Source organism: Pseudorca crassidens, chromosome 14 (genome assembly GCF_039906515.1).
Source record: "Pseudorca crassidens isolate mPseCra1 chromosome 14, mPseCra1.hap1, whole genome shotgun sequence".
Lineage (NCBI taxonomy): Eukaryota > Metazoa > Chordata > Mammalia > Artiodactyla > Delphinidae > Pseudorca > Pseudorca crassidens.
The window spans coordinates 10,466,778-11,587,956 of NC_090309.1; the positions used below are offsets into that span (position 1 = coordinate 10,466,778).

Consider the following 1,121,179-nt stretch of genomic DNA (forward strand, 5'->3'; position numbering starts at 1 on the left):
CCTGTGTAGCTGCCCTAGAAGCAGGGCCGGGTGGGCTGGGCCGGAAAACCCTCCATGGGCGCTTTCTGTGTAATTGCTGTTGGGACCTGTCACATGGTGGCCCGTTCCAGTGCGGACACCACGAAACCGACCAACTCCGGGCTTTTGACTGTACAAATGACTTCTACTTGGATGTGGTTACTCAGTAAATACTTAACTATGACCATCTCAGATAGCCACCAGGCAAGAACGTGAGAGATGAATGGTGGCTTTTCAAGCTATGGGGGCGATTAGGAAGTGAGCAGGGAATGAAGCCAGAGTTTTCTCTCCGGTGACTTCCCCTCCTGCCTCCCCCTCCCCTTCAGGAGCAGAAAAGAGTCAATACAAAACTGTAAGCCCTAGAATAGGCTAAGACAAGTCCCTTCCACATAATAATTTATTTCATTTCAAAATGGCATCGGGTCCACGCAGTTAAGGGGCTGAGCCCTGACTCAACGTTAGAGATTGAGGCCAAGCAGCTGGAACCCCAGCACAGGGACAGAAACGCCAGATGGCACGCCTACTTTTGAAAAACATTTACTTGGGAATCCAGCACCTCGATTGTACACTTCTCTGTGCCTTTTCTTTGAGAATGGCCCCGAAGTGCAAATGCATTTGCATGTCCTGGCCCCTGGGAGCCCTTCACTGCAGGAGGCTGGCTGGGTGGTTCCAGGCCCCTCCCAGCTGGACCACTCAGGGATGCATGGGAAACAGTAGGAACCCTGGGATGGGTCCTTTCCGGCCTCATCGGTGTCCCACGTGTGACAGGAGCCCAGAGGAGAATCCTGGCATGTAACGTCCTGCCGGCTTCCTTGATGGTCTTTTCTGAGGGACAGGGTGACTCCCAGTCCTTAGGGGGTGGGGTCCGGAGGCCTGACCCAGGCGTCCTGCAGCCCTGCAGTTCTCTGAGCAGAGCGGCCTGACTTACAGTTACAGAGAAGCGGGTTACACCCTTCCCTCCCTGACCCCTCCTCCCCTCCCCCAGGTCTTGCTGTGTAAAAATTTTCTAGAACCAATCGCTTATTTCCCCCACAAATCTACCCTCAAAGCTGATTTTACACAGATTTCCCTTGGCTCCCAAAGCTGGGGAGGAAAGGGGAGGGCATGTGAATGAGGGTCGGGCAGCGTGGGAGGGGGCAGTGGGTTTGGACCACTGCTGAGAAGCAGAGACAGGACCACGGGACAGGAACAAGGTCTATGGGTCTTCAGATCTGAAAGCGTTGACAGCACCATTTCGATTTTAAGAAAATTATGAAGGTTCCCATAGACCTGCTGTGGGGAATCTCGTTGCTGAGGCCCAAACAGGCCTGATGATGGTAGACCTGGAATTTTCAGTAGTGACGGCTTACAGATGTTAGTTTTCTAGAAGAGCGAGGTTCATTGTCAGATAATTCCAAGAGACAGTTACTTTCCCAGGCAAAACAAAACAAAACAAAACAAAACAACAAAGCCCTCCTCCCAGCTTTTTCATATTCATTACAATGAATTAAAATGTCCGAACAGATCTGCCCAGCATGCGATTTCATCACTCGTTCTGAAAAGATGGTCTGTTGATCCAGTGATGTCATCGTTGAGCTTCTGTTTATCACGCAGATGGCACATGTTGAAAACCTCTTTGGGGAGCTGATACTCCAGGCTTTAGAAGAGCATTTCCCATGCCGGCCCAGCTCCCTGCTTCTTCAGTGGTAATAGATGCTGAAGGCGTGGAGGATGTAGAGCAGGGAGGTGATGAAGGCAAATAACTGGAAGAGTCCGGGAGTTACTTCCTTAGGGATGCCCGCTCCCAGCCCACAGAGGCCCTTAGCTGCTGGGAGGCCCTTGTTCTGACCCTGCTTCATCCCCTCCCTGCCCCAGCCCTGCCTGGCTTAAGGGCGGCAACCACTGGCCAGCCTCTCCATCCTCCTTGAAACGCTCCATCCCCATGTTCCACTGTGACTGTGCAGCGTCCCTCTCATCTGCAGACGTGTGCTCCTCTACCTGGCCGTAAAGTGGGTCCATCTCCATCCCTGCCCTGGACACTCTCCCCCTCTTCTCTCTCTCTGTGTCTCTCTCTCTTGCTGTCTGGTTCTGGGCACTCTCCCCTCACCCACCTTCAGCCACTGTCTGTGCTCTGATGACAAGTTTCACTCACTGGTCCAGAAATCATGTCTGCGCACCCGCCTCTCAGCCCCTCAGAGCCTCAGAGGCCCCACGACCTCTCTGTGGTCCACACTGAACTCCTGGGATTTCCTCACAAGCTCAGTCGGCCCCAGGACCCTCATCTCATCCAGCTACCCAAGCCACAAACCTGTGATCCCTCCCACCCCTCCCTCCCCAGGGGTCCCTCCCCAACCCTCCACGTCCAAAGCCATCCCCAGAGTCGCCCAACTGCACTGCCTGAAGATGTCCTGGCCCAGCAGACGACTCCAGCCTCACTTCAACCCCCGTCCAATCACACTCTGTTCCATTCATTCATTCATCCAACAAATATCTTGCAAGCACCTGTTGTGCTTCAAGAGCAACTGTGGCAATAATGCTGAACAAAATTCAGAAATTCCTGTCCTCCTAGAGCTTACATTTTAGTGGCAGAAGCGGAAAATCAGCAAGATAAACCAGTAGAGTGGTATGGAAGGTGGGGCTAAGCGCGCAGGAGAAAACAAAGCAGGAAGGGGACAGGGAGGGGAACGGCCTCACCCAGAAGGAGGCCAAGGCGAGAGCGGGTCCATGGGCAGCAAGGAGACTGATGTGGCTGGAACAGCAGAGCAAGGGCGAGCAGCCGGGCTGCGGGGTGCGGTGGTGCCGGGCCAGGAACGGGAGGAAGCAGACAGGCCGGAAAGGCAGCCGAAGTCCCCTGAGGCCTCCCTCGTGGGTCACCTCATGGGTCACCTCATCCTTCTTACAGTGGGGTCAGCACCCTGCGCCACACCCCTTCCTCCTGCTGCCTGATCCCTGTGGGAGTCCCCGACTGACACAGGACCTTTCCGGTCACAGCGACAGGTGGGGGTGGACTGGGACCCAGCCTGGGTATTAGACCTTCCTGGGAAGGTGTAAGGAAGGTTAGGCGGCTCCAGAGGTGAAATTCCCCAGCTGTGAGCCAGCTGCCACGTGAGGGCGCCATCCCACCAAGAGAGGAAGGAGGCTGCCTCGCGGGGACTGGAAAGGCCGGGCCCTGCTGGCCTAGAGTCTCCGGTCCCAGTGGACCTAAAGTCCAGGGGTCCTGCTCGTCCCATGACTCGCCTGGACCACCTTGCCTCGGATTCCATCAGCCAATATGTTACCCTGTGCACGTCTGTCATTGAAATAAAAGGACACGGGAACTTGAGCCATGCTGAGGAATGCCGGCTCCGTTCCAGGAGCCATGGGAGTCACTGAGGAATTTTCAATAAGAGATGTGTATTTTGGAAAATTTACGTTTTGGAAAAGCATATTCTGAGGGTAGCGTAGTGGGTGTAAGGGGGCAAGAAAACCAAAGACGAGAGATGACACCTGAACTTGGGCTTGGTACCCTGCGAGCTTGGGCACACCTGATTGCGTGCGCATGTGTGTGCGTGCACACACAGACACAGACACACACACACACACACACCTCCTCCTATCCTGCAAGGCTCCTTCTGCCTGAGGGCTCAGGAACATCTGTTCTGCGGGAGACAGAATTAAGCCTCATGCATTTCCCTCCATGGTGGCAGCTGTCATGTTCTTGTCCAGCACTCACCGAGGCTGCAGTGTTTATGTAGTAGTTTTTCAGGTCCTGGGTCTCAGACACGATCGTGGCATGTACTTGTAAGACGGCGGCACTCATGTACAGGATGCCAGTGGTCCCGTGGTACAGGCTGTCCTGGAAAGATGGAGCAGAGGCCGTGGCCACAGTCACGTGGACACGCGAGCAGGTAACTCTTTCCTCTTTGACTACGTAGCTGGGAAGAGGGGGCAAAAGAGACTAGCTTGCTCCCGAAACTCCTGCTTTTTTCTTTTGCAGTGTTTCTAATGAAATTTCTATGTGGTGAACAATAGTGGATTAATATACTGCAATAATAATACCAGTATGGACATCCATTTATTGAGTGCTTCTTCCCAGCCAAGATCTAGGCTAAGCCTTTTCCCCATTTATCTCATTTAACCCTGTCAACTATGAGGTCGGTACCATTTATCGTTCGTGCCATTCTGAGGAAAGAGAAGTTCAAGGTTAAAGTCAGTGAATAAAAGCTGAGCCAGGATTTGAGCCCAGGCCACGTTAACACCAAGCCTGTGCTCCTAACCATTAGTGTTATGAAGACCTGCTGTGTGCTGTCCTAACAATATACACATGTGTCATTTCATCTTCACAGCTAATTTCATAAGGCTGCTACTATTAACATCTCCACTTTACAGATGAGAAAACTGAGGCTTAGCTGACACATGGCAGAGTCAGGCTAATCTGACTCTAGATTTCAATTTTTGAACCTCTATGCTAAACTCCCAGCAGAGTTTTCAATACCACTAGGATGTCATAGTTATCAATTCTGGGAGAAATGTCATAATAGGTAAATCGGCATTTTGCAGCCCCTAAAGAATATTCATCAGTAGATGAAAGAAAGCATTAAGAAAAAGTTGATGGGGTATGGTTGTCACAGAGGGACCACCAGTCACTGTGTGTGGTGTGACTTGAAGCCACTTATGAAGCGTTCTTGCCAGAAAGGTTTAACCCATCTTCGGTTTAGCCTTTAGATGCTAACTTCCAGCTTACAGAAAATTCAGGGACTAGACGAGCAAATCAAATCACACCAGGAAGAAGCAAACAAACCCAAAATGTGGGACCTTCTACAGGACACCTGACCACCCAGTTTCTTCAGCAAGTCCCCGTCAGGGAGAATCATTCTAGATTAAAGGTACCCAAGAACCATCACTACCAAGTGCGAGTGGGCGTGGTGAGGACCCCGATTCAAACAGGCTAACTGCAAAAAGATGTTTCAGTTACAATGGGGGAAACCTGAATGTGACCTGCGTCTTTGATGATACCGAGGAATTATTGTTAACTTTATGTAAGTGTGATAATATAAGAAAATTTGTGTATTTTTTGGAGGTATACTGACGTGTCTGGAATGGAATGACATGATGTTTGGTGTTTGCTTTAAAATTCTTCAGGGGGAAAAAATAAAGGCTAGGTGAAGCAAGTGTGATAAAATCTTGAAAATTCTGGAATCTGGGTTATGGTTACATGAGGTCCATAAAATAACCCTCCCTACTTTTTGTATATGTTTTGACTTGTTCAATATAGAAAAAATTTCAGTGGTTATCGAGATGATGGGATGAAAAAAATTTAACAACATAATATTAAACGAAAGACTCTACATCCAAGATTATTGGTTCAGTGCGATTTATACATTTTGCATAAAATTTGCCGGGAATATGGAAGAATGAATTGTGATAGGTGATTGTGGTAGGGTCTTGAGATTGGGGTGAGTCTTTTTCTATAGCCTTTCCTTCAATGCTGCTCCAATGATTTGACCATAAATTAAATCTAGAGGGAAAACGCTTCCAGATGCACTTGCTGCAGGAGCAGACAGGCCATGGATATTCCCTAATGAGGGAGGCAATGGGGGGAATACAGTGAAGGATGGACTCTGGCAGAGGGAAGCTTTCATTCCGACCTAATAGTAAACACATTCAAACAAAAAGTCGGGGTTCCCTAGGGCAGGGGTCCCCAGCCCCTGTTAGGAACCGGGCCTCACAGCAGGAGGTGAGGGGCGGGGGGGAGTGAGCAAAAATTCATCTGCCGCTCCCGATTGCTCCCCGCCGCTCCCCATTGCTCCCCACCGCTCCCCATCTCTCCCATTACCGCCTGAACCATTGCTCGTATCACCGCCTGAAGCACCCGCCCATTCCCACCCCGGTCCGTGGAAAAATTGACTTCCATAAAACCGGTCCCTGGTGCCAAAAAGGTTGGGGACCGCTGCCCTAGGGGCCCAGGCCAGGAAAGGTCTCTGGTTCTCCTTCCCGCCCAGAAGGCCTGTCGTCCTCACCACACCTAGGACGTTGGCCTGGGAGGAGCCTGAGGGCCTGGGTCGCTCTCACTTGTTCTTACCAGGATTTTCCAGGACTCGAATCTTTTGTAAAATCCGAACACATAAGACAAGAGGAACATCAGGGAGATGAGGAATGAGGTGAGTGAGACGTACATCACCCATCCTTGTAGCAGTGGGTTTGCTACCTGGGTGGCGGCCACCAGGATCCAGACCCAGCACCCAAATATCTGTAAGAGAAAACCACAGGAGAAGGGGCTTTATTGGCTGGTGTGGGGCACGTTTCCCTTTGCAGGTCACCTCTCTCCTCCTCTGGCTCTGGTTAAACGCTCTTCAGGTGGAGTTAGGTGGGATTCAAGAGGGAAATGGGGATGGAAGGCTGGCCCCTGAGTCAGAGTAAATTTTGTTAGGAGATACACCTGTTTAACACAGAAGTTTCCAATGGAAGGACTTGGCTGAAGTTGGGCTGTGGATGTGTCTTCTTGGCCCAAACAGTGTTGGCATATAGAGTTTTTGAAACATTTCTTCATAAGTTGCCAACATTTAAAACGGGATATTTCACACGAAAAATTCAGATTTCAGACATTTTCTTGAGAAATCCATAGTTCTGGCCACAGTGAACCCATTTCCCAGGCCAGAGTAGCCTGAAACCAGTTGGGACTGGCTCTTTAAAAAGGACCTGGAGTTCTCAGTGGATCACATCCCCAACCTTCCCAATCCCTATGCCATTGTGTGGCACATTCCCGGTTGCTCACTTGCACTGTGGAATACTATTCTCCTTCTGGCTCCCTTCATCCACCGACAGTCCCTGCCTGGCCCTGTGGACGTTTGGTTTGGAGCCTCCTGGGTATAGTATCTGACGCCCTGGAGTCAGTTACCAGTTGGGCAATACAGTTCCATTTAAATCACCTCTCAACTCTGTCTAGCCACTTATTATCCCTTTGGCGGAAAAGCCAAAATTTTTGCTGTTGCCTTGGGCTCTGCATTTGTTTGCTTTGGGGCTGGGCTTGCAGCCATGTCGGTGAGCCCAGGGAGGAACTAAATGTCCACCAGACAGCACATTCAGTTAGAGGCCTGGAGGACAAGGGTTTACAGGCACATGAATACCAAGGAATTTTGTTCTTGGTTTGTCTCCTCTCCTTCCTGACCCTCCTTAGAATGTCCTGGCGAGTCTCCTGGGTTCCCCCTTGTTACATCTGTGCTTTTAAGCACCACACGGGCTGGCGATCCCAGGAACCGAGTGCAGGGCATTTGTCTCTCTCTGCAGCCTTCAGCCCTGCATGCCCGCTTGGTGTCTCTACTTGGACATCTCTCTGCACTTGTATGACCCCTGAGAGCAAGTGCCTTATTACAATTTGCACCCTAGGCACCCCACTTGCCTCACCCCACTCCTGGCCCTCCCCCTCAAGCTTTTCAAGTCTAACAGGTACAAAATCTGAACTCATTGCCATTCCCCAATTCCTTCAAAACCCTCATCAGCACCTCCTGAGAATGATCCTTCTGAGGAAGAGAGTTATGGGATTGGGAACGAGTGTACAGTGGCCTCCAAAGATAATGATAATGTTCTATTTCTTTCACTTCATAGAAGGTACATAGGAGTATATCTTTTATTAAGTAATACAGTAATTCTGAAAAAGAAGAATTCGTTGGACTATGAGACCACTGGAGATTCGGAGTGATGGGAAACAGGGAGCCAAGGATGTCTCTTGGGTTTGTGGTTTGGAGGATTCACACTACTAGATTTAAAAAAATTTTTCTCTAAAGTTACAGCAGTCAAAATAGTTGTCAGTGCAGGTGACTCACATTTCTGTCCATCTCAGGAGAAAGCTCATCCCCTTCCCTAGTTCTATTGCCTTTCCACACAAATTTTATTTAAAATTTTTTTTACTTAAAACAATTTTTTTATTTTACTTTTTGGCTGTGTTGGGTCTTCTTTGCTGCTCACGGGCTTTCTCTAGTTGTGGCGAGTGGGGGCTACTCTTCGTTGCGGTGCGTGGGCTTCTCTTTGCCGTGGCTTCTCTTGTTGCGGAACATGAGCTCTAGGTATGCGGGCTTCATTAGTTGTGGCATGCGGGCTCAGTGGTTGTGGCTTGCGGGCTTAGTTGCTCCACGGCAAGTGGGATCTTCCTGGACCAGGGTTAGAAGCTGTGTCCCCTGCATTGGCAGGTGGATTCTTAACCACTGCACCACCAGGGAAGTCACTCACATAAATTTTAGAATCAGGTTGTCAATATCTACAATATGTATCTGATGGGATTTCGATTGTGTTAAATCTATAGATCAATTTGGGGAGACTTGAAATCTTTACTATGATGAGTCTTCCAGTCCATGAACATGGTATGCCTCTCCAATGATTGAGATGTTCTTTGACTTCTTTTATCAACGTTTTGTAGTTTTTAGCATACAGATACTGTACACATTTTCTTATAGTTACACGTAAGTATTTTATTTTGGGGGAGCTATTGTAAATAGTGTTGTTTTTTAAAATTTCCATTTCCCAGTTTTTCCTTGCTAGCAGATAGAAATATGATTGACTTTTTATTTGTCAATATTGTATCCTGCAACTTGCTAAACTCACGTATTACTTTAAGGAGGGTTTTGGTTTTTGAGGGGGAGGATGTTATTTGGTAGGTTCCTTGGGATTTTCTATGTGTCTCATTAGATTTTAATCTTTATGATTACTAATAATATTGATTCTATTTTCATGTTTCATGTATTTCTTCTTCTGTGAAATTTTTTATTGTTGTTTTTTAATTGGTTACATATTTCTTACAGGTGTGTCTTTTTTTAATTGATTCATAGGAATTCTTCCTAATAGTGTGGATCTCATTAACTATTATAAATATGGCAGATATATTCTGCCAGCATATGTCTCTCACATTTTTTTCTGTTTTGTTATACTTGTTCATTTGTTTTATTTTTTAGATTCCACATATAAATGAAATCATACAGTATTTGTCTTTCTCTGCCTTATTTCACTAAGAATAATACGTCCAGGTCCACCCATGTTGTCACAGATGACAATATTTTATTCCTTTTTATGGCTGAGTAATATTCCATTGTGTGTATATACCACATCTTCTTTATCCATTCATCTGTTGATGGACATTCAGGTTGCTTCCATATCTTGGCTGCTATAAATAGCACTGCTATGAACACTGAGGTGCATATATCTTCTTGATTAGTGTTTTTGCTTTCTTTGGATAAACACCCAGGAGTGGAATTGCTGGATCATATAGTAGTTCTATTTTTAATTATTTGAAGAACCTCCATATTGTTTTCCATAGTGGCTGCACCAATTTATGTCTCACATTTTATGATGTCTTTTGGTGAACTGAGTTCTTGATTTTAAAGTAATTGAATATGTTAATCTTTTCTTTTATAGACTGTGCTTTTTCAGTCAAGTTTAAGATCACCTTAAGAAATGAAGATATTCTTGCGTCTCAGATATTCTTCTGGGATCACTTTCTTTCTTCCTGCAATACAACTGTTAGTAGTTTCTTTAGGAAAGGTCAGATGGCAGCAGTCAGTTTGTCAGAAAACTGTCCTTATTTCCCCCCTGACAATTATTTCCTTAGAAGGTATTTTCCCACGGTGTTCTACATCTTTCCATAGTATTCCATTTTGCTCCAGCTTCATTGCTGCTGTGGAATCTGTCTTAGGTATATGGATGCTTTTAGAGTCTTCTTGCTGTCTCTGGTGTTCTGCAGTTTGTGCAATAATGGTACAGGGCGTTGAGGTGTTGCGTATCTTTTCATTAATATTGCTTGGTATTTATTTTATATTCAATATCTGATGATTCCATTGTCTTTGTCTTGGTAGCCTGATTCTCTAGTTTGTGGCTTCTGTTAACTTTCATTCCTGTTCACTTTTTCCCTCCCATGTTTATTGAAGTTTGATTGTGATCACAACTGTGGGTGTAGCTCAGTTCTGAATGATGCTCTTGGAGACTTTCTGGATAAACAACTCCACTTACTTTTGTCCAGCTCGGCTGAAAGATATGCAGCTTTCAGGTCCTGCTTTTCTGGGACTAGAGTTCTCATCTTACAAATAAACAGTAAGGTTCCCACTGCCATTGTCCTGGAGAGGAAAAGTACGTTTGAATTTGTGGAGAATTCTCAGGTTCTTCTGAAGAGAAAGGCACCAGGAGGAGAAGCCAGAATAGACCAGAGAGTTGACTACAAGTCACAGCTTCCTAGGCTCTTGTAGGGCTGGGCAACACCCCCGGAAGCCTGGCCCCCTCTGAAAGCACCAGCTCTGGGAGCACATCTCCCCAGACCTCAACAAACAATCTCCAAGTGAATTTTGAAAGTCCTAGGCTGGGCCTGGGACTGCCAGTGAGTGAGCCAGGGCTGCCCTGTCCTGAGGAGGGAGCGATGCAGGATGAGAGCCGCTGTCCCCAGGCTCTTGCCTGTTGATCCCAGTGACGGGGGCGCTGATGCTTCAGGGAGGTGCCAGGGCTTGGCTGGTGGGTACCTGCCAAGCACCTTCCCCACCAAGCCATGGGAAGTGCATAAAGATGCTGGCCCACCGCCGGTACCCGAACAATGCTGGTTATTAGTGGGAATAGCATTCGGGAGTTAGTGACTGCACCAGAACCTGTAAAATTTTAGTCTCACTTGAGACCTCCGAGGACAGAGAACGGTCTGTGCCATTCACCGCTGTATTCCTAGTTCCCAGCACAGGGCCTGGAACAAAGTAGGTGGGAAGGGTATCAAAGAGCATTCTTTCAACTGACTCAGTGATAAGCCCACCACCGCCTCACATTCACTAGGGGCTTTACAGTTTATAAAATGCACTCGCTCAGACGGCCTCATTTCTGTACAGCAATTCTCACTCCCTTGGGCTTTTCTAAGACCAGACAGCTGCCACTTGACACCTGCCGCCACTTACTGGCAGCTCACCTGTGCCAGGCCCGGGGGAGCGGGCGAGTGTGCCTCAGCCCCAGCCGGCCTGTCAGTGCTGGCAAAGGGGTCCCCGCCCAGCTCCTGCCATCAGAGGCCACCCTGGGCAGACACTGCTGCATGCACGCAGTCTACATGTCCCCACTTCATTCTCACCACGGTCTGTGAGGTGCTGCTGCCCTGCAGGGGACTGAGGTCTGAGGCCACGCAGGGCACAGGGTAGGGCGCCTGTGCTGTCTTGCCTCACAACCAGATTTCACACCCTAAAGGCAGGGCCTCTGAGCATTTGGGGATCTACTCAAATTGCACGGGAATCTTCTTGGCGTAAAGGTTGCATAATCCATAATCAACGTTACAAAGAGGAATGTGATTTACTTTTTATTTCCACACCCTCTACCTTCTGAACAGTTGAAGGGACCAGGGCCAAGGACAAACTCCAGGTGAACTGAAACCCGGTGGAGTTTGTTATCCTGTTTCTGTCTCAAGCAGCCTGGGTTGGATTCGTTACAAGGAAGGCAATTTCGAGTATTTGTCTTGACTTTTTTTTTTTAATTTATATTTAGCTTTCCAAATTTTCTTTGGCAACCTAAACTGCTGTCTCCTTTTAATCCTCATTTTATATTTCTCAAGAGCAGGAGATATTTTTAGATGTCTGGGGCTGGCCTTCAACTTGGAAGGATATTTTATTAGAGGCAGACATTTTGAGCAAGTGTATTTCAAATACAATTCTGGCAATTTCTTAAGCCTGTTCCTTAAGAACAAACACAGATTACTCATCTATGCATTTTCTTTCTTTTTGTTTTTGTGGTACGCGGGCCTCTCACTGTTGTGGCCTCTCCCGTTGCGGAGCACAGGCTCCGGACGCGCAGGCTCAGCAGCCATGGCTCACGGGCCCAGCCGCTCCGCGGCATGTGGGATCTTCCCGGACCGGGGCACGAACCCGCGTCCCCTGCATCGGCAGGCGGACTCTCAACCACTGTACCACCAGGGAAGCCCCATCTATGCATTTTCTAAAGGCTGAACCTAAACTGGAAAGGATCACTTAAGGGAGGACAGAGCTTAACAAGTTTATTAATTACTCATTCTTCTCTAGAACATGGAGAATAGCTCCCTCACGTTTAGAGAGCTGGTTAAAGAACTAGAGGATGAGAACTGGGGTAACAGCACCCAGATGGGAGTGATGGCTGATTCCAGGTCTAGGGTGAGAAGCTGGGCATGATACCTCATCACAGCAGATAGCAAAGGCTTCTGGGGTTAGGTCAGAAGGATTCAGAAGGCTCCTGCTGGCCAAAGATGGGACAATTTGACCTCTAAATAAATATAATAACTACTATGGGATTGGACTATATCAACCAAGTCGCAAGTCATGAGTTGAAAATGATACTCTTTAAAAAGCCCTACTTTGGTCACTTTTGGAGGATGCTTGTTATTTTGGAAGGCAGCTATGGTCACCACTATACCGCCAATAATTATTATTTTGAAAAATGCTTAACAAAGGAAAAGAACTAAGCCAAAAATATGGCATAAGGGTAAGGAGCTTCTAAAATACCTGGATTCCTGAGTCTTAACCCTCAGAGCAGCACCCTGAGTCTTGCTACTCCTGGAACCATCCGGGGACTTTGAGGAAGCCCCAAGGTCTGGATCCTGCCCCAGAGATTCTGATGGAACTAGTGAGGGAGGCTGCGTTGTTAAAAGATCCCCAGGTGATGCAGCCAGGACTGAGAACCCCCAAAGCCCCTCTCTGCTTCCAGGCTCATCCACTTCAGTTCATGAGACAGGAAGCATCAATGTTCCCAGATTCGAATCCTACCTCTGCCTATTGGGCAGGTTATTTAACTCATCCATGTGTCCATGTCCTGGTCCATCAAACAGAGGAGGTGGGGATGGCTTCTCTCTCCTGGTTTCCGTGAAAATTAGATGAGTTTCTCTGGGACAGGGTGAGTGTTGAGTAACCATTTGTGGCCATGTTATTAGCTATAATGAGATTGGAGGGAATCTTCCCTGAGAAAGACCCAGAAGTGGGAAACTCCAAGGTCAGCCTTCCTGAGGGATGGGAAGTTCACTTCTGTCAGAGCTGGAAGACCCATCAGTGGGGTGAGTGAGAACATTTAGCGGGCACAGACCCTTTTACGGAGTTGATGAAAGTTTTGGTCACCTAGAAAAATGTACCGATGTATGTGCACGATTTTTGTCTACAAATCTTGGGACTCACAGACCCTCAAAGCCCACCTGCAGCCCCCAGGTTGAAGTCAATTGCCATTGTCATCGCCAGGTTAAATAACGGTGCTGTCAGCCAATCTACTATTTTGACAATATTGATCAAGACATTAAATGCACATATGGTTCGACCCAGTAATTTCACTTTTTGGAATTTGTCCTATAAATAATGCACATGCACAAAATGATGAATGTATAAGGTTGTTTATTAAAGCCTTGCTGCAGAAATAGAGACACAGATGTAGAGAACAAACGTATGGACACCAAGGGGGGGAAAGTGATGTCGGGGGTGGTGGTGGTGGGATGAATTGGGAGATTGGGATTGGCATATGTATACACTAATATGTGTAAAATAGATAACTAATAAGAACCTGCTGTATAAAAAATAAATAAGATAAAATTTAAAAATTCAACCCCCCTCCCCCCAAAAAAGCCTCGCTGGCTACAGAAAGATAAAGAAACATCCCAAATGTTCATTCAGACGGGGCTAGTGAAAACAATTATGTCTGCACAATGGAACGTTCAGCAGCCTTCAAAAAGAATGAAAACTCTGTATACCCAAATGAAACAAACTCTAAGAGCTGTACAAGGCAGAGACCAGCGTGCCCAGTGTGCTATGATTTATATAGAAAAAGAAGAAAATGTATGTGTGTGCGCTTGTGTATTATGTGTGTTTGTTTGTAGGTGCACAGAATGTTTCTGGAATGAGACTCCATAAACCAATCAGTGCCCCGGCCTCCTGGGAGGAAAATTTCTTGGCGCAGGGACAGGGTTGGGAAGGTTTAAACTAATCCAAATCACCAACATATACACTGAAAAAGCAAGAAGAGAGACGCTGTGCTGGATGATGGATGCTCGTTTCAAAAGTCGAAAGATTTTGTAGCAATGTGGATGGACCTAGAGATCGTCACACTGAGTGAAGTAAGTCAGAGAAAGACAATTATCATATGATACCGCTTATATGTGGAATCTAAAAAATGAACTTATTTACAAAACAGAAACAGAGCCACAGATGTAGAAAACAAACTTACGGTTAGCAGGGGTGAAAGGGAGGAGAGGGATAAACTGGGAGATTGGGAGCGACATATACACACTACTGTATATAAAATAGATAACTAATAGGGACAGCACAGGGAACGCTACTCAATACGCTGTAATGACCTATATGGGAAAAGAATCTAAAAAAATTTTAAAAAAGAGTGTATATAGGTATATGTATAACTGATTCACTTTGCTGTACACCTGAAACTAACACAATATAGTAAATCAACTATACTCCAATAAAAATTAAAAAAAAAGATTTTGAATGGGAGAGACAAAAAGAGAATTGCCTTTTCTTTGGGGAGAATTGCCTTTTCTTTGATCTGTACACCTGGACAGAGCAGCAGAGAGCTGAGGGGCCTCCGAAGGGCCCATGCAGGGGCTGGGCTGCCACAGGGCAGCGAACTTCACACCCTGAGAGCTTCTGAAGACAGAGCTGCCCTAAGGATGACCCCATGTGAAGGGGGTAGGAGGAGCCAGAAGACACCTGGCTCAGGTCTGTACCTGGGCTCCTGGCTGCACCTGGCAGGTGTGGTCCAGGTGGGGCAGACCAGGTGCTGAGACCCGGGAGGAGATGCTGGCGATACTACAGGTGATACTACAGGTGGCAGGTTTTTCTGCATAACTGGGCGGTATTTCAGCCTGGCTGGTCCACTCACCACCAGCACTGCATTCCTTTTCTTACCACTTGCCTTAATCTTCATGAAGCGTTCACGGCCCCTCCTTCCCTTTCCTGGTACTCCGGTGAATGCAGACTGTACCACGAAGCCTCAGAAACTGCAGGCTGGGAGGAAAAGGCCTGACTCAAGACGGGGAGGCCCAGGAGGTCAGCAGTGCCAAGTGCACTGGGGGCTCCCACCCATTCCGATGGCCCGGGAGGAACGGGCTCCATGAAGTACAAGTTCTGGCCTTGTCCACGGTGGGAACCAGAACTCCCTGAGGGCTCCCTCTGATGCTGAGGTGTCTCGAGATGAAGAAAATGATTGTCCCTCACATTCAGGTGTCCATGGCCCACGTTGTGTGAGTCCAGGGTCTTTTGGCCATTGCTTACCCCCCTCCCCTTTAAAAAAACTGTGGTAAAATACACTGAACAAAATTTACCATTTAAACCATTTTTAATGTACAGTTCAGTGGCATTAAGTGCATTCACGTCATTGTGTAACCATCTCCACCATCCATCCATCTCCAGAATACTTTTCATCTGCCAAAGCTGACACCCTGCACCCATTCAACAATAACTTACTACTTCCCCCCTCCCCCAGCCCCTGGCAACCATCCTTCTTTCGTCCCTATAAATGTGTCTCCTCTAAGTACCTCATATGTGTGGAATCACAGAGTATTTGTTCTTTTGTGTCTGACTTATTTCACTCAGCGTATCGTCCTCAAGGTTCATCCCTGTTGTCAGAATTTCCTTCCTTTTTAAGGCTGAATAAGATTCCATTCTACCATGTACCTATTTTGTTATCCATTCATCCATCGATGGACACGTGGGCTGCTTCCACCTTTTGATTCTTGTGAGTAGTGCTACTGTGAACATGAACGTACAACTACCTGTTTGACGCACCTCCTTGAAACGGGAAAAATAAGAGGAGATGCATCCAGGGGCTGCACTTTGGACCCCATCGGGCAGTTCTGGTGCAAATGCCCGAGAGACACAGCTCCTTTGAACAGAGCACCCCCTGTTTGTGCAACTGTGGCCAGAGCATGCGTCCCTCGGGAGTTTGGTACCGTCCACTCAAAATGCCTTAACTCCAGGGCGATTTTAATGGCTTAAACGGCATGCCAGGAATTAGATCTGTTATTATTTTTCAACCCTAATATTTTAAATTGATTGTAAAAATAATGTTAACAGCAAAGGAATTTTTTAGTATGTTTCTTCCCAGGCCTAGTGCCGGTGTATACATATTCTTTATAAAGTTGTAAATCATAGTGAACATACATTTTGTATCCAACTTTTCATATTTTTCTATTTTGCTACGTGGCTCAATAATACAGTCGATTCTTGTCGTTCAAGGTAGTTCTGTAAAGTTGCCCTCAGCACTGGCAGATTTAGTTGTGAATCGTGAAGCATTGCTCCTGGGAAAATACAGAGCTAGGTTCCTGTGAGATTGTGGTCACAATATTTTCATCAACTGATCAACACATAACTTTGTTTTATGTGTGTTTCTGTTTAAAGACACCTTATTTTAATATATACTGTTGATCCATTAACACTGAGCTCTCAGCCAACAGCTCTATAACTATAAGCTTATCTAACACGTATTTTCTACATAAGGCAAATCACTGCCTTGTCAAACTTAGGAACACTGGAAATAAGTTCAGCAGAGGACTTGGGGCTATTTTAAATAGCAAAATCACCAACCAAAAGCACAAAAATATGCATGACATGGCACTAAACAGACCTGGGAAAGGACCTTGTTTACAGTATGAGCTGTGAGAAGGCAGCTATCAACCTCAGGTTTACCGTGTGTGTCTCAAATTTGTGACTTAAATGTTTTTCCACTCTGCACATGTCCTCAAATGACAGTGACAACACTGCAAGTATTGATTTGGGGGTTACACATACATTTTAGTAAGTGAATTTGCAAATGCAGAATCCATGAGTAATGAGGCCTGACTATACTTTCAATGCCACCATTACATTCCATCAAGTTGATAAAACTTCATTTACTCAATGAGGCCCCAGGGCAAGGAGGTTGGATGTTTCTAGCTTTTCCCTGTTATAGATGATGACACAGTAAATAACACTGCAGAGATAGTTGTCTTTTTAAAATTCTTTCTGTGGAGTAAATTGCCCAACTGGGCGTACTGGTGGGTGGCGTGGGGAGAGAGGGGATGCAGTGGGTGACTTTCCAACATGCGTTAGGTTCAATGCATCCCTTGGCTGGGACACATATGTGACTGCCCTGGCCAGTGAGATGCAAGCCTTCTGGGGACTCCTGGGAAGGGCTACTTCCTGCCTCAGCGATGAGACAGTTCCACTCTTACTCTGGCCATGGCTGTGTCTGGTATTAGGCCTGGAGCGATGATGAAAAAGAGGAGAGAGAGAAGGAAAGATGGATGCCACAACTGCACTGCCAAAGAACCAGCCCAGGCAGAGCCTGCCTAACTTCGGGCTTCCCGGGACGTGAGATTGTCTACTTCCCTTCTGCTGGAGCCGGTCTGAGCCAGCGACAGCTCTTGTCATAGCCCTGCTGAGGACGTGGGATGCGAGTCTGCACACACCACCCACACCCCTCACCCCCTCACTGGCTCCCCGTGACCTCCAGGCCACACTCGGCCACCACCCAGCAGGCTCTGCCTGTGCCAGTCTCCCTGAGGCCCCTGCAGTGACCCCAGCATCGGGCTTTCCAAATGCGGGCTGAGATCTCTTAGTGGGTGTTGAAGTCCATCTAGTCACCACCAGCATTAAGAGGTTAAGTAGACTAGCAGCAACGTGGATGGACCTAGAGATTATCATACTAAGTGAAGGAAGTCAGACAGAGAAAGACAAATACCATATGATATCACTTATATGTGGAATCTAAAAAATGATACAAATGAACTTACTACAAAACAGAAGCCGACTCACAGACACAGAAAGCAAACCTATGGTTACTAAAGGGTTTTCCCTTTAGTATGGTTACTAAAGGGTTTTCCCCCCTTAGGGGGGAGGGATAAATTAGGAGTTTGGGATTAACAGATACAACCTACTATATGTAAAACAGATAAACAACAAGGACCTATTGTCTCGCACAGGAAACTATATTCAATACTTGTAATGACCTACAATGGAAAAGAATCTGAAAAATATATATATACGTATAACTGAATCACTTCGTTGTATACCAGAGACTAACACAACGTTGTAAATCAACTATACTTCAATAAAAAGTAGCTTGTTTTGAAAAAAAAGTTAAGTAGACTAGAAGAAAAAATACAGTGCATTGTCCATAGAAAGGGAAATACCGTTTCCTGAATCTTTTGTTTCAGTTACACACACACGCACACATACACACACACACACACACACACGAAGTTGCCATGAAAATACATTTCTTCAGTGCATCACGGTCAGCTGTGGAAACCCCAGGTCTAGCCTGCCTCTGTCCCTCTCCACAGTCCCTCCCTGCACTGTGCCAGCGGGCGGACACTCAAAGCCCCGGCAGCTGCTGCAGCCGGAGCCCCATCCTGCGTCCTGGGGGGCCATGCTGAGGCCTGTGTGGGAAGCGTGAGCCATTGAGAGGGAGGGAGAGGGGACGGCGGGTTGTCAGACACGCGGGGGAGTCCTGGAACGTCCCCTATCTGCGGTGACGGCACTTAGCATAAAGGCACGGCGGCCTCCACAGCTCGGGGGGTGGGGCCCAGCCTCTTCCAGGCCGCACCCCGCCCCTCCGTGGGTCAGGCACCCCTCAGCAGTCCTCCCCTGGCTGCAGGCCTCCCTGCGGGCAGCGCAGGGCCCCCAGTGCCCACGTGGGTCCTCTTTAGCACCCACGAGGCCACTCCCATCTCCACATCTGGGGCCCCCAGCCTGTGAGGATCTCTGGGCTGGCAGGTCACCTCCTCGGACCCGGGAGGAAACCGGTTCTGAGAGGCGGAGCGACTTCCCCGTGGGGGCGTGGCCGGCCCGGGCTGCCATCCCGGACCCCCAGGCCACCCAGGCCACTGGCATTGCGTGGAAGCGCTACGCTCCATAATTCAACCCAGGACCCTTCCATACACCAGCCGCTCCGTCCTGACTCCCCGAGTGAGAATTTTCTCTCTGTGGCTTTAAGGTGAGCAGGAAGTTGCTGGCCCAGGCCCCTTGGCCTCCGCGTGAGGACCCGTCTTATTCGGTCCACCCCAGGAACAATGGTGCGGGCCAGCGCTCCGCCCCCGGCAGAAGTCATATCCGCACCCCTGGTACCCACAAGGGCTCGCAAGGCTGGGCTGGCCGCGCGCCAGGAAATCAGCCCCTGCCCTGGGGCGTGAGCCTGGGAGGGGCAGGATGCCGCTGGGAGGGGCTGGTGAGTCAGCGGCCGGGCCTCCTCTGCCTTCCTCCCCCCGCCCCCCCCATCGGCTTCCTCCCCCCGACATCGGCTTCCTCCCCCAGGACCGCGCCCGCCCATTCAGACACCCACCCCCACTGGACCCGCTTCTCATGGACTCAGCAGTCCAGGTTTACGATGTAACATAAACTAAGATTAAAAAAACCTTCTTATTCCTCTAAAGTCTAAAGGGCTTAAAAAAACAAACAAAAACCTAAGCATTTTAGGGGCAAATTTGTTTCCTTTTTAAAAAAAATTTGAGCACCTTAGAAAAGTTAGAAAATACAGAAAAGATATAAAGAAGCAGGATAAATACATCCCGCCCCCCCCAGTGGTCCCCATTTCCCAGGCCTCCCCCCTGGTCTCTCCCTCCTTGGCTCCCACTATGTTTATTAACCTTGGCTCCCTTCACATGTCCCCAGGAAGTCCCCAGATGAGCCCTGGAATTGGGCTCAGGGGAGGGCCCCACCTTCTCCTTCCCTCAGGAACCGCAGACATCCTGTGACTCGTGGCCATGTTCCTGCCCTTCACCAGGCACCGAGGACCCACTCACTCTAGTTCCAGTTGACTTGCTCAGCTTGCCCTTCCCCTGCTTGTCTAAGACCAGACCCTCGAGGGCAGGGACCAGACCAATTGTCACCTCCTCCAGGAAGCCTCTCCTGACTACTCCTCCCCAGTCCCTGAGCTCCTGGATGCAGGACTCTGACCTGTGGTCTTTGCGTCCCCGATGTGGGGCACGGAGCCTGGCATGAAGCAGGTGTGCAGCACGTGCTATTGATCCACTCAAGAGGCAGGTGGCAGCTTGCTGGACTCTCCCCTCTTGGCAGTGCAGTCTCATCTTCCTGGGCCTGATTCCCACACAGGTGGCAGTACCTGACGCCTTCTGGGCCAGCCACTGGCCCAGCCACGGACTGGCATTTCTGCCAGGAGCCGGGACCACATGGGGACAAACACCCATCTGTTTCATCCTCACGCATTTCCTACTCCATCACCTCCTGGGCCCTAGAAATTCTCTAGGTCGGGAGCATCTCCCCTGGGAAAGCAGCTGGGCTTCCCTGGAAAGATTTTCCAACCCCCTTCCTCCTCCCCCGGCACGTAGGAAGGACTGGGCGAGAACGTGCTGTCGGAGAGGACGGTGTTCAAATAAACACACACACTCCCACTCCCACCCAGCATCACGTGGGCAGAGAGAGGGGCCAGGTGTCAGGGGGTGGAAACTGAAGCAGTAAGCAGTGCAGGCGCAGAGAAGCAAACCTCAGAGAATCCCTCCAAGGGAAGGGGCTGGGGGGCAACGTATTTGAAATAGGTCAAAGGACTCTGGAGCCCCAAACCCGTGATGTCTGGCCCCCGCTGGGTGGGGAGTCCACGGAGGCCCGGCTTTGGGGCCTACCTGGTACCTTCTGGGTCCAACCTGAGGCTGGAGGTTGGGGGCAACTGTGGGACATGGGCACCGGCCGACTCTGCTACAACAGGGCTGGGCCGAGATGGGGAAGGTCTGACCAGGTGGCACCAGCTGAGGGGCAGGCTGGCTGGCAGGTAGGGAAGGAAGCTGGCTGGGGAGAGGGGAGAGGGGTCAAGTCCAGGGAACCGGCCGTGGGGCTCCTCCACCCCGCCCTACTCTGGCCTGCTTCCCTACTCCGCCACTTGCCCGCCTGGACGAGACTCTAGCAGCCTCTCCTGCCTCCCACGGGGAAAGTTCCCCAGGTGGAGAGCCCTTGGAAGGGCACTGGCAGAGGTGGAGCCTTCTTATCAGTGAGACTTCTTATCTGGGGCTCCCTCGGCCCAGCGGGACTCAGCGCGCTGGGCCCCTCCCTGGTTTCCTCTGCCCGGGGGCCCTGGTTATTCCCTTCAGGGCACCTGCCGGTTAAGAAAATTCCTCCTGGCAGCTGACCTTCCAGCAGCAGCCTTGGTGGCCTGTCTTGTCTGAACTGAGAAAGGCCACCAGCTCAGGGAAGGTTGCTTATGGTTTGGCTGAATGGTCGGGGGAAGCATAGGACCAGACGTCCAGACACAGGCAGAGGGGAGTGTGCAGATGTGGGGATGTGGGCTGTTAGTTAGTTCTGAGGGTCTCAGCTCAAGCCCATCCTGCCGTGGTCTGCTCCGCCATGCGGCTGGGGCCCTGCAAGCCACGTTTCCCGGTTCCCTTTGAAGCTGGATTCTTGCTAAGTTCTGGCACTGGGAGAACTTGGAGGGGACAGGAAAAGGAGACTTTCCCAGGTCCTGTCACCGTCACGCCAGCAACAGTTGGCTCCAACCCCAAGGTCCCTGTGCCCCTCCTCTGGGGCAACCACTGCCTCACTACAGCCCCACCGCACCCCCGCCAAAGCTGGGCTTCCTCTAGCGGCTGGAGGGTGCACGGTGCTCGCTTTGTGTACTTATCACCCTCGGGTGCTTCAGCATCTCCTTGCTGCTCCTTCAGCCTTTCAACAACTCCAGGAACAATTCCCTATGTCGAATGCCCTCTGTGGGCAGAACGCCCCGCGCCTTCCGTTCCCTCCTGCACTGAAAGACACCACTTATTGGTCTCCTTGGCTAGGCTCCGTCTGCCCCCATTAAGCATCAAACTCCCTGAGACGGGGCCATGTCTGTCTTCTTCCTCGTTATATTCCTGTGGTAGGCACAGGGTAGGGGCTCAATAAATATCTGTTGAGTGAATACATGGGATTTAAGTGGCGCTGACTTCTTTCCTTACAGCTTGATTTTATATGTTTGTTAACTTCTCAGACCTAGGAAGTCTTAGTCTGAACAAGCAAATATCTAATCCCTAATCCAAACTCTTTAAGAATGCCAAGCCCTCCCCCCGAGGGAGCTTGTCCTGACAACTTCTCTAGCTGCAGGAGCCTTTGACAGGTGAGGCTGTGCACCCCTGCTTTTCACCGTTTCCTATCTTGCGATGCTCTTCAACGCTCATGCATCACTCCTTTAAGACAGGGTCCAGGATTTACCACATCCCTCTTATTATTACCTTTTTATTCTTGTATGCCCCTGAAAGCAAAGCATGGGGCTAGAGCAATAGTAGAATCTCAGTAAATATTTCTTGTTTACAACTGGGATTTGCTCACAAGAGACCCACGCTTTCTAGTAAGAGGTCCAGACGACCACCAACAATAACATAGCATGGGCTCCCATTTCTAGAACCGTTGTTACTGAAACCCCAGAGCGGTCTTAGGAGATCTTTGCTGCTGCTGCCCCATTGTTGAGGCTCAGAGTGGTCAAGTAACCTGCCCAGGGTCTCACAGCCATTAGGCGGCAGAGCCAGGCTTACCCCTCCCAACTGACTCTATTTTACTGAACCTGAACAGCACAGGGGGAGGGGCGGGGGGCCTCCCAGGGTAAGGGCTGGGCCTGGGGCCAGGAAGCCAAAACGGGTCCAGGCAACTGGGGAGGTTGACATCCGACTCCTGTCCACACGGCGCCTCCCGTTCTTCTCAGGATACTTGCTCTTCCCAGCTCCACACTTTAATTTACCTTCCCTTTGCCCTGTCCTCCCGCCCTGTCGCAGCTTTCCTGGGGCCTCCTTGGGCATCACTGCGTTGGGTTGGGTCTCAGTGGTGCCCTGGCCATGGAGGCTGTTGGCCCCTGGTCCTGCAGGGGCTGGGCAAGGTCAGGGGCGTGGCCGGGGACCAGGTGTGCAATGAAGGGAAAGACAGACGCCACAAAGATGAAGTAAAGCTGGGGCAAATTGAGTTTACTTTTACTGCTTCTCAGAAGTATGGAGAATTGAAAAGGGAGCAGAGGGAAACAAGAGAAAGGATTTTTCCTTTTGGAAAACTCAACTTCTAAAGAAGTGTTATGACAAAGGGGTGTTACCTGCCCTAAACTAGGCCCAAGATGAGCCCTAATTCCCTCTCTCAGCCCCACACAGTTGACTGATGGTTCTGGGACTCAGTAAGCTCTCAAACAGGCTTTTACATATAAACAGAGTAGAAAAAGAAACAGGCTGAAATGAAGGGGAAGCTGGGGATCTGGATAAGATGTAAAGGTGAGCTTCCCCAGCGGGAAGGTTCTGGAATGAGCTTCTAGGGTGGTCAGAGTATTTCCTTCTGACCACTGTGTGGGCAAATTAAAAAGCTGAAAGAATCAAACACCAGAGTGTCCACACTGACTCTCCTTTGAACTGGCTGACTCTCTAGAAACCTTCTTAGCTGTTTCTTTGTCATGAGTCAAGTATCTGATTAATAAGTTCACTAGTGAAAAGGTTGAAAGTTAAAAGACTTCCTTGGACTCTTATTTACAGAACTGCCCCTCAGCTCTCATCACCAGGGCCAGCTGTGTGTCCACCTTTCATCTTGTAAAAAAGCTGATGAGTCAGCTCACAGCAGGCAGGTAATGGTCACGTGATCCCTGCCCCAGGCCGGCCACCCACACGCTGTTTGCTCTGAAGAGCCCGGCCGTGGGGCTGTGAGTCACCTGGTCCCCAGCCCGCGGGGCACTGGTACCAGCAGGCTCCCACACTCACTGAGGAAAGGAGGGAATAAACAATGTCTGCTCACTGAATGAAGGAGAAAATAAACGACATCTGTTCTCACCTTAAAATGCACTGATTCAAAGGCTCCTCACGCTTGGAGCTTACGTTTTGAAATTAACATTGTTTTCAGATGAGAAATCTGAATTCAACTGTAAACCAAACAAAATACAAACTTTAATGTTAAAATCTCCAAAGTCTTATCCGTTGCCGGTGGGAATGTAAAATGGCCCAGCCGCTCTGGAAAACAGTTTGTCTGTAGTGAAGCAGACACTTTATTATACAATCCAGCAATCACACTCACTCTGGCATTTCCCCAGAGACGTGAAAATTACATCCACCCAATAACCTATATGAGAAAAGAATCTAAAAAAGAATGAATAAATGTATATGCCATAACTACTGAAGCCGGCGCGCCTAGAGCCCATGCTCCACAACAAGAGAAGCCACCACAATGAGAAGCCCACGCGCCTCAACGAAGAGCAGCCCCCACTCACCGCAACCAGAGAAAGCCCGCGTGCAGCAGCAAAGACCCAATGCAGCCAAAAATAAAAATAAATTTATCGAAAAAAAAATTATAGGGATGGAATTAATAGTCTCCAGGGGTGAGAGAGTGAAGGAAGACAAGATGGGGTGACTATAAAACAGAAGGAGGAGGGGAGATCTTCATGATGATGGAATGGTTCTGTGTCTTGGTGGTAGGGGTTACGTAAATCTACACGTGTGAGAAAATGGCATGGAAGTAGAGACATAGCTTAAGAATGTCGGCTCCCTGGTGTCATATTGTAAGAGAGAGTTATTACAAAAGGTGTGACTAACAGGAAGAGGCTGGGGGAAGGGTGTGGGAGGCCTCTCGGAACTATCTTTGCAACTCCCTATCAATCTATAACTATGACAAAGGTTTGAAAATGTGCATTTTAATGTTAAAAACTCTAAAATAAAGCCACTTAGGCAAAGATCGTTAACAGCAGGCTGTGGGGAGCAGAGCTGGTAGGGAACACGCAGAGCCCCTGGTGTCTGGGCCATCCTAGTCTGTCATCATCATTGATACAAAAGAGCTGGCGGCTGTTGGCAGCGGGGGGCTGGCGTGAGGCCTCAGGGGAGCCCTCTGCTCTCCCTGTGTTTTGGGGCCCTCGTTTTATAAGAAGACCCTCTCTGTCTTAGGGAACAGTGGCTGGAGGAAGCTATGCCTGCAGTCACCCCTGATGTACACCCTGGCCGCCCCCATCATGGACCACATCTGAATCCGAGTTATAGATTTTGCTTTCTCTGCCCCTTTTTGCTGGCCTGAGCTCCCAGTTTGAGAATCTACTCTCTGGACTCATGGCCTTAGAAAAGCATACCCCTGTCCCTGATGCCTTAGGCCCCCCAGACTGAGAGTCTGGGACCCCCCAAGGCCTGGGGCTCTGTGGTCAGCCCCATGGGTGGCAGTAGGCAGCATACCCAGGTGGCCGGGGACAGAGGGGCTTCTGCTAGGCTTATCCAGCACTCTTCTCTCCAGCCCAGCACATCTCCTGCTCATGGGGATCAGAATCAACCACCAGGGAGTTCCCCTGTGGTCCAGTGGTTAAGACTCCGCGCTTCCACTTAAGGGGGTGCAGGTTCGATCCCTGGTTGGGGAAATAAGATACCTCAGGCCGCGCGACGCGTTTAAAAAAAATAATAATAATTAACCACCAACTGGACATTCTCCCGTCCTCTCCCATTTACCTTCCCATCCGCATCCCAGATATGATGCACACTTGGTCCTATACTCCCTGCTAGGAACGCTCATTTAAGGAGAAAGCAGGTGCAGAAGAGCATGTACCGAATAAACCCATTAAATATATACTCATATGTGTATAAATACGAATATATGCATACACATGGATTATAATTCTTTCTGTATTTTCTAAGTGTTCAGCAATGAACAAGGGTTACTTACGAATTAAAACTGAAGTTGTAATGAGGAAACATCAGACAAGGCCAAATGGAAGGACATTGTACAAAATAACTGATCAGTATTTTCAAAAGTCTCAAGACAAAGATGGAGGGAATCGGCCCAGATCAAAGTAGATGAAGGAGTTACGGCCACCAAATGACATGCAGAATTCTGAACTGGATCCTGGACCAGGAAAAGGACATTTGTGGGGAATTCAGCACAATCTGAACGAGGTTCATTAGAACAGTGGATAGCATGGTATCAATGTTAATTCCCTGATTTTGACCGTTGTACTATGTAAGATGTGGCCCTTAAGGGAAGCTGAGTAGAGAGTATATGGGAACACTGTTCTACTGTTACTAGCGTTGCTATAAATCTAAAATGATTTCAAAAGAAAAGGAAATGAACGATATGGAACCAGTGACATCATCCCACCCCCTGAGATACTCAAGGCCCCAGAGCCCAGCATAACAAAGCACTTTTCTTCCCCTCCGGGAATTCCGCTGCAGGAGCCCAGCGTCCTGGGGCTGCGGGCACCAGATGGCCCTTCTCACGACTGCCGGGTACTTTCCTGACTCCTGAAGCCCCATCCCTCCAGCCTCCTACCTGCCAGCCTCTCCTGGGGTCCAGGCCTTTCCCTCTCCTGCTCCCAGCCTGGAAATCCAGCCTGTCCTTTGAGGTCCAACTGCAAAGTCGCCTCCTCAGTGACAGGCCCGGACCCCTCTCCGAGGTGACAAGGTCGGATGGCCTCTCCTTGCTGGTGTCACAGCGCAGGACCTTCGCCCCCTCAAGCACCGTCTGACTGTAGCGAGGAAGTGCTTGCGGGCCTCTGTCCAGCAGACAGGGAACCTGGGAGGGCATGGGTCCTGTCGCCAGTGGCTGGTGTGACTGACATAGAGCATGTGCTCCATAAAAAGGGGAGGAGTCGACCCCGACCCTGGCCATTCTTGTGGCTGTTCCGAGGCGAGGGGCACACCTGGTCCAGAGAACTCACAGGAGCGCTGAGATGCCATCAGTCTGGCAGGATGCCCTGACTTGTATCCCCCTAGGGGCCAGGCCTGGCAGAAACCTGCTTCTTGGGTGGGGTTTCAGCTGGAGCCACCCAAACGTGGGGCCCACCCTGGCTGGCTTCCCTTTCTTTCTTTCTTTTTTTTTTTTTTTAAGGCAGTGCCACAGGGCATGCAGGATGTTAGTTCCCCAACCAGGGATCGAACCTGAGCCCCCTGCAGTGGAAGCGCGGAGTCCTAACCACTGGACCACCAGGGAATTCCCAGGCTTAGCTTTCATGTTGCCATCAATGGGCTCCCTTTAGCCAGTTTGCCAAAAGATCACTCAATCAGGCCAGCCTTCCAGGCAGATGACAGGGTGACAGGGCCGTCAGTTCCAACTGGAAGTTAGAACCACTTTCTGTCTTTTTCTCCCTGCCCGGGGCCAGCACTGCCAAACTCAGAGTTGGTAAGAAAATACCACCCACCAACTAGATATTTCAGAAGGTGCTCGAAAACCAAAAGAAACTTCTCTGCCCTAAATTGTTCACCAGACTTGTGATCCCCGTCAGTGAAAAGGACATGGTGACAGCCGGCTCGGAGTGGACTCGAATTCTGTTGAACACTCTGGACCCAGCAAGGATTGGGGCCCTGTTTCAGCTGCAGGGACCCGGAGAGGAAAGCAGTGACAGGTCGTGGAGAGCACCCAGGGCATCTCACACGACTGCTCTATGGCAGATCTTGTCATAAGCAACTTGCCACACAACTCCAAGTTCAAGGTTAGCTGACGTGACAATTAAGAAAATCTTGCAAGAGCTGCTCTCAGAAGGAAAGACAGAGTGCCCCCGTTGTGAACTTTAGAAAAGCACAAACAACAAGTAGTTGGAGAAAAGAAACCACATCATAAAAGTCCGTTCCCAACATCTTCCTGAGGACCCAGGATACTTGAGCAGTTCGCCCACACCTCCGATCACCAGGTCGCCTGCCCAGTTACCCCGGTGGGTTTCATTTGGGGAGCAGGTGACCCACCCATGCTGCAGAAGCCCAGAGGTGCTCAGGGAAGGATTAGGGGACACCCAGCCTGGAGCCGCATGGGGGAGACTGGAGGCCACGGCAGCTCTGGCCTTGGAGCCCCTTCCCCAGGGAGCTGCTTCCAGCTCCAGGCCGGCATCTCCCAGCCCCCACTTTACGAAGGTGGCCCCCACGGCCCCACTCACCAGCTCGGGCAAGAAGAAGGCGTAGGGGATGGTGAGGAACAGCGCGATCCTCGAGGGTACTTCGGGCTGGGTGTAGCTGGTGGGAGGTGGGTCGCGGGAGGCCATGCTCTCACCCACTGCCTGGCGCCCTGGCTCCACAGCCCGTGCCCGCAGCCCTTCAAATATCACCTCCTGCCCGACACACCCATCAGAGGACGTTGCCTGGAAGGAAAAAAAAAAAAAAAAAAAAAAACCGTTCCAGCCCAGCAGGTCCTTCCACTGGCTCCAGCCAAGAGAATCCTCAGTGAAATGCGGTTTGTGCATCAGACAGGCTTTCGCCCGGGCTGGGGCAGAGTCGCTAAGGAAGGAGAGCTGGAGCCTCTTCCTAGACTTTTCCTCCTAAGGAAGTTTTGAATCCCAGGCATGCTACTCCAGGGGAGGCCAGCTACAGCCACCACCCCAACCGGGTGCCCAGAATACAGGCTGAGCCGCTTGAATAACAAGGACCGTTTATTGAAGAGCTACTAGGAGCCAAGAAATCCGCAGTCAGCTCTGGTGCTCCCCACAGCCCGGCACGTGACCGGGTTGCCCCTTTTCCAAGTGAGGAGACCAAGAATCTGCCAGGTCAAGTCAAGGTCACAGCATGCCCTGCTCCTGCCTTCTCCACCTTGGGGGCCTCAAGCCGGAGGGCGAGGAGCCGCCCTCCCTTCCAGCTCCTGCCCGGTCCTGGGGACGTAGCACTTCCTTCTCTCTCTGCACTCTTGTCACCATCCTCCTCTCCTACTTTTCTCTCCCAGCGGAGGAGGCCTCCCTCTCTGGGAAGAATCCGCCCCAGTGGGTACCCCCTCCCTGCCCCAGCACCCCAGCCGGTGCTTCAGGAGCCAGGCTTGGGGCCAAGCGTTTCCTTCCTGCCTTCCGCCTGCCTACTGGCCGAGCTCCAGGGCTGTGACCTAGCGACCAAGTGGCTCCTTTCCCTCTAAAGAAAGGGCCTGGAGATGTGGGCCCTTTGCCTGTCCATCTGAGAATCTGCCACCCTGCAGGAAGGCCTGGTGCCCCAAAGTCTGCTGGGGATGCTGGGGTTTGGAGGTCCATTCTCCCTGCCCTCCGTGGCCTCAGCCCTGGAGTGGAGGGGATGTGGGAGGACTGCTCTGTGTGCTGGGGTCAGGAGATGTCCACCACAAGAGGCCAGTTCCTGAACAACCAGGGCCGGCCCTCCCGGGCACAGGTTGGGGTAGCAATCTGCTGGGCCTCTGCCTGGTTGGGAGAGAGCTGGGTGAGAGCCAGGGGACAGGGGAGTTTGGACAAATGAGCCCAAAGCAAAGTCACTGCAAAGAGAGGCAAAGGGCACATGGAGTAAACGTCAAGCCAGCCCGGTCATGCCCTCCTTCAGGCCTGGGGGGATCTAGCGGGGAAGTGAGGCCCTGATCCCACCTGCTTTCCAGCCCCACCTCATTTGCAGGATGAACCCAGCACAGCAGGCACTGCCCCAGGAATCCCACCTCTTGCCCCCTCTCCAGACTGTTGTAAATCAGCCGTGGCCACTCTCTTGGGCTGTAGGATACCCTGGACTCAGCCACCGACAACATGGCACATAGTCTGTGGGAACAGCTCAGGGAAAACAAGAAGGAAAATAACCTTTCTCGGACTGTGAAGTAGAGTTAATACCAGAACCTGGACAGGGCCTGGGCCACTTCTACCTTCTGAGACAATTCGTATGTTTAGAAGGGAAGATGTGACAAAACAAGGCTGTAAAAAATTTGGCATATTTTAAACATTTTACATGTAGCCAAGTCATGTTTTATTATATGCGATGAAGTATAGCACAATCTACTGAGGCTCTTCATAAGAAAGCTGTAGGATTCATAATGCACCACAGGCAATGGGATGCCGGGACGGACAGAAGTTTAGAGCTGTGAGAACATCTTCGCCTTCCAGTCCAGCTGATGCCTCGCTGGGGCTGTAGGTGTGAATGCACTGTGAGACAAGGCCAGAGCCTGGTGTGAGGCTGCGGGTCACATTTTCTCCTTTGTGTGTTGGGGCGAGTTAAATGAGATATAGTCTATTTGAAAACTTCCAGGACAGTTCTGGCTAACGGCAGACGCTTAACAAGTAGTTGTTCATCTAATTCTAATCCTGAAATCACTTCTCTTTGCTTCTCCTTTCCATAGTAAGACCAGCACCTCCTCTGTTAATATTTCCATCCTGATATTTTTTAAATTTTTATTTATTTTTGGCTGCGTTGGGTCTTCATTGCTGCACGCGGGCTTTCTCTAGTTGTGGCCAGCGGGGGCTACTCTTCATTGCGGTGTGCGGGCTTCTCACTGCAGTGGCTTCTCTTGTTGCAGAGCACGGGCTCTAGGCGTGTGGGCTTCAGTAGTTGCAGCACTCGGGCTCAGTAGTCGTGGCTCGCAGGCTCTAGAGTGCAGGCTCAGTCATTGTGGCGCACGGGCTTAGCTGCTCCGCGGCACGTAGGATCTCCCCAGACCAGGGATCGAACCTGTGTCCCCTGCATTCACAGGTGGATTCTTAACCACTGTGCCACCAGGGAAGTCCCTCCATTCTGATTTTAAAAAATCATTTCAAAATTGTTTTTGTTGATGTATAATATGCTTACAGAAAAAATGCACAAAACATACAGACCATGAAACCACCACCCAGAGCAAGAAATAGAACGTTGCCAGACGCCACCCAGTCATTTCGCCCTCCCTTCTCCCCAGATGTCTGCTCCCATGATGTCTAACCCTATCAGTCAGTTCTGCTTGATTCTGAATGAATTTCTGTGCGGCTGGCTTCTTTCGCCCAACATTATGCCTGGGAAACTCATCCACGTTGTTGTGTGCTGCTGTAGTTCACTCACTGCTGCACAGTATTCCATTGTATAAATATTCTACACTTTACTCATTCTATTGTTTATGAACATTTGGGTTATTTCAATTTGGGGTCTTAATTAGTAACACTGTTATGAAAATTCTAGAACATATCTTTCAGGGCATCTAGGTATGCATTTTTATTGGGAATATCTCAGGAATGGAATTGTGGGTCATGTGGTGTGCGTTTTTAGATAATGTCAAGCTATTTTTCAAAGTGGTTAAACCATTTATACTCCCACCAACAATGTATGCAAATACTGTTGCTTATAATTGATGTTTGCATGTTTATTATAATACACTTGGTGTTTGCGTGATATATATGTTCCCACTGTTTTACTTCTAACTTACCTATATCACTATATTTATAATGGGGTGTGTGTGGTTATGACAGAGTTGGGCCTTTGTTTTTAATCCGTTTTGCAATTTGCTGCTTTTTTTTTTTTTTTGTCTGTGCCACACAGCTTGTGGGATCTTAGTTCCCAGACCAGGGATTGAACCCTCGGCCATGGCAGTGAAAGTGCTGTGTCCTGACCACTGGACCACTAGAGAACTCCCAACAATTTGCTGCCTTTAATTGGTATTTTTAGACTATTTACATTTAATGTAATTATTGATATATTTGGATTTTGGTCTACTATTTCATTTTTTGTTTTTTATTTGTTTGCTCTGTGTTTCATTTCTTTCTTTCATCTTTTGGGCCTCCTTTTGGATTTTAAAAACATTTTTATTATTCCATCTTAATTCATCTATTGAGTTTTTTACCATGTCTCTTTGTATTATTTGTTTAGAAGTTGCTCTAGGATTTACAGTATACGTACTTAACTTTCCAGTCAACTCAAGAGTACTTTGCCACTTCGGATGGAGTGAAGAACATATAGGTCCCTTTACCCTCTTCTTTTCAGTTGTAGTTGTCATTCATGTTATAAATGCATACGTTGAAAACCCCATCAGACAATGTTATGTTTTTTGCTTTCAACCATCATACATATTTTAAAGAACTTACTTAAGAGAAAAAATTAATCTGTTTACCCAGATATTTACCATTTCTGTTGCTGTTCCTTCATTCTTGATGTTCCAAGCTTTCCTTTGGTATCATTTCCCTTCTGCCTGAAGAACTTCATTTAGCATTTCTTTCAGAGCAAGTCTGTTGACAATAGATTCCCTTAGTTTTCCTTCATCTGAGAATGTCTTAATTCCACCTTCGTTCCTATAGGGTATTGTTGCAGAATATAGAATTCTGGGTTGCCAGTTTTGTTTTTTCTTTCAGCACTTAAGAAATGTTTTGGCCTCTGGTTTTGATGAGAAATTCTCAGTAATTCAAACTGTTGTTCCCTCTGTTGAATGCATTGTTTTGCTTTGGTTGCTTTCAAGACTTTTTTTTTTTCTTCGTGTTTAGTTTTATAGTTTGATTCTGATATGGCTGTGCATGGCTTTCCCTGAGTTTTTTTTTGTTGTTCACTAAGTTTCTGGAATCTGTAACTTTTAAGTCTTTCATCAAATTTTTAAAGTTTTCAGCCATTATTTCTTCAAAAAAACTTTTTTTTCCTGTACTACACTATTTCTCCCCTCCTACTGAGACTCTGGTTACAAGAATGTTAGACCTTTTGGCATTGTCCCATGGGTTCTTAAGGATTTGTTTATTTTTTCAATCTATTTCCTTTCTATTGTTCAACTGGACAATTTGTATTGATCTATCTGTATTGATTTATGTTGACCTATTGAAGTATCTTTAAATTTACTGACTTTCCTATCATCTGCATACTGTTATGGAGTTCATCCAATTAATCTTTTTCATTTTGGTTATTGTATTTTTTGTTTCTAAAACTTCAATCTGGTTCTTTCTATATCATCTGTTTCTCTGACGAGACTATTCATTTCGAGGGGATTTGCCCTTACTTCTTAGAGCATGATTATAACAGCTGCTTTAATGTCTCAATTCCAACAACCATGTCATCTCAGACTTGTTGTCTCTTATTGTCCTTTCCTCTTTCCCCTTTGAGAGATTTTCCTGGGGCTTCAAATATCAAGTAATTGTGGATTTTACCTTGGACATTTTGAATATTATGTTATAGGATTATGGGTCTTCTTTAAATCCTATAGAAAATGTTGAATTTTTGTTTGCTTTAGCAGGTGACCAAACTGGCTAGATGCAGGCTGCAAGTAAGTTCCTGTCTACCTTCTCTGGTCTGAAACCACCTGAACAATGTCAGTTCAGTTTTTAAGGCTTTGCAGTGCTATTGAGATCTGTTTGGTGTGTGTGCTAGTCTTGGACCTAGGCTCATCTGGGACCGTGCTGCTCGTTCTAAAATCCTTTGGCATGCTCTTTAGGGGCAGCTAAGACATTCACACACTACTTTATGGGATCACTTTCTCTAGCTCCCTCCTCCCCATGATCCCCCCACACTTTCCAGTTCCCAGGTGATCCTGACCCCTCCACCCTCACCTTGGTCCCCTGGCTAAAAAGCCAGGGTTTTACTTTCCCTGCTGTACTGTGACAAAAAGCAACAAGATATATTTACACAGAGAAAGAGAAAGAAGGAAGGATTTCCCCCCATGCTCTTAGGACCACAGTTCCTTTGGTCAGAGAGAAGCGTGCCCTTCCTTAGAGTTTAGTCACTTGTCTGGCTGCCACTGCCATTGTCACCCCTACTGTCACTAGATTGCCTGGGGGCAGGAAAGAACGGAAAAAACTCCACAAATAAACAGGGGTTTTCTACACTCTCTCTGCCCTATATGGGCTCTCTTTCCCATTCCTAAGCCCAGAAATGGAGGGCTTTTTCGGAGACGTTTTTGGTCTGTATCCTGTACACAGTTCTAGGTTTCATGTTGTCTGAGCCCAGGCCTGAAGAATCTGGAGGGAAAAAATGGGAAACTCACCACCACTTTGGTAGTATTTTCAATTCTGGTTTGTTTCCCAAATAGTCCCACTTCTACTGATTTTTCAGAGTCCTCGGAAAGCTGTTTCACGCATCCTGTCCAGGGCTTTAGCTGCATTCAGTGGGGAGGAAAGGGTAGAATACCCATCACTATTTGACCAGAACCAAAACTCTACCAGCCTGGTTTGATTCTCTGTATAGCACTTATCACTACCTCGTATTTTTGTTTATTGACTCATTTGCATATTGTTTGTCTCCCGCCCCTGCCCTCCCTCGGATGTTGGCTTTGGAGGAGCAGTAACTCTGTTTGTATTGAATATTGCCTGGCACACAGTAAGCACTCAATAAATGTTTTCGAATGATTGAATCGACCCTCTCCGTCAGAAAGACTTTGGAGACAACTGCTTTTCTCTTTTTTTTTTTTTGTCTCTTCTTCCTCAAACTCTCTCCCCACCAATAAATTGCCTTATACATTTTTCATAAAAGATTTATTGGTTGCCTGACAGATAAGGGGCAGGCCAGGAGAAAGCCAGAGATGCTTGGAGAAGGGACAGCGTATCCATTCTTCCCACTGCACGTGTTAGAAGAACCCATCCCAACTGGCTCTAACAACCAAGGGAATTTATTACCTCAGGTAAGTGAGAAGTTGGGGGAATGTTGGCTTCAGGTGAGGCTTGATCCAGGGACTCAAACAATGCTACCAAGGACCTAAGACCCCCTGTTTGGTCAGCCCTGCCTGCCTGTCGCTGTCACTACCGTTGGCTTTGTTCTTAACCTCACTCGGTGCTACCCCCATGTACACACAGCTCTAGGCTTTCACTTCCCAGTAGTAAAATTGCTGCAATACACAGTGGCTCCACATCTCACATCTCCTGCTACACTGGGCAGGGAAGGAGAGGGCTCTAGAATAAATCTGGGGTTTGCTCTCTATTGGCCCATTCTTAATCCAATCACTGTGACCAGGGGAGTGGCATATCCTGATCTTCTTGAGCCAATCATAGCCCCTCCTGGAGCTGTGATGAAAGGGATCAAAGGGTGTGGTGTAGTGGCAGGGGCTCCTCCAGAAGGAGAAGGGGGGGTGGAGCTACCAGAAGTCTATGGATATTGGACAGCAAATGCACCAGATGTCCATGCACTTGCTTCCCCCTGTAGAAGGAGGAGCCCAGCCCTCCCCCTTCACCCTGCAGGGACACTCATGTCTCACTGGCTCTGGCCTGCTCATTCAGACACAGCTGGATTGCAGCTACTATCTCTACAAATCAATCTGCCTCCCAAATGGGGGAGTTAGAATGCACACAACCACAGCACCAGGCTTGGGAGGAGGCTGCGGTTAATGCTATTTGTGGCCGTTAGGAAGAACTGAGTCTGGTTCCCAGTGTCCTTGGGGTCTGGGCAGGCACAGAAGGCTTCAGGGTCAAAGGACAGCTGGCAGGAAAAAGGACGGACTCATGGGATAATGATTGGGTCATCTAGAGAGACCTCCCTGGAGAATGGCTCAGAAAGTCTGGAGCCTTTTTTGTTATCTCCCCAAAGTGGCCTCTTCGAAAGGGCGAAGTTCGGCAAAGTTAATCTTTGTTGGCAAAGTCAAATACAAATGAGCAGGTTAAGGTCCAGTCTGTCTCCAGAGCACGAGAAATGGACTACCCAAGGGCCATATTACCAAAGTCCCGAGTGAAAGCTGTTTTCCATCCGTGATTTCTGGTTTCCATTTTATACTCTGCCTGCACGCCTGCACGCCCTCATTCAGTGTCAGTCACTGAGACATAAATTCCGAGGCCTCCGTTTTCCTACACATCATGGCACAGCCCTTCACTCACCATTCATTTATCACTCCTCCCATCCCTCCCCGTCCATCTGTGATTACTCGATTACTGCCTTCATGTATCAGAATTTCCGCCAGCAAGTCTGGCTCTTGAAGGATCCACATGTTATTAAATCCACATATTCCTGAGTTTCAGACAGCGAATGGTGGGAGTTCAGAGAGTGAGGGATTCATCCAAAAACTGAGTGGAAGCCAGCTGGTCCCCAACGTGGGATGGCGGCGTCTGGGGAGAGAGAGCGCAGTAAGAAGGACCACCTGTGCTGATCGCTTACTCAGTGCCCGCTTCAGGGCTCTTAACCCTGCAGACATGGGATGGCTGGAATTTAAATATCACAGCAACAACGGAAAGACACAGCGAGAGGCCCTTCCAGCAGTCTGTGCCCTTCTTCATGGTTCTCATGTGTGATTACGTCCACATCGTGCACTGCAAGTCAGGACAGGGATCTCATCAGGGCTGCTCCCACCGGGTCCTCCAAGCCGAATGCTGTGCCTGGAGCATAGTAGGTGCTCAGCAAATACATAATGAATGAATGAACGAACGAATGGGCGATTATAAACCTCAGATGTACGGTGCCTTCAATCAGTAGGGATCTGTCTCAGATTCTCTGTTTTGAGGAAGCAGAACACAAAGCAGTTAGGTTCCAGCCAGCTCTGGTCACCTCCACGCCCAGAGAAAACCTCCCAGCTTGGAATGCTTCACACCAGAGGAAGTGACCAAGTCCACAGCAAAGGATGTCCTGTAACACTGTAAACTGACAAAGCCCTGGGCTGGCAGATGACACTTCCAGCGCCCTCCCTGGTCCCTGGAGGTTTCCCAGATGCTGCTGGGGTGGCAAGTTAAACCTGCTCCGTTTGTATGTGGTATCATGCATTTCAACCACTCCCTTGTGAGTTGTTCTGGCCTCAATCTTAGACCATAAAACCACTGGCGACTGAGGTGGTACCTGCTCCGTAGTACATGCCCCGTCTCCTGCCATCCAGACTGGCCCCCCAGGCCAGGGAATTGCAACATTTTCCGCCTCCAGCAGATCTGATGGATGTGATGCTCGATCCATTGTATGAGGCTGGAGGTGGAGGGAGCGGGCCAATCCCCCTGTCCTCCACAATGGTTCTTTTTTCTTTTTTTTTAAGATTTTTTCTTTTTTGATGTGGACCATTTTTAAAGTCTCTATTGAATTTGTTACAATATTGCTTCTGTTTTTTGCTTTGGTTTTCTGGCTGCGAGGCATGTGGGATCTTGGCTCCCCGAGCAGGGATCGAACCCGCACCCCCTGCACTGGAAGGTGGAGTCTTAACCACTGGACCGCCAGGGAAGGTCCCCCTGCCCCGACCTGTGATTCTGATGTGGGGACCCCCCCTCACAGGGAGGCACCCCATACTTGCTGCCGTCTTGCCGCTCCCCCGCTTCAGTTCTCGGTTAAGTCGGTGTGTTGCCAAGTCACGCTCCTTGACATGCGGACCCCCAAGGACTCATTTCCACGATGTTTTTGGCTCCTTGACAGCCTCTTCCTGTTTTGGAAGCTAAAAGGTGGCATTATAAAGCCAGAGAGGTTTCATTGTTTTGGAAAAAAAAGCCTCCACTGACTGAGGAGGGAACTTCAGCCTCTCGATGGCAGAGACACGCTCACCCCTGCGAACAGCCTCCTCCTTGCGGGCCAACTGCCTCCGCGCCTTCCTTTTGGGCCTGAGCATGACTGAAACTGTTTTCTCTCCTGTCTCAGTGTTTTGCTTATGTGTCAGAAACCCTGAAGTTGGCCGCATTGGTCAAGCACGACACATTTCAAATGAACACAAAAGACAGTCTGTGAAAACACCCTCTAAGGAAAGCTCCCTCGCTCCACGCCGTGCATTCACTGAAAGGAATTCACCAGCAATATTTTCTTTCACTCAGAATGCCCCACCTCTGGCTTGATGCTAAGAATAAGCTAAATGATTAGAAAAAGTAAAAGGTGGCAGTTAGGAATTAAAGAGTCTACAGAAAAATGACCTTCGCAACGGGGAGTGACATGGTTTCATGTTCTCTCAAAGCAGACAGTAGGGACCTAAGATGAGACAACTCTGACAGAACCGGGAAATCTCTGTACATACGCTCGCCACCTCCATTTACACAGGCGGGACCCCCTCTCCTGCAGCAGGAGCTGTGGAGGGCCATGGTCCCAGAGGGAGAGAGGCACTGCCCTGGGAAGGGGACAGGCAGCTCGTCATGATGGTTTCCCACACGTCACTGAGGGCGTGGGGTGGGGTCTGGGGGGGCGGTGGAGACGTAGTGAAATCTTTTCTCCGAGGCCATGTTCTCTCATGACAGCTGTGGCTGGAAGCCCTTTCCCATGTTAAGTTCGGAGATGAAGGCCCACGTTGGGTTTCGGTTAAGGGTTTAGCGGAAGCTGACTAAAGATGTAGCCCAGGAGTTTCATAATACAATGGGTCTCTAACAGTAAATGCCTCCTCTAAGGCAGCACGCTGTCCAGAAAAGTTCCTCAGTTGGTGCTCTGACAGTTTAGGTTAAACTCTAATTTGATCGTCTTTTTCTTCCAATAGCCTTCTCATGTTTTATTTTCACATGCAATTCTTAAATGTTTGCACTGATGAGGCGAGTGTCTTAGGTTGTAGATGATACATGGTGTCTCTACGAGGTACATTAGCTGTGCCACTTACTAGCTCTGACTTTAGGAAAATTATCGAATCTGCCTGGCCTGTTTCTTCAGCTGTAGTAATACAGGAAAACACCAGTGCTGGCCTCCTGTAGTAGCTGTGAGCGCTAACCTAGTAAATGAGAACTACGCAGCAGGCACTCAACAAACGCCAGCCGTACTGTTATCACTCACAGTGAAGGCTTGGGACAATTCACTGGCAGTCACAGGTTTATTTGAAATGCAACAAAATCTTTGTTCTTTGACACAGGGGTGGGGTAACTTAGTCCCCAAAGCCTGGAGGTGTTTTTTTGTTTTGTTTTATTTTCTTTTTAAGAGCACCAATTATATGGACTTGAAAAGGTAAAACTAGATTCTGTTTTTATATCTAATTAGAATAAACCACATTCAAATATTAGACTGAATTCAGTGATTAATAGCACAACTTTCTCAAATAGATTACTCTGATTTCCCCTACATTTCACAACACAAAGTTTATTAGCAAAATCATATATTTAATATATTCTGGGTCCTAGACTCTTATCAGATATGTCATTTGCAAATATCTTCTCCTAGTCTGTAGATTATATTTTCACTTCCTTGAATAGTCATAAATTTAGCTTTTGATAAAATCTTGCTTCCATATAAATCTATAGATACAGTTAACTTAAATTTGTTACTTGGTATTACATACAGAATGGACGGACAACAAGGTCCTACTGCATAGCAGAGGGAACTATATCCAATATCCTATGGTAAGCCATAATGGAAAAGAATATAAAAAAGAGTGTATATATATGTATAACTGAGTCACTTTGCTATACAGAAGAAATTAACACAACATTGTAAACCAACTATACTTCAATAAGAAAAGAAGAAACAGACTCACAGATTTAGAGAACAAATTAGTGGTTACCAGTGGGGAGGCAAGATAGGGGTAGGGGATTAAGAGGCACAACTATTAAGTATAAAATAAATAAGCTACAAGGATATATTGTACAGCACAGGGAATACAGCCAGTATTAATAACTTTAAATGGAGTATAATCTTTAAAAATTGTTAATCACTATATTGTACACCTGAAACTTTCATAATATGGTAAATCAACTATACTCAATAAAAAAGAAAAAGAAAAACAAAAGTTTGTTAGTTGGTTTTTGAAAAAAAATTCTTTAAATTTAGATATAATAGTATTTCTCATAAAAATTTACTTCATTGTATTAACACATATTCAAATTACCAGATAAATATTTCTTATAGAATGTGGCCTGAACAAAAAAGAATAAAGCCTAGGTTATGATGGGACAGTTACTTCTGGTTTTCTCACGTGATGCAGGTTGTCATGGAGGGTCTATCAGATTCAGCGGGAAGTGGAAGGTCAAGGGGCACCGCTGTCAGGCTGCGACCTTTCTTATCTCACCCAAGAAGTCATAGGTCTGCTCTGAAATGTCGAAAGGCTCATGGAGCCCCGCTGGCGACAGCAGAGCCTGGAGGGCGCCCTCGTTTTCTTGGCTTTGCTTGAGGAAGTCGGCGATGACCTTCCATCGCGCGGCCTCGGTCTCCTCCTCTGCCCACCTGAACGGAGGCAGGAGCGCAGAGTGGAGGAGGGGAAGCGCGCAGTCGTGGTAAACCAGGAGGAACACGGCCTTCTGGAGCTCCTTGTCTCTCTGCGAAAACACCGGCACCACCAGTGACTGTGAGTGGACCCAGCTCGTTACTCCTCAAGTGTTACACTGGACGAGCTCTGTTAACTAGAAGCCGTCTAGGGGGTGGGAGGGAGGTGCGTCAGTGTCTGGCAGCTCAGTCAGGACATGGACACAACAGGAGTCACCGCGGAGAGAGACAAGTGGTTCTCTCTGAGGGTCTGCAAGGGGCTCCTTGAGGCCAGAGTGCCCCCTGAGTGCCATGGACATTCCATCAAGCAGATGGGGTGCCAGAGTCTAATTCCGGGGACGAGGGTGCGGTTCCAGGTAAACGGAACTAAGACACGATGTGAAGTCAGCTGTATTGCTGAATGAGGCCAAGGTGATACGGGGGAAGGGTAGCAAGGGCTCTGCGTGAAATCCAGAGAAGGGAGCCCCAAGCAGTAGGAATGTGTTGTCAGCCCCGCCTCCCCTTAACAAGAGCTGGGCAACACCCACACGGGCAGCGGCCCGGCTCCCAGCCGGGGTGGGCATCACAGCCGGGGTGGCGGTCTCCACTGCGACGTGGCCCCCGCAGGCTACCGTGTGTGGAGAGGCAGCTCCTACAGGCCCGAGGCCCAGCACCTGTCCACTGCCAAGCTAGAAGGGCATTAAACCTGCCAGTTTTAGTCAAACAAAAACTCAAATAAGGATACCATATATACACTTTTTTTTTTTCAATTTTTAGTGTCTTTGTTCTCCCGTGATTCCTTGAGGATAATGAAAAGTTCAGATTAGTCGTCCTAAAACCATGGACCATGGGCCCCATGCAGCCCACTGCCATCTCTTTTTAGAAATAGTTTTACAGAAAACAGCCCTGCCCAGGTGTTTACATATTGCCTGAAGCTGCCTTGCGTTACAGTGGCAGAGCTGGGTGTTTGAGACAGACCACATGTGGCCTGCAAAGCCAAAAATATTTACTCTCCGGCCCGTTACCAGAAAAGTGTGTCAATCCCAGACTAGAGCAGTCAAGCCACTACTCACTGATCACCGCAAGTTCTGTAATGACCACACTCTCCGGCCACGTAAGCACAGCCACGCCTGCTTTCAATGTGTGCTACAGCTTATGCCAATTTTCTTCTTCCCTCTCCTTACCTGATACGGACTTTGAGAGCTAGGGGAATTTTTTTTTTTTTTTAAATGAGAGAAATTTGATCGCCAACTGGGACACTTTGGCTTAGAAAGTTCCCCTCAGTTCAATAAACTCAGTGATCTGAAATGACTGTCTCGATCAAGTGTTTCCTTTTACACTTGGAATCCATCACCCATACCCTTCTGGGAAGGTGTCTTTGCAACCGTAATAACACCGTTTAACTGTCAAGAGGGATTAGGACCATGGTTACTTCAGCTAAAAAAGAGGCATGATTAGGGTGTGCGGCAGACACGGAGCACAAAACGTGTGACGCTCGGGGTGCACAGTCACGTTACCTTCTCTGATCTTTTTAAGGTACTCTCTTTCTCAGCCCAGGAACTCTAAAAAGCAAACAGAAATATTATGTTAATCCGAGTATTCACAAGTCTTTGCCACACCTCTGCAACTTCACTCTGTCATTAAACTTACGGACAGGATTACAAACGCTGCACAGATCCTGCACGTGTAAGGAGTGAATCTCTAATTAGGTATCGAGTGCTAATGACCCAGAACCAGACTGACTAGGCGGGAGGCATCAGTGAACGATTCCTCAGAAGCCCGTGATGCTTACAAGTCAAAACTAATTTAAGAACAGAGAATCAGTGCAACGCTAACACATGCGTGCAAACTGCACCAACGCAGCACCTAAACAATAAAATACCATTACGCTTTCAAGGTAAGACAGTCATGAAAATAGACAATTCTGCCAAATACCATACTCCTCGACAATTCTGTTTGCCGAGATGAGGACAGGGGACAGGGAGAGGTAGAATGAAGTACAGCTTTGCAAGTAAATATTTCCAATCTGTGCACCAAGTTTCACAAAAGCTTCTTTAAAGAAATAAAAAACCCAGAGTTCAATTAACCCCACAGAAGTATGAATCAAAGACCTTCCAGGGCCCAGCATGGTGCCTTAGCCATAGCGGGCTCTCGTGAAATATCTGTTGAATGAATCAATGTATGTACGATTTGTATAACGAGTAAATATTAATATACTAATGCTTTATAGGGGAAGAAAGAGAAATTCTGCATTAGCTAACTATAGTGCCAGATGAGCTTGTCTGAAATTACAGATAAGCATATGCCAAGAACATTTTCTTACATCTTTTTGCTAAAACCTCATCATTGCTGTTGACACCCCCTCCCCAGCCAAACCAGCACGTGAAATCAGTTTCAAAGTCTAATAAAAACCTCTGTAGACGATGCTTCTCCTTCCAACTCCGCCAGGCTGTATGGCCTCCCTCCTTATCAAGAGGACTCACCTCCCAACACAGCTCCCCTCCCTCCTGCGCACGTGCTTTTCCACGTCTCTGTGCTGTCCGGGGTCCCTAAAGCAAAACCCTTCATGGATTGCCCACCACCTACCACACTCTTCACCCACAGGATGAGACTGAGATCGCCCTTGACCGTCTACAGACGACATCCGACAGGCCAGGCGGGGTCGTCTGCTCTCCTCAAGAGCACGCCCTCTTCCCTCCTGCCTCAGAGTGTTTGCTTGTGCTGACCCTCCCACCTGTGATGTCTTCTTCTCCCGTCCCAGTATGTCGAAACCCTGCTTGGCCCCCAGGCTTTCATTAGGTGCATCTCCCTGAGGACATCTTTAATGAAACAGGCTCCTGATCCTTACATGCTGCCTCCTTTAAATCTGCAAGGACCTGGATTACACATCCCCTACGGCACTTACGTTATCCGAGTATTTGCGTCGCAGGCCTAATACTTGTCGATTCTAATATTTAAGTTGAACTTTGTGAAACTGCCGTTTTTGAAGGCCAATAAATGGCTAAAGATTAGAGATTTCACATGGTTCAACCTAATATCCAGCTGCTTTTTCATACAACAGATAACATACTTCAAGTTAAAATAAAAATGATATGCAGGCCCTGATTCTCCCCTGAAAACTCAGTCAATTTATCTAACAAACCATTTTGGATTTTTGCTCTCAGGACACAATTGGTGGCCACCTTAAGTCAAGGAACAAACAATAGGGAGGAGATTGCAACGGGGTAGAAGGCAGGCACTCCGTCTGCTTACGGGGTCAGGGAAGGCAGCCCTGGGGAAGTCACCTCCATAGTAAGAAAGGACAGATGAGACCAAGTTAGCTGGACAACAGACAGGGATCGGGAGACATCATCCAAATAGGGAAGAAACGAACCCCACAGAAGCCTACAGCTGGTGTCAGAACTCATTGTGCAGTATGTCTAACCGCCTTTAGGACCCGCCAGGCTTCCATCATGATGCACACTACCCACCCTGAGCGCATCCATCAGGTCGGGCTGCTCCAGGAGCTTGGGGAAGGTGGCCAGCACTGGATTACTAATTAAATCTGAAATACAAAAGAATAGAAAGGATTTTCTATAAACTTCAGCCAATGTGTTTTATAGCAACAGACATAAAAACATGCATTCAGATTGAAATGACTGTGCCACGTGATTTGCTGATAACACATTCTACCCACGTTAACCTCTCGGAGGGCTGGAAGCTGCCCCCTCGGCCTCCATCTGCCCCTATATCCACACCCCGGGGAAGTCTGAAATGAGTCTGGTACCAAGTAGGTAAAGCTTTTAGGTGGGAGTAAAGTGGCTCTGAACAGAATAAGACTAGAACATTTTGTTCTTCTATGTTTTTTTTCCAACCTCTCTTTCCTCCTCATGAGTGTGGTGCGGTAAGAGAAATCTTCCAATTAGGAGGCGCCCACACTCTCAGGAGGCTGAGTGGGAACGAGGGGCACCAAGGGAAAGGAGGTGGAGGGCGGGCAGCTCCTGCCCAGCCTGGGGCCAACGGATGGTGCTGGATGACATCGGAAGGAATGAGGAGTTGGGGATTCTGACCACGTGCCTACATACTGTGCAGGAGAATACTGATACTTCACAATCAATAGTGGCACGTGGAGGGCTGTGCAAAGAGGCCCACCAGGAAGGACACTTCAGAAACGGCAAGGGCAATGACTTCTATAATCTTGTGTCCTCAGCAGAGAAAAATCCTCTCTCTAGGTCTCACTAAGTTTATTCTGATGCGCAGATTCAAATGAAGCCAACGATTCTGAGTAGGCTTCTCCCTACCTATAGGAAAACTAATAAGCCTTCTCCTCTTTAAGGAGTCGGGTCGTTCGTGAAGTTTTTCTGGAGTCGTTGAAACAAATTCAGAGGCAAGTGACGACTAAAAGGCTTAAACTGTCCTTCCTTTAGAATTACAATTATTCCTTGAGAAATGTTGGTGCTTCTCTGACTCTAGGTAGTTCCATTTCTACCTACCTATCCAGGTGGTGTGTCCCTGGGAGGGGACTCGTGTCTAACCATGAACTCCACTTGTCCATGAGAGCCGAGTCATCATGGGGCTCTCTCTCCCTCTCACTCGATTCTAGCCACACTGGCCTGCCTTCAATTTCAATCTCTCCAGTGCACTCCGGTTTTCTTGCCTTGGGTCTTCAGACACGCTGGTCCCTCTATCCAGAAAGGATCCACCCCCACCCATCTCCCCTGTATGTCTAACTCCTCTCTCAGGTCTTCTCTTAAATATTCCTTGCCCAGAGAAGCCTTCCCTCATCCTATGAATTAATTCAGGTCTTCCTAGGGTACGCTCTTGTTGTGTATTTCCCTTCAGAACACTTGAGGTTGAAAAGGATTATTCATATAATTTTGTGTTTGAAGTCTGTTGCTCCACGAGAGTAGGGATGATGGTGCCTGTCTCATTCATCACTGGGTCCTGGCACAATGCCTGGCATATACTAGGCACTCAATAAAGAATATCCAATAAAATTCAACTTTCTCTGGAGGTAATTCTTACAACACATGCATATCTCTGTGCAAGTTCAATCATGTGTGACAGCTCACTGATTTTTTTAAAATTACTTTTTAACATTTTACTTGGAAAAAGTTTCAAGCTGACAAAAAAGTTGCAAGAATAAAAATAGAAACGCTGAACACCTCTTACCTGGATTCACCAATTTTATTGATTTTTAAACTTCTTGCATTAAGAACCAGTTATTTTGGGTAATTTTGGTCTCTTTCCAAAAAAGATGATATACATATCAAACACGTAGTAAAAACATTATTGAAGACATTAAAGGAAAATATGATTATATCTGAAATTTAGGATCTCAAGTCCCCAGAATCTGAAGGTAAAAAGTGTATATCGTAAAGAACGGAACACGTCCGGAGCTCACACAGGAGGCACGCTGAGCACAGTGCTTCGCGTCTGAAGTAAGTGGTTGACACTGATGCTATTCTAAATATTTTATTCCAAATGTCACCTTCAGAAGCAGAAGATAAAGGCTGGCAGAGGTTACATTTACTCAAAGCATGATGCACTGTTGTACGTGAGGAAACTGCAAAGACTTCTCACCAGCACTGTGCATGCTCATCCTGTCTTTCAGGAGCACGTCACCAAGAATCTGGCGATAAAATATCAACAAATGAACGGAGCACATACTTCCAATTAATGTTTCCGGCAGTAGACTATAAAAGAAGAAAAAAAAATGTATTCATTAAACAATCCCCTATGACCCAACCTACGGTGTTTTTAAAATGTATACTTATTACTCGAATGAAGAGTTTCAAGTTTTGCTTCATTATTGAAAAAAATTTTTAATAAGTTTGAGGAAAACTTCCACTATAAGTTGACCTCGTTAAACTTCAGAAAACTTTTATTTTTACGTGTGTACTTTCAAGTTGCGACTCTGGGTTACCGTTCCTGGGTTTCCATGTTCGCATATACAGCCATGTTAAATGTCGAATAAAAAATAAAAGTCATCAATTATGTGCTTTAGAAAGAACGGGACTAGTCAGCTACAAGTTTTAACAAAGCCATGTTGCCACCTCACCCGATGTGACGAATGCAGAGGAAACGAGTTCAGACTGTTCCCAGTGCTGGGTGGAACACAGGAGGGTGTGGCAGATCAGACTGAATTCTGACTCTGCGGTGCTACCTCCTAGCTATGTGATTTGGGGTTAATTATTTATTCTCCTTGTGTTTCGGTTTCTTCATTTGCAGAACACAGATAGTCATAGCTGCATCTCAGGTTACTAACAGGATTACAATGAGGTAAATGTGGAATGCTTAATGCAATGCTTGGCACATACTGTAGCAAGGTCTCAAGGACAAGAAAATCTCAATATTGAAGTTACACTGATATCAGCTTAAAATGGACTGGAAGACCTTTAGGATGTTGTGTGTAATCCTCATGGTAACCACACACAAAAGATGCATAGAATATACACAAAAGGAAATCAAAATGTATCATTACCAAAAAAATCAATTAAAAACACAGGAAGGCAGGAAGAGAGGAAAGGAGGGACAAAAATACCCTTAAAACATACAGAAAACGAATAACAAAATGGCAATTAAGTCCTTCCCTATTAGTAATTATTTTACATGTAAATGGATTAAACTCCCCAACCCCAAAACACAGATTGGCAGAATGGATTAAAAAAACAGGATCCAACTATATTGTGTCTACAAGAGACCCACTCTAGATCTAAGGACATTCACAGGTTGAAAATGAAAGGATAGTTAAAGATATTCCATGCAAATAGTAAAGAAAAAGAGAGCAGGGATAGCTATACTAACATCAGACAAGACAGACCTTAAGCCAAAAAGCTGTTACTATGAAAGATATTATATAATGATAAAAGGGTCAATTCATCAAGAAGATATAACAGTTATAAACATATACAACAGACATCAGAGCTCCTAAATATATGAAGTAAACAGTGACAAAAGTGAAGAGAGAAATAGATCTACAATCATAGTAGCGGACTTCAATACCCCACTTTCAATAAGGGATAGAACAACCAGTCAGAAGATCAATAAGGAAAGAGAACTTGAACAACACTGCAGACCAACTGTAACTGGCTGACATATACAGAACACTCTGCCCAATAGCAGAATACGCATTTTTCTCAAGTGCACATGGGACATTCTCCAGGACATTCTCCTAACATACGTGGTCATACATTAGGCCACAAAACAAGTCTTAACAATTTAAAAGACAAATTATACAAGGTATATTTTCTTTTTTCCAAAGTACATTTTCTTTTCAACTTTTTTTTTTTTTTTTTGCGGTATGCGGGCCTCTCACCGTTGTGGCCTCTCCCGCTGCGGAGCACAGGCTCTGGACGCGCAGGCTCAGCGGCCACGGCTCACGGGCCCAGCCGCTCCGCGGCATGTGGGATCCCCCAGGACCGGGCACGAACCCGTGTCCCCTGCATCGGCAGGCAGACTCTCAACCACTGCGCCACCAGGGAAGCCCCCAAAGTACATTTTCTGATCACAATGGAATGAAACTAGGAATCAACAGCAGAAGGAAAACTGGAAAATTCACAAATATGTGGATATCAAACAACATACTTTTAAGCAACCAATGGCTCAAAGAAGAAATCACACGGGAAATCAGAAAATATCTTGAGACAAATAAAATGAAAATACAACACACCAAAACTTATGGGATGCGGTGAGAGCAGTGTTAAGAAGGAAAATTTATAGCTATAAATACTTACATTAAAAAAGAAGAAAGATTTCAAATCACCAACCTAACTTTACACCTTAAGGAGCTTGAAAAGAAAAACAAATGAAACCCGAAGGTAGCCGAAGAAAGGAAATAATAAAGATTAGAGCAGAAATGAACAAAATGGAGAATAGAAAACTACAGAGAAAACCAATGAAAGCAGAGCTGGTTCTTTGAAAAGACAAATAAAATCGACAAACCTTTAGCTGGATTGATTAAGAAAAAAAGAGACTCAAGTTACTAAAATCAGAAATGAAAGGAGACATTATTACTGATTTTACAAAAATTACAAAGGATTATAAAAGAGGACTATGAATAATTGTATGCCAACAAATTAGATAATCTAGATAAAACAGACATACTCCTAGAAACACACAACCTACCACGACTAAATAATAAATACAAAATCTGAACAGACTTATAACTAGAAAGGAGACTTAATGGTAATCAAAAACCTGCCAACAAAGAAAACCCCAGGACCAGATGGCTTCACTGATGAATTCTACCAAACATTTAAAGAAGAATTAATACCAAACCCTCTCAAACTCTTCTGAAACACTGAAATGAAAGAAATACTTCCAAACTCATTCTGTGAAGCCAGCATTATCCTGATACCAAAGCCAGACAAAGACACAACAAAAAAACTACTGACCAATATCCCTGATGAACACTGATGCAAAAACTCCTCAACAAAATACTAGCAAACATAATTCAACAGCACATTAAGTTTTATACACTATGACCAAGTAGGATTTATTCCTACAAGGCCAGGATGGTTCAAAATAAGAAAATCAATCGATGTAATACACTAGACTAACAGAATCAAGGAAAAAAAAAACACGTTATTTTCTTAGCTGATGCTGAAAGCATTTGATAAAATGCAACATATCTTCATAATAAAAACACCCAACAAACTAGGAATAGAAGAAAACTATCTCAACGTAATAATGGCTGTATGTGAAAATCCCATAGCTAACCTCATACTCAATGGAGAAGACTGGAGGCTTTCCCTCCAAGATCAAGATCAAAACAAGGATGTTCGTTTTCACCATTTTTATTCAACATATTACTGGAAGCCCTAGCCAGAGCAGTCAGGCAAGAAAAATGAATAAAAAGCATATAAGTTAGAAAAAAAAGAAGTAAAATTATCTCTGTTCACACACAACGTGATTTCAATATTGAAGTTACATTGATATGTGACGAATGCAGAGGAAACACACACACACACACACACACACACACACACACACACAAAACTGTTATAATAAACAAATGCAGCAAAGTTGCAGGATATAAAATCAACATACACAAATCAGTCATGTTTCTATATACTAACAATGAACAATTTGAAAAGGAAATTAAAACTTTAATTTCATTTAATAGCATATCTAATAGCATTGAAAGAAAGAAAATACTTGGATCATCAAAAAATCTAGAAACAATAAATGCTGGAGAGGGTGTGGAGAAAACGGAACACTCTTGCACTGCTGGTGGGAATGTGAATTGGTTCAGCCACTATGGAGAACAGTATGGAGGTTCCTTAAAAAACTACAAATAGAACTACCATATGACCCAGCAATCCCACTACTGGGCATATACCCTGAGAAAACCATAATTCAAAAAGAGTCATGTACCAAAATGTTCATTGCAGCTCTATTTACAATAGCCCGGAGATGGAAACAACCTAAGTGCCCGTCATCGGATGAATGGATAAAGAAGATGTGGCACATATATACAATGGAATATTACTCAGCCATAAAAAGAAACGAAATTGAGCTATTTGTAATGAGGTGGATAGACCTAGAGTCTGTCATACAGAGTGAAGTAAGTCAGAAAGAAAAAGACAAATACCGTATGCTAACACATATATATGGAATTTAAGAAAAAAAATGTCATGAAGAACCTAGGGGTAAAGCAGGAATAAAGACGCAGACCTCCTAGAGAACGGACTTGAGGTTATGGGGAGGGGGAAGGGTGAGCTGTGACAGGGCGAGAAAGAGTCATGGGCATATACACACTAACAAACGTAGTAAGGTAGATAGCTAGTGGGAAGCAGCCGCATGGCACAGGGATATTGGCTCGGTGCTTTGTGACAGCCTGGAGGGGTGGGATAGGGAGGGTGGGAGGGAGGGAGACGCAACAGGGATGACATATGGGAACATATGTTTATGTATGACTGATTCACTTTGTTATAAAGCAGAAACTAACACACCATTGTAAAGCAATTATACCCCAATAAAGATGTTAAAAAAAAAAAAAGTCAAAAAAAAAAAAAGAAAATACTTGGGAATAAAAAATAGAAATAAAATTTCAAATATTGAGATTTCAAAATATAATCTGGAAATACAAGTGAGTGCTTTAAAACCTGACACCTGGTGCACACTAAATACTTACTGAGAATATTGAGCACCAGAATTAACCTTAGCAGATGATCAAGAAAATGTCTTGAATCATTCTAAACACACATTTTCTGTGTTATTTTTAGAAATACATGAACTCTGTCACTAAGCATGAAGAATGAGCGTATAGGAAATCTCGAAAACCTTGCAAACAATGTCCTCTACCAAGAGGAAGATGTCTTTGGGCTAAGGGAAACCACCTAAAGTTAAAGGAGACTTTAACTTCAGAAAATAATCCTTCACTCTAACTTCTAGGATGAGAATTTTAGAAGGGAAAATTAATCACAGAGGTAACATCCAGGCTTCCAGCCTGCTGAAAGAGAGCAGAATGAACGTGACCCCAGGGATGGTACAGGAGTAATGAGTTCCTATGACTAGTTTCACAGAATTTAGATACGTATCCTTGACCACTCCCTAACCCTTGCATTCTAGAAATGCCCCAAAACACAAGATAGATTCTCTTACCACACTTATATTCATATAGAGCATTTCATGCACAGAGCCAGAAGTCACCCTTTTCCAGCCCCGCTAAAATTCTGATCGTGCATAGCCCTGACCTAGATTTCAGGTTGGCTGCAGGGGAACATTTAAGCTGCCTCGATGCCACCACATGCCTTCTCGGTGTTCATGCTGTGATTCCATGTTGTTCTACACCCCGCCCTCCGGTCTATGGGATATGTGGGCAGTGTTTCAGCAGCATGCCCAAACTCATGTCTCATGCTGAAAAACAGACATTAATTCTACGAAGGGAAGGGGTGGAACCTTCCTTCCATTCTCTCCTCCCCTTCTCTCCCAGATCGGCCTGCTCTGTCTGGCAGGCATCGCGGCCAGCCTGCAGTGGAGGCCTTCAGCGCCCACAGTGCCGGCACTCCTTTCCTTCTGGTACCTCCCCATAAAACGAAGCAACGCTGCTGGCTCTTTACCAGAGCTTCCTTTAGGGAAATCCTTTGATTTTCCCAAATCCAAGGTGACCAGGAAGCTCTGAGCTGAAGAAGTAAAGATATACTTCCTTCTGACCTCACAGACAGACCAACAGAAGGGCAATAAACATGATACTGGGCCCCCGGCAAGCAACACTATTACTTCATTTATTTTTAGCAATGATACAATGGAAGTAAAAGAGAAAAAAAGATGGCATACATCCAGAGAGCAAAGGAAAATAAACAAATTTGTAGCAAATTTATATACAGGCATGTAGCCTACTGCCACAGACCAGTATGTCTCGGTATTCAGAACCCGTGCTCTGGGAGTCTGGGTCTAAATTCAGGGCTTTCCCTCATCAGAGGCTTAAAAGCATGCATTTGGCCAAATCACACCAAGTTAAACCCCATCAAAAAAACAGCTCCCAAATCAGAAAGGCAAGTCTTGGTGAAACAGGAGGACCTATCTGCTCCCTCTTCCGTCTCAGCTGAGGGTCAACATGACCAGAGTTGTCTCCATAAAAGGAGACCCAGGGACAGGATTCTGGTGCTGTTTCTTTGGTCAAGGAGACGAGTCCACGTTGATTCATCGGATTTTCACAGGGCTCCTGACAGCCAAAGGAGACACACACGGAAGACTGCTGGCTGGTGAGAGGGCAGGATGAAGCCAACCAGCAAGGATACTGGGGAAACTGGGCACTAATGCAGATTATAACTGGGCTTCCCACCCTTGGCCCTGCCCGCAGTTTTGTAGGTCCCTTGGCATAACAAAAAGAGCCCCGTCCTTTCTCCTTCAAGCAGAGAAATCTGGCTAAACAAAGATGAAGGGTTTATTCATTTATTTTTATTTTTTTTAACGTCTTTATTGGAGTATAATTGCTGTACAATGGTGTGTTAGTTTCTGCTTTATAACAAAGTGAATCAGTTACACATATACATAAGATGAAGGGTGTTTTTGTTTTTGTTTTGTTTTTTCTTTTGCGGCACGTAGGATCCTAGTTCCCCAACCAGGGATTGAACTCGTGCCCCCTGCAGTTGAAGCGTGGAGTCTTAACCACTGGACCACCAGGGAAATCCCCAAATATGAAGTTCTTAAGCAAGGGAGAGTGGGGACAGAGGCGGGATGGGCGTTTGGAGGAGTGGAGGAGGAGGGCTGTTGGTAGCATCATCCGCCTTCTTTTCCCACTCACTGCAGGTGGCAGGTCAGGGAGAGGAGACTGAGAAGGGTCAGCCCCATCTCAGGCTCCACCTCCAGGGTGCACAGGCCTGATTCCAGCCTCTCATCCTGGACCCACAGCACAGCCCTCGCACCCCAGCCCATGGCCCAGCAGTAGGGCCCAAGGCCTCTGGCTTCACCATGCCCACGGTCTGCCCCTGGGAGAGCCTGCCTGAGGCCGGCGGGCCCTGAAGCCCACGCTGGACACCACCAGGAGAGCAGAGCGCATTTCTGCATCAGGCAAAGTGGAGCGGCAATTTCAAGACGGTGCTCAGGTCTCTCTCGGGGCTCTGGGAGGAGACAGGAGCGGACACCAAGACGAGGTGGGGGAGGCCAGGGACCGCAGAAGGCAGAGCAGAGCGCCCGACCACTTTTACACCAGCAGGAAGAGCTCTACTTGGAAATTATTTCACAAACATTTTTCGGGTGCCTACTGTATGCTGTAACCAACAAGGGCTCAGTTCCTGACGTCAGGGGATGAGGACCTGGGACCCTTCTTTGAGAACCCAGCATGCAGAAGAACGTTCATTGCTTTGGGGGAACGGGCCCGCCCATCTGACCGCCGCACACCCAAGTCAGATTTGATCTCTAGATTGTAAAGCGTATCTGCAAACTGATATTTGGGGCCAAAGAAACACTATTAAGAGCTGTGCTTGACAGACACGCTTGGGAGTGCTTCGGACTCTCGAAAGCTTATCAACAAGGGGGGTAGCGGGAGGCTGAAGACGTAGGAAGAATGAGGCCAGACAGGATTCTAGCTTTTCTTCTACAAAGACCGCTACTGTGCTTCTTCTATTAATCTTGAAAAATAAAAACTGTCCAAGGAAAGATTGGCCAAAAGAAGGGAATTTATAGGCTCTATGAACATCCAGGAAAAAAAAAAGCCAAGAGGATGAATACTACCCACGAACACATAATTAATGGTTATTGAAAGATTTAACTGTTAACACTATAATTATAATACACATTTCAGTACTAGAGATATTTAAACTGGGAGCATGATCTAGAATGAGAAAAGCAACCATTCACAGAGGTGGGCCAAGGTTCCCTGCTTCCTGATAATCCGCGAGCAGAGAGCAGGTCACTGTGGGACCAGTCAACTGCATCAGTCTCTGTTCCCGAGCCACGCTCCTCCCTCTGCCCCTCCTGTCCACTGCGTACTCTCCACATCTCCACGTCATCAACTGGCACCTCTTCCAAACCTTCAAAGCTTCTTTTGAATCCCCCGATCCTACCAGCTACATAGCACATCCTCATCTGAACAAATGTGATGACAGTGCCAGCCACCTGTCATTGTATTTACATTTATCTAGACATATGATAATAGTAATAGCTATAGCTGTTTATAATATAGCTATTACTATATAAGAGTAATAATTATAGCTGCTACTTATTGTGTGTTACTGGGTGCCACGTACTAGCTAAGTGTTTTATATATTTTCTTTTCCTTAAACCTCTTTAGTGCTTGATGGGGTTAATACTATTATGATGTCCATTTTAAAGACGTAGACCTTGAGACCCTGAGAAAGATGGTAAATGACTTGTCCAAGAGGTTACTGAGTTAGAGATGGATCGACCTGGGATTCTACCAGTGCAAAATCTCCCTGAAGAAAATGCAAATTAAAACCACCAACAGCTACCACTAATCATTTATTAAAATGGGCAAGGACTTCTCTGGTGGCACAGTGGTTAAGAATCTGCCTGCCAATGCAGGGGACACAGGTTTGATCCCTGGTCCAGGAAGCTCCCACATGCCGTGAAGCAACTAAGTCTGTGTGCCACAACTACGGAGCCTGTGCTCTAGAGCCCGCAAGCCACAACTACTGAAGGCCGTGTGCCACAACTACTGAGCCCAAGTGCTACAACTACTGAAGCCCGCGCCTAGAGCCCGTGCTCCGCAACAAGAGAAGCCACCGCAAGAAGCACATGCACCGCAACGAAGAGTAGCCCCTGCTTGCCGCAACTAGAGAAAGCCTGCGCGCAGCAACGAAGACCCAATGCAGCCAAAAATAAATAAATATATAAATAAATAAATAAAACGGGCAAAACAGAAAAAAATTGATCATATCAAATGTTGTCAAGAATACGGAGTAATTGGAACTCTCATATGTGGCTGGAGAGGGTGTAAAATGGCCTCTAGTCATACTGGAAACCAGTTTGGCAGTTTCTTATAAAGTTAAACAAACACCAGATGATCCAGTAATCCCACTCCTAAGTACCTACACCCACGAGAAAGGAAGACATGCCCACACACACAAAAACTCTTACGCAAATATATAGAGCAGCTTTATTCATAATTGCCCAAAGCCAGAAACAACCCAAGTATCTATCAACTAGTGAATAAATAAACACATTAGGGTATATCCACCAAATGGAATACCAATTAGAACAAAAAGGAAAAAACCACTAGCACAGGCAACAGCATGGGTGTATCTCAACTGCGTTACGCTAAATGAAAGAGGCCAGACTCAAAAGGCTATGTACTGTGTGAGTCCATTTGTAGGACATTCTGGAAAAGGCAAAACTGTTGGGAAAGAAAACAGAGGAGCAGTAGCCTGAGGCCGGAGCTGGAGAGTTGATTACAAAGGGGCATCAGTTCACTGTTTATAGTGATGGAAATATTCTCTATCTTGACCGTGTGGTAGTTATATGACTGTATATACTTGTCAAAACGCAAAGAACTTAAACTAAAAAGGGCAAATTTTACTGCGTGTAAATTATACCTCAACAAACTTGACATTAAAAAAAGTTCCCCAAAGTTCCCTGAGGGTAGGACTGTGGATGATAAGTCCCGTTGACTCAAAAGTTTCTATACTATTTCTGACCGCATCTATCATTTGTGCTAACTGGTAAACAGAAGAATAAGCTAATCTGAAATGTATTATTATTCCATTTCCCTACTGATCCTTGGCAGAAGAATTAGTGAGGAAAAAAAATAATTAACAGAAGGTGACCAAGCACGTGGAGAAGCCAGAAACAGAGATGGTCCACAAACGCTGAATGGGCCCAAGTTCACCAGACAGGTAACAGCAGGTACCAACCTTAGCATGTTCCTTGATCTTCTGTTCAAAGATCTCAGTTTTACTAGAAGCTGAGGCTGCCTTCTCACTGTCATCATCTGATGGAAAACACTACCATGTGCTTTAAAAAAATAAAAAATACATCTCAAAACTTTAAATGCTTAGGCAGTGAATATAATAAAATAGAGTATTTTATATACATTTTTTTATATATAAAAATAAGACAAAGTTTTTTTCAGCACCAGTGGGGCTGAATTGTATGAGAGGCAGCAGTCGCCCATACGCCCTAAATGGACTGATGAATATGATGTGCCCTAAGGACCTTCAGAATGCACCCAACCAGCCCACCCCTGGAGCTGCCACTACATCAGATACCGTGACAGCATCACTGCTGCCAGATGACAAAGAAAAAGGGAGTTTAAAAAGCACGTCTGACTCCAAGTAGAACCAGCTGCATCCCACATCCCAGCTCCTTCCTGTTCCAAGAAGGTGGGATTGGCATTGCTGGGGCGGCAGCAGTGCTGTGTGTCCTAAATCACGAAGCAAGGAGCGGGATGTCTGAGGACCTAGAGGGGAGTTTCAAACCCATCAGGCTCTGAGCTCCAAGAGGCAAGGGCCATATCTGCCTTACTCTCCATTTTCCCTTTACCTAGCACAGTGCCTGGTCAATGAACACATTAAAAGATGCTCAGTATTTTTGGAGGGCAACCTGGTATGTATACCACAATTTCAAATGTCTACACCCTTTGACCTAGCAATAGGCAGTCACTGAATTGGCCTATTCTATTAATTCTGTGGCCCAGTGTTCAACGAAAAGGAACCAGTACAGGGTGCTCATGCATCCTAATTTCCTACGTTAGAGTCTCAAATATGCTACCAAGAAAATAAGCACTTAGATAAAAATGATTAAGATTTTAACATCAAACGACATATTTTAAAAAATGTGAATTCACGTGAAAAGTGTTACGCTTATTATACTATAGGTATCTTCTCCGATGTATCTTCTGCTTGTTTAATCTTTAAGGAAAGAAAGCAACACAGAAGAGTGGTACCTCTTCTGGATACTGAAGGGTCCACTTCAACACCTTTTTCATAAGGGGTACCTCCATTCAAGAAGAGTTCATAAGTTCTACAAAAGAAAAATATACCATGATGGACACGTGTTACGGACATTGAGGAACAGTAGAGTCAGTAGTGGAACGTTTTTTAGCACAGACGCATTCACAGACATTTTATTTATGCCTCATTGGTAAATGAGAATGAAGGTTGTTGACACCTCCATGGGGTTATCATCTCAGTAAATAAAGTCTCTTTCTTAACTATGAACCACAGAAAACACATTTTTCTACATAAAAATGAGGAAGATTAATTAATGTCATTAAGGTCTTTTGACTTTAATGACTCGTGTTATTTAAATGCATTTTTCAAATGTTTCAAATCATCATTGGAAATAAAGCTATTATGAATTCATACTATTTTTAAAATATAAAAGTAACACGTAGATTGTTGTAAAAAGTTCAAATGGCATAGAAATGATAAACAAAACATGAAAAATCCCTCCCCCCTTCTTTCCCCCCTAGTTTGGTAGCCCCTTGTCCTATCTGTTTCAATACAAATGGAAACAAACATACATTTAAACAGTAAATCTTAAACTGACACACGTTTAAAGTTGCGTACTCCGTAAGTGTGGAAGCAGAAGGTAAGAGGCCTCCTTAATCCTGTGGCACCACCTCCCCAGTTCTGCTCGCCAGAGACAACCTCCGGGAACAGTTTACACACACGCACATGAACACAGCTCTTTGCGAACAGAAGTGGAGTCAGCACACACACGATTCTGCAACTTGCCGTTTTCATATAATAATATACATTGGAGATGTTTCTGTATCAATACATAGGCCTCCACCTCATTTAAAAAATAGCTATGACTTCACTTTAAGAAGGATTGGATAAACACACTTTCCCTCCCACTAAGCACAGTGAAAAACCCTGAACAGTATTAAAGACAAAAAACAAAAGCAGAAAAACAAAAACAACCCAAGCCTGGGCCTCTCCATCTACAGGCAGTGGCTGGGGAGGTTGGGCGTGATAGAGTGCCCCTCCCCCTCCCACTGGGGTAACATCAGAGGAGGGCTTTTACCTCCATCCAGTGGTAAGGAGGTCACGCCCACCCCTGCGGTATCAGTAAAGATGGAAGAGGGGTGCATCATCTGAATTAAACCTTTGGGCTTGGGAACTATTATGATCCCATTTTAAAGATGGGGGAAGTTGAGGCTTGCAGACAACCTGCTTACAGTTACATAGACAGAGCCCAGGCTACAGCCCTGAATTTTACATTCCAACTCTGGGATCTCCATCATCATCCTAGTGACTGCCCATCTGTATCTCTTCTGTGGGTTTCTTATCTTCCAGACTTAGATTTGTGTGTGTGTGCCCATTTTCAAATTTGGATTGGCCTCTTCTTAATTTCTGAAAGCTCTTTTTGTATTAGGGATAATAATCTCGTGACTGTTATGTATATATTGCAAATGCATTACAAATATTTGCTTTTGGTCTTAAATTTTAAATTTGTTTACAGTGGCTGCTGCTACAATTTCCATGTACAACCTACGGAAGAAAGGCAGAGTCACGGAGGACCTGGGGACCCCAGACTCAGCTTTCTCACTCTTCGGCGAGAATGAGGCTCTATTTCAGCACTGTGAAATGTACTAATGCCACAGGAATATTCTCAGCAGACAACCGGTGCAAATATCTTTTAAAACACCTTGGCTACATGTGCCATTTCTTCCCCGCTAGGATGAGATCATGTGTGCTGTTTTCATATACTACCTAAAAGAACATTAAAATCAACATTAAAAGCCCTCTCCACACAAGTTACTGAAATGTAAGTAACACACTCTGGAAACCTGAGGTATCTAGATTCTAAAAAAAATGAATTTCCACAAAATTACCCGTTTGGAAGGAATATATAAGCCAACTTACTTTGCTGGAATAGGAATTCCACTGGCATCAAAAAGTTTAAGAAACACCCAGCCACAACTTAATTCTCCTCTCTCACCAGTTGACTAGAAAATAAAAAAAAAGTGTATGAAACTTAATGTCTGAATCAGTCAAATCTATAAGCACATACCAAGTTCTTCTAAAAGGAATAAAACTAGTATTTGCCTTTAGAACTAAAAAATTCTTCACAAGAAAACAAAGTGAAACCCAGTGGAGTCCCATTTGACTTGCAGGCCAGATGGTAAAGGCAGGATATAAAATGAAAACCTCTTGTTAAATTGCTCCTGAAAAACCCCTAAAGCTGATGATATGACAACTGTTACTATTGCTTCTTGAGTGACATAAATACGCGGTGGGATGATTCCAGATCACCTCAATATACGTGAGCGCAGGAGGCTCTGTCTCAGTAAGAAATGGAATGAGCCAATTAAAGCATTCAAGGGTCCTTCTGCTCAGAACTTAACCCAATGTCAATTGTCAGAGGCGTCTGGGGTTCACCTGGGGGACCTGCTCCTGTCCTACCCACCTGCAGCAGACGGATGAATTTGCCTTAAAGAAATGAAAGGATGGTATTACACCATTAACATAATAAAACATATAATGGTATTACACCATTAACATAATACAAATCCCTGGGTTATCACGAGGCCCTACACACATACTACACCTATCTATGGAAATACATAATTATTACCACAGAGCCACACCCACTGATTCGATAGTCTACATGATGTAAATTAATCCAAGTTTCTGGTGTTCCCTTTATAAAAATTACCCCTCTGCCAGGTCCCTTCATTAGAACCCTCATTTACAAGGTTAGGGGCACTCTGACCCTCCAGGACAGAGCTAAAGCACAGTGCTGCAAGGCCGCTAGCATCTTTTATCACTTTCTGCAAGGTCTTATGTTTTTCCAATCTTCATTCTTTAAAAGCACTGGAGTTCGCTCAAGCTATAAACGTAAACAAGTACACTTATTTTAAACACTAATGGAAAAGTAGCATCATAAAAAAATTAGAATCACTGTCACTCTCATTCCTCAAGAGATTAAAATTCTGTTACACATAAAAACCTCGATTATTTTACCAAAGACAGACATAAGGGAAAACTTCCCCTTTGACACGTTAGAAAGCTGTATCTTTCAACTGACATACATTGCGAATATAAGAAATTCCAAGTTCAAATAATATTCCAAGATCTGGAGAAGAAGAATTGGACCTGATGAAACAGTCACCATCAAGCAAGCAGGGCAAGATGCCAGTAACCTGAAATGACAGCAAAAACGAAAATTACTAATAAACATGAAAAATGGTCGGAGGATAAACAATGAGGTCCTACTGATAGCACAGGGAACTACATTCAATATCCTGTCATAAACCATAATGGAAAAGACTATGAAAAAGAATGTATATATATGTGTAACTGAATCACTTTGCTGTACAGCAGACGTTAACATAACATTGTAAATCAACTACACTTCAATAAAATAAATTTTTTTAAAAATGGAGGGAAGGGACTTCCCTGGTGGCGCAGTGGTTGAGAGTCCGCCTGCCGATGCAGGGGACACGGGTTCGTGCCCCGGTCTGGGAGGATCCCACATGCAGCGGAGCAGCTGGGCCCGTGAGCCATGGCCGCTGAGCCTGCGCATCCAGAGCCTGTGCTCCGCAAGGGGAGAGGCCACAGCAGTGAGAGGCCCGCGTACCGCAAAAAAAAAAAAAAAAAAATGGAGGGAAGGTTCAGCTCTATTCATCTATAAATAGTTTATGCTGCTGCATCATAATAAAGGTCTTTTAAAGGAAACAAAAAGCAGATGGACTGGACTCATCTATACCAATGATTTGAAATTTTAAAATGTAATTTTTGTGTTGAAGAAAACTACCTTTACGTTCACTTACTCTATGCTTAGAGCAGAGGCTAATGTGAAACAAGCACTGTACCAAGGTCTTCAGAGGTATCACAAAAATAGTTTGATAAGATTTTTTTGGCGGGGGGCTGTGCCACACGGCATGCGGGATCCTAGTTCCCCGACCAGGGATCGAACCCGTGCCCCTTGCAGTGAAGGTGCAGAGTCCTAACCACTGGACTACCAGGAAATTCCCTGATAAGATATTTATATTTATATTAACCGCTGTCCTTTGGAAACAGAACTAAAATTGCAGACTGCACACACACTTGCTCAACTTTCCTCAGGCATGCCTTGGAAATTTTCCTTTCCTTCCCTTCTGCCCTTTCCATTCCCCCTCCCTAGACAACTACATCCCTCTTCCTTGCCTATAAAATCCTACCCATCCTTCAAAGCTTAGTTTCTCTTCTATAAAACCTGCCCTGAGCCTAAGGACTAGAATTAATTTCACCCTCCTCTGTGCTTCCACAGCACTTGGATCCCCACGTGCTGCCTGTGTGACATTACGTTCTGCCTACGTGACAGTTATCAAAAGCACCCACTCCTTAGAGCGACTCCAAGGATTAGATGAGAAAATGCACATCACGGCCTACCTCAGCGCCTGGCGCACAGTCAGAGCTCCATAAATAGAGGACATTGGTGTTTATGTGTCTTCTCTACTAACGTGTAAGCTCCCACAGTACCTAGGAAGAATGCCTCACACCTAAGGACGCTTAATTTCATTCAACAAAGCAACATACACATATTATTTATCCCTCCAAACAGTTCATCTTTATATCCAGGAAAGCCTTGGAAAATTCTACCCTAACCACTTCACATGCACAGAGACGCACTATCAGAACTGTGAAGTACTGTGTCAAAATGGAAGCAGTAGGGGGACTTCCCTGGCGGTCCAGTGGTAGGGCTCTGCGCTTTCACTGCAGAGGGCGCGGGTTTGATCCCTGGTTGGGGAACTAAGATTCCGCACTCTGCGCGGGGTGGCCAAAACATTAAAAAAAAAAATAAATAAAAGGAAATTAACACAAAAAAGAGTAGAACAATTATATTGTTACAATTTAAAAAAATGTAAGCAGTAGGATGCTTAGAAGATCAAACTGGACTTGTAGGAGTCGCGTGGTAGACAAGTGTGGACACACACAGCCCACAGGCGAGGTGGCCGGGCCTCCCCCACATGCTGTGTCCTCTCAGTGAACCTCTATCTTGCTGTAAGATCTTCTGATGCAATAGGAGAAGGTTAATGAAGCGTTCTCAGGGGCAGTGACATGAGGGAGTTAGTTGTGGGAGGGAAGTAATGAAACTCTGGAGGTAGAAAAAAAGTAAAGTAAATAGAACTATAGAAAATTAATGTTATTAAAAGAACATAAAGATATCTTCGTCTCCACTGGCATCTATGTGGCACTGACTCGGTGGTTTCAAGCCACTTAACCTCATTCCAGCCTTTGTTTGTCCCAGTCTTGACAGTCCCTGGGTGTACTGACCAGTTCCCTAGGCGTCACCCTTGATTTTTATCTGAAGAAAGCACAACTCTCACGAGCACAGTTGGAGACTGCATTTTTGAAAAACACTTCCTAAGTTTTCTCTTTCTGTTTTCATTTTTCATCAGAGGGAATTTTCTAGAATTAAACCTTGTGATCCATTGAATGAGATGATTCATAGGCATTGTAACTTTGGTGAGTCAGAAACATGAGTAATTGTTATCAAAGTCCTCAAAGAACGTTAATCTAAAGATTCAAATCTGGCCCCATATATTCTGTGTTAAATACAAATACATTATTTCAGGAATACACTTTGACAATCCTGCCTTAGAAATTAATCATATAATACTTATCAGGTAAAAGAAGTTCACGTTTCATTCCATTCTTCTTACTTCCATTCACAAGTAAGCAGGTTACTTACCTGGGGAGAAAAGGTCCATGTTTTGGGTTTCTTAGGTTGCCATGTGGCCCTGACTGTATGAATGTTGCTCAGAACCTGAAATGAGATTTTCCCATTTGAAATCATATTGTAGAAAGCTCTTTGAAACATTATCACTTCCAGGTCCCAAACAGTTAACAGTTGGGCAGAGGGAGAGGGGGATATTTCATTTCTTACTTTGTATAACTCTGTAATTCTTTTTTCTTTTTACATCAAGTATTATACATACATAACATTTAAAATGATTAACAAAAAAACAAGTGTTACAGCGCTTATAACACAACGGAAGAACTGATAAATGAATTCAGACTCAGATCTTTGCACTAGTGATAAACTGTATTACGTGAAATACTTAATATATGAGATAGATTAACCAGAAAATTCAGAGAAATTGTAGGTACGAACGACCTTTTAAGAAATATGACCCACAAGAGCATTTTATGTGCAATCCATTACCCTGCCATCAAGACAGACACTGCTCCCAGCTCAGATACACGGTTACAGTTTTCTTCAAGATCCCTAGGCCTATAAAGTATACTTTTCCTGGAATTTAATCTCTTATAAAATGCTATTGCAAGAAGTTAGTCCTATAATATATACAAATCAATAGAATACAAAAGGAGCAAAAACTGTAAAAAAAAAAAAAAAAGAGTTCAAATTCTATAAAGTTATGGCCAAAACTGACATTTTCCAGAAGAACAGATAATATACAATTTTTATTTTAGATAAAAATATTTTAGTATAGCATTTCTAAAACTAAGCTTTAAAAATAATTAGAAATCATCCTGAACGTGTCCTATGAGGTCAAATTCAATTCACTGCCCTCTGTGTTGCTATTGGCAAGCAACTAGGAGGATCTTATGGGCAGCTAAGTTGTTTTCCACAGAGAAAGTCTCCATTTCCTTCCACAACGAATATAAATGAATTTATTTAAACCCTTTCTAAAATGATATATATTCTCAGACTGGGCTCTTGGAGTACAAACTCCTTTTGATTACTATCTGGTGTCTAATCTAAGACTGCATTTTATTTATTCCAAGGTCCTTCTTGGTTTTTCAAGAAGTGTTGCCCACTTCTAATATCTAAGAAGTCCCTTGCAATCATTGAAATTGAGATCTCATGCTATCTCTGCTTTTATCTTCTCAACTTGGAGAATGCTGATTTTGATTGAGGAAAAACTTCCTCTGCTTGATAATTTTACATCCTTCTTGAGTTACTGACTCTGAGAGCTAAAAAGGACTTAGTCCAAACATCTCATTATACATTTGAGAAAACTGCCTCGAGAGAGGGTGAATGACTGGCTCAGGGCATAAGGATGAAATAATCAAGGGTTCAAAATTTTAGAGATTTTTCCACTTAGCAAACTGCATCAAGAATGCATAAGGGGGGCTTCCCTGGTGGTGCAGTGGTTGAGAGTCCGCCTGCTGATGCAGGGGACGCGGGTTCGTGCCCCAGTCCGGGAAGACCCCACATGCCGTGGAGCGGCTGGGCCCGTGAGCCATGGCCACTGGGCCTGCGTGTCTGGAGCCTGTGCTCCGCAATGGGAGAGGCCGCAACAGTGAGAGGCCCATGTACAGAAAAAAAAAAAAAAAGAATGCATAAGGGGGACTTCCCTGGTGGTCCAGTGGTTAAGACTCTGCGCTCCCAAGTCAGGGGGCCCGGGTTCAGTCCCTTGTCAGAGAACTAGATCCCGCATGCCACAACTAAATATTCCGCATGCTGAAACCAAAAGACCCCGCGTGCCGCAACGAAGATCCTGTGTGCCGCAACTAAGACCCGGAGCAGCCAAATAAATAAATAAATATTTAAAAAGCAAACAAACAAAAGAATGCATAAGGACTTCTGCTCAAGATGAATTTATGCTTCAACACAGCTGCTCTGCTCCAAACATAAAGCAGTGCCACTTAAAAAGACAGAGGAGGACCCAAAAGTGAGATGAATATTTCAGTGGCCCATAAACAGAAGAGAAAAACAAAGAATAGGGCGAGACTAAAACTGGGGGTCTCCTGGGCTCTGAGTCTAGAGTGGGACGTGGTGACAAGGAGCCGGATTTGTATGTTACAGAGGCTAATGGTACTCAACACATGATAGAGGAACAGAGACAGCCTTATTGCTTGAAGCCAGTAGGGTGGAAGAAAGATGGTGGCCAACCTTCCTCCTCATAGGAAGTAAAGAGCCTAAGCAGGAAGGACAAAGATGGAGCCATGACACCAGGATCAGAATCAAGTAAACAAGTGAACCTTTAAGTGAATCACTGATGTCCCTGACATCAGCTTAGATCAAGAACGCTAAACTTCACTGTAAGATCTGGTTTTGGACTGGAGTTTGGAGGTAGCAATCACAACACCATTAGATTGGTGGGGCTTGGCTGGGGGGGGAAGGGTAAAATATCTTCTGCATAAAATGTGCTTCTAAGGACACATGAAGAAATCAAATACTTACAATACAAGAAACAACCCAGAGCATAGATATTAACAAAATATGTCACTATACATAATTACATATTTACTGTTTTTTAAAAAACAGATTTGTTTGCATTAAAAAAAAAAACCCAAAAAACTTCTAGGCAACGATGACAAGATGGGCCAGTAGGTAGGTAAAGCATGTTAGTATCTTTGGTGTGTTAGGAGAAAGAAATACGGAGTTTAGATTTATGAGAATAATCTACAGCTAAGTAAGTAGGCTAAACATTTACATATTGCAAACTGAGAGGCTTCAATAGAACTAAGTGACAAGGCCATGGGTAGCTGTTATGTTTTTCTCTGCATGTTTCTATGTATTTGAAATAGTGACTAATTTAACAAATATTGCTAATTCCAGTAAAAGTCAGATTGTGGTATAAAATACATGTAAAAGGAAAAGAATAAACAAATTGGAAGATTGTAATGTTCTAAGATAAGAGTCTAAATGTGAGATTTACACTTGCGTTCTATTTCTTTTATTATTGGCAAAACTAATACAATTACTTGATGTATTATTTCTTACTGAGTTCTTAAGGGTTTTCAATCAATTTTTAAGGATGAAACATACAATGGTGGTTAATTATGAAATGTGTCAAATATTACCAAATATATATTAAATATATATAAATATACAAGTTAAAAGAAACTTACAGTGAACACCCATAAGCTTATCACCTAAATTCTGCCATCAATATTTTACTATACTTGCATTATCACATATATCTTCTGTCCATCCATCAATTCACCTAATTTTCTGATACACTGCAAACTTGCAGACATAAGTAAACTTTCCTCTAAAGACATTAGCATGCATATCATTAGCTAGAGTTCATCATTTGTTCACAGTTCTTTTTTTGATCGAAAATTTAACACAATGAAATTCAGTAACCTTAGTTTTTATCTTCTTGTAATGTCCACAATGGAGACAGGAAAGTGGGCTGACTAGGGGTCATAGGTCCTGAGGAATGACACAGTGAGTGCTGTCTCTGGAGGCCTAGAGAGGAGCCTGAACTTCCATTAGGGCCCCAAAGTAAGGAGGCACACCTACCCCCAGGGGGGTGGGCAGAGGCCAAGTGGGGAATCTGGACTTCCATTCTCACCTGGCAGTAATGGTGTCAGAGGCCTGCTAAAATAGAAGTTAAACTTATTAAGATCCAGAGACTCCCAACACTCAAAATGTCCAGGATACAATAAAAAAAAGAAACAAATCATTCATTATACCAAGTACCAGGAAAATCTCAACTTGAATGAGATTGGTATCAAAAGACACCAATACTGAGATGACACAGATATTGGAATTATCTGACAAGCATTTTAAAGCAGCCATCTAAAAATGTTTCAATAAACAACTATGGAGATGCTTAAAAGAAATTTAAAACGTAGAAAGAAATACAAAGTCTCAAGAAAGAAATAAGGAAATCTCAACAAAAAAATGAAAGATAAAGGAGACCCTAATGGAAATTCTAGAACTGGAAAATACAATCACCAAGATTAAAAACAGACACACACACATACCTACACGAGTCACTGAAGAGACTCAACCACAGAACAGAAAAGAGAGAAAAGAATCAGTGAACTTGAAGACAGGAAAACGGAAACTATGCAGTCTGAACAACTGAGATAGAATAGATGGGAAAAAATGATCAGGAGCCTCAGGAACCTGTGGGATTATAACAAAAGATCTAACTAACATTCATGTCATCGGAGTCCCAGAGGAGAGGGGAGTTTGGAGCTGGAAAAGTATTTGAGAAAATAATGGCTGAAAAATCCCCAAATTTGGCAAAAGATATAAACCTATGGTTTAAAAAGCTGAGAAAACCCTAAACAGGTTAAACCCAAGAAATCCATGACAAAGTACATAAACTTCTAAAAACTAAACACGATATCTTGAAAGCAGTGAGAGAGAAACACCACCTAGATTCACCTATAGGGAAAAACCAATTCTCATCAGACAGAGGCCAGAGGAAATGGAACAATATTTTTTGAGTGCTTAAAGAAAAGAACTGCCAACCTAGAATTGTATAGCTAGTGAAAATATCCTTCAGGAATAAAGGGGAAACAGGCATTCTCAGATAAAGAAAAACTACGAGAATTTGTAGCCTGCAGACCTACCCTAAAAAGAATGGTTAAAGGAAGTTCTCTAAATAGAAAAAACATGATAAATCTCTGAATATCAGGAAGGAAGAACAATGGAAAGAGTAAAAACAAGGGTAAATATGAGAGGTTTCTCTGAAGTTTTCTAAATTATGCTTGATGGTTGAAGGAAAATTCTAACACTGTGTGATGTGGTTCTCAATGTATGTAGAGGAGATATTTAAGACAATTAGAAAGCAGGGAGGGTAAAGAGGTTTAAAGGGAGGTAAGGGAGGTACATGTCACTTCAACTGGAATGTTGACACTAGCCAGCCGTGGGAAGTTATGTAGGTATAAAGTCATACCAAAACCCGTACAAAGAGATCCACTCAACAACACGGCAGACAATTCAGAATGGAGTTCTAAAAAATGTTCAGGTAACACATAGGAAGACAGAAAAAGATAAAACAGGGGAATGGAAAAGAGGGAACAAAGAGAATAAATAAAACAGCAGACTCAAGAGTTAAAGATGCCCCTCCAGGACCTGCCTGCTTTGGGATGCTTTTCAGAGCCCCGAGGGAGTTGCTTTTCATATATTACCCAGAATTTACAGTTCTCATCACTGGGCAAGTTATTTGGAGAGGAGCTTACTCAGTCATTATTGGAAGTAGTGTCTCGTTAACTAGTTCTAGTAATAATGCTTTTTATTTGTAATGTGGCTTAGGCTTATTAAAGAAGTATTCTTGGGCTTCCCTGGTGGCGCAGTGGTTGAGAGTCTGCCTGCCGATGCAGGGGACACGGGTTCGTGCCCCGGTCTGGGAGGATCCCACATGCCGCGGAGCGGCTGGGCCCGTGAGCCATGGCCGCTGAGCCTGTGCGTCCGGAGCCTGTGCTCCGCCAACGGGAGAGGCCACAACAGTGAGAGGCCCGCGTACCGCAAAAAAAAAAAAAAAAAAGTATTCTTAAGTAAATAGCATGAGTATGTAACTATTAAATATGTTCTCTAACTCCTCAACTTGGAAAATTTGGCAAAAATTTGTTTCATAAACTAATTTCTATTATTTTTATATAAAATAATTTCTACTATTTTGATATATTATTCAAAATAAAATTCTAATCTTTGTTTTATGTTGTCACGTATGAGAATAGCGAGAGGTACAGCAAAAAGTGTGGAACCAGATCTGGGAAAAAGAAGGCAATTCATCTTTTCTTGGTCACTGGCGACACCTACTGGCTCATTTTTGGCAGTGATCTTGTGCAGAGCATGTAGAAGGAAGGAAAGATCCTTATTTACCCCCAGTGCAGATGAAAGAAAGGCACTTTCCTCATGCTGCGAGTTAGAAGTACACTCAGCAGAAAGAAAGATATCTATCAGTGTTCTCTACCTCACTGCACGTCACCACCATCCACCCAGATGTGGAAATCAAAGACCTAGTGTCATGCTTGGCGTCCCACTCTCCCTCACCTGCCACATCCAACCCACCACCAACCAAAGTGTGTTGGGTTTTGCCTCCTAAATATCCCTCCGGCCACAGCTCTCATCTCCACTTCCCTAATCTAAGTTACCATCGTCATCTCTCATCTGGTCAACTTATGATGTTCCATGTATTGGTCTAAGTGCTTTACTTACATTAACTCATTTAGTCCTCACATCGACCCTAAGGGATGCACATGAGACAAGACAGCAAGGTCGAGTCGTTTGGTCAGCGTCCCACACCCAGTCGGCGGAGCCAGGGTTAATTCCAGGCAAAATGGCTCCAGATTTCGTTTTCTTGAGGCGACACTTGCTGCCCTTTGACCACCACACTGTGACATAGCCCCCAAGTGGTCTACTCAGATCCCTCTGACCCCCGCCCCCCTTCAATCCATCTCCAGAGAGGAGCCAGAAATCATCCCCAAACGTACGTCTAAGTCATGTCCTACCTCTAATGACTTTCCCCGCTTTTAGGGTAAAGACGAAACTCCCTACATCATGGCTTACAACATCTTACTCTGTACCTCCTGCTTCATCCCGTCCTACACTTCCTCTTGCTGCCCCCACTCAGCCCCCTGGCTCCCCTTCCCAAGTCCTTTCCTGCCAGGGCCCTGGCCTGTGCTGCTCCTTCAGCCAGGTACACAGTCCCCTTGTCCCCTTTTCTCTTCATCTCCTTACGGCCTGTTCACCCCTCAGATCTCAAGGCAAGCATCACCCCCTCAGGAGGTAGACTATGAAATTGAGATTTTTTTTAAACATCTTTATTGGAGTATAATTGCTTTACAATGGTTAGTTTCTGCTTTATAACAAAGTGAATCAGTTATACATATACATATGTTCCCATATCTCTTCCCTCTTGCATCTCCCTCCCTCCCACCCTCCCTATCCCACCCCTCCAGGCAGTCACAAAGCACCGAGCTGATCTCCCTGTGCTATGCGGCTGCTTCCCACTAGCTATCTATTTTACGTTTGGTAGTGTATATATGTCCATGCCACTCTCTCACTTTGTCACGGCTTACCCGTCCCCCTCCCCATAACAGAATTCTTTTCTGGTGCTACAAATTTCCCTCTAAGCAATGCTTTTGCTAACATCCCACAAATATTATGCTGCATTTTCATTTTTTTGCTCAGTTCAAAATATTTCCTAATTTCCCTTGAAATTTTCTTTTAACCCATTGATTCTTGAGAAATCTGTCGTTTAATTTCTAAGTATTTAAGGATTTTTCCAGTTATCTTTCTGTCTCTGATTTCTAATTCAATCACATGTGATCAAAGACCACACATTGTATGATTTCAATTCTTCTAAATCTGCTTGGACCATCTATTTTGCTGAATGTTCCATACGCACTAAAAAGAATGCGTACTTTCCTCTTTGGGGCTGAACTGTTGTACAAATGTTAATTACATCCAGTTTGTTCATGGTGTTATTCTGTTCTCTTATACTCTGACTAATTTTCTGTCTACTTGTTCTACAGTACTGTAGAGAGAAGTATTGAAGTCTCCAGTTATGATTGTGGCTTTGCCCGTTTCTCCTTTCAGTTTGGTCCATTTTTGCTGCCTGTATTTGGAAGCTCTGACGTTAGGTGTACGCACATTTAGGATTGTTACGTCTGCTTGGTGAACTGTCCATTTTATCATGTAATGTACCACTTTATTCCCGGTAATTTTCCTTCTTCTGAAGTATACTTTGTCTGATATTAATATGTTTTGAACGGTGTAGCTTTTTCCATCCTTCTACTTCTAACCTGCCTATATTATTATGTTTAAGGTGGTTTCTTAAGCATAGCCTATGGTTGGCTCTCTCTCATTCTGGTTTTAATTTGCATTTCCTGGATGACTTATTATATGTTGTGTATCTTTTTATAGGCCCATTGGTTTGCCATATTTTCTTTCTTTTTTTTTTTAAACATTTGTACTATACTTTTTAAAAAATTAATTAATTTTTGGCTGCACTGGGTCTTTGTTGCTGTGCGCGGGCTTTCTCTAGTTATGGCGAGCAGGAGCTACTCTCCGTTGCAGTGTGTGGGCTTCTCACTGCGGTGGCTTCTCTTGTTGCAGAGCACGGGCTCTAGGCACGCGGGCTTCAGTAGTTGTGGCGTGCAGGCTCAGTAGCTGTGGCTCGCGGGCTCTAGAGCGCAGGCTCAGTAGTTGTGGCACATGGGCTTAGTTGCTCCGACGCATGTGGGATCTTCCCGGACCAGGGCTTGAACCCATGTCCCCTGCATTGGCAGGCGGATTCTTAACCACTGCGCCACCAGGGAAGCCCCCATATTTTAAGTGCCTGTTCAAGTCTTTTGTCAATTAAAAAAACCTGAGTTATCTTTTTTATTTCTTGGATATCCTTGAATCGTTCCTGACCGTAGGGGAAAAGTATGCAATATTTCACATTAAGTGTGATGATGCTAGTAGCTTTGCTTTAGCTTTCTCTTGTTGCCCTTTACCAATTTGAAGTTCCCTTCTGTTCTTAGTTTGGTGAGAACTTTTTTAAAATCATAAGTGGGTGTTAAAATTTGTCAACTGCTTTTTCCGCATCTATTGAGATGATCAGGTGATTTCTGTTCTTCAGTTCTGTTAATATGGCAAATTACAATAATCTATTTTCAAATGTTAAATACTGGTTACACAGGTGTGTACATTTGAATTCCTGGAATAAACCCCAATTGGTCATGATATATTGTCCTTTTTTATACATGGCTAGATTCAATTTGCTAATATTTTGTTTAGGATTTTAGTTTATATATTCATGAGGAATACTGGTCTTGTAATTTTTCTTTTTTGTAATGTCTCGTCATATTTTGGTATCATGTTTTTCCTGGCCTCGTGAAATGAGATGGGAAGCATTTCCTCTTTATCTATTCTTTGGAAGTTTGTGTACTATTGGTATTATTTCTTCCTTAAATGTTTGGAGGAATCCACCAGTGAAACCATCTGGGTCTGGAGTTTTCTTTATTGGAAGATTTTTAATTACTGTTTCAATTTCTTTAACAGGGGTCATTCAAATTGTTCTATTTCTTCTTGTGTCAGTTTCATTAAGTTATGGTTTTCAAAGAATTTATCTGTTTATTGATGTTATCAAATTTACTGTCATAAAGTTGTTTACAACATCCCCTGCTTATCCCTTTAATGTGCGCAGGATCTGTGCTGAGGTCTCCATTTTCATGTCAGATGGTGATCATGTAACCAAGCAGGACCCTACGAGGCCTTCCCAGAAAAGAGCCCCACCCCTGTCCTCCACCTGCCTTTTGTCTGTAGAAAAACGTCAGTCAAAGCATAAATTTAATCAGAGAAGTGAAAAAATGCAGAAACAAAGGAAAACAGTCAAGCAAGACAAAATAGTAATACTTTAGCCATTAAACAAAGTCAGGGACCTTTAGTTCTTCCTCTAGGGCTATAGATAATATCCTGAGCCATGTCCTGTGAGCTGTTTTGCAGATACTGAAACCCCCTCCAGGTGGGAGAACTTAACTGTGTGCTGCCCACAAGCACGCAGACCCCAGACTGGTTGGAACCAGAAGGTTGATGATGTTGACTCCCAATTACCTCACCACCAGCCAATCAGAAGAATGTCTGTGAGCCGATCACGCTCTGCTCCTTGATCACTGTAACACTCTTCACTACCTGCTCCAGGGTGGAACACACAGTTCTGAGGGCATTAGCCTACTGTGGCCCCCTTTGCCTGGCAAAGCAATAAAGCTCTTCTTTTCTACTTCACCCAAAACTCTGTTTCCGTGTTTCTATCTGGCACCGGTGAACAGAGGCAGAGTTTCGGCAACAATCATTTGTTTTCTCTCTTTTAAAATTTCTTGATCAGTCTTACTAGGCACCTCTCAATTTTCTTAATCTTTTCAAAGAATAAACTTTGCCTTTTCTGACTTTCTCTTGTTTTCTACTTCATTAATTTCTACTCTTTATTATTTCCTCCATTCTACTTCCTTTGGGATTGACTCACTCTTCCTTTTCTAGGCTCTTGAGTTCGAGCTTAGATCACTGATTTAAAAATCTTTCTTCTCGTCTAGTGTATGCAATTAAAGTCACAAAGTTCCATCCAGGCACTGTTTCATCTGTATCTCATAAATCAATTAATTAAGAGTTATTCAAATTTTTTGGTACTGGGTAAAAAATATTCTCTTAGGAATCAGAGAGGCACAGAATGGAAAAGGACACAAGGCAACTTTGTCAGGTCATGGTAATGCTCCATATGTTGCCTGGGATGTTGGTTATACAGGTGTGTACACCTGTCAAAAATGCAATACTCTAACCTTCAAACCTGAACTGTATACAATACTAGAAGATAGGCATCAGTACCTTTTTGTAAGTGAAAAATCTAAGGCTCAGAGGCGTTAGCTGTGACGTATAAATATCACACGCTCAGCAACTGAAAGAGCCAGGAGTTAAGTCTGTGTCATCAGAACACATGTAGTTTGCACTCTACCACACATCATTTTATATAGATACTTATACACACACACACACACACACACACACACACACGGAGAGAGAGAGAGGTTGAGAGGGAGAAAGAGACAGACAGACCCTGTGCAGTACGCGGTTAATATGTGGCGTTAACATATGGTGGCAACCGGTTTAACTCTTCAGCAAGCTCACCTTATTGCCGTCAAACAGACAGAAGCGCACGTGTCTGCTCAGAACCTGGATGCTCACTCCTGGAAGAGGAATCATCTTACAGCTCCAGAGGGTCAGAATCAAGGAAACACGACTTGGTCTTGACTTAATCTGAGAGAAAAATTAGTTATGAGGAAGGTTTACTTTTATGACTTATAAGACAAATTCATTTTCAAAGCACCTTTTGTAAATGCTTAAGAAAATGCATATAGAATTAAAAAAGAACAAAAGAATAAATTTTGCACACAACATACACACACAAGAAAAGTTTCAATCGTCTGTTTAATTTAACCCAAAACTTCAGTTAAAATTTTCATAAATATTTATATTTAAAATATTTGCTTTGGGGACTTCCCTGGTGGTCCAGTGGTAAAGAATCCACCTTACAATGCAGGGGACGTGGGTTTGATCCCTGGTCAGGGAACTAAGATCCCACATGACGCAGGGCAACTAAGCCCGCGTGCCACAATTACTGAGCTTGCGCGCCTCAACAAGAGAGCTCGCGGGCCACAAACTACAGAGCCCACGCACTCTGGACCCTGCATGCCACAACTAGAGAAGAGAAAACCCGCACGCCACAACTGGAGAGAGGCCCCAGTGCTGCAACGAACCTCCCGCATGCCGCGACTAAGACCTGACACAGCCAAAAATAAATAAATAATAAATAAATCTTTTAAAAAATTTTGCATTTTTTTGTTAAATACACAGAAATTGTGATGGAAAGAACAGTCAGTACAATCAGGGAAAAAGAATGACCTGACCATGGAATCGACTGTATTCCAGGTTCGTTCTTACAGCTGCTTCTTACATAAGGCAGGTCCGCATAGAAGGTGGCCACAGCACAGTGGCCAGTGACACCTGGCGTTAATACTACCCAACTATAGCTCCTCCTTGTTTCAACTCCACGCATTTACCTAACACTATTCCCTGGCTTCTAATACAGATGTTTTGACAGAGAGAACGCACTGACCATTGGATGTAGTTATTCAGTTCTACTTCACAAGATAATTCAGAATGTCAATTAAAAAAAACTGGCATTCTAGTTTTTTTTTAATTTAAGAACATCTTCAATTCTTAACATTCTGCTTTATGGTCCTGGGCCTTTCCATTTAAATAACACATCACTGAAAAAAATCAGACAATGTTTAACAGTTTGTCACCTTTTCCATTAAAAAATGAGAGCTGACAATTGAGCTCTCTGTGTACAAGTTCACAAAATTAAATGCTATTTACTCAGTACTAGTATACTACACACACCAAATATAACATATTTGTAAACTTGCAACAGGAGATGTTTAATGCTAAAAAGATTCCAGGCATGCTCGGGTTGAGAAGGAAAAGAGTACGAAAATTCTGCACCACCCCTTCCCACAAAACCTGGCCACACTGGGTTCTCTTATTCTTCCCTGAGGCTCTGGGGGAGCAAGGGAGAAAAGGCAGAAGGTAAACAGGAAGGGGAGTGAGGGGCTCAAATGCAGTTTATATCTTCTAAGGAGGAGAATTGAATGTCAAGAGCATTTCCTACTTCAAATAAGGGGGATACCAGTAATCCTCCGCTCCAAGCTCCCCACAAAGTATAATCAGAAAGTACTGCCAAGTTCCTCATTCCTATTTAATTAAAATAATATTACTACTGCCACTAATAATAATGATACTGGCTAACATTTACTAAGTTATCATCATGTGTCAGGCACTGTTCTAAGCCCTTCACACATTCAGTGCAATTCTCATAATAACCCTATGTTGGAAGTATTACTACTATTTTTCCCTTTTTACAGATGAAAAAATTGAGGCAAAGAATGATGAAGATTGATACCTAGTATTATTTCCTTTGTAACAATGGGAGAAGAGAGCAGTGGAGAAGAGAAACAAGATAACGTCAAGGTAACAGACCCAAGTTCTGTCTCAGCCATGAAACTGTCACTAAGTGTTTCAAAATTACAATGCGGAGACAATTTTTTTTTTGTTTTTTTATAATGCATTAATCAATTTACGTTACCTGTATATTTGCAACCATGACAAAATCTGGAAAATTTATAATTTAACTGACAGTAACCATACTTACAGAGCCCGTTTTAGCATCCCACATTAGATCTTTGAAGGCCAGTTGTGAAGTAGTGAGCTCTGGTTGTAAGAAGTAACTTGCTCGAAATTGATTCCCTGCAAAAATAATTGTTCCTTTATTTTCTTACAAAGAACGAATGAAATTCAAAACCCCAAATTCATGATGTTATGGTACAAACTTAGGAAACAGACATCGAAAATGCCAAGCTGTTTACTAGAAACTTGCTTCCTAAGACAGACATACCAACAGAGATAAGAACAACAGCAGGAAATGTAAGGATAGAAGCACATGAGAGCTGATCTTAAAGTGGCTTTAGGAAAGATCTTAAAGACTTTTAGGCCAGTAACATGCCCCATGATGAAGATGATCCATTCAAATATTTTTGTAAAATGCAGAAACTCTGTGAACACTTTTTAGATATTTTAGAGAAAGTATATAATCATTAATTTTACTTCTTAACACAAAAGCATTTTAATACTGTTCTTCCATACTCGTGTCATGACGAATACCTATTACAAAATCATTTACTCACCCAAGAACTCATTTTTGAGTTCCTACTCTGCCAGGTGCTATGCTGGGAGCTGGAAACATAAACGTGAATCAGAGAAATATGGCCCCTGCCCTCATTAGCTTACACTTCAGTGGGGGAAACTGTTACAAAAAATAAGTAGACAAAAGACAAAATAATTATAAGCTGACTTAGACTTATACAGGGTGCTCAAGTGAATGGGAGTAGGAGGGCCTACATGGAAGGTGTCTCTGGGAATGTACCCTGAGACCCAAAGCATGAGAAGCGGGGAATTCCCTGGCGGTCCAGTGGTTAGGACTCCACAAGGGCCCGGGTATGACCTCGGGTCGGGGAACTAAGATCCCACAAGCTGCGCAGCACAGCCCAAAATAATAATAATAATAAATCGATAAATAAATAAATAAAAAGAGATTTATAATAAAAAACAAAAATAAAACAAAGCATGAGAAGGAGCTGGGTGTTCAGGGAGGGCTGAGAAGAGCCTCCCGACAGAGAAGCCTCAAAGCAGCCCTTCCACAGATGACTCAGCAGCTCAGGGTATACAGGGAAGCCTCACCACAACATTATTCCTCTTTAAAATGAGCTTATGAACAAATGTTGCCAAGTACAGGGCAATCCAAGAATGAGTAAGGAAACAGAAACAGCGAATAGGGAAAACTCTTTGGAAAAGTCTCACTGTGAGGAAAAGCAGAGAAAGGGAGGCTTCATCCAGAATGGGACAGGGTTGCGGGGAGCTGGTCCGTAAAGGTGGGAGGTTTTAGGTTTGCTAGGACTACTGATGAGGGAATCAGCCAGTGGGGCAGGGGAGAGCAGGCTGAAGATACAGGAAAAGGTTGATCAAAGAGTCGTGTTTTTGAAATAATGGAAGGGGGCTTGGCCTCTGATAGGATCAGGGCTCCTTCCTCCTTCACAAGCAAGATGAAGGAAAAGATGAGCGTCCAAGAGATGTGAGATGTTACAACTTTTTCAATGACTTGCTTTGGCTGTGCCAGAAAAATTAGATGTAAACCGTGACCGCTTAACTAAAAGTCTGTGGTGGCTGATGGACACCTGTTACCTTCCTCCAGAAGCTGGAAGAGGGTGGAAGGCCTGAACCCGGCAGGAATAGCTCCCATCGTGGTCAGTACGTCAACGGTGTTAATCTGCTGAAGAGAGTAAAACAAAAATTTGCTTGGTTTCATTCATGTTTCCTCACCTCTAGGATACTCTCTCTTTATCACTGTAGCAACTACAACCCCCAAAAGAAAAATACAAATGTACAGACTTTGGCGGAAGAATATAGCAATTTAACCCCCAATTCCTGAGAAGACGCCATTGCTGAATCCTGGCCTTTCCTGAGGACCTAAGCCCCATGCAGTGCCCAGGGGGCTGAGCTCTGTGCTCCAGACCTGCTGCTTCCTGCATGGCCCCCATCAAAACGGCCTGTCCTGCTCCACAAAGTACTGCCCTGTCACAGATGAGTTGATATCGTAAACTGATATGCACTGAAGAATTAATGGCTTCTTTGTACACTATATGTACGTACACACACTCACACACACACACGCATGCACACATGTGCATGTCCATGTAAGTGATAAGTAGGGTAAAAAAGGCAGAAAGAATATATTTACTAAATGGTTAGTGATGATTACTTATGGAAGGAGTGGATTTTCATTTTGTTATGCAACTTTTTAAATGATAGGATTATTGATAGTTTCTTACTTTTCTTTTTTCTTTTGGTTGCGCCCCATGGCCTGTCTTAGTTCCCCGACCAGGGATCAAACCCATGCCCCCTACATTGTCCATGCCCCCTACATTGCAAGTGTGGAGTCTCAACCACTGGACCACCAGGGAAGTCCGAAGTTTCTTACTTTTTTGAGCTTTTTGGAATTTTTTAATATTAACAAAATTTAACAACTGTCTTTACCCAAATGATAGAAAATTCAAGCAGAATCAATGAGAGACATTTCCAAGCCCTCATAGGCATAGGCTTACTAAACCAGAAATATGTTTTAATGCTCTGTGCATTCCATGCTCTGTATCCTGCTTAAGATCCAATGCTTTCATTTAAAGTTTCCATCCTGTTTTGAATCTGAACTCTTATCAGAGCTATTAGGTAACAAAACGAGACATCATTAATAAGACAGGAGATACCAACCTCTGAGATGGCTTTTCGGACAGCACTCCAATGAGAATCGGTTCTAGGGAGAAACGGTAGCTAGGTGAGTGTACAGAAAGTTTATGCCTATTCACTCAATTAGGGAAGTTCATTAATCAAAGAACAAAGTATATAATTGTAACTTCTGAAAACCTAAAGGAGTCTACCCGAAACTAAGCATAATATCATGTGCTAACAATAATCACCAAGTTCAAGTTGTAATGGTCTTACGCAAACAGTAATATGAAAAGCCCTGCTCCCAAACTATCAGCTGTTTCCATTTCAAGAAATTCTTGAATTATGTATAATAGTAAAAATAAACAAATAAAATGTTTCCTAAACCCACTTTGATGTCCCCTCACACCTTTTTACCTTTGTTTAACCTCTGTTCCTTCTGCCGTTTCATCCCCTACCTCTACATCTTCTTCACTGCCTTCTTCACTAGACTCCGGGCCTTCTTCTTTATTATAGGGCTGAAAAATGATTGAAATATGAAGTACTTTTTACCTAATGCAAAAATCAACCAATAAGCGTACTTTCAGAAAGGCTCAAGTGTAGATAGGGATTTAGTATATGATGGGCATATAAAAAATCAGTGGAAAAAGATTTCAATACATGGTTGATAATGTCACTATGTGAAAAAATTACAATGACAGAGGCAGAGAACAAGTTTAATAAAAATAAATGCCCGATGGGACTTATTCAAATGAAAAAAAAAAAGAAAAGACAAAAAAGCAAAAAGAACTATAGAAGTGTTAGAAGAAAATAATCTTTTTTTTGGCCACGCCACATGGCGTGTGGATCTTAGTTCCCAAACCAGGGATCAAACCTGCGCGCCCTGCAGTGAAAGTGTGGAGCCTTAACCACTGGACCTCCAGGGAAGTCCCCGAAGAAAATAATCTTGAGATTCGAAAGCCCTTTCCAGTCATGAAAGCAAAACCATGTAACTTTGATTTAACTACATAAAAAATAAAACAAGGCTGAAAGTCAACAAAGAAGATATCTGCCACAACTTTCTAAGGGTTGATATCCTTATCATCAAGATATGACAAAAACTCTTATAAATCAACACAATTTTCAAAAATCCCTTACAAAAATGAACTGAAAAGGCAATTTACAAAGAAGAAATAGAAATGGTCATAAAGCAAATGAAATCATGCTCAACCTCACTAGCAGTACAATAAATGCAAATAAAAAACAATAATGAGCCTTTTGGGTTTTTTTGGTCTATCACACTGGCAAAAAGATTGATGACAACCATCACTGGCAAATGTGTAGACAAAAAAGCACTCTCGGCTGCTGGAGATGGGAGTCCAAATAGGCATAACTTTCCTAAAAGGAAAAATGGCAAATTCAATCAAAATACAAAGGTGTAAACCCTTTGCACCAGCAATGAGCATTCAGGAATTTATTTAAGGGGAATAACCAGACAGTCTACAAGGTATATGTACAGACTGATCACAACACAGGGTCTTCTTTTCTAACAGAATCCCTGAATATAGCAATGAATCAGCTAGAAGACTACATTTTCCAAGCCCTCCTTGCAGGTAGGTGTTGTCAAGAAACTCAATTCTGGCCAAGGAGGTATAACTGGAAGTTTTTTGTGTAACTTCCAAGAAAGCTTTAAAAGACTGCAACTCATGCCTTTTGACTTCTTCTTTCCCTTTCCTCTTTCACTGCTTGGAATTGTTAATAACGAAAGATCTAGCAGCCAATCTAAGCTAAAGAGATAACAACCCTAGGAAGAGCTGCTCGCACCTACCCACAGGGTAAAATATTAGATAGGGCCCTACCATTCCTTGACTGCCCATCTCCACACTTCCTCCACACACAAGAGAAATATGCTTCTACCTTATTTAGGCCACTATTTTGGAGCTCTTCTGTAACTCATAGCGGAAGCTAATCTTACCTTCTTTGCAATGTCATTTATAGTTATTATAGGTTGGAAACCTAAATGTCCATCTAAATGAGACTGGAATACTATGCTACCATTGAAACAGACGACCCAGAACTGAGCTGGGCAATAGGGCAGGCACTCACCACCTGTGCCTAGTGACACTTGAAATGTGACCAGTCTAAACTGAGATGTGCTATTTAAGTGTAAAATACACACTAGAATTTGAAGACTTAGCATTAAAAAAAAAGAAAGGATTTTAAAATATTGATTATACGTTGAAATGAGACAATATGTTTGATATATTGGATAAAATAAATTATTAAAAATAATGTCACCGGGCTTCCCTGGTGGTGCAGTGGTTAAGAATCCGCCTGTCAATGCAGGCGACACAGGTTCGATCCCTGGTCCAGGAAGATCCCACATACCGCGGAGCAACTAAGCTCGTGTGCCACAACTACTGAGCCTGCGCTCTAGAGCCCGCAAGCCACAACTACTGAGCCCGTGTGCCACAACTACTGAAGCCTGTGTGCCTAGAGTCTGTGCTCCACAACAAGAGAAGCCACTGCAATGAGAAGCCCGCACACTGCAATGAAGAGTAGCCCCCACTCGCCACAACTATAGAAAGCCCGCACGCAGCAATGAAGACCCAACACAGCCAAAAATAAACAAATTAATTTTAAAAAATTAATAATGTCACCTGTTTCCCTTTACTTTTAAAAAATGTGTGTGGTATAATAAAAATACATATTTGGTCTTTATGCCAGTCCTTGGCACAGAGTTCCTAAAACTCCTAGAATTTCCTGAGTGACAGGAGTGTCTTTTGTTATTCATAACAAGGCCCTTTCAAACATACTTGAGTTTATGCTCATGAGGTCATGGCTTGGGGAGGGGTGGGTGCTTGTGGCCAGAGGAACCAGTGATTAGAAGGTGGAAACTTTTAGTGCCCCCCACCCCCTCACCTTCAGGGAGGGAAAAGGAGCTAGAGATTGAATTTAATCACTGACGGCCAATGATTCGATCAATCGTGTCTATGTAATGAAACCTCCCCAAAATCCCTAAAAGACAGGGTTTAGGGAGCTTCTGGGTTGGCCATCACTTGAAGTGCTGGCAGGGTGGTTCCAGGAGCACATGGAAGAACCAGGCCCCACTCCCTCCCTCTCCCAATACCTTGCCCTGTGCACCTCTTCCATTTGGCTGTTCCAGAACTATATCCTTTATAATGAACTGGGAAGCAAAAGTGAGGTGTTTCCTGAGATCTGTGGTCCCTCTAGCAAATTATTGAACCTGAGGAAAGGTGTGGGAACTTCCAAGTTTAGAGCCGGTCACACAGAAGCACAGCTAGCCCCGGGGACTTGTGACGGGCATCTGAAGTGGGACAGTCTTATGGGACTGAGCCCTTACCTTGTGGAGGTCTGTGCTAACTCCAGGAGCTAGTGTCAGAATTGAACTGAATTGTTGGATACCTGGTTGGTTTCAAAGAATCAGTGTGGAAAAACAACATGTATTTGGTGTCAGAAAAGAAACACACAGTTGCTGTTAGAAGTGGTGCGAAGAAAAACAAGACAGCTCAGTGTCGTTACTAGAAAATTTTAAATTACATTTGTGGTTTGCATTATATTTCTATTGGACAGCACTGATCTATATATATTGGCACAGAAAATGACCATGCTATATTATGAAATGTGAAAGAAATAGGCCATAAACATGCATATATAGTATGTCCACATCTTAGTAAAGGATCGTATATTTGTGGAAGTTAACACAAAGTTAACTGTGGTTTTGTTTCACAACAAATAATAAATACCTATTAATTTTTATGATCAACATTAATCCACAGAACATCTTCATTGTGGGATAACATGCTAGGGCTCAGCTACATAACAGCACTTCACAGGTCTCCAGAACTATAATACACAGTATCTTTCCCATGCTCTGTCCCTCTAAAATTGAGGCAAATTCTACATCTTAAGTCATTCACTAGTCAATTGATCAAAGACTACATCTTAGTGTTTTCTTATAAATGAAAAAATGTCTTGAAGAAGAAAAAGGAAAGAATAAACAAAAAAGACTAACCTCCAAGTACGTTCTGGGAATAAGACCTTTGTTTCCTTTGGCATTCTTAGCCATCCACCAACCATCAGGGTTTTTTTCAATTATAAGGAGAATTTCCCCTTTCTTAAAGAAAATAAAAGTAAAAATTTTTAAACTAAAATTTACCCCTAAATTCAGAATTATCAACATGAAAACTATTTTCAAAAACAGAAGAGCGTCTACTCTTTTTACCATTTTACTACCAGGTAACTTTGATAACAGAATTTCGCCTGACTACCGCTTGTAAATCTTAATTATCACTTATTTTATTTAAACAGATTGAGTCTTTGAAAAGTTAATATCAGGAATATCTAATCCAGGAATACAGGTAGAGTTTTCTTACTACGTTAGGTACGAAAATTTATCCTTCAGTTAGCTTCCAGTCTGTTTCGACTACCTTAAATGTAAGGTCTCCGACTTGCTGAGCCGTAAAATCTCCAATAGCAACGTATTCTCCACTTGCGGCCTCTTCATCTTCATCTTCTTCTTCTTCTTCTTCTTCTTCATCTTCTTCAGCAGAACTGTCATCGTCCTCTCCTTCAGTAAGCGCCCCAGTTCTGCAAAAAATAATTCTTTGACAAGGGTCACCTGAAATAACGTATAAGAACAGATCCAGATCGAGTACGGGTATAACTTCTACATATAGAACTGGCCTATATTTGGAAGTGGCAAATAAAGGGAATAAAGGGAAAGTGCAACTAAGTTTCTACCATCTAGCAAAGAATATGTGACCGAGGAACTGAGAGTGATGAGGAGTTAATATATCTGAGGAACGTATGTGACCTGGTGAAGCATGTGCTGGACTGGAGGCCAAGAGACTTGCACTGAAATCTTGGATTCATCCATTCAGCAGATGCTGCTTGAGCATTATTGTACAGTGATTAGAGCACGGGCTCTGAGTTTAAGTTCTGGTTCTATCTCCTTCTCACTGAGTGACCTTGGATAGGTTTCTTTTAATCTCCCCATTTCTCATTGGTAAAGTGGAGATAATAATAGAACCTGCCTCATAGGGTCATCATGAAGATGAGAGGAGTTACAAACTTGCAAAGTGTTTACAACGGTGTCTGCAGGCTTTCAATAAAAGTCGGTGATGATGATGATATATGTCAGGTTCCATGTCAGACACAGTAGATACAGAGAAAAACGAGACACAATTCCCTGTCCTCAAGGAGGACAATGAAACAATCTATCAGACGGATAAGTACTATGTAGTTCAACAGATACTGCACTAGAGGTAAACACGGGATACTAAGGAAGCACACGAGAGACACCTAACCTCGACTGCATGGGTGGAGATCAGAAAGCCTTAGAATTAGGTCTTGAGGGATGAGTTGGAATTAATCAGGTAAAAGGGGAGTAGAAAGGTAAGGAAGGGAGTGGAGAAAGGAGGCTCAAGCTCAGGGAACCTCAAGTAGCTCACGAGGGTAGGACGAGGCTTGGGAGAAATAAGCAAGAGATAAGACTGAAAAGAGGTGAGCAGAACGCAGCCCATGTGAGCTTTACCTCTAAAGGTGGTCCCTAAAAATGAAGGAAGGGAAAGGCACAATCTGATCTGCACTTCAGGAAGTTGATCAGGCTATCACATGGGCAAGAGATTGGAAGAAGGGCTAAAGGCAAAGATGGCTGTTAACAGTGAGACATGAAACAGTTTAAACTAAGAATTAGGGATGAAGAGAAAGGTGTTTGGGAAAGATACTGAGGAGGGAAGAGAGAGGAGCTAAAATACTAGCTTGGATAAGTCGTTAAGTCTCCCTGAGCTTTATTTATTCATTCAACATTCAGCATTTACTGGGCACCTACTGTGTGACAGACACTATGTGCTAGGGGTGTAACAATGAACAAAATAGAGGTCTTTGCTCTCCTAACGCTTACATTAGAGAAGCTTATCTTATCTTAAAATGGGATAACAGAGGCTTCCCTGGTGGCACAGTGGTTAAGAATCTTCCTGCCAATGCAGGGGACACGGGTTCGAGCCCAGGTCCGGGAAGATACCACATGCCGTGGAGCAACTAAGCCTGTGCTCTAGAGCCTGTGAGCCACAACTACTGAAGCCCGTGCACCTACAGCCGGTGCTCCACAACAAGAGAAGCCACCGCAACGAGAAACCCACGCACCACAACGAAGAGTAACCCCCACTTGCCACAACTAGAGAAAGCCCACACGCAGCAACGAAGACCCAATGCAGCCAAAATTAAATAAATGAAATAAATTTTTAAAAATAAAAAATAAAATGGGATAACAATACTTTGATGCAAATGGACACTGCTAACCATTAAAACTAGCCAAATAGACCCAAATGGCTCTTATTATGCTAATACAGTAAATTTCAATTAGTGATTTTTCAATGTCAAATTAACCTTGCATTCTAGAATAAATCCCACTTCGTCATGATGTACTGTCATTTCTATATGCCCTGGATTCTATTTGCTGACACTTCATATTGAGTTTGTGCATTCACTCATGAAGGCCTTGTATTTTTCTTATAATACTCTTATCAGGTTTTGATATTGAAGTTATCTAGCACTCATAAAATGATTTGGGAAATATTTCTTTTTCAATTCTCTAGAAAGATTTTATAATACTGGTATTATTTCTTACTTAAATGCAGAAATTTATCAGTGAAGCAACCTGAGAGTTTATTCTGTGGAAAGGTTTTAATTATATATTCAACTTCTTTAGTAGATATTTTGGTAGTATTATTAAGATTTTCTATTCATCTTGTGTAAATTGAGTACATTTTATTTTTCAAGCAACTTATTTTATCTAAATTTTCAAATTTATTGGCATAAAGATGTTCATAGTATCTTCATGGTACCTTTTTAATTTCTGTAGACTCTGTAGTGATTAGTTTTCTTCCCTGTTTTATTGTTGTTGTTTTCCTTCTCTTTCTCTTTTCTTAATCAGTCTTGCTTGGAATTTACCCATTTAATTAACTTTTCCAAAGAACCAACTTTGGGTTTATTGATTTTATCTACTGTATGTCTGTTTATTATTCACTGTCTTCTGCTCTTTATTATTTCCTTACTTCTATTTTTCTTGGGTTTAATTTGTTATTCTTCTTCTGGCTTCTTAGGTTGGAAACTTCAGTAATTAATTTTCAACTTTTCCAAACTATGCATTTGAAGTCATAAATTTCCCTCTAAACACTGCTTTAGCTGCAGCCCACAGTTGTATTTTATTATCATTCAAAATATTTCAAGATTTCCATTGTAATATTTTCTTTGACCTTTAGGTTACATAGAAGTATGTGACTTAATTTGCAACCATTTGGAGACTTTCATTTTTCTGTCATTTGAGTTTTTTTAAAAATTGATATATAATTGACATATACCATTGTATTAGTTTTAGATTGTCACTGAGTTTTAATGTAATTCCAAGTCATCAGACTATACACTACATGATTTCAATCCTTTGACATTTGTTGACAATTGCTTTATGGTCCATTATGATTCATTTTGGTTAATGTTATACACGCACTTGGAAGAGAGGTGTATTATCTAGTTGGATACAGCATTCTACAAATATATTTTTAATTAGGTAACAGTGGTTAAGGTTTGTGGATTATATAGCTCTCCTTCAGTGCTAACAATTTTTACTTTATACGTTGTAAAGCTATGTTATTAGGTGTCTACACATTAGGGACAATTTTTTCTATTGAATTGATGCTTTTACTATTATAAGATGTATTTATCTATTAAATTACTTTTGACTTTAAAGTCTTCTCTGACTGATACTACTATAGCTGTATCACCTTTGTTTTCGTCAGGGTTAACATGGAATACCTTTTTCTAATCGTTTACTTGCAACCTACCTATGCTGTTTTAAATGGCCATAAAGCACAAGAAGGTTGTGATGTGCCCTAATGGAGAAAATAAGTGTGTTAGATTTCTTCAGGCATGAATTATAGGGCTGTTAGCTGTGAGTTCAATGTTAATGAATCATAACATACACTAAATAAGGTATCTTTAAACAGAAACACACTTAAAACAAGGACATGTTTTACTCAGGTTTCAAAAAAAACTGTGACCAGAGCCTCACAGGAACCTAGCTGTGTATTTTCCCTGTAAGCCATGGTTTAGTATTCAGTATTTGCAGCAACTTTATGGAACATAACCACAGCAAATAATGAGAATTGACTATATATTATAAATTCTTAAATATATATTTTGCTTTACACAATCAAGTGTTCTCTAAAGACATTTAGAAAAGAAGAAATAGGCTTTTCTATTTACCCACATACTGGTGCTCTTCATTCCTTCTTGCAAATACAGGTTTCCTGTGGGATCATTTCCTTCTTGCCTAAAGGACTTCCTTTAGCAAATTTCTCAGCATTTGTTTGACAAATTTTCTCAGCTTTTGTTTGTCTGAAAATGTCTTTATTCTACTTTAATTTCTGAAAGACACTTGTGCTGTACACAGAATTCTGGGTTGATAGATTTTTTTTCTTTCAACCCTTTTATGATGTCACTGCATTATCTTCTGACCTGTATTTTTTCTAACAAGATGTCAACATTAACTTGAATTGTTGTTTGCCAGTACATATGTTTCTTTATTTCCCTGACTGCTTTTAAGATTTTCTATTATTTTTAGTTTTCAGCAGTTTAACTCTGATGCATCTATGTGTAGTTTTTCTTATATTTATTATTTGGGGTTGCCTGAGGTTCTTGGACCAGTGAATTGATAACTTTTTTAGATCTCAATTTAAAAACGTATTGAAATATTTCTTGTGCTCCATTCTCTCTCTCCTCTCCTTCTGGGACTTCAATTTACACATATGCTATAACTTATGACCATGTCCCAGATCTTTCTTACATTTTGTTCTGTTCTTTTCGTTCTTTTTTTCTTTTTGTGCATGAGTTTGAAAGTTTTTCATTGCTCAGTCTTTGGGTTCACTGATCTTTTCCTCTATTGTATCCAGTCTTGTGTTAAACCATCCAATTTTTTTTCTTTTCATATATTGTTTTTTAGTTTCAGAATTTCCATTTTTGTTGGTATTAGTTTCCATTTCTCTGCTTAAGATTCCTCTCTAATCAAGCAATCTGCCCATCTCTCTAACATATTGAAAATAGTTGTTTTATAGCTCATAAAACACTAATTCTCACATCTGGGTCATCTAGACTTCCAATGATTATTTTTTCTCTTTATTATAAGACATTTTCACCTTTTTGAAGTTATATATTGAACCAGATTTAGAAAGTCCTCAGCTGTTATTCCATCAGATATTATATTTTGCAGTTGTAGAATGTTCATTTGGTTATTTTCTACATTTGAGTTCTCTTAAAATATGCCATATTTTTTCCATTCCATCCATCTTTTCTTCTATTTTCTTCATCATATTAATCATATTATTCAGAAATCCTTGTCAGCTTACTCTACTATCTGGCTCAGATTTGGCTCTGCTTTTATTGACTTTCACTGCTTAATTATTATTTATTTCCCCCTTATTTTTTGCATTTCTAGTCATTTTTTAAAAATTACTAGACATTGTGGATAATACATTTAGAGACTTTGGATTATGTGGTCATCCTTTAAAGAGTGTTGAATTTTGTTCTGTTATACAGTTAAATGATCTTGTTCCTGTTAAGGTCTGATTTTAGGCTTTGTTGGAAAAGATTTACTTCAGTTTTTTTTTTTTTTTTTTTTTTTTTTTTTGCAGTACGTGGGCCCTCTCACTGCTGTAGCCTCTCCCGCTGTGGAGCACAGGCTCCGGACATGCAGGCTCAGCAGCCATGGCTCACGGGCCCAGCCGCTCCACGGCATGTGGGATCTTCCCAGACCGGGGCATGAACCCATGTCCCCTGCATCGGCAGGCGGATTCTCAACCACTGCGCCACCAGGGAAGCCCTACTTCAGTTTTGTCTGTATTCCAAGATCACAGTTCTTAATATTAGGGTGTTTTCCTTACTCCTAGGGCATAGGCCTTACGTGATCTCCAACTAAATGCCTGAAGCATTCACCAAGGTATCTTTACTCCAGCTAGGTACAAACTCAAATATTTTTCCAGGATTCTGTGGCCTCCAAAATCTTTTAAGCTTTCAGTCTCTCAGCAGGCGCTTTCTGCCAGGCCTTCTGGAATCATGCTGTGTAGCCCAGGAGTCCATTTAGATTTCTGCAGTTGTCTCTCTGCAACTCTCTTCTATCTCTCCACTCTCTCCACAAGTACCAGCAGCCTTAGCAAGTCCAGAATTTTATTTCTGCCTCCTCAGCCCGGTGAGACTGCAGCTCCCTGTTTGGGATTCCTGCACCACCGCCCATAAACTAACTCCAGGAAGAGGGTCTGGGTAAATGCAGGACTCAGCTCGTATCTCCCTGTATTAACGGTATCAACCCTGCTTGGTTGATGTTAAATGAGTTCAAACAGCCATTTTGTATATTTTGTCCAGATTTTACAGTGTTTATGGTAGGAAGGGAAAGTCCAATACCAGCCACTTTTGTCATTCTCAGTACTGGAAATCAATGGAAATTCTAGAATCCTTGCATCTATATTCTTCAGCATTTTTTCCCAGGATACAGTGTAAAAGTATGGGAACAGCATTTGAAGAGTCTAAATAGTTGACTTTTTCCTTTTTTCTTCCTATGAATTGGGTTTGTTTATACTATCAAGTTTTCTTTCCATTTTACAAAGGCTATTATTAACATCCACTCCAGCAGGAAAAGAATGCATGTTTCTGCTTCCAATTTTTAAAGAATATTTATAAAAGGAGTAAATAAATATGCAAATAGACAATCCAAATAATTTTCTTTTTACACATCAACACTGACATTAAAGGCATGATCCTTATTTTCTTTTTTTAAAAAATTTTTAATAAATTTATTTATTTTTGGCTATGTTGGGTCTTTGTTGCTGCGCGTAGGCTTTCTCTAGTTGTGGCAAGCGGGGGCTACTCTTCATTGCGGTGCGTGGGCTTCTCATTGCAGTGGCTTCTCTTGTTGCGGAGCATGGGCTCTAGGTGTGTGGGCTCAGTAGTTGTGGCTTGCAGGTTCTAGAGTGCAGGCTCAGTAGTTGTGGTGCATGGGCTCAGTTGCTCCACAGCATGTGGGATCTTCCCGGACCAGGGCTTGAACCTGTGTCCCCTGCATTGGCAGGCATATTCTTAACCACTGCGCCATGAGGGAAGCCCATGATCCTTCTTTTCTTTTTTTTTTTTTAAATATATTTATTTAATTTGTTTATTTTTGGCTGCACTGTGTCTTCGAGGCTGTGCATAGGCTTTTTCTAGTTGCAGTGAGCAGGGGCTACTCTTGGTTGCAGCGCGTGGGCTTCTCACTGTGGTGGCTTCTCTTGTTGCAGAGCACAGGCTCTAGGCACGCGGGCTCAGCAGTTGTGGCTCGTGGGCTCTAGAGCACAGGCTCAGTAGTTGTGGCACACGGGCTTAGTTGCTCCGCGGCACGTGGGACCTTCCCAGACCAGGGCTCGAACTCGTGTCCCCTGCATTGGCAGGCGGATTCTTTTTTTTTTTTTTTTGCAGTACGCAGGCCTCTCACTGTTCTGGCCTCTCCCATTGCGGAGCACAGGCTCCGGACGCGCAGGCTCAGTGGCCATGGCTCACGGGCCTAGCTGTTCTGCAGCATGTGGGATCTTCCCGGACCAGGGCACGAACCCGTGTCCCCTGCATCGGCAGGCGGACTCTCAACCACTGCGCCACCAGGGAAGCCCTGCAGGCGGATTCTTAACCACTGCACCACCAGGGAAGCCCGATCTTTATTTTCTAACATCTGTTTATTTAGCTCTTCCAATCTCTGTTTTGTTTCCCCAAGTAGCTTATAACTTACCTGAAAGCAGAGATTATGGCTTCTACTTCTTTACGTCTCTCATGGGATCTCACACTTTCTATTATACACAATAAATAAATGTTGACTAATTGTACTGTTACTGCCATTTGTTTTTATCTATATATGACTTTATTCTGAGTCAAACATTAAAACTGTTGGTGACATAATATCTGAAAGAAAGAAAGGAAGGAAGGGAGCATTACTCAGTGACATTTTCTCTACTTATGGACACAGCAAGTTCCTGCAGTTGGTGGGTAAGCTTATCCAAAAGATTGTGTTCCTCCTCTTTCTTCTGATTGTAACTCCCAACAGGGGCAGGTTCATCAGCCTATGAGAGAATATAAGTCTATTTTACTAAAAAAATAAAAATAAAAATTTCAGTTTCCGATTACATTTATGTTAAAAGTAAAAAACTCCAATAAGTGCTATAAGACAAAGCAAATATTGATACGAGACTATGCCTACCTTAGAGAAATAACTTTAAAAGAAATGTAGATTGTTATGTTGGAATGCAAACCAAATGACAAAATAAATGTATACCTCCTATTTTTTTGTTTTGTTTTCTTGCTTGGTATTGCAGTCCCTCTATAGTCAGTAAGGGACAGGTTCCAGACAGAGGACTGAGTCGAAAACACAAGTGCCAAGTCCAAGTTCTGCCACTTACCGGCAGTGAGACACTGGGAAAGCTGCTTCACCTTTGGAAGCCTCAGTTTCCTCATTTATGAAACAGGAATAGTTAGGTTTTCAAATTTAGGGTCAGTCTGCCTGCGGAATTACAGTTTTGTGTCACTGGAGAAATGCAGAAGAGACACTCAGTGACCCCTTGTCTCAGACGCAGTAAAGGAGATCCACATGCAGGCAGGCAGATGACTTTCAAATGCCTTCCACCCTAAATGCTCTGTGAATCTCTGGCCCGGACACCTAGCTGAAGCTCAGGCTCATATTAAAAGAGGAAATCCTGATGGGAACTGCCCAGAGTAAACTCTAGTTTGCCCTGTTTCTGCAGAGTCACCAATATCAGGGCTGCCATGTGATAGAAGAAGTTTCTCTACCACTTACCCTCAGGGCCAGATTATGTACTCTCCCCACAATGTAATTAAAATGAAAACAATTCTAAACTGTAAAACATAAAACTTACGCAATGCAAAAATAAAAATAGCTCCTTCCAGGTTTTTCCGAGTCCTCAATGCTGGGTGAGTTCATTAAAGCTGAACTTTTACCAGGATTTGGAGCCCTGCCTTTTCTGCTCCCAAGCACATTCAGTAAGCCCATCGGGCAGGTCAGCACTGACCGCAGTTACACTTCATAACTTATGTGAACCCAGGAACTTCCCCCTCTAATGAACTTCCACTTAACAAAATATTTGGGTAAAAACGGAATTTTTTTTAACATGATTAACCATAATACTTACTTTGCTTAATTTTTGAAGAGTATTTTTATTTTCATCTATTGCCTGTTTTAATTGGATACATCTAAATTTTAAAAAAGAAACAAAATATTGATTTTTTTAATTGTCAGAACGAAAAGCTATTTTATAAAATCATACATAAGTCTTTAAGCAGGTAAAGCAATTTCTTTTTTTTTTTTTAAAGCAAGCATCTGCCATTTTTTTGTTTTTTTAATTAATTAATTTATTTATTTATTTTTGGCTGTGTGGGGTCTTCGTTTCTGTGTGAGGGCTTTCTCTAGTTGTGGCGAGCGGGGGCCACTCTTCATCGCAGTGCACGGGCCTCTCACTGTCGCGGCCTCTCTTGTTGCGGAGCACAGGCTCCAGACGCGCAGGCTCAGTACTTGTGGCTCACGGGCCTAGTTGCTCTGCGGCATGTGGAATCTTCCCAGACCAGGGCTCGAACCCGTATCCCCTGCATTGGCAGGCAGATTCTCAACCACTGCGCCACCAGGGAAGCCCAGGTAAGGCAATTTCTATTGCATGAATGATGTTTAAAAATTCATATGTAAATGCCTTTCCATCCATTAGCTTGGGTGATGCTCATAGTCAAGATCTCAGGTATGAGGTATGATAACCAGAACGCAGAAAACTTCAGTGACTCTGGGCTTCAGTTTCCTATCTCTAAAATAAGGAAAGCACTGGACTTTAAAAATGCTTCTCCAGCTCTAAAATTCCATAAACCTAGGATGCAACCAAGACGACAAAACTAATAATGACAATAACAGCTAAAATTTACTTTTTGCATCACAAATACTGCTAAGCAGTTTACAAGCATCACCTCATTTGAGTCTCATAACAATCCTCACTCCAGTTGAAGAAAGTGAGGTTCTGAAAAGTGACCAGAGCTAGTCAGAGGGAGAGTAACCATGTGAAGGCAGAGTTTAGGATTCTACAGCTGGCCTCTCCCCCCAACAGCACACTCCCCTTGTGAACATGGCCCATCCATATGGGTACAGTGTTTTAGATATTTCATAGACAGCTCACATAATTTGGCTTAAGTCTTAGACACCCAAATTAGAAGTATGAAAACGACCGAGTTTGGGGTTAGTGGAGGCAAACTATTATATATAGAATGGATAAACAACAAGGTCCTACAGCATAGCACAGGGAACTATATTCAGTATCCTGAGATAAACCATAAAGGAAAAGAATATAAAGAAGAATGTATATATAGGTATAACTGAATCACTTTGCTGTACAGCAGAAATTAACACAACACTGTAACTCAACTGTACTTCAATTTAAAAAAAAGAGAAAAAAATGACTGAAAATGGGCTACAGCTAGTTATGAGTTTTCAAAAATCAAATGTTTTCTCCACCAATAACCTGAAAAAGTCATTATTTTTTATGCTGAGTTATTTTTTTTTCTTCCACAGACTGATAAAATGAAATAAGCAGTGAAAAGGGGGACAAAAATCCTTTGTGAAAGAGGCAGAAAAGACAAGTAGAAACATCAACCTGCAGCTGACCCTGCTAGTTATCTACCCCAAAGCCCTTCTGCCACCCTCCTCCATGCTGGCATGCTTGGCCTCCCACTGACACGCAAGTGATCAGCCTCCACTGAAGGCAGGGTGCGTGTATGGCCCAGCACTGGCCAATGATACATAAAAGAAATGTGTTGGGCAGTTCCTCCCATTTTATTCTCCCTGATGGAGCAGGTAAAGAACCATCATCCTTTCTGCTTTTAGGTAATGATGACTGGGGACTTTGTAATGGTATGCAGGGCTGTCACTGACAAGCTGAAGATGACTGAGCAAAATGACAGGAAGGGCTGGTCCTTTAGACCTGTAAACACAACAGTAGAAGAACCCATGGCAACTCTCTAGAATAATCAGCTTAGTCCCTCATTCTTAAAAAAAAAGATAATCCAAGGACCATTGGGCATAATGAAGAAAACTAGCAACATGGAAGATAAAATTTAAGACTAACCAAAAGTAAAAAAATCTGAGCCCAGAGGAACCAAAGACAACTCAGAGAACAGAAAAGAACTTTAAAAAAAAAAACAACTCCCAATCACGGAAGTATTAATGAGATAACCTAAAAACAGGAACGCAATGCTAGAAAACAGAAAAATTAAAGAACAAGGAAAAACACTTGTAAATTAACAATACAGCTGCTGAAATAAAACATCCACGGAAAAGTTAAAAGAAAAAGTTGGCTGCTCTCGCCTTCTGAGATGGCCCACACTCTGTGGAGTGTGTTTCTCTCTAAATAAATCCACTTCTTACCTATCACTTTGTCTCTCACTGAATTCTTTCTGCGATGAGACATCAAGAACCTGAGCTTCATTAAGTTCTGAGACCAGGTGTGTGATCTCAGTTAAAAGACCGTGGGTTAAAGTCCCAATCTGGGTTTTGGCTGGGTCTGAGACCCGGCCCATGGGTTCAAATCCCAATCTGAGTTGCACGGTTTCAGAAGGTTTGAGGAAAAGGAACACTGAGAAAGGCTTGTGCAAGGTCAGCATTGGCTAAGATAAGACTGAATTTAGGGACTTCTCTGGCAGTCCAGTGGTTAGGACTCTACACTTCTACTGCACGAAGCACAGGTTCGATCCCTGGTCAGGGAATTAAGATCCCGCAAGCCAAAAAAGAAAAAAAAAAGTGTCAAGAGAACTTTTCAGGCATAAACAAAAAAGCAAAGAAACAAAAACTAGTGGGGAGAGACCTAGAGGAAAATTCCAGGAGGTTCAATACCTGACTCAAAGGTGTTTCAAGAAGAAACAAACAGAAGTAAAAAAATTATCTTTTAGTAAAAGAAACTCTCCCAGAGCTCATGAGAGACAAGAGTTTTCAAACTGAAAAGACCCTTTGAGTGTTGAGAAGAATTAAAACAACACCTAAATACACCGTGACAAAATTTCAAAACACCAAGGCTGAGGAGAAAAGCCTCAAACAGAGATCAATTACAAAAGAATGACCATGAAACTTGTCAGCATCACTGGGTGTAAAGGAACCAGACAATGTCTTCAAAGGTTTAAGTAGAAAATTTTTTTACTCCATATCTACCCAATTATTAATCAAACATAAGGGCTGAATGTTTATTCCAGACATGAAAATATCAATGTGTATTTTAAAATGACTGTGAGGGGATTTTTTATACACAGAGAAGACTATTACTTGGGTATAAAAATAATTATTAGCTTATTAAAATAAAATTTAAAAATCTAGTTTTCCCTGGGACTTCAATTCAGCATATAACTCTTATTCTATTTTAAAATCTAGTAAAGCAAGTACAATTACCTTCCCTTTTTCTTTCATTATTGTTTGATTAATTCAACTTGAGCTAAATTCCTCAAATAATCAATCCTACTAATGAAGGTAGTTAATTAAATTCCCACATCTTAAAATTCATTTAAATTTTATTTTGCTTTTAAGCACTCTGCCTGACTTAAGTAAATTTTTTTCAAATGTTCTAATGAATCATTTAAACTAGCAGCACAAATCTCACATCCATTTGAATGTTATAAATTCTTTAAAGATCCAAAGCATACAGATTATTTTAATGATGTCCTAAACTTAATACAAAAGTAATAATAGTCTAATTTGATTTAGTTCATCATGTCTATGTAATTTTAAACTCTAGTTAATTTTAAACTCTCCCAAGGATTAAAAAGGAAATTCAAAACAAAACAAAAAACAATCATCCATCATGAGAACAGTTTTCCCATCTCAAGAGAGCTAAGGTCACCATCCCAAGCAAGGCAGAATTGCTAATAGACAGAGACTTCTGACAGGTCACAGGATCTGGGGCTACATAGGCCAAGGACTTACCACAATTTGACCTACGCCACTGATGTTCACTCTGAGCTGTTTTTATAGTTGCTGTCACAAGAAGAAGTCCATAACCTCAGGCTTAGGTTGTTTGCTCTTAGACCCAAATTATACCATGACATAATTCTTGCATTTGATTCAAACGGACCAAAGGCTGCAACTCCACTGAGACTGTAGTGAAGTTCCTTCTCTTGCTTAACTAAATTCTGCATTTTTTGGACAAGTTTCTAGAAACATACAGCCCACCAAAACGGAATCAAAAAGAGCTAGATAATTTGAACAGACCAATCACTAGAAGTAAAATAGAATCTATAATTTTAAAAACTCCCTGCAAACAAAAGTCCAGGACCAAATGGCTTCACTGGGGACTTCTACCAAGCATACAAAAAGAACTATACGGATCCTTCTCAAACTCTTCCAAAAGACTGAAGAGGAGGGAACACTCCCAAAGTCATTCTATGAAACCACCATCACCCTGATACCAAAATGAGACAAAGATAACAACAAAAAAGAAAATTACTGGCCAATATCTTTGATGAATATAGATACAGAAATTCTTAACAAAATATTAGCAAACCGAATCCAACAACACATAAAGAAGATCATACACCATGATCAAGTTGTCAGGGTCACACAGATGGTTCAACGTATGCAAAGCAATGTGATACACCACAACAACAAAAGAAAAGACAAAAACCACATGACCATCTCAATCGATGCAGAAAAAGCATTTTATAAAATTCAACATTCAATCATGATAAAAACTCTTACCAAGGAACTTCCCTGGTGGTGCAGTGGTTAAGAATCTACCTGCCAATGCAGGGGACATGGGCTCGATCCCTGGTCTAGGAAGATCCCACATGCTGTGGAGCAACTAAGCCCGTGCACCACAACTACTGAGCCTGAGCTCTAGAACCTGTGAGCCACCAACTACTGAGCCCATGAGCTGCAACGAGTGAGCCCACATGCCACAACTACTGAGCCTGTGTGCTGCAACTACTGAAGTCTGCGCGCCTAGAGCCCGTGCTCCACAACAGGAGAAGCCACCAAAATGAGAAGCCCACGCACTGCAACAAAGAGTAGCCCCCCCACTCACCGCAACTAGAGAACGCCCGCACGCAGTAACGAAGACCCAACGCAGCCAAAAGTAAATAATAAATAAATAAAATTTAAAAAAAACCTCTTACCAAAATGGGTAACATATGTTGAGGAAACATATGTTGAGGAAACATATCTCAACATAATAAAAGCTACTTATGACAAACCCACAGCCAACATAATACTCAATGGTGAAAAGCTGACAGCCTTCCCACTAAAATCTGGAACAAGACAAGGATGCCCACTCTCACCACTTCTATTCAACTAGTATTAGAAGTCCTAGCCACAACAATCAGACAAGAAAAAGAAATAAAACGTATCCAGATTGAAAGAGGTAAAATTGTCATTATATGCAGATGACATGATATTATATATAGAAAACGTTTAAAGACTCCACACAAAAACTACTAGAACTGATAAAGAAATTCAGCAAGGTAGCAGGATACGAGATTAACATACAGAAATCAGTTGCATTTCTTTACACTAATAATGAAATATCAGAAACGGAAAATGATAAAAAAATATATATATATCAGAAAGGAAAGTAAAAAAAATAAATCCTTTTTAAAATCACATCAAAAGGGACTCCCCTGGTAGTGCAGTGGTTAAGAATCCACCTGCCAATGCAGGGCACACGGGTTTGAGCCCTGGTCCTGGAAGATCCCACATGCCACAGAGCAACTAAACCCACGTGCCACAACTACTGGACCTGCGCTCTAGAGCCTGTGAGCCACAACTACTGAGCCCACATGCCACAACTACTGAAGCCCACGCGCCTAGAGCCCGAGTTCTGCAGCAAGAGAAGCCACCATGACGAGAAGCCTGTGTGTTGCAAAAAAGAGTAGCCCCCGCTCGCCACAACTAGAGAAAGCCCACACGCACCAACGAAGACCCAACAAGGAAGACCCAATGCAGCCAAAAATAAATAAATAAATTTATTAAAAAAAAATCACATCAAAAATATAATAAAATACTTAGGAATAAACCTGAGTAAGGAGGTGAAAGACTTATACTGAGAACTGTAAAACACTGATAAAGGAAACTGAAGATGATTCAAAGAAATAGAAAGAATTAATACTATTAATTGGACTGGAAGAATTAATATTGGATTAGATTGGAAGAATTAATATTATTAAAATGACCATACTACCCAAAGCAATCTACAGATTTAATGCAATTCCTATCAAATTACCCATGACGTTTTTCACAGAACTAGAACAAGTAAACCTAAAATGTATATGGAACCATAAAAGACCCAGAATTGCCAAAGCAATCCTGAGGAAAAAGAACAAAGCAGGAGGCTTAACCCTCCCAGGCTTCAGACAATACTACAAAGCTACAGTAATCAAAACAGCATGGTGCTGGCAAAAAAACAGACATATGGGTCAATGGAACAGAATAGACAGCCCAGAAATAAACCCACACACCTACGGTCAATTAATCTTCAATGAAGGAGGCAAGAATATACAATGGAGAAAAGACAGTCTCTTCAGCAAGTGGTATTGGGAAAGCTGGACAGCTGTGTGTAAATCAATGAAGTTAGAACATACACTCACAATGTACACAAAAATAAACTCAAAATGGCTTAAAGATTTAAATATAAGACATAGAACCACAAAACTCCTGGAAGAGAACATAGGCAAAACATTCTCTGACATAAATTGTAGCAATGTTTTCTTAGGTCAGTCTCCCAAGGCAATAGAAATAAAAGCAAAAATAAACAAATGGGGCCTAATCAAACTTACAAGCTTTTCCACAGAAAAGGAAACCATAAACAAAACAAAACGACAGCCTATGGACTGGGAGAAAATATTTGCAAATGATGCAACCAACAAGGGCTTAATTTCCAAAATATACATACAGCTCATACAACTCAGTAACAGAAAAACAAACAACCCAATCAAAAAATGGGCAGAAGACCTAAATAGACATTTTTCCAAAGATATACAGATGGCCAACAGGCACATGAAAAGATGTTCAAAATCACTAATTATTAGAGAAATGAAAATCAAAACTACAATGAGGTACCGCCTCACACTGGTCAGAATGGCCATTATTAAAAAGTCTACAAAAAAACAAATGCTGGAGAGGGTATGGAGAAAAGGGAACCCTCCTACACTGTTGGTGGGAATGTAAATTGGTGCAGCCACTATGGAAAACAGTATGGAGGTTCCTCAAAAAACTAAAAATAAAGCTGCCCTATGATCCAGCAATCCCACTCCTGGGCATATATCCAGACAAAACTCTAATTCAAAAAGATATGTGCATCCCTCTGTTCACAGCAGCACTATTTACAACGGCCAAGGCATGGAAGCAACCTAAATGTCCATCAACAGATGAATGGATACAGAAGATGTTATATATATATATATATGTATATATATATGTGTATACACACACACACACACACACACACACACACACACAGTGGAACACTACTCAGCCACAAAAAAGAATGAAATACTGCCATTTGCAGCAACATGGATGAACCTAGAGATTATCATATTAAGTAAGTCAGAAAAAGAAAGAAAAATACCATATGATAACACTTATATGTGGAATCTAAAATATGACACAAATGAACTTATTAATGAAACAGAAACTGACTCACAGCCATAGAGAACAGACTTTTGGTTGCCAAGGGAGGGGTGGGGGTGTGGGGGAGGGATGGATTGGGAGTTTAGGACTAGCAGATGCAAACTACTCTATATAGGATGGATAAACAACAAGGTCCTACTGCATAGCACAGGGAACTATATTCAATATCCTGTGATAAACCATAATGGAAAGAATATGAAAAAGAAGGATATATATATACGCACACATACACATATATACGTATAACTGAACCACTTTGCTGTACACCAGAAACTAACACAACATTGTAAGTCAACTATACTTGAATTTAATTAATTAATTAAATATATCTATAAATTCTGCATTTATCTTAAAACATTTTTATTGCCTTCCCACTTTAATGTCTTATAGCTAAGTAGTGTTAGACATATTAACTAACCACTGTGAACCTTAATTTTCTCATCTATATTAATGAGTACCTCAAAATGTTATTGTAAAAATTAATTAGAAAGTTTTTAGAGCATGGACCACACTGCTTCGTACATACAGAGTACAAAATAGATGTAAGCTGCCCCTTTTTAACGTTTGTAATTCTCTATTTAATCTTATCATTCCAACATTTAGACTAGGTAGACATAGATAATTGTAAGAAATATTGTAAAATACATTTTGGAAAATTTCATTCATTGTTACCTCAATATTATTTCCCATTATTATTTTGTCTTTTTAGAAATGTTATTAATTAAAAAAAGAAATAATTCCTCAATTTCTATGCTGTAAATACTGCTCACTGAAATGTAAGTACAGTCCCTACAAAGCTAACATAATTTCATATGCTTTACCTTTGGTAAATATCTCGTCTTTTACTGGCTTCTAGAGCTCCTTTCAATCGACTCTCAGAAAGCAAATCATCAACCTACAATAAATGGAGAATGTTTAAAATATCATATTGTTAAATACCATATAACCTTAGGAAATAAAATTTTAATTCTTTTTTCCCAATATTTTATAATGAATACTTTTAAATATACAATAAAGTTGAAAGAACTTTATAGTGAACATCCAAATACCCACCACCTAGATTCTACCATTAACATTTTACTATACTTTTATGACACATCTATTCATCAATTCATCTTATTTTTTATGTATTTCAAAGTAAACTACAATCATCAATATATTTCCCCTTAATACACCATGGGTATCACTAACTAGAGTTCAATCTTTGGTGTAAAATTTACATACAAATGAAATGCACAAATCTTAAGTATACATTTGCTGAGTTTTGGCAAATGCATACACCCTTGTAATCCAAACCCCTATCAACGTACAGAAAATTACCATTACTCCAGAAAGTATGTACTCATTTGTGTAATCATTTCACAAGAATGTTTTTGAGATACTTCCATATTGTTGTGTGTATCATTAGTTTATTCCTTCTTATTGCCGAGTAGTATTCATTATGTGAATAAACCATAAATTTTTTAATCCTCATTCTTATATCTTATATTGTGATTTAGTAATTTCCAAACACTATGTGTAACTTTGCCAACATACCCACAAAAGAGGCACATACATCTTTTGCATTCTATAGATACTGTGGAGAAGATAAAGTGGATGAAAAAAGAGACATAAAAATTCTCTACTCTTGCCATTTTGCATCTGTTATTTACAAAATTCACACACATGCTAACAGAGTCGGTCATCACAGGCATGACCCAGATGGGCTCTTGATCACTTATCCCATGGATACCAAGTTGGAAATCTGTTCCATTTTTTGCTTCAGGTGTCTTCCGTGGGGCCAGGGAAAAATGAGCTCACACTACCTACAGAGTCCTTCACAGACATACAGGGTATCAAAAGGCTCTGGAGCCAATTTGTCTCCGATTGAATAATCCTGGCAATAGTTTACTTTGTTACATCTTTGTAATAATTATAATTTTTTTAGTTTACTTCTACAACATTTCCTGGTTCTCTCAATGTCCCACTAAGTTTAAAATTAAATACAAAACCATATTAAGCATCTGGCCAAAGCTTAGCTTAAGCCAATGTCTCATCAAGTTTTATTTTTATTTCTACCAGAAGAGTATTCTATTTTGTTGTACCACTATAATTCCAATAGAGTCCATTAAGAAACATTTATCCATCCCATCTTTTGTACTTTTTAAGTGAAAGTCCAAAAGTGGATAAAATACGAGCATTCAGTACATCTCTTACCTGCCAAAGTTTATAAAATAATTCTATTTAGTGGAAACAATATTTGGTAATAGATCAAATGAAAAATAAAAAGTAAAATTAGCAAAGTAAAATAGGAATTTCAGAAAATAAATTAACAACACATTAATTACTACTTACTTTTTTCTTACAAAATTTTTTTTCTTGGCCATGACACGCGGCCTGTGGGATCCTAGTTCCCCGACCAGGGATTGAACCAGGGCCCTCAGCAGTGAAAGCATGGAGTCCCAACCACTGGACCACCAGGGAATTCCCTTTCTTAATTTTTTTTTTTTACGATTTTTTTTTAAACGTGGACCGTTTTTAAAGTCTTTATTGAATTTGTTACAATATTGCTTCTGTTTTTATGTTCTGTTTTTTGGCCACAAGGCATGTGGGATCTTAGCTCCCCGACCAGGGGTTGAACCCACACCCCCTGCACTGGAAGGCGAAGTCTTAACCAATGGACCACCAGGGAAGTTTCCCCACCCCAACCCAAAATTATGAAAATATCAAAAAGTATGAAGCGAAACATAATAGTCATTAGCATTCTGCCACATAGAGTTACCATCCTGGCATGTTTCCTTCCATCTTTTTTTCTATGTATATTACATATAAAATTTTAAAATTGAAATACTGTATATTCAATTTTATATTTTTTCAACTTGACATTTTATCACAAATATTTTCCCTAACATGTTAAAATCTCCTTAAAATTTTAATCTATTATATCCCAACATGTTATTTATCCATTCCCCTACTACTGATCGTTTAAGTTGCATCCAGCCTTTTGTATTATAAGTAATACTATGATGAATACCTCCATACCTCAACCTGTGTCTCAATTTTTTATTATTATGTATGGTAAATTCCTGGAAATGTAATTCCCAGCTTAGGAGCATGAATACTTGCTACATCTTATCAAACGGCTTTCCAGAAATGCTGTGCCTTATACCCTGCAGCAGTGTTAAGTGCCTGTTTCATCACAGCCTCCCCAATACCGGGTAATGTGATATTTTAAGTGTTTGTGATCTCTTACTTCCTTTGCAATTACTTGATTAACTTTTAAGTTAACTTTTCTCATATTTGTGTGTTACTAGTATTTCTCCTTTAGTTCAAGTCCTTTGTTCATTTGTCAGGTCTTATTTTTCTTATATATTAGGACTATTCCTTGACACCTATTTCGCTGGGATTCATGTGAAGCAAAAACACTCAATAGCTCCACTGGATGAAGGATAAAGGAAAGGAGGCATGGAGAGTGGAGGAGAGTGATGTTGGGCGCAGAGGTGGTTGGAATAATTATTGTTAAAAGTTTAGATTTGTAGGGCTTCCCTGGTGGCGCAGTGGTTGAGAGTCCGCCTGCCGATGCAGGGGATGGGCTCGTGCCCCGGTCCGGGAAGATCCCACATACCGCGGACCGGCTGGGCCCGTGAGCCATGGCCGCTGAGCCTGCGCGTCCGGAGCCTGTGCTCCGCAACGGGAGAGGCCACAACAGTGACAGGCCCGCGTACCAAAAAAAAAAAAAAAAAAGTTTAGATTTGGAGGTGAGATGGGTTAAGGGGAGCTGTTAGGTTGGAGATAGAGCCGTTAGGGTGAGATGCGGGGGAGAGCAGCACTTAGTCGATGGTCCCGATTTTCTAGCCTCCCCGGGGTTGGGTTGGGAGTGTGAAGGCTTAGAATCAGTTTGGTGCTGGGATCAGTTTGATGCTGGGGGTGAGGTAGGTTACAACTTGGAAACTGAAGTGGGTTGGGTTGGCTCCCAGGGTTAGGGTGCGCCCCAGAGCTCGCCCGCCACCAGAGCCCAGGTCCCCCAATGGACAGCCAGATGATACCTGCTGCTTCAGCTCCTGATTGCGACGCTGCAGTGACTGGAGGGGATCGCGCTGCCGCCTCGCCAGCATCTCCTTCGCCTCGGCGCGGAGCTCACGCCGGTCGTCAGGGAAACCAAGACGGCGGCACCGGAAGGTGACGCCATCACCGCGCGCCCGCCTCGCAGCCCGACTGCCTGGTGCGGGAAGAGTGTGGGGATGATTCTCCCTCGAGGAAGCCGCTCCGCCAGCCCGCAGGTCCTGAGCTCACTGCCCAGCTACTCACCTTTTTCTCGCCAGTCCGAAAAGATTGGGGTGGAGATGAGGGGGAATGCCCCGCGGCGTCCGAAACTACAAGTCCCATAATAACCCAGTACTACCACGACATTCCTCCTGGGGTACTGGGTGTTTTGGCAGTTGTTTTCTGACACCAGTTTTTCTAAACTAACCTTAAGATACAATTTAAGCATCTCAATGTCTTAAATTAACTGCAAGCATAGCTTTCCTATATGGCCTTAATGGGATACGTGGTTCTGGCGCATACTCTCACTTCAAAAAGGCAGTGTTAAATTCTTTGCCACTTGGGATACTGCTGAAGTATCACTTCATTGTAGTTTTGCACATGGTCCATCCTGAGTTCTGGGAGGATGGTGACTCTGTTCTACAGCAATTTTGTGAGCACCTAATTATGAGCTCCATTTTACATCTCTCAGGGAGGTTGTAATAACATTTCCCCAAGTGGGACTCAGTCCTATAAATCCAATTCCCAAACTCTTTCCACTACACCGAATAAGGATGACGACCTGAGCTCACTTTTCAAAAGATGAACCACACTGATGTGTTCTTCAGTACAACACACAAGGTAATTCCACAGGCCCAACTGCCACGTTATTTGCAATACCTTTTTCTTCAATAGAGAGAAGTGAAAAGCGCCCACCGCACTGAATTTTCAGGGTGAACTCACTCCCATGTAAGTAACATAACCCAGATTCGGATACAGAATGTGACCAGCACTCTAGTGGTCTTCCCCTCCTTCTAGTCCCTGCCCACCTCCACCCCCTACACCAAATGTAAACACTATCCCAATCTCTAACTGTAAAAATCTGTCTTGCCTCTTTTTTGAACTGAATAATGGAATCACGCAGTGTACTGGCATCTTGTCAGGCTTCTTTCATTCAACCTGTTTGTGCAATGAATCTATATCATCGCGTGGGTTGTAGTTTGTTCATTCTCATTGCTCTCTGATGTTTCATTGTATGACATACTCTAATATACTCATCCATTCTACTCTTTTTTGTATCTCATGTCTTTACTTTGAATTAATTTCTCCATCATGGCTCATGATACTTAAAAGTTCACTTAAACAGCCACAGTTTTTCCATTGAAAATCTAACAACAAATGAGGAAGTAGTAAGTACTATAAAGTATTTTTAGATGGATTAATAAATTGGTACTTCTAAGTGATCTTGTTAGAGGTAAGCAAAAAGAAAAAAACTATACTAAAGACAACCCATCATTTATGAAATCCTCATTTATTTTATATATGTCTATAAAATTTTTTTTAAAAAATCTACCTACTTTATAGGGATTTCCATATTTTAAATGGAAAAGTTACAGGGTCATGAAGATGGTAAAACTCTATATTGGTAAAAGTAAACAAAATAAACCCCCTACACATGTATATATGTATGAGGAAGGGTGCAAAAAAGGTTTATTACTCTTGTTCATCTCGGGTGGAAAGATGCTTTGATTTTATACATTTTTGTACACTATTCAGCATGAGCAGCATTTATTCCTTATGATTCCTGCATCAGTATCATCCACATCACCTGGGTGACTGTTAGAAATGCATATTCTCAGGCCTCACCACAGACCCACAGGATCAGCATCTAAACTTTAACAATACCCCAGTGTTTCACGTGCACCTTCAAGTTTGAGAAATACCGCTTAGGTATTCACCACGCCGTAAGGAGTGAGATGACTCAGCTAGCTGCCTTCTTTTTCATTAACTTACATTTCTTTTGACTTGTAATGCTCAGTATAGTCGCTTTAGCACTAATCACTGCTTCTGTTGTCATCCCTTGATGCCATTACGAAAATCAGAGTAACCTACAAGACCGTTTTGAAGTGAGGTAGCCGAAACCAAAGCAAACCATGGCCATTGCTTCTCCTGAGAACAAGCTATTTCATAAAACTCGTTATGATTTTCTTCCATCAGTGTGTTACAATGTATATCAACTCTGTGTTACAATGTATATCAACTTTGTACCGCTGTCTCACAGGAGATACTGAAAAAGAATTTAACAGCTTCCAGACTAGTGGTTAACATGGAAAATGTAACATCTCCATGTAAGCCAACAGTTTCAGGGAAAAAAACCAAACACATTTAAGTGGGGCAAGGGGTAGACAGCTAGAGGTGAAACAGTGAGAGGAAATGTCGGGGGGAATTGTCCACCACAGGGCTGGGAACACATGGGCACAGTGTAAAGAGGCAGTAGGCAGAAAACGAGGGGCAGACTGAGTGGTGTAGGGTGGCTGAAAACCGCGTAAGGACTAGACGGGCCTCGGGGGTGAACAGCACAGGCCCAGAGGAGCAGGATGACAGAACATTGGGGTGAGACAGGAGAGGGAGACGAGTGTGTCCGGGTGCTGCACATAAGTAATGGGAAAGGAGTCACATTGGAAAGACCAGGTCCACCAGGAACGTGGCACAAGAACAGGCCCATACGGGCAGAACTGGTCATAACCTAGATGCTTAACCAGGAACATACCAACAGTCTGGAGGCACCGTGGATGTGCCATAAGAAACCTACCTTGTCTCAAAGAGCCTCAACTCTTTGACCCTCAGTGATGAATGGTGACTCAGATACTTCAGCCACCTGCAGCCCAGACGGAATGGCGCTCTAAGAACCAACATTTCGGTCCTTAAGTACTGCATTCACAGAATGCAAATGAAGTTGGAAGTAATAAAGCATAACGGCCCTCCTAAAATGGAAGAAAAAAAAGCTCTCTGTGGAAACAACTTTCCCGAATTTTCTTATGTTAATATGGACCTGATCCTAAATTTACTGAGAAACAAAATGAATCTTTATAGGAATGAGCACGGGCAGTGTTCTAGAAAACACCTCTGGAAAATCAAAAATAACCTGGGACTTGGTCACTCTTGATTTTCAGACACAGTTATCCCTTGGTATCATCGGAGGATATCATCCTGGAACCCCAGGAGCTGCCACGGATACCAAAATCCAAGGCTGCTCAAGCGCCACAGTTGGCCCTTCCTATCCATGTTTCCGCAGGCACAGACTCAACCAGCCATGGATAGTAAGTGAACAGTGGGCCACTTACATATAGATTTATTGAAAACAATCTACATGTAAGTGAACCTGTGCAATTCAAACCCATGTTCAAGGGTCAACTGTAGTTGGGATTTATCACTAAGGTCTATTCAATGAGGTTTCTCCTTCACATGTATACTCCATAATGACACCAATGAAACTTTTGTCAGTAAAAACTTATACTTCATGCCTGGAGTATGTTGTCAGCCTCAGATGTGTAAAGGTCTTACATACATTACCCTTACCTCAGTTATTTTTACATAGCCATTTGCTTTCCAGAATAGGTCCAGCAAAACTGCTAACCAAAGGGAATCATAGTGGTTCCTAGACCAATTTTGCTTTGCAGTTGTACCAAGGAACCAGCATAGATTCTTTAGAAAACAAGATATCTGACCAAAGACAGTAATTATAAGTTTTGAGGATCAAATCTCTTAATTCAGTAAGCTGCATGGGAGGCAAGATACTCCTTTTCCTTTTAATAAAAGGTTCAAATATGTTTAATTTTTTTATTTTAAAAATAAAATTGATTCATAAAGTGCAAGGAGAAACTATTTCTGTCCAGTTCTCTATATCCATCTTCAACAAGCTGTTGGAAACAGAAAAGAGAAATAAAAATTAGGAATACATAATGGTTAACTTCAAATTATTCTATTGTTTAGTTAAACCATGAACAAGATCTGGTGTTACAGATAAGAAAACTGCGACCCTGTAAATTTGCAGAGCTCTGATGAAAAAGCCAGGACTCGACTCAAGGTTCCTGACTTTCAAGCCATTGCCAGCCTGCCAAGGACCTAAGAATTTAGACTGGAGATGACAAAACATGAATGCAAAGATGTACTATGGTGCTACCAAGGATATTTTAAAAAATAAATTGATGTGGGGAGGGGGGAAGGGGGTGGTAGGAACACCTCCACGGTCCTTTTTTTCATTTTCTATTCTTTCCAGTATTTTCCATTTTGAAGCTTAATGTTGCCAAGGTGCAACGACTTTGCACGCGGTTAAGACAGTCCCGTTAAACACACGCAGTGAACTACGATACCAAAATGTGAGTTATTAGGGAAAACAGAACTTCCTCCTCTTTCTGGTGCCTGGGGGGACAAGTCACCTCCTGTGGGCTCTCCAAAGACCCTCCTGTCCCAAGATATCCGGCCGTCCCCGAAGTCTCCCCATAAGGCGTCGCTGTAAGTACTGCTCACCGACTCCGGCAAGAGCCCGGCACTGCGAGCGGAGAGAGTGTGGCGAGCCTGGCTTCGGCTGGAGCCCCGCGCCGGAGAGGCGAGGTGGCCTCGACGTGGCCGCGCGGTGGCCGGCGGGGACCGACAGCGCGGGGATCTCAGGCCAGGTCCAGCTTCTTCTGCGTCGCCGCCAGCTTGTCTTGCAGCCTCTTCTTTCTCCAGTCCAGGTAGCGCCGCCGCAGCCGGTTTGCCTGCCAGCCCACGAGCACTCCGGAGGCGAAGGCCACCAGCACGGACAGCTGCAACGTCCTCTCGGACACCTCCGCCATCGCGGCTCCCAGGCTTGCAGCGCGGCCTACGGCGCGGCGGCCGGGTCAAAAGGCGCAGCGCGTTTCGGGGCGGGGCGCGGGCCGTGAGAGCCAGGCGCGGCTTGCCGCGCAGCTCTTGCAATTTAAAGATTCGTCGATCTCGCCTGCTGGTGAAGCCTTGCCCCGCCCTTGGATAGCCCCACAGTTACCTCCTCTGAACCCCTACCATACTTATTGTTTGGCATTCATCAGATGTTGCCTCGATTTATTATTATTAGCTAACTACGGTGGTGCGTCTTCCCAACCTTATGGTCAGCTCAACCTCTTTGTATTTTCTCTCAGCAGCAGAATGCGAGCCAAATATGTGACTTTAAATTTTCTGGGAACCCATTTAAAAAAATGCAAACAGATGAAATTATTGTTAATAACGTATTTTACTTAGCTTAATATACATAAAGGATGTTATCTTTTCAACATGTAATCAGAAAAGCTATTAATGAGATCTTTTATTCTTTTTTCATACTAAGACTTTGAAATCTGGTGTAGGTGTTATAATTAACAGCACATCTCAATTTGAACGCTAAATTTTCGGTGGAGAGACCTGATCAGTTTCTAGAATTCACAAAAGTTAGTTGAAAAATTAGATTCATGTACCCACATTGTTTCAAACACATGTAAAAATTTCTCCAATATCTGAGTTGAGTATCTTTTTTAAAATAAATATATTTATTTATTTATTTATGGCCGCTTTGGGTCTTCATTGCTGCGTGCGGGCTTTCTCTAGTGAGCAGGGGCTACTCTTTGTTGTGGTGTGTGAGCTTCTCATTTCAGTGGCTTCTCTTGTTGGGGAGCATGGGCTCTAGGCACGCGGGCTTCAATAGTTGTGGCACGCGGGCTCCAGAGCGCAGGCTCAGTAGTTGTGGCACATGGGCTTAGTTGCTCCACGGCATGTGGGATCTTCCTGGACCAGGGATCAAACCTGTGTCCCCTGCATTGGCAGGCGGATTCATAACCACTGTGTCACCAGGGAAGTCCGAGTATTGGTTTTTAAACTAAATTTTATTAAGTTGTTTTTAAAAATTCAGAAATCAGTTCTTCAGTCACACTAGTCACATAAGGGGCTAGTGGCTACCATATTGGACAGCAAGGTCTAGAGAGCCATTCTATTCCACAACTAACACTGGGTCAGAGTTGTGGGGATAGAGGGAAAACAAATTCTAATGATGAAATTCATTCTGGTGGACAGACCCTAAGGTAACCCCCAACAATTTCCACTCCTGAAGTTCATGTCTTAAGTCCTTCCCCTAGAGTATGGGCTGATCTGTGATTTGCTGGGAGGTCACTCCTTATGTGATATACCTTATGTGATATAAAACTTCTTAACAGACTGAAGACTCCCGTTGTGGGCTTGATGAAGTAAGCAAACATGTTGGAGAAGCTTATATAGTAAAGAAATACGGGTAGCCTCTAGGAACAGCAGCATGCCTCCAGCCAACAGCCAGCAAAAAGCCCTCAGTCCTACAACCACAAGGAAATTAACTTTGCCTGTAACATGAATAGGTTTGGAAGCAGATTCTTCCCCAGTGCAGCCTCCAGATGAGATTACAGCTTGGCTGATGCTTTGATTGTAGCCTTGTGAGACCCTAACAGGGGACCCATGTGCCTGGACCCCTAACCCATGGAAAGTTGAGATTATAACTGTGTGTTGTGGTAATTTGTTACACAGCAATAGAAAACAGATACAGACACGAAAGGGAGACCAGCACATGGAGCCTGAACTCTTTTAGAGCACGGGCCTGACCTAGCCTCTCTATAGATATCAGCAATTGGACTTTCATACTTGAGGTGAAACCTATCTTACTAGGGTGATGATAAAGACAGTATCGGGTCCAATGTGAATTCAAGTCTGCCATGCTTAATGATCATTTACTTAGCAAATATTTCTTGAATGTTGCAGTAGGTATTGGAAATATAGAGGTGAATACGGCACAATAGCTGCCCTCAGACAGCTTAGTGCAGAGTGAAAGAGATGGGAAAAAATAATTATGACACACTCTGATGAATTGGAATATACAGTTAAGTATGTAGCTTAGCCTTTAAGAAAGAAAAAAAAACCCTCAGAAACCTTCTCTTTCTTTCATATTCTGTTCAATCTATTCATCAATCCTGTAGGTTCTAGTGGAAGAACTCTTCACATATTGAGGTACAGGGAAGTCATTCTGGCTTATACGTGATGTGCCTTGAACTTTATGCTAACTAAAACAGCCTGTCTTATGGCCTGTCAAACATACATTATACATCTGCATTAACCATTAAAGAAATCGCCCACCATCTAGTAATACAAAGGGATAAGTAGCAACCCACTGCAGTTGCCCACCTAGAGTACCCCCTGAGGGAAATGCAGGAAAAAAAAAATGGATGGGTCATTCTGTGATTTGAATAGATGGTCCTTAGGTAGTTAAGATGCATACCTCAGAAAGAATTTCAATGACCCCAGATTTTTGCATCTTCTCTTACATAGAAAGGCACTAAAATCATTAAGTTGTGATATGTGTTCTTTGTGATTGGCAGTAATCTTTTACCAAGATGTATGCTTGACTACGTGTATTTCCTAGCCAAAAAAAAAATCATGTATATATACTCCTCCCCTACCCCTTCAGAGCAGTCTCTCAGAGCTACTGAGAGGCTGTTTCCCAGGCTATAGTCCTCAGTTTGACTCAAATAAAACTCTCTTCTATTCTTATTATAGATTGTTTATTGATTATTTGCATCAACATTTCTACTTTCAAAATATGACCAGAATTAAACTTCTTCTCACCTTACTGCTACCACTGCACCCAAGCTACCATCATCTCTTACCTGAGATACTGCAATAGCCCCTATCAGGTTTCTGTGCTTCCATATCTGTCCATGACATTCTATTCTCAATACAGCAGCCCGAGTGAGCCTTTGAAATCAGAAGGTGGACCATGCAATGCCTCTGCTCCAAATCTGCAGTGCCCAGAGCCCCTGCATGGTCAGCTCTCCTCTACCTCTTACATCTCACTGGCCTGCTCACTGTTTCATTTGTTTTTCGGCTCATTGTTTTTTTTCTTTAAGATTTTTTTTCGATGTGGACCATTTTTAAGGTCTTTATTGAACTTGTTACATTATTGCTTCTGTTTTATGTTTTTGGTTTTTTGGCCACGATGCTTTTGGGATCTTAGCTCCCCGACCAGAGATCGAACCAGCACCCCCTGCATTGGAAGGTGAAGTCTCAACCACTGGACTGCCAAGGAAGTCCCTGCTCATTGTTTTTTTAGCTCACAAGGTTCGGTGCTACCTATGAACATTTGCATGTGCAGTTCCCCTGGCTGGCATACTGTTCCCCCAGATACCTGCATGACTAACTCCTTCACCTCCTTTTTTGATTCTCCTCTCTGAGCTTCCGTGTCCTTAACTCTAAAGTGGGGATGGTAACCAATACCTGTTATGGGCCTAATCGTATCCCCCCCATACCAAATTCATGTGCTGAAGTCCTAACACCCCAGCACCTCAAAATGTGGCCCTATGTGGAGTTACGGTTTTCACAAATGTAATTAAGTTAAAATGAGGTCATTAGGGTGAATATTTGTCAAGCATCTGATACAGTGTCTGGAAAACAAAAGGTTTTCAATAAGTATTTGTTGAATGGAAATTTCTGGAAGTGGTGTGGAATGGTTTCCATCAATACCTTGCAAGTAACCACTGGTGTCCTTATAAGAAAGGGAAGGGAAGCTTGGACACGGACATGCACAGAGGGAAACCTATGTGAAGACACACGGAGAAGGGAAGCTTGGACACGGACATGCACAGAGGGAAACCTATGTGAAGACACACGGAGAAGAAGACATCCATCTACAAGCCAAAGGGAGAGGCCTCCGAAGAAACCAACCTGCCAACACCTTGAGCTTGAACTTCTAGCTTCCAGGACTGTGAGAAAACAGATTTCTGTTGTTTAAGCCCCTCAGTCTGTAGCACTTTGTTACGGCCACCCTAGCAAACCAATACAGTACCTCAAAGGGTTGTAATAGGGTGTGCTTTGTGTTAACTGGCCTCTAAAGGTTGTGCTTTCTAAATCGGATTCCTTCTCACCCTGTGGAGGTGTGTTGTCCCCACCAGCAGAGATGCTGCCAGGAACAGGCGTTTTCAGACATAAGGACCAGAGTTGTAATTTTTTCCATTACAGAAAATATTTTTTTCATGAAACAGACAAAATTGCTGATTAAATTCCATCCCACATCCCTGTTGATCTTACCATGTGTGAACACATAAAAGTAAGATAGAAATACAGTGAAAAATGACACCTTATAGAAAAGTATAAAATAAGAGGAAAAAGTCCCTCTCCCTTCATGTTTCTACCCCTTGTTGTTTCAGCTGTGTGCTCGAAGGTAAACGCTGATTAGTTTCCTGATTATGCTTCCAGGAAAATATTTTATTCATTTATCAGAAAATATAGGTATGTGCATCCTTTAAAAAATGTATACAAAAGATATCAAACTCCATGCAGGGTACTACCACCATGTACTATGTTGCAGATTTTTTCCCTGTCAGCCATACAGATCTACCACATTCTGTCTCCTGAATCCTATAATATAGCTCACATAATTCTCAGTGCAAAGGTTAGACAGTTCTAAGGATGGAAGTACCAAAAAGCAGCCTCTTCCCAAGGCCCTCAGAGACCTGGATACTTGCATCTCTCTGCTCCGCCGTCCTCAATCATCCTTACCCAAGGCTGGCTGCAAGATCGTTGCCAGTGGCCATTAGGAATACATGTTTTTTGGGTTTTTAAAAATTTACAATTATAGGAGAAGGGGAGGGGAGAGAGAAAAAGAAACCTTTCTTCTTAAGCCCATTGCTTCTTTTTAGTCAGGTTGAGCTACCTTAAGTCGCATACTCTCCTTGGTAACTGTTGCCAGGAAAACATCCCGTTTGGATTCGCCTAAACCAGGCAGAATTATCCTCTAGTGAGAGATGGGTGGAGGCCTGGCCTGATTCTGGGTTCCTGGGTAGGAAGGATGTAGATAGAAGGTCAAGGTCAGCAGCGTCTGCAGGGTGGGATGTAATCTCATTTGCACAGAGCTGCATACATGCGTGTTAAAGTGTGTGCAGGTAGAGAGATGTGGAGAAGGATGCTCACCTAAACTCACTGACCACGATCAGCTTTGATTAGTTGTTTCTACTCTTTACAATGCACACATTTACACTGTATCAAAGAAAAGCCATTTGAAAAGACCCCACTGTAAAACAACCATTCCGTAAGTCACGACTTTGGATAGAAATAGAATCATTGTCTTTTCTCAAGAACATGCAGAGAGCTTTAGGGCGATCCACACAATAAACAGTTATAAGAAGTAATTATTTCAGACACCGTGTAGACATGGGTCACTGGCTACAAGCTCGTATGGATTCTGCTTTTGGATTTCATTCACCTACCATGTGCCTGCTCCGTGCTAGGAGCTGGGGATTCAAAGATGAAGGTTTCCTGCCTCACCTCTGCCAGGTGCTTGTGGCCTAGTGGGGCAGGACAGCATATATAAATAGAGGAACTGAGGTACCATGTGGTTCTTTTCATGAAGAGCGTGGGACCACAGAGAGGAAGTGATCCACTGGCTGGGAGAAGTTGAGGAAGGGCCTCCCAGAGGGTGTGATGCTGGAATTGAGAGGGAACAACCAGAGGAGGTGGAGGGTGGCAAATGCAATGCCTGGTGTGTCTACTAAGGAACTGGGGCCACCTGACCTTCTCGTTGTAGGCCAGCCTCACTGCAAGAACTTGAATCTGGCATTGAAAGGCCAGTGTCCTGTATTCATTTTCTCTTGCAATGTAACCAAGTGCCACAAACTGAGGGGCTTAAACGAACATCCATTTAGCTCTGAGTCTATGCTCTGAGTCTCAAACCGCTGAAATAAAGGCACTGTGTTCTCTTCTGGAGGCTCTGGGAAGAATTCCCTTCCAGGCTCATTCAAATCGATGACAGATTCAGTTTGATAGCAGATTCAGTTCCTTGTAGTTCCCCTCGTCTTCAAGGCAGTAGCATTACCCACTAGGCACACTGAGTCCTTCCCCGAGTTTCATCTCTCACCACCCCTTCTGCCTTCCTCTTCTGCTTTTTTTTTAAATTTTTATTTATTTATTTATGGCTGTGTTGCGTCTTTGTTGCGTCTTTGTTTCTGTGCGAGGGCTTTCTCTAGTTGCGGCGAGCAGGGGCCTCTCACTGTCGCGGCCTCTCTTGTTGTGGAGCACAGGCTCCAGATACGCAGGCTCAGTAGTTGTGGCTCACGGGCCTAGTTGCTCCGCGGCATGTGGGATCTTCCCAGACCAGGGCACGAACCCGTGTCCCCGGCATTGGCAGACAGATTCGCAACCACTGCGCCACCAGGGAAAGCCTTCCTCTTCTGCTTTTAAGGGCTCATGTGATTTCACTGGGTCAATTTAGATCATCCAGGATAATCACTCTTTTGAGGTCAACTGATTAGTAACCTGAATTACAGCTGTAAAGTCTCTATAGAGGAATAAAGTAGCAGCTTCACAATCCCGGGGGTTGGGATGTGGAATTTTTTTTGGGGGGGGGCAGGGGAGATAATTCTGCCTGCCACAGTGCTGGACCTTGGCATCCAACAGAACAAAGCACAGGGTTCTAATGAACCCAGAGGGACACCATGCCTCCTGTTCGGTGACCAGGGCCAGTCCCTGCCCTGCCTGGCCTCTTCGTCCTCTGGGAGGTGTCAGTGAAGCTCGTTGGTACAGGAGCTGAGGACCACCTGCCCTCCAGGCCAAAGCCCATCTAAGAATTGGCTTGCAAGTATTTATTATCATTATTTTAAATTCATGACCAACATTAATAAAAATCAGGAACACCCTCATGAAAATCTAGATTTCTGCTTTCTTTCAAAAATTCAGCAGCTCTGTAACCCCAAGTTCCTGTCCAGGCTGGGACTGGGGGAAGGGAGGAGGGTTTGCAAGCCCCTCCCCGGAGGCATCTGCCCCAGGTGTCTTCTCTCTGGGTCCACACCCAGCTCTCCAGGGGGTTCTACTAGGACTGGGAGGAAACCATCATTTACTGGGCACCTGCCAGTGGCAGCCACTAAATGTATTAACTCATTTAATTCTCGAAACAACCCTGGGAGGAAGGTCTTGTTCCTATTCTATTGATACAGAAACCCGGGCTCAGTGACACGCCCGGGGCACACGGCTGGGACCCTTTGCCAGCTTGGCCTCTAACCCCCTTCGCCTCGGGCACCCCGGATCCGCGCCCCGCCCCCGACCCCGGCTGGACCAAGTCTCCGCCCCCGGCTCCAGCAAGAACCCGGAGGCCGGGCGGGAAGGGCCCAGAGCCCGAGACCCGCCGCGCCCGCCCCCAGTCCTCCGTCCGCGGGGCCCCACCGCGGTCACGTGAAGGGCCGAGCGGAGCGCGCCGAGCCCGGCCTGCTGCCGCCCGAGGGCAGAGTCCGCTGCCCGCGGCCCCGACTTTCCCCCATTCCCGCTCCGCGCGCCGCCGCCGCGATGCCCGGGGCCCACCGAGCCGCTGGGCTGCATCGCCCACACCCGTCCTCCCCCGAGGAGCCGCCGGCCCAGGAGGTAAGGGCGCCCCGAGGGCTGGTGGCCGCGCGCCGACGGCAGAGTACCCCGGCTCCGCGCCCACCGTCCCCGGGACTCCTGGGTGGAGAGCGACCCCGGGCCCAGCCAGCGCCGGCTGGGGGAACGAGGGCCCCGGGGCGGGGATGCGGGTGCGGAGCCCCTCCGCCCCCGGGCTTCCTCAGTTCTCTGGGTCCTCCCGGTCCTCTGGGCGCTCCGCGTGCGGGAAGCGCACCGCCGCTGGAGCGCAGAGGCGCCCTGCCCCAGGCCGCAACCCCGCACATTAGGGTCGTTACGGGAGCTGTCAAGCCTGCACCCAGAGGCCCGCCCGGAGCCGCCTCCCCCGGACGGGGGCCAAGCCGGAATCGGGGCCCGGGCTGCGTGTTGGGGGTCCTGTCCCCGTTTGGCGCGCCCCCGGGTCTGGGTGGCCCGTGCCCGCCGCACGGCGCTCCATGGCGGCAGGAAAACAAGCGAGGGTCTTGCTGCAGGGAAACGCCCGGGAAGAAGGCTGCAGGATGTGGCGCTGGGAGTGCTGATGCAGCGCTGGCCCTTCCGATCCCTGCGGGCCAAGCAGATGCGCTGCACAAGTCGCTCAGCTCTGCCTTCCCTCCGACAGCCTGAGCTTTGGAAGGCTTGGGGCTTTCAAGAGGCCTTCTTGGGTTGTTTCCTTTCGCTGGATAAGAACTCAGAGAGTGGAGAGGGAGGCAAGGCTCCAATGGAAAGAGCCTCGGCTCTGCTTCAGGAAATTTTAGCTGTGAATTGCAAGACGCTGAAAGCCTCTGGTTTCCCCCTCTGTAAAGTGGCGATGGTAAATCACTCCCATCTCGGAGGAGTCTCGAAGACCGTGTCCCTCAGGCCCAGGACACGGTGCCTGGCACACGTAGGCTTTTCACATGTGCTGCATTTCCTGTGGTTGTGCCAGTGGGTGGGAGCTGAAGGGTGTTTTAGCTGTCTTCCTCTTCTTGAGTGGCCCCTTCAGCTCTGGGCTGCTGTGCCAGTATGGCCCCTGCAGCCTGCTCAGGACGGTCCACAGGGCAGGTGGGGTGTAATATCCCTGCCCCGGTCATTGCTGCCTGGCCTGCTGGCATCCCCAAGGGACTTGGCCACTTCCAACAGGTGGGTTCTACCATGTCCCTTCCCTCAAGGGAACGAGCAGGGCAGAGCAGTTCAAGGAGAGGAGGGAAAGGATTCTTGGTCCCCAGCTCTGACCCAACCCAGGTCTTGCTCCCCTCATTCTGCAAAAGGGTGGAACTGACAGTGATCACCCATCTTCTATGGCAAGAAAATCTTTTTTAGCTTGAGACTGTCCATGTCTCTCTGTGTGTGTACTTAATGCTTCTTTCTCAAAATAAGAGAAGAATGTAAAAAACTAATAATTTGAGACCTCAAGAAATGCGAGGTCTGAAAACAGCCCAGAGTCCTGGCTGAGTCCTGTGTGAGGCGTTGGCTTAATGCATGCCTGCAAGGGCCAGCTATTTATGTCTCAGTATCTTTCAAAGACCTCCCCCAGGGGAGCAGGCGTAACAGGTGAAGAGCCTGGTACCAACAGGTACTTCTCAGCAGAACAGGGATAATTGGGTCATTAAACTGAAGCTCTGACCTTGGACCCTGGGTAGCCAGTATGACCGGGTTAACCTTTTTAAAAGTTAGTTTGGGGTCACTTCATAAGAAACTGCCTAGTCACCTGAAATGCATTTCCACCCTCTCCTTTAAAGCAGTTTTTTAAGAACCCTTTTCTGCCTGGAGTTTCTTTTGGCTGCTACTCAGATGGCCACCCATTCTGGTACTTTGACCAACACTTTCAGCTTTGAAAAAGAAATAATCCAATGCTAGTGATTCTTAGCCTTACTGTTGGTCAGCATTACCTGCTTTTAGAAATGTAGCTGCCCTGAGATTCTGATTTAATTGGTCTGGGTGTGGACCAGGCAACAGCAATTTTAAAGCTACCAAGGATTGAAAGTGCAGCCACGGCTGAGAGCCGGTGTCCTGTGCTGTTTCTTTGTGACTGTATGTGATCACCTCTTGATACTTCCTGTGCTTCTTTGTGAATGTTCCTGTGCTTCTTTTTGAATGTTCTTATTTTTAAACCTGTTCATCCAACTCTTAGATCACCCTGTTTTGGGGCTCTTGGGACTGTGTGATGCACATGGCCAAGATGTGTGAGTGCAGCTGTTGCAGACCATCTAGCCCCAGATGACCATAGAGACCAGCTAAGTCGGCCTGGACCAGAATGACTTCCCGGCTGACCCACAGAATTGGGGAAAATAATAAGCATTTGCTCAGGAGACTGAGTATCAGGGTGCATTGCAAAAACTTACTGCAAGACAAGCCAACATGGCCAGATGTTACGATCTTTTGAAGAGAAACCAGAAGTTCACATTTTTGTGTCTGCTCCAGTTTTTAAAAAATTTGACTCAGTAGCCAGCATCCAGAAAGCACTCTCTGGGCCAAAGAAAACACATGTTCAGGCTGCCCTTGGCCGGGAGGTTGTCGCTTTCTGCACAGAGGGACATGAGGTGCTTATACCCACACCGAGCGGCGCCCTATTTTCTCACCTTTCCTGCCTCAGCTGCCGTGCCCAGCTTACCCTCATCCACTTCTTTGTGTGGAATGCTCACCATATACTTCACAAGCTTCCCTTGGCCGTCTTCCCATATGGAAATGGAAGCTGCTGGTATGGGCAGCCCTCGTGGAGAGAGTGAAATTTGAGATGGGTCCCCGTGAATGGAAATGGAAAGGATGTTCCTGGTTTTAGGCGAGCAAGGGATCAGGTGTGGGAGTGGGATAGTCAGTCCACCAATCTGGGCCAGAGAAGGGGGTTCCTGCAGGGAAAGTGAGGGATCCAAGATAGAGGGGAGATTGTGAGGCCCCTAAGTGCTAAGCCAGGGGGTTGATTCCGTGGGCACCCCAGGCAAAGAGAAGTCTCCTGAAGCTTTTGAATGGGGGTGCATGGGAAAGCAATGACCTACTGTATTCTGGACATCAGAGTGCCCATAACCTATGGGAGGAAAGAGGGAGACAGAGACAGACAGACAGACAGACAGACAGAAGGTATAGTGCTTGTAATGACACAGGGAAAAACTGAGACAGGGAAGAATTTTTTTACTTGAAATTTATGGTAACTTCTCTTTACCTTATGTTAATTTTCTTCTATATCTAAGCAAGTCATATTGGCTTTTGCAAAGCACTTCTATCAACAACTTCAGTTTTGTCAAGGTTCCTGTTGCCTGATTTAAAGATATCTGGCGCTTACAGCTGTTTATTCCTACACTTCATTGCTGTCCGCCAGAGCTTCTGGAATCCATTTTTCCCTCCCTCTTAAATCCCTCTCACCCAGAGGGATTTAAGTTATTCACCTTCCTCAGACTGAAGGCATACAAAGTGGGGAGGGGGGGAGGAGAAAACACAAACATCTTAAATACGTTTTTAAGTCTTGGGGAGCGGAAAGGAAATGTCACGGCCCTGAGAAAAGGAGAGAAAGAAAATCAGGAGAAGTCAATTATTGTCAGGGTGCCAAGAAAATACAAAACCTATGGGAAGCAGTAGTAAAATGACCATATTTAGACCAGTGATGTTTCAATCTTGACTGCACTTTGGAAGCACCCGGGAACTTTAAAAATTCAATCCTGGGTCCCACCTCCCAGAGATTCTGATGCAACTGGTCTGGGCAACAGGATCTTTACAAGCAAAACGTCTGAAGGTGATTGTATTCTGCCTCAGAGGTGAGATCTACTGTCCAGGGGCTCAGCAGGGCCTCCCCTAGGGTGGGGCTGCTGTTTTGATGTACGAAGCCACTTATCAGCTGCATCTGGGGAAATGCCTGATATCTGGTCTTTGCCATTTTCATGGTAGACATGGGCAGTGGTTCTCATGTAAACTTGAAAAGTATGTGCAGTTTTGGAACGGCATGTCTCACATAAGCCACATTCTTGGGGTGGATGAAAAAAATTCATTTTATGGGAAGATACAAATGGCCTTAATACAAGTGAGAATGCTCATTTACCATAAGTTTGCCTGTTGAGAGTACTTCTTCCCAAGCAAAGATGGGTAGGAGACTTAGAAGTTGTACACAAATGGGATGGAGGGAGGGAAGACAAGAAGAACCAGAAGGTAGAGCAGATGAGATCTTAAAAGGAGACAGTCAGAAACATAATAGCAGTTAAGAATGGGAACACTTTGAAACGTTACTGTAAAGGTAAATTAGCTATTATGAAAGTGTCAGCGTATTTAAACATGACAGGCATAAGTTCAGCTGGCAAGGGGGCAATTGGATGGGGTGCCGTGGTGCTTGTAGATCCAATGCCGGGAGTCTGGGCGGGGTCTGAGGGAGGTAACCCCCAGGGCCCGGCTGGCTGAGGAATTGCTGGTGAGCGTGTTTTTCCTGTTCGTGTTTGTGGACAAACTGTTTTGCTGGGTCTGTTATACCCATCTTTGGGGGTAGATATTAGTACCATCATATTTTTTTCGCTTGTTCTTTTTGTTTTCTGGCCGCACTGTGCGGCTTATGGGATCTTAGTTCCCCGACCAGTGATTGAACCCGTGTGCCCTCGGCAGTGAAAGCAGGAGTCCTAACCACTGGACCGGCAGGGAATTCCCTCATCATCTTTTAAAATTGGGAACAGTAGTGCCTTTGAGACATTTTGCTTTAAATATTCCTTTTAAAAAACTTTGATATCAGAATTCTTTGCTGTCCCAGTATGAGCTTTTTGAGGCTTAATGAAACTTTCTTAAAATTAACATGTGTTCATTTAAAAAAAAAATCACCTCTTGCTGATGCTAGGCATTTTATACCTAAAATAGATTTCTAAGCATATCCTGGGGAACTCTGGTGTTCCTCAGTGTTCAAGATGTTCCATGGAAAAATAATTGATATTAGATTTTCTACTATATTTCTAATACATTTTTGCAAATATGTAAAAGAAAAGGTGTGATAAGTGTTTAACACATTTACATGATGCTTCTTCGGTTTTAATAAACTGCCCTTAAGAATTGCCCTGAGAATGAACATGAATCAGAGGGTGATGGGTTCTTACAGCAGTTAATTCACCTGTGGGGTTATTGTTCCACATCAGTTTTTAATCCAAACCGTAATCTTTTTTGGAGGGCGATTTTTAAAGCTTTATTAAGCTATAATTGATACGTACTAAACCACACATTTAAAGTCTATAGTTTGATGAGCCTTGGTGTATAAATACACTTGTGATATTAACACAACATTGGAGGTGATGAATGTATCCATCACACCCAAAAGTTTCTTCATGCCTCATCTCTCTGTCCCAAGTGCCCCATCCCCAGGCAACGGATCTGGTTTCTGGAACTATAGATTGGTTTGCATTTTCTAGAATTTTATATAGATAGACTCATATAGTAGGTACTCTTTTTGAGGGGGAGGGGTTGGCCTCTTTCACTCAGCACAATTATTTTGAGATTCATCCGTTTTGTTATGTTTATCAGTAATTCATTCCTTTTAATTCCTGAGTAATATTCCCTGGTACAGATATATCACATTTTGTTTATCCATTCACCTGTTTGTAGAGCATTATGGTCGTTTCCAGTATTTGGCTATTAAGCTGCTGTGAACATTTGTATACCAGTGCAACTTTGGAATGGCATGTCTAGCATAAGCCACATTCTTGGGCTGGATGTACAAGTCTTTATGTGGACGTATGCTTTCTTTCTCTTTGGTAAATACTTAGGAGTGGAATGGCCAAGAAAGCACCAAACTGTTTTCCAAAGTAAATGCACTGTTTTCCATCCCTACCAACAAGAGTTTTGGTTGCTCCACAACCTTGTCAACACTTGGTGTGGTCAGTATTTACTTTTAGCCATTCCAGTGGATATGTAGTAGTATCTCATTGTGGCTTAAATTTGCTTTTTCCTAATGACTAAAGATGTTGAGCACCTTTTCATGTGCTTATTTACTATCCTTATATCTTCTTTGGTGAAATGTCTATTAAAAAGACATAATAATGAATGTTTGTGTTTTTAATGCAATAGAACTTAGTTTTTAAAGTGTTGCAATATGAAATAAATTTAGGAAACACCGTTCTACTATGTGTACAAATATCTACTATGTGTGTTTGATATGGAAATTAAATATAAAATTTGGAATCTTTTGACCTCTCCGAATACTTCATGCATTTTCAAAATTAACTTTCTTGACCAGTGAGAGATTTCCATACCAGTCCAGGCAGGAAGATGTCCTCTATTTTGAGGAGGTAACTCCGGTAACCAGTTGGATAGTCAGGTTGTGTTTACTTCTGAAGTACATAAGGAGGTCTAAATAGCTAGTCTGTTTGTATGTATTCTTTATCTAATTTATATAGAATCAGAAGTGTGAGCCATCACCAGCGGGGCTCAGCTGTACGGGTCATGGACAAATTAAGCTAAATCTCAGGATACCCCTTTGGTTGATTGGATGTTATCAACCATTTAAAATCATATTAATGTTGGCGAAAAGTAGGAAAACATGTATATTCATGTGCTTTTTTTTTTTTTTTTTTTTTCCCGGTACGGGGGCCTCTCACTGTTGCGGCCTCTCCCGTTGCGGAGCACAGGCTCCGGACGCGCAGGCTCAGCGGCCATGGCTCACGGGCCCAGCCGCTCCACGGCATGTGGGATCCTCCCGCACCGGGGCACGAACCCGTGTCCCCTGCATCGGCAGGCGGACTCTCAACCACTGCGCCACCAGGGAAGCCATCATGTGCTATTTTGAGGCATATAAAATGCTTAACTTTGGGGTAGACAATTTGGTCGTACCTATCAAAATAGAAAATGACATACCTTCCACCCACAAGTTATACTCTATCCTACAGAAACACTCCTATGGTACAAAAGTACGTGTGTGTAATAAATATATATTAAAATATTCAATATAATTGTGTTCAAAATATATTGGAAAAGGGAAACTACCTAAAGGAAGAGGCATTTGTTAAAAAGGATGAGTTAGATCTATAAGTATTGTCATGAAAAAAAAGTCCAGAATATATTGAGTGAAAAAATAAGCTTTGTGTCATATGAAAACAATTTTATTCTTTTAAAATTACGTGTATGTATAGAATGAGGTCATACCTTGAGAAGGAGTTAAGTTCAAAAATTGTCAAGAAAGGCAATAATTTACTTGTCAAAATTAAATTTGAAAATCCCTCTAACCAACTATCAAGTAGCCTAAATATAATTTTATGTTTATATATGTGTGTGTGTGTATATATATATTCGTGTACATAACCCTATATATGTATGTATAAATACACCATTTAAGTACATGTATATATCCTGTTCAGTGCTTTCTTGTTCTCGTTTCCTCCTCTGAGAACCTACATTTAAATTCAGGAAAGGTAAGCATGCCGGTGCCTCAGCCCCACTGCAGGACTCTCATTGCTCAGGAAAACATCTGGAGGTGAACATACAGTACCATTAATGCTGGTTCCGTCTGGCGAGAGTGGGGACCAGGGGAGAGGTGAAGAGGAGTTTCCTTTTATACTCAATAAATACTTATCAACGAAAAAGTAAAGTATCCTTTCCGACTCTGACTGTTGTTCTCCCCTTACTTTCTCCCAATGAGGACCTTCTCCTGGCAGCTGCCTATGTTTCTGACGCTCAGTACAACAGAAACGTTCCATTTGAAACATCCCCTCAGGCTGTCAGGTAATTAAAGTGTTAAACTATCCCCTAGAATCACCTCTCCTTTAGCGCTTCATATGCTTGAAGTTGAACCCAAACTGAAGGCATTGTTTCCACAAATATTTTGAGAAGTATATAGGGTATGGCACACAGAGTTGGGTAAATCCTATCCTTTTTTTTTTTTTTAGTTCTAATGGCATGGTACCTCACAGGTAGGGAAGCATTCAACAGATATACTAAGAACAGATAAATGAGTAAATAACACCCAGGACAGGAGATAAAGCATCCAAATTAAAAACATGTCATCATGTTTCCCTCCTAGATATATTTGTCCACTTAGAGGTGCCTAAATGAAAAGAAGACTTGTCCTTTTCCTTTCTGTTGCCTTTTGACGCGACTTACGTGTTTGTTCTTTTCATGGGAATTCAGCTTTTTCTCCCTAACCCCCTAGGGGTTGAACTAAAACCAAAGATATGGCTCAAGATAAGAAAAAAAAAAATTCTTATCATCAGGACTGAGTGTCAGTGCCTGAAAGGCAGCAGTGAATACCTCACGCCTGGATGCTGGGGGACTGTCTTCCTGATGGGAAGAGACCCGTGTGACCACGAGATCTCTCCGAGTCCACCATGCCCTGATAGGCTGATGCCACGTAATAACAGGTCACTCTAATGAGGGTTTGTTCTGCATCAGTCCTCTAAAAGTACATCCTAGGGTCACCACCTCCCCACGGGGAGCGTGCTAATCCTAGCTTGAGACTGTTAAGAGAATGTGCTTTGAGATATGATAATATCCCTGATTTTTTCCGTTAGCATTTTATAGTGTGCGCTCAATTGAATGCTACCCCTCACTCTCTAGAATTGAAAGGAAAGGTGGCCCGAGAGGGGACTTTGTGTTTTACCTCCCACTACACTTCTTCTGATGGGATTTGGGGGTGCTGTTTAACTCCTGCTTGTTGTTTATAACCTTCTTTATTCTTCTCTGCTCCAGACTTTACCATTTCTATAACCACTGGACAATGCGGGCGGCCACCTACTTCTTCATTTGGGGGGACCTCGCTCTTGCCCTCTTTGAGGAACCGGCCCTGTTCCCCCTGCCTTTCTTGGTAAGCATTCAGCACAGAATGGCTAACCAGACTTTGTGAGAGATGAGTTGGGTCCCATGCCTCTTCCTTTTTTTTCCCCCTCAAATTTCAATAAGTATGGATTTGGTTTTATTTTTCTTGCTGGGGAGGGGGGGTTGGAAGAATTCTGCCTACTTTTCTTGCTGGGAGGGGTTGGAAGAATTCTGCCTACTCGCCGAGCTGATGCTTTCATCAGTAGGCATTGGCAAGGGAGTGGCAGTTTTTGGTCTTCTGTGCCTACTGGGACAAACTGGACAGACAAGTGATGTTTTAAAAGCGTATTTATCTAACGCCGGGTAGACAGTGTCATAATATAGTGTAATATATGACTTGTACTTGCCACATTTCCAGCTTTTTTCATAGTCATAAATCATTATTTATAGGTGCTTTTAAGTAATACATGAAATTACCCAGCTACTCCAGATGAGTCTAAGTAATAAATTGATGACCTGCTCACATTAATTCTTGACTCGACCCAGCTCTTGCCTCTCAGAGTAGTCGTGTCAGAGACTGTATGACTTGCAGAGCCTAAAATATTACTGTCTGGTCCTTTGACAGATAGAGTTCCTTGACCTCTTGCCTTGAAGAACAGCCTTTTATTATCTCCCATGATTCTGCAGGTGACTGGGCTCAACCGGGCAGATTTTCATGTTGGCTAGGGCGGTAGATGTCTGGCTGGCAGCTGGGAGCTCACCTGGCTGGAGCTGTGCTCCCCTCCACACGGCCACTCCGCATGGCCTGGGCTTCTCCCAGTGGGTGGGTGGGGTCCAAGAAAGAGCATCCCAGGGAGCAAGCACCGTCCACCTCCTCACACACCACACTTGCTGATGTCCCAAAGCCAGAGCCCATCACATGCCCGAGCCCTGAGTCAACAGGGGAGGACACCGCGCAAGGGGGTGAAAACCAGAAGCGTGGTTCATTGGGGGCTCAGGGTTGGTGGTCTTCCACACATCCGTCTGATGAAGATGTCCCGATTAATGAAGTCTCTGGGTAGAAGACGTTTAGCGCAGTGACTTTTGAAACAAACACCAAGTCTGCAGAAGCAGAACTGTGCCTTCACAAACCTGGACAGGGTCGGTCCCCCTACCCCCCTGCCCTCCCCATGGCGCTGGCCGGGGTGAGCGGTCCACAGGGTCTCTTCTCAGCCCATTGCCTCCCTCTGAGTCCTCACCTTTCTGTTTGTTATTGGTCACATGCAGCGTGGGCTTGGCTGCCTGAGTTCCAGAGTGTTCCTTCAGCCAGTATTTGTACTTCAAGCCTCTAAAATCCAATGTATTATGGTGGGGGGGGGGTGCTTTGGCCAGATTCAGCATTACCAAGAAAACCTTATCTTGAGCAAGGGTGTCCTGGGATTGCCCCAGGCCCTTTTGCAAGCCTGGCCTTGACAGGGAGTCTTTATAGCCCCTGAAAGGTGAATAGGCTGAGAGCTAGAAAGTTTGAAGGGGCTGCAGCCCATATCGGAGCCCAGGCCTCATGAGGGCTGGGTTGGGGATGGGGGAATTGTGCCACCTGCTGCTTTCAGGGCCCAGCCCCAGCCCCTTCCTCCTGTCCCTTAGGAAGTTCATTCCCTCCATCCTCAGCCCAGACCTTTCCATCTTCCTCACCTGAGCCAAACCGTCCCTTTCCCCATCTTGTCCTACTTTGCCATGCTCCTCTCCCCATGAATGGAGGAGAGTGCCCTTGTTCGGGAGGATGTACCGTCTCCTGGCAATCGCAGGCAAAGCATGGGCCGCACACACAGCCTGCAAATCTAGCTGCCTGCGGGGAGTTTGGAATTGATGCCCTGAAGCCCACGGAGGAGACGGTCAGGACTTTGCAGTGGGCCCAGGGGCCTCCGTTCTCTCCTCTAACCAACCAGATACAGGCAGTGGTACAGCAGTGGCAGCGATGTCTAAGGAACGACCTGGCGTTTCGAAACACATCTTTGGAGCGTTATTATTAGAGAAACTGAACTTCTAGGTGTCTATTCTGAGTATGAATGTGGGGAATTTGAGAGCATAGTGGATGCCCCTGCTTCTGCCATCCCTGACCGCCCCCCCTCATTTTCTGAGGAAATGCCTTCCGGGGGTCCTCTGCCTGCTGATTCAGACCCCACCCCAAGGAAGCCCTGGCAGCTGGGTCATGGGAGTTGTGGTTCAAGGGCAGGTTTCCTCTCAAGAAAAAGGAAGCATTCCAACCAGCAAGGAATTTTGCTGCAACTTGCAGTAAAATTAAGGGACGTTGCTAATTCTCACAGGGTGGTGTCAGGGGGGTCGGAGGTCAGAGTGGTAAGAGAGAATTAAGCCATGCCTCTGAGCGGCAGGGCGCTGGCTCCCTCTCTCTCTTCTGTCACAGGCTACCTCGATAGCAGAAGTACTCTGTCTGACTGCATTCTCTGGGAGACTTGTACACTTTGCGAAAGTCACTCCTCAGATGGTTTTCTGGAAGGATACGAAAAACATCTGCATCGTGGTAACCATAGTGGTGAGTGTTCATGAGTGCCTTTGAGAGTTTGTGGTCAGAGGTAGAAACTATGAAGAGAAAACTATGAAGAGAAACTCAGTAGGTTTGGGGTGGTTCAAGAAATAATGACGGGGCTTCCCTGGAGGTGCAGTGGTTAAGAATCTGCCTGCCAATGCAGGGGACACGGGTTCGAGCCCTGGTCTGGGAAGATCCCACATGCTGCGGAGCAACTAAGCCCGCGAGCCACAACTACTGAGCCTGCGTGCCACAACTACTGAAGCCCGCATGCCTAGAGCCCATGCTCTGCAACAAGAGAAGCCACCGCAGTGAGAAGCCCATGCACCGCAACGAAGAGTAGCCCCCACTTGCCGCATCTAGAGAAAGCTTGCGCACAGCAACAAAGACCCAATGCAGCCAAAAATAAATAAATTTTTTTAAAAAAGAAATAATGCCAATGTTTGTACAGCAAACACCATCAGCACAACTGCCAGCAGATCACAATGACTGAAGCACAAATTAGGCAAAATATGACAGTGTGACTATTTAACATATCAAGAGCACTTCCAAATTAAAGAAAAAAGAGACAGAAACTGCAATAAAAAATGTGCTCAAAATCGGTGAAAACATCTCATAAAAGAAGAAATAAATAATTGCATATATGAAAAAATGTTTTTTTTTTTTGCGGTACGCGGGCCTCTCACTGTTGTGGCCTCTCCCGTTGCGGAGCACAGGCTCCAGACGCGCAGGCTCAGCGGCCATGGCTCACGGGCCCAGCCGCCCCGCGGCATGTGGGATCTTCCTGGACCGGGGCACGAACCCGTGTCCCCTGCATCGGCAGGCGGACTCTCAACCACTGCGCCACCAGGGAAGCCCATGAAAAAATGTTTAACTTTAAGAACTACATATGAAAGCAGCAATAAAATACCATGTGTTTGCCTATAAAACAATGTTACCGAGATTGACAACAGAACCCGGCACACTCTACTCGAGGGAGGAATAAGCGGTCTTTCTGGAAGGCTGGTTGGCAGTTCTTTTCGAAAAGCCTTAGGTGTGCGTGTGCTTGCTCCCAGATTTCCAATCCTGGGACTTGGTCTTTAGGAAAAAAAGGATGTGTTCAAAGATTTAGCCACAAGATTGGTCATGGCTGAGTTGTTCATAGTATTGGAAAATTGGAAACAGCTGGATTTCCTGACAATAGGAAATAAATAAAACCTGGTACATCCACAGCTGTTAAAATGGCCTTAAATGCACCTGCGTGTCTCTTCTCCAGGAGACGTGCTTATGGTCCATTAAGCCACAAGAGCAGGTTACAGTACAGTTGGAGCACATCTTTGTTAAAAGAGGAAGGAGTGTTAGAGATCCATAGAAAAATCTAGAAGGACATATGCTAAGACGTTATGCCAAGTGAGGCAGGGGTAATGTGCTCTGAAATGCTGCTGCGATGAGAGAGGGTCCTGGGCAGTGATTAGCTGAGGGTACTTTATAATTAGCATCTCAGCACAGCAGGCAGCCTGCCCGAACCACAGTTCTTCCCAGTTAACCCCCCTCAGAGTCCTCGTCTCTGCTCTTTCTACTTGATGTTCTTTCCCTGGAGGGCCATCCATTCTCAGAGCTTCCACGAACAGTTGGTGGGTAGGGGTCCCCAGGCTGTAGCTGATACTGGTTTCCCCTCTGAGTTTCTTCACTCTGTGGCCACCTACTTGCTGTTTCCCCATCAGTGTTTCAACTAAAACTCAAAGGGACCAAACCCACCCTTTTCATCCCACAACTCCCGTAGCTGTTTTTCATTGGTCTGTGGTGCTTTATCTCCCATCACTCACTCCAAGTCCTTGTCAAGATTCCCTCCGTTCTCTCTCATCCCTGTCTTCCCCAAACCCCCTCAGGATGCCTCTTGCACCGTTTCCCCCTCTCCCCACTGGGACCATTGCCGTGGTCTGATGTGGCCGCACGTTCTCTCTCTGCTGCACGCCATTCTGTTCTCACGGTGTGGTCCAGAGCCCTGTCTCCCCTTTCAGGAACTGCCATACTCACCTCAACCTCAGATCCCTGATACATGCATTTGAGATGCCACTGCTGGGTTAATTCTCAGAAGCACACCTCAGATCACGACCCTCCCTTGCTCAAAAAAACTCTGTGAGCCCCACAGACTGTTGAGCCCTCCGACCCACCCATCCTGCAAACGTGCCTCACGTGGTCCCCTCCACTCCAGCCGCCGGAGCTGCCTGCTGCCCCGCATGCTCTTCCTCCGTGTGCAGTGTCTCTTGGGCCTAGAATGTCCACTGTGTTTTCTTGCCCTTTCTCTTTTTTTTTTTTCCGACTTCCCTTCACACGTCTGCTGAATGCCGAGAATACACAGAGTATCTGTCTGGTCTTATTTTTTAGAAATATCTTCACTTTCTATTATTAAAAAACCAGTGCAAGAACACTCAATCTGGGATGAGACCTGTGACCCCGGCTTGGGTTCAGTCCAGAAAACAGTGTTACCTGACACAGGAAGGTGGAGGATGAGATGGGTGGGAAAACTGTAAAAAAAAAAAAAAAGTGCGGGGAGAGGTTATTTTTGGAAGAAAGAGAAATCCAAACAATAAAGAGTATATAAAATAGAAAAAGGCACCCCTGCTCTTCGTCCGGGAGAGTGGGTACCTCTTTTGTGGCCCTTTTTGCTACATGGCCTCCTCCTAGGACAGGGTCGGAGGTCCTTCCGCACCTCCTAAGACGCCCAGCGTGCAGCCTAGAAGATGATGGGCTCACACGCGCTTTTCAAGCCCAAGTCCTAAGGCCGGTCAGCGTGCTCCCTGCTTCAGATCGTTCAGCGGCTTCCCATATCCCATCAGAAAAAAGCCCAAGTCCTCGTCGTGGCTGAAGCTCTGTGTCCCTCCCCACCCCCATGTCTCCTTCCTCCCTGTGCTGCTCGGTTGCCCCTCCCCCTACATCCTCAGCCCCTTGCCTCACCTAGGTTTTCCCCAGAGCAGGTCCCGCCACCTGCCAGAGAGCATACTTAACATCAATGCTGCTCTTTCCTGCTGGAGGACGCACCCCTCGAGGGCAGGCACCCTCTAGCTAGCTCTTCGCTCTCTCTCTGGAGCTAGAACAATACCCTGCACGTAAGAGGCGCTCCGTAAAGGTGTATGGAGTGAACTGCGTGAGGAGACACGGTTGCCCCGTCCAGATCTGTCCTGCATCTGTTACCAGGATGGGTCTCACTCCTTTGCCGCCATCACCCTTATTTGAAAGACTTTCTGGATTCCCCAGGCCCTGGGAATAAGACTTAGCTTTTTAGCCTGGCCCTCAAAGCCACCTGCCTTCGGTCTGGGGTCTGGTCACTTCCTGCTCTCCTCTGCCCCCACCCCCAGGACCCTCTGCTTCCCGAGAGTCCCTTTACTGTCTGCCTGCCATGGCTCTTGACTTCTCTGAGTTTTATCCTTTTAAAGTTTTTTCTTTGCTTTAAGATTATGTCAGGGACTGCCTTCTCCGGGAAGCCCCCTCAGATACCATAACCCTTGGTGATCTGTCCATCCATGCTGGCCTGGGACAGTCACCCTGGTTCCCTCCAGTGGGTATGCAGTGCAGCAGCCAACACCAGCATCTTTCTGTGTCTCTGTCCTTATTCTCCCCTGTGCTGGCTCTCTCTCGATCCTCTATGCCTTGACACCAAAGGGACTGAGCTAATACTTTTGATGACGGTAGATTATTCTTTTTTAACTTATATTTTTCTAAACTGCACTGGGTCCTTCTTCTTTTGCCTGTCCTCAGGATCACAAACTGACCTTAATAAGGAATGATAAAAATTTTCTGTAGTCTAGATATTTCTACCCCATTGCTAGGCTAGAAAACCTATCTCATATGCAGAATTGAAGAGAAGTTAAAATCAAGTACAGTATACTGTGGGTGCATGTAGGTAACCATGTGTGGGTAACTGCTGGGGCTCTGACGCCAGACTACCTGGGTTCCAGTCTCAGGTCTGCCCCCGCTATTGGCTGTGTGTCCGGGGCCACGTGATCTCCCTCACTGTGCTTCAAGCATTTCCATCCAGGAATGGTGCCCACTTTAGGGGTGTGGTGAGATAAACGGAATAATCTATGGAAAGCTTATTAGAGGACGTGGCACATAGTAAAGTCTCAAACGACAGCTGCTACTAACGGTCTATTATGAAACCAGATTATGCTGTTCATGAAACGTGCCTTTTTCCATGACGTATCGTGACCGTCCTTCTGGGTCAGTGAACATGCATCCACATGGTCACTTCCTCTGTCCTCTGGCAGCACCAACACCTCTGTCCCGTGTCTCTCACAGCTGACCTTGATTGATCTGATTATCTATGGGTCCCTGGAGGCTGTTAACATCCACGGAGTTCGATGGTCAAGGGCCTTGAGGCCAGTCTTCCTAATTAATTTCCCTGAAAGTCGTCAGGTAAGGATATGATTTAGGATACCAAAGGGCGTGGTTTTTTAAACTTATTTTTTACTGAAGTGTAGTTGAATTACAATGGTGTGTTAATTACTGCTGTACAGCAAAGCGACTCAGTTATACACACACACACACATATATATATATATATATATACATTCTTTTTCATATTATTTTCCGTTGTGGTTTATCCCAGGATACTGAATATAGTTCCTTGTGCTATACAGTAGGACCTTGTGGTTTATCCATTCTCGATATACCAGTTTGCATCTGCTAAGGGGGGGTGTGGTTTTTGTTTTTGCAGAAAATTAGCTGATTGCCTGTAAACGAAATGAAATGTTGTCTTCACAGATCCGAAGGGCTTTTCGAAGCATCCGGAACACTCTGCCTGATATCCTCTACGTCTTCCTCTTGTTCATCTTCAGCATGTTGATATTCTCCCTCATGGCCTTGAAGCTTTTCGGGGATAGGTGAGCAGGCTGCTCTGGAAGTTTCTGCCTGAGAATTCTCCCACGACTGAGTTCAGCCCGTTCGTGGCAGCATCGGTCACTAGATGCTATCTTCCTCGTTCAGGCACTCCAGGAGGGTTCTCGAAAGGGGAAAAGTGTGTCGGAAACTGCAGCTTCATTTATGTCTGTGGGTTCTTTTCACTCTGTGTTGCTGGTTCCTTTTTAGGGGTCTCAAAACAGTGGAAGGATCACCCTACTTCACCAACATCCTGGACATAGCATTTGAGCTCTACGTGCTGGTCACTACCGCAAACAGCCCCGATGTCATGTATGTGAGCCCCCAATTCATGTTCACGGGCATCTGTTACCGTAACAGAATTCACTTTCTTAAAAGCAGCTGTAAGAAAAAAAAAAACTGTTTTTCTGTTTATTCATATTCATTGTAAAATGTTTGTGTACTATTTTTTTTTCTATTTTTTTTTTTGGCCACACTGTGCAGCATGCAGGATCTTAGTTCCCTGCGGTTCCCTGACCAGGGATTGAACCCATGCCCCCTGCAGTGGAAGCACGGAGTCTTAACCACTGGACCGCCAGGGAAGTCCCTTGTAAAGTTTTTTTTTTTTTTGTGGTACGCGGGCCTCTCACTGTTGTGGCCTCTCCCGTTGTAGAGCACAGGCTCTGGACATGCAGGCTCAGTGGCCATGGCTCACGGGCCCAGCCGCTCCGCGGCATGTGGGATCCTCCCGGACCGGGGCACAAACCCACGTCCCCTGCATCGGCAGGCGGACTCCCAACCACTGTGCCACCAGGGAAGCCCCCCCCTTGTAAAGTTTTTGAAGAGTGCAAAGTGTTGGCACTAACGATAGCCTACCCACTCTATTGAAAACTAAATTTAGATGAATGTTTTAAAAAATGAAAGCAACAGGAGACATCTCTGGAGATACAACTTAAATATTTGAGCCCACTTTCTATTTTGGAATCTTCTTTGAGTCTTGAGTTGAAACGCCTAAGCCATTTTTGTAAAGGAATCATGGCTTGTTCTGCTAAGCATTGAGGTGGTTTTCTGGCTAAATGAAACAGGAAAGAAAATTCTCCACGCATGTGGACATTATTTAGGAGAAAAACATTACGTTTTTGTTCCCCCCAATGTCCTGTATATTATGGATTTGCCTTGTTCATGGAGGTAAGATTATTTACCAGTGCTACCCTGAGCAGGTAGCTCTTGGGGTTCTAGAGTGTAGATAGAATGCTAACTGCAAACGTCAACCCCATCTCCTCCCATACTGCACTGCGGGAGAGGGGCGGGCTTTCTGTTGTCTAGTTGTGTGTAGGATCATCACGTCAACTTGTTCTGGGTTCCTGCTCATTCTTGGGCCTGGCTCTGGCAAAAAGTGAGCAAGGTGAAGTTCCTGGCCCTCCTCGTGTTTTCTTGGATCTTCCCCTCAAACATTAGGCTGCCCCCCTCAACATCCCCTCCTGCACAAAATCGAGTTTCCATTAAAGGTGGAATGAGCACGCATCCCGATTTATGCCGTTTGTCCCGGCACCATTATTAACGGTACGCCTTTCATTCTCATTGTCCCAATGTGGACAGAAAATGATCTGCTCCCCAGCAAGGCAGTCTGGTGTCCCTGAAGAGCCTTGAGTATAACTCCAAGTGATAGTTCAGATTCTTTTTGTAATTCTGGGCAAGTGGCTCTCCTTCTGGGCTTTGATTTTCTCATTGTGAAGGAAGGGATGGGGGGATCTCCAAGGTCCTGCCTGCTTTGAAATTTGGCACCCCTCTAAGGCAATAAGAATTTCAGAAGGCAGTCTGGAGCGAGCTCTTTAGCACTGACGATGGTTATGGCTTTGAGGCCCCATAGCACAGTTTGGGGGAGAGTTAGAGTGAGAGAATGTTTTCCTGTGCCTCGAGCATGTGAATTGTCCATGTGGGATGTCACCTACGGTCAGCCTTCTATGCACTGTGGACCCAGGGCACGGGAAACCATGAAAGATAATTATTTCCTTCTAGGATGCCTGCCTATGAGTTCAATTGGTGGTATTCTCTGTACTTTATAACCTACATCATCATCAACACCTACATCTTCATGTCCGTCTTTCTGGCCGTTGTCTACAACAATTATAGGAAGCACTTAAAGGTAACATGCATGATCTGGGGGTCAGGGTGCCTGGCTGGGTGCAGTAGCAGGGAGGCTGGCAAATGCATTTGCTAAATATTTGAATGTGTCCATTACCTTTGGCTTTGGTGAATCTGAAGGCTCGTTTGGTGCCTTGCTGTCCTCTGCTGGGCCAGGCAGTTCTTTGCCAGTCTGCAATGGGTCTGACGGTGTGTCCCAGCCTCACGTGCAGGAGGAGGTCCTAGCTTTGCTCCTCCCTTTTATTTTTATTTTTAAAGTTTTTACTGGAGTATAGTTCATTTACAACTTTGTGTTACTTTCTGCTGTACAGCAAAGTGAATCAGTTATACATATACATATATCCACTCTTTTTTAGATTCTTTTCCCATATAGGTCATTATAGAGTATTGAGTAGAGTTCCCTGTGCTACACAGTAGGTCCTTATTAGTTATCTATTTTATATATAATGTGTGTATATGTCAATCCCAATCTCCCAATTTATCCCTTCCCCCCTTCCCCCCAGTAACCATAAGATTATTTCCTACATCTGTAACTTTATTTCTGTTTTATAAATAAGTTCATTTGTACCATTTTTTAACATTCCACATATAAGTGATATCATACAATATTTGTCCTGCTCTTTCTGACTTACTTCACTCAGTAGGACAATCTCTATGTCCATCCATGGTGCTGCAAATGGCATTATTTAGTTCTTTTTTATGACCGCGTAACATTCCATTGTATATATGGACCACATCTTCTTTATCCATTCTTCGTCACTCTTAATGCATCTAATAGTTCATGTCTCCTGGAAATGTTTTGTGTATCATTGGGGTTGGGGATATTCTCCAAGCTCCTTTCCTCACCTCTAACAGAAGCAAAAATACCTTAAAGCCAATAGTTTCTGCCCTGGTGCCTTCTTCTTTGATTAATGTCTGGAGAATTCCTGGAGGTGTTGCATGGGCAGAGGCTTCTGAGGGCTTGGGGCACAGCGTGTTTTATTTCTGGAATCTGCCAGGATACCTGGGTCATCTCACCTGCGGGCCCCACTGTCACCCACCTGAGCACGCCTCTCATTGGCTGTTTTCTAGGATTGTAAAACTAATTGCACAGAGATACATTTCATCCAAGGCTCATTTTCTTTAAGGGAAGACATAGCCTTTTGAGTTAGATCCTTTTGGTTCTGTTATGAATTTTTCTTTGCTTAGGGATGTTCCCACCAGGGGGCAAGTAGAAAGTCGGGGAGAACTTAAATGTTCGCAGCTAAGGAGAAGTGGGTGGTGGGCTGCGTCTGAGATTCGGCCAACCTCCCTTTGAAGGTGTCTGGCCTGTCCAGGCTCTGAGAAGTCTGTGCATTGTGGGTACCTCAGCTGCTCCCGACCCCAAGGCCAGGCCTCCCAGTAACCCTCCTCCTCTGACTCCCTCCTTCTGAGCAGGAAGAGGCATTCCCAGAGGGTCTGGTGCGCTGGACAGAACTGTGGCTCCCCCTCCCCCAAGAAGTGTTTCTTTTAGTTAACGCTTCTCGAAAATTAATCTTCTGCCACGTGGATCAGTCAGCAAGCGTATCTTAAATGTGTTTTTTGTGCCCAACACCAAAGTTCTGAGGAGTCAAAGGCGATGAAGACACAGCTGTACCATTAAGAATGTAAGGTCTGTAAATAACGAATGCTGGAGGGTGTGGAGAAAAGGGAGCCCGCCTACACTGCTGGTGGGAATGGAAACTGGTGCAGCCACTATGGAAAACAGTATGAAGGTTCCATAAAAAACTAAAAATAGAGTTACCATACGACCCGGCAATCCCTCTCCTGGGCATATACCCAGAGAAAACTCTAATTCAGGACACATGTACCCCATGATCATAGCAGCACTATTCACAATAGCCAAGACATGGAAGCAACCTAAATGCCCATCAACAGATGAATGGGTAAAGACGATGTGGTACATATGTACAATGGAATACCACTCAGCCATAAAAGAGAATGAAATAATGCCATTTTAGCAATGTGGATGGACCTAGAGATGATCATACTAAGTGAAGTAAGCCAGACAGAGAAAGACAAATATCACATGATATCACTTATATGTGGAATGTAAAATGTGATACAGGGCTTCCCTGGTGGCGCAGTGGTTGAGTGTCCACCTGCCAATGCAGGGGACACGGGCTCGTGCCCCGGTCCGGGAAGATCCCACATGCCGCGGGGCGGCTGGGCCAGTGAGCCATGGCCGCTGAGCCTGCGCGTCCGGAGCCTGTGCTCCGCAACGGGAGAGGCCACAACAGTGAGAGGCCCGCGTACCGCAAAAAAAAAAAAAAAAAAAAGTGATACAAACGAACTTACTTACAAAACAGAAACAGACTCTCAGACATAGAAAACAAACTTATGATTACTGAAGGGGAAAGGGGGACAGGGATCAATTAGGAGTTTGATATTAGCAGATACAAACTACTATATATAAAATAGATAAACGACAAGGTCCTACTGTATGGCACAGAGGACTTTATTAAATATCTTGTAATAAACTATGATGGAAAAGAATATATATATATATATATATATGTAAAACTGAATCACTTTGCTGTACACCTGAAACTAGCACAACATTGTAAGTCAACTCTACTTCAATTTAAAAAAAGAATTTAAGGTCTAGCCATGTAATCAGCTTAAAGGGAGCAGTAGGGGTGGGCATCGACGTGGCCGATTGTAACATGAGGGGGGTTCTCCTTGTCTGGAAGATTCCCTGTGCACAGTCAAGCCGGATGGCAGCTCCTGGCAAACCCTCACTGACCCTCCTGCCCTGGACCTCTTCCTTCTGACCACTTCTAGCCTGGTTTCACTTCCCTGCATTTCTTCCCCCTCTGCCCCTCTTTCTTGATTGACTTAATGGTAGATCTGTCTTCTCCCTCTCTTGCATCTCCCTCTCTCTCAGCAGCAAACCTGATTTCCTTCTTTTCTGGAATCTCCCTTCCTCCTGGGCAGCGTGGAGTTTGGACCTGTCTGCCTCCTGGTGCTCTGTTTCTCACCACACGGGTTATCCTTCCTGGGTTCCCTCATTTGCACTTGGTAAGCTGAGTTCTGTTTCTGCAGGTGGGGGTTAGCTACCCATCCCTGGAGCCGGGGAGGGATTTGGTACCTTGTGAATTAGCAGAACCATGGTGACTTCTCTTTGCAGTTTCCTCCTGTAGCGTGAATTCCTGAGTCACTCTTACAAGATAGGCTGTTGTAAACCCAGGAGCGGGGGCTTTGAGGACTTTTTGTCAAGCATGGTGAGGCCTTTACCCTTGGGTATCTCCTGCTCATCCAGAAAAATGCACATGGTCCCCAGGACACACTCAGATGAACTCTTCCATTGCCTTGAAATGTTTAAGGTGGAAAATCAAGACTTTCTTGAGTCTTCCTCTTAAAAAAACACACTTCTGTTTTTTCAAGAATGAGATTCGCACACTGGCATACCTGAAGCGTCACAAAATGATAGAGGCTTTCAACATTCTGAAAGTCAAGGTGGGCACAGAGTTTGTGGTGAAGGAGGCCCAGTGGAGGCAGCTGGCCAAGATCGTGGCGCCAGACATCAGCAGTTCCCACCTGGAGCTCCTTCTGAGGATCTCCGACGAGGGACAGAAGGGTTATGTGGGTAAGAAGCCTTGGCCGCTGAAATTCCTCTTCCCCGTGCATCAGAAAGTGGGGTGGGGGGGGCTCCTAAAAGTAATGGGATGTTTGTTCATTTTCTTAAGTTTGCAACTGAGAATGTACATTGGCATTCCCCGCTGGCAGTGTCATAGTGGAACTAGGTTCCTGACGCTGTGTTCCGACAGGGGTGTCGTGGTGTGTGTTGTCAGCACGTGAGGAGCCTTCCAGAAGCCCTTCACCTTGTAACACGGTCATTCCCCTCCCAGGATTCTGCTTTAGGGAGCTCATCTAAAATATGGAAAAGGGCTGTATAAATAAACGTCTAAATTGCGTTTAGCATTTGAGAAGTTGAAAGTCACCTAAATATTCATGTATTAGCGGTTGATAGTTATTATCAATAATGTTTCATATTGGTAGCATGCTTGCCACGCATGAGACACTGTCATGATTGTTGTGTGTATGTGATCTTCCCCAGACTCACTGAGCTGTAGGTCTTGTTATCCTCATCTGTCAATATGGAAACTGAGACTCAAAGAGATTTGGTCGGTTGCCCAGAGCCACACAGCTGCAGTGCGGTACAGGCCATCTGACTCCAAGGCCCCTGCTTTTTATCATTACTCTAAGCTGCCCCAAATTCTGAGGGTCACTTAACGGGAAATTTTGGTGACATTAAAAATGACTGTGAAGATGAGGTAACAGTGGGGAAAGACGTGAGATGACTAAAATACACCCCAAACTGTAGGGCACACACATTTCTCTAGTTTCAAGAAAAGTCTAGATGGAAACACACCCAAATGGAGTGGGAGGTCTGAAAGAATGTAAATTTACGTGAGACGAAGACTCTCAAACTAGTCCAGCAGAGCCGTGGGCTTTTTAGGACTCGGTGCCTGTGTGAGAAGAAGGAAATGACAGTGATTGTCTGGAACTTACATGAGTGTCCAGGGAAAAGAGAACTGTGTGGCAAGACACTGTTAAGTGGGTGATGCCAGCATCTTATAATGAGGGTTTTGGATCCAAGATGGACGTCAACAGGGTTTGACAGGTGCCTTCCATTGAGCTCTGGGCACGTCCCTTCAGCCACCCAGGATCCAGGCTTCAATGGCTCAGGATCCAGGCTTCTCAGACCCTGAAGAGATGGCTTTGGTGCCCCCGTTAGGGATTGGCGGTGATGCACTGTGAAATCCTCATGTCAGGGTTAGGGTTCTGCTAACGGTGGGGGAAAGGCGGCTGGGCAACCCTTGAGCACCATGCTTCCCAAGCTCTTTGGGAAGTGCAGTGAAGCTTTTAAATTGCTAGCCTGTCATGCAGCTGTACACTTGGGTAAAATACAACAAAAATGAATAACTACAAAAATAAAATAAAAAAAACATGTAAAACGCAAGTCTCAATTTTTCATTATTAGAGTCAACAGACATGAAATGATCCTGTCAATTGTTCTATAAGTTTCTAAATTTTCAGAGCTGATCTCATGGGGGTGAGTCGGGGAGCATGAGGACAGGACCAGCCGTGGCCCAGGGACCACACTCCTCCAGGGAGGAGCGCTGCTCTAGGACTTGGAGGAGAGGTCGGGACCTGGGCCCCCTTGGATCTCCCACTCCAAGAAGTGGTGTGGGATGGTGGCCCATGTCAGTCCAGGATTCCTAGACCTCAGCCCCTCTGTTTTTGAGAATTCTCTTTTGATCATTTAATACCTCTGCTGCTTCTAGAGAATTGAGACTCTGAAGATGTTGATGAAGCTTTAGGGCTTTGTAAACTCTCTGCGATTCCTCCTGTAGCGTGAATTCCTGGGTTGCTCTTACAAGATGAGCTGCTGCAAACCCAGGAGCAGGGGCTTTTAGGAGTCTTTGTTGGGCTTGGTGAGGGCTTCACACTTGGGTATCTCCTGCTCATCCAGAAAAGATACACGTGGTCCCCAGGACACACTCAGATAAACAGTGTTTCTTTGTTTATAAGGTCAGTCTAACTATTGACACTTGGGTGTCATGAAGAACAAACATATTAACACATGGGGACATAGGATCTTAATTTCTTTGGAAACTTCTTTGGTAATTTTCTTATGTCTTTAGGTAAATACAAGTTATTGACTATTTATCTCAATATGCATTAGGCCAATGCCCCGAACTCAATTAGTAATTTTAGAAAATATGTTTAAGAAATCATGGGTAGTTGATTCCCTGTTGACACCAAGGATTTGTCAGAGAAGCGTGAAACTCTGGACACTGTATCCATATAGTTTAAGCGAGTTACCCTATAGGGACTTTTGGTTTACAATATCATGTGATTTACACAAGCCAGTTGATAAAGATACGAGTTTTTAAATCACAACACAGTTTGAATCATGCCGCTTGGTTCCGGCCTATGTTAAGGTTTAAAGACACCTAAATGTTAGCTGAGATCATGATACCGATTGACCCATAAGATAAGGGGGAGGGATGTTTGAAGTTCCAACCTTTTTAGCGTCTTTAGAAAACAAAGTTTGCATGAACTAAAACTCTATATTTGCACTTTGTATTTACATTGGATAAAATCAGGAAGAAGATGCGAAGCCACATTTTAAACCCTAAATCACAAAACAATTTATTAGTTTTCCTTTCCTGGGAGCATTAAATACATTTGAATTCAAATTTTAAATTATTTTAATTTGATTTATAAAGTAATTTTAGAACATTTTAATTTTTGGTCAAAAGTCCTTAGATTTTAAGTGTGTAACCAGATCTTTGTGTCCTTTTTACCAAAAAAAAAAAAAAAAAAGAAAGCTTGTTTTTTCCCCCAATGGCCTTTTTACAACTACTGATTGCTGGTCTATTGTTAATTTGCATATCTTAAAAAAATTTTTTTAATTAGGTAGAGACACTAAGAACATTAAATGAAGTTAGAATTCCCTGGTTCCCATCTGATTTTTTTAAGAAATTAGAATATAGAAATACTGTTTAAATGAATATTTGGTTGTTTTACATATTTTATACTTGTGGGGGCCAGACTTTATAAACTGATTTGTGAGTTCAAGTTTTTATCTGGAAGACACCTGTGTCAAGGAGAAAATCATTTTAAGACCTAGTTTCTTTAGCATTTTAATACGTTTGTGCAAGCCGAGAGTCTGTCAGAGACTTTGTTAAAAGAAAAAAGGTGATCATTAAGCTCAAAATTCCTTTTTTCCTCCACTCTAGTGAGGCTTTTTGTTTGTTGTGTTTGTTTGGTTTATTTATTTTTTTTTAGGGGATAGCACATTTAAAGCATAAAGAATTTTTCCCTGATTTCTTACTCCGGGAGGACCTTTAAGTCTCCATTCAGAATTTAAGGAACGCATAGTGTTCACTTTAAAATAATTCATTTAACAATTCATTGAGAAATCGTTGCTTGTATCGGTTTGCTTGGACTGCCATAATGGCTGGACTGCCATAATGGCTGAGTGAGGTGGAAGGCAGGGAGTGAGGCAGCGGTGTCTGTGAACTAGCGAAGTCACATGCTTGGGTTGGCTGCCTTGGGCTGGCTCAGGGTCTGAGTGAGGACAAGCGGGAGGCTGTGCCACTCGCTGTCCCCTTGGCCTTGGGCCTTCATCCTTTGAGGCTTCATATCTTCACCTGTGAAACGCAGATCCAAGAGTCTGTGCTGGCTTTGTTTCACCCATTGAACCCTAGTGTCACAGCAGCCATGTATTTGGGGGTCCTTTTTTCATTGCAGACAAAATGAACTTTCTACGCTTGGCTGACCTCCTCAACATCCAGGTGGTCACCATCAACATCAAGAGACACCCGCTGGAAGCCTGGATGCCTCGGGTATACCAGTCGTCCCCAAGCCTCTTGGTTCAGAAGGTGGTTCGGCACAGGCAAGTGAGACGGGGCTGGTTTTCTCCCAAATTGCTTTGAAAATAGAGGAATCTGTTAATGCTGTCTGGACTGAATGTGTTTCATCACTGAAGCTATAAACCATTCCCCTGCTCACTGCTTCTGGTTTCTTGGGAAGGCATGGAAACGGTTCTGCTATGTTTAACCTTAGCCAGAGGACAGGTTTCTAGATTATGCTTCCTTCTTCGGTGTTTTTTTTTTTTTTTTTTTTTTAATGCTCAAGGGCCACAGACTGGCTGTGCTTTCTGAGCCAGGGAAGCTGACCACTCTCTGATTTCAGGAAGTTCCTGCCCCATCAGAGTCATTAGGAAGTTGATGTCAAATATGGCATTTTGTAAAGTATCTGGTAAGTAGACATGGGTTAGAGTTACTGGAATGACTGTTAAGAATGCCAGTTAGGGCTTCCCTGGTGGCACAGTTGTTGAGAGTCTGCCTGCCGATGCAGGGGACACGGGTTCGTGCCCCGGTCCGGGAAGATCCCACATGCCACGGAGCGGCTGGGCCCGTGAGCCATGGCCGCTGCAGCTGTGCGTCTGTAGCCTGTGCTCTGCAATGGGAGAGGCCACGGCGGTGAGGGACCCGTGTACCGCAAAAAAAAAAAAAAAAAAGAATGCCAATTAATTCTTTTATTCCCAAGTAGATGGACTCCAGAAGAGTCCTTTATCCTGGTTGGAAAGTTTATTTTTACTATGTGTGGCCTGGAACACCCCTATCAGCAGAGGCTCCCCTCTTGCCTTCTTTGAATTTAATGTTTCATAAAAGTGAATGGTTCACTTGGGAGATTGGGATTGACATGTATACACTGATGTGTATAAAATGGATGACTAATAAGAACCTGCTGAATAAAAAAATAAATAAAATAACATTCAAAAATTAAAAAAAAAAAGTGAATGGTATAGAAATCCTTGAAAGTAGCCCAGCCTATGATGTAGGTAAATATCCCTTTTAGCTCCCATATTGTATATTTACGAAGGCCCTTCATGTAGAGGCTCCTTTCCATTCATCTCAATATTGAACTACTGGTGTGTTTCACACAGTGGATGTTTGTGTAACCACATGTGGCATCCAGGGCTGAGACCTAGAGTCTGCAGCTTCCCCAGGACAATAGGGTAGGAGCCCCCGCTCCCCTGCTTCCCATGGCCACGCCCAGGGTTCACCCAGGATTCTCTGGAGCACAGAGCACAGATGCCTGTGAGGGGCAGCCTGCTCTGTAATTAAAAAGTTGAGTCAGAGCCCAACTGTCCTATTTTTTTCACCCCTTTTCACCCCAGACTTGGTGAGAAAGTGGGGCACGTCAGTCCCCTGGAAGACTTGTGTGCAATAGGAGTAAAGAGTTTTTCAGAAGCTTTCTGAGTTAAGGATGTTAATTTTCCAGGGTCAAGTAGTCAAGGTGTAATGGTCCTGGGCTAAGCCCTAAACCTTCTCCTTGCCCCCTGATTCTACCCAGCTTTTCATCTGATCCAGGTACTGTGCCCAAAAGGTGAACCTGGGAAAACTAGGCCTCTGTTCTTCCCCCTCACTCTGTCTTCATTTTCTCCTTGGTGGGAAAGGCTATACCAGTGTACCAGTGTCAGTGAGAGGCAGGTGAATTTCAGAGCCCTAACCATGGTGGAACCTTTCCTTCCATGTTGAGTGAGTATGTGTGTGTGTGTGTGTGTGTGTGTGTGTGTGTGTTGGTGGGATGGGGGGTGGCGAGTATCTCATATTCATCACACTGACAGGAAACAGAGTAGTTCCTGCAGGGCTCTGAACCTGCTTTTTTTTTTTTTTTTTAACTGAAATGTATGGTAACAGAATCTTCTTTTTTCCCTCCTGGCAGGATTTTTGTCTGGGTTTATGATGTCATCATTCTAATAAATGCCATATTCATTGCTTTGGATGAGAAAAACCCCTTAATTTCCTATGCAGAATGGCTTTTCCTTTCTCTCTATATTATTGAAATTCTCCTGAAATTGTACACGTACGAACCCAGAGCCTATTTTGGAAGGAAGCAGTTCTGGAACTGGTGAGTCTGTGTTTTGGGGAGGAGGCCGTGGGTGAAGAGAGGGGCTTTCTGTCACACTTTGGGGAATAACGTTGTGGAGTGTTTCAAGCTCCATCTGCCTAGTTTTGAGGCTTCTTTTTTTTTTTATAAATTTATTTATTTATTTTTGGCTGTGTTGGGTCTTCGTTGCTGCACGTGGGCTTTCTCTAGCTGTGGCGAGCGGGGGCTACTCTTCGTTGTGGTGCGCGGGCTTCTCATTGCAGTGGCTTCCCTTGTTGCGGAGCATGGGCTCTAGACATGCAGGCTTCAGTAGTTGTGGCACGTGGGCTCAGTAGTTGTGGTTCGTGAGCTCTAGAGCGCAGGCTCAGTAGTTGTGGCACACAGGCTCAGTTGCTCCGTGGCATGTGGAATCTTCCTGGACCAGGGCTCGAACCCATGTCCCCTGCATTGGCAGGCAGATTCTTAACCACTGCGCCACCAGGGAAGCCCGAGGCTTCTTATAATGAAGTCTTGAGGGCAGGGGAACATCTGGTTCTCAAAGCTGTCATTTAGGATGTCAGTTTGAATGACTGTGTAAAATTAGAATCACAGATCACGGCATCTTGGATCTGGAAAGGATCTTAGAATGTCGCACCCAATGAGACAATTCCTTCCATGGTTGCCCGGCCCGCTCCCTACTCTTGTTATTGGAAAACTTGGCCTGCGTGGCTGGACGATGAGGACCCTCAGCAAGCTCTTTCCCGGGCTGGATGTTTCTCCTGTGACCTTCTCTGCTCCAGGCTCTGTACCTCCCGGTCTTAAACCATCACCCACATGCTGCAAACCATCTTGAGTACCACTGAATGTCAGCCATCACGGGTAGTGCACAGCTCAGCAGGGTTGGATCTCTGTGGTCACTGCTCCCAGTGCCAAGAAACTCACTCAGGTGTGCGTGTGGCCAGCTGACCAGTGTTATCCAAGGCAGTGGCACCGTTGTGAGAAAAGTCACGGCATGATGAGTTTCCCCTTTAATTTAACAGTTGCAGGGAATTCCCTGACACTTCAGCAGTTAGGACTCTGTGCTTTCACTGTCAAGTGTGTGGGTTCAGTCCCTGGTAGGGGAACTAAGATCCCCCAAGCCGCATGGCATGGCCAGATAAATAAAAAAATAAAATAATAAAATAAATAAATAAATAATGTTGCAATGCATTTAGTAAGATGAATACCGAGAAAGATTACACTATGTATTCTGAAAATGTGTCAAAGTATTCTTGCAAGTATATAGTTATGTTGGAAGACAGAGTGATATGAATTCGCTGATTCCTACAAATTTCCTTCGATGGTTCATTGGAGCAGCCAGTAAATGATCAAACACAGTTATGCTGGAAGACAGAGTGATATGAATTCGCTGATTCCTACAAATTTCCTTCGATGGTTCATTGGAGCAGCCAGTAAATGATCAAACACAGTGTTTCTTGCTTTGTACCTGCTGTCCTAAAAATTATGGAAATCAATTTGACGGCTGGATCGTTGCTTTGCGTAAGAGATTGGATTCAGAGTTTTCTCAGGATTCACTGTATCCTGAGCTTGACAGGCCTTTCCCTTGACTCCTCACTGACGTTGCTTCTCCACCAAATCTTAGGTTTGATACGCTGATCATCATCGCAGCCCTGGTGGCCACTGTGGCCAACACCACCATTCAGTCAGGTCAGTGTCACCGGCTCTCAGCTTCCCCGCCTCCCAGGAGCGTGTGTTCAATCAGTAAACTTTGTAGAACATCCATGGTGTACCATTAGGGTGTTTGGGACGAGGCAGTGGGGACACAGGAGAATTAGTAAAACTATTCCGCTTTCTGGAGAGGGATGGTAGCTTTGTTTGTGTCTGGTTGTATGGTAGAGATTTCATTTGTAGGTATCACCACACCAAACACTCAGCTGGTCATCTCTCCAAACTGCCCTTGGTCTCAGGGCTCATCCTTGACCCTCTGCGCATGTTGGCCCCCAACCCAGGGTCCAGCTGTAGCAGGAGCTCTTCATCAGCCTCTGCCCACCACCCTCTCCTTTCTACCCTCCTCTGGCTCCTCTACCTGTGCCGCCACTGCCCTGCACACTCCTTCCTGTAGATGGCAGAGGGGATTATTAGAGATAGAGAAGCTTCTTAACATGACTATGAAATGAATGCTGGGGGGAGGGACGGCTTGCTGAAGTGCGTTCTGTAGAGCGGGATCCACAGTCAGTTCTTGATTATGGTCTGAAGTCTGTTCCTACACTCATGCTTCTTAGTTTTAGGGCTGGAGGGGATGCTCAGCTTGGTGCTGATTTGCCGGAGGAGTTACTGGTTGAAGGCAGTCCTCACTTCCTCATTGCTCAGAGCCATCACCCTGTTCTTGAAGTGAAGTGCATAGTCCCCCAGGACCCACAGAGTCTCAGACCTCACTGCATAAAAGGGACAAGCCAGAGGCGCTCCGAAACCGGAATGTTAGATGGTTGTGTTCTTTTTCCAGCGAGAAAATACAACAGTCAGCAGATACTGGATATTGTCTTGATTTTGAGAATACTCCGGCTCTTACGGATCATTGTCAGCATTCAGAGGTAAAGATGAAGCCATGGGAAACAGCTGCACCCGGGCAGTTCCCCATATTCGGGCTTGACAGAAACCACCCTGCCTGGGAATAGAAACACGCCCAGCTGTGAACCCAGGATATAACTTGTATAGAGGACCTGGGTTCTCTGGGGGCGGTGGGGAGGGGCAGGGAGCCCGAGAAGGTGGTGAAGAGCCCCGAAGTGCAGCTCTCTGAGGGCAGGGATTCTGTCCATCACTTTCAACCCTGCGACGTGGTCCCTCAACTGTGCCTGCAGCCTGGTGACTGGACAGTGGTCACAATGGCAGCTAATGCTAACGGAGTGTGCTAACCATTGTCTCGTTAAATCCCTCCAACGACCCTTGATGTAGGGGCTTTAATGATCTTTAGTTCCTGGGTGACGACAATGAAGCTCAGAGAGGTTAAGTAGTTCCCCCAGTGGTGCACAGCTAGAAAGAGGCAGAACTAGGATGCAAACCTAGGAGTCTGATCCCTAAACCTGGAAAAACCCACCCTGTTTTGGATAGGCCAGGTTCCTTTCAAGGAGTGTGTGGGGACTGCCATCTGAGGACTGGCCTGCCCCCCCGCAAAATAAGTAGGGGAGCAGGCCGGTCAGCTGAGTCTCCAGGTCAGCTTTAATACAGGCTGAATTTTTTTTTTTTTTTTTTTTGTACGCGGGCCTCTCACTGTTGTGGCCTCTCCCGTTGCGGAGCACAGGCTCCGGATGCGCAGGCTCAGCGGCCATGGCTCACGGGCCCAGCCGCTCCGCGGCATGTGGGATCTTCCCGGACCGGGGCACGAACCCGTGTCCCCTGCATCGGCAGGCGGACTCTCCACCACTGCGCCACCAGGGAAGCCCCAGGCTGAATTTTTGATGAAGAAAAAGGTTGGGGGAAGAAAGCAGACGAGGGTGGAAGGTTTTTCAGCCTCAATACCCACCTGTGTCCTACTAGTGAAACTCTCTGTGATTACCTTCCTTATGTTTTTAAAAACGGTCTTGCTTTGTTTTGCTTCAGGGGAAACTCAAGTGCACTCCCCCCTCAGTTCAGTAGATGGACTGATGCTGACAAAATTGTAAAGGCAGATTCCTGACAGCATTTACAGCACAGATTCAGGACTGGGGGGAGGGGCATGAAACCAAACATGCCAGTGTGGTGTCAGTTTTACTTACATCTTCCCTTTGCCTTGTGTCCGAAACTTTGTTTTATCCCAGATTCCGGGTGATCGTGACCACCTTAATTAACATCGGCCCCACGATGCTGACGTTTGGCGGTTTGGTCTTGGTGAGTGTTCTGTTCCTATTCTACGTGAAGCAAGCGATAAGATGTTCGTTCTTAGCAGGTCTCTGTGAGCCTTATTTTAAGTGAGGGAAAGAAAGGGAGATGAAGTCAATGAGATTCAAGGGGTTTCTAGGAGCCAGTTTTAGAAATATCACGTGTGTAGAAACATGGGGCATATAGCCGTCCAGGTACACTGGCTGCTGTAATAAACCCAACCTCAGTGGGTTAATCTCGTCAAAGTGTGTTTCTCACCCACGGTCCAGGGGGTATTCCTAGCCAGCAGGTGGGTCTCAGGGGTGTAGGCTCCTTCCAGAGCATGGCTCTGCCGCCCTGGCCTCAGATCCTTCTTTGTTCTGCTCAGAAGAAAGCCCACCTGCTCCTCCAGAAGCCCAGTGGTAAGAACGTAGCCACGCAAGGCTGTGAGGGGACTGGGCCCCCCACCCAGGAGTGATTCCGTGCTATGGAGGAGGAAGCTTGAATATCTGCTACAGGGTACTTATCTTCTATTCTGTTAAAGTGGTAAAACAAAACAAAACAAAACAATTCAATTAGCACAGAAGAATGAAGATGGACTGCAGGTCACGCATTCTCATCCACCGCATGCCTCTTTCCCAGAGGCAACCATGATTAAGAGTTTCTCGTCACGCTTCCTAAACATTTCCATCCATACAACAGGCATGTCATTTCCAGATGTATGTGTATCCAGTTTATTGTTGTGTCAAATGGGATCATCTGTACCAAACATGGCACAACTTCTTTCTATCCAACGTCTTCCCAATGTCTTTGTCACATGTCCTGGAGGACACATGCACCCATGTGAGTTCTGCTCTGATGCTAAGTGTCCCACTGAGGGAAGACTCCAGAACATGGCTGATCGCTGGCCGACCACTAGAGATTTCACTTCTTTGCCATCACAGATGATGGGGTGAAGCCCATCTTGTGTGTGTCTTTGCTTTCGTGAGTGTTTCTGTTGGGTACATTCCTAGCAGTGGAACTGCTAGGTCACAAGGTAAATGTGTCCACAGTTTGGATCAGTGGTGGCGAATTGCCTTCCAAAAGACGTGCTCCCTGTGTATTCCAAATGCCAGTGTGTGCGGCATCTGTTTCTCTGCACCCCTCACAGCTGGGTTTATTAAACATTTCCATACTCTCCAATCTGATGGGTGAGAAAATGGCACTGTGTCCCTTTGATGTGCATTTCTTTAGTTATTCCAGAGGCTGAGTGTGTTTTCCATGTTCTTTGGGCCACTTATGCTTATTTTTTTTATAAGCAGCTTAATTCATATCCTTGGTCCATTTTTCTATTAGTTGTATTTTTTTTATATGATTTGAAAGAGCGTTTTGCCGATCAGGGAAATAAGCCCTTGGTACGTTGTATACAGAGTAGTTATTTTTCCTCATCCGTCACTTGTTTGTTTTTGTTTTTCCGAAATAAAGGCTTTCTGTTGTATTTTTTCGGCTATCTGAAAGTTTAAATTAATTACATAGTCATACTTGTTGATGTTTTATTTTACAGTTTCTAGTTTTATATCATGCTTATAAGCCTTTTCTCTACTTGATTCTTTTTCTAGCTCCTTTATAGTTTGGTTTTTACATTTAACTCTTTGACACCTTTGGAATTTATTTTGATATAAGAAACGAGGTAAACGGGACTTCCCTGGCAGTCCAGTGGTTAAGACTCCATGCTTCCACTGTGGGGGGCACGGGTTTGATCCCTGGTCGGGGCACTAAGATCCTATATGCCGCGTGGCACAGCCAAAAAAATCCAAAAAAACAAAAAACAAAACAAATGAGGTAAAGATCCAAATTTATTATTTTTTCCCTAGAGGCCTAACTATTGATATTATTTACTGAGTATTTAACCCACTAACTTGCTCACAGCATCATTTTGTCTTTGTAAACGGGGACCACAGCAGAGGTCAAGGTGTGGTCCAGCTGGCCGTGCCCCTGTCCCTGAACAGCCCAGTTGCCAGTGGGCTGACCCATCCCACTCTGTTCCTGATGCTGCAGGAACTTGTGGCCGTGGGGAAAGCCATCCCCAGAATGAGGGTCACAGCGCTTTCTGCCGGCCGTTGTCGCAGGCTGACCCGTGTCTGCGTCCTCCTGCCTCCCCTCATCCCACCTGCCCACTCGTGCCCGGTGCCGCCCACCCTAGGTGGTCTACTACGTGTTTGCCATCATCGGGATGGAAGTGTTCCACGGCAAAGTCCACTTCTTTGACCCCAGTTCCACCAGTCCTGATGCCCTGGAGTGTGGGAACCCAGCCCTAAAAGACTCAGCGTTTGCCCGAGGCAGGTACTGCAGGAACAACTTCAATGACCTGGCTGCCTCTCTCATCCTGCTGACAGAGCTCACCGTGGTTAACCAGTGGCACGATATCCTTTCCGAGGAGGCGGGTGTGGCGGGGGATGCTGAGAGCACCTTCCGGGAGGATTGGGTCTCGGCTCCTTGAACGCTTGTTTCCTTAGCTTCCCACTCCTCGCAGATGGCTTTGCCCTCGTGACTCACCAGGCGTCAAAGCTGTATTTCATCGGCTTCCACGTCGTGGTCGTCATCCTCATTGTTAAGTGAGTTTGCTCCTGCCGGGTGGGCTGTTGCAGATCCCCCCTCTCAGATCTACAGCTGCTCACACCTCCCTCCTCCCTGGCTCCACCCTTGAGTACATTGTGGGTGGGTCCCATCTCCCCTGCTAGATGCTAAGGCACCAGAAGGGAGGCATCTTACTTTTGTTCACATCTGTGTTCTTCAGTGTCAGCCAGCCGTGCACGTCAGTATATAGTATACATCTCATAGCCTCGCCAATTGTTTGGGTCAGAAGGGCTCTGGGGTCCTGGCCGGTCTCCCTACCCTTCCCCGGTGGGATAAATCACCTTTAGAACGTCCTTGTGAATTGTGTCCACCCTTTGCTGAAATCTGCACAACTCCTGGGACTCATTAGAACCTATACGAGTCAATTTCCTTGTCGTCCAGCTCTGGTCCTCACCTGTCCTTGCACAGGTAGAATGGAAATGTGCTTACTAGTTAATTTTCTTCATTGGTTCCAGTTCTGTCCTGACTTCTCTTCCGCGGAGAACTCAGGCACCGTTTGAAAGCTGCTATGACATCTCACCATTCCAGAGGGCTTTCCTTCCTGCTTATCAATCTCTGATTCTAGCTCCCCTGTTCCTTGTGGGACCTGAATTTGAGTCCCTTTATGCCTCTTTTTCCCGCCCCCAGAGATGTGTTCTGGTTGTCGTATCCCTCTTAGAGCCCAGGGCCCACAATTCTTGGGGTGACAACCCAGCCCCGGGCCTTCCTTGTCACATCAGGGCTGCTTTGGCCACCATCCTGCTGATTTTGGCTCAAGAATGTCCCAGCAGAGGGAGGGGAGGGGAAGAACTGCTCAGGGCTGCTTGTCCTGCACCGTCTGAATGGAATATGTAGTGGGAACGAGAGAGGAATGCTTCTGAGTGATTCTTAGAGAGGTTTCCAGAATGCTGGGATAGGCCGAGGCAACGTGAAAAGCTGTAGGGGTTTTTCAGCTCTTCCCCCCAAAGCATGCGAGTATGGTGACAGCCCTGGGCTCCGTCAGCATCATGTTAAGTCAGAAGTGGTGAAGGAACTGGGATTCCCTACTCACAAGTGGCAGGTCAGTGTGCGTGTACGTCACGTGTATATACTGACAAAGTGTGATGCCTTGGGTCCGAGACAAAGACAGTTTATTCCTCACGGCAGAAGCTGCCGCCAGAGCAATACTTGGGGCAGCTCCCTGAGCCCTAATCCCCGCTGCACCGTGAGGTGAGGGCCAGTGGGATGGGCTGCATTGCAGGAGGGGAACCCCAAAATGAGGAAACCCCGGTCTGTGTAGCTGGGGAGACCTGCCCATCCTCCCCTCTGGAAAGAGAGAGCAAAAGAGAAAGACCTTATTTTTACTCTTGAACGTAAGCAAGTCTCCGGGGAGGGCAAAATGAAGTCTCTGCTACCCTAGTGGTCGCTGGGGAGGAGACAGTAAGTAACAGGAAGCTTTACTATGGTGGAGCATTTCTGGAGACACGCATATCGTGTGGACCAAAAAGTTCATTGGGGTTTTTCCATGTCACAGACCACCCGAGCGAACTTTTGGGCCAGCCCAGTATATCCCTAAATTGGCTGTCAGTGCCTTTGCTCAGAGGACCTAGACTGTGCATTAACACGAGATATTCATGGAGAATTGTCTACACCAATTATGTGGCCTAAGCTTCCCCTTAAAATAAACTGTATTTTCGAGCTCACTTTGGTAGCACATACACTAAAACTGTACAGAGAAGATTAATGGGGCCCTGTACAAGGATGACATGCAAATTGGTGAGGCATTCCATATTTTCGCAACATAGGGGGAGGAGATTAAGAGGTACAAACTGTTAGGTATAAAATAAGGTGCAAGGATGTATTGTACAGCACTGGGAATATAACCAATATTTTACAATAACTATAAATGGAGTAAACCTTTAAAAATTGTGAATCAGAACGCCCCCCTCTATTTTCTTCTTAATAGTCACTGTTTAAAAACGACGTAGAGGAAGAATGATTTTCCGAATGAAAGACAGTTGTGCCTGTTGCTTGAGAGACATTTTGTTGTTTCTTCCCCGTGTTGTGTTTTCTTTGCAAAGATGGGCGGCCTTTTTGTCTGGGCTTGAACACTCTTTGCTGCCATGATTTCCCATCACCTAGACCATGGCTGACTCGATGTAAAACCCTCTGCCTTTTACTTTTTCTCAGTATTTTCATAGCGTTCATCTTGGAAGCGTTTTTTGTGGCATATTCGTTAGAAAAAAGTGAAGTGGAAACTGCCATTGAGAAGAAGATTCAAGAGCTTGGAGTTGGGGTCCAAGAGTGAGTAGCATTTCCCGACGCGGCTCATGGACTTTGGAAGCAGGATGTTCATGGCGGGGTGGGTCCTGATCACATTTAACCCCCGAGACCCCGTGGCAGCCAGCCTGGTCCTGGGTGCCAGTTCTCAGGGACCCTCGCTGGCTACATGGGTGACATGGGGCCATGGCTGGGAGGACAGAGGGGAACTCAGCTGAGGGACCCGGCTGTGTTCACACCATCTCTTCCTCCCCGAAGGGAAGAAGTGCAGGATGGGAAGCTCATTGACAATGTGGACGCCAAGGACAGTGGCTTCAGTGGGGACGATGGAGACAACAAAAGGAAGGCCTTGAAAGGACTGTACTTTAGAATTGCATCAAAAAGTAAGTTTTAACCCAACTCGAAACTTCCTCCAATCCATCCTCCTCACAGCAGTCAGTGAGATGTTTCCAGGATGCAAATCCGACCTCCAGGGGCTTACCGTGTCTCAAGGGCGCCTGCCGTGGCCTCTAGGGGCCACATGCTTGGTTCCCTCAATACCTCAGCCCGTCTTCCTTCCCCCAGGAACCCCCACGCCTCTGCCCTTTAGCCCTGCTGTCCCTTTACTTCTTCGGCTCCCCTGCTCCATCCTGCCACAGGGCCTTTGAACATGCTGCTTTCTCCCCTTACTCTCACCTCACCTTGCAGAATCAAGGCTCTTCCTCCTGCAGATCTCTGCTCAGGCAGCACTTCCTCAGGGAAGCCCTCCAGGCTCCCCGAGAAGTCAGGTGCTCCTGTGCACCCCACCCCCACCCCCCAGCTCTCCTTCCCTGCCTTTCAGCACCTGTCAGCTGTACATTGATCACTATGTGACTGTCTGGTCACCATCTGTCTTCCCTGCAGACTCGAAGCTCTACATGTGCAGGGCCATGTCTTTTTTGTTCTCCATTGTGTTCCCAAGGGCCTCACCATGTGCCCAGGACATGTGGGCCTTAATAACTGTTTAAGTACTTTATTAATTCTCAGTGAATTAACGATTGACTGAGTAAACCCAAACCTGTCTGAATCTCAACTGGGCCTTTGATGGGGACACTGTATGGTACACTTAGACACAGCACAGCAGAGATGGTGTGTGTGTGTGTGTGTGTGTATGTGTGTGTGTGTGTGTATGTGGGCATGCCACCCCAGAGGCGGCCATCCTCCCCCATCCTTCAAGGAGGACCTTCTCCTTGGTCTCCAGAGCCTGCGGGGTCTGGGGAGCTCAGTGGGGTGGGCTCAGAGACCCTCCTTCAGGAAAGCCGAGCTCTGCTCCCCTCCGACCCACACGGGCAGGTCCCATGTGCCCCTCTCCTTCCTCCCAGAGTACAAGACCGTGGACGCTTTGCTGCAGCAGATGTTTGAGTCTGAAATAGCTCCAGAGGATGAAGGCCCTTCCTTGGAGGAGATTCTGAACTTCTCACCCAGTGACATACATCCCAAGAATCCCAGTTTTGAAAACAGTGCCTGACCCTGGGCCTGTAAGGGCCACAGGCATGCACAACTGGAAACCAAGATAAGCTGTCCTCACTGTTTGCAGATGCTACCTAGAGGTTACTTTCCCAGCCCAGGTTCTCTTCTGTGTTCTGATAAGACTGTGAATCGGCCTCCCCTGCCCTGAGTGGTCAGCTCTGTGTGCTCTCCTGAGGTCATGCTTAGGGCTGACCATGGAGGTGAGGAAAGGAAAATCTACAAGGAGACTGGAGAGCACTTACCATACAAGTGTTTGTACGTGTGTAAATCCTCTCAGTGGGTATGTAAAAGCTTTCATTTATTTTTATATGATATTTTGCTACTTTATTAAATGAATACTGTGCTACAGTGTTACATAAATGAATTTAAAATATCTTAATATGCTAAAGGAACATGTTCTAGGACAGTAGCTTTGGATGCAGTGTTTATTCGAAATGAAGACAAATATGAATGTGAAGATCAAATTCTGTCACAATTGCTTCTTTTTGGGGGGAGGCTCTCAAAGTTTCTTCTGTTTTATGTTTTGGTTTTTTGGCCGTGAGTCATGTGGGATCTTAGCTCCCCGAGCAGGGATCGAACCCACACCCCCTGCCTTGGAAGTGCGGAGTCTTAACCACTGGACCACCTGGGAAGTCCCTCAAAGTTTCTTTAATTAAATTACAAGTATAGCAAGATGTTGAGTAAGTGGCTCCCTGAGGTCACTTTCCCCAGCTGGAAATCTCTCAGTACAGCGACCTACTCCTGGGAAATTAAAGGGATTTATTTCATTTTATTCTATTTTATTGAAAACATTTCATTGTGGTAAAGTATACAACATAAAATTTACTACTGTAACTATTTCTAAGTGTACAATTCAGTAGTTTTATGTACAGTCACATTTTAGGTGCACTCAACAGACCTCCAGGGCTTTTCATCACCCCACATGAAGGTCTGTACCATTCAACAGTAACTCCCTAATCCCCCTTCCTTCCAGCTCCTGGCGGCCACCATTCTACTTTCTGTCTCTGTGAATTTGGCTACTCCTGATCACAACTGCATTGTGAGCAAGTGAGTCCTTTCCAGAGTTGTCAGGGTAGGTGGGACTCCTCCGTCTTCTGCACCTCATCGCAGGCCCTACCCTGAGCAGGGGAATCGGGGGTGGGAATCAAGGCTTCCTGACCTGAGGGCTCTGAGTGCAGTGAGGCCGTCACGTGTCATGTCATGTGTCACATGTCAGCGTGGCAACCGAACCTGGCCTGGGAGGGCCCTTTCCTTGGTCTGAGGGCGACCCCTGGTATCGGAGCAAAGCGAAAGCTTCAGGGCTGGGACTCTGGGGCCGGGCTGGTTGCATGCCTGACTCCCCACTGACCATGCCACCTCCGGGCTCTGCTTCCTCACCTGCAAACTCGGGGCAGGTAGCACCTCCCTCCCAAGATCCTGTGGACTGGGGCGGCGGGGGGGGGGGGGGGGGGGGGGGATGCTGACTGGGCTGTTCCAGATGGCGCTTCCTGGTTTGAAACCTGGAAGGCTGGTGTTTGGCGTCAGGGTTTGGGATTCCATTACCACCACGATTCCCAGGAGGTGGGAGCCTTGCTGACCCGTCTGATGGGATTTGTGGAGTCCTGCCATCCATCCAGACCTCTCTTATTTCTTTGTGTATTTAACATTTATCATTATATAAAGGATTAGGTTAAATATGCTGAGTGACAACTTAATGTTTTTAATTTGAAAATATGATGGGCATTTTTAAATTAGAAACCATGCGGTCATTGTAAAACATTCAATACAGAAATATAGTAAAAAGTCAAAAGTTGCTCTTTATTCTTCCTTCTCCTCACCCCTTCCCCTCTCATTCTTCCACTCACAACCTGACACCCCCTTTCCGGTGGGAACTGCTGAGTTTGTTCTTTTTCCTTCTGGAACTAAATGGATATCATGCATATTAATATATAATCATTTTTTTTATCATAAGTGGGATGTCATGACATTTATCATATATAGCTCAAGAACTTGCTTCTTTCACTTACTAGTAATTGTTTCATGTTGAGATATAGATATAGAGACAGATATAGACACACACACACACACACACACACTGCTGTCAAGTGTTCCATACCATTGATGTTTCTTGATATGGAAGAATTCACATATTCATGGACCTGTATGTTGTTCCACGTGTTCAGTGTTAAACGATAGTGGAGGAAACTTTGTTGTGTAATTTTTTCTCAAGTGTGAGCCCTTCAGTAGGAAAGTTTCGGGGTCAGATTCTTGGGGTCCGGTTACCACTGTCCTGCAACAGCCCCCGTGGCCACCAGGGGGAGCCAGCACCTCAGCCGCTGCACACAGTCCAGGGGAGGGGACAAGGGGCAGGAGTTGTGGCAGCATTGCCACTTTTCTCCAGGTCTTTCTTCTGCCTTTTAGGGGACTAGTCACCCCGACATTTTGGCCCATGGGCTCCCAGCTGGACACTTCATTCCTCAGTCTCCCTGGCAGGGGGATGGGGCAACATGATTGTGTCTGCCCCGTGGGCTGTGAGCCCATCTGGGGTCCACACCTCGCAGGTCTTGCCCGTGGGAACGATGTCCACCTCTGCTGGGATATGACAGCAATCAAAACATCCTGGAAGCCTTCTGTTGAGGACGGCAGGGTCGGGGCCAGTAAAGGATCGCCCATCCCAGACTGTAACGTGAGACCAAAATCACTTGTGTCTTCTCTAAGCTGCCCTGTGTGGGTTCTGTTACCGGAGCTTAGCCTGCCTGCAGCCTGACCAATCCAGAAATGGGTTCATCTGAACCATTCGGAATGGAACCAACGGGACAGATGGACTCAGTGGAGGGATGAGGTAAAAGGAGGACCAGGGACACTGACTCCTGGGACCAGTGGCAGGGAAGCAGCTTTGCAGGTGTGTTTGCATATCGTGCTGATGCCCATGCATCTTGGAGCATTATTTCTGATAGGCCCGGACCACACTTTTGGTGTCTCAGGTGCGTCTTATGAAAAAATACATTTTAGAACCATTGCCTTAGACACAGATATAATCCAGGGTGAGAAGCACTGGTAACAGGAGTCTCTGAGTCTCTGGAGTAACCAGCCTTGTTCTTAGCTGGGACTTAGCACGTGGAGCGGGGCTGCCGAGAATGAATGGGAAAGGCCTTGGCCGGAGTAGGTATTAAATCAGAACCTAGGCTGAATCTAGCTGGTGTTTGGGCACTTAGGATGAGCTGGGCCCTTGCTCAGCTCTGTCCCTGGGGAAACTCCATCTCCTTAGTGGGTGAGCTGGACGTTTCTTTGCCTTCCAACTCTGATGTCTGTGGCATCCGTCTCGGTGGCCCTGTAGATGCAGAGCTTATTTCCTTGTGCAGATGAACTGTGTGTTTTTGTGTATAATTTATAATGAAATGAAGATGATCACTGTAGTTTGTACCAGGAAATGGACCAAGAAACCCACCTACTTTCCTGAAGTGCTTAAAGCAACTTCTTTCATTTGGATGGAGCCTTCCTCCCTGGGGACAAGGCTGTTGCTTAGGAAATCTGACTGTGAAGTTTATGTAAGCGGAGCCCTTGGCATAGACTGGGCACCAGATGGGCAGCAGCAGTGCTGAGATGACGCTGGTCAGGTTGAAGTTGTTGGTGTGAATGGCATAGAAGGTATCTTGGGTGCGATAGGAGTTGAAGATCCAGTAACAGCAAACGGGCTGGCGGGGACGCAGGATATGTTGACAGGGGCTGGAAGCCGAGGCCAAGTGTCCTCTCTGCCCAAGACTGAAGGCACCCACAGCTGCCTTTCATGGATGGACACATTTCGTTATTAGTTTAGTAAAATAGCACCCTTATCTACTTTAGTCTTGTTTCCTTTGAAAACAGACATTTTCAAGAGGAAAAATTTTAAAATCCCACAAATCTGGCTTTATCAATGCTCACTTTTGACACTTTAAGAGTAAATTTAATGTTGGTTTGTCTGATGAGGTCTTGTCCCTGGATCAACTTCCTTCCAATTTCAGTGTATGTGTAATCAATCGCATAGGTTACATTCTTTATTTTCAAAATAAAGCATATTTGGAATCCCATTCTATTAATTTATCCTGCAGACACATTTGTATCTGCAGTCACTTTTTTGTAGCAATAAAATTGTGAAACTAATTGTCTCTAAATAGAGAATTGTTTAACTAAAATACGGTACATTCATATAGGGGAATGGCATATAGCTGGTCCAATACAGATGAAAAGAGGGGCAAGAAAACTGAAATAATGTTATGATTCACACTTGCAAAAAGAAATGAATGGATACTTCTTCAACGTGATTAAAAAAGGCTACCTCAGGCCAGCCTCATGAGCTTACTGGATAAACATGGGAGGAGCTCCTTCTAAAGCAGGAGACAGAGACGTCCAGCACCATCCCTGTTTAGCCCTCTTCTCATGGTCCTGGGCAATGGCGAAGGGAAGAGAAAAATCACCAGCGAAAAACTGCCAAAGATATAAAATAAGCGGCATTTTCATAGTGATGGTTATTTACTTGGAAACTTCAAAAGAATCAACTGAAAAGCTTTTTATATAAATCAGTAGTCTTCATATAGTCAAAGTACCAGCTAGAAAAAACAAGAAAAAGTGACATCTGATTTAAAACAACCAAAAGTTTAGTCTTAAGTATTTAAATCAGTACTAATATTAAAAACATTAGAAGACTCTTTTCTTATTCTCTCAATCGAAGATGGCATTTTAAGATGCAAAAGCCAAAAAAGCCTTTAAAAAACTTTATAAATCAGAGTACGAAACAAAATTAAAAATCTTCATGTCAACAGAAATCTTAAGAGACAGACGACCAATTGGGAGAAATACAAAGGGGTCCTACAACTTAAACTGAAAAAGAGCAATCCCAAGTGAGAAACTGACAAAGGATAGAGTTCACAGAAAAAGAAAAAAACACATAGCTCTTGAATATATGAATATATTTGGCCTAATTCAGAAGAGAATGCAAATGAAGACCACAAGGAAATACCATTTTGTCACCTGTCAGAGTGGCAAGGGTCAAAGAGCCTGACATGTCCTGTTGGTGGAGGTGTGGGGAACAGACTCTGATCCCTGCTGGTACAGCCCTACAGGGGGATTATCTGCAATACTGAGACAAAAATTTAAGTGCCCTTACCTTTGACCCAGCAATTTCGCTTCTAGGATTTTACACTACAAGTTATGGCTATATATCATACAACCAAATATTACACAGCCATCACAAGAATGAGACCATTCTATATGTACTTACATTCTCCACCATACATTAGGTGAAAAAAAGCAGAATTATGCTAGCTTTGTCAAAAAACATTATATATATATATATTCATGGAATAATTTTTGGAAAGGTCAGAAAACGTGGGCTGAGGTTGTCTCTGGAATGGGGAACCTGGTGGCTGGGAGTGAGGGTGGAAGCGGAAGCCAGTCACTGTGTCTTCTTGAACTGGGTGTCCCCTCACATTTGTCTTCATCACGTGCTAAGGAAAGAGGGAGGGATAGAGGAGGGAAGGTCAATTCAGGTTATAGGACCCTTCCAGCTTTAAGTCAATAAATGCTAAGTTGGCTGCTATAATTTCAGAGCTAATTAATGATGCATGGAGCTTACATGATTATTTTCAAGATCTGAGATATTCTTTTGAATCATGCTTTTAAAAAACAAAGCTTAAGATTTATACCTGCAATATGTCCCATGGATAGCAATGAAGAACAAGTACAATAAAGGACAGGCACATTCAATTCATAAAAACATTAAGTCTGCTAAATATATTTGGGGAATTTTTATTTTACACAAATATAAACCCCCAAATTTAGAAAAAAACAAACAAACCTGACTTGGCTCTTTTTTGGCTTAAAGTGAACAGGTCAGTGCTTAAAAAGTGCTTTTAGAGAATGTTCTCTTGCCGATTACTCTCATGAATGCTTGCATCCCAAGAGCTGCCCAGTCAGCCTGCTACGCAGGGATGTTACTGTGTTGTGTATTTTGTTGAAATATTTGTAACAACTATGTCCCAGGGATATACTTTGTGGGCTTTATTTTTAAGAAACATTTACATAAACAATAAATGTAGAAACATCAAGGTTCACAGTGAGCAGGCCAGCATTTACAAAGCGACTTTTAGGAAGTGTCCATATTTTATTTTCGAGAACGCTTATATTCTAAGAGCAGTACAATTAGCCTATTACGAAGGGTCTTAATCTTGTTTGTATAGTGTTCTTGAAATACTTTCTTCAGCTTCTGCCTTAACAAATCCAAAGATGGAAGATGATGACAATCTGGTATATTCAACATTATGTGAAAAAATTCATTCCACATATCCAGATGAGGAAGCCTGGAGAGACAAAGCATAAATGAAGGATAAAATGTAGCCTTCAGGGCTTCCCTGGTGGCTCAGTGGTTAAGAATCCACCTGCCAATGCAGGGGACACGGGTTCAAGCCCTGGTCTGGGAAGATCCCACATGCTGCAGAGCAACTCAGCCCATGCGCCACAACTACTGAGCCTGCGCTCTAGAGCCTGTGAGCCACAGCTACTGAAGCCTGTGGGCCTAGAGCCCAAGCTCCACAAAAAGAGAAGCCACCTCAATAAGAAGCCCACGCACTGCAACGAAGAGTAGCCCCTGCTTGCCGAAACTAGAGAAAGCCCGTGTGCAGCAACAAAGACCCAATGCAGCCAATAAATAAATAAATTAATTAATTATTTTTTTAAAAAGTAGCCTTCAGCGTGCAGGGCAATCCCACTCTTACATCTGACTTAACTCTAACCTCAACCCAACCTAATGCATCAAGAATGGATATGTTGGTGGGAATGTAAATTGATACAACCACCATGGAAAACAGTACGGAGGTTCCTTAAAAAACTAAAAATAGAACTACCATATGACCCAGCAATCCCACTACTGGGCATATACCCTGAGAAAACCATAATGCAAAAAGAGTCATGTACCACAGTGTTCATTGCAGAACTACTATTTACAATAGCCAGGACATGGAACCAACCTAAATGTCCATTGACAGATGAATGGATAAAGAAGATGTGGCACAATGGAATGAAGCAAATCAGAAAGAGAAAAACAAATACCATATGCTAACGCATATATATGGAATCTAAAAAAAAAAAAAAAAGGTACTGATGAACATAGTTGCAGGGCAGGAATAAAGATACAGACATAGAGAATGGACTTGAGGACATGGGATGGGAGGGGGAAGCTGGGGCGAAGTGAGAGTAGCATCAACATATATACACTACTAAATGTAAAACAGTTAGCTAGTGGGAAGCAGCCGCATAGCACAGGGAGATCGGCTCGGTGCTTTGCGATGACCTAGAGGGGTGGGATAGGGAGGGTGGAAGGGAGGCTCAAGAGGGAGGGGATATGGGGACATGTGTATGCATATGGCTGATTCGCTTTGTTGTACAACAGAAGCTAACACGGTATTGTGAAGCAAGTATACTCAAGTGAAGATCTATTAAAAAAATAATAATAAAATTTTAAAAATTCAAAAAAAAAAAGAATGGATATGTTGAATCTGTTATACATAGGAGAAACTGAAGATCCAATGAAATGTCTCCACACAACTTGTTACACAAAAGTTACAAATGGAGAAACAGAAGCACTTAAATAACTTGCTCACTGCACCCAGGGCCCAGGGTTATGCTATTTCACCCTACTTCTCAAGGCATGGGTCTTCTGTGGCAAAGATCCATTTTCCACCAGATGGAATCCAACATTCTACTGTATTTATTCTTTTCAGTGTAGCACCCATGCTAATACCAACCTTCTAAAAAGACCTTCGGGCTTCCAGACTCCCCCTTCATTTTTCACTTTCATGTAAGTGCCAAAAAGCATGCAGTACACTGTTGCAGCAACTCCAAAGTAATCAATCTATAAAGAAAATATGGGTATATATGACTAATACAATATTTTACACTTGAGTATATTCCCATGTCTAAGTTATGCAGCAAATATGATAAATCACAGGAAGTAAACAGTCCCAGGATTTCACTTCTAAAGAATTCTGGAAGTGTGCATTAACCCCACACTGACACGTCCTATGAATGCCCATCTAGGCTTTGCTGGAGGCTTCCACGGACGGCAGATCACCCGCCACCTCCCTAGGAAGAGTCTTGGGAAGCTCTGCTCTTCCTGAGCTACCGCATCCTTCGTTTTGTCATGCAGAGGCAAACACAACACTAAGCCGCTTGCAAGTCCTCTCAGCTCCTCCCCCCAGGACTGGCTGTGGACTTCGAACTGTGCTCCAAACCTCCTGAGGTGTGACGTGTCCACAACTGGAAACAACCCTGGAGCATCGTCTGAATCCAGGGCTAGAAGAAGACTAGATCAGCTCGAACTATCTAGATTCCCAAATTCTTTTTGAAATTATAGTGAGTGTCATACAGGGAAATGTTTTCAAATCTCTCACTCTAGTTCTCTACCTGGTAGTTCCAGGGCTTGTTACTGAGCATCTCAGTACACTGGAAACCAGATGTTTCACACTTTGCCGTAAATACGGTTCCTTTTGGAAAAAGTTTCATGTCTATACTCTGACCCAGGTCGATCAGTGCCAAGCCAGCAGATAAATCATCTTCTTCACTGTCCTGTTCCAAAAATCTATATTAAACACAAACAAGGGTCAGGCTGCGTGAGCACAGATAATAAAAGGCTGCTGGGGAAACGGTAAGAGAAGGACCTGTTAAAAGGGCAACTTGCCTGTTTCCGAGTATGAAATTGTCTGGCTTGATGTCTCCGTGGATGATTTCGCAGTCATGGACTTGTTCAATCATGCACAGCACTCTGATAGCAAAAGCGAGGACTAGAGCTTGAGGCATCACTTTTTCAGGGGTATTTTTATAGAGGTTAATGGCATTCTAGAAACAATGGAAAGTGGAATCCTGAGTTGGTTGCACAGGATTAATGAAATTTCAAGTCAAGAGCTTTGCCCCCACCCATCACTCCAATAAAAGCGCCAAGTCCAAAAGGTATGTGCAAGGCAAAAGCCAAAAATATACTTCAGTTCTTGTTTGTCATAAAAGCCATACACTTACTAGTAATGTCCCATAGCTATAGAGATCTCCTACTAACACACTGCCATTCTGGAACAGGTGGGCAGAATAGAATTTGATAAACATGTGTTGCATGCTTGGCTTTAGTCTCTCCATCAGCTGGGTCCCGATGTAGAATTCCCAGGGGTTGGCGGGCTTCTGGACCTGCAAATCAGGTATGTGACATTCATATCCAGCTCACATTCTGGAAAATGATAGCAAGAAAGCCACTTCATCCAAATGCAGGATGTGGGGTAGAAAGTGATGACAAGCTATGAATTGTTGCTGCAGCGTGGGAACTGCTGCAAGGTAATTTTAGTGGCGAGGCAATTCTGAGTCCTTGTGGGATAGTTTTGCTTCTTAAGTGCTGACAATAGACCTAAGTGAAACCACCACTATCTTTAAAAAAAAAAAAAAGGAGGCTGGCAAACTCTAGCCCTAAAATTCATTTTCTATATTGTACAGATCATTTACCTTCAAAACAAATTTCTGCTTATTTTTGCTATCGTTCACATCTCCGTGGGTAACTTCATAGACGTGGGCAAAAGCCCCTTCTCCAAGAAGGTGATCAACATAGACCAGCAAAGAACCTGAGGAGATAGTTAAGTCAAAATGAAAAAAAGGCTCAAAACATTAAAGGCTATCAAAATGAAGTATTTGTAAATTTTTCTTGGTGCTTGAATTGCTTTAATAAATAAAAATGGATATAGCTCCCTTAGGAAATGTTTTTCCAGTCTTACATGAAAGTTAAACAAATACCTGCCACAAAATACCCCCTTTATAACGAGGTGATGGAGGAGCCAGGGCAGCACTGCCGGGACCCAGGCCTGTCACTGAGCAGCAGGGCCTCGGGCAGCCATCCTCTCTTTACCAGTGCTGTCATATTTAAAGGGGGAGTACGTGTGCTGCCTACTTGGCAAGACTGTTGTGATGACAGAAAGAACAAGTGGACATCCTCTACAAAGTGCTAAACAAAGCTCTAACACGCCTTTGAGAAATGCAAGCGTTTTACATCAGAATAAAAAGGGCAGAGCGTAGTTGTACCGATATTTCTAACAGATACTTAAAAAATTTTTATTGCAGGAAACTTTCTATTTTAGAACAGTTTTTGATTTATAGAAAAGTTGAGAAGATAGTAGTTTCTGTATGTTCTGCATCCTGTTTCCCCTACTGCTAACTTTTACATAACCAAGTTACACTGGTAACAAACAAGAACCAAAACTGGTATGTTACTGTTAACTAAACTCCACACTTTATTCAGATTTCACTAGTTTTCCCCTAATGTTCTAGGACACATTCATCAAGTCTCCTCAGACTCTGCTAGGCTGTGACAGTTTCTAACTTTTTGTTCTGATGACCATGACAGCTCCAAGGAGCACTGTTCTGGTAAGTTGTAGAATGCCCCTCAGCTGGATTTGTCTTGATATTTTTCAGTTACACTGGGGTTATTGGATTTGGTAGAAAGATGACAGAGGTAAGGTTGTAACAGATTTTTAATTTTTTAAAAAAAGAATTCATGTGTTTAAAATCAAATATAAAAAAGTAGCTTTCTGGTTTCTAGCTGGCATGTAAGGAGTTTGGAAGTCGTCAGTCTACCCTCACAGTAAGAAAAAGCTGAACAAATTGAAAATCAACAACTCTTAGATCTGTTAGAGAACTGAGGTCACAGGGAAAACTGCTGCCCCCCAAACTGAGGAGACAGGTGAATACAGAGAATAGCAGAGCCCAGAAGCAGAAACTACCACTGAGGCCAGTACCGAAGCAGGGGTGGGGAGAGGAGGCACCACAGAAAGAACTGATGTCTCAGACCTTATTTAGGAACAAGTCTCTAGGGAAGCCCAAAGACAACAGGGGAGACAAATAAGGACACAAAGGGGAATTTCAGCCTTTGATACCTACAGCCACAGAAAATAGTAAACACTGCCTAAGTCCAAGCCAGATAAGCATAAACCTTACACTAAAGGGCTATTTATCTCAGTTCCTTTCAGCAGGATATCAGGACTGGCTTCTAACAAAAATTACAAGGCATAATAAAAGACAAAAAACACAGCTTGAAAAGACAGAGCAAGTATCAGAACCAGATACAGATATAGAAAAGATTTTGGAATTATAAGACCAGGAATAAAAAAAATATGATTAATATGCTAAGAGCTGTAATGAAAAAGGTAAACAAAATGCAAGAATACAAGAGTAATGTAAGAAGACAAATACAAACCCCGAGAAAGAATCAAAAGGAAACGCTAGAAATAAAAAAGGACTGTGACAAAATGAAGAATATCTTTGATGGGCTCATCAATAGGCTGTATGTGGCTGGAAAAAGAAACTGTGAGCTTGACAAATATGCCAACAGAAACTTCCAACACTGAAACGCAAAGAGAAAAATAAAATGAAAAAGAATGTTCAAGAACTATGGGACAACTACAAAAGGGGTAACAAATGTGTAATGGGACACTAGGATGAAGAAGAAAAAGAGAACAGAAGACATAGCTGGGGTAATGATGGCTGAGAAATTTCCAAAATCAATGACAGAAACCAAATCACAGATCTGGGAATTTCAGAGAACGCCAAGCAGGAAGAATACCAAAAAGCTACATCTAGGCATGTCACGTTCAAACTGCAGAAAATCAGACAGGGAGAAAATATTGAAAGAAACCAGAGGAATAAAACCACCTTACCTATAGAGGAGCAAGCATAAGAATCACACTGACTTCCCTTCAGAAACCATACAAGCAAGAAGAGAGTGGAGTAAGTGTTGAAAGAAGAAAAAAAAAAAGCCAAAAAAAAGAAACCATACAAGCAAGAAGACAGTGGAGTAAGTGTTGAAAGAAGAAAAAAAAAAAAGCCAAAAAACCACAAACCAAGAATTCTTCCCTTTCAAAAGTGAAGAAGAAATAAAGACTTCATTAGACAAACAAAAATTAAGGCAATCTGTCACCAGTAAACCTGCCTTGCAAGAAATGTTAAAAGAAGTTCTGGGGGGTGGGATGAATTGGGAGATTGGGATTGACATATATACACTATTGATACTATGCATAAAATAGATAACTAATGAGAACCTAACATATAGCACAGGGAATTCTACTCAATGCTCTGTGGTGACCTAAATGGGAAGGAAATCCAAAAGAGAGGGGATATATTGGGTTGGCCCAAAAGTTCATTCGTTCCGTAACATCGTATGGAAAATCCCAAACGAACTTTTTGGCCAACCCAATATGTATACGTATAGCTGATTCACTTTGCTGTACAGCAGAAACTAACACAACATTGTAAAGCAACTATACTCCAATAAAAATTAATAAAAGAGAAAAAAAGAAGTTCTTCAGAGGGAAGGAAGATGATACAGGTCAGAAACTCAGATCAGAAAAGTATAGGAAAAGGAATAAATGAAGATAAAGTAAAATCTTTTATTTATTTATTTTTTATTCTTAATTGATCTAACTGATAGCTGTTCAAAATAATAATAGCAACAATGTGTTCAGTAAGCACAGCCTGTGGGTAAGTGAAATGAGTGAGAGTAATGCCATAAGGGGGAAAAGGGAGGAATTGGTAACATTCTGTTATAAGGGACTTGTGCTATTTGTGAAGCAGTATAGTGTTATTGGAAGGTGGACATGGATTACTTGTAAATGTACATTGCAAGCTCTAGGGCAACCACTAAAAAAAGTAAAGAAAGAAGTGTAATTGATATGCTAAGAGAAGAGAGAAAATAGAATCACATAAATAATTAAAACCAGAGCAGGCAGAAAGAGAGTGAAAGACAAAAAAGGAAATGAAGAACAAGGGCAATAAATAGAAAACAGTAACAAATATAGTAGATATTAATCCAACTATATCACAATAGATAAAAATACAAGACCCAACTATATGTTGTCTACAAGAAACACACCCTAAATATAAAGACACAGAAAAAATAAAAGTAAAGGCATGGAGAAAGATATGTCACGCTAACATTAATCAACAGAAAGCTGGTGTAGCTATATTAATTTTACACAGAACAGACTTAGAGTAAGGAAAGTTATCAAGGATAAAGAAAGGCATTACATAATGATATAGGGCTCAGTTCTCCAAGACATAACAATCCTTAATGTGTATGAGCCTAAGAACAGAGCATCAAATAGGCAAAAATTGACAGACTTGCAAGGAGAATAAATCAATTCACTATTATAGTTGGAGATTTCTACATCCCTCAATTGACAGATCCAACAGGCAGAAAATCCTTAAGGGCATGGTTGAACCGAACAGCACCACCACCAATCAACTGGATCTAATAGACATTCATGAAATACTTAATTTAACAACAGTGGAATATACATTCTTTTCAAGCTTACATGGAACAGTAACCAAGAAAGACCACATTCTAGGCCATAAAACACAACTTCACCAAATTAAAAAAAAGAAAGAAAGAAATCATACAAAGTATGCACTCAGATCACAGTGGAATTAAGCTGGTAATCAATAACAGAAGGATAGCTGGTAAGTCCCCCAAAACTTGGAGATTAAATAACACACTTTGAAAACATAATTTATTGAAATTGTGAGATGTGGAAAATGCAGTATTAGAAATTTATAGCATTGAATGCATATGTTAGAAAAGAAGATCTAAAATCAATAATCTTAGTTTCCACCTTAGAAAACTGGAAAAAGAAGAGCAAATTAAATCCAAAGTAAGCAGAAGAAAAGGAAAAATAAGAATCAGAGTAGAAATCAACAAAATTTAAAACTGAAAATCAGTAGAGGAAATCAATGAAAACAAAAGTTGGTTCTGTGGGAAAAAAGGTTGGTTCTTTGAAAACATCAATGAAATTGATAAGCTTCTGCCAGGCCAACTAAGAAAAATTAGGGAGGACACATATTACTAATACCAGAAATGAAAGAGGGGTCATCACTACAGATCCTATGGACATTAAAAGGATAATAAAGGAATACTATGAACAGTTAGTTCTATGCCACATGTACCAAAAATGAATAAGTGGAATTTGAAATTAAAAACACAATACAATTTACATTAGCAACTCCCCCCCAATGAAATATTTAAGTATAAATGTAACAAAAAATGTACAAGGTCTACATGAGGAAAACTATAAAACTCTGATGAAACAAATTTAAAAATCTAAATATATGGAGAGATATTCTATATACACAGATAGGAAGACACAGCATTGTGAAGTTCTTCCAAACTTGATCTATAGATTCAATGCAATACCAAGCAAAATCCCACCAAGTCATTTTTGTGGATAATGACAAACTAATTCTAAAGTTTATATGGAAAGGCAAAAGAATCAGACAGCCAACACAGTATTGAAGGAGAACAAATTGGAGGACCGACACTACCCAACATCAAGACTTACTATAAAAGTTACCAAAATCAGGACAGTGTGGTATTGGTGAATAGGCGAATACATTAATGAAACAGAGGAGAGAGCCCAGCAATAGACCCAAACAAATATAGTCAATTGATCACTGACAAAAGACTAAAGGCTATTCAATGCAGGAAAGATAGTCTTTTCAACAAATGGTGATGGAACAACTGAACATCAACATGCAAAATGAATCTAGACACAGATCTTACACCTTTGACAGAAGTTAATTCAAAATGGTTCATAGATCTGAATATATAACACAAATCTACAAAATTCCTAGCAGATAACGTAGGAGAATATCTAGGTGACCTTGGGTTTGCTGATGACCTCTTGGATACAACACCCAAAGCATGATCCATGAAAGGAAAAAAGTGATAAACTGGACTTGTTTAAAATTGAAAACTACTCCGCAAAAAACACAGCTAATAGAATGAAAAGACAAGCCAGAGGCTGGGGGAAAATCTTTGTAAAACAACTGATAAAGGACCACTGTATAGCCAAAATATACAATGAACTCTTAATAAGAAAACAAACAACCTGATTGAAAAATGGGCAAACGATCTGAACATAAATCTCAGGAAAGAAGGTATTCAGATGGCAAATAAACATATGAAAAAATGTTCACCATCATACATAATTAAAGAATTGCAAATTAAAGACAATAGTGAAATACCACTGCACATCTACTAGAATGGCTAAAACCCCAAACACTGACAATACCACATGCTGACAAGAATGTGGAGCAACAGAATTCTCATTCATTGCTGTGGGAATTCAAAATGGTACAAACCCCGTTGGAAGACAGTTTGGCAGTTTCTTACAAAAGTAAACATAGCCTTAACTATATGATCCAGCAATCACACTCCTTAGTACTTACCCAAATGAACTGAAAACTTACGTCCACACAAAAACTGTACAGGAATGTTTACAGCAGCTTTATTCATCATTGCCAAAACTTGGAAGCAACCAAGATATCCTTCAATAGGTGAATGGATAAATAAACTATAGTACCTTCCCACAATGGAATACTCCTCAGAGATGAAAAAGAAAGAGCTATCAAGTCATGAAAAGACATGGAGGAAACTTAAATGCATATTGCTAAGCAAAAGAAGCCAATCTGAAAAGTCTATATACTGTAATGATTACAACTATGTGGGGACGGCAGTAGGAGATTAGTGGTTGCTAGGGTTTCAGGTAGAGGGAGGAAGGGATGAATAGATGAAGCGCAGGGGTTTAGGGCACTGAAACGGTTCTGTATGATACTGTAATGACAGATGCATGTCATTACACATCTGTCAAACCCCACAGAATGTACAACACAAAGAATGAATCCTAAGGTAAACTATGAACTGTAGTTAATAATAATGTATCAATATTGGCTCATCAACTTTAACAAATGTACCACACCGATGCAAGATGTTAATAATAGGGGAATCTCTGTGTGTGTGTGTGTGTGTGTAAAGTATATTATGAGAAGTCTTGCTCCCACTGTTATCCACATCTACCCTGTTTCCCCTTCCACTAACAATTAACCATTTTTATTAGTTTTGAGTACCCTTCAAGTGTTCTCTGGAAATACTATCAAATATGAATATATATTATCTTGCCCCTTTTTAAGAAATAAAAAGCAGCATATAACACTAGTCTGCCCTTTCACTTAGCAGCATGTTTTGGAGATCATTCCCTAGCTGCACAGAGTGAGCTGTAGTTTACTGTAGAGATGTCGCATAATTTATTTAAGCAGTCCCCTTAGATGCCTATGTTGTTTCCAATCTGTTGCTTTACACACACCTTACTTTGAATATATCCAAGTGTATCTGCAGGAAATTCTTAAAAGTGGATGTCTGGGTCTAAAAGTATATGCATTTTAAATTTTGATAGATATTGCCAAATTGCCCTTTATAAGTTATAGTCCCAACAGCAATCGAAATCCTACAGTCATGCCTTAACAAAATGTTCTCATCTTAATACTACAGATAAAACTTTTTACTGGAAGTGGGAGAGGGGGTGGAGGGGTAGGGGTGAGGGCGGTGCCAGGAGGAATAAACATCAACTTCCCACAGAGAAAAATAGAGTTTAAAGTTTTATTACCCATATGGTTCTTACCCAGTTGAAATTCAGTCTTGGGTTTGATGGCTGGAAGTTTACATTGCCATTCGTAAGTATTTGCATAGGAACTCACTGGTTTAGAAAGCCCGGATAAAAGTTTGACAATCAACTCATCATCCCAGGGATTCTCAACAGTGAAGTCTTAAAGGAACAGGAACAAAAAGGAAAAGGAATTCAGTATCCAAGACTTTTACCAAATAAATCATAGACAAAGCAAGTGGAGACATTCATTAAATAAGCTTTCAAAAGCCTTATCTTTAAAGAGCATTGATTCAACTAATAAAGAACCATTTTCAAAAGTCAAAATGGGTACTTCTGCACAGTTCATTATCTGTCATTTTAGATCTACAAACTTAAATCAATATTCAGTTGGGACAAAGGAAATTAACACCAAGGGCATCTATTCTAGATTTTGCCTTTAACACAATTATGGGTACATGTCTTAAAGGCAAACTTGGAGATTAGTTACTTCTAACACGATCATATATGTATTCTTTAAATTGCTTTCCACTTCTATTTATAAAACACGCTGCCTTTTAACACATACTACCTACGTGCAATTTGTCTGTATGAGATATACTTTGGGTCCACAAAGACACAAAGAGAAACCGTTTCTAAAGGGAAGAAAAAAGTTTCTGCCCAATTTAGAATGTTATAAAAAATTCTATTAGTGGCAGTTATCAAAGACTAATCCAACATGACTGATATTTACTAGTGCTAAGCAGATGCGGGACACTTTTCTGAGCCCTTGATGTTTACTAACTCACTTGGTCCTAACAGTAAGACCCTAAAGTAGGTACTGCCAACCCCTCCACTTTATAGAAAACAGGGCCACAGAGAATTGAAATAATCTTGGCCAAGATCACAAGACAGCCTAAGACAGAGAGCTAGGATTAGAATCTAGCTAGTCTATCTCCAGAGTCTGTGCTCTTGTCCACTGTTAAGATTGTTTCTGTGTAACCTTGGGGTGGGGGTGGGGTCCTTTAACCCTGAACCTGTTTACTTTTCTGTAAAATGGGGATAACAGTATTAGATTAAACTCCTGGCATAATGGGCCCTCCAATTCCAGTTCTCTTTTCCAACAGTAGTTATTTTGATACCTTTTAAAATTAAAACAAATTAATTAGTCCTTCAAGTATGTTACTGTTGTATGCTCGGTGACACAGCATGCAAGTTTGTCTGAACTTGCGTTCTACTCAGCGGCATTCAAGGCCCTGCTCTTTGAGCTTCTTTCATGGAACAGCTTTTAACAGGTTATTGTCCTTATTCAGGGAACAATTAAGAATGAGCATCTGTTCACACCTGGAGCGTCAATATTCCCAAGCAAGCCTGTCTGCATTGGTTCTGCCTGGAACCTGGCATTGGCGTCTGCTGGATCCTCTGCAGGGGCAAAGTCAGGGTCTGTGAGTTTACAGGCCTTGAGGCCCCACTCCGCCTCGCTGGTCAGCACAGCTGCAGCAGGTTGGCTCAGACGGAGCAAGGATGCTGAAGAGACATCTGTGGGGAACGCTGGTTCTGAGCTTTTCTCTTCAATCGGACTGGATGTGTTAAAGGGACAAGATAAACACACATGATTACAAGCTTTATTGGGTTTGAACACATAAAAATCCCACAAAACAGTTTCCTTTTCATTCTAGGAATGAGATTTCAAAACTGCTTCACAAAGAGTTTATTAAAGCATTTTCTTCATACAAACAAATATATGCAGATACACAGCTCGTACAATATGAATAGAAATAAAATAAAAAACGTGGTAATATATTAAATAGGTGAGGTGACACATTGGATATTCTTTAGTAGGAGATGTTGGTAGGAAAGGGTTTATTTTCTCAAGTTGTCTTCTAAGCATCACTACTGTAATAGGGACTGAGGATTTTATTCCAAAAATGGCTTCTTTTATAACACTGAAACAAACAGAAAATGTCAGCCATAGTCCAACAACCGAACACCAGTACATTTCTACACACGCACGTGCACACACACAGTCGATTCTCATTCCTCAAGGATTCCATACCTGTGAATTCACCTACATGAAAATATTTATTTGTTACCCCAAACAACACTCATGGTGCTTTTGCTGTCATCTCAAGACGTGCAGAACAATGAAAAATTTGAGTCACTCAACATTTATGTTCCCAGGTGAGGTCGAGCAAGGTGACGCTCTGCCTTCTCATTTCGGCTCATACTGTCAATGTCCTTTCACAGTATAGTTAGCGATGTGGGGTGTTTCTTTTTCTTGCATTTTTGTGCTTTTAGTTGGTGATTTAGCTGTTTAACTGTTCCCCAAGTGCAGTGCTCAAGTGCTGTCTGGCGTTCCTAAGTGCAAGAAGGCTGTGACGTGTCTTGTGGAGAAAATATGTGTTGCATAAGTTTTGTTCAGGCATGGGTTACAGTGCTGTTGGCCATGAGTTCAATGTTAATGAATCAATAGTATATATTAAATAAGTGTTTTTTTAATATAAATTTATTTATTTTATTTATTTCTTTTTGGCTGTATTGGTCTCGTTGCTGCACATGGGCTTTCTCTAGTTGCGGTGAGTGGGGGCTACTCTTCGTTTCGGTGCGCAGGCTTCTCACTGCGGTGGCTTCTCTTGTTGCGGAGCACGGGCTCTAGATGCATGGACTTCAGTAGTTGTGGCATGCAGGCTCAGTAGTTGTGGCTCGTGGGCTCAGTAGTTGTGGCTTGCGGACTCTAGATCGCAGGCTCAGTAGTTGTGGCGCACAGGCTTAGTTGCTCCGTGGCATGTGGGATCTTCCCAGACCAGGGCTTGAACCCGTGTCCCCTGCATTGGCAGGCAGATTTTTAACCACTGAGCCACAAGGGAAGCCCTAAATAAGTGTCTTTAAATAAAGTGTTGTGACCACAGGCCTGTAGGATCCTAACTGTGTATTTCCCCTAGAAGCAATGGGTCAGTATTTGCTAATTCAGTGTTTGCAGTGATTTTATAGAAAAGAACCAATGCAAATAACAAGTTTGGACTGTACATACGTCTCCACACACATATTCTCTCTGCACCTTTAGATCCACATATCTACAAACAGATGCACGAGTATATATTTTTATACAAATGAATTCATGCAACATCATGTTGCATTTTTTACTTCTTGACACAGGCATTTTCCTACCATGAATTTTTAAAATAATAAACTAATTTTGGAATTTAGATTTAAAGAAATGTCACAGAGATAAAAGAGAATTCCCATATGTTCCTCACCAATTTCCTCTAGTGTTACCACCTCACATTAAAGTGGCTCTCTTGTCAAAACCAATAAACCAACCTTTGTCATATTACTATTGACTAACCTCCAGACCTCGTTTGGATTTCGCCAGGTTTTCCACAAGGCCCCATGTTTGCTCCAGGATCCAATCGTGGACACCATGCTGCATTAGTTGTCAGCCTCCTTACTCTCTTCTCTGTGACACTTTCTTAGTCTTTCCTAGTTTCCTAAGACCTTGTCGGTTTTGAGGAGTACTGGCCAGCTATTTTGTAGACTGTCCCTCAATTTGGGTTTCTTTTTTTTTTTTTTTGTGGTACATGGGCCTCTCACTGCTGCGGCCTCTCCCGTTGCGGAGCATGGGCTCCGGACGCACAGGCCCAGCAGCCACGGCCCACAGGCCCAGCCGCTCCGCGGCATGCGGGATCCTCCCTGACCGGGGCACGAACCCACACCCCCTGCATCGGCAGGCGGACTCTCAACCACTGCGCCACGAGGGAAGCCCTGGGTTTCTCTTGTTTTCCTCCTGGCTAGACTATGAGTATTGGTTTGGGGAGAATATCACAGAGGTGACCCTTCTCCTCCCATGACATCACCATGTGTCATCACGGGTGACGTTAGCCTGATTATTTGGGAAAGGTGGTGTCTGCTGGGTTTCTCCACAGTTCTACTGTGGATTTTAATGCTGTACACCATTTAATCCAGTGGATGTGTGATGAAGTGTAACAATTCCCTTGTTCTTAGATATTGAACATATTTCCAATATTTTATATTACAACAAAACAGATGTGTTTCCAAACCCATGTACATTGCTACTAGGAAAGTGAGTGCCCAAATTATTGTGGGTGCATAAACGATGAATAAAATCCTTTTCCCTTCTCCACAAAACTGTGAATTTTGGTTAACTTTCTAGCTCTTCCCCTTCTCCACTGAAAACTTAAAAGGTAAGGTATCACTGTCATCAATGCTTATGATAAAAAATAGCTGTATCTAGACTGGGAGAATTATGAACATGTGCTGGGAATTCAGATTCGGGCTTCAGGTATAATGATTCTCGCAATGGGCCTGTCCCTGGCAGGGACTCTGGAAACTAAATCTATGGAGTGTTGCAAGAGCCACTGACTCCCTGGGAAGAAGGTTTCGAAGCTAAGGAAGCCTCTGTCCCTGGGTGTCTCCCCACATGAGCCTTGTTTCCTTGCAGCTTAACTGTCACATGCAGTCAAAGACAATAGTTTCTTGGACAGTATTACCCTGCTGGCAACAGTGATTTTTGTCCTATATACATCTAAATTAATCTTATGCCAAGTGTGGTTTATGGTAGTCTTATGAGTCAAAAGTTTAGCTGCACAAAGGAAGATTCCTGGTGGGCAGTAATAGACTATGCCCACTGAGTAAAATTTTAAATTAAAAGGCAAAATCTATTTAATTTGCATTAATTTTATTTCTAGTGAGTTAACCCTTTTCTACATGTTTATTCATTAATTTTTCTTTTGTAAGTTCTGCTCATGTCCTTTAATCCAATCATTTATTTACTGGGGTCTTAGTTCAAGAAGAGGTTTTTGATAATAAGAAGCAGTACAGCATAGTGGTGAGAGCGAGGATTCTGAAATCAGAGATAGGGGTTCAAATCCCAGGGCTGCAAAGTAGAAGCCGTATGGCTTTGGGTCCTTTATTTAGCCCTCTGGATCTGGTTTCCTCATCTATAATGCTGGAAAAGAAAAGTTCCTACAGTTAAAGTTATTATAAGGGTTAGTTAAAGGGTGCAGTACATGAAAAGCGTTAAGGGCTGTGCAGGAATATAATAAATACTCAAAAGATTGTAGCTACTTTTAGCGTCTATGACATTCACCAGACTATTCAAATATGGCAGAATTTTACTTCTGCAAAGCATTAGTGTATGTATGGCAAGTCTGCATTTTGCATCAGAACCTAAGAGGCTTAAACATTCTATCTTCTTCCTCTTAAAAGAAAGTTATTAGGACTTCCCTGGTGGTGCAGTGGTTAAGAATCTGCCTGCCAATTCAGGGTACACGCGTTTGATTCCTGGTCTGGGAAGATCTCACATGCCGTGGAGCAACTAAGCCCAAGCACCACAACTACTGAAGCCCCCTCGCCCTAGAGCCCACGCACCACAACTACTGAGCCCATGTGCTGCAACTACTGGAACCCGTGTGCTCCAACTACTGACACGCCTATAGCCTGTGCTCCGCAACAAGAGAAGCCACCGCAATAAGAAGGCCACACACCGCAACGAGGAGTAGCCCGTGCTCATCACAACTAGAGAAAGCCTGTGCGCAGCAACGAAGACCCAATACAGCCAAAAAGAAGAAAAAAAAAAAGAAAGTTATTGATTTTCTCAATTATAATGGGTATACAGAAGCAATTAGGTGTTTGCTCAGTTCTGCAATAGTCTTTATATGTCAGTCTTTGGCTGGCAAGAGCATCTGCAGTTCTGCTCCCCAAATCAGTGGAAGTCAGTCACAGGAACAGTTTCCCCAGGGATTCTCTGATACCCCAGCTGCTTCTCTCACTGCCCTGATGTACCAAGTGTCATTTTATTTATATGTACAGACAGTACCTTCTGACTTAAATCTCTGAGTTGATAAAAACTCTGGCAGCCCTTAAAGAAGGGCTGGAATGAGGTATTCCATTACAGCTTAAGAAGCAAGCTAGAATGAAAAGGGAGAGAGACAGGACCACGTGCACCCACACAATACCTGAACTTTCTCTCTTTCAAGGGTTCCATCTTGTTTCTTTCACAAGAATCCAAAGTCACATGGGTGTACTGTTCTGCTACCACATTTTCTGAAATATACAGAAAAGTAGAGATGGGCATTATACACACACATATGATTTTATATGGTTATAAAGTCCAGGATTCCTTTTTACACTGACTTTCATTATAATTTCAAAATAGTATTCCGTGGTAAAATGTACTATGTTTAAAAAATGGGGAAAAAAAAATCACTTAAAAAAATTCTACCGTTATATGTGAGCGTTTCAACCTTATACATCTAATCCATACAGTCCTTCAAAAGAAAAGAGCCCAGAGAGCAGGAGGTCCACCGCGGGAGGATGGCCAGACCACGGGAAGTTACGGGCGGCAGTGCGCACACCCTGTTTGAGGAGAAGCCGATGCCAAGGCCATGGAGCATAAAAGGCTGAAATGCTTGTGGAGGGCAGAGATTTTGGTGTCTTTCAGTCTAACTTGCCTTATTTAGTCAGCGTTTAGTTGACTGAACTGACTCAGAGGTTCACACCAGAAAGCAACCTGGCAATACTTACTATCACTCCCTTTAATTAAAAAAAGAAATCTATCTATGGAGAGACAAACTAGATAGGGCAGAAATACAGAGCATTACTTCTACCAAGTGATACTAATACAATATAGAGCCAACTATTACACTAGATTAAATTTTATCAGATACTGCTTCACTGAACAGGTGCTAACACTTTTTAGTACTAGAACATTAGCTTCTATTTATACAATCAAAGTGGCAAATACACTAAGAAAGGTCAATATTGACTTTATGAAAGACTCTTGACTGTTAAACAGATTAGGTTTTCCAAATTGAAACAACTTTAAATTTTTAGAATTAAAGTAGCAAGTCTGTGATAGCACTTGGCAAATGTCCAAGTTTCAACTAAATCCTCCTTTAAAATTCAGGAAAGAAATATATTTGGTTAGTACAGTAAGAAAAAATGTTTACTCCTTAGTTAAAAACTTTTAGGCCTATAGGCTCAGACTTCACATTACAATAAGCTTTCATCCAGGGGAATGAAATTCTTTTGCAGTTCTTTCCCTATTCCTTCAGTTAACAACTGCTATTAAAAAAAAAAAAAAACGCCAGCAGTGATAGTGTTTGGCTAGTAAATTAGCAGAAAAAGGTGAAGCAGTCCCAGGTCTCATAGCACAGGCACATTTCAGAGATATCGTGGGTTTGTATCCAGACCACTGCAATAAAGCGAACATCACGATAAAGCGAGTCACACAAATTTTTTGGTTTCCCAGTGCATATAGATGTTTTTTTGTTTTGTTTTGTTTTTTGCGGTACGTGGGCCTCTCACTGTTGTGGACTCTCCTGTTGCAGAGCACAGGCTCCGGACGCACAGGCTCAGCGGCCATGGCTTATGGGCCCAGCCGCTCTGCAGCATGTAGGATCTTCCCGGACCGGGGCACGAACCCGTGTCCCCTGCATCGGCAGGCTGACTCTCAACCACTGCACCACCAGGGAAGCCCAGAAATTGTTTACACTGTACTGAAGTCTTAAGTGTGCAATAGCATCATGTCTAAAAAAACAGTGTGCATACCTCAATTAAAAAAGTTAATTGCTAAAAATGCGAACCATCACCTGAGCCTTTAGGGAGTCAATCTTTTATGACTGGTGGAGGGTCTTGCCTCGATGTTGGTGGCTGCTGACTGATCAGGCTGGTGGCTGCTGAAGGCTGGGGTCATCGTGGCAGTTTCTTAAAATAAGACAACAGTGAAGTCTGCCACATCGATTGACTCTTCCTTTCATGAACGATTTCTCTGTAGCACGCAATGCTGTTTGACAGCATTTTACCCACGGTAGAACTTCTTTCAAAATTGGAGTCAATCCTCTCAAACTCTGCCGCTGCTTTATCAACTCAGTTTATGTAGTATTTTATATCTTTTGTTGTCATCTGCACCAGGAGTAGATTCCATCTCAGGAAACCACTTTCTTTGCTCATCCATGAGAAGCAACTCCTCGTCCATTAACTTTTTATCATGAAATTGCAGCAATTCAGGCACACCTTCTCTCCACTTCTAATTCTAGTTCTCTTGCTATTTCCACCACATCTGCAGTTACCTCCTCCACTGAAGTCTTGAACCCCTCAAAGTCATCCATGAGGGTTGGCATCAACTTCTTCCAAACTCCTGATAATGTTGATATTTTGACCTCTTCCTGTGAATCAGAAATGTTTTTAATGGCATCTAGAATGGTGAATCCTTTCCAGAAGGTTTTCAATTGACTGCCCAGATTCATCAGAGGAATCACTGTCTATGGCAGCTATAGCCTTATGAAATGTATTTCCTTTTTTTTTTTATTTAGGCTGCATCAGGTCTTCGTTGTGGCAGGCAGGATCTTTGCCGTGGCATATGGGCATCTCTCTAGTTGAGGCGCGCGGGCTTGGTTGCCCCACAGCACGTGGGATCTTAGTCCCCTGACCAGGGATCGAACCTGCGTCCCCTGCATTGGAAGGCGGATTCTTTACCACTGGACCACCAGGAAAGTCCCTGAAATGTATTTCTTAAATAATAAGACTTGAAAGTCTAAATTACTCCTTGATCCATGGGCTGCAGAATGGATGTTGTGTTAGCAGGCATGAAAATAATCTCATTGTACATCACCATCGGAGCTCTTGGATGACCAGGTCCATTGTCAATGAGCAGTACTATTTTGGAAGGAATCTTCTGAGCAGTATGCCTTAACAGTGGACTTAACATATTCAGTAAAGCATGTTGTAAACAGATTTGCTGCCATCTGGTTTTGCTGCTCCATTTATAGAGAATAGCCAGAATAGATGAAGCATAGCTCTTATAGGCCCTAGGACTTCTGGAATGGTAAACAGCATTGGCTTCAACTTAAAATCATCAGCTGCATTAGCCCCAACAGGAGAGTCAGCCTGTCCTTTGGAGCTTTAAAGCTAGACCTTGACTTCTCTTCTCTGGCTATGGAAGTCCTAGATGGCATCTTCTTCCAATATAAGGCTGTTTCATCTACATTGAAAACCTGCTGTTTAGTATAACCACCTTCATTAATGATCTTAGCTAGATCTTCTGGATAACTTGCTGCAGTTTCTGCATCAGCACTTGCTGCTTCACCTTGCACTTTTGATAAGGAGATGCCTTATTTCCTTAAACCTCACGAACCAACCTCTGCTACCTTCACACTTTTCTTCTGCAGCTTCCTGGCTCTGGCTTCAGGGGATGTTGTGGCTGCTTTGATCTTCTATCCAGGTCACTCAAACTTTCTCCGTATCAGCAATACGGCTGTTTTGCTCTCTTATCATTTATATGTTCACTGGAGTGGCACGTTTAATTTCCTTCAAGAACTTTTCCTTTGCATCCACATGGTGAAAGAGGCCTACCTTTTGGCCTAACTGGACTTTCGACATGCCTTCCTCACTAAGCTTAATCATTTCTAGCTTTGGGTTGGAAGTGAGAGACGTGCAACTCTTCCCTTCACTTGAACACTTAGAGGCCACTGTAGGGTTATTAACTGGCCTAAATTTCACTATTGTTGTGTCTCAGGGGAGAGGCCCGAGGAGAGTGAGGAAGACAGGGAATGACCAGCGGGTGGAGCAGTCAGGGAACACACACAACAACCATTGACTAAGTTCACCATCTGCCGTGGGTGAGGTTCGTGGCACCCCAAAACAGTCACAATAGTAACATCAAAGACCACTGACAACAGATCACCATAACAAATATAACAATAAGGAAAAGTTTGAAATATTGCGAGAATTACCAAAATGTGACTCAGACACAAAGTGAGTAAATGCTGCTGGAAAACTGGTGCCACTGGGCTGCTTGACACAGCGCTGCCACACACCGTCAATTTGTTAAAAAAAATCCAGTATCTGCGAAGTGCAATAAAGTGCAATAAACAAGGTATGCCTGTATTTATTTTGCAGGATTGTATTTAATAGGTAATAATTATCTGTATTCAATAACTGTGTCATTCATTAAGCTTCAGTTCATATGTATAAAGATCTTTGATATGAGAATGTTATGTCTGGGGAAAATAAGGACCATCTGTGAGTTTTATCAGATCACTAAAAAAATTTTTAAATATGATTTTCCGAGTATAGTACTTGGCTACATCTCTAAAGTAATAAAATTTGTAGATACATATCAAGGATTAAAATTTGCTGTTTGTTACTCTTACCAAATTAGAAAATAAAATGTTCATATTTTTAACATTCAAGTCTGTCTGTAGTGGCTATTTTGTTTGTTGTAAAACATGAAATAAAGCTATAATCCCATACAAATGGGTTGGACTTTGTATCTTTGCCTTTAAATGCTTCTATAGATTTTTCTCCCGTTCTACCTAAAATCTAAGTTATCAAACTTTTAAAATGCACATAGACTTTAGAAAGACATTATGCCAAAACCAAAAACCATATATGTAATAATACAGTGAATGGATTTTAAGTTTCCTCTTTATGATTTTCATATCTTCCAGAAGAAAACTATAATCGTAAAAGAACTGAAGTTGGCAGAAGACACTAAGATAGTGTAAGGCACACCTTTATCGTCTAGAGGGTGCACTGAATCCACTGGAAGCCTGTGGAAGGGCGTAGATGCCAGCTGTGCAGCAGACGTAAAGTCTCCCGGGCTCTTGGGACTGGGAGCCAGGGTTTTGTTGCAGCGGACACCCCACACGGTTGAATCATCCAAAAACTCGTCAGTGTGAGGTACTTCCTACAACGAAAGATGAACGGAAAAAAAGTAGCAATCTTCTTGTTTCATAGATGAAATTTAACACATTAATACTTTTTAAGATTCAAAAAAATGAGGAATTTTAATTTTTTCGAAGAAATGTATGTAACCCCTGGCTAACACAGAGCCAAGGACATCGTGGGTCTGTTCTTTTCCCCAGAACTGGGACACTTCATCTTTAACACACTCCAGCGGAGTTATATCACATGCAAGAGTCACGTTTTGTTTACCGATTTTTACTTTTTTTTTTTTTTTTAAAGATTTATCATTCATTTTATTATTTATTTTTTGTTGCATCAGGTCTTAGCTGCGGCGCACGGGATCTTCATTGTGGCACACAGGCTTCTCTCTAGTTGTGGCATGAGGGTTTTCTCTTCTCTAGTTGTGGCGCGCAGGCTCCAGGGCGCGTGCGCTCTGTAGTTTGCGGCACGCAGGCTGTCTAGTTGAGGCCCGCGAGCTCAGTTGCCCTACGGCATGTGGGATCTTAGTTCCCTGACCAGGGATCGAACCCGTGTCCCCTGCCTTGTAAGGCGGATTCTTTACCACTGGACCACCAGACAAGTCCCTACTTATTTTTTTTTTTTAATTTGAAAAGTCTAGATTTACAGAGGAATTACAAAGATAATACAGAGTTCCCATATAGCCTGTATTAAACTTCTTAGGTCTAGGAAAAATATATATGCCCCCAGTGGTTCCTCCTGTCTAAAGGGAAGGCTCTCAGGGCAAGGATCATTATCAAACTCATTTTTCAGTTTCTGTATCTATCTTAATGTGTGGTGCATAATAGATTTGCAAATAATTATAGAATAGTGTTCTATAAAACTTAATTTTCCACATAATATTTTATTTTTTCAGCACAGTTTTTTAAATACACCACCTCATTTGACTGGCACAAGCATCTGGTACAATGAAAAGAACAGGGTTGCGGGACCCATCTCACGGATGAAGCCGAGATTTACTTGCATTTGGTTTTGAAGTGAGCCTCCACGTCGAGCGTTCTCCAAAGGTCCTGGCTCCCGTGGGCTTATTTTTAGGCTGTGGTAATCTAAGGAAAGATTTGAAAAATTACAAACAGCAAAATATGCTAAGGAAATAAATTCTACCACTTAAGTTAGAGTGTTAAAAACATTCTCTCCTTTTCCTATTTAGTTAATATTTATACACATATTTCTTACTTTTACAGCAAAACTGAGTGCAGGTTGAATTAGCTTGACTATGTATATAAAAGTAGATCTACAGTTACTTAAGCGAGGGTGGAAAATACAGAACTTTCTATTGCACTGAGTTTTAAGTTTTTTTAAATTATTATTTTATTTTTATTTTTTTTGAGTTTTAAGTTTTAAGGACAAAAAAATAGTTAGGGCCGTGGCCAACAGAATGGCATGGATGCCATATGTTTTATTTCTTATTCCCAGTGCTTGGTCTAGCTACAGAACATGAACCTCTTCTACACCATGATACCTTTAGTTCACACCTCTCTTTCACGGTTTAAATTATTAATGGTGAAACTTCCTCGTGCTACCCTACTCTACCCTGATGGGGCTCAGCCTTAAAACAAATGTTCTCTGCAGTGTGACCCAATATAAGCCACTTCCTTTTCTACTTTATCAATCCTGCAAATATATACGGAACACGTATGGATACCTGTACTGGTGAAATCATTTACAGCGACTACAATTTCAAATATATAGGATCCCTTGGTTCTCTGATGATTTATAACCATACGGTTTCCTTTTGTAACAAATACTTTTGTTATGGAAGGACTACTTTCTTGTAACCCCCCGGAACTCTGCAGATCTGGAAAAGAACTTCAGCAGCAATCTCCCGGCCATGTGGTCAGAAGGTTCATCTGTGGCAGAGCTGGGGCTGGGGCCCAGGCCATTTGATCGGCAGGTCCTGTTCTCTCACCAGCTCACCACCTGGACTCCTGGAGGGATCTCCGCACTGTCCCTGTCACTATGGCAACATGCATCTCCCCCAGTGTTATCTTAACCAGATATTTCTTTACCCATAATTTTCTTTGTTTCCATCTTCGAACACAGGAAAAGCAGAGGACAGAGAAGAGATAATCTTATTGACTCCCCAAGCCCCAGAAGATGTTGCATTTTCTGCAAGGGTAAAAAATTGCAGTTAATTATTAAAATAGGCCAAAAACACTATCCTTTAGGTGCAACTTCAACTACAAATAAGAAAATGGAATAAGAGCTACAGAAAACAACTGATGTCAGTTTTTGAAATACTAGGCAACGAGGTAAGTCACTCTTCAGTGACATGAAGGGACTAACCATGGTCACAAGGGTTAGCACGCGAGCCGCCGATCTCGAGTTCCTGCCACACATAAAGCAGCGTTCGCCGTTCTCCTAACACACTGCTGTGCTCACTGACACTGAATAAAGCTCTCCATGTCTTTGCTTTCCTACAATGAGGAACTAAGCTCTTAGCTCTCTATATATCTTCATCGTGATCTCTCTCTGGCTTCCAGCACAAATCCTCTGACTCTAGACAAAGGTGGGCTAGTCCTGGCTCCCAACACTCCAGCCCGAACATTCCTCTGCTGGGCAAAGCTCAAGTATCCCTCAACTACTCAGCCCTTCCTGGCCATTCCTACCCATGCAGATTTTGTCCTTCTTTAGCACAATTTATTATTTTTTAAGAAACAAACCAAGTCTAGGGCACACACTGAGTACCTTGCCAAATAACGTTGTATTTTTTTATTTCACAAACTCCATGCCCTTATGTGACAAGCTAACCAAGGCCAGGACCACTTCTTGTATAATCCTTGCTATTTCTGTGGGCAACCACCCACTACGCTATCCACTTAGTAGCTATTAAACAATCTGTTATTACTTTGAAACTGGGCTTCAAATGCATCTTCATTTTGACCTAGAGATGGCCATTCATCTTTGTCATCAGAAACATCAGGAAGTGTAGGAGCCTGAAACATATTCATGATGAAACCTTAAAAGAATAGAAAGAATAATGGTAAACATGGCTGCAAAAGAGCTTTCATTAATTTGTCGTCAGATGCTACACATTCAAACAAAAGGCCTTACATACCTAATGCTTCTTTTGTGTGCACGGTGGGTGACGGCTGCACTTTGGATGGCGTTGCCTGAACCAGTCCCAGTGATGTGTTAGGAGTTGCGTGAAAAGAACTTGTGTTAACAACCTTCTGTGTTTCACACCCTATTAAAGAAATGGGGACAAAATGCAGCATCAGTAGAGAAATCAGAGTAGTTTAGAAGGCACAATTTAAGAAACTTATTATACTTATTATACATTTTTATTATTCTTGATAATCCTCACTAAGGACTTCCATTACTATAATGCTTCCATATCTTTCATTTTTCTCTTTATAATAGTCCCACGAGGTAGGTAAGGCAAGAAGTATCCGTTTACAGAAAAGGAAATAAAAGCTCAAAGAGATTAAGTGGCTTGATCTAAGATCATATCAAATTAGCAGACTGGTCATAAATAGCCCTCTTTGCTCCACTATACCCCAGAAGTAGTTAATAGTGACATTGTATATCTTAGGATTGGCTTTCCATCTCCCTCAGCCGGGCCCAAACCATGGCGTACACGGCCCTGCACAGCCTGAGCCTCTCGGCTCCCACCTCACCTTCCTCCTCCTCCCCTGCTCCCTGTGGCCACTGGCCGCTCTGCTGTGCTCCAAACAGTTCAGGGATATTCCTACCTGAGGGCTCTGCCCTTGCTGCTCCCTCCACCTGAACCAGGTTTCCAAGGGCTGCGTGGGACGCTTCCCCCCTCTACCCAGATATCACCTTCTTTGTGAGGGTCTTTCCCAGTTGCCCCTGAGATTTCAAGCCCTGCCCAACCCCCCCAGCCACACTTCCCCCCTCTTCGCGGGTGGGGATTTCTGTCCTTTCTGTTCGCGACTGCATCTCTCACTACCTAGAACAGTGCCTGGCTTCTACTAGTGCTCAGTCAGGTCCTGGTTAAATGTAGGTGTCACTGCTTTTTTCAAGTAGCTCTGCTCCCACTAAACTGTCATTGGAAAGGATGGCACAGTACGTGAAGGAGTGGGGGGAATGAAGACCCAATCCACGTGTCTTATTTTATTTATAAAACTTACTTTCATGCAAATACCTCTAACAAAGTAGTACCAAACGGAAGTATGACACTCCTAATTAAACTTTTAATCACCTTTCCGTCTTCACAACATGTTAAAGATGACTCTGGTTTTAGATTAAAATCTGCTGAGAAATTTAATAGGAAAGTTTTCACAAATCAAGTTTCCAAAGGATTCCAACTAAGATGTGACTGTCAAGTGAATTTCTACCTTTATTTGAAATGGTCTGGGGTTTAACTAACCCCTGCCTTCTAAGAACGGGAAAGCTGACACCCAGGTTCATTAAGGCCTGAAGCCTTCATGAACTGCAGCCACCAAACAGACCCTTGAGCGACCTGAACGAGTCTGGGCAAACAGCTTAGACAGCAATGTATTATATCAATAGTTAAACATTACCTTCTTTTATCTCTGCTCCACTTTGTGGCTTGAATTCATGAGTATTTTTATTCATACACCTGGAAGAGAAAACTCTTGAGACACAATAACTCTCAAGAAAGAACAGTAAAAAATGTCAGCAATGACGAGCCTGTTGTTAAAACACAGATGGGACTGCCTAGGTCTACAGTGTAAGTGAATAAGATGTTTTATGTTTTCTTTCATTTCCTTTCGAGGACAATAATTCTTACAGATAAAGGCCAGGTATTCACGTTTGCTTGACATAGTGATTCTGTACTTTAACACCCGATAATCATTCATACACGAGGTTCGAACGATCCCATTTACTACACAGGCTAAAGGGCTAACCCCCAGCTCCGGGCCTGCCGTCCGGCACCACTCTCCTGCGCTGTGATGTGGGGAAGCGCTGGCGCCTTCGCCACAGGGGCCACCTCTCTCGTGATGGGCAGGTAGCCACAGTGCATTGTCCTCTAGACTTCAGCAGTTATCAAGAGGGGAAAAAATGGTACGTGAGACACTTACATCACAGTTTATTTTAAGTGCAGTCGTGATAGTGGACCTCATCTGTCTATTTAACATTGCTTCCCTTAATGGACCCTGTGAGGGTATAAAGTAAAAAGTGCAAAGCACTTTTAATCTTACAAATCCCCATTAAACTGTCATAAAAATGTGAGTTTTATAGAGATACCAGAGAAAGGTGCCCTTTCTCTGTCGTGGTCAGCCGTCTAGGCCACTGAGAGAGTGAGGGGGGTACTTTCAGTCCCTTGCCTAGGCTAAGGTCAGGGTCAGTCTGAAAGGCTTCTGAATGATCTGAATGTTCATTAGGTCAAAGAGTTTCATAATTTTATAAGGTTCAGCTGGACACACTGAACTGTGTCTCCGGGGGCCTGTCATTGCTGCTGTTGTGACCATCTTATTGTTATGTAAATTAACTACTAAGAACTAATGAAGTCACAGCCCCACACAACAGTCCTCTTTTTACATACATGATTTGATACAGGACACAGGTCTGAATTATTGTCCTAATGTGGCTGAAAAAGCATGATCACTTTAAATCTTATTTCCAGGAGAAATCATTGGTAAAAGTTAACCTTGGACATTGAGGAGAACCAGTACTTAAGAACCATAATCTGTGCCAAGGGGTTTAGCCCAAGGGGAGGGTGTGAGTTACATTGTAGCTTTTATCTGTTCCAATAGATCAATAAAATTTTTATGTTGAAAAAAGAGAGAGCACCAAAGTGACTGAAGAGGAAAATATAAACAAGCGATGCGACAATAATTGTAATTTCTGTAATCTAGGAAAATCCCTCAAAATTGGAGAAAAAACCTCCACAGCACTGTATAGACATATTTTGGCATATTGTGTAGCAGATATTAATCCCAAACTGCTCCCGGTGGAAAGACAGAAGGAATATGAGAAGAATATACGTCAAGGAACTATCTGGATTGTAATGAACCCCTACATATGTTCAGTCAAAGCCAGTAAGCAAAGGCAATTTCAGTTTAACAGCTGTATATTCTTCAGTTACAAAAAGATTGTTAAGTTTCAGTGTATCGAAAACTTATAATTCAAGAGGGAAGTATGAAGTAAAACAAATACTCTAAAAGAAACAATAAGTGAGGCTGAAGAATTGGGGCTAATGTTTTGGTAACTTGTTTCTTCCACTACATGCCCATCTAAAAATTATTTTGAAAAACAAGACTCATCCGTCATTTACACATTGCTCTTGATATTGCAGGTCACGTAAAGAAGCCGTCAGACACCATTCATATCACTATCATCTCTAGGGCTACCTTTGGCTTACCTGGCATCTTTGCTGGCCACCGTAAACATGGCATCTGTCACTGGCTGGGCTGCCAAAGGAACCTGGGGAGCTACACTCTGGGTGACGGCTGGGGACACCAAAGCAGCGGTGACAGCATTTGCCATAAGTGGAACAACAGATGCCTCTTCGGGTGTCTCTCCTGCATTCTTTGAGGTCTGCTGATGGACAGCTGGAAGACTCGGAGCTCTCAGTTCCTGCGGGGAGCCTGTGTGTGGCCCCATACGTGCTGGGCTGACCTTTCATGGTAAGCAAACAAACAAAAACAAAGCCATGAGGTCCAGACTGCTAATTAGGTATTACAGCTTTTCAAAGAATGGCACCTGTCTTCTTCAGTAGATTCCTTTCCTCCTGAGCCAGCTCCTTACCCCTCCAGGTATTCTGAAATGAACAGTCAGCAACAAAGGTCACTCTATGCGGTGGATGCTTCCGTAGCTTCTTAACCACACACTCAACTGGCAGCTCATACTTCTAACCACTAAAATACCAGCCCCGGGGCTTCCTTGGTGGCACAGTGGTTAAGAATCCACATGCCAGTGCAGGGGATGCGGGTTTGAGCTGTGGTCCGGGAGGATCCCACATGCCGTGGAGCAACTAAGCCCACGTGCCACAACTACTGAAGCCTGCGCACCTAGAGCTCGCGTGCCACAACTACTGAAGCCTGCACAACTAGAGCCTATGCTCTGCAACAAGAGAAGTCACTGCAGTGAGAAGCCCACGAAGCCCTCGCACTGCAGCGAAGAGTAGCCCCCGCTTGCCGCAACTAGAGAAAGCACGGGCGCAGCACCAAAGACCCAGTGCAGCCAAAAATAAATAAATAAAATTTTAAAAAAATTTAAAAAAATTTTAAAAATAAAATAAAATAAAATACCAGCCCTGAGCATTCATTAGTATTTAAGAACTGGCACATTTCTCCTTACTTAATTTTGGGAAAAGACTAACAGTCAATGTTACCAAATGCTCATAATGGTGTTCCTGCTATTAAAATACCCTTAGTAACCATCTTCCCTTTAATGAGTAGGAAACACGAATATAAACTGCACTGACTGCCACAAAAGCATGGCGCACAGTGGGAAGGACACGGGCCCTTAACATGAAGTCTTTGCTTTTCTACTCACATGTACTTAGACTGTACATGTACACTCCTATGTTACCAAGTTAAAAGACAAAGAGCAGGATTTCCCTGGGGGTCCAGTAGTAAAGAATCTACCTTGCAAGCAGGGGATGTGGGTTCGATCCCTGGTCAGGGAACTAAGATCCCACATGCTGCGGGGCAACTAAGCCCGCGCCACAGCTACTGAGCTTCCACACCTCAACTAGAGCCCGCGTGCCACAAACTAGAGCCCAGGCGCCCTGGAGCTTGCGAGCCGCAACTAGAGAGGAGAAAAACCAGCACACCACAACTAGGGAGAAGCCCATGCGCCACAAGGAAAGATCCCGCGTGCCGCGACTAAGACCCAACGCAGCCCAAAATAAATAAAATAAATAATAAATAAATCTTAAAAACAAGAGTTAATTTCTCACCATAGAAAAGTATTCTCACAAATTGTTAAGAAAAGCACCAAGGGCTTCCCTGGTGGCGCAGTGGTTGAGAGTCCACCTGCCGATGCAGGGGATGCGGGTTCGTGCCCTAGTCCGGGAAGATCCCACATGCTGCGGAGCGGCTGGGCCCGTAAGCCATGGCTGCTGAGCCTGCGCTCCACAACGGGAGAGGCCACAACAGTGAGAGGCCCGCGTACCGCAAAAAAAAAAAAAAAAAAAGAAAAGCACCAAATATCTAGGGCAAGAATAGTTATTTCACAGACAAATGGACAAAATATAAAAAGTTTACTCTCACTAGTCATCAAAAAAGATAATTAAAAATGACCTATAACATTTTCTCACCTACCAAATTAGTAAAGATTAAAAATAAACATAATATTCATTTCTGAAGAAATACATTAAAAAAATAATAATCAGACTTTCTCCACCAGATATCAAAACATACAACAATGCTATAGTAAACACACAATATGGAATGATCAAGAAGAAACCTATTGACTAAAACAAAGAGACAGCTATTTTAGAAATGGATCTTATACCTTAAAAATTTAGTATGTGATAAGATATTTTAAAGCAATAGGGAAAGGCTGAGCTGGTAAATAAATGACTTAGGGACAAATGGAGATCCATTTGGCAAATATATCCTTATACCACTCATATACAGAAATAAGTGCATAAACAGGCTTCTGGTTAAAGACAGTGGCTTAAACACGTGCTTTATCACCCACGTCCTCCCGAAACCTCACCAAAATGACAGTAAAGGAATCCTAACACCTAAAACAGCAGCTGGAGGAGGCTGATCTCCAGAGAAGTTCAGAAATTTGAACACATCTCAGGATGGACGTGAAGGTGGAGCTGAAAACAGGAATGTGGCCACAGTAAGTCTGTAGAAAAAACGTCCTGAGACCCATTCTTGCAGGTGCGCGCTGGCTTCTCAACACAAACTAAAGAAATCATTATATTTGAATTTTCATTAAATAATAGTCATTGTACACCCCCCCAATCAGAAAAAGGATTATATATGCTAATAATTAAGTATATAAGTATGTGCCTACACACACGCACACGCGCACACGCGCGCGCGCACACACACACACACACACACACAAACACACTACACGTTCTGTCCTGTAACTTCCTTTCTCATTCTACATTTTGAAGATCTTTCTGGGTTGGTGCTGAGAAGCCCAGTGTTATTTTGATTCTTGGCTCTTTAAGTGTGACCTCTTCGTCACTGGAAGTGTGTTGGATTGCCTTTTCCCCCCATTGTTGGGGGGAAAATAATTCAGAAAGCTAGTAACTAAATTAACATCAGAATTAACTCTAAAAATAGAGCACACAGAGAACAAATAGAAACAGAAATCCCTGTACTGGGCACGGGAAGCATCGGCAAGGAGCACACACACCTCAGACCTCCCCTGGGAAGAGGGCAGGTTCTCATGTGATGTCTCCACCACTTGGTGCAACTTCTTATGAAGCTCATCCATTTTCTGTTTTAATAGTTGTTCTTCAAAAGCGTTTGCTTCTTTCCTTTTCATATAATGCCTGTCTTCATTAACTTTAGGAAAAAGAAAATATGGTTTGCATGTGAAATTTAAATTCAGGTCATCAGAGGAATCCATGCAAAATCAGTAAAAGGTTATTTTTAAGACGGCAAAGTTTTTACTAGTCTTTTCCATGTGTATTAGATTATGAGAACTGAAATATGTATTACTTTTCAGTTATAGTTTTTACCTTCCCGTAGCACAGTTATTTTTAAGTTCAGGGCATGTAAGTTATAAAAATTTACAAGATGAGCAACAAAAATATTTGGTAATAGCACGGTACGATACTAAGCACCGCTTGTAGAACAATCATGACTATGCAAACCATTTGAAAATGGAACCGTTTTTAAAAGATTTAAACCTCTAGGTGCTTTCTAAGAAGGAATGAGTAAAGTGCACCGAATGGTCAGTGTCTCAAGTACACTGCTCTTGGTCCCATTTCCAGTAACTGGTTAACATAACCACATCACGTACAAATCTAACCGTCCAGCTCAGACTTTAGCATCTGTGCAAGGCACAAAAGAGTCCTCCACGAGCGTCAACTGACTGTCCTCTCAGTTGTCAACCAAAAGAGAAATAATGAATGAACAAAAAGTGGCCTACAGAGTGGGCACAGCACAGATACTTAGATGGTGCAAAAGCCCTGAGTAGGACAGAGGTTCATTTTCCTGAGGTCCACATTGTCACAGCAAAGCCAGGTGCCAACACTGTGTTAACAAAGGGGGAACAAAGCTTGACCCACTGTACAGCACAGCCATGAATAACATGGCACTTTCATCAGAGGACTCCTGAATGTCTTATTTACAGTAGTTGCAGATCTTGAAAAATCTCAACTCCAGTTCCTAACCTAATCCTTTCACAGTCCAAATAACAGACCCAGAGGTTTAGAATAGCTAGATAAAGAAGTTCAAATCTGTACAGATATTTTTTGAAAAGTTAAAAATATCTACTTCGGGGCTTCCCTGGTGGCGCAGTGGTTGAAGCCCGCCTGCCGATGCAGGGGACGCGGGTTCGTGCCCTGGTCCGGGAGGATCCCACATGCCACGGAGTGGCTGGGCCCGTGAGCCATGGCCGCTGAGCCTGCGCGTCCGGAGCCTGTGCTCCGCAACGGGAGAGGCCACAACGGTGAGAGGCCCGCATACCGCAAAAAAAAAAAAAATCTACTTCACTGAAAGCTAAGGCAACACTGGTGTGGATATCTATCTCCTTTATTGCTGTTTCAACCCCGAGTTTTGCTGTCAAAAGACACCAATTTAGCCTTTGGACAAATGTGGTTGCTACACTAGTATTAAAGATTTTTAGGCTCCTGACAGAATGAGCTAGAGACATTTTTCGTGCAGATTCTTTCAGTATAGTCAATTATCTGCTAAAATGTAATTACTCAGAGATGAGAATTATATTAAGTGACCTAAGATAGCTCAGACTGTAAGACTGCAAGTACCCCATTGTTCATGCTTTCTCCGTTGATTGTATTTCTGGGCTCTCAGCTCTTCAAAGGAAAACTCTGACTCTCCACGAATAAGCTTCTCCTTGCAATACATGACAACCTGCTGCACATCAGCTTTGGCTGCCACAGGTGGGTGTGCAGAATATCCTGATTTAGAAATCATGATCACCCTTTGTTCCCTAAAATGGGGAAAATACATTATTTACAACAGTGTACTGAAGCAGCTCTTGAAGGAAACTAAGTAATAGATGAATGCACTGATTGTACTTGCATATTCGACTCTTTATCACAAGCTGAAGATGTTACTCCAGAAAGTTCTGAACCCTAGAAAGACAGAAAAGAAACACAAGCACTCACTTATATGGAAAGAATCTATCATCCAAATTACTTCACAAAACAATATGAAAACACTTGAGGGGGGTCTCTGAATCATCGAGTAGATTTGTATATGTTCTTTCAAGTTACAATTAACATCTGAAGCCTAGGTTTGCATTATTACTTTTATGATAACTTTTGCAACTAGAGTCCGATAAGAAAGCGATTTTAAAATATCTGCTTGGTAGTCAAGAAGGGCACTTACTTCCCTTTGATACATAGTCCAGGAGCTGAGCCACATCACCTACGTGTAATGAGTTTAACATTCCAAATAGCTACATTAAAAAAAAAAATCATTAAAATTTTCTTCTGGTACTATTCTATGTTGAGGAGTCTCTAATGCTAGCATTCATTCACTAGAAAAGTATTTACTGAACATCTCATACGTGTCATGTCCTGAGCTAGGTCCTGGGAAGTGACTGTAAACAAGACCCAACTCTGCTGCCTAGAAACTTACAGTCGGGACAACAGGAAGAAATGAGACTGGCAAACATGAGTAGGATGTAAGTTGGGATCATCTGAGTATCTGTCGAAGTTGGAAATTCATATTCTACATCAGGAATGTGCTACATTAATAAAACCTGCACATGTGTACTACGAACAGAGGCATTTCCATGGGATTTAGCGTAAAGGAGGTCCTTAGCAAACTTTGAAAGAGCAACAGTACCATGAAGAGGAAAGATGCTGGGAAGCAAGAAAAGAGCGTTTTCACATGCTAATAAGCCATCAGGGCAGAAGAGCCACCTTGCCCCACTGCAATGGCAGGGAAAGGTGAAGTTATTTATTGGTTGGTGGCAGAAATGGACAGACATCATCTGATGGCTTCTGTTGTTTCACTGAAATAGTATTTTTGCCAGTTCCTGAGGAAGGGGTTGGAGGTAGTCAGGTCCCAAGTTTGAGGAGAGTAAAAAGAAGTGTAAAATCATTATAATTTGGCATTAGAGAGTAGAATGGGAAACATAAGTGATATGTAAAACATAAAAAGTGAACTGGGAAATTGGAAGCATAATTGCCGGGGAGTAGTAAAGCCCTGGCTGAGGTTATAGTTCGAAGCCAGGAGTGTTTTAGGTGGGCTCAGGTGCCTCCACGTGGGTGTGACCCACGGTAGGGAATCCTGGGCCTGTGCAAAGGAGCCCCGCAGAACAAAGGAGGAGAGGCTGCTGGGAGGAGGCGAAGACAGGAGGTCGTGGAGCAGGGTTCCCTAGGTCAGACAATGCAGGAAGTTATGATCAGTGAGTTATTTTAAATTTAATATTTGAGGTGAGCCGTGGTGGATGATGACAGGCCCGGAAAGGTGCCACAGGCACAGGTGGCTGACATGGAGGTTAGAGTCTTGGGAGACAAGGTCAAAGAAATGAGATGCCCAAGGAAGGCAGTGGATGACCGTTCCGTACCCTTCCCAGTTCCCACACGAACTACAATCATTATTATTACCTGATTCTTAGAAATGCAGGCTGAGTTATTTCCTGGATTGGATTTTAATGTTACCAGTTGGTTTAAAATCTGAGCATTATTCAGAGGTTCTGAGGTTCTTGCTATGAGGGGAAAAAGATGAAATAAAAAGAAATAAGGGTAAAACCATATTAAATAAAATTATTACAAATACAATCCCTTGATCTTTCAATAAGTAGCATTAAAAAATAAACTCATTTACACTGTCTCAGAAAATGTAACTAAAATACTTTATAAATAAGAGAAATATGGTAGAGATAGCTTTCTAATCAATTCAAAATGCCCAAGAAAGTCCCTGAAAGACATGTAAACTCTAGTTATTTTAAACAATAGGAGAGTCAATGCTTAATGCTAGAATGTAATCTATTATTTCTAAAAAAAAAAAAAAAAAAACTACATTTCTTTAAAAGTTGCATTAAACACATTTGATTCAATTCAGAAAAGATTCACTTCAGAGTAGGTATTGTCCTCTATGTGGGGCAATTTTTATTTTTATTTTTAAAAAATCCTAAAAATACAATGAAATCACCAAGCTTGTGTGTGTGTGTGTGTGTGTGTGTGTGTGTGTGTGTGTGTGTGTTGGAGGGGGGTTTCTTTTAAAGTGCTATGACAGAGCCCCTGCTCTGCTATTTATCAGGCATTATTATTATCATAGCACCACCCCTGTTATCTAAGATAATACAATCAAGAAATAGTGGATGGATTTGTTTTTTAAGGAAAACAAAAAAAAAGGTAGTGACAATCAGACTAAATTACCAACGTCTTGGACATTTTAGAAAGCATTATTTACCTTGAGTTGGCAAATGGGTTTCAGTGAGGCGTGTCTGAAACAACCTAAAAGACAGCAATAAAGGCATCAGTATAGATTATAATTTACAGTTCAATATATATTATATTAAAGTGAAAACTAGGGACTTCCCTGGTGGTACAGTGGTTAAGAATCTGCCTACCAATGCAGGGGTCATGGGTTCGAACCCTGGTCTGAGAAGATCCCACATGCCACGGAGCAACTAAGCCCGTGCGCCACAACTACTGAGCCCACGTGCCACAACTACTGAAGCTCGTGCGCCTAGAGCCTGTGTTCCACAACAAGAGAAGCCACCGCAACGAAGAGTAGACCCTGCTCGCCGCAACTAGAGAAAGCCTGCGCACAGCAATGAAGACCCAAAGCAGCCAAAAATAAATAATTAATTAATTAAAACAAAAATAGTGAAAACTAAACATGATAGACAGCTTACTATAAGCTAGTAAAGACTGAGGTTAAGAGAGAATGTAAAGCTGAATTTTAGAGTTGCTTCAAAATTAAAAAAAAAAAATTCTGGGATTGTCTTCATACCCAATACACTTAATATTAGAAAAATTCCTCTTTTTGCCTCGTTTATATTAGTATTTCTTAAATTCATATAACAAACATACCCTCCTTCTGAGGGTATCAAGTATGTACATGTTACAACATGGGGTGTTTGAACTCTCTATTTTAGGCATTCTCTACATCTGGAACATATGAAAAGTATAATGGTTTGAAGAAAGATGTTAAAGTACAAAACTATTTTAAAAAGCAGATATATTACTGTTCATGCTGTGAGGACTTCTTAAACATGTCATTTCATGCATCTTTGCATGTTAATCAACCTATCAAGTAATATGCAACCTCCAAGCTCGACATTTTTGGGTGATATGAGGAGGGGTGCATAGTATGAAGAGACTGAGAGATGTACAACCAAATGCAGACAAATGCCCATGTTGTTTGACTCAATTCAAACAAACCAATGGTTTAAAAAAAAGGCAAAAAACAAAAACATTTTACATAATGAAGAATAGCTGAAAATTAGATGATATTAAGGAATTACTATTCATTTTGTTAGGTATGAAAATGATGTAAGGTTCTGTAAGAAATCACCTTTTTCAGATGTTTATGGAAGTGTTTAGGGTAAAATATTTTGCTGTTTTGGATCTGCTTTAAATCCTTCAGCACAGGGACTTCCCTGGTGGCGCAGTGGTTAGCAGGTGATGCAGGTTCGAGCCCTGGTCTGGGAAGATTCCACATGCCACGGAGCAACTAAGCCCATGCGCCACAACTACTGAGCCTGCACTCTAGAGCCTGTGTGCCTAGAGCCTGTGTTCCGCAACAAGAGAAGCCACCGCAATGAGAAGCCTGCACACAACAAATAGAAAGCCGGCATGCAGCAACAAAGACCCAACGCAGCCAAAAGTATATAAATAAATAAATTAATTAAAAAAAAATCCTTCAGCACAGCGTGATCAAATATTAATAATAATTAAAAGCAAGTGATAAGTAAATGCAGGTTCATTATATTAACTTTTCTTTTTTTAACGCATACTTGAAAATTCTCATAATAAAGTTTAAAAAGAGCATGCGCACTGGAGCAAAGTTGAAAACAATGAGTGTATTAAGAGCCAGCAAGGGGTGCAGAGAGACAACCTATCTCTATGCTGCTAGACAGAGAGCAGAAACCTATACCACCTTTTGAGAAGGGAATTTGGTTACATGTACCACAAGCCTGAACACTCTTCATACACCCTTTGACTCCACAGTTTCAATTCTGAGAATCTATCAGAAGGAACTACATAATAATAGGAAATACATTAGGAAATACTTTTATGATGAAGAAAAAAGACCTTGACACAGGGCTGCATATGTACATAAAAAACGCCTGCAATCCTATTACAAGTGCAGAAAAAAATGCGAATTAAAATTGATGGGTTTCTTCTGCTTCTTTAGTTTTCTGTATTAGGGTATATATAAATAACACCCTAAATGAGGTGTATTTAATCACTGAAAAAGTCAAAAATTGTGAAAAACAAAGTTATTCATTAAAATATTCATTATGTTGTTATTTATAAAAACCAAAATGTTGGAAACAACTTTAATGTTCCATTGGAGAACAATTAAATTATGACATAGCTCTGCGACAGACTTCACAACCACTTTATAAGTAGTATAAAAGTGCATAATTTCTTAAGAGCAGTATAAAGCTCAGTACATACAATCAGACATACAGTACGGTCTACTGTAAAAATACACAGACACTAAGGCACACACATAGGCATCGGAAAAGATATTGGAAGGAAGTGCACAAAAATGTTAACAGTAATATTTCTGGGCAGCTTTTCTACTATTCTATACATCCACGTTTTCCCCAATGAGAAGGATTTCCCTGTACAAACAGATAACAATAAAAATCTTTTAAGAGCAAACATTGCATTTCAAGGTAGGAGACACTGCGTGGAGTTTTATTTTCAAACTACCTGTACTGTTGCTGCAGCAGCTCTCTAGGTTCGGCCTCGTTCTGAATTCCTCTCCGAAAAACGGCACTGGCGTGCTGCCGCTCCCCCTGGCCTTCCAGATGCCCAGCCCAGGCTATGTACAGAGGAGCTGACAGGGTCCCAATCCCATGGTTGTACAGAAACTCAAAAAACTGAGCAAGGTCACTGTTGTACTCAGCCTGCAGAAATCCAAAGCAGACAGACATGAGAACGAAGGCACTGCCAGTCTCAGTGTGGCCGAGGCCAGCCAGCCCTCAGCGTTCGTCTTCCTGGAGGCTTCAGGATGTACTGTGCAGGGGAAGGCCTGTGTGGTCCTCTGATGGCAAGCCTCAAAGTTAAGCTCGTTCCTTTCCTTGACATTCAATGTCCCCAGACAACCCACATTATTTCCCAAGACAGCAGGTTCTGTAACGTAGTATATAAAGTTATACTTGCTCAAGCTCCACAGGCTTCCTCTAATCCTCATATTTGGAAACTTAGTGAACAAATCCCTGTTTACTTTATCTATTCCATTCATGATTTTATTACTAGAAATCACGCCCCCAAGCCTTTATTTCAAGATTGAAGAGACCCAGCCTAACCTGAGGCGGCCTTCTCCTTTTAGTACTAAATTTCATTTCTGAGAGTTAATATTTTCTTAATTATTCACAATGAATTTAATTTACTCCCAGGAACCCACTGGGAGTACCTGCTTATCTCCCCTTCCCCAAGCATGCTTCTCATCCAACGAACCTTCTTTTAATCTAATGGTTTCTACCTCGTGTTGTCACATTTCAGACTTGATACACAGAGAAGAAGGATTTTAAAATTAAATCACTGATTCCACAGTACAGAAGCCAAAAGGTTGTAAAATACGTGTCTCTGGCCATACAACTTAAAAAAAATTTATGAAACATAAGGTATCAGAATAAAAGACAGTCTAAAATGATCTTCAAATCTGGGGTAAAAAACAAAAGGACAACATGACTAGAGATGTGATTATACATCTGAAAGTATACTTACAAATTTTAAACAATAATTGATGAACCTTGGGTCATTGTGGTATCTCTTCTTATCTAAAAATTCCTTCATTAGATGCTCTAATAAAGTTGTCATGTATTCTTTATTCTCAGGAAAATTCTCTTCTACCCATCGTATGTAACTAGAAAAAATACGGATAACATTAATTTTTCAGGGCAGCACATATAGTTTGTTTACAGAAAAAATAAATGAACGAAATGCTAACCTTTCCCATTCACCAAGTGGGTCATCGCCCTTGTAGCTCTGCATATGGGCTTCAAACATTCTAGAGCAGAGAAAAATATGTACATGGGATTATTAGGAATACTTCCTAAAAGATATATTTTATATTTATCACTATACACCTTAAAATAGAAATCTTAAATATCAATTCAAATGCTATAATAAAAATGAAAACAGCATTCCCTCAGAAGTCAGAACACTCAGAAGCAGTCAGTGTTTCTTCAGAAGAAAGTAAGACGCAAGGTCCCTGAGGTAGCTCTATAAAGAAGCAGCTAAAAGAAGGTCCCCAGGTCTATCCCCAGGAGTCTCCTTCTCCTCTCACTGATTCCCGATGTCACCACCACCACCACGAGGGGCAGCACCCAGAAGTTTGCTGCCCTTCCTCCTAATGATGGGACCCAGGCATGGCACTGCCTCAGACCCCTCCCCTTGCTGCTCAGGAGCTTGGCTGGAAGACTTGAAGAGGGCTTGGGAAGGGTGCGCACAGCCCAGGGTCCCACCGATCAGGGCTTCCAGATCCAGTTTGCTTTCTGGGCCTCAGTGGAACACAACGTCCCTGAGGAAGAACACACAACGGCAATGCTCAGAAGTCAGTGGCTATGGCTCCCTGAGAACTCTGCTTGGCCCGACCTCCGTGTACCCAACCACAGCTTAAAAAAAACAACCAAGCACAGCAAAGTTCTCCAGGGGCCCCCAGGTGCTAGTGCGGTAAACAAACAAACAAACCAAAACTGTAAAGTATTGTCAGGGACATTAAGCACAGAGGAAAAAAGCCCTCAAAAGATGGGAGAAGGGGTAAGAATGTGACGGGACTTACTGTTTTTAGGTAGAGTGGTCAGGGAAAGAAAACCTGCCTCTCTGAGGGGGTGACATTTGGTCGGTGCCAGGGATCCAAGCAGCTATGTAAGTACGCGGAGCTAGGAGAAGGGTGGGGATGACAAGATCTAATTTGCATTTTAAAATGTGCATCTGTCTCTCCAAGTGAAGAAGCGGGTGGGGGATGAGAATAGAAGCCGGAAACCAGTTAGGAAGCTACTGCAGAGCCCCAGTGACAGGGTGGACCATGGTGGGAACATTGTGGAATTTGGGTGTTTTGGAGAAAGAAACAATGAGACTTGCTGATGGGATTGCACACTGGGTAAGAGACAGTCAAGCTAAGGAACACTCCTAGGTTTCTATCAGAGACGCTACATGACATTTGTTACATGACTTTTTTCGGGGGTAGGGAAAAAAGGGTTGAAAGTAATACTTTCTTCTAGCTCTTGTACCTCAAGATACAGATGAAATCAATGTTTCTTATGACTCAAAATCCATAAGCCACAAAAGAAAAGCTAGATGAAGTCAACTATATATAAATTAAAAGCTTCTATATGTCAAATAAAACAAAACACGAAGCAGGGTCAAAAGAGAAATGATAAACTGGGATAACCAAACAGAGCTTCTAGAAGTTGGGGGGAAAAAACCAAACCCAACCCAATTTAAGAAATGAACAAAAGGTATTCCACAGAAAAATACTCAACCTCTCTCATAAGAGAAATTCACCTCATTGAGATACAACTTCTTATCCACCAGATTGCAACAATGTGACAAGCGTAGAGGGGAAGCAAAGGAAACAGGCACTCTTACAATTTGCTTGCAGGTGGGAGTGTACACAGTCCCTGCCACCGCAATTGGTAATAAGATCTACCAAAATTCCACATGGATTTACTTTTGATCTAGCAAACCCACTTCTGGGAATCTAGAGGACAGATATATGCAAAATGTCACGTGTACAAGATTTTTCACTGCGGCACTATTTGTAATAGTAAAATATTGTCCACAACCCAAGTCTCCATCAACGGGGGACTTTTTAGATCAATTGTGGTGCATGAAATATCATGTAGTTGTAAAAAAGAAGGAGAAAAGAATCTATGGATTGATAGAGTGAAATCTCCAAGGATAGTGTTAAGCAAAAAAAGCAGTGTGTACACTCTGTTACATTTTACATGCAATAAAGGCAGGAATTGTACACACGTGTACATATATAGACATGTTCATATGTTATTATAATATAAATATTTATATTTGCAAAATAAATATAAAAATAAACTAGAAACATGGTTACATATGAGGGAGTGGGAGAGCAGTCAAGTATAGAGCGCAGTGAACAGTTTTCTAAATCTTTTTTTAACCATGTAAATGTAGTACTTATTTTTAAAAGCTAAAAAGTCAAAATAAGGTCGGAAATACCTGATTTCTTTTTTGAAATGGGGGAAAACGAGCCTCTAATATCGAAATCCTTTGCAGGCTGGGCTAAAGAAAAAGTCTTAAGGCAAACAAATTTTTGTTTTGACAGCACTTAACCACCTGAGTCTTCGGATCCCCAGAGAGTTAAGATTACCTTGGTGCTGATAAAACTAACCAGTTTTACTTCCTGTCGCATATGGTTTAAGTGTTTTAAATGCTTTTGAAACAGTCTGGATAAATCACCTAAGTCATACAAATAAAAAGCAAAGGCGTAGGAATTTTAAAAATTGTTAGCAGGTTGACATAAATGATGATAAACATAAGGGAACATTTTTCCCCTTAAAGTGCACGTTATTCAAAGACTTTTAAAAACTGTGGGATTAGGGGTTAAAGCAATTTTAAGTTCTCTCTCTTTCGCAGAATTTTAAAATGAGTGGTTTTGAAAGTTTCTCATGAAACCTAAAGGTAAGTTTTAGTTTTTTGTTGGGTTAGACGTTTTACTTCCACAGCGGCAATCTGCCCAGAGCGGATCCCTTACAAAGAATCAAGGAGCGCTGAGGGCCTCAGGAACCGTCCAAATCCCCCCAAACTGCCACTCCGGCCGCAGCTCGGCCTCAGGGCCCGGGTCTCGGCAGAGAGTCCCGGCTACACGGTGCTCGGTCCTTTCCCCGGCTCCCTAGTGGCTCACAGCCCAGCTGGGATGGGGTAGGGGTGGGTGGCGGGACGGTGGGAGGGGACAAACTCCGGAGCCAAGGAAAGGGGTTGGGAAGGGCAAAGGGAGGCAGGTCTGGGGTGGGGCGGGCCGGGGACCTGCAGACCACTAGGCCCGAACCCAGGTACCCAAGCCCCCTGGCTGCCGGCAGCTGGGGATCTCGCCCCCACCCCTCCCCTCCCACAGACCCACACTCACTGAAAAACATTTTCCGGGTTATCCATGGCTAGAGGACGCGAGCCAGCAGCAGCCCCACCTGCGCCGCCAGCGAGGAGCCGCCGCCGATTCGAATCTCCCGCGCAGCCGCAGTCGCCACGCCGAGCGTTTGCAAGGCGCCTGACCATTGGCCTCAGCTGCAGATGGGCTGGCCAATCGCCGGGGCCGTTGCCAGGAGCCCAAGCCCCGCCTCCATCCCGCGCGCCCGCCTCTCCTTTCACTTCCCGCAGCCATGTTGAACCGAAAGCTCGCGGGGTCTCGAGCGGGGGCTGGGATTCCGGGTACGGCGTGGTGAGGGCGCCTTAGGTTGGTTCAGGAGTAGGGAATGGGTTTTTTTTCCTTAGCTGTCCAAGCTGCAACTGGCTTACATGGTTTCACGGTTAAAGCATCATCCCAGGGAAGGTATCGTAGGAGAAAAAAAACTAACTTGAGGTTCCTGAGGTGGAAAAAATTGTGCCTCGGCCCTTGGGTCCGGAGAGTCGTGCCTCTTCCATCCTTTACTTAAGGAACTAAACCAGAATCATTATGTCTGGTTTATGGAAAAAAGAAAATTAATCCCGTTTGTAGAGTCGAGACTTGTTTGAGGTCGCAGAGTCCTGGGGGAAATGCCTGTCTCTGGCTTAAGAGGTAGGCAGGTGGGGTGAAAACGGAACCCCGCCGAGTGGCACACTTCCCGGTTTCCCGCAGTTTTCTGTTCCGCGTCCTTGCTGTAAGGAAAGAACCTAGATGCTGAAGCCTGTGAAATTTTGGTTCCAGACCCTAAAATGCTGTGGCAGAGAGCTAGGGAGTGAGTCATCGAAAGCCCAGGGAAGAGCTTAGTGGGTTTTAGCTTAGTGCCTATAAGGTGAGGGCACGTCGGTAGGCACTTCAGGGTTAGTTATGTAAATTATATTGATACATGGCAAATGAAAGCGATGGGTTGGTACCCTTCGAGACCTCCAGGCTTGATTTAACTGATCTGAAAGGCTGTGTGGACAGAGTAAATGAGGGCTCGAGGGACTGGGAGTTGTTCCTGCAGCCAACTGGTAATTAAAGAACGGGAGTTTGGATAGCGTATAGAATGGCGGCCGGAAAGTTTTCATCATCTTCCACGGAACTAGAAGCTCTGGAGACCGAGGACTTACGGATTCGAAAACCAAAAATGAAGAGACCTCTTTGTCACGGAGTCCAGATATCTAAGAAGACATATGTAATACGCTGATGCTTCCTACCTGAGAGTGAGTTGGAAAAACAGTCAGCCTAACCTTCTCTGCCCCTTGGTCTTTTAGTAACTTCCCATTCTACTTCTCAAGGTTCTTTCAAGAGCCACTTGACAATGCAAGTAACATATAAAGAGCTATTCTTGTGATTACCTTCCTTTTAGAGAAGCTGTGTGGATATTTTGCTCCCTTAGGGCCCTTAAGTTAAATTCCTTCTAAAAAAAAAATTAGCTGCTTTTGGAAATCCTGATGCTCTCTGAGTCCAGAATTTCTTTCAGGGCATTGACTAATTAATTTGGATCTACACAAGTATCCAGTTTGTGGGGTTGTTAACTCAGAGGGTGCTCACTCTGGGGTCTTTAGGCAAGTTTAGGTTCTGCTAACCATTGTAGGAATTAACACATTTTTAGGTCTTCAGCTTGTCTGATAGCACCTCAATCAGTCAACAATCAGGAAACGATGATGGGGCATCCACTGCTATTGGATTTATACCTAATTACAACCTTATCTTACTGAAACAGATCCTGTCCTTAAGCAACTAGTGGTATTATCTGGGAGATGGAGATACAGACATAGAAAATATTAATTGCTAAATTAATGTGTATTAAGTGCTAAATTAATACAAATGATTTAGCCTATCTGCTAGGGGAGTCCATAGGAGGGAGGGGACGTGGGGCCTGTCTGCTGTCTGTCAGAGAAAGCTTCATGGGGCAAGGGGGGCTTAACTTTTGACTTGGGCCTTAACAGGGGGTGCAGGGGGTGCTGGTGGATCTGGATTGAGGAGAGCCTGGGGAGGACATTCCTGATGTAAATCAGGGTTACTGAAGAAACTCACCCTTGAGGACTCCTGCTAATGAGCAGTGGAGATTCTTTTTGAAAGACTGGTTTAATAGTTTGATGTCTAATCTTAAATGTTAGATTAAGGAGTTTGCACTTGATCTTGATAGTAAACTGGGCCTTTTGGGAACAAATAGCACCGTGGTTATAGGACCTTACGGTAATTATACTTACCTCTACCCTGTTTTCCAGAAGCTGCAGAGATTGTCTGCCCTCCTTCCTTTCTACTGCTAGGAGCTGCTTTCCCACCAGGCTTGTTTGTAGAGTAGGGTAAAGTATTGTGGATGCCTCTTCCACACTGCCCCTTGAAAAGGTCACAATGATCCCCTATAAAGCCCTGATGCCAATCACTGTGGGTATATCTAGGAGTAACAGAAGTACTAGGGTTGTCAGCAGTTATTAGAATCTGATGTGTTTCTAGGAATAATTTCCTGGCTTACTCAATGCCTTCCCTTTGTCCTTAATTATGGACGCCCCTCTATGCCATTATTCTTATTCTGAGGGGCAACTACAATGACCCTCCCACACAATGGGTTCTTCGTAATGTCCCTATTAGGTTAATGGACCCTGTTCCCAATAAATCGGGATTTACTGGGGACAGGGGAAGGGAGGGGTGGGTAGCAGAGGCAGAGAACAGTAATTTGCAGACTTTAAACTGGTATTGGAGGCAGAGGGAATGGAAGAAGGTAACGTAGGGAATCAGATCTCAAGGAGGGAGAGTTCTCAGAACACAGTGATGTCTTCAGTATGTAAGGAAAAGAAAAGAAAGATGATTTCGTGGCCTAGAAGAATTGACAGAAACAGCCATTGAAGCTGGCAAGGCTGATGCTTGTTTTCAGATGAGTTGAGTTGGAGAGGTAACCAGGCGTTGGACCTTCCTCCTGGGCACCGTGGAAGGAAGGGAGAGACAGGCCAGGTTGAAAGGCTTCAGGAGCTTCTTATTGAGGGAAGTTTCATGTGCTGTTTCCTAAGCCTAGAATGATTGTTTTCTTCTAAGAGCTTCACATTACCTCTACATGTCAGGAATAAAGGAAGAACTTCCAAATAGTTTGATGAAGAAATAGTTTGATACTTTGATGAAGCAAATCTATAAACCCCCCAATGCTCGCAGTTTACATAAATCAATAGAAGCAGAAAATACCCAAAGGCTCGCAAATATGTTGCCCATTAAAAAAAAAATCACTAATTGGAAGCTTGTGCCACCGACAGCATTTCACATTTCATCTGCTGTGACTCTTATCTTCTTTAATCTTCTCCCTCTACGCTTTTTTCTCAGATTTGTGTTGAGAGTGTAGTGATTGCCATGGAATATCTGAAAATCTGTTAAATAATAATCGTTGCTTCAATGATCTAGCCCTCCCTTTAATTTTTGGCATTGCTGTTGCCTTAGTGAATCTGTTATCTTATCTTCCCAAACCCACCCCAGAACGTGAGGGGGGAGGCTTGTTTTGATCTGGGTGGGAGTAAATGGTCCACCTGTGTCTAAGTTTGCCTTTCCTGCTTCTGAGGCAGAAATGTGCAGTTGCAAGTCTCTCTTCCTTTAAAACTAATTTACTTTACCTGCTTGCTAATTTCAATATTAAATGTCCATTTCTGTCAAATGACTAATAGATTCTCTAAGTTATAGGAAGGCCAGTGAGTAAAGTATTTTTATTCATATTTGGGCTTTCAGTGACTTGTTATTCCAGCATCATAATTTCCAGACTTATTGGAGAAGGAAAACCAGGCCATGTCAGGGGACCTGAGCTCCAACCTTGACTTTCCCAAGAAGCAGATAATGGGCAAATGACTTAAACTCTTAATCTGGGTGTCAGTTTCCTGATCTGTAAAATGAAAAAAGAAATTTGCCTCCTTGTCTTCATAATGTTTCTCTGAATTCCACTCTCCTGTAGCCTCAGAAGGTTCTCCACTCAATTTCTTGGGTTGTCACATGATATCAAAGTTAGACCTCTGCTTAGAAAAGTGATTATTTTTCTCTAGGTACTGCCTGTTTGACAGATGCAAACAATCACAGATACACATATATCTTCCTTCCACTGGGAAATTTAAAAGAATTTAGAATAGCAGTATTAGATATGTTGCTGAAACATCATATAAGATTAGAGATTTATGGGCTTCCCTGGTGGCGCAGTGGTTGAGAGTCCGCCTGCCAATGCAGGAGACACGGGTTCGTGCTCCAGTCCGGGAAGATCCCACATGCCGCAGAGCGGCTGGGCCTATGAGCCATGGCCGCTGAGCCTGCGCATCTGGAGCCTGTGCTCTGCAACGGGAGAGGCTACAACAGTGAGAGGCCCGCGTACCGCAAAAAAAAAAAAAAAAAAAGATTAGGGATTTATAATTAAAATAGTTACAGAAAGCTGACAAGTGATTTAAGGGGTTATAAAGTATTGACATTAAGAATAAAGTTGATATGAAGAAAGGAAAAAATAAAGCCCATCTGAAATGTTTTTCATCTGAGAGTGATTGGTGACTTCAGAAGATGCCTGTGTGGTCAAAACCCAGAATATACTCTTGTATCATTGCAGCCTAGGAGAAAGAATGGGAATCCCAGCTTCCCGCCCCCATCAGCCTCCCCAAGAATCTTTAATAGAATGTTCAGTCCTGTGTACTAGGCTGGTATTTGTTTAAAGGACCTAAGTGATACCCAGATGTTATTTACATTTTGAGCCTGGTTCTAGAGACCAGAGACCATGTTCCTTTCTCTATCCTATTCTTCCCTTATTAGAGGCCTCTGAGGTCTTCATAAGCTTTGTCTTGCATCCTGATAAATGACTGCTCGTATTCTCTCCAAACTGGCCTACCTTAGCTCTGTGCATCTCTTCGGAATTCATCCCTCTTGTCAGCTACAGAGTTCTTTCTTCAGCTTCTGTACGCGAACGTTGATTGTATCCTTCCATTGCTGTGTAAGTTGTGCGGTCTTGGATTCTGGGGCAAGTCGTTCTCCTAAGACTTAGGAAACCAGATACAGCAAACTTTAGTCTTGGAATCAAAAGCATACATGAAACATATTACTTCCCTTCATCAAAGGCACTTTCCTAAATTTGTAGGACTCACTCCCCTTGATTTAGGCTTCTCCATCCCTAACTGAGTGGGATGACTTCTGTGATCAATGTCAGGGGCTTAGGGCTGTTCTCCAGTTTCCCTCTGTCCCCCAGCATCTATGATAGAGCTTGTCTTCCTTTTCTCTTCACAGCTGCTGTCACCCATTCCATCTCTCATGACTTACAAAATAAGATGGATGAGAACAGTCACTTCAGATCCCACCATTTTTCCTTTGGATCCCTGAGAAATGGAGGCTTTTGTTTATTTTAAAGTTTCCCCAAATGGATATGTTAAAAAACATTTTGTAGAGTTCAGAGATGTTGCCTGATCTGTATTTTCTGCCTTTTCCTTTACATGCTCTCATAAGTCTTTTCTTTCCTTTTTGCTGACTGATGGTGAATCAAACCTCATTCGTTTCCTCCACAAAAGAATCTTTTCATCTCTCTTGTTTTTAAATTTTTTTTCTGAATTTAATTTATTTTATTTTTGGCTGCACCACTTGGCTTGCAGGATCTTAGTTCCCTGACCAGGGATCGAACCTGTGCTCCCTGGAGAGGAAGCGTGGAGTCCTAACCCCTGGACTGCCAGGGAATTTCTTCCATCTCACTTTCAATAGAGAGATGACCTGTTAGGATGGACAACTATTGGATCATATAACAGGCCCCAGAACCAAAAGATTCTTAGACCAGACATACTGTTTTCTTATTTGAGAATTTATTTCAGAAGTGCTTACAGGGACTTCCCTGGTGGCACAGTGGTTAAGAATCCACCTGCCAATGCAGGGGACACGGGTTCAAGCCCTGATCCAGGAAGATCCCACATGCCGCGGAGCAACTAAGCCCGTGTGCCACAACTACTGCGCCTGTGCTCTAGAGCCTGCGAGCCACAACTACTGAAACGCATGCACCTAGAGCCTGTGCTCTGCAACAAGAGAAGCCACTGCAATGAGACGCCCGCGCACTGCAACAAAGAGTAACCCCTGCTCGCCACAATTAGAGAAAGCCTGTGCGCAGCAATGAAGACCCAATGCAGCCAAAAATAAATAAATAAATTAATTTAAAAAAAAAAAGTACTTACAATGGTTAACTCACATTTAGTTCTAAGTATAATAAATCACCCTTACTGGAAAAAATGAATAGTTGGAAAGTTTTACATTGAAAAGTAGAATGTTGGGCAAAACTGCTGTGTATTTGAAAAGATGTCTTCATTTCAAGGGTTGGAGTGAAGGGGACTTGAATTGCCTTGTAGGAATTAGGGTTATGAGTAGAGTAGGTATAGCCTACAGAAAAGTTTTGTTGCTAAAATACCACCCTGAGTTTAATTAGAAGAAAGTAGTTCTGGCTTCTTGGGGAAAATCACTGCTCAAAAAAGTGTGAGGCTTTTAGGAAAAACTACACCGTCATCAGGCCCTGGCCAGCTTTATCTTAAAGGTAGCAGTTTGGCCATATAGGCAGTGACAGCTGACCACACCTCTCTTGAGTGATGATGGACCAACCTTTCTCCTGGTTCTCATAGAAGGTGTTTTGTTTCCACCTCAACTGGGTGTGCTGCAGTTCAACTTTGACACTAGACACCTGGGAGTTAGTCAGAATCCACAGGTTTAAGGGCACGGTCCCCAACAAGATCATCCTTAGTTCAGACACCAGCCACAAGTTCCAGGGGTTCCCAGCTAGCCACACTTCTGATCCAATTTCAGGGGTTCCCACAATCCCGTCCAGGTTGACAATTTACTGTAATGACTCACAGAACTCAGGAAAGTGCTATGTGGATGATTACAGCTTTATTATAAAGGATACGCATAGGGCAAGGTCTGGGACTGTCCTCAATGTGGACCCTCTCTCCGTGGAGTCAGGGTGTGTTATTTCCCTGGCACGTCAGTGTGTTCATCAGTCAGGAATCTTCACTGAGCTTCAGTGTCCAGAGTTTTTACTGGCGTTTCATTATGTAAAAATGACTGATTAAATCATTGAGCACATGAGTGAACTCAGTCTCCGACCCTCCCTCCCCTTTCTTGATGTCAGGAGGTCTGACTGACGTTAGGACTCAAAGCCCCAACCTTTCTGCTGACCAGTCCCCATCCTGAGGTTATGTAGGGACCCACCAGGTGTCATCTCATTAGTATAACAAAGACACTTGATCACTTAAGAAATTACCAGTGTTTTTGAAGCTCTGTGCCAGGAACCCTGGTCAAAGACCAGACATTTCTTTTTCTTATACCGTGGAGGTGGTCTGCATCTCTGAGCATAAGCTCGAAATTTCATTAGCATTAATGCCTCTCTACCTTATAACATTATCTATGCCTTCAGGACAGCAGTCCTTTCCTCTTGTCAAGTTGCTAAGTCTTTAGTATTCTTGCTCAGATTGGATTGCTTCTGTCCCTTCAAAGAGCTGGACACTTCCCAATCTAGAGAAAAGAGCTAAAATCCAGTTTCAAACTTGTTTATTTAAAAACATCAACTTCCGGGATAGTCCTGACCAATGTCTGTGTAGCTGAGCACTAATATAATTCTTGTCTGTGTATCAAAGTCTGAATGAGGTCCTTTTGTTTGTCTTTTAGGAAACAAAGGAGTGATGTGAGGGTACCATGAGTTACCTGGAGCCTAGTTTACCAGATGCTTAGTCTAGGCATATATATGGTGTTAAAAAAAAAAAAATGAAGACAATTGAGGTGATACAAACAAACTTCATTTAATACTTCATGAAGCAGGTGGTCTCTGTTCTCAAGAGTCTAGAGAATTGTGAAGCAGGGGAGGAAGTGGCAAATTTTTGTAGAAAATGAACAAGGTAGAGAAAAATAAAAAATGAACAAAAGACAAGGAAAACATTCGAGTTACTTGGTGATCGGGGATTAGTCTCATGGATGGTGTAACTTCTGGGCAGATGGAATCCTTACAAGAACATGAAACTTTAAATATTAGGTTTTGGCTTGCTGATGTGATCGTGAATCAATATTAATTGGTTTGCTGAGGAAAGATCATTGTTAGGTTAAATAAAGATTTCAACAATAGTTAATTATCATATATATTACATGGGCATGCTTCATGTGTAGATGATTTCTTTTCCCCAGGGAATGACAAAAATTTCTAACTAACCCTAGGCAACTAGAGGCACAGTGGTGATAGCCTTCCACTCAGCAACGTTGGTTCTCTTTTCATTTATTTAGGTCTTTAATTTCTTTCAACCATGTTTTGTAGTTTTCAGTGTACAAGTCTTGTACCACCTTGATTAAATTTATTCCTAAGTGTTTTATTATTTTTGATGCTATTGTAAATGAAAAATAGTTTCTTAATTTCATTGCTTCTTTTTTTAAAAAATTATTTATTTCATTTATTTATTTTTGGCTGCGTTGGGTCTTCATTGCTGTGTGCGGGCTTTCTCTAGTTGTGGCGAGCGGGCGCTACTCTTCGTTGCAGTGCCTGCGCTTCTCATTGTGGTGGCTTCTCTTGTTGCGGAGCACAGGCTCTAGGTGTGTGGGCTTCAGTACTTGTGGCACATAGGTTCAGTAGTGTGGCTCTCAGGCTCTAGAACGCAGGTTTAGTAGTTGTGGCGGAAAGGCTTAGTTGCTCTGCAGCATGTGGGATCTTCCCGGACCAGAGCTCAAACCCATGTTCCCTGCATTAGCAGGTGGATTCTTAACCACTGCGCCACCAGGGAAGCCCTTAATTTCATTTCTTGATTGGTTATTGCTACTGTGTAGAAATACCACTGCTTTTTGTATGTTGATCTTGTATCTTGCAAATTTGCTAAATTATTTTATCAGTTCTAGTGGTTTTGTGGTGGATTCTTTTATATTTCCCATACATAAGATAATGTCTTCAAAAGTGCAGACTGCAAAAAGTGATAGTTTTACTTTTCTCTTTCCAATTTGGATGCCTTTTATTTCTTTTATTGTTTAATTGCTCTGGCTAGAACGGCGATGTCCATTGGTTGAGTGAGTGCCATGCACTAGGCACTGTGCCAAACCCTGTTATGTGACACAGTGACATTTGCTATTTGCCCCTCTAGTTTCCATTCTCTATATTCTGGCAATAATCTTCAAGTACTTTAGCAGAGAGAGCGACCCCTCTCCAATTCTCAGTCCCTAAGGTCTAACACACACACACACACATACACACACACACACCCCTCTGCTTCTTACCACAGGGAAGCACACTCCACCTGTCCCCTGCCCCCTCCCAGAGGAGATGACTGTGTCAGGTTTGTATAACAGGGTGTGAAAATTGGTCTGTAATTGTGGCAAGTGAGGGAGAAAGGTGAGCTCAGGAAGCCCAAGCCCAGTCAGGACAGGCTGCAGCTGAGTGCCTGTGTGTCTCATTGATCATATGTGTGTATGTGCGTGCTGTCCTAGTGTGTGCATGCCATATTTGACAGTTTGGATTTATGTGTTGGGAGGTGTTAGGTGGGAGGAATAAGGTCTCATAACCCACCTATGTACTTCCTCATCAATTACTTCAGTATGTGTAATTTCTGGATGTGGTGCCCTTGTACAGTGTACAACCTAAGCAACTGTATGTGGTAGCCTTGCCCTGTTTCCTTCTGGTCTTTGATTCTGCTGTCCCACTGCTGGGAACGTTCTCTTGCCCACTTTTTGTTTGGTTAAGTTCTTAGCTTTCATGTATCAGTGTCCCCAAGTTGGGATTGGGGGTTCAACCCTCATGCATTCATATACAGACTGGCTGCTACTCCATATAGGACAAAACACCCCAGAAATAGAAGTTAAACAAATTGTAAAGTCATACTGTTTCCAATTCAAATTTTTTCTGTTGTTGAGATCAGTCTTTTTTAAAATTAATTAATTAATTAATTAATTATTGTCTGCGTTGTGTCTTCGTTGCTGCGTGTGGGCTTTTCTCTAGTTGCGGTGAGCGGGGGCTACTCTTCGTTGCTTCGTTGCTATGCGCTTACTTCTCATTGTGGTGGCTTCTCTTGTTGTGGAGCACGGGCTCTAGGTGCACGGGCTTCAGTAGTTGTGGCACACGGGCTCAGTAGTTGTGGCTCGTGGGCTCTAGAGCACAGCCTCAGTAGTTGTGGTACATGGGCTTAGTTGCTCTGTGGCATGTGGGATCTTCCCAGACCAGGGCTTGAACCCGTGTCCCCTGCATTGGCAGGCGGATTCTTAACCACTGCGCCACCAGGGAAGTCCCTCCAATTCAAATTTAAGGTAAGGATTTAACTTAAGGATTTTGCCTTAATTTCTTTGATTTTGTATTTGTCACTTTTTTATGTTAATGATCTTGGATTCTAATGCCATTTATCTAGTTAATTATTTGTTTTATATTACAGCATACACAAAACAGTTTCAAACTAACACCAATATTACTACTACTACTAGGACTATTAAATGTAGTATAAAATTTCTCTATTTCTTTTTACCCTTCTTGTGCTATATTCCTAGTGGGCTGTTCAAAGTAATGAATTTAAAGTTAGTTGAATAGTTTTTCTCTTGTGATCATGTCAACTTGAAATAGAATTGAGAAAATTGGTTTCAGTTTGCATTTTTAGGGGCCACTTTATTTTCCCATTAGGTTTAATTTTTTAAAATTATTTAAAACATTTACCTAGCTCCAAAGTAAAAATTATAAAACAAGTTGTATTCAGAGAGTTTACCTTCCATCCTCATTCCCTCTCTCCTCTTATAGGTAATAATTTTCATTGGCTTTTTTTAAAATTAATTTTTATTGAAGTATAGTTGCTTTACATTGTTGCGTTAGTTTCTGCTGTTCGGCATGGACAGCTACATGTAAAAGAATGAAATTATAACACTCCCTAACACCATACACAAAAACAAATGGACTAAAGACCTAAATGTAAGGCCGGATACTATAAAACTCTCAGAGGAAAACATAGGCAAAACACTCTTTGACATAAATTGCAGCAAGATCTTTTTCAATTCCACTGCCTAGAGTAATGAAGATAAAAACAAAAATGAACAAATGGGACCTAATTAAACTTAAAAGCTTTTGCACAGCAAAGGAAACCATAAACAGAACGAAAAGATAACCCTCAGAATGGTAGAAAATATTTGCAAATGAAGCAACTGGCAAAGGATTAATCTCCAAAATATACAAACAGCTCATACAGTTCATTAGCTTTTGGTTTATCCTTGTTTCTTTTTGAAAACATAAGTAAATGTGCACACACACATACTCCTCCTGTTACACAAGAGGTAGCAGATTTTACACACCATTCTTCCCTTGCTTTTTAAACAGTTCGTCATGGAGATCCCTGCATGCAACATACAGAGATAATCCTTAGTGTGTCGTTGGTCCATGTTCACACTGGGCATTCCCAGCATGTGCCACTTGTGCCTGGTGGGGCTGAAGTGTGCCCGTTGGAGTCCATTTGTCAAAGACTCCATCCTGGGGAGAAAAGGAGGCAGGCACATCGGGGGTGATCCTGTAATGAAGCTGTAGCTGTTTGGAGGGGTGGGTATTCCTGAGGACAGCGTGGTGGCTGTTTCTGGAATCTTCCCCTTCCCTATCCCTGGACACCTGTCTAGCTCCTGGGATAAGAGAAGCAGTCAGCAAAGGCTGCTGAGTTTTCTCATTGCAAACTCTGCTGGAGGGCCCTGTTCACAAAGTGACATGATAATAAAGGGAGTTGTGTCTCCAGGCTCCCTTCCCCACATGCACCTTCTGGTCGCAGCCCAGGGCTCCACATGGAGTCAGGCTGTGTCCAGTGGGAGAGGCAGCGGAGCTGCTCATGATCACACGGGAGAAACCTCTCAGGGCGCGTAGCAGCGGTGGCAAGATGGGAAGGATGGGGCTTATCCAAGGGCTAAGTGACCACTGAGTGCGCCACTGAGCAGTAAAAGACAAACAAACCACCCTAAATTAATCTAATATGCAGCCAGTGTAGAAACCCCTTCTTTTCTAAGTTCATCTCTTATAATAACTTGTCCAACACAACCAATAGCAGCCAACATGCAGTGCTAACATTGTTTTTAGCATCTTCTTCTGAAGTGATAAGTTCATTAGGCTGTGTCATCTGTTGGTGACAGTGCTGTCAAATGTTTGCCACTTCATAACATGAACCTCCTTCCATCCAGCTTTGTTTAATATCGTCTTCACTGCCCTCTCCCTTCACTGCCCTCTCCCTTCACTGTCTCTAAGCCAGTTGCACATACTTTGGTGTTTTATTTCAGCATCAGAATTCTTCCAGGATCTTCTAGGATAGGTTAGGTTATGGTTGGGCAGCAAACAAAGCTCCAGCAAAATCTTAGTGACTTATAACTACAAAGGATTCTTTTCTCACTAAAGTTACATAGACTTGGAAGCTTACTTAGTAACTTATCTTTTTAGCTTTTAGGTCTCTGAATCGAAAGGTACCACATCCTGACTTGATGCAGAGACTACTGTGCACCCCCCAGGGGCCTTGGACTTGACATTGTGATAGTCTGGGACTTTGTTTGGTTGTCTCCTTTGGGGAGTAGAGAGTGTACATTGCCTATGTGACAGACAGTGAGTCAAATGTTTGGCAAGATTTCGTTTGTAGCCACAAGTGCTGCTCCCAGATTATTTGGGGTGTTGGCCTTCTGGGCATGTCCTGGATGGTACTTCCCTTCCTGCATAGAGTCAGGAGTGAACTGCTTTGGACAACGGATTGTGTGTGGAAGTTACACAGGTCCTTTCCAGCTGGAAGCTTGAAGAGCCTGTGTGGCCACATAGTGGCTGTTCTCTCAGCTGGGACCTGGAGAAAGAGGGCATGGGGCAGAGCCCCCAGGTGGCGTGGTGAGAATTAAAGTCTTATCTTTTTAAACCCTAAGGTTTGGGGTATTTGTGACCACAGTGTGTGTCGTTTTGAGGTTGTTTCTTACTACTATGCTATCCTGACTGATATAGAAGGAAATGCCCCTCTTCTGCTTGGCACAAAGTGGTGCTTGGAGTTGCAGCATCCATCTGATGACTGAGAGATAAAGATAACACACTGAGAAAGGATGCTGGAGACGAAAGATGGAAAGGGAACCTGGGTCCCTGGGGTAGAGCCACTGAGTTAGCCCTTGGGCTTTCCTACACCCAGCCTCCCTGTTATATGAGAAGCCAAAGTCCTTATTCATGGCCTCTGGTGGGTATTGTTACTTGCAGCTGCACAGGTGGTATGGTGGACAGAACAATGGCCCACCAAAGACGTCCATAGCCTAATCCCCAGAACCTGTTATGTTATCTCACCTGGGGAAGGGGATATTATTGATGTGATTAAATTACAGATATGGAAACAAGGAGATTATCCTGAATTATCTGGGTGGGCCCAATGTAATCACCAGAGTCCTTCTAAGAGGGAGGCAAGAAGGTCAAAATCAGCAGACCAGCAAGGAAGCAGAGGTGGTTGGGATGCACTTTGAAGATGGAGGAAGGGGCTGGGACCCTACAAATGCAGGCAACTTCTAGAAGCTGCAAAAGATGAGGAAAGGGATTTTCCTCCTGGAGTCTCCAGGAGGGGTCCCGCTCTGCCGACAGCTTGATTTTTAGTCCTGTAAGATCCATTTTAGACTTCTGACCTCCAGAACTTTAACAATAAATGTTTGTTACACAAGCCGTAGGAAACTGATACGAATGATGTCCATTAACCCAATGACAGCAGACAGCGACCCAACTGCCAGCTACACTACACCCCCAAGAGTCATCTCCCCAGCAGGGTGGTCTTTGGAAGCTAACATTTCCTTTATACTTAAAAGGAGAATCAGTAAAGTATATGAGACTTAGAGAGAGGAAAGGAATGAACATTGGTCACTTGTTAAAACAACAGAAGGAGGGTGCTGGGAGATGAGTTAGTGTTTGTTCATTGCCTTGTTCTGTTTGCATCTCCCAGCTACTCTGCAGGCCCGGGCCACCCCCAGATTACAGTAATATTAAAGTTCATTGGAATGCCCAGTTTGGGGGTGGCAAGGATTTGAGCTGAGCTGCAGCTGAGTTGGGACTGTAACAGGGAAGAGCCAAATCAGACTGCATGTTGGATCTGTTTCTTTTACTTTAACCTTTGCTTTCCCTGCTTTTGTTCACTAAAAGGATACTGTCTATACACAGTGGCCTGCCTCGGGGAAACCTGCCCCTCTGCCGGAACGTTAAACCAAAGTGCCTTTGTTCAGGGAAACATCTGGACCCTGTCCACCTGTGGCTGGTTACAAGAAAGCAGAAATTAACGCATCCCCTCCCTGAGGCTGGCCATTCCAGGTGATATTTGCAAAACTTACGCCTTTTTACTTCCTTGTCTCCTCCCCCTCTCTGTGCTATAAAAGAAACTGGCATCCAAACCCCCATAAGGTGGTTGTTTTGAGACTTTGCTATCTTTTCGGCCTGCTCTCGTTCATAGTAAAGTCATATTCCTTGCCTCAGCACCTCATCTTCCATTCATTGGCCTGACCCCAGAGAGCAGAGCGAGCTTGGACTCCGTAAGGAGACCAGAGCATGGCCTGGGGCATCTTGGGTCTCGGTGGCAGACAGGCTGGCACAGGAGGTCCTCTGAGTAAGATGTCACAGCTCTGAGCAACCAGGACCCCCGTGCCCACAGCGTACCCTGTGTCTACCTCACCAACTCCCCCTCTAGTGTTCTAATACTTCTTGTGGGCCAGCGACTGGAGGGACAGCTGAGCCGTGGGCATGGGCGGCAGAAACTAAAGCCCCAGGGCCAGGCAGTAGAGTTTGTTCCAGGGGAGACCTCTGTAAGAGCCCAGGTTCCCTGGCCTGTTCTTTCTTCACTTGGTGCCCAGGGAGTCGGTCGGGGGAGGGAGGGGACGAGCAGTTGAAGAGGGAGGAGACTGGGTGGCTGCGTGCAGATGAGAGGGCGTGCGCTTCTCGGCCCCAAATGCCAGCAGCTGGAGGAGGTGCGCAGGGAAGCGGCCCCGCGGACGCGCCAGAGGACGGGCGGCGCGATGGAACCGGCGCCGGACCTGGGGCTCGGGGACTCGTCCTTGCACCGCTATCCGGACTGTGCGTTCTGGAGCCTCAAGAACGAGCTGCGCTGGCTTCTGGGCGGTTGCCCGCTCTTCCGGCACAGGTACCGGCCTCGTCGCCACCCCGCCCCGTGCGTCCCGCCACCGGCCGCATCCCCTTGGTCCCCGCGCGTCCCTGCGGGCAGCGCCCTCCTGGTGCGCCCCGGGCGAGGGCGAACTGGGGGTGTGGGTGCTGTGCCCGAGAAGCAGGTCCCGCCTGACTTGGCAGATGATGGACTGCCCTCCCCAGTCCTGTGGGTGCAGCAGAGGTGGCGACTTCATCTGCCCCTGGAGGTGTCCTCCGCCCGCCGAGCTCCCTCCTACACCGGGAGTCGGGGTGCACGGGTGGGCCCCCACAGCGGCGGGCGGGGTGCTCGGCCGAGAGTGGTGGCTGGAAGGATCGGCCTTGCTTCTAAACTTGTTTCTTGACTCCCCGCCTCCGCGTGTCCCACCCCTGCAGGGAATAAGGGGCAGAAAACCCAGGATGAGGCGGGAGTGGAGCGCGCCCAGGGCCACTGTGCAACCCTGTCCGGACCAGGAGCGCGGAAACGGGGGCAGAACAGCGTCTCTCGGGTCGTGCCTGCCGGGAAGTGAGGGCATTTTCCCGGCACAGGGGTGGACTGGCTCTGCCCAGGGTGTATCTGGTCGTCAGCGTGGGGCAGGCTCCCGGGGGCCCCGCGGAGTCCAGGTGTGCAGAGGGGCGGCCTAAGAGCAGCTGGGGTGCTTGGGTTGTAAGGTGGGCTCAGGTCCACGAGGTCATTTGATGCCAGGACAGCCCTGAGAAGTGGGCAGAGGGCTTGGTGCAGCCTAAGTTTACAGAGGGAGAAAATAACCCAGGGACCGGCCAGTCAGGACCAGAACTCAACCCTTGTGGTCTCAATGGGGACTGTTTCTCCTGTGCTATGTTGGGCGGCTGACCCCATCTCAGACCGACTGATAAGCCCACTTTTAGACTCAGGCTTTGGAGTTTTAGTTTAAGAAAGCTCCAGTTAAGAACACCAGTATGTTCCGAAGGAAGATTAACTACTTAGCCCACGTTTAGTTTATGTCTGAAGGTTGAGCTGGGCTGAGAGGGAAGGAGATGCTTGGAGTAAAAGCAGCCTGTCCTTGGCCAGGAAGCTGCGGTTTCTGCCCTGCTCGTACCCAGTGGGGAGAGGGGAGCTTAGGGAAGGTGAAAGCTGACAGGTGTGAGATGGTGGGTGTGCCCTTGAGTGTCTCCCCACCTTCTTTTTCCTTCTCTCTCACACCTAGTTCTTTATGTCATGATTCTCAAAGCATTGTCCAGGGACTCCGGGCGGTACCCAGGACTCCCAGGAGCTTCACAAGTTAGAAATTATTTTAGTAATAATATGAAGCAGTTATTGGCCTTTTCATTCTCATTTTCTCACAAGTGTACAGTGGTAGTTCCCAGAGACTACATGATGTATAATTTTCCAACATGTCTGCAGAAGCAGACATGAGAATCCAGCAGTTTTAAGGCAGATATGAAAGAGAATTGTAAAAATGCAGAACAATGCTACTTTTCTAATTAGATTTTAATACTGTTATTTTCAAATGATTTAATAAATATTTGAACAATTTTTCTGTTATAATTTCTGAAATGATAAATACCAATAGATATTTGGGTCCCCCAATAATTTTTTTAAAGACAATTTTAAAGAGCAGTTTTAGGTTTACAACAGAATTGAGAGGGAGGTACAGAGATATCCCATATACCCCCTGTCCTCACACAGACATAGCCCCCCCCCTCCATTATTAACATCACTCACCAGAATGGTACTTGTTTTTTGTTTTTTTTGTGTTTTTTTGTTTGTGTGTGTGTGTGTATTTTTTTTTAACCAGAAATGAATCTATTGATTTATCATAATCACTGAGTCCACAGTTTACATTACAGTTCACTCTTGGTGGTGTACTTTCTGTGGGTTTGGACAAAAGTATAATGACATGTACCCATCGTTTGGTATCATATGGAGTATTTTCACTGCCTTAAAAATTCTCTGTGCTCTATTTTTCTCTCTCTACCACCCACCCCTGGCAACCACTGATCTTTTCACTGTTTCCATAGTTTTGCCTTTTCTACAATCATACAGTTGGAATCATATAGTATGTAGCCTTTTCAGATTGCCTTATTTCACTTACTGATATGTATTTAAGCTTCATCCATATCTTTTCATGGCCTGATAGCTCATTTCTTTTTCTTGCTGAATAGTATTCCATTGTCTGGATGAACCACAGTTTACTTATCCATTCATCTACTGAAGGCCATCTCGGTTGATTCCAAGTTTTGGCAATTGTGAATAAAACTGCTATAAACATCTATGTGCAGGTTTTTGTGTGGAGGCCTCAGTAATTTTTCAGAGGGCAAGGAGGTCCTACTGCTTTAAGTCATATTTAGTTCTGTCACACCCCTTTTCCTATCTTCCTCCATCTTTTCAGTTTCGTTCGTGGGCTGCCGTCTCTTTGTCTTTTCAGTTTAGGTAACTGCAGTTTAAATGATGGGAAAGAATGCTAATATCCAAACTACTGATTTGGGCCTTGTAGAAGGTTCTTTGCTGTGAATTAAACAGTCTGCTTAGGGACAGAGGGAAAGGCAGGCGGGGGCTGGAAAGCCGGCCGGCAGCTTATTGCCTGTGTGATTGTCATCAAGTGTGATTTTACCTTCCTGACCTTACATTTGCTGATTCAAAAGAATGGGGATAATATCTGTGCCGCTGGATTGTTGGGACACTTATAAACTGTTGAGTAGCTGTTCAGTATTGCTGGCTGTGGTGTGACACCAAAAAGGAAAAAAAAAAGGAGAAAAAAAGGTACAAATTACCCTAACAAAAACTTTTCCATTCTCGCCAGTTCTTGCTTATTGACCTCATAATTTCAGAGTTGAAATAAGAGGCTACATTTCATATTGTTTTTCCCCAGTGATTAAAGATTGTGCTATCTGCTTGAAAGTTCACGTTGTATCAGATTTGATCTTACGGGGGTTAGAAGACAGTGATCCTGATTTCTCGATGTTTTTTTTTAACATTCTGCTGCAGTAAAATGCTCCATGGGAGGCCAGAAATAAAGCTTCTCTAGCTCAGATTCACTGAGGCAAGGTGAGGCCTCCTGTGGCCGGTCTCTGCTCCCCAGGCCTTTGAAGTTCAAGTAGGTATGGGAGGGGGTGGGGTTCATTAGTGTGAGTGCTGTGTGTATAGTGGGAAGTTTGTACAGGGTCCGGCACTCCCAGGACATAAGAGCCCAGGAAACAGTTTGCTTCCAAAAAAAACAAAAACCTGGTTGTGCAGTTTTCTGTGCACATCATAGCTGCCCTCAGTGCAGGGATTCATCCACTAGTCCGCCTCCCCAGGTGTGGTGTGGGCACAGCCAAGGTCCCCCGTCTCTCCCCAAGACCAGCTTGCCAGGCCGAGTCCTTCTTGTCCCTACTCCGGTGGAGGGTCCCCCAGGCTCCGGGAATGCCCCGGCTGCTGAGGGTCACACCTGCCCTGTGGTGCATAGGACAGCATGTCCTTGACTGGGACCCCAGAGGATTCTGGGCCACTTGAGGCTCCTCCCTGGGGTTTGCAGGGAATATTTAAAAGCAACATCTGAAATGAGATAAGATTTTAAAATGTTTTTGAGTTTGTTTCTTGGCAGACCGGAGCTCTCTCCTGAGGGCCTGGGGGGCGAGTGGGTGTGCACAATGCAAGGCTTATAGGCCCCACCTGACCTTTCTGGGTCCCCCAGACCCCCTCACCACGCTTCCTCAGGGCTCCCCTCCCTGACCTGGCTGTGCTGGGCCTGCCTGTTTCCCCCTCCCCCTTGTTTCTCTTCACTGCCTTTTCTTTCCTTCCCTGGAGCAATGCACATTTCTCTTCCTTAACTTTTGCGAAGGTTTAGTTTTTCCCCTCAGTCTTCTATATACATGCAAGTATTTCATGAAAAACTTCTCATTGCAAAGAGTCAAATAATATGGAAAACGTGAAAGTTTCTTAAACTATCCCCTCCCCCAACCATTTTTTCTTTTTTGATTGTGGTGAAATACACAGAAAATAAAATTTACCATTTTAACCATTTTTAAGTGTGCAGTGGCATTAAGTACATTCACAGTGTTGTGCGACCATCATCCACGAACTTCGGCATCCTCACAGTTTGACACTCTACTCATTAAACACTAACTCCCTCGTCCTTCCTCCCCACAGCCCCTGGCAAGCATCATTCTACTTTCTGTCTCTACGAATCTCTACTGTAGTTACTTCACATAAGTGGAATCATCCAATATTTGTCCTTTGGAGTCTGGCTTTTGCACTTAGCAGAGTGTCCTGAAGGTTCGTCCATATTGTGACACATGACAGAATCTCCTTCCTTTTTAAGGCTGGATAACACTCCACTGCATGGATAGACCACATTTTGTTTACCCGTTCATTTGTTGATGGACTTTTGGTCCTCCGACCACTTTGAATACTTTAGTGTGTTGTAGGGTTTTTTTCTACTTTTTCTATTTTCCTATGAGTTCACATATACATGCGAACATTTTCTTATATAAACAAGATCATGCTATGTGTTTTGTCCTATAGCTTGCTCTTTTACAATTTAATTTTTATGTTCATGATATAATGTATGAACCTACTTAATACAAAAAATACTATGAGGTTTGGAGTGAGAAGCATCCACCCCTGTTCCACCCCCTTCATCCCTCATCCCCTTTCCTCACTGGCAAACACTTCCAAGTCTTTCATTGGATTCTTATGTTATTTACCTCTATTTCCTTAAAAGCATGCGTAAACAGCTACTTCTTGATTATTTAATGACTTACTCATATAAAAAATGAAGATTCCCACTAATGCCCACTTTCTTTCCTTATTCCCCCAAATCCGTGCATCCCCATTTTTACTTAAATCACTATCCAGTGTTCACATCGCTGTGACTACCTAAGTATTATTCTCAGCCATGCCCCTTAGCGTACCATATTTCATTTCCTTTCTTTCACAACTTCTGGTGTTCTCTTGGGCTAACAATTGCCCCTTTTATTCATTTGCTTAGTTTTGTATAAACTCATCACTCCCTGGCCTCCACACTTTTGGATACAACAGTTGCACTCCTCTCAATTTGGTCAAACCTGTCAGTTAACTGGCAGTTCTGTTCCTCCTGGCCCGCCACGGACACATCCATCCAGGAGGCCTCCTTCTGGGGCTTTAGTCTGGACTGGCTTTACCATCGTCTTCACCATTATCTTGGGAGTTTCCTTTGCATCTCCTCTATAGTCAAGTCACTGTTTCCCCAGGCCTTCTCTTTTTTGGTTACCCTTTGTGGAGGATTAGAGATGGCCATGAGTTCTTTAACACTGCTCCCATTGAGAGGTGTGCTTTGTGAACCCTCCCCTTGAATCTGGGTGGCTTATGACTGCTTTGACCCACAGGATATGGCTGAAGTGACAGTGTCCAGGCTCAGGCCTAAAGTGACCGGTACCTTCCACTTCCTGTCTCTTGAGGCCCCAAGCTTCCATGTGAAAAGTTCTACCAGCCTAAGGCTGCCACGCTGTGAGGAAGCCCGAGCTGGTCCATGTAGAGATACCCCATAGAGAGATGCTGACCATTCCCGACCGCTGCAGCCTCCAGCCATCTAAGTCATCTAAGCTGGGGCCCCAGACACTGAGAAGCAGAGACACGCCATCTCTACTTGATCCTGTGTGTCCAAATTCCTGTTAGAAAGAGTAGTGAGATATAATGATAATGAATTGTTGTTTTAAGCCACTGAGTTTTGGGGTACATTGTTACCATAGCCATAGATAACCAGGACAGTCTCTCATCTAATAGCTTCTTGAGAAAGGATACCAGAGAGTTAACTTTTTGAGATTTTTGAGATCTTCATGTCTGAAAATATTTACTATCAAAATCGGCTGAATATTTGTACAGGTGTAGAATTCTAGGCTGGAAGTAAAATTTCCCCCAGAATTTTAAAGACATTATGCCATTGCTTTCAAGTATCCAACATTGTTATTAATGAATCTGATCACTTCTGCACCCTGGCATTTTAATATATAAATATATGACTTGTTTTTCTTCCTCCCTCTCGGAAGTTTCTAGGACTTTCTTTTTAGCACTGGTTTCATGGAATTTCACCATGTTGTGGCTTGATGTGGGCCTCTTTTTCTTTCATTTCTTTCATTATGGAGGGCATACGATGGGCTCTTTGGAAACTCATGTTCTTCAACTATTTGCACCGCTCTCTTATCTGGACTCCTTTTGTTCACATGTTGGACCTCCTGGGCTTGTCTTCTAGTTTCCTAATCCTTTTCATCTCTTTACCTTTTCATTGTAATTCCTGGGAGATTTTCTCAACTTTATCTTCCAACTGTTCTTGAGTGATTTTAAATATCTACTATTGTATTTTTAATTTTCAAAAGTTCTTTGAGTTCTTTATTCCTTTTTTATAGCATCTGTTCTTGTTTTCTGGTTGCAAAGTCTCTTATTTCTTGGGAATAGTTGATGGTAATTTTTGAGATGTTTCCTTTTATGCTTTGTCTCTATTTCCTTTGAGTTCCTTTTTCTTTTCCCGTTTGTACTTTTGACCTCTGGCTTTTGTGTCGGAGGCTTTTGTTAAGTGTCTAGTCAGTCTTGGGTGTTTGTTCAAAATAGGAGTGAAGTGAGTAATATGAGCAAAATGCTGATTGTAATCAGGCAGGGTCCCTGGCCACAGGCTTTCTTGATCAGAGAGAACCAACCTTTCAGTGGCAGACCAGTATTAGTGTTTTGTTTTGGTCAGGGTTAATTTCTCCAGAGATGAATCTTTTAGTCCCTGAGGGATGGGTGCGTGGAGAATGAATGACAGGTCATAAGCCCAGGTGCCTGAAAGGATGGTGAGCAGGGATCCTCCATGTATGACTTTAGGCTCGTTAGAAAATGATGCTCCTCTTATGCGTGAAATCTAAAAAAGCTGTGAACTCATAAAAACAGAGTGTAATCGTGGTTACCAGGGGCTGGGTGGTAGGAAGAATAAGAGAGATGTTGTTTAAAGGTACAAACTTGCAACCAGTAGATAAAAAAGGCCTGGAGAGTTAAGGCATAGTATAGTGAATATAGAAAATAATATTGTATTATAAACATCAAACTTGCTAAAGAGAAGGCTTTTTTTTTTTTTTTTTTTTGCGGTACGTGGGCCTCTCACTGTTGTGGCCTCTCCCACTGCAGAGCACAGGCTCCGGACGCGCAGGCTTAGCGGCCATGGCCCACGGGTCTAGCCACTCCGCAGCATGTGAGACCTTCCCGGACTGGGGCACGAACCCGTGTCCCCTGCATCGGCAGGCAGACTCTCAACCACTGCGCCACCAGGGAAGCCCAAGGCTTTTTTTTTCTTACTGAAGTATCGTCGATTTACAATGTTGTGTTAGTTGCTGATGTACAGCAAAGTGATTCATATATATATACATGTACACATATATATATGAATATATATATTCTTTTTCATATTCTTTTCCATTATGGTTTATTACAAGACACTGAATAAGTTCCCTGTGCTATGCAGTAAGTCCTTGTTGTATATCTATTTGATATATAGAATTTTATATCTGCTAATCCCAAACTCCTAATTTATCCCTCCCCCACCCCTTTTAACCTTTGGTAACCATAAGTTTGTTTTGTATGTCTGTGAGTCTGTTTCTGTTTCATAAATAAGTTCATTTGTATTATTTTTTTAGATTCCACGTGTAAGTGATATATAATATTTGTCTTTCTCTGTCTGATTTACTTCACTTGGTATGTGATAATCTCTAGGTCCACCCATGTTCCTGCAAATGGCATTATTTCATTCTTTTTTATGGCTGAGTACTAGTCCGTTGTATATATGTACCATATCTTCTTTATCCATTCCTCTGTCAATTGACACTTAGGTTGCTTCTATGTCTCAGCTATTGTGAATAGTGCTGTTATGAACATTGATGTGCTGATTCCTTTTTTTTTACAAAGTTAGCATAAATTAAGCCAACAATATACTCTTTAGACATACCTGGATATATGAGAAACTCTATAAAATGAAAGTAAAGGAATGCTAAACCAAGATTCTAGAGGATTGGAGGGGGAGGGCAGAGAGATGGGAGGGGGACACATGGGTGTGGTTAGAAGTTACTGTCATTGTGCTAGTTCTCCAACTGGGTGAGTGTCTTTATCATGGATTTAAAATGATGACTTAGCCCGTGTTGCCTCCCAGTTATGGTTGTAAAAGGCAGAATTGTTTCCCGGTTGGACCAACAGTTGGAAGGAAAGAAAATAGTAAACTAACCAAGGGTCCCTCCACAGGATACTGGCAGAGAGAGAGACAGGAAGAGACTGAGAGGGACTGAGAGAAAGAGAGATCTAGAGAAAGGAACTAAAACCCCTGCTGGTAAAAGGCCAGGAGACTCAGTGGTCCCACTTCCCCTTCACAGGGCTGTCTGTGCAGTTGGTTGCACACTTTTTATATTTGATCTCTCGTTTGACTCTCAAAGGGGATAATGATGAAGTGTGAAAAGGGAATAGTTCTGGTGAAATACGTAGAGAAGAGAGGACAGAGACAGTGAAGAGGTGGGATCTGCAGGATTTGATCATTATAAATTCTGTTTACTAATTTAATGTGAGAAATTCCCTTAGAGAAGATTGTGATGTATCAATAAATACCTGGGTGATTATAAATGCTAGCTTTATTGTAACATTGGTTTGTAACTCCACGTTTTGTTTTCTACCTGCTTTAAGAGACCAATACAAAAAGACAGCGTGCGTTGGGAAGGATATAGACAAAGCGGAACCCTTGTACGCTGTGGTGGGAACACAAAATGGTGTAGCCACTATGGAAGACAGTATGGGAGTTCCTCATAAATTAAATATAGAGCTACCATGTACAGCACAGGGACTATAGCCAGTATTTTATAATAACTTTAAATGGAGTATAATCTATACAATTTTTTTTTTTTTTGTGGTACTCGGGCCTCTCACTGTTGTGGCCTCTTCTGTTGCGGAGCACAGGCTCTGGACGCGCAGGCTCAGCGGCCATGGCTCATGGGACCAGCCGCTCCGTGGCATGTGGGATCTTCCCGGACCGGGGCATGAACCCCTGTCCCCTGCATCGGCAGGCGGACTCTCAACCACTGCGCCACCAGGGAAGCCCCTAATCTATACAATTTTTGAATCACTATGTTGTATACCTGAAGCTAATACAATATTGTAACTCAGCTATACGTCAATTTAAAAAAATGATTGGGAAATAAATAAATAATAAAAAATTACGGCAAAGGGAGAAAAACCATAAGGAAGATACAAACCTAATATAGTAGTACTACTTAAGGCAAAATGTTTGGGTAATTACAGGTCAATGAAAACAACAATAATAACACCTAACATTTATCGGCTGGCCAAAATGTTTGTTCGGGTTTTTCTGTAACATCTTACGGAAAAACCCAAGCGAACTTGTTGGCCAACCCAATAGTAATTTCTTTTCTTCCTTGTTTGCCACAGTGTTAATGAAGTAAGCATTTGTCTTCACATGACGCCTCTTCCCAGAACTTCCTAGGTTTTCATTTGGGCACGTGACCCTCTCCCGTAGGTTGTATAATTCAGAGAAAGTAGACCAGTCACCTCATCAACCCCCCACCTTGACAAAGGGATTGACCCGTAACCCTGAGGAAGCCAGTGCTACTCCGGTTGGCACAGGAATAGTCCCGTGATCCAGTTTTGGCCAATGAAATAGGAAGGGAGGTTTCTGAGGGCTCCTGGGAAAGATGCTTCCTTGCTTATCTGAGAGATCTGCCGGATGGGCACGCCCTCTCATTTTGGATGCGGTGGAGTCTGGATGTGAGGCTGGCTAGGTGTGCAGCCATTTTGTCACCAAGAGGGAAGCGTGCCCTAGGAGGAAGTGACTCATAGAGGCAGGGCATGACTGAGCCAGGGAGTCAAACGTGCCCTGACCCCTGCCCCTTGTCCTGTCCCTGCAGTTCCGTGAAGTAGCAAGTTCCCTTTACTGTTCAGGCCACTGTGAGTTGGGTTTCAACCAAACTTTTGGTTTTCAACCAGAAGCACCCCAATTAGTTTGCTTTTATTTCACTTTTGTTTCACTTGCAGAGACAGAAACAGCTCACCTTGGCTTCAGGCACAGAGGCTGGAGTTCAGGTTGCTAGGGGGACACAGCCAGGAGTCCTCAGCTCTGCTCTCCTTACGTCCAGACAGACCCTGGCCACCTCGTGGCCTTTGGAGCTTTGGGTGCATGTCTCTCAGCTCAGCAGCCAGGCTGGAAGAGAGAGACTCTTCTTGGCTTCCAGCCTGGCCCAGGTCACCCTCATTGGCCCAGCTGGCCATTGCCATTGCTTTTCCTTGAAGTGGCCCCTGAGGCGGGTCACCAACCAGAACCGCGTGGGTGGGGGAGGGAGTGGGAGGCTGCTAAAGGCAAAAGGAGGTGATGTGGCCCAGAAGAGGGGAAATGCGTGCCAGACCGACAGAGCACTGGGCGCCCATCACTGGCTTCTTCCTGAGTCTCTGGGTCACTGCAGTGAGTGAAGGATGTCTCAGAAGAGCACCTGGGAAGCCAGGTCAGGCATTTCTGCCTTGAATGGGGGCACTTAAACACTGCCTGTTACGTTCCCTCCTCCTTCCTCTGGCCGTGACTTTGATCTGAAGCTGGGCAATAGCTTGGCTTTTTGGGCAGAGACTTGCTGATTGATTCCAAAAGGAAATGTTATGCATGCAAGGGACCAATGTCTGTGTAGACAGACTAGGGGTCATGGGTGCTCATTCCTCTCAGCCTTGGGAGGGACTGCAATTTCGGAGGAAATCAGGCCTATTTTCTAACGGAAGCCATTCTGACTGTGTCATGAGATCTCAGAACTGGCGCTGTTTTCGGGGTGCCGTTCCGCAGTCCTCTGCCCACTTCTCTCCCTGCCAGGGAGCTGAGATTCTCCTGTGACCTCCTGTTAGTGTGGATATGTTTTTGTTTTTATTTACTTCATTGCACCGAGCTTCGATAGCATCTCTTTTCTTTCTAAGTTCCCTTCTGTCCATCCTCTACCTTACAATCACATCCAGGCTACAACATTTATACCCTGTTCTCCCTCTGTGAATAAGGCTTTGCAGGTGGGTTGATTCCAGGAGCTGAGACTGGTTCTTACGTGGTTATGACCATGACAAAAAGTGACTGCAGGGCCCCTGATTACTTGCCCTTCTTCTCACAGGGACGGCTCTATGGACCCTGTGCAAACCTCTGTTTCTTTTGACACTATTTATGGACTTATTGTGGGAACTCAGACATCATGGGAGACCCTCAGACCCCCAGGGTCTCTCCCCATGCCCTCCTGGCAGCCGTGGGAGAGTGTTGACCTCCTCTTTGCCCTTCAGGGACTCCAGGCCTTGAAGTCCAGGTCATCATGGGCCCCTGAGGGAATCTCCATGGCCATCTTCCCATTTACCTGTAACTGGACAGGTAGGTGGACAGGTAGCTCTCAAGGTCTAGGAGGGAACCCTGGCTCCTGTGCATGTTAGACTCACCAAGGGTGCCTCCTACACAGCCAGTGAAAGGATTCGTTGTTGAAGATGATGGATTTGCCCTCTAGATCTTCTCCTGCAGAATTTGTGTACCATAATGTTCCCCCAAAGACATCCTTTGGGTTACCAAAGGTGTCACTACAATTGGAAACAGGTAGCCCCCTAAGCCAGCAGACTCCACCCTCCCGTGGTCGGAGCATGGTCTGAGGAGCCAGTTAAGGCCTGGTTGTACCTGTAGACTACAGGGCTGGGCATCCTCCAAGACCCTGAACTGTCAGCCGTAAACCCAGTACTGCTTTCTTAGCTAACCTCTCAGGTGCCACTCCCATCTCAGCACTCCCCACACGCACCCCAAAAAGTAACCCCCCTTGTTTGAAGCTTCAAGTCTCATTTCTAAACCACTCCCTGTCCTGGACGTTGAGATCCCCGTGGTGACCTGGACCAGTCAGGAGCTGCCCCCTCGGGCTGAGCTGATGCAGCATCGCCAGGATCCTGGGCAGGGGAGGAAGAGCCCCAGCAGTAGCTGCCGCGTGTACCTTTACCTAGTGAGAGACATGCCTGAGTTTGGTGACAGTTCGTGTTTTTGTCTCGGGAGATTGTATCTGCTCCTATCCCCCGCTCACTCGGCCCCATTTCCCCCTTCTCTTCCTTCCTGCTCACCCTTCCACCCCTTTCCTCCTGCCCTCCCCGCCCCACTGCCTCCCTCCCTCCCTCCTGGGACTTCCTCTCTCTGCCCACAGACACCCCACTCCTCAGCGGATCCTGCAGAGCGACTAGGTTCTCACTGCTCTGCCTTCTCTCGGGTCCTCCTGACGGAGCCAGGCAAGGGTAATTGCTAGACCAAAGGCTCTGCATTCCAGAAAACAACCAGGCCACCCCTGGGAGGTGGCACCCATCCAGCCACTTGAGGCCTAATGATGACATGTGCACTTTGTACGGGACCCGTCTTCCTCCTGCTCTGTCTTCCACGCTGGACTCCAAGCCCTTTGAAGGTAGGAGCCAGCCCGGCTTGTTTTGAATTTCCAGTGTTTAGCTGGTGTAGGCACTTAATGAACGCTCAAGGAAGGAAGGGGAGAAAAAGGATGGAGAGGGAAACTCCCTTCCCATGATCACTCGGTCACTCAGTGGAGGCCCAGGATGCAGGGGTGGGGTCTGGCACTGCCGCCTTCAGGGATTCCTGTGAGGTTTTTGTCTCTGGGGAGGGATCTTTCCTTCCCCTTCTTCCCTTTTCTCTCCGTCTTCAGAGCCTTTCTTCCTGAGAACTTTGTAGACTTTGCCCATCAGCCAAGATACCTCTCGCTAGTTGAGGGAATGTCACAGCTAGAATTAAACCTCAGCACTTAGAAACGACCCCCTTTGCATCTTCTCAGGCGCCTGCTGGCTCAGGGCCTGCAGCCTTTGACAGTTACCGCAAGATGACTCAACAGTTTCTCTTTCATTCACCGTCTACTCATCCAGGTTGTGCGTGGTGTTCTCAGGGTGGTGTCAAGGTTTGGAGCATCGGAGGTCGAGTTGTGATCGCAGTATTTGCTAGAAGGCAGATGGGCCCCTGTGCTCACTGCCTCTGGGGAGCCATGAATGCTTGTAGCGGGGTGCACCTCACCTTTTAATGGAGATGGAGCATTTTTGATTCTTGCTGATTTCAAAGAGAAGAGGGAGTTTATCTTGGGCTGAGCTGGACGTGTCTCCAGAAGGAAGTTACCAAAGAGACCAGGACCAAGGTACGGGTTATTGAAGCAGAGCCCTACTGGGAAACCAGGGTTGGTTTTCAAGTTCTTGTTGGTATTTTATTCCAGAACATCTGTGCTGCCAGGAGTCACATGGTGGTCAAAAGCTTAGGTGCCAAGGATGTTCCTTGTCATGAGGGCATTCGCATTGGTATCTGAAGATGTTCTTTCCCCTAGACCAAAACTCATTTTGACTTAGAGTTAGAGAAAAACACACACCACTGCTTTTTTTTTTTTTTTTAAAAGTCTATATTGAATTTGTTACAGTATTGCTTCTGTCTTATGTTTTAGTTTTTTGGCCACAAGGCATGTGGGATCTTAGCTCCCCGACCAGGGATCGGACCCGCACCCCTAGCATTGGAAGGCGAAGTCTTAACCACTGGATCACCAGGGAAGTCCCACACACAGCTGCTTTTTTTTAAAAAAATTAATTAATTTATTTTTTAGCGTCTTTATTGGAGTATAATTGCTTTACAGTGGTGTGTTAGTTTCTGCTTTATAACAAAGTGAATCAGCTATACATATACATATATCCCCATATCTCCTCCCTCTTGCATCTCCCTCCCACCCTCCCTATCCCACCCCTCTAGGTGGTCACAAAGCACCGAGCTGATCTCCCTGTGCGATGCGGCTGCTTCCCACTAGCTATCTATTTTACATTTGGTAGTGTATATATGTCCATGCCACTCTCTCACTTTGTCCCAGCTTACCCTTCCCCCTCCCCGTGTCCTCAAGTCCATTCTCTACGTCTGTGTCTTTATTCCTGTCCAGTGGTGTGTGTGTGTGTGTGTGTGTGTGTTTTAATACACAACGGCCTTTTTGATTTTGTTGTTGCCTTGCTTGTTGTCTCTTTTAAATTTTATTTATTTTATTTATTTTAACATCTCTCTTGGAGTATAATTGCTTTACAATGGTGTGTTAGTTTCTGCTTTGTTGTCTCTTTTTAAAATGGATTTTTTATTTTGGAATAATTTTCAATTTATAGAAAAGTTGCAGAGATAACAGAGTTTTCTCATCTCCCTCTCACCAAGTTTCCCCTGTTGTTAACGTCTTACAGAACCGCGGTACATTTGTCAAAACGAAGGCAGCGGCATCGGTACGTTGCTATGAATTAAACTCTAGACTTTACTTAGGTTTCCTCAGTTTTCCCCGAGATGGCCTCTTTCTCTTCCAGGACCCCATCCAGGACACCACGTGTTTCATTGTCACAGCTCCTTGGCCTCCTCTGGGCTGTGACAATTCCTTAGTCTTTCCTTGTTTTTCATGACCTTGACACTTTTGAAAAGTATTGGTCAGGTATTTTGCTGAATGTCCCTCAATTCAGGTCTGTCTGATGTTTTTCTCATGTTTAGGCTGAGGTTATGGGTTCTGGGGAAGTGTATGAGGGGAGATGCCCTTCTCGTCACATCATATCACATCACATCACATTATATTGTATCATATCATACCATCCCATTTATCCTATCACATCACATCACACCATATCATATCATATCATATATCATACCATATATCCTATCTTACCCTATCCTGTCCTGTCACGTCATGTCACATCATATCATTCCATGGCGTACATCCTGTCAACATGGCTCCGATTTTTTTCTTTTGCTGTAAAGTACAATGAAATACAAAACTATTAAGTGTACACTCAGAATTTTGGCAGAGGCATTCACCTATGTAACCCAAACCCCTATCAAAATAGAGAACGTTACTATCACCCCAGAAAGGTCCCTCATGCCCTTCCCAGGCCCTGCCCTTCCCCCCCCCAGAGGTAACCACTGTTCTGTTTTTGTTCCTACTGTGTTTTAGTTTTGTCTGTTTTAGAATTTAATACAAATGGAATTACATAATATGTTCACACAGCATATTTTTGGTGGTATATTAATTCAATTTAATCCCACACAGCGATGAAAATGCATGAAACACAGCTACAATAGACACTAAGATGAATCTTATTAGCCACGTTGAGTGAGAGAAGCCAGACTGAAAAGAATACATAGTGTCTAATACCATTTCTTTACTATTTAAAAGCAGTCAAAAATAATTTATGGAGTTACAAGTCAGGATGGCAGCTAGTATGGGCAGGAGGGAGGGAGTGATTGAGAGGGGGACCAAGGGGAGAGTCTGGTCGTGTAATGTGATTTCCCTGCACTTGGGTAGAGATTATACAGGTGTGTGTAACCTTCGTGATAATTCATTAGGCTATACTTTTATGATTCTTGCTTTGTTCTTGGTGTGTTACATATTATTAAAGTGTTTTAAAATAAGATACTAGTTCATGCCCATCAGTTGTTTGTGTGTATCACAGTGCCATGTGTACTTCTTATCTATTGATGTGTAGCAGATTACCTCAAAACTTAACAACCGGTTTCTGTGGGTCATGAGTTTCACAGCATCTTAGCTGGGCGGCTCTGGGTCTTTCATGAGGTTGTACATAAGATGTTGGTTGGGGCTTAAGTCATATAAAGGCTTGACTGGGGCTGGCAGACCCACCCCCAAGGAGCTGTACTCACATGGCTGTTGGCAGGAAGCCTCAGTGTTTCTCCCATGTGGACCTCTCCACGAAGCTGCTTGAGTGTCCTCACATCATGGCAGCTGGCCTCCTCCAGAGCAGGTGATCCCAGAGAGCCCAGTATAATGTTTTCTAACTTAATACATGCCATTTATGTGTATCAGTAGTACATTCCTTTTTATTGCTAAGTAGTATTCCATTTTATGACTAGACCGTAGTTTATTTATCTGCTCTGTTAGTGATGGATGCCCTGGCTGTTTCCAGTTTGGAGCTATCATTGATAAAGCTGGTATGAACATTCTTCTACAAGAATTTTTATGAACAGTTTGCTTTTCTTAGGTAAATACTAGGAGTGTCATTGTTAGGTCATAGAGTAGGTATATGTTTAGTGTTATGAGAAATTGACAGAACCTTTCCCCAAGGTGACTGTACTGTTTTACATTATCACAACAAAACATGAGAGTTTTAGTTGCTCCACATCCTTGTTAATATTTAGGTTTCTCATTAAAAACTTTTTTTTAGCCATTCAAGTGGGTGTGTAATGGTATCTCATTGTGATTTTAATTTGATTTTCCATGGTGACTTAATGACGCTGAGCGTTTTCTCTCATGCTTATCGGTCATTTTTATATTGGTCATTCTTTTGTGAAGTGTCTGTTCAAATCTTTTGGAGGACATCTATGTGTGTGTGTGTGTGTGTGTGTGTGTGTGTGTGTGTGTAGTTCACACGTATAGTTTTGTGTAACCAACCACCACCACAATCAGAATATAGCACTATTCCACCACCACAGAGAAACCTCCTGTGTTTCCCCTTTAGAGTCAGATTCTCCCCCTAACCCTAACTCCTGGCAGCCACTGATCTGTACTTCATTACTGTAATTTAGTCATGTTGAGAATGTTATCAAATTGGAATCCTATCATATGGAACTTTTTGAGATTGGCTTTTTTCCACTCAACACAATGCCTTGGAGATCCATCCCAGTTGTCATGTGTGTCAGTGGTTCATTCCTTTTTATTGCTGAGTAGTAACCTATTGTATGGATGTACCACAGTTTAATCTATGCCCCACTCAAGGGACATTTGGGTTGTTTCTAGTTTTTGGTGATTGCAAATAAAGTTGCTATAAACATTCATGTATAAGTGTTTGTGTAAACAAAGGGTTTCATTTCTCTTGGGTAAATACCCAGGAGTGGAATTGCTGAGTTATAAACATTAGTGTGTATTTAGCTTCATAGGACATTGTTAAACTCTTCCAGAGTGCCTGTACCATTTTTTAAATATTTCCCACCAGCAGTGAATGAGGGATCCAGTTGCTCTGCACCTTCTTAACACTTGGTATTGTCAGTATTTTTTATTTTCGCCTCTCTAGTAGGTATTTATGATTCGATTTTGAAACTTAGTGTCTTGTGGTTTGGTCCTAATTCCACGTGTGAAACTTCCCAGTAAGGCTTCGTCTTACTCACGCTGGATGCCCACACCCGTCACCTCTCCGAGGGAAGGTGAGATTCGTATCTTCTGCTTTAGTTCTTGCTGGTAGCATATCCTAGTTCAGAGGTTTTCAACCTTGTTCTTAGTAAAGGAACCATTTTTTCTCAAGCTAAATCCTACACAGACCACTGATAAGTCAGATGATGGTGGAGCTGCTGAGGGTAGAGCAGGGCCCGCTCTGTACCCCATACAGACACACCCCGGCAGCTGTGTCTCTTAATCTCGACACTAACGCCATCCACCCAGGACCTGCCAAGTCTCTTAATTCTATAGGGCCTCTCTCTGCCATTTGAGGCACAGAGATAATAATATTTGCCAAATCTTTATATCTTACAGACCCAAGAAACCAGAAAAGAGAAATTAAATCTGTTATTATAAAATACCCAAAACCGTTGTTGTTTATGATTTATACCGTATCGTTATACACATAGTATTTAAGGTGTCCCATTAAGATTGCTAAACGTGGGGGTTGGTATTTAAAGACAGAAAATGCACAAACAAATATGCATGTTGCATAGGAGTTGGGAGAGCTTGAGATGTTCCTGAAACCCTGCCTTTTCCATCGCAGAGATGGTTACCTTTTTGCTTGAAAAGTGTTAGGAATTTAAATATTCATATTATGATAAGCAGATGTTCAAGCTTTCAGGGAGACAGTTTCTAAAACTTCTTCATCCAGCTTTAATTTCTTTGTTAAATAGGAATGAATTCCTTGGGGGGGTGGCAGTTGGAATGAAGATCAAGCGCCATCTAGTGGTTATGTTTAAGTGTACAATTTAACACGTTTTAAAACATCTGTTTTTGGAATAGGTATTAGTTTAACACGGTTCAAAAGTCAGAAAGCATATAAAGGTACAGTGCTGTCCCCTCTCTGCCCAATTCCCCCCACCTCCACCCCACTCACACAAAAGCTAAACACTGTTATTAGTTTCTGGTTTTAAAAAAACAACATCTACCAAGCAAACATGTAGTCTTCTCCACCCCATTTTTTAAAAACATATAGAGCAGCAGTAAAAGGAATATATTCACTTGTTTGCACCTTGATTTTTTTCATTTAAAACATATCTTGGCAATTTTTCCATATTGCCATAGAAAGAAAATTTTCTTTTTGTGTAATATCCCATTGTATGGCTGTACCATATCTTACTGAATCACTTTTCTACTGATGGTGTTTTAGATGTTTGCAATGTTGCGCTGTTACAACACTACAGTGAGTAGCTTATGCCCATGGAACATTATGCTTACCCCTAATAGTGCATTTTGGGAGTTGGGGGTGGGGAATGTGAAAGACCTATAATTAAAATGTCTAACTTGTCCCTGTTGAGAAATTTCTTTAACGTAAGGAGGTTGGGTATTAATAGTTGAGAGCTGTTTAGTAGTAACCCAGTTTTCTTGAGGTATGTTTATTTTACTGGTTATAATAATTTCCCAGTTCCTCTGGCCAGTGTATATATTATCTGTGCATTAATAGTCCTCACCTGTTCTTGTCCTGTGTCCTATTTTTCTTTGTAGACTGACATAAACCGTTACTAAAATTTGACTCCAGTGAGATGCTTGGTATCTGTATGAGTAAGAAGCTTAGTTTAATGTGAAAGTAATGTGAAATTAATGTGAATTTGGGCCGCGCTGCGCAGCCTGTGGGATCTTAGTTCCCCGACCAGGGATGAACCGGTGCCTTCTGCAGTGGAAGCTCAGAGTCTTAACCACTGGACCGCCAGGGAATTCGCTCTGAATTTGGGATTTTAAAACAGATGAATAACAACCATTTAATCAAAACGTTAGTGGAATGGAAGTGTAAAGAGAGAACTATCAATAGTTACTTACGTTTTAGAATCTTGTCTGTAAAACACACCAAATGGCATTTCCATAGGCTTTGCTGTCTGGTCTTTTTAGTTTGATGTTTCTCTTGATCCACATTTTTCTTTTTTGATTACAAAATTTGTAATTGATGAATACTACAGTTTATATTAAAAAAGAGGATCCATACCTCATATTATTCTATAGCTTATATCTCCTCACATGTGTGAGGATGTCCAAAGGATAAGTTTCTAGAAGTGGAATTGCTGGGTCAAAAGGTAGGTTCCTTTGTAATTTTGATAGATATTGTTTAATTGTTGCACGTGCAGACTGTACCAATTTGTACCCTCCGTCCCTCAGGCTAGTGTGTGAGAGCATCAGCTCCTCACAACGTTGCCAACGTAGTGTGTTATCAGACTGTCTGGATTTCGTTCATGTAATAGGTGAAAATCAGTATTTCAGTGTAGTTTTAATTTGTGCTTCTCTTACTGCATATGAGAGCAGAGATTTAAAAATATATTTGTATCACTTGTATTTCTTATTCTGTGGCCCATGTGTTCAAATCATTTGCCCCCTTTTGGTCATTTTTTTTTTTTCAACTGAGGTTTAGTTGATTTACAATTTTATGTTAGTTTCAGGTGTCTAGCATAGTGATTCAGTATTTATATAGATCGTACTTCATTAAAAATTATTACAGAGTAATGGCTGTAATTTCCTGTGCTGTACAATATGTCCTTGTTGCATATCTCTTTTATGCACAGTAGTTTGTATCTCGTAATCCCATGCCCTTAGCTTGCTCCTCCCCCACCCTCTCTCCACTGGTAACAACTAGTTTGTTTTCTATGTTTGTGAGTCTCCTTCTGTTTTGCTAGATACCTTAGTTTGTTTTATTTTTTAGATTCCGCAAATAAGTGGTAGCATACAGTATTTGTCTTTCTCTGTCTGATTTATTTCTCTAAGCATAATATTCTCACCATGTTGCTGCAAATGGCAGAATTTCATCCTTTTTTATGGCTAATATTTCATCGTGTATATATACATACATATATATATAATATATATATATACATACCACATCTTCTTTATCCATTCATCTGTTGATGGACACTTGGGTTGCTTCCATATCTTGGCTATCGTAAATAGTGCTGCTATGAACATTAGGATGCGTGTATCTTTTCTTTTCTTTTTTTTTTTTTTTTAATTTATTTATTTTGGCTGCGTTGGGTCTTCATTGCTGTGCGCGGGCTTTCTCTAGTTGCGGCGAGTGGGCGCCACTCTTCGCTGCGGTGTGTGGGCCTCTCATTGTCGTGGCTTCTCCTGTTGTGGAGCACGGGCTCCAGGCGGGCAGGCCTCAGTAGCTGTGGCACGTGGGCTCAGCAGTTGTGGCTTGCAGGCTCTAGAGTTCAGTCTCAGTAGCTGTGGTGCACGGGCTCAGTTGCTCCACAGCATGTGGGATCCTCCCGGGCCAGGGCTCGAACCCGCGTCCCCTGCATTGGCAGGCAAACTCTCAACCACTGCGCCACCAGGGAAGCCCCATGTATCTTTTCAATTAGTGTTTTTTCCAGATATATACCCAGGAGTGAAATTCCTGGATCATATAGTAGTTCTATTTTTAGTTTTTTTGAGGAACCTCCATAATGTTTTCCATAGCGGCTGCACCAATTTACATTCCCACCAACAGTGTACAAGGGTTCTCTTTTCTCCACATCCTTGCCAACATTTGTTATTTGTGGTCTTTTTGATACTAGCCATTCTGACATGTGTGAGGTGATATCTCATTGTTGTTTTGATTTGCATTTCTCTAATAATCAGCGATGTTGAGCATCTTTTCATGTGCCTGTTGGCCATCTGTATTTCTTCTTTGGAAAAATGTCTATTAAGGTCTTTCTTCTGCCCACTTTAAATTGGGTCGTTTGTTTTTTTGATATTGAGTTGTATGAGTTGTTTATATATTTTGGATATTAACCCCTTGTTGGTCATATATTTGCAAATATTTTCTTCCATTCACTACATTGTCTTTTCGTTTTGTTGATGGTTTCCTTTGTTGTGCTTGCTGGTATGTTTTTAATGAATTATAGGAGCTCTGTAATTAGGGAGCTTCATCCCTTTGCAATGACATCAGTAACAAGTATTTTGTCCCTGTTTGTCATTTGCCTTTTGACTATTCTTAAGGTGTTTTTGTCATGCAGAAGTTTTTGTTATTATATAGTCACATTTATCAAATTTTTCTTTATGGCTTTTAAATATTATATCATATTAGAAAGTATTTTTTGCATTGAGATCATGAAAGAGTTCTTTATGTTTTATCTTAATACCTTGTGGTTTTGTTTTCCTCCATGTAAATCCTGATCAATTTGGAATTCATTCTAGTATATGGTGTGAGATAGGGATTCAACTTAATTTTTTCTTCCAGTTGACTACCCAATTAGAACATCTCAATGTTTTGGATTTGATATCCCAGCTTTCTCTGAAATATATTAACTTTCCATATGTATTTAATTCCGTTTCTCGACATTCTATTTTATTCCATTGGTCTATCTGCCTATTTTTGCACCGGCTGAATTACTGAGGCCTTATCACACAGATCATGGCTCCTCATTTTTAGAGTTTTTCTGGTTGTTTTTGCTTGTTTCCTTTCATATGTGAACTTCAAAATCCCTTATTGGTGTTTTTATTTAGATCATATTGACTGCATAAATTAACTTAGGGAGAATTGATTTCTTTGTGGCCTTTCTTCCTATTAAAACAAATGGTCCATGTTTCTATCTGTTCAGGTTTTTGCTTGTGTACTTTAGGAGTGTTTTAAAGTTTTCTTCAGGTAAGTTATGTACATATAAAAAGTTTATTCTTAAGTATATTTTTCTTTTGTTTTATTACTTTTGCAACTGGGATCTTTTCTTTCATGTACTTTCTAACTGATTGTTTATGTATCTATATGAAAGCCATTAACTTCTATTAATTGTGTATCCTGCCAACTCTTATTGTTTGTAGTAATTTTAGTTGTCTTGCGGGCTTCCAGGTTTATAGGACTATTGTATCAGTTACCTATAATGCAAAACTTAGCAGTTCAAAACAATAATTGATCAATATTATGGACCATGAGTTTGTGGGTGGCTGGGGGGGGTTCTTCTAGTCTTGTCTGGGCTCATTCATGAATCTGTAGTCAGCTGTAGGTTGAATAGGCAGCTCTTCTGATCTTGACTGGCTTCTTCCACATGTTTAGGGGTTGCCTGGAGGTAGGCTGGTCTGTGATGGCTTTGGCTGATACAGCTGAGCTCTTCGTACTTGTCTCTTACTTTATACACCCCACCCCACCCCACAGGCTAGTCCAGGCATGTTCTTAGATTATCTCAAGCATCTTCTCAGGGGGGATTTCAGAGGAGTAAGAGAGCAAGAAAATGCACAAATACTTTTTCGAGCCTTTGCGTCTCTCAAAGATACCAATATCTTAATGGCCAAAGCAAGTCACATGGCCAAGCTCAGACTCAAGGGTTGGGGAAGCAGACTCTGCCTCTTTATGAGAACTTCAGTGTCAAAGGACAGGGATCAAGGAGAGGTCAAGCAGAGGGGCCATCAATACAATCAACCTAACACATGCATCATCGATAAATAGTGAGAGTTTTACCCATTTCTTTCCAATTTCGATTTCTCTAAATTTTGTTCTCTTGTCTAATTGCATTGGCTGACTCCCCCAGTACAATGTTTAACAAAAACCTCTATGGTGGTTGTTTTCAAAGAGCCAGCTTTCGGATTTCTAACTGATTACTTTTCTGCTTTTCTTTTAATAATTTATTTTTTCTCCTTTCCTTTTGTTTAATTTGTTATTTTCTTCTCCTGATTTCTGTAGTCAGCTGCTGTAGCAGTTGCTGTTGATACCCCACCCTGATCCCTTTACCAGGCCTCTACACTCATCTCCTAGCTGCTATCAACATTGACTGGTATCAACTCACAGCAAAGCTCCTTGGAATTGTCCTTGCCCAATGGGAGCGACCTTCCCAGGAAATGCCTGAGGTTATGCTTTTTCCCTGGGAATGCCCACAGCTACTGACTGACAGAGTGGGAGAACTCTGTGGTGCCGCTTATACTCCAGAGCTCCCCACTCTGAGGCTAGATGTTAGCTGAGCCCACGTCTCTGCAAGCCCCCTGGCAGCCCATGCGATCTGAAAGCCTCCTGTCCCAACTGATGCTGGGAATCCTGCTGCACATCCGCACTGCCAGTTCTGATGGTCTGCTTCCCTGCCCACACTCCCAAAGGCAGTCTGTTGTTTGCCCAGCAACTTCAGACCCTTTTGCATCCTTCAGCTAAGGAGAACAGGCTTCTCTTGGAGTACTTTTTGTCTGTGTCTGCTGGAGATTCTGGGTTGGAAGATTCTGTAGCATCTTGTCCAGCATATGTACATGGGAGGCAATAAAGAAACCCAGAGAATTTGCTGGCATGGCATTCCTCAAATTCTGAGTTCCCCCAGGTGGTCTGCCTTCTTTTTTGTACTTTTCAGAGTCATCCTATGCTTGTTTATTGTGCAGTGTCTAGGGTTTTATAGTTGTAAGAGGGAGGATCTGGGAGGAATGGGGCTATTGCACCTTGGCAGGACTGGAAGTCCTCCATTATATAGTATTTCCACCAATACACATAAACAACCCAAAGAACATAGATAATAGTAAAATATAATAACATAATTAGGAACGGATGAGCTTGAGTATTACTTTTATTTTTAAAATAGAATTTATTTCAGTGCATCTTTCTATATATTAATTTTTTTTTTTTTTTTTTTTTGCGGTATGCGGGCCTCTCACTGTTGTGGCCTCTCCCGTTGCGGAGTACAGGCTCCGGACGCGCAGGCTTAGCGGCCATGGCTCACGGGCCCAGCCGCTCCGCGGCATGTGGGATCTTCCCAGACTGGGGCACGAACCCGTGTCCCCTGCACCGGCAGGCGGACTTTCAACCACTGCGCCACCAGGGAAGCCCTATATATTAATTTTTGATAATGGCTGTGTTTAAAAACTAGTTCACAAAAATTCTTTAACATTTAACAATTGTATCTCATGAGCTAATTTAAACTGGCTCTAACACACCACTGGTTTTATTTATTTATTTAATTTTATTTTATTTATTTTAAAGATTTAATTTATTTATTTTTGGCTGTGTTGGGTCTTTGTTGCTGCGTGCGGGCTTTCTCTAGTTGCGATGAGTGGGGGCTACTCTTCGTTGCAGTGCATGGGCTTCTCACTGTGGTGGCTTCTCTTGTTGCGGAGCATGGGCTCTAGGCGTGTGGGCTTCAGTAGTTGTGGCACGCAGGCTCAGTAGTTGTGGCTCACAGGCTCTAGAGTATAGGCTCAGTAATTGTGGCACACGGGCTTAGTTGCTCTGTGGCATGTGGGATCTTCCTGGACCAGGGCTCGAACCTGTGTTCCCTGCATTGGCAGGCGGATTCTTATCCAATGTACCACCAGGGAAGTCCCACACCACTGGTTTTATATAATATGTAGATAATATTTGGTCACAATTTTTATTTGCTACAGGATGACTTTTTTCCCCCTGATGAGCGTTTTTAGTTTTTTAATAGATTTGCTGCTCTTTGTAGGGTCATTGTTTCAATTCTATGCTCATTTCTGTTTATTACTTATAACTGAATGATGTGAGTGAAGCTGAATGATTTCTAGCCTGGATTTTCTAAGGGGTTTCAGGGTTGGGGAGCTGGGAAAAGCTTGGATAGTGATCCAGAGTGGGTCCTTTTCATCACATGGAAACTTTTTCCTTCCCCGCTGCCACTGAGATAGACCACTTCTCTCAAACGTGACCTGTGCATGGGATTCTTCATGTCACCCTGACCCTAAACCTATAGCTCAGAGACCAGCGGGCCTCCTGCTATCTGCTAGCTCACTGCCATTCCTATCCCGCTTTCCAGATAAGAGCTATAGGTTTTACGTCTCGGTGTACACATCTTCCATTTAGGAAGTGAATTTTTACTAGCATTTCCTGCGATCGGTCACCATTTGGCCGTTGTGCCGTGAGATCTCTTTCTGTGGTTCTTCTTTTCAGTTCCTCCTGCCAAAGCCTGCTTGACTCAGATGCTTTGGGCAGGCCTTACTTGTATGTTCAAATGTGGAGATTTTTCCAGTCTCCCATTTTATTGAAATTGGCATTTTAATTTTCTGTTCTCCTTAGGGAAAATACTGACTTCATGCAGTAATGTTTCTACTGAAATCCCCACCAGTGGTTCTGACTCAGAAAAAGAAAAAAGCAATAATGGGCCTGTCCTGTCTCAAGATTTTTTTGTTAGGGAGTTTCTGTGACCGTTTGGCCTTTTTTTTTTTTTTTTTTTGGTGGGGGGGTTATCTTTTACTTTCCCAAATGCACGGTGGGTCCTCTTGGATTTTTCAGTTACCTGCAGACTGGAGATGGAAGAGAGAAAGTCAAGATGGTTCTTGTTTGGTCTGGGGCAATTGGCCAGCAGGTATTTAGGGAAAATGTTTAAATGTGAGATGCTCTGCTGGTCCTCAGGGGCTACACAGGAGTTTAAGATGTGGACTCTGAATGCATGCAGTTTGTCTTCTGGGTGGAAATAAACTTGACATGAGGACAGTATGTGTAGTAAGCATGTCTTTGGGGGCATCCGTGGGGACGCTGCCTCCACAACCTGGTCGTGAAACCTGAGGACCCAAATACGTTTAAGTTCAACCACCATTGAATGGGGCCTCACATGGGCCAGGCCTTGTAGGGGTGCTGGGGCTGTAAAAATGGGTCTGACACAGTGCCTGCCCTTGAGAAGGAGGAGATGGGGTAACTAAGAGCGTGAATGGCAGTTACTGCTATTGAACACTTACCATACATATGCACGCCCTAGTCCAAGCATTTGAAATGACACTCCTCTGGGTTATTCGTGACTCTCATTCCCATCTTACAGATGGGAGGATGGAGCCACGGCAGGCCACTTGACGTTGGTCACGCAGTTGGTGGCAGTCAGCATCCAAACCTGAGTGCGGTTCCCCCAAACTCTGGCTGTGCTTTGTGTTTAAACACTTTAGGTGGCAGCATGGATCCTCCCCTCCTATGTCAGTCGAGGTTCGTTGAGAAACAGACACCGAGATGGGACTAGATGTGCAAGCGACTTACTGGGGGAACATCTAGAAGGGCCACAGGGAGGGAGCTGCAGGAGGTGGGGGAACCTTTGGAATGTGTGCAAGCAGGGCTGACACCATGAAATGAGGGAGAAGAAAGGGCCTGGCACCGTCACGAGACAGTCTGAGTGGGCTGCTGGTGTCTCTGGGAAAAAGTCTCCTGGTGGGCAGGAATGGCCGGAGTCTAGACCCTTGCCATGCTCATCACCTGCCGGGAGCAGCCTGAGGGCAGAGCAGCCTGGGGCCAGCGCCAAGGTTAATTCCAAGGAATGGCAGCTGCAGGTTGCTGGGAAATGCTGCTCCCACTGTGGGTTCTCTTGAAGGAAATTCTAGGTGACACTCCTGGGGCCACCACACAGGTCTCTCCCATCTGCCCCATCTTCCCATTCCAGACACCTGGGTAGAGGAGGAAACGTTAGAGTCTTGTTTTAAGGTCATTGTCAGGGAACCCTTCTTTCTTTCCTTCCATTTTGACCGCCCCCCACTGTCTGTGTCACACACATGGTGGCCTCCTTTGACGCATAGCATGGAACAAGAGCTATAGAGAGACCCAACAAAGATGTCTGTTCTGTCAGATCCCTGGGTCCAAAGGCTCCACTCATGGTCACCATCAGTCCAACGTCTTAACACCCATTTTGTATCCATTTGTCACAGGTATGATTTGAGTCTGGATGAAATGAGAGCTTTGACATTTCAGAGAGTGATGGTTACCATGGGTCTGCCTCTGATAAAAGGTACAATTCAGGATCAGGTAAGTTTCATTGTTATTTTGGTGTCCTGTGTGTGAGTGAAGGAGAAGGAGACAGAGAAAGAAAAATATTTTGTTTTGTTTTGTTTGCTTTTGTGACTTGTGGAAGGAAGCACATTAATTTTGCCCTGGGGGAAACAGACAATGTGGTCGGTATGGGGGAGTGGCTCCTTCACTCTCCTTTTCTGTCCCCTCCCTGTGTTAACCTAATTGATTCACTTTTCCCGAGCCCACAGGCCAGGTAGTAGGGGAATGAGCAGAGGTAATGAAATATTTGTTCGCAAAACAAATATAATTTGGGGTGTAAAACTCAAATATCTGAGGAACGTAGTGAACTAATTTTATGGATTTTTTAAGCATTTTAGACTTGTCCAAAATGGATGAGTCTTGTTTGCCTAAAAATTGCCGCTCTCAATGCAGTTAAATTATTTTAGTCAATTTAGCCTCATTAAAAGAAAGAAGGAAAGAAAGAATATGGGATGAGAGGATTCCTTTGTGATGCTAGCATTAGAAGCTCTATATTTTAGGCAAATTTAAGTCAATTCATGCAGCTTCATAGCTTCCTTAAACCTAACACTTTACACAGGAAAAAAATGCCCTCTGGTGAGATCCCTGGGGGAAGGCCCTGAACCGGGGATGAGCTTCAGTAGATGCTGAGGAGCTGAATGTATTCTGCCATGAGCCTGGCCCCCTTCCTGCCCAGTGTGGTCTGTGGAGGGAGAGGCTGAGGAGTGAGGGGTTGAGGTCTTTCCCATTCAGGAGACCACAGGGGCTCGTTTCTCTGTGGAGTGTGGATCAGAGCTGGTGGGGGCCTGAGTCCGTGTTTGAGACCAGATCACCACCCACCCACCCGCTTCGGTTGGCTGTCTGTCCTGAGGAGGCAGACACAGAACTCAGCATCTTCTCCTGAGGAAGAAATTACAGGCAGAGCTTTGGCACCTCACCTCCTGGTGAGGTCCAGCAGCCCCTCCAAGGTGACAAGGGCACAGCGTCACCTCGGAGAGCATGTGCAAGGAAATACCCCGAGAACAGGGTGAAGCATGCTGGCAAAGTCTGGAAAATCATTTCATACCAAGTAGAACATGCTGGCAAAGTGGATGTTCAAGCTAGTAAATTGCCTCTCAATGAAACATACATTTAGAGGTGAATGCAGCCATCCAAACAACTAACCAACCAACTAACCAAACAGCCAAACAGCCAACCAACCAACCAGCCAAACAGCCAACCAACCATCCAACCAGCCAGCCAACCAACCAACCAACCAAACAACCAACCAAACAGCCAAACAGCCAACCAACCAACCAACCAACAACCAAACAGCCAAACAGCCAACCAACCAACCAACCAGCCAGCCAACCAACCAACCAACCAAACAGCCAACCAACCAACCAACCAACCAAACAAACAAACAAACAGCCAAACAGCCAACCAACCAACCAACCAACCAACCAACCAAACAGCCAAACAGCCAAACAGCCAACCAACCAACCAACCAACCAGCCAACCAACCAAACAGCCAAACAGCCAACCAACCAAACAGGAGGGAGCCAGTGGGACTCAGGCTATTCCTGGCCAACTGTAGTGAGGACTGGGGACAATGGATAATGGATAATGACGTTCCCCACTCCATCCGTGACTGCTTACCCCCCAACCCTGTCCCCAGCCATCTTCTCTCTCATCCAACCAACCAACCAAACAAACAAACAAACAAATGAACAACCAAACAAACAACCGAACATAAAAACCCCAATCCCTCTTTGCTTTCAGCCACTTTCTCCATCAGAATCTGGCCTCCAAATGTGTCCGGTGTGGGGCTGGCAGGAAGGTGAGATTCCGACATGGGGGCCAGTCTCCTGCCCCCTTAATCAGCCCAACATGTCTAAGGCTTAAGTTAGTGTCAAAAATCAAGACCCGGACATGAGGGTTGATCCTTTAATGAGGTTTATCAGTTGCAGCCTGAGCCCCCCACGTCTGAAGGATTAGCCTGCATACTCTCGCTACTGATGAAGTGTGTTAAGCCCTGGATCCAATTATCTCCCTGTTTTCACGGCTCCCTCCGTGGTCGTCAGCAGCCTGGACAGCTCTGTCCTGTATGATGAGGTGTGATTCCTCTGGGAGGCACAGGATTGGCCCTGGACGATCCCTCCAGCTCATTTCTGTTAGTTATTTCAGCCTGTTTGGCGCTTCTCTCTGTGTGAATTTGCAAAAGCCAATGAACCTGAAGGAAATTAAACCAGTCAGTCATCGGTCACTGGGGCTGCAGGCTTATCTCATGGGGCGGGTGTCATAAGACTCAGCAGAACATCTGCATGTGAAGGCTCTCAAATTCTCCCCTGTGAACAGCTGGAGGAGCTGTCCACGTCCAGTAATTCTAGAAGTGTTGCATGATTCATCCCACCTCTTCATGAAAATATTGAGTCATGGACTGCCAGTTCAGAGAGCATTCCAGGTCCTTCCATCTTTCCCTGGCCCTCGTGTGTTGCTCTTAACTTTTGGGGATGATTGGATAAGCTCCCAGGCAGAGTGCAGCGTGTAACATGTGACGATGATGTCCTTGAGGACAAACGAGGAGCGAGCCTCATTCATCCCAGGGCTCGGTGGACAGCCCACAGGCTGAGAAAAAGCCATTAAAATGTTTCCACTCTGTCTTCTCCCTTCTGTCAACTGCAGTAGATTTGAGGTGTTTCAGTAATTTAAAAAGGAAAACAGTATCTCAGCCTGACTAGAGTGCGCGCAGATGCGCACGCGCGCACACACACACACACACACACACACACGCACACACACACACACACACTGTGAAAAATCTCATTGCACCTTTTCAACTCCTCCTGCACCTGTTTCCAGTGACATCACATTTGTGCCCCTCGGCCAACTCTCTCTCTCTCTGAGGATTCAGGACTGGGTCCTGCGTCGGGGGAGGTCTCTGACTTCTGGAATTTCCAGATGAGGAGACGGAGGACCCAGTTGGGACATCAGCTTTGTGGCAGTGCTCGGACTGGACCCCAGCCCCTCCCTTGGGTGCCTGGTCCTGTCTGTGTGGCACCCTCCTCAGAGACACCCTGGAAGCCAACAGAGGCTGACAGCCTGCACAAAAATCACCATAACCAGCGACAGCTGACACTTACTAAATACATGTCTTGTGTCAGTCACAGCTCTAAGAACTTTAAATGGATGATCTCATTTAATATTCCCGACATCCCTCATGGTATTCGTATTTTACAGATGAGCAAACTGAAGCTGAGTAATTGGTCAGAGGTCATACAACTAGTAAGCTGTATATATAACTAGTGGAGCATGGATTCAAAGCCAGGTGGATTGCTTCCTGAGCCCACTCAAATCTGGTGGGTCTCACCCCAGGGTGCACATTAGAACCGCCTGCGGAGCTTTCCAAACTCTTGCCATCCGGGCTTTTGGTCAGGCTCATCGGATCAGCATTTAAACCTTGCAGGTGATGCAGTGTGCATCCTGGCTTGAGTACTGACGCACTGTCCTTCTTTCCTGGTACCCTGTACTGTTTCTCCTGAATTGTTTCTAATTCTTCTGAATTGCTCCCGTTCAGCATTTCGTCCCTCCCAATCATGGTGCAGGGCTGACTCATAGGGATGCTCCATCCCAACATTTCCTTTTCTCAGGAGGGAGCCAGTGGGACTCAGGCTATTCCTGGCCAACTGTAGTGAGGACTGGGGACAATGGATAATGGATAATGACGTTCCCCACTCCATCCGTGACTGCTTACCCCCCAACCCTGTCCCCAGCCATCTTCTCTCTCATCCTGAGCTCCTCTCGTCCTCACCCCCATGATCCACGTGGGCCGTGGGCACGGTAGTATCATTACCGAAGCCAGTGGTTCTCGAAGTAGGATCTGAGGACCCGTGGGTGTACCCAAGATCCTTTCTGTTACTATCTGAAAAGTAGATGTCCAACTACCTGCGTGCACGACACCAGGTTTTCATCATCAACTTCGACCAAAACAACATGTGGCTACAGACTGAGTGCAGAAGCAGACATGAGAGGCCAGCTGTCTTTTATTAAGCCAGATGCTAAAACAATTTGTAAAAAGGCAAAACAATGCGATTCCTCTCATTGATTTAGTTTTTGGCTTGAAAATTGTGGCTATTTTTCATAAGAATTATGTCATTTACATTAACATGTAATAGGTTTATTACTGTTATTTTTAAATGAATAAACATTTAAAAAATTCTCAGCTTTAATTACTAGTACAGTAACTTGATAGATACAACCTGCATAAACTAAAGCTCTTTGGAATCCAAGATAATTTTTTTTTGCCATTTAAAAAAAATTAATTAATTTAGTTTTTGGCTGCGTTGGGTTTTCATTGCTGCGTGTGGGCTTTCTCTAGTTGCGGCGAGCTGGGACTACTCTTCTTTGCGGTGCACGGGCTTCTCATTGTGGTGGCTTCTCTTGTTGCGGAGCACGGGCTCTAGGTGTGTGGGCTTCAGTAGTTGTGCCTCATGGGCTCTAGAGCACAGGCTCAGTAGTTGTGGCGCATGGGCTTAGTTGCTCTGCAGCACGTGGGATCTTCCCGGACCAGGGCTCGAACCCGTGTCTCCTGCATTTGCAGGCAGATTCTTAACCACTGTGCCACCAAGTAAGTCCGGAATCCGAGATAATTAAAAAAATTTTTTTTTAATAAATAAATAAATTAATTAATTTTTGGCCACATTGGGTCTTTGTTGCTGTGCGCTGGCTTTCTCTAGTTGTGGCAAGCGGGGGCAACTCCTCGTTGCGGTGTGTGGGCTTCTCACTGCGGTGGCTTCTCCTGTTGTGGAGCACGGGCTCTAGGCACGCAGACTTCTGTAGTTGTGGCTCACGGGCTCTAGAGCGCAGGCTCAGTAGTTGTGGCGCTTGGGCTTAGTTGCTCCATGGCATGTGGGATCTTCCTGGACCAGGGATCGAACCCATGTCCCCTGCATTGGCAGGTGGATTCTTAAGTACTGTGCCACCAGGGAAGTACCCGAGATAATTTTTAAGAGTATAAAGGGGTCTAAAGCTTGAGGACTGCTGGTCTAAATCATCCACTGTTTTCTCAAACCACCCATCTCAGATCAGCTTGGAGGGGGATTGACAGCTTTATATTTATATTATATTTATTATTATCGCTTCTTGGCCTTTTGGCTAAGGTCAAGTGTATATTATATTTATTATACTGCAATTATTAAATTTCCATCAGAATTTAAGATAGTGTCAGTTTGGGATGGTTTGGGTTTTTGTATTTAGAGAAATACCGGGGTGGGGGGCGGTGATCAGATCTGGAATGGAAAAAGATTTGAAAGTCAGCTCCCCTTAGAAGGCAACAGGGCATGGGGAACGTTGTTGCTTTCCTCATGAACCCCTGAGAAAAGGAGCAGCCTTTCCCAGGAAGCAGTTACACTGAAGCCATTGGCATGTTGCAGAAAAGGAGCTGAGCAGGGGTTTCACCAAGAGACTGAAGTCCCATCCCAGGACTGGTTCCTGACTTTGAGCTCTTGGCTCCAACACCCTGGCCTTGGCTCTGCCCTTGGTCCTCTGGCTTCTGTTTGTACTGGGACCCAGGCTTTTCCTAGTGGGCTGGACAGGCTGCCCCTGCTCTGCCTTGTGTGCTGCTGCCTTTGGCAGGAGGCCCTGTCCCAGCTCTGGTTCCACGACTTGGACCCTGGCCACTTGGCCAGCGCTCTGGTCGGGTCAGTCCTGGCCCCGTGGGATGCTGTGGAGGATCTGAGCAGAGATGACAGGATAGAGGGAGGGCCTGTTTATAGAAGTTCCTCTGTGTAGATTGGCACCTGAACTGAGTTGTCATCCATGACAGCCACAGGGATTACTTGAAAGGGCGTGCCAGGGAGTGAGCTGGGACCTGCCTGGGGACTCCGGTGCAGCTGGAAGCCTGGTGCTATTTATTTACTGCACTGGAAACCATTCTGCATAATGGAAACTTCTCAGTTTAAGGCATAATTATTCTTCTTGCATTGAAATATTATGTTAAAAATAACAATAATGATTACTTGTTATCATTTGCCAGGTCCCTACTATGTGCCAGGCTAGGTGATTCATTCATTTGACAATTTTTTATTGAACACCTACTATGAGGTAGTTCAAGAGGCAGTGAACAAAGCAGGTAAAATAATACCTGCTTTATGGAGCTTACATTTTAGAGACGAGGCAGGCTACAAACTAATAAAGTACATTTATGTCAGGTGGTTGTCGATGCTGGCGATAAAAATCAAGCTTGGTAAATTGGGAAAGAAGAAGTAAACCGATCTGTGTTCACAGACGACATGATCTTATATGTAGAAAACCCTAAAGATTCCACCAAAAAAACTGTTAGAACTGATAAACAAATTCAGTAAAGTTGCAAGGTACATAATCCATCACTCTTTTCAATTAAAATCAATGTAAAATAATGCATTTTTCGTCAACAGCAAAGTAAGCTCACGCATCAGGCTGGTGATGTCAATACGATGCATTCATCATTACGTGTTGTCAGTACTGATAAATTATGTGATTACACTAATAATCAGAAACATTTTCAAGGCAGCTAGGAATTTGGGATGAAGCATGCTGCCAGACAAGAGGCATTAAGTTTAAGGCAAGAATTTGGAAAATCCAAAACTGTCAAAATACTGCAATAATGTTGTGACAGATGAAAAATGTCTTTGGACAGAGCCGTGGGAATGTCACCTTTCATCCTTCCTCTCTTGGGCTTTCCTGGAGTAGTCAAGGCCCCTGGGGAGGGCAGAAGTACAATGGCCACAGACAGCCTTTGTCACAGAATCCTCCCAGCACTCTGCTCAGGGATCCCACTCTGTGGTCCCAGGAGAGAATCAGCAGAGGATAAGGAACAGCAGCGAGTAAGAAGAGTCAGACGTGGGGGCCACAGTGAGAAGTCTGGATTTTTTGCCAAGGTAAATGGAGTCATTGGAGGGTTTTCTCAAGGGTGGGTGGGGAAGAAGAAGAAGACAAGCACAATGTAATGATTATTTTAAAAGTGTTATAGTTCCTTGATCAAAATTTATAAGTTGATTCAAAAACCATACATGGAAATGCAAAAGGCCTAGAATCATTAAAGCAATTCTAAAAAAGGGTGAATTTGGAGGACTCTCCCTATTTGATTTCAGGACATTAAAAAGCTACTCAAAAGAGTATGTGGTATTGGCATTAGGGTAGACACATAGATTAATGGGACAGAATGAAGAGTCCTGAAATAAATCCACACCCATATGTTCACTTGATTTTTGGACAGTGTTGCCAAGGCAATTCAATGGGAAAATGAAAGTCTTTTCAATAAATGGCGTTGGAACTACTGATAAAACTATAGAAAAAAATTTAACCTTGATCCTGACCTCACACTACACACACAAAAAATTTGAGCTGTATTATACACCTGAACACAAATTCCACAATTAACAACGTTTGTACAAGAACAAAGGAGAAGGCAGAGGTTTCTTAGAGAGGACCTCAAAATATTGAAAGTGCAAAAGAAAAAAAACTGATAAGATAATCTTTATCAAAATTAAAAACCATTGTTCATCAAAAGACATCATGAAAAGAATAAAAAGACAATCTACAGGACTTCCCTGGTGATTCAGTGGTTAAGAATCCACCTGCCAATGCAGGGGACATGGGTTCGAGCCCTGGTCCGGGAAGATCCCACATGCTGCAGGATAACTAAGCCCACACGCGACAAGTACTGAACCTGCGCTCTAGAGCCCATGAGCCACAACTACTGAGCCCGTGTGCCACAACTACTGAGCCCACGTGCCACAACTACTGAAGCCCGCACACCTTGAGCCCCTGCTCCGCAACAAGAGAAGCCACCGGAATGAGAAGGCCACGCACCGCAACGAAGAGTAGCCCCTGCTTGCCGCAACTAGAGAAAGCCTACGCGCAGCAACGAAGACCCAATTCAGCCAAAAAAAAAAGAAAAGGCAATCTACAAACTAGGAAAGAATATCTGCAATGCATATATCTGAAAAAAAGTTATGTCCAGATACAAAGTATTTGTACTTGGAACATATAAAGAATTCCTAGAGCTCAATGATTAAAAGACACACAACCCAAGTTAAAAAATTGGCAAAATCCTTGAAAGAGTCAGACGTAGGGGCCACAGTGAGAAGTTTGGATTTTTTGGACTTTATAAAAGAGTCCAGGGCTTCCCTGGTGGAGCAGTGGTTGAGAGTCCGCCTGCCGATGCAGGGGACACGGGTTCGTTCCCCGGCCCGGGAAGATCCCACACGCCATGGAGCGACTGGGCCCGTGAGCCATGGCCACTGAGCCTGCGAGTCCGGAGCCTGTGCTCCGCAACGGGAGAGACCACAACAGTGAGAGGCCCGCGTACCACAAAAAAAAAAAAAAAAAAAAAGAGTCCAAATGGCCAATAAGCATATAAAAATGTGCTCAGCATCTTAAGTCATTGGAGAAATGCACATTTAAACCATAATGAGGTGATATTACAATCCCTCGATAATAGCTAAAGATGGGAAAGTCTGACAATATTGTTGAGGATGTGGAGCAACTAGAATTCTCATATATCGTTGGTCAGAATGGAAAATGGTGCAGTCATTTTGCAAAAGTGTTTGACACTTCCTTACAATATTAAACATAAACCTACCCTTCAACCAGCAGTTGCATTCCTGGGGGTTTACAAAAGAGAAATGGAAACACATATCCACCAAAAGACTTGTGCATGAATGCTTGTATCAACTTGATTCGTAATAACCCCAAGGTGGAAACAACCCAGATGTCCCGCAGTCAGAGAAATGGACCAATTGTGGAGTACTCACAGATGGCAAACCACTCAGCCATACAAAAGAATGAGCTACAGATACAGAAAACCACACGAATGCCTTATCTGCCTGGAAGAAGACAGACGTGAAAGAGTACATACCATACGATTCCATTTATGTAAGTTCACGAACAAGCAAAGCTAGTGAATAGTGATGCAAAGAGAAGAGGGGTTGCCTGTGGGGGGCAGGGACTCTGGAAAGGAGCAAGAGGGCACTTTCTGGGGGGCACGGGAACGTTCCATGATCTTAATTGGTGTGATGGTTACATAGGTAGGTAATGGACCAGAACTCATGCATTTATGCTCTGTGCATTTCACTGTATGTAAATTTTACCTTAATAATGAATATTAGATCACCATGCCTGATGTTTGGGGCAGAGTGGAACAGGAGGCCAGCTGGGAGGTTGTTACAATAGTCCAGGTGCAAGATGATGGTGGGAGATGTTAGAAGTGGCCAGAATTGGGGTCTCTCTTTTTTTTTTTTTTGCAGTACGCGGGCCTCTCACTGTTGTGGCCTCTCCCGTTGCGGAGCACAGGCTCCGGACTCGCAGGCTCAGTGGCCATGGCTCACGGGCCCAGCCGCTCTGTGGCATGTGGGATCTTCCCGGACCGGGGCACGAACCTGTGTCCCCTGCATCGGCAGGCGGACTCTCAACCACTGCGCCACCAGAGAAGCCCTGGGATCTCTTTTGGAGGGAGGGTCAGGACTGGATAGCCCAGTAAGCAACAATCTTGTTTAGAGCATGACCCAGATGACTGAATCCTTGAAAATTTATTTATTCTATTTGTATATTTTTCTCTGATTCCTTCTCTTTCTAAAATAATTTAAGGCTCATTGTAAAAAAGGACATGTATTCAGTAAGACTGAGACGATGTAACTAAAATAGGGAAATTGAAACTAGAAGACAGAAGAAGCAAATATGCCAGTTTGGGGACTGATGTTAGAAAACTAAGATCAGGAACCTGTTTTTGCCCGGTCCTCTTGGTAGGGCTCCTAATGGGGCCCACTGATGGGTTATGAAGGGGACAGCAAGCGTCTTTAATATCAGAGGGAAGACAGCTCAGAGTATAGATACCCAAGCAGTGGTGAATCAAGTTGATTTTAGCTGAAGAAGAAGATTTGTCTTTTAGAGACTCTGTGGGCTTATAAAACCAAAAATATACATTTTTGTAAAATTTGATTTGTTAACAGAATATTACATCATGAAGGTCTGATACATCAAGTGCTCTACAAAGAAGTGGGGTTTATTTTCGGGAAAACTACCTTCCTTCTGTTTGAGACTGAATTTATTAAACAAAAATGTAAATGGCATGGGGTATAATTTAGGATAAAATACAAGTTTGAGTATATTCTCCATACATTTATGGAATCATTATCATTAAAAATTACTATAAACTAACAGTCTGATATGGGAATTGAGTTTGGCTTGAATGTATTAAATCTAAATGAAGGCAGCTACTGATACAGTAGAGATACTGCAGAAATGTATGCTGAAAAATACATTAATTATTGATTGATCATTATCAGTATGGGCAGTTCAGTATGCTGCCAATTGAATGTGAGGGGAACCTTGCCAACATTAGACATTTTTTAAGAACAGTTAGTGGATCGGAAATGAAAGAAGAACTGAAGAGAGAATTTACGTGTGGAAAAGATATTTAAAAATATATGCTAGTAAGGAAATCCATCAAATCAAGCCTCATCTTAGTTCTGGAACTTTTGCTCGATGTCTTGAGATGGACCAGCCCAAATGAATGCTTAAATCAACATCACAGCATTAATGGCAAACTCCTGCAGCATTGCCCATTGGATCTAATAGCAAAGATCGCGGTCCTGTGCAGAGACTCGGGAAGGAAAAGAACTGTCACGAACAATTTATAATGCTCCAGGATGGCTGCATTTGGGATTGGTTCTTTAGCAAGTGTGACTGCAATTTATTTCAAACTGGTGAGTAAAAATGACCACAGTTGGATACCACCAAAGACAAAGTCATTCTCCTGCCTCCACAGTGTAAATGGAGAGAATGAAATATGAAGAAAACCAAGACCGGTTGGAGATTCTGAGGGATTTACTTAGTCCTGATGGTTAAGGTTTGGCTCCAGCAGAGCAAGTGGTTTAAGGGAAGGAGGGGGTTGTTGGAATGAGGTGGGCTGGGGTGACTGTCAGCAAGGTTACCTGGGCACTGGGACGTGTTGGTGTCAGGTGCTCTCTTGTGACAAGGTTGGTGGTACAAAAGAGGGGTGGGCTGGCGATAAAGATTGGACCACCCAGGGTCCCGGGGCTCCCTCCAGCTTAACAATGAAGGGCACTGAGGGCTGGGGACAAGAGGTCCATGTGAAGAATATGAAGATCTGGTTTCTGGCCCTTTTTCTACCACTTACTAGGTGACCCTGGTTGGACAAGTCTTTTGACCTCCCTGAGCCTAGACTTTTCCATCTGTGACACGGGGTCAGCACTCCCTGCCCTGCTCAGCTCCTCCTGGAGGACTGTTGTGGGGATCTGCGGGACAGAGGGCCCAGGGGCCCTCCAAAAAAGCCCGCGAATATCCACTACAGTTGTTTTTTATTATTTGCTGGGAACGAACCCTCCCGTGTGAGCGGATACTGGAGCCAGGCAGTGGTACGTGCTCCAGCCTTGGAGGAGTATTTTAGGAAATAATCAATACAAGATGCACTGGGTTTGAGCCACGATAAGAGTCATAAATGTTGACAGTCTGCTGCTTGATAAAATTAATAATGCTTGAGAGAAACATTGTAAAAACCTATGGGAGGGAAAGCAGAGTGTGTCTGGGGAGAGAGTCTAAGCCAGTATGGAAACTGTCCTCCAAGGAAGGTCGGCCCCTCCTCCTGCTGGTGGGGAGGTTTACACGCACATACGCACACGTACACACAGGCATACACGCTCCACACACATATGCACTCGTGCACATGGGCAACAAGCACCAGCTTTGTTGGCTGCATCTCAGAAGAGACTGGTGAATGAGAAAGGCCAGCATTAATTCCAATAACAGATAATTGGAATTACCTTTGGAAGAAATGCCACCTGCCTCTGAAATTCTAAAATAAAACAGCGACAGTGTTCTTGCCCTGTCCCACTTCTCGCTGGTGGAGAAGAGCGTGCTTGTGTACCTTTGGGATTCGAGGCTGCTGTGCACAGCAAGGGAGAAGAGGGTAACAAAGGGGGACCGGACCTCATGGTTTTTAATCAAAGCCCTGAGATGCTCTGTGGTTAGAAAGGAAAGGGAAGAATACTGCTTTTCCTGTGTCCAGAATGTTCCCAAATCTTCCAAATCCTCTGTCTGGGAAGATTGTCCAAGACGTCAAGATTGTCACCTGGACTTGTGCCAGCTGCTTGCTGTTGGTGGGAGCGTCGGTGCAGAGATGCTGCAGGTCTGAGTTGCTGTGTAGAACCGTGGTAGTGGTGAGGGGGCCCAGGGACAAACTTGGTTAAGTCCACGTGAGGCCAAAGGGGAGTCTGCCAGGGGCTGGCCTCCATGCACATGCAGTCGACTTCCTGTCGTGTGAGAGTCTTTACTTCATCTGTGGTCAGAGACCAGACGACCCCATTAAAAAAGGATGCTCAGTACCATATATAAAAGAGATAAACAACAAGGTCCTACCGTACAGCACAGGGAACTTATTCAATATCTTGCAATAAACTATAATGGAAAAGAATCTGAAAAGAAAAAAAAATATATGTAAAACTGAATAACTTTGCTGTACACCTGAAACTAACACAATATTGTAAATCAACCAGACTTCAATAAAAGTTTTTTAAAAAAGGATGAAAACACTGGCTACTGTTCAGTAGAGTGGTGGAATTATTCTTAATTTAAAAATTGCTTTGGCTGTGTTGAATTTTTTATTCTAAAAGTAACATCTGTTTATTATTTTAAAAAATGTTAATTTAAACGGTCAGATAAAACCGTAAGGAAATCTTGACATTGGGTCTGTCATGTTTTCAGGCAGAGAAAACAACGAATTTTGTCAGTCGGAGCCTGGTCATAGGAGAAGTCCTCTCATAGCAGACATGGCCCCAGGAGTAAAGGTGAGAGACACTGGGCAGCCTGCCCTTCATGAACTGATGGGGTTTTTTTGTTTTGTTTTGGTTTTTTGTGGTACGCGGGCCTCTCACTGTTGTGGCCTCTCCCGTTGTGGAGCACAGGCTCCAGATGCACAGGCTCAGCGGCCATGGCTCACGGGCCCAGCCGCTCCGCGGCATGTGGGATCTTCCCGGACCGGGGCACGAACCCGTGTCCCCTGCATCGGCAGGTGGACCCTCAACCACTGCGCCACCAGGGAAGCCCAGTCGTGCCCATTTTCAACTGCATACAGCCCCTACCCTATTCCTGTCCTTCGGCAACCACTAGTCTATTCTCCATCTGCATGGTTTTGCCATTTCTAGAACGGTATATAAATGGAAGTTCATTAAGTTTTGACTACAGAAAGATATTCCTTTGGGTGAATGTGCCACAGCACTTGGAATTCTTAGACTTCTCCATTTTTGCTGATCAAATGGGTATAAAATGGCATCGCACTGTGGGCTTGCTTTGCATGTACCAGCTCACCAAGGATGGTAAACAGAATAGCTTGAAAGGTGTGACTGCCGTGGCCCCTTCCTGTGCCCTGAGCCTCCCAGCAGGCATGCGGCCCTGCATGTGCCCTCTTCTCCCTCCTTGGACACCACTGCATCACCAAATCAGTCCCCACCTGTAAATATCCAGTCCTGATGTCCCCAAAGGGGAGAAATTATAATTAGAAAATGATGAATGAATGATCAGACAAGAAAGCAAGTCAATCATTGATGAGTCCAAGATGGAAACTTTCTGTTCTGCAATGTAGACATTTAAAAATGGGTAGGAATTAAAAACGAAGAAATCTGTGAGCACCAGCTGGGGTGAGGGCGCCCACCATTAGGTCCTTTGGGGAAAACTGGCTTCCCTATGAATTCATCCAGACAGGGTCTCTTCCCTCTGGGATGGGTTGGCTGTGGCTTCCAGAGAGAAGAAAGTCAGCTGAGATGCAGCAAATAGATCCTCCTCTCAGAAATCCTAGAGGATCCTGGTTCAGACTCATGATCCTCCGTTGGTGCTTTTGCCATATGCCCACACCTGCCTTCTCTTTAGCAAGCCTCCGGTGGGCCATGACCATGGGGAAGTCTTCATAGGGTGTTGCAGCTCTCTGGGTGGGGAGCCCTCTCCTCTGCACCTCCAGGGTCTTGCACTGAGCCTGGTGCACAGAGTTGCATAGGGAATGTTTGAGCAAATGAGGGAGGGGCAGCTTGTAGTTTCAAGCAGGACTTAAGAAACATTTCAACCCATTGCAATATGTGGACCTTATTTAGATCCTGGTTCAAACAACAGACTGTAAAGAAAAACTAGACGTCAGTTGGGGAAATTTGAAATTGGATATTTGGCAGTATTAAAGAATTATTATTATATTTGAGGTGGAATAATGGTTGTAGGGTCATGCTTTTAAAAAGAGTCTTTAGGGCTTCCCTGGTGGTGCAGTGGTTAAGAATCCACCTGCCAATGCAAGGGACACGGGTTCAAGCCCTGGTCCAGGAAGATCCCACATGCCGCAGAGCAACTAAGCCCGTGAGTCACAACTACTGAGCCTGGGTGCCACAACTACTGAAGCCTGCGTGCCTACAGCCCGTGTTTTGCAACAAGAGAAGCCACTGCAATGAGAAGCCCGCGCACCGCAATGAAGAGTAGCCCCCGCTCTCTGCAACCAGAGGAAGCCCGGGCACAGCAACAAAGACCCAATGCAGCAAAAAATAAATAAATAAAATAAATTTTTTAAAAAAAGAGTCTTTATTTTTTACAGATGCATAGGAAATACTACGTATGGATGAAATGACAGGATGTCTGGGATACACTTCGAGATCATCTGGGGTATAGAATGGGAGAATGAATTGGGGGAAAGATTAATAAAATGGATCATGAGCTGGGCATCACTGAGTTTATGATACTCTTCTATTTTGTTTGAAATTTTCCACAATAAAAAGCTTTTTAAGAAAGTTTTACTCCTGAGTATCCTAGAAGGAAATTTGAATAGATTTAAAGGACTGGATCTTTAAAAATGCTTCTCTGATCACATCAATCTCAGCTGAAAACCCCTTCCTGTTAGCTTTAGAGAAACCCTCCAACCCTTGACATGTCTCACAGGTTCTCGTGGGGTATGGCCCTACACGCATGTCTCCAGACACCTTCTGTGCCACGTAGTCCTACCTGGGAGATCTGCTGTCTTGGCCTTCTTTCAGTCCTTTGTTTCCATATTTGGACCACTCATGCTATCATCCTAGAACGATCTTTTCCCCTCCTTCACCTGCCTGACACCTGCTCATTCTTCAAGTCCCAGTTCAAGTGTCCTTCCTTCAGGTAAACCTCCCTCAAGCCTGCAGTTTAAATCCCACGTACATGTTGTCATCTGTCTTTGTGCCTTGCAGTATTCTGTCATGGCATTTACCCATTTTTTTTCTTATGATCACGTTTTTTTTTGGAGGGGTTTAAGATTAATTTTTATTGGAGTATAGTTGCTTTACAATGTTGTGTTAGCTTCTATTGCACAGCAAAATGCAAGGATTCTGCAGTATATGCAAATCAAGCAATGTGATACACATGATACACAATTAACAAATTGAAGAATAAAAACCATATGATCATTTCAATAGAGGCAGAAAAAGCTTTCGGCAAAATTCAACACCCATTTATGATAAAAACTCTCCAGAAAGTGGGCATAGAGGGAACCTACCTCAACATAATAAAGGCCATACATATATGACAAACCCACAGCAAACATTATTCTCAATGGTGAAAAACTGAAAGCATTTGCTCTAAGATCAGGAACAAGACAAGGGTGTCCACTCTCCCTGCTATTATTGAACATAGTTTTGGAAGTCGTAGGCACGGCAGTCAGAGAAGAAAAAGAAATAAAAGGAATCCAAATTGGAAAAGAAGAAGTAAAACTGTCACTGTTTGCAGATGACATGATACTATACGTAGAGAATCCTAAAGATGCCACCATAAAGCTATTAGAGCTAATTAATGAATTTAGTAAAGTTGCAGGGTACAAAATTAATAAACAGAAATCTCTTGCACTGCTATACACTAACAATGAAAGATCAGAAAGAGAAATTAAGGAAACAATCCCATTTACCATTGCAACAAAAAGAATAAAATACCTAGGAATAAACCTACCTAAGGAGGCAAAAGACCTGTATGCAGAAAACTATAAGACACTGATGAAAGAAATCAGAGACGACACAAACAGATGGAGAGATATACCATGTTCTTGTATTGGAAGAATCAATATTGTGAAAACAACTATACTACCCAAAGCAATCTACATATTCAGTGCAATCCCTATCAAATTACCAATGGCATTTTTCACAGAACTAGAACAAAAAATTTTACAATTTGTATGGAAACACAAAATGACCCTGAATAGCCAAAGCAATCTTGAGAAAGAAAAATGGAGCTGGAGGAATCAGCCTCCCTGACTTCAGACTATACTACAAAGCTACAATGTTCAAGACAGTATGGTACTGGCACAAAAACAGAAATATAGATCAATGGAACAGGATAGAAAGCCTAGAGATAAACCCACGCACCTGTAGTCACCTAATCTGTGACAAAAGGAGCCCAGAATATACAATGGAGCAAAGACAGCCTCTTCAGTAAGTGGTGCTGGGAAAACTGGACAAGTACATGTAAAAGAATGAAATTAGAACACTCCCTAACACCATACACAAAAATAAACTCAAAATGGATTAAAGACCTAAATGTAAGGCCAGACACTATAAAATTCTTAGAAGAAAACATAGGCAGCACACTCTCTGATGTAAATCGCAGCAAGATCTTTTTTTAAAAAATTTATTTTTGGCTGCGTTGGGTCCTCGTTGCTTTGCGTGGGCTTTCTTTAGTTGCAGCAAGCGGGGGCTACTCTTTGTTGCGGTGTGCGGACTTCTCATTGCAGTGGCTTTTCTTGTTGTGGAGCACGGGCTCTAGGCACGTGGACTTCAGTAGTTGTGGAACGCAGGCTCAGTAGTTGTGGTGCGCCAGCTCTAGAGTGCATGCTCAGTAGTTGTGGCGCACGGGCTTAGTTGCTCCGTGGCATGTGGGATCTTCCCTGACCAGGGCTTGAACCTGTGTCCCTTGCATTGGCAGGCGGATTCTTAACCACTGCACCACCAGGGAAGCCTGCAAGATCTTTTTTGACCCACCTCCTAATGAAAATAAAAACAAAAATAAACAAATGGGACCTAATGAAACTTAAAAGCTTTTGCACAGGAAAGGAAATCATAAACAAGATGAAAAGACAACCCTCAGAACGGGAGAAAATATTTGCAAACGAAGGAACTGACAAAAGATTAATCTCTAAAATATACAAGCAGCTTATGCAGCTCAATATCAAAAAAAAAAAAACCCAATCAAAAAATGGTCAGAAGACCTAAATAGACATTTCTGCAAAGAAGACTTACAGATGGCCAACAAACACATGAAAAGATGCTCAACATCACTAATTATTAGAGAGATGCAAATCAAAACTACAATGAGGTATCACCTCACACGGGTCAGAATGGCCATCATCAAAAATCTACAAACAATAAATGCTGGAGAGGGTTTGGAGAAAAGGGAACCTTCTTACACTGTGGGTGGGAATGTAAATTGATATAGCTGCTATGGAAAATAGTGTGGAGGTTCCTTAAAAAACTATAAGTAGAGATACCATATGATACAGCAATCCCACTACTGGGCATATACCCAGAGAAAACTGTAATTCAAAAAGACACATGCACCCCAATATTCATAGCAGCACTATTTACAATAGCTAGGACATGGAAGCAGCCTAATGTCCATCAACAGAGGAATGGATGAAGAAGATATGGTACATATATACAGTGTACCCATTTTGGATTGATGTATTTATTCACAGGTCTGTTGTTTGTCTCTTAGCACCACTAGAGGGCAAACTCCTTGAAGACTGTCTCTGTCTACAGTCTTGGTATGTAGGAGGGGTCAGTACATGAATATTAAATGAATGCATAAAATCAAAACTCTATGGCAGTTACTGAAAAGGTTAAATTTAGAATTACCATATGATCCAGGAGTTCCACTCCTAGGTATATACCCCAAAGAATTAAAACAGGGACTCAAATAGATACCTGTATACCAACGTTCGTGGCAGCGTTATTCACAGTAGCTGATAGGTGGAAAGAAACAAGTGTCCGTCGACAAATGAATGGATAAACAAAATATTGTATATACAAGTGTCTGTCAACAAATGGATGGATAAACAAAATATCATGGATATTTTGGTACCAGGTACCATGGAATATTATTCAGCCATAAAAAGGCACGAAGTTCTGGTACATGTTACAACATGAGTCTTGAAAACATGATGCTAAGTGAAATAAACCAGACCCATAAGGACAAATACTGTATGATTCCACCTATGTGAAATTTTGAGAATAGGCAAATATATAGAGATAGAAAGTAAATTACAGGTTCCCAGAGGCTGGGGGAAGAGGAGAATTGGGGCAGTTATTGGTTAATGGGCACAGCTTGTTGGGGGGTGATGAAAAAGTTTTATAAGTAGTGGTGATGTTTGCACAACACTGTTAATGTAGTTCATACCGCTGAACCGTACGTGTAACAATGGCTAAAATGGCAAACTTTATAGGTATTGTTATAGGTATTGTATCACAATAAAAAAATCTTGGAACACTTAACAAAAATGATGATTCACCCCTTTTGCTTTCCCACACATCATTCATTGCAGGTGAATTTTTTTCTTGTGCTTGGACACCCTAGACAGTTAGCGGAATGTGTAGGTTGTGCCTCTGGTCCAGCCCAGGAGGCCGTGGCTGCCTTTCCTGTTGGTGCTGGAGGGAGACTTTCAGGGAGGGGACACAGTGCCTCAGGAGCAGGTTGGTGAGCCCTGGGTTGGTCACAACTTCCCCGGATCTCAGTGCCAGCCCAAGGCCCCTGCTGGCCTTCCTGGTCACCTGAGCTAGCCATCAACCTGAGCATCAATTCGTCAGCGTCATCTTCACCCCGCAGGCCGGGGCGCCTTCTCTCACCCGCCGGGTCCGTGTCATCCAGAGGCTCCAGGCATCCCTAAGTGCTTTGGACAAACACAGCTGAACTCACGCAGCCAAGTGCCGGCTGAGCCAGGGGCTGCTTGGAGAGTGACTCACAGTGAGGGGGTGGCAAAAGGACAGAGGTGCCAGGGAGACTTTCTCTCCTGAGGGCTTTGAATCCCCACTCTAGCTTGGGAGCCGGCCCAAGGTCTCCCGCCAAGCAGGCTGATGCAATCTGGACGGACTCTACAGCCCAAAGAAACATGACCTGCTTCCTTTTCTTCTTCCCCATGACGGCTAGCTTTTTGCCTTATATGAATCATCTCATTCTGTCTTAGTTTGCTTGGGCTGCCATGATAAAGTGCTACAGATCTGCTGGTTTAAACAACAGAAATGAGTTTTCTCACAGTTCTGGAGGCTGGGAAGTCCAAGATCTAGCTGTCAGCTGGTTCAGTTCCTGGTGAGGGCCCTCCTTCTGGCTTGTAGTCTGATCATCACCCACCGGCTCACCGTGGCGGCCACTTGCTGGGCACCTTTGGTCTGCCTGCTGGGCTGGGCTCCATGCCCCTTACAGGAGGCACCTGCTCAAAGTGTACATTGGGCCAAGGAGTCGTCTGCTTAGAGCCCTCCAGGGGCTCCCCCATTTGGTCAGATTCCCTGCTCTTCGGAGCATGTGGCTTTGACAACACACTGGTTAGCACGTGGGGGAAGAGGCCCACGTTTGGACAGACTGTGGGAGTCAGGGTCCCGCAGGCACTGCCTCGGTTAACTCCTGTAGTTTTCCACAAACCTCTGGGTTTCACTCACCCAGCCCGGTGCTCCTACTAATAGCATTTAGTGAATGGAGTCTTTCAAAAGGTCGCTGAAACACTCATTGTTTTCCCCTTTCCAAAGAGAAGGAAAAAAATGTCAAACCTAGGAAAACTATACTGTAAAGAACGTTTTAGCCACCAGCCAAAGAGATTTAAGGCTGGAAAATTCAACCTGTTTTAGTTTTAGAAAAATATTTTTCTTTAACTTGATTTCCAAGAGGGTTTAGGGGAAAAAAAATTTACCATCTGGATGGATTCCATTTTCCTGGGTTGGAATTAGTTATGCAATTTGCAGGGTCGGCAGTGATTCAGAAGAGCAGGGCTCTAAGAAATCAGGGCGTTAAGCATCTTCCGAGGATACTTGACGATTCTCCAAATGAAAAGCGCCTCCTATGTGAGATGTGATTAGTGAAGTTCGTCCGTCGCGATGTCAAAGCGTTTCACCGGGTCAAGTGGTTCAGTCTGAGTTGATGGGGCAGCCTTTCCGGAAGTTAGCGTCAGGCTGATGACACACGTGTAATGCAGGGACTGGTCCTCACCAGAGGCTGATGACAGTTGTCAGACAGGAGCATGTGAAGATGCCATTTCTGCCACTTCCCTGCAAGGTCTTCCTTGGGGGTCACTGTGTCCACTGGGGCTCATGCCATTGCAGTGATCCCAGAAAAAGGCACCTATTGGCTGCTATACTCGCAGGGTTCAGGGTGTAGCTGGCTTCAGGGGTGGGTGTGTGGGACCTGGTCTCTCTCATCTCTCGGTTTCACCTCACCTTCATCCCCACGTGTTGGCTTCCTTCACCAGCTCTCGTGATGGCAAGAGGAGCCCTGGCCTCCATACTTCCAGGTTCCGTTGCTTCCAAAAAGAGTTTCTCTTCACCAGTAGCTGACTCGTGTGTCCCAGCGGCAGCTCTGATCGAACCCATCCAGATCACAGGTCCATCCCGAAGCATCCCCGTTGGCCATGATGTTATGCAGATCGGCCAGCCCTGGGTCCTGGGTCCCAGGCTCATCCTAAAGCTGGGTTGGAGGTTGACATTAGCCACGAACCACTTGGACTGATTCTGGGAGAAGAGGGCTCCCCAGAGGGAAACTGGGGCTGTGTTTCTAGGAGTGGGGACATGCTGACCGGCAGGCACAGCAAATGTCTGTACACCTGAGCTCTTCCGTCTTTGCAGTCAGTCCCCTGCTTCCTTCAAACGGCCCTGCTCAAGCCACCCTTCCTCCTCTTCTGAATCCTCGCAGCAACCGTATGAAGGGCTGTTAGGTGTCAGGCAGCTTGGGTGTGAACCCCAGCCCTGCACGCTTTCTCAGCTGCAGCCGTGGGCAGGTCACTTTCCTCTCCTGAACCTCAGTGTCCCCATCTGTCACATGAGAGGGACGGTGTTTTCTTCCCAGGGGGGTCACGAGGGTCGGTGAGTATGTGGAGCCCAGAGTCTGGAAGGCGGGAGGGCTCAGGAAGTGGAGGCTCGTCGTTCAGTGCATTTGTCCGATGGGAAAACTATGTCCTTGTGTCATTGTCCAAGGCCCCACAGCCAGCTAGTAGCTGAGCTGGGATTTGAGCCCGGCCTGTCTCATCCCGAGCCAAGTGTCTGCTCGTTCTGCAGCCTGGCCTCTCCCGTCGACCTTCCTGTTTGGGGAGGGTTTCTCCCGGTACAGCTCACCTCTGCAGGCACCTGGGGTCGGTGCACAAACGCTGTTGCACATCTTCAGTGTACGAGGCACTAAGCTAGACCCTGAGCAGACAAGGCAGAACGAACATTCAGAGAAGTCATTTGATGGGGTGAACCGGGCAGCCCCTAGGATGGAGGATGGATGCTTTGTGCTGTAGGGGTGACCTCTCCGAGAGAGGAAACCGCGAGCTGTGTCTGCCCAGAGGAACTGGGGCTGGACAGGCAGCGAGGGGAAGGATGTGGATGCCTTGCCGCTTTAGTGGGGCCTATGGAAAGCTGGATGAGCTGATCGGTGTTCCTTGAATGGAGTTGGCCCAGTGGGTTTGGTCATCATTAAATTGTTGGCTCTTGCTGACAGTGGCCTGTAATCTCCTGGTTTCCAGTGTGGAATAATTTGCTGGCTATTTGCTGGTACCATCAGGAAGCTCGGAAGCCCAGCACGTGTAGCTAAATGGCTTCAGCCACTCCAGGCACGGCGCGCGCCTCCGTGGATGTCATCTATGGAGAGCCTTAAAAATTCACAGTAGTTGGGGGTGTGTGTGTGTGTGTGTGTGTGTTTGCAGAAAAAGAAAATAAAACAGAGAATTAGTGTCAGCCAGAACTTTGTTTGAAATGAGAATTTAAGACTACTTTTAAAAATTGCACTGAGTCTGTCATATTGCTATCACATTAGCTGTCACCAGACTGAATTTGTATAATTATCTCCAACTCACCACTCCCTTTCTCGCCAACATTCTTAATGATCTGAGAGGTAGGCAATTAGAGCAGCTGTCTGACTAGCTGATTCCCTTCTAACACCCGGTAAACTCCAGGAGCAGAAATACACGGGGATGTTTGCAATGACCGAGAGGGGCCACAGGAGCAACGTGAGAGGGATCCGGACAGAAGCCACCTTTGACCTCTCTGCACAGGTGAGCATTCTGCCCGGGGTTCTGGCGGTTCTGGGCAGCGGACCTGTACACAGCGGACCCTCCTTTCTCCCGAGTCCCCCTTCCCCCCTGCTGTGTGTGCTCTCAGGCGAGAGGGTGCTCAGATTCAGAAGAAACGGACATAGGCTCAGCCTTCCTGAGTCTAACACCAGCCAGCACTTAAAAAACACCTGCTGTGGGGCGGGCACTGCTCCAAGCCCATTATGTACACTCATTAACTTAATGCTTTGGAAAAACTGGGTGAGAACAGGACCTAATCCATTCTGTGGTCCTTCCTAACAGTAGCAGGTAAATGGGTGGAAGAGCGGTCTCTGTTGGCGTGTTCCGTCGCACCGTGTGTGATGTGTGTGGCAGGAGGGCACTGTGTGTGCTGGGGCCTCCTTCTGGGAGCCAGGTCCTCGGTGCTGGCATGATGCAATGTCTGTACCTGTGAGCTGCACACAAATCCACATGGCAACCGAAATAAAATTTCACAACACTGGGACTTCCCTGGTGGCGCAATGGTTAAGAATCTGCCTGCCAATGCAGGGGACACGGGATCGAGCCCTGGTCAGGGAAGATCCCACATGCCACGGAGTAACTAAGCCCGTGCACCACGACTACTGAGCCTGCGCTCTAGAGCCCACGAGCCACAACTACTGAGCCCATGTGCCACAACTACTGAAGCCTGCGTGCCTAGAGCCTGTGCTCCACAACAAGAGCAGCCACTGCAGTGAGAAGCCCGCGCACCACAACGAAGAGTAGTCCCCGCTCACCGCAACTAGAGAAAGCCCGCGTGTAGCAACAAAGACCTGATGCAGCCAAAAATAATAAATTAATTAATTAATTAAAAAAAACAACAACACTAAAATTTCACAAAACAACCTGACTTTATTATATGGGATGAACTCCAAAATGTAGGTAAGACCCTCTAACTTGACGTCTCTCCACAAATGGGTCACAGCAAAAACCCTGCTCTGTAAATCCCACCCCCGTCCCCATCTCTTTAGCTCCTACTCTCAACACCCTGGTGGGTGTTGCCTCATACATGTGCGTGTGGTGACTCAGTCTTCATTTTTTTTTTTTTTTTTTTTGCCCTACGCGGGCCTCTCACTGTTGTGGCCTCTCCCATTGCAGAGCACAGGCTCCGGACGCGCAGGCTCAGCGACCATGGCTCATGGGCCCAGCTGCTCCACGGCATGTGGGATCTTCCCGGACCGGGGCACGAACCCGTGTCCCCTGCATCGGCAGGCGGACCCTTAACCACTGTGCCACCAGGGAAGCCCTCAGTCTTCATTTTGGCTGAGGTTGTCCTTTGCTTTTTTGTTGTTGTTGTTTTTTTTTCTATTTTCTTCCCTCATTTTAAAAAAGTTTTTTTTGTTGTAGTATAGTTGCTTTACAATGTTGCATTAGTTTCTACTGTACAGCAAAGTGAATCAGCTATGCGTATACGTATACCCCCTCTTTTTTGGATTTCCTTCCCGTTTAAGTCACCACAGAGCATTGAGCCGAGTTCCCTGTGCTATACAGTAGGTTCTCATTAGTTATCTATTTTATACATAGTATCAATAGTGTATATATTTCAATTCCAATCTCCCAATTCATCCCACCTCCCCCCTTTCCCCTTGGTATCTATACACTTGTTCTCTATGTCTCTGTCTTGATTTCTGCTTTGTAAATAAGATCGCCTGTACCAGTTTTTTCAGATTCCACATATTTGGAATCTGGAGTTTTGTTCCCAGGATTTTTCTGACCCAAGAATGCTAGTTGGAGGTGGTCAGCACTTAGAGTGACAGATGCAGGTGAGGGTTTTTTTGGAGGATGTCCTGTCTTTCCTCTGTCCTGAAGCTAGTTCTTTACAGCAGCCAGTGATGTCCAAGGTCATAGTAAGAAGCAGAATAAGGACTGCCACTTTTTGAATGCTCCCTCTGTGCCAGGTCTGTGTCAGACTCTCTCTGTATAGTATAGTATACCACACTCCGTCACAACAACAATCCCATGAACGTGGTAATAGGCCACTTCTGTGCGTTGAGCACGTGTGTTAAGTGCCAGGCTAAGCACTCTGCATGCAACATTGTGTTAAATGTTCTATAATGTTATAGGAAGATATCCTTGTCCCCATTTTACAGATGGAGAAACTGAGACTCACAGAGGTTAGGAAACCGACTTATGGCTGTGCAGTTAACGAGAGAATCTCAGGTTCAAGGGGGATTGTCCTTAACAACTTAGCTTTCCTGATGGGACACTGACCAAACATCTTTGGGGTTTTGGCTGCCCCATTTTTTCTCCTGCAACCATGGTATTGAGGTCACCTTGCTGTCATCAAAGGGAAAAAAATCCCACTCACAATTCTTATTTATTTGTTTCTTCTTACAATTATTATTATTATCTTTTGCACAGAAATCATTTCCCTGTGTTAACAGCATAATGATGTAGCTACCTGCTGCGCTATAGCAGCTGCCACTCTCGGCAGGGGAGTTGCAAAGTTGAAATCGTAATGATGAGAAGATGCTGGTGAACGTGCTGCTTCCTGAGGGAGGGAAGAAGCCCATCGTAAGCTCAGGCCACTGAGGGTTGGCTTGGCAGGGAATGGCTTTCTCCTTCATTGGTTTCTGTGTTTCCCCCTTCATTTCCCTTTTTAAATGTTAGAGCATATCAAATGAGCCCTCTCTCCCTCCAGGGCAGTTTCAGTCTCTTACATTTTTTGGTTGGGCATTCCTGTGGGTTGGTTGTTTTATTTTTATTTTTGGATGATGGATTGAGTAGCGGCATGGAGAGTTTCAAGGTAAGAGAGAGTTTTATTTTTACAGTTTAGGCAAAATCGCAAAAATAAATGAGGCTAAGAGCTCTCTGGCCAAGGCCGTCTCTTTTAGTGCTTGCAGGACTGACCGTTTTGTTGGCCTTCAACAGTTAATTATAATAGGAACCGACACACATGGCGTGCATTATTTAGATCCAGCTTTTAAAAAAATTTTATGGGAGTATAGTTGATTTACAATGTTGTGCTAGTTTCAGGTGTACAGCAAAGTGAATCAGTTATACATATACGTATGTCCACTCTTTTTTTTTTTTAGATTCTTTTCCTATATAGGCCATTACAGAGTATTGCACAGGAGTTCCCTGTGCAATACGGCAGGTTCTTATTGGTTATCTATTTTATATATAGTAGTGTGTGTGGGACTGACATAGATCCAGCTTTAATGCCAGAGTTTTGGCTAAGGCAGGCTTTCCAAATCAAGTATTTTTGCCAGAAGTGACAAATTTCCCTTCCCAGAGTAGATCAGATGCTGATGGGAACAGATGGCCTTCTGTCCTCTCCCTGCCCCACCAGAGCTTTTCTGCCAGGCCAGCCTTTCTCTGCTACTTCCCTTCCCACCCTAAGGTGTTAGCATCCCCTTACCACATGAGTTTTGTTGTTTGTTCCTGCACCCACCAGAGTCACAATAACTCCTTTCTTTAAGAAGTCCTGGCTGGCCTGATAAGGGCAGCAGCCTCCAGAGACTTAAAAAGAGCTTGTCCATTTATGTTTCTGAAAAGCCCTCGCCTGTGTTAAAAGTTTCTCTGTGCACATATGTGTCAGGGAATGTTTCCTTGGGCTCCAAGACTGTATTTCTTGGCCAGAGGGAAAGTGCAGTCTGTATACTTAAAAATCTGAAATCTGAGATGATCTTTAGATGATCAATAGCTTGTCGGTTTGGTTCGGCCACATCTTCCATATTGTCAGCTTTGATTAAATTTGCTGCTCTGCCTTTTCACCATTCCACCCTCCCTCCCCGGCTCCCCACCCACCCGGGGCTCTCCGACCTGTCCCAGGTACCTGGTATCCAGAACTGGCAGTTACGGTCCATCTCTCCTTAACACGAGGTTGAAGGGTATCCCAGGTGGTAAGCAGAAGGAGGGAGGACCCAGAAGTGAATGGGGGCATTTCCATGGTGATCCTGTTCTAGCTCCTGGAGAGAAAGAAAAAGAAGGCAGAGTTTTGAGCAGAGTGAAAACAAAAAAATACATTTTTTCCCTCTGCTTATTCCTGACCAGTACTAACTTCGGACTGTTTTGAGCTGGAATCCTTGGTCATATCATGGAGACGAGCTAGATGGCATGTTCTAAGATTCTTTCCCTAATAAGATAGAGAATTGTTGACAAATGCTTTTTGGTTTAAGGGCTTATCCATATGAGCTTTTTTTGCGGTACCCGGGCCTCTCACTGCTGTGGCCTCTCCCGTGGCGGAGCAGAGGCTCCGGACGCGCAGGCTCAGCGGCCATGGCTCACGGGCCCAGCCGCTCCACGGCATGTGGGATCTTCCTGGACCGGGGCACAAACCCGTGTCCCCTGCATCGGCAGGCGGACTCTCAACCACTGCGCCACCAGGGAAGCCCCATATGAGCTTTTGAGGGAACCTTTCATTATTATATTCATTGATGAGGAAAATGGAGAGGCAGGTTCTGAAACAATCATCCCAAGGCTTAAATGAGGTATTTCTTTTTATAAAAATCAGAATTGTCTGGGCTGAAATTCTAATCAATGGTAGGAATGGGTCACGGTTGCCTAGTAGTCTTGTTTGCGTCCCGGTGTACACATTTAACCTTTGGTTAGTTAGTGGCCATTTAAACAACAGACCCATACCTTAAAGGCAAGAATGTTCAAGACCCAGGCAACAGTGGAGGTCATGAGGAACCAAGCGATTGGTCCAGAAGGGGCAATGCCCAGTAGACAAAATGAAATACATAGACATGGACTCATCTAACTAGGGGCCCTAGATCACTGGATGTTCCATCCTTTCTTGTCAATCTCGAAGGTGGAGTGTTTGGGGGCAGGGGGCGTGTGCAGAGCTGAATACATATCAGCAGGGCTTTTAGGGGTTTGGTGCTGATTATTTAGAAGTCAGAAACTCAGTGTGGAGTAGTCTAGAGAGAAAGAAGCACAATGAAGAAAGCCTTTATACATTAAAGCCATAGGCTCAGAGAAATAGTACACATGCCCGTGCAACATTACAAAGAAGAGAGACCCGGAAGAAGTGAATGGACAACTTTCATCCATCGAAAAGTGGCAACGTATTTTCCTGATTGGAATATTCATTGACAAAGCACTTTAATTTCCAGTCGTTTTCAGAGTTAAGGTGGAGGTGAACAGTGCACGCTGCAGTGATAGCATGGTGGTGTTGAGCTCACGAGGTTGAATTAGGCGACTCTGGGTCGTCTGCTCCTTTTCTGTGAAATCACCCGAGTGGGTACAGGTACACAGTATGGGTCTGCTTCATAGTGTTCATTGCACTGAACCCAGGAGTTGAAATGAGCCATAAGAAAGAAAACTCTGTTGCTTTGGTTTCTGTTTAGGAGTTTGTAATCGACACACCATGCGAAAATGCTGAGAAGATGTACATTGGAAACGCCATGTACGGGAATTATGCAGCAGTCTTTGCCCAGCTCATCATAAACGGAAGATCTCAAGGTTTGTTACCGACACAGAAACCTAGGCTATTTCCCTTTACTAGTACTATTCTCCCGTGAGTACTTTACACAGAAAACCCATCTCAGAGGGCTGTTTCTACCTTTAAAAAAATTCAGCACTAACATTAACATTATCTCCTAAATATACATGATGAGACGATTTATCATTACATTCAACATTAGACACTATAATAGGCAGTGCACAGTCATAGAACAAAATGAATTTCAAGATCAACATAATTGTACAGTGTCCCAGGAAATGAGCAAAGCTTTGATCATATCTTTAGAGACCTTAGTGTCTCTTCACCTTCCTTAGGGCCCCACTGTTTCATCGTTCCTGTCCGCGATGAAAATGGAAGCATGTACCCAGGAGTGACAGCTATTGATATGATGTATAAAGAAGGTGAGTCCCCAGGTGACCCCTCTCCCACCCTTCTTTGCACTTCCTGCCTGTTCCCTGCCCCACCCAGTGAGAATCTAACCTATCTCACGAAAGCAGTGAAGGCAGAGCAGACTCTGGTTTTGAAGCCTGGTTAGTCTTCTGTGTATGGCAGTTAGAGAAGGTTGCAGACTGCCATTTATGAACACGCATTGGTCCCATTTCTCCCAGCCTCTCGTGTTTACTAGTCCTGAGGCAACCCTGTCCCCAGCTGTTTCGTCTCCTCTCTCCTTCTTGGACTTGTGGGCCCTCAGAGGGCAGGTTGAGGTTCTCTCTTTCATGGCCCAGAGCCACCAGCCTCAGTGGGTCCTAAGGATTGCCTCTGTGGACTGGTTTGCTAGGGCTGTGGTACTCACACTGAGTGGCTTAAACAACAGGAATGTATCGACTCACAATTGTGGAGGCTACGAGCCCGAGGTCAAGGTGTCAAGGGAGTTTGTTCTGAGGGCTGGGATGGGGAGGGTATTCCCCAGACCTCTCTCCTTGGCTTGTACGTGGCCATCTTCATGTTCACATGGCATGCTCCCTGTGTACCTGTCTGTGTCCAATTTCCTCTTTTTTATAAGGACACCGGTCATTTGAATGAGGGCCCACAAATGCCCTCATTTTAACTTGATCGCCTCTGTACAGACCCTTTCTCCAAATAAGGTTACATTCACGGGTACTAGGGGTGAAGACTGCAACATATGAATCTTGGGGGAGACACAATGCAACCCAGAATGCTTGGTGAGAGCAGGCCATGCCTGTGGGCTCCACTGGTTATCCCCAGCCAAGTGAAGCCAAAAACGCAGGTGGGGGGAGAAGGGAAAAAAGAGAGAAGAAAGAGCAGAAGAGAAGGGGGAGGAGACGATCCTTTGGAGGATGGGGCTAAGCTCACCCTGGCCCCGTAGGGATACTGAGCACCGCGTGCCTGCAGGAATGGGCTGCAAGTGCTTTAGGTGACCGAGGCCCTGATCCCTTGAAAACACCTGGCGTGTCAAGCGCTGTTGAGGGTAGAGGGCTCACGCAGCCCTCGGGAAGGGCGCCAGGCATTCATGGCACTGGCAAACCCAGAGAGTCTGAGCTGGTCTCCTTGTAAGCTCGTAAGTACCACGGTGACCTTGTCCAGGGGTGATGTTCTAAATAAGACCTGCGCTAGAAAAAGATCTTTTCTCCCAGAGTAAGTCTCCCTAAGTGTGAGCTGAACAAAAAATAGACCCCAGATGCCGACAGGTGTCCTGAGGAAATGGGTCTGGCAGATTTCAAGAAACTTCTTGGGAGGCGGTCGCCCTACCCACCCACTGCTGTCTCTCTGGCCGCTTCCCAATGTCTTCTAGGCATTTGCTGTCACAAATTCACCCCGTGTTCTGGGGAGGAAGCACCGAGAAGGGGGAGGAATTTGAGTTCTGCGTCACTGGGGGGCGTAAGGGGCTTTCCTCCTCCTCTGTGTTCAGTCTGATGTTCTTTCAGTTGCCTAGAATTCTCCCTTTTCTAGTCACAGCAACTGCTCAGGTGGGAAGCTGTGTCCCCGCCAGACCCCACCCCCCAGCTGGCCTCAGAGCAGGTGGGCTGCACAGAGGGTCTAGCATTTTCTCCTCTATTCTTGGTAGGGAGGAGGGGGCTGGAGAAGCAGGTACCACTCTTCATGGAAACAAGCAAGCAGCATCCCCACCCCAAATAAGAAAGCAGCAACAATTCTGGAAGTGAGATAAAGGGCTTTGCGTTTTAGCAGCGACAGACCTGGGAAGTGGCCCGGACAGTATTTCTGATGCACATAAACTTGGCCCCCTACAGCTCCATTTCCCGTCTGCTCTCTCTAGGTCTGCATGGTGTTGATACCGGGATTCTGAGATTTGACAAGGTTCGGATACCAAGGGAGAAGCTGCTGGATAAGTGAGTAGTTGTCTCCTTAACTCGGACCTGCTGTGCGTGGGAGCCCTTTGCCCTCCTTCCCAGGCCTGGTTCCTGGGTCTCATGGGCTGTACATCCAGAGTGTCTTCTCATAACCTCTCCTACAATTTTACTGACAATTAATTGAGAAATGTAGATAAGCAAATAAAAAAAAATTAAAATTATCCCAAATGCTATCACCCAGACACAATGTTTGTTATACTTTCATATATAACACTTTAGACTTTTCTCTGTGAGGTTATATCTAATGAGAGAGAGAGATGTTTGATTTTCACTGAATGAGGTCCACTTAGAAATTCTATTTTTTATAACTTGTAATTTCTGTTTAACATTATATGTCCAGTGTTTCTGTGCAACAGTAAATACACATAGGCATTATCACTTTTATTTTTATTTATTTTATTTTTGGCTGTGTTAGGTCTTTGTTGCTGTGCACAGGCTTTCTCTAGTTAGGGCGAGTGGGGGCTACTCTTCATTGCGGTGCGCGGGCTTCTCATCGTGGTGGCTTTTCTTGTTGCGGAGCATGGGCTCTAGGCACGCAGGCTTCAGTAGTTGTGGCACACGGGCTCAGTAGTTGTGGCTCGCGGGCTCTAGAGTGCGGGCTCAGTAGTTGTGGTGCACGGGCTTTGTTGCTCCGCGGCATGCGGGATCTTCCCGGACCAGGGATAGAACCCATGACCCCTTCATTGGCAGGTGGATTCTTAAACACTGCGCCACCAGGAAGCCCCTATCATTTTTAATATTGCCATAATAGACTGTTAAATGATCTATAAGTTATGTATGAATCCCTTAGTGTTGGTATTTAGATTATTTCCTTAAAAAAATTTTTTTTTTGGTTATCATAAAATAATTGGTGTTATTGCCTCCTTTGTGGAAGACAGGAGATAAGGTACCATCCTTCTGCTTCAGAGGCTGTTCCAACCAGTACTGATTGGATAATATCAGAGGTGCTTAGTGTCATTTCCCAGCATCGCTCAGTGAGGTCAGATGGGTGAAAGAACGAGATGAAGTTTGCTTCTACAAGTGCATTCCAGGGATGGAGCCCCACGGTTCACTATGCTCTTTGCAGAGGCTAAGAAACACCAATTAACTTTACTTTTCTCGGCAGCATTTCATGTATCCAATAAAAATCCTGAACTACAGTGATATTTAAATTTGTGAAGAAGCAAGCCATCAGACTTGCTGCTTGCTTTCCTATAGATTTTCCTTTAACACTTCACTCCTTTTTACTTTTTATTTTTAATTAATTTTTATTGGAATATAGTTGATTTACAGCGTTGTGTTAGTTTCAGGTGTACAGCAAAGTGAATCAGTTATACATATACATATATCCACTCTTTTAGATTCTGTTCCCATATAGATCATTACAGAGTATTGAGTAGGGTTCTCTGCGCTATACAGTAGGTTTTTATTAGTTATCTACTTTATATATAGTAATGTGTATATGTCACTCCCAGTCTCCCAGTTTATCCCTCTCCTCCCTTTCACCCCTGATGACCGTAAGTTTGTTTTCTACATCTGTGACTCTATTTCTGTTTTGTAGATAGGTTCATTTGTATCATTTTTTAAGATTCCACATATAAGTGATATCATGTGTTATTTGTCTTTGTCTGACTTCACTTAGTATGGCAATCTCTAGGTCCATCCATGTTGCTGCAAATGGCATTATTTCGTTCTTTTTTTATGGCCGAGTAATATTCCATTGCATATATGTACCACATCTTCTTTATCCATTCCTCTGTTGATGGGCATTTAGGTTGCTTCCATGTCCTGGCTACTGTAAATAGTGCTGCAATGAACACTGGGGTAACTTTACTCCTTTTTACTGCCTGCAAGTTCTTGCCAGTAAATAAACGTCACAGATGCCAAAAGTTTAAGGAAGATATGGTGGAAACAAACTTAAAATGGACCAAATTCTGGTTGACATTTTTCCCTCTGGGAATTGGTAAGAAATGAAATGGAAACAACAAAAGCATCTTTGTAGTTGTCCTGGTGGGTGATGAAGGCCCCAGGCCTCCTCAGGAATGACCAGTGCCCATGCCAGCAAATCATAGGACCACCAGCCTTCCCCAGAGGTGCCTGTACCTCTCCTGGTGACTAATCAGCATCACTCCACTCCTGGAGATGGGGAGAGGGAAGGAAAGCCCAGATTTGGAGCTCTCCATTTTCCACCCATACTAACAGGATCTTAGTGGACTGGACAGTCCTCGGCCAGAACCTGGACCCACGGGCTTCGCATTCATCCAATGCACTAGGGATTAGAAAGTCAGACTCAACCAGAAAGAAGAATGATAGGGAGCTACACGGTCTGTAGAAAATATGAGAATATATAGAATATTCTTTGGTAAGCAAGATTTGATTTAAAAGCCATTCCATAGGTATTTAAGCTGCCCCCCAAATACTACAGCAGAGGCAACACACTTTGAGGGTGTTGGTTTATCATTTGATCAGAAAGGGGTCTGTAAGCAGATGTACAGATTCAATGAAATTCCTGTCAAAATCCCAGCTGCCTTTTTTTTTTTTGAAAAAACTGAGAAACTGGTTCTAAAATTCATATGGAAATGCAAGAGACTCAGACTACCCAAAACAATCTTGATAAAGGAGAACGAAGTAGGAGGACTCACATCGCTGATTTGAAAAATTACTACAAATCTACAGTTATCAAGATAGTGTGGAATTGACATAAGGCTAGATGTATGGACAATGGAATAGATAGAGGATCTAGAGATAAATCCTTGCACTTATGGTCAATTGATACTCAACAAGGGTGACAGGATAATTTAATGGGGAAAAATGGTCTTCTCAACAAATGGTGCTGGCACAACGGATATCATAAGCATGAAGTTAGACCTTTACCTCATATGATATACAAAAATTAACACAAGATGGATCACAGATCTAAATGGTAAGAGCTAAAAGTATAAAAAAAAGTATAAAAGAAAACATAGGTGCTGGGACTTCCCTGGTGGTCCAGTGGTTAAGACTCCACACTCCCAATGCAGGGGGCCCAGGTTCGATCCCTGGTCAGGGAACTAGATCTCTCATGCCTCAACTAAGAGTCCACACGCCGCAACTAAGACCCAGGCAGCCAAATAAATAAATATTAAAAAAAAGAAGACATAGGTATAAATCTTTGTGACCTTGTTTAGGCAGTGATTTCTTAGGTGTGACACCAAAAGCACAAGGAACCAAAGAAAAAATAGATAAATTGGACGTCATCAAAATTAAAAAACTTGTGCAGCAAAGGACACTATGAAGAAAGTGAAAAGACAATCCACAGAGTGGGAGAAAATATTTGCAAATCTTATATATCATAAGAACCTAGTATCCAGACTGTAAAAGGAACTATATTACAGCTCAACAGTAAGAAGACACATGACCCAATTAAAAATGGGCAAAAATATGAATAGACACTTATCCAAAGAAGATATTGAAATGGCTAATAAGCACATCAACATCACTGTCGTTAAGGAAATGCCAATGAAAACCACAGTGAAGTACCACTTTGCGCTCCCTTCATGGCTGTAGTAAAAGAAACAGATGATAACGAGTGTTGGTGAGGGTGAGGAGAAACTGGAGCCCTCATCCATTGCTGGGGGGGATGTAAACTGGTGTGGTCAACCTGGAGAAGAATTTGGCCATTCTTCAAAAGTTGAACGTCTTCATAGGACCTAGCAATTCTACTCCTCGGTCTTTACGAAGACGTTGTCTACAAGAGAATTGAAAATATATATCCACACAAAAACTTGTGTACAAATGTTCATAACAGTTATTCATAAGAGCCAAAAAAAGTGGAAACAGCACAAATATCCATCAACTGATGAATGGATAAACAACATAAGGTATATCCGTACAATGGAACATCATTTGGCCATAAAAAGAAATGAAGTACCGATACATGTTACAACATGCGTGAACCTTGAAAACAGTGTGTCAAGTGAAAGAAGCCAGACACAAAGGCCACACACTGTATGCTACTACTTATGAGAAATGTCCAGAAGAGACAAATCCATAGAGTTAGAAAGTAGATTAATGGTTGCCGGGCTCTGGAGGGTAGCGGGTATGGGACAGGACTGCTAATGGTATGGGGTTTCTTTTTGGGGTGATGAAATGCTTTGAAATTGGATAGTGGTCATGGTTGTACAACTTCGTGAATATACTAAAAACCGTTGAACTGTACACTTTAAAAAGGTGAAGTTTATGGTAAATGATTTGTATCTCAACAACAAAAAAGTAGATTAGGGGCTTCCCTGGTGGCGCAGTGGTTGAGCGTCCGCCTGCCGATGCAGGGGACGCGGGTTCGTGCCCCGGTCCGGGAAGATCCCACGTGCTGCAGAGCGGCTGGGCGCGTGAGCCATGGCCACTGAGCCTGCGCATCCGGAGCCTGTGCTCCGCAATGGGAGAGGCCACAACAGTGAGAGGCCCGCGTAACACACACACACACACACACACACACACACACACACACACACACACACACGCACACACACACACGCACACACACACACACACACACAAAACGTGGATTGATGTGCAGTCTTTACAGCCAGGCTCTGGTGTTGGTTTGATGATGGCAGTCCTCATGCCTCTCTTTGTCAGAGTCCACTGCTGAGTTGCAGGGTAGTAGTGGCGGGAAATCTGCTCTTACTTTCCATGAGTTGAGCCTTTCTCAGCATCTCCTGGGGAGGCACTTGTCCTGTTCCCCACACTGCTGCCTTGTGAGGGAGGATCCAGGATGGGGAACCCTGTGTGTGCTCGTGGGAGCCACCTGACCTCATTTCTAGGCACCATGTTCTTCTCTTACATGAACCCCATCTCTCTTTTCCACCTGCCTCTCCCCCACTGCAGGTTTGGTTCTGTGGCTCCAGATGGGCAGTACCACTCCCCCATTAAGGACAAGAGTGCAAGATTCAATGCCATGTTGGCGGTGCTGACCCCTTCGAGACTGGCTGTGACTTTCCAAGCTACAGGCTCTATGAAGGTAACTGACTCTGATGTTAATTTCCCTTGCTATTTATTCTCTGCCTGTCCCGGGGTGGGTAACAATGTCAGGAGTTGAGCTGCCTGAGCCACGGTTGGTGTAAGGTGGCCTGGGTTGCTGGTTAGATGCTAGCGAGTGCCAGTTGGCGCTGCACAGAGGACCTTTCTGCAGCCTTCTTACCATGGGGTCCCATCCCCCCGCATCCCAGATGTGTGCTGCTGACTACGCTGGGTGGAACATAGGTGTTGCGGCAACAGGGCCACTAAAGATGGTCCCGGGAGAACTGGTTGTTCAGAACAGACACATCTTCTGGAAAAGCAGCTAAGAGCTGACTCATGGGTAAGCCTGCGTGCCTTGGCTGAATTCACTGGGGGCACTGATGCTTGCACGGCTGTTGGCGTGTGACAGTCACCATCACAGGCAGGAGTTCATGAGGCCAGACCTCCAGAAGCCAACTCTGCCTCCCATTTCCTCCCGCCCCCTCCTCTGTCTTGGTTTGGAAAAAGCAGCCAGGAGAGAAGAGCTCTGGAAGGCTGCCTGCTCCTCGAGGCACTGCACTGTCTGTTCTCTGGTCCCTCCCCGTCTCTGTATCTCTTAAGCTCCACTGAGCTTGGGGAAGCTGGAAGGAGAATTAACGTACCCGTGAATATCCATCTGTGGCTTGAACCCAGATTCTCCATCAAGAAGGAATAAGTTTCATTCACCTGACTCCAGGCCTGACATCAGTGTGCAGCCACCTGAAAGGCAGGAAAATCCTTCCTTTCTCCCTTCTGCCGGGTCTGCACTGCTCACAGGAAGCCTGCCTGACCGAGCTCTCATGTGGTGCCCTTCCCGTCAGCGGGTGCAGCTGTGACCCTCAGTCCTGAGCCAGTGACCATCTGCCTGCCCGTGGGCGCTGCTTTATGTGCTTGTTTTCGGTGGCTCTGCAAAGTAAGTGGGGTGCGTATTCAGTTCTGAAGACCCAGGTCCACAGTGGCTCAGCAGGTCTCAGCTGAACCGGCTGAGTCAGTGAGGCCCCAGGAGAGCCTCAGGATGCAGGCCCAGGGGTGAGGCCAAGGTGCTGGCACAGCGGCAAAGGACGGAGGAAAATACTTCTTCCAAGTCTGTGATAGACACTGTTTCAGCCATTTTCCAGACTCCAGAAGGAGGCAAGAGGAGAGAAAGCAGACGAGCCGAGAATTGCACCGTAGAGAAGATGGGACAGAAATATGATCAGGGTTCTGTGAAGTGGGGACAGCCGTATCTGCACAATAGCCCCTCTGATCACAGCAGCCTCAGGGCCCCTCTGAGGAGAGTGCTGGTGAATATTAAAACCACATGCTGGTTCGTGGCTCTAAAGGTGCCGTAGAAACCCTGTGCTGTTACGTTTTGGAGTGGGTGATGTCGTGTGAAGGATGTCCACACTGCCAGGGACCGGTCCGCCCATTCAGGCCAGTGGTGGAGTCCTGGGGGGCAGGCATAGGGTGGTGTAGATAGGGCACGGAGGGGCCTTCTGGGAGAGACTTGATTTCTAAGTATCAGTAGATCTGGAGCAGTGGGGTGGGGAGAGAGGACACAGAGTGGCTGATTTTTAAAAGGCACCCCTTCTCCGTTTTCCTGAGCATTATCAAGGGGCCGGCCCCTGCCAAATCCGGAGTGTCTGGGGAAGCGGGCACATTTGGGTCAATTCCTCTTTGGGCATCTGACACACACATTTCGTTCCTGGCAATGTACAGGCCTTATCACGATCGTGGGCTCTGAAATCAGAGAACCCTGGGCTCAGACCTCAGCCTGGATGTGACCAGCCATGGGGGCGCGGGCAGATCAGTAGCCTTCTTTAAGCCTCAGTCTCTTCATTTGTAAAATGGGCCTTCTGATGATGGCGAGGCCTGGGCGAGGGTGTGGGTGCGTTGCTGGCACAGAGCGAGGGCCCCGTCGCTCAGAGCTGTTGCTGATGTGATGGCAGCTCCCGCTGCTGTTACTGGGGAGATAGGCGTTGGCTGTGGGAAAGGAGTAAATGGGCTTTCCCGTGAAACAAATGCCTGGAGTCCTGGCCTCCAGGCAGCCAGGCGATCTGAGACGTTTTGCAGAGGTGCTTGGTGTCCCTTGGATTCCTGAGTATCTGAAGCGAAACACAATGGGCATGAGTCGGCACCTGCCCTGTTTGGGAGGTGGGTTTGCCCGGTGACGGGGAGACCCCTCGCAGAGCTGGACGGGCCTCAGACCCATGTGGTCCAGATACGGCCGATGTGTCATCCCTCACGGACCCTGGCCGCTGTGATCTCATCGAGAGCATCTCTGGCGAGGATGATCTCACCAGCTTTTTGGCAGCTCCCTCCCCTCCTACAGCTTAAACACAGGACAGATGCTTTCTCAGCTGAAACCTGAGAAGGTCCTGCTTTTTCTGTGCTCGCTGATGAGTGGAAAACGGATCCCTTTCTCCAAAGGGCATTCCTCCTGTGTTAGAAAACTGTCGCCGTGGCTCCCCACGGTGACGTTTGCTCAAGGCCAGCACGCCTGGTCATTTTAAACTCTGCCCAGATGTGTTTTTTTCCCCCCATGGTTATCTCTCATTTTCATAGCGTTTCTCAATATCTTCAGATTTTTCTCTTAAAGTCTTGCTGTAATAGCCATGCTTTCCTTTGTGCCCCAAATGCCATGTCTGATTAAATGATTAGCAGAGACAAAAGGAAAAGGAAACTAAGACATTTGGCAGGAGCTGGGGGTGGGGTGGGGATGAGCATTGAGAGAACTCTGCAGCCGAAGTTGGGGTGGGGGGGTGCTGAGAAGCCTTTTCTGAAGGAGGAAGGAAGCTGGGGAGATTCACGGTGGGTTTGGAGGCAGAAGTAGAGGAAATGTGAAATGTACACGAGGTCTAGCCCAGAGTTTGGGGTCGATTTTGCATGGAAATAATATTCTAGCATAAGGCAAGCTGGTGCCCACTTTCAAAAGAGTCTCCCTAATCCTTTAAGTAGGTGTTACTCCGTAGCCGGGTCCCACCCTCAGGGTTTTGGATGCAGCAGCTCTGGGGCGCGGCCAGAGAATCTGCATTTCTACCCGGTGATGCTGAGGTTGCCGGTCCAGGACCGCCCTTGGAGAACCACTGCACAGAACAGAGGGATGCAGTTCTAAATTCCTGGCCCCATCCCAGCCACCCTGTCACCCTCTGTGGCCTCACAGTGCCTCCAGGATCAAGACACATTCTCTTCCAGTTTCCAGTGCCTTCCACGACCGACCTCTCACCCCGCCCACCTCGTGCTGCGGTGCAGCCTGGCGAACCCGTCCCCACCTTTCGCCTGGTTAGTTTCCCGGATGTTTCAGAGCTCCGGTAAATGTACCTCCTTCAGAAAGGTCACAGCCCGCAAGCGGTCCCTCTGTCATGTTCCAAGGCTCTGCACTCCCCTTGCAGCGTTTATTGTGGTTATAACCGACTCATGGTGTGATAGGTCTCCCCTGCAAGCCTAAAAGCTCCATGCTGCCAGGGGCCCTGCCGGCCTCGTTCGCTGCCGTGTATTCAGCCTCCCACACAATGCTGGGCACCGAGTAGGTGCACAGCAAATAGGACCTGAAAGAATGGATGAAGAATGAATCAGAATTCACATAGAAAGCACCTGGGTTAGTTCTTAGCGGAGATAAGTTCTCAGTATGTGTTCATTCTGTGCCTCCCCATCGCAACCCCTCAGCCTGTTGCCAGGGTGACCGGGACGGATGTTGTGGCATCTTCCTTCTAACTCTCTCTGGCTCTTCCGCCCAGAACAAGGTGTCTTCTTTCGTCCTTCCTGTTTGTCCTGTCCCAGGCACTGCCCTTTGTGTCTGCTTCGTATGTACGTGCCGGCTTACGGCGCCAGGAGGGGGCACTGTGTTGGCGCCCGTTTTGCAGTTAGGAATGAGGCCCTGGTGGTCAGGGAGTCACCCGGGGTGGGTGGGCACCTCGCACAGGGTGTCAGCGACACGCAGGGGCCATACTGCAGGGTCTGCGTGTTGAGTACAAGTCAGGAGTCCTGGACTGTCTCTCCAGTTCTGGATACAGGGATCGCTGAGACCACGCCCACCCTGCCGGCTGCTGGAAAGCACGGTTTCTGTGGAGGAAGCTACGGCTTCTCTCGTTTCTTTGAGTGAAATGATCAGCTGGCCCTTGTTTTCCTCGCCTGCTTTTGGCAGCTCTGCCGTGTGCTTGGTGAGGTCACAGTTAAAGCGGGGCCCAGATCCCCCCCGGGGTTGGGTGGTCGGCCAGGAGAGCCTGGGGGACTGCAGGCTGAGTCTTTGGGCCTCGCCGGCCAAGGGGACACCCTGCAGAGCACAGATGCTGGAGGCGTCAAGTGACTTTGTTCTGTCAGGATGAGGCCACCACTCCTAACCGCGGGCAGGGAGGAGACCCCACGGCCATGGCGCCCCCGCATGGGCTCAGGGTCTGCTGCCACTGGGGAGTAGTGGGCCTGGGCTTCACTTCAATTTCTCTGAGCTTTTAGTTTTCTCACTGCGTGAAATGAGGCAAAAAAAAAAAAAAAAAAAAAAAAAAAAAATCCATCTGATGGAAACATTGTGAAAATTCCATGAGTTAATTCATCTCTTCACCATCACCACCACCACCAAGACTGTTACAAGAAAATAATACTTATTGAGGTAAGCCATGCCTGTCATAAGTGCTTTACAGGTGTTAACTCATTTCTCCTCGCACAACTCTGAGAGGGTTCCATTGGTACCCTCACTTCACATATGAGGAAACTGAGTCAGAGGAGGTAAAGGAATTTGCCTGAGGTGGGCACTGACTATGCTTCCTTTGACTTTGGTGGTCCTTGTTACGGTAGTAGATGGTCCCGTGTTTGGAAGGATGGTCCCAGCATGTTGAGTAGATAAGATTGACATGTAGATACTATTAAAAGATGCTGTAGAGTTAAGGGGGAGCAGGGACAGCCCGACACAGCGCCTGAATACCTAGGAGCTGGAGGTGCTTGGTCACAGGTGTGAGCTACTGAGTTGGCTGAGTTACAGCTTTGGGTCATGGCAGGCCCCCAGCAGGCCGCTGAGTCCTTGGGTCAGGAAGAACCTCACCACAGGCATTAGCCAGGACTGCAGCTGCTGGGAGCCGTGCTTGTCCTTATCGCCTTGTCCCAGTGCCCAGCGCTGAGCCGAGGGAAGGGAAGATGCCCCGTGTAAAGTTGCTGAGTTGAGAGGAGTGGGGTTGGCACGCCTGGAAGCAGTTGGAATGTTGTGCCTGTTCTAGACTCCAGAGTGAGGCCACTGAGAACATGGACTCTGGAATCAGCCTCTCTGGATTTGCATCCTGCCTCTGCATGGCCTTGGCAGGTTATTGAACCATCTCTATACCTGTAAAAATCATAACAGCACCCCTTTGTAGAGCTGTTGTAAAGCCTGAGGGAATTAATACCTGTAAGGGGCTTATACAGTAAGTCCTCTACATATGAACGACTTCCGTTCTGAGACTGCGTTCATAAGTCCAATTTGTTCGTAAGTTCAACAGAGTGAGCCTACGTACCCAACTAATGCTGTAATAGGTTTTTAATACTTTTAACACAAATAATACATAAACAAACAAACACAAAAAATAAAACATTTAAAATTTTACAGCATAGTCCCTTGAAAAGTACAGTAGTCCAGTACAACAGCTGGCATACAGGGCTGGCATCGAGTGAACAGGCAAGAAGAGTTACTGACTGGAGGAAGGAGAGGAGGTGAGAGATGGTAGAGCTGAAGGCTCGTCAGCAACAGGAGACAGAGGACAAGCTGAAGTTTCATTCATGCCTGACGCTGATGGCACAGGTTCTACCCTCTTGAAAAAACGATCCAGTGATGTCTGGGTAGTAGCTCTTTTTTTCTTGTCATGGATGAATGACACTGACACCGTAGCACTGGATTGCATTCTGAACGGCTGCTGCAACCTTTGTGTACCATTTTAGGTTTGGGTCCTGTGCCTCAAAAACTAACAGTGCCTCCTCAAATAAAGAAAATCCTAGGACTTCCCTGGTGGTCCATTGGTTAAGAATCTGCCTGCCAATGCAGAGGACATGGGTTCGAGCCCTGGTCCGGGAAAATCCTACAGGCCGCGGAGCAACTAAGCCCATGTGCCACGGCTGCTGAGCCTGCGCTCTAGAGCCCACGAGCCACAACTGCTGAGCTCGTGCGCCACAGCTACTGAGGCCTGCTCTCCTAGAGTCCGTGCTCTGCAACAAGAGAAGCCACCACAATGAGAAGCCCGCGCACCGCAACAAAGAGTAGCCCCCGCTCGCCGCAACTAGACAGAGCCCGCGTACAGCAACGAAGATGCAACGCAGCCAAAAATTAAAAAATAAATAATAAAAATAAATTATTAGAAAATTTTTTTAAAAAAGAAAGAAAATCCCCTTGCCCTTTCCTGCATCGTGAATCTCTTCGGTTCTTCAGTTACTTCTTCCTCCACTTTTGTTTCCATCATTATTGCTTGGCGCTTCTTAGCAGTACCAGCTACGTCACTGCTGCTTTTACGCTTGCTTCCGGACATCCTGGGCTTGAAATAAAGATACTGTACTACTGCGCTCTACACAGTACTGTATAGTAAAGTACATAAAGGCACAACCACTTTTAGAGGATGCACGCATGTGACAATGTACGCCAGACACGTGAACTAACTTACGTGATCGGACATGTGAACGCACGTTCACATCTTTGAAAGTTTGCAACTTGAAGGTTCGTATGTAGGGGACTTACTGGCTAGGGCTTTAAATACTAAATCATCAGTACATGTAGGCTGTTATTATTGTTAAAAGGGACCTGGAAGCTTATACAATCAAGTTCAGGTATACTGATGATTAAAAATGACATCTGAGGTTGTGAGGATCACAAATAGGGTTTATAACACATGCTTACCCCGAGGTGGTAGTGGCTGCTCAGAGCTGAGGGTGGAGAATTAGGAGGCTGAGTCTGGATGGGGCTATGGTCGTGGTGAGAGCCACGTGGTGGGATGGGGAGCGGTGGGCTCCGTGCCGTCTGGCTGACCTCCTGGGGTTCAGTGAAGGACACGTGGTGTTGAGAGATGACTGGAGAGCCCAAATAACCAGCTTTGAGTCCTCAAAGGTTGCAGTGTTGAAGATGGTGGGCAGCTTTTCCTATCTCCTCGGGCTGAGGGGAGAGCAAAGGGAAGAAATTGGTTTCAGGTGGGACTCTTGGGCCTTGTGATAGACACACGGCCTTTTCCGATGGTGAGCATTGTTGGATGTGAATCAAGGGTCTGTGGAAGGTGCTAGAGCCCACATTTTCAAGAGAGTCTTGCCCCTCTGTTGATGGGGGTGTGGGGATATCATGTCCTCAAATGACCTTTCCAAGCAAGACCTTCTGATGGTGAGGGTTCATGGAGAACTAGAACAACAAAGAGGAGGAGGTTGGGGGCATCAGAGTATCCTTCTGAGTCAGAGGTGGCTCTTCAACCACAAGGGGTGAGGTGGTGCAGTCACTTGGGCCTGTGAGCATTGGGTGAACACAGGGCAGAGCAGGCCGTGTGTTCCTGCTGGTCTCTGGTCTTGCCTTGGGGCTTCCTCTTCACCCAGGTTCTGATGCATTCCCAGAGATATCCCTGACGTCTGTGTTCTCTTCCTGGTGTCTGATTCCTGTAGTGCCATGCTTGTGTGCCTTAGTCACAGGCTGGGGCTGGGGCTAGACAGCTTGTGTCAGAGTGTGACAGTCTATCTTCCCTGATGACCTTGAACCAGATGCTGTGACATTCCTCCCTGAGTTGAAGCTCAGTCAGTCCTCTTAAATTAATAACTTCAATTTCTGTGGCTACCACTATAAAACTACCAGATTTTTGTCTGTTTAATTCCTGCTAGGAGGTCACCTATTTTTATTTTCTTCTGGGATCATTTTTCTTCATCTCTTCTTCTTGTCACTTAGATTGATCTAATTTTTATCATTATTAGCAGAAAATTTACTTGGCAGGTATCATATCTTTTTATTCAGTCTCAGTACAGGGCCTAGTAGAGCACTAAATGTCATGGAAGTCTATCCTTCCTCCCTCCCTCCCTCCCTTCCTTCCTTCCCCCCTTCCTTCCTCCCTCCCTTCCTTCCTTCCTTCTATCCTCCCATGCATGCACTCATCCATCTACCTGTCCACCAACACGCTCGTACACCCACCTGTTCATTCATCAACCCATCCATCCATCCACTCATCCATCCATCCATCCATCCATCTACCCACCCATTCTACTACAAAGACTCTGAACACAGTGATGATCAGTTCCTCTATGATTTCGTAGTTAATGGGAGGTGTGGAATATTCTAGACAAAAGGCAGTCACTTACCTAATGGACACCATATTTTAGAAAAACTCCCCAGGCAGGAGTGTGTAAGGAGAGGCCAGAGGCAAACACCGTCCTCTAGATCCAGGCCCTCTTCTAGCAGTAGGCTCGAATAAGGAGCGTCTCTGTAGGGCCTTGTACACATGAGGGCTTCAGTGTGGGGACTGAATTGAATAGGTTTGGAAAGAAGTGGGCATACTCTAATACTGAGCATAGTGAGACCTCTGCCCCCTCAAACAATGTGGCATAATGGAGGGTGGAGAGAGGGGAGCAAATGGGTTCCCTAGAGTAATGTCTTGAAGGTGTACGGTTCTCACCAGTGTGTGTTTTATTGAAATTGGTGAGCCGAAGTTGCCATATATTTATTCTCTTGGCACTTTTGTGACATGGCCAGTCATCTCTTCATGCAGAGAGTGGTACTGGAGAGATGAAAACAGTGACTCATCCGTGTCAGTTGTATGTTTGTCCTTTTAGATGCATTGTGTGTGCTGTGAGGAAGTGGAGTCACACTGCTTATCTTCTTCTACTCAGGTTGGAGTTATTCCTTCTTTAGCATCCTCACACGCACTCACATACACACAGTGTGGGGAGCAGAGTAGCAGAACTTGCTCGAACGCCGGGGAAGTCCCACGGGATCAGGGCTTTGGCCTGGATGATCCTCAGAGGGATTGTCTGTAAAATACAGTCTCCAGAGTTTTCTGAGGTAGAAGCTTCCTGAGGCTGACCACCAGAGGGTGACAAATACCAGTAATGATCTGCAGATTATTTTTTCCTTTACATTTATTTACTTTTGTATGCAAGAATTGGCTGGGATTTTTTGGGTTCTCATTAGTTTAGCTTCTTACCAGCTATGAGTGTTGATTTTTACAATGTGGTCAACAAAAGGAGAACAGGGATGCATCAGCCTAATAATCGTCTGGCTCAAGACCAAAACTGTAAGCAGGATGTGGAGCTATCTTCTGTTTAATTTATTTTTTATTGAAGTATAGTCGATTGACAATGTTGTGTTAGTTTCAGGTGTACAGCAAAGCGATTCAGTTATATATATGTGTGTGTATATACACATATATGTGTAAATATATATATTTTGGAAGGCAACTTATAAGCAGTTCAGGGCTACTTGGAAATCTCTTGAGATTAACTTCCTACACCATTCCTTCTATCACTTATGCATATTTTGATTCTCCAAAAACTTCAAGTTTTATTTATTATTTTAAAATATTAACTATATATTCTTTTCCATAATGGTTTATTACAAGATTATTGAATATAGTTCAATATAGTTGAATATAGTTCCCTGGGCTATACCGTAGGATCTTGTTGTTTATCCATCCTATATATAATAGTTTGCATCTGCTAATCCCAAACTCCCAATCCACCCCCCTCCCACCCCACCTCCCCCATCCTCTTGGCAAGCACAAGTATGTTCTCTATGTCTGTGAGTCTGTTTTTGTTTTGTAAATAAGTTCATTTGTGTCATATTTTAGATTCCATGTGTAAGTGATATCATATGGTATTTGTCTTTCTCTTTCTGACTTACTTCACTTAGTATGATAATCTCTAGATCCATCCATGTTGCTGCAAATGGCATTATTTCATTCTTTTTTATGGCTGGGTAGTATTGCATTGTTTATATGTACCACATCTTCTTTTTCCATTCATCTGCGCATGGACATTTAGGTTGTTTCCATGTCTTGGCTATTGTGTATAGTGCTGCTGTGAACATTTGGGTGCATGTATCTTTTTGAATTATAATTTTGTCCGGATATACGCCCAATAGTGGGATTGCTGGATCATAAGGCAGTTGTATTTCTAGTTTTTTGAGGAACCTCCATACTGTTTTCCATAGTGCCGCACCAATTTACGTTCTCACCAACAGTGTAGGAGGGTTCCCTTTTGTCCATACCCTCTCCAGCATTTGTTATTTGTAGACTTTTTTTTTTTTTTTTTGCGGTACGCCGGCCTCTCACTGTTGTGGCCTCTCCCATTGCGGAGCACAGGCTCCGGACGCGCAGGCTCAGCGGCCACGGCTCACAGGCCCAGCTGCTCTGCGGCATGTGGGATCTTCCCGGACCGGGGCATGAACCCATGTCTCCTGCATCGGCAGGCGGACTCTCAACCACTGCGCCACCAGGGAAGCCCCTATTTGTAGACTTTTTAATGATGGCCATTCTGACTGGTGTGAAGTGATATCACATTGTATTATAGTTTTGATTTGCATTTCTCTAATAATTAGTGATGTTGAGCATCCTATTGGTCATCTGTATGTCTTCTTTGGAGAAATGTCTATTTAGGTCTTCTGCCCATATTTGATTGGGTTATTTACTTTTCTGTTATGGAGTTGTACGAGCTGTTTGTATGTTTTGGATATTAAGCCATTGTCAGTTGCATCATTTGCAAATATTTTCTCCCATTCTGTAGGTTGTCTTTTCATTTTGTTTATTGTTTACTTTGCTGTGCAAAAGGATGTGGAGTTATCTTGATGACTTTTCAGGATATAATTTGACTCACAAATGTCTTAAAAATAAGTTTGCAGTATCTTGGGTGGTTGTGAAAATGGTTAAATATTTTTTGTGGTGTTTCCATGGCAGTTGTTTACATTTTTAACAATTGAAACGTAGACATTTATTTCTTTTTAAAGATATATCTGCCTTTTTCCTCCACAGCCAAAGATCTAAAGATCCTGTACAACCATAGATAAGTAGCACATGACATGAATATTTGAAATGGGTATTTGAAAGAATTCCTGCTTTGAATTTGCTTCAATTCTGTAAGCTCGTGTGGAATGCTTTCCTTGCACAGGACACAGCAGGCGGTGAGCAGAGCTGACCTGGTGCAGGTCTGTGCTCTCCAGTGGCTCAGGTGTATCCAGGTAACTGAGCTACTACAGTACCTTCAGGGGCTCCATTGTGTGAGGAAGCCTCCAGGGATCTTGCTGGCAGGTGGTGGTGGAGGTTTGAGAATAACTCTTCATAAAGACAGGGTCGCAGGATTTTTATGGTGGATGGGACCACAGAGATCAGAGTCCAATGCACATCTTCTATGGAAACATTTCTAAATGAAGCCTCTGGGTCTCTCTGGCACAGAGACCTAGGAGTTGGCATCCGGCCCTTCCCTATGGAGCACAGTACCCAGGTCATGTTTGCAGGTGGACAGCCCGAGCACACACAGTGCTGTACGGCGTTCTGTGCTGCAGGAGAGAAAAGTCTGGGGCCTCTCTCCTGATTTGATGTGGTCCAGGAATGTTAGATGTTTGCGGCTGTGACAATGTTTCAAGGAACAGAGGTCCCTTCAACTAAGTCATCAGAGGCTGATTAAACCCTGTGGGAAACCCCAGCCTGCTCAAACCCTGGGTTGTGGCCGTGTTAGCTGTGAGGCAATGAGTGATGCTGTTGCCGGTGTGAACTGCTTCCAAGTTGTTCTGGGCCTGGGTCCTGCTTGGGAGGGGCTTGCCTTCCTCGGCTCCAGCAGCCTGCTCACCGAGGACAGGTAGAAAGTGTGCCCAGGCAGCAGCTGCGAGGAGCTTCACCTCTCCATGGAAGCCCTGTTGTCTGTCTGTGCCACCTGGAAGGTCAGACACGGATGATGGATGCGTGGATGGCTTGCTGTCCTTAGGAGATTTTCCACCTGAAACTTGATACTCCATGTAGCACAGGTGCTGGTACAGGTCACCGTCCCTTTTCCTCACTCCACGTTTCATTACTCCGTTCCGTCGTCCCAGCTGATGAATCCATCCAGTGCTTCCCTGTATGTGTTTGGAGCCTTTTATACGTAATCGCTCTTTTAATCGTCCCAGCAGCCCTATGAGATGGGTACTGTCATGATTCCCATTTTCCCAGTGGGAAAACTGAGGTATAGAAAGAGGTAACAGTGTGTCTAGAGTTTTCTGGACCTCCTGCTGCAACATTCTGGCACTGGAGTCTGGCCCTGACTCACACTGGGATGACTTAGTAATCCTCAAGCAAGAGGTTCTTTGAGTTCAGCGTAGACCCAACTTCTTGGCATTCCTGGACCTCTTTGGCTCGCAGTTTTATTTGCTTTGGTAAACCGAACCGAACCAAACCAAACCAAACCAAACATTTAAAATAATTTGTTGTCTACATTTAAAAACGTGGAGATTCCATCCAGACTGGGATTTGGCAGGTGCCGAATGGTTAGCCGATGGGCCAGAATCCAGGCTTCCTTCCCCACTGGGACCTGGGACCTGATTTTTTAAAATGGCACTGCCGTCTTTGCCTGATAGCCGTGTGTCACCGTGTGAGCATCTGTGTACTGGGAGTAGGAGAGGGGAGGGGAGACAGGCTGGCCCTTTACATTGAATGTCCTTTTATGGGAAAAAGGTCTGCTTACAATGAACATTCATTGAGTATGTTCAACTTTGAGCTCAGTCTAGTGGAATGATTTTTGAATACCTCTGCCTACCATGGTGAAATTTAATAAGCCAAAAAAATTCACACTTCCTTAGATAAATTTTAAAAAGTGAACTGGACCATTTAAATTTGCCTCCACAAACCCCTCATAAGTGCTAAGAAGAGAAGCAAAGCGATGGTTAGTGGAATATTTGTGAGTTGTAACTCTCTTATTTATCGACTCTAGGAATTTCTACATTTTTGCTATGGGAGATAAGAGTTTAGTTCACTTACACCACACCCCACCCCTGTCCCTCCTTTTAGTTTTTTTTACCCTCACAATTTTTGATTTTTACAATATTGTTTTTAATTCTCCCGAGGATTACCAAGGTGCCTATGAATCTTCTTAAGCTTCCGTTTCTTATCTGAACAACCCCATTTCTTGACTCCTTTAAAGCTGCTCCCTGCCTCTGTTAATTGGACCATTGACTTTTATATTGTCAAGGCTGATAGTTTAACTATAATCTAGCTTCTGGATTTTAGGTTACATTATTATGGCCAGGGCTATGAAGTACTCTTCACTGTAGAACTGTGTAGTATATGAGGACAGTGTTTTCTCTCTATAGGTCCAATGTCATGACACCTTTACAATTTGAAGAACACTATTCTTAGCATCAAGGTCAAATCACTTTTCTTACACTCTATAATTACTCAAAATCATGTCACATTTTTGTTTGCTTACTATTTAGATCATTGGATTTTTTGTGAGGTTTTTGGTTTCTCCTGGAGTTTCCAGTTGCCTTTCTTTTTTCTTGTTGGGAGCGGAAACATATGTCTTCATCCTTATTCCTCATATCATATCATCATATCAGTAATACTTTCCAGCTTTGTGCTCATTTTCCCTGTTGCATGGAATCTGACCACTTTTCTCCTGGAAGGTCTTATGGAGCTGATTTCTTATTTTAATCTGTTGTTTCTAAGCCTGATGTACAGCAATCATTTTCTAAATATTATTCTTTTTACTGGATTTCTAGGAGTAGGTCAACTTTTTCCTATATCCTACTGTCCTTTTGCTTGGTTTTCTTTGGGTTTTTTTGAGTATATCCTCAAGTAATTTCCTCTGGAAGGTGTATGCATGGTCATATTTTGATTCTTTGTGTGTATGCAATGGTCCATATTTTGCCCTCACATTTGATTGATAGTTTAGCTGAGACTTGCCAGTTGAAAATCTTTTTCGCTCAAATTTTCAAGGTGTTGCTTCATTGGCTTCTAGCATAAAGTTTGCTAGTGGAAAGTCATATATTTCCCTGGATGAGGCCAGCACTTTGTCTCTGGAAGTTGGTTGTCGTGGAAATTTCTGAAGAAAGGGTTTACATCTGTTTTTTTTTTTTTTTTTTTTTTTCATTTTTCCGGCATGGCACTTGATAGGCTCCTTCAATGTGAAAACTAATATCTCTTTTCATTCTGGGGAATTTTCTTCTACTAGTTCTTTGATAATTCAAACTATAATTATTTGGAGGTTACAATTGTTATCTTGATTGCCTCTTATTTGTTCCCTCAAATTTTTCAACAGAATTTTTTCTATGTTCTGGACATTTTCCTGATTACACCTCTTTATTTATACAATTATTGTTAATTTTCAAGAGCTCTTTCTCTTATCTATTCCTTTTCTATAGAGATACATTTTTTTAGATGCAAATGTTTCTGTAATCCTCTGTAGATATCAATTAGAGATTGTTTTTCAGAATTCTGCTCCCTGAATTATCTTTTTTTTTACAGCTTTATTGGAGTATAATTGCTTTACAATGGTGTGTTACTTTCTGCTTTATAACAAAGTGAATCAGTTATACATATACATATGTTACCATATCTCTTCCCTCTTGCATCTCCCTCCCTCTCACCCTCCCTATCCCACCCCTCTAAGTGGTCACAAAGCCCCAAGCTGATCTCCCTGTGCTATGTGGCTTCTTTCCACTAGCTATCTGTTTTACATTTGGTAGTGTATATATGTCCATGCCACTCTCTCACTTTGTCACAGCTTACCCTTCCCCCTCCCCATATCCTTAAGTCCATTCTCTAGTAGGTCTGTGTCTTTATTCCTGTCTTACCCCTAGGTTCTTTATGACATTTCTTTTCTTAAATTCCATATATATGTGTTAGCATACGGTATTTGTCTTTCTCTTTCTGACTTACTTCACTCTGTATGACAAACTCGAGGTCCATCCACCTCATTACAAATAGCTCAATTTCGTTTCTTTTTATGGCTGAGTAATATTCCATTGTATATATGTGCCACATCTTCTTTATCCATTCATCCGATGATGGACACTTAGGTTGTTTCCATCTCCTGGCTATTGTAAATAGAGCTGCAATAAACATTTTGGTACATGACTCTTTTTGACGTATGGTTTTCTCAGGGTATATGCCCAGTAGTGGGATTGCTGGGTCATATGGTAGTTCTATTTGTAGTTTCTTAAGGAACCTCCATACTGTTCTCCATAGTGGCTGTACCAATTCACATTCCCACCAGCAGTGCAAGAGTGTTCCTTTTCTCCACACCCTCTCCAGCATTTATTGTTTCTAGATTTTTTGATGATGACCATTCTGACTGATGATATCTCATTGTAGTTTTGATTTGCATTTCTCTAATGATTAATGATGTTGAGCATTCTTTCATGTGTTTGTTGGCAGTCTGTATATCTTCTTTGGAGAAATGTCTGTTTAGGTCTTCTGCCCATTTTTGGATTTTTTGTTATTGAGCTGCATGAGCTGCTTGTAAATTTTGGAGAGTAATCCTTTGTCAGTTGCTTCATTTGCAAATATTTTCTCCCATTCTGAGGGTTGTCTTTTGGTCTTGTTTATGGTTTCCTTTGCTGTGCAAACACTTTTAAGTTTCATTAGGTCCCATTTGTTTATTTTTGTTTTTATTTCCATTTCTCTAGGAGGTGGGTCAAAAAGGATCTTGCTGTGATTTATGGCATAGAGTGTTCTGCTTATGTTTTCCTCTAGAGTTTGATAGTTTCTGGCCTTAGATTTAGGTCTTTAATCCATTTTGAGCTTATTTTTGTGTATGGTGTTAGGGAGTGATCTAATCTCATACTTTTACATGTACCTGTCCCGTTTTCCCAGCACCACTTATTGAAGAGGCTGTCCTTTCTCCACTGTACACTCCTGCCTCCTTTATCAAAGATAAGGTGACCATATGTGTGTGGGTTTATCTCTGGGCTTTCTATCCTGTTCCATTGATCTATCTTTCTGTTTTTGTGCCAGTACCATACTGTCTTGATTACTGTAGCTTTGTAGTATAGTCTGAAGTCAGGGCGCCTGATTCCTCCAGCTCCGTTTTTCGTTCTCAAGATTGCTTTGGCTGTTTGGGGTCTTTTGTGTTTCCATACAAATTGCGAAATTTTTTGTTCTAGTTCTGTGAAAAATGCCAGTGGTAGTTTGATAGGGATTGCATTGAATCTGTAGATTGCTTTGGGTAGTAGAGTCATTTTCACAATGTTGATGCTTCCAATCCAAGAACATGGTATATCTCTCCATCTATTTGTATCATCTTTAATTTCTTTCATCAGTGTCTTATAATTTTCTGCATAGAGGTCTTTTGTTTCCTGAGATAGGTTTATTTCTAGATATTGTATTCTTTTTGTTGCAGTGGTAAATGGGAGTGTTTTCTTGATTTCATTTTCAGATTTTTCATCATTAGTGTATAGGAATGCCAGAGATTTCTGCATTAATTTTGTATCCTGCTACTTTACCAAATTCATTGATTAGCTCTAGTAGTTTTGTGATAGCATCTTTAGGATTCTCTATGTATAGTATCATGTCATCTGCAAACAGTGACAGCTTTACTTCTTCTTTTCCGATTTGGATTCCTTTTATTTCCTTTTCTTCTCTGATTGCTGTGGCTACAACTTCCAAAACTATGTTGAATAAGAGTGGTGAGAGTGGGCAACCTTGTCTTGTTCCTGATCTTAGTGGAAATGCTCTCAGGTTTTCACCATTGAGGACGATGTTGGCTGTGGGTTTGTCATATATGGCCTTTATTATGTTGAGGAAAGTTCCCTCTATGCCTACTTTCTGGAGGGTTTTTATCATAAATGGGTGTTGAACTTTGTCAAAAGCTTTCTCTGCATCTATTGAGACGATCATATGGTTTTTCTCCTTCAATTTGTTAATATGGTGTATCACATTGATAGATTTGCGTATATTGAAGAATCCTTGCATTCCTGGGATAAACCCCACTTGATCATGGTGTATGATCCTTTTAATGTTCTGCTGGATTCTGTTTGCTAGTATTTTGTTGAGGAGTTTTGCATCTATGTTCATCAGTGATATTGGCCTGTAGTTTTCTTTCTTTGTGACATCTTTGTCTGGTTTTGGTATCAGGGTGACGGTGGCCTCGTGGAATGAGTTTGAGAGTGTTCCTCCCTCTGCTATATTCTGGAAGAGTTTGAGAAGGATAGGTGTTAGCTCTTCTCTAAATGTTTGAAAGAATTCGCCTGTGAAGCCATCTGGTCCTGGGCTTTTGTTTGTTGGAAGATTTTTAATCACAGTTTCAATTGCAGTGCTTGTGATTGGTCTGTTCATATTTTCTATTTCTTCCTGATTCAGTCTTGGCATGTTGTGCATTTCTAAGAATTTGTCCATTTCTTCCAGGTTGTCCATTTTATTGGCATAGAGTTGCTTGTAGTAATCTCTCATGATCTTTTGTATTTCTGCAATGTCAGTTGTTACTTCTCCCTTTTCATTTCTAATTCTACTGATTTGAGTCTTCTCCCTTTTTTTCTTGATGAGTCTGGCTAATGGTTTATCAATTTTGTTTATCTTCTCAAAGAACCAGCTTTTAGTTTTACTAATCTTTGCTATTGTTTCCTTCATTTCTTTTTCATTTATTTCTGATCTGATCTTTATGATTTCTTTCCTTCTGCCAACTTAGGGTTTTTTTTTTTGTTCTTCTTTCTCTAATTGCTTTAAGTGCAAGTTTAGGTTGTTTATTCGAGATGTTTCCTGTTTATTAAGGTAGGATTGTATTGCTATAAACTTCCCTCTTAGAACTGCTTTTGCTGCATCCCATAGGTTTTGGGTCGTCGTGTCTCCATTGTCATTTGTTTCTAGGTATTTTTTTATTTCCTCTTTGATTTCTTCAGTGATCACTTCGTTATTAAGTAGTGTATTGTTTAGCCTCCATGTGTTTGTATTTTTACAGATCTTTTCCTGTAATTGATATCTAGTCTCATAGCTTGTGGTCAGAAAAGATACTTGATACAATTTCAGTTTTCTTAAATTTACCAAGGCTTGATTTGTGACCCAAGATATGATCTATCCTGGAGAATGTTCCATGAGCACTTGATAAAAATGTGTATTCTGTTGTTTTTGGATGGAATGTCCTATAAATATCAATTAAGTCCCTCTTGTTTAATGTATCATTTAAAGCTTGTGTTTCCTTATTTATTTTCATTTTGGTTGATCTGTCCATGGGTGAAAGTGGGGTGTTAAAGTCCCCTACTATGAATGTGTTACTGTCAATTTCCCCTTTTATGGCTGTTAGTATTTGCCTTATATATTGAGGTGCTGCTATGTTGGGTGCATAAATATTTACAATTGTTATATCTTCTTCTTGGATTGATCCCTTGATCATTATGTAGTGTCCTTCTTTGTCTCTTCTGATAGTCATTTTAAAGTCTGTTTTGTCTGATATGAGAATTGCTACTCTCGCTTTCTTTTGGTCTCCATTTGCATGGAACATCTTTTTCCATCCCCTCACTTTCAGTCTGTATGCGTCTCTAGGTCTGAAGTGGGTCTCTTGTAGACAGCATATATATGGGTCTTGTTTTTGTATCCATTCAGCCAGTCTGTGTCTTTTGGTGGGAGCATTTAATCCATTTACATTTCAGGTAATTATCGATATGTATGTTCCTATTCCCATTTTCTTAATTGTTTTGGGTTTGTTATTGTAGGTCTTTTCCTTCTCTTGTGTTTCTTGCCTAGAGAAGATCCTTTAGCATTTGTTGTGAACCTGGTTTGGTGGTGCTGAACTCTCTCAGCTTTTGCTTGTCTGTAAAGGTTTTAATTTCTCCATCTAATCTGAATGAGATCCTTGCTGGGTAGAGTAATCTTGGTTGCAGGTTTTTCCCCTTCATCACTTTAAATATGCCCTGCCACTCCGTCCTGGCTTGCAGAATTTCTGCTGAAAGATCAGCTGTTAACCTTATGGGGATTCCCTTGTGTGTTATTTGTTGTTTTTCCCTTGCTGCTTTTAATGTTTTTTCTTTGTATTTAATTTTTGACAGTTTGATTAATATGTGTCTTGGCGTGTTTCTCCTTGGATTTATCCTGTATGGGACTCTCTGTGCTTCCTGGTCTTGATTAACTATTTCCTTTCCTATATTAGGGAAGTTTTCAACTATAATCTCTTCAACTATTTTCTCAGTCCCTTTCCTTTTCTCTTCTTCTTCTGGGACTCCTATAATTCGAATGTTGGTGCGTTTAATGTTGTCCCAGAGGTCTCTGAGACTGTCCTGAGTTCTTTTCATTCTTTTTTCTTTATTCTGCTCTGCAGTAGTTATTTCCACTATTTTATCTTCCAGGTCACTTATCCATTCTTCTGCCTCAGTTATTCTGCTGCTGATACCTTCTAGAGTATTTTTAATTTCATTTACTGTGTGGTTCATCATTGTTTGTTTCATCTTTAGTTCTTCTAGGTCCTTGTTAAATGTTTCTTGCATTTTCTGTGTTCTATCTACAGGATTTTGGATCATCCTTACTATCATTATTCTGAATTCTTTTTCAGGTAGACTGCCTATTTCCTCTTCATTTGTTAGGTCTGGTGGGTTTTTATCTTGCTCCTTCATCTGCTGTGTGTTTTTCTGTCTTCTCATTTTGCTTATCTTACTGTGTTTGGGGTCTCCTTTTTGCAGGCTGCAAGTTTGTAGTTCCTGTTGTTTTTGGTGTCTGTCCCCAGTGGCTAAAGTTGGTTCAGTGGGTTGTGTAGGCTTCCTGGTGGAGGGGACTAGTGCCTTTGTTCTGGTGAATGAGGCTGGGTCTTGTCTTTCTGGTGGGCAGGTCCACGTCTGGTGGTGTGTTTTGGGGTGTCTGTGGACTTATTATGATTTTAGGCAGCCTCTCTGCTAATGGGTGGGGTTGTGTTCCTGTCTTGCTAGTTGTTTGGCATAGGGTGTCTAGCACTGTAGCTTGCTGGTCATTGAGTGAAGCTGGGTGTTGGCGTTGAGATGGAGATCTCTTGGAGATTTTTGCCATTTGATACTACGTGGAGGTGGGAGGTCTCTTGTGGACCAGTGTCCTGAAGTTGGCTCTCCCACCTCAGAGGCACAGCACTGACTCCTGAGTGTAGCATCAAGAGCCTTTCATCCACACGGCTCAGAATAAAAGGGAGGAAAAGGAAGGAAGGAAGGAAGGAAGGAAGGAAGGAAGGAAGGAAGGAAGGAAGGAAGGAAGGAAGGAAGGAAGGAAGGAAGGAAGGAAGGAAGGAAGGAAGGAAGGAAGGAAGGAAGGAAGGAAGGAAGGAAAGAAAAGAAAAGAAAGAAAATAAAAGAGAATAAAATAAAGTAAGGTAAAATAAAATAAAGTTATTAAAATAAAAAAATAATTATTAAGAAAAAAATTTTTTAAAAAAGTAAAAAAAAAAAACAAACCAAAGAACGGACGGATAGAACCCTAGGACAGATGATGGAAGCAAAGCTATACAGACAAAATCTCACACAGAAGCATACACATACACACTCACAGAAAGAGAAAAAGTGAGAAAAAAAAAATATCGTTGCCCCCAAAGTCCACCTCCTCAATTTGGGATCATTCGTTGTCTATTCATGTATTCCACAGATGCAGGTACATCAGGTTGATTGTGGAGATTTAATCCGCTGCTTCTGAGGCTGCTGGGGGAGATTTCCCTTTCTCTTCTTTGTTCTCACAGCTCCCAGGGGCTCAGTTTTGGATTTGGCCGCGTCTCTGCATGTAGGTCGCCTGAGGGCGTCTGTTCTTTGCTCAGACAGGACGGGGTTAAAGGAGCCGCTGATTCGGGGGCTCTGGCTCACTCAGGCCGGCGGGAGGGAGGGGCACGGAGTGCGGGTTGAGCCTGCAGCGGCAGAGGCCGGTGTGAAGTTGCACCAGCCTGAGGCGCGCCATGCGTTCTCCCGGGGAAGTTGTCCCTGGATCCCGGGACCCTGGCAGTGGCGGGCTGCACAGGCTCCCTGGAAGAGGGGTGTGGATAGTGACCTGTGCTTGCACACAGGCTTCTTGGTGGCGGCAGCAGCAGCCTTAGCGTCTCATGCCCGTCTCGGGGGTCTGCGCTGATAGCCGCGGCTCGCGCCCGTCTCTGGAGCTCCTTTAAGCAGCGCTCTTAATCCCCTCTCCTCGCGCACTAGGAAACGAAGAGGGAAGAAAACGTCTCTTGTCTCTTCGGCATCTCCAGACTTTTTCCGGACTCCCTCCCGGCCAGCTGTGGCGCACTAACCTCCTTCAGGCTGTGTTCACGTCGCCAACCCCAAGCCTTTCCCTGCGCTCTGACCGAAGCCCGAGCCTCAGCTCCCAGCCCCGCCCGCCCTGGCGGGTGATCAGACGATCCTCTCGGGCTGCTGAGTGCCGGTCGGCACCCATCCTCTGTGCGGGAATCTCTCCGCTTTGCCCTCCGCACCGCTGTGGCTGCGCTCTCCTCCGCGGCGCTGAAGCTTCCCCCCTCTGCCACCTGCAGTCTCCGCCCTCGAAGGGGCTTCTAGCGTGTGGAAACCTTTCCTCCTTCACGGCTCCGTCCCACTGGTGGAGGTCCCGGCCGTATTCTTTTGTCTTTGTTTATTCTATTTTCTTTTGCCCTACCCAGGTACGTGGGGAGTTTCTTGCCTTTTGGGAGGCCCGAGGTCTTCTGCCAGCGTTCAGTAGCTGTCCTCTAGGAGCTGTTCCACATGTAGATGTATTTCTGGTGTATCTGTGGGGAGGAAGGTGATCCCCACGTCTTACTCTTCCACCATCTTCCCCTACATCCCGGCCCTATCTTTTTTTTTAATTCAAGGGTTAGTTGGGGTCAGTTAGCAGGATAGAGAGGGTTTGGGGGGCAGAGGGACTGGAAACCAGCAATTACGATCAATGTGAGGTTACTACTATAAGGGAGTTATGACAGGACCAGACTAAGGACCACCAGGGTTAATTTAAGCTGTTCAGAGATGAGTCCCCACAAAGATCCTATACTGACTTTTGAAGGACAAGTAGAAATTGGTTGTCAAACAAAGCAAGGGAAGGACATTGCAGGTGGAGGGGAGACCATGTATGAAGGCAGAGAAGAGTGCACCAATGTAGCCCGTTATGGATGAGCAGAGGGCTTAACGTGGCCAGAGCTTCCGTGGGCTGCTTGGCCTTCATTTGGAGAGGCAGCTGGAGCAGAATAAGGTTCCTGACGAATGGGCATTTCCTGCCTGCCAGGCTGGCCCTGGGCAGGGTGACTGAGGGCTTCTTTAGAGCCACCTTTTTTGCTGCTCAGAAGACTCAGGGGCAAGTAGGTCTTGCCTGGGGGTCCCTGAACTTTCAGCCTGGTCATTGGGGATGTCAGCTTCCAGTGAGCAGGACCTGTATCTTTTTGGTCACTATTGTCCACTTTGGACTTAGAACTGGGCCTGGCACTTAGTTAAGAACTTGGGGAATGGATGGACGGATGAATATCGTGCTGAAGGGAAGCCTTCTTTGGTGGAGAATAAATCGGTCCAGATGACAGCTCTGTGGAGATCAGATGTGATACTTTAAATGCATTAAGGATACTGGGACCCTGATCTGAATCTTTAAAAAAATAAAAGCAAACATTCTCCATTTCTTATGCGTGTATCCAGACCTTTGTTTTATAACTTCGGAACCTGCCCCCACCAGGGTGTTTGTAGTCCAGGCATGCGTGTATACAGGCAGAGACTCCTTTGTTTCTGTTTCCTGAAAAGCTCACTTGCTCCCTGGCTCACCCTTGCAGATTGCTCATGGGTGAGCCTCATGGGTCTGACGACATTGCTGATGTGACTGGAGTGCTCTTCTGGGTGGATGACACACAGGTCCGGGGATGGTTTCCAAAGGCAGCCACGTAATAGGATTAAAGCTTCAGAGAGTAGCCCCCAAGCTGCAGAGGAGATGGGTTTAGGGGAATTCTTCCTGGGTGAGAGAAATTGATATCATACTCCAGCAATAGACCTGATTGCAGTTCCTCAAACAAGCCACACCTTGTCACCTCCCAGGATCACAAACCATTCCTCTGCCCTTGACCCTCCCAGGATCTCTCTTTCCCTTTCACTTCCTCTGTTCTGTCTCCAGGAAATCTTCCACCCTTGTGTCTGACCTTCCGGGCACAGAGCTCTCACGGCACCTGGTTTATTCCAGCCCAGGTGTTAACTTATGGCCCTCCTCCATCTGCCCTGTTAGACTTTTAGCTGCTCAGGACAGGGGCTTCACGCAGCACAAGGTGCTGCCCCGTTACGAGGCCCTCAGTAAACTGATTCAGCCCTGAGACCTCCCCCGTCCCTCACAGGCATCTTCATCCTATCGAGGTCCAGGAGCAGGGAGGGCCGCTGCCGCATGCTGAACGCCCACAGCAGGCCAGGCACGTGACGCTCCATGGGCATTTTCTTACCCCTTTGTCATGGCAGCTTTGCCATGATTCCTGTTTTACAGATGAGAAGACAGAGGCTGGGAGGTGAGGTAGCTTGGCAATGGCAAACAGCTTGGGTGGGGCAGTGCAGTGTTGTACCCACCCTGCCCGACAGGGGCCCCACTGAACTCTGGCCAAAGACCCTGTGTTTTGAGGCTACGCTGGAGAAGGAGTTCTGGACATGGGGCCTCCAAGGGCAGCATCTTAGGTTTCTGGCAACTTCCATGCCTCTTGCTTGGGTAACCTCTGACCTTTGAGCTGAGATGGCCCATGTGGCATTCTGAGCACTGGATCCTGTCTGTCCCCAGGGTTGTGGAGGCAGCGCTAGATGCGAACTTGATTTTTGTTCCCAGGGATATCATAGGTCAGGTAGTCAGAGCAATGGGCCTTGGCCCCAGAGTGACCCTGTGGTGTCCTATTTTCTTTATTAACTTTCATCTGGTGAGAATGTTGTAGTGAGTCAACTTATAAAAAATATTTGCATATCTCATTTCTTTGTCTAATTAGCGTCGTAAGAGCGATGCCCCAGTTTTCATGCCTGAATAAATAACTGTCACGGTGTGAGGCGCTGAGGGGCTGGTTCCCCTTTCTTGTGTTTGGCGTCTCACCAGGCTTAGTTTCAGTCCATGCTCCAGATGTTACTTTTAAAGGAACTCATCTTGTCAGTCAAATAAGACCTTCCACGGCCGCTCGGATTTAGACGACAGTTTTGTCAGTGTTTCAGCATGATTCTGAGCTTCAAATCACTAGAGATACTTAATATAAAAAGTGCACTCTCTGTCTATACACCATTTTTTTTAAAGGAATTCCTTTTATTTATTTATTTTATTTATTTTTTGCTGTGTTGGGTCTTCGTTTCTGTGCGAGGGCTTTCTCTAGTTGCGGCAAGCGGGGGCCACTCTCCATCGCGGTGCGTGGGCCTCTCACTATCGCGGCCTCTCTTGTTGCGGAGCACAGGCTCCAGACGCACAGCGTCAGTAGTTGTGGCTCACAGGCCTAGTTGCTCCGCGGCATGTGGGATCTTCCCAGACCAGGGCTCAAACCCGTGTCCCCTGCATTGGCAGGCATATTCTCAACCACTGCGCCACCAGGGAAGCCCTACTCCATTTTTAAGTTAAGTACAATTTTAAAAAAGGAGGGGCGGAGTTAGTTTAAGTATGGCCTTTCTTCTGACATAACCCCACCTTTACATACGACCTTACAAATCCTCTCCTTTACTCACTACAGATGGACTAAAGGCATGAGAAGATTGTGAGTTTTGGAGGACAGAGCATAGATATAAGTCCTTGCCCTTCAGTGGTTTTCAGTCCTGTTGGAAAAGCAGAGTGTAGACCTGAAAGGATCCTGCGCCAGTGTGGGTGCCCTGGGAACATGCCGTCACGTGACCAGTGAAGGCTGACGCGGCTGCCATGTCGAAGTTAGAACCCATCCTGACCTGGCCTGCTGGGTGCAGGAAGAGGGCATGCTCTGTTAAGAGCAGTGGGTAGTTCCACTCCATTCCTGGACCGTGTTGATTTCTGGGCTTCGTTTTTAAATAGAGACCCAGACAAATGGAGCCAGTTTGGAGATGATTCCCAGGACAGTGAGGGATGTGACGTGATGCCATGCTTGGAACTGCTGGAGCATCTGGGTGCTGAGCTGGGAAAAGAGCCTATCCTGGGGCAGAGAGGCATGTTTGCAACCTTCCAGGAGACTGGGGCTATTGCAGGCAGCTGGGAAGATGGTTTGGAACAGATGATGGAGCGCCTTGCTTGCCTTGCTAAAGATTCTGCAATTTATTCTGTTGGCAATGGGACGCTACTGATCATTTCCAAGGAAAGAAGCAATGAGATCTATTTTGGGGTTCACGGGACATCTTAGTTTGGAATGGAAAACACAGAGGAGGAACAGGTTTAGGGAGGGAGAAGTGAGTTTGCAGAACTGTCAGGCAGGCATGTGGAGGCTCTGGGAGTTGTTGGCTGAAGCTGGGGGAGTAGGTTCCCCTTGTGCAGGAAGAGGGAGCTCTCTGGGCAAAGCCTATATTTAAAGGACAAGCTAACGGGCATGATGGGGAATGCAAGAGATGGGTCAGAGAGGTGGGAGGAAAACCAGGTCATAGCTTCGTGGAAGCCAAGAGGAGAGAATTTCCAGAAAGCATGTATGGTCAGCAGTCGCCACCATTTGTTGAGTGATGCTGATTTGTTGAGTGCCAGACTTAGCACTTTTCATGCTAAGTGCTCTCCGTACGTCATTTCTTTTAATTCTTACAGGAGTTCCACAAGGGAGGCACCAAGATATTTTCCTTTAACATCTTTATTGGAGTATAATTGCTTTACATTGTTGTGTTAGTTTCTGCTGTATAACAAAGTGAATTAGCTATACGTATACATATATCCCCCTATCCCCTTGAGTCTCCCTTCCACCCTCCCTATCCCACCCCTCTAGGTGGTCACAAAGCACCGAGCTGATCTCCCTGTGCTATGCGGCTGCTTCCCACTAGCTATCTATTTTACGTTTGGTCGTGTATATACGTCAGTGAAGGGAGGCACCAAGATTGATACTCCGTAGATGAAGGATTTGGGACCAGTGTCAGGCTTCTTGGGAGACAGAATGTGAGGCAGTTTGGATTTGAGTTCCATGTCTGCCCTTATTAGCTGTGTGAACTTGTACAAATTAGTTGGATTCTCTTCTCTAAATGAAATATAATGGACCCGTCTCCTGAGGCTGTTGATGGGATGCCGTGAGCTATTGTCTTATTGTAAGTGAAGCCCTTCACTGGGTGCCCAGCATGCAGAAGCCCCTACACACACTTTAGCGTGGTCGTGGTTATTTCCCAGCATCACCCAGCTGGTAAGTGGCAGAGCTGAGATTTGAACCCAGGTCTGTGTGGGACTATAGCCGTGCCTTCAACCGAGGGAGGTGATATGGGACCAGAGTTTGAATGCTTGTGGGGTGGAGGAATGCTATCATAGGGGGCAGGAGTGACCTGAGCACGTCTGAGCTCATCCCAGAGGGGAAAGAGGAAGTAGAAAGGGGGAGGTTAATGCTGCCAGACAGAGGGAGGTTGATTGGTGGGAAGGTCACAGGGAGACTTATGACATGACATTAAAACACAGGTAGAGGGATGACCCTGAAACCAAAGCAGATGGTTTTTCCTCAGAGACAGGAGGGACAGTCTGAAGAGAGGGGGAGACAGAGGAATTTTCAAGCAGGGACAGAAGACGTTGAGAGCATTCTAACAAATGCTTTCTATTCTCTTAGGAATGCAGAGGTAGGTCAAGGTGTAAGGAAAGGGAGCAGGAATGGGGGTGGAAACTTTGGAGGAGAAGCCTCGGTCTCCAAAGCCATCAAAGGCGTGGGGAGGAGAGAGGCGAGGAAGAAGGGGGCCTGTGGAGACCGTGGAAGACCCAGTCCTGAGTAGTGTGCTGTGGTCCATCCTGTATTTATGGCAGGGCCTAGCAATGTGATGATTTAGTTTGTACCTGGGGCGGTGGTAGGGAAACGAAATGGTTGGGTCAGCCCAGAATTAGAAATTCACCAGTTGGATTGCAGAAGGACAAAGGAGAACAGTAAGATGACAGCTGCTGGGAAGGTGTGATTTAGGACAGCCCAGGAGATGTGGGTGGGACGAGGGAACCCTGTAGTCAGAGGGAAAATTTCCTTCCTTCCACTGTGGTTGAATACTCACAGTATGATTAGGAACTTCTAATGAATAACATATATGACCCTTTTCAGATTTCATTTCCCAACAAATATCAGGCATCTGTATGGAAAACTTTATGGCAGGAATGGCTGTCATACCTCATCAGCTGGATTTTACCCAAACTGTGACCCCAAGTGTAATCCATTAAAGCCGGGCTCTCAAAACCCCTGGTTTCACGGTCCTGTGCCCCAGCCCTAGGATCAGGCATTTCCACAAGGAGCCCTGGTTCCTTTCATTGAAGAATGGTTTTAGAAATCAAGATTTGGGTGCTAGGTGTTTTTGTTGCTATCGGAGTGTTGTCACTACTTCTAGGTCTTCTCAGTTGATGGAGGAAGGAAATACACGTTTATATACTAACGTGTGTATACACAGAGATCTGTAAATATGTATCCCTTTGTATCTATATGGAGCTAAAGTTCATACTGATGTCTCAACTGTAATTCCTTACCATATGGACCATTCTAGACTTCTCCCCTTGCTTGTCTATAACCTCCTGCTGCAACAGTGAGAAACTAGCTCCAGCTATCTGCCATCCATTTCCTTAACTGTTCAATTCCAGTATATGTGCACAGTGGCTCCGGAATTAACTCATAGCCCCATGGGAAACAACTGTGTCATCTACACTGCAGTACTATGTTCAGTTCGTTTTGCTTTTATTTTTACAGCCTACACTCAGCTCCAAAGTTACTTAGTTCAGTCCTTTTATCCCTTACCTCTGGCAGTGAGTTGGTTTCATACATTTGTGGTATTTATTAGATTCTTCTGTCAAATCTGCATTCCATTCTGGGATCCCCTCAACTTTTAAATGACTTTTTTTTTAAAAAAATTGCATACATTAAGTTTCACTCCTCATGCTGTAAAGTTCTACGGGTTTTGACAAATGTATAATTTCATGTATCTGATATTACAGTATCATACAGAATAGTTTCACGACCCCCAAATTATACCCTGTGCTTCACCTCTTCAGTTCTCTTCCCTCCCTAAACCTCTGGCTACCACTCATCTGTTTGCCAGCTCTGTGTTTTGCCCTTTCCAGAATGTCATATAAACAGAATCATATAGTATGTAGCTTTTTCAGACTGGCATCTTTCACTTAGCAATATGCATTTGGGATTCATCCATGTTTTTGCATGGCTTGATGACTCATTCCTTTTTATTGCTGAATAGTATTCTACTATATAAATGTACCATAGTTTATTTATCTAGTCACTCATTGAAGGACATTTTGTTTGCTTCCATTTCTTGATGATTATGGATAAAGCTGCTATGAATATTTGCATGCAGGTTTTTGTGTGGACATAAGTTTTCAGATTGTTTGGGCAAATACCTAGGAGTATTTTGGATTATATGGTAAGACTATATTTGGCTTTGTGAGAAACTGCCAGACTCTCTTCCAAAGGGGCTCTACCAATCTGCATTCTCACCAGCAATGAATGAGAGAGTTCTCATTACTCTGGATCCTTTCCAGCTATTGTCAGTATTTTGGATTTTAGCTATTCTAATAGGTGTATAGTGGTATCAAGTTGTTTCAATTTGCATTTCCCTGATGACATATGCCATTGGGCATCTTTGCATATCCTTATTTGACCTCTGTATATATTTTCTGGTGAAGTGTCTTTTCAGAATTTTTGTCCATTTTTTAAATTAAGTTGTTTTCTTTTCTTAATTTTTTTTTTTTTTTGGCTGTGTTGGGTCTTTGCTGCTGCACGCGGGCTTTTCTCTGGTTGTGGCGAGCGGGGGCTACTCTCTACTGTGGTGTGCGGGCTTCTCACTGTGGTGGCTTCTCTTGTTGCATAGCACAGGCTCTAGGCGAGCAGGCTTCAGTAGTTGTGGCACACGGTCTCAGTACTTGTAGCTCGCGGGCTCTAGAGCGCAGGCTCAGTAGTTGTGGAGCACGGGCTTAGTTGCTCCATGGCATGTGGGATCTTCCTGGACCAGGGCTCGAACCCATGCCCCCTGCATTGGCAGGCAGATTCTTAACCACTGCGCCATCAGGGAAGCCCTTCTTATTCTTAAGTTTTAAGAGTTCTTTGGATATTTTGGGTATCAGTCCTTTATCGGATATGTGTTTTGCAAAGATTTTCTCCCAATTTGTGGCTTTTCATTCTCTTAACAAAGTGTCTCTGACATAGACACTTTATAATTTTAACAAATTTCAATTTATTTATCTTTTCTTTCATGGATTGTGCTTTTGGTGGCTTATCTAAAACTCATCACAGACCCAAAGTAGCATAGATTTTCTCCTATGTTTTCTTCTAGTAGTTTTATGGTTTTGCATTTTACATTTAGGTTTGGAACCCATTTTAAGTTAATTCTGTTTAAGGTGTAGGGTCTGTGTGTAGGTCCCCCCCCCCTTTTTTTTGCATATGGACGTCCAGCTGTTCCAGCACCATTTGCCAAAAAGACTAACTTTTCTCAGTTGAATTGCCTTTGCAGCTTTGTTAAAACTCAGTTGACTATATTTTTGTGGGGCTATTTCTGGGTCTTCTATTTGAAACTGGATAGTGTGAGTCCTTCGAGTTTGTTCTTCTTCATTGTTGTTTTGGCTATTCTAAGTCCTTTGCCTTTTCATATAAATTTCAGAAGCAGTTTATCAATATCTATAAAGTAACTTGGTGGGAACGTGATTGGGATTGTGTTGGGATCCCAAGAACTGACATATTAATGATATTGAGTCTTCTAAATACATGAACATGAGTCTTCAAATACATATCCCTCCATTTATTTATATCTTCTTTTATGTTCATTTTTTACCTCTCTCGTTTGGATAATTTATATTGATCTATCTTTAAGCTCACTGACTTTTTCCTTTGGCATCTCCATTCTGCTATTAAGCCTGTTCAGTGAACTTTTATTTTCAGATATTGTATATTTCCAAAACTAAAAATTTCATTTATTTCTTATTTTTATCTTCTGTTTCTCTGCTGAGCCCTTATCTGATTACTTCAACATCTGGATCATTCTAGGGTAGGTATTTATTGATAGTCATTTCTCTTGTGAATAGGGCACATTTTCCTGGTTCTTCATAAATTGAGCAATTTTGGATTATATCCTGGATGTTGTGAATATTATGTTTTGAGGACTTTGAGTTATGCTGTAGTCTTCTGAAGAATGTTGATGGTTTATTTTAGCAGGCAATTAACCTGGTTAGACTCAAGGCCTGACCTTGAGCTTTCTCTGTGGGTTCAAGTCTATGTTCAGTTCTTCAAGCCTTTCATGCACTGCTTTGTCCCATGCATGCTGGTTTAGCAGTCAGCCTGAGATTCATCCAGAGTTCATGTACAAAGTCAGGAGAACTCCTTCTTCTACTCTTGCCTCTTTGGGCTCCTTCACACACTCCAGGGACCATAGTTGCCTTTGCTCCTTTTCCCAGTGCCTCTAGCCAGCAAGACAACAGGATTTTTCTCTCAGAGTTTTGCCTCCCTGCTGTTCTGCTCCTCCACTGTGGCCTGTTTTCAGGGCAAATCCCAGGAAAACAACAACCACGAAAAGCCAGGAAATTCACTCTGTGCCAGGGGCTACTTCAAATATTTTTTTAACTTAAAAAAAAAAAAAGGTATTTATTTGTTTATTTAGGCTGTGCTGGGTCTTAGTTGCGGCCTGCGGACTTCTTAGTTGCGGCCTGCGGACTTCTTAGTTGCGGCATGCGGACTTTTTAGTTGCGGCTTGCGGACTTCTTTAGCTGCGGCATGCATGTGGGATCTAGTTCCCCGACCAGGGGTCGAACTCGGGCTCCCTGCACTGGGAGCGTGGAGTCTTACCCACTGGACCACCGGGGAAGTCCCTACTTCAAATTTTTTTGACCCTCCTCTATAAGCTGTTTGCTTGTTTTTACTCCCCAGAATTCTCAGTAGTTGTTTTTGCACTTTGCTCAGAGTTTATAGCTGTTATCTATGGGAGGGTCAGTCTGGAGAGGGTTCACAAGGCCACATTAGAAGCGAATTTCTGCCTGCTGTTTTTCACCCAGCCCTACTTCTCAGAGATCTTTCCAAGTCAGTATATAGAAAAGTTCCTCCATCTTTTAAATCATGCGTGGTAGTCCACGATAGCCAGACCCCTCCTAGTGGACATTTATGCTGTTTCCAAAGTTTTGCTTTTAGAGACAGTGCTGCATCAAATGGCCTTATGCCCTCTATACGTGACTCTGAGGGTCTTGGTGGAGAAATGTCCAGGGTCTCCAGCCACAGTGGAGGTTTTTCTTAGAACCATAAAAAATATTCATTTCCTTCATTTTGGTGTGACATTTCCTTCCTTCTGTCGTTGACTGAAGGCCTGGGCCGTGGTTCTGGGCATAACCGGTGGCAGGAAGGTGTGAGGACTGGAGAGTGAGGAGTGCCGGATATTCCAGAAGACTTAGAGATTGCTCCAGAGCGCCGGGCTGAGAGGGGTTAGGGAAGTCTGATACCCAAGGACAGAGACAGCCCTGCAACTCCCACAATCCCCACAAAACTGGATGTGTTATTTAATTTCCCATTTCCAAATTGGTTGCTTATCAACAAAGAATGAAATGCATCTTTGGACAAAAATATAGTACATTAAAGGAAAGCTTTCTCTCTTAGAATCTCTCTCCTCCAATTACTCTTAAGCAAAGGCCAAGATGAACCTGGCAGAAGCATCACTGAGTATGTCTACCTTGGTCACACACCTTCAGCATCTCCCTGTTGTCTGCAGGCTCACGCTCCCAATGTTTAGCATTGTACTGAAGACACTTAATATGGCATGATGCTTGGGGCTGCAACAGCCGTTTTGTGATCATGAGGCAACAAGCACAAGGATGAGAAGCCAGTTGCTAAAAAATGGACCTCTATAGGACCTGGTCCCTAAAGACATTGTTGAGCAGCGAAACCAACATCAGCATTCACCCACCTTCAGATGACTTATTATAAAAAAATAAAATAAACTCTTATTTGTTTAAACTAAAAAAAAGACCCTCAATACTCCAGTCCCAATATCCCCAGGCGTTCAGCGATTTTCTAGCTGTGTGACCTTAGGCAAGGTAGCATACTCTCTGAATCTCCATCTCCCCATCCCCAAATGGGAATAGTCATGCTTCATTCTCAGCGATTTTATGAGGCTTAGATGGAGCGACATTTCTGCTGTGCTTGGCACCGTATTTGACCTGCAGAAAGTGCTTGGTGGATGCACCCAGAGGTGTATTATTGTCCAAACTTCCTGTCTGACTCAGAGTCCTTTCTGCTAAGCCATTACTGATGCTGAGGTCCCCACGTGATAGTCACCCTTGTTCTCATATCTGTGTGAATCCCTGAGGCCCAGCTCCAGCCCCAGCTCCTCTGTGAAGGTTTCACAGCAAGGTCACCCTCCCGGGAACTCCTGGAGTCTGGCACTTAACACAGTGGATAATGAAGCTATTTTCTTGGTTTATGTTGTACTCTCCGAGCTCAGGGATCATGCCCTGTGCCTCTTTATGACCTCCTCAGTGTCTTGCACACAATAGGCTTTTCATAAACATTGATGATGGAGCTGGAACCCTGTACCTCACTTGCATAAAATGGGCAGTTTCCACACAGAGAGAAATAAGCACAACTTTGTCATTGGTGGCCATTGCACCGTAGCACAAGAACATGGAGGCATCTGCGACGGCTGTTCTTCCGCCTGCTGAGTCAGGGAGGCAAATACAAATTTCGTGTAACTTAATGCCCACAGACAACTGCATAACCATGTTAAAGGAGAGCAATGAAGGAAATACAAAACCCATGATTTCAACAAATGTTCACTGAACTCCTGGATTCCCCGTGGACCAGGCATGGGATGGAAGATGAAAGCCCGCCCTCCGAGAGCTTGCAGGATGCTGGAAAGACGTCTGTACACAGACCGCAGCCTCGCACATGCTGGGCGAAGGAGCCGGAAGAGGGGCTGATGAAAGCCGGGCTGGGGCAGAGAAGCCTCCCAGGGGTCATGATGTTTGAGGGGGTTTGTAGGATGAATAGGATTTGGAAGGTGACTGAGGAGAGAAGAGCACTGTGGGGAATGGGGTGGGGTGGGATGGGAAAGGGAGTAGCATGCACTGCGTTTGGGAATCTGGGGCTGATTTGATGAGCCAGGTGGGAGTGAAAGGGGTGGGTGGTTGAAAAAGGGGCCACGAGGCAGGTGAGGTAGCTCTGTAGTCTCGGCTTCATCACACGGCCACTGGGGTCCCACAAGGGCGTTCCACAGGGCTCGGCAGTGTGATCAGCTCTGAGTTTCCAGCTGGAGAAAGGCAGCCCTGTAGCAAGCTCTTGCTGTGCTTCCTGGGAGGGGAGGTGACGCTCTCGAGGAGGTGGCAGTGGGGTTCACGGGGAGGGCTGGGGCCAGAGCAGCTCAGCTGGAGAGCATTGGCTGACCCCAGAGGGTGGCCGGGCCGGTGAGCTGAGGATGAGAGGAAGTCACCTGTGCTACCCTTTTCTGTGGTCGTAACGTCAGTGTGGAAATGCTTCTCGCTTACGTTCTGCCTTTTTCATATTACATCCTAAGCTTGAGTATTTTCCCATATGTCTGATACTGGTTAGATTTTCTGATTCAGTGACTGTGCCTTTTATGCCAGTACCACAGCTTTTTACCTGCTGAACTTTCCAAGCTCCAACCACACCTCACTTTGGAGTGTCAGCTCATTGTAGTCTAATTGGCATCCGCTTCGGGAGGTGGGTTTGTGTCTCTGGGTCTTTGTTGGTGGTGGTTAGTGCTGGTCCCACGCCTCACTGGTCGCCCTGGGCTGTGCTTGTCTCCCCTCAGCTGTGTTGCTTGACTTGACTACTCTTTGGGAAGTTGATTTTTCTCTTCCGAGGAAGGGAATGCACCTTAGAGAACTGTCCTGGAAATATGGAGAAAACTTAGCATGTTTATTCTGTCACCTGATGAGGCAGTGATGGCTCACAGCAGTGCTTGTAAACTAGAGAAGGTGTTTTGCTTCGTTTCTTCTCCGTATGCCAGTGACCACACAATCACACTTCGGTAGGGCTCTCTCTATCTGGTTGTGTCTTTCTCCCCCTCTGCTGGGTGTGTGTGCAGCATTTCAGTCACTGCCTCTATCAAATCCATCAATTTAGACAAATTCCCTCCCCTCCCAGCAAAGTCCGAAGTTAGCACCTTTAACACTGACCTAAAAATCCAGGTGATGAAATGGAACCTTTGTGAGAATCTACTGGGGTAGGGGTGAAAGACTTTATTACCAAGAGATGTGTCCTCATTCTTTTACTCCCTTTCTTGAATCTTTATTTCAAAATGTTGTCCTTTTTATTCCGTGTGAATTTGAGTGGCGGTGGAACACAGTTTAATAATATCTCCTTGCCAAAGCATCCATGTTTCAGGCTGACAAAAGACAGCACCTTAAGAGAAAAATTGCATTCAGCTATGCGTAAAGTACACGGTTCATAGCATTTTGCAAGGTAATTGTTTTCCATACTTTCCCTTATTAGATCGTTTAAAAATTACCAATTAGTACCTGCTTATGTTAAAATATTCACATTACACACTGGAGAAGAGTATAAAAGGGAGTGAAGATCCTTTCCCACCCAAACCCCTCCCATCCAAGAATCTGGTATTTAGTCTTCCAGACTTCCTTTCTAATAATTATATATATAACCATTCAATATCAGATATTCCCTCAACACATTATATGCACATTTAGATTGTACCTGCAATTTTTTTTTTTTTTGCTTAAAAGTATGTTGTGTCACTTTTCACATCAGATCTACTACAGTCTTTTGTAACACCTGTGATTGTGTTTTATGGAAAGCTTCATCTGAGCCTATGTTCTATACACCAGGACAGAGGGCTTGGTTTCTCATTCGTTTTGTGTATTTTTTAAAAAACTAGACAGCGGAGAAGAGAGGGGATAGTTTAAAGGAGGATAAGTGTTTTTTGTGTGTGTGTGTGTGGTACGCGGGCCTCTCACTGTTGTGGCCTCTCCCATTGCGGAGCACAGGCTCTGGATGCGCAGGCTCAGCGGCCATGGCTCACGGGCACAGCTGCTCTGCGGCATGTGGGATCTTCCTGGACCGGGGCACGAACCCGCGTCCCCTGCATCGGCAGGCGGACTCCCAACCACTGCGCCACCAGGGAAGCCCCAGGATAAGTGTTTTTAATAAGCATTTGACAGAATTCAACACCTTTTCATGATTAAAAAACCATCAGAAAAATAGGAAAAGAAGGGAACTTCCTCAATTTGATAAAGAACATCTACAACCCTCCCCCATAGCTAACATTATACATTATGGTGAATGACTGCATGCTTTCCTCCTAAAATTGGGAACAAGGCTAGGGTGCCTGCTTTCACTACCTTTACTCAACATAGTGCTGGACTTCCAGCTGGTGCAGTAAAGCAAGAAAAGAAAAGGCATTTGGATGAGAAAAGAAGAAACAAAACCGATCCTATCTGGAGATGATGCTTGTCTATACAGAAAGCCCAAGGAACCTACGAAAAATCTCCTAGAACCTGCTAAGTGAATTTAGCAGGTTGCAGCACACAAGATAAACATACACAAATAAATTGTATTTCTATATATTAACAACGAACATGTGGACACCAAAATAATTTACACTTGCTCAAAAAGAGAGAGAGGAGAAATTCGCAGAAGTAAATCTAACAAACATGTATAGGAACTGCATGCTGAAAATTATACAATGGTAATGAAAGGAATAAAAGAAGATCTAAATGAATGGAGACACATACCACATTTATGGATTGGGTGACTCCATATGGTAGTGATGCCAGTTTTCTTCAAAATTGATATATAGGTTTAATGCAATTTCTATCAAAATTCCAGCAAGATTTTTTTTTGTGTGAATATACACAAGGTTATTCTACAGTTTATATGGGAAGGCAAAGGAAGCAGAATAGCTAAAAAAATTTTAATTAATTAATTAACTAATTTATTTTTGGCTGTGGTGGGTCTTCGTTGCTGTGCGTGGGTTTTCTCTAGTTGCGGTGAGCGGGGGCTGCTCTTCGTTGCGGTGCGCGGCTTCTCATTGTGGTGGCTTCTCTTGTTGCGGAGCACGGGCTCTAGGTGCGCGGGCTTCAGTAGTTGCAGCACGTGGTCTCAGTAGTTGAGACCTCACTAGAGGTCCACCTCACTAGAGTAGACACCAAGGCATATCCCTTAAAGAAAGAATTGATCAGTTGGACTTCATCAAAACAAATAACTTTTGCTCTGTAAAGACCTTGTTACACAGATGAAAAGACAGGCTACAGACTGGGAGAAAATATTTGTAAACCACATATCTGACAAAGGACTAGTATATAGAATATAGAAAGAGTTCTCAAAACTCAACAGCGAAAAAACAACCAATCCAAATAGAAAATGGGCAAACATTTCACTGAGGAGAATCTACCGTTGGCAAATAAGCATGTGAAAAGATGTTCAACATCATTAAACACTTAGGAAAATGTAAATTAAAACCACAATGGCTATCAGAATAATACCTATCAGAATGGCACAAAATTAAAAAAAAAGTGATAACACCAAAAGCTAGTGAGGATGCAGAGAAACAGTGTCATTCATACATTTCTGGTGGGATTGTAAAACAGTACAGTCACTTTGGAGATCGGTTGGGCAGTTTCTTATAAAATTGCACATGGAACTACCGTATGACCCAGCAGTGGCATGCCTGGGCGTTTATCCCAGAGAAATGAAAACTTATGTTCATGCAGATACTTGCACATGAATGTTCATAGCAGCTTTACGTATAACAGTCCTAAACTGCAAATAGCCCAGATGTCCTTTAACAGATTCCTTGGCTGTGGTATTCCAGTATCATGGAATACTGCTAAGCAATGAAAAGGAATGAACTATTGGTACCTGCAGCCACTGGATCCATCTCCAGAGAATGATGCTGAATGAAAAGCTCTAATCCCCAAAGGTTACATACTGTAGGCTTCCATTTATATTACATTCTCGAAAAGGCAAAATCACAGGGCTGGAGAACAGACTGATGGTTGCCGGGGGCTAAACAGGGATAAGTGTGGGAGGAAAACGGATGCATTTATAAAAGGGCATCACAAGGTGACGGAAACGTTCTGTAGCTGGACTGTACTGATGTCAATACCCTCACTGATATTGCATGATAATTTTGCAAGATGTCACTGGGGATGACATCTTAGAGGAAACTGGGCAAAGGATACATGGGGCTTCTCTCCCATTATTCCTCTATATAATTTCAGATACCTGCATGTGAATCTATTAATACAATTATCTCATAATTAAGAGTTTACTTAAAAAGATATTGTCTCTTTTTCAACAGTGGATATATTGCACTCTTTTTTAAAATTATTTTTTAAATTCTTTTTACTGCGCTCTTTTTAACAGCTGCTGTCATGTTTTCTGCAGGGCCTCATTTTAGCCCATGTCCCATATACCTGGGAGGAAGGATTTTTGTTTGTCTGTTTACGTTTTTGTGAATTTCTTTCTGGTAGGAATTTGATTAGAGGAGAAAGTAGGTAAGAGCTAGAAGGAAGAAAACTGTTATTCTTTCTTTGAAACAGGTTCTTTAAAAGTATTCTTGTGTCTTATGTTAAAAAGGGATTTCCTTTCCTGGGCATTTTACTCTCGACTCCGATGAGGATCTGGGGCTCAGAGTGGGTCAACGAGCGGTTTTGGGGTCGCTAAGCTGCAGTGACAGGCTATGAACGGCCTTTCATTTTCTTGTATTTAACAGGCCAAAATCCACCATAGAAATGCCCTAAAATACCCTTGTTATTGACTGCATGTGAGGGTGTCACCCATTTGTCCCCTTCAGTCCGCATACATTTCCTTTTCTTCTCTTCAGCCTCTTCCTTCTCCCCCGGCCGACTCTGACTTACAATCAGGCTTTCACTTAAGTAGTATTTGCCACTGAAAGTTCCAGAGTTTTCTGGGTTAGTTGTTCTGTGATGTAGGCTGCACACAGAATCCATGTCCATCGTCACGCCGGTGCAAATTAGGTTTTCTACGAAAAGAGTGTGTGGTTTCTTCATATTATCGAATACCCAACCATTCATATCAAGAGAAGCCAAGAAACCAAAATCTACTGTTATTTTGTTGGAAACCTAAAACTTAAAAAAATACGGTCAGCTCCTCTGACACTCACAAGCTGTAAGTGAATTCGGTGAATACAAGCTGAATTCTCCCTGGAGTGAATTCAGTGGTTCATGAAGCTCTCTGGCAGCCCTGTTTATCCAGCTCTGGGTACCGGCCACACAAAGATGAGTAACCGGGACCTGATGTACGCCCATGAGTTCACTCTGCTGTGACACAGGTGGACAGACCACGGCCACTGAATGACAATGACAAGGATGATAGCTGGCCTCCTGGAGTCCTCACCACTGCTAGGCCCTGAGGGTGTCCAGCCCCCTGTCTTCTGGGGAGGGGCTGCAGTCACTGTTGTTTCTCTGCAGAGGATGGTACCGAGGTTGAGAGCAGGGCAGGGGGTGGTCCCTTGACCCATGGCTCATGGGGCTTGGTCCCTGGAAGATGCCTGGTAAAAGGGGGCCCAGGTGCTGTTGCTGGGGGTGGGGGGAACGGGCAGCAACTCAAGACTCACAGATGTTTTTAATTTGTGCGAATTGGGGGACAAAGCAAGTCCTTGTGAAAACTCATCTCCAAGCTTTCCAAGCAGAGCTGTTTAACTTTTACTCCAAAAAGATGGTGCCTGGCTCAGGTTCCCAGGAACAGCGGGGAGGGACAGCAGCATCACCGGCCTTATCTTTTCAGTTACTCGGGGCTTAGAGACTTGAAAACAACTTGTTTTCTTAGGTTGGTTAAACAACCACTGCCTAGGTTTCAGTGTTTGTTCAATGTTAATTTCCATTGATTTAGCAAGTTTTACATCGGGTTCTGAAAGTTTCAGATTTGAATTACTAGGTTTCTGACAAATCTGGAAAGAGTTTACACGTTATGCACATGCCCTTCTTTTCCTAAACTTAAGTGTGACTTTTTCTTTAGCTTTTCCAGTTTTTTTAAAAAAATTAAATTTTAAGGGCCCAAGGAAGGATAACATCACGAAATAAACTCAATAATGAGAAATATGTTGTTGTTTCTTCCTCCTGCCTTTCTTGCCGTCTCCTCCCTCTTTTTTTTTTTTTTTTTGTGGTACGCGGGCCTCTCACTGCTGTGGTCTCTCCCGTTGCGGAGCACAGGCTCTGGACGCGCAGGCTCAGCGGCCGTGGCTCACGGGCCCAGCCACTCCGCGGCATGTGGAATCCTCCCAGACCGGGGCACGAACCCGCGTCCCCTGCATTGGCAGGCGGACTCCCAACCACTGCGGCACCAGGGAAGCCCTCCTCCCTCTTTTGATGGGAATTAGCGAGAGAAGCGCAGTGTGGGGAGGGCAGGTCTGCAGCCTGTTGAGACTTGCCCTTGGCCTCCAGGAAGCCAGCCCTGTACTTGTTTGTGGACAGCACACAGTGGATCTCAGACGGGTGGGGACACCTCTCCCTGCTGAGTGGGTAATCACCTGTGAGCCTCATCTCCCCAGACATCACCCCAGGCCTACTAGCTGGCTGAGCTCACAGTGATGATAATCCCTGAAGTTGAGTGTGGGACATTGACATGACATTAAGAGGACATAAAATGCAAATAGTTTTATTATGAACTGTAACATCATCATCATCGTCGTCGTCACAGTTACTAAGAATTCACCTGTGCCAAGCCTTTTGCTAAGTTCCTTCCATACATCATCTCTTTCAGTGCTTCCTAAACTTGAACCCCGGAGGACTGGCTACCTGCCCCGCACTCCATTCCCCCACCAGAGTTTCCGATTCAGTAGGTCCGGGTCAGGGCCTCATCCCAGAAGTCTAAGTTAATCTGCCTAAAACAACCCCACGAAATAGGTAACGTGAGGAAACAGGCAAGAAAAAGTGGGAGACTGGACCACAAAGCTCATTGCGACTGACCATAAGCATTGGCTGGTCCAGCATAGTTAAGTTTTCAGAGGAAGTAGTGAGTGCCTAAGACAGCCCTAGACGGACGTCCACTGCTGAGGACTAGTGGGTCATGGCGTGTGTGGCAGGGTTTCAGAGTCACGCACGGAGGGGCAGGAAGTCTGGGGTGTTACCTGCAGGAAGACCAGCTCTGGAAGGTGCTGCTTGCGGGAGCACGGGGGCCCTGGCTCTTAGGAGGAGAGAACAGAGTTGGAAGGAGAGCCAGAGAACGGGTTAACAGGATGCGTTCGGTGGATCACTTTCTCCCTGCCTCCCGTCCGTGGACCAGCACACCGTGGCTCTGTTTGTGTGGGATTCTGTCCACGCCATGGCCTTCTTCTCCCCTTCACGCTCCTTTCCCATATTTTCCCAGAAAAGGGGAGGAAATCATTTAAAAAATACAGGAGGAAAATAAACAACAACCTTTCTCTGTGACTTTATTTTGTGATGTTATAAATCTTTGGACCCTTGAAAGTAAAAAAAAAAAAACAACTATAAAAAAATCACCACCGAAGTATAGGAAAGGGAGGGAAGAGTCACGCCTAACAGGAAGGCTTTCCCCAAATTTGTCACAAACTCATTAATTCAAGATTGGAAGCTTGGAGAACCCGAGCAGAGCCTTGGCAGCATGGAAAGGTGTAAAGCGAGGTTGCAGACCCGCGGCCCCCGGGCCAGATTCCACTGACGTGTTTTGTTTGGCTCCCGTAGTTCTTGAAAAATAGTCAAATCAGTTTCAAACATGGGAGTTTTCATAATAAAACCCCTGATGTCCAGCATTTTTTTTGAGGAGCGGGGAGCACCGGTGCCAGGGCTGTGGCTGGTTGGTGGCTGACCACGTGAAGGGGCATGGCTTCTGGTCACAGCCCCGGCCAGCAAAGCACCCCTGGTCTAGAAAGTTCTGGACTCACACTTGGAGCACCAGTCACCAGCTGGATGACTTGGAGGCTGGCACCTACTGGACTTTTCCTCCTCACCTGCCGCTGGCAGCCTTGTGTGTGTGACAGCACATCGTAAACACGAAGCACAGCAGATTCCCAGCCACACAGGGACCCTTGGGCCAGCGGGCCTCAGGGAAGGGGCGCTTGGTGACAGTCGGTGCACCTGTAAGGACGTTCCCTACTGCCTTCTAAGACAGTGCCAGCCACTTCTTTAAAGTTTTTTCAAAAGATGGATTTTAAAAATGTGTTTTCTAAAATTATGATTATTTTACAAGGTCTGCACAGTCCACGTGGTGCTTTATAGGGTGTATCCGGCTACAGCTGGCCCACTTCTGGGTGTTTTATGGCAAATTATTCTCAGATTACCCTTTAATGCAGGAAGGCCTGCCAGTTGTCTGAGCTCCCTGGGTCATATAGAAAACCCCTAGACTTGATACGAAACAGCTGCCTCGGTCAGCTGTTCCAAAAAAAGGAGCATTTTCAGGCCGAAGCAGCAGGAAAAAGGTTTTTTGTAGTTGGTGGAGACTTTGAAAAAAAAAAAAAGTTAAATTACTCTTTCCTGGCCATTAAAAGGTGATTGAATTTTGTTATTAACAAATTGTGGGAATCTTGAGAGAAGTACTCCGAATGGGAGTTTGTTAAGTGCTCTCTGGCAATACTTACAGTATGTCCCGGGGGGGTGTTCTCGATGGAGGGTGGCTGCACAAAACTCCGCTGACCTCCGTGTCCCCGGGCCTCAGCCCGGGCTGGGCCGGGGTCAGGGGGCCAACCCCCGGGCCTCCCTCCTCTCTCTCCCCAGGGCCCCTGCTGAGACCAGCAACAAAAGGGTCAATTGTCTGAGGCCCCCCTTTGTCTCAGAGGCTCTATGGGCCTCTTCAAATGCCAAAGTGTCCCTATGCACATGGGTGAATGCATATACACATGGCTGTAGGAATGTGTATCCGTATGTATATGTGCACATGTGCTGGTGCATGCGAGTATTGTATAAGCATGTGCGTGCACGTGTGCACCCAGGAACACGTGCTTATTTATATGTGCGCATGCATGCACGAATAGGAATGCATATGTACCTGTGCATGCATACATGGGTGTGGATGCGCCTCTGTAAGTGTGTGCATGCACACACGAGTGTGCACCTGTGTGCCTATGTGCACACACATACGAGTGAGTTGGGTGTGAACGTGCACACACAGGCAGTGGTGTGACTTGCTTGAAGAATTTCTTAGACGCTGATGCCTCTTCGCAGGGTGAGCGCTCACAGAGGCCTGGCTGGCCTCGTCCCTAGGGCCGAGGGAGAAAACATCTCTGGCCCATCTCTCAGCAGTTGGCCCAGTTACCTTGATGCGGCATTTGCTATGGGGCAGAAACCTCAGAGAAGTCTCTGCCTCCCCTGCCTTCTCTAGGGTCAGATAATAGGTAGGATGCAGGAGGAGGAACCATAAGGAGGCTCCCCACACAGCTCACTGGCCTCGTTTACCTGTTCCAATGTGGGGTTTCATGGCGAGGCCCGCAATAGCTTTCTACGCTGTTCCATTACCTTCTCAGGGCTGCCTAATCAGATCCAGTGCATTCCATGTGGCGTTTAAGCCAGGTTTCCAGAAGGACTGTACAATGACCCGTTCCCATCTGTCCCATCAGTGGGCTCCCACGTAGCTCTGGGGTCTCTGTACAGGTGCCAATCATCCTGTTCCCTAGCGCATCTCTGGAAACCTGCGGGATTCTGTGGCTGGTCTGTACCATCCCAAGGTTCACACTCTCTTCCTTAACAAAGGTGTCCTTTTAAAAATGACTGTAAAACATATTTGATTCAGAAGCCAAGAAAAGACTAATAAAAATGCTTAATTCAAATTTGCTTCTGTGAAGGATTTATCTCCCAGCCCCTTTTAACCAGCACAGCTGCAATGTAACAGTTTTTTCTGCTTTTTTTTCTTATTCTTGTCCTTCCCCAGACCCATTTCCCCTCCCTACTCCAGCAAGGGCTTATCTTTCAACTGTGGAAAGGCACCAGTTAAACAGTACTCCAAAGCTTATCAAAATATTCAGGCAGTAAAATTATCTTATAATTAGCCTAACTGTAAGCCAGAACTTTTTAACCCCAGGAAAGGTGAAGTTACCTGGCCTGTGAAATTGGTAAATTGCTCATTCTGACCTTTTTAGGCTGCAGTTTCTACTTTTATTTCATTCCCCCAATAATTTCCTCCTTTTTCTTTAAATTCTTGATGGTCCCTGAGGCATCTTCCTCTTCTGTTTGCTGAAGCCTCAGAGAAAATGTACTCCTGGCTGAGCTGAAATAGATAATTGAATGCATTCAGGCGAGGGGGATACGAAATCAACCTGTTATCTACTTCATGCCTTCACTTTTAGGTATGCTTTGGGTAAAATGAAGCCTTATCTCTCCATCGCTGATTCCATACTTCAGGTGCATGCAGTGGTGGCACCCAGCCGCATGATTCCGGAGCTATTCCCACACTAGCTGGGGGATTCTGCAGTATCCTGAGCAGGTTAGAAGAATTGGGCTTCCTTATCACAAAGATTTCTCCTAACTCTTCCTCCCCTTGTCTCTTGCTTACCCCATCGACCCTCCCACTACCCCAGGGACCCTCCTGTCATCTTGCAGCACCCAGGAGGGTGCCACAAAAGTCACCTCCCCACCCCCACTTCTATGGGAGCTGACATCAAGGGAATGGGCAGTGACGTGTTTGGGGGTGTTAAGGTGCTACTTAGGTGGACTTTTGGCCCAGAAATGATATTATAGATGATGCTTCGGTTTTTAACTGCAGTTGAGATTCTTAAACTAGTCATGCCACAATTCAGCCACAAGTGGGTTAGTGAGACTTACATAGGCATGATTAGGGCTGATCACTGTGTTTTACATGATGAAATACTTGCAAAGTTGCAAAAATTAAACTTAAAAACAACTAAAAATTAAATTTTGGAGTGTGACATTTTCATAGAGGGCTGTTGCCTATAAATAGTGGTAGTGATTATTTATAGAGTTTTTTCCCTATCCATCAGGCAGTATGCACACACGTGGGCATACACACAGGTACAAACACATAGATAGAAAAATTGTTTCATCCTTATGTTAATCTGGTGAGAACACAATTACTTTGCCCATTTTACAGTTGTGAACACTGAGGCTCTGAGAGGTTAAATCACTTGCTGACACCCATATGGTTAGCAGTTGAACGTGGCTGTCATGTAATCCACCACTGGCCTTGCGTTAACCAGCCGAGGCCCAGGCCATATGGTCCGACCTCTAGTTGTTCTTGAGAGGTTTCCCTGACACCCCTACAGGGTAAGGAGGAAATTGCAGTGTCACCTCGGGCTCTGCTTGTGGCCGTGCCCGGCAGTCGTGTACACTTTCTCTTGATGTCACGTGTATATCACAGGTGCGATTTCCTTGCAGTCCTCGGAGCTGCCTTGCTGGCCTTGAGCTGACAGGATCAGGGTGAAGTCTGTGCTGATCCCCTCAGGGAGGGTCTGGCCCAAGTGGTCAGTCCCCCTGGGGTGGAGGTAGTGAGAGGGTCGCTCCCAGGACCTGGGCGTGGCCATGCTCTCCTAATGCAAACCTCAGAATCAGATCCGCTCTGCAGTCCTATCTTTTCACGGTTTTGTCTCAGAGCTGAAAGAGCCCTGTTTTGCTCATGGAAAGAGTAGAATGGTGGTTGCCAGGGGCTGCAGGGTGGGGGTAAGTGGGGAGATGTTGGTCAAAGGGTAAAAACTTCCAGGGCTAAGAAGAATAAGTTCTAAGGGTCTAATGTACAGCATGGTGACTGTAGTTAACAATGCTGTGTTGCACAGTTGAAAGTGGCCAAGAGAGCAGATCTTAAGTGTTCTCACCAAAAAGAGAAATAAAAGGTAACTCTGTGAGGCGATGAATGTGTTAATTAATGTGCTAATGTGTGTTAACCATTTTGCAATGTATGTGTATATGTCATCACTTTAAATAGATACCCTTTTGTCAATTACACCTCAATAAAAAATAAACATTAAAGCATTTTTAAAAAGGCAAAAAAGAGCCTTTTGGAAGTCTTTCCTGATGAGAGACACCTTCTGTCTAATCCATGATGGAATATTGTACCCTGCTTAAGACCCTTTCAAAATACCATTATCCTTTTAAGAGTTAAGTTGAAACTAAAGATCGATCATTAAAACATGTTATTTAAAAAAAAAAGTGTTATTTAGGAAACATTAGCAGGAAGGTGTTTTAAGAAATGTTTAAAAAAAGTTGGCGCGTTACATCAGTTTTCTTGTGAATTCAGCATGTGCTTGATATTATTTAATATGTATTCCTCTCTCTTTTTAATTGCAGCTTGGGTTGACGATAGCCATTCGCTATAGCCACAGGTAAAGTTACATTTTTCTCTTTTAAGGAGTATCCTTACTGATTTATAGATTTTGGTTTGCTCCAGTCTACAAGTTTTTGAGCTTAATTTTGGTGGCTGCTCTATCTGTGATGTCAGTGTGATAGCAATTAGATGAAATTGTTCTAGTTGCTTGATTGGTGAGAGTTAATCACTCTTCGGAGGAATAAGATTTTTACGTAAAAGTTGTGGTAGGTAGCCCATTTCTTTTTTTAAAAAAATTTATCTATTATTTATTTTTGGCTGCGTTAGGTCTTCATTGCTGCGCGTGGGCTTTCTCTAGTTGCGGCGAGCAGGGGCTACTCTTCATTGTGGTGCATGGACTCCTCATCGTGGTGGCTTCTCTTGTTGTGGAGCACGGGCTCTAGGTGCATGGGCTTCAGTAGTTGTGGCACACAGGCTCAGTAGTTGTGGCGCACGGGCTTAGTTGCCCTGAGGCATGTGGGATCTTCCCAGACCAGGGCTCGAACCCATGTCCCCAGCATTGGCAGGTGGATTCTTAACCACTGCGCCAACAGGGGAGCCCTGCCCATTTCTTTTAAAGTCAAAAATGTAATGCTCTAGGGCAGGGACCCGACGTGATTTCTGGGAGTGGACTCTGTCCAAGGGTGAGAAGTGGAAACAGGGATGTCATGCATGAGAAATGAGGCCAGAAAGCCACACGAGGGATTGGCTTAGTGACTTTATTCAGAAAGCCAGCAGACTGTGAAGATGGACTAGTGTCCCAAAGATCCATTCAGACTTCTTTTATACTAAAAGGGGAGGGGGTGTGGCTGGTTGTTGCAGCCTTCTTGATGCTGGAATCCTTTGTTCTTGCAGCTGTCCTGTTGGTCAGGGCACAATGTTCCTATAAACCTCCAACAAGACAAATGTTATTCTCTGTTCTGCAACTTTTTATCTCTATGAATGGGAAAGTGTTATACCTTTAAAGGTCAGAGCCTTGAGAATGGGCTACCCTGTATATTCCAGGCTATAGGCAACATTCTTTTAGTGATTAACTTGTAGCAAGAGCCATAGAGTACAAAAAGGTTAAAGTAAAAGAAACAGATTCAGTATGGGGTCAGATTTGTTCTTCCCTATCACATCCCCATGGAGGTGGTGGGTGCACCACGAAGAAAGCACTTCGCTTGGATTGTAAACAACATTCCCCTTTGTTCCTCTTTCCCCAGAGCACCCGCCTCACTGAGGAAATGTGGCTGGTAGATAGAGGTTTATGAGGCTGAGTAGCAAGGTAGCCACCCTGAGCCATGACCCTAAGGGAGCTAAGGACAGGAGCTCTGTTGTGATGAAGGGAAAGAAGGATGTTCGGGTGGTAAACGAACGTCGATTTTAGAGAGGGCAGAGCTTTGGAGCTGCTCATCCTGTGGCCACATTTATGGATTCCGCCCCAGTTCCTATCTGCCTACTGTCACTGGACGACCATTTATCATGCCCGTGCAGTGTGTGGGTCAGGGGTCTGGAAAGGGCAGTGAAGATGGCTTGTCTCTGCTTCACAGGGTCTGGAGCCTGTGCTGGGGGACTCAAGGGCTGGGGGGCGAGTCATCTGAAGGCTCACTTGCTCTTGTGTCCGGTGGGTGAGGCTGGCTTGTGGCTGGGGGGGCAGTCTCTGTTCCTCTCCATGTGGGCTGTTTTGAGCTTCCTCACAGCATGGTGGTTGGCTTTCTCTGAGTGAGTGTCCTGGAAAGAGAGAACCACGTGGAAGCTGTCTCCGTTCTGTGGCCCAGCCTCACAGAGCATCACTTCCACCTTGTTCTACTGGTTGGCACAGTCGCAAGCCCCCACTTGTGTTCAGAGGGAGGGAGTAGAGACACCCGCCCCCCCCTCGGCCGAGGGAGTGTCGGTCACGTTGTAACAAGAACATGAGAGGTGGCAGAGCTTTGTTCGGCCATATTTAGAAATGCGCTCTGCCATGGAGCCCAGCTGAGTGTTGGAGTATTTATTTAGAGCACTTGTGGAAAGAAATTTAAGACTGTCCTTGCTGCAAGGCACTCACTAGTTGGGGGTACACAAGGGGTATGTCTGAAGAAGACAGGACAGATGCAGTTCTCATAGGAGGGGGTCAACCAATCAAAGGAGGCTTCTTAGAGGCAGCGGCCCTTAAACCATCCTCATTCCACCGAAGTGCGAGAGTGGGACGCAGGTCCAGTTGGCTCAGGGAGATGCCTGGGCAGGCTGAGAATACAGGTCCCTGAGAACACATAGCCTTTCAATGACTATTTGACATGTATTTGGAGGAGAGGCAGCGTATGGGGAGGCTGTGGAGGGGTGGGGTGGATCCTGGCTGCCTCAGCCTTCCTTCTGTAGCCCTAGGAGTTCAGTCACAACCCTAAACTTAGAACCCACTCCTCAAAACAAAGACCCTGCCCAGGCTGGATGGCAGGCAAGCAGAAAGGCTAGCAGTTGTCTGTCTACGGGAGCATCTGCCTTCTGGGTCCATGCTCCATCCAAGGAGCCTAACCCCACACTCCTCCTGGCCAGGCCACTGCTGTGCTCTCACGGGGGACGTCCTGGCAAAGGGAGCTGCCCCTGGGCTGTGTTTCCAGGGAAGTTTGCCTCCAGGCTGTCCTGTCTCCTGTCTTAGCTCTGGGCCGTCAGGTTCAGAGCAGGGAGTCATGGATATTTGCATAAATGCAGCAAAAAGCGAAGACAAATCTAAATAAGTTACAAAGGGAAGTAGTGAGGTGGGGGAGGAGGAAAGCGAAGGTATCTACTGAGCTTCCTTTGCCAGTGCCCAGTGCCTTCACCATATGCCTCAGGGGCTGAGGCCCCCGGAGTGAGCGGTGGCCCAGCGAAGCCTGTATTCACGAGAGGCTGCTACAGCATCCGTGTGCCCCTGCCAGGAGCCTGAAGTCTTTAGGAGCAGAGAGAATGATTAGAAAGTGACTGCTGTAACTCAGGGATGACCCGGAGACTTTGTTTTTCTTTTTTGGCTTGGCTGGGCCTCGAACAAAGTGTAAATGTCCAATTTCCACATCCGATGGACGCAAGCCAAGGTGGGGAGAGGTTGTGAGGAGCGTTTGACCTGTCCAGGTACCAACATCTTAAAATAACAGAGGCCTTATCAGAGGTTGTGTTTTTTTTGCTTTTTTTTTTTTTAAGATTTTTTTTTTTTTTGATGTGGACCATTTGTTAAAGTCTTTATTGACTTTGTTGCAATATTGCTTCTGTTTTATGTTTTTGGTTTTTTGGCCCCGAGGCATGTGGGACCTTAGCTCCCCGACCAGGGATCGAACCCGCACCCCCTGCATTGGAAGGTGAAGTCTTAACCACTGGACCGCCAGGGAAGTCCCCAGAGGTTGTGTTTTGCAAAAATTATTTCTGAAACAGGGGATTCTGAGTTAAAAATTCCAGGAAGCGCAACAGCAGCCGTCAAGTGTGGTGAGGAGGAATCTTCCAGTCTGCAGGAATGGGTGACACTTGATACGGTGTCACTGAGGAGACACTTGCAGGTCAGGGCCACACCACCTGCCCCTTGCCCCATGGCCTTTGCCCTGTCTCCGGGGTCAGCGGGCACAGGAGGAATCGGCCTTTCCTCTCAGACACCTGCAGGTCACCGTTTTGCCTGGTGGTGCCTCTTCTGTCCCTCCTGCTGCCTGGCCCTGTCACATACCTCTGTCCTCACATAGGAGGAGGAAGATGAAGGGGGTGGGTTTCTGGTTGTGTCCCCTATTTAAAAATCCTCCTAGCTTATTTAGATTAATTGAAACTTCCATCCTTTTGTCGATTGCTTTTTTTTGGTAAATTATACCTAACAGAAATTTACCATATTGTTTATTTATTTATTTGTTGGCATATACTTAATTTACAATGTTGTGTTAGTTTCAAGTGTACGGCAAATTGACTCAGTTATGTCGATACATATACATATATATTTATTTTCAGGTTCTTTTCCGTTATAGGTTATTACAAGATATTTAGTATATTTCCCTGTGCTACCCAGTAGGACCTTCTTTTCCTGTTTTATATATTGTAGTGTGTATATGTTAATCCCAAACTCCTAATTCATGTCCCCCCTCCCTCCTTTTGGTAACCATAAGTTTGTTTTCTATGTTCGTGAGTCTATTTCTGTTTTGTAAATGGGTTCATTTGTGTCATTTTTTTTAGATTAAAAGTGATCTAAAAAATAAAGTTTACCATTTTAACCCTTAAAAAAGGATTAGGGAGTGTACAGCTCTGTGGCATTAAGCACATTCACATTGTTGTGCAGACATCATCACCATCCATCTCCAGAACTTTTTCATCCTCCCAGACTGAAAGTCTGCACCCGCTGAACACTGACACCACCGTCCCAAGCCCCCAGCAACCACCATTCTACTTTCTGTTTCTGAATTTGACGACTCGAGGAACGTTATAGATGTGGAATCATATGGTATTTGTCCTTCTGTGGCTGGCTTATTTCACTTAGTAGAGTGTCCTCAGGGTTCGTTCATGTAGCATGTGACAGGATTCCCTTCCTTTTTAAAGGCTGTATACTGTTCCATTCCATACATAACTCTTTCTTTATCCATTCACCTGTCGATGGACATTTGGGTTGTTTCTGTCTTTTGGTTATTGTTAATAATGCTGCTGTGAACACGGGCATACAAATATCTCTTGGAAACTTTGCCTTCAATTCTTTTGGGTGGAATTGGTGGATCACATGGTAATTTTATTTGTAGACTTTTGAGGAGCTGCTGTACTATTTTCCTGTTGATTACTTTTTAAATGGGGTTGTATCTGTGTCTATATAGTTCTTAGTCACTTCAAAAGCTCACGGCCGGGCTTCCTTGGTGGTGCACTGGTTGAGAGTCCGCCTGCCGATGCAGGGGACATGGGTTCGTGCCCCGGTCCGGGAAGATCCCACATGCCACGGAGCGGCTGGGCCCATGAGCCATGGCCGCTGAGCCTGCGCTGCGCGACGGGAGAGACCACAACAGTGAGAGGCTCGCGTGCCGCAAAAAAAAAAAAAAAAGAAAAAAAGCTCACGGTTGCTATTGAGAAATGGTTTCCAATTCCCTTGTCACGTTTGCCCAGAGCCCAGATGCCGGGATTGGGGTTTTCCTGGGTCTTTCCTGTGTGGATAGGGATGTTTTTGGAAACACAGTTCGGGACTTTTGGTTCTAATCACCAGGTCTGTTTCCAGAATTATGACAGCAGGGCTGGGGCCAAGCGAGGTGGTGGAGAAACCCCAGCAGACTCCTTCAGTAGGTGGGGGTGAGATGAAGGGGAGCGAAGAGGCAAATGTGGTTCCAAGAGGCCAGTATTGGGAGGATGGGCTCACCTATGAAGAGGGACAGATTCGGTGGCCTTAAGGGACACAAGTGTGGGAGGAGGAGAAGGAGCCTATAAAATCTGATAACGCTGCTAGCAGGCAGCACCTCTCAGGCTGCTACAGACATGTGGGGCAGAGCTCTTGTGCGGCAAGAAAGGAGTTTACTGCTCGAAGGGTGCCCGGTTTTGTTTTTGTGCATCTGCGTTGGTGCCTCAGCTATCAAATTTCCCTTGTTACAGTGAACTACAGTGAACAGTGCTCAGAGTTAGGACCAGTCCCCGCCCCGACCCCTACCCCCCATCTCCTCACTAACACGTGCACACCCCAGCCATCCCCACTCCTGCCCCAGGCATGATGGTTCAGCCTCTAAATCCTGCTACACCTGTTACTCCAGACCTATGCGTGTGATACAGGAGTGCGTGCATGTCTCTGTGTGTGTGTGTGTGTGCGTGTGTGTGTGCGTGTGTGTGTGTGTGTGTGTGTGTGACGTGTTACACAGATGGGGGCTGAGGGGCCAGGAAGTGGAGAATGACGTAGTCATATTCCCAACGTATAGATGTACCAAGCAAGGAAGAGCATCTCCCGTGACGGACCACGTGTTTGGCAGCAAGTCCTGCACGCGTTTCATTTATTGTCGTGGCATTTTAATTTATTTTCGTAAAGTCAAGTCACTTTTCAGAGTGGAAAATTGTCTCTTGATGTTCATTCCCCACTGTTTGGCTTGAGGTTTTCGGGTGGAATCCACACGGTGGTGACGGCTGGGTAACCCCCAGAAGTGCCCTTTGCAGGTAACAGCTCTAGAGGCCCCACTACCCGCCCAGCGGGGAAATTGTTCCCCACTGTGTGGGTGTTTTGTTTTTTCTTTTTCTACAAGATTGAAAGAGAGTTTAGATGTTCTTCCTGCCTGTCACAGGGCAGCAGCCCGAGGAAGCCTGCTCCCTCCTGGTGGGAACCCCTGGGCCAGGATGAACCGGGCTCAGGAGGGATCGGCTCGGCTCTGGCGCTCATTCTCCGATACGGTGGAGACCTCGCACGCAACAACAGCAGGGAATTTTTGCATGTGGCACTTATGACCATATTTCAAGAAAGGCTCATGAAAGCAAGGTGTGAGAGCAGCAAAGTGGCCCCCGACAGAATTACTTTGCTCTGTTTTTTGTTTTTGTCGGTTGTCCTTTCCTAATAAATGAGGAAGGACGGATGGACCTAGAGACGATTGTACTAAGTGAAGTCAGTCAGACAGAGAAAGGCAAATACCATATGATATTTCACTTGTGTGTGGAATCTAAAATATGACACAGATGAACTTATTTACAAAGCAGAAATAGACTCACAGACATAGAGAACAGACTTGTGGTTACCAAAGGGAAAAGGGGGTGTGGGAGGAATAAATTAGGAGTTTGGGCTTAGCATATACAAACTACTATATATAAAACAGATAAACACACGGTCCTACTATATAGCACAGGGAGCTATATTCAATATCCTGTGATAAACCATAATGGAAAAGAACATGAAGACGAATATATATATATACACACAGGCGCACACACACACACACACACACACACACACACACACACACACACGAATCACTTTGCTGTGCACCAGAAACTAACACGACGTTGTAAATCAACTACACTTCAGTTTAAAAAAGTAAATGAGGAAGGAAGGGAAGTTTCCATTTGGCTTGTTATAGTTAAATGGAAAGCCGCAGAGTTTTGACTTTTAGATGAAGGCTAAAGGTAAATCATTCTCACAACTGATTTCTTTCTGTCAGTTTCTTGGATAGAATCAGTACCCTATTCAGGCCTGTGCTCTAAACCTAATATTGGAGCTACAGGTACCAATCCCCTGAAAGGTTTTGAGGTCCTCTGAGGGTTGGCAAGGGGAAGGGAGAATGGGGGAGCTTGCATGTGATTAGTCCAGGGAAGTGGGCGAGTTGATAGCTTGATCAGCCCTGAGCTGGACTAAGGTGGGTGTGGCCTTACACCGAAAAGGCAGACCCCCTGATTTTAGGTCATTCTGAGACTGCCTTCAGGTATTGGTTTCTGAACGAGCCCAAGAGGGCCCAGCAGGAAGTGAAGGGGTCGTGTACTTTTGTTTTCTGGTTTAGATTAGAAGCAGAGTTTGAAGTTCCTAGATGAAGCAGAATATTTATTGAATGGACAGGCTGCATCAATGAGCAAATGAAATTGTCATCTTAAGATACAAAGGGAGGAAAAGACAAGAAACGGCCATCAGGCCTATTGGACGTTGATTTCAAATACCTAGCGACTCCCATTTGGAGCTGGTTTGATCTTGTGGAGACAGCTGGTGGAGACTGTTGTTCTCCAAAGTCTGTAAAAATAAACAAAGATGCCATTCTGGCCTTTTTTCCCCTTCCAGGGAGTAGTTGTTTCTGTCACTGGGGTTCTCTGGCCGACTGTTCCATCTGTCTGTTTTTCAGACTTCACAATGAGGCTCCAACCAGATTTATACGCAGCGTTGCCAAGAAATTTATTCAACCCCAATGGTATAATCTTAAAAGCAAAGCCATCTTTTGGAAGGTTGTGCTTTTAGATAACCTTAATGCAAAAGTTTGCCCTCCAGAGAGCAGAATATGAATGTTCACAGGGTGTCTGAGTTAGATGCTCTTAGTGAGGACCTTGGGGGCCGAGGTTGTACAGCAGAGCTCGGCATGGGGCTATGGATGTGCCTGGTAAGTGGTAGATGCTTTTCAGGGTCCAGGGGACTAAAGGGTACATGGAAGTGCCTCTCCATCCCCTCCGCCACCCCTGTTTAAAAATTGAAGTATGGTTGATTTACAGTGTTGTGTTAGTTTCTTGTGTACAGCAAAATGACTGTACACCAGAATATATGTATATTCTTGTTCAGTTTCTTTTCCATTATAGGTTATTCTGAGACATTGAATATAGTTCCCTGTGGGATACAGTAGCTCCTTGTTGTTTATCTATTTTATATATAGTATTTTGTATCTGCTAATCCCCAACTCCTACCCCCTTTGCCCTCCCCCACCCCCTTTGCCCTTTGGTAACCATAAATTTGTTTTGTATGTCTGTGAGTCTGGTTCTGTTTTGTAAATAAGTTCATTTGTATCAGTGTTTTGGATTCCACATATAAGTGATATCATATGATATTTGTCCTTCTCTGTCTGATTTACTTCATTTGGTATGATAATGTTTAGATCCATCCATGTTGGTGCAAATGGCATTATTTCATTCTTTTTTATGATTAAGTAATATTCCATTGAGTATACACACCACATCTTCTTTATCCATCCGTCTGTCAGTGGACACATAGGTTGCTTCCATGTCTGGCCTATTGTAAATAGTGCTGCTATGAACATTGGCGTGCATGTATCTTTTCAAATTAGAGATTTTGTCTTTTCCGGGTATATGCCCAGGAGTGGGATTGTTGGATCATATGCTAAGTTTTAGTTTTTTGAGGAACCTCCATACTGTTTTCCATAGTGGCTGCACCAATTTACATTCCCACCAACAGTGCAGGAGGGTTCCCTTTTCTCCATACCCTCTCCAGCATTTATTATTTGTAGACTTTTCGTTGATGGCCATTCTGACTGGTGTGAGGTGATGATACCTTATTGTAGTTTTGATTTGCATTTCTCTACTAATCAGCGATGCTGAGCATCTTTTCATGTGCCTATTGGCCATCTGTATGTATTCTTGGAGAAATGTCTATTTAGGTCTTCTGCCCATTTTTTGATTTTTCATCCCCTTTTGATCTCTTGTCTGGTATCAAATTGGTGGCTTTTTTTTCTAGGGACCTTCTTGTCCAGGATCCTGGCCATTTCCCCAGTCAAGCCTGCTCATCACATACCTGTTGCCATCTCCACAAGATGGCCTCTAGGGATATCTTTTGCCTGCCACCAAGGGGATCTTTCTCAAACACAGATCTGCCCCTCCCACTCAGGAGTTTCCGTGGGCTTCCATATGTAGAGAACAGCGTTCTGACCCTTAGCATGGGCCTCCAGACCTCATGCCCAACCTCTGTCTCCTCCCATTTTGCAGCCCTGAGTTTCCTGCCTCCTTTACCCCTTGCTCTGGCATTTTCCTTTGAAGACTTAACTTTCCTCCTCTCTTCTGCATTAGTGTACTCCTACTCACCCTCCAGTGGCCCCTTAGATGTCACCTCCTTTTCAACAATTTATCCAGGAACCATATTCCTTTCTGTTGTAGGTCTCAGGGCTAATTTCCAGGTCTTTTCCTTTTTGTGTCTTTTCCTTTCTGTCTCAGGTAGCAGGTTGGAGAGGCAGACTGCCTTCTTATTCCCCCCAACATGTGCCCCTCCACATAAGAACATGTGAACTCCACAGCTCAGCCCTTCGAGCCAAGGCCATTTGGCAAAGCCATTCTGCATGGGTAGGTCTGGGAGGAACTGGTTGGTCTTCCTTTTATAATATCTCTGAAAGGTAACCACTCTTTTACTTTCAAAAAGATAAGGCACCCAACTCAAATTGATCTAGAGATTCAATACAAATCAAATGAAAATGTAGAAACATAAATGTTTTGTATAATGATAAGCTAATTCAAAAAATGACAAGATCATTCAAAAATTTATATATAAAGGCAAAAGAGCTAGAATAGCCAAAGCAGCTTTGAAAGGAGCAGAGTTGGAAGACTTACACCTCCTGACTTCAGAACGTACACTCTAAAACAATAGTAATCAAGATAGCATGGTATTGGTGAAAGACAGATATACCGGTCAGTGGAACAGAATAGCGTCTACGAGTAGACCCACACGTAAATGATCAATTGATTTTCAGCAAAAATGCCAAGGAAACCCATCAGAGAAAGGATAATCAAACCCCAAAGCCTCAACCCATCCCTTACAACATGTGTAACAATGAACAAAAATGGGTCATGGGCCTAAAGTAAAAGCAAAAAATTCCCGAAAACTTTATAGAATAAAACATCGCAGAAAATCTTTGTGACCTTGGGCCAGGCAAAGATTGCTTCAGACACAAAAAGCATAAAGTATAAAAGTTGGTAAAATGGATTTTATCAAAGTTAAAAACATCTGCTCTTTGAAAAACCACTGCTAAGAAACTAAAAGACAAAAAACAAACCAGAAGAAAATTATTTCAAAACACTTATCTGATAAAGGACTTGTATCCAGAATACATGTGGAACTCTCACAACCCTTTGACAGGAAAGCAATTGAATAAATGAGCAAAAATTCTTGAACTGATACGTGACCAAAGAAGAGCTACAGATGGCCCATCAGCCCATGAAGAGATGTGCAACATCATTAGTCGTTAAGGAAATGCAAATTAAGACCACAATGAGATACCATTACACACAGGTCAGAGTGGCTTAAAAAAAACCCCAATGAAACACAGCAATGAAACACAAAACTCACAAACACTGTTGATAGGAAGGTGCTAGGACATGGAGTAACCGGAACTCTCACCCCTTTTGCTGGTGGGAAGGCAAAATGGTGCGGCCACTTTGGAAAACTTCAGTAGTTTCTTGTAATTTTATTTTGATTGATTGATTGATTGATTGATTGATGGCTGTGTTGGGTCTTAGTTGCTGTGCGTGGGCTTTCTCTAGTTGTGGCAAGTGGGGGCTACTCTTCATTGTGGTGCACGGGTTTCTCATTGCGGTGGCTTCTCTTGTTGCGGAGCATGGGCTCTAGGCGCGCAGGCTTCAGTAGTTGTGGTGCGTGGGCTCAGTAGTTGTGGCTCACAGGCTCTAGAGTGCAGGCTTAGTAGTTGTGGCTCACGGGCTTAGTTACTCCCCAGCATGTGGGATCTTCCAGGACCAGGGCTTGAACACATGTCCCCTGCACTGGCAGGCAGATTCTTAACCACTGTGACACCAGGGAAGTCCGTTGCTTGTACTTTTAAGCATTACCTTACTGTACCCCACCCAGTGACTCGACTCCCAGATTGTACTTACCCAAGAGAAATGAAAACATTCACCCACGCCAGGACTTGTATGCAAATGTCCACAGCCACTCTATTCACGGTAGCCCCAGAAGGAAAATAACCTTTACTGTCCTGCACCTGGGAAGTTGGATAAACAGACCTCCACATCCCACATTTCACTGGCACATCTGCACAATGAAATATGCTCAGCAGTAAAAAGGCATCGTGCTGAGTGAACGAAGCCAGCCTCAGAAGCACATGCTGTATGATTCCATTTGTATGACATCCTGGAAAAGGGAGAGCCATAGGGAAGAAAACACGTCCGTGGTTGCCAGGGTTGGGGGTGGGTTGAGAAAGTGGCATGAGGGATTTTGGGGGGGCATGGTAGACTTATTCTAAATTTTGGTAGAACTGTAACACCTAGGAGGGGTGCATTTCACTGTAATTGAGTTATTCCTCAGTAAACATGACGTAAAGAGAGCTAAGGTCGGGGAGAGCCCGGGCCCCTCTGCACTGAGACCACCGAGTCTGAGGCCACGTGGACAGTCCTGTGTCCAGGTGCTTTGGGATACGATCTCAGGGCTTCTGCATACGGAATTAGGCTGTGTTTTGCGTGTCCAGTTCCCTAGTTTTGCTCACTCAGTCATCTTCAGTAAAGACAGTTGACACCTGTAACCTCGCACAGTTTAACTGGCTGATATCTTGAAGCCGGTTCACAGGTGTGGTCAGGACTGTTGTCACCCGTGGACTTCTTGGACCGAAAGGTGCTGGGTAGAGTGAGGCCCTTTCAGTGGATTGGTTCAGCAGGAGGCAATTGGATTTGACCTTATTCTTCACCCACAAGGCTGCTGCCAGGGAGGGAGTGCTGGAGGGGCTGCCAGCACCTGTTCTCCAGTCTGGGGTCCCCTGAGCCTGTAGGAAGCCGGGCTGGGCTGGGCTGGCCCCCCTCCGTGGGGAGAGCGGAGGCCCTGGTGCAGGTGCCCGAGGTCACGTTCCTAGAGGCACTGCTCATCTCATCCATCTGGAAAACTCATCGGTTGGCTGGCCTCTCTCTGGAGACCCGGGGAAGGGGGTGCAGCTGTTTCTAGCTCTCACCAGTGAGAAAGTAGTGAGAAAGCAGCTCTGTGTTCCGCCCTGGCCACCCAGGCGAGTGTGGCAGGTGTCACCCCAACTCCCACTCGGTTGGTTGCGCCGGGCAGGGGGCAGGGCACCGGGCACCCAGTGAACGGGGTGCCCTCTGCACAGAGAAACGAGCCTGCGCAGAGGGTCGGCGGGATCCTCAGCGTACTTAGACGAACAGCCTTTCTGCCATCTCAGGGCCACTGTGCAGGCCAGAGCTTATGGCAGTCCCACTGGATGAGGGGAGTGCAGGGTCCTCGGTGTATTCCCTGGACAGGTGCCGTATCACCCTGGTCCAGCAGATCACGTGACAGTGAGCATGCATCACCCATTTTATGGGAGGAGAGTTTGCCAAGGCCCTGCTAGTGTGTCCCTTAAGTGAGAGAGGACCCAGGGGTTCAGACTGATGCATTGGGGGGCCTGGACCACTGAAGGTTTCTCTGTGACTCGACCTGCAAGCTGGGCTGTAGGTTCTACGCGCCCTCGTCCTGAAGGGTGTTTCTCAAGTTTTAATGTACAGTTTTAATGTAATGGCAAGAGGTAATCCTGAGACAGTTATGCTAGCCACAGAAAGTTCTAGGTTTATCTCCTTTTAGTCAGCAAGGTGCCTTGTTTATAGGTAGTTGCTGCTTATGAATGACGTTTTGGCTTCCTCTGTGGCTCAAACTGCCTAGACATCAGGAACCTCCTGCAGACTCTGAATTACACAGAGGAACGGGCCTGTGGGGGACCTGGAGTTCCTCCTGAAGGGGGCAGCACGCATGCCATCCTCTGCGGGCCCATTGCAAGAGGAATTGTGCCGAGGCAGCTCTTTTTTGTTTTCCTGAGGTGTCTTATCGCTTAGATTATACTTCCTGCTTAGGTTGGTAGAGCGTCAATTGCCATGCAGAGAAGTGAATATGTAAGTCTACCCTCTGCGGTCTTCTATAAGGTAGACGTGACTGCTGTTCACAGCTGCTCGTCTGTTCCACAAGACAGTCTCCATCTCCTTGGAGCCCACGGTGGGTGGAGGTGGAGAGCGGGTGCTCAGAGGCACAGAAGGAGCTTTGTGTCCACATGTGTAGCTGTCCCCCGATGTCCGCAGCATCCCTGCTCCAGTGAGCAAGTTGGGTTACCATCGGTGCTGGCCTCGTGCTTTGAGGCACATCTTTTGGTTATTTATTTACACCCCAAGACCAGTGGTTTTAAACTGGGGTGATTTTGCCTCCCAGGGACAAATGGTGATATTTTTGGTTGTCCCAATAAAGGAGTGGGGTACTTCTGGCCTCTGTGGCAAGGGATGCAGCTGACCATCCCACAATGCATGGGACAGCCTCTCACCACAAAGAACTGTCCGGCCCCAAATGCGAATAGTTCCAAGATGGAGAAATCCTGCCCTAGACCGAGAGCTTCTCGAGGTCGGTGCAGTATTTATTCTTTCCATCTTCAGGGCTGGCAGGCATCGTGTGCTTAGTAGTGGAGACTGAATCAAATCTGTTATTAAGAGGCTCACATGCTGTGTTGGCTTTTGTGTTGACAAAATACTGTCTAATATTCCCTGAAAGTCTTTTTGCTCTCTTTTATCTCTTTGCTTTTTTGTTTACATGTAGAAATCAAATCAGCTTTCCAATGAATCGTACTCATGGGTGGGAGGGAACGTTAGCCTCATCCTAAATGGTAGATGACCTCGAATCCATTTATGGTTGTCTGTGCAACACTGTAGAAGCACACATCAACAGTTAGGCTCACTGTCGCCCTCGGAGCCAGCCCTCTGCCATTCCCAGTGTGGTTCTCATTGGAGATACACGGGAGGGTCCTGCCCTGCTAATAATCCACGGGGTGTGACAGGTAGCTGGAAGGTAATTGATTATTTTACCTCGACTGTCCTATTTCGAATATCCCTCTCTCCAACCTTCCCTCCTTTTTAAAATCTGAAAAAGAAAAAGAAATAAAATCCAGAACATTAAAAAAATCCAGTTGGATGTAGATTCATTTGTTTGTTCATTCAACCAGTAAATAAATACTGAGTATCTAGCATGACTAAATAAGGTGAAAGCACACCATATCTGCCTCTGGTGAGTCTGGTGCAAATACAGTACCATTAGGGTGAAAAAGGAAGTGTTTGAGGTACTGAGTGTGTGTGTGTGTGTGTGTGTGTGTGTGTGGTGGGTGGGTGTGGGCAGTAGGCCATGCCAGGCTCCATAAGGTGGGCTGGAGGCAACTTCTGGGGGAGGAAGAAGAGATTAGCAGGCAGAGGTGGGTGGAGGATATGATTAGTGCTGCTGATGCAACTTTCAGACTCCCTGCTGTCTGTAGGGATGGTCCAGGCAGAGGCTCACTGCATCCTCACGACCACACCATGTGGTCCTGGGGGGTCCCAACTCAAGCCCCAGACTCCAACAGAAGATGTGTTTCCCAAAGCCTCTGGGGGCTCCTGGGCATGATGCACGTGGCTCACAGCCTTGATCCAGCCCCAGCCCCCAGGGAGGGGTATTTGTTTGCTGGCCACTGGCAGGCGCTACCGTCCAGTGGGAGAGCAATTACATGATGACGTTTGGGCTGGAAGGGCAGGCCATGCTGATGGAAGATTTCCTCTTAGAATAAATCTACTTAAGTGAAAACTGAGTCAATTTATGGAAGTATGTTAAGGAGACTTCAGGTGGTGTGTTGATGTGACGGAAGCTGTTGAGGGCTGTCCATGAGTCAAGGGTCTGGAAAGCCCGCTCAACCCCAGGAGAGCGGTTGCTCTTCGTGAAGTAATGCAGGAGGGACCAGGATTTTCTGAGTTTTCATTTCATCCCTTGAGAAAGGGAGGGAGCAGTGGCCCCTGTCTGTCTGGTGCAGGGTTAAGAGTTCAAAGACCACTGCTCTGCTCAGCCGGTCCCCCTCCCTGCACACCCCACCTCCCATCTCTCACACTGATGCAGGACTTGGGGCCAGGAGTGGGGGGCTGGGGGGAGCTACCAACCTGTGCTCCAAGAAACTCTCTCCCAGTTGAGATAGTTGACTGACCACAAGGGGCCTGTTTGGTCTGAACTGAAACCTTTTAGGATCTTCTTTTTAATCACACGTCCTCTGTGATTAAAGTAGGTGGGGAAACAAAAAGAAACGTTAAGTGTTAGAGACAAGTTTGCTTAATAAAAGGGAAATTCTGTTGTTTCTTCTTTTATACTTGTTACTTTTCTTTGTATATCTGAAAGCAAGGGTAAAAGAAAACAGCAGTGATTCTCCCAGTTGCCAACAGTTAACCTTGACTGTAAAAAGTTTTTTTTTTTTTAACATCTTTATTGGAGTATAATTGCTTTACAATGGTATATTAGTTTCTGCTGTATAACAAAGTGAATCAGCTATACATATACATATATCCCCATATCCCCTCCCTCTTGCGTCTCCCTCCTACCCTCCCTACCCCACCCCTCTAGGTGGTCACAAAGCACCCAGCTGATCTCCCTGTGCTATGCGGCTGCTTCCCACTAGCTATCTATTTGACATTTGGTAGTGTACATATGTCCATGCCACCCTCTCACTTCGTCCCAGCTTACACTTCTCCCTCCCCGTGTCCTCAAGTCCATTCTCTATGTCTGCGTCTTTATTCCTATCCTGACCCTAGGTTCTTCAGAACCATTTTTTTCTTTTTTTTTTAGATTCCATATATGTGTGTTAGCATATGGTATTTGTTTTTCTCTTTCTGACTTACTTCACTCTGTATGACAGACTCTAGGTCCATCCACCTCACTACAAATAACTCAATTTTGTTTCTTTTTATGGCTAATATTCCACTGTATATATGTGCCACATCTTCTTTATCCATTCATGTGTTGATGAACACTTAGGTTGCTTCCATGTCCTGGCTATTGTAAATAGTGCTGCAATGAACGTTGTGGTACATGACTCTTTATGAATTATGGCTAAAAACAGTCTTGATGTGGATGAAATGGCAGCGTGCTGTGCTTTAGATGCTGCAGGCTTCCCCATTTAAGTCTCTTAGCCCCTAAGATGAGTATTACTGATTCAGTTTCATAGTGAAGGATGTTAATGCTCAGAGAGGTTGGGGAATTTGTCCAAGGCCACACAGCCACTTAATAAAGACCAGGCTCTTTTCAGTATATTAGGAGCCCCATTAACCTGGGCATAGCTGTAAATACAAATACCATTTGAGAAGATGCTCCAAACAAGTCAAAGAGCAACTTTATAGGAGAAGATACAAGATACACATGATTGATTGTCAAAGATATAAACTACAGTCATCCCTCTGTATCCGCAGAGGATTAGTTCCAGGACCCCCTTGGGATACTAAAATCCAAGGATGCTCAAGTCCTCTATGTAAAAACAGTGTTTGCATATAACCTATGCACACCTCCTGTATTCAATGTAAATGCTATGTAAATATCTCCCAGTGTGCACCAAATTCAAGTTTTGCTTTTTGGAACTTTCTGGAATTATTTTTTCAAATATTTTTGATCTGTGGTTGGTTGAATCCCCAATATGGAGCCTGCGGATTTGGAGGACGGAATGTGCTGTGAAATAAGAGCACCCTGTGTGCTAAGGAGATATACAATGTAAATCTCAACTCTTGCTTAGAATAACAACTGTACTGACTTTGCTAAGACTCAAATGATGTTGCTAAGACTATCTGATAATTCTCTCTGTGCATCAGTCTCATCTTCATCCATTCTTGCCTTGTTTCACTGAACAGTTATTTTGTATCAAGCAGGATGCCTTTAGCTATGAGTAACAGGAAACCCTGGCTGAACTGTTTTAAGTGGTAAGTGGGTTGTTTTCTCACTTAATGATTCCTGACGTCAGGCAGTTTCAGGGTGGTTATTTCAGTAGCTCGGTGACATCCTCAAGGACCAGTGTTGCTTTGATCTTCCCTCTCTGCAACCCTCAGCATATTGGTTTTGTCTTTGGCCGACTCCCTGATAGTCACAGAATGGCTGCTGAGGTTCTTGCGGTCACATGCACATACAACAGAATTTTGCAGAAGAATGTCTATATGTCACTTTGTAGCAGCATGGAAACATTTTACCCCCAGAGATCCTTCAAGAAACTTCCCCTCATCTCTCATTGGCCAGGTAAACCATCTGTCCATTCCTAAGGCCATCACTGAAAAGGGTAATTGGTTTAGTGAAGCATAGTGGCTCCATGGAGGAGGGTGGATTACATGAACATGATTGGGATTTATTACTAAGGAGGGAGAGAAGAGGAGTTGGACCAACAACTGGGAATGTTACTACATACCTAAAACGTATTTTTATTATGGCAGATTTCAAACACAAGGGATATAGCAATAGGGGATTCTCAATTACTCATCTGGTTTCTACAGTTATCAACATTTTGACAATTTTAGTTCATCTCTATCCTGCCCTTCCTCTCCTGCTGAAGTATTTTAAGAGGAATCCCAGGTATATCATTTTTTATGTGCTCTGTCTGTATACTGAATGCATTCTATATGCCTGGTCACTCAGCCAAAGAGAAAAGCTGTTTCAGGGACAAAGAGATTAGTGAAGACTGACCCGGGATTAACTACATTTTGCTAAAGAGAAAAGACTAAATTCTCTGAAACAAAGGAACATGCAGTATCCAGGGATCAGTGTTTTCTCCCAAGCTTTTGTTCTGGCTGCATCTGGAGTCCTTGGGATGTTAGGGAACAGGTGTCCTGGGAGGATGGGGGGTGGTTGGGGGAGGGGTCCTCCCTGCCCCCCTAGTCAGACATGGAAGGTGAGTGGAAGTTCAGCATCTCATTTGTCATTTCCACTCTCCGGCGGATGAGGTGAATGCTTTCTAAGAGTGGGTTTTGGTCTGATGACACCTGTTTCTTCATGTTAATAGATTTCTGGGGTGAGATAGAGCCGGGTGATGTCACCTGCAGGTGCGGGAGCCCGTGGTAGCGGTCTGCTGTTTGGTGTTTGTTTCCCTAGGCATTGCGAGCCGCATCTGTCCTCAGCTGTGAGGGCGTATTCACCAGCAGGCTAAAGCAAGAGATGTTTTTAACCAGAACAGAAAGTCAGATGTAACAAGTTGACTCTGGGCTGGGCTGTAGACACATGTACTTTACCTATGACTTTAGCTTATCTCATTTAGTTATGGAACAAAAGACACGTGGTTTTTTTTTTTTCTTTCAAATATCACCGTGGCAGTAAGAGTCTATTTCCATGTACCCTTTTCTGCATTTCTTGAGCCCACCTGTTCTATTACAGTTTTAAAAGACCCCTCTTCCTCCGTGTGTGTGAAACAGGAAGGCTGCCTTCTGATTTTCCTTTGGTTTGCAAACCTTGGCTCCTTTGACGAGAGCTCACATGCTTTATGCGGGGCGGTACTTTTGTATATAACATAAAAAGCAATTCACCATTTCTCTAAATCTGCTTCTCATTTCTGCAGGACAATTAAAGGTCAAGTTGCAAAGCTGAATCAGTTATAGCTCCGCGCTCAGGGTATACTCAACCTGAGCTGATTTTATCTACCTGGGTTTAGTAAAATGTTAGTGTTTGCACAGCGAGGTTAAAAGACAGAAATCTTTTGCATAACTATATTTGAAAAATCTAAAAAAAAAAAAAGAAAAAAGAAAGAGAGAGAGAATGGACTAATGACACGAGATGATGCCATTTGGCTCAGTATTTTGGTAGCCCGGATGGCTCTTGGAGCAGTTACAGTCTTCTTAGCGGAGCTTTCTAGAATGTGCATGTTGTGGTTGGGTGCCCTTTGCTTGGCATGCTGTGCATTTTGGTGCTATGTGAGAATCCATCTGACCCCAATACATTTCATTTGACACGCACAGCTGGGTTGCTGGAGCATGGTGCAGGCCATTAAAAAGAAGGCAAAAGAAAACACAGACAATCTATTCATCAGGACGCTGTGAAAGGGAGACTCACTGGGGTGGCCTCTGGCAGGAGTGCACCTGGGGGAAGGAGGGGGGGGAAAACCACTGGGTGCCCCGGAGCTGGAAATGCAGCTGCCACTGACCTCTGATGCGTCCCGTGGCCAAGGGCTTGGCCAAAGGTGAAACCTGATTGCCGTTCCAACTTGTGGAGTCTCAGTTTAGGGTGCTCTGCAAACAGGAGGGTTGGATGGCTGGACCGATTTCTTATTTGCTGGGGAGTGTATGCTCGCCAGGTGCTTCGCACCCAAGGGGAACACAGGCCAAGGTGTTTGCATCTGAGGGATGCACCTGACCCTTGGGACCACGCTAGGTCTCCCCAGGCACCCTCCATCTCACCAAAGACGGAAGAGAGGAGGCAGCTTCTGGAATCCTTGGGAAACCTTTCTTCAGCCGCAAGGATGTTCCAATAACCTCAACTCAGTTCACGCAACCTGCATAGCCCCCAACCCACTTTCGTCTTCTTGCTTCCTAGGTGTGATTTTGCATCTCTGGTTTTACACCTGTTCTTTTATCCACTACAGCAAGCTTTCCACTTGTGTGTGTATGTGTGAGATTGTCACCTGGAGAGCCATTTTGTAATCTTGTGTAAAGACCTTGGGCAGGTCCCTCATCACCTCCGCTGTGGTAGGAGGCTGGGGTGTCTTCCATCACCTTGGTCACTCAGGCCCTTTCAGAGTGGCCACTCTGAGCCTGAGTAAGATGTAACAGGTTGGCCTGGGCTGGGCTTAGACATGGCCTGCTGTCCCCAGCTGGTTCATGGTGTGTACTTAACTCAAGATCATGGATCTTGGTGCAGAAGGTAGAATGCTGGGCATACCTAAGAGCCTTCCTCTCTGGCTAGAGCTCCACACAGCTCTGCATTGTAGAGACCAGGAGCTTTGGAGAGACAAACAGACAGACAGACAGACTTGGGTTCAAGTCTGGCTCCTCCACTCCATAGCTGGGTGATTCTGTGCACAGCAAGCACTTCTCAGAGAGCCTGGTATAGAGTGCCTAGGAAGTGGCAGCCGGGCTTATCTGCGTCTTGGGGACAACATATAGCTGGTTGATTAAAATGTCCCACTTTAGCCACAGGTTCCCCTATTCTCCCAGGTGGGAGTGATTCTGGAAATGAGAATAGCTCTATTGAACCAAAGTCGACCGTAAATTCTAAAAGGGTTTCTAGAGGTAACACGGTGTTTTGTTTTGTTTTGGAAATGGGTTTGTTTCAATATCAAGTTGTGCAAAATGTTCATGCCTCCAAAAAACCAGGTTCCAGGCTCATAAGGCATTTTCAGAAACCGTCTGCTTTCCTTTTGGTTGCTTACAAAGCTCAGTGAAATTCTACAGTGTCTTAAGACAACAAACAAAAACAAAACCAGGAAACCTTCGTCTAGGGCTAAGGTCCTTGGCAAATACACATTGGCAAGACTGACTTAAAAACAACCACCACCAAAACCCAAACCTCTGAAAATGCGTGTGACTTCTTCCCGTTGGGACAGCAATTTAAGGCGTCCATTTGCTTAGCTGACCTCTGGGAAAGACCAGGATGAAACGCCTCCCTGGTTACTTTCGACGCTTTATTGATTCCCTGTCCCTCCTTCCCCCTTCCTTGCATACATTCTGGTACTTGACCTGGAACGGGGGAGACTCAAAATCTAACCCTGGTTACGTTATTAAATTGTAAACGTTGAAATTCGCACAGGGTAGTTGATAGGAATTTCAAAACAGGGGGAACTTCTGCTCTGACAAAGATGGAACAAAAGCTCTCTGTCTTTTGGAGGTCACTAATCCCGTGTTTGCACCTTATTGTCACTACGTAATGCCTGAAACACTTGGAATTATTTCCAATTAGTGGGTTTAAGTGGATCTTGCTCTCTGAGCCGTTGACCCCTCGGTGTTTGTTTAGCAGGATTTTCTCACCGGTCTTCACCTTGCTGCACATTGTTTGGCTGTCAGAGCGTCTCAACTGCTCCGGGTGACCCCTGCAGAAATGGCCGTGTCGTGAGACTCGGGAGCTGTTGTGAATTTTGTGATGACAGATGGCAGAGGCATAAAAGGCGCCTCCCCGGGCTTTGTGAGAGGGGATTTGGGTTCTCAGAATCATTTTCTTCTCTCTCTGTTCTGGAGGCACGTCCGGGATTGCTGGCAGAGCTGCGATGTGGCCCATTGAGAATGGCGAGGCCTTGGAGGCCGGAGAGCCCTTGTGTGTCACATACACCTGCTCGGGGACACACGCGTCCCTCCTGGGCTTTCCAGGCTGGCCTCAGCAGACCTGAAGGGCTTGGCCACTTGCTCTGTTGGAAGAGCAGGCTCTGCCCTGGAACCCTGGGGTTTCATTCGGACAGGACTTTCGCCTGATTTCTGGAGATGGGAGGGCCAGAATGATAGACAAGGAGGGCAAAAAGGGAGCCTCTTTGGTTCTGCTTCTGAAACGGGCATTTGAAACAGCTGCTTCCCCAGCTCTGGCTGAGACTTTGAGGCTGGGGCTAAGGTTTTCCCCAGATGCAGGGGGACGCCCAGAAAGAAGGAAGGACAAAGTTTTAAAATGAGTGCAAACTACAGAACCCTATGTGTGGCTCTCATGACTCACCCCTTGGCATTGACTCCAGCACCTGATGGAAGCGAGGTGCTTGCTCAGGGCCGAGTGGAACCCCCCAGGCTCCCAGGAAACAGTTGGCCCCTGTGGAGATGCTGTGGCCGGCTGCTGGCCAGCCTGGGAGGGCAAGGAGACCTCTGTTGCCAATACTGACGCATCAGGAGAAATTCTGGGTGTTCAGCTTCTTTGGAAAACTGGGTAGCCCAGCAGCACCCTGGCCCCTATCCCACATGGCAGCCACCAGCTGGAGCCTTGTAGCAGCGGCCATCCTCAGGGGACTCACGCTCACTAGCTGTTTTCTTTCTTTTTCTTCTTCCATCCAGCTAACTGTACTCATTACCGTGACTAACCCCAGTTGGCATTTGAGGTTGCAAATCTTTCATATGTTCTAATCCCTCCAGAGAATCTGAAATGTAAACATGTAACAAGAACCTTGAAAATCAATCCTCATAAAATAATCCGAGATGCAGAAATCAGTTCACGCCACAGAAAGGTTTCTCTCCATTGTTCAGGATTTATGAAACTGGAAACAACATCATAAGGGGAGCAGGTTGACTGAATTATGTTGCATTCCTATACTGGAATATTATATGGGCATGAAAGTAATGGTTAGGCAGAGTTTTTAATAACACGGAAGAATGCTCACAATATAATATTGGGTTAAAATAAAAAGCTACAAATCTACAGTAATCAAGACAGTATGGTACTGGCACAAAAACAGAAATATAGATCAATGGGACAGGATAGAAAGCCCAGAGATAAACCCATGCACATATGGTCACCTTATTTTTGATAAAGGAGGCAAGAACATACAATGGAGAAAAGATAGCCTCTTCAGTAAGCCTCTTCAAAAGACAGTCTTTCCCAAATAACTGGGAAAACTGGACAGCTACATGTAAAAGAATGAAATTAGAACACTCGTAACACCATACACAAAAAGAAACTCAAAATGGATTAAAGACGTCAGTGTAAGGCCAGACACTATCAAACTCTTAGAGGAAAACATAGGCAGAACACTCTATGACATAAATCACAGCAAGATCCTTTTTGACCCACCTCCTAGAGAAATGGAAATAAAAACAAAAATAAACAAATGGGACTAAATGAAACTTAAAAGCTTCTGCACAGCAAAGGAAACCATAAACAAGATGAAAAGACAACCCTCAGAATGGGAGAAAATATTTGCAAATGAAGCAACTGACAAAGGATTAATCTCCAAAATTTACAAGCAGCTCATGCAGCTCAATATCAAAAAAAACAAACAACCCAATCCAAAAATGGGCAGAATACCTTAATAGATATTTCTCCAAAGAAGATATACAGATTGCCAATAGACACATGAAAGGATGCTCAACATCACTAATCATTACAGAAATGCAAATCAAAACTACAATGAGGTATCACCTCACACCAGTCAGAATGGCCATCATCAAAAAATCTACAGACAATAAATGCTGGAGAGGGTGTGGAGAAAAGGCAACCCTCTTGCACTGTTGGTGGGAATGTAAATTGATACAGCCACTATGGAGAACAGTATGGACGTTCCTGAAAAAACTAAAAATAGAACTACCATACGACCCAGCAATCCCACTACTGGGCATATACGCTGAGAAAACCATAATTCAAAAAGAGTCACGTAACCAAAATGTTCATTGCAGCTCTACTTACAATAGCCAGTACATTGAAGCAACCTAAGTGTCTGTCGATACATGAATGGATAAAGAAGATGTGGCACATATATACAATGGAATATTATGCAGCCATAAAAGAAACGAAACTGAGTTATTTGTAGTGAGGTGGATGGACCTGTCTGTCATACAGAGTGAAGTAAGTCAGAAAGAGAAAAACAAATACCATATGCTAACACATATATATGGAATCTAAAAAAAAAAAATTGGTTCTGAAGAACCTAGGGCAGGACAAAAATAAAGACGCAGACATAGAGAATGGACTTGAGGACACGGGGAGGGGGAAGGATAAGCTGGGACAAAGTGAGAGAGTGACATGGACATATATACACTACCAAATGTAAAATAGATAGCTAGTGGGAAGCAGCCGCATAGCACAGGGAGATCAGCTTGGTGCTTTGTGTCCACCTAGAGGGGTGGCATAGGGAGGGTAGGAGGGAGACACAAGAGAGAGGAGATATGTGGATATATGTATATGTATAGCTGATTCACTTTGTTACACAGCAGAAACTGACACACCACCATAAAGCAATTACATTCCAATAGAGATGTTAAAAAAAATAAAATAAATGAAAAGCTTGACGGTGAGTTGTACGTGCAGTGCACTCTAGTTACCTTCCCAGAGGTTAAAGCTGTGTCGATATGCATCAAATGAGACTGGAGAGAAATTGGTCAAAATATGACAGTGCTTGCTTTTTGGCAATGAAATTATCAATGATTATTTCCTCTTGGTTTTTTTCTGGGCTTTCCACGTATTCTACACTGAATGTGCATTGGTTTTATATTCAGAACAAAACAATAAAAAACAGAGAAGAAACCGAGGCCTAGAAGATGAAGGGATTTTCTCTGAGCCTCCCAGCTCATTGGTGACAGGGCAGAACCAAAGCCCAAGGTTCCCGATTCTGAGACGGATGAGGACACTTGTCCCACGCGTGAGGATCAAGATGCCTGCGGCCGTGCGTCCAGCATGGATGGCCCCAGGGTTCTCACCCAGAAACCCTGCACCTTATGTGGGTGTGCTTGTCTGTATGCGGGGGGCAGATATACGTTTAGGTCTTTTGTTTTGCCTTCGATTTCACCGTAATGAGCAACCTTTAAGAACCAGACAGTTGTGCCCCTTGAGTAGAAATAAAAGCCAGTCTAGGTGTCATTCCATGCGATGCTAGCTTCACAACTTGTGTGACTTGTGGACGTATCTCTTTGGGGGCGCACCTAGCCTAGATCTTCTCCTGTTTCTGCTATTCCTCCCTCTTCTTCTACTTCTTCTCCACTAGGGAGGACGAGTCAGAAGAACTCAGATCCCTTCACTGGGCTGGGGAAGTGATGCTGCTCGTAGAGAAAGCCCCAGTACATCCCTTGACTCTGCACCAAAATGGCAGCCCTTTCACCAAGCACTTTGAGATCCAAAGAACCGCGTCCCCCTCCTGACTCCTGTCGCTAACTGCTTAGGTGACCTTGGTCAGATCTGTCCTTTCTCAGAGCATCTCCCGCAATGAGAATGGGAAGAATATTTTCTGTTGAATGACTTTCTCTAGGGCGTGCGGGAGAGGTCTGATGGGTGACAGGAAAGGTTTTCCCAGTTCCCACGGAGGAAGAGGAGGTATCACCAGAACCGAACCTTACAAGGGGGTCTTCAGCTCTCAAGGGCAGACTCACGTTTAACCAAGCTCACAGGGACCCAAAGCTGTTCATTATTCCCTAGCAAGAAATTCAGCTGTCCAGTGGTCCAAAAGACCAAAGGCAGATCCACTGGAACATTCCATCCCTGTTGACATGTCCTTGGGAGGTTAATTTCAGGCTTTCTGAGTTATGGGATATTCAGAAGTGCCCTTCAGCTGAGGGAATAGGAGGCTCTCTTCCCTATGTGGGAATAATCTTTTCAAGGGGGACAAATGCTTGATCCCCGTAGCTGGGACCATCTCCCAAGGAGAGAGCCCTGCCAATGTTTGCCTCTGGGATTTAACCGTTGCTGTATTTTCCAGGCTGAGTATCTCTCCCTTCCAGTGCGGCTCTGTGGAGTTCATCACACTTTCCCTGACTGTGATATAGCTTGGTTCTTGGTCCTGGGCCTGGAGGACAAGCTGGCTCACTGATCGGAGCTCTGGGCTTGGGTGGACTTTGCCAGTTTCATCCTGAGCAGCCCTGTGCCCAGGTTGCCGGGGCTGGTGTCTCACTGTAGCCTCGTGACCAGCAAGTGCTCTGATCAGGTACCTGGTTGTCCAGCAAGTGGGTGGATGTGCAGACGCGGACCCCGGGCAGTTGGGGCGTGCAAGGCCAGCTGTCTTCTCGCTCTGTTGACTCAGCGTTTTTTGTTTCTTAAAGATTTCTGTATGGTGGATGATTTCTGTTTTTCCCTGCCTCTGAAAAGACTCCTAAATTCAGGGCCCTCAGGAGAATTTCTGGTTGCTGGAAAAATTAATACAAACTGGAAATACAGGAATCAGCATCCCCAAACCTAAGTTTGCCTGTTGAAAAAACATAATTAATTGTACGTTTCCAGTTGTAAATGCTGAAGGAAGGAACGGGGCAGCTTTGCCTGGGTCCCTGTCCCCCAGCTGGCGTGGGGTCAGAGCAGGGTGGCACCGAGTGCAGGGTGGGGATCAGTCTGCCTCTCAGGTCCGCCTCTCAGACCCTTTCATTTTTACTTTACCTTAACTTTGCATTTCTAGATCGTTGAACTCTGGCCTGATTTCACATTCTGAAACTAAGCCTGTTTCTCAGTTCTGTGAAGAAAAGGATGTTTCAGAGGAGTGATGACTCACCTTTTATTTTGAGCCCAGTGAGAAGAATCCAATCTAAGAGGCACTGAAGGGATGAGCATTTGCTGTATTTCTGGATGATTATACCCATTTTAAAATGTATTTTTAAAGTGACACATGATGCACATTCTTAGAAAATTTAGAATCCACCTTGTGCCCTCCCACCCCATTCCAGGCCCCTTCCTCGAGGTCACCACTGTTAACAATTTGACGTGTATCTTTCCAGATGATTTGTATGCATTTACGTCTGTGTATGTGTAGAGAGAGAGAGAAACATATAGTGTGATTTATGTGTGTTTTTGCATATGTGATAGTACAATCTCTACATTGTTCTACAACTTGTTTTTTCCACAGAACAATATGTTCTGGAGATCATTCCAAATCATTAAATAAAGATCTCCCTTATTTTAAACTGCAGACACTTGCCCTGTGATAGATTTATTTAACTTGTCCCCCTCCCTCTTTATTTATTTATTTTTTTGGAAATAGAAAAGAGTTTTATTTGAGCCAAACTGAGGAGACACAGATGCAAGAAGCACTTGAGTAGTGTTCAGTGGAACTACAATATGGGGGAGGCTTACATAGACAAAAACTGAAAAGTTGCATAAATTGTTAAGAATTAGGATTGGAACTGGCAAGAAGTAAGGGTGCTTGTTAAGCAAGGATTGATTGGATAACCTGCCCCTTCTTGCTAGATAGAAAATGATTGTATTTTTCAGTGTATCTAAGTGAAACTCTGTTTCAGTGATAAAATCAGCCTTTTATCTTTTTTCCTCCCCAGAGTGGTAGGTACTATTTAAAAAAAGAAGAAGAAACTAAAGAAACAACGATCCACCAGGAGAGAAGGGGCAGCCAGGCTGTCTGTTGACAGGGCCCAGGGCTGCGTGTGAGGCCTGATTTGTGGTCAGCGGGCCGTGGGGCCTCGTGGCAGTGGTGTCATGTGGTGGTCATGGAGTGAGCCACGCATGGAGGGGGCTGCAAGGAGGGCTGGTCCGGGAGGTCCCTCAGCCGGGAGGCAGAGCTGGGGCTTGCCTGGGGTGGCTCGAGAAGAGGTGACAGTCTTTGAGTTGAGGTGGCCAGAGGTCTGTTTGCCTGTCTCTTTAATCACTCAGCATAAACTATGCCCCAAGCACATGCAGGGCGACTGGGGACCTGTGGTGCCTGAGATCGGGATTCCATCCTCTCATCTGGTCAGGGAGAAAGATGTGCACAGATGTGGTCCAGGAAGCGTTGCCTGAGGTGTCAGACATGGGTTGGTCTTGAACGGTGAGCACCGTAGAGGGAGATTCTAATTTAAACTTATTTTGGAAGCTTGATTTCTTATGGTTGCTCTCTCTGGCTTTGTCATTTTCCCTGATTCCTCCAGGGTCTGTCATTGGTGGCACTGGAGCTTTTTCTCTGGGGCTGGGGGCTCCGAGTCCTGCTTCAAGATTGGTTGATCCCCTTTCTACCCGCTGGGAAAAGAAGCCAGCCATCAACAGGAAAAGTAAAGGGTTGATTTCCTCTGACAAGAATGTTCTTCTTTATCGACCCAGTGACTTCTTGAAGGAATCTCACTTCTGTAGGTTTTCATGTCACAACTGGCTAACCTGGTCTTTGTTTTCCATCCTCTTCTCCAGCACACGTCTTAGTCATTTGTCTCACCATTGCTCCTGCTAGAATTTCTTACCAACACCGCATACAGGTAGAGCCGGTGTGTTTCCCAAGGTGGTCCCTCTGGAACGACCATCTAAGGACATGGAAGTGGCAGAGTGATGGTGGCAGCCAACATTCACTGAGCGCTCACCCTGGCCAGATGCTCACCCTAAGCACTTTCCCCATATCATTTATTTTTATCATTGCAGCCACTCTGGGGGTTGATACCACTTGCCCCACTTTGCAGTGGGGGTGACTGAGGCAACAGAGAGGACAGGCAACTTGGCTGAGGTCACACAGCTAAGGATGGTGAGCATTTCCTCCACTCAGTGCCTCCCACCCCTACCTTGGAGCCCACCAACACTGTGAATACTTGGCGTCTTGACTCTCATGGTGGGAAGTGGCTCTCTGGGAAGTGGCTGTGGGTGCCGGGTGCTGAAAACTCTGTAAATGCTGGTTGTTGGTGGTAGTGTTCAGGCCTGGGCTGGAACCACAGAGGCTTCCAGATTATGTGATGAAAGGTTCCAGGAAACCACATTTCTGCCTTCTGTCACCCCAGAGGTCTTGCTGAGTCAAGAGTGTTGTCTTTTGTTCAAGTGGGGGTCACTCGAGTGGACCACCATTTTTCAGCTCCCCACAATGGACTGGTGAAGGGGTAAGGGGTCGGCTTTTTTTTGTTTTGTTTTGTTTTGTTTTTTGCCGTACGCGGGCCTCTCACTGTTGTGGCCTCTCCCGTTGTGGAGCACAGGCTCCGGACGCGCAGGCTCAGCGGCCATGGCTCATGGGCCCAGCCGCTCCGCAGCACGTGGGATCTTCCCGGACCGGGGCACGAACCCGTGTCCCCTGCATCGGCAGGCAGACTCTCAACCACTGCGCTACCAGGGAAGCCCAGGGGTCGGCTTTGTGGCTCGGATGTTTCCAGATTCCCCTTCCAGAAGGGCCTGCCTCCCAGGGGCCCACCTCACCTGGGTCCATGGCTCACATCCCTTCCAGGTGGGCTGGGGTGTGTCTGCATGAATCTGGGTTACACTGGGGTCCATGTCGAGCAAGGCTCTGCTGTTGGCCCTGGGTAGGGGGAGCCTCCCCATCAGCCAGAAGCTTCAGTTTAAGTGGAAATCCTCCATCAAGAATAAAATTAAATGACTTTCTGGGGCTTCCCTGGTGGCGCAGTGGTTGGGGGGCACGTGCTTACCCATGTAATGGGCGTGCACTGGTCCCATAACATGGGTGGGAAGTCTCGCTTACTTGGCGCAAATGAAACAGCTTATTCTGTGCATATGGCTGATCGGTAGTGGGCTCCCTTCCTCTCACTGGCCTGGGGTGGCACTACATTCTGGGGCTGAAGTGGTGCTTAGGGAACAGGGCAGGGCCTGGCCCTTAATCTGCAGTGGCCACTGTCATCACTCTCTGAGGGGCCCTGGTTCTCACCATCGCCCAGCACTGGTCATCTGACCTGGGGGCGGGGTGGGGAGAGACCCTACAAGCCCTGTGCGGACCCTCCCCAGGCCACATTCATCGGTCACAGAGAGGCTGAGTGACCCGTGAGTAATTCAAGCCCAGGCTGTCTGTCTCCAGAGCCCACACCCCGAGCCACTGTGTGCTACCCACCCTCAGCTGCCACTGGTCCCTCTGTCCACCTGGCTGTGGGGCAGATGTGGCCCCTTGCTGTGTTAGCCCAGACTCTGCCAGCCCCGACCTGGCACCCCTCAGTCATCGGATGGCCCCAACTTTCTGATCTAAAGCCTGGCTGTGCCCCTTCAGGCAGGGGGCTTGTAGCAGGTGCACTGGTCTCATGGGCGCCTGCAGACAACTTGGTTCATTTCCTTCACAGCCAGTTTAAACCCACGGGGCCAGGCTCTTCTTGTGCCTGGGGGAAATCAGGGAAGTTCCCATGATTTTCTTCTGAGAAGAGGAAGACTGCAGAGCTGATTCTCCCCCATGGAATGTTCTCCTGAAGCATTCCTGCCATTTTCAAACGTTCAGTAGCCACATGGAGCTAGTGCCTACCTGTTGGACGACACGGAACATTTCTGTCTTTGCAGGAGGTTCTTTAGACAGTGCTACTGTAGTCAGCTATGCTCGGGCAGGCCCCGTGTAGCCCAGTCTCCCTGCTTTTTAAGGAAGCCTGAAATCTGATTTTTCTTTTAATGGAACCTCCCAATTCTTAACTACTGGAAACAAATCCAAATCTTAAACAATCAAGGTGTGGCAAGAACACAGGTGTGGACTGAGTTCCAGGGGTGGGGAGGACAGGGCATTAATCTGTGTTTTAACAAACCTTCCAGGTGGTTCTGATGCAGGTTAAAGTTTGAAAAACATCCTGAACCATTTACTTTGCCTCCAGTTATGCCAGGACCGGTCAAGAATAGAACCCAGGTCTTCCGATTTGCAGCCAACATCATCCTCATGGGCATGATCAAATCTTTAGGGATGTTCCACATCTGGGCACCTGGTGGCCAACCTTCCTTGCTGCTGGGCTCGAGGTGGCAGAGCAGGTACCTGCTGGTGGTCACCTGCCATTTATGGAAGACTCTGGAACTTTCCTAGATTTAGCGCTTTCTGCCTCCTCTGTAATCCCTGTTCAAAACCAGCTCCCTGTCTCAGAGCGTAGTGTTGCTCCTGGCCCCTAGGAAATACCGGGGAGGAGGACTCGTGTAGGGGACACCAGGTCTGCTTGTCACGTGACAGGTGAGGTTTTGGTTCAGATGAGGTCATGGTAGTGGGGGAAGGGCAAGAGAGAGGTCAGGCCAGCTCAGGAGGGACCTCAGACCCACCTCTAAATCATCCCAGAGCTGGAAAATCTGTTCAATGCCTTGTGGGATTCATTTCAGAGTGCCAGAATAATAACGACCTCATTGCATTTCCTCCCAGAATGTGAAATTAATGTCACTTACATGTTGGAGAACATTATATCAAGCTGTACTTCTGGTTAGAACTTCTTCAATGGACAGGATTTGATAGGAAACTTCATATTCCTAGAGTGAGATAGCACATGTTGGAAAGAACCCTTCTAGATGTTTGCCCAGCTACAGCAGCCCATTTGGAACCAGCTTTGTTTGGTGGTCTGGGGAAGGTCTCAGAGGTGTTGTAAAATGTTCTTGTTATAAAGGAACTATGAGGGGCTTCCCTGGTGATGCAGTGGTTGAGAGTCTGCCTGCCGATGCAGGGGACGCGGGTTCGTGCCCCGGTCCGGGAAGATCCCACATGCTGCGGAGCGGCTGGGCCCGTGAGCCATGGCTGCTGAGCCTGCACGTCCGGAGCCTGTGCTCCGCAGCGGGAGAGGCCACAACAGTGAGAGGCCCGCGTACCGCAAAAAAAAAGAATCCGCCTGCCAATGCAGGGGACATGGGTTTGAGCCCTGGTCCGGGAAGATCCCACGTGCCGCAGAGCAACTAAGCCTGTGCGCCACAACTACTGAACCCACAAGCCACAATTACTGAAGCCTGCGCACCTGGAGCCCGTGCTCTGCAACAAGAGAAGCCACCACAATGAGAAGCCTGCGCACTGCAACGAAGAGCAGCCCCCGCTCGCCGCAGCTAGAGAAGGCCCGTGTGCAGCAACGAAGACCCAACGCAGACAAATAAAATTAACGAAAAGTCATTGCAAAATAAATAAAATAAAGGTATTATGACACCGAATAGACCTCGCTGGCAGTCTGGCTTCTGGAGAGGCAGTAGGCAACAGCACAGCAAAATAAGCCCCTGGCCCAGCCCGGCGGAGGGGCAGACACCATGAAGCCTGCACGGTGGGGCACTGACAACTGAGAAAGTCATGACCGCCGTTCATCTCAGGGGACTGCAGGTTCGATTTCTCAAAACCTTGTTGTAGTCTCGCCACTTGGGAGTATGACTCAAGAGGAATCTCCCAGTTAACTGTGTGGAGGAGGACAACAGATTTTAGGTCATTTGTACTAAGATGAAGTCAAGTTCAAGGTCAAGATCATGGTTATTAAGATGGTCAAGAAAGGAAGCAGCCCCGTCTCCATGGGAGCCAGAAGCAGCAGTTCCACTTAACCTGGGCTCACAGACCAGGGCCCCACAGCCCACTGAGCCATCTCCCCTGACCCCAGCTTCGGGCACTGTTTTTGGAGACCAACATTCAAAGTGACCTGGGAGCGAGGGGACACTTCCCTTGGGTGCCTGCCTCCTGCCTGTTCTGGGGACACCTGTGCCCTCCTCTTTTCTCAGGTTCTGAACTCTCCCCCCCCCGCCACCCCGCAGGAGCTCGCTCTGCCTTTCCCCACCTTTCCTGCGCGTGGGCTGGTGTCCAGTTATTTGCTGCTGCATAACGAATCGCCCCAAAACTCAGGGCCTAAATCGGTAGCAATCATTACTGCTCGTGAAACGTGGGTGAGGAGTCTGGAAATGTTGTCGTCAGGGGTTACTCATGCAGCTGCATTCGTCTGGGAGTTTGACTGAGGCTTAGATTGGCCTTGAGTTATCCACACTGGACTTCCTGGCGGCTGGGCCCCGTCCAAGAGTCAGAGTGGAAGCTGCCAGGCCTCTGAAGGAATAGGCCTGGAATGGGTACAGCGCCCCTGACTCTGCATTCTTGGGGTCAGAGCAAGCCTGAGCCCTGCTCAGATTCAAGAGGAGGGGCAGTAGAGTGCCGTGGGATGGCACCTGGGCTGCCCCAGGTTAGACTGGGCCGGGGAGAGGTACCCAGCTCCTGGGCGTTGATGGAGGAAGGGAGGGTGGCGCCTGCAGGTTCCCAGGCCTGGAGGAGAGTGCTGTGTTGCTGCCACCCGCCCTGGGCTCCAGGAGGTTGCAGGGAGGGGCCTGGCTCCGTCTGCTTTAAGGCTCAGTCAGAGACCTGCAGTGCAGTTCCTTAGAACGGTCGTGACTGCTGTGATGTTTCCTTTAGCCTGGATGTTTCCTTTAGCCCCCGGGCTTGTGGATGTCATGGGAAGGGGACCGGAAGGAGGGGACTGATGGCTGGTCACGCCCCAAGCCTCCTGTAGAGTGTGACCTTGGCCCTTGCTCGAAATTCCGTGGAAATGTCACCAAAGAGTGGAGGGAGTGGAGGGGTGACACCAGGTTGCCCAAGCCCTGATCAAAATACATTTTACTTTTCTAGTGAAAATCCATCTAGCATTCTCTTTTGCTCTTTCTGTCTGCATTTGTTTTAACATAAAACAAAGGTTCTAAATTGCTTGCCATTTAGACTGCTTGCCAGTCCTGTTGGTACTCTAAGCAGATGTGCTCTTTCTCAGGTACACACCCAGTCACCGTCTCCCCCCACCCCGACTGCCTCAAGTCTCTGCGGAGAGTGACAAAGCTTAGGGACCTCTTGTCATGAAACTGTTCTGTCCCCATCAGGTCCCCTGGAGGTGGACTTCTCCCAGGGTCCTGTTGGTGGCCAGTGGGAGGGCCCTCAGATGGTGATGGGGGGTGGGCACCCCAGTTTGAGGCCAGGGAGTCCAGTGGCAGCAGAATTAGGAGGTCTGGCTGCAGCTTGGGGCCTGGGCCTGGGTTCACACTCGGCTCTGGGGGAACAGCGTTGCAGGTGCGGGTCCCCAGGATGCCAGGAGCCCCGCATTGCCGGACATTTATTGAGTCTGTTCTTACAAGATTCTCTCAGTCTTATTTACTTATGCCTCTCCACTCTGACAGAGGTCGTAGAATTGTCCTCATGTCTCCTTAGGGTACCTGGAGGGTGAGTAGGGGGCCAGGGTTTGACCCAGGTGCCCCCTCGACCACTGGCCCCACTGCCTCTCTCCAGAGCTGGCGAGCGGGGCTGGAGGAAGCTCTGAGCTCCTCTGCTCAGCCCTGGAGTGGCCCTGGCTCCTGCGGTGGGAGGGGGTGAAGGGGCGTCCACCTGGGTGGGAGCAGAGGGGCTTTGGCCTCGAAGCCCGAATCCACTGAAATGCGTTGTCTGCATCTGTCCAACAGGAGACAAATCCACTGGGAAAACAACTCAGCCTCCCAAGTTCTGAAATGTCCCTGAAGAAGGTCATGCAGCCCCTTTCTCTCACCAGCATTTGAGGCTGAGGACGGGGCATGGGGTGACCCAGTGGTGCTGGCATCCACCCCGGGGGCACCAGCGGTCCCCAGGGCCCCATCTGTGCTCTGACCACACTGTGTGGGCATCCTGAGGCCTGGAGCACTGTGCATCTGGGTGAGTGAGGCTTTGAGGCTGGGAGAAAAACCAAACTCCCCCAGAGCAAAAGGGGCAGGGGATGCCCACATGAGCAGGTGGGCAGGGCGCGCCTTGGGAAAGAGGGCAGCAGGGGGAGACCCCCCGAGGCCACCTGTGGGCTCTGAAGGCTAGCAGGAGGCGGCGGAAGCCACAGAAAGCTTCGGGGTGGCGGGGGGAGGGGCTGCCCCTCAGCAGGGGAGTGGGCACGACATTTGTGGGCTCCAGGCTGGTAAGCATTGGCAAGACGAGAAGCCGTCTGGTTCTGTGGTTGGTTTCATGCTTGTTGCAAAATGCACCTCCCCCGCCCCCCCCCAACTCTGGTCCCCCCAGGCGGGGCTGGGCTGTCGCTGGAGGGTGCAACAGGCAGCAGGAGGGGAATGGTCACTCTGGGCGGCAGAGTGAGCAACAAAGGGGAGTGAGAGACCCCAAGAGCCCGTCCCCTGCACTCCAGGACCGTGACCTTAAGCAAGTCCCTTACCATCCTCCTTAGGAAGTGAAGGGAGGCCCAGACGAACATTTCTGAAAGCGACTCTGTGGATCTCCCAGGTCAGCCTGGGGGAGGGGTGTTAAAGTAATAATAAAAATGCTAGTAAGTTATAGTTGCCACCTCCCTGTGGTGTTGTGAGCAGGTCACGGCTGACGGTGAAAGCCGCGGTGCTGAGTTCCTGGTGTTACGGAATTATTGATTTTATTCTTTGCACGAGTGTCTCCAGCCCCACCCTGGACCCCCTGCATCAGCCTCCCTGGGGGTGGGACCAGGAATCTGCCTTTATGAAACAGGTGCTTTGGGTCCCAGAGCTGTGAGCTGGGAGACGGCTGAGGTCTCTCCTGCGTTCTTTGCCGGTCTCGTCCCCTTGTCCTGCATTAGATCTTTCCCGGGAAGAAAACTGCCTTCATTATTTCATACATGGTGTAATCACGGCTCTAAGCCCAGGTATGGCCCCCAGCCTGCGGTTTGGCCTGAGTGCCTGACAGTGGCCTCCAAGCTGGGGTCGTGTCTGCACCCCGGTGACAAGAGAAGTAGGAACAGCTCTGCTTCCCACAAGGACACTTAGACTGACTTGGGAGGTGAGCTCAATTTCCTGGGGACAGAGAATGCTCTCCATGCATAAATGAACCAGTTGAACATGTCTCCTTTTAGAATATTTTCCTTGACTCTTTTCACGGCAAGGCCCCCAGAGAGCATGATTTCAGGTTTCTGTGAGTCACAACACACTTGTACTCTCTTTATTAATACAGTTTTGGGGAAAGAAGAACATAACTTTGAAAAACGGGTCACCACAAGCCACGAGACTATGACAACCTTGCTCTTTACACCTTTGACGTGTGAGATGCAGGGGAGGGGCGAGGCCCCAGGAGTCACCGACCCAGCAGGTGTGTGTGGTCCGGGTGGGTAGGTGATGGTGTGGTTTCTGGCTGTGTTTCCTACTTCTCTTCTCTGGGACCCCCTTTCCTCCCACCTCACTCCTATCCCTCCAAAGGGAAGCCTGTTTTTTATTTTTAGCAGCCCAGGTAGTATTGCATCCTGCAGTGGGCCCAGCTCTGCCAGCCCTGGTGGCCACACAGGGGGCCAGGCAGAGTTGCCCCTGATCCTGGTGCTGTGTGATATAGGGCAGGTTGTCTGACCTCTCTGAGCCTCGGATTCCTCATTGGTAAAATGCAGAGAGTAAACTCCACCTGCATGGTACCTAAATGAGACCTGTGAAAGATATTCTTGTCCTCTACGAGAGATGAGATGAGGCCACAGAGTGGGTGAGTGGCTGGCTTGAGGACATGCAGGGAAGAAACAGCAGAACTGTTTCTGGGGGTCCTCTGGCCCCAGAACCTGCATAAACCCACTCAGCTGTGTTTTGTAGAATGTGAGAAGTGCCTCTGCTTTCAAGGAGACTGCACTCATCTTTGTGTCCGTTCCTCTTCCCTCCATGGGACCTCGGGCGCTTTTACAGATGTCTCTCACAAAGTCCTAAGGGTGGGACACATCCTCTGTGATGGAAAGGGGCCACCTCCGAGGGCAGCTGAGGTGCTGGGCCTTCGGGCTGGGGCAGAAAGAGCTGGGGTGCTTCCTGCCAAGGCAGGGGACCCTCTGGGAGGGAGGGAGCAGGTGGGGCAGCGGCGGTCAGGTGCGGCCAGGAGCCGGACTCTGTCAGTTTCAGGGGGAGGCTCTACCGTGTACAGCTTCTCCCTTCAATCTGCCAAAGACCCCTGTGCTGTGGTTCATGGGCTGCCGGGGAGCTTTCCAGCGGGCCGAGGGGGCCTCCGCACCCAGGAGTTCAGGCTGAGCCCCAGGGGCCCCCAGTGCTGGTGGTGGCATCTGGTCTCACCATGCGGCATGCTGATGAGTTGAAGACGGTGGCACAAACAAGTCGGAATGAATGACAAGCCTCTAAAAGCATTTTTGGGTCCGTTCATTTGCCAAGCCCTGTTCTTGGTGCTGGGGCTACAGCAGTGAGCAAGACAGACGAAAATCCCTGCCTCGTGGAGCTGGTACTCTTGGAGGAAACAGAAAAAAGATAAATAAGAAAAATGTGAATTAAAATACTAATTGTGTATAGTGATAATTACGCTGAGACGAGAAGGCCGGAGTCATTCGGAAACTCTCAGCTTAGTGCCCCCCTTGGTACTCCCATGACAGGCACCTGCACCCCCTCTGAAAGCAGGGACCCCCCAGGCTGTGCCTGCAGTGACCCCCCCCCCGCCACTGTCTCCTACAGTACAGAACCCCCGGAGGCTCTCAATAGGTGACAGTTAAGTAAACGAAAGAAAAACCTATCGATCGGGTGGGTTTGGTTGTTTGTGGCAGAGGGATACTCCTGCCCTGGGCGTGGCTGTCTTGCTGTGCCTGCGTCTCCAAGACCACATAGGTGACCAGTACACAGAGGGTAAAACTGGCTGCTTAGGAACTACTCAAGGTTAGCCCTCAGCTGGCTTTTGCTTACCCTCCACTCTCCAGGGAGCTGGGCATCTCGCTGCCAGCTGCACCGGCCTCCTTAGCGGCTCTGGGATCACTAGCATCAGCCCACGCTTTTTTTTTTTTTTTTTTTTTTTAGCGGTACGCGGGCCTCTCGCTGCTGTGGCCTCTCCCGTTGCGGAGCACAGGCTCCGGACACGCAGGCTCAGCGGCCATGGCTCACGGGCCCAGCCGCCCCGCGGCATGTGGGATCTTCCCGGACCGGGGCACGAACCCGTGTCCCCTGCATCGGCAGGCGGACTCTCAACCACTGCGCCACCAGGATAGCCCCAGCCCACGCTTTTGCGGGGATTCACGTGCTGGCTTTTTAGATGTTTCTAGAGAGATCTATGACTTCTATTTTTCTGTTGGTCTAATAAGAAATCACACTTCTACAGGATCCGTGCAAATGGGTTTTTGTTTGGTTGCTCTTTGTTCAAATGCTGTAGATCTAGCTGAAAACAGACAGAACTTATCCCTTTGATCATAACCACTAAGTCGATGCAGCTCACAAACACATGGGATTTCCTTTTCCTACACGTAACTCCCCACAGCACTTGGGTCATGACAGACAGTAAAGGTTACCATGTTATCTCTCCTTGACAAAGGTCAGACCCTCTGCTGTCACTGATGCTGCACATTCCTTTGCTAAAACATTAGAGGCCAGAAAGGCCCACTGGGATTAGACTGGCCACTGGGACAGTGAAGACGGGACAGGAGGGATGCCTGTTGGTGTCTTACCCACTGGTGGCAATGACTTTGCTCCTGTCTTGTGTGATGCCTGTCTGGGGAGATTGCTGCTTCCCTCTGCTGCAGTAATCCTTCTTGAGCATGTCTTCCCTGCCCTTGATCTGGAGTTTGCTCCAAGCACTCCCAGGCACTCCAAGGTTGACTGTGGGAAAATCAGGAGGCTAGCCACACAGGAGCACTTTTTGGATTAATTCTCAAAATTTCAAACCAAAGCTCATTCTGAATGTCATCCATCTCTTATGTCAAAATTTAAAATAATCCTCATGCTTTCTGAAACTCACGAGTCTTTCGTGAGCTTCTGCTTTAAACAAAACAATAAAGGACCTAGGTTTTTATAAAGAATTTCAACTTGGATTCTCAAAAATGTTTACCAATAACCTTCTCTGTGCTTATCCTTCATGGCTAAGGGAGAGGAGAGCAGCAGAAATGACCGACATGCCTGTTTCACAGGTTGGGAAAATAAATATACGACAGAGGAAGTGTTTTCTTTCCAGTTACTTTCGAGTTCAAGGGTTGGTAGACTTTTCTGCAAAGGGCCAGATGGTTAATATTTTAGACTTTGAAGGCCATGTGGTCTCTGTCACAACTACTCAGCTCTGCTGTTGTAGATCAAGAGTAGTTGCAGATAATCCACCAATAAATGAGCACGGCTGGCTTCAATACAACACTGTTTATATAAACAGGCAGCCAGCCAGCCAGTCCCACCCTAGCGGGTGGCCAAATAAGAGCTAATACTCAGACCTTGTGAACCCTTCTTTATAGGTTGTGTGTTCTCTTTCGAAAACAAATTCTGTTTGGGTGCAGAGTAGACAAGAAACGGGGAGGGGGAAGGGTAAGCTGGGACGACGAAGTGAGAGAGTAGCATTGACATATATACACTACCAAGTGTAAAGTAGCTAGTGGGAAGCAGCCGCATGGCACAGGGAGATCAGCTCAGTGCTCTGTGACCACCTAGAGGGGTGGGATAGGGAGGGAGGGCGGGAGACGCAAGAGGGAGGGGATATGGGGATATATGAATACATATAGCTGATTCACTTTGTTATACAGCAGAAACTAACACACCATTGTAAAGCAATTATACTCCAATAAAAATGTTTAAAAAAAAAAGAAGAGAAACTTCAAGTAGCCCTTCCAGGAAATAGTGAGCATCTAGCGATGCTGGATGAAATGTAAAAAGCATCTCTCTTTTTTTTAAAAAAAAAAAGCTTCACTAAACTGACAGATAAAGTGAGATGAAGTGGTAAGGAACCTTCTCTCCAGGGAAATAGTGTAAATGGAAACTGACGGTGTCCTGGGGGTGTCTGCTAATCCCAGTTTTCCCAGGCTCTGTGCTTGGGGGATGGGATACAAAACCCAGGGCTGACACAAGATCAGGAGTTGGGTTGAGAATTGTGAATAAAGCTGGGACCCAGTAGGGTGACATTGTCAATGAAAAGTAAAACCAGGATAAAAGGTGGGAATGATAAGGACATTTCCTGTCTTGACCTTGAATATGATGGAGGGGCCAGAAAACCCAAATGGAGTCCAGGGATAGAGTTCCCATAACTGTAATCCTGATTTGCTTTAGGGTCATCTTAAATTGAGAATACCCCCCAGGCCCTGGAAACCAATCTGAAATCTTCTCTGGAGAAAACACATTAAACTTAGATTTCCAGAGCTAATGTTCAAAGGAACATGGACCCACAGTCTAAACTCATGTAGCACATGAGGAAATAAGCCATAATGAACTGGCTGGCCAAAGTGATAAACAATAGTGTCAGACCTGCAAAGACTGCAGATGTTACCAGGTGTGGAAAATGAAATATCTAAATAAACAAAAGAAGGTATGAAAACAATGACTGAGGAATAAGAGGTTAGCAGAAATGACCAAGAACACTAAAAATTAGCAAATAGAAACTCAAAAGATCAGTTAAATTGATTAGATACAATTAAAGAGAAAATTAGTAAATGAGAAGTTCTACCTGAAGATATTATACCTAATACATCACATGGAGACAAAGACATGGAAAATACATAAGCGGGATTAGGAAACATGTAGGAACAAGTGAGAAATTTACACTAACGTTTGAGTGGTACACCAGAAGTAGTCAATACAGAGAAGTGAGGGGAGGAAATAATAAAAGAAATATTGCTTAAAAGTGTTCCAGAATTGATGAAAGACACAGATTCTGAGTCAGAAGCACAACCTGAAGAGAGTGAATAAAAATAAATCCTCTAATTCTGTTGTATTGAGCTGAAGAGCAGGCTGCCGGGGAGGTGATAGATTCCCCACTAGAAAAGAACAGATGGACTGAAAGAGCCTTCATAACAGCAATGACTTAAGCCAGGAGACTATCCCAGGCCCTTACTCCTTATTTTTTTGTTTCCATGGATACTGTCTTTCTCCCTCCTGTGGAATGTAAGCTTCTTAAGGGCAGAAACTTCGGTTGTTCACTGCTGTATCCTCAGCTCTAGGAAGTACCTGGCACATAGAAGATTCTCCATAAAAACTGTTGATTGAATAAATGATGAAATGGTAACTCTACATCTTTTCTCCAATGAGGCAAAAGATGGAAAGACTTACATAAGAGCTTTGTATCTCAATTCTGACTGGTGTCAGAAAGTTTCTCTGCTCATGGATCCCTGCATTTTTGTTTCTTTGAGAAGAATGCCTCCTACCCCCGCAGGAGCCCCTTCCCTCTTTAGCTGGAGCTTGGTGTTGTCCTATCAGAGGAGTGAGGTCACACATCAACTCTGGCCTGCCTTATCCTTAACAGCATCCTGCTGTGGTCTTGAATAGGTCAAGAGGCCCATGAACCTTTTGCTATTAAAACTTTCAACTTGAGTCATATTCATTTAGTGTCCAAACTCTCAGACATACCCCAGCCTGTGGAAGCCTTCTGCTCTGGTGTCCTCCCTCTGCTCACAAGAAAGGCTGGGGGAATTACCCACTGCTGGTCCTTCTGAGGAAATGATGTAGATCATTCACAACTTGGAGCCACGTCTAAACAGGTTGAAAATCTCTGCCCTCACCTGCTGGAAATGCAAGGGCTTGTTCAAGGCAGCCCTTTGGAGCCCTACTGGCTATACATAAAGGATTGAGATGAACGTGATCTTGGTCATCATCCAACCAGGCGTTTGTAAAAGGTGTGTCCCAGAATGCTATCCTCTGCAAAAAATGGATTTGATGCCCAAGTAACTTAGGAAAACTCAGTAAGCAGGTTTCTTTACTGCAGTACTTCTCAAAACCATTAATTTGCTGTCCCATGTGTAGTAGGACTCTCTCGGGGAGGTGAATATAGTATGCAGTGTTTCCCAAACTTGTTCGACATCGGCCTTGTATTTGCTAAGGGTACTCAGGGTTGGTGCTCCTTTGTGACGCTTTGGGCATGGAGTTGGATTTAGAGACTTGTTATAAAAACAGTGATTTAGAATAACTGCTCTTAAGGTTTCTTTGCATAAGTCATTCGACTGTAGGGCTAGTTGTTTCTTAAGGACCCCCCAGCTTGCGATGGCAAAACTGTCTCATCGGCAGATAGCCAATAATCATCTTCCAATTCTCTAAACTGGTGGCCACATCTGGCTCACTGCCTGTTTTTAGAGATAAAGTTTTGCGGGATCACAGCTAAGCCCATTCGTTCAGCTGCTTTCTTACTATGGCGGAGCTGAGTAGTTGCAACAGAAACCATATGGCCAGCAAAGCGAAAAATACTGAGTAACTTGTCCTTACAAAAAATGGTCGCTGAACCCTGTTCTAGCTGTGACAGGTGGATCTCTCTAGGGTCAAAACCTAGATGGTCTAATGCCAGGTGTAGCCATCACACCAGAAGAGATTGCAGGGGCTTTCAGAGAAGAGCCGAGATTCTCTATTAGCAAGTGTGGACGGGCCCATGCTGGACCTGGTGAGGCGAAGCACTTGTGAGGAGGGGACCAGCAAATAGTGGTTCTGGGGGCCGGGAGTGAAATGAACACTTTCCTGTTCCCTGTGGTTGTCCTAAGTGCTATTTTGTGTTTAGGGATAAATAATATTTTCTGTTTGAATTTAATAGCCATTATTATTGTTATTTCAGTAGCCTCGTCATTCTCAATGTTTATCAAAATTGTTCATGCCAGGGCTTCCCTGGTGGCGCAGTGGTTGAGAGTCCGCCTGCCGATGCAGGGGACATGGGTTCGTGCCCCGGTCCGGGAAGATCCCACATGCCGACGAGCGGCTTGCCCGTGAGCCATGGCCACTGAGCCTGCGCGTCGGGAGCCTGTGCTCTGCAATGGGAGAGGCCACAACAGTGAGAGGCCCGTGTACCGCAGGGAAAAAAAAAAATTGTTCATGCCCACTCCCTTTGTACCAGAAACTTCTCTTCCGGAAATGTACTTAAAGATAGACTGTACCTTATGTAGAAGAGCAGAAACGAATATTTAGGGATAGTATTGCTTATCATAGAAACATACTGTAAATACTTCAGCATCTAACAGGGGAGATTGGTTAAATAAAAAGTAGTTAATCCATATAATGGAATACTATGTGATTGTTACAAAGAATGAGGAAGGAGGTGGGATGGTAATGTGATATACAAAGAACTCAGAGATATGTTATCAGGTAAAAGAAGCAAGGTACAGATTGGTAGGTACTGCATGATCTGATCTGTGTAAAGAAAAGGATGGATGGATATATACAAGTGCGTGTGCACACACAGCATCTGAAAGGGTATGTAAGAGCTTGTCACCAGCAGTTATTTATAGGGTGTGGGTAGGGGTGGAGAAGGAGAAGGTCCTTCTTTTTAATACCAATTTTAAAACCACGTGCATGTATTACTTTATTTTTTAATTTTTTATTATTAATTTTTATTGGAGTATAGTTGCTTTACAATGTTGTGTTAGTTTCTGCTGTACAGCAAAGTGAATCAGTTATACGTATACATATATCCTCTCTTTTTAAGATTTTCTTCCCCTTTCGGTCACCACAGATCACTGAGTAGAACCTACTGTACTACAGAGTAGGTTCTCGTTAGTTATCTATTTTATACATACATAGTAGTGTATATATGTCAATCCCAATCTCCCAATTCGTCCCTCCCACCCTTCCCCCCTTGGTAACCGTAAGTTTGTTCTCTACATCTGTGACTATTTCTGCTTTGCAAATAAGTTCATCTGTACCATTTTTCTAGATTCCCCATATAAGCGATATTATACGATATTTGTTTTTCTCTTTCTGACTTAACTTCCCTCTGTATGACAATCTCTAGGTCCACCCAGGTCTCTGCAAATACTAGAATTTTTTGCAATTTTTGGCTGCACTGAGCAAGCGTTTTCCCTGATGGCCCTGACCAGTGTATCACAGTGATCTTCCCCACAAGCCTGAATTTTCTCCTAAGATCCTTCTGCACGTTATGTTTCAGCCTCCGACTGGCGTTAGCGTTGCAGAAGAACTGAATACGTTGCCATCTCAGATTTCCACCCCCTATTCTGGGCCTGGAGTCATCCTCCCGAACTGCTGTTTGGCCTTCCGCTGGTTGACTGAGCCCCTACTGGTGAGGTCTGTTTCCTGAAAACTGGTTTGGGGCTAATGTTTCTTGTACTTGCTGTTGAAATCTGCCAGCCTCCATGCTGGCTTTTCCTAGGATGCATTCGTCCGGGTTCATCACTGCATTCCCCCCAGCAAACTTTTTTCAGTGTTTACTGACCCACGGTCCTGAGAATATCGTTGTTTTTCGAGAGGTGTGCAGAAGGCAGTTTAGGAAATGCTGGCACAGTGTGGATGGGTCCCGCTGTTGATGTTTCTGCAGGCAGATGGCCTGCCTCCACATCTTAAAGATGACCTGGGATGGGTGAACTTTGATCTGAAAGTGAAATTGTTGAATATGTTAGCATGTGCCCTATTTTCAGATCTTGTTGTGAGGAGTGGAAATTTGGCTTCTTTTAAAAAATACATCAAGATGCTTTTGTACGGGACCAGACGGCTGATATAAAACACAAGGCACTGAATCTCAGTTTCTCTGCATCCTTTGATCACGTTCCCACCTTTCAATGAGAACAGAGAGCAAAAAACCCAGCCCTGGGCCCCAGGCTTGCACCCACCGTGACACACAGCTGCAGGGTTAGCCAATTACTGGAGGTTGTTTCTAGTATTCCAGCTTTGGGAGCTTCATTTACTGTTACTTTAAAAGTCTGTGTTGCCTTTCTACTTTGGGCAAAAAGTCCAACATTCTTACTTTGGATAACATCCAAATTTTGCTCTTTCTTTTTCATAATGACATGCTTTGGTCGCTTGCTGGCTGACAGTGGAGGGCATCTATTTACCTCTCCTTATAGGTATACAAAATTCCCAATATTCGTTTAAAGAGAAAGACAATTATTTGATAATTTGAATAAATGAATATTTTAAATGATTCCAGAAAGACTTTACCTGCTGATAAATATTTAGTGTACCTATAATGAATAGACTGCATCTGTTTTCTCTCTTTTTCAGCCAGAGATTTTGGAGTCAACAAAGTCTCCAATATTTGCTTCCCCTCAAAGATGATAGCCTTAGGGTTGACCCAAACCCAATCCCCATCACCCTGGTCAGTGGCCACTGGCCCATGTGACCACAGAATCACCCCAGCAGAGGGCTTGAGTGGGAGGAGGTAAGGATCGAGTTCCAACATGGCCTCAAGCAAATGATTTCCCTTTGCTGGGATTGGGTTTCTCCTTCTAGAAATCTGGGTTTGCTGATACCTCTCTCGAAGATTATTTTGTGGATTAACTTCTGTAACCCATGTGGGTGCACCAAGCACTTGGAGCAGTTGCTCTGGAAATTCTCATTTCCTTTCTTTATCCCAAATGCGCTTACACGTAACAACCCAATAATAACCAGAATCTTCTTCACCTTCTCTCTTCCTTGCCCCCAAGAGAAAGTCAGTGGACCAAAGACTCATGGGGCCAAGATTCTCCCTCTTGACAGTCATGCTGCAAGTTGTTCTTGCGGACTCTTAATTTGTGCCAGCTTTGAATCTTCCACTTTCCCATTATCTTGGCTGACGATTATCTAAAGAAACAGGTACACCTGCAGGACAGGGAGGATGAAGAATATCTCACTGGGACTTGTCATTTCAGCGGTTCACTTAGGAGGAGGAACTTATAGATTCAAATTATAATAGAACTTAAAGGAAGTTCTCAGCGTCTGGGGGAAAACTGTGTCAGAAGGTGCTACTTAAACCTTATGAATAATGTACTAGTAAAAGGAAACTCATAGTTATGAGTCCAAACCCGTCTGTCTAGAGAGAAGTGCAGTGAAAACCAAAGGTGCCAGCCCAGGAGCTTTTGCCTGACAAGCTGGCTAATACTACAGCTAAATTTAGAATACTGTCCGCATGGAGTGGGTTTTGTCTTACATTTCAGAAGTCTTCTATCTTATCTTCAAAATGAATGTCTGGGGACATTTTAGTTACTATTCTGCACTCACCTCTGTAGAAGCTTTACACACGTGATGCACTCACCACTTGCCTGCACAGACTGCCTCTTGGATGTCCACACAGCTCTCATGAAATGCAGACAGTGCTTTGTGAGTAGCAGCATATTTCTGATTGTGTAGGATTGAAAATTCAAGAGCCCATGAAGCAGTAAAATTAACTGCCCCAACTGTTTTTTAAAACAGCTTTTTTGATATTGATTTTTCAATATGGTACTGTATTGAATTGTGGTAGAATTCAAATACCATAAATTTGCCCATTCAAAGTATACAATTCAATGCTTTTTTTGTATATTCACAGAGTTGTGCGTCCATCACCACAGTCTAATTTTACAAAATTTTTGTCAATCCCTAAAAGAAACCCTATACTCATTAGCAGTCACTTCCAATTACCCCTACCCCCAGCCCTAGGCAAGGACTCATCTACTATCTGTCTTTATAAATTTGCCTTTTCTGGCCATTTCATATCAATAAAATCACACAATATGTTGTCTTTGTCACTGACATCATTTAGCATAATGTTTTCCAGATTCATGCATGCTGTAGTATGTATCAGAATTCATTCCTTTTTATAGTCCAAATACTATTCCTTTGTGTGGCTATACCACAGTTTATTTATCCATTCATCAATTGATGGACATTGGGTTGCTTTCACCTTTTGGTTATTTTGAGTAATGCTCCTGTTAACAGTCATACACACACAAGTTTTTGTGAGGATGTATGTTTTAATGCCTTTACCTAGGAGTGGAAATGCTGGGTCCTATGGTAACTGTACGTTTAATATTTTGAGGAACTGCCAAAAAGTTTTCCAAAGTGGCTGTAGCATCATACATTCCCACCAGCAGTGTATAAGTGTTCCAGTTTCTCCACATCCTCGCCAACACTTGTTATTGTCTTTTTTATTATAGCCATCTAGTGAGTATGAAGTGCTATCTGCTTGGGGTTTTGATTTGCATTTCTCTAATGACTAATGATATGAGCATCTTTTTATATGATTACTGGCCATTTGTATATCTTCTTCTTTTTTTTAAAGATTTAATTTAATTTTTTATTTTTGGCTGCATTGGGTCTTTGTTGCTGTTCTCAGGATTTCTCTAGTTGTGGCGAGCAGGGGCTACTCTTCGTTGTGGTGCATGGGCTTCTCACTGTGGTGGCTTCTCTTGTTGTGGAGCATGGGCTCTAGGCACGCGGACTTCAGTAGTTGTGGCTCGCGGGCTCAGTAGTTGTGGCTCGCAGGCTCTAGAGGGCAGGCTCAGTGGTTGTGGTGCACGGGCTTAGTTGCTCCACGGCATGTGGGATCTTCCCAGACCAGGGCTTGAACCTGTTTCCCCTGCATTGGCAGGCGGATTCTTAACCATTGCGCCACTAGGGAAGTCCCCATTTGTATATCTTCTTTGAAGAAATGTCTATTCAGTTCTTTACCCATTTAAAATATTGAGTTATTCATCTTTTTTTTTTTAGTTTTTCATCTTTTACTAATGGGTTGCAAGACTTCTTTATATACTCTGGCTACAATTCCCTTATCAGATATATGTTCTGAAAATATTTTCTCCCATTTTTTGAGTTGTCTTTCCACTTTATTGATAATGCCCTTTGAAGCACAAAAGTTTTTAATTTTGATGAAGTCCAGATACTCTTGTTTCTCCTTTGTTGCTTTTGCTTTTGGTATCGTATCTAAGAAATCACTGACTAAAGCAAGGTCATGAAGATTTACTCCTATGCTTTCTTCTAAGAGTGTTATAGTTTTAGCTCCTAGATTTAGGTTTATGATTCATTTTCAGTTACTTTTTGTGTATAGTGTAAGAAAGGACTACAATTTCATTCTTTTGCATGTGGAGATCCCATTGTCCCAGTACTGTTCGTTGAAAAAAAACCCTATTCTTTCACCATTGATTTGTCTTGGCACCTTATTGAAAAACCAATGGACCACTAATGTAAGAATTTATTTCTGGACTTTCAATTTTTTCCATTGATCTCTATGTCCATTCTATGTCAGTACCACACCTAATTACTGTAGCTATGTGGTAAGTATTCAAATTGGGAAGTGTGAGTCCTATAACATTACTATTCTTTTTTGAGATTGTTTTGGCTATTCTGGGTCCCTTCTGTTTCCATGTGAATTTTAGGAAAATGTGTCAATTTCTGAAAAACTTGAATTTTGATGGGCATTTAATTGAATGTGTATATCAATTTGGGGAATATTGCCATCTTAATGATATTAAACCTTCCAAGTAATAAACATGGTATGTCTTCCCATTTGTTTATATCTTCAATTTCTTTTAACAGTATTTTACAGTTTTTAGCATACAAGTCTTAAGCTTATTTTGATAAATTTTTTCCTAAGTATTTTATTGATTTTGGTGCTATTATAAATGAAATTGTTCTCTTAATTTTATTTTTGGATTATTTATTGCTAGTGTATAGAAATATAATTAATTTTTGTATATTGATCTTGTATTCAGCAACAATTTTTGAATATTGATCTTGTATCCTTGTATCATGCTAAACTTGTTTATTAGTACTAACAGATTTTTAGTTGATTCCTTAGGATTTTCTATATACAAAATCATGGCATCTTCAAATAGATATAGCTTTACTTCTTCCTTTCCAATCTAGATATTGATACCTAAAGGACAATTATAAAATGTTCCTCTTTATATCTGATAACATTTTTAAAATCTATTTTCTGATATTAGTTTATCCACTCCAGCTCTTATGGTTGCTGTTTGCAGGATATATCTTTTTACCTCATTTTACCTTGAACTTATTTGTATTTTTGAATCTAAAGTGTATCTCTTATAGAGAGAATATTATTTTCTTTTAAATAAATTTATTTATTTATTTGGCTGCCTTGGGTTTTCGTTGCTGCATGTGGGCTTCCCTAGTTGCAGTGAGCGGGGGCTACTCTTCGTTGTGGCGCACGGGCTTCTCATTGTGGTGGCTTCTCTTATTGCGGAGCACGGGCTCTAGGTGCGTGGGCTTCAGCAGTTGTGGCATGCGGGCTTCAGTAGTTGTGGCTCGCAGGCTCTAGAGTGCAGGCTCAGTAGTGTGGCACATGGGCTTAGTTGCTCCGCAGCACGTGGGTTCTTCCCGGACCGAGGCTCAAACGCGTGTCCCCTGCATTGGCAGGTGGATTCTTAACCACTGCATCACCAGGGAAGTCCTGAAAGAATATTGTTGAATCTTGTTTTTTAAATCTGGTATGGCAATCTCTGCCTATTTATTGGATATTTAATCCATTCAGATTTAATAAAATTTAATAAACATTAAGCTTGTTGCTAAAAGAATTATAGAGCTACCAGCAACTCTTAGCTGCTCACCATTAAGGTCTCCACTGTTTGTCAAAACACTCACAGGCACGATCTTCTGCATGCTTTGTTCCAAAAACAGCTGGTTTCCTACAGAAAGCTGCAGCGATCTCTGTTCATATGGCCTGCCCCTTCCTGAGAAGAGTCTGTGTAATATTCAGAGCTGGGGGTGAGACAATGACTTGCTTCCCCTGATGTGACACCCCTGAAAGCAGGACTCTGGACAGGGATGGTAGCTCCTGGTTCTCCTAGCTTATCCTTCCTGGCATGAGACCTCCATCCTAGAAGCAAGCCGAGTCATGGATGCTCAGGATTCAGGATTCTTGACTTGTTGTGTCTGGAGTAGAGCTTCTGCCCTGTGAATGGGGACTGGATGGGGAAGGGAGCTGCAGTCCTCTAGGCTGTATCTGCCTTGAATAAAGCTTCTGTAATATGGAGCTGGGAGTGAAGGGGTGGAGGGAATGAGAGATGCCAGTGGCCTGCATGAAGCCGTAGCCCTAGACTGGGAGGTGGTGGGAGGGGGAGCCCCATCCTCTTGACTGCACTTGCCCAGAGTATAGCTCCCATCACACTGAGCTATTGGGAGGGGTGGGGGGCGGGAGATGAGGTTCAAATGATATTTAAGTTTAGATTTTTTTGAATAGATGTTTCTCCATTTGCTCAATGTCCTCAGGATAATTTCCTGAGACTTTAAGAGTTGTTTTAGAGATAATTTTCAGTGATTAAATGAAAAGCGTTTGGGTATCAGTACCATTGTATGCAGGTCAGCAAAAGTAGTGGGGTCCAGCTGGGGATGAAAATTGGATTTCCCTTTTGAGCAAAGCTCAGAAGTGTGCTGTTATCTCAGGTTCAGTCCTGATAGAGGTGGTACGGGGACCCTGGTCTCCTGATCACTGGCAGGTTCTCTGGTCCAGTCTCCACTAGCCTCCCCAAGCCTCTTTGAAATGCATTCACCCAGGCTGTCAGCTTGTGTTGCGTTCTTTGGTATCCCACGATTTGGGTAATTTTCCGTCTCCTAAGCTCGTACACAAAAACTCAAATGACCTTGTGGAAGTTTATTTCCAGGCAGTATCCCTACAAAGCAGATGAATTATTTTTGTCACAGGCGTAATAAATGGTTAATTTTGGAAATGTTTTCTGTAAAGCAAACAACTGCCAGGTTAGTTTCTTTTTAATTTTCAATTATGTGCAAGGATACATCAGTACAAAGAAATGAGACAGGCTTGTCGCGACCCAGATGAAGGATACATCAGTACAAAGAAATGAGACGGGCTTGTCACGACCCAGATGATGGCATTGCCCTTTGGGAATGCCCAGGAGAGGATTAGAGTTAGGTAACAGACTGGGCAGATAATTCTGGGCAAAGTGTGGCAGTGAAATCTGCGTAGTGAAGGACGAATGTCCGAAAATGAAGCCCTGGGAAACTGGCAGATGTGATAGGTCCCACGCAGGTCCATTTGTGACTGAGAAGAGCAAACTGATGGTGAGCTCTCTGGACAACTCCAGCTGAGAGAACTTTGCATTGCTGTGTTCTAGGCCTTGATGACAGATGTGGGCATCCAACACCTGACATCCAGATGCTGGATGTAAATGAGGCCCAGAAACTGGGTAGATAGAAACCCTTAGATGGAGGATGAAGTGGTTAGTTTTTTCTGGGAGGGGTAGTTATGACAATATAGACCCACTCAAAGAGATTTTTTTCCCTTAAATAAATATTCCTTGAAGGCACATATGCCAACAGAATAGCAAAGTTTGCTTTTACTTATTATTTCAGTTTTAGAATCAAAGATGAAAAAGGATGCCTGGAAAAAGCTGTGTTTAGGGAGGCTCAGGACTTGCATTAATTTCCTGGCAGATTAGAGAATAAAGTGGGAGAGAGGTTAAACCAAGGACTTGTCTGCCAAGTCAATTGGAAGAAGGAAGATCAAGGGAATTATCTGAAACCAGGGAATGGCTATTTTAAGCAGATAGGAACAAGAGTCTGTTCACCTTCATCGGTCCTTCTCCGGTCAGCCTAGTGGCACTTGCTGTAGTTAACTATGTTGGTATATTTATTTCATATCCCACTGGGGTAGACCTACATCTCTCACCTCTCCTTATCTCTAAAGTTAAAACAAACCACAGAATTACATAGATGAAGGAAAAAAGCGACATGTCCGTTTGTATAGTTTTAAAAACATTCCTCATAGGGAAAAAAGTCCCAAAGCAAAAGCGTTAAACTGATTATCCAAAAAATTTTAAATGTACATATTTCAAATGACACAGTAGAGAAATATCTAAGCAAGTATGACTAACAATGGTTCATTTTCCATAATACATAAAAAGCCTCTATAAATAAATAAGAAAAATAGTAACATCACAGTATATAAATAAATGAGCATATGATATGAGACAATTTTAAGAAGACTTATCCATGGCTTATAAACATGTAAACAAACTAACTAACTTATTACTAATCAAAGAAAGATGAGTTAAAGTGAGATAACTTTTTACTTTATTAAATTAGCAAAGACTTTTGAAAGGATAATACTCAGATCTGGTAGAAATGCATTAGGAAGAGCAAACGTATATACTAGGAGAAGGAATAAAATTGATATACTCTTTCTGGAAAGTGAGTTGGTGATGTGTATCAAGGGCTTTAAAAAAAGGTTTACATGTTTTTCATCCAGTATTATTTTCTCTAGAAATTTACCCTAAGGAAATACTCATTAAAATTGTGACTTCTAGAATATTTAATGACATCGAAATTGCATACAATGAAATTAGGTAAACAGAAAAGCAGGTTATAGAACTCTCCTCCATATGTTACTAATCGAATATATCCATGTATGTTGGAGATATTCATTATCCCTTGATTGTCACAAGCATACTTGTTCATTTTATTTTTTCTGACATTGAAGTGTCTGTAACTGGCACACATGTACCATGTAATTTTCCTTATTCGTGATAGATTATCATTAAATTGGTGGTACATATTTAAGAACTTTTTTAAAGCGTGGAACTATGACATAGAGTAATTATATATTAACGTTTATGCATGATTTTCTCTCTTTCTCCTTATCTCTATGTTTGTGGAAGCTAAATAAATCTAATATTATCAATCAGTTATCGCACTTCTGCCAGATGAACTTACTTAAAATTCAAATCGAAATATGTCATGTACTTCTGGGAAGCTGGAGTAGATGTACTTTTCCTTATTCCTTCCACTTAGAACAACTATAAAGTCTAAACATTACATATAAAGCGGACATAAAATGACTCTGAAAGGTGGAGGCAAGAAAGCAGACCAGCTAGGACCACCAGACCCAAGGGATGGCACGGTGGGGAGTTCCCTTGTTTTCTTGTTGACCCATATGTTCTAGGCTGGGTACTGGTGAAGGTGACAACCCAGAAACACCAGTAAGAAGGCAAAAAAAGAAGTCTGCTTTGTTTAGCCAAAGGACTAGGAAAAGACACTCAGCAAGACAGAAAACTTTTAGGCAGTACTGCTCTACTTTAGTCAAACACCACAGGAGGAGCTGTGTTCCCTCTTACCCATGCCAACAGAGGCCAGGTGGGAAGCCTGGACTTCTGCTCTGCCCACGCTATAACAAGCTGCACCAACTCTGCCACCACAGTGGTGTCAGAGAAGGCCAACCAGGGAGCTGGGACTTTCATCCATGCCAGAAGGAAATTCACACCACCCCCTGGGGTGTCAGTAGAGACCAGGTGGGGAGCCTGGACACCCACCTGTACCCAGTACCTCCTCCCACCTCCTGCTGTAGTGGTGTCAGAGGAGGCCCAGTGGAAAGTCAGAGCTTCCACTGCCATTCGACAATAATGATGCTGCATCCGCCACCATGTCAGTGGAGGCTACATGGGGAGCAGAATTCTCACCCCTACCCAGCAAGAGGAGGAACTCATGCCCATCACTGGGGTGTCAACACAGACCAAGTAGGGAACCTGGACTTCTCCCTCCACCTGTCAGTAATGACTCCTTTCATGTCAGAGAAATACAGAGGATTTAAATAAGATCCAGAGTCTCACAACATAACATGAAAATGTACCTGTTTCAGTAAAACATCACTTGTCATACCAAGAATCAGGAAGATTTCAAACTGAATGAGAAAACGTAGTCAATAGATACCAACACTGAAAGGACAGAGATGTTAGAATAACTTGAAAAATAGTTTAAAGCAACCCTCATAAAAAAATGCTTCAAAGAGCAATTACAGACACACTTGAAACATGAAAAAATAGAAAGTCTTGGCAAAGGATAGAAAGTCTAGGCAAAGAAATGAAAGATATAAAGGAAAGCCAAATGGACTTTTAGAACAGAAAAATACAATAACCTAAATAAAAAACTCAGTGGATGGTGTCAGCATCAGAATGGAGGGGAAAGAAAAAAGAATCAGGGAACTAGAAGAATAAAAAAGATAGAGAATATCAATAAAACAAAGAGCTGGTTCTTTGAAAAGATCAATAAAATTGACAGACATCTAGCAACATTGTCAAAGAAAAAACAAATTACTAATATCAGGAATGAAGCAAGGGATATTACTACAGACCCTGAAAACATCAAAAGGGTAATAAAAGAATACTAGGAACAACTCTGTAAACAGAAATCTGAAAACTTAGATGAAATGGGCCAATGCTTTCTAAAACAAATACTATAATTCAGCCCATATGTACGACAATTTGAATAACTCTATAACTATTAAGGAAATTGAATTAATTTAAAACCCCCTAAAAAAATCTTCAGGCCAAATGGTGTCGTTGGAGAATTCTGCGAAACATTTAAAGAATTAACAATAATTATATACAGCTCTTCTACAAAATAGAAGAGGATGGAACACTTCCCAAATTCATTTTATGAAGCTAGGAGCGTCCTGATTGCAAAGCCAAATAAAGACAATATAATAAAAGGAAATTACAGAACAATATTCCTCATAAAAGTAGACACAAAAATCCTTAGCAAAATATTAGGAAATAGAATTTAGCAATGTAAAAAGAATTATGCACCATGACCAAGTGGGGTTTATTCCAGGATGCAATGCTGGTTTAATATTCAAAAATCAATGTAGGGCTTCCCTGGTGTTGCAGTGGTTAAGAATCCTCTTGCCAATGCAGGGGACACAGGTTCGAGCCCTGTTCCGGGAAGATCCCACATGCTGCAGAGCAACTAAGCCCGTAAGCCACAACTACTGAGCCCACGTGCCACAACTCCTGAAGCCCGCATGCCTAGACCCGGTGCTCCACAACAAAGAAGGCACGGCAGTGAGAAGCCTGCACACCTCATTGAAGAGTAGCCCCCGCTCGCCGCAACTAGGGAAAGCCTGCGTGCAGCAACGAAGACCCAACACAGCCAAAAAAAAAAAAAAAAGCCAATATAATCCACCATATTAATAGGCTAAAGAAGAAGAATTACATAATCATAATCAATTGGTGCAGAAAAAGCATTTTAAAGATTCAACATACATTCTTGGTAAAAACTCCCATTTAAATAGGAATAATGAGAAATGTGCTCAACCTGTTAAGGAGCATCTACAAAATACGTACCGGCATGCCTTGCTTTAATGTGCTTTGCTTCATTGCACTTTGCAGATGTTGTAGTTTTTTTACAAATCGAATGTTTGTGTCAACCCTGTGTTAAGCAAGTCTACGGGCACCATTTCCCCAACAGTATTTGCTCACTTCGTGTCTCTGTGTCACATTTTGGCACTTCTCACAATATTTCAAGCGTTTTCATTATTATTATATTTGTGATAGTGATTGGTGACCTTTGATGTTACTACTACGATTCACTGAAGGTGCTGATGATGGTTGGCATTTTTTAGCAATAAAGTTTGTTTAAATTAAGGTATATACATTTTTAAAGACATAATACTATTGCACATAATAGACTACAGCGTAGTGTAAATTTAACTTTTATATACACTGGGAAACCAAAAAATTCACGTGATTTGCTTTATTTCAGTGGTCTAGATCTGAACCCACAAAATCCCAAGGTGTGCCTGTACAGTCAACATTATACTTAATGGAGAAAGACAATGCTTTCCCCCTAAGACTGAGAAGGCAAGGATATCTGCTCTTACCACTGTTGTTCAACATAGTGATCAAAGTTGTAGCTAGTACAGTAAAGAAAGGGAAAAGCATATAGATTAGTAAGAAAGTAATAAAAGTGTTTCTATATTCAGATGACTTGAATGTTTATATAGAAAATCCCCAAATATTTACAAAAGTCCTAGAACTAAGAACTGAGTTTCAGCATGGTCACCAGATACAAAATAAACATGCAGAAAGCAATTGTATTTTTATATACAATGAACACAAGGATACCAGAATTTAAAATATAAAATAATAACATTTACAACTGCTCATAAAAATTGAAATACTTAGGTGCAAATTTAACACTTATATGCTGAAAACTGCAAAACACTGATGAAAGAAACCAAAGATCTAAATAAATGGAAAGACCTACCGTGTTTATGGATTGAAAGACTCTGACGTTGTAGGCACCCTTACTTCTAAGGCTATGGATTGAGAGGGAAAGTGGATGCAGCAGCCCGCCCTTGAGCTACTCAGGCATGTCCCGCTGCCAAGAGCAGTCTAAAGCCAGCCTAAAGCGTTAAGAAATGGATGCCAGCCCTAAAGAGAACTTCATTACTTGGCTTTCATTCCCAGATGCCCAACCTCAGTGAAGGAGAACCCTGGAGAGTGTTGGGGCCTCAGTGTAGGTCTCCTTTCTCTCACTGTGGTCAGGCTTGTGTCTCCAGGATGATAGTAGGCTCTGGCTGGCTCTTTGGGCAGGCAGGATGCACATGGACCCTACACCAACCGTAGTACGGAGGGGAAAGAGGAGAGAAGGGCTGGCTTCCAAAGGGGTCAGCCCTCTTGCTTCCACACGCTAATGACCAAAGTGCTGGGGGCTTCTGCAATACTTCTGCAGTGGTGCTGTTGATAGAAGATCTCTCTCTCTGTATAGATGATTTTTAAAAGTATGAAAATAATTCAACAGTGAAATCATTAGGCCACCCCAGGGAGTTTCAGCTGCAATTTATAGCTCCATGTCTCCCGCCGTTGTAATTTTGTTTTGCATTCATTAGGATGTGAGTTTTTTAAAAGAAAAATCTCAAGGAATCACAGTTCTGACGACTAACATTAACCACCGTGTCACTCACAGATATTACTAAGGCTATAATTCTGAAAAGTAAATTAATCTCCCTTGTGTGGGAGCCATCTGAATAACATTCAGGTTCCTCTCTAGGGTAGGCTGATGGACTCTGGAAAGAATCTTCTGCTTCTATGGCAACATGATATGAAGGAAGGCTCTGCCTGCACCACCTTCCCTGGCTTTATTTTGTCCACCTTGTCCCTCCCTGGAATTGGGGAAGAAGAAAACTGGCTGGTGTTCTTGGGTACATAGAAAGGCAGGTGCTTTTCGAAAGCTTCATGTGCTTTCCAACACACACACACACACACACACACACACACACACACTTTTTTTCTAACATATTAGTTGACAGCTTGTTTTCTTTTCTGTCAGCAATTTCATTATCTTTAATGTTGAGTGGAAGAGACTTTCCTCTTCACCCTGAAAATCTTTTCACAACAGCTTTAGCGATGCAGAATAGATTAGTGCTTTGTCTGGGTGAAAGAAAGTGTTTCTTTTGGGAAATTTTTAAATGGCTTTCCTAGATCAAGGATGGATAGAATAGAGGGTGATCCTAGGAACTTGGGGTAACAGTAATGACTGTGGTGATGACACCTGCCATGCCTTGAACACCTACTGTGTGTCAGGCGTGGGCAGTGTCTCCCTTCGTCCCCTCTGTCTTCGTCAGCCCCGATTTAGGACTGAGGCACTCGAGGCTCAGTGAGTTTGTGTAACTTGCCCAGGAGAAAACGACAGGGGTCAGAGTCTGTATGCAAGCCAGGTTTGTCTGATCCAAAGCCTGGGATTTAACCACTTTGTCCTGCCTCCCCTCCCGTGCTGCCTGGGATGGAGTGATGTTGACTTGGCCCCAGGATGGCCTTCTGGGGGCAGCAGGAAGCTCCAGAATAGGATAAGAACAAACAGCGGAGAGGTAGCCAGGTTCTCTGTGTTTTATTGTGAAGGCGTTTGAGCCACAGTGTGTCAGGTCGGACCCCTCTTGCTGGTGTAACTGAACCCTCAGAGAAGAAGCTGGAGTTGGTCGACCTTCAGATCCAAGGTGACCCAGGACTGGCTCTCTACTGGTCCTTCACATGAGGTTGGCGTCCCTGTGGTTACAGCCCAGGGTTACGATGTTGGCCAGAAGTGGCCCACACAATAGAAATATGGAGACAGGGTCATAGGGATACTCTGCCTCCTGTTGTCTCTTTATCTGAAGGACTTCTGGAGTCTCTACTGGGGTCATCCATCCACTGATGGGAGGAAGTGGCCTGATCCCAACCTCTTACGGTTCTGTAGCCTGCTCCCCTTGGCACTGCTCTCCCAGTGCTAGTGGGTGGGGTAGACAGTCTTTGCAGCCTAGGGTAGCAGAATGTCAGTCCCCACCAGGCCGTGACTGGTCACGATTTTAGACCCATGAGTTTCCTGTTGGGGAAGGGCCTTTATGTTCCTGGTTTTGATTTGGTGTGACCTTTGAGAATGGGAAAAAAGTAACAGCAAAGGCTGTTTGTCTCTGCACTCTATGGCCAAGAAAACACGGGCTCTAGTGTCTGTGTTTGTGTGTTTGGGGTGGCGGTCCCTGCTCTTTCTATATACCTTTGGACACTGATACCAAAGCACCCTCATTTTTTCTGTATCTGAAATATTCTCATGTTTAAAAATTGTCATTTCCACTGACCCCATCACAACCATTGAGGTTCATCTGTTCTTTTCTGTGGTTGGATTGAAAGACTGCTAAGGGGTGGGAGAAAAAACGGGGTGTGGAAGGTGCAAAAGGTAATTGTTGGGATCTCTGCAGGATTGGAAGGGCACTTTGAGAACTCTTCCTTGGGACCATGTTGCATATTTAATCACAACCAAGGCTACTATTAAAGCAGCACTTATCTATAGACTACATACATACACTTCTCCCATCTCTCCTACAGATGGACTGAAAATTGCCCATTTGGGGAATGACACCTAAAACATGGTGGAGGTCACATGTGGAACCTGATGTTTAAGGCAGGATTGCTTTGTCAGAGCCCCAGGGCAAACTAGTAAATGTTCAACTTAAAAAAAAAAAAAAAAGTAGCTAAATTTGTGTGCAGCCCAGCCCCTTCTGTGATCCCAAACTTGACCCCAGCTTGGGTGGTTGGGACTGGGTTTGGTGAGGCTTGGGGCTGGGAGTCATGTGTCTATTCTACGCGTTACCGGATAATAAGTTGCCAGGTTTTTACATCCTGGCCGGCCAGCTGAGCCCAATCTGCTGGGTCCAACCCGTGCCATTAAAATATACTGCTTTGGGAACTCTTCTCAATACCCTGTAATGACCTATATGGGAAAAGAATCTAAAAAAGAGTGGATATATGTATATGTGTAACTGATACACTGCCGTACAGCAGAAACTAACGCAACACTGTAAGTCAACTCTAATAAAAATTTAAAAAAATATCCTGCTTCGTAACATATTTTCCCTCTGGGTTTCTTTGTCCAGGAACATCCCAAAGAAGGGGAGAATTAGGGACAGATGGGCTGTGGGCTCTCCGAGAGGCTGGGGGGTCTCTGTTGGGGCCAGTGAGAATGGGGCACAGTGGTCCACCTCTGGGGCACTCACGGGCTCCCTGAATCCTCTCTGTGGCTGAGTTATTAACGAGGGCAGGTGGCCACAGGGAGTGTGGCCAGGGCTGAGGAATCTGCTCAGCTTTTGTCCACAGAGGTCAGCCCTTTGACAGAGAAGGAGGAGAGTTCTGTCCTCTGGCAGCAGGGATGCCTGTGAACCAGCTTGAACCCCCAGAAATCTCAGGATTTAAGGATGGAGGCCCAGCCACAGAACTCTCTTCCTTCCACTTTGACTGGCTGTCATTCAGAGCAGGCTGATGCAATGATGCTGCAGAGCAAGAAACACGCAAAGCAATTATCTTTTTAGTAGGTCACTGGCCTCCTTTGGGAGAAGAGACCAGAGGGAGAGCTGGGGAGGCAGGCAGCCCGGCCTTCCCCAGAGGCTGCGTGTGCAGTAGCTGCGTGGGTGATTAATAGCTGTGTCACTTTCCATGAATGTTGTTTTAAGCGGCCGTGTTCAAAACTGAGTGGGAACAAAATAAAACAACCCCAAAATAAATGTTTCCTCCCGTCCTTATGAGTTGCTGGAATCCAGAAATAGCTTCTCAAATCTATCATTTTAAATGGCATCGTTCACAGCCCTCTCACAGGGATACTGTGATGAACACACATCACTTTCTCTTTTTAAAGACCATGAAAAATTTGAGCTCAGTGACTTTGGGGTTGTTTTCCGGCCCTGAAATAAAAATTATGTTTACAGAGAAAAATATAGCCTTTACATGGGTTTTTAAAGAAAAATAGTAACCCAGGGGAGGAAAAGGACAGGAAGAATATTGTGTCCATATAGATCATAAACTGGAACAGTAAAAACGTCTGGCAGGCGGTAATTGCCGGCCAGCTGCAGGGATTGTGGTCCTGTGAGTTGTGTTCAGGGCAGTGTGCCAAGATGCTGGCAACCAGAGGACTGGCCTGGACCATCCCAGCCCTCCGTGAAGTCGACTGGGGCCTGAGTGTGTAAATAAGAGGGTGACCTCCTCCGGCCAAGTTCTCTCAGAGCACAGTCTTGAGGCCGCCTCTCTCTGCTGCCTCTGTTGGAACCAGACTACTGGCTTGGGGATTGATGGTGGCAGTCTTAGGGATGACTCTGGCAGCATCTCTGGTCAGGAGAAGGGTCATTAGCCTTGAGTGTCATATTGATATTTTCCCCTGGAGAAGCCAGAGAGCACATTTCAAGGGTGAGAAGCCCATGAGAACCTCCTGGCTCAGTGCTTGGGAGACTATCAGTGTCTCGGGCCAGAGAAAGGGAGGGAAAGAGTGTGGGTGCTGCCTGCCTTCTGCCCACTCATTTGTTCCTTCCTTGAAAAAAGCCCAGTGGGTGGGCTGTTGGGCGTAAGGACAGGGTGGGTTCCTCATCTTAGTTGCTTAGTCGCTCCATCGCTGTCGTAAATGGCCGCTGGCTCCCACTCAGTACTCCAGTGTCTGCCAGTTGGGCTTTTATCAGAACATCTGTGAACAAGCGAACATTCCAAAGAGACGTGGAGGGCTGGGTGCTGGAGGAGTTGGGTGTGTTGCCGCTGGGAGGTGGCAGGACACTACATCTGTCACCTTGCTTTCAGTCTCTCCTGCCCACTCACACCTGGCCAGGCTGGGGCACCTGGAGACAGAACAGGCCTCCCCTCCGTGAGCTGTTAGTCTTGGCCCCAGGTGCTGTTTTAAAATCCTAGGTTGGAGCTTCCCTGGTGGCACAGTGCTTAAGAATACACCTGCCAATGCAGGGAACACGGGTTCGAGCCCTTGTCCGGGAAGATCCCACATGCCGCGGAGCAACGAAGCCCGTGCGCCACAACTATTGAGCCTGAGCTCCAGAGCCCGCGAGCCACAACTCCTGAAGCCCACGTGCCTAGAGCCCGTGCTGTGCAACAAGAGAAGCCACCGCAGTGAGAAGCCTGTGCACTGCAACAAAGAGTAGCCCCCGCTCGCCACAACTAGAGAAAGCCCGCACGCAGCAACGAAAACCCAATGCAGCCAAAAATAAATAAATAACCCCCAAAAAACCATAGGTTGTATTAATTGTTTAGGTATGGTGACAGGAGATGACACATCAGGAGCCCACTGCCACTGAAAACATAGCTTGTTACTTGCAGTTCCCAAGAGATGGAGGGATGCCATGCCCTGCAGGGCCACCTGGGGAGGCACCAGGGACAGTCAGGAGTCAGAGGGAGTGAGGCCAGGAGCTTTTACTGGGGGAAGGCATGGGTGAGGCAGGCTAAGCAGGCTAAGCAGGTTCAGGGTTTGTTTGGTTTAGGCTAGTTTGAATGATTCCAGCAGGTTTGGGGGCCCTGGGGGCTGTCCTAGTGGTCTGGCCAGGGGGAGATTAGGGCAGGGGAACAGTGGCCCAGAGTGAAAGAGCCCCTGAAGGAGGTGGTAGGGATGCGGGCTCTGGATTGGCTAGTTGGCAATGAAAGATGTAATCCTTTGCTCCCTCAAGGAATTGGCGAGTCCTGGAGGGGCAGTCCCTCCAGGGTCAGCAAGGGCCCAGATGGCAACGCATCAAAACATGTGGTTAATACAGGTGCACACGGCGCCAGCATGAAAGGGAAAAGTGCTCCCACGTGGGAGAGGTAACAGATGAAATGCTCGGGGCAGTCTGGGGAGAAGCAGCTGCCTGCTTTGATGGCTTTGGTTTGGTGTTTGAAGGGGTGAGTCCAGAGAGGGGAGGACGTCTCAATGGGAGGAGGGGGCTGAACCACCAAAGATATGACGTGGGGTAGTTAGGGGTGAGGTTGGCTGCAGGCAGAGTCCGCCTGGACAGACGCCCAGTATGGGAAGGCGTCTGCGGGGCTTAGCAGGAAGCAGTTAGGACCCTCAAGTAAGGCCAAAGCAGGTCTTGAATGCCAAGCTGAGGCATTTGGATTTTATTCTGTGTGAGCTGCCAGGGCTGTTTTGCCCTCAGGAATTCTCAGACTGAATTCACAGACCCCTACAGAATGACTCCGCTCGGCTGTGTATCATAATCACAGCACTTAATTAACAAATGAGGATGCTGATGTAAATTTATGCTGGATGAAAAATAGAAATCCACTGTGGCAGGGCTTGAAAATGCAGTTCCTCCCAGGCTTGCAGGTCATGTCGGCGAGCGGAGAGGGCTCTGGGGATCGTGGGGGGCGGCCATGCCCCCAGTGGAGGGGTTGACGGCCTCAGACCTCCAGGGAATCCCATCACGGGAATGGGGTCCAGCGTTGCCAGATCTTCTTTGTTTTCAAGAAAGCCTGGAAATGCAGATCCCTGTTGTGAAATCACTTGGTCGCTTGGCAACGTGTTAGCTAAACTCCGTCCTCCCTATCAGCACAGGGAAAGGCACTGAGAGGCCAGCTGTGTGGACCCTTGGTGGCCTCTTTCTGCTCTCCTGTCACCCCAATTGAATTGTGAGGCTCAGAGAGGAAACGGGATGATTTCAAGGTGTTCCTCCATTGGGGAACTGAGGCACGGCAGGTCAGGGGTCAGATCTGGCATCCCAAGACCTTCTGTGAGGTCGGAGCGAGCCACTCTGCGGTGCTTCATTGGTATTTCCTCGTTGCCAAAACTCATTAATTCTTTCATTCATTCAGTGACTATTGAGTGCCTGCTGAGTGCCGGCCAGGACCAACACTACACACACAAAATCAGAAAACGTGATGGGATACTGTCTCAAAGTATATTCTCGTTGTAATTATTTTTCAGCAAAACAAACCCTAAAAGGCGCTGTGATCAGTCCCTTATTTTGCTGTTGCCATGTGGGTGATGCTTCCTGCAATGATGCTCTGGCACCAAAGGAGGAAATACTGGTGACCGACAGGGTGGGATGAGGGGGTGATGGGAAGGAGGGACGCGCGAGGCTCTCCCTGCCCACGCCACCTGGGCTGTTTCCGTCCGTGTCCTGGGCTGTGAGCTTCAGGCTATGAGCTCCGTGGCCGGGCCTGAGCCTTCTTGACCTTGGGGGACGCCTGGCACCTCGGGTGATGCTGGCACCGAGCAGGCCCGCAGATGTCCCCCAGGGGAGTGAATCGCATGTGGCGATAGCTGGTTTCGGTGGAGAAGAGTTTAGCCACAACGACCATAGGAAAAGTTCCAGTAGAAACACAGCATTTCAAAATGCAAGTTAAGAGAGTGGGCACAAATGGAGTTTGTAGAATGACCTGATGTTATGGTGACACCATTATTGGGTCTGTGACTGTTTTATTGGTTTCACGATGATCCGGAAAAAGCTGAGAGGTTTTCCTACGGACTGTCAGGCTCCTTTGGCACTGTGCCCTGTTGTGGTTGGGATGGACGGAGGGCATGGGCAAAGGCAGGGTGGGGTCATGTTCCTCAGACAACTATCTGTGGGGTGGTTAGATGGCGTCTGGGGAAGCTATGCTCGTAGAAAACGAGCCTGCGCTCACAGTGTGCCTGTGTGCGCTTGTTATTAGGTCTGTCCTCACTGCCTCCCACCCTCATGAGATGGCCAGGTTGTGAATTCTAGATGCTTTATGAACTAAAAAGATCATGGTACCCTCCTTTTAATTACAAATAGGAAGAACATTAAAGCATGCAATTATGACCCAGAAAGTATGAAACAAAATTCTTAAAAATTTGCTGTTTCCCGTCTCTCGTTGAGTGATTGATGGGTATCCTCATTTCATTGGCGTCTGAAGCACAGGTTCGCCCTGCCTGTTGGATAACCTAGCACGATGTGCACCTGTGTGCGTACGTCTGCACATGTGTGCACGTGTGTGTGTGAAATGTGTCAGAAATTGACGTTAAGATCGGAGCTGTTCACAGAAGGGAGGCTGCCAAGCCCAGGATTGTAGAGCATCAGCCTGCATGGGGCAGGGGGGTGACCTAGACAGGCGGGGCTTGTGCTTTCTACAGCCGCAGGATTCTGTAGGATTAACCCACGGGTGATGCCTGGGAACAATTCCACCCCACTTTACAAGCTGCTCTGAGGAGGACCTCTGTTCACCCCTACGCAGCTGCATCAGAGCGAAAGGCAGTGCTGTCCACAGGGCACGGGGTTTAAGGAAGGATGTGGAGAACACCTTTTGCACGAGGAACTGCAGGGGAGGATTTAGGTGGGCTGAAAATAATGACCCACCTGTGAATCTGACAGAAGCACCAGGGTTGGCGTGGCCTCCTTGTTGAGACTGTCCTTTTGAAATATGTTCTAGGGTATCACTCCTGTCCTATTAATTATGTCAGGAACTTAGTAAAGCTGAATAATTAATGATCTCAGTGCACTAGGAACTATAAAATGCCACGTAAATGTTAAGGACTAAAAATTACTCTGTGTATTAAATAGATACCCTGCTTTAAAAATATTCCATGGTGGGAAGGTTAATTTCCAGAGCAGCTGAAAAGCTTTTTGTTGGACTATCTTCAGAAACTTTTGCCATCTTAAGTACATTTTAGGAGACTGAGGCATTCTGTATCTGAAGTATTTGAAAGACAAAGGGCTGTTTGGGATGATGTTGCCTATTGGATTTTGGTAAAGTTGCGTCTGCTTGATTCTCTCTAGCCAGAGGCAGTTTGGGCCCAAAGCCAAGGAAGAGGTCAAGATTATTGAGCACCAAACACAGACCCTGCGGCTGATGCCTCACCTGGCTACGGCCTTGGCCCTGTCCTTCACCAACAGGTGAGATGCCTCTGGGGGTTTGCCCTCTTGAGGTGAGTCTGCGGCTCTGGCATTAACAGGAGGCAGAAGAGAGAGGCAGGCAGGGGCTTCACTTCTTTTCTTTTGTAAAAACTTTTTTATTTTTTTAAAATTTACTTTTAACTCTGAACACGAAAGAGTCTGTAGTTAAAATCCAGTGCTCAGGTCAAACTTGCCATCTGAATCTTGGTAGTCCATATATCCTGATGATGGGGTCCATGAAGACTTTGGGATGACCCGAACTGACGCTTCTCCAGAGTGTCTAAAAGAAGCAGACTCAAACAGTTGAAATTTCTCTATCTCTGAAAACGGTTCTAATTTATAGTAATATTTTCAAAAATAGGTCAAGATGTGTACATATGGTGGCGGGCTATTGAATAAAAGAGCAGTAGGGGCTATCCTGGTGGCGCAGTGGTTGAGAGTCCGCCTGCCGATACAGGGGACATGGGTTCATGCCCCGGTCTGGGAAGATCCCTCGTGCCGTGGAGCAGCTGGGCCCGTGAGCCATGGCCGCTGAGCCTGCGCGTCCGGAGCTCTGCGACGGGAGAGGCCACAACAGTGAGAGGCCCGCGTACCGCAAAAAAAAAAAAAAAAAAGAGCAGTAATAATACTGTAAATTCACACGGAACTTCACATTTTACAGCTGGCTCTTCTTATCTTTGTCTCATAAGCCTAGACATTGCCTGGGCAGTTGTGGGTCATTACCACATGGTAAAGATCAGAAATTAGGAGATTTGCCTAAGATCACAGGGTCCAGGAGTGGGTGGACTGGGAATGTAACTCCAGACTTTGGACCCTTATCTGTGTTCTTTCCTCCCTGTGCAATCCTGCTTCTTGTGGGAACTACGAGAATTAATTTCTGAATAATTTAGAACTGGCGTGTGTGTGAAAATGACCGCGCCAACGGGTAAGCTGGTGCCAGGGTTTATGAAAAGAAGGTCATTGGAGAGATTCTGCCTCTAGTGTGCTGCTGGCTTGTGGGGCTGCTCAGTGCTGCTGGCCTGGCTGGGAGGAGCTTGGGCGGGCGCCCCTCTGCCCTTATGCGCTCAACACTGGGATACCGGGGTGTGTGAACGGTGAACCCTGCAGACTGAGCTTCGGTAGCAGCACTGAGATTGATCCAAGCCACCTGGAGGAAAATGTAAATCACTCACATCTGACATCTTCCTTAAAATATTCTTGAATGTCTTTTGAGGTTGAATTTGCATATTGTAAAATGCACAGATTTTATTGCTCAGTGAGTTTTGACAAACATATGCACTGGTGTGATGAACACTTAAACCGAATCTAACACATTTCCATCACTCCACAAGGTTCCCTCGTGCCCCTCTGCAAGTTGCCCCACTCACCACCACAGCAGAGACAACCACCTTTCTGATTCCTATCCCGATAGCTTTTTCTGCCTGTTCTTGACCTTCATATAAATGGAATCATACAGTATGTCTTTGTGGGTGTGTCCAGCTTATTTCGTTCAATGGAATGTCTTGATGTTCCTCAATGCTGTTGAGAGTTTAATTTTTATTGCTGAGTAGTAACATTCAGTGAATAAACCACATTTTTTTTTATCCATTTCTGTCACTGATGAACATTCAGGTTGTTTCCAGGCTTTTAGCTACTATGAATAAGCCACAGTGAATATTCTAACACAAGCTTTTCATTTTTCCTAGGGTAAATGCTTAGAGAGGACTTGCTGGGTGTTGGGTATGTGTATGTCTAACTTCATAAGAAACTACCTGTTCTTCAGGGAGGTAGGACCATTTTATGCTCTCTTGGGCAATATATGGGAGTTCCAATTGCTCTGCATCCTTGCCAGCCATTGTTATGATCAGGTTTTGTCTTGGTTTGTTTTAATTTTAGTTTATTTTGGTCTTTCTAATAGTTGAATTTTATTACCCTAATAACTAATGACATTGAGTGAGTATCTTTTCATGTGCTTATTTGCCATCTGTATATTTTCCTCACCCATTTTTTAAAAGTTATTTTTATTTATTTATTTATTGGCTGCATTGTGTCTTTGTTGCTGTGCGTGGGCTTTCTCTAGTTTCGGCGAGCAGGGGCTACTCTTCGTTGCGGTGCACGGGCTTCTCATTGTGGTGGCTTCTCTTGTTGTGGAGCACAGGCCCTAGGTGCACGGGCTTCAGTATTTGTGGTGTGCAGGCTCAGTAGTTGTGGCTTGCGGGCTCTAGAGCACAGGCTCAGTAGTTGTGGCGCACAGGCTTAGTTGCTCTGCAGCATGTGGGATCTTCCCGGACCAGGGCTCAAACCCGTGTCCCCTGCACTGGCAGGCGGATTCTTAACTACTGCGCCACCAGGGAAGTCCCACACCCATTTTTAAATTGGGGTATTTATTTTCTTATTGTTGAGTGTCAGAGTTCTTTTTATATTCTGGATAGATTCTTTGGCATCATATATGTGATTTGCAACTATTTTCTCCCAGTCTGTCACTTTGGCTTTTATTCTCTTAAAAGTGTCTTGATCAGAGCAATAGTTTTTAATTTTGATTTGATTGGATAGCTTTAAATTTTGATTTGTCTTGAAATTGGGTAATGTGAGTTCTTTTTCAGAATTGTTTTGACTCTTCTCATTCCTTTTTGCCTGTACTTATACGTGTTAGAATCATCTTGTAAATATCTACAGGAAAGATGGCTGGCATTTTGCTTGGGATTGTGTTGAACCTGTAGATCAAATTGGGGAGAACTGACTTCTTAATGTTGAGACTGCCAATTCATGAACACCGTGTATCTTTCCATTTTTAAAGGTCTTCTTAGATTTCTCGCCCCAGTGTTTTGTAATTTTCAACACACAGATTCTGCACATATTTTGTTATATTTATACCTAAGCATTTTACTTTTCTTTGGTGAAATTGTTTATTTCTAGTATATGGGAATAGTATTTACTTTAGTATATTGATCTGCAATCTTCTTTGTAGATTTTAATACATATAGGATTCTTCAAATTACCTATTTCTTCTTGAATGGATTTTTATTTACTTCATCTAATTTGTCAAACTTACGGCAATAGTGTTGGTTGTGGTATTCCTTTATCATCCTTTTAATGTCTGTGGAATCAGTAGTGATTTCATCTCTTTCATTCCTGATATTGTGTTCTCTCTCTCCCTCATCAGTTTGTATAGGTTTATCAATTACATTGCTTTTTCAAAAAAACAGATTTGACACAATTGATTTTCTCTACCGTTTTTCTGCTTTTAATTTTCTTGATATCTCCTCCAATGTTTGTTATTTCTATCCTTCTACTTGCTTTGCTTTAATTTCTTCTCACTCTCTCTTAAGGTGAGAGGTTAGGTTACTGCTTTGAGACCTTTCTTCTTGCCTAATCATTTAGTACTAAAATTTCTCTGTAAGCATTACTCTAGCTGCATCCCTCTGCTTTTGATACGTTGTATTTTCATTCAGTACAAAATAGTTCACAGTTTTCCTTGAGACTTCTGCTTTGACTGCTTTGGTTATTTGGAAGTACTGTCATGGTCCAAGAACATATTATGAAGGATTCTGTTCTTTCAAATTTAAGGCCCAGAAGACACACACACACACACACACACACACACACACACACACACACACACACACACACACACCTAACACATTCCACATTGCGAAGAATATATACTCTGTTATAGTTGGGACGATAGTTCTATAAATGCCAATTAGGTTGTGCTCTGCAGACTATATACATCCTTTCTGATTTTCTGCCTACTTGTTCCATCAATGGCTGAGAGGAAGGGGTTGGCATTTGCAGCTATAATTATAAATTGGTCCATTTCTTCTTTCAGTTTTATTAGTTTTTGTCTCAAGGATTTTGACGTTTTTTAGATGCGTATACCTGTAAGGATTATTATATTTTCTTGGACAATGATCCCTTTATCGTTATGTAATTTTTCTCTTAATCCCTGAAAATATTCCTTGTCCTGAAGTCTATTTTGTCATATTAATATAGCTACTCCAGGTTCCTTTTATTTAGTGTTTTCATGGTACGTCTTTTTCATACGTTCATTTTTAACCTGGCTATATATTTTTTTTTTTTTTTTTGCTGTACGCGGGCCTCTCACTGTTGTGGCCTCTCCCGTTGCAGAGCACAGGCTCCGCACGCGCAGGATCAGCGGCCATGGCTCATGGGCCCAGCCGCTCTGCGGCATGTGGGATCTTCCCGGACCGGGGCACGAACCCGTGTCCCCTGCATCGGCAGGCAGACTCTCAACCACTGCGCCACCAGGGAAGCCCTAACCTGGCTATATTTTTAAAGTGGGTTTCTTTGTAAAACAGAGGATAGTTAGGTCTTGATTTTTTTATCCAACTTGAAAATCTCTGACTTTTAGTGGGTGTGTTTACACCAATTGTATTTAAAGTGATTGTTGATATGTTTGGATTAAAATCCACACTGATAGCTGATTTTTATTTTTTCCATCTGTTTTTTTTGTTTCTTTTTCCTTTTTTTCTGCCTGCTCTTAGATTAAATGAATATTGTTTATTATTCCATGTTATCTCTTTGATTGACGTTATTTATACTACTTTTGGAAATATTTTCCTTGTTGACCCAGCGTTTACAGTATACATCTTTACTGAATTAGAGTCTGTGTTGAACTATTATACTGCTTCCCCTGTCGTGTGTGGACCTAAAACAGTATATTCCAAATTCCTCCCTTCCATCCCTTTTTCTGCTATTGTTGTCACATAATTTACTTTTAAATATGCTGCAAACACACAATATATTGCTACTGTTTTTCTTTTACATAGTTCTGTTTTAGAGCAATTAAAAATCAGTAAAATTGAATTTTATTTTACCTTTATTCAATTGCTAACACTGTTAATTTACTTGTATAGATCCAAATTTCTAATTGATACCATATTTGTTCTGCCCGAAGAACTTCTAACATTTCTTGTAGAATAGGTCTGCTAGCAGCGAATTCTCCCGATTGTTTTTTTTTTTTTTTTTGAGAAAGTCTTTATTTCTCCTTTCTTGAAAAAAGACATTACCAATATGTACAGAGTTCTGGGTTGATAGTTTATTTTTCTTTGAGCATCTTAATGATCTCACTCTATAGGCTTCTTGATTCCTTGATTCTCATGAGAAAACAGCCATCATTTTTCTGGCTGTTTCCCTATATTCCCCATATATGCCCACTTTAACTGCTTTTGAGATTTTCTCTTTTTCTTTGATGTTCAGAGTTTGATTATGTTGACCTAGGTGTGGTTTTGTGGTTTTGTGTGTCTGTGCTGTTTGGAGTTTGTGGAGCCTCTGGGATCTGTGGGTTGAAGTTTTTCATCAAATTTGGAAATACTTTGGCCATTATTTCTTTAAATATTTTTTCTGCCCCATTCTTTCTTTCCTTCCTATACAGATGTCAACCTGCTTCATACTGTCCTACATGTCACTGAAGTTATGTTCTTTGTTTTCTTTCTACTTCAATTTGGATAATGTCCATGGATCTGTCTTCAAGTTCTCTGTTTCTTTCGTACACAATGTCCAATCTACTAAAAAGGGCTGGTTCCTCCCTGGAATTCAGCTCATCAAGGCTCCCTGCAGCATTTGTTCTTTGGGAAAATACAATTTTTATTTTATCCACTTTCCTTCTTACTGTTATTAAGGGAACAAAAGTCTCTGGTGTCCTTTTATATCTTAACCCTGTGACACTTCTTTTAACCTCAACGATTCCATCTGAAGTTGTCACTAACTCTCTACAAAGTGTCCCTCACCCCATTATACCCCTTTTGCCTTCCCCTTCCAGCCTTGCTTCAACTAAGCCAGATATTTCTTGACACAGAGGCTGGTTTCCAGTGGTTCTCTGATGTGCTTTTTAAAAACTACAGACTCTGTGCACCCACTCCCATGATTTGAATTCACCTGGTCTAGGGAGCTTCCCAAGGAATCCAGAGTGTGTGTACTTAAGCTCTTTGGTGATTCTTATGAGCAGCCAGAGCTGAGAACCACAGGAGCTTTTTAGGGAGTTTCCTAGCGTGACCTGGAAATAAATTTTGCTAACAGTTAACAAGCAGCAGTATTAAATTAGCATGAACATGTATACTGGATCAAGGTAATCTGACAGTGAAACCTAAGAATGTTTTGCATGCATGCCAAAGGCAAAGAAAATTCTTCTTTGAATCTTTTGCCCTGTAGAACTTGTGACTATTATGAAGAGGCAAGGCTATCTATACATTCACTTCTTAATCCACTATTTACAAATCCATGACACGAGAAGTTACTAGACCACATAACAAAGAGGCACTATGTGTTCCTCATTTATAGTTTATATAGGTATAAAATACATATTTGTATATATGTATATGTAAGTTTATAGATATATACACTTATATACACCCATCTTTATATGTAACAAAAGTGTTATATGTATCAACATGTTTTTTTCCTTCAGCTCCATTGTTATTTTTTAGACTGATGTAAGCGTCATATACCTGGATTTTGTAAGAACTGTGTTGTCATTATTAATAAAAATTAAAGTTTCTCTTGATTTTAGGGAGATACTCCTCAAAGGCAGAGAAGTAGAGAAGTAGAGATCACCGTTCCAGGTTTAGGTTTCAAGGGAGAAGGAGAAGTAATAAATGGAAATTGACTAGTAAAAAATAAGAAATCACAGAGCCCTTACCGTGTGCCATGCATGGGTGAGACAGTGTTGAACAGGACACATCAGACATATGTCCTCACCGAGCTGTCAGTCTAATTGCCCCCGGGACCTTCCTGATTTCCTTCACCTTCACCTCCCTGGGCCTTCTGTGGTCTCTGACCGAGTTCAGTGTCCCCCTCGTGGCTCTGTTTTCTTCCCCTGTGCCTCCTCGGTGGCAGCAGGGCATTGACCCACTGAAAATCTGGTTAAAGGAATCCCCAGGACGAAGTGCCTCAGCTATGGGGGGAGGAGAGGTTGTCTGTGTTTTGAAACAGTGCCGGGAGAAGTTGGTGTTTCTGTGACAAAATCCAGCTCTCCTATTTCTCATTTACCATGCCTGTTGCCTCGCCTCCAAGTGGTGAAGCAATAGTTTAATGAAGTTGGTTGTTACATGACAAATGCTAAGTACCTCTCCCCCCTACACACCCCACTTTTAAAAAACTAAGGTTATCAAACCTTGGTTATAGGTCCCATCTCTCAATTCCCATGGACCTAATTCTGCCAATCAACTGGCTTCAGTTTCAGGGTCTGGGTAACTTGAGTTTTGATGGGTTAGATGTTTGTTCAATGCATTGGGTCCTGCTCAAGTGCAGAGAAACACTCGTGAGCATCCAGACCTTCAGGTGTATGTGGCTGGAGTGGGAAAAACAGGCCACTAGCCCGTCAGCGGCCCTGTCTCTCTTCCCATCTAATGTGACAAAAGCACAGATAGTCAGAGCTTCACGTCACAGTAACACACAGGTCACGGAAGTGAAATGGGACAGCTTCTTTCAGGGCACATCACATATATTCGTGTCTTCAGCAACCTTACGGCACCTTGCTAGTAGGGGTGCCAGGTAAAATACAGCCTCCCAGCTAACGCTGAGTTTCAGGTAGCCAACGCACACCTTTGTAGTCTAAGTATGTTCCCATGACTGCAACAGGGAGTGTGCCCTTAAGCTAAAGATTATGCATGGTTTATCTGAAATTCACATTTTACTGGGCGTGCTCTGTTTCTGTTTGTAGAGTCTGGCACTCCTGCTGGAGTTGGACGTGGTCCCTGCCACATGGAGCTTGTGCTGCCTTGTCTAGGGTTTGACAATAGCGGGGCAGCAAGTGGACCTGGTTCCTGACCCCCTTCCGTGCCCATCGCCTCCACAAGCCTGGAGACTGGGGGAGGGGGAAGGACCTGCTTGGCCCCTAGTGAGCCCCCTTCCCCCTACCCAACCCCCTACCCCGCCCCACTCATGTTCTCCTAGCCTTGACAAGGAGGGGACAGAACCGGCTGGCCTTTGGTGCCTGTTTGCTCTGGAAGAGGCGGGACCCATCTCCCCACTGCCTGCCGAGCTGCCGGGCAGAGCCAGCCCAGTGGGGAGGGGACTGTCTCAGCGGGAGCATCTGTGCCAGGTGACGGACGGCCACCTGAGGAGCCTGCCAGGGCTCTCCCCCTGCTCTCTTTCTCCAGAACTGCAGAGCTTTGCCCTCGTCCCCTCATCACACCACCTGTGTGTCAGGTCCCTCTCTGGGCCCTGAGGACTTGGCAGCCGACAGCAAGGTCACAGCCCTGCCTGGGTGGCCACGTGGCCAGGGAGGATTCCTGTTTTCCCTTTGGCTGTGGGTGCCCATCCTTGGGTCACTTATTAACCTCCGTGGGGCTGCTTCCCACCGCTGAGGCTCCAGTGTCGTGCGTGCATCCTGGTCCAGTGCCTTGCCTGTGGGCCCTGGCATCTGGGTCTTACTGGACCTACAAGCTGATGCCCTCTGTGTACTCACTCACAGACTGTGACCGTAATTAATGACTGTGGTGGGAATACATGTTTGATAACTGTTAGCTGCTGTCGGGCCATCACCCCCAAGACGCCTCAGACTTCCCACCCCCGTCCTGTCAGTTTCCGCATTCGGGTGATTTTTCCTCCCTACACTAAAAGCACTCAAAGCTCACCTTTCCTGGCATCGCGCCTGGACCCTCCCCAGCTCCCTCTCTTGCCTCCCTGCCCCGCACATCCAGCCTGCCCCTCATCAAATCTGTTCTCCGCAAGCACAAGGCCCGAGATGAGATCTGAATTCTCACCTGCCTGCTGGGACCCTCCTGCGGCTTCTGTGTTGGATGAAACTCACTCCCTCATGTGGCCTTGGGGCACCTTCCCCTGCCTGGCCCCTGCTGCCCCCAGCCACTCGTCGTGTCTTCTGTCCTCCACCCTGTGCTCAGCCTCACCCCTGCTTTGGCCTTTCTTATAGGCAGCCTCCACACCGCGCCCTGTCACTCACGCCTCACATCCTTGCCTCCCGTCACCTGGTAGCTCATTGTCATCCTTTGAGACACAGTTCAGCTTGTCATCTTCTCCAAGTCACCTTCTTCCCTGAGCTCCTCCTGGCATCAGGAGCCCTCTGTAAGCTTCTTGGAGCAGCATCCCAGGCTCCCTTTTTTTTTTTTTTTTTTTGCGGTACGCGGGCCTCTCACTGTTGTGGCCTCTCCCGTTGCGGAGCACAGGCTCCGGACGCGCAGGCTCAGCGGCCATGGCTCATGGGCCCAGCCGCCCCACCGCATGTGGGATCCTCCTGGACCGGGGCACGAACCCGCGTCCCCTGCATCGGCAGGCGGACTCTCAACCACTGCGCCACCAGGGAAGCCCCCGGGCTCCTGTTTTCATTTCACCATTACTCTTGGTTTGTGGTTATGAATTCTTCCAGCATAGAAATTGTGGATTCTTAATTTGGCATCTCCACGTGCTAAGAGTGCCTGGCTCTCTGCATGAGATACTTCAGCTCAACTGAATGAAATCACCTTGTGTGATTACATCACTCTTGGTGGAGCCCAGGGCTGGCTGGCCAGGGCGGTTGGTCACTGAAATCTCCGCTTGGAATCATCTAGTGGGATTTGCTACAAAAATGAACTTCCTAGCTTAGAAAGTGACCAACAACTTAAAAATAAATCAATATCTGTGGTGTGCCAGCCAAAAGGAGTATTTTGGGTTTGCCTCTCCTGTTATTTATTCCAGCCCAAATGGGCAGTTCAGTAGTCCAAGCTGGGTTCCAGGCCAGGAGGGGCCACAGCACCATCGTGCTGCTGTCTTTATATTGGATCCAGTCCTACTGTTTTTGCCCAACACCTGCAAGGATAAAATTAAGACAATAGCTAATACATATTCAATTGCATACCACATACCAGGCACTGTCCTAAGGTTTTTATGTGGAGTAACTCATTTAATGCCTCATGACAACTCAACAAATTTCTCTCTCTTTTTTTTTTTAATAACATCTTTATTGGAGTATAATTGCTTTACAATTGTGATGTCTCCATAGCACCTACGTAAAGTGGTGCCTGTCACAAAGTAAGATCTCACTGATATTTGTTGAATAAATGCATGGGTGGAATGATACTTCATAGTTTCAGAAATTCACCAAAGTCCTGTCCTTATCAAAAAATGGGGTTCAGAAAAAAAAATGGGGTTCAGGATAGTTAAGCCCCTTAGAGTTCCTTCACCAAATGAAGACTGTCTATAACTATATATCAAATACTACATATAGTATTTGATAGTATTTATAGTACTGTTTATGATACTACCAAACTGTGTTTTTAATATAGTCCTGAACTTATTGCCAAAATGTCTTGTTTGCTCTTTTTATGTAATACAGATTTTTGTAAATTGAATCCTGCCCTCTTGCTGACTTAACTGTTTTAGAGATACTTCATCTGCATTTCTAATGAGTCTTGCCTCGATGGTGGGTTCTGATTCTTCAAATGGACATAACCTATAAGGAAATATTTCACGTTTCTAGAAGCATTCACTTAAATAAACAGGTTTGGAAATGAAGAATGTTTTTGCCACAGTATCCCTATTTTCCAGTTTATCTCTGGGCCCCTCTGAGTTTCTTGCATCAGACTTTCTTAAGACATGTGCCTCTTGGACTCTTACACACCCTGAACACAGAAGGGTTTCTCAGAGCTCCTTGGCACGCAGACGTGAGAGCTTGATAGTGGATAAGCGCCACCGGGGGAACCGCTCTGTCTGGCAGATGGAGGCTCTTCCTCAGCAGGGCCCATGTCCTGCCAGTGTTAAGTAAAATCACAGGCCAGCATTGCAAAGAAATCTTACCAGATCTCTGCTAAGACAGTCTCATGATTCTTTTTTTTCTTAGCTGATTTATTTCTTCTTTACCACCCATTTTCACCCTGGGGAACATCGAGGGGAGTGTGTGTGTGTGTGTGTGTGTGTGTGTGTGTGTGTGTCTATGGTTAGGGAGGTCGGAGGGGAATCATATATACATTTTTTTAAATGACCAGGCCTGGGATTCTCTGAGCATCCTTGTATTGCAGCCGCAGCCCAGGGCATGGGTGACTATATTCTAGCATAGATTTAGAATGTTATTAACTTCCTCAGGGCACTGATATGCACATTACTTATCATGAAAAGAGAGTGGTATTTAGGGCTGGAGAACCCTAGGTTTGAATCCTAGCTCTTTCCTAACATAAGTGACACCTTGACTTAGGTATGCAACCTCAGTTGAACCTCAGTTTCCCCATCTGCAAAGTGGGGATATGACTTCCTATTTCATACAGTCGTTGTGAGGATCAAGTCAGATGATAAATGCAGAAGCTCTTTGCTTATAGTAGTTGCTTCATACGATTAGGTTTCTTTTCATCCGAGTGCGATTAAACACATGGTGGTTTCCACGTTTTGTCAATTTGCCCAGCTCAACGGCTTCAGTTCTGAGGTTGCATGGTCTTTTTTGTTTGCTGTAACGTGAGGCCCAATGCAACATCTTTTGCATGTGCAGGAATTATTGAGGAAACAAGGATGTTTAGACATTATAAGATTATTCTGTAGATGGAAGATGGTAAATACCTTGAGCCAAAATTGATCTTTGCCATTCAGAAAAGGAAAGACAAGCCACAGAACGGGAGGAAGTATTTGTAATATGTATATCTGACAATGGGGTATTATCCAGAATATGTAAAGAACACTAAAAATAAAATTCAACTAAAAATAAGATGGGTAAGCCGCTAGAACATGGGCAAAAGATTTGAATAGGTACTTAACAAAAGAAGATTGTATGGTCAGACAGTAGACACATGAAAAGATGTTCTTTGATCATTAGTTATCCAGGAAATGCAAATTCAAACCATGAGGATTACCATGACATATCCACTAGAATGACTAAAATTAAAAGGACTGCAAAGATGGCTTGTTGGCGGGCACGTGGAACAACTAGGACTCCCATACACTGCTGGTGGGAGTGTAAAATTGTACAACCACTTTGGAAAATTGTTTGCCAGTTTCTTAAAAAGTTAAAAATACCTGTTCCATATGACCCAGTCACTTCACTCCTACATATTTACTCAAGAGGAATGAAGACATATGTCTCCTCTAAGATTTTTACATGAATTTTCATAGCAGCTTTATTTGTAATAGCTCCAAACTGGAAACAACAAAAATGTTCAACAACAAGTGAATGCACAAATGAAATGTAATCTATGCATTGCATAGAATGGCATTCTAGTCAGCAATAAAAAGAAACAGCTACCAATACATTGCTCAGTATGGATGGATGAATCTCAAGACAATATGCTCATTGAAAGAAGCAAGACATAACATACACTGTATAATCCCATTTGCATAAAATGCAAACTAATCCATACTGACGAAGATTGATCAGTGGTTGTCTGAAGATGGGGGTGGAGGAAGGGATGGTTTGCAAAAAGGGATGAGGAATTTTCTGAAAATCGTTAGAAATATTCTGTAGCTGTTGGGAATAAATCAATCCTCAGTAATGTTGATAAGGAAAAAAAGATAAATTGTTAGTTTAAAGCAAAAATAGCAATAAAATTTATAACATGTAGAATATATTTTTGTCTCAACAGTGACATCATGGATGGCAGAATGAAAACGAATTATATATTGTTGTAAGGTTCTTATATTATCCTTGACGTGGTATAACAGTATGTGAGGGGAAAATGTGGTCAGTTAAAGATGCATGTTTTAGGCCACAGAAAAATTGCTGGAAAAAAATTAGTAACACAGTTTAAAATCCAGCAATGCAATACTAAAGATTATTCAATTAATCAAGGAGCACAGGGAAAAGAACATATGGGATAAATAGGGGAAAAATTGCAAGATAATAGTTTAAAACTCAATCGCATTAATAATTACACTGAGTGTAAATGATTTAAACACTCCTATTTTCAAATTGTTAGATATGATAAATTAAGACTGAACTAGATGCTGTCTACAAGAAACCCACTTAAAATTAAAGACAAAGAGGTTAAAAGTATGAGAATAAAAAATTTATACCTGCAAACATTAACCATAAAAGAGTTGGAGTGGCTATACTAATATTAGATAGACTTCAGAAGGAATATTACCAGAGATATAGAGGATCACTTCATAATGATAAAGCAGTCTACTCATCAAGAAGACGTAACAATCTAAATGTGTATGGATTCCACGAAATAGCATCAAAATACATGAAGCAAAAATGGAAAGTACTGAAAGGAAAAATTAACAAATCCTAAATTATAGTTACAGACATCAGTCCTTTTCTCTGAGAAATTGATATAATAAACAGACAGAAGACCAGTAATGATATAAATCATATGAACAACATTACTAACAAACTTGATGTAATGACATTTATTGAAAACTCTACCCAGCAAGAGCAGAATACACATTCTTTTTTTTTTTAACATCTTTATTGGAGTGTAATTGCTTTACAATGTCATGTTAGTTTCTGCTGTATAACAAAGTGAATCAGCTATATGTATACATATACCCCCATATCCCTTCCCTCTTGTGTCTCCCTCCCTCCCTCCCTATCCTGCCTCTCTAGGAGGTCACAAAGCACCGAGCTGATCTCCCTGTGCTATGCGGCTGCTTCCCACTATTTTCCATTTGGTAGTGTACATATGTCAATGCCACTCTCTCACTTTGTCTCAGCTTACCCTTCCCCCTCCCTGTGTCCTCAAGTTCATTCTCTACGTCTGCGTCTTTATTCTTGTCCTGCCCCTAGGTACTTCAGAAACTTTTTTTTTTTTAGATTCCATATATATGTGTTAGCATATGGTATTTGTTTTTCCCTTTCTGACTTACTTCACTCTGTATGACAGACTCTAGGTCCATCCACCTCATTACAAGTAGCTCAATTTTGTTTCTTTTTATGGCTGAGTAATATTCTATTGCATATATGTGCCACATCTTCTTTATCCATTCATCTGTCGATGGAAACTTAGGTTGCTTCCATGTCCTGGCTATTGTAAATAGAGCTGCAATGAACATTGTGGTACATGACTTTTTGAATTATGGTTTTCTCAGGGTATATGCCCAGTAGTGGGATTGCTGGGTCGTATGGTAGTTCTATTTTTAGTTTTTAAGAAACCTCCATACTGTTCTCCATAGTGGCTGTATCAATTTACATTCCCACCAACAGTGCAAGAGGGTTGCCTTTTCTCCACACCCTCTACAGCATTGATTGTTTCTAGATTTTTTGATGATGCCTATTCTGATTGGTGTCAGAATATCTCATTGTAGTTTTGATTTGTATTTCTCTAAAGATTAATGATGCTGAGTGTTCTTTCATGTGTTTGTTGGCAATCTGTATATCTTCTATGGAGAAATGTCTATTTAGGTCTTCTGCCCATTTTTGGATTGGGTTGTTTGTTTTTTTTTGATATTGAGCTGCATGAGCTGCTTGTAAATTTTGGAGATTAATCCTGTGTCAGTTGCTTCATTTGCAGATATTTTATCCCATTCTGAGCGTTGTCTTTTCGTCTTGTTTATGGTTTCCCTTGCTGTGCAAAAGCTTTTAAGTTTCATTAGATCCCATTTGTTTATTTTTGTTTTTATTTCCATTTCTCTAGGAGGTGGGTCAAAAAGGATCTTGCTGTGATTTATGTCATAGAGTGTTCTGCCTATGTTTTCTTCTAAGAGTTTGATAGTGTCTGGCCTTACATTGAGGTCTTTAATCCATTTTGAGTTTCTTTTTGTGTATGGTGTTAGGGAGTGTTCTAATTTCATTCTTTTACATGTAGCTGTCCAGCTTTTCCCAGCACCACTTATTGAAGAGGCTGTATTTTCTCCATTGTATATTCTTGCCTCCTTTATCAAAGATAAGGTGACGATATGTGCATGAGTTTATGTCTGGGCTTCCTATCCTGTTCCATTAATCTATATTTCTGTTTTCATGCTAGTACCATATTGTCTTGATTACTGTAGCTTTGTAGTATAGTCTGAAGTCAGAGAGCCTGATTCCTCCAGCTCCATTTTTCTTTCTCAAGATTGCTTTGGCTATTTGGGGTCTTTTGTGTTTCCATACAGATTGGGAATTTTTTTGTTCTAGTTCTCTGAAAAATGCCATTGGTAGTTTGATAGGGATTGCATTGAATCTGTAGATCACTTTGGGTAGTATAGTCATTTTCACAATGTTGATTCTTCCAATCCAAGAACACGATATATCTCTCCATCTGTTTGTATCATCTTTAATTTCTTTCATCAGTGTCTTATAATTTTCTGCATAGAGGACTTTTGTCTCTTTAGGTGGGTTTATTCCTAGATATTTTATTCTTTTTGCTGCAATGGAAATGGGAGTGTTTTCTTAATTTCACTTTCATATTTTTCATTTTCTTATTTATTTTCATTTTGGATGATCTGTCCATTGGTGAAAGTGTGGTGTTAAAGTTCCCTACTATGATTGTGTTACTGTCGATTTCCCTTTTTACGGCTGTTACTATTTGCCTTATGTATTGAGGTGCTCCTATGTTGGGTGCATAAATATTTACAATTGTTATGTCTTCTTCTTGGATTGATCCCTTGTTCATTATGTAGTGTCCTTCTTTGTCTCTTGTAATAGTCTTTATTTTAAAATCTATTTTGTCTGATATGAGAATTGCTACTCCAGCTTTCTTTTGATTTCCATTTGCTTGGAATATCTTTTTCCATCCCCTTACTTTCAGTCTGTATGTGTCCCTAGGTCTGAAGTGGGTCTCTTGTAGACAGCGTATATATGGGTCTTGTTATTGTATCCATTCAGCCAGTCTATGTCTTTTGGTTGGAGAATTTAATCCATTTACACTTAAGGTAATTATGGATATGTATGTTCCTATTACCATTTTCTTAATTGTTTTGGGTTTGTTATTGCAGGTCTTTTCCTTCTCTTGTGCTCCATGTCTAGAGAAGTTCCTTTAGCATTTGTTGTAAAGCTGGTTTGGTGGTGCTGAATTCTCTTGGCTTTTGCTTGTCTGTAAGGTTTTAATTTCTCTGTCAAATCTGAATGAGATTCTTTTTGAGTAGAGTAATCTTGGTTGTAGGTTTTGCCCCTTCATCTCTTTAAATATGTCCTGCCACTCCGTCCTGGCTTGCAGAGCTTCTGCTGAAAGATCAGCTGTTAACCTTATGGGGATTCCCTTGTGTGTTATTTGTTGTTTTTCCCTTGCTGCTTTTAATGTTTTTTCTTTGTATTTAATTTTTGATAGTTTGATTAATATGTGTCTTGGCGTGTTTCTCCTTGGATTTATCCTGTATGGGACTTTCTGTGCTTCCTGGTCTTGATTAACTATATCCTTTCCCATATTAGGGAAGTTTTCAACTATAATCTCTTCAAATGTTTTCTCAGTCCCTTTCTTTTTCTCTTCTTCTTCTGCGACCCTTATAATTCGAATCTTGGTGCGTTTAATGTTGTCCCAGAGGTCTCTGAGACTGTCCTCAGTTCTTTTCATTCTTTTTTCTTTATTCTGCTTTGCAGTTGTTATTTCCACTATTCTATCTTCCAGGTCACTTATCCGTTCTTTGGCCTCAGTTATTCTGCTATTGATCCCTTCTAGAGAATGTTTAAATTCATTTATTGTGTTGTTCATCACTGTTAGTTTGCTATTTAGTTCTTCTAGGTCCTTGTTAAACGTTTGTTTTATTTTCTCCATTCTATTTCCAAGATTTTGGATCATTTTTACTGTCATTATTCTGAATTCTTTTTCAGGTAGACTGCCTATTTCTTCTTCATTTGTTAGGTCTGGTGGGTTTTTACCTTGCTCCTTCATCTGCTGTGTGTTTTTCTGTCTTCTCATTTTGCTTATCTTACTGTGTTTGGGGTCTCCTTTTCGCAGGCTGCACGTTCATCGTTCCTATTGTTTTTGGTGTCTGCCCCCAGTGGCTAAGGTTGTTTCAGTGGGTTGTGTAGGCTTCCTGGTGGAGGGGCCTAGTGCCTGTGTTCTGGTGGATGAGGCTGGATCCTGTCTTTCTGGTGGGCAGGTACACGTCTGGTGGTGTGTTTTGGGGTGTCTGTGGCCTTAGTATGATTTTACGCAGCCTGTCTGCTAATGAGTGGGGTTGTGTTCCTGTCTTGCTAGTTGTTTGGCATAGGGTGTCCAGCACTGTAGCTTTCTGGTCGTTGAGTGGAGCTGGGTCTTGGCATTGAGATGGAGATCTGTGGGAGATTTTCGCCGTTTGATATTACGTGGAGCTGGGAGGTCTGTTGTGGACCAATGTCCTGAACTTGGCTCTCCCACCTCAGAGGCACAGCCCTGATGCCTGGCTGAAGCACCAAGAGCCTGTCATCCACACGGCTCAGAATAAAAGGCAGAAATAAAGAAATAAAGAACGAGAGAGAGAGACAGAGAGAGAGAGAGACAGAGAGAGACAAAGAAAGGAAGAAAAAATAAAAGTTGTTAAAATAATTATTTAAAAAATTTAAAAAGTAAAGAAAAAGAAAGAAAGGAGGAAAGAAGAGAGCAACCAAACCAAAAAACAAATCCTCCAATGGTAAGAAGTGCTAAAAACTATAGTATAAAAAAGAAGAAGTAAGAAAAACAGACTGATAGAACCATTGGACAAATGGTAAAAGCAAAACTATACAGAGAAAATCTCACACAGAAGCATACACATACACACTCACAAAAAGAGGAAAAGGGGAAAAATCATAAATCTTGCTCTCAAAGTCCACCTCCTCAATTTGGGATGATTTGTTGTCTATTCAGGTATTCCACAGATGCAGGTACATCAAGTTGATTGTGGAGCTTTAATCCGCTGCTTCTGAGGCTGCTGGGGGAGATTTCCCTTTCTCTTCTTTGTTCTCACAGCTCCCAGGGGCTCAGCTTTGGATTTGGACCCGCCTCTGCGTGTAGGTCGCTGGAGGGCGTCTGTTCTTCGCTCAGACAGGACGGGGTTAAAGGAGCCGCTGATTCGGGGGCTCTGGCTCAATCAGGCCGGGGGGAGGGAGGGGCACGGAGTGCGGGGCGGGCCTGCGGCGGCAGAGGCCAGAGGGACGTTGCACCAGCTTGAGGCGCGCCATGCGTTCTCCTGGGGAAGTTGTCCCTGGATCCCGGGACCCTGGCAGTGGCGGGCTGCACAGCCTCCCCGGAAGGGGGGTGTGGATAGTGACCTGTGCTCGCACACAGGCTTCTTGGTGGCGGCAGCAGCAGCCTTAGCGTCTCATGCCCGGCTCTGGGGTCCGCGCTGTTAGCCGCGGCTCACGCCCGTCTCTGGAGCTCCTTTAAGCAGCTCTCTTAATCCCCTCTCCTCGCGCACCAGCAAACAAAGAGGGAAGAAAAAGTCTCTTGCCTCTTCGGCAGCTCCAGACTTTTCCCCGACTCCCTCCTGGCTAGCCGTGGCGCACTAACCCCCTGCAGGCTGTGTTCACGCTGCCAACCCCAGTCCTCTCCCTGCGCTCCGACCAAAGCCCGAGCCTCAGCTCCCAGCCACCGCCCCGGCGGGTGAGCAGACAAGCTTCTCGGGCTGGTGAGTGCCGGTCGGCACCGATCCTCTGTGCGGGAGTCTCTCCGCTTTGCCCTCTGCACCCCTGTGTCTGCGCTGTCCTCCGCGGCCCCGAAGCTTTCCCCCTCCACCTCCCGCTGTCTCTGCCCGCGAAGGGGCTTCCTAGTGTGTGGAAACCTTTCCTCCTTCACAGCTCCCTCCCACTGGTGCAGGTCCCGACCCTATTCTTTGTCTCTGTTTTTTCTTTTGCCCTGCCCAGGTACGTGGGGAGTTTCTTGCCTTTTGGGAGGTCTGAGGTCTTCTGCCAGCGTTCTGTAGGTGTTCTGTACGAGTTGTTCCATGTGTAGATGTATTTATGATGTAGTTGTGGGGAGGAAGGTGATCTCCACGTCTTACTCCTCTGCCATCTTGAAGCTCCCCAAAATACACATTCTTTTGAAGTGCACATAGAACATTTATCAAGACAGACCGTGTGGATTTATAATGATTGAAATCATACAAAATATGTTCTCTGATTAGAATGAAATTAAATTAAGAATTAATAACAGAAAAATATCTGGAATAATCTTTACATATTAGGAAACTAAAGAACACACATAATTCATAGGTCAAAGAAGAAATCACAGGGAAATTAGAAAATATTTAGAATAAAATGAAAATGAAACACAACATATCAAAATTTGTGGTAAGCAACTAATGCAGTGCTCAGAGAAAAACGTATACCTTTAAATGCTTACATTAGAAAAGAAGAAAAGGCTAAAGCCGGTGGTGTAAATTTCTAGTTTAAGAAGCTAGAAAAAGAGGAACACGTTAAGCACAAAGAAAGTAGAGTGAATAATAAAAATGAGAGCAGAAATCAATGAAATAAGAAATGGTCAAAGAATGGAAAAAAAATAATTAAGCCCAAAACTGTTTTTTTCTTTCAATAAATAAAATTGAAAGATTTTTAGCTAGAATGATCCAGAAAAAGACACAAATTATCAGTATCTAGGATAAAAGAGAAGGCATCACTATAGGTCCTACAGACACTGAAAGGGTAAATAAAATTAAATATCATTGTTATTATTGTTGTTGATGTAATGTCAATGTAATGCCAATATATTTGACAACATATGAAATTGACAAATTTCTTGAAAGATACATAGTACCAAAAGTGGCACAGAAAGAAACAGAAAACCTGAATAGCTTTGTCTGGCATTACTGGTGAAACAACCAAATATGTAAGAAAAGAAAACATACTGATGTTATACAAACTCTTTCAGAAAAGAAAAGGGAAAATGAATTTTAGGAGCACCCCGAAACCAAAACCCAGACAAAGACATTATGAGAGCAATATCCCGTATGAGCACATGTGCTGGGGGCACTACTGCATCCATCACGGGTCTCTGATTGTCTCGCAGGTATGCCGGCATCCTTCTGGACGAGGACGTCTTCCGAGGTTAGGAGCTTGTTGGCAGTCGCCCGCTGCAGGTGCTGGTGGCAGGGCTGAAGGCCTATAGTACCTGGGAGAACATCGGCTACCTGCAGGACGGCCGAGAGTGCACCGGAGGCCTGGTGAGCCCCTGCGGGCCCCCAGTCCTGCAGGGTCTGCATGGTTACACGTGTGGGGGCTGACCATGTGGCCAGTGGGATTTGGAACCAGGTGGAATTCCCTCCTGCCCTTGTGACCCTGGATGCATTACTTAATTTTGTCACCTGTGCATGTCCACCTTCTTGGATGCTGTGAGGACTGATGCAGACCGTGCTTGTAAAATGCTTGGCCCGTGGAGGCCCGCGGTGGCCCGCGGTAAAGGTCATGAAACTTGGTGGTGGTGGTTGTTGAGAGTATAGGAAAGGGCCAGTGGGGGTCAGATGATCAAAGCTCTGCTCCAGTGTTTAAATCCCTTGGGGAGAAGGCAGGAGTGACCCCAGGGGTTTCTACCCTGGGAAGGAGGCAAATGGGGATATGCCAACCATTTAGAGAGTGTACAGAGTGTCCCCAGCCCAACCCTCAGACCATTTTGAGCAGTGAGGGGTGTGAGGTATGAGAAACCCCAATATGAATCTTTGCAGAGTCGAGGGGAGTCTGAGGACAGCTGGGATCTGTGCTCTATTCCTCTACAATCCTGAGAGTGGAGGCGCCTGCGTGATGCAGGGTGCCAGAGTCTCTGCATCCCTGTGGGAGCCCAGCACTGGTGAGAAAGGGGACCCAAGTGGGGTCTCTGAGGACAGAATGTGGGGGATGTGTGGTTGTGGACCTGTGACTGCGTGGCATTGCACGGCTGCAGACGTCAGCTCTGATGGCATCTGAGGTTCAGCCCCAGATGACAGTGCTGTGTGGGTGACCCCCAGGGACCATACCGCCTCATCGTCCTGTGGGCCAGAAGCAGGCCCTGCAGGAAGAGCAGGGAGGAGGGAGCCCCTCTTGGGCCTTGGGCCTGAATTCCATCTTGAACTTGACTGAGTATTTGCCTAACAACAGCAGCTCTGAGCCTGAAGGGGAGGCTGAAGAATTTTAGCCTCAGTGAGAAGGGGTCAAGAGCAAGTCCAGGGTGGTTGTAGAGAATAAAAGGGGAGGATGCGTTTCTGGAGAGCCCGGCCTCAGAGCATCAGAGTCGGGGTCCATGGAGGGGCGAGGAGGGGCTGGGCCTTCACCACCAGCAGAGCCCAAGGTTTCTCCCACATGAACGGTGAGGATGGGACTGGGAGCTTCCTGTGTCCTTTCATCTGAGAGTCACCGTGCTCACTTCTCTCACGGTGGCTGAGTAAGGATGTGCGCGTGGTGAAGGGGACCTTGGTTGGTCAGACGTGTGTACTGTGTCTGTGACGGTGGGGGACATGCTTGCTTTTCCAGTGGGAATGATGTCGGATCCGCCTGGAAAAGAAGGAGAATAGGGAATAAAGTGACAGCTGGCGCTGGGGCGCAGCTGGACCAGGAGTACAGGTCCTCTGAGGCAGCTGGGGGCGATGGCTTATAATGACCTTAAGTGACCTGACACGTGTGAGGCCCCTGCCAAGGGGCTGGTTTCCATCCATCCAGTGACCCTGCCCGCTCATGCCCTCCTTCGTTGCCACACACCGACCGGCAATACAGAAATGACCCCTTCACCCACCATACTATGGAAAAGAACCTGACTGTGGAGGGCTGCTCTTCCAGGCTGGATGCCAGGCCTGTTATCCCACCGGGCACTGCTGCCTCATGAGGCTTTGCTTCCCAGTAGCTCCTCAGCAGTGGATGCAGAGGGCCCTGATTTCCATTTCTGTTCCTTCCCTTCTCCTCTCCACCCCCATATGCACCCAACACCTAGCCCAAGGCTATTTGTAGAGACATAAATATTTGTTGAAAGGAAAGCATGAGCATCTTCTAATTGTTCTAAGTTATATTTACAAACACCGCATCTTGTGCAGGCAGGAGGTCTCCAGGAGTGAAGTATGAATGTCTGGGAGCTCCCGAGATGGTACTGAAAACCACCTCTTTCACGGCCCGTAGGCCTAAGTAGGTCTTGCTTCAAAAAAATGTATTTCAACAGACATTTACTGGGTTTGAAGCCAGCAACCCTGGGTGTGACCACAGGAAAGTTTTTCCCTTCACTGTGCCTCATTTTCCCCATATATAAAATGAGGATAAACTCTCCTTTGTAGTGGTTGTGAGGATTAAGGTATGCAAGATGATGAGCATAAAATGCTTCACATGTGAACCCAGGAAGCAGCAGCTGACATCTTTATGGTGTGCTTACCCTGGGGATTTGGAGAAAAAAAAAATACCACATGGTCTGTTTTGCTTGCCATCGTAAAGACGGATACAGAACCCAGACTGGTATGGCAGGTCCTATGCAGCAGCTGGGGCTGGGAGGACTCAGTGACATCTGGAGGGGGGCGGGGGGCAGTCGCTGAGCAGTGTCATTTTAGCAATTTAGAGGATGAACGAGAGGCTTTGAGATGGGGGTCTGAGGACCTGCTGGATAAAGGGATACCTGCACACAGGTGAAGGTGTGGGAGTGTGTGGCGCATCTAGGGACACTGGGACAGGCATGGGCTGGGTTCAGGTGAAGGTGCAAGGGAGGAATGGCAACTTTATTCAGAAAGCCAGCAGACCGAGAAGATGGTGGACTCGTGTCCCAAAGAACCATCTTACTTGAGTTAGAATTCAGGCTTCTTTTATACTAAAATGGGAGGGAGTGTGGTTAGTTGTTGCAAACTTCTTGGTGTCAGAATCCTTTGTTCTTGCAGCTGTCCTTGTAGGTCAGGTCACGAAGTTCCTGTAAACCTTCCACAAGACAAATGTTATTCTCTGTTCTGCAACTTCTTATCTCTTATTTGAATGGGAAAGTGTTATACCTTTAAAGGTCAGAGCCTTGCGAATGGGCTATCCTGTGTATTTTCAGGCTGTAAGCAACATTCTTAACTTGTAGCAAAAGCAATAGAATGCAAAGGTTAAAGTGAAAGAACAGATCCAATATGGAATCAGATTTGTTCTTCCCTATTGCAAAAGGGCAGGGACCAAGTCTTTGATCACCACAACCCTACTTCTGACTATAGTGGGGAGTATCAGTAAGCAGCTGTTGACTGACTAAACAGACTGAATGATAGACTGATAGACAGACTGATGTCCATCAGACAGATGGACTGATGGACAGATGGACTGACTAAATAAATGACTGCCCTGTGCCTCCATTTTTCTTTCTTACCCTTAGAAGTTAAGATTAATCCACAAAACTTGGCCCCTTTGGTCTTTCCTTGCTTTATTATTACTTTTTACCTTGAATATTTTATTTAAACATCTGACTCTATTGTTAAGTATTTGGAGACAAAGAACACGGACATTGCCTTGAGGCTACTCATATTCAGTAGCAGGCTCTAAAGCCTGTACAGACCCATTCTGATGGCTCATTTGTTGAGTAGTTTAGGAAACAGGGACTTGAGAAGAGGGCTGGGATGGAAAATCATTGTTTTCGTTTTTGCGGTACGCGGACCTCTCACTGTTGTGGCCTCTCCTGTTGCGGAGCACAGGCTCCGGACGCGCAGGCTCAGTGGCCATGGCTTACGGGCCCAGCTGCTCCACGGCATGTGGGATCTTCCCGGACCGGGGCACGAACCCGTGCCCCCTGCATCGGCAGGCGGACTCTCAACCACTGCGCCACCAGGGAAGCCCTGGGATGGAAAATCATTGTACCATTTATCAAGATATGACTAATCTGGCACCTAATTGTTGCCTCTACTTTAAACATACACCCTGTTTAAATCCCGTTTCCCTGGACTGCTAACTTTCATGTTTGTTACTATTGCCTGAAGTGAGCAATGTCTGTGGAAGGCAGCTTCTTTGCCGAGGAAAGCATATTTGAAATCACATTTCTTGTATTATTTTCACCAATTACAGAAGTGGTGCATATCCATCGTAGAAATTTTTGAAACTACAAAGACACAAAGAAGAAAGTAAATAAATCCCACAATTATACTTTCCCAGGGATGATTGCTATCATTTGCACTGTATTCGTTCTATGCACTGTGTACGTATGTGTTTAAAATTTTATAACCTCTCCTTTTCATCTATGAGTTGATATGGATACCCCTTCCGATCATTTCTTTGCAGTGAAGTTTTGACGGCTGGTACCATTTATCATGGAGATGCACCATACTTTATTCAGCTAATTCTTTAGTGTATGTCAAATTTTTCTTTATTACAAATGACACTATAGACAACATTTTAGTAGCAAACTTTTTTCCCACATACCTATGATTGTTCCCTTGAGATCAATTATTTAAATGATATTTGTATTGTCACCAAAGGTTCTACTAGTTCCCACTTCTGCCAGGAGGTGAACACAGAATCTTAATAGTTGCAGGACTACTGGCTTTCAAACTCTTTTGACCGTGACCCATAGAAAAGGGCACACTTTCAGTACCACCCGTATTTACACACCCATATACACAAAACTGGAAAGACAAGTTTTATGAAACAGTACTCATCTCACTGTTGTGATCTCGTGCTCTAGTATTTTCTTTTAATTTTATGTCATTTTAAGAAAAGCTAGTCATGATGCATTAAGCTGATTTCATCACCTGCTAGTGGGTCATAGACTGTAATTTTCACAACGCAGCCTGGACTCACAGATCAAAAAAGGACCTTGCTATATAGAGTTGAGAGCTGCATCTCAGCAGAGTGTGTCCACAGTGATAAAAAGAAGCTGGGCTTTCAGGGGAAAATATTTTCTAGCTCAGTCTGTGGGGTGGCTTCTGCTAAGACCCAAATCTGATAATTCCGTTTTCACCGGAACGCTACTAATTTGGCCCTTTAGGATTTAAGATTATGTATCTGTAAGTGGGAAAGAGATAAAGGCCTTTAAATATCTCCTAAGCATAGACACTAATAGAAAACGATCAGTTCTTGCTGGCTGCTGCCTCATCTTGGATCTGAGGGGAAAACTCATTGAACAGCAGCCTCCAGCGTTTGGACCGGGCGAGAGTTCACGATCCCAGCACTGCTGCTCTTAATCTGTTCCATGGAAACTTTTGGATTCTGAGAGTTTTTCTCTTCATAAATCAGTGTTTCCATAGCACTTGGTGGTCGATTTGAATAACATCATCACTCTGTGTCAGGAAGTCATGAGAAAGTCTTAGGTTGGCTGTTTCTACAAGAGCCTTGGCAATCGCTGCCTCCCCTGAATGTTGCAGAAGTAGCCCTTAGCAGTGAAGTGGATGTATACACAGAGTACAAACAGAAGGGAACTTTGGAATTGAACTATATTTCCGTCTTTTAACTCCTTTGTTTCCCAGCTTAAATTTTTTCTAACTCTCTCTACCTTTTCAGCGAAGTCGGTCACGTTTTGTGCATAAAGCCTGGGATCAATGAGATTTCATGCAAAACAAGAAAATTTTTTCCAAAATCAGATTCTCAGATGAACACTGGTTGGAACTTTCATAATTCATGTTCATGCAGTCACTCCGTTGCCTTAATGACTGTTGGTTAAGAGTCATTGTTAAGTGTTTCTAAGTTCTTTCTATGTGTGGAGCAGTGTACTAGGGACATATTCCCTGTCTTGAGGGCCAGGACATGTGAGGGGTGCACACTGTACACTGCATGCAGCTGGGAGGCCCCAAGGTTTCAGTCAAATGAGCATTAGTGGACTTTTGTTTCCGACAAAGTTGGAGTAACAGACAAGCAGATATGCCCTCCTGACTGAAACAACTTAAAAAATGGACAATATGTATGAACTAAACAGTTGGCAAGATGCTGGACGTCAGGCAGTGAGGGGCAGTGATCTCTGAGAGAGAGGAAATCAACCAGATGAGCCCTACAGTTGCCCCTGTTTACTGCCGTGCAGGTGTTCCCATGCCACGCCTCACGAGGGGAAACCAAGGCAGAGCTCATGGAGCTGAGAGTCCAGGGAGACCCACACATCTAGAATTCACAGGATAAAGAACCAGACAGAGAACTCAGAGACCTACAGCCAGTCCCCTGCGATCATTCCGTTGACACTGGCTATTGCATAAGTGTGAGGAAACCACTCGAGGCTGCGGAAAGAATCACCCAAAAGGACTAGAGGGAACAGGGACTTCCCTGGTGGCACAGTGGTTAAGAATCCACCTGCCAATGCAGGGGACATGGGTTCAAGCCCTGGTCCGGGAAGATCCCACATGCTGCGGAGCAACTAAGCCTGTGCACCACAACTACTGCGCACCAAAACTACTGAGCCCACGAGCCGCATCTACTGAAGCCTGGGTGCTCTAGGGCCCGTGCTCCACAAGAGAAGCCACAGCAATGAGAAGCTTGCACACTGCAAGAAAGAGTAGCCCCCTGCTCACTGCAACTAGAGAAAGCCCAAACAGCAACGAAGACCCAATGCAGCCAAAAATAAATAAATAAAATTTATTAAAAACAAAAAAGATTAGAGGGAACAGTATCCAGTGCTCACACGGGGCTGGGAATAGTACGTTTTCCCACCAGCCAGTCTGGAATACCTTAAGACTCACAAATGAGAAAAAAAGAAATGTTAGGTGTAAAAGACCAAAGGTAAGGATGACAGATTTCTCATTGGAATAAATGCAAGCAAGAAAACGTTGGAGCAACATTTTTAAAGTACTAAAAAGAAAAATAATCTAAAGCTCTATACTCAGCAAAATTATGTTTCCAAAAAAAAGAAGGCATAATAAAGACATTTTCAGACCTGCAAAAGTTGAGGGAATTTATCACCAACAGCCTTTTACTATAAGAAATATTAAAGGAAATTCTTCGTGCAGAAGGAAAATAATATTGGATAGAAGTATGGGTTTGCACAAAGGAATGAAAAGCGCCAAAAATATCAATAGTAACTAAATGTGTCAATATATAAAATTTTTTTAGTATTTAAATCTCTTTAAACAAAAATCATAACAACATAGTGTGAGGTGTATAACTTATGTAAAAGTAAAAATGTATGATAGTAAGAACAGCAAGGCCAGAAGGGGAGAAAAAGAAGTGTGCTATTGTAAGGTTCTTGTACTGTAAATGAAGTGCTGCAGTATCACCTACCTGGAAGTAGACTGTGATAAGTTGCAGATTTATACTATAAATCCTAAAACTTCTACTAAAATAATAAAACCAAAACTTGTAGCCAAGTAGCCCACCAAAGAGTTAAAATGGAATTATAACGGTACTAAGTTTATCCAAAAGAAGGCAGAAAAAGAGGAAATGTGGGAGAATAAAGAGATTGTTCAAATAGAAAACAAACCTCCAGATGGCAGATGTAAACCTAACCATATTAACAAACACTTTAAATGCAAATACCCCAATTAAAAGGCAGAGATGATCAGGATGGAGGTTGGCTGGCAGGTCCAGACCCTTCTTTTCCTCCCAGACCCTCTGAGGTGATTCCCTGCCACTGAGCCTGCGCTCTAGAGCCCGCGAGCTACAACTGCTGAGCCCACGTGCCACAACTACTGAAGCCCGCACATCTAGAGCCCATGAGGGAAGTGCGGCGAGATGTGGCTCAATGATCCCAAACCTCCTTAGTGAGTCAGGGAGGGGCTGGAACGGGAGCTGGCGGGGGCAGCGCGTGTTCCTGGTGCAGCCGTGTACCTTTCCCGTGCTTACACTTGGTCTGGTCTGCGTTGTGGCTTCTAACCTACGCGTGTAAGCGGAGAATCCACCGGCCTGGTTTGGACGTGTTGAAAACCCTTCACCTGCCTGGTGGGAACGTGGAGAACAGACTCTGCCGGCTCGGAGGAGTCACGTGACTCAGTTCCACTGCTTCTTTTGCTTCCCACCTTCTTCCTTTAAGGATTGATGGGGTCTGGACTTCCCTAGTGGCACAGTGGTTAAGAATCTGCCTGCCAATTCAGGGGACACGGGTTCGAGCCCTGGTTTGGGAAGATCCCACATGCCGCGAGCAACTAAGCCCATGCACCACAACTACTGAGCCCGTGCACCACAACTACTGAAGCCCGGGCACCTAGATCCCGTGCTCCGCAACAAGAGAATCCACGCAATGAGAACCCTGCACACCGCAACGAAGAGTAGCCCCTGCTCACCACAACTAGAGAAAACCGTGGGCAGCAATGAAGACCCAACACAGCCAAAAATAAATAAATTTTTTTTTTTTTAAAAAAAAAGGATTGATGGGGTCAACCAAATTTTCAGGCTGTTGATATTTAACTGAACTTGCACATGGCCTCTTTTCTCCACATCCAAGCAAACCCAGATTGAATTTCCTACAACCAGCTGAGTGAGGAGTGGGAAAGAGAACCCTGGATTCCATTTCTGATTCATGCCGGACCGTGTCATGGAGAGGGCATTCTGAGTGGTGCGGGGGCACCTCGTCATGGAAGGGGTGGAATCTCAAGGTCAGGACGCTGTGACCTTGGGCCTTACCCCTGGGAGTCTCAGTTTCCTTCTCTCTTAAAGCCTAGCGCATGGTAGGCGCTCAGTAAATACTTGACTCTCCTCTTCCTTCTTCCTGGATGTGATTCCAGTGAAGGGTCCCAACTCTCTCCCCTTCTCCTCTCCCCGTCCCCGACCCTGACACATTCTACCTGCCTGGGAGCTGCCTGCTTGGGGCTCTTCAGGGTGCAGCCTTGGACCCTGGAGGCAAGTCAGATTCTCAGCAAATCAGACTCCAAAGCATCAGCATCTGCAAAGACAGGCCCGGGGCCAGCACAGGCTGCATGGTCCCCACTGTGGGCCGCACCCGCAACCCCCGTAGAGCTGCAGCCACAGCTGCTGACCTTGGCCCTGCACAGCCAAATTCTTCACAGCGACCTTCTACAGTATCCCTTGGGCCTTGAGTGTTACCTGTACCTGGATGGCCTGGGGCTGTGCCGTCCAACACTGAAAGACGCCACCCCTGGGCTCACTGGGTCCTCAGAATCAGTCTCCACTACAGGACTTTAGGCCCCCCCTCCATTAGGGCCCCTCCGTGGGTGCCTTCTCATCTCCGTCCCCCGGCTGCTCCGTTTCTCCTCAGTGTATCCCCGAATGCCACATGGGAGAGCAGAACTGGCTGAAGCAGCGTAAAGAAATACGTGGACAAAATTGGAGCAAATAAAGTCTTAGAAGATATCTCTGACCCAGCATGATGATAAGGTTATCAGCAAACACACATCGACTGTTCCTTTCATGTCAGACACGGAGCTGCTGTTTGCTGTTTGGAGATATAATCCAGCTGGACAATGACAGAATCATTATATTTTAAAGATTGCACAAGAGAACACTGAAACAATTACAAGTGTTTATAAATTAAAGAAGAAAAAGTGGTGTGATGCTGACCCCGTGGTTATTCAGTAGACTTAGTCCCAAGACTGGATCCTCAGGGAGATGCACCACCACCTCGTTTATCTGGCAGCAGCCATTTCTTGGAACACAGCCAAGGCCTGAAATAAGCAAAACAGAACTCTGAGAATCCCAAAGAGATGACACGAAGTCCACGTGCTGAAGCTCAAGCCCTCACTCTACTCCTGAAGGAGCCTGTCCAGCCTCCGCTAGGAGCCTGCTTCTGCCAGTCGACTCTTACATGTGGTTCCTGGTTTCCTGCGGCGCCGCAGACTAGGAAGGATATATGGTCTCCAAATGCAGGCAGCTAAGAGTGCTGGCGACCAAACAAGAGCCAGAAGAGCTAGAAAAACGAGACTCAAAAATCCAAGAGCTCAGGGGGCCAGTTCCCAACCCCAAGGAGGACTTGAAGCTCTTCTAGAAGGCAAAGTGGGCTCCAGACAAGGTGGGCTAAGTGCAGGGAGGCAGGCAGGCAGGCAGGCACAAGAAGGACTGTCATGCGAGGGCCTCCCTCCATCCTGGATGCTGCAGACTTGCTACTCCCTGGAATACAATAGATAGTGAGTGTTTAAAGGCCCAGCTCTTCACAGCAACCCCTAGACATGTATCTCTCAAAGCAGGTCAGTAGGTCAGCCGAGCATGGCAGGCACCGTTTTGCTCCCCGTCCAATTTCATAAGGAGAAACAGAGCCAAGAAGAGCCCTGGCTGTGCCTGGGCCATGTGTAGCTAGTGGTGCTGGTGGAGGATTCTAAGTCTGAGGGTCATGGGTCCAGCTGGCTAGCAATGCATATGTGGGCAGGGTAGGGGGGAATTAAGGCATAACACCAAGTAACTGGGTAGCAGGGTAGAAAGGGTTCAGCTCATACTCGGAAAGGATCCAGGGCCTGATCTGGCAAACCTCCTAAGAAGGGACTGGCTGGGGCCCAAGTGTTGACCTCAATAGAAGGGCCGTCTTAGTGGTTACTGTAACAGCTTAATCAGCCAGACCCTTTGCTCAGCTCCAGCCTAATTTTTCTAGGGCACCAACGAGTCTCTGACCAACTCCCTCCCTTTCCATTTCATAGACCAAAGACCCCTTTCTCTGGACAGACTGAGAGCCTTCAAGAAGGATCCCAATTCTGGGGCTCCAGATTAAGTCCTAGGCTCTGCTCATCTCTGCTGTCCCTTTCTGATTGTAGGGATTTAGAAAGACAGCACAATAAAAAACACTTTATGATGGTTCGTTATTTCTCAATTTTGAAAGAATCTTGCTCCAAGATTAGAGGACTTGGCTCTAATTGTTCAAAAGGTTTCCACTCCTGACTCCCTGACATTCCTGAGTCCCTGCTAGGTAAAGTGCCAGGACCTGTGTAATTGTGGCCGCCTTTAATCCTCCAGCAGTCCTATGAGTGGGAATAACTGTCCACATGGGTGGAGGAATTAAGACCAGAGGTACATGCTATTTCTCCAGATCTAGTGAAAGTTGGGGACAGGGGTTCTAATTCAGTTTTTCTAAATCCTAGCCTTTTATCCCTAATTCTGGACCTTGCTTTTTTTCTGGGGGAGGGAGAGGATAACTTTGTTTCTGGGTCCCATGATAATCAATGTTCTACACTTAGCCCTCATTTAACCTTATCCACAATTTGTAAACAAGCCTCTGTGTTTTATTGTTAGCCTCTGGTCACTGGAAAAAAATCATCTCCTAGTGAGAACATCCACATGTCATATTTGTGAGTGTCTTATGTTCACAGGTCTGATCTTGTCAAGCAAATTAGAGTTGGAGGTAGCAGGTAGTAAAACTGACCCTCATCACTGATAAAGAAAAGACAGATTACTAAAATGACCCAAGGACGATCCATTTTATTGGCAGCATTCCTTTGAAGATCTCAGCCCAAACCTCTTAAGGGCGTAAAGAAGGCAATTATAAATTTTATATGCGATGGATAACATCCAGACATATGATGTGGATAGAGCTGGCATCCATCCTGGCCAATTTTGAATCTACTGTATCCTCATTTTGCCCTCCCTTGAGAGGGTTTGTAACTCCTCAGAAGGATTCACTCTATCACATCAAGGAAATATGAATGGGGAAAAAATGAAGCTTCACAAGTTGACCTCTGAATTTGTGATCATCTCAGTTAACATTCTTTTGGATGCAAGTAAGAGAGACCCATTACAAACTTGCTCAAGTAAGAAAGGAGAATATATCTTAAGAGAGAGAGAGATGTGTTCTGGAATCCAGGTCTCATGGGGACCAGGAGCTTGGAAGGAGTCTAGAGTAGAGGCAGTTCTGCTCTTGGTTTCTCCTTCCCTTGGGGGTATAGTCTCAGGCTTTGCTTTTCTGGTGTCTGTCCATTCTCCATGCTCCTCTGCATATGTGGCTGCCCTTTGGCTGTGGAGTTTATAATATCTCCATGCTAGCTACTCTCTGAGATGGTGTCTCATAGATTCAGTGCTGAATCCCTGGCTCAGCTGGAGTTGGTGTCCTTCCCAACTCAGACATGTTTGGTTAGGGAATGGGGTCACAGATCATGAACATGCCTGCTGATGCCCCACGTGTATGGGTGGTAAGACAGTTCTCAGATAGTAGCTGAGCAGATGTCTGTTACAGTACATACGATAGCTTTTGAAATATTTCCTAACTAATCCTTTCAGGCTGGTGTATAGAAATGGAGTTGAAGTTTTGTGGAGGGATCTTATATCTAACGACCTTGTTAAGCTGTCATAACAATTCTGATAATCTGTTTGTGGTTCTTTTGCGTTTCCTATGAGCATAATCATATTCCCTGTGAAAAGTGATAGCTTGTTTCTTCCTTTACAGTTACTGACATTCATTTCTTTGTCATATCATTGAAGTGGCCAGAGCTTCCCATGCAATGCAGTGGTTAAAGTGGTTGATAACGGGCACCTGTATTTTATTCTTGACTTTAATGGGCACGTGCATACTTTTTCACCATTAAGGCTGTTACTGGTGTGGCTATTCTGCTGATACTCTTTATCATGGTAAGGCAGGTATGTGTTACCCTTAGTTTATGAAGAGGCTTTTGTGTGTTTGTGTGTGTACTCGTGTTTTTCGTTTGGTTTTAAAATTATGAATGGATCTAAATTGTATGGAATTATTTACATTCCTTTATTTCACTGAGATAATCACACCTTCTCCTCCTTTAATCTGTTTATGTGGTGAATTTACAATAACATATTTTCTAATGTTTAATAAATCTTGGGTTTAGGAATAAATACAACTTAGTCATGGGGTGTGTGTGTGTGTGTGTGTGTGTGTGTGTGTGTTTAATTCACTGTTGATTCTGTCTGCTGATACTCATTTAGGATTTTTCCATCTGTGATCATGAGAGAGGCTGTCCTGTGTTATTCCTTCCTAGTTCTGCCCTTGTCTAATTTGGATATCAAAGTTATAACACCCCCATTAAATGACTTGGGGAGGGAGTGTTTCTTCTTTTTCTGTTCTCTCAAAGAGTTTGTATAAAATGGAATGATATGTTCCTTGCATATTTCATACAAATATCAGTAAAGCCATGTAGGTCTCATAGTTCCTTTCATAGACATTTAAAATGATTGGTTCTCTTTCTTTAGTGGTTGTCTTCTATTTCTTCTTGAGTCTGTTTTGGTAATTTATATTTGCCTACTAATTTGTCCATTTCTTCTTCTTTTTAAAGTTTATTGGCATAAAGTTCATAATACCCTTATCTTTTTATCTCTACAGTATCTGTAGTTATGCCCCCTTTGCCACTCCTAATATTGTTTGTTTTCCCCACCCCTTTATCTCTTGATCTGTTTTCTTTTTTTTTCAAATAATAAACTTTTGGTTCTGTTGTTCCTCTCCAGATTATATCTGGGATTTCCATTTCATTGCTTTTTGTCTTCGTTATTTATTTCCTCCTATTCTCTTTGTGTTTATTTGCTTTTTTGCTCTTGTTCTATTACCCTAACTTGCATGTTATCTCATTAATTTTTGCCATCTCTCCAATTCTATTATAAACATTTAAATATATAACTTTAGTTATATATTATAATTATATTAAATATTATAACTTTAATTATGTATTATAACTTTAATAACATTTAAATTTATAACTTTTTGGTAAATACTGCTTTGGCTGATCAACCATGATTTGATATGTAAAAGTTTCTGTTTATCAATTCTAAGCATATGTTAACATCCATCATGACTTATTTGACCCATGAATTAGCTGAGTATGTTTTTTTAAATTTCCTAATGTCTAGTATTTAAAAATAATAATAGCCAAACTTTGTTGCATTCTTACTACGTGTCAGGCACCAGTCTTCACATTTTACATTGCTTAACTTATATAATCTTCACAACAACCTTACAAAGTAGGGCTGTTATGACCCCAATATTACGTATGTGAAAAATGAGGCACAGAGAGTTTAAGCAATTTGCCCAAGATCACACAGATCCTGAGTTAACAGAACCAAGATTCAAACCCAGGCAGTTTGGCTACAAAGTATAACCACTGTACATACTGCCTTCTTTTTAGTGACTGTTCTTATTTTTGTTGTCATAATAAAAATAATTATTATGTTGGTATTTTTACTTAATTCCATTGTAGTCAGAGAAGATGGCCAGTGTGATACAGATTTTTTTGAAATTTATTGTCACGTACTTTGTGACCTAGAGCATGGACAGTTTCCATGTGAACTTCAAGATGCATTCTGTAATGAGCTGCAGGGTTTTAAATGTGACCAATAGATCAAGCTTATTAGTGGCATTATTCCAATATTCCCTGTTCTTATTGAAGTTTTAGTCTGTCTGATTTATCAGTTATCGAGTGGACTAAAATCTCCCACTGTTGATGGTAGATTTGTTGGTGTCTCCTTGTGTTTCTATCAATTTTGATCTCACTCTTTTCAAGTCGTGTTAGTAGATGTTTACAAATTTAGAACTGTTCTATGTTCCTAGTGTACTGAATCTTGGGTCCTCCTGTAGTGACTCTCTTTAGCTCTAGTAATGTCTTAAAATGTATTTTGTCCAATATTAGTATAAGAACAAAAGCTTCCATTTAGTTGGTATTTGTTAGATCCTTTTACATTAGCGTGTGTTAGCATGTTGCGTTTATGTTTCTTATCAATAACACTTACCTGGTTTTTATTTAATTTGTTCTGACAGCCTCATTTTTTAAAAAAATAAATTTATTTATTTATTTTATTTTTGGCTGAGTTGGGTCTTTGTTGCTGCACATGGGCTTTCTCTGGTTGCGGTGAGCAGGGCTACTCTTCGTTGTGGTGTGCAGGCTTCTCATTGTGGTGGCGTCTCTTGTTGCAGAGCATGGGCTCTAGGCACGTGGGCTTCAGTAGTTGTGACCTGCAGGCTCAGTAGTTGTGGCACGCAGGCTCTAGAGCGCAGGCTCAGTAGTTGGGGCGCACGGACTTAGTTGCTCCGTGGCATGTGGGATCTTCCTGGACCAGGGCTCGAACCCGTGTTTTCTGCACTGGCAAGCGGATTCTTAACCAGTGCGCCACCAGGAAAGTCCGACAACCTCATTTTTATCTGTGTAGTCTAAATATTTATTGTCATTGCTGATATATTTGTATTCATTTCTTCCATCTTATGCCTTGCTTTCTTTGGTTGTGTTTTATCTCTGCTTGTTTAGGCTTCGCACTTTCTTTCAGATTTATGGTTTTTTTCCTCTTTCCATTCTTCTCTCTTCCGCTTTTCATTCTATTATGTTCATTTTGTGGTAGCAGTTGGAGTATGTACATTTAACATACAAAGTCTAAAATTAATTATTATTTTTCCATTCTCCCGACAATATGAGAGCTTTGATTGCTTTCCCTAATCACTAGCTCCACCTTCTACAGTATTATTGTCCATTACTTTAGTCCTACGGTTTTTAATCCCACACATTAGCCATCATATTTATTATTATATAGAATCAGGGTTTCTCTAGAACTACCACATTTACCAATTTCTTTGCTCACAATTCCTTCTTGCATCTCTTCATTTTCCTTGTTCATGGAGTACTTTCTTCAGAAGAGTGTGGTTCTGTGGCAGTAAACCTAATTTTTCTTTGTCTGAATGTGTCTTTATTTCATCCTCAGTCTTGAAAGGCTAAGTACTGTTAAGGATAGAATTCATGGTTGACAGTTATTTTCTCTCAGCACTTAAAGTTTTTACTATTATTCTTGATTCCCTTGGTGCTGAGGAATCGGTAATTGTCATTTTTCTCTCTGCTCCTTTTAAGATACTTTATTTTATTTTTGGTGACCTATGGTTTCACTATAATGTATCTAGGTATGGTTTGTTTTTTATTTTTCCTATTTGGGGTCATTTGGGATTGCTAAATACATGGACTTGTGCCACTTGACAATTTTGAAAAATTTTAAGCCATTGTTATTCTGAAGACTCTCTCTTCATGTTCTTATTTTATCTCCTTCTTGGTGTAGTAGTCTAATATTAATATCTGTTACCTCTACAGTTTTGATTCTGTTGATTGTTATCTATCTCTTCTGATTGTCCTTTACTTTCCCTTGCTTTTTGTGATTTTTTTTTCTTGAGCCCATGAATTTTGGAACTTTGTCTTGGTAGTTCTTTCAGGCCAGAAAGGATCTGCATTTACCTCTGCCGGTTGCCTGGAGACTTCAGCTCACTTTGAACTAGCTCCTTGCTTGGAGCTTTCAGGGTGTCGTATGGATTCTGGCCCCAGAGCCATAGGAATGCAGACCATGGTAAAAATTCAGCAGAGATGTTTCTTCCCCTCCACTCACAGCCAGAGCTGAGACTAGCAAATTTCCTCAATATCTTCTTAAGTGAGGGATGGTGTTTTCTCACTTAACCCTTGGTAGGCATTGTTTTCCAGAGGACTACATTTATACACATGTCTTTATATAACTTCTTACCTGGCCTCAACACCTGCTCCCCATTTTGGACTCATGCTCTGAGTTTGGCCTCTGAGTATTTCTCTTTACCACTTTGATATACATCAAAATGATTTTTCAAAAATATCCTATCAAGCATATTTTCAATGGATTCTACTGGAGACTTAGTTTTTGTTAAAGACTATCTCATCTGCCATATTGCCAGTGACAGATGTCCCAAGCAAATCTGGCTTCCCCATCTCCATGCTACTTAAACTGTTTTGGGCCAGTCAGCGTTGATTCCCCGAGGCTCAGCCCAAAGGATCCCTCTGGGTCCTCACCTACCTGAGCTCCCAGGATCATTCATCGTGGTTGACCCCTCCCTCCTGGATGCACCCTTCTCCCAAGCTTTCAGGACACTATACTCTCAACTTTCTTTCTGCTTTTATGTCTTCTTAGTCTCCTCTGCCAGTTCTCCTCTGCCTGCCCTCAGAATGTTGGCATTTTCCGTAACATGAGCCTGGGTCCTCTCTTCCCTGTATAGTTATGCTCTTGATAATTCTGTCCCTTCCACTGGTTTTGAAGACTTACATAGTGAGGACTCTGTATCTCCATCCCAGACATCTTTTTGCATCTGCAGAATCTTGTATCTTGCCTTCATTTTGGCCAGGCCACTTGGATGTCTCTCCGATTCTCACATCTGACATTTACAGATATGAACGTTTGATCTTTCCACACAGACATACTCCTCTGCCAAGATGCTCCAACTCGGTAAATACCACACCATACACCTGCCATTCATGTGGCCTGGACGTTCTCTTTCTCATGCACGCACCCAACCCTGTTCAACCCCTTCTCCCTCTGACTCCAGGCCACCCAGGTCTCCCATCTTAACCAACTAGTCCAGCCCCTTCTTTCTCGCCTCCTGTGGGCTGTGATCACTCAGCAGCTAGAGCTGTCTTTTATTTATTTGGCTGCATTGGGTCTTCATTGCCGTGCATGGGCTTTTCTCTACTTGCGGCAAGCGGGGGCTACTCTTCGTTGCGGTGCGTGGGCTTCTCATTGCAGTGGCTTCTCTTGTTGCAGAGCACAGGCTCTAGGCACACGGGCTTTAGTATTTGCGGCACGCGGGCTCAGTAGTTGTGGCACGTGGGCTTTGTTGCTCTGTGGCATGTGGCATCTTCCCGGACCAGGGCTTGAACCTGTGTCCCCTGCATTGGCAGGCGGATTCTTAACCACTGCGCCATGAGGGAAGTCCTAGAACTGTCTTTTAAAATCACAAGTCATCTTACTCCAAAGATTAAAATTATCTTATGACTTTGCACCTTAACTAACATAAAATGAATCCCCCAAATGCCTTTTGAGGTCCCAAGTCACTTGATGCCTGTTTCCAACCTTACCTTTGGGCTGCTCTTCGGACTCGCCACCTCCAACCCAGCCTTCTTTCCAGTCCTGAACATTCTGTGCTCCTTCTTGGCCACAGTGTGTTTGCACACGCTGTTCTCTCATCTGGATCACGCTGTCTCCATTTCTCTTCTTTACGGTTCCAAGTTAAGCCCTGAAAACTTTCTCTGGCATCTGGATTAGAAGAGGTCTTTCTTGTTTATTCTTTCCTCATGGAGCTCAGATCTTGTCTTTTCTGCACTTACCACAGATGTTTAAATTACCTGTTTTTTTTTTTGTTTGTTTGTTTTTGCAGTACGCGGGCCTCTCACTGTTGTGGCCTCTCCCGTTATGGAGCACAGGCTCCAGACGTGCAGGCTCAGCGGCCATGGCTCACAGGCCCAGCCGCTCCACGGCATGTGGGATCTTCCCGGACCAGGGCACGAACCCGTGTCCCCTGCATCGGCAGGCGGACTCTCCACCACTGCGCCACCAGGGAAGCCCTAAATTACCTGTTTTATTTGTCTACCTGACCAATGCCCGTCTCTCTCCTGAGGACAGGACCGTGTCTGTGGTTCGCAGTGTGTGGCATAGCGCCTGCAACGCGAGACCCTCAGTGTACATTTGGTTATGGGACCCACGAAAGAATTCCCTCCCACCCACTCCCCCCAGTTCATAAGCCCTGAGAGTGCAGGGTCACCCCAAAACACACAGGACAGGGCGGGACAACTTGTCATCACCTCCATCAGAACATCCATCATCAGCTGGGCTCTCAGAAGACCCCACCCCGAATCACGGCTGTCACAGGAAAGGGTGCAGTGAGTCTCTCACACACCAACTGCCCATATATGTGGGGTTTTCCCCATTCAGGGTGGCAGAGAAACATCGGTGTAAAATTAATGCAACCCTAAGATCCAGTCCCTCCTGGCTGGTCTATTTTCCATTGACCCTCCTTTAACCAATAAGATAAGATTGATTTTGTCTTTTTCTTCTTCAAATTAACAAAATTTACCCTCAATTTGTTTGCGGGGGGCGGGGGGGGAAGAAAGCCTGTTTCTAATTTTTTCTGATACATTTATTAAACATAATCATATAGTAAAAAAAATCAGAGATGTTAAAAACAGCAGGAACATATTAAACTTTCAGTGTACAAAGTTTTGAATCATAAAATACGTTTCATGGGGCCCTCACTGAAATGGGACACAACCTTAATGACATTCACAATTACTTGCTAAGAGGCCCGATGTAACCCAGAAGGCAGGGCTAGAGTAACACATCTAACTAGTGTGCTCTTTCCTCCCAGATCCTGGCCTGCATGTCCCCCGAGGAAGCTGTTGGCTTGGGGAGCACGGAGTTTAGAGTTCCCTCTGTCTAGTCCACATTTCTTTTTTTTTTATTCAGAGTGAAGTAAGCTGATGGAAAATATTATTCACTTTTTGGGGGATGAAATCTCTTTCTTCCCTCACTCCCCTCTTTTTTCTCATCTCCCCAGCCCCCAACCTGAAATGTATAAGCAAAGGCCCCCACTCAGGAGTCCAAAGTGGAAGAGAAGAAAAATCATGGAAACAACCATTTCATTTTGTAATGAAAACCCAAGGTGCTAGGGAGTGCCTTGAGAGGATGGCTGAGAGAAGGATTTCCTAAGACTCCAAAGGATTTATTCACATTGGAGAAGCAGTTCACATTGATTTATCTCTGGTGGAGAGCAAGCAAGATTTGAGATAACACTGCACACACACAGACACACAGACACACTGCTCAGGCTGCCAAAACAAAGTACCTCAGGCAGAATGGCTTGAACAACAGAAATTTATTTTCTCACAATTCTGGAGGCTAGACGTCCGAATCAAGGCGTTGGCGGGTTGGTTTCTCCTGAGACCTCTCTGCTTGGCCTGTAGATGGCCGTCTTCTCTTCCATGTGTCCTCACACAGTCTTCCCTCTGTGTGCCTAATGCCCTCTTCTTACAAGGACAGCAGTCATTGTGGATTAGGACACACTCCAATGACTTCATTTAACCTTAATTACATTTTCACAGGTCTTGTCTCCAAATACAGTCACATCTGAGGTCCTGAAGGTTAGGACGTCAACATAAGAATTTGGGGGGACACAATTCAGCCCACAACACACACACACACACACACACACACACACACACACACACGCCACACTCATGCACACACTCTCTGTCATATCCCTATAGGCCTCCCCAGAGTAAATCTTTAGTTTTAACTTGAGATACACTGGAGGCCAAAGTTTCCGGCCTGCCATGGAGCGATTCCCCACATGACAGGCAGGGTGAGAACCCAGTCCTCTCCCCCATGAGGCTTCAACCACACATGCATCAGCAGCTCTCGGCGTGGACACAGGAGCCGAGAGCCATGTGTGATGCGCGGTCCTCCTGCCGAATGGGCCTCTTTGGCTCCCCAGTTAACGCTGAGACAATCGTGAGGCTGGAAACAGAATCCTAAGAGGGAGTGAGGGAGGCCTGTGGCTGGAAGATGGAGGGGTAGGAGGAGAGAACAGGAAGTACAGCCCTGGTCATTTTCCTAGAGTACTTCAGACTCTTCTAGAAAGCACCACGGAAGGAGCAGTTTCCTTGGCATCCTAGGCACTGAGGAGGCCCTCCTCCTCCTGGGCAGAAGCAGGTCTCACAGGTGTTGGCTCTGGGAGAGATGTGCTTCGGGAGGGAGACAGTGTGATGCTGATACTGTCGCGATGCCCTGAACCGTGGTTCCTGGCCTTCCCCTCGGCGCTGACGGGTCTTTTCCATCTATGGCAAGAAGAGACTGAGTGCGAATTCCTCATCTGGGATGGGCCTACCTGGGCCTTGGAGGCAGGCTCCAGGGAGGTGCCGGCTTGGAGGAGGCGAAGGCAGCAGCTTTGGCTCCAGGGAGGTGAGCGAGCGTTGACGGAGATGGCGGGGCCCTTGCCTGGACTTTTCTACTCTGAATCTGGGGCCACAGCCCCCGTGTGTGCCGTGAACCCAAGTACGGGGGCCACTGTCGCCAGAACTCGGCTCTTCTCCCGGCTCCGGGGACCCCGTCAGGTGTCAAGTCTGTGACGAAGTGCTGCCTCTCCTTCTGGGCTCACGTGGCCACTGCAGGGGGCCGCTCTCTGCTGTCATCTCGGGCACCTCCTCAGTGTCCCTCCAAGTGCCGAGTCATTGTCCCCTGTGTCCTTCCCCCTCCACCCACCCCCAGGACAGCTGCTTGTCGCTGGGCCAGAAGGCTCCTTTCTTCCCCCCAACCTGTAAGGTCAGGCGGGCTGCGGCAGGGCTGATTCGAGGGTCCCTGTACCCTCTGGGGGAGCTTGAGTCACCCCTTGTTTGAGCCCCACCAGGAGAGTCAGGGACACTGACCGTTCAGACGACACCACTCAGCATCCAGGCCGGGAAACTGAGGCAAAGTTTACGTTAACTGTTTTGCGGCCCTTCTTCTCGAAGCTGCAGCTGTGTTATCCTTAACTGTGTTCCATCGACTTTCAGCAACACCATACAGGAGGGCAGGCCCACGTATGAACGGATCTACCCTGTCTCAAAGTCAGCCTCATCCACCCCCAGAGGTTTGAGCCGGGGTCACCTGCGGCCTCGGGTAGCAGTTTCCCTGGGCCTCTGCTGCCCCCTGTCCCTGCCCCCCACCTCGTGCCAGCCCTGCTGCTACTTGATGCCCAGCTTGGACACTGAGATCCTGGCCCTTCTCTGCCCAGCCGTGGGCTCTGTGTCCTGTTCTGTCCCCATGGCCTTTGACCTTCGTGATCTCTATCAGAGTATGAGCAGCCTTGCCCCTCTGTCCACACAGGCTCCTGGGCTTTGCAGCTCCTGCCAGGATGGGGCTGGCAGAGGGATCCCGTATCTTTGTCTTCTGGTTTGTCTCTTCACCTCCCCGTCCACTTCCATGTCCCTCTGTCCAGACGCCTGTCTGCTTTATAGAGAAGAGCACAGGTGGGCAGCGGAGTTGGGTGGCTCGGGGTTCCAACCCCGTTTCACCACCTACCCACGTTATTTCCCCCAGTTGGTTGCAGATACTATATTGTGCCCGTATGGTGTGCCAGGTCTCATCTCCATGCTGGGGAAGCAGTGGTGAATGGGGCAAAGTCCGTGCCCTCACGGAGTGTACAGTCCGCAAGGGGCAAACAGGCAATAAATATATTTTTAAGGAGTAGATTCTAGCATTCCTGTTATATAATTATAATAGAATGAAAAGCTATGATGGAAAATAGATTGCAGTGAGGCGACAGGGAGTGATGGTGGAGGGTGAGGGAGCTGTTTCAGACAGAAGGACCAGAGACAGCCTCCCTGTGGTCCAGACGGGCGTGGGGCGAGGGAGACAGCCACCCGGCGATCTGGGGAGAGTGTTCCAGACAGAGGGATCAGTGTTGCAAAACCTCAGGGAAGGCTGGAGCGGAGTGGGAAAACCTCAGGGACCCACAGCTTCCTCATCCCTAAAACCAGGGTGCTGAGATGCTGTTGTGAAGGGTGGAAAAGATAGCTCCTGTGTAACACAGAACATAAAATCAGTCCTCAGCAATGGCCTTCACGGCTGTCCTTTCTCTCAGCTCATCCTGTGGTGCTGGTTTGTAAAGCCTTGTGAAGGTGCTGAGTGATGACCTGACATTGCAGGTGTCTCCGACCTCAGAACCCAGGACTGTCCCTCAATTCGCCACCCATACTTGCTGTGGGCAACTACGAGGTCAGCGTTCCTCCTCCTTCCCCAAATCCAGCCCTCTTACTTTCCTCTGGCTTCCTCCCCTGTTTCTGGCTTTCCTCACCCCCGACTCCCTCCTCAGTCTCCTCTGACTATTTCTCCTATGCTGTCATATCTCTCCTCCCTCTGGAACACTCCATGGCTCCCTTTGCCCAGATCTGCTCTGTTGATTTCTGGGGCTCTCCCCACCTGCATCCCTGCAACATCTACCTCCATCCTTTTGATCCCCCATTCCCGACCAGCATTTTTCTCGGGGTCTTTCTTTCTCAGGCATCCTTTTATTTCCCACATCATGAGATTATGGATGAATTTTTCTTCTCTTTTCCTTTTTTCTGGTGGGTTTGTTTTTTATAGCACTTATATATTGCTTTTAGGAATTCATTTTAAAAGTTCTTTTTTAATTAGAAAGTGTCACACACACACACACACACACACACACACACACACACACACACACACACAGCTTATACTCGTTTGTCCCCAAAGAGTTAGGGGCTCCACATTCAGAATTTAACTTCCTCAGGAAGATGAAAGCAAGTCCCCAGTCAGAAACTTCTCGACGTGGCGTGTCTTTCCCTAAACTGTCAGACACATTCATGCAGTACAAGGATGACCATGACTTTTTTGAACCTAATTAGTTTCTAAATGGGTCACCTCAGCTATGCCAAGGATTTAGACTTTTATGAGGATGGGCCTCTCCAGCCTGTTCTAAGGAAATTAGATCACAACTCTGCCCTTGGTAGTTTCAGGAGATTGGAGGCGATGTGTTGGCCTTGGCCACTGCCTCGCAAGCGGTTGGCCTTTCTGCTGCTTCATTTTTGTTGCCTGCAAGCTCTGTGAGGGCCGTGAGCCTTGATACCTGGGGTCTGACAGGGCCCTGGAGAGTCTGGAATCATCAGGATAACAGTCACACAGTTTTACTAAATTTTTAAATGAGGAGGGATGTTCAAAGCTGAGTTTCATCATCTAGAAGAGAAATAACTTATTTTCCACGTGAAGAACTAACACAGGAACATAAAGCATCTTTACTTTCACAGGATTCCAGTGCCTGTTCTGTGAGAGATGGTGGGATTCCAGTGCTGATTCTGCTGCTTTTTTTTTTTTAAACAACTTTATTGGAGTATAATTGCTTTACGATGGTGTGTTAGTTTCTGCTTTATAACAAAGTGAATCAGTTATACATATACATACATCTCCATATCTCTGCCCTCCTGTGTCTCCCTCCCTTGCACCCTCCCTATCCCACCCCTCTAGGTGGTTACAAAGCACCGAGCTGATCTCCCTGTGCTATGCGGCTGCTTCCCACTAGCTGTCTATTTTACATGTGGTAGTGTATATATGTCCATGCCACTCTGTCACTTTGTCCCAGCTTACCCATCCCCCTGCCGTGTCCTCAAGTCCATTCTCTACATCTGCATCTTTATTCCCGTCTTGCCCCTAGGGTCTACATGACCTTTTTTTTTTTTTTTCAGATTCCATATATATATGTGTTAGCATATGGTATTTGTTTTTCTCTTTCTGACTTACTTCTGTATGACAGACTCTAGGTCCATCCACCTCACTACAAATAACTCAATTTCGTTTCTTTTTATGGCTGCGTAATATTCCATTGCATATATGTGCCACATCTTCTTTATCCATTCATCTGTCGTGGACACTTAGGTTCCTTCCATGTCCTGGCTATTGTAAATAGAGCTGCAGTGAACATTGTGGTACATGACTTTTTGAATTATGGTTTTCTCAGGGTATATGCCCAGTAGTGGGATTGCTGGGTCATATGGTAGTTCTATCTTTAGTTTTTTAAGGAACCTCCATACTGTTCTCCATAGTGGTTGTATCAATTTACATTCCCACCAACGGTGCAACAGGGTTCCCTTTTTTCCACACCCTCTCCAGCATTTACTGTTGATTTTTTGATGATGGCCATTCTGACTGGTGTGAGATGATATCTCATTGTAGTTTTGATTTGCATTTCTCTAATGATTAATGATGTTGAGCATTCTTTCATGTGTTTGTTGGCAATCTGTATATCTTCTTGGGAGAAATGTCTATTTAGGTCTTCTGCCCATTTTTGGATTGGGTTGTTTTTTGATATTGAGCTGCATGAGCTGCTTGTAAATTTTGGAGATTAATCCTTTGTCAGTTGCTTCATTTGCAAATATTTTCTCCCATTCTGAGGGTTGTCTTTTCGTCTTGTTTATGGTTTCCTTTGCTGTGCAAAAGCTTTTAAGTTTCATTAGGTCCCATTTGTTTATTTTTATTTCCATTTCTCTAGGAGGTGGGTCAAAAAGGATCTTGCTGTGATTTATGTCATAGAGTGTTCTGCCTATGTTTTCTTCTAAGGGTTTGATAGTGTCTGGCCTTACATTTAGGTCTTTAATCCAATTTGAGTTTATTTTTGTGTATGGTGTTACAAGTGTTCTAATTTCATTCTTTTACATGTAGCTGTCCAGTTTTCCCAGCACCACTTATTGAAAGGCTGTCTTTTCTCCACTGTATATTCTTGCTTCCTTATCAAAGATAAGGTAACCATATGTGCGTGGAGTTATCTCTGGGCTTTCTATCCTGTTCCATTGATCTATCTTTCTGTTTTTGTGCCAGTACCATACTGTCTTGATTACTGTAGCTTTGTAGTATAGTCTGAAGTCAGGGAGCCTGATTCCTCCAGCTCCGTTTTTCTTTGTCAAGATTGCTTTGGCTATTCGGGGTCTTTTGTGTTTCCATACAAATTGTGAGATTTTTTATTCTAGTTCTGTGAAAAATGCCATTGGTAGTTTGATAGGAATTGCATTGAATCTGTAGATTGCGTTCTGTAGTATAGTCATTTTCACAATGTTGATTCTTCCAATCCAAGAACACGATATATCTCTCCATTTATTTGTATCATCTTTAATTTCTTTCATCAGTGTCTTATAATTATCTTCATACAGGTCTTTTGTCTCCTTAGGTAGGTTTATTCCTAGGTATTTTATTCTTTTTGTTGCAATGGTAAACGGGAGTGTTTTCTTGATTTCACTTTCAGATTTTTCATCATTAGTATATAGGAATGCCAGAGATTTCTGTGCATTAATTTTGTATCCTGCTACTTTACCGAATTCATCGATTAGCTCTAGTAGTTTTCTGATAGCATCTTTAGGATTCTCTGTGTATAGTATCATGTCATCTGCAAACCATGACAGCTTTACTTCTTCTTTTCCAATTTGGATTCCTTTTATTTCTTTTTCCTCTCCAATTGCTGTGGCTAAACCTTCCAAAACTATGTTGAATAATAGTGGTGAGAGTGGGCAACCTTGTCTTGTTCCTGATCTTAGTGGAAATGGTTTCAGTTTTTCACCATTGAGGACGATGTTGGCTGTGGGTTTGTCATATATGGTCTTTATTATGTTGAGGTAAGTTCCCTCTATGCCTACTTTCTGGAGGGTTTTTATCATAAATGGGTGTTGAATTTTGTCTAAAGCTTTCTCTGCATCTACTGAGATGATCATATGGTTTTTCTCCTTCAAGTTGTTAATATGGTGTATCACATTGATCGATTTGCATATATTGAAGAATCCTTGCCTTCCTGGGATAAACCCCACTTGATCATGGTGTATGATCCTTTTAATATGCTGTTGGATTCTGTTGGCTAGTATTATGTTGAGGAGCATTTGCATCTATGTTCATCAGTGATATTGGCCTGTAGTTTTCTTTCTCTGTGACATCTTTGTCTGGTTTTGGTATCAAGGTGACGGTGGCCTCGTAGAATGAGTTTGGGAGTGTTCCTCCCTCTGCTATATTTTGGAAGAGTTTGAGAAGAACAGGTGTTAGCTTGTCTCTAAATGTTTGATACAATTCGCATGTGAAGCCATCTGGTTGTGGGCTTTTGTTTGCTGGAAGATTTTTTTTTTTTTTTTTTTTTTGCTGGAAGATTTTTCATCACAGTCTCAATTTCAGTGCTTGTGATTGGTCTGTTCGTATTTTCTATTTCTTCCTGGTTCATTCTCAGAACGTTGTGCATTTCTAAGAATTTGTCCATTTCTTCCAGGGTGTCCATTTTATTGTCATAGAGTTGCTTGTAGTAATCTCTCTTGATCCTTTGTATTTCTGCAGTGTCAGTTGTTACTTCTTCTTTTTCATTTCTAATTGTATTGTTTTGAGTCTTCTCCCTTTTTTCTTGATGAGTCTGGCTAATGGTTTATCAATTTTGTTTATCTTCTCAAAGAACCAGCTTTTAGTTTTATTGATCTTTGCTATCATTTCCTTCATTTCTTTTTCATTTATTTCTGATCTGATCTTTATGATTTCTTTCCTTCTGCTAACTTTGGGGTATTTTGTTTTCTTTGTCTAACTGCCTTAGGTGTAAGGTTAGGTTGTTTATTTGAGATGTTTCTTGTTTCTTAAGGTAGGATTGTATTGCTATAAACTTCCCTCTTAGAACTGCTTTTGCTGCATCCCATAGGTTTTGGGTCGTCATGTTTTCATTGTCATTTGTTTCCAGGTATTTTTTGATTTCCTTTTTGATTTCTTCAGTGATCTCTTGGTTATTAAGTAGTGTATCGTTTAGCCTCCATGTGTTTTGGACTTTTGGCAGACTTTTTCCTGTAATTGATATCTAGTCTCATAGCATTGTGGTCTGAAAAGATACTTGGTACGATTTCAATTTTCTTAAATTTAAGAAGGCTTGATTTGTGACCCAAGATATGATCTGTCCTGGAGAATGTTCCATGAGCACTTGAGAAGAAAGTGCATTCTGTTGTTTTTGGATGGAATATCCTTTAAATATCAATTAAGTCCATCTTTTTTAATGTATCATTTAAAGCTTGTGTTTCCTTATCTATTTTCACTTTGGATGTCCTGTCCATTGGTGAAAGTGGGGTGTTAACGTCCCCTACTATGATTGTGTTACTGTCGATTTCCCCTTTTATGGCTGTTAGTATTTGCCTTATGTATTGAGTTGCTCCCATGTTGGGTGAATAAATATTTACAATTGTTACATTTTCTTCTTGGATCAATCCCTTGATCTTTACGTAGTGTCCTTCTTTGTCTCTTGTAATACTCTTTATTTTAAAATGTATTTTGTCTGATATCAGAATTGCTACTCCAGCTTTCTTTTGATTTCCATTTGCATGGAGTATCTTTTTCCATCTGTTCACTTTCAGTCTGTATGTGTCCCTAGGTCTGAAGTGGGTCTCTTGTAGACAGCGTATATACGGGTCTTGTTTTTGTATCCTTTCAGCCAGTCTGTGTCTTTTGGTTGGAGCATTGAATCCACTTACATATAAGGTAATATCAATATGTATGTTCCTATTACCATTTTCTTAATTGTTTTGGGTTTGTTATTGTAGGTCTTTTTCTTCTCTTGTGTTTCCTGCCTAGAGAAGTTCCTTTATCATTTGTTGTAAAGCTGGTTTGGTGGTGCTGAATTCTCTTGGCTTTTGCTTGTCTGTAAAGTTTTTAATTTCTCCGTCAAATCTGAATGAGATCCTTGCTGGGTAGAGTAATCTTGGTTGTAGGTTTTTCCCCTTCATCACTTTAAATATGTCCTGCCACTCCCTTCTGGCTTGCAGAGTTTCTCCTGAAAGATCAGCTGTTAACCTTATGGGGATTCCCTTGTGTGTTATTTGCTGTTTTTCCCTTGCTGCTTTTAATATTTTTTCTTTGTATTTAATTTTTGATAGTTTGATTAGTATGTGTCTTGGCATGTTTCTCCTTGGATTTATCCTGTATGGGACTCTCTGTGTTTCCTGGACTTGATTAACTATTTCCTTTCCCATATTAGGGAAGTTTTCAACTATAATCTCTTCAAATATTTTCTCAGGCCCTTTCTTTTTCTCTTCTTCTTCTGTGACCCCTATAATTCAAATGTTGGTGCATTTAATGTTGTCCCAGAGGTCTCTGAGACTGTCCTGAGTTCTTTTCATTCTTTTTTCGTTATTCTGCTCTGCAGTAGTTATTTCCATTATTTTATCTTCCAGGTCACTTATCCTTTCTTCTGCCTCAGTTATTCTGCTGTTGATCCCTTCTGGACAATTTTTAATTGCACTTATTGTGTTGTTCATCATTGTTTGTTAGCACTTTAGTTCTTCGAGGTCCTTGTTAAACTTTTCTTGTATTTTCTCCATTCTATTTCCAAGATTTTGGATCATCTTTACTATCATTATTCTGAATTCTTTTTCAAGTAGACTGCCTATTTCCTCTTCATTTGTTAGATCTGATGGGTTTTTACCTTGCCCCTTCATCTGCTGTGTGTTTCTCTGTCTTCTCATTTTGCGTATCTTACTGTGTTTGGGGTCTCGTTTTCGCAGGCTGCAGGTTTGTAGTTCCTATTGTTTTTGGTGTCTGCCCCCAGTGGCTAAGGTTGGTTTCGTGGGTTGTGTAGGCTTCGTGGTGGAAGGGACTAGTGCCTTTGTTCTGGTGGATGAGGCTGGGTCTTGTCTTTCTGGTGGCCAGGTCCACGTCTGGTGGTATGTTTGGGGTGTCTGTGACCTTATTATGATTTTAGGCAGCCTCTCTGCTAATGGGTGGGGTTGTGTTCCTGTCTTGCTAGTTGTTTGGCATAGGGTGTCCAGCACTGTAGCTTTCTGGTCGTTGAGTGGAGCTGGGTCTTGGCATTGAGATGGAGATCTGTGGGAGATTTTCGCCGTTTGATATTACGTGGAGCTGGGAGGTCTGTTGTGGACCAATGTCCTGAACTTGGCTCTCCCACCTCAGAGGCACAGCCCTGACGCCTGGCTGGAGCACCAAAAGCCTGTCATCAACACAGCTCAGAATAAAAGGCAGAAAGAAAGAAGAATATAAAACAAAATAAAATAAAGTTATTGAAATAAAAAATAATTATTAAAAAAATTTAAAGTTATAAAAAAAGAAAGAAGGAAAGAAGAGAGCAACCAAACCAAAAAACAAATCCACCAATGCTAACAAGCGCTGAAAACGATAGTTAAAAAAAGGAAGAAAAGAAAACGGACAGACAGAATTGTGAGACAAATGGTAAAAGCAAAACTATAGAGACAAAATCACACAGAAGCATACACATACACACTCACAAAAAGAGGAAAAGGGGAAAAATCATAAATCTTGCTCTCAAAGTCCACCTCCTCAATTTGGGATGATTGTTGTCTATTCAGGTATTCCACAGATGCAGGTACATCAAGTTGATTGTGGAGATTTAATCCGCTGCTCCTGAGGCTGCTGGGAGAGATTTTCCTTTCTCTTCTTTGTTCTCACAGCTCCCGGGGTTCAGCTTTGGATTTGGCCCCGCCTCTGCCTGTAGGTCGCCTGAGGGCGTCTGATTTTCGCTCAGACAGGACGGGGTTAAAGGAGCAGCTGTTTCGGGGACTCTGGCTCACTCAGGCCGGGGGGGAGGGAGGGGCACGGAGTGCGGGGCGAGCCTGCGGCGGCAGAGGCCAGCGTGACGTTGCACCAGCCTGAGGTGCACCGTGCGTTCTCCCAGGGAAGTTGTCCCTGGATCCCGGGATCCTGGCAGTGGCGGGCTGCACAGGCTCCCGGGAGGGGAGGTGTGGAGAGTGACCTGTGGTGGCACACAGGCTTCTTGGTGGCGGCAGCAGCAGCCTTAGCGTCTCATGCCCGTCTCTGGGGTCCGCGCTTTTAGCCGCGGCTCACGCCCGTCTCTGGAGCTCCTTTAAGCGGTGCTCTTAATCCCCTCTCCTCGCGCACCCCAAAACAATGGTCTCTTGCCTCTTCGGCAGCTCCAGACTTTCTCGGACTCCCTCCCGGCCAGCTGTGGCGCACTAACCCCTTCAGGCTGTGTTCACACCGCCAGTCCTCTCCCTGGGATCCAACTTCCGACCTTCGAAGCCCGAGCCTCAGCTCCCAGTCCCTCCGCGCCCGGGCTGGTGAGTGCCGGTCGGCACCGATCCTCTGTGCGGGAATCTCCCCGCTTTTCCCTCCGCACCCCTCTGGCTGCGCTCTCCTCTGCGGCGCCAAAGCTTTCCCCCTCCGCCTCCCGCAGTCTCCTCCCGCGAAGGGGCCTCCTAGTGTAGGAAACCTTTCCTCCTTCACGGCTCCCTCCCACTGGTGCAGGTCCCGACCCTATTCTTTGTCTCTGTTTTTTCTTTTTTCTTTTGCCCTACCCAGGTACGTGGGGAGTTTCTTGCCTTTTGGGAGGTCCGAGGTCTTCTGCCAGCGTTCAGTAGGTGTTCTGTAGGAGCTGTTCCACGTGTAGATGTATTTCTGATGTATTTGTGGGGAGGAAGGTGATCTCCACGTCTTACTTCTCCGCCATCTTGAAGCTCCTCCACTCTGCTGCTTTTTGAGTGAGCCACTGCTCGGGTTATTTTAAATCCCTGATGGCCTGGTTTCCAGGGCAGGGTGTGAACAGTTCAAAAATGTCAGAACAACAGAGAACCTGTTTTTCCCTCTCTTGCTGGAAGAGACCAGAGCAAAATGATCAAGGAAAAAGTACTTTATTTCTTCAGAATTATTATTTTGAGCCTTTAGCAGGTGTGCTTCTTATATAACAGCTTCTTCCCAAGTCTGAGATGGTAGGTCTCATGTTCATCTTTTCCGTACCAGAACTTGAGGGGTTATTCAAAAACATTCCAACGTAGCCCTTGAGCCTTGCTCTCTTCATCTGTAAAATGGGGTAACACCTACCTCACAGGGCTGTTGAGAGGAGGAAAAGGATTAAGCGAAATAATAAAACGAAGTCTGGGTCAAGCACCCAGCTCAGTATCTGGCTCGTGGCAGATACTCGATAAATGGTAGAATGCTGATGGTGAAAGTGAGTCAGCTACTCCCTTGCAGGGGAAACACTCTGGGGCCTGATCACAGTCAGAACCTGATCTCATGTGGTTTGCCCGGGAATGAGGGGATTTACCCTGTGGTTATGGTGGGGGAGGGGAGGCAAGGCTGAACTTCTCCAGGCTGGAAATGCCACCAATTTCTGTTTCCATAAATATAATCAGTTTACCTTTATGAAAGTTATGAAGGATTCCTGAGGGTTTGTGAAGATGCCTTTGCTTCTGTAAACTAACACCGTGCAGAGGGCCTGCCCGGACTGCCGTGATGCAGAGGCGGACCAGGGGAAGCAGCGGGGCATCAGAGGATGGCTCCGGGACAGGAAAGCAGGGATGCTCACAGGACTTCAGGCTCTGCAGGCAGTGGGAGCCCAGAGTGCCCACTTCTGTGACTCAAGTGGCCGTTTTCAGAAATGAAGCAGGTACCCCAAGGGTAATGGGTACCTTGAGGTTGGGGTATACGGGAGCACCGTGTGTGACCCTCCCTGACCCATGTGGCTTGAAAATTCCAACAGGGGCAGAATCTTGTCGTTCCTAGACAGAGCCAAAGTGCTAAGTGCACATACTCCTGGGAGAGATGATGCGACAGCCGCCTGTGATGTAACTTACATGGTAGGGCTGATTTGGAAGCAGATTCTGAGAGTGGGAAGGATTCTGAGAGTTAAGGGGGAGGACAATGGCCTGGAAGAAAGAGAGCACAGAGGCCTTGAGAGGGGGAAGGGCCTGTGGCCGAACGCGGGCAACTCTGCTCCCTCCACGTCTGGCCTGGGGCTGATCAGCTTTCTCTGGAGCAGCTGATTCTCCCAGTGTGTGTGCAGAAACACTTCACCACTTTGGAAAGGAGCAGCAGGCTACCGCCATTTAAATAAGGATTTCAGGAAGTGAGAAAAGAAAAAAAGTAAAAAACTAGGTGGAAGCTGGTGTGTGTATTTATGATGCAGAATATTTAATGACATGAAGAGGCAGAGTGGCAATTTAGGATTTTTTATGTTGTCTCCCAGGAATCATAGGTATATTTACTAATTAAAAAAGGGTTTGGGTGGGGGAGGCATCATTCTCCTGCATATTGTGGGGTATAATCACAAATACCTTGACATTTATTCAATTTCATAAGATTTGGAAGAGAAAGAGAAAAAATTAGCATAATTTGTTGAGATATTTTGGAAAAATGTGACATGATTGTTTTCAAATGTTTTTACTACCAACAAAGGCCATACCCTCAAATAATATTTATGGACCAAAAGCTCATGGGATGGGTCAAAATTCTTATAATGGCTATTCTGGGTAGGAGAAATAGAGTTTTCTTTTTTTCAATTGTGTGTATTTAATTTCAAAGAAACTGTTAGTCCTTTATAATGATGGGACTGCAAATTTAAAATCTGCTTTTCTTTTTTTTTTGCAATAGGGTTACATGATGGAAAACGGAAGCTCAGGCTTAAAACGTGACACAGATATGTTTGTAACTTTTGAAGGTGACAGTGTTGTAATGCTGCAGGTAAGATTCGGGAAATATTTATTCTTTTTAAACAGCATAATTTTCAAGATCAAGAGTTATCCAGAAATCTGAAATGCTTTATATGTTTTATCTTCGTCTGATGTCTTCACTTAATTGGCAGGTGTTTTTCCCTTAAGCACTTGATTTTTGCAGTAGTTGAATGGAAGGGGTATTAATTTATTTATTTCCTAGCTGATCTTTGATGCTGAACTATATCTTTTCTTGGCTTAAGAAAACTACTTCTTGTACATATGGAGTCATATAGATTCTACTGGGAAGGCTATTCCCAAAGAGTTTGTAAGGTCCAATTTAAAATACACAGAGTGAATGAAAATGAAAACATAACATATCAAAAAATGTTGGATGCAGATAAAGCAATGCTTAGAGGGAAATTTATAGCATTAAATGCTTACTTTAGAAAAGAGAATATGTCTCAAATCAAAAATTTTGTTCCCACCTCCAGAAAATAAAAAAGTGGAGCAAAATAAGCATAAACCAAGCATAAAAAAGAGACTAACAAAGAAAAGAGCACAAATCAATGAAACTGAAAAAGGTGAAAAATCCATGAAACAGAAAGCTGATTCTTTGAAAAGAATCAATAAAGTTGTTAACTCCCTAGCAAGAATGACAAAGACAAAAAATAGGAAGACTCAAATAACCAGTATTAGGAATGAAAAAAGATATATAACTAGATATCCTGCAGCCACTAAAATAATAATGAGGGAATACTAGAAAATAACTTTGCATTAATAAATTTGATGACTTAGAAGAAATTACCAATTCCTCAAAAACCACAAAGACCCAAATGCAGCCACTTGAAATAGACAATCTGTGTAGTCCTATAATAGAAAAGAAATTTAATGTTTAATAATAATACAAAGAAAGCTTCAGGTCTAGGTTTCATTGGAGAATTCCATCAAACATTTATAGAAGAGTTTTACAAAATCTCTTGCAGAAAATAGAAGAGAAGGAAACAATTCCCAACTCGGTTTCATACAGCTCGTATTACTCTGATGCCAAAAGCAGAGAATACAAAAAAGGGGAAGCTACATATCAAAAACTTGCATGACCTTAGATACAAAGATCCTCAATAAGATTTTAACAAATTAAATCTGGCAGTGTATAAAATGAATTATATACCATGAAGAAGTGGAATTCATTCCTGGTATACAAGGCAGCTTCAACATTCAAAAGTCAATCAATGTAATCCATCATATCAAGTGACTGAAAAAGAAAAAAAATCATATGATCATGTTGGTTTACACAGAAAAAGCATTTGACCAAATCCAACAATGGTTCTTGATAAAATCTCTCGGCAAACTAGGAATAGAGGGGAATTTCTGCAACTTGTGGATAAAAAAGTATCCACAAAAAACTGTAGCTAGCATCATGCTTAATGGTGAAACACTGAATGCTTTCCCCCTAAGATCAGATATAAGTCAAGGATGTCCACTGGTGCCACTGCTACTCAACATGGAGTTGGAAGTTATGGTGAGGGCAATCAGGCAAGAAAAAATAAATAAAATACATAGAGATTAAAAGGGAAAGAAACGAAAACTGTTCTTATTTGCAAATTACATCATTGTCTACATAGAGAATCCAAAGAATCTGCAGAAAAATTCTAGAACTAATAAGTGAGTTCAGCAAGACCACAGGATATAAGATCAGTACACAAAAATCAATCAGATTTCTATATACCATTAAGGAACATGTGGAAACTGAAATTAAACATATAACATCATTTACAATTGTTTCAAAGAAAACAAAATACATAGGTGTAAATCTAATAACTATGTATAGGATCTTTATGCTGGAAATTACAAAATGCTGTTGAAAGAAATCAAAGAAGTCCTAAGTGAATGGAGAGGCATACTAAATATATTCACAGATTGGATGACTCTGCACAGGAAAGATGTCCATTTTGCCAGAACTGATCTATCTATCTATATTTATATAATGAGATCATTATATAATTTATATAATGTAATAAAATCACAACAGAGTTTTATGTAGACATAGACGAACTTATTCTAAGACATCATCAAAATGGTGGAAGAGGCGTTTTCTGCCATCTTTCCCCCAAAGAACACCAGTTTTGACAATTATTCATGGATGAGAGTTCCTTTGTGAAAGTCCAGGAGTCCAGTGGAGAAGTTCCAGCACATTGTTGGAACAAACAAACAAACAAAAAATCTGAGATTGAACACATTGAAGAGGGCAAGAGGAACAGCTTCACTTTACCTGCGTTACTCCTCTCCCAGGGTGGCACAGCTAAAGGACAAAAAGACCTTCTTGGCTGGTGGTTTCTCCCATGGGGAAAATGAGAGCATGTGAGTGAACACCCAGCTTCCCCAGCTGTGCAGGACTCTGCTGTAGTAATCAAAACAGTATGGTACTGGCATTAGAGAAGACACATCGACCCATGGAACAGAATGCAGAGCCCAGAAATAAAGCCGTGCATATATGGTCAACTAATATTGGATAAGGGAGCCAAGAATATACTATGAGTAGAGTCGAGTGGGGACAGCTACTTAAGAACTGCCATTTACTGTGGGCTGGATTAAGAATTGCTTTTCTTCTGTCTCCCTCCCACCTAAACACTCCTTAAGAATATTCAGTAATCAGACATGGCACTAGTTCACACTCTCCATCTCAGGTGATAAGCCAAGTGTGTGAGGTTTTTCAGCAGTTTTCTCTTCAGGAGTATATTTCACACTCAAGCGTGTGCTTCGACGTTGCTTGACCCTGAAGTGGTGACTCAGTGCTTTATTTGCAAGCTCTAGCTTGTAGACACTATGGAAAGGTGGTTTAATGTAGTTATGGGAGTAGAGTCACAATCTCTAACTATGAAGCGAGTGGAAGCAGAGGAGAAACAGGGACAGCTTGCTTATTGTCACATAAATGGGAGCATGGGCAGTGGAAAAGAGGGACTCTGGACCATGGAGGGCAGGGATGCAGGGATGTTGGGCTGGAGGGAGGCTGAGCTGCCTGCTCAGGAGGACGTGTCATCACAAAGAGGCAGAGCACCCATGCAGTGAGAACCCATGCAGGGTTTTGAGGCCCAGGCTGAGGAAGGAAGCCAGGGATGGTCATTGTGGGGCTTCCCTAGTGGCACAGTGGTTAAGAATCTGCCTGCCAATGCAGGGGATACAGGTTCGAGCCCTGGTCCAGGAAGATCCTACATTGCAGTGGAGCAACTAAGCCCGTGCATCACAACTACTGAGCCTGCGCTCTAGATCCTGCGAGCCACAACTCCTGATGCCCACGCACCTAGAACCCGTGGTCCGCAACAAGAGAAGCCACTGCAATGAGAAGCCCGCACACTGCAATGAAGAGTAGCCCCCGCTTGCCGCAACTAGAGAAAGCCTGCACGCAGCAACGAAGACCCAACGCAGCCAAAAATAAATAAATTTAAAAAAATACCTTAAAAAACCAGATTGTGTAGGCCTTCTTTGGCCAGTTTTCCAGATAGACGTCTTCCAGACACATGCTGGAAAAATACTACCTCAAGCTATGATCAAAGCTTATCAAGAGATGGAAACACTGATTTTATAAGTGGTGTGGTTCAGGGGTCCCCAAGACCACCCCCAGGTTGGATAATTCTGTAGGAGAACTCACAGGATGCCACATATAGTCATACTCATGGTTAGGATTTATTGTAGCAAAAGGATAAAACACAAACTCGGCAAAGGGAAAAGGCACATGGGCAGAGTCCGAAGGAAACCAGGCATGAGATTCCAAGACTCCTCTCCCAGTGGAGTCACAGAGGACATGCTTAATTCTTCCAGCAGTGAATTGTGACAGTACATGTGAAACGCTGTTTACCGGGGAAGCTCATCACAGACTCAGCATCCAACGTTTTTACTGGAGGCTGGTCACATAGGGTACCCTCTGCCTAGCACATATTAGAATTCCAGATTTTCAAACAGAAAACAGGTGTTCAGCACAAACCGTATTGTTTGCACAAAGTGTTTAGGCACAGAGAGCCACCCTTGTCAGTCACAGAATGATGGGAACCCTCCCCAAATCCAGGTTCCCAGATGCCAGCCAAGGGCATCCTTGCAAGCACACCCTTCCAAGAATAGCAGTCTCAGGCCTTCTGTGTTAACTCTTCCGCAGTGGTGCTCTAAGATAAGGCAGATGCCCTTCTTGATTTTATTGCTAAGAAAATGAAAGATTAAAGGTGGTGGTGAGTGGGGAAGCATTCCCACAACTTCCAGAATTAGAAGGAGAGAAGATCCTTAGACACTGCACCATAGATAAGAGGATTAAAAACCAAGGGGATGACTTCTGGTTCGAGATCATGGCATGAACACCAACAAGGCAGCTCTTTCCTCTTCAATCCTTTTGAAATAACTAGAAGAAAGAATAGAGGGGAACACATCTGCAGGGGCATTGACAGTGGTGGAGGGGCCATCAGAAGACAAAGGAGTTTGATAAATTTCTGGAGAATGGGAAGCAGATGGGATGGAATTGATGGATGAGGTCAAGGGAACACTGATGGAAGTGGGAGTTGTTTCTTTTGGACGTCTCTGGAGAGATGCTGAGTCACAGGGACTGAGAGCAGGAGAGGGATTGGGGCAGAGAGCCAGGCATTCCTCTGAAGGCTTGTCTGATGGCAGGACAGCCATCCTCCCCACATCAGAGAACTTGACTACAGCAGTAGCATCTGCCACAACTCTGGAAACCTACAGCTTAGTCTCCTGGGGTGAGAGACTGAGATTTACTGGGGAAGGAGTGGGGGCAGCCTGCCTGCTTGTTGCCAGTTGACACAGCCTACCAGGAAACCTACAGTTGACATGCCCTGCTTTGTACCCAGAGCTTTCAGACTGCCTGGCATCCACCCAATGGTGGGGAAGGTGGTGCTAGCTACCCTCCACTGGTCAACCTGGCCTTCCACTTGAGTGTTGGAATCAGCCCTTGTTGGGGAGGCTATCCCTCTCTGGGCTGGATTCTGTTTTGATTCCACTTATCGAAGCAGAGATAGAAATTTCAGGAGACCAGGGAACAGAAACTGGTCAGTAATTTTCATAGTATTCTTCCATTACAGGGCTTTCAACCCTCTGCCTGAAGGTGGGATTCTTTAGCGATCCTGAAGATACTAGAGCTGCTGTCCCATAATTGAGGAGATGTGGACAGAGCAGGCACATGCTTCAGAGTTTCTGCAGGCTTTATATATTTCCCTTTGAGCAAGATAGAAGGTTTTCTGACCCTTTCATTATTTTCCTGGGGCAGAGGTTGTAGGCCCTTGGTGAAATTTAATTACACCTTCCACCAAATCCAATTACTGCCTACACCCATGAAATCCCATTATAACTTTCTTTTGCTTCATTAGAGGTACCCTAGGACAGGTCCCTTCTTAATCCACAGATTTCCTAAGGAATATCAGTCAGAGGCTTTGCATACATTGTTTATTACTCCAAGAGCATATATGCAAAAATGCAAATGACCTACAGCCTGACTTGCTTAAAAACCAAGCATGTATCTAGTTTCCTGTAAGAAAGCTGATTCCTTAGGGATTTCAGGCCCCTAGGGGTATTTTCCCAATGATACTCAGATATTTTGTTTTGTTTTTCTTATTATTTCCAACTTTTGAAAATTTCAAACAGAAATTTCAAGAGAAAATTGAAAGACTAGTGCAATAACACTTGAGCAAGTTTTCTACTTCCAAATGTTAGCATTTTGCTATATTTAAGTGGTCTCTTTCTTATTCTCTTTATACACATATTTGTGTGTGTGTGTGTAACCATTTGAAAGTTGCAGACATCAGACACTTCATCCCTAAAAACTTCGACATTCATTTTCTAAAATAAGGACATTTTCTTTCAAAAGCACGGTACTATCATCACACCTAAGCAAATGAACAATAATTCCATAATACAGGTTATCTAATTAGGATGATCAGAAACTTAAGGAAAAACCATAACACATGAAAGAAGGAGCAATATGAACAAATAGAATAAGTGGCACTGGGAGAAGCAAAAACCAATTAATATCCCTGGAGATGTGTGATGACCTTGCATCCATAAGACGAAAACACCCTGCCGTGACAATGAGCACTCAGAGAACCATAGTGCATTAAACCATCATAATCATAGTGCCAAGAACCATAGTAGATTCAAATTATATGTTTGCTTAATTTAAAAAAATCCAATATAGGGCTTCCCTGGTGGCGCAGTGGTTGAGAGTCCGCCTGCCGATGCAGGGGACACGGGTTCGTGCCCCGGTCTGGGAAGATCCCACATGCCGCGGAGCGGCTGGGCCCGTGAGCCATGGCCGCTGAGCCTGCGCATCCGGAGCCTGTGCTCCGCAACGGGAGAGGCCACAACAGTGAGAGGCCCACGTACGGCAAAAAAAAAAAAAAAAGAATCCAATATAAAGGCCAAAGGATAAATTTGAGAAAACTTCTTAGAAAGAAGATCAGCAAAACTAAGTGAAGGTAAGTAAAAGGGAAAGGCTGAGAAACATGGATGATCATGTCTAGGAAACTGATGACATTCCTGAAAGAGGGAGCAGAGAACACAGACAGGCAGACAAATCCAGAGAAATAAAAGAAGACAATTTCCCAGGTCTGAAAAGATTCACAAGTCTTGAAATTGGCAGGACCCACCAGAAAAGGTCAGAGCCTGAAAACAGCCTGGAGAATTTCAGATCACCAAGTAAGGACAAAGAGAGGGCCGCCAAACTTTAGACTGAGGAAACATCAGATTATTTACTAAGAAAAGAGAGTCAGATTGACCTCAGCCCTATTAGCGGCAGCGCTGAAGGCTGGGGCAGCGCCTCTCAACTCCGCTGCACCCATACGTTCCTAGGGACCTTGTTCACATTCAGATTCTGGGGTGGGTCCGCATTTCTGCTTTCTAGCAAGCTCCTCGGTGGTGTTGACGCTGCTGGTCTGTGGACCACACTTTGAGTGACCAGGTCTGAAATAAAATGGAACAATGCCTTTAGAATTCAGAAGAAAGTTACTTTGAACGTAAAATTTTATAGCTAGCTAAATTATTCATCACAGATGAGCCAGATTTACAGATATTCAAATGCTCAGGAAGTTTACCTTGCCATGCACTTTCTGAACAATATTACTTGTAGATGAACTGGAGAAAAGCATAAAAGGAATTAAGAATTAGACATCTATGCTTTCTGGAGCTAATCCAAGAGGAGTATGTATAAAGAAATACCTGCGTAGTAGTGGTGTAGCAGGCCCAGAACACAATTAGTCCAAATTAGAACAGGAAGTCAGAAGGAACACAAGAATGACTTTGAGAAGGAAATGATTTCGGGTCAACAAATAGAATGATTAAGAAGCAGGGAGGTCTTAGTGATGATGGAAAAGGCATATGGTTCTTCTTGAAACAAGGGGAGAAATAGTCCATTAAGACTCCAGGAAAAGTAAAGCTACTCAATAAAAAGTGTGTTCCAAATCGGAAGCAGACTAAAACATAACACAGGAATGTTTGACCTTGACCTTTGGAAGCTGCTGCTTCTAGGAGAACAAAAACTACTTCAGAATGGATATTTCTGGAGTGAGGTCCTGGAGGTAAGGGATTGGAAAGGAGACATTTACTTTTTATTTAAGACCATAATATGGCTTGAAGTTTTTAAAAATTTCCAAAAAATTGAAAAAATTTAAAAATCAAATTTATTTAAAACCATGAAAAGAAATAGTGCCTCCCTTAAATATAAAAAGTGAAGGAGGAGAGAGAAAGAAGAAAGAGTAACAAAGAAAGGGAGGGAGGCCTCTTCAAGAGAATAAAGGCCACACACACACACACACACACACACACACACACACACACGCACACCTTACTCTTCAGCCCTAATGTTCTCCCCACCCCCATCACTGGGGTGAATCCCAGATTCTTCTCCCAGATGAGCTGGACCTCAGGTATTACAATGGGGTTTGGGGACAGGTATGGTGTTGGGTGAGGACTGGACCTCAGGCTGCAGAACCTGGACACCCTCTGCTCCTGGAAAGAACCGCACAGTAAACCAGAAAGGACATTCTCACTGGGGCCCCAGCCTTCTGGCTGTAGGTGAACCCTAGTGGTCAGCAGGTGGAGATGTTGAGTTGCCAGAAAAAACACAGTGCCGATACTCCTGAAATCAGAGGTTGGGTCAACCCAACTGCAGGGCCTCGAGTATCAGTTCTAAAAGGCACTGAGGTCTGGCTGCAAGAGCAGGGGTACAAGGAGCAGCCGGTACGGGGGTGATCAGTCTGCAGATGACAACTCTGCTTTCCTGAGAGGCGAAACTGCTTTCCTCTTCTGAGGGCCTCTTGGAGAGAGAGAACAAGGGCGTGGGCTGAGGGTCTGCCTGACCCAGCAGAATCAGAGGCAAATAGTTCCAACTTACCTTCCCAGAGATCTACAGATGGGGAGTTACACGCAGAATCACCCCTGATGATGGCAGAAACAAAGAGAGGCGTGTGAAATCGGACCAGAGGTAGGCAGAGGCCAGCCTAGTGAAGGCCGCGAAGGCCATCGGTGGGGCAGCAAGAGCAGGCTTGGGACGGAGTCTCAGCCTAGAGGAAGGAGGTGCTGCCCAGGCCAGGGGGCTGCCATTGGAAATAGCGGGAGGGGGACAGCTCGAAGATCTGCTTGGGGATAGAATCGATACGAAGCATTTACAAAACGTGCTCGTTCATTTTGGGGAACTTGGAGGGACGTTTAGATGATGAACTCTTAGAAAAGCTGACCAAGGTAGTTTGAACAGACGTTTTCGTTTTCTCTTTCCAAATCCATTGACCCATAACAGAGCTGGCACTAATTCTTTCAAAACCAGATGTTCCAGCATCTAACTATTGAAAGTTCTCCTCAAGAGCTCCATGTGTGAGGTTTGGGAGAAAGAGAGCCTTCTGAACCTTTATCTGTACTTCTGTGCTCATCAAAGTGACTTCATTTTCTGCACGGAAATCAGTCTCTCTCCCTCCCTCTCTCTCTCTGTCTCCTTGTCTCCCTTCCTTCTTTCCTTCCTTCTTCCTTCTTTCCTTCCTTCTTCCTTCTTTCCTTCCTTCCTTCCCTCTTTCTTTCTTTCTTCTTTCTTTCCTTCCTTCCTTCCTTCCTTCTTTCTTTTCTTTCTTTCTTTCTTTCTTTCTTTCTTTCTTTCTTTCTTTCTTTCTTTCTTTCTTTTTTCTTCTTTCTTTCCTTCCTTCCTTCCTTCCTTCTTTCTTTCTTTCTTTCTTCTTTCTTTCCTTCCTTCCTTCTTTCTTTTTCTTTCTTTCTTTGTTTCTTTCTTTCTTTCCTTCTTTCTTCCTTCCTTCCTCCCTCCGTCCCTTCCTTCCTTCCTTCCTCTCTTTCTCTCTTTTTCTTTCCTTCTTACCTTGATGGGATATCCAGCATCTAAAAGAGGAAAATAACGTCCTTAGTGGAGGATCATGTCCAGTTGGCCTTTTCTGCAACCTCACTCCCTGGGTGACACCTGAGCTGCCCTAAGGTACCTTGAGTTGCCAGAAGTAGCTGTAATAAAAACACAGAACACGCAGTTACATTTGTGTCTGCCCATCCTCCTGGGACCCTCAGGGCCAGGTCCAGCTTCGTGGGGCAAAATCTGTGCAGTCGTATAGGACCTCGTGCTCAGAAGGGCCTGTGCTTGGTTTGCTGCTCTGCTCTCACCATCTTGAAATTCTTAATCATTTTTGAACAAGGGACCCTGCATTTTTGTTTTGCCCCAGGTCCCAAATTCCATAGCCGGTCCTGCCTAGGGCATGATTTGGGACCCCATTGCCACAATTACTGCCACTTTGAGTGACTCCATCTCCCTACGTGGTATAGACCTGAGTGCAGCCTCACTACCTGCCTTGTCCTGTTACAGAGCGGATGACATCTGCTGGCTTTTCCTTAGAGACCGTGTTTGCTATCCTAATTGACTCTAAGCGTTTCTGCCTTGGTACCAGATACTACTTGTTAGACTTTTAAATCCAAGTTTCACTGTAGCTGGCATAAATCAGTGAAATACTCAGCATGTAGAAATGCTAGTTGCTTCCTAGATGCCTTGAAAAGCCATTCGACCTAAATAGTAATTTTTATCGATGCTCCATAATCAGTGTTCCCTGATGCATAGGATATTCGTTACAAATGCATGTTTGTGGTGTCATTATTCTGCATACTTGCTCAGGCTCATGGCTTCCAAATGTTGCTGTAGATTAGCTTGATTCCTTCTGCAGATGGGATATTTTACAAAAGGCAAGAACATAGCTGTTCTAGCTGCTTAGTCCCCTGGAGTTCTCTTAAGAAAGGGGCTCCTGAGCAGGTGCAGCAGGACTCAATCCCTGGGAATTTATCAAGTAAATAGAAGAAGATAAAGAGTATTCACATGTTGAACAAGAGAACTGTGTGAAGAGCCACAAAAACACCACCACCACAGAAACAATCACCTGGAAAGAAAGAACCTCACAGGTTGTCTTAAGAAAATCTGGTGTAAGTTTTCAAAACACCAGACCTAGATAAGGATGTAATTACTTGTATTGAAAGGAAATATATTTTATTTTATAAAATAGGTTTATTTTACTACTGGGTTCATTTTTAAATAATGAAATCTCTGTTACAACTAAAACATTAAATGTATACAAATTTTACTGAATTTCCTAGTTTTGATCATCATTATTGCACGTGAGATATCACTTTTGGGGTAATCTGGGTGATGACTATACAAAACCCCTCTGTTCTATTTTAATTTTGCAACTTTTTGTGTATATAATTATTTTAAAATAGAAAGTTAAAATTATATATATTTAAATATAGTATATTATATATTTTATATAATGTTATATAATTTATATTTTAAATTTTATTATTTTTTATATAATTTATATATATGTTATAATGTACTCAGGAACACATACATGAGGTTAAAAAAGCACATCTTCATTGCACGCTCAGTTGAGAGGGTGACTGATCTATCTTTGCTTCCCCCTGGTCATTTATCAAATAAAGTACTGAATTTAGAGACTGTCCTGCCCAAACCCCATGGTAGCTGATAGCTTCAACCACTTAATTCTTCACCAAGGGGCATCAATAGCAGAAAATAAACTCATTTTTAAAAATCAGGTTTTCTTGTCTCATGACCTGGAAAAAGAGGAATGATTCTAAAAGCAAGGAGCAAAAAGTAAAGAGAAAGGAGCAAAGACCTAAACTGAGGAATCTGCTTTTGTGATATTAGCTAGGCCCCAGTGTGTCTATCTTTTAAGTTTAGCACCTAAACTGAGTTATTATGTTCTTCTAATTTTTTTTTTTTTTTTTTGCGGTATGCGGGCCTCTCACTGTCGTGGCCTCTCCAGTTGCGGAGCACAGGCTCCGGACGCGCAGGTTCAGAGGCCATGGCCCACGGGCCCAGCCGCTCCGTGGCATGTGGGATCTTCCTGGACCGGGGCACGAACCCGTGTCCCCTGCATCGGCAGGCGTACTCTCAACCACTGCGCCACCAGGGAAGCCCTGTGTTCTTCTAATTTTAAATCTAGCTAAAACGAGTTGATTTTCCCAATGTAAGTTGCTTAAATCAGAAAGGTGGACATAGAGACAAAAGTTAAAGGAAATTATTAAGGAATTGAAAAGATCAGATGAGATACTAAACATAGGAAGGAGATTTATTTATTTATTCACTTATTTAAGAAAGATTCCTCAGCTCCTGTCTCTGTGTTGCACACTGTTTGAGGGCACAAAGATAAACAAATTCCGACCTCCTGGTACTTGCCTTCCAGGCAGCAGAAGGACAAGAAACCAATAGCAAGTTGGAATGCTCTCTGTCCTCAAGTAGCAATAAATTCAATGTGGAAAAATAACGCAAGTAAAAGTATGAGGGGAGGGCTGGGAATCAGACCAATTTTTAATGCCGGGAATGTTTTTACTCTTGTAACAAAGGGTGATGGAGTTAGAGCCATCATAACTTTAACAGATGAACAAAAACAAAGGATGTGTTAATCCCAGTGATGTCGGTGAAACTGACCTTGATTGCTATATCATTTTAAGTTTAATTCTAGTCAAAGTTAATTTCTCCCATTTTCCCATTGCTAGTAGTGTTCGATTCTTACACTTACTATGTATAGCAGAAGCCACAATAAAGGTTAGGTCCTTCGACCCATAATACGGTGATCCTCAAGCTCATTGGACCTAATGCCCTCTTTTTCGTAGTAAATATTTTGTGACACCCCCTTGATTATCCTGAAATGAAGTCATGGGTAATATAACTTATCTAGACACATGATTTCAAGAATTCAAGACAATACTTCAAAGAAACAAAAGGAATGTGTAATAAGCATAGCAACATAGTAAGACTTAACAATGCCTCTATACATGGAGTTGCTGTAGCATCTCCAATGTAGACCAAAGTCCAGGCTATGGACCAATCATAACTGGGAACATCACACCAGCTTACATGTCACTGACCTAAAGCCAGTCCCATGGCTGCCTCGAATTCAAGGGGGCAGGGAAGTTTAATCTTCCACAGACCCAGGTTGGGGAGAATCTGAAAGCTTTAGTGTAAGAGTCAGGCTCTGGGCTATCGATTGGCTTCATGAGTGTGAGCGCATGGCATTCAACAGGACACTGGATGTGGCACAGTCCTCTGCTGGGTTAGAGTGTCCCATGCATTGCCTGGCTCTGCCCACCAATGCCAGTAAAGTCACCCAGGCAAATGTGCCGTGGCAAGTTTCCAGCATCCCTCTCATAGTCAGGGCGGCCCTCTTTAAGAACCATTGCATCAGTCAAGCTCATTGGATTTATCCTCAGGCAATAATCAAAAAGAGGACAGTGCTATTTGTCTGAATATATTGATACCAAGGATATTAATGACAGCACAGAATTGGAAACAACATAAATATCTAATTGAATGGAAATGTTTAATTAGGTATGATTTCTCCAAAGAATATTATACAGCCATTAAACAGATAAATAGAATCCAAAATTGTGAATTGAAAATATCATTTATGATATCCTATTGATTGAAAGCATTATAACATTTTATGTAATCTATATAAAAACATGAATTTATGTGAAATGAAGAAGGAAATATTCTAAAATTGGTACTCATATGAGAATGAATAAGCAACTTATGGCTGTGTAACAACCCCACCCCCAAAGTTAGTGCCTTATAACGACACGCAATTGTTAGTTCATCGTTTGTAGGTTGGCAGTTTGGGCTGAGCTCTCGTGATGTGATTCCTCTGCTGGCCTCTCCAGGGCTCACTCCTGCCTGGCAGTCCGCTGGAGGCTCGGCGGGGCAAGCTGGCCCAAGGTGGCCTCACTGACGTGCCTAGCAGTTGCTGCTCACCGTCACCTGGGCCTCTCTCTACAGCAGCCTAGCCCTGGACATCTTCTTTTAACAAACCTGGACAAACATGCAGTGTTTTAGGCCCACGTTCTAACTTTAAAGCTGTGAGGAAAGCAATTGATGGAGACTGTTTTACTGTACATTTCCGTATGATTCCCCAAAGGCCTAATCAACCGTAGAATATCAGAGGCAAAAAACAAAACAGACCAGCCACCCATCTGGTCCAGGGAAGGCAAGTAGGTTTTATCTGAAGTGTCACCTAAAATGGTTGGTCTTGGGACCACATTAAAGGCTGATGCCTCAAAGGGAAAAGAGAGCAGTTAGCTAGTTAAGCTGGCCATGGGGAATGGAGGGAGAGTGGTGAGTAAGGGCCACACACCTGCTGTGGGGAAGTAGAGGCCTCATGAAGGATGAGTCTTGTCTTTGGGTCCTTCCAAAGGGTTTGCTAGAAGTAGCTGGACCTTACCTTGCTGCAGCAGTTAAAGACACTCTGTCATTTATTGCGTTTTTGACAAATGGCTGACAAGTGATAAACTCTATGTGCAGGTTGTGGTTCAGGAACTGCTGGCTCAGTACACCAAGCAGTATGAAGAAAGACCCATCTCTAGCCTGCTCCAAAACTGGACGGAATCAGGGGGTGACAAGCTGAGAACCAGGTATGTGACCATTCAGGCTGCCAACATCGTTGACCCGGTGTCTTATTCTTGAGCCCGAGTATACAGGGCCTTGTCATGGCACAACTCACTCCTGTTTAAATTTTAAATATTGATGTAGAAGAGAGAATCAACAAGAACCTACTGTATAGCATAGGGAACTCTACTCACTACGCTGTAATAGCCTATATGGGAAAAGAATCTGAAAAAGCATAGATATATGTATGTGTATAGCTAAACCACTTTGCTGTACACCTGAAACTAACACAATGTTGTAAATCAACTATACTCCAATATAAAATTTAAAAAATATTGATATGTGGAAAAAATAAATGAATATCTTCAGTACTCATGCACTCACAAACCAACTTAAGAACCAGAACATTGCTAATTCTGTTCTTCCTACACCTGTTCCTTCTTTTTGGCATGTTCACTGTTCCAAGGACTTTACAGGTTTTAATCCTAAACACCCCATGAGGTAGGTTATTATTTCCATTTCACAGATGAGGAAACAGGCACAGAGGTTAAGTGTTTTGCCCAAGGTTACATGCCACTAGGTGACAGAGCTAGGATTTGAACCCAGATAGTCTGGCTTCAGGATCTGTGCTTTGGGTTGTTTTCATTGATTTTTTCGTATTGTCTTTAAACTTGGTAAATAAGGCATAATGTGTGTGGTATTCTATAGCTTCCTGTTTTCAGGTTCATCCAAGTGGTTATGTGTGGTTGAAGAGCTTCTGTCTGTGCTCATAATATTTCATCATGTGTCTGTGCCACAAGTTGCTCATCCATTTTAATCTCCAGTATCAGTGGATATTTGGGTTGTCTTTTTGACATTTTGAACACGCTCTCATGAAAAATCTTGTATATGTTTTCTGGGGAACGTGGGCAAGAATTTCTACAGGGCTTTCAAATTTAGTTGCTGTGACTCAGAGAAATACGTTCTCCATCACCATGGACACCCACACACCCATAGAGTCTCCTGCCCTCCCTCCCCACCACAGACACAAGTGAAACAAACATTTCATGAAACAATGCTCATCCTATTACTCATAATGCTCTCTGATATTTTTAATTTTGTTTTTTAAAAATACTGATCTCAATCCTTTAAACTGATTTCATGAGCCATTTTAGCCATTTGCAATCTATTGATTGAAAAACACTCCTCAGTAGCATATATGACCCAGGAGTGAAAGTGCTGTGTTGTGGGTGTGCCAGTGTTCAACTTTACTACATCATGTCAAATTATTTTTCAGTGATTGTACAAATTTATATCCCCGCCAGCAGCATGTGTCTTATGGAGCTAACACTTGGTATTATCAGACTTAATTTTTGTCGATATAACATAAGAAAAAGATCTCTCACTGTGCTTTAAAATTGCATTTTCATATTACTCTTACAACCGAGTATGCTTTCGCACGTCTATTTGCCATTTGTATTTCTTCCTATGTGAAATGCCTGTCATGCCTTTTGCCAATTTTTCTTTCTTTTTTTTTTTTTTTTGGTCTTAGTCTTATTGACTTTTAGATGTTACAGTTCTCTTCTCCAAGTTTGTGGCTTGTCTTATATTTTCTTTATGGTGTTTTTTGATTAACAAAAATTCTTAAATTACAATTGAGTTTATCAATCTTTTCCATATCTTGTCTTTGATGTCATGAAATATACACTTTTTAAAGTTTGAGAGTTTGAGAGTTTCACCTTTCACATTTAACTCTTGAATCCATTAGAAACTTTTGTCTGTGGTGTGAGGGAGGGATTTAATTTCATTTTTTTTTTCTCCTGTAGAGATTGTCAGTTGTTCCAGCCCCATATACTGAATTGTCTGTCTTTCCCAAGTGATGTGGAATGTCCCCTCTGACATTTATTAAACTTTTATATATGCAGGAGTCCATTTGGGGGCTATTTGGGTCCTAGACTGTTTGTATATTCTTAATTCAACAATACACCATCTCAATTCCACTAGGTTTATAATAGTATAATAGTATTATATGGTACTTATTATATATAATATTATTATATTATTACCTTTAAAATATAATTCAGAATTGTTGGCTATTCTGGGTCTTTTGCATGTCCACATAAGTTTTAGAGTTAAGTTTGTCAAGTTCCTCCAAAAAAAAAAAAGAACTTGCATACACCAAAAGGACAAATTTTGTATAGTTGCCCTTATATAAGGTATCTAGAGTAGCCAAGTTCATAGAGACAAAGTAGAATAGTGGTTACCAGGGGCTAGGAGGAGGAAGAAATGGGAGTTAGTGTTCGCTGGGTACAGAATTTCAGTTTGGGAAGGTGAAAAAATTTTGGAGATGCATATTGGTGATGGTTGCATGATCAAGTGAATGTACTTAATGCCACTGAACTGTACTCTTAAAAATGGTTAAGGTAGTAGATTTTATGCTATGTTTATTTTACCACAATTTTTAAAAATCTACTGGAATTTTCTTTGAAAGTGTATTAAATGTGAAGATTTGCAGAAAAATTGACACGCTTATAAAAGCGAACTTCCTCTCAGAAATGTTAATCTCCCAAGTGTCTCCCAGAGTTTGAAAATTTCTTTCAAACATAGTATAACGTTAGACAGATTTATTACTAGGTACACTAGAATTTTGTTGTTGTAAAAAGAATATTTTTAAAATTCTGGGTTTTGTTGTTGCTGATTTATTATACGCGCAGTTGAATTTTGTACAATATATAAACCTGACCGTAAAAAAATGTCTTTTAAATGTGACTATAGATTCTTTGAGGTAGACAGTCCTACTATCTGCAGATAATGAATTTTTCTTTCTTCCTTTCCAGTTATTCTTTTTTGTGAGAAAGTATTTTGTCCCTGGTTTTAAAAAGAATTAATTTAATATTTCACTATTAAGAATGACATTTGCGGGCTTCCCTGGTGGCGCAGTGGTTGAGAATCCGCCTGCAGATGCAGGTGACATGGGTTCGTGCCTTCGTCCGGGAGGATCCCACATGCTGCAGAGCGGCTGGGCCCGGCCGCGCGTCCGGAACCTGTGCTCCACAACGGGAGGGGCCACAACAGTGAGAGGCCCGCGTACCGCAAAAAAAAAAAAAAAAAAAAAATGACATTTGCTAAAGTTTTTTGATAGACACACTTTACTTCCTAAAGAAGCTCCTTTTACTGTTATTTTTAACATATTCTTCTTATTAGTAGATGAATTTTACTGCAAATGATTTTTATCTATTCTGATATTTCTTCTTTAATCAGTTAATATGGTAAATAACCCCTGCATGCTTGAGAAACTCTCAATTGTGTTTATTGATTTATGTTCATAAATGTGCTGCCTCCTTTGTGCTACTTTTGAGGAGTTTATTGTGCTTCTTCCTTTTGTGCATTTTGAAAATTATTATTTTTATTTGGAGGGAGACTTTGGTCTTCATAACCCAAATGTATTGAACTAATTTCCAAGGAAACTATTCATTAAAAAGTATAATCTTACAATCCTAATAAAAGACATGGAAAACACAATATATATAATATGGGACATTTCATATCTGTTGGCATGAAGTGAAATTTTAAAAACCTGCGTTCTGTCCTCCTCCCCTTTTTTTTTTAAACTACTGCTCAGGTTCCTGTTTATTCAAACTGTAGTCTATCTTAAAGCTGGAAACATCAGATCCCATATCCTAGGACTGTTTCACTTAAGTCTTGCTCGGTTTGGGGGTGTTTTTTTTTTAAGTTTTTATTTTATACAGTTTCCCTTGGTTTTGTCTCAGTTTGTCCTTGCACGCTCTAAAACGTCAGTGAATCTTTTTAATATTTCTAGCCCTGAATGGGCATTTTGTGGTGCTGATAGCTTTCCCCGAAATTTATTAGCTGGAAAATTTCCAACATATAAGGAGTTGAAAGAACAGTACAATTCCCATCAGAATCAGTTCCATCCATTCAGGAATCGTGTTCCCTAGCTAGCTACAAATCATCTGCCCCTCCATTTCTCTTCCAGATAGCGGAGCAGGGCTTGTTTCCATCATTTCGAAAGCAAAACAGACTCTCGCCGATATGCAAATCTATATTTCTAGCAAGTCTTCCAAGATAGACTTGAGATGTGCCAAAGGCAGTATTCCAATTGTAAATATTTGGGAAGTTCCAGTCCATTTATTTTGTCTCTGTTATTAACGTCCAAAACAGTGCACTTCTCTCTCCCACACATCCCGGTTTTACTGATTCAGTCTGGCTGTGTTTATCTCCTTAAGTCCCCAAACCTTACTTACTCTCATTTTTATGTATATTAAGAAAAGCCTTTGTCATCCAACACGTTTCCACACACACAGTGTATGGGGCACTTCTCTAGGTGTTAACAATACAGCAGTAAGTGTGGGTTCTCAGCCTTCATGGAGCTTACATGAAAGTAGAGCCATTGGATGGCAGTCTTATTGACAACTCACAAGAGAAGTACCTATGAGCAGGTGGGGACAGGAGGAAAGAAGGGGTGAGAACTTCCTGGTGCCCTGAAATCCCTCCAGGTAGGCGGCCATTTGTATGGACCCCCAGAGGCTAGCCTTCATCTGAACAGTGGGGGGAGTCAGTCATGGTACTGGAAAGGTTCCATGAGACTAGGTGAGGAGGCCAGGGCTTGGCTCTGATTGGGGCTGTACTTGGTTCTGCCCTTTCTTGTCCCAATGAGTGCTGCCTCTCCCCCTCTCCTAAGGGGTTGACACTGGAGCCCTCACGGATCTCATCAGCCTGTGGATCCCCAGGAGACTGTGGAGGCTGAGGAAAGGCAAGCTTCTGTGCTGTACTTGAATGCTGTGCCATTTACATTATGAACATTTTCAGACACTCAAGGAAATTGAAATAATTGTAGGGAACATTCATATACTCACCATAGAGAGTCAACTCTTAACCTGTGGCTGTGATTACTGTATCACATATGTACCCCTGTACCAACCCCTCAACCCATCCTTCAATTCATCTTTTCTTTTGCTGGTGCACTTCAAAGTAAACAGCAGACATCAGTATACTTCTAAATAATAAATAATTTGGTATGAGCATCATTAACTAGAGTTCAATATTTGGTTACAGGTTTTTCTACTTATGTAGAATTTACCTACAATGAAAGACACAAATCTTCTTTTTATAACATCTTTATTGGAGTATAACTGCTTTACAATGGTGTGCTGGTTTCTGCTTTATAACAAAGTGAGTCAGCTATACATATACATATATCCCCATATCTCCTCCCTCTTGCTTCTCCCTCCCACCCTCCCTATCCCACCCCTCTAGGTGGTGACAAAGCACTGAACTGATCTCCCTGTGCTATGCGGCTGCTTCCCTCTATCTGTTTTACATTTGGTAGTGTATATATGTCCATGCCACTATCTCACTTCATCCCAGCTTACCCTTCCCCCTCCCCATGTCCTCAACTCCATTCTCTACATCTGCATCTATATTCCTGTCCTGCCCCTAGTTTCTTCAGAACCTTTTTTTTTTAAATATTCCATATATATATATATGTGTGTGTGTATATATATATATGTATGTTAGCATACGGTATTTGTTTTTCTCTTTCTGACCTACTTCACTCTGTATGACAGACTCTAGGTCCATCCACTTCACTACAAATAACTCAATATCATTTCTTTTTATGACTGAGTAATATTCCATTGTATATATGTGCCAATATTCTTTATCCATTCATCTGTCAATGTACACTTAGGTTGCTTCCATGTCCTGGCTATTGTAAATAGAGCTGCAGTGAACATTGTGGTACATGACTCTTTTTGAATTATGGTTTTCTCAGGATATATGCCCAGGAGTGGGACTGCTGGATCGTATGGTAGTTCTATTTTTAGTTTTTTAAGGAACCTCCATGCTGTTCTCCATAGCGGCTGTATCAATTTACATTCCCCCCAACAGTGCAAGAGGGTTCCCTTTTCTCCAAACCCTCTCCAGCATTTGTTCTGTATAGATTTTTTGATCATGGCCATTCTGACTGGTGTGAGGTGATACCTCATTGTAGTTTTGATTTGCGTTTCTCTAATGATTAGTGATGTTGAGCATCCTTTCATGTGTCTATTGGCAATCTGTATATCTTCTTTGGAGAAATATCTATTAAGGTATTCTGCCCATTTTTGGATTGGGTTGTTTGTTTTTTTTGATATTGAGCTGCTTGTAAATTTTGGAGATTAATCCTTTGTCAGTTGCTTCATTTGCAAATATTTTCTCCCATTCTGAGGGTTGTCTTTTCGTCTTGTTTATGGTTTCCTTTGCTGTGAAAAAGCTTTCAGTTTCATTAGGTCCCATTTCTTTATTTCTGGTTTTATTTCCATTTCTCTAGGTGGTGGGTCAAAAAGGATCTTTCTGTGATTTATGTCAGAGTGTTCTGCCTATGTTTTCTTCTAAGAGTTTGATAGTGTCTGGCCTTACATTTAGGTCTTTAATCCATTTTGAGTTTATTTTTGTGTATGGTGTTAGGGAGTGTTCTAATTTCATTCTTTTACATGTAGCTGTCCAGTTTTCCCAGCACACTTATTGAAGAGGCTGTCTTTTCTCCATTGTATATTCTTGCCTCCTTTATCAAAGATAAGGTGACCATATGTGCGTGGATTTATCTCTGGGTTTTCTATCCTGTTCCACTGATCTATATGTCTGTTTTTGTGCCAGTACCATACTGTCTTGAATACTGTAGCTTTGTAGTATAGTCTGAAGTACAGGAGCCTGATTGCTCCAGCTCCATTTTTCTTTCTCAATATTGCTTTGGCTATTTGGGGTCTTTTGTGTTGCCATACAAATTGTGAGATATTTTGTTATAGTTCTGTGAAAAATGCCATTGGTAGTTTGATAGGAATTACATTGAATCTGTAGATCGCTTTGGGTAGTATAGTCATTTTCACAATGTTGATTCTTCCAATCCAAGAACATGGTATATCTCTCCATCTGTTTGTATTATCTTTAATTTCTTTCATCAGTGTCTTATAGATTTCTGCATACAGGTCTTTTGTCTCCTTAGGTAGGTTTATTCCTAGGTATTTTATTCTTTTTGCTGCAATGGTAAATGAGAGTGTTTCCCTAATTTCTCTTTCATATTTTTCATCATTAGCATATAGGATTGCAAGAGATTTCTGTGCATTAATTTTGTATCTTGCTAAGTTACCAAATTCATTGATTAGCTGTAGTGGTTTCCTGGTAACATCTTTAGGATTCTGTATGTATAGTATCATGTCATCTGCAAACAGTGACAGCTTTACTTCTTCTTTTCTGATTTGGATTCCTTTTATTTCTTTTTCTTCTCTGATTGCTGTGGCTAAAACTTCCAAAACTATGTTGAATAATAGTGGTGAGAGTGGGCAACCTTGTCTTGTTCCTGATTTTAGTGGAAATGGTTTCAGTTTTTCACCATTGAGAACAATGTTGGCTGTGAATTTGTCATATATGGTCTTTATTATGTTGAGGTAAGTTCCTTCTATGCCTACTTTCTGGAGGGTTTTTATCATAAATGGTGTTGAATTTTGTCTAAAGCTTTCTCTGCATCTACTGAGATGATCATATGGTTTTTCTCCTTCAATTTGTTAATATGGTGTATCACATTGATCGATTTGCATATATTGAAGAATCCTTGCCTTCCTGGGGTAAACCCCACTTGATCATGGTGTATGATCCTTTTAATGTGCTGTTGGATTCTGTTTGCTGGTATTTTGTTGAGGAGCATTTGCATCTATGTTCATCAGTGATATTGGCCTGTAGTTTTCTTTCTTTGTGACATCTTTGTCTGGTTTTGGTATTAGGGTGACAGTGGCCTCATAGAATGAGTTTGGGAGTGTTCCTTCTTCTGCTATATTTTGGAAGACTTTGAGAAGGATAGGTGTTAGCTCGTCTCTAAATGTTTGATAGAATTCACCTGTGAAGCCATCTGGTCCTGGGGTTTTGTTTGTTGGAAGATTTTTCATCACAGTCTCAATTTCAGTGCTTGTGATTGCCCTGTTTATATTTCTTATTTCTTCCTGGTTCAGTTTTGGAAGGTCGTGCTTTTCTAAGAATTTGTCCATTTCTTCCAGGGTGTCCATTTTATTGGCATGTAGTTGCTTGTAGTAATCTCTCATGATCCTTTGTATTTCTGCAGTGTCTGTTGTTGCTTCTCCTTTTTCATTTCTAATTCTATTTATTTGAGTCTTCTCCCTTTTTTTTCTTGATGAGTCTGGCTAGTGGTTTATCAATTTTGTTTAATTTCTCAAAGAACGAGCTTTTAGTTTAATTGATCTTTGCTCTCATTTCCTTCATTTCTTTTTCATTTATTTCTGATCTGATCTTTATGATTTCTTTCCTTCTGCTAACTTTGGGGTATTTTTGTTCTTTCTCTAATTGCTTTAGGTGTAAATTTCGGTTATTTGAGATTTTTCTTGTTTCTTGAGGTAGTATTGTATTGCCATAAACTTCCCTCTTAGAACTGCTTTTGCTGCATTCCATAGGTTTTGGGTTGTCATGTTTTCATTGTCATTTGTGTCTAGGTATTTTTTGGTTTCCTCTCATTTCTTTAGTGATCTCTTGGTTATTAAGTAGTATATTGTTTAGCCTCCAGGTGTGTGTATTTTTTACAGATTTCGTCGTGTAATTGACATCTAGTCTCATAGTGTTGTGGTCGGAGAAGATACTTGATATGATTGCAATTTTCTTAAATTTAAGAAGGCTTGATTTGTGACCCAAGATATGATCTATCCTGGAGAATGTTCCATGAGCAGTTGAGAAGAAAGTGTATTCTGTTGTTTTTGGATGGAATGTCCTATAACTGTCAGTTAAGTCCATCTTGTTTAATGTATCATTTAAAGCTAGTGTTTCCTTGTTTAATTCATTTTGGATGATCTGTCCATTGGTGAAAGTGGGGTGTTAACGTCTCCTATTCTTCTTGTGTTACTGTAAATTTCCCCTTTTATGGCTGTTAGCATTTACCTTGTGTTTTGAGGTGCTCCTATGTTGGGTGCATAAATATTTACAATTGTTATATCTTCTTGGATTGATCCCTTGATCATTATGGAGTGTCCTTCTTTGTCTCTTGTAATAGTGTTTATTTTAAAGTCTATTTTGTCTAATATGAGAACTGCTACTCCAGCTTTCTTTTGATTTCCAGTTGCATGGAATATCTTTTTCCATCCCCTCACTTTCAGTCTGTATGTGTCTCTAGGTCTGAAGTGGGTCTCTTGTAGACAGCATATATACGGGTCTTGTTTTTGTAGCCACTCAGCCATTTTGTGTCTTTTGGTTGGAGCATTAATTCATTTACATTTAAGGTAGTTATCAATATGTATGTCCCTATTACCATTTTCTTAATTGTATTGGGTTTGTTATTGTAGGTCTTTTCCTTCTGTCTTGTTTCCTGCCTAGAGAAGTTCCTTTAGCATTTGTTGTAAAGTTGGTTTTGTGGTGCTTAATTCTCTTAGCTTTTGCTTGTCTGTAAAGGTTCTAATTTTGCCTTTGAATCTGAATGAGATCCTTGCTGGGTAGAGTAATCTTGGTTGTAGTTTCTTCCCTTTCATCACTTTAAATATGTCCTGCCACTCCCTTCTGGCTTGCAGAGTTTCTGCTGAAAGATCAGCTGTTAACCTTATGGGGATTCCCTTGTATGTTATTTGCTGTTTTTCCCTTGCTGCTTTTAATATTTTTTCTTTGTATTTAATTTTTGACAGTTTGATTAATATGTGTCTTGACGTGTTTCTCCTGGATTTATCCTGTATGGGACTCTCTGTACTTCCTGGATTTGACTGACTGTTTCTTTTCCCATGTTAGGGAAGTTTTCAACAATAATCTCTTCAAATATTTTCTCAGACCCTTTCTTTTTCTCTTCTTCTTCTGTGACCCCTATAATTCAAATGTTGGTGCATTTACTGTTGTCCCAGAGGTCTCTGAGATTGTCCTCAATTCTTTTTTCTTTATTCTGCTCTGCAGTAGTTATTTCCACTATTTTATCTTCCAGGTCACTTATCCATTCTTCTGCCTCAGTTATTCTGCTATTGATTCCTTCTAGAGAATTTTTAATTACATGTATTGTGTTGTTCATCATTGTTTGTTTGCTCTTTAGTTCTTCGAGGTCCTTGTTAAACGTTTCTTGTCTTTTCTCCATTCTATTTACAAGATTTTGGATCATCTTCACTGTCATTACTCTGAATTCTTTTTCAGGTAGACTGCCTATTTGCTCTTCATTTGTTTGATATGATGGGTTTTTGTTTTTGTTTGTTTTTTTTTGCGGTACGCGGGCCTCTCACTGTTGTGGCCTCTCCCGTTGTGAAGCACAGGCTCCGGACACGCAGGCTCAGCGGCCATGGCTCATGGGCCCAGCTGCTCCACGGCACGTGGGATCTTCCCGGACCGGGACATGAACCCATGTCCCCTGCATCGGCAGGTGGACTCTCAACCACTGCGCCACCAGGGAAGCCCGGTCTGATGGGTTTTTACCTTGCTCCTTCATCTGCTGTGTGTTTCTCTGTCTTCTCATTTTGCTTAACTTACTGTGTTTGGGGGTCTCCTTTTCACAGGCTGCAGGTTCGTAGTTCCCGTTATTTTTGCTGTCTACCCCCAGTGGGTAAAGATAGTTCAGTGCTTTGTATAGGGTTCCTGGTGGAGGGGACTTGTGCCTGTGTTCTGGTGGATGAGGCTGGATCCTGTCTTTTTGGTGGGCAGGACTTCATCTGATAGTGTGTTTTGGGGTGCCTGTGACCTTATTATGATTTTAGGCAGCCTCTCTGCTAACGGGTTGGGTTGTGTTCCTGTCTTGCTAGTTGTTTGGCATAGGGTGTCCAGCGCTGTAGCTTTCTGGTCATTGAGTGGAGCTGGGTCTTAGTGTTGAGATGGAGATCTCTGGGAAGAGTTTTCGCCGTTTGATATTATGTGGAGCTAGGAGGTATCTTGTGGACCAGTGTCCTGAATTTGGCTCTCCCACCTCAGAGGCACAGGCCTTATACCTGGCCAGGGCACCAAGACCCTTTCAGCCACACAGCTCAGAAGAAAAAGGAGAAAAAAGAAAGGAAGGAAGGAAGGGAGGGCGGGAAGGAGGGAGGGAGGGAAAGAAAGAAAGAGAGCAACCAAACCAAAAAACAAATCCACCAATAATAACAAGTGCTAAAAACTATACTAAAAAAAAACCCCGGAGCTTCCCTGGTGGCACAGTGGTTGAGGGTTTGCCTGCCGATGCAGGGGACACGGGTTCGTGCCCCTGTCCGGGAAGATCCCACATCCTGCGGAGCGGCTGGGCCCGTGAGCCATGGCCGCTGAGGCTGCGTGTCCGGAGCCTGTGCTCCGCAACGGGAGAGGCCACAACAGTGAGAGGCCCGCGTACCGAAAAAAAAGAAAAAAAAAAAACAACCCTGACAGACAGATCCCTAGGACAAATGGTAAAAGCAAAGCTATACAGACAAAAATTGCACAAAGAAGCATACGCATACACACTGACAAAAAGAGAAAAAGGAAAAATATATATATATCTTTTGGGAAGTCTGAGGTCTTCTGCCAGCATTCAGTAGGTGTTCTGTAGGAGTTGTTCCACATGTAGATGTATTTCTGATGTATTTTGGGGGAGGAAGTTGATCTCCACATCTTACTCCTCCACCATCTTGAAGGCCTCCGCTTGTCTAATATCTTTGCTGGTTTTTGTATCAAGGTGATGCTGGCCTCATATAATGAGTTCAGAAGTGTTCCTTTCTCTTCGATATTTTGGGGTAGTTTGAGAAAGATGGGTGTTACTTGTTCTTTAAATTTTTGGTAGAATTCACCTATGAAGCCACCTTGTCCTGGACTTTTGTTTGTTGGGAGTTTTTTTAGTTTGTTTGGTTCTTTTACTGATTCAATTTTATTACTCATAATTAGTCTGTTCATATTTTCTATTTCTTCTTCATTCGGTCTTGAAAGAGCATACGTTTCTAGGACTTTATCCATTTCTTCTAGGTTGTCCATTTTATTGGCGTATGATTGTATTGTTTTCCATTCTCGTGACAGGTAGACACCTCGGATATTAACAGGTTTTCACTCCTCTGAGCAGAACTTCTGTGAACATTTGTATACAAGTGTTTTCATGAATGTGTTTTTATTTCTCTAAGGCAAATAGTAGGAATGGAATTGCTGAGTCATGGGTTACGTGTATTTAGTTTTATGAGAAACTGATAACTTTTTCCAGTGTGGTTTTACGGTTCTACAGTCCATCAACAAGTATGAGAGTTCTGGTTACTCCTTATCCTTGTCAACATTTGAAGTTGTCAGTCTATTTAGTTTCAGTCATTCTGGTGGATTTATTATGCTACCTCATTGTGGTTTCCATTTACAGCTTCCTGATGACTCATGATGTACCTTTGAATTTAATTTAAATTTTATTTAAATTTAGAGTCATTTTGACCTTCTTGTGAAATACAAGGAGGTTGCCCTTAGTGATTTTCCTACTTTTAAGATACTCTGCCTAGTCTTCTATGCTGGGTGAGCTCCTAGAGCCATGTGGCACAGTCATGCTTGGTAGGTGACTATGATAGGGTGGGTGGATGAAGTCCACTTCCTGTGGTGCATGCTGTTCACAACCTCAGGTGGACAGCGTTCTACAATAAATATCCCAGGAAAGGTAGTTTCTAATAACAACATTCACAGTCTCCATGTTTCATAGTAACAGTCCCTGGAATGACTAAAACATGCTTTTCAGTAGAATATGAAAGTTCTTTACAGCTTTTGTGAAATAGTTTGAAACAGAAACCCAATCTTCTAAAGACTAGATTCAGAATAAGTATTGATATAATTTAAATTACCGTGTAACTGGCATGTAAGTAACCTCCCATCTTACTTGTCTAAATGGAGGATGATTCTCAAAAGCACTGTATCAGTGCTTCTTAATATTTCTCTTGTGGCTTCTGATTAAGCAACAACAAGCTACGTGTAGGTTTTAAATTTTAATTAAAGAGAATCTAAATTATTTGGGTCTTATAATAACTTACTTCCCAAAGATCTGGGGGAAGGGGAGGGCAAAGGGGTAGCTGAGATATGGGAAACCCTAACTGTGAATTAACTCCTTAGTTAATTCTAAGTTCGAAAGACAGAAGTTTCATGGAGGGTTAGGGGGACAAAATCACCCCAAAAGGCAGAGTTGAATGATGAAAAGCTCCAAGAGTTTTTGAGGGAGATTTGGGTGTTTTGAGTCTGTTTGTGCCTAAATCTCTTAACTCCCATGTGCCTCAGTTTCCTCATTTGCCATATGGGGAAGATGGAAATTACTTCCTGCTGAAGAAAGTCACCGTCTCTGTGACACGCTCTACCCTGCGCTTGTCCACACCCCTCTCACTGCCCTCTGGGGCTCCTCTTCCCTTCAATACGGGCATCCCCTGAGACAACACTGAGCTTGAACGTGTTCTGCCTCTGTGACCTTGAGCAGGTTACTGAATCTTGCAGAGCCTCAGATTCTCCCAACTGTACATTGGTTAATTGTAGTATCCACATCACAGAATTATTGAGATTATTGAATAATTCACAGCAATAGTTAGCAATAAATACATAATGTATTTGAGAAATATTATTCATTGCCAAGTACTTTGTGACAGATATATTTGACTACTACTATTCATTTATAATCACTGTTATAACAAATGTCCAACAATGTTGGGTAAATTATTATAAACCTACTTCATGAAAATTATATAGCTGTTAATGAAGGAAGACTATGTAAAATATTAAACACTATTTTAATACAATAGTAAGTGGTATAAATTATTAGGTATAAAATAAGCTACAAGGATATATTGTACAACACAGGGAATATAGCCAATATTTTATAATAACTAAATGGAGTATAACCTTTAAAAATTGTGAATCGGGCTTCCCTGGTGGCGCAATGGTTGAGAGTCCACCTGCCGATGCAGGGGACACAGGTTCGTGCCCCGGTCTGGGAAGATCCCACATGCCACGGAGCGGCTGGGCCCGTGAGCCATGGCCGATGAGCCTGCGCCTCCGGAGCCTGCGCCTCCGGAGCCTGTGCTCCGCAATGGAAGAGGCCACAACAGTGAGAGGCCCGCATACCGCAAAAGAAAAAAAAAAAAATTGTGAATCATTATATTGTACACCTGTAACATACAATATTGTACATCAGGTACACTTCAGTAAATTTTTTTTTAAAAGCTAAATAAAATATTCTTTAAAAGATTAAAAAAGCCATAAGTGGAAAAAGCAGTAAACCAAATTATCCTTATATCACAAGGATGACCACATAGAATAACTAGATCCAAGCATTCATCCAAAAAATAGCGAGAAGAGGCACAAAATACAGCAAGTAAGAGATGCAAGGGGATGATTACGTGTACTTACACTACTTATCTATTGGGAGGAAATTCTTTTTGAAAATACAAACACTATTTCTTTCAAATTGAAATTCTTTGGTGAGGACAAAGTAATAATGATGGTCACTGTGTTTTTCCTTCAGTTTCCTGGCGTTTAACATGGACACAGTCGGTAATCTCGCCTTTCTGTTGAAAGCAGTCAATTTTCATGAAGGGTTCTTCAGCGGGGTTTGGTGGCCCGGATTTATTATAAGGTAAAGATACATTGTGTTATATTTTTCCTTTTGGTGTTTAAGGCATATTCTTGCTGGTGAACTATCTGCTAATGTAATACAGGATGAGTCAGCGTAATTACAAGCTTCTGGAAATGGCTAGAATTCCTACAAGCCATTTTGCATGACAGCCTTGCTCGCTTTGGAGGCCCTGATGCTAGTGATTATCTCTTGTGCGGCATCTTTTAGAATTTTACCTGCAAGTGTCGTTTGGCTGCCATGGGAGTTGATGAGTGGGGTAATTTTGAACCCTTATTGGAATTGAAGAGTCATTGTCTGGATGTAATAGTGAATACATTGTTTTCTTGGTGGGGGGCGTGCATCAGGCACATGTGAAAATTAACCATTGAATTAGCCTGAGATGCACTCTATTTCCTATTAAAATGCCCATGACGTTCTGCAAAAACATAAAACCTCTTATCAGCATTGATAAGAAATCTAGAGGGAATTTGCACCAAGTACTGTACCAATGGGGTTGGTTTGAGGAAACACCCCCGCCCCAGCAATATCTGTTTCATCTCCTCATCCCAACATGGAATAGACAACAAGACCCCAAGAGAAGGCTTTACTTATCCCACTTTCTACCCAGGCTCAGGACCTCAGGGCTACCATAACCTGAAGTCAGACCACGGCTCCCCTCTGCAAAGGAATTATGTTCCAAGAGGACCAGAATTGGGTCCCATGAAACTCTCCCCCTTCAGTTTGTCTCTTTTTATATTGATTCCAAGATTACATCTCCCAGTACAACACAGAGCGGGAGGAGGATGAATGGCACATGGGGATGGGTAGTCTCTTCGGAAATGCTCTGCGGCAGAAGAGCCCTGGGAGCAGAAATGGTCAAAATCCACCTTGTGAAACAGAGAGACTGATGAGTACCTGCTGGAAGTTGGGCCAGGTTTGTGCAAACCACTCCATCCTTCAGTTGTAGGTCTGAGGAGAGTTCCTGCCAGATGCCCAGGACACATCCAGGTGGGTTTAAGTCTCTCCACATTCCCTGCCTTATCAAACATGGAGCCAGCCAAAGTAAGAGAAGGATACGATCAAAGGCAAAGATGCACTTATAAGCAGAACTAACAATGGAGAAAATGTAATCTGTGAACTAGCTTTCCAAGACTGTAGAAGTAAAGGATAAAGATGAAATGGCATGGGGACTTCGCTGGTGATGCAGTGGTTAAGAATCCGCCTGCCAATGCAGGGGACACGGGTTTGAGCCCTGGTCTGGGAAGATTCCACATGCCGTGGGGCAATTAAGCCCGTGTGCCACATCTGCTGAGCCTGTGCTCTAGAGCCTGTGCTCTAGAGCCTGTGAGCTACAACTACTGAGCCTGCGCGCCTAGAGCCCATGCTCTGCAACAAGAGAAGCCACCACAATGAGAAGCCCGTGTACCACAGTGAAGATTAGCCCCCACCCACTGCAACTAGGGAAAGCCCACGCGCAGCAGTGAAGACCCAACACAGCTAAAAATAAATTAATTAATTTAAAAAATGATGAAATGGCATGAGATGATAATCAACACAGAGTGAAAATAGTAGAAATACAACCCATGGATAAGAAATATTCCTGAAATATTCCTGAAAATGCTGGAACAAAAGGAGCAGAATTATAATAACCAACAGAAAAGAAATATATTTTTCTTAGTGTAAAAAAAAAATCAAGATTTTAATAGGATAAAAACCATACCTGGATATAGCTTGCAAATGCAGAGTAAAGAGAATTTCATTAAAGCAACCAGACAGAAAATAATAGTTTACCAACAAATGGAAAAAAACAAGCTTAACTTAAATCTTTATTCACCATCTCCAAATGGAGTAAGACCTGCTCCTCTAAAGAGGAAACTCATGATCTAAGCATACCATTCCAAACCAAATTTAATTCATGAGTACAAGCAGTGGAAAGATATCTTCAGAAATCTAAGAATCAGAAGCAATTTCACTTCCTTGGCCTTCCTTGAAACTTATTCACAGACCTACTCAATAAGACATGAAAAAGAATTAAAAGTAATAACTTGAAAATAAGGAAGTCAAGATATAGAAGGATCAATGGTCCATGTGAATCAGCCTACGAATAATTATGTGTTTTAAAAAATTAGTTCCAGAGTTAAATACATAAGCTAAAAAATGTTTTTGGAAAAAAAACATGAATTAAAAAAAACCTTTGTGTCATTGGTTCTATAATAGAATGGTTCCTAAAATATTTTAAGGTAAGATAAAAAAAACTAAAGTAAAGTAAAAACATGCTCAGTTTCTTACTTTAATTGCAGGGTAGGCAAAAGGCATTGTTTTGTTTGATCATTAGAGAAAAACATAGGTTAAAATATGTTTCATTACATTAAAAGTCAACATGATTTCCTTCCCATTTAGGTTACCACAGAGCATTGAGTGGAGTTCCCTGTGCTATACAGTATGTTCTCAATAGTTATCTATTTTATACATAGTATCAATAGTGTATATATGACAATCACAATCTCCCAATTCATCCTACCCCCTCTTCCTCCTTGGTATCCATACATTTGTTCTCTTTATCTGTGCCTCTATTTCTGCTTTGTCAATAAGATCGTCTACATCAACTTTTTCAGATTCCACATATATGTTAATATATGATGTTTGTTTTTCTTTTTCTGACTTACTTCACTCTGTATGACAGTGTCTAGGTCCATCCACGTCTCTACAAATGACCCAATTTCGTTCCTTTTTATGGCTGAGTAATATTCCACTGTATCTATATATACCACATCTTCTTTATCCATTCCTTTTTTCTCTTTTTTGTTTTTGTTTGTTTTTTTTTTTTTTTTTTTTTTTTTTTTGCGGTACGCGGGCCTCTCCCGTTGCGGAGCACAGGCTCCGGACGCGCAGGCCCAGCAGCCATGGCTCACGGGCCCAGCCGCTCCACGGCATGTGGGATCTTCCCAGACCGGGGCACGAACCCGTGTCCCCTGCATCGACAGGCGGACTTTCAACCACTGCGCCACCAGGGAAGCCCTGTTTGTTTTTTTTTTTGCGGTACATGGGCCTCTCACTGTTGTGGTCTCTCCTGTTGCAGAGCACAGGCTCCCAATGCGCAAGCTTGGTAGCCATGGCTCACGGGCCCAGCCGCTCCGCGGCATGTGGGATCTACCCAGACCAGGGCTCAAACCCGTGTCCCCTGCATTGGCAGGCAGACTCTCAACTGCGCCACCAGGGAAGCCCTATCCATTCCTCTCTTGATGGACATTTATGTTGTTTCCATGTCCTGGCTATTGTAAATAGTGCTGCAATGAATATTGGGGTGCATGTGTCTTTTTGTAAAATTTATTTATCTTATTTATTCATTTTTGGCTGCATTGGGTCTTTGTTGTTGCGCACAGGCTTTCTCTAGGGCGAGTGGGAGCTATTCTTTTCTGCAGAGCATGGGCTTCTCATTATGGTGGCTTCTCTTGTTGCAGAGCACAGGCTCTAGGAGCACGGGCTTCAGTAGTTGTGGCGTGCAGGCTCAGTAGTTGTGGCACATGAGCTTAGTTGCTCCACAGCATGTGGGATCTTCCTGGACTGGGCACGAACCCGTGTCCCCTGCATCGGCAGGCGCACTCTCAACCACTGTGCCACCAGGGAAGCCCAGAATATGTTTTTTTAAAAAGCATTTAAGAAATGATAAACCTTGTACTCATGTTAATTATCTGAGTTACTACCATTAGTGTAACCATTTTAATAGTCAATTCAATTAAATATTCATTAAACAATACAGTTTTCTAGGGCTAAGCATGCGAAGACTACAAAGATTATTAAGATATGCTCCTACCTTGGGATAAGTCCACTAGTTATAGCCCAAGGCAGAATGAAATAAGTACTAAATTATGACAGAACCTACAAGCTTAGGGAAAAGAATTCTGACTTCTACATTTAAGTTTGTATTTTTGGCTCAGCTTTTTGTTCAGCTAGCTCTATGTTGGCTTACGTCTACCTACATTAATTTGGTGGATCTGGAAATAAAATGACCTGGTCAGCAATTTGAACATCTGACCCAAATGGGGTCTGGAGAATAGTCCTCGAATGGTGTCCAAAGGTGGGTGATTTCATCTAGAATGCCAAGATCTTGTAAAAATAACCATGTGATTTGGTTCAGGATCTTTTCAAGAAGCAAAAATAGGAGTGGGCTCCGGAAGTCTGCTTTTCTTTTGTTTTATAGTAAATACTCTTTTAATTTTCCTCAAATGCACATTTTATTTTGGAGACACTTAGCTCACATGCGTTAGATAGCCCATCTCCCTCTTACCCTGGAGGGAGCACTAAGGGCTAGAAGTTCACAGAGTTAGAGAGTCAAGACCCCTAGGTCCTCACGAAAGACCTATCATCTGATACTGCCTTTCCCTCCTTGGTGCAGCCAGAATTTAACTTAAAATGGAGCCAGGAAATGTCCTTCTGTGTGGTGGTGGCCATGGAGGGAGCCCAGCCCCATGGCTTGTCTTGGAAGCTCCACTCCCCCAGCTTTCTAAAATCCTGCTGCAAACGTTGTTCATCAGGGTCACTATATCACTTCCCCATTAGTGGTGGGAGGGTGACAATAAACAATGACTTGTCACTTTGAGAATATTTTATTAAGGACTTCATTTTACAGAGAAAAATCTAGGGAAGAAAAATGTATCCCCTGAGTAATCAATATGTTTAACAGATGACTATTTTCAAATGTGGGTAACAAAAATTGGGCAGGTAGAGGGATGATGATTCAGGTGGGATGAAGACTGTTCTGGTTACCCAGTTTATTCATGTCTGTCTCTCATCACCTGTAATATTCTTCTACTGCACTGGTGGTTCCCCCATTTCAGGGTGTGTAGGAATCACCTGGAAAAGAATGATTTTAAAAATCTGATTCATGTTGCCCTCCTCCACACTGCAAGGCTGAGTCAAAAGGGAAAGAGAAGTGGTTTGTAAATGAATATCATGAATCATCCTCAAAATTCGGGGGCAGTCAGCTCACTTGGAAACAACTACCCTAAGTTATTTTTTCTCATTCAGAATTTGAGGTCTGGTTGGAGAAGAATTGGTGGAGGCTGGAAATAAGGTTTTCGGAGATGTAGCTTTATAGAGCTTTCTGTTTAGAAAAGTGACAGTCACCTACCGTCTTTATTGTTGTGGTCAGTGCAGCCTGACTGCTGTGTGTGTGTGTGTGTGTGTGTGTGTGTGCGCGCGCGCACGTGTGTGTGTGTGAGAGAGAGACTCTAAAGCTCTTTAGATCTTTAGAATATAATGAAATCATAGTACCTCTGAAGGCTATCTTTCTAACAGATGATGCCAGTTATTCTGTTAGAATTTTAGACTAACAGTTTCTTTGCCCAGGCCACCTGGTTGGCATATGGAATCTTATGTGAGTTCTTGTCCGCAGAAAATGTGAGCTGTCTGTATCAGTGATTGGATGGCACACACATGGCGTGTGCTGGAGGTCAGGCTGCCAGAATCTCATCAGTCACAGGTCCTCAAGAGCTTTGGGCCAGTGATGTCTGGTAGATCCAGAGAGGAGCTGGAAAATGCCATTGTCGATGAACCCAAAGAGAATATCTGGTCTGCTTTGCTTGTACTTCTCGGAGAGTTTCAGAGTGGAGACAGGAATCAGAGAGTAACAGCAGCTGGGTTGTGTTTGTTACATTTTTAAAAGCCAATACAGCAACCTGAAGAGCAGATGTTTTACTGAAAATCTCATGGTACAGAAATGCCAAGAGCTTTATTCCAGAGACAGATCATCAAAGACAGGAAACAGGATTAGAAACCAAATTTCCTGAGTTCCTGGTTTGCATTGATCTTGCATCTTCTAACTCCTGTGGTCAAGTTGGGCTGGGAAGATGACCAGCAGACCAGAGCAACCTGGTGGAGGGGCCTTTTTGTCTTCAGAGCACTGGGTGCTGCCTATGCAGTGGCCACTTGATGCAAAAGTAAGGCTTCGCTGCTGACCGGGGCTTGAAATTCCTTTAATGGGGAACATATACCCATTTCTCAGTGAGAGCTAAGGCTTAAACTCCTGCAACTCAGCGAGGGGGAAAGAGTGACTGACTTCCACATCCCAGTAGCTGTACATGGTGTGAGGAAGGGGTAGGTGGTGGTCTGAGAGACCCCAGAGTGGACAGGCAGGAAGATCCGAGGCTGCCTGTACCTACCTCCTGTGTGCCGTGCTCCTAAGGCTTAGCTTGGCACTTCCCTCTCTGTTGTTTCTGGTCATAGGAAATGTTTCTGTTCTGTGATGCTTTCCTCTCTCTTATTCTGGTTACGTTAAATCCAGTTAATACTAGGAGTTGCATTTTCTCTTTTCCCCTCACTTCTAACTTCCTCCATCTTTCTCTCAAAGAGATCACCTAAATTCTCTTCCTAGGGAAGCCTATTATGGGTAGGGAATGGAAAGGAAAGAAAGAAGAGGAAGTGATGAGAAGGAAAAGGAAGAGGAAGTTATATTTCTCATAACTGCATGGGCGGTGCAGTCATTTCCTTTTTGTGTGAGAGCTAGAAGTGTCCCTCAGGAGGCAACCTGAGGACCAAAAAGGTTAGTGGTTTCTTCAAGGGAATGCAGTCACCAAGAGCAAAGAGGAGACTCACATTTGGTTATGCAAATATACTATTTTTTTCCTTAAACTTTCACCCACTATTTTAGTAATCCTCTATGGATCTTTCTGGAAATAATACTGTGGTGTTTATTACTGGGAATTCTATTTCTCTCATTCCTGCTACATTCCTTTATTAGAAGCAAGAACTGTCCCTTCTCCTCCAATGATTTAATGATTTATCTATTCAATTAATTATTATTTATATCAGTGTGGATTAATGGATATTTATTGTATTTTTGGGCTACGTCCAATTCTACCATATTTTATTTTCTTGCTCTAATTGTCCCAGCTGTGGCCATTGAGATCTCCTTCAGTTTAACTAGCCCCTGTATCTCTTTGATATGTCCCCATCTTTTTTTTTTTTTGAAACGCTTCCTTATTTTTTGGTACCGTAAAATGTTCCAGGCTCATCTCATGTTTTCCCAGCTCAACCTGTAATCAACCATTTCTCCAAGAGTCCCTGGTTCCTTTTATTGGAGAATAGTATTTAAAAATCAATATCTGGTTGCTGAGTATGCTAATTGCTACTGGAGTGTCACTACTCTAGGCTTGTTCTAAGCTAGAAAATAGGTATAGGTTTACTCACTCACACATTCTCACACAGATTTGTATGCGCGGATATTAGAAACCATGAGTTTATACTGGTAGTTCTGATTCCAGTCCCAAACCACAAGCATTCCCTCTTTCCTATTTGTAACTTCTTTCTCTGAGAAAGTGAGAAATCTGGCTTTCATTGTCTACTATGTTTACTTATTTGATCTTCCCTAGTATGCACATTAAGTAGTTTCAGAATTGCTAACCCATCTCTCTGTGAGAAACACATTTACAAGTAGAATACAGTATTTGTCTTTGTGAACTTAGCTTACGGTATCTAATCAAAGAAGTATTTCCAAAATTACGTTGACTCGTTCTTTCCTTCTCCTTCAGTGAGACTGTGTTATTCATTTGCAACACAGTTAGGTTCATTTGTGGCTATTTGTATTCTACTCTGGGATCTCCGAACATCCTGGTGGATTTGAATCCATTCATGTTTTGGCTACATGAAACATTACTAAGTTTCTAAGAATCAAAGCTGTACAAAAAGTATACTCAGAACTGTCACTCCTTCCTCACCCCTACATCCCCACTTCCATTCTTCTCTTTTTTCCCCACATACCTCCAATAGATGAGCAGACTATTTAGTTTTTGACTTATCCTTCCTTTATTTCTTTCACACAAATAATCAGATACATTTGTATTTTCTTATATTGTTTTCTCTCTTTCATGAAGGATCGCATACTATAGATACTCTTCTGTATTTTTTTTTTCCCTCTTAACCATATGTCCTGGAAAGCATTCTACATCAGTTCATAGAGATCTACCTTATCTTTTTTTTTTTTTTTGCGGTACGTGGGCCTCTCACTGTTGTGGCCTCTCTCGTTGCGGAGCAACAGGCTCCGGACGCGCAGGCTCAGCGGCCATGGCTCACGGGCCCAGCCGCTCCGCGGCATGTGGGATCTTCCCAGACCAGGGCACGAACCCGTGTCCCCTGCATGGGCAGGCGGACTCTCAACCACTGCGCCACCAGGGAAGCCCGACCTACCTTATTCTTAAACAAACAAACAGAAAAACAGCAGAATAATACACTGTATGGATGTATCATAGCTTACTCAACCCCTCTTTATTGTATGCATATGAAATTTAGTATTGCTTAAGGTGTACCTTTAGGGTGGATTTCTGGAAGTGTGATTACTGGGTCCAAAGGGAAGTGCATATGTAGTTTGGTTAAGTATTGTCAAATTATCCCTCAGGAAGGTTGTACCAGTTTGCATTCTCCCCAGCAACGTTTGTTTCTTCACAGCCTCATCAACAGAATGTGTTCTCATACTTTTTATTTTTCCCAATTTGATAGGTGAGAGATTATATCTATATTGGTCTAAGTCCCTTCTCTAATTATGAGTGAGTTTGCATAGTTTTTCGTCTATGTGAGAGCTATTTTAACATATTTTTCAGGTATTATTTGTTCATATTAGCTTCCCAGTTATCCATAGGGATTTCAGTATTTTTGTACAATAATTTTCTATATTAAGGATCTTATACCTTTGTCATATTGCAAAAATTTCTTCCAGTTTGTCACTTGTCTTTTGACATTGTTCATGGTAATTTTTGCCATGCAAAAAGGTGTTTAACTTCTGTGTAGTCAAATGGATTTTAACAGAGAGAAAGCCTTTCCCTACATTTAGGTTAAAGAAGAAGTTACCACATGGGAACCTCAATCTTAATGTCCTGAGGAGTCATCAGATAGAGTTTGGGACTGTCAGAAAGACTGAAAATTGAAGGGGAAAATTTAAAAAAAGGGAGCCATAGAGAGGGAAACTTCAAAATATGTGTATTAACACTACTCAAATCTTTAACTGATATCTGAAATATGCATAGGTGGACAAGACTCCAAAGCGCTCAAGGGACCTTCTATTTGAAAGGCTTAAAAAGCTGAGCAGAGAATTCAACTGTTGCCTACCACATAGGACACAGAATATATAGTTTGAGTTCTGCCCAGTTAGAGAGGTATGGAAAGCTTTCCACTGGAACATCAGAAGGGCCATACCTTAGGTATAAAAAACTATGCCCCAGGAAAGGGGATTTCCTCAAGGACTACAAGTAGAATTAAAAGATACTAAAGGCAAAACCAAAAAGATTCTTCCTGACAACGAATTAAACCAAGCCTCTACAGATTCAAGTTTAACAGCATGCTGGAATAAAACTCAATACTCTTTAGAGGAAAATAACAGGATCCAGAATTAGTAGTATTTGCAGTGTCCAATGTACAATAAAATAGTACCAGACATGTGAACAAGTAGGAACATGTAATCCATAATCAAGAGAAAAATCAGTCAATAGAAAAAGACACCAAAAATAACTCCAGTATTGAAATTAGAAGACAAGCACTTTTTAAAAAATATGATGAATTTATTAAAGAGTGGACAGGACATAATAAAAGAAATTTTCAGGAGACTTTTGGAAATTTTGTATATTTTAAAAACCCAAGCAGGATAGAACTGAAAAATACAATATTATAAATAAAACATTGGGACTTCCCTGGTGGCACAGTGGTTAAGAGTCTGCCTGCCAATGCAGGGGACACGGGTTTGAGCCCTGGTCTGGGAAGATCCCACATGCCACGGAGCAACTAAGCCCATGTGCCACAACTACTGAGCCTGCGCTCTAGAGTCTGTGAGCCACAACTACTGAGCCCACATGCCAAGACTACTGAGGCCCATGCGCCTAGAGCCCATGCTCCACAACAAGAGAAGTCACCACAATGAGAAGCCTGTGCACTACAACAAAGAGTAGCCCCTGCTCGCCACATCTAGAGAAGGCCTGCACGCAGCAGCAAAGACCCAATGCAGCCAAAAAAATAAATTAATTAATTAAAAAATTAATTGGGTGGAATTAACAACAGATTGGATGCAACAGAGGAAAATGTCAGTGAACATGAAGACATCAATAGAAATCCTTTGAGCTAAAGCTCAGAGAGAAAAAGATTGATAAAAATGAACAGAGCCTTAGTGACCTGTAGGACAGAATCACACACTCTAATGTACATGCACTTGGAATCTCAGAGAAAGATAAGACAGAATGGAACAGAAAAGGTATCAGCCAATTTTTAAAGAAATGACAGCACACAAATCCAGAAAGCTCGCAAGATTCAGACAGAGAGGATGGAAACCAACCAAACAAACAAACATAAAAACAGAAGCACATCATAGTAAAACTGCTGAAAATCAAAGATAAAGAATAAATTGTAAAAGTAGCCAGAGAAGAAGGAACATTAGATACAGAAAAGAAATGATAAGAATGATGGTTGATTTCCATTAGAAATTGTAGAGCCAGAAGACAGTGGAAAAGATGTCTCTAAAGTGCTGGAAAAAAAAAAAAACACCACCAACTTTCTCCCTAGAGTTTTAGAGCCAGCAAAGATATGTATCAAAAATGATTTAAGGCATTTTCAGGTAAAGGAAAGCTGAGAAAATTTGTCATAAGCAGACCTGTACTAGAAGAAATGTTAAGGAAGTTTCTTCAAGCTGAACAAAATGAAATTGCATGGAAATTTAAACCTAAAGGAAAGATGAACAGTGAAAATGCAAAATGTGTAGGTAAATATTAATGACACCTTCCTTCTTGTTTTAAAGTTTTTAGAATTCAATTGGCTATTTAAAGCAAACGTAATTGTAGTTATTTTGGTTTTTTAATGTATATGGAAGTAAAATATATGGCACCTTAGCACAAAAGATGGGATTTAAAGTACTTGGAATTATACTATTATAAGGTTCTTATGTTATACATGAATTGTTATTAATTGAAGGCAGACTGTAGTAAAGAATATATATTTTAATAGAGAAGGTAAACTGAGACAAAAAAGAAAAATCCTCAGTTAATCTGGAAGAAGGCATGGAAGAAGGAACAAAAACTAATGACCTAAGGAGACAGACATACCATAGAAGTATAGTAGACTTATACCCAACATTATCAGTAACTATATTAAATGTAAATGGACTGAACATTCCCATTAAAAGGCAATTAAATTGTCATAGGGGGTTAAAAATAAGCAAAATCTCATCTATAGGCTTTGAAGATAAAGATAAAGACAAGAAAAAGATATAGCTTGCAACTAGAACATGAGAGACTAAATTAATATCAGATAAAGCAAACTTTAAGACAAAGAGTATTACCAAGGATAAAGAGGGTCATTTCGTGAAGATTAAAAGACCACTTCATCAAGAAGGCAATAATCTGAAATAGGTATGCACCATAACAGACATTCAAAATACATGAAGCAGGGGAACTTCCCTGACGTTCTAGGGTTTAAGCATCAATGTTCCCACTGCAGGGAGCATGGGTTCGATCCCTGGTTGGAGAACTAAGATCCCACACGCCATGTGGCCTGGCCAAAAAAAAAAAAAAAAGCATGAAGCAGAAATTGACAGAACCAAAGGGAGAAACAGACAAATCCAATAATTGATGAAACAAATAGACAGGAATTCAATATGGCTTAAAAGATGTGAACAACACTATCATCCAACTCTATCTATTTAGCATTTATAGACATTTATTGAAAACTACACCCAGAACTACAGTTGCTGTTCGTAAGACAAATCTCAGTAAAAAATTTAAAATATCAAAATAATACAGAATATTTTCCCTGTTGATAATGGAATTAAATTAGAGATCAATAACAAAAAGATATCTGGAAAAATCTCCCAAATAAATATTTAGCAACTCATTTCTGTGAATCCAAGAAGGAGTCTCTAGGGGAGTTAGAAAATATTTCAAACTGAACGATAATGAAAGCAAAACATATCAGATTTGGTGGGTATAGTGAAAAGAGCCCTCAGAGGGAAATTTATAGATTGAAGTGTTTGTCTTAGAAAATAAAAAAACGTTTAAGTAAATGATGTAAGTTTCCACCTTAAGAGCTAGAAAAAGAAGAGCGAGGTAAGTAGCATAAAGGGAATGATAAAGATTAGAGAGAAATCGATAAAGTAGAAAATAAACTCTAGAGAAAATCAACAAACCTAAAAGTCTGTTCTTTGAAATGATTAAAAATTGGTTGATCCCCAGCAAGCCTGATCAAGAGAAAAAGAGATAAAGGACCAGCTAACAAGATCAAGAATGAAAGAGGAAATATCATAACATGTAGGACAGAGATTAAAATACAATAAGGGAATATTATGAACAACTTTATGCACATAAATTCAAGAACTTAGAACAAATTCCTGGAAAAACACAACTTTCAAGAGCAAGCAAAAAACAAACAAACAGGGGAGCTCAAAATATCTATTAAATGAATTTAATTTGTAATGGAAACATTCTACAAAGAAAGCTCTAGGTCCAGGTGGTTTTTCTGTTGAATCCTATCAAACATTTGAAGACAAAATTATACCAGTCTTACACAAAACTCTTTCAAAAGCCCATATAATACTGATATGAGAACTAATAAGTACATTGCAAAGAAAAAATTATAAACGAATATTTTCATTACATAGGTAGAAATGTATAATAAAATATTAAAGATTGCATCCAGCGATATATATACAAAGAAAAATATGTCACCAAGTGGTGTTTACTCCAAGAATGCAGTGTTGATTTAACATTCAAATATCAATGAAATCTACAACATTGACAAAATAAAGGAGAAAAATTATGTGATTATATAATGCAGAAAAAAATTTGACAACCTCCAACATCGGTTCATGGTTATAAAAAGTCTTAGCAAACTAGAAATAGAAACTCATTTCCTCAATTTTGAAACAGCACATCTACAGTAAACCTATAGTTAACATATCTAATGGAGAAATATTGCCCGCTTTCCTCACTAAGAGGGAGAACAAGGTGAGAATGTCCACTATCACCACTTCTATTTGACATTACACTGGAGGTCCTAGCTGTGCAACAGCTAGGCAAGAAAAAGAAATAAATGACAAATATTGTAAAGGAAGAAATATATCTGTCTTAATTTGCAGATGAAATAGTTGTTTAAATAAAAAATATGAAAGACTTTACCAAAAATACGCACAAACTCTACCATAACCAGTAAATCAATACACGGTTACAGGATACAAACTCAGTATCCAAAATAAATTTTATTTTTATACACTATCAATAAACAATTGGAAAACAAAATGTAAAATTAAATTAAATTTATAATATCATTAAAAAACATGAAGTTCTTAGGAATATATTTTACAATAAAAATTCAAACAGTGCAAGATCTGTATATAGAAAACTATAAGACATTGCAGAAGGTAATTAAAGAAAACTTAAAGAAGTGGAAAAGTATATCATGTTTGTGCATGGAAAGATTCAGTATTGCTGTGATGTTCATTCTCCTTAAATTGGTCTTTAGAGTCAACACCATCTCAGTCAAAATCGCAGCAGGACTTTTTGTAGAAACTCACAAGCTGATTTGACAATTCATGTGGAAATACAAATAGCCTAAAATAGCCAAAACAACTATGAAAAAAGTTGAAGAAATGTGCAGGCCTTGTACTACCTGATTTTAAAGTTAACGCTAATGCTCCGATAATCCAGACAGTGTGGAATTGGCATAAAGATAAACAAATAGATCAGTAGAACACTATAGAGTCCAGAAATCCACCCACAAATATATGTTCATTTGATTTTTTTACAAAGGTACAAAGGAAATTAAATGATGAAGAGAGAAATTTTTTCAGCAAATTGTGCAACAAACAGCTAACTATCCGAACGATAAAAAAATGAACCTTGACCTATTCCTCACATAATACACAAAAATTAATTTGAAATTGACCATAGACTTAAAGTGAAAGTGAAAACTATAAAACTTTTAGAAGAAAACATAGGATATCATCTCTTTGGCATTGGGGTAAAAACTAAGATTTCTTAGAAAAAAGATAAAAAGCACTAACCATTCAATTAAATATTGATTGATTGGAATTTTTTCAAAATTAAAAACAAATTGTTCTCCAAAAGATACCAGTAAGAAAGCAAAAAGATAAGCCATGACCTTGGAGAAATTATTTGCAACACATGTATCTGACAAAAGACTTTTATCCAGAATACATAAGACCTCCTCTAACTTAGTAGCAAAAAGACATAATCTAAGAAAAATTACACAAGAGACTTGAAAGACACTTCACAGAAGAAGATAAAAGAATGGTAATGGGGGCTTCCCTGGTGGCGCAGTGGTTGAGAGTCTGCCTGCCAATGCAGGGGACACGGGTTCGGGCCCTGGTCTGGGAGGATCCCACGTGCCGCGGAGCGGCTGGGCCCCTGAGCCACAGTTGCTGAGCCTGTGCGTCTGGAGCCAGTGCTCCGCAGCGGGAGAGGCCGCGATAGTGAGGGCTCTGCGCACCGCGATGAAGAGTGGCCCCCGCTTGCTGCAGCTAGGGAGGGCCCTCGCACGGAGACGAAGACCCAGCACAGCCATAAATAAATAGATAAATAAAATTTAAAAAAAAAAAAGAATGGTAATGAGCACATTAAACTTTGCTCAATCTTATTAGTCATCAGGGAAATTGAAATTAAAACCACAATGATATACCACGACACACCCACTGCACTGTGTTAAACTAAAACGATTGATGAAATTCAATCATGGTGACAATATGGAACAAGGGGAACTTTCATAATTGCTGTTGGTAGTGTAAAATAGCAATACCCGTTCTGGAAAACAGTTTGGCAGCTCCTTATAAAGTTAATTATGTACCCACCCTACGACCAGCACTTTCCTCCCTAGGTATTTACCCAAGAAAAATGAAACCCTGCTCACAAAAAGACTTATACAAGAATGTTTATAACAGCTGTATCAGTAATAGTCAAAAACTGGAAACGACCCGAATGTTCATCAGCGTGAGTCTGGATAAACCAGTTGTGGTATCTTCATACATCGGAATTGTATCCAGCAATAAAAAGGGATAAAGTACTGTTACCTGCAACCAAATAAGTGAATTTTACAGATGTTATGTGTGGTGAAAGAAGCCTGGCAGAAAAAATTAATAATGCATGATTCCATTTATATGATATTCATTCAAGAAGGGGTGAAATTAGCAGATGGTTATCTGGGGATCAGAGAGTGGGAGACTGGTACTGACAGAGAGGGAGTACAGAACAGGGTCTGGGAAATTTCTGTACCTTGGCCTGGGTGGTTACATGGTTACATACACATGTAAAAAATCATCAAGCTGTCAACTTAAGATTTATGCATCTGACTGTATGCCTCTTATTCCTCAATTAAAAAATTTAAAGATATAACTTAAGTGGTGCCTCACAGCATTTAGGTTGTTTGCATTACAGGCACTTAGCATTTTTTTGTATATGAAATTGGAAACTTAGAAGTTTCCAAGATTCAGCTGCTGAATCTTGATACACTGATTGGGGAAAAGAAGAAATGGCTAATGGCAACAACATTCACCAAGTGTCAGTTCTGTGCTAGACAGTTTTCAGTGTCACACCAAAGCACAGTTGTGGGTGCCCAGGCCAGCCAGCAGCATGGAATCCAGAGAGCATGGTGACAGATGACGGGGGAGGTCTGGGCCAGTGGCCAGGGTCACAGGAGTCTGGCAAGAGGTGAGCTATTGAGGGCTGCCCCGAAGTCAGGCAGACATACCCTAGAGATTCTGAACCTTCTATTAGAGATCTTCCATCCCAGAGACTGGACCCCAGGAAGCAGGGCCCTGACCAAGGTGGTAAGGAAGGCCCAGGCATGGACCTTTGGGAAAGTCACCCAGACAGGGCAAGGGGACAAGACAGCTTAGTTTCAGAGAGAGGCAGATCTATGGGGACACGTACCAAACTCTGGGCTCACGGTTGAAGAGCAATACCATAGAAATGACAGTTTTCTAATTTGTGGCACCCTAATTACTGGTGAGTTTGACTTGGTATAAGTGACTGAATACTAAACAACAGTTTCTTTTTGGGGGGTCTCTCCTTTTTTTTTCAGCTTTATTGGATATAATTGACATAGAACATTGTGTAATTTTAAGGTGTACAATGTGATGATTCATATATGGTACACTGATTACCACAATAGTGTTAGTTAACACTCCCATCAGCTCACATAATTACATTTCTGGTGGAGAGTGAGACATTTAGGATCTACTGTCTAGCAACTTACAAGTATGTAGTATAATAGTGTTAGCTATAGTCACCGTGCTATACATTAGATCCCCAGGACTTATTCCTCTTGTAACTGGAAGTTTGTACCATTTGACCAACATGTGTCCATTTCTCCTGCCCCCAGCCCCTGACAGCCACCATTCTACTCTGTTTCTATGACTTCAGCTTTTTTAGATTCCACATATAAATGAGATCGTACAGTGTTTGTTTTTCTATGTCTGACTTATTTTACCTATCATAACGACCTCAGGGTCTATCTGTGTGGTTGCAAATGGCAGGATTTCCTTCTTTCTTATGCTGAATACTATTCCATTGTATATGTATGTGTGTGTGTGTGTATATATATATGTATATATACGAACACTTAGGTTGCTTCCATATCTTGGTTTGCGTAAATAATGCTGCAGTGAACATAGGAGTGCAGATATCTCTTCAAGATAGTGATTTCATTTCCTTTAGATAAATGCCCAGAAGTGGGATTTCTGGATCATATGGTAGTTCCATTTAAAATTTTTTTAGGACCCTCCATACTAGGGGCTGTACCAATTTACATCCCCACCAACAGTGCACAAGGATTCCCTTTTCTCCACATACTCACCAACACTTTTTATCTCTTGTCTTTCTGATTATAGCCATTCTAACAGGTATGAGGTGATATCTCATTGTGGTTTTGATTTGTATTTCCCTGATGATTAGTGATGTTGAGCATCTTTTCAAGTACCTTTTGGCCATTTGTATGTCTTCTTTGGAAAAATGTCTATTCAGGTCAACTGCCCATTTTAAAAATTGGATTATTTGTTTTTGGGGTTTTTTAAAACAATTGAGTTGTATGGGTTTCTTATATATTTTGGGTATTAACCTCTTATCACATAGATGGTTTGCAGATATTTTCACCCATTCTGCAAGTTGCCTTTTCATTTTGTTGATTTGTTTCTTTTGCTGTGTAGAAGCTTTTTAGTTTGATGTAGTCCCACTTGTTTATTTTTGCTTTTGTTGCTTGTGCTTTTGGTGTCAAATCCAAAAAAATTGTTGTCAAGACATTGTTTTCTTCTAGGAGTTTTATGGTTTCAGGTCTTAATATTTAAGTCTATAATCCATTTCTAGTTAATTTTTGTAAGTTGTGTAAGAAAGGGGTCTGATTTCACTCTTCTACATATTTTATTGAAGAGACTATCCTTTCCCCATTGTGTATTCATGGTTCTCTTGTCAAATATTAGTTGACCATACATGCATAGCTTTATTTCTGGGCTCTTGATTCTGTTCCATTGCTCTGTGTGTCCTTTTTTTATGCCGACACCACACTGTTTTGATTACTGTAGCTTTGTAATATAGTTTGAAATCTCAAAGTGTGATATCTCCAGTTTTGTTTTTTCTCAGTGTTGTTGTGGTTATTTGAGATCTTTTGTGGTCCCATATGAATTTTAGGACTTTATTTTTGTCTTTCTGGGGAAAAAAAACATTTTTGATAGGGTTTGCTTTGAATCTGTAGATTGCTTTGGGTAGTATGGACATTTTAACAATATTCATTTTTCTGATCCATGAACATGGTATATTGTTTCATTTATTTTTGTCTTCTTCAATTTCTTTCATCTTATAGTTTCCAGTGTACAGATCTTTCACTTCCTTGGTTAATTTATTGTTTTGTTTTGTTTTCTGTTTTTTTTGTGGTGCGCGGGCTCTCTCACTGTGTGGCCTCTCCTGTTGCAGAGCACAGGCTCCAGACGTGCAGGCTTAGCGGCCATGGCTCACGGGCCTAGCCGCTTCGCGGCATGTGGGATCTTCCCGGGGCACGAACATGTGTCCCCTGCATCGGCAGGCGGACTCTCAACCACTGCGTCACCAGGGAAGCCCTAATTTATTGGTTTTTGATGCAACTCTAAATGAGATTGTTTTTATTTCTTTTTCAGATATTGCACTGTTAGTGTAGAAAGATGCAGCTGATTTCTGTATTTTGACTTTGTATCCTACAACTTTACTGAATTCATTTATTAGTTGTGATGTTTTTGGGGGGACTCTTTAGGACATTCTATATATAAGATCATATCATCTGCAAATAGAAACTATTCTACTTCTTCTTTTCCAATTTGTATGCCTTTATTTCTTTCTTGTCTAATTGTTCTGGCTAGGACTTCCAGTACTATGTTGAATAAGGATAGCGAGCGTGGGCCTCCTTATCTTATTCCTGATCTTACAGGAAAAACTTTCAACCTTTCACTGTCAAGTATGGTGTTCACTATGGGCTTTAACAACAGTTTCTTCAAGTTCTCTGTGATTAGGGGGTTGACACATCCTGGGGCTTGATGCTACTGGAAACTGTAGAATTTGGGTGAACAGCAATGAGCCTGTTATTCTATTTATTCTGCCCTTCCTCAAGGCCAGTGGGCAGACCATTATGGTCAGCTGGGATCAGGACATTTGTCAAGTTCTTGCTGTGATGAGAGACAGCCTAGGGCCCAGCACTTTGCCTACAGCCAACACCCTGATAGCAGGGCTAAGAAAAGGGAAACAGCAAACTTGCCAGGCTGCAGGGGCCTCCATGAGGAATGTGCGACCAAGCTCACAGGTGTATGACATTAGGACACAGCATAATACACAGGAGGGAATCACATATGTCCCTATAAAGGGCTTAACACCTCCCAGCCTGGCCTCCCAAGTCAGCCAGTGTTAAGTCCAGCCCATCCCCTCATCAGCTTAGCAGCCTGGCGGTGGGACAGACCACCACCTATTGACCTTAGAATTTCATGTGGCAGCTCTCAGCGACCTGCTGCTCTTCCTTTCCCGCTCGCCAACAGCTCAGGCTTTCCTAATAGGCTGTTTTGTTGTGTTTTAACCCCTAATGTTAATTCACCCCTTACTCACAAGTGTCTCAAAGCCCTCTCCCTGCTGAGCACACAGGAGCCCACAGAGGCTCACTTAGTGGTCGTCTCAACATAATGAGATGGGTGCTGTTTCAGAATTCCAAAAGGTTAGCCAAAAATAGAAGCCTCTGAGTGACAGTGAAGTAAAAGTGCTTCGGGCTTCCCTGGTGGCGCAGTGGTTGAGAGTCCGCCTGCCGATACGGGGGACACGGGTTCGTGCCCCGGTCCGGGAAGGTCCCACATGCCGCGGAGCGGCTGGGCCGGTGAGCCATGGCCGCTGAGCCTGCGCGTCCGGAGCCTGTGCTCTGCAATGGGAGAGGCCACAACAGTGAGAGGCCCGCGTACCGCAAAAAAAAAAAAAAAAAAAAAAAAAAGTGCTTCATCGGAGCTTCAGATATATAGATTTAAATAAACAATTAAGAAAAAAAAAGAAGACCTGTAAACGTTTGAATTTTTACTGAATAGTTCCTTGTATGACAGATGGTGCTCGGTGACATAGCGCGCCCTGCACCGTGTGAGTTCTGGGACTTCAAAGACGACTAAGACACGGACTCTCAGCTGGAGGGATGGGTGGCAGTTAGGGTCAGGGGGGATGTGCAGTGAGAGGGGTCTGGAGCAGAGAGGGCTGCCCCATTTTCTGTGTCGGGTGGCTCTTGGAAGGAGCGTCCTTGAGCTGAGTCCTGCATGGTGACCGGCAGAGCACGCCCTTTCACACCATCCCCCAGCAAGGGGAGCAGGACCTTGGAGGCGAGGCATGTGATGTGAGCCAGTGACTGTCAGGTTCAGGCTGAGCATCGAGACATAGGCATTCCAGTTCCCGGGCTGGAGAGGCTGGCCAGAGGGTGACTGTGGCGGTGATGGCGGGTCCTCACTGCGGGGAGCCCTGTGCGCCCTGAGTGCGGGGTTGAGAACCTTCCACCTTCCCTGCAAGTGATGGGGGTCATGGCCCATCACTTCAGCCATGGTCATGGCTGAAGGTGGAGTCAAGAATGCCCCTGGGGCTCCCGTTTGTGGCTGGGGAAGATAGGATGCCATTCGTGGACGTGGAAGCGCAGAGCCCTACGGAGTCCAAATTGCAGTGGGTTCTGTGCTCTCCCTCTCAATCTGTTGTCCCCCGAGTTCGCTCTAGACCCCCATGGGGTGAGCTTTCTGTGTGCTGTACCCCTTGCCTTTCCCTCACCGCCCCAAGAAGCCCTCCTCCAGCTGTCTTGTGTGCCAAGCACCAGCTGAGCTGCTGCAGAGATTCAGGAAACAAAGATCTTGAGGGCTAATTTCTTTCACATATTAAATGTACGTTATTCTGCCTTATGTCAGCTTTAAGCAGTCACTAAGGGCAGTCAGGCCCCATAAGTTAGTCTTCAGCTAAATGCGAAGATCGTGTTATTGAAACAAGATCTTTCTAGCTGACGGTACTCCAAATGCACGCTTTGGTGCCTGTTAAATCTATTCATGGTTTCCTGATCCCCACCCCCACCCCTACCTCTATCCCTCCATCCACCGGAACATTAGAAGGAGCTTGTAAAATGAGGACACTGTTAAGAAAGGAAGATGGCATCCAGCATTTGTTTGTTTACATATCTGTTGTTGAAAATGAGCAAGACCGATTTCAGAAGCGTGTATTCAGATGTACGCTTACATGACCGAAGAGGTTGTATCATCCAGCAATTGTTTTCTCTTCTGAAAGGCTAAGTAATAAAAAGCAGACTCTTCATTTGACATGAAAAGGGAAAAGGAGGAGAAATTGGGAAGTAATGTATTCAATGATAGGAGCCTTTTGCCAAGACCTTATTGATTTCATGTTTTGACAATTTCAGTCAAGCTTTAGTGGCGAAGAGACTGAGAAACAGGTCAGATCAAACACGTGTGTCCCCCCCGCCCGTCCCCACTCCTGGATCTTTTCTGTGCCTGACAAAAATAGTCAGGTCTTGGCTAGGAAAGGGCTGTCTTTGGGGTCTGTTCATATTGCCAGGCCCCAGACCAGAGCCTGGAGGACAGTGCAGGTGAGAGAAGAGAGAAGAGTCTGCAGAGACCCTGGCAATCCCCCCAAAACCTGCAGACGCTGTAGCTGCCATGCAGTGAGAAGGCTGACCTGGAGCCCCACACACCTTGCTGTGTATACTCCTCTCTACTGAATTTCCTCTCGCTATTTCTGTGCCCTCTGAATCCAATTGCATTCCACCCCTTCCCCTGGAATCGACCTCGACTCCCAGCGTCTGTGAGGGAGGGTCCTTCATGTGCTCATTGGCCCTGACCACTGGGCTGGGTGCCAGGCAGGTCGCAGTCCTGCCCTGGTCAGAGCAGCGTGGCAAGGGCTCCGATGGATGGATGTGCCCACTTGGCAGGAGGGAGACCAGAGCGGGGAACCTGGGGGAGGGGGAGCTGTCGGTGGGGGAGGTGGAGAGAAGGGGACGTGCACATCTCTGAAGCAGCGGAGGGAGTGCTCTGAGACTGGACAGTTCAGGGTGGAGGGGAGCCTTTGAATGCACGCGTATGGAGAACCTGCTCCCAGCACCGTAGGGGAGGATGCTTTCTCTGCTGCTGTGGCCCAGGCTGTCTGTGGGGGAGCCCTCTGTGTGAACAGTGAGGGCCGAGGGAAGGGGGCCAGGTCTGTGCTCACACAGCTTTGTTGGCAGCTGGGAACAAGGCACGCCCTGGCAGACCAGATACATCTGTGTTCCAGATCTAGGGACAGTTACTGGACTTGCCTGGGACTCACCCTAAAACCAGAATGTCTTCACCATCCACGGCCAGCGCTGCGGAGCATGTGGGTGTGTTGGGGAGGTCCCCAGTGCTGGGCACCTTCATACTATCATAGCAGCCATCGTTCTCATGGTGTGTTTGTGTGGGAATCCCAGCCTTGCACCCAGGTGACTCATCTCCCCACACAAGGGCTCTTCCACCCCCTCAGCCCTGCAATGCTGCCACCTGCCACCTTCTGAGGGAAGGGGGGATTCTGGCGCAGTGAGCCTAGTGCAGAGCTGGGGCCCAGCAAGGGTCTCGGGGTGGGGTGGGGTGCTAGAGCCAAGGGCCCTGGGTTCAAACTCTGACCCAGGCTCTGAGATGAGCATGAACCTCATGGCTGGCCCCTCCCCTCAGGTCCCCAAAGCCAGGACACAGCCCTCTCTGGGGCATCTTGAGAACATTTACTTCTCCTCATAGGAAACAAGCTGGAACAGTGGACATAAGGGTGTCCTCCAGTGTCCTTTCTCTCATATACACACACACACACACACACACACACACACACACACACTCTGCGCATATAGTAGGATGTTGGGTGAGATTTATTTAACTGGCTCTCCTGGAATTGTAGCTCAGGTTCAAAGCTTAGGGTAAAGGTATCAAGAATCCCATATTCCCAGTTCAGGAAGCCACCAGTGAGCTGACAGCTGGTGGACCCAACCACCCTGCTTTCTTTGAGAAGTTAGTGGGAGACAAACCAGCACCTTCCCATTGGTGCAGGAAGAGGGTGGCAGAATTGGGGAGAGGGCAGAGTTCAGGGAGAGAGGCTGCAGGTGGCGGGAAGGGGGTCCTCTGCTCAAAGCCACCCAGAGGGAACCAAGCTTAATCTGGAAACAAACCTGAAGAGAAAAGGGAGAAATAACATGGTGGGCAAACACATAAGAAAAGAGGGATAGAGGGGACAGGAGAAAAGACATCTCAAACAACACAGGAAAAAAGACAGAAATGCAGACACAGAAATATGATAGGAGAGAAAAAAATAGAAAAACAAAACCCCAGAAAAAAATAGAAAAAATACAGGGCTTTCCTGGTGGCGCAGTGGTTGGGAGTCAGCCTGCTGATGCAGGGGACATGGGTTCGTGCCCTGGTCCGGGAAGATCCCACATGCCGCAGAGCGGCTGGGCCCGTGAGCCATGGCTGCTGAGCCTGCGTGTCCGGAGCCTGTGCTCCGCAACGCGAGAGGCCACAACAGTGAGAGGCCCGTGTACCGCAAAAAAAAAAAAGAAAAAATACAGAAATGCAGAAAACTCCAGAAACATTAAAAATACAGACAAGGGAAAAGTGGTGAAGTAAGGTTACCAAAAAAGAGAGAAAGGAGTCATTTCGGGAGAGAAATACAGAAAGATGAAAAAAAGATATTAAAAAATACTGGAAGGCAGAAAAATATATATGGACCACACCCCCCCCCCCCGACACACACACACAAAAACAAGACAGAAAGTCAAACAGGAAGAGAGGCAGGAAGGTGGAGGTGTGGGCTGAGTAGGTGAGGACTGGCCTTGTGGGGATGGCGGCGGAAGCCTCGTGCTCTGGCCACACCAAGGGTGCCGTCAGAGGGAGATGCAGACTGGACCCAGGGAGACCCCAGCCTCCCCAGCCAGGGCTGAGTGGGAAGCACACGGGCTACAGAGGGATCTACAGCAAAACAGAGGTGAGGCCAGCTGAGCATGTGCTGGAGGCGGGGTAGGTCTGGCGAAGCCAGGCCACAGGCTCTACCTACTACAGAGAAGGAAAAGAAGAGAAAAAAGGAGAAGAAAAAGACTGTGCAGCCTGGATGATTTGGGGTGCACCATTTCCATTACTCTATGAGGTGATCATCTGCTGGGCAGGTACAGGGTTTACTCTCTCCTGGACAAGGGCTCACAAGTCTAGGGGGTGGGCTGCTGAGGACAGTGGGAGCAGCTCTCCTGAGGGAGAAAAGTGGAAAGTGAGGGAAAAATCATTGTTTGACCTCCTTTACTTCATATAACTTGTTTAAGTAACTGCATATTGTATTGTTCTCCATATTGGGTGGGCATAATTTAAGACACGTGGTACCTGAAGTGTGTTGTAGAATCTGTTATCCAAGCTCGGCGAACGTGTATGGTTATTGGTCAGGACTGGACTCTTCCTTCCACCTGATTCCACCCTCTATCCACAGTAAGGTTAAAAGGAAGAGGGTAGATTTAAGAGTGGGCACCGAAAACAAATTCAAAGGACATAGCAAATGGATTTGGGGCTGAGTACCAAGGGACGAATGCTTTAAATGCTGCCAAAACAGGAGCCTAGGGGCTCCAATCAAGATGGCGGAGTAGACAGATGTGGAACTCACCTCCGCCCACAAATACATCAAAAATACATCTGCAAATGGAACAATTCTCACAGAACACCTACTGAACACTAGCAGGAGACCTCAAACATCTGAAAGGACAAGAAAGATCTCCACATGGCTGGGTAGGATTGGTTAATAAAAGACATGAACTAATTTAAAAAAAATAAATAAGACGGAAGCCCAAAGAATGCGGAAGACAGGCACGGTGAGTCCACGGCTAAAGCTGGGCCCCTTGCTCTTGCTATCTACCCCCTCTGCCCTCCTGTTGTGAGTTGAGTTGTGTACCCCCCCACTCCAAAAGATATGTTCAGTCCTAACCCCCAGTATCTATAAAAGGGACCTTATTTGGAAATAGGGTCTTTGCAGACATAACCAAGTTAAAATGAGGTCGTAGTGAAGTAGGGTAGGCCTTACTCCAATATGACTGGTGTCCTTACAGGAAAAGGAGAGACCTAGAGACACAGAGGAGAATGGTTTGTGAAGATGGAGGCAGGTATTAGGTATTCAAGTCATTGGTTCACAAGCCAAGGAATGCAAAGGTTGCTGGCAACCACCAGAAGCTAGGAGAGGCAAGGAAGGCTTCTCCCCTAGAGCCTCTGGGGGGAGCATGGCCCTGCCCATACCTAGATTTTGGACTTCCAGCCTCTCGAACTGTCAGAGAATAAGTGTCTGTTGTTTTAAGTCATCAAGATGGTGGTGATTTGTCACAGCACCTCTAGGGAACTAATACAGCTCCTTAGTGTGGCTTTTAACTGTTCTTACACCCACAAGGTGGCTGAGTTCCAAGCAGGAAACTAGAAAAAGGACAAAGAGAAGAAGGCATATGTCAGCTCAGGCTCTCTTTTATCAGGAAAACAGTTTTCACAGAAGCACCACCCAGTAAACCTCTGCCTACTTTCATTGGCCGTGGGGGTCCCATGTCTAAGCCTGGTTGCAAAGGAGTCTGGGGAGGTGAGCATTTAAAAAATGTCAGCTTTTTACTTTATGTATATATAAATATAATTATAAACATATATATTGTAAAATAATATATATGATTTGTATATATTAAAATTCACCAATTTCAAGTGTTTTATCAATGAGCTTTGATGAATGCATATGGTCCTATAATCACCACCACAATAGAACATTTCCATCACCCTAAAAACATTTCTTTGTGCCCCTTTTCATCTCATCCCTTCCCCCGACTCTGACTCCTGGAAAACATTGATTTTTCTTTTGCTGTAGGTTTGCCTTTTTTATAATATAATATAAATGGAATAGCATAGTGCATAGTCTCTTATGTCTGGCTTCTGTTACTTAACAAAATGCTTTTGAGATCCATCCAAGTCGTTGGCTGTTCCTTTTTAATGTGGGGTACTGTTCCTTGGTACAGATGCACTACAATTTGTTTATCCATTAACCAGTTGGTGGGTATGTGGATTGATTCCAGTTTTGCTAGTATGAACAAAGCTTCTATGAACATTCTCGTGCAAGTCTCTGTATGGACATATGTTTTTATTTATCTTTTGTAAATATCTAGGAGTGGAATGGCTGGGTTCATAGTAGGTATATGTTTAACTCTATAAGAGACTGCCAAGCTGCCTTCCAAAGCGGCTGAACCACTTGCATTCCCAACAGCAATAACTTCTTGTTGCCCTGCATCCTCAGTATTTAACATAGCCTGTCTTACTCATTTTAGCCATTCTAGTGGGTGTGGAGTGGTATTTCATTGTGGTCTTGATTTGCATTTTTCAAATCTTTTTCATGTGTTTATTTGCCATTTGTTTGTATTGTTTGGTGAAGTGTCCGTTCAAATTTCTCGCCTGTTTGTTTAACTGGATTTTGTTTTCTTACTATTGAATTGTAAGTTGTCTTTATAAATTCTGTATGGAAGCCCTTTATTATATATGTGATTCACAAATATTTTCTCTTAATCCATTACCCATGGTTTCATTTTCTTAAGAGTGTCAGAAAGAACAGAATTTTAATTTTGGTGAAGTTCAACCTTTTTGTGTCATGTATCACAAAATCTTCAGCTAACCCAACATCACTAGAATTTTCTCACATAGTTTCTTCCAGAAGTTTTGTAGATTTATCTCTTACATTTAGGTTCATGATCCACTTGGAGTTTACTTTTGTATATGATGTGAAGTAAGGGTGAGATTCATTTGTTTGTTTGTTTTTGCATGTGGCTATTCAGTTGTTCTAGCACCATTTGGTGAAAAGACTGTTTTTTCCCCATTCAGTTACCTTGGTGACTTTGCTGAAAATCAGTTGACCATGCATGTGTGGCTCTATTTCTGGACTCTCTACTTTATTCCATTCATCTACATTTCATTCTTATCCCAATACCATACTGTTGTGTTTACTGTCGCATTAGAGTAAGTGTTGAAATCAGTTATTGAATCGTCCACCTTTTTTTTTTTTTTCCTCAAAATTGTTTTGACTATTCTAAGTCCTCTGTATTTCCATATGTTTTACAATCAGCTTCTCAATTTCGACAAAAATATCTGCTGGGATTTTTTTTTTTTTTTTTTTTTTGGCGGTACACGGGCCTCTCACTGTTGTGGCCCCTCCTGTTGCGGAGCACAGGCTCCGGACGCGCAGTCTTAGCAGCCATGGCTCACAGGCCCAGCCGCTCCGTGGCATGTGGGATCCTCCCGGACCGGGGCACGAACCCATGTCCCCTGCATCGGCAGGCGGACTCTCAACCACTGCACCACCAGGGAAGCCCTCTGCTGGGATTTTGATTGGCATTGTGTTGAATCTGTAGATCAAGGTGAGAAGAAATAATGTCTTAGCAATATGTAGTTCTCTGACCCACAAGCACCGTATATCTCTCCCTTTATTTAGGTGCTCCTTTTAAATTTCCTTCTGCAACATTTTTTTCAGTTTTCATGTACAGATATTGCAAGTACTTTGTAAAAGGTGTCTGTAAATATGTCATATGTTTGATGTTACAGCAACAGCATTGAAATTTCAAGTTCCCATTGTTCATTTCTAGAATACAGAAATACAATTGACTTTTGTATGTCAGTCTTGTATCTCGTGATTTTGCTTAATTGGCTTATTAGTCCTGGTAGCTTTATTATATATTCCTTAGGATTTTCTACATAAAACATCATGTCTTTTTGTATGAAGACTGTCTTACTTACTCATTTCCAAATTCTAGGCCTTTAATTTCTTTTTCTTGCTTTATTGCTGTGGCCAGGACCCCCAGTACAATGTTGATTAGAAGTGGAGATAATGGACAGCCTCATCTTCTTTCTGATCTTAGGGGGAAAGCACTCAGTCTTTGGCTATTAAATATGACGTTAGCTGAGGCTTTTTTGTAGATCCTCTGTAGGGAGTTAAGTGTTTTTAACTGGGTATATTGCTACCCAAAGCTATTTGGGGTGTTTCTAGGAAAGAAAAAGGGGGAATGGATATGGGCATCCACCAAAGATAAGGCAGCAGGGGTTTCTTTATGAGTTCAGCTCTGTCTTAGCTGTATGATGACTTATTAGGAAACAAGCATTTATTTCCCTTAGAGACTTTAAGTGTGGGGTGTGGTTCACACCAAACCTGACCAGGTGTGACAATACATCTTTATAAACTGTGTATTTGGGAAGGACAGGTGTTGGCCAGGGAACTAACTCCCCATGAGTCCATTGGGAGGCAGTGTACCCTGTGATTAGGAACGTGGGCTCAGAAAGCTGGGTACCCAGTCCAAACCCAGCTCTGCAGCCTTGGGCAAGTTCCTCAACCTATCTGTGTCACAGTTTTCCACCTGCAAAATGAAGATAATAAAAGATATCATTAATGCTTACCTGCAGGGCTTCTGAAAGCTAAATGAACAAATGCACATAAGGGGCTTAAAACAGTGTCTGTTACCTGGTGCGTTTTAAGAAGGGTTTGTTTTGCACAAGGCTAATTTACACACAAGTTTTCAGGAGCAGCTCTACCACTTGAAGTAAACAACAACCATGTCATTTTTAAAATCCTTTCTCCAAAAACCTCATGTTAAGATTTTGTAACGTTGCAGGGCTAGATATTTGATTTCTGTTTTTTACAATGTTTTTGTGCAATAAGTAAATTTAAACTTTCTGTGCATTGCAAAGGCAATTGTCAGTGGGGTTACAGTTGCGGACAGTGACACTCTGTAGTTAGCACTGAGTCTACACTTGGAGGCTGAACCAGAGTTTGATCTTCTGGTCTGCTCGCTTTGACCAGTTGATCATGGGATGGAGTGTGCCCCACACACCTCTCAAAGGCCACCCTGCCTAGGCATGTGGACCACTGTGCAGCCCTCAGTCGGCTTCCTGCCAATCAACTAACTCAAGGGACCAGAGGCTTCTCAGTCGGTTGCTTTCCTGGGCATCTGCCCTCGTAAAGTTGCCTTCCTATCGCCACATTCCAAGTCCTGGGTACTGTCCAGTGGGGGGTGAGTCGTGCCAGGCTTTCTGTCTGGGAAGTGGCCAGTGCCAGGGGCCATTTGCCAGCAAGGATGAGGTTACACTGAGCCTTCTCGAGTGGGTCCTGCAGCAGTACAGTGATGTTGACATGTAAGGAAAAGCACCCAGGAGCTGGTTGGCAGGCCTTCAAGGGGCCTTTCCCCTTAACTTGAACTTGCTTTTTACTTCTGCCTCATCCTGTTGGAGGGGTTAAGCCACAGCCAGTTTTGCAAAAGTCCCTCTGCAAGCTTTTCCCATGTGATGTCCCTTCTTCAAGCAGGGTTCCACGTGGTCCGGCCAGTTCTCTGTCCCTGCTTTTCTCTTGATCAGTCCTGTGAAAACTTACTTTACACGTTGACTTAAAAAAAATCTAAAAGTGTCCGCAATTCTACCTGGACACCTCCACATTATAGTTGATCCTTCGTCTCTCCTTCCCATGCAGTGGTGGAGGGCAGCTGATCCACATTTAGGGGGGCCTGTCCACTGGGCTTCAGCATGGATTTCCGGGCATTTTCCTCTGCAGTGTGATGGGAGAGTTTCAGGACCATGAGTGTGTCTGGCCAGCTGTTGTTCTCGCCTCTGCCAGAGATGTTCTGTGGGCTGTTCCTTTGAGAATCGCCTATCTCCACTGTGTCTTTTCAGTTGTAATTGTGACACCAATGCAGGGAGCAAGACAGACATTATCCTCTCCCTCCACTGTCATGAGATGCCCCAGTTGTGGTGGGGACCCCGAGGCGCATGTGACACGGTCCTCTGAGCTGTGCCTGCCGCCCCAGGTAATCATGCTAAATTATACATGGGTAGAGGCTTTCTGTGCTGCCAGTTTTTCCACTGGAGCACAAAGCTCTCTGTTACAGGAGGATTTTTACAAAGGAGTCCGTCCTCCAGGCCCTGGAAGAACTGGGGAGCTGGGGAAGGCAGGTGACCTTCCAACCAGAGGACTCGGGGTATGAGTTGGAAGCAAATGGGAAGCAGATTCAGACAGCCTAACTTTCTACTTGAGGGTTATTTCTTTGAGCAGAGAGAATTGCTGAAAGTTTAAATACCAAGCCGTTCAGTTTGCTTCGAGGGGTAGGGTGCTGTCCCCCACCCTAGGCCGGGAGGCCTTTGAGAGGTGTGTGGGGCACATTCCATCCCATGATCAAGTGGTCAAAGCGAGCAGACCAGAAGATCAAACTCTGGTTCAGCCTCCAAGTGTAGACTCGGCGCTAACTGCAGAGTGCCACTGCCCTTCTCCCTGGGGGAAAACAAAGGCAAGAAGAAACAAAAAAAGTCAGAGTGCCAAATTTCACACCCTGCCCTGGTCAGATAAGAATCCGCCTTCCCGAAATGACTGTGACTGCCGGCTTCGTGATTCGACACCTTTTTCTCTTTTCTGTGTATTTTCTTCATTCTTATTTTATTCCAGTTATATTTCTTCACTTCCCTCTGATTAAAAAACAAAATAAAGCAAACAACTTCCTTCATTAGAGTCACTGAAAGACCATCTTACCCAGAGTAGAGCTGAAAAAAGCTACTCGTTAGGTGAATAAATGACATAAATGTCCTGTGAGTCTGATTTCCACCTTGATGCTCGTCCCCCACACGTGTCAAATACGGCCACTACCAAATGCCAATGCTGCAGATGTGACAGGCATTCAAGAAACAATCTGATGAGAATTTGTAAGATCTACTCTCTTAGCAACTTTCAAATATACAAGCAGTTATATTATTAACTACAGTCCCTGGGCTTTCATCACAAGAAAAAAAATGTTTGTAACTATGGTGAACGGATGTGAACTAGACTTATGGTGGCGATCATTTTGCAATATACACAAATATTGAATCATTATGTTGTACACCTGAAACTAACATATTGCTATTGTCAGTTATATCTAAATTAAAAAAAAAAATTTTCAATGGCTCAGAAGTGAAATAATTTGTCCTAACCACAAAGGTGGATAGTAATGGGGCTATGGTTTCAACTTTTATCTCTCAAGCCCCAAAGTCCATGGTCTTTCAATTACAAGATTCCTCTAAGAATCTGTACATACATTTCTTAATGAAAATCAAAAGGAATGTTGTTATGGACTGAACGACTGTGTCCCCGCCCCCAAGTTCATGTGTTGAAGCCCTCATTCCCAATGTGATGGCATCTGGAGATGGGGCCTTTGAGAGGTCATTAGGGTTAGATTAGGTCATGAGGGTGGGAACTTTATGATGGGCTGAGTTTCCTTATAAAAAGAGAAAGAGACCACTCTCGCTCTGCCATGTGAAAATAGAAAAAAGGCAGCCTTCTGCAAGCCAGGAAGAGTTTCACCAGAACCTGACTGTGCTGGTACCCTGATACTGGACTTCCAGCCTCCAGAACTGTCAGGAAACGAATTTCAAGCAAAAGCTTTTAAGCAGAATTTTAAGAAAAAAGAAAAAGAAGAGAAAAAAGAAAAGAAAGAATTTGAAAACATGTGGCAGTACCCGAGTACAAGGCGGGGAGGGGGAAGGGAAGGTGGGTAGGTTCTGTTGCAGATTAGGTTTAAGTAGTTCATTCTGGTATTTACAGTTCTCCAGGCATGGAGTGACCTGAATAAAAACCGTCTCACGTTCTGTGTCCCTCGCCTTCGGATTGTTTCTTCGACGCCTGTCAGAGCTCAAGAATTGGCAACTGGTGGTGGCCACGCTTGGTATGTGTGAGGAATTAATAGAAGCATGTAAACTGGACTCACAGTATGTTTCTGGCATTTCTCCATCTAACGAATAGCTTTTGGGGGTGACAGGGGCGCCTACAGTAGGTCCGCTTACTGGCTGTACTGGCTGCATTGTCTACCATCTGCCTTGCTGGGAAGTTCGATTCTCTCAGAATATCGTCAGCGGTGATTTTTCTGCTGTCAGTTTGGCAGGTGACGAGCGAGAACGAGGACTTTTCCAGTGCCTGGAACTCATGTCTTCACCACGTCACCTGCCTGTCTCTGGCACACATTCACAGAGGTCAGTGGGCTCTTGTCAAATATTTGGGATTGAGTGACTTCCGGGTTATCTGGGACTCCGACTCTGCAGAGAAAGGACAGTCCCCACTCTGGTCTGAGCCCTTGTGTTGAATTTAGGGTCCCCAAATAACGCCCCATGTGCTAGGAACACTGACCAAATGACACCCACAAAACCTAATGTTAAACTCGCCAGGAGCCAGCCGGCTAAATGTTGGCCCCTCATCAGTGGCCCTCTGCCCAATGGTGACTGTCATTCCCAAATAAACAAACGGGGCGGGGGTGGGCAAAGTGAGGGTGTTTTAATGGGATCACTGCCTGAAGAAGTTCAAGTACCGAAACTACTCAAACCTAACCCCCAAATTAGCAAGGACTAGTACCACCTTTTAAAGCTATGGGTTCTCAACCAGAGGGGATCGCGCCCTCCAGGGGACGTTTGGTGACAGTTAGAGACATTTTTAGTTGTTGCATTTGAGCAGGGGTTGCTAGTGGGTAGGGGCCGGGGACACCACACCAGACAGCACCCTCCCCCTCGAAGCAAAGAGCAATCCAGTCCAAAGCGTCAGCGTGCTGAGGGTGAGGAAGTGTGAATGTTCATTTTGGCCTCAAAACACCAAAATCACGTAAAGTAAGATGAAACATTGAAAACAGAGTGAGATCCGTGAAGATATGGCAAATTATTCTTGATATTATTGCTTAACCTCAAGAGACATTTGTTTATTCATCCCTATGCCCTTCTCCATGGGGGGGAAAGTGTGATAAGAGGAAGTCGCTCTCTGCGTTTATGCTGTGTGGAGTTTTCCATCACACCAGGGGCACTGCCAGCTCCCAGAAGGCAGGACCAGGTTTTGGTCACCACCTCAGCTCCAGGGTCAGGCTGCTGGTCCTGTCGCATCCCTGGGCACTGTCTCAGGGCTGGAATTCCTGGATGGCCCTGCTAAGAGTCAAGACATCAATCCAGGACTGCCTGCCTCCTGCCCAGCCCCCGAGCTGGGCAGCAGGCAGCTCAGGAGGAGCAAAGTGCCACGTTATTAATGGCTGTGGGGGTGCCCAGGACCATCGCTCAGAGCAGACAAGAGCTGGATTGGAGTGAGTAGTTTCGGTATAGACGGAGCCAGGCTTCTCCCCTCCCTCTGAGTGCGGTCCAGTGCTTGGGACCCTGGTGAGCCTCATGGCATACGGCTCAAGAGTAAGGACCGGAATGAGGATGCTCAGGTGAGTGTGCACGTGCTCAGGTGAACTTTCCAAGAGCACAGGCTCTTCACGGGGTCCGGGAGGCCGCCAGGAGCACCATCCCCAGGGCCAGCCTTTAAACACAGTGACCACACCCTGTGATAACGATGGCCTCGCTGACACCCCAGACTCTGATTTCTACCTTCTGCTCCCTGGGGCAGAGGAAGGAGGAGGAAGCAGAGGGTCCGAGAAGGTAAAGGAAAGGGCAAAACGTTCCCTCCCCTGTGGGTCAGTAAGGTACAGGATTGGGTTCCTTGGTTTGCAGATTCAGGAGTTTTCATCTGCCTGTACACCCACCGTATGTGAGGCTCCGGGGAATTGACGCTCCTTAATCAAAGTCAGAAGGGACAGATACAGAAACCAGAATGCCAGTTCACGCATCACAAACCCAAACCCCACTGCTGAGCCCCCGCGCGTGCTCCATCCTCGCTGTGGGGACAGCTCCACGTGGGATTCGGTTATCGTCAGAAGGTGCCAAGGCTGGACCATCTGGACAGCTCTTTGGGGCGAGGGAGCGGGATTGAGCTCCATGCTGACCTGCTGCCGCGGATTCCGGAGCCCATGGGGGCTTGCTTCCTGGACGGGCTTGGTGCTCTCAGCACCTACCTCACCCCTAGGAAATTTAGGTAAACCACCCCTCTTCTGTCAGTGGGTTATTTTTCCAGATGTGTTGATCAAGCTGGAACTTATCCGGGTTATGGAATAATGCTCAAGACACGCTTACGGAAGGCGAGTACGTCCCAGGCCTTCTCCGCCACTTTGTGTACCTTATGGCTCAGTTCTCCAGGGTGCTGTGGCCCCAGCACCTGGGCTCCTCCCTCTGGGGTCCCGTGTACTCACCAGATCTTGCCCTTCCCGGGACACAAGGATGAACCCTGTGGACTCCAGGTCTCACCTTCATTTACAAAATGTAGATAACGTGATATTTACCTCGGGGAGGGGCATTGAGAAGATACTTGAATGCCCTTACCTTAGCACCTGACCCATGGTTAGTGTTCAATAAAACTTTTTTTCTTACTGTTAATTACTAATCTACAAAGACCTTAGTTCCCATAACCAAAGTGGAACATTTAGATCCTTTTTCTTAAGAGGAAGAAACAGAGAACGATTAAACGGGTTAGGTTCCAATGTATGAAGTCTTAACACCAGGAAGAAATGTCAAGGATTTGATGTTACCACAGCACCAAGGACATCCAGATTAATTGTGAATCTTTTATTGCTTAATAACCACGGTAAGCAAGAGTGATGATTTCTAGGAAATTGGCCTCCAGTTCCATGACAGATGAAGAGGATCTGGCCGTAGAAAGTCACAGAAGAAAAATCATAAGGATAACAAGAAAAATAATAGGACTCAATGACAGCATCTAGAAATCCTAGGAATGTTTTGAAATAGAGAAATCCATCCATAATGAGGAGGTCTGTAAGGATACAGAATGGGTTCTAATGATAGGAATGCCCTGAACACACTACCCAGGAAAAATGTAGTCAGCCTGTCATTACATTCAAATAGAACGCACCCCCACCCCACCCCCCACCCCGCCCCTGCCCCGGGAAGAGGTCTCCAGGGGCCGGGAGAGGAGGTAGAAGGAGCCCATCTGTCTTCTTTGACTGGACCCAGATGTTGCCTTTGGAGACTTTTGAAGGAATCACACAAAGCGGGAAGGGAAGGATCAGGCTGCGAAAGCACAGACCTGAGCGTCACCCCAGATGAAAATGAGCTCCACATCTAGCCATTTTTATAAGGAACAAACGGCAAGAAAGCCTTCTGGCATCAGTTTCCATTTGTCACCTGAAGACTCAGGAAAACCGTGTTGGAAATAAAAATGTTAAGCAGTCTCTAGTGGTTTCTGAAGTGGGATGTAACCATTACGATGATAAATGATTCCTTTTCTCTGATACACATTTTTATCTTGCCCTAGAAATAGCAGTGCTGAAGCACCGTACTGTCTGAACCCCTAAGGGTGTACCAATTCCTAAACCAAAAAAGAGACACGAAGCACTTTTATTAAATAAATTACATCCGGCATTCTCCAGCTCTGTGCAGAATTATCTCTTCGTTTTCTTTCTCAGAGCTTGTGAGTAGCCCTCATTATGCTTCAGGAAGTCCCTTTTCTGGTTCTTAATAAAGTGACTAAGAGTTTAGAATGTTTGCATTAAGCGCAGGTTGTAGCTATAATTAGAATATATAAGAAGTGTGGATTTCTGCCTATCGGAGGACCAATTTCCGACTCGTCTCAAGGATGTATTTGCTTCCAAACAAGACGTCCTTTGTTAATAAAAATGTGATCACGTGCGTTATTAAAGCGTCATTTCTGCATTTTATCCGTGAGTCCTTTTTCCAGTATTCATGGGATCAGCATTTCCCTCCCCATTGTTAATGTGGCTCTTCTTTATGCAAATTACATTCACCTTGATTTAGCTCTAGCTTTGGCGTTCATCTTCCAGGAAATTACGGGAATACACTTATCACCTCCTTGAATGCACGTTACTTTATATGCAAGCGCAGAAAAATAAAATGCCACGACTTCATCCCAAAGTCCAGCGTGAGTTTAGGAACTTGTCATCCCCTTACACTTAACTACAGAAGTCCCTCCAAACCCTGAGTCCTCCCAGCTTGAAGGGCAAACATGACCTCTGGGGTGGAACTAAAAGTCAAAAGTCAGGACATCTCGTTCTTTGGATAACGGTTTCTGCCATATTCTGCTGTGACCTCTGGAGATGGAGGTCTGGCAGGTGGGGGAGCAGGGTGAGTACCACAGGTGCTCCCTTGGCTGTGACAGCCTGTGTGCCTTCCTCTCCCATCAGCATCCTCTGCTGGGCCCAGGAGTTTGAGAGCAGTCCCAGTGAGCCCTGAGGGCTGTCTCTGATGGAGGGAGGAGCTGTGGTACCCCTGCCCCGCTGCTGACCTTCCTCTTTGTCTGGCAGTCATTAAACATATGGGTGGTGGAAGCAGGCGAGGGGATCTGGAGAGCCGAGGGTGGGCAGGTACGATTTGCTGCTAGATCCCAACAGACCAGCATCTTGGAGGCTCCGACAATGGAGAAGAGAAGTACCGTTTCTGGCCTCATTTTCTCTGTCCTTCTCACATGGGGGGACACGTCTCAGACCCATTGTTCCTGAGAGCAAAGGTGGCAACTGGGAGTTGATGGGTCCATGTCAGAGGGTGCGGTGGCCGGGAGAGGCCCCCGTGGATGTCCTGCATACTCTGTGGGACTCTCTGGGTCCCTAATGCCAGAGTCTGGGACAATAGAGAGGCTCCCTCTGGGAACCCAGGAGGTGACAACACATGGGGAGAAGAGAACATGAGAACCGGCACAATATTAGGAGGGAGAGAGGAAGAGAGTGGAGGCACCTGGGTGGAGACTGTTTGGAGTAGGGGGTGCCCTGCTCACATACGTGATGGCTCTTAAAAAGAAGAATTTGTTTAGCCGAACCTGAGCATCGGAGCCCGGAAACCCTGCACAGAGCGCGCAACTTTGCCACATCGGATTTAAATTTTGTGCCTCATCAAATAGACACAGGAAGAGAGAAAGTTCTAAAATGCCGACGCCCAACTTGGGACCACATTCCGAGCCTTCCCCGTCCTGGGAGAGCAGGCGTGAGGGAGCGTGGCTCCCGGGCTCCAGTGAGGGGAGGAAGATCTCTTCTGCGGCACCACGCAGGCTGCTCCCTTCTTCATAACGCGGGATTTCCTTCCCTGAAGCCCCAGGCCACGTAGGTGCACTTGAGGTCTGTGTCAGCCAGACCTGAAGACCCCAAAAGTGCTACCTTCTCAAGAAATGCTGTCACACGACCCTCGCCAGAGCCCCCGGGGACCCTGCTCAGCCCAGCCCCTGGGAGTGTGTCACCTAGGAGGTCCCGAGAGAGCTCTGATAACTCACTCTTCTTTGCTGGAGGTGACAACTTATGAGACAGTTTTATGACAGATGACCTTGAAGATTCTGTCGCACTCGGAAGAGGGAGACGAGGAAAAAGCCGGGTCAGACTCCGGGAGGATATTTGTTTTGCGGAGGCCCATGAGGGACAGAATTTAGCCGCAGTACTTGTACCCAGGCCCTAATAAATGTCACTTACCTTCCGGGCCCCGGGATATTGGCTGACTGGACTGATGGCCTCTGTCTCCACCTATTCGGTGCTTCCTCTGAGCCAGGGCCGTGCTGAGCGCCTGGACCCTGTCACTTCTTCAGTCTCTACAACAACCTCACACAGCCCTTGAGGAAACTCAGCTCAGGGGTGAACAGTCACCTTGGATCACACAGATCTAAGTTGTGGAGCCGGGACTCCGCCCCAGGGCTGGCTGACCCCAAGGCTTTTTAGCATCAGATTTTGAGAAAAGTCCTCCCACCCTCAACTCCCCAAGGGCTTTCCTTCCTGCAGATGAACGCCGAAGAATGGGCATTCTAGTGTTCTTGAACTTTCGGGGTGGGGGGAGTTTTCTTTGTATTTTATTGAACACATACTTTCCTGGGTTAAAGTTGGCCTGTGCTGCTTTTCGCTCTTCTCGCCGCCTTTGTCTCTGAATCAGGCTTCTTATCTTTTCTATCTCACAGGCTTTGTGTGAGATTAACGAGCACTCATTAATCCCCCACCAGGGCAATGAGGGAGGGACCACCATCTACCCAGTTTCCTTCCGAGGAAGCTGAGGCACAAAGACGCTACATAAGTTGCCCAGGGCCACGCAGCAGAAGGGGGATTCAAATCCAGCAGACTGCTGCCATCTGCCCACTTGGTGGGGCTCATAAGTGCTTGTTGGACCTGAGTCTGGTAGCTGAGCATTGCTAAAGAGGCAAGAAAAATAAACCGTCCTCGCCTTTAAAGAAAAAAAAAAGGTTTTTTTTTTTTTTTTGCTCCTTTGTACACTGTGTGATCGAAAAATGTACCTTATATGATAAATTGCAAAGACCCGAGCTATAGTCCACACTGACTTTCCAGCTCCTGGTACCTAAGTATTTTCAAAATAAGGCTAATCAGTGTTCAAGTTGGCAGGTGAAATTAACCCAAAAGGTGAAAAAGCAAAAACTTGCACTGCATAACTCTCTGTATTGTGAGATTTCTGCTAGGAATACGATTAAGAATAAGACCTTCTAAACTGTGAATGAAAACTAGAAGCATAGGAAATCTTGTTTTATCATAGCAATTCTAGGTATGATTTTCTATATTAAAAAAAATCCCATATCCCATATTCTAAAGTTGAACATATTTGCAGTAAACATAAACTTGCATTTAGGTTTTAAAGGACAACATGTTCTAATCTCACAAAACATTTAGCAAATAACCTTTGAGTTCACATGAGCCACCCACACAAAACCCAAAATGAGCTACAGAGAAAACATAGAAAAAGCAACTGTCTGTTGACAACCAGATTTTCTTTCAGTTCTTTGAGTTTTCTGTCTATAAATAATCTGTATGTTTCAAATGTGACCATTTTCTTTCAAGGTGTCTCCTGGCCTGTTCTCACTTAAGTATGCTTGAAAAACAAGAATTCACTGTGTAAATCATGGACACGATTGAGTTTCTGGAGGGGAGAGCTTCAAAATACATGCTTTTTAGAGACCCAAAGTGTCAAAATGAAGCATTAAGATGATGTGTTCCTTCTTCAGTGCATCTTTATCTTTTATGAAATCTGGAGTTTGATAAATCACCAGAGACAAAAGCCTCATTTTTAACCTAGATCCCAAATGTCACGTGGAAAAATAGTGCTGTGTCTCCTCTTCATGAATTTACCTTTCTCTTTGTTTATGAATTATGGGAATTTGTTTGCAGAGAAAACATAATGCTCTGTTAACTTGAACATGATGGCTTTTACTCAGAAACGTGAGAACTGAAAAGAAAAAAAAGAGCATTCAATTCTTTGAGATATAATCATTAAACAAGTTTTGATACATGCTCAAAGTGGCATAAAATGCCGCTTTGCATGAGGAAAGGATCACCAGGTAACTAAAAGTGAGGTTTTCATCAGTATTTCATCAGTATTTCACCTCCCCTAACTGACTCAGGACCCCTGATCTGGTCCATCAAAGTGCATGTTGAATCCTCAATGGGGAAATTTTATGTAACATCAGTGTAAATAGAGATGGATGAAGCTATCTATTGGGATTCTTTTTCCTAAAAAATTACTCAGAAATTCTCTCTTAATTGGCAGCTTAGAAAATAAAATACATTCCTACAGACTTCTGTAATTATAGGTGAAAATGGTTCTGTGTCCAAGAGGGCAGCCAAAAGGACTTATAGTCCAGATGGCATCAAACCTCTTCTTCCTGAGATCTGGAGGATAAAAGTGCAGAAACCAAGAGTAAGTTAGCCAAGAAGACATAACATGGCAGAGAAAATGGCTTTTTCAAATGTTCAAAATAGCTATTTTTAAATATGTAATACAGTTTCTTGATGCAATTCCTTGCCTTGTGCATATGTTATAGTTCTTAATTCCTGAGAAGTTTAAGACAGAGTAAATTGTATGCAAACCCGTTCCAGGCCGTGGACATGCGGTTGAGTTGTTCTGATCATTGTTACAAAGGTTTTTGCAACGACACTAAGGAGGCACTCAGATTCCATCCCAAGCACCAGAGTTGCGTCCAGCCGCAGCTGCACGGGACCAGCTGCAGCTGCGAGCAGTTGACCTTGGTCTGCTCTGGTCTTCCCTCTTGCAAGGAACATGCAAACCGTGTTGGTCTTAAGGAATGGGATTAAGGCAGTGCCTTGGACTCTGGGACCAAAATGGCAGGATGTCCTGGGGACGTTGAGACTTGCTCTGTCTCTCAAACTCCAATTCCCCATGAAGAACAAATCTGGCCGGCCCCAGCCGAGTCCAGCGTCTACTCAGCTGTCCTTCAGAAACAACACTGTTGGAGAACACTGTTTGTTCACGCCTTTATCCACCCATCCTCAGCCAACAAGTTCTGCTGAAGGCCTGCTGTGTGCCAGGAGGTGTGTTAAGTGCTGGGGATAGAATATCCAGTAAGAAAGGCCCCTGCTCTCAAGGAGCTGGGATGAGAGTTACCCCAGACTTGGTGCACTGGGAGAACATGGGAGAGACGTCGTCCAGTGTGTGGGGTTCATGTGGCTCCCCACAAAGTCCCAGGTGAGGCGATCAGTGTTTGAGACCTTGATATTTTTAGATATACTTAAAAAAAATTTATTTACTTTTGGCTGCACTGGGTCTTCATTGCTGCACGTGGGCTTTCTCTACTGTGGCGAGCGCAGGCTACTGTTGGTTGCGGTGCGCAGGCTTCTCATCACGGTGACTTCTCCTGTTGCAAAGCATGGGCTCTAGGTGCGCGGGCTTCAGTAGTTGTAGCACTTGGGCTCAGTAGTTGTGGCGCACGGGCTTAGTTGCTCCGCGGCATGTGGGATCTTCCCGGACCAGGGCTCGAACCCATGTCCCCTGCATTGGCAGGTGGATTCTTAACCACTGTGCCACCAGGGAAGCCCTGAGACCTTGATTTTTGGTGGATGGGCAAGATTTACCTTTAGTATGTAGGTGGCAAGCGCATCACAAGCAGAAGGAAGGGCAAAATGGGAGGCATGAAATGCACGGGTGACTTGGGAAAGCGCTTGTGGTGTGGTGCGTCCAGGATGCAGGGCAAACGTAGAAGGTGGGAGTCGGGGTCCCGCAGGGTCCGTGTGGGCCACGTGTGGGAGCTTTCACTATCCACCTCCACAGTCAGTGGGGGTCTGGGAGAGATTGAGAGCAGGGGGAGGCATGGCCTGCTTGGGGCGTTAGGGAGAGGCCTCTATCTGTGGTGTGGAGGGGAATCGTGACCAGGGAGCCTGGGCGAGGCTGTCCAGGAGGAAGCTGGGCAGAAACGAACTCAGAAGCGATGGCGGCAGGACTGGGGCCGAGGGTGGGGTTCTGGAGATGTTACAGGGAAGGAATCTATGGGACCTTGAGAGTGATCAGACGTGAAGGGTGAGGTAGGAGGGAACGCGGAGGCTGACGAGGGAGGGGTTGGCTCTCGCACCAGGTGACCGGACGGGATGAGATTGCACTTGGACCTGGGGCACGAGCGGGGCCTGGAGCATGTAAGTGAGACGCTGAGACAGGGGAAAGGCAGAGAGGACTGGGAGCCACAGAGACACCCCAGTCCTGAGCAGAAGCATCATGTTAAATTGAGAGGAGAACCCCTCAAAATGGAACATCGGAGTGGGTGCCAGGCCCTGGGCAGTGGCTCACGGCTGTCCTGTCCATGACCCTCCTGGAGTCCACAGCTCTTGGTTTTCCAAACTCCGTCAACTCCTGCTCTCTTGGTGGATCAGGGGCAGGGAGGGGCGTGACCTCCAGCCGAGCGTCGCTGTGAGACTCGTCCTTCCCGGCAGTTGCGAGGGATCTGCCAGTGGTTGGGACGCTCCCACGGGGAAGGCTGTCTGCCAGGGAGAAGATCGGGCGATGTGGCCACCACCGATGGCTGCCTCTCGCTCTGCCTCCTGGTCTGGACCAGACCCCAGGAAGCATTCCTTGGTCAAGGTGAGACAGGGACCACATCGAATAAGCGAGAGGACACCCCATGCATCTGAGGGCGGGCAGCTTCCTGCGTACGGGAAGACTGTGGGTTCCAGAGACAGGAGTCCAGCTGAGCTAGGCCCTCATGGCTTCCCAAGTGAATGGCCACGCTTGCTCTGGGCTGAAAGGACTCTTCCCAGAGAATCCGTGATGAGTGAGCTCCCGCTCGTGACATCAAGCCTGGCCCGAGCCGAAGACCACAGATGGATCTCCTTTGCAACCAGCTTCATGGGAAGGAAGATCGAATGGGCGTGTGATGCTGCAGCCATGGGGAGAGGGATACAGCCTCCCTCCCGAGGTCCAGACACTGCAGGCAGGGCTCGGCCCCTCACACGGCTGCCCCCTCCTCACAGGAACTGCCCACATCTAGAACGTGGCCGCCGTTTATCCGCGTCTCGTTCCCACAGCTCAGACTAGGTCCAGGCTTCCCAGACGTCAGTGAGACCCTGTTACTGTTCCCATCCCGGGGCCTGGCCAAACTGGCCTTTTACCTGCCTCTAGCAGTGCAGGCTCTGCTGGTCCATGCTCTCCCCCTGTGTGGGCAGAGTTCTTACAGATTTCAAAGGAGTGGACAGAAGTGTAGTTTATTTGCTTACAAAGTTGGCAGTGCCTCCTACTTGGAGACTTTGGGCTAGGAGTAGGAGAAGGAGTAAGATGTGAACACCGCACCCTCATGCAAGTGGATGCCGCCGAGCCTGGGAGGGGTACCAGTAGTTGGCAGATGTCGCGGGACTCCAAGGTGGCTTCACAGAGGGTCCCTTGGTGCTGGGTCTTGAAGTGTGAATAGGATCCCAAAGTTGGAAGTGTGGCAGTGCATTCCAGGAGGAGGCTACGGTGTGGGCAAAGATGAAGGTGATGAAGCGAAAAGCTTGTCCAGGGGATGCCAGTGCCCCTCTTCCACCAGGAGGGAGGCTTTTGGGGGAGAGGCCAGGAGAGTACTGAGACGACGAGCCTGGAAGCGTGGGCTGGGGAGGGCTGGGTGCGCTGAGCGCTGCACTGCAGAGCTTGGCCTTTGCCGGGTAGACAGCAGGACGCCGGTGGAGGGCCTGGGCTGGAGAGGTACCCTCTGACCCAGGCTCCCTTGAGGGGAATTTTCCTGGCCCAGGGGCCATGCTGCATTGGAGACAGAGGCCCAGGGTGGGGATGGGTGGGGAGCGGAGCCCAAAACCAGTGAGTATGGCCAGCAAGTGAGAGGACAGATCTGCAGTGAGATGCTGGCAGGTGGGGTTGCACTGGAGGAGCAGAGGGCCCCGTCTCCATCCTTTGGAAGTGCTGAGGTCCCAGGACTCAGGCAGAAAGTGCACTGAGGCTTAGTTACAGGGAACTGGAGCCTGCGTGCCTGGGGAAGAGGCACCTCGGAGCACCTGTCATGCTCGTGGTCACAGAGGAGGGGAGTGTGGTATCTGCCCCGCGTGCCCTGCCTGCTCTCTGGAACGGGTCCCGTGAGCTGAGGAAGGAACAGGCAAGCGCTGCAGGGCCAGCAACAAGGACAGAGCAGGTGGGAGGGTGGGAGTGTGGAGGGAGAGGGGAGCCAGGACCCTTTCCTGGCACAGAGGCTCCCAAGGGTCGGCTCCACGCCCTTTCAGCCCATCTCAATGGGCAGGAGGCCGGAACTGCTACACCTGCTGGCTGCCAAGGAGTTAAAAGCCCCTGTTCCCGCTCTGTGCTGATTCTGAACACAGAGCTGGAGTTCTTTCTGCAAAGACGCAGCCCTCTCTCTCTCTCTCAACATTTCCCTGTTATGTTGTGAAGAAGAGGTGGGAGGGGGACTTCAGAAGCCTGGAGTGACAGATAGTTCGGCAAAGGGTGTCACGAGCATGGCTGTCACTCGCAGGTGAGAGGGGACCGCTGAGGGACAGCCACGGCAGTCTTCCACCTTGTGCATGGGCATCAGGGGAGCCTGGCCCTTGGGGCTCCCAGGGAGAGGCAGGCCTAAGCCAGCCAGGTGGGACGCCCGCCTCCGGGGCCAGGGAGGCCTCGGCAAGGGAGGACCCTGCTCCTGGGCACAGCGCCACACCCTGGCGTGCCCAGTGTGCACGTGCTCAGCTCGCACTCCTCCAGTAGAACCTTCTGTTTAGGGGCAGGTGTCAGCCTCCCCATTTCTGCTGCCCCAACGTGGAGGCTGGCTTCCTCATCTTCACTGTAGGTACGTGAGAGCCACACTTTCCTGCCATTTTGGAGACTCAGCTGGGACTGAGTTTCCTCTTTCCAGGGATGGATGGGGGGCCTGGCTTTGAAGAGGCTTGGGTGAGCCTGTGTTTTCTCACCGGGTCCTTATTCTCTAGCCTGAGCCTGCACTGTGTGTGGGACCCACAGTGAGGGTACCAGACAAGATTACAAAGCAGTGAAGAAAAGATACTCTGTCCTCCCGCCGTGGCACATGTAGCTTTATTCATCCAGAAGGCCAGGTGGGAATCTAGAATTCTCAGACTCCTGGAAGTTTTGTGAACTCTGCAGCCTGGGGAAAAGCATCCCCCTTTCCCCACCTCCCTCTTTCCCATCCACAGCTCCAGCCTAGACACCCAAGGTCTGTCTACACCCCTCCCAACAGCTTCCCCTTGGCCACCCCATGGGTCCAGGGTGCACACACCAGGAGGAGAGCATTCCCAGGAGAGAAGCTCAAGCTACTTGGGCTGGAGAAGTGGGATGCGGGCTCCAGGCGGGCGCTCCCCCATTACCCCGTGGGGAAGGCTGTGGACAGAGGAATGCCAGAGCAGGGCTCTCTAAAGCTTGATAACTGGGGCAGGACCCCTGGTTCCCAGAGCCCTGTCATAGGGATTGAGAGAAAAGCTGAAAGAATATTCTGAGACAGGATTCCTGAGAAATACAACCCGTTCTGTAATATGTCCAGGCCAGCTGTGCCTGCGAACTTAACGATTGTGCCCAGTCTCACCAGCCGTATTTCAAAAAGGACAATGGCATTGTGCATTTGGTTCCTCTTGCTTTCCCCTATTATTTGTATCAACACGCCATCCTGACAGCGTCCTAGGCGCGAGCGTCTCTTTGAGGTTTAGGGTATCCCTCGCGTTGCAAACTCCCGTCTGCCTTTCAGAAACGGCTGCAGGGGTCTGGCTGTTGTGCATAGTTTATCCACCAGCTCACCGAAGGGGAGGCATATGTGTTGCATGCTGGCCTACAATTTTTTTTCTCCCGAACTACCACTTTTTTTTGTTTTGTTTTTTGCTTCAATCAGGTCATTTTTTCTATGCATCCCTCTCACCTCCCTCCCCAACCTCAAAGCTAACGAGTATGTTACCTAAAAATCTATTGTTCTTCCTCTATTGTCAGGCTGATCTTTTTGTCGCACAGGGTGGACAGGCTGAACCAAGGAGGGCTTGACTACACTCAGACAGGTGGGAGCCTCTGCAGCCCCTACGGAAATAAATGGCACTGGGACACTTAAGAGCAGTTACAACAATTGAAACGTGGAATCAAGAAGATGATTCCCTCCCGAGTCTCTTAAGGAAGAGCGCGCCCCAGTGCGACCCGTGTTCTGTGGGCGCTGGTCCGGCTGCAGCATCCTTTCTTTTCTCATTAGGCAGGCAGCTCCCTGAATCAGCAACAAAGGGAGAGGAAAGTACATACCACAACTGCTTTCATTTTGAGGGTTATTTTCCTATTTAAAAGTTGAGGCAGGAGGAGGGAGAGGAGAGTGAAGTGTCACCAGTGTGATACTGCTCCCCTGGGGTTGTCAGTGGGCCCCAGACCTGGGCCCCAAGAGCTGTGAGCCACATTTCTGCCCTTCCTTCCTCTTTCAGGACTCAGTAGAAATCAGAGCAGGGGGAGGTGGGGGAGAAACCTGCCTTGGGCACGAGAGCATCTGTCACCCTGGCTCTGAGGCGAGGGGAAACAACCAGGGAATTGGTGAGCCCTGCTTGTCTGACCTGCAGTTGTCAAGGTTGGCTTTTATCGTTTGTGTCAAAGGAGTGAGAGGTGATCGATTCATGAAACGCAGCGGGCCGGTTAAGGGGAAGCTCCACCCGTGGGGTCCTGTGTTCCCACAAGTGCACTCCAGTCCAGTTCCAAAAACTGGGTCATGACTTGAGGCCTGTTGGGCAGGACGGGCATAGAACAAGCAGGCTGAGACCCAGGCTGTCTTCTGGAGCCCGGAGCTTCCCTCCTGAGATACGGCAGCAAGTGTACCGAAAAACCAAAGCAAGACTCAAAAAGAACCCAGCGTGTAACATGTCATGCCAGTGCATCAAACGGGAATGAATCAGTGTGATGGGGAAAAATTAGACAAAACTCCTTAGAGGTGCAGAGAATTGGGTGCCGCGCCCCCCGGCACTGGGCACTGACATCCAGCCTCTGCATTAGTCCTCACACCGACGCCAGGAGGCCGGCACCCTCTCCACGTGTGGCTGGTGAGGAAATTGAGGCTCAGTCAGTGTGTGACTCATCTGTTGTCTGAGGAGGCTGGTGGCGGCAGCACCGTTGAGGATGTGAGTCAGGTCCATCTGACTCCAGGCCTGTGCAGCTGACCCCTCCATCCACTGGGCCCGGCAGAAGGTGTTCTCTGAGCAGATTGGGAGGAGAGAGGAAGAGGGTCACGTGGGCCGAGGACCAAGCCGTGGTTTGAAGATGGTGAGGAACCGTTGGAGAGGACGTCTTGTCCAGGGCAGAGGGGCTAAGATGGTGGAGGAGACGAGAAGCCAGAGGGCAGTGCCAGGCTTCCTACGGTGGCAGGAGAGGAGGCCTGGGCCTCAGGGTTGGGGAGCAAGTTAGAAGCGTTCTGCAGGCATCAGAGCGGCAGCTGTGCCAAGGGGAAGGGGTGCCTTTGAGGGGCAAGGAGAGTCCGCAGGCATGGCGACAGGAGGGAAAATCAAAGATTTGGGCCTGGAGGCTGGTGGATGACAGTCCCTTCCACTGAAATGGGAAAATTCAGGAAAGGGATGCCTAGGCGTGGAGCTCAACTGGTTTCGCTTAGATGTATCAATACAGAATTTCAGGGAGCAGCTGCTCTCCTGGGTGCCACGTCTCGTGAACAAGTAAAGGTGTCACAGTGGAGTCCGGCACACGGGCAGCTGGACGCATGGACGCGGGGCCACCCCAGGGCGGGGAGAGGGGAGGGTGAGAATCTAGCGGCCCGCCGAGGAGGCCGGGAGAAAGTGTCTAGATGTCCGCGGCCTGTGCTGAGGAAGATGCCATGTCACAGCAGAAACCTCTACCAAATAAAATAGCCACCTTCTAAAAGATTATCTAAAGAACACCGAGTGTGGATTCTTTTTTTGGCGGTGGGGGGGAGGTTATTTTTTATTTTTTACAGTAGCTCCTTGTTGGTTATTTATTTTAAATCTAGCAGTGTGTACATGTCAATCCCAAACTCCCAATCTACCCTTCCCCTACCACCTTTCCCCCGGTGACCATAAGTTCATTCTCTTAAGTCTGTGAGTCTACTTCTGTTTTGTAAATAAGTTCATTTGTATCATTTTTTTTAAGATTCTGCATATAAGCGATATCATATGCTATTTCTCTTTCTGTGTCTGACTTACTTCACTTAGTATGATAATCTCCAGGTCCATGCATGTTGCTACAAATGGCATTATTTCATTCTTCTTATGGCTGAGTAATATTCCATTGTGGAAGATGGGCTGGAGCCAGGGGATGGCCAGTGGCTTTGAGTCGTTGGATGGGTGGTTGAGGTATGCTGCACTCAAAGGCAGGATGTGAGACTGCCCAGCAGACAGCAGTGAAGGGTGACGACAGGTAAAGAGTGAATGCAAGTTTGAGTCTGGAAATAAGAGGCTCATCTACACGGGTCACTCAGTTAAAGACTTAATGCCTGTCAAAAGAAGCGGATTTAAATCTGAGGGTGGCAGGGAATCATGGGAGCATTTTCGAAAATGAAACAATACAGTCAAAGCAGCGTGCATGGGACGCAGTTGTGGTTTTGTGCTTATGTGCACTGAAAAGGATGCTCACGCGAATGGGCCTTGAGTGAGAGCTGGGCCACCAGCATAGAGAAGGGGAGTATAATTTGTGTAAATTGTCTCAGTTAATATTACTAGAGCTTTCATGGCCAATAGAAATGGATCATTAATCTCTTTGCAGACCTTCTTGGTTTCTCTCCACCATCCTGTTGGAGAAAGATGGTAGGGGAAATGCGACTTGAAATATTTGGGGGACTTGTTGGGTTTGCTTGAGTCGACACTGGGCCCTCATCATTCATAGCCAGAGAAGACTTAACACCGTGGGAATCACGATGGAGACTTGAGAGAGAAAATGTAGCACCGCCAGATTTACAAAGGCAGGTGGAGTCCTCTAGGCGGTGGTCACAGGAAATGAACAGGCAGTGTGGTCATGGGGGACAGGCTGTATGGTGGCTGAACCCAGGACCTCCTGGCGGTGTATTTTTTATTTTTAAAATTTTATTAATTAATTTTTTTATTGGAGTATAGATGATTTACAATGTTGTGCTAGTTTCAGGTGTACAGCAAAGTGAATCAGTTATCCATATACATATATCCACTCTTTTTTAGATTCTCTTCCCATATAGGTCATTACAGAGTGTTGAGAAGAGTTCCCTGTGCTATACCGTAGGTTCTTATTAGTTATCTATTTTACATACAGCAGTGTGTATATGTCCATCCCAATCTCCCGATGTATCCCTCCCCCTCCCCCTCCCCCCCCAGCCCCCGGTAACCATAACTTTGTTTTCTGTAATACATCTGGGACTATATTTCTGACTATATGTGACTAGAAATAAGCTCGTTTGTACCATTTTAGGATGGAGCTTTGCTGATGGTCACGGCCGTTTACTCTGATGTAATCATCCCGGCTGACAAGGGTGAAGTGACTGCGCGGCCCTGCTCCCACCTCCCCCGGGGCGGGCTCTGTCCACCTTGAACTTATCACCAAGGAAAGATTGTAGCATGCCACCTCTATCTGTTATCACCACTATGTCCTCCTCCAAACAGGGTCCAAAGGGTCCAAAGGGATGCCATTCACTTTCTCTTTCTTCCTTTCCAGTGACTTTAGAGCAGTTCTCCCTGCCCGGGAGGAGCTGTCCTGAAAAGAGGACCAGGCTTTGTTAAAAAAGGTACGTTGTGCTATGCGGCTGCTTCCCACTAGCTATCTACCTTACGTTTGGTAGTGTATATATGTCCATGCCTCTCTCTCGCTTTGTCAGGGAGATCAGCTCGGTGCTTTGTGACCGCCTGGAGGGGTGGGATAGGGAGGGTGGGAGGGAGGGAGATGCAAGAGGGAGGAGATATGGGAACATATGTATATGTATAACTGATTCACTTTGTTATAAAGCATAAACTAACACACCATTGTGAAGCAATTATACTCCAATAAAGATGTAAAATAAATAAGTATTAACTTCAGATAAAAAAAAAAAAAGGTACGTTATCACACAAAGCGCTGATTGCCTTAAAGGCTCACAGCATTTTTATTGCCCTGAGGAGGGGTTCACTTTTACGAGCCAGAGTAAATTTATCATCCCTGAATTTTGTGCTCCTTGGGGATAAACTTGCCATCGGTGGGTAGGAGGGCTGCTGGTTAATGAGCACAGCCGCCGTCCTCGGAGTGCAGCAAAGTGACAGGAAAGTGGGTGTCAACCACTAGCGGGGAATCTGTTCAATTCTCCAAAGGGCTCAGTTGGTTCTATTTAAGCTTATCTGACAGAGCCTTGATTCTCTGAGCAGATTTATGAGACTTGGCCAAATTCTATGACTCTCACCATACTTTTTAATTAAGACAAAGGATCCCATACGTTCTGTGTCTGCCACATCTTTCGTCGCCGTGGGGAGAGCCTCACAAATGAGTCTGTTCGTATGAGCCACTGGAAGGGGCATCTTATGTCATAGCTTCCTCGCCCTTGAGTGGGAGACAGACTTCTTTTATTCTTGGTGACCATCGTTTTCTTTCCTTCCAAATGACGAAGGAACACAGGTGCGGGCTAACCTACATTGCAGTTGTACATCTAGGTGAGCCAAAAGTGTGGAAAAGCCTGTCCAGCAGCCTGCCTGCATTTAATTAAAACTTAGTCTTTGAAGGCAGAAAGCAGTAGGTACCAGCAGATCATAAAAGTACAGACACGCTTTTCCACCAATGGGTGAGACTCATGTTTTCACCTAGAAACTGTCCTCAGACTGACCTAGAGGCATCTGCATTTCCGTGACGTCATTTCAGTTCTGTACTGTCAGGAAACCGCGTGTACCAGGAATTGCATTTCTTTACCTAAATACCATACCAGGTGTTCTCTGACTTTAGAAATGGGTGGAAAATATAGGGCGTCACTAGAAGGGATTTTCAACTCATTTGCCTAAGATGTGATATTTTCAGTCTGTCTTTTTTTAAAGCTTTCAGTGATGTTGATTTTATAATACAGAAGTGCTGATACCAAACATTGGGTTTGCCCGGGAAACGTGGTCCACCAGGGTCCCGGCTCTTCCAGTACACTGACTTTCAGTGGCACCCATTCAGGCACAGAAACTTTACTTGGTACTTTGAGGTTGTCCACCCTAAGCTCTCAGTTCCCCACCCTGAGGGCCATTCCCCCAGGACCTTCCCTTCCAGGGACAGGCAGTGGCACTGTGATCTCGGGGTAGCTCTTGGCCCCCAGACACTCACCTCTTTACTCCAGTCGCTAGTCAAGGTGATGAGGACACAGTGCCTTTGGCCCTTTCTTCCTATTCTGTCCGGCGTTTTCTCCTGCCATCTCCTCCTTCTTGCTTCTCTCCTCCTGTTCATCTCTCCACCGTGTTCCCTCCTCCATGCCTCTGTGGGCTGAACCAACTCCTATGTGTTGCTTGGTCCTGCTGGTGAGCCCTGCATGGAAATTACCTGGGCATCTCAGAGGCAGCCTGGGGTAGAGAGGGCAGAGCACAGAGCCTGGCGCCAGGAGAGCAGACCTCCAGGCCCGCTCCTAGCTGTCCCTATGGCCTCCACGACTGCAGATACCACAGCCGCTCTCTTCACATCCATAGGGAGAGGGTAGAAAGAGATGCCACCCAAAGCCTCTTCCTTCTCTTACTTTCTCACCCACCTGCCATGCACACATTGCCCCAGGCTGGCTTCTTGGGAACATTTGGTTAGAAACTAACAGTTGAATACTCTGTAATGACCTATATGGGAAAAGAATCTAAAAAAGACTGGATATGTGTATAGGTATAACTGATTCGCTTTGTTGTACCCCTGAAACTAATACAACATTATAATTCAACTATACTCCAATAAATATTAATTTAAAACAAGAAGAGGCTACCCTGGTGGCACAGTGGTTAAGAATCTGCCTGCCAATGCAGGGGACATGGGTTTGAGCCCTGGGCCGGGAAGATCCCACATGCCGCGGAGCAACTAAGTCCATGTGCCACAACTACTGAGCCTGCGCTCTACAGCCCGCGAGCCACAACTACTGAGTCCACGTGCCACAACTACTGAAACCCGCACACCTAGAGCCCATGCTCTGCAACAAGAGAAGCCACTCTAATGAGAAGCCCATGCACTGCAGCAAAGAGTAGCCCCTGCTCACCGCAACTAGAGAAAGCCCGTGTGCAGCAATGAAGACCCAATGCACCCAAAAATAAATTAAAATAAAGAAGAAGAAGAAGAAACTAACAGTTGGGAGTGGGAGAGGGTTCAGATAGCCCAAGGTGTCCTGGAATGATGTCCAGTGACATTCAGTATTTTACATCTTCCCTGTTGGTCTCTGCAGACTGTGCGACTATTGCAACCGAGGGTGATGTCTGTGGGTGTTTTCTCAATATCTGCAGATATTTGAACTGGCATCATCAAAGAAGTTTCACTCAACAAAAACGTGTGCTCAGTTCATATATACTGAAACTATTTTATGATTTTTTTCTCAGGAGATTGAGGTTTTTTAATGTCACATATCAGAGAGCATCATGTGGGCGTGACAGTGGTATGCAGGATTTTTGTAGATTGTTCTGTGGAAGAACTTGCTCAGGGTGACAGTAGATCGTTCTGACTACAGTCAGCCTGTGGTCAAGTTTATGTTTACTCGAGTGAGCTATTCACTTCCTAGATTCTCTGCAGCCAACTTAAATATCTAACTCCACCTTGTTGAGTGAACAGTTGTTGCAGGCAAAAAAAAAAAAAAATGCAGATTGGTGTTGAATATGATGTTTTAGAAAACAATATTTTGCATGCATACCATTGCATCCCTATACTGTCCCAGATAATTGAGACCTAAGGACAGATATTTCATGACCTGTGAGTGTGCTCTAGACACAGACTGCAGGGAAGATGCAAAAGACGAGCACACAGCAGTCGAGCCAACGTCCGACACCCCTGGAAAAACAAAGCCAGAATGTGAGGTTTTGGAGATGGCAGAGGCCAGAGCCTTCGTGTGACAACCAGGAAGAGTAGGACAGGGAGAAGATATGGCCCTCTGCCACGGCACTGCTAGTTGTCGGGCAGTAGAACTGTGACCACAAAGCCCCTGGACCCTCAGGCTGGACTCCTCCCAGATGATCAGATTCACAGAAAATCCACCACCTCGGCCAGAGCTGCTCGGGAGGTAAGACTGACGAAGCCTCAGGTGCACTGCTGTGGCTGGCGTGTGGAATCACGCTCGTGGCTTGCTGTGAATCACACCCTATTTGCTGAGACTACCGTGAGGCAGGAGGGAGCTGGCTTCTCTGTGACTCAGTTTCCCCAAATACCAAGCAGAGGTCAAGGCTGTTGATGACTTAGGATTTTCCCACCACTGTGGCCCTGCTAAGGGGCTGGGAAAAGATGCCAAGAGGTAGGACAGCTGTCATTAGGGTTTGCCTCTCAGGGAGATTTCACTATGATTTGAAGCACAGAAAAGATTTAGATTCCATAAATGACTTATGACCCCATTCACTTTCCGTCCCCATACTTACCTATTCCTTCCCTCGTTCTTAGTTCTGCTTGCCAATTCATCTCTTCGGTCCTTGCTGTCACTACCCTGGACAGCCCACTTACGCCTCTGCTCTGCCCTCCACTCCACTGTGGCTCTGGATCTCACCTAAGCTCCAGCTCCACGTCCCAGCTCACTCAGCAGGTCTGAACCCCACCTGTCTACGGTCTCTGTCCTCCCTCCTCAGCCTCAGGGCCATGGGACAGTCCATGACTCTGTCCTGGGACTGCCACTCCAGAGCCAGTGCATCTGTGCCCCTGGCAGCATCTTTCAGAGTCACCCCTTTCCTCTGTTCCAGAACAGAGCACCTGGGCTTGGCCCACTGGGGGCAAGTCTGATCTCCACTCTGCCAGGATCCAGCGTGTGACCTTGGGCAGGTCACTTTGACCTCTTTTAGCCCAGTGTCCTCTTCTGGCAAAAGAGGAAGAGAATTAGATTACTCCGGAGGCCCATCCAGCACCTGCACTCTGTGAACCTGTGCCTGGACATTGCCAACAAGCCTGCGATTCTAAACGTGCTTGAGAATGAATCAGCCTGGTCTTCCAGCTGCTTGTCTCTCTCCTTCGGGCTTAGCCAAATGAACCTTCTCAGAGCCCCATGTCCTACGTGTCCTTCCCTGGATAAGTTTCCAGCCCTAAGTCTCTCTATCCTTTGAAACAGGGAGATGACAGAAGTCCAGAAACCTGGACTTCTTGGCTTTTTGAGAGTGAAAGGGGGCACCATTAAAAATTAAGCTTGGGTGACAGGCATAAACCATGACGGTCCCAGGCAAACCCAGGCATCTGGTTAGCCTAGTTTTGAGTCAAGGCCCAAATCCCTTCCTCAGTCAAATGGCTCTACCTTGCCTCTCAAACTTTGCTCTCAGTGTTCGGTCCAGCTGTTCCCTGCCTGCCTCCCAGGATCGTCTCCTCTTAAAAATTGTGCCCTCTTTTCAGTGATGGAAAGTAGTCATAAGACAGGCCCCTTGGTGCCAATCTGCATTCGGACCATCATTTTCTAAATCAAATAGAAATGATCACAGTTCCTCAGTCTGTTCTCTGGGGAGTTTCTTACACAACTGGCAGCAGTCTTTCCAGTTTGGGTGTGAGACAGCAGCCCAGCAAGGACCCTCACTGGGACAAAAACATCCTGAGGTCGTCACCTGCTGGGTCTCCCTGCCTTCCTTGGAAAAGCAAGTAGGATGTTCTGGGGAAAGTGGCCATTCCTGATCCGTGCTGCTCCCCCCCAGGCCAGGGCACAAGAGCTAGTTGAAGGAGCTTCTGCTGACCTGCTATAACTGGAGGGTTGGCTCAGAGCAAGGCTTTTCCACTCCAGGGATGCCGAGCGAGTGCCTGGAATGTTCCCCACACTGCAGCCCCCAGCGCGGTCCTGGCTTGGCCACTCTGCCCAAGTGCTCTGGCTGGAGGTACCATGTAAAGTTCAAGGTCGGCTTTTCTGTAGGTGAGATCCCATATCACACCACGTCGGCTATAGAAAATGGTAACAAGAGCCAAGCTGCCTGCTCAAGAGTAAATAGAACCACTTGAACCTGTCCTCCCCAGATCGCAGACCTTTGGCAGGGCTGTCACACCAGCAGCAGCAGTGATGGCCGTTCTCCATCTGATTGGCAGAAGGGCAGACCGTCTGGGGCGAAGTGGATGATACCTTGGTCTGAGGACACAAGCAGGGCAGTTTGAGTACCTGCTGTCTGTCCAGCTGGCACGCACAGGGGCCCATCGGAGTGGATGGCACAGTTGCAGGGTGCTGGGGCCCAGATCAAGAAAACCTACAGAGGCGATTCCCCAGGAAGGCTCCACTGACCGGAGGCTGGAGTGCTGCTGGAAGCTTCCTTAGCATTTCTTACCAACCGCCAAGTGTTCACACTGCCCCCAAATGCACAGGGGAAACTGGGCAGATACGGAGGGCAGGACGCCAGGCCTCCCTCCCACGCATCCCCTCACCACTGTGGTCTGGCTAGCTGGAGCTTTTTCTCTGTCTAATGATGTTCTAGGAAATCAGACACATGAGTCTTTCCTGAAACTCAAAGTCCCTGAGCGAGCGACATGGCCCAACCCTTCAGTCCCCCAGGTTTACAAAATACAACTTCTTCCCAGAAACGAGCCTTTTCTCCTAGCCTGGTGGAATCCTGGTCTGTTAGGAAGGAGAGTTTTCACAAGAAAATGATGACTTTACCCTAACCTGGGACCCCGGCAGAGCCTTGAGGAGAAAGGGGATTTTCCACATGGCCGCTGCAGTGATTCACCCCCCCTCGAAGGTTTAGAAACACCCCAGCAAGCTGCTTATCTAGTGTTCCTTCAGTTGTCACTGTCACAAAGGTTCTTTCTGCTTGGCTTCTCCCCCAGTCTGCCTCACCCGCCTCACTCTCTCCGTGTGATCGGCCCAGGGAGCAGCGTTCCGTTTGGGGAATGGCCCACGCATCCTCGCAGGGCCTTTGTCTGTCTTTGTGCGTTAGAGAAGGGCTCTGCTCCCCCAGCCGCGACGCGGCGCTCACCACGGCAACCCCAGCACAGGGGCAGGGCGTCTGCAGGGGACTGTCCCCACCTCGCCAGCGGCTGGCAGAGGCCGTTGGAGCCTGTCAAGTGGGCGAGATGGGGTTTTTCCCTTTTTCCTGCATTCTAACTGCTCTTTCTTTCTTTTCTCAACATGTGTAGGTAGCAGCTGGTTTAAGCACCAAACTCAGCGGCCAAAAGTTAATTGCAAGCACTTCCCACTGAGCGCAGGGAAAACCGTGATGTCCTCCTTTCTGTCGGCGGCCCTTTTCCTACCCGAGGACCCCAGCGTGGCCCCTTGCCTTTGAGAGTGTCCTGGGCCCCAGGGCAGGAAGCAGGAGCAAACATCCTGTGTGCGCACCACGCGTGCCCGCAGCCCCCGCTCAGGCGTCTGCAGCCAGTCATGGGCTCAGGCTTCCCACACAGAAGCAAAGGTTCCTACCTGGGGCCTGAGGGCATTTCCAAACCCAGTCCATCACGGATAGTGTCAGTCCCTGCTCCAACTTCCCGGAGCCCAGATCGTTAAGGGTAGCGGGGTCTGCGGTGGCGAAACCCCATCCTTTCCCCCTGTTCCTTTCCCGCTACCTTCTCTGCTCCTTGCGAGCCAGAGCCACACAGAAGGAAGCGAGCATGTGGCTGACAGTGTTCCAAGGCAGCTGTTCTACAATATTCACTGAGGACCCGTTATGGGCCAGGTGATGTTTATCTAGTACCTGGTTCGTTTGAAGACTATATTTCGGGTTTTTTAGAATATATATATTTAATAAGGGAAAAGAGCTACAAGTGACAAAGAAATCAAATTTCAGACGTAGTGTTACAGCCATAAATGGTTTTCCCTCATTCCTGTACCTCTGTGCCATTGAGGCCCTGGAATGCCTGCTTCCCTGCATTCCTGGTTCTCTCCCCACAAGTTCAAGCTCATGCCAAGGCTCTGCAGGGCTCATCTCAAACCACCCCCAACCCAAATCTCAATGACAGTTATCTCTCCTGATGAAACTTTAATTTTGGAAAGGAATCTTTGGTGCATAGGAGTAACTTTTTAACTCAAAGAAATAAATATCCAATGGTTGGAATTTCAGGCTCCCTGATAGGTCAACAGAAGGGTTATTTTGTTGACTGTCTTCACATACCTACCACAACCCCTCTTCAGAAACATCTGTGAGTGGCTATTATGTGCCAATCACTGGAGGTGCTAATATCAATAAGACCCTCACCCTCAATTCCCTGACTAATAGATGAGACCCCAACAAGCGAGCACGTTGGAGTGGGTTACATGCTGAGACGGGGGAAATTGGGGGAGTTAACAAAGCACTCAGCTGGGGTGCCCAACTCAGCATGGGTTAGAAAAGACTTGCCAGAGGAGCTGGCATTTGTGCTTAGTTTCTGCAGGAAATTAAATTTAACCAACTGCGTGGGTTCCGCCGTGCTTACTGGTGGGTTCCGTGTGAGAAGTTGTGTTCTGAGTTTTCCAATTATAGAGTGTTTCGGGTGCACTGATGCATGTCTTGCGAGCTGGCTGCCACAGTAGGGGACCTAGACAGCTGCCTCTTTAGGGGAGAGGTCTCCAGAAGCTTCCATTCTTGTTGGCCATGCACGTTTCCCCAGTGTGCTATAGCTATCTTGAAATTCCAGCATTGGCTTGGAAGGCTACCCTAACTTCCAGAGATTAATGTCAGTGTCGGGTATCTCTGAGAGGGAATGCAGCAGAAGCCATCATCAGCTAACACTTGCCCTAGAATTGTTCTGTGAGCACAGTCTCCAGACCAGGGGCCAGAGATAGAGAGTGAGGCAAGGGGTAGGGGATTAGGAGAAGGGCAGAAGGATTTCCTGTCCTGCAGCAAGAGGGCATGCTTTGCTGTCTGACATTCTGTACTTTGCCCACCTCCTCCACAAAGCTCTCCTCACAGGGGAAATGGACCAATGGCTTTCCAGGCCAAGCGCCATCACGTGCAAACTCTACACGTTCCTGATTACCTAAGAGGAGCATATGACCGCACGGACGAATGGAGCAGTATGTGAAACGTGACACCTGCTCTGTCCTTGACACTTCTTTATCAAGCATCTAAATCGACACCTAAGTGGAGAACCAGCTGGAGAGCAGAAATCCCATGTTCAGCACGGCAGCACGCTTCCCCAAGTGTGGAGATCATCACCCTCTGAGGATGCTTGGTCCTGCAAGCCCGTCCTGGGACATGTGCAAGGGGTTCTTGCCTGAACACTCTCCCCTCCATGTCTTCTGTGCACAGCGCAAGGGGCAGATTTCATTTCAGGCTGTTCTAGAAGACAGGGCCGAAAGTAAGCAAGGAAACCACTGGAGACAAATAAAAAAATGGGAAGAATTTGGTGAAAGCCATCTGTAGGAAAATAAGAGCAAAATTTGACCCTAGGGAACTAGAGTTAGTGGGAGGAGAAAACAGGGCCAGGCCCCAAGCTTGTCGTTTTGCCATTTAAATAAAGAGGTCAAGATGCTGAAGTGCCCAGGAGAATTCTCTTGAGTGACTTACCCAGAATATGGAGAAATTCCATCAGGGCATTTCAGTGCTATGAGTCTGGGCTACTAGACATGAACAGAATTACCAAGTGGCTTTTCCAGAACACAGTGAAGGGGACATTAGCACTAGAGTTATATGGGGGCTCATGCTGAATGGGGCTGAGAAAGGAGGCAAAGCTCAGCTCTCACACCCAGGCAGCAGCCCCTGACTGCAGCCAAGCCCCTCTGTGCCCTGACTGAAAACTGGAAATGTTATGAGACTTGATGATTTCTGCTCCCTGGACCTGCCCAACTCTTCCTCTTGCCCTTACTGAATTTTAGCTGATCTCTTTTGGGTTAATTTTATATTCAAAACTCTACTGAAACACACACACACACACACACACACGCGCGCGCGCACACGCACACGCGCACACGCACCATGGTTATCAACTTTGAGAGAGGAAAAAAGAAAAACAATTAGTTAGCTCTACCCCCTTCCTCTCCTAGGACCCAGCAAGATGCCTGGCACACAGTCAGCTCTCAAGAGGTAAGGAGGGGGAGGAGAAAGGGAGGAAGGAGGGAGAAACTTAGTTTTGGAATAAACGTCAGGAAAATGGCCAGCACGAAGGCACCAGTCACTTGATCGCTGCTTCTTCTCGGAGTCTCCTGATGGAATGTTTTTGCCTTCGGGAAAATCTTTCCATCTCTGTCTCTTCTAGGACTGTGAAAAGGACAGAATGGGGATGAGACAACTTGATGTGTTCTTGAAACAGACATCATAAAAATGTTTTCATGAGTGACTACAAATGTGCTTGAAACAAAAGAATAGAAAGGCTCATCAAATAAATAGTCTCAGCAAAGAAATAGTAAATGCAAGCAACCAGATAGAGATATTAGAACTGAAAAATACGGGCTTCCCTGGTGGCGCAGTGGTTGAGAGTCAGCCTGCTGATGCAGGGGACACGGGTTTGTGCCCCGGTCCGGGAAGATCCCACATGCCGCAGAGCGGCTGGGCCCGTGAGCCATGGCCGCTGAGCCTGTGCGTCTGGAGCCTGTGCTACGCAACGGGAGAGGCCACAACAGTGAGAGGCCTGTGTACCGCAAAAAAAAAAAAAAAAGAACTGAAAAACACAATAACTGAAATAAAAATCTCAGTAGATGGAGTCAACAGCAGGATTGAACTGGATGAAAATGAAAATATAATCCAATTTTTGGAACACAGCTAAAACAGTGCTAGGAGGGGAACTTATAGCTTACATGAAATAGAGGAAAAGTCTCAAGTCAATAACCTAAGCTACCACCTCAAGAACCTAAAAAATTGAGAGCAAGATAAACCCAAAGACAGCAGAAGGAAAGAGATAATAAAGGTAAGAGCAAGAATCAATGAAATTGAAAACAGGAAGAAAATAGAGAAAAATAATGAGGCAAAGAGTTGGATCTTTGAAAAAAATCAACAAAGTTGATTTTTTAAAAGTCTAACAAAGAAAAATAATGAGGCAAAGAGTTGGATCTTTGAAAAAAATCAACAAAGTTGATTTTTTAAAAGTCTAACAAAGAAAAGACACAAATCACTAACATCAGGAATTCAATAGATGATATCGGTAAACACCCTGCAGACATCAAAATGATAATAAAGGATTACTAAGAAAATTCTACATACATGAATTGGACACCTTAGATGAAATGGACCAATTCCTCAAAAACACAAATCAAGGGGTAAAGCAGGAATAAAGACGCAGACCTCTTAGAGAACGGACTTGAGGTTATGGGGAGGGGGAAGGGTGAGCTGTGACAGGGCGAGAGAGAGTCATGGGCATATACACACTAACAAACGCAGTAAGGTAGATAGCTAGTGGGAAGCAGCCGCATGGCACAGGGATATTGGCTCGGTGCTTTGTGACAGCCTGGAGGGGTGGGATGGGGAGGGTGGGAGGGAGGGAGACGCAACAGGGAAGACATATGGGAACATATGTTTATGTATGACTGATTCACTTTGTTATAAAGCAGAAACTAACACACCATTGTAAAGCAATTATACCCCAATAAAGATGTTAAAAAAAAAAAAAAAACCACAAATCACCATACTCAATATGAAATACACAATTTGAATCGCCCTATAACTGTTATGGAAATTGAATTTATATTTAAAATTCTAGGAAAAGAAAACACCAGTCTCCAGAATTCACTGGAGAGTTCTACTAAACGTTTAAATAAGAATTAATGATTCTACAGAATCTCTTCCAGATAATGCAAGAGGAGGAAATACATTCATTTTATGAAGCTAGTGTTGACCTAATATCACACCAGACAAAAACAGAACGAAAAAGGAAAAGTATGGACCCATATCCCTTATGAATATAGACACAAAAGTTTCTCACAAAATATTAGGAACTAGAATTCAGCAATATATTAAAAAAATTATATACCAAAAAATTATAAACCAAGTGTGGTTTGCTCCAAGGATGCAAGACTGGTTCAATTTCCTAAAATCATTCAATTTAGTTATCCATATTAATAGGCAAAAGACAAAAAAAAAAAAAATCACATGATCATATCAATTGGTACCAGAAAAAGCATTTGACAAAATGCAACACCCATTTGTGATAACCCTCAGACAAACAGGAAGCGAGTGAAACCTCCTCAACTTGGTAAAGAGCATCTACAAAAATCCTGTAGCTCAGTGGTCCCCAAACTTTTTGGCACCAGGGACCAGTTTTGTGGAAGACAGTTTTTCCACAGACCAGGGCCAGTGGGGGGAGGGATGGTTTCAGGATGATTCAAGCACATTACATTTATTGTGCACTTTATTTCTATTATTATTACATTGTAATATGTAATAAAATAATTATACAACTCACCATAATGTAGAATCAGTGGGAGCCCTGAGCTTGTTTTCCTGCAACTAGATGGTCCCATCTGCGGGTGATGGGAGACAGTGACACAGAAAGTGTGTTGCTTATGTCCCGTCTAATTAATTGTCACTTGCCACTCACTGATAGGGTTTTTTAAAATATAAATTTATTTATTTATTTTATTATTTTAGGCTGCATGGGGTCTTCACTGCTGCGCGTGGGCTTTCTCTAGTTGTGGCGAGTGGGGGCTACTCTTCATGGCAGTGCATGGGCTTCTCATTGCGGTGGCTTCTTTTGTTGTGGAGCATGGGCTTTAGGCAAGCGGGGCTTCAGTAGCTGCAGCATGTGGACTCCAGAGCGCAGGCTCAGTAGTTGTGGTGCATGGGCTTAGTTGCTCCACGGCTTGTAGGATCTTCCTGGACCAGGGCTTGAACCCGTGTCCCCTGCATTGGCAGGTGGATTCTTAACCACTGCACCACCAGGGAAGCCCCACTGATAGGGTTTTGATATGAGTCTGCAAGCAATTGATTTATTATGATCTCTGTGCAGTCAAACCTCTCTGCTAATGATAACCTGTATTTGCAGCTGCTCCCCAGCGCTAGCATCACCACCTCGGCTCCACCGCAGATCACCAGGCATTAGATTCTCATAAGGTGCACACAACCTAGATCCCTCGCACGCGCAGTTCACAGTAGGGTTCATGCTCCTATGAGAATCTAAAGCCGTAACTGATCTGACAGGAGGCGGAGCTCAGGCAGTAATGCACACGATGGGGAGCCTCTGAAAATACAGATGAAGCTTCAGTTGATCCCCGCCACTCACTTCCTGCTGCGCAGCCTGGTTCCTAACAGGCCATGGCCTGGTACAGGGGGTTGGGGACCCCTGCTATAGCTAACAACATACATATCGGTGAAACAAGGCATGCTTTCCCCCTAACATCAGGAATAAAGCAATAATGTTTGGTCTCACCATTCTTATTCAATATAATACTAAAAGTTCTAACTAGTGAAATAAGGCAAGAAATGGAAATAAAAAGCATATTCTTTCATATCAGAAAGGAAGAAATAAAACAGTTCCTATTTATATATGACATCATCGTCTATTTAGAAAATCCCAAAGAATCTACAAAACAAACAAACATCCTAGAACTAAGAAATGAGTTTAGCAAGGTCACAGGATATAAGATCAACATGCAAAAATTCATTGAATTTCTATATATTAGCAATGAACACTTGGACAGGAAAAATTTTTTAAACTCAATATCATGTACAATTTCTCAAAAGAGTAAGTACTTGGGTATACATCTAACAATAGATAGGATTTGTATGCTTAAAACTACAAAATGCTGATCCTCAACAGAATACTAGAGGCTGAGTTGAGCAGCATATTAAAAGGATTATACACTATGGCCAAGTGGGATTTATTCCTGGAATACAAGGATGGTTCAACAAACAAAAAAATTATCTATGTAATATATCACATTAACAGAATGAAGAAAAAAAAACATGATCATCTCAATTGATGCATTAGAAGCATTTGACAAAATTCAGCATCCTTTCATGATAAAAACACTCAGGAAACTATGTCAATATTATAAAGCCGTATATGAAAAAACTCACAACATTATACTCAATGGTGAAAAACTGAAAGCTTTTCCTTTGTCAGGAACAAGACAAAGATGTCTGCTTTCACCACTTCTATTCAACACAATACTGGAAGTCCTAGCCAGAGTAATTTGGCAAGAAAAAGAAATAAAAGGCATCCAAATTGGAAAGGAAGAAGTAAAACTATCTCTTCTATTCACAGATGATATGATCTTATATGTAGAAAACCCTAAAGATTACACAAACACCACACATACACGCACTGTTAGAAAGAATAATTCAGCAAAGTTGCAGGATACAAAAATCAACATGCAGATATCAGTTGCATTTCTATACATCAACAGTAAACAATCCAAAAAGGAAATGAAGGAAGCAATTCAATTTATAATAGCATCAGAAAGAATTAAGTACTTAGGAATTAACAAAGGAGGTGAAAAACTTTCAGCAAAAATATTGCTAAAAGAAATTAAGGAAGATATAAATGGAAAGAAATTCTGTGTTCATGGATTGAAAGACTTAATATTTTTAAGATGTCAGTATTACCTAAAGCTATCTACAGATTCAGTGCAATCTGTCAAAATTGCATGACTTGTTTTGCAGAAATAGAAAAACTCATTGTAAAATTCGTATGGCATCACGAGGGACCCTGAAGAGCCAAGACAATTTTGAAAAAGAAGAAAAAAGTCAGAGGTCTCACACTTCCTGGTTTGAAAATTTACAAGTCTACAGCAATCAAAATAGGGTGGTACTGGCATAAAGACAGACATATAGACCAATGTAGAAATAAACCCTTGCATATTTGGTCAAATGATTTTTGACGAGAGTACCAAGATCATTCAATGGGGAAACGATAGTCTTTTCAACAAATGGTACAGGGGAAACGAGATATCCACATGCAAAAGAATGAAATCGGACCGTTATCTAACATGATATACAGAAATTAACTCAAAATAGACCAAAGACTTAAATGTCAGAGCTAAAACTATAAAACTCTCAGAAGAAAACGAGAAAAGCCTCATCACATTGGATTTGCAATATTTCTTGGATATGACATCAAAGGCATAAACAACAAAAAAAAAACTAGACATGTTGAAATTCATTAAAGTTTAAAACTTTTGTGCATCAAATGACACTATCAACACAGTAAAAAAGCAACAAAGTATTTACAAATCACATACAGATAAAAGACTAATATCCGGAATCTCTATATAGAGAACTCAAAATTTAACAAGAAAAATCCAAACAACCAGGTTAAAAATGGGCAAAGGGCTCGAATAAACATTTCTCCAAAGATCTACAGATGGGCAATAAGCATATGAAAAGATGCTCAACATCACTAATCATTAGGGAAATACAAGTCAATACCACAATGAGATAGTACTTCACACCCATTAGGATAGCTGCTATCAAAACAACAACGACAGAAACCAAAATAACAGGTGTTGGCAAGGACGTGGGGAAATTGGAACCCTTGTGCACTGCTGGTGAGAATGCAAAGTGGAGCAGCCGCTGTGGTAAATAGTATGGCGATGCCTCAGAATATTAACCATAGAATCACCATATGGTCCAGCAACTTCACTTCAGAGCATATATCCAAAGAATTGAAAACAGTGGCTTGAATGGGTAATAGTACACCCATGTTCACAGCAGCACTAATCACAACGGCCAAAATGTGGAAGCAACCCAAGTGTCCATTGATGGGTGAATGAATAAACAAAAAATATGGTATATACATGCAATAGAGTATTATTCAGCCTTAAAAAGGGAAGGAAATTCTGACCCAGGCTACTACATGGAGGAACCTTGAATACATCATGCTAAGTAAAATAAACTAGTCACAAAAGAACATACACTGTATGGATCCATTTATATGAGATACCTAGAGTAGTCCTATTCAGAGAGACAAGTAGAATGGTCCCTTTCCAGGGACCAAGGAAAAGGGTGAATGAGAAGTTATTATTTAATGGATCCAGAATTTCAGTTTTGCAAGATGAAAAAAGTTCTGGATGTGAATGGTGGTGATGGTTGCACAGCCAATGACAGACGAGGAACTGGGAGTGGGAAGAAGTGGGATCAATTCTGGGTTAAAACAAATCAGAGAGAAGAACCTGGCTGAATTCTTTTCCACAAGTTGCCCAAACTGTCTGCATAAAGTACAGTTGGCCCTCCATACAGATTCCACATCCACAGATTCAATCAATCACTGATCAAGAATATTCAGAAGGAAAATCCAGAAAGTTGCAAAAAGCAAAACTTGAATTTGCTGCACACTGGCAATGATTTACATAGCATTTACCTTATATTTACAACTATTTATTGCCGCATAGCATTTACATTATATTAGGTATCATAAGTAATCTAGACATGATTTAAAGTATATGGGAGGATGTGCATAGGTTTTATGCAAGTACTACTCAATTTTATATAAGAGACTTGAGCATCTGTGGATTTGGGTATCCTCTGGGGGTCCTGGAACCAACCCCCCTACAGATATCAAGGGAGGGCTGTAGGAGTATGGTTCTGAGCCAGTCTATGTAGTGGATTGTGTAAGAAGTCTCAGAGGGAATAGCTTCCTCTCTACCTGCAAAGCTGTACTTTCTGAATTTTCCCATTCCCACTGGCCATGTAACGGACAGTGCACTGCAACACTGCAAAGTAGTAGAGAGTTGGTTTGCCTGAGTGTGGCAATCACAGGAAAGCTTGGATTCTGCAGCCAGCTGTGTGACCCCCAAATATCCGTCTACCCTTAGGGTTGAGAAGCAGCAGGGCTCCAGCCTCCCCTCTGCCCAAGCACACGCAGCATGCTGGCAAAATGACATCTCGGGGTTACCTTCTCTAGAGATTTCCCTTCTGGCATCTGCAAAGACAAAGATAGAGGTATGGCTAGCCTTCTCCAACGAGGATAAAATAGAATGTGCTTTGGGTCTGGCTGGCTCTCTCACCCCTAATCCTAGCAGATGCTCTGCCTTTGATCCACTGTGATACCAGCACATGGCCCACCATCACTTTACTAAAGTGGTTCCTCTGCTGAAAGTGGTGATGGACAGAGAGCCATCCCAGGCTCTTCAGCATCCAGAGACTCCGAAAGAAAAGATCACCTTTATCCTTAACCATCCTCTGCTAGAGCCCTCTGGACTCTACCAGAATCCAGCTGCCACTGCTTGTCACCTTTCTCAAGAAGAGAGGCTTTTAAGACACAAGAAATATGGAGCAGGTTGGATTTTAAAAAAATTAACATCTTCAGTCAGTTTAGAAGAAAAAGAGACTTTGATCTGAACAGCTTCCTTGGGTGATCAAAGCTGTACTTTCTGAACTGATTACCACCCCCTCAACCTTTTTCCAGTGTAATATAAATAAGGCTTCCTCACCTGTGGAAGCTGATGAGCCCACACCTGGAGCTGATGGCATGGAGGAGACTCGGCAGGTGAACTATACGGATTCAAGATGGGCATTGTTCCAGTCTGGTCCAATTTCTAATCACTTTTCTATTGCAAGGAATGCCCTTAGAAATTGCAAAACTAATATTTTTTGCTAAGGCTGGCAGAAATTCCTTAACTAAGAGACAGTACCACTGCCCATCAATTTTACAAGGCAGTAATGCAGATCCCAAGTGGCTGAAGTCTGAGGCAGAAGGCAGAGCACTTCATCACAGTGAGAGAACTAGGTTGTTGCTGGGGGAAACTGTTTTGAAATCACGCTGGTATTACCGTGAATTAATAAGCTTTTTCATCTTCTCTGACACTAGAGGTCCAACTCAGTCCTTTTGCTGCATCTCCTTGCTTATTATGCGGTTCAGGCCATGGATACAGGCTGCCTACTTGGCATAAATTGCAGGCAGCCTCCCTTCTTTCTGCTGTTGGTCCCAGTGAGCTTATGCTCCTGAGGGAACCAAGGGTCTCAGTTCTACAAATGCACACACCAAGCCCTGATACTGGGCTAGGCGCTGCAGGAATTCCAAGATGTACGAGCCACAGTTCCTGCCTTCCTGATCACATTGTGGTCAGGGAGAAAGTCACATGGGCAAATAATTACACCAACAGGCAGAACGTGTAATAAGGAAAAACACACTGCTGCGAGAACCCAGGAAGGGAAGGGGTGACTTTCAAAGGGAAGAGATCAGGCAGGGGTCCTTGGACAAAATTTCAGTACAGGGAACCATTAGAGAATATAGCCATTTCAGCTTGGAGTTTGCCATAACAAAGAGAAAGAGATCTGGACATAAAAGATGATATATTTAAATTATTATACAGCAAAATGACCTTGTTTAGGGCTGTGTAGTTCTATGAATTTCAACACATGTGTAGAATTGTGTAAGTACCACCACAGACCGGATACAGAACAGTTTAACCATCCTTAAATAATCCTTTATGGTATGGCTTTATAATTATTCTTTATGGTATGGCTTTATAATTATCCTCTTCCCCTTCTGATAAACCCTGGCAACCAATGATGTGTTATCTATCACTATAGTTGTGTCATTTTGAGGATATAACGTCATTGGAATCATGCAATACGTAACCTTTTGATATTGACTTCCTTCACTCGGTATTTGAGGTTCAGCGGAGTCATTGCATGCACCCACAGTTACACATTTTCATTGCTGAGTAGTATTCCATTGTATGGATGTACCCCAATTTAATCACTCACCCAGTGAAAGGCATTTGAGTTGTTCTCAGTTTTTGAAGATTATGAGTATATATACATATACAAGTTATTATGTAAACAATTTTTCTTACTCTAGAGCGAATTTCTCAATCTTGACAATATTGACATTTTGGGTCAGTACTTCTTTGTTGTTGGAGTGCTGTCCTGTACTTCGTAGGGTGTTTAGCGATATCCCCGGCCTCTAGTTACTAGATGTCAGTAGAACTTCTCCAGTTATGACACCAAAAAGTCTTCAGTAATTGCCAAATGTCTCTTGGGGGACAAAGGTCATCCTTAGCTGAGAGCCACTGCTCTAGGGTAAATGCTTAGGAGTGGATTTACTGGGTCATATAGTAAACGTACATTTAGCTTTGTAAAGCTACTACATTCCCAATGTATGAGAGATCCAGTTGCTCAGCATCCTCAGCAGCACTTGGTATTGTCTGTATTTTTTTTTTGGCCATTCCAATAGGGATATAGGAATATAACATCTGGTTTTAATTTGCGTTTCCTAATGATGTTGAAATCCTTTGATGTGCCTTTTTGCCATCTGTATATCCTCTTGAGTGAAGTCTGTTCGAATCTTTTGCCCATTTTAAAATCAGATAATTTTTCCTACTGTTGAGTTTTGAGAGTTCTTTATAAATTCTGGGTACAAGTTCTTTGTTGGATGTGTGATTTGCAAATGTTTTTCCCAGTTTGTGGCATGTCTTTTCATTCTCTTAAAGTCCTTTGCAAAGCAAAAATTTTTAAATTTTGATGAAGTCCAATTTATCAACTTTCCTATATTATAGATTGTGCTTTTGGTGTCATATCTAATAATATATGCTTAACCCCAGGCCATGAAGATTTTGTCCCATATCTTTTTCCAGAAGTTTTAGAGTTCTATGTTTTACATTTAGATCTATGATTCATTTTGAACCAATCTGTGTATAAGGTGTGAGGTTTAGGTCAATGTTATTTATCTTTTGACTGTTGCTATCCAATTGTTTCTGCATCATTTGTTGAAAAGACTGTCCTTCTTCCATCGAATTCCTTCTGCACCTTTATCAAACTCATTCACGCATATTTGCATGGGTCTGTCTCTGGGTTCTCTATTTTGTTCCATTGATCTGTGTGTCTGTCCCTTGACAAAACCATGCTATCTTGAACACTGTAACTTTATAGCAAGTCTTAAAAGCAAATAGAGTAATTCCTCCAGCTTTTTTCTTCTTTTGCAAGTTGTTTTAGCCATTCTAGTTTCTTTGATTTTTCATATAAATTTTAGAATTAGCTTGTCTCTATCAGCAGCAAAAAATCCGCTGAGATATTTATTGGAATTATGTAAAATCTATGGATCACTTCGGGGAGAATTGACAAATGTACTATGTTGACCTTGCCAATCCACTTTATTAGTTCTTCCTTGATTTCTTTCATCAGCATTTTCAGTTTTTAGCATAAAGATAATATACATGTTTTTGTAAACGTATACCTAAATATTTCATTTGGGGGGAGCTACTGTAAAGGGTAGATTGTTTTAAATATTGGTTTCTAATGGTACATTGTTAATATCTAGAAATACAATTGACATGTTGTATGTCGACCTTGTATCCTATGATTTTGCTAAGCTCACTATTAACTCTAGAGGTTTTGAGTTTTTTGGCAGATTTCTTGTGGGGTTTTTTTTTTATGTAAACAATCATATTGTCTGTGAATAAGGACAGTCTTATTTTTTACTTTCTCTTATATGTTGAATTAGTTTCCTATGGCTGCTATAACAAATTACAACAAACTTGGTGGATTGTAACAACAGAAGTTTATTCTCTCATAGTTCTGGAGGCTGGAAGTCTGAAATCGTATCACTGGGCCAAAATCAAGCTGTCAGCAGGATTGCACTGTCCTTAGAGGCTGTAGAGGAGAATTCATTCCTTGCTTCTTCCGGCCTCTGGTGGCTGCTCGCATTCCTTGACCTGTGCCCACCTCACTCTAATATCTGTCTCTGTGGTCACATTGCTTCCTTCTCTTCTGTCTATGGACCCTCTCTCTGTTTGCCTTTTATAAAGATACATGTGATTGTATTTAGGGCCCACCCAGTTAATCCAGAATTGTCTCTTCATTTTGTGAGTCTTAACTTGATCACACACACAGAGATTCTTTTTCCTTAGGATGTTTGCAGATTCCAGGAATTAGGACCTGATGTCATTTGGTGGCCATCATTCATTCTATAGCACATACCTTCTTTGGGGTTGTTTGAGCATTCTCCAGGATTTCATTTTGAATTATCGATATTTCTTTGTATCGTTTTTTTCTTTTTTGTTGATGCTTTAGGGATTACAATATATGACTGCACTTTTACAGTCTGCTTAAAATAAATATTTTACCTCTTCAAGTGGAATGAAGAAACCTTACCATCATAGAGTTCCTTTTGCCCTCTCTCCTCTGTATATCATAGGCATTTTATAAGTAATCTCCGTACATAGGAAACCACATCAGACAATATTATGTTTTGTTTTCAGTCATTACACACATTTTAAAAGAATTCAAGAGAAGACAAGTCTATCATATTTACCCAGATAGTTACCATTTCTGTTGCTCTTCCTCCATTCCTGATGTTCTAAGTTTCCTTTTAGTATAATTTTTCTTCTGACTGAAACACTCTTAACAATTCTTTTAGAGCAGTCTGCTGGTAACAATTCCTCCCAGTTTTTCTTCATCTTTACAATATCTTTATTTCATCTTCACTCCTGAAGGATATTTTTACTCAATGTAGAATCCTGGGTTGATACTTTTTAAGTGCTTAAAAAATGTTATTCCACTTCTTTCTAGCCTCCATGGTTTCTGATAAGAAATTCAGTCATTCACATCATTGTTCTCCTAGAGGTAATGCACCATTTTTTCTCTGGCTGCTTTCAAGGTTTTTTCTTTGTTTTAGTTGCAAGGTGTTTGATTATGATGTGCCTACGCATGGATTTCTTGGTGTTTATTGTGTTTGGGGTTCACCAAGCTTCTGAAACCTGCATATTTCTGGGGGTTTTCCCCAAATTTGAGGACTTGTTCAGCCATTAAGTTGTCAAGTACTTTTTCAGCCCTGCATTCTTCCTTTTCTCCTTCCGAGACTCTAGTGACATGAGGTTAGTTCTTTTGTCATAGTCCCACAGGTCCCTGAGGCTCTGTTCTTTTTTTCGGTCTATTTTCTCTCTATTGTTCAAATAATTTGTTATTCTATCTTCCAGCTCACTGACTCTCCTCTGTTTCCCCTATTCTGATGTTAAGCCCATTTTTATTTTGATCATTGTAATTTTTACTTCTAAAATTTCCATTTGATTCTCCTTTATATCTTCTATTTCTGTGCTGAAACATTACTTTACCATTTGTTTCAAGAGGGTTTGTGATCACTTGTTGAAAAATTTTTATAATAGCTGTTTTAAGGCTTTTGCTAGATAATTCCAACATCTGTGTCATTTTTCTGTTGGTGTCTGTTGATTATCTTTTCCTAGGCAAGTTACATTTCTCTTGTCCTTCACATGCTGAACTTTAAAAAAATATTTCCTGGACATTTTGGTATTTGCACGTCACAGCTTGCAGAATCTTAGTTCCCCAACCAGGGATGGAACCTGGACCCTTGGCAGTGAAAGCGCCGAGTCCTAACCCCTGGACCACCAGGGACTTCCCCATTTCCTAGACATTTTGAATATTATGTTATGAGATCCTGGGTCTTGTTTAAATCCCATCGAGAACGTTAATATTTTTGTTTTAGCAATGAATGTATCTGGTTGTTTGGGCTGCAAGTTGCAATTCACCTTCTGTTCACTGTGGTTTCAATGTCAGTTTAGTCTTCAAAGGCTTTGCTGTACTATTCTGTTCTGTCCCACGTATGCACCACACAGTGGCCAGTCTGGCACCTGCATTTTCATCTGTTTGCTAGTTCAGTTCTCAAAGTGTTTTCTGTACTGATGTGTGTTAGATCCGTGTATGTACACCTGGGGTTGAGCCCAGAAGTTCATAAACAACTTTATGGGCTTACTTTCCCAAGCCCTCTGACTCCATGACCTCCTCGGTACTCTCTGGTTCCCCAGGGCTCCCTTTTCTATCCTCCTTCCAGAATCTGGGGTTTATTTATCTTGGTCTGATGCACGCCTGTCTCCAGGGACAAGCAGCTTGAAGACTAGGAAAAAAAACTAAACTCATCACCTGTTTGGTGGTACTTTGAATTTTAGTCTTCTTCCCAAATCTGCCTACTATCAATATTTATTTTTCAGTTCCTCAAATAGCTTCTCCATTTACTCTGTCCAGGAGTTATGGCTACATTCAGGATTATTGTGAAGACTAAACGAGGTGAATGTAAAATACCTTGCAGTGCCTGGCACATAGTAGGTGATTAAAAAATATTGGTTATTATGATTCTATGGGCAGAGATTTCATAGGGGCACATGGGCTTGAGAGTAAGAAAAACAGTAAAATATTACTCTGACAATACAATAGATACCAAAAAAAGGTGTAATTTGGGACACATTTAAAGAAACCAAGGTAAGTGTAGAGAGGACTCTCTGATGGCCATAAGTCTAAGGAAGCTATATGAGTGAGAAGCATGGTGATGGGGGGAGATGCTTGTCCAGGGATAAATACAAAAGGGTAGCATTTAGTAAATGTCAGGATGGTCAAATCCCACCATAATGTGAGGCTTGACAAATAATCTGATGAAGATTTAAAAGGCTATTTTTAGCTACGCTCAGAGTTTGAAGAGACAGATACCTGGTCTGGGGAAGAAAGCTTTGATGTTAATAAATGCAGACAGAAAGCAGACATACTTGTCTCCTAGAATGTCCCCATCTTCTCTCTGAATTGGGAAGGACACAGTTGTGAGACATTTGAAACCAAGGAGGACAAAAGAGATGTCAGGAAACTGTAAATGAGCAAATGTCCACGTTAAAAAAAACAAAGAAAGAAAAATAGATTGGGGAAACTATAGAATTTATAAATCCAAGTTAAAATGCTAGAAAAGGCTATTCAAGATAGTTTATGAGTGATTAGAAAAAGATGGTCACTAGGAGAGTGGTCTGTGCTCACTGTGGCTAAGCCTTGCTAACCTAATCTTATTTCCTGTCTTAATCAGGTTGCTAGAAGACAAAATCTGGGGAAGTTGAGGTATCTTGATTTTTTTTTTTTTTTTTTTTTTGTGGTACGCAGTCCTTTCCCTGCTGTGGCCTCTCCCATTGCAGAGCACAGGCTCTGGACGCGCAGGCTCAGCGGCCATGGCTCACAGGCCCAGCCGCTCTGCGGCGTGTGGGATCCTCCCGGACTGGGGCACGAAGCCGCGTCCCCTGCATCGGCAGGCGGACCCTCAACCCCTGCGCCACCAGGGAAGCCCGATGTATCCTGATTTTGCACAGCACTTTCCAGACTCTTAGGCTATCCTTATGTACAAGCTAGAGAAATATGAGTTAGATGAGAGTCTGTTAAATAGATTCTCAAATACTTGATTGAAAAGATATAGACCTATCAGTTGAGTTCTATGATATAAAGACAAAGGTGGGACTGACACATCTGTAAATGACATAAACACATGAGGTGATTGAATTAATATTCATAGAGATTTGGGGGACTTGAGGATTGAATTAATATTCATAGAGATTTTGGGGACTTGAGGTAAGTCATATCAACAAGATGATACTTTACGAGAATAAATTTAAAGTCATCCCTTTAGGGATGTGTATGTGTATGTATGGGTTGGTTGAAAACGGTTCATAGGAGAAAAGGCATAGTAGGAGTGTTAACTGAGCAAACATTTGATGTAAACCAAATTGCATGGTATTCTTTCACTCATTTCTTCAAAAAACCTGTGACTGTCATAAAAGCAAATTCCATCTTCCTTTGCTTGTAAAAGTATAGAGTCCCAAACCAGGACAGCGATGGTGCTACTGACACTACAGCGATGAGAAAACATCTGGACACTGTGTTCAGTCCCGTGAGACACCTTGAAGGAGAGAATTAAGCATTTAGAAGAGGCCACCAGGTCCAAAGTGGCGCAAGAGCTGGAAGCTGCATTGTGAGAAAATGGCAGTCTGTGAAGGCTGATCCTCTGAAGAAAGAACGCCTAAGCAGAGATGTGAAACTTATCTTTAAATTGTTAAGGGTTGTTATCTGGATACTTTCATATACTCCTGCTTTGCTCCTTAGGCAGCAAAAGTTACAGGATTAATAGCTATGAGGTATACAGGAAATTGGATGTCAGCCAATCTCTTACAGTGTATCAGCTTTTTTCCCAGACCCTAGGCATACAGAGACGAGCAGGACAAGGTCCCTTTCCGACAGAGTTAACAATCAATCCATAAATTCATGTTCCACATAGGCAAGTGGTTCAGTATGCAATGGTTCTTCAAACAGTGGGTTGGAGAACTGGATGCCTCTTAATGCACTGAGCTCCCATCTCTGAAACGTAAAAGGAAACACATTCAGGTTCCATTTGAGGACCTGAGGCTGGGCTGATGGTATCTGGACCTCCAGGTGGTGTCCTGGTCACCACCAAGAACCTGGACGCCTGTTTCCCAGGACAAGAAAAGAGGGTAGTCAAAGGAGAGTCCGAACTGTGTTCAAGGAGAAAAGAAAAAGTTCAAAGGCAGAAAAGTGGCCCTGAGCATCAGATACACAAGAGCCACAGACTGTCAACAGGAGGACAAGTCAGGAGTCGACAGAAGGGCAGAGCAGACATAGGCAGCACAGTGTGACACTGGCCCTCTGGGATGAAACGTGGGAATGGTGTCAGCAGTCGGGGCTGTGTGGGACCAGGTGAACTTGAACTTGAGATAGGACTGGACTAAGGCTGGATGACCACCTGTTGGGGGTGTTAGAGATGGGATTTTTCCAGACATCCTCCCTTTGCTTTTCCAGCTCTACTCTCCACCCTTCTCCACCCTGCTCTGGGCCCAGGAAATTGATCTATGTAACTTGCATCAGAGGAATCCTTGCCCTCTGGATCCAGTTAGGTTCTGAGAACAGGAAGCCCCAGCTAGAGACTGGAGATGGGGAGGAGAATGAGGTTGGGATATCCCTGCCCCCTGCCTGCCTTCTTGTGGGATCACCGTGGGGTTTCTGTTTTCCTTGGCTGAAGGTCACAGCTCCTCTAAGGGGACCTTGTCAACATAGCTTTCTCTTCCAGGATCGACATAGCTCTCTTCCCTCCAAACCTAGAGATGATCACAGTTGAACTTTGCCTCACAATAATATGGAAAGGGGGGAACAGGTGGGAGTAGAGATAAAACAAGATTGGCTATGAATTGACAGCTATTAAAGCTGGATGATATAGACTTGGAGGTACCTTATACTATTATCTCTATGTTTGTATAATTTTGGAATTATTAAATATGAAATGCTAAAGAATAGTTAACTTAAAAGTTACTTGTTCATTGTAAAGACTTCTGAAATTCTCATTTAACAATTCTACATTTACCTCATTTTTATTTAAGTCCTTCATAGAAATATGACACTTTTACTAATATTTTGAAATGCTCAAATAAAAAGCACTACTAAACAGTAATTAAATGCATTGCATCATTACCTTTTATAGTTGCTATAGGCAATTTGAGTGTATTTTTTTTTTTGCATTATACAAAAAAAAAGTTACTTGTTAATACAGGAAAACTCATCTATTATTGCTGGATGCCACTGATGTCATGACGGAGGTCTGCGTGTCGGTTTCAGAAACGTGATAGGAAAAACGTATTGAAACAAAATGCAAATGAGGAATGCTATTTTTATGAAAGTCTAATCAAACCATGCTCAATGGAAAATATCAAGATGATATTATTCAGAATGGGCATTTAGAATATTCTTTCATGGGCTTCCCTGGTGGCGCAGTGGTTGGGAGTCCGCCTGCCGATGCGGGGGACGCGGGTTCGTGCCCCAGTCCGGGAAGATCCCACATGCCGCGGAGCGGCTGGGCCCGTGAGCCATGGCCACTGAGCCTGCGCGTCCGGAGCCTGTGCTCCGCAATGGGAGAGGCCACAACAGTGAGAGGCCCGTGTACCGCAAAAAAAAAAAAAAAAAAAAAAAAAAAGAATATTCTTTCATGAATCAAGAAAGAAAGCAAACAGAAATATTACATTTATCTTTTTAAATATATTATGAGTGGACTTTGATTCTAAGTAACCTGGGGATGGGGAAGAATTAGATGAGATTGTAGATGAAGCAAGACTGGCTGTGAGTTAATATTTGTTGAACTGGGGGGATGGAGACATGGAAGTTGGTTATACTATTTTTTCTAATTTTATATATGCTTTAAATTTCTCCATAGAGTGGTTTCAAAATATAAAACATATACTGCATGTCCAAAATGTGACCATTTTCAGACTTAGAGAACAAACTTACGGTTACCGGGGGAAAGCAGGGGGAGGGATAGATTGGGAGTTTGAGATTGACATGTACACCCTACTATATTTAAAATAGATAACCAACAAAGACCTACTGTATAGCACAGAAATCTTGGCTCAATATTTTGTAATAACCTAAATGGGAAAAGAATTTGAAAAAGAACAGAAACTTGTATGGGTATAACTGAATCACTGCTGTACACCTGTAACTAACACATCATTGTTAATCAACTATACTCCAATATAAAATAAAAATTAAAAAAAAACAAAATATGACCATTTACAGTAAGTATGTATTAACTTTTATGATCTTATGAAATGTAATATTATGCTATTTCTCATTCACCTCCTTAGATTCTGTGTTTTCTAACATATTTTTCCATTTCTCTCCTCTTCCCCCACCCCTTAGTTTTGTCTGCTATATGGAACCAAACTGATGTTCCAGGAGCAAGCCTGGTATCTAGAACATAAATATTTGACTCCCCTGGCCAGCATGAAGATTAGGCGTCAGGTAAGAATCCCTGGGGTGCAGAAGAAACCCTTCGTGCCTCAGCTGTCGGCTCTTTGCTTTCTTAGAAAACAGTCCTGCCGATCTTTTATCGGTTTCCACTCACAAATTTTTGCGCCTCTGAGACTTCACATACATGGTTTCATTGCCTACTGTGATCATATTACACTTCAGAGTTTAAGTGACAGGGAGGTGATTCACCGTGTATGAACTTCTCACATGTAAAGGAGAGGAAGAAATCAAAAGTGCTGGCAAAAAAAAAAAAAAAAGAGGTATGAAGTGATTTTCATTTTCTTACTTCTTACGAAAGCCTATTAACTCATTCTTTATATTTAGAAAAAAGGCCTGGTGGTACTTTTGTCAGTGGTTGCAATGGGAATTCAGTGTGACAGCCACAGAGCACCTGAAAATGAAGATAGAGCCAGTGAATCATCACCATAATGCTGCTTTAGAAGAAGACTGTTAAACAGCATAATCATCTATACAACACATTTTCTGGGTTCCCTCCCTCTTCCAGGCCCGCTGTTAGATGCTGAAACACAGACAGGTATATCCTCAGTCTCTGCATTCAAGGGAGCTCATTATAGCTGGGGACACGAAACTGCCTTCAAATAACGCAACAACACGAGGGAGTGGACCTTTCCAATGAACTTGGCCACAAGCATAAGTGCAGAGGACAGAGGTCACTTTGGAATTAATGGCGTTCTTTGCTAGACCTGGAAGAGGGGAAGATTCAAAGTGGAGGTGGTGGTTCAACTGAGGAGGGGGAAATGCAGGTGAGCCTTCAGATGGGGTTGGTGAAGTGAGCAAAATCATAGAAATGGGAGTACTTGGGACAGACATGCTAAGAAACAGTGAAAAGACCAGTTTGGTTGAAGTCTTAACTGATAGACAAACCTGGAGAAGCCTGCTGGAGCAAAACTATAATGGGCTCGGAAGAACCTTGAAGAATCTTTTTCCTTCTTAGGAGGCAGCAATTATGACAAAAAAGCATGTATAAAAATACTTCAGTTATCTATTGCTCTGTAACAAAAAACCCCAAAACTTAGTGGCTTAAAACAACAACCATTTCTCGTTTCTCATGACTCTGCAGTCTGGACAGGGCTCCACTAGATGGTTCTTCTGCCCCACATGGCGTCCTCTGGGGCTGAGTGCTCAAGATGTCCTAGATGTGTACTAGTCACTGTCCTTGGAAAATGATTTGTAAGATTAATGTGAAGGGCAAATTGAAGGTATCTTCTTCCCCTTGCAAGGCGTCTGAAGGGACTCTTAGCTTGAGACCCACCCTAAACCAAATTGAGGTTTTCTGGAAGACCCAGAGGGTTCAGATAAGGGCAGCAATTTCTTTACCCTCCCCCGGGGTTATAGCTCTTTGGCATCCAGCTTATTGTCTATTAAATTTCTTGCTTAGTGCTGGGCCTGGTTTTCACTGTCATCACTCCCTGCTCCACCGCAATCACCATGTGGCTGTCAAAGTGAAAATTCAGATTTGCTGGAAATGGCAAATGCCTTCATGGCAAACGCAATTTTCTTACTTGTTTATTTCTCTTGGTTCCCATTTTCCCTTAATTGTTTGCATTACTGTATTGTCAGATCATTGATGCTTTAAAGGTGTAGAAAAAGAAAACCTAGCTCTCTAATATCAGAAATAGAAAGTTCCTTCAATATTATCTCCCTTGACCTCACAGCAACCCTTTGAGTGATGTTCATTATTCTTACACGTGGATGAGGAAACAGATCCAATGTGATATAGTAACTTGCCCAAAGTAATACGGGTAGCAAAAACCCATATCTCTCTGGCCCTAAATATTTTCAATTATTTGGTTAGAAATCAGCATCAACCAGTAACAAAAAGCACACTCAGTGCCCAGTTGTTGGTTTCTAATATCATTTTCCAAAATAGCAACCAGGGTCCTTGGAGAAATGGCTGATTCTGGCTGGGGCAATGAATATATAAGATGAACCTGGAACGTCTTCTAGAGCCAGAAAGTCAGAAAGTGCTCAAAACAGAAATAAAGATAGAAAGACCCACAGTTATGGGGGTATGTCCAAGGGATGTGGGAAGGAACTAACTGGAAGAGCTCCCAGGGGCCAAAGCTGGAACACTTAGAGCAACAAAATAGACAACATCATATTGGATTTTAACCCAAAGTATAAAATAATTAAACACATGGGAATTCCCTGATGGTCCAGTGGTTAAGACTCCATGCTTCCACTGCGGGGGGGGCACAGGTTTGATCCCTGGTTGGGGAAATAAGATCCCACATGCGGGATGGCCAATAAATAAATAAATAAATAAAATTGAACACAAACAAAGAGACAAGTTTTCCTTAAAGAAGAATTCCAGGGCTTCCCTGGCGGTGCAGTGGTTGAGAGTCCGCCTGCCAATGCAGGGGACACGGGTTCGTGCCCCAATCCGGGAAGATCCCACATTCCGCAAAGCGGCTGGGCCCGTGAGCCATGGTCGCTGGGCCTGCGCGTCCAGAGCCTGTGCTCCGCAACGGGAGAGGTCACAGTGGTGAGAGGCCCGCGTACCACAAAAAAAAAAAAAAAGAAGAAGAATTCCAAATGATACATGTAGATACTCCCCCCTTCAGGAAGTGAAACAATTTTCCTTCCCTTGAATGTGAGTTCGACTTAGTGACTTCCTTCTATTTTTAAGAATAGAGAATGGGAAGGGAAAAGAGTTACTTTACAGTGGAGAAATCTGGTAGATCCCATCTTAACCACGTGATTAAGGTTAATATCACCAGTAATAAGTCATGTTGATGACGTGGACCTCTGATATGATGTGATGAGAAGAGTACTTCACTCTTTCCCAAAACCCATAGTCCAATCATGAAAAAAACATGTTAGACAAAACCAAATTGAGGGGTGGTCCATACAGTACCTGATTGGTACTCCTCAAACTGTCAATCAATGAAAGACAAGGAAGGACAGAGAAACCATCATCAACCAGAGGCAATCAAGGAGACGTGAGGACTGAATGCAGTGTGGTACCTGGATGGAGTCCTGGAACAGAAAAAGGACATTGGTAGAAAAACTGGTGATACCTGAATAAAGTCTATATTTGTTAACATTAATGTACTAATATTTTTTTAATCTTAGTATATTTTATTGTTTTTATCTTATTTTTTTTTTATTGGGGTATAGTTGCTTTACAATATTGTGTTAGTTTCTGAAAGTCAATCATCTATATGTATACATACATCCCCTCTGTTTTGGATTTCCTTCCCATTTAGGTCACCACAGAGCATTAAGTAGAGTTCCCTATGCTGTATAACAGGTTCTCATTAGTTATCTATTTTATACATATTAGTGTATATATGTCAATCCCAATCTCCCAATTCATCCCTCCCCTGCTTTCCCCCCTTGGTGTACATATGTTTGTGCTCTATATCTGTGTCTCTATTTCTGCCTCGCAAGCAGGTTCATCTGTACCATTTTTCTAGATTCCACATATATGCGTTAATATATGATATTTGTTTTTCTCTTTCTGACTTACTTCACTCTGTATGACAGTCTCTGGGTCCATCCGCATCTCTCCAAATGACCCAATTCCATTCCTTTTTATGGCAGAGTAATATTCCATTGTATATATGTACCACATCTTTTTTATCCATTCATCTGTCGATGGACGTTTGGGTTGCTTCCATGACCTGGCTATTGTAAATAGTGCTGCAAATGACCCACCTCCTAGAGCAATGAAAATAAAAATAAACAAGTGGGACCTAATGAAACTTAAAAGCTTTTGCACAGCAAAGGAAACCATAAACAAGACCAAAAGACAACCCTCAGAATGGGAGAAAATATTTGCAAATGAAGAAACAGACAGTGGATTAACCTCCAAAATATACAAACGGCTCATGCAACTCAATATCAGAAAAACAAGCAACCCAATCAAAAAATGGATGGAAGACCTAAATAGACATTTCTCCAAAGAAGACATACAGATGGCCAAGAGGCACATGAAAAGATGCTCAACATCACTAATTATTAGAGAAATGCAAATCAAAACTACCATAAGGTATCACCTCACACTGGTCAGAATGGCCATCATCAACAAATCTACAAACAATAAATGCTGGAGAGAGTGTGAAGAAAAGGGAATCCTCCTGCACTGTTGGTGGGAATGTAAATTGATACAGCCACTATGGAGAACAGTATGGAGGTCCCTTAAAAAACTAAAAATAGAGCTACCATATGACCCAGCAATCCCACTACTGGGCACATACCCTGAGAAAACCATAATTCAAAAAGACACATGCACCTTAATGTACTAATATTGGTTTCTTAGTTCTGACAATGGGCCATAGTTATGTAAGATGTCAACATTAGGGGAAACTGGGTGAAGGGCGTATGGGAACTCTCTGTTGGAACTTTTCTGTAAATCTAAATATATTCTAAGGGAATTCCCTGGCGGTCCAGCAGTTTGGACTTGATGCTTTCACTGCCATGGGCCCAGGTTCGACCCCTGGTTGGGGAACTAAGATCCTGCAAGCCACGTGGGGCTGGGCCAAAATATATATATACATATATGTGTGTGTGTATATATATATATATTCTAAAATAAAAGGTTTATTTTAAAAAGAAGTCAGCAGCAGGGAATAGCAATCAGCCTGGGCTGATTCTAAATAATAAAACTTTTCAGAGTACCCAGGAGTTATGCTGAAGCCCCAGTCTAATGATAATTAATAATGCATATATATATATATTCTTTAAAAAAAATCTCATTGCATTCTCATAAAGATCTTCAAGGTAAGTAAGGCTGATATAATCCCCATGCAGTAAATGAATAAAACTAAGAAACAGAGAAGTTCAACAGCTGCCCAAGATTCCATCTGATCATAGAATCCAGAACTTCTGACCCTAAACGGAGGTGGACTAACATGCAGCATCACCTGTTTGTAGCCCTACTTGTCCACATGGGCACCACAGAGCACTTAAAAGACCTGAGTTCAGAAGCTTCAGGAAGTCCTGCCTGATGTCCCGCAGTGGGTAAGATCCATCCACATACTCCAAAAGTACCCACAGGTCCGACTGATGCTCATGAGAGATGGGGGTTTGGACTGGGTTTTGTTTTCTTTTAAAATGCAAGCCCATGTCCCAAGCCCTTCCTGGCTGTGATAACTAAGTGCTTTCTTTTGTCTGGAGCTTCAGTACTGACAGAGCTGGTCCACACCCATGATCCTGTGTAATCCCCACAAGCACCCGTTAGTGTGAATAGCTGCTAATCTACTTTAGGGACAGGGAATCTAAGGCTGACTTGCAGCTGAGGTAGTGAGAGGGAAAGGTACTTCTGGACTCAGATTCCCTGCTGTTCTAGTGATCCCAGACCTGAACTGTAGGATGGGGTAGCTCCACCTTTGTGCCCTCATTGTGAGACCTTGGCTCAAAGGCAGTCTCGTGGTGGTGCCTCTGGGGCTCCATCATAACAAGGCCCCCAAGTAAAAGGTCTCTGTGCCCTTTCCATTAAGAACTGTTGCAGGGGTGTATATAGAACAATTGTTTGCTTTGTTCTTGGAAAATTTAGTGTCCAGGAATTGTCCTGTTTCAGTCTTCATTGACCTAGACATTTGTTTTGCTTTGGATGATTATAAGCATTAAGGAGGAACTATCAGCTGAGGCTCATTTTAAGGAGGAAAATCTTTCAAAATAACCTAAGTTACCGATTGCGTATCTCCACTAAAACCAACTTCACGTTGCTTAAAATAAGACAAAACCAAGCGAAAACGTCAGCTTTTTAAAATGATGTATTTTTAATGGAAATGAATATTTGGCCCTGAGTCCTCTACCTTATTTTATACCAGCCCTTAAAGTCAACTAAGGTTCTTTTTTAAAATTTTTATTTTTTTATTTATTTTTTATTTTTGGCTGCATTGGGTCTTCATTGCTGCGTTCAGGCTTCCTCTAGTTGCAGTGAGCAGGGGCTACTCTTTGTTGCGGCGCACAGGCTTCTCATTGCGGTGGCTTCTCTTGTTGTGGAGCATGGGCTCTAGTTGCGCAGGCTTCAGTAGTTGTGGCACGAGGGCTCAGTAGTTGTGGCTCATGGGCTTAGTTGCTCCACGGCATGTGGGATCTTCCCGGACCAGGGCCCCAACCCGTGTCCCCTGCCTTGGCAGGCGGATTCTTAACCACTGCACCACCAGGGAAGCCCCAAAGTCAACTAAGTTTTAGGGCTGGGACGTTTTTCTCATTGGAGTGTTTGCTCCCTGAATTCCCTGGCACAGCTGCCCGGCTCTGTCAGTGCCCACCGGTATTGGAACAGTGACTCTTGGTGACATACAGAGAAGCAAGTACATGTAGATGTGTGGTCAACTCACACTACGAAATCCACAGGGGAGGAAGCTCTTCAGTCTATGTGGATCAAGAGAACCACGGACCAGCTGTGGTTGCAGATCAAAAAAGACCCTATTCAGCGTGGTGAAAATAATACTTAGCAAAATGTTGAATCAGGTTCTGTTTCCTGCCCTGAGCCCAAATCATGGAACCATGTGAGAATGCGGGTTTTAAAGGACCTGCAGGGAAGTGAGGGAGGGCTGTGTAACTCAGCACAGCAGCGCGGAGGGCCACTCCTCTCCACCTCCCAGAGGGCATGGGAGGCTGCCTGTAAGAGTAACCGTGTTAAAAACCAGACACTCGTTCAGGAAGGGAGAAAATAAATACTGATCATGACCATGGCCAAGCAATCACGCCACCTCCACAATATTTGATCACATTATACCCACAGCTGTTACTCCTTCACCCAGATGTTGCCTTGATGTCCGGATTGAGTCGTGACCGGCCAGTTCCTTCCTGAGAGCACTGTTTCTGTTGGAGCAGCAGATTGCTGGCACCTTTTCCCATCTGAGTCCTTCTCCCATGCCTCTAGATTGGCCGTTTTCATTTCGGTGTGTTAGGATGAAGCTCAGATTCACCAGCACCAGCCCAAGTCCTGTTTTGTACCCTCACCAGCAAGTGGACACAAGGATGGGCCCAGCCCCTAATAGTCTTACTCTGCCCCAGCGAAAGGAATCCTTTTCCTTCCTGAGTGAGAACTGCCGGGAGACCCAGCTGCAGCAGGGAGGCCAGGGGGAGCCTGTTGATGGCTAGTGATCTTGGCTCTTCTGCTGTATTTGCTCAAGTCTAAAACAACCACTAAGGTTTGGGTTTTAGTCTCAGTTTAGTCAATCAAATAGTTGATTCATTAAAGAGGAAAAACATTCAAGCCCGATGTTGATGGGTCATTCAAGTGTTAATAGTTCTGAGTCGATGTAGCCACTAACACATTGCTTTATTCTTAGGAAATGGGCTTAGAGTAAGAATGTGCAGAAGTGTGGCAGACACTAGACCCCAAAGCCAGGACGCTACGGGGCTTCTTTGAATTTAGAGGGTAGATAACACTTATTTACTATTTTGAATTAAGTGTACAATATAAATGCAGTCGTTGCCCTGTGGCATAAAGACTTGGGTTGAAAGAAACAGAATAGGAAGAAAAACTTGGGGGACAGTTCCAAGATGGAAGGGTGGTGTTGGAATATTAGCCTTTTTTCTCCTCAAATTTTAACTTCTAGAACACGTACCCCATGCTCATACCCACGAGGCTTAGAAATGGTGCACGCGCCCCTCACTTCCTACAAATGCTGTGCTGGCTGTCTTCCATGCTGCGTTAAATGTTTCTTTTTAAATGGCCACTCAGATTTCTTATCCTTCTATTTCCCTTTCCCCAAACACCTGGATCAGGGTAGCTTAACAGATGTTCAGATACTGGAATCAAATGCAACACAAACTGAGGTTTTAGGCAAAAGATGTTGCAGACATCCATTGGGTTGGGAAAGGGAGGTGGGGCTTCTCCGTCCCTTGGCCTCACCTACTACCTACAGACTCTTTCTTTGAAGGAATTTGAGAAAAGATCTCTGGTTCCCCAACCCCTGTCCTTCCCACCCAGTAAGGTCCATCTGACTTGGCTACAAGCAACTGACGAGGTTTTGCGAATGCTTGGCTGTGTCCTCCAGGCTGGTGCGGTGTGTAACCACAAGCCCCCGTTCCATCAGGGTGCGGAGGGATAGCTCCTAATGATGGATCCTTGGTCTAGAAGCCAGGGGGGTGTCACTGAATGACATCACAATGAAGTGGTGTTACGTGGAATGCAATTGAGTCAAATTTTAAAATCCTCTTTGTTTGAAAGCACCCCCAGAACTGGCTTTAACTTCCTTTCACTATTGTAGGACCCCTGGTTCACTTCCAGGAGATGGCAGGAAACAAAATATGAGTGTATCCTGGTCCACCTTCTTTTCCAAGAGCCAGAAACCCTCAAATGAGAGAGACAAGGAAAATACCAGTCCCAACAGAGTGCCACTAAGAAAAGGGAAAAACGCTCTTTTCCCTCCCCCCTCCCCTTTACCTCTGGCCCAAGCCTGCTCTTCAGTGGCATGAAATACATTGTTGAACCGATAAATGCAGGCCATTCAACTGAGGTTAAGAAAATACAAGTGAGATGTGTTTCTTCACTTTGGCCAATAAAATGGACCCTGAGGTCATCACCCCTGCAATCCTGGTTCTGCGTGGCAGCCATCTGGTCGACCCTTGTGCTTTGCTTCACAGTACAGCTTTGTGTATCTGGGAGAGCCAGGCTCATTCCGTTTCATTCATTCAAGGATAACTCGTTATAACCACAGGATAGAGCGACTTGTTTTGCTGAGCTCCAGCCTCTGAGTTCTTCTGGCAACTGTATTATCCTGGGCTCCTTGGGGAGGTCCTTGCAGTGCTGGGTAATTGGGGTCCTACTCCATAAGTCTTTGAGTTCATCCCCTCACTACGGGATGCATAGTGAGAATTTCCTATCGGTGATATTTGTTCCTAAGAGTAGTTGTGTTACACACCAAAAAAAGACCTTCCAGGAGGTGGAATTCAGCTGAGTCAAACAGAGCAGACCCCAGTCACAGTTAGGACAAGGGGGGTTTTATTATGATTCCATAATAATAAAATTTAAATGAATTACTGAACTTGAAACAGAAATGATGCCTAGTACATCCACTTTGGTAGAAATTACTAATCTAGCTAGAAACCAATACTTTTAATAAAATAAAATAAAATGTGTTTGTAGTTTTTCTTTTTCTCATGGTAAATTGCCCTTTTCCTTTGGTTTTAGAGACTAGATACTGCTGTGTCCTGTCCCACTTCTTCCTTCCTCTGGGGGACTCAAAGAACTTGGTACTTGGTAAACCATACAAAGACAGCTAGTAGGGGTGGCCCCATTTTAAGGGACAGAGAAGGGACAGGACTCACTTGTGAACACCCATACGTCTATAGAAAACCAAAATTCCTCTGTCTCCTCCTTCCTTGGACAGCTGGTCATTCACATCACAAATTTTGGCCTTGAAGCACCAGGCATTAATTCAGTTCACCAAGTTGGCTACTGCTGAGACAATGTAAGAAAAAATTAGCCAGCTCAAGTGTGTGACTCTTGTCAAGGTCTCTTGGAATACAGGTGTTCCATTTCTTAATCTGGGTGATGGCTACGTGTGTGTGTTCATCTTGTGATAATCCAGCAAGCTGATATATACTTACTCTTTGTATCTCTGCATTATGCTCCATCTAAAAAGAATACAAAGAAAAAAGAGAAAAGAACTCTCTATTGTGTTTATTAAATCCCTTTGTTAAAACCTAACCTGAGAGACATCTGACTACAATTATGGGGGGTTTATTTTTTAATTGAACTTTTTACTTTGAGAGAATAATAAATTCACATACAGCTGTAAGAAATAATACAGAGAGATTTCATGTCCCTTTACCTAGTCTTCCCCAGTGGAATCACTGGCAGAACTATAATACAATATCACACCCAGGATTTTGACATTGATACAGCACAGATACCGAGTGTTTTCTTCACCACAAGAGTTCCTCATGTGGTGCTTTTTTTTTTCTTTTTATTTATTTTTTAATCTTTTAATTTTTATTTTTGGCTGTGTTGGGTCTTCATTGCTGTGTGTGGGCTTCCTCTAGTTGCAGCTAGCGGGGGCTACTCTTCGTTGTGGTGCGTGGGCTTCTCATTGAGGTGGCTTCTCTTGTTGCAGAGCAGGGCTCTAGGCATGCGGGCTCAGTAGTTGTGGGACATGGGCTCAGTAGTTGTGGCATGTGGGCTCAGTAGTTGTGGCTCACAGGCTCTAGAACTCAGGCTCAGTAGATGTGGTGCATGGGCTTAGTTACTCCACAGCATGTGGGATCCTCCTGGACCAGGGCTTGAACCAGTGTCCCCTGCACTGGCAGGCAGATTCTTAACCACTGTGCCACCAGGGAAGTCCCAAGATTTTCTTTGCTTTCTTTCTTTCTTTTTCTTTTTTTTTTTTTTTTTGCCTATGGATGTCCAATTTCCTTAACAGCAGTTTCTTGAAAGGTTATCTCTTGTCCATTGAATTGCTTTAACACGTTTGTCTAAAATCAGTTGGGCATATTTGTGTCATTCTATTTCTGCATTCTCCATTTTGATACATGGATCTATGTACCTATTTCTCTGCCAATACCACATGGTCAGTCTTGATTACGTTAGTTACATAAACTTGAAATGTGGTAGGTTGATTCCTCCCACTTTATTCTTTTTCAAAATTGTTTTAGCTATTCTAATTCTTTTCCTTTCCATGTAAATATTAGAATAATCTTGTCTATATCTACAAAAAATATTTCTGGGATTTTGATAGGAATTATTAAACCTGTATATTGCTTTTTGGAGGAATGAGATCAATACTACACTGAATCTTCTAATCTATGAATATGGTATGTCTCTCCATTTATGTAGATCTCTTCTGATTTCTTTCATCAGCATATTGTAGTTTTCAGCATACAAGACCTGTACACGTTTTGTTAGACTTACACCTAATTATTTCCTTTTTTTGAGTGATTGTAAATGGTACTGCATATTTGATTTCAAGTGTCCATATGTCCATTGCTAGTATATGGAAATACAATTGATTCTTCATATGTTGATTTTATATTCTACAACCTTGCTGAACTTACATATTAATTCTAGGAGTTCTTGTAGATTCCTAGAATATTCTGTACAGACAAACATGTCATCTGAAAATAATGACATGGTTTCATTGGATATAGGATTCTGGGTTGAGAGTTCTTTTTTTCAGTACCTGAAAGCATTTCTGGCCTTCATAGTTTCTAATGAGAATCTGCTGTCATTAAAATCATTTTTCCCTTATGAATAAATCATCATTTTTCTCTCTCTGTTTTCAAGGATTTTTTTCTTTAGTTTTCAGAAGTTTGACGATGATGTGCCTTGATGTGTATTTCTTTGAATATACCCTGGCTGAGTTTCAGTCAGCTTTTTGAATTTGTTGGTTTATGTCTTTTGCCAGAATGGGGAGTTCCCAGTCATTTCATTATGTACTTTTCAGCCCTGCCCTCTTTCTTTTCTCTTCTTTTCTCACAAGAACTCTGATGACATTTAAGTTAGATCTTTTGTTATAACCACACAGGACCCTTAGCCTCTGTTCTTTTTTTTTTTCAGTCTATTTTCTCTCCATTGTTCAGATTTAGTAACTTCTATCATTCTATCTTCCAGTTCACTAATGTTTTCCGCTGTCTCCTCCATTCTGGTGTTGAGACTATCCACTGAATTTTTATTTTGGTCATTGCATTTCCTTTCCATTTTTAAATTGAAGTATAGTTGATTTGCAATATTATATTAGTTTCAGGTGTATGACACAGTGATTCAATATCTTTATAGATGATACTCCATTTAAAGTTATTATAAAAGAATGGCTATATTTCCCTGTGCTGTAGACTATATCCTGATGCTTATTTTTTATACATAGTAGTTTGTGTCTCCTAATCACATACCACTAACTCTCTCCTACCTCCTTCCCACTCCCCGTTGGTAAACACTAGTTCTTCTCCATATCTGTGAGTCTGTTTTTGTTTTGTTATATACATTCATTCTATTTTTTAGATTCGACACATAAGTGATAATATAGAGTATTTGTCTTTCTCTGTCTTGCATTTATTTCACTGAGCATAATACTCTCTAGATCTATCCAGGTTGTTGCAAATGACAGATTTTCATTCTTTTTATGGCTGAGTAGTATTCCATTATGTATATATACCACTTCTTCTTTATCCATTCACCTGTTGATGGACACTTAGGTTACTTCCATATCTTGGCTGTTGTAAATAATGCTGCTATGAACATTGAGGTGCATGAATCTTTTCAAATTAGTGTTTTCATTTTCTTCAGATATATACCCAGCAGTGGGATTGCTGGATCGTATGGTAGTTCTATTTTTAGTTTTTTGAGGAACCTCTGTACTGTTTTCCATAGTGGCTGCACCAATTCACAATTCCACCAACAGCATACTAGGTTTCCCTTTTCTTCACATCCTCGTCTACGTTTGTTATTCGTAGACTTTTTGATGATAGCCATTTTAACAGGTGTGAGGTGCTATCTCGTTATGGTTTTGATTTGCATTTCTCTGATGACTAGTGATGTTGCACATATTTTCATGTGCCTGTTGACCATCTGTATATCTTCTTTGGAAAAATGTCTATTCAGGTCTTCTGTCCATTTTTAAATTAGTTTCTTTGTTTTTCTTGATATTGAGTTGTGTAAGCTGTTTATATATGTTGAATATTAACCCCTTGTCCATCATATTATTTGCAAATATTTTCTCCCATTCAGTAGGTTGCCTTTTCATTTTGTTGATGGTTTCCTTTACTGTGCAAAACTCTTAAGTTTAATTAGGTCCCATTTGCTTATTTTTGCTATTATTTCTTTTGCCTTAGGAGACAGATCCAAAAAAATATTGCTACGATTTATGTCAAAGAGTATTCTGCCTCTATTCTCTTCTAGAAGTTTTGTGGTTTCAGGTCTTACATTTAGGTCTTTAATTCATTTGAGTTTATTTTTGTATATGGTATGAGGATATGCTCTAATCTCATTCTTTTACATGTAGCTGTCCAGTTTTCTCGGCACTGCTTTTTTTTTTTTGATTGTCAACTTTCATTTTTTTAATTAAATTTACATTCACTCAAGATTATGAGGTAATTCTGGAAGTTGCTGAGAAAAATATTAACAACACATTAAAAAAAATTGAAATAGTTTTGTCTCTGTCTAGGGCATTGCTAGGTGTATAAATAATTTGTATTTGAATGGATCTTTTTTTTTTAACATCTTTATTGGAGTATAATTGCTCTACAACGGTGTGTCAGTTTCTGCTCCACAACAAAGTGAATCAGCCACATACACACATATGTTCCCATATCTCTTCCCTCTCCCATCTCCCTCCCTCCCACCCTCCCCATCCCACCCCTCCAGGTGGTCACAAACCACTGAGATGATCTCCCTGTGCTGTGCGGCTGCCCCCCACTAGCTATCTATTCCACGTTTGGTAGTGTATACATGTCCATGCCACCCTCCCACTCCGTCACAACCCACCCTTCCCCCTCCCCACATCCCCAAGTCCACTCTCCAGTAGGTCTGCATCTTCATTCCTGTCTTACCCCCAGGTTCTTCATACATTTTTTTTCTTAGATTCCATATATATGTGTTAGCATACGGTATTTGTTTTTCTCTTTCTGACTTACTTCACTCTGTATGACAGACTCTAGGTCCATCCACCTCACTACAAATATCTTAATTTCAGGCTCCCTGACTTCAGACTATACTACAAAGCTACAGTAATCAAGACAGTATGGGGCTTCCCTGGTGGCGCAGTGGTTGAGAGTCTGCCTGCCAATGCAGGGGACACGGGTTCGTGCCCCGGTCCGGGAGGATCCCACATGCCGTGGAGCGGCTAGGCCTGTGAGCCATGGCCACTGAGCCTGCGCATCCAGAGCCTGTGCTCCGCAACGGGAGAGGCCACAACAGTGAGAGGCCCGTGTACCACAAAAAAAAAAAAAAAAATGACTGTATGGTACTGGCACAAAAACAGAAATATAGATCAATGGAACAGAATAGAAAGCCCCAAGATAAACCCACGCACATATGGTCACCTTATCTTTTATAAAGGAGGCAAGAATATACAGTAGAGAAAAGACAGACTCTTCAATGCGTGGTGCTGGGAAAACTGGACAGCTACATGTAAAAGTATGAAATTAGAACACTCTCTAGCACCATACACAAAAATAAACTCAAAATGGATTAAAGACCTAAATTTAAGGCCAGACACTATCAAACTCTTAGAGGAAAACATAGGCAGAACGCTCTATGACATAAATCACAGCAAGATCCTTTTTGACCCACCACCTAGAGAAATGGAAATAAAAACAAAAATAAACAAATGGGACCTAATGAAACTTAAAAGCTTTTGCACAGCAAAGGAAACCATAAACAAGACGAAAAGACAACCCTCAGAATGGGAGAAAATATTTGCAAATGAAGCAACTGACAAAGGATTAATCTCCAAAATTTACAAGCAGCTCATGCAGCTCAATAACAAAAAAACAAACAACCAAATCCAAAAATGGGCAGAAGACCTAAATAGACATTTCTCCAAAGAAGATATACAGATTGCCAACAAACATATGAAAGAATGCTCAACATCACTAATCATTAGAGAAATGCAAATCAAAACTACAATGAGATATCATCTCACACCAGTCAGAATGGCCATCATCAAAAAATCTAGAAACAATAAATGCTGGAGAGGGTGTGGAGAAAAGGGAACGCTCTTGCACTGCTGGTGGGAATGTAAATTGATACAGCCACTATGGAGCGCAGTAAGGAGGTTTCTTAAAAAACTACAAATAGAACTACCATACGACCCAGCAATCCCACTACTGGGCATATATGCTGAGAAAACCATAATTCAAAAAGAGTCATGTACCAAAATGTTCATTGCAGCTCTATTTACAATAGGCAGGACATGGAAGCAACCTAAGTGTCCATCATCGGATGAATGGATAAAGAAGATGTGGCACATATATACAATGGAATATTACTCAGCCGTAAAAGGCACCGCTTATTGAAGAGACTGTCTTTCTTCTTACCTTCTTTGTCATAGATTAATTGATGTATAAATAAACCCATAAATGTATGGGTTTATTTCTGGGCTCTCTATTCTGTTCATTGATCTGTCTGCTTTGTGCCAGTACCATGCTTTTTTGATTACTGTAGCTTCATAGTACAGTCTGAAGTCAGGGAGCATGACACCTTCAGCTCTGTGTTGTTTTTCTTTTTTTCTCAAGATTGCTTTGGCAATTTGGGGTCTTTTGTGGTCTGATATAAATTTTAGGATTATTTATTCTAGTTTAGTGAAAAATGTCATGATTATTTTGATAAGGATTGAATTAAATCCGTAATTGCTTTGGGTAGTATGGAAATTTTACAATATTAATTCTTCTAATCCAAGAACTCAGATATCTTTCCATTTCTTTTTATCATTTTCAAATTCCGTCATCAATGTTCTGTAGTTTTCAGAGTATACATATTTTACCTTCTTGGTTAAGTTTATTCTCAGGTATTTTATTCTTTTTGATGTGATTGTAAATGGGATTGTTTCTTTAATTTCTCTTCTGTTAGTTCCTTATCAGTGTATAGAAAATCAACAGATTTCTGTATATTCATCTTGTATCCTGCAACTTTGCTGAATTCGTTTATTAGTTCTAATAGTTTTTTAGTGGAGACTTTAAGGTTTTCTATGTATAGTATCATGTCATCCTCAAATAGAGTTTTACTTCTTCCCTTCCAGTTTGGATGCCTTTATTTCTCTTTTTGTCTGATTGCTGTGACTAGTATTTCTAATACTACGTAAAATAGAAGTGGAAGGAGTGGACATTCTTGTCTTGTTCCTGATTTTAGAGGAAAAGCTGAAAGCTTTTCACTGTTGAGTATGATGTTAGCTGTGCGTCTGTCAAAAATGGCCTTTATTATGTTGAGATGTATTCCCTCTATACCAACTTTGATGAGAGTTTTTATCATGAATGGATGTTGAATTTTGTCAAATGCTTTTTCTGCATCTATTGAAGATTTTTTTCCTTCCTTTTGTTAATGTGGTGTTTCACATTAATTGATATGCAGGTATTGCACCATCCTTGTATCCCTGGAATAAATCCCACTTGATCATAGTGTAGTATCCTTTTTACATATTGTTGAATTTGATTCGCTAATACTTTGTTGAGGGTTTTTGCATCTATATTTATGATAGATATTGACCTGTAATTTTTTTTGTAGTGTCTATCTGGTTTTGATATCAGTGTAATGGTGGCCTCATAGAATGAATTTAGGTGTGTTCCATCCTTTTCAATTTTTTGTAATGGTTTGAGGATAGGTATTAGCTCTTCTTTATATGTTTGTTAGAATTCCCCTGTGAAGCCATGTGGTCCTGGACTTTTGTTTGCTGGGAGTTTTTTTTTTTTTTAATAAATTTATTTATTATTTATTTATTTATTTTAGGCTGCCTTGGGTCTTCGTTGCTGCATGCGGGCTTTCTCTAGTTGCGGTGAGCAGGGGCTACTCCTCGTTACAGTGCATGGGCCTCTCATGTTGCAGAGCATGGGCTCTAGGCACACAGCCTTCAGTAGTTGTGGCACGTGGGCTCAGTAGTTGTGGCTCATGAGCTCCAGAGCGCAGGCCTCGGTAGTTGTGGCCCATGGGCTTAGCTGCTCCATGGCATGTGCAATCTTCCCAGACCAGGGATTGAACCCGAGTCCCCTGCATTGGCCGGTGGATTATTTAACCACTGCGCCACCAGGAAAGCCACCCCCCCTTTTGTTAAAATTACAAATTCAACTTCCATGCTAGTGATTGGTCTGTTCAAATTGTCTATTTCTTCCTGATTCTGTCTTGCAAGCTTGTATGTTTCTAGAAATTTGTCCATTTCTTCTAGGTTGTCCAATTCGTTGGCATATAACTGTTTGTAGCATTCTCATGATTTTTTTTGTATGTCTGTGGTATCAGTTTTTATTTTCTTCCATGTCTTATTTTGTTTATTTGGGTTCTCTCTCTTTTCTTCTTGATGAGCTTGGCTAAAGGTTTATCAATATTGTTTATCTTTTCAAAGAACCAGTTCTTGGTTTCATTGATCTTTTCTGTTGTTTTTTGTCTCTATTTTATTTATTTTCTCTCCAATCTTTATATCTTTATTATTTCCCTCCTTCTGCTGCCTTTGGGCTTTGTTTGTTCTTCTTTTTCTACTTCTTTGCTGAGATTTTCTATTTTCTTCATTTGTTTAAAGCACGGCCATAATTACTTATTGAGGCATTTTTATGGTGGCTGCTTTAAAAATCTTTGTCCAATAATTCTAACATTTCTGTAATTTCAGTGTTGGCATCTATTGCTTGTCTTTTTCATTCAGTTTGACTTCTGATTGAGGTTTGGACATTTGGGGTGTTATGTAATGAGACTTTGGATCTCGGTTACATCTTCTGTTTTAGCTGGATTCCTCTGACAGTGCTCCAGTGGCAGAAAAGGCACACCACCTCATTACTGCCTTATAGGGATAGAAGCCCATATTCTCCATTCAGCCTCTGCTGATATCCAAGGTTGGCGGGGGTGGAGTGTCTGTCCTTGTTACTGCTGGGTGGGGGCAGAAGTTTCAGTTATCAGCTTGGTGGGGAGGGGTAGGAGAGCCTCATTGCTCTCCCCACATGGCTTCCAATGACACTGACAGTGTCTTTGCTAACACCATGGGATGGTTAAGTCGACTCTCATTAGGCCTCCTCTGACAGCATCCTGTCGAGGAGAAGAAGGGGTACATTGCTACTTCCAGGTGGAGGTGGAAGTCCAGGCTCCCCATGTGGTCTCCATTGTCACCATGGGGGGTGAACCTCATTACAGTCTATGAGGGTGGAAGACAAAGAAGCCCACTCAGCCTTGAGAGACATGGGTAGTGGGGGACACAGTTTTTCTATGGTGTTTGGCTGGAGTAGATCTGCTATTGTCTAAAAGTTTTCTGTCTTTCCTGGCCCTTTGGGAGAAAGAGCAGGCTTTTTTTGAGATTTTTGTCTGCATCCGTTGACGTTCCTGGGTTGCCAGTTTCTTTAGCTCTGAATGTGGGATGTATGAGGTCAAAAGAAAACCCAGGGAATTCACCACTGTGTTGTTCCTGAGGTCCCAAAGTCCCTAGACAGTTGGTCTTCTCTTCACCTTTCAGAGTCTCCCTATCTTTGTTTTATATTTAGTGTTCAGGGTTTTTAGTTGTGCTTAGTGGGAGAGTAGGGAAAAGTACATCCATCCTCCAGATGTGAGCTTTGACTATGATTTCTTTTTATAAATTTATTTATTTTTGGCTGTGTTGGGTCTTCATTCCTGCGAGCGGGCTTTCTCTAGTTGTGGTGAGTGGGGGCTACTCTTTGTTGCGGTGCACAGGCTTCTTACTGTGGTGGCTTATCTTGATGTGGAGCACAGGCCGTAGGTGCGGGGGCTTCAATAGTTGTGGCACATGGGCTCAGTAGTTGTGGCTTGCTGGCTGTAGAGTGCATGCTCAGTAGTTATGGCACACGGGCATAGTTGCTCCGTGGCTTTTTGGATCTTCCTGGACCAGGGCTCAAACCAAAGTCCCCTGCATTGGCAAGCAGATTTTTTACCACTGAACCACCAGGGAAGTCCCTGACTATGATTTCTGAGAAGAGGAAATGATATCTTGGTAGGATGCTTTCTGAAGAGTTTTGTGAGTTCATCTGATCCCAGATCAGCAGTCTCCCTGGACCTTCCAGTTGTTGTTCCATCTACAAGTCTGCCTGCAACTATTTCATCCAATGGCAATACTTGACTTTATTTGGAGGATCCTTTACAGTCCTTGCTGGCCTGAGAACCTGATTTACTGATTCCTCATTCCCATAGGCCCAAGCAGGGAATATTGGGAACTTTCTATGGCAAAATGTGGGAAACAAAATATGTTGAGTTTTCCATAATGAAAAATAATTTTTCATTTAAAAATTAAATTATTATGATCATCCTACTTTTTAGGTGCTGAAAGTTATCATTTAAATAAAAAATAATGGTAAGTAGTGCTTTTGCTTTGTTATCCTTACTTGACTAAAAAAAAAAATGTTGGGACTCCAGGAGGGCTCACAGCAAGAAGTACTTTCCAGAACATCTGCTGCCAGTGTCCTTGTCCCCATGATGAGCCAGCACTGCCCCCTGCCTCTGCAGGAGACCCTCCAACACTAGCAGCTGTGTGGCTGACAGAGTCTTGGTGCTCCGGCTGGGTGTCAGGCCTGAGCCTCTGAGTTAGGAGAGCTGACTTCAGGACATTGGACCACCAGAGACCTCCCGGCCCCATGTAACATCAATTGGCAAGATCTCCATCTCAACGCTAAGACCCAGTTCCACCCAACAGCCAGCAAGCTCCAATGCTGGATGCCCCATGCCAAACAACTAGCAAGACAGGAACACAAACCAACCCATTAGCAGAAAGGCTGCCTAAAATCATAGTAACTTCACAGGCTCCCCAAAACACACCACCGGACGCAGCCCTGCCCACCAGAAAGACAAGATCCAGCCCCACCCACCAGAACACAGGCACCAGTCCCCTCTACCAGGAAGCCTACACAAGCCACTGAACCAACCTCACCCACTGGGGGCAGACACCAAAAACAACAGGAACTACGAACTTGAAGCCTGCAAAAAGGAGACCCTAAACATAGTAAATTAAGCAAAATGAGAAGATAGAGAAATACGCAGGAGATGAAAGAGCAAGGTAAAAACCCACCAGGCCAAACAAATGAAGAGGACATAGGCAGTCTACCTGAAAGGGAATTCAGAGTAGTGATAATAAAGATGATCCAAAATCTTGGAAACAGAATGGAGAAAATACAAGAAACGTTTAACAAGGACCTCGAAGAACTAGAGAGCAAACAAACCGATGAACAACACAATAAATGAAATTAAAAATTTTCGGGACTTCCCTGGTGGTGCAGTGGTTAAGAATCCACCTGCCAATGCAGGGGACATAGGTTCAAGCCCTGGTCCAGGAAGATCCCACAGGCCACCAAGCAACTAAGCCCATGCTCCAGAACTACTGAGCCTGTGTACTGCAACTACTGAAGTACACACACCTAGAGCCCATGCTGGCTCTAGGTGGCTTCAAGAGAAGCCACCACAAGGAGAAGCCCATGCACCTCAACAAAGAGTAGCCTCTGCTAGCTGCAACTAGAGAAAGCCCGCACGCAGCAGTGAAGACCCAATGCGGCCAAAAATAAATAAATAAATTTAAAAAAAATTCTAGAAGGAATCAATAGAAGAATAACTGAGGCAGAAGAACGGATAAGTGACCTGGAAGATAAGATAGTGGAAATAACTACTACAAAGCAGAATAAAGAAAAAAGAATGAAAAGAATTGAGGACAGTCTCAGAGACCTCTGGGACAATATTAAACACACCAACATTCAAATTATAGGAGTCCCAGAAGAAGAAGAGTTAAAAAAAAAGGGTCTGAGAAAATATTTGAAGAGTTTATAGTTGAAAACTTCCCTAACATGGGAAAGGAAATAGTCAGTCAAGTCCAGGAAGCACAGGGAGTCCCATACAGGATAAATCCAAGGACAAACACACCAAGACACATAGTAATCAAACTACCCAAAATTAAATACAAAGAAAAAATATTAAAAGCAGCAAGGGAAAAGCAGCAAATAACATATAAGAGAATCCCCATAACGTTAACAGCAGATCTTTCAGCAGAAACTGCAAGCCAGAAGGGAGTGGCAGGACATATTTAAAGTGATGAAGGGGAAAAACCTACAACCAAGATTACTCTACCCAGCAAGGATCTCACTGAGATTTGACGGAGAAATTAAAACCTTTACAGACAAGCAAAAGCTAAGAGAATTCAGCACCACAAAACCAGCTATACAACAAATGCTAAAGGAATTTCTCTAGGCAGGAAACATAAGAGAAGGAAAAGACCTACAATAACAAACCCAAAACAATTAAGAAAACGGTAATAGGAACATACATATTGATAATTACCTTAAATGTAAATGGATTAAATGCTCCAACCAAAAGACATAGACTGGCTTAATGGATACAAAAACAAGACCCGTATATATGCTGTCTACAAGAGACCCACTTCAGACATAGGGACACATACAGACTGAAAGTGAAGGGATGGAAAATAGATATGCCATGCAAATGGAAATCAAAAGAAAGCTGGAGTAGCAATTCTCGTATCAGACAAAATAGACTTTAAAATAAAGACTATTACAAGAGGCGAAGAAGGACAGTACCTAATGACCAAGGGATCAACCCAGGAAGAAGATATAACAATTGTAAATATTTATACATGCAACATAGGACCACCTCAATACATAAGGCAAATGTTAAGAGCCATAAAAGGGGAAATTGACAGTAACACAATCATAGTAGGGGACTATAACACCCCACTTTCACCAATGGACAGATCTTCCAAAAGAAAATAAATAAGGAAACACAAACTTTAAATGACACATTAAACAAGATGGAATTCATTGATATTTAGAGGACATTCCATCCAAAAACAGCAGAATACACTTTCTTCTCAAGTACTCATGGAACATTCTCGGTCATAGATTATATCTTGGGTCACAAATCAAGCCTTGGTAAATTTAAGAAAATTGAAATCATATCAAGTATCTTTTCCGACCACAATGCTATGAGACTAGATACCAGTTACAGGAAAAAATCTGTAAAAAATACAAAAACATGGGGGCTAAACAGTATGCTACTAAATAACCAAGAGATCACTGAAGAAATCAGAGGAAATAAAAAAATACCTAGAAACAAATGACAATGAAAGCATGACGACCCAAAACCTATGGGATGCAGCAAAAGCAGTTCTAAGAGGGAAGTTTATAGCAATACAATCCTACCTCAAGAAACAAGAAAAATCTCAAATAAACAACCTAACCTTACACCTAACGTAATTAGAGAAAGAAGAACAAAAAACCCCCAAAGTTAGCAGAAGGAAAGAAATCATAAAGATCAGATCAGAAATAAATGAAAAAGAAATGAAGGAAACAATAGCAAAGATCAATAAAACTAAAAGCTGGTTCTTTGAGAAGATAAAGAAAATTGATAAACCATTAGCCAGACACATCAAGAAAAAAAGGGAGAAGACTCAAATCAACAGAATTAGAAATGAAAAAGGGGAGGTAACAACTGACACTGCAGAAATACAAAGTATCATGAGAGATTACTACAAGCAACTATATGCCAATAAAATGTACAACCTGGAAGAAATGGACAAATTCTTAGAAAAGCACAACCTTCTGAGACTGAACCAGGAAGAAATAGAAAATGTGAACAGACTAATCACAAGCACTGAAATTGAAACTGTGATTAAAAGTCTTCCAACAAATAAAAACCCAGGACCAGATGGCTTCACAGGCGAATTCTATCAAACATTTAGAGAAGAGCTAACGCCTAACCTTCTCAAACTCTTCCAAAATACAGCAGAGGGAGAAGCATTCCCAAACTCATTCTGCGAGGCCACCATCACCCTGATACCAAAACCAGACAAAGATGTCACAAAAAAAGAAAACTACAGACCAATATCACTGATGAACATAGATACAAAAATCTTCAACAAAATACTAGCAAACAGACTCCAACAGCACATTAAAATGATCATACACTATGATCAAGTGGGGTTTATCTCAGGAATGCAAGGATTCTTCAATATATGCAAATCAATTGATGTGATACACTATATTAACAAACTGAAGGATAAAAACCATAGGATCATCTCAATAGATGCAGAAAAAGCTTTTGACATATTTCAACACCTATTTATGATAAAAACTTTCCAGAAAGTAGGCGTAGAGGGAACTTGCCTCAACATGATAAAGGCCATATATGACAAACCCACAGCCGACACCATTCTCAATAGTGAAAAACTGAAACCATTTCCTCTAAAATCAGGAACAAAACAAGGATGCCCCCTCTCACCACTGTTATTCAACATAGTTTTGGAAGTTTTAACTGCAGCAATCAGAAAAGAAAAAGAAATAAAAGGAATCCAACTCAGAAAAAAAGAAGTAAAGCTGTCACTGTTTGCAGATGACATGATACTATACATAGAGTATCTCAAAGATGCTACCAGCAAACTACTAGAGCTAATCAATGAATCTGGTAAATTAGTAGGATACAAAATTAATGCACAGAAATCTCTTGCATTCCTATACGCTAACGATGAAAAATCTGAAAGAGAATTTAAGGAAACACTCCCATTTACCACTTCAACAAAAAGAATAAAATACCTAGGAATAAACCTACCTAAAGAGATAAAAGACCTGTATGCAGAAAATTATAAGACACTGATGAAAGAAATTAAAGATGATACAGACAGACGGAGAGATATACCACGTTCTTGGATTGGAAGAATCAACATTGTGAAAATGACTATACTACCCAAAGCAATCTACAGATTCAGTGCAATCCCTACCAATGGCATTTTTCACAGAACTAAAACAAAAAATTTCACAATTTGTATGGAAACACCAAAGACCCCGAATAGCCAAAGCAATCTTGAGAAAGGAAAGTGGAGCTGGAGCAATTAGGCTCCCTGACTTCAGACTATACTACAAAGCTACAGTAATCAAGACAGTATGGTACTGGCACAAAAACAGAAAGATAGATCAATGGAACAGGATAGAAAGCCCAGAGATAAACCTACACACATCTGGTCATCTTATCTTTGATAAAGGTGGCAAGAATATACAATGGAGAAGAAACCGCCTCTTCAATAAGTGGTGCTTGGAAAACTGGACAGCTACATGTAAAAGAATGAAATTAGAACACTCCCTAACACCATACACAAAAATAAACTCAAAATGGATTAAAGACCTAAATATAAGGCCAGACACTATCAAACTCTTAGCGGGAAACATAGGAAGAACACTCTTTGACATAAATCACAGCAAGATCCTTTTTGACCCACCTCCCAGAGAAATGGAAATAAAAACAAAAATAAACAAATGGGGCCTAATGAAACTTAAAAGCTTTTGCACAGCAAAGGAAACCATAAACAAGACTAAAAGATGATGTGCAGAATGGGAGAAAACATTTGCAAACCAAGCACTGACAAAGGCTTAATCTCCAAAATATACAAGTAGCTCATGCAGATCAATATCAAAAAAAACAAACAACCCAATCCAAAAATGGGCAGAAGATCTAAATAGATATTTCTCCAAAGAAGATATAGAGATTGCCATCAAACACATGAAAGGATGTGCAACATCACTAATCATTAGAGAAATGGAAATCCAAACTAGAATGTGGTATCACCTCACACCGGTTAGAATGGCCATCATCAAAAAATCTCCAAACGGTAAATGCTGGAGAGGGTGTGGAGAAAAGGGAACCCTCTTGCACTGTTGGTGGGAATGTAAATTGATACAGGCACTATGGAGAATGGTATGGAAGTTCCTTAGAAAACTAAAAATAGAACTACCATATAACCTAGCAATCCCACTACTGGGCATATACCATTGGAAAATCATAATTCAAAAAGAGCCATGTACCACAATGTTCACTGAAGCACTATTTACAATAGCCAGGACATGGAAGCAACCTAAGTGTCCATCGACAGATGAATGGATAAAGAAGATGTGGCACATATATACAATGGAATACTACTCAGCCATAAAAAGAAACGAAATTGAGTTATTTGTAGTGAGGTGGATGGACCTAGAGTCTGTCATACAGAGTGAAGTAAGTCAGAAAGAGAAACACAAATACCATATGCTAACACATATATATGGAATCTAAAGAAAAAAAAGGTCCTGAAGAACCTAGGTGCAGGACAGGAATAAAGACACAGGCGTAGAGAATGGACTTAAGGACATGGGGAGGGAGAAGGGTAAGGTGGGATGGAGTGAGAGAGTAGCATTGACATACATACACTACCAAATGTAAAATAGATAGCTAGTGGGAAGAAGCTGCATCACACGGGGAGATCAGGCTTGGTGGTTTGTGACCACCTAGAAGGGTGGGATAGGGAGGGTGGGAGAGAGATGCAAGAGGGAGGGGATATGGTGATACATGTATACATATAGCTGATTCACTTTGTTATACAGCAGAAACTAATACAACATTGTAAAGAAATTATACTCCAATAAAGATGTTAAAAAAAAATGTTGGCAATCACCAAATTGCTTTTCTTTTTCTTTTTCTCTTAATTAAAAAAAAATGAGATCTATTTTATATACATTGAAATGCACAAATTGTAATGGTACCGTTCAGTGAGTTTTGACAGATGAAATGGTAGATTGCATAGTGCACATGCCATCCATCATCTAAGAAATTCCTCTCAGCCCTTTTTCTATTAATACCTTCCCTTCACTCCCAAGGTTCTGTCTTTGTCACCACTGCTCAGTTTGTTTGCTCTGGAGTTTCATAGGAATGGAAGTAGATAGACTGGATCTTCTGCTCAGCATGATGTTTATGAGATGTTGAGTAGTTCATTCCTTCCTTTTTTTTTCTGAGTAATAGTTCATTGTATATATCTCTGCCAAACTCTCCCAACTCCCTCTCCCTCTCAAATGCTGATTTCTCTAGGACTCTGCTATGAGTCCATTTCTTGCAGGCTGACTTCAGAAATTGGCCTTGTTACCTCCAGCTGACCTCAACTGCATCATTCCACAGTTATTAAGGTACAATGTCCTGTCTGTACACACCTGCGGGAAGAAAAAATTACTGAAGATTTAAGATCTTTTAATTTTTTTTCTGTATTAAATGAGTTTGATTGTGTTTAAAAAAATGTTTATTCTATTGTTGATGGACATTTAGGATGTTATGGATTTGGTGTTATTATGAATAAGATTGTCAGGATCATTTTTTTTGCACATATGTTTTCATTTCTTTTGGAAATACTTAAAAGTGGTATTAATGGATGTTATAGTAGGCATTTATTTAACTGTCTAAAAAACTACTGTAAACAGTTCTCCAAAAGTTGTTATACCATTTACAACTTTACTAGCAGTGTATAAGAGTTCTGTTGTTCCACACCCTCACTGACATTTTGATGTCGTCAACCTTTTTAATTTAGGTATTCCAGTGGGTACGTAGTAATATCTCATTGTGTATTCATTTTCATTTTCCTGATATTTAATGGTTTGGGGCACCCTTTTGAGTGCTTCTTTGTTTTTCATGTGTCTTTTGTCAAGTGTCTGTTTAAATCTTTTGCTCATTTTAAACTGTGTGCTGTTGTTATTGTTTTTAAAAACACCAAGTTGTAAGGGTTTGTCATACATTCTAAATACAGGTACTTGGATTTTTCCCAGTCTGTAGCCTATTTATTCATTTTCTTAACAGTATCCTTTGAGAAGATGAAGTTTTAAAATTTGAAGAAATAAAATTTTTAACTTAAAATATTAGCTTATAAATTTCCTGGGAAATAAAAGGGGCAAATATGATTTTGATTGTGATTGCATTAAATCTACATATCAGTTTGGGGAGAATTGATATTTCAACAATTCATGAACATGGTATATCTCTCCATTTTATTTAATTCCCTCCAACAATATTTTGTATTTTTCAGTAATAGAATCCTTGAACATATTTCATTAAATTAATTTCAAAAAATTTTAAATGTGTTTTAAAGATCTTGCCAATGGTATATTTAAATTTTTCATTTTCTACATGTATGTTACATATATGTTCCATATTTAGTACACACACAATGAATTTTTCTACATTGACTTGTACAATAAGCTCACTAAAATCACTTAATAGTTCAAGCAGTTTGTAGATTCCCTGAGATTTTCTAAGTACTCAGTAATACCATCTGAGGATAAAAACATTTTACTTCTTTCTTACCAATCTGTATTTTTTAATGCATTTTTCTTGCTTTGTTGCATTGGCTGAGACCTGCAGGTCAGTGTTGAAAGGAAATATTGAAATGAGGCATCCTTGCTTTTTTCCTCAGTCTTTAGAGGAAAGATGTCTATATTTTGATATTAACTGTAAGTTTTTCATAGCTGTCCTTTATCAGATTGCAGAAGCTCCCTTTTACTCCTATTTTGAGTTTCTATCTTGAATATTTTGTAATTTATCAAAAGCTTTTTCTGAATCAATTGTTTTCTGCATATCGATCATATGATTTTTCTCCTTGATTCCATTAATGTAATCAGTTACATGATTTTTTAGTTTTAAACCAATCTTGCATTTTGGGGATGAATCCCACTTGGCCATGATGCTTGTCCATTTTATATACAGATGATTTTACATGCAAACATTTTGTTAAGGATTACTGTATCTATGTTCATAAGAAATATTTGTCTTTTAGTTCCTTGTTATGATCTTGTTAGCTTTTGGCATCAGGGTATGCTGGCTTCGTAAGAGGAAAAATATGTTCCTTCACCCTCTATTTTTTTAAAGAGATTTTGTATAAAATTGTCAATGAGAGTTTTTATCTGGTGTAATACCCTCTGAGAATAAAGAAAATTTGGGAGCAATTTTTTTGTAGTGAGAGTCTATGGCAACAAATCTCCCAGTTTTTACTCATCTTAATATTTTTAATTTCATCTTCATTTTTAAAGGACAGTTTCACTGGATGTTGAATTTTAGATTAATTTGTTATCCTATTCTTTCTTTCCTTGTGTCTGATGAGAATTCAGCTATCATTCTTAACATTTTTCCCATACATGAGATTAAGTTTTCTCTGACTAAGCTTACAATGTTTTCTTACGTTTTGTTTTAAGCAATTTTACTATGGTGTACCTCGGTATGGGGTTTTTTGATTTGTTTTTAAATTTATCTATTTGGCGTTCATTGTACTTCTTGAATATATAGAGGATGTTTTGTATCAAAGTTGGAAACATTTCAACCATTATGTCTTCTAGAATTTTCCCATTCTCTCTGACATCTGGGATTCCAATTGCATGTATGTTAGGTTGCTAATATAATCCCACAGGGCACTGATGTTCCCTTCATTTTTTTTTTCTTTTTTCTCTCTGCCCCACTTAGAATAATACTGATCTGTTTTCAAGTGTACTAACCTTTTTCTGCAATGTTCATTCTGCTATTAAACCCATCCATGAATGGGTTTGTTTCATTTTACAATATTTTCAATATTTAAATAAAACATTTATTTTATTTCATTTTTAAACAGTCCTTTTTTCAGTTCTAAAATTTTCCTTTCATTCTTTTTTAGAGGTCATATTTATCTCATGAAGTATCCCATTTTAATCTATTATATCCATTTTTTTCTTATAAATTCTTGAATACATTTATAATAATTGTTTTTAAAACTTACTGGTCATCTGTAAGTTTGATTTTACTAATTGTGCTTTCTCTAGATTTGGGGTTATTTTTCCTGCTTCTTTGCAGATCTTATACCTTTTGATTATACTCCAGACACAATGTGTAACAGATTTTCTTTTCTTTTGTTTATTTCCTTTTCTTTTGTCTGGTGGTTAGGGTATGGGGCTGATCGTTAGGGTTCCGGAGTCAAGTTGAGCAGGGGCTGCTTTAATTAGCCCAACCCCCATCCCCACTCCCATACTGCCTTTTCGGTCCTGTCAGCAGTTGAGTTGGCAGGATGTTGGAACACGGTCTCAGAAATCTTTGATTCAGTTTTGGGTTCAACTTCTGGTTGTTACCATGGGAGCTAAGTTCTCTTGAATCTTTTTACATCTTAACTAGAAGTCCTCCCAAATTGCTTTTGAAATCATTTGGGTGATGAAATTCGAAATTCCAGGACCCGTGGACACAGAATTTCTCCATAATAACTTGTGACTGACTCTTACTGTATATTTAGTTCTGGCAGTTTTTGTAGCTTCTGCTTCTTGAAAAAAATAGTTTGACTGAAAATTATTCCTTCTTGGGTATGTTCACATTCCTTTGGGTCTGTACTTATACGGCTGAACTATCAGCTGATTAAAATGCCATAATCTCATGTATGAAAACGTGTGAAGCTAGTAGTGAAGTTTTACTTTAACCACCTAATTTAATATTCTTTCTCGGTTCATGTAAATGCCTTTGTAGAAAATGCTACCAAGGGCGGCATTGTGGTTACTTTAATTCCATTGCCAATACTTTTATATGGTTTCCTGTATTCTAAAGGGAAGGCTATATGCACTTGTCTTCTTTTTAAACTTTTCCTCTTATGAATCAGTAGCAGTATGAATAAATGTCAGAAGTTCTTATTAAGTGGTTAAAGTTGATACCTCTGTCTCAGCGTTCGTGAGTTAAGTAATGATGATTAAGCAGACTTTGTATTAGAAAATGCCAGAGTTATAAAAAAAATTGTTTTTTATTACTAAGTAAAGAACACGCAATAATAATAATATTTATAAATACTCTGTGCCAAACTCACTTGGTTCTGACATTTTAGAGATAAGGAAGTCACAACATCAGGATTGAAAGTCCTACTCCTTTACTAAAATGGGCTTTGCCAGTAATACTTAGAAAAGAACAGAATTATGTACTCTTTGGTCGAGAAACATTGCAATAGGAAAAACACTTGGAGGGTAAATTTGTCTCTCCTCAAAATAAACTCTCTAGTTAGGCTAAATGAAGGCATTTTTGTTGTTGTTTTTGTTTGGTAAGGAATGCAATTTCTCCATTCTAACATCTCAGACTATGCTAAACATTCTTATCAGATGAAGAAGTAATCAGCATAAAATATAATTCATATTGATTCAGAGAAAATATTAAGCTGGAGTCCTGATTATTTAACAGAACCACAGAATTTCATTTCATGCTAATGAGACTTGGCCATAGCAACCATGAGAATGTATGTGTTCTTGGGACCGAGAAGCTAAGGACTGGCCCCGCCTTGAGGAGCTGGCCAGTGGTCAGTAGAAACAGGAGCAGAGCTCCCCTTTCCCATGGTTGTTGGGTAAATTGACAGGGCTGGAAGCACAGCACACAGTGTGCGATTCTGCCCCATGTAAAGGTTTCGGGTATGTTTTCCTTTATGTTGACCACTAGCCTGGCATTTGGGGCTAAGGTGGCAGATTAGCTGTTACAGACCTACCATTCTGACCCTTTAGAGAATGTTTGTCTACAGAGGCAGGCAATTCTGCAAGAGAGGTGAATGGACGGGAGAGAAGTTGGAAATCTTCGCAACACGTGGTACCAGCTGCAGGGTAATTACTTGATTGAGGCGATTTTCACTATTTGACAGTCAGCCTGTTGCTCTTTGAAGGGATTTGACTTGTGTTTGGTGACTTAAGGTGTGGACCAGAAGAGGCAGGAAGGCCTGTGTAAGAGGAGAATCCACAGAGCACGTGGCCCTCTGTCCACAGGTAGAGAATCTGTTGTTTCTTGAAGACCCTTGTATCTGAGCCTCATTGGCTTGTTTTCTGGAGAGTTGAAGGCTTGTCCTTCTTGGGAAGAGCATCAGACTGGCCCTTTCACGTCATGGTGACTGGCTCTGAAGCCAGTGTCCTCAGTACCTTCCTTCAGAGGCAACATCTGAGAGCCCTCTTGCACCACCCATTACTGTCCTAAGTCCTCTTGGGGAACCTGCGGCTGGTCAGATCCATGCTTTCCACGTTGGACACGTGTGGAGTATTGATTCTGACTTAGGGAGAATAGCACAGGTCATACGTTTGCTGCAGCGGTGGAGGCATTTCCTCAGGGCAACACCCTGTACCCTCCAGAGACTGGGAACAGTGAGGCACTGGGGGAAAGATGGAGGCAGAATGGAAGCTGTGGAAGCAGAAAGCTCTGGATGAAAACCCTAGTTGTTCCAGTTATGAGGTATGTGACTTGGAGCAAAATCCTAAACTCTTTAAGCCTTGGTTTCCTCATCTGTAAAATGGGCTGGTAGCTGACAGACTTGTTATGAGGACTGAAGGAGGCAGTTAATACAAAGACCTCGTCTGTAACCTGGCACACAGTAGATATCCAGTAAATGGCCATCTCAGGGAGCAGAGCACAGAACACCGGGGTCCCATAGCTGCACGATGTTGTTATAAAGATGCTGGAGATGCAGGCATGCTGCCGCATCAAGGCAGCCGAGTGGCTCCCTCTGTACCTTTACGTGTTCAGCCACCTGGGAAGGGGTGTGGAAAGCGTGGACACTATGCGGAAGAGGTGACCCCTTGGCAAAGGCTGGGGGGTACCAATCTACGACATGTCCACTGGGGACTAGGATTGAACAACACAAGCATGGGATAGCAGCAGAGGCTAAAGGCAGGTAGAGGTGGCCAGAGGCACCTGGCAGAATCTCACTTATATGTCACAGCGGCAGTGAAGGCCGTAAATGATAGGCACAAGCAACATGGAAACCTCACTTCACCAATCACTTCAACTTATTCCCTCATCTCATCTTTTAGATTAAAAAATATTTGTCGATTAATTGTTTTAAGCTTCCCCTTCTTTGAAAGTTTCTGGCTCATTTTCTAGTTAATCCAAAATAAGTCAGTTGAAGAAGAAGGGGCAGAAAATTACGTGCATAGCCCCCCAATATCTAGCAATGCCTTAGAAAGTAAAGACGGGCTGCATAGAGATTCCTTTTGAAAAGTATGTGTAACTGCTATCTTATAGCAAGTGTATCTGGGGTTTGGTTTGGTAAGGTTACAAGTTTCCACTTCTGTGCTTTAACCAGTTACAGTCATTGGTACCAAGAAGGACACTCTTGCAAATCACCTTTAGGACACACACATGATGTCATTTCACACATGAGGAAACAGGTCAGGGAAGGCTATTTGCCCACGGTCACAGGACGAGGGAGTGGTGGAGCCTCATTCCACACCTTGGCTGCCTGGTGTGCTTTCGTGAGAGAATTCTCTGCAGACCCATCACCCCTGATTTCCCAGGCATCTGAGGGGTCAGATGCCCATGTAAACCTTTTCCTCTATCATCCACGCACATGCAATGCTAACCATGTAAAATCTAGCTGTGCTATTGGAGGTACCTGATCTGAGTAGCATCTATGTGGTAATGGGACATATAAGGACAGGTATTATTCTTTTATTTCTAACCAGCCCAGACCTCCTGAAAGATATGCTCCAAAATATCACTCTTTAAAATCAATGTCTTTCCAAAAAAATAAAAAATAAAATTTTAAAGTAAAATCAATGTTTCCAATGGGTTTACTACCCTTTTGTAAGGCAGGTTGTCCTTTCCTCGAGGTCAGCGTAGGCATGGGAGGCCATTCTGTAAGTGATGGGTGGAACTTCCCCTGGTCCTGGCTGCACTCTTCCAGGCAGCCAAAGCCAGAAGGGGTCTCAGAGTGCAGGGGGCAGCCACTCGGCCATCGTTCTCCCTTGGCAAGTCGAGCAAAAGCCTGAACAGTGCCATGTCACCTGCCAAGAGCAGCTGTGTTCTTCTCCTGTGCCCTGACATTCTGTTACTGACCCAAGAGTGAGTTTTGGAAGAGATTTTATTAATAGCACCCAGAAAGATATATCCTTTTGCTGCCTGACACAGTCAAAGCACTGTCAGAGGAGGCCAATTACAACCAGAGATTTAAATAAGAACTGGAGTCTCAAAACATAATACCCCAAATGTCCAAGTTTCAGTTGAAAAACAGTCATCAGACCAAGAACAAGGAAGATCTCAAACTGAATGAAAAAGGACAATCAATATATACCAAGAGGTGACAGAGATGTTGGAATTATTTGACCATTTTAAAGCAGCTGTCATAAAAATGCTTCGACCAGCAATGATGAATACACTTGAAACAAATAAAAAATAGAAAGTCTCAGCAAAGAAATTGAAACTGTAAAGAATGGAAGTTTTTGAACTGAAAAAAATTATATATATATAATAGTCATACATAGATATACAGATAAGAATTAAGCATTCAGGGAAAATAAAAGTGACAGAAAAGCAAATGGAGGGCTTTTCGGGTAAGCGGCCTGAGGTGACCTCTAAAAATGGTTCGCTATTCACTTGACCTAGAAAACCCCACAAAGTCATGCAAGTCAAGAGGTTCAAATCTTCGTGTTCACTTTAAGAACACTCGTGAAACAGCCCAAGCCATTAAGGGTAGGCATATCTGAAAAGCCACCAAATATCTGAAGGACGTCACTTTAAAGAAGCAGTGTGTGCCATTCCGTCGCTACAATGGTGGAGCTGGTAGGTGTGCCCAGGCCAGACAGTGGGGCTGGACGCAGGGTCGGTGGCCCAGAAACAGTGCTGAATTTTTACTACACATGCTCAAAAATGCAGAGAGTAATGCTGAACTTAAGGGCTTAGATGTAGATTTTCTGGTCACATCCAGGTGAACAAAGCCCCCAAGATGCGGCGCAGGAATTACAGAGCTCATGGCCAGATCAACCCATACATGTGCTGTCCCTGCTGCATTGAGATGATCTTTACTGAAAAAGAACAGATTGTTCCTAAACCAGAAGAGGAGGTTGCCCAGGAGAAAAAGATATCCTAGAAGAAACTGAAGAAACAAAAACTTATGGCCCGGGAATAAATGCCGCAAAAAATAAATGCAAATAAAAGTAAAAAAAGAAAGCAAATGGAGGGAATCAGTATCTAGCTAGTACCTACTATGTGACGAGGCCAGTAATGCTAAATGCTTTTATTATTATGTAATATAAATATATCATTACATATTTATTACTTAATCCTTACAAAACCCTAAGAGAGAGATAATATTCTCTTTCTACAGATGCAGAAACTGAGGCTTGGCGAAATGAAATGACCTGTCCAGGTTCTTTCGACTAACACAGCAACTATTTTAGGATGGCTTTACAAAGGCAGTAAATCTGTAATCAAGTACAGAAGAGACCTGGTTCAGTTGCAGTGTGGCAAGTGAGGGAGAATGGAAATGTGGTCCAGATCCCGATAGTGAAGAGTGTCGTGTGAAAGGCAAGATAAGTTTCCTTGGCCCCAAGTAGAAAGTGCAGATTGTGCTTGGATGGTGGATGAGGAAACTGGTTATGGGAACTCAAAACATCGAGTGCTGCTAAAGGACTCAAGTTCACAATCGGTCATTTTACCTTAACCTGAGAAGCAGGTGGACGTGATTCCAGGCTTTCGGGAAGCAGAATGATCAGATCAAAAAAATACTCGAGGAAGGTAACCTTGCACAGCAAGAATCTAGAGAACGTAATGAAGGTCTGAATAAAGGGGCTACGGAAAAGAGCGGAGAGGGTTCTCGAACCAGATTCCAGGATAAAAATAAATAGAGCGGAGAAACTCTGGATGACTTTTCCATGGCTGATGAAGACAGACCACAAAGATGAATCGACCTTCCTCTTGATGAGAAATGTTTGAGGTGTGCCCGAGGGATGTGCGCTGATACCTGATACCCATTTCATTTAACATTTTCAACAACTATTTGGAGAAGGTGGTTCACTGAAATGAAGAAATACATTCTGACATTGTTTCACACACATGCGCGTGCACCCATTGTTATGAAAGGTTTCAGACATCTTAAAGGGGTCGAATCATAAGATAAGGTGTCTCTGTACCTATTCCCCAGCTCGTCACTTTCACGCTGCCCATCCTCTCCCAAGTGGAGTCCACCGACTCAGTTGTTGAAAAGCATACGTGTTGATGGATACCTTCGTCTTTAAGGAGGATGCTCTGTACAGCTGTTTTAAATGAGAAAATTTAGGCATCACAGAATAAAGAGAAATCCAGCCAGACAGAATGGCAAGTCATGCATCCACGTACCCAGGCCTGATTTCACATCCTGTCAACTCAGCCCCCCGAGTTTATGTGTAAATGGATAGAGTCACATTGAAACTTCCCTGGATATGAGCTTTTTGGAAGCTTTTAGAGGCCTTGATAATGGTATTTGGGGGATAAAGAGTTGATAACTTTCTGCTTTGCTGCCTTTTGCATCTTACACTGTGGGCTTCACATAAGTACCTCATTCCATCCTGTCACCCGCACTCTAGTGTAGACAGACTCCAGGCCTTGGAGATGAACGCCTGCTGGCCATCCTTGTTTAAGGCATCTCTGCGAGTCAGGAAACACTGCAGTCCTGGTGAAGTGAGGTGATAAAGAGGCACCCGTCCATCACACAGGGTGCCTCTGGCTGGGCCTGACCAGACCCCATCTGTTTCCCACTACTAATGGCACAGGAGAACTTAAGCATTTACAAGACTTGGGATCCCTAGTTGCAAATATTTTCTGTCTTTTTTCCCCCATCCTTGACACTTTGCTTGTACCGAGGATTTACGGTGGAGGCTAGAGCCCCTCACAGAGATGCTGAAGGAGTGGAGGATGGTTATAAGGCAAGTCCTGGTGATTTGCCTTCTAAACTGCACTAGGGAAGTGGGCTGGGTGGTGGCCTGCAGTGAGAGCTCCAGCCCGCTATTCATATTCTCTCCCAGATACCCACTAACTGGACACTCATCTGGCTTTATAAGCTATTCTTTCAGGACTGACATTCTCTCTTTTCCATTAAGCCTATTGGTCAGCTACACCTGTCAACTGCTTTAATGGTACAATTACAGCACTGTCCTCAGATAACTAAGGTAAGAAGGTAGAAGTGCAGCTGAAGGTAACCCCCGTGGATGGCAATTTGAATTACAATTTTTTTTGTGTCAGTTACCTATTGCTGTGTAACATACAACCCCAAAACTTAGTGTCATGAAATAACACTTGTTTATTTCTTGCAATTCTGTGAGTAGGCAACCTGGGTTCTGGTATAGTTCTTCCGCTAGTCTTAGGTAGGGTCACTGCAGTCATCTGAGTTTAACAGGCCTGAGGGCCTCACTCATGTATCTAGCAGTGGGTCTGGCTCTTGGCCAAGGCACCTCGGTCCATCTCCACATAGCCTCTCATCCTCCAACAGACTGGGCTTCTGCACAGCAAGGGGTCTCAGGGTCCCAGGGGAGCAACAGCAGGAGTTGCAAGGCTTCTTGAGGCCTGAGCTCTGAAACTCACACAGTGTCACTTTCTGCACATGCTATTGGTCAAGTCACAAGGCAGCCCAGATTCAAGGGGTGGAGAAAAAGACTCTTATCACGGTGCCCAGGCAAGAAAGGGGCTAATTAAGGGACATTTCAACTTGGGGTAAGGGACTTTACACAAACAGAGAACAGCATAAGGTCGTCTGGTGCTGGGAACAGAGATGTGGGGATATGGGAAGAGGCAGGAAAACCTTCTGCACAGAGTCTTAGGAATAGCTGGGGTGTTGTAAGCACACCGGGTACCTTGGGCATCTGTTGTATAATGAACACCAACACCATGGAAAAATAGAGTTTGTTTAGAGGGCTGTAAAGCTTAGTCACTGCCCATCCTAGGCCATCCTGCGCTCCCAACTGGAAGAAGGAAAATGCAGGGAGAGTCAACAAGAGGAAGAAGAAACTAATCTACTGCAACCAGGTGGGGATGGAAAGCAAAACCGATGTTATAAATCTCTCCCCCCCAATCCACATATTCACATATCCACATACTGTCCCTCCCTCTTGGGCTGTTTCCTGTTTCTTTAAAGTAGACGTTCTCCAATCCTGCTCACGGATACCTCCAATGGATCTTATGTTCCTATTTTTAGACCAATACTTCCCTTGCTTTGGGGCTGTCCTTTTAAAAATTTTCTGCAAGAATTTGTAACTTGTTCATATTTTCTTATTTTTAAAGGGCGCTTCTCCATGGATGTTTTTTCAAAAACTGGTGAGTATTCTTTGTAAAGAGGTGGGTGGGCTCGGGGTGCTTTTTCCAGCACAGTTGGCTCACATGCTGGCAGGATGGGGTGAGGGAAGGTGGCTACAGTACGTACCATTTTTATGTTTACAGTATGGAAGTATATGTTTGGTAATAAAACTAAATTTGTATAGTACTTGGCTAAGTCCTAAAGGGCTCTCTGGTAATAAGAAAATGCTGGAATTGAGTACTAACCAATGCTACAGTAGCTACCTAAGTTTACTTGGTATGAAGATCGTATTTGTAAAAAATCCCTAAAACTGCTTGATAGCTCCACGAGGTAGGAGGCCTGTCTCTGCAGTGCGCGCCTCTAACTCCAGTGCCCAGCAAACCCCTAACACAGGGTGGACGACAGTACATACTTTGTAAGTAGAAGAATGATCATTATTATTATCGTCCCCACAGGCAGAGGTGGGAGGCAACCTGGGATCAGAGTCAAACGCGTTATAATAGGAATGATGCCTGATCCTTCCATCTGGACACTAATCCTCCTGGGTTCATGTTGCAGTCTGTGACACACGGAGAAAGCCAGAAGGAGGGCTCTTTCACACAGGCCCAGAAATTCAGGTTTAGAAAGAATCTTAGCAATCAACAGTCTTCTCAGTCAATCCAGTATTCCCCTTTATGAATGTCTTTGGAGGGTTTGGTCCCTGAACACTTACATGCAAGGAAACACTCTTTTTCACCAGCCATTGGATTCCTTTTTCATAAAAAACCTACTGTATTCTCACTCCTAAAGGTGTAAAAATATCGAATAGAAACCTGCCTCCTGTAATTTCTACCTCTGGACCCTTATTCCGTGTTCGGCATCAGACGGACCAAACCCATATTCCCTTCCACACAGGGCTCATTCGAAAAATTGAATTTCCCCTGTTGCGGAATAGATGACAAAACTGGTTGAGTTTCGTAATGCTGACGAAAGGAAAAATTGTCTTGAATAATGATATTACAATACGTGGAAAGCGTAGGGATTTGTACACCATCTCATGGTTTTGAACTGTGTGGGTAGAGACATTGAGAGTTGACAGATTAGTCAGGGATTTGTCAGGAGTATTAATTACAAACTTTGAAATCTTGGTCAGTGAAAGTTCATCATAGTACATCTTGCAAATGTGATCAAAGTCTTTTCAGTACTGATTTGATGATGCTTAACCACAGCGTGTAAAGAATGAAGGTTTTCATTAGAAATTACTGACGTAATAGAGCACGCTGTAAGGGAAGATGGATGGATGAACTATTAAAATTCATGCTCTTCCCCCACCCTACCCCACCCCTCTTTGGGGGGCCCTACTCTCATTGTCTCTGAACACCTGACATGGCGTTTTGAACTGCTGCAAAGACGTGTAGTCTTAACAGCATTAGTGCAGCTCAGCGATGGACACCACCATGAGGGCAAAGGTGGGGCTGGTGTTAAGCGATGTACTTAAAACCATAAACATAAACCATAAAAACCTGGGGGCTAACTGTAATTTGGTGAGCGGAAGAAATTTACAGCTGGCTGAAAACTTGAAAAATGGAGGAGTAAAGTGCGTAGCTGCTAAGTGGAAAGGAAAGCAGTTCTTCTGTCTCGCCCTTGTCAAGGTTTAGGAAAACAATCTATTATTTTTGAGAGCTTTTTTTTTTTCCTTTCTCCTGGCACCTAAGCCATGGAAAATGAAATAAAAACACACTCAATGCAGCTCCTGCAAAATCACTGGCCTTCATTTCCCTCTCCCTTCTGCAAGGAAGACTTATCCGTGCCTTCCAAAGGTTGTCAGAACATGGAGGGTGTCAGTGGGGTTCTTTTGTGCTAATTTCCCACAGGTAGATTTCCCACAGCAGCCAGGTGGAAGGCACACAAGGGTGCCAGTGCCTGGTCTTGGTCCCCCAGGCCCGCTGTGCTGGTGTTTCAGGAACCATGGCCTGCTGCCAGCCATGGGTGAGAGGTGCTAGTCCCGAGAGAACTGGGGCAGGTCTCCTCTGGTTCACCTGTTCTGATGCTCTTCCCGTTCAGTTGCCTCTGTACGCCAGAGGGTGGCACCCCAGGCACTCCAGAGGTGGAATGGAGGAAAAGGGAAAGAACTGGAGGAGAGGTGGGGGGAAGGGGATCGGAGGGGAGCGAAGGGGTGGAGAGAGAAGGGCTGGAAAGGGGCAAGTTGATAAATTGTCTGATTTTGGTCTCCGGCTGCCAGCTAACTTGGAGCCCACCCCTACCCCTTCACGGAATAAGTGGGCTTCTGCCAGACGAAGTGTCAGAGTTAGGAATTTCTAAGATGAAAAAGGCTTGTGACGGTGACCAACAGCCTCTACCCTCCTGGGTCCCAGGAAATCGGAAGGGAAACTAGTGTCAGCGGCTGCTCGGTGTGCCGGGGCTTCGGGGGTGGGCGTCAAGCCGCTGGCACCAAACCGCTGCGAGTGAGCACATCTGACCCGTCCCTTTGTGTCGTGTTTTGCAGTTGCTCTATTTGTGCAACTCACGGAAGGATGATGCCCTGAGGGTGATCTCCGCCTTTAACATTCCACGCACCAATCGCTGGAATCGCCAACCCGATGGCCTCCTGGGCCTTCTACCCAGCACCGCGGCATCCCCTGGCCCGGGAAGGAGCGCGGTCTCCGCGGCCCAAGCTGGGAGCCAACTTATAGCGGGGATGGCGGGAAGGGTGGTGGCCCGCCGGCAGCTGTCAGAACGCTTCTCAGACGCCTGGAGCTGGGGCCCGAGGCCGGCTGGCACGTGCTGGGCCGCGGCCCTCAGGGATTTTGGTCGTGCAGTGGGGGTCCCGCTGAGCCTGGCGAGGCGCACTAAGGCTGTTGGGAAAGGGAGCCAGGTGGCAGCCCCGAGAGTGTGGCGTTTTATCGTCTCCTTGTAACCACGACTGGCCGGGCCATGCCCTCTGCCGCCTAAGTCACCAGATCCCCCTAGACAGAGTGGGCTCTCCTTCCAGGGCGCTCCAGAACTGGTTGCCACCAAAGGCCTCCCGCTGTCAGTGGTGACTCGGATTCCCAGTGATTTGGGAAGACTGTTGTGTTGGGTGGAAAGAAATAAAACTATGAAAATCAAACACCCGCCGGCAAAGTTTCAGTCCAGCAAGTGATGCTTTTCCAGCCCCCTTGGGGCTGGAAATACACGAGAGGGGAGAGGGAAGTGTGAGCCTGGAGTTTTGCTCTGGGCAAAGCACGAACCGGGGCTCGTCCCTCCAGGGCAGGCAGCTCCCGGAAGACAAAGCGCAGAAAACGTTTTGACCGAATGAATGTGTAATCTATTCTTGAGACGAGCAAAGAGACAGATAAAGTTGAATAAAGATATTAAGCGTTAGGAAGCCTCCCGCTGCTTGCAGAGGACGGAGAGGTGGAGCAGGGCAATACACTGCAGTTAAGCTGGTTTCGGAACTTGGAGAGACCACGCCGGCGACGCCTGTGGTTCCAGCGAGGGCCGTAGATGTCGCCCGACTTCATTCTTGCTTTCAGTCCAAGCCATCCTCCGTTCTCCCTCTCCACATCTCGTGGAGGAGGCAGGAGGGGACATCGCTCTGCTTGTGTCTGCAGAGGCGACATCCAGGACCGGAGCGGAGACCTAACGCCCACCCGCCCTTCTCTAGACTCGAACTCAGCGGGAGAGGGCGGAAAGGGCTCGTGGTCACCCGATGCCAGGCGCTTGGCCGAAGCTCCCCAGCACAGTCTGGGTTGCACGAACTGCCGCCTCCGCCTCCGAGCCGACCTCCTGCTTGTGCCCCAAATAAGAGTATTTAGACGGTTGCTTTCCCCGACTCCTTTTTTTTTTTTTTTTTTAGTGTTTACAGGGTCACTAGAGCAGACGACGCGGGGGCGGCGGAGCTGCACAGAAGCAGAAGACAACCATCAGGGTTTTTTCTGTGTGGTTCTTTTCCGGTCCCTGTCTGCGTCGTCCAACTCCACGGAGAGCGCGGAGCACTCGGGCGCGCGGCGGGTTTGGGGCTCCTCTCCCGCACAGCAGGTTGGTCCGTTTTCCCCGGGCGCCGCGATAGGCGGTTAAGGCGCAGAGTTTGCCTGTGGCCGCCACCTGTAACACTTACGGGAGCTCCAGATGCGGGTATTGTAGACCTCTCGCCTCTGCGTCTACTTCGCCACATCCACACCCGCGTCCTTTCCCTCCTGCAGCGAAATCCCCGGGGTGGAGCGCGTTCTCAAGCCCCTCCAGAAACCCTTGGCCTCCTCCACCTCGCTAAGGACTCTCGGGAGGATGCGCGGAGAAGACTTTGACCTGGGGCTGTGTTGCCACGCTGACGTTCCGTATCTGCTTACAGAACATAAAAATTGACCAAGGTGGCCAGACGGCGGGACAACTTCTCACTGTCTTGCTTCTCTGCACCGAGGCACCCTTCTGGGGTGCGGGTTAGGGAGGCCCCTAAATTGAGTCTGTAGTCCATCTAGCCTGGTCTCTCCCGCGGCGGGATGTTCCATCTCCCAAGCGATTTGCCCCCCACTACTCCGCTGCGGGCCTCTCAAAACCAGGGGAGCCCAGAGAAGGGCAGAAGTGGGAATGCAGGATGCGCATTTAAATGTCAGATAGGGGTGCGGACCTAGAGGAGGACCAGGGTGTTCACGGAGTTTGGTCTTCCGGGGAAGGAGCGGGAGTGGGGCCTTCGGACACCAAGGAAAAGGGGAAGGGGACTCGCAGGGAGGAAGGGTGGGAGGTACTCTCCCTACTGCTCTGCACGGCGCCGTCCGAAGCCCTCGGCGCTGTCTTCTCCGGCCGTAACACGCCTAGGGACGGCTCCTGGACGGTTCTCTGAGAGCCCAACAAATCTCGAGTATCCCAACCAAGTGGCGGCACCATCCTCTCCCACCTGGAGGCCACGACTCTTCTCAGTCCTTTTTTCTTAAAATGATTTTTTTTTTTAGTTCTTTTTTCATTTCCCTATTTCACCTGCTCAGCGCTCACTCGCTTCCCGCCTCGCACCAGGGCTGCGGAAAAAACGCCTCCGGGGATCGCTCCTGGCCCTTTTCTCAACTCTCCACCAAAGGCTATGCCTCTTACCGGGGAGGTTCGGCGCGGGAGAAAAACTAGGTGGCCCTGCGGGGTGGCTTAGAGAGGGCGCCTAAAAAGTGCCGCGTGAGGCGAGGGCGAGGAAGATGAGCAACCTGCGGATGGGGGTCCCACGCGGACCCCCGGAATCTGGAAGGGAGGAGAGCTCAGAGACCCCCTGCTCACCCTTGGACCCGCGCGTTCCCGAGGACCCACCCAGTCCTGGCGCCTGCCCCAGGGCGGCCGAGAGAACTCCCGAGGCAGAGCCTGGGCTCAGGGGCGCCTCCTGAGGCTTTCCGCTGGCGGCAGCGGCCGGGCCTGGCTCCGAGTGTGCCCGGAGCACCCCCTCTGTTCCACGCGCACGCCGTGGCCACCACTGGATTGCCGGGGGGGTGCGGGGGGGGTTGGCGGCGGGGAAGAGAGGAGAGGGCACACTTTGGGGTGGGGGATGGGTGCGCACAGAGCAGTCCGCAGCCCAACTCACTCCAGTAAACACGCCCGGCAGGGGCAGGGACGGCGGCGCGCGCAGCTGGGAACCCAGCAGGGACACCCCCGCCTTTACCTGTCCGTGCCTGCAAGCGCCGGCGGCCGCGGCGCCGCGGGGGCGGGGCTTGCCAGCCCGCGCGCCGGGCGGGACTTAGCGGGGGCGGGGCCCGCGGTGATTGGGCGCGAGCGCGGGGCCTCCAGCATGAGCTGGGGAGCAAAGCCGCGCAGGTTTCATTTCGCTCCGCGCAGCCTCCAGGTTTCGAGCTTGCAGGAGCGCTGCGTCCCTCGTCGCCGCCGCCGTCACCAGATTCTCTCAGCCTCCCTGAGCGCCCTGCCCTCTGAGGCCAGCATCACTTCAGACTGTTGGATTCGCCTCGCTCCCGCCGCCGCCGCCGCCGCCACCGCCTCGGTGCCCTTCCCCTGGCTCTAGTCCCCCCAATGTCTGACTCTGATTCTCGGACCGAGAAACGCAAGGTAAATACTTCCGAATCCCGGGAATCAGGCCGGGTACTAGTGGAAGATTGGCGCGGGAGCCAGCACGGCGCCACCTCCAGCCCGCTTCCCGCGCACGTGCAGGCAGAGGCGCGCGTCCCCGTCCGGCTTGCGGCGCGGCAGGAGGCGGTCACCAGTGAGGGTCGAGTTCCCTCCCCAGGCAGGTACTCTTTGGGGAGGGGTCGTCCTCCCCGAGGCTGCGAGCAGTTAGTCGAAGTACGGCTTGGGCGGGGATGCGGCACGCGGGGGTGGTGAAGCGTCTCCGGGCCGGTTGGGAGAGGCAGCGCGTGCTCTCCGCACTGGCCCGGGAGCTGGGGGCCGCCGCGCAGGACTGGGCTGCGCGCCCAGCCGTGAAGTCTCGCCGCCGCCCGCCCGCCCCGGCGGCGCACGAGTAGCTGCCGCGAGGTACGAGCCGGACTCGCGTCTCGGCTTTTCTCGGGCGCGGGCCCGCTGTGAAGGATTTATGGAACAGTAATGGTGATTAAACTGACGGGACTCGGTTTTTCCTTTTACTCGTTCAGGCCGACGTTTTGGGCAACTGCTGCGTTCGTCCTTTCTCTCGGACGTGTCTGGGGGTCCTGTCCGGTGTGCGGGTGCCCTGCGGACGATGCCAGACGCACGGTCCACAGACAGCAAGAGACAGAGGGCCTCCTCCGACCGCTGGGGCCACGCGATGGACCAGCCGCTGGCTGTAGAACCTGCCCGGACCGTGGGGCCAGACCGTCTTAGCGATTCGGGCGTGCCCGAGCGCAGTGCTGGCTGGCAGGGCCGTGCCCTCGGGGGCCTGTTACTCGGGGTTGGCGTAGGTGGTGGAAGGCCCGCCGGACACCGGGGATGGGGCTATGGATGTGTTCCTTGTCTGCGGTGGTCACGGGTGCGCGCGGAAATGCGCGTCGGTGGCCAGGGGTAGCCGCTCAGATTTGGTGCGTGTCCCGTGGCGCACGGGGAGAAAGAGGGAGGAAGTTGGAGGAGAATGGGGGCTACAGCTGGGGAGGGGGTGACCTTTAGGGTCCGCATCTTAGCGGGCCTGGGCGGGGGTCGGCTGCTGGGACTGGAGTCTGGGGCCGGCCGTGAGGGTCCTGTTTTGTCTCCAGGTGACTGGCTACTGGGGGCGGCGGGAGCTGCGGAGGCGCGCGCGGCGCCCGGACTGGCGGAGGGGCGGGGCGGGGTAGCCTGGGCAGCCTCCGGCCCCGAGGCCGCGGAAACCTTCGCCGCGGCTCTTGCCGCAGCGACGGCCGGAGCCGCGTTCGGAGGCGAGTTTGTCAACAATCGCCTGGCCTTTGGCGGCCTGTCGGGCAGGCGCCGCCCCCGCCGCCGCAGGCGATTGGCTGTGGCGCGGAGCGACCGCACGAGGGCCAATTGGGAGCGCGGGCACCCGGCGCCAGCGGCGCGGGGAGGTCGGCGGTGCCGGCGGCGGCGGCGGGCGCAGTGCGCGAGGGGAGGAGCGGGAGGAGGCGGAGGATGTTCCCGGCGGCTGCGGCCGGGGTAGCGCGTACCGGAGACGCGGCGTGCGGAGCACTCAGCTGCCCGGCGGAGCGCGGCAGCGGACGGGCGGCGAGTTGCAGGCTCTCCGCTGCCCCGGGCGCTCCGACCGCGAGTCCCGGGCTTTGTCTCCCGGGCCGCCTTCGTGTTGACGGTCAGGGGGCTCCGGGTCGGCGAAGGGCGCGGGCTGGGCGCCGCCGGGCCCCGGCCCGGACGCGACGCTCGGAAGGGAAGGGGCGGACGTGAGTTTCGGCCTGATTGACTTCGGAGGGGAGAGTCTATGGGGTACAGGAGCCGCGCGCCCCGATGCCGCCCAGCGTGCGGAGTTACTTGTAGACTTTGCAGGGGTCGCCAGGGGACGGCTTTGGGGACCCCCTCCTATTTGGAGGTGTGCACCTAACAGTGCGGGTGTACCTCGGAGAAGTTCCGGCGAGTTCGGTGTGGCGCGCTGCCCCCCCCCGCCCCCGCAGCCGGAGGAGGGGCGCGCGAGCCGGGAGCGGGAGGGACGTCGGGCGGGCGGAGAGCCGGAGCCCGGCTGGGCCGAGCCGCGCTGAGTTACAAACTCTATTGTGACGCACTTACTACGACTGACGGCCCTTGCCAAACCTTCCCCAGACTTGCTGTCCTCAGCACTTTCGGCAGAACAATGGGGCCGGAGCGGGGAACGCGGCCAGCCGCCTGCAATCGCTGCATCTGCGCCCGCTCCTGGGCTCCAGCGGTGTATCTGATCCCGGGAAATCAGAGCCCTCTGGGAGTTTCTGACTTACTCTAGTCGGGCCTGAGTAAAGAGCACATGTGAATAGATCTCAAACAAGCAGCCTCTCCTAAAACGTGTGTGTGTGTGTGTGTGTGTGTGTGTGGTGTTAGAGCACTAGTTCCACTAGTAATTGACATTGTTGCTGTGTTTTGTTTGGTGGTAGGGAGTTTAGTCCCTCCAACCCACCTCACCGCCCCAAACAAAGATAATGCTACCTTTGTTATGCAGGTTATTTTTACTATTATTTGGAAAAGCGTATGGAAAACTATTGCTATATAAGCAATGACAGTATTAAAGTGTTGGGCATTAATTCTAAGGATTTTTCATGAATAGGTGAAAGTCTGCCCATTTAGGTATTCATTGTAATTATCGTTTTGCTTAAGATAACCCTAGTTTTAATTTTCCTTGCAGAAAAAAAGACCAAATGGCAAAGCAACCTTCCGATGTAAGTTCTGAGTGTGACAGAGAAGGTGGACAATTGCAGCCTGCCGAAAGGCCTCCTCAGCTCAGGCCTGGGGCCCCCATCTCTCTACAGACAGAGCGGCAAGGTAATCCCGAAGGAGAAGGGGACCGCTGCCCCCAAGGCAGCCCACAGGGCCCACTGGCCCCACCGGCCAGTCCCGGCCCTTTCGCTACCAGATCCCCGCTTTTCATCTTCGTGAGAAGATCTTCCCTGCTGTCTCGATCCTCCAGTGGGTATTTCTCTTTTGACACAGACAGGAGCCCGGCACCCATGAGTTGTGACAAATCAACACAAACCCCAAGTCCTCCTTGCCAGGCCTTCAACCATTATCTCAGTGCGATGGGTAAGCAATGCCCGGGGGAGCGGCAGTGCACGTGTGGTTGCTTGAGTCTCTGTCCAGAGACTGTGTGTAGCGTTTAAAGCCCCCTTTGAGAATCCTTTTACAGATACAGTCCATGTTTTGTTGGGAATGACGCATACGTCAAATAAAACACCCAGCCAACATTTTAAAAACACGTTACCAAGTTCTGTGGCAGCGATGAGTTGAGGTCCAAGCATCAGCCTGTTGGCAGTATCTCTCGAACCCCTGGTGCCTTCATTAAAGTATCCAGCTGTGGCATGTTGTCCTAACCCCTAAGGTTTCCTCATTAATGACATTCTACTTGAAAGGGACTCAATCAGTTAACGGCAGATAGAGTAATAATCTAACCAAAAGTGTGGAAGAAGGGATGAGAGAAGTGAATCGTTTTCAAAAATGACATTTTAAGAAGATGAAATAGTTCATATCAGCATTACCACCATAGAACCATGAAAATATTTTGTTTTCTACTCAGATTCCTGTTTGGGCTTATTTTGTTCGCTTGGAGGGTTTGGACATAGTACTAATGAGATTAGATTGTGGGTCTTTATTTCAGGGATTAAAGACAGTTTCAGAATCTGAAGGAGGAGTGGCAAACATAAATGCCCAGAAAAATCTGGCAATCCCATCGGTGAGGGAACTGACCTGGTGGGGATTATGGCGGCTTGGAGAGCGTTTGCCCTTGTCCCTTTTGCTCCCAGTTGGGGCTGTGAGGGTGTGTGGTCTCAAGGTGGTAGGTTTTCCTATAGGGCCAGATAATCCGAGAATGCAGATTTCGATGCCACATCTCCTGATGCTTTGGCAACTTGTTCAGAACTTTGAAAGCACTGTGGAAGCCAAATAAAAACATCTGCGGGCTTGATTTGACCCTTGAGCCTCCAAGGTATGGCTTTGAGTATGCAGAGTGCTTACCACTCTGATCAAGGGGTGAGTGTGTCGGTTCAAATCGCTGTTCCCCAGTAGTGGAAAAGGTTCATGTCTTGATCAGGGTTTATTAGAATCTCATTTACAGTTTGTCCAGATGAGCCCTTCTGCGTTAAAGAGATACAGGTAGGTTGGCGGCATTTCCAATTAAGAAATCCAGCATAGATTCTATTAAAACGTGGGTGACACCATGCCAAAGGCTAACTAAAACAAAAGCATCAGAGTAGCCACGTAACTGCTGGAACACATGACAGATCTTACTTTTGCAAATACCATAGACTTCAGTCTTCATAATCTTCAGTTCAGTAAACCGTGCAGGTCCGTCCCCATGTTGCAGAGTTCGCGAGAACCTCAGGACCTCGGTCATTTGTCAGAGGTTGGGCACACCTCGGAAGTGGCAGACAAATGACAAAAATACCAGCAGCTGTACACGTTGGCTGCGTGTCTCCTGCTAAATGCTTTCTTAGGACCCCTCCTTCGGGAAGGGAGCTGGAAGTGTTATTACTGCTGTTACTTTAGTTATTGCTTATTGTTACTCCTGAGCTCATTTTAGCCTTACAAGGTCTTGGTGCTGGCATATATGTTTCTGCCCTTGAAATTGCTCTTGACTATATGAGGACTTACGAGTAAACGAGTTACTAAATGAATTAATGGGGCCTTATGGTGTGCGTGTTTAAAACCCCGTGTATTTTAAGGATCCTCTGGAAGCCATTATAGTTTTTCAGTGCAGACCCCTTTATCAGGTGGCTTAGGGCATGGAAATAGTTTCTCCTTCCCTGAAATATTCCTTCCTTAACCAGGAATAGTGAGTGAGGTAGTGTTTTGTTTTCTTTCTTTCTTTTTTTTTTTTTTTTAAATAGGGATAGGCATGAATGCTTTTTTTTGGTGACGTGCCGTTTAGCAAGCAAATTATAAGGTAAGCACCGTTACTTGAGATGACAGATGTAGAGCTTTAGAGAGATCACAATCTAAATTATTAAGCAAAGTTATGGTTTTATCTGTGAGGTGTAAAGTAATGGATCCCGAGGTGTAATTTTATAGTATTAACTACATTCCCGTAGATTGGTGTGAGAACTTAGAGTTTAATGCATAGGATTAAATGATAAGTTCTGAGGGGTTTGTCTGAAGTGAATGCACCAAGGTAAGTTTTCAGTATTAAGTTCTTGTGAGATTTGTTTGGGTGGGGTGGGGGGAGGAGGTGGGATGGGGGAGGGAGGAATTGCTGGTGGGAGGAGGGGATTTAGATGTGAGTGTGTTAAATTAAAGAATAAAATTTGCACCCTTTGTAGTCTGTAACTTTTTTCCCTGGCTATTCTTAAAATAGTTCAGTGCCCAGCGACCCCTGAAATACGCTGAGTTGGTAACTTTGGGTTCTCTAAACATAGCCGTGTTTAGTACTCCTTACTCAGCCATGTCCATTAAGATCTTCAGTGAAGCTTTTGATAATTTACTGCAAAATACATTTTTTCACAAAGAAGTCATTATATTGGTTTCAACCAGTGCAGCACAAATGTGAGGTTACAGAGAGGTCCTCCTTAGGGCTTCCTTTAGCCACAGAGCAGTTTTCTGCTGAGTGACTTGGGGTGGAGAGCATGTATGTGGCAGTTTTGTTCTTGCACTTTGTTCTACTGAGAAAGTAAACTCTTGTCTGGGATGTACAGCAGTTGGGTGTTTGCACTAGAAACGTCTTCCTATTCTCCTCCTTGTCTTCAATTTTTCTGAAGGTATATTCAAAGAATGCTATATTCAAGGAAAGCTATATTCAGCTGTGAGAGAGACAGTTTTTTCACTTTCACCAAATTTTATTCTCCTTACACTCTGGGAGGATTAACTTGACAAATGCCCTCCTACTCAGCGAAGAGCTGATTATTCGAATCAGAATCACCAGCAGAGGTATTGGTTTGCCGAGTGCCTTTTCTGGTGAGTGTGCTTATTCTCTGTGTATCTTTAATATAAATGTGTACTGAATTCTGTACAAATTCGTGCTTTGAAGATGTACTCAAAGCAGTTGCACATCAGAGCTGAGAAAGGTCAGGGTAGAGGTGAATGCTAGTTAGTAACAACTCTCATACGTCATTTTGGTAAATGACTTAAACTTTCTACTTGTTCCCTGGCACATCAGAAATCATGGGTGGGAGCTAATTGCATTGTTCTTCGCGTCCATCCCTCAACATCTTGTGCCTGCTTTAGCTGGTTACCAGCCCCTCTTTTAAGCTGTGAGCTCTCAGAGTAGGGTCGGAGGGAGGGGCATGATGTCCTGCAGGTCCTGGGGAGATGTTCAGCATTGTTTGAGCTTTGCCCTTTCCATAGAGCTGACTGAGGACAAATAAGATTTCCCAAAAGGGGGGGATTGGGATTGACATGTATACACTAATATGTTTAAAATAGATAACTAATAAGAACCTCCTGTATAAGATAAATAAGTAAATTTAAAAATAAATAAATTAATTAAAATGTGAAAAAAATAAAAAATAAAGATTTCCCAAAAGGTTTTGCAAGAAGACGACCCTGCCAACACCTGTCAAAAAAAAGTTTTGTTACTTGGATCCAGCTATAAGGTTTGTCAGGTAGGGGTGACAGGTATGGTCGAGCCCAGCACAGTCCCGGTGGGGAAACCACACGTGAGTATTAGCACTCGAAATGGGACTAGTCCAAACTGAGATGTGCAGTCAGTGTCAATACACACTGGAGTCTGAAGACTTAGCATATAAAAAAGAACGTAAAATATCTCAGTCATTTTTATATTAATTGTATGCTGAGATTTTTGAATATGGGGGTTAAATTATCTATATATATTTCGTGTGTGTGTGTGTGTGTGTGTGTGTGGTAAACACAAAATTTACCATCGTAACTGTTTCTAACTGTACCCTTTAGTCGTGTTGAGTATCTTCACATCTTCCGGTTCTCAGAACTTTTTCGTCCTGCAGAACTGAAGTTCAGTAACCAGTAAAGCACCTCTGCATTTTTCTCTCCCACCCAGGTCTTAGCAGCCACCATTCTGCCGTCTATCTCTGCGATTTTGATGACTCTAGCTAGGTACCTCATGACTGGAGTCGCGCAGTATTTGGCTTTTTCTGACTAGCTTATTTCACTTAGCATAATGTCCTCAAGGGTCATCTCTGCTAAAGCACGTGAAGCAGATTTCCTTCCTTTTTAAGGCTGAATAATATTCTGTTGTATGTATAGACCACATTTTCTTCATCCATTCATCTGTTGATGGGTATTTGGGTTGCTTTCATCTCTTGGCTGTTGTGAGTAATGCTGCTGTGAACATGGATGTACATATGTCTCTTTGAGCTCTCGCTTTCAGTTCTTTCAGATGTGTACCCAGAAGTAGGATGACTGGATCATATGATAGAAGTATTTTTAATTTTTTGAGGAACCTCCATACTGTTTTCCACAGTGGCTGCACTAATTTACATTCCCACCAACAGTATCCCTTTTCTTCCCATCCTCAGCAGCATTTGTTATCTCTTATCTTTTTGGTACTAGCCATTTTACCAGGTGTGAGGTGATAACTCATTGTGGTTTAGGTTTGCAGCTCCCTAATCAGTCACGTGGAGCATCTTTTCCTATATATGTTGGCCATTAAGTTTGTTTTGAGATGAATTTGATTGGTTTCTTTTTACTTTTTTTTAAGTGTGGCTACTAGAAAATTTTCAAATTAGATTTGCCACTGGCGTTCTGTATTAGCAGAGTGGTTGGGTTGGCCTGGCAGATGGCGGAGCTGGACTGGGCTTTGTGCTTTAGCAAGCCAGACCTGATTCTTCCACTCAAAGCACATCGTGTCCGTGGAACTTACTCCTTTGGTTGCTTTTGTTGACTTAGACGTTGCTTTTGTTGAATTACCCTAATCTTGTGAGCATCTTAAACATCAAGTGAGCCTTGTAGATCTGTCCTCCAGGCAAATATGACTATCCGTTTCATTTCACCTCTTTAAACTCTGTGGTACGTGCAGGCTTTGGAAAGGTGGAAGGAGGAGTGGTCTGGTTCCTCGGGCACCTCAGGGTGCCCTGGAGCCTGGTGACAGAGATAGGATCTTCTCTGCTGAAGACCTGGTTCTGGCCTTCAGACCCCCCAGGGTCACCCGTTCGGACACCAAGAGAAACAAATTCACTTTGTATGTCCTGTGTGGGGAGAGAAAGTGACGAAAGAGAGGGAAAATTTTCTTTACTGGTTCCAAACAAAATTTAGTAATTGATAGCTGTCTAGACATTTTAAAGTTTTACATCTTTAAAAGGACTTTATTGTGAGCTAATTATAGTTTGACATGCAGTTGTAAGAAATAACCCAGAGAGGACCTATGTGTGTGTCCTTTACCCAGTTTCTCACAATGGCAGCACCTGGTTTAAATAGTACAGTATCATAGCCAGCACATGACCTTGATAGACTCCAGCTGCCTTATGCAGATTTCACCAGTTTCACATGCATTCCATTTGTGTGTGTGAGAGTGTATTTACTTCTGTGCAATTTCATCAGATGTGTAGGTTTGTGTGACCACCAGCACAGTCAAGATCCAGAACAGTTCCATTCCAAGGATTCTCTTGCTACCTTTGTGTATCACAGCCAACTCCCTCCTGTCCCCTAACCCCTGACAGCCACTAATCCGTGCTGCATATCTATACTTCTGTTCTTCCGAGTATGCTATAGAGTCAAACTATATGTGACGTTTTGAGCTTGGCTTTTTTCACTGAGCATATGATACCTTTGAGATCCACCCAGGATGCTGTGTGTATTAGATGTGCCACAGTTTAGCTGTTGACCTGTTGAAAGACATTTGGGCATGTGCAGCTCTGGCAGGGACCTGGCACAGCTGGCACTTGGGGGGCATTTGCCAGCCTGCATTGGACGTTACACATTGTCCTCTGGTACATCTTTGGGCAGCTGCCAGTTGAAGGCCATGGGCACAGTCTTCCTGGTGAAGCCACCCATCAGACTGGCCACCAAGGCTTCACCAGGGCAGCAGAACTGCCGCTGTGAACTGTGCTGTACGGGTTTTTCTGTGAACATGAGTCTCATTTCTCTGGGATAAATGCCCAGAAGTGCAATTGTTGGATCCTCTACGGTACTTGAGTTTTGTAAGAAGCTGTCAAACACTTTGCCAGAGGGTGGCTGTGCCGTTTATATTTCCATCAGCGATGTGTGGGAGATCCATTTTTTCCAGATCTCAGCCAGCATTTGGTGTTATCACTCTCTTGTATTTTAGCCATTCTGACCTGTGTGTAATGATATCTCATTGTAGTTTTAATGATGTCGAATATTTTTTGTGTGTTTTTTGCCTCTGTCTACCCTCCTGTGAAATGGTTGTTCATGTCTTTCACTCATTTTCCAATTGGATTTTTTTTTTTTTTTAACTCTTGAGCTTTGAGAGTTTTTATGTATTCTAGACTCCAGCAAGGCCTTTGTCAGGTATGTGATTTACAAATGTCTTCTCCCAATCTGTAGCTTGTCTTTCCATCCTCTTCATAGAGCAAAAGTTTTTAATTTTGATGAAGTCCATTTAATCAGTTTTTCCTTCTGCGGGTAATGCTTTTGGTGTCCGGTCTAAGAACTCTTCACCAGGCTCTAAGTCCCCCAATTTTTTTCCTAGGTTTTTCTTTTTTTTCCTGGAAGTCTTATAGTGTTACATTTTACACTTAGATCTCTGATTTATGTTGAATTAATTTGTGTGTTAGGTATGAGATTTAGGTCAGTGTTTATTCTTTTGGACTACGGTGCCCAGTTGCTCTAGCGCTGTTTGCTGAAAAGATTTTTCTTTTTCAATCTAATGGCTTTGCACCTTGGTCAAAGATCAGTTGTCAGGTTTGTGTGGGTTTGTTTCCAGTTTCTCTTTGGTGTTCCATTAATTGATGTATCTGTCCCTCTGCCAATACCACACTGCCTGATTACTGTGGTTGTGTATGAAGCCATTATAATGGGTAGAGTGATTCTTCAGACTTTATTCTACTTTTTCAAGATGATTTTAGCCTAGGCCCTGTGCCTTTTCATATAAATTTTAGAATAAGCTTGTCTGTGCCTACCAAAACCCCTGCTGGGATTTTGATAGGAATTTTGTTAAACCTGTAAGTCACTTTGGAGAAGAATTTGCCTCTTTACTATGTTGGATCTTCTAATCCATAAGCAGGAATGTCTCTTCAAGTACTGAGGTCTTCAGGTGTTGTAATTTTCAGCATAAACATCTTATGCATATTTTGTTAGATTTTATTTACCTTGGAGAAATTATTAATGGTACTTTATTTTTTATTTCAGTTTCTACATATTCATTTTAGTGTATAGAAATGCAGTTCATTTTTGTGCGTTGATCTTAATATCCTACAGCCTTGTTGAAATTCAAAAATTTATCGGGAGACCTATCTAGACAATCACGTAATCTGAAAATAGGCACAGTTTTTATTTCTTTCTTTCTGATTTGTATTTTATTTCTTTTTCTTGCCCTAATGCACTGGCTAGAACTTCCAGTGCTGTGGTGAATAGAAGTGGTGAGAGCAGACATCTTTGCCTTTTCTCCTGATCTTAACAGGAAAGCTTTCAGTCTTTAACCATTAAGTATGAAGTAGCTATTTTGTAGATGCTCTTTAAAAATATGAAGAAGTTTCTTTTTATTTCTAGATTGCTGAGAGTTTTTATCATGAATGGAATGGATGTTGGGTTTTATAAAACATTTATTCTGCATCAGTTGATATGATCATGTGACTTATGTTAGCCAGTTGATATGCTGTGTTATGTTGACTTTCAGTATTAATCTACCTTGCATGCCTGGGATAAATCCTTCTTGGTCAGGGTGTAGTTCTTTTCATAATTGCTGAATTGAATTTGCTAATATTTTGTGGAGGGTGTTTGTGCCTAAGTTCATGAGAGGTATTTATCTGTTGCGTTAAGACTGTCTGGTTTTGATCAAGGCCTTAATAGTGGGTTGCGTAGTGGTCCCTCCTGCTCTATTCTGGAAGAGATTCTGTAAAATTGGTAATAATTCTTCTTTAAATGTTTGGTGGGATGCTCTAATGAAACCATCTGAACCTGGAGATTTATTTTCTGGGTGTTTTTAAATTACAAATTCAATTTTTTAGTGTTTATAGGACTATTCAGGTTATCTGTTTCATCTTGGTTGAGTTTTGGTACTTTGTGGTTTTCACGGAATGGGTCCATCTCTTCTAAGTTGTTGAATTTTTGAGCCTATGAAGTGTTTATAGTGTTCCCTTATTATCTTTTAAAATGGATACAGGATCTGTTGTGATAGCCCATTTTATTCCTGACATTGGTGACTTATGTTTTCTTACTTTTTAATCTTTATCAGAGTTTGTCAGTTTTGTTTTTTTAAACACTTTTTCTTTTCTTGGTTGCCTGTAGCATGTGGGACCTAACTTCCCTGACCAGGGATCGAACTGGGGCCCACAGCCGTGAAAGTACACAGTCCTAACCACTGGACCACCAGGGAATTCCCCAGTTGTGTTTTTTTAAACCAGCCTTTTATTTTGTTGACTTTTCTCTATTATTTTCCTGTTTTCAATTCTGTTGTTTTATTATTCTTCTGTTTGCCTTGTGTCTGTTTTGTTTTTCCTAATTTCTTGAGGGTAGAAACTTAGAGTCGTGTTTTGAGACCTTTCTACTGCAAGCATTTAGTGCCATAAATTTCCCTTCTCTCCTGCTTTAACTGTATCCCACATGTTTTGGTATATTGTGTTTTCATTTCCATTGACTTCTGTGTGTTTTCTTTTTATTTCCTTTGAGACTCCCTTTCTGACCCTAGATTACTTAGACATGTGTTGTTTCACTTCCAAGTGCGTGAAGACTGTCTTGTCTTCTGTTATTGTTTTCTTATTTGATTCCAATGTGGTCAAAGAACATACTCTGTATGATTTCAGTTCTTTTGAATGCGTTGAGGTTTGTTTTACAGCTCAGGATATGGTCTGTTTTTGGTGAATGGTCTATGAGTGCTTGAAAAAAAAACACCTGCCTTCTGCTGTTGTTGGTTGGCATGTTCATTATATATTTGTCGATTTAGTCTTATTGGTTGGTTGTGTTGTTTGGTTCTTCTGTATCTTTGCTGATCTTCTGTCTAGTAGTTCTGTCAGCTGCTCAGTGTAGTGTTGAAGTCCCCAACTGTAATGGTGGATTTGTCTCTTTCTCCTTTCATATCTGTCAGATTTTGCTCTGTATATTTCAAGGCACTGTTTGGTGTTTGCACATTTTGAACTACATCTTCCTGTTAGGTTGATCCTTTTATCATTGCTATAAAGCATAGCCACTCCTGTTTTTTGTAAAAAATATTAGCAATGTTTACGTGGGATGTCTTTTTCCATGCTTACTCTTCCAGCCTACCTATGTTGTATTTGAAATAAGTTTTTTTGTGTACAACATATCTTTAGATGATACTGGTTTTTTTCTGCCACACCCAGTCTGTCCTTTTAGTGGTGCATTTAGACTGTTTACATTTAAGGTACTTGTTGGTATGTTAGAGCTTAAGTGTGCTATTTTACTATCTTTCTGTTTCCTCTGTTTGTGTTTCTGTTTCCTATTTTCTTTTTTTCAACCTTACTGTGAGTTATCGGAACATTTTTTAGGATTCCATCTTGACTTTTTTTGTAGTGTTTTTACATATATTGCTCTGCTGTTACACTATGCAGATGTAATCTACCAGCGTCAGTGGCGTCACCATTTTATGACTTCACTTGCAGTGTGGGTACCTTACTTCTTCCATTTAGGTCCACTTACCTGCCCCGATTTTCAAATATAATTGTCTTAAATATTTCCTCCATATACATTGAGCACCATGTCAGATGACATTATCTCTTTTGCTAAATGTAATTTAAGAAACTCCTGAGAAGTAGGCTAGTTACTTGCTCCCACTTTTTCCCATTCCAATATTCTTTCCTTTCTGAAGTCCTAAGGCTCTGTTAATCATTTCCTTCCTGTTGAGAGGACTTCTTTAGTCATTCTTCAATGACAGGCCTGCTGGCAACAATCCTTAGTTCTCCTTCATCCGCGAATGTCTTTATTTCCCCTCGCCCCCCGCACCCTCCCCCCGCCAAGGATATTTTCACTGGTTATAGAATTTGCGGTTGACGGTTGGTTTTATTTTCAGTGCTTGAAAAACATGCCACTTGCTCCTGCCCTTCATGGTTGCAGGTGAGAAATCCTTTGTCATTCGAATTGTTCTCCTGTAAGTAATGTGTCATTTCTGTCTGGCTGCTTCCAGGGGTTTTTCTTTGTCTTTTAGTTTCCAGAAGTTTAATGTGGCTTGGATTTCTTTGGGTTTATCCATTTCAAGGTTAACTCGAATATATATATATTTGAGTTATATATATAATATCAAATCCGTGGTTTGATATTTTCTGCCAAGTTTGGGAAGTTTTCAGCCATTGTGTCTCTGGGTATTTTTTCAGTCCCTGCCTGCCTCTTTGGGGACTTCCGTGACAAAAGAGTATTAGTATTTTTGTTGTGGTCCGACAGGTCCCTGAGACTGTTCATTTTTCATCATCTATTCTCTTTGTTCTGATTAACTAAATTCTACTGATTAGCCTCATGTCCGCTGATTCCCTCCTGTGTCACTTCCACTCTATTATTGGTCCTTTCCAGTGATTTTTTTTTTTTTTTTGCTTTTCTGCTTTAAATGTATTTTTCAGTTCTAAAATTTTGCCTGCCTCTGCCGGGTGGGGTGGACGTTCAGATCCCTCCTGGGCCTTGCTGCTACTTTCCCAGCAAAAGCAGGGCACCGACCAGCACGGCTTCACGGAGCCCAGTCAGGGGTGTACGCTTAGCTCCCTGGGCCCCTGTTGACACCTGGAGGGGGAAAAGGTGGAGGGCTGACTTGCAGGCCTTGTTTCTGCAGGGCGGCGGCCAAAGCTCAGTTCCTCTCTGTTCCCTGTCTACACCAGCGTGAGGGCTGGGGGCAGGGGTGGAACACACCAGCCCTGCCTTCCACCACCTCGTTCCCCTTACTGGTGCTGGGTGTGAGTTCCCCTTTGTTCTCCTTCATGCCGGGTGGGCGTGGAGGCTCAGTGACCCACCAGGTCCCACTGAGCCTTGAGGCTGGGGTGGGGGAGCAGTGGGCCACTGGCTCTGTTTTCCACCACCTCATTCAGTCTTGCTGCTGCCGGGGGCTGGGCAGGTTCAGCTTCCCGCTAGGCCTTTCCCGCGGCCTGAGGTGGGGGAAGTGAGGGCTGACTCACTCTGACTTGTTCTGTCTCATTGCTCACCAGCGTTGGGTGGAGGTGGGGGCTGGGCCCGCTGATACATGGTGTGTATGTGTGTGTGTAGTGGCGACTCACCCTGCCTGGTCCCACCTCCATGCTGCATAGTCAAGGGGGGAGCATTAGATGTCTCTGGGGCCCTGGAGGGAGTGGGGGGAATCACAGCGTCATCTGTTTCCACTGGGCAGCGCCTGGGAGGTCAGCTCCCTGCCTAACCTGCCAGTACCACCTGAGTGGTTTCAGAGCACCAACCACTCCTGCTGGGCAGGGGGATGGGCAGCGGGCAGTGTTCAGCTGCAGTAGGGTGGGTATGGCCAAAAGGCTTTCTGTTGGGGGCCCCCATTCCCCAGTCCTTTGGCTAAAGAGAACAGCTTTCCTTGGATAGTTTTCTCTCTGCCTGTTGGAGATCACGTTGCAGGCCTCTGCAGTGCCCTGGTCGGGAGGTATGGAGGGTATGAGCAAACCGGGGGACTCGCCACCCTGTCATTCCTCAAGCCCCGTGGTCCCCAGGCAGCCCACTCTCTTTCCCCTCTCAGTCCTCCGTGCTTAGTTGTAAAAAGGAGGACCTGGGGGAGTAGGGTGACCCCACCTTCATGGAGCTAAAAATCTGTATCTTCTTTGAACTATTTATGATTGCTATTGATTGGCTCTGGTTGCAAAGTACTACTCAGAATTTTAGAAGTCACCTCTTTCACCCTTTATTTTTATTCTCTATACGGAATAGTAGGATTTTAATGTCAGGAAGCGATTTAACAGTAATCCTAGCCACTTTTTTCACATACTAACTGCAGTATCTATTGTTGTGATTCCCCTGGTGACGTGCCCTCAGAGGGTACACACCTCGCCACCCTCAAACGCACTGCCTGAAAATGTATGGGTGACACAAGTCTGATTCCACATGCCATAAGGGAACTTCTCATTAGGAAAATGCTAAGTCTTGTAGTTCTGTGTGATTGGACTCTAAGGCAGGAGAAAGATCAATCATCCACTGATTTGTTTTGGTTAGTATTTAGGGCCTTTGTGGTATTAGATTTCTAGATAGACATACACACATAATTGCCAGTTGAATGCTCGACTGTCTTGACGTCTTGCTTCCTGACCTACTTTAAAACCACTGAATCGGAGCACTTGCCCAGTGCCCGAGTCTCTGCACGCCCCTGGTCTGTGGTCACCCTGCCCGTGTTGGATGGGACTCCCCGTGGACCAGCACCCTCCCACGCTGGAGTCCAGTGGTCTTCATTCCTCCTCTGTTGGGTCAGCCTCAGTCTCGGTGTATTCCTCCTGTGACACAATTTCCATCTACTTTCACCTTCTGGTCACTGTCCTCTGGTCGTTCTGCTTGGTCAGTGGCCAGGACCCGTGCCGGGGCATGTGACCTAAGACTGCTTTGCTTCTCCGTGGAGGTCCTGTGGACCCAAAGCGAACGTCTGTCCTTTAAGACACGGCCGCCTTGGTCCTGTGCTGTGTCAGGCACTGGGCTGTGAGCACTGTGCCGCCCACCCGCCTGCCCACCCGCCGACCCTGCTCTGCAGGCACAGAACAGGGCCTGCCATTCCTTCCTCATGTAGGAAATGCTGGCAGAAGCGTATGTGCAGAGGACTCATCGTGGCGTTGTTTTATACCAACCGGAAAACTACTGGCAGTCCAAATGGTATGGGAAAACATCTACATTAGCCAGACTGTGGTGCTGTCTTCTAATGATGTTAAAAAGAATAGTCACGTGGAAAAGGCTCCTGGTGTTACGTTCAACTTAAAAAGGTTACAGAGTTCTTGGCGACATCCTAGTGTCATAGTCTATAATAAAAATACCATAGTTTGGGTTGCTTCAGTAATAAACATTTGTCTCACAGTTTTGGAAGCTGGAAGTGTGAGGCCAAGGTGTTGCCATGGTCCGGCTCTGGTGGGGTCCCTCTTCCTAGCTTGTAGGTGGCCACCTTCTCACTGTCCTCATGTGATGGAAGGACGGCAAGCTAGCTCCTTGACCTCCTCTTCCAAGGGCGCTAATCCCATTCACGAAGGCTCCACCATCATGACCTAACCACCTCCCAAAGGCCCCACCTACCAAGTACCATCACACTGGGGAAGAGATTTTTAGCATATGAGTTTTGGGGTGGACATGGACATGTACTCCATAACATGTAATTTGGTATCAAGAAGTTTATCAGCGTAACAAGAAGATTAGAAGGAAAATATATCAAAATGTTAATAGTGAATATTTTTGTATTCAACTTACAGGTGGTCTTACCTGTTTTTGTTTTTGTTGTTGTTGTATATGGAAAATCCTCATGGCTAGCATTTATAATAGAATAAATTTAATAAATAATATATATTTAAAAATTTCTCTTAATGTTAATCTTCATTTTTGGCGTGCACAGCAGCTTGTCACTGTGGCACGCACGATTTCAGTACTAACTTGCTCATACGGTCCGGTGTTAACTGTCACGCCCCTTATGATTTCATCCAGATGAGATCAGGCTTTTGGCCCATCACCATGAGTACTTCGATGGACATTAGCCCCCTAATTTACTCTTTTGGGATCTGCCTCTTATTTTAGCAAAGTGAGTATTTTATTGTAGAACATCTTCATCTGGCAGGGTTCCCGGTTGATTCAGTGCCCGTGAGCTGCTACTGCCTTACCTGCAGGGCTGTGCGTGGGTCTGGAGCAGGGTCTGGATGGCATCCGGCTGTTCTCCAGATCCATGAGTGACCTGGGCAGATCTGTTAGTCCCTCTGAGCTTTGGTTTCCTCATCCGTCAGGTGGAGACAGAAGTGCTCACTTCCAAGGGTTGGGAGACTTTTGCATAAGCTACTGGACGGAGAGCGGCTGGTAGGGACTCGGTCACTATTTTCTTTGCTGTGCAGTGACCATCGTGGCCACGGCAGGTCAGCAAGCATGACGTAATGAAATGTTCTTTTTTCCTTTCCATGGAAAGGAGCTGTCGTTTCAGAAGTTTAGGCAACTCACAGGGAAGTGAATTATCTGGAAATGCTACTATAATTCTAACCCTACCAGGTCCCAGAACAAACAAACAAAAAAAGAAAATCTATTCTAAAAACTGGCCTGGGAGGGCAGGGGAGGTCCAACTCACCACCCCTCACCTGCCCGTGAACCCGCATATCACCCGGAGAAGGAACCTTGGTGTCTTTAGACCATGGAGAGCCATCTGGAAACCCACGCTGCGCCTGGCTCTGCTGAACCGGGCCTGTGCTGGGGACACCTGTGGGAGACGGCCTATTGGATTTGGCAGAAACTTGACTGTAGTTCAAGACGTGTGTTTGGAGCAAGAATGGTCTGGAGACATAAGACATAGGCTGAACTACTTTTTCCTGCAATCAGAAGTTATTGCACCTTTTTTCAAAATAAAAGTTATTTTGCTCATGGATTTAGCATTAGAAATATTCATTGCCTGACCAGAATCAGGAATTTTAAAACAGCTTTTTAATTTTTTTCCCTTTTCCCTGAGGAAATTCTGCTCCTTTGGCCATGGTTAAATTTTCGTTTTTGCTTCTGAGTGAGTGAATCATGAATCCTTGGGAACTTTTGCTTCACACACTGTGGGCTGACCGATGCCAACAGTCAGTACAAACATTTCCCTGGTGCACGAGTTGAAGCCCAGTTTATAAGAGGCAGGCCTTCGTGGTTTTAAGTATTTGCTTAGGATGAGTTGATATTCCCAGTGTCCTGTGGGAAACCCAAATTCACTTTGCATTTCCTCTGTTCTCTACCCTGGACCAGATCCCCACTGCTCTTGAGTAGAGTTGTGGTTCAACCAGACGGTGATGAAGCAGACCAGCTCCTGGGAGGGGGCTGCTTGGCCACGTGTGCCCGCAGGCCAGGAGTGAGGGCTGTTCAAGGCCCCATCTGGTGCTGGAGCCAGGGCCTTGAAACTGGGCCTTCGGCACAGGTGTCTGGCTCTGCACAGGGCACGATACTGCTTTTAGTTTGGGCTTTGCGGCCCTTCCTTAGGCGTGAAAGTGGTTTTGGAGCTAAAATTTCTAAAAAATGGAATCAACCATTTCAGTCCAAGAGGGTGTATGTGTTACAATTAAAACCGGTTCGACACAATGATTCTCGATTATCTGAGTCGCTCTGGGAACTTTTTTTCCCCAAAATAAGTCACGTTCCTGGACTAGAGCATGCGTCCCACTCCAGTTCCTAAAACATTTTGATGTAAGTGATTTATAGATTTAGTGAGTGATTTGAGACCTTTAACAGAAGCTTGCTTATGTGGAAGGGACCTGTTTTTCTCTTGCAAATGTGTGTCGGTGGGGTCAGGGCGTGCATGTATGGGATGAGCCACACTTGACAACCTTAGTGTGGGTGAGTTCGCTGGGGAAGAGGCTAAAAGAAGGTTTTTTATTTGTTTTTTCATCCCTTGAGAAATTTCTTACTGCAGAGTAGTCTAGAAGTGAATTCTGGCTCTATGCTATGTTAGTATATATTTGAATTCAGACCTCAGTTTTACTTACAGCTGAGCATAAATTCTGCTAAACTGGTCAAAACAACCCGCCAACTTAAGGAAACGATTTGGTACGTGGCAGAACCACATATATTTGTTGATTTAGAGAATTCAGTGATATTTAAGACAGTGGATGAGTGCCCGTGATTCCCTCTTTTGTCGTGCAGATTTTATCACTGGGCTCGTTTGAAGCTTAGAACCGGGTTTTCTCTGTAAGCAAAGCCTGACACATACCATACACCATGCTTCGTTTTCTCTCCAGTCCTTTTTTCTGATAGTTTGATAGGAATTGTTGGAGTGGAAAGTTCCTGCAAGTGGCCCAGGCCAGTCTTGGTCCTTCCTCTGATGCCGTCCATTCCCGGGGCAAGTCCCTCCACCTGCCTGGGGGCCAGTGTCCTCCTGAATTGGGAAGGTGTTGCAGCCAGTCTGCAGCGGTCAGAGCACTGAAGGGTATCTGGTGTGGGCGGGGTGGGAGTTGCTCTGGTTTGGAGCGACCCTGTTGAGTCGGTATTGCACGGTGGTTTTCTCAGTGCGGGGGTAACCAAACTGTTGCACCCAGGATCTGAGCCCATGAGGGGGTAGAGCTTGGCCAGCAGCTGTGTCTCTGGAGGGGAAAGGGCATCGGGAGGAAGAGGAAGAACCTGAGAACCTGAGCAGATAAAAAGACCTTTGATACCACCAGACAAGACATCTTTCAGTGCAGAATTCTGCACATCTTAACACTTGTATTTGCCCTAAGGCGGCGACTCTAGCTTCCATTCTTTTCCTGTGTTGGGGGGGGACGTGGCACAGCCATGGACAGAACATTTTTGTGGTTTGCAGAGAAGGCCTAGGATCCGCAGCCCCCCACCCCCCGAATTGCCGTGTCGCGTGCGGAGGTCAGGTGGTGGCTTGAACGAGGTCGGTACAGGCTGGTCAGTGGATGAAGGAACTTGGGCTCCAACCATCTTTCTGATGGATCGCTCACGATACCGGTCAGATTCTCTGCTCACTTTTTTAGCCTTTTGGTTTTCTTATTTTTTACACAGCGTTCAGTTCTTACACTTCTTTTTATCACTGAGTTTCCTACAAAAGGCTTTGGGGCTGTGTTTCCCTTTCAGCATAAACGTGCTCTCCAGACGCACGAGCTCTGTAAGTTTTTTAGGGAGAAGTCAGACAGCCCGATGGCAACAGACATATGTTTTGAGGCCAAATATTTAAGCCATCAAATGTCCAAACACAATGATTCCGTCCTTGTGATTATGCAAAATAGTGTCTGGAACTGAGGTGTAATGTTTTCTCTCTTGATAACGATGCGGGATAAAAAGAGGCAGCTGCGTCTTGTGAATTGGTTCGAAGTGGGAAGCTTTCATTATGCCTTCTGGTGTGTTATCAGTCAGCGTATATCTGCATTAACAGATGAGTGCTTCACTTCGTGCATTGCCGGTATAAATTTTAACTGCATAAATAAAATTATAGGCTTTTACACGTCTTAATTGGAAAGCTGTTTCGGATGTAGCTTTTCAGGATTCTGTATTTTGCCCCTTGCCTTGGTCTCCACTAGCATTAGGACAGAATAACAGGGACGCTTAAGACCTTCATGTGAACTAAGGAGAAGAGATTCTTCGTCACCTGTTTCCTGCCGCCAGCGTTCAACTTTATAGAGGAAGCCACACACACTCTGTAATCAAAAATTTTTATATTTGTAGTTTAAATTCTCATTTCCTCCCCCACATCTGATTTTGGGCCAGGAACAACGGATGGTTACCGAAAGCTAGTAACTTCAGAATTGTTAACACTTTATTTCTAAGGAACGGTCTTAAGTGAATTAACATGTAGAGTTGTGTGTTTACAACTTCCCTGGCTGTAACCACTTAGCCAATCCCAATCCAGAAATCACTTCTAGACTACTTTGCATTAACCTTAACCACTTAAGTCTTAACCACTGCCGGGGTTACAGTTTAACCCTGGCAGTGGTTAAGACGCCACGCTTCCACCGCAGGGGGTGAGGGTTCTATCCCTGGTTGGGGAACTAAGAGCCCACATGCTGCGTGGTGTGGCCAGAATAAAAGAAAATAAAAGGTCTCCAAAAAGCATTTCTCCTTATGTAGTTTGCTGGAGTGAGTAGTGAAATAAATTGTCTGCATAGGAATTTCCCTCCACTGTCAGTGGAAGGGTCATGAGGTTGTGTTTGTTCTTCTGAGTAGGACGGCACAGGCACAGTCAAGTCCTCCGTGATATTCTGGAAGGAATCTAAGACTATGGAAATAGAGACACAGCTGTCCTGGAGACAGTGGGGCTAGCGGCAGTGTAGGGAAAGCAAGGAACAGTAGTGTCCTGTGTCCTGCTGCCCCCGGCCAGACCCGCTGCAGACCACAGCCACACGCTATTCAGAGCATCATGTTTCTGGAGCGTCCCGAGGGGGACCAGAGTGGTGATGGAGGGCATTCCCAGGGCTCGTCGTAAAGGCACATGGAAGGAACTGGTTCCGGACCAGATCTGGGGCACGAGGTGGCAGCTGCATTGATTAAAAAGAGGGGTAATGATTGAGAGGGATCATAGATTGTCTTTGTAGCCCCAGGGGACAGAATCTAGATTGGGATCGGGGTTAGAAGAGAACATTCCAGTTCCCAGGAGGGAGAAGTTCGTAGCCCCTAATGCCTATCAGCGAGGACTGCAGTGCCTTAGGAAAAGAGGTGCACCAGGCCCAGGGCGGGCGACCAGGCATCATGGTGCAGGAGGCTCCTGCCAAGTCCCCCACCTGACGAAAGATGCTGGCTTCTGCTGTGACCCAGAGTTAGCCGGGTATGTCCTTGGACGTAGACATAAAAACTCGGGATCTGGGTTTGCTCCTGGCCTTGGCTTCTTGAAAATATGTGTGTTAGAGGACAGCTCAGGGGAGATGGTCTTCTGAGGTTGAAGAAGGCATGACACATTCATCTTAATGCCTTTAGATTCATATTTTATTGTAGGATGCAGTTAAGGTCAAAGGGGGAAGATACGAACACTAGTTTCCAGACTTCCAGCTTCACAGCCTTGGTTTACCTGCAGTTTCCAAATGGTCAGACTGGAAATTGATCAAAGCAGCGTATTTTGATTTTCTTACTCACGGCCACGTAAAAGCAGTGGGCAATACACATGGAAAGAGTAAGTATGAAAACCCTGGCTACATCTCATTCGCTTTCTTAGTTTTTTTTTTTTTTTTTTTTTTGTCCTAACAGCTATTTATAAAGCACCGTCTTGAATTCATGCAACTGCTCAGGCTTGACCCATGTGTGTACCAGGGAAAAACAGGTTTAGGAACTTCATGAGTACTGATGCTGAATACTATCTCTTGATTTTATTTCGAATCCAGTTCGTTTTCATCCAGTGGTTCAGTGGAATTGATACAGTATTTATCAAAAAATAAAGTGATGGAATTGAGAAATAATAGACCCAGAAGGGGAGGGGTGTGTGTGTGTGTGTGTGTGTGTGTGTGTGTGTGTGTAATTGGGTTCTGGCTCGTTTGCTTTCTGAGAACCATCAGAGTTCAAGGTGATTTCTGATAGCATTTACTGCAGTCAGTAAATGATAGTAAATGACTCATAGTCAGTTACTGTCATGGCAGCGGCCCTCCTTCCCCTGTGGCTGGGAATTCTGGAGCTGCTGAGACAGCTCCGTCCCTCAGGTGGGTTTCCTATGGAAACCTTGGCCAGCTGTCTGGTTGCTTCCTTGTAAATCTCAACTGATAAAGATATTTCTGAAGATAGCCCCTTAAGTAAGGAGACTGTTGGGTTGAATAAACATCCCAGAATTTTTACTTCTCCAAATGAGCGTTGACCTTCACAGTGGCCACCTGCACGAGCAGTGCTTCCCTGAACATTTTTGGAGCATCTTTTTTGGAATTGTTTCAGCCCTGTTTTCAGAGCCAACAGGAAGTGGTCCTTTATGTCTTTTGGTTCAATCTAGAGTCTCCTCAGGGATAAAGATGGGCAGCCCTGAAATGCCAGGAGGAGGGGCTGGCTTTCTGCTCCACAGTCCCTGGTAAGTGCCGGGCAAAATGAGCACTTATTTGCCTAAGTATTATGTTCTGTGTTTAAAATAAAAACAATTTCTTCAAAGTCATACATTCCGCATCTCTTCAGGGACCAAGAAACCCTTTCTCAACTCTGAGTTGAATATTGATTGAGAGCTCAGTTCATGTTGATTAGTTGAAAATGTAATCTCAATTCTACCCCAGTATTTGTAGCTCAGCGAACGTCTGAAAACAGTATAGAGTGAAATGTTTCCGTGGATTTTCGTTTGGTTTCTGGTTCTGCACTTGAAGCTCCAGTAGTGATGTGCTGGGAACTCAAACAGCCGCTGGCCCTGGGACGTGAGAGCATCCTGTCCCCAAGGATGATTGCAGTGATGTGAGCGCACGTGTAAGACATGGTCCCGCCGCCCCCAGGATGGTTCTCGTCATCCGCACAGCAGCCCAGCCGGGTGTGGAAAGATGGCAGTGCACGTCAGAATGTGACCGCAGCTCCTTTGAACACCTGCCGATCGGAACAGTGGGGTGGAAGCGGTTGGACGTTCAGGAAAAATCAGAAGGTTTGGCTTGACGGATGTCGAGCTCATTATGCATCGACAATCTCGTTTTTTTAAATTTTCCCACTCTCGCTGGCGGCGCTACAGAAAGCCCTTTCCGAAAGCCTCAGCCTGATTTCACTATCAGCCACTTAACCACGATATTAATTTTTTTTCAGTCTCTGAGCTTTTAAGATTTGGAATTACCCTCTAGGCTGGAAACTAGTTTTGTAGCTGAACCACAACAGTTAATGCAATACTGCACATCTTTCAGTAACTCAGAGTTCTTTGGCGTTGAAAAAATGTCCTCCTTTCTACCCACCTGGCACACTGGTATAGAAAAATAGATTAATCAGAGACCTCGTGGTTTTTTTGGTTTGGGGTTTTTTTTTCCTATAGGAAATCAGGTTACCTGAAATGCTAGATTCTGAAATGCTAGATTTCAGAAAACTCTAGCATTGTTTCCAAGAGTTTTGATGAAAATTCAGCTAACATACCGCACTTTTGACAGAATTGCCTGTGTGACACAGTTGCATTCCAAAGTTTTGATTAGTGGCTTTGGTTAGAAAATCTGGGCCCAGCAAGTTCCCCAGCTCAGAATGGTGCTTACAGGATCGGAGCCGGCCTCGTGTGGACTTCTGGTTACAGCTTTGGAGCAGTAGCTTTACATTAAGAGCTGCTTATATTTCATTGTGCTTTTCCTCTTCCCTCCCCTCTCTCCTTTTAGCACCAGGTTTATGGCATGAAATGCTTTCTTTTTTTTTGCGGTACACGGGCCTCTCTCTGTTGTGGCCTCTCCCGTTGCGGAGCACAGGCTCCGGACGCACAGGCTCAGCGGCCATGGCTCACGGGCCCAGCCGCTCCGCGGCATGTGGGATCTTCCCGGACCGGGGCACGAAGCCATGTCCCCTGCATCGGCAGGCAGACTCTCAACCACTGCGCCACCAGGGAAGCCCGAAATGCTTTCTTAAATGCTGAAATTACATTTTCTGTGGGTGAAAATACACCTCATCACAGTTTCCCCTTTGAAGTTCTTATGTTTCTGTAAAATTGCCTTAGTTAAAAATGTGATCTAAGTAATAAGAGCTTTTGTTTCAAATAAAGACCCATTTTATTGACGAGGTATCAGTATTTGCGGCTGTTAAACACATTGCAGAGAGCATAATAAAATGTTTATGTTTGATGCTTATCTGTCTTACAGGCTAGAGATATAAATGTAAATGATCTTCTTGACAAGTGGATTATATTAGCAAGGGAGCAGGCAGATTGAGTATCTAGAAAGGATTGTAGGAGTGAGGGTGTGTTTTTTGAGTATCCCCTGCCCTTGAACCCCACCAGCTCCAGGTTCACCTTCGGAAGACCGAGCCCTGGATCCCTTCCGCATCGTGGTGGTTCGTGGTCTGGGCCACTGTGGGGCAGAATTCAGCAAACTGGTGATGAAGGGAATAAAAACCTTCATTCTGGCTCCGACCAGTGCCGCCGTGGGGCTGACAAGGAAATTCTCAGGTCAGCCAGACCCCATTCTTAGCCCTGCTAGGTTCTCACGTGACATGAGACCGCATGTGACAGACACCAGCATTAAACTAGTGATGAAGTTAAGGAAGAGCCCCCGGCCCCCCCGGCACCACCAGAAGGAGACATTTTGTTACTTGAGAAGTAATCTTTGAAATTTAGGTGGCAAAAATCCACTGTATTAACTGAGATTAAGGCCACCATTTTAAAATATAGGAATAGGATGCCTTTGAAAATATTCAAAATAGAATTTTTAGCTTACGATCTTACCTTAAAACCAATACTGTCTGTATTTATGGGCTAGGTTTTATTGCAGGGTGAATGTTGGTCATTCATTTTAGGTTTATTCAAGAAATAAGAACAGTATTTGCTTCTCAAAAAACTCCAGTTCTTGGGGGCTTCCCTGGTGGTGCAGTGGTTGGGAGTCCGCCTGCCGATGCAGGGGACGCGGGTTCGTGCCCCGGTCCGGGAGGATTCCACATGCCGCGGAGCGGCTGGGCCCGTGAGCCGTGGCTGCTGGGCCTGCGCGTCCGGAGCCTGTGCTCCTCGGCGGGAGAGGCCACAACAGTGAGACGCCCACGTACTGCAAAAAAAAAAACTCCAATTCTTAAAGCCAAGTGGTGATAGCTGCTGTGTTAGAGTAGTCTAGACACATCAGTCTCCTTTGCAAACGTTAATTTATAGTGTATGTTACTATTCTATAGAAACTTCAAAAAATATATATACCTAAACACAGTTGCTAGCTCTCTTACTGATCTGTTTTATCAGTTAGTGTATGCTAAGCCTGGTCTAACCAATTATCTTTGGCTAATACAACTCTCCTGACTCCTGAGTGTTCTCCAAAGACACACGTCTGGGCCCCAGAACTGACCCGTGGTTTCTTCCCCCTGCTCAGGATTTCTCAGGGCCTGGTCCGTGGACTGTCTGCACCAGGAGCTTGTAAGAGTACAGCTTCCAGGGCCTCACTGCCAGACCACGGGGATGTGTTTCTCTCTGGGCATTTATTGAAGCTAGCAGTTAGAACTCTTCTTTCTGCAGAAGAAACATCTGCTTATCTTCTTCCCCCCACAAACAGCAGGGCATTTGTCTCTAAGATGAACAAGTTGGATCTGGCCCCCAAGGTTCCACATGTGCTTCTCAGCTGCTGGCCAGGTTGACGCAGTCACTAGGTGCTCATTTTGATGTGCACCGGCTCCAATGGTGGTGCTTCTGGCCGTCAGCCCTCCCGTGAGCCAGACAGAACTTTCTAAACCACATAGGTAAGTGAGGGTGTTAAAGAGAATTCAGTAGCCTTCACCTGCAGGTCGGGGGAAGTTAACCGGGGGAGTTAACTTCGTTTTGTGTTGTAAGAATATAAGGTATGAGTATCCTTGTCCAGAAGAAGTTTATCATTTAGTTGAAGTTTAGCGTTTAATCTGCAGGGATGTGAGCTCGTGGGAGCAGGGCTTGGGCATCTTTGGTTGCTGTACCCAGACCATCTCCTGAGCGGTGTCTGGCTCACGGACATTCATATTCATTGGGTAAATTAGTGAGTGTCTTGATTTACTAAACCTTGGGTAACTTGCCAACAGTTTTTACCAGTCTGTCATCTTCGTAAAACATGCAGCCTAGATTACACAGATTTTCTTTGGATAATTGGCATTTTCTGCATTTCTGACTCTAGGATTGAGGGCAGATTTACTCTCTCGAAGAGAGCCAAGTGTAGTGAGAAATGAGTGGGGCTCTGGAGAGGTGGGTGACGGGTTCTGAGCGACCACGTGGCATCCTGTGTGCTGGTCTGGTCACTTGTATCTGTGGATACATGCGTCTCCCTGAGCTAACTCTGCAGGTGATGACCACAGTGTTCATTCTAAGAAAAGAGGCTTTTTCTTAGAAAAAGGTGAGTTGACTGTAACAACAGCTGCTAAAGTCAGGGAAAGAGCACTTGATTGGCTGATAGTATGAAAAGATAGTAATGATTTGGTACCTGTGATGGACAAAATCCTTAAAGCACTGCAAACCCAGGAGAAGGGAGTGAACTATTACAGACCACTTGGCATCACATACACCCTGAAATTCTGTTTTCTGCCGGTTTAGCTACTTAAACTTTAATTTTAATAGGCTTGTACAGAGTAACGATGGAATTTGTGACAGAGGTACCGCCAAGGCAGTTTTCTGTGTGCTTGGAGGGGTGTTCAGGGGACATGCCTGGCGTATCCCAAAAGTTTCCTGTCATCAGCCTTTGTGCGCTTCACCAGGCGTCCTTGGGGAAATCTCCCCTCTGGCTCGTTGCCAGCACAGATGATTCTGGAGAGGATGCACGTGTGTTCTTTGTTCAGTGCCCCCACACCTGTGCACACGTGCCCACACGCATGCATGCACGTGCGCACGCGTGCGCACACACACACACACACACGATGCCCTGCCTCTCAGCCTTTGTGGGATCATCGTTCATTTCTCTTGGGTGAGGGCCGGGGGGACAGAGAAGTTGGGGCAAGAGATTGAGAAGACTTGGTAAAAACTCAAAAAAGTGTTCACTTTTAAGTGCTTTTGTAGACCTAGGAACCAACAGCACTTTTATTTGTAACGATAAATAAAACTCTTAATACAACGTACAAGATTTTTTTTTTTTTACAAAAATACAAAAGAGGAAGCTATATTCATGTTATGGCAAAATCTGATTATGATAGGTGCTTAAATTTTTCGCTGTGGTTAAAACATAACACGTGTGTTTAATTGCCAGCAGAGTGCTCCTTTTAACAGGAAGTTAGCGTAAGCCGCTTGTGAATAGCAGTTGAAATCCAATAATCTCATCTCTTTTCCTGTTACCCGTGTTACCCAGCTGTTCTCTGAGTGTGGAGAACACTTTTCTTCGTGGTACTTGGAGATATCGTCTTCCTGATGCTGGTGGGATCTTTGGACAACTCACAGTTTTGTGCTCCATTTTTGGCCGTCACGTGGCTTTGAAATGGGCTCATTAACCGACGGCTGAATGCACTGGGTGTAGATGGGAGTGACAGCTTAATGAAAGGGTGAACCTCCCTCTTTTTTCTCCTTTCAAAAAAGCCTTTGCTCTTTTGCCCAAAACATGCCCAAAACATTTCCTCTCTCCATGTGGTGTTTGCAGACTTGAGCCATCTTTATTGGCTGCATTAATATCGAAACAAAACATGCAATTATGCTTTCATTTGGCCCCTTGGTGGCACTTGTGCAGACTGGCTGTGTATCACTGCACCTCCTTCCATGGAAACAAGCTCATTCAGTTCTCAGGTTTTCACTGACTTTGCTTTGAATACAACCATTTCATGTTCCTCGCTGACGTGTGACATTTTCCTAGGAATTTTACCTTGCCTTAAGATCAAAATATAATAGTTACTTTACGGACAGCCTAAATCTTTACACTCTCATATGTTTCGAGGCTATTTCTTGGGCAGCATCCATTGTGCCGTTGTTGTGTTAGTTTGCCTTCTCGAAATGGAAGTATGTAATTCACTGGCCAGGAGATTTTTAAATTTGGCAATTCTGAATCTCCAGTTGTTGTTGAAAATGAAATTACTCTGTATGCCTTATTCATGAACCAGAGTTACGTAGCAGAGCCTGCCACCATAATCTCGAATGCATGATTGTAGCTCTTGAAGTTAGGGAGCGTCCCAAAACATGAAAGCGTGTGTGAGATGGGCTTGCTTCTAGAAACTGACCTTTGGGACTTTCTAAATGATCTATGGAAAACAATGTGATTTTTGTTCTGTTTGTTCTGATGCAGCTTCCATGAGGCAGTCTCAGGCTGTACCTGCAGATATGCGTCCGGAGATATGGATTGCGCAAGAGTTGCGGCGTATTGGAGACGAATTTAATGCATATTACCCAAGGAGGGTAATGATGTTTTCTTTACCCCCTTTCTCCCTCACACCCTACCTCTCCCTGCCATTTAAAAAAAAAAAAAAAAAAGAAAGAAAAGACTAGTAATAATCCTGTGCTTATTCTGGAAATGAGCGGTATTACCTATGTGTGACCTACCATTCTTCCTCCTTTCCCATTTTCCATTTGTTTTATGGCTGAATGTAAGTGGTGGCCATTAGACAAAATCCGAGGCCGACCAAGGGATGGTAGGAGCACAAACCTTAAATTCTCCATGCTTGAAAAAAAAGGGATTCTGTATATGCTTTGAAATATTCCCATATAAATACTAACGTAGTCTTCAAGCCAGAGAGGGAGTTGCAGCCCTCCCCGGAGGCAGTTTGGGTCAAAAGTAAAGAAATTTTTAAATTTCCATCTTAGCCAAAGGGAACGATGCCAGCTCTTAAAGTAGAAGTCTCCCCTGTGATTTGCCAGGCAATGAGTCAGAGCAGGGGGGCCTCTGTCATTCCAGCCCCCACTGCTGTCCTTGGTGTTCATTTATTGAAATGTATTAGGAGGCCAATAATTCATAGCCTGTAATCGGGGGTATAAAAATTTTATACCTCACATTGAGTGCCACTGGGATTTTTGAGGTGTGCTGTTGGGTTAAAAAAAAAAAATTCAGCCTTAGATCCTACTCTGCAGGCACAGAGTGTATTTTGTTTTGCCCAGGGGCCATATATGTTACCATTTGGACACCTTATTCCCATGGAAGGCATTTTAAAATGGGTAGGGTTTAACTCAGGGAGTCAGGCTCTTAGGAGCATGTGTGACTACTTCCTGTAGGGGTGCACCAGCAAATGTGTGAGAGAATGTGATTTTGGCTTTGCTAACCTTTTTTCTGGCAACCATGTATGAAGGTATTTCTGTTGATGTATCGAAAAGGAAGTACTTAACAATTATTTTCTACAAAATAAGATTTAATATCATTCTTTCTTACTGTGTTACTTTCCATCTGACTCCTTTTCTGTCAAACATTATTGTGTCCTATAATACTTTTTAAAGATTTTTTTTTTCTTTCTTTTTTCTTCTGGAGGGAGTTTATGCTTAGGACCCCCCAATATTTCTGTCCTGCTTTCAATGTTGGTCTCTTTTGTAGCTAGCTGTTGCTTAGTGAACAGATGTTACCTGTAAATTGCTTTCAGTCAGTCTTGTTTTCCTGTTACGTGCAGTGCCTGTTCAGCTTTTTGAAACACACGTGGAGATGTTTTCCCATTACAAGAGAGTCTTTTATTGCTTCAGTATAGAATCTCCAGAAGGGAGTCAGGGAGTTTCAGAAAACTCACACTGGATCCTCTTCGTACCTTCTATAGGGCGTGTATGTGTGTGTGTGATGGGAAATGTGCTGTCGTGTGATTCTGTCATTAAACGGGAAATGTCACATTGATGAACGGGCTCCGGAATTTCTTGTGATACTGGGTCTAGCTGGCAGGATGCCTGGCGGCCTACACCTGACGGGGACCTGCTCACAGAACATAAATTCCCTGTCAGCCTAGATCTGAAATGGCAGTCACTTTGGCAAGGTGGGTTGTTGTGTAATTTGCCACAGAAGTTACCGTTGCCCTAGTTTCTTCTGCCTCGGTTTCACTGGTGGGGTTTCGGGGTTACTGTTTGTGTGTGGACTCGGCTCTCCCGCTTGACTAGGAGACAGTGGTCAGAAACGGGGCCCTGGGATATTCGGGACGTCGGTCCCTTCAAGAGGGTAGGCTGAATATAGCCAGTCCTGATTCTGGAACGTGTCACGAATCCAGCAGGAAGAGGTCACTTTTGACGGCTCTGGCGGCTTCTCAGGCTGAGGCTGGGCCGTGAACTGACGGGCGTGCTGGGCCTGCCGCCTCCCCATCCCGTCTCAAAGCGGATGGTAGAGGTCCTTAGGGCTCCAGGTCTGGCTTGGCTGGGGCTCCGCAGGAGAAGTGAGGCTGCCGGCCTCCGGTGCCTTCAGAGTCCGGGGAGCTCTGGACACCGAGATGAGTCAGCACAGCTCCATCCTCCGGGGGTTGGATCAGAACCTTTGGCCAGAGAGCCAGGTGTGTTTAAGAAGGTTTTGCAAAAGTTTCTCTTTGAACTTACATGAAGTATCGATGACTCTGCGATTGACGTGAAGTATCGGTGACTCTGCAGAGCTTTCCCCCGAGCCTACCTGGATGGGTCTGGCTGATGCATCTCTGTGGTGGCCCCGAATGCTCGGTGGTGAGACGTGGGCTAGGGAGGGGGGGCGGGGTTGGAGCACAGCCACACCCACACGTAGGCTGCCGAGGTGCGGGACCGTTCAGATCACGTGCAGAGGAGACACAGGCCATCGGGTGGTCTTCATCACCAAGCCTCTCCCGTGCAGGTGGGAGAAGAGCCTCTCAGAGTTCACACCCCGCCTCCCCACCGTGTTCCCAGCGTTATTACACGGTTTAATGTTGAAGATGCTCATATGTTTTTTCAAATGAGCTGTAACCTGTTCTCAGTGCTTTGGGTAAGATAAATAGAAGTGAGTCTCATTGCAGTAGTTCTCAATATTTGTAATCGTGAACCTTATTTGGCATCTCTTAAAAAAGAACCAGTGCAAAAATGCAGTCGCTAATCGTTGAAAGGACTCTAGCTTTCTAAGAAGGCTGGAATATCGGGGGAGGAGTAGGGACACACTCTAGCTTATCACCTCATTTTTCAAAAACGAAACAAACTTATTCTCCAGGTCTTAGAAACAGCCAGTTCAAAACAGCAGACTCTGAAACTCGGGATAGTGACACAGTGACCCCAGGGCCGCAGACGCCTGTCTTAAGAGTTGTTGGATTCAAAACAGTCCATTGTCTGCAGTCACACTGATGGGCCATTGTTGAATATTGGGGGTGGAAACCTGGGGAGGAAATGGGAGGGATTTTGCTTCCAAGTTACGCACTTGTCTGTCCGGGGAGGTGTCCCTTCTTGGCAAGCAGAGTCCGTCGCCACGCTGCTTTATGGTGGATCGGAACCTTTTAAATGTTCAGTGTCTCTACTTGCTTAATACTTTTACAGTACGTTTTGTAAAGTGTTGGTCTTTTGTTGCCATAAGCCTTGCGAAGCCTGACAGGATATTTTCCCGTTTTTTCAGTTAGAGCAATAGAGGAAGTTGTCGTGTAGTTGTCATGTGCTCAGTGCACTTGAGGGCAGTGGGGAAGCATATGAGATGGAGCTGTGGAGTCTGAATCCTTGAAGCAGGAGGTGAGAGAGGCACAGGTGAGCGCAAAGCCCCGGTGCATGTTCCCTTCTCCTTTTGTGACTCGGTGGGTGTCATCGCCCCAAATGAACCCTGCCAGGGCAGGGCGACCCGCCCCTCTACCTGATGGGAGTTTTACTGCTCCAAGTCTGGTGTATATTTGTAACTTTCTGTTTTGAAATAATTGCAGGCTTTGACGCCAAAGTTGCAGGAATGGTACAAAGACCCCTCTTGTATCCGCCACGCGAGTCCCCTGCTATTAACATTGTGCCACGTTTGCTTTAACGTCCTCCCTCCTTGTACCTACCTGTGTGCAAACTATTTTCTGAACTCTTCGAGAACGAACTGCAGGCACGATACTCCTTTACTCTTAAATTCCTCAGCGTGTCCTTCCTAAGAATAAGAGTATTCTCTTGTGCAGCCAGAGTAATTAGCAAGATTGGGAAATTAACAACGTGGCAGTACTGTCGTGTCGTCTGTGGGTCTTATGCAGACTTTGCCAGTCGTCCCAACAGTGTGACATTGTGTCCTCCTCCGTGCATCGTATCGGGAGGCACAGGGTGTCAGTTTGTCCCATTCCTGGGACTCTGGTCAGAGGTGGTGTCCCCCACTACAAAGTCAGTACTTTTCCGTTTATCATAGAAGGAAAGTGTGTATAAATGAGGAAGAACTTCCCTTTCTCCCCTGTGTTTACTTCGTTTGTCAACTTTAGTTCATGGGTCCGCGTTTAGTTCAGCAGCTTATTATGTGTTCCTCTCGATACTTAATGCTCAGATTGTCACAGATTTGGCCAGTGGCAGCCCCGTGGTGCGTCTCCACCATGTCATTAGGCATTAAAGTGCTGCAGCAGCCTAGGCACACATAGAGCACGTAGTGGGACAAAACCCAAGGGTCCAGAGAAGTGGTGGAGCTCTGGGATTCATTGCTGGGTGACCTGCAACCATACGGTGTCCTGGCTCCATAGCTCCCCATGTCCAGCTCTGTTAGATTCCGGGGAGGGAGGGCGAGGGCTCTCGGGGAACACCGGGCAGCCAGGGACGTCAGTGGGGAAACTGCATCTCTCTCTGGGGCTTTCTGAAGAGGGCAAGCAGCTAGCTGGGAGCCACGGTGCAGCAGCATCTGTGTGTGTTGCAGCAGCTGGCACTTTGATGCCTCCTCTTCCCCGTGGGTGGGGGCCCCCACCCAGACAGCCAGCTTTCCTGTTGTTTTTGATAGCCTCTGCTGGCTTCTTTCACAATTCGGAAATTGCGTGAGTGCAAGTCCAGGTCCCATCTGCTGGAGGGAGCGTCAGCAGGTGTGGGCTCCGGTCCCCTGCAGGCGTGGGATGCCCTGTGCTCACCGCAGGTCCTTGGGGATGGTGTCCAACTGGATGGGATTCTTGGCCCTGGCTGGGGTTGCAGTCTGAGGCCATGGAGAGGGTGCTAGACCCTTGAGAACGTGAAGACACGTGCCATTCTCTGACCAGCGTGCCCCGGCTCCCCCCTGCCCCCAGTACCGAGGCTAGGATCACTCACCTTCTTGCCTTGCCATCAGCGTGTCCAGCCTAAGGCACTCTGTGCTCAGACAGGCTGCTCTTGGTTAGCGGTGGCATGGGGATGTCCCGGTGGGGGGCTGCAGTGGACAGCAGCACGCGATGCTAGGACAGGCTCTCTAGAAGGGCCAAGAAGGAGATGAAAACCCTTTCATTGTTGGATCACAAGAGACAGTGTATCTTTTGTTCACACTGCCTGCCTCCTACTTCTGTCTCGGGCGTGTGCAGGCATGAATTGACCGAACGACATAGAGGGAAGCGTAGCCCTGAACCCCACAAGGTAGAGAAGAAAAGGTGGCTTGCAGGCTGGTTCTGAGGGAAACCACAGTTTAATTGGTGTCAACACATTAGCATTTTCATGTAAGTTGAGCCTGGAACATCAAAGGGGCTCTGGACACCGACCCTCCTTGGAGTCAAAAATCCACGCACTGCCATCCCTGCCTCAAGACAAAGGAATTGATAAATGACTCACCCAAGGGCAGGAAGCTGAAACTGTTTGGACAGAATCAGGACTCAAACTCTAGTCCTTTTGATTCCACATATTGTGATCTCTAATTGAACACAAACTTTCCCCCCCACTTCACTAATTTAAAGAACTGTAAAATGAAACAGGTACCAATACTGAAAACAACCCGTGTGTAAGTGAACCTGCGCAGTTGAAACCCGTATTGTTCAAGGGTCAGCTGTACTGTATGTGAACTTGAAGTCTGTATGTGTCGTCTTTCCTAACAAGTGAAATTCCCTGTGCTGTTCGAGCCTCGTTTTCGGAAGGGCTGTTCTTCTATAGATGGTCTTCTGTAGCTAGTGGACGGGGAGAGGTCAAAATTATAGCTTGTTTGGTAATAGCGTAAACCGTACTTAACGTCCAGAGATGCATGTTCTCAGATGGCCCTCTTTGAGGCCTTCGTTCATCACATGTTGGAGTTTAACAAAATGAGATGCTATTACTGTCTGAGAAAAGAATAATGAAAAGTCTGCCTATCAAACATTAAAGCTGGGCCCATCCTACCTCATGAGATGATGCCCCGCATTTGTCGCACACAGGTTGATAGGATGACAGTTTTCGTAGCACAGCCAGCTGTGGGCGGGATAAATTGATGCCTACCATTTATTTGGGATACAGTTTTCAGGTTTAATGAGTGTCTCCCTTGGAGTTGGATAAGGCAGTTGTGGTCTTAAGAGCCTCGCATACCTGTCTGACACGTGCCGTATCCACACCACGCGAACAATGACAAGACGAAGAGAAGGAGCCCATCACGGAGACGCCAGAGCCTGTGAGAGAGAAGCGCCTCCCTCCTGTGACATCAGCTCTGCTGTGTTGCCCTGAGACCTTCCCCGAGAGCATGGGCTTCAGATTATCTCCATGGAGACCGTGGCTGTGGAGGGCTGAACGAGGGCTTTCCATCTCGTAGGAAGATGCAGCTCACAGGCAATGGCAGGGACCTTGGGGTCAGATTCCGTCTGCCCACCTTCAGGAGCCCCAGTTTCAGTCAGTCTCTTAGGGACGTAGTGACGATTAAACCAAAGCATTTAGAGATGCATCTGGAAAATGCTGTCCATCATCCCGTGCTACCATCCTTCTGTTTTCTCTCACTTTGAACTGTAGTTGAGACTTTTCTCCATCGGGCTTTAAGCTTTGGATAGAGAGATACTAGTAACTTTGTTCACCTGCGTGTCTGCTAAGTACCCAGCTCGTTAAAGGAAATGTCGGGGGGGGCACCCCCGGGGGCATGGGGTGGGGACCCCGGACGTGCTGCGTCTGTCTGGGTTACACAGATGTGAGCCGAGGTTGAGGCGCTGGTGTGTGTGTGAATGGCTGGGTGGGCACCAAGCTGGATGTGGCTTGTGTGCTCGCTCACACTGTGGCAGGTGGGCACACCTGCATGGCTGCCTGGCCCTTGAGGCACCGGAGGCCATCAACACATAACCATTTGGAGATGCAGGTGCCTGGAGGGGGACTTCAGAGAGGTCGAGCTGGGTTTTTTTTAATCTCTTGAGGAGGAAATGGAGATGCACTTTGAGGCTCGGCCCTCCTGCAGACATACAGAAATAATCAGCCTATCACGTCATCCTCCGCTAGACTTCTTCCAGCTGAGCCAAAGCAGAGGGGTTTGAGCTGCGGTTAAAGTGCTTACATCTCATTAGCATTTGTCGGAGGCTGGGGCATTTTAGAACAGCGTGTTCTTGCTCTGCACCTAATATTTTGTCTAATGGTGCCTCGTGCGGGAGTTGTAAGAGCCGTCTCTCCGGCTTCTCCGTGCTTGACAGTGACACACCTCGAAGGTCACGGGCCGGGGGTTCTTCATTTCAGCCAGCTGGAGCCGTGGGGCCGGGGGGCCGACAAGTTATCTAGAGATCTGCTGCGGGGAGGGGGAGGTATTGTACTAAGAAAATCCAGCGCAGGCCAGGTTAATGGGAGAAGTGAGTGTTTGTCCTACCAAAAGCGGTACCTGTAATAGAGTCTTTGAAATGATGCACTGAAAATTGGAAAGCGGGATTTGTGCAGATGCCGTCTTTCTGCGACATTTGAGGATCACCTCATCACCCTAGTGGGAGAGCTCGCCTCTGGTGCTTGGGGTGGAAGGGGCACCGCATCCGGCCAAGGAGCTCCACTAGCACCCTTTCCACAGCTGTGTTGACATCAAAGCGTGTTAGGCACTAGCTATGCAAATGCCCATGTTGCCTTGGTGATAAATAGAAAGTGAATTTGGTCTTTGGACAGCATTGCAGCGGCATGTCTGACACCTGAGAACAGCAGTGGATGTGGAGGCTGCACTGGAATCTGAGCTGAGATGTCCTTTGACTGTGGTTCTTGGTCTTAAAGTGGAGAGAGACCAGGTCTTCTTAGCAAGTCTCCACATCGAGTCATCACACATGGGCCCTGTTCCTCTCTGACCTCTGTCACGCGCTTGTCACTTAAAATAACGTTTAGATCGATGGGTTATGAAATGGGTCGAGGTGGTCTTCCATCCATCACCGGGGCCACTCTGTCCCTTGCCTCACTCTGTCACCTGTGATTATGGCAGCTCTCAGCACTGTTCTGGAAGGTGCCTTGACCGCCCCTGGGGGAGCAGACACCATCTAGACAGACAGACACTCCATCCTCTGACAAAGAGGTTCTCTCTTTGTCAGAGTCCTTCCTGGTGTCAGAGTCCAAAGTTCAGTCTCCTATAACGTGTTCCCACTTAAAAATGTATCTACCTTAAAAAAAAAAAAAAAAAGTTTAGGATGTCTTAGGCATTCAGTGTTGAAATTCTATAAGAAACAAGTTTTAAAAAATTGCTCAGTCTCAGAGTTCTGCGGATATACCTTGCTTTTTGGTGTGTCTCCTAGAGTTTGGTATTGAGCTCTTTTTGATAAGACGGTGAAAAATAATGTCCTTGTTACCTTGACTGCCAGGAAACTCTTCCCTAAACTGTGGTTCTTTTGCAGCAAATCTCAGCCCTAGTTCCCAGGATAAGTCTCTCTTTCTTAATATTTGTGATCTTCCTCAACCTTTGTTTTTATTGCGCTGTGCGCACCTCTGTGGTTTTGAGTCGGTAAACCCCTTGAGTAATGCTGAGTGTACCTGTGGGTTGTACGTACTGAGTCACTTGGCCCAGCAAGGTTGGACCCTGCCTTTGGAGCCCGGGTTGGTGAGTGTGTGTTCTGCACTGAGCTGGAGTTGAGCTGAGCTGTCGGGGTGACTTGGTGGTTCCTGCAAGCTCCGTCTGTGAAAGGGCAGGAGAGCCACGCTGGCTCGGGGGGTCATGAAGACAGAAAAGGCGTGTGCCAGGTCCCATTTATCGGTGACGGTGGGCGACCCTTCTCATCCCCAAGCTCAGGCTCACAGAGTCCGAAGGCCTGCTGTGTCTTGTGTACTTTGCAGAGGTTGGGCTCCTCTCCATCTGCAGGAGAGTGAAGCGGGAACAGAGCGGCCCACTGCAGGTATGTTGTGGTCAACCTGGCCAGTTGCCCGGGGCAGCCTGGGCTCCAGGCCTCTGTTGCATGCGGCACACCTGCTTCCCTGGTTTGGCTGTGATTGTTGTTTTGGCATTAAAATGTAATTTAGTTCCCCGATACTCGATTGGTGGTCTCGAGTGCAACCTGAGGCGGTCCCGGTGCTGTGTCCAGTCCCTGAGCCTCCTCTCCCGTCCCACCCCACACGGAGGCCCAGCTCCTCAACGTATGGGCTGCTCCCCGGTCATGACAAGTCAGCCTGGACCCTGCTCCCCACTCCAGGGCGGACCCTCGGTGCAGCCCACCCTGTCTGCCACCTAGGTGAGCCTGTGGCCTCTGGTGTGGACGTGCAGGGAACTGTTCGGGGTTTCCTGCTGAATGCCCTTGACACTGTCTCCAAGGTCGTATTTCACATCTTCAAAGAAAACCGAAGTCTGTCCAGGGAAACTCAGAGCTCCTGAGTCCATCGCTTGCCTTTACGAGACGATTCCTGGATGGGGCAGCCCCGGAATTTGACACTGCTTTTCATTCTGGCTTACTGTGAAAAATCAAATACTATATTTTACCATAAAATACTTTTCCCAAGCCATCTGCTCCTTCTTGCGTGCAGGGCCCCGCCTCTCCTCCTGTAATTCCCTCTCCTTTCCTCCCAGCAACTCTTCTTCCTCTGACTCAGCATGGGGCTTGGCTCTGTGCCTTCCTGCCCGGCTCTCCTGGCCCCGCTGCCTGCCTCTCTGGCCGATGCTTCTTTCTCTGTCATCGTCTTTACCTCTGTATTACCCCTGTCACAAGATCGTGTTCATTCGCATGGCTCTGTCCCTCAGCAGAGCGTAAGCTCCGTAAAGGAGATGCTGTCGTGTTGCTCTTTGGACAAGAAGGACCCTCCGCATCTTGACTGTGTTTGGGTGTAGGCTTCAGGCTTCACTGGAACATGTGGATGTGTTTCCGTCTGCAAGGTGGGAACTTGCACTTGCCTGCCTCTGGCTCCCGAGACAGGGCAGCTTTCTCTCGGGCTCTTCTCATTGATGGTGGTACCGTGGGCGCCCTATACGGTGGGCTGCGCCGTGCTCTCCTGCATGCGGTGCTGGCGACTCGGGAACGCCCATGAGACTTAACTGGGTGCAGACAGGCTACGAAGTCGAGCGTTGCCTGTGATGCCGGAGCCCCCCAGCCAGAGAGGAGCATGGACTGTCAGGATGGCCACAGAAGTCAATTACCCCAGATAATCCGCTCCTTGATCTAGACCACGGAGATGAAAATCCCAGTTGGATGGGATCCTGTACTTTGTACACGTGTGTGTGTAAGACATAAATTGTTTGTACCTAGGAGTGTATTTAGTTTTTTAGTTCTTCCCCCAAATGAATCATTGTAATATATCTTTCTAAAGTGTTTCTATGATTTAGACTAAAACAGCATTACGCAACTCTGAGCTAAGAAGTTTTGTTTTTCACTTAAAAGGTGAAGGACCAGGAAGGATGATTAAGCATGAGCGCGTGTATTAGTTTGCTAGGATGGCCAGAGCACAGGACCACGGACAGGGGGCCTTACACAGCAGAAATGTATTTCTTCACATTCCTGGAGGCCAGAAGCCTAGGATCTCATGCTGGCTGGGCTGACCACGTCTGCCCTACGTTAGCATCGTCAGGCCCAGACCGTGTGCTCGGTGACTCCGGTAAGGAAGCTGATCAGTACCGCTGCAGGTGTCAGAGGGCGGCGCGTCTGCCCTGGCCAGCTGCCCGTCCTCCAGCTGTTCGTGAGGTGCGGGCCATCCACGCTGTGCCAGCAGCAGCTTCGGCGGGCCCTGCCAGCTGTCGAGGGCTTTCTGGGCTGCCAGGGCTCTTGGAACCAGTGGTAATGGCTTCCTCCATGGAATGTCGTCCAAAAGCAATCATTCGCTGGTTTAACGGCGTGTGCCGTGTTGTCCCGCGTGCTGTCGAGGGGCCAGGTGTCCCCGTAGCCTCGCTCACCCGGATGTTGTGGCGTCTTCTCGTTTGTCAGGGATCGGGTGCCCCTTTTAACAGATCTTCCTTGCCTTCCCCTGCCAGCCCGGCATGTCTTTGCATGCCGCCCCCATATTATTTTCATGTGATACGAAAGCAACAGTCTAAAAAACTCGGGAAGACTTCTCTCATCCTACACCTGCTGTCCTCAAGGGTGCGTGGAAGGTTTCTCCCCTCAGGCGCTGCCAGTGCTGGAATATAAAATTGGCTAAGTGCCAGCCGTTGGGGGTCTGTCCCTACGGTATGACCCGGCCCCCTCGTGGCGTCATTTTGACTCCGTTCTCCGGTCCTCCTGAGGCCAGAAGCGACAACTGTTCGGTTTGAGATTTCCCACCTTGAAGTGATAGTTCAGCTCGGCTCTGCATACACTTTCTTCATTTTAGTAAGACGTGGTTTTATTTTGAATAAGCCTCTTTCAACCTGTTAATATTAGTCTCAACTAAAATTAACCTTCCCCTAAATTATTCTCACCCAGAAGAAGCAAAGTAATTTTGAAAGTTAAATCAAAACAAAGCAATCTTGTGTGTCAGGCTGATAAAAATCGCAGACTGTGGTTACGGAGCGCCTCTACAGGAATCGCTTACATAAAGCTGATTTCCTCCAGTCTGGCTCCTGGTTCTGGAAGGAGCAAGGGAAGTGCTCCGGCCTTATCACAATTCCATCCCATACAACGAGCCCCAGAGGGCTGTGTAAACAGTGGCGAAGAGGGAGCTCTGCTTGCAGCTGGCGTCTGTGGACAGCGATTGTGTCTGGGAAGGGGACGCCCGTCCTCGGCCCGCCCCGTGGCAGGTGGTCCCGTGGATGTGTGTTGGAAAGCACCCCCCAGCCCGCCGGAGTGAGAAGGGGGTTGGTGGAGTGCTCCAGACAGAGCAGGGAGCTGGCCTGGGGTGTGGATTTCAGACCTGAACAGGGAAACCGGTCACAGCTCCTGACATGGAGGCGGATGTGCTCTGTTACCAGCTTTGGCTGTTCTGAGTTTACACCCTGCACTTAACCCGCGAAATGGATTAGAGCTCGAAGGTGGAAGACCCAGGGACCTCTGAGACCTTGAAAAACGCTGGCCGTTTCCTTTGGAACAGTTTCTCAGCTTGTCATGATCCTGTGGTGGTCCCCAGCAAACAGGGCTTTTCTAATTTTCATCGCTCTTTGCCCGCCACTCCGGGGTACTGGAGGGGCCAGTGGTTGACGCCGCCTGTGTCGGTGACCGTGGCCGCAGCCCTGGACCAACAGCGCTTACCCACCGGAGCTGCCCACCGACAGGCAGAGGCACGGTGGCGCATCAGTGCTGCACTTTATTTAGCTTCTTAGGGCAAATTACCCCGAATCACTGATTTCTCAAGTAAATGACAGCCACCCGAAACTCACCCTTGAGGGAGTCTGAACCATATTTTGAATGTTGGTAACTTGGGCAGTAAGGTGGTTACCTCGCAGCCACCAAGTTCTTTCTTTCCTCTCTTCCATCTGCTTTACCTGCGCCTCTCTTCACGGAACCCCCCCCCCAACTCCAGGACTTGGGGTGGCTTTCCTCCAGCACCTGCACAGAGCCGGTGGGGATACTCATTTTCCAATGGTTGCTACGTTTCCTGATCAAGGCAGCTGCGGCCAGCGATGGCATCACCTGTGGAAAGAATATGTGGTTTTTAGAAGGAGAAACAGTGCATCTATTTGACAGACCTGGGGCAGTTACTGTCTGCTAAGATTTCCACTACAGATGCAAGAAAAAAGTGTCCTCAAGCTTTCTGTCTGTCTGATTGTGGCAGCCCAGGTTGAATGGGGGAATACAGGGAAGAATTGCAGCTCATAAATAACCTTGTGAACGGTAAACGCCTCCTTTATTCCAAAGAAGAATTTACAATTAAAAAAAAAGGGGTGGGGGAACAGATTCAGGGATTCTCTTTGAGCTTTACGAACATCCTTTTGGTCGCTTTAAAGCAAACCATCATTTGGTGCGCCTGCTCTTTTTGCAGCGACGTCTCAGGGAAGAAGTGGCCCTTTAAGAGGCACCTTCATAGCTGTTCAGATGGGATTGGTTGTTCCCTTCAATATGGGTTCCCCCGCCAGCCCCCGAAATAAGTCGGGGCTGGAAAGTAAGGAGCTTTCCTTTTGTTGTTTCAGGTCTTTCTGAATAATCACCAAGCGGCCGAAGGTCACCCGCAAATGGTTATCTTACGACTGTTACGCCACATCATCCGTCTGGTGTGGAGGATGCAGTGACAGCGGGTTCCTCACGGAGCCGGGATGTGCGGACATTTTGCTCGTTCAGACCGACAAGCGCAGCACCTCGGTGTCTCGGTGTCTCGGGTGCCCTTGCTGTGCAGCCCGAGGTCCCTCGCTGGAGGGGGCGGGCGGGGAGCCTGCCAGCGTGTCCGAGCTGCACGTGGACCTGACCTTGTCTTTCATCATCACCACGCAGCCGAATTTCTAACAGAAGCGTGTTGTGAATGTAAATGAGGGAGGATTCTCTTTTTAAACAATGTACAAATCATGGTTCTTTGGAGCAGGATTTTATGCAAGAATGGTGTTTACATGCCGTTTTTTTTTCCCCCCCACCTTCTTTGATAAGAACAGGTTTTTCAAAAAGGAAACGGAAACTTTTTAACCAACTCGTGAGTGATTTTTGTACTAAAATTTTAAGAACCTTTTGCCTACTCTCAGAGGATTGTGTAAACTCCACAGTGGAAACTGAGCCAGCTGATTTATAAAGCTGCCTTAGTTTATTTTTAGAGGTCACCGTATAGCATTTTTAAACAGGAGAGGTATGATGGGGCCCCTCCCTTCCCTGCCATTGCTTCTTGGACCTTTTTTTTTTTTAAGTCATTATTATTAATACCAAAAAAGTTCTCCTGAAATGGAACTGGTAAAAGGGGCAGAGGGGTCTCTTGTCAGCCTGTATTGACGTGCCACTCCCATTTTGTAAATATCTACTTACCTCCTTAAATTCAGTTGCATCTGTGGCAAAATTTCAGACTCTCTTTGTGTTTCTCCTTACGTCCTTTGGCGATGCTCCTCCAGCCTGTTGGACACTGATGCACACATTTGGTCCAGTGTATTTTCATGGTCAAAAGTATAATTGGGTCTGAACATGAGTTAGTATCTGCCTGTTTGTCTATTGGTAGCTTACTCACTGGGAGGTGCTCGATGTTGGTTTTCGTTTGGTTTTGACGGGCTTGTCGTTTAGAAGTGTTCTGAAGAAGCAATGGCAGTCATAACACAAGGTATGCACTGTTGGCTTTTCTGGTTGCAGGCCTTCCCATATCACAGGACGGATTCTCAGCCTGAGGCCCCAGGTGGTTCACATGCCCACGTGCAGCCGAGTTCCGTCGAGGTATCCAAGCTCGAGCCCTTGTGGGAATGGGCGCAGGCTATGGGCGGGACTTGAGACAGCTGTTTCCTGGGCATCCTGGCTTTTTGTCCAACTCAGAGTTCATCTGGCTTTTGATGGCTAACACTCGGTTCCCACTCTCTGAAATACAGACTTAATTATGCTCTCAGCAGTTCCATAAAAAACCCCGTTGGACACAAGTCTGAAATGGTCCCTTGGCCTTCTGACAGATGTCTGTATCACTTGTTCCACTTCCCTTGGGACGGCTGGATTTCGTCAGGCCCCCTTCATGCAGCCACTTCTGTTGGGAGAGAATGGAAGCCCACGAGTTGGTCAGTCTGGCAGAGAATGGAAGGCCACGAGTTGGTCAGTCTTTTCAAAGGCAGTTAAACTACTGGGGAGACCCAAGAAAGATTAGGGAGCATTGAAAGAGGGGAGGTGGAGATCGTTCTGTGAACCCCATCACTCTTAGAGTTTTAGAAACCTCAGATCATTAAACAGCTTTTTAAAAAAAGATATGTGATTTTTTTCAGATGAGTCAACAGTGCCAACAACAGCTATCGTATTTGCTTTTGGCCCATCGAGAACCAGTGTTTTCACGTTATCAGTTGGAAAAATTGATTCATTTTTGTATCTTCATAATTTTATATAAGTATATATATATATATGTTGCATATACACTTTCTTCTTAGGTAGAGATATTTGACTCCAAATATTCTTCCTTCTAAAAGTTTTCTTTTCCCCAGATATCTTCTTGGGGTCTTGAATTGTTTTAAAGCTGTGTTGAGTCTCAGCTTGTGTCCTTGACATGTCTTGAACCCCTCTGCAGGGTCCTCAAGTCCACGCGGTTGTTAAGGTGGTTGGTGGAATTGCAGCCGTGGGCCTGCTGGACACACACACCAAAGACGTATTTGGTTCTGGGCCGCTCCCCTCCCAGGATCCCTATACGGGCCAGTCTCTCGGACTGGAGCACTTTATTCTGTTCCTTCAGCCCTGGTGCCCGGGGGCTGAGTGCTCGCTCGCCCACGTGCAAGTTTACCTCGGGCTCGGCTCGGCGGCCCCCAGGCCCCCGGGCTGGCCGTGGAAGCAGCTGGTGAGGAAACTAGAGATTCTATGAATTGTAGAAGTATTAAGAGGATGTTGCCCCAGGACTTAAGAGAGGTGACTGGACATCTCTGTACTGTACGTATCTGTTTATCAAGATGCCTCCCTGCAGAAAGTATACCCACTGTGGGTGTACCTTTGACTTCTTATTTTTCCTTTCTTTGACTTTTTATAGAGAAAAAAATAACTCGATCCCTTTTTGGAAACTGAATGCGGGTTTTGTGCCTTGACCACCTCGTCTCACGTGAGGTTTGTAGAAAGTGTCCTGTGACTTTTCACAGAAATGCAATAAACACACACGAAATTAACTTCAAGAGTGAATCTGCAAATCACCTGGACTCCTGTTTATGAAGAATTTTTTTTTTTTTCTTGGTTGTGGAGAAACCAGGTGAAAATTTCTTCCGAGTTAAAAAAACAAAAACAAAATGTACACAGTAGACGACAGCCGTCTCCTGTTTCCCCTTCTTAATATTGTATATATTTTGACTATTTATTAGATTAGGAAGTCTTACTTTACTTATCAACTGAGCCAAACGTCTGTGTGCAATTATTATGTTTCCTTTACCTTTCTTGTAAGATTTTGTACAGCATAAATGAGTAAAAAAAAAAAAAAAAAAAAATTCACTGTTTTTACTAAACTTTTTCAGAATTGAGGGTTGTAAATATTGTAGATTCTTTTTCTGTGTAATGTGTCCTACTGTTTCATGATGCTGTAACTTGTAGAGATGTTGTATATTTATTTCCAGCTTATTTAATGTCTTAAATTCTGAAAAGTGTTGACCTCCCTGACCCCTAGCCCCTGCTGTCCTGTTAGTTGCTTTAACTCGAGGTGGCCACTGGTTACCTCACTGCAGGCCACGCGGTCTCCCCGGGGTGGCCCTCCAGCTTTGGTTCCTGGTATTTCTAGTCAAATGGGTTTAGATTCGTAGAGTTTGCTGTCCTCATGATGAAGTTTGTGTTTAGACACCAGTGAGAGACCATAAACCTAGCAGGCTGTCAAATTCTACTCTAGAACTTTCCAGTGACTTTCTCTTGTTCCCAAATGGCTAGCTTCTCATGGAAGCAAATGCTGTTAACTCCAGGCCGTATTTTAAAGCCAAAATATATACGTGTGTGTGTGTGTGTGTGTGTGTGTGTGTGTGTGTATGTGGGGCGGGGGGGGGGGGCAGGCAAGAAGTTCGTTCGGGTTTTTCCATTACATCTTATGGAGAAACCCGAACGAACTTCTTTTGGGCCAACCCAATATGTGTTATTGGCAGTTGGGAAGGATTTTTTCCATTGAAAATTTATCCCTGACAATACTATGTTCAGAGAAATGGAAACGTCGTCTTCTGGAGGTGCCGTCGTGAGATTGTTGAGGGCAGGGGCCGGGCAGGATGAGGCACAGTGGGACCAGTGGCCCCTGCTTCCAGAGACACATCAGGACCTCTTCACACCCCTAACCCCTCCCTGGCAACTGATGAGTAGTTGAGTTCCCGCCACCCTCTCTGTGGCTTCCTGTGCTTTGAGGTGCGAACTAAACTGTGTGTCTTCAGGAACTAATTGTACAGCCCCTGCCCTGAACCATTCGGTCCCTGCATTTGATCCACCTGCTTCTTCAGGGTGACGCTTTCCTTCTGCTTCTCCAGAGCCTTCGAGAGAGGTTGGGGGCCCCACTGGACTGGCTGTTAAGAAGTGGAAGCTTGAAAGAGACTTCCTAGCGGTTCTGTGTCGATGGCTCTGTCATCCCTGCTGATTTAGCCTGATGCCTGCGTGTGTCCACCCCGCACACGCGTGTGTGCAGGAATGTGACCATGCGTGTCGCTAAACCAGCTGGGGTAACTCCTGTCTTGCTCCAAACAGCATTGTGTGCAAGAAGCAGCCTCAAGCTCCCGGCTAAGTAACTTGACTACTTTTATTTGGGAATTTCAGACTTTAGAAGCTCTCTTAACGTTTTATGTCCAGGTTCTGTGACCACCAGTTACTGTATCAGAACTCATCAGGTACTACTCATGTATAAATAGCACTGATCTGTCTGTATACTGATTCATCACTAACTTGTTTCCTAGGACCCAGCATATTGTAGCATATGTATTGCAATTTCCCTGGCTTACTTGTGTTTTGCACTGATGAATTTTGACAGGGTAATTGCCACTTTACTTGTGCAATACTGCTGTAAATAACTGCAGATTTTTTTTTTTTAAAGAAACTTGATCTTTTATGTTCTTAATGAATTTTATATAAATAAAACTTTCAACTAGTTTTGGTGAGCTGTTTGATTTGTTTCACGAAGTGGTGGAGAAACAGCTGAAATATGGGTGTATACACGCCCACACTCTGCCCTTATCAGTCATAGAATGTATTACGGACACTCAGATTTCGTGAATTCTCGCTTGAAGTCAATTCTGTGTAGTATACTTAAAAGCAAACCACTCTTTAAAGTTTTGAAGTGGCTGGGGAGAGCGACCGCAGTTTTCTGCCCACGTAGTCAGGTATGACTCAGCACCTGGATGGGGGGTGGTACTAGGTGACAGATGTGAACTGTATTGATTAGTGATTATAGCAGATTACCCTGCCATCTCACCCCATCTCACAGTTTGAAGAAAATTCAAAGGATGGAAGTCTGGTTTGACTCTAATAGAAAGCTGTTCTATAGCACCTGCTCGAAGCCACGAATCAACAGGTGCCTGGACGTGTGTGTGTGTGTGTGTGTGTGTGTGAGAGAGAGAGAGAGAGAGAGAGAGAGAGAAATCACTGCCATCTTACAAGGGTCCACGGAGTTTGGAGAGACCTGTGCTGCGTGGTAGGTGTGAACTAGTTTAGGAATGGCAGAAATAGGCTGATTTGGGGATATAGGTTATAAAATCCTAAATAAATTATGTAATTTGCCACTTTTGCTCTGAAATAAGTGCTGGGAAAGTTAAAGCCTGGGTGAGCTTTGTTTTAAGCTGGTGATGGAGTAATGCCTTTCATTTTCATTAGGCAAGCAGTACATGTGTGTATATATACATTTATTTCAAATCAAGTGGTGGTTCTGGCTCGTTGCTCATCCTGCTTCCTCAGCAAGGCAGGAGTTTGGATTTTTCCAGCCCATTTTCTCTGCTCTGTGTGTGTGTGTGTGTGTGTGTGTGTGTTTACTTATTCAGCAGTCTTGCTTTTCTGTAAACGCTGTACAGTCAGTATGTGGTTCTGACTTAGCGGGAGGTCATAGGTTTTTCCGTAGTGACTCCATTCTAACCACTGCGCACAGGAATAAAAGCTCCTTGCCTGGTGTCCTGCTATGGCTTTTCTGCATCTTCGGCGCTGCCCGGTCCCTTCTTCACCAACCTGCAGGAGAGGTGCCGGCTGATGGTTCAGGGTGGTGGGATTAGCGGCTTCAACAGACTCACAGGTGCTGCCAAACTGGCTGTTCTGCTTCACACGACCACCCGCTGACATCTGCCAGGCGTCGCAAGATGATACCAGCCTGGAGGGGGAAGAGGGGTGCTGTTGTCTGAATTCAGATTTTCTACTTTCAAAGAGGATGATCTTTTCAGACACTGTGGGCATCTGCTTTTTCTCCTAAAGGCCTTTGCTTCTTTTCGGTTGGGTTTTTTATTTTTCCTATTGATAATTAGCTCTTTGTATATTCTGGGTAAAAATCTCTTACCTCTTGGAAATACATTTCCTCCAGTCTTGGTATCTTTTTTTTTCTCAACATTTTATTGTGGAGATTTTCAAACATACAGAAAAGTTGAAAGAATGTACAGAGAACACCCGTATACCCACCACTTAGATTCTGCCTTTCACATTTTACTTCCTTGATTCTGTATCTCTCCATCCATTCTTGCATCACCTTGTGACGCATTTCAAAGGAAGTCGTCGTCATCAGCAACCTTATCCCGGAATACTTCAACACGTATATCATTTAGAGTTCATTAATTTTTTATAAACTTTTCCTGAGATAAAATTTACAGGTAATACAACAACTCTTAAGTATGCATTTGCTAAGTTTTGTGTTTTTTATTGTTTGTTTGTTTTTTTCTTGTGGTACGCGGGCTTCTCACTGCTGTGGCCTCTCCCGTGGGATCCCGGAGCACAGGCTCCGGATCCGCAGGCTCAGCGGCCATGGCTCACGGGCCCAGCCGCTCCGCGGCACGTGGGATCTTCCCGGACTGGGGCACGAACCCGCGTCCCCTGCATCGGCAGGCGGACTCTCAACCACTGCTCCACCAGGGAAGCCCAACATTTGCTAAGTTTTGACCAAGGGTGCAGATGTCACCCAAACCCCTATCAAGATAAGGGACATGACCATCACTCCTGAAAGTTCCCTCGTGCTCCCTCTGAGGCAGTCCCTCCCCTCTTGCCTCCAGGGGTGACCTCAGTTCTGATTTGATTTTTTTCCACCATAAATTACTTTTTAGGTAGAGTTTGAATGGGATCATGCAGTATGTGGTCTTTTGTGTCAGATTTCTTTTTTGCTCAGCATAACGTTACAATCATCACTAATTTCCTTTTTCTTGCTGAGTAGTAGTCTGTTGTATGAACAGACCACACTTTCTCTGTTGTCTTATTAATGAACACCTGAGCTCTTACATTTTGGGCTAGGATGAATAAACTTTCTACGAATATTCTTGAACACATCTTTTTGTGAACGTAGGTTTTATTCCACTGCATGTCTTCGAACTGCTGTGGTGTATTTGATGTAGTTCTCACCACTTTAGAAGTCAGATTTATTAATCTTACTTAGGTTTCTGTATTTTGTATTTTAAGAGCCCTTCCCTAGGCCAAAGTTTTAAATATATTTAGTGATATATTCTTCATGTAACGCTACAGTTTGTTTTCGTCTTTAACCCACCTGGATTTTTTTTTTTTTTAATGCTATAATGTGAATCTAACTTTATTTTTTTCCCCCATAGACAGCCAGGACTGTCGTCTTTTCTTCACGTGAAATGGCTCTTTGACATCTACCAAATTCTCCTATTATGTGGTTCTGTTTCTCAGCTCTTCTTTTTTCCAGTGATCTTTTTGTTTTCATCTACATTATGCTAATTACTGTGGTTTCGTAATATGTTTTGAATTTCTCGTCTTTATTTTTCAAGATTGTCCTGGCCGTTCCACATTTTGTCTTTCACGTGCATTTTGGAATTAGCTTAAGCTTCTTGACAAGTTCGGTGAGTGTCTTAATTTGGGACTGCAATGACCATATTCATTTAGTGAGCGTTGCCATTTTTCCAAGACGTTTTCCAAGGCAGCCAGCTCGTATTTTCATCTATTAGGCTTCTTTTTGATGATGTTAGTGCACTTGACTTTTCTTTCCATACATCCTGCACATTTTTTTTTTTTTTTTTTTTTTTTACGGTACGGGGGCCTCTCACTGTCGTGGCCTCTCCCTTTGTGGAGCACAGGCTCCGGACGCGCAGGCTCAGCGGCCATGGCTCACGGGCCCAGCCGCTCCGCGGCATGTGGGATCCTCCCGGACCGGGGCACGAACTCGCATCCCCTGCATCGGCAGGCGTATTCTCAACCACTGCGCCACCTGGGAAGACCCCTGCAAGTTTCTTGTGAGCTTTTCTCTAGGGGGAGGGATGGGGGTCAGCCAGCATCCAGCCCACCCACTCCCCCCATTCTTATTGCCACCACAGTTGCTCTTTGTGTGCCTCCCCCCCACCGTTGCCTTCCACCTTTGAAACTTTCCTTGCCCCCAGGACAGCCGACGGCAGCCGTGGCCTAAGCTGGGCCAATCCAGCACTCTTCCCCAGCACTTTGAACCTAGAGCAAGCGAGGCAAGAAGGGGCTGACGGGAGTGCAGCATCCTTGCAGCTGGGTAGGCAGGGAGGCACATGCGCATTCCCTGGCCGTGGTGCCTGCCGGGCGTGCCTGTGCCTGGTCTCCACGCTTCCTGTTTGTTCCTTGAGCGCAGGGCCCCTCCCATGAGTTCTCTCTGTGCTAAGTCAGATGCTGTTGCCGGCAGCCTGAAGCGCTGACTCATTCCTACCTGTCAGGAAAGACTGAGTCAAGGGTTGTTAGGAGTCCCCCTATGAACTACGAATTCAGAAGGTGTGAGGTGATAGGTTGAGATAGGCTGGGCGAGACCAGAATGGGGCTGTGAGAAGAAGGGAAATGACAAGGGAAAAGGATGCTCTCTCATTGTCTCACTTCTACCACCGGGCCTCCTTTGCCTGAAACCTCTCTTTCCTGAGGCAAGCCCTAAGTCCTTAGGCAAGCCCTAAGTCACTTCTACCACCGGGCCTCCTTTGCCTGAAACCTCTCTTTCCTGAGGCAAGCCCTAAGTCCTTAGGAGAATTTAGTACCAGGAAGAAGACACAGTAGAAGGCCCTTGTTTCTGGCCTGTTATCCCGTTTATGACATGCATTTCCAAAAGGGATTCGGGAAGGTGAAACTATACTAGCCGCTCAGCTGTCTCCTTACGGCAGATTTTGGGAGACTTGGCTCTATAGTAACCCCTCAATCTACTGACTAAACAAGATCAAACTTGGGGAGCCATTCTCACAATACACCCTAAAGGGCGTGGGCTTCCTGGCCCGGAAGGACATCAGAGAGCTTATACCACCTGGTTACATTTTTAGCCCTCTAGGTGGTCATTTGTCTAAGCAATTTATTCAATCCAAGTATGTGTATTAAGATCCTACCATCTCCCAGGTGCAGATAAAAATATAAACGTGCTTAAAACTCAGACATGCTACTATTGCTCAGGGTCTCCAGGCCAGTAAGCGGAAAGACCACAGTAGAATTCTGTACTGGAATTGCAGAGGGAGCTGTTTCCGGAGCTTGGAGAGTGAGAGACCCGCAGCTCCCCTGGGTGTCTCGCCCAACCCCCATCCGGCTCCCAGAGCCCCGCACCCTAACCCCCATCACCTGTTGTGACAACGAACCATTGGGCACCTGGTATGTGTGAGGTCCTGTTCACAGCACCCCATCATCTCAGAACAAACAAACAGCCCTTTAAAGAAACTGCCCTTACGACCCCAGGTGCCGAGATAGGGAAACTGAGTCACGGGGCATTTAATCTGCTTGCCGAGGGTCACCGAGCTCGTGGGTGGCAGAGCTGGGGTGTGAAGCTGGGCAGTGTGGCTCTGTCACCGCACCTAGGTCTACCTGTTCCTCCGTCCCCCTCTCAGGTCCCAGCAGAGCAGGTGTGGGAGGCTGAGACCAGGCAGGGTCTGCCTTGGAGGGGATGCCCGTGAGGCTGCCGGCCTCAGAAGAGTTCCAGGCATTCTGGGGACTCACGTCATTGTGGCCTGGTCCAAATCCACCTCGTGGGGGAGGGAGGGGGTGGGCACTCCAGACCCCAGGCTTTGCCTGCATCCCTGGCCACCAGGGCATTTCAGCTTTACCAATGGCTCGCCTCCCTCTGGAGGCCCAGGTCCTGCATTTCTTGCCTCAGACCTCCTGCAACTCTTGGTGACCTTGCCTGAGGGCCTGCTGTTGACGTGTGGGTTGTCCCAGGAGTGCTGGGTATGGCCCGAGCCTGCTGCCTGCTGCCAGTTGCCCTGTAAGGCGTGGCCTCGGTCTGGGGGGAGCTGTGCCCCCCTCATTCTTTGCCCGCTGTCCCACTCATGCCACCACCAGGGTGGAGCAGCTCCCAGACATTTGTTCACACGTAAGGCCATGTTAGTGGCAGCATCCTGGTGCCAGGGTGATGGAGCACAGGGGTCACAGAACCCCAAGGGTGGTCTCTTCACTAGAACGTAGAGTGAGTGAGGTAGGTCCGGGACAGCCTGGCGTGTATCCGTTGGGAACAGGATCCACTCTCCCCCATTCGCCCTGGAACCTTCGCCCCCAGACCTGGAGCAGGAAGATGTTCCCCAGAGCTTCCCCGGCCCGCAGCAGCCTACCATGCGATGCCTCTGCTCCGGCTCTGCAGTGCCAAAGCCCCTGCACGGTCAGCTCTCCTCTACCTCTTGCATCTCACTGGCCTGCTCACTGTTTCATTTGTTTTTCTGCCCACTGTTTTTTTTCCTAAGACTTTTTTTCAATGTGGACCATTTTTAAAGTCTTTATTGAATTTATTACAATATCGCTTCTGTTTTACGTTTTGATTTTTTGGCTGCGAGGTATGTGGGATCTTAGCTCCCCAACCAGGGACCGAACCCACACCCACTGCATTGGAAGGCAAAGTCCTAACCACTGGACTGCCAGGGAAGTCCCCTCTTCTCTCTTTTCAAAAAAAAAACGTATGGAGGTACAAATACGTACAGTCAAGTGCACAGTTTTCTCGACAAACTTTGACTCATGTCTATAGCTGAGGATTCATCTCCCCAGTGAGGATGCAGAATCCGACCAATTTAAAGGGACAGCAGTTCAGTCCTGCTGCCCAAGGCCCAGGCTCACTCCTACCCTGTCCTCTTGCTTTGGGGGCCCTGGGCCGGGAGCCATCTCTGCAGAGGCATGAGGAGAGGCTGGGGTTCTGGCTGGGGTCTCCCAAGGGCATCCAGCGGCCTCTTAAGGCCCCTCTAACAGGAAAGAACTTGTGGCTCTGTCAGTAACTCTTCCCCCCGTTATTCAACCGTGACCTTCATGTCAATATGTGTCATTATTTGTGCTGAGAAGCCTGACACAGAAAGCCCTGGATGTGGAAGATCTGGCTTTTTTTTTTTTTTTTCCTATACATTTATTTATTTTGGACTGTGTTGGGTCTTCCTTGCTGTGCCCAGGCTTCCTCTAGTTGGGGATAGCCGGGGGGCTACTCTTCGCGGTGCGTGGCCTCTAGGCACGCGGGCTCAGTAGTTGTGGCGCACGGGCTTAGTTGCTGTGCGGCATGTGGGATCTTCAAACCCGTGTCCCCTGCATTGACAGGAGGATTCTTAACCACTGTGCCACCAGGGAAGTCCCCTGGCTCATTTTCTTAAAAAGTAGATCCTTTCTGTTACCTTGACATCCGGACCATTGGAAGAGGAGAGCCAGGCGCCAACGCTTTTTCAGTCGTTGGATAGCATTCTGAAAAGCTATCTGGGGAACAAACATTTTTCCTTCTTCTGTCAGCATCCAGGAAATCTCTATCCCATTTAAGTGTAGGTGAAAGGATTTTATTGTCTTTAACTCAGATAGTCTGGAAAAATGTTGCCTTCATTCCTTCACGTATTCATTTGACCAACAAGTGTTTATTGAACGTCTGTTATGTACCAGACACGATTGATTCCAAGTGCTCAGGACTCAGCAGGAACCAGGCTGCTGAGACCCCTGCCCTCCTGGGGCTTACATTCAGTGGGGCTGAGGGGCGTAAGACAAACAGGTGAACAAAAGGTGCAGGAAATAAACGAGGCCAAGTGTAGGGGAGCAGGTCTGGTGATGCAGCGGGTCTCGTGGTGCAGAGGGTCTGGTGGTACAGCTAAAGCAAGGAAGGCCTTTTCTCCGAGTCCTCAGGATGAGCCAGGAGCAGCCAGCCAAGAGCTGGGAGAAGAGACCAGACAGAGGGACCAGAGCCGCGGAAAGGAGGCCGGGAACAAGCACGGTAGGGAACGGTTGGGGGCTGGGCTGCAGGGCCAAGTGGACCACATCCTAGAGACGGGCTCCCTTTAAATTCACAGGGCAGTGGAGGCCTTTTGTTACAGAGCCAACATAATCCAATCTGAATTCTTTGAGAAAGATTCCTCTGAATTCCAGACTAAGGGAGATGGAAGGGACATGACGGCTGACTGTGATGTGTGATCAGGGGTTTTCCTCTTGTCATAAAGGACACGATTGGGACAAATGGTAAAACCTGGATCAAATATGTAGGTTAGATAACAGTATTGTATCAAGGTTACTGTCCTGATTTTGACCCTTGAACCACAGTCGTTTAAGAGAATGTGCTTATTCTTAGGAGACACACACTGAAGCTTGTTCAAGAGTGAGGGGCGTTGCCTGTCTGCAGTGGAGCCTTAAACATTCAGAGAAACATATCACAGGCGTACATGTGGGTTATATCTTAGGGGCGTGGGACAAGGATGAAGTAAATGTGGCAAAATGTCAACATTTGGGGAATCTGGGTGGGGACTGTAAGGAAATTGTTTACACCATCTTGCAACTGTTTTGTAAGTCAAAATACATTTTTATTTTATGTCAGAATAAAAAATGAAAAATTTAAGACCCCTCTGGCTGCACCTGGATGGTGGTAGTGAACAGAAGTGTAGGCGCAGGGGACGGTCAGGGGTCCTCCCAGGAGGCCTGGGACCTGGTCCTGGACCCGAATGGAGGGAGAGATGCTCAAGGCGAGAGGAGACAGACAGGTCCTCCCAATGAGGAGAGAGAGAGGACAGGATCCTAACTGTGGACTTTGGCCAGAGCGATTGGTGAGAAGAGAAACTGGGTGGAGGGAGGGGTAGGCTGGGGAGGGCTCGTGGAGGGTTCTCTTCTTCTGAGCTGCCAACTCAGCTCAGGGCTGATCCAGAAACAGTGTTATCAGCTCGTTTTAAAGGGCAAATGTTGCGTTTTGGGAAAGAAATCCCAGGCAGTTGGACGGTAAACCATTGGCTGCTTGAAGAAAGGCTACAGCGTAAATACGTAGGTATTTACTTTAATGAAACACTTTTTGCAAAACACAAAGGGAGGAAGTGGGGTCTTTAATCATGAGAGATGGAGGGCGATCCCTGCCACCCTTATGACCCATGTGGAGTATCTACTGAATATGGGCCAGATGCTGCATGGGAAGGGGGGTGGGGAGTCCTCAGCCTTGGAGGACGGTAGACTCCCCCAGGGGGTTTTTACAAACTCCAGTGGGATTCCAGTGCAGTATTTTTTTTAAGCTCCCTGTCCGTGATCCAGCGTGGCAGGGTTTGGGAGCTTTCTCAGGACTCCCGGGGTGACTTCAGAAAGCCTGGGGCCGGCAGCGTCACCCGGGGAGAATGCTCTGAAGGACGCCGCTCCGTAAGGTGCTTTCTGTTCGCTTCAGTTTCTCTTGTAGTTGCAAAGTGTTCGATCCTCGTTTCTGTCTCCCTCTGTCAGTTTGCCCTGGCACAGACATCCACGTGTCCTGCCAAATTCAGGGTGAGCGGGAGGACAGAGTGGGCTGGAGGGCCCAGGGCCAAGGCCGCGGCCTGTTGTAGGTGAGGCCGCCCTAGTCTGTGTGCCTGGGGAGAGCCCCGTCCATCATCAGGTAGGACAGAGCCTCCTAATGACAGCGCCAAAGGGCTCGGCCAGGTCAGAGACGTGGGAAGGGGCCGCCGACGGGGCTCCGCGGGGGCAGAGGTGGGATGGCATCGGCGTGCAGAGCAGGTAATGAACGAAGGTGTGAATGGCAGTGGGCTTGACCCCAGCTCTCTGCAGCTCGGTGGGCGTGGCATTGAGGGCATCTTGGAATTGTCTGGAAGTATCATGGTCCCATGAGAAGCAAAGGCAGGAGGACACACAGCATGCCCTGAGAGCGTGTGCTTAGGTCTGAGGTCTGAGTACTTAGAGAGGAAACATGGCCACCTGTGCTGGGGAAGACATCACAGCCCACATTGCCCCCAGTTGGAATAGGGGCTCTTCAAAGAGATGTCAGCTTGGATTTGCTCAGTGCTGTGCGAGGATGCTGTGTCAGCTGTCCCAGAAACCGCCCTGGGCGAGGCTGCACGGGCTCAGCCTTGGCCCTTCCAAGTCCCTCCCTGGGCTCCACTCCTATCCCCAGGGGTTCAGGCCTGACTCAGGCTCCCAGTCACCGAGCTCTGGGGCCGGCCTTCTGTTGGCTTGCAGGTAAATGCCCTCGTCCCCGCCAGGGGATTTTATTAACTACATTGCAATTGTGTCTCTCTGGCCTTTGAACCGTAAGGGTCAAGGCAGACCCCTGGTCCAGCATGGTCCCTGGCACCCGGCGCACACTCAACCCACGACCGTGGGATGGGCGGGGGGGCAATTAAATGTCTGATTAGGATTCGTGGCAAATCCTCGAGTTTGTTCTTGGCCGCAGAGCACAATTTATACTTTTTGCCACTTAAAAAACGAGTAGTGAGGGCTTCCCTGGTGGCGCAGTGGTTGAGAGTCCGCCTGCCAATGCAGGGGACACGGGTTCGTGCCCCGGTCCGGGAAGATCCCACATGCCGCGGAGCGGCTGGGCCCGTGAGCCGTGGCCGCTGAGCCTGTGCGTCCGGAGCCTGTGCTCCGCAGCGGGAGGGGCCACAAGGGGATGGAGGACAAATGACTGATACTGGCTTGATGAAGGTAGCCTCTTGCAACTCTGGTGACACGTGCATTTTGGAAAATTAAGTTGCTGTCTAAACTCAGTGGCTAGAGTATGAAACAGAAGTCTTCTTTGGTCCTAAGAAAATGACATTTTGATTGAACTAAATCCCAGCAGCCTGGGCTGTTTCCTGGACTCCTCCAGGCTCACTCCTGCGTCACAGGCCTGCTGTCCCCTCTTTCTAAAGTGCTCAGATATGCACAGGGTTGGCTTTTTTAGGTTTCTGCTCAAATGCCACCTGCCTGGCCTTGCCTGCCACCCCATTCAATCCCACCTTCAGTTTCATCCTCTGGGCAGTAAGGCTTTGCACACACTCTCGGAGCCCCAGCGTGAGTGTGTGTTAGAACTCGGGGCACTGGAGTTTGGAGGGGCCGTGGGACAAGAGGGAGGGACCTGGGTCCTCATCTCCGGGGGTCTGGTGATTGGCAAGGCTGTCTGCTCTGTGAGAACTAGGGTTGTGGGGACCCCACCCCTTGCTTCCCCAGCGTCACACACAGTAGGTGTGGAATGACGTAGTTCTCACTTTAGCCGAAGAGTGTGGCAACCCGAGCACCCTGACCAGTTAAGAGAGCACTCAACTGGGTGGAAAGAGGAGAGGCTCCCCATCTCCCTCCAGACCCCTGATAGCCTCCCTTTGTGGGACACGGTCATGTGTGGTCTTTTATTATGCATAGATGGGGAACATCAAGGCAGAAGTTTCTTAAAACTTCCTTCCAGAAGAAATTGGGCTTAAAATACTTGCCCAGCAGATGGCCAGGGCCGCCCTGGGACACTGCATCTCTTATCTGACAGCTGTCCGCGAAAAGGCCGCTGGGAGCTGTTTTCAGAGCATCAGAGGGACTGGGCTTTGGGCCATCATCACGGGTCACGGCCCTGTTGCCTCCATCTGGGTCCAAGCCATGGGACTGACCTGCCTGGTGGAGCTCTGAATGTCTAGACAGACAGACAGGCTGAGATGAGAGGGGACACACTTGCCCCCATGGCTGAAACCTGGTATGAGGTCAGCATGGTTGAGTACACATGAGTCAGGGGAAGGGGATGGGAGGGCTGGGCCCACAGGTCAGGTCTACACGGGGATCTGAAACAGTGGGAAGGAGCCCTGTTTGGATTAACACACACATTCCTGGGTGGCAAATCCCCTTTTCTAAAAGCATAAACACCTGGGAAGGCAGACATAAAGGACTTTCGCCTCAGTGAGTTGTGTATGTCAACTTGTATCAGTAATACCACACTGACTTAAAAATAATCGCAAGGCAAGAACAAAAACACTCACTGTTATAAAACTGGACCTGTGCTGATCAATCAGACAGCCTGGAGCCCCTACCTTCCTCTTCCAGGCTGCCCTTTCCCCACCCTAGGCCCTGCTCTGTGAGTTAGTTCTCATTGAAGCTATAGCAGATGACTCACAGCTCCACGGAGGGCCAGCCTCTCTCCCCGCACGGCTGTGCCCCAAGTCTTTCAGAACCCGTGCAGGTCCAGACCCAGCCTGTGGCCAGCCGAGGAAGGGAAACCTCCCCAGTCGCGTCATCCTCTCAGTGAACCACATTCTGAAGATCCACCACCCTCTCCTTCTCTGACGTTATCACGTCTGGTGCTGGGGGCTGCCCTGGACATCGGTCCCTGTCATGTTTCATATGTACATGTGTACTTGTGCCAACTGCACGTCTGTGACCTTTGGTAGCAGCGTCTCTGGTTGAGTCTGAATACAGTGATCAAAGGCTATGCCTAAGAAAATCATAACCAACAACACAAAGCAGCATTTAGGCCAAAAGAATGTCCCTGTGTGCATGCCTGAGTGTGCGTGTGCGTGTGTGCATGCCTGAGTGTGCGTGTGTGTGTGCGTGCATGCCTGAGTGTGCGTGTGCGTGCGTGTGTGTGTGCATGCCTGAGTGTGTGTGCGTGTGTGCATGCCTGAGTGTGCATGCCTGAGTGTGCGTGTGCGTGTGTGCATGCCTGAGTGTGCGTGTGCGTGTGTGCATGCCTGAGTGTGCGTGTGTGTGTGTGTGTGCGTGCGTAAGCATGCCAGTATGGTGGAGGTTGGGAGGGTCACTCTGATATTTATTGGTCACCTCATTGCACCTGAACTTTTCATGTACTTTCTTCTTTAATGCCCATGTCAGTTTCCAAAGGTACCGATTATCACCACCCAGACATGTGAGTGTATTAGATTTCTAGAGCTGCTGTAACAAGTTACCACAAACGTGGTGGCTTAAAGCAACAGAAATTTACTCATTCACAGTTCTGAAGGCCAGAAATCCAAAATCAAGGCGTCAGCAGGGCTGTGCTCCGTCCGAAAGCTCTAGGGGAGAATCCTTCCTTGCTGTTTCTGGCTTCTGATACCATAAGTCAGGCACTCCTCAGCTCATGGCTGCCTCACTCCTTCCTACCTCCACCTCCACTGTCACACGGCCTTCCCCTCTGTGTGTCTTGTGTCTCCTTTCTGTCTCTCGGTCATGGGATTTAGGGCCCTACCAAGCAATCCAGGACTGTCTCATCTCAAGATCCTTGACTTAATTACATCTGCGAAGACCCTTTTCCCAAATAAGGTCACATTTATAGGTGCCGGGGATTAGGACATGAGCCTGTCTTTGGGGGGCTACAATTCACCCCACTCCACGGGGTGATACTTAACACGTATTGGCACTTAATTTGCCCCAGGCCCTGTTTTGTGCTTTATCTGAATCATCTCGTTTAGTCTTCACAGCGACTTGAGGAGACAGGTACAAATTATTGTCCTTATTTTTACAAGTGGAGATACCAAAGTGCCGAGAGGGGAAATAAGTCTCCGGGGTCGTGCATCTGGAAAGTTGCAGAAGCTGGGCAGTGGTTCTGCAGAGCCTGCTGGGAACCCCACCACCCGGCCTGGCTCTCAGAGCTCACGCATGGCTGCGCCTCCCTCCTATTCAGGGCTTTCTATCCTCATCCTTGGTGACATCTACATCCTATCAGATGGACCGTGCAGCACCTTAACCCACCTCAAATCTGGATTCCAGACACAGGTCCTCATCCTCCCATGCCTGCCACTCAAGTTCCCCCACTGCCCCATTCCTTCCATTTCAATGCACTGAGCCCCACCCCTGCCACAGGCCTCTCCGCTGGCCTCTCTTCCCTCCCCGCTGGCCTCTCTTCCCTCCCTACTGGCCTCTCTTCCCTCCCCATCCAGCCTCTGCTCCAACATGGATTTCCTCAGCAACTCAGCCTTTCTCTTGTAGGTTACAGCCCCTTGGCAAAATACCAGCCCTAAAGGAACCCTCCCGTCTGCCTTCTTCTTGCCTGTAGCAGAGCTGTTGAGTGTTTTGGGGGTAATCACACAATAGGGTTGGCTGCTTTGCTCTAAATCCAGGATCTCAGTCTGGGCACATCCCGCAGTACCGCCAGGCAACCCCACTGCTCTCTCCGCCAGTCCGCTGTCCCACTCCCACTCGAAGATGCTGCTCTCACACCTCCTCCCCCATCCCTGCACTTTCCCTCCAGTTCCAAACTCATCTTGCCAAACTCACCACCCCACCCAGATAGGCACCTCTTCTGCTTCTTCCTTCCTAGACGGATGGAGAAAAGTCTCTCCACCTGTGCTCTGGATTCATCCCTCCAGCTACTCAAGAACTTGGCTCCCTCGGTGGTGTCCTCCCTGCCTTTCACACGGGTCTCCTCCTTTCTCAGACATGCCCCTCTGGTCCTCCTACAGCAACTCCTCCCCTTGACAGCCACCTCCTGATTCCTCGATTCTCTTTCCAAGTCCAGTTTCTCCAGAGTTTGATGCACACACATGGTGCCCAGTTTCTCAACCCCACGCACTCCAGACCCCACAGCAGCCTGGCTCTGTTCCCGATGCTCTCCTGACACCACTGAGTCAAGGTCACCCATGACCCCCATCTTGCTGGGTCCAGCCCCCCTCTGCTTCATCTTAGTCCTTTGTTTGCTCCTTCCTTCTGGAAACACCCTGCTCTCCCAGTTTCCACGCTGAACACTCTCCCAGTTTTCCTCCTCCACTGGCCAGTCCTTCATGGGGTCCTCCTTTTTCTGACCCCTAAGTATTGGTCTTCCTTAGACCCCCTTGGGCCCTCTCTCTTCACCTTCCACACTCACTTCCTAGGCGATGCCATGCAGTGCTCTGGATTTAAATACAGTTCCTATGCCAGTGATCCCAAGTCTGTATCCCCAACCTGGACTTCTCCTTGGAGCCTCCTTCAGACTGGCAGGTTCCACTGCCCACTGCCATCTCCACTAGGTCTCAGACATGGCAAAATGAACACATCCAGGGCAGACGCAGTTGCCCCCTCCAGACCTGCCCCATCCTTTCCCTAGACTTCCCCATGTCAGTCGATGGTACCCCGTCCCCAGGTTTTATAACCCTCTCTTTCTCCTTCTCCCTTCCTACCGACTTGCTCTCTAAAATATATCTTGAATCCACCCTTAACACAGCCTGGGCGACACAGCTCTACCTTCCCAGCCTCAGCCCAGAATACTCTCCGGAGACCCCGCTCTCCTTTCTCTTTCTACTTCCCTTCCCCATTCAAGCTCTTTCCCCCTTAAAGGTCTTGCACACACCATTTTTCTTACCTGGAATGTTCTCTCCTGTTCTTCATCTAAGTGTTAGTTTCCAGTTGCCCATTTGAAGTGGCTGTCGCTAACCACCCCGTCTAGAGTAGGTCCCTCTGGACTGCTTCATTTCTGCCCCTCAGCTATTTTCTTCATCAACATCATGACTTCATATTGTTTTCTTATTTGTCTTGTGACTATTGTGGTTGACTTTCTCACTTGAATAGAAGAGGCAGGGGAGGCCAGGGGATTGCTCACAATACATCTTCAGGACATGGAACAGGGCCTGACCCGTTACACATGCTGAGTGAAGGACTGAATGATGGAAGGAAGAAAACCGGGATTCTAACCACATCTGTCTGATTCCAGAGCTTTGCTTTCTTCTCACATTCCACATGGTAGTCAGAGAGGGCTTCCTGGAGGAAGGGAGGTGGATCCAGAAGGATGAGACCCCCATCCTTTGTCCCCTGCCTTCTGATCACACCAGGTCCCATACTGCTCAGCCCCGATCGTGACGAAATGGCTTTGAGTCTGAGCGGAACTTGTCTCTCCCGTACATCTAGCCTGTGAAAGAAAGAAATTGGATACCAGCTCTTCTAAGACTGCTGCCAGCACCTTCTTTTCCAAGCACAAGTGTTTTCAAACACTTCTATCCTCCAAGCCCCTCCCACCTGCAGCTACCTCCAGGGTTACCCCAGCATCTGGTCCATTCCTCAACATCCTGTAGGTCCTGCTTCAAGGTCCAGCCCCAAACCTCCTCCTGGAACTCTTACCCAACCCTTCCTGAGGACCCTTAGTTCATCAAGCATGTCCCTGCTGTCTCCTGTCTCAGGACTTTGCTTTTCTCCCATGGATTGGCTCTGTCTTGCTAGTTTCTCAGGACTGCAGTAACAGCCAACCCCCAGCACACAGTGGCTTAACACTGGTGGGCATTAACAGGCAAAGGGTTGGGGTTTCATACTGCAAGTCCACCGGGATTTGGTAGAGGCTCTGCTCCCATCGTCCTCATTCAAGGACACAAGCTGATGAGCCTCTACCCTCTAGAGTGTTGCCAGGCATTACGGTGGGAGGAAGGGAATGTGGCATCAGTTCTCCCCAAGCATCCACCCAGAATGCTCCGTGTCACTTCTGCTCCCATATTACAGGCCAGAGCCATCACAGGGCCACACCTAACCCGGGGGGTGAGGAGAGGTGGAGACAAGAGAGTGTGATCCTATGAAGGGCTCCATAGCACAATGAAAACAGTAGTGAATAACCCTCGTGGCCACCACCCCAAGTCAACTGGGAGTTCCCAAAGGCTAGGGGCTGGGTCTCATGCTATCTCTTCCTCACCTAAAACTTGGGCCCAGTTCTGAATGAGCAAGTGTCCCATCTCTAGACCTAGCAAACTCTCCCTTTCCCCTAAAACAGGTTCTGGTGCATGGGATCATTTGGCTGAAGCCGTCAAGACAGCTTCTGATAGAATTTTGGGTGGAATTTATAGGAGCTTACCTCTCCCTGAGCTGTGCTTTTTAGCCACAGACTCCATTTCTTTCCCTGTTCGTGTCCCCATGCCCCCCTCCACTCCCAGCCCCACCCTGAACCTCCAACCTGATCTCTCGAGATCCCAGGCCGGTTCCAGCTCGGGCCATGTCAGATGCACGGGTTGAACAGTCTTGTGCCTGCCCCTGAGAACACAGGACCACGCCTTTCTGTTGGCTACAATGTGTCGAGTACTTCTCAGAGGCCAGGCACTGGATTAAGTGCTTTCTCATATCACCTGATGGTTTCTTGGTGAGAGGCTCTCATCATGAAATCCATTTGACCGATGAGGATACTAAGGAAGGTTCAGAGAGGTTGAAAAACTTACTCTAGGTGTCCAGCTGGTAAGCAAGATCTCTGGGCTCTCCCCCACCAGTCTGACTGCCCACCCCACCTGCCCTGTGACTGGTCCGCGGCTGCAGGGGTGAGTGATGCCAAAGGTCAGCCCTTGGAGCGTGTCGCCAGCTCCGTGGGGAACGAAGTGTTCTCTGTACGGGCTGAAGAGCACAGATAATGGTGGACTTTACCACTCAAGTCAGCAGGGCTAAGTGTGACTTTTCTTCGATAAGCTTGGATTTTATGTCTTTAGGAGCAAACAAACAAACCATAAAATAGCAGTGAGTTTTAATGGGCATTTTGGAGAGCATCCCAGCTCTTGGAGCTCTGCCCAAGGGCAAGAGTGACGGAGGCAGGCAGGGTGGGAGGGGACTGCTCGGCACCTCCCACCCGCTGCCCAGGCTCTGAGCTGAGCCAGCTGGACAAGTGTCTTCACTTCTGAGAGCTTCCCTTTCCTCATCTGAAAAGTGGAAAGGAGTCAGCCTCATTTCCACTCTGTCCATTAGGTACCATGGTAACGACCCAAAGCATCTCCACTTAGAAGGCTCTGTAACGATACAACCGATACTAGTGATAATGTTAACTAACTTATCCTGGCACCGTGTTCCAGACCAGATGCTAAGAACTTTATTATCTTTTACAATCATCCCAGTTTATATATGAAGAAAATGAGGCTTGGGCAAGTTAAAAAATACGCCCAAGTTCATAGTGTTTGTGAGTGATGGCGCTGGGCTAGAGCCCCAGAAAGACTTCCCAGGCCTTGCTCTTAGCCACTAAGCCTGCCACGGAGGGTTGACAGGGATGATGCAGGAGACGACAGCAGTGATAAAGATGGCGATGATGACGATGATGGTGGGGGGGGGATAATTGTGATGACCGATGGCCCCAAGCTCTTTGCTAATTACTTCCCCCATTCTTAGCCTCTTCTAGAGGTCCAAGCCTACCTTGGCTGCCTCACCAGAGGGAATAAGTGGGTTTACCTGAAGGAGGAGGTACCAGGTGCTTGACCAGTCCCGCCCTGGTCCAGTCCCATTTCCTCTCCAGGGAGCTCTGCGAAGTACTAGCAGGTTTGTTGAGGGAGAACCCCTCCCAGGACCCCACTGAGGCAAACTCTGCAGGGCACAGCTCCTGCCGGCCTGAGGCATCTTCCCAACGTGTTGCTCTGACCAGCTGTCTCTCCTCCAGCCTAGAACAGTTCCACATGCCTCATCTCGTCTGCCCAGCCTAGAATGCATTTTCTCATCCTCCCTGCCACGTAAGGTCTAGTCATCCTTCAGGATCCAGCTCAGGAACATGTGGTTGGTCAGTCTGTTCATCCACGCATCAACCATGCATACATGTATATACGCGCCAGGAGTGGATGGTGTAGAGGAAGGAGCACAGGTTGGGTCAGGCTGGTTTAGTCTGTCCTTTCTCAGCTGTGTGACTGGGCAAGTCACCTCCCTGAGCTTGTTTTCTCACCTGTAGAATGTGGACCATCAATGACACTGTGTGAGTGAGTGAAATAATGGCTCATCACAGCCCCACTGTGAACACTGACCCCCTCCCTCCGGTCCCCTTCTATTGATGACGTCTCCTTCCCTCTCCCGCCCTCTCACCCACCTGCACATCCACGGCTTCCCCCCACCGTGGGCTTGAATGGGAGCATGATAATTCAGCAGGTCAGTCATGGCTGCAAGGGAGGCTCTGCAGGCCCTGGGCTGTCTTCTCATCGATCTGTGTCACAGAGGCCTAGGCTAGTTTCCAGGCAAAGGCTCGGCGAACGCTGGCTGGTTCCCTGGAACAATGAGCCGTTCCACATGACATGGGCCTTCTTGGGTATCCTTTCCAGAGTGGGGGATAGAATGAGCCGGGTTCCAGGTCCTTCCCCAGGCCTTTCAGGGGCCGGCCTGGGGAGGAGACTTCTGAGCAGAGCACGGGTCCCCTCTGCTCCCATCACTTGGTGATATTGATGCACCAGCCAGGCTACCTCCCTCTGGGGTGCCCTGTGCAGAGGTGTGTGTGTGTGTGTGTGTGTGTGTGTGTGTGTGTAAACGATGGAGGCGCTTGGTGGTGAGGGAACACCAGGCCTCTGTCACAGTGAGCATGAACCTCCTGGCTTCTCCTGCTTTGCCCACTGCAGGGCTCATGGAGGGGAGAGCCCGCCTTGGAGTTTCTGCCTTTGACATGATAGAGCTCAGCCCTCGTAGGGGATGCCCTTGTACCTGGCAGGGCTTGCTGGCCACCCTTATGAGGATGTCGGGGTGAGACCAACACCGGGGGCCTGTGCGTGTGGACACCACCCATCACCGTGTGCGCGGGTGCAGAGGCCTAGAACAGGCAGTCAGGGCCGTTTCACCACAACACCCTGGACTGACCACCGGGAGGAGGTCCTATATGACCTTGGTTCTTGAGACGTGAGAAAGGGTGAACCAGGCTGGTGTTTTTTTTGTCCAAACCTTCAGATAAATCCAAAAAAAAAAGCCCTTGAGTGACTCTGGCTCCCGCTAATACACAGACCCTTGAACAGGCACCCAACCCCCCAGCTCCACGGTCTTTTGAGTGGAAAGGGCTGGGCAGGAAAACTTGCTCTTGACCTCGCCCTGCAGCCAGGGCAGCTGTCCAGCTCGGATCCCTCCGCCGTCCCACACAGCCAGACGTCCCCCAGCCAGAGGTCTCTCAGTGCGAGGGGCCCCCGGGCAACCCACGCTGAGCCCTCCTCAGTCTGTGCAGATCCTGTGGTCAGGTCAGCCTCTTGACCCCATCATCAGATCCCACACACAAATCACACTCACAAAAGTACCCTTGGGGGCCGGGAGGGGGATGGCAGGGGTCCTTTTACAATGTTATTCTCTCTTCCTCGTTCATTGAAAGCGCTGGCCACTAAAAGTAAGGAATACACACACTCTGCGTTGCCTTGCAACCGAGTCCACCGGCCTGTGCGCTCCTGCCTTGGGTCCCCCAGGGCGGGCCCCTCACTGTCACCGCCGTGGTCCACATCATTACTCTTCCGCTCAGAAGAGCACAGTGAAAACACTTTCCAGCCTGCAGACCCGGCTGTGATCTCAGCCTCTGGAGAGCGTCTCACGGCGATGGCAACCCCCCTTCCGCCTTGCAGAGTAGACAGGCAGGCGTTACTGTTACCATTTCGCGCATCTGATGCAGGAGAAAGCCCGGGCTCAGCTGGGTCCCCAGCCGGGGGGTCTCTCGCCCTGCCAGCAGCCTGGTTGCTCTGCCCGGGTGCCCCGTACCGGGAGTTGGGCTGGGGACTCCATGCCCGGCCAAGAAGCCGCGTCCTCTGCACGGCAGGCAGGGACCACGCTGGTTTGCGTGGCCTGTAGCAAAGGCTCAGTTCAAGTGTGGTCAATGGAAGCACTATGTCCTTCGAAGGCAAAGATGCCTGGCGTCATATGCAGCCACTGGAGGGCTTCCTTCCAGAACTGGCTCCAGAGAGGGAATGAAGGTACTACTCTTCAGGCTTGGCTTCTCAGGCCACAGTTTCTTCACACCCAGGTCTTTTCAGAAATGCATCTGTGTCCAGGAGTGAGACCAGGCAGGTCCCTGCGGAAACCATCGTCTGATTTTAGACCCAGGGATGCCAGATACCTTTCTGTGGTCCTGCCCTATTGGACCACCTAGAGAATTAAAATGCAGATTTCTGGGCCTCAGATCCCCCAAGAACCTGATGCAACAGGTGTGTGTGGCTGCGTGGGGAATGGGGATGGGCATCTACCTGTCGAATCTCCCAGGGAAGGCTGAGGCCAGCCAGGCTTGGGAACCCTTGGGGGCCACCCTGCATGGGAGCCCAGCAGCCTGGTGAGATGGCCGCAGCTGTGTGCTCCAAGATCCCACGGCCTGGGTACATCCTGGTTCCTGCACTTGCTGTGGTCCTTTGCTATGTTACTTAGCCGCCCTCTGCCTCGGTTTTCTCCTCTGTGAAATGGAGATAGGGACATCCCTGGCGGTCCAGTGATTAGCACTCTGAGCTTCCACCCCAGGGGGTGCGGGTTCCGTCCCTGGTCAGGGAACTAAGAGCCTGCATGCCACGCAGCCCGGCCCTCCCCCAAAAATGGTACCTTGTAAAGTGGAGATAATTATAGTGGTGTGATCAGAGTGTCGTGACAATGATGAAATGAAATGTGACAGCAGAACCTCAGCTTCCGAAGCCAGGGGGGAGGGGGGCGGGTCTCTGTTTCGGGCTGCCCTCTGTGGGAGGATGATGAAGGAGCCAGAACCCTGGCCCTACCTGCAGATGGGGAAGGCAGGAGCCTCTCTCAGACTCCCCTCCAAGACACCTCCCTCCCCTGGGAGCCCACAATTTACTGCAGACAACACAAGCCAGACAGACACACGAGAGAATTTTTTTCAAAACGCAAGTGAATGCAAAAGGGGGCTTCTATGGTAACAACACAAATACTTTTAAAAAAAAGATTAAAAAAAAAAACCAAAAACACAAGACAGAAACCAACACAGCCCAGAGATTGCTTGCTGCAGGAGACTGGCCACAGGGAGAGCAGGGAGGATGGCAGCCAAGGTTTGGGGAGCCGGGGGGCGGGGTGCCCACCACAGTCCCTTGGCCGTAGCCTTGACCTGCAGCCACCTCCATGGCTGAACCGGGAAGCCCGAAGCCTCCTCCAGTGGCTGTCAGCCACATGTACGATGCCAGAGGCCATAATCCCTTCCTGACCAAACCAGACAGCGAGATGTGATTCTCCAGCTAATTGTAGTCAGCTCTGAAACCTCAGCGCAGCTCCAGCGACAGGGGAAGAAATTAGCATCCATGTGGCCAGCGACCATCACACGTTTCCTAAAATGTAACATGTTTACCTCTTTGCTCTTCCGTTTAAGTGAAGAGAGGTTCCTTTTCCCAGGAATGGCTCCCTAGAGAGGTGACGGTCAGGGACAGCAAGAAGCTCACCACTGTGCTGCCACAGCCCTCCACCAAGAGTGTCAGGCCTTGGTCTGTTTCTTTCCAACGTCAGGCAGATTTAAGAACATTTGTCTCGTCATTAAGACACACGCAGATTCAGGAATACACCAAGGCCAGCCTCCTGGTCCCCTGGCAGTTTCCCTACATCTTGTGGGGTCAGGAGCTGTCTCCTTGAATACGGGTCCCAGAAATCTTACCACCTTCCGCTTCTCTGGCCTCTGAAGAGAGATCTGTCTGCTCCTAAACCGGTCAGGTGCTCTTCTGAGGGTGGGCTGTGATTCTTCTAAATATGCTTGAATTCCCTTTGAAGGTGGAGATCGTGGGAGACTTTCACATCAACGTCTGCCCTGTTTCCATTTTCCCTGTCTCCTATAAATCACAGAGCCACTAATTCACTTGGTATCTGACTCACTTAATACTTAACCCAAGGGTGTGCAGCTCTCCGTCAAATCCGCGAAGGTCGTCAGAATGTTGGCCCGGTTCTGTGAAATCAAAGGGTAACGGTATTCTTCCCACATGCCCACATGATCTGGGGGAATAGCCACGTATCCTGAGGGGTCCATATCCCCCCTGCATGGACGTATCACATTCTAAACACCACTGTGAGATTGGCATGGTGACAAGCATCCCCTTTTCAGATGATTAAATAGAGGCTCAGAGAGGGTGAGTGACTTGCCCAAGGTTGCAGAGCTAGTAAGTGATAGAGTCACACTTGGCACCCAGCCTGCTGGCCTCTGAGAGCCTTAACCCCCTGGGCCTCCTGACCCTGTGCTCTGCTTCCTGTGATGGCTAGGAGCGCACGGCAAACCTTTGCAAAACGTGGCACGGATTCTTGTTGATCTTTGCACAGAGACCGCGCCCATTCAGACTCTGTCTGAATGTTTTCAGTGTGGATGTCAGCCGCTTGTACCATAAGACAGTGGATCTCAACCCTGGATGCTCATCTAAACCATCTTGGAGCTTTTAAAATTTCCAATGCCCCGGATGGTTCACCAAACCAATTCAATCAGAATCTCTGCGAGAGGGACCCAGGGGTCCATGTTTAAAGCTCCCAGGTGGTTTCTGTTCGCAGTGAGGTTAAGAACCACCACCTAGTGCTGAATTAGCAAGAATCAGAGGCTCTCCTAGGTGTAACCTCCTTCTTACACTTTTGGAACCTGATACCTTTTGTAGGTGCCCTGGATACTGCCCTCCTGCAGTAGGAAGGGAAGTGCGTCTTGATACATGGGTAGTTTTACCGTCAAAAGGCAGCCACAACGCTTATTTAACCACCATCGGGAAGCGCAACTCAGTACCTGCTTTGCCAAAGCCCAAAGGGTTATTTCTGGCAAACGTTCTCCATTCTGTGATCAGATGGTGCTAAATAATGTTCCCACAGCAGCACTTGCTTGTTATTCAGAGGCGGGTGACCCCATGGCAAACTCTGGCAGAAAACTCCCCTGGCTCTGCTGTCCAGTGGCTTGAAACCTGGAGGCTGGGGGCCCACTTCAGCTGGGTGAGCGGGCGGTGGGCAGACCGCTCTGTCTTGGGAACTGTGTGAGCAGTGAGCGCCTTGAGCTAGCCGCCGTATGTGTGCTTACTGGTGCATGGTGTACTGTAGGGAGGTCTTATTTGGTTAATCTCTTTTTGGTGAAGAATATTTTGATGACAAAAATTAGAAGGGAAAAAAAATCCATATACTCTCCATCCTTCCAGGCTTTTCCCCAGAATATATTTTATGGTCACACTCATTTTAGATGGACACTTCTGCATCCCTGCTTTTTTCTCACTTGCCACTTTGCTTCACCGTTTCACAGGCCTTAATCACCACCACAAGCTCTCTGCTTGTCCACTGTTCTAGCCGTTCAGACTGCCTCCCTCTCTTTACAGTCATGAATAACGTTTCAAGGAATAGTTTATATATGCAGCTCTGTCCTTCTTCTGATTTACCTGTTTAACATACATTTCTAGAACTGGAATTACTGAGTAGCAACTTCTTAAATAACTCTGTTACCAAATTGCTTTCCAAAAGATTTATATTAATACATATTGCCGTTAATACTAGATACATGGCAGATCCCATCAGATTTCACCAGGATTGAGTGTTTTTCATTATGTTACTTTGGGGCAGATTAATATACAAAACAATGCCACATCATTGTTGTAATGTGTATTTCTTTGATTACTAGCAAGTTCCATTCATTCATTCATTCATGCACTCCTGGATGAATTTATTCCTCGGATGCCCACTCTGTGCCAGGCATTGTTGTAGACACTGGACAGACAGCAATGAACAAAACAGACCAATATCCCTGCCCTTGAGGAAATTACCTTCCCATGAGCATTTTCCTGTTTTGTCTGTGCTCTGGAAACCGTGTGACTCAGTCCCAGTAGGGGCCGGGCGTTTGGGCAATTTCCATGTATTCGTGCAGCCCAGCACAGCAGGGGCTTCTCCAATACACCTTTCTGCAGGTGATAAAGTAAAGACTTCCTTTACTTCCTTCCACCCCCATCGGCCCCACCCAGCTCTCTGGACCTCGAGTCCCTGCTCATTCTGGCACTGGCTGCCCTTCCTGGGTAGATGGAAGGCAGGCAGAGCTGGGGGAAAAGGTGGGCTGGCCAATGCCCAAGGGCTATGGTACCAGGGGCGCCATAGCTGTCCTGCCAATCGTCCCACGCCCACTCTGGAAGACCACCATTCATGCCGCCTCAGAAACAGCAGAAGGTTGCAACATCCCTTCCAGATAAAAGCTGGATGGTTATGGGGAAAATGTCTGCTTGTAGGGCCACCAGAGGACTAGCCAGCCCAGGGTGGACACACATCTGTCCTACCTGGATGCAGAGTGGAAGATCCTTAATCTCCTAGCCTAAGGAGATGCCCACTTGAATGTCCAGTCCTGAATCTGCCTGTCCTACAGCTGTGCTTTCTCCCCAGAAAATGAATTCTCTGTAAGTGTGGTCGATCATTAGAGCCAGTAGGGTGGGTCTCACCCCACACTCTTAACATCTGTGCTTGGGGCGGTCCGGGGAGCAAGTGGCTTTCCTTGTGGGCTGCCTGCCGGAGAAGCTGGGTCTTCATAGTGTAGACTCGCCAGCAGGTTTACTCCCCTGGGGTTCTTGGCTCCTTCAGTGTCTTGGTAATTTTTTTAAAATAAGAATTCACGTATTTCTTCTATGAAACCTAGAAAATAAATATATACAATAAGAAGGAAATAAAACGTTATCAGAGATAGCCACTGTTGACATTTTGGTATATGTCCTTTAAAGGTATGTGTAGATGGGGACTTCCCTGGCGGTTCAGTGGTTAAGACTTCGCCTTCCAATGCAGGGGATGCGGGTTTGATCCCCGGTCAGGGAGCTAAGATCCCACATGCCTTGTGGCCAAAAAACCCAAAACATAAAACAGAAGCAATATTGTAACAAATTCAATAAAGACTTTAAAAACGGTCCACATCAAAAAAATCTTTTAAAAAAAAGGTATGTGTGGATGCATGTAAGTATAGAAAGATGATAGATAGATAGATAGATGACAGATAGATAGATGCAAAATGGGATCATTGCAGCATACACATTAGGAAATATACTTCTTTTCCACTCAGCATTCTATTGAGTGGAAATAACTTTCCATGTCCCTGACCTCCTTCATCAATACTTTTCACAGCTGCATGGTACTCCACAAAACGGAAAACTAAAGCATACTCACCAGTCCGTTCACAGTGACTTTTTTCTTTTTGCGGTACGCGGGCCCCTCGCTGCCGTGACCTCTCCCGTTGCAGAGCACAGGCTCCGACGCGCAGGCTCAGCGGCCATGGCTCACGGGCCCAGCTGCCCCATGGCATGTGGGATCTTCCCAGACCGGGGCACGAACCCATGTCCCCTGCATCGGCAGGTGGACTCTCAACCACTGCGCCACCAGGGAAGCCCCCGCAGTAACTTTTTAAGGTAAAGGTAATACATGGCAGCTTTATACACAAAAAACAGGCTGAATTAAATCAAAAGCCTTTTATTTAATTTTGTCCCAAATTCTTAGGACCAAAAAATAAAAAAAGATGATAATGATGATCATTGGCTAATATACTTGTTCTTTGGAAGGTTCTAATTCTCACATTCAGTGAATTTGCCATGGATGCACTGAGTATGGGCACAGAACCATCTTGGATGTGGAGAAGTAGGTGGCTTTGAAAATCTGTCACACTGCGTACCGATGCTATGAGTTTGCTAGTGGTCAGAGATCATTTTGGTCACCACAGAAAAAAGATGTTCACTCCTTCCTAAATCTTTTTGATTAAACCAGTGCTTTGGTCTGATGCCCTCTCTCCTTCAGGAAACAGCATCTCTTGACCAGTAAAAAATCCTTTCGTGCTTTTAAAAAAGAACCTGACACTCCAATGTGAACCAAGTGTTTTGTGTTTTGTCTCAATCTTGCCCCAAATGCAAGCATGAAAAAGATACAAGAATTTAGAATGAGTGAGAAGTAAAGTTTGGGCTTGTTTGGAAAAATACCTCTAAAAATAAAATATGAACAATAAAAGTATTGATAAAATCACACCTCTGAAGTAAAACGCTCTCATCTACCTCACCGATGTTTCCTGTTTTGGTTAACACATTTTAATTGCCTTCTTCGGAATTTCCGCTGTGGCCCTCCCACCAACCTTCACGTCTGGATGGAGTGCCACACGCGCTGTCCAGTAATCCAGAGCTCTGGAGGTTCCAGGAGAGCCTGGAGTCACGGCCTGATGTGATATCAACCTTGCTCAGTTATCAACCATCTCAACCAATTACTACCAGGAGCTGGACAGCGGGGAATTCAGCACAAACACAGGCCCGGGTGCTCACCGGTCTTCAGAAGAATTTTCAAAAAGTCTGGGAACCAGCCTAGGCTCCGAGATTGGGCTCTGAGGGGTCTGCGGCAGGGGGCCCAGACATCGGTTTGGTTCCTACTGTTTTAACTCCCCTCAGCAGGACTCTCGCTCTGTAATGTGATTCCTTTTCTGGGAGAAGAACGCTCTGCATCTGTGGTTGAGGGATTGTTTCTATGCTGTTGTTATTTATAAGTTATTTATAAGTTCCCACCTCTTGAGGTTCTCCCATGGGCGGGCCCTGGTCCCTTCAATCAAATGGAATATTTTGGTAAAGGCTAGCTTCCCCTTTCCAGGGCACGCAGGAACTCAGTGAATGGAGGCCCCATTGCAGTAACAATTTTAGTCAAGCTTTTCTCTAGCATGCTTTTCTCTTACCTCTGCATGGCTTTTTATAATCTTTTATTTTGATGCCAACAGTACAATTACCGTATTACATTCACTAAAAGCGACTACACGTCCTCTTTGGAAGTGGGCAGAGAGAAACTGCAGCTGAAGAAACATCTTTAAGTGTTCCCAAATAGATATAAATAACATAGTATGCTTCTGTATTGTTGGTTTTTTCAGGGTAAAATAGGGGAAATATACTTGGTGTGGTTGATAGTTTCCAAACACGGCCACCATCAATTCATTCCTTCCTTTATGCACCGATTGAGATGTAGGATCTATTCCCCTCCCCAGCCTGGGCTGGGCCTGTGACTGCCTTGACCAAAGGACTCCTACAGAAGTGTGTTCTGGGACTTCCGAGTCCAGACCTGAAGTGGGCCGGTGGCTTCTGCTTACTTGCTTTTGGACCTCGGCCTCCATGATGCCAGAAGTTTGGGTCACATGGCATGTAGATGGGAACCGAGCACCCTGAGGATAGCTCAGCTGGGGTACCAGTCAGCAGGCAGCACCAGCTGTCAGCTACATGAGGAGGGAGTCTTGGAGACTCCAGCTCAGACGAGCCCCAGGTAACTAGCCTCTTCTGCCATGGCCTCGTGGAACAGAAAACCGGTCCCCTTGCGTCCAGTCAACCCACAGAGTCATGAAAGATAATAAAATGCTGCTTTAAGGCACTACATTTGGGGGTGGCAGCAATAGAGGAAAACAACAGTAACAAAGCAAAGACGTGGTGCTGTGGCTTTAAATAGGATAGCTAGTCAGCTAGCTAGATGGTAGATGATAGATAGATAGCCAGCTAGCTATATGGTAGATGATAGATAGATAGATAGATAGCCAGCTAGCTAGATGATAGATAAATAGATAGATAGCCAGCTAGCTAGACGGTAGATGATAGATAGATAGCCAGCTAGCTATATGGTAGATAGATAGATAGATAGATAGCCAGCTAGCTAGATGGTAGATGATAGCTAGCCAACTAGCTAGATGGTAGATAGATAGATAGCCAGCTAGCTAGATGGTAGATGATAGATAGCTAGCCAGCTAGCTAGATGGTAGATAGATAGATAACCAGCTAGCTAGATGATAGATAGATAGATAGCCAGCTAGCTAGATGTTAGATAGATAGATAGATAGCCAGCTAGCTAGATGATAGATAGATAGCCAGCTAGCTAGATGGTAGATAGATAGATAGCCAGCTAGCTAGATGGTAGATAGATAGATAGCCAGCTAGCTAGATGATAGATAGATAGATAGCCAGCTAGCTAGATGGTAGATGATAGCTAGCCAGCTAGCTAGATGGTAGATAGATAGATAGCCAGCTAGCTAGATGGTAGATGATAGATGGCTAGCCAGCTAGCTAGATGGTAGATAGATAGATAACCAGCTAGCTAGATGATAGATAGATAGATAGAGATAGCCAGCTAGCTAGATGATAGATAGATAGAGATAGCCAGCTAGCTAGATGGTAGATAGATAGATAGATAGCCAGCTAACTAGATGGTAGCTAGATAGATAGATAGCCAGCTAGCTAGATGATAGATAGCCAGCTAACTAGATGGTAGTTGATAGATAGATAGCCAGCTAGCTAGATGGTAGATAGATAGATAGCCAGCTAGCTAGATGATAGATAGATAGATAGCCAGCTAACTAGATGGTAGATGATAGATAGCCAGCTAGCTAGATGGTAGATGATAGATAGATAGCCAGCTAGCTAGATGGTAGATAGATAGATAGCCAGCTAACTAGATGGTAGATAGATAGATAGATAGCCAGCTAGCTAGATGGTAGATGATAGATAGCTAGCCAGCTAGCTAGATGGTAGATAGATAGATAGATAGCCAGCTAGCTAGATGGTAGATAGATAGCCAGCTAGCTAGATGGTAGATAGATAGCCAGCTAGCTAGATGGTAGATAGATAGATAGATAGCCAGCTAGCTAGATGGTAGATAGATAGATAGCCAGCTAACTAGATGGTAGATAGATAGATAGATAGCCAGCTAGCTAGATGATAGATAGATAGATAGATAGCCAGCTAGCTAGATGATAGATAGATAGATAGATAGAGATAGGCAGCTAGCTAGATGATAGATAGATAGACAGATAGGTAGCCAGCTAGCTAGATGATAGATAGATAGATAGATAGATAGATAGATAGATAGGCAGCTAGCTAGATGGTAGATAGATAGATAGATAGCCAGCTAACTAGATGGTAGATAAATAGATAGATAGCCAGCTAACTAGATGATAGATAGATAGATAGCCAGCTAGCTAGATGATAGATAGATAGATAGACAGTTAGATAGATAGATAGATAGATAGATAGACAGCTAGCTAGATGATATAGATAGATAGATAGACAGATAGTCCAGAATCTACAGGGCATCTTGGCAGCCTGGAAATTCCAGCAGGAGTCAATGTTGTAGTCTTGAGTCCAAAGGCTAAAACCTCAGGCAGAATTTCTTTGTTGCAGTCTGAAGGCAGAATTCCTTTCTCTTCGGGAAACCTCAGTCTTTTCTCTTAAGGCCCTCAACTGATTGGATGAGGCCCACCCATGTTATGGAGGGTAATCGGCTCCGCCTTATTCAAAGTCTACTGATTTAAACATCAATCGCACCTAAAAAATACCTCCACGGCGACGTCTAGATGGTTTTTGACCAGACAAGGGGGTACCGTGGCCTCACCAAGTTGACACACAAAATTTGCCATCAGGGCAGTGAAACTTCTGTGAGATGCCCTGGCATTTAGGCCTGCACACAAGACTGCCACTCCTCTGTTATCACTGCAAACGACGAATGTGAGATGCCCAGGGCCAGCCATGGGCCAGGCACTGTGGGAGAGCCTGGTTTCAGTCCCTTGAGTGGGGGAAGGATGAAGGATGTACCTCCTTCAGATAAGCTCCTTGGTCCTCTTCAGTCGATGACTTTACACACCACAGTCAGCAGTCTCCAGTTCCCTCTCTGTGTGAGTTCAACCGTGAAAAGAGGGGAGAGGTTGTTGCTCACTTCTTCACCCAAAGATCTTAGAGAGCCCAGAATCTAACCTCACCCCTCAAAGGGAGACCAGAATTGGACTGGCCATTCATCGTAAAATGGTTCTTTGTACCAAATGGCCATTTTCATAATTCCCAGTTGCTAGTAATAGTGAGCTTCTAGAAGAGGATGCCCAATTTAGTTTTAAGGACATATGAATAAAAAACTTTGCTTTCTTTTTAAGGACATCTGTATGGGGTTTGTAACAATAGACAACTGATTAACTGCTCTCTCCTCTGGCCTGGCCCTCTGCTTGTTCACGACCCTCCCAACAAACTGGTCTTTTTAAAGCACAGATCTGATCATGTGATTCTCTTGCTTCAAATCCTTCCCTGGCTCCCTGCGGCTCATGGCAGTTTTCCAAAACGTGGTATATAACATACCAGATGGCTTTAGGTGGCATAAGGGTGAATGTTTTTATTTTGATGGTTATATTTCTATTTTTATGGTTATCTTCTATTTAGGACAAGTAAGATGGTCTTCCATTTTTGGTAGTAGGATAAAATTTATTTTTTAGTTGATTGGAAGAAAAATATTAGGTTGATAGTGATCTAGGTGGTGGCACATGGCAGTAGTCATACAGATGGACTCAAACTGAATCTGGGGAGTGGCGTGAGCCAGGGGGCCAGGGGATCTGCCTCCTGCCCTGCTTTCCTCTCTTCTCCTCTCTGTCGGGGACCTAGCCTTTACCTTCCACAAGAATAAAGAACCAACAACTCCCAGAACTATGCCAACCCACTGCCTGGAATGCTCTGCCCCCCCATCCTATCATGGCCAACTGGAACACTCTTATTTATCTTTCAAAACCCAGTTTAGGAGTTGCCACTTTTGGAAGGCTTTTTCTGAATCCTCCCCTTCCCATGAGCCCTGGCAGAAATTGATCTCACTGCTGACAGCCTAAAAATCATAACCTGTGGGAGAGGTCCTCAGAAGTTTGGGTGTATATAGCCCGGGAAGCTATTGCACTCAGGCTCTGCGGAAAAGACCCCTATGTCCTGGACTGTCAACTGACACTGATGCCCAAGGGCAAGTGCTAAAACAGAGGAGCCTTGTTATTTCCTGCCATGAGCCCCAGGGTGGCTGCACCTTGTCTGAAGGGGCTCTCTCTCAACCAGTGTCCCAAACACACGGAAAACATGACCTCTCATTTCCCTGGTAGAAAACATGGTAGGAACATGGTAGAAAATGAAAAAACCATAGCTCCCTGCCCCTGACCTTTATTTCATTGTATATTTTTTCTAAAAAAAATTTTATTGGAGTATAGTTGATGTACAATGTTGTGTTAGTTGCAGGTGTACAGCAAAGTAAATCAGTTATACATATACATATATCCACTCTTTTTTAGATTCTGTTCCTATATAGGTCATTACAGAGTGTTGAGTAGAGTTCCCTGTGCTATACAGCAGGTTCTTATTAGTTATCTATTTTATATATAGTAGTGTGTATATGTCCATCCCAGTCTCCCAATCTATCACCCCTCTCCCTGCCTTATCCCCTGGTAACCATATGTTTGTTTTCTACATCTATGATTCATTCTATATTTTTTAAAACTGAGATATACATACATACAGTAAAATGTGCAAATCTTACTTATGCATTCCCACCTAGATCATGATCCAGAGCAGTCCATCACCCCAGGGGGTTCCTTCCTGGCCCTTTCCGTCAACATCTCCCCAGAGGTAACTATTATCTGACTTCTATCATCATAGTATTGGTTTTGCCTGTTCTTGAACTTCATGAAAATGGAATCACACAATACAGGCTTTCTGTGTTCAGTTTCTTTCACTCAGCATAATGTTTCTGAGATTCATCCAAATTTAAATTACATGGATCTTAGTAGTTTGCTCTTTTTCATTGCTAAGTTGTTTTCCATTGTATGGCTACACTGCAATTTAGAGTGTATCTTGATAGACATTTAATGGATATATGGGTTGTGTCTTATTTTTAGCTATCACAAATTAAACTTATAAACATTTTGGTGGACATTTACTATTACTTCTCTTTGATAAATTCCTAGGAGTGGAGTTGCTGGGTGATTCAGGAGGGAAATGTTTATTTTACTAGAAAATGCCAACAATTTTTCAGTGGTCTTGTACCATTTTGCATCCATACCAACCGTGAGAGCTCTGCTTTTTCTACATCTTGCCAACTTTTAGTATTGTCCATCTCTTTAACTTTAGCCATTTGAGTGGATTTATGGTGATATTTCATGTGTGGTTTTAATTTAGAGTTCTTTCATGAATAATGGGTTGAGAACATTTTCATGTGCTTATTGGCCATTTAGATATCCTCTTTTATGAGGCATCTGGTCACTCAAGTCTTTTGCCCATTAAAAATATTTTTTGCCAAAATAGATTGGCATCGTGTATTACTTTTCTACTGGCAGCAATATGAAAATTACTCGGAGTTATACTTTTATCCCTTCCAGATTATCTGCATTAAAATCATAATTTTTCAAATAACCGGTCCAAAAGATAAGAATGAAAATTCAGTATTAAAAAAATCTTCAAAGCAACTAGGTATTAAAAATGAAGACATAAGTTTCTTCTATTATGATGAGGAGAAATAGTTTAAACAAGAGTTGACATAAGAAATTTTTAAAGTCTAATTGGACAAAAGATCAAAAGTTAATTAGAACAATTTTCAGATGGAAAATACAATTTAGGCATTTTCTAGATCCATTACAGTAGTTATATTTCTGGCAAAATCAATAGGAATTCTGAGATATAATGTCAGATAATGGAATTTGGGCAGACAACTCTCAATCTCACTTTTATTTAATGTATATTACATGCATATGTTGCTGATGGGGAAGGTTAGGGATCCGCAAGTATGTACTGGGCCCCCAAGTTCCCTCTTCAGTGGGCTTCTTGAGTTTTCTTTGCAGTCTGTTTTTCTTTTGCCATTTTAGCTGGTGTTCAGTTAAAACCTTTTATAATCCCACATGGAAAAGCAGATCATTATGTTTTTTCCGGACTTAACACATTCCTGCCCCTGGGTTCCTACTTTGCAGCTTGTCTTTGTCACTCTGCTGTCTTCGTTTATACATCAGTTTCTACTCAGACACGATGGCCACCAAGTTAAATCTAATTTTATCTTCCTTATACTTTTATATTCTTGTTTTCTGCGAGCTTCACTAGGCTATCCAGTTGTCTTGATTGTACGCTCCTAAATCAATTAGTCTTTCCCTCAGTCTACCTAATTCACACAGTCTTCCACCAACCGGAACACATCTCACAAAGTGGAAAGCATCTTCCGTGTGTGCTGAAGTCTGCCTCAACTGCAAACGTTTGCTTTCTGGCCAAACTGTTGTTGATTTGTCAAATCACTGCTGTCACCTTAGCGAATTCCTATTTGGATGTTTTATGTTACATTTAAGCCTGGGCTTTGTCGTCGAAAATCTGAGGCATCCCTTGACCTCTCCCTGCTGCAGTATCCTTATTGGCAAACTGACGTACAGGGCTGTTGCAGTATCAGTAGTGGCTATTGCCTCTTTCTTCCTCAACACTGTAAACTCCTTGAGAACAGAGACCATGTCTTATGCATCTCTGTTTCCCAGTACCTGAGAGCCTATCTCACACATAGTGCTTATTAAATGTGTGGAGGATGAACAATATTTTCTAGATATTTTTGGATGTAACCATTTATATGGCAGGCTGCCATGATTTGTTGCTACCAAATTCAGTGGACAAGTCTGTCTTCATCTGATTTGACACAACTGACCACACCTCTTTTCTGATGCCCTTTATTCCCTTTGCTTCCAGAACACCACACGCTCTTTGCTTTCCTCCTCCTGCACTGACTGTCCTTTCCTAGTCTTCTAGGCTGCATCTGTTGCCTCTGCTCTAAGTGCTGCCCTGTCCGGGGTTCATTTCTTACCCCTCTTTCTTCTCTGTGCACAATGTCTCCCTTGGTGATCTCATCCACGCTCATGGCTTTATGTTTACAGTCAATGTGTTCATGACTCCTGAATTTCTATATCCATCCAGAGTCCATACTCATATATCCCATGGTCTACTCTACTTCTATTTCAGCAGGCATTTCAAATTTAGATTCGTCCCAAACGAAGCACAAGATTTTCCCAAGTCTGATTTTACCTCACTCTTGTTCGTCTTGGGTTTTCAAATTTCTGAAGACAAAATCCTACGCGTCAGCCTTGGTTCTGCTCGTAATCCTCACTCCCCACATCTAGTTCTTCAACAAGTCTAGTTTGACTCTACCTCTGAAACAATTTCTGAGTGTCTCCACTTTTTGTCATTCTTACTATCCCCACTCAAGTCCAAGACACCATCACCTCCTGCCTGGGCTACTGCAGTGGAGCCTGGACCGGTCCCTAAGCATTCTTTCTTTCTGTTTTTTTTTTTTTTTTTCTTTTCCATTATGGTTTATCACAGGATATTGAATATAGTTCCTTGTGCTATACAGTAGGACCTTGTGGTTTATCCATACTATATATAATAGTTTGCATCTGCTACTCCCAAACTCCCAGCCCAACCCTCCCCCACCCCGCTTCCCCCTCGGCAACCACAAGTCTGTTCTCTATGTCTGTGGGTGTTTCTGTTTCGTAGATAAGTTCATTTGTGTCATACTTTAGATCCTACATATAAGTCATATCATATGGTATTTGTCTTTCTCTTTCTGACTTACTTTGCTTAGTATGATAATCTCTAGGTCTATCCATGTTGCTGCAAATGGCATTATTTCATTCCTTTTTATGGCCAGTAATATTCCATTGTATATATATACCATATCTTCTTTATCCATTCATCTGTCGATGGACATTTAGGTTGTTTCCTAGTCTTATAAGCATCTTTTCTTGAAGGATCTGATCCTATCTCTCCTTCTAAGCAAAACCCTCTCTTAGACTAAAGTCTAAACTCTTTACCGTAGCCTAAAAGGTCCTATGTGAAGTTCCCCTGCCTGCCTCCTTGACTTCATGGACAAATGGGTTTATTTATAGGGAAACCTGGAGGATCAGACCAGTGGGGAATAGTGACCCGGCAGTAGTGCGGAGCAATGAACGGGTGGTCATGGAGAGTGGTGGTGACCCAGCAGTCATGGTGAGGCAGCATGCTGAGCTGAGGAAAGCATGTGAGTCCTCTGGCCTGGGTTCGAATCCTTGCTCTGCCCCATCCCACTGAGACCTGGGGCATGTGAGCTGCTGAGGCTCTCTGAGCTTCATCTGTAACATGGGGTGATACTGACCTTTGAAGTTTGCTGGAATGGTTCTCTGACATAGCATCCTTTTCAGCACAGGGACAGAAATGCAGTCAGCGGTCTCTTCCCCCTTCTTCCACAGATACAAAGTCCAGTGGTTCCCTGAGCAATGCTGCAAAACAGAGATGAGGTGCAGAGCTGACGAGGGGTTCTGTAAACCCAGGCCCAGGGGTGCTCTGCCCCTCCTCCGCACCTCACCATGGCGTGGTTAATTCTAGAAAAGGCTTTGTTGAAGCACAAGATTTTCTGATAAGAAGTAGACGGTTGCTTTAGATGGGTATGCCCAGACGGGGCCACCTTAGTGCCAAGACTTGGTGCGTTTGGGGCGCCAAGAACAGCCCTTAGATCTGGGCCCCTTCACAGCAGTTGGGTTGGGAGGTCTGCTCAGGGAAGCACAAAAGGGAAGGAGAGACTGAACATGCTGTTGGAATCATTCTTTAGCAAGATCTCCGCCAGGATACAGAGAGAAAAATCTGAAGTTAGGAACTGACAACAGCAGAAAAGAAGCATATTTCATAGATTATTTAAGAGCAATTAAAATGAAGACTATGGGATTTTTTTAAAAACAAACAACTTAGGAGACAATAGTTCCGAGACTAATGTAGCTGTAGGGAACTCTAGTCTGTGGTCAGCTGTAGGTACTTTCCACACCCATGAACCACCACATGGACTTAACCCCAGCAGAGCTCAATTTCAGATTCTGTAAACCGAAGAGAAAAGCCCCGAGTTGGGTTAACCGACAGCCATATGCTAAAGACAACCCAGATCTGAAAACAAACAAGAAAATGTGTGTGAAAACAACCACGTTCTGGTGGTTTCTAACGTAATTATTGTTTCCTTCTCACGGTGATTTGCATAATGTTGCAGAGGTGTTGTCAGGTAGGCTCCAGCTAAGTGTGCAGATTTTGTGTGCACCTGTTTGCAGACCAGATAGAGTACAGTCTTATGAGAGTAAAGTCCTTCTACTTTCCGTGGCCTTATTTATTTTTTTAAAGCAGCTTCACTGCAGTATAATTGACATACAAAAAACTGCACATATTTAAAATACACAAAGTAAGTTTTCACATATGTATACATCCATGAAACCATCACAACAATCTGTATAGTAAACATCTCCATCATCCCCTGTACGTTTGTAATCTCTCCCAGGCTTCCCTTCTCTTTCCCCTCCATCCCTATTCGTTTGTTTCATGTCACTGTAGATTTTCATTTTCTATAGTTTTATACAAATGGAATATACAGTATGTAGTCTTTTTTTTTTTTGCCTGACTTCTTTCACTCAACATTATTTTTTTTAATTTATACTTATTTTTTATTGAAGTATAGTTGATTTACAACGTTGTGTTTACTGCTGTACAGCAAAGTGATTCAGTTATACATATATACTTCTTTTAATATTCTTTTTTATTATGGTTTATCATAGGATATTGAATATAGTTCTCTGTGCTATACCGTAGGACCTTGTTGTTTATCCATTCCATATGTAAAAGCTTACATCTGCTAATCTCAACCTCCCACTCCATCCTCCCCCCCACCCCCTCCCCCTTGGCAACTACCAGTCTGTTCTCTGTGCCTGTGATTCTGTTTCTGTTTCATAGATAGGTTCATTTGTGTCATATTTTAGATTCCATTATTTCTTTCTTTTTTATGACTGAGTAATATTCTATGGTATACATGTACCACATCTTCTTTATCCATTCATCTGTTGATGGACATTTAAGTTGTTTCCATGTCTTGGCTATTGTTAATAGTGCTGCTATGAACACAGGGGTGCGTGTATATTTTTGAATTAGAGTTTTGTCTGGATATATGCCCAGGAGTGAGATTGCTGGATCATATGGTAATTCTATTTTTAGTTTTCTGAGGAACCTCCCTACTGTTCTCCATAGTGGCTGCACCAACTTACAATCCCGCCAACTGTGTAGGAGGGTTTCCTTTTCTCTACATGCCCTCCAGCATTTGTTATTTGTATCAACATAGTTATTTTTGAGATTTATCCATATTGTGTTTATCAATAAATCATTTCTTTCTTTTTTCTTTTTCTTTTCTTTTTTCTGAGAAGTGGTCCATTGTACAGATGTACCACAATTTGTTCTTCCATTCATCTGTGGATGGACATTTTGGTTGTTGCCAGTTTGGTGCTATTACAAATAAAGCTGCTATGAACATCTGTGTACAAGTCTTTGTGTAGAAATCTGCTGCCTTTTCTCTTGGAATTGAATGTCTGGGACACGTGGTAAATGTTTAACTTTTTGAGAAGTTTTAAACTTCCGAAGTGGTTGTATCATTTTACATTCCACCAGCAGCATATCAGGATTAATATCCTCCACATCCTCTCCAGCGCTTGGTATTGTCAGTCTTTTTAATTTTAGCTATTCTGAAATATGTGTAATGGTATCATATTGTGATTTTAAATTGCATTTCCCTAATGACTCATGATGTTAAGCATGTTTTCATGTGCTCATTGCCATCCATATAACTTCTTTGGGAAAATGTCTGTTCAAATCTTTTGTCCATTTTATTTTTAATTGGGCTATTTTCTTACTATTGAGTTTTGAGAGTTCATTATATATTCTAGACATAAGTGCATTATCAGATATATACGTGGCAAAAGTTTTCTCCCAATTTGTGATTTGTCTTTTCTTTCTCTTAATGGTGTCTCTCAAAGAGCACAAGTTTTAATTCTGATAAAGTTCCATTTATCAATTTACTTTTTATGTATTGTGTATCTGGTGTCGTAGCTAAAAACTCTTTGCCTAACTCAAGATCACAAAGATTTTCTCCTATGTTTTTCATCTAGAGGTTTATAGTTTCAGATTTTACACTGAGATCTATAATCCATCTTAAATTATTTTTATATGATGCATGTTATGGACTCAAGTGGATTCTTTTGCACATGGGCATCCACTTGTTCCAGTGTCACTTGTTGAAAAGGCTTTCTCCATTTAATTGCTTTTGCACCTTTCTCCATTTAATTGCTTTTCTCCATTTAATTGCTTTTGCACCTTTGTCAAAAAGCAGCTGTCCGAGTGTGTGTGTGTGTGTGTGTGTGTGTGTGTGTGTGTGTGTGTATTTTGGGTATATGGCACATAGAAATACAATAACGTTTTACAGTGTCCTGTGTCCTGCAAGCTTGCTAAATTCACTTTTTAGTGTTTTATTTGTAGATTCTTGGCAACTTCATACATACATAATTATGCCAACTGTGGCTCTTTACAGTCCATGCCTTTTATTTCTTTGTCTTTTTGTGCTGGCTAGCACTTCCAGTACTATCTTGAAAAAGAGTAGTGAGAACAGACATCCTTGCCTTGTTCATGACATTAGGGTGAAAAGGTTTCATCTTTCCTCATGAAATATGATATCAACTGTAGGTTTTTCATAGCTGACCTTACACAAGATGGAAAGTACTTTTCTGTTCTTAGTTTTCTAAGTTTTTAATCAGGAATGGGTGTTAAAATTGGCCAAGTTTTTTCTGCATCCTATAGAGATGATCAAATGGTTTTTCTCTTGTAGTTAATATAGCGACTTGTATTGATTAGGGTTTGCATATCAAACCAACCTTGCATTCCTGGGATAAACCCCATCTGGCCATGATGTTTTATCCTTTTTATATATTGTTGGATTCAATTTGCAAAATTTTCTTTAAAAATTGTTGCATTTTGTTCATGAAAGTTACTTGTCTATGGTTTTCTTTGCCTGGCTTTGGAATCAGGGCAATGCTGGACTCATAAAATGAATTGGAAGTATTCACTTCAATTTTCTTAAAGAGTTTATGAGGATTGTTATTCCTTCTTTCCTAATGTTTGGTAGAGTTCACTTGTGAAGCCATCTCAGCCTGCAGTTTTCTTCATGAGTACATTTTAACTACAATTCAGTTTATTCCATAGATAGGGGGCAATTCATGTTATTATTATATTTGAAGTGAGCTCTGATAATTTGTGTCTTTAAAGGAATTTGTCCATTTCATCTATGTTTTCTAATTTATAGGCTTAAAGTTGTTCATAATATTTTCTTACTATCCTTTTAATATCTGTAGAATCTGAGTGATGTCATCTTTATCATTCCTGATATTGAGTAATTTGTGTCTTAATCCTTTTTTCCTGATCAGTCTGACAAGAGGTTTTTAAATTTTGTTGATCTACTTAAAATACTAGCTTTTGGTTTATTGACTTTTCTTTATTGTTTTTCTATTTCATAGATTTTTCACTTTGATCTTTATTATTTCCCTTTTAATTCTTACTTGGGTTTGATTTGCTTTTTTTTTTCTGCTTGTTTCAAGTGTGAGTTGAGGCCATTGACTCAAGATCTTTCCTTTTTTCTAAAACAGACATGGAGTGCCATAAGTTTCCCTCTAAGATTACTATAGTGGCATCTTGCAAATGTTGATATAGGGTGTTTTCATTTTCATTATGTGAAAATAATTTTTTTTTTACCTTTTGACTTATTATTTGACCAATGAGTTATTGAAAAATGAATTATTTAGTTTCAAAATATTTGGGAATTTTCCAGATACATTTCTGTTAATGATTTCTATTTTAATTGTAATTTTTTTTCAGAAAACATACTTTTAATAACTTGAATTTATTTAAAGTTAAGCATTGTTTTATGGCCCAGAATATATTACATCTTAGAAAATGTTCCAAGCGCCCTTGTAAAAAATGTGCGTTCTGTTGTTTCTGAGTGAAGTATTCTATAAATGCCAAGTAGCTAAATTTTATTAATAGTAGTGTTCAAGTCTTCTACATCCTTTCTGATTTTCTGTTTACTTGTCTATCAATTATTGAGAGAAAGGTATTGAAATCTATAACTCTAAATGTGTATTTATCTATTTCTCCTTATAGTTTTGCCAATTTCTGCTTCAGTATTTTGAAGCTCTTTTATTAGATGCACATACATTTATTTAGGATTGTTATGTTCTCTTGAAAAATGAGCACTTTATCATTTTGAGATGTCCTTCTTTAACCCTGATGATATCCTTTGCTTGAAATCTACTTTTATATTTATATGGCCACTCAGATTCTTTTTATTAATGTTCACATTGTATTTCTTTTCCCATCCTTTTTCTTTTAACCTATTTATACATTTTGTATAAGTAGCATGCAGTTGGAACTGCTATTTAAAAATATCTAATTTCACAAACTCTGCATTTTATTAGAGATATTTAGAGCATTTACATGTAATGTAATTATTGATATGATGAGGTTTAATCCTGTCATCTTGCTATTTTTTCCAAAAATTATCCCATCTGTTCTTTGCCCACCCCCCTTACCTTTTCTATCCCTTCTTTTGGATTAATTGGATATTTTTATGACTACATTTTACCTCTTTTGTTGCCTTATTTGCTCTCTCTGTTGTGTTATATTGGTATTCCTTAGTGTTTATAGAATACATATTTAATTTATCAGGTCTACTTTCAGGTGATATTATACCCCTTCCCATGTAGTAAAAGAAGCTTACAACACGATACCTCCGCTTCTCCCCTCCTGGCCTTGATTTTATTTTTGTCATTCATTTTACATGTACATATATTTATAAGTATTCTTCTAATCATTATTATTTTTGTTCAAATAGTCAATTATGTTTATAGTCATGCTTTCTTTTCTTTATTTCCTCCCGAGGTCCTGAAGTCTTCTGTTATCATTTTCTTTCTGTTTAGAGCACTTCCTTCAGTCATTCTTTAAGGGTAGGTCTTCTGGTGACATATTCTCTTAGTTTCCGTTCATCTGAGAATGTCTTTATTTTACCTTTATTCCTAAAAAATAGTTTGACTTCCTATTCATCATATAAGGAGCTTGGAAGTCATCACTCTGTCCTAACATCAAGCAAAAGGTAGAGCAAACTGAAAAATCAACAACTCTTTGATTTTCAGAGAAATGAGATCACAAGGCAAACCACATCTCCCCAAATTGAAAAGACAGATAAGCAAATAGTGAGAATCACTTCTTATGGGAGCAAAAACTCCTGAGGGAGCAGAAACCACTGCAGGAACCAGAGCCAGGGTAAGAAAACCTGAATTGCCGGAGGCTCAGTGCGGACAAGTCTTAGGGTCAAAAACTCCAGGGAGACCTATCCTAGGGAGCCCACACACTTTTGTAAGTATTATCTCCAGGAACTCAAACAGGCTTTTACAGTGAACATCAAAGAAAAATTCCCTTGTTTTTCCATCGGGGGATGGAAAAGGAACTATTTTGAAATAAGTCAGAACGTTCCGTTCTTAACAAGTCCTGCCCTCAAGTGAAACTGTTTTTCCAGAGCCTAAACTATTAGGATTTTATCAGAGCCGAACCAACCTGGGGGAAGGGAAATACCCAACTCTAGGCCACTCTAGCCATCCGGTCCAATGTAAGGTGCGGGGTGAGGAGGGCGAGAGAGACTGGGAAGCAGTTGTGAAGTTCACAGTTCAGAGGCACAGGATCGCTAAAAGACTGAGACCTAATCACAGGACCATAGAATGCTCCCCCTACACCTTACCTCTTACCACATTACTGAAGACGTATTTTTTTATTTAATTTATTTTTGCGGTACGCGGGCCTCTCACTGTTGCGGCCTCTCTCGCTGCGGAGCACAGGCTCCGGACGCGCAGGCTCAGCGGCCATGGCTCACGGGCCCAGCCGCTCCGCGGCATGTGGGATCTTTCCGGACCGGGGCACGAACCCGCGTCCCCTGCATCGACAGGCGGACTCTCAACCACTGCGCCACCAGGGAAGCCCTACTGAAGACCTATTTATCTCAACTTGTTTTATCTAGTATATCATGTCTGGCTATCAAGAAAAAATTTCAAGGCATATTAAGAGGAAAAAAAACACCCCAAAGCCCACAGTTTGAAGAGACTTAGCAAGTATCAGAATCAGATTCAGATACGGCAAGAATAGTTTTGCTGGAAGTAGAATTCTTTTGAATTTTACAATTCTTTTGAATTTTACAAGTAAATTCTTAATTCTTTTCTATCAGGACTTGTAAAATGCTGTACCACTTCTTCCTGGCTTCCATGGTTTCAGAGGAGAGATGGCTGTCATTTGAATAGTTTTATAAACAATACCTTACTTCTCTTTAGCCTCTATCAAGACATTTTTCTTTGCCTTTAATTTTCAGAAATTTAACTATAATTTGTCTTAGTGAGGATTTCTTTGGCTATATCCTGTTCAGGATTTGTTCCAGTTTTTGAATCTCTAGGTTTTGCCTTTTGTCAAATTTGGGAAACTTTTAGCTATCATTTATTTGAGTACTTGTTTCAGCTGCACGCTTCTTCTCCTCTTTTCTGGGATGCTCATGATACCAATGCTAGATCTTTTGTGATCATCACACAGATCTCTCAGACTCTGTTCATTTCTTTTTTCAGCCTATTTCCTTTTCTATTACTAAGATTGGGTCGTTTCCAGTTATCCATCTTCAACCTCATTCATTCCCTGTTGTCTCTAACCTACTATCGAGCCCATCCTTTGGGTTTTTATTTCAGTTATTGTATCTTTCAGTTTTATCGTTTCCAATCGGTTGTTTCTTTAATAGCTTATATTCCTTCACTTAGATTTTCTAGTTTTTTCTTTTGTTTCAAGCGTGTTTTAAATTGCTCATTGCATAATTTTTATAATCGCTGCTTTAGAACACTCTTCAGAATATTCCAGCATCTGAGTCATCGCGCTGTAAGCACTGGTTGATTGTCTTTTCTCATTCAAGTGTGATTTTCCTGGTTCTTGGTGTGACAAGCGATTTTTTATTATATCCTGGGCATTCTGGCTACTATGTTGTGTGACTGGATTCTAGTTAACCTTCCTTTTTAGCAGGCAGTCACCCTGTTTAGGTATAGTGGTAGGTTGTGGTAGGGGTGGATGTTTAATTCCCCCCTTCTCAGCCCAGCTGGTACCTTCCTGAGAAAAGTGGAACATCTACTCACATCCTCTTGCTGCACTGAGGGGAGCGTAAGTTCAGCCCCCTCTATGCCCTGTTGACACAGTGTCCCTCACACCACTTCATTCTACCTTGTTGCTGCCGGGTGGGGATGGGTGCTCAGCTTCTCTCTGAGCCCTGCTGACACCAGCTGTAGGAAAGCAGAGTTCCAACCAGCGTCACCCCACACTGCCTCAGTCGGTCTTGTTGGTGCCAGGTTGGGGGAGGAGGTTCAGCTCCCTAATGGACCCTTCTAGTGCAACCCCAGTGGGGGACTTGGAGTGCCGCCTGCTTCTGCCATAAAGGGAGTGGACCATGAGCTCCCACTCAGCTGGACTGAATCCTCTGAGCAGGATCGAGGGGAGGGGGGAGGGGGCACGGGATTCCATTGGTGTTGGGCTTAAGTAGGGCAAATATGATCAAACAAGAGTTTCTATTGTTATGTCACCTTTTACTGGTTCTTTAGCTAGGGAAGCAGACTTTTCTTAGAGCTTTTTTTTTTTTTTTTTTATGGTACGCGGGCCTCTCACTGTTGTGGCCTCTCCCGCTGCGGAGCACAGGCTCCAGACGCGCAGGCTCTGTAGTTGTGGCTCACGGGCCTAGCTGCTCTGCGGCATGTGGGATCTTCCCGGACCGGGGCACGAACCCGTGTCCCCTGCATCGGCAGGCAGACTCTCAACCACTGCGCCACCAGGGAAGCCCTCTTAGGGCTTTTTTGTCTGTGCCTGTTGACAGCTTTGGGTACCCCATCCAGGGTGTGTAGGAGACAAAACAAACACACAAACACAAACTTTTCTTAAAAACCAAACAGGGTACCCACTGCTGTGTTGTTCCTCAAGCCCTGCGTCCCTTAGGCAGTTCACTTTATTCTTTCAGACCCTTTTCAGAGTTGTCTTTTGTTTGCTATGTTGTGTTACATCCAGAGGTTTTTAGTTGTAAGAGGGTAGGACCTGGGGGGAATGGGGCTACTCCACCTTGGCTGGGACTGGATGTCCTCGAGGATCTTTTAAAGACATTAAATAATAAGATAAAATTCCTATTACTTACTCATGTATTTACCATTTCTAGTACTCTTTATTCCTTTGTGCAGGTCCATATTTCCATCTGATGTCATTTACCTCCTGCCTGAAAGACTTCCTTTAAACTTTCTTGCAGTGTGCATCTGTTTCTGAAGAATTCTTTCAGCTTTTGTAAGTCTGCAAAAATCTTTATTTCTTCTGCATTTTTGAATGATATTTTTATTGGGTATTAAGTTCTAGATTGACAAGTTTTTTTTTCCTTTGTGAATATTATAGGAGAGATGCTTATCTTATGAAAGTATTATGAGAGTAATGTGAAATTATTATGGGAAGTCATGTGAAGTAAGCAATCACAGATACATAAAATAAGAAAACTTTACACCCAGGAACTAGAAGAAAACAAAACTTTTAACGATTTTTCCCTTTGTGTGGTGGGACTATTCATTATCAGTTTTCTTTCTATTTTTCTAGGGTTTTATTTTACCCTCAAGATTTTCCCTAACATGTACAGCTTTTATAATGGAAATAGTTTTATTATATTAAAAAGCAATGAACAGATATTCTAGGACAGGCGAGTAAATTAAATATGGTGAAAAGTCACGGAAGTGAGGAGAGGGACCGTGAAAAGTACAAGAGCACTTTTTCTGGGTGATGGGAAGGTTTTGTATCTTGATGAGGATGTGAGTTACACAGACGTATCTGTTTTTCAAAATTTTAATGTTAAGATTTCATGCAGGTGCTTCCCTGGTGGCACAGTGGTTGAGAGTCCAGCTGCTGATGCAGGGGACGTGGGTTCGTGCCCCGGTCCGGGAAGATCCCACATGCCGCGGAGCGGCTGGGCCCGTGAGCCATGGCCGCTGAGCCTGCGCGTCCAGAGCCTGTGCTCCGCAACGGGAGAGGCCACAACAGTGAGAGGCCCGCGTACCGCAAAAAAAAAAAAAAAAAAAGATTTCATGCATTTCACGGTATATAAATTTTACTTCAAAACCAAAAAGAACTGTATGCCTATAAATTAATTTGTTTGAGATGGGGGTGGAAGACAGATGAAGGCGGAAAGTGGATAGTTATAGAAGGCGGTGATAGAGACACAGGGGCCCGTTAGACTCTTCTGCTTTCTTTGTGTTATGTTTGAAATTTTCATGATAAAAAGTAAAGACAAATGCATAGTCCCTCTGATCTAGAGAAGATGCTGACCACTTTCTTCATTCCTAGGAAAAACAAAACCAAGGAGGAAATGAGAATAAATTGTAAGAGAGAAAGTATGTAGCTCAATTAAGAAGATGCTTCATCACTAGGAAAACCTCTCATGCAAAGAGCGTCTTAGTGCCTCTGCTCATCTCTAACATTCAATCTTTATTGGTTTTAGTTACAAAAGTAATATAAACTCAATATAAAATAATCATACATTAGAGAAGAGCAAAATTTAGAAAATGATTTTCCTCTATCTTCACAGCCCCCGAGATCATGACTCTCAATGGTTTAGTAAGCCATTCAGATTTTTTCATGTGTGTGTGTGTGTGTGTGTATGTGCCTGTGGTTGTGTGTGTGTGTGTGTGTGTGTGTGTGTGTGTGTGTGTGTGTGTGTTGATGGAACTGGTGTTACAGTATATCTATTATTCTGCTCCTTCCTCTTTTTTGCTTAAGCATTCTGCTTGCAGATCTTTATAAAACAGAATAAACAGCTGTTTAGAAGCAGAAGTTAAAACCAGATGAAAAGGAAGGTTCTTTCTCTTTGGAGTCCAAGAATGGGCCAATTTTATGCACATTTTAAGCTCTGACGTGATCTTAAATATGGATTTTTACCTAAATACATAATTTTACATGAATAGTATGCTTCTTGTCTAAGGACACACACACACGCACACGCACACACACACACACACACAAACCAACAAAGTGACAGCAGTGAAAATAACCCCAATGGTGAGATCCTAGGGTTCCATGGTGGCTGCAGGCAGCTGGGCTCTGGCTGGGGACCCTGCGTAGTGGAATGACTCAGCAAAGCAATGGCCTGGGAGTAGAGAGGAGGCTGACCAAGATTAATTGCTGTCAGGAGGAACATTCTTTTCAGCTGGCTAATCGCTCTCTTAAGATAATGAAAGTATTTTAGGTTTCTCTTTGTCCAGATGCAAATAAACGGGTGAGTTAAAGTCACTCCCAGTGCAAAAGGGAGCGTAGCACACACATAATGAAGATGGAATGGTTTCCCCCTAATTTTGCATACTTTCTCGTCTGCACTTAAGTCTAAGAGATATTTATGCCTTCACCCGATTTACATTCAGATTTGCTTCTCACTTTGTAGGCTGACCCTTCTCCGTTGCCCCACAGGTTGTCAATTTCGAATATGAGGCCCCTGCTTTTGTAGCCCTGGCCCTAAAGAATTTCAGACAAGACCCCAGAATAAGAACCTACGTGTGGGGGTAGGGGAGTGATGAGGTGCCCGTCGTAGGATGGAACTCTGTCTTGGGGTTCTTTGTATCCTACAAGGCTTGGCTCTAAGGAGCTCACAGCATCTCCATACGTGCTTTCTGGTTGATAAATTTTCTCCGTAGGGATTATTTAAGACATGTTTTGATGTTTCTAAGAGCTAGCTGCTGTGACACATGGTGAGTTGAGATGGGACAATGTCAGATCCAGTTGCAGCCATGTTATCACACCCCCGTGCATTGCATAAAGCCTCATACGTTCCCTTATTCATCCATCTATTTGTTCAGCTGCCTCTTTCTGCACAACATTCTGACACTAGGCTTTGGGCTATGTGTGTGCCCTATGCACCTGGCCTAGTGTCTCCTTCAACCTGAGCCTGCTATCTTAAGACACGATCATGAGTACATCTCAAAGCCATGCTCCACCCTCCTCCCACTGGAGGACCAGAATGCCTCCTCTTGTTCCTCCAAGCCCAGGCATTGTGACTGTCACTGCCCATGAGAACCTCATAGCTCCCTGCCTGCCGCCCCTCACCCATCCCTTCTCCTTGGCCTCCTTCCTCACCGGTTCCTTGGAGCAGTGTTGAAACCATCACTTCCTCAGGCTCCCCCTGGGGTCCTCATGGGCCCATGCCAGATTCGTTGAGAGACTGCCCATTTTGGAACCAAAAGCCTTCCCACACAGGCCTTGTGTGAGATCTCCAACCTTTCCCCAGTTAAGATCAGCTTGTCACGTCCCCAGACTTCTTCAGATCCCAAGAAAAAGCAGTATAGCAAAGGCCTGTCCTTTCTTCTGTGCCCAGCCTGCACCCTGCCCTGTCCAAACCAAAGCAGAATCCAGCCCTGGGAGGTCGGGCTACCCTGTCTTTCTTGCCCGAAAGGCTTCTTCCCACCCACCTGAAGAGGATTCTCAGTTGTCTTTTTTATCTCCACTTGGCAACCCTCCAATCTCTAAAAAAAAGTTTTTCTTGTTATATCACATTATACCAAATTTGAAAAAGAAAAAATAATCCCCCATCGCTTCCACCCCCAGACGCAACCACAGTTATCATTTTGGTGGATTGACTCAGATTCCACTTTGCTGTGAACGTTGTTTCACTCGCTTGTCGTCCTTATATACACACACGGACTTGTGTCCTGTTATTGTCACAGGCACTTTTCCATGTTGCTACGTTGTTCTCACGGTCATCGTTTCAATACCTAACACAATATTAAAACATTTGTCATGCACTATAATTTGAACACTTGATACATCTGTCAAAATGACAATTAACACTCTAATGAAACTTTCCTCCATATCTTGCTTTATTTTCTTTGGAGAGAGGGTCATGAACTCTTGCAATTCTTGACAGATAATGATAAATGGCTCTCCATCTGTACAAATATATACTGTCAAGAGCAATGTATGAAGATAACAGTTTTTACCATATCCTTCCCAACGTTACAAATTGTCATTAAAATGTTAATTTTTCTTAGTGTATTAGACCAAAGCATAGTCCTTTATCGATATTTCAATTTGATGACTAATGTGAACGTTGACTGATTTTCCGTAGACTAGTTAAGTCACCGTGGCTCCAGGCCAGTTAAGTACCTGCAGTGTTTCCCTTTGGTTTCCATACCTTGGAAAGCTATTTTTCATAGAACTTTGGCAAGCTCATTACCTCTGACCATTGATGCCAGGCACGCCATGCATCACAGAGCTTTGGCAGGCTTGTCTCTTCTGACCACCGAAGCCAGGAAGGCCATGTTTTATAGACCCAGCTTTGTGTTTATTTGGAAGTGGCTCTTCCCCCTCTCAGGAAGGACTTGGCAAGGGTCCTGTCCTGTCATGGTGAGTTAGGTGCCTGTCTCCCTTGGCTTGAGGAATTGGCCTGTGGCACTGGACTTGGGTACCAGGTGCCACCTCCTTCTTGGCTGCCCTCTTGGTGACACCTATACCTGAAGTGCCCAATGGCCACTGGTCTGGGAAAGTATTCCTGGACTGTTTGGTCACAGGTCAGTGGCATCTAAGGAGTGGCCCAGCAGCAAAACCCCTCAAGGACTGGTGGCCTCACCAGAGAAGGCTCTAAATCATATGTCCCCTCCAAATGCCACCACAGCACCATGCTTGTCCTCTCAGTGCTCAGAAGACAAGCCAAGAGGGGGCCGGAGTCTCTCTAAGTCAAGCATAATGGGGCAGAAGGGGAGGTCTTGGCACATAAAATGTGCCCCTGCCTTGAGGCAAAGCCAGAAGCACTTCCTGTGTGCAATCAACAAATGTCTGTGGCACCTTTATGCTGTCCAAGCACCACTGACTACCTTCACAGCAGGACAGACCCTTCCAGAAGAACCACCTTCACTTGCCACGGCAGAAGCCTCCTTGAGCAGAGTCCTGGGGAGACAGAATGATGGAAATGACATCTTCCCAAGTAGGAGGAAGGCTGCACTTCCCCCGATTGCCTTGGTCCTCAGAAGTCTCTCAGCCAAGTCGTAGCACCCTTGGACTGTTGGGTTTCCCTGTACGGGTCCCTATCTCTGCCTCCTGCACAATGTCAAGGTCTCAGCAGAGACCTTATGAGCTGAGAAGCCTGAGATATCCCTCCTGTCTTTATCAAACACTTTTGAACGCCTACCATGAGCTAGACTCTGGAGAGATGAAGCTGAGTTAGACCAGGCCTGCCCTCTAGAAATTCACAGACAATGAAGTCCCTCATCAGAGTAATGTGGGCTGCTAGCTAGGCACAGACACCTAGCAGGAGCAGGGGTCAGGCAAGTTTCCCAGAAGACATGGAGCCTACGTTGAACTGGGGAGCTGGAGAGAGAAGAGATTAAATGACAAAGGGCCCTGCGTGCTTGAAATGTCATCTTGAAAGCTCTGAGCCTCATAGTGTCAAGCCAGGGAGGTAGGGTATGGCTAACTTTGCATTAAGGAAAGATTCCTTTGGCAGCCGTGTTGGGTGTGGATTAGAAGATCCGGAAGGCCAAGGGCAATGGTCTTACCCCAAGGAGGGAGTGATGTGTGCTCTGCTCGGCTGGTAGCAGTGGGATGGGGAGAGCAAAGTGGCTTTCAGAGGCATGAAAGAGGAGATTCTGCCCAGCTTGGATTTGGTGGTGGTGGGAAAGGGAGCTTGCTGGCTTAGACAATGGACACATCCTTGCGGGAAAGAGAATGAGTTCACTTTGTAGGTGTTGAATTCTAGACACCGAGGAGACAACCAAGTGTTGTCCAGAGCATGGACATGTCCAAGCTGCCCAGAGCATGGCCCAGGGCAATGAGCTGAGACCCCATAGCAGCACAGCAGAGGTGGTTAAGTCCATGGGTGGGTGGGACCAACCAAGGTCTGCGTATAGAGCAGGTGAGTCCTGAGGCCAGAGCTGGGCTCAATGACCTCTAAGAAGGCAATAAGAGAAAAGGACAGCGCAAAAGAGATTGAGAAGCCCTGGCCAGAGCAGTTGGACAAAAAAGAGTTTCTGGAAGGAGGTATCTACTATGTCAAATGTTACAAGGAGGTTAGGAAAGAAAAAGATCAGGAAGTGTCTACTGGGACAAAGGAGAAACGGTGAGTATCAGTAGATGGTCCAGGAAACTTGGCTGTGAAAAAAAGTCAGGATGGAGAGGGGGATATAGGGTCAAGAGAGAGGATGTGTCAAGGTGGGAGATTTCAGTGCATGTAGATGCATAGTGGGTTTCTTTCCATTGCAATATATAGACATACAGCACCTTTTCTCTCTTGCAAAGGAAGGGTCAGGTTTCTTTGACAACAGCTTCCGAAGCCTGCTTGGCTCTGGAAGGTGAATTTCTCCCATCTGTGCGTGGAAGCAGTTAAGTAGGATAGAGTGAGAGGTGTTCTATAAGAAAACTCAACAGGAGTGACTGAAGAAGGACCAGAGAGAGGGAAGAAGCATGAACAGCAAAAAGGAGGGGCTGAAAACGGGAGGACCCAAAGGCATGCCTGGAGGAAAAGGGGTGACGTCGGCAGAGCTGGGTTGACTGGCCTCCCACTTGAAGTTACCTGCTTGGCCAGGTAACCTCAAACCTCAGTAAAGGTCGGTCATGCCCTAGTACTTGTTTTTGTTTTTGTTTTTTGCGGCACGCGGGCCTCTCACTGTTGTGGCCTCTCCCGTTGCGGAGCACAGGCTCCGGACGCGCAGGCTCAACGGCCATGGCTCACGGGCCCAGCCGCTCCGCGGCATGTGGCATCTTCCCTGACCGGGGCACAAACCCGCGTCCCCTGCATTGGCAGGCGGACTCTCAACCACTGCGCCACCAGGGAAGCCCCCAAGTACTTTTTGAGAGTAGAGTTCAGAGGGCTTAATTAGGGATGGGGGTCTTAGATCAATGTGGGGAGAAGAGAAAACAGCCCTAAGAATCAGAGTGTGAATGAGGGGGAGAATCCAGCAGCAGAGGTAACAAAGTACCAGGTTAAAGGCTGGTACTCCAGCCCAATTCACTGACTGTAACGGGAAGGAGGCTAGCAGGTATGGGAGCCCCAGGTACCTGATGCGTGGCTTCCGGAGGGAAAGACCCAGGAAAGACAGAGAGGTTGAAGAAATAGGTCAATTTGACAAATAACCAATCACCATTTACCAAAGGCCAATTAATTGAAAACCGATTAGTTGAAAATCAGTTTGCTGAAGAACCCATTTCCCTGATGAGTGATCCCTGGAATTCCCCCAAAAGTTGTTTTACTCTATGACTTTAAAAATTATAGAAATGTGTGTGCTATGGTTTCTACAACACTGAAGATTTTCCTGTAGGTTTGGTTTGCTTTTTCACATATGTTTAGCAGTTTAGCTTGGTTTACAAGTTTTCAGGTGTATTTTCACCAGGTATTTCCTTGTGGATTTCTCAGTCCATCTCTGGTGAATGTCAATCTTACGTGGGTTTCCATATTTCAGAAGCAGGGCACTTCTTGAATGCCCAATATATATATATTTGTGCCCGTGGATGGATTTCCCCTCAACTGCGTTTACTGTCAACTCTAATTTAAAGACTTGTGCCTACATTGAACTATAGCTCCCACTTTGGGATTCTGCCATTGGGGAAGTTGTCACAGATATGTGAAAATTAACATGCAGAAGAAACATTTATTTGGCTGACTGCCAAACCACTTTGAAAAAAAAAAAAGAGAGAAGTTGCAAATTGGTGTAAAATTACGCTTGAAGGGCAAACTATCTTCTCTGCAAACCAAAGGTTAAAGGCTCATGCATTACCAAAACCTTTTCTAAGTAATTTTTGAGAAGTAGTCAGCTTTAGAATGTGAAGCACATACCCATAAATCCAATATAAAACAGTGGTGGAGAAACCAAAAATAAAACTTCTAAACTAGAGAAACACCAACAGCCAAAATGTTGAAAAGCATCATTAACGGCTTTTGAAACTTCCTGTGCCACACCTATTATGACACATTTTGTAAGTAATTAAGAGAAATACGTTTGGGGGGCTTTGGCAGTCTGTGGAATTGGTCACTTGGCAAACTGATCTTTAATAAGTTGGCTTTTTGGTCACAGTGAGATTTGGCGTTTGGTAAATGGTCTTTCAGAAAATGGCTCTGTTTCTGCAGTCAAATGCTCTGCCTGCGAACTCTACCCCCACATGGCTCTGTTTCTCAAGAAGACGGTGAGAAGGAGGCTGACGGAGAGACTTAGCTGGTTCTGAAAAGGGGGAGGGATGTGATCCCAAGATTTAGATTCTGCTGGAAAGAAGGGGAAGGAGGAAAGCAAGGTTATGCACAGAGCTGGGCGTGAGAAAAGTTAATTCCAGAGGCATGGAGAGTGGGTCCTTTTGTTGAAAGGGGTAAGAACATCTGAGGACAGAGAGTCTGGGAGCAGAAGTGCCTGGGGCCTCGAAGAGAGGAAGCAGCTCGCCGGGCACAGGGAAGCTGGTTCAGCTGGGACCCAACCTGAGAAGTTCCGCTGCACACCTACCGGTGTGATTTCTTCAGCGGTCCTCCACATCCTGGGTGTGACCAGCTGGATTGCTTTGGGGGTTTGGGGTTTTCCTGGGCAGGTGCTATGGGAAGATAAGGGAGGAAGATATTCGAGGATGATGGAGAGAAGGATTAGAAATGAGAAGCCCTAGAAGCCAAGATGGTCATGAACGCAGAAGTAGGGGAATGCGGCCGGGCGGAACCGGGGTCTCCGTGCGGTAGTGTCTGCTGAGAGTGAAGCAGCTGGGGAAGAGGAGAGTGGGTGGGAAAACTGGAAACGGAGTTAAGTCTCTGAGGTGGAACAGTGCTGGGGGCACCAGGGTCTCCTGTGGCCTTGGGGGCACTGGAGGGAGTGTGAGGTGGGGGAGGGACCTTGGGGCTCAGATCAATCAGGGGACATGGGAGGCCATGGCATTGGCTGAGTCAGCCACAGACTGCGAAGTTGCCCGAGTGAGATGTGAGAGAATATTTAGTGCTGTTCTCAGGCCCAGCTCCACGCGCTCCACCTCACTTCTACACACGCACACACACCACCCTCACCACCACCGGCTCTGTTGCTGCTTCCACCACCACCATTAACTCTTCTCCCACAGAGAACAAAGGGTTTTTAAGCACTCCTCCTGGCCTCCCCCTCTCCCCATCCCTGGGTCCTTCCTCCTTGTCCCTGCCTGGATGGCAATTAACACAGTCATAACTCTGGAACCCGCCTCTGTTTCTGGGCAGACATAGCCATTCATCCATGAGAGAATAAAATTAATCTATTTCTGTCTTCATGCTGCCCCGAATGTCTTTCCTCCCACTCCCAGGGGACGGCACTACCACTCCCCATGCTCCTCAAGTTCCTTTCCATCCTTCACCCTCCCTGTCTGCCCTGGAGGCAGCCTCAGCCCTCTGCTGGTGACGGTGTCCCCCTGGGGAGCCTCTGACCTACATCAACTCCTCACCCTCTTCTCGGAGCTCAGCCACAGCCTGGAGTGCAACAGTGACTCCTGGGGTTGTGGACTGGAAAGCCCTATTAAAATGCTAATATGGCATCTGGAAGGGGTAAAGTATTAAAACAGCAATGAACATTCAGTTCTGAGGCTTCCTCCTGCTTTGAGCAGTCTAGGGAATGCAACTCACAGGGCTGTGCATCACATGCTGAATGACATTTCTAACCTGTCCTACACCTGCCATTATCCATACGGAGCTTCCTCTTTTCTCACGCTGAAGGCCAGGCACCATCCAGGGACCCCCAGACCTCAGGGATCTGGCAGCTGCCACTGCCCAGTGTCACACAGAAATATAACGGGAAAATCTCAAATACTTAAAAACTAGACAACCTACTTCCAGATAATCCATGGTTCAGAGAGGAAGTCTCAAGGGAAGCAGACACTGAACTGAATGAAAATGAAAATACGACACATCAACATTTGTGGGATTTTTAAAGCAACGCTCAGAAGAAATTTTATACTGTTAATGCTTTCATTAGAAAAGAGGAACATTTTCAGATGAGTAACCTAAACTCTCACCTCAGGAAACTAGAAAAAGAAGAGCAAAAATAATCCCAAAGCAAGCAGAAAGAAGAAAATAAGAAGATATGAACAGAAAGCAATGAAAGTGAAAGCAAACAAAAAAAAAAAAAAAAGAAAGAAAGAGAGAAAATTCATGGAACAAAAGCCAGCCCTTGAAAAGATCAATAAAATTAACAAACCTCTAGCAAGACTGACCAGAAAAGGGAAAGAAGACACAAATTACCAATATCAGGAATGAAGCAGGAAAAATCACTACTGGTCCTGCAGACCTCAGAAGGTTAATAAGAAAATAGTATGATACCTAGGAATAAACCTACCTAAGGAGACAAAAGACCTGTATGCAGAAAACTGTAAGACACTGATGAAAGAAATTAAAGATGATACAAACAGATGGAGAGATATACCATGTTCTTGGATTGGAAGAATCAACATTGTGAAAATGACTATACTACCCAAAGCAATCTACAGATTCAATGCAATCCCTATCAAATGACCAATGGCATTTTTCACAGAACTGGAACAAAAAATTTCACAATTTGTATGGAAACAAAAAAGACCCCGAATAGCTAAAGCAATCTTGAGAAAGGAAAACGGAGCTGGAGGAATCAGGCTCCCTGACTTCAGACTATACTACAAAGCTACAGTAATCAAGACAGTATGGTACTGGCAGAAAAACAGAAATATAGATCAATGGAACAGGATAGAAAGCCCAGAGACAAGCCCACGCACATATGGTCACCTTATTTTTGATAGAGGAGGCAAGACTATACAATGGAGAAAAGACAGCCTCTTCAATAAGTGGTGCTGGGAAAAGCTGGACAGCTACATGTAAAAGAATGAAATTTGAACACTCCCTAACATCATACACAAAAATAAACTCAAAATGGATTAAAGACCTCAATGTAAGGCCAGACACTATAAAACTCTTCAAGGAAAACGTAGGCAGAACACTCTATGACATAAATCACAGCAAGATCCTTTTTGACCCACCTCCTAGAGAAGTGGAAATAAAAACAAAAATAAACAAATGGGACCTAATGAAACTTAAAAGCTTTTGCCCAGCAAAGGAAACCATAAAGAAGACGAAAAGACAACCCTCAGAATGGGAGAAAATATTTACAAATGAAGCAACTGACAAAGGATTAATCTCCAAAATTTACAAGCAGCTCATGCAGCTCAGTATCAAAAAAACAAACAACCCAATCCAAAAATGGGCAGAAGACCTAAATAGACATTTCTCCAAAGAAGGTATACAGCTTGCCAGCAAACACATGAAAGGATGCTCAACATCACTAATCATTAGAGAAATGCAAATCAAAACTACAATGAGGTATCACCTCACACCAGTCAGAATGGCCATCATCAAAAAATCTCCAAACAATAAATGCTGGAGAGCGTGTGGAGAAAAGGGAACCCTCTGGCACTGTTGGTGGGAATGTAAATTGGTACAGCCACTATGGAGAACAGTATGGACGTTCCTGAAGAAACTAAAAATAGAACTACCATACGACCCAGCAATCCCACTACTGGGCATATACCCTGAGAAAGCCGTAATTCAAAAAGAGTCATGTACCACAATGTTCATTGCAGCTCTATTTACAATAGCCAGGGCATGGAAGCAACCTAAGTGTCCATCGATAAAAATGGATAAAGAAGATGTGGCACATATGTACAATGCAATATTACTCAGCCATAAACAGAAACGAAATTGAGTTATTTGTATTGAGATGGATGGACCTAGAGACTGTCATACAGAGCGAAGTAAGTCAGAAAGAGAAAAACAAATACCATATGCTAACACATATATATGGAATCTAAAAAAGAAAAAAAGGTTCTGAAGAACCTAGGGGCAGGGCAGGAATAAAGACGCAGATGTAGAGAATGGACTTGAGGACACAGGGAGGGGGAAGGGTAAGCTGGGACAAAGTGAGAGAGTGGAATGGACTTATATACACTACCAAATGTAAAATAAATAGCTAGTGGGAAGCAGCCGCATAGCACAGGGAGATCAACTCGGTGCTTTGTGACCACCTAGGGGGTGGGATAGGAGGGTGGGAGGGAGATGCAAGAGGGAGGAGATATGGGGATATATGTATATGTATAGCTGATTCACTTTGTTGTAAAGCAGAAACTAACACACCATTGTAAAGCAATTATACTCCAATAAAGATGTTTAAAAAAAAAAGAAAATAGTATGAATAACTCTACATATATACATTTGGCAACTTACATTAAATTTAAGCCTAAAAAGCACAAGCTACCACAACTCATCAATATGAAATAGATAATATAAACAGCTTTATAACTGTTAAGGAAATTCAATTCATTATTTTAAAACTGGGCGTGACACTTAAAGCACATTCCATAAAATGAAAGTTGATAAATTGGACTTTACAAAAGTTAAAAACATTTGTTAGTGAAATACCCTGTTAAAAGGATGAAAATACATGCTGTATATTACAAGGCAATATTTTCAAATAATTCCAATAGTCAATATTCAATAAAGGACTCATATCTAGAATTTATAAAGACCTGTCAAATCTCAACAATAAAAAAATAAACAATCCTATTAGAACTTGGGTCAAAGAATTGGAGAGGTATTTCATCAAAGAGGATATATGGGTGGCAAATAAGCACGTGAAAAGATCTTGAACTTCACTAGCCATGGGGGAGATGCAAATTAAGACCACCATCAGATATTACTACATATCTATCGGAACAGCTAAAATAAAATTTAAAATAGTGACAATATCAAATGCTGGCCCAGATGGTAAGAAACCAGTTATCCTACATTGCTGGTGAGAATATAAAATGGTACAGCTACTCTGGAAAATAGTTGAGAAGTTTCTTAACAAACTAAGCATACACTTTCTATATGACATAGCCATTATACTCCTGGACATTTATGCCAGGTAACTAGAAGCTTTAGTGCCACACAAAAACTTGTACGTGATTCGTTATGGCAGTTTTACATGTAATAACCGAAACCTGTGAACAAGCTAAATGTCTTACAGTATAAGAATGATTAAACAAAATGATACATCCATACCATAGAAAACTACTCAGTAATAGAAAGGAAGAAACTCTTGATACATGCAACAACTTGAATAGATCTTAAGGGTGTTATATTGAGTAAAAAAAGCAAATCTCAAAAGATCACATATTGCATGATTCCATTTATACAAAATTACAGAGACGGAGATTAGACTAATAATTACCAGGAGAGTAGTGGGTGTAACTCTAAAGGGTAGCACGAGGGAGTACTTTGTAGTGAGGGAATGGTTCTGCATCTTGATTGCAGTGGTGGTTATAGGAATCTACATCTGTGATAAAAGGTATAGAACCACACACACACACACACACACACACACACGCACACACACACACATTTTACTCATGTCAATTTCCTGGTTTTCTTATGATACTGTAGTTAGGTAAGATGTTAACCACAGGGGGAAACTATAGAGAAGAGTACATGAGAACTTATCTTTACAACTTCGTATGAATCTATAATTATTTTAAAATAAGAAATTTTTCTTTTGTTTGTTTGGTTTTTGTTTGTTTGTTTTTATATTGTTCCATTGCTTTCTGGCCTACATGGTTTCTGATGAGAAATTTGCAGTCCTTTAAATAATTGCTCCTCTATAAACAACAGGTCATTTTTTTGCTGGCTGCTTTCAAGACGTTTCCTTTGTTCCTAGTTTTCAGTGGTTTAATTATGATGTGTCTAGTGTTGACTTGTTTGAGTTTATCCTATTTAGAATTCTCTGAGCTTCTTGAATCTACAAGTTTGTCTTTTGCCAAAGTTGGAAAAGTGTCCCACCATTATTTCTCCACATGTTTTTTTCAGCTCCCCTCTATTTATCTTCTCTTTCTGGGACTTTGATAATACAAATATTGGCATCATTTTCTATCATCATGAGTCTTCCTTCTGAGAGACATCTTTACTTTCCTAGAATTCTCATCTTTGGGCCAAGTCTGCATTGTTCATCTCCAAGCTGGAGTAACTCCCATACACTTGCCTTCTTTGCATTCACTCTTGGGTTCCCAGACCTAGCTGGCAAGTGGTCAGCATGAGGTTTCCTTCACAATCTAACAAGAACATCATAATCCATGGATTTCTTTAATCTTGCTCTTTTTTTTTTTCGAGTTGAAGCTAACCTATTGAAATTCTTCTGTCAGGACAAATAATTTCTCAGCCACCACATCTAAGAGTCTCTCTACATTAGTCAACCCTGTTGCCCTTTTACTGAAGTGCTCTTCCTGGATTTCTTTGTCCTCTTACACTCCTTCTCTGAACCTTTCATTCTTCTTCTTTCCTCCATTGACTCCTCATTCCTTTTGTCTTTTTTTTTTAAGTTTTTATTGAGGTATAACATGCATACAGCAAAGAGCGTAATTCTTAAAGGTGGAACTTAATGGAGTTTTACACACATACCTGTGTGTTTGTGACCACCACCCTGAATGAGACAGAGGACACTTTAAGAAGCTCCCTCATATTCCTTACCAGTCAATCCATCATCCTCCCCTGCTCGTCAGTAATCACTACTCTGACTTTTATCAGCATGGATTGCTTAGCCTGTTCTAGAACTTTATATAAATGGAACCATATAGTATATGCTCTTTAGTCTGGTTTCTTTCGCATGTGATGTCTGGTAGAATCATCCACGTTTTTGTGTCCATCTGTAGGTCATTCATTTTTGTTGGTAGGCAGTATTTCATTGTGGGAATATGCCATGATTTGTTGATCCATTCCATTCCTGATGAACATTTAGGCTTTTTCCCCTTAAGTGTTGTAAATTCAGCACCCGTCAGTATTTTGTCTTCATTTTTCTTCAAGACATCTCACTCGTCTTTAAAATGACCCAGAACAATAGGCGTTCAGCCTTCCATGGAACCTGCCCTTTCCCAGGGCTAGAGCAGCAGCTGAATCACTTTCTGACATCCAGTTATCTGAAGTCAAGTTATCAGTCAAAACACACAAAGAGGGGAAGTGGAAGTCAGCATGAAGCAGTGTGTGATCAAGCAACTGCAGACTTTAGGAGGCATGAGGGGGAGTTTCAGGGTTTGTCTCAGAGCTGTAAGGTTCTGTGGGCCAGCGTCCTCGGCCAGGGGGAGCAGGCAGCGGCAGACAGATCATCGCCGGTGCTCCCTGGAGCCCGGCAAGTCTCTAAGCTGGGGTTGGGCTCCCTGGCCTTCTGCCTGGTGCCTTGAGGCAACCAAAATGAGAGCCCGAGAGAGCCAAGAGCCACAAGGTTGTTTTTGTAAGACTTAAAGGGATTATGTCATCCATCTAGCCCTGTTTGCCCGAGGGAAGAACCTCAGGTCTCCTCCCTCAGGATCCTCAGATACATCTTCCCAGGAGAGGAGTAGGGGAAAGAGAAGAGAAAATGGAGCCACTGGACAGGCCAGGGCAGCTGGGGATGGACCTTGGACAATAGTTGACAGGCAGCTGCGAAGGGGACTCCACCAGGCACTACTCAGGGAAATCCAGATGGGTAACCTGAGCGATGTTTGTGAATGCATTAGGGCTACAAAGATGAATGTTTATGTGAATATAATCAAAGAAAGGGGGAAAGATTTGGGAGAGAGACACCCGAGAAAACCCCAGGAAAGCCACAAGACCTAGATGAGAACTGCCCATCTGATAATGACTGGGTGTGCTGTGGGGTTAGTGTTTATTCCAGACAAAGCCAGTGCTTTCCTGAGATCTGGTGACAATTTGGGGCACATATATTTAGGGGGAAGGGCAAGCCCTGGGCAGAGGCTTTGAGTAAGGGACCCGGGTTGAGGCTCAGCTAGGTCCTCTGCTCTCTAGCCTCGGGCAGCCCTCTGTCCCCTGGACCTGCAGAATCTTTGCCTGTGGATGGCAAGTGGACCAGCCTACCTCCGTTGGCCCTTCTGGGCTTAAGAGGTCCAGCCCTCAGGTCCGGACTTGCTAAGGCACTGGTCACCCACCTTCACAGTGACCTTGTCAGCACACACTGAGCCACGGCCCATTGCTTCTGAGATATACTCAAACCTACGGCCAGGTTTGCTTTGGTTTCTAAACTCTGACTGTGGAAAAGGAAGTCACTTTAGAGTCAAATCCTCATAAAACTTCTCACATTAGTGGACATTGATTTGCTTGATGATTTTGCAGTTTATTTTGAAGCACAAATTCATATCCGGGAAAGAACCGTTGACTCCAACATCCTCAGAGGTTATTTGGAGATGCTGATCGGGTCACTAAGAGCAGGCAAAGAAATGTAACACCCTGCCTGGCAATGCCAGGGGTTGAAACAACCACCACAAACCTAAGGGATGCAGGTAAAACTCAATCATCTTCATGTTCCGTCAGTGGCTGTGCAACTTGCTCTTCTTGGGGGTGCCTCCTTCAGACTCTGAGTCACTGCATTGAAATGATGCAATGTTTGTGCCATAATCAGAAAGGGATCTGGTGATGACAGAGATACTGGTGCTGTGAGGAATGTGAAGATGGAAAAAAGCACCATTTCCAAACTCATGTGTTATTTTAAATATGAACATGTCCCTCCATCACCAGCTAAATAGATATTTAACTATTCTCTCTACATTCCTAAATGTTGATCAAAACATTGCTTACAGAACTTCTGATTGAGAAAGTCGTCTACAGAGTTCATCTTAAAATCAGTATATGCTGTCCCTCTAATCTAGAAGAACATGAACAAAAGATATAATTAGACCCAACCTGTAAATCCCCTGAACGAGCTTCTACCCAGGAAGATCACCACACACGAGATCAATAGAGCCCAGCCCTCCCCTTGACCCAGGCCTCGGTGCCCCAGACTTCAGTGTAGACCCCTGTCCTGTCATCAGCTGCCTTGAAGGGGTCTTATAATCATGTCTATGTGAGAGATTCAGATGACTTGATGACCAGTTCATGACCACCTGGTTGCACGGTGGGCTTTTAGATTCCAAACAGGGACCACAGGGCCAGAGTGCAGGTGTGTGTGTGTGTGTGTGTGTTGTGACAACAAAGAATGGCAAATCCACATTTGGGTTCCTTCCTTTCCTCTTCTCTCTCCTTCCTCACTGGTTACTTCCATCCATCAAGAGCTTCAAGCCCTTGTACATAGAGGGTGTTCAAATGGGTGAGGGCCTGGCTTGGTCTCTGCCCTGGGGAACAGCTGCCTCTGACGTTCAGAAACTCACGGCTCAAGGACAGAGTTTGCTCTCCAGCTATTTCTTCATCGTCACCCACTTGTCCCTCAAATTTGACTAACTCTTCATTTTGGGGGGGGAGGGGATGATATTCTGGGTGGAAGGGAAGAAGGGGGACACGATTGTGAGGAAGGTTGTTTTCTATTTTCAAAATAAAGAACTTTAGCCTCTTCACTTCCCCAAATGAGGCTTTCCCTGCAGGCACATTTTCTGGTTCAGCGGCTGCCCAAGAAGCACAGTGAGGGTCATCTCCAATCACATCTCTCTGTTCTCTGAGATCTGTCTTCCCAGAGAGTTGGAATGGCCATCTGAAAAGGAGCCTGTTGGAGAAGTGAAGCTACTGTAACACGTTGCAAGGAACTTTTCTGATTCTTTCCTCTTCTGAGATAGGCTCCCATCAGTAATGAGTGGAAAATAAGCAGGTTGTCAACAGGGCACGGCCAGGAGGGTGGCGTGTAGCGGGAGGTAGCCTGGGGTAGACCATCGATGAGATGCAGAAATTAACCCAGGAGTCCAACAAGACAATAGGATCTGATAGGATCTGAGGATTTCTCCTCCAAGTGCTCCCGGCTGTGCTGGAGCTCCCTCATCCTTTTGGGTCTTACGTGCTCAGAGTTGAGAGAGTCTAACTCAAGACTTAGATTTTTGGTCCATCAGAGATGCATAGCAACCCCACCTGCAGAAGGCAGGGGGGAGAAACTACATTACAAGTCGTGACAAGTTCTTGGAAACATATCCCAGACGCTTGCTTCTATAAAGAAATACTCCTCTCTCAAATCAGGGCTGTTTTTAGTGCACCCCAAGACTGGCCGGGGTGGGTCCTCCATGTCTTTCTCTTTATGTAAGGGTCTAGATGCCTGTACCCACTGTGAGGCACGCCCCTTCCCACTGCCGAGAGACTGTTGACAGCAGGTCAGCGCACCCTTTCTGAGGCCAAAACTGAAACAATAACAGCAACAACGTAAAACCCCCTTTCTGAACCACAGCTCTGCCTTGGAGTGTAATTTTTGAGAATATACTTCTCCATTCCTTGAATGGTTACCTCTGTCTTGACGGTCCTGCTATTTGTGTGCTCTGAGAACTCTCTGGAAATCCCTTTTCCAAGAAACGCGCAAGCTCTTCAGGGACCATGTTTACCGAATCTCGTGTCTCAGTCCTATCTGAAGGGGACTGCAGGTCAGACGCTGCCAGCCCAATCAGGGTTTCTGACAAGCCTCAAGGGCCCATGTGTCTTGTTACCACGCTCCAGCCACGTAGACTAACTACGTCTCACATCCAAACCTCGAAGCTTAGCCCAACTTACTCCCTGACATTTTCTCGCCTTGTGGTCTCAGAACGGAGTTTCCACCCAGCCGCTGAGATCTGGGGATTAGAGGGAAGGGAGCTGGATCAAGTCCTCTGCCCAGGACATCTGCAGGTGGAGACCCTTTTCTTTCAGACCCACCCCTGGAGCTACAACACAGGACCTCTGAGTCACCAAACAGGCCCCTTGTGAGGTAGAGAAATAAAACAAAACAAAACAAAAAAGTATCCTCAGGCCCATTGGAGGAAATGGCTGTCATCATGCGGTTGTGGTCTGAGGTAGCGTCCCAGCCCAGGGGCCAGTCTTGTGGTACAGTGGAAAAAAAGGTGGGGGGGGGGGGGCTCTAGGACCACAATGACTGTATCCTGGCTGCATTAGTCATGAGCAGAGACCATATGCTCACCGAGTCTGTTTCTTCAACTGCAAAATGGGTTGTTAAAAGGATGGAGATAACCTATGACCACATATTATGGGGTCAATAGGTTGTAGCAGCTATTGGCAGCGATATCATTGTGATCACCGTTATTGTTATCATTGTCATTGCTGGTAAGCCTTAAAGATCTTTGGAAAATAGCTCCTAGGCTATAAACTATAATTTCCAACTAAAATCCTTCCTGGGCCAGAGTAATGTTAGGTCTAAATTTTTCAAGCACTGGGTCTGACTATAGAGATTTTTAAATGCTGCACATCATTGTCAGCAAAGATTATAGGTTCTTCCCCGGTGTGTGATGCATGTATGTATGCAAACAAGGCCTCCTGTGGACAACAGAACCAACCTTCTCCTGCAGCTCCTGCTAACTTCTCATCAGAAACAACAGAGACCAGGAGACAGTGAAACAACATCCTTAAACTGCTCTAAGAAGTAAATTGTCAGCCCAGAATTCTATACACAGTGAAAATATCCTTCAATAATAAATACAAAATAAAGGCAATTCAGATAACTAAGAGAATTCATCATCAGGAGACCCGTACGATAAGAAAAACGGAAGTTCTTCAGACTGAAAAGAAATTATACCATTGGAAATGGTGAATTTCAGGATAAGTATAAAAGACTATTTTTTCACTTAATTTATTTAAACTACATATGATTGTTTAAAGAAAAATCTGTAATGCTGTCTTGTGGGGTTTATAATTATGTAGATGTAATGCATATGAAAATTATAGTGTAAAGAATGATTGGGGGTAAATAGATCTATACGATTGTAAGGCTTCTACAGTTTATGTAAAGTGGCACACACTTAACTCTCACAGATTGTAAAAGGAAAGGAAATACATTGTAATCTATAGGCAATCAACAAAAAATGCAAAAAGGTATAGCTAAAAAGTCAATACATAAATTAAGAAGTAATTCTAAAATCTATTAAAATAATTTTAAAAGAAATTAGGAAAAGAGGAACAGAGGAGCAGAAATTAGAGGCTGCAAACATAAAACAAATAGTAAAATGGAAGACCTGTCTCCAAATATATCAATAATTACATTGAATGCTAATGGACTAAAAACTCCAATGAAAAGCAAAGATTGTCAGAATGGATAAAAACACTTTCTGTAAGAGACCCACTTTAAACAGAAAGAAACAGATGTGTTGAGAGAATGAATGGAAAAAAAATACCATGAGAATAGTAAGCATAAGGATGCTGGCGTGGCTGTATGAATATCAGATGAAGTTAACTTCATGATAAAGAGTGCTACCAGGTGTGGAAAGGGACATGTCCTAATGATAAGCATCAATTCAACAGGAAGATATTACAATGATAGAGTTATGTGGGCCTAATAACAGAGCTTTAAAATACACAAAGCAAAAATGGCAGAGTTAAAAGGAGAAGTAGACAATACCACAATCATAGTTAGAAATGTTAACACCTCTCCTCAGTCATTGATAGAAAAACTAGGCCTAAAATCAGTAAAGACATAGGCTATCTGTACAAAACCATCACCACCTTGACCTGTTAATAATTATAGAACACTACACCCAACAACTGAAGAATACACATTCTTTCCAGATACATGTGGAGCTTTTGTCAAGATAAAACATATGTTAGGCCATAAAATGTCTTGATAAGTTGAAAAGGATGGAAATCCTACAGAGTATTTTCTCTGTCCAAAGTGGAATTAAATTAGAAATCAGTAACAATAAGAAATCTAGGATGACCCTAAATATTTGGAAATCAAATGCCATACTTCTAAATAACCCCAAAGAAGAAATCATAAGGAAAATTAGAAAAACTTTTGAACAGAATAATAATGAAAATACAACATAGTAATATTCATGAGCTGTAGTTAAAGCAATGTTAAGAGGGAAATTTATAGTTTTACGTACTTACATTATAAAAGAAGAAAGGTCTAAAATCACTGCCTTCAGGTTCTAATTTGAGTCTAAAAAAAAAAACTGGGTAAAGAAAGGAAGAAGAAAAAAGTAAACCCAGAGTAAGTAGGAGTAAAGAAATATAAGAACAGGAATATATGACGTAAAAACAAAGAATAGAGAAAATTAACAGAACCAAAAGTTGGTTCTCTAGAAAAGATCGACTCTAGTTAGACTAATCAAGAAAAGGAGAGAGAATGCAAATTATCAATATTAGAATAAAAGAGGGGTCAACACTGAAAATGCTACAGATATTGAAAGAATGGTACGAAAATATTTTAAAACCCTTTACACCAACAAATTTGACAACTTAGATGAAATGGACAAATTCCTTGAAAAATGCAACTTACCATAACTCATGTTTGATAAAATAGAAATCTAAATAAGTCTACATCTATTTAGGAAATTGAATTTATTATAAAAAAATGTTCCCCAAAGAAAACTTTGCTCAAAATAGTTTCATTAAGTCTAACGTTTAAGAGAGAAATAATGCAAATCTTTCATAAACTCTCTCAGAGAACAAACAAGGCAAGAATACCTCTGAACTTATTTTATGAGACCAGCATAATTCTAATATAAAACCTGACAAAGACATTAGAAAAAAGTAGAAGGGACACAAGTGCAAAAATTTCAAACAAAACATTAGCAAGTTGAACTAGTTATACATAAAAAGGATAATACATCATACTTAAGTACGCTTCATACCAGAAATGCAAGTTTGAGTTAATATTAGAAAAATTGATCCATATAATTTAACCAGTTAACAGAATGATGGAGAAAATTATATAATTATTTCAATAGACACAGAAAAAGAATTCAACACTCATTCATAATAAAAACTCTTGGAAAATAAGGAATAAAAGAGAACTTCCTCAATCTGATAAAAACAATTTATGAAAAACCTACAGCTAACATCGTACTTAATGGTGAAATATTGGGTGCTTTCCCCCCAATATCAGGAACAAGACAAGGGTATCTACTTCCACTAATTCCATTCAACGTTTGAACCAGAAGTCTTAACTATTGCAATAATGCAGGCACAAGAAGTAAAGGCATTAAGATTGGAAAAGAATTATAATTAACCCTACACATGACATGATTGTTTATGTAGAAAATCCTACGAAATCTACAAAACAATGACTAGAACTAATACATCAATTGAACAAGGTTCAAGGTTAATATTAAAATATCAATTGTATTTTTATATACTAGCAGCAAAAACTGGGGGAAAAACCTTGAAAAACAATTCCATTAATGTCATCAAAGAATATAAAAGACTCAGGAATAAATTTAACAAAAGATGGGCAAGATCTCTATTGAAGACTACAGAACATTACTGAGAGAAATTAAGGAAGACCCAAATAAATGGAGGGATACATCCATGTTCTCAGATTGGAATCAAGTTGTGAAGATGTTTCAGTTCTCTAAAAGTTGATCTATAGGATCACTGCAATCCCAACCAAATCTAAAGTTTGTATAGACATGCAAAGAATACCTAAAATAATCTTGAAATAGAAGAACAAATTTGGAGTGCTCAAACTCTGACCTGAAAACATAAAACCACAGTACAAGACAGTGTGGTACTGGCAGAAGGATTGGCGAATAGATAAATAGATCTGAATAGAGAGCCAGGAAACAGGTCCTTACTTACAGTCATTTGGTTTTTGATAAGATGCCAAAGCAATTCAATGGAAGAAAGAAAAGTCTTTTCAAAAAAAAATGGTGCTGTATTAACTGGATGTTCATATGGAAACAAAACCTCAACTCCTTTCTCACACTATGTACAAAGATTAATTTGAAATGAATCACAGACCTAAATGTAAAGCCATAAAGCTTTTAAAGAAAAACATGTAAGAATAACTTCATAACCTGGGACAGGCAAATGTTTGATAAACAGCAAAAAACATAAAAGAAAAATCAATAAATTAGTCTCTATCAAAATTAAAAAGTTCAGCTGATAGAAGATTCCATTAAGAAAATAGAGGCAAGGACTTCCCTGGTGGTGCAGTGGTTAAGAACCTGCCTGCCAATGCAGGGGACATGGGTTTGATCCCTGGTGCTGGAAGATCCCACATGCCGCAGAGCAACTAAGCCCCTGTGCCACAACTACTGAGCCCTTGTGCCACAACTACTGAGCCTGTGTGCCACAACTACTGAAGCCCGCATGCCTAGAGCCCATGCTCTGCAACAAAGAGAAGCCACTGCAACAAAGAGTAGCCCCCACTCGCCACAACTAGAGAAAGCCTGTGCGCAGCAATGAAAACCCAACACAGCCAAAAAAAAAAAAAAAAAAAAAAACTAGAGGCGAGCGTATATTGGGAGAAAATATTTGCAGAACATCTGAAAAAGAAATGGTATCCTGGATATATAAAGAACTCTTTAACTCAGTGATGAAAACACAATGCAATTAAAATGGACGAAAGAGCTGAATGACACTTCACAAAAGAAGATATTCATATGGCCAATAGGGGCGTGAAAAACACTCAACCATTACTCATCAGGGAAATGAAAATTAAAACCACAACAAGATACTACCACAGACCTACCTAAAATGAAAAAGACCGATATCACCAAATGTTAGTGAGGATGTGACAACTTCTTATAAAACTATACAAACACCTACCCTGTGACCCAGCAATACCATTCCCAGGTGTTTTCCCAAGAGAAATGGAAACATACATTCGCAAAAAGACGTATACAGGAATGTTCACAGCAGCTCTATTCATTGGAGTGGAAAAACTGGAGGCATGTCAGCTGTTCCTGGGTAGGAGAACAGATCAGCAAATGGGGATATCTTAATAAAATGGAATGCTACACAGCAATAAAAAAGGAACAGACCATCGATACACACAGCAACATTGATGGATACCAAAACATTACACTGAGCAAAAGAAGGCTTACAGAACAGTACACTCTCCTTGTGTTCACATGAAGCCCTAGACCAGACAAAACTCACCTACAGTGGAACAAATCAGAATTGTGGTTTCTTCTTGGAGTGGGAGGCTTGACAGAAAAGGGGCATGGGAGAATTTTCTAAGGTGATGGCAACTTTCTTTATCTTGATATTGGTCAAAAGTCACCTCAGGTAGATGTGCGTGCTTTGATGTATGGAATTTTCACATTAAAACAACCTGCAAAACTCAACTCAATAAATAGTTTGAGGACCACAAAACATGGTAAAGAGAATACAAAAGCGGACACGGAGGAAATTAAAATTTAGGAGAGAAACAAATGAAGTTTTAAAAAATGAATAGCTCTCAATTTCACCAAGTTAATTCAAAAAAATTTTTTATTAAAGAAATGAAGTCTGAATTGTTAACAGTGACACCCACTGGGGAGTGAAATGGAAGGGAGGGCTTCAATTTTCCCCTTCTCTACGTGTTCCTTCTTTACCAGGCCTTTACTGGCTTCTAGTTATAATTTATTTTAAATTTAAAATGTCATGGTTCCCAGATGCATCTATATCTGGAGCATATGCATACTCTTTGCCCAAATCACATGCCTGAAAATAGTAAGACATTTTTTAGAGTATCAGGCATTCTTTGATTTATTTATTATGTATTGATTGTGTGAGACCGATACGGCACAGAGAACTTCACACGTATACACAGTTCTCCTCACCTTCAAAGAACTCAGCTGGGGACGGAAAATTGTCCACAGCAAGCTGAAAGCACGGAAGGGGTTTTAAAAAAGGGCTTTATGAGTGTGTGTGCATATATGATAGAGAGAAAAACCAAACAGCCTTCTCTCTTGTTCTCATTCACTCTCTCTCTCTCCCCTTTCTGTCTCTTTCCTATTCATCTATCTACCCATCACTACCCGAATTTTCTCTGTACTAATACTCACGATGCAAGAGAGTCAGGTGCAGTATGTGTGGCCAGATGGACGCCTCCTCGGTGGATTTTTGAAGGGGCCCATGACCCTCTCTGGAAACATGTTAGGATCTTTGAAGAATCTTCTGTGCCTAGTTCTACGTGCAAGTTTACAAACCACAGCCCAGTCTGTGGCTTCCTCGACCCTGCCTGCAGCCTGCGTGGGGAGAAATTGCCCTGGCAGGGATGTTTTCCTTTGTTCTTCCTCACAGTTGCTTTCTTCTGGAATCCAGGGTCAAAGGGATGACATTGGTCTTCTCTCTCCCCCGGGTGCCCTGATGCAGGGGCTGGTGGTACTTGGATGCTCAGGCTGCTTTCTACCGGGGCTCCCCTGCTCTCCCTGGAAAGAGGGCCTGGGAGGGCACAAGAGCCACTGAGGGAGGCTCCTCTCGAGGGCCTGAGGGCAGAGAAAGAGGCTGAAACCAGACCTTCGAGAAGCCAGGCCCAGTGGGATAGGGGGTGCCGCCTACCCATCCTTCACCACGATGTCGGCAGGCCCAAGCTCAAGTGCTACCCCAGGGAGGGGGAATAACTTTGGTACACCGAGATTAAGCTTCCACTGAAAGCAGTCAAGGACCAAAAGCAGAGACTATGTTCTGTTACACGCCAAAATGAAGAGGGTTATAATTCTCACGTCATCAAGCTGCAGACTCGAATTTCTACATCCTGTGCTTACATGGAGGAAGTCTCATTAAAACAAAAACAAACAAACAAACAGGGACTTCCCTGGAGGTCCAGTGGTTAAGACTTCGCCATCCAATGCAGGAGGTATGAGTTCGATCCCTGGTTGGGGAGCTAAGATCCCACATGCCTCGGGGCCAGAAAACCAAAACATAAAACAGAAGCAATATTGTAACAAATTCAATAAAGACTAAAAAATGGTCCATATCGAAAAAAAGGTCTTTAAAAAGTTCTTTAAAAAACAGAAAAATCTCAAACACATAAAAACAAAAAGAAAAAACAGAACTGAACAAAACCAACAAAAGAACAATAATAAAAACAAAAAAATCCCCTCTGGTTTCCTTTTGGCTGTACTTCCATGTCCAACAGAAGAATGACAGCCAGTTGTCGTGGAAAGAGCCCCAAAGAGGGAGTCCAGAGAGTTCACCCTGGTTACCTGTTGTGTGGCCCAGAGTGGATCGCAGCCTTTCTTGGGACCTCCCTCTCCCCACCTGCAAAAGGGCCACCAGGTGAGTCCCTGAGGGCTCCTGGCTCCCTTGAGATGCCAAGATTTACAAAGCTGCCTTTGCAATCGCAAGGGACACATCTGTGAGATTCAAGAAGGTGTCTCACACACAGACATAGAGAACAAATGTATGGATACCGGGGGGGAAGTGAGTGTGGGATGAATTGGGAGATTGGGATCGACATATATGCACTATTGATACTATGTATAGCATAGATAACTAATGAGAACATACCGTATAGCACGGGGAACTCTACTTAATGCACTGTTGTGACCTAAATGGGAAGGAAATCCAGAAAAGAGGGGATGCATGTATATGTATAGCTGATTCATTTTGCTGTACAGTAGAAACTAACACAACATTGTAAAACAACTATACTCCAATAAAAATTAATTTAAAAAAAATAGCCTCTCGCAGGAGGGATGAATTGTAATAGCAACTGAGCACTTGCTCTCCACTAGGCCTCAGGCTAACCGCCAGTAGGAGAGGAGGATGCCACAGATGAGGAAACTGAGGCTTAGAAGGGTAAGTAATGTGCCTGAGTGAGTCAGAATTTGAACCCAAGCAGATGGATTTTTGGCCCAGGCATAGACGGGCTGAAATTGAGAAATTGTCTTTTCCATCATTTTTATTGGTTTGGTGGCCATACCTGCTGTTTTTCTGTTGTAACTACATCTCTGCTGGACCCATGTGGTGTGTGGAAGTTATTAAATGGGCATGCTTCAGTGTTTGTCCTGATGGACATATTACACCTCTGAGAGGCAGGACGTTTTAACAAAGAAACACAACTTAAGAAAAGAATGTGTGTTGCTTTCTGGATAAAAGATTAGTTTTTTAATTACAGTTTGCTACTCATAAACCCTTTCGGGATTGTCATTTTTTTAAATGTACCTGGGATTTATTCTCTCTGAGAGGCAGGTGGAGTTCTGCATTTCTAGACCTTCTTTCTTTGGTTTGCAAATATAATGCTTTAAATGAAAATGCAGTGCAAGCAGGGTGGGTGCCCTCGCCAGGGTAGCAGAGGACACCAGGCTGTCCTCTTCCAGATCCGCTTTCTGGTTTATCTCTGGAGGATGGAGCAGAGGCCAACGTGGGGCTAAAAGCCAGGGCCTGGCCATGGGGAGGGATCTATTGACCCCGGACCGGCAAGAGAACAGGCAGAATTAGAATGGCCGGTTCTCATTTCGGGGAGGGGGCGGTTCCTGGTGAGAGCATGGCCTTTACCAGACGATTCAGAACATGGCTTGCGCCCTAGAGTGAATTACATCCTTCATGTCTGACCCTTGTAGGTCCCTCCTAGGGTGACCTACTCATCCCAGCTTCCTTTCCTGGCTTTAAAACCCAAAGTCCTGGAAAACCTTTCTGTCCCCTGGAAACTGGGATGGTTGGCCACCTTACCTGTGACTCACCCTTGGCCACTGGGTCTCCAGACACACCTTTTTCATAGGAAGACGATTAAGAGCCTTGTGCTGACTTAGAGCTGGTGTGGTGACTCAAGTGTGGCGACCCGAGCTGCTCTTCCTTCCCTGGGTCCCTGGGCTTGTTTTCAGTCCCCAGACTTTCGAGCCTCATGGACCCCATCTTCCTTCCTACCAGCAGGTACTGTCAGCACCCCCGTAGGCCCGGCATGTCTTTGCTGGTTCAACAATGCAGACAAACAGGGCCCAGACTGGTGGCCAGTCTGCAGGGACTCTCCTGAACAGCACGGGGCTCCCCAGTCAGAACAGGGACGGGCACACCTCCCCTCCCATGTTCTAGAAAAGTCAGCCTGAGAGTTAGGCATATTGCATAGCGCCCATTCCCCATGTGACCATGTGAGTGTTTTTAGCACTAGACCCTTTCTCCACTTTGTCCCCTGAAGGCCAGACTGCCCTTTTCCAAGTTCTCCTGAGAGCAGAAAAGTCCCCTGTGAGAAAGCTGGGCTTCGATGGTGTCTTTTCTGAAGGAGCCACTGTACTGGTCAGGGTTCTCCAGAGAAACAGAACCTATAGGGTGTATATAGAGAGACTGATGTGTGTAAGAGGAAACTGATGATAGGAACGGGCTCACGTGGTTATGGAGGCCGAGAAGGTCCACCACCTGCCACATGCAAGCTGAGGACCAGGAAAGCTGATGGTGTCATTCAGTCTGAGTCCAAAGGCCTGAGAATGGGGGAGGCGGGATGATGGTGTAAGACCTGGTCTGAGTTCGAAAGCCCAAGACCTAGAAGCACTGATGTCCCAGGGCGGAGAAGATGGATGTTTCAGCTCAAGCAGGCAGTGAATTTGTCTTCCCTTAGCTTTTTTATTCTATTCAGGCTCTCAACAGATTGGAAGATGCCCACGGCATTGCTGAGGGTCCCTCTGCATCCCTCAGTCTACCATGCAAATGCTAACCTCTCCCAGAGACACCTTCACAGACATGCCCAGAGGTATTGCTTTACTGGTTATCTTAGCATCACTTAGACTAGTCAAGCGGACACGTAAAATTAACCATCACAGCCAGTTTGTATCACTGGAAACAGGAAATACCAGCTGGAGAACAAAAAAGATATAAGCGGGTTGCCTAAATACAACACATTAATACATATAAATACAACATTCATCTTAAAAAAAATAAGTAGTAAAACATTTGTAGTTTTAGTCCTCAATTTAACTCCTCAAAAAGTGTAAAGATAGTCTGTGCAGTAAAGGGCAGGTAGAAAATTACTGCCATTTCAATAAGCTTACATATGAAAATTCCATCCATGGCTCCAGTAATAATTTAAGGCCTCTTACAAAGAGCACAATCTTCTCTTTCCAAATGAAAAGACAAGACTAGGGTGGGTCAGAGATTTCATAGCCTCCTTGATAAAACAAAGTTAAAGACAACATAATTTAAAATCATCCTATCAACGTGATTGGATATAGTTCAGACTGGTCACGGTACCGTTGAGAAAAAGCAGCTACCAATGAGATTCTCTTCTTCATGGGCTAGTGGGGCTGGGATGGGGAGATATGAATGGATAAAGAAGATATGGCGCATATATACAATGGAATATTATTCAGCCATAAAAAGAAACAAAATTGAGTTATTTGTAGTGAGGTGGATGGACCTAGAATCTGTCATACAGAGTGAAGTAAGTCAGAAAGAGAAAAACAAATACCATATGCTAACACATATATATGGAATCTAAAAAAAAAAAATGGTTCTGAAGAACCTAGGGGCAGGGCAGGAATAAAGACGCAGACATAGAGAATGGGCTTAAGGACATGGGGAGGGGGAAGGATAAGTTGGGATGAACTTGAGAGAGTGGCATGGACATATGTACACTACCAAATGTAAAATAGATAGCTAGTGGGAAGCAGCCGCATAGCACAGGGAGATCAGCTCGGTGCTTTGTGACCACCTAGAGGGGTGGGATAGGGAGGGTGGGAGGGAAATGCAAGAGGGAGGGGATATGGGGATATAAGTATACGTATAGCTGATTCACTTTGTTATACAGCAGAAACTAATACAACAATGTAAAGCAATTATACTCCAATAAAGATGTTAAAAAAAAAAAAGAAAAGGTCATATTTTGATTTTCCAGTCTCAGACTGACAAAAGTATATACAGTTTAATGTTGTTTTTGGCTAAACCAAATGCCTCTTTGGTAAAATTAAACTTGAAGGAATTATAAATAAGATCTAATATTGAAGGCTCTTGCAAGGAGGTAAAGAGAAGGAGGAAAGTTGTATCCCAGGCATCTTAGACCGTTTTCAGTGTGTGGAACCTAAAACTCTATGCAGTAGGCACTTATGACATGTTTTTGATTGGGTAAAGGAGTCCTGCATCTCCAGTATGGAAACAAGGGTATGATACTCAGCACACAGTAGGCACTCAATAAGTACTTCTTTCCTGGACTGTAAGCCTGAATAATCAGCCCTCGTCAGCTCTTCTTACGCCTGTGACCTCTCTCCTAAACTATGTTCTTCTAGTTGATTCTTCAGCCATGAGAATCAGCTTACCTTATGTCATTAGAGCACAAGGAATGTGTCAGCCACTAGGGCTTAAGGAATTTGGCCCCTTTCCAAGACCACCACAAGAAAAAGAAGTGCAATCTGCACACTGGTGCCTCCTGACCCAAATCTAAGGTTGTCCACTCTTGACACTGTTACCGAACCAAACTTGGGTCCATTTGCCCGCACTCAGTAAAGCCAACGTACTGACACCAGGTTGTGGTGAAGAGAAATGAAGCAGTTATTGCAGGGCGCCAAGCAGAGAGTTCAGGACAGCTAGGGCTCAAAACGCCAGAAACCCCGATGGGTTTCAGCAAAGCATTTAGGGAGGGGCGTCCCGGGGTGTGTGATCAGCTCGTGCACAATTCTCTGATTGGTTGGTGGTGGGGTAACAGGGCGATGTCACGGGGGTGAACATTGTCAACCCTTAGGTGCCAGTAGGTCTGGGGGGCTCCATGCTTATGATTATCGAGTAGTTCATTTCTTCCCTTGGGTGGTGGTTTTAGCATCTGTAAAACAACTCAGGAATGTGCATCAGATACTATTATCAAGGTCCTTAAGGGAGGAGCTAAAGCAGAGGATACGGGGGAAGGGCCTGCCCGGGAAGGCCCCACTGGGTCCTGCTCGGTTACAACCCAAGACCCATCGAGGTTCTCAGGCACAATCACCTCCACCACAGGGGAGGGGCTGTGTGCTACGGTTTGGCTCAAGACCCTCTACCCTGGCTTAACTTGGACCTGCATGATCCTCTTGCTTTTTCTGAGGTTTAAACCGTCTTTCTTCTTCCTGGATTCCTTTTGGAGTTTGTTCAAGGAACATACAGTCACTGGGTTCCTTCCCTCCCTCACCTCCCTAACCATGTTTTTAAGCCACATCTGCATCTCCCGTCCCCAACCACTGACCCCTCTTCTAGATTCACCGTCATCATAGCAACAACACTATAGCCCAGATGTCAGCAGTTCCCTGTCCTCTGGATCCTGCATTCATAGGGTCAGTCTGTTTCTCATCCCAAGCCTAACTCAACACAACTCAAACTCTTCGAGATAAACAAAAAGAGTCCACTTTTCCACAACTCTTAGTGAAAAGCATAGACTTGACACACGATGTTGAGTAGCCCAAGGAAGAGATTAACCCCACATATTTCAAAGCCCGCAAAAATTCCCTGTTAAATAAATTTCTTCTTTCCCAAAGTTATTTCTCTTTTGAGATCTCATCCTTGATGCTCCTCCTTCTGGAATCCCCATCACTTCCCAGGAGCACCGAGTCCTTCCTCTCTGTTTTTTTTTTTTTTTTTTGCGGTACGCGGGCCTCTCACTGTTGTGGCCTCTCCCATTGCGGAGCACAGGCTCCGGACGCGCAGGCTCAGCGGCCATGGCTCACGGGCCCAGCCGCTCCGCGGCATGTGGGATCTTCCCGGACTGGGGCACGAACCCGTGTCCCCTGCATCGGCAGGCGGACTCTCAACCGCTGCGCCACCAGGGAAGCCCTAAGACAACATCTTGAACAGTAGAAAATTGAGTCCTTAATGAACATGGATCCCAAGGGCTGCAGGGGCGATGGGTGGCTGCTTTCATAGGAAGAAGGAAGACTTATCATTGCTGACTCTTGTGTCTTTTGAATTTTGAACCATCAGACTGCATTCGCTTTTTTAGAAAATTGAGATATAATTCACTTGTCATAAAATTCACCCCTTTAAAGTGTACAATTCAGTGGCGTTTAGTGTATTCACAAGGCTGTGCAACCATCCCCACTATCTCATTCTGGAACATTTGCATAACCCCCCAGAGAAAGCCGGTACGATTAACAGTTATTCCCCATCTCCTTCTCCTTCAGCTCCTGACAGCCATTAATCTACTTCCTGTCTCTATGGATTTGCCTGTCTAAGCATTTCATTTAAATGGAACCATAAATTATATGGACTTTTGAGACCAGCTTCTTTCTCTTAGCATAATGTTTTCAAGGTTCATCCATGTTTTAGCATGCATAGGTACTTCATTCCTTTCTATAGCTGAATAATGTCCTGATATTGTGTTTCTTCATTTATCGGTTGATGGACATTATCATAAAGAACGCTGCTACGAACATCCATGCACAAGTGTTTGTGTGAACATGTTTTCAGTTCGCTTATATATGTAAGAGTGGAATCGCTGGGTCATACGGTAAATCTGTGCTTAACATTTTGAGGAACTGCCAAAGTCTTTTTCACGGTGGCTGCACTAGTTTTTCATTCCCACCAGCAATATATTGAGGGATCAAATGTCTTCACATCCTCAACAATACTTGGGTTTATCTTGCTTTTTTTAATTTTAATCATCCTACTGAGTGTGAAGTGGCATTTTATTGGGGTTTTTACTTGCATTTATCTAATGACTAACGATGTTGAGCATCTTTTCATTTGCTTATTGACTACTTGTATATCTTTTTCAAAGAAATATCTATTCAGATCTCTCATCCATATTCTAACTGGGGTATTTATCTTTTCACTGTTGAGTTGTAATAATTTTTTTATGTATTCTAGATACTCAACTCTTGTCAGATGTATGCTTTGCAAGTATGTCTCCCGTTCTGTGAGTTGGCTTTTCACTTTCTTGATGGCGTCCTTGAAACACAACAGTTTTTAGTTTTCATGATGTTAACTATATCTATTTTTAATTTAGATGCTTATGCTTCTGATAGCCTATCTAAGAAATCATTGCCTAATCCAAAGTCACAAAGACTTATGTTTTCTTCTAAAAGTTTTATAGTTTTAGCTGTTACGTTAGGTCTTTGATTCACTTGAAGTTGATTTTTTGCGTGGTGTGAGTATGAAGTCTAATTACATTCTTCTGCAGGTGGATATCTAGTTGTCTCAGCATCATTTGTTGAAAAGACTATTATTTTCCCATTGAATTGTCTTGGAACTCTTCTTGAATATCAATTGACCATAAATATATGGGTTTATTTCTAGACTATCAATTCTATTCCATTGTTCTATGTATCTCCTTATGCCAATACCATGCGGTCTTGATTACTGTAGCTTTGTAAAAGTTTTCAAATCTGCAAGTGTGAATCATTTAACCATGTTCTTCTTTTAAAGATTATTTGGCTATTCTGGGTCCCTTATATTTCCACGTGAATTTTAGAGTTAGTTTATTGATTTCTCCTAAAAGGAGGTTGAATTTTGGTAGGCATTGTGTTGAATCTGGTGGTCAGTTTGGAGAGCATGGCCATCATAACAATATTACATTTTACAATCCACAAACAAGAAATGTCTTTCCATTTATTTAGTTTTTTTCTTTTTTGTGGGGGGCGGTGGTGGTACGCGGGCCTCTCACTGTTGTGGCCCCTCCCACTGTGGAGCACAGGCTCCGGACGCGCAGGCTCAGCGGCCATGGCTCACGGGCCTAGCCGCTCCGCGGCATGTGGGATCTTCCCGGACCGGGGCACGAACCTGTGTCCCCGGCATCGGCAGGGGGACTCTCAACCGCTGTGCCACCAGGGAAGCCCTATTTAGGTTATCTTTAATTTTTTCAACGTTTTGCAGTTTACAGCGTATAAAGTTTTGTACCCCTTTGATTAAATTAATTCCTAAGTATTTTATTCTTTGTGACGCTGTTATAAATGGAATTATTTTCTTAATTTAACTTTTGGATTACTCCTTACTAGTGTATAAAAATTCAACGGATTTTTTTTTTAAATACTGATTTTGTATCTGGCAACCTTGCTAAACTCCTTTATTAATTCTAATAGTTTTTTAGCGGGTCCCTTGGGATTTTCTACATACAAGATCAGAGATAGATTTACTTCTTAGTTTCCAATCTGGATGACTTCTATTTCTTTTTCTTGCATAAATGCCCCTGCTAGAAACTTCAGTAAGTTGAATAGAAATAGTGAGAATGGATATTTTTGTCTTATTCCTGATCTTAGACAGAAAGCTTTTGGTCTTTCATCATTAACTATGATGTTAGTTGTTATTATTCTTTTTTTTTTAGGGGTTCCCTTGGGGATTATAATTATCACCTTAATTTATGACAATCTAGTTTATATTAATACCACTTTAACAATACTAAATGGTTCAATAGTATGTAAAACTCTGCTCCTACATTGCTTCATTTCCCGCCCCCCCTTTTGTTCTGTATTGTACAAAATGCATCTTTATATTTTGTGTATCCATCAATAGACATTTATTATTATGACTTTACGTAGTTGTCTCAAATCAAATAGGAGAGGAAAAAAGAATTACAAACAAAAAGTACATCTAGGGCTTCCCTGGTGGTGCAGTGGTTGGGAGTCCGCCTGCCAAGTCAGGGAATGTGGGTTCGTGCCCCGGTGTGGGAAGATCCCACATGCCGCGGAGCGGCTGGGCCCGTGAGCCATGGCCGCTGAGCCTGCGCGTCTGGAGCCTGTGCTCTGCAACGGGAGAGGCCACAACAGTGAGAGGCCCGCATACCGCAAAAAAAAAAAAAAAAAAAAAAAAAGTACATCTGTACTCTCTTTTGCATTACCTATGTAGTTACCTTTACTGGTCCTCTTCAGTTATTTTTGTGTGGATTCAAGCTGCTGTTCTTTCATTTCAGCCTGAAGGACTCTTCAGTATTTCCTATAGGAACAGGTCTGTCAACGACAAATGCTCTCAGTTTTTATCTAGGAATGCCTTAATTTCTTCTTCATTCTTTTTTTTTTTTTTTTTTGGTGGTACGCGGATTTCTCACTGCTGTGGCCTCTCCCGTTGAGGAGCACAGGCTCCGGACGCGCAGGCTCAGCGGCCATGGCTCACGGGCCCAGCCGCTCCGCGGCACGTGGGATCCTCCCAGACCAGGACACGAACCCGTGTCCCCTGCATCGGCAGGCGGGCTCTCAACCACTGCGCCACCAGGGAAGCCCTTCTTCATTCTTTAATGACTGTTTTTCGGGATATAGAATTCTTGGTTGATCATCTCGCAGCACTTTTCTCGCAGCACTTTTCATATATCCTTCCACCACCTCCTGGTTTCCATGGATTCTGAAGAGAAAACAGCTCAGTCTTACTGAGGATTCCTTGTGTGTGACAAGTCAAGATTGTGTCTTTGTCCTTGACTTTTGAGATTTTGATAATGATGCGTCTAGGTGTGGATATATTTTAGTGTGTCCTACTTGGAATCCATTGAGCCTCTTGGATGTGTAGTTTAATGTTTTTCATAAAATTTGAAAAGTTTACAGACATTATTTCTTCAACTTTTCTTTTTTTCTGCCACTTTCTCTTTTTCTGCTCCTCTGGGACTCCCCATTATGTGTAGGTTGGTATGCTTGATGGTGTCCCACAGGTCTCTGAGGTTCTGGATAATCTCAATTGACCCCTCTTCAAGTTTACTGAATCTTTCTTCCTCCTGGTCAGATCCATTGCGAGCCCTTCTAGTGAATTTTCAGTTATTGTACTTTTCAACTCCATAATTTCTATTTGATTGTTTTTAGAAAATGATTTCTATCTCTTTATTGATACTTTCTATTAAGTGAGACACTATTCTCCTACTTTCCTTTAGTTCTTTAGACATGATTTCCTTTAGCTCTTTGAGCTAAATTTAAAGACTTTGTCTAGGAAGTCCTATGTTTGGGCTTCCTCAAGGACAGTGTCTGTTGATTACATGTTCCCTTTTTATGGACCATACTTTCTTATTTCTTTCTATGTCTTGTAATTTTTTATTAAAACCTGGACATTTTAAATAACATAATGTGGCAACTCTGGAAATCGGAGTCTCTCCTCCACTTCCCTGGTTTTGTTGTTGTTGCTGTTTATTGTTGGTGTTTGGTTGTTTAGTGACTTTTCTGATGTAATTCTGTAAAGTCTGCATTCTTTGTCCTGTGTAGCTACTGAAGTCTCTGCTTGGTTAAGTTAATGGTCAGCTAATGATAGGACTGAGATTTCCTTAAAGGTCTGAGGGCCCTCTAGATTCCCCAGAATATGACAGAGCTTTTCATATTATTCCTATTCCCCAGTTTTTACTTTAAACATTTTGGTTAGCCTCTTGTTTGTCCCAGCTGTTATCCACTCCCTCAAACATCCATGAAGCTGAACAATTACCTCTAAATGTTTTTAACAAATGCACTAGAGGAAATGGCTTTTCTACTGGGGAAACTCCAAATCAGATTAAACAAGGACAGAGTTGCAAGTGAGGTCTTCCAGAGAACCACCAGACTGGTTTTTCTCATGATGGAAGCTGTTGGCTTTCAAGGTTACCATGGAGCTGGAGAGAGAGAGTGATGGGCGTGGGACAGGTTAAAATGCTGTAAAACTCACTGTTTTGTGTTGCTTGCGTAAATATTCCCTGGATAGCTGCTAGCATTTGGTTAATTTCCAGAGTTCTGAAAAAGTTGACTCTATCTTTATCATTGTTTTTATTTTTTATTTATTTTATTTATTTATTTTTGGCTGCATCGTGTCTTAGCTGTGACACATGGGATCTTCACTGCGGCATGCAGGATCTTTAGTTGCGACATGCAGGATCTAGTTCCCTGACCAGGGATCGAACCTGGACCCCCCTGCACTGGGAGTGTGGAGTCTTAACCACTGGACCACCAGGGAAGTCCCCTGCATTAATTATTAATTAATTGTTTCACATCAATTTTAACCAATTCATTTGGAGTATGTCACCCATACATATTTTTATTAAACTAAATAAAAGCTAATGAGGTTTCTGACTAAAGAAAGAAAGAAAGCCAAAGAAAGAAACATGGCGATAAGCTGTGCCACATTCTTAGGGTTAAAGTCACGTTTTCTAGTAGGCGTTTTGTTAAATGTGGTATTTCAAACATACATGCAAATGAGCCTAGCCTCAACATTTGTCATTTGGTGGCCCGTTTTCTATATCACCCTTGTATCTGTGTCACCACCTACTTCACACCCCATTCCTGTATTATCTTGAAACAAATTTCAGTACTTAGATAACTTTGTTTGTAAAACATTCAGTGTCTATCTCCAGAAGATAAGAGTTCTTTTTTTTTTTTTTTGGCAACAACTTTATCAAAGTATAATTGCCACTTAATAAACCTTATATAATTAAATTGTATATTTGAGTAGTTTGGACATATTTATACATCTCTGAAACTGTCATTCCAATTAAGATAATGAACATATACATCACCCCCAAAAGTTTCCTTCTGCCACTTTGCAGCTCCTGCAGCCTTCCAACTCCCTCTCCCCCAAGAGGCAACTACCAATCTTTCTGTTACTATAGATTAGTTGCATTTTTCTACCATTTTATATAACTAGAATCATAGTATGTACTTGTGTTTGCCTTTTTTCTCTTATTCAGCATAATTATTTTGATATTCAATCATGTTTTTGTGTACATGAATCTCTTCTTCCTTTTTATTGTTGAGTAACATTCTATTGGATGGATATGTTACAAGTTGTTAATCTGTTCATTTGCTGGGGTCCTCTCGTGCTACTTTCCATGTTTTATAAGTTCAGAAAAGACCATTATGAACGTTGGGGTGCAAATCTTTGTGTGAATATATTCTTTCTTGCTTTCTGTGTAATAACAAGGGGTGGAATGGCTGAGTCATATGGTAGATATATTTTTAACTTTCTAAAAAAACTGACAAAATGCTCTTCAGAGTGGTCATACTATTTTCCATTCCCACCAGCAGTGAACGAGTGTTCCAGTTGCTTCACACCCTTGCAAACATTTGGGATGGTCAGTCTTTTTCATTTTATTCACTCACGTGGGCTAGTCTCATTTTGGTTGTAATTTGCATTTCCCTAAGGACTAACAATGTTGGGCCTCTTTTCATGTGCTTCAATTCCAATTCTGTGCATTCTTTGGTGCAGTTTTCTTTCAGATCTTTTGCCCACTCAAAAAATTACGTTGTTTGTCTTCTTATAAAGAACTTATTTATAAATTCTAGTACAAGACCTTTGTCATGTATATGTTTTGCAAATATTTTCAGTCTGTGGCTTGCCTTTTCATTGTCTTAAGTGTCTTTTGAAGAGCAAAAGCTTATTTTTTATTTTGATAAGATCCAGTCAATAGATTATTTCTTTTATGATTTGCATTTTATTTGTTGAATTTAACAAATTGGTGCCCAAACCAAGGTCACTAAGATGTTCTCGTATGTTTTCTTCTAAGAGTTCTATAGTCTTAGCTCTTACATTTATGTCTATGATCTATTTTGAGTTGACGCTGTATAAGGTGAAGGATTTTTTTTTTTTTTTTTGCATATGGCTGCCCATTTTTTCCTGGCACCATTCGTTGAAGATTCCATTTCTATACTGAATTTCCTTGGTCCCTTGTCAGAAAAAAAATCGACCATGTACATGTGGGTCTGCTTCTGTATTCCTAAGTCTGTCCCACTGATCTATATGTCTATCTTGACACCAACCCCACTGATTATTTTAAATTTATAATAAGCTATGGCAATCATCAAGTAAATTATCAAGTTTTATAATAAACTTTATGAGAGGATGTAGGGCTCGAGAGGTTCCCGGGCTGCTCCAGTGTGCCTGTCCCCATAGCCTGGAGGGTCTTGTGCCCCTTTAGGCAGTGAGGCTGGAGTGAGGGGAAGCTTTGAGGTCCTCTCCTGCCCTGGCACAGATAAGAAGAGAGACAGGGACTCTGACTCAAGAGTCCAGTCCAGGCTGTACCACCCAGCATGACCAGTTAGGCTAATTCTTTAGAGGGAAAGACCAGATGTGATTGATGAAAAGCACCAAAGAGGCAGGTGTCATTTCCTCCAGACAAAAGAGACAAGGAAGACAGCAGCACAGCAGCTTAGGAAAACCAGCCACTGGTAGGTTCAGCGAAGAGCGTGGCTATAGAATTCGGGAGACCCAAATATCCCCCTTTTCATCCCTGTCTCTCTACTAAAAAAAAAAATAAGAAGAATAAAATCCCTGGGCTTCCCTGGTGGCGCAGTGGCTGAGAGTCCGCCTGCCGATACGGGGGACACGGGTTCGTGCCCCGGTCCGGGAAGATCCCACATGCCGCGGAGCGGCTGGGCCCGTGAGCCCTGGCCGCTGAGCCTGCGCGTCCGGAGCCTGTGCTCCACAACGGGAGAGGCCGCAACAGTGAGAGGCCCGCGTACCGCAAAAAAAAAAAAATAAATAAATAAAAATAAAATAAAATCCCTACCGCGGTTTTGGGTGTTGCAAGAAGGGGCACGTGTGAATTATACTGAGGAGAAAGCTTCAGCTTCTGGCAAAGGACTTCTCATAGGGCTCGGGTGAGAGGCCATGCCTGGCTTGGGAGGCACACACACCAGGGCGGTGTGCCTGGAGGCCACACTGGGCTTCAGGAAGACCCCGGAGGAGACTCAAAGCCCATAATCACAGGATGAACAGAGACGCCCCCCGGGGAATCAGAGGCGTGGACACTGTTAGAGGGCCCGAATGAGGTTGTGGTTGGCTCCGGGGAGGACAGCGGGAAGATGCTCCCGAAGACACCAGAGCCATGAACGGACTAGGAGATAGGTGCTGCTTCTCCAACTCTTGGGAAGTTCTGGCCTATGGTCTGTTTGGCTTATAAAGCCCAGGACGCCCAGGACCTCATCACTACATGTGTTGGGACAGAACTGGGACTAGAGTGCCTCTCTGTCCCCATGAAGTGATCTTTGGGAACCTGGAGTCCCCAGTCAAGCTGAGACAACCCAGCGCAATCGAGATGCCCGCACCATGTCTCCAGCTATGCCTGAACCATTTTGGGGGCAAAAGCATTAAGACAATCTTGCAGAGTTGGCCACTGCTGGCCACAAGAAGGGACACGGGGGGGTGGGGGGTTCAACTTCCTCAACTCTCCCTGTTAAACAACAAAATTTTTACAGTTTTCAAGGAGATAGATCTTAGCCTGCTTTTCCCTTTTCGTTTTAGCCAAAATTACCCTTGACAAAGTTTCGTGTAAAACAGCAAAGAGTTAAGAATTCTCTACTTTGAGAAAATCTTGTAAAAGTAATGCCCTAAAGGTGTTCCCCAAACTCACATTTCCGGGCACAGACAGCTTTGGGCTAGTGCATCCCAGCCTTGGAGTGTGGGCTCGCATTCCAGGAGCTGCCCTGTGCAAGGGTGATCCGTGGTGCAATGCATTAGGAACTGTTGCGCACTGTGTCCCCTTTGGAAGATTCACAAAGTGATCAACATATCAAAGATTCCAAAGCCCAGGAAAAGATGCTCCACATCATTAGTTCATTAGGGAAATGTAAATCAAACCCCACTTCACACCCACTAGGATTGCTAGCATAAAAAAAGAGGGACAATAAAAGGCACTGGTAAAGACATGGGGAAATTAGAACTCTCATGCACTGCTGATGGGAATGTAGAATGGTAGCTACTTTGGAGAACAGCTGGGTGCGTCCTCAAAATGAAATATAGAGTCACCGAGTTACCCAGTAATCCCACTTCGAGGTATATATCCAAGAGAATTGAAAACCTGTTCACACAAAATGTGCCCATGAAATGTCTACCAACTGATGAAGAGATAAACAAAATGTGACATCACTAGACAATAAAATATCAATCCTCAACAAAAAGGAATGAAGGGCTGATGAACTAGACGAACCTTGAAAACATTATGCTATGGAAGCCAGTCACAAAAGGCCACATGTTGTATGATTCCGTCTATATGACACGGCGAGGACAGGCAAATCTACAGAGACAGAAGGTAGATTAGTGGTTGCCTAGGTGGGAGGGTCATTTCAGATGGCCACAAGGTTTCATTTTGGGGTGATGAAAATGTTCTATAGTTACCATGGTGATGACTGCCCAACTATAAATATACGAAAAGCTATTATAGATGCAAACTACTATATATAGGATGGATAAACAGCAAGGTCCTATCGTACAGCTCAGGGAACTATATTCAATATCCTGTGATAAACCATAACTAAAAAGAATATGAAAAAGAATGTATATAAATGTATAACTGGATCATGTTGCTGTACAGCAGAAATTAACAAAACATTGTAAATCAACTATACTTCAATAAAATAATTTTAAAATAAAACCTATTGGACACCTAAAATGGATAAATTTTGTTATGTATAAATTCTAGCTCAAGAAAGCTTTTTTATTTTATTTTATTTTATTTGATCATGCCGTGCGGCTTACAGGATCTTATTTCCCTGACCGGGGACTGAATCCGGGGCCTCAGCAGTGAAAGCACAAATTCCTAACCACTGGACCATCAGGGAACTTCCAATAAAGCTTTTTTTTTTTTTTTCCTAAAAAAAAGCTTTTCAAGAAAGCCTGTGCTAAAGAAATCTGCCTAAATTGGTCCTGAATTCATCTAACCACCACATTTTTTTTTTCTCACATTAACACCCAAAGAAACTGATATCCTGAAAAACATGCTTTAGGAAAAACTGCTTTAGAAAACGGGAGTTTGGTGACAGAATTTGTTTCTGTGAACACAGCTTTGGCATGGTTGGGGTAAACCATTTTATAATTTATTTACTTTTTTTGTTTGTTTTTTTTCGGTACGCGGGCCTCTCCCTGTCGTGGCCTCTCCCGTTGCGGAGCACAGGCTCCGGATGCGCAGGCTCAGCGGCCATGGCTCACGGGCCCAGCCGCTCCACGGCATGTGGGATCTTCCCGGACCGGGGCACGAACCCGCGTCCCCTGCATCGGCAGGCGGACTCTCAACCACTGCGCCATCAGGGAAGCCCTTATTTACATTTTTTGACATGTCAATATCTTGTCTTCTTGTTGGCTTTATGTACATTTGGGGAAAGAAAGTGTGATTTTTGTCTCTTTGAATCCCTGTCCCCCACCAGCCATAGAGTAGTTTACACAGTAGGCATGCCGTAAATATCCAGGTGGGACTTTGTGTCTCTAATGAGTTAATTCAACCAGTCAAGCCAATCAGAAATTACTCATTAAGGGCCTGCAAGCGCTAGGCAGTGTCCTGGGGGCTGGGGATACAAGAGTGAGGAAGGCGGATGTGGGGCTGCCCTCACTTAGGGTCCAGTGGCTGAGTCCCTGCCAGGCACCACACAGTGGGGGCACCTCTACCTGGGGGCGAAGTTCTAAAGTCACCCCAAGGCACAGTTTTCACGTAGCCAAAACTTCTGAAAATCCTAACGGCGGTACCGCATTTGAGATCACCTCCTTTGCTATTGAAAAGTCTACACAGCACATTTTTTTCTCCAACGCTGGAAAAGATGCTTTCTCTGGTTGAGCCCCAGTTTCAGACTTCTACTTAGAGGCCGTACTATAAAACAAGGGGCCTCCAGCCTGAACAGCCAGCAGGAAGGACAGCGCAGACGGACAGAGGGATGCACGAATGTACCCTCCCCTCCCTATACACTCCTGGGTATAATGAGAATGACATACGAAGTATTGGCACTGTCCAAATAACTTTGATTTATTTAGAAAAATGTGTTGAATTTGCTTAAGTGAGCTTGTAATGTGACTCTCCTGTTTCTGGAAGTTCGGCCTGATCTACAAACACTGGGCTTTGAAGGAAGAAAGAGGCCCTGGAGACCCAAAGGACAATTGGTCCACAGCCGGCAAAACCTGAGGACAGAACCCACTAACCTGGGGTCTCTTAAGACACCCAGTGAATTCCTGGGAAAGGTGCCCCCAGGAAACCACCTCAGGAAGGAATTTGAATGTGATATGAGGACCCCACTGAGGATACTCCGTCCAGGCAGCCTCTCTCCTGTTTTAGAAGCAGCAGGAAGTCTCTGGGGAGAGCTGACAGGCAAGGTTACCAGCTCCACTGAGAGTTCCTGGGAAACCGGTCTTGCCAGCTTCTGTGGGGTCAGAGGGCAGCCTTCCCAGCAGGCCGCCTGGCTCTCTAGAGGCTCCTGGGACCCATCCCACCCCTAGGAGACGGGGGCAGGAAGTTTCAGCAGATTGGGCTTCTGGGCCACTGCCCAGCGAAGTACCTTCTCATCCCCCCAAATGCATCTGAGCACAGAAGAAATGCAAGCCTCAGCTGGGCGCTCGCAAGAAGCTTTGCAGCCAAACGCACGGGGGGCTTGATGAACACCTGGTCTCTCACTGGTTCCAATGCTCGGAGCTACCCAATTTACATGTAATTAAAGACGCAAGTTTCAAACGCAGAGTCTGGGCTGGAGATAGGAGGCCTCCCCCATCAGATAGTTTTGTTTTGCTTTCCCTCTGCATATGGGCCTTAAATTTTGCCAAGAAAGGTTACAGGGGCTGAGATTGTTTAGTTTGGAGAGGAGAAAGCTCAGGCATGACTTAACTACTGTCTTCAAATACTCAGAGGCATTTATTACAAGGAGGGATGGGCTGCCTCTTTTCTTCTTAAACTGCAGGAACAGAAAGCAGTTGGAATAAAGGAAGGTCTGCACACTGGGCCCTCCCTGAGGGCGCCCCCTCCGTGGCTGCTGCTGCCAATGTGGCCATCTGAGAGGGTTAACATCAGTGGAGTCACCCAGGTGGCCGCTGTGCACCCACTAGGACGGCCCAGACATCTAAGTCTGGTCTCTAGCAGCCAAGATGAAGTGCAAAGATTCTGTCGGTCCCAACTGGGGTTGGGAGCTGCCCCTGCAACCAGCAGAATGCTGGCATACACTTGGGTAACAGACCTATGAGGATGAAATGTGAGAACCAGACCTCTCTGACGGTGGGTGGGGTTGAGGGTGTGGTGAAGGAGCAGGTGGGCTGCTTGGGAGGCCAAGGCAAGGGGCTGACCAGGCACAGCCCCAGCTGAGCTGCAGCGGGAGGGTTCTGGATAGAGTGAATCTTCTATATTCTTTACCTGCTGTGGGACCAGGGCTGAGACCTCAGACACTGTGCTATTGTGATATGACAAGAAATATATATTTGATTTTCATCCTCTGTTCCAAGCAAGGAGCTCCAAAAACCTTTGGGATTTCCCAAGTGATAGGGGAGAGAAGAGCATCTTTTGTGATTCATAATGAGCCCTTTTAACCATACCTGAATTTATGCTAATGAGGTGATCCTTGGTGGGGTTTCTGGATAGCTTCAGGACCGGGGCTGGTTGCCAGAGAAAGTAGCCATATGACTAGAGGGTTGGAGCGTTCAGCCCACCCCCAACCTCCATGGAGGGGAGAGATACTGGGGACTAAATTAATCACCAAGGGCCAAGGATTTAATCAACTCTGCCTACGTAATGGAACCCCCATAAAAACCCTGAACAAAGAGGTTTGGAGAGCTTCCGGGTTGGGGAATGCATCCATGAGCCAGGAGGGTGGTGCACCCCAAACTCCATGGGAGCAGAAGCTCCTACATTTAGGACCCTTCCAGACCTCTATCCAGCCGTTCGTTTGTATCGTTTACAATATCGTTTACCATAAACTGGAAATAGTAAGTAAAACTATTTCACTGGGTTCTATGAACTGTTAGAACAGATGATCAAGGCTGAGCAGAAGGTCATGGGAACCCCCAATTTGTAGCCAAACCAGACAGAAATGTGGGTAACCTGGGGAACCACTACTTGTGATTGGCATCTGAAATGCAGGGAGTTTTATGGAACTGAGCCCTTAACCTGTGGGTTTTGTGTTAACTCCGGGTCGTTAGAATCAGAACTGAACTAAATTGTAGGACATCCAGTTGGTATCTGCAGAGAATTAGAGAATTTCTTGGCTTGGAAAACCCACGCATTCGCTATGAGAAGTATTGTGAGTAAAGGAACAACTCTCCTTTCAACAGCCTTCTCATTTGTGGTTCAGTCCATGGCCCCCTCTCCAACTCATCCTCTCTGTAAATTCCATCCACGCTGAGATCTAGTTCTCCACCCTCACAACTGCTGATCAGTTCTACCTGTTTCTCTCTATTCCTTAGGGCTTGGTTAGGTCTTTGGGGTCCTCCCCCAACTTATTCCACACCCCCTGCTCCTAAGCAGATTCTGTTCTTCCCTCAAGATCCAACTCAAGTGCCCTCTTCCCCCACCCTTGCCCAGGCTGCCCTTCTGCAGCTAGGCGCCTCCGTTCAGCTCCTCTGCAGGTGGGATCACACATCAGGGGCTGATGGCTCTATGCCTTGGTCTCGTCTTCCCAAATGGAAGTTCCTTAAGAGAAGTCTCCCGGGGACTCCTGCTGTGGCTGGGCTCCCAATCCATCATCACGGCCCTGACCAGTTCTCAGATTATCAACCCATATTTCAACTGCCCATGGAGGGTCTTCACAGGAACTATCTTCTCTCTCAAATTTGCTCCACTCCTGAGTTTTCTGCTCGGAAAACTCCCACGCCCTTGGTCAAGTCTTCATCTCCCTCCTCCCTTGCTGCCTCATGGCACATCCTCAGCCCTACCTCAGTAGCCCCTCTGCTGCCCATCCCCAGTGGTCCACCCCCACCACTCCAGAGTGGCTTCCCCTCTTCCCCTGACACTTAGGGGCCTCAGGAGTTCTCCTCTTGCCAAAAACTCACTTCCTACAGTGCTGCCCCAGAAATCTCCTTGAGTATGGCTCTGACCATGTCGTTGTCCTGTTTGGAAATGTTGGTGGCTCCCACCACCTACCGATCTGGGCAGCAAAGGCCTCCCTGCTCAGGCCTCCACTTTCCTTTCCAGCCTTCATTCCTCTCCACAAACTCTCTGCTCTGCCTATCACAAATGTTTGGAGTTGCCTATAAGTGCCTCACTCAGTGATGCCACATTTCTTTCGCCTCTGTTTCCCCACCTGGGAAGTCCCCGTGGTCCCTGGAGCTCCCACCTGCTTCCCATGAGCCAGTTCTTCCCATTCTGCTAATTCAGGGCCGAATGACACCCACTGCATGAGGTCTTTTCCGATCTCCCCGTGGTTGGGGGGAGGAACCGTGGCCCCCGACTGTCACAGCACCTCGGCTGGGTCTGTCCCTGTGATGTGCAACCATCATCCACCCTCAAGGTTAAGATGTCCACCCTCAAGGAAGGACTTGCGTTGCTGACAGCTTCCTACTGTGGCCCCTTCAGGGACCACCTCAGGTGCACGGAGCCAAGCAAGGTTAGAGCCCTTCCTGGGTGGCCACTCGTCACTGTAGGGGTGTAAGTGCATCTTGACCCAACTCAGGACAATTCCAAAGGGTCATCCTAGCTCCAGAGTTCCCTGTAGGGTCAGCCCTATGTCACTGTCCTAGTCTCTCACCGCCTGTTCTTACTTCTCCTCCTCCTTTCACTGGTATTCATCCTGAGGACACCCCACAGTAAACATTCTACCTGCTAATCTCTGTTATGCACTGAATTGTGTCCACCTCAACATTCACATGTTGAAGTGCTGACTCCTAGGACCTCAGAACGCGACCTCATTTGGAGACAAGGTCTTCAGTGAGGTAGTCAAGGGGCAATGAGGTCATCAGAGTGGGCAGTCCTTGGGACATCCAGATGAGTAGCTGGGGCCAACCCATCAGAGTGGGCAATGTGATGGGACAAGCCAGATCTGGTGGGAGCCTCAACCTGGCTTTCTAGTATACCTTTTCCTAATGCATAAAAATTTCTCACCATCTTCCCCCATGACCTTGGTGATTTCTGGGGGGACTTTTCTCTGCCAGCCCTTCCAATTTTTCAAGTTGATCTGTTGGATCCTTTGGCTTTTAGATTTTCGTGGAAGAGACTCTGCTCATTCCTGCTTCCTAGCCTTTCCGTGAAGTCCAAAGGCAAATGCCCTGACCCATTTCCCACTCCTTCCATTTGGCATTCCCTGGTTGGTGAGTCAGGGGCAGCCTCCCTTTCCATTCTTGTCCAGACACACATGCCAGCTTGTTCAGCTGTACACAAGTGAGGATAACAAGAAACATGTTCCAAGCTGGCCTCGCCTCCATTCTGGATCACCTCGTCCCTTTGTTCCTCCTTCCTCTAGTCCAGGGGTCCCCAGCCCCGGGGCTGCAGACCTGTGCTGGTCTGTGGTCTGTTAGGAACAGGGCCGCACAGCAGGAGGTGAGCAGCGGGCTCCAGCGAGCAAAGCTTCATCTGCAGCTCCCATCCCCCGCCCCCGCATGGCTCTCAGCACCGCCTGAACCATCCCCCAACCCCAGCCCCAGCCATGGAAAAAGTGTCTTCCAAAAAAACGGTCCCTGGTGCCAAAATGTTGGGGACTGCTGCTCTAGCCCCTCTATTGCTGCGGTGCCAACACCTACATGGGCTCGCCTTCTGAATGAGTGAAAGCACGTCTTTGTTTTCCGAGGTGTAGAGGAAGCTGGTGAAGGGCAGACACTGAGTCATGAACACAGCCCAAGGCAGTAGGAGACCAGAGAGGTGGTTTCTTGCTAAAGGTTCATATCCTAGACCCATACTTCCTCAGCCTTTTGTGTCCTGAAGAGTTTCTGGAAAGCTCTGAAGTGTGTGCTCTTTGAGGCTGTTTTAGAAGTGAGATTTTTTTCCATCCCAGGTCCTATAGCTCCTGACCTTTCTTGTCTGTGATGTCTTCGGTGGTTTCTCCTCCTTGTCTTTGAGAATGGCCCTGCCCCTCCCTCCCACGTGGCACCCGCAATGTCTTCCAGGGATCGTGGCTGAATTCCAGGCTCTCTTTGCGCTGAGCCCGTCTGAGACCTCAAACCATTGTAATGAGTCCCAGGCAAGGGTATTCTTTTTTCGACATCATCATTCTTCCTTTGTCTGTCCTGCAAGGGTCACAAACTCCACATGTTTATGGTGGAGCCACTGTGTGCAGGGTGTTGTCAGTGGTAGCAGGGAAATGAGGTCTCTGTTCTCAAGCTGTGTTCGGTTTAATGTCCTTCGGAGGGGTGCAGGGAGGAAGAGAGGGAGAGTAGAAACTGATGGATGGCCATCACGTGCCAGGTGCTCCCAATCACAACCTCCCAGCCAAGGCGTGCACCCCTCAACCAGGTTAACAGGCTGGACCTGTGTGGATTTCTAAACAGAGGAACTTCAATACTCGAATTAGGTTGTTCCTTTTTCCCAGTTTTTAAATATATAACAATGTAACTAGAATGCTTCTGTTTCCCCCTCTGGATTTCTTGGTTTGAAATGGGGTTCCTCCAGCCAGTCAATTTGCTCAGTCAAGTCCTGGGTGATGGTTTCTCTAGGACTTTCCACTCTGTTGCCCACTGTGAGAATCAGCTCATCCACAAAACACCGTCCTGTCCTGCGGCCACCTTTCCTCCTCTGTCTGGTAGCCTTGTCCTGCTGGACCACGTTCCGGTTGAAGGCCTGGGGGCCCTGGCTCCCGGCTAGCGGACACAGCCTCATCTTGCTCGTGTTTCTCCTGGTTGCTGGACACAGGCCGTGGCATTGCTCTGCACACTGTTACCTGGAACTCTCCATTCCTTGGCTCACCCCATCTCCAGCCCTGTGGTACTCTATGTGGGCCCAGGCTCACCCCCCTCCACTGCCTGGGAAGCCCGCCTGAATGAAGGGGTTCAATACCCATAATACTGGTGGTTGAGGAATGGGGGCCAGGAGAGTGTAGGTTGGCAGTGACACAGACATTCAGAAGGAAATTTTGCATATTCATAATATATTGGTAAGTGGAAAAGGAAGCTTACAAACGAGTGTACGATAGGATCATATATATATGTATATATGTCTACGTATGTGTCTGTATGTATATATATGTGTATATATGTGCATATATATACATACAGATCATATATACATATATGTATGCATATACACACATATACATTTAGACATACAGGATAAATGCATTACTCTGCAATTGCACACCACTCAGATGCATAAGCAGAGAGAAAAATGCCTGGAAAGATACTAGAAAATTTTTCGATAAAGTGTAAATGTAAACAGCAGTGGTTAGATTGTAGGTGACTTTAATTTTTTCTTTTTACTTGGTTGTATTTTCTAGTTTTTCTGAAAAGAATGTATTATATAACAAAAAATAGTAAGAGAAGAAAAAACAAATTGTTTTCTATAGCTGCAGTCCCCAGCCTTTTTGGCACCAAGTACTGGCTTCGTGGAAGACAATTTTTCCACGAGCAGCGGTGGCAGGGTGCGTGGGGACGGGGGCGGGTTGTCCAGGCAGTAATGCGAGCAATGGTTCAGGCGGTAATGTGAGCGATGGGGGGCGACGGGGAGCTGCAGATGAAGCTTCGCTCCCTTGCCCGCTGCTCACCTCCGGCTGTGCAGCCCAGTTCCTAACAGGCCGCGGATGGCCACCGGTCCACGGCCTGGGGGTTGAGGACCCATTTTCTATAGTATTTCATAAAATCCAAGCACTGCTCTTGGGAATGTAATTTTATCTGTGGATCCAAGGCCAGGGGGGTGGGGTTGAGGGGTGAAGTAGAGGCTGCCATGGGTGGTTTTTGACCACTTGGTGGGAGGGTCTCTGAGCTGCTCAGTCTCCCGTGTCAGCTGATCTGGGTTCTAGATCTCACTCTGCTTCTGAACTCTCTGTCCCTCACTTTCCTCTGGAAAATGGGCAGATTCAGCTAGCATCCCAGGGATGGCAAATCAGAGGAGGTATATGAGCTTCTCAGCTAGGCTGACAAAGATGCTGAGCTTGATCCAGCTTCCTTGGGAGAGAATGCTGTGATTGCTTAGTGATGTCTGCTCTGGGAAGCACATGGTAAAGTTGCCAGGAAACCCTCCCAGCTGAACACACAGCTGCAGTCCTGCCCTCCTGGGCTCCCCTGACCCTCCTTCAATACCTTGATTAAAACTGTTACTGTGTTTAGCAATTACACAGTGGGAGCTCTGTCTTTTTTATTTTTTAATTGCCAATACCAGAGTCTGACTCACATAGGCATTCAGGAATGAGTATGAATTGTAGGTGGATTACTCTGAAAGGAATGAACACATGTGAGTTCAATTGCTAAACATAGGTGTGCAGCTTTTCAAGGAACTCAAGGTCGTTGTTTGGATGTGTAAATTCTGCTTCATTAGTGTACTGTTTAAAGCACACCAGGTTTTAAAATTAATATCTGTTAGAGACAAGAAGCCACCACATTCCATCATCCTATGTGGGTTTCAGTGTGTGTAGGAGGATGATGTGGGCAGAGAGCTCTGACCACCAGCCCACCATCTATCTTTACCGTATATATTTTTACTGAGGTATGATTGATGTAAAACATGACATTAGTTTCAGATATATTTGATATATCTTTGTCATACTTTTGACCTGCCTTATTATATAGCGTGGTGGTTTGGACTCAGGGTTTGAATTCAGGCTGGATTATTTGGGGCAAATCACTTTATTGTCACTTTACTGTCCCCAGGCCTCAGCTTTCTCATTCACGAGAGATGCCTTCTGACTCTGAAAGCTCCATGACCCTGTGTTGGTTCTCAGTCTCCACGGAGACTTCTTTCCTCCTGAGACCTCCCCTGACCCATTCTCCAGATGGATAAGTTGGTGGCAGCTTCTCTCTTGTGACTATTTTAATGAGACATCATTCGCACCTGAAAATTTCAGGGAAACCTCGGAGATCTCCCATCCTTCCCTTCCTCCCGGACCTGCACACTTTTCTTTCAAACAGACTCTGCCGACTTGGACCTGGAGCTGCTGTTCCTCATACTTCTCCCCATGACCCCAGCCTGCTTCTTTCTCTCTCACTCTCCCCCCACATCTGTCCTGTTCTTTTTTTAAAAAAAATAATACTTTTTTTTTTAAGATTTTTTATTTTTGATGTGGACCATTTTTTTCAGTCTTTATTGAATTTGTTACACTATTGCTTCTGTTTTATGTTTTGTTTTTCTGGCTGCGAGGCATGTGGGATCTTAGCTCCCCAACCAGGGATGGAACCCGCAGCCCCTGCATTGGAAGGCGAGGTCTTAATCACTGGACTGCCGGGAAGTCCTGTGTCCTGTTCTTTTTCCTTTTTTTTTTTTTACAGCCCCTTGCTGTCTTCCTATCTTCAGCTCCCAGGGAAGGGAATGTTACTGCCCTTCTACCCGCTACAACAGAACCTTCCAGAGCCTCTCCCATCCCTGGTCCGTTTCCTCAGTCTACCCCCTCTTCCCCCCCCCCACCCCCCCATCCAGTGCTCTGACCTGGCTCCTCAACATGGCGTTTCCCCCTCTGCTAGGGCGGATGGGCACCTGGACACCGTCTGGTTAGGAAAAAACAGCCCAGGCTGACAGCTCCAACTACTGTAATTGCTTTCAAGTGTTTGAATGTGTTATGGATGGGAGCTGGGCCACGGGCTGGGGCCAGAGAGCTTCGCATATTCACAGGATGTACTTGGACAAACAATCCAGGACTGCAAAGCCTTCTGGCTGCTGCTCCCACCCCAGCTCCATCTGACCTGATGCTAGTCAGAGCTGCTTCAGCACAACACGTTGGTGTTCTTGCTTTCTTCTCTCTCTCTCTTTTTTTCGTTTAATTTCTATTGGAGTAGAGTTGATTTACAGTGTTGTGTTACTTTCAGGTGTACAGCAAAGTAAATCAGTTATACAAATATATATGTCCATTCTTTTTTAGATTCTTTTCCCACATAGGTCATTACAGACTAGCAATAGAGTAGAGTTTCTCTTTTAAACAGGTTTCTAGTGTCTTCAAGGATGCTGCAGCAAGATTCAGCAGCTGGGGGACCAAAGGTACCCTCCATGTGGGGCTCCCCCTGGGGGAGAGCTAAGCCCCCAAACCTGCAGCGCCGTGCATGTAAACGGCAGCTGGGAGGTGGGCACAGGGCTCCTCTTCTCCCCAAGTCCTGAGCAGGAAAATTTTTGTCATAAGCCCAGTGGCGACCCCAGGGACAGAGCGAAAATAACTGAGTGGCCGCCTGACCTTGGACACAGAAGCTTCTGGAAAAGCAGAGTGGCTCAACGCCTGGCATTGTTAGGAGGCTAGGGGAAGCTGATTAAGTGCTCCCTGTGGCCTGGGGCCATCCTGGGACATGGGGGCCTGGGGACTGAGTAGTCCAGGGCCAGGTGTCTAAGTGGCAGGGCTGGGTGGGAGGGTGTAGGTCTTGGGGCAGGTCTTTCGCGGTGCTCCTCTGCGGGAAGCGGCCGGGAGCTCTCTCCCCACTCTGCTGGGGGGGTGGGGGCATGTGATAAGATGAAAGGGCTGCCCCTCCATCCTGTCCCTGGAGCTGGACTGTGCTCCCAGGTCCATCGCCAGCCTTGCTCTGAAATGGCTCAAAACTCCTACCGGCCTTGCTGGTGGTTGGCCCTCACCCCTCTGCCTGGGATGAGAAACACACCCTCTCCATCCCCGTCCTCAGTGGCTCACCAAGCACCAGATCTGAGCCCCATCCATATGTGATCTCACCAGACCCCACAGCCTGGGACGCAGGGGCCAAGGCCATGCTCATGTCCCAGGAGAGGAAGGTGAGACCTTGAGAGGTAAGCGGCTGGCCACCGTCACACAGCTAGAGTCGCCGGGCTGGGCTGGAACCCAGGTCGCTGACTCGGCCCGAGCTTTATCCCTACAACTGACCAGCGTCAGCCACAGGTGGTCTGTCTCGTAGGAAAGGCACAGATTCCCAGTTGTTAGAAACATTCTGGTTAATGCTCAGAGTTTGGAGTTTCCTAACCATACAACCTGAACAGATGGTCTCAGCTCAGGGTACCAGGAGGTTAACATCAAAAATGGAGTAGGAGTACTAGTAATGGTGTAGTACAGATTCTACACTGAACACCTAGGTTTTGTTTTGTTTTGGTTTTTTTGCGGTATGCGGGCCTCTCACTGTTGTGGCCTCTCCCGTTGCGGAGCACAGGCTCCGGACGCGCAGGCTCAGCGGCCATGGCTCACGGGCCCAGCCACTCCGCGGCATGTGGGATCTTCCCGGACCGGGGCACGAACCCGCGTCCCCTGCGTCGGCAGGCTGACTCTCAACCACTGCGCTACCGGGGAAGCCCTGTTTCTTTTTTTTTCAATTGAAGTACAGTTGATTTACAATGTCGTGTTCATTTCTGCTTTACAGCAAAGTGACTCAATTTTCTATTCTTATCCACTGTGGTTTATCACAGGATACTGAATATAGTTCCCTATGCTCTCCAGTAGGACCTTGCTGTTTATCCATTCTATATATAATAGTTTGCATCTGCTAATCCCAAACTCCCAGTCCCTCCCTCCCCCATGCCCCTCCCCCTTGGCAACCACAAAACTGTTCTCTATTGAAGACCTAGGTTTTAATCCCATGTTTGTGCTTCCTAATTAGCCCTTAGGTGTGGGCCTTTGGTCTTATTCATGGAGGTGGCTTAGAACTCACACAGACCCTCACAGGCCTCAGTCTCCCCGTCTAGACGGGAAGAGTAGCCCCAGCTCTCCCACGGGGTGAGGGCTAAACGAGCCCAAGCGTGTGAAATGCTCAGCCCAGCCCCGGCCCGGACGGGTAATGACTGTTAGTATTAGTATTAGCGTGAAGGGCAGTGGCCGGGGGCCAATCACTCAACCTCTGTGAGCTTCCATTTCCTCATCAGCAAAACAGGGAAATAAAAATAACCATGACACAGGAGGCTGGGAGGGTCAGAAGGAAAATCCTTGTAGGCGGTCAATGATTTATACCCGCAGTAGCAACTTGTTCGAATCTCCTCTGAGCTTTACACAGCTCTGTTAGACGCTTACCCACCGTTTCCCAAAGCTGAGCGTTACTGAGCACTGGCATCCCGATCTCTGCGCGTTTTTAAAGATGTCCAGGCAGTTGTGTCTGAGAATGCAGTACCCTGTCGGTCCCAGACCCCTCCCCCCCGCCTTGTTCTCCTTCTTGTGGGCTACATGTTCCACTGTGGCCAATGGGAACTCGTAGGAACAATGAATGGGAGACTTCGGGGGCAGGGCCAGCTCTAATCTCTACATCTTTGTGTGACTAGCAAAAGGAGCCCCTTCCCTGGGGTGGACATGCCGAGGATTGGGACCCGGATGTGAGCTGGATCTTACCCCCATCTCCTTGCTGTCAATAGCCGCCCCTCGTGCCCCGACCTGTGTCCAGGCTGTGAACCTATGTGTCAGGGGCAAAGCAGGGCTGTAAAGGGACGGGAGAGAAGCCGGCCGAGCACGAGGCAGTCAGTAGAGTGGGGATGTGGGGGCTGAAGGGCCCAGTCCCCGAGTCCCAGGTGCCACGTGACCAGCTCTGGTCAGCACTCCAGGTGTGGGCCCACGAAGGCCAGGCCTTTCAACTGTTCAGGAGAAGCCAGAAATCGAGATATCTATATAAAGGTTTCCCACTTTTAATGATCACTGTGCAGGTCAGAAAAACACATCTGGGGCTTCCCTGGTGGCGCAGTGGTTGAGAATTCACCTGCCGATGCAGGGGACACGGGTTCGATCCCTGGTCCGGGAAGATCCCACATGCCGCGGAGCAACTAAGCCCGTGCGCCACAGCTACTGAGCCTGAGCTCTAGAGCCCGCGAGCCACAACTCCTGAGCCCACATACCACAACTACTGAGCCCGCGCACCTAGAGTCCCTGCTCTGCGGCAAGAGAAGCCCGCACACAGCAGCAAAAAGCAGCCCCTGCTCGCCGCAACCAGAGAAAGCCCACGTGCAGCAACGAAGACCCAACACAGCCAAAAATAAATAAATAAAATAAATTTATTTAAAAAAAAAGAAAAGAAAGAAAAATACATCTGCAGTGGAATCCTGGGTGGGGGCCACAGCCGGCTCCCCTGCTGCACTTGGCCTCAGTCATAACCATAACCCTGGCACCAGGGGGCAGGGATGTGCCCCTCCCTCCCCCCACTTTTCCTGGGGCTTCTGGCCCAATCACCCCGGCCTGACACTTCACTGTTCCCCACTCTAGCTCTCCTAGCTCAGGGGCTCCCCTTCTATGACCACGTCTGTCCACTAAAAATGACTGCCACACCAAACCCTTGGCCGGCATCCACCTCCTCGCCCCAGAAGTCCTCAACCCCAAGCTGGTGCTCAATGGCTCCCTCCTGACTGCTGGAAGCCAAGAGACTCTTCCCTGCATGGCATCTGGTACCCAAGAGATATCTCTATGAACAAATCCACCAGGTGGGAGGTATCTGCGCCCCACCTCCCAGCTGGTGTCCCAGGACCCCAGGCACCAGCTCGTCACTCGAAGAGCAAATCCTGACCGTTCTGCTTCCCTGCCTTCGCTGTGGCTGTGCCCGCTGCATGTGACTCCCCCCTCCCCAGACCAGTCCTTCAAAACTTAGCACACGTCTCAATGCTTCCAGTGAGTCTTCTGGAAAGACCTACCTGCTCTTCCCAGATCCCTGCTGTCTCGAGGAGGGTTTGACACCAGCGATTTTATACTGGCTATCACTACCTCTCCAGGGCTGCATCCTTTTCCCCACTAGAGTTTGCTGGGCACCAGAGACCCACCTGCAGCCTAAAGTACTTTGGAGTTCTGTTTGTCCCGCACCCAGGAGGTGGTCACCAAGGGCTTAGGGAGAAACTAGGAAACTCAAGCCTTGCTTATCAACCAGTATTATCCACCATTTTTCCTTTCAAATCTCCAGAGGATGGCGAGCAGCATCTGTGTTTCCCCAATTCAGAGAGCAACAGTCCTCTTCGTCTGGCTCCACACCCCATGCCCTGCAGTGCTTGTTTCTACAAGGTCTGTCCTGGGTTTGCAGGAGGAACCAGAGAACCTTTGTGGGTGAGTGTGGCCTTGTATTTTGCTGCTGTTTTTGCGTGTGTGAGCTCCTGTTCGAGAAAAGATCCTTCCAAAAGCAACTCAGCCCGTGTGCCAAGGCCATGCTGAGCACACCCACCTGGCTCGCATAACTGTCAGACCAGGGCTGGCAGTGCACTGCCCCGGGGACACCTGTGAACAGCCAAAGCCAACTTCCGGAGGAGGCCAGCGTGCAAGTGGGGCCATGCACTGGGATCCCAGAAAGGGTCTCTTCTGTGGTCTTGCCCTTCACTTCTCCACTCTGCTTTCTCCTTTCCATGATCAGCTGGAGAGTGACAAAAGTGGTTCTCAGCTCTCAGACGTTCTTCTCAGACAGGACTGTTGCCCAGTAGTGGTTCTGCAGAAAATTCCTATCTTCAGATTTTATAAGATGCAACTTGAATCAAAGGGTTCTGTGATCAAAGATGTTTGGAGAACATTCAACAAACATTCATCATGTTTCTGCAGGACTTCTCAGTGCCTTTAATGTGTATGGCTCTTCAAGAGCATGACAGTTGCCGTAGCGCTTCTAAGATTTTTGAGACCGTGGGGTGTATTTGTTCAAGGAGGCTCTTGAGGGAGTGTGTGGTGAGGAATGGGTGACAGGAGGTGTGGTTCTGCAAGACCAGCACCAGGCCTGGGCCTGCTCACCGTACTGGGCCCTCATGCAACAGGGCCCTCTTCCCCGCTCCAGCCACGCTGGCTTCACTGTAATTGTATTCCCATATGTGTCCTGTCTGGCTCCATGCAACTCTGGCCACTGACTTCCGGAATTCTAAGGCCTGACACAGGCCTGTGTGTCCCGAGGTTACCTCTCGTCGCTGGCAGCCTTCTCTACGAATTCCGGAATGAAAAGTACAAAAGCCAGTGGCCAGACTGGCACGGTTGACCACACGTGGGCAGGACCCATGCTACACTCTTCTTTGTCTGCCCCGTGATCCTGGCATGGCCAGGGAACCCCAGGGCTCTAGGAATCCGGTCGCCCTGCGCTCACACCAACAGACATTTACAACAGAACATGATTTTCACAGTGGCTCCTGGGAGTCTGACATGAGTTGGGCCTTCAGCTGCCACCCCATGATTTTAACTCCTATTTTCTTTGACTCTAAGATGCCATCAATTGTAAGACATGGCATTGTTTTCAGAACAGCTTTTTTTTGTGGGAGGGAGAAAAAAAAAAAAAAGAAACACCCATGTAATGTACCAACTAATTGTAAGACATATCCTGAATCCAGAATAATTAAAATCTGAACAATTGTGTACCTTGGAATTAAGGAAACAGACTATTTCTACGGGTCAGGGTCGGCTTCCTTTTTCATCACTCCTGAGCAAGCTGAGATGCCAGTTCCAAGGCAGAAGGCAGGAGGCTGGGTGCTGGGCAGGTGTTTGATCTCAATAACCACTGACCCTCCACGCTGCCAGGCTCTGTGCTAAGTGAGAGGAGCGTGGGGTGAAACGTGCCCCACCTCTACCCTCCAGCATACAACCACTGGATCCCGTCAGGAGGCAATGCATCCGCTGCAGCTTCCCAGAAGGAAAGGCAGTGGTGTGTGACTCCCAGAAACATAGCAGGACTGTCCAAGTGTGGATGAAGCCAGCTCTGTAGACTGTGCAACAGAGCATCACTCTTTTTTTCTGATATGACATCAAAATTACTACTAATAAAGATAAAATTAAAACAGAAATTTACTATGAGTATTTTGGAGTCATTATGAACTGACAGTGACCCTCCAGTGGTTCCACATCACAGGGGACGCACCTCTGCTCCGTCACTAACGTGATCCCCTGCCTGTTTGCCTCAGTTCTCACTAACACTCTGTCACACTACTGATGGGGGCAGGTCCTCGGGTACCTCCCAGTGGCCCTGGGCAATAGAATCACATTGGAGGAATGTCCAAGTGCAAGAGAAGGCCTGGATGGGGACTTCCCTAGTGGCCCAGTGGTTAAGCCTTCGCCTTCCAATGCAGGGGGCGCGGGTTCCATCCCTGGTCAGGGAACTAAGATCCCATGTGCCTCGTGGCCAAAAAACCAATATGCAAACAACAGAAACAATATTGTAACAAATTCAATAAAGACTAAAAATGGTCCACATCAAAAAAAAATCTTAAAAAAAAAAAGGAGAAGGCCTGGGAGGAGTGACCAGTTGCTTGGGTGACCCCAGGGAGGATGGGAGTCTTCATGAAGTGATGATGTTTGAGGTGGTTCTTAAAAGTCAGGCACAGTGGTGAGGCTGGAAATTTTAGCCAGAGAACCGAGGCTGGAGGCAAGTTGTGGACTAGTGAGAAGTTTGCTGCTGGGACGTGCAGGCTGGGAAGATGTGTGGTGGGAGGTATGGGGGATTGGAGCTGTGCTGGGCTGTGAAGGGAGTTCGGACTTTGAATTTATCCTGTTGATCTGCATCACGTTTTTTTTTAATATTGGAGTACACTTGATTAACAGCGTTGTGTTAGTTTCAGGTGTGCAGCAAAGCGATCCAGTTATACATATACATGTATCTATTTTTCAAGTTCTTTTCCCATTTAGGTTATTACAGAATACTGAGCAGACTTCCCCTACTGTATAGCCCAGGGAACTCTGTATCACCTTCTTGCTGACTGACTTCTAGACCTTATTTTCAACGAATCAGCCGAAGACGCTTCACATGTTGCCATGGCTGCTGCAAGCATCCGCAGTGCCCCAGATACTCTGTTGTTTCATGGATCACAGTCCTGGGGGCAGAGCTCTCATGTAGACCGTAGGCACCGGCACACACACCTTCCATCTGGGGAACCTGGCTGTTCCTCCTTCTGGAATGCTCTTCTCATAGGAAAGTGCATGGCTCAGTGCCCATTTCATCCAGGTCTGAGCGGGCTTCCTTCCTGAACCTCTTACTATGAACCAAGCCCCCTCCTTCTGTCTCCTCCATCATGCCTTGTTATTCTGCAGGGAGCTCTGCATGCATGTGTTTTTCTCTGTCTCTCCACAAGACTGTGAGCTCTGTCTTGGCTTCGTGCTCAGAACATAGTCTGACACTTAGCAGGTGCTCCTTGTTTATTGTTGTCGAATTACACTGTTTTCTGAGTTCTTCCACATTTATTACTTTATCAGGTTCTCAATATTTTTCTGATTTATAAATTGCAAAAACATCTAAAAGAAGCTAAAGGAATTACCCAAGATAGTATTGGGGCTGGGAAGGGGGCGGGGGCACAGAGCCCCACCCTTTTCCCACATGGCATTGACCTTCAGGATGACACGCCCTTGCACCCACTCAGCACTAGCTTGGGAGCCCCAGGTTCTCGGGACTTAGCAGCCTCCTGTTCCAGATGGGCAAGTTGAGGGCCCCTCAGATGAGACTGAGGTTGACACCCACCGTGGGATTCCATCACTTGGTAAACAAGACCCAAATGTGAAGTCTGAGGCGCAGGATGGGGGTGGAGGGTGGAACACCGAAGAGACTTCCCATGGCAGAGGCTAACTCTGGACCCACCTAGAATTTGCAACTTCTTAAAGGTTTCTCTAGCCAAGAGGAAGTGGCCAGGTGACATCCCTGAGGAGGGTTACAGGAGGCAAGAATCAAGCAAGAAGGCATAAGGAGATGACGAGGATTGAAAACCGGCCCCATTTTCCTCGGTCTTGGGAGAACCGGCCAGGAGAGCCACCAGGCTCTGAAGCCGGACATGGCTCACCCTGACCCAGCTCCCATCCAAACCTGAACGTGGACCCAGGGCCATCACTCCCTGAAGCGGCTCCTCTGAGAGCCTCCCGTGGCATCGGGATACAGGTTTGCTCAAACCATCACTAAGATCCACTGAGCCCAGTCTCAGGCTGGCCCAGGTGAGACACGGTTCTGCAGGGTAATCTCTGCTGCCGCGTTGTGTGTATCCACGCTTCACAGAGACCTAGTTGGAGCACCCCGACTCCAGTGTGGGTCTGAGGGCATCACAGACATAATCTCTCAGTTAAGAAGCTTTGGAAATTGAGGCTCCTGAAGGTCGAGTAACTCCCCCCAAATCCATCACCCCATAATAGCACTTCGGGGAGGGAGGTTCTGACAAGCTGACCCTCTGCATCTCTCTGACCCATCACACTGGCTTCTCTGTGGAGCCCAGCACTCCCAGCCCCAGACTCACGGAGCCTGGTATCCAGCAGGGGCTCAAATTATGTTTTTCATGAAGCCCTTCCATGTCCATTTTTACTTTTTTTTTTTTTTTTTGCAGTACGCAGGCCTCTCACTGTTGTGGCCTCTCCCGTTGCGGAGCACAGGCTCCGGACGCGCAGGCTCAGTGGCCATGGCTCACAGGCCCAGCCGCTCCGCGGCACGTGGGATCATCCCGGACCGGGGCACGAACCTGTGTCCCCTGCATCGGCAGGCGGACTCTCAACCACTGCGCCACCAGGGAAGTCCCCCATGTCCATTTTTAAGCCCACGGGTTCAGACAGAAGCCCCTGGGAAAGAGTATTCCCTCCACCCCAGAACGGCTCTGTGGCGAGACCCAGCCAAAGGCGGTATCAACCGAAGGAGGGACTGACGTTTCCTTGAAAGGAATCCCTCTCTTGACGTGACCATTTGAAAACCACCCAGTGAAATGGGAGTGGACTTTTAAAGCATGGAAATAGACAGTGGTCCCACCATCTGGACTCAGAAGGGAGAAGAAATATACGACATTGGCTCTTTCTCTTTCTTCCCCTTTTGTTTTCAGAGAAACAATTAGCAGTCCTGAAGTTGGCAACCTCTAAGGTGGCCCTTGCTTCCATATTTATTTGTTTATTTATTTATTTATTTGGTTGTGCCGGGTCTTAGTTGCAGTTTGCCAGCTTCTTAGTTGTGGCACGTGGGCTCCTTAGTTGTGGCATGCGAACTCTTAGTTGTGGCATGCGAACTCTTAGTTGTGGCATGCATGTGGGATCTTAGTTCCCTGACCAGGGATCGAACCCGGGCCCCCTGCATTGGGAGCATGGAGTCTTAACCACTGCGCCACCAGAGAAGTCCCCTAAGTGGCTTGCTTCTAATGAACAGAATAGGGCAGAAGTGATGGGCTGTCACTTCTGATATCAGGTTATGAAAAGACTGTGGCTTCCATCTTGGGTGCTCTCTCACCCTCTCTGGGATCACACAGCCTAGAGGAAGCCAGTCACGATGTCCTGAGGCTGCCTATGGAGACACCCGGGTGGTGAGGGATGGAGGCACAGCAACAACCACATGAGTGAGCTTGGAAACACTCCCACGCCCCACATCAAGCTTTCGGATGAGACCCCAGCCAGCAGCTTGACTGCAACGTCATGAGAGACCTTGAGCTACGGGCACCCAGCTAAGCTGTGTCTATGTTCCTGACCCACAGATAGTGTGGGATGACAAATGTTTGTTGTCTTAAGTTGCCAAGTTTGGGGGTGATTTGTTACACAGTTAAAGACAACTAATATAGGTCCTTAGCCTGGTGATGAATAAAAAGGGATGAGGAATTCAGAGAGGGTGATTCTGGTAAAAATGGGAAACTTGCAGATGTCATGGGTGAAGAGCTAACATCTGCAGAATTCAGAGAGGGATTTCCAGAGCAATTCAAGGTTAGAGTAGAGAAACAAAAGGCCAATGGGGCCTCATGGTTGCACCAAGCACATGGCGTAATCCCAACACAGAGCCACTCTGCTTCCTCTTAGCCTTTCTAGTGAGGCTTCAGCAAGCAACATTTTCAACCCTGCAGCAATGTAATAGCATCAATGAGTAAACTTCTAAATCAGACTGCTGCTCACCTCAGTTAGATCAGAACCTCAAGCAGTGGTGTTTGGGCAATCACATATTTTGTTTTGTTTTTTTTCTGTTCAAATGATGTATTTATTTTCTTGTTTCTTTCTTTTACAAAATGTGTACATTTCACTGAAAGATATGTGTGTGTGTGTGAGTGTGAGTGTGTGTGCATTTATATATTCACCACTACCACCCCCTGCCCAGGTGATTGCTAGTCTGATCTCTATCAGCATAGATTAGTGTTGCCTGTTCTTAAACTTCCTACAAATGGAATCTCACCGTGGGTCGATTTGCTCGCTAGTTGAGTGATTTGGGTGAGTTAGTGATTTTCAATTCCTCTGTTTCCTTGTCCATAAAAAGGGGATAGTCAGAGCACCTATCTCATGGGGCCATCGGGAGGATTAAAGGAGTTCATACATGGAAAGCACTAAGAATCATGCCTGACTCAGTGAGCACCCAATATATAGTAGCTGTTACTGTTAGTAAGCTTTAAAGCGTTCCTCATTTTATAAGACAAGAAATTGTGTCTTTGATGCTGATCTGTGTTTGCTCACAGCAGCCTCAAGGTGCTATAGTTTTGGTCAGTCTCTGTCAGTTTTCTGAAAGCAGGCGAGTCTGACGGGACCCAGCGAGGAAGGGGAACGAGAGCGGCAGTGATAGCAGATACTCAACAAGCACCACCATCGGGACCCCAGCCGTAGGCAGCCCACGGTCAGCTGCCTTGTATGGCATGTGTGGCTGCACTCTATGTCTTGTCACAGGTCCCAGGAACCACAGGACACAGGCATTATTTTTCCCACTAAACAACGAGGAAGGCTCCAAGAGGCTAAGTGACAATCTCAAAGTTTCTCAGTACAAAGGGATAAAACCAGGATTCAAATTAGTTCTCTCCAGCTCTAAAATAAACAGGTGTTCTCATCATTATTATTTTAAGATAACCTTACAGTTGTAATCTTGTGCATTTCTTCCACATCTTTCTCTCTCTTTCAGTCCCATCGGCCCAAAACAGAGAAAGGGCAGGAGACAGGCAGCCTCTGTTAGCACCCACATGAGTATCAGACCAGGGATTCAGCAGTGTCCCTGCCTTCACAGCGACAGTCTAGTGACAGAGAAAGTAAGTACAGGAGGCTAGGGCTGGAGGTGAGCAGCTTTTCAGAGTGCTGAAGGACAATGAGTTGAATAACCCTCAGACAACGTGAGAACCAGCGTGCCAAGGTTTTGTGAAAATCCAGAGGTTTTGAGGAGCAATATGAATGAATGAGTGAAATTTGAAAAGATACATGCATCCCAATGTTCATAGCAGCATTTTTTACAATAGCCAAGCTATGGAAGCAACCTAAGTGTCCAAAGATGTTATATATACGTATATGTATACATATATATATATAGGAATATTACTCAGCCATAAAAAAGAATGAAATAATGCCGTTTGCAGCAACATGGATAGACATGGGGGATATTATACTGAGTGAAATAAGTCAGACAGAGAAAGACAAATACTGTATGATGTCACTTATATGTCAAATCTAAAAAGCACAACAAACTAGTGAATATATCAATAACAAAAAAGAAGCACATTCACAGATATAGAGAACAAACTAGTGGTTACCAGTGATGGGGGAGAGGCAATATAGGGGCGGGGGAGTAGGAGGTACAAACTACTGGGTGTAAGATAGCCTCAAGGATATATTGTATGACATGGGCAATATAGCCAATATTTTGAAATAACTGTAAATGGAGTGTAACCTTTAAAATTATATAAAAAAGAAAAATAAGTAAAGGAATGAGCGAATGAATGAATGAATGTGTGTATGTACATCTTTAAAAATCAGACAACACATGACCACACTGGAATACAAAGAAAATCATACATAAGTTTCCCAGATAGAAAGCAGATTGTGGATTCTCTGACCACAGTGGAAGAAACCTTGGGTCAACTACAGAAAAGATGGCCAAATTACTAAGCAAAATCAAAATGTGAAATAGTTCCAGGCTACATGAAGAATACTTGCAAGGCTGTCAGGTCTACCTATGATAATTAAGCTAAAAGTTACCCTAAGATTCTAGGAATTGGCGAACCTGGGATGCTATGCCTTGGTGAACAGGAACTGGTTTTAGAGAGGGAGGGGTATAATAAAAAATAAATACTTGGTCTCTGTCCCCAGTTCCTGGCATAGAGTCTAAAATGCTCAGACTTTACTGTCCTTTGTATGCTCATGAGATGACCCATGGGGAGGCCCTAGATAGCTTCAGGATGGGACTAGTCAGCCAGAAAAACCAACCACAGGATTAGAGCGTTAGAACTTTCAGTCCCACCCTTGACCTCCTGGGAGGGGAGAAGGGTGGAGAGTGAGTTCAATCACCAATTGGCCAATGGCTTAATCAACCATATCTATGTAGTGGAACCTCTGTAAACATCCCTCAGCAATGGGATTTCGGAGCTTCTAGGTTGGTGAACACACAGGGGTGCTGGGAGGGTGGTACACCCAGAGAGCGCATCAAAGTTCTGCCCCTTCCTCCATGCCTTTAGTTGTTCCTGAGTTGTATCCTTTATAACAAATCGGTAATTGTTAGTAGAGCGCTATCCTTAGTTCTCTGAGTCGCTCTAGCAAATTCCTGAACTTGAGGAGGGGGTGTGGGAACCCCTGAGTTTGTGGTTGGCCAGGCAGAAATGTGGGTAGCCTGGGCTCCTCATCTGCAGCTTCCATCTGAAGTGGGAGCCATCCTGGGGGACTGAGCCCCTAACCTGTGGGCTCTGCTCTAACTCTGAATAGTTAGCGTCAGAATTGGATGGAATTGCGGGACATCCAGCTGGCTTTGGAGAGTTGGAGAACTGGTGTTGGAACAATGTACTTGGTGTCAGAAGAAACCACACAGGGAGACCCAGGCTTCATGGCTCAGCTTTACCCAAGCAGTGGGGGGACAGCTGGAGACAGAGCGTGGCTTTCTGGTCCCTGTTCCCTTAAAACTCACATCAGAGCCAATAGCACCCTCTCAGCCTCTCTGCTTGCTCTGTTTTTGCTTATTTTCCAACCAGTCACTTTCAAGACATATAAATGGGCGTTTCTACAACAAAATTTCTATGTTTATGCAAATGTATGATTCTATGAGAATATTTAATATTTAATTTTGGTATTCTCATCTTAAAGTGGGTATTCACTTGTACTGCTATGCAGAGACGTGAAAAGAATGATTTGGGACTAAAATTTGGCTTTATACTTGCTGTTTGCACTTACTTTGCTGTGTGACTTGAATTTTAAAGTTACCTCTCTGAGCCTCAGTTTCCTTATCTGTAAAAATGGTAATTATAATACTCAGGCAACAGGCCATTCCACGAGATAACATATGCAGGAGCCCCAGCCCAGTGTCTGGTCCAGGGAGGCATTAGATACAGACCGGGCGTGGTTGTTACCATAGTCTTTTGATTACAATATGCTTGAAATCTTATCTGTAAAATAAATTTCAACCTACAGAGTGAACTAAATGACACACGAAGGTCATGATGTACTAATATGGAAAGTGTCAGCTTCCCAGGGGGTTGGCAGCCTCCGAGGCGAGGACCAAGAAGAAAGGGTCATGTTGGGGGGCAGAGAGACCCTGCCCCCCATCCCCTCCGCTCCCATTTTAGTCGGAGGCCCCAGAACTCTAGCCTCAGGGGAAGCTTCCGGAATTCCGATCTGGGGTTCAGGCCAGTGCATTCCCGAAGGCCATCGGGTGGCTTCTCCAAACATGTACCTGGTGTGTCTTTGCTGCCCTCACACACATCACTGAAGCCCAGCATCACATCCCTCTGGCCCTTTAATACGTTACTTATGTCGCATTAGCTGGCTTTCTCTTCCTTCTCTGGATCTCCGCATTTGCTGGGAAGGAGCTAGAAAGGCTCCATTCTCCTTTATTACCAGCCAGCTTCTTCGTTTCCAGACTCAAAGCAATTCATTAAGATCATCTACTTTACCCTCCAAATATTCCTGTGATTTCTGCTGAGTCGCACCTCTGGGTTCATGGCGCTGGAGAAATATCCCAGAACTGCCACTGATAGTGGCAAGGGCAGAATGCAGAGCGTGTGGGCGAGACACTGGCTGGGCTGTCCCTCTGGGGTTTATTTGATGTCCACCCTTTAATTGATAACAACGAGGCCACGATGGGGGATGACTAGGGCCAAGCGTCTGGGCTCAACTGAAGATGCCCGTTCCCTGTGCGGTCCATCCTTCCCTCCTTCCCAGGTCTGATCCGAATGCGGCGCCACCTTTATCCAGGAGACCCTCTGCTCCCAAAACAGACAAAATTCACTGCCCTTGTGTGCCTTACGATGAAAAATGTTAACAAGTTGCGGCCTGAGACCCTTAAACTCACTTTGAGTCAACAGATGTTTTCCCAGCCCATCCCAGCCCCGACGGAGAAACAGCTGGCTCTGGATGGCTTCGTATCACGACTAAGAGAAAACAACATCCTTAAAGAAAACGCCTCTGAATACGCTAAAATATCTCCTCCTCCACACGCAGAGGTGGAGATGAGCGTTGCGCTGATTTAGTTCCTTCCCAGTGACTCACCTGCATGAAACCCCTGCAGTACCAGCTGCCAGAGCCCTCAGGTCCTAAGAAGAGTCCCAGCGACCTGTAGCCCCAGTGGAAAATCTTAGTCTTATTTCCCGCTACCCCCAGGGTCCTTTTCTCATTTCTCGGCCCCATTTAAGAAACATGTTGAAAACCTAAGGTTTCGGTGCTGAGGTCATAAGAGTCAACCCACATGAGTGACTCAATTCTTTTCCTGTCAATAGGTCTCTTGGAGGGGAACTTGAACCCACTGGAACGGACATGGACCAGCCCCTCTCTGGAGAAAAGCACCACCACGCTGTACAGTAATTAATTTCTGCAGCCCCCAAGGCCTTGTGCGTGGTCGTCTGCACTGGCTGTGTCGAGCTGGACAGACCCCCACCCCTTGTTTTGCACTCTTATCTTTGTAGGGTCACCAGCCTCTGGGTTTCCACCATGCTTCGTGCCCAGACTCAATGTACCACAGGGGGGTTATTGCACCTGTCACCTCTGTGTTTTGCTCCTCCTTGGGCTCCTGCAATGCTGTTGGTCTGTAAGGATTGCCACCAGCATGCAGGAACACCCCAGGGTCACAGCCTGGCATTTGGGGCACTTTTCTAATATCTTCTACTCCTGTACACTTATCTTTACTGGAACATCTCACCAGACACACAGAACCCTCTGTACACTTCTCTTGGGGAAAAATTTCAAATACATGAACAAGTGGAGAGAAGAATATGACAAATATCTATGCACCCCCATGGCTTCATTAAGTCAATATTTTGCCACATTTGTTTCAAGCCTTAAAAAAAAATTAGTAGGTAAACATTATAGACACAGCTGATGGCCTCCTTGATCCCATTGCCCATCCCTCTTTCTCAGAGACAGCACGACCATGAATTTAGTGTATATTCATCTCAAGCATGGTTTTTAGATTTCCCTATGGTGTTTGTCCATAAATATTACATAGTACTGTTTTGCATGTTTTTAAATTTTATGCAAATCTACCCTACGGTATACATCCCTGTGAAACTAGGTTTTGTCCTTCACCATTGTCTTTAGGTTTACCCATGAAGGTATGAGTTGCTTTCACTTGTTTATTTTAACTGCTGTATAATATTCTATTGTATGAAAGTATCACTTTGAATTTATCTATTTCTTATTGATGATTTTCCAGTTCCGTTTCAGCTTTTCACTGGAGTCACAGACAAGGCTGCTGTGAATATTTATGCATGTGAATTTCCCATTGTGGATCCCCACCCTCCAAAGAGATGGCCCCACTTTACATCATCAGCACAGAATAAAGTCCCAGTGCTCCCTGTTCATGCCAACACTTGGTACTGGCACACAAACACTTTGGCCAATCGGATGCATAAGAGTTTGTGATGGTCCATTTTATGTGTCCGTTTGGTTGGGCCTATTCTTGATGTTTCTAGGTGGGTGTTTCTCCATGTTCATGTTTTAAATGGTGGACTTTGAGTAAAGCAGATTGCCTTCCATAATGTGGATTAGCTTCATGCAATCAACTGAAGGCCTGGATAGACCAAAAGGCTGACTTCCCCAAGCAAGCAGGGATTCTCCAGCAATCTGCTCTTCAGACGTCACCTGCAACATCAGCTCTTCAGACTTGAACTGCAGCATCAGCTTCTCCCTGGGTCTCCAGCCTGCTGGTCCACCCAGCCTCCATAATCAATGAGCCAACCCCTTAACATAAACCTCTTTCCATACATACGCACATCCTATCGGCTCTGTTTCTGGAGAACCCGAACACAGAAATGGTATCTCTTTATTGTTTGAGTTTGCATTTGTCTGTTTACCAGTGATGTTGACCATCTGATCAAAATTCGTTTGACATTTGGATTGCCTCATCCAGGACTTGTCCTCATCTTTGCCCATTACTTTTATTGAGCCATTTTTTTTTCTCAGTGATTTGTAGGTGTTCTAGATTCTGACCCTTTGTCAGTTACATGACTGCATTGCAAGCATCTGTATCTGACTTGACATTTAACCTTTTTTATAAACAATGTTTTTAAAAAATTAATGTAGTTCTGCTTACCCTAAGTAGTCTATTACTTTTTGCATTAATGTTTGTCTTCTTGTAACTAGTTTGAGAAAATAATTTCTTACTCTGAGTTCCTAAAGATAGTTTTCTATATTTTCTTCTAAATTGTTCAAAGTAGTGGCTTTTTACACTTAGGTATTTAATAAACATAGGATTTATTTTTGCATGTGTTGTGATGTAAGTAACTAACTTATTCTTATAGGGATAACCTATTACTTCCAGGCTATTTATTGAATGAGCTCACCTGTCCCTTTTTTTTTAAACTACCCTGTAATGATCCTTCTGTCATAAATCAAATTTCCATATGCATAGGTCAGTTTCTGAGTGCTCTATTCTTCTATTGATCTATATGCTATCTCTGTACCAATATTTCACTATCTGCATTATCATAACTTTATAATTAGTCTTGATGGTTATCAGCTTTTGGAATTTTACGAAAAATACCCTTTGTGATTTTGGACAAAATTGTATTGAATTTAGAGAATAATTAGGGGATGACTGACATCTTTGTTAAAGTCTAGTTTTCCATTCAAGAACATGATAAATCACTCCACTTTTTAATACTTTTTCATTTTCTTTAGCAGTACTGCAAAGTTTTCTCCAAAAAGAAAGCCTCCCCAAACCAAATCAAAACCAAAACAACTTGCACATCTTTTGTTAGATGCATGCAGAGATATCTTATAGCTTTAGTTGCTAGTATAAATGAGATTTTCTTCCTGTTATATTTTCTAATTGGTTTAACTACTGCATAAAATAGTGCTAATTGTTGTGTATAGATATGACATCTAGCATATTTGCTGAATTCTCCTTCCATTGGACTAGCTTATTTGAAAATTCTCTTGAAAGTTCTATATAGATTATTATATTTTCTGCAAATAAGGACATTTTTGCTTCTTTTTTGGTCAATTTTATTTTTATTATCTCTTTCACTCGCTTTAGTGCCCTCAGTGAGGCTTCTGGGTACTGATAATGGACATCCTTGTCTTTGCTCCTGATGCTGATGGGAAGATATCTTTGATCACATTATGGAAGTCCCCTATCATTTCTATTTTGAACACTCACCTCATTCACTTTAAATCTCTTATGTTTTAGAAATAAATTCATTCATTTATTTGTTTGCTTCTAAGTATACTTTCAGTTGCCAAATTGTTGAATTTTGATACGCAATACTTTTATTGTCAGTCTATCCCAAGGAAATTTCATTTGTAATTTTCTCTTTAATCTATGAATAATTTGAGTTCCCACACATACGAGTTTGAGACTATGTTTTTAGTATTGATTTATAATTTAATTGGCTTGTGTTTAAAGAATATAATCTGTGTGATTTTGGTGAATTCTAGACATTTGTTCAGTCTTTCTTTGTGACCTAGCGTGTGGTCAAATTTTCAAATGATCTATGTATCTTCAAAGAAAATGATGACAATTTTTCTTTGGTTGCAGACTTTTATACACACACACACACACACACACACACACACACACACACACACACACATACATGAAATAATGCCCATTAATTTTTTTTTCTAAATCCTTTATATCCTAATTTTTTTCAGCTGCTTGCTGTATTAATTCCTGGTGAAGTTAGATGAGTCAAAATCTTTGACTTGTAATTCTGTAAATTTGCTTACTATATTTTGAGGTGTGTATACATTAGATGAGTCTACATTTAGAACTAAGATGGCTTCTGATCTGATGTCTTGATATTATGTGGTTTCTCTTCTTCTAATTTGTCTCTTATTGCTAGCAGTGACCTAGTGTATATTTTTCTGTCCCTCTATTTTAAATAGCCTTTCTGTGTGGTTTTGTCTTAGATGGTATCTTGGAAGCAGGATATAATGGGACTTTTTAGAGGAATCCAATCAGCTAATTGCTCTCTTGGAGTAGATGCGTTTAAGCCCATTTATAGCTACTGTAATTATTATTTTGCTATTACACGTTTTGTGTGCTTTTTAAAAAATTATTTTTTTCTTCTTTCCTGCCTTCCTCTTACTTTGTTACATAACGAGGACTAGACTGAAGCTCCATGAAGAAGAGTCTGTCAGGGTCCTGAAATCATGAGGGAACTGTACCTGCAGTACCAGTAAAACCTGCTCTCTCTTGAAGCAGCCAGTGCTCCCTGGGCTGAGAGCAGCTGAGCTGCTGACTCTTAATAATTATTCCTTGAATAAAGAATGATGCTAATTCAAGACTCACGCGGCTCCAAAGTTCTATTTCTAAAGTCTACGTGGTCATTTGACATCACGGAGCACCTGCTCTGCCCCTGCAGACAGCAGTGGGACCACCGTGTTGCCTTTTGGCGACAACTACCTGAAGCTGATTATGAGCCATCACTTTGGGTGGATCCACTTTCCATTTCACCACTATCCTCACCAGGGATGGACTAAGGTGAGGCAAGTGAGGCCCAAGGAGCAAAATTTAAGGATGTCCTCACTTTCAGGTGCCAACCCTGTGCTTGCAAGGCCCTGAGAGTGAGTGCCTCCTTAAGATTTGTTCACTGGGCAACTTGCTGGCCTTGTCCTAGTCTTAGCCCTAGTCCCCACCACTCTCTACTCTCTCCCCAGCAGTGAGGCCGTGTGCGAATGGTCACACCTTGCTTGCTGTGTTGTTTTACTACAGAGTGAAGAGGAGAGTAAACTATGTCTGGTATTTTGTCCTCATCAAAATTGAATAAACAAAATAGAGACCAAAAAACGCCCTGGGTTTCATCTGCTGGATTCACCTATGACATTCCCCATGGTCTTGAGTTTGAGAACCCACGGTTCTCAGTTGGACCATGAAGGGTCTTGAGTGCCAGGCTCCAGGGTCCCAACAGTAGGAACTTTAGACAGAGGAATGACAGGAACAAATATGTCTTTTAGAAAAACAACCCTGGCTTCTTTTTGTCTGAGACCTGATATGGGCTGAGAAATTGAAAGTCTCCTGCAAAGGTGAGGGCCTGGGGAGGAGAGAGCGGCCACTGGAAGGCCTTCCGACATGTCCCTGTGCTCACTGAGGGATTCAATACGAGACTGAATGAGACAGGACTCAAAAAATTACTAAATAGTTCTATCAAGTCTTCCCGGTTAAACAAGGAGAGAGGACAGGAGAAAGTGGCCTGTCTGCTTTGGGTAAGCTGAGTTTGAAATCAGGTCAGGACAGCTGGGTGTAGTGGAATAACAAAGGCCAGGACTAGGGGGGCTCCTGTCCCCCCCTCACACCCAGCCCTCCCTCACTCCAGGGTCTCCCCAGGGGCGTCCCATCAGCCTTCTCAAGTCTGCCTCTGTTTCGAGCTGCCCCCGTGGTCTGAGCCTAGCAGGAAACAGACCCCTCCAGGCAGCCAGTTATTTCACAGCAGAGATAAAAGTTAATCACAGATTAGAATTGCCCCAAAAATATCGATGACTTCATTCACCTGAGTCCTGGCCCCAGGGGGAAGTATTCACCTCTGCTGAGTGGCCAGACCAGTTCAGCCAGTTCTCTGCTCTTCAGAATGTAGCCCAGCCTTAAACAAAAGCCTGGACTCCTGAATAGAGGGCATTCATAGGCATTCAGAGTCACTCTGCAGACCTACTGGGTGCCCTGCCGTCTAGACGTTGGATTGGAGAAGGTCTGTTTACTCTCTGCCCTGCCTTTTCCCCAGACCCCTCCGCCCCTCTCTCATTACAACTTTTATCTGGCGGCACCATCACCCCGGGAGACTCCCAAACAGAAAACCAGGCATAGAGGAGAGACAGGAGTTACAAAAGAAAAGTTCCTGTGTTCCAAGGCAGGGTGATTTCTCGATTCTGACTATCAGGTGTAGGATTAGGGGAATTTATCCCCTTGGGTCACCTGAAAACTGGATAAAATTCAAGGTGTGTTTGAAATAAAAAATTAAGTTATTATTGTTTGTTCTGAAGTGTTCAGCCAGTCTGTAGTGGGTCATCGGGAACCAAAGGAGGAAGAAGAAAGCTCTCATGATCCTGGATCCCCCGACCTCCCAGGCTGTGGCACCAACCCTGCCCTCCTGCGCTAGCATATTCTGATCACGCAGGAAAAGTCCTGCGCTCAGCTGGCTAAAATGCACACAACAGAGACACTCCCCAGCCCCACGCCAGCTTTGGCCGGGACAGGGCTGGGTGGCCTGGATGCCAAGCTAGGCCACCCTGATCACTGGCGGGGTTGAGAAACTAAGCTTTCACAGAAAGGTCAGAGGCTAATCAATGCCAGGGGAAGGCGGGTGGCACAGATGCTTCAAGAATATGACAAAGCTTGTTGCAGAGGAGCAGTTGACTGGGCGATTTTTATTCCCAAAGTTGGAAGAAAAATGAATCACCAATCAGAGTGAGAGGGATTCCTGCTGGAGGCCCTCCGAGGTACCCACCACCCACTAGAGGGGGTGCCAGTCCCCCAGCCCAGCTTTCAAGGCCCCCCCGTAGCCTGCAGGGCTGTTCTTCTCAAAGCTTCTTCTTGCTGCTGCCCTGCCCTGCACCTACCAACCACTCCAAGCATCCTGGCTCCATCCTCCAAGGGGCTATAGCCCTCCATCCCGCTCAGAACACACCCCCTCAGCCTTTTTGCTTGTCTACATTTCTGCTTCTGTCAGACCCCAATGTGACCCAGCTCCTCTGAGAAGCCTTCCTTGGGCCCCTGGAAACCCCTCCCCCAGCCCAGCCTCTGGACCCTCCTTCAGCACAGAAGAGTCGAGGGAGCACGTAATGTATGTCTGAGGATGCCCCGCAGGGAAGAATATGGGTTTGCAGGGACCAGGGGAGGGATCCATCCGAATGTTTTCAGTGGATGAACAGGAGGATGCGTTTATCATGGCATCAGTGCTACCATCAGAGTGGAAAGTCCTGGATTACTGAGGACCAAAGAGATGGTGTTCTGAGGATCAAGGGGAGAGAGGTAGCAGAGAGTGAGGGAAGCTCAGAGCACACAGGGCAGGGGCAGACTTGACTTCAGAGGCTAAAGTGACCTCAGGAGAAGGCAGGGAAACTAAAGTGACACCCTCTGTGACACGGTGTTGAGATCCAGGATGCAAACAAGAGGATCAATCAAAACTCTGCTGTGCGTCTGACGCGGCCCAGGTCCCCAGGCTCCCGAGCACAGGTGAGGCCACGGTGCACAGGCTTTACTGACAAGACAGTGCCCAGGAGCCCAACCTCCTACACGCGAGAAAAGGAAGGAGACGGTGAGATCCACACATTTCTACATTTTAAAAATATAGGGAGGGACTTCCCTGGCGGTCCTGTGGTTAAGACTTCGCCTTCCAATGCAGGGGGTGCAGGTTCGATCCCTGGTTGGGGAAATGAGATCCCACATGCCTCAGGGCCAAAAAACCAAAAACATAAAACAGAAGCAATATTGTAATAAGTTCAATAAAAACTTTAAAAATGGTCCACATCAAAAAAAATCTAAAAATAAAAAAAAAAATATATATATATATATATATATATATATATATATATGTAGGGAAGCCCAAATTGCATTTTGAATGTGATTCTCATTTTTATTTTTTTATTTTTTGTGATACATGGGCCTCTCACTGTTGTGGCCTCTCCCGTTGCGGAGCACAGGCTCCGGACGCGCAGGCTCAGCGGCCACGGCTCACAGGCCCAGCCGCTCCGCGGCATGCGGCATCTTCCCGGACCGGGGCTTGAACCCGTGTCCCCTGCATCGGCAGGCGGACTCTCAACCACTGCGCCACCAGGGAAGCCCTCCTTTTTATTTTTTTTCAGAGTGGTCGACGAGCCTACTCCTAATAATGGCTGAATCCCGTCACAAAGGCGGCCTTACCACCAGGAGGGATCATTGCTGCCTCGTAGCACACCCTGTACATTGCTGGATGCTCCTATCCGGCCCATTGCCAAGATTTGGGGGTTGGAGGACTGTTGTCTCATGGGGCCTCCTTTATAAAAGATCTCCCTGTAGTAGGTACTGTGTTATAACATGTAAAATGTGTCTCTCCAATCGAGCCCTCGAGAGACAGGGAGACGGAGGGTGTCAAGCAGGTGAGCGGAATGAGATGGGAGCCGGAGGGGGGTCACAGTTCTCCTTATTCCCGAAGCCTGCGGGTCCAACCTGATGGAGCTCATAATAGAAGCTGAAGGCTTAAGATGTTCTAAGGATTTTTCTCTCCTTTTTAGGGAATAATAACACTTACCACAAGTGTGGATGGAGTCACGTACTCTCCTGAGAAGCAGAGCAAATTCCATATCTGTTCAGTTTAGAAGAAAAAAGAACCAAAATCCCTGCTCAGTCACTAAATCTGCTCATTCACTGCTCCCGAATCCATCGGCGTGATTAACATGAGAACAAGGCCCCACGTGTCCACGGAGCACGTGAAATGCTGTTTTGATACCAGAAATGACACAGCACGCTGTTGCGAGGTGTACGTCCAATTGAAATGAACCGTCTTAGTGTGGTCCCAGCACAAACCACATGAGAATGTTCATTTCCTTCCACCGGAGACCTGAGCCTTTGAAGTTACCTGGGTTGGTTAGGGATCAGAGTTTGCTTTTGCTCGGATCCCCAGGCCCGTGTGGTACGGACCCTGACAGCTGCTCTGGGGCCTCTAGGGCACCCAGCACCCCCAAGGAAGACCCGAAGTCCACCAGTTTCATTTTTCCAGCATCCCTCGCATCCCTGGCTGGGACCCTCCACTCTGCAGAGCCCTGAATTCAGGGACAGGGTGGCCATGGTCGCCTGGAAGCCAGCACAGCACTTGGTGCTTGGAAGGTCCACACAACTCTTTCCTAAAGAACAGAAGGAATGAGTGAATGGACAAAACAAAAAACAAAAAAAAAAAAAACAAATCAAATAAAGAAAGAGCGTAAGACAAATATTACAGCTGATGCACTGTTTTCAGCCTGAAAACTGAGGTCGCTTAGCTCATTCTAGCCTGTCTCCAAATGCAACTTCAACATCGATAATTCAAATGTAGTTTTTAAATTGTGCATCGGAAGGGGGTGGAAATTCTTTGCAGTCCTTTTAAGACTTGCAAATCTGTAATGGAGCATAACGGTAGAATGGTGGTCAGAGGGTCTTCAATTTGGAGCCCATCCTTCCCAGCACCCAGGGTGCAGCAAGGCCCGCACAGGCTACCAGGCACAGAGCTGCGAGGGGCGGGGCCTCCCTCTTGCAGTCCTGTTGCCTGCTGCCTCTCTGTCCTGTTTGGGTCCAGCTCTGCCCTTTGCCGCCCTGTAGTTGCCCAGCTTCACACCAGAGGGCTCATATCGTATCGATTAAGTGCTCCTTTCCTACGTGTCGGCAAACTAATACATCACATTGCTTGGGTTCATCTTCAGGTAATTTTCTTCTTTATTTTTCTTTGTAAAATTTATATAAGAATAAGTTCTCACTGGAAATAATTTGCACCATAGAGATAAAGCGAGAGTCTCTCCAGACCCTCCCACTTTATGAACCGGGTGGTCATCTTTTTATCTGATTTTCCATTGGGTTGATGGTGTGGTCTTTTTTTTTACAGATCGCTAGGAGTTCCTAATAGAGTCTGGATAATAACCCAACCTTTATGTGTATGTGTATACATTTCTGCATCTATGGAGATATATCTGTGTATGTATACACACATATGCATAAATACACATACATACACACATCTATATATATCATAAATATCTTCTCCCACTCTGTGGCTTTTCTTTTATCTCAGCTTCTAGTGATTTCTGATTTTGAATCAGAAGTTTCACATTTTGATAAAGGCTGACATCACTCTCTGTTTGCCTTTGTGATTTGTGTTTGCTTGAGGCGTGCCCTCTCTAACTCCAAGGTCATAAACATGTTGTCCCGTCTTTTCTACTACTTTAGTCTTTCTTCCATGGGTAGCCAATTGCCCCAGCACATTTGCAAGTGAGGAGAATGGCAATTGGCCCCAGATCCCATGGGTCTCTATTCAGGGAAATTTTGAGGTTGTTTTTTCTGTCTGCTGCTTGCTTTCGGGTCTGCCCCTCTTTGCTAAGGTGGAGAGTGGAATGTAACATGAGTTGGTGCAAAGGTTGACCTTTGAACCAAGTTTTACTTTATCTCCAGTCACTATTTGCTAACTCATCTGAGAGTTTTGCCAAAGATAACATAAGAAGTACCCTCTTCTGGTTTACACAGTCTGCTCCTCGGAAAACGAGGGCATTTGCCTGCCCTGCTTTTCTGGCATTTCTGGGAGTGACTGTTTTCTGCATGACTTTTCATTGGCCAGGCTCCCCAAAGGGAAACATTGACCAGCAGAAAATGTGACAGATCACAGAAAACAAACTCAGTCTCAATGGAGACTTGAAAACATGGCCCCTAGACTGTGAGTTCATCGTTCCTCTTTGCCACTGGTTACTCTTCGATATTATAATTTCACAAGCCCTGTTATTCCTGTGCAACTACTTGTAAATTTCATGCATGTGGAACACATGGTTATTTTGGAGTGGGGCATGGATTCCGCATCCAACTCTCTTGGTTGGGGGTGAAACCAAGCAGGAGCCTGTGGGGCTCCTGGGCACGGAATCCTTTCTGTGTCCCGTGTTTCTTGTTTATAGGGAATAAACTCCAGCCTCCATGACCTTCCCTGAGTTCCAAAGGGCAGATTCGAACAGTTGCTAATCAGGGAAGGGAGGGGGTGCAGAGACAAGGGAGGAACAGTCAAGAAACAATGGTGCAGGCTTGGGGCAGGGTTCTGGCTCCACCTCAAGTGATACACGTAACAATATCTTTGAGCTCTTCTACAGAACTAAAATCCCCAACGAATGGAAGATATTAAGTACTTGATGAAGCATTAGTCATTCCTTGAGAATCAGAGAAGCCATCAGGAGACCACCTGAGCCCAGATTAAAGGAATGCAGGCCCTGCACACATCAAGATCCTTATCAGCAAACCACCCTTGAACCATTGCTATAAAACTCCTCACCAAATCCCTCCTGGGTTGGAACACACAGTTTTTCAGGGCACGAGCACCCTGTGACCCCCTTTGCCTGGCAAAGAAATAAAGCTATACTTTTCTACTTCACCCAAAACTCTGTCTCTGAGATTCAATTCAGCACCAGTGCACAGAGGCTGAGATTTTGGTGTCAGGGGTACACGTGCCATGCTCAGATGAGCCAACGGTGAGCCCTTCTCCCACTTTTGAGATCTTTTATGGCCAACTCTCCTTCTCCTCCTGAGGATTTTTAAAACCTCTTTTGCCACAAAAAGCAAAGAGCCTCAGGTCCTTCAGAAAAATACACAAAATGGAAAATCCACTCACGGATCATGAAAAGTTAACGACAGGTCTTGGAACATGAAGTGGAAACGCTAAGATGTGACATAGATATTTCCATGGGAGAGTAAGAAAAACTGCCTCTTCATTTAGGGTTCATGTCACCCTTGAATGTGAAGACCAGCCCCCTCTGAAATGACATGGCATTACATCTTTTCCTCATGTAAACATTCCAGGAGGAGGGCTCCAGTTCCCCCGAAGGAGCAACGTAGCAAAACAAACAACAGTAGGTGGGATCAGAGGCCAAGGGTGAGAACCCCTGCTCTACCCCTCACTCTTGGGGCCCCTTGAGTGAGTCTCTTGCCTCTTTGGGCTGCAATTTTCTCATCGACATAATGGAGAGGATCTCATCTAGAAAATTCCACAAGGTCATGTGAAAAACAACTCTGTCAACAAAAAGATACGGAATTGTTGGTGTACTTCCTTCTTTGACACCTCAGGGCCTTTGCTGCTCCCTTGTCCACATAGCCTCACGTCTGGCTCCCTCACAACCTTCTGGTCGTGAAGATCTTCCCCATATGCTGTGATATTGACCAAGTCTACCAAATTTTGCTTTTTTTTTAAAATTAAAGTTTAGGGCTTTAAAATTATAAAACTTTGGAACTCCCCAGGTGGTGCAGTGGTTAAGAGTCAGCCTGACAATGCAGGAGACATGGATTCGAGCCCTGGTCCAGGAAGACCCCACATGCCGCAGAGCAACTAATCCCGTGCACCACAACTACTGAGCCTGTGCTCTACAGCCCACGAGCCACAACTACTGAGCCCACGTGCCCACAACTGCTGAAGCCCATGCGCCTAGAGCCCATGCTCCACAATAAGAGAAGCCACCACAATGAGAAGCCCGCGCACTGCAATGAAGAGTAGCCCCCGCTCGCCACAACTAGAGAAAGCCCGCGTGCAGCAAAGAACACCCAGTGCAGTCAAATAATAATAATAAATAAATAAAATTGTAAGATTTTATAAGTTGGATGAAGATGATCAAAAGGTACAAACTTTCAGTTCAAAGAAAAATAAGTACTGGGGTGTCATGGACAACAGGGTTAATATAATGAACACTGTGCATGTTTCCTACGAAAGTTGTTAAGGGAGTGAATTCTGAGTTCTTCACATAGGAAAATAGGATTTTTATTTTTCTTTTATTTTGTAGTATGAGACGATGTATGTTCACTATGTGTATGGTGGTCACCATTTCCTGATGTATGTTAAGTTAAATCATGACGCTGGACGCCGGAAATGTATGCAGTGCGGTATGTCAGTTATGCCTCAGTAAAACTGGAAGAAAAAAAGGAGAAAAATAAGTTTTATAAGTTTTATACGGTTAAACCCAACTTTCAGATAGAAATGTGTCTTGAGGTTTACAGTTTTCTAACACGGAGTCTGGGGAACGTTTGACCTCAGAGTTAGCACGTGGGCCCAGAGGTTCCACAGGCAGGGCTGAGGGAAGAACAGAGTTAGAAGCCACGTGTGTTCGCTGCCCTGACACACGTCCACATGGGGAAGGCCTGTCCTGTGAGTGCCCCTGCCTGCGGCGTGGACTCTCTATCTTCAGACAGGTCTAGTTTCCTCAGAAAACCTAACCTGACGCGCAGTCTAACAAAATTGTCAAAACCTGCCGGCACTGCGCCTACCATTTGTTGTGGAGCTTGTGGTGAGCAGAACTCCTCATTTTTTTTCTTTAAATTTTTTATTCTTATGCAATTTTTAAAGGTGACTTTCCATTTACAGTTATTACAAAATATTGGCTATATTCCCCATGTCGTACAATATATCCCTGAGCCTATCTTACACCCTACGGTTTGTACCTCCCGCTCTCCCACCCCTACCTGGCCCCTCCCTCCTTCCCCCACCCCACTGGTAACCACCAGTTTGTCCTCTATATCTGTGAGTCTGCTTCTTTTTTGTCATATTCACTAGTTCGTTGTATTTTTTAGTGTCCATATATAAGTGATAACATACAGTATTTATCTTTCTCTGACTTACTTCACTTAGCAGGATGCCCTCCAAGTCCAGGAGGCACTTCCGAGGTGATTTGGAAAACCAGTGCAGGAAACTGGAAAGAATGCATTCCTAGAACGCTGTGTGACTGCTGGGTTCACTTACAGGTTCTAGAGCCAAGAGGGACACCAGATACAGAGCAGCTGATGACAGGAGGGTCTTGCCAAGTGGAGAGTTGGGGGGGCCAGTAGAAGCGGGGTAGGGCTCTGCACCTAGCTGTCGGAGAGGAAGCTTCTGGAAGTCCACCGGGACTCTGCAGGTTTCTCTTGCTGAGCCAGTCCTGACAGAGCCCCCCAGCAGGTCTCGCCTCTCCTCTATGGGCCCAGCTCCTCCCTGAGCTCAGTGCCTTGACAGGAGCTTCCTTCATTTTCCACCCCGACTTTCTCTCACTCAGTTTCCCCTCTTCATTTCCATTTCCCCTTTTCAGTGTCATGTGTCCTTTCCTCCCTCCCCGCTCCCCCACTCCAGAGATGCTAATCCAAGAAATGCATCCAGAATGCGGGTCAACCCACAGTGGCAGCTGCAGACGGCCTGAGAGACCCAGGCCCTGGTGGAGAATTCCACTACACTGGGCCACGCCAGGAAGTTCATCTCTCTTAGTCTCCTCACCTGCAAAGGGTTAATAATGCCACCTCGCAGGCTATGTTGGTCACACCAAGAAAGAAGACTCAGCGTTTGTGTTTTTTTTAATTAATTAATTAATTTTTGGCTGCATTGGGTCTTCATTGTTGCGCACGGGCTTTCTCTAGTTGCGGTGAGCGGGGGCTACTCTTTGTTGCGGTGCGCGGGCTTCTCACTGCAGTGGCTTCTCTTGTTGTGGAGCACGGGCTCTAGACGCACACGGGCTTCAGTAGTTGCAGCACGCAGGCTCAGTAGTCGTGGCGCATGGGCTTAGTTGCTCTGCGGCATGTGGGATCTTCCTGGACTAGGGCTGGAACCCGTGTCCCCTGCGTTGGCAGGCGGATTCTTAACCACTGCGCCACCAGGGAAGTCCTCAGGTTTAAAATAATCCCTAAAGTGCTCTCCATATGAATCTGAGGGATTGTGAATAAAATGTTGAAATAACCTTTCCCCCTTCCCTGTCCCGCCTGTGATGGCGCATTTATCCTTGAGAATAAGCCAAGGTGCTTCCGGGTAAGTCAAGCATCAAGGAGTACCTTGAAGTACTTAAATAATGCATGTTGGGCCTCCCTGGTGGCGCACTGGCTGAGAGTCCGCCTGCCGATGCAGGGGACACGGGTTCGTGCCCCGGTCCGGGAGGATCCCACATGCCGCGGAGCGGCTGGGCCCGTGAGCCATGGCCACTGAGCCTGCGCATCCAGAGCCTGCGCTCCACAACGCGAGAGGCCACAATGGTGAGAGGCCCGTGTACCGCAAAAAATAATAATAATAATAATGCATGTTATTCTTCTAGCATTTTTTGTGACTGTATTTCTAAAACTACGTATTTCTGTTCTTTAGAAACAGCACCCAAGGATCAGCGGTAAGTGTTTTTCTCAGGACCCAGGTCCAATTAAGAGGCTGGCCAACGATGCGCCTCTACCTGATGTTACGTGTTATGCAAATGAGCCCCACCCACCCAGTGTGGCCGCCCCCCCAAGCTCCGCCCACCAGTCCTGGACCTTTCACAAGGACATTCAGAGCTGTCAGAATTCTCCCATCTGCCTTTTAAATCCATTTCTTTCTTTACCCTGTTTGCCTCTTGCTGCCAGCTGGCATCTCTCGTTTCTCTCCCAGCCTCAAACCGCCCTCCCACCCCAGGGGGCTGAGTCCTAGATTCTTAGCCCTGAGCACAGACTGGCTGGAGAGAAAGGCCCTGGTTGTGTTGGTATAAAACGCCTCCCACTTTGTGGCTGGGTGTGTCCTCCAGATTTATTTTAGAATAGTCATTTTCGATTTCTTTAGGGAACGGTGCTTACCAGCATGACCAGTTTATTGGAAGGATCCAATAATGAAAGCAGTGGGTGGTCTTTCAGATTTGGGTTATACTATAATCATATTATAATAGGAGGCAGCACCGTTTAGCGGCTTAAAGTTTGGTCTGCGTGGTTTGAATCTCAGTTTTGCCATGATGAGCTCAGTGTGGTTTTGACCTTTTTAAATGACTTTATGTAAGGATGGGGGGGAGGAACAGAGGCATGCGTCTCTGCTGAATCCTGTCCAGCCCTCACGTCAGGGCCTGCCACAGATTAGGGGGACCTGGAGGACACCAGCTCCTCCCAGGGGAACGTGGGAGCGGGGGAGGTGATGCTCTGCTCGCTGGAAAGCAGGGGGGCTTGGGGAGAGATGGCGCCTTTGTCCCACCACATATACAGTACAAAGTGGGGTTATTCTGGAGGCGATGCAGTGCTTCAGGGTGTTTTGTAACATTCAGACCACTCTGAGTTAAGAGTAATTCTTATCTGTAAAACAGAAATCACGAGAGTAGCTACTGGCTAGGTTACTGCGGTGACTGAAAGGAGCAAAGCCCAGAAAGTGCTGCAGAGTAGGCCCAGGACAGGACGCGTTCTCACCCTCACCACGGGGGCGCTTGCCATCTGGGAGAGCATTTCCCAAATCATTTCCAAAATGATTTTCCCATTTCTTTGTTATCAAAGGATGTCCCAATAGCCACCGGGCACAGAGCCATAGGGTTAGGGTCTCTGGGTTCTGTGTTTACAGTGCAGTCTTCTTAGCTGGCTCTTCCTGGCCTTCCTTAGAGAGGCTTCAGAATGGTGCTGAAGGATGGATATCAGAGAGGCCTTTCATATCCCTGGACACCCATGGGTCTCGGGGCAGTGAGGAGACAGCAGTTTCTGCTCCCTGTTGGGGAGTAGACCAAGGTTACACTTCCCCAGAGTTCATGGTCACACCGTGAGAACCTATATAGCATCCTCCAAAGAGGTCTTTACACCACAACAAAAAGAGGCAAACTCCTGTCAGACCTTGGAGGCCGCCTGCAGTAATATTCCCTGAACATTTAACAACCTCCAGTCAATGTGAGAATGATCTTTAATTTACGAGGAACCCTGAGTTGAATAGGGCCCTCCCTCCTCCACTGGACAGGACACCGCTGTGAGGGTCAGCAGCAAAGCTGTCACACGTGGGCGTGGCACCAGCACACAGAATATGCCACATGCTCGTCCCACCGAAAACCTAAGAGAAGCCTTGGTTGGGTATGAAGACCATGGTCTTATACACGGAAGCACAGGAGGCATCTTGTCTTTGGGGTCTTTTCATTGAGATGTGTCTTTTTTTTTTTTTTGGCGGTACGCGGGCCTCTCACTGTTGTGGCCTCTCCCGTTGCGGAGCACAGGCTCCAGACGCACAGGCTCAGTGGCCGTGGCTCTCGGGCTCAGCCGTCCCACCGCATGTGGGATCCTCCCGGACCGGGGCACGAACCCGTGTCCCCTGCATCGGCAGGCAGACTCTCAACCACAGCGCCACCAGGGAAGCCCGAGATGTGTCATTATTACTTCACTGATAGGCCTAGCATTTGAGGAGGAAAACATTCTTCTATCCCTCAGGGCAAACCTGTTCAAGAAGGTTTCCTTGGAAGTGAGTGGTGGAGCAGGGTGTCCTCTCTGGGGAGCCAGCTGTGCTGTGGGGGGAGAGTGCAGCACTTGGAATCATGAGGTTTGGGGCACTCTTTGAAGTCAGTTTTGACTTGTGACTTACTGGGGCCAATGAAATGGGAGTTGAGGGAACGAGTGCCTCTTCTGTGAAGAGGTCCGTAAGCCCAGGGCTTGATATACCACGTCCCCTTCTCCCTGTCACAGAGACCGATGGCAAACCTAGAAGGGAGTTTTCATCACCCTGCACCGCTGAGTGAGGGTGACGCCCAGCAGAGCCTTGCTGATGCAAGACAGGCGTGCAGTGTGTGCAACAGATACACCTGCGCTGGTGCAGACACTGAGTTTGGGGTTTATTTTTCACCACAGCATAACCAGCCTATCCAGATGGATACCATTGACATCCAACCATATTCCCTACTGGTCACATTGGACGCATGTCCAGGGAAGCCTCATGAACTTGGGAGCCAGGGGTCCTATCCCATTTGACAGATAAGGAAACTGAGGCTCTGAGAGGTAAAGTCACATAGCTGACTCTGACACGGGCACCTTAGCCACCCATTACCCCATAGCCTGGGTGACTTCTAAACAACAGACATTTATTTCTCACAGTTCTGGAGGCTGGAAGTCCAAGACCAGGGTGTCAGCACGGTCAGGTTCCAGCGAGGGCCCTCTTCTGCGTTGCAGACTGCTGTATTTTTTTCTTTCTCTCTCTTTTTTTAAAAAAATTTTATTGCAGTATAGTTGATTTGCGATGTTGTGTCAATTTCAGGTGTACAGTATAGCGACTCAGTTATCCATATATTGATATTTTTTCAGATTCTTTTCCCATATAGGTTACTACAGAATATTGAGCAGAGTTCCTGCTATACAGTAGGTCCTTGTTGATTACCTATCTTATATATAGTAGTGTACGTATGTTAATCCCAAGCTCTTACTTTATCCCTCCCCACTATGCTTCCCCTTTGGTCACCGTAAGTTTGTTTTCGAAAGCTGTGGGTCTGTTTCTGTTTTGTAAATAAGTTCATTTACATCATTTTTTAAAAATTAGATTCCACATATGAGTGATACCATATGATATTTGTCTTTTGCTGACTTACTTCACTTAGTATGATAATCTCTAGGTCCATCCATGTTGCTGTAAATGGCATTACTTTGTTCTTTTTTATGGGTGAGTAATATTCCATTGTATATATGTGCCACGTCTTCTTTATTCATTCCTCTGCTGATGGACACTTAGGTTGCTTCTATGCCTTGGCTATTGTAAATAGTGCTGCAGTGAATATTGGGGTGCGTGTATCTTTTTGACTTAGGGTTTTCTTCAGATATATGCCCACGAGAGGGATCAGACTGCTTATTATATCCTCACATGGCAGAAAGAGGGCAAGAGGACCCTCTGGGGTCTCTCTTATAAGGGCACTAATCCTATTCATAAGGGTTCTTCCCTTAAGACCAAATTACTCCCCAGAAGCCCCATCTCCTTATACCATCACATTGGGAGTTAGGATCTCAAAATGAATTTGGCTGGGATGGGGGAGAAAGGACACACACACACACACACACACACACACACACACACACACACCCCTAGTCCACACACAGGGAAAAACTGTAGGCCAAACGGGGACCATGGTGGAGAAGAAAACGGCAGCTTCTCTTCTGCTGAGCATCCTTGGGTGGGAAGGTGACCCAGATCATCCCATTTTCTAAAAGAAGTTTAAAAACACAGATTTTTTTTTTATGTGCAAGGCAAGCTCCTGATTTTTAAATCTTGACAAATAAAAAACTTAAAACACACGTGTGCCAAGCAAAACACATCCTCAGACTGAACGTGGCCCCCAAGCCTCCAGTCTGTGACCTCTGGAAAGGTCTAGAATCATTTTGCTGCTCGAAGGCATGTTACTGGGGGCAGAAACTCCTTGTCTAAACAAGGAGTACGTCTGGCATCATTGTCGCCCGCCTGACATGCGGGTGGAGTTGGCTGCCATCTGGACCACGGCATTTCAGAGCCCACCACCTGCTGCAACGGATGTGACAGTCCATAACCGGGGACAGAGTTCTTGTCTTTGGGTTTTGTCTCCTGGTTAAAAATAGATCAGCCTTGACTGCCTTCTCAATAACTCTTCCCTTGGTAAAAAGTGGTAAGTCTGAAGATAAGGCACTGAAGTTGGGCCCGTGGTGGGTTTGGTGGTGAGTTGGCTTCCTGGGGTGGGGCAGAGTGGGGAGGAAAGAGAAGGCAGCGGGTGGGCATATCTGGAGGCTACCTTGATCTATTTCATGGTTTCCATTCTGGCCCATGTGGGACCCAGATTTGGCCTCCAACGTCCGATCTTCAATTCCCAGCAGCGCCTGAGAAAGGTCATCGACCATGAGGTGACCTTCAGCTGGGCCAAAGGAACAGTTGCTATAGAACCCCTCAAACTCAGTTCTTTCAAAAGCACCCTGAATTTCCACTCATGGCTATTTGTAAAAAAGATGAGTTTCCTTCCCCTACCCCGACCTGTTCAACTTCTTACTAATATCAAGCAAGTTCTGGGAGAAGACAGTCTTATACACACTCTGAGACTGAACATACGTAAGGATAATGGCCAGTGCATGGATAAGATAGATCTCGGCCCCACCATTTGCAGCACCCAGCCCAGGAAGTCAAACAACTCCATAGCAATTGGCCTCAAACTGCCAGGACTTGATTAATAACTCAGAGTTTCCCTAGCTGTTGTCCCCACTTCCAACTAGGGACCAACAAGAGAAAGACAGATGTGCATCCCTAACCCACCCCATAAGGATGCCCCACCTACAGCTGGTTGCCGCCTGCAGCTTCCCCTAATGACAGCCTCCAATCAGGGCACACCTGGAACCCTCCCTCTTTTCCTCCATGAATCTTCCCCTCCCCTGTCCCCAGCCCAAGCCCTGCCTGCCTCAGCGATGCCAAACACAAGTGATGGTGTCTGACGCCCTGGATAGGACAAGCCCCCACTAAACAGCCTTTGCTTGTTCTCACTTAGGCGGTTTTTGTTCATTTCCACAGCTCATGCACACTCACACGCACAGTTTGGTTAGCAGTCGGGGTCACCCCCAGGTTCACACTAACTCCACAGACCTGACTCGGAAGAGACAGTTCCGACAGAATTGATGGACCAGCCCATCCCAGATGAAGGGCAAAGGGGCCCAAGAGATGTTTGAAATCGTCGTGTTGTGACCAAAATTTTATTAACCTGGAGACAATGGGGCAACTGTCCAGGGGCAGACAAAGCAAAATGCTGGAGTCTGGGACAAGCAGAGCTGCCTGAGTGGCCTGGGCACAGATATCTGCAGGTCGAAGCTGGCAGTGGAAAGGGCAGCCACTGACCATGAACGGGCTGGGCCACGAGGGCCAGCAGCCCTGTCACCTCCTCGTTGCAGAAAGTCACAAAGATTCTTAGCAGCAGAGGCAACTCATTCTTTGAGCCTCTGAAAATGAACCAACTTTCCACCTTTATCAAGTCACCAGACCTACATTAAACTCGACTAAAAGAGTAGGTCTTGGGAAGGAGACATCATTTTGTCATATAAGAACAGAATGACATCAGGGACGGAGAGCTTTAAAGCTATCAGACCTGTATTTTGCTGGGAGAAGCAGTGGGAAATTAAAGTAGAAATTTTTATATATATATATATATATATATATATATATATATATATATACACACATACATATATATACATATACATATACATATACATATACATATATATATATATATATATATATATATACACATTTTTTTTTTTCCCTTTGGCTACGCTGATGCGGTATCTTAATTCCCTGACCAGGGGTCAAACCTGCACCCTCTGCAGTGGAAGCACGGAATCTTAACCACTTGACCACCAGGGAAGTTCCTAGAAATTTATAATCTTCAATAAAAAGAAGAATTGGGATCATTGGGAGGTGTATTCCTGGCTCTCTCTCTCTCACCAGTTTCTGATAGTTTAAAGCCTCAAGAGAAGAATTAAGAGTTTTTCTCCAGACACGATGTTACAAAGAGCTGCATTTAGAAGTGCTGCCTGGAGCTTGGGAGATCAGGAGGGAGGGTGAGGGGGTAGTAGGTTGCAGCCTCCTTGATCCCAGCACAGGGCCCCGTGAATGGGAAGAGCAGGTGCTAAAACATCTTCATTCTTCTTTAAGAACGTCTGCCAGTGACCTAAACCGAGGTCTCCATTCCACGCCTGTTAATTAGGCTGACTTTGTGGAATTTGCCAGAAGTCTGGAGAGCAGCTCTCCTGGCTCCACTGCCTCTGTGTTGTCACGTGACACAGCAGTTGCTGTGGAGATTATCAGTTGTGAGTGCGTTGTCCATAAGTTGAACTTGCCTCTGACAAGTCAAATTTGTCAGTTTGGGAAAGAGTAAAGATGGTTCCTTTTTTTTTTCTCTTGAAGAGATTTCCTTGACTCCTCCCCCTTCCCCTTTCCCCTTTCCAACCCGGGGTTGGCTTTTCCCACATTGTGGTCCAGAGCTGAAGAAAGGTTGTTTTATTCTCTCCTGTGATCCGTAGAGTCTGCAAAAAAAGCTCAGAAGCTGGCACCGGTGGCCCTCCGTGATGATTTAGGGATAAAGTCAAACGAGTCCTGTGATTCAGCTGCAGACCACGGGGCACCAACCACGTGTTTCATCTCTACTGTGATGGGAACGGTACGCCGGTGGCTGGGTTTTCTCTCCAACGAGTATATTTAATTTCCTTCATTGGCATGAACGTCCCCCAACATACTACTGATCGTGCGTGTGAACATGTGTACGTGCATGAGTGCACGTGTATTTGCACTGCTGCTTTCTGTCCCTCTGGAGGGAATGGCTTTCATGGACTGGCTTTAACAGATTAAAGGTGAAACAGCCATTTAATAAAAGCCAGCCCGCTAAGTCGACTGACTGGGAGAAGCTGGGATGGAGCCAGGCCAAGAAGGGACAGACAGGCAGCAGGTCTGGCCTGCTGAGGCCATCACACGACTTTGACAGGGGGTTGGGAAAGAGGCTCCCCACATCCAATGAACCTGCCTCTCTTGGTCCCCAACACCTTTGTTTTACCTTGCTCCTCCTTTGGTTCAGCTCCTAACCAGGGCCTAAGGTTATTGGAGCCCTGAGCCAGTCTCTCATCTATCACGTATACGACCTTACATTCAAAGGGCCCCCAAGTTTGAGCGCCGTAATTTGGAGTATTGGTGCCACTGGGCTTGATCAGATAGATGCCCCCTCCTCTTGGAAGCCTTCCTAACCTCTCAGATGAGCCCAGGCCTGAACCGGGAAGGTGGGTTCCAGTCTCATCCAGGCGGGGGGGGCGGGGGGGGTCTGAATCCAACAGTGTTCCCCCTCCCCTGTTAATTATAGTGCTGATAGATCCCCCCTTTCATCAGTAACAGAAAAGTTTCCAACAGATATAGACATTTTCCCCCAGACAATTCAGCTGCAAGATCCTTAAAGACCAAACCGAAAGCAATTCCTCAAGAAGTAGCAGCAGGGGAACCAGGAATCACAATTTGATTCTGTAATTCTTGAGATAGACCCACGTCATTTGCGCTCAGCCAACCTCTTATCTATACCTGAGGCTTTCATTCTGTTACCTGTGTGAGTTATCTTCTTATTCTTACATTAACACCAGTAACCTTCACTCTTCCCCTCACTTAAATGAAAAATCACCCTTGGGAGTTTTATCTGGTTGAGGACAGGAGTCTTGCCTCAGACTTTGATCTGGGAAATGTTAAGGAAACAAAAACAAAGCAAAACAATAAGAAAAGCCTTTCAATTATAAGCATCTGTCGTTTTTTTCTTTCCTTTTTAACAGCTAAGGTGGGAGACTAGGGTCTTTTTGTTCAGCAAAGAATCTTAGTGCCTTTGGGAATATGAACAGCAAGGTCTGGAGCCCAGAGGGACCTGGGAATAAAGATCATCTGCTCTGTGTGGAAAAGGATCAGAACTTAGCACTGGGGGTGGGCGTGGAGGGGAGAGAAGTAGGGATGCAGGGGCGGAGGGGCGGAGGCTTGGAGGGGCGGAGCTTGGAGGGGCGGAGGGGCGGAGGGGCGGAGGGATGGAGGCCAGTGGTCCACAGCACAGCTGGAGGCTGATGCCTGAGGGAGGACGACCAGGGATGAAGTGGAAGTTACCGCTTTTTCTTGTGCCTCTTCCTGTAACTCACCCAGCACCTCTGGCCACAAGGGAGGACCTCAGCTGAGGATACTGTTGCCTCATTCTCCTGGCTACGGGACCTGGCGTGAGAGGGGAGAACAGAACACCTGGGCCCGGGAGGGTTAGCGGGAATCTGCCTTGTGCAGCCATCTGCGGGGCCAGGGGTGGGCACTGGTCACCCCACCTGCCGCAGACTCTGGAGTGGTGGTCCATGGAGTCCACTGGCTCCCATGCCAGGGCCTGAGGATGGCGGCTCAGGACGTGACCACTCACGACAGATTCCACGCTAGGACTGGCCAGTGGGTAACCCGGATCCAACATTGCATGGTTTTTCCTGTGGCCCACATGGTCCACCTCACACAGGGGCACGCGTGTGGCCAGGGGACAACAAGGAGCCTGGTGCCACCACGTGCAACTGGGCAGCGCCCACTGCTGAGCCCTACCTGGAGACCCCCTGCCTGGGAACTCTGAGGCTGCCCTGGGTCAGACCCCTTGTGCCTGAGGGGAACAGGAGAGGATTGTGGACAAAGGTCAGTATTGTTTTACTAAGGCCAAAACCCTGTGTATCAGCCAGGCCCTGTTGATGGTGTGAGTGTGAATGTCTGTGTGTGCCTGTACATGTGTGTTTATGTCTGAGTGTCTGTATGTGTATATATATATATGTGTGAGTATGTATGTCTATGTGTACAAGTGTGTACATGAGTGAGTTTGAGTTTCTGTATGTATGTGTGTGAATTTGCATGTCTGCATATGTGCATCTGTGTGTGAGTTTGTGAATGTCTATGTGAATGAGTATGTCTGTGTATGTGTGTGAAGGTGTGTCTGTGTTACACATGTGTGAATATGTGTGTGAATGAGTGTGTCTGTGTGAATTCGCATGTCTGTGTATCTGTGTGAGCACGTGTGTGGATGTGTGAAGGCCTATGTGAAGGGGTGTGTTTGTGCATGTGTGTGAAGGTGTGTCTTTGTTACACATGTGTGAATATGTGTTTGAATGGATGTCTGTGTATGTGTGTGCATGTCTGTGTCTGTGTGTGTCTGTGTGTAAATGTGTCTGTGTGCCTGCCTGTGTGTAGATGGATGTGTCTGTGTGTGTGTGCACATGTGCGAATGTGTGTGTGAATGCGCACGTCTGTGTCTGTGCACAGGCACGTGTGTGGCAGTGGTGAGAGGTGGGTGGCACTGAGTCCCTCTCCTGGGGGCAGTTCTGGAAGCCTCGGGCTGCTGCCGGCCGGGGCCTGTACACACCCGCGTCTTGGTTGGAGCCCAGCCTGTTTCTCCACTGACCTCACAGGAGGCTGGGCTACTCTGGGCTGTAGGGGGGGCTGTTGAGTTGGGAGGCTGAGGACCATGTTTCAGACGTGAAGCTCGGGCGCAGCCCAGGTGAGCTGGCGTTGCGAGCACGGCGGCGCCCGCAGTGGGCGCTTTGCTGAGAGAGTGCATTTGCGCCGTTCCCCAGTCTGCGCGAAGCCCCATCACACACACCTCATCGCTTCATCTCCCAACCGTCCTGCCAATCGGCACGATTAGCCCGTTCTTTAGGTCTGGACGCGGGGACCCAGAGGCATGGAGCAAGGTTCCCCACGGTGGGCAGCCCTGTCGGGATCCGAGCTGGGCTCGGGGAGGCCAGGACCTGTGCTCGCCCCACGCCTGCCCATGCGAGCACCCAATGAGCACACGGCGCTTTCAGAAAGGTGGCCAGCGCCAGGGCAGGGGTCTGTCACCCTCTGTAAACTGGGGGCATCGAGCCCCCTCTGCCTCCTTATGGCCGTGCAGAACCTCCAGCCCCCGCATGGTTGACAAGGTTAGGGTCTCCAGGCCCCTCCCTCTCCGTTCTGCGAGCGGTACCTGGTGCTGGGGAGAGCAGAGGAGGGCCTCTCCCAGCTCCACCTTCACGCCCATCTCCTTCCGCTCAGCTGCATAGCAATGAGGATCAGCTTCGAGGCCAAGGGCTCTGCTGGGTATGAACCGGGGGTGACTTGGGCACCAGAGGAGAAAAGGCAGAGTCTCCGCCCCTCCTGTATCTTGCTCCTAAGTTCAGGACTCTTAGAAGGTCTAATTAAAATACAGTCAGTCCCCTACATGTGAACGAGTTCTGTTCCGAGAGCGCGCTTGTAAGTCCAATTTGTCTGTAAGTCCAACAAAGTTAGCCTAGGTACCCAACTAACACAATCAGCTCTATACCACTGCTTTTATGCTCGCTTCCGGACATCCTGGGCTTGAAATAAAGATACTGTACTACTGTACTCGCTACGGTACTCTACAGTAAAGTGCACAAAAGCACAACCACCTGTAGAGGAGGCACACAGGTGACAATGTGCCAGCCACGGGAACTAGCTTACGTGACTGGACATGCGAACGCACGTTCACATCTTTGAAAGTTCACAACCTGAAGGTTCGTATGTAGGGGACTTAACTGTAGGTTTTGTAAAAGCGCCATAACCCCCCCTAAATGATTGCAACGTTGTATTCAGCGGGGAAAGGCAGGCAAATCACAGGACTGTCCCCCAGTGTCAGCTCTTCGTGCCACAGCAGCCAGCTGTGAGCTCAAGTGCCCATCTCCTGGGCTGTCATTTTATTTTTCTGAGTGCTGCCAGGTACACGTTTCTAGAAGCCCAGCACTCCAGCTCTTCTGGTGAATAGAGATACAGGCCAGGAGCCAGAACCGGAACATAAATACACAAAGCCAGAAACCTCATGTGCTGATGCAGCTGAAAGGTAACAGATATGCGCCTTATGGAGAAGCAGGCTCTCCAGAAACCAGCCAGAGAACTCTTCCCACCTCCACGCCCAGATGCACAGCTCACGAGCTGCCACCTGCTCGCAGAGACGGCGGCAGCGGTGGTGGCTGTGCTCCTGCGGTGGCTGCCACAGGAGGGCCAAGCTGGAGCTGCTGGGAGAACGGGCCCATACCCAGCTGGGCCCTGTTCACCGCTTCCTTCCTCACTCCATGGGCTGGGGGAGGATGCAGAATCATCTCAAAGTACCTGGGGACCGTCAGCAGTCCAGGCTACCCACAGATCCACTCGCTCCAAGGGTTTAGCTGGTAGGGGCCACCCATTGACTTACTTAGGGGCCCACGCATCTCTGGGGAGGCACCATGATGCTGAGCTGCGGGTCACGGGGTCAGCCCTCAAGGGCTGTTCCCTCTGCAAGCCTCATGGCCATGGGCTGCCCTTCCAGAGCCCCTGAGTGCACAGATGCACACGTGAGGCGAGAGCGACCGAGTCACATACACGGCCCAGTGAGGGCAGTGTCTTCGCCTCCCTGTTTGGAGACAGTGCCACGGCAGGGTTTCAGGAGAGACCATCAATCCACCCTCCTCAACCCACAACAGGAGAGGCCTAGGCGGGGCTACAACACCAGCCCTGAGCCAGTCTGAGCTAGATTCCCAGCTCCTCTAACCCGCCACGTGACCTTGGGTAGCTCAACTCACTGGGCCTGTTTCCTCATCTGTACAATAGGCTGAAAATAGGACCCACCTCACTGAGTTGACCTAAGGATTAAACGAGGTTTTATGTATATACACAGACATAGCTGTACACACACTCGTGTGTATATATGAAATTATATATATAAATATAAAGGAACTATATATGAGTGTTTAGGCATATAAATATAAATGAGCTTTTATATATAAATATCTATGAGATTATAACTACATATTTAAAGTACTTAGAACAATGCCTGGCACATAAATATTAATTGTGCTGCTTTTTCTTCTTCCTCTGGTTCTCACTGTCATTATGATAAGCACAGTTTTGGAATCAGGCAGCCTGGGTTCAAGTCTCCATCTAGCCCCTTAATAGTCCTGTGAGCAGAGGTGAACTTCCCCAACCTACGCAAGCCTTACTCCATATCTGTAGATTAAGGTCCGTTAGAAATCATAGGCCTTAAACTGTACACTTAAAACTGGCTAAAATAGTAAATTTTATGTTATGTATATTTCACCACAATAAAAAAAACTGTATAAATTAATATCAGATATTTGTCACACAAGTATCAGGAATGCATTAAATGAAGTCCATACTTTAATGATAGTATTACTTGAATGAGTGATCCCCGAGCCGTGTGTCTGGGGCATGGCATCGACATTTGGAAGAGACCTGGGAAGTGGGATCACGGTGGGTCTGGGGATCTGGGAAGTGTCCAGGCGAGATGCCAGTGAGCCTGGGCCCCCTGTGGCTCTGGGATGGAGGGTCTGTGCTACTGCACCAGGGACAAGCTGGTGGCCCTGGGGACAATGCGCTCGGGCCTCTGGACAAGCCCTGCCTCCTGGGCACATGTCTGGAGGAGGATATTTCCAAGGTTGTCTAGGCAAAAGGCCTACCTGCCTTCTTTCCAGACCTTTCCAGAAAGCTCGCTCCAGCACAATCTCATAGTGCAACAGGCATCACTCTGCCCTGCTCACACCCAGGGTGACCCATGATGCCTTTATTCCAAAGCTCCAACAGTGCGCAGAAGGAGGGTTTCAGTGTGACGGCTCCAGGTCTGAAGGTGACCCAGGAGTTAGGGGCAGGGAGAGCTATCATTCATCACCAGGTGCCCACATGCCTTCCTCTGGTTGTCTAGGCAACCTGGCAGGCCCTCTGCCTTCCCACCAGGACAAGCCTGCTGCTTCCCATGATGCAGACAGGGTTCCAGCAGGGAAGGATGGAAGCGGTAAGGACCGTAGGTAGGAGCCTGGGGGACCCTGCAGGAGGCCTCACAGCAGAGCATGTGGAGGCCACCTCATTTGCTGAGCATCCCATGTGCCAGGCACCGTGCCAGGCACAGCCTCAGTCCCCCTTTGTCTTAATCCTTCAGAGAAAGCCTCTAATTTAGGCCTTGTGATCCCATTCTGCAAAAGAGAAATCTGAGGTTCAGAGATCCGACAATCGCCACTGGGTCCCAGCACCAGTAAGAAAAACAGAATTTGAACTCAGAATTGTGAGACCCCAAAACCACATGGTTTCTTCCACTCCAGAACTGCCCACATTTCAGCAATTCATGCTCCACCATGTGCCAACTTTACTTAGTATATATTCCTTAGGAGCAACTTTAAATTAAGTCAATTTTTACTTAGCTTTGTCCTAAGCAACAATATCCCTGAAATGATGGATTTGATGTGCACCTTATACTTTTTCCAAATCTCATTAAAATTTATATATGACTTTCTTTTTTAAAAAATTCATTCATTCATTTATTTTTATTGAAGTGTAGTCGATTTACAATTTTCAGGTGTACAGCAAAGTCATTCAGTTATACATTATATATATATACATAAATATGTATATATATATTCTTTTTCAGATTCTTTTCCATTATAGGTTATTACAAGATATTGAATATAGTTCCCTGTGCTATACAGTAGGTCCTTGTTGCTTATCTATTTTATATATAGTAGTGTGTATCTGTTAATCCCAAATTCCCAATTTATCTCACCCCCACCTTCCTGCTTTGGTAACCATATGTTTGTTTTCTGTCTGTGAGTCTATTTCTGTTTTATAAATAAGTTCATTTGTATCATTTTTTTAGATTCCACCTATAAGTGGTATCATATGGTATTTATCTGACTTACTCCATTTAGTATGATAATCTCTAGATCCATCCATGTTGCTGAAAATGGCATTATTTCATTCTTTTTTATGGCTGAGTAATATTCCATTGTATATATATACCGCACCTTCTTTATCCATTCATCTGTTGGTGGACACTTAGGTTGCTTCCATGTCCTGGCTATTGTAAATAGTTCTGCAATGAACACTGGGCTGCATGTATCTTTTCGAATTAGAGTTTTTGTCTTCTCCAGATATATGCCCAGGAGTGGGGTCGCTGGGTCATATGGTAGCTCTATTTTTAATTTTTTGAAGAACCTTCATACTGTTTTCCATAGTGGCTTCACCAATTTACATTCCCAGTGTAGGAGGGTTCCCTTTTCTCCACACTCTCTCAACCATTTATTATTTGCAGGCTTTTTAATGATGACCATTCTGACCAGTCAGAGGTGATACCTCATTGTAGTTTTGATTTGCATTTCTCTAATAATTAGCAATGTTGAGCATCTTTTCACGTGTCTGTTGGCCATCTGCATGTCTTCTTTGGAGAAATGTATATTTAGTTCTTCTGCCCATTTTTTTGTTCGGGTTTTTTCATTCTTTGATATCGAGCTGTATAAGCTGTTTGTATACTTTGGATATATATGACTTGTTTGTATACTTTGGATATATATGACGGTGCGGGGAGGGGAGGATGAGAGGTGCCTGTCAGTGAGAAGCAGCTCCGTGGCGGAGAGGTACCCTGGAGAGGATGTATGGGGACACTCCGTGTGTCTCTGGTCCCCTCACTGCTGGGATCTTCTAGAACTTTCCACCTTTGTCAAGAGAGGCGATCAGAGATCACCGGATGGTCTTCAGGCTTTAAAGTTCTATGTCTATGCATTCTGGTGTCCAAGGACATCCAGAGCTGTCAGATCAGAGACAGAAATGCATGACCCAGAGCCGCCGGGTTCCACACCACAGCTGATGTCATTAAGCAGTTCACCGAGGGTGGACACACATGGATGGGATAAAGAGGAAACACGGTGAGGGAAGGGGCCGAAGTGGACAGGCACCAGGCCAAGGGTGCTCACTGTGGCCTGGGGCAGGGCCCACTGTGGCTGCCTTTAGAGCGACAGGCAGGGCAAGGGGTGAGCGTCCTCTTGTTTCCTGCTGACACCTCCTCCCACTGTGGTTCCGATGATGCTGGGCTCTGAATAAGGAGTTCGGAAATAAGGGCACAGAGGGAAGGCTGCCATCCTGGGGCTGTGCAAGGTGAGCGGCAGCCCACTGGGGCATGCCCACGGCTGGCGGAGGCTGCCCTGGGGTTTGGCTGGCGTCACTCATCCTGCAGGTCAGCCTTGTGTGAAAGAGAACATCACAGCCCGGCGAGGCCCCTTTGGTTTCTACCAGACTTAAAAACATTTGAAAAAAGCAACAATAAACCCCCATGCTGGGCTTAGAGGAAGGCTGCCCTGGAGTCTTGCACTGTCCCATTGGGCAGCTCCTCCCTGACCCTGCAGAACCTGCCTGGAGGCTCTGGGGACACCTCGATGCTTTAACTTAAAGCGAGGACAGAGGGTGTGGCCTCCGTGCCTGGGGTGGGAAGTGTCTGGAGCACAGGCTCTTTCTGTCACCACTACTCAGGGTGGCTTGCGATCCTCTGGCTCTGTGTGCTGACGGCCACCTCAGTCCTCAGTAATTCAAAAGCCACACCTGAGCACTGTCCAGCCTCGGACTAGCCCTTGACATACAAAGGCTTAAAGACTGTCCCAGAGTGAACCACTGGCCTTGTGGAGTGCAGAGACTGGATACATGCACGCATATGGTTACATGGATGTACGGGCAACATGCTCCTGAAACACAGAGGAGGGGTCTCCCGCTGCTCCTGGTGTGGCATGGCCACTGTAGACCCCTTTGGGTGTCTGTTCAGCTCACGATGTCCTGTTATCTGGAAGCTGCCTCCCCCTTACAGAGACGGGCCTTAGGTAGCACTTGTGCTCCACAGGACCTTGCCTTTGTCAGGTTCTCCAGAAAAACAGAACCAGTAAGACACACACACACACACACACACACACACACACACACACACACAGTGATTTGTTGTAAGGAATCAGCTCACATGATTATGGAAGCTGAAAAGTCTCAAGAACTGCGGTCAGTAAACTGGAGACCCAGGGGAGCACAAATGTAGTCCTGGCCCAAGCCCGAAAGCCTGAGAACCAGGGCTTTGAGGGGGTGAGTTCCAGTGTGAAAGCTACCAGGCGCAAGACCCAGGAAAACCTGCTTGAGTCTGAAGGCAGGAAAAGATCAAAGTCCCAGCTCAGAGGCCGTCAAGCAGGAGGAGTTCCCTCTTACTAGTGGGAGGGTCAGCCTTTGTGTTCTAGCCAGGCCTTCAACTGATTGGATGAGGCCCACCCACATTAGGAAGAGCAATCTGCTTTACCCAGTCTATTGATCTAAACATGGAACTCATGCAAAAAAGCCCTCTCAGAAACACCTGATTTAGAATGACGTTTGACCAAACATCTGGGCGCCTCATGGCCCAGTCCAATTGTCAATCAGATTCCCTCTCCAAAGGAATTTCCCACTAGGAGGGGGGGACCAGCTGGTCTCTGCCTGGGCAGACCTGGGTCCCAGTGGATTGGAGGTTTTCTTTACAGACTCCCTCCACGTCTCCTTCTCAACCCTTGAGTCCCTTAAGACACCACCCCTCCCTGCCCCTGTATCTGGATCACGTGCACACCTTTTCCCTTAAACGAACTTGGGCTGAGTTTCCTTACCTGTACCACCCCTGGGGCCCCTGTGAACACTGGCTTCTTTTCATCACGCCCTCCTTCTGCCGTGGGGTCTTTGGGGACCCCTCCCCTACCCCAAGCTGTTAGCACTGGGCTGGGTCACCCCCAGCAAACTGGCCTGACACAGAGTCTTCCACCCTCCGTTTTGTGATAGCAATCAGGGTGAAAACTGGAAACTGCGTTTTTTTGGGGATTTTTTTTGCGGTATGCGGGCCTCTCACTGTTTTGGCCTCTCCCGTTGTGGAGCACAGGCTCCGGACGCACAGGCTCAGCGGCCATGGCTCACGGGCCCAGCCGCCCCACGGCATGTGGGATCTTCCCGGAACGGGGCACGAACCCGTGTCCCCTGCATCGGCAGGCGGACTCTCAACCACTGCGCCACCAGGGAAGCCCAGAAACTGCGTTTTTATTTGTTTGTACGTTTGTTTGTTTGTTTTTTTATCACCAGCCACTCACTTCTAGAGACGTGTTTCCACCCACGTGGTCACTAACCTGTGGTCACTAACTAGCAGTGGCACCTCTCAGAGCCTTCTTCAGTGTAAGTTTGAAAGACTTTAGTGGATAAACTTACAAGTCCTGCAAATCGGTGTGTCCAGAAATGCCAGTATAGTCGGATATCTGGTTTTCATAACAATTCTAGTTACGGACAATTCTAGTCCTCCATCCTTGGCCTGGTACGTGCAGGATAGTTAAAACTAAAATGTCAAAGAGGAATGATTTAAAGCCAAGTTCTGGCTAGGAAATGGGCCTTGGGAAACCTGCCTTGAAGTGCTTTGTTTTCTTTCTGGAGGAGAAAAAAGCAGAGAGATGGGAGGACAGCCAACCCAGTGTGAACACGGCTGCGTCTTTGCAGGGCAGTGGAAATCTGTGGAACGATTTTATCCTCACGCTAACTGGAGCATCACTCTGGTCTCAGGTTGAATCAAGGAGGACTGAGTTCTCACAACTACAGGTTAGGAAAAAGCCTCAGAGATGACATAACCTAACCTCTTACCTGTCAGGTGGGAACACGGGGGTCCCGAGATACTTCAAGTCACACAGCCAAGCAGTGGGGAGCTGGGCTTCACACAGACCCCAATTCCAGATGGATTAAAGACTGAATGTAGAAACGAAGCTTTCCAACCATAAGAGAAGTATCTTTATGATCTCGTGACGGGGAAGAAAGGACTTACAAGCCAGACACGAAAAGCACAAACCGCGTTAAAATTAAGAACGCCTCTCCATCTTAAAACAAAAAGGAAAACCAGCGTCTTAAGTCTGAGTTTCCTGGGTTCTGAATAATTCCTGTTAAAAGCGAGAGGGAGGGTCTCGTGGGAAAGAACGGCAGTGTCCCTGTGCCAGGCAGGCCACTAGGTCCCTTGCAAACATCCAACCCCCAAAGCAGTCCTGTGACCCGGGACTGTCACTGTCACACGGGTGAAACTAAGGCTGGAGAAGCCTGTTGCTAGTCACAGTCACATATCTGGTAAGTGACAGGGACCACCTGTCACCAGCCTCTGCAGGCACCTCCTGTGGCCCCATCAACTCCCCTCTCTCCCTCTGATTAGCGCAGTAGCTGGGATGCCCTTTACAAAACGCAGGTCAGACCACGTTACCCCATCACGAGGCCCTTCAGAAGTGTCCTGACACATGTCACGGTAAACCCAAACTCCTCCCTGTCCTGGGGCCCTTGGTGATACGGCCCCTAATTTCCCCGCCTCGCCTCTTCCCACTCTTCCTTTCTCCCTAACTCCCACCGTGCAGGCTTCCTCAGGGCCTTTGCACAAGCTGCTCCCTCACCAGAGACCCTCCTCTCACTTCCCCACGTGACCAACACTACTCAGTCTTAAACCCCGCCACCTGGGAGAACCCTCCCCTGACCTGGGCACCCACTCTGTTAGGACTCACTGTACGCAATTTATTTCTATTTATTTGTTTAACCTTTGTCGCCGTAACAGACTCTGTGCCCTAGAAAGGCAAAAATAAGCACTTTTATTCTTGACTGGACCTTTAGCTCCAGCACAGTGCCTGGAACGTAGTACACACTCGATAAAAGTGTGTTGGCTGGATGCTGGATTCATCCTGAAATGCTTGGACCACGGTCCCTAACCATCTGTGTGACCTCAGTGACTCCCCATTACTTTCTTAGCTTCATGAAACCCAAGCAAGTCTACCACACCTTCCAGCTCTGACACACTCACCCACCTTCTCCAAGAGAAGCAGCCCTACTGTGCGCCAGACACCGTGCCAGGTGCCGGGGAGGCTGTACCGTGTAGTGTCAGGCAGCCTCCGTGACAAGTCTCAGCTCACAGGATGCTCTTAGCCTCCAACTTCCCTGGAAGTGGCTGCCTCCCCAGATGATGGTCTGCCTGGCCAGGGGGCCACTCTCTGGCTGGGGAGGTCATTGCGGGGACGCGTTCCAGAGTCAAGGAAGGATGTGTACGATCCCAAAAGCCGAGGTAGCAAAGGAGCGACAGCTGGTGGCCAGTCCGAGGATGGAACCTTCAGGACAGCCTCTGTCCCTACTGAGGACAGACAGGTCGGCTGCAGCCCTGCCCACCCTGGCCCGAGCACCCTCACTTTGGGATGTTATCCCCACATCAGTCCTGTCTGTTGACTTGAAAACTATTTGAGGAAAGTGAATCTTTCCTCGCCTCCAAGCTTTGTACAAAACCGTGACCAGATAATAGAATCCGTGAGTCTTTCTTGGTGGGAAGGGAACCTGGGTGCACATTTCATCTGTGCACAGCCGGGGTGGTCAGCAAGCCTGGCGGCCACAGGACAGGCCCCTGCCAGCATTTTGACAGCATCTTTTGTCACCAGCAGGCCCCCTCCACAGTCTTTTCTTCACAGTGTGCCATTTTATTTTTTAACGACGGTTCTAAAATTTACCTGGCTTGTCTTAGGAAATCCCCATGAAGACATTCATGGCTTCCATAGGGAAATAACTTCCCAAGGGAAATAAGCAAACTCCAACCGCAAGGATATTTGGAAGGAAAGCACAGGGCGGGCGGTGTGGCCAAAAGGTCGAGCTATGTGAATTCCATCCTGGGTTGTGTTGCTGACAAGCTGGGCAGCCCTGGTTGGATTTGCTGCCCTCTCTGGTCTGTTTCTCCCTCTGCAAATTGAAGGTTCAAGCTCGGTGGCCTCTGGCTCTCAGCTGCTGTGGTTTCAGACCTCAGTCAGGGCTCTTTGCATGAGGCCAGGATGCGGGGTAGAGAGCTTCCTTAGGGTCGGGCTTCTGAGGGCGGGGGAGTCCCCTGTGGGACCACAGAGTGAGGGGCTAGGATGGGCTCTGGGCCAGAGACTACCTGGCTCCTGGGAATGGCAGAGACACTGGCCAACCCTGGCTGTCCTTTGAGGTAGTCTCATGTTCCTTTACACAGGTAAGAGCCCCCAGAAGTATAGAGGAAAGATGGAAGGAAGGAGGAAGAAGCTGGCCCAGCCTGAGGACCAAGAAGTACCACGTCCTGGGCCTGTGGGTGACCTCGGCAATCTCGTTTAAGCCCCATCAACCCCGTGAAGAGGAGATTGTCACCCCCATCTGACACTTGAGGAAATGAAGACTCAGACAGGCTAATCAACTTGCCCAAGAGCACACGGAGGTAGTGGCAGGGGTAGGGCGTGCCCACAGGCCCATCTGAGGTGTCCGTGCTGGGCTGCATCCCATGGACGGGAGAGGATGGCCTGGGGAGCGAGTCTGACCCGATGGCCCCTGCCCTGTCCCAACTGAGTTGGGATCCTCACTAAGGATTTGCAGACACACAGGAGAGCTATTCCAGTTAGAAGGTCCTCACGTGTTTGCCAACCAAGCACTGGCTGCAACCAACAGGTATTCACGTTCCTCCTTCCACTCGTCCACATGTTAGCTTTGGTTCGATACATCCACCTTGTAGACATGCACGTCAAAGGGAAAGTGTGTGTCTGGTCAGTGGGATCAACAGCCCAGCTTCAGGGTCCAAAGGGCTCTTGGCGCCAGCCCGGTGGCCAGCTGTGTGAACCTGGAGGTGGCAGTTCGGACGTTCATTCACCAAGACTGACTTCGGCATTGATCGGTTTGCAGAAAGACTCCACAACTGTCAAGCAATGTTCACCAAGTTCACAGGCAAAGGCCAAGGAGAGGCCAGGGGGGCCCTGAACGAGGAGCACGGTGGGGTGGGTAATCCAGAAAAGGCGCACTGAACGGAGGTGGAGGGATGACCTGGAAGGTGGGGTACGAGAGCAGCAAAGGTCTAGGTCCTGGAGGAGAGTTAAGACTCACAGACTTAGAGAACGAACTTACGGTTACCAGGGGAGAAGGGTGGGGGAAGGGATAGTTAGGGAGTTTGGGACTGACAAGTACACACGGCTACATTTCAAATGGATAACCAACAAGGACCTACTGTGTAGCACAGGGAACTCTGCTCAGTGTTATGTGGCAGCCTGGATGGGAGGGGAGTTTGGGGGAGAATGGATACATGTATATGCAGTGCTGAGTCGCTTTGCTGTGCACCTGACACCATCACAGCATTGTTCATCAGCTATATGCCAATATAAAAGAAAATGTTAAAAATATTTCAAAAGATGACCAGGGAAAGCACAGAGGAAGAATCACGTGTGCTGCTTACAGGCGGAGCTGAGGGGCCTGACTCCAGACCTTGGGCTCTTCCTGGGTGGTCACTCAGCCCCCTGCATGTTCTAGAAAGTGTCCATGCCTTCCTCAACAGACTTACCAGCCTGGGAGGGAACCCGGATGGAGGTGGCTTCCAATCGGAAGCAGAGTTCTCTGCAACACATTCTTTTTTATAGTTTCCATATTGTGTTGAACCGGTGGGGAGGGGAGAAGACAGTGGGCTGTCCAGAAAGTTACCATGTGACCGTGGCCAGGACAGGATGCAGCTCGGGTCAGTGTGGAAGGCAGGGAAGGCGGCAGCAGTGGCGGAAGTAGGTCCTCCCCAGACCTACTGGGCCTGCTGGACTTGGAGAAGGCAGGGGAGGTGGCAGGGGTGCTCCTTATAAATGGTTTTTACTGTGAAATATATCACACAGGCACATTTTGAACTGTATCTCACGTACAGAAGGGCACGTAAAATGGATCCGAGCAGTTTAAAGAATTATCATAAAATGAACACTTGAGGATCCACACCCAAGTTTAAAAAAGATAACAGCATCTTCACCCCAATGTTCATAGCAGCACTATTTACAATAGCCAAGATGGCCATCAACAGATGAATGGATAAAGAAGATGTGCTACATATATACAATGGAATATTACTCAGCCATGAAAAAGAATGAAATAAGGCCATTTGCAGCAACATAGATGGACCTAGAGACTATCATACTCAGCGAAGTAAGTCAGAAGGAGAAAGACAAATATCATATGATATCACTTATATGTGGAATCTAAAAAAATGATACAAATGAACTTATTTACAAAACAGAAACAGACTCACAGACATGGAAAACAAACTTATAGCTACCAAAGGGGAAAAGGGGGGAGGGATAAATTTGGAGTTTGGGATTAATAGATATATACTACTATTTATAAAATAGATAAACTACAAGGACCTCCTGTACAGCACAGGGATCTGTATTTAATATCTCGTAATAAACTATATTGGAAAAGAATCTGTAAAAGAATATATATATAACGGAATCACTTTGCTGTACACCTGAAACTAACACAACATTGTAGATCAACTATACTTCAAATTTTTTTAAATGGTTAAAAAAAAAAAAAGGGCTTCCCTGGTGGCGCAGTGGTTGAGAGTGTGCCTGCCGATGCAGGGGACGCGGGTTCGTGCCCCAGTCCGGGAAGATCCCACATGCCGCGGAGCGGCTGGGCCCGTGAGCCATGGCCGCTGAGCCTGCACGTCCGGAGCCTGTGCTCCGCAACGGGAAAGGCCACAACAGTGAGAGGCGCGCGTACAGAAAAAAAAAAAAAAAAAAAAAAACCAGCATCTTACAGAAGAGTCCTGTGTTCCCCCACATGGTGTCATCCTCCTTCCCTCCAACAGAGGTAATGACCCTCCTGACTTCTATGTCAGCCGTTCTCTTGTTTTTCTTTATAAGTTGTACTACATATGTACGGTCTCTAAACAACACATTGTTCAGTTTTTTGTTTTTGTTTTTGTTTTCAAAGAAGATGTTGGAGGTAGGAGTTTATTAATTAATTAATTTATTTTTGCTGTGTTGGGTCTTCGTTTCTGTGCGAGGGCTTTCTCTAGTTGTGGCGAGCAGGGGCCACTCTTCATCGCGGTGCGCGGGCCTCTCACTATCGCGGCCTCTCTCATTGCGGAGCACAGGCTCCAGATGCACAGGCTCAGTAGTTGTGGCTCATGGGCCTAGTTGCTCCGCGGCATGTGGGATCCTCCCAGACCAGGGCTCGAACCTGTGTCCCCCGCATTAGCAGGCAGATTCTCAACCACTGCGCCACCAGGGAAGCCCCATTGTTCAGTTTTGAGAAAGTTTTGGGAAAGTGAGGAGCAAACACAAGCCCAGCCATGTGAAGAAAGGGCCCCAGGGCCCCAGTAGGCAGAAGGCCCAGGAGAAGTTCAGATGAGGCAGAGCGTCTGCATCAGAGGCTGGCCTCAGCTTCCCCGATAACAACCTGATTACCTGGTGTCCTGGGAACTGGGCCAAGAGGCAGGCCGTTCTGCCAAAACATCAAGTGCAGCAGAGAAACCCGGGCTAAGAGGCCCAAAGGGGCAGAGTAAGGCAGCTGGTGTCCTGAGAAAACCCCACTGCCTTCCCATCCTGCCTCTTTACCCATTGTTGATGGGGGCATCGGGCAGAGGTGATCCCACACACAGACATACCCCCAGAGCATTTCGGGTGGAGAAATGGGATGATTGAGCACATCAGTCCCAGCAGGCAGGACTAGGAGAGTGGAGGGGTTAACTGAGACCTTGAGCAGCAAACCCAGGTCACCCAGCATTCTTAGCAGGGGTGGGAGGGTTGTGATGCAGGATGAAGTACCCAGAGTAAGATCCTCAAGGGTGGGGGACTGAAAACTTCTAAGAACAAAGGTGTCTAATGTTTAACTGAGAGTCTTCGGATTAATTCCTCCCATAAATATTTACTGAATACCTTCTATGAGCCAGGTACCCTCCTCCCACCACTCAGTAAATTCTATTCTATACACAAATATCTTTTGAGACTGAGATTCTGTGTGACGTCATGGAGGGGCTGGGGCTTGTCTCTGGGTTTGAGGACCTGGGTGATCTGGGGGACCATCACACATGGGACGAAGCCAGCAGAAGCTTGGAACTGGGTTGTGGAAAGCTACGAGAGCCCACAGCAACTTGGGGTGATCTTACCTAACCACACCCTAACGTCTCATCTCTCACTCTCCCACCGCTATCCATCGGTTCTCGTCACGCGTGTCTCTGGACTAGTTATCTTTCTGCGTGATCATCACCAACTCGAGTACAGGGACCCAGCTCTTGCTTCTCTGTCCCCACCGTGTGCTTAGGACAAGTTTTCATCACAGTCAGTAGGTTAGAAAGAAGGTTTTGAAGCAGCCGCCACGATCTGTTTCATCGTGATGCAGCTTTGCTTCAAATGGGACGTTAGTCAAGGACTAATCTCATCTGAATAGCAAGAAAGTAAACAGCAGACAGTTAACATTTTTCTCAGGAGGAAAAGAAACATTAGAGTGTGACTTTTTCCAGTCGTGCAGCCAACTCATTTCCTCAAATTGTCATTATGCAAATATTTAAAAAAGAAGAAAACTCATATTTAATGAGTGCGTATCCCATGCATTATATCTTTGCTTCCTCCTGGATTAAAAAAAAAAAAAGTATCACTCAAATCCTGCAGGTGCTCAGCTCTGGGACGTTCTCTACTTGTGACTGAGATTCGGGGAAGAAGAGCCCTGGGCAGCACAAAATGCATCTTCTGCTCACGTCCAGGCCTCCTCCTGGTAGGAGGCAAGGCTGGGGCCACCGTGGGCCGCTGTTAGCCGGTCTGTGCCACGGTCCCCTGTGCTACCACTGAGGAATGAGCAGGGCCAGGCCCAGGACGAGGGCCCTCCCTGCACTCACCAGGATGGCTTCTTTTGGGAAACCAAGCAGGGCATGAAGATTCAATGCAGGAAAACCCCTCAGGGCAGGCAGACAATGAAATCCCCCAGCTCACCCAAGCATCAAACAAAGGAAACCCCAATCGGATGGTAAACAAACAAGAAATGTCCGTGGCCATGTGAAATGTCTGCTTTTTCATGAAGCCCTGAGTCCCAACTGTGTTATATAGTAAGATGATGAATCCTCACGCCTCCCTCAGACTACAGAATTTACCCAACAGCCATGACACTTCGCATCCAGATTAATAAATGTCACACGGCTGCCTGACGCACATTAAGGCAGCTGGAAACAAACTTATGAGATTGGAATCATCCTCCTGGAATGCATGGGGGCAAGTGACGAGAAGGAGAGGGTCCTGTGGACAGGAAGGGCTCTCAGAGCAGATGTGGCTTCTTGCAGGGACCCAGATGCCACCCCCAGGACTCAGGGACCCCCGTCAGGAGTGGCATCAGGTAGTTAATTATATTAACTCCAACACTTTGTGAAATTATGTATTCAGTAGATAATTAGCAAACAAGAATTACACCTCTCATGCCTTCTTCAAATTACACCTCTCATTCCTTCTTCAAATTCTGATTTTGGACCCTGGACTCAAAAAAGACTGAGGTACTGGTAACAGTTGGAGTTTAGCCACTGAGGGCGTTAGCATTTCCTGGGGTGGAGGGAAGAAAACAGATAAAAAATTGCACTAGAAAGTGAAATTGGATTTAAAAAAAAAAATCAATGAAGTAAGCAGGCTATTAAAATGGAAAATAAGTCTGATGTCATTCTGCAAAATAAAAGGGTCGAGTCACATGCAGAGACACTTAATTAAGCACAGGAAGTAACAAGAGAGCTGGAGTGATTTTGCCTGTGAATGTCAGGATTTCAAAATGAGTGAGGCTTAGGCCAACAGCGTTCCTTCTAATCAGAGAGTTAAACCCGTTCTTTTGCCCTCAGGACATCTTGATACATTTGAAGTTGAGGAAGAGCAAAACGGAAGGTATTAAGAATGATCCAAAAGGCGCCCAAACTGGGAAAAAAGTGAGCTTTCTATTGTACTTCAGTTCCCCAAGATAGTGTGAGATGAAGACCACAGAGTAGGCACTGGGGCCCTTTGGGACAGGAAGGCACTCCGGGCAGGGATGCAGGAGGCTGCACCCACCTTCACAAGGTCAGAGGAAGGTGCCTGAGGTCGTTCCAGGGTCCCTCAGATTGTAGGTTTTCAGTTGCGCCTGTAGCAGCTGAGAGGGGCGGAGGCCAGGTTTGGGGTTTAACAGGAGTGATGCGGGACTCGCAGGGAACTCTGAGGACGTCTTCCATGGTCCATCTGAGCCAGTGTGGAAGTGGTGCATGCGGGGCCTGGGGCATCCCCTGCTTCCACCTGGCCGCTGTCAGCCCAGCCAGCGGGCAGGTCTGGGAGCGCCCCCTAGCACAGCAGTAGCGTTGGAATGAATGCCCAGGCCCAACCCAGAGAAGCCCAAAGTGCTCGTGGGGCCCTGAGCCCCACGGGGAGGAGCTCCTGGGATCCCGGCTCCCAAACTACAATAGACTTGACTAGAACCAGGGTCCATCGCTGAGACCTGACGCTCACTGCATTACCCACACCCCCTCCTTCCCCCGTTATAAAGGCCGTATCCTTCCGGCTGCTAGGATGAACACAGTTCACACCTAGAACTTTAGATGCCAGCTGCCTGTTGGATCTTCATTATTATCATTATTTTTTAACTTTGCTGGTAGTGCGAGAACGTGGAGACTTTAACCCCTAACTCGGACCTGGTTTGGGTCTGGGCTTGTTTGGAAGATCTCAGCACCCAGGCGGAGCGTGGCTGCCCGCTGAGAGCAAAGCTGAGGGGTCCTGGAGACACGAGGAATGGCCTCTTTTACCAGAAGTGTGGAGTCCTCCTCCCTTGGTCAGTAAGGCAGTCCGTTCTGAACAAGCTGGAGCTGAATCAGCAGTTAAAACCCCCAAACTGGCCACAGCCAGGTGGTGCCCTAAACCCTGAGGACGGGCCAACGCTTTCCCGATGTTAAACAGAGAGTCAAACACGGGCAATGCTCCATTCGTAACCTCAACCGGCATCAGACATGATTTTCCCCCATGTGATACTTCGTTACCGCTTCATCCTGAAATTGACAGTGCTGCCCTGAATTTCCCCCGTATCTTTCTAAACGTTTCTTCTTCTCCCCATCCCACTCTGAATACGACTGCTCAGCAAAAACACAGCAAATAAATACTTGGTGTTCACACTTTTTAACCAATTAGCCAGTTGAGAACCAGGTAGACTCATTGTCTTCCTCTTTTGAGGGCTATCCTGAAAGCAATGCATTTATCTGATGCCAGCAGAGCATTGGGTTGTAATGCTGGGAGCTTTGGGAATAATTGGATATAATTATTACGGGCAGCAGTGGAGTGTGACAGTTAAGTATATCCCCAGTAATATGGATAATTCTCACTTGAAGAATCTTTTCTAATGAGAGAGACCGCTAGGGTCAGGGGTGTGGGTGGAGGGAGGTGGTAGCTTTGCATCCAAGGAAAATAGAGCGCGGCCCGGGTTGGGCGTGTCCAACGTGGCGGATTCATTTCGGTGTTGCTGTTTTCAGCCGTGTCACCCTGGCCTGACCTCTTCCCCTTTCTGAGCCTCAGGGTCCTCATCTGTTAAGGGGACCAGTCACGGAACCTACTTTGTGGGTTGTAATGAGACTCCTGGGACAGTCCTGGGAAGAGTCTGGCATGGTCCCTAGGACAGGATACGCCCAGAAGTCTTATTAGGAGCTGCCGTGTCAATATTTTGTTCTAATGCAGTTCTTGCTTTACATAGTGGGTTGAGAAGGCCAGAGAGGAAATATGAATCAAACTTTAATAGTCACTGGTGTCCTCTGACCTGGCTTCATCTTTGCATGATTTCAAATATCAGAGAGAAAAGGGAGTATCAGTGCAAGAGAGAAAACATGAATTTCGGGCAGGCTAGAAACCATAGTAAAACGTTCTTGCCAATTGCAGCAGATGCCTCTCTAGGGGACAAGCCCAGCATGGTCTGACCCTGACTCAGGTGATGGCAGGGGGGCAGCAGGACATTCACAGGGTACCTTCCTCAGACCCTCTGCCTGGCATTCCCTGCCAGCCTCCACAGACCAGATGGCCAGAGCTGGGGGACCGGGGAACGTGCTTGGGGAGGCCTGCAGAGAGAGGGGTGGCATCCTGTGTCAGGCTCTCAGGGCCTTTTAAGAAACCCATCCCCAAGGCCCACACCTCCCCACGTGCACAAAATCTCCTTCCTATGTGATAACACTGAGAACCAGCCCTCTGCTGGAAGTATGCACACCAAGCTTTGAACCAGCCTTGAATTCCGTTACCTTTGCAAAGTTCATTGAGGTGAAACCTGGCTGTGCCCTGGGGTCAAAGTTCAAATGTCATTTGAAGCTATGACAGTCAGTCACTGCGGGAAGGGACAGGAAAGGGAGAGACAACGTCTCAGGCCGCTGAGGCCATTCTCCACTGGGGTAACAGGTTCATTTCCCTGTTACCCACCCTCCATTCCTAATTCCCAGGAAGGCCTGTCCCCTGTCTAAGCAAATCCATCCTCCCCTCGGGTCACAACACTGTCCCTGCATCTCCACCCGTCCCTGTTCATATCCTGCTTGCTGTTCTGTCTGACCAAGAGGGACTGGGGTTTGAACCCCGGCTCTGCCGCTCACTGGCCCGGTGCCCTGCCCTGGGGAAGGGAGGTGATTTGCCCATTTTTTCATCTGTCCATTGGGGACTATCTGAGGGTTGGCACGTCTCCTCAGATGACAGGCCTGGCACAGCCCTCCTGATCTACAACCTGGCCTGACCCCTCCTCTGCAACTCCTCCCTTTGTGATCTCAGCCCCTGGCTGCTGCTGTAGCCCTACTGTGGGCAAACAAGCTCCCACACCGCGCCCACCACCCCCGGGCGCTGACTGCCCTTCTCTGCCAGCTGGGCCCTGACCCCTCTCCTGGCTCCCTGCCCCGCCTCTCACCTGGCACCAGCGCAGAAGTGCACCTTGCTAAGACCAGGAACAAGTTGCACTTGTCACTCATTCCAGTTGAGTCATTTTCTACGTCCCAGTGGTCAGCTGCACAAGGAGAAGGGGGTGACATCCCCAGACTTCCACACTCTGCCCAAGGGGTCCCTCCGTGCCTCTGCCCTGAGGAAGCATGACCCTGCCACTGACGTGCCAGGAGCAGTCTCCTCGGCCTTGGCCTTGGTGGGGAGGACTTGGGGCCACTGCCGCCAAGACTTTGAGAGTAAGGCAGCTGGGGTGTCACCTTTCTATGGGAGAGCAGAGAGAGCTTAGGGTGTTCTGCTGAAGTAAAAAACCCATGAATTCTCCATCAGGCACCAGCTACTCCAGATGCACAAACATACCCTGCGATTCCTAGAGAGGAAATACTTATAAAGCCTTGAATGGGTCTTGACCCTTGATTCTCAGTCCAGTGGGAATTGGATATTTACCTGGGAGGGCTATGATTTACTGTATGTACTGGGTTTCCGGCTCTTCCAGTCCAGTCCTACTTCCGGTTGGCCCCCCAGTCTCCTTTTGGGGATGACTCCTCCCTCATCGTGTTTGGGGCAGGTGGGAGAATATTGTAGGTGTCACCCTCCACCACGGAAGTCTAGGAAGCAAAATCCTTTCTCTCCCTGCCCTTGGCCACTCCCAGAGGGGTGTGTGACTCAACCAGGTCCTCACCCAGGGTGTGGCATCTGCAGTAGTGAAGCAGGGACAGAGGGGCAGTGGGTCCAGCTGGGACCTGGGACAGACAGCCTCTTCTATGAGGCAAGGGCTGTGCTTACTGCCTTCTCAGCCCTCTGGAAGCAGCCTGGGTTCCCCCACTCCCAAATTCCCTGAGCTTCCTTGTCAACTGCCCTTGCGTTCTTTTGTCTGAGCTGGCTGGACTCTATCTCTAGCAATGATGGAATCTTAACTAATACTGCCGGCGACACTGCCGAGCCTGCAGTGAACTGCCCTAAAACGCCACGGGGTCCATGACAGTAGCCTGGGTGGGCATGCCATCAGGGCACAAGATAAGAAGTTCTGGACTGCAGGCATGCCAAATGCGTGTAGTCATTGCTAATAGAGGGTAGTCATTGCAAATATCTGTAATTGATGTCTCTCTCTTTGGGGAGAGCTTGTGTGTGTGTGTCAGTGTGCGTGTTTCTTTCTTAGCAGTAAATTAATAAAATGTAGCTTCTTTCGTTGTCCCTCGTCTTCTAAAGGAGTGAAAATTTTATGCCAGGAGGACTTTCCCTACCTGGGAAACATCTGATGGTCCAGAACACTCCAGTGGCCAGCACCTCTGGATTTTCCAGAAATGCACAAGGCCATTCCATTTTGCCTGAGGGATGTCTGCAATCACTACATCTGTTGGCATCCCAGGACAGGTCTCTGCAGAACTGAAAGCTCACCCTCAACCTAGTCCTGTGGACCCCACGGGTGCCTTCGTAGCTCAGACAAGAGCCTGTCGATGGTGAGGAATGAAGCTCTGGGACAAAGGCCACTGCAAAGGCCAGTGGTTCATCCCTCCATGTTCTTGATCACCTACGATGTGACACACATTTCTCTAAACATTTCTTTTTTAAAAAGTGTACAACTCTGTGGCATAAGGACATTCACAGTGTTATGGAACCATCGCCACTATTTTCAAAACTTTTCCATCAACTTAAACAGAAACTCTGTGCCCTTAAACTATAACCCACCCCGCCCCCAACACAGTCCTTCTTCCCCCAGCCGCTGGTAAGCACCATTCTACTTTCTCTCTCTATGAACTTTCCTATTCTAGGTGCCCCTTCTAAGTGGGATCATGTAATATGTGTCCTCTTGTGTCTGGCTCACTTTACTTAGCACGATGTTTTTAAGGTTCATTCATGGTGCCGTACGGATCAGCACTGCATTCTTTTTCAGGGCTGAGTAATATTCCACTGCAAGTATACACCACATATTATTTATCTAGTCATTTGTTGATGGACATTTGTATTGTTTCCACCTTTTAGCTATTGTGAACAACGCTGCAATGAAGTATCTGTGTAAGCCCCTGTTTTCAATTCTTTGGCTTGTGTACCTAGGAGTGAAATTGCTGAGTCATGTGGTTATTCTATCTTTAGATTTTTGAGGAACCACCAAACTCTTTTCTGGAGCAGCTGCACCATTTTACATTCTCATCAGCAATGCACAAGAGTTTTAATTTCACCACATCTTCTCTGTTTTTATTATTTTTTTATTGTTATTGCCATCCAAGTGGGTATATAGTATGTCCCTGTGGTTTTGATTTGCCTAATAATTCACTATTTGCCTAATAATAAATGATGTTGAGCATCTTTTCATATGCTTATTATCCAGTTGTATATCTTCTTTGGAGAAGTGTCTATTTAAGTCTTTTGCACATTTTTAAATTAAGCTATTTGTCTTCTTGTTGTTGAGCTGTAAGAGTAATTTATATATTCTGGATATCAAGTCCTCATCAGATATATGATTTTCAAATATTTTCTTCCATTCTGTAGATTGCCTTTTTACTTTCTTGATAATGCACAAAGCTTTTGAATTTTAATGAAGTCCAACTGAACTGTTTTGTTCTTTTGTTGCTTATGGCTTTGGTGTTAAATCTAAGAGTCCATTGCCAAATATGACACAATGAAGATTTACTCCTAGTTTTCTTCTAAGAGTTTTATGGTTTTAGCTTTTACATTAAGGTCATTGATCTATTTTGAGTTAATTTTTGTATGTGGTATGAGGTAAAAGTTCAACTTCATTCTCTTGCATGTGGAAATCCAGTTGTCCCAGCACCATCTGTCGAAGTGACTCTTCTTCCCCGCAGGATGGACTTGGCACTTGTCAAAAATTCAACTGGCCGAAGATGTTCGGGTATATTTCTGGACTCTCGATTCTATTGCATTGATCTGTATGCCTATTCTTACGCCAGTACCACATTGTTTGGATTACTGTAGCTTTTTTGTAAGTTTTGAAATCAGGAAGTGTAAATTCTCTGACTTGGTTTTTCTTTTTCAAGATTGTTTTGGATATTTGGGGGCCCTTGAGATTCCATGTGAATTTGAGAATAGGCTTCTTCATGTCTTTTTCTTCATGAAAAAGGCTGCTGAAACTTTATAAGGATTGCATTGAATCCGTACATTGCTTTGGGTAGTATTGACATCTTGACCGTATTAAGTCTTCCTACTCATGAACGCAGGGTGTCTCTCCATTTATTTAGGTCTTCTTTAATTTCTTTCAGCAACCTCTAAACCTTTCTTGAGCCTGTTTGTGACTATGACTTACATAACCTCTCAGGATAATGACAGCCATAGGTTTCCCTTCCTCACTACACAAATTAGTGTTAAAGCCAAGAGAAGATGCTGTCTCTTTCCATTTTTGCAGGCCCCCTTAATTTCAGTATTTTCAATTTTGGTAAGCAAATCCCAGTATGGGCTATCGACTGCTTTCGTGATTTCCTTGATATTATCAATACATACATGCCCTCTGATTCACCATCTCCATAGATTAAAAATTCTCACACTTTTTGGTGTCTCCTTACACCAAGTTTTATCAGTTGCCCTTCTCCTAGTTTCTGTTATATTTCTGACCCAATAAGCAAACTTAAATCCAACCAAGTTGTGTTCTGCTCAACCTGTGTTAACATTTGGGTGAGACAGAACAAAATGTCCAGTGTATTGAAGAAGAAAACCATAATCCCTCATTCCCTGAGACCCATTCAAAAATTGAATGAATTCAAAAATGAAGTGTTGACCATATATCCAGGTGCCGTGGCAAGAGGTACTGGGAACACATAGCCTTGACCCCTGGGGTGTCACAGGGTGAAGAGCCACAGAACAAGTGGGGAAACCCAAGGAAGCAGAGAGGATTTCCAGCTGGGGGTTTAGGGGAGACCCCACGGTGGAGGAACCATCCTAACTGGGGCATCAGGGGAGGGGGGCGCTTAGACTCAGAATTAATTGAATGCTATCAGAAAGCAGAGCTGAATCTTCATGAACAGCAGGAGGAGTGTGAAACTTCTGAAAATGAATGCTAAATTTTAGATGTATTAGGATATGTGCATTTTTATGGGGGAAAAAAAAATCCATGGTTCTCATTAGATTCTCAAAAACGTAGGTCAGGCTCAAGAAAGATCCTAATGAGGGCTCATTTCACACTTGCTGCTAGAAAGCTTGGCGTGGGTGTGGGGACTTACGTATATGGGTCAGAGGTTAATGCATCCAGTGGCACCTAACCTAGATTCAAGGTGCCTTCAACGTCCTAAAATTGTGTCTTTGTTTTATGTTTTTATTTGTGTGCATTTTCGGGAAACGGTCGGAAGTCACGACCGTAATAACTAAGCACTGGGGGCTCTTAGAAGGCAGATTCTCCCAGCGAGGAGACACGACGGATGCAACCGCAGAGTGAGAGGCAGACGAGCGGGCAGGCCCGGGCAGGACCCGGTAGGAGGCTTTAGGTATCAGGGAGCTGGACTAAGGTCCTGGGCTGCAGAGGGACCAGGCGGAGAAAGCCAGAATTTGAGAGACGGACAAAAGAAAAAGAATTCAAATCGGGGAGCTTTGGATTCAACTTTCAAAGCTCAGGGCAAAAGCTTCCTTCTGATGGGCCTTGTCTGAAGCCCAACCTTGATGACGATCGCCTGACCCTCAGCCCCGGAGCCTCTTCCAGGGGCTCCTGAGAGCACCAGCCTCCCACTTCCTGGGCTCTCCCCCACCGCCCCCCCCGACCTGGAGCAGCTTTGGGCCCAGAGAGGGTTTGACACATAACAGATACTCTGAGTGGCTGCACCTGGCCCCCCAGCACTCCCAAAGGCCGAGGACCCTCTCGTTCTCAGAAGGGGACCCTCTGGAGGACTGGGCTGTCACACGGATCACATGGACTATGGCGCTGACACCCTCCTCTGTGTGTGTATTCGAGAGCTAAGCCGTGCCAAACGTCCCCCCCACCACCGTGACTTTGGCCATGATGAAACCCAGTCAGAGCCCTCCGGAGCTGGGATCACCCTGACCTTCCAAACGCAGAAGCTCAAACTCTTGCCGCTCTCAGCTCTGCATTGTGATGGGCCTGGGAGAGTGGGGAGCCTGCCACTTGACCCTGTGTCCTATTTCCAAAGCAGGTGGCAGGACTGTCGGCAGGGCAGGGTCAGAGGAAGCCCTGACAGTGAGTTCAAAACACTCGCTTTGTGTCCTGGCTGAGAGTTCCCTTTTTGCAGTCACAAGGGGCCCTGTGAATGTGGCAGGAGGAACTGCAGGGGTGGGAGCCGACCCGAGCCCGCGGAGGGAAGGAGAGCCTCCGACCCCTGCCCCCCGACAGCACACGGGCTGGTCCGGGGCACAAGGGCACACAGCCTTGACCTCTGCCTGCCCAGAGAACCAGCTGTTTCTATTTCGACCAACTTGGTCGAAGAATATGACAATTCACTCCTGACCAGCAGCATTCCACCAAAATCATAAAACAAACATGCCATCACGTTTTCCCAGGGACGAGCCACTCGCTTGTTTTTTCTGCCCCTCTTCCTGGGACGCATCTGTTGGCTGCTGACTCACCCTGCAGGTGACGTGCTGCCCACCCCACGTGTGTGAGCTCCTCGGCCACTTGCAGCCTGTGCTTCCCCCGTGAGTCAGGGAGAATTGCGACATTCCTCAGCAGATGTTACGGAGGTGACGCGGTGGCCACGGGGTGGGTACCGAGGATGAGATCCGAATCTTGGGAGGGGAGAATTCACACTCAGGTTTATTTTGAATCAGCTGAGTCATGGCCACTTCGAGAACACTGCTCAGCTGTTGACACCAACAGCAAACCTCGACCCTGGGGGCTTTGTCTGGGGAAAATTCGAAGTTTCTAGAAAATGTGATTTCTAGTAGAACTAGATCGTTTTATTTTTCTGATGAAAACGTAAGTTTCTATAAAAATTTCAAGAGGTTTAAATGTAGAAAAATTAATTTTTCACTCCTGCTAAACAAACCGTGGTTCATATATTTAAACATTTGAAATCTACTTGCAAATTACAGTTTGCTCTAAATTCGGTACAGAAGGGAGGGGTGCGTACAGGAGAACAGGGAAGACCCTGGGGTGAGAGATTTCACAGCTCACGCAAAGTGTGATCTACGTATCTTCCTTTCCTGTCTACAATGACATTGACATTTGCAGTTTGGTGGGTGAGTTGTTTGGTTTGGGGATAGAACCTCTTCCAGAAATCTCAAAGGAGTCAAATTGAGCATCTCTCTCTCTCTCTTTTTTTTTTTTAAGATTTATTTTATTACTTATTTAATTTATTTTGGGCTGTGTCGGGTCTTAGTTGCGGCGCGAGAGATCTTTCGTTGCAGCACACGGGCTCTTCGTTGTGGCACACGGGCTTCTCTCTAGTTGTGGCGGTGGGTTTTCTCTCTCTAGTTGAGGCGTGCGAGCTCAGTAGTTGTGGCACATGGGCTTAGCTGCCCCGCAGCATGTTGGATCTTAGTTCCCTCCCCAGGGATCGAACCCGAGTCCCCTGCATTAGAAGGTGGATTCTTTATCACTGGACCACCAGGGAAGTCCCTGAGCATCTCTTGAGATGCTTTTCTGTTCCCTGAAGCATCTTTGCTTCTTCTGGCTTGCGGGGAAGCTGGGATGGTGGGGAGGTCCTCAGCCATGCTGAGTCCTCTCGAGTCCTGGGTGGCCGGGTTGTGCCGTCCGTGCGGCGTGAAGGGTCTGTGGGGACAGCTGGAGTGGATTTCCTAAGCTCTGCCTGGTGCAGGGGGCTCCTCAGATGTGAGCTGAGGCGGAAGGTGGGCTCACTTTGCGCTGTGTGCCCATCCAATGCCCAGGCAGGGGGGCCCCACTGGGGACCAAGACCCCCAGAGCCCGCCCCTCCTGGGGGTGGCCTGGGGGAGCTTGAGCCACACCAGCAGGTGGAGAAGTCGGACGGCAGAGAAGCAGGTGGACCGCCTCCTGTCTCCATCTGTCCTTAGACCTCCCAGCCTGGTGGAGGCCTCACCGCATCCTTCAGACGAGGCCCGAGCCACAGCCCCTCCTCTCTGACTCCTCAGATGGACGAATCCTCACACCCTCTGTCTCCCAGTCACTTATTTAACCCTTCGTTTTGCCGATATGTCTCTTCCCTCCTCCCCCAAAACGGACGTGACTTTAACACATGCTGCAGCGGGGAGTGGGGGGCTGTTTAGGCCATGAGGGGAACATGAGGCAGAATCACCCACGGCTTCTACAAGACCCACCCGCAAACCCAGGTCTACGTCCCCAGCAAAACCCCTCCCAGACCCCTTTATGCAATCCTTCCCCTGAAGGCCCTGGCCTCCCCTCTTAGCCTGGACCCTCCCTAGAAGACAGCTTATGAAGCCTCCGCCCTGGACAACATTCCACACCCGCCAGCCCGCCCTCGCTGCTAAGTTTTTATTCCGTGATGCCCCTGGATGGTCACCGGAAGCCGGACAGCAGAAGCGGCGGAAGGCCTCATCACAGCCTCGGCCTTGTCTCCTGCCGGGACCCATGTCCCCTGTGCCCTCTGTCCTGCTCTCCCTCCGTCCAGCTTCCCACTTCTTTCTGCCTCTCCCTCCCCTCCTCCCTTCCCTTCCTTCCCTCTTTCTTCTTCCCTTCAAGCATCCCTTTCTCAGCCTTGACCCACCCTAGGACCCAGAGCCTGAAGAGTCCCGAGAGCTGCAGCCCTTATCCCTCAGGAGCTCCCCGGGCTCTTTTCTTTCTCCCAGATGCCCAGGGCTGCTTCTCTGGCTTTGGTGAATCGAGGACCACTTATTCTGAGCTTTGTGATTCGCCTGCTCCAGCCGGTATATAACAGAGGTACTTGGTCTTTGTCAGCCTCTAGTACCTGGGGGCATCACCCCAGCTCCTTCCCCCATCCCGGGGGAACATCCTCTGATCACTGCCCCCCCAGCACCTCCCTCCCTGGAGCCCGCTGGACCATGATGGAGGCCTGGCCTGGCCCCCGTCCCACATACACACCTGGAATTTCCAAAGCCCCTCAGACTAGGTGACTTCCTTGCCAACACAAGGATGCTTCCCTGCAGCGTTCTGTCACATAAATTCTTCCAAGAATTCGTTGCCAGGGAAAAAAAAGTTCCCTGAAGAACTGGTATGTTTTCCTTTATTAGACAATAAGGGCCGCATACCATCCTGTTTTCCTTTCTTTTTCCCTTTCCTTACCAGGAGGTTCAGAGCTGCACTCGTGCTGATTACTGATGCAATCATCAACCCCATTTGCAGTTCTCTTCCTGCTGCCATTTGTCTAGTCTATTTTTGGACCTGTGTCCCCGTGTGCTCACCGTGAGTTCCCCCATTCTGGGGCAACAAGAAGGAGAAGGTGGTAAAGGGGGAATTTTGGTCTCATAAGTGGGTGGAGGGGATCTTGGCAAAGAGAGAAGTCGGTGACTGTCAGATCAACGCCGGCGAGTACAGCCACCCCTGGAGGTGGCTCTTAACCCATCCCTGGGAAAATCTTCATCCCAGTGGGTCCGGGTGGAGTCTGCAGTGAATGCTGACAGATTCCCCTCACCAGGCCCCAGAATCAACGGTTTGGAGGTACTTCTGCAACTTCCTCCTGTCTTCCCAGACTTCTAAACAGAACAATAAACAGGACAGAAACTTGCAGTCAGCAGGGAACGATTTCTTTTGGGGAAGGAAGCTCAGCCTCTCCTCAAGCCCCAAGGCAGACCAAGGGCTCTTTCTCCCCTTGGGGAGAAAGTCTGCTTCCCGTCAGCTTTGATTATTTTCTTCAGCAGGACTGCATGCAGTTACAGTGGAAGCTTCACCCCAAATGATAACTGGACACGAAAACCACTCTATCTGGGCTTATTCATCTGCACACCCCAAGGAAACTGGAGACGTAAAATCATTTTAAAGTTAAGTGTAAGTATGGCATTAGAGCCACTAACAGAACCAGAAAAAGGCTTCAAGTAAAGTGCAAAGTTTACGACCTGAACCTGTGGCCTCCACCAGCTCCATTACATCTGAGACGGACAGACATGCTTCAGGTCTCCAGACATCATGCCATCTCACTGATTTGTTGGGTAAGAGTGTGCGTTGGGTAAAGAGTCATCCTTAATTCCAGACTTGGCTTCGAACCGCTCGTAGGATTAAAGCCTCCATTGTCTGCAGCCCTGATCCTCAACCGCAGCATCTGCCAGTCGGCCCACTGTCAGCTACACGGAAGGACAGGCCCAGTGTCTGGTCACCAAATGGACCAGCATCTGAAACAATCTTATAAATAAACACGGGGGATAAGGCTCGCGTGCACACGTTTGCTGAGCGCGGGATCTCTCGGCCGGGAGGTGATGGTGCACCCCCACCCTCCCCACCTCCTCCACCCCCATCAGTGGCTGGAAAGCTTTGAAAGGTGCAAGAGGCGACCCATCAGGAGCGCCCTGGATGCCATCGCCCCGCCCAGGAGAGAGGTCCAGGCACAGGGGATAAGCTGAGAATTGACTCATGCCCGGCTTTCGCTTGTCTGCCTTTCTGGTGCAAATCAGGAACAGAATTTGGGGGGAGGCCTGCCTCTTCCCAGACTGCCCTGCCACCCTTAGTCCTTTGGCCCCTGCCCTGAATTCTTTTCAGATCCTTGCAGAGGCCAGGCTCTGGCCCGTGCTCCAGCTGGGTCTCATTTCCTCCACCTTGGCCTGTGGATTAGTCAGGGGTCAGCAGAGGAACAGAACCAACAAGACATACAGAGAAATATACAAGAGGAGATTTAGTCTACGGATTGGCTCACACGTTACAGAGGTTGCAAAGTCCCGTGACCGGTTGTCCACCAGCTGAAGGACCAAGAGGGCTGGCGGCGTCATTCGGCCCGAGTCCAAAGGCCTGAGAAGTGGGGGGCGGGGTTGATGGTTAAGTCCTGATCTGAGTTTGAAAGGCAGAGAACCATGAGTGATGTCTGCAGGCAGCAGAAGACGGATGTCTCAGCTCAAGCAGAGAGAGAGTGAGTTCACCCTTCCTCTGGCTTCTTGTTCTTTTCGGGTGCCTTGGGGTGGGGGGATGATGCCACCCACGCTGGAGCGGACCTCTGCTTTACTCAGTCTACTGGTTCAAACGCTAGTCTCTTCCGGAAACACCCTAACAGTCATCCCCAGAGATATTTCGCCTGCTATCTGGGCATCCCCTAGCCCAGTCACGCTGCTGCGTCAGATTAACACCACAGCCTATCTCCTCCTTCCTTCCTCCCGTCCCAGGCTGCAGGGCTTCTCCTGTCCCCCCAGGACTATGTTAGGGCCCCCTCAGTGCTCCCATGGTCTCTATCCTCCCCACCCCCATCTCTGTGGTGTGGCTCTCCCCTTGTGGGTCTCCCCTGGGTAGGGCCGAGTCAGTCTGAGCCACTGATACATCCCTTGTGCCCCTTAGATGGTCTGGCAATAGTGGACTCTCAAAAGTAATGCATGAAAGAATCTTTGTTTACTGAATACGGGCCTCCGACTGGACAGAGTCAATAGTTCACTCTGGAGCAGCTGGCAGGCAGAGTCCAGCGGCCCGGGGAGGGTGGGTCCTCCAAATCCAGGGAGCTGCCATCAGTTCTAACACTTGGGACTCTTGGGGCGGGGGTGGGGGTCTGTTTCCGTGAAGCAGCTGGGGTTCTAGGAAAACTAGAAACATGCGGATGGAATGTGATGGGCTCATTCATTTTCCAGGTTGGAGTTGCCCAGGCAACTGGACAGATATTCTGCCGCCTCCACAAAGGAAGAAGCTCCAGGCATCCCGACTCTGCAGTCTCTGTGGACCTCTAGGATTTGGCCCCCTGTTTCCCAGCACCCAGCACAGTGCCTGACCCGGGGTACCTGCTCAACAACGGTTGGCTGAATGAGTGTAGGAAGAAAAGAATGGGTTGACGGACAAAGACATTTTTTCTTGGAAAACTGAGAACGTAGCCCCAGCTGTGTATCTGGAGACCTTTATACTTAAATTGGAAGAAAACAACCCCAAAACCTCTTTTTAAATATATTCAAAGATAATTTCCCACGTCCAGTGTTTACTATCCCACATGAATACATGGAAACACTGTACAGCATCTTCACTTAAATGCCCATGAGGATGAGAAGGGTCCATGTGACGAAACACCTACCACCCGGCCATGAAAATGAGCCACACCCACGGGTAGCAACAAAGACAGAATCCACAACATGGAGAGAAGAAAGAGAACAGCAGAATCCCTCCATTTATGTTAATGTGTAAAACCTAGTAATGGGGGTGGACGGTGGGGCATCCAACCGCATCTTCTTTAAAAAGATCTGAAGCCAATATAATAAAATGCTCTCATCTACTGTGTGTTAAATGTTGTCACTGTTAAATCACTATTCATGTATTTTTATATTGCTCTCTGAAGTTTTTTGTATATTTGAAAGGTCCGTAATTTTTGGAAGCAACACTCTTCTCGATTTATCAGAAATCATTTAAGAACCAAGTGGTTTCTTCGTTTAGCCTTTGCTCTGGAACCGAGCAGAGTTATTCAGTTATTTTATTTGGATCGTGCAAAAATCACCCTCGGGAACAAGGATTTTTTTCTTTGAATTAAATTCTCCCAGTTTCCTGACTCCCCAAATCAGCCTCCCCCTAACCAATCAGGCTTCCCCTTAACCAATGCAAGTCCTTAATGGAACACAACAGTCTCCCCTGCTGTGAATACCCCACCTCTCACTCCTCCTTGGTCCTCCCCCTTGTCTCCTACTCAGCCTTCCTCAGACATCTGGGGTCCCCCATGGCCATTTCCAAATCAACAAACAATCGTTCACTTAATGATAACAATCGAGATATCTACACACTAGAAGCGATGGTTTTTAAATTTCAAGATGCATCAGAATCACCTAGAGCTTGTTGAAACAGATTCCCAGGCTCTACCCCCAGAACTTCTGATTCAGCAGGTCTGGGATAGAACCTGAGAACTTGCATTTCTAACAAGGTCTCGGGTGATGCTGACACTGCTAGTCTGGGTACCACACTCTGAGAAACGCTGTACTGGAGCATGCTGGAATCACATCTCTGTCTCACTCTGTGCTGCACATGCTAATAAGAGTGAATGACACGTCTCCTGTGAACAGGTCCGTCCCTTCCTGGTGCCTTCTGCCCCCAAATTTCATCATCACGACCATATCTGGCATCGATCTTTATCTTCATCCTTCTCAGCACAGAACAGATCTAATCCTGTTTATTTCCACTTAGCCTGGACCAAGCCAACTCTCAACCAGAAGAGAACATTCGAAACTAAGTAAACATTATGGTGTGAAGAATGAAGAGAAGAATGGGAAAGGAGATGAAAGGCCAAAGAAATGATAAGAAAGGAAAGAAGGAGAAAAACAAGGCCAGAGATTGGGAAATAGAAGGAAGTTGATGTTTTCCATTCCCACTGATGGTGGCCCTGGAGCTAGCAGATGTCCCTCTTCTCAGCCAGCAGAGAAAGAGCAGAGGGGCCGTTTTTCATTCCTGTCTGCAAATAATCACCTCTAACAACAATAAGAAACTGTCAGCATCAGAGAAGGAGAGCTTATGACAGGCAGGAATTCCCCCTTTTGAAAACTCGCAAATACAGAGGTCTGTTGTCACTGTCTTTTGTGAAGCCTTCAGATGTCCTCAGGACCTGCCCACCTTCTCCTGGAGGCCCACAGTCCCTGAGTCAGCCCCACAGCAACCTGGGCCCACAGGGCCTGTCCCCGCAAGAGCCCACATCCAGACACCCACGGAAGCAGGATGAGAAAGTGAGCTGACATTTTCCACTCTCAGGGGCTTTGGGCTTAAACACATCCATCCTTGAGTTGGGAAACGTATCCCTGGCAAACAGTACAAGGTGGGCGTGGAGGAGATGGGTGGGGCGGGGGGTGGGGCTTGGGCCTTTACCAAGGTCAACGCTGGGAGAGGGGGAGGGAGGAGCCATCCATTCCAGAATTCCCCTCCCTCCCAAGTGCATGGGAACCCCCGGGACCGCTCCCCCAGATTCTCAGGTGCAGTCGGCCAACCCTGCGTATTCGCGAATATGGAACTTGTGGATACGGAGGGCCGACTGCACTATGCCATTTAATATAAAGGATTGGAGCATCCCCATATTTTTGTATCCACAGGGGGCGGGGGGGGGGCGGTCCTGGGAATAATGCCCTGCGGATACCAAGGGACCACTCTGATCGGCCTGGAGTGGAGTCTGGTTGCCAAAAATGTCCACAGGTGACCCTAAAAGGCAGACTTGAGTCTCACGGTTCTAGAGTTGAGTCCAGCCCATCACCCTCCCCCTGTAGGAGAGGAAACTGAGTCTCAGAGAGGCTAAGTGACCTACCTCAGGTCACATAACAAGTTAGGAGCAGAAGAAGGGTGAGAACTCCGATGTCCTGACGAATGTCCGCAAGTGGGGAGAAAATGTCTTCTACGAGCTGGAGGTTAGAGCTAGGCAGCCATCCTCTCCCATGTCAGCTTCCACCGGGAGGACTGCCCCCAACAGTCACCTAGGGACACCTAGGGAATAAACCTCAGAGCTAGACAGGAACAGAATCCAGGTCTCCTGTGTACATTTCCCTGTGGGGCTCTGTCCACATGCTGCTGAAAGGAGCCCGGAATGTTCCTATCCTGTCAACTGGGCTCCTGGGAGGCCTGACGCCTTCAGGCTGCTGGCTGTTGAGCCCTCTGCAGGAAGTTACACTGTGTTTGGCCGGTGCCTGGGACACGGGATTCCTCCCTCGTGTATCTTTTATTTTTTTTTTAAACATCTTTATTGGAGTATACCTCTTGTATCTTTTTTTCTTTTTTCTTTTTGGCAGCCCCATGCAGCTTGCGGGATCTTAGTTCCCCGACCAGGAATTGAACCCGTGCCCCTGGCAATGAAAGCACGGAGTCCTAACCACTGGACCCCCAGGGAATTCCCACCTCATGGTATCTTCACCCCTCAGAGGGAGCGTGTGTGTCACTTTAGATGGTGGCATGGAAAAATGACACGGGGGGCATAAGCAAGAGTAGGAAATGAATCAGAAACAGAAAAATAGTGCAGGGCAACTGTGGTTTACTGAGTGTCCTCCCTGTCAGGCACTGAGCTTTTAGCATATGATCCCGGACAACCCGTGAAAACCCTCTGGCACGCAGCCCACTAGACAGACGTGGCCATGAGCCAGTGCAGGCACTGCTGGGGAGAGACTGTGACAGGGTTGGGGAGATGGGAGCTGGAAGGCCAGGCCTTACTTGCATTTGATTTGCTGAGCACACCAAGCCAGACCTGGACCAAAGCAGGCTGGGAAACTCCCAAGATGTCGGAGAACAAGGCAGGTTTTCCAAAAGGAGGAGACGCCATTGCCCCCATTTTGCAGGATGACCCTCAGAGCTTAGAAAAGAGCGAACTGAGGTGACTGGGCACAATGTGCTGGGTGAGTCTGACTGTCCACTCTGAGCAACCCCAGGACGTGGAAAGAAAAGGAAACTGTGAGGGCAGAACGCCAGCTGGTTGAAGCCCTACTTTTCTCATCTGTACACGGGCTGATGTAGGATTAGGTGAGAATAACACAACCCAGCTTCCTGGTCTGGCGCTCAGCATGCAGCGAGCGGTCCACAGACAGTAGCTATTGCCATGGGTCCTGGTTTTAGTAGCTATTGCCATGGGTCCTGGTTATATTATGAGCGTCTAGAGACTGCTTTTCCTTCCTTTAGTCTCTTAAACAATCATGCTAAACCCTAGAAACAGAAGCAGAAATGGAGTGGATGAGAGCTGGTCAGAATCCTGCAATGTCATTTTCATGAAAATGCAGCTGAATGTCATCCCCAGGACAGCTTCTCATCCGCATAAATGAGCTGATGCTACATCTCTGTCTTTTAAACACTTCACAGGTTCCACTGGAGCCTTCACAGGAGGGCCCACATGGCCTGTTACTAAGGACACCACCTACTCTGTTTTATTGAATGTCAGGATTAAGTGGCTGGAATCAGCGTGTGCCCCTCGGACGCCTCCCACAGGGTCAGTGTGGGGTGGCAGGAGAAAGTGCCCAGTTCATTCATCACCTGCTCATTCATTCATTCATTTACTGAACACCACCTCCGTACCAGGCACTGATTCAGGTGCTAGGAAGAATAACACGCTAGTGAGGGGAAGAGATTACAGACAAGAAACCGTCAGGGGCGCCGATGAAGGTTAGGCAGGGTGCGAGGCGGAGAGCAATGGTGTGGAATGGGAAGCCTGTCTGGAGAGTGACCGCTGAGAGCTAAGGGATCAGAGGACCAGGGACGCCTGGCTGAGCACTCCAGGCAGAGGGAGAGGCAGGGGCCCCCTCTTTAGTCAGCGTGGGTCTCAGCAATTAACTAACCAAATTTAACGTGGCCAGCCTGAATGCAGCGCACTATCCCAGCCCTCTAGGGTGGGCAGACCCTTGTCACATTTATGGGGTCTTCGTTTTCTGTACCTCCTCCCCTTCCCTCCAGCTCTGCCCCGTCCCCCATGACACAAAGCAGAGGTGAGATAGGAAGCACTTGGGCCCAGGAGCGCCCCCTCTCCCAACGTTGGCTGCTCTGCTTGGAACCATTAGAGAATGGGGAGTAGCCTTCTCTTTCCTCATCTGTAAAATGGGGACGATCCCTGCTTCACAGGGTTGTTCAGAGATTCACAGGAGACACAGCAGAGGAGACACTGTGTAAAATGTGAGAAGCCACCCAAGCCCAGCACAGCTGGAATCGGGGCAGCGCGGAAAACTGGCTGTCTCTGTAACCTTTGCTGTCATGGCTCTTTCCTTTCAGACAGGAGGCATCCCTAAAGCTTCCTCCCATACTTTCCTTAAAACCTGTTGCATGCAACTCACAGAATTCGGAATCAAGGCTAATTCGTCTTCTCCTCTGCCAGTGAGGGCTCTGCTTTTAAGAGAAAATCAAACGTTAAGCCAAAGAAATGGCTCTCTAACAGCGGACATTGCAGCCATCACCTGACAGATCCCCCGAGGGAATGTTTTCCAGGGGAAAGACTTCCCTGACTTTTATTTATTTATTTAAAATAATTTTTTAAAATTTATTTTTGGCTGCGTTGGGTCTTCGTGGCTGCACGCGGGCTTTCTCTAGTTGCAGTAAGCAGGGGCTACTCTTCGTGGCGGTGCATGGGCTTCTCTTGTTGCGGAGCACGGGCTCTAGGCACATGGGCTTCAGTAGTTGTGGTGCGTGGGCTCAGTAGTTGTGGCTCATGGGCTTAGCTGCTCCACGGCATGTGGGATCTTCCCGGACCAGGGCTCGAACCCGTGTCCCCTGCATTGGCAGGTGGATTCTTAAGCACTGCGCCACCAGGGAAGTCCCTCTCTGGCTTTTAGAGCATCTCAGGCTGTCCCTGCCCATTCTACAGAGAGGTTCTCCATCCTCCCCTCCCTGACCCCAGCACCTGGTTGGGTGTTGGTTCAAAGCATCCCTTAGAGGCTGACCAGTAAAGGAGGGGACATTGGTTTGCCTTTGGCACCCTTCCCAGCCCCAGCCAGGGCTCCACCCATCAGACTCTCCCTTTTCTGTCTCTGCATCATGTGGTCACTGGATACCTAGCTGTTCCTACCGAGAGGCCAGGGTTTCCCAGAGGCCGGGTGGTACAGTGTTAGCTTGGGCAATAGATAGGCTCTACCTCCCTGAGCAAATGCTGCATCTGCCTCTTTTCCTCACCTAAGAAATTGGAAGAATGTCCCCTTGCCTTTTCGGGTGGTCATCTACCCTCATCTCAGCATCACAGAGGCTGTTCTACGTGCTTCACACGCTAGTCATCGCTCCCAGCAAGCGACAAAGTGGATTCCACCACTATCCCTGCCTCACAGGCAGGGAGACGGGGCCCAGGGAGGATAAGAGGTGAGGGTGGGATTTGAACCGGTGAGGTACACTTGCAGAAGCCAAGATGCTCACACAGCCCTCACACAGCCCTCTGCAAGGCCGCTCAGGGACGCGCGTTTCTGGCTTGCCCGTCCACACAGCTGCCTCTCTCCTCCAGCGCACCCAGATGAGGCCGCCTGCGCCCATTCGCTCCTAGCAGGAGGCACAGCCAGCTCCCTGGGCCCTCCTAAGGAGGTTTCTGGAACCGGACTTTGATGGTAGGAAGACAAGAAAAGGAACCAAGGGGAGGAGGTGACAGCTAATTTTGGAGCAACGAGACTCGCTCTGTCCTCAAATCCCCAATGTAGGGTGGCTGCCAGGTGTCCCCGGAGACCTGTGTTCTTACTGCTCAGCTGACAAGCCCCTTTCCCTCCTCGGCCTTGGCGCCCTCCTCTGCAAACCAGGGGTCTATGCTGGGTGTTCTCAAAGGCCCACCGGCTCTAACATAACTTCAGCGTCCTACTGGGGAGGGGAGATGACGGACCTCACAAAGATGGTCTGTAAAAAATGTCCAGCTGGTTACACCAACACCTCTCACCCTGTGGATTGATAAGAGTAAGAGATTGGAAAGCCCTAAGATCTCATGAGGACATAAAGCAGCCTTTTGTTTTGTTTTGTTTTTGTTTTTTTTTTGTGGTACGCGGGCCTCTCACTGTTGTGGCCTCTCCCGTTGCGGAGCACAGGCTCCGGACGCGCAGGCTCAGCGGCCATGGCTCACGGGCCCAGCCGCTCCGCGGCATGTGGGATCTTCCCGGACCAGGGCACGAACCCACGTCCCCTGCATCAGCAGGTGGACTCTCAACCACTGCACCACCAGGGAAGCCCAAAGCGGCCTTTTCGCGTAGGGCCCTTTCTTTCACCAGATACACCTTCCAAAGTAGAGCCTCTTTTCTCATTTAAAAAGTGCCTGGATGATTTTAGCCACGTATCTCAGCAAAGACGCCTTAGTATCTTTAGGATCTCAGCAAAAGCTCTCTAGATGTTTCCAGAGAGAGGAAATTCCCAAAGAATTCTGTCCCCAATTCTATATGTCAGGGGGCATCAGCATGGGATGAAAAGAAATGGGTCACTAGGGCTTCCCCGGTGGTGCAGTGGTTGAGAGTCCGCCTGCCGACGCAGGGGACATGGGTTCGTGCCCCGGTTTGGGAAGATCCCACATGCCATGGAGCGGCTGGGCCCGTGAGCCATGGCCGCTGAGCCTGCGCGTCCGGAGCCTGTGCTCCGCAACGGGAGAGGCCACAACAGTGAGAGGCCCGCGTACCGCCAAAAAAAAAAAAAAAAAGGGTCACTAGTGAGCTGTACAGTGACAAGGGAGGGCTGACTGTGGCCCAGACTCCCTTGTCCCTGGTCATGGTGTCTGGTGAGCAGATGGGCGGAGCGGCCCAAGGCCTGAGAGTCTGGAGGCGGGGACTCCATGGACTCAGTGAAGCAGATGGGCCGAGAGGGGAGCAGGCCACTGTGTCAAAAGGGGCCTGGCCTGTCTGTGGATGGGAGATATCAGGACACTTGGTGTAGACTGTCTATAAGTAAGTCATTTGTGAACCCACTTACTTTTCTATTAATTTGTTTGCTTATTGGCTCAGAGGGAGAGACCAGCATCTTGGTTTCTCACGTTTTTGACCAGCATATAAAATACTCTTTGTGAGGCAGTGAGGAGTTTTGTGGCTCTTTTCAACTTTGCAAACCCAAGTACATTCTTTTAAGTAAACTCTTTATTGAAGCGAAACATGCAGAGAGAAAAGTGCACGAATGATAAGCATAAGAGCTCGACAGATGTTCACAGTGTCCAAACCTATGAAATCACTGCCCAGTTCAAGAAACAGGACATTAGCTGCACCTCAGCACCCCTTGTGCCTCTTTCCAGTTACATCCCCACATAACTACCGTCTGGACTTCAATCTTCATCAGCTTTGTCTGTTCTTGAACCTGGAGTACGTAGAGCCATTCAACCCTCTTGGTTGTCTTGGTTCTCTCACTGGGCGTGAAGATCTCAGTTCTGTGTTACCGTGTGCTGCGTTCGATTGCTCAGTTTCACTGTTAAGGACGCCACAATACATTAATCCATTCCACTGTTGTTTCCAGTCTTTGGCTACTATAACTGGACGGTTACGAGCAGCTCTGTACATGCCTTCAGTGTTAATAAGTATGTGTTTCAGTTGGGTGTATACAGAGGGGTAGAAATGCTGAGCCATGGGGGTATTACAACACTCAGCACTCAGTACTGCCAAACAATTTTCCAGAGTCATGGTACCACTTCACGCCCCCACTAGCCAGCGGATGGCAGGTGTATTTGCCCCATATCCTCGCTAGCACTTAGGTTATTAGTCTGTTCATTTTCAGCCACTCTGGCAGGCGTGTAGATGTGTCTCCTTGGGATTTCACTGTGCACTCTGCTTCTCACGTTTACTGGTAAACTATATCCCTTCTTTGTGAAGTGCCTATCCAAGTCTTTGGCTCATTTTTTTCTATTGGGTTATTAATGATTTATGGAAATTTTTAATGTATTCTGGATACAAGTCTCTTATCAGTTTTATGATCTGCAAATATCTTCTCCCACTCTGTGGCTTGCCTTTTCACTCTCTTAATGGTTGCTTCTTGCAGTGTTTCCAGAGTTTATCATTGTCCCTAACTGAGAGGAGAGAAGAGAGGGATGACTTTATGCTACGCTGTCTGGAGCAAAAGTCCTTTCAATAACTTTTCAATGAAAGAATGCATTGACTGAAGCACTGATGAGTCCATCTTGAATACAATTCATTGACCTAAATATAGCCAGGCTATAAAAAGGAAACAAATCCCAGACTCTTAGAATTGGTAGGCTCTTAGGCTGTAGCCTACCGTCCTTCACAAAGGAGACCTTTCCATAGAGCGCCCACCCCTCACGTATGGACCTCCACCATACCATGGGATTGTGGGAATTATTCAACTAGTGGCCTCTTTGTTGCACTCTGGGCAGAGATATTCAAGGAAAACTTCATGGATCCATCGTACAGAGCTAGGGAGAAAGAAGCAGAGTAGCCAATTTTAATTTCTGTAACTAGTATATTTCAGGACAATGCATGAACACCCAGTAAAGACGAATGTTTATTGTGGATGAAAAGGGCACACGCGGAGAAGAGAGAAAGCAAAACAAGTGAGCTTTTCAAACATACAATTTCACTCCTTCTCAACTCAAAAAAGGAGGCAGAAACCTGCTGTCCAAAGCAGGAAACACCAGCTGACAAACTGCCCACTTGGCACCCGTGAGCCCCAGCTGGCCCTATGACCCCACTCCTATTTTAAGTCCATGACGTACAGTCAAGCTTTCCTTTTCTGCACCTGAAAGAATGACTTCAGTCCAGACTGAGTCCTTGCTAGAAGGGATGGAGTTATTTTTAGACCTGGGCCCGTAGTTGGCCTCAGTCTAATCACTGAATCCTTCAAGGGAATGGAAAGCTGACTTTCTGAGTAACATCCTACCTGGTGTCCTACTAGAGGGAACCTTATTTCTCAGACAGTTTGTTAGTTTGGAGCCAGTTGCCACCGCCAAGGATGACTCTTGGCTCTCCCACTGCACGTCAAAGACTGCACTCTGAGCCTCCCACAACAGATTATACCCACCTTTCCAGTGGAAGTGAGCCCCAGGCCAAGCTGTTCTTTCCCTCACTGGCTTACTTTCTCTGGGAAGCATGAGAACACAGCCACATCCTGGGGGTCCAAATCTGGATTCTACGGCTCACAAGCTGTGTCTTTGGGCAGATTACTTCTTGGGGACTAGTTTCCCAATCTACATAAATTAGACGAATAACTCATGGTTATAAGGATTAAGTGAAATGTTGTAAGTAAAAAGCAATCCATGGTGCTGGTGCTAGGGAGTGCTCAAAAATTTTTAGCTGCTGTTATTATCATTATCATCATTATTATTAAAGTGCTCAAAGCACTTTTATTTGTTGTTTCGTCCTGTCTTAACAAGAATCTTATGAGAGAGGGGTTATTGTCACCATGTTATAAATAAACCATTTATAACCATTCTGCAGTGAAGCTCAGAATGGATGTGTGAGTTGACAAGTCACAGGGCCACTGAGCAGGAGAATTGAGTTTTCTTGGCTCCAGTGACAGTCCTGGGGGCAGCACAGCAGACAGTGCAGGATCACCTACAACAGCAGCAAGTAGTAGTAATACCTGCAGCAAGTACACTGCTCAGTTGTCTGTACATTGCTCTCACTTAATACTCACAACGACTATAGGCTCTTGTTTCTGCCATAACCTCCATTTCAGATGAGGGGACCAAAGTTCAGAGAGGTCAAGGAAGGTGCCCAGGGGTACACAGCTGGGAATGGTGGAGTTGGGGTGTCCACCTGGTCTACCACGCCCAAGCTGTGCTCTCAGCCCCTGTGCTTCTGTCTGCTGCAGCAACACCCTCAGAACAAGTGGAAGCACTTGCTTGATCAATGCAGTCAGTGAAAGGAGGACAGCTTATTCTTCTATGTGGACAATCATGTTGCCTGCAACAAAAGATAGTTTTAGTTTTATTTCTTCTTTTCCAATTCGTATGACTTTTATTTCTTTTTCCTGCCTTATAGCAGTGGCTAGAACCTCCAGTACTGTATTAAATAAGAATGATGACAGCAAACATCCTTGCTTTATTCCAGAACTTAGAGTGAATGCACTAAGTCTTTCACCATTAAATACAAAGTTTGATGTAGGGTTTATGAGGTTGAAATAGTTCCCCTCTGTTCCTAGTGTACTGAGAGGGTTTTTTTTTTTTTTTCATCATTAATGGGTATCTAATTTTGTCAAATGATTTTTCTGCATCAATTGACATGATTATATGCTTTTTCTTCTTTGATCTGTTGATACGGTGGACTATATTGACTGATCAAATAGTGAATCTATCTTACATACCTGGCATTAATCCTTCTTGGTCATGGTGTCATGTTCTTTTATAACTTGCTGTATTTGATTAAAGTTGGTTGATAATTTTTCATCTAAGTGCTTGACAGATCTTGGTCTTTAGCTTTTCTTTTTTTTTTTTTTAACTGCCTCTGGTTGGTTTTGGTGTCAGAAATGATGACCACATAAAAAGAATCCCCTCTCCTATCTTCTGAAAGAGACTGTGTACAATTGGCAGTAATTGCTCTTTAATAACTGTTCGGTAAAATTTTCCAGGGAAAGCATCTGGGCCTGAAGATTATTTTGGGGGAGTATTTTAACTACATACTCAATTTCTTTAATAGTTACAGAGCTGAATAAATTATCTATTTAATCTTGGCTGAGTTTTGGCAGTTTGTGGTTTTTGAGGAATTGGCCCATTTCTTCTAAATTGTTGAATTTATAAGCATAAAATTGTTTGTCATATTTTCCTATTATCATTTTAATGGCTACAGAATTTGTTGTGGTATCTCATTTCATTCCTGATACTGGTGATTTGTGTCTTCTCTCTTTTTTTTATCGTTGCCAATCTTGCTAGAGGTTATTAATTTTACTGATGTTTTTCTGAAGACCATCTTTATGTTCCCGTTATTTTTTCTATTATTTTCCAGCTTTCAGTTTTATTGATGTTCTCTCCTTAGTATTTCCTTCCTTTCGTTTGCTTTGAGTTTAGTTTGCTCTTTTTAAATTTTTTGAAGTCGGAACTTAGATTAGTTATTTGAGATAACTGCTTTCCAGTGTAAGCATTTAGCGCCATAAATTTCCCTTTCAGCATTGCTTTAGCTGCATCTCACAAATTTTAATATATTTATCTTCATTTTCTTTCTTTCTATGTACTTTTAAAATTTCCTTTGAGATCACCCCTTTCACCCATAAATTATTTAGTTTATTGTTGAGTTTCCAGGAGTTTGGAGATTTTCCTGGTTTTGATTTCTACTCTAATTCCATTATGGCCAGACTCTATATGATTTCGATTCTTTCGAATTTGTTAAAGTTTGGATGTGGTCTATCTTGGCAAATGTTCCATGGGCCCTTTAAACGCTGTTGCTGGACAGAGCATTTTATAAATGTCAATTAGATCCTTTCAGTTGATGGTATTGTTGAATTCTTCTATATTTTTTCTTTTCTATATTTTTGCTGATTTTCTCTTTAGTAGCCCTATAAGTCCTGAGTGGGAGGTGAATGGGGAATTTAAGCTCCCAACAACAGTAGTGGATTTATCTCGTTCTTCTTTCAGCTGTCTTAGTTTTTGCTTCATATATTGTGAAATATGTTGTTGTTTGGTTCACAGGATGGCTGTATCTTCTTTGTGGATTAATCCTATATGTCAACATGTAATCTCCCTCTTTGCCCATGGTAACTTTCTTTGCTCTGAAGTCTACTTCGATGTTAACATAGCCCCTTCCTTTTGATTAATGCTTGCATGGTATATGTTTTTCCTTTCTTTTGCTTTCAGTCTACCTATGTCACTGAATTTGAAGTGGGTTTCTTGTAAATAACATCTAGTCGGGTCGTGCTTTTTGATCCATTCTGCCAATCTCTACCTTTTAATTGGTGTACTTAGACCATTTGTATTTAAGGTAATTACTGATCTATTAGGACTAAGTCTGACTTTTTTTTTTTTTTTTTGCGGTACGCAGGCCTCTCACTGTTGTGGCCTCTCCCGTTGCGGAGCACAGGCTCCTGACGTGCAGGCTCAGCGGCCATGGCTCACAGGCCCAGCCGCTCCGCGGCATGTGGGATCTTCCCGGACCGGGGCACGAACCCACGTCCCCTGCATTGTCAGGTGGACTCTCAGCCACTGCGCCACCTGGGAAGCCCCAAGTCTGACATTTTATTATTTGTTTTCTGTTTGTTCCTTCTGTTTATCATTCTTCTGTTTCTTTTTTATTGACTTCCTCTGGGTTACTTGAACGTTTTTAGAGTTCTTTTTTGCTTTAATTATATTTTCAGTATATCTCTCCATACAGTTTTCTTAGTGATCATTTTGTATGGAGACTGTTGCTGGGAAACCTTTGAGAATGAGGAAGAAGCTGCTGGTGGGCCTGGGTCTCCTTATGCCACTGCGTAGAGGCCAAGGAGACGTATGGTTTCAACTGCTGCTGCAGCTGTGGGTGATTCAGACCACCTGATGGTATCTCAGTTTGGACCAGGAGCCAGAAGTGTCCAGGGCTTTGCTGCTGCCAGTGGACTGGATTGTCTGCAAGGACCCTAGGTCCTTGCAGACAATCCAAAGGAGGCTGGAACTTCTTACTGGGTCTCTGTTGTGCTTTCCTTCTCCTGGACTTTGGCCAGAAAGATTAGGATATTCTTGGGGTTTTTTGTTTGTTTTGCCTGAGCCTGTTGGTGATTCCAGGTGGCAATCCTCTCCTGTGCCCTGTTCAGGGTACATGGAAGATAAAAAAGCTCAGGGAACTCAAAAAGTTGTTGTTTCTCAAGTCTTGAGGATTCTTGCCAGTCTACCTTCTTCTTTTCCAACTTTCAGAGTTCTTTTATCATTGTCTATTGAATAGCTTCCAGAGTTTTTAGTTGTATTTAGAGAAACAGAGTAGGGAAAGTGAATCTACACCATCTTGTTCCAGAACCAGATGCCAAAACAGCTTATTTTTTAAATGTTTCAGACATATTTTCTTTCCTGGTTGATTTTCCAGAAAGCAGACAAAAATACTGTCAGTGGTGCTTCCTATGATCAGAACTCCACCCTCTGCTTTCTTGGAAGAGATCAATTGCATTATTCAACGTTTCTCTGAGCCTACTCTGTATTCAGTCCACAGGATATTAATTCCTTTGGAAAACCCAAACAGGTTATCACTTCTTTCCTGGATCGAAAGTTGGTTCATAATGTAAACACTTGTCTGTAACACCGAAAACGGCTTTTCTCTGAGTTCTCCCCGTTCCTCACCCAGTGTCTTGAAGGAAGAGGTTTTCCTTTGGAGCCGAAGGCTACGACTACGTTTATCTAGAAACAGATTACCATGGAACTACTGGAGTTTTCTTAATTACAAATGTTTAGCTGCACCAGTAAAGACCTCGTATCTGTGTTTTACTTGTTTCTCATCTTGGGCCTTTGCCTGACAATATTGGATGGGCTTTTGGCCCAGTGACCTGCGGGAATGTGCAGTATTAAAACCTGGAGTTAATGTTTTGAATTTACCACAGACACAGTAGCCAGTACACTATGCCAGCGGATCGAGCTTTCCCCTCATCAAAAAAACTAAAAAATAAAAATACTGCTTTCTATACCCTCACCATAGAGATAATCTTCTGGTTTCTCTTAAGTAACCAGAGAGTAGAGAAAAAAAAAAAAATCCAATTTGCTGAATATCTTATACCTTGAAGACACAGTTTAGGAAAAAGTACACTGGATTTAACATGATTTATACCACTCTTTTCTTGTGCCATATATTACTCTTCCCAAGATTTTGAAAACAATTATAAAATGAATTAAAATATGTGGCAAAACTTGTGAGTTTACATGATTTTAGGCTTACATCAGTACAGTGATTCATACAGTGTGGTAAATAAAAGCAGCTTTTAAAATGGAATGTCTGTCCTTAAGTTGAAATTGAATGTTCACGTGTGAAGTAACACATTTTATATTTTCTTTTCTGAATTCCCCTTATCTGCCCTGACCATCTTTAGAAATAGTTTTTCAAAACATATGCCATTTTCTGGCACTACAGGAAAAGTTTACTGCTTGAGTACAGGGTTAAAAAGAAGCCAGTAAATTCACATGCTCTACCTGATATGGGCACTGCTCGCTCCAAATTTTCAAAAGACCCAGAGAAATCATGTACACACAGCTAACCAGCATATGGAAACCGCTTTTATAAATTTTTTGAAATTATTTTTAAAATCTGTGTTGAAGCACATTTAATTTCTTTTAATTTGTAAAAGAGGGGCAATTTGAGTGATTTCAATTTACAAATGAAGGGAAGAGTCCCAGAGACATCTGTAACCTCAGCAGAAAATGCGAACATAAAAGTTTACACAAAACCTCTGTTTCCCGTAGACATGTGTCAAGTGAGCATTTTATGTCAATCTCCCCACAAAGTATTTGCCCTCTACACTGATAAGGCAAAAAAAGACAAAAGCAAAATAAAAATATGAAAAAAAGTGACTGTCTTTGACTACCTTCAACAAATCTAATGTTAAAGAATAAAATAATAATAATAAACAAATCAGCTCACAGAGAAAACTGCTCTTCCTCTGGTTCCTGTTGAAGTGAGGCTCCTTTTTTATTTTTTATTTTGGGAAACCTGCAAATGAAGGCTTCCTTGAAAATGGATGAATTCTGTAGAGTTTCCAGACTCAGAAGATAAACAAAGCAGTCAAATTCTCTCCCCTCCCAACCCCTACCCTGTAAATACCCTCAGGCCACAGTCTGGGCCTCCCTCTGCTCCAGTGTCTACCAGGGGGCTGGGGGCTGGGAAGGCCAGTGAGGCAAGGGTGAGGCTATGGAGAAGGGGGAAGGGAGGGGGAGAAACGGAGAGCCAGGGGAGGTGTGCTCAAGGGGTGAACTCCAGCTGCCGCCGGTTGACAAGATCACATACATGCCCGCACACACAAAATGTACACAGTGGAACTGGTAGAGAGAACTGTTAAAAAAAAAAAAAAAAGAAAGAAAGAAACGAAAGAAAGAAAAAGTACTGCTACATCAGCTAAAACTCAGTCATGTTCTTTCCTGGTTTGATGTCAGCTCGAAGGACTGGCTTGGAATTGCCCGCAGCGATATTGGGCCCCTGCCCACACAGCAGGCAGACAGCTTTCCCAGCCAGCAACAGGCTTTTAATAAAACAGAATGCTGTCCCATTACTAAGGCCACTGACAACTGTCCTGAGAATGGGCCCCAGTCCAGAAGAACTCCCTCCCCCAAAGCAGCAGCCCTGTTCCTTATCGGGAACGCCCACTCTGGGGCTGCTGGCCCAGGAGAAAGGCCCGTCTCCCAGGAACTTGCTGAGTGAATGTTTGCAGGCGGACACCCCAGATCCTGCAGCTGCCTGCTTCTGCAGGGTCCTCACCACCCTAGAGCATGCTGCCCTGCTAATTCTAGGAGTGCAGTTTGGCTTTTATGAAGGCTCCGACCTTGACAGTCAAACGGGATGGGTTTAAAAATAAGGAGCTGGCTTTCACAGGAAGGTTGAAGACCTTTTGTCCCCCTCTTTCCACAGCAAGCTCTCATGAATCATGCCAGGTCTGGATCTGGACCCGATTTCCCATCTCAAGCGTAAGGAACTTTAACACTTTGGGAAGGGTCACCGGGCTATTTGTTTTCTCCCCACTTGGAATGAATTGGAGTATATTCCGTTGGGGACAGTAGTTTCTGAAGTTTTCAGCTGCAGTCTGATAAAACAACCCCACTTAATGGGTGAGCTCCCAGGGCCGGCACCGCCTGGACTGCCCTAGGGCATCGGAACTGTGATCCTGAAAGATCTCCATGAATATTGCCCCTAGCCCCACAGGCATCCACAGGGTCCTGCTGCATTGCACAGAAGTGGCTGAGCCTAGAAACCACGCCATGCAACCAGCAAGGAGACTTTGATGACCTCATATAGACTGAACTCCAACCTGAAGTCATTGTCATTGTTAGGAAAGGTGTGACAACCTAGATTCTATCCCCAAATCTGCCCTGGCTTCCTATATAGCTTTAGGCAACTTAATATGTGTGTAACTCAGTTTTCCTCATTTGTAAAATGCAGAGCAGGTTGTCGGAGGAGAGCGAATCATCAGATCATAGGCTGGTACTTTCCTTTACCACGCCCATGCAGGCATTGTGAATCCCTCACAGCACCTTTCAGTGTCCAGATGTGAAACCCAGTCAGCCATAACCAATCGATCACAGATGGCACTTGAGTAAAGACCTGTGATGGTTTCTAAGTTTTCTTCCAAGTGTGATGGTCTATGCGTCTATGAGTCTAAATCCAATCTATTTCTATTTATGTGGAAGTTCTGGGGAGGAAATTGAAGGAATCGGTGTTACAGGTGGTGTTTTCATTCCTTCTTTCGCTCGAAATTCGTGACTTTGGCAGTGAAAGGAGGAGAGAGGAAGTATACGGAGGGAACATCTGGGCATGTAGATGGTGTCAGAGTGCGGAACTGTGTCTTCTGGACCGCAGCCCAGATCCACCCCAGAACAGTGGGATCCTGGCAGGAAGCAAGATGTATGAACCCAAATCCGAGAAGAACACGCTGCAGGAGACTTGCTAGTGTGACCAGAAAGAGTTTAACTGGAAACTTCAGAGGGAGGCATTTTTAAAAAGCTCAAATAAATCTATAAAGCCAGAAGAGCTGAAGCACAGCCCTAGAATGTCAGCTCTGTCCTTGAAAGTCAAAGAAACTGCTCTTGCTGACTCCAGCAAAAAGGGAAACGTATTAGAAGCTACAGAGAAGCTCACGGAGTCAACAGGAAAGCTGGATCCTGAGCTGAGAGCCAGTTCAGCCCAGGACAGAAACTCTTCCACTGTCAAGCGTCTCCGTGGGGAATGAATGGGGCTGGCGTTGCTCAGTCCAAGGCTGCTTGACCCAGCTTGGCTCGGGACTGCCCTGGGGCAGAGCAGGGGGCTCAGCAGACAACACCGTGGACACCTTTTCTACTTCCCTGCGAGGGGCACAGCACCTGGACTCCCTGATCCACTGAGATGGCACAGGGGTCAAGGTCGGGTCACAGAGGGTCACGCAGCTGCACAAAGGCAGGGGACAGGGATTCCAGGCTACTAAAGAAAAAATGGTGCCTGGCACTGTATGTGACGGTGTCACACCATAACCACAGTGAGTGACCAGACTTGTATTAGGACAGCCCAAGAGTGCATTGCAGAGAAGTAACAAACAAACATAAAATCCGGTCCAGCAGGCCCACTGGGCAGAGTTGAGGGTGATTGCCAAGGTTAATTGCCAGGTGTGGAAAACCCATCTGGAAGGCACGGGTGGGGTTAAAGGACAAAGAAAAAGCCAATTAATTACCAGCCATCAGGACCAAGCTGAGGGGAGTACAGGATGGAGTCTAGCAGGTGTCAGAGTCGAGCATCAGGGCCAGGGCCAGGGTGAAGGAGGGAGTAAAAAGCGGGACCCGAGGGCAGGGCTCAGGGTCATCTTTCTCCACTCTGGTGGGGTTTGTCTTGCTGGAAAGAGCAGCATTTAGTGGCTAGCTGCCATCAGCCGCATCAGAGCGGAGGAGGTGCCCAGGTGTCCGTGAAATCACTCACAGTCAGGAAGGCTCCCGAGCTCTGCTTTTCGGTGAGCGCATCTCCCAAATTCAGAGCCCAGCTCCCCCTTTTCTGGGCATGGTGCCAGTTCCCAGGGGTAGGAGCCAGGCTCTGTGGTCCTGACCCTCGCCATGGCTCTGCTGGGCTGGGGGCCCGGGTCGCTAGGAGGTTGGGGCAGGGGCTGGTGGAGGAGGCGGGCAGGGGGAGGGGCTGGAGCACCATCTCGCTCCCAAATGAAGCAGCAGCAGAGCCAGATGGAGAGACCAGAGCCTGGGGACGTTGACAGGGCTCTGATCCAGCTGTGCCTGAAGCCGATTGACTTTTGGACTTTGTTTGATGGTGAGCCCTTGGGGAAAATTCCCTGAGCCCATGGACTCTCTTTTTGTGTATAAGCCAGTTTGAGTTGGATTTCTATCGATTGTCACCACAAAGGGTTTCAGTAACAGATAGGTAATAATACTGATATTGATCACGACTATGCACTATTTCCTTCATAACAACTCTAGGAGGTTAAAGCTATCATCACGCCCATTTTGTCATGAAGAAACTGAAGCCTGAAAAGATGGGCAAAATTTCCTAGTGCCACACAGTCTTAACTTGAGGGTCCAGGGGTTCGAGTATCTGATCCCAAGTGAGGAAAGAGATTGGGGGGAAATCCCAAATTCTGCTTATATAATAGCGACTAATCCCAGTGAGGGACAAAAAGAAAGGAAATGCCTAGAAAAAAGCCCAATGTGGTCCCAAAGGGTGATCACAGGCGATCTCAAATCTTTAGAAAGGCACCCAAAGGTGAAGAGAGGCAAAGAATCAAGGAGAACATGCATGAGGGGCCCGTACCTGTGAGAACAGTCCTGGGAAGGGCTAATGTCCAGAATAAGCAGAAGTTACTGTGGAGCCACAATGTTAGGAAGGTTTTTAAAGCTACTGGAAGAGTAGAACAAGAAAGGGACAGGGCTCTGCATGGAGAAGACTCTGAAGTGTAAAGACTTGACAAAAAGGAGTCAGATTCAGCAATTTCAATTTAGCTTCCCTGTTTTCTAGTTCTTTATAATGTTCTTCCAAAGGTAGAACCCGGGGCTGGTGAGAAGACAAGGCAGCGCTCAGATACCCAGACACGCTAAATGAGTTCATCTTCAGCCCAGGCAAAGATGGAAGCCCTCAGATGACCTCAAAGAAGCACCGTGATTAAACACTGGGCAGCTGACCCCTGGGCAAACTGTCCATTTTCAAAAATTGTAAAAGGGTAGGTTGCTTGATGGTAATCCCTGGGGGAATATTCTAGAACCTTTGACCATGCAGATTGAAAACTTTTCAAAAAGAACATGGGGGTGGAGGACTTCCCCGGTGGTTCAGTGGTTAAGACTCTGCCTTCCAATGCAGGGGGCACGGGTTTGACGGGGAACTAAGATCCCACATGCCGTAGGGTACAGCCAAAAACTAAAAACAAGCAATTCAGGTCCTTCATGTATTGAAAAAAAATTATTTAAAAAAACAAAAGAACACGGGGAACAACATGGGTTCAAGTCCCCCACCGCTGCCCCCTACCACCAAACTCCCAGGAATCTTTTGTGATCAAACAGCTGCAATCTGGTAAGCGTTGTGTACCTAAAATAACATCAACCAAGCAGTTGACAAAGTCTCGTTCTTGAAATGGAGGAATGTGGACCAGGTGAAAATAAGATGAGGTGGATCCCTAGCTAGTTGAAAAACAGAGCCCAAACAGAAAGATGAACACTTTGAAGTCTTGTTGAGGTCGGGGATGGGGGGATCCTAGATCTGTGCCAGCGGCTGTGTCCTTCCACCCGCCCAGCCCTAATGGTGTCCCTGGAGTGTCCTTTGACGCCACTGATGGCGCAGGAATCAGAGCCGCACCACGGTCGAGGGTATCAGTGCTGGGGGCTGATGCAAATCCATCTGCTAGCCGCTCCCTGCTGACCCTAGGAAACTCACTTCCGCTCTCAGAGCTGCAGTTTCTTTCTTTGTCTGCGCAATGGGGATAAGAACAACCCCATTCCCCACCCGCCCCCAGCAATGTCATCCGTAGGGCTGAGGCCGGGGATGTGAAGCACACAGTTCGGCGTCCGGCCGTGACAACTAATGCCTTTGTCAGCATTAGGCTGTTGCCCTAGTGCTGGCCATCTCTGTGCCACCCCACTGCCCCGACCTGGGAGGCACGGGACCTGGATCCCCGCTGCCTCGGCTGCAAGTCACAGTAGCCTTGTGACTTCGGTCAAGGCACCCCACCACTCCAAGCCCCGGTTTCCTCATCTGTAGACACAGCTTTCAAAGCCTTGAACAAAGATGTCAAAGGCACTTGTGTCAAATATGTGGGCAACTAGAAGCTCAGAGGGACGATAAATGAAATAAATAACTAAATCGTGAATGACGCAAGCTCATTTCAACTGGACGGAATAAGAGGCCAAACCGACAAGATCAATAAAAATCGAGTCAGAATATATGTCAGTAAAAACACTGAGAATTAAAAATGAAACACAGAAGAACATGCGGGGTAGGGGCATGGCTGTCAGCTGCCTGTGTGAAAATAAGATCTAGGGAATAACCCAGATGTCCAAAGGTAGCATGTGAAATAGCTAATGGACCAAAGTGACCTGGGAAGCCATGTACGGTTCTGAAGGCTGAGAAGTAGGTGTCAGAATATTCTGACACCTTGGAATTTAAATGGAAATTATGCTACAAGATAAAAAGCCAAAGACCAAATAATATCTACTTGATAGACATAGTTATGTAGAAGTGTTACATGCAAATTTATAGCAATTGGTGGAAATGTTTCTCTAAACGTTGTACCCTCACCCCCAGAACAAAAGAAAGTCTGGTAGTTTTCGTTGCCATGGAGTTAATGTCAGTGAGTAATGCATGGGATTGCTAAAAGCTGATGTACCTTTAGTTGTATCAGTGGAAGTATAAAGTCTCTATAATGTGCTGGCCCCAGGTACCAGGTATGTCCATCTCCTAAGAGCTCATCCAGGTAACAGGCGTGATGGAACACGGTGATGGGTGTGGCCATCCAGCACAAACTGATTCAAGTATACTTCTGGACTGACCTTTTGAGAAGAAAATTAACAATAGATGGAGGAATTAAATGTGGAAATGAACTCACTGTACCACTAAAAGAAAATAGGAATAAACATTTATCTGCACCTGGGAGGGATGAAAGCATCCTGAAGATAAAATTAATGGGAATAATCATAAAGGAAAATATTGGTAGACATAAAAAATTTTTAACTTCTCAGTCATAAATTACCATAACAAAATTAAAAGACAAGAAAATAACTGGGAAACATATATGACAGATAATGGGTAATTATGTGTGTGTGTGTATGTACATGGCACAAGACTAACAGAAAAACAGGCAGAAACACACAAGCAAGTATTTTAAAGGAAACTAAATGCAAATGGTCTATAAGAAATTAAAACATGCTCAAACTCAACAACAACAAAATAAATGCAAATAAAAACAGTAAGCTAGAGACTTCCCTGGTGACTCAGTGGTTAAGAATCCACCTGCCAATCTAGGGGATACAGGTTTGATCCCTGGTCCGGGAAGATCCCAAATGCTGTGCAGCAACTAAGCCTGTGCACCACAACTACTGAGCCCACGAGCCGCATCTACCAAAGCCCGCGTGCTCTAGAGCCCGTGCTCCGCAGCGACAGAAGCCACTGCAGTGAGAAGCCCGTGCACCGCAAGGAAGAGTAGCCCCCGCTCGCTGCAACTAGAGAAAGCCCATACGCAGCAACAAAGACCCAACGCAGCCAAAAAATAAGCACAAATTTTAAAAAGATCAAATAAAACAACAACAGTAAGCTAACATGTGTCCTTCAAGATGGCAAAAATAGATGACGGTATATACAAGGGTCCAGGGACAGGGCAACAGTGTAGCTGGGGGTGCTAACTAGAGTCCCCCTCCTGGCACCCAGTAGCTGAGTGTCTCTGAGTCGTTGATTTAGCCTTCCAAGTCATAAACTGAAGATCATCGTAATTCCTGTCTGACAGGGTTGTCAGGAGGATCGGCTGAGATAACTCTCACCCAGTGGTGACACTTCGTGAAATTTTTTCTAATTAGAGGCAAGCCAGCCAGGTGTGGCTAAATAATTCATGATACATTTATAAGGTGAACTATTACACAGACATTAAGCGTATTATAAAAGACTATTTCCTAACGAAAACTGCTAGAGATATTGTGATCCCAGTATTGTAAAGTAAAATACTATATACTTTTTTTTTAATACTTTTTTATATACAGAAAGAAAAATAGCCAACATTTTGTTTCTTCTTTCATCTCTAGGTGATGGGCTTTACAGGTGTTTTCTTCTTTTTTTTTTTTTTTTAGAAAAAACAAAAGCTATAAAGACAAAAACGGTATTGAAACTAAACAAAGTCAAAACGAAGCAAATATCTTCTATTGTGCCCTGACAATGTCAACTGGCATGTTTAGATTGCTGGGAACCTTGAATGACATGAAGCAGTTGGGGAAGATGACTCTGGGGGTCCAGGGAGTCAGGCTGAGAGGGACACTCTTCTCCACACACTGGTTTGAATCTCTGACACTTTGGACCATGGGCAAGGGTTAGCGATTAAAAATATTTTTTAAAATTTAAAAAGTAAGATAGCTGTGTTCTTTTTTTCTCCCCAGGGGCAGCCAGAGACAGCAGGTAGGTAGCTGGGTGCCCAGGTGGACGCCATACCCCTGAATCCTGGCCGGGTCACCACGGCCTGGCCAGATATCCTAGGCGTCAAGACCACAGGATGGAAGGTCTGGGGCTGGACCTCAGCTGCGTGCCGTGTGGAGGCGTGTTCCACGCTCACTTGTGGCCGTCACCTCACGTCTGGGGGCCTGCTGGAACCCACTCCTCTGCTTGGAAGTTTTCATCTAATTGTGATGAAAACGGTGAATCCTATAGCCTCTTAAAGTCCTTTTGGAGGCAGGCAGAGGAGAACATGTTTTAAATCTGAAATCATTAAAATGTCACCGTTACTTGTGCCCCCTAGGTACCGGGGAAGGGGAGGGGTTCATGGATGGCGAGCCAGTGCATGACCAGGGCACTGTTAACAGCTCCAGGTCCCCTCATTTGACCTCTCCCCAGGGCAGGTTTCAAACAAAACCCCTCAGTCTGCTCTTTTCACTGCACCTCAGTGAGAAACAAACTCTCACCGACCCTGGACCCTGAGCGGGGGTGAGCCCATCGCAGGGTCCCACGGCTTCTTCAAGGACAGGGCTGCACTGTGGCTCTGGGCTCTGTCGCAGTGTCACTACACGCAGGCTCCTGGCTCAGAGTCTGTCCTCTGAATCCCAGCAGCTGTGGGTGACGGCCTGCTGCTAAATCCCTAGTGGGCCCAGCTTGGCGCTCGGCTCCTTGGCGAGCTCCCAGCTATCACGCTGTGAAGGACGGGTGTCCCTGTGGCCCTCGAGGGCCTGGCCAACTGCCTGCGGATGTGTGCAGATGTTGAAGGCTGTCTCGACCCCTCTGGAAGGTTTGCACCTACTCAGGGCTTCTTCCCTCAAGGCCCACTCGAGGCTGGCTGTCAGAGGAGTCCAGCAGAGAACCTGGGTTACTCTTACAGATGGCCAGATGGAGACTGTTGTTTGTTTATCTATCTATCTATTTTTGGCAGGGGAAGATTTGTTTTGATTATACCTTTTTTTTAGTTAAATTGAAGTACAGTTGATTTACAATGTTGTGTTATTTTCTGCTATACAGCACAGCAGTTCACTTATACATGTATATAATGCATACATATATGTTCTTTTCCAGATTCTTTTCCTTTATAGGTTATTACAAAATATTGAGTATAGTTCCCTGTGCTATACAGTAGGTCCTTGTTGGGTGTCTATTTTATATATGGCAGTGTGTATCTGTTAATCCCAGCCTCCTAATTTATCCCTCTCCCCGCCTTTCCCCTTTGGTAACCATAGATTTGTTTTCTATGTCTGTGGGTCTATTTCTGTTTTGTAAATTAGTCCATTTGTATCTTTTTTTTTTTAGATTCCACACATAAGCGATATCATGTATTTGTCTTTCTGACTGTTTTTCGATGAGGTAGGGAAACGCTGAGTAAGAGGCCTGGAGCAACCCCTCTGTGGATGAGCCTACGTGGGTGTGTGTGTGCCCGTGCGGCACGCACCTGTGCACAAGTGCATGTGCATGAATGCTTGCACATGGGCTGAGTGTGCATGTGTGATTGTGCACGTGTGTGCCCTGTGTCCACGTGGGCACCAGGCAGGTGCAGACATCCCCCGGCAGCTGCACAGGTCTGCTCCGTGGTCTGACTGGAATCCCCTTCCCGTTCATCAGACGTTTTACACACGGAAAGGTTAGAGACATTGGCCACCTGCCGTGCAAGATCAAAACATCTGGGTGCCTGGCGTGGCCAACAGGGCTGTTTCCGCGGGCAGAGGCGCTGCCTGGCGAGACATCAGCTGACCTGTCGGTGGACAGGGAAACAGAGTTGTTTCCTGTGCCTTTGATGTTGGGGCCCTGAGGGGTCAGCCTGGGCATTTGTTCTGTGCCCACTTTTCTGGCTCAGGAGGAAAGTAGGCCCACGCTGGGCAGAAGCACAGCTGCCAGCATTTCTGGTTAAGGACATGACGAGGGAGGAAGAAAGGAAGAAGGAGAGAGGGGGTGGGGGAGGGGAAGAAGAGGGACTACCAACTTGGACTGGAGGGGAGGGGACCCCGATGAGGTTTGGAGAGGGCAAGCAGGGAGCTTGGTGCAAACCCACACCTGCGTTTCTCTCTCGAAATCACTCGCACGCAGGCTGATGGGGGGCAGCACAGGCCCCGCTACCCGGGCCTCCTGCGTGCCTGGCTGGCTGGGTCTCAGATCCACAGCAGTCCTTTCTGGTCAGCTCTGGGCTCTAGACGACAGCCTCAAGGAGACGGTCAAGGTGGCTGAAAGGGTCTCCTCACCACCATGGTGTCCTGGCTTGTTTGGGGGGGACCAGAGAGCCCTTGCAGCTAACCTGCTGGGGACCTCTGGGAAATGACACTCCTCCCCTGGGCCTCACCATGTTGAATACTAATCGCAAAGTGGACTATTGAAGTATTTATCTGAGGGGAATGGAGGGTTTGGAAGCGGAAGCCAGGGGGAGTTTGTTAAATGTGGAAATGTACGGTGTGCATGTACACGGGGGACTTTTCCTGAAAGCACAAAATATTGCCACAGTGCTGCTAGGAGGTCCTGCATCCCCAGATACACACGTGGGTGGAGGAACACCTGTAGCAGCAGAAGGGGGTCGACGGTTCACGACCGCATGTCTGTATGAAGGCCAGCATGTGTGTGTGTGTGTTTGTGTGTGTGTGTGTGTGTGTGTGTGTGTGTGTGTTGGGGTGAAGGGGACTCCAAGGACCCCTGAGTAGCGTATGGGAAGTAAAAGTACCCAACACTCAGCTCAAGCAATTGTTTTTCTCCCGGAGGCTAACATTCACGGGCAGGTAGCCAACAGGCACATTAGGATAAGAGATGTTATCTGTTTAAAATACGTTTGCAAAATACATCTTGATGCAGTGAGTGCGCAGCGCGCCCTAACCCGTGTGACACTGCCTTGGCCCGGTGGCCACGCCGGGCGCACTGGAGCTCACAGGCCAGCGTTTGCAAAGCCCAGTCCTCACTTCTCACTCGTCCACTTCCCTCCGGGGTGGATAAACACATTCCCAAAGACCACAGCTGGGGTGTCTGGGAGCCAACAGAAGCTGCTGCTCCCTGCCTTGCTGGAGCTGTCGCTGCTACGGTAGCAAAGACTCGCCATCTCCAGGTTGGAAGACACCCCGGAGGTCACTCATCCCTCCGATGCTGGAAGCCCAGGTCCCTGCGGATACCCTCCTGCAAGGGCCTGGGTTCTGCCAGGCCCCCCCGCTCCTGGGTAAAGCACTGCCCCTGCCTGCACCGCACGGCTGTCCTTCCCCGCATCTAAAGTTTCCGGGTCTGTAGTGCCGCCACTCTTCAGGCAATAGCAAACCAGCATTTATTGGGCATTTACTGTGAGCCTGGCACCGTCTAAGCACTTTATCTGCATCGCCTCATTGGACCCACCCAGCAACGTTTGAGAGAGAGATACCATTATTACCCCATTTTACAGATGTGGAAGTGGAAGCTGGAGGGCTTAAAGGATTTGTTCCAAATCCTGCCATCCGTGGAATTAGTGTGGAGTCTGGGCTTGAACCCAGGTTTTTTCAACTCTGAATCCCAGCTCCTTCTCATCAAACTCCCTGTTCTCCCGACTCCACATGGACATGCACATCACTCCTCTCCTGGACACATCCTCTAGCTTTTTTCCAGATCCCTCCCACCGACCTCTACAATTTCATATCCCCAAAGGGCAGGGGTTCCCCTTTGCTCAGAACTGAGTAAACAAGAAAAGGCAATGGCTCAAAGCACCCCGGTGAGGGTCGGACAGACCTGACTTAGCATTCTGTTTTAGCCTCAGCAAATGCCTGTCTCCTGTTTCCCATGGGTAAGAATAGAGACCTACGCACAGGGTGGGTGTGAGAGTTAAACAAGATAAAACAGAAAGAGCTCCCAGCCGGTGTCAGCACAGGAGCGGCAGCTCTGCTAAGGGGGTGCGTAGTGACAGATGTGATAAAGGAAGGAGGACATGTGGGTGGAGGTTGGCCACCAAGTTTCACTCCGTCCCCAACTTCTGACTTTAAGAATCTCCCACCAGCAGGAGAGGGTTTGCTCAAGGACACACACACTAGGAACCCTCAGACCTCAGCCTGGCCGTGGCTTTCTCACTCCACGTTAGCATTTCCTGGGGAAGCACCTGCAGGAGTGGGAAGGGGGTGGGCAGAGGGGCTGGGGAGACTGAAGGCTCCCCTTCAGGAAGCCAAGGAGAAGGTGGGCTCACCAACACTCAGGCGGTGGGCACAGACCTCTAATCTGGCTGCTGTGGAGTTCCCTGTGCCACATCTTGGCCAGCTGCCTCCTCTCAGGGCCTTGGGTCTTCCCACCTTTCAGGGATGATGGGGAAGTCAATTCTGAAGTTCATGAATTCCCAGGCATGAAGGTGCTGTACAAACGTAGACTTTTAAACAAAGGTCCTCATGTCTTCAAATCTCACCTTCTCTAAGAATCCTCCCTGCCCACCTCCGAGGTCCGCCCTTGACCTCTGGTGCTAAAATGACATCCTACCTACCCCTGGGCCGCCTGTCAGGCTCCACCCCTGAGTCTGGCTTTACTCTTCCTTCATAGCACACGTCTGTCCTCTTCCCTGCTAATCCCACGGCCTAGAATGACTCCTGGCACCGAAAACAAGCTCACTAAATAGTGGTTAAATGAACGAATGAAGGAATGATTCTTTATATCATTTCAGAAAACTACAAAACTCAGTATGTCAGGGCTGTAGGTGACATTTTCAAATATGACCCTGTGTTCTGATGAAGGTTTATTCAGACCATTAAAAAGTATGCTCAGATTAAAAGGGCCTGGAAACAGCTCGGGGATCCCTCGATAGGAGGACAGATCAACAAGCTGTGGTATATTCGTGTGATGGAATACAACTCAGCAGTAAAAAGGAATGAAGGACGAAACATGGATAAATCTCAAAACATTATGTTGAAAGAAGAAAGCCAAACACAAAAGAGTGTCTGATGCATGTTTCCATTCACATGAATTCTAGAACAAACAAAACAACCTAGGATGCTAAAAAGCAAAACAATGTTTGTCTCTGGGGGGTGGCTGGGGACAGGGATTGACTGGGAAGGAGGACGAGGGAATTTCTCAGGTGATGGACCAGACCCTATATCTTGATAGAGGGTGGGTTTTACTCATCAAGCGGTCCACTTAAGATTTGTGCATTTTAATGTATGTACAACTTTTTTTTTTTTTCCTCAGCGGTACGCGGGCCTCTCACTGTTGTGGCCTCTCCCGTTGCGGAGCACAGGTTCTGGACACGCAGGCCCAGCGGCCATTGCTCACGGGTCCAGCCGCCCCGCGGCATGTGGGATCCTCCCGGACCGGGGCACGAACCCGCGTCCCCTGCATCGGCAGGCGGACTCTCAGCCACTGCGCCACCAGGGAAGCCCATATGTACAACTTTTATCTTAAAAAAAGAAAGATATAAACAAATACAGAACTGTAATTAATAACATGCATGCTGAGGTATTTAAGGGTGAATATTTGCAACTTACTTTGAAATGCATCCTAAAAGTGAGATGAGGACTTTCACTTCCAGGAAGTTGGAACAGACATAATTATCCATTCCTCCTGCCACCCACCACTAAAAACCCTGGACATTATATACAATACAAACATAAGAAGATTCTGGAAGGTGGAGAGAAGACAGACTGATACGGACCTCGGGACGGGTAGAACAGAGTGGTGAGCTCTCTGGTTTCTTTTTGCCTGTGTCTCCCAGGTGAGGTATTGAAGAAGCCGGGAACCCAGAAATTCCAAGAGAGAGCAAAGAAAGAGGAAGCTCCCACAAAAGCCTGCTCTCTCTAGCCAAATGGCCCGGAAAGGGCCAGCCCAGCAAGAAAGAAAAGTTTTAGGCAATAACTCTTCCACTCTAGCCAAACACCACAGAAAATACTGCAGCCCTACCTTCATCAGCAAAGGCCAAGGGGAGCCCTGACGTCCACCATCATCACCAGGCTGCAACATGCCGCAACCACCCTGCCCCACCCTGCCTGCCTCCCACCCCAGGGTGGGGTCTGAGAAGGCTGAGCAGGGAGCTGAAACTTTCATCCCCACTCAGTGGTCACAAGCTCCTCCCCAGTAACAGTGGAGACCACGCGGGGAGGCTGGACTTTCATCCCCACACAGCAGTAACAAGGAGCAAGGGTGGTATCTGGGAGAACTAGTGGGGAGTCAGGACCCTTTTAACCTCGCAGGGGTAACAAGGCCACGTGAGGAATAGCATCGAGGCACTCTGACACCACCACGTGGGGTAGCTATCAGTGGAAGCCTAGCACTTCTACCCATACCCAGCAGTAAGAAGGAGACCCCTTCCTTGGGTGTCAACAGAGGTCAAGTGAGGGACCTGGACTTCCACCCCACATGGCAGTAATGAGAGAGCTCACTGCCACTCCCCCCCACCCACACCTTCACCCACAATGTCAGAGGAAGCCAGTGAAAACAGATCGAAATAAGATACAGAGTCTCAAAACATAATACCCCAAATGTCAAGCTTTCAGTAGAAAATTGCTCATCATACCAAGAACCAGGACGACCTCAAACGAATGAAGTAAGCCAATGAATAAATGCTAACACCAAGATGACAGAGATGTTAGAATTATCTGACAAACATTTTAAAGCAACCACCATTAAAATGCTTCAAAGAGCAATGACAAATACTCTTGAAACAAATTAAAAAATAGGAAGAGAGATAAAATATAAAGAACTAATGGAATAGTTATCACAGAAAAATACAGTAATAACAACAGCAACGACCAAAACACCCACCTGAATGGAGGCACTCAACAGCAAAATAGAGGAACACAGTGACCTGGAAGATAGGACAGCATTAAATATCCAATCTGAACAACAGAGAGAAGAAAATAGGCTGGGGGATTAAAAAAAAAAAAAAAAGGCACAGAGCCTCAGGGACCTGTCTGGCTATAGCAAAAGATCTAACTTCTGTGATATCCATGTTCTGGTAAGAAAGGAAAAGAGGGCAAAACTGAAAAAGTACTCAATTAAATAAGGGCTTAAAACATCCCACGTTTCGCCAAAAACAAGAGCACAAACAAAAACACACAGATTTAAGAAGCTGAGCAAACTTCAAACAGAATAAACCCAAAGTAATCCATATCGAGGCACATCATAGTCAAACTTCAGAAAAACAAAGAGAAAAATATATATATTGAAAACACAGAGAAATGACACTACCTGTGGGGAAACAAATTTGAATGACAGCACATTTTCATTAGAAACCATGGAGGCAAGAGTACTCTCATGTGCTGAAAGAAAAGAACTGCCAACACAGAACTGTATATTCGGTTGAAAGGTCCTTTCCAATGAAGGATCCTTCAGGAATGAAAGGGAAATTAAGACATTTTCAAAAAAAAGAAAAACTATATACCACTAGCAGATATATCAATACCACATAAGAATGGCTAAAAGAAGTTTCCTAAACAGAAAAGAAACAATAAAAGAAAGACTTCTGGAATGTCAGTAAGGAAGAAACAACACAATAAGCAAACATATTGGTAATACTGGTAAATACAATGGGCTTTCCTTTTCCTCTTAATTTTTCTAAATTATGTTGACAGTTGAGGCAAAAACTGTAACACTGCTAATGTGATTCAAAATGTATATAGAAGAAATATTTAAGACAATTATATTATAAACAGGGAGGGGAAAGGGACGTAAAAAGAGATAAATGTTCTATAGTTGACTCAAACTTGCTAAATGATGACGCTAGTAAACTACGGTCTCAACAGATGCAAAAAAATCATTTGATATAATCCAACAGATATTCCTGGTAAAAACTCATGGCAAACTAAGACTAGATGGGAACTTTCTCTATCTGATAAGGGGCATCTACTAAAAACTAACAGCTAACATCATTATTGATGGTGAAAGACTGAATATTTTCCTCCTAAGATCAGAAACTCTCACAGATTCTATTCCACATTGTACTGAAGATTCAATCCAGAGCAATATGGCAAGAAACAGAAATAAAAGCGAGCTAGATTGGAACTAGAGAAGTAAAGCCGTCCTCATTTGCAGATGACATGAGAATCTACGTAGAAAATCCTATAGAAACAAAAAGTTACTGGAATGTAAAAAGTGACTTTAGTAAAGATATGCTGTACGAGATTAATGTACAAAAGTCAATGGTATTTCTGTATACTTTCAATGAACAATTGGAAATTGAATATTTTAACATATCACTTACAATAGTATCAAAAAGTATAAAATATCTAGGGTAAATCTGACAGAAGATGGACAATATCTATACACTGAAAATTACAAAACATTGCTGAGAGAAATTAAAGAGAACCTAAATAAATAGAGAGATACTGAGTTCATGGGTTAGAAGACTCAATATTTTTAAGAAGATTTTTTTAATTGAATGAGTCTTTAAATTCTATAGTGCTTTATAATTTTCAAAAGTTTCACACACATGATTTCATATAATCCCATAATAACCCTTTTTCCCCCTACCCCTATATTACTCCTCCCCACTTCCCTCTCCCCACTAGTAAGCACTAGCTTGTTCTCTATATCTGTGAGAAGACTCAATATTTTTAAGGTGTAAATTCTCACCAAATTGATCTGTAGATTCAATGTAATACTGATCAAAATCTCAGCAGATTTTCTGTAGAAATGGACAAGCTGATTCTGAAACTCATACGGAAATGCAGAGGACTTAGAATAATCAAAACAACTTTGCAAAAAAAAGCAAAGTTGAAGAACTTACATCACTTGATTTCAAGACTTATTATAAAGTCACAATAATCAGGACAGTGGAGCAAAGACAAGCACAAACACCAATGGAACTTCAGAATCAAGAGTCTAAAATTAGACTCATTTATGGACAACTGATTTTTTAACAAAGGTGCAAAGCAATGCAGTGGAGATATGATAATTTTTTCAACAAATGTTGAGGGCACACTGGGATATCCAAAGGCCAAAAATGTGAACTTTGATCTGTACCTCATACCATTTACAAAAATTAACTCAAAATGGATCATCATAGATTGAAATAGCTATAGCTTCTAGAAGAAAATCTTCATGACCCTGGGTTAGGCAAAGATTTCTTAGATACAAAGCCAAAAGCATAATCCATAAGAGAAAAAAATGATCAATTGGAATTCTTTAAAATTAAAAACAAAAAGTCATTGTTAAGAAAATGAAAAGACAAGTTATAGTCCGGAAGAAAACATTTGCAAATCATGTCTAATAAGGGGCTTATATTCATAATATATAAAGAACTGCCAAGACTCAATAATAAGAAAACAACCCAATTTTTAAAAAATGGGCAAAAGTCTTTTCTTTTTTTTTAATAAACTGGGTAATGTTCTTCCTTAATGCAAATATGAATTCAACTTCTTTTTCCTAAAAACATGGATTAGAAGTCTCATGTGAGTCAAGGTCAGGCTCACTATGGCGTTGTTTCAACCACACTTCTACTATATTAATCACCACTATCAGAGAAACCCAGATTAAGATCTTTTAAATAACAGCTTGTATTTACTGAAAATTCTCTCTCTCTCTCTCTCTCTATATATATGTGTGTGTGTGTGTGTGTGTGTGTGTGTGTGTGTGTGTATATATGCAAAATATTTAAACAGACATATCACCAAAGAACATATATGAATGACAAACAAGTATATGAAAAGATGCTCATTATTATTAGTCAGAGAGATGCAAATTAAAATCACAAAGAGCTCTCACTACGCATGTATTAGAATGATTACAACAGAAAGTCTGACTGTAGTAAGCACTAATGAGGGCAGGGAGCAACTGGAATTCTCACATTTGGCTGGCGGGTTTTTAGAAATGATGCGGAGATCCTTAACCAAATCTTTTCAAACCCCACTCAAGGAATCCATTCAAGGAACTGTCTTAACTTCTTCCCTGCCCAATTGCCTCTTCACAGGGCCATGGTAAAGCCAGCTTTCCAGGGTCACACAAGGCCACCTCCAGCAGCAGTGAGCTTCTCACGTCAAGCAATCTGGAGTAGATCTAGTTTAACAACAATCTTTCTGGTGTTTTCTTGGAGGCCCCAGACTGCCCTCTTTAGGTTTGCTTGTCCTTGGATTGAGGTGACTTGAAAGGCGGCACGGTGCCCAGTGCAACGGGAAGAGAGGAAGGCAGAATGCACCTCGACTCTGCAATCTGTTCCTAACAGTTTTTTGAGAGTTGAACACAACTCTCGGTGTGTGTCAGCGCTTGAGCTGTGCGTTTCTGTCTGACTGTGTCTCTGCCTAGGTGGTAGGAAGGGCCCCGGGCTGAGGCCAGGAAGGACCTGCTCTAAGCTGATAAAGCCAACGCCCTTATATCAGGAACCCTGTGGTTTTTCTGTCTTTGGAAGCAGCAGGAAGTACTTTTCCCCCAAAACACAGCCCTGTATATTGCTCGCGGGAACAATTCGCACACATCGGGCTGGGAGACCCTGAACACCCAGGGCTGTGTGCTTCATTTCAGGCGAACTGGACACACTTTTCTCCCTTACACTTTGGAACTTCGAGTTCCGTGCCTGCCCCTCGCCTTCCGGGGATGCGCGGGGGAAGGCAGCCTCCAGGCTGGGCTGGAGAGGGGCGGGCTGCAGCCCCACCGACCCGCCGGGCGCGCGTCTGTCCGTGCCAGACCGCTCAGAGGTGCCGGCGCAGCCTAACCGTGACCTTGGCCGCGATGAGGCTGGGCGTCCGCCGGCGCGCGCCGGAGCCGCAGACCCGGACACAGCCTGGCTGCTAGTTAAGTTTTGCTGTCTTTTACTTTTCCTAAAATAATTCGGGGGAGTTTCCATCACTCTGAAATGACCTGCGAAAACTCTCCGGAGCTAGAAATCAATTAACTCAAAAAAGCATGCTGATTTTTTTTCCTTTCTTTTTGAACCCGTGGTTGGTGCGTAAAGGGACCTGTCAATCTAGAAGCCCCCTGGGACCCAAGTGAATCTGCAGAGCTGGTATTTTTAGAGACCGCGCTTTCTGAGATTCCAGCTGGTGGACCCCGAGCCGGCTCCTGTCGCCCTCAGAGAGCACGTGGATTTGCAGAATATGATGCAACCCAGCGTGGGCTCAACCGATGCAACGCGCACCGAGCTGTAGCCTGAGAAGCTTCGGGACACACAGAAGGCCAGCTCGCATCCCTCGTCAATTTCACTTTTTTTTTTTTTTTTAAACTCTCCACAGGTTCAGATGCCATTTGGCTGGGGAGAGGGATTTATCAAAGGTTTATAAATGGAGCAATCTACTAGTAAAAATAACAATCATCACATCATCTCACAGGGTGGCAGGATATTTTGTTTTTCTTTGGCAATGACCCGTAACTGAGTCATTGATTCAAATATACCCTACGAAGTACACATTTTTCTATGGAATGTCTCCCTAAGTAAAATTTGCTGGCTTGCTTCTGGATTAGGAGCCTGGTGAAGCTGACCCTGGCTGCAGGGAATTGCTTCCCATCCACGCAGGCACTCTCTGTATCCCTCCCTCCAGCAGGGATCTGGGCTGCTTTGGGCTTTGTCTTCTGTTCTGTCCTGAGCCCAGCACAGGGCTCAGAACACGGAGGCCCTCATCCACATCCACTGGGGACCCAAGCTCTTCAGCTATGAAGTGGGACAATAATGCTTGCCTTACCAGCTTGAGAATCTCCTTGTAGGGATCCAGTTCGTAAAGAAGAGAGATGCTGGAGGCTGCACGCCTCAGCCTTCAGCCGTGTCCTATCCCCTCCAGCTCGTCACTTTGCCCATCTGTGAAATAAAAGAAAGAAAACAACTTTATCAGTAATGTTAGAGTCATCATTACAAAATCGTAACATGTGTTAATTCTGGAATGTGGGTACTTCGGTGTTTGTTATATTATTCTCTGCATTTTTCAGTCTCCTGCCCCAATAAAAGAAGAGGAGGGAAAAATGTTTAAAGACTTGTAGAAAATCTGGTTTCCTGCAGTTGTACTTTCTCTGGTTCTGGGTACAGGAAAATGCTCAGTAAACCGGACTCCTGGAGAAACGAGCAGCGTTACTACCACTCATCTTGTTTCTGCCCCTTCCTTTGTTCCAGGAATTTACTAAGACCCAGCAGGAGGTTTCACCCCTACTCCCACCCCCAGCTGTTTAAGGCAGCTGTTTGCTCACCAGTCTCTTCGACTTGGGATAGAAGTTTTCTAGTTGAAGGCAGGTGAGTCCAGAATGATGTCATTTATAACGTTCTGATTCAATTTCTTCCAAACCTACCCACCCCCTGCCGCCAACGACCCCGACCTGTACTAAGCAGAAGCACACGTGTATGAAAAGAAAACTTCTATCTGTAGTCAGTCAAAATGTGCTTTGTATAACACAATCCCAAACTTTCTTGGGCTTCACAAACACACATGGCTCAAGAAAACTCGCATGGACATTTCCACTCCCCTAACTTAAAAACAGCCGAACTAAATTAAGTAACAACAACAACACAGAGTTGTTTCCCACAAAGTTTGCTGTGCTCTCACCACCAGTTTTCAGCCTGAAACAATTTCATGCTTGAGTTATTAACTTATGAAAATAGGCACAAAAGGGGAAAAATGCGAACAGATCCTCAACTATATTATTAGTCATTGCTACAGCTGACTGCATTCCGGCACAAAGCATGTTATTCTGCCCGAGTATCTCAGCTTTGAACAAAATGTAGCTCACTAATGGGTTATGCCTCGTATACCTTTTTGTAATCATTACATTGCCGTTCTCTGTAATTTATCCTGGTTTCCATTAGGCGTATGTGCGTTAGTCAGGCATGCACTCGAGCACGCGCACACACGCACACACGCACATATCTTTTAAGTCCCCTTTCATCTGTGGCTGAAAAGAAAGGTCATGCAGCTGTCAGTCATTTTAGGGAAACACCACTGTATTGATAAAGATAATATTTGGAAACCAGAGTGATGGGTGAATATGTGTGTAGATTCTGAAAATATCGGTGGTTGGGGGGTAGCAGCGTGAGTAAAGGAAGGGAATCTAGAAGCAGGCTGGAGAAGATGGAGGCGGAGTGGGAGAGTCTGATCAGGCTTACTTCGGGGGTCTCTATTCAGGAGGGGCAGCTCTGGACTGAAACTCCCCCGGGGTGGGGCGAGGGGAGGGGAATGGCATCTTTCTCACTTGCTAAGTGTGCTCAAGTCTCCTGTGTGAGCGGTGAGATTCCAGGCAAGAGCCCCGTTTGGGGATGTTTCTGGCCGGGGTTCAGAGGTGTTGCCCCAAACCAGTTTGAGTCAAATGAATAATGAAGCCAAGTTTTGAGTCTATTGATTTTCGCTCCTGTGAAGTCCAGAACGGGTCCTAGAAATCAAGGCTTTTGAGTATTAACTTCTGGAAACGACAGCAAAAAGAGCCGGTAAGGAAATCATCAGGGGAAAGAAATACAGAAGGGATATGAAAAGCCTGGAGAGGATCATGATGTCCGCAGACAAGCAGGAATCCCTAGAAGCACCTCCTAAGCAGATCAGAGGCTGGGATCCGGAAGTAGCGCCCCCGCCGAGAGCAGGGGCCCCCCACAATTCTCAGCCAGCAAGAGAAGCCCTTGGCATCTTCCCCCTGAGTAGATAATGGGATTCTTCACCAGACACTTAACCAGCCAGGAGAGGTAGCCCTTGGGAGCCAAATGGGCTCTTTTAACTCCTTTGAAGTGTTAACGAATGCTTTGATTTGGTTCTTTCCTCCTCATTAAGACAAATGTGGTACCACTTTGCCCCAGGAATCTGATCTCACCTCCCAAGCCAGCTGCCCGTCTTTCTATTCAGATGAGTCCAAGCCCTGCTGGGGGTCTCCTCCTGTCAGGTAGCAGAGATGCCTGTCTTGCTGAAGATCTCTCTGCCAGGGCCTCCAAGCCTCGTGCTGCTCTCAGGGCCCAGGACATACCACCACCAGGTCCCAGCTCACATAAAAACACAGAGGTGCTTGTGTGAACGCTCCGCGCACAATGTCCTGTGAGGTACCAAGCAAACTCAGGCATGTTAAATTTGTCAGATGCTGTGTGCTGTGGAGGGGACCAGGCTGGACAGAACTCGGAGGACAGAGCCCCCCCCACCCCCCCGCCCGCAAAGATCTGAAATCTTTAGAGATTATGAAGCCCAACTCGGCTCTCACCCCTCTTTCACCCATGACACACTGGGGCTAAGGGGTTCCACTGGGGCAGAACTGGAGCTGGAAGCAGCTGGCATTGAGCCCCTGAGGCTCATCTGCTATCATGATCCCCCACCCAAGCTCTCCCTCTCCCTCCCAATGCAGGGCAAATTCAGTGGAATGAAAGCCTGCAGACAGAAGGAACTGGGGGTCCTGTGGTTTATTCAGACGCCACTGAAATCAGCCGGGCAGCCTCTCACAGCCAGTGCCAGCTGGGGAGAGCAGGCCGGGAGGGCAGAACTCTGTGCCCCAGAGGCACGGGCTGAGCCCGTGGGGACAGTCCTCGAGATGGCTACAGCCTGTGATGGGGACCTGGGAGGCCAGATGAGCTCTGTCAGGTGGGCAATGGGAGGCTGGGAGAGGAGCCTTCTGGAGAACAAACATTCAAACCTGGGGAAACAACTCGCCTTAACTCATTGCATCTTAGTTATAATCTCCGCAGCCCACAGGATAAAGTCCTGCCAAGTGCGCATTATCTCATGGAATCCTCTCACCCATCCATGTCGGTATCACGATTTGACCCTCTCTCCCCCCTTTTCATTTTTACCATCTTAATCATTTTAAGTGTACAGTTCAGTAGTAAGTACATAAATATTGTTATGCAACAGATCTCTAGAACTTTTTCATCTTGCAAAACTGAAACTCTATACCTATTAAAGAGTAACTCCCCACTGCCCCCTCCCCCGGCCCCTGGCAGCCACCCTTCTACTTTCTGTTTCTGTGAATTCGCCTACCCTATATACCTCATGTAAGTGGAATCATACAGGATTCGTCTTTTGGCGACTGGCTTAGTTCAATGGGCGTAATGTCCTTGAGGTTCACCTCTGCTGTAGTGTGTGTCCAAATTCCCTTTTAAAGGCTGAATAATATTCCATTGTATGGACGGAGCACGTTTGATTATCCATTCATCTGTTGATGGACACATGGGTTGCTTCCGCCTTTTGGCTACTGCAACTACTGCTGCTATAAACGTGAGTGCGAAAAAGTCTCTTTGCAATCTTGCTTTCAAAGCTTTTGGCTATATACCCGGAAGAGGAATTGCTGGATCATATATGGTCATTCTATTTTTAAATTTTTGAGGAACCTCCATACCTCCATTTCCCACCAGCAGTGTATGAGGTTTCCAATGTCTCCACATCCTTGCCAATACTTGTGATTTTCTGTTGTTGTTTTTTTAAATTTTAATACTAACCCTCTTCCTGGGTGTGAGGCGATATCTCCTTATAGTTTTGATTTGCATCTCCCTAATTCTCAGTGACGCTGACCACCTTTTCATGGTTTCTTGGCCATTTGTCTCCTTTGGAGAAATAGCTTTTCAAGTCCTTTGCCCCGTTAGAAATCAGATGATTTGATTTTGGTTGTTGCTGAGTTGTAGGAGCTCTTTTATACCACCCCCCTCCCCTTTTATTTTTTCTGCTTAAAAAAACTAAAGGGTCAAAGAGGTGAATAACTTATACTTACTCCAGCCTTAGGACAGGGGCTGCTTGATTCCCCAGCAGCCGGGAAAGCACCCTTACATGGGTGGCAGCCAGAGAGAGCTAAGGGCCCATCCTCCCAGCCACATGGGCTCAAACATCGTCCATTATAGGCACACCCTGTGCTCACAGCCTCGTGAGCCACATTGCTGTTGGAAAACCGACAGCAAACGCTGGTTGCAGAGACTCAGAAGCGTGTAATATCCATCTTAATAACGGTCCCACTTTCTTATTCTTCCCCCCTCAAGGAAGGGCAGAGCGAAAACGCTGCTCGTGGAAAAATACATTTAAATGGATCAGTGCTGGGCGACCATCTGCACATCTGTTCTTAACAGGTTTCAGCTGAAACTACTGAAAATATACACAGATCTGTTTATGTGGAACCAGTTAAATATGATAAGATTTCAACTTGGAGGGTAACTATGGATTTGGTGGTGGGAACACAAAAAGCCTCCCCACGCTTGGTCTCCACACACACTCCTGATACTTCACTGTAGATGTTGTCGAGGGAATCGGATTTACTGTGAATTAAAAAGATCTAAATTACTGCAGATTAGTTACAAACAAACTCAAGATGGTCCCAGCAGCCTTTCTTTCTACAGCACGTAATTCTTGCCTCACCTCCCACGTGGGCCGAGGGAGCCCTTTGTCATCAGAGAGGAGACCGCAGCTGGGAAATCACTTGTTTCTGAATAATTCTGTCTTCACTCCTCCAACAAAGCATTCAGGAGGACGACGGCATGCAGGCTGCTGACACACAGAGTACCCAGCTGACTTCCCTCCAGAAAAACACACCGGTGGCCCCTGAGGATGTGCAGGCAGAGGGGAGGGAGTTTTACGGACCACCCTATGAGGGCCCATTGTCAGCCCGTTATAGAGATGGGAAAACTGAGGCTCTAGGATGATTTGCCCACAACTACCCCGGTAGCAGGGAGTGAGGTGCCCCAAAGGAAGAAAGATAGTTCTTCCTATCTAAATGTAACATGAGGCGAGACCACAACTCAGAGACCCACAGGGCTCCGTAGGTGAGGAGTGAGGGACCGTGGGCAGCTAATAAGAAGCTTTAGCAGACTGATACTGAGGGGTCAGACACTGTGAGCCCAAATCCTCTGTTTTTGTAAAGAGAGCCGGAAGCCACTAGATTTTTACCTGTTGGCTCCGGTATTGAAAACAAACCAAAAAATCAGGCCCTACTGTGGTTTGTGACCCCCGTGGTGGGGCTCTGGGGCCTCTGGCAGAGGCTGCTTTGGTTTCACTCATTCTCCAGGTGAGACTTGGGGTCTGACCATTAGGATTCTTGTCTCCGGTGCAGGAGGTCTCGGTCACAGGCAACGGGCGCCCCAGCTCAGCGCCCTCGTCCCTGTCTGTCTTCTAAAGCCTTTTCCTGCAGCTTCACAGGGGTCCCCACCTCAACGCCAGCACATTGAATGTGCATTCATCCATAAACATTCATCTAATAATTTATCTCTAAAACGGGACATCAGTCTATAAAATGCACCACAGGAAACCCAAGAATCGTAGTCACGTGACCTCAGAAACAATCGGCCCAAACTGACATCTGACAACATCCCTGCCACACACACACACCCCTCAGGGCCTGGGCTATGATTGGTAAGTTTTTCATTCCTGATGGACCCCATGCTGGGAAAATGCACCTATTTCTGTTCCTTGAAGATCATTTTTTTTTTTTTTAATAAGCAGCCCAGTGGAAAACAATTGTGAATGGCAGCTTCGTGACATGTGGATTTCTAGAACAAAGAGAATATTGCTCACACTCTATGACCTGTTCGATGACACTGAATTTTAATTACAAAATGCTCACGTGTTAAAAATTGATGACAAGGAAGGTGTGACACTAGGGCTAAAAAAAAAAAAATCAGAGAGGCAAAATATGGTTGACAGGCTGCCTCGATGATCTAGTCAATGTTATTTCACATTTGTCTTCTCTCTGTCTCTTTTCTTTTTTCATGTGAAATTTTCAGTTTTGAGCTAGAAGGCACATACTTCAAGCTGTGTAGACCTCAGAGGGGGAGGCCGGTGAAATCAGCAGAGGGTACGAGGAAGGGAACCTTATTTGCCCTCTGGGGGCCTCAAATATCCTGTGCAAAGCATCAGCTGTTGTCTTAAAGTGTCCCCTCCAAGTGGCTACTGTCCCAGGCCACCTTTGAGTAGCTCTTTGGAAGGGCCAGTTTTTCTGAGCAACAAATATGGGGCTGCTTCCAGGTGATTGGTGGATCTCAGTAGCCCAATAACTGGAAACAAATTATTTTGAAGCAATAGATCAAATGGTGTGTGGGGAGGTGCTGGATGTTCAAGCCAGCCCAAGCTACACTAGTTATAAGAGAGTTTTCTTCTGAGATGATGCAATCATTGAATAGGAAAATCCTAGTGCAGAATGCACTGGGTTTAAGAAAGGCCGTCTACAGCAGGCAAAGGTTGTCCTCTTCCCCTCTGGATGGGCCTCTGGGACATGATGTGTCAGTTCATTTGCGAAAGCCCCACGAATGAGGAGCCATTTCGCCCTAATCGCAGAGCCTTGATCTCTGGCCAAGGGGCCCCAGGTGGAAAAATCACATCCACCAGAGCCTGTGCAAGAAGGAGGCAGCTGCCCTGCATCTTGGGGGCGTGGCTCACCCTGGGACAAGGGAGCAGACCACAGGGTATTGGTGTGGCCTGAGCCTTGGCGATGGAGGTACCAGCCCCAGAGTGTGAGGGCCGGAATGCCTGCTTCCTGCCCAAGAGAACAGATGCACAAGAGTGGGCTGCAGAGTTAACCAAAAGGTAGAACAGCGCCTCAGACCTCGCTAGGAAGAGACCAGAAGTGTATTCAGAGTCCAGGGTCCAAACCAGGGGCACGGAATAGCACATGCAAAGGCCCTGAGGCAGGACCAGCCTGAGCATAGTGGGTGAGCCGCAGCTAGGACCTAGGGGAGGTGCTGGCTGTGCACAGGGAGAAGTCAGAATTCCATTCTAAGAGCAACAAGAAGCCGCTGTCAGGTTCCAGGGAGGAGTATGCATTTCCCGACGATCATGCTGGTCTGTGAGGAATATGAGTCTCGTGGGGTGAGAAGTTGGGCTGCGGGCGATGTTGTGGGAGACCAAGGGGCTGCATTTCACAGAGACAACCAGCAAGACATGGTGGGGAGCTGGGCGAGCAGGGTGGGGGAAAGGTCCATGGACAAGGCATTTAACTCTTGGTTTCCCGAACGGGAAAAAGGACTCAATAATTCCCACCTCACAGAGGGGATGTGAGGATCAGAAATGGTGCGTGGTGCCCCCGGCCCACAACAGGTGCCCAAGAAGTGAGAGTCCCACTGTGTACCCACTGCCTCCTTGCCCTCCTTGTCCCCACGAGCACGGGTGACAGATGCCTGTCTTCAGCGGTGCCTCTTCTGACCCCTGTCCCCAGTAAAGTGGGAAGTAGCGCTGGGCAGCATCAGCGACAGGGCGGGTTTGGATTGTTATTTCTGAGAAATCATGTGCAGATTCACCAGAAAAACAGTGATGCAACAAAGCTCCATGTTCGTTAAAAACATTCTGATAGCTAGTGGGAAGCAGCCGCATAGCACAGGGAGATGAGCTCGGTGCTTTGTGACCACCTAGAGGGGTGGGATAGGGGAGGCAGGGAGAGGCAAGAGGGAAGAGATGTGGGAACATATATATATATATAACTGATCCACTTTGTTATAAAGCAGAAACTAACACACCATTGTAAAGCAATTATACTCCAATAAAGATGTTAAAGAAAATTTTTGATGGTTACGAAAAGAAAGTTAACTGGGTGCTGATGGGGACCCGCTGAATCATCACCACCACGAAGCTCTCTGTGCCTAAGGTGACATTACTTCCCAGAGTACAATCATGGTGTTGGACCCAGGACTGTCGTTCGGGCCAGGATCCCTGCGTCCACTCCCTGCCGCACTGTCTCCAGCCCTCACCCCTGGAGAAGCAGGAGTGGGGGAAGGTAGCGGAATTTCCACGTTCTGGTCCAACACGCCCTTCTGAGCTCGGAGCTCACACCCGGCCTCGCAAACAGCGCTACACTAGGTTCTCGTGGTCCTCACGAGAGGGGGACGCTTGTGAAGTTTATTAACCGGGAAAACCGGGCCTTACCCTGTGGGGTCTTCCTACAGGCTGGGAGGGCTCCCTGGAGGAGGAAGCGGGTGTCAGAGCTGTGTGAAGGATGGGGAGCACGGGGCGGGGTTCCCAGCTCAGCGCGCAGCCTGGAGAAGGGCACATGACCAGTTTTCTGTGAGCCAGCACATTTTCCATTCTAAATATAGCCCAGGATGAGCCAAGACATCTTCCCCTCGCAAGGAGACCCAAAGTTCTGTATTTTTCAGCATTTCCGTGATGGTTGGGAGAAATAAACAGCGAGACTGAGGCTCTTCACTCCCATCCCCTGATCCCGCGGGGCCCTGGGGCCTGAGGAATGATGTCCACCTGCCTTGAGAGCAGAGTCCGCCCTGTGTGAGGAGCTCTCTCTGGCCACCACCCTTTAGTAGGTACCAGAATATTTGGCCAGCCTGCATCTCCCTCCAGCAATGTGAAGCAAGGCTTCTATTCAGCCAGGAAGGAACATCCATCATCAGCCCAGGCCGCCAAGAGTGACTCTTTCTACCATCCTTGGGTCGGTTCACCTCGGGCATCTCAGGAGTGAGGCCCAGCCTGATAGGTTTTCATTGGACAACAGAGTCCCACCTTCCTTCCGAATCTTGCTGGCGCATCAAGCTTACCCTTCCATCCCATTTCTGGAAGGTACAGGACCTGAGCCTTTGGCAAAGGGGGTACCTGCCACGGGCCTGGGGCACACTGGTGACTCTTGGCTCTGAGGTCCTTTGCTGCTTGTTTGTTTATAATCGATGGGATCTTTTTCTGTATCGGAGTGGGGCTCTGCTAATTACTGCACAAGCACTTCTGGGGGAAGTTCAAGTTTCCAGAGGCCCGCTGTTAACTCTGACAGGGCTGGTGCTTCCCAGACAGGGCGCCTGAGGGAGTCTGTGAAGATGCATTACAGGAAGCGCAAAACGCAGCGCTTATCCCCAAAGGGTTAAGGACCGAGACATGAGGACAGTCGTGTTAGGGTACATATAGCAAAGGGTGAGCAAGGCAGGCAAAAGAAAAAAGGAAGATGGAGAGGAAAAAGAAACCACATGGATACACTCCCCTCCCCCTCCGGTGGGCCCCCCCCCCCCCTTCTCCCCTCCCCCTGCAACAACCCAACATACACAGACACAGACGGGGCAGAGTTAAATCCGGCACACAGTGACTACAGCAACGAAAGAAAACATATCGAGTTACGCAGAGCCCTGTTCAGATTTGGGCCTGGGCCTCCCTCCCACAATGCTCTGTGGAGGAGAACAGGCCTCCTTGGTGTGGTGTCAGACCCACGCTCGTGAGCTTTGCTCGCCTTACAACGTTCGCTGGCCCGGCCCTGGGCAGCAGGTTAATTCCCTGCCCCGCAGGTGGGGACAGATAAAACGAACCAAAACGGTGTCACAGGAGGCAGGAAACCTTTCTTTTAAAACTCACTTCACCTCCAGAGAGGAAACACGCAAGGACCTGGCTCTGGACCATAATCGGTTTTCTCAGGGCAGCCAGGAGCGGCCCGGTGGCCAGGGTAAATAAGGCAACGCGGCGGCAGCGGGGCTTCCGGCAGCTGGGGCTGCGAGGGACGTTTGAAAAGACCACTTCCTACACTCTGTGCCCAGCCCGGAGTCAGCTGTCAGTCTTGCAGGATGGAGACACTCTGGAAAAAAAGCTGGGGCCGGGGGGGGGCGGGTGTGGGGGGCAAGGGAGAAACCGGAGCCACAGGTGCAGCTGGCTCACCTGGCCAGAGCCCAGCCCCAAAGGCTGCTGTCCTGAGAGCTCAGCGCCCAGGAGGGCAGGCCGGGACTCCTGAAACGCAACCCGGGTAGGTTTCAGCCTCTGCCTTGAGCAGCCGGAGAGGCGGGGCAGGCTGCCAACGAGGACTGGCTGAGCCTGTACTGCGTGTGAAGCGGGGCTGGGGAAGGCCAGGTACGTTTTAGTCATCAGACAGTGTCCCTGCCAGCAGGCACTCGGGATGCCCCGAGGAGATGAGACAGCCGGTTGGCGCCCGCTGGCCGGGGCTGCACAGAGCGTCAGTACTCTCTGTGTCGCCAGGTGTGGGGTCTTCTCAAAGCCGTCCCATCTTGGTTTCCTACGGGGGCTTCGCCTGACCCGAGGGGGGCAGGGCAGGACAGAGCATCACCTCCGTTTTACAGTGGGGGAAGCGGGGCCACGTCTTACCTGGGTGGGTTCAGCTGGTGCCCGGAGCAGCCCATTATTCCGGGTCTGCCGCACGGGGCAGTGGTTCTCCCCTCTGGGTGTATGCCAGAATCCCAGGGTCATCCTCACCCTGGGGTAGCCCCCTGCCGGGGTGGGTCTGGGAGTCCTGCCCCAGGGCCTGCCCCCAGCAGGGCGATGGAGGTCCAGTGATCTCAGCTCACACCGGGCTCTGCCGCGGACCTGAGCTCAGTCTACACCTGTGATGATGGATCCTCCAAAGCTGCTTCAAACAGGGAGGGACCCAGCCCCCTGCATCCCTTTTCCTGGGACCTGATGGGTCCTCCAGCTGGGCTCCCTGTGCAGAAAGGATGCTGTTATGGGTTGAATTATGTCCCTCTAAATTAAAGGGACATGTTAAAAGCCTAACCCCCAGAAACTCAAAATGTGATCTTCCTTGGAAATAGGGTCATGGCTGATATAATTAGTTAAGACGGGGTCCTATGGGATTAGTGTGGGCCCCTAATCCAACATGACTGATGTCCTTATAAAAATAAAAAAAGGGAAATCTGGACACAGAGGCATTCACAAAAAGAGAACACCATGTGAAGACGGAGGCAGAGATTGGGGTGATGCAGCAACAAGCTAAGGAGCCCCAAAGACAGCCAGCCAACCGCCAGGAGCCGGGAGAGGCCTGGAGCACATTTCCCCTGCAGCCTCAGAAGGAGCCAGCCCTGCCGACATCTTGATCTCAGACCTCAGATCTGCAGAACTGAGACAGTAAGTTTCTGTTCTAAGCCCCTGCTTTGATAACTTGGTTATGGTCCCAGCAAACTGATAAGGATGATGAAAAGACCCAGGTGTCGTGGTGAGTTTACCTTTAAAACCAACTGTGAAGGCCCCTCCAGGTCCGTTCTATAGACACTGAGTCTACGTTTTGTTGTTGGAACGAAGGGTAGAACCGTGCAACGCAAGCATAGCCCGTGAGTTCTCAGCTCAGACCATCCCCTTAGCAAGGAGGACTCCCTTCTCGGAACTCTGACCCTGCTTTGTTCTCGACAGAAATTATGTTCTGCTTAATTCCCCCATGAGGTCTCCAAAGCAAGACAAGTATCTACTTCCCCTTCTGGACGCAGGTGGGACCCTCTGCAAGTTATGATGCAGAAAAATCCTTCTTGTCCAGCCAACTTAGAGACCCAGCCTCTTGCGAACTTCCCAGTTATCTCAACTTGTTTCCAGGAGGAGACCTGAAAACTCGTTCACATGGTGAAACTCATGAGTGATGGCCAGGAGCTTCTAGTGTTAGCTCACGCCGGTGAGGAATTAGGTCCTACAGAGCGTCAGTAAACAGGTGTGCGGGGGTAGAGGGGGCCCCCTTTGCCTCATACCCTGACCCGCTATGTAGTCCTTAATGTAAAACAGCCCCCACTGTGCATCAGGCCTCGGCCTCCCTACCCCACTCCCCTCTCTCTCCAGTATCCTCACAGCCCAGTGACCCCAACATCCTCTCGAAACCTGCCATCATCCCCAGAATCCTGGTAGCCCCTCCTAGTGATGGAGCTTTGGGCATGGTGGTACCTAGGGCTAAAGTCTGCGGTGCTAGGATCGACCACAAAGTAAGGCCCTATTACTGGGCTTGATGCTTGAAGGCTACCCTTCCTCCCTTTCTTTCGTTGCTCTACGCCTGAAATTGACCTCCTGCTCTACATCTGTCTCTCTTTTCAGCCTTACTGTGCCCACAGTGCCTATTGTATATGCAAGTTCTGGGTTATTTTTCCTCTGCTGAGCGTTACGGAATGCATCGCTTAGAATGTAGGATTTTCAGGGAGAGAATCTTGGTTTTATCTTTGCTCCCTCCGACAGTTTGGTGACTCTCATGTAGAAGTTACTCAGTAAAGATTTGTTGAAAGTTGATTCAACCTGAATTTCCTCTGTTCATATACTCTTGTTACCTGTTTTGGTCCCCCATCCTTCCCCATTTGGTCCCCAAATCCTTTCCTCTTCAGAATTTGGTCAGCTCATCTCTGGCTGTTAATGTTTCCTAACTTCGACCATATAGAGAAGAGGACGAGACGTAGCCGATTTCCCATTAACTCAGAGACAAAAGAGCTCATAGACTTTTAGAGCTGGGATTCCTCAGACAATATTCAGTCCACTTCTTTGGTAAGAGACCATGGGACTCACCCGGGGTGCCATGGCTGGTTCAGTGGCAGAAGAGAGCATGGAAGCCAGGTGTTCTGGTTTGAAGGGAGGCTGTTTATCAGGTAGAGGCAGATGTCACCTGTATGGCTGGTGTGGGTGAAGGGGGTCATGTCATACACTGTTCTGGAAGGTTCCGTCTATGGGCTCCTGGACATTTCAGTTTAATCTTGACGTGCTTCCCAGTAAGTCCAGGCACCTTTGTCCCCTCTTCTCCGCAGCTGGAAGAGGGACCCACCCCCAACGCTGCCAGGTCACACAGGCGCCGTTCCAGGCAGCAGAGATGTCATTCCCTGCTCTTTCTTGCAAATCCGTGGATATGGCCGACAGGGGGTGTCCTCCATTTAAAGTGTCGTGGGGATCTCCGAGGCAGGTCTGTTTCCAACCACTGAGGCAGCAACAAGCAAAACAGTCCTGTCGGCTTAGACACATGCCTCACTGTTTTCTATCTGAGCACGTGTTCGACATCAAGAGAAGGGCTGTGGTCGGGGTAGAGGGAGCCGAAGGGAGATTCAAAGGTTCTTCAGCTCTCAAAGATGTCAACCTCTTCAAAGTTTCAACCCTCAGAGTGCTTGCAAGGTTTCATCCCACTCAGCAGGAGCGCTTCTGCCCACACTCTCGGGTGCCACGTGCGTGCGTTGAGGGACTCGGCTGTGATCCAGAAGGACGGCTAAAGGAAACAAGACGGTCCCCTCGCCACAGATATTTTCCCCAGAGGATGCAATTTCCCCTTTGGGATTTGATAAGCTCCCTAAGGCACACTCATATGCAGAGAACAGGTGATTATCTGTTAGGGAGGCCATGTCAAGCCATGGGTGGTGATGGATGTCATGAGCTCACACCTGGGGGAATGAACAGCTTCTATCTGGGACCCCGGGCAGGTGGATGCTGGTCAGAGCCAGAGCCAGGGTGGACAGGTGATCGGGAAAAAGGAAAAGGGCTTGCATCCAGTTGTAGTCAATTTCTAGCCTCCGTGTTCTCATCTGCAAATTGGGAATAATCACTTCCTCTCATGACATTTTGGGGGTTGACCAAATGACATCGTTACCTGTGAGAGTGCCTGGCACAGAGAGATGAGGGCTAGTTCTGTGGACAGGAAGGCATTCCAGCACCAGTGCCAGCTCCTGGCTGTCTTCCTTCTGAGACGGTTGTTTCCAAGGGGAAGGAACAGCAAGATGGTGCCTCCAACGAGTATAAGTGTATCAATTCCCATGCTTTGTGCTCAGAGGGTCATGTGGAAAGCGGCGTGGCAAGGTGATGGGGTAGGGCCAGGAGAGCCCAGTCTGAGTCCTGGGGTCACTGCCCACACTTTGCTACCCAGACATGTCTCTTCCCCTCCCTGGCCCTATTTGCCTGTCTGGGGACTGGAGCAGACTGCACACACACAGGGTCTGGAGAAGCTCCTGCAGAGTGATGCAAGGTACTGGAACGTGTGTGATATGGTTGTTCTTCAAGGAAAGGAACCGGGGAGGGAGGAGAGAGGAGAGAGGGGGAGGGGAAGAGAGGAGCTTTTTTTATTTATTGAAGTTTTTATTGCGGAATAATTTTAGATTTCCAGAAAAGTTGCGAAAATAGTCCAAAGAGTTCATCACATCTAGTTTCTTCTGTTGTTAACGTCTTACATTACTATGGCCCATTTGTCACAACGAATGACCAATACAGATACACTGTTAATGAAAGTCTACACTTTATTCAGCTCTCCTTAGTTTTTGCCTGATCTCCATCTTCTGTCCTCGGAGTCCATCCAGGATATCATATTACATGGAGCTGTCCTGTCTCCTAAGGCTCCTCTTGGTTGTGACAGTTTCTCAGACTTTCCTTGTTTTATGATCTTGCCATTTTGCAGGAGTACTGGTCAGGTATTTTGCAGAATGTCCCCAAATTGGGATTGGTCTCGTGTTTTCTCATGATTAGGTTGGGCTTATGGACTTCTGGGAGGAAGACCCAGAAGCTGAGTCCCATTCCCATCACATTACATCAAGGATACAAACATTCAAGATGCCTTATTACTCTTGCCGCTGACCTTGATCATCGGGCTGAGGTAGTGTTTGTTGAGTTTCTCTAAAGCTTCTTTTTCTCCCTTTCCACGCTGTACTTTTTGAAAGGAAGTTGCCCTGCACACAGCCCACACTTAGGGAGTGGGAGTTATGCTCTGTCTCCTTGGGGGCAAATTATCTATATCAATTATTTGAAATTCCACTGTGTGGAAGATTTACCTATTCTCCATTTACTTATTCATATTATCAGCATGAAATTATCCATATTTATTTTATATTTGGATTATTTATCATCCAAAACTACTTTATTTTATTGCTCAGATTGTTCCAGCGTTGGCCACTGAGAGCTCTTCTGCATGGCTGCTGTGTTCCTTTGACACACTTCCATCATCACACATTGCTGTTTGTTTTTCTGAGCACTTCCTTACTCTCTAGCACCATAAAATGCTCCAGGCTCATCCTGCATCGTCCCTGCCCGTCCTAGAAACAGCCACGCCTCCAAGAAGTCCTAGCCCCTTTTATGGGAGAATGGTCCTAAAATCTAAGACCTGGGCACTAGGTGTGCTCATTGCTACAGGGGCATCATTTCTCTCAGGACTTCTTAGCTGACAGAGCAAGTAAATATGGGTATTTCTACCAACCCACACCTACAAATACTTTGTATGCATCCGTCTGTATCTCTATTAAGCTGAACATGAGCCCCTATTGAAGTCTCCATTGCTATTCCTCTACCCCTTGGATCACTGCAGCCTTCTCCCCTACCTTGTCTGTAACCTCCCACTCCAATGGTGAGAAACTTGGCTCCCACAATCTGCCACCCATTTGTTTAACTTTTCAGCTCCAGATTTCATGACTAGTGGCTTCATTTTCCATACCCCCATGGGAACCAACTTTCTCGACTAGAATACAGAGATACGTATGATTCCTCCTGCTTTCGGTCTCTCACAGTCTCCCATCATTTCCAATGCAACTTAGGTGGGACCCTCTTCCGCCCACCCCTTCAGTGAGGTGATTTCATACATTTGCAATACAGTTAGATTCTTTTGTCACATTCAGCATTCCATCCCAGAACCCTTCAACCTCTTAAATCATTTTTAAAAATTTGCATACATTTAAAAAATTTCCTAAGAACTTGAATGTGGATTTTAGATCTTTCTGGTTTTCTTTTTCCTCCCTCCCTCCCTCCCTTCTTTCCTTCCTTCCTAACCTGTCTGTGCCATGCAGCTTCCACAACCAGGGACTGAACCCGCGCCCTTGGCAGTAGAAGTGCGGAGTCCTAACCACTGGACCGCCAGGGAATTCCCTAGATCTTTCTTTTGTTTCTAATATATGCATCTAACACTATGAATTCGCACTCTTCTCCTCTCTGTCACTGTAGATTAGTCTGCAACTCCTGAAATTGCATGTAAACAGAATCAGGCATTTCGTATTTTTTTTTCTCTGACTTCTTTCACTCAGAGTAATTAGTTGCAGATTCATTCATGTTCCTGCAGGTGTCAATAGTTTATTCCTTCTTATTGCTCAGTATTCCATTATATGGACATGGTACTGTTTTATTTACTTGTTGCTATACCTTTGGATTGTTTCCAGTTCTGAGCCATTAAAAATAAAGTTGCTCAATTCCACTACTGGGCATATACCCTGAGAAAACGGTAAGTCAAAAAGAGTCACGCCCCAAATTGTTCACTGCAGCTCTATTTACCGTAGCCAGGACATGGAAGCAACCTAAGTGTCCATCAACAGATGAATGGATAAAGAAGGTGTGGCACATATATACAGTGGAATATTACTCAGCCATTAAAAGAAATGAAATTGAGTTATTTGTAGTGAGGTGGATGGAGCTAGAGTCTGTTATACAGAGTGAAGTAAGTCAGAAAGAGAAAGACAAATACCATATGCTAACACATATATATGGAATCTAAAATAAATAAATAAATAAATAAATGGTCATGAAGAACCTAGGGGTAAGACGGGGATAAAGACACAGACCTACTAGAGAATGGACTTGAGGATATGGGGAGGGGGAAGGGTGCGCTGTGACGAAGTGAGAGAGTGGCATGGACATATATACACTACCAAATGTAAAATAGATAGCTAGTGGGAAGCAGCCGCATAGCACAGGGAGATCAGCTAGGTGGTTTGTGACCACCTAGAGGGGTGGGATAGGGAGGGTGGGAGGGAGGGAGACACAAGAGGGAAGAGATATGGGAACATACGTATATGTGTAACTGATTCACTTTGTTATAAAGCAGAAACTAACACACCATTGTAAAGCAATTATACTCCAATAAAGATATTAAAAAAATAAAAAATAAAGAAAGCTGCTATTAACATTCATGTGAGCAGACGTGTGCTTTCATTTCTCTTGGGCAAATACCTAAGAGTGGAAGGGCTGGGTCATAGGATGAGCGTATGTTTAATTTTCTAAGAAACTGCCCATCTGTTTTCCGCAGTGGATGTGCCATGTTGCGTGCCCACTGGCAGTGTGTAAGGTGCCAGTTGCTCCACATCTCGGTATGATCAGTATTGTAAATTTCAGATGTTCTAATAGGTGTGGAGTGGTATCTCATTGTTGTCTAAATGTTCATTTTCCTAGTTACTAATGATATTGTGCTTATTTGGTATTCATACATCTTCTTTGATGAAGCGTATGTTCAATACTTTTTCCCATTTATAAAGTTAGATTGTTCTCTTATTACTGATTTTTAGGGTTTTTGGGTTTTTTTTTTTAATATTCTGGATGCGAGTCTGTTGTCAGATACGTGACCTGTGAATATGATCTAGTCTATGGCTTATCTTTTCATCCTCTTAACAGTGCCTCTCACAGAGCAGAAGTCCTTAAATTTCGTGAGGTCTCATGTATCAAATTTTTCATATGTCATGCTTTTGCTGTCATATCTAAAATGTCTTTGCCTAACCCAGAGTTTCAGTTTCAGTTTCAGAGGCTCTCTGACCTCCCCCTTCTGCCTAGAATTTTCTTCTATATTTTCTTGTAGAGCTTATATAGCTAGAGGCTTTAAAATTAGACCTATGATTCATTTTGAGTTAATTTTTGTATAGAGTGCAAGTTATTGACTGAAGTTCGACTTTTCGTGCAGGTGGATATTCAGTTGTTCCAGCATGACTTGTGGAAAGAGTATCTTTTTTCTACTGAGCTGCCTTCTCATCTTGGTTGAAAATCAGTTGGTCTATTTCTGAAATACAGATTCTGTTCTGTTGATGCATTTGTCCCTCTGCATTCCAATACCATACTGTTTTATTCTTGTAACTTTATAATAAGATCAAAAATCAGGTAGTGTTAGTTCTCCAAATTTGTTCTTTTCTTTTTCAAAACCTTTTGGCTATTCCAGGTCTATTATGTTTTCTTTTGAATTTTAGGATCAGTTTATCAATTTCTACAAAAAAAAAAAAAAAAAAAAAGCCTTCAAGGATTTTTGACTGGGATTGTGTTGAATTGATATATCAACTTGGAGAAAATCACCATCTTAAAAACAGAGTGTTCTGACTCAGAACATGGTATATTTTTCTATTTATTTAGGTTTTATTTAATTCTTCTCAGCAATACTTTGTAGTTTTCAGCATACAGCCTTTCAAATCCTTTGTCAGATTTATTCCTAAGTATTTCTTATTTTTTTGGTTACTATAAATTGTATTTTTATTTCAATTTCTGGTTGTCCGTTGCTAGTACATAAAAATGCAAGTGATTTTCTTATGTTGCTCTTATAACTTGCACCCTTTCTGAACTCAGTGTTCAGTTCTAGTAACTTTTTGTAGATTCATATAGCTTTGTCATTTTTTGTTTGTTTCATGCGAGAGGATCAATCTGGTCCCTGCTACTCCTTTTGACTGTAAGTAGAAGTTTAGAGGATCTGCTTTTTAAAAAGTGTGTCTACTAAGGTGAGGCAGGGCATGGGTAGAGTTGTTGTTTGAAGTAAGGGCACAGTGTCAGCAAGACCTGCACACATTGGAAATAATGAATCTAGTCTACTCTGGCTGAGGCCCACAGATAGGGAGGGTGGGTGATTCTTAGAACCCTCTGCCCCAGTCAGTAAGAGTGAGATACGTGAGGACTTGGCTTGGGAGTCTCATCTGCAGATGAGCATGTTAAACTCAAGGATGATTTAGTGTCCGTCGTTAAAAGGACACCCACCAAAGTATGGGACATCCATGTGATAGAATACTCTGCAGCCGCTAAGGCATGTCAAGTAAGCTCACTGGCATGGAAAATGCCTGTGGTTTATGACAGGATTCGTTTTCTCATGCTGCATAACCATTTATCACGAACTCTGGCAGCTTGAAACAACACCCCCATTTATTATCTCACAGTTCTATAGATTAGAAGTCTGGGTGGGCTCACTTGGGGCTCTGCTCGGGGTCCCACAAGCTGAAATCAAGGTGTTAGCTAGCCTATGCTCTTATCTGGAAGATCTGCAGAAGCCCCTGCTTACAGATGCTTTAAAGTTGGCAGAATTCTCTTCTCTGTGATTCTAGGGCTAAGATCCCCATCTCCTTACTGGCCGTCAGCTGGGGTCATTCTCAGCTCCCAAAGGCCTCCCCCATTTCCTTGGCTTGTGGCCCCATCTTCAAAGACAGCAGTGGTACATCAAATCCCTCTTATGCTTCGAGACTCTCTGACTTCGCCTTCTGCCTTTAAGGGCACATGGGATTCCCTTGGGCCCATCCAGATAATCCAGGACCACCTCCCTATATTAGAGTCAACTAACTAATAACCTTAATTACATCTACCGAGTTTTTTTGTGCCATGTAAGGTAATATTTTCATGGGCATGATAGCTCATGGTACTCATAGGTTCTGGGATTTAGACATAGACTCTTGGGAGGCCATATTCAGAATTCTACCTTACACAAGCACCAAATAAGCCCAGATATGATGCAGTACGTGCAATATGACAACATTTCTGTAAGAAAAAAACTGTATGCAGTAAAAAACTACGGGTTATATTCGCTTTCTCCTTTATCCTCGAAGTTCTGTTTTTACAATAAATACATATCACTAGGATACGATGAAGAGTTTACATAACACTCAAGCCCATAAAAATTCATTTGCAAGATGGAACTCAAGGTGCATTTTCCCATGGACACAATGTTTTGGGGTGACTAGAGTCCTATGACATTCCACAAAAGACTTAGTTCTAAAACTCCATGCCCCGTGCATTATTTCTAGTGGGCACTAAATTCCAAGTTCTAATCAGGATGCCAAGAACATGGCTCTTTCCTCCTCGCCTTCCAACCCCCAAGAAGCATCAGTGGGCAAGGGGGCTGGTGACCAGGAGCTATTAATATTACATCTACACAAGAAAAGACCACTCCCTGATGTTTACAAAAACATCTGCCTTAAAAGAGGAGGAGACGGGGCCCCTCACAACGCTGCTACACTGGGGCTGGCCTTGTGTGCACACGTGCAAAACTGTGTTTGCAAAAGTGCATGTGCAAGAGCAAACGAGGGAGCATGTCGCAAGCACGTGCAGGCAGGACCTATGCTTCCTCTTCCCAAAAGAAGAAGAGTCCATCGTGAAAGTTCCTGTTTGTCTGAGAATATGAGTCTCACTGCAAATAAGGAATCTATGGGGGCGTGATTACGTATCTTATGACCTTCCACTCTTTGTAGCTCTCTCTTCATCCCCGATGGCCCCTCCTGGAGAAGCCACTTCCGCACCGCCCCCCCCCCCCCCCCCCCCCGTCATTCTCTCCATCCTCACTCTCTGTGCAGCCTTGTTTGTTCTCTCTCTCTCTCTCTCATTTTTTTGTTTCTTGGTTGGTTTGCTTTGGTTTGGTGGGGTCTCTCTCTCTATTCTCTCTTGGACCACTTTCTCCCTGTCAAAAACTACAAACAGCCCAGATGTCCTTTGGTGATGAGTGGTTAAACACACAAACCGTGGTACACCCACACCACAGAATAGCACACAGCAACCAAGAGGGAGGTTGGGTATCAATACACACAACAGCATGGATGAATCTCCAGAGAGTTACACTGAGCAGAGAAGGCATATGTACCACGACCCCATTTATATATTATTCTTGAAATTATAAAATTATTAAAAGAGAACAGACCATTGGTTGGCAGGGTTGAGGAAGTGGGGAGAGTGGGAAGGAGTGCGCTTGGGTTATAAGTGGGCAACAGGAGAGATCCTTGTGGTGATGGAAATAAAACATACCTTGACTGTGGTGATAGATACGCAAACCAACCCATGGGATACAAATGCACAGAACTAAATGTGCACACACGCCCGCACGCGCGCGCGCGCACACACACACACACACACACACACCAATGAGGATACATGAAAGTGTACTGATGTCAATATTCTGGTTGCGATATCTACTATCATTCTACAAGATGTTACTTTTGTGAATAAGGGGCACACAGGACTTCTCTGATTCATTTCTTACAACACAGGTGAATTTCCAATTATCTCAAAATAAAAATTTAATTGGAAAAAAGTGAAGGAGAAAGAAAGATTTTCTCAAACAAAAACAGAGGGCGTTCATTGCCAGGAGATCCGCCCTGCAGGTAATGTTAAAAGAAGTTTTTCAGGCAGAAGGAAGTGATACAGGTCAGAAACTTGGGGCTGCACAAGGCAGAGATGAGTGTGGAAGAAGGAAGAAATGAAGGTAAAATAAAATCTTTCGCTTTTCTTATTCTTTATGGATCTAAGTTCCCAGCTGTGGTTTTGCATCTTTGTTCTTACACCTTGGAGCTGCTTTTTGTGCCAGTGTCAAGCATGTTTTTTGAAAGCTTGCAGGCCTCAGGCAGGCTCTGTGCTCTTGGGCCCATGGCAGGAAGACACAAGGGTCTCTCGAGGGTGCCCTAGCCTCACCCAGCCATGATCTTCATTCTCCCTGAGGAACCATGACAGTATTTATGGGAGGGAGCACACGGATGCTGTCCAAGGCCACCATGGTGAGTGACAGAAGCAAGGGCACTGGAATCAGGCAGACTTAAGTCAAACCCCAGTTCTGCCTTTTAGTGCTGTGTGACCTTCGGCAAGTTACTTTACCTCTCTGGTCCCAGATCTCATATTTAACAGTACTTTTCAGGGCAGTGGTGGCAGTTATAAGACCTAACACACGGATAGAGTCTGCCACGATAGGTGCTAAAATATCTTATCAGAATGTACATGACCGTTCCTCCTACTGGGTAGACAGCTGTCACTCACATAGGAGATTCCATTCTCTGACAAAATTCACATGTGAGGTCTACAGTGCTCTGTCCTCTCCTGAAAGTACATACTTGCAGGGAGGCAAACATAACTATTACTTCTCAGTTGTCCTCAAAACTTAGGCTGGGGACAAGTTTTGCAGGAAGCCTTGCAGTTTAAGGAAACAGCTCTTGACCCAAACAACCTGAAGAAACAGTGACCCCAACATCTCCCTCCTCCCCAAATCCCTTGAGAGCAGAAAACTCCTGCTGCCTTCTCGAAGCTCCGAAAACTCGGCATCTTGGTTTTAATACAATTCTACAGTCCATTCTCCGGAGACCCAGCAGCCAAAATGGCGTCTTTAAAACGAACATCAGTTTGTGTCAGGCCTCTACTCCCTAAATCCACTCACAGGCTCACGTTGTACTTGAAATAAGAGCTGTTAATCAGGAAGGCTTGTTTACAAAGCCCCCAGACCTGACCCAGCCTCACCTCCCTCTACTCCCCGGGGGTTCACACCATCCCAGCCACCCTCACCGTCTCTCTGTTTCTCAACTCCACAAGTGCCCCAGGGCCTTTGCACTTGCTGGCCCCGCTGCCTGGACCGCTTCTCCCCTGAACTGAGACCTGCTCGTCTCCAATGTCAGCAGGCAGCCTTCCCTGACCGTTTGTCTAAAACAGACGCCCTTCCTCGTCTCCAACAGCCTTCTCTCCTCTCCCTGTTTGTCCCATATGCTCTCTCCACAATCTGAAATCGTCACGTCATTTACATACTTACTTGTCTTTTTTGCCTGTTATTTTTGCCTGTTTCGTCCTTCAAGAATGTCAGTTCCATGGGACAAGGGACCATGACTTTGAAGTCCCTGGTGCCCAGATCTGGGCCGGGCATGTAGTGTGCGTGGTTCCTAATACTGATTTGTAAATAAATAATTGTTCCTTCCCCTCCCGGCACAAGTACTCACACCCTGTATAGGCCCCTGATCCCTGGAGAACCATCTGTGGATCCCAAGCCGTCCCCAGACCACACTCTGGGAAGCTTGCCCAAGGGAAGCAAGCCAGTGACCCCAGACAGTCACGTCTGGTGTTAGGCCCAAAGACAAAGGCTTCTCAGGCCAGGTTTGGGGGGAACCAGGGCAGGAGATGCTGAATAAGGGGTCACTGCACGTGTCACCTCCATGCCTGCGCAGTCATGTAGCCAGATTGCCTGGGATCAGGGAGCAGTGCCAATTCAGCTGCCACCCAGGCAAAGGGATTGTACCTGGGAAAGATTTACTTCTCCTCTTCCGTGTCTCAGGTCACCGCCATGCCCCACCCCCCGCGGAGCTGTACCCCACTCCCTCTGTAGTAATAACCCGCTCAGCTGCCTGCCACTCAGCTGGCTCAGCTGTAGCCAAGACCGGAGCGACTATCTCCCCTGTCCCCAACTCCCCACCAATATGTACAGATGTCTAGGTATCCAAGGAGGAACATTTGTCAGGAGGCTCCAGGAGAGAGATGACTCTTCCATAAAGATTTCATTTTTGTTGGAGTCTATCCACGTCTCTGTATCTTCATAAAAAGTCAATAAGAAACTTCCATTAAAAAAAAAAAAAACAGGCATAATTAAATAGAAATAGGGACAGCTCCAGGAGAGGCTGGAGATTAAAGACCGAGAGGCCCAGGGCAGACGGGGGAATTTTATGAGCTCCCAAAGAAAGAAAAACACACCACACAGAAAACGTGCCCAGTAGAAACCGTCTTGGCTGCCTTAGGCAAGGCGAGTCGGCCAGTCTGGGGAGCTGGTCTCTGCAGACCCAGGGGGTGGGGCTGTTAACCTCACCCTGTGCGTGGCCTCTGTCTGGAGAGGAGCTTGGACCCCCGAGAAATGCTGCAGCTACCGCTGTCGGAAGCCAGTGGAACGTCAGGCCTCTGAAGCAGAAGAACCCTGCCCAGGTGGGAGCCACGGCGGTCAACAGCTCGGGACAGGCTGATCCTCTGTAGTTTCAGGATCTGGGGCTCTCTTCTGAGATGCTCTTGGAATGGCCCTTATGGAATTTTCCAGATTCCAAGAATACAGAGTTAGACTTCCTTTCTGGGTTTAAGAGACTGAATATCCAAATGGACAATGACCAGACCGTATATGAACACAGACTCTGCCCCACAGCCTGCAGCAACCTGCCCAGGGAACCAAGCCCTCATCCGCAGTAAACAGCTCAGGAAGCGAGCCTGCGCTCAGTCACACTCGCAGGAACCATGTTCCTATTTTGTTTGACAATCCAGGAAGCTAAACAGTGACTCTGTAACACTCAGCCCAAATGGCCAGGGTTTGATGAATCCCTGCAGCTTCCCTAATTTTCATCCCCACTTCCAACACAGGACCATCAAGAGAAAGTCAGATGTGATCCCTCACATGGGATGCCCCGTCCTGTACAGCCCGTCTCCAGATCCCCCAGGCCAATAGCCTCCAGCCCCTTCCCACCCCTCCCCCACTATAAAGCTTTCCCGCTCCCTTGTCTGCCTTTGAGTCTCTGCCACATGCAAGTGATGGTGGCTGACGCCTTCCTCTTGCGAGCTCTGAATAAATTAGTTGATCTTCGAGACTTTCCACAGGTTAAACGCCAGTCTCCCATCTGTTAGTTGCACAACCTTATCAGATCCCTTCCGGTCTCTGAGCCTCTATCTGGGCATCTCAATCACAAGTCAGTGGCAGTAGTTGCCTCCATGGCTTGTCACAGGGATTCGTGAGGTCATTCACGTATAGCTCCTGGCGGAATACCTGGCACACAGTTACTGCTCAATGAATATGGACCTCCATTTTTATTATTATGTCATTGCTACCCACCCTCCAAGAAACTTAGAGATGATCTTCTCCTGGAACTGTTCTAATGGCCAAACAGTCTGGGAGGTATGAAAGCTAAGTCACCTGAAATGCACTGGTTTCAATCCTTAAATCAAAATGGGCGCCTGAAGCTTGGTGAGCCGTGAGGGCCATTTGGAGAGGGAGCTGATAGGACCTGGAAATTCGATATCTCCACGAGGTGGGTGGAAGGAAGCCAAAGGGACTTCTATCCACATGGCAGCACTTAAATACTAGGGACCAACCCTGCGAGGTATGTAGGGAATATCACGCCCATTTTGTAGATTAGGAAACTGAGGCTCATAGAGGTTAAGTGAACCTCTCTGAGTCACACCGCTAGGTCTTGAATTCTAAGGTGCTTGGGGTTGCAACAAGCCAGGGAGAGGGAGTTTTCCCCCTAGAGTGTGGAGCCCACAGAATCAGAGGCAGTGCAGGACAGGGGCAGTGTCAGAGGGTTCCAGCAAGGGTCCTGGCAGAGACAGCCCAGTGACTCAGAGAGACAAGGGGGACCAGACACGAGGGGTGGGCTGTGGCTGCAGTGGGTCAGCCCTGGTCTCTCGTGTGGCTTTCTGGGCAAGATTGGAGGGGACAGGGTGAGCTCCTGAGTAAACTCTCAGGTCAAAGAGCCAGGCTCAAGGGAAGCGGCTGGAGGGGTTCAGGAACCAGGCTGTGGGTGTCAGACCAAAGGCTGAGGGTGGATTTTAGAACTGGGCTCCAAGGTCAGGCAATGACCTTGGTGCCAAGACATTCAACTCACTGAACTGGCTCTTGAATTCCTCTGGACTAAGAAAGGCCCAGCCCCGAGGCCTGTAACCTTGTGGCTTGCAGGTGCCTGCAGGTGGCCTTGGCTGTGGGGAGGTGGGCAACTTAGCCCAGAGGTCACTCTCACCCAGCCCTGTACACCCACACTCATTTACACACCTGTACCCATGGCGTCGATTGGTAAGCAGAGAAGATGCTAACAAATGAATGCTGTTCTAGAACCAGCCTGGAAGGACATGCAGGAAACTGGTAACAGTGATTACCGGTCAAGGGAAGGAAATCAGCCTTCGGACAAGGGTTAGGGGGCTTTTTGTACTTGAAGTTTTTTACAATGTGCATATGTTAATTTTCAAAAAAATAATTATGACAAAAGAATATCCTTGATAATGAGGATGACAAAAATGACACAGAGTTGAAAAGACAGCTGAAAGACAGTACCGGGACCCAAACCACAGTCTAGGAAGTCCATCTGCTCTGTGTGTCAACGCCCCTAACTGGGCATGGGGACAACAACGGTGTCTTTGGCTCCAGCAAGAAAAGCAAAGGTGAGGAGTGTGTACAGGCCAGGGCTAAGGAGGCAGGAGGTAGCCAGACTTCCCTTTCACCTAAATGCAAAGAAAACTGGGATCTCTTTCAGCAATTAGAAATGTGAAATGAACAAAGGGAAAGGAAGCAAAATAATGTAAAAACGATGATGGCTCACACTTATATAGTACTTTCTACATGCCAGGAACTTTTTAAGAATTTCACACACAATAGCTAATATAATCCTAATAATGGTGAGATAGCTACTATTATTGTCATATTCTACAGATGAGGAAACCAAAGATCAGGCAAGTTAAGTAACTTGCCCAAGGTCACACAGCTAGTATGAGTTGGAGCTGGGATTAAACCAGGCAGTCTGGCTTCAGCGCCCACACATATTTTTATATGTGTCCTGATAAAAGAAAATTTCACATGTTGAGGTATGGGGAAGTCGTTCTGGCTTATCTATGGGTTAACTTGAATTTTATGCTGACTGAAACAGCCTGTTTGCGGCCTACCAAACATACATTGTACATCTGCTTTAATTATTAAAGAAAAGGGTGCGTTGACCAAAAGTAAAGAATGTCCGTGTTAAACATAAAGATCAAATGCCTTTCTTCCTGGGACGCCAATGCTGGTACTTTTTGATGATAAGACTCCCTTCCCAGGTGCCAAAGCCATTCTGACTCACTATGTACACGATGATCTGGTCTGGTACCTTGAAGGAATGGATCCCCGACTCACGTAATGTTCTTTGTTCTGACAACATGTAAAACTGTGCTGAAAACCATGCTTCTGTGGAGCAGTTCCTCAGTCATCTGAGAGGCTGTCTTCTGGGCTATAGTCCTCAGTTTGGCTCAAATAAAACTCTTTTCCAGTCCTATTATAAATTGTTGATTATTTTTGCTGGCAGTCCAAAGCATTCAGCTTCTCAAATCTTTTTATTTGAAGAGCTCAGATGAAAGTGAAAAAAACCCCACCATTTACAGATCCCAGTGGACTGGCCTAAAGTTTAAAGGGGCCCCTGGTCCTGTTCTCACCCCACATAAAATTGCCACAAATGGTGACAAGGACAAAGCAGAGGCAGAAAGCGAGGCTCTCTCAGTTCCAGCTGCAGGAGAAGAGACAAGGTCGAGAAGGAGAAAGAGATGGCCCGAGGGGATCTGAAGCCCCAGAAGGAATCATGCATCCCGCTCAGAGGGCTGCAAGGCCTGGACCGAGAACAGACCCCTTTCACAGCTTATCTGCAACTGCCCCGCCCTCAGGATTAGCATTGCACAACTGGAGGGGCCTCTGGCCTGGTGTGCTTCCAGCCTTGTTCTCTGGATATAAGACTGAGAAGGAAAGGATTTGACTGAGTTCACAGGGTTCAAGGTGGAGAAGAGACAGCCTTCCAGGCCTCCCGCTGCCAGTGTCCTGAACCTTTCCTCACAGATGGCTGAATCCCCCTCTTCTGGGAAGCCTTTCCTGCCCGCTCCTTCCACAGCCAGTCTCTACAGGGCTATTGCCCCCTCCCTGCACCCTGTCCCAGCACCAGCCCAGGTGTCTTTTTGTTTTGGGCCATGTTGCATGTGGATCTTACTTCCCGGACCAGGGATCGAACCCGCCGTGGAAGTGCAGAGTCTTAACCACTGGACCACCAGGGAAGTCCCCAGGTGTCCTCTTGAAATTAGTCCTGGCTGCAGCGCCAGGATATGGGGCCCTTGGGTCTTCCCTCTTTGTGACAGTGCTGGCCTGGCTGGATGGAAAACAAGTGGGAAAGGGTTTGATCCTGAGGTGAAGGGGATAAAAGCCTATGGTGTCCTGGAGGTTACAGGCCTCTCCACTCCATGGGTTGACCCACTCCATGGGTTCTCCTTCCTGTGAGGCTGCTTCCTTGCCTCCCAGGGGATCTGGTCATCCCAATCCCAGACCCCTGAGATGGGTCTGAGGCAGCTGAACTGGGTCCTGGATTTCTGAGACAGCTCCGTACAGCACCGGGCAGGAGTGCCCTGGCCTCACCTGACCCTACTTAGCCGGCTGGTCTTCTGAGAGCACGAGTAAAAGTAAAGTGGCTAAGAGACCTGGCCTCTTACACTCAGTCTTACACACACGACCACACACACACACACACGTACACACGCAGCAAAAGGCACCTCGTATCTCTGGGTAGAGGCAATTAAAGGTTGACCTAAGTCCTTTTGAAGCAATAAAACTTTGACAAAAGTCTCCAAGGCTTCATGACCACTGCCTCCAATGGGGGACTCTGATTTCCCTGGGAAAAAAACGTGGGAAAAAAAACCTTATACTACCTTCATGACTCCTTTTGGGATCCAGGGACCTTGAACCAGGAATTACTGTATCTGGTGGTCTCTAAGGTTCTGGCATTCCATTATATTTAGCCTCAGAAACTCTGGCTGCCAAGGGGGCAGGATATCAAGGACTCTCATCCACCACCAGTGAGAATGTAATTTGGTACCATATTTGTGGAGGCCAGTTTTGCGATATATTTTAAAACGGGTATAGAAGAAGTTCTAGTTCTGATAATGGTATAGTAGCTCCTACTGGGCCAATTCCCCTGCAGATAACAAGTATAAACTCCAAACAAAATATTAGAAACCAACGATTTGGAAGCATTGGAGAGCAAGCAGAAGCAGGCAGGGGACTTTGACCTTTGAAAGAAGGAACCGCACTGGATGAGATCTATGTTTAGACAGTTTTCTGCTGAGGGCTCTCCTCAGTCTGCCAGACAGAAAGCTGCAATCTTACTGTTTGAAGTGTCAGAGGACAGAGTTCAGGGCTGCCAGAGTGGCTGGGAATTGAAGAGCTGGATCCTGAAAGAAGCTAAAACTTTTAAAAGCTGAGTAGAGATTTTAACTGCTGCCCGTTTAATGAGAGACAGAGTTTGGAGTGTGAATCCTGCCAGTTTTTCCAGGAGAGATTTCATAAACATGTTGCACTTTCTATTGATATCCAGGGAAGGGGGAGGGGAGGGGAGCAAAGATTATGTCCCAGGATTAAAGACATTTCCCTCAGACTAAGAAAACTATCAAAACAGATCCATCTTAAAGAGTAAAACTCAAGCTTCCACAACTTCAAGGTGATATGCCATAATTAACTGCCTTGCTATCATCAAAGCAAGACAAAAGATACAGAATTTCTAAACCCACTGTCCACAAAACAGTATACAATAAAAAAAAAAACTACTAGATATTCAAAGAAACAGAAAAATGTGACCCCTACTCAAGAAAAAAATCAATCAACAGAACTCCAAGGTAACCCAGAAGTTGGAATTAGCAGACTGGAAATTTATGGTATTGACAGCTATTATAAATATATTTGAGGAATTAAAGGAAAACATTGCCATAATGAGTGAAGAGGTAGAGAATCTCAGCAGAGCAACAGAAACGATTCTTTAAAAAGAACCAAATGGAAGTTCCAGAACTGACAAGACTCAGAAGTGAAAAATTCAGTGGATAACTCTAACATCTTGGAGGCAACAGAAAAAAGGGTAAGTGACCTACAAGACGGGCCAATACAAATTAGCCAATCTTAAAACACAGAGCAAAGCAGAGTTTTAAAAACGACAGAGCTTCAGTGACATTTGGTACAACACCAAGCATTATAATAAACGTGTAATTGGAATCTCAGAGGGGAAGAGAGGGAAAATGGGCAGGAAAAGTATTTAAAAGAATATGGTTGAAAACGTCCTAAATCTGATGGAAAACATTAACCTGTATATCCCAAGAATCTCAATAAACTCCAAGGAAGATAAACACACACACACACACCACAGAAAGGCATACCACAGTTAAACTGCTGAAAAATAAAAAGTTTTGAGCAGCCAGAGAAGAAAATGACACAGATACAAAGATGAATCACATTTGACTTTTTGTCAGAAGCAATGAAGCCAGAGATCATGGGACGATAAGATAATGAAATGATTAATGCTAAAGTTCTACATCCAGTTAAATAAATCTTTCAAAAAATTCAGGTCCTAGACATTTTTAATTAAATGAAGCTGAGAGAGTTCTTCGTCAGGAAATGTGAAAGGAAGTTATTCAGGTTGAAGAGAAATGACATCAGAAGGAAACCTGGGTCTTCAACAGGGGAAGAAGCTACCAAAAATGGTAAACATGTGAGCAAAATAAAAGACTACCTTTTTGTCCTTCTGTAATTTCTTTTAGAGATAACCAGTAATTGTTTTTGCCTGTGATCTATACGATATCATACAGCATGTATTTCTGACCACACGGGAATTAGAAATCACCAACAGAGTATCTAGAAAATCTCCAAATAAAAATTAATCAGCACGTATTTAGGTTTATCCATTATAAACTTAAGAGTAAAATCCCAAAGCTACGAAACCTGTGGAAGAAAACAGAAGATCTTGGCAATCTTGGGGCAGGCAGAGATTTCTTAGGACATGCAAAGCCCTAATCGAATTTTTTTATGATACATTGGTCCCCATCAAATTCTTCTCTTTAAAAAGAGACAAGCCACAGACTGAGAGAAAATATTCACGATATATTTAACTGGCAAAGTACTTGTATCCAGAATAAAGAATTGCTATAAATCCATAATGAAAGATATACAATCCAGTATTAAAAATAGGCAAAGAACAAGCATAGACACTTTGTAGATGACCAATAAGCACATGCAAAGGTGCTCAACATAATTAGTAATTAGACAAATACAAATTAAAACCACAATGAGATATCATTTCTCATGCGCTAGAATGCTTAAAATTTTATAAAGACTGACCCTTGCAAATGTTGGCAAAGACGCAGAACAACTGGAACTCTCGTACTTTGCTGGTGGGAACACACAATCGCTTTTACTTATAAATTCAACATACACTTACAGTATGACCTAGGTATTTCTCCTAGGTATTTTCCCCAGTGAAAAAAAATAAAAAACATTTGTCCACAAAACGACTTGCACATATTCTTCACAGCTTCATTCACAGGACTCCAAAATTGGAAATAGCCCAAACTACCATCAACAGGTGACTAGATAAACAAATTGTGGTATAATCCTGCCACTGATGACTTCCCAGCCAATCTGAGGACAGACACAGGTCACAGCAGCCCTTAGCGCTGTGCCCATGGTGAGAACAGCCCACAAGTAACGCCAGACACAGATGCCAAGGTGGGGGACACGGTGAGGTCAGAGGCTGATGACCAAAGGCCAGGAGGGAGGAACTCTGCTTCCTTGGGAGGCCAGACCCTCCTTTCTGAATGTGACAGGGCACACAGGTCCGCTTCTGGCGCCTGGACTGTGTCTTGGAAAAGGAAAAGGGGGAAAGAAACCTTGGGTGACATCAGAAACTTAGATCTCACTGAGTCTAAGTTTTAAAGCAGTAGAAACTGAGGACTCTTCAGTTAGTTAAATGAAAAATTTTGTTGCTACCAATAGGAAAGGGGCTTTGAGCGCAAGATGAGCTTAGATATTAACAAAAAAAAAAGATGAAAGTTAAAGTTTTTTGCACTTCCGACATGCACTTGAGTTATTTGTGCATTTCTAGAGGATCAAAATATGAGAGATGGGCCCTGAGAGAAGCAGCCTCTGGGAAGAGAGAAGGGGAAACAGTGGCCAGAGACCTCACGACTCCAAATCTAGATTCCAGAGACCCTCTGCACTAAGGTGGACGCCTGGTAATAAGACATGCCACAGTAGGATTCATTGAGCTGTGTTGGCTCAAAGTAAGCTGCACTCCCTTTGAAATTCAAATGAACTCCAGTGCAGTTTCACCTCTACAGAAAGGATATTTTCTTTTTTTTTTTAAATTATTTTTTTAAATTGAAGGATAGTTGATTTACGTTGTGCCCATCTCTGGTGTAAAGCAAAGTGACTCAGTTACACACATATAGACTTTTTTTTTTTTTTTTTTTTTGCGGTACGCGGGCCTCTCACTGTTGTGGCCTCTCCCGTTGCGGGGCACAGGCTCCGGACGCGCAGGCTCAGCGGCCATGGCTCACGGGCCCGGCCACTCCGCGGCACGTGGGATCCTCCCAGACCGGGGCACGAACCTGCGTCCCCTGCATCGGCAGGCGGACTCCCAACCACTGTGCCACCAGGGAAGCCCACATATAGACATTTTTAAATATTCTTTTCCATTACAGTTTATCCTAGGATATTGAATATAGTTTCCTGTGCTCTACAGTAGGACCTTGTTGTTTATCCATCCTATATATAATAGTTTAAATCTGCTAATCCCATACCCCGAGTCCTTCCCTGAGAAAGGATATTTTCTACACCGACTCAGTCCCAACTCTGAGAAACATGTCTGCATTTGTTTGAATATTAAAATTTATTGTTAAATAGAAAACCTTATTATTCCCATGAAATCCTAAAGGTTTTTAAGCATTCACCTTCCACTCCAGAGTCCAAACTCCTAGAAAAGCCCTTCTTCTGCTCCAGGAGGGGATGGTAGGGTGATCCTTCCCCCTATCCTCACCCCACCCCAAGCGTAACCAGTGGACAACAAGGGCATCTTGGTGGCCCCGGGGACTGAGGCTCTTTCATCGCTAGAGGATGCTAGAGACAGTTGGGAACTTGAGTGACCCACCATCCCAGCTGGCCTGAGACTGTCCCCGTTTTAGCAGCGAAAGCCCAGTATCTCAGGAAATTTCTCAGTTACCCTGCCAGCAGGTCAGGAGTTGCTGGTCAGAGGCTGTCCCTCTCCACAGGGCAGCTGCCTCCTGACTTAGAGCCTCTGTTCAAAAGGCTTCTTGATGTGGGTGTCTCCACCTACATCCTGCCTGTTTCAGCCAGTTCTCCTGACTTTGAGTTCTGTTTGATAGCATCCACCCCATCCCATGACTCCTTGGATCTCAGCTACAATCAGTCTCTCTTGGCTTTTCTTGGTACCTCCAGCCCAAGGACACCAGGTTAGTTGCCAAGAAGACCCATAGTTTAGAAAGAGTTTTTAACAACTGTAAGTTACCTGTAAATTTCACGGCTATCCATTCTTATGATAAAGAATATTTACTTCTTGTTGTTTTCTTTAGATCTATGTCATTCCAAAATGCTTGAAAACTGTACAGCATCAATATTCACTGCCCTTTTCTGAGCCCTCTTACCTTCAAGTAAAAGCCCGAGTTGGGGATTCAAGTTTTGATTTTGTTTCTGGTCCGTGGGAGTCCTGGAGGAGTAACACATATACACAAAACAAAAAGGAAATGAGCAACGTTCACTGCTCTTCAGCTGGGTTTGGGGGTTTGCTGCTGAAGCGTGCCTGCAGCTTTAGATGGGCACGTCGGTCCACCAGCAAGAAGGCTGGTTTGGACTGCAACCTTCATTCATTCATTCATTCATTCAACAAATATGCATTGCACACGGAGGTGCTTCAGAGATGAAACTAAACAAAAATGCGGCCAGCACTCACTAAGGCTCTGGCCTGCCGTTACTAACCCTCATGCCCGCTTCTGCCTCCTCTGTGTCCTGCACATAGCCGGGTAAGTGGGAGTTTAATGAAAAAATATACGGCTGAAGGAGAGGAAAAAGTCTTTCCTTGATCATTGTGGGGTCCTGGGGTCTGAAAACTAAACTGACAAAGATGAACAGGAGAAAAGCATATGCATTTATTTAACAGAAGTTTTAGGTGATCTGGAAGTCTTCATAAGGAAATGAAGACCTGAAGTGACAGTTAGACCTGAGTGTTTTGTGCTGGGTTTAATGAGGAGCGTCCAGGCATGGAGGAATATGACAGGTGAAGGAGTATGAGTGTATTAAACTGGGGGGATCTTAACAAGGTCTGTTTGTTAGGGTTCTTCTTGGCGTCTCTTTGTCTTTAGAGATAAGGATGCTCTTTTCCTCCAGGTAAAGGGAGGGCACCTCTCACATGAGGGTTTTATGACCTGTTTCAGGGAAGAAGGGCAAGTGGGGTAGAGGTCAGGGTAAGCTTCCAGCTGTATTTTCTCAAGTCCCTTCAGCTTAAAATACCCAATATGTCCAGGTGCCCTATCTTGGAGTAGCATATTCTGAACCCCATCGCAGCTCTGGCGATAATGATGCCATTGTATGTGATCGAAGAGCCTGTTGTTGTACAATAGATATGCAGGGGCAGAGATCAGTAAAACCAACTCCATCCTCTAGCGCTGCCCCTCCCCCGCAAAGCACCCCCGGCACACCCCTCCTTAACCGCAGCCAGGGCCTTGATGCCGGGACCTGGTTTCCTAGACGCCTCAAGCCATTTGTAAGACGGCACTAAAGTGAATTCTCAAGTCCTCCGTTTATTCAACACAGTAGACAGACAATCCTTGTATCACAGGTCCTGAGTGCAAGCAACAGAATTTTCATCTTTGAACTCCATCACAAAGGGCCTGTGTGCTAAGAACACGGCAGTTCCCTGAATCACGGGGAAGGCTGGGTCGCTGGGTTTGGGAATGGGCGGGGAGGAGAAGAGAATGGCAAAAACAGGCACAAAGCAGGACTAATGTGGTCAGGGGGGCACTGCTGAGCTGAACAAGGTAAGTGCCCAAGTCTCAGAAAACAGCATCCCAATGACGGAGTGTGGTGATGTGTCCCCCACCGGCTGCACCAAAAGAGTGGGGGAAGAACTGGTACCTCTCGCTCTGGTGTGGCTTTTGCAGTCATTCCCCCCTCCCCAAGATATTACAATGGAAGGGAGGGGCCCTGCCCCAGAGGAAACCGGATGCAACAGAGACGGGTAGCCCCGAACATACTGCAGCTCTCCTGACAGGGTCTGGTTGCATCTTTGTAACTAGGCTTCTTCAAGTATCAGTACTTACTCAGGGGTGCAGGCAGCCTCTAGAAGCTGGAACAGTCAAGGAAGCGGAATCTCCTCTAAAGCCTCCAAAACAGAACGATACTTTGCCTTGACCCCAGTGAGACTGACCTGGGGCATCTGGCGTCCAGACCTGTCAGCGAATACACTTGTGTTGTTTTACGCCACCAAGGGTATTACAGCGGCCACAGGAAACCAAAACACTCTGCATGACAAGCAGGAAGGTAGAGAGGGGCCAAGGGGCTCACTTGTCACATCCCAGGAACACAGACCCTGCCTCCTGCTGGGGAGCATCGTCCTCGTGTCCCAACCCAGAACCTCTCCCTAAGTGGGAGAGTCCTCCGGGGCTCAGTAGAGCCCTGGGACAAGCGGCGGTCCTTCATTAGCTCCAGAAGGACGGCTCACCTGCCCTCAGCCTCCGGCAGACAGGGCATCTTATGGCTGTTCTGAATCTGGCGACACGCGCGCTTGCCAGGGCCCGGGGTGGGAAGGTCGTAAGAGCTCTCAGGGCTGATCTGGGTGCCGCCACAGTTCCCTGTGAGTCTGAACTAGCGCATCCATTGTATGAACAAGCGCATGTTGGAAACACCCAGATCGGAGGAGGAGCTGAGCTACAGGCTAGAAAGGTAAACAGTGGTGCTGCTCTGAGAGCCGCCGCTGTTACTCAAGGCATTTTGATCCCGGAGCACCAGACACACGGGCCCCGTCACAGGTATCCTCTGAAGATGCACAGACAAGCCCAGGTGAAGATGAAGCATTTTCTGCTCTTTTTGTTCCCGCCTCAGTCCAAATGTATTTATCTCAACACTTCTCAGCACAGTGGGGTGTGAAGCAGGGGAGCGGAGGGAGGAGACGCCCCAGCGACTCATCACGGGGAAGGGTAATTGGGTCAAACTCCTGTTTACTGGAATGGCTTTCTACTGACACACACAAAAGTTCTGAAATAAAGGAGGCCTGTAATTGTTTGTTTCCTTTTGCTTTTTTGGTTACAACAGTAAAAACTGTCCTTCAGACTTAGCCCCCAAAGACATCAGAGCTCGACAATGACGAATGGGGAACAGATGTTTCTGGGCCGTCAGAATGGCAGCTTCCTCTTCGACACGTGGACTCCAGGATGCAGGTCACTGTCTGGCCTTGGAGGCCAGACAGACCAGGCCTAGCAGCCAGGGCTCGGGCTGTAAGGGGGTGTGGGATGATGGGCCAGGCTTCCCTGGACCAAGTTGGGCAACTCGGGGTTTTTAACTGCCTTGGGGATAAGCGTGTGTGCCTTGAATGAGGAACTAGGACAGGCCCTGACTTCCCAGCAGGGGTGCAGCTCAATGTACAAAGTTCTTGCTCCCCAAGGCCTCTGAGGCAGGGGACAGAGGAGGATCTGCTCTTCTCGGGGCCTGGGGGCCAGCTCTGCAATTCTGTGCCACCCACCTTCCCACGTCACTTCACTCCCCCACTTCCTTCTCCCTGGAAACCCCACGTGGCCAGCCTGGGGATGGCAGATGGGGGTGGACAGATCAGGGCTAACGGCCAGGCAGCCTCTTCCTCTCAGAGGTTCCCCACCTCATCCAGTCTCTGGTCCCCAGTGGCACCAGCCTCCCAGCAGGTCACCCCATGGTTCTCCGATGGCCTCAGTACCTGCTACTTGGGCACCTGCTGCCGGTGTCCTTGGGGTGTTCAGTGGGAAACCCGGGGTTCTGGAGGGTCTAAGAGGGTGCAGTGGACATGACCATGCCAACTCCCAGGGCAGCTGATACCAGAGGCTTGGGGGGCAGCCCACCAGGAGCCAGAGGGGACCCTGCCACATGCCCTGAGGTTCCTCCACATTCACAGCCCCTTCCCCACCCACCAGGAAACAGCTGCAGGGGTTGAGGTCACCCTACACCCTCTTTCCCGCCATACTCACAACATCACGTGCGGTGGCCCCATCTCCACTCCTATTAGGACCCACTGAGACCTACCGTGTGCCAGGCTCTCGACGCCAGCGGCTAGGTTAAGAGGCAGCCCCTGCAGTCCAGCTCCCCGGGTTCAAATCCCAGCTCCAGACACATCATCCTCCACGTGCCTGCGCATTTCATAACCTCTGCGTGCCTCAGTTTCCCCATCCTTAAATGGTGAGAAGTTTAGTACTTTCCAGGGGAGCTGCTTGTGACTATTAAATGTCAAGTGCTGGGCGCTGGGCTGACACGTGGGAGCGCCAGTTACAAGAGGCTCAGAAAGCGGAGCGCCTGGCCTCAGGGGTGGACCCAAGTGGTCGGGCGGGCTGTCCTCCAGCCACGGACCCCACCCCTGCGAGCCTTCAGTAGGCTGGCAGTGCGCATGCGCGGGCCCTGCGGTCCACGCGCATGCGCACCAGCTCAGGCCGGGAACGCTGCTGGGAGCAGCATCCTCCCACCGAAGGTTCGGAGCAGAGGGCAGGGGTACGAGGGGGCGGCTGGAGCCCAGTTCGCTCTCGCGAAGCACTTCCTGAACGGCACATTCAGTTACCACAAAATGAGTCAAGGTCCCTTTCAAGTGGCTTGCTGAGCTTCCCCCTGATCTGACACGGCCTCCCCGGGATGGACGGGCCGCAGCCTTTCCTGGTGAGCTGTCAGGCCCCGCTCGGAAACCCCTCCTCTGGGCACGAGCGCCGGGCCCTGCACAGGCACTGCGTCACTTCTCCCCTGCAACAACCCCATGGGGCAGGGTTTAGTCTTGTCCCCATTTTGGAAATGAGGAAACTGAGGCTCAGAGAGGTTGGGTGAGTGGCCTTGGATCACACAGCTAGTCAGGGTCAGGGCTGGGATTTGAACTCACGCCTGTCTGGCTCATAACCTGCACGCTCTTTCTCCGGGCTCACTGTGGTGAGGGGAGGCCACGTTCACCTTGCCTGCCTGGGTCAGAGAGAGGCCTGGAAGCTCTCATTTGTAAAATGGAGATGCCGGGGAGGTGAGACTATGGAAATGGAAGGATTAGAACCCATTTCTCACAACCCAGGAGGAAACAGGGGACTGTACTTTCTAGGCAGGAGATACAAGGGCCACACTGATAGGGGTAGTGTCTCCCTGTGGACTGATTCCTCATAAGAAGGGGGTCCCTTTGCCTATAAAATGTCTCATCTGAGGGAATTCCCTGGCGGTCCAGTGGTTAGGACTCCACGCTTCCGCTGCAGGGGGCACGGGTTCCATCCCTGTCGGAGGAACTAAGGCTCCGCAAGCTGCCGCGGTGTGGCCAAAAAAAGAAAAAAAGTCTCCTCTGAAAGACCGAGGATGAGGGAGAGAGCCCCAGAAGGCTTTCCCTGAAACCTGGCCTTAGGAGCAGGCACTTGCCTGGGTGGAGGGCGAGCCTCACCTGGGAAGGCCCTTCATCCTGGGGTGGGGAGGTGGGGGGAAGCAGGATGGGGCTCCCCAGCTCTGCCAGAAATGCATGGCCCCAAGGCCCGTGTGGGTCCCACCACAGGGAGGTCCTCTTGGGCCCCTGGGAAAGAGGGAGGGCTTCTCAGTGGTTCTCGGGGAAATAAGAAAGAAAAAAGGAAACAGGTGCATTTGAAACACAAAGACGGCCTGTGGAAAACCCACACTGGCCAAAAGGGTCTGAGTTGGGCTGCGGGTGACTTGGGGCTTTGTTTTTGCTTTTGTCATTGTTGTTTTGATTCAGTTTAGGACTTTTCTTAGTAATCACCACTAGGAAAGTCAGGTGGCCACACAAATGGAAAAAAGAGAGAGAGAGAGAGAGAAAAACAAAACGGGGTGATAACAGCAGATCAACAAATCTAAGGACATTTTCACAGGACTCGCCCATCGTTTTGAGATGGAAATGAGTGTGCGCCTAAAGTCATATCTTTTTTCCTGATTCCCTTTGTCTTTTTTAAAAACCAACTTTCAATTACAGAAATAATTCACAGCCTCCTCGTAAAATACTACACATGATAAATAAGGCTCAGGAACCCCTTGGCCACTGCCCCGTGGAGGGGCAGAGACCCTCCCCCCATCAGCCGCTGCGTTCCATATGCTGGAGGTCTTTTCCGACTGGACGGAGCTTCTTAGGCCTCTCATTATTTACTGCTTAGTTTTCAAGAGTGGGCTCAAAGCCGGCGGCTAAAGCATGTGCTTAAAGAAGCTTGTCCTGTGAGTCAAATCCCAAGCTTCACCACAATGCCTAGCTCCTCAGAAGGACCCAGAAAGGTCTGAATTGCTCCCAGACGCTTCCTCCAAACAATCACTCAGCCTTCATTGCAAAGCTCTCTCACACACCTCCCCACCAGCCCCCATGCTCCCATCCCAGCCCAGGCTTGCAGGCATCAGCATTTCTATTGTAGAGATGGTGCACCGAAAGCTCCTCAGAGCTAAGAGTCTTGCCCCAAACTACCCTCCCTGGATGGTTTCTCCACAACAGCAGCGACTCCCGACCTCAAGTCCTGCCTTCTCACCGAGGTCTCAGGAGATGATAACCTTCCGGGCATAAATGTCCGGTAACCGTGCTCCCATTAGAGTCCCTACATTTCCTGACTAAAGCCAACTGTTCCTGTGTCAGGCTTCATGAAGCTCTGAGTCCGTGTTCTTATGGAGATTTTCCACCTAGTCTCTCAAACCAGGAGCACAGGAGACTCTTGAGGTTCTGGAACATTCTAGCAGATCATAAATACCAGACCTTCAAGCAGCAGGTTGTAGAAACAGGGGAAACAGATGTACCAGCCTCCACACCAACCCTGTCCTTCTCACACCCTCCACTCTGAGCTCATCCACACTGGGTCATGGGAGACACAGTGTCCAAAGTCCCTGACCAGACCGCAGTGTTGCTCTGAGGATGAAGTGGGCTATTGTGTGCGTGGTAGCAACTGAGGTGGGTACCCTCAAGTGGGAACAGGTGGGACAAGAGGTAGAAAAGTAAGACAGTATGAAAAACTTTAGGACCTGGGTCTAGAACACTCTTCCCACAGTGCAGACATCATGCTCTACACACAAAGGACAGTGCACGAGGTCAGGCCAGAAGGGGAGACTAGAACTGCTTTCCCTTCCTGGAGATTAATAGGATTATTAGCACATTAAAGGCCCTGAGAAGTCTTGCAGTAATGGAAACAGTTTAATTCTCTAGCACAATGTTTGCAGAACTTACTAGTTCAAAGAACTCTTTTCTGGCAAAATGCTTGCTGCTATCTGTCTGTGGAACACATGTTGAGACCTGCTGGTCTGGCTATCTGGGGATAGTAGCAATGTTGGCCACAGTGCTTCTTAAACAGTTGTCAACTTCTGCCCCTTACTGCAAGGGCCCTGGCTCCCAGCCTTGCTTCTGATAGGTTAGACAGACCCAGTGTCTAAAACCCTAGGGTGTTTTAATGATGGCTTGAGTTTCAAACTATAGGGTCTCAACCTGTGGCCCCTGGGCCAAATCTGGCCCACTGCCTGTCTTGGTAAATAAAGTTTTATTGAAACACAGCCACTCCCATTCTTTTCCAAATCTGGCCCACTGCCTGTCGTGGTAAATAAAGTTTTATTGAAACACAGCCACTCCCATTCCTTTCCATATTGCCTCTTACTGTTTTTGTGCTACAATGGTAGAGTTGAATCGTCATGACAGAGACTCACAAAGCCTAAAACCTTTACTATTTGGCCTTTAGAGAAAAATTTTGCTGAACCCTGGTTTAAGAGAAAATCAAAACTTACCTGAAGGGCTTCCCCGGTGGCTCAGTGGTTAAGAATCCGCCTGCCAATGCAGGGGACAGGGGTTCGAGCCCTGGTCTGGAAAATTCTCACATGCCGCAGAGCAATGAAGCCTGTGTGCCACAACTACTGAGCCTGTGCTCTAGAGCCCGCAAGCCACAACTACTGAGCCCACGTGCCATGACTACCGAAGCCCGTGCCCCTAGAGCCCGTGCTCCACCACAAGAGAAGCCACGACAATGAGAAGCCCGCACACCACAACGAAGAGTAGCCCCCGCTCGCCGCAGCTAGAGAAAGCCCGCGCACAGCAACGAAGACCCAGCGCAGCCATAAATAAATAAATAAATACAAACTGACCTGAAATATTGACTCTATAAAGCCTCAATATCATGGAAAATTTAGACTCTAAATCCCTATAATTTGGCCCAATGCAGTTGTGCTGTGGTAAGTTGTTGGTATTACTGGCCCACACAAGGGTGTGTGTGTGTGTTAGGAGGATGAGAATAGAAACAGGGATGGGGAGGGAGGAAAGTTTTACTGCTTAACAATGTTGAATCTGGAGTCAGAGTGGGGCTCAAATTCCAGCTCCATTACTGTCACCCCATAATAAGCCTCAGCTTGATCTCAGGTGAAAAACACGGAGATAATTCATCACCTGGACGGGATTGTTATGGACAGTGAATAAGGTCACATGTGCAGAGACCCTCTGCCACCTCGCAGAAGACTCAGCATTTCTTATTAAGTGTGCCCAACATGCATTAAGAGCTCAACAAATATGGCTTCCATCCAGGAATTACTCAAGGGACCCATAATCGTATTTGAGGGGCTGGTACCATCTGGGCAAGACAAAAAGCCCCGCTCTCTCCTGATTGGATGTGAGGTGCTAATAATTCGAGTCACCTCCTGGGTGTGACCCTCAGCCCCGTTCTCAGATGCCGTGTGTGGGCATCAATCACGTCACACGTACCTAGGGAACATCCAGCTACTCCATGGATAGACCACGTGACCGCCTGGGAAGCAGATGGTCCTGGAAGTGTAACCCACAGACTGAAGCCCAGTGGGCAGAAGCAAGGTGTGAGCCACTTTTATCCTGGCATTCGCGATGGGGGACATTTAGGATTCCGGAGGGCAAACGGAGCAGGGATGCTCTCTGTCACCCAGCAAGGTCTGCCAGGAGAGACGCTGGTGTTTACCCGCCGCATCCTTTAGCTTCTATTGCACTCACTTGCGTTGTATATTTAATGGGGAGATTTGCTGAAGTGGTTACTAAGCCACAGGGAATAAAGGAAGGGAGCGGGGAGCCCCTCTCTGACCCTGAGGTTGGCAAAGTCACCTCCTTAATCAGACCTGTGCTGGGCTATGACGTTATTCACGTTTAGGGCATCAAGCCTGGAAGCTACAATTGTAGCAGGAGCTAACTGGAGTCCAGGCAGCCTGTTTCTGCCATAGATTTATGATGTTTATTCAACGATGGACAGGAACGTTCAGGGAAAGGATTTTCCCTCCCTCTCCTCACGGTACATTGTCAGTCCACAGTGATCAAGGTCCTGACTTGGGGGTGAGTGTGCAGAGCCTCTTTTAAAATGTCTTCATGGGCGAGAAGAACAGATCCTGTATCTGACCTTCACCGACTGTTCAGCGCTAAGCTGAAGGAGCGGTCAGCGGGACGAGGGTTTATCGCGGGACCGAAGGACCGCATTGCTTTGCCCGAGATGCCGTATCGGGTGCTATCCACACAGGCCCGATGAATCAGGAGCATCTGGCCGCCGTGCCACCGCGCCGGAGACTTGGAGAATCCCCGACAGAGGCCTCCACGCTCCCTGCCGAGGGTTTGTTCTCAGGTTCTTGGAGCTGATTGCTGGTGACTCCAGAAAAGGGAGGTCTCCCGTTTCCCAAGTTTTCCTACCTCCTTTCTGTGATGAGACACAGAAAAAAGGAGAGTCGCGTGTTTCTGTGTCAGTCTAGACAGAACAAGACTTCTGGACCTACAGAGTGACGGAAAGGCATCGACTCTCAGAGGGGAGCCCCTTTCTGGAAGTAGGTTCCTTACTCGCGTCCATCCTGCACTTGGACCCGGAGGAGAGGAAATGCACAAACCCTACAGCGCTCAGGAGCGTTTGTCTCCCCTGCTCTGGTCCTGCTGCTCTTTAGTTGTATGACTTCGCCTTGGGCCTGGTGATGGGTGATAAACTGGGGACAATAATACCAACCACGTGAGGTTGTTTCACAAACTAAGTTCACATTTTAAACAGTTTGGTTAAATAAACCCACTCCGAGTACCAGCCTTGCCGCTTCCTCACGGGGTCGTTTGGGGCAATTCGTTTGCCCACTCTGAGTCTTCATTTCTCCATCTTAAAATGGGGAGGAATGGGCCATGGAGGAGTGTACGGAAGTGCTTTTTTTAAAACCAATATGCTCAAAGCTTTTCAATAAACATTATTTTCATGTCTCAATTTGATGGAAAGATGTATTTCTCCTTGAATTTAAGGAGGAATCAGAGGAGATCGTACAAACACTGCCATAAATCAAGCTAAAAATCTATTTTTACAGGCACTGGGAGGGGGGGATCTAAGTGACACCCCAACATGTTACTCTTAGAGGATTTGAACGTTTTGCCTAATTTGAACCCTGTAATTTCACAACCTTTTCTTTAAGAGAGGCCCAGCTTTCCAGTACTTGTGTTTGTTTGTTTTGTCATTTAAGCCAGTGTGGTGCAACAGATATAAAGTAGGCACTGTTTTTTCTTTTTTTTTTTCCAGTAAACACTAGAATTTTCCTGTTTGAACTCAATATAAGAAACAGGGAGTATTTGCCACCTTCGGGGAGCCCTTTTCCTAACAGGGGTTCAGGAGAGGAGAGCTGAAGGAGATTCAAACGTGACTAGCAGTGGGGAGGATGAATTGTTGGGGAAGATTTATTTACTGGTGGAAGGAATACTTTCAAATATACTTTTCTCGGGACACACCACAACTTCCATACAAGTATTTATGTAACTTTGCAAAGCACTTTCGAGATAGAAACACACACGTGCACATACGCAGGAGCTATATTTAGTAATACTACCCATGCAGTCTTTGCCTTTAAAACTCCTATTTCATCATCTGGCTGGACAGCCAGCAGCCTAGTCATTACTAGGAACCCGGGGAGGAAGAGCCCTGTAGATACTAGAACCAACCACCCAACCAGAGCAGGGACAGCAAGCACCACCACAACTAAATGACTTTTTCAAGATTACAAGTGCATCCGAAAACAGCACACAATTTTTCCAATTTCAATATTGCAAATGCAAATATTGCATTTGCAATGCAAATCAACAATGCAAATCAACAGATTTACAAAACCAAAACAGACTCACAGACATAGAAAACAAACTTATGGTTACCAAAGGGGAAAGGGGAGGGGGAGGAATAAATTAGGAGTATGGGATTAATAGATAGATGAATAGATTAATACACTCCAGTATGTATAAAATACATAAACAAGGACTTGCTGGATAGCACATGGAATTATATTCAGTATCTTGTAATAACCTATGATGGAAAAGAATCTGAGGCTGTGCATCTGAAATCAGCACAACATCAACTATAGTAAATCAACTATAATTTAATAAATAAAATGTTTTAAAGAAAAATAGTTTGAAATGAATCAAGAGGAAAAAATGTATGAACTGCAGGCAACTGAATTTCTCAAAAATATTTTATTTACAAGTAAAGCCTTACAAGTGAATATTCAGACTCACCAGTCCCAGCAAACGTTGCACTGACTGATACCCTTGTCAACTAGAAAGGTCAGAAAATGAAGGAGAAGTTTCCATTCTGTAGTATTTACTGACGTCTTCCCTTGTTTGATTTGGGAGAGTGGTGATTTACAGAGCTATTGCAGTGTGTGGAACAGTTTGCCGGTAATGCAAGGTTAGGCCTTCCAGAACTAAACCTTCAGATGAGTTGCGGGGGACCAAAGACCTCCTTAGGCTTTTCTGCAGAGTAGACTCATATGTGTGTATGTTCATAACATTTACAGAAGTGAGGCGCCTGGAGAACAGGAAAGGGGTGCTTTACAACACAGATAAGCACTGATTAGGAGTATGAGGTCATCCATCAGATAAAAATATCATACACACAACCTGGATTTTAGCCCATTCTATAATTTATTCTGAAAGAAAGGAGGGGAGAACGATGGGAACCCAGAGCCTTGGGAATTGACTTCCCACGAGCTGCCTCTCTCAATACATTTTGTGGTTTGCTTCAATCGCATCTTTAAAATTGGTGGGAATATAAATTGGTGCAGCCACTGCAGAAAACAGCATGGAGTTTCTTAAAAAACTAAAAATAGAACTGCCATATGACCCAGCAATTCCACTCCTAGGTATATGCCTGACAAATCCAAAAACAATAATTCAGAAAGGCACATGGGCCCCAACATTCATAGCAGCACTATTTTCAATAGCCAAGATATGGAAACAACCTAAGTGTCCATCAAGAGATGAATGGATAAAGAAGTGTATATATATATATATATATATATATATATATATATACACACAATGGAATACTACTCAGCCATTTACAATAACATGTATGGACCTAGAGGGTATTATGCTTAGTGAAATTAGTCAGACAGAGAAAGACAAATACTGTATGATATCACTTATTTTTGGAATCTAAAAAACACAACGAACTGGTGACTATAACAAAAAAGAAACAGACTCACAGATATAGAGAACAAAACTAGTGGTTGCCAGTGGGGAGAGGGAAGGGGAAAGTGGTAAGATAGGGGTAGGGGATTAAGAGGTACAAACTACTATGTATAAAATAAATAAGCTACAAGGATATATTGTACAACACGGGGAATGTAGCCAGTATTTTACAATAACTAGAAATGTAATATAACCTTTAAAAACTGTGAATCACTATGTGTACACCTGAAATTCATATAATATTGTACATCAACTAGACGGCAATAAAAATAAACAAACACATACATACATAAATAAATTTTTAAGGTTTTGGCACTTTGTTTCATTTTCTCTGCCCCCTTCTCCTCTGCTTCTTCCTCCTTCTTCTAAGAGGGCAGCAAGAAACTCTCTTAGAAGTCCTTTCAACCCTGCCCTATATCTTAGGAGACTTGAAACATCATCAGTTTCCTTGGCTTCCCTTCCAATGGGAGCATGACTTGAAAGGTAGGCTCTGCCAGCCTTCACCCGAGAGACACAACAGTTGGAGGTATAAAAGTCAGGAGAGGAAGAGTTTTCGGAGGCTGGGGTTGCTGTCGGGTCTTAGGAACATTCAAGGACTTGCCATCATCCACTACGAGGCTGACACAACTCCATCACAACTTGATATGGAGAGAGTTTCTCTTTTCTTCCAACTATTTCAAAGCAAGTTACAGATCTGGTGTTTTGACCACATCTCCCTGAGGCTTCACAGCCCAAAGGTCCTATCTTCACTTAACAGTTAAGAAAATTACAGGGTAGAGGTTAAATGACAGTTTCAAGTGAAAAGCTCATGCTACAACCTAGATCTTCCTTGTTCTGGTTAGTTCCCTGTCCTGGTTCTCCTTTATCACAAAATACTCTTGCACAATCCACCCACGGGGACAGTGTTAGTAAACAGTGATGGCTGTGAGCCACCTGCCTGGAGAAAGAAAGGCTATTACATGTGTATATTAAGGCTTTAGCCTTTGCTGCCAGGACTTCAGATGCCCTCTTGACTTCCATTAACATCTCAGAAGTTACAAGGGCTGGAAATGGACCAAGACGGTGAGCCAGGGCCTGAATCTCCAGGGAAATGAAGTTCGGGGAGTTTCTAATTATAAACAACAAACTGGAGTTTGGATTGGTTGTTTTTCTTGTCTCAGAAACCTTCTGCAGAATGACTTTTCTCCCTTTATTGTGTGAGGTTTGCTATTTTTTGAATTGGTGTGTTTATACATTTTAAAGTGTTTTCCATCAATTCTCGGTGGCCAAGCGTCTCCTGAAGGCAGAGTTAAGAAGCAGAAAAATGAAGCTTTTAATCATGCTCAAGACTGACAATTAGCTAATAAAAATCCTTTTTTTCTTCCTATTTCCTCAAAAGGCAGTTCTCAGAAAAACAATTCATTTACTGTATGAACCCTGTTTACCAGCAAGGTTAAAAGTTCAGGAAAAAGAAAGACATCAAAATATTTACATTAAAGCAAATCGATGTCCCTCTACCATGTCTGGCTCTGCAGATGCAGGATCGGGCCCTTGTCACACTGTCACGGCAGAGGAAACCGTGCTCTGGCTGGCTGGCCCTGCACTGCTCTGGCTCGCTCTCTCTCTACCCCCTTTTTTTTTTCTTTTCCTGAGACTGCTGTCTCTGCTTCCTTTGCTTTCTAGATCTTTTCTTCCTTTTGCTATGATTTTACATCTTAGGTCATTAGGACCCCATCTGAGTATTTTTGCTGATGATATATTTCTAGCACTTCCTGATACATTTATTATTTTTTAAACCTCAATTTTCATGCGTTAAAATAATAGGATGATGGCCACCATTTATTGACTCTGTACCCTGCGCCTGGCGTTAGGCTAAGTGCTTTCATACATCGTTGCAAATACCCTCCTAGGGCAGCGTGGGAAGCGTTATCCTCCCTAGTTGATGATTTTGGAAACCGAGATTCCAAGAGATCAAACATGCAGACCAGAGACCCTGCAGACCAGACCTGGGGCCCGACGGATCGAGTTCTGGCATTTACGGCATCTCCATTTCTCCAACTCTAGAGGAAGGGCCCCGGCACTGACCATGCCTTCAGAAGTACTTTCTGGGGTCATTCTTGCCTCGGGAAGAGACAGGTCAGGGAAAGTCAGGTGGCCCTCAGCGAACGTGAGCAATGCACTTCCAGAGGGGACAGCAGGTGAGGGCTGGGCAGGGGAACATGCTGGCCATGGGCCAGGGCAGCCGTCCTCGCCCGTGGTCAGCATCTAGCCACTGTGCTGATCACTGTGGAAACCTGGCCTTGACCAAGAGAAGGGCCCCGCCTGGCTGCACTTGGAGGCCTCTGCAGTCGGTCCAGGAGGATGCAGTATCGGGGTGCCAGCTGGGGACGCCGAGCTGAAGCGAGAAGGTTATCTCTCCTCACGCACGGACACTGGACATGAAATGTGGAGTAAGGAGCACTCCTCGAGTGCCCCAAGTCAGTGAGCAGGGCAGAGGGAAGTGGCTTCCAGAGTGATTCTGCCCTGAGCACATCCTTCTTGAGGCCCTACTGTGTGCCAGTCGCCAGCTGGGCGTGAACAACATGGCCCGGGCCCACCCTCGAGGGCTCCGGGTGCAGGTGGCTCAGGGCCTGGGCTCACCAGGCCCGGAAGGTGTCCCCATACCTTCCATCCACGTCACCTCTCAGAGTGGCTTCCCCAAAGTGCTGGGGTGGGGGTGGGGGTGGGGGTGGGAAGAGGCCTCCCTTTCCGCGGTGTCAGGTGGGTCTGAAGGGAGACTGCCAACGACCCCCAAGGGCTCAAAATCACCCCCCACACCTACCCATTTCCACACACAGACACACCCACCGGCCACCTGCACATACCGTGGACACACACACACACCGCAACACGCACATGCACACACAGATCACAGATAGTCAAAGGCACAAACACATCACACTCACACACACCCAGGCCTCCACGCCCACTCCACCTGTGCGCCCTGCAAAGACACCCGCCACACACGCAGGAGCACGGGTGCTCACGCCCCACAGACACCCACGCTCAGCCACGCACGAAGCACACAGGCCACACACACACACTGAGCGCACACACGTGAGCCACACACGTGCCATCCCCACGTCCAGGCTTACGCACGTGCACACGTACACACCACACAGAGCACACACAGCGGTGCCCATACCCGCCCATCCACGCACCACGCCCACCTCACACACCCGCTCCACACGCACGTGCCACGGGCACCCAGCTCACGTGTACCCACACACCACACCACATCACACACACCACACACACAAGCGCGTATGAACACGCACACACTCACACCACAGACACACACACCACCCACACATACCACACGTGCACCCCACAATACTCACATGACCACACACCCCACACCCACACACAGGTGTACATGCACGCACTCATTCTCACTCCCCCGTTTTCAACTCTGCTAATTCTAGGGCAGCCCTGCCAAAACCGTGGATACGCTGCCAAACCCCTTTCCTTCTGGAAGGGGTGACCGTTGTGTGCACGAATTAGTGTTTATAAAGCAACTTCTTGGGAAAATTCAAAAGCAGATATAAGGTGACCTAAAGACAGAGCGCCCACTATCTTATTGTCCGAACCAGGACATGTTTGAGAGTGAAAAGCAGAGCGGAAAGGAATTAACAGGCACTAATTGATGTCTAACTGGCATGGATGGGATCGTCCTGGGCAAATACGGTAAATGGTTTCCTCCCCTAAAGGGACTGTCGTGTTGTGCTGCCTCTAGAGGTTCCAAAGATGAAAAAAATAATGGAATCAGAACCGGTAGGAGCTGGAGACAGGACACTAGTAGTTTTGGATGATAGATTTCTCTCATTTTTTGCTTTTCCTTCTCAAATGGCAGCGAGGACCACTTCCACTGGCGGCACTCGTTTCATGGTTCCTTATCCTGGACCCCTTCTCCATCTCATTGATTCTTGAATGGCCCTGCCGTTAGCTGAGGGCTGGGGGCCTGCCTGGGGCCCCAGGAGCCTCTGTCTAACTGATTTCCTCACCCACCCCACGAGCTCCTCAGAAGAATAAAGACCAAATTCACTTTACCAGCCTTTCTTCAGCACCTACGTCAGGCAGGCATATGTTGGGCTTTGGAGGTGAAAGGTGTGACCACAGAGCTCTGACCTCAAGGGGCCCAGAGAGCAGAGCAAACAGCTGTGCTCTCCGGTCCCCTGGGATCTTGTTGAAAAGCAGATACTGGTGCCAAGGGGCCAGGGTGGGGCTTCTGCCTGTTTCACCCACCCTCCCACCACACTTTGAGAATTAGGCACTTTTCAGAGAACAGGTGTGTCCACATCCTGAACCTTTTGTGACTGAGGATCCTCACCCAAGGCTGGCAAGAGGCAGGGCCACCATGGTCACTGAGTTACCCCAGAAGATGCTCGCGGGCTGCCACCCTCTTGCTGGCTGCCGCAGCAAGAAGGGGACGAGGACCTCACACGGATCATTGGATTTCCAATCGCCCCATTTTCCATGATTCTCTAGGATCTTCCTTCCGACTGGTACTTACCACGCACAGTCTTTCGTAAGGAAAAAAACGGCATTTGCTTGTTGTACATATTTATAAAATGTAATACAGAGAGGCGCCGTGAGAGAGATGAGCGAGGTCAGACTGCTCTGGATTTCAACCAAGATGAACCATCACATTCCTAGTTTTGTGCTTTGAAACAAAGGGAAACTCGGTTTTCTTAGCTGAAATGAAAGGATAATAATCCCACCTCTGCGGCCGGTTATGAGGACTGGAAGTAATGTTGTGAATCACCAAAGAGCTGGGATGATTCTCAAGGTGCACCTCTATCAATCCATCTACTGAGCCAGTCATTACTGAAAACGCAGTACCTGGAGACCTGGGAAGATTGAGGCCGGGACTCCCAGCTGAAGGATGGGGTGTGGAGGGGCTGTGCCCCATTCCCAGCCATGGGAATTCAGATGGCTTCTGAGATCTAGGTAAATCATGGGAAAAGAGAGACAGACCCGGGGTTACAGAAGTGAGAGCATCACGCATAGGCAGACCTTCACAAGGGAATCCAAGTCTCACATCTGGAGACATCGGTGCTCCCCAGGCGCCTGTGAGTCAAGGCTAGACGTTCCCCAGGTAGACTCCCTGCCACCGAATCAAAGCAAAGGTGACTCAAAAGTACTCCAGTCTTAACAAAAAGATACGCCAATCTAGAAATTTCAAGCAGAGCCATCTATCAGAAAGCCTCAGCCTCCATAAGCACGCTGCAGCTCGCCTGAAACGATGAAACCCCCATGGCTTTTGATAACGGAGTCAGAACCCAATGTGGGGGTTCACAGGAGCGAAGCCGGGCCCCGCTGTTTCAATCACAGTGCATTTCTGAGCCAGATGCTCACGTGGGGAGCAGGGGAGGAACGTGGCTTCACCCCACGAAGTTTTCATCTCTACCGGATTCATTTTCTCTTACTGGCATCTCTGATGAAAAGGGAGCACGTGGACCCACCAGCATGAGGGGGAAGCCACCTGAATCCCAGGTGGGGAGCCCGTGTGTGACCATGTCCATCCGGACAAGTACATGGAACCCTTAGCTCAACCATGTTTGTGCTGTGATTGAAATACATGCAGATTTAACTTCAGAGTAACTTGCAAACATCTTAGAGATACTGGAGCGAAAAGGAGAGGGTCTGGAAGACTGGGGACGAGCAAATATCCCCACCACTTCCTAAAAGAATGGGTTCTAAAAACTACAGAAGAGAGACTCACTCCGATTTCCGGGCAAGCCCAGAAGAGGTGTGAGACAAAGCTCACAAGCGTTTGGGAAGAAAGTGGTGGTCTCTACAGAGGCAACACGAGTTCTCTAAGAGAAAGTCATTCCATGCTAACCTCATTTCCTGTTTTGACGAGCTTCACCAGAACAGTCGATTAGGGGAATGCCCCAGAAAGTGTGTCTTGCTTTCAGTAAAGCATCTGAAAACCTCTCATCGGATCCTATGCACATAAGATACAAAAGATGGGCCAGAGGATGGTGTGACCAGAAGAATTCACAGTTGGCAGGACAGACATCCCAGAGAGGTCCACTCACGGCATGGTGTCAATCCTGCTACCTTGAATCCCACTTCAGCTGCTGGAGATGGCCAGGCTGGCCGCCTGGGAGGTCTCAGTTGGACAGACTATTCAGTCTTCTCTCCCCTGTGGCAAGTATGGTTTGAAATGGTTCTCTGCAGCCCCACACATAGAGAAGGCTAAAGATTGCAAGGGGACGGTGGCATTCTGTAGCTAGTTTTGCACCAGTTATAACCATTGGAGGGAGGAAAAAATGTTTCCATGAAGGGGCCCAGGGCCCAGTCCTATCACCATTTAAAAAATAACTTGACAGAATGGGTAAACAGGAAGGTCCTACTGTATAGCACAGGGAACTATATTCAATATCCTGTGAGAAACCATAATGGAAAAAGAACATAAAAAAAGAATGTGTGTGTATGTGTGTGTATATATACATATATATATATATATATCTGAATCACTTTGCTGCACAGCAGAAATTAACACAACCTAGTAAATCAACTGTACTTCAATATAAAAATCAATGAATTAAAAGATAACTTGGAGGGAGACACTGAAAGCATATTTATCAAATTTACAAATCACACAAACCTCTGAGAAAAAAATGGTTTCAAAGAATCAACTCACACGAGTTGGAAAGCTGGGATGAAACAAGACAGAACCCATGTGAAGTCCGACGTTTCCTTTCAAACCACAGCTCACTGTAGGAGCCCAAAATCGGGGTACAGTTGATCCTAGTCGTGCCACAACTACTTGAGTGTGGCCAGAAATGACAAAACAACATTTCAGAGTCTTCACCTTCACTCGTAAATTCTTTTCCATAATAATAAGCTCTTGGGAGTTTGTGACAAGCCCTAAAAATCCCTTCCCTACTTATGGGACAGCCTTGTTGTGAGGACAAAATAAGTCAAAGGTGGTAAAGCGCTTTGAAAAAGGGAAAGCTCTGAAATTCAAAATAGTATTATTATTTGGTGGAAGGTGCTTTCCCTCCAAAAAAAGAAAAAAAAAAATCTGACAGTCTGCAAGCGATAAGCAGAAAGTGATTCAGCGCCGGCTTCTGTTTGTTTCTCCAGCCCTAACCCCGTGCTGGTAGAGCTCATCGAGCCGCCGAGCTGAGCCCAGCTCAAAACCCCAACACCTCCCAAACTCCAAACCCCTCTTCCGGCGAGCTGCTTTTCCAAAAGCTCTTTCTGGAGGGCCTGCTTCCCCCTGCTTAAATAATCATGCAGAAAGTTCCCCTTCCAGGGCTGGGTCTTCAAAGATGCAACCGGATTAAAATGGTCAGAGTGAACGCCAGACGACCTCAGTGGGGGGCTTAGACGTCTGCAAATCTTTTAAATTCCTTTCAATCCCACCACTCTTGCTGCTTGTACAAGCTCTGGCTCGAAAGGTAGGTGAAAACTACAAGGCAGGCCCAAGACGGGAGAGCAGGCCTTAGTCAAGGTAACAGACAGGGACAATGACCTTAAACTTCTTTCAGGGTCAGTTCACTAGGCAGTTACAGGCGTCAAGAGTTGCCCTAGACTGAGCTGTCTGGTGGAACTTTCTGTGACAATATACATGTTCTATTATCTGAGGTGTCCAATATGGTGGCCATCAGTCCCAGCTGGCTATTTACATCTAAATTAATTAAAATAAAAAGGAATTCAAAATGTAGGGCCTCCGTTACACCAGCCACATTTTAAGTTTTTAATAAATACTTGTGGCCAGTGGCTACCATAGTGGACAATAAAACCCTAGACCAGCAGTTCTCAACCTTGGCTAAACGATGGACTTACCTGGGGAGGTTTAAAAAACACTGATGTCTGTGCCTGTCCCCCGCCCTCCCCTCAACCAGATTCTGGTGTGATTAGTCCTGGTGGAGCCTGGGCATTTGGATTTTTTAAAACTCCTGGGTAATTTTAATGTCTGACCTGGGTTCAGAACCATTACTTCAAACATCTACCCACAGGGCACGTCCACAAACCCACGACTGGGCCTGGGTTCGTGACACTCTCGGGGTCTTTGTCTCTGCTGCCCTGTGATACTTTTCTGCACCGTTTCCTCCTCTTCTAGAACCCAGAGAGATGGAACCAGCAGAGGTGGAAGAAAAGAATCTCAGAGCAGGGTGGGATCTTGGGCATCATTTCATCTGGTCTTCCTAGTGTTCTGCGAAGGAAATTAGCATCCAGAGAAGCCTGGTGACTCATCCGAGGCAAGGATGAGAGCCCTGTCCTCCAGACACTCCTCGGAGGACACATGCCTCTACTACATGGTCACCTGTCATCTCCCGGAATGTAAGCAAACACAATGTAACTGAAGGATGTTTATTAGCAATGCAAAGCTTGGTTTCAGATGAGAATCTGAATATTCAGAGGGCAGAAAGCTCACGATCAAACTTTCCTGCTGGGCGGTGGCCGGCAGAAAGCCTGGGTCCTCTCCGAGGCTACTCTGTTTACCTCCTTAGCTCATCAGAGTAAAGGGACTGGCAACTTCCTCATCCACCCAACTGTGGTTAGGATACTGGGCTGCTCAGCTTCACATCGTTGCTCTGAGAAGCAGGAAGATAATGGATCCGGTCAACACATCATCACTGAGCGGAGTGTCAGGTGCTGGGGACAGACTGAGGGATAAGACAGACTAGAACCTGCCTTTATAGAGCTGAAATCTGAGGGGCAGGTGAAGGGTGACAGCTAATTAATAAGTGAAAAAACAGGATAACTGTGGGGGGGGGGCGGGTCTCTCAGGACAGGTGGTCAGAGAGACCCCTCAGAGTTGGGGACCTTTGGGCTGTGACCCAGATATACGTCTGAGTAATAAGTGATTCAAGTTCAACACGCTTCTTCTAGACGCTGTCATAATGATCTGTGTGGTTACGGCAGCGTTGCCCTGTGGTCCTAGAGAAACGCATCTCAAATGTTATCTGGTAACCTTTCTATCAATATTTAAACATAACTAATAAGCAAACAATCCATTTTTCTTTAGTTATGCTTTTAATGAAGGAAAAGGGATGAAGACACACAGAGACTGGCCAGACTAGACCCTAACCACAATATCGCAGAGACATCATCACGGAATGTGGAGGCCCTTAGAGTCCAAGGCAGATGGAGTCAGGTCCCAGGGCCAGCCCTTCCCCTGCACTCGGCCGTGGGCAGCAGGTAGAGGTGCTGCAGGGGGCTGAGTCCTGGTTTTTCGGCGCCTGTGTCATTTTCGAGCAAGTGTGTCATAAAGCTTCCTGTTTAATCTCCCAGTTATTCTGAAACAAAAACATGCACGAAAAACACAGGTCACTGCCAACCGCATTGAGACACAGTCACTCCAGTACATGGAAACCGAAAAGGGAAAGACAGATCTTAAATGCCACAGTAAGATGGGGAATCAAATTATCAGCATCTATTCAAACAGTGATAATCAACAAAGATTGCGGTGGGGATGGGGGGCGGGGCATCGGTTTAAAAATAATTCACAAGACACTGTGAAGGCAGATGTTCCCAGAAGCCCACTGCCTGTTTACTGAAAAGTTGAAGTCAGTTCTGCCCCTCCGGGTCCAAGTCTAAGCCTGGGGCACACCGAGGCCCTTCCCCTAGGTGCTCCTGTTGGTCTAGCTGAAGTCACATAGGACTCTCAGGACAACTCTGGTGTTTGCCCAGGTGATGTCCTGAACACCTCTCCCCAGGGGTCCAAAGAGACTTAAAAGAGGTCACCGTGGAACTGCGGTCCAACGAGGATGGAGGAGGGGGATGGTGGCTGAACCTCTGGTCCCCTCTCCTCTTCCCATCCAAGAGAGCTGGGCTCCCAAGGACATCACAGCATCGTGATCAGACAAGCTTGTACCAAGCAGCCTCAGCGAGGTGGAGGGAAGGAGAGATGGTAAAAGGGGGGACCCTGACCAAGCAAAGACCCTGAGGACAGCACAGGGTTGAGAACAGCTCCCAAACCTATGATTCTATTAAAAACTGCCTTTGCCACTTGAGACCAGCTCCCGAGCAGCACATCGTTTGCGGAATCTCATTCTTAGTTCTCCCAAGCAAATGAAGGGATACTTCGAGAGACTGACAGAAGGATTGCTTGATTCATAAATACGAATGGTGCCACCTCTCCCAAAGGCCGGCTTTGTGCTTAAATCTGCCGCTCAGATGCTTGGAGTAGGAAGAGAGGGGTGGAGACAGCATTGCCATGGGAGCAAGGTCAAATCCACGCCTGCCTGCTATCCCCAGCCATGTTCTCTGACCAGCCACTACTGATGGTCAGAGAAGAAATGGGCTCTGCCCATGACTGCTCAGAGCTTCCCTGAGGACCCTGCCATCCCCTCCACAGGCAATCTGCCCGAGATGCAGCCCTGAGTTCACGGGGAAAGCCAGCTGCCCTGGCCCCTCTCCATTTCCTGACTTTCGTTAACGGCACAAAATTATTTGCAAAAAGGTTGGGGTGGGAGGGGCTGCGTGATTCTGGAAAAGCTCCATCCTTCCGGGAGACATTCACTCACAATGCACAGTAACATACGGAAGACCCTGAGAAGTTAGGAAATAAAGAAAGCCGTTTACATTAGTTTCTTGTGTGCTTCCCATATATATGTGGAGTGGAAACCCTCTTACCCAGGAACCTCTGCCCGCAGCGTTCCACAGGGCAGCAGACAGCAAAGCTTCTCTTTGATTGAGTCCTTGCCGTCCTGACACTCACACGACAGTTGTGACAGTCTGCATTTATTTCTTGAAACTCTGTATTGTTTTCCCTCAATATCTTCCCCAAATGCCCTCCACGTATGAGTTAGCTGAAGCGCACAGACTCCCGCAGCCTTTGTTATTTTTTTTCTCAGAGGCCTCCTATCCTAGTGGCAGTGAAATACTGGCCTTTCTGAGAGAGGATGAGCCTGGCTGTGTGGTCGCTAGCGTTCTGGGGAGAACACTGCTCAAATGAGCCTGCTGGGAAAACCAGTTTCCTGACGTGTGTTCTATGAGCTAGCATTTTCTAATGTGACAATATCCGAATCTGGGCCCAAGATTTTATACGCAGTGCCTTCCTGGGTGGGCAAAGAGAAACAGGAACTAAGAAGTGCATCAGTGGCTGACATGGGTGGAAGGGGCGACCTTGTTCCTTTAGTTTGAAATAGACAGCTTAGGAACCTACGCTCCTTTCCAGTTACACTACTTCTGAGTGGGGAGGAAAAAACCAAAGTGCAAGAGCCCGGGCAGGATTCGGTATGGACCCAACCACGTGGGCTTGGACCAGGATCACAGAGTGAGAGGTGGCAGGGCTGGAAGGATCATCTGGTCAACCTGCATTTTACAAGCACACAGAGCAAGGAAGTCGGCAATCTTCCTAAGGTCGCACTGGAAAAGACATTGCTGGGACCGAGATCTGAGTCTCTCCTACCTTCGTCCCTAGATTCTGAATTGCAGCTTTCCACTGTAAGACCTGAGCTAATTTGTGTGCGAGCTTTTGCACACTTAAGTCAAATCCTGAGTGACTTCACGTTGACCTGGCTGTCTGGTTAACACTGAAGAAACCCAAGGCGGAACATTCAGGAACTCTAAAAGATCTGCCCCCAATTCAGAGCTGATCGCACATCTGGCTTCCCTTATGCCAGCAGACACTGGGAGGGGGTGGAGACCACCAGCGCCTCCCCTGGGTTAGGACATTCCTAGAGAATCTTCTGGTCACACGTTACTTCCTTATTCTTACTCCCAGCTTGGCTGAGCTGTGCTGTTTCTGCAGGTCTGTAGCATTCAGGGGGCCCCCAGTAGGTCTCCCCACTGTGGGTACCCAGCTCCGCTTTCCCTCAGATCTGAGGGATGGCCTCAGGGTCACGTACATCACACCGTGAATATGAGTCCTCATCAGGGGCCTGAGATGCAGCCCAGGCAATCTCCTGGAAGCTCCCAGAGTCAGCTCCCAGATCACACCCTTTTGGTTTCTAATGGCAGAGGAAAGGCTTCTAGCCTGGGACACTGAGAAGGGGAGAGAGACAGCATCTCAGATGCCCATCCCTGGACTGGATGGGTCACCTGTCAGGGCATTTGCCCTTGATTCCATCCAAACTTCTATTTCCCAGGCAGTAGGTACCAGGGCAGGGGTGTGGGAAGCAAGGAGCACAAACTTCAGTGTGCTGTAACATCCATGACACTGCCAATACCTCAGTGTCGAAAAGCCAGCCCAGAGCCCCCAGCCACCCGTGTGCAAAACACACACTCGAGCCCGCTGTGCATCAAGGGTTCCGTCAACGCTTGGGAAAACAACCGGCCAGGCGCTCACATCCTGTTCGCGCTGACTCGCGTTGGATTCGGACAGGCTTGGAAGCCACATTTTTAGAGTTTTTGAAACAGTTGCCAGGAGGGTGGGACCCGGTAGACAACACCAAGGTGTTCGCTCTCAGGAGTCCTCGACTTTTATGTCTCAGAAAGTTAAAACCTAGAGGACATGCTCAGAAAATGTCTTCGCTTTTTAAGACTAATTTTAGGGATGAGTGATACGGATCCCGTATGTAAAAGATTAAGTTTTTGTGCTACTAGAGACATCAGGGCAGGGGAGAGAGGAGCCACCCTTGAGGGCCCCCTTCCTTTGCTTCTGGGGGGGGGGGCCCATTTGTAGCATGAAAGCCACATAACTCTGAGCAGACTTAGAACCTCTCCTGAGGGGACCTCCCCGAGAAGCAGTTTTTACGAAGTGTGCCACGCATCATTACAGACTTACCCGTGGTTCAGAAAGTTTCAGTCTTTAACTAATCCATCAGCAGAGTGCGAGCCTTCCCCAGGGCTGCCCCGAACACAGCCGGGTCCTCTTGGCCGCCGGGTCCTCTTGGCTATCGTTTGTTGAGCTCATCCCATCCGCTAGATACTGCTCCAGATGTGTGCTCTCCTTTAAGCATCCGCCCTCTCAGGTTGCTGCTTTAGGAGAATCTCTCTCACCTGGGGGGCAGGGGATGTTCAACCACCAGCCAGTACATGGTAGCACCCAGCCTCCAGTCCAGCATCTTGACCTTCACACTCTGCCACCTTCTGGGATGAACAGGATCTCACAGGTGATTCAAATACCCTGAGCCCCTGAAGATCTCAGAAGTTTGCCCACCTTTTGGTACTGAGAGGGACCCACAAAATACCTCCCTCTGTTAATAGTAAAGTTTTCCACTAATGGAGATAAGAGTGGGCAACCCAAGGGCTGGGCCTCCCTGGATTCTTTCCTGATCTAGTCAGTACCGTCCCCCTCACCTTGGTCACTTTCTCTATCCATAAAAGAAAACCTACTTTTCAAAGAACTAAACCTCAAAAACATTTTAGCAGATCTATAGTCTGGTTGACATTGTAAAAGGTCAAAATTACAGGGAACCTTGCTATACCATTACTAAGAGATGCAAAGGGCTTTCTGAAAGGCTGGTTTTACCTCTAAGGTTGGTCTAGAACACACGAAGAGCAGCTCAGGATTAGAGGGGAAATGGAGACAATCTACAGGCTTCTAGGTTTTCCAGTCACCCACGGCCCACGGCCCTAACCAGTGGTCCTCAGTGTGGATCTCTGGATCTGCAGCACCACCTGAGAATTTTCAGAAATGCAAATTTTTAAGGTGTGCCCCAGACCTTCTGAATTGGAAACTCTGGCGATGAGACCCAGGGATGTCTGTTTTCACAAGCCCTCAAGTGATTCTGACGCACGCCCAAGCATCACCAGTAGTGAGCGATACCTGGGCCGCGGGCTAAGTCCCTGTGACCGCGGTGACTGCCGGTTGGCCATCTACTGATGTTCTCAGTTTGGTCAACTGTACCCAAGCTCCTCACTGGATGGCTCTGTCCCAGGATCCCCAGAGTGGGAGGAAGAAGCCAGCGGCCCAGAAACCATCTGAGACTTTCAACATGTTCTCGGGGTGACCTCGGGAGAAATGTTGGTATGATTCATCCCTCAATCCCCTTTTCCAGTTGCTGCTCATCTGTATAGTGTGGGGCAGGCACCATGGGATACTACACCTGCACCCGGGACTTCCCCTCCGCATCACATTTCTTTCCTGGCCAAGCCCCACCCTCCCACACTGTAGCCTTCCTCTGCCCTGCTCTCTTTGCCTGAGGAGAAATCTCGAGCCAGCTGTCTACTGGCATTTCTCTCAAATAGGAGACTAGAAAATGTCTCCACCAGCTTGACCCTCCTGACTGCCACCCTGGGAGGAGAGGGGAGCAGAGCCCACTCTGCTTGGGGGCCCTGCTCACATCGACACCTGATGATGTTCAGGTGGGCAGCGCCAGCCAAAGGCTCACAACCGGACAGGTAGGAGGCAACACATGACCAGGTCAAAAAAAAAAAAAAGGTTAAAAAAAAGAGTTTGTTTATCATTTTAAAAAAAACGAACCTCATACAGGAAGTATGAGAAGAAGAAGAAGAAAAACACAAACGCAGGCTATGACACTGAAAGTGGCACTGGATACAGACAAGATGAGGGCTCCTCAGTTTCCATTCCCACTTTGCAGGGGCTGTGGGAACAGGTAGGGTAGGGCACCAGGGGAGGGTGGGGACTTACAAACCATGGGGACGCAACAAAGAAGGGGACCGTGAGTCACAAGGCACAGCCTTATCAGGGCAGTGTGCGCGGGGTAGGACGATGTCTCATCCAGGGCCCTCCCTGCAGGTGTGACTGTCCCAGCCAGACTTGGGGAAGAAGACACCTAAAATGGAAACTGCTCTCCGAGAGCATCCCACGCGCCGGCCTCTCCCACCCCACGTTCCACCCCTTGTGTGTTTCAGGTCAAGACACAGGAGTTACCAGATCATGATCACCTCCCCCCACGCCCTTTCCTAGCAGCAGTCAGCTAGGGAGACCCCACCATCCCAGGCCTTCCATCCAAGCTGGTGGCTGTGCAGACCTTCAGGACCACAAGTCCAAACTGGCCCTACGTGCTTTGGTCTGATGGGCACTGACACGAGGCCACCCAAGGCAGATAGGAGTCCAGTCAGATGCCTAACCCAGAGCCATCCGCCCTCGCTGAAATGTGGCTCAAATGGATTTTTTTTAAATGGGGGCATGGGATTCACAATGTCCACCCAAGAATTCAAATGAGGGAAAACAATGAGACTAAAGAACATTTCCTCTTTCACAGCACAAAACAGTAGGAGGATAGGAAATAGGAATCTTCCCTTCCCACCATAAAAAATAAATACGAATGTTCTAAAATGGGCCCACACTGAAAAGATACCAACGAAAGGACTCCAAGTCATGACGATCGCTGTCAAAGAAAGCCATTTAAAAAAGAAAGACAGAAAGAAAAAGAAAAAACTCTGAACACCAAAAAATCTCAAAATAGAACCAAAACCTGCAAATCATACTCAGGCGTCTATTATGAACCTATGTTTTAGCATGCTGTTGAAAAGGTTAATAATTTTCCTACCGAAACTGAATGTGGGTTGTGAAAGAACATTAAAATGAAGAAAATTTCCCCGTGGCTGCTACTTTATTATCACCAAAGCCATCAAGTTTCAGTTTGAGTTATTTGTATTTATTTGTGAAAACAAAGATTAGATAAGTAAAAACATAAACCTCATCCTAATTAATGCCCTGGAGTATCTGATTTTTAGAACCAAAAAAAAGAACAACAAAAAAAAAAGACCATGAGACACACACTCAAGGCATGAGAATTCAGAACAACAGAGGAGAGAGAGGATATCTCGTCCTATCACTTGAAAAAATGTATTGTCTCGTGTAAAACATTAATATTTGTTTACAGTCTGTGACGACCACATGAGAGGCAAGGTGTACTTTCAGTTGTTAAAACTTTTGTCCACTGTAGGCTCAGATAGGGAATTTTTTTTTAAACTGCAAACTATCATTTTTGTTTTACACTTGCAAAAATGCAGTCACAGCCATATATTTCCACGTTGGGTCCTGAAAAAAGGGAATTTACAGTGTTGCTTGAAAAGATCCAATTATGAGCTTCGAGACATTTACAAGCAGGTGGAGCCCGGATGAAACGTGGGGTTTAGGTGCAAAGCTGGATTTTAACTCAAATGTGTCTCAGATGCCAGGGGAGCAGCTTATTTTCTGAAGTTTTAAAAGAAATCCACTAGCTGAAATGGTTCATCAGAATGAGGGGTAAGCAAAAACCTCTCTCCACGTTCTGCCCGCACAACATAAACATCAGAATGAAAAAAAAACCATGCAAAAAGCCCTGCAGTGGTCTCACATCAGCGAACAAACTGTTTTTCTACCTATTTTGTGTTGCTGGCTTTTGTTATCTGCCCAATCGGCAAACTGTGGCCAATTTTATCATGGTTGAAGCAGACATTTTGTTCCCAAACTGCTTTCAACATTTTAGCTACTAAATAGTTTATGAGTAATTGAAGAAGCCACAATACAAACAGAAAAGGTACCTAATCCTGCTAAATTAACCCCTTTTTCAGGTTACAATGACACACACACAGAAAAGATTAAAAACAAGAATTCTAGCAAATTCAAATTCTGAAATAACCTAAGTAGAGTTTCCTGGAAACAAGAATAATTAATGATTAACCTACAGATTGGATTTTGAAACTAACTACATGACATTCCCTGATTCTGACCACATGACACCACGAAAGGTGTTTTTAATGATACAACATGGAATTTTTATTTTTCATCCACACACGTCAAATGTTGTGTGAAAGTGAAGAGCAAATTTCTAAAGGAGTCAGTTGAATTATGCTAAAGGAAAAGAATCGGTTAAGCAGTTATTTACTACTGAAAATAAATGACACCCACGTAGTTCATCTTATATATTAATATTGAAACCAAATAGCAGTCTTCTACCACAAATCATTTCATTAAAAAAAATAATGAAACTAGTTAAAATGAAAACACAGGGTTTTATTTGATGAAACATTAAATATTCAGATCAAAAATGATAGAAAGCTGCCATGGCTTTTCAAAATTTGTTTGTGCTGAATGCCAACAACAAATTGAAGATTAAAAAAAGGATGAAAGAATCCTCGCTAAAAATCCAAGAATTAACTAATTGGAAGAAAAGCAGAATTTCAGACAGAAGACTTAAGAAAACTCTTCTCTGTTTGCAATCCTAGTTCATATTGGAAGGTACAGCATTATGTACATTTTTAGCCTTTTAAAATACCAGCATGCCCACACACTATCTCAGATTAAACCAAGGAGAAAATGACACATTCTGAAACCATTTTCTAAAGCTCCTTTTCCTGATAACACTCAGGCACTCACAATCAATTTAATGAGTTTCTAAAAAGCCCAAACAACTCTCCATAAAGAGACAGAATTGTTCACAACAGCCTGCAGACATTTCTAGATTTTACAGGCAATACTAAGAGCATTAGTCCTTGCTCTTTACACTCAGAAAAACTAAGCTGTTTTCAACATCTCTATCAGAAAGAAATACTACTCAGTGCTTTGGCTCATTCAATACAGGAACAATTTGAAAAACCCCAATAGATCCAGCCCAGCAGTCCCCTGATTTCAAACAATTTAAAAATTAGTTAATTCTTTCCCCTCCATGTTCTTTGCACAAATATATATTCTCCTAATCTATTCCTACTTGAAAATTCTTAAGGTAATAAAGAAAGTAAACACCCACAGAGGGTACGAAGTCATTTCTTCTGAAAGTGGATTTCTTCCTAAAATATAGGGCAGCCAAGTAAACACTGAAAAGCACTACAAACAAATAACACAACTCAGGAAGAACACTGAGAACATGTACTGATGGACAGAAAACTCTGGAGGAATTTTCAATCCTTCAGAAGGAGGGACACACTTGTGAATTTACAGCACTCCCTGGGACAGGATGGCAAGGCTTTTCGTAAACTTGAACTGAAGACAATATCAATGTAATCACATCTTCTGGTCAAGAGAATGTGTTAGGCTGCTCAACATCAGACATGTTTTAACATGTGGTTCAGAATTTACACACTTCTTGTTTTTATGATCCAGCTCTTTCAGTATTATGGCACTGATCTGACACTTTGGAGCAGGCAGCCTGACTTGTGTAAGACAACAGCGTTTAGGAACAAACTAAAAAACCTTGAATGAACCCTACAATGAAAGATGACAGGGAATAAAAAGTCTCTGGGAATCACCTGAATTTGTTACTTGAAGACATTTTCTGTATGAGTATCTTACCCTAGAATATCTGTCCTCACCCTTAACCAGCATAATCGAATATTCACATTCAGAAAACCCCTGACCTTAGCTAATGCTTGCCTCTTAAACCACATATATCCCCTTCCCCCGACATAAGACTTGGAAATGATTGTGATTTTAGTCATCTGGAAAGAGTGAAACATGACATGGTCCTCAAGCACTTTCTTCAGAACCGTTGTCATTTTAACTCTGTTTCACCACAAGTAAAAAGGCCGTGCTCACGGAACAAATTCAAGTTCCCCCTCAATTGTACCTATTACCTGGGAATTTCTTATGATCAGGGTAGCACAGGACAAAAGCTTTCAGTGAAGAAAGATTCAAAGCATTTTTTTAAAATTCCCAATTTTTTGGCAAGTAGAAAAATGCAAAGGTAAACTCTTCCATATTATAAATTAATGTTCTCAGCACAGCTACTTCACCTGCAACTAGCTAACTTATTCTTCCTTTTTTTTCACAAAATGCATGTGTTAACACCAAGGTTTTAAAATACCATTGTTACATTTAGAGCCATTCCTAAGTGTAGGTAAGGGTTTTCTCCCCCATTTATTAAATACACATTTTTACTGAGAGCCAATCCATTGTGTATGAAATGACACTATTTTGTTAGAGCAAATCTGGCTTTAAGGGTTAGGACAGGTTACACTGTAAAATTAAAATTAGAAAACCAAGCTTTTTTTTTTTTTTTTTTTTTTCCTTTAAAGCAAGTAATAATTTCCCAGAATCTAGAAAAAACTGCAACTGGCAAAAAGAAAATAAAAAAGCCAGACAGACAAGAGTGAAAGAAAAGCTCAGAAACTCAGAATCCTTGCCCTGGAAACAAAGGTCTCTCACATTCCATTTTCTATTTTCCACAAAGAAAAAACAGATAGCTCTCTAGTCCCCAGATGAAATATGTAACAAGTATAAGCAATGTGCAAGCTCACAAACACTAATATATCTAAGTGAACATAGGCATTGTATTTTTTCTTGTTAGTGTGAATTCAACCTACTGTGTTGGTAAGTTGATAGAGATCAGACCCTGTAACTGCAGCATCAGAAATAGGACGATTTGTGTTGGAAACTCGAGTTTGAGCTAAATGATTCTCCTCTGACAGGGTCTGTTAGCACCATTAAAAAACATCGTGAACACCCCCTGGATCATGAATAGTATAGTATATTTTTGAGTCTAAAACTCTTCAATGATGTTGGCTTGAAAGCTGTTTAATTAGCTGTAAGATGCCAACCAATGTCTTTATCAAAGCCAGCTGAAAACAAAACTGAGAGAAACAGCTTGTGGTTTCACAAAAAATGTATTTACATGAAGTATATTTTAAAGGGAGTTCGATCATTAGGTACGATGTCATCTGGGCTGTGCGGTGCAGTTGACATTTAAAGATGTCAGAGGCTGTCAGATTTATCTCCAGTCTATACTTAGTTTAGAAGTAACCACTTCTGCTAGCAAATCTTGTTTTGTTGCTTTCCAGCCTCAAAATCTGCAAAGATTTAACTCTTATTTACAGAACACAAACCCTTTCCATGTCCTCTCACTTCCTTACCTAAGATCAACTAAAAAGAAAGTGGGGCCGTGGGTGACAAAGTGGAATCGAAGCCCGCTTTCACACCGAGTCACAGGGATGGGGACAGAGCAAGAAAACCACGGTGAACAGAGCACGGAGGGACAGAGTTATTACTGACAAGCATGATGTTTCCTGAAATAGAGAGGGGTCCAAACCTTTAGCCCACTACTTCCTGCTGCATGTCTTGGAAGAAACATTCTGATAAGACGGGGTGCCCTTCACTTAACACTTAACATTGTCCAAGACGAAGAAAACCCACAGTGACACCAAAAGTTTTACCATGATGAAAGCTAGAGCCGTCTCAGTAAAAGTCCCATCAAAGGAGCAGCAAAAAGATCCAGAGAAACATCGGCCTTTCGGCATCTTCAAGCAGGAACGTGGTTTGGTAGTTTTGTCAGACTGTTTAGTGACCGTAAATTCATGCTTCATATTTTATCAAGAGTTGGGTTAGTGAATCACCACCATTTAACTATCACAAGAAAGATGTTTGAAGAATGGATTAGTCACTCATTCACTCTTTTCCAAAGACCGCTTTTCATTTTGCCTAATTTGCTGAAAATGGAAATTAAGCTCTAAGACAAATTCGGCTCAAGACAAGCTTTTAGCAGACCCAAGCGAGAGCTGCAGCCAGCAGCACCCCTGAACCACAGAGCCTCATGCCTGGGACCACACAGAGCTTTCAAACAGAAAGGGAAATGGTTGTTGATGTTATATGACCAACATGTACATTCAAACAAGAACACTGTTCCTTGGGACCCTTTGACCTTAATTCACATCATAGAGCTCAAGGGGTACCAGATCCAGGATATTAATGAAGGAGTTTGCATGCAGTTAGCGACGGAGTTTTTAAAGGGTTACGGAAAGAAGTGTTTTCTAAGACTGCCACTACCCATCAATTACTTTCCATAGTTTGTTTGAAAAAGGGCTTCTCCCCAAACCCAACTCTTTCACTGTTAATCATTTTGTTAAAAAAAAAAAAAAGATGTAGCGTAAAATGTGTCCATATAGGTTGCCGTTCAACCCCAGGAGAGCCAGGTCAGAGGAAATCCCCACCAGGGTTCTGACAAAGCCGCTAGAAAAGGAAGCAGTACAGGGGCCCAGGGAACAGGCAGAGGACAGAAATGGGTACGACTTATTATCTGCTCTGCAACTGCCTTGTTAGTGGGAAATAGCCATTTGATTTATTTTCTAAACTCAAAGGCAACTGGACTTCATTTACTGAGAGCTCTCTTCTTGCCTGTGCAGTGGCATTCGTCTGGGAAGTTACAAAAACCAGTGCCTAAGTACCAGGAAAGCTGGTGTCCAAGGAGGGTGGGAGAAAGGGGTTTCACTCTCCCCTAAACCCAGGGGGCTCTGCTTCTAGATTCTGAGAGGCTCCAATCTGCCCGGTCCTTTGAACACCAGACTGAGGTTCTGAGCCAGTGCACAGAGGTCCCAGGGACAGCGGATCAGCAAATTTGCTTGACGGATTGGTTTTGAGAAGGACAAATACAGAAGAAAAGAGTTATGAGATAGCACTGAAGCACTTCTGATGGAACGAATCCAGAGCGGCCATGCGAACCTGCAAAATCCAATGTGAAATCGTCCAAATATTTCAGCACACCAGAGGGGTTCCCACATCGGCAGGACCCTTCCCACCTGCCTGTGGCCACGGGCATAGACAAGATGGCCGGGAGGTGACGCACTCTGCCCGGCGTGTCCCTCCCTCTGGGGCCGCCTTTGTCCTTGATGCTGTTCCCACTGTGTTTATTAGGTGACATTCTTGCAATACTTTCTGCTTTCTTTCCGCTGCTGCCTGTTGCTAGGGGATGAGCCCTAATCGCTTCAAGGGAACAGAAGCGGCCGCCACGAGCACTTGGCAATGTCTCCGTTTGGTGACAAGGTAGAAACAATCCTTGAGATCACCCTCATTTGCATGTTCCCTCCGAAGGATGGCAACATTTGCTCCACGCTGGAATGTGTGTTTTCTTCTTCTTAACGCTGGGTTTGGGATGGATCTCACGTCCTCACCGACTGTCTCTTCTTGTCACCAACCGTCCTGCCCCAGGTGGCGGCAGGCGATTAGAATAGCTTGGATGTGGATCACACTCCCCTGTCAGCCTTTATTTGCTTTTTTCTTTTTTGTTCTTGGAGAGAAGCAAACCACATCGTCAAAGCGTTTAAAAACAAACCAAAGGAAACTCGGTTTCCAGGCTTTAAGTAGATGCTATTCACCCACAGTTTATTTCCAGAAATCACTTGGAAACCGTTGTCATTTTTCACTCAGATCCACTGAGAAGTCTAACACTGCGGTGGTGTCAATGATCTATATTTGCTTCTTGCCAGTGGGAAGCAAAGCCCAGTCTCCGTCTTCAAACCCAGACTCACCTTGACTCTCTGGACGTGGCTTCCCCAGCTCTCTCATGTGCCTTCCGTGGGCGTGGCCAGAGTCTGGCCCCTGCTGGTGGCCGTGACTCAGACGCTGGTGGAGATGGAGTGAGCCATTCTCTCTATAGACGCTACCACCCCTCGTTTGAATGGAAGGGCAGATGTCACTTTGTGGTTTGAAATGTACCGCCTGTTACCTCTCCCTGGGAGGATGGACCTTGTCACCGGGCAACATGTAGGCCTCATGCTTCAGGCTTCCTTCGAGCAGTTGGGTGACCAGGGTCAGGGCAGGCTCAGTCAGGCTCGCAGTGTGTCCCCTGCCAGCACGGGGTTTGGTCAGAGTTGGCCCTGGGTGAGGATCTGCTAAATGGACCCATGAATGGCAGGTGGACGAGCTTGTCAGGTAGCACGAGCCCACTCGCTAGCTTGGGACTCACCACAGGTCCAGGGTGGGCACAGATGGGTACCATGGGGTGACCAAGACTGACAGCTACCATTTGCTGAGGTCCTGTCCTAGGCGCATGGTGTAAATTATCGACTTTGCCCAAACTTCTGAGGCCGATACCCTTATTACCCTCATTTAGAGAGAAGGAAGCCATGGGGTCGGGGTAGGGGGTTTAACCGGCTGCAGATGACAGCAGTCGGAAAGGATGGCAGACGTCTGTTGGCCCCGCCCACGTCCTTGCCTTCTCACCAGGCCGCCTTCACCACTGTTTAAATCAGTGGCCACCACCCCACAGCCCGTGGAGCCCCTTCCACGGAGATTGCTGGTCCACAGATCCGTGTGTCTTGTGCACTGCAAGTTCTCCAGGACGGACCCCGTGGCTGGCTGACGCAGCCTCGCCAGCACCAAGCACCCTGGCTGGAGCACCATGGACACCCCATTAGCGTTTAAGAAGTGGGTTGCCATCTCCTGCCCGTGGAGCCTTCCAAAGCCAAGAGGACAGTGTCTTCAGTATTGGGTGTTTGAGCTTATGCTAAGAGGAAGAAATCCGAGTAACAGGTTCATCCCTCCCGCCTGGAGAAGGTTCCTCACTCCCACCATGCACTTCGGTGAGCCTGGGTCTCCACCCTTTAGACTCCCGTGGTCCCTGAGGGTCCCCCACAGGCCCTCCTCCACCGTGCCTGCACCAAGTCCTAACAAACACTACCGTCTGCCGTCCCCGCCCCCCTCTGCCCTTCCGTGGAAAGACTGAGGAGGTGGGCTGTGGTCATCTGCCCCTGGGCTCAGCCTCCCAGACCAGCGGTGAACACACACCTGGGGGAGGCTCGTGTGTTTATGAAGGTCTCCAAGCAGGATTTCTGGTCTCTTTTCAGAGCAAACTTTGGGAGTTGGGAGGAGGGGAGGTGATGTCTGAAGATAAGACTGTCCCCACAGCTAGCAGATTCCAAGATCTCTCCCAGGGGAGCCCTTGGTGTCTGTTTCTCCTTAACAAGTTTCTTCTCCTGCTTGGCCCGCGGTACCACATTGGAGAGCAGATGGCCATGGCCACCGGGAAGGCCAGTGAGCCCCAGGTGGCACTCCATCTCGGACCACCCAGGGCATTGTGGCTTTTCTGTTCCTTCCCACTGTTGGTGCTCTGACCCATCTCGTTCCCGGGGTTCGGGGGGGAGCATGGGCCCCGTATGGCCAGCTTGGTGGGAGTGCAAACCTCTCTGAGTCTCTCCACAATTGGAAAAAAATAATAAAATAGTTCTGCTTCTGTTATTTGCTGCTTCCCTTGGCCTTCTTCTCTTCCTGTACATTAATATATTAAGGAGTGGTTTCAGTGTTTAATTCTTGTCTTTTTTTTTCAAGCAAAAATACAAAAATAATTTTTCTTGTATTTTTTAAAGCAATTTATGTACATTTAAAAAAAAAAAAAGTACATAAAAAAGAGAACACGAGGGCTTCCCTGGTGGCGCAGTGGCTGAGAGCCCGCCTGCCGATGCAGGGGACGCGGGTTCGTGTCCCGGTCTGGGAAGATCCCACGTGCCGCGGGGCGGCTGGGCCCCCGAGCCATGGCCGCTGAGCCTGCGCGTCCGGAGCCTGTGCTCCGCAGCGAGAGAGGCCACAGCATTGAGAGGCCCGCATACCGCAAAAAAAAAAAAAAAGAAAAGACGAGGGACTGGGAAAAAAAGCAAGAGGACAAAGAGAGGAGGAAGAGGAGACGTTTGGGAAGAAAAGAAGGAGGGAGGGAGGGAGGGATGGAGAAGAAATCCACACAGACACCGAGGTTCCTCCCGAGAGAACCTGATGGAAGACGGGGCCTCCTTTCTGATTCAGGTACTTATTCCATGCAGTTTTTAAAAAACAATTGTAGAAATTAAAGGAGAAAGGAGCTTCGGTCACAGAATCACTACTCTGTGGAGCACGATCCTTTCACGTTGAGAAGAGGCACTCTTCCCTCGTGATGAAAATATGACTTTGCCTACCTAGCAGTGAGACAGGACTATTTGAAAAGCAGGTCAGTACATGAAGCCAGGAAGAATTATCTCAAGACTGTCAACATGACACTGGAAACCCCTGCTATGGGACTAAATCTCCTTGCCTGCAGGGGGAAAACAAATCCAGCCAGACCACTCGGGGAGGCAACGGGACATTTCTGGGCAATTTTAATAAGCTATGTTTTCATGGAAAATGTTCCGATATGAATGAGAACTCTGCAATTTATTTGGAAAGTCCAAAGATGTAATAAAAGAAAAGGTACACCCATTATGGTCATCCATGTCCTTCCCTGTTGTGGCCTCATAACACTAACTCACAGTGATAAAGAGGCTGTCAGAGGCACTCCAGCCGCCACATTTGGGACGCTAGGTGTTAAGGGGACAAAAAGCTCAGCTTTCGGCAGCTCCTGATTCAGGGGCGGAACTGCAGGTGTAGACCTGGCTTCCCTGATGTCCTTTCACTTGGTGGTGGTGGGGGGGGGGTGGGGTCTGTAAAAAGCCACACTGTCCCTTGGGCCCTCACCTCGCCCAGTGCCCTGCCAGCACGCACCTTATTTGCTAGTTCGTCCTGTTCATCAGCTTTTTTCCTTCTAACCTTCTTGGCAATGTCACCAGAACCAGTCTCCCAGTTTTTTCTGATAAGCCCATTTCACACTCTGACGGACACACCCCTGTTGGGAAGTTAATTTCTAATATTAAATTCCAGGACGTCCCTCCTTGGTTTCACCCCATTACTCTGGTCACCCTTCCTACCATGCTAAACACAGCTTTTATCTCCTGGGCATCAGTCACCTTCACGTTGGTGAGTTCTATTCCTTTTCCCGCCCGAGCTCCCGTCAGGCGAGATCAACGCATTTAATTCTCAAGAGGCTTGGATCACCAGGCTGTCCGCGGTGACCTCCTTTCTACCACAGACGATCCCAACTGAACATGTGCGGTCCGCTTCTGAAGGAGCTCAGACCCAGGGAAACACTCATCAGATTAGGAGAAATATACTTTCGCCTAAGATTCCCAGTGAGCTGAATTACAAAACTAACCACAGAAAACAGCCCGGAACAACCCTGATGTTGAAGGTGATATATCTGGCTCCACGTTGGGACGGCGTGGGTTGGTCACTTACAAATCCCCCAGAAGTGCTGTCATTTGTGCAAGATTTTTCCGAATGGCATCTCCACGGGCAATGGATGGGACGAAGCGATCCTTTTCTCCAGGAAGACGTATTTTAGAAAGCGAAAGGCAAAATGGCTTTTTAGTTGTAGTGCTGCCTCATTTGGAAAGAAAAAGTATGTCATGCTCTTGTTTCACTGACATGCCTGTCTCACACATCAAGCATTTGTGGTCCTTCGCTCGGGCAGTTCCTTCATCTCACTGCAGCCTCTACCCAGAATTATTAATGCTGACATTGGGCACAAATGTGTTACAATAAAACCTTGCACGGGCACAGTGTTTACCCTCAGGAAGTAGGCAAGTCGTCTACAAGTGGGACTATAGCTTGTGTGAAATTGAATATAATTCGTGTTAATTCCAATGAAGTGGAATTTTTTTAGTCAAACGTGGCTCAAGAACTTGTTTGATGATAGGGGCTATACACTGGAGTCAAAAATAAAGGCATATCATAGAAGAGGCTTGAGAGATTGTATTCCAACGCCACAGAGCGGTTATTGAAATTTGTTTCATGAGGGTTTAGCTCCCGAGGTGATTTAAACCACATTACAAACGTCACATGGATAAGTCTCGCATATATACTTCGCTTGGTAAGATGGTACACTTGAGAAAAGTAGATGTAAACTAAATATGAATTAAGGTTTGAAAGCATAGATAGAGCCCATCAAATCCAAAACTCACATCGAGGGACGGGTGTCTTGCACTCTGGGAGAGCCAGTGGGCTGCAAACTGCCCCTGTAGGAGCCACTTTGGTTTCAAACACGATTTTCCCATGAAATAAAAACCTGTCACGGGGCTGGGGAATCCATCAGCCTCTGGTCTGGGAGCCTTCCCTTAGTGACGCACCCAGCTAACGCATGGACCGTCTGGATTAAAGGCTGCAGGATTAAAAGGTCCTAGCTGCAGGGCTTTATCACAAAGCTAATCTAACCAATGGCACGGTTACTCCAAATGAGAAGGAATGGCCATTCTGGGGAGAGGCAGACAAGCGTCGTCTAAGAGTCCTGGACTGGTCTCCCGTCATCACTCAGGGGTGAGAACAGGCTTCCTCCCGGGCCTCAGATCTCAGATCTGTAAAACCAGACGTCTGGACTCAGTGGTGGCGATTGAGATTTTTTTCCCCCTATGATTCCTTGCAAATCACATCTAGCATCTAACTTTATTACACATAGTGATTCAAATGCCTTATTTCCGTGCATGTGGTTTTTTTTTTACTGTGGCAAAATATACATAACATAAAATTTACCATTTTAACTATTTTTAAGCTTAAAATTTAGTAGCAAAAAGCACATTCACAATGTTGTACAACTATTACCACTATCCATGTCCAGAAATTTGCATCATCTCAAACAGAAATCTGGTAACAAGAACTCTCCATTCCTCCTTTTCCCCAGTCCCTGGTAACCCCTCTTCTACTTTCTTTCTCTTCGGATTTCACAGCCCTAGGCATCTCCTGTAAGGACAATCATACAATATTTTCATATTCACGAACCTTCTCAGCATGGTGAGGATTAGATAGGATTACGGTTTATGTGGTCCACTGTCCTCTTCCTTTCCTGCTACATGTAAGTTATATTAAAACAGAGTGGCCTCCTTTAGGGCCACTGGTGTGAGAAATTTTTTCACAGATTTGAAAAGTGGAAGTTGAGACCAGACATCTAATTGCACAGAAAGCCTACATGCCGGGAGAGGATCCAGTGATAAATACCGCTGTTTTGGTTTGGTAAAAGACACACTTTAAAAACTGCTATTTTAAAAGTCATTTCAGAAGTAAAATTAGCCAGGCTGCTATCGCATACCCATCATGAGTCCTCTGTACGTGAGCTCGCTCTCACCCCTGAGTAAACTTTTGAGAACGAACAGGAAACTCATCATGGATCCCAACAGAAAATACAGTGAGTAATTCCCCTGAAGAAGGGAGGGCTGAGGTTGATGATTTAGTGGTTAAAAAATTAAAAAGAACCAACCAAAAAAAAAAAAAGAGGAGGGAGGAGAGAAAAAGAAAAAGGTTTTCTTGCTGCTAGGCAAGGCAAGTTTTATATTTCAAATTCATCTGTTAACATCAAAAATTACGGATAAGGCCAGCATGTGTCATTCATTTCGTACATGGAACCACATGCATCTTGCTAATTTTTTTGACTTGTGTACTACAAGGTGAGCTGCAGCATCACAGAAAACTTAATTGCATAGGCAAGCAAATATGAAATACTAATTTAATAGGTAAGCAATTATGAAATATTTATGCCATGCAATGTGGGTGAATTTGGAGATAAAAATCACTGACCCAGTATGTGAATTACTGATTAAAGAGCACTGTTTACTATATCATAACAACAGCAAAATATGTGAATGATCCTATGACAGTTCTAATTTGAAATATAATTCTAAATCATATTTACCTTAGATCTAAAAAGGCCTGATGTGTAAAAACTATTAAGGCTTAACAGAGAAAAAAAAAAAAAGAAAACTAAATGCTCCATTTTAATTCAGAGCTCAGCAGATATCAACTTGTTTCCATTTCTGAACCCTCTCCTGTTGGGATTATTATAATGTCCTTTTTGATATTGAAAAGAAATGGAGGGGAATCAATTAATATTATTTTTCTCTTTAAAAAGGACTCAGATCATTGGTATGTATACATTAGCTACATAAAATATACAATGTATAAATATATGTGAAATATTACAATGACCAAGAAGATTTAGTAACAGGTTTCCTAAGAAAAAGAGGAAAATCTTCTAGAAGAGCAAATTCCTGATTTGGCACAATTAATTGTAGGCTCTTTGAATTATCTGGAGGGAGAGGTTACAGAGAGTATATATTTACATATATTTATAGAAGAGAATGGATCTTTCAGACCAATGACCAAACATTAAGGCTCTAAAATGACACCACTGAGGTCCTCTACTGTTTCCTTCTTTTGGACAAAATCTATTTGCCAGTCATATGCTGTTTGCTGCAAAGTCAGGCCGATTAATGGGCCAAGTTAGCAGCCCGGCCACACCAGAGCCAGACTCTTTAAGACCGAGCCTGCTCACACCGTAGGGTTTTGAAATCATCAAGTCACTAGACCACACACCAGGCAAGGAGAGATCACTTCACAAAAAGAAAATAACTATGTTTAAAACGAAAGCATTATCGACTTTGGTCTTAAGCTGGTAAAATGACCTTGGGGAAATTTCAAAGCGAAACAGATCAAATTCATTTTCAATCCCTCCTTAACTATAAATTGTCAAAAATAAAAACGGGCTGATCAGGCTCAGGGCACCAATGTTTAAAAACGACTCAGACAGCCTAGGTCATGGAAATTCCTGCAATTTCATAACAGGGCCCTTACAAACTGGTGTTCAGTCGGCTTGCATTTTAGGGTAATAAATTGTCCAAACTTTCAAATGGCAGAATCCAAGGGTGGGTGACCTTCACAGGACTCTGGGGTGGGTATTTTATTTCACACATATCCCACCACCGCCAAATATTGTGACAGAGTGGGGACGAACATGCTTCAGAAATACCTCTCACTCACACATGACTGCCAGTCAACTCACATTTGACTGTGGAAGCCACAGAGGGGGAAAGAGGTCTAAACCCGCTACAGGGGGAGGTAGAGTGGTTCTGTTCTGGAAGCCTTGGCATCTGTGGGTGAGCAGACTATTTTCTAATGAGTAAGACTGAAATCAGTGAAAATGCTCAGCGTTACAGAGAAAAATTACTTATCTGCTCTCTAACCTCTAAGCCCAGCCATCTAAGAAAAGACTCAGTAATTCAGGAGCTAGAATATACAAAAGCAACCCGACACTTCTTGCAGAATATCTTCACCTGACTCGACTTTTGGATTTAATGCCAATCATTTATCCTGACAGACATGGCAGGGGTCTGGTCCAGGAAGCATTTAGATGCTCCATTGCCGGAACATTCTATTTACTGACAGGGGCTAACTTAGGTGGATACAGTTCTTGACTCTGTTCACAGAAAATAAAATGGTAAAAATAGTCATGAGACTGCCGGATACCTATGTACTCAACCTAAAATGTGCAACATCTTAGGGAAACCCACTGCTCACCTTTTCCAGAAACAGTGACCACTGCCCTCTGAAAGCAAACTGGCTGATCCTGTCAAAATGAGGCTTCTTTGCCCTAAAAAGACCCTGAAAGGTCCTTCAAACACCAAGTTCCACATGGAGACATTTGTCTCCCCGGAACCTTTCCCCAGAACCTGGGGGGATGTCACACACTTATACACATCCTACATCTTCCCCAAAGAGGGCTAAGCCCAGAAGAGACCTCATGGGATTTCTAATTGGTGAAATCCTACGGCCCCAGAGGTTTTCTTTTCTCCAGGTTCAGGGTGACAGAGAAGGGATTTATTTACTCTCTCCCATTTTTTGACTTTTACAGCAACAAGAGCTTGTTTGAATGGCATCGAGGCTGCAGACCGAGGGATCCTTGGGGCAGGGTCTGGGCAGTTGGCACTCTCCCTCTTACCTCTGCCTATGCTCACGTTCCTGTGACGGCATCTCTATCTTTTCCTTCTAGTTTTTAACATTGAGTTTCACTTAGTACTAAGTGCAAAAACAAGCAAGACAGAAGGGCAGGTTCAGGACAGGCAGCTGTCTGGGTGGCGCAGGCGTCAGCCACGGGCCCAGGCTTGACCAGAGCAGGCACTGGGGAGGTTAGATGAGACCCAGGTGGCTATGGATGAAAAGCCCGGGTGATGGTGGAAGGGGATCCCTTGGGTGCCTCTGGGGAGGGGTGGGGACCCTGGGCACACTTGGGACAGAGCCTGGCCTGCCCCCTCCCTAGCATCCCCTTCCTGCAGCTCTGCCCCCCTCTTTCCTGCCTGACATCCCCAGCTATGGGACATCCAGGGAGGTGACACCATCTTGGGGGAAAAAGGTAAAAAGCTAGAGGGTCTAAAACTCCAGGCCTGGTTCTGCAAGCCCTCACACAGACCGGGGAAGCCCTGGAAGGCATAGAAACCCCACAAGTGCAGGGTTAGAAGAACGGAGGTGGCATTACCCTGTGACTGATAACTGTCCCACAAGAATCGGCACATCCCCGCACCTCCCCTGTCTAGCTTCTGCTTGTCCCAGGGGCCGGAGCTCCCAGACCCCAGTTCACACAGGCCAGGACTCACTGAGGGGCAGAGTGCCTGGGGATGTGAGGGTTACTTTCAGAAGTATCCATTCTTGCCCATCACCTCATCATAGATCATGAAACGAACTACTGCTGTGATTATTAAAGTCACCCTTTCAGCAAAGGAAAACAAGATTCAGATTCTCTTAACCACTTGTTCCAAATGGCAGCAGCCCACGGTTGTAGCCAATGAACTGTCTTAAAGATAAATAAAGGTCGCACATTCCTGTTAAATTGTTTGCTCCTGGTTCTTTAACACACACACACACACACACTCACAGACACACACACACAAACGAGCCTTCAGGGGAAATGAAAAAGTCTCGTGAACTCAGAATGAGGAGTAAAGAAGAAAAATATTTTTTTTCCATAGGAATGGCCTTACTTTCACATCCTTAAAATTCTACAACTTGGTTCAGGGCCAATAAAGAGGAAACCACTGGGAAGTCTGAGCAGCCCCCAGGGTCCCGGAGGCTGAGGCTTCACGTGGGAAGCAGGCAGCTGCAGAGCGGGGCGGCTCCAGCAGCCCGACTGGTTCATTTCTTTTTTAACATCACCACCTACAGGGGCTGCTTTGAATAGGATGGTCTGGGATGGCCCGTAATAAAGCCTCATAAGAAAAACAACGCTCAGAACAATTGCACCACATTTTTTTCAACTTCCTGTTTATTAGTATTTTATCTAAGAGCAGAACAAAAGTCTGTATAAATGGGGGGAAAGAAAACAAAAGCGCTCACTCTAACATCTTACCCCACACACACACACACACACACACACACACACACACACACACACACACACACACACACACCATCTTTTCCAAGGCTGTTACATTTGGATTTTTTTCATGGAACCCACTTCAGGGCTTCAAATGTCTTTTGTGGCAGAGGTTAAGATGAAATAACTAGAATGCATCATCCTATAAAAGTTGTATGTTATTAAAAATATTTAAGTGGGCTTGTTTTCCGTACATCTGGATGACGGCATTCATTTCTATGCTGGAAGAGTTCACACGTTATCAGTAAGATTTTGCATTTTGCCAGACAGACCCATGAAGACAAGGGAAATACAAATGCCACCCATAACATCTGTTGCAAAGCTGGGTTGTGTAAGAGAAGGATGAAGATGCGGGATCAAGGTGAAGGGTGTCCACTGCAGTTCCCAGGCTCAGAGGTGGACAAAAGGCTGAGACACCTGTATTTCTCCTCATAGAAACACGGCCCCTGAGAGGGTCATTCCAGCTAAGACATGAGGTGATTACTGAATTATCAGTGACTTTTGTGAACTCTGTCTTTCTTCCTTGATCTGACTACCATGTCGTTCTTTGGGCTCCTACCCTGCCCACATTTTACACAAGATTCAGGGCCAGCGAGATTGAGGGAATAGAGAATAAATGGCCACAGAACTTAAAACATTGACCTGGTGGCCACATTTTCTCTTCAAAATGGCCTGGAGTGTACAGTCTATCTTTGTGGACACGTGTTCATCAAAGGCCTTGGCCCAGTTCCATGCAACCCTTCTCTGAACAGTTCTAAGATCATGTCTTCTCTTCTCAAGAAGGACACCTAAGAATTTGGAATCATCAACTCAAGAAATTGCTTAGGTTATTTTCTGTGCCCCAGTAATCCGGAATTTTATATATTATCTCCATATCTTATTCTCTTATAACATTAGCATGCCTAGCCTTGCCTGGGTATTTCTGATACCGAATTACCTTGTTCACATGAAAATGAGAAGGAATAAATAAGAAGAGGTCTTCTGTTGTACGGGGTAACAAGAAACATATCTGCAGATAGGGAAGGCATAAATCAAAGCTGAAATGTGAACTTAGCCCTGGTCAAGACCATTTTAACTAATCAGAAACAGACTGCAAATGCTCTTGCAGAACACATAAGTGTCTTTCTAAATGGCTGAAAATGAAGTGAGGTCTAAAAGTGAACTGAACAATCACAATAAACAATGAAGTTCACCAAATAATACAGCAGCCATCATTTGCTTGCTGGTTGTAATCATTGAGAACTCACTGAATATGCCTTGAACTTGGATGACAAAGAAATAGGAGGTTGTTTTGTTCTGCTAAGTGGCCTTGATCGACCTCTCAGTGGTCAAAACTGAGAAAAGGGATTCTTATTAGAGAGAACATCTCTGCAGCATTTGACTGGCAAAACAGATGAACCTTTAGGTGATAGTTTCTGCTAAGGAAGGACTTGCTCCTTGGGCATAAGAGAAGACAAAACATTTTATCAACATCAGAGAGCATTTTTGAAGCAAATTATCCTAGCTAAATGACACATAGAAAAAGAAAGACAAAAGGCCTGTGTTTGCTTCACAGAAAGAAAGTGTGGTTGCATGAAATAAGAAATCTTTCTCAAACACAAAAGACAATGCTTTGGGCCAATACGGAAGGAGCTAGACACTTGGCACGAGGAGCTGGGGTTGCTGGGAGGGAGGTGGAAGAAACGACAGACAATATCTAAATAGAGACTATCCTGCCACCAGCTGCACGCCAGGCTTAAGAATAATAGACATAATACTCAATTTGTAAGGGGCTACCTTGTAAGATACTGAGGTCCCTCTTCCAGCCAACCTACAAAAGCGATAGCTAGTGTGACAAGTAAGTGACGGATGGCTACTTGGACGTCAAGACATGGCTCCTTTGCACACCACGAAGCATACATTTAGTGAGTCACCTGTGTCAGTGAGTAAAATCTAGTGGACACCTGTGGTTTGCTGCCTTAGTGATCCATTCTCAATCTTCGTAACTCCATTGCCCAGGCAGAGGAGTGAAGATAAGGCAGGTAAATCAATGAGTACATCACAGTCCTTCACCCTCTGTGATTGGCTCAGGGAGAGGCACATGACCTCAGCTGGTCCAATCAGAGTGAGTTTCAGCACTGCTGCAGGGAATGCTGGGACAAAAGCTCTTTGCTGCTGGATTTGGACCCAGAGGACGAGTGGCAGCCACTTGAGGCCCTTAAAGTTGGGTCTGTTTGAGAAGGGAGTCAACACGTTAGAGACAGAACCAGGAGGAGAAAAAAGTTGAAATGTCTTGACTTCACTTGAGAGGTATCTGTGCAAATCCTATTCCGAGATTGCTTACTGACATGAGATGGTAAGTTCTAGAATTTGTTTAAGCCAGTTCGAGTTGCATTTTCTGTCACTCTTAACCTGGAAAGATTCTTAATTAAATCCGAAAGCCTCTGCAATTATATACTCTCCATTCCTGAAGGAAAGGGTCTACAAGTGTGGATTCCTCTTTTATCCCTAAAGTATTTGACGTTACTGAACGGTCCATCCCATTTAACTAAAGACACAGAAATGTACACCGAAAGATACAATCAAATTCAACAGAAAACAGTTCTCTTAGTCCCTCCTAGACTTAGCACGATGAGAAAGCGTACTCCCAGAGATGTTACCCCAGGCTTCCCAGGTGGGTCCCTCTGAGAGTCCCTTAGAATTGTACAATCATAAAGAAAGTTAAAAATAGAAGTTAAAACATACAGAAAATAATAGAAAGTCAGATGAAACTGCTGAAACAGAGAAGAGTAAGTCATGACAAAGGACTACATGATATAATCATTAGACTTCCTTCTCCTTTCAACATTATTTCTCATCCAGCCGCCATCTTATAAAACTCCAATTCCCCCTGCCCCAGGAATTCTATTTTCTTTGGGGCTCAACAGTCTTTGCTATGGAATCTGACCAAGTAGGTTAGCATAATTCTTGAAGAGTTTAAAATATAAAAGCTCTTGCTTTTCATTTTATGATAAATAATGCTCATAGGTTTCTTGGCCTTACGGGTTTCAGAACAGCTCTGTATAATAGGGCTTTTAAAAGGTGTTCACACATTGTAAACTTTGAAACAATAAGAAATATGGATTCAACTTTGATCAAAGTGCACTCTTAAAAAATAATCTTGATACCATAAGTTTTGCTTTGCTTTGTAGGAATAACTCTAATCATAAGGGCATCTGCTGAGATTTGACATTTGATCTGCCCTAATCTTTCACTCATTCATCACTGTGCAGCCCTGAGTACAAATAAAGAGCAATAGGATATTGAACTAGAGTTTAATGTGTAACCAAGATCCACTGAAGCAAGAACCAGGGAAGGAACCCCAGCCAGCCTCCCGCTGGCAGTGGCCGAAAAGCCAAAGAGCTGGTGGCACTGAAGCGCTCGTGGCCAAGTCAGCCCGGGAGCCCATCAGGCTGCCCATGGGCCTCACCCTTCATGGCCTCTTTGGTCTACGAATGGATTCTGATCATGGATGCCCCAATTCACCCTCTCTTCGCTTTCCAGGGCTGGGTATCTGGGATGCCACACCCCTTAGATGAAAGCATCTGTCTGGCACTGGGAATACACCAGGTCCCCCTAAAATCTCACCTGCCCTGTGGAACTCCAGGGGTGTGGATTCTCAATTCCTTGGAGGCCGGCTTGTTCGCTCTCATTATATAGGTGAGGAAGCTGGTCTCTGTGCAGTCAGATCAGAGCCTTTGTGGGCCTGTCTCCAGGTAGAATTGCAATTTCTTGGTCCCTCAGAGGTTCTCATCTGTCCCTCCAGGAGAGAACACTGACATACAGGGAAGGAAGGAGCCCCCTTCATTTCATCATCTCCCATCAGTTATCCACTAGCCCTTTGTCAAGCTTTCTTATGGTTCCCAGGCCTGGTTCCTCTCACTGGCTCAGAAGTCTAGAGCTTCACCATACCAGTCTTCCTAAAACATTGCTTTGGCCATGGAATTCCCCTGCTCTAGGACCTACTGTGCTCCCTATTGCCTCCAACTCTGAATTTAAATTCTCTGCCCAGGTTAAGAAAGACCTCTACGGTTTGCTTCTCCTCTAGCTATGCAACAGTTTCCTCCCCGCACCCATCTCACCATGGGTTTATTCAACAAAAACACATCGGCACTTGTGTCAGTCTGCTCAGGCTGCCATAGCAAAGCACCACACACTGCGGGGCTTAAATGACAGGAGTTGATTTTCTCAAAATTCTGGAGCCCAGAAGTCTGAGATCAAGGTGTTAGCAAGCTCAGTTTCTTCTGAGGACTCTCTGCTTGGCCTACAGGTGGCTGCCTTCTCGCTGTGCCCTCACATGGTCTTCCCTTTATATGCGTCCGTGCCCCAATCTCCCCTTCTTATAAGGACACCGGTCCTATCGGATTAACATCCACCCAAATGACTTCATTTTGTCTTAATTACCTCTTTGAAGACCTATCTCCAAATCCCACCACATTCTAAGGTAGTGGGGGTTTTGGGGCTTCAACATAAGAACCCACAACAGGCATCAACAAATACCATGGGATGGAGAGGGGCGGACAAAGATGGGTAAAACACGGTCCCTGCTGTCAGGCAGATACATTCCCACTGCTCACGCAGGAGGACGCTGGGCTTTCTCCGAGCTCACAGCGGTGCTGGATTCTCAGCACCTCCCCCTGAGGCACCATCACCCTCCTGCCTGAACTGGCACGTGAGCTGCCCCAAGAGGATCTCATGCAAGGCTGGCCATGCTGGGCACCAAACAAATATTTAGTTTTCTAACTAAAAGCCACCGAAGGGCAGGAGGGCCATCAGGCTTCTCCAGAGCCTGGCTTGGCATCTTTCAGGTGCGTATCACCTACATCAGAACATTTCAAAGTCGATTTTTCTCATGACTTACTGGGAGACTTTCTAGTAAGTCTAATACTAGACTTCAGTAAGTGAACCACAGTCAGCATATCTTGATGAAATATTCTCTTTAGTGTTGTATTTTTACTCACTTTATGCCCTGAATGACGTGTATGAGAAGTACCATCTTGCTCTGGGGGGCAGGAATGTCATCCTCACCAACATTTAACCACATGGCCGTGGCATGAGATCGAAGAAGACGAAGGGTAACCAGGGTCCTTTAAAATGTGATGTATCTTTAGGTGCAAACAAATGGCCTTGTGACACTTTCCTTCTACCGTCATTAGCAGCAGAAGCCACCTTATGTATTTATCCAACACAGGTGTCCCAACCCTTCGTGGTTGAGCTAAACATCAACTCTTCTTTGAACACACCCTGGACGCCCACAGACAGAAGCCTCAGGGTTCTGCTCTGTGCTCCCAGAGGGCTTCGTTCATAGTGTGGTTTAGTGCCATGGCAGTTGAGAATATATGCACTCTGGGATCCAACTGTCTGGCTTCAAATCCAGGCCCTGCCACCTACCTGCTGTGTGACCCTGGACAAGTTACTTAACCTCTCTGTGCCTCAATTGCCTCATCTATAAAATGGGGATCATAATAGGACCACTCTCTTGGACTGTGTGAGGAGGAAGTGAGATCATTCACAAGTTGAACCTGGTCCAGAGCCTGGCACACATTTGCCCCCTGGGAAACAAGAATGTTGATATCACATTATCTTTCACAAGTGTCTGCCCTTCTAAACTGTGATCTTCCTAAGGACAAAAGCACTATTTCCTTAGGGGGCCTTGGTGCCTGGGACCTAATATCATTTATGTAATAATGTGTGGAAATAAACACGTGTCATAACCCAATCCTAGGTTTAAAACTGTTTTTTCCTCCTTCTTCCAAAATGTAACAAGAAAAGTAACACAGCCCAGTTAAAATGTTTAGGTGAATTAAATAAAGCTCCCCTGCTCCTGTCTTTTGGCCTCAATCACAGCTTTTCAGTGCAAACACTCCACGAAGGCCTAATAAAATCATACATGTGTAAATTATCTTCTTTTCAATATTCCATAAAATAAATACTTTTAAATTAAGACGTTGATGGTGAGAAGTTATACCCATGATGGAAGAATGAAAAGTAGTTCCGTGATGTTAATCCTGAGGCCAAATGAACAGTAATCAAAGTTTATAAGTGAAAATTCCTAGAGAACATTTTGCTGCTCATCTCCTGAGCCTCTGTCATCACCCCTCACACACATTATGCTACTAGTTCTATTTTTATAAGCTGGTAATTTTTTTTTTAAATGATAGGCGTTTAGGCATATAAAAGAATGTTTATCATATACATTAAAAGAGCCCCGGGGCTTCCCTGGTGGCGCAGTGGTTGAGAGTCCGCCTGCCGATGCAGGGGACACAGGTTCGTGCCCCGGTCCGGGAAGATCCCACATGCTGCGGAGCGGCTGGGCCCGTGAGCCATGGCCGCTGAGCCTGCGCGTCCGGAGCCTGTGCTCCGCAACGGGAGAGGCCACAACAGTGAGAGGCCCACATGCTAAAAAAAAAAAAAAAAGAGCCCCTATGTCATAGACTACATAAATGCCAGAGCCATTAGTTTCTCAGTTATTTACAATGGCTGACATGCAGGTGGACTTCAGAGGGCCTGAGAACATTAGTGGGGCTGAGACCTCCAGGGTGGGACCACTCGTCCAGGAGACCATCTCCCCACTGTTGACGGGCAAGGGTATCGGCCAACTGCTGGCTGAAGACAGAACAAAAAGAAACACGGCTACCATAAGGCCCCTATTCTCACAACTCCTATAAGGAGTATATATTTTACAGCGGAAAATCTAGTACCGAGAGCAAACCCGTCTTGTATGACAAACACTCTGGTGCTAACTCCCCAACTGCCCCCAATTCACCCTGCTGCTTGGAGACATTAGCTAGGCAAAAACGACAGAACATGTAAGATCATATAATTTTCAAACTACTACAAACCCAAACTGCTTTGCAGTACATCAGGGGTACAGATCGAGTAGGTGAAAGATGCCGTTCCAGGGAGCTGCCTTTATGACACCCCGAGGGTTGAACTGTTCTCGACGAAATAGGCGGCCAAGGGCTGCCCGAATCCTCTGGTTTCAGGCTCTGCACTCAAGCCGACTGAGAAACTGACTCTCAGGGCGGGGAAGAAGTAATTCTTTAAAAATGTGATCTATCCCCATTTTTCAAGACTTGCCCTGTCACACAAGATGAGACGTTCACACACGCCTCAGGAGAAAAGGAGGAGTGTTTCTTCACGGGTGAGACCAGGGAGCGCACAGCCGGCCCAGATCCAGGTGTTGATTCTGGTTTCACACTTGGTTCCCCAGCCCCCAGCGCCCGGCCATCCCTCTGTCTCCGGGGTTGGCTGTAGAGCATCATGTGTCGGCGGGGGCGGTCGTGGGCGACGGCGCTGACGTTAGGAAACAGGGCTCCACCTACACAGCCCGGGTTTCAGTTTCCCCCTGCAGCAAACACCATTATGCAAATGAGTTCCCCGCCCACCTCACCCCCTCCCAGTCTTACATATTCATTCTTCACTCTGAAGTGAACGTACGTATTTTAAAATGCCCAGGTGCAATTCTGAAACAAGATTCTCCTTTTCCCGAAGGGCAATCGCGAATATAAAGTAATGAATTAGGAGCAGTGGCAGGAAGAAAGCCCTGAGGCTAAAAGCACACTTCTCACAGAAATGGACGTTGAAAGGCGTGTGCCAGGAATTACACAAATCCGAAGAAAGAGACAACTGGAGGTGTGTTCTGACTCCTTCTAGAATCCTGGGGTCTCCTGGGGTTTAGGAAGACAAATGTCTAATTCACATGCAAGTCACGTTCTCGAAACTGGAAAGTACAGTCATTTTTGTCTGCATTATGTGTGATTTTATTTGCAGTTTAACTCAAGTGATATAATTTAAGGTAACATCCATGCTGACAAAAAAAAAAAAAAAAAAAAAATTCCCAAGCAGAAACGATGCAGGTAAAATCTGGGGATGGAGCGGGGATGGGCAGAAAGGCGTGCCCTCCAGCACTTTTATGCTAAATAAATCATTTAGGGGTATTTTAATACAAGTTTTAGACCGGAATGATTCTTTTAAGTTGTAATCCTTATCGCTTCATTTATGAGATTCACATAATCTTGGTGAGTGATTTAGGATTTTTTTTTTTTTAATGTCAAGCAGATGCGCTGGAGGAACCATTTGCTGGACAGTCATTTCTGTTTCCCTCAAAGGGATGCTTCCTCGCTCCCGCTTACACGCGGTTTCATTTTCAAGGTGCATTTGCAGGGTTTGTGTGAAGCTCCAGCTGCAGTGAAGTGACTGATGACTCTGTAAATTATCCTGAGTGCAAAGGAAATCTAGTTCATTTATAAAAAGCTTTGAAGTAATTATAAACTCCACTGCAGGTGGGAAACTTTTATAAGACAAAAACTACCGAAGCACAGACGCTTCTCGGAAAGCCCCAAGTAGTAAAGAAATCCTCTAGTGACCTGTCACTCAGTTGAAAGCTGATGCACATTGAGGGTGTTGCCCTGCAGCCCTCACGGTGAGCCCCATCCAATGTAAGGCGAGACAAAGCCCACCCTTCCTTGCAAGGGATTCTGAACAAACTTAGAGGCTGTTTCTGCCTCCGTGGAAGAAGGTCCCGGGCACAAGGCCAGGTTGAGGAAGAGCTGTAACTGCACAGGTGGAGTCCTCCTGGGCTGTTCACTGATTCCCCACCCGCCACTGGCCTGAGCAGTATCCCTACATTGGGTGGGACCCATGAGATGGGCTCTGTCTCCAGTTAGAGTTCATAAAACCAAGACTTTGGAGACGTTAACTTGCCCGAGATTCTGGAAAAGCTAGAAGTCAAGGCATTTGCTTTTGCCCAACACACACTATTCCATCTGAGGGGGAAAAAACAACCAAATGTACAAATTCTGTTCAACTCGTGAACACCGTTTACTCAAGAATGACCTTCCTCTCCCTGGTCTGTGTGGACACGTCTGGTGAGCACTGGGATGTGAGATTAGGAATCTCATTGTTTCCAGATACGAAAACCATGTTCTACACCAGCTCTGTCACTAAACATAGCTGATATCTGGGAGGGAATGTTGGTCTTGGTTCAGGACTCTCCCCAGTGTCCTGGCCTGCAGGGAAACCCACATCCCTTTCTTACCCCTGGAGGGAATCTGAGAATCTAGGTCTCCTTCCCACTCTGCGGGGGACGTTGGTCATCTCCCTTCCCTGCGTTCTTCCCTGAGGAGCTTGGAGGTTGCCACCCTACCAGCTGCATCTTCCCTGATGCAGGGAAGGGAGGAGGGTCCCTGCATCCCAGTGGGATCATCGGCGGGTCTTCACGTACATTTGTAAGGAATGTAGCATCCCGGTGTTCAAAGTTATGGGGCTGTCAGGACTCCTAGTCTCAGAGTCGCCCCAGGGAGGGTGAACAAGCTTTCACTAGGGACCCGGGGACCTTCCCTGGCACCTGTCTTCTGTGAGTAAGTGTGTTTGAGGTCCAAACTAACAGTCCACCCCCGGACTCGGCCAACAACCTGCACTCTAGCTGGGAAACACCTTTTTTTTTTTTTTTTTTTTTGGTGGTATGCGGGCCTCTCACTGTTGTGGCCTCTCCCGTTGCAGAGCACAGGCTCCGGACGCGCAGGCTCAGCGGCCATGGCTCACGGGCCCAGCCACTCTGCGGCATGTGGGATCTTCCCGGACCGGGGCACGAACCCATGTCCCCTGCATCGGCAGGCGGACTCTCAACCACTGTGCCACCAGGGAAGCCCGAAGACATCAAATTTTAAATTGATTTATATAAAATCCACCTTCTCATCCCTTCCAAGGAAGGTGGATTCTGGAGATGTTGAGGGTGAGCGTTGGTAGGTTTTAAGGGTGAGGAAGAGACAAAAATTGGAGCAAACCAAATAAGATGCCACCGGCAGCTGACTAAGGAAGAGTAGCAAGGCCCAGAGCTGGGGTGAAGGGGAAGGGAGACTGGGAGGGTGAATCAGGGGGGAGCTGACGAGAGGTGGGCTGCAGGAAGAGACAAGGCTGCCTCGAAGGGGAGAGGCGCAGGAGGTGAGAATCACATCCTACCTGTTTGCAGTTGGGTCTGGGCTTATCTTGGAGGGACACAAGAGGGATGTGAGAACAGACAGATTGAACTGCTCTGTACAATGGGCCAAATGTGGACGAGAAGTTGGCAAGTTTTCAATAAACAGACTGGCTCCATGAAAACCCAACTTTTCCAGCCATTAGAAGATGGCCTGGCACCTGGTCATGGGAGGAGGTGTTACAGAGTAGAGAGGTATAGATGGGGTTATACAAGATGGTCACGGGGTCCTCTCGAAGCTTGAGGTGAGTCTAGGGAAAGGAATAATAACTTTGTGAAATGCCACAGCAAGTGCAAAGTGAGAGTAAAAGTTATGACGTAGCTGACATTTTTCCAAGCACTGACTCAGTATCGAACTCTGTGTTGAGTTTTACATTTAACACTGGCAGCAGCCTCAGAAATCGGTGTTATCGTTTACCTGCATCTTACAGGTGAGGATGTTGAGACTCAGGGATGCAAACTGAATTAGCCTAAGTCACGTGACTAGTAAGCGGTGGGCTCAACGTCCAAACCCTGGTCTGTGGGACTCCAGTGATAAAAGAAGCAAAGCTCTCAAGGAAAGGTCAAGTGGATAGTACTTAAGAGCGTAAAACAGATGAAAAGTCTGGGAGAGAGACCTAACTTATTCATTCTGGTCCTCTTGGCCCTCACCTGAGTGAATCCCTATGTGAATAGAACATGTGGGAGAAATTAATATCAAAAATTGCCAAGTAAAAGAAATAAAACCCATACCTCTAGAGCAGAAAAGCACCACCAAAGATAGCCAACCCTTTGGAGAATGAGCCTATACAATTTGACCTTGAAATGTGCTTAGAGAAGAACCCTCAAAGGTGGGCCACACGGAAGCCTCCCTATGATGGGACAGAACTGCCTGGGGGCAGGAAGTTCAAGCCTGAGAGGGAGTTGCCAGGTCTCAGTGGGAGGAGCTGAACTGGTCATCAGCCTGCCTGACCCCGAGAGCTGCCTTCCGTCGGTGGGGTGGGGGGGGACCAAATAGATCAAGCCATTTAGCAGGCGGAACAGCCCCTTATCACGGGAATAAATGGTCCTGCTCCAAACACCAGGAGCCCCTGTGCTCCCACAAGCATGAGAATCACATGGGTCAAAATATGTAGAGATGAAAGTGTACTTCAGAAAGAGATGTAATACTCCAGCTGGCAAAATTCTGAATTTGCTATATAAAACATGGACCCCAGAATGGTGAAGGTATTTTGTCTTTATAATCAAGAACGATGATATCAACTGGCCAAACATTTCACCCAGCCACTGTCTGCATAATTCATCCATTGGTATGGTTGTGAGTCTTTGAAATGCATCATCATAAATGGGCTGAAGTGTGTTTCCCTCAAATTTATACGTTGATGTTCTAACCCCCATTCAATCCCTCAGAATAAGACTGTATTTGGAGGTAGGGCCTTTAAAGAGTTGATTAAAGCAAAATGAGGTCGTATGGGTGGGCCCTAATCCAATATGACTGTCCTTATAAGACGAGGGGGATAAGACACACAGAGAGGTATCAGGGGTGCTCAGGCACACAGGAGGGGCCATGTGAGGACACAGGGAGAAGACGGCCATCTGCAAGCTAAGGAGAGAGGCCTCAGGAGAAAACAAACCTACCAACACCTTGATCACGGACTTCTGGCCTGCAGAACTGTGAGCAAATAAATTTCTGTTTAAGCCATCCAGTCTGTCGTATTTTGTTACATCAGCCCCAGCAAACGAATGCACATTTCCAAATCACTTTGGTTTTTCTATTTGCTTACAAACAGTTGCAAGGTGTCCAGGGTTTGTACCTTCTGGGCCACCGGACACAACGGAGGCCGTGCCAGCCTGCAAATGCTGAGAGGACCCTCAACCCACATGGGCTCAGCCACTTTATGAACTTGGATTTCACAGAACTTAGTATTATCCTCTCAGTGGGATCCTAAATAATAAGGACTATGGAATAGAGCCAAGACTGCCACATCGACAGCACTGAATCACACAGATACACACACGCCCCGTGGAGTTAGTGAGAGAGAGCCGTGGAGAGAAGCAATTGAATCCACGTTGAGCACTGTGACAAGTCCATGATGGTAGGAAAAAAGCGCCCAGCATCCCCAAAAGAAAGACCCCAACTATGCAGTTTGGAGTCATATTCCTTATTCCTGCTATAACATGTTATCAATAAAGAATATCCCAGGGCTTCCCTGGTGGCGCCGTGGTTGAGAGTCCGCCTGCCGATGCAGGGGACACGGGTTCGCGCCCCGGTCCGGGAAGATCCCACGTGCCGTGGAGCGGCTGGGCCCGTGAGCCATGGCCACTGAGCCTGCGCGTCCGGAGCCTGTGCTCCGCAGCGGGAGAGGCCTCAACAGTGAGAGGCCCATGTACCGAAAAAAAAAAGAGAATATCCCAAAGGGATCTGGTTCTTTCAAGCCAGGGCATTTTCTTGCTATTCGGAACCAGCAAAATCCACTGCTCACTGAAATGCCTGTCCCGGAATCTCACAAGTTTGCACATCGAGGTTGTTCATAAAGGACTAAGCAGGTAATTCAAACAAACCCTGTGGTTTGGGAGTCACAGTTTGGGCTGCTTAGGTTTCCATTTTCAAGCTCTTCTTCTGGAAGAGCTGCTGGGGCCACCGTGCTTTTCCTGGATGCCTAACAGAGTGACAAATCCCACGGGAGAGAGTTTAGAAACTGCCAGGTGAAGTGAGAGGGGTGCGGGCCCGGCTGGGTCACAGCTAGGGCGGCCAGGGCCCTTTCCACTGTGGCTCTCCGGGGCGCTGCGAGGAGTCCCCCGGAGGGGATTTCAGCCCTGTTTGGGGCAGCGTCAACCATGGCAGAGTGCGTGTCCTGAGGGCTCTGGGGTGAGGGGCCATACTCATCTGCATATTTATGTCACAGCAGGTCTGATCAGGACACACTTTTCCCTTCCTGCTGAGTTCGCCTCTACTTCTGTTCACTCTTTCACCAGCCACATGACAGCCGACACTCATTTCTGGCACCGTCTGGACTCGCCCACCTCCGTGTTCCCACACCTGCTGCCCCCCACACCTGGACGGCCTTCTGTCATCACCACTGCACATCCAGGTCCAAGTCCACCTGCCTCTCAAGGCCTGGTCCAGATGCCGCCTCCTTCACAGGCACCGTGGTCTCAGCGTAAGTCATTCTCCCCGCTGACCTCCAGTTCCTGTGGCCCAAAGCCCCCTGCAGCTTAGGCGTGTACCGCTCACTGTAAGTCGTTTCCACCAGCATTCTTTTCTGACTGATGGTTGCGTCCTCATCAGAACCTATGGTGCTTAATAAAATATCTGTGGGTTTCCACGTCATTCAAATCTCAGTACTTCCTCATTGCCACCAGAAATATTTCCCATAGTATATTCTGGTGTCCTTTATAATGTAAGATGATGATTTTTCTGCCCCTCTAAGTACGAAAAACCTTCCATCAATCTGTCCTGGTTATATGCCTTGATTGAGGAGGGATTAAAATTTCATGGTCCCAGTGTCTGCATATGAGGGCATATCAGAGCATGTTCACACAGAAATGTGTGCCCAGGATGGGGCAAGAAGATGGGAACGGACAGAGACCAGGTGAATTTCTTTGGGAGACGGTCTGGAAGTGCGGCCTGTGATCCAAACATAAAACCTGGGTTTAGGAGATATTGTTCCTCAACCTTTGTCTCCTGCATGGACACTCAGCCCCAGAACCTGTGACTTCCAAACCACAGGGCTCGCTTTAATCATCTAATTAGTCTTTTATTAAGAACTTCAACGTGCAAATCTGTGAGATTCCAGGGCAGGCAGCTCAGTGAGCAGTGAATTTTGGAGGTTCCAAATAGCAAGAAAGTCCTCTGCTTTAAAAGAGCCACATGCAGGGCTTCCCTGGTGGCGCAGTGGTTGAGAGTCCGCCTGCCAATGCAGTGGACATGGGTTCGTGCCCCGGTCCGCGAAGATCACTCATGCCGCAGAGTGGCTGGGCCCGTGAGCCATGGCCGCTGAGCCTGCGCGTCCGGAGCCTGTGCTCCGCAACGGGAGAGGCCCGCGTACCGCAAAAAAAAAAAAAAGCCACATCCAACTGGAATATGCCTTATGAAGCGCACGTCCGGGACTGCAGTTACTGACCAGCAGTGCTCAGCCATCCATGACTGAAAGGGCCTGCCTATTCCTCCAGCTTCTGCTCGTCACCACACAGTTTCCGCATTGACAACTGGCCAAAGGAGCTGGCCACGCCGTGGTGGCCCGCAGGGCACGCTGACACGATGTGCACCTGGCACGCGGGTGTTCCCATTAGGTATTGGTGCCACTCAGCCAGTGCACACAAGAGAGAGAGGGGGAATCCCTCTGCAATCTTCCTGATGCTTGGGTGAGAGAAACTACTTCCACCCCGTGCCCACCCCTCACATGGTCGCAGTCACCCTCCTGACCCACGTGTATAGATGGGCCCAGGTGTTACCATCTGCTCTGAGTTCTCAAATGTCAAGGGTGACATGGGCGGCCTAGAGTTTCACAACTCAGCCAGTTCTCCCCGCTGCCACTTCTGTCTTGATCGCGGCTCTTGTGTACCCATCTGTGCCGCCCGCCCCCCGTGGTCCAGGCCAGTCCTTCCTGGCCACGCACGGCAAGTTTCCGTGCCGAGTGCCTTCTAAGTAGGCTCTGAGTCTCCAGTAGGTCTTCAGTTCTTCCCAGAAAGTCACTTTTCTAAATCACCATCATCCTGTTCTCTACTCCAAACCTTTAAGTACTGCGCACACGCGTGGGCACACACACGCTGCCTGCAGGTGAAAGGCCCAGCACGGTGACCTGGCAATCGAAGCTCTAACAGAGCGCTCAGCCTCCTCCTTGCACCCCGGCCAGCCCTGCAGGCACCACATGCCACTGTGTTCTGCCTCTGACCACACCACTCCTCCCATATGGGGTTCTTTTCCCATTTAAAAATTTCAATCCAAATGTCACCTCTCTTTCAGCCCATACTAATATATTCCTTCTAATCTTCTATAATATTGAAATGTGTTATCCCAAATTGCATTCACTGGAACTCTGGTTCCAAAAAATAAAAGAGAGGGGGGTTTCCCCACCATCTACCACCTACTGCCTATTTTATGCTATTTTGGATATTTACAAAGCATGGCCAAAGGCTCTGAGAAGTCCTGCAGTAAAAAAAAAACAAAAAAAAAACTCTTGGATCAACTTGGATTTTCCCACTCTATCCTTGCCTGTAGGCTTTTGGAGGAGTATATCCTTTATTGTGGTCTATACCCTCACCTCCATGGCCACGTTATGAATGACTTGACCCACAGGTGTCCTGAACATGAAAGCAGCAGAGAAGAAGTTGTTCTGAAGCCTCTGCTTCCTATGGGGGGCAACTGCAGCCAGATGTTCTGGGTGTTTCACCATCATGTTGTTGAGCTACCAGATTCCAAGGACCCTGCAGCGGGCTGACCTCAGTGGGCGCTCAGTGGTCACAACGCGATTCATGAAATCCAGGAGAACTCACCTGGGAGCCACGGGTTTAGGAGAATTGGGGCAGGAGCCTGGGGTGTCATCAAGCCCCCTGGTGCTTTCTTTATAACTTGACAGCAAGTTTGTCCCCAGGTAGGGATGCCTGAGCCTAGTGTCCAGGAACATTCCTCTGGGGCTCTCTCAGTGCTGGGTGCGGAGGCCACGGTGGTGTCTTCTGCACAGGGAGGACCACAAGGTAGCAGGACCGTGGGTGCTGAGAGAATCATGAACAGAAAGCACGATTCTCTCAATCTTGAGGGCTCCCCAGGAATGGGTGGGTCAATTGGAAACGTGGTCCAACAGCTCCACCCCCTGGAGTGTGCCTTTTCAGGACAGAGATATAGTCCCTCAGCCTCCTGGACTCTTAGTTCTGGAAGGGAACCTGTTTAGAAGAGCACAGCTGAGCCATCCATTTAGCAGAGCTCCTGGGCCTCCTGCTGGCAGCCTCCTTTCTCTGTGGGCTCTTCCAGCAGAGAGAACACAGCCCAAGCGCAGGGAGTCATGTGGCTGGAGGTTCTTTCACAGGGGCAGAATTTCTCCGCAAATTCTCTCCTCACCCCCTTCCCCTTCATTTCCATAAGCTGCTTTCAAGCCATGTTTCATAAATCAGGACCTGCTGTTCCATGAAGCAGCCGTGGAGAGGCCACGTCACCATGGACAGTCCATTTCGCCTCCCGCAGGCCCTGGCTTCCTTCCAGCGGGGGCTCCCTGGAACAGGGTGTGCACGACTGCAAACGACAGCTAGGCTCCCAGGACAGCGGCTGGGACCTGTTACTTACGTCCAGGCCCAAATTCAGAACACATGGGGCCCAGGGAACAGGCACGGTCCCTTGTTCAAACACTATTAAGAATTTCAAGATGACAGCAGATCATTAAATCAGGCACGGACCTTGTGAACACGGGGACCTGTGTGACGCACAGGTCACACAATCATGTGGTTGGCTCAGCCAATCTCTGCCATGGACCCTGGGGACTAAATGGTCTCACCCTAAGTCTTCACAGTGGTAAGACAGACATCACAGCCTCCCAGGAAGACTTCTCTGAAAGGCGGCTCTCAGGCCGGCCCTCTGGGTGCCCTTAGCAGACCTGACAGCCCCTCTAATCATCTGGTTTGATTCCACCTCCACTTGGTGGGGTCGGCTCTTTCTTATAGATTGTGTCCATACCTGATCGTCATTGATCTGTTTATTTTTGGCCCCAGAAAAATCAGGCTTCTTTTCTACCTGGGTAGCACGTCTACTTTTCCAGGTTCAGGTCAAATGTTGTCAATACACAGATATCCATCTGACCCTGATTCTCTCAGCGCCCATGAGTGTCCCAGGAACTGGTCCGGCCTGGCCTGTGTCCACCTGAGCATCTGTGTTCCATGAGCTGGCCGCCCGCTGGACACGCTTACTCCAAGCTTCCCCTTAGCCCTCTCCTGACATCCTCTCCCCTCTGCTGTGGCTGTTCTGTCCTCCAGCTGTGTGCACTGTTCATATGTCCCCATTTATCTGCCCCGACCCCTTCCTGTTTCTGTTTCACATTCTCTAAAAGCACCGAGCATCCCTCAGCCCTGAAGTCACAGGATGTTTGAAAAGCAGACGGGTTGTGTCAAAGGCCTCAATCCCACATTCCAACCAAAATCACCTATGTCACCCCCTTCTAACTCCCCCAACCTAAAATCTATAAACTTAAAATATATTTTCAGCAGGAAAAAGTGAACTGCTTCGTAAATGGTGCTGGGAACAATTTCTGGCCATTTAGAGACAAATTTGACAACCCCCCAACACTTCAAATCATAAACAAAAATAAATCCCCATACACTTGGCATTTTGAATCTTGAAAATAAAATTACAAATCACCTGAAGGAAAAAAATATGTGAGAATATTTTTGTCATCTAGAGGTGGGAGCGGACCTTCTAGACAAGCTAAAACCTCGAGGTCAGGAAAATAATAACAGGTTGGACTACGTAAAAATTCAATATTTCTGTAAAAGAAATAAGACACAAGAAACAAAGTAAAATGTCAAGCAACAGACTGGGAAAAAAATACTTGCAGGATATACATCAAAGTTTTAAAATACAGAATATTTGAAGAGCTCTTACAGAATAACAACAAAAATAGGACGGAAGGAAGAAAGGAAGGGAGGGAGGGAGGAAGGGGGAGAAATTAAGAAAAGGAAGGAAGGCAGGGGGGACGAAAGAAAGAAAAAAAGAAAGAAAAAAAAGAGGAGGGAAGGAGGGGAAATGGGCCAAAACATATGAGTAGGCAATTTTTAAAAGAATAATTAGTAAGCCACAGACTTCTCCTTTAAACCAACTCTCCCCAGAACAATCTGCTAGTTTTTACATTTGTTTTTAAAAATCAGTATTTGTGGAGGTTGGGTTTCATCCTTTATATTTTTTGATGCATAGCTACAATTTTATCAGATTTATGCCATAAAACTCTTTAGCAGCGAGGGCAAAATTTAAAGACATCCCTGAATAGAGAGTCCCCTGAAGAGCGACCGGTTGTGCACGACTGCAAGGTAAGCTGACCCCAAAAATGAGGCAAAGGGTGTTCCCTAAAGTGCACTAGTCTAAATGTTAAAGGAGATTAATTATGTTAGAGATTACTTATGCCATTACTAAATAAGTACAGAGGGAAAAGACTGGAAGGAAATATGTGTGAACGGGAAGAGCAGAAAGTTCTAGCAATAGGAATGTGGGTGAGCATTACTTTTTTCCCAGTCTTAATTTCTAAAGCCTGCACCTGGTGTCAGGACAGCGGTCTGGGTGCTGCCATGGGGTCCCAGCAGAACCCCTTTTCTGTCCTGGGACAGTCACACAGCACCTCTACCTTCAGGTCACCTTCACCTGGCACATTTGTATTTTCTTCAGATAGTACCTTAAGGTAATAAGCCATTTACGTCCCACAGACGTAGTATTGTTTCCTAAGCAGTTTTTGCTTTGCTTCAAATCGTGCCCTCGATTTTACAATAAAAGAATTATTTAAAAATGTAAAAGCTGGCACCTGTAGCAAATGGTGGCGAGCAGGGGACCCCGGCGGTAGGTGCATCCCCGGCCCAGCCACAAGGGCATCCCGGCCAGCACATGATGCCCGAGACGGGGGCTGTGTACGTGGGCGTCCACCCTGCCGGTGGCCTTCTGTTCTGAGTCTGGGCTCCTGTGGACTTTGAAGTCAAGGTTTCACTTGACGACTACTCATTGCTGAAGGCTCGTCTTGCTGCTAAAATAACTTTCCATGAAATACTCTGAAAGAAGCTTCTTGACTGTAAATGCTCTTGTATGATAAGAAATGCCCATGTTTGTGAGTGGTTACATCTTGTGTAACTGATTGCACCAGGTTTTCGAGGTGAAAACTGCTCACTTTTGTCATTTCCCAAACCTGACATTCTTTCACTATAATGTGGCAACTTCTCGGTTCTTTAAACTATTTTTTTCTTTAAGTTCTCATGAATTGATGGTTCCTGTTTTTCTGAACTGCTTGTCAAACCCATGTTTATGTTAGACTCACAGACACCCGTGCTCAATAACTAGGAAATGCAGCAAAAAATCCCCTCAGAAAATGTGGCTTCCCGGGCGCTAGGGAGCCCCTGCCCTCGTCCTGTGAATTTGGAGTGATGCATGTGAACGTGGGCAGAAGGGAAAGGAGCCGGAAAACGACATTGCGGGTGAAAGTTCCGACTGTCGGGGAGGTCCTCGTGTGAGGTTCTCTGCTCACATGGGGCCCATGGCTCAGTCGCGGGCCCTTGGGGGTGACGGCCCCAAACAGACCCCTATGGGGACACACTCCGTAGGCTACGTGAAGTGATGTGATGTCAATCCCATCACTTACAAAGATGAAGCACGCTTTTCCTTTTCTTTCCTTTTTGACTTTTTATTTAAGCAAATGTAAAGACCAAATCCCATTTTTGCGCCTTTGCCTTTCGGCAGTTCAGGAAGTGAAAACAAAGTGAGAACATCTTATTTGCTTAAATAAAATCTGATTGCCTGCGTCCATCATCCACTCATCTACTCGTGGGCAGATGCTTCTTGAGGGTTAATCCTCGCTGGGCTGGACGCGGATGGAGACCTGCTCCGAGGTACCTCCCTCAGGACCTTTAAGGATGTGCACTGTATCGTATTCATTTCATAGAGCTGCCATCACAAAATGACTGGGGGGCTCAAAGCACGGAAACGTATTATGTCACACTTCTGAGGGCTAGACGTCGGCGATCAAGGTGTCGCAGGGCCACGCTCCCTCTGAAGGCTCCAGGGAAGCATCTGTTCCGAGCCGCCCTCCTCGTCTCTGGTAGTTCCTGGCCACTTTCACACAGCATCCTCTCTATGTGGGTGTCCCCAAAGTCCCCTTCCTATAAGGACGCCAGCCATCGTGGACTAGGGGCCCACCGTACTCCAGGATGACCTCATCTTACCTCACTACATGTGACACGATTTCCAAATAAGGTCTCCTTCTGAGTTACTGGAGGGGCGGGACTTCAACATGTGAACTTGGGGGAGATACAACCCAACCCATGACACACCCAGAGGCCCTCGACGGTGACTCACAAAGTCGGACTCCTACTCACTTTCGTTATCATTGACTCTGCCCAACTCTTCCCCCAAACTCATTCCCCCGAAAATAAGTCCCCTTCTTAATAAACACCTGTCATGTGCTTTCTCTTCCGTCAGAGTCAATTCTGTGCCGAGAAGGAGTTAAACTAAAGGTATTAAAGAGCGTGGAATTCCCTCCAGCTCAAAATCCTGCTGCTGATTTAAATGGTCCTCGGCAGGAAGGGCCTCTGAGGAAGCCACCGGGCCAGCCTGGCATCTAAAAGAAACAGGGACGGACAGAAGGGCCGGGCCATCCTCTCTCGGCAAAGCTGTCACATACCCTGGGCCTCTGAGTTGCCTTCTGTCTCCTGAGCCCCTGGCTGCTCTGAGGGTAAAATCCAGCTAGTCCCACAGGTCTGGGGGCTGCCATGAGGACAGCTGTCCACTGAGAAGCTGGCGTGGCTGTGGCCTTGGGCGACCGGCTGGCCTGGGACTCCAGCTACCCCACTCGTCAGCTGTGTGACAATGAGAAGCCCACGCACTGCACGGAAGGGCAGTCTCCACTCGCTGCAACTAGAGGAAGCCCGAGCGCAGCAACAAAGACCCAATGCAGCCCAAAATAAAATAATAAATATTAAATTAAAAAATAATAATAAGCCCCTTTCATTCCACTTTACATTGAATCTGTTAAAAAAAAAGAAAAAGAAAAAGCAGCACCTCAGAGGGGAAGCAGCGCCTGAGTCAGCACAGTGACTCAGGCGCTCCTTTCCCTCTGAGGAGTGGGGGCCTTCGTTTAGGGGGATTCGGTGAGTGACAGCGTGTGAGACACTGGCCCAGAGCAGGTGCTCGCAGAAAGCCAGCCGTGACTGCTTGGGGAAACTTCTCCCACCACAGGAGTGCTGACTTTCACTAGGCGCGGAGGTTTGCTTAGGAGAATTCTGAGATTAATTCTTTGGAACCCGCAATCCCCGTCTCCGGATCTGCCTGTTCTGTAAATACAATTTGGTGTCAAGGTGACTCCAGGGGTCTGGGACTCTCATGAAGCACAGGGCATCAGAGTCACTGCTCTCCTTCCTGGTCCTCGGCCGGTTTCCAGATTCTCACCTTGGGGAACGGAGACACAACCCCTGGGAACGTGTCTTAGAGCTGCCCGATCCTGGCAACTCACCCCTCTGGCTCCCTGGGGCTTCGCTGGGGACCGGAGCCCACACGTGCCTTCCCAGAGTGTGAGGGCCTGCCTGCCTGTCCCCTGGACACCTGGGCAAGCTCAGGGCCTCCCCCGCAGTACAGAGAAGAAGGGGACGTTCAGCCAGCCCCGCTGGAACCCTGAGAGCAGAGCTGCTGAGCCCAGCGCCCATAAGCCGATCCTCTCCACACACAAAAGCGGTTTCACAGTCAACGACTGTGATCGCTTTTATGGAAAATAGGAAAGAAAAGAAAAAGACTCTTTCAACTACGTGCTTATATTTGCATAAAGTCTGGATGGATATGTAAGACGCTAAGAATAGGGTGATGGACGGGGGAGGTCAGTGGGAACCAGATGGGAGACCGTGGGAGCAACATGCTTTCCACTGGACAGCTTTTTATAGTTTTATTTCTGAAACTTCTTCGAACACATTAAAGCTGGAAACCTTATTGCCTATTCACCATGTTTGCAGATTAAAAGAGACAACCCATAGGGTCATCTCAAGAGACGCTGAGACACACCAGCTAAACAGCTCCCCCTGTGCACCCCTTTCCAGGTGTCGCCCTCTGGGTGCCCGTGGCCGGAGGGTGCACCCCATCACTCACCAACCTCAGAGCACCTGCGAGACTCCCTGCAGCCAGGGGCGAGCTGCCCCAGAAGGGATTACAAAAGAGTTGTCTTCTCTTGGAAATCATGTACTTGAATGATCCTAAAAGCCTTTCATCTGGATGTGCTCTTGGAAAATAGAATCCCTTCTCGAGTGACCGTTCCTGTTCCATCCAAGTGTCCCCCAGTGATGGACACAGCTGGTGAGCACAGAGCAAGTAATGCCCGCTTTGGACCAGCAGACAGAGCCTGGGAGACTCACTTTCTCCCGGGGAAGCTCGTGGTTTGCAGTCACCTCTTGTGCTGCTGGGTGGCAGTCTGCGCTCATTCTGCGTCTCACCTCTCCCTCCGCAGATCTTAACCCTGAGCTGGCACTCCTGGGGACTTCAAAGGGACCGTTCACAGACAGCCACCCGTCTGTCAGGCTGGGCTCAGTGGCTCCAGCTTGAAAGGCAAATCTGAAGCCAATCAAATGCATCCAACCCACAAACTCTGAGGATGTGACTATGTACCACGACTGAAACAGCAATCATCTGACAACGGAGCAGTCAAATGTTCTGAAAGCTTAAGGTAACTTACTGCTAGCATCTAATTAACAGCTGCCCAAGAGTTAGCCAGCCTTGCCCTAAGCTCCCCATGCTTGAGGATGAGGGAAAGAAAGAACAGAACGGGAGAGAAGGAGGATGGCTATCCACCCGAAGTCTGGCTGAGTGTCTAAATTATTACTGCCTGCACCACCAGTCTATGGGATCACATCACACATCTGATTGTATGTTCCTCGTCCTTTCATCCACATGATTGAAACCTGTGCAGCAAGGTAAGCTGTTTGCATTAGGCAAGGTGCCCCGGAATGTTAAATGCTGGCAACCTCAAAGACGATCACCAGCGGAGTGCCACCGGCCTCTGCTCCTGGTCTACACTGATTCAAAAGATCTTCCGGTAAAGAAATAAAAGGGATACCTCTCCAACTGGCAGGTGATGTGAAGCTTTACATTTTAATTAGCGAATATATGGGCCAAATCTAGAAGATCAAACTAAGGAGAATGTAAAATTTTACTCCTGTTTAAAAAAATCGAAACTAAGTCAGCACCTCAAATGCAAAATGAGAGAGATGTGGCTTTAAACGTGTCCCCACACACAGAGGCAGGGATGCTTGTGGGTCCAACAGATGGGCGTGTTGGCCCCAGACCTCAGCCTAGTATCCCTTACAAGGGAGAGTATGGTGCTCATGTGTAGAGGGACATCAGAGAACTGCAGTCTGTGCCAGGGAGGGCAGCACAGGGTCACAGTTGCTGCATCTTTCAGGAACCACAGGAGGAGGGAAGAGTTTGAATACAAGTGCTGATGTCCGTGCATGTGGAAGGGCTCTGGCGTGGAAGAAGCTGGGGCTCATGTTATCATTCAACAGTTTGGGAGACAGAATAATTGCTCAATGAATGCTAATGAATGTGTTGATTTATGACTATAATTATGATCATGACTATGATGGAGTGGCTTCAGGGGCAGAGCTAGGTCCAAAATGTGCAAATACCAGAAAAGAGGCTTTGGATTAAGCTGTGTCTGGAAGGAGAGAAGGGGTTTAAGTATAGATCAGATGACCCCTTATGCCATAAGGTGTCCCCATCTTACGCAGTGGTCCCCAACCTTTTTGGCACCAGGGACCGGTTTCGTGGAAGACAATTTTTCCAGGGATGGGTCGGGGGGCAGTGATGGTTCAGGCAGTAATGCGAGCAATGGGGAGTGACAGGTGCTCACCTGCTGTGCGGCCTGATTCCTAACACGCGGTGGACCAGTACTGGTCTGTGTCCTGGGGGTTGGGGACCCCTGCCTCATGGGGCTCACACAGAGGGACTGTGAGGGTGGTGGGAGTGCCCGTCGAACCCAGGGAACTCCCAGTGGCAAATGAAGCATGTCTTCGTGATGATGATGACTCCAAGTTGGGCTTTGAGTACCTGCCATTGTGGGCCCCCTTTTGCCCATACGCTGTACAAGGACCAGAGACGCTCAGTGACTGGCTCCTGGCCACAGAGCTGGTGAGGGGGAGACAGGGCTTCACTCTAGCTGCCAGATCTGCACAGGAAAAGCAAGCAACACACACACACACATACACCCCTACGTCTCTCAGATCTCCGCTCAAACGTCTTCTCATCAGAGGGACAACCAGAGACCACCCTTTATGTGGGAGACACCCTCGCCCAGCACTGCTGTGCCCCCTCCTCTGGCAGCCCTCCTCACAATCACATTTGTTCATCCCCTGCCTCCATAGGTCCTAAGAAACATTTGCTGAATAATGAGTGCATGAAAGGATGTTGACATGTACACACTACTGTATTGAAAATATGGGGTTGGCCAAAAAGTTCATTCGGGTCTTTCTGTAACATCTTACAGAAAACCCAAAAGAACTTTTTGGCCAACCCCACAGATAACAAACAAGGACCTACTGTAGAGCACAGGGAACTCTGCTCAATATTCTGTGATGACCTAAATGGGAAAAGAATTTGAAAAAGAACAGATACATGTATATGTATAATTGAATCACTTTACTGTATACCTGAAACTAACACAACATTGTTAATCAACTATACTCCAGTATAAAATAAAAATTAAAAAAAAAGGAAAGGATGGACTATTGAATCTCTTTCCCCCAGTGGTCTAGGGCTCCACAGCCATGCTGCCCCTGAGCCTGGAAAAAAAAGCCTGTGGAATTCCTCGGATGCCGAGGTTGGAGTGGATGGACCACTGCTGGGGTGGAGATCTGGGGCCCAAAGAAAGGTCAGGAGTAAATGGCATATGAATCCTCTATGTCTTGATTTAAAAAAAAAAAAAGGGAAAATTAAACAGGTAAATGGCAAAAAGGCATCAATTCCAAGCTAATACTATAAAACACTATGTGTGGCACTTTTCTAAGAATTTTTCATGAAGGAACTCCTTTCATCCTCGAAACTATCCTCTGTGCTCATTGCTCCTGCTCCCATTTCACAAATTAGGAAACTGAGGTCAGGAGGCACAGATGACTTGCCAGGCAGTGTGCAGCACACTAGTTGGAGGTCCAGCTCCAGCAGCTGCTTCATCATCGTGCCCCACAGCCTCCCCACCGACAGACGGTCCACGAACCGAGAGCAAACGGCACTGGGCCTGGGGGAGCCGCCAGGAGCGAAATCTTGGAATTTGGGGGGGGTGCCTCAGGGGAGAGATGGCAGTGCGTCTCAGCCCACGATCCCATACGTGTGCAAGGACATCATCTGTGCCCGAGAGAACGTATGCTGTGCTGAGAGCTGCAGGGCCAGGGACCGAGGTTTGCCATCTTCCCCCCGGGTAGATCATCTCCCCCCTGCTTGCGTGTTTCTTGTCAACGATGGCTGAACACAGTTTAATGCTTCTCTCTTAAAAAGTCAAAAGAGTCAAAAGACACACTTGGGGGATGTGTAGGAGGCCAGTGACAGGAACCACGCCTGAGCTCAGTCCCTGGAACGGCTTCACGCAAACAAAACAAAGGATGCCCATCCCCAAACGGGAAAGTTCACTATCAAACATGCACAGACGGTCAGGCTGTGTGCTCCTCACTTGAGGCCCCTGCACCTCGAAAACGCCATCAACCCCACTGGCAGAAATGCTCCAGGGGTCAGGCACCCAGCCCCGGCTTCCTCCTGGACAGGTCCCTCAGCTGGGGCCCTCGAGGCCCTGAGAGTCACTTGGGGTTTTATCCCCCAGAGATGGGGATATTGAGGCTCACGGCCACTGGTGGCAGAGGCCCTGGCCCCCCACCTGCCTGGTCCACAGCTCCTGGCTGAAGGGTTCTCCACCTGGGAGGGACACCCACCCTCCAGGGGACCTCAGCACACACGGTGCCCAATTCTGAACTTTCACCCCAGTGCCACATCCTTCCTCAGGGTGACAGCCCGACTCTCAAAGCTGCCCGGATTAGGAAAACAAGCTCTAGATCTGTGCTGTGCAATAGGGTAACCACTAGCCACATGTGGCTATGTGCCCTTACATTTAAATTAATTGAGAGCTTCCCTGGTGGCGCAGTGGTTGGGAGTCCGCCTGCCGATGCAGGGGACACGGGTTCGTGCCCCGGTCCGGGAAGATCCCACATGCCGCGGAGCGGCTGGGCCCGTGAGCCACGGCCGCTGAGCCTGTGCGTCCGGAGCCTGTGCTCCGCAACGGGAGAGGCCACAACAGTGAGAGGCCCGCGTACCACAAAAAAAAAAAAAAAAAAAAATTAATTGAAATGAAGTAAACATTTAAATTCAGCGCCCAGTCACACTAGCCACATGTGGCTGCAGTCACTCATTGGACGGCTTGCCCTGGAGGTTTGGGAAGCCACAGAGGACACCATGTGACTCCCATGGGTCCCCCGAGCGTCTTCTGTTTCTTCCCCTCTGTTATCACGGCCAAGACGGAGGCCCAGATTAGAAGAGGTCCAGGAGCGGGCAGCACAGGCATGCAGAAGCCACTCCCACCGGACACAGCCGAGGGCAGCTACAGGGGCTGGGAGCTCACGCCAAGACCCCAGGAGCGGTGGCGCACCTCCAGGCAGGGCTCTGTGGTCAGGAGACAGAGCCCCAGGTCATGCGGGTCCCCATTCGGCTGGAGCAGGACCCTGAGTAGCTCTGGGGCCTCACCTTGACTCCTTCAAGTCTTCAGCGTTGAAGCAGCAGTGCTGGCGGCCGCCTCAGTGGACTCCCCCCACCTCCAGCCCCGGTTTTCTGGAACCGGGTAACCCCAGGATTGTTTGATGATACCAGGACAAACAGGGATCCCTAATCATAAAAGAATCTGAGTTCCCCAACAGGCAGGTCGAGGGGGTAAAGTAGGGGCAGGGTAAGCTTGGAACAGATTAATGTAATTTAGAGATTTGGAGAATAAAGGAGAGTTCCAGTTTTGATGCCTCAGCATTGGAGGCTGAAACCCTTACCCCCTGAACAAACCCATTGAATGAGTGGAGCGATTACAGGGAGAAAGAGGAAAGGGGAAGGAAAAATGGACACGGGGTAGATGACTCCGCTCTGAGAATCCTCATCTGAAAACCCACATCGTCATTTCCAAAGCTGACTTGAGGCTCACCAGCTATGCACAATAGGCCAGGTCCGCCTGCCACCCTCAGAGGCACTGCCAGGGTCACCCGTAGTCCAAAGGACCACCCACAGTCTAGAGAGCCACCCATAGTCCAGGGGATCACCCACAGTCCCGGGGACCACCCACAGTCCAGACGCCATCCCCCCCCCCCGCACACCGGGACCAGCCTCCATTCTCCAGGACGAGGCCCTCCCAGGGCCTTCCTCTGCACTGGGCACACAGGGGACAAGGCCTTGGGCCCATAATGCTCTCAAAATAAAATAGTTTATTTTCACATCAGAAGAAAAACCTGAGTATAATGAAATTGAATATATAATAATAAATCCAGTCTGGATGACGTGCATCTTTGTACCAAGACAGTCATGATACTTTTTTGCATCAGGAAGGGCCCACGAAGGCAAAAGCACCTGAGAGCCATGGAAGTCACTCTGCAGCCCTGAGCCTTTGCCTGTTATACCAGAGATATGAAATGCAGCTGCACACAGAAGGGACCCTGACGACCCTATGGACCCTCCTCGTTGACCCACAGATTGAATTTCTCCACCAGTGATTTCTCCCACCTCTCTCTGCATCATGCAGGTAAACCCACTCCAAAAAGAGTCACATCTCCAGGTAGAGCTCCTGGCCTCCCAAACCTGCTCCATCCGCTGGCTCTGCCAGCCTTAGCACTGGCTTCCTTCCTCCAAATTGTCTTATGGTTTCAAGGAGCCTGCTGGATTTCCAGCCATCACCTCTGCATTCCACAGAGGAGGAAGGAGGGACCTGAGGGGAAAAGGTTAAGCCTCTTAGATGTCAAGGTCCTTTAAGGAGCCTTCCGAAAATCCCCAGCTACCCCACTGCAGACTATGTCTTCCACTGGCTGCCCCATCTATACAGGAGCTGGAGGAAGAAGGCCCTGGGAGGCAGGGCAAGCAAAGCACAGGAGGGGCCTTAGGTCCAAGGTGGGGTAACAGCAGACACTCCTCCTCCCCCCAATCCTTCCTGTCCTCATGCATCCTCCTGGCCCTGATTGTGTCACTAGATAACAGGCAGTTGTGTGGAGTGGAGAATGTGACAGTTTCCCCTTCTCTCGCCTTTGATCAGATTGAGTGATGTGACTAAACTGCAGCCCCTTGAAGCCCAACCTCTTCTACTTCAGCCATTCTGCTCTTCGCTGGAACCCTGCCCAGCCTTTGAAGCCAGGTCTGGGCAGTTTCCCTGCTGCACCCTCAGGACTGGAAGGGCGTGGTCCTGACTCAGGAGGCCGAGTAGCTGGCTGTGAGGAAAGGGGCGAGTCATGAGCCCAGACATAGCTGAGATTCCTGGTGTGTCCCCTAGTGGGGAGGTGGGGGGGGGGAAGAATGCTCAGCTTGGATTCTCTAATGCGCCTTCCCCAGGCAGGAGGTGCTGTCAGAGGTGAGGCCTCCCCGCTTCCCTGGGCTGGTCTCCTGGGGCACCTATGGCGGCCTGACCTTATTGGACTTATTTATGTCTATTTCACCAGAAAGATATAAATAGGAGAGACCTGTCTGCCGGTTCACATCTCTGGGTCCAAGAACCAGACGGTTGGGTTCGAAGCCAAGCTCCTCTACTTACTAACAGTGTGACCTTACTCACCTCCTTAAACCCTCCTGTGCCCCAAGTTCCTCATCTGGGTGATGGGGACGATACTTGATAGAATCTGCACACTAAGTGAGGTTATATGTACAAAGCTTCCTTAACCACGCCTGCTACCAAGTCAACACTTCATAAACAAAGCAGTGCTCAAATTATCATTATTTTATTGGGTAAATAAGAAATATTTGCTAAATGCATGAATGAAAAGAAATCCTACTTAGATATAACAAAAAAATCAAACAAGTGATTTCTGTCCCTTTGAACGTCTCCTCCAGTTGTTCAAAGCCCTTGAAGCCATGGTCTCTTTGTACCCCCCTCCTGATACTTCCAGTGAGAGCAACGTGTTATTTCATGTCTGCTTTTTGCCCCTCTCATATCCTTTCTCCCCTGCTTCCTGTGTTGTCAACAACCCCTGTTGTCAGGGGCAGCAATGTGCCCAGTTAAAAAACAACATTTCCCAGGATCCTCTACAGATAGGGGGCCAAAGACTTAGGCAGAAAGGGTTCCTTGGGGATTCTAGGAAGGCTCTTTAAAGGAGCCTGACATCTAGGGTTCTTAGCCTTTTGCCCCCACCTCCTTCCTTCCTCCTGTGTGGAATGCAGAGGTGATGGCTGGAGCTCTAGCAGCCTTCATAAAACCATAAGACAATTTTGAGGAAGGAAGTCAATGCTAAGGATGGTAGAGAAGAGAGATGAATGAACTGACTGCCCTTTGACCTTCACCCTGGACAGACAGCTTGCTTTGTCTTTTTCTACCTGAGAGAAAGTAAATCTAACACTTGCTGGAGGTACTGTTACCTTGTAATTTCCCTTTATACCCCTTTATATCCAGCTGAACTGATAGAAACCCAAGCATCCCTCTCACACTCTGTAAATGATTTGTCCAGTGAGAATAGCTAAAATGATACATTTCTGCCATCATTAAAAATTCCAATGTTTTAAGTATGACACACTTTTGAAAGGACAGGGTGGCTAGAAGGGCTAAAAGTCCCTGCAGCAGAAGTCTTTCCTTGCAGGTAATCAATCCTGAAAGCAAAAGATAAGCAAGAAAACTGTAATGGATAAGACCGGCCATCACTGTTAGCTTTTCCAATTATACAAGATGCAATAAAACCAGCTTTTGTTGTTGTTGTTGTTGAATCAGAGTAATCCTCTGAGAACAGCCAAGCATCCCACCCACCCCTCCTTCCTGTGGCCTCGACTTCCTTCTGATCTGTTGTCGGCTTCTCCCTGCCTGAGCTCTGTGGTCTAACCAGAACCCTCCTGAGTCTGGTAGGAGCCCAAACCCTGCCCCGCAGCACCGCCCCGCCAACGGCGCTGGGCAGAGGGTCCTCTGGCTCATGGCACAAGTGGCAGCTGCAGGGAAAAACTCCCCACAAAGCGACACCATTTGAGACTGACATACACGCTGGAACCAGCGCCCAGGATGCAAAGCCTAAACTCAGAAAGGAGATGGACAGTGCACCTGGCGCCTTACTTTGACGGGGCCGTTCTGGAGAGGGCAGACGGAGCAAAAGGACACACTTCTCTTGGACCCCTGCAGAATGACTGTAAAGATCTGGCTTTTGAGACTTGAATACCTCCAGAATCAACAAGGAAAGGTCCTGTTATGTTCCCCCGGGTTTTAGTTTTAAGTGTGTCTTACTTAATATTTTCAATATGAGTCAGCTCCATATACTATGATGATTTTCAAATAACCAGAAGTTGACTGTAGCTGGCTTTAAGACAGGAAGCACGAGTACAGAATCCAGCTGCTTCCACCCCGGGGGCAGGTCTGAATTCAGTGGTCCTGTATTTTCTGGCTCGTGACCTCTGTCTGCTGGATGGTGAACTCTCCCGGGCCCCTGCTTTTCCTGACTCTCCTCTCCTGATGGGGGTAAGGGGCTCTCCCGTCACCAGTGCACTCCTTGAAGCAATTGCTCTGCCTGATACGCCCGCCTGGGAATCCTGGACCTCCAGTGAGTTGAGTAACTGGCCATCCTTTCTACCTTCCAGGGTGGGTATGTGTGTACGTCGGGAGGAGGGGGTTAAAGGTAATATACAGAAAGTTACTACCATATGGTTGGAGCTGAATGAAATGGGAGCTGTTCTCACTGTGATGATGTGAAGGGTAAGTATGATGACGATGATGGTCATGATGATGGTCGTGACATCTAGAACCCCAGGTATTCCTGGAGAGAACCAAGAAGCACTTCCCATTCACCTAATCAATAAATATCCTGCAAATACAGAACATGCCATGTAATTCATGACACAGATGGGATCTTGCTTCGGGGGCACGAGAGCCAATTCCTTCTGGATTCCCAGGGTTCAGGGCCCAGGGAGAGATGGAAAGGCGTGTGGGTATATTTCTAAATCACTGAATGTGTACTTAATGGCTGTCGAGTCTCCTTGTAACTTGTGTGCCAATTATCACTGATTTTTACAAGGCCCCTCGAGGGTGGTGCTAGTATATTCCCATTTCACGATGATGAAGGTTGGACACCAAGAAGTTAAGAAACTTGCCCAAACTGCCAAACAGAGGGACACACACACACACACACACCCCTATCGGGTACCATGGAAACCCCGTGGCAGGAGGTAGTGAGAGCCCAGGTCCGGGTGTTGACTAGGAGTGGAGAGTGGGGGACCAGGCCAGCGAGCCATAGCCAGTCCCCAGGCTGAGGATGCCACGACCATAGGGCACCGGGCGACTTCCAAATGTCATCAAACTCTCAGCATTTGTTTGTTTGCTTTTGACGTAGATGTCCTTTTAAAACGTCTGCTCCGTTTCTATCGTAGGATGTTTCCCTCTTTACTCCCTGCCTGCATCCACACTTAGAATCGGCAGCTTTGGGTAGTTAGAAACGCACGACCACGCAGCAAATCACATTACCAAATGCTCTCTTTTCAGACCTAGCCATGGCCTTATTTCTGACCTTTTTAAATGACTCCTTCTCCTGATTACAGAAATGATAACAGCAGTTCATCACAGGCTCATGTCTCATGGGTAAGAGACCAGTGGACCTCTAGCAACCATACAACCGCCTGACTTCTACAGGACAGAATCAACGTCTAGGATAAAATCAGCCACTTCAAAGCCACTTCCCAACAGTGCTTATCCGGGAGGATTTAAAGACAGTGATAAACACAAGTTTGATACCTGGTGTGGTCTCTGAAACGAGGACAAGAGAAAGTGAAGGCAGACATGGAACACAGAGGCACCTCCTAAGGCATTTCTCCTCTTACGGGCTCTTCTCTCCATGAAGATGGCATTTCTCTGAGCACTCATGAAGATGACTCACCAAGAAAAGGACACCGGGCAGGTCTCCCACCTTGGAAACCCCTGGTCTCTGCCTGGCTGGGGTCCCAAGTTGACACTTGCATGGCTGTGGCTCAAGCTTTGGAAACACCGCTGATCCCACTGGAATCGCAGGATCTTGCTTGAAAATGTCAAGACACTAACTCGGGGAGCCCAGATACCTTTAGGGTACAGGTAAGCAGAGAAGCTAGCAGAGCTAACGTTGAGGGGGTCCCTTCTGAGTCCAGACCCTCTTCTACGCACTTGGCAGACGCTGGTTCTCTGAGTCCTCCCAGGCGTCCCCTGAAACGGGTGGTGTCACGCACGGTCTGGAAGCCCAAGGCTATCAGACCTTGAGACATGAGGGTTCATCAGGGCCTGTGACCCAAAGAATACGGGATCCCTGACAACAGTCATCAGAACACAAGAAATCAGTCCCGGGCGGGTCAGCAGAACTTAGTGGGGGGGATGGATTTAAACAGGCCTGCACTGGGCCCTTGAGCTGCTAGCCGGCAACCCAATCATTAATTTTTTTCTAATTTTCTTAGTAGTTTTCTCATTTTATAGATAAGAAGGATAAAACCGGAGGGAGGTTTTCTTCCTCGGAATCCCGCTCTCGGATTTTAAGCTGACAATCTTCCCACGCCACGTGTCACCTGCAGAACTTGGGCTTTGAAGCTCACATGGTGACCGCCTCTCCCACTGGGTCCCTCGGCCAGGACAGCTTCAGCCCTGGGCCACGCCAGCCTCTCATAAACTCTGGATTTTTAATTGAACCAACCGTATACTCAACCAATCCGGTCATGGCATAACCTAAAAACCATCAACGTCAGCCAAAGGAGATGGTCCAGCACAGGGAACCCCTCCAGCCACACATGGCAGAACTGGGACCGAAGCTGGAGACGTCACCAAAACAGGGGAGGCATCCAAAGTTGGTTTTAACGGAAGACGCAACAGCTGAATCCTCCTAGAGGGGGCCCGCCAGCCACCACACGGGTGCTGGGGGCAAATCGAATGTTCTCTCAGCTGCTCCAATTTTAGAAATCAGATGCTGACTCATTATTAACCCAGGAAGCCCACACACTCAAATGACTGTACTGAAAAAGCTCTGTCATACCCTGCTTACTGATGTGCAAATTTTTAAGCAAATTTGAAAATTGTTTACCATAAGGTATTTATGACATTTTAACCGTTTCATTTACAGTAACCAGACGACATTCGAAAAAAAAAAAAAAGTTTCCTGTATCTTACTTGACAGTAAAGCTAAGCTTTATCAGAATGTTAACAGCTTGAGAAACACACACCGAGGTCAAGTCAGGTCTCAGAACCACTCAATTCCCCCTTCCTCACCCCCTGCCCCCCAGTCCGCGGCATCATTTTCTTTCTGATTTTACTATTGTGTGTGACTTTCAGTGTTAAGGAAAGGCGAAAGACACCAGATAAGCTCCTGGAATCTTTCTCGTGCTCGTAGAGAGAAAAGCCAAAATTCTGCCTCTTTATTGTATTTCTTGCACTAAACGTGGGCAGCTCAGACCACGCGGCCAGAAATTGCTCAGAAGCTGTCTTTCCTCCACCTCTGAGAAGCGGAAGCCAGCCCGGCCTCAGCACCCCTGAGTTAGTCACCCACCTCCACCTCTGAACTTCCCTTCGGCTCCACAGAGGAGTCTCAAACAGCTTTTAAACCAGCCAAGCATCACTGTCTCCTCGGTAATACAGGATGAACAGTCTCACAATGAACAGCTAAGAAACTCCAAACAATCAGGCTCACAGACAGTAGCTACAGGGACAGGGCAGAGAGCCACCTTTCTAAAGCCAAAGATCTTCAACGTCTGAACGAAACACAGTATCCGCTCCAAGACCCCCTCAGCTTTCCTAGAGCTGAGACTCTGAGGCAAAGTGCAGAAATGAACATGAAAGTGACAGAAACCTACTCACCAGGGAGAAGCTGTGGGCTCCACCTTCCCAGGACCAGGCTGTGAAGATGTGAAAACAGATGCTGGCTCGGGCACAGCCCGCCTGGAATGTCAGTTTGAAACTTAAAAAGCAACGACCATACAGTCAGTTATTTCCCTCCATTCCCAATGATGTCCACACGATTGAGACTCAAAAAAAAAGGCGCACACCTCAATCTTCATTCTCATTGGAACGAGATGACTCATGCTGACTCACAGCCACCACTTCCTCTCCCGACATTCTCTTCATACTTGTGAGCTGGGCTGGTCCCGTTCCCAGGGTCTTTGCAGCCCTTCCTGGAAGAACAGCCTTCCTGACCCCGGCGAGCAGACCCGGCCACTGCCCTACATGTAGCCCTGGGAGCCTACACTAGGGAAATGCTTTATTTAGGAGATCTGGGAACAGCTGAAATAGAAAATGCATGAACTTCCTATGCATTTGAACCTCCGATAGACACTGAAATTTTGTAACGGATTGCAAAACTCCTGCAACTAAACTGCTCTTTCAGGGCATTTCAGGGGGAGAGAGGAATGAGGTATTATCTTCTTCTACCAGGAGGTTAGTTTGCCCTTAGTCATGCTTATTTCAGTGCGTGTTTTCTCCTGCACCTCTTCCTCTGATAGAGTAATAAATCACGGGCTCTAAAATCATGATCTCTTCAAAGCTATTTATTAAGACGTTGGATGCCCTGTTTTTAGGATCAAGCGATGTACCAAATCTCTTCAGTCCATCTTTCAGGCTTCAAGACCAGATTTGAATATTCAAGTCCCAAGGGATGAAATGAAAGTAGAACCCTGGCAATTTTAAAAACCGTTGATGAATGTTTCCATGCAAGAACGGAGACCAGCTTCAGCCTCCCAGTTTTCTTTGGAATGATCCCGGGGGTGGGGCGGCTTTCCACAGCTTCCCACATTTTTAAATTATGAGAGGCAACGGAAGAGCAGACTCTGTGTGATGTTGAGCAACCAGGAAGCGTGGCTGTGGCTGCCATCAGGCCCACCCTGGTTTCTGGAGGGTGACCCATGAAAGACCACGGGTGAACACTGGTGCCCTTCACCCTTTCTAACTTAGTACCTATCACCGTGCAGGCCACACTCTGATACCCCGAAAGCACAGAGGGCAAATGAGGAAATGATGCTCTGGAAGAGGACGGAAGACCCAGGCCAGCGGCATCTGTGTGCACCCGGGAGGGGTCAGGAAACCTATTCTCCATTTACAGCTGGATTCATTTTAGGGAAATGATACTTGTTCATGACTCTAGATCGCAGTTCTTTCAACAGGACAATCGGGGCATTTTCTATCAGACAACACCAAGTGCTTTGAGGTCCCTGTGAAAGTTGCAGTATATTAGTCAACTGGCCAAATATTCGTGTTTCTGGCAGTGTTTTGATTTTTTTCCAGGAGAGTGGAAAGCCTGTTGGTCTTCTGGAATTTCAGAACAGCTATGTTGTGCAATTCGTTGCAGTGTGTTTTCTTTGGGGGGGAGAGTGGGAATGGGGGTGGGTGCGGTGGGCTTGTGAGAAGCCTGTCCTAAAGGGACACATCTTAGGAAATGAGGGTCTGGCAGCCCCATGAGAAGCAGGCATTGATGCCAGGAGGCTGTGAGTGCTATTGAAGCAGGGACTATGAATTGTTATTTTTGTGCTATATGTAGAAAGCCAGCCTCTACTTATGAAGACTTGTATTAGGTCAACTCATTAATCCCTGGGGGAACTGAAAAATTATTAATTGAAAATAAAACACCAGGAATGAATTAAAGAAATTCGAAATAGTTAGGAAAGGTAGGCTCCAAGGGACAGCCACTCCCTCCTGCCGGAAATGCCCTACCAGAGGCGTCATTGCTTTACCAGTGGTTTCTGCCTTAGCCACGCTGTTTCAGTGAAGCTTCCGGAGTCCTCCAGGGCAAGGCCTCCTCTTATAGCAGGAGCCTTGAGCCACCAATGTGGAAGGACAGTGGAACTGTGTTCTCCATGTAGCGTTGCATCGGATGATCCCAGGAATACTGTGTCCATTCCTGACTGCCCCTCCTGCCAAAGCTCTTCTCATCCGGGCCAGGAAGTGGGAAAGGGCACCGGTGTGAGAAGGGGCTGCCATCAGTACATTCATAAATAAATCATTTATTAAGGCAAATCAGCACCACCTCCCATGATTGTTAATACGGAATGTTCTGGAGAGGATTCACTTCTGCATAGTTCCACAGAAAGGAACCAATGGTGACATTTTAAACGTGGCTACACGGAAACACGTTTTAAACATCGGCATGCTTTTTCCCCAATGAAAATAGCACTGGAAGAATTTGGGTTTCCGTGACTTAGGAAAATAAACAAGTTTCACTCCTAAAGACAGCGAACGGTCCGAAGACAGTGCCTACTAGCATCGTCACAGGATTCTTACAAATACTGACGGCTCACGTGTAAGAGTATTTAATATGTGCCAGTCAGTCTCCTAAACACACACAGGTATTATGACCTCTGATCCTTCAAATAGCCCTATGAGGAAGGTAGCGACACCATCCCCACGTCTAGCAAGGACTCCGAGGCACAGAGAAGGCCAGGAGCCTGCCCAGGGTTGCAGAGCCCAGATGTGAACCCAGGCTGTTTGGTGTCAGAGGCCACATTCCTAACCACCAGGCCACAGGGATTCCCAGGAAGGACTTTTTAAAAACCTTTGCCCATACATCCCCTTATCGCATGATGTGTTCTCCCAAATTCTGCAGATATGTGTAAGGTAGACGTACTTTCTATTCATTAGAGAAGTGAATAAAAACCCTAGCCTTGAAGTTCCCTACCGCTTAAGATGGTAACAATTCTCATTAATGGGAAGAGTCAATTAGAATTATCCACTGACACTTCCCAAAGGGTCCCATGAAGCTGCGCGTGCCAAGACGGTGCTCGCCCCACATGAGACACGAGGGTGGCAGGGAATATCCTCAGCGGTCCTCCTTTCACTTGACTAACGGATCTCATCACCACCCTCCTTTGAGGGAGAAGGTCCGTCCCTCATTTCAAAGCGAGCCCCTCCCCCTCTCTCCAGCTCACTTCTTCTCCAGGATTTTGCTCCTAATCACATATAGGCCCTCTCCCTCCATCATCCTTAACCTTTTCCTGTCCACGGGCCTAAACACAGGCCCAAGTCTCCTCCGTCTGCAAAACACCCTCCCTGGCCTTTGACCCTGTGACGCAGACCCCCTGGATGCCCCCATGTTCATTCCATCCCTCCCTGTTGGCAGCAGTCTTGATGTTTGGTTAGAATGGACTCCACCACCCATACCCAAGGGAGAAATTTGATTGGATGAAGCAAAACAGGAGAATCCCACTGCGACTGATTCTGTGATGGGCTCCCGGGCCCATGTCAATTAGGGCATCACTACTTTTAGCCATGGTAATGGGCTCAAGGGTATTGCCATTGCCTCAGGGATGACAGAGAAGAATGCACAGAACTAAAGAGTCTCATTCTTGCTTTTAAGTTTCAAAAGTCGAGGACAGGGTATTATGAAGAGAGAAGAAAATATTGTAGGAGTGGGTGAAGCCAGGTAACAATACACAGCTGTGCATGTTGTATACTGCACAACCCCACAGGGTAAGTTCCCCCATAAGTGGCAGGGCTGGTCACAGTACCAGGTGATACCTCTCCAAGACCTCTCTATGATCCCACAGGCTGGGCAATGAAGAGAGCTGGGGCAAAGGAACAGAGAAAAGAGTGTGAACTCCGCCCCCAACCCCAATGGCTTGGGACAGAGAAGCTGGGCCTCTCACCCCAGAGCAGCTCAGGGACTCTTAGAACAATGGGACATGATGGACATTGGAATGATGGGAGGTTAGAGTTTCATTGGCAGTGTTTTTTCCATCCTTGGTGGAGCTGAACTCAGTGGTGCTTTTAAAATTGAGGGCATCTTCAATTAGATGGGATATAGTCTGTAAAGCCAGGAGGCTGGAGGAGTTCCCAGAAGAACGAGGGTAGAAAAAGGAAGCAAGAACTGAGCCCGGGGCCCTGCATCTTTCAGGGGTCGGGGGGTGACGAGGAGTCAGCAGGAAAGGAATGGAGGCGGCGTCGGGAGGAGCGGACAAGGTGGGAGGAAGACAAGTGAAGAGGGGGCTTTAAGAGGAGAGAACGATCCCCTGTAAATCACTGCTGAGAGGTCACATGAGGTGGGGACGGAGAGCATCAGTGAGTTCGGCAAGAGGAGGTCTCGTTGGGGAGGATGGGGTGAAGGTCTGGGTGGAGTTGGAGAAAGGGTGAGAGAGACAGAAGACAGTGAGAAGAGACACCGCTTTCGAGAAATGGAGCTAAAACTGGAGGGGAAATGGGGTCAAGAGAAATTTCCTTTTCCGTAAGATGAGAGAAATAATAGCTCGTCTGTAAACTCACTGAAAGAAATGATTTACCAGAAAGGAAAAAACTTGATGCTACAGGAGAGAACCAGAGGGAAAAAGAATTTGGTCCAGTAGGAGGAAAGACCAGACCTACCGCACGTGGGGAAGGCTTGGCCTACGCGAGGGGAACCTCACGGGCAGCACAGGATGCTGCCCAGTGGGGAGGGCCAATGCAGACCTGATTTACATGCTCTTGTATGTTTCATCATTTGTAATAAAAGAAAAATGACACCAATTTTTAAAATGCAGTGACAAGTAGTACACGATTATAGTCTTTCTATGAAAAACCCTAAAACATTACAGACTAATGTCCCCTTTGATGTGGAGGTGGGACTTTTCACTATGGTAATGCGTTAGAGGGACAGAAGAGGTAGGATTGGGGATGTGGAGAAGAAGCATAGGAAAGGGAAGACAGTTCCTAGAGAGGATTGCCAGCGGTGGCCCAGGTTGGATGGAGGGTCAAGCCCAGTTCCCCAAAGGGAAGGCTGCTGGGTAAATATCAGTGAGATAGAGTACGCCCTGCTGTGGGGCCGGACACCACAGACGGACTCCAAGGGGATACTCTGCAAAGAGCCGGGGAAGGCTGGGCACGGAGCTTCCTGGGTTCTGCTGGGAAACGACTGAGGACGCAAAAGTACTAGTGTACTCCAAGATAGCCTCAGCACGCTCACATGCGCGCACTTGGCCTTGAGATCCACCCAAGTTAGGTGTATCAATATTTGCTTCTTTTTCTTTCTAAGGCTATTCCATTGCATGGACATACCATTGGTTGTTAACCCATTCACCTGTTGAAGGACTGAACTGGTGTTGACAAAGAAAGCTGCTGGGAACATTTGTGTACAGGTTTTTGCATGGACACGAGTTTTTATTTCTCTGTTGTAAGTTCCCAGCAGTGGGATTGCTGATTCATATGGTAACAGATATATAGATACAGATATAGGTATCTTTATCTTTATAAGATGTATATAGATATAGCTATATCTTTCTAAGAAACTGCGGAATTGTCTTCCGGAGTGGCTGTACCATCTATTCTGCATCTCCACCAATGTGTGTATGAGGGACCCGTTGCTCTGTATCCTTACCAGCACTGCTATTGTCAGTAGTTTTTATTTTAGCTGGTCTGGCGGGTGAGCATGGTCTCTCCTCATAGCTTTATTTTGTATTCCCCTAATGACTAATGAGGTTGAACAGCTTTTCATGTGCATCTTATCATCTGTGAATCTTTTTTGGTGAACTGTCTGTTCAAATCTTCCACGTGCTTTTTTTTTTTTTTTTTTTTTTGTGGTACGCGGGCCTCTCACTGTTGTGGCCTCTCCCGTTGCGGAGCACAGGCTCTGGACGCGCAGGCTCAGCGGCCATGGCTCACGGGCCCAGCCGCTCCGCGGCATGTGGGATCTTCCCGGACCGGGGCACGAACCCGCGTCCCCTGCATCGGCAGGCGGACTCTCAACCACTGCGCCACCAGGGAAGCCCCCACGTGCTTTTTAATTGGATTATTTGTGTTGTTACTGTTGACTTTAGAGCTGCCTTTATACATTCTGGATGCAGCTTTTTAAATCGGATGTGTGATTTGCAAATATTTTCTCCAGACTGTGGCTTTTGTTTTTCATCCTCTTTCACAGCATCTTGTACAGAGCAGAACTCTTTACTTTGAGGAGGTCCAATAGATTGATTTCTTTCTTTATGGAATGTGCTTTTGGTCTCATATCTGAGAAGTCTTTGCCTAACCTTAGGTCTAGGGAATGAAAAATGTTCTCCTGTTTTATTCTAAATGTTTTAGAGTACTGTATTTTATAGTTAGATCTATGATCAATTTTAAGTTAATTTTTTACAGAGTGTGAGGTTTAGATTAAGGTTCTTTTTTGTTTGTTTGATTTTGGTTTTTGCCTGTGGACGTCCAATTGTTCCAACGCCACTAGTTGAAAGGAGGATTCTTCCTTCAATAATTTTTTTTTTGGAGATCAGCTGGCCGTATTTGTGTGTACCTGTATTGGACTTCCTGCTCTGTTTCATTGATCTATGTATTCATCCCTTCCTTAATATCACACAGTCTGAATATCATACAGTCTGAATGATGTCTTAAATCCAGGTAATGTGATTCCTCCAACTTTATTTTTCTTTCTCAAAATTGTTTTAGCTATTGCTGTTTCTTTCTATACAAATTTTAGAGTCAGCTCTTCTGTATCTATCAAAAAATCCTGATGGGATTTTGAAAGGAAATGCACATCATCGATTGGGGAGAATTCACATCTTTACTACGTTGCGTCTTCCGATCTGGGATCACAGCCTGTCTCTCCATTGGTTTAGGTCTTCCGGATAGTCTATAGCTTGGTGCCTCCCATGTATGAGGTAAAAATTCTCTTCCCTCCAGAGTATGGGTTTAGTCATTCTCCAAAAGTCCTCTTATCATCTTCAGAAAGTCCCAAATTGAACAACTATAGATTATTAAAAAGATATTGAATATAGTTCCCCGTACTATACAGTAGGTCCTCAGATCAGTTGTTCTTAATTTGGGGTGCACAAAGATGTCTTTGAGGGTCTGACAAAAGCTACAGACGGCTCTGCTGAAGAGCCATAGAATATACACCACACAAAATTTTGTACACAAGGACCATGGGTTCTAATTCTGGATGCCTCAGGTGTCCAGGCATGTTGGGGTTGGAATCCCTGGACCAGATGATCCCAAGGTCCACTCCAGTTCTGAACTTTCCTGTTTACTTGGACTCATAGCCTGGTGTGAGGCGATATCTGACCCATTAGGCAGTAACCTAATTCTTTAGGTGCAAAAACAATCCAGAATCTCACGTTTACGTCTTTTCTTCACGTGAATTAAAATATGAAGGAACCTCAGAACCGAGGATGTTTTGGTTGACGGCAAGGGCCAGCAACCTTGCAAACTCCAGCCCTCCAGGAAACACCAGCCCAAGTGCGGAGCAGAGGGCTGTTCCTAAGTGCCAGCTGGGAGCTCTGGCCATGGGGAGCTGCAGGTCTGACCCTGGTCTATACCACAGGGAGCACGGGCACACGGGGCCTTTCCAAGAAGGCAAAGTTGTAAAAGGCAGCTGTCCTCCTCAGAATGGCACAGACGCTCATCTCTTGGAACACCAACTCAAATAAATCACATTCCATTCTCTCTGATTCATTCACTCGGAACAAGATGGGCCTCTGCCAGCGCCTCTGCGGAGAGCCGAGCCAGGAGCCGTATTTTACAACCGCTCAAGGTCAGTCCTGGCACCTCATCTTTTACCCCCCCAAAAGCACCGTGTTAGACTTAAACCGACAACATTCTTGCTGTTAAGTGATCCCCGTCACTGTCAAGTGGTAAAAATGAAGAAGAAAAAAGAACCACTTGTTGTGGCCCTCTAGAAGTTTTTCTAATTAAGATCATTTGTGAGCATGGATTATAATTCGGACTTAATGATTGTTCGGACAATAATGATAGTCTCAGTCTTGTATCTTGGGTATTCAAGCAAACACTAACCTATTTGGGGAAAGGGATTTTGCAGATGTAATGAAGGCCAAGTCAATTGACCGTAAGATAAGGGTATATATGGCTGGGCCTGACCCCGTTAGGTGAGTTTCCCCTGGCTGAAAGCAGAAGAGGAAATCAGAGACTCAAAGCACAAGGGGGTCATGTGCTCAGGAATGAGAGCAGCCTGTAAGAGCTGAGATCCAGCAAGGACACAGCGACCTCAGATCTACAGCCACAAGGAACTGGATTCTGTCACCAAACCAAATGAGCTTGGAAGTGGATTTTCCTCCAAAGCCTCCACACAAGAGCCCAGCCCAGCTAACACCCTGATTTCATTGGGTAAGACTCTGCTCAGAGAACACAGTGAGCTCTACCCAGACTTCGGACCCACAGAACTGTGAGCTTATAGTAAATAGGGGTTCTTTTAAGCCACTCCGTTTATGGTAATTTGTTACACAGAATTGGAAAACGAATACATCCAGCCCATTTGCAAAATGGAGACAGTAATCGTTCCAGATTCACAGGGTTATATGAGAATTAAAAGTTAATATATGTAAAGTGCATGGAATAATAAGGACTGTCTCTAAGTAACGTCTATTAGTCATAGATGCCATTGACTTGGTACAATGGTTGACTACTTGAAAGTTTTCCCATCAATACATTATTTGAGTCACAGGATACACTCAAAAGTCTAGAATTTTTAAAGAATGAATCACATACTAAATATACATCACCTTTGAAAACTCAGGACTTATGAATTAGCTGCGTGGTTACAAAAAGTTATGTAACAAAGCAGACAGTAATAGAGAAGACGTCAGACCATATGGAGCAAAATACAAGACTTTTGGAAACTCAACCATCCAACAAATATTCAGTTAATGCTTGCCAGAGGGCACGCACTGATGCAGGTCCTGGGGACACAGCAGGAGAAAAGACACAAAGGTCTCTATTCTCATGAAGCTAACATTCTGGTGGGATGAGACAGAAAATAAGGGCACGAGAAAAATCCAGGCTAGCAATATGAAGTGTGCAGAAACGTAACACAGGGTGGAAGTATACGACTTGAGATGAGTAGACCATCTAGAAGGGCCATTCTAGAGAGGTCCATTTAAGCTAAGCTCTGAATGATGGCCAGGAACTAACCAACAGCATTGGGGGACAAGCAACCAGCTAGAGCCTAGGCCCCCAAGGCAAAGAGGAGTGCGGTGTGTCTCGGGACCTCAGAGGGGGCCAGCAAGGCTGCTGCTTGGTAAGCAACAGGGAGGAAAGAATGGGAAAGGGACGAGGAGGGAGCTCAGATTTTATGCAAGGTCAACGAGGAGGCACTGGAGGGTTTTAAACAGCAGAGTGACATGGTCTGATTTGGATTTTCCAAGGCTAACTCTTACCGCTGAGTGTAAAGCCCTGTGTGGGACCAAGTGGAAACAGGAAGTGCAGTGAGTCCCGTTGGGAGTCTGATGATTGCGGCAGAGATAGAGGATGAGGACATACCAGAGTTAACTGTTTGGAGGTAAAGCTGATGAATGGGTTGGATTTGGGGGCAGTGAAGGAGAGACATTCATCAAACACAACCCTTAGATTTTTGGTTTGAGCAACTGAGTGGTGCCCTTGACTGAGATGGGAAGGTCAAGAGAGAAGGCGGTTTGGGGCAGGGAAAAATTGAGGGTTCTTGCTTTGGCCATCTTAATCTGCACGTGCCTACCAGACATCCACGTGGAGATGTTAGCAGGTCTGGATTTCTGGGGAAAACTCAACGTTGGGGGCACATTGGAGAGCGTGTTGTAGAGATGGAATTAAAGATCTGGCCTGGATGACAGAGAGAGATAATATGTAGAAACAGGGATGGAGCCCAGAGCCCTCGGCCAGTGAGGTTGGAAGAAAACCAAGACAAACAGTTCTCAGATGGGGAAGGTATTATATCAGGGGGCTCGGTGGACGCTAGTGAACATAGCATGATACCATTCATCCGGGCAAACGTTATTAGTTACTGTTTGTATCAGCTGTCTCTGATTTGCTGAAGACAGACTACACTCTTGAAATGTTAACAAGAAAAACATAAAGCAAAAGTATTATTAAGAGCCAAGGCAGTGAAAATCCTCCATTCTTGGCCAGCAGGAAGAACTTATGAATGGTTTTTTCCGTTGTAAATAGTGGCAAACGATAGTCTTCATTATTTTGCAGGATTTGGCATAACTGGGAAGTTTCTTAGGCTTGATAACTGGTGAAACAAAACCAAACAAAATGCTTAGTGTCTAAACAGTTCTTTGGTCTGAGACATGCTGCCAAGAGATCAGATGGACACTATTCCTCAGATGTACAATCGTGACTTAGAGCCGAGTGATTTTTTTCAATAGCAGCATTAGCTTCTTAATTTTCATTTCATTTCACACGGACATGTACACCCCCAAGCAATCTGAGTTTGCCCCTTGAAAAGCTCATGATTAAAAAAAACGGTATTGAAAAAAAATCAGCACACTTCCTGATGGCCAGTAATGGGTAATAACGTGTCGTCAAACATGAACTTGAGATAGTGCATTCATCTATAGTGGCTCTTAGTGGAAACTTACGAGTTAAATCTCATATCTAATAGGGACCAGCCCCACCAAGGGCTTGAGAAGGAGTTACCGGTGAAAGCACTCCGGTCCCGGGGACCACTCAGCGCAACCTCACAGGCGTTGCCCGTCTCCATTTAGTCTGACTCAATGGCAGGCTCTGTCGTGTGTCTTCCTGCCTCTGGCCTGCCAGGTACCACTCCCTTCTTCGATCTGTTTCTTTCACTTTTGTGATGAGACAAAGCCACAGATCTGATTGGGGCACTTTCCTGCTTTCATATCTGCACAGCTTTCTGGGGTCCATGTAGGGTTTAAGGGTTTGTCCCTGAGTCAGAAAGATCCAGCTTACAGCCTGGCTCCCAAATAAATGGCCTTGTAAAGTGACCTTCCTGAGTCTTTGTTCCCTCATTTGTACATTGAGGATAACCATGGTCACAAGAGAGTCTTGTCACAACATTTTGGTGTGGATTAAATAATGATGCAGGTGTAGCACCTAGCAGAGAGCTGAGCCCTTAGTAAGCACTCAGCAAGTGACAGGTCTTTGTAGTGGGTATGCTGTCATTTTGTCTAAGAGAACTATTGCCTGGTGGACCCTCCCCTACCCACTTTATTTGGCCCTGGTGGTTCTATCATCCTAGTGTACCTCCCACCCGACCTAAACCACCTATCACACAGTGGGGGAGTGCATCAGCCAGGATTCGATCTGGTTGTATATTACTAGAAAAAAGAAACAACTGTTTAAATTAGGATTTTATTTCCCACTCATGTAAAAGCAGTCTGGTACAGGTATCAGGGGCTGACGTGACACGCCCAAAATATCACTAGGACTTGGGCTTCTATCTTTCTGATATACCATCCTGGAGTACGGCTTTCAACGTCAAAGTGACCTCATGGTCCAAGATGGCTGCTGCAACTCCAGCCAGCAAATCTATATTCCTCCATCTTGACATTAGGAGGAAGGGAGGGAAGACAAAAAAGTGTATAATGCCTCCCCCAGCCCCACCACTATGGAGTCTTACTGAAAGTTCTAAATAATACAAGCTAGTCTTGGAAATGTCTTCTTTTCACTGGATACATCGCCATCTGAAGTATGATCTGTTTTTGAGTTAAGCAAGAAGGGAAGATGAGATATCAGTTGTCAGCTAGCAGTAACCCCATGGCATAGCCAGGCTGAGCCATCAATGCCCTTCCATGGGATCCGGTCTATGACAGTGCGAGAGAGGGGATCCACATTCCCTGTGGACCACAGGCTGGAGGGGCACAGCCCCACACACGGTGGACACTGGCAGCACAGAGACAAACGTGAGCCAGGGAAGGGGTAGAGCCTGAGCCTGAGTGAGGCTCCCAGTGGGTACCCCTCTCCCCTTCCCGCTTTCCTGTTTTACTGTAATCCTTTACCCCTCCCTCTAGACTGAAAGGTCCTAGAGGGAAAATCCCCTCCAACCCACATGCACATTCCTACAGGTGACCATCAGGGTTGGTCACTGGGTGATGGAAAGAACAGAAAATGTAGTCAGGTTTGGCAAATGAAAAATATATCCCAACAGGATGTGAGCAAGGGCTGTAGAGTCAGGCTGCTGGGTGTGACTCCTCTGTCTGCTTCCATTGTTCCATTGTGTGAAAGAGATAATAATAATGATGAAAACTCTCTCCAAGGATAATCCACAATGCCTGGCACCACGTAAGACCTCAGTAGATGTTGGCCATTCGTATTATGATTAGTACTGCATGCCAGGGACTCTGAGATGCACTTTTTTTTTTTAACATTGTAACAGCATTTGTACTATATGACAGGTCGTGATTAATTAGCAGAGGTTTTTTTTTTCCCTTGGTGGTGCATAAGATCATGGTCTGTTTTACAATCAATGGTGTCTGAGAGTCAATGAAATTGTTGTCGTCAGGAAAGGAGCAGAGAGAGTTTAGAAATTCAGGGCCTTGTGAAGTCAAAAAAAGTCAACTGCTTCTAGGCGTCAAATAGTAAGAGCTGAGCCTGGGACGGTCATTGAGTGATCAAGGCCTGAGTGACTCAGAAAGAGAGGAAGAGAAAGGCATGGCCTTCCCCACACCATGTTTCAGAAAGACTCAGGGGAGCTACCATTCGATCAAAGGAGAGAGAAGCTAGAGGCAAGAAAGGAAGGAAATAAAGCAGGTCTGAGACCAATGTCTTGGCAAGAACTCTGGGTATGCTTGTAGCCATGTGGAACTGACTAGAAGCAAATAGATCAGAAGCTGACTGTGTATTCTTTTTTTTTTTAACCCGAATTGTCAAAGAAACCATGAGCTTAAAAAAAGCATTTGATGTAATGGAATATCATTCAGCCATGAAAAGGAACGGATTACTGACGCCACAACATGGATGAACCTTGAAGACAAGAGCTAAGTAAAAGAAGTCAGACATAAAAGATCACACACTGTACCATTCCATTTATATGAAATATACAGAAGAGGCAGGTCCATAGAAATAGAAAGCAGATTAGTGGTTGCCAGGGGCTGGGGGGAGGGGGGAAATGGGAAGCAAGTGCTGGATGGAGAGAGCATTTCCTTTTGGGGTTATGACCGTGTTTTGGAACTAGAAGTGATGGTGGCACAGTGCTGTGGTTGTACTAAATGCCACTGAATTATGCATTTTTAAGTGGTTACTTTTATATTATGTGAATTTCACCTCGATTTTTAAAAAGCATTTACTATCCAACTATGGAACTCCAACCCGTCAGCATCAGGAGGTGGGCTGGAAACACTGTGCTGCCCCAACTCAGGGCAGGTTCCCAACCCATATGATATACAACCAGAGGCCCCAGAGAACAACGGATGGGGAGGCCCCCCAAAGATGAACCCACAGATGGTGGGACCCTGCACCTCAGGGGAGGGGTCTCACTCTATCTGCCTGGAAGACTTCAGAATTTCTGGACCAGGAGCCCCTGGGTACCTGCCATCATTCCCTCATGCAATGGCAGTGCTGTTGTCGTTATCCTGCTCCTATTGCCCTGAGGGAAACTGGCCTGTGTGGAGCAGCTCTTTCATCTCACTGCTTTATTATGTGTTTATAGGCTGCTGGGACACTGCTAAGAGATCGCCATGCCTCACCTGGAGATCCAGGAACATTCCACCAAATGTAGCTTAAGTTGTGGTCATGGCAGCGACTGCTGGCTGCCTAACCCTATATCTGCTCTCCTTTTGCCCCCAATAATGGAGCTCTTGATTTTCAGTTGGGCACAGAATAATTCTTCCTAGGACAATTCTGCATTTGTTAGTCCCCCTTGCAGCTGGTTTGGCCACCACCTGAGGAGGGCAGGATGATGAGCTAGAAGGGGCCTGAGTTAGCCAAGTTGGGCAGCTGCCATGTAACTCTAGACTGCCTGCCTCTGGGTTTCTTTCACATGAGAGAATAAAACTTCTTGTATTTGAGCCTCTGTTGTTGGAGGTTTCTGTAATGTACAACTAATTCTAATCATAACTGACACAGTGGCCTCTATCCTAATCAACCAATCAATCATTTGGGTACCTAATTGGGTACGTAGGAGTCTGCAATGCAGTCTCAACTCCACCATCATCTGGGATTTGATGGACCTCCTCATTCTCTTAGAACTTTCCAAATTGGCCAGGCACACTGTTGTACAGCAGATCTCTAGAATGCATTCATTTTGCACAACTGAAACTTTATACCAATTTTCCCCCTGTTCCCAACCCCTGCAAGCACCATTCTACTCTCTTCTTCTATGAGTTTGACTATGTTAGGTACCTCATATAAGTTGAATCATGCAGTATTTGTTCTGTGACTGGATTATTTCATTTAGCATAGAGTTCTGCAGGTTCATCCACGTAGTCACAAGTGGCAGGAATTTCTTCTTTTTTAAGGCTGAATAATATTCTGTGGCATGTATATACCACATTTTCTTTATCCTTTCATCTGTCGATGGACATTTAGAGTGTTTCCACACCTTGGCTATTGTGGATAATGCTGCAATGAATAAGGGAGTGCAAATACCTGTTTGAGATCCTGATTTCAATTATTCTAGATAAATACCCAAAAGTGAGATTGCTGAATCATATGGTAGTGCTTTTTTCAATTTTAAGAGAATAGATTTCATGATAAATATTCTCATCACAATTTTAAAAAAGGAAGGAAAGAAGATTTCATTGTCTGCAACAAACAGTATATAAACTATATTTTTTTAAAAGTTGGTCAGGGCACTAACAGTTTCAAGCAAAATCATCCCACAATTCCATACTAGAAATGGCAAAAAAGAACTTGCCAAGTGCAGGCAAGATGGTCATCTCTGACCTCCCTGGACCCTGGAGTTTCTAGACAGATCTACAAAGCAGTAAAGAAAAACAGGATTGATTACTATACCCTTCTGTTCAACGTAGGCTTGAAAAACTATTGAAAAGTACCTTAATTTTACTCAGAACATTTCTTAACGTGTCCTGAAGAGCAAATTCACTTCTGACATAGAATACGAGATTTTAATTTTGTTTTCATATTGCTTTTCTTTTCTTTTCATTTCATGGGCAATTTTATCTACCAATTACCCAACTGACACTAGTTTCTGTTTAGCAGTTATCTCATCAATGGTGAGAGAATACTGTCAAAAAAACAAAATTCAACCAAGTAAATGTGAAGATCTAATTGGCTTTCTTTGGCGATTCATAAATTGGGCAACATCGCTTCTAGCAACCTTCTAGAGTTGTACAAAATGGAAGGTTTTTATAGAAAACAGGGTGGGGCAAGAAGGTGATTAGCAAAAGAAAAGAAAGAGTTCTTCGGGGCCAGGACTTCTACTTTTGGGACTGGAAGGGGAAAGCAAGGGTCTTTATCCTGCAGATTTCCTCACTAGTGTTGATCGAAAAATTTCAGATGGACTGTTTTGAATGTCACATTTCTGGGGGGGGTTGAAACTGTGTTTACGTCTCGGTGTGCTGTCATGGGGGGAAAATGACTCTATTTTTTTTTTTTTAAACAATACAGTAATCAAGGTAGCAGCTGCTGCTTCGAGAACCAGAGCTTCTTTTATCAGATGTTCTTGAAGCTGGGAAAGTATCAAGTCTTGAAACAATGTATATTTTAATATAAAGTTTATTGTTTTATGATTGTAGGAATTATAAATGAATTATAAATGTTGCCTGGGGATGATCTAGAAAATACAGAGGAGTAGAGACCATTAATCTCACCTCCCAAAACCAAAGCGCCGTTAATATTTTGCTGCGTTTCCTTCTGCTCATGCACGTTCTCTCTCTCTCTCTCCTTCTCTCTCCCCTGGTTTACATAGTTGTAGTCACACTGTACACATAATTTTGTGCCCTGCTTTATTTCACTTAACACAACAACATAAGCATTATTCTCCATTATTAAAACTCCCTAGTGCCCACAGTGGAGGGCTATTTTCATGGTAAAACTTTGATGGTCCTCAAAGGGATCATCACACCCAGTCTTCATCACACACAGGCAAGTTCCCTGCAAAGCTGCGGGCTGCTCCTGGTCTGCTGAACAGGACCCAGAACTAAGACAGTCACAGGAAGACAGACTCAGAACTAAGACAGATGGCAAGGACATGCCCAGACTTGCTCAGCTGCCTACTCCCAGGGACCAGTAGTTTGTTTCCTGCTAGGCAACCCCATTAATACAGAAGTTCTTTTCTGCAGAAACATACACTGGCTTTGAACCAAGGAGGCAGGCTCATGGCACAGCACCCCAGGGTGATAAAATCCAGACGCCAAAAGAAAAAGGAAACTATGCTATCGATCGTGTGGTGGGATAGTGAGACTGCTCATTTTAGTTTCCAGAAAAGAAAAGAATTGTCCTAATTCACAGTCCTGACATGGTGAAGACTGCCCAACAACCAGGTTCCCACCCGTAACACGTGGCAAGCACGTGGAGAGCACACTTGAGGTTACAGAGAGCCTGTGGACCTGGATGAGGGGAGACAGCAGGCATGATGCAATGAGCAGCCTCCGGCATTGACCACAGAAGGGACCCTGGTGAGGCTCCCTGGCGTCTGATTTGACTTCTCTGAAGCAAAACATCTTTTCTGCAAAAATGCAGCACCGTGAGGGCAGGCTCTGTGTATATGTAGATTTCTGTGCTCCCAGCACTTAGCATATACCTCGCACATATTGTAGCATTTGATATAGTCTGTTGAAGAATGACTCTTTACAGACTCCCTTAAATGTTGACAATTAGAACTCAGGGCTTGAGTTCACAAGCATTTTCTTGTGAAGGAGCACATACCTGGGTACGGGTATGCCTGCTTGGCTGTCTGTCCCTGAACTGACCGCCTCCCCAGGGTGAGGTGACCTTGGCTTCAGCAAAAGAAGAGTGGAAGGACATGGGAAGGTGGACATTATACTGAAGAATGGAGATGCAAGTGACTGTGTATGAACAATGTTGCCTGCCTTTTCAGTAAACAAAGGACGTTGCAGCCATCCAGCCATCACATTACAGCAGCTCTGAAGGTAAGCCCTGAGGGAACTCAGGACAGAAAAAGGATACCCCCCATCTAGCAGTCAGCTGCTGCAGCCACCCCCAGTGGTGCACCCTGAGGAAACTCAGGATGAAAGCACAGGATGCTGGCCCCAGATGGCTGAGGTGCATATCAAGGAATGATTTCAGTGAGCCCAGACTCTTGCATCTTCCCATACATAGAAAAGCACTGAATTCCTTAACTAGAGATGTCTGATTTTCTTTAATTAACAGTAATCTTTTGATGTTCCCACTACCCAGTCTTTGTGCAAAAACTCCTATATGTCCTGGCTCCTTCCCTCGCCTCTTCAGAGCAGTCCCTCAGAGTTATCTGAGATGCTGTGTCCTAGGCTTAAGTCCTCAGTTTTGTCTGCCAAATAAAACATAATTCTCAACTTTTAGGTTGTGCTTTTTTTTTTTCAGTCAACAGACCATATTTCAAAAGTTTGCTTCGGCATACCTGTCTCCTTTAAATCTCTTCTTCTCTGTTTCTTATTCTGTTATCTTCTCCTAATTCCCAGGACCCAGAACTCAGGTTAGTCCTATTAATGCTAAAGGTAAGCCAGGTTAAGAGTGAAATATACCTTTGGTGAGCAGGCCTGGGTGCAATTTATATCATTTTTTTCCTGGGAAAATGCAATGACAGTTATGACTTTAAAAGAATACCTGGGACCACATGTAAGCTCGTAAGTCAGGTGTCACTTGTCTGTAGAATTGTATGGGCATCTGGACCAATCAAGAGTTGTTCTGACTGGTGGTTGCAAAGCGGGGGAGGGGTGGGAGAGGGTAGGAATGGGAGTTTGGGATTAGCAGGTGCAAACTGATATATATAGAATAGATAAACAACAAGGTTCTACTGTATAGCCCAGGGAACTATACTCAATATCCTGGGATAAACCATAATGGAAAAAAATATGAAAAAGAACGTATATATATATATATATATATGTGTGTGTGTGTGTGTGTGTGTGTGTGTGTGTGTGTGTAACTGAGTCACTTTGCTGTACAGCAGTAATTAGCACAACATTGTAATTCAACTATATTCAACAAAAATTAAATTAAAAAAAAAGAGTTGTTCTGGAATCTTCCCTGCCCTGGGAGACAAGGAGGCAAGGGGGTCCATCTGCAGTGTAAACATGTTCTCTCTGCATTAGGAACAATAGACAATATATACAGATAGACATATCCTCATAAGTAAGGAAAGGGTAACTGCATTCTAAAATGGAAACAATCATTATTCTCCCCATAATCATCATCACAATTATCTCTCTGGTTGATATGAGCACAGCTCTTACCATGCCCCTGACACTAAGCTAACCAACATGCATCTTTTCATATAATTCTCCAATGGCTTTCTAAGGCGGGCACTTTATAAATGAGGAAACTGAGGCCCAGAGATATTCAGCAGCTCACCCAAGGGGACCCAGGAGTGCTAAGGAAAGAACCCACACCTAGATGGTCTTCCTCCAGGACCTGGACTCCTAACTATTCATTATTTTAAGGAAGACAGAAGCCAGGCAGATGGCACTCCAGGACTCATTTAAGCCCCTGGCAGAGCAGGGTGGGTCTGGGACTCTCCGAGTTACTCCATGCTTGCCTCTCTTATTCTCCACAGTGGCCCCAGGCAGTGCCAAGCGCACTCCAGACGCTCAGAAGAGAGCTTCTGATGGATGAATGAATAACCCAGTTCCTCAGTCTGTTTTGCAATGTGAACTTACCCAAGCTGTGTTCAGATATTTGAATTAACTTCCTGAGCTGTATTTGGGAGGTTGTACTTGTGATTTCTGTGCCCCCATTGACAGTGATAAAGCTCTAATGCTGCCTTCCTTGTGGGCTTGAGAGTGAGTGGGATGGAGGGGGTATTGAGGTTCCCCTGCTCAGTCACACAAACTCACAAAACACAAGAGCAATCATTAGTCAAGTTGTGAGTTCAGGGGCACAACATTGGATCGAGGGGCAGGCATGGTGGTATAGAAGAAGGGTAGTCAGGTCTATGTGTAGCCAGGAGCAGTGGGAAGGGGCTGGAGGCAATGGGCACTTTGAGATAATGGTGGATATGGTTACATTTCACAGTCTCTCTAGCAGCTAGGAATGGTCATGGAAATGTGAATTGAGCTTTTGAAAGGAACACCCTAGAATGAAGAGGATGGATGGTGGGCTGGCACTCTTTTTACCTCCTTCCTCCACTGCCAATGTATTCCGCTGCTACTTGGAATGCAGACATGATGGCAGGAGTTCCAGCAGCAATCTTGGAGCTGTAAGCAAAAGGCTAGAAGAACCACAAAGCCCTTAGCCTCTGAGCAAAGGCCAGCAGCTACCTGCCTCCAGATTTCTCATTATGTTAGAAAAATAAATGCTGTGTTTGAGCCACTTGGATCAGGTCTGTTACTAGCAGCTGAACCCCTGACCCACGCACCCTTTGTGGTAGGCAGTCCCCATCTGATCATGGCCCATCATCTCCTCCTGGGAGGCCTTATGAAGTTAGAACACTATTTAATAATGCCCAGTATTTATCTTTGGATATAAAAGTAAACAAAATTTTATTTATTTCTGTGCTCAGCTAAATGACACATGAACATGATGTGTGAAGGCCAAAAGTCACCTCCGGTATTCATACTCTCGTGTTTTTCCCTTCCTTGAGTCTGAGCTGGACTTACTGACCTGCTTCTAACAAAGACTATGGCAGAAGTGATGGAATGTCACTACAGACATTAAGTTATAAAAAGACAGTAGCTTCTGCCTTGCGTGCTCTCACACTAGCTTCCATGTCACGAGGCTGCTCTCTAGAGAGGCCAAGTGGTGAGGGGTCAGGGCCTGGCAGCAGCCACAGGAAGCAGACACCACCAGCCCCAGCTGAGCCTTCAGGTGAGATCACAGCCCCGACCAACAGCTTCTTGACTGCAACTTCATGAGAGCTCATAAACCAAAGACATCCAGCTAAGCCATGTCCAGATTCTTAACCCACAGAAACTGGGAAAATAATAAAAGTTTATTGCTTAAAGCCTGTTTTAGATAACTAATACATTCTCCAAACAACAGTTTTCTTGGGTGAATATCCAATTTAGTGTCTGTTCTCTAAGTATTCCATTGTATGTCTTAGTCCAAACCAGCGGTCCCCAACCTTTCTGGCACCAGGGACCGGTTTCGTGGAAGACAACTTTTCCATGAATCAGGGTGGGGGTGAATGGTTCAGGCGGTAATGAGAACGATGGGGAGCGGCTGTAAATACAGATGAAGCTTTGCTCGCTCACCCACCACTCACCTCCTGCTGTGCAGCCCGGTTCCTAACGGGCCATGGACCAGTAGTGGTCTGAGGCCCGGGGATTGGGGACCCCTGGTCCAAACCATCCTCACTGAATTATTGACACCTGAATAGAACTCCTGGTATAGAGTTCTGCTCAACAGATGGATGGACAGATGAATGAATGAATAAATGAATGAATGACAGAGACTGTGTCTTGCTGAGCTATTCTACAGAACCTGGAGCCTCAATAAATGTTGAACAAAGCACACTGGGAAAGATGAGGGGAAAATAACAACGTGCATAAATCAGCCAACCATGATTAGAGCGTCAGTAATTTTACTTGGGTCGGCACTTCTAGACTTCACTCTGAGATTTACTGAAGGCAAATTCCTCCTGAGAGGCCTTATTAAGTTAGAAGAGCATTTAATAGCTCCCAACGTTTATCTTTGGGTCTAAGAATAAACCAAAGTTTTATTTATTACCGTGCTCAACTAAACAACGCGTTCATATGATGTGTGAAGGCCGGGAGTGACAAGTCCCATGAACGAACTGACAGCAAATGCAAAAACTCACCAATTTCCCTAATAATGTAAAAACAGACGCAGAAGGTAAGAGCTGACTTCAGAATCGGCTTCAAGGGCTGTGGAAACAGCAATGGCAGCTGTGTGAGAGGCAATAAGGGCTCATTCCTTGCCATCCAGGGCAGACGAAGCTCTTAGGTTCGTTCATCCAGTTTTTTATTTCATCATCCAAGACATTTAAATGGCAGCCTGGGGTAAACTGTAAATCCCAGAGTGGGCTTTAGTCTAAAGCATGTCTGTGTATTTGGACTGACATATACACACTACTATATATAAGATAGGTAACTAATAAGGACCTACTGTATAGCACAGGGAATTCTACTCAATACACTGTAATGGGATTTCCCTGGTGGCACAGTGGTTAAGAATCCGCCTGCCAATGCAGGGGACATGGGATCGAGCCCTGGTTTGGGAAGATCCCACGTGCCGTGGAGCAACGGAGCCCATGCACCACAACTACAGCAATGAGAGCCACAACTACTGAGCCTACGTGCCCACAACTACTGAGGCTTTGCTTTAGAGCCTGTGCTCCGTAACCAAGAGAAGCCACCGCAATGAGAAGCCCGCGCACCGCAATGAAGAGTAGCCCCCGATCGCCACAACTAGAGAAAGCCCGCGCACAGCAATGAAGACCCAACGCAGCCAAAACATAAAATAAATAAATAAATCTATAAAAAAAACAAACCCCAAAATTCTGTAATGGCCTAATGGGGGAAGAATCTAAAAAAGAGTGGATGTGTGTATATGTATAACTGAATCACTTTGCTGTACAGCAGAAACTAACACATTGTAAATCAATTATATGTCGATAGTGAATAAATAAAAGCAAGACTATGTAAAAGCTTTGTGCCAACATGTGATGGTTTGCCAGATTCTATTTTTATATTAGAGGGGTTGGGGGAAAGGATTTGGGGAAATAGAGATAGAAAGTATGCTGGTTGCTGGGGGCCCTGGGGAGGGGAGAGGAGAGGCAAGGAGGATGCATGGCGGGGTGGGCATGGTGGCTGGGCTCCGTGTCTGGCTCTGATCCCCCCTCACCAAGAAAGACACACTAAATGCCTATGGGCAGGAGCCACAGCACTTCTATGCAGTGGGGACACCATTCCCTCAAAAGCTATTCACACGGCAAGGACAGTATTTCTTAATCTGCTCTCTAAATCTGGTTTTCAGTTCAGAGAAAAATCTGTCTAGGCTTTTTATATGATTTGCTAAAATGTGTCAAGTACATGAATGTTTGTCACTGGGTCTTGCAGATAGCTGGCTGAGAGGAAATTCTACACAGCAAGGAGCCTGGGGGCTTTCTCTGGTATTTATTTTGGCCGCAATTCGAGTCCCCCCACCCCCTCAATGCCCCCCTCATTCTCTCCACGCCTGCGCTCTCACCCCACCCCAGGACAGGGCCTTATTGGTCTGTAACACAGGGCTCCCATGCCTGGCACGAAAACATCCCCTGAATGTCTTCGAAAGAATTTGATCCTAAGCAGGAACATCCTGGAAACATAACTGGGTTCTACTACTGGCCTCAGAAGAGAAAGGAAGTTGACCGAATTACTCAAGGAACTAGTTAACATTGGGAAATAATTTCTTACATTGACCTTCTGGTGGAAGACAGAAATTTTCTGGGAGACCCAGGCTTGCTTGGATAAGGCAAACTCTGTCATCATTCTACCAGCTCCCTTACTGGCCCGCGAGACAAAAGGAACTCTTCAATCCCACAGCTGCTTAGTTCCCGGCAGCTCTTATCGTGGTACATTTCCATCCTCATCGTTCTAAAGCCATAGCCCTTTCCTCAGGTCTATTAGCCTGTTTACATGACAACATCATTCCCCAGCCGCAGAAGGAAATCTTCCCATGCTCCCCAAACACCAAGGTTCTTCCATTGCAAAAGCCAAACGCCTCCTTCAAAAGGCACTCATCCGTTCTCACGGCTTCCCCAGGCCGAGATGGTGCGCCTGGGAAAACGGCCCATCCCCATAGCTAGAGGGAGGTGAGGGAAAGCCTCTGAGAGAACCAGCCAGAAAAAAAAAAACAACACATGTGGCTAAAGAAAACACGCACACGGACTTCCCTGGTGGCGCAGCGGTTGAGAGTCCGCCTGCCGATGCAGGGGACACGGGTTCGTGCCCCGGTCCGGGAAGATCCCACATGCTGCGGAGCGGCTGGGCCCGTGAGCCATGGCCGCTGAGCCTGCACGTCCGGAGCCTGTGCTCCGCAACGGGAGAGGCCACAACAGTGAGAGGCCCGCGAACCGCAAAAAAAAAAAAAAAAAAAAAAAAGAATTACCAAATGATCCAGACCTTCCACTTCTGGGTATACCCAAAAGAATTGAAAGCAGGGTATTCAAAGTGATATTTGTACTCCCATGTTTGTTACAGCTAACTCACAGTAGGCAAAAGATGGAAGCGACCTGTGTCCATGACATGAATGGATAAACGAAATGTGGTCTATATATACAATGGAATATTATACAGCCTCAAAAAGGAAACAAAATTCTGACACCTGTTGCCATGTGGATGAACCTTGAGGACATTATGCTAAGTGAAATAAGTCAGTCACAAATGGACAAATCCTGTATGATTCCATTTATATGCGGCATCTAGAGTAGTCAAAAATCATAGAGATAGAATGTAGAACCATGGTTTCTAGGGGCTGGGAGAGGAGGGAAGGAGGAGTGACTGTTTAATGGGTACAGAGTTTCAGTTTGGGGTGACGAAAAGAGTTCTAGAGACAGATGGTGGTGCTGGTAGCGCAATATTATGACGTATTTAATACCACTGAGCTATACACTTAAAAATGACTAAGATGGTAAATTTTATGTTATATATATTTTTATCACAATTTAAAAAATTTTAATCAAAAAAAGATTTTAAAAAGATACAGATATACAACAAGGATTTACTGTACAGCACAGGGAACTATATTCAATGTCTTGTAATAACCTATAATGGAAAAGAACTTGGAAAAGTTTTATATATCTATATCTATATCTGTATCTACATCTATATCTATATAGCGTTTCAGTATATACCCTCTGCCATGGACTCAGGGTCTGAGGGAAAGCTGCCCTCCCCGGCAGGGGCTGTGTCTCTTTGCTCAAGGACCAAGGAGCCTTGTTTCCACATGCACACCTGTTTCTGTCTCTCCCAGGTCCTCCTCCTAACATCTTTGTGACTTAGCAATCCTTTCCGTGGTAACCAAACCTCCACTCCAGCAGCGCTTTCTCTAAGTCCAGGTTATTTTGCACTGATAGAGCGGGTACCTTGGAGGGTGTCTACAAATCTAGAAAATGACATACCCACCCCTGCCACCATCCACAGGGTTGCGTCCCCATCTGCTGTGCTTCTGCTAGCCCCTCTGCCCGCCGGGGGCCAGGGCTGACACAGACTGACTTGTGCCCCACCCCTTCCCAGGCCTCACTCTTCAAAATTCTTTCTGATTCTATGAGATACTCCTGAATCTTCCCATAAACTCTCTTTCTTACGTGACCTCCAGTTTTCTCTTTCTTGCTACCAAAAAAGCCTAACAAACACAATATCTGACTCCCACCCCACCTTTCTGCAGCCTAAGGTACCCAGCACACCAAACGACAGTATTTCATGTAATTTTTACAACTTCACGAGCTGAACATTTTCCACAGCTGCAGTGACTGACCAAAGTTTTAACCCCAAGGACCAACATTATGATGACATTTTACGATCTCAGAGCCTCTCTCATTTGGGGAATGTGAATTAGTGTTTCTATCATTAAAAGCCGCCTTGAGGATATGGGGATAAGAGCAAATCCATTGGTTTCATGTGAGCAGCTGAATTAGAGGTGCAAAGCACAGCCAACATGGTGCAGCTGACAGCGGCAGACATCCATCCCACTCCTGCCATCAGTGGTCTGTGTGGCCCTGAGCGGATCACTCTCCCATCTGGCCCTCCCTCCAGGGTAAATGCATTCAGCAAGATGACAGTAATTTATTACCTGCCTGTAACATGGTAGGTACCATGGGGCGGGGGAGGACAGCATGTGAATCACAGAAAACCCACTGCAGTTTCAAAGGTAGATGAGGTCTGACGGGCATGCGCAGTAGGTCCTAAACAGGCCCAGAGAAGAGACAGACCCCATCCTGCCAAGACCCCTGTCCTTGCAGGGTTTCAGTGTGTAAACCCAGAGACAGAGCCTGCAAGAGATGGAGAATCCTCTCCATGTCATTTTAACACCTCTAAGAGTTTGGGGGCTTACCCAAGAAGAAAAATGGGAACGGATCACAGCCTCCCTTCCATGGAAACCATGTGTGAAATTAGAGGCTCTGCCGGTTGATAGGAGGAGGTGAATTTCTGAAGAGAGGTGAGTGGAGAGTTGTTAAAGCCAGATGAGTGGGGATGAAGAAGAAAACCAGAAATGCACACTCAGCCAATGACGGAGTCAAAGGGACCAAGAACAGGGCAATGTGCACCTTTGATATAAGGGCTGAGGTCAGAGGAACTTCTCTGGGTAAGTCGTGGTATCTGTGCCAGAGTGAATACAAACATTGCTGGGAAAACTCAAATCCTGACTCTCAGACCAAATCCCTTTGGTGGGTCCACGAGACGGAAACTCCAACTTGCTCCTTCCGGGAAATCGGTGCACATGTGTTTCTTAACACACAAGGTCACAATTAAGCAGAGAAATGAGGCAGTAAATCAAACCCATAAATGAACCGCATTAATTTTAGTAAGCAATCAGTGCGTGCTTCATCTTTAAAAGGTTTGTAATATTTCGGAAATGTTAACAAATCTAACAGATTAGCCTACTGATTGTAGAAGATATAATTGGATATTTGATTTTCGAATCAGGATATAAGTTCAAAGGTAGAAAATGATTTGCCTTAGGGTGTACATGGATTGAACATACATGGCAAGTTGAATTCATCAGAGTTACAGAAATTGTTTTAAATGCTTGGAAAGTTTTGCTTGTTACGGACGTTGGGAATTCTTAGGAGGACAATAAAATATATTAGATGTTAAATGCAGTTTAAAATATTTAGGGGATGTAATTATTGGTTGTGAAACTGGATTAGTATATAAAGTAATGAAATTTACAAATGAAATTTATTCAAATTTATAAATTTGAACTCTAAAGCCTAAGGAAACGAGGTTTGGGGATGTTTAATCATTCTAGCATTCATTTTTAAACCTCACTCAGTTGCACCTGTCTTCTCTGGGCATGCTTGCCTCTCCAGTACTGTCAACACCAGTGGGTGAGTGATTCTGTAAGTAAGTGTTGGGGCAGGGGTGGGGGTGAGGATACAAGTAAAATAAAAAATGAGGGGGGAAATGAAGAATGCAGTTGAGGCACTGGAAGACCAAGAGTGAAGGAGGTGGGTCCAGAGAGCAGGAGGGGGAAGGCATTCATTCTTTCCATGAATGTCAGTGGCTTCGACTGGCTCATGTTTAGTTCAATCAGATTGAACTGGAAATCGTCAGCTGGGGAGGAGAGGCGAAGGAGATAGAAGAACAAGATGGGATTAGACTGCAGGACCTTGACCATCAGAGTAAGATTTATTTCAGGGCTTCCCTGGTGGTGCAGTGGTTGAGAGTCCGCCTGCCGATGCAGGGGACACGGGTTTGTGCCCCGGTCCGGGAGGATCCCACATGCCGCGGAGCGGCTGGGCCCGTGAGCCATGGCCGCTGAGCCTGCGCGTCCGGAGCCTGTGCTCCGCAACGGGAGAGGCCACAACAGTGAGAGGCCCGCGTACCGCAAAAAAAAAAAAAAAAAGATTTATTTCAGACCCAGGATGTTTAGGACCTGGTGGTCATTAGCAAGTCTCTTACCTTGTGGGAAGCAGGTGGCCTCAGCAGGCTGCTCGGGGGAGAAGAGCTGTAAGAAAAGCTCATCTGCTGGGTATCTATTTTAAATATAGCGGGACAGCCCAGGGAACTCTGCTCAATATCCTGTAGCAACCTAAATGGGAAAAGAATTTGAAAAAGAATAGATGTGCGTATACGTATAACTGAATCACTTTGCTGTACACCCGAACTAACACAGCATTGTTAATCAACTCTACTCCAATGTGAAATAAAAATTAAAAAAAAAAAAAAGCGCATCTGGCCTTGATGTGGAAGGCAGACTGGAGCGACAGAGAATGCCAGGGATGGAGCAGTGGCTGGTGGGACGGGCAGAAAAAAGATCACCAGAGATGAAGACTGAAACTCACACGGAGGTGCCCGCAGGCGCCTGAGAAGGGATGGTGGAATGAAACAGGAATGGAGGACGAAGGACGAGACGCCTGGGAAGGAGGCCAGCTGGTGTGTGGTGTGTGTATTTGTAGCCCGAGACCCTGGAGAGAAGATGCTCCCTGATAGGAGAACAAAAGGGTGGGTGGGGCAAGCAAGCTGGGGTTAGAGAACCAGATGTGGGGTTTGGGCTGCAGGGAGGAGGGGCCTGAGGAGGACTTTTTCATCAGGGGGTATGGGAAGGAGACAGGGGGAAGGAGTGGACTCCATGTAAACCATTTCCCACCCACGGCTTACTGAACACATGAGCCGCTCCCCGCCCCATACCTCCATCCAACCTGGGAACTCGGCAAAGTGGGTGATGTTGCCCCATTTTATAGATAAGGCAACTGAGGCCTAAGAAGTGAGGATTTTTGCCCAAGGTCAGATGCCATCAGGTGGCAGAACTTGGTCAAGACCGAAGTCTGTGGGACTCCACTATTGGGTCCTTCCCTCTAGAGCCCTGCGTCTCCAGGCAAAGGCTGCATCCTTCCCAGCCCTTTGAGATGTTTGCACTCAGAACAAAGGAGATTGGGGCTGGGATTTTGTTACTGGATGACTTTTAGTCTCACAAGAACTTGGTACATCTGTGTTTTAGCGGGGGAAAAAAGCTCTACAAAACTCTTTGCAGGTTCCAGTAAAGTTGTGAAATCCAGGGAAGTAAACAGTGCCAAGCTGGCTTGAGCCCTGGGCCCATTCTTCAAAGGCTCAGCAACTCCTCTGCAACCGTGATTCTCAAGAAACAGACTCGAGATAAACCAGATGGTGGGTGCACCGGCGGGGCCCGCACAGCCCTGAGCCCTGTCTAAGACAGCAGGCCACAGAGCTGCTTCTGTGCACTTAATTCCTTTCTCATTTGCTTGCTTTCTTTTTTTTTAAATTAAAATCAATACCATAGCGATGAAAACAGCAGGCTTTGCAAAGCAGAAGAAGTCCCTGGAATCTTTGTTTCTCCTCCCACAGCTGCCAAAATACAAATAAATTTCCCTAGGGCTTCGATTTACTCTCCATAAATAAAGATACACCAGTCACTCAAACTTCCACATAAGAAGTACCAGACATCTTAGAGGAGATTTGCTTGTTAAGACCTTGAATAAGCACATAAGATGTGGTGGAGAAGGTGTTTGTCAACCAAAATGTGAGACTCCCTCTGCACACTGTGACCTGTGCCCAGAACTCGTGACCCAGCCCCACTGCAGCCTGCTGGGGCCGTGCGTCCGGTTCTTCCCAATGAGGGGTGATGAGAAGTGCGTCCCATCCAGGCCAAGGCTGTTGAGAGGCACGTGGGGTTTCTCCAGCTCTCCCATCTGCTGGCTGGATGCAGACGCCTTCCTCTGAGGCTCGTGACAATGGGGGCTGTGAGATGGGAGGAGCCAGGGTCTCTGAATCACTAGGGGAAGGAGGGGGCCTGACGACTAGGAACCACGTAGTTGGATGGTTCCTGAGACTTAAGTCACCAGGATGTGGGGCTTTGTTTATAGCTGCTGGTGTGACTCTATCTGATGTATCTGCACGTCTATAAATGTATTTATGGACGCGTGGCGTTTGTGCATTGCTTTTCGAAGGCTTTTATTAAGTGAACTGCATTTGCATCACAGGAGGGCTCCTCATTGTACAAATGATTTGCTGCAAGATAAGCCCATCCTCCACTTCCAGTGCAACTAAAATCTTATTCTGCTTACAAAATGCTGATTTCCTTACAGCTTGAGAACACACTGCCCGTGTCATGAATGTGTGGGCTGATTTGCACGGAAGCCAGGGAGGGCCCTGGCTAACTCTGGAGTCCCCAGAGGCCTTTCCCTTGTCCCCTGTCTCCAAGCTGGTGAGGCTGGGCCAGATTTCCTGCACAACCTGTTCACCCCGGGGCACGGCGTGAACTGAAGGCTGGCTGAGTCTCCGTGAGGCTGTTTCTTACCGAGCCTTATAGCGCGGTTGACAAGTCCGTGAGATGCCATAGAAACAGCAAAACCTGGATTTGAGCTGCAGTGGAGTCACTTCTTGGTGGTAAACAGGGAAGGGACTCAGGCTTTTCCTTCCAGCACGTGAGACTGAGGGCCCAGTGAAGAACGTCTGGGCACAAGGCACCTGTGTGCACGGGGCTGGGAACCTAGGAGTCAAGGCTGGGAGTAAATGCGAATGAAGCTGGTGTGTGTAGCCAGAGATGGAGGCTGGTGAGAGGGAAGAGGGGAGGAAAGGGAGGCCAAGCATGACAGCTGCACTGAAGTCACACTAATGCGACACAGCAAATTTTATGAAAACTCAAGGCAATCAAGCTGGGGATATGTGGGTAAATCCAAGATGGAGAATGGATCCTTCGAACTAGTTGCCTTTAAATCCGTGAGTCATTTATGTAAAAAATCAAAGTGGCAAAATAGGATTTTAAAATATTTTTTAATCTAGATTTTGCTGGGGAGAAGTGTTGTTTGTTTGTTTTTTATTTTGCGGTACGCGGGCCTCTCACTGTTGTGGCCTCTCCCCTTGCGGAGCACAGGCTCCGGACGCGCAGGCTCAGCGGCCATGGCTCACGCGCCCAGCCGCTCCGCGGCATGTGGGATCTTCCCCATTCAGATGCCCTGAGGATTCTGGCTCTGAAGGTCTCCGGGAAGCCCACGATTCGGCACGTCTTACAGGCTCCCAGGTGAGGCGATTGCTGCTGGCCCCACGACTGCGCTTTGAGTAGCAAAGGGTCTAGAGCAATTCAGAGACCAAGCAGGAGCTACGGATATTAGCGACACGGCTTCTGATCTGGGACTTGAGGTGTGCAGAGAAACTGTGGCACCAACAGAGCCTGGCCCCGTCCTGATATTGTCAAGGGTTATACACACAGACACAGACACAGACACACTGTTGCTCACACACATGAAGGCATCTATTCAAAACCTATGCTACAAATTTTTATTCACACCCTACAGCACATGGGTGATACATTCAATCTGGAAGTTTGAACATTAATTCTTGAAGTTTCTTTTTGAGTCTAAATCATAGGAGGAACTCCTAAAAGCAAAAGTCTAAAATACGTTCTGATATCCAGGCATATGTGCCAAGTCTTTTAACACCATTCACCTCAGCAGACGGGTGTTGGAGTTTTTAATTGATATTAACATGCTACATGGCACTCAAGTGTTCAGAGCCCAAGACCCCAAAACGAGTGTGATCACCTCGTTCTTCATAAATCTTACAGCTGTTGACTGCCAGCAACGTGAAGTGTACCAGACACCATGGAGGGAAGGAGATTCAAGGACACTGAGTCTGGGCCAGGTCCCAACAGGCCTTTCTCGAATCATTCAGTAGTTAACTGTCACCTTGAATTACCTTGGAACTTACAGGGAGGAGCTGGTCTCATTGTTCCCTGTCATCTAATTGTGTCATATGATCCTCAAACTGAAAAAACTTCCAATGAAAGTATAATTTAGAAGTAAGGAAAGTTAACAGCACTGTTTCTTTGAATACATGCTTCGTTTAGAATTTACGTTGTGATTTTTTTTTTTTTTTAATCAAACAGTTCCTCCATACTCAGAATGAAACAAAACAGAACACGTGGCCAAACAGGAGGTCTCATCAGAAGAAAGCAGGGATGGAGCAGACAGAAACTCATGCTAAGCTTGGGAATCAATCACTGGGCTGTGGTCAAGGGCACAGCCCCAAGGCCTGCACCCAGGGGGCGTATGGCATGGTGCCCTCCTGGACCCACATGGGCTCAAATTTCCCAGTTACCATTTAAGAGCTGCCTGATCCTGGGCTAGTCATTTGACCTTGCTTAGCATCTTATCTACTTCACTGGCTCACCATTAAGATGGAAAGAGATATCGTGCATAAAGGGGCAGCACACTGCAAGCTCCCCAGCCCCACATGGTAGTGGCTGCTGCTGCCACCCATGAACCTTTCTGCCCCCCAAAGAGTGTTTACCTGTTTGCCAATTAACACTCTTCTCCAAAGCCCGTTCTTCCAGGAGAAGGAAAATGTCCCACCCACAGGCTCTTTCTGATTCTCACAGCCTTCTTTGTCATCCAGGTGGAGGAAATTAATTTCAGTACCCAACATGACATCAATGACATTATTTTATCCATTCTTTTCTTTTATGTTGCTTTTGGTGTCCGCTTTAAGAAACCTTTGACTTTGCCAAGAACATGAAGACGGTCTCCTATGATTTCTTCTCAAGACTTGTTCTGCTTTTCACATTTAAACCTGTCAGCCATCTGGAACTAATTTTTAGCAACATTATTTGAAATATTGATTTGGTGTTTACATATAGTATGAATAGTCATTGGGTTGTGTTTGTCATAATTTTTTCTTTTTAAATAAGAAATCGGGAAGATAGAAAGTATTGATTTTCTGGGTGGAAAAAATGATAAACCCTAAAATTACAACATTGTTCTATTTTAACTTTAGGAGAGTCAGAATAGCAGAAAACAATTTTCCATTTTATGACGACAAATAAAAATCAATTTGTTGGGAATTCCCTGGCGGTCCAGTGGTTAGGATTCCGTGCTTTCACTGCCACAGGCACAGGTTCAATCCCTGGTCGGGGAACTAAGATCCCACAAGCCACGCGGCCAAAAAAAATTTCAATTTGTCATATTAATTACGCGCAGAGAGAGACTGCTTATACGAGACGAATGAATCATGGCGACTATTCAAGACACTTAGACTGTTTTAGGGAAGGACCCATTTATTCATTCAACAACATTTTATTGACATTTGTATTGTACACATTCACAATACATTTATTTATAGTTTATATTTATACTTGTTAGCTGTGCTATATACATTATATTTACTTGTACTTATTTATATGTTTTCAATATTTATTATATTAAATACATTTATATTGGTGCGCCTATGAAAATATGTGATTTGCTTGGGTGAAATTGGGGGAATTCCAGAAAGAACCTGGCCTAAGCACCAAATGAAGATAATTTGGAGGATAGGTTAAATGATACCATTCGTGTGTAACAGCAAACATTTCGCTTTACCTCTGAGCATGATCAATATTTCGGTCACAGAGGTGACTCCATGAGCACCCAAAAAGCAACACGGTCTTCGTCTAGTATGGAAGACGCTGGCGTTTACGGGGTGGCATCCTGAGTCAGAACCAGAACATCTGAGACTGATTTAGAGAGATGTGGCGAAGCACAGTTCTCCCGCTGGGAACTGACTTCAGATACTGGCTTTTCAGGTGGCCAAGCCACTGAGCAAGGGAAGCAGTTTATTTATCCTTCTCTTGAATATGAAGACAAATGAAATCAATGGTCTTAGGTAAAAAGCAAAACCATATGCTGTCCTATTTATAGGATCACAAACAACGTTTTATTCCAAGCTGTAAATGCGATCATCAGTGATCTTGGCAGGTTTACATTAAAGAAAAAAATATTGCTGCCTGAGGGAAGGGTCCAGCCAAGGGAATCTGAGTTCCCATATTATAAAGATTTGGGCAGGGTGAGATTCAAGTACCTGAATCCCAGCCTGCTTGAAACAGACAGAGCTGTCTGGCTGATGTGAAAAATGTTTTAATTTGTCCTTAATCCTGCCCAGTTGAAAGACCAACTGAATTATACATCCACATGTCCTGTGGACTCTGGAAGGACCCACCCATGTTTTCCCCCAAATCATTTGAACCAAAAGTCTTGGGTAAGATACATGACTGAAAATGCTCTCCCATGTATGGGTCCTGAACATGATGATTTTTGAGCTGGAGAACTCTCTTCAGAGATAGATTCTAAGGACTCTATCAAGGACACAGGAATGTCAGCAGGGGACAAGCAGACTGTGTGGCTCAGGAAAGAGTCATGCCCATACTGGGGCTACAGAGCTCTACTTAGCTCTGTTGTCCATGCCAATGTTGCAAATGTTTAAAAATACCCAGCTTTTGTTTGCTATAAAGGATTCTAAGCCACTCCTAACTATTTACCTGTATGATTTGCTTCTTTTAACTCCAAGTTAAGAATAATAGAACTGACACCTCAGCGCAAGGGAAAATGTTCACCTTCTGAGCACAGCTGTCACCACTGACCGCTCCAAGTTGTCAATCAAAAGTTAGAAGGGGGGGGCTTCCCTGGTGGCGCAGTGGTTGAGAGTCCGCCTGCCGATGCAGGGGACGCAGGTTCGTGCCCCGGTCCGGGAGGATCCCACATGCCGCGGAGCGGCTGGGCCCGTGAGCCATGGCCGCTGAGCCTGCGCGTCTGGAGCCTGTGCTCCGCAACGGGAGAGGCCACAACAGTGAGAGGCCCGTGTACCGCAAAAAAAAAAAAGCTAGAAAGGAAAGAGAGTTGATCCATGGCCCCGTTTTACATAGTGTTTCAGGTTGCTAATATCACCTTTCTTTGCTGATTTTTAGCAGGTGTGATCTAACCCACAGCCAGCCATGCCAGTGAGGCCAGCCCCTAACAGGACAAAGGAGCTCTGGGAACAGCCTCTCATGTTTTTGACTGGTTTGTTGATGAAATTAAATAGAGCGTAGAATGAAATCTACCACACCCGCCTACTCTTTACCTTGTGCTGGTGGAGAGACCCCACTCTGCCCTGCAGGTAGGTCTTTCATATCCTTTCATATCCCCCAATGCTCATCAAAGAAGATATTAGCATCCCTTTCTCTTCTGTGATCGGTCCCTTAACAGCAGAAAATGCCCCAGTTAACATCCTAGGAGCTCTGAATTTTAAAACTGCATTGGTGGATTCAATATGCAAGTTCTTTTCTGCCTAACTTCAGAAAGAGACGGCTAATTCTCATTGTTATTCCACGATCTGCCCAAATCAAAACTTTATCCTAAACTTTGATTCAAGGAGGTAGTATAAAAGATGTGCAGCAGAGACGATGGAAACTGCCATGACTGATACTGTGGCCAAAACTCTTCTAACTATGGTAGAAAATTCGAGTTGATTTTTGTTTGGGGATGGGGGCAACAATACGTTGGAAATGAGAGATTGGAAGAACTGGGTGCAGTATTTCCAACTCTTACGCCAGTTTTCACCTTCATGGCTTCAGCAATGCAAAACGGCATCAGTGCAAGTCACCAAACAGCACATATACAGGGAATGCAAGTACCCATCTACTGAGTACGAGGCCACAGAAAGGACAGAGGGTTACATTTCATGCCCACTTTGCTCCTCCGTGGCCGACTACCTGAGCTGCCTTGTTTATCTCTTTGGCCCTTTGCTAAGTCACAGAACAGAGAATGAAGGGAGAAAAATACCAGCGTACCGTTTTCCAAATGTCAGTCATCTGACATTTAATTGTGGTTATGCTGATTTTATGGCCCTTGGCAAAATCTTGTCCTTCCCACAGTGCAGCCGAAATACTAGGTTGTATCGATTGCCATTGAAAACACCACCACTTGCATGTCAGACACAAAGGAAATAAAAATCGCTGACACTCTGTTTTGCAAGGACAAATTAATTTGCCCCAGAAACGGCATGTTTGCCACCAATCTCATTAAAAGCACTGTGAGATTATCAGGAAAAACGAATACAAGCTTTTGGTTATCAGCCACATCATTTCAGCTCACAAAGGCAGGTCCTGGTTGTCAGTTTGCTGCTGGGGGCAAGGACAGGCGTTAACAAAGAAAGTCACATTCAATTAGAAACCATCACCCGGGCTGGCATTTGCGGTTACTCTGAACGGATCAGCTTAAAGAACAGCCCCGCTGCTGCTTTGGGGTTTGAATCCGAAAGCAAGGGCACTTTTGGCAGCAAGGGGAATCCAGTCCTCCCTCCAGTGTGCTGATGAGAAGAAAAAACAGTTTGCCTGGAAATTTGGAAACAGAGGCTCCATGATACTGCACATACTCAGGACATTAGGGATTTTTTTTTTTTTTTTTTTTTTTTTGCAATACGCGGGCCTCTCACTGCTGTGGCCTCTCCCGTTGCGGAGCACAGGCTCCGGACGCGCAGGCTCAGCGGCCATGGCTCACGGGCCCAGCCGCTCCGCGGCATGTGGGATCTTCCCGGACCGGGGCACGAACCCATGTCCCTTGCATCAGCAGGCAGACCCTCAACCACTGCGCCACCAGGGGAGCCCTGAGTAATTATTTTTAAGGTGACCTGGCAAAACTCTTTTACTGACGATTGGGTTGGTTGAACCTGCAAGGTGCCAGTGTAGGCTCTCCCGCGCCCCTGTGCTCGGGGCTTCTCAGAACCTCTCAGGTGACTGGCCCGTGGGCTCCCATGCTTGGCTCTTAGACAGTACAGGCCCCATGGGGCACTCACCTAAGGCCCAGGGTGCCCGCTGACAAATGCCACACTGATGGCCCTCATGTGTCTTCTGGAATAGCCACTTAACAAACTCTAATTGAGTCATGGCTACGGGCCTAGCACCACTCAAGGCACTGGGAGTAAGTGACCAAGAACAGCAAAGGAAGAGGAATCATGTTCAGTAATGTTTCATTACTAAACAAATCACGTGTGTCCAATGTTCACAGACTGGTCATTTGCGCTGAAGTTCATGTGAGTTATGTTCATCCAACACTTTTCAGGAAAAGCCCATTTTCCAGATGTTCTGCCCCAGCAGCTGTTGGAAGTGCTCCCCATTGACCAACACAGACTCAGACACAACACCAGAAGAAGGCCACAGCCTCACCATCGGCGCCGGCCTCAGGGCGTTTGCATCTGCTGCTCTCTCTGCCGTGAGCTCGCTTCCCCCTGGGAATCTGAGTACATCATGTTCTCTGTTCCTTTGGGTGTCACCCCAAAGTCACCTTTTCCCGGTGAGGCCTTCCCTGGCACCCTTCTCAAATTGTACCATTCTCCCAATGTGAGTTCTTCACCCCTTTCCTGCTTTGCTCTTCATCCATGACCCTCTTCATTGCCTACACTCTACACATTATGCACGTTGTTTATTCCTGTTCCCTCACTAGACTGTCAGCTCCCTGAGGGCAGGCACCTCAGTCTGCCTGGAAGAGTTGTCTGTACATAGTAGGTGGTCAGTTGACATTTGCTGGGTGAATGCATGCATGTGTGAATGAATGAATGAAAGCCTTCAGTGATTTTTCAACTTGGCCTTCCCTCTATTTAATGTATACAGTTGAAGCTTCTTATCACAAGCATACAACACTTTCATTCTGTTTCCTGTTCATTTTTATAAAATAATAGAAGCAAAATGCAATGGGCCATTTGGAAACTGTACCAACATGGCTTGGAGGACATTCCTGAAACTGACTTTGATGGCCCGGGGGGGAAGGTTGTCATGAAGGGTTTCTCAGCCAGTTCATGAAAGGACAAACTTAGTCCCTATTATAGGCCCCAATATATTAATGACCAAACTTGCTCAAGGTTATTTATTCTTAAAGGTATATATATTCTAAAGGCATATATAAAAGTCCAGGATGGTCTCCATCTGATTTAGCCTTGTTTAGAGCTGGCCTGTTGGCTGGTCACTCTTGCTAGAACTTTGCATCCTCGGCGGGGAGGGCAGGTAGGATTTGTCATATCATATCCTCCACAGTATTTGGCATACAACTGAGCTATAGTAAATATCCAAAAGAAAGTGTTGAAATGACTTGACCGTGAAATTTGCTTCTTGATCTTTTCTGGGCTGTGAATCCCAGGCTCCACACCCAGGACTGCTAGCCTCAGTACTGAGCAGCCCTTGCTCTGCCCTGAGAGGCAGGGGGAGGTCCCAGGCCTGTGGGTGAAGAGCCAGGAGACAGTCACCTAAATGGCTTGAGATGTGCATCTGAAGGACCTGGACGCAACGCAGCTCCAGCCTCCTGGGCCTCCAGACAAGCCTCTCCTCCCACTCCTGGCACTGACTCACGCATCCAAGAGGGCCCCAAGCCCTCTCCCCTGACAATGTGTCTGTGAGTGGCCGATGACCAAGCTGACCGAGGCTTCACTCCCCGGGTCGAGAGCCTCATCACGGTAACAGATAACAGAGGGGTGAAGGGGTTCCTCTCTGCTTTCTCCTTAACTGAGCTTCTCCCTGAGGCACCTGTACCTCTTCTGGAGGCGGCAACCTCCTCCCAGTTCGTTCTTAGTTCCACCTACCAGAGGGAAAGGGGTCCTCAGTGTTCAGCTCTACCAGCCTTGAGCTCTCAGAGGTGTGAGCCAGTCAGCTAGCAACATGGGGACTGGAGGACCAACCAGAGACACTTCCAAGTCATCACATTCAGTTTCTCGCAATGGTCCAGGAAGAAGCAAGAACCACTCTCACGGGCTGAAAGAAACTGAGATGATCCAGTAACACACTCTCTAGATCCTGCCTTCAGTCTGGGGCTCAGGAGACCAAGCCTCCCATCAGAGACTTGTGCAAAGACAAACCCACTGAAAACAACTTGATTTACACCCAGAGAGGGTCTGCTCAGGTGGCCTTCATGATCAGAAGCTTCTAGAACTTCTTGGGGGTCTTTCGTGGCTATGCAATGAGATGAGTTTGTCAAAACCCTACTTGCAGAGGGAGAGGAAGCCCTGTCTGGGGCTTCCATCTCAAAGACATGCACTTTGGAAAACAGATGGAACTCAAACGATGAAGAATCTGCATCTGATGGAAATGGGAGGGGCAGAGTCACAGAACAGTGCCTGAACTTCAGGGTCCTTCCAAAGCAAGTGATTAAAATACAGGTGATCACTTGGGACAGAGACCCACTAGGGCATCACTGCTGTGGAAGGGGCCAGTGGGCACAGCACAGAGGAGAATGTTTTGGTTGGCTTCTAAGGGGTGAGCTAGACCATTGTGACAATAATGAGATAGAGTGAGGGACCTAGGTACCTCCAGCTGAAAGAAACACATTACTAGTTAGTACAGTAGAGAACATCTTTTCTTGTTCATCCTAGAGAAAGTGTCCACCTGAGACAGGGAACCAAGCTGGGCCAGAACTGCTTTCCACTGAATGCAAGTGAGTGGTATTTAATCAGACATCATCTGATCGTGATGAATAAAGCAACTCTTCACATATTGGTTCCAATTTTCCATTTCTCTTCACTCGACATCCTCTGACGAGCTCTCTGAACCTCATTTTGGCTCAATATCTGAGGAAGTCATGATGGTGAATATCCAACCATATTATAGAACTTTTCCTCTATCCCTCCCACTTAGTCTTCCCTCTCAAGGCTCCTCCCTGGAGATGGGTGATCAAGAATGATGGGCTGGGTGATCACAACTCGATAGGTGTGCTGTGTTTTTCTCAGCACACCCATTTTAGGCTTGTGTGGTATTAAATTTTTCTGCCAGTAAGTAGAAAAGGCAATTTTTGTAAAAACTGAGAAACAACATGCAGGCGAGAGCAGATATTTCAGAAATGACTCAGAATCGTGTTTTGCTAGAAGAATACTAATGAAATACAGAGCATATATTCGTGAAACTGATAACACGCCCTCGGAAAAAAAATGGCTCTTATTAGACATCTGAACTTGAGCAAAACATTCATGTCCTGATGATAATATCATGGATTGACTCCTGCTTTATCAGCAAACTACAGAAGGGAAGGTTATTCTTCAGAGGATACTAAAAGAGCACATCTTTCCGATCATCTGAAAAGGTTTATTCACCTCTGAAACTGACTGTAAACCTTGGTGAAGAAGCTTCTCAGAAATGTCTGACCAGTAAGCTTAAGGGCCAACTCTCCAGTGCATCCCTCCACATCTAACCCGCACCTGTTGGGTGCTTATTCCCTGCGCGCAAGTTCTCTGTTCCAAAAAAAGTTGTGAAATCCACTTTGTGGAAAGAATTACATCATGAATGCCTGAATGGAATTTTATTTAAAGGAAGTCCATTATGAGTTATCCTAGAGAAGTTCTGGGGTTATCTGTGCGACCTCAGGCAAGTTACCTAACTTCTGCATGCATCAGTTTCCCACAGATAAAACAAGAATAATAATAGTGCCTACTTCATTGGGTGGTTGTAAGGATTAAGTGATTAATACATTTGAAGGGCTGAGGACAGCACCTTGGATGTAGTTAGCACTCACAAAGCCTAACTATATTGTCATTGGGAATATCAAATGTTCAATACAGCGAGTTTTCAAAGATGAATAAAATTTGCCATGTTCTATGTGTTCATTTCCAAGAGTGTAGATGAAATATACAGAAGCCACATGTTATATAATGTGCAGACGCCATGCTATTCGTAATAACCCAATTGCAACATTCGTGGGCATGCTCCCTATGTGCGCCCACTGTACATCCAAGCACAGGCTCTCTCTCTCCTCTGGCCCTGACTGTTTCAGTACACCTCCTGTGTCATTTTCCTGGCTCCCACTCATGGTTCTACAGCACTGCCAAGTAACCCCTAAAAGACTAACTCTGTGTCACCTTCTGCTCAAATACTTTCAGTGGGTCCCCTTTGTCTACCAAAACCCCAACCTCCTCAGTGATATTCGAGGCCTTCCAGGATCTGACCCAAACTCCCTTTACATCTTCTGGAAGCCCCTATCCCTGTGGCCTGAAAATCTAATGAATCAGCAAGGCTTTCTCTGAATTCTTCACTACCCCTTCTCATTTGAAGCCTCTGCCCAAATCCCAATTAGACCTCTGGATTTAGCTCAAAGGACCTGCTGGAGCAGCCTGTCCAGCTCACTCAGCCCAACAGAAGAAGCCTCTTTCTTCCCAGTGCCCCCTCCCAGGCAGTGTGTGCTGGCCTAGCTAGGGCTCCTATTCCATGTGTGTTGGACCGCATTGGGGGATACAGTTACTATCTCCCAACTAGGGTTGTTGGTCCCTTGGGGGCAAGGGTCATGTCTCTTTCGTGTTCTCCTCAATGACCTATCAGGATGCTTTGCATGTATTAGATGATCTAAGGACATTCTTGGAATTAAGTAATGAATGAACCAGCAATACACACACACGATTTCATCCATAGGCACTGTTTGCTGTGGAAGATTTAGCTGTTCCTAGACCTTGGGTCTTTGAGGAAAACAGGTCTGTCCTATTCCATTCTCTTTGAACTCTGACCTCATCAAGGAGAAAAAGTGGCTGCTTTTACTGGTCTGTGTTCTTGCTGATCTATCTTTTCCACAGAGAGAACAAGCCTGAGGTTCAGCCTCCAATGGGCCAGAGAATGGAGAACATCGCTTTGTTTCATTGCGGTCTTTTTCTATCAATATAAAGTTGATCATATGGTTCAGTCTGATGTTTATTAATGACAAGTGATACTGGCTTTTCATTTCTGATAGCAATGCAAAGTATGCACCCTAAATCCAGTTATTTACGCACGAATGAGCCATCATAAAGGAAATGACCAAGTGAACAGTCTGCTGGCAGTGCGTGGATAAGGCAAGCATCACGAGGACATCATGGGATGCTTGAGAGATATGGGTTTACACACCCTCTTAGCCTTGTCAAGCTGACAGGGCAGCCATTTCTTCCCTAAGTGTCTGTGTCCTTCCCCCACCTGGTACCACCCCACCGGCCACCGGAGCAGTTACCAATAGTATCAGCACAGGTGCCCAGGGCAGCCCCTCCCCTGCTCTGGGAGCTGTAGCCTGGAGTCACCACATTCTCAGGACCCAGCATGACGTCTGCCTCCTGGAAGTCACTCAACGAGCGTTTGAAGTGAACAAGAAACAAGTGAAGTGAAACGCCCACTAGAAGACAGCCGGCCAAATGCTAACGGTGAGGGTCAGATATTACACAAACTAATAAAGGCCATCCCTGCCAACGTTTTATTAAATAGCTACCTTACACAGTACCATATTCAGAGTGGGTGCTCGATAAACATTTCTATTCTATTAATTTTATAGTAATCTATTAATGCTATTTTATTTCTATGTGACAACCCGTATTGCCCTAAGAGCTTTCCTTTCAATTTCCAGAAAGTTAGCTTACCACAGCTAAGAGTCTCTCTCCTGACTTCGGAGGGGTCCAGTGAACACTCTAGGATTGGTCATAGCCGTTTTCTGCTCACCTGGACCAGGCTATGGCAGCCACAGGGCGTCATCTTTGTGCAAACCAGGAATGCAGCATCCCCGCCTTCTGAAGCAGGAGGCTGCACTGGGGTGCCCGGGCGGTGAGGTAAGCAAAGGCTGGGTGTGCCCCTGTGCCCCCTCCTGCATGGGCCAGTCGGACCTGAAAAGGACCTCTCCTTATGAAGGCAACATATTTCCCTTCAGGCAGGTCTCATCTCCATCCACATCAGGGCTTTGTATGGAATCCCACTGGCGGCCAAGGGCCAGAGAGAAACTGTCATCAGCCTGGTGTCCTGTCGCCAGGCCTCAGCCCCAATCTCACGAGCTGTCAGAGCTCACGGAGGCGCTTGCTCCCTGGCGAGGCCGGGCTGTGTCTACACCGCATGAGCAGTCCTCTGGGAACGGACAGTGCCCTGCACCCTTCCCCTTTCCCTTCTCATTTTTTATGACGAATTGATGGTTTTCCCTCTAGGTGGTTTTTTATTGATAGACTTTTTGAGCAGTTTTAGGTTTACAGAAAAATAACCAGAAGTACAGAGTTCCCATATACGCCCTCCTCCACCCTCCCCAGTCTTCCCTATTATTACCATCTTGCATTAACGTGGCACGTTTGTTACAACGATGAGCCTTACCATTATTATTAGCTAAAGTCCATAGTTTACATTAGGGCTCGCTCTTTGTGTTGTACATTCCATAGGTTTGACAACTGTAAAACGACATATATCCATCACTACAGTATCATACAGAGTAGTTCCATTGCCCCCAGATCCTCTGCATTTCTCTCCTTTTCTATAAAATCTGCTTCTGGCAGAGCTGCTTCAGGGGCATCCACTTCGGAGGCCTGGCAGAATCTGTGCCGTCCATCAGCTGTGGGCGCCCTTGCTTACACGTGGGCTGGGGGGGCCGCGGGAGGGGCTCTGGTGAGAGGAGGGGTGTAGAAAGTGGCATCATCGCTGAGAAACAGCAGGAGAGCCAGTGAATTCTATTCTTAAATCATTGCAGGTGGTGAAGAGCATTCTTCTTCCTGCAGCTATAGCGAGCACCTTGCTTCCGTGGTCATCACGCGTGGGGGTAGGACCCAGAGGATCTGGAGTCTGTGTGGCCCACGTGTCCTGACCACCGGAGTTAGAGGACCTGGGGCCAAGTTCCCATGCATCTGCCCCTGCTGCCTCTGTCAGCAGCTCTGGGCAGACTGGTCGCCCCTCTTCCACACAAGGGGAGGGATGCGAGTAGGGACAAATCAGGGCCAGACTGGGATGGCTGTGACATGCAGTCTGTTCCATGGGCCCTGCCAGCACAGTGTGGGGCCCACATCTCAGCCTCACGAGCACAGGAAGAACCCTCCAGGGAGTGCTGGGAGGATGGGCCAAATTGGGGGATGGGTGTCGGGAGGAAGACTGGCTGGCAAAGTTGAACTCCTCTGCTCAACTTAAGAAGATTCCATCGAGGTAAGTGTTCCCCATGCTAGGTGTTTCTGCACAGACACAAGCATCGCCTTCCCCCTTTCCTGGAAACATCATGTCCCGAGGCTGCAGCCAGCCTGTTCCTGGAAGTGGGGTGAGGGAGACCCCTATAAGGCAAGGTCTGTTCTGGTTGCCACTTCCTGGGTGCCCTTGCACGCTCTGCAGGTGTCCACACGACTCTAGATACAGACCCACACCAGACGTGGATCAGAGCTCCAAGGCTTTCTTTCTTCTTTCCTATACAACCTAACGCAAAGGATTTGAAAAGCAGTAAAACAAAGAATCCTATCAAGAGCCCCAGAGCATAAAAGATAAAGCATCCCACCGCCACCCTGCCCCCGGACCCACGTGCGGTCTGCCCAAGTGCAGGGGGGCAGAGTGGGCCACAGGGAGCTGCGGGCGAGTGCCCACTTAGAAGGCCCCAGAACCACACCCCCATGCCCACTCTTAGAATTCTAAAGAGAGAACTAGAGAATTTTTCTCCAGCTCTAATCTTGGCAGACTGTGGGGAAATGGATGGACACGGGCCCAAGACAAAATATGACATCAGATGCACCTGCCTCTCACATCCTCTGGGAAGGTGGTCGCCAGAAGGGAGTCAGGCCTGGACCACACTGCTTGGGGAGAGTCCCAGTGTAGCTGCTTATTAGCTGTGCAGCTCTGGGCAGGCTGGTCTTCCACTTGTGGCTTTATCTGTAGAATGGAGATGAAAGTAACCGTGGGCCACAGAAGGCAATTGTGAGAAGACACAAGTGACTTTGTGCATAGCCCTTAGAATGGAGACAGGCAGTCAAAAACATTAGCTGTTCTTATTTGTTCAGAGGACTTGAATGCATTCTTTTACTTATGTATTTATTTATTTTTGGCTGGAAGATGAGATGGATCTTTTCTCTCTGATTCATATTTGGTGACCAAAACCACCTGGCTTCTTGGGATTCGTACAAATAAATGGACAAATCTCACTTTCCGATTGACACCGTTCCCGTTCTTGCCCTGTGGCTGTCAAACACAGGGACCTTTGTTACCGGACAGACACATGCTCCCTTATTCTCACCAAACTCCAGGAAAGAGGATCAAGTTCTATAAAGCAGGAACATCAGAAAAAGGCAATCATCTCATTAGGACGTTCTCCCCTTGGCCATATTAAGAATCTAAGGTTTACTAAAAAAAATTAATGGTGAAGATGAGGTAGTAAGACACTGTCAGTTCTATTGATACAACCCAGCAAATATTTTTAATGCTAATATTAAATATTAGTTTAATATTTAATTGCATTTTTAATAACATAAAATGTTTAAAATACAGCACGCATGTTTGGACATAGACGCGGTAAGACGTATTTCAGAATGTGCAGCTTTTCCAATATTCAGCATTGACGTCCTTAATAAATACTTCTGTGCCTCTTCACCATGGCCCACATCCACACCACCCTTCCATTGCCCACCAAGGAACATCTCAGAATTTAGAGGAAAGGGTTTTGAGATATCTCTAACACACATTTTAAAACCTAAGAAAAATTAGCCTAAAAGCAGCAGAGGCAACAGCAGCAAAAAAGGAAAAAAAAAACAAAACACACTCTTCTGTGTCGGGGAGAGTGTTTAAGAGATGTGCAGAAAGAATTCCATGTGCGCATGTTATACACAGACACTCATGCACTCATACACACACACACTCATACACACACATACTCATACATACTTATACACTCACACACTCATACACACATACACTCACAGTCATACACACACATACTCATATACACACACTCATACATACTTAGACACTCAGACACTCATACACACAGTTATACATACATACACACACACTCATACACACACACATACATACACACACTTGGTGTCATGCTAAGGCCCTGCTGGTGTGAGGGAAACCATGTCACCTTTCAACACAATTTGGGGAACCCGACTCTCAAGGAAAAGCTCCTCTTGGCAGCAGCGAACGCTGCCGAGGCTGATGCTTCCAAAGGCCAAAGAAAATTGAAACGAGTTCCTTTTAGCCTCCCCCAGAGGCAACCCCACTTCACGTTTCACAATAACGCAGCTCTCAAAGAGCTCCTTTGGGGCCCTGTGTGATTTCCTTAACTTCTGTTGGCATTGGAAAGCAGGTCTGCCACATCCGACGGCTTGAGTGGTTTCATCCGAGGCACCTGCCCTCCCTAAAGCACAGCAGGGGGTGGGGTAGGACAGCAACCTGCCTTCCTGGTTGGCAGCCAGGCAGCCAGCATTGGAAACACACCCTGGCCCCGGCCCTGGTGGAACAGTGGTCCCCAGAGGCAACATCTCAGACTTGTACTGGGCGTAAAGCCCATGGCCCTTCGCAAGGGGAAATACTGCTCAGTCTTCTTCTATGTAGGAGCCAAGAAACTAGACCCCCCAGTCTTGCTTCTCCTTGATTCTTGGGACCTGTTCTTCCCGGTTACGTGGGAATTGCCACTTAAGCACAGTTGCTACTAGTCCTGTCTGCACTTTCTGTGCCCCTTCAAGCAACCTGAAGGCTTTCTCTTGTCTTAGTCTCTGGGTTCTCACAGCCACACCCATAGCGAGTCCTCAATAAAGGCTGCATGGAGACCCAGTGGGTGGATGAACAAGGATTTGCTGGGTGAGTTCGAGGCCATTCTTGAAGGACGTGTTTAGTTACGGCATCCTGGGTGGTGACGAAGTAGAGAAAGGCTGCTGAGAACAGTCAGATCTGGCCTCCTTTAGCTCAGAGAGGGGTTAAAGGAGAACAGGGTGCCTCGTCCGCAAAGACAGTCACCTGTACACAAGGGGAGAGGAGAAGCGTGACTTGCTCTGCACAACTGCGTCTGACTCACGACCCCAAAGCCGGCTGTGGGTCATCCGGAGACTGCTAGCAAGATACCTGCATGTCAAAACTGACATTGTCAGAGGTCACAGGGAAACATCTTTAAAGTCAGGCTTTGGCCAGAGAGGACACACGTTATTTTAGATTCCAAAAGCTCCCTGGATCGATCAAGAGCAAGACCTGGCTAACTTGACCATGGGGTTTGCTGTAAGCCTGAATGAACTGCAGATGAGAACTTCCGTTCGGAAGCTTCCTGAAGCCTCGGGAAGCGGGGGAGACGCCCTCTGGCAGCGAGGAGAGTGGCTGAGGGACAGATGCAGAGAGAAGAGGGGTGCGTCCCCATCCTGTTACCGAATGAATGGGGTCCTCCTGCTTGCCACTTACAGAGTCAAGTTCATAAACGCTGGTAGAGGGGAACGTTGTCTTTAATCAGAATGCCGGCAATCTGGGGAGTTGGTGGACGCAGTGTCCCCCAAGGACCACCTCCGAAGATTCTGCTTGGCTGTGAAAGTTTTAAAAGAAGGACCAGCAGTAATCTCACTTAAGCATGGAGATAGGGGGTCAGAGTCGCCGCCAGCCCCTCCTGCATGCATGCTCGCGGACTCGTTATCTCGTTCACACAGTTTGGTCACACCATTTGTTCGCGAGATTACTGAAGGGGAAGCTAGGGAAGAGATCCAGTCATCTGTTAATTACTTATTCTTCATTCCTACTTCTTTGACCTATGGAAAGAACCAACTGAGTTGGGCAAGGTATTGTGTGATTAAAAGATTTGAAAGATGTGCTCGGCCGGAGATGGGTAGAGCATGGGGTGCCTGGTTAAAAGTTAGTTACAATAGAGCTTTGCTAAAGTGACAAGGAAAGGGGCTTCCTGTTGAGGGCAGTTTCCTGCAAAGAGCTGCTTCCAACCCCTCCTGGCAGAGGTGGGAGGAGAAACCCCCAGCCTGGTGAGAACCAGAGGGTGAGATGGGAAGGGCTCTGAGAGAAGTAGGGGCTGAGCTAGGGTCTGAGAAGATCCTGGAATCTAAATTCCTGAGAAGATCCTCATTCACACCAGAAAGGCTGGGAGGTATCCAGGTAAATGCCCGTGCCTCTTCCACTACTTCCACATGGCCTGAAAAGGCCCAGTGCTCCTATGTGCCCACAGAGGAGAAACAGGTGTAGCTGGGAGCCGACCTGCCATGAGGTCATCATTACAAAGCCTGGGAACAAGTGACAGACAAGGCTGATGTTGAGAGGATCTGAAAGGCCAGGGAGATCAGAGCTGTGGTGGTCCCAAAGGACAGAGGGCCAGCCAGACCCAGTGGTGCCCAGTGGTGATATTTAAAGACGGGACCAGTCAGCCCCAGCCCAACCAACACCCTCTATGGACCAAAGGCTAGGTGAGTGCAGTGGCCCCACCACATACGACAAGAATCCATCAGCTTCTCCCTCTTCAGCTGCCATCCTGGGACAGAAGCAGGGGAAGAGACACCTGTTCAGAAGGAAATATGAATGTGAGTTAGCTATGCATTTACCCCAAAGTGAATTAAACCCAAAGACTCCAAGTTGCTTTCAGCAGGCAAGTTTAAGGTTCTCCTCTATCCCGACTGCCGTCAGCAGGAAATGAGATTTCTGTGGAGAATTTTTTAAAGGAAATAAATTACCCTTTTCTAAACATCTGAGTTACAGTGTTAAATTTTTCCTCTGCCAGAAGTATGAGTGATATGGGAAGCCCAGCACACAGAAGGAGCTTAATTCACGCTGCTGGTTTAATAAATGTTTGTCATGGAGGTGCAGGGAAGCTCCACTCACTGAAACACTCCTCTTAGCAGGCGTTTGCGCTGGACGGAAGTACACATTGGTGTGTGGTTGGGGATTAAAAGAGAGGACCCCTGACTGTGTAGTCCAGTGGCTTAGGTTTTCTGGGCTGGTCCTGCCACGGAGCAGCTGTGGGATCCCTGTGGAATCATTAAGCTGTTCTGGGGTTCTGTTTCTTCCTTTAACGTGAAGGAATTGGTTAAGACCATTTCTAAAATTCTTCCGCCAATGACTAATGACAATAATGTCAGTAAATGTTATACAAGCATTTCTTGAGTGCTTTCTAGCTGCCAACCACTGAGATTTGCTTTGTTTGTAGAACCCCAATTCACCCCTAAAATCATTTTATGAAGGAAATAAAACTGTTACCATTTGCATAAGGTTTAATTGTCTACGTAGACATTTCCAAAAATCTATAAACTGTTAGATATAATAACATTTAGTGAAGAGATAAAATGTATACACATCAAAGAACTAGGAAGCACAATTAAAGAGATGTTCTAGAACCAAACTTGGGTCAGCTCATCCACACGCAGTCAAACCAATCTACTGACACCAGGTTGTGGTGAAGGAAAGCACGGCATTTACTGCAGGGCACCAAGAGAGGAGTCCAGGTAGCTAGTGCTCAAAAGACCCAAACTCCCTGATGGCTTTCAGGGAAATGTTTTTAAAGACAGGGTGAGGGAGGGGGGTTGAGGTACCAACCAATCTGGGGTCTATATGCTGTTGGCAGCACATAACTGACTTCTTCCCTGGTGGGGGTTTCAGTATCTGCAAAACAGCTGAAGGATTTGGCCCAGAGTATTATCTCTAGCCCTGGAGAAGGAACTAAAGGCCCTTGACTTTGTTTAATGGCTAAACTCTTATTATTTTGTCTTGTGTGACTGTTTTCCTTTGTTTCTGCATTTTCTCACTTCTCTGATTATTCTTTGGAACTCGGCCTAGGAGGCTAGAGTTTTTCTACAAACAAGAAGCAGGCAGAGGAAATGAGAGGTCTGTCCCATAAAGGCCCCATAGGGTCCTGTTCAGTTACAGAGAAATCATTTATAATAGTTTCAGAAAATATTAATTCCCTGAGAATGAATCTAGCAATAGATGTGGAAGACCTCTAAAAGGAAAGTATCCAATTTTATTAAGAGGTATTAATAGGGACTTCCCTGGTGGTCCAGTGGTTAAGACTTCACCTTCCAATGCAGGGGGTGCAGGTTCGATCCCTGGTGTGGGAGCTAAGATGCCACATGCCACATGCCTTGCAGCCAAAAAACCAAAACATAAAACAGAAGCAATATTGTAACAAATTCAATAAAGACTTTAAAGATGGTCCACATCAAAAAAAATCTTTTAAAAAACAGAGATATTAATAAATGGAGAGATAAATCATGTTCATGCATAATATGATTTAATATTATAATGTAATCTATACATTCAGTGAATTCCTATCAAGTTCCCAATAGGTTTTTTAATTGAACCTGAAAAGATGATTCTAAACTTATTTGAAGGAGTAAAGGACCAAAAATAGGCAGACATTTCTATAAAAGAAGTGAGGGAGAGCTTACCTTACCAGACATCTGGACTTTTATGAAGCTGGAATAATTAAACCATTGTAGTATTGGTTCATGGATAGAAAACTTGACTGTGGAATACAAATGAGATCGAAGAAAAAGACTCTTGTGCATATAAAGAATTTTGGTATCTGAGAGAGGGGTAAAGAAGTTCAGTGAGGAGAGGAGAAACTCATCATTAAATGGAGTTGGAAAAAATAGTTAACCGTGTGAGAAAAAAGGAACTTGGCTATCTCCCTCCAACTATAACTGGAAAATAACCCCAGATAAGGTAAAAAATTAAATGTCAAAAATAAGTTTTAAAATTCATGGTAGATAATACAGGTGACGATCTTTTATACCTCCTGAGAGCTAAAGATTTTCTTAAACAAGCACTTAAAATTGATCATAAAATGATCAATTTAGCTATATCAAAATCAAGAAACTTTGTTCACCAAGAGATAATTTTAAACAGTGAAAAGTCAGAGTGGAAACTGGAACAAGATATTGATATGTAGAACTGCTAAAATCAATTAAAAAAAAAAAGCACAAACAACCCGTGATAATAATGGGGGAAAGAAACCAAGAGATATTTTGCAGAAGAGGAAACATATATGCCCAATTAATTTATAAAGAGATTCACAAAGAAAAATGCAAATCAAGATCACAATGAAATAGCATTTTATACCCATTCAATTAGCAAAAAGTTTAACAAGTCTAATATGATGGAGTGTTAAAGATGAATCTTGTGGCCTTGTAGATTGGTGCAAACTCTTTAGAAAATGGTTTGGCATGATCGCCTGAAGTTGAACTTTCATATGTTCTCTGTCATGATTCCCTTCCATGATTCAGAGCCAAGAGAAACTCTTATACTTGTAAAACAGCAGATGTGCACAAGTATGATTAAAACAGCACTGTTTTAACTAGCACAAGTCTGGGCCCCTACTTCCCAAGTGCCCCTCAGTGGGAGAGTGGATGAGTACATTGTGGTATACCCTGTGATGCACCAGTAAGAACAAATGAACTACAGTGACACACAGTACTATGGGTGGATATTAACAGTATAATATTAAGTGGAAAATGTAAGTCCCCCAAAGTTACATGTAGCATACCATCTTGACAAAGTTAAAAACAATTAAGATAAGAATATCCATACCTTCTAGAAATACATACAGAAGGATAAAACTAAATACAGGGAAACAGGGGTATTAGGAACACAGGACTCAAGATGATGGTGACCTCAGGAATGGAGGGAAGGGGTTAATGAGACATTGGGGACCATAAAGTGAGACGTAGGTTGCCGTCCTGGTCATAGCTTTCATTCTGGGTGATGGAAATATGGGTGCTCATCACACTATGGTAAATAACTCATTACAGAGCTAAATAAATGACAAAGCCACACACAGATCAGAGGTGGAAACTGTTATAACCAAGGACTGTGATTAATCTAATTCGTGAGCTCTGAGGGATGGGGAACGGGTACCCGGTGGGGTAAGTGCTATTATTATCTACATGTTACAGGCAAGGAAACTCAGGCTGGTTAAACAACTTGTCCCAGACCACACAGCTAAGAAGTAGCAGAGCGGGACCCAAAGCCAGAGCATTGATGACACCCACGTAACCAACAGGCAGCCATGAGTCCATGCATTAAGTGGACCGTTGACTAAAAGGAGATGCCCCCATGGTGTCCATGATGGGTGGGCCTCCCACTTTAAACCTGGGTCATTTATCTCCACATCAACTCAAGAGGTTGTTCATTTGCCATCACAATCTGGAGGTCTTGGAAGAGTCCCATGAGCTGATATCCCTCCCCCAGCCCCCCCTACACACTCAAAGTATTTTCTGGCACCTTTTCAAATCATTTTCATATTCTTTTTGAGGAGTTTCATTTTCTAGGCCTGTTACTTCAGAACTCATTCATAGGGTACATATGAAAGAAGGGCTGCTCAGCATTGACTAAGCATTTGAGTAAGTTTTTATTTTAATCGCACCATGTAGGAGGTTGCTTTACAAATGAATGGGGAGAAAGGAGGCAATGCTTGCAAACTTCCCCCAGACAGAAGCTAAAACCTGTAAAACCATGCTAACACAGAATTACCCTTTTCAGGTTCAGAGTGAGCTCTCTTCTCTAATATCTTTTGCAAAAAAAAAAAAAAAGACAACAAATAATCTTTTTACATTGCAGCTCTTAACAATGTCTGCTGACGCAATGAGTGGAAATGGGTGGACCACATATACAGATGGCAAATTTATCAGGATCCCATTCTGGTCTGAAATGTTTGTGCAATGGAAATGCTCATCTCAGAATCGAGCAGGGCTGGCTACTCTACCGTTACTTTGCATTGCCCTGAGCTGCTCAATTCCATATGCAAAATCATTTTCAAAGAGATTGGGCCATGACTGGATTTATGATGGGCTGTAGGCAGCATGGTCCTGGGAAGGACTGGGCAGAGTCAGAAAGTGCTGTTAACGTGTGCTCTCGGTCCCCCAGCTTGTAGACTGAGTCCTTCCCAGTCCTTCCCAGAGGGCAGTGCCCTGTAGAGCTGCAGCTGAGCACATGGTGGTGTATGGACGATGCGGAGACTCCACTGGGGAGGATGGGGGCAGTCATGCTAGAGTTAACTCCTTACTGCTCTCCTCGTCTAAGTGAGTGCTTGCTGTGCATTTTGTAGCCCCAGGACATGGCCCCTAGCTCTCTTTTCCATGAGATGGGACCCCTGAGCCTCTCACAATGATGGGGCAGGCTCCAGAGTCTGCTGGCCCCTCCCTGGGCTATGCACAGCAGGGGACTCCATCTCTCCCAATAGAAGACTTACCCATCACTCTGCAATAACTTCAATATCCATCTTTCTCTCTCCCAGACTTCCCTGGCCACAGGGACACAAGGCTCCCACGTTGCCAGCTAATGGCCATTTCTCTGGCTGTGGTCTGATGGCCGGGGCCGTCCTGATACTTCCCAGGCAATTCCTGTACCAAAGGGTCTGCCCAGGCTCCTCCCAGTAGCTTCTTCTTAGAACAAAGGAGGGGTTTCATCCCTACCCTTCTCTCCTCCTTTCTCCTGCCGACCTGGCTGCCCCTTTTCTCTGAGTTTCTACAGGTGGCCAAGCCAGGGACAGCACAGGTGAGGGCCATGCTGTGGAGCTGGGGGCGGCGGGAGGCACTGCTGCCCTGTCCCAGAGCCTTATGGGGAAGTGAGGTGGGGTGGGCCCCCAGCCCAGAGAGAGCAGCCTCTTGTGGAGGAATCCTCCTAGGAGCATTTACTCCCGTTTGAACATCCTGAGCCCCTCTCTATTATGTGGATTGGACTTCTGTGTCCTCACAAAGTTCATACGTTAAAGCCTTAATCCCCAATGTGGTATTTGGAGGTGGGGCCTTTGGAAGGAATTAGGTTTAGATGAGGTCATGAGGGTGGAGCCCCCATGACGGGATTAGTGCCCTTATAAAAACAGGAAGAGACCAAGGGGTCCCCCTCTCTCTCTGCCCTGGGAGAATACAAGAAGGTGGCTGTGTGCAAACCAGGAAAAGAGCTCTCACCAGACACCAAACCCTGCCACCACCTGATCTGGAGCTTCCCAGCCTCCAGAACTGTAAGAAATTAATGCCCTCCATTGTTTAACGCACCCAGTCAATGCTTTTTGGTTAGCGCAGCCCAAGCAGATTAAGATGTTGAACGCATCCCCACGGCCCCTGGCGGACGGCTGTCACTCAGGCATATGGAGCAGATTGAGGGTGGCTGTGCTGCCCTCTGCCCAGGTGACTGTGCTGCAGAACAGGACCAGCGGCTGGCAGTGGACAGATGCTTGACCACCTTGTATTGAGATTTCCCACTGACCTCCTCCTTGTTTTCTAGGAAAGCCCAAGTTCCACAGCAGAACTCAGTCCTTCTTCCTTTATTTTTTTTTAATTAGCTGTTTTTTAAAATTGCAAAAATTGTAGATATTCAGCAGCTACCAAGGTGTACAGGTGAAAGGTCAGAATCCCTTCACCTTCCTCAAATCCCGTGTCCCACGTGGGCCCACGGCCAGTGGGGTACTGGCGCAGCCTCCCAGTCCTTCTCTGTGCGCATCTGGTGGGTGGAGCTGAGGCTGGAGGCATGGAGATGGGGTCTGGGAACGGATCCACTGACCCCTCTCTTGAAGAAACTGACAAGGAGAGGCTGCTGCCCCATGGGGTGTTCATCCAGCTGCAGCTGTCAGGAAATGATCTGCCCTGGGAGCTCTGGGAGCTTTGACCCTAAGGATGCAGGGTGAGACGTCCTAGATGAGGAATGAGCTGCAGAAGCCCTCGTGTCGTGCTGGAGTGATTTTCCTTCACATTGACTACAAGGTAAAGTGCTGGGCTATTTATGGACCTTTAATGCTACTTTTATTTTCAGCATCATCTCAGAAATGTCTTAGGATGCTTGTTCTGAAGGTAGCAGCCCAGTATCTCCTGATGTTTAGGGGTCTTCTTCAGGGCATTTTATCTCATCTAACTTTCATCTCAAAATGACTGACTGTGGGTGTATTTTTATTTAACACTAGCACCAAGATCATCCCTTGAATAATTAGATGATCTTGCTTCAGAATACTCCATTTGTTTTAAAGATTAAAACACAGCCAGAGTGAAAATGACACAATAATTAGCAAAAGCGCAAAGGTCACAAAGCACACGAACAGCGTGGTTCACACCAGAAAGCTGAGGCCAGCGGGATCTCTGCCTGCCTGCCCACCACGGAAACAGAAAACAATCCACTCACACCCACACTCCCACGTCTTTAAAATGTAATCTTTGTTTTGCAACTAGGGAAGCTTTGTATTATTTCAAAAGTTTCAAATCCCCACATTCCTGTTCAGGCCAAGTTGACCACACTGGTTAGGTAGGAGCTGCACCGCTGGATCTCCAACAGCCGGCTGTGTGGCCCCTCACCAACCAAAGGCCAGCAAGTAAGAGGTGTCCACTGGGGTCCCCCAGTCTCGCTCCAAAAGGCTGCCCCGGCTGCCAGGCCTCGGCATGTCTGGGCAAACCAGGACGCCCGACCCACTCAGGCCAGTGTGGTGGGACTGCCTTGAATGGGATGTGGGGGTGTTAGGGAGACAGCTGCGCCCCCCCCCAGAAGTGGAGCAGTGTCCCCAGCATGCTGCTCCCTCAGACCCAGCCCATTTGGAATATGGCTTGATAGAGAGGCCCTGCTCCAGGGAGCTCACAGCCGTGAAGCCTTCCTGTCTGCAGGCAGGTGGCCCTGGGGAGCCTGACCCTCACTATGGGACTCAGCTCCCCACATCCCTGCATCCTTGCCCACCCCAGGCACTCTGCAGGGTGAGCATTGCTCCCTGCTGGCTCTGCACCTGCCACCCGACAAGTTTAGCTCTGGACACGAAAGGCATTTTGTTTAGAGACGATCTGTCACCACCACGCTGGGCGATAAACCAGTGCCCACAGCTCTCCTCATTGCTTCGCAAGCCTAGCCTTATACCCGCTGGGCAAAAGCTTCAGGGTGGACCCCTCCCTCTCCTCGCACTTTCCCCACCACTTTCCAAAAACACTACGCTTTGGACTCTCTCTTGGTTCCTGTGGTACATGCTATGGAGGCTTTAATTCTTTCTCTTTGTTTAATGTTCTCATCTTCGTTTGCATCTTTCCACTAAAACTTTCTGCAAACAGCTGCCCACCACGAGGAAGTGTGTGCCGTGGGTACCACGTCGGGGGACAGCACTCCAGGCCCACCACACCAGGCTGGCTGGGAGCAGGCCCCTGGCGGCAGCCCGGCCACTCCCACTGTGTGAGACACGTGTGTGGATCAAATCCCAGGAGGCACGAGAGACTGCCTCAGGCTGAGGCCAGGGGTGCCTCTGCATGACAGAGACCTGTTGACAGCTCTGGGGGGAGCACAGGACCTGCAGGAGCTCGCATTTTGATTTAGGTTGCAGGAGCCTGGGGTGGGATGGCGATGGTTATGCTGGCGGAGGGGCATGGGAGAGGCCAGAGGAGAGAGGAGAGAGGTAGGCATGGGGACCAGAGAGAAGGGGGTGGGAGTGGGAGGTGTCTGAAGAAAACACTTGACAACTAGAGCCAGCAGGGTGTCCAGGAAACAGCTGCTGAGGGGGAGACGTGGGCAGCCAAGGGTCACTCCACAGGTGAGGTGATTTATACCGTCCTGGGGAGGTCCTTGTCAGGGTCTGAGTTTGGGCAGTGAACAATCTATCACAGCCATCCAGCACGAGGATCTGTCCCTGTGCTGAAAACTGGACGTGGACACCAGAACGTGTCCTTTTTCATCATGGCCACTACAACCTAGGCCCTTCACAGCATAAGTTTCACCCTTTAGAATCATTCTGATAAAACCTATTCTAACCACAGCATCAGCGTCATACGGCTCACGTGGTGTATGAAAACCTACTGCAATCCTCCCCCTAAACTTGCACGATGTATCCTTTTATCTGGCAGTACCATGTTATCACATATTTTTTATACCATCATGATCTCTCCGCACCAATGAAAAAATGAAAAGAAATATTATGCATCAACACTTCCTTTAAAAGTTTTGCTATTGAAATTTATGGTTACCAGGGGATAAGGGGGGAAGGAATAAACTGGGAGATTGGGATTGACATATACACTACTATATATAAAATAGATCTAATAAGAACCTACTGTAGAGCACGGGGAACTCTACTCAATACTCTGTAATGGCCTATATGGGAAAACCATCTAAAACAAGAGTGGTTAGATGTACATGTATAACATTCACTTTGCTGTACAGCAGAAACTGACACAACAGTGTAAATCAACTATACTCCAATAAAAAACCTTTTTTTTAAGTTTTGTTACTGAACTTTGAAGGAATCATTGCAAATGATGGTGTCTCTTGGGGGGCCCAGGGAATCTTCTGCATCCCAGGGAGGACTTCCCTGGGAAATGCTCCCCAGCGAGTCCGGCCCAGCTGGAGGCACTGCCTTCAAGAGAACTGTCTCTCCAGGAGCTCAGTGCCTGGGCCTCGCGACCTGCCCAGGACATTTAACTTCCTGCCAGGAAGTTGCAGTGAGCAGTGCTGCAGGAGATGCTCCGGAGAAGGGGGGGGGTGGGGGGAGAAATAGGAATGGGACCAGCTGGAGAGGGAGGGAGGGAGGACAGAAGGGGCTGTGGGAAAGGGAGGAGCTCCGGTGACAGCACAGCAGGCGTCAAGGGACCAGTGGACAAGCCCCCCCCCTTGGGGCGCTGGACACAGTACAAGGCGACTCACAACACCAGAGGGACCCTCAGAGATGCCTGGCCTGACCACCCCGCCTCTGTCTGCTCCCTTGCCTGGGAGTATCTTTTCCTTCTTGCCATCTGATAGTATTTCATGATTATTCATTTCTTATCTGTTTCCACTACTAGAATCTAAGTTCTGTGGCGGCAGAGTTTCATACACTCACACAGACAAACACCGCATTATTCATCACCATGGCCATCATTTAACCGTCCTGGGAAACCTGTGGGTATATGTGATTGTGCTGGCTTTACAGAGGAGGAAGCTGAGACACACACACAAAAAGAAAAAGCAGAGCTGGGGGCTTCCCTGGTGGTACAGTGGTTGAGAGTCCACCTGCCGATGCGGGGGACACGGGTTCGTGCCCTGGTCCGGGAGGATCCCACATGCGGTGGGGCGGTTGGGCCCGTGAGCCATGGCCGCTGAGCCTGCGCGTCCGGAGCCTGTGCTCCGCAACGGGAGAGGCCACAACAGTGAGAGGCCCGCGTATTGCAAAAAAAAAAAAAAAAAAAAAAAAAAGCAGAGCTGGGAGGCATGCCCAGGGCTGTCGTGTGGTTTCACAGCCCCGCTGCTTCTCCTCCAGGGAGGACCCTGCTCGCTGTTACCAGCCGCCCAGAGGGAGTGGGGCCTGAGCTGGGCAGCCAGCAGCCGAACACCCCCCGGCTCCGGGGACCACCCAGCTCTAGGGACCGGAACTGGGAAGAGACGGGCAGCCATATACCATCATATAGTAGAGCATCCTCACTGTATGGATATAAGTGATGGAAATAACCTCGAGACAGATGATAGTAAACTATAGTAAAATCATTAGAAGTGGTAAGTTTTGAGTTCATGATCATCTACTACCTTTGCTTTGGGTATAATTTATTTAATTGAAGACTTAAATAATTTTTAATAATGGCTGTGGGTAACAACCAGCTCACCAAATTCCTGAAGATCTCCCAGTTGGCTCTCGTGAGCTAGCTGGGGGCTGCACACATCTGTCTGCTGAGGACGGAGGAGGAGCTGGGGCCCAGAGGGGCCGCCGGGGTCTCTGCCACGCCCACACTTCCGGCACGTGGGTCCCACAGGGCTCAGCGCTCAGGGGCTCCCAGCAGCAAGCCGGCGCCGAGAGAGGGGCGGGAATCGCGTGCGCTGTGCATCCCAGCGGATGGCTGCCGTTCCCACGTACGCTGGGGGAAGGGAAACACACTGGCCAGCTGGGGCTCCTCGGGAGTTTCAGGGATGCTGCTACAACGGGCCACGAAAGAAACCGACTGTGGGAATGTGCTAGAAGGGCAGCAGCCGGAGCACAGGAGCGGGGGGACCGTAGAACCTCCTGGAAAGACCCGGAAAGAGGCGGTAACGCTGGTCCCACCACCTCCCAGAGCCACCGACTGGATTCCTAGCCCTGAGCAAGGGACTCACGTGGAATTTCTAAAGGCTGGAAATGTTGGGTCGTGGAGAGGGAGGTACGGAAGAAAGGTGGCCGCAGTGGACCCACCTGCTGGCAAGCCGGGCCGTAAGTTGCCCAGGTCTCAGGCCAATATCAAAAGGTGACCCACGACAAGACTGACAGAAGCGTCAGGAAAAGAGGACTCCAGAGAGGTGGGGGCTGATTCTAGCCTGGCCTTGGCCTTGGACCACTGTGAGACTCATGGACCCAGGAGCGGGGACCCAGTCCAGATTATCTCGGAGAATCAGCGAACCTCAAATGCTCACAGCTGCAACCAGCAGAGAAGGTGAGAACAGTGACTAAGACGAGCAAATGCGCGGCCTTGAGAAATGGGAGGCTTGCCAGATGAAATACACAATGCCCAGTTCAATGTGAATTCCAGATAAACAACAAATGATTCTTAGTGTAAGCGTATCCCAAATACTGCACAGGACATATTTATACCCAAAATTATTCATTGTTTATCCGGTATTTACATTTCACTGGATGTCCAGTTTGTCTCTTGCTAAATCCGGCAACCCAAGAAACAGGTCTAATGCATCCCCTTACAGGGGCCATAACCATACCCTCCCCTCAAAGGCAAGACAAAGCTTTCACACGCAGTCGGCCTCGTGGGCTGTGTGACACCCAACACGTCCCTAGACCCACAGTTCATTTCATGGCTCAGGACAGGTGACCGGGACGACCAACGTCAATGTGAAGTTGTGGCACAAGTTTCTGCACCCGTGCCAGAGGCCTACGTTCAACTGTCCCTCAGCCTGTGAGTCTGGAATGATGGCCATCATCCCCATTTTACAGACCAGAAAACTGGGCTCCAAGGGCCAAGCCAAGAGGAGATTTCCAAGATTTGAAATTCTTTTTTGCATCGCTTTACTCTCGTGTGATCGAAGAATCCCATGCTCATGCTGTCGCATGTGGAAAGTACAAGTAAGTTACAAGAAGCCGAAAAATGGCTTTCCAGCCGGGCTCCTATGAGCCCTGACTCACCGAGTGGGCTGTGAGTTCTGCTGGGCTCCACTGCCATGGGGTGGAAACATGCCCTCCTTGACAGTACATAGTGAAAATGTGCAACTACATAATAGGTATCACGAAGGACAATGTCTAGTGATGAATTAGCTAGGACAATGCCTGTCAGTCCGCCGACGGTGAAAAGGAAGATGAAACCCAGGGCTCACATCATGGCCGGGGATCATTTAATGTTACCTCCGTGGATTGTTGCCCGTCAAGGGGGTGGAAATGAAGGACCAAATCATGCCATTTTGCAGAGCCCAGTTCTGCATCACTGGTGCTTCTCACTGACACCAGGCAGTGGGGAACAGAGTCCTGACTCCCCACTCTCACAACCTCACTCAGTCTCTTTGCTTCCACGTGAGGGTGGGGCTCAGGTCCCACTGGTCTCCACTGACACTACCTCGTGGGAAAATCAGAGCATCACTTGCTTCTGCGGTGGGAGGGTGAAAGATCTGCTCCCCGATTGCTTTCCCAGTGGGGGGAGTGGGGAGAAATCCCCAATCAATAGAAATGGACTAGAGGCCAGACAAAAAATTCAAGCAAGGCTTTACTGGGGCCCCTGATGCAGCACCGGGTGTTGGGTGGGGGTGGGGGGTGGGGAAGCGAGAACAAACAACAGGTTCCCTTGCTTGTTCGCTGGCTGAGGTGGGGCGAGCTTGTTCCTTGTATGGGGTGAGGGTAGGGGTGTGTCCAGGGGTTGGGCCGGAGGGGTGGCTTAGGTGTTTTGCCCACCCCTTAGGTGGTGTCGAGTGCAGGGGGGCATGCGCAGTACCCTGCTTTAGCTCCTAACACCATGTTTTTGCTCCTGCTCTTCAGAAGTGGTAGCTGAGGTTTTGTTTGTTGTTGTTTTTGTCTTTTGTGTCTTTTGGTCCAGAATTTGCCCCAATTGTGCCTGCACACAGTTATTTTTAATCCCACATAGTTTCTTTGTATTTTGTAGCTCGAGGAGAGGTGTGTCCAGGTGCAAGTTTTGCAGCACTGCCGCAAAAGGTCCCAGGTCCCAGACCTGTCTCACTACCTGCTTCTACCAGGTGGGGGATTGGGTAGAAGGTCAATCCCCCAGCAGGGGAATCAGAGCGTCATCACATGCTTCCACCTACAGGACGTGGGAATGTGTAGAAGATTATCTCCCCTCTTATCCTGGAACGGGAGACAGTTTTTTTGTTGGTGTTTGACTGATACAGAGCTGGTAATATGAAAAGGTTTTCTATTCTGCTAGGCTGCCGTCTTCCCAGTCTTTTGACTCGAAGAAGCAGGTTTTACTTAGCTTTTTTTGTTTGTATCTATTTGTGGTTCTGAGTTACAAACTTTTCCAACAGTTTGTGCTATTTAGGAGGCAAAAGAAATTAAATTCAAAACTCAGACAATTCCCCACCATGTTATTACTCAAGTCTTGATGTCCCTAGACAGTTCATCTTCTTCTTTCCCCCTTTCAGAGCCTTCCTATGTTTGCTGTGTTATGTCCAGAGGTTTTTTTAGTTGTAAGTGGAAGGACCTAGAAAGAATGCAGCTACTCCATTTTGACCGGAACTAAGAACCCAAATATACATTTCTTAAAAGCCAGCAAATGTTGAAGTTGAAAAGGAAAAAAATATTGCCCACAGACTAATTTTCTTATATCTAAAATATCATAGGTAGAATCAGTTTCAGCATAGCTTGTGAAATCTCCAAATTCTGAATTCTCATAACGAGTTTGAAATCATTCCATCCAGGAATGCACGGGTGAGCCACTAATCTCTTTTCTTCTTCTGTGGTAAGAAGTTCTCTTGTTCGTGACTAATTTCGCATTTGGTTACAGACTTTCCTTTTCGTTTCTCTGTAATATTTCCTCCTCCCAGTGCGACCTCGTGGAAGTTCCCTTCAGTGCCCATTCACTGGGATTCTCAGGAGGAATATGGGGCAGGGGCTCTGAATTTCTAGGTGGTCTTCTGTGACCTGGTTCTGCTGTTAGATCAGAACCACAAGTAAGTGTGGAATAATGGTCGTTTTTCTTCAGCTCCTTTTCTGGAAGAAGCACAGTATCTGCCTTTTGTTGGAGGTGAGATGCACTATCTCCTGACTGAAATTAGAAACTTGCATCGCTGTCTGTTGTTTTTCTAAGTCACTTTTGTTTATATTTTGTACTCAGAAACATCAAGAATGGATCCTGTTTATCAGTTTGTGGAGATAACTGTGTGCTCTTCTCCTTTGTACCGTTTATTTCAGCTGGATTCAACATGCAACACTTATTACTCGAAGGTATGCAGTGATTCTGAAATAAACACAGGCTTTTGCTCAGTTTCTGGGCTTTTTTATGTTGAAAGACTTGCTCTGTCACCACACTACGTGATTTTCCCCGAATGCCTTCTGAGAAGCGTGTCATAATTGTAGCTGTTCCTGTGGTTCAATCTCTCTTGAAAAAAAAAAACAATGTTCTCCAATAATGGGCGGAAAATACCTTATGCTGCATTTATTCATTTTTCTTATGTGCGTTTCTTTCTTATTCCACAAGGTGGAATGACTTGATTATGATAAGCTGCTCCATTCTAAGTGTCACTGTTGCCGTTTGAGGGGGTCGCGGCTTAAAGTGGAATCTTAAAAAGAAAACGTACAAACGTGATACAAATGAACGTATATCCAAAACAGAAATAGAAACGTACAAACGTGATACAAATGAACGTACATCCAAAACAGAAATAGAAACGTACAAACGTGATACAAATGAACGTATATCCAAAACAGAAATAGACCCACAGACATAGAAAACAAACTTGTGGTTACCAGAGGGGAAGGGGAGGGGATAAATGAGGAGTCTGGGATTTAACAGATACACACTATTACATATAGAATGAACCACAAGGTCCTAATGTATAGCACAGGGAGCTACATTTGATATCTTGTGATGAGCCATAACGGAAAAGAATATGAAGAAGAATGTATATATGTATAACTGAATCCCTTTGCTGTACAGCAGAAATTAACACAACATAGTAAATGAACTACAGTAAAAAAAAAAATCGTGTTCCTGCAAGCAAGAGCAACCATTTCCTTTTGTTCTCTTCTTTCACATGGAGTTGGATTTATGGTAGTGCCATCTTTATCACCATTTGTTTGGTTTAAGCTGAGTCTGCTCTGGGTGCTGGATCATTGCTGGTGTGGATCAGAAAAAGTACAGAGCGCCAGAAGAGAAGAACTTATAACAAGCACTTACTCAGCGGACGCTGCGGTGCCTCTGAAGCTGGCCCATGCCGGCTCCTTTTCCAAAAGACGTTTTGAGTTTACAGCGTGTTTTCTGTGCACTGACTCTGTTCCCCACAGCTCTTCTCGAACGGATTGACTTCTTCAGTAAATACAACCCTCTGTGGTTGTTGCTATTGTTGTTCGAGAGGGTATCTAATCCGTGGTCCTTGAGAGCTTTTTCAACTAGAAATGTTCCTCTGTTTGCACACAGCTGGGTCTGGAGCCTTAAATGAATGTCCAGCAAGTCTGAGATGAGAGGTACATTGGCTTCAGTTGTACATGCTGATTCTGGACTTGGTACAAGAGAAATCTGGCCCAAGGTTTATGCCAATTTCGCCTCCTTTTTATTTGAAATAAGATCACTGATACTGGGCTTCCCTGGTGGCGCAGTGGTTACGAATCCGCCTGCCAACGCAGGGGACACAGGTTTGAGCCCTGTTCGATCCCACATGCTGCGGAGCAACTAAGCCCGTGAGCCACAACTACCGAGCCTGTGCTATATAGCCCGTGAGCCACAACTACTGAAACCCGCGAGCCTAGAGCCTGTGCTCCATAAAAAGAGAAGCCACTGCAATGAGAAGCCTGCGCACCACAACAAAGAGTAGCCCCCGCTCTCTGCAACTAGAGAAAGCCCGCTTGCAGCAATGAACACCCAATGCCTGCAAAAATAAATAATAAAATAAAATAAATAAATTTATTATTTAAAAAGATCACCGATACCTTTTTTTAAATTGGAGTATAGTTGATTTACAACACTGTATTTGTTTCAGGTGTGCAGCAAAGTGACATATATATATATATATATATATATATATATATATATATATTCTCTTTCAGATTCTTTTCCCATATAGGTTATTACAAAATATTGAGTATAGTTCACTGTGCTATACAGTAGGTCCTCGTTGGTTATCTATTTTATATATAGTAATGTGTATCTGTTACTCCCAAGTTCCTAATTTATCCCTCCCCTTTCCCCTTTGGTAACCATAAATTTGTTCTCTATGTCTGTGAGTCTATTTTTGTTTTGTAAATAAGTTTATTTGTATCATGTTTTAGGTTCCACATATAAGCGATATCATAGGATGTTTGTCTTTCTCTGTCTTACTTCATGTAGTATGATAATCTCTAGGTCCATCCATGTTTGCTGCAAATGGCATTATTTCATACTTTTTTATGGCTGAGTAGTATTCCATTGTGTATATATACCACATCTTCTTTATGTAATAAGGTAACTGATATCATTTTTTATGATTTTTTTAAATTAATTAATGTATTATTTATTTTTGGTTGCATTGGGTCGGTTGCTGTGCGCGGGCTTTCTCTAGTTGTGACGAGCGGGGGCTACTCTTCGTTGCTGTGCATGGGCTTCTCATTGCGGTGGCTTCTCTTGTTGTGGAGCATGGGCTCTAGGTGTGCGGGCTTCAGTAGTTGCAGCATATGGGATCAGTAGTTGTGGCTCTCCAGCTCTAGAGCACAGACTCAGTAGTTGTGGTGCATGGGCTTAGTTGCTGCACAGCATGCGGGATCTTCCCGGACTAGGGCTCAAACCCGTGTCCCCTGCATTGACAGGCAGGTTCTTTAACCACTGTGCCACCAGGGAAGCCTGGTAACTGATATCTGAGTTCTTCAACTCTTCCTCCCAGAGCTTTAATCACCATTTTTCATCTTTTCAGAGATCATGACAGAAGGCAAATGAAGGAAACATACTTCCTAAAGTGCTCACTTAAAATTTTTTCCAATTTGTTATCCATTTTCACAGATTTTGAACATAACATGTTTTTGTTATTTGGGTTTATACTTAGATTCCTCTCAGAAATGCCCTTTTCTGTGGCTCTGGGATTCATGGCAGCCGTCGGCACCCACGTACTGAATCCAAAGAGGCTCCTCTGTACCAGGCCCCTGAGAAGACACAGCACTGTTTGCAATCGAGATGCCTGCATACCTCTTCACCCTGGCCTCCTTCCCTCAGTGCTCTGGCACTCCAGCCTCCTTTCTGTCCTTGAAATACATTGACTCTCTGCTACCCCAGGACCTTTGCACGTCCATTGTTCTGCTATGTGCTCCTCCCTGGGTCTCCACAAGGCAGCTGCCCCTCACCACTCGTGCCTCACCCCCACGCACACACATCACCGTCAGTCACAGCCCATTATTCCACTCAGCTTCCTTTGTGGTGTTGGTGTTCGTTTCGGTAGCTCTTATCAAAATTAACTTACCCTGTGTATTTTTGGGTTAGCAACTCAGCATCTTGCTCCCTTGTAGAATGTAAATTCTGTCCTGGCAGGAACCTTGACCATCCCCTTTTCAGCCATGCGATGATAACAGTGCCCAACACCTAATGATCCTTGTGTAAATATTTGTTCGAATGCATTGTACTGAATCCAATTGAAATGACTTGAAAGGAAATTAATGAAACTATTAAAAGGTGGATATATTTTGGCTTGACCTGAGGGATCGTTCAAGAGAAATGAAGATGTTAAAATTAAGTGCTTGACATGAATTGCTCTGGATTTGCAGCTAGAAAGGAACTTTCTACTAAAGCTGGATTCGACAAAGGAAGTGGAGGGATCCACCTACCTCCTCTCCTTGCCTTCACTCAGCGCTTCACGCATTTGGCCGAAAAGCACTGGAAGATGCCCTGAGACCAGCTGCCTGCCAGGGGCCAGGAATGGGATGAGGAGGACCCCCTATTCCCGTTTCCAAGACACTTGCCATCTGAACCCGTGGTAAGTGCAAAGGCAAGAATACGCACCTGAGGGCCTTTGGAGCAAAGAGCGGAACAGGTCACCAGAGACCAAGCTCCACAGAGGTATCATGAGGTGGCTGGACAGTACGAGCTACAGGTAGGCATCCAGGGACCAACTTTGAAGGAAAGGCACAAGCAGCGGCAGAGTTCATGTGCAAAGATCCAGGCAAGGAGAAAACCGGCCAGGAAGCAGGGGACCAGGAGCCCAGCACCCAGAGGGGGTGGGTGGCCTGTGCGACCTACACAGTGCCTGTCAGCCCCAGGTGGGGGCCAGCCCTTCCCTGTAGAGTTGTTGTCATCGTTCGTAAGAAGAAGAACAGTCCGCATTTAGTGAACGCTTACTTTTGTCAGTTGCCTTGGTGACACGTTACGTATGTTTAATCCGTCACAGCCATGTGACGATGTGGGGACTATTATTCTCTCTACTGGATCTGTGTGGAACGACAGCTTTGTCAGCGTGGCTGGCTTTCCCGAGGTTACAGGGCTAAGTGGCAGGGCTGGGCCAGAGCTCAGGGTCTGTCTTCTCAGGATGTGTCAGAGGACCTGGACCACTCAGCAAGCTCACAGATCCACCAACACTGCCCTCGGGCTCTCCCACATCAGCCCCTGTCTCTGGGCCCAGGCCCAGCCTGGCCTGACATTGACATAACTGCATAGGGAGCTCTGGACTGGTTTCGGGTGAGAACAGCACATGAAAGAAAGATGGGGACAGGGAGAGCACACAATCAAAGAGAAGGAAAACTGGATAGGCGGAGCGCCTGGAAACCCAAAAGCCCGGATTGAGCGTGGTAGAAATGCTAAGCACAGGAGAAGAGGGTTTGGTTTGGGGGGTTTGTTGGTTGGGTTTTTTGGCTTTGTGTTTTTTGGGTTTTTTTTTGCTTTTGTTGCTTTTTGTTTGTTTTTTGTTTGTTTTTGTCTTTGTTTGTTTGGGGTTGTTTTGACCGTGCCACACAGCTTGTGGGATCTTAGTTCCCCGACCAGAGATCGAAAGCACCAAGTCTTAACCACTGGACCGCCAGGGAGTTCCCTTCTTTTGTTTTTTAAATCATTTATTTGTAGCAATGCTGTGAAACATATACCATCGCCTACTATCTGTGAATCTCAAAGAAACATCAAAAATTGTTTAGATGCTTGTGAGTGGCCTCTGGCATCCATAAGACAAGACTTTCACTAGATAAGGCATGTGACCCCCACAACTGGAAACTTCTCTACTGCAGACTCCGGATGGAAGGAGAGGCATAGGGACATAGAGTGAAGAGCTGGGAAAATCAATAACAGAGGCAACAAGAGGACAGGGAGTGGGAAAGAAAGGGAAAGTTCTCCTCCCGTACCTGTGAACCAGCTCTGTATGCTCTCAAAAGAGCCTGATTTGTCCCCCTCGTGAACACCAGAGTGTGGAAAGTCAGACCCAAATCCTGGTCTGAAACAAGAGGAATTTGGGAATATAGAGAAGCTACAAAAGAGTAGCCAACGGATGAAACCAATGACAAAAGGCAAGATAGAAACAAAAGTGAATTCTGCAGAAGGCCGAGAAGGGTTTGCAAGTATATGACGGTGAAAAACACCTTTTCCGATTTCTAGCAAATAATTTTTTAAACATGTGAATTTCACAACTCAGATGGTAGTGGTTCAGATGACAAGATACGCACTGGACCACAGCAGTTTACGAGGCCACAGAGGACACCGGAGCCTCTCCTTTATGGAGGACCCTCGAGGGAGAGCTGAGCTGACACCTGGCTGGGCTTGGCGGTGGTTTTGCTGAAGCCCCAGAGATAAACGAGGGAGCGAAAGCAGGGACACTCCTAACTCCAAGTGCCCTTGTGCAGAGAGAGATAAATGGGCAGTCCATTTTGAGATCCAAAGGGCAATGCAGAGGAAAGCAACCTATGTGATGGAATTCCACCACAGAAAACCCCTGAGAGGCACATGGAGGAGTGTATAGCACATGCTCAAGTAAGAAAAAAAAAATGTAAATAGATGAGTATGTTGTAGGAAAACCATTGAGCCCAAAGGTTTCATAGGTCATTGTCAAAGACCTAGTGTTCATATTGGGTAGAAATGCTCATTATGAAAAACAAACAAACAAAATAAAGCATTTTATGATGAGAGAGTGTCATGGATCAGGGTCACAATCTGGTTTTGCACACCTGATGTCTGAATTACAAAATAAAATGATTGGTAGGTACATTTTTAAAAGATAGAAGTTAAATCTCTGGGTAGAAGGATTATGGGAGATTTTTATTTGTTTTCAAACTTTTCTTGGAGGAGTGTGCAATAGATTCATAACCGTAGAGAGACAGGAAGAGGGTATTTTAAAAGAAAAGTAAACATCATAGCTACTCAGGCCATCTACTTCACATTCTAATTTTTTTTTTTTTTTTGCCAAGAACAGCTTTTACAATTTTAATTGTTTTAAAAAATCAAAAGAATATTTTGTGACTCGTGAAAATTACGTGAAATTCTAATTTCGGTGTCCATGAACAAGGCAGTGGGGCCCCCAGCCACGGCCATTCCTTCACCTGCCTGCAGCCCGGGGACCTCCCACTCTTGTAATAGGGAGTTTACCGACCCCTGTTCTAGGAAGGGGACCCTGACCAGTGCCCTGGGCTCCACGGTGGCACGAGAGCTGACCCATCGCCCAGGCAGCACAGAGGGAGCCCGGGACTTACATGATGGCCCAGCCCAGGTAGTCGGCTGTGCTGCCCCAGTACATGGGGTTGTCCAGGACGCTGAACGGGAACGTGGTCACTCTGGCCTCCTTCAGGATCCCGAAATAGTTGCCTAGGCAGGTCCCCGTGAAGCCCAGAGCCAGGAAACTGGAAAGGACAAACACGCCGCCCACTCCCAGGAGTGCCAGGCCCACGCGGTAGGCCGAGGGGTTGTCCAGGCTCTGGCTCAGCATGGCCTGCGTGGAGCGAAGCATGTTGAGAAGCAGGATGGTGCCGCCCAGCGTGCAGCAGGCCGCGGGGGGGACCTGAAGGCCCCACTCGGCTCTCGGGTCTTAGGTTCCCATCTCGCGACCACATTCCAGAAGAGCGGATTGAAAGCGATGGTGAGGACTGCAGCCACAAAGTGGGGTTCTGAGGGGTCCACGTAGCCCAGCAGCCAGGTCATAACGCAGAGGTCTGCCGGGGCTGCCCTCACTGTCCCCTGGGAGATGAGAGCCGCGCAGCACAATAAAGGGTTACAGCTTGATGCCGGCTTGGATGGCAAAACGGGGGACACTGCCCTGGAATCACATTCTAATTTTTAATGGTCTCCCAATTATATCAGTTCTTAGACACTGGGCTCTCTCGGGCGATAGGACATTTCCTAAGCTGGGCCTGGTTCTCCTGAGAAGCTGCAGCAGCCCAGCAGCAAAGCCAGGCCTCCCAAAGGTGCCTGGCCATGTCTCTGGCCTCAGATCCCTGCTGTGGACGCCAACGTCTAACAGTTTATTTTCCAAGCCAAGGCGCCTTCTCAGGAGTGGGCTCGTTGCCACCCTGGCTGGAAAGAAGGCCTGTCCGGCCTGAGCCATTCAGCTCGGATACTGGCCTCCAGCCAATGTCTGTCCCATGAGCCCAGGGGCTGCCAGTCTGCTGGGTCAGGAAGCCGAGGGTCAGCGGGCGGAAGTCTGGAGCACACACAAGCTCGCTCCAAGGTCCTCTCATTCTCCCAGTGTTTACAGTTCTCTCTCAAGACAGAGTGCTTTCCTAAATAAAATTAATGATGGCAGCAAAAGTGAAAAACAAACTCCCTCTCTTTCCTTCCCACAGACACCGAGAATTTGAAGGTTCCATGAGAAGTGGGTGGCCCAGCCTGAGAGCAGGGATGGCCGGGAGGGAGGGATCAGAGCCCCCCTCTCCGCCAACGGTGATTCATGGTCATTGCATTTCCCACAATGTAAAGGAACACGGCCTCCTGTCAAAGGAGGACTTCCGTGCCTGAAGATCGAAAAACAAAAATGTGTTTGGAAATTCCAAGTCCAATGGGTAAAGTGTTGGGGCCGTTACAGACCTATGTCTCCACCTGGCTCAAGCCTTTCCTTTGTCTGGCCTTGAACTAGTTCTATCACCTCTCTGAGCGCAATTTCCATCTCTATAAAATAAGGGTAATAATACTAACTTAAGCAGGGCTGGGTGAAAGGGGGGAGGGGTGGGCGGGATGAATTGGGAGATTGGGATTGTCATATATACACTATTGATACTATGTATAAAATAGGTAACTAATGAGAACCCGTTGTATAGCACAGGGAACTCTACTCAGTGCTCTGTGATGACCTAAATGGGAAGGAAATCCAAACAAGAGGAGATATAGGTATACGTATAGCTGATTCACTTTGCTGTATAGCAGAAACTAACACAACATTGTAAAGCAGCTGTACTCCAATAAAAATTAATAATTAAAAAAAAAGAAAAGGAGAAAAAAAAGAAGGCTTGGGTGAGAATTAAATACATAGCACATTAACTGGCATATTGTATGCCCTCAACGTTTGGTGGTTATTATTATTATCATACACTTTTCCAATGGTGAATGTTGGGAAAATGAGGCTTTCTCACCAGGGGAGAGTGGGACACAAGGGCAGGGGTTGGCATGAATGATACCTGCCTTCCTGACTGCCCATGTAGAGCAGCACTTCCCAACCTTTCTGGCACCAGGGACCGGTTTCATGGAAGACAATTTTTCCACGGACCACGGTGGGGAGATGGTTTCTGGATGATTCACTCGCATTACATTTATTGTGCACTTTATTTCTATTATTATTACATTGTAATATATAACGAAATAATTATACAGCTCACCATGATGCAGACTTGGTGGGAGCCCCGAGCTTGTTTCCACTTGCCACGCACTGATAGGGTTTTGATGTGAGTCTGCAAGCAATTGATTTATTATGGTCTCTGTGCAGTCAAGCCTCTCTGCTAATGATAACCTGTATTTGCAGCCGCTCCCCAGCACTAGCATCACCACCTCAGCTCCACCTCAGATCACCAGGCATTAGATTCTCATAAGGAGCGCGCAGCCTAGATCCCTCGCATGGGCAGTTCACGGTAGGGTTCGCGCTCTTATGAGAATCTAATGCGGCCGCTGATCTGACAGGAGGTAGAGCTCAGGCAGTAATGTGAGTGATGGGGAGCGGGTGTAAACACAGATGAAGCTTCGCTCACTCGCCCGCTGCTCACCTCCTACTGTGCAGCCCGGTTCCTAAGAGGCCGCGGACCTCTGATATAGAGGACCTTGGAAGGAAAACCAGCCAGTGACCACCGTCTCAGGTCATGCCTGTCATGGGATAGTGATGTGGGCACTGGAATGGGAGTTGGGAAAGTCATGTCACCTCAGACGCTCTTCATTGAGGACACAGCATGTGCCAGATACACTATAGAAGCTAGAATAGCAATAGGGTCATCTTGGACAAGTCACTTATTATATATGAGGCTCAGCTTCCTCATTTCTAAAGTCAGGACGAAAACATGAGGTGCTGAAAATAAAAATTCATCGTGAACCATCAAGTGGCTCTCCAATACGCTGCAGTAGAACTTTCCACACAACTGCGTTCTAAGTTGACACCCTATAAACCACATGTGCAGCTTTTCAAGTGACCCTGGAAACGTATGGATGCCGACTCAGTGATAAAGTATGTCATCAGGGATGCAGATGGAAAGGCACCTGGAAGGTCCATACCTTTGCAGTTGGAGATTCAACTAATGTTTCTTAAACACAAAGCATGAGCCAGCACCCTACTTGGAGCTTTGGATCCCCTGGGTCTGATGCAGAGAGACAGACTATGCAGTACAAGCCCACATAGGAAGTCAAACGCAAGTGAAGAAACTCCCTAGGTGGGAAATCATACTAGTCAGAGAAAAGTGGTGGGGTTAACCGCCACTCAACTAGTGATATAACACTTGATAAATGTCTTATGATCTCTCGGTGCACTTCCTCTTAGCTGAAGGGCGCTAGACCCATCTTTAACGTATCATGCACATTTGTGATGTCGTTGAATGCAGAGGGTTTTCAAATAATGACCTGACTCAAAAGAAAAGGTCAAAATCCAACCTAATGAATTCCAAGAGGACTTGTACAGATTGCTTAGCGTATAAGAAACTGATTTCCATATGTATCTTGTAGAAAAAAATTAATTCTACAATCCTGTTGCTTCTAATTATGATTCAAAATTCAGAAACTGTAAAAAAGTTAACAGTTCAACTACATTTCAAAACAATAACAACAACTTTTTCATGGCAAAAAATAATAATAACATGGACAAACTAGGATATAAATGCAATTAATAACAAATAATGAGGAGGGTTTTTTTAAGGTTATAGTAAGAAAAGAAAACATGAATAGGAAGAAGGGAGGAGAGGAAGAGGGAGAAATTGAGTCATGTGGGTTACAGACTCAGTAAGGTACAATAACTTTTTCCTGAGATGACACGGTGTCATGACGCCCACTGGGACAGATCCAGAAGGGGACCGTGGCTAGGGCATGAAGTCACAAAGGTCATCTCTTGTCAAAATGGCAAAGACTGACTCCATTGCCCATGACTTCCAGACTAGGGAACTAGCAGGACGGAGTTCCATCTACTAAGGAAGACTAAGCTAAGCAGGGTAAGAAAGCAGTGATGAATAACTGCCCCTCTTATGAGCTAGAAATGCAAAGGCAGTTAAGACCCTGTTCTCCCCAACTAGGAGAAACGAGGGGCCAGCCACAGGACCAGGAATTTCAATCCGATACGGTGAGAACAGGGGTCAGTTGTGCAGTGGGACCAAAGGGGCACAGAGAGGTATCCAGCCCTGTGGTGGTGATGGGGAATCAGGAGATGCTCCCTGGAAGAAGCAGCATTGGAGCTCTGAAGGACGCAGAAGACAAGGGTGTGTTTGGAGGGCAGGAGCCTCAAAGGAGACAGCTCTTCTCCTGACTCCTCCCATTTGCTGGGTGTAAAGTGAGCTGTCCGGGCCTGAATAGCACTTTTCCAGGTGATTCAGAAAGTTCAGGCAGGTTTGACCTGAAGCAGGTTGGATGGAGCCTGGGAGGGGGCTGTGAGGCTGCTATTCCGTCCAACTCAGCCTACATAGCCTCCATACCACCGACGTGCCCTTCCCAGCATTGCACCAGCCAGACCTAGGATTGATGAGAACCCAGCAAGGACACAGCAGCTTGGGGGGGGGACGTGGGCAGAAGACTGTGGAGAGACTCACCAGCTGCCCCGGGGAAGTGGTCGCCATCTGTAAGGTGACACAATGCTAAATCATTTCTGGAACTCTTGCTGTCTAAATGCAAAGTCCTCTTTTTCTATGATTTTAATCTCCCAGAACAACCAACACTGACAACTGCTTTTCCTTTCAACATGCGTGAAATGATGTGTGTGCATGACCACGGACCCCATCCAAAGACGTGGGGAAATCAGGGGAGGTTTTTTTTTTAACACAATAGTTTGGGGGAAAAAGCATTCCTTGCTTAGGAGAACTATTTTCAAGCACTTGAGAGGTGATGAACAGCTGCTATTAAGTCACTTTAGCTTCTCATAGAATCGGTGAGCAGAGAGAGAGGCAGGAGGTCTCGGAAAGGCTGGGAGCCTGGAGTCAGGCCACCTCCTTTCAGGGGCAGTGATCTGGGAAATGACACGCAGCTCCCAGGATCCCATGTCCTCCTGTGTCGGTTGGGGATGTCAACATAGGATACTGTAACACACACTATCATGCCAACAAGCTCCGATGAGTTTCCCTAACACATTTATGTTTGTGTACCGTTTATAACTGTGTATTTCATTATTCAGAAAAGTATTTACACTGATAATATTACTGCTGCTATTAAATAAAACGTACAGTTATTTTAGGACTTCTAATTCTACAACATATTAATTGATTCCCACGGAGGTTTTTTGAGGGTCAAATGAGAAATTGTGTGTCCAGGGCCTGGCACTTTGCCAACACCTAATAAACGTGCTTTGTTACTATTAGTAGTAGTCATATTATCATTGTTGTTATTATAATTTAATAATTATTTCTGAGATGAGCTGCATATAAATTAAAGAGCATTACAATTGATTTCTTCAAAAATATTCTAAGTTTCAGAAACCTTTTTGACAACCCAATCGGCCCTTTCCTCAAACACCCCAAATGCTCTCTCTGCTTACACATTCTGTAAACACGAAGGAAGCCCAGGGCCTCGCTCTACTCACACCTCTGTTCATTCCAAGCTGCTGATAAGGATCCAGGCTTTGTTTCCTCAGCTCCACGTCCACAGCAAAGGCGTCTGCAGACCACCCGAGGGACAAAAGCCGTTGGCAGGAGCACTCAGGTCCACCCTGGGCCGTCTCAGGACGCCTTCTGTTGAAATGTGGGCTGCCTGTGGCCGGGCTGGGCACCGTGCTACCCTACTGGGTACCCGACTTGGGCCTGGTTTCTACATGGGAAAGTCAGAGACGACACCCATCCTCTAAATGTGCCACGGGCCAGGCACTGCCCTAAAGCACTTCACAGAGATTAACCAGCTCAGTGAGGTCGACACAGTTATCCTCCCTATTTATAAGTTGGGAAAGAGAGACACAGAGAAGTTAAGTAACTTGCCCAGTATCACACAGCTTTTGAACAGCAGAGCTTGATCTCGAACTGGTCTAAAGGCTCCAGTTCCAAATCTCTGCCCCATGCTGACCGCAGGAACCAGGGGGATCACAGCAGAGGCAGAAAGAGAGACGACAGAACTGGGGAGCCTGGTGACGAGAGTTCGAAAGATACCGAGTAGGGGACCTCCCTGGCCGTCTAGTGGTGAAGACTCCGCGCTTCCACTGCAGGGGGCACGGGTTCCATCCCTGGTCAGGGAACTAAGATCCCACATGTGTGCGGCCAATAAATAAATAAACAAACAAAGCTGCTATAATTTTTTTTTTTTAATTAAAAATAAGAAAGATACCCAGGAAAGCCTGGGATGGAGTTCAGCGGTCACTGTGCTGGTACAGACCAGGTCTGGGGTGCCTGGGGACCCATGAGGAAGCTGAGGTGAGTGAGGAGGAACCCTGGGGGGCTGTCAGCCAAGCCCACACCCCCTGGATGCTGTCTCAGCGGATGGAGGGAAAAGGCTGGCCTTCGACTTCGGAAGAGACCACCTGAGCAAGGCTCCCTGTCACCAGGTGGTGGCATATTTTAATTTTAAGAAAAGGGGGGAGGGCTTCCCTGGTGGCGCAGTGGTTGAGAGTCCGCCTGCCGATGCAGGGGACATGGGTTCGTGCCCCGGTCCGGGAAGATCCCACATGCCACGGAGCGGCTGGGCCCATGAGCCATGGCCTCTGGGCCTGCGCGTCCAGAGCCTGTGCTCCGCAACGGGAGAGGCCACAACAGTGAGAGGCCCGCGTACCACAAAAAAAAAAAAGAAAAGAAAAGAGGGGAAATGAAAACCTACAACCTTGAGCGCTGCAAGGCAGTTGAGTTCAATGATCAGAGAGACGGCACTCAGCTCAACAGATCACTGACAACCGTCAATGTGTCCACGGTTCGAGGGCGGCTTCTTGACTTTCAGACTCACAGCAGGTTTGTAAATGACCATCTGGGGACAGCTGGCCTGTCTGTAGTCGTGTCATTAGCTCCTGGTAGAAATGAGAGGTTGACAAAAAGATGGTCCTCCTGCCATTTCCATTATCTGAGGGTGACCTGCACGGCCTCCCCACGCTTGCTGGTATCTGTAACACGCCTTCTCAAGTTTATCTACCAAGAGTCCTCACGTGGCTGAAACATACTGTAAATAACCCTTTAACTGAATGTTTAACTGTGACAGACTAGAACAGCTTTTCTGAAGTCACGTGATCTCTTTTAGACCAAGCAGGCACCACCAAATTGTTATTTGGGAGGTGACTGATGACTAGGATAAATTACATAATTTGCAGTGCAGATGAAAACCGGGGCCCCTTCTTCAAAATGCACAGACACGCCTTGGAGATATTGTGGGCTCGCTTCCAGACCACCGCGATAAGTTGAATATTGCAATAAAGCGAGTCACACGAATTTTTTTTGGTTTCCTAATGCATATAAAAGTTATGTTTACACTTTACTGTAGTTTATTAACTGTGCAATAGCATTATGTTAAAAATACATATACATAACAATAAAAAGTACTTTTTTGCTAAAAACTGCTGACCATCATCTGTGACTTCGGCAGATCATCGTCTTTTTGCAATAGTAACATCAGAGATCACTGATCACAGTCACCATCACACATAGTATACTAATGAAAAGGTTTGAAATATTGTGGGAATGACCGAAGTATGACACAGAGACACAAAGCGAGCAAAGGCTGTTGGAAAAATTGAGCCGATAGATTTGCTCAACACAGGGTTGCCACAAACCTTCAATTGGTTTCAAGTGAGATATGCCTGGACTCAGGAGTTCAAGACGGCGAGAGCAGAGCGTTGAACCGAGCATGGGCTCTTCTGAGCCCAGGACATGAGCAATTGTGCAGGCTGCACCCCAGGACTCCAGAGATGAAGGGTAAAGAGGTTTTGTTGCCTTTCTTAATGTTTGCATCACCTGGACTCATTCTCTCAGGAGGCATTTCTCTGAGTCCTACCCACGGATCTAAGAGAGGCACTGAAAACAGGTGAAACTGGGCTGCTCACTGTAGCCCCCAGCCAACAGAACAGAGAGAGGGCTCCTGAAAGCGTCATGACCATCGGATGGATGGACAGATGGACGTGGCTAAGGCACCCATCCCTCTTGCTCCGGGTCTCTGGTAGGCCCGAGCCTTTGACTGATTCCCAATTTCTTGTCTTTGCTTGTTCTTGCAAATAGAGACCCCTAAGTCCATGGACCTCAGCTGAGACACCACAGCACACGCCGATTGCCAGAAGGGCCTCAAACTACTGCATCGTTTTTTTGGGGTTTTTTCTGTTTTTTTATTTCATTGAAGTATAGTCAATTTACAGTGTGTTAATTTCTACTGTACAGCAAAATGATTCAGTTATACATATATACATATATATATATACATTCTTTTTCATATTCTTTTCCATTATGGTTTATCCCAGGATAGTTCCCTGTGCTATAGAGTAGGACCTTTCTGTTTATCCATTCTACATATAATAGTTTGCATCTGCTAATTCTAAACTCCTAATTCTTCCCTCCTCCCCACCTTGGCAACCACAAATCTGTTCTCTATCTCTGTGAGTCAGTTTCTGCTTCTTATGTATGTTCATTTGTGTCATATTTTAGATTCCACATATAAGTGATATCATATGGTATTTGTCTTTCTCTTTCTGACTTACTTCACTTAGTATGATAATCTCTAGGTCCATCCATGTTGCTGCAAATGGCATTATTTCATTCTTTTTTATGGCTGAGTAGTATTCCATTGTATATATGTACCACATCTTTATTCATTCATCTCTTGATGGACATTTAGGTTGTCTTGGCTATTGTGAATAGTGCTGCAATGAACACTGGGGTCCATGTATCTTTTGGAATTACAGTTTTGTCTGGATATATGCCCAGGAGTGGGATTGCAGGATCATGTGGTAGCTCTATTTTTAGTTTTTTGAGGAACCTCCATACCATTCTCCATGGTGGCTGTACCAATTTACATTCCCACCAACAGTGTCAGAGAGTTCCCTTTTCTCCATTCTGACTGATGTGAGGTGGTACCTCATTGTAGTTTTGATTTGCATTTCTCTAATAATTAGCAGTGTTGAGCATCTTTTGACTCCATTGTTTTGATTGGATCAACTCAGAAAGTCTTGGGCTATTTCCTCTCCCCTGTCCTTTAATTTTTACATGTGTGCATTTTAATGAAAATACAATTCTTTCACTATGTGATTCATTTTCCCTCTATTAATCAAAATATTTAAAAGCATGTGATTCATAAGAAGGCTTTAGTATTGACCAAAGTTTGACATTCCTTTTTCAGCTATGACTCAACTTTCACTTAGATTAAATGGATGGGAATGAAAGCTCCCTTTTTCAGTCTAATTCTTACGGTCAGGGAGGGTCAATTCTGTTCTTCCCACTTGTGATGGGAGGACAGACCATGGTTAGAATCAGATCAGATGCACTGTTCAAAACTGCTCTTTGAAAAGACATCTGAATTCGTATTATCAGTGACTATTTCCCATCAACGTCCTCTCCATGGAAGGTCACATGCTCAACCAAATGAAGCTTCCTCACTCAAAACACTCTTCAAACTACACTTTGGGAGGTCCCTCAGAACTGTGGCCTCTCTGATGAGAATTCTAAATTGTTGCAAATTGTCCTCTGAGGGCAGGTTAGCTTTCTGGAAACAGTCTGAAGTCATTTGAAGTCAAGTGGAGAGCCAAAAGGGCACCAGAAATAAGACACATCTCTACCCCGGCCAGTTGGTGTTCTTGTGAGCCATCCTGGGGTTCTGGGGGAATTTAGGGAGGAAAGTTCCAGATCAATTCTGAACTAGGCCCGTTGGGGGCTTGGTTAGAATAAGTCTACGTCCCCTAGGAAGCTGCTTTGAAAAAAACAGCATTTATTTTATTGTATACAGTTGTGTTGTAAATAATGTTTTAATTCCCTTACTTTATAATAATATCTTATATGCATCAAGCTATAAAGAAGATTTACCTTTGGCCTACTGGCTGCTGCCTTTTAAAAAACCTAACAGACAAACCAGAGCTTTCAAATAAGCTACCAATAAGATGGGACCAGGAAAAACAAGAATAAAGGATCTAAATAAATTCACCAGGGGACAGACAGTTCCATGTAGTAGCAACCTAAGACATATATCCTTCAGAATGGGCAACTTGCTACCAAGATTCATTGTGCAATTTCAAAAGAACTTATGTTGTCCTCTCATATTCTTTGTTCGCAAAACAAGTTGAAACTACTAAAAACGTATTTTTAAAATAAAACAGAGAATAAACTGAAAACGCTTAAACCACGACAGACAAGGAACACAACATTTTTTTTAGGGCAAGTGACTTTCTCACAACAAACTTGGTGATTTCTGAAGTCACATGAGTCCTTTCTGTGTCAGATCATATTTCTTCAGACCCACATTGGCCAGCCTATAAAGTCGACAGCAGCTATCTCACAGCTCTGGCACCTTTCCTTCTGGGGCTTTGGCCATTTTCCCCCATTTCCTTCAATCCCCTGTGGGTGGGCAGGCAGAGGTGTGGGAAATTGCTAAAGAGGGAAAGGGGGATTATTCTAAAGCCAGCACTGGAAACCTGGACTGAATATCATTTGAAAAGCACAAAATCAAGTCCTGGGTTTTCTCTTTCCATTGCAGAGATGATATTTATGTAAGCCCCATCTATCTTGTTCACAACAAAAGCAACATGGGGAACGCAGGGAGCTCAGGACTCCCAGAGAGCTCCAAGGTAGGGGGTGATTGCAGGAGCCAACGGTGCACACACGGCCTGCCAAGCAACAGCCTCAGCCTGCCAGGCAGCTTGAAACATGGGCCAGAATGTGAGTAACCGCAGTGCTTCTGCCAATTCACTGGTCCAAGTGATTAGGACAGAAATTAGCTGCTCATGTAAAAAGTCATTAATCAGCAGGGATTTGCTAGAACCTGTCTTCTGCCCCATGCAACACAGTCATGGCCCCTTTCTGCTCCTGGCCCCCTGGCTGGGCTGTTCTAAGGCCTGTGTTAGGTATGGGTGGAAGGCCTAGGAGAAGAAGTTCAAGGTCACATGCTGTCCTGAACATTGACCCCATGGTGGGCAGAAACTCACCATTTGTAGGCTCAAGGGGCCTACAAATGGTGATACAGGCAGCATCATGTGCAACGCTACTTCTCATCACAAGCAACGTCGATTTGCATGAAGACATTTTTATTGCAAGTGACAGAGAGGTGTCTTAGGAAAGGGGGACCTTTTTCTGATTTGTGCAAAGACTCCATATGGGTTAGCAGCCATTCCAACTCCGGCCACTGATAACCAGGTAGCTTCTGCCTATAATAACAGAGAAGGAACACACAAACTCTGGGACTAGGAACACACAAACTCTATGAAAACGCTTAAACCATGACAGACAAGGAAAGCAACATTCGTTGTTGCATCCTAGGTGGGACTTTGAAAGGAAGGGAAATGTAGTAAATAGGTCTGCTTTGCTCCTGTGGTCACCTCTGATAGAATAGTTTGGCAGATATGTTCATTAAGAATTAAATTCAGCCTACAGTTAAGAAGGATCACAAAATAATGGCAACTCAAAGAGAGGAGGGTTTATTCTCACACATCAAAGACAGAAAGTGGGTGGTCCAGGACTAGTACAGTAGCTCCACAAGGTCATCAGGGACTAACCAGCCAAACTGAACTTCTTCCCAGCTGGGGAACAGCACCTTAATAACACTTGATACCTACTTCTGTGGGCCTGCTGTTACCCTAAATATTTTATACACATTATCTCATCTTAGAGAGGCCCCTGGGAGATGGTGTGATACCAATGCTTATTTTGTGCCTAAAATAAGTGGAGGCACCTGTGGCTCAGGATACCTGGATTCACCTGGAGAAGCACGTGAGTTCCTTCCATCTTTCTGCTCTACCATCCTCAGTGCATGACCTCGTCAGCCAAAGTCACCTGTGTTTCCAGTCACCCTATCCACATTCCAGAAAGGGGAAAGGGGAAAGAGGAAAGGCAAAAGGGAAATTGTACCACCCAGCTAAACTATAATCCCTTAAGGGACCTACCCGGAATCCCCATACAACACTTCCTCTTACGTCTCATTCGCCACATCCAGCTGCAAAGGCAGCTGGGAAATGTAGTCTTTAAGCCAGTGTATGGCCAGAATCACAGGATTCTCTCACTGCCCTTGTGCCTGCCAAGTGTGAGTCTTTTTTCTTTTCCCTCCTGCATTAATTTATCTACCCCTTTCAGTGCTCACCCAGAACACAGCCAAATGATGAGGAACAGACCCAAGATACAAAGCACAGCTAGGTAATCTGTCCCACTTGGAAAAGCTGGGTCTCTTTTTTTCCATGAGTCAGGTAAACTTTTGACCTAGGTAATCAGATAAAGTGGAAGCAAAGGTAGATAGAGACTTTTTAATTGATCTGAGTGCTTCTGCATGTGTTATTTCTTTAATTCCTCAAGACAGATCTGAGAAAGACTCAGTTATACCCACTTTGCACACAGAACATCAAAAACTTCAAGAAGAAAGCAAGGCTTCCCAAGGTCACACTGTCAAGTTTGGGAGTAAAATTTAAGAACAATCTTGTTTCCAAAACTTATGCTACAAGTAGAGGTTAGACAAAAAATTGTATTACAGTAACTGATAAGAGTAAGTTGATAAAATTGTGAATTTTAAAGCCATGGAGAGAATTTTTAAAATAGTGTCTTTGTGCATGGAGCAGTTTGCAAGCAACAGCAGAAACATCCAGGTGATGATTTAGCTAGTCTACAACAAATACAGGGGTCCCGCCATGATCTTTGGTCTTTTTCCTTCTAATGTCAGTTACTAAAATACAAGTTGGTATTTAAATGTATTTATTTTATTGTAAATTCAGTGACTTTCACATGAAGAAAATATTTACATCACATCATTAATGAAGGAAATGTTTGTTACTACTCTACTAAGAAAATCAGGTCCCTCAAGTGCTGGCTCAAAAAAAATATTCACACAAGAATTTCCATTTTGCGGCCCTGACCCACGTTTACAAATTTCAGACTGATTGCTTACCTTCTTACGTCCACCCCCTTACCTCCTTAGTCTGGTGGTGTTAGGCCTGTTTCATAAGAAGCCAAGGACATGGAATAAAGGCTTTGAGAGGCCACAAGCTCTTCCCCAGGTCCTATGACCAGGTCCCCACCCTTCCCCCCATAAAGTTAAAGGGGCTCCAACAGCTGCTGCGTCCAGCAGTGCAGACAGCAGCCCGTCTTTCTAGGAGACCCGTCCACACAGTGTGGCCACATCCGCAAACTCTGCCTTCCGGAACCCTCTGTGTATATGCACCCTAGGGATTCAGACAGCGTGTATCAGGGATAAGAGAATTTGTCCTTCCCAAGGTCACCAGGTCCCAGGCAGGGCTCTCGTGCCTCACGTTCCTGGAGTGCTGACCTTTCAACCCGCTCACACGCTCCTTCCCTCTACACACACCTCCTTTCTACCGCTGTCTCCTTTCAGCCTCTTCTCCCCCCATCACCTCCTGTCTCGGAGCCTCTGGGTGCTGGCTCAGGCCAGACCCTCCAAATTCCTCATCCCATACCTGCTCCCGAGCCACTTAGATGACACCCCGCACACCATGGATGCTTGCAGGGCCAGGCCGCACTCTGGCTCTGGTGTCCCTCCAGCCATCACAAAGGAGGGGAATTCCAGTGGTTAAAACTCCGTGCTCTCACAGCCAAGGGCCTGGCTTCAATCCCTGGTCAGGGAACTGAGATCCCACAGGCCGCGCAGTGTGGCCAAAAAAACCCAAAACCAAAGCAAACAAATAAACAAACAAACAAACAAAGGAGGTAGCCCAGTCAGCTCTACAATTCAGACTGTCCGTTGGACACAAAGAGAGCGTTCTTTGGAAAAAGCAGCTCTGACTAGCGCTGACCCGTGGTGGAATCCCCATCGGTCCCCCTGTGGTGGATGAGTCATGACCAGTATCCTTAAGAAAGGCACGAGAAAGGCCTGGGGCAGCTCTTCTTTCCCAGCTCCTCAAGGCCAGCCTACGTTGCCTGTGGCCCAAGGCAGGACGTGCTGTTCTAAGGGCAAAAAAACAGTGAGGTTGATAAAGTGCTCTGTGCGCCTGTCATTTTCTATGTACCTTGTACTCTCATAGTGTAAACCACCTCTGTTAAAGTCTGAGATGATGCTGTTAATGACACAGTGCTGAAGAGGGTCATGACGTGAAAGACGAGGACAGCAGTCCCTGGAGGGAGTTCAAAGCTTGGGTTGACTACCAGAGCCGCAGCAGACGCAGGCAGGCAGCCCCTGCTCAGGGTACCCTTTAGCAAGCAGCTCCCCTCTCAGCCCGGAAACAGGCCTTCTTCTTCCCTCTGCCCACTGTCGTCAGCCGGTCACTCTCCCCTACTCCACCATCGACGTGGTCCAGGCCAACCTTGCTGCTACTCATGGCTTAAAAATTGAGAGCCTAGCGTGAGTGGTTCAATGCATAGGCGACAGGTACGCGGCAGGTACGGCCTCTGTGGATGTTCCCTGCGTCAGACATCACCGGAGCAGGTGAAGTCTGCAGACAAACACATTCCTCCCCTTGTACAAGCTTCCCCACAGAGCGTCCTGCCATGAGAATGATCTTCTACCCAAGAGCACACTTCGTAGGCTGTGAAGACAATTAGGCTTCTTCCTAAATATTTCAAACACATGCTCTGTTTTAATAGCCTGGACCAAAGCCAGGAGGAATTTAGCCTATGCACACATGGCTGTCTTGGACCTTATTTGGCCCGTGGCAGCTTTTCTGATGGGTGTTTTCTGTTCTCCTGCTGACGCTGCCGTCCTCAACTCCCGCCTGCTGCCTGCTTAGTGCTGCCTTCCTGCCCTCTGTTGCAGGCAGGCACCAGAAAGCGACGGCCTGCGGCATCCCTTAGCAGGAAGCACAGAGATGTCCCATGTCTGCTGGTCTGTTCTCCACACTTCCTCAGATACACGGAGTTGGAAAGGGCCCTAAAGGAAGCCGTGAGCTAGGATGACCTAGGCTTTCGTCCCAGATAGATATAAAAACAAACAGAAATACTAAAGACTTCCTCTGAGCTAGTTTTATTTCAGACTTCCCTGACTTAACAGTCCACAAGATTCACCCCTTGTCTGCAGTTACATAGATTTAATCCCAAACTGAAATCGAGCTTCTAATCTAGAATTTGGAAGAAGTATTCTGCCAGGCAGGAACATTCTTTTTATTTCTCAGACCGTCTAACCTTTGTCCATTTGTCTTTTCCTGTCATTCCCTGACTTACTGTGCTTACTGCTCTCCCTCTAATAAATCTTTTTTGCCCTAGTCCCTTAAGCCCTTGGCCTGCCTGACATGTTTTTATTCCCTTCCAAGAAACACTGTCCAAACTGGATGGAAGAGCAAGATAAGAGCAGGGGTTTGGAGCCCGACCACTGGGGTTCACAATCCTGATTCTGCTACTTACACGCTGTGCAACCCTGGGCATGTCCCTTAACCTCTCTGTGCCTCGGTTTCCTCAGGTATAAAACTGAGGCTGACAACAGTGCTTCTATCGTAAGGTTATGTGAGGATGAAACGTGTTGACATATGTAAAGCTCTTAAAACCATATTGCTTGAAGTAAAACTACATAGGTATGTGCTACTACTGTCGTGTGTGTATGCTATTATATGCCACAGATCCTGAGGGTTCCAAGGCTGAGCCAGACCGAATCGTTGGCCTCAAGGAGCTTATCCTCAAGTGAAAAGGGATGGCAAGGAAAAAAACAACTTTAATACAGTTAAGAACTCAAGGTAAAAGCCTTGAACTATGGGAACACAACGGCTGGAGCAGTTCACCCTGCTGGTGAATCTGGGAGTGCCCTGTGGCATAAGGGCTCAGGGGGATAAAGGGAGGTCTGATGAATTCTCCGTCTATTAGCTCTCTATTGCTGCATAATAAATTCCCGCAACAAACATTTACTCTCTCACATGGCTTTGGTGAGTCAGGAATGCAGGAGTGGCTCAGCTGCATGTTTATGGCTCAGGGTCTCTCTTAAGATTGCAGGTGGACGTCAGCAGGGGCTGCAGTCATGTGAAGGCTTGACTAGGGCGGTGGGTCCACTTGCAACATGGTTCCTGCATGTGACTAGCAAGTTAGTGTTGGCTGTGGGCGGAAGGCCTCAGTTCTCCACATGTGGACGTCTCCATGGGGGGCTGCCCGAGTGCCCAAGCGTCACAAGACTGAGGTCAGCTTCCCCAGAGCAAGTCACCCATAAGAGAATGTGGCAGAAGGGACTGTGTCTTGTATGACCTAGCCTTGTGAGTCACACTCTGTCTGTTCCACAAGATTAGTTACACAGGTCAGTCCCAAGAGGGAATAGAACAGAGTCAAGAATCGCTGGAGGCCATCTGAAGGCTGATGATCACAATGGCGAAGGGCAAAGGGCAGGGCTACACCAGGCTGTGCCACGCTTGGGAAAGGGTGGGTAGTGGTCCAGGGAGACCCTGGGCTGCAGAGACCTGCTGTGGCCCCATCAGACATGGCTTTGGTGTGGGGAAAAATCACATACTGCCTTAAGCAGATTAAACTATTACTAAGTACTGTGAGTTGATTTTAAGGAAAAAAAAGGAGGAGAAGGAGAAGAAGAAGAAGAAGGAGAAGGAGAAGGAGAAGGAGGAGAAGGAGAAGAAGGAGGAGGAGGAGGGGGAGGGGAGGGGGAGGAGGAGGAGAAGGAGAAGGAGAAGGAGAAGGAGAAAGAGAAGGAGAAGGAGAAGGAGAAAGAGAAGGAGAAGGAAAAGGAGGAAACAAAAAAAGAGAAGGAGGGGAAGAGGAGGGGGAGAAATACAAGAGGAGAAATAGCTTTGGGGTCTTTACTTGAGTTCTGGGCATTTTTCTCCAGGCTGTGGGAAACTAGTCCCCCTGTAATAGAACAACCTTTCCTGTGATGTGTAAAGCTGTGAGTCTTTTCACCAGCTCTCTCGATTCCCACTGGTTGGGTCTCGTCTGCCTTGAATCTGAGCTTGTCACAGAAACAGAAATACTCCCCGAATGTCTCATCTGATCATCAACTATTTCAGTTGGCTTTCGTGCATCTCCTGGCATCCTTGCTGTACGACAGGGCCATGATGACTAGTTCAGGCCAATGAAATATGAGTGGCAGTGACACATGGGGGAGAAGCTCATAAGTGAGCCTCCAGTCTCCCTCCTTTGCTGCAGAGGCTAAGGAGGCTGCATGTTCCAGGTTTTTCAGCCTGAAGACAGAGGCACTCTTACCAGCCTTGGTCCCTGTGATTGTGTGGATCAAAGCCCTCCACCTGTTGGACAGACAGCATTCCCAGTCAACCAGCCTTGGTTCTGTTAAGCTACTGAGATTATGGGGAAATTGCTTACTGCTGCAACACTTAGTCCATCCTGACTAATACAGGAACCCAAGAGGGAATAAACCTTCATTGGCAACCTCAGGTCTCACAAGGATGTGCTATGTATGGGGTCATCGCGCAGGTCTATGTGAGAAGGTGAAAGGGCACGCACCCTTGGGGATGTGTGACCATTTCCCTTGTTACAATCAGAAGCTGAACAAATTAGAAGGGATGGTCAGGGGGCAAGGAAGATACGAGGAGGCAATGAATAGAGATACTGACCAATCAAGAACTAACCACATCTGTCACCAGAAGTCACCTTGAACTGGTCCCCTCCTCTCCGTCTGCAAGGCTGACTTCTGAGTCCGGGCCCCTGTGACCGCCCCCATCTGGTCTACTGCAGTAGCCCCAACTGGTCTCACTACTGCCACCCCACTCGGCATCCCCCCACCCCGGTCTCTTCCCCATCCAGAAGCCAAGCGACCGTTTTACAGCACAAGTCTATTCACATCACCGTCCTGCTGAAATACTTGGCTGGCGGCCTGGCGTTCCTCATACCACAGCCCTCGGCTGCCGCACCATGCCCATCCCCACCTGCCTCAGCTTCCCCCGCGTGCCAAACCCCTTCCTTCCCCTGGCCCACCAGGGCACTGTTAACTCTGCCTGCAATTCCTTCTCCTCCTCTGTTTCCCGCAGCTTCCTCCAGACATCAAACGTCATTCCCTCCAGAAGGTCCTCGCTGACTGTCACCCCCAACCCCGTCTAACCAGGTGGGTCTCTCCGTTGTCGACTCTCATACTTTCATCGTTGCAATTAAATACCACTTAAAGTTGCATAATTAATTGGATAGCTGACTTCTCAAGGAAGTGAGCTCCTGCAGGGGGCGGGCTTGCTCCCTGCAGTACCCCCAGCTCCTGGCACCCAGCGGGCACGCAGGAAGTGCTGGATGAGCCCCTGGTGAGAGAGGCTGCAGAGGTCTGCAGGCCCCTCTCCCTGTCACGTGCTGCACACAGCAGCCTCCAGGCTCACCCAGCCCCTGAGAACCAGGTGGGGAGCAAACCCAGAGTGTTTGGGTCTGATCACTGCCCCTCCCTCCCGTTCAGCAAGAGAGTGAGCTTCCCGCACGAACAGGACACACGGTCCTCCATATGAAGGGCAAATCTTCATGGCCCTCCGTGGTCTTCTCCAACCAAGCATCAGAGAGCAAGGCTTCAGGCTGGGGCAGAATTGGGAACAGAGCACACCCACTGGAACAGTGGCAGCCCATGGTCCACCACCCTTTTCTCAGGCAAGGGCCTCTTCCTGCCCCAGCCCGGCCCCGTCCGTCCCGGCATCTTCAAGCCACCGAAGTCCTGGGAGAGCCCTGAATTTCGGAGCACTGAGCTGGGGTCCAGGACTCAGCTTTCAGGGCACGCTTTATGACTCCCTGTCGGGAGCCAGGTTTCCATCCCTGTCATTCCCGAGGGAGGAGAGACGTGCCCAGATCCTGACTACATGATACGCGTTCATCTTTTTCCTATAAAACAACTCTGAGTCCCTGAGTTATGCGTCTTATCAAAAACCACGTGCTGGGTGATTTTTACATACTACCCCTCAAATGCATGTAGAAAATGCCAAGAAACCATCCACCGTAGATTATCTCCGCCTCTAAGGGCCACAACACGGTTACTGTCACCAGGCAAGCCGTTCACATAAAATCCAAAATGTTTCGCCCTTTACCTTTAAATTGTACAAAATTTATTGATCTTTATAGCCATGAAAGGCAAGAGGAAATATACTTCAAGTTCATGTCTTTTATTACTGACCCAAACGATCTTGTGAAACGGCTCAAATTTATCAACCTGTCCAATCGCCAGCATTTATGGCAACTTTTAAACATGTCACTTTACCTTAGACTGACTTCTTCTCGTGGTTTAGGACTCTTTGGGAGTTCACCGAGTAACTCTGATTTCAGGACCAGAACAAATAAATGGTTTAAGTTCTTTTGCAGCTCACTGGAAAGAGAATTTGAAATTCTCTTGAGGAGACTGTTAACCGTGGACCACAGAAACCTAGGAAGAAGCAAATGCTCCCCCCAGTTTACATCTCTTTCCATATGGGAATAAAAAGAGAGGCTCCCTCTGCCAAAAAGAGATTCTCCCTGATGTGAGCGTCTGTTCCATCCCGAGAGTTAAGAAAATAGTATTCAATTGCATCTCCACTTGCCAAAGAAAAATTTATTACTGATACATGCAAAAGGAAGTGTCGGTTTCTTTTACAATGCCATTTAATGCTGTTAACCATGAAGGGAGTATGGACAAAACAGTCATCACTGTGCATGGAATTCAGGCTTTGTTCTTTAGAAAAGCAAGAAATGGTTTTAAAGATACCAAGCTTTATAGAAAAAGGACAAGCGTTTGCAGGCATCAAACGTTGTGTTCTATGCTGATCCATGTTGAATTTGACTAAGAACGCAGAGGCGCAGGCTGCGCGTCCAGCCAGCCCCTGAGTCCTGGGTCCTGCCTCATTCATTTCTCTTTTCTCTCTCTCATCCTTTAGCTCTGCGCGCTTTGCCACGCCCTCGACCTCTGTTAGACTTGGTTTTGTGATGTCACCTGTAGGCTCAGATATGTTGTAGGTATTCATTGCCTGGACCCAGATGACAAAGGTGACAGCTGTCTGTCTCCAAGGCAGAAGTCATCTCTGTCTGTATATGTCTCCAGTCTTACACCCCATAAAGAGATGTCTGTTCCGAACAGCCCAGCGAACCCAAATGCACAGCTGCCTCCAAACTTCACTGACAACGGCCTCACAACCAGAAAGCCTCCAGGCCTTTCTAAAGGCTCCGCACCTGTCAAGATGCAGCGGCACACCCAGTCCTGGCTGGATGAGACCGGGCAGCCGGCCTCCCCACTCCATCCTCTGTAACTCGTGCTGGATGTTCAGCCCCACACTGCGTGTACTTGTTTCATGCGTGACATCGTTCCCTCCCAAGATTGAACACCCGAGGGTGGGTACCCTGTCCCACACACAGCTCTCCTCCCTGGAATCTAGCCCAAAGAGTGGGTACTGAGTAGACAGATTTTGAACAGAACTAAATACATCAGCAGAAATAAAATATTTCAACAAAATTGATATAAACTCACTTTGTGGAATTCTGTGGAGGGTTAATACATGTTAATTTTTTTAAGTCACTATGGTGTCCACCTTCACTGAAGGTCTGGGGATGAGCTACCAATGAGGAAACATCTGGTAACATCTGCAGAAGAGCTGTCACGTCTAGAAGTGTGTGACAGCTCCCTTGCTTGTGCCTTGGGCCCATACCTTTCGTGTTCCTCTTTCCTGTAACACACGCTCACATACAAGACGGCCGGCTTCTTGTTGGCTGCGTCTCGGTGGTTATACATCTTTGAGGTCCCAGGACTCCCTGGTGCATAACAAGAGCTTAGAAAGTGCTTGCGTAGGGCAGGCAGCAGACTGGTTCTCTCCAAATGAGTGAAGCTAGCTTAATTCTCTGGGCTGATGAGAATTCACGTGTACTGGGGTTTCAAAATGCATGTAACGAGGCTGGAAAACACCCTCTTTTAGGCATAGTTGGTTTGCTCCTGCTCTGGGGCAGGGAGCCTATCCTGAGTGACCAGATTCAAAACCTGGCCTTCACAGCTCTCTCTGCTCCATCCTGGGAGGAATTCGTCTCCTTTGCACTGTCACCCCATCACGGGTTCAGGCCTGCACCTCCCCTTACAAACACCACAAGCACACCTCAATGGCTCCTGCCACCAGCCTCCCTCTACCCCTGAGTGATATGTAAGAAAGCATTGCTACAGGGCCCCTGCGGGATTCCTCCCTCATCTTGTCCACTGCGCGACGCCATTCCCGTACCCGCAGAAGCACCAGAAGCCTGACACTCTGTGAGCCACTTCCTCCAAAGCCCCCAGGTCTCAGCAGGAAACCTCTTCCTCCAGGACACCTGTCATTGGCCCCCCTGACTCTCAGTTTCCCCATCAAAACACTCTGCATTGCAATCATGCTACAGTGCAATTGTTCAGAGTGTGAATTAGTTTCCTGCTGCTGTTGGAACAAATTACTATAAATTTAAGGGCTTAAAACAACACAGATTTATTCTCTTACAGTTCTAGAGGTCAGAAATCCAAAACGGGTCTTTCAGGGCTATAATCAAGGTGTTGGAAGGGCTGGTTCTCTTACCAGAAGGGGGACCCCTTCCAGGGCCTGAGAGTGGGCTCCTGTCTAATACTCAGAAATGAATTGTCTGAGGAGACACACGTACTAACAAAGCAAAAGACTTTATTGGGAAGGGAGACCCGGGTGGAGAGCACCCGGAACTGCTCTGCCACGTGGATCACAGTCTCAGGGTTTATGGTGGTGGCGTTAGCTTTCCAGGTTGTCTCTGGCCAATCATCTTGCTTGTGCCCATATCTGGTCCCATTCAAGGACCTTCCTGGTGGTGTGCACATCTCTCAGTCAAGATGGTTTCCAGAGTAATAGTTTCTGGGAGGTTGGCAGGACATATTATGGGCTGGCATCTCCTCCCTCCTTTCGGCCCCTCCCAAATTCTCCCAGGTAGTTTTCAGCAGCTGCACCATGTTCCTCATCAGGACATCCTGTTGTAAGACAACTCATGCAAGTGGTTATTATCATGCCTGGCCAAAGCGGCAGTTTCGGTCAACTGTTCCCTAACAGTTCCTTCTGGAGGCTCCAGAGGAGAATCCCTTTCTTGCCTCTTCCTGCTTCTAGAGGCTGCCAGCATCCCTTGGCTTGCAGCTGCATCCATCTAATCTCTACTTCTTTGCCTTTTCCTATCCTGATCACCTACCTCTTTTTTATAAGGACCCCTGTGATACATCAGGCCTATTCAGATCATCCAGAATAATCTCTCCATCTCAAAATTTTTAATCACATGCCAAGTCCCTTTTGACATATATGGCAAAAGTCACATATTCCAGGAGTTGAGGACATGGACAATGTTGGGGGGCCATTACTCAACCCGTCCTCACTGTGTCTTTCCCACTAAGATTTGCATGATGGGGGTCATGTGAAGCTGGCTGAGCTTGTACTCCTGCCAGTGAAGGATGAGGACATGAGTGTTGGAGTGAATGAGCAAACAGAGCTCCCCTCCCACCTCTCTTAGGCTTTCTTTTGACTCTTTTTTGTTTGTTTGTTTGTTTGTTTATTCCATTTCCCTCTCTCCTTCCCAGCTTCTGCTTCTTCCTCACCTGCACATATCAGGCAGGGAGTCTAGTACCTTAATTTGTCATCATTTGTCTGAAGCCCATCTCCTGCCTCAGTTGCCTTGTTTTGGTGAAATAAATGTCCAAGTCTCCTGCTGCTATCCATGCCCAGATCTGTGAAGGCTTTAAAATTGGGTGGAAAAAATTACTGCATGTTCCATCTAGAGTACCCTTCCTGGCTCTCTCTGCTTGTCCTCATCTTGAACCTATTTTATAGCTCTGCAAATTGTAGGAATGCACACCATTTTTGTTTATATACACGTAAATGAACTCCATCCAGTGGTGGTTATTATCAGTTTTGCATCTATTTGTGAATTCATTTCAGCATTCTCACTTGCCTATCGATGGATGGTATTTTCATTTCTCCTTTGGATTGGTTGTAACATCTTACCGGTTTCCTCACCAATTAATGAATTAAATCAAACTTTGAGGTGTGTTTTTCCATTTGTATAAGAGTCACGATTGTTCCTTTAAACAAAATAATAATCCTTTTACAGAGCTCAGGAAAGAGGCAGCTGAATCCACAAACACGAGGACTATGTATCCTTTAGAAAATCCGCAATTGCTGGGTGGATCAAATGCACCTGTTCTTTCCTCACTTCCATTCCCTTGACCATATGGAGCAGTTGGATGAGACACAGTTCAGGAGGAACAGTGCAGAAACCAGCCTATCCAGTGGGGGAGACACATGTCTCCAAAAGGCTGGGGTGCACAGGCTTTGGCTTCTCCCCAGCCACTCCCAGCTCTCCTCCTTGACCCTCCACCCCTGCTATCTTGGGAATCTCATACAAAGTCTTTGCCAGCAGAGCTTCCCAGACCTGCCATTCCTCCTCCCAACAGCCATCAGGTGGAGGAATTCTGGAGTTGTCGCCGCAGGCCTTAATCCATAAGGAGCTGCCTACCTGTCCTTGGAAAGAAGGGGAAAGTCCACTTCCAGGCAGGAGAAAGGGTTAGGCCAGGACCTACCTCCTGGTCGGGTGACCCCAGAGAGCAAAGCCAGCCTTCTGATGACCAGAGCAAAGGCAGGCCTGCCAGCAGCCTGCAGGGCAGGGGTTTTGCCCCAGGATGCTGGGAGCTGCGATGCTCCTCCCGCCGTTTCAAAGTGTGCAGGTGTTAGTCTCCCCAGGGGCAAGGATTACAAAGAGCCACCACATGGGAACTGGCTGCAGCCCCCAGACCTCATTCCTACGCAGTTTTCACTACCGTCAGCTCCAAACTAGGGTTCAAGGTGCATTTGGTGCGCACACTTCAGATCGTGACCCTAGTGACCTCCTCTAACCATCTGGGTCGGGGTTGACCCTCCATAGCCCTTCCAGCCCTAAAACTCTCGCAAGTCAGAAGAACAAAGCACTAGCATCTATTCCCTATGGGGCAGTGGCCCAGAATGAACTAGAAGCACTGGTCTTTCCTGTGGAGTTTATATGTGTACGAATGTGCTTCTGTGAGAAACCTCCCCCCTCACCAGACCTGAAGCGCTGTGCAAGCGGACGGCCCATCCCTCACTGTGCGGTTCATTCAGCCCCGCGTCGACACGGGGCAGCACCCAGCAGAAGGCTTTCACACACAGAGCTTAGTGCCTCGATCAGGAAACAGACACGGACCTCCCTGGGGCACAAACATTTTCAATTGCAATTGTGATCACTGCTTTGGAGGAGGGGGTGGCCCGGAGGGAACTGGCATTCGACCTAGTCAGGAGTCAGGAAAGGTTTCTCGGAGGAGAAGTGGGTCTAGGAACTAATTCAGGTTTTCACCTCCAAGTCTGATGCTGCCTGTAGGAATTTTGTAAATGCTTTTTACCATTTTGAAGAAATTCCCTACCGTTCCTGGTTTGCTGAGACTTTTTATCATGAATGGGTATCAGATTTTGTTAAATGCTTTTCGCATCTGTTGAAATGATCTGGTTAATTTAACCTTTCATTCTGTTAGTACAGTGAATTACATTGATTTTGTTCCTCATGCATAACCAAGCTTGCATTCCTATTTATATTATAAACCCAACTTGTTCATAATATATATCCTTTCTCTAACATCCATGGAAACAGGAGACAGGGACCCATGAGTAATTTAATTCTGCCCATAATTCTCAATCCTCCCTTTTAAAAAGGTATTCTCATCTGAGGTTGGTGGAAAACAATATATGTTAGAGGGACCATGGTAAGTGCTAGGGACACAGGTAGGTTTATTTGTGCCCTGCCCTCGTGTGGCCAGCAGGCTGCATGGTGAAACAGCTCTAGGTATGATCTAGGCCTAGAATGACTTGTAGGCGAAAGCACTTGTAGGGAGGGTGGGGTTGGCAAGAGCAGAAGAGGCGGAGCAAGTCTGGGAAACAGCCAGCAAGTCACGTGGCTACGCAGAAGGGCCATCTGCGCACGATCTCGAACGTCCAGACCCAAGGATGGAACCTTATCTTCCTGGGAACAGGGAGCGGCGGACACTGGAAAACGCCCACAATGTGAGGTTAAGTGCGTGGTCTAAAACTGTATGTGCAGAATGCCTCCAATTTTATTAAACTGTGTGTGAGATGGAGAGGGATGTTGTGGCCACCGTAACAAAATGCCATGGACAGGGTGGCTTAAACAGCAGACATCTATTCCTCACAGTTTCCGGAGGCTGGACTTCGGAGATCAGGGAGTAAGCACGACTGGTTTCCTCCGAGGCTCCTCTCCTTGGCTTGCAGACTACCATCTTCTTGCTGTGTCCTCACCCGGCCATCCCTCTGTGCGTGCACGCTGGTGCCTCTTGGTGTGTCCAAATTTCCTCTTCTTAGAAGGACAGCAGTCGGATTGGATTAGGGTTCACCCTAAGGGGTCTCATTTTAACTTAATCACCTCTTTAAAGACTTTATCTCCAAATAGGGTTACATTCTGAAGTACTAGAGGTCAGGACTTCAATATATGAATTTGTGGGGGACATGATTCAACCTGTAACAGATGTTAATGGTGTTGTTCTGATTGAAGAGATTACGATCTTTTCATTCTCATTTACTCTTTTCTATTGCTATTTCTCTTATTATATTATATTAGTTGTATATTATAGTATTGTACTAATAATACTATAACATATAAGATATTGTATTTTATATATATTATATAGTATAATATACTTATATATATATTATACTATATAATATATTACATTATGTATATTTTAAGTATTATATATACTTATATATAAGTATTATATATTATAATACATACGTATAATAAATATAGTATAATATATAATTATATAATATATACTACATATTATAGGATATAATGTTATATATTATAGTATAGTAGTAATAGATTTCTATTACTATAAAATTGATTTTAAAAGGAAAACTAGGACACCATGAAAGTCCTCTGTGCACAGATCCCATGTTAGATAGAGTGCGGGCCCAAACACCAGAAGGGGCTTGCCTCTGGGCCCCTGTCTCAGGACCCCTCCTCCCGAGTCGACTTCTGGCATCACCATTCCCAGTAACCGAGGAGACAAGAAGTAAGTGGAAGATGGTAGACGCCCTCCCCTTGTAATGGCATAAATGCAACGCAGAATCTGAAGGTGATCAGGTGGAATCCATTGCCTCCTGTCCCTAGGGCTTTGAGTAACAGGACCTCACCGGTCGTCCTTCATCTTTCCATTCAAAGACGCCGCCGCTGTTTCCCCCATCTAGTCAGCAGGGTCAGCCAGAGCTGGATCAATGGTGCTTCTCGGGGAGCCCACCTGAGCAGCCTGAGAGCCCTGCTCTTTCCTCTCGGGTAAATCCCAGGTCGGCTCCAGAGGGCTGGCTCCAGGCCATGCCACTCTGAGGCATGACAGCTGAGAGGCACCTGCTCAAGGCAGAGGGCTAGAGCAAATAAATCACCCTCCGCCTGTGCCAGAGGACAGGCGGACCAGGTTTGGACTTTGGATTCCAAGTGGGACAAAGGGCGTTCCTTCTACACGTTCCACCTAAAATGTCTAACGACAGGCATAGTCTATCCTGATATGCCTAACGTCTAAGAGAGCTGGGTTCACATTCTGGTTAAGGATGAGACTCCTCTCTCCTCCCATTTTCATTATAAAAACATTTTGACTGAAAGAGAAAACCTCCCATAACCCACCATCCTAGATAAGATTCTTTTTTTTTTTTTTTAATTTCCTTATATTCTCTGTGCATTGCCGGTATACTAAGGGATTTAAATAACAGGTCAGGAAGACAGAAGGGGTGACATTGAGGACTTACTTTTTTAATAGACAATGATTTTGCAGCCCTTCCTCCCCCAAACACACACACGCGCACACACACGCACACGCACACACGCACGCACACACGCACACACACACACACTGGGTATTTTCGGTATTAACGAAATATCAAAACACCAGCCTTGACCTTAACTCAGAAAGAGCCTCCAGTAACAAGGAAAAAGTCTCTGAGTGAGGGGAGTGTAAACCACCAAAACCCTTATTGAGAGCAATTTGACATCAGGTACTAAAGCCCGAAGTTTTTCATACCCTGTGACCTAGTAATTCAGCTTTTAGGTATGGCTCATAAGGAAATACAGACGTAGAAAAGACTTATGACGCCCAAATGTTTTACACAGTCTCATTTATGATAGTAAAACTTGGGAGCAATCTTGGTATCTAACTGTAAAAGAAGGGTGAAGTAAACATGCCACACCGTGAACAGAAGGAGTATGCGTGCTCCTCTGGGTGGGAAGCGTTCCTCAGCCCCCCCTCACCCTCACCCACAAGAAGAGTTATGAGACCTATGGGAACGCCAGTGGCCCAGATGCGTTCCCAGCCTGTGGCAGGGAGTGTGGAGTAGGGGACAGAGGGTGACCCTGGGGCCAGACCAGCCCAGGTTCAAATCCTGCTCTGTCTCACCTTGGCCAGATGATCTTGGCAGTCCTTCCACCTCCCCCCATGGAAAGTAGGTTGAAATCCTGAACCTGCAGGGCTCTTGAAGAAATTATACCGGGCCTGACCCAGGGGAGCTAGCATTTGCCCAGGTCACCCAACCAGCACATTGCAGAGCCCAGATTTAAAATTAGATCCAGCTCGTTCCAGGATTATTACTGTTTCTGTTCCTTATACCCTGCTGCCTCTTCTAGATTACCCTCCCCAAATCCCCAGGGAAGCAGCAGTGGCATGAACGACGAACAGACGGCCAAGAAGCGGGGCTCCAGCTGGGGACCTGAACATGGTCTTTGCTCTTGAGACACAAGGAATTGATTCAAGAGGTCACGGTAACCAGCCGCTTTCATTGGGAGGCCCCAAGTCCTGGAATTGGGGTGCTGGAGGGAGATCCAAAGACAACAGTTCTGGGTTTGGAAGGAGATGCGGTCCTCCGTCACGGCCAGCTGTCAGAGGGATGCGGGTTGAACTCCCAGGCAGGAAGGGGCATTTTGTTTCACTTGGCCGCAACCGGTGTGTTTTTCCAGTTGATGAGGAGCCGGGAGATGACTTTCCTGCCTGCTTCAGACAGAAAGGACGCTGGTGCCAACTGCCTGGAAGAGGTTCCTTCCCCAGGACCTCAGGGCAGTGGACCTGGCCCTGGTGAGCAGCGAGCTCAGAGTCAGCGGCTCTCCTGGCGCTGCAGAGACCCCCCCCGGCACTTGGCCTTGGAAAAGGCCCAGCTTCCCCTCCACAGTCAAGTCTTCCCTTCCCCTTGACCCAGAAAAATGTGCCTATTCACAGATTGTCACTCTGTGACCTTCATTTGTCACATTTGTGTCACTCTTTTGACTGCCTTTCCCAGGGTTTCCTTTTCATGTTCCCCTGCAGATGGTATCTCTCCGGAGGATGCCTGGGTTGTGATGATCTATTTAGAGGCAAGAAGGCAGCACTGAACAAAGCAAACATCACTTTCATGTGTGAACAGGTTTCCTGGGCCCGTCACAGCAGCTGGAGCAAGTGATCTATTGGTAACAGAAAAGTCTTCTTTCAGGCCAGGCCCGCAGACAAGTCTGACAGCTGCTTTCTCTCCTTCCCTCTTTCTTTCCCTTTCTTCCTTCCTACTTTCCCTCCTCCCTCCTTTTCTTTCCTCCCCTCCCTTCTTCCTTCTTTTCCTTCTCTTCAAAGAGACCACATGGAAATCTAAAAAAATGATACAGATGAACTTACTTACAAAACAGAAACAGACTCACAGATTAAGGGAACAGATTTATGGCTACCAAAGGGGAAAGGTGAGGGGGAGAGATAAATTGGGAGTTTGGCATTAACGTGTGCACACTACTATATATAAAATAGATAACCAACAAGGACCCACTATATAGCACAGGGAACTCTACTCAATATTCTGTAATAACCTAAATGAGAAAAGAATTTGAAAAAGATTAGCTATATGTATATGTATACATTCGCTTTGCTGTACACCTGAAGCTGACACAACGTAAATCAACTATACTCTAATATAGATTTTTTTTAATTAAAAAAAAAAAGATACCACATGGAAATAAAGCTGAGAAATTCTGCAGGTGCTCTGGGTGGCAGAGCAAAACACCCCAGAGATCCATGCAGGGGTGTTGAGCCCTACATCTCCACATGGCTTCATCTGAGGTGCAGTCACCCTCCCTGGGATGAAAAATAGATAGAAAGGGATGGAGGGAAGATTTATTGAGCGCCTACCGAGTGCCAAGAGTGCTGACAAGCCTGTGGGGCAGGTACGGTGCTTCCCGTCTGGAGAGCTGAAGCCGAAGCCGGTGGCCAGGAAAGGTGCCGGCACGGTGGAGACAGGACCGGATTCATCCGGCAGCAATGAATCCACCAAAGAGGCTCTTTCCGAAAACCAGTGACTTTTGCCAAAAAGCCATAATGAAAAGGCCCCACGTGTGTTCACACAGTAATACTAAACAGCAAAGAGAAAGAATGATAAACTGTACACCACCATGTGAATGACTCCTATAACATGGTGGGTTTGACTTGCACCAGCTCGTAAGAGCTGACTGTGGAATATTCTGGAATCTTGCAAACTGATTGTTAAATCATTGGTGGCTTGAAATCCACCAAGGTGGGAGCATTCACAGCACTGAAATAGGCAAACACTACAAACAGGAACTTTTTCTTTCTTTCTTTCTTTTTATTGCATTGCTTTTTAAAAAAATTTTTTATTCTTTTTTCTTTTATTCCTTTCCTTCTTTTTTCTTTTATTTATAATAATAAATAAATTAGTTTTTGAAAGCCAATTTACCAGCACACCACTGGGTTTTACAGATTCTGAGCAGAAGTAACCAGACAAAAAGAGGGCACACTGATCCCATTGTAAGGAGTTCTACAACAGGCAAAGCTAATCTATGTTGATGGCAGTCAGAGCAGTGGTCACCCTGCATCGGGAGAGCTGGTCACGTTCCGTGTCTTGATCTTGGTGGTGGTCACATGCGCGTATTCAGTGTGTGAAAATTCATCGACTCTAACACTTATGATGGAGCATTTTTCACAGACGTGGTCCCGTAACAGTCCCATATATCTGGGTGGGGAGGAAGAAGAGGGAGACCCTCCACTCCATTTTGCAGAAGCAAATGATCTTTGAACCTTTAAGGCTTCACAAGAGAGACGCTCCATAATTCAGGCTCAGGAGTCAGAGGCTCCCGCGCTGCAAGCTTGGGCAAGTTCCCTAGGCACTTTGGGCCTCAGTTTCCCCATCTGTTAAATGAAAAGACTAAAACCTACTTCTAGAGTTGTTGAGAATATTAAATATGCATTACATTGCTTCAAACACTGTAAATATCCAATACACTGGTTATTGTTTATTTTCGTTTTTATTATTAATCAGTCCCAGGGATGGATAGAAGATAAGGGAAAAAGAAGAGGGAGAATTAATATTTGAGAAAGTAGTCAGTGGAGGAAAGCCCGTCACTCCCTGCAAAGGGTGTGTTTTGCCTCTGTCTTCTCCCCATGGCTGGCTAAGCTCCCTCCTAACCCTGAAAATACTGAATCTGAAATGGGTTAGAAGGGCCCTGGGTCAAAATAACCCCAACTTGGAACAAGTTTGATTCTGGGGCTGGCATGCCTGGGGACATGGTCTAACCTAGATTCACGTGGAGGAGTTCACTTAGCTAAACACATAGTAAGTTCCCAATGTATAGCTAAAGGAGTCAGACCAATCGTGCAAGGGCGGAAAATTCCGGTGAAGGTTTTAAAAAGGAAGAGATGTGGAGGAAACATAAATACTGAAAACTATGAAGTGTCCATTTCCCTCCGAATGGACAGTGATAGAGTGTTTCATGCTTTGATCCCAAGGTGATTTTTACCTGGCCTATCAGTAAACATTTACCCATAATCCACTTTGTTCTACATGGAGTTCGGAGAGAATCATAGATCCTCAAAAAAAAGGTACAAATGAACTTATTTACAAAACAGAAATAGAGTCACAGATGTAGAAAATAAACTTACGGTTACCGGGGGGGAAGGGAAGGGGATAAATTGGGAGGTTGGGATTAACATATACACACTACTATATATAAAATAGATAACTAATAAGATTTCTGAGACAGATTTCTGAGAAGAAAGCTACAGTGAGGGTTCCAATTACAAGATTTGCTCACAGAAGCTAGTCACTGTTCAAAAAATCAGTATAATTAGTAGGTGGTATATTCAATACAGCCCCTTTAGTGATGCTTTTATTTTATTTGGATTTTGATCACATTTAAAAATTAATAATCCACCAGGCTGAAACCGATCACAAGTTAGTTAAAATGAGAACATTTCTTATAGTTAAAAATGTAATGCCAGAATTTCAGCTTACAGGAAGGTGAAGTCCATGTACGTCTTCCTTTTCCTTCTGCTAAGTCCAACTAAAAACCCTGGACATTTAGTATAATATATATAGAGAGAAAGAGAGACTCTGAAAGGTGGGGGGAAGGCAAACAAACTAGGGAACTCAGAACCCAAGTAACAAAACAGTAATGCATTCTCTGAATCAACTTTTTGCCTCATATATCCCAGACTTGGAGCTGAAGAAGCCAAGCAAACTGAAAACACCAACGACTACAGACAAAAATAGCCCCAGCCAAAGCCTGCTCTCTCTAACCAAAGGACAGGAGAAGGAAGGGACATTCTAGCAAGACAGAAAACTTTTAGATGGTAAACATCCTACTCCAATCAAACACCATAGAAAAAACTACGACTGCACTCCTACCAAGCAGAAGCCGAAGCCAAATGGAGAGCCTAGACTTCCATCTTCAGCAAGTTTAAGGTGCCCCAACTCCCTGTCAGTGTGGTGTCAGATAAGGTTGAGTATAGAGCTGAGGCATTCACCCACACCAAGCAATAAGGAGCACCCTCCACCACCACATGGTGTTAATGGAAAACACCTGGGAAGTTTCTATTTCTTCCCTGCTGGAGCAGTCTCAACGGAGAGTGGAAGGTCACGATTTTCACCAGAGCCCAGCAGTAACGAAGCCAATGCCTCCCCTCCCCCACTGATGATGTCCTTTGAGGCCACATGACGAGTAGTAATGAGCCACTCCTACCCCTCTCTGCCAGGGAGGTATCTGTAGATACCAACATTGAAGTAACAGAGATGTTAGAATTACCAGACAAAGATTTTACAATAGCCATCATAAAAAAATGCTTCAGCAAGCCATTATAAACACACTTTAAACTCATGAAAAAATAAAAACACTCAGCAAATAAGTTGAAAGTGTCAGCAAAGAAAGAGAAGATATAAAAAAAATCAAATAGAAATTTTAGAACTGAAAAATACAGTAACTGAAATTAAAAGCTCCGTGGATGAGCTCAACAGCAGAATGAAGGAGACAGAAGAAAACAATCAGTGAGCTGTAAAGTAGAACAATAGAAATTACTCAGTCTGACTAATGGAGAAAAGTTAGAATAAAAATAAAAAGATAAGCAGAGCCATGGGGATCTGTGGGACTGTAACAAAAGTTATGTCTTTCGTGTCATCAGAGTTCTGGAAAGAGAGAAGAAAAGGGACAGGGATCACAAGCTGTTCAAAGAAATAATAACTGAAAACTTCCTAAATTTGGCAAAACTCATAAACTACAGATTCAGGAAACTGAGCAAACCCAAAACAGAATAAAACCAAAGAAACCATGCAAATAGCTATCAAACTTCTGAAAATATTCAAACTTCTGAAAATTAAAACAAAATTTTAAAAACCTTGAAGCAGTAAGGGAAAAGTGACACCTTACCTATAGATGAAAATCAATTCAGATGACAGCAGATTTCTCATCAGAATCCATGGAGGCCAGGAGGAAGAGGAATATTCTTCAAGTGCTGAAAGAAAAGAACTGTCAACTTAGAATCCAGAAAAAATATCAGAAAAATCCTGTATGTAGCAAAAATATCAGAAATGAAGGGGAAATCAAGACATTCTCGAATGAAAGAAAACTACGAATTTGTAGCCAGAAGACCTACCACAAAAGAAAGGCTAAAGGAAGTTCTATAAATAAAAAAAGAAATGATAAAAGGAATCTTAGAAAATCAGGAAGAAAGTTTGCAAACAAAAATATGGGTAAATATAATAGCTTTTCCTTCTCTTCATGAGTTTTCTAAATTATGTTTGACATATGAAGCAAAAAATATGGCACTGTTTAATGTGGTTCTAAATATTTAGCAGAAATATTTAAGACAAATACTTAATATTTAATATAAGTGGGGAGAGTGAATAGACATAAGGCAGATAAGATTTCTACACTTCACTTGAACTGGTAAAATGATGACTGTAATAAGTTATGTACATATAATGTATTATTAGAGCAATCATTAAAATGTCACACAGATACACTCAAAAACTCTAAAGTTAAAACTCTATAGTTATAAAATTCTAAAAACTGTTCAAATAACCCACAGAAAAGCAGGGGAAAAGAGAGAAATGCAGAAAGAACAAACAGAAAACCAAAAAAGAAAGCCAGATTTAAGCCATAACAAATCAATAATTACATTAAATATACAGTTGACCCTTGAACAATGCAGGAGCTAGGGCCACTGACCCTTGTGCAGTCAAAAATCAGTGTATAACTCTACAGTCAGTCCTCCATATCTATCGTTCCACATCTGTGGATTCAACCAACCTTGGATCATTTAGCATTATAGTATTTATTTATTGGGGGAAAAAAATCCATATATAAGTGGACCCACACAGTTCAAACCCAATTTGTTCAAGGATCAACTGTAAATGGTTATACCAATTAAAATGCAAAGACTGACAGAGTGGATCAGAAAACATGACCTAATTATATGATGTCCATAAGAAACTCATTTAAAATATAATGATATAGGCAGGGTTGAAAAAAAAGCAGTGGAGATATATGTATATATTACAAACTTCAATTGAAGTTTGTATATATGTACCTATTCAAACTTCAATTGAAAGAGAGAAGGAATAGCTATATTAATATCAGAATATAGAATTCAAAGCAAAGAAAATTACCAGAAGCAGAGAGATACATTGTATAATAACAAAAGGATCAATCTACCAAGAAGATTTAGCAATCATAAATGTGTATACAACAGAGCTATAAAATATGTGAAACAAAAATTGATAGAAATGAAAGGAGAAATAGACCAATCTACAATTATTTTTGGAGACTTCCACATCCTCCTCTTAACAGTTGATAGAACAACTCTTCAGAAAATCAGCAAAGATAACAGGAAAACGCTATCAACAAATAAGATATAATTGACATTTATAGAACACTCCACCCAACAAAAACAGAATACGCATTCTTTACCATTGCCCACATATGCCAAGACAAACCATATTCTGAGCCATAAAACAAATTCACTTCAATAAATGAGCCACTTCAACAAATTTGAAAGAATGGTAATCATACAGTGTGTTCTCCAGCCACAATGGGATGAAACTATAAATCAATAAAGAAAATCTCAAAACACTTGGAAATTAAACAACACACTTCTAAATAATCTACAGATCAAAGAGGAAGTCCCAAAGGACTTTTTAAAAACTCATTCAACTGAATGAAAATGAAAATACAACGTATGAAAATTTGTGAGCCACAGGTAAAGCAGTGCAAAGAGGGAAATTTATAATACTAAATACATATATTAGGAAGAAAAATGTCTCAAATCAATCCAAGCTTTCACCTCAAGAACCTAAGAAATAAAAGAGCAAAATACATTCAAAGCAAGCAGAAAGAAATAGTAAATATAAGAGCAGAAATCAATGAAATTAAAAGAGAAAAACAACTGAGAAAATCAGTGAAACTGAGCTGATTGTTTAAAAGATCAATAAAATTGGCAACCTTTAGCAATTCTAGCAAAGAAAAAAGAGAATAAATACAAATTACCAATTTTACAAATGAAAGAAGAGTCATCACTAGATATGCTAACTTCAAAAGTCTATAAGGTTAAAACTACAAACAACTCTGCATGCATAAATTTGGCAACAAAATGGACCAATTCATTGAAAAGCACAAACCACCACAATCTACCCTAAATGAAACAGACAATTTGAATAGTCCTACAACTATTAAGAAGATTGAAGTCAAATTTAGGAGCTCCCCCAAAAGATATTTCCAAGCCTACATGGTTTTATATAAATGGAGAAAAGCTTCTTTAAAGAAGTTTTAATAGCAATTTCATATATTCTCTTCCAGAACATAAGAGAGAACATTTCTCAATTTATTTTATAAAGCAAGTATTGCCCTGATACCAAAACAAGGAGAGTATTTTTAAAAAAGAAAAGTACAAGCTCACATCACTCATGAAAATAGATGTAAAAATCCTTTATAAATATTTGCAATCAGAATATACAATGGAGAAAAGACAGCCTCTTCAATAAGTGGTGCTGGGAAAACTGGACAGCTACATGGAAAAGAATGAAATTAGAACACTCCCTAACACCATACACAGAAATAAACTCAAAATGGATTAAAGACCTAAATGTAAGGCCAGACACTATCAAACTCTTAGAAGAAAACATAGGCAGAACACTCTATGACATAAATCACAGCAAGATCCTTTTTGACCCACATCCTAGAAAAATGGAAATAAAAACAAAAATAAACAAATGGGATCTAATGAAACTTAAAAGCTTTTGCCCAGCAAAGGAAAACATAAACAAGACGAAAAGACAGCCCTCAGAATGGAAGAAAATATTTGCCAATGAAGCAACTGACAAAGGATTACTCTCCAAAATTTATAAGTAGCTCATGCAGCTCAATATCAAAAAAACAAACAACCCAATCCAAAAATGCGCAGAAGGCCTAAACAGACATTTCTCCAAAGAAGATATATAGATTGCCAACAAACAGGTGAAAGGATGCTCAACATCACTAATCACTAGATAAATGCAAATCAAAAGTACAATGAGGTATCACCTCACACCAGTCAGAATGGGCATCATCAAAAAATCTACAAACAATAAATGCTGAAGAGGGTATGGAGAAAAGGGAACCCCCTTGCACTGTTGATGGGAATGTAAATTGATACAGCCACTATGTAGAACAGTATGAACATTCCTGAAAAAACTAAAAATAGAACTACCATACGACCCAGCAATCCCACTACTGGGCATATACCCTGAGAAAACCATAATTCAAAAAGAGTCCTGTACCACAATGTTCACTGCAGCTCTATTTACAATAGCCAGGACATGGAAGCAACCTAAGTGTCCATCAACAGATGAATGGATAAAGAAGATGTGGCACATATATACAATGGAATATTACTCAGCCATAAAAAGAAACGAAATTGAGCTATTTGTAGTGAGGTGGATGGACCTAGAGTCTGTCATACAGAGTGAAGTAAGTCAGAAAGAGAAAAACAAACCATATGCTAACACACATATATGGAGTCTAAAAAAAAAAAAAGAAAAAAAATGGTTCTGAAGAACCTAGGGGCAGGACAGGAATAAAGATGCAGACGTAGGGAATGGACTTGAGGACACGGGGAGGGGGAAGGGTTAGCTGGGACGAAGTGAGAGAGTGGCATGGACATATATACACTACCAAATGTAAAATAGATAGCTAGTTGGAAGCAGCCACATGGCACAGGGAGATCAGCTCGGTGCTTTGTGACCACCTAGAGGGGTGGGATAGGGAGGGTGGGAGGGAGACACAAGAGGGAGGAGATATGGGGATTTATGTATATGTATAGCTGATTCACTTTGTTATAAAGCAGAAACTAACATACCATTGTAAAGCAATTATACTCCAATAAAGATTTCAAAAAAATATAAAATAAATATTTGTAATCATAATGCAGAATATGTAAAAAGAGTTATACACCATAACCAAGTGGGGTTATTCCAGGAATTTGAGGCTTTTTAATATTTGAAGATTAATCAGTGTAATCCATCATGTCAATATATCAAGTGAAAAATCATATGATTATATCAATACATGAATAAAAAGCATTTGACAAAATTGAGCACCATTCGTGATGAAAACTGAGAAAACTAGAAATAGAGAAGTACTTCCTCAATTTAATAAAAAACATCTACAAAAAACTTACAGCTAATGTTTAACAGCAACAACAAAACAAGCTACATTTAACACTATACTTAAAGATGAAAGACTGCTTTCAGATGTTAAGACCAGGAACAAGACAAGGATATCTGCTCTCATCACTCTTACTCAACATGGTACTGAAGTTTCAGCCAGTGCAATAATGCAAGAAAAGGAAGTAAAAGTCATACAGATCAGAAAGTAAGAAATAAAACTGTCCCTATTTGAGATGACATGATAGTCTATGTAGAAAATCCAAGAAATCTGTTATTTGTTTTCTGTTTTGTTCCCTCTATTTCTTGTTCCTGTTTGTTTTTTCTTTCTTTCTTTTTTTTTTTTTTTTTTTTTTTTTTGCGGTACGCGGGCCTCTCACTGTTGTGGCCTCTCCCGTTGCAGAGCACAGGCTCCGGACGCACAGGCTCAGCGGCCATGGCTCACGGGCCCAGCCGCTCCGCAGCATGTGGGATCTCCCCGAACCGGGGCACGAACCCGCATCCCCTGAATCGGCAGGCGGACTCTCAACCACTGCGCCACCAGGGAAGCCCCCTGTTTGTTTTTTCTTGGCTTCTTCTGCATTACTTGAACATTTTTGATGCTTCATTTTTATTAAATTATAACGTTTTTGAAAGTATTTCTTTATATAGATTCCTTAGTGGTTGCTCTGGGTATTATTATACATGCATATAATTTATCACTGCCTATTGATGTTGATTCTTTACCATTTCAAGAGAAGTATAGAAATCTCACTTTCATTTAGGTCCCTTTATTACCTCAATTTAATAAATATAATCACCTTTAAAGTATTCCCTCTACAAATATTGAACACATCAAACAGTGTGATAACTTTTTCTTCGACTATGAAACCATAAAATGTGATTAAAGAAACTCATGAGATGAAGGATGAAGGATAGCCTATTATGTTTATTTCTTTTTATCCATTCCATTGCTCTTTCCTTTCTGATGGTTCTAGCCTTTTTTCTATTATTTTCCTTCTGTCTGGAAAGCTTTCTTAGGCATTCTTTTTCTGTTGTTGGTTTTTTTAATTATATAGACACTGGAATTTATTGTTGTGGTTTTTAAAAAATAGTTAGCTTAAATTTTCATTTTGAAAAAATACTGATGCCTGGGTTCTACCCACAGAGGTCATGATTTAACTGATCTGGGATATATCCTGGATAGGATGACTTTTTTTTTTTAAACATCTTTATTGGAGTATAATTGCTTTACAATGGTGTGTTAGTTTCTGCTTTATAACAAAGTGAATCAGCTATACGTATAGCCCCATATCTCCTCCCTCTTGCATCTCCCTCCCACCCTCCCTATCCCACCCCTCTAGGTGGTCACAAAGCACGGAGCTGTCTCCCTGTGCTATGTGGCTGATTCCCACTAGCTATCTATTTTACATTTGGCAGTGTATATATATCCATGTCTTAGGCACTCTAAGGATAAGTGTGCTAGCAACAAATTATCTTCATCTGAGAATGTTTTTCTCCTTCAACTCTGAAGGATAGCTTCACTGACTATGTGATTTGGGGCTAATGGTTCTTTCCTTGCAGCACTTGAAAAATACTGTGCTACTTCCTTCTGACCTCCATGGTTTCAGAAGAGAAATCCACCATCATTCAAGTCAGTGTTCCTTTATAGGTAATGTGTCATTTTTCTCTGGCTGTTTTTAAGAATATTTCTCTGTCTTTAGTTTTTACAAGTTTGACTATGATGTGTCTTGGTGTGGATTTCTTTGAGCTTTTCCTATTTGGGATTTGCTCCTCTTCATGAATCTGTAGACTTATATCTTTTGCAGTTTGGGGAGTTTTCGGCTATTATCTCTTCTGATACATTTTCAGACTTTACTCTCTAGAACTTTAATGTCAGAACTGTTCAACCTTATTTTATTATTGTCCCAAAGATCCCTGAGACTCTCCAATGTTTTTTCAGCCTATTATCTCTCTGTTGTTCAGACTAACTAAATTCTATTGATCTCTCTTCAAGTTCACTGCTTCTATCCTCTGTCATCTCCACTCTACTATTAAGTCCATCCAGTAAGTTTTTTATTTTGGTTGTTGTATTTTTCAATTCTATCATTTTCATTTACTTCTTTTTTATAATTTATTTCTTTGCTGAAATTTTCTGTTCTTTCTTTTGTTTCAGGAGAATTTGATTTGTCGTTGATTGTCGAAGCATTTCTATGATGGCTGCTTTAAAATCCTTATCCAATAATTCCAACATTTGAGTCATCTTGGAACTGCACCAGTTAAAATTACCTTTTTTCATTCAAATTGTGGTTTTCCTAGTATGATGAAGGTTTTTTTTCCCCCTGTATCCTGGAAATTTTAATCATTTGATATTGACCTATTTAAGTCTTCTATTTTCGTAGGCAGTTGCTCTGTTTAGTTTTAGAGTACAGGTTTGGTGCTACCTTTTTTGGGCTTTCGTTCCAATGACAATTTAGTTTTTTGAGCACTTACAGTGCTATCTGGTCAATTTTATTCTTCTGGTGCTGCTAATTCTCCTGCTCAACCTATGGTGATGTTTTCTGCAGGGGCAGAACTGCCTCTCTGGGTTGTTTACTGTCTGTGGGTGACCATCTAGGGAGGAAGGGGCAGAAGCCATCGGGCCTAGGTCTCCTTATGTTTCTGGGTAGAGCACAGGAAGACACAGGGCTTCATTGTTGCAGCTGTGAGTGTATGAGATCACCCACTTGGTCAGCTTGTGATCAGGGGTTGGAATGGCCAAGGCTTTGCTGCTTCTGCTGTAAACAGATCAGACCTCCTGCAGGGGCTGTGGTTGTAGAGTTGAGGCTGGGGGTCCCCACTAGATCTCTGTTGGACTTCCTTCCTTAGACATGTGGCCAGAGACAGCAGGCTTTTCTTGTTTGTCTGTTTGTTGCCTATTTGTGTTGGCAGTTCCAGGTTGCAGACCTCTCCTGCACACAGTCTAAGAGATAAAATGAAAACCCAAGGAACTCACCGCATAGTTGGTTCTCAAGTCCTGAGGTCCCTAACCCATCCTCCTCCTCCTTTGCAGCTCTGAGTCCTTTTATAATTGTCTTTTCAATAATTTCCAGGGTATTTGGTTATACTTTGGGGGAGAGGGGAACAGAGGAGAGTGAGTATACTCCATCCTGTTTTGGAACCAGAAGAGCTAACAGGTATGTTTGCCGCCCACTCTGTGCAGGGCTCTGCACTCAGCTTCCACAGCTACCCAGACAGAAGCAAACCCTCAGGGACTTGCCAGCTGCCTGGACCATGGTGATGGGGTACCTCTGCTACAAGGCTACAGGTTTCTCAGTGGTAGCCTGAGATAAAGTCTCACAAGAGCGAATCTTCCTTTAATCCAAAGTTTCAAAGTTGCTTTTATTTTATTTATATTATTTATTTATTTATTTAGGCCACACCGTGCCGCAGGCAGGATCCTAGTTCCCCCACCAGGGATCGAACCCATGCCCCCTGCTGTGAAAGCGTGGAGTCTTAACCACTAGACTACCAGGGAAGTCCCAAAGTTGCCTTTATTTTAATCATATGGGATGAACGTTTTTCTCAATGTGTTGTACAGTCCCGAAATGGATCAAAATCTGAATTCTTCCTGGTGCCCTCCACCCCTTGCTGTACTATGTCTCCTGCCCGTGGTCCAGCTCAGCAAGTGCACCTACCTGCCATCTGCTTCTACCTGCTTTTGTAGCTCCCCTCTCTCCTGCCTTACTGTCAGCCTGTCAGTTGTCACTCTGACTTCCGGGTACCTACTTTTGGAAGGCTCCTCATTTCAATCCTTAGTTCTAATTTGCTGAAGGTCAAGGAAGTCATCTAGCCAAGACTGTTTCTATTGTTTCTAAATGAAGAATAAAACTGACTGGGCAGGGGCAACTAACATACGTGTGTGTTATGAACCAGAGCTTGGGTACTTGGTGTTTTGATAATATTTTGGCAGTTCGGTGGCTGTTTTTACTACATTCTTGTTATTGGCTGTGTTCCAGATAATCAAGGCTGCTAGAATAGTGGCCTCTAGAAAAACGAAGCATTTTGGCTTGTATTTAGTAAACAGACCCCATCCCACACGACACCTAACAGTTTTAAGCTCTGTGACATGGACTCAATAAGTCCTTGTTGGGTAAAATAGACAAAAGTGAAGATACTTTTTTTCTACTTTTCTATTACAAGAGAAGAGCTGAAAGGATATTTTATGACCCTCTCCAAAAGAAATTGTTTCCGTGCCAAAGTCAAACATGAGACATTTCAACCCAAAATAAAATCGACAATACTGTGGGTAACTTAATTGTAACTCTTCTGCAAGAAACTAGTATGAAAGTGAAAGGGGGTTTCAGTTGAGTTTTGTTGGAAATTAAATCCAATTATAGTTAGCATTAACTAGATACTGGATAAAACCATTTCCAAAATGTAGAACACTCCTATCCTGGACCCAGATTTTAACGAGGAGGCCCCATGCCAGGGACCTCCAGTCACTGAGAAGGAAACCTGGACGCCCAAAACCAGGCCCTGGAATTAGGTCTCACTGGTAAATGGACATGTGTGGCTTCACTGAACAAAAATAACAGACTGCCAAATACTTCTAAACTCACTTATTTGGATTCAAATGGGTCCCTGAAATAATCATATGCCCTGATTTCCTAGCAAACTTTTGCCAAGACTATAAAAACTTTACTAATAGCACACATGTTAGGAATAGACAAAACACACTCCTTCTCTTTCTCGCCTCCTCTGATGCACAATAGAAAGTGTTATTTGGATGTATATTTCCCCCCACCCTCCCCCAAACACACTGATCACTTCATCTTGAACTGTCAGATGATTATTTAACTGTGCTGAAGCCTACTTTGCCCACTTTGCAGCCGAATGACATAGGCAATTATATTCCCTTGAGGGTCTACTCCCCCTCTCAGGCTCAGCCCTGTTCCTGTCCCCAAGGGCTCCGAGAAGGGATGGTTTTTTAAGGAAACTGGCTCTCAGGAGCTGTTGTTTCCGTGGACTCTCCTTCCATGGTAACTGCGACCTGGCACCAGCTTGAGCAGTGACTTTGGTCCAGCAGCTTCTGCATCTGGCAGTGTGTGAGTGTACGTGAGTGTGCGCAAGTGTCTGTGTGTATGCATGTACATGAGTGCGTACAGAGGTTCCAACTCAGGAAGACCCTCATGGGCACTAGTTTCTTGACCAACTTCCAGGACTCCAAACAGCCTCTTGACACTGCTCTTCATCTGACCTGCCCCATCCAATCCCTCCTCCTCACAGCTACCAGATGGGTCTTTCTGAAACCCCAAACCACATGCAGCTGCATATCTCCCCTGTTCAGCACTTTCTGGAGACTCACTGCCTCACTGCCTGGAATGGGGTCTAGAGCCACCGTCTCCTTCACAGCCTCCCTTTCCACTGCTCAGAAAAAGCCTGCTCACTTTTCAAGATTCAGTTCAGACTCATAGCCACTATAAACTCTCTCCCAACCAGTCCATCCATCTCCCCACTTCAGTAAGCAGAAATGACATCATATTGTATATTTTGTAAGTACCATAATCCTACACAAAGGTCTCACTCTACTGGATGAAAAGTTCCTGCCAGGCAGGACCTCTACAAATGATCTTCAGATGCCCAGCTTCTCACCTGAGCACCTGGCATATAGCACTCAACCAATGTTTAACAAGTACACGAATGCATCTTTCAGCTGACAAAGAATTCCAGGCCCTTCCTGGGATAAAGTATACATTAAAAAGAAAAGTGAGCCCGAGGGGACTTTCCACATCAGGAAAGTGTGCAGTGCAAGAGCCTGCTGTGCACTTACAAGTAAAATCTTCTAGGTATAAGAGAGGATATGTTTTATGAAGAAGAAAAAGAGGACAGAGGGAGGAAAAGGGGGAAAATGAGGAGAAGAAGAAGGAGGAGGAATGGGAAGAGGAGAGGGGAACAGAAAATTCTATACCCAACCAAACTATCATTCAAGTATCAGGGGGAAAAATTCCAGTTATGTCATGGTAAGTTGGATTGTTGTTCTCAGTTCTTTACTCCCTCCCTTGGCTATGGTACCTTGAAGTGCATCTCAGCAAAGAAGGTGAGGTTTATACCCCCACTCTATTGGCTTTGGATTTGACCATATGACTTGCTTTGGCCAATCATATGTGAGCAAAACCTTGGAATGTGGTTTGGCTTAGCCTCTCGGGCTCCTTTCATTTGCCATGAGAAGAGTATGCCTCCAGGAGCTGCTCTCCCATAATGAGATACATGGAGCAGATCCAAATCTGACTTACAGTTGGAACCAAGCCCAGCCAAGCCTATCCAGAAACAGCCAAACTCCAGCTGACCCACAAGTAAGCAAAATACATGTTTGTCATTATAAGTCTCAGAACCATGGGCTAATTGCTATATAGCATTAATGCAGCAACACCTGATTAATAGACAGACACAGAAAGCTTACTATTCAGGTCCCTTCTGTGAAAGAATTACTAGAAAATATCCTTCAGCAAAATGCAGTATAATCTAAGAGATGGTCAGGGAACCAAAAAAAAGTGATAGGAAAAGCATAAAATGTAGAGTTATATCTAAATAGGTATTGACTGTAGGGAAAAATTAACAATAATCCTGAAGTTTATCTCAGATGGTCTCAAAATGAGAAGTGGTGATAGCAGGGAAAGTAAAAATGTTCATGTCTTGTTCAGATGGGACAGGAGAAAATGAGGAATATAGATGTAATTAAGTCAACATCAATAGGGGAAAATAACTGTCAACGTGTAAATCAAAGTTTTTTATTACTTATTTATTTACTTGGTTGCGTCGGGTCTTAGTTGTGGGAGGTGGGCTCCTTAGTTGTGGTTTGCCAGCTTCTTAGTTGTGGCAGGCAGGCTCCTTATAGTTGTGGTATGCATGTGGGATCTAGTTTCTGGACCAGGGATCGAACCTGGGCCCCCTGCATTGGGAGCGTGGAGTCTCAACCACTGTATCACCAGGGAAGTCCCTAAATCAAAGTTTTAATGGTAATCACCAGAAAAATATAGAATTGAGAGGTATTACTTTCAATCTATTAGAATAAAAAAGAACAGATTAACATGAAGAAAACAATCAATCCACAGAAGGCAAGAAAGTTTTTTTTAATTAAAAAAGAGACGAACAGGCAGCTTTTTAGAGACAAAACATAGACCAACATTGCAGGAATGAATTCAAACACATCAGTAAAAAGTCAAGGTTAAATTCTTCTATAAAGGCAGAAATTCTGGGATTACGGGACACTCCTGAAACAAAATGATGCAAAAAGGATACAAAGAAAAGATTAAAAAGAGAACAACATAGCAGGAAAATACTAACAAATAGACACTGGAACAATATTACTTCCAAACAATAGAATTATAATACAAAGCATCAAAAAGGACAAAGGAAAGTATATCTAATACAAAAGTAAATTTTATATAACAGTCAGCAACCTTGATGCTCCTGACAACTAATTTTGAAATATTTCATTTAAAAACTGATAGAAAGGCAAGAAGTGGTCAACCTACCTCACAACAGAGGCTTTAATGCACCTCTTCTGAAACTCAACAATAGACCCCCAAAAAGTGAGGATCTAGAAGATTTCAATAATATAACTAACAGGAATAACTGAATAGAGAAATGCATACCCAACAAGCAGAAAATACACATTAATTTCAAACACAAAAAAACCCTCACAAAAATTGGCCACTATCAGACTTCATAGAAAACTTCAACAGGTTTCTCAAAGCAGAAATCTCACGGGGCGCCTTCACTGAACTCAATTCCATAAATTATAAATTAATAGCAAAAAAAGAACCAAAACCCCAATTCATCTGAGAACTTTAAAATAACCTTCTAAGAAAACAGACATAGTCAAGTCATTTACTCATGCCTCCCAGATTGTTGCTCTTGAAATTTTCCACTGCTGTATGTTGTTTTTTTCGGCGTATCTTTTTCCCTCCTAGAACACCCACCTCTTAATCAAGAACTGTAGTTAGAGGGTATTTAGATATAAATACCCTTTGCTTTTCTTCTTTATATCGCTGAAAATTTGTGCAAGTCACTGGCTGTACAGAACATAATAAAAGATTTTCATAGTCTTTTATTCTTAAAATAAGTATCTTTTACATTATTCTTTCTACATGATCCTTTTTTGTACCTTTAAGAATATTTTGATTACATCAAATTAATGTTACTTTTATAAAGGGGTCTTCAAGCGAGTAAAAGATGTACAATTTAGGTAGACAAAAAAATGTACCTTGAATTTGCATTCTCCTCTCTCACACCCAATCTGTAAACAATTGACATATTTTGTCCTAAAACACTTGGTTCAAGTTAAGCTTATTTGTTTTAAAGCCTGTATCATCAAACTCTCTTTAGATTTAAAATGCTATTGAATATGATACTTTTGAGGAGAGAGTGTGCCCAGAACTTAGGATACAATAGGCCAAGTAAGCTACATGTACAATAAATTTTCTAATTTTACACCTAAAACAAGGAGACGTGGTCACTGAAATATAAAATATGTATATGTATATATGTAAGACTTAATTTAGTCTTGCTTTGTTAAGCTGTTTGCTAGAGCGGTCAAGATCACAATATTACTCTAACTCTTAAAAGTGATGTAATCTGGTAGCAAAGTGTTAGTTCAAACACATGCACTACGTGATAAAAATTAATAAATTAACATCAAAAATGAAAACAGACAGAATTGTGATCTATTTTAAAACAAATACAGAGCATTGCATATCAAAACCTGTAAATTGGGCTTCCCTGGTGGTGCAGTGGTTGAGAGTCCACCTGCCGATGCAGGGGACACGGGTTCGTGCCCCGGTCCGGGAAGATCCCACGTGCCATGGAGTGGCTGGGCCTGTGAGCCATGGCCGCTGGGCCTGCACATCCGGAGCCTGTGCTCCACAACGGGAGAGGCCACAGCAGTGGGAGGCCCGTGTATCGCCAAAAAAAAAAAAAAAAAAAGCAAAACCTGTAAATTGCAGCCAGAGAGATATTCTGAAAAAGATTTACAGCCTTTAATGCAAATATTAGAAAAAATGTAATGAAAATGAATGCACTAAGCATTCAACTCAAGAAGCAAAAACCACAAAATATCAAAAAAGTGCAGAACTAATAAATATAAAAGCATAAATAAATGAGTTGCTAAATGAAACCAAAGATTCGTTTCTTGAAAGCTAGATCAATAGCTAAATAACTGACTCCTTTAAAATGAGTCAAGAATTTAAAATTTAGTTTTGTGTGTGTGTGTGTGTGTGTGTGTGTGTAAGCAAGTGAATACAAAAGTAATAGGATCTCAAGTTAGTGGAGATTAAATAAATTCAATTGGAACAATCAATAAAGTTTACTGCAACAGAATTAAGGTAGATCCCTACCTCACACCATACACACAAAGTTGACCTCCAAATGAATCAAAGAACAAACATAAAACACTATAAAAGCATTATGAAAAATATAAGATAAACGTTTTGTAAATTTAGGGTAGAGTAGAAATAAATTGCAAACCCTATAAAGAAAAGGACTACATACATTTTTCTATTGTGTACAGCAAGAACAAAAATAAGGTTTAAAAGCACAGAATGGATGAAAATATTTGCAACATGCATTACAGATAAAGAATTAGCATCCAGAATTATAAATAATTTAATCAGAAAAAAGTAAGAACCCCTCCCCTTTTCTTTCTACCCTAAGAAAGTCAATAAAGAGGTCCGTGATTTCAGCACTCATTCTCCTTAGTTTTCTGCCCAGACTTGGTATACACCAGTGAAATACAACCTTCCAAAACCCACAGCATAAGTAACCTGACTGTATTATGTTGATAGAAAGCCACATGAGTAGCTGTCTAGATAGAGATGTAGAACTCACCATGCATGACCTCTTCTAAAATGATGTTGTCATGGTGTTCCAGGTGCTGACTGCCTGATCAGAGCACAGCTTCTGCAGACTGTTTTTACTCTGCAGCTACATGAAATTAACATCCCATATAAGAAACCATACTGGATGCTCAACATCACTAATTATTAGAGAAATGAAAATCAAAACTACAGTGAGGTATCACCTCACACGGGTCAGAATGGCTGCCATCAAAAAGTCTACAAATAATAAATGCTGGAGAGGGTGTGGAGAAAAGGGAACCCTCCTACCCTGTTGGTGGGAATGTAAATTGGTGCAGCCACTATGGAGAACAGTATGGAGGTTCCTTAAAAAAACTAAAACTAAAGTTACCATAGGAACATGCAATCCCACTCCTGGGCATATATCTGGAGAAAACCATAATTTGAAAAGATACATGCACCTCTGTGTTCATAGCAACATTATTTACAATGGCCAAGACATGGAAGCAACCTAAATGTCCATTGACAGATGAATGGATAAAGAAGATGTGGTACATATATTCAACAGAATACTACTCAGCCATCAAAAAGAATGAAATAAAGACATTTGCAGGAACACGGATGGACCTAGAGATTATCATAGTAAGTTAAATAAGCCAGACAAAGACAAATATCAAATATCACTTATATGTGGAATTTAAAAAAATTGATACAAGGGACTTCCCTAGTGGCACAGTGGTTAAGAATCCATCTGCCAATGTAGGGGACACGGGTTCGAGCCCTGGTCCGGGAAGATCCCACATGCCGCAGAGCAACGAAGCCTGTGCACCACAACTACTGAGCCTGCGCTCCAGAGCCTGTGAACCACAACTACTGAACCTGCGTGCCACAACTGCTGAAGCCCGAGCACCTAGAGCCAGTGCTCCGCAACAAGAGAAGCCACTGCAATGAGAAGCCTGCGCACCGCAATGATAATTAGCCCCCGCTCGCCGCAACTAGAGAAAGTCCGCGCGAAGCAACGAAGACCCAATACAGTCAAAAATAAATAAAAATAAAATAAATAATTTTAAAATTGATACAAATGAACTTGTTACAAAACAGAAACGGATCCACAGACATAGAAAACAAATTTACGTTCACCAAAGGGGAAAGTGGGGAAGAGGGATAACTTAGGAGTTTGGGATTAACAGATAACACACTATTGTATATAAAATAGATAATCAACAAGGACCTACAGTATAGCACAGGGAACTAGACTCAATATTTTGTAATAATCTATAAGGGAAAAGAATCCGATAAAGAATATATATGTGTGTGTGTGTATATATATATATATATTAACACAGCCTCCTGTCCATATGACATAGATCCAGAAATGTTATAGTGCTCTGTTTTTACTTATAGAAACAGTTTCTACGTAAAATTGATCATCCATGTTCAAGCAGAGCAGGTAAAGTTTAGCTAGAACATCTTATTGCTGTTTTGCTATTACTATTGTAAAAAGAAAATCTGTCCTAAATTGCTTTCTATCACTCTTAGTAAAGCATAATAATCATTCTATTTTAACAAACTCTTTAAAATTTTTTTCTCTTTTCTTTTTTTCCCAGTTTTATTGAGATATAATTGACAGATAGCACTGTATAAGTTTAAGATGTACAGCATAGTGGTTTGACCTACACATACTGTGAAATGATTACCACAGTGAGTTTAATTAATATCTAGCTTCTCATATAGATACAAAAAGAACAAAAGAACCTGTAATGGAAAAGAATCTGAAAAAGAATACACACACACACATATCCATAACTGAATCACTTTATTGTACACCTAAAACTAACACAGCATTGTAAATCAACTATAAAAACAAATATCGTATATTAACGCATATATGTGGAATCTAGAAAAATGGTACAGATGAACATATCTGTAGGGCAGGAATAGAGATGTAGACATAGAGAACAGACATGTGGACACGGGGCAAAGGGGAGGGTGGGACGAATTGGGAGATTAGGTTTGACATAAATACATTACCATAAGTAAAATAGATAGAAATGGGAACTTGCTATATAGCGCAGGGAGCTCAGCTCACAGGGGGCTCAGCTCGGTGCTCTGTGGTGACCTAGATGGGTGGGATGGGGGGTGGGGGGAGGTCCAAGAGGGAGGGGATATATGTATACACATAGCAGATTCACTTCATTGTACAGCAGAAACTAACACAACATTGTAAAGAAATTATACTCCAATAAAAAAATTTTTTTAATTAAAAAAAATTTTTTTAGATTCCATATGTATAGCTGATTCACTTTGTTATAAAGCAGAAACTAACACACCATTGTAAAGCAATTATACTCCAATAAAAATGTTAAAAATTTTTTTAATTAAAAAAAATTTAAAAGAAAGAAGAATGTGATGAGAATGTTCTGGATCTATACTCTCTTAACAACTCTGTATTACAGCAGATCTATATTACAAACCTTTTTTTTTAACAGGACAGTGTGGATAGGCAATTTACACAAAGAGAAAGACAAACAGGCACTACGTATATAAAAAGACACCAGCCTCACTAGTGTCTGCACTAAGGGCCGTGCAGAAGAGGGAAGGCAGAGAAAAGCACAAACCCTTGCACTTGAACCCTTGCAGATTTGCAAAGTAGCAATGGAGGAAAAGTTCACTGTGCCAGCAGGAGGCATTCACCGAGGATGTCTCCCACCAAAACTTGAATCCTGACCTAAGGGGTCTCTTTGATTCATCACAAGTTGTGCCTCAGAATTTCTGGAACTTTGACAGAAGTACAAGCTCTTTGATGTTTCCATCTGCCTCATAACTACCATCACACTTTGTTTTCCTTTTTGGAGCACACATTCCGCAGTGAGTCTAGTGTGTAATTATTCTTGAAAACTTACCCACATGTAAATCAGGCCACAACGTTTTTTTCATGCAAAAAACACCTAATCCTTCTTCCCAGGGTTGCAACACGAAACCTAGTCAACGTCTTAGAAACCACAGAGCCAGGCTTGCCCACAAAAACACCACTCCCAGGGGCACAGGCGTGATGAGCCCTGGTGGAGGAGGCTTAGCCATGTGAGACATTAAGAGCAAAGCATATGAGGCAGAATTAATAGTTAACAATTAAGAGAACATCGGGGGACATGGGCCAGGCCCAGGGAAGACAGGACAGTTATATCAGTTCTCCCGGCACATGTGACACGGCATCTGAGGGCACGACAACCTGTCCTAGAGACCAGCCCTCACCCTCAGGAAGTACTGCGTTTAGCCATCCTATTTGGGTTTTTTTGGTTTGTTTTTTTTTTTTTGCAGTACGCTGGCCTCTCACTGTTGGGGCCTCTCCCGCTGCAGAACACAGGCTCCAGACGCGCAGGCTCAGCGGCCATGGCTCACGGGTCCAGCCGCTCCGCGGCATGTGGGATCTTCCCGGACTGGGGCACGAACCCGTGTCCCCTGCGTCGGCAGGCAGACTCTCAATCACTGCGCCAGCAGGGAAGCCCAGCCATCCTATTTGTTTTTAATTGTAGTCAACACATAACGTAAAATTTACCATCTTAACCATTTCACGTGTATTGTTCAGTAGCATTAAGTACATTCACCATGTTGTGCGAACATCTCACTGTCCCTCCACGGAACTCTTGTCATCATCCCAACTGAAACTCCATACCCATTAAGCAATAAACCCCATATCCCCTCTTCCCAGCCCCCGTCAGCCACCATTCTACTTTCTGTCTCTATGAAATTGACTGCTCTAAGTATCTCTTATATAAGCAGAATCATACAGTGTTTGTCCTTTCATGATTGGCTTGTTTCACTTAGCATAATGTCCTCAAGGCTCATCCATGTTACAGCGTGTGTCAGAATTTCCTTGCTTTTCAAGACTGAATAATATTCCATTCTATGTACAGACCACATTTTGTTTATCCATTCATCCGTCCATGGACCCTTGGGTTGCTTCCATCTTTTGGCTTTTGCAAAAATCATCCTATGCCTTTTTTAAAGGCATCCAGAAGATTGCACAGTAACTCACTGCAAAGCCTTGCAGTGAGCTTTATTTTCCCCAGATGAGTCTCGTGTCTAACCTAAATCCTTTGTGCTACATCTTAAGGTCATCTCTCCCTCGTGCTCACTGAAGACTCCGCCTCTGCTCCACCACTTACAAGTTTTAGGACTTTTAGCAATGCCCTTCACCCTTCACCTTTCTAGACCTCATTTTCTCATTGGTAAAGGGGGGAATCTCTGCAGGGCTTTGGGGGAAACTAAAGGAGCTAATGCACAGAGAGCAGTGGGCCCTGAGCCTGACACATGGTAAGAGTGCAATGCTGGTATCACTCTGAAATAAGCATGCTTTGTAGATTTAGGAATTGTCAATTTTCTCAGCTTTTTTTAACTCCTTGAGATGACGCATGTTTCCTAATCAAGTCCCCTTGTGTCCACTCAGTCAGCTCACACGTACAGAGATGCCCACTGAGCTATCCACACGTCCTTCTGCAGAATGGCTCAGGGCTGAGAATCAGGGCCGTGCTACGAGACCCAGTCTGGGGAAGGATCACTTAAGCCCCCTGGGAGTTAGGTTCTAGACTCCCATTCCTGGGAAAAAAGGGTCTCCAAATTCAGCAGCTGCTCCTCCAATAGGAAGAGGTGGCCACTTAAGAAAGGGTTAGAACCAAAGTCCACACTCCCAGGCACTCCCTGCCATGGGAGATCAAACCCATTGGCTTCAACAAAACCAATCATCTTAGAAGACTTTTTTTTAAAAGAAAGTCAGGCATACCATATATAAAACTACAATAAAAAGTCTTTGGTTAACAGAGGGGCTAAAAAAGAATCCTTAATGAGTGGTGTGGTTTCTTTTACTATCTGAGGAAGATTAAGATGACAAACATCACAAATTGACACGAAACAGTCACAGTCTCTGACTTTCCTGTCACTAATTCTCAGAATTCTAAAATGAAATAACAATCATCGTAATACACCATGGTTTTGCAGACTGCGATCTACCGAATTGCAAAAGGGGTTTCACCCAACGTTAATCCCTCAATGACTTTTCGTTTTTCATAATTGATGGTATTTCCTCCTTTTGCAAAGAGCGGCCGTGACACAGCAACTGTGACCCACGGAGGAACCTTGATTTTCTATGAAGACGGAGTGTTAGCCCCACCAGATCGCTGTCTTCCCACAGGACTTTGCTAAAGTCTCCAAAGAGAATTCCTCACTTTATTTTAAAGAAGGAAATCTGCAATTTCGTGAAATGTAGGCAGTCCTTGGAATGAAGAACTTTCAGTTCAGCAAATAACAAATAAGGAAAGAGTTCCTAAAAGGGTACTTCCCCTCCCAAACTGCCCCCCTCCCCGCTATCCAAAAGCGGAGCGTCCCTAGGAAGTCTTTCTTAAGCAGAAGTAGCATAAAGCAAATAATCAATTACCTTAGGACCCATCTTGCTAACAGACGCTTAAAATAAATCGAGATCAAGCACAGAGGCTGGCAGACACAGTTCAGAGCTATGGCGGCTTGATGCTGAGATGCTGAGTGTAGTTCCAGGCGAAGGCACTTGGTGGTGCTACTTTAGCTGCTGGGGTGCGCGCTGCCTCTAATGGCTCAAAGCAAAACACAGGCTGATCACTACTTCAACTTTCTGCCTTTTTCCAAAAAAGTAAAAACCCTTTTGGGATTTCTTTCGATGAGCAAAAACAGGTACTAATGTAGGTCTTTTGTAAAAGTGGAATGGCATAAGTGGAACTTTTGAAAAGTAGGGGATGCTTGTAATGGTTTTTCCATGAGGCCCATGCTGGCAACTTCTGCTGGGAACCACGGGGGCGTCAGAAGAGATGACTTTTGGGCTTAGATTCTTCCTGTGATTGCTGAAGTGAAGAGCGAAATCACAATCTGACTTGTTATCCAAACTCCTCTAGGCCAAGAAGAGAGGAAGAAATGGGTATTAAATATTTACCAAGTCTCAGTGGCTGCAGCAATGCCAACCATTAACATGTATCGAGTTGGGTACTCTGCTGTGCCTGTTACGTGTACCGTCTCATTTATTATTCGCAGCATTAAGTCCCCAATATATAGATGGAGAAACAGAGCCTGAGACAAGATTCTGACCCAAGATGTCTCAGTTAGTGGACCACGAGGTCTAGATTTGGAGCCAGGGGCCAGAGCTTTCATTCACGTCCACTGCTGTCATTGGTACAGGTGAGGAATCTTTGTCATTGACTTTCTGAGGCGTCCATCAGAGGTCGCCCATCCAGAGCAGATGGAGACAAGGTTGAAAACCACAACATCTTTTCCTCAAATAAAACAGGTTTAAGGAAGGTTAAGTTCCCACAGTGTAGGTAAAGGCTGCCACAGAAAGGACTTTGTACTTGAAAAGTAAGTAAATGAAGATCTAAATAGACATTTCTCCAAAGAAGACATACAGATGTCCCAAAAGCACATGAAAAGATGCTCACCATCGCTAATTAGAGAAATGCAAATCAAAACCACAATGAGGTATCACCTCACTTTGGTCAGAATGGCCATCATTAAAATGTCTACAAATAATAAATGCTGGAAAGGGTGTAGAGAAAAGGGAACCATCCCACACTGCTGGTGGGAATGTAAGTTGGTGCAGCAACTATGGAGAACGGTATGGGGGTTCTTTAAAAAACTAAAAATAGAGCTACCATAGGATCCAGCAATCCCACTCCTGGGCATATATCTGTAGAAAATCATACTTTGAAAAGATACATGCACCCCATTTTTCATTGCAGCACTATTTATGATACCCAAGACATGGAATCAACCTAAGTGTCCATCAACAGATGAATGGATAAAGAAGATGTGGTGTATATATATATATATATATATATATATATATATATATATATACACACACACACACAATGGAATATTACTCAGCCATAGAAAGGATGAAATAATGCCATTTGCAGCAACATGGATGGACCTAGAAAGTATCATACTAAGTTAAGTAAGCCAGACAGAGAAAGACAAATATCGTATGATATCATTTATACATGGAATCTTAAAAAAAGGGATACAAATGAACTTATTTACAAAACAGAAAGAGACCCACAGACTTAGAAAACAAATTTATGGTTACCAAAGGGGAAAGGTGGGGGGAGGGATAAATTGGGAGGTTGGGATTAATACAGACACACTACTATATATCAAATAAACAACAAGGACCTACTATATAGCATAGGGAACTCTACTCAATATTCTGTAATAACCTATACAGGAAAAGTAAGCAATGGACAGTGACGGGTTCCCCTTGCGGTAGGCTGAACATATGAGGCACTCAGGGTCTCACAGGCTTTCAGTGGACTGGAACAAAGAAAATAAAAGAAGCCAAAAGTAGAACTGCTGCTTCTGAGAGCTATGGATAAGGGGCTGAGTGAGCTCTGCTGGGTGAGATTTCAAGAACTCAAGCAAGCACCAAATCACACCTGCACACAACACTCTCCCGAACAAAGAGATCTTCCTCTTGCATGGGAACTTATTTGCCTTCTGAGTCTGAGAGATGTGGCATCCAGACCAGGAATGCAGAACACAGGGACATGGGGAGGGGTGTAATTGAAGGAGGAAGCTGAGCCAATGTCCTTCCTCCCTTTCCCCATAAGTTAGTAGCTAACATGCAAGGAAGAGCTTTGAAGGAGTCTGGTTCCCTTCCTTCTAAAAAACAATCTCTTGGGATTCCCTGGCGGTGCAGTGGTTAAGAATCCCCCTGCCAATGCAGGGGACACAAGTTTGAGCCCTGGTCCAGGAAGATCCCACATGCCGCAGAGCAACTAAGGCTGTGCGCCACAGCTGCTGAGCTTGCGCTCTAGAGCCTGCGAACCATAACTACTGAGCCCATGTGCCACAACTACTGAAGCCTGCACGCCTAGAGCCCACGCACTGCAGCAAAGAGCAGCCCCCACTCACCGCAACTAGAGAAAGCCCATGCACAGCAACGAAGACCCAATGCAGCCAAAAATTAATTAATTAATTAATTTTAAAAAAAGATCTCTTTCCCACCACTACATATAAACCACATCTTGAGGAGAGAAAGAAGTTTCCACCTAATAAGAAGATTATGCCACGGAGCTCCTTCTGTCCCAGGAAAAAAATATAGGAACATAATTCTTTTATTCATGACTCGCTGAGTTCCCACCATGTGTCAGATGTTATACCAGGCACTTGGGAGTTGAGCACAGGTGAAGAAGGCAGCACACAGGAAGCTTCATGACTGGACAGCTGGGCAGGAAGGCAAAGACGTTGACCCGGAGCTGTGGGAGCACAGGAAACGTCTGATCTGGGGTGGAGCAGGGCAACAAGTGTCAATGCCTTACTCCCAGATGTGAGGAAATAGGGCAGAAAAACTTACAAATTATTCAAGTCTGTTCTGTCTGGAATCCTTGAGGTGAGATGAGAAGCCACCAAGGCAGTTGACTTCAGAGCTCTGTGCACAGAGATACTTTGTTGCCAGGCGTTTCATAGACCAGTAGAGTTAGAAGAGGACCCTAAGATGTTCCACGTCAATGCCCTCCTGTTACAAGTGAAGAAAGTGACCTAAAGAAAGTGGCCCCAAGAGAGTTTCAGGGACCTGTTCAAGAAAACTAGATAACTGTCTGATCAAAAGCTGAAGCCCACTTTTCTTCAATTTGGCCTGATCATCAATTTGCTCTGATTCATCCATCCATCCACCATCTGCCCATTCATTCATTCATTCAAAGATTTACTAAAACATTTCATTGACATATTTACAGAGTGCTAATTATATGCCAAGAACTGGCCTTGGCCCATCATCTCTCTAGGACAAAAGAATCTGAGATTCACATGAAAATAAACTTCATTATGGCTATTTCAAATTTATTAATATTAGAAGTGTTGTAATTGCTGTGTCATTCAGTATGTCCCTGCTTCAATCTCAGTCTAACCACCTACTGGTGAAAGACTTCCAGGCATGGGGAGCATTGACAGCATCTTCTATGGTATACTATAGTAAAACTACAGAAAACCAAAAACTCAAAAAAAGAAGAATCCTGAAAGCAGCCAGAGTGGGGAAGACATATGACCTTCAAAGAAGCAGCAGTGAGACTTACAGTTAACAAAAACACCTTACAGTTAATTAAAAACAGAAAACTTACTGTTAATAAAACAGCTTACAGTTGATCAACAGCAATGCTGAAAGAAAAAAAGAAAACTTACAACCAAGAATTCTACACCCAGTGAAATATCTTTCAAAATTGAAGGCACAATAAATGCACTTTCAGACCTCAAGTCCCTCCAACAATAACCTGAGAGTATTCATCAGAAGAAAACCCACACTGAATGAAATACTCTTTAGCAAAAGGAAAATGTCCCCCCCCCCCACCAGAAAAGAAAAGAAAACCACAAAACCAAAGAAAAGCAAGGAAAAAGGCATATATGTGGGTAAATGTAAACAAATACTAATTGTACAAAACAATAATGATGTCTTACGGAAACTAAAGTATATGTAGGATTAAAATTCATGATTACTATAACGGCACAAAAGGCATGAAAGGAGTAAACAAAGTTAAACTGTTTCAAGGTAATAATATTGTCTGAGAAATGATGAAAAATATATTTATTTATATTCAAGTATAAAAGGCCAAGAATATAAAAATAACTATCTAATGGAAAAGGGGAAATTGGACAATAAAAGTATTTTATTAATACAAAAGTAAGCAATTAGGGAGAGAAAAAGAAACATAAAACAAATTACAAATAGAAAACAAATTATAAGATGGACATAATTATATAAAAATGGAAATAAAACAAATGTTCCAATTAAAAGACTGATGTGACATCAGCAAAAGTGGAGGAGTAAAGACCTCCAAAAGTTTGCCTCTCCAGAAAAGCAATATAAAAACTGGCAAAATTTCTCAAAATCAACTTTTTCAGAACTCTGGAAATTAATCAAAGGCTTGCAGCAGTCCAGGGAAATAAAAATCAACTAAATCTCAGGAAGAAAAGAAATAAAATGTATCTAATTGGAACAGAAGTAAAACTGTATCTATAGTCATATATATATATATATATATATATACATATATGGATATAGATATATATGATTATATATATAATCCTAAAGAATCCACAACAACAAAATCTATTAAAACTAATAAACAAGCTCAGCAAGGTTACGGGATACACAATCCATATTCAAAAATCAGTGGTATTTCAGGGGAGTGGCCAAGATGGTAGAGTAGGAAGACCCTGAGCTCACCTCCTCCCGTGGGCACACCAAAATTACAACTATTTACAGAGCAACTATTGATGAGAACAACTTGAAGAATAGCAGAAAATATTTTCCACAACTAAAGGTATAAGGAAGGAAGCACAATGAGATGGGTAGGAGGAGTGAACACACAGTATAGTCAAGACTCAAATCCTTGGATAGCACACCCTTGGGTAAGTGACCCACAACTGGGAGGATATCATAATTGCAGAGTTTCTTCCCGAAGAACAAGGGGTCTGAGCCCCACATCAGGCTCATCAGCCTCAGGGTCCTGCACCAGGAAGATGAGCCCCCAGATCATCTGGTTTGAAGGCCAGTGAGGCTTGCATATGGAGAGCCTGAGGGATGTAGGAAACAGAGCCTCTGCTCATAAAGGGCACACAAAAACTTCACACATTCCAAGACCCAGCACAGAGGCAGTCATTTGAAAGGAGCCTGGGTCAGACCTACTTGCTGATCTTGGAGAGCCTCCCAGAGACGCAGAAGGCAACTGGGACTCACCTTGGGGACCTAGATGCTGGTGGCAGCCATTTGGGGAGCTCGTTCTACCACAAAGACACTGGTGCTGGCCAGTGCCACCTTGGATTCCTTCCTCTAGTCTATTAAGGTCATGGGCTTACCTGCCCACCAGCCAGTTGGCACAAGTCCCAGAACCCTCAGGCCAAGCAGCCAGCTGAACAAGGACCCAGCGTCTCCCACAAGCAGACCCAGGACCCAGCCCAACCACCAGTGGACTGACACAAGCCCCGAGATCCCACAGGCCCTGGCCCTACCTACCAGCAGCCCAGTACCAGCCCCAGAACCCCTGGCCCCACATCCAGCAGCCCTGGGATCTGGTCCCCCCCACTACCAACAACAAGCTGGCACCATCTCCAGGGCCCTGAGCCCCACAGCAGCCACACGAGTGAGTTGATACCCACCCACAAGTGGGATGATACTAGCCCCAGACACACCAGCATTTGCAGCCAGCCACCGCAGGACCAGCCCCACCCACAAACTGGTCGGCACCAGCTCTGGGACCCCCAGGACCTGCAGCCAGCTGCACTGGGACCCAGCCATGACCACCAGTGGCTGGCAGCCTTCATACGAGGCAGCTCCCGGCAGGCAGTTAGGCCAGGGGCCAGCCCCACCTACCAGCACACCCACAGTAGTCAGACATGCATCAACAGAAGTGCCCACTCAGCCCACATATAGGGCACCCCTATATTATGTAGCTCTGATGAACAGAGGGGAATGTGCTGCTGAGCCCCATAGGACATCCCCTATGGCTTCTTCTCCAAGATCAGGAAACATAACTGACTAACCTAATACATACAAATAAACACAGAGAATTAGGAAAAATGAGGCAACAAAGGAATATGTTCCAAACAAAGGAACAAGGTAAAACCCCGGAAGAAGAACTAATCAAAGTGGAGATAAGCAATCTATCCAATAAAAAGGTAATGAGTATAAATATGCTCAATGAATTTGGGAGAAAGATGAACACAATGAGAAGTTTAAAAAAGAGATAGAAAATGTAAAAAAGAAACAAAATAGAGCTGAAGAATACAATAACTAAATAAAAATACACTGGTAGGACTCAACAGTGGATTAGATGACACAGAGGAACAGATCAGTGAACTGGAAGACAGAGTAGTGGAAATCACCCAAGCTGAACAGAAAAAAGAAAAAAAGAATTTTAAAAAATGGTGACAGTTTAAGAGACCTCTGGGACCACATCAAGCATACTAACCTTAGGGATCCCAGAAAGAGAAGAGAAAGAGAAAGAGGTAGAGAACTTATTTGAAGTAATAGTAATTCACCTTCACAGGTGACTTCTACTAAACATTTAAAGAGTTAATGCCTATTATTCTCAAGCTATTCCAAAACATTTTAGAGGGAGGAACACTTCCAAATTCATTCTACAAGGCCAGCATCACTCTGATACCAAAAGCAGAAAAAGACACCACATAAAAAGAAAATTACAGGCCAATATAACTGATGAACATAGATGCAAAAATCCTCAACAAAATATTAGCAAATTGAATTCAACAATACATTAAAAGTATCATACATCATGATCAAGTGGGATTTATCCCAAGGATGCAAGGATGATTCAATATCTGCAAATTAATCAATGTGATACACCACATTAACAACCTGAAGAATAAAAATCATATGATCATCTCAATAGATGCAGAAAAAGCTTTCGACAAACCTCAACATTGACTTATGATAAAAACTCTCAACAACACGGGTATAGAGGGAACATACCCCCTATCAAAACACCAATGGCATTTCTCACAGAACTATAACAAATAATTCTAAAATTTGTATGGAAACGTAAAAGACCCCAAATAGCCAAAACAATCTTGAGAAGGAAGGACAAAGCTAGAGGCGTCACATGCCCTGATTTCAAACTATACTACAAAGCTACAGTAATCAAAACAGTGTGGTACTGGCCCCAAAACAGACATACAGATCAATGGAACAGAATAGAGAGCAAAGAAATGAATCCACACTTACATGGCCAATTAATCTTTGACAAAGAAGACAAGAATATGCAATGGAAAAATACAGTCTCTTCAATAAGTTGTGTTGGGAAAACTGAACAGCTACATGCAAAAGAACCAAACTGGACCACTTTCTCACACCATATACAAAAATAAACTCAAAACGGATTAAAGACTTAAATGTAAGACCTGAAACCATAAACTTCCTAGAAGAAAACATAGACAGTACAGTCTTTGACATCACTTTTAGCAATATTTTTTGGATATGTCAGGCAAGAGAAACAAAAGCAAAAATAAACAAACGGGACTACACCAAACTAAAAAGCTTCTGCACAGCAAAGGAAACTACCAACAAAACAAAAAGGCTGCCTACTGAATGGGAGAAGATATTTGCTAATGGTATAGCTGATAAGGGGTTAATATCCAAAATATACAAAGAACTCATACAAATCAACATTTTTTAAAAAAAAGGTTAAAAAAATGGGCAGAGGACTGGAACAGACATTTTTCCAAAAGAGATGTACAGAGGGACACAAGCCCATGCAAAGATGCTCAGCTTCACTAATCGTCAGGGAAATGCAAATCAAAGCCACAATGAGACACTACTACACACACTCCAGAAAATAAATTAATAGTATCAAGTATCTATAAGGATATTCAGCAAAGGAACACACATACACTGCTAGTGGGGCTATCAACCACTTTGGGCAATTGTTAGGCAATGTTCACTGAAGCTGAACATAAACACATCTATGACCCATCATCCTGTTCCTAGATGCAGACTCAACAGGTATGCCAACATATATTTGTCAAAAGACATGTTCATGGCACCATTATTCATAAAGGTCCAAAAGTGAAAACAACTCAAATGTCCATAAAGGAAGAAGGGATGAATAAATAGAATTCATGAATACATTTATACAATAGAGCTCTATACAGCAGTGGAAGAGAAAGAACTACAACGCAGAGGGTTCTCACAGGTGGAATGTTAAGCAAAAGAAGCCAAGCTCAAAAGACCACATACTGTATGGTTCCACTTATCCAAAGTGTAATAAAACCAGCAAAATCAATCTATTGTGAGGGAAATGAGACTAGTTACCTCTGGAGGAGGTGATGCTTGGAGGGAGACAGGAAGGGAGCATATTGGGTGCTGTTAATGCTCAAAGTCTTTGTCTAGGTGGCGTGTGCTGACTCTGTAATAATTCAGCACGATGCACACATTGTTCTCCATGTACGTGACACTTAAATTAAATGGTTCACCAAAAAAAAAAGCATTGGAAAGGCCATCCAGAGTGCACCAGGAGGAGTGTGAGGGGACAGCAGGGCAGGTGAGAGTGAGGCTGAGCAGAACCTGCGAGCAAAGTCGAAAAGCACCACCAGGATTCCCCCCTCTTGTCAACTGTGCCAGGCGGGATCAAGGGCTGGTCCTGCTGAGATGGAGCAGCTGCTTCTCTGAGTATCCGAGACAGACAATTTAGAAGAGCTGACTTGGTCCACATAGAACACTTTATCTCATTGGGCTCCTCCCCATAGTTTTGAACCATATCCAACTCCTTTCTTTCTGACAGCACAAAGGGAAGGAACGTGCATACATGCAATTACCTTTAAAAGTGTCTCTGAAGATGACCGGGGGAAATGTTAGGCAGCTTTTGGAAGGTGACTGTGTGACACCGCAACTCCAATACACAATTCTACTGCTGCTTGGAACTGCCACAACCACTTCGATGGCATCACTCACTAGCCCAGTTGAGCATACACCATGTGTCAAGCAGTGTTCGTCACACTTTATATGCATTATGAACTTGTTTAATCCTCCCAATAAACCTATGAAGCATATCTTACCATCATCATCCCCAATGCACAGATGAGAACACTGAGGTACAAAAAAGTAGGCATCTTGCCAAGTTGCCACTCCTAGTTAATAGTGAAGCTGGGATTTGCCCCACAGGCTTCACCTCTCCACTCTACCACCTCCTGATGATCCAAGTCCAAGTCACCCCTACAGATTCCCAAGGTCGGCTTCTGCAAGACTGGGTTCATTTCTGGAGAAATACTCTTAAGGACTTCAAATCCAAAGCACGGAATGCATGCACAGAGGGTAAAATGTATGTTCCAGAGAAAGAGGCTGCAGTTCTAAGCCTGATTCCCCCTAAAGACATCACATTGCTAACAGAAAGACTAATATCAAGCTTCTTATGGAAATGATTACAAACAACAAAAGTTCATCACCTATAAATGATGCTCTTTTCAAGAGGTTCACATGTACTTTAAAAGTTTTATTCAATCTCAGCACCAAATCCTGCTCTTTGTTCTATAAAACTGAATTACTGGGCTTCCCTGGTGGCTCAGTGGTTAAGAATCCGCCTGCTAATGCAGGGGACACGGGTTCGAGCCCTGGTCCGGGAAGATCCCACATGCTGCGGAGTACCTAAGCCCGTGAGCCACAACTACAGAGCCCACGTGCCACAACTACTGAAGCCCACGCGCCTAGAGCCCATGCTCCGCAGCAAGAGAAGCCACCGCAATGAGAAGCCCGTGCACTGCAACGAGGAGTAGCCCCTGCTTGCCTCAACTAGAGAAAGCCAGTGCACAGCAATAAATACCCAACGCAGCCAAAAATAAATAAATAAATAACTTTAAAAAAAAAAAAACCTGAATTACTACCACCTCTAGAAAAGGGTCTTCCCCCAGGAAGAACTTTTTCAAGAACAGACTATGCTCAGTAGGTAATGAGAATAGCTTGCTTTTGTGTTTCTAACCGCTACTCTATGGGACGGTGGCTCCGTAAGCTTTGATGTCACACCACTTGAAGCAGCTCTGCGTTGGCCTCAGAAGCTGTTCATCAGTGTCCTGGCAGAACTGGCCCCCTAGCTGATACTGTTGAGACCCCTTCCTCCCTCCTCTCTTTCTGGAGCATTCCAAAGCATATAGATTTTGGTGGGGGGGGGGGTGTTCACATGAGTATTCCTTGCACCTTCTAAGGGCTAGAAGGTGGGATGTAACACAGATGTAAACTAGCCCAGGGATGTAAATTGGCTTAAATCAATGGAGCCTGAACTATTCCAAACTGGGAAGGTCCGCATTGAGGTATACCGGCTTCTTTTCCAAAAGGGACCTTGTCTTTATCATTTATGGGGATTTCTAAGCTATCAGCTTTCAATCGTGGTAAAGAAGTGAATGCATGATTTGGAATGTGTTACGGATCAGCTGTGCCGAGGTTAAGAAGCCCGTTGTTTTCTAGCGTACAGGCTGTGAAAGCCACTTAAGTCACTCACGTCACCCTTTTTTGTTTACAGCTGATGGAATCAACTCCTTCAAAGAAGCATGGCCACAGAGGGAACTACTCCTTTTTACGATATAGCTTGAAGTCCTTGATTCCACGGGGACAAAAAGGAAATAAAAGGGGATAATATTGTAGCTAAATTGTGACATTGTGCCTTAAATGGAAGGACACTGTTGCCTCAAGGATCACCTTCCCAGGGAAGGGAACATGGGTCTTCATTGTTGGGGAACATCCGTATTCTTTTCCAGATGGCATCTACAAAATGTCACGTCTCAAACCGTTACAATACAAAGTCCTGCGTAAATGGAAAATGTTGCCCCAAGCAGTGCAAGACGTAAAATGATTGCTCTGATTTCTAACAGTTCCATCCGTCGCAGTATTTCATCCTCATGGACGCACACTCTACTGGAGGTTCCATGCTCATCATCTAGTTAAAACCAGACGCCTGCCTCTCACATGGGGAAAACTCTAGCAAGCCTGAGTCCTGAACCATGAAAAGGTTCATATTCCCATCTTTGGTCTTTCCGCCCCAAACTCCCTGCTCTCGTACTGATGACCCAGACGTGCATCAAGTTCTTGGGTCAGATGTGGAAACATGGCCCCAGCATCTGCATAGCTGCCCAAATTCGGACAGCTTGGCATCGAAGGCCCTGCCTTAAAAGCAGGGAAGCGGGGGCTAGGGGGCTCTGTGCAGGGTACCCAGCAGCACAGGGAGCAGAGATGGCCTTGAACTTATTGCCAGCTTCACTGCTCACAGCTGGGTGACCTCAAAGAGGTGGCTCAGCCTTTCTGAACCTCACTTTCCTCATCCGTAAACCCAGACAGTTAAACCTACTGACCGGCTTGCTGTGAGATTTAAATAAATTAGCATACTGAGCCCAGCTCAGTGACCAACACAGGCACCACTCTTTCGTGTTAGGCGGTTACAGCCAGAAACGGCATCTGATGGTTCTGCCCTGGGAGGGGGGAACTTGCCCAGGGACGCTTCTAACTGTTGACAACCCGACACCAACTCACCCCTGACCCCCTCCCACGCACCACTCCCACAGTCTTTCAAAAGGGAAACCAGAGCTCCGGTATTTATTTTTGTTCAAAAAATGATGTTTTAGGGCTTCCCTGGTGGCGCAGTGGTTGAGAGTCCACCTACTGATGCAGGGGACACGGGTTCGTGTCCCGGTCCGGGAAGATCCCACATGCCGCGGAGCGGCTGGGCCCGTGAGCCATGGCCGCTGAGCCTGCGCATCCGGAGCCTGTGCTCCGCAAGGGGAAGGGCCCCAGCAGTGAGAGGCCCGCGTACCGGAAAAAAAAAAAAAAGATGTTTCAGTGATTCTTTGTCAATACAGGCACAGCTAATTCTTAAGCTTCGTGAATAATAATAATAATAGTAATAATAACGCAAGAGGGAGGAGATATGGGGATATATGTATATGTATAGCTGATTCAATTTGTTATAAAGCAGAAACTAACACACCATTGTAAAGCAATTATACTCCAATAAAGATGTTAAAAAAAATAACGCTCAGATCTCACACCAATGTGCTCTCTGCTGACACTTGGTAATAACCTCAGACTCTGCTGGATTTCTAGAGCAGCTGTCATCCTGAAGTGTCACTTCATAGTGTTTCGCTCTGTTTCTTCCTAAGCAGACATTGGTTCTGTCAATCTTGGACTTTTCCTTTGTCGCTGGGTTTCTCTTTGAACCATCATCGTTCGTCTTAGATTCTGTTTTGCCCCAATTTTAGATAAGCAAAAGTTCCTTTTTTTTTTTAGAAAGAAAAGAGAAGTCAGCCAACCTCAGGGAACAGGTTTGAGGGTTTTTTTACCCAAATCCGATCAATAGATGCTGCAAAACATAAAGATCGTTAAGCCTTTCTACCGGAAGAGAAAAAAGAACTTCTAAGAATGCAACTGGCAAGACTCATAAAAGAGTTTTTCAAGCCCCTCTCCCCCCAAGGGTCTTCAGTTGGTGAAGAGGTTTACAAATGTTATCAAAGACCAGATTTCTTTAAAAAAAAAAAAAAATGCCTGAGCTTCTCCCCCTCTTCCTCTAATGCTTATTTGTAATGCTATGGGTAAATCACTCCCCCGACAGTCTTGCTCTGGAAACTTATTATTCTCTTTATTAGTTTTTTAAGCACCATGGCAGGTGCTGCTGGGTTACCAGCTCTCCAGCAATGGGCTGGGACCCTCCACAGTGCAGAGACCTGCCACCTGCAAGAAGACACTCAGCCTTCTGCATGGCGTGGGCCAGTTCTGACCCAAACCTTCCTACGGAGCCCGAAAGTACCACGATTTCTGGCTGGATTGTGTTGTTGTTTGGCGAGGAGGTGAGTAAGGCAGGGGACAGAGGTGAGGGGTGCTGTGTTGGGGAATCAGGAGATAGGAAAGTAAGCCACTCAAGAGGCAAAATGGAAAGGAACCATCTGTTACTTTGGCAACCACCTGTACGTTTAATCCATTATCCCCCAGTGGAAGTGACACAGTATTGTCATCTACTAAAAAGGCAAGGAGACGCATGGCTCTCTTCCACCAGGCTGCAAGCCTCCCAGGCCCAGTGCCTTGCTGTCCACCTTGCCCTTCTGCCTATCCAAAGTGTGTGCCCTCTGTTCTCCAAGCAAGGGTTAATAAAAGTAATGACTGAACATTTCTTTGCCAAATCTGCAAAACACACTCTCAGACCGGAGACCAAATGGTTTCAATTCCCTGCTCCCTCTCCCCCCTCCCGCCTTCAAGATAATCCTGGGGGGAACGGGCTGTGCAGAGAGCAGGTTAGAAAGCTTCAGTGCTCAATCCTCCCACGGCCCACAGAAAAACCTGCTCTGTTTTTCTTCAGATAACCTTGCCATGGCTCTCACTTCTGTTCCGTGTCACCTTATTTGAATGTTTCTTTGTTTTGTTATCAGCCACGGGCCAAAGGTCCAACCGTTTCTTTACGGAGGGCCATCACCAAGGCTCCCGAGTTACCCGGGGACCATCCCTTACTCCTGGGCAGAAAGTGATGAGGATGCCAGGGCCAGCCCTGAGCCAGGCAGAGTCTCTTACGCAGGAAGTTGGGGGTCTCTCTCTCTCTCTCTCCTCCTTTTTTTGTAGAGCTTTCACTGGTCTTCAGTTTTTAATGAAGCCAGTTTTCCCCTTATCTCTCTCTCTTTTTTTTTTTTTTAGCGGTACGCGGGCCTCTCACTGTTGTGGCCTCTCCCGTTGTGGAGCACAGGCTCCGGATGCGCAGGCTCAGCGGCCATGACTCACGGGCCCAGCCGCTCCGCGGCATGTGGGATCCTCCCGGACCGGGGCACGAACCCGCGTCGCCTGCATCGGCAGGCGGACTCTCAACCACTGCGCCACCAGGGAAGCCCTCCCCTTATCTCTTTCTTAGCTGCTTCTCTCTCGCCCAGTGGACTCAGCCTCTGAGCCTCAAACTCCTCATCAGCAAAGGAGGATAAGGTGTGGCTTCCTGAAGTCACCGGCGGGGAGAATGAGGCTGCGGGTGGGAAGTGATGACTCCAGGCCTGGCATGTGCTACATGCTCAGGAAGCAGCATTATTCACGGTGGTAAGATGTCACACCATGTCACACCATGTCACACCATGACATGGATGACATGTCTCATCCATGTCACGGGCGGTGAGAACTGGAAAACTAACGAAAAATGCCATCTGGTCGAATCCTCCTCATTTGCATTGAGGAACCAACGTCCAGAAATTGGAACTTCGTTTTCCGAGGGTGCTCAGGCGTGTACGGGCACAGCTGGAGTTAGGAGTCCCATCTCCTAAATCCTGTCTCTGTTGACTAAGCTACTCAAAGGCCTGGAGCTCTGCTTCCTTTGCACAGCCCCGGGGCTCCCATGCCAAACGCCTTCGCAGTGACGTTGCCCAGGTGAGGATGAAGTGAGGGAGAAACTGGGTTTCACTTGACGCATGTTTTATATCCAAAGGATACTTCTGATCACAGTTATCAACTCAACTTCCTAAGTGTATGGCAAAGTGTTTGCACAGCTCATTTCTCCTTCTAAGAATCAATGAGGGTAATAAAGAGAATCATAATAACTTAAGAAAGGTCAAGTCTAAGGGCTATCGAGATTGGGATATGTCCCTCACAGTCCTGGACACAAGATGTTTGTAGAAGGACCTGGCCTTTCCTCCCAGAACCAGTCCATTAGGGAAATGGCCCCGAAAATGCCTTGTTCCCCTGACGACCCATCAAGGCTCAGACTGGGTACAAATGACGATCATTCTCATCGATCTCCAAGCTATTTAGATTTTCAACCAAGACCTTCTCTCAAGACAACAAATTCCAAATATTGACAAAGTTATGTGTCCTAACTTTACCTTTTTAGAGCTTTAAGGGCTTTGGGGGGGTGTGTTAACAGTATGGTGTTTCTGCTGTCCATACCCTTCGAGCTCTCAGCATCGCCCTGAATCCTGCCCTTTCAGAGCTCCCGCCGTGCCAGGCCACCCAGTCTTCATGGCCTTTTCTATCGAATCTGGATGACCACCCTCAAGGACAGGCCCTGTCACCGTCCTCATTTCACCAAGAGAGACCACCAGGTTCTGAGAGGGCAGAGCCTTGCCCAGCACCTGATTGGAGTTGGAACTCTCAGCCCCACCCCCAATCTCCAGGGAGGGGCCGGAGATGGAGTTCAATCACGTGGCCAATGGTTAACTCAAGCCCGCCTACGTGATGTAACCCCAGACGAAACCTGAAACAACGAGGCTGATGGGCTTCCTAGTTGGTGAGCATGTTGATGTCCCAGGAGGGTGGCACGCCCTGATTCCACCAGGACAGAAACTTCTGCACCTGCCACCCTACCCTCCCACCCCGCCCCCAGCCCAGACCTTGCTGCCCTACGAACCTCTTCATCTGGCTGCTCCTTTGTATTCTTTATAAGGAAGTGGTGATTGGGCTTCCCTGGTGGCGCAGTGGTTGAGAGTCTGCCTGCTAATGCAGGGGACACAGGTTCGAGCCCTGGTCTGGGAGGATCCCACATGCCGCGGAGCGGCTGGGCCCGTGAGCCACAACTGCTGAGCCTGCACGTCTGGAGCCTGTGCTCCGCAACAAGAGAGGCCACAACAGTGAGAGGCCCGCGCACCGCGATGAAGAGTGGCCCCCACTTGCCGCAACTAGAGAAAGCCCTCGCACAGAAACGAAGGCCCAACACAGCAAAAATAAATAAAATAAATTAATAAACTCCTACCCCCAACATCTTCTTTAAAATAAAAAAAAGAAAGTGGTGATTGTTTAAGTATAACCCTTTCCTGAGTTATTCTAGCAAATTTTGGAACCTGAAGAGAGGGTCACGGGACACCCAAATTGTTGTCAGACTGAAGTGGGAGTAGCCTGGGGACCCAGGACTTGCCACTGGTGTCTGAAGTGGTGGGTGGGCTTGTGGAACTGAGCCCCCGAACCTGTGGGGTCTGCACTAAACCTGGGTAATGCAGAATTGATGGGAATTGTAGGATACGCAGTTGGTGGCAGAGAATTTGCATTGGAATGGAGGCACCCTCCATCCCTCCCAGCCCCTGGATGAAGGGCCGCCATCCCATTTCCTAGTCTCTTTTTTCTTTTAAGGGTTTTTTGGTTGTTGTTTTGTTATGTTTTGTTTTGGTTTGTTTTTGGCCACGTTGCCCGGCTTGCGGGATCTTAGTTCCCTGAGGAGTGATCACCAGCAGCGAAAGCGCCAAGTCCTAACCACTGGACCACCAGGGAACTAACTCCCTCCCTAGCCTCTTTCTCACCAGCCTCTCTCTGATCAAACGTCCGCCTTTCGATGTTGTGACAACCACCACATACCTTCTCCAGCTCTGGGACGTCCTCATCGTGGTCAACATGGTACCAGATCGTTAAGGGAGCACCAAGGAGCGGGTTCACGGGTAATTTCATCACTGAGGGGCAGACAGCCTAGCCCATTGCAGGCTGAAATTCACAATGGGAAACTCAAAAAGGAGTTATCTACCCTCTCCCCAAATAAAAAGAGTTCTCAGCTGGCATAAAGCATCATGCTCAAACTGGAACATTTGGAAACACAATTTTGAAAGACTCACCATCAATAATGTGACGGGCAGAACACACGTGAACCTCTGTTAGCAGTATGTGCACCCGACTATCACTGCTAGAAAAGTAGTTTCACAAATGTTCCCTGGCTTACCTTCAAGATTAGCAGGCATTGGTAATGACCAAGCAGCCCACTCCCACTTTGAAAGGTTGGTTTGCCCAGAATGACGTCTCCCACCTCACTGATGTTACTGCACGTTGCTGACACAGTCGGCCGGCCCATAAGTCAAGTTTCCCTTTCTTTTATTAAACTAGAGGCCAGTGATGGGGGAGTTTACGTTCCTTCCACAAATCCGTTGGGAAAACATACAGCTTTCTTTCAGACCATTTTTTTTTTTCTTTCAAAACCCGGAGTGTGAGTCTGTATCTTGTTCTCCTAACTCAACGCATAAAGTTCCCCGTGTCCCTGATGTGCCCCCCTCCCATCCCCCCAACAAAACTGAACTGAAGTCTCCTCCAACAATAAATAGTACATTGCAAGTTTACATTCCCAAATGACTTTCCCACACATGGCCCTTTTCGTTTTCTTTCCAGAGCAGAAAGGCTGTTGTAATCTTCCTTTTTAAATCTGAGAAAACCGAAGCCTAAACAGAAGGGCAAGCGTGTATTAAACATGTATTCGGCGTGGGCCTAAGTCATTTCTGTGTATTTCCGCATTCGGTCCTTTCAACAGCCTATAAAGCCAGTGCTATTAGTGACCCACTTTACAGATGAGGACACTGAGGCTTAAAGAAGCCAAAGAGATTATAGTGAGGGAATGGCTATAATCTCACCCCCAAGAGCACAAAACCGTCTCCATGGGCTCCCTGCCCAAGACTTCTTATCCTTGGGTGCCCTTCTAGGATGTAAGCTTTTTTTATTTATTTTTTTTTTTGCGGTACGCAGGCCCCTCACTGCTGTGGCCTCTCCCGTTGCGGAGCACAGGCTCCGGACGCACAGGCCCAGCGGCCATGGCTCACGGGCCCAGCCGCTCCGCGGCATGTGGGATCTTCCCGGACCGGGGCACGAACCCGCGTCCCCTGCATTGGCAGGCAGACTCCCAACCACTGCGCCACCAGGGAAGTCCTAGGATGTAAGCTTTGAAGGCAAGCCCCACCCTGCCTTCTTCCCTCGGGAGAACACAACAGGTCTCGACTCAATGGCATAAAGAGACACCAGCTCTCTCTCTGTCAGCTTCTTCCCTGCCTCAGCCCTCTTCCTACTAATATTCTCCGTCAAATCTCTCTCCTTGCTTGGCTCCATCTCCTGGCTTTCCTTCCGCAAGCATCACCCTTCCTGGCCTCCTTCCCTGGCTCCTCCTGTGCTCAGAGGTCCCGCCCCTTCCCCTCCAGTCCACACTCAAAGCCACACCCACTGCCATCTCTTCACCTCCTGCCTCCAGGTGGAAACTGCAGGTTTCCAGGGGACCAGGCTAAAGCCTTCGAGTTGCCATATGTTTGGCCTCATTACTGGCTACATGGTATGGATCCAGGAAATCTTTGTTAAATTGAATCATAAACCCTTAAGGAGGAGTAACTAATCATTTCAATGAATAAGGCATTGAAATCACTAATAATAGCAGAATAAAAATGATTAACATCCCAGGCAGTGTGCTGAGCATTGAACTTGCTTTTACCTATTCAAGCTACACCAAAACGCTAGAATAGGTGCCGTTATTATTCTCATTTTGCAGCCGAGAAAATGAGGTTCTGAGAGAGCAGGTGTCCACAAGATGACGTAACTAGTAGACGGCACAGCCGTGACCTCAGTCAGGCCTCTGGCTCCAACTCCTTGGCGCCTATGCCCCGTAGCTCACTGTGTGTCCCTGGTCAGGGCCCCTGGTCCTCAAGGCCTTGTCTCTGAAATGAAGGGCATGAAGCAGGTGCTTCCCAAAGCCCATCTCAACACGAAAACGCCGAGGGTCTCTCCAGAGCTCTCCCATTTGTGACGTTGGCTCTGCCCAAGGAAATCACGGAGCAGGGGCCTTAGATCGCGTCAGCGCATGTGACTCACACTGTACTTCCTGCCAGTACACGAAGCATCCACGCAGCCCTGAACAGCCATTTTCACTGTAATTTGGGGAGGGGGACTAACAGGGTGGGAGAGAGAAGGACAACCCTCTTTCCTTGGGGAGAATCATTTCTAAGCCTCGCTTTGTTTCATTTGTGAAAACATGTGTTGCTGGCCCAAGGGCAACTTCCGATGTTTACTCTGGGACCAGCTTTGAACTGCAGACGCCAGCTGCTGGCAGCCTCTCGCAGTGTCCCATCTGCTCCCAACTCCAGGCTGGGCCGAGGCCTCAAACCACCAGCCCTGCTGTGGCCTCGCTTCCGTTCTCAGGTAACACCTGCCCCTTCTTACTCTGTCTGGAGCTTCTTCCTTCCCTGAGTTCCCAGCCAGCCTGCCATTCCTGGGAGCCCCAAGGAGGACCCAGCACCTGGAGAAGCCACACTGCCCACGTGACCGCCTCCTGCAGTTCCGAGGTGTGACAAGGTCCCTGAGAGCCAGTGGAAGGCAAAAGGTGGACCCGGCTTTGCACTTCTCTCCTGCAGAATGGAGGCCAGTTGTCTTAGTCTGTTTGGGCTGCTCTGCAAGAATCCCATAAACTGGGCGGCTTAAACAACAAAAAGTTATTTCTCACATTTCTGGAGGCTGGAAACCTAAGATCAAGGTACAGCAGATCCAGGATCTGGTGAGAGTCCCTCCCTGGTTTGCTGTCTTGCTGTAGCATCACCGCCTCACATGGTGGAGAGAGAGAAAGACCATCTCTCTTGTGTCTCTTCATTCAAGGACACTAATCCCGTTCATGAGGGCTCCACCCTCATGACCTAATCACTTCCCAAAGGCCCACCTCCTAATACCATGGCATAGGGGGTTTAGACTTGGAAGTATGCATTTGGAGCAGAGACATTCAGTCCATAACTCAGGGCAACCAGGCACTGTGAGTCGCCACCTTGACACTCAGCTTCTGAGTCAACCCAGAATCTGCCAGAGAAGGTGGAACAGACGGGACAAACCAGAAGTCTCTGCAGATCTAGCCCTGATGGGAGTGAACTGCAGACCCTCCTGGAACTGGCTGGGCCAGCAGAAAGGCCTCAGGGAACTGCGGGCTGGCAGCCATCTGGGAGGCCACCTGTATCACATTTTATCTCTGTGTTCATCCCCCAGGAAGCAGGGATTCTGTCGGTGGCACTACAGACAAGGATGCCAAGAGCCCCTCGCAAGTACTATAGGCCAGTAGGATAAGCAGGAATTGTCTTCATAGGAGCAACAACGGCTTTGAGCGTGGGCCTGGCAACAGGTCAAGGTGGGGACTCCGACCCCCTCCTCCCACCTCTGTTGCTTTGTCATCCCAGGGGTCTTCCTCCGTGAAATTTGTCAGAGTATTTGCTCAGAGCGTCGTTGTGCAGATCCAATGAGCAGATCCACTTACAGTGTTCAACATAGCTGTTATCATCATTGCCATGACAACTGATCAGAAGCTCTTAGCCTCAGTTTTAATTCCACAAATGTGCAGGTTCATTGGTAACAACCCCGGGCACCTGTGACAAATGTCTGAGCACAGAGTTCACTCCAAATGCTGTCTCCCTCTGCTGGTTCTACCAAAGCTCATCCTCAACATTTCACATGAACATCTGTGGTCCCTGCTTTTCTGAAGGCCAAATGCACCACAGGAGGAGCTGGACTGGCACAAAACTGGCACTGCCAGGGCCCGGTTTGCCAGCAGGACATAATCCATGTAATTTTTTCCATCAAAGTCCTAAGGACTGAATTTGTGATTTTTTCACTAATGAACGATAGCCAAACAGTACCTGGACCCATGCCTCCTCCAAGACCACGTCTCCTGTTCCTGAAGTTTCTTTAGGCTGTATTTCTTTGCTTAGTGGAAGTGGGAGTTCTAACTCACCAGGAAAATAGGTTTTACCTCTGAAGGTGACTTGCCTTAAGTTCTGGACTTTCCACTCTCCTCTCTAAGTGAGAAGTGGCCCTGGCCAAGCCCTCCTCTTTAAAGGCATCCGTCCAAATGTGTGTCCCCAAAAGCTTTGCTCTTAGAGGAGCGTGAGGGAACATCGACTCAGAGTGAAGATTCCGGAAGAGATATGGCCTGGGGTGCAGGAGCGGAGTTTGAGGCTGCAGCCCCTCCCCCTGCCTTCTCTGCAGAAGCTCTTAACGCATCTGCATCATTTGCTGGGTTTTGAGTTTGTTTGCTTGTTTCGGCCATGCCTCTCGGCTTGCAGGATCGTAGTTCCCTGGCAGTGAAATCACCAAGTCCTAACTACTGGACCACCAGGGAATCCCCGAGTTTTCAATAAGAGTGTTAAACACACACACACATTTTAAAATCCCTGCACCCCACCCGGTTCTCTCATTTTACAGGTAATAAACAGGTGAGCGGGGCAGGGGCAATTAGCTTTGGTGACAGTTAAAATACCAGCCCCCAAACCCATGACCAATGCTCTGAGCACAACACTTGGTTGCGTTGAGAAAGGATCTAGAGCGTCCTGACCTACCAGAAGCATCTTAGGTCAGGGCTGCTCCCCAACGGATTCTTAAAGGTGTGCCAGTGTCGGGGAAAACGGATGTTCACCAACCAAGTCCTCCTTAGACATAGATAGTCTGACATTTTCCCCTGTACGTTCACTTGGAGACCAGAAGTCCTTTATTGGTTAAAACACAGAGAGAAAGCACACCAGCTATCTGGAGGCCAGATACCATTCCCAAATGTGTACATTTGACCTGCACAGTATTATCATTTTTAAAAAGTAATACGTTGTCAACGCTTAAAAATCAGGCATTTTTGCATTAAAAAAAATTCAGATTGTAGTTTCTTTCAGGCAGGGGCAGGGGCGGGCAGAATCAGACCGTCTGAGATGAGAGCAACAGAGGCTCTCGTTTTCCCATGGCGAGGACTGGCCGGAGCGGAGTGGATTCGTTCCTTTGAGAGGGGTCACGAGCTCTACGTCCCCCAGAGCTCCCCACCCCCACCCGACAGCTGCCCTCTGCACCCACCACCTGCCGCCTGTAGGCCTGCGAGCTCGCACCCCAGAAGTAGACCTTGGGGTCTGGTTCCCTCATTACACATCCCTCTCCGGCCTCAACACCCCCATCCTCACCCCTATGCCCATCTAGTTGCTCCTCGGAGCAGAAAAAGAAAGAAAACTTCGGCTAGCATCTGGAACGTGGGCGATTTCACACTGGCCTCATGGTGTGACCGTGTCTGACACAGCAGGGCAAGGAGACAATTGTTGAGTAGATTAATGAAGGATTTGTCATCAGTGCTGGACCTGCTTGGAAGTCTCAGATCTGTTTCCAGCCTGGATTTTCATAAAACATGATGTGTTTCATATCTAAGGAGAGTATGTATTTTTCCCCAGAGAGTAAAATTTCAAGGGAGAGAATTATCCAGTAAAGCTGTCCAGCACTTGTCATCCCAAAGAGATAAGACTCCCTCAACTCCAAGGATAAGATGTTCAGAATGAATGCAGAGGGAGAAACCCTCCCAGAAAATCCCGCCTATCCTGGCATGGGGGCAGAGTGGCCAGGCGGTGGACGGCAGGGCTGGAAGGGAAAGCCTGTCATCACGCCGAGTCCTGCAGGAAACTGCACAGCCTCCCAGCTGTTCCAAGCTTAGATTAACCTATCGCATCCTGAATACACATCAGAAACAAAACAGTTTTTGACTTTGCTGCCTTCAAGTTTTCTTCTCCCCTCTTACTTCCTTCCAGCCGCCTTCCGTGGTACCAGCCCAGGAGTGTAGGGTCCAGGCCTCTCCCCATCACCGCCCACATCCACCCCACTCCCCAGTGACAAACAGACCCACTATATTTCTCCTTTGATTGTGTGCTCTCCTTGGGCATTTACATGTGCCTTTTCATAAACGCTTCTTGGAAGAAACTCATTAATGTGCGAAAGTATATACTGAAGCCCTGTGCGTGCTGTGGTTTAAACGGTTTTTAGGATCTGAGAACCTTGATGGAATTTGTTTAGGAGCTCCAATAGGAAACGCAAATAATGTGGGTTTCTCAGATTGAACCATACGCGGAAGAGGGTGAGCCTGGACCCCCATCTGCTTAGTGACCTCCGCATCCCCACTTCCACTCCACCCCTCAGAGGTTCATCAGAGCCTGGGGGTTTCTCGAGTGCGATTTGCAGACCTCTGCTATGAAGTCTTGCCCATACGTGGGGTGAGCGTGGTGCCCAGTGGTGGTGACGGTAATGGTAGCAACGGCAATAGAGGCGCTCATGACGATTGTGGTGGTGTAACTGTGTGAAGGTGATGTAACTGGCGGTGGTGATGGCGTCAGTGGTGGTGATCACTGGAATGATGGTGTAGTTGTAATGGTGGTGGGGGGAGTGGGTTGGGGGACGGTGCTAATGATGGTGATCATAGTGGTGGTATTAGCGTCAGCGGTGGCAACTGTAGTGATTGTGGAAGTGAGCTCAAGGAGACAGCAGTGAGCAGTGGCTTGAAGCGCGATCTTAGTTCCCTGCCCAGGAACTGAACCTGGGTAGCCTGGGTGAAAACCAAGAATCCTAGCCACTAGACCACTAGGGACTAGAGGCTAGAAGAAAAGTTTCCCTGGCTCTTGCGCCTTTTGGAATCAAGAATGTTTCAAGCAGGCAAAAACTATAAACACAGGTACAGAGCTTCATATCAGAGACCCAGCACAACAAGTGGGAGAGCGCACAGAGAAACAGTTTGCTTATTTAAGACAGAAGCAGGGCAGAGACACACAGCCGGAGAGAAAGGCTGTGGGCATCCTCCCTAATGAGGAGGAGAGCAGTGACCGGTTGGTTAAGTCATTTATGTGGGGCAGTTCTTCCGGGTCTTTGTTTACCTTTGGCCACTTATCCGGTTTCTTTTTCCACACCTTCCCTGCCCGAGGGCCCTCCCCGACATGCGCCGTGCAACTTTTTTCCGAGATGGATTCCAGCACAGACGCCCATGAGAAGGTTGATACCACCTATTGTGGGATGACGCCCCCTCCCTTACTGACTCCCAAGGAGCCTTTCTGTGCATGTGTAGTTGAGAGAATGAGATATATGTGGTCTCTTTATCTTTTGTCTGGGCAGGACTCAGCTCCTCTGTGCCCCTGCCATTACTGTTATCTTAAAGTGTCAACCGGAGACAGAGTCCAGCTATCTACCCTGTTCCTGTTGTCACTTCTATCTGGAGGTGTAAACAGGAGGCTGGCTGTAAATGTCTAACCTGGAGCCCATCTAGTTCCTGCCTCAGTAGTAGTGGGTGTTACGACAGCAGCGTTAGTGGTGATGGCAGCGATGGTGGTGGAGGCTGTGTGTGCCACATCTATGGTGGAGGTGGGGAAGCCAGGGTATGTACGAGTTTTTGCAATTAAAGACCAGGTAGCTGGAACATCGAAAGATCACTGTTAATAAAAGAAAACCAGGTATCTCATGTCAAGGAATGGAGCGCTTTTCTATGAATGGGAAGATGCAAGAGTCTGGGCTCACTGAAATCATTCCTTTGATGTGCACCTCAGCTCTCTGGGGCCAGCAACCTGTGCTTTCTCATCCTGAGTTTCCTCAGGGCTCAGAGTCCAGGAGGCTGTAATGTGATGGCTTGATGGCCGCAACATCTTTTGTTTACTGATGTGGTAGGCAGTATTTTAGTCCTCAAATGGTTTTAAGATATAAGTCAAAGGAAGATAAAACAAGAGCTTGTGGAAGTCATGGAAAGAAATAGCCCTGAGACCTGAGAAGCGAGCTGAGGACAGGGGCCCAGCCCAGCTCATGGAGCCACGTGCAGGAGCCCTGGTACCTGGCCTTGCAGGGGACGTGGGCTTTGGCTGCACTGACCACCAGAGCACCGCGGCCCTGGGAGCACACTGTGGGTGGCAAATCTCACACAGGTATGGATTCACATATGGGTATGACACGCCCAGAGAAACCCAGACAGTTGGCCATCCTGCCTGGACATGAATGGAGGAACCCAGAGAAGGGATTTTGCAGTCAGACCTCTGGAGCTGGGGGAGCATGGGGACTTTCCTCTTCAGAAACAACATCATTTCCTACAATACTATTAATTATTGGTTGGTATTTTAAAGTACCATGTATTTAGGCTATAAAAAACTATCAGGTCCCTACTGTCTGCCAGGCACTCAGGTGCCACACAGGAGTGATTGATGCCAGGGTACCCAGGCTGGGTAACACCCCGGCTGGCCAAACCTGACACAGGAAACACCCCTGGGCGTTCAGCCATCCTCACCCCTCCTGTGGTATCGGCAATGGGGCATCACCGCACCAGCGGGGGACCCCGTTTGTTCTCATCAAGCACTTGGACCCATGCTTACCAGGTGGAGGTCTTAATTTTATTACAGGTGTGCCTTCCAAGGTCCTTGTCCGTCCCCTTCTTTCACCCTTGGGAACTGCCTTGAATGTCCTTTTTTAAGAAGGTCTGCCTTCCCTGGGGGTCTGGGGTGGGTTCCACATAGCTTTGTCCCAAAGCTCATCTACCTGGGAAACACCCTTCTCTCAGCAAGAGCATCCTCAGAGAGATGACAGATGCATCCAGGAGATTCCAAGGAGGAAACAGGGGAGAATTATTGCTCTAAAGACATAGAGGGAGAAGAAGGTGGGAAATGTCTTCGTGAATTAAGGATGCCCAAAATAAAACTGGTGAGAAAGCAAATCCTACCTGGGATCATATGAGATGTTGACCTCTTTCTTAGTGCTTTGTTGATTTCCACATTTGGAAGGTGGGTATATATCAGTTTTATCATCAGAAAATGTAAGTCTAAAAGAATTTTTAAAGACCTACCTATTCAAAGTTAGCATAGCAACTTCTGTGGCAATAAGACTTTCCCCTATTTTTCATTCATAACATTTTGACATAGAATGGGGATTGTAACCCTGGTTACGCACATAGAATCAGATGCTTGCAAAATTGCATTTGGGGGATGGATATCACCCCGTGCAGCAAATTAAGTCAAGCCAGGTCAAGTTTATGCTAGCATTTCCCACCCACTGGGGGCATCCAGACAGATGGGAGAAATATTTTCAGCTGTGCGGAGAATCACAGATAGAATAACCATGTTCTGATTGCTTTCGAAATAGCCATCTTTTCCGATTTTTGTTTTTTAATTGGGATATAGCTGTTTTACAATGTTGTGTTAGTTTCTACTGTTCAGAGAAGTGGAGTTCCCTGTGCTATACAGCAGGTTCTCATTAGTTATCTATTTTATACATATTAGTGTATATATGTCAATCCCAATCTCCCAGTTCATCACACACACCCCACCCCGCTTTCCCAATTTTAAATCAGCAAATGCAAATGTGAAAGTGTCCACATCTCAGCCCTATAAGAGTAAGGACGGACCTCAACAAAATCCATGAAAGTGGTTCTGTGCTTAAATGGAGACGAATAGAGCTTTGCCTTTGGCCTTTGTGGGAGGCTTAACTGCTGGCCCTGCACTGCCCACCTTCCCCCCGAATCCCCTCCTCTGCTTGCCTTCTCCTAAGCAGTCAGGGCTCCTTTAGAAGTGCCCCAAGCTTGTGCTTCTCTGTTATGTGATGGTGCTGTGTTGGGGAAGTGGTTGGTGAGCCCAAGAAGGAGGAAGAAAGCTCAGGGGTGGAGGGACCAGGATGCCGTTGCCTCAGGAAACGGAGCGATTTTTTTTTTATTTTATGGTATTTGATAAACCAAAACGAGTGTGATAAATTTGCACTAACATGAGTTGATTTGTAAAATGCAAAACAGTAATGCATGATTCATGCAAAGTAAGTAATTCACTGACTGGTTGTCTCTGATTAAGCGTCCTGCATACACAGACCGGCAGGCAGCAGCCCCATGGCCCTCACCACTCAGGGAAAACTCAGGGGCAGAAGGACAATTCCAGGCCCTGTCTGTCAGGTTCAGAAGAAGTCACCTTCTCCCAGCATCAAACACAGCTGCAGAATGCAAACCTGAAGGTAAGAAGAAATAGTATAAACTTAATTACAACTTAATTACAAAGTGAAAAAATAACACTTGGGGGTTGTTTCCTGTTAGATCCTTGGGCCTCTAACAGTTCCTGGTATAAAATATCTGCTCATTAAATACTTGAATAAATGAATCAGTGAATGAAATTGTCAAAATAACTGATGCCTTATAAAATATACTAAAGCACTATTCCGTTCAAAAGTGGCCACAGTGGGCTTCCCTGGTGGCGCAGTGGTTGAGAGTCCGCCTGCCGATGCAGGGGACACGGGTTCGTGCCCCGGTCCGGGAGGATCCCACATGCCGCGGAGCGGCTGGGCCCGTGAGCCATGGCCGCTGAGCCTGCGCGTCCGGAGCCTGTGCTGCGCAACGGCAGAGGCCACAACAGTGAGAGGCCCGCATACCAAAAAAAAAAAAAAGTGTAGTTATCAGTGGCTCTCCGTAGCCCATCCCTGCCTCTCTCCTTAGCTCTGGACAATTTTCCCAACAGAATCTAAACCTCTGCAGCTAACGGTACTTAGGAGCAGCCAGTACATCAAGTCTGGAGCCTAAGCCACGCCTCCCCTCTCTGCTGTGCCCTCCCCCTGCTCCCCCCTCCATCTGCCCACGTGTCCTGGCTGCGAGCCTTGCAGTCTCGCCTGCCTCCTCTGTCCTCTGCACCACCCACGTCGAATCTACCACCTGGTCCCTCACCTCTGCCTCCCAGGTCCCCTGCCCTGAAGGCAACCTGGTGCTCCCCAGCCTATGTGGTCCCTTCTCTGGGTAATGCTCCTGCACTCCACCACAGACAGAGCTTGCTACACCTCAAATCGGGCCACATCATCCCGTGCCCAACTTCCCCCAAGCTTCTGCTGATGACATGGGTCTAGACAGATCCGTCAATGACACCCGACAGCGCTCAACGTGGGTTTTACCCAAATGACCCCTCACAACACCCCAAACTTAGGTCCAGCCATTACCTCCTCTGATAGTCAAGAGAGCTGAGATGGAGGAAAGACAGCAGAGGGGGCTGCAGTGCTCCCCCAAAGTAAGGCAGTTCTGTTGAAAAACTTGAACTTAGAATTAAACAATAAAAAACATGGACTCTCCCCCAAATCAGCCATCCGTACCCCCATTAAAACACAAATCTTCGTGGCAATTATGAAATAGTAATAATAATAAATGATGTTGCGCTATTTGGAAACTGTGTTGAGTCTGCAGAGTTCGTAAGATCATCCATGAAAAGTCCCGTCTTTGAAATCTCTTCAGAATCTTTCAAGTCTGATACCAACCAAGTCAGAGTTCCCTGTTGACTGCAGTTAGGGGCCCAGAGGAATAAGATGTACCTCCAAGGAGTCTTTCTTGGTGGCTCTCATGCAAAATGCTACCCCAACACATCTGGGCAATCAGACTGACTGCTGTATACCTCTTATCCAAACCACTGTTATAGACTGAATGTTTGTGACCCACCCCCCCAATTTAAGACCTTGAAGTTCCAACCCCCAGTGTCATGGTTTTTGGAGGTGGGGGTCTTTGGGAGGTGATTAAGTTTAGAGCAGGTCATCAGGCAGTGCTCTTGTGACGGTCCCTTATAAGAAGAGGAAGAGACAGGAGAGCTCTGTATCTTTGTCTCCCTCCCCCCTCCCCCTCTGCTGACCCCTCTTCTCCTCTTCCTCCATTTTCCTCTCACTCTTCCCCTCCCCCTCTCCTCCTTTTGCTCCTCCTCTTTCTTCATCTTCTTCCCTTTCCCCTTCTCATCCTTCCCATTCTTCTTCCTCTCCTTCTTCTTCTCCCTCTTCTCTTTCTTCTCCTTCTTCTTCCCCTCCTCCTTCTTCTTCTTCTCCTTTCTCTCTCTCTCTCTCTCTCTCTCTCTCCCTCCCTTCCCCATCAACTCTCCCCTCCCCACTAACACCTACCAAGGAAAGGCCAGGTGAAGACACAACAGGAAGGCAGCCGTCTGCAAGCAAGGAAGAGAGTCCTCACCAGGCACGGAATCTGCTGGTACCTCGATCTTGACTTCTCAGTCTCCAGAAGCATGAGAAATAAATGTGTGCTGCCTAAGCCACCCATCTATGGTATTTTGTTATGGCAGCCCTGACTGACTAAGAAAGCAACTGAGATCTCCTTTAAACCTGAATAACATTTAACCAGAAAAAGTCGACAGAACGTATTACAACATTCTGACCTAGGTTCAGCCCCCCGCCTCCACTCCCCGCCCCCATCTCCCTTTGTGAGCGTAAGTGCTTACCAAGTCTTTTTAAACCATGTTTTCCTTACTGGACTGAACAGAAAAACATAAATACCGTACTTAAAATACTGCAATTGTCTTTACCAGGCAAATCACTTTAAGGAAATAACAGTTCTTCCCTTTATATATGGTCTTACGTTTTCTCCTACAAGAAAAAAAGAAGAAACCAAATTTTACATACAAAATTAGCTTTAAGGTAGAAAAACGATGCCTTTCAAATTCCAGTCACTTGATCTGTGACAATTCTGACCCATGAGGTCCCTATAAAAAGATGAACACAGCTTTTGCATGTGCACGGGGCCACCATAAAGTCCTTAAGGTCATAAAGATCTCCTCTTGTGGCTGTATTGGTTTCCTGTTTCAGATCGTTGGGGATATCAAATTATCCCAAACCTAACAGCTTAAAATAACACTCATTTGTCAACCTACAGCTCCTTAGGTGAGACGTCCATGGCTGGCATGGAGGGGTTCTCTGCCTAGGATCTTACAAGATTGAAATCAAAGCGTCAGATGGGTGCATTCTTTTCTGTATGTTCTAGGGAAGATTCAACCTGCGAGCTCATTCAGGTGGTTGGATGCCTGAGTTGTAGGACTGACGTCTCTGTTTCTTTGCTGGCTGTCAGCCAGGGGTCACTTTCAGCTCCAAGAGGCTAAGTGAATTCCCTGACACACACCCTCCTCCATCTTCAAAACCAGCCAAGGAAATCTCCTTCTCAAATCCCTCTCACACTTCACATCTCTCTTCTAAGACCTCGCCTGATTAGGCCAGGTTCACCCAGGGTAATCTCCTTTCCCTAAATTCAACTGACTGGGGACCTTAATTACATCTGCAGAATCCCTTCACAGCAGCGCCTAGGTTAGTGTTTTATTGAATAGCTGGGAGAAGGTGTGTGTGCACAGGGGCAGGGATCTTGGGAGCCGTCTTAGGATTCCACCTACCTCAGTGCCTTGGCTTTGGTTCACTGGGCCTCACTATTTTCTTGATTCAAAAAGAGCAGGAAAAGGTCTCTTACTTCTAATTATTTCGATATGCCAGAAAATGAAACTTATTTTGGAGCTGACAATCTATTCTGTGGCCAAATTTCAGAGACCAAAATAAAACCCAGCCTACTCTGAAACCTGTTTGTGCAGGCCCAGCAGTAGAGTCTCTCACCAGCTATTAGCATCATCAGATACCCCAGGCACCCCGAGCCACCAGGTGGTGCTCCGGGGACCACCGGGGCCTGCACAGGTGGATCTGACCCCATCATCTCACCCACACTCACTGCTCTTAGAAGGCGCTCTGGTGTCTAAACCCTCACTCCTCAAAGTGCAGTCCTGACCGACAGCATCGGGACCACCTGAGAGACCAGAGGAAATGTGGAAATCTCAGGTCCCACCCCAGATCTGCTGAAGCAGAATCAGCCTTTCAACAAGATTCCAGAGAATTTATGTGCACAGCAGAGTTTGAGGAGCCCTGGTGTAAACCACACGGCCAAGGACCACACGTTAACTCATTCTGCAAAATGCACTGAAGACGTGGTGAAGACTGAACGTGTTACCCCTCCCCCGCTCAAGTCCACATTGGTCCCTGCACCGGCAGAGCCTTGATAATGACCTAGATCCACGCTGCATCCAGCTACGTGAGGGTAATCTCTCAACTCAGGCAGTGTTTCCCTAGAATTGCTCCCGTCTCTCTGAGTAACACTTTCCCTGGATGCCCAATTCTCTGGCTGTGGCTTTTTCCACCAGATAACCCCACAGGTACCCACGGCTGGGAGGGCCTTGATTTTTTTCAACTGTAGCCCCACCACTAGGTGCTCGCTGGGGTCCCTCAGGGACCCCACAGATAGAGAGACCTCCACCCCAAATGTTGCCCACCTCTGTGTTGGAGGGGCTCACACAGCACTTGAGTGAACAGCATCACTGGCTCGCAGCTCATTGGCCAGCACTGGTCACGTGCCCCACCCAGCCACCAGGCAGGAAGCGCCAGCCGGCCACACCTGGCAGTGGAGAGCTGCAACCATTCAGGGAAGGCCTGCGGCTGCATGAAGCGTTTCCCCCGGCCAGCAGGTCCCAGAACCTGCGTCTCCAGATTTGTCATCATCAGAACAGGCTGATTCTGCCAGGTTCCAGAAAGCGAAGCTCTGCTGCAGGCGGGTTTCCAACAAGTCACTTAACCTTCCTGGGCCTTGTTTCCTGGTGTGTAACAAGGGCTTCATAGCATCTCCCTCCTAGGACTGTGTGGCGGGATAAGGATTAAAAGAGGAAGAGAATTAAGGGTTGTAGGGACAAAAGGTCCAAACTTCACCACCCAAACCCTCAGGCTACAGACTTGCTGTCACACCTCTGAGAGTGAATTGATTGGGTGTGGTTCCAACATAGAGCTGGTGTCCTTCTTGGTCCAAACTTCACAACCTGCTCTGCGAATCAGGAAGAGAGCGGCCTTGCATCTGGGGCTACCTGCATCCGTGAAGGGCCCAGCGCGCCAGCTCCAACCATGTGTAGCTCTGACCATTGGGGCACCTCAGAAGCACAGCTTGTGGTGCACAGAGGCTTGGAGAACTGGTGGGTCACTTTCAGGGGTTCTTCCTGCGAGGAACCAGCTTCCCTTTCTTTCCTGTTCTCTTGGGCCCTGTCACCAGGCCAGGTGCAGAAGCAGGAGCTCTAACCTTGTATTATGCAGACAAACTTCCTGATGGGGAAGGGCCAGCTCCCAAAGAGGTTTGGATTCTTAACTGGGATGGAACCGAGTCTAGAACAGAGCACACTGACTGTCTCCCAGCTTTGCCCCCAGTCCCTGCTGGGGACACCAGGGACGAGTGGTTGTCCCAGCCTGGCCAAGGACAGGGTCCCCTGATCCCTTCATACTCAGATCCCACCTGTGCTTGGAGGTACCTCAGAATCCCCAAAACTGCTGCCCCCAAAAGAGCCCAAGCACTTTTCCATACTGTTGCCTCTTCACCCAGACGCTGTGCCCGAGGAGCATGCTGACATCAGAGGACACGCCAAGGATTCTGAAAACAGAATTTTGCCTTTATCCTCGTGGTGATTGGGGCTGGTGAAACATATGATTTTTCACACCCTCATATTTAGAAACTGGCAACCCTTGTATAAGTTTGGGCGCTAAGAGCAGCTGGCCTTCTAAAGCACCAGTTTGTTTTACAAGGTGTTTTTGTTGGTTGCTGTTTGGGAATGTGACCGTCATTTTCTCATTTCGAGCAATACACGAAGAAAAACATCACCTGTCCAGGAAAACCATTGTAACGTGTTGTGTTTCAAAGGGGCTAATTTTGGATGCGCCTCAGAAGTTTCTAGATTTCTAAAACAGTCCTGTGTTCTCAGGTGGAAAGAGAGAAGCATCCCTTTACCAAACAGAGGCTGTGGTATCTGCAGCCCACCTGAGAATACTTTCCAAAATGTCTCATTCACGCTAGTGGGTTTCATCAAGGGAGGCAAGGCCTCCTTGGGGACATTCAGGAAGTCGACGGGGCCTTTTCTGTTGTCACCATGATGGGGGAGGGACTCTGACAGCATTTGTCAGATACAAATCAGGAATCCCGGGAGAGTCCTTCTCAACAAAGAATCACGCCACATCCCCCGTGATTTTCGAACGTCATTCTGGACATCTGTGTAGGTGAATAACATGGCTTAAAATACACTGACTCTCCCAGTAATGCCACCACTGCACATATCAAGAGAAATCTATACAGTACTTTGATTTGTTTGGAATTTTTCCAAGAGCCATTCTTCAGTCTGGACAATTAGGGCACAAACACCACTGCTTTCCAGGTGTTTCCATCGCCGGAACCACACCCCTGCTCTGGTCCGCATTTGTAGCTGTTGCACTCTTGGTGACTGTATATTTAGAAGCAGGCCAGTGTGCAGACGTCACTCAGAGAATCCTTTCGCCCAGCAGGGCATGATGGCGAGAGCAAGGGATAGGCAAGGGGAAAAAAAGGCTGAAATATTCATCTTAGCTTCCCCAGTATTTAAGTCTATACCACAGACCCAAAACATAATCGTGTCTAAGAAAGAAAAACAAAGTCCATGTATGAAAAGTTCCCTTTGGGGACAGGATGGGTCAGTGTAATGAGAAATCAGATCCCATGGCCTCCAAGTCTCTTCCAGGATTCTGTCTTCCGCACCAACACGGATTTAGGTGCGCCAAGAGGCCTCCCTGTGTTGGCATATCCCTGCAGCTTACAGACGCGCCGCTCTCGGCCGCCGCCCCTCCCGGCTAAGGCCAAGCACTACATCCCCAGCCTGACGGCAGAGCCTGGATTTCGTAGTAACCGGCGCCCTGGTTCTGCTCTCACCCGCTACAGAGGCGCCCATCACTTAGTGCAGGCGCCAGTGAGCCCAGATTGAGGTCCCAGCTCCCCTCGTTCCAGCCAGGTGACCCTGGGCTGACTCCTCACCCTAAGCCTCTGTTTTCTAAGGGAGGACAAGAGTATCTCCTCATAGGGTTGTGGTGGAGGCTGCATGGGGTAACGAACAATGGTCCTAGGGCAGTGTTTAGAGGGAGGGGCTCTCCCCTAGCAAAGATGACCCTCCCACTGCTGTCATGTCTAGATTTCGCTGGCCTGGAGCAGGTTTAGTACAGCTTTGGGCTCAAGTGTAGGGTGAACCCCTTCCTTAACTTTCCATCCCAAATGGCATCTCATCTTGTGGGTCCTTAGTCCAACTTGGAGGCATCCTGACTCCCCACCAGGGTGACACTGGAAACTTTGGCAAGCTTATCATCCTGACAGTCTCAAAGGGGTACCATTCTTCCCCTGACTCCTGTAGACCCTGCCTGTCTTCAAGCTTCTCCTACCATGACGCTGAGATCTGAAAGGTCACGTGCTGAGGCTCACGAACTTCTGTCTTTCCAGAGCAATGGACACAGTGAGTGCTAAGTAACTACTCACTGGATGGATGGATAGAGAGGTGGATGGATGGATGGGTGGGTGGAATGATGGATGGATGGATGGATAGAAGGATGGAATGAAGGATGGATGGATGGATGGACAGATCTGATAGCAAACTCAGCCCAGATAGAAAGCCCCACATTAGATGACAATTGTTTCAAAGTGGCTCTCTCTCCTCCCTGGGAGAGAAAGGAGCTCTCCCCTCCTGCCTGAGGCCCCCTCTCCAGGGCTCTCTGCAGAAGCAGAGACGAGAGAAACTGGTGGTAGTTTGAGTTCATCACAAATCTCAAATCATTTTTCAAACTCTTGGCCCAGTCCCTTGGACCCTTTGCCAAGCACGTTTCTCCTTGGTTTTTAAACCCTGGGGAAATATTATCTGAATGTTTCCAATTCATTTATGCTCAGCTCATCAAAATGCCATTTTATAAGGGCTGTGTGAACTCCATAAGGTCTGGGAAATTTCCCTTCGCGTGGTTATATGTGAAAGGCAGCCTGGGTCTTCCTCAGTAGATGGAGTGCCCGGCTGTGCTGTGGGCAGTGTTCACCCCCATCCCCCGCCCCCTTGATAACCTGGGCAGGCTTAAGAACAGACAAATCCCACTTCAGGGAAGGAGGTCAGGCTGGGCACTGTCCAGGTCACCTTACCTCCACAAACAAGAAAGAACTCTTGGACCCAGTTAGGAGATTTGAGTCCCCAAATGTAAACATTTTCAGAAAGAATCCTCCTATGCAAACATTCCTTTAAATGCAAATGAGGAGTCTCGAGAATTCTCCAGATGGGTGCTGAAAGTGGGAGGGACATATCCAAGACAAGGAGGCTAAAAGAGTCTCAGCTTCCTCTTCCATTTCTTCCCGACTGGTTTAAAGGTTTAAGAGGGATTGTGTCCTCCAGTGCCCAGAGACCTGCTACATTCAGGATCCCCGTCGAGAGAGTCCGGGAAGTGTCTGGAGTGGTCTGATCTCCTCACAGCCTCCAACTCACTCTACAATGCAGCCTGGAGACAGAAGGAAAGCAAATGCACAGGATCGTCTGGAAACCCCTTCTCCATTCCATGGGCTGTTCCCTACCACCTCTCCCCTCCTCCCATCAGCAACTGTCCAAATGTAGGGATGGAAATATCTTCCTCACCCCCAACCACTTCTTCACTTTCACCTCCATGACACAGTTCAGATCTTTCCTGCGGGGGGTGAGGGGGTACACCAGAAATCAGAAAATCAGAAATCAGAAAAAGCGGAAGTCAATAAAATTGAAAAGAGGAAGTCAATAGAGAAAATCAATGAAACAAAAAATTGATTCTTTGAAAAGGTCAATAAAACTGACAAACCTCTAGCAAGACTGGCAAAAAAGAGAAAACACAAATTACCAGTATCATCAATGAAATGGGATAAAACAAGAGATATCACAGATATCACATGGATAATAAGGAAATATTACAAACTACACTACATGCATAAATTTGACAATTTAGATGAAATGAACAAATTCCTTGAAAATTAGTAAACACCACAATTTATCCAAGATGAAAGAGATACTATGAACAGCCCTATAACTAATAAAGAAATTTAACTCATAATTTTAAAACTTCCTAAACAGAAATCTCCAGGCCCAGATGATTTCACTGAAAGGAAGTTTTTTTAACACAAATTTTACACAGTTTCTTCCAGAAAATAGAAATTTATTTTATGAACCTAGTATTCCTTGATATCAAACCAGACAAAGACAGTCTAAAAAAGAAAACTACAGACAAGACAGATGTATCTCACGACTATGGGTGCTAAAATCCTTAACAAAATATTAATAAATAAAATTTAGCAGTATATAAAAAGAATACCACATGGTAAGTGGGGTTTATTTCAGAGATGCAAGGTTGGTTCAATACTTGAAAATCAATCAGTGTAGTTCACCATCAACAGGTGAAAGGAGACGAATTAAAAGATCATATCAGAAAAAAAAAAGATCATACCAATTAATGCAGAACAAAACATTTGACAAAATTCAGTACCTGTTCGAGACAAAAGCTCTCAGAAAACTAGGAATAGAGGAGAATTTCCTCAACTTGACAAGCAACATCTATCAAAAACTATACTTGGGCTTCCCTGGTGGCGCAGTGGTTGAGAGTCCGCCTGCCGATGCAGGGGACACGGGTTCGTGCCCCAGTCTGGGAAGATCCCACATGCCGCGGAGCGGCTGGGCCCGTGAGCCATGGCCGCTGAGCCTGTGCATCCGGAGCCTGTGCTCCACAATGGGAGAGGCCACAACAGTGAGAGGCCCGCGTACCGCAAAAAAAAAAAAAAAAAAAAAAAACCTATACTTTAAGTCCCTTACATACGAACTAGTTCCACTCCAAGAATGTGTTCAAAAATCCAATTTGTTCATAAGTTCAACAAATTTAGCCTGTGTACCCAACTAACACAATCGGCTATATAGTACTGTACTGTAATCAGTTTATAATATTTTTCACACGAATCATATATGAAAAACAAACACAAAAAATAAAGAAAACATTTTTAATCTTAGAGTACAGTCCCTTGAAAAGTACAGTAGTACAGTACAACAGCTGGCATACCGGGGCTGGCATCGAGTGAACAGGCAAGAAGAGTTACTGACTGGAGGAGGGAGAGGAGGTGGGAGACAGTAGAGCTGAAGAATTGTCAGCAATAGGAGGCGGAGGACAAGCTGCAATTTCACTCATGCCCGACTTCAATGGCACAGGTTCTGGTTCCTTGCTGCATTCAATTATATTTACCCACTTGAAAAAAATGATCCAGTGATGTCTGGGTAGTAGCTCTTTTTTTCTCATCATAGATGACACGGTAGCACTGGATTGCGTTCTGAATGGCTGCTGCAATCTTCGTGTACCATTCTAGGTTCGGGTCCTGTGTCTCAAAAACTAACAGTGCATCCTCAAATAAAGAAAATCCCCTTGTCATTTCCTTCATTGCGAATCTCTTTGGCTCTTCAGTTACTTCTTCTTCCTCTTGTTGCTCCACTCTCTCAATTATTTTCACTTTTGTTTCCATCTTTATTGCTTGGCACTTCTTAGCAGTACCAGCTACGTCATCGCTGCGTTTACGCTTGCTTCCAGACATCCTGGGCTTGAAATAAAGATACTGTACTACTGTACTCTATACAGTACTGTAAAGTACGCAAAAGCACAACCACTTGTAGAGGATGCATGCGTGTGACAATGTACACCAGACAAGTGAACTAACTTACGTGACTGGACATGTGAACGCATGTTTGCATCTTCAAAAGTTCACAACTTGAAGGTTTGTATGTAGGGGACTTACTGTAGCTAGCATCAAACTTAATGATGAAAGACTGACTGCTTTCCACCTAAGATCAAGAACAAGATAAGGATGTCTGCTCACACCCCTATTAACAACATAGTATTGGAAGTTCTAGCTAAGGCAATAAGGCAAGAAAAGTAAATAAAAGGCTTACAGATCAGAAGGGAAGTAAAGTGTTGCTCTTTGCAAATGATGCGACGGTCTCCATAGAAAATTCTATGGAATCTACCAAGAAAAAAACCTCCTAGAACTAATAAGGGAGTTCATCAAGGTCTCAAGGTAAAAAATTAACATACAAAAATTAATTGTATTTCTATATCTTCACATGAATACATGGAAACCAAAACTAAACATAAAATACCATTTACAATCCCTTTAAAAAATTAAATATTTAGGTATAAATCTAACAAAATAAGTACACGACTTGTATACTAAGATCTAGAAACTGCTGATGAAAGAAATTAAAAAACCTAAACAGAGAGACACCCTATGTTCATGGACTGTAATACTCAACATAGTAAAGATGTCAATTCTCCCTAAATTGATGTACAGGTTTAAAGTAATTCCTATCAAAATCTCAGCAAAATATTTGTAAATATAAGCAAGATTATTCAAAAATTTGTGTGAAGAGACAAAGGAATTAGAATAGGTAAAACAATTTCAAGGAAGAAGAATAAAATAGGAGTCACTCAACCCAATTTTAAGACATTATGTAACTATGGTAATCAAGACTGTGAGGTATTGTCAGAAGAATAGACCAATGGAGCAGAAAAGAAAACCAAAACATGGCCCCACACAAGAACAGCCAACTGATTTTTGACAAACGTGTAAAAGCAGTTCTATGGAGGAAGGGGAGAGTTTTCAACAAATGGTGCTGGAGTGACTGGATATCCAAAGGCAAAAAAAAAAAAAAGAACCTCAACTACATCTCAAATCTTGTACAAAATTAACTGTAAATAGGTCATATATTTAACTTTCAAATGTAAACTATAAAATATTTGTAAGAATACGTATTCTTCAGCATCTAGGGCTTGGTAAAGAGTTTTTAAACTTGACACCAAAAGCACAACTCATGAAAGAAAACAATAGATAAAGTGGACTTCATCAAAATTAAAAACTATTGCTCTTCAGAAGATCTTGTTAAGAGAATGAAAAGAAAAACTACAGACTGGATATTAGTTCTCTATTGCTTCCATAGCAAATTACCACAAATTTAACAGCTTAAAACAACACCCATTCATTCTTTTACAGTTATGTAGGTCAGAAGTCTGGTAGGCTAGGCTAGTTTCTCTGCTCTAGGTCTCCTTTAGCAGGAGGGCTGTGTTCCTTTAGAGACCCAGGTGATTAATCTTCCAGACTCATTCTGGTTGGTGGCAGAGTTCAGTTTCACTCATTTGTAGGACTAATGTTGCCATTACCTTGCTGGGGTCGTTCTTAGCTTCTAGACATCTCCTGCATTCCTTTGCTAGTGATCCACTTCCTCCATCTTCAAAGTCAGCAATGGTGAGTTGAATCCTTCTCACACTTCAAATCATTCTGACCTCCTCCCCCTTCCCCCTCCCCCTCCCCCCCTCCTCCTCCTCCTCCTCCTCCTCCTCCTCCTTCTTCTCCTTCTCCTTCTTCTTCTTCTTCTTTCCTTCTTCTTCTTTCCTTCTTCTTCTTCTTTCCTTCTTCTTCTTCTTTTCTTTCTTCTTCTTCTTTTCTTCTTCTTCTCCTTCTTCTTCTTCTTCTTCTTCTCCTTCTTCTTCTTCTTCTCCTTCTCCTTCTCCTTCTCCTTCTCCTTCTTCTTCTTCTTCTTCTTCTTCTCCTTCTTCTTCTTCTTCTCCTTCTCCTTCTCCTTCTCCTTCTTCTTCTTCTTCTTTTCTTCTTCTTCTCCTTCTCCTTCTTCTTCTTTTCTTCTTCTTCTTCTTTCCCTCTCTCTCTGTCCCCTGCTTGCTTCCTCTTCTACTTTTAAGGTCTCACGTACTTACACTGAGCCAGATAATTCATAATTTCCCTATTTCAAAATCACTCACTTACTAATCATTTTTTAAATATTTATTTATTTAGGCTTCACCAAGTCTTAGTTGTGGCATGAGAACTCTTGTTGCAGCATGCATGCAGGATCTAGTTCCCTGACCAGGGATCAAACCCGGGCCCCCTGCATTGGGAGCTCTGGACCACTGGAACACCAGGGAAGTCCCTCATTTACCAATTTTAATTGCATCTGAAAACTCCCTTCACAGCAGCACGTAGATTAATGTTTGACTGAATGATCAGGGAACAGGAATTTTGGAGGGAAATCTTTGAGATTTTGCTTACTACAGACTTGGAGAAATTATTTGCAAAACCGTATATCTGACTCACATCTAGAAAATGGGCAAAGAGATGAAAAGCATTTCACTGAAGAGGATATACAAATGGCAAATAAGCACATAAAAAGATGTTCAACAACACTAGTCATCAGAGAAATGCAAATTAAGATTACAATGAGATATCACTACACACCTGTCAGAATTGCTAAAATGAAAATAGTGACAAAACCAAATGCTGATGAGTATTTGGAGGAACTGGATCTCTCATCCATTGTTGGCGGGAATGTAAAATAGTACAGCCACTGCAGTCCTGGGTGTTTATCCCAGAGAAGTAAAAACTTAGGTCCACACAAAAACTTTTACACAAATTTATATTGTTACCTTATTTCTTTTATAATAGCCCGAAACTGGAAATAACCAAAATGTCCTTCAGTGAATGGGTGAATGGTTAAATGTACTGGTACAACCATACGATGAATGTATTAGTAAGCATTCTCTAGAGCTAGATAGATGATAGACAGATGATAGATAGATGATAGATAGATAGATAGATGATAGACAGATGATAGATAGATAGATGATAGATAGATAGATGATAGACAGATGATAGCTAGATAGATAGATGATAGATAGATAGATGGATAGATAGATGATAGATGGATAGGTAGATGGATAGATAGATGATAGATAGATAGATGATAGATAGATGATAGATAGATGATAGATAGATGATAGGTAGATAGTAGATAGATGATAGATAGACAGATGATAGATAGATAGATAGATGATAGATAGATGATAGATAGATAGATGATTGATAGATAGATAGATAGATAGATAGATGATAGATGATAGGTAGATAGATAGATAGATGATAGATAGATAGATAGATAGATAGATAGATAGATAGATAGATAGGTAGATAGATGGATAGATTTTAAGGAATTGGCTTGTATAATTGTGGAGGCTGTCAAGCCTAGAATCTGCACAATAGCCTGGCAGGCTGGAGACCCAGAGAAGAGCTGATGCTGTAGCTCAAATCTGAAGACAGCCTGTTGGCAGTTTCCTTCTTCCTTGGGAGAAGTCAATCTTTTTTCTATTAAGTCCTTCAATGAATTGGATGAGGCCCACTCACATTATGGGTCTCTGCTGTATTCAAATTCTACTGATTTAAATGTTACTCTCATCTTTAAAAATACCTTCACAGAAACAAATAGAATAATGTTTGACCAAATATCTGGGAACCATGACCTAGCCAAGTTAACGCATAAAATTAACGTCACAATGGAGTACTACTCAGCGATAAAAAGGAATAGCAGGTTGAAACTCGGGGGAATTCTGCCGAATGAAAAATTGCAGTCTCAAAAGGTCACATACTGTATGATTCAATTTACATAGCATTTTCAAAATAACCAGAATACAGACATGGAAAACAGATCAGTGTTTGTGGAGAGAGAAGGGTGTGACTATCGGGAAACACGAGGGGGATTTTTGGTGATGGAGCAGTTCTGTACCTTGATTAGTGTTGTGGTTTCAGGAATCTACACATGTAACAATGTGGCATAAAACTATACACACACATTGTGCCAAGGCCAGTTTCCTGCGTCTGATATTGTTCCATAATTATTTAAGTTGTAACCGGTGGGGTTAACTAATGGAGAACACACAGGATTTCTCTGCACCATCTTTGCAACTTCCCATGAATCTACAACAATTTAAGAATAAAAAATTATTTAAAAAAGGATTTATAGCAAAGAGTCAACATGCATATTTTCAAAAGTAAGCACGTATTCCTCTGAAATAACACAAGCTTTTTTTTTTTAAATCTTTTTCCTGTTGTTGTTGTTGTTGCTGTCTTTATAAGAATGTCCAAAACTTTTCGCTCAGAAGGAATTTACACAGGCACCAATGAATGCAGTGATGCTTGATAATACCTAAGAAAGGAAGCAGGAAAGGGAAGCAAAGGTTAGGATGTCCCCTGCCTGAATACCAAGAAGCCACTGAGGTGACCAAACCCCCAGTTGGCAGGCTCCTGAAGCCTGAACCCCTCACTCTCTTCCTTATTCTCTCCTCAAGTGATCCTGGGTTTGCAGCAGTCCCTCTGAACCAGAATTTGTTCTTTTCCATTTCCTCACCTTTTTAAGACAATTTCCTTTCTTTCCATTTCTGTCTAAACCAACAGCTATAAATAAAGCAACACCACTGTCTGCAAAGGCCACCCAAATCTGTGTTCATAGATTCCATTCATATGACCATAATAAGCCCACAGATATGATCAACCTTTCCCAAGGCAAGTTATTTATAACTATTAGTGGTGACAATTGAAAAGTACATGTGCAATTTATTTTTGAAGCCACAGAGATTCATTGAAGGATTCATTGAAGCTGATCCTCTAGTTACCAAACATTACCTCTAAACTCAAAATAAGGGAATTCCCTGGAGGTCCAGTGGTTAGGACTCAGCACTTTCACTGCCGTGGGCCTGGGTTCCATCCCTGGTTGGGAAACTAAGATCCTGTGAGCCTCACGGAGAGGCCAAAATAATAATAATAATAATAATTTTTAAATAAAATAAAAATAAGAACCATGTAGACAGGACCTTAGAGGAGCCTAAAGAACCTGCCAAAAAAAGAGGGCAGCAACCGATGGCCTCCAGTCAAAGGGGTAGGACAGGTTTGGGATGACACAACCAGACTGGCTCATGGGAACATGGTCCACAGTGAGGAGGCTTGTCTACGGTGCTGCCCAATCCCTTTCCAGCAGCCTTGACTCCTTCTTGCTTAGCAAGATCCTCCTTCCCCTCTGACCCTGTCAACAGGTGTTAACTGACCCCCCCCCCAGGGCTCTGCGCCTTCTGCTGGGGCCTCCCCCCCATCTCCCCATCCGTGAGAATGAATAAGCAGGGTTTGGCTGACCCTTCCTCCTGCCTGTGGTTATCACAGCTGACTCACCAGACCATCCTGGGTACACAGTTTTGAATATTGAAGCAATTCACTTCACGTTAGATCATATTTCCCTCTGTCATTACATATTCTTGGAAAACATGATTTTTAATGGCTGCAAACATTGCCGGGACCATCTGCTTATTTGATGTTGGCATTCAAGCTGGCAGACAGAGAAAACAAATTTATGGCTACTGAAGGGGAAAGGAGGGGAGAGATAAATTAGGGGTTTGGGATTAGCAGATACACAATACTATATATAAACTAGATAAACGACAAGGTCCTACTGTGCAGCACAGGAAACTATACTCAATATCTTGTAATAAACTATAATGGAAAAGATCTGAAAATATATATATATAATATATATCTATAACTGAATCACTTTGCTGTACAGTGATTTACAGCATTGTAAATCAACTATACTTCAATACTATAATAAGGCAGTTTCCTATCTACTTGAACAAATGCCATAATATCCAAGTTATTATCCCAAACCTCCTTGCCTCATAGGAACTTGAGTTGGAAAGGGTGAGGGTCGACTTTTTAAACCCTTAGTGCGGTAATCAGGTAGAAACCTTCTTCCTGTACATAGACCATCTTGATAGCTCTGAAGAAGAGAAAGGACACATTAGTCCCCTGTGTGGGACCCTCAGTAAAGATTATGAGAAAGTCAGGCGATGGTAATCACAGCCTTGTTTATTGAACATGTACTAAGTTGCAGGCTCTGCACAAAGCACTTTGATAGAAACCTATCACCACCCCTTCATGGCAGTATTTTTAGCACAAAATGACAAGGGGACGAATGTTAGCTGCACGTTGCAAGAGCTGAGAGCCATCTCTGCACTAGATCAGCGTGGCCGGCGGGGCAGATGTCTCACCCACCAGCCTCATACACAGCTTCAAGTCTACGGGGTTCCCGGCACCTGGGAAATCTCAGATCTTTCCCAAAGCCTTTTGCACAGTAGCTCGTTCTGGCTTCATTGGCTGGGGGGATGAGCCACCCCCCGGGCCTCTTGACCACAGGCTTTGTGGGGACAGTGGTTCCCTGAGTGTGGGAATTTCAGAGATGGAAGGAATCTCTCATTTGCTGCTTCCGGCTGGTCCTGGGCTTCATCCTGATGGAGTTCTACCTTCTGGCAAGGAGGAGCTGGAGACAACATCACTTTATCCACAAGCCAGATTCCCCCCACCATCGCCCAGCTCCCTCTCCGCTTCCCACAGGAATTCCACCCCCGGCAAGGGCAGGAAGAGGGCCCAGGAACCCCTATCTGCTGTGCTCATTCATTGGCAAGAGCCCTCTTGCTTACAGCACCCCATGTCCCCCCAGTAATTACATATGGGAAGAGAAGGTAAAAGGTGGGCTTGACAGTGACCGGTGATGCGCTTAGCGTCCCACCCTGTACCTCCTCTCACCTCCCCAAGAGAAGAGAATGGAGTCACCCAACTGCTACACACCACGCATGTTCAAGGACTGGGGACACAGCAGGAAAGAGCACAAAGGTGACTGGCCGCAGCTGTTTCTCGCGGCTGCACCACCGGCACGTCCCCGAGAGCAGCAGGTCCGATGCTGCACTGACCATCTCCCTCGGAAATGACGTTCATTTCTAACACCCCAAGTCTCTGACTCACCAGCTGCCCTGATCCTTCCTGCCAGCTGCAGGGACGTGGCGAGACAGCAAATCTTTGGAGCTCCCAGCCATCGACAGAAAAGTCCATGATTTCGAGGGGTCCCCAAACCTTGGGGCCCGGCTTTGTGGGAAGGTACACACTGGGCTGTGACAATTTGGCAGCCAAACCCCCCTGCTCCAAGCTGCAGATTAAAACCCCAACCCTGCAGAACTCCACGTCTAAGGGTCACAGACACAGCTATAAGACAGGGGCATGAGGATGGGGCCACCTTTAGCTCCTGGTGAAAAAGACTCCTGGTCTGTTTTTCTGGCAGATTCCAGCCACCTCCAGTCCCGAGGCAGAGGGTCCAAGCTGGTGTCTCCCTCCCCCTTCATCCCTGTGAACACAACAGACTTGATAGGAGCCAAATGTTCTCATTTCTAAAGGTCTCAGCAGGAAAGCCTGAAACTCATCCTTTCAGGCCTGAGGACCTGAGGGAAACTGTCGGCTTCTGTAGCCAGGGAACGGGGCAGGGCGTGAGGGCTTGTGGGGAGTCTCCTGGTACCCGTGACACAGAGCACATGCCTGTGGACATTAGTGGGCATGGAAAAGCCACAGCGTCTGGCCAGGTGGAAAGAAAGCCCAAAGCAGCATTTGGACAAATGTGCTACTATTATTTCCATCCAAAAAGCAACAGAGGTCAAGGTGAGAGCCGTTAGCTCATGCAGGCGGCAGGTAGAGCATCAAAGCCAGATCAGAGCACACACGCTCACTTCCAAAGGGGGCGTTCGCTCCAGAGTGGTCTGTGAGTGCCCAACAGTGAGCACTTTAAACTCCTCAAACTGACCTCAGGTGGCCTCGGCCTGCAGCGGCTTGAAGCAGGATTTCGGTTCCCGCCAGAGATTGAGGTCAGGCCGCGGCAGTGAGAGCACTGAATCCTCGCCTTTAGACCACCAGGGGCCAGTGGCCAGTGACAAGGCCCTGGCCCATCCGCTGTGTAGAAATGAATTTCCACAGAGAGACAGAAAGTAGTGAAACAAGCAAAGTGTTTATTAGGAGGGGAAAAGGTACGTGTGGATAGACACACAGGCGGGCTCAGAGAGAGAGTCTCGCCTCCGTGGTAGTTTGAATCACTATTATGGGGCATTTCTTCCGGTTTCCTTTGGCCAATTATCTTGCTTTGCCTGGTTCTGAGTCCGTATTTGGTTTATCTCAGGGTCCTCCCCTGTGTGCGTGCACATCTCTCAGCCAAGATGGATTCTAGCGAAGAGGCCTATGGGTAGGTTGACATCACCTACTATGGGGTGGCGGCCCCTCCATTTTTGACCTTCAAGGAGCCTTTCTGCGCATGTGTAGTCGGGAAGGTCTCCTTGATCTCAAGAATGAGGAATATGCGGTCTTTTCTCTCTCATCTGGATGGGGCTCAGCTCCTCTCCTGCTCCTGCTATCTTGGAGTATCTGTCCACAGGGGAGAAACTCCAGCAGTTCAGCCTGAGGCCCATCTATCTCCTGCCTCAGAATGACTGGTTGCTCCAAGCTCCCCTTCCCTCTTCACGAACATCACAGGATCCGGGGTTTAAGGTTCCGTGTTGGTGCCCAGGGAGGCCGGCCCTGGTTCTCACTTATCTATTTGGTGTCAACCAACCTGGGGTAGCCATGGGACTACAGTAAGCTGCTAAGAGTGGGGCAGCAGTATTTCAAACAGACACCCAAACACCTGTTTTTCTTGTTAAGTAAAAACAAGTTAATAGTCACACCAAAACCATGAAGAAAACCACAAGTGACCCAAGGATTTCTGACTCACCCCCTAGTCTGAGTAGTTTGTGACATTCCACCCAAAGCCATCACCCACCTGCAGGGGCACAGAAATGCCGATCAGCGGTCCTTTTGTCTCCCTAACTCAGGGTAATTACCCATGTGGCCTGCTCCCAGATCGCTCTTGCTTTCAGATTTAAAAAAAAGAAAAAGAAAAAAAGAACAGCCAAAAAAAAAACACCCACCTTTCCCTTAAGCCCAAGTGACTAAGAAAAGCTAGCAAGGACCCTCCCTCAGACCATAATTGTGGGAAACCTCTTGCAAAACAGTTTCTCTGCAAGATAAACCGTGTCTGTTCCCAGCAGCTAAGTGCCACACCCGAGAGGACTGGTGAGAGATTTCCTTTAAGAAACTTCAAGAAAACGTTAAGAAAGTTCACTCTCCTACGCACCAGGAATAGCTGTGAAGATTGACTTACACCCTGAGAAAGATCTTTGCTTTTCTTTTTTTTTTTTTTGGTCTTTAAAAATATAATTCAGCACAACATGCACCCCATTCTGGAAAGCCGGGTCGGGAAGCTCTCACTCAGTCTGGGACTCGGAGCTCCCACGAGCAGAGGGTCTGGTACATACCAGGCACAGCCAGGGCCCTTTCCTGGCTCGCTGGGCTAGGTATGTGCCACGAGCCCGGCTGCCCGTGAGAGCAGCGGGCCAGCCAGGCCCCAGAGCCCTCCAGGAAGAGGTGGCCAGTGTGGAAGTTGTCACGCTCTGTGTCACGCAGCTCAGGGCACGTGGTCGCACCTGGAGGGAACTGGGCCTAGGCCCCAAGCCAAAGACTGCCTTGCTTGGGCTGGACGGTAAGCTCGGTGGGCTGTGAGGTTGCCTGTTCCCCAGCGCTTCCCCGGGGAGGTGGCGGGGAACTGGGACCATCCGGCCCATCAGAGTCTCCCTCTCGGGGTTGGCAAGAGCCTGGAGGTCACAGCAGGGACAGATGAGGGGACAGCCCCACCTCCACCTGCCCTCGGCCCAGCGCCTTGGGCCCCTAGACCCTCCACCCACCTGCCCTGCTGTGCCTGTATCTGCCTGGGTCCCTGCGATTCCCCAGCCTGCCCAGGCCCTGGGGACCACCCCCACTCCCTGAAAGTTGACCCATAAGCACGGTGTTCAGGACCTCGCGGACAAGGCAGCAGCTGAAACTCAGAGAAGACACGAAGGGCAGGAATATGAACGGGCTGCCTGGGGGCCCCGGGGTGAAGCGGGGCTGGGTGTCCAAACCCGCACCTGCAGGAGCTGCCCTGCTCACGCCTGTCATGGGAGCATCAGCTCAGGGCACAAGGAAATGTGACTCTGCTCAGGGAAACATATCTCCCCCAGAGGTCTCGCCGCGAACTGGGAACCCCCCGCCATTCGAACCTCCCCCACGCCCGGCTGGTCCTAGCTTGTTGCCTCTGCACCTCTGTTGACTGCTCTGTGGGATGAGGCACAAGAAAGGTGACATTCAGCCAGGACCTTCTAAGCTTTTCCACTACGTTTCCTATATTTCAACACAGGATCACAACCAGCTTAAGAGGTTGGAGGGTTGGCCCATTTTATGGATGAAGGGGCTGAAGCAGAGTGAGGTTATGTAACGTGTGCAGGGCCGGGTGGGCGGTTGGAGGCCCTGTTCCACCCGTGAACATCAGGCACTGCAGCCCGTTGTTCTGCAGTCACTGACACACGCACAGTGTCTCACCTTCCAGCTGCACCTGGCCGAGGCCAGTGCCCTAGAGAAAAAGAATCTGGAGGGTCTAACGCTTGACCCTCTGCCACAGAGCGGTCCTCGGCACCGGGCATCTCGGGGAGAAGGTGGGGTGGGGTATTCCAAGGGTCTTCTGCCCCGGAGGGCGTCTTTGGACAGCCTCTCTGGGCGCGCTCCGGCACCTCACGTCAGCATCACGGGCGCTGGCTGGTCTACGGCTGGCTGCACGCCTCATCGTTTTAGCTAGGACATTTCTACAAATCTTTTTTATGGGTATTGAAAAGAAACAACCTTGAATTTGAGGTTCCGCTTCTGCAGCACTCAGAATCTATGTCACCCCTGAGGCTCCGAACCCAGCCGTTAGCAGGAAAAAGAGTCCTCTGAACCTCAAGGAAAGACACAAATCACTTCAGAAGGCCAAGACCCCTTCTCTAGACACCCTCAAGACTGCCTCCTTCGGAGTCTACAGACTTAGAATGATGTGTAAAGTGACAACTTTGACACGCCACAGAGGGGAGTATCCAGCCTGGCCCCAGAGTTCCTAGGACATGCTGGTTGGTGACCAGAAACAAGGAAAAGCCAGGAGCAGCAAGAGCTGCTGTCCGGGGGCTGCATGCCCACTGGCCATGACGGCTTATCACAACTTGGGCGACTTTTATGACTTTTACCTGGATATACAAAATCTTTAAAACCTGGTTGCCCTACAGGTGAAAATAATAAAGCTTTCAGTGAAGGTGTAAGGAAGCCAAGAAAGTGTGTGGCATGTTCCAGAAAAGAGCTCCTTCCCTGGCATCGTACTCTTAACTGTTGTTTCCACAGGTTGGGACACAAGGTCAATTCTTAGTATCCATGCATTTTCTTCCTCCTTTTGGGCCTAGGGCTCTTTAAGTAACCAGTCAAATCTTGATGTCTCTTTACAAACTTGGACTGATTTGCAAAGATGTTCACCGAAGTTTTATATATAGTTGTAAAAAGTTGGCACTGGTGTATTTGTCCCATCATATGGGAATGGTTAAATAAATTATGGTACATCCATAAGATGGAAAAAACAGCAACAAGTCCAAGATGGTGTTTTTCAAGGCTGTTTAACACTGTGGAAACTTGGTTATGCTCTAATGTTAAGTGGAAAGCTATAGTTACACACAATTATATACACAATGAATACCGAAACTACAATAAATCATACATATATGTGTATAAACATATAGCTGGAAAGAAATATAACAAAATGTCAAGAGTGGCTATCTCTGCATGGCGAGATTGGAGTTCATTTCTATTTTCTCCTGTGTCCCTTCATTATTTTCTATACGTTGTCTTTCGAATTTAAAAAAGCTATTGAAATTTCCACCAAAAATGACAAGAAAAACATTTTCCATCGTTAACAGTGCAAGTTTGGAATAAGAGGAAAATTTTCTACACGACACTTCAGTTAGATACTGCCCTGGTCTGCCTCGGCCCTGCAGAGATGGGCTTGACCTGCGGCGCCGGCCTCTTGTCCCTGTTTCCAAGAAGGAAGCAGACGGGGCTCAGGCCGGGCAGCAAAGGATGGGGAGCAACGCTTGAAACTGACAACAAAGCGTCTCAGTACGTCTGACTTAAAGCATCCAGTGTTTTCTGTGTCTTTCAGGATGTTTTTGATGCTGTAATGAGATGCAGGAGAAGGCTATATAATTGTTTACATTGGGGGCTTTTTTTTTTTTAAGAAAGGTGTCAGGTATAAGCCACAGGATACGTGAAGGTGCTGAAGACACTCATGGACCCCAGCGTGGAGCGTGACCATAGCTCAGCTTCCCTGTCCCACGACAGCTCTGACCAAGGGGCAGTTCCACCTGGAGCGCTGTGCGGTGGGCGGGAAGGGGTGATTTCCAAGGCTGTACTGGCTGCAACGGAGAGGAGGCCACGCGGATGGCCCCACCCCCACCCCCGGGGTGCAGCCAGCAGGACTGGCCAGTGCGAGTTCCCTGCTTAGGACGGAAGCAGCACTGAAGGCCAGTCTCTGATGTGGCTGCACGTGACCCTGCGTAATCACCCACATGCCCCTGGGCATCTCCCATCTGGCTTCCTTCACTCCCCCTGCAAATGTTTAGATCATAAAATTTGCTTCTCCAATATAGGCCAGAAAACTTGGTTTCAGAATCCTGCACACTCCAAACATCCTGCCAACACCCGTGCTCCCGATGAGGTGGCCATCACCCCCCGGAAGGATGTTTCACATCCGCACTCCCCAGCCTCTGGAACAGAGGACGTGGCTCCGTGTGGCCAGCCTAGGAATCGGCCCCCAATATACAGGGGAGCCCACGGGCAGGGGTAGCCTTCCAGCTGGCCTGGCGCTCAGGTCTACGGAGTTGGCCAGGCCACCGAAGTGCAGGGGGCCTGAAGGAGGGGCCCTCGGGACTTCTGCCGCCGCCAGGACAAGGTGACATACGCCCTAGAGCTCTTCTGCTCTGTGGGCTGCATCTCTAATCACTGTCCTTCCTAACTTGAGGATTTGAGACAATGACATGAGATCATGGTGAAGGCTTGGTACGTATGATAAAATGGTGAAAATCCTATGTAAATGCAAGTTATTTTGATTTGTTTTTGAAAAAACTTTTTTTAAGGCAAAGTAACAATAAGCCTAAAGATGTAGTCATTAATGATTTCAGGTAAGAGTTTCTGCTTCAGGCTGAGGAAGCGGGATGGAGAAGAAGGAAGGACAGGCGCTCAGAGCAGGGCTGGGGGCGGAGCAGGGGGCGGGGCGGAGGGCAGGGAGAGACTGGGGTCAGCCAATGACAGCTACGGGGGGGGGCAGAGGAGGGCAGGGCCTGCAAGGACAACTCTGGGGAGCTGGGCAGGGAGGACACAGGGGTGTGGGGAGCAGAGGTAGAGGCCCAAGGGTCGCTGGGCGTGCAAGTCTTGGGGACGGAGGAGATGATAGTAGGCCCTCACCAGGGACCTGGAAGGACTTCAGGTGCTCGGTTTGGGACTGGAGCGTCTCCGGATGCCACGCTCCGGGAGGCTGGTAGGGGCGCTGAGCTACAAGATGCTGCCCAAGGCTTTCCTTCCTAAAGCAGATGTGAGCAGAGGCACACTCGGCCGTACCACTAATGTGCACTGTGCAGGCAACGATTTTCACATCGAGTTTGAGAGCAGGAAGGACCCCTGGACCAGCATTTCCCAATATTTCTCCTCATCACCACCATCACCACACAAAGAGGGTTTTGTGGTCAAAAGTCGAGGGAAATGCTCACTGAACACCCTGAGGGGTCCTCTTCCTGCAGGTATTTGCACGGCCTGTAATATGCTAACAAGTTTCGTAAGAGAAAAGATGGGGCTTCCCTGGTGGCACAGTGGTTGAAAATCTGCCTGCCAATGCAGGGGACACGGGTTCGAGCCCTGGTCCGGGAGGATCCCACATGCCGCGGAGCAACTGGACCCGTGAGCCACAACTACTGAGGCTGGAGCCTGTGCTCCGCAACAAGGGAGGCCGCAATAGTGAGAGGCCCGCGCAGCACGATGAAGAGCGGCCCCCGCTTGCCACAACTAGAGAAAGCCCTCGCACAGAAACGAAGACCCAACACAGCCAAAATAAATAAATAAATTAATAAACTCCTACCCCCAACATCTTCTTAAAAAAAAAGAGAGAGAAAAGATGGAAAAGTCATTGTTTTCCAGGTGCACTTGACCAAGGAGAGACACCTACAAGCATCTGGAACACCTTTCACTGTTGCTCATTTAAAAGAAGAAGAAGGAGAAGCTAAGGAGGTTGAAGGACTTAGCTGAGGCCATTTGACCAGTTCACCGTGGATTCAGAAGCTACCCCTTCCCTTGTTTACTCCCTCAGGTATATCTGGCCCAGGTCTCCCGCTCCACTCAGGTAACCTGCTTACGTTGAATTCCACCATCTTCCCTTCATGCAACCTCCCTCCCTATCACCCCAGAAGCAATACTATGAAGGCGAATTTTGTAGAACCTTTAACCATGTGTCCCACTGCTAAAGATACACATTGATCATGTGCTGCTTGGAATTACACTGCAGCTCACTTAAGCATGGTTGTATGTGATGGTTCCATCCATTAGGAGCCAACAGAACAAGAGTATGTAACCGAAACGGTGGGCTTTTAAAACCAGATGGAGGGAGGGAGACGCAAGAGGGAAGAGATATGGGAACATATGTATATATATAACTGATTCACTTTGTTATAAAGCAGAAACTAACACACCATTGTAAAGCAATTATACTCCAATAAAGATGTAAAAAAAAAAAAAAAAAAGATGGAATCCCGGCTCACTCCCTCCTCAGGAGGCCCTCTGTCACTCACCCTCAATGGTTCACAGTAGGAACAGAGCAAAGAGACACCCCCTCATCGTGTCCAGGACCAAGGGCAAGCCCCGAAAGAGAGTGATTTGTTTAGCAGCCAGCCTCACAGGAAGGCTGGCTGGTGTGAGCTTTTTTAAACACCTTGTCTGGGTATAATTCAAGTACCATATAGCCTGGCCTCTCCCCATCTCTCCTTTCTTGTATCTGGACCAGAAAACAAAAGGAATCATGATCTTTCCTTGTTGGACAGAAATAAACTGCTGAGCTCCTTGTTGCTTTCATGGTGGCCCTCGGACTCAGGATCGCCAGCCACTGAGATGCAGAGCACAGGAGGAGAGAGGAAAGGCTCAGTGGGGTTGCTGGACTAAGGTCAAGGATGCAAAAATAAGAGAAGAGGAAAGTCAGGGCCTAAAAGAGCTCACAGCCCAAGGTGCTGGGATGTGGCCTCTGCCGTCAGAGCTACCCACCCAATGTGCCCACCCCCAGGCCCCCCCAGTGGAGACCTCAAAGGCCGAGACTAGGATGCCTGGAGGAGGCCACCCAGCTGGTCTCCTTCAGCCACAGACAGTCTTATCCCACCTGTGTCCCAGTGCGTGGTACAAATGTACTCCCTATGTGGACCCTTGCAGAGGATGCTCTCCGGCCTCTCTGGGATTGGATTAAGTGCCCTTCCTCAGTATCACCATGATTAGAAATCTTGTTCTGTGGGTTTGCATGCGTGAGAGCTGCCGGAGCCTCTGCTCCCCATGTGCCCAGGGCTTACACGTTCATAGGTAGTCGGTATCATTCTCACCAAACGTTTGCCATGGGCCAGGCACTGTTTAAAACACAACTGAGCACTAGCATAGACGTGGGGTGTAGGCACTATGATTAATCCCCATTTTAGAGATGAAGAAACTGAGTCAGAGAGAGTTTATATTACTTGCCCAGGTCAGACAGGTATAGTCAGGCTCCAAACCCTGGCAGTTTGGTTACCAAGGCTGTGTTCTTAACCACTTGTCATTCTGACTCTCAAGGAATGTGTGTGGAATCACTGATGGTCGAGGCCATCAATCAAGTTTCTTTAGAAACCGACTTCACGCAAAATATTACACTAGACGTGTTGCCCCAGAGTCAAGACAGGAAAGTAGGAAAGAAATAAAGAAGAGTGGTGCTGGTCAGTTCCCACACAGTGATGGCTAGTGTGATCCCATCTGGGCAACGACTGTGCAGACATCACCTGGCACAGGTGAGCAGGGGGGTGTCAGCACGAGCATGGCCAGTGCTTGTCTCTGGGGCTGGATCTCAACCAAAATGGACGTTCTTCCTTGCATTTTCCTGTTTGAATGGTTTTCATTTATAGTGAGTATTATTTGCTTTTACAGAGATCTTTTGAAAAGTTCACGGTTTAATCCCTGCCCGTGGTGTTCACCAGCTGATTGGGGCAATCTACTATAAACTAATAAAAAGGAAGATGTAATGCACCCCAATGTTCACAGCAGCACTATTTACAATAGCCAAGATGTGGAAGCAACATGAGTGTCCATCGGCAGAGGAATGGATAAAGAAAATGTGATACATATATACAACGGAATACTACTCAGCCATGAAAAAGAATGAAATAATGCTATTTGTAGCAACATAGATGGACCTAGAAATTATCATACTAAGTGAAGTAAGTCAGACAAAGACAAATATTATATGGTATCATTTATATGTGGAATCTGAAATATGATACAAATGAACTTATTTAAGAAACAGAAAAAGACTCACAGACGTAGAAAACAAATCTATGGTCACCAAAGGGGAAAATGGGGAGGGAGGAAAAAATTAGGAGTTTGGGATTAACATATACACAATACTATATATAAAATAAACAATGAGGACCTACTGTAGAGCACAGGGAACTATATTCAATATCCTGTAATAAGCCATAATGGAAAAGCTGAAAAAGAATATGTGTATATGTATAACTGAATCACTTTGCTGTACACCTGAAACTAACACAATCTAAATCAACTATAGCTTCAATTAAAAAAAACAAAAAAGGAAGACGTAGAACACCCGCCCTGACCAGTGGGGGAGGAAGCCCTGTGGCCAGCGGCTTGGGGAGGATTCATGGCACAGGGAAGGCCTGTCCCAGAGCTGAGTGAGAGCAGTGCCCAGAGATGGGATCTGGGTACAATGAGTTCAGGAGAGCACGAGGTGTTTCTAGAAGGTGTGTTCCACAGAAGGTTGGTTCTGCTGTGGTTGTTTTTGTTGAATTAAAAATGTTCGAAATGATGCAAAAGAGCACATCACTCTCCATTTCTTTTCTCGGCCACTAGGAAACAGCACACCACACGCCAGGATGTTACCCTGCAAGGTCAGGTGAAGGGCGAGGCGGGCCCAGCTCAGCCGTGGGAGAAGCGGGGCCCACACGGCTCCCCGCCCCCACCTCCCCGAACCAAAACACCGCAGAGGAGGTTTTGGGAATGAAAACCACAGGTGAGTCAGCACAGGGGAACCATGTGGAGAGTCTTCATTCCACTCTTAAGACTTGAAAAGAACTTTCCAGGGAAAAGGAAGCCTCCCCCCACCCCCCACCAAGTGAGGTGGCAGCAGGCTCAGGTCACATGGGTGCCTCCTGCCACCCCCTGCCCGGGTTGACAAGGTCAAGTGAAGCTCTCCTCCTGGCCTGAGCGGCCTAAGGACTCTTCTGCCACACCACGAGGGATCTTAGTTCCCCGAGCAGGGATCGAACCCGGGCCCCCTGCAGTGGAAGCAGAGAGTCCTAACCGCTGCACTGCCAGGGAAGTCCCCAGAGGGCTCTTCTAACTCCCGGTCCCCTGCACGCGCGCCCCTGTGGAGGCGGGGCAGCGACCCCAGAATGACGGGGCAGCCACCATGACATCTGTCTTTGCTGGTTTAATAAAGAAGTTTGTGGGTGCATCGGACTCAATTCCCTAATAGTAAAAAACACCCTTCAAAGTTTTCAAGGAAAAGTCCATGTCTAGGGATGGGAGGGGAGGGGGCAAACTGAGAGGGAATTTTGCCCCAGAGAAGTGAGTCAGAAATACACCCGCCCCATCCCTAAACGCGCTAAACCCTCATCACAGCTGATGACTCCGGGGGCTTGCGTGTCTGGCACTGAGCTAGGCTCTGCGACAGTGATCTCCTTCCGTGCTCAGTGACTTCGTACCGTGGCTTCTACTATTTCCCCCCTTTTACCGACAAAGAGCCTGAGTGCCCATGGTCACCCGGCAGGTAAATGGCAGAGCTAGAATTTGAGCACAGGCCAGGCTGACTCCAAATCCTAGGCTCTTGGCCACCCCATCGCCCTGAAATGTGGCAGCAGACTGCCTCATCCTGGTCAAGTCAACACGGGAACCGGCCAGATGCCCAGGATCAACACAGAGCCAAGTCCAAGCTGGAGTGGCAGCTCACCAAAGGGTCCTGTCCCTCCAGTCACCAGCGGTGTGGCAAGGCATCAACAGAGCCCCTCAAGACTTTGTTAAGTACAAAGTCGAGCGTGTCTACGACTCCTGTGATGCAACAGCAACTTAGGCTGGAGAGAGAGAGCGGAGGAGAGGGAGAAAGGGAGGCGAGGATGGGCAGACACTGTCTCCCAGAGTCTGGACCCTCTGCACGCTGACGAGTTGCCGTCGGCAGGCTGGCAGGTTTAGCAGAAGCGACTAGCGTGTGCAGGAAATGCCTTGCGTCCCTCAGCCCGCTCGGCTGGGCATTCAGGGCCCCCACCTGTGCTCTTGGCTCCCTGTGACTCTGCAGTTGCCTGGAGTCCTGCCGGCAGCAGCCATCCTGCAGCTCCAGCCACCTTTGGTGGCCCAGGGCCGTCCTATGTTCACCCTGAGTGTCACAGCCTGCTTTCTGTTGCTGGGGGTTCCCGGCTCCACACGCCTGGGTGAAGGAGGGCAGAGGGCAGATCTCATTGCTCAAGGAACAGGCACTTCCCTGAGACACAAGCTCTTAACCCAGACCCATGGGTCCAAGCTGTCAGGCCGGCTGTGCAGACGCACTGCCTCTTCAATGGGAGCTGGTCCGGCGCTTGCCTTGGGTTCTCAGAGAGGCCACCCTGGTTGGGTGGGTGAGTCCGGGAGGAGAGGCAGAGATGCCTTAAGGAATAACCCTCCTCCAGCTCCGCAGTCAGGCTCTGACAGATCCAGGACAGCACCAGCTACAGCAAAAAAATGAGCATCGGGGACCTCCCTGGCGGTCCAGTGGTTAAGACTCTGTGCTTCCAATGCAGGGGGTGTGGGTTCGATCCCTGGTCAGGGAACTAAAATCCCATATGCCACGTGGTGTGACCAAAAAATTAAAAAAACATTTTTTTAAAAATGAGCATCAGATTCTCAGCAGCTAGGAGCCCGGTGTTTCCAGCATTGAGTCAAGGTAGAGCAGCCTTCCCAGACGCACAAGGCCCGCTCTGGAAGGGGACTCACCAAGGGCAACTCGACCCTCTGCTGGGCCCGCTACATACTCTCTCTCCCTTTATTCTTATACAAGTGTTTTTTTTTTATGTACTTATTAAATATTCAAGTAATAGATAAGTCCTCACTCTTGCAAACGTTACAGAAGTCTACAGAGATGCGCTAGGGCATGTGCACACCCACAGTCGTGCTGTCCTCTTATTCCAGTTATTCTGGGAAGGGACAAGCTGACCCCGAGGGCCCAGCTGCCTGCAGCAGCAATATCCCGCAAGTACCAGGAGGCAGAAGCAGGCGAGAGCCTGCACAAGGCACCCTGAGGATGCCAGGGAAGGCCTGACGGCAGAGGCAGCGGGCGCTGAGGACACACCCAGGCCCGGGTCCCTGAACCGCCCAGGCCTGGCCGCATTGCAGAATCTCAGCCTCCATCATCCACTTAGCGTCTTAGGAATTCATTATCCGATCGCTCCAGGCAGAATCCAGGAGCCTGGAGGAGGCTGCAGGCAATCTGCAGAGGCCTGCAGAGCGAGGGAAGTAGCATTTGACGCCAAACATCAGGAGAACCCTCAGAGGATGGATTTTGATGTTTTAACATTGACAACAGCTCTGACTGCATCTGAAGTTACCAGTCCTCTGATAGAAGGACTTGGTTGTGATAAGTTTATCAATAGCAAGTGATGAAACTGCTTCAAGAGAACCTCTGCATTCAGGACAGTCATATCAATCTGGTAGCTTGATTTAAAAAAAAAAAATCAAAGTATGTGAGAATAAGGCAAAGCACTGATGAAAACAAAGGAAGCTTATCATGAAAAAGCATCGGAAAAAATTGGGGAAAAAAATCAAAAGCATCTAAGACTCCTGTAACATTCTTTGAGTTTGGATTGGCCTAGATTCTTTTCCTCGCGTTGTGGACAATGTCTTCCAAATTGCTCCGCTGAAGCGTAAAGGAAAGTTTTGTAAACTTGAAGCTTGATTAAGAAAAATTGCCGATGATAAAGCCCATGATGATGAAGGAAATTAGAAAATAGTGATGAGAAGAATAAGGAATTACAGCTATTGGGACTGGAAGGCTATAGAGAAAGCTTGAGGTTTTCAGAAGATGTGTTTTCATCATGTCAGAGTCAACGGAAGTTTTTAGTGTAGGATTGGTTTTGTGTTTTCTGAGATATCTCATATGGCAAGGAAAGTACATATTATATATAGTATATGATGCCATGTTTTCAAGAATATCTGAAATTTCTGGGGGAAAAAAGGGTAAAAAATTAGATTCTAAGTTCCTTCAGGGCTGAGTTAAAGGCAAATGCTTCCAGTTAGAGCTCAAACATTCCCCCAGGGGCCTTGGCCTCGAGGATGCCACGGAGACACCGGGATGGGCAGACAGGGCGCACTGCTGCGGTCAGAGCGCTTCCAGAGGGCAAGTCCTCCCCCCTCGCATCTCACCCGCCCCGAATACTACTCGAGTCTTACTGAGTCCACCTCAGAAGTATTCTCCTAGAAGACTGTTATCTGGTCATCCACAAAATCCAAGAGCCCGTTGAAGTGAAAGAGGCAGGGCTGGCTTTGTAAGACCACTTGAGTCAGCTGACGCACCTCAAAAGACGAACAAGTAATTCACCCACCAATTTCAAAACCCACTCCAAGGCATCAGGGCCTGTGTTTCCCTCCCACGCCCTCTTTCATTCCTGGCAATGGTTGTGCACCTCTACCCCAAGCTGCTCCCCCTGAGTCACCCTCTGCCACGAGCCCCTGCTCAGTCTGGGTAGGTAACCAATTTGGACCAAGGAGGCGGAGCTTCCAGAGAGCCCGGGGCCCCAGGGTGTCCCGCCCCACGGTCTTCCTGATTGAGGCCTTGGGGAGCTCTGTGCTCCTGCCTGTTAGAGCCAAGGTTGAGAACATTCTTCTCTCCATCAAGGCTCCATCCAGGTCTTCCTCCAAGGCCTGCTGTACTGACTTAGCGTGACTAGTGTATCGCGTTGCCCAGCAACATGGGAATCATGACCTCCGGGACTAGAACTCCCTCCCCAGGAGCCAGACCCAGAGCTCGGTGCTTTACTTGGGGAGCAGACACAAAAGGATGGTTTCCAACTACCATAGGAAGCACCTGAGGGCCCCAGGCATAGCTAGCATCCCAGCCCACACCGGCCTGACATCCAAGCCAGACCCTCCCACCACAGAACCTACATCGCCAGCCAGTTCTCAGCCTATAATGAATTATTTCATGCCTTCTGAAAAACAAGAGAGAAAGACCATCAAAACCCAGGGAGCTGCCTTTTTCACTGAATCCACAGTTTCCAAAACACGGCCTCAGGGGACTCACTTTTTTTTTTGTTTGTTTGTTTTTGCGGTACGCTGTGGCCTCTCCCGTTGCGGAGCACAGGCTCCGGACGTGCAGGCTCAGTGGCCATGGCTCATGGGCCCAGCCGCTCTGCGGCATGTGGGATCCTCCCGGATCGGGGCACAAACCCGCGTCCCCTGCATCGGCAGGCAGACTCTCAACCACTGCGCCACCAGGGAAGCCCCAGGGGACTCACTTTTAAAATTTAACTTAGAAGATTACTAGCGGGATAGATAGGTGGTGAAGGGCACGGGGGGAGAGAAGTGTGCTACAACGAGGTCAAAGCAACATTCCCTCCTCGCAGGGCTATTTGGTGGAAATATGTCTGACTGGCCAGCCACGTCACCAAGCACGCTGCCACCAATCGGCCGGGAGAGGGTAATCGTCCATCTCCAACGGTTTACTTTGCCGGTAGCTATTCAAGCACACTCAGAGCCCAGATGGATGCACAGGACCGTCCTTTACTTCACATCAGGCCATACGTTCCAACCCTTACAGCACCCACAGGGACGGGGGCGTTGGAAGCAGTCATTGCCCACCCCAAGCCAGGCTCCTGTGGTCACCCTCTCGTGGGCGCTGGGGGGGGGAGCTCTTCTTTTGTTCCCCGTGGCCCGTTCCCCTACTTTGGTGTGGTCGGGTGGGGAGATTGAGGCCCTCACTGTGGTCTAGCTTCAGGGTAGAGTAACCACAAGACAATCAGACTGCAAAATTAAACTCACCAGAGCAGGGTTCCTCTGTGCTTTTATGCTAAAAGAGCCTCTTTGTAGTATCGCGTCATATTTCAAAAATGTCCTCTTGTGTGTGTTGGGGTGTGGGAGGGTAGATACATACATATAGGTCCCAGGAAGGAATGGGGAAGGGGAGAGGAGTCATCCCCATTGCATTTATCACATTCTGTGTAAATTTTCAAAATCCATTTGTGGTTAATAGGAGATGCTGCATTCTACCTGCACAGGTAAACCTAGGTAGTTATTTCAAAAATGGTAGCCCCGGGACTTCCCTGGCGGTCCAGTGGTTAAGACTCCACCCTTCCAAGGCAGGGGACGCAGGTTCGATCCCTGGTTGGGGAATTAAGATCCCACGTGGCGTGTGGCACGGCCAAAAAAAATTTTTTTTAATTAAAAAAAATTTCTTAAAATGGTAACCCCGTCTCCATCCCCACCAAGGTAATATTTTCCACTGAGTCAATAATGCAAAACAAGCCCATTTTTCCATGAGGTGAACAACACAGCAGGTTAGAAACACACCATCCGTGGATTTTGCTCCTAACAAAAGCACCTTGTAAAAAGGAGCATTTTAAATGAGACCCAGGACGCAAATACCCTTAAAAGTTGCAACACTGAGAAAGAGAAGGTGTCTGCACAAAACAGCATGTTCCACGATTCCCCTGAACCTTAGGACGGACGGCTCTCAGGCCAGAGTCTGTCATGGACTCACGGAGTAACCCCGCCCCTGCCCCGCACCTGGTCCAGCCCTGTGGACTCTGGGCTGCAGCCCTTCCGCGCCAGGAAAGTGGATCCATGCCTCAAACGAACTCCCCTGGGAGAACCAACTTCTACCAGAGCCCCCGCCATCTGGACAGCCTCAGAAACTTAAGCTCAAGGACCGAGGGTATAGCCAGGTCCCCTCAGTTTTATTTTCCTTACAGGTGATTTTTTTTAATGTTCGGTAAATGGTTTTAGACAAAGAAGAACCACTTTCAGAGGTTCGTAGAACGGAACCCTGTTTCAACTTTGGAAATGCATAAGGAGATCGATTCTAGATCGCTATAGCCCCTATCCTCCTGCCGCCACCCCCCTAAAGATAAAAGGATGGTCTCGGTGATGAGGACCCCACAACTGAAGCCCCCATGGATTTCTCCCATCTGGAGTAATGATACTTACAAAGCAGGTTTTTCTGGTAGGACATTGAAAGGACACGGAGTCATCCTTTATCCTTATTTCCAACTTTTGGGTAACGTTTTTCAGTTTTTTCCACATAAGTTTTCTTTTTCTCATTTGTCTCCACATCTCCAGGAGGTAGATAAAGGAGGTAAGCTTTCCATTTTGGCCCTTAGGGGGAAACGAAGGCCCACAGTGATAAAAAGAAGTTATGCGCAACCTTGGTGTGAATTGCAGACAAAGCTAGATCTGGGGCAGAACGGAGGCGCCTCCAGGGGGCACCCACCCCAGAGAAGAGGGACGTGTAGAATACTGGGGAGCCTCGACCTCTGCATTGCTGCACACGGCAGCTCTGCTAAGACCTTCCATCTCCTAACTGATGGAAGATGGAAGGACTCACACCTCCTCACTCCCAGCCCGGCGCCCCTGCCCCACAAGCAAACCGCAAGATCTGGTTTGGGACCCCAGAAGGTGGTGGAGGAGGTGTCCTGGCAGAGCGCACCCCCATCTCAATTACGGCCCTGGCAGGGCCCAGCCAGGACTCACAGCTGGGTCACGTTCTTCATGTTTTTTTGTTTTTGTTTGGTTTTTTATTGACATATAGTTGATTTACAATGTTGTGTTAGTTGCAGGTGTACAGCAAAGTGATTCAGTTATATATCTATTCTTTTTCAGATCCTTTTCCATTATAGGTTATTACAAGATATTGCATATAGTTCCCTGTGCTATACAGTATGTGCTTGTTGATTATCTATTTTATATATAATAGTGTGCATATGTCAACCCCAATGTCCCAATTTATCCCTCCTCCCCTCCTTTCACCTTTGGTAACCATACGTTTGTTTTCTATGTTTGTGAGTCTGTTTCTGTTTTGTAAACATGTTCATTTATATCATTTTTAAAAAATTAGGTTCCACATATGAGTGATACCATATGATATGTCTTTCTCTTTCTGACTTACTTCACTTAGTATGACCATCTCTAGGTCCATCCACATTGCTACAGATGGCATTATTTCATTCTTTTTTATGGCTGAGTAATATTCCATTGTATATATGTACCACATCTTCTTTATCCATTCCTCTGTCAGTGGACACTTAGGTTGCTTCCATGTCTTGGCTGCTGTAAGCAGTGCTGCCATGAATATTGGGGTCCATGTATCTTTCCAAATTAGAATTTTGTCTGGATATATGCCCAGGAGTAGGCTTGCTGAATCACATGGTAGTTCTATTTTTAGTTTTTTAAGCAGCCTCCATACTGTTCTCCATAGCGGTTGCTCCAGTTTACATTCCCACCAACAGTGTAGGAGAGTACATTCTTCATGTTTTTAAAGACAATTTATTAAAAGAAAACAGGAAGTGAGTGAGCAGAGGAAAATGGCTGGTCTTGAATTGACAGTAATGTTCTCTCCCCACCTTTTGAACAGTCCTCCGTGAGAAATATATGCTAAAACATAGAAATACGGGGGAAAAGTGGTTTATGTCTTTTACACATATTCTGCAACATTGACATTTTGTAGCTTTGGGTTTATATAACTAGCACTTTTTATCTCCTCTATCAAAGCATCCTTTTCAAAATATTAGAAACATGGCCCTCATGCCCTCATATATATACTAAGCACATTTATTCAACCCGTTAATGAGGGAATCAACGCGATGGGAAAGCTGCTTCTCAGCATTTGAAGAGCAGAGATGTATAGTCAGTTGGAAAGAAAATGCTGAGATAAGTTAAGTGTCTTAGTCTGTTCAGCTGCTGTAACAAAATACCATAGACTAAGTAGGTTATACACAACAAAAATTTATTTCTTCCAGTTCTGGAAGCTGGGAAGTCCAAAATGATGACACCAGCGGATACAGTGTCTGGTGAGGGCCCCATCCTGATTCATAGACAGCTGTCTTCTCACTTTGTCTCAGAAGGGGTGAGGGAGCTCTCTGGGGTCTCTTTTATAAGAGCACAAATCTTCATCTCCATGACCTAATCACCTCCTAAAGGCCTCGCATCCTAATACCCTCATCTTGGGGGTTAGGATTTCAACGTGAATTCGCGGGGGACACAAACTCAGTTCATTGCACTAAATTACATACAAAACTGGTTAATAGTCTATGGTACAATAAAACTGTAACATCAGAGTTTTATTGTAAGTTTTAGGTTTTTTCTTCAAAAAACTAAAAACAGAGCTACCATATGACCCTTCAATCCTACTCCTGGGCGTATATCCAAACAAAACTGTAATTCGAAAAGATACATCCACCCAAATGTTCATAGCAGCACTATTTACAATAGCCAAGACATGGAAGCAACCTAAGTGTCCATCGGCAGATGAATGGATAAAGCTGTGGCACATATATACAATGGAATATTACTCAGCCATAAAGATGAATGAAATAATGCCATTTGCAGCAATATGGATGGACCTAGAGATTATCATACGAAGTGAAGTAAGCCAGAAAGACAAATACCACACGATATCACTTATATGTGGAATCTAAAATAGGACACAAATGAACTTATCTACGAAACAGAAACAGACTCACAGATACAGAGAACAGACTTGCAGGTGCCAAGGAGGTAAGCGGGTCAGGGAGGGATGGGTTGGGAGTTTGGGGTTAGCAGATGCAAACTATTATATACAGAATGGATAAACAACAGGGTCCGACTGTAGAGCACAGGGAACTATATTCAGTATCCTGTGATAAACCATAATGGAAAAGAAAAATGAATAAACAAATACCCTTTCTCCATTTATTCCTTCCTTTACACCCCTGAGGCCCCCACTCTAGTCTATGCCTTTACCATACCACGTGGAGATTACCACAATAGTACACAATGTCTTCCCAGTCCAGACCCCCCAATACCTCTAACAAACTAATTCATCCAGCAAACACTTACTGAGCAGCTTCCAAATGCCAGAACTGTTCAAAGTTCTGGTGATAATCAGAAAATAAGACAAAGTTCTTTGCTCTCACATATTTCCTTAAGAGCAGGGAGACAAGCAATTCACAAGAATAATGTCAAGTGGTGATAAGTAAAACAGAAACAGGCAGGGTTAGTTAAGGAATAAAAGAATGATAGAGGGTTATTTTATTGCAAATGCTCACAAAATTTCTTAGATAACAGCTGGTTTCTTATCCTCATTACTGCAAAAGCAGATGAAATCCTTCTGTAAACTCAGGAGAACTAGAAATTCATTTTAAATACTTGGGCAAGTCCCTGGAATAGAAATGTTTCATTAAAAGTTCTCCTGTGTTTTGGTATTTTAATAAAGACCCCATGATATGAAGCTTATTTCTTGGTTATTAAAAAAAAAAAAAAGAATGATGGAGACAGGGCTATTATTTTATAGAGAGTTCCTCCCACTCTGTGGTAAGGGACCTGAATGGGATGAAAGAGCTAGCCATGCAGATATCAGAAGGCAAGTGTTCCAGGTAGAGAAAACAGCTGGTGCAAAGGCCCTGGGGCGGGTGTGTGCTCGCTGATTAAGGGATGTCCAGCTGTCTGGTAAAGGAGGAGAAAGTGAGCAGAGTGATCTGGGTCAGAGGTGAAGCTACAGAGGTACCACAGACCAGACCATGGAGAGCTTTGTAAGCACCTGGAATATTACGCTGAGGGGAAAGGGCAACCATTTGATGGTTTTGAGCAGAGGAGTGAAGTGACCTGACTTGTTTTTAGAGGATGCTGAGGACGGTCTGCAGTGGGGAGAAGCAGGGAGTCCCGCTGGCCATCACTTGCAGTGGTCCAGATGGGGCGTGAGGGTGGCTTTGAGTGCCAGGTGGGGAGAAGTGGATGGATTCTGGATATATTTCACAGGGGGAGCCAACAGGATCACTGATGAATCAGGTGTCAGGTGTGAAAGAAAGAAGTGTCAGAGATGACTCAGAGTTTTCACCCTGAGTAGCTGGGAGAATGGAGTGCTGGGAGGGCGGCCTGGAGGAAGAGCAGGCTGGGTGGGTGGGGGGGGGGGCGGGGAGCAGGCAGGGAGCTCGTTAAGGGGTGTGTCAAGTTCACGATGACTGAGAGGTCCAGGTGGAGATGTGAAGCAGGCTATATGTGTCTTGAGTTCAGGGGAGACTCCGGACTAGAGGCTTACACAGGACAGCGCAGAGCGTGTAGCTGGTATTTGAGGTACTTGCATGCAGGCAGGCGCACGCGCACACAAACACACACCGCATGTTGTAGTACAGTTGACCCTTGAACAACAAGGATTTGAACGGCACGGGTTCACTCATACACAGATGTTTTTCAGTAAATACATGCTACAGTCCTACACAACTGGCTGAATCCAAGGAGACTGGGGGCCAGACTGTAAAGTTACACGAGGCACCCCAATCCCCTTGTGGTTCAAGACTCAACTGTGTATGTGTCTGATACTCAGATCGTTGACGGAACACAGATGTTTGCTGGCGGACAGATGGAAGCCGACAGCATTTAGAAGGAATCTAAAGGCAGGCTCCGCTGCCTACTTAGAGGGGGAGCAGAGAAAGCGGGGAAAGCCCTTCGAATCGGCCTGGGCGCCTCTAGCATGTTTGTCTAAAACAAGGCTTCAATATTCACCTTCCGGAACCATCCAAGACACCCTGTTGTCCAAACGCTTGGCTCTCAGAGTCTGGTCATCCTCCAGTCCCCGCAAGCCCACGTCCCTCCTCCCCCGGGTAGCCTCCATCAGGGCCAGTCCCAGCCCTCCCGCACACCCCGAACACACACACACCACGCCCCACCCACACCAGTGCCTGGTTCACGCCATTTGTCTCTCTAGGAGAGGCAGCCCCTCTGTTCTGCTTGACTCATTCCTACTAAACCATCCAATACTGTCCAAGCCCCGTCCGTCCCATAAGAGCTGCTGTAACCCCTGCCCCATGGAGCCCCCCATGATATCCCCTCCCCTGGCCAGGCCTAGACCTGTGACCTTGACCACTGACCAGGCACCAGTTGTATATCATCCTGTGACAGGGGCTCTCCCTCTCTCCTAGCGAGGGTGAGGCCTGCATCTCTGTGTCCTGCTTCCATGGTGTTCAGCGCCACGTGGCCTTCAGTAGACATTCGTTCATAATGCCGATGAGAGCTGTGCAGGCAAAGGGAAGGACCACCCATCATGGCGCCCTCGGTGACCCATGCCCCTTGGTGGCCCACTGCAGTGCCCACCTGATAACCTGTGCTCAGCCCAGCGTCCTCGGGAGAGAAAAAAACTGGGGCTTTCTCTTCCCACACCATGACTTTCCACTTCGCCTGGCTGCGTCGAAGTTGGGTGAGAACAAGATGAGGTTCCCCTGAGGCCCCCTCCATCACCCCCTCAACCACCCTTCCAACTGGGAGGTGTCCCCTGGCCGCCCGCCTTGGAAGAAAGAGCCTTCCTCCAACTGTAAATTATTTCTAAACTGTATATCTTGTTCAATGAGTTTCGAATTGAAAGAAAATACTTCTCCCACAATTACAGTCATTTTGTAACTAAACCCCGCAGTTTCCCAGCTCCTTCCAAACCTACTGATTTTAAAACAGAAAAATATTGTCGTTTCCCAACATGGTCTTTATAGAGTAAGCCTGGGTGTGTACAGGCGACCACTTGCCTCTCCGGGATTATCCTAGGACTACTGGATTAAAGACAAATTAGGTAATATTGTACGCTGTTCTCTTTCAGAGAGATTCTGAAAGCCGGGTTTTAAGGGAAGCAAGGGCACATCAAAGCACACACCAGGGCAGTCAGGGACCTTGAGACCAGCGGAGGGGACAAGAGAAGCTGACCCCAGGAAAGACTTGGCACCTGGAGGCTGGAGGACTGTGTGCCAGTGAGGGCCTGCCATCGGCCATGGGTGTGCCTGCCAGGGCCTTCCAACATTGGGACAGGACCCACATACCTTTACAAAAATGAGCTATAATCCAGAGGTTCATGGCGTGACATTTCCTGG

At 45.4% G+C, this 1,121,179-nt stretch overlaps 6 protein-coding genes, 5 long non-coding RNA genes, 1 other non-coding gene and 2 pseudogenes across 53 annotated transcripts; 5 read left to right on the forward strand and 9 right to left on the reverse strand.

Annotated features, from left to right (window-relative positions):
* Positions 1 to 401: 401 nt before the first annotated feature.
* On the reverse strand, positions 402 to 105,314 carry LOC137205931 (nephrocystin-1). Of its 12 annotated transcripts, none has more exons than XM_067704338.1 (23): positions 101,681 to 105,314; positions 98,477 to 98,550; positions 90,151 to 90,211; positions 88,943 to 89,067; positions 81,364 to 81,523; positions 80,949 to 81,050; positions 77,351 to 77,451; positions 76,979 to 77,021; positions 75,896 to 75,983; positions 74,310 to 74,404; positions 72,227 to 72,355; positions 61,595 to 61,669; positions 58,950 to 59,060; positions 57,781 to 57,863; positions 55,854 to 55,930; positions 54,823 to 54,922; positions 45,086 to 45,198; positions 42,994 to 43,067; positions 41,041 to 41,085; positions 27,754 to 27,954; positions 6,059 to 6,226; positions 3,710 to 3,832; positions 402 to 1,760 (listed from the first exon to the last, which is right to left on the reverse strand). In XM_067704338.1, the coding sequence occupies exons 1-23, from the start codon at positions 101,747 to 101,749 to the stop codon at positions 1,698 to 1,700; spliced, it is 2,280 nt and encodes a 759-aa protein (XP_067560439.1). In that variant the 5' UTR covers positions 101,750 to 105,314; the 3' UTR covers positions 402 to 1,697. The 12 variants fall into 12 exon arrangements, with proteins under 12 accessions (XP_067560439.1, XP_067560438.1, XP_067560437.1 ...); XM_067704337.1 differs by having other exon boundaries at positions 75,896 to 75,980; positions 81,364 to 81,538; XM_067704336.1 differs by having other exon boundaries at positions 81,364 to 81,538.
* A 138-nt stretch (positions 105,315 to 105,452) lies between these two features.
* Positions 105,453 to 106,533, reverse strand: MTLN (mitoregulin). 2 transcript variants are annotated; one of them, XM_067704349.1, is made up of 2 exons: positions 106,188 to 106,533; positions 105,453 to 105,577 (listed from the first exon to the last, which is right to left on the reverse strand). In XM_067704349.1, exon 1 carries the CDS (start codon positions 106,493 to 106,495, stop codon positions 106,325 to 106,327), a length of 171 nt encoding a protein of 56 aa, XP_067560450.1. In that variant the 5' UTR covers positions 106,496 to 106,533; the 3' UTR covers positions 105,453 to 105,577; positions 106,188 to 106,324. The 2 variants fall into 2 exon arrangements, with proteins under 2 accessions (XP_067560450.1, XP_067560452.1); XM_067704351.1 differs by having other exon boundaries at positions 106,097 to 106,533.
* Positions 106,534 to 113,825: 7,292 nt separating this feature from the next.
* Positions 113,826 to 152,300, forward strand: LOC137205934 (two pore channel protein 2-like). 4 transcript variants are annotated; one of them, XM_067704357.1, is made up of 19 exons: positions 113,826 to 114,071; positions 121,633 to 121,715; positions 122,679 to 122,793; positions 125,146 to 125,274; positions 129,547 to 129,663; positions 130,012 to 130,130; positions 130,336 to 130,437; positions 132,124 to 132,250; positions 135,655 to 135,856; positions 139,534 to 139,678; positions 141,517 to 141,702; positions 143,303 to 143,367; positions 144,164 to 144,251; positions 145,455 to 145,524; positions 147,677 to 147,896; positions 147,998 to 148,088; positions 150,259 to 150,372; positions 150,607 to 150,731; positions 151,660 to 152,300. In XM_067704357.1, the coding sequence occupies exons 1-19, from the start codon at positions 113,997 to 113,999 to the stop codon at positions 151,737 to 151,739; spliced, it is 2,253 nt and encodes a 750-aa protein (XP_067560458.1). In that variant the 5' UTR covers positions 113,826 to 113,996; the 3' UTR covers positions 151,740 to 152,300. The 4 variants fall into 4 exon arrangements, with proteins under 4 accessions (XP_067560458.1, XP_067560460.1, XP_067560459.1 ...); XM_067704356.1 differs by having other exon boundaries at positions 113,829 to 114,071; positions 151,689 to 152,300; XM_067704359.1 differs by lacking the exon at positions 141,517 to 141,702 and having other exon boundaries at positions 113,827 to 114,071; positions 151,689 to 152,300.
* LOC137206285 (U6 spliceosomal RNA) lies at positions 149,765 to 149,864 on the forward strand (annotated as a pseudogene).
* Positions 152,301 to 157,836: 5,536 nt separating the features above from the next.
* On the reverse strand, positions 157,837 to 199,483 carry BUB1 (BUB1 mitotic checkpoint serine/threonine kinase). 3 transcript variants are annotated; one of them, XM_067704354.1, is made up of 26 exons: positions 199,346 to 199,455; positions 196,710 to 196,765; positions 196,193 to 196,252; positions 195,970 to 196,108; positions 194,950 to 195,146; positions 192,470 to 192,513; positions 191,662 to 191,762; positions 190,124 to 190,176; positions 189,847 to 190,031; positions 188,268 to 188,419; positions 185,302 to 185,558; positions 183,497 to 183,555; positions 182,068 to 182,196; positions 181,858 to 181,968; positions 181,019 to 181,118; positions 179,974 to 180,055; positions 178,818 to 178,992; positions 174,260 to 174,347; positions 169,629 to 169,864; positions 168,324 to 168,467; positions 161,332 to 161,447; positions 160,861 to 161,022; positions 160,526 to 160,683; positions 160,252 to 160,426; positions 159,594 to 159,700; positions 157,837 to 158,150 (listed from the first exon to the last, which is right to left on the reverse strand). In XM_067704354.1, exons 3-26 carry the CDS (start codon positions 196,249 to 196,251, stop codon positions 157,955 to 157,957), a joined length of 3,225 nt encoding a protein of 1,074 aa, XP_067560455.1. In that variant the 5' UTR covers position 196,252; positions 196,710 to 196,765; positions 199,346 to 199,455; the 3' UTR covers positions 157,837 to 157,954. The 3 variants fall into 3 exon arrangements, with proteins under 3 accessions (XP_067560455.1, XP_067560453.1, XP_067560454.1); XM_067704352.1 differs by lacking the exon at positions 196,710 to 196,765 and having other exon boundaries at positions 199,346 to 199,483; XM_067704353.1 differs by lacking the exon at positions 196,710 to 196,765 and having other exon boundaries at positions 178,818 to 178,988; positions 179,970 to 180,055; positions 199,346 to 199,483.
* Positions 199,484 to 214,285: 14,802 nt separating this feature from the next.
* Positions 214,286 to 579,981, forward strand: ACOXL (acyl-CoA oxidase like). Its single transcript, XM_067704360.1, is given in 23 exon segments — positions 214,286 to 214,434; positions 241,137 to 241,233; positions 253,978 to 254,032; positions 254,035 to 254,060; positions 262,961 to 263,047; positions 263,390 to 263,488; positions 268,819 to 268,933; positions 269,249 to 269,335; positions 271,171 to 271,243; positions 276,110 to 276,242; positions 321,319 to 321,353; positions 384,916 to 385,032; positions 404,766 to 404,919; positions 437,129 to 437,218; positions 451,028 to 451,137; positions 465,516 to 465,580; positions 465,583 to 465,626; positions 497,043 to 497,130; positions 513,826 to 513,867; positions 513,870 to 513,895; positions 540,525 to 540,626; positions 579,525 to 579,586; positions 579,588 to 579,981. Coding segments are annotated over 23 exon segments (1,956 nt in total). The 5' UTR covers positions 214,286 to 214,309; the 3' UTR covers positions 579,712 to 579,981.
* Positions 579,982 to 582,759: 2,778 nt separating this feature from the next.
* BCL2L11 (BCL2 like 11) lies at positions 582,760 to 742,035 on the forward strand. 10 transcript variants are annotated; one of them, XR_010934361.1, is made up of 5 exons: positions 584,317 to 584,772; positions 585,699 to 586,093; positions 611,464 to 611,573; positions 614,677 to 614,801; positions 624,367 to 628,918. XR_010934361.1 is itself a non-coding variant. In XM_067704367.1 (5 exons), exons 1-5 carry the CDS (start codon positions 584,510 to 584,512, stop codon positions 624,463 to 624,465), a joined length of 699 nt encoding a protein of 232 aa, XP_067560468.1. In that variant the 5' UTR covers positions 584,326 to 584,509; the 3' UTR covers positions 624,466 to 628,918. The 10 variants fall into 10 exon arrangements, 9 of the variants coding, with proteins under 9 accessions (XP_067560470.1, XP_067560467.1, XP_067560463.1 ...); XM_067704367.1 differs by lacking the exon at positions 614,677 to 614,801 and having other exon boundaries at positions 584,326 to 584,772; positions 585,699 to 585,835; positions 586,004 to 586,093; XM_067704366.1 differs by lacking the exons at positions 611,464 to 611,573; positions 614,677 to 614,801; positions 624,367 to 628,918 and adding an exon at positions 727,379 to 728,642 and having other exon boundaries at positions 584,287 to 584,772; positions 585,699 to 585,835; positions 586,004 to 586,093.
* Positions 623,907 to 624,037, forward strand: LOC137206294 (small nucleolar RNA SNORA31). Its single transcript, XR_010934608.1, has one exon. It is a non-coding gene; the product is annotated as a small nucleolar RNA SNORA31 (small nucleolar RNA).
* Positions 649,512 to 658,601, reverse strand: LOC137205938 (uncharacterized). The gene is made up of 2 exons (XR_010934378.1): positions 658,204 to 658,601; positions 649,512 to 653,260 (listed from the first exon to the last, which is right to left on the reverse strand). It is a non-coding gene; the product is annotated as an uncharacterized lncRNA (long non-coding RNA).
* Positions 742,036 to 792,236: 50,201 nt separating the features above from the next.
* LOC137205939 (uncharacterized) lies at positions 792,237 to 798,522 on the reverse strand. The gene is made up of 2 exons (XR_010934379.1): positions 795,267 to 798,522; positions 792,237 to 794,549 (listed from the first exon to the last, which is right to left on the reverse strand). It is a non-coding gene; the product is annotated as an uncharacterized lncRNA (long non-coding RNA).
* A 1,072-nt stretch (positions 798,523 to 799,594) lies between these two features.
* LOC137205937 (uncharacterized) lies at positions 799,595 to 936,666 on the reverse strand. Of its 16 annotated transcripts, none has more exons than XR_010934366.1 (9): positions 936,275 to 936,666; positions 883,756 to 883,970; positions 826,276 to 826,388; positions 821,429 to 821,471; positions 812,910 to 813,072; positions 806,999 to 807,067; positions 802,113 to 802,381; positions 801,498 to 801,663; positions 799,595 to 800,892 (listed from the first exon to the last, which is right to left on the reverse strand). It is a non-coding gene; the product is annotated as an uncharacterized lncRNA (long non-coding RNA). The 16 variants fall into 16 exon arrangements; XR_010934370.1 differs by having other exon boundaries at positions 802,321 to 802,381; positions 936,275 to 936,662; XR_010934364.1 differs by lacking the exon at positions 806,999 to 807,067 and having other exon boundaries at positions 936,275 to 936,665.
* LOC137205940 (uncharacterized) lies at positions 894,827 to 936,268 on the reverse strand. The gene is made up of 2 exons (XR_010934380.1): positions 935,967 to 936,268; positions 894,827 to 906,392 (listed from the first exon to the last, which is right to left on the reverse strand). It is a non-coding gene; the product is annotated as an uncharacterized lncRNA (long non-coding RNA).
* A 66,169-nt stretch (positions 936,667 to 1,002,835) lies between the features above and the next one.
* On the reverse strand, positions 1,002,836 to 1,003,443 carry LOC137205581 (phosphatidylethanolamine N-methyltransferase pseudogene; annotated as a pseudogene).
* Positions 1,003,444 to 1,024,457: 21,014 nt separating this feature from the next.
* LOC137205582 (uncharacterized) lies at positions 1,024,458 to 1,030,803 on the reverse strand. The gene is made up of 2 exons (XR_010934214.1): positions 1,030,273 to 1,030,803; positions 1,024,458 to 1,024,794 (listed from the first exon to the last, which is right to left on the reverse strand). It is a non-coding gene; the product is annotated as an uncharacterized lncRNA (long non-coding RNA).
* Positions 1,030,804 to 1,121,179: the final 90,376 nt, after the last annotated feature.

Excerpts from the sequence above, each read along its gene's own strand:
- LOC137205931 (XM_067704336.1), bottom strand. The coding sequence starts at position 101,749 with ATGCTGGCGAGGCGGCAGCGCGATCCCCTCCAGTCACTGCAGCGTCGC. Across the intron at positions 54,923-55,853 it reads CCCTTCAGTATCCAGAAGAG|CACATGGTAGTGTTTTCCAT; the intron begins GTACCACTCTTC and ends ATTTTTTTAAAG. Across the intron at positions 45,199-54,822 it reads AGATCAAGGAACATGCTAAG|TCTACTGCCGGAAACATTAA; the intron begins GTTGGTACCTGC and ends CTTCTTTTATAG.
- MTLN (XM_067704349.1), bottom strand. The coding sequence starts at position 106,495 with ATGGCGGAGGTGTCCGAGAGGACGTTGCAGCTGTCCGTGCTGGTGGCC.
- LOC137205934 (XM_067704356.1), top strand. The coding sequence starts at position 113,997 with ATGCCCGGGGCCCACCGAGCCGCTGGGCTGCATCGCCCACACCCGTCC. Across the intron at positions 130,438-132,123 it reads GCAAACAGCCCCGATGTCAT|GATGCCTGCCTATGAGTTCA; the intron begins GTATGTGAGCCC and ends ATTTCCTTCTAG. Across the intron at positions 150,732-151,688 it reads CTTTAGAATTGCATCAAAAA|AGTACAAGACCGTGGACGCT; the intron begins GTAAGTTTTAAC and ends CCTTCCTCCCAG.
- BUB1 (XM_067704352.1), bottom strand. The coding sequence starts at position 199,371 with ATGGATAACCCGGAAAATGTTTTTCA. Across the intron at positions 185,559-188,267 it reads CTTCCCAGGGGAGGTCTGAG|GTCAGCCCAGCACGTATGGG; the intron begins GTGTGTGTGCTC and ends TTACCATGAAAG. Across the intron at positions 181,969-182,067 it reads GCACACAAAAGAAGCATTAG|GTTTCATCATGAATATGTTT; the intron begins GTATGTAAGGCC and ends TATTCTTTTAAG.
- BCL2L11 (XM_067704362.1), top strand. The coding sequence starts at position 584,510 with ATGTTCCCGGCGGCTGCGGCCGGGGTAGCGCGTACCGGAGACGCGGCG. Across the intron at positions 584,773-585,698 it reads TCGGAAGGGAAGGGGCGGAC|AAAAAAAGACCAAATGGCAA; the intron begins GTGAGTTTCGGC and ends TTTTCCTTGCAG. Across the intron at positions 586,094-727,378 it reads CCATTATCTCAGTGCGATGG|AGGATGGCGAGCAGCATCTG; the intron begins GTAAGCAATGCC and ends TCAAATCTCCAG.